This window comes from Lissotriton helveticus, chromosome 8 (assembly GCF_964261635.1).
Source record: "Lissotriton helveticus chromosome 8, aLisHel1.1, whole genome shotgun sequence".
NCBI classification, from domain to species: domain Eukaryota; kingdom Metazoa; phylum Chordata; class Amphibia; order Caudata; family Salamandridae; genus Lissotriton; species Lissotriton helveticus.
In genome coordinates this window covers 1,136,219,649-1,137,249,093 of record NC_136069.1, presented here as the reverse complement: position 1 = coordinate 1,137,249,093, position 1,029,445 = coordinate 1,136,219,649, and the positions used below count along the sequence as shown (strand labels likewise).

At 44.1% G+C, this 1,029,445-nt stretch overlaps 2 protein-coding genes across 3 annotated transcripts; both read left to right on the top strand.

The window, feature by feature from the left end:
- Positions 1–369,888: 369,888 nt before the first annotated feature.
- On the top strand, positions 369,889–882,916 carry LOC144773862 (sodium/hydrogen exchanger 4-like). Its single transcript, XM_078658947.1, has 14 exons — positions 369,889–370,258; positions 430,729–431,192; positions 506,974–507,233; positions 576,776–576,993; positions 583,856–584,058; positions 616,029–616,115; positions 642,637–642,707; positions 690,074–690,232; positions 718,571–718,581; positions 725,796–725,814; positions 815,030–815,099; positions 855,083–855,214; positions 877,601–877,688; positions 882,612–882,916. The coding sequence occupies exons 1-14, from the start codon at positions 370,045–370,047 to the stop codon at positions 882,914–882,916; spliced, it is 2,301 nt and encodes a 766-aa protein (XP_078515073.1). The 5' UTR covers positions 369,889–370,044.
- LOC144771900 (large ribosomal subunit protein P1-like) lies at positions 640,005–640,476 on the top strand. Of its 2 annotated transcripts, XM_078656137.1 has the most exons (2): positions 640,005–640,208; positions 640,284–640,476. In XM_078656137.1, the coding sequence occupies exons 1-2, from the start codon at positions 640,138–640,140 to the stop codon at positions 640,474–640,476; spliced, it is 264 nt and encodes an 87-aa protein (XP_078512263.1). In that variant the 5' UTR covers positions 640,005–640,137. The 2 variants fall into 2 exon arrangements, with proteins under 2 accessions (XP_078512263.1, XP_078512262.1); XM_078656136.1 differs by having other exon boundaries at positions 640,005–640,476.
- Positions 882,917–1,029,445: the final 146,529 nt, after the last annotated feature.

Below are 1,029,445 nucleotides of genomic sequence, written 5' to 3'. Positions count from 1 at the left end.
GTGAAGAATTAGCACGAGATCTTTGCTGGAGTCAAAAGGAATAGATAGGTTTACCATGCAATGAAGAGGTATTACCTCATTTGCTGTTTCATTAACACCACTTTTCTCTAAGTGGAGAAATCATGTAAACACAAAGGGGCATATTATCAAGGGATTTATCTCCTCTCTTTTGGCTTTAAAAGCCAAGAAAGCGGAGATAAAATTATCTCCCTATTACCTAGCTGTCGTTAACACCAGTTAGCGACAGCTAGTAGGAGATAGCGACCATCTTGGGCCCCGCTTTGCATGTCAGAGATATTTATCACTAGTGACATGTAAAGTGGGCGTGCCAAGATGTTAGCGACTGGAAACAGTCGCTAACAACGCTATCTCCTATTACCAACATTTGGAGATATTCGCGCTGAGCGCGAATATCTCCAAAAACTAACACCTGCCCTGAGCAGTTCTTAGCCATGTTATCCAATGGGAGGTGGATAACATGGCTAAGAGCATTAGCTCGGTAATGCATGAATATCGCTGACTTTACAGCGATATTCATGCATTTCGGCCGATTTTTATCGCTTAGGAGATAAACCTTGATAATAGCAAGGCTCCTAAGCGATAAAAATCGCCGCAACACGGCGATAAAATTATTGCCGCTAAGCCAACATAGCGATAATTATCGCTAGTTGTTGGTAATATGCCCCAAAGTTCCCGATAAAAAAGGATTGCAGTGGCGGCCCGCATGACTCACGGGTGGCGGGGTAGGTGCAGAGGAGGTGGAGGGTTGGCATGGGGGGCCGCGGGGTTGCAAAATATAAAGAAAAATGTTTTAAGAATGATACACTTAACTTAGGAGTGGGCAAACAACTCCTCCCCTGCCCCGCTTGCCTGCAAAGGAAACATAAAATGATGATAACTCAAAGTATCACCATTTTATTACCCCTTTACTTTACCCCTTTACTTTGTTTGCATTGAAAGATTGTTTAACATTAAAAAGTTTATGATTATTTTTAAACAAATGTAGATTTATTTCTCTGGCATTTTAAATGAATGGTATTATTGAATTGTTGCAGTGGCAGAACTATAATTCAAATGCATTAACTATCAACTTCAGTGTCCAAAAACTCTAAAATGCAAATAGAAAATATAGGTCGAATAGTGCCTTATAATGTATTCTACTAATAGTTACATTTAATTATTTAATGTACTCTGACAATTTACCTCTGTCTTGCAACTGCTGATTTGGGGGTTGGGGTGCTCTTGGTATTCTACCAACCCAAAACCTAACGCATCCTTCTTCCTTCATTAATAAAGTGTTCTTGTCACAACTGTATTTGGTTACAGTTTATTTCACATTTTTGTACTTGAAAATGTGTTGCTGCATTGTTTGGCCTTCAATTCAAGTTTATCATGTTTAGATATCAACTACACCTAGAAATATCTATACATGTTGTTGTTTGTTAATTTACCTATTATCCATGAGCAGATTTATTCATGGGTAGATTTGCTCTTATGCTAATTTATTAACATGAAAAGTTGCTCACATGTAAGCTTGGTAAACATGTTTTGTTCACAGGACGATAGAAGATGATGCAAGTTTTCAGTCTCTTAATAGTCATACATGAAGCATGTGAGCATCGAAAACTCTGCTCACAATTATTCTATAGAATATTTTATTCCATGTTATTAATGGGGCCAATACTCTCTACCTCCTTTCGAAAGGTTAGGCAGGAATATTTTCGATATACCTTTAACTTATTTCATGCATTTGTAATATTATTTCATGCACATATGATGTTATGAAGAGTAAAACAGGCCCTCGATGAAAGTGTTCTCTTAGCAGAGTTTGTAAGATATCCTTTAGTATCCCTCCTGACTTTTCCTAAAGCCTACAATTGAGAGCTAACATTAAATATTTCAATACAAAAGAAGCATTTTAATCCAAAAGAATTTCAATAGGGAAGTGTCAACAGCACCGATGGGACCATGTGGCATATGAGGCCTGGAACAACTCATACCTTTCAATGCTCAATTTAAACCACAAATGATATCTGAAGAATATATATACCTGTAGTTCTATTGTGGAAAAGTAAATTTTGTCATGTTCTGTGTCACTACGTGTCATCCATCATATGTTATGTGTGCATGACCAATATGCATATGTTATTCCCCATGTCCGATTAATGACGCAATTACAGTTGTGTCCTCCTCTAGTATGCCAGTTTCCAGTCCTCGTGAATACTACGAATATCAGGCCTATGTAAAGCTACGTTGCCACGTTTCTCAGTGTGCACGTTATTCCATTATAAAGTCCCCGTTTCTAGGCCTCAAAAAGGCCCGGACATTAGATTCAGCTCCTGTCTCCTGAAGCCTCGCTGAGGAGCGATGCAACCCCCACCTGTATCCTCGACCTTTCACTTACTTCCTGCCTCGCAGTGCCCGGTGCAGCTTGGCTCTGCCTCTGAGTCTGCCAAGACTATGTTATGATTTCAGTTATCAGTTCAGTCCTCCTTCTCTGCATTCCTAAGCTACTGAACTGCATCAATAGTTTCCGTCATTGTCTAGCCTATTCGGCTCCATGTTAAGAGAAATACTGTATTTAATGGTCATTTAATATTCTTCATCACGTACTACATGTAGAATAAATGCATGGTCCAGTCTTAGAATCAAGTTAGCTTTTCCCCTCATGACTTCTAGTTTATATCAACATGATCCCTAAACATCAGATACTAGATAGGGTTTAGGTACATGTCGCTCCGACCCTCCAGACTTTAGTCTCTGCTCCTAGCACAGAGTTCATAGCCCCCAGCTTCTCCTCGTAACACGTCATTGCCAGTTTGCGCGCACCATCAGGTTAGAGGTCCCGGCTCCTTAGGTAGCCCCCTCCATGGTTTCCGCCCCATTCATGACATATTCTGTTACGTCTGCACCACATGTCTATGTATACGCCCTGTTACACCCCCTTTGTACCGTTATCTTTCGCGACCGCTACGCGTCACGCCTCTTGCTCCACCCACTGCTACGCCTACTGCAATGTAATGCTATGTGTTTGCGTTTTGTATATAAACTCATGTTTTGTTATTAAAAGTTAGCGCGCTCATCCCAGACCCAGCCCCAGCAGCTGCTGGGCCCCTGTCGCCCTGCTGGGCCCCTGTTCCTATGCAGGTTGTCCTGTTCCTGTCCTTATGCTGTAATAAACCTGCAAAAACTCCTACTACCTCGAATCTTGACTCTTATTTATTGAGCTATCTGTTATGATATATGTCTAGTCAAAAATAGGGTATTATTTATTTATTTACCACATAATGGCGCCCGAATAGGGACTTGCCCTTTCCCCACGCGTCGGTGAAGCCACGCCGACCCCCTGACCCTCTGCAGTCGTGACGGAACTCTTCTGCGCAGTGGCAGATATTTCTGCTCAAGTATCCCTCAGGCCCACGGAGGAGACGGAGGAGGCGGTCCAGCATCCAGACGAGACGGTGGAGGAACGCGGCGAGTCCCGACCAGAGCCCAAGCCAAGAGTCCAAGGTCCGAGGTATCCGGAGGTCCACCCGTAACTGAAGTCCGAAGTCCGAAGTTTGTCGTCGTAGCAGTCCAGTCCAGTCCGAGGCCTTCCGTTCTTGCTGCCCGGTGAGTACCGTTACTGGGGTGGTATCTAGACAGGGTCAATTTAATTGACTCTGGTCTGTGGGTTGGTGGTACACAGTCCCACAAACGAAGTGTCCACTTCGGTGGATGCGGGTCCTGACGTGTCTCTTTATGAGACCGGTAAGTTTCGTACTGTTTCAGCAGTGCATCTAGTTTCTGTTCTAGTCAGTTTCTGTTCTCGAGAAAATTTATGTGTTCTGTTCTCAGTATTTCCAGGTAGTATTCTGTCCGAACTGTTATTTTAAATGTTTTTCATGTATTCTAATGTCGTGGTATGAATGGGAAATAAGTATCGTGTTTATTGTGTATTGTATTGTGTCTAGATTACAGTTCAGTCATGCCCATATTTTCCAAGTTACGTCAGTTAAAAACTAGAAAGGGTCTGCTGGAAGCAGCAGTTCCCGTCCCGCCTAGGGACAGTCCAGGTCATTTTATGTATCAGAAACATGGCATAAGCGCCATATTGTATCTAGATTTATGGGTAGAGTATACCAAACAGTTAGAAGAAAAGTATAGATGGCCCGTATCGGGCACATGGGATGCCGAATGCATCATGCGAGTAGCTCATAAAAGAACTGAAAAAGAAATCAGAAAGTCAGAACTAAGTAGAGAATCCCAAGAACGAGCCCAAGAAAGAGAATTAATCGAGATAGGTGAACGAGTTAGAACTGAACAATCAGACAGACAGAGGCATGCCCTTATTAAGGGTATGTATCCTCTTCTTGCCGAAGGCTTGCCAAAGGCGACCCCGGAGGCATCCAGTAACTTTCCGCCACCACTAGTTCCGACCAAACTACGTCACAAACCGACCGCAGCTGATATTTTTATTTCGTCCTATCTGGACGACACAGTCCCCGAATATGCAAATCCTGTTCGCGCTCCGCCCGTCCCTGTAAATCAGGTAATTCCGGCTCCTCCAGACACCGGGGTGCCCTTAACAGCTCCCCCGGGTCAGCCCGCCATACAAGTCCAGCCCACGTTACAATTACCGACCCTGCCAGGACGAAAAGCATCAGTTGATGATTCTAGTTTAGGGGCCGCAGGAGGAGGTCTTCCTCAAACCCCGCCGCCATACAAGCGTTTATCAGCACTCGAATTACATGCTCAAGCATCACAGCGTACTCCCAAGAGTAATAAGTCTGTTGCAGAAATCAGGCAAACCCTTGGCGAATGTGTCTATGACCCAGTTCCAGGCGAGTTTAATATGGTTTTATATTCCGTACGCGTAAGGAGAGTGACCGAGTATCTAGTCACCCTGACGAATATGAAAGAAGATCTAGACAGGATATATCGTTTCATCCGTACAGGGGATGACCCACAAAGTATTAGTGATGCCATGTCTCAAAGGAAAGCCGAGATTCAACGCATGATATTAAAGTTTTTAATTAATTGTCTAATAAGAGAACAAGATTACCCGTCTAAAGATCCAGCCGAAATGAAAATCCTGACAAAGTGGAGTGATAATATAGCCGAAGGAAAGCACAATACCATTGGTGCCATGGAAAGTATGTACAAGAAAATCCGTAGAGAAATAATAAAGATACACGAACTGCGTAAAGCAGCACAAGTAAGCGAGAAAGAAAGTACCTCTGATCCTGAAGAGGAAGACGACGAGAATACTGCCAGAATAGCATATGTAGGGAAACCTAGATTTCCAGATCGCCATTTACGTCTAGAACCCAAGTCTACTTTCCATCATTCAGCACCAGAACAAGGTTCCCTAGAACAAGTATTCCAAGCTACCGATCACATTCTGAAATCACGAATCGGTTATAGTGAATTAAGTACTATGCATGAACAGGAACTAGCCCGATCAGCAGTCAGATGGATTACTGATTCTACCACTTTTCCAGACGAAATAGTGGCACAAATGTTTCTGAAAATGCCCCCAGCCGAGCAGCGACTGGTGGGTATGTATATGATCCAGCACCTCATTACTCTGTATGAGGGTCAACATTCTGATCCAGGCCCGTTACATGATATCCTGAACGAGTTACTCCAGTATAAATGGAGAGGTCTAGGTACCGATTTAATTAGTGTCATTCTAGAACAGCGCCACAAATATAGAACATTTTTGAACCCGCATTTTGTCCACGTCTCACCCCCAGAAAGTAAATCATTTTACATAGATAGACAGAATCCATTACGAGAAGTCCACCCAGTCAGCGGAGCGGGTGGCGAAATGCAACGAGTGTTTGTATACACTCCGATCACAAAGATGGAACTCCTCGAAATGAAGAAATTAATTCCCTGTCATGACAAAGATCCAGCAGGGTTCCATAGAGAATTAAAAGACATGCTCCGTATGGGAGAATACACTTACCCAGATATCATTAAAATGTTAAAGGTCCTGTTGCCCGCAGGGGTGTATGAAAAGCTAAAGGAAAAAGAATGGGAGGTGGGAGAGAAAAAGATCGATTGGGCAGTTCTAGAAGCTGAAGACAAGGCACGAGTACCAGGTACCGGTCTTGGAGATAAATGTAAAGAATTACCAGAATTATTGATTCAAGTTTTACCCAGATTATTGACAACTAGAAAAGAAGACTGGGATGCAATCTCAGCCTGTAAACAGAAGCAAGATGAAGATATTAGTGATTTTTATTCTAGGTTTGAAAAATGCTTTAGTATCAACAGTGGCCTCAAGACAAGTAGTGAGTCATACCCTCACCTTTTTGTTACCAAATTAGTCGAGAATTCAAGCCCACAAGTTAAAAATCGAGTTTTGAAAGTCGAAAGCACCTGGCAAGCTAATACTCCGTCCCAGATGCTCCAGATGCTCCAGTACCACCAGAATAGAATCAGAGAAGAACAAGAACACGAGAGAAAACGTATGAAAGACACGAAAATGAAAGTGCTATTTGCACAATCTGTTCCTCAAGACAGTCAGAAGAGGGGTCCGAATCAAGCCAGTCATCCTGCAGCTCCCGTAAAAGGGAACTGCAATTATTGTAAACAGCCAGGTCATTTTATAAATGAGTGTGCAGTTCTGAAACACAACATAGCTACTGGTAAGACTAAAGAAAGACCACGTCCGCCCAGACAAGAACAAGTTTCACAGACTCCTCAGTCACAGAATGCACCACAGACAGTTACAGTACCGCAGCCTATTGCTGCAACACAGTATGTTACATCGCAGATGTACCAGTATGCACAGTCTGAGTATCCAGAGTACCAGCCATATTCATGAAACAGCCTAGAGAGGGAGGTAGGCTTGCCTCTCATCGAGATACCTGTAGATCAAGAAGGTCCCTATGTTCACAGTCAAGTATTAGGGAAAGACAGAAAGTTTTTGATTGATACAGGGGCAAGTAGGACCACAATTAGTCATGCCGAAGTTCCAGGGGCTCCGCTCTCAGGCTCAAGAAATGTTTCCCTTGGATTTTCAGGAAAGCCTATCGTTAATGAGATTTCAAAGCCAGTCACTCTAGAAGTAGGTCCATTGTCCCGCACTACTGATCTGTTACTTACTAAGTCATGTCCAGAAAATCTATTAGGCATTAAAACACTGAAAGAGTTAGGTGCAGTTATATGTTGTTCCCCAGAGGGAATACGATTGTTCCTACGTGACTTTAAGGGTCACTATGTATTACGAGATTTTGATTCCAGACTGTCTAAAGTTCCGCAGCATTTATGGGCGCAAGGTCCAACTGATGTAGGTTACATGCAAATCACACCCCATCGTGTGACTCTCAAACCAGGTGTAGTGTTACCACGAATCAGGCAGTATAGATTGCCACCTGAGGCTGTAGCAGCCTTATCCAAAATTATAGACGAGCTCATGGCTCAAGGAGTAGTTGTAGAAACTGACTCCAATGTATGTAACTCTCCGATCATTCCAGTCATGAAACGTACTGATCCAAATGCACCCCCAGTATATCGATTAGTGATTGATTTACGAGAACTTAATAAATGTATTATTCCTCAGTACCCAGTTGTCCCAGATATCTCTTCCCTATTGACAGCCATTGATTCCGAAGCCACGTTCTTTACAGTAATCGATCTTAAGAACGCATTTTTTAGTGTTCCTATTCATCCAGACAGCCAGTTTCTTTTCGGATTCTGTTTAAATGGAAGGAGCTATATGTTTACACGCGCTCCTCAAGGTTTCACAGAAAGTCCTAGTATTTACAGTCAAGCACTTAAGAGACAACTAGATAATATTCACATGCCAACTGACACTGCCCTGCTCCAGTATGTCGATGATCTCCTGATCACAGCCCGTTCTGAACGTGATTGCGAGCGAGCGTCACTTACAGTTCTGTATTTCCTAGCCGAGATGGGGCACAAGGTGTCTCCTTCAAAGCTTCAATTCTGTGTCCAGCAAGTGGTATACTTAGGACACTTACTGTCCAAGTGGGGTAGGCAGTTGACACCAGACCGTATCCAGTTGATAGCGAGTCTTCCCCAGCCCAGAACCCAGAAGGAGGTACGTGCCTTTATTGGCCTTACTTCTTATTGTAGACAATGGATTCCACAGTATGCATTTCTAGCCAAGCCACTGATACAGTTAACGACACAGGAGGCAGCCGTATCGACTGTTCTCCCTTGGACATCTGAACATACACTTAGTTTCAACGAGTTAAAGAAAGCTTTATGCCAAGCTCCAGTTCTAGCTACACCGAACTACAGTAAGCCTTTTACACTTTTCGTTACTGAACGTGAAGGTACAGCATTATCTGTTCTTACACAAGATCAAGCAGGACAATACAAGCCCTGTGCTTATTTTTCGAGCACACTAGATTCTGTAGCCCAGGCTTTGCCTGCGTGCCTCAAGTCAGTTGCAGCCACAGCACTAGCTATCAGACAAAGTGATTCCATAGTCTTAGGACATACCTTTACAGTACAAGTCCCACACTCCGTGGAAGTTCTTTTAAACCGAACACAAACTCAGCACTTGACAATTGCACGTTTAACAGGTTATGAATTGACACTGTTTCAGCCACACATAGATATTAGACGCTGCAACATCCTGAATCCTGCTACACTGTTACCATCAGTTAGTTCAAATCCTGCCGCACACGACTGTGTGGAAGTAGTCAACATTACGACAAAGCCAAGACAAGACCTGACAGACATTCCGTTACCAGATCCTGACCTGACACTTTATGTGGATGGTTCATGCATGAGAACTAGTACAGGAGAACTAGTTGCCGCATATGCAGTGACTACTGACACCGAAGTTATTGAAACACACCGTATTGATACCCTGTCCGCTCAAGCAGCAGAGCTAGTTGCTCTGACACAAGCCTGTATACACGCCAAGAACCTGAAAGTTAATGTTTACACAGATTCACGCTACGCATTTGGAGTCGTACACGACTTCGGAGTGCTCTGGCAGGAGAGAGGTTTCATGACTTCTCATGGAACCAAGATTCAGCATGGTCTCCTTATTCAAGCTCTGTTAGATGCCATACATCTACCGACATCCATTGCTATCATGAAATGCAAAGCACATACGAAAGTTACTGACATTGTTTCTCAAGGAAACGATCTAGCAGATCGCACAGCCAAGCTTACAGCACAGACTCCAGACATTCCAGTTAACCTGACACATACTCCAGATCCGGCTACATGTATGACAGTTAAGGACCCTACACAAGATGTCATAGATATCCAGTTACATGCTACTCCTGAGGAAATCAAGAAATGGTCCGAACAAGGAGGGGTCCAGACAGATCAAGGATGGTTAACGAAGGGTAGAGCCACATGGTTTCTCCCCGACTCTATGGTTCAAGTCATCATTAATACCGCACATAGTCCAGCACATTTAGGAGAAAAAGCTATGTTAGACAGTATCCAGAACATTTGGTTCAACAAACATTTACGAGCTGCAGCCAAGCAGAAAGTCCGTACCTGTATGATATGTTGTCAGTTTAATCCAGGTAAAAGTGTCCCGGTGGAACAAGGTGGTTTCCAGCCTCCTGACCACCCTTTTGAAGTCCTCCAGATGGATTATATTCAGATGGAGCGATGCCGAGGTTTCAAGTATGTCCTTGTAGTTGTATGCGCTTTGTCCAGATGGACAGAAGCATATCCAGTCCCAGATTACACAGCCGCGACCACTGCCAAGCAGTTGGTTCGTGAATTCTTCCCTCGTTATGGACTCCCTAGAGTCGTATATTCTGATAACGGTCAGCCATTCTCATCTGAGTTGATGAAGCACGTTTCCCTGTTGTTAGGGTACCAGTGGAAGTTTCATTGTGTACGCCATCCTGAAGCAGCCGGTCTAGTCGAGAGACATAATCAGACTCTGAAAATTCGAATTGCAAAAATATGTAAAGATAAGGGTGTGGACTGGCTAGTAGCTCTGCCAGTCGCTTTGTTTGATACGCGCATGGTCGCACATTCCAGATCAGGTCTGTCCCCGTATGAGGTCGTATTCGGCCGCCCCCTAACATGTGGGGTACTCCTAGACCCCGAAGTATTACTGATGTTTCATGTAATATGCTGACAGATTACCTAGCTTCCTTGATGTCTGCCCTCAACTCATGTCGTTCACAGGTTGCCGCCGCGTTTCCAGACAATACCGAGGTGGCACCGCATGAAATCGTTCCAGGTTCCATGGTGATGGTTCGTAACTTTGACAGATCAAGTCCGCTGGAGCCTCGATGGAAAGAGCCCCGTCAGGTCCTCCTCACCACCCGTACAGCCGTGAAGTTAGAAGGCCGAAAAGGATGGATACACCTTTCTCACGTTAAACTTTTTAAAGGACTGAAACCTGTCCTTAAAAACATTTCCCAGGATATCAAGACTTGCCAGAACATTGTTCCTAAGGACTGTCCCGCAAATGACATTGATACAACCCCTCCCTTGGTAGAGAAAACTCCGCAGCAGGAGTATAAGCATAAACTACGGTCTAGTAAAATAAGTCAGTCAGTTTGATTGTATAAGTCCTCCCCTAGGTGAAACGGTTAGACTGTTTCTGACATGTATAAAATAGACCCCCATAGTGAGAGAGTTAGTCAAAACTCAATCAGATGTATCGTTTTTCTAAGTTTCATATTATTTCTCAGCCTTTTGATTTCCTGCACCAGTTACGCATTTTTCCTGTGTTTTCCAGTTCCACATGTAAATAAGTCTGCTAATGTTACAGTAGAGCACACGTTTAGTGATCTGCCTCCTCACGAATATTCATACCGCCTCGCTATGCGTAATAACTCATTTATCCGCATGTTACATTATTCACACCAGACCAGCAATACCACTAATTGTTGGGTGTGTGGTCGACTCCCCCCTTTCCAGACACCGAAGGGAGTTCTGCCACTTTTTCCTTATCCTTTTTCACATAATGGTTCGTGTGGAGCATGGTCCACGTTAACGTCATCCTTAGCAGATATGTCTTTTCTTAACAGCACATGTTTCCCAGACAAGCAAGGTTTCCCCCACAGAACAGGTTTAGATCTAGAAAATGAAGTATATAATTTAGGTAATTATTCGTCGAATTTTATGGTCCTGAATGTTCAGTCTGATACTACTCCAGACTTACCTGCTATTTCAGTACTGCCAGTCAAAGGCGAATTATGTGTCCGAAATAAGGGTTCCGTACACGTAGGACATAGTGATTGTACTACTGTTGTCAAGTATAGTGACAGTGGGAAATCTATTTTCAAAGCTTCACGTCATTCATATTTTGTTTGTGGTCAGACCGCATATGTTCGTCTGCCCCTCGATTGGGAGGGAACCTGTTACATTGCCTTCCTACTGCCACCTGTTTTTCTAGCCCCACCTGACTACCATAGGAATTCCTTCCTAGTACATACTAGACACAAGAGAAATCTCCCGATTGTCGATTATACTGAAACTGCTGCAGAGCAATTCATTGATATTGATAAAGGTGTGTTCCCTTATTTAGGCACAATTGTAAACAGTAAGCTAATTCGTAGATTAACAAGAACCCTTGAAGCTGTAGTAGATGAGACTGCCTCTGCTCTAGGTAACTTAACCGAAGAGCAATCCTTTATGAGAATTGTCGTTTTACAGAATCGTCTCGTCCTTGACGTCATACTGGCCGATAGGGGCGGGGCCTGTAGAGTCATCGGATCTAGTTGTTGCATTTTCATTCCAAATAACGCGCCGTCTGTTTATTCAGCTATAACCAGACTTCATAAAATTGCCCATCTGTTACACCAAGATCCAGGCACCTGGACATGGTCCGGTTGGTTCTGGAACATAATTTCCGCCTGGGGATGGAAAGTCCTGTCCTTTCTAGGTATCGCAGTAGCGATCATATTCAGCTGCTGCCTCTGTATACAATGTGGCCCTGCGATTTGCGGCATGTGTGCTACCTCTTGTATTCCTAGTCCCAAGCCCCGTTCTAAATCTCGTTCCAGGATAATTCGAGATGAACAAATGATACTATATGAAATGATAGATGGTATCATGAATATTGATGTTTCCTGATGGAAACGTAGTGACAAGGAGGGAATGTGGAAAAGTAAATTTTGTCATGTTCTGTGTCACTACGTGTCATCCATCATATGTTATGTGTGCATGACCAATATGCATATGTTATTCCCCATGTCCGATTAATGACGCAATTACAGTTGTGTCCTCCTCTAGTATGCCAGTTTCCAGTCCTCGTGAATACTACGAATATCAGGCCTATGTAAAGCTACGTTGCCACGTTTCTCAGTGTGCACGTTATTCCATTATAAAGTCCCCGTTTCTAGGCCTCAAAAAGGCCCGGACATTAGATTCAGCTCCTGTCTCCTGAAGCCTCGCTGAGGAGCGATGCAACCCCCACCTGTATCCTCGACCTTTCACTTACTTCCTGCCTCGCAGTGCCCGGTGCAGCTTGGCTCTGCCTCTGAGTCTGCCAAGACTATGTTATGATTTCAGTTATCAGTTCAGTCCTCCTTCTCTGCATTCCTAAGCTACTGAACTGCATCAATAGTTTCCGTCATTGTCTAGCCTATTCGGCTCCATGTTAAGAGAAATACTGTATTTAATGGTCATTTAATATTCTTCATCACGTACTACATGTAGAATAAATGCATGGTCCAGTCTTAGAATCAAGTTAGCTTTTCCCCTCATGACTTCTAGTTTATATCAACATGATCCCTAAACATCAGATACTAGATAGGGTTTAGGTACATGTCGCTCCGACCCTCCAGACTTTAGTCTCTGCTCCTAGCACAGAGTTCATAGCCCCCAGCTTCTCCTCGTAACACGTCATTGCCAGTTTGCGCGCACCATCAGGTTAGAGGTCCCGGCTCCTTAGGTAGCCCCCTCCATGGTTTCCGCCCCATTCATGACATATTCTGTTACGTCTGCAGCACATGTCTATGTATACGCCCTGTTACACCCCCTTTGTACCGTTATCTTTCGCGACCGCTACGCGTCACGCCTCTTGCTCCACCCACTGCTACGCCTACTGCAATGTAATGCTATGTGTTTGCGTTTTGTATATAAACTCATGTTTTGTTATTAAAAGTTAGCGCGCTCATCCCAGACCCAGCCCCAGCAGCTGCTGGGCCCCTGTCGCCCTGCTGGGCCCCTGTTCCTATGCAGGTTGTCCTGTTCCTGTCCTTATGCTGTAATAAACCTGCAAAAACTCCTACTACCTCGAATCTTGACTCTTATTTATTGAGCTATCTGTTATGATATATGTCTAGTCAAAAATAGGGTATTATTTATTTATTTACCACACTATTACCAATTTATATTTCAACTCAAAACAGAAGTTTCTAAGTGGTCTCTTGAAGGAAAGGAGCTGATCAATATTTCTGAAATCCTCTTATAAACCATTCCAGCTGGTACAAAAAATCTAGCTGCCTGCTTTTTTCTCATACTGCAAGGCTAACAAATTCTTTTTTTTATCAATCAAAGATTAGATCTTAAAAGTATGGGAAAAATACAGCTAATATTTTATATATTAGCAAATACTACTATAAATGTTCTTATGCACATTATACAAATTTCAAACTGTATCTGTCTCTGAGAGAAAAAAAAAGTTTTTTAAAAAGGAAAGTTTACAAAAGCAGAAAATATTAAAGTTTAGGCAAGTACCATTACAGGCCCAGTTCAGTTCAAAGACTTTATCCGGTTTACAAAGTAGAAAACAATAAAAGATGACAGATCTCGTAAAAGAACAGGGCATATACATATCCTAAGCATATTACACGACAATCCCATTATAAACATAGTAAAAATATATAAACACCATATATAAAGATTATTAAAAAACACTATAATTACAGAGTGGCTGAGCCATCCAGTTGATAAAAGGAAATACCAACGTTACAATTGAGTAAATTAACCGGTTAAATAGGCCATATGGCCTCAACACTATGTTACAGAAAAAACAGCCATCAGTTAAAAATTCAATTTCCATACATTTTCTGTACTTCAGTGAACATTTCAAAAATCCAACCACAAATGGGATACATTCTGGCCTTAACATTTGTAAAAAGTAAAGGGCTGGGCGCACCTTAGAAAAATTAACAATTTTTAAAAGTGATTTTAAAAAGAACCTCCGGGGAGCATCATAGAAGCTACAGAAGAACATGAAGTGCAGCAGGTACTGTGGAGACACTCCGTCACAGCCACAGGGTGGTAGCACTTGTCCTCTATGGCACCCCAGAGGAACAGCAAGTAAAAAATGGAAATAATCCATTCGAAACCTGGTCAGTAAAAACCGCTCATTGTTCGACAGGGGCCATAACAGATAGGGCTCTGTATCTGGGGTAGTTTTGAGCATCACGAATTTCCAGACGCTAGTTTTTGATAGTTCTACCCCATCTGTGTTTAGTTTTTTAAGCGAGATAAAAGATTTATTTACAAACACCACGTCTTCTGCAGTTATAAAATCAGGTCTTAAAAACAGGTCCGGGCGCCCCAAGTCTCCAAAGCAACCCTTTATATATTTTAGCCATGGAATATCAAGCATGTGGTCCAGACTCATTACTTATTTCAATAGCTCATGAGTAAGGCTTAGGTCTTTATTTAGCCAACAATTGAGCCAGAAGAGCAATGGGCGTATAGCCAGTTAGTCACAAATAAATGCAGTCCCTGTCTCTTCATGTACTATTGGATTAGAGGTACCTTTGGGTACCCCCAGCAGTTGTTTTAAGAAATTTTTCGCAGCAACCTGAATTTCCTCCGAAGCTACATAACCCCATAGTTCACTTCCGTAACTGGCAATTGCTACGCTTTTTGCCTGAAACATTTTCAGCAATGCCGCAATCGGGCGCAGTTATTTATTGGGCAACAACGAAATTAAGTGTGGGATAGTTACTTAAGATAGTAAACTAAGGCATTGCAACAAATCTAATTTGGATGATAACATTGACATTTGTACCGTAGAAAATTAAAACAGCGAATACAGGACCACAAGAATCAATATGTACATAATAACACTTGGGAAGCCACGACTTGTGCTGTAGCCTCCCTGAATCCCAAAGAAGTCTGTAGATTGACCTCATTGATCTATTGCAAAGCTCTTCATTAGAACAGTACATTTGTTCCTTGCTAAGCTCTTCGAAAATCCTTGTTTTTTGGTGGTTAATTGCATATATTTGTTCCTCTTCTTGGGGCATTGCTCCTGCCACATGTATGGCTACTGGCCTTATCACATGTGGGCTTTCACTTTGTATGTTCGTTTCAGTGCACAATTTCTTTTCCCGCATGCTGCGGCTCGTTGGGCTTTGAGAACAAAATGCATTCAGCTCATGGATGTAAATCATATTCTTATATTGTTTCTTGTCCTGTCTCATAGGTTTATCTTTCTGCCTCCACATTGATGCTCCATGAGTCACTACTTGCCTTGGTGACAACTCTGAAGAAATAATGGCAGCTAGATGGACTTAGTCACTGCACCACCCAATATAATCACAGACTATATCCTACTACACCAATATTGCCCACTTCAAATAGCCAGCTGCCAAATGGTCCTACATCATACAGAGTAGAACTCAGGAGATTGGAATCAACATATAATCAAAACAGATCTGTTCAACATTAAGTCAACTTACAGTATAGTTGGAAAATGTATCCATAGACTCCAGTTTTGCTTGAAGCTTTAGATCGGTAGTTGACATCCAATTCTGGATCACCCTGAGGCACACAAACAATCATAGGCAATTTGGTGATTCTATGTGTGCACAAGGCTGCACACATGGAAACAGCAAAAACAAGGAGAAATAAAGCATTTCTCCTTGTTTTGTCTGTTTAAGACCAGATTTTCCCTGGTCTTAATTTTGAAACTGCCTCCTATTTATGCAGCCCTTGTAAATTGGGGGCAGCGTCAACATCAATGGGTGTTAAAGTAGAATGCTCAACGCAACACCCATTACCCTCCCTATTCACGCTAAATACAGCATAAAAGAGGGCCTTGTAAATAAGGCAAAGACCCTATCCCCACCACAACATCACTGGATGTGATGTTTGGGTGGTGATAGGGGCTTATAAATATGACTAATTGCAGCGTCCCTGAAAGCAGCCCAGAATCGTATGGACGATATCATTCACGTCTTCGGATTTGAAGACTTCAAACCATTTCAATCCAGTCCAGGTGACTCATCTGCACTTGAACTCCAGGACTGTCGTGCTTGATACACCTGTCTTGAGAAAGACCCGCTGCGACCTTATTCATCCTGGCACGCGAAGGGTCGAAACTTCGACATCATTACAATTGGCCCCAATACTCCAGAAATCCAATAGAATTGACAAGCAGCACATGGGATTCTGTAAATTTGTATTAATGAATGGCCTCTTTTGAAAATCAACCTTGTGTATACCTGTATAAATTGTCTATATTGGAAATCACTAGTGTACATATTGTATATGTCACATGAGCACTATTGCACTTTTTTACTATGACAGTCATTTATGAATCACTTTGAACGCATTTTGAAAATATAAAGATATACATAGTTCTATACAGCCCTTTCTTTTCATTTATTGTAAGAACCTGTTGTGAATTCCTGTCAGTGGGAGGAGGGATTATCACATGCAAAAAGAATTGACAAATCAGTTGTTTCACTACCCGACAGATCCTATTTTTCTTTAATCACAATTCACCCAGGTTCTGAGGGACACAGGGCCAACCCCAGTTTTTTTCTTGGGTGGTGATAGGGGCTTAAAAATATGCCCCTGAGTTTCCCAAACTCTTTCTGCCATCCTTCACAGGCCACACTCATATTCACCCATTCACCTTTAAACTCCTCTGCCAAGTTTCAGTTCCTATGCCCTCAGAGCTACCCTAAGGCTATTGTGCCTGCATCAGACCGTCTCTTCTACACTCAGATATCAGTGTGTGACAATTGTCTTTTTCTTTTTTACTTTGGATGCTCTAATTTTTCAGCAAATACTTACTAGTTCTATACTTGGGCTAAAGAGGTGGGGGGTTCTAGGGGTGCCATAGGAAAAGTATTTTTTGATTTGCTAATAACTTTGGCGTTGTTTGATAAATCTTTGCAAAATTCTCCCCAAAAAAGTCTAACTAGGTTCTAACTATAACTACCTATTGGCGACCACCAGTAGGTAATATATATTACCTACTGGCAGTCGCCAGTAGGTAGTTATAGTTAGAACCTAGTTTCCATATGAAAAGCATTTTTTGATTTGCTAATAACTTTGGCATCGTTTGATGAATCTTTGCGAAATTCACTCCCAAAAATTCTAGCCAGGTCAGCTCCTATCCTGAAAGTTTGGGGGTGATTCATCAGGCGGTGGCCGAGAAAAAAGGCGGGGTCCAAAAGATTTTCCATAGAAAACTTTAGCCAAGGCTATAGCCCGAACTGCTGAACGGAGGTACACCAAATTTTGCAAAAAGGAAGCGATTGGTTCAGAAAGCGACCATTTTTTAAATGGTGTAAATTCGTTCAGTAGTTGCTGAGAATTAAAACAAATAAAAATATCGATATCTATGGCCGCGGTGGGTTCGCGACCCCTCCCAATCACGAGCTTCATTCTAATTTGCTGTCAACACTCCAAACAAGGAAGTGTTGGCAGCCATCATGTGACTCAGTAGAACTGAGTCACAGGAAAACAGTGAAACAAATGTGAAGAAGAAGAAAAGGGGGCAGGGTAGAAACACCCTGACCCCTAGGCCTACTTAGGGGGTCCCACAAGGCCCCCCAGGGCCCAAAAAAGCATTTTAAATCGAATCAAAGCCCGGGCTCCCACACTTCATTTAATTGAGGTCCCCAGGTGGGCCAGGTCCCGGGGGCATTGCCCAATTTATAGTTTTTAATTTTGGGGGCCTATCGGGGCCCCTACATCCCAGGGGACCGCCATCCCCTGGGGCTTTTTTTTATGTGTGGTGGGCCTCCAAGGCCCCTCCAAGCCCCGGGGACCGTCACCCCTGGGGCTTTTCTAAAATATTTATCCGGGCACACGGCCCCCCTGCAGCCCCAGGGAATCCCCCGGGGCTTGTTTTTTAAAATGTAATAAACCTGTATGGGGGGCTCGAGCCCCCCACACATCCCGGAGACCACCACCAGCTGGGGCTTTTCAAAAATATTTGCGGGGGCACATGGCCCCCACACAGCCCCAGGGACCGCCACCCCGGGGGCTTGTTTAAAAAAAAAAAAAAAAACTGTGTGGGGGACTCAAGCCCCCCAAATGCTCCGGGGAACACCACCTCCCCGAGGCACTAAAATGGACCCCCGCACCCTGGGGACCACCAACTCCCTGGGGCTTTCTAATTGAAGGGAGGGGGGGCTGCGCGGCCCACCTCCTGGAGCCCTTGATGGCCCTGGGGACCACCACTCCCCAGGGTCGGCTCCTCCAGTATCCCGGGGTACCCACCCCCAAGGCACTGCTGTTCCCCGTCAATCCTGAGGGTCCCTGGAGGCCAACTATGCCACCAGGTACCTCCAATAAGAGCCACAGTGCTGCGTTGCAGAGAGGTGGTCTGAGGCCACGTGACGTTTTACACCTCTCTGCAAGGCAGCTCTGTGGCACTTACTGGATGCACCTGGTGGGCTAGTTGGACCCCAGGTACCCTCAGGATTCAAGGGGACTTAATCCCCCAACTTAAAATGAGAAGGGGCGCATTTGGTCACATCAGGTCCCGCTCCCTCCCTTCACCGCTGTCCAAACAGGCCCACTGGTGCATTGTAAGTTAGGGGATTAACTTCCCCTAAATCCTGAGGGTCCCTGGGGCCCAACTAGCCCACCAGGTACCTCCAGTAAGCGCCACAGAGCTGCGTTGCAGAGAGGTGTAAAAAGGAGCTTGGCTTTGGACCACCTCCCTGCAAAGCAGCTCTCTGGCACCTACTGGAGTTACCTGGTGAGCTAGTTGGCCACAGGGACCCTCAGGATTCAAGGGGACTTAATCCCCCAACTTACAACATGCTAGGGGGTGCGTTTGCACAGTGGTGCAGGGAGGGGTGGGGCCTGATATAAGAAGTTAGCCATCCTGCTGTGTGGGACTTACTGGTGGTAATAAAAGGGGTAGTTGGTCCCTAAGGTTGATGTTGGGGGCTAACTACTCCTTCTATTACCTCCAGTAAATCCCACAAAGTTGGATTGCTAAGAGGTGTTTGAAGGCCATGCTCACCTTTCTCCAGTACTCAGCAAACACAACTACTATATTATAGTTAGAAATTAACATTTAAAAAACCTTTGAAATTCACTGAAAAAAACATAGGCTTCAGGGACGTTATCGTTAGAAATTAGCATTTAAAAAACCATTGAAATTTACTGAAAAAAACATAGGTTTCAGGTACGTTATAGTTAGAAATTAGCATTACAAAAGCTTAGCAATTCACTGAAAAAACATAGGTTTCAGGCACATTATAGTTACTTGGACATTTCACTCGTACAAAACCATAGAAATTCTGGCGTTATAGTTTGTTCAGCTAACTATAACTCGCGCCCCTGCAATGCACTGCTGATGACGTCACATATTACATCATTCATGACATGGTCAGTGACATCACTGATGACTTCACAAATGACATCTCAAATGACATTGAAATGCACACTGTTCATGGCTTCTTTTATATTCAGTCACATACAGCACTGCCTCTTAAAGGAGCACGTTAGGTTGACTTCCACCCACCCCCGTTGCAAACTTTCTTTGTAACTCATCTGTCTTGGATCACACTGTGCACCGAGTGGCGCCTTGATGTACTTGTTTAGGTAGCAAACGGAGGTCTTGCTCCGGTAATCATCCCAAATGAACTGCTCCCTCGGAATGCTGAGTTCTGTCTGTGGGGACAGATACACAGTTTGGGGATCTCTAGTGTGCTTTTGATATTTTGTTTATTATTTCACTGGAAACATAATCGGATCGGGCTGGATCCCTTGTTGCCTCCTTAAGCATTTGTGTCAAATAATTTCAATGAGGCAGCTGTTGCATTGCTGCATTCCCCAAGCATCGAGAATGCAGCTATCAAAATAATATCCTTTTCGCAATTTGTATAATTCTCCTAAAGTGTCTGTGCCCTGCGGTCGTGAGTTGCAAGCTTATGACATAACCATATTTTGCTTGTTGTTTTAACAAAGAGTGAAGTATGTCAAAACTATGGCTAGACATACACGAGGTAACACAGAACAAGAGATGTGGAAGCAACGTGACAGTACTCCCAAATTCTTGAATAATGTTTTGTCTAGTTTGAAAGTAGGAGACAGTGTGGAGCCTGTGTAGGTAATAACAGTACACTGCGTTAGAATTAATTTGCTGGTAGCACAGATCTTTGTCAACAAAGAAATATGGCAGAGCCAACACAGGGAACCTGAGACTCTTTTTTAGCATCTCTAGGCGCTCACTAGACAAGTTTAGACAGGTCTTGAAGTCCTTTTTCAATTTGAACTTTTGGATCTTTGCAAAGTTCACTGGATTATAAAAACAATCCGCCAGCCCCATTGACTCCAACTGTTTTTTATGTAGCTAAACCAGGGTATCTTCAACAAGTAATCAAGTTTAAAACAGTCTAAGATAATTGTGTGAGTAAGGGATAGCTCTTCCTTTACCCAAATTGAATGTCAAAATAAAATTGGTGCAGTTTGTATGAGAAAGGACAAAGGGGTCATACCAAGGGCACTATGACATATGGTAGTGGGGAGACTACTGGGGACTGTCAACAAGCGTCTCATGAAGTTGTTCTCAGCTGCTTGGAGATGAGCCGACTTACAGAAGTCCCATACTCCAGCCCCCTACATGGTGACAGAACACGAACGGGCCTCATAAATATTAGTTATTGAATTTATCGGTCTTGAGTTTAGTTCTCCGTGAACCTGAATACCGCCTCCAGGTTTTGATTAAAACTACTGACCCTTGTTTCCACTAGATGGTACCAAGTGCTTGTCTGATCAAACAGGATTCCCAAGTACGAAAAAGTCTGGACATAGGACAGCCTTTCATTGTCAATAAAATATGATATTTAAAAGGGGGGAGATTTATCTGCCACCAAAGTGTAGGACTTTGCTGTGTTAGTCCTTGGACCCAATTCGGTCATAACATTGTTTAAACTAGTCACAAGCTTCTGTAGGCCCACACCGGTTCTGGACTTTAGAACACATTCATCGGCATAAAGTAGTGCAGGAAGATTTCTGTTGCCTATCTTAGGAACATCCCCATTCCCTTGATTGATGTAACTTTCTAGGTCAATAATATAGAGACAAAATAAAAGGGGGCAAGGACACACCCTTGATGAACCCCACAGTTCATTATAATTCGAGCTGTAAATTCCTCACACACTCAGTATCTGACCCTTCCAGTCACATCCTGATGTATCTGGGCAAAAAAATGGACTAAAGATGGATCAATGCCCAAATCCAGCATTATTTCCCATAATCTCACTCTCTGCACCCAATAAAAAGCTGATGTAAGATCCACGAACCCGAGAAAAAGGGATCCGTCTTGGCTATTGTGTATTTGCTTATGACCAGGTGCAGATTAAGACACTGTTCAACAGTTGCCAGGCCCTTCCTAAAGCCATATTGTATGTCTGAAAACTTCCCACTGTCAGCTACCCAGGTCTCCAGCCGTTCTAGTATTACCCTGCCCATCAGTATACAAATACAATCAATTAATGAGATTGGATGGTAGCATTTTGGGTCCAACCTGTACCCTTTTTTAAAAATGGGGACTATAATCACGGTGCCCCATGATTTGGGTGGGCCCTGGGAAGCTCTATGACTGTTTCTAATAAGGTTACCTAAAATTTCACTCTAAAATGGACTATTTGAATTTTTTTTTTAAATGTTCTTGCAGGGAAAATCTTTCCACCCACAGGATGACCAGATGCCTCCTTGTAACGAGGACAACAGTTTTCCATTCCTGGACTGTGCTTTTATTTATCTTTGTTATCAGACATATACCTCTAATTGGCACAATTACAAGGGAACAAGACTACAACTCCAAGCATGCATTGATATGTAAAAACAAAGTAGCTTCCAGATAACATGGAACCATCTGGTCTTCCTACCTGCACATCTTTTTTTTCAAGCTTGTTTGCTGGAGCATTCAACTAAGTTCCCAAATTTTTACCCCACTATTAGCAAAATCCAGGAGCCGCCACAGGTGCTCCACATTACTGATGAGACCTAAGTAGGTCATAACTGCTCTTTCCTTGCTTGCTGTCCCATCTGCAGGGGACCTGGTAATTTGGGATGGATAGTTTCTTATTGAAGCAGGAGCAAAACTGATTTGTTTGAGGTGGGTCTCTGTCTAGAGTGTCACATTGGGCTAAAAACGAAGGATTGGAATGCAGTCCTGAGTGATTGCCACTGGCTGAGATTAATTCAAGTATTCCTTTAATCGTCTTTTTGTTTTTGCAGTAGTTGCACTTTGTGATCACTACTAGTTACAATTGCATATGTGGCACAATTCTTTTCTCAAATGACAAGTTAAGAATTACATATCAAATTGAATGGGCCTATTTTATTTCTGAAGCCTCACTTAGTAGAAGCTTCAGCCTACATTTAGCCGATTTGTGGGTTTGCAGTAAAAGGATCTTACAGTTAAAGCTTTGTTCACTGTTTAAGATGGCATCATGAGCGCTGAAAGTAAAAAAATGTTTGTATTGGATTTTAGATATGCTACACTTTCCGAGTGCTTTTTTTGAGTATGAAAAGAAACCCTAATGCAATGGTGTGCAATGGTGAAGGTGTCTGCTTTAAAGTGCTGCTTTTTTATATGAAATAAAGTCCATACTTCCCAAAAGGATGTTGTTTTCTAATCATTTGTTTACCTGAAACACATCTGGCTGGAAGTGATAAAAAGATGCTGATATTACTCCCTTACTTCCTACCAGTTCCAAATGATATAGGCTTCATTTTTAGTTTGGATGATGCAGGGCATCAGCGAAAAAAGTGATGGAGTCCAATCCGCCAAATGCACAATTCCCTTGCTTTAATTGTAGTCGGGAGAAACACCATATCTCCAACGGTTAAGCCTATGCTGGCTTCACCGGCTAAAACCTTAGACAGAAAACCTATCTCTTATTTAGCCATCTGCTAATGTACCTCTTTGAAAATGCCCCTCACAGAAGGGTCACCCCAAACATTTTACCTTCCTCCTCCCCTTTTTTCTGACTTTCTTTTGTTGGCTTTAGGACTGTGAGCACTTTACCAATGCTAGCCTAAAGTGCATGTGCACTCTTCTCTAAACATGGTATAATTGGTGTTTAGTAGTAGTAAAGTTGACAAAAATCCTAATTTTAAGACTTTCGGTACACACAGAAGGCATTTAGGAGTCCGAAAGTTAGGAGTCCTAACTTTACTACTACTAAAAATCCTAATTTTAAGACTTTCGGTATTCACAGAAGGCATTTCGGAGTCCGAAAGTTAGTAGTCCTAACTTTACTACTACTAAATTGAGAAAAATCCTAATTTTAAGACTTTCGATATTCACAGAAGGCATTTAGGAGTCCTAAAGTTAGGAGTCCTAACTTCTCTACTACTAAATTGAGAAAAATCCTAATTTTAAGACTTTCGATATTCACAGAAGGCATTTAGGAGTCCTAAAGTTAGGAGTCCTAACTTTACTACTATTAAACAGAGAAAAATCCTAATTTTAAGACTTTTGGTATTCACAGAAGGCATTTAGAAGTCCTAAAGTTAGGAGTCCTAACTTCTGTAAATACCGAAATGAGTAAGTGCCTTCTGTGAATACCAAAATGGTAGTAAGTTTAGTATTTTGTCTTGAGTTAGTTCTGTGAATAAGGCCCTAGAACTTGTCGTTTTACGTTTCACATGTACTGGTGGTGACAGACACCCAAATTCGTTTTTTAGCACTGTGAGGTCTACTCCTGTCATAGGCTCGCATTGGGTGTTCCTTAATACACTTTAAACTGTAATTCCTGATTACAAAGCAATCGCTGCGTCACCTTACATTTCTTTGAAACAGTAATGATAAGTACTCTTCACTGGTAAATTTGAAGGTAACATCACTATTACTTAGGAAGTGAATGCACACAAATGATGGACTTTTAGAAAGTGGACATTTCTCTGCTCTTACTGCTCTGTGGCCAAGATGTATGAAGCCATTTAGCATTTCTTAATAGGCTGAATCACTATTTCAGCCCATTAAGAAATGCTAAATGGATTTTTCAGGGCCAAAACCAATTGCAATTTGCAATTTCTATCTGGTAGAAATAGCAAATTGCGACCGCAATTTCGGAATCTCAAATAGGGATTACCTATTTGAGATTCTTAGAGCACATGTACGTAGAGTCTCCTAAATGCAAATATGGCTTTTAGGCAATGATATTACCATCGACTTGAAGTCGATGGTAACAATGTGCAAAATGTAAAAATGCATTTTTTAATGTGACATGATGCACACCTATGTGCACTTACATATGCACTAGGAACTTAGGGGTGCTTGCGGGGGATGCTTAGGCCCGGAGGCTTGCATTTCTTAAATTGTGATTTCCTATTAGGAAATCACAATTAAGGAAAGGCAAACCATTTCCTATTTGGTCCATAGACCAGGATGCGATGGCATTTTCTATTAGCGATTCCCTAATAGCGAATCATACTTTGTAGGAATTGCTATTAGGGAATCACAAATTTAGTACATATCCTTTTGCATTTCTTAAATAGCGATTCGTACAGAGTCGCCATTTAAAAAATGCAAATGGGAAGATTTGTACATCTGGGCCGGTGTGCCATGCAGCCTGTCTCTAATACATGTCTGGGGTGGGTGATAATTACACATAATGCATTCCCTCTTGACAGCCACGAACACAGGAAGGATGAGCGTGACAGAGAGCTCATCTGCCTTGATTTGCATGCATTATGATAGTTCTTCCTGGGCAAGATGAGAGGGGGAGCAGACACACCTGAATAGGCAGCATCCTGTTTCCCACACAAAGGGCTTATTACTCCCTACTGATAATCTGGAGCCACAGCTGGAAACAAAGAGATACCCATGCCCTTAAAGGGCCTGCTTTGAAGTCACCTCCACTTTAAAGGCAGCACTGGGTATAAGTACTGGCCTCTGCCACTACCAAGACAGGACACTACTGACCTGTGAAGAACTCTGCCAGAAGTAAAGACTGCTGTGCTGAAGGAATGTTTCTCTGCTTGACTGTTGGTCTGGAAGAACTGTTTTTCTGCTTTGCTGTGCTACCCAGCAGAGCTGATCTCTGCCCTGCTGAGGACAAGGACTGGACCTATCTCACTTGAACCCAGAGTTACACCAAGGGCTTACTGGCTTGCTCCCTGTTCTGAAGTCTCAGGAACATCAAAGATGACCTTTAACCCTGCAACAGCACCTGCACTATGCCACCTGTGAGTCCTGCCCTGCCAAGTGGTGCCAATCCATTCTTGGGTTGTTGAGAGGTGACATTTGTTGTATAGAACCATCAAAATGGACTCAATAATGACTTTGCGCTGACCAGAACCAACATATTGCCCTTCTATGCCACCTTCGATCCAGCCGAAGAAGCTGATTGATGACATCACTACGACGAATTGTACGGCTCGATGATGACAGACTGCTCGGCTTGACGACGACGCATTGACTGCATCGTAGAAGGGTTTGTCAATGAAGCTTTCATCAACTGCACAGATTGGAACTGACACATTGAGTCTTTGACGTTGATGCTTGCTTCATCCAAGGTACTTTTTCAGTGGGACCTGTGAGAGTCCTGTAGCGGGCCTGCCCTTCATCGCGGTCAACCTGCACTTTGAATTTTTCCCGGGCCAGTACTACTTCATGTAATCCTGAAGCGCTATTTGCTTCTAAGCACTACTTTTTGATTAATTCTTAAAAAATGCAACACTTCGGTTCTTCTATTGGATTTCTTTCGATTTAGTCTTGTTTTACTCATACAAATGTAAACTATTTTTCTAACCCTGTGTGGAGTCTTATTGTGGTGTTTTTATTAGTTGCGCTTCGCGTAGCTAAGCGAAGTGCACTTCGCACTACGTGAGATACACGTAGCGCTACGCGAACTGCGTAGTGCGCTGTTCGCGATGATTGCACAGTGCCGGATGCTTGTTGTACTGTGCAATCATTGAAAACGGCATCCCGCACAGTGCGAGTTGTCGTTTTCTGCCGCTCAAGTAGATTTTTACTCGAGCAGCTGCTTTCTCAACGCGGACTGGTAGTTTCTCATCACGAGCGGTCGCGAGCATACGCGACCACTTGCAATGAGAAACCTGACCTCCCTGCATTGAAAATCTCTCAGGGAGGTTTATTTTTCTCGTTTGCGATTGCCAACTTGATGTTGCTTATCACGAACAAGGAAAGAGTCTCGCCGGGATGTCATTTTGCTCGCTCGCGGTCGCCAACTTGACATTGAGGACCGCGAGCGAGCAAAAAATGCCAACTACGCTACGCGATTTTGCACTGTGCTAAGTGCAATTCACATAGCGTGAAGTAGCACAAACTACGCAAACTTCGCAAGCGTAGCGTAGTTGGCCGCCCAGGGTTAATGAATACCCAACTCAAAAACACCTTCCACCAACAAATAAGCACCAAATTATTCCAACTTATCATTGTTTTCCTTTTCCCTTTTTAAATACAGATCAACATTCCTAGTTTGATTTCTATAGTGAGTACATCGACAACAAATACAAACATAGTTTGGATTTTCACAACAAATTACCTTAAACTTTGTATTTTCTTCAACAAACTTCTCAGTAGTACTATCTTCTACCTCCTCTTCAACACCTACAATTATGAAACTTTCACTTTGTGTACACTCTTCTCCAGTACTAAAGAAACAAAACTCTATATCATCACAAACTTTTTTTACATCCAATACTGACTCATGCAAAAGAGCAGTGTTTAGTTCACTTAAAAATAAAGAAGGACTTTTTACATAGTACAACCTTCTTACTAACTTCCACATTGCAGAGTGATGTACTGTTAACATTCTCAAATGATGAAAAACACTTTGACACACTTTTCTAGAAAGACAAGCTAGAGAATGTCCTTGCAGGCCAGTATTTTTTCTCACTTTACAAGGATCTAGTCCTTACAACATCTTAATCTTTTGTTCAAAACTTTTTTAGTATACCCTCATAAGTAATTTCATAAAATATCAATAGACTCTTGTTGTATACTACAAATAATACTACAATCCTATGTATAAACTGGAGCTTGTGTACGTTTCCCTTGAACTTCTTCAGCTATCACTTTTACCACATTGATTGGAACCATCTTTTCTTTTTCAATTGCACAACCATTCTTATCTTCATAAGCACAACCACTGGAACCAACTGCGTGAACTAATGTATTTTTTTGAAAATAGCTCACTTCATTAAAAAAAGTTTATTAACTAGAACTGTGCTTCCATTCACCCAAAAGATATTTTAAAAAGTCAATTTGGTTTATTAATCTTTTTGTTTTACTTATGTCCTTTATAGAATGCATTGGTTTATCCAAAGTTCGCATTCTTTCAGAACTAATATAAAAAATCTTCTTTTCAATTCAAAAGCATTTTTGACTATACATTCGATCTCTTGTTTCTTTTTATGAAATGCAGATTTTTTTTATATTTCTTGCAATCTTTCAATAAATTTTGTACTACTCTACTTTTATACATATGTTTTCTAATATTGTGATATTCTGTCATCCTCTTCCAACATAGACTGTTTTCTCATTTCCGGAATTTCCATTACTGTGTCAGTTTTTCATTTCATTCTTCTTTGCTCTAAAAGTATTCTTTCTATTTTCAGCGTTTTCAAAATCCTTTCCAGTCCTTAAAAGTCTTTTAATAAATTATTTTGTTCTCTTACCACAAGACGTTTTCTTTTTTGCCACATGTTGTAGTTCATCGAATGCCTGCTTTTGTCTCTTCTTTAAATAGTACTGTTTTTTTCTTGCTTTTACTTTCCTTTTTTTGTCACGGTAAATCTTTCTTAATAATAATGGAGAATATCTGAAAAAAACAAAATGTAAAAAATAATTCAATATTATTAAAATAATTATTTACAAATATTTATATCAACTACTACAGAAACACATTCTATTTAAAAGCTACAAACAAATGCATTTATGGTTTTCGGACTATGGTCACAATTACACATGAGCTACAAAATAAGTGAAGAGGGGTGCAGAAAACAGAAATGCTGCAGTAATGTCTGAATGATTACAGCACTAAATATCTAGTGCCTGCATCATTGTAAGACTGCATGGCGACTACTTTGGTGTTTCTATATTTGCATGAGAGGGGTGCAGAAATTTGCAAGAGAGGTGCAGAAAGAAGCAAGAGCAGTACGAAACAAGCAACAGAGGTGCAAAAGAAGCAAATGAGGTACAGAAGGAGGCAATAGAACTGCAGAAAGAGGCAAGCGAGTTGCAGAAACAGGTAATAGAGGTACAGAAAGAGGGAGCAGGTGGGCAGAGTGAGGCAAGAGAGGTGCAGAAAGAGGGAAGAAGGGAGCAGAACAAGGGATGAGGGATAGAGAAATTTAGAACAAAGGTGCAGGAAGAAGACAGAACTGTGCAGAAAGAACCAAAATAGTTGTACCACGAGGCAAGAAGGTACAGATAACTGCTCTGTGAGACATTAAGGAGTACCTTAAGGGTGACATTCAAGTATTAAAAAGGAAGGTTTAGGCCTGGAAAAAGGTTTATTCTGCCAGGTCAAAATGCTAGTTTAAAACTGCACTACCAGCTGCAGTGGCAGGCCTGATAAATGTTGTCCAAGATACATTAGTGTGTGGTAGAATGAATTATGCAGCCCACTAACAGAATTTAATTTACAGGCCCTGGGTACATGTAGTACCATTTACTAGAGATGTATAATTAAATTAAATGCCAATTTCAACATATGTAACAGAGACAGCACACACACGTTATTGCTGATTTGCAGGGGTTAAAAGCACAGAGTCCTAAAGCCAACAAAAACAAAAGTAGGGGAGTGAAAGCAAAAGGCAAACAATTTTAGGGAATCACACTCCAAAAATCTCAGGTCTAACAGTTTGCTATTGATCTTTCCAGTGAAAGATCTTTTTTTAACCACATTAAGTCTGATGAGAGTTTTGCTTAGTCCTTATGGGGAGATAGTTCATGTGAAAAATTTCGGCCTGCCTAAATTGTGGTTTGTTTCTCTCTAGGGACAGAAATTATAAGTATGCACAAGGCAATAGCCCTTTTCTTTTACTTTTTTTTCTAGTGTTAGCAAAGACCCTATGTTTTTTCAAACAAAATCTTTATAAAATACATATACATATACTCATAGAAGGTCTTTTAGCCAGCTCTTTTCATCCATCAGTCTCCTGAAGCCGTATTCACAATTTTCTTCTGCCTTCTACAGTCTACAGCTTGGAACAATGTGCCAGCCCATTTCAGCCTGTGTAAGTGACAGCATATTCCCATGTTACTGGCTCCTTTCTCATAGGGAAGGGACTGTCACTGAGAGACAAGGAAATCAAGTCCATCTATAGTCCCCACCACACTGCACTGCACAGCAGCATTTCCTGGTGCTATGAGTACGTGGTTAAGGGAGTGGCTCTATAAAGAGTTGTTCGGTGCCAGAGAGTGACAAATTAAAAAGGGGCTTCTGGTGCACTCTGGGAAGACAAAATGTTAATTGTCTATATCTCCACAGCAGTCTAAGAGCCTGCAGCCTCCAGCAGAATATTGAAAACAATATCAGTGATCCAAAAATAAATGAAAGTAGACTTTCACTGTTAAAAGGTTTGACAAATATTGCAAAGGCTATGGTAAGTTATGTTGTCAGTGTTTTTCATTGCACACTAATAACAAGCATGGATATTCAGATGCTCTGTAGCCAGTGTGTGAGGACAGCAACGGAGGGCTTACTTGAAAATCCAGGTTATCAGCTTCTTGAAAAAATCAAGAAGCAAGGAGAATGCTCTCATGGGTTGTTGAAGTTTATTCTAGGCTTTAAGCATCAAGTATGGGAAGGCGTGGGCCCCTGTTCTGCTTTTGTGCATGTGTGGGTGTGTGCTAGTTAGAGACTGGCAGAGTGGAGGTGTCTGGAAAGTTGGTGGAAATGAAACTGGTCTGGTAGGCAGGGCCTGTGTTTTAGAGTGCTTTGTAGGTGGGGGTGATGAATTTTAAGTGTGCACACTCGGGAGCCAGTGGAGTTTACTAAAGAGTGGTGTGATGTGGGCTTGGTAAGGGAGGTCGAGGAATAGTGTGGCTGCTGCGTTTTTTTATGGTATACAGTCTTCTTGTGATCTGATTTGTTATCCCTATGTATAGGGCATTCTGATAGTGTAGTCTGCTGGTGATGAGGGTTTGGATGATAATTTTCCTGGTATTGTCTAATAGACACTTAAAGATTTTCTTCAGCATCCTTAGGGTGTTAAAGCAGTTGACTTGTGCAGTTATGTCCAGTTTGTTGTCAATGTTGATTCCAAGGTTTCTTGCTTTTGCGCAAGGAATGGAGGTGGGTCCAAAGTCTGTGGACCACCAGATGGAGCCTCATGGTAAGGCATCTTTCTCAAATACCACCACTTCAGTCTTTTTGAGTTCAGTTTGAGGCAATTGGATTTCATCCAGGTGGCCACTTTGATCATGCACGTGGCAAATGTTCCCTGTGTTAGGTGTTTTATCCGAGAGAAACTGTATCAGTTGTGGGTTATCAACTTATGTGAATATGTTTATGTTGTGAGCCCGTATGACATCGGCCAGAGGTGTCATTTAGATGCTGAAGAGTGTCGGGTAGAACGAGGAGTCTTGCAGGACTCCTCAGATGAATAGGGGGCATATTGATGGATTGGGTTCTTCCAGTGAGGAAGGAGCAGATCCATTTGAGGGCATGTCTCTGGATGCCTGCTTCATGGAGTCTTTTGATTAGAATGGGATAGGAGATGATGTTAAAAGCTGCTGATATGTCTTAGAAGGATGAGATTTGTGGTTCCCCCATACAAGATCATTTGGATTGCTGTAATGAGGGTGGTTTCCATGCTGTGGTTGTGTCTAAATCCTGATTGTCGTATGTCATGAAGCTGGTGTTTGGTGAGGTGGTCAGAGAGGCGCTTGTTGATGACTTTTTCCAAGACTGTGTACTGGATAGGGAAGAAGGGATATTGTTCGGTCCTTGGTGAGTCTGTCCGGGTTGGCTGAAGTTTTTTTAGGATGGTGTTGACAGATGCATGTTTCCATGGTTCTGGAAAGGTCGCTGTACTGATGAAGGTGCTGAGGATGAAAGTGAGGGCCTCTCTCAAAGATATCGCTGTTTTGTCAAAGACGTGATGTGGTAAGGGTTCAGTCGGAGCCCACAAGTGTATGGTATATGGTCTATATGATTGTTGGGGTTTTCTCATTGCTTATTGTGTCCATAGTGATGATTTTTTTAGTATGCAGACAACTATATATGCAGACAAATAAATCATATCACATTCATATTCAATTGAATATTTATAAATACATTTTATACATAAGTGCAAATAAAAAAGTTAGGTTAAGAAACCTGCTGTGACTTTAGTCGTGGCTGCATATTTCTTTTCCATGAGCTAAAACAACACTCATGATATTCAAGCCCTGCACTAAATATGTCTGTAAATCCAAGTCCTCTTTAGTTTCCATGCTGCTTGGGTTTGGTTTACACAATTACCAGTGGTGGCTGTTGACATTTGAAAGTGGTGAGGCGTAAAGTTTCTGTTGGAGTGCACCGCGGCGAGCGAGCGCAGCGAGCGACCCCGAACATCTTAAGGGGGAACATTTTGTAAAAAGACTGGGTAAATGGTGCATTTTCAAGCAAATTTTAGAAGCAAGAAGGTTAATAAAGCAATTGTGAAAGTGCAGTTATTACACTAATAAAGGGATGTCATATAACAACAACATGTAGATAGAAATGTTTCTGAAGCTAGGCCCTGCCAGTTCCATGCACCTCTGAGCAATATACACTAATAGTGGGTGTGCTTGTGAAATGCACTCACTAAGCCCTCACATACACTCTCTGATCCATACACTGTCAGCCAGGGGACACACCACAAAGACATGGTGTGAGCTTCCACAGTGAGCTCAGGACACGGTCTACTAACCTTCACTAACATAATTTTGTCCTTGAAGATCATATGGCAGCTTTGTTGAGGAAAGTTTTCAGGTCACATATCCACAGAAAAGGCAAGTCTCACCCCCCACTCTGAGAAAAGATTTGGCCTTGAATGTCAAAACACCTACCAAACTCACCTATCACACCTACAGCATGGACAAGATGACAGTCCAGCAAAGCCAACTAATGCACCTCTTCACACCGCCAATTGTGCTTTGCTGTGTGTTTTTGCAAGGTCACTGATAGACTGAGTACATATACGGTAAACGTCTTTTTATAGAAAACATGACTTTTCGCTAGAAAGCGCAGATATTAAAATGAAAAAGAGCCAGCGCTACTCACTTCTAGAGAGAGAGCTGTGCAGTGCGCCAGCCTCTTGGGTACCACTGGGAGGAGAGCAGTATGAGGTTTTTTCAATGTCAACCACAGCTTAAGACACCCTTTCATTCCCCTAGGGTAGCACCTGAGATTGACTACAAACACCGCCATTTGAGTGGGCAAGTGGTACCCGCTTAAAATAAACAAACACTGCCAATATTTGACCCTTTTATATTATATGCTCTGAGATTGAATGTTCTCATTTTCATCCCAAATCACCCAAATGATAGCTGATTAACGTTTTAGTAATGTGCTAACGATCACAGCACAGTGTAAGCGGCAATTCATAAAAATACGAGATGCATACTGGCGATTGCAATTGAATTCTGCTTGAGCCTTCAACTGAAGCACACATCAAGGTTAAAAATCCAAGTTAATAAAAATTGTGTTTTACCTTGCTCTTCTAAAATCCCATTTGACATCTTTTTGTCACAGAAGTAACAACAGCCTTCCGTTGTTTTCGGAACCTAAACGAAAGCCAGGAACGTGACACAGTGAGCTCTCACGTGTACCCCATGGAAGAGCCGTTCACGGTCTCTCCCACTCCATGAGACAGGCTCTCACTCCAATGCTGCGGAGTACCTTGCACTATCACTCACTCCCGTGGAACAGCCTTTCCCTCCAGCTCTATGGGACAGGCTTTCACACTCTCCTCCACCCCGTAGATGAGCCTTTCGCTGGACAGCCTTTTACTCTCACTCGGTGCTACTGAGCTGCCGTGTACTCTCCCTTGCATGTATTTCTTTTAATTTGGAAGAATGTTATGCTATTTTTACATGATGTTTGTGGCACAATTTACATGCAAAATATGTTTATGGGTTTGTTTAGCTCTTTCAGCCAATCCTGACCATTGTCTTGGCTCTGCCCATTAATTTGTTTTTATGCCCATCTCTGTTGGCAGTGATTGCCAAATCCAATAAAAATGGAGTGGCTGAAGCTTGATGCAGAGGGCATCATAAAAATTGTCTTTTTCAATGCACCCTGCTGTTCAGATATCTGATATCCCTGTAAAAACATGAGCAGTGGGCACGTGTACAGCTCTTTAGAGCAATGTATCGTCAACAAACATGTTCATGCACCAAAGGCGGCATAAGAAACAGGAGTGAGACAATAATAATAACTGATCTGGACCTAAGACAGTGGAACTAAACCTTCAAAGCTAGAACTTACAGGATTCCGTTGGCGGCTAGGATCTTCATTAAGGTGACATGCTTAGACCCCAGGCTTAAATTGCCTATCATCTGAAATGCCACTGATCTCCATCCCTTCCTCTTTCTGTACAGGGCCTAGGACCCTCTCTCTTCTAGGAGCTAGACTACAATCTACCTTGCATCAACCTGGGGACCCAACTGTGGTCATTAATGACCCAAACACCAAGAAAGAGAGTGCACTCCTAAGAGGGAACTGCTTCCTTGTATATATTTACTGCATCAGCAATAGCTGGTCCATGCTGCTGTGTATAGATTCTCCCTGGCAGCGGGGTGCACTCTGCTCGCTCATCCAAAAGCAGGTGGCGACGAGAGCACTGTTACTCCTGCTAGACACTCCATCCATAGGCTCTTGCACTTCAAGCGATCCCCAGTATGGCGGCGTGGTAGAGGCGCCCCATATTGCCTGAGCATCCCAGAACCTGGAAGCCTCCGTTACCCAGACGTAGTTGCACCTCAGGGTCACCTCCTAAAAGCCATCAGGGCTGGGGCAGACTCAGTAGGAGTCAGGCTGGCTTCTGGAAGAGTTGCTCGAAATGAGCGGAGTCGGTTGCATGTCAGAGTCGCCTCTCAAAGTCAGTCAGGGCTGGGAAAAGGGCAGTACGATTTCAATGGCATTTCTGAAAAGCCATTGGGGCTCAGGAACAGAAACTGTGCAAGGATTTTCAGGGCTATAAGTAAAATACTATTTTGTCTTCGAAGCTCTCCCTACACGCAACACACTCCTATTTCTGTCCTGTTGCTGTAATTTGGTGCCACCGCAACGAGGCATGGAACAGCCTTTCTTTCTACCACTCAATGAGGAGGCCTTTTACACTCACGCTGATGCTAAATTGTCACTCCACTGAAAAGCTGTCACTTTTTTGCATTGACCCCAATACTATGAAAAAGCCTTTTTCACTCTTACGCCGCCGACGCGTTCTTTTTAAACTAATACACATCTCTATTAATTTTTAATATAAAAAGATAACGCGTTCATTTATTACTATGGTACACTTCACCAATGCTTTTGACACTCTCTCCAGTTACAAGACACAATTTAACTCTCACTTCGATACCTTTGACTCCAGTCGCAGCTCGCGGGGGGGGGGGGGGGGGGTCGCGCGGGGGTGGGTGACAGGGAATTGAATATAAAAAGAAAAACTTACCTCACAGCCGGTCCGCGCCACCTCTGCTCCCCTTGGCGCCTTCATGAATGGCACTGGAATAGACTGGCAGCCCCTCTCAGCCAGGATTGGCTTAGGGCACGGTTAATCTACGCCCGCCGCCTGCCCATTAGGCGACCTAAGGGCTCCTAATGGGCATGCGCAAACCAGTGCAAACACAAGTGCGCATGACTGGGCACGGACAAAAAAATCACCCTCCGTCCCCTCTCATGGGCACTTGTGTTGTGCTGCTGCCTGTTGGCCCTGGTCTGACAATCATGTCAGTCAACAAGACGCCGGACCGCCCACCCCCTTCAGACTCCGAAGGGGTGGGCGGTCCGACGTCATGCTCACTGACATGATTGTCAGTTCTCCCTCGGCGTCTTTGAACTTAAGTAAACTGATTCAGTTTACTTAAGTTCAGAGACGCCAAGGGAGCTGCGGGCAGGGCGGCTACACCCCAATGCCCCAATGGACCCAGCGCGCCTGACTGTTACACAGAACTCCCTGCCTTCCGGATCTCGAGATTAGTTAAACAAAGTGGGGTTAGGCTCATACGTGACTACTAAGCACACAGAGCTTTCTGCAATACACCCCCTGCCCCTTTCTCATTTGACAAGTGATTGTTTTGTCTATTTATTCTGATGCTCCTTCTAATTGCCATAGTTTTGCTGCTTTCATGAAGACTGAGCTTTCATGTGAGATGGAGTGCATGTTCACTGCAGAAAGTCTTGTGCTAAAGAGGCTGATGGTCATTATGCTGAATGTTGATGCCCCCTTCTTTCCTTGTTTTACTTGTAAACCTACTCTTTCACTTATGTTTTAAATATTGCCATCTACCTCTGCTCCAGAGCGCTCTCTTGGCCAGTTTCCATTCTCTCTATACGTATATTTAATTCTTTCTTGTTTTTTATGTTATACGTGGCTTTGATGGGTTTCTTTTTGGCTGTTGTCTCATTTTAACCCTGGGCTGCCCAATTGTCCAAGTTGACCCCCCACTCAAACCCTTGCACCAAATGTATTATATATATATGTTTAATATTATTTAGTCAGGCACGATTCATTTAATGAAACACAGGCCTACATATAGGATACTGAGAAGCACCATGCACGTTAGTATGACTTACTTTGAAGGAATATTATTAACTGTATTATTTAGATATTTAATACTTGTGTCATAAAGTGATAAAAGCATTCATGCTGAAATAAGTCATCATTTTTGCAGTATTTTGCACATTCTATTCCAATTAGCACAAATGTGATAATTTGTATATTTTATTATATTTATGCAGTCTTATTGTGATTTGAAAAAACTAAATGATAATATATATTTATCTATTTATTTAAATCACAGATATGTGCTCAACATAATGAAAAGAATACATTTGAGTTAAATCGATCAGCCTAAAATTGCTGACGCAAAATATACTGTACTGACGGCTAGCTTAACACAATGTTATGAACAAGTATTTTCTTTCATGGTATTTCACTGTCATTGATATGCTACAGTGTTTCTTCACTTTCCCACGATCACGTGGTGTGCAATGTGAAAAAAATGTAAAAAAGAGAAAAAAAGAGTAATTGTATAAATAGCGATGACGTGCTGTTTACCCGTTATGTGATCAAGGGCACTTGATGCCCGAAACGCGTCGTGGAAACAAGGAACGAATAAAATAAAAGTCTGCCATTGAAAACGTCCTGGTGGTCCGTTTATCCTCAGTTCACCGTTCGGGAGGTGCTGGAGGGTTCTTTGCCGTCATAAATATATATATATATAAATATATATATATATATATATATATATATATATATATATATATATATATATATATATATATATATATATTACCTACTGGCGGTCGCCAGTAGGTATATATAGTTAGGATTTTTTCTCTATGGGATTTTTGAAAATTCTATGTCTAATAACTTTGGCGTTTGTGGACGGAATTGGCTGAAATTTTCAGGAAAATGGAACATTTTGTTTCTGAGTAGCCCCTGAAAATTTGGGGGGGTTTCGTCAAGGGGGGGCCGAGAAAAAAGGGGGGTCCCAAAACGTGTTTTTAACATTGAGTTTTCCATAGGGCGGTTGGCCTCACTTTTAGCCCGAACGGCTGAATGGATTTGCACAAAACTTGGCAAAATTGTAGGGACTGGTAGCCCGATGTGCCTTTGCTAGGTCTCAATATATGTGCTCCAGTGGATTTTGAGAAATTAACGTTCAAAAAAAGATATATATCTGTAACAGCGGACCGGGCAGCGCTCCAGTTCGCGTACTTTTCGCGTTATGGAGCTTTGTGAAGCGAAGCTGATTGGTTCTCCGGCGTCTGTAAACATTCCAAACAGTCCGTAGCGGCCGCCATCTTGTCTCTCGGTAGGATCGAGAGACAAGAGGAGGCCAAAGCGAAGGGGAAAATGACCATAAGGGGGCATAGTAGATCCTCCCTGACCCCCTAGGTTTGATGTGGAGGTTTTAAAAGGGCCCCGCGGGGCAAAAAAAAAAAATAATAATAATAATCGAACGGCTGAATGGATTTGCACGAAACTTGGCAAAATTGTAGGGACTGGTAGCCCGATGTGCCTTTGCTAGGTCTCAATATATGTGCTCCAGTGGATTTTGAGAAATTAACGTTCAAAAAAAGATATATATCTGTAACAGCGGAACGGGCAGCGCTCCAGTTCACGTACTTTTCGCGTTACGGAGCTTTGTGAAGCGAAGCTGATTGGTTCTCCGGCGTCTGTAAACATTCCAAACAGTCCGTAGCGGCCGCCATCTTGTCTCTCGGTAGGATCGAGAGACAAGAGGAGGCCAAAGCGAAGGGGCAAATGACCATAAGGGGGCATAGTAGATCCTCCCTGACCCCATAGGTTTGATGTGGAGGCTTTAAAAGGGCTCCGCGGGGCAAAAAAAAATCGTTTTTTTGGTGGGGTGCGCCCGGTTAGCGTAACGGGAAGCGGACTGGGGAGCCTACTACAAGGAATGAAGAATGATTGACTTTTAACTTATTGTATGTTTATAGACTTTTTTTAAACTTTTTTTTCTGCTGAGTGACGTCTCGGCCTATCTTCATGGGATGCAGTCCCTACCATCTCGGCGTTTAAGCCCAGGGGGACCGGTAGTGTGGGAGAGATAACGGGGCATATTATCAAGGGGGTTTATCTCCGCTTTTTTGGCTTTAAAAGCCAAGAAAGCGGAGATAAAATTATCTCCGTATTACCTAGCTGTCGCTAACACCAGTTAGCGACCGCTAGTAGGAGATAGCGACCATCTTGGGCCCCACTTTGCATGTCAGTGATATTTATCACTAATGACATGCAAAGTGGGCATGCCAAGATGTTAGCGACTGGAAACAGTCGCTAACATCGCTATCTCCTATTACCAACTTTTGGAGATATTCGCGCTAAGCGCGAATATCTCCAAAAAGTAACACCTGCCCTGAGCAGTTCTTAGCCATGTTATCCAATGGGAGGTGGATAACATGGCTAAGAGCATTAGCTCGGTAATGCATGAATATCGCTGACTTTTCAGCGATATTAATGCATTGCGGCCGTTTTTTATCGCATTTGCGATAAACCTTGATAATAGCGAGGTTTATCTGCGATAATTTCTGACGATGCTTAGCGGTAAAAAAATTGTTGCTAAGCATCGTTAGGGATAAATATCGCTTAACTTTGGTAATATGCCCCAACGTCTGTTAACGTTCGATTCGAAGGAAATCAGGAAGTGTTGAAAAACATTGTCTGCGCCATCTTGCCTTTTTTCAAATGCCACACTTTTGTCGTGCACGGCAGCCATTTTAGATGACTTGACCAGACCCACTCTCTGCACGCTGTCGATCCTTAGCATGGCTCCCCACCCTCGCAAGCATCTCCCCCAGGCACTGGTCACCCCCGCTCTCTGTCTTATGCATGGGCAATAAACCTCCCCCCATCTGCGCTGCTCTTCCCTGAGAATCACACCCTGTGCCCGCCCGACACCTCCCTTTCGCCCTATTCACTACCGCACCCTCTGACACTCCTCTTCCTCTGTGTCCGATTGTCCAGGCCGGTCCCAGGCTATCAGCTAGCCCTGCAGATGTAGTTTATGGCCCCAGCTGTAAAGAATTACCCCTCTTCAAAGGAGTTATAGTAGATCAAGGCCCACACCCGATGAGATCCGTCACACCACACGCGTTCCTACTATCTGAAAACCATCCTGTATTGTGATTGGGGAGGGGACCGAGCCTGAAGCGGAAGATTCCAGGGATGACTCTTTGTACATCAAAGTTTTTACAATTATGTGTCACATTAAAAATATATAGCACTCCAACAAAGTAGTAGGATTATAAAACTTTAATAACTTATAAATATATACAACAAAACAAAAACAGTAAAAACATTTAAACATTTTTAGGGAAAAAGAAGGAAGTAGCGGTCGGTTGTGCGAATAGTCCCAAGGCAGCACAACGTCCAGATTTCTGGACGGCACCCAGGTGATGTTGCCTGGGTGCCGCACTGATTTCGGTATCCGGCGTGGGGCGTCGCGGGGGGTGGGTCATCAGTAGCGGTCTGTTGTGCAAATAGTTCCAAGGCAGCAGAACGATGGCACCAAGGTGATGTCCAGTAAGTTGCCGCCCTCCGAATAACGGCGTGGGGCGCCCCGGGGGGGGGGGAGGCGGCGTGAATGGGCCTCCCCAGGTTTAGCCTCGTCTGCTGTAGTGGGGCGCCCCTTTACCGTTTCAGTTGCCATTCCGTCCGCTTTTGGTCCACTGTGTCAAAATCCGCAATTCAGCTGAGTTGCCGCACTCCGAATAACGGCGTGGGGCGCCCCGGGGGTAGGGGGGAGGCGGCGTGAACGGGCCTCCCCAGGTGGAGCCTCGTCTGCTGTAGTGGGGCGCCCCTTTACCGTTTCAGTTGCCATTCCGTCCGCTTTTGGTCCACTGTGCCAAAATCCGCAATTCAGCTGAGTTGCGCCCACTCTTGCGGTGCAGCGATAGGCGGCTGTCTCAGGACTCTCAAAATGGCGGCAGGCTCTTTCCTTTTTGGGCCTGGTCCACTGAAATGGCCCTGGGACACCTTGGAAATCGGACGCTTGTCTGCTAGGTCTTGGACCCCATTCTCGAAAGCGTCCCCTCCGCCTTGAGGATTCTACAAAAGTCTTGGGGGCCCCCGACTCCTGTAGGCTTCCGGTGGGGAGCGGCTGCCTTGATTGCTCGCGGAATGACCACGACGGAGCCACGAGATGGTGGTGCTTTCATGCTGACGCCAGCTTCAGTCTGAAACATCCAGAAACAAGGTGGGGCTTTCATCGTTTGGGAAAAAAAAATAGTTTTCATCCAATGAAAAGTGTTATTTTTAGGTCATATGATCAAGCCTTCCATCATTAGGAAACCAAAAGTAAAATGAACCAATGAAAAGTTTTATAAACAAGTCACATGACCTGTTATGCGGCATAGGGTATAAAAAGCGTAGAAAATCCGTTGGCACGTGAGGTGGCGTCAGTAGCGGACCGATGTGCGAATAGGCCGAAGGCAGCACAACACGCCAAGATCCGGATGGCACCGAGGTGGTGTCCAGCAAGTTGTCGCACTGGTGTGGCCATCCTACAATGCTGAAAGTCGGCGTGGGGCGCCCCGTTGGCCTGTGAGATGGCGGCAGTAGCGGACCGATGTGCGAATGGGGCCAAAGGCAGCGCAACAATATTTTCTGAATAGAAGACACCACAAGGCGCTGAGATGCCAAGATCCGGATGGCACCGAGGTGGTGTCCAGCAAGTTGTCGCACTGGTGTGGCCATCCTACAATGCTGAAAGTCGGCGTGGGGCGCCCCGTTGTCCTGTGAGATGGCGGCAGTAGCGGACCGATGTGCGAATGGGGCCAAAGGCAGCGCAACAATATTTTCTGAATAGAAGACACCACAAGGCGCTGAGATGCCAAGATCCGGATGGCACCGAGGTGGTGTCTAGTAAGTTGCCGCACTGGTGTGGCCATCCTACAATGCTGTAAGTCGGCGTGGGGCGCTCCGTTGGCCTGTGAGATGGCGTCAGTAGCGGACCGATGTGCGAATGGGGCCAAAGGCAGCGCAACAATATTTTCGGAATAGAAGACACCACAAGGCGCTGAGATTCGGTTAGCACCGAGGTGGTGTCTAGCAAGCTATGCAGCTGAGTTGCGTGCGCACTTGCGGCGAATAGGTCGAAGGCAGCACAACAATGTTTTCTGAATAGAAGACACCACAAGGCGCTGAGATTCGGTAGGCACCGAGGTGGTGTCTAGCAAGTTGCCGTACTGGTGTGGCCATCCTACAATCCTGCTCCGAATAACGGCGTGGGGTGCCCGAAGGGGGGGGGGAGGCGGCGTGAACGGGCCTTCCTAGGTGGAGGCTCGTCTGCTGTAGTGGGGCGCCCCTTTACCGTTTCAGTTGCCATTCAGCTGAGTTTCGGCCGCTCTTGATGCTACAGCGACAGGCGGCTGCAAGAGGACTCTCAAAATGGCGGCCTGTTCTTTGGATTTGGGCCTGGTCCACTAAAATGGCCCTGGGACACCTTAGAACTCGGACGCTCGAATTTTTTTTCCTTTCCTCTACATGCAAAAAAAGGTAAATGCCCGGTACGTTACACGCTTCATCTGCCACGATGTACTCTCCAGAGGAACCGAAAAAAAATATAGTTATGGTAACTATACCATGCATCGTCATATGGAGAGGTGACACCGATTAATTATAGTGCTGCATAAAAGAGAGATTTGGAGGAGAACGCCCGACCTGCCAGTACATTCATCAAAGAAGTGGCACTGACAGCATCAGAGGCAAGGGAAACGGTCCCAAATATTTAGAAGAACTTTGGAAAGATTAAAATGACATGTTTAGATTGTGGCAAATTAATTTCATGTGGACAGATGAGTGTTACTCTAATAAATACAGCATATGAACATCATCATAGTCGATGGTTGGTAGAGACATTTTGACTATATCCTGGACCTGCCCGTCTTCGCCCAAAATGGCACCGGAATAAATGGGACTCGTAACTCCTTGTTGTGTACTGGTTGCACAACCTTGATATCACGAGATACGTATGCAGTTTTGAAGCACATGGCGGGCGGGGACGAGAATAGATTGAATATTTCGATATCCCTATTGATATTAAGTTCTGATGTGTTATTGATTACTGTACTATTGAAAGTTCGAATTAACGTCACCCATGGTACTTGCCCGCAAATGTATATCTAGATAATTTTATTGTAAGTGGCCCTGTAGTATTTTAATTATAAAATGTACGTCCACCGATTCCGCAACTGTTAGACACTTTAGTTCTTGCAACCTAATGGCCCGCCCGTTACGTTCCTCTACAGTGTAAATGTCTACTCATCATATACGATTACGGTTTGCTCTGTGGCCGGCCCACGTGGTTATAGGCCCGTATTTGTATAATGACATTTTCACAATAAAGGTTTTTAAAAGAAAACATGGTAGTAGTATATACATTGGTAAAGTTTTTAATAATAGTCACTGTTTTAGAATCAGTAAAAGGCAAGTGAAATAAAGCAGACCAATTACATGAAGGGTAAAAGGTATAATACGCAGGAACGCAGTAAAGATAAATGGTCAAGGGCTGTTGTGTTTTCTACTCCTGCAACATAAAGTGATCGATAAGAATCTCATATTCAGGCGTATCGGCGACTAAGACAGCAGGCCGACCCTCTTTTGCTCAACGGCTCCGTCATGGGACGAAGAAACGCCCTTTTTCTCGAAAAAGGAATATATTTTACTTGCAGGACAGTTGTAAATTTTCCGGGAAAGTACATTAGCCTGGAACATTATAACATATATTTAAGAAAAAATAATGTTCGAAAGCATCATTAAAATAAGAAAAGTAAAATGAACCAATGAAAAGTTTTATTAACAAGTCACATGACCTGTTATGCTTACGTTACGCGCTGCGCGTCGCGCCCCGGATCACTTGCGGATGCGCTAACGCGGCGCGTCATATGACGCATTACGCGACAACGCAGGTCTAGAATATAGTCAAAATGTCTCCACCAACCAGCGGTCGGAACACAACCCCTTTCAGCAGGCTAAATAGTTCTGTTAAATGACAACAGAAGGGACAGGCAACAAGAACCATCAGTGAAAGAGGGGAGGGCTAGTTCTTCTCTACCGGGTCACGTTGGGGCGCTACCGGAACTGATCGAATTGGTAGTCTACAGTGTTTCTGGATGTTTCAGACTGAAGCTGGCGTTAGCATGAGAGCACCACCATTTCGTAGCTCCGTCGTGGCCATTCGACGAGCAATAATGCTAGCCGCTCTCCACCAGAAGCCTGCGGGAGTCGGGGGCCCCCAAGACTTTTGTAGAATCTTCAAGGCTGAGGGGACGCTTTCGAGAATGGAGCCCAATCTCTAGCAGACAAGCGTCCGAGTTCCAAGGTGTCGCAGGGCAATTTTAGTGGACCACGCCCAAATCTGAAGAGCCGGCCGCCATTTTGAGAGTACTGTGGCAGCCGGCTATCGCTGCACCGCAAGAGCGGGAGCAACTCAACTACATGGTGAGCGAGACGCTGTAGTCGAAAGAGCGGGCGGTAAACAGCTGAATAGCGGAAGAGGCACAGTGTAGCAAAAGCGGGCCGAATGGCAACTGAAATGGTAAAGGGGCGCCCCACTACAGCGTGTCTTTAGGTGAAACGGATTGTGGGACAAGGTCAAGAATGGAAGAGTTACCAAAAGGCAAAAAGTTCCGCTTGATCCCGGGAGCCGGCCACCTATGTCGGGGCGATCTCAGGCTACACCAGGAGAACACGACTTGGGGAGGGAGCCGGAGCCAAGCGCCCCCTCTGAGTCCGCGCCATCACACCGTCCCTCGGGGGCCTCCATCAAGCGGTTCAGGGTGGCACCGCATTACATTGTTCACAAATGCAGTCACGTCCTCAAACAGTCCCCACTTTACTTTGACAATAGTGAAGCTGAAGCAAGTGCAAATAGGCTTCAGACAGTGTTACAAGCACTCCTCAAAACTTTGAACCATCAGAGTGCATGAGTTTCATGCTCAATCGATTGAGCTAGCCGGATCGGGCAACAAAAAGTATAAAATAGTTATGTAAATAGTTGTTTAATAAAATGTTTTACCCTGTTACTTTGCTGGTGTGTTGTATATATTTGTAATATTTGCATAGAGTTTATCGTTATTTTGGGCGGGGTGGGTGGCGGAGCCGAGCTGTATTGCAGCCATCATGGTGTGGAGTTCAGTTCATCTCAATAGTTTCGTGTTTGTCATGAGGGGTTGTTCCTAATGTTTCTATTTTAGCGAGGTCAAAAAGAGATCCCATTAGTGGCCTACTGATTTTGCTCGATTCCTTTTGTTTTTTTACACGATTTTTCGCTATCTGCAAAGACTAAACAGAGTATTGCGACTCTGTGCTTGTTTGTAAATAGAGAATGAACCAAAGAGAACCAATTCTAAAACAGTAAATGCTTGGATAACAATCAATCAAATGGAGAGAGAAGCAGGCACAACGGATTACAACGGGGGCAAAGGCCTGCGTTAACTACCCTTCACTATCTGCAAAGAGAGAGTACTCCTAATAGAAATGAGGGGGGGGGGGCAGCATTCAAAGCAGATCAGTGTGCATAAACACGAAAATGTTTTTACTTACCACGTACTTGACATTCGACAGCTTATGATATTTGCTATTAAAAAACCATTGAAATTCACTGAAAAAACCATAGGTTAGAGACCATATATAGTTAGGAATTAGCATTTAAAAAAACCTTGAAAATTCACTGAAAAAACCATAGGTTATAGACCATATATAGTTAGGGCTTAGCATTTAAAAAACCTTATTTTACTCACACAAAACCATTGAAATTCCATATATAGTTAGTTGCACTAACTATATATCGCGCACCCGCAATCCACTGCTGATGATGTCACATATTACATCATTCATGACATGGTCAGTGACATCACTGATGACATCACTGATGACATCTCAAATGACATCACTGATGACATCACTGATGACATCTCAAATGACATCACTGATGACATCATCTAGTGTCTGTGTGTTTTTGTAAAGTTTAAATATGTTTTACATATTGAAGAATGAGTGGATGTATGGAAGACTGAGTGTGTGTGTGGCTGGCTGGGAGGTGTGTGACTCTGTGCATATCAATGTGTACTTGTATCAGTGATTGTATAAGAGAGTAAGTATGTGTTAGTATATGTGTGAAAAGTATGGTGTTCTGTGTTTAACTGTATAGATGAGGAAATCGAAGTGTGATTGATTCTTCACAGGACTGACTAGGTGTATGAGTGCATATGATAGTGTTGTAATAATGAGTGACTGTATGTATGAGTGATTGTATGGGTGAATGAGTGAATGTGTGTGTAGACGTAGGAATCAGTGAGTGCGTATGTAGTAACTGGTATTGGTGTGTCATGATGTCATCAGTGATGTCATTTGAGATATCATCAGTGATGTCATTTGAGATGTCATCAGTGATGTCATCAGTGATGTCACTGAAGTATGGTGTTCTGTGTTTAACTGTATAGATGAGGAAATGGAAGTGTGATTGATTCTTTACAGGACTGACTAGGTGTGTGAGTAACTCCATGGATGAGTGGCAGTGTGTGAGTGTCTGCATAGGTGTATGAGTGCATATGATAGTGTTGTAATAATGAGTGACTGTATGTATGAGTGATTGTATGGGTGAATGAGTGAATGTGTGTGTAGACGTAGGAATCAGTGAGTGCGTATGTAGTAACTGGTATTGGTGTGTCATGATGTCATCAGTGATGTCATTTGAGATGTCATCAGTGATGTCATCAGTGATGTCATTTGAGATGTCATCAGTGATGTCATCAGTGATGTCACTGACCATGTCATGAATGATGTAATATGTGACATCATCAGCAGTGGATTGCGGGTGCGCGATATATAGTTAGTGCAACTAACTACATATGGAATTTCAATGGTTTTGTGTGAGTAAAATAAGGTTTTTTAAATGCTAAGCCCTAACTATATATGGTCTATAACCTATGGTTTTTTCAGTGAATATATATATATATATATATATATTTATTTATTTATTTTTTCACTTAAAAAAACATAGGTTTCAGGTCTTATATAGTTAGGAATTAGCATTTAAAAAACCATTGGAATTGCTCCTATATAGTTAGTTGTACTAACTATATTTCGCGCACCCGCAATCCACTGCTGATGATGTCACATATTACATCATTCATGACATGGTCAGTGACATCACTGATGACATCTCAAATGACATCACTGATGACATCACTGATGACATCTCATTTGACATCACTGATGACATCACTGATGACATCATCCAGTGACTGTCTGTTTCTGTAAAGTTTAAATATGTTTTACATATTGAAGAATGAGTGGATGTATAAGTGTCTGGATGAAGGATTTAGTAGGTGCGTGACTGACTGTATGAGTGAGTGATTAAATGTGTCTTACTAAATGCATGGGTTAGTGACTAAACTGTTTGAATGTGTGCATCAGTATGTCTGTTGTTGTGTAAGCTGCTGCATGTGTTGATCAGTAGCTATATGAGTGGCTATATGGGTTATTGATTGGTTGCCCAAGTATTTGAATGGGAGACTGAGTGTGTGTGTGGGTGGCTGGGAGGTGTGTGACTCTGTGCATAGATGTGTGAGCAGTTGATTCACTAGGTGTATGAGTTCAAGAGTGCATGTGGAAACAGCTATATGGGCGGTTGACTGTGTGCATGGGTGTGTTGTGAGTGAATGGATATCTCAGTGCTACATGTCCAAGTAAGTACATATGTAAAACAAAGTGCATGTGAGAGTTGGCATATATAAATGACTATACATGGGAGCCAGTGAATGTGGGAGTGGCTGTATGGATCATTGTATACTTGTATCAGTGATTGTATAAGAGAGTAAGTATGTGTTAGTATATGTTTTAATAAGTAAGGTGTTGTGTGTATAACTGTATAGTTGAGGAAAGGAAGTGTGATTGATTCTTTGCATGACTGACTAGGTGTGTGAGTAACTCATGGATGAGTGGCAGTGTGTGAGTGTCTGTATAGGTGTATGAGTGCATATGATAGTGTTGTATTGATGAGTGACTGTATGTATGAGTGATTCTATGGGTGAATGAGTGAAGGTGTGTGTAGACCTAGGAATCAGTGAGTGCGTATGTAGTAACTGGTATTGGTGTGTCAATGGTTTCAAGACTGGTAGTCTGTATTTAACACTGGGTGTATCAAAGTTTATATTAGAGTATGAGGAGGTGCATCGTATTATCACATGAATGATATCATCAGTGATGTGATCAGTGATGTCAAATGAGATGTCATCAGTGATGTCATCAGTGATGTCATTTGAGATGTCATCAGTGATGTCATCAGTGATGTCACTGACCATGTCATGAATGATGTAATATGTGACATCATCAGCAGTGGATTGCGGGTGCGCGAAATATAGTTAGTACAACTAACTATATAGGAGCAATTTCAATGGTTTTTTAAATGCTAATTCCTAACTATATAAGGCCTGAAACCTATGGTTTTTTTAAGTGAATTTGCAAGGTTTTTAAAATGCTAATTCCCAACTATATAAGGCCTGAAACCTATGTTTTTTTTAAGTGAATTTGCAAGGTTTTTAAAATGCTAATTCCTAACTATATAAGGCTTGAAACCTATGGTTTTTTCAGTGAATTTGCAAGGTTTTTTAAATGCTAATTCCTAACTATATCAGGCGTGAAACCTATATTTTTTTTCAATAAATTTCAAAGGTTTTGTAAATGCTAATTCTTTTAGCGGATAACGTTTATATATGTTATTATCCTTCTGGGACCTCCTGAGCTGCCATCTTGTTTCTCAGGAGAAGTGAGGCCCAAGGGAGCACAAAACAAGAGTGGAAAACGCAAAAAGGTTGCAGGGTTGAGACCCCCTGACCCCCTAGCCCTTCTCAGGGGGTCCCAGAAGGACCACCAAGTGCAAAAAAATTTTGTTTTTTTAAAATCGTGGGGTACGCGTACGGTATGCGTACCGTACGCGTACGGTGTGCGTAACCCGCTTTTTTTTTTTTTTTTTGCCCTTGGGGGTCCTTTTGGGACCCCCTGAGAAGGGCTAGAGGGTTGGGGGGTCTCTACCCTGCCCCCTTTTCCTGTTTTCCACTCTTGTTTTGGGCTCTCTTGTGCCTCAGTTCTCCTGAAAAACAAGATGGTGGCCAACACTTCCTGGTTTGGACAGTTTGGAATGTTGACAATCGACTGCCAGCCAATCAGAAACTTGCTCGCGCACTTAAGGGCACGCGCACGTATGCGTACGGTACGCGTACCGTACGCGTACGGTGCACGTACGGTGAGCGCCTATAGATATATAATTTGCTCAAATTCAATTTTCTCAACAACTACTGGAGGGATTTTCACCAAATATAGAAAAGGCACTACTGCATACCTGTCACTACCATTTACCATTTTGCCAAGTTTGGTGTAATTCCATTCAGCCGTTCGGGCTGTAGCCGTGTCTAAAGGTCCCTATGGAAATTAACATGGGGAAAACACGTTTTGGGACCCCCCTTTCAGCCCTCGATAGACGAATCCCCCTGAAACTTTCAGGGAAGGAGCGGAGCGGAGCTGTCCAAAATTCTGGTAAATTACACACAGATTCCTCAATCGGCGCCAAAGTTATTCCCAAAAGAATGTTGAGAGCATATAGATATATAATTTGCTCAAATTCAAATTCTCAACAACTACTGGAGGGATTTTCACCAAATATAGAAAAGGCACTACTGCATACCTGTCCCTACCATTTTGCCAAGTTTGGCGTAATTCCGTTCAGCTGTTCGGGCTGTAGCCGTGTCTAAAGGTCCCATAGAAAATGCCATTTGAAAAATTTCAAATTCAATTTTCTCAAGAACTACTGGAGGTATTTACACCAAACATACAAAAGGCACTGCTGCATACCAGTCCCTACCATTTAGCCAAATCTGGTGTAATTCCGTTCAACCGTTCGAGCTGTAGCCTTGTCAGAATGTCCCTATGGAAATTAACATGGGGAAAACACGTTTGAGGAGCCCCCTTTTTTCTCGGCCCCCGCTTGACGAATCCCCCTGAAACTTTCAGGGAAGGAGCGGAGCGGAGCGTAGCAAATTTGAGGAAAATTACAGGCAGATCCCTCAATCGGCGCCAAAGTTATTCCCAATAGAATGTCCGGAATTTCCTATGGTATCTAGGTCCTAACTATATATACCTTCTGGCGACCGCCAGTAGGTTTTATATATATATATATATATATATATATATATATATATATATATATATATATATATATATATATATTACCTACTGGCGGTCGCCAGTAGGTATATATAGTTAGGATTTTTTCTCTATGGGATTTTTGAAAATTCTATGTCTAATAACTTTGGCGTTTGTGGACGGAATTGGCTGAAATTTTCAGGAAAATGGCACATTTTGTTTCTGAGCAGCCCTTGAAAATTTGGGGGGGGTTCGTCAAGGGGGGGCCGAGAAAAAAGGAGGGTCCCAAAACGTGTTTTTAACATTGAGTTTTCCATAGGGCGGTTGGCCTCACTTTTAGCCCGAACGGCTGAATGGATTTGCACGAAACTTGGCAAAATTGTAGGGACTGGTAGCCCGATGTGCCTTTTGTAGGTCTCAATATATGTGCTACAGTGGATTTTGAGAAATTAACGTTTAAAAAAAGATATATATCTGTAACAGCGGACCGGGCAGCGCTCCAGGACGCGTACTTTTCGCGCAACGGAGCTTTGTGAAGCGAAGCTGATTGGTTCTCCGGCGTCTGTCAACATTCCAAACAGTCCGTAGCGGCCGCCATCTTGTCTCTCGGTAGGATCGAGAGACAAGAGGAGGCGAAAGCGAAGGGGCAAATGACCATAAGGGGGAATAGTAGATCCTCGCTGACCCCCTAGGTTTGATGTGGAGGTTTTAAAAGGGCCCCGCGGGGCAACAAAAAAAAATAATAATAATAATCGAACGGCTGAATGGATTTGCACGAAACTTGGTAAAATATTAGGGACTGGTAGCCCGATGTGCCTTTGCTAGGTCTCAATATATGTGCTCCAGTGGATTTTGAGAAATTAACGTTCAAAAAAAGATATATATCTGTAACAGCGCTCCGCTTCGCGTAACGGAGGTTTGCGAAGCTGATTGGTCATTCTGTCACTGGGCTATAGTTGGGCTACATCTGGCTGATATTTGGGCTACATTTGTTTTTTTCGTCTCTGGCGGCCATCTTTGGGCTACATTGGGCTACATTGGGCTTCATTGGGCTACATTGGGCTACATTTGGGCTCCAACATATATATAGGCCAATGTAGCCCAATATATATTTTTCAAAGTTAATTTTCGTAAAAACCACTGGAGCATATATCTTGAGACATAGCAAAGGCACATAGGGCTACCAGTCCCTACAATTTTGCCAAGTTTCGTGGAAATCCATTCAGCCGTTCGAGCTAAAAGTGAGTCCAACCGCCCTATGGAAATGAAGGAAATGAATGGGTAATTTGTAATTAGCAAATAGCTCATCGCAAACTAGGAATGGTAAAGAATCGCTATTTATTCCTTAAAGTTCGCTATTTAGGAAATGCAAAAAACTTTGATGATACATATGGCGGTTCATCTCTAACAAGATAAGAAGCATAGGGATAGATTTATGATGACTGGCGCATCACCAGAGATGTGTTAGTCATTCTGTGCCGCTGTTCCGTCACCTATGGTGTGCTGCATTTACAATGCGGCGCATCATGGGGCAAAAACAGCACAGATGCGTGATGTATCTGTGCCGTAAAGGTGGCGCATTGCTGGAGTTGTATCGCAAGTGTGATGAAGCTCCAGCAAGGGTCGGGGGTGCCCCTGTCGCAGGGTTTCTGTTCTCACACAGAACTGTGGACAGAGGATTGGAACCTCGGCGAATTAGGGTGTCCCAAAACTCACCTTAGTAATCAAAAACCCCTTAGCAAGCTAGGTACAGTGTCACATTGGATATAACAAACTCTCAATGTTTAGACAATCCAGAATATGAACTTATAGTACCTCAGGATACGTGGAACTCATGAACAGTCGGTCGTTATATATTTCTTAGAAACCAGAACATGGAGTTAAGAAGAACACATGTGTATTTGAAATGTTTATTTACTAATGCCGTCTTCTCAGGCGTAGTATCTTAGATAATACAAGTACACATATTATCAGTAGCAAAATTACCAGCATAGTTACTAGTACATAAAAAGCGAATGGTTACAGTATGTTAACATGCTGTAAATGAATAAGAGTTAGCAACACTTATAAGCAGCCGCGGGCCGTGGAGGGAGTTACGGTGGGGCAGGGAGGCTTCTCCCTCTCCCCGCCTCCCTGCCTCACCGTAACTCCCTCCACGGCCCGCGGCTGCTTATATCTCACCCTCCCTAATACACATATTATATTATTTGCTAAGAAGGTCTCTTTGTGTTGGTTTAGGGCGTGCCAATACTTTAGTGTCTTAGATTTGAAGGAATCACATCAGCATACACCAGCTCTCTCTTCATGTGAACCGCATCAAGTGTTGTGTATGTGTGTTCGGCAAAGCAATATAAAACCCGCCTCATGCCCAGAATTGGCAGAAGTTGCACTTATGTTATGAGTATGAAGTCGTGGAGATCAGACCTCATAACAATTCTGTATCGTGTTGTTCTTGAAACTTTAGCACTCGCTGTACAGATATAGTTTAACAAGCAAAGCAGATAGTAGAGCAATAACATATTATTCTCATGTAAACCACGATGAACTACTAGGTTGAAAGCTAAAGCAACAACTAAGTGTCGTGTGCAGAAGTTGCAAAAAAGGAAAAATGGCGTTTAAACCGGTAATGAGCCCATGCTAACTTAACACGGTGTAAAGATATCCAGGACCTAGATGACACCTCCCCATGATCCGGAAACGAACTGAATAAGATAATAGAAGTGCCATCTCATGAGAGCAGATTGCAAGTTTATATGTGGACGGTCCGCAAGGTAAAGCATTAAAAACTAGGAAAATTTAATGCTAAAGAAAAATAAAACAGCCAAGTACTTTATCGAGTCTTAAGCCAATAGGCAAGGTAAATAATAAAAACTTGACAAATAAGTCAATGAATTGTCAATGAAATGCTAGTACTCAGCATATCAAACATGAAAAAGGTCTATGACATAACTGTGTATGCAAAATAAGCTGCAACAGCCTCCAATAGGAAGTCACCGTCTTCATCCGAAAACAGTTCAGCCATCCAATTTAAAAGCGGAAAAGAACATACGTGCTCTCCCAGCACCGGATCCTCTATCACCATCAGAGGACAGCTCGGTGGGTTTTCAAGAAAGCTCTGTTCCAAGAAAGACTGTGTTGCCGCCAGTAAATTCCAGGGACCAATTAGTCCATGCATCAATGCCACAGCCATAATCCTTTCGCCAGGACAAACCAACTCGTGAGTAATGATAGGAGTCATCAGCTGATTAAAGTCGACGTCAGGAGAAACCGGTCCGCAGAGACACAAATCAATGGCCCAATCGAAATCACAGGTCAGGCAGTGAAATACAGGCTGGACACAGGTGAAGTAGGAGAATCGAAAAGATAATCCATATGCCGTGCTTAATATCGCCAACGGCATTGTGCCATAATATTCTAGCATGCGATTGTGGAACAGCGTCAGCAGCTGCAGGGCGGGAGCTTGCACAGGAGGGACATCCATATTTAAAAATGTAAAAAAGCACAAGAGCGTCCGCTGGTAATGCAAGTAAAAATGGCAATCCACGAAGCAGAGTGGAAAAAATAGAATGAAAGAAAGCAGGGATGACTCCAAAGATTTTCTCAAATGAAGTCACGAGACCACTGGTAACAACTTTAAAAAAGTGCGCCAGGGCCTTTGTGGAGGATGCGTTAAAGATAGTCCGAACCATCTTGCTGAAATGGAAAGGCAAATCTGAATTGAAAAGGGTCTGCACCTCTGTACGGGTGTTCGCTATGTGAAGCACGAAAGTTTCACGGGCCGAACTCAAGGCCACCTCTCTCTGAGACAAAAGAGCTCTTATTCTTGCCATGCTGTTGAAATCTGCTCCCAAGGTTGGTATTTGTGGCGAGATTGAAAACTCCCTATGTTCATGTGTGGGAGGAAATAGAACATTTCTGCAGCAAATAACCCGTTCACTTACTGTTACGATAAAAGGAATACTTTTAATTAACCCAGAACAATCTTCATTATTGAGCATCAAATAACTACCATTTTCCAACAACTTGAACGTGGGGATGATAGCAGGAACTGGCGTGCCTTGCAACACGCAAGCCATATTTGGTCGGTGTTTGTTGCATGAACCGTGTAACTGTATGTGCCTACACATTAGTGAATGATCTGGCGTCTCAGTGCATTCCTCTCCATTCAGATAAACTTCTTGATCATCTTTGAAACATCTGTATGTGTATGGAAGTGACCAGACCTCATGAAGAAAAGCACTACCTAAAGGTTCATAACGACCTATTGGTATATATTTCATACAATTTGAAAACTTATATAAAGCAAAAGGCAGCGTTATTAAACCGTGGATAAGGCACGTTGCCAAAAAACCCGCAATCCTCTGCTGATGATGTCACTGAGCATGTCATGAATGATGTAATATGTGACATCATCAGCAGTGGATTACGGGTAATAGTATCTCTAGTTTACTCCCCTATAGCTGTCTTTCTTTTAACATAAGTGTCTGTTTCCTTCCCTTATACTTACTGTTTTTGGTTCGCTTCCGGTTCGCGTACCGGCGAGCGAACTGGGAAGCGAACTAAGAGAAATAGAGGTTGGCACAGTTCCAAATATTGTACCAATTTTTTAATAACGGGGAGGTAGTTCTGAAAAGAACTTTTTTTTTTATTGTTTTTGTTGTTTTATATTTTTTTTATTATTTTTCGGAACATTTTTTTACTTTTTTTGAATTTTTCTGAACAGTTTTATATTTTTTTGGGGTTTTCTTGGAGGGGGCAATGAAAACAATTCATTGTAAAGGGCTCAACAGGAGCAACAAAACAAAAAAAAAGTATTTATTATTTTGGGCGTTTCGTACAAACTTGCATATGATAGTCAATAGCTCTGTTGATCAGAGTGATGCTTCTTTCTCCGTAGCAAATGAATCCATCGCAAAATACGCAGATGTGTTTTACTTCACCAAATCTCATTTGTATATTTGGCACCATCTCCCTGCCCTCTGGTCCCGTTACTTCCGGTACAACAGATCTTCTGGCCATAATAGGGAGATTATCTAGGTCGTTCCGAAACTGTGCAGCACTGTAGTTGTTAGGATGCCACCTAGTCATATGGCGATGCATTGTGTAGTTTCCGAAACTGTATTTTTTCTCGGTTCCTCTGGACAGTCTATCTTGACATATAAGGCAAGTTACGTATCTTGCATTTACTTTTTTCTGACCTTTGGGAATTTAAAAAAATTGCCAAATGAAGTTTTCTTTCCGGTGAGACGTCCTGGGCTCCTCAGGCAAAAACTGCCTCTCTTCGTGCTCGTCGTCCTGTTCCTCTTCTTCCTCTTCTTGTTGAATTATAACTTGAGCAGGTGGTCCACTCTTCCTTGGATGTGGTGGAGGTGGTGGGGAAGCACCAGCTGAAGCTACTAAAGAAGCCATTGCTCAGTGATCACAAAGGGTCTTTCTCTCACAATGATGAAAGTCAGAGTGAGGAAAGAAGGAGGGATTTTCATCATTTGGGAAAAACAAGAGTTCTCAACCAATGAAAAGTGTTCATTTTAGATTATATGACCTAGTCTTACATCATTAGGAAACCAAAAGTGAAATGAACCAATGAAAAGTGTTATTACCAAGTCACATGACCTGCTGTGTTTACGTTAAGCGCTTTGCAGGGCCTCCCGGTTTGCTTCTAGAAACCTGCGCTTTGCGACTCGCTTCGCGTACCAGTTCGCTAACGTAGCACGTCATATGACGTATCACGCGACAACGTGAAACGTCATGCGGACGGGAGGCGTCACGATGTTGTTTTCTAACGCGGCAGTTGCGGTAAAGAAACGTTTACCGGCTCGCGGTCTATTTCGCGGCATCAAGGTCAGCTAACGGGAAGCTTCCCGATTCGCGAAGCGGGAACGAAGAAAAAAAAATATTTAAAAAAAAAATTATTCATAAACATATAAAATATATTTTTGGATTTAAAGAAGAATACATTTTACAGCTACAGATATTAGCTGTTAAAAAACCAATGAAATTCACTGAAAAAACCATAGGTTATAGACCATATATAGTTAGGAATTAGCATTTACAAAACCTTGAACATTCACTGAAAAAACCATAGGTTATAGACCATATATAGTTAGGAATTAGCATTTACAAAACCTTATTTTACTCACACAAAACCATTGAAATTCCATATATAGTTAGTTGCACTAACTATATATCTCGCACCCGCAATCCACTGCTGATGATGTCACATATTACATCATTCATGACATGGTCAGTGACATCACTGATGACATCACTGATGACATCTCAAATGACATCACTGATGACATCACTGATGACATCTCAAATGACATCACTGATGACATCATGACACACCAATACCAGTTACTACATACGCACTCACTGATTCCTACGTCTACACACACATTCACTCATTCACCCATACAATCACTCATACATACAGTCACTCATTATTACAACACTATCATATGCACTCATACACCTATGCAGACACTCACACACTGCCACTCATCCATGGAGTTACTCACACACCTAGTCAGTCCTGTAAAGAATCAATCACACTTCCATTTCCTCATCTATACAGTTAAACACAGAACACCATACTTCAGTGACATCACTGATGACATCACTGATGACACCTCAAATGACATCACTGATGACATCTCAAATGACATCACTGATGACATCATGACACACCAATACCAGTTACTACATACGCACTCACTGATTCCTACGTCTACACACACATTCACTCATTCACCCATACAATCACTCATACATACAGTCACTCATTATTACAACACTATCATATGCACTCATACACCTAGTCAGTCCTGTGAAGAATCAATCACACTTCGATTTCCTCATCTATACAGTTAAACACAGAACACCATACTTTTTCACACATATACTAACACATACTTACTCTCTTATACAATCACTGATACAAGTACACATTGATATGCACAGAGTCACACACCTCCCAGCCAGCCACACACACACTCAGTCTTCCATACATCCACTCATTCTTCAATATGTAAAACATATTTAAACTTTACAAAAACACACAGACACTAGATGATGTCATTTGAGATGTCATCAGTGATGTCATCAGTGATGTCATTTGAGATGCCATCAGTGATGTCATCAGTGATGTCACTGACCATGTCATGAATGATGTAATATGTGACATCATCAGCAGTGGATTGCGGGTGCGAGATATATAGTTAGTGCAACTAACTATATATGGAATTTCAATGGTTTTGTGTGAGTAAAATAAGGTTTTGTAAATGCTAATTCCTAACTATATATGGTCTATAACCTATGTTTTTTTCAGTGAATTTTCAAGGTTTTGTAAATGCTAATTCCTAACTATATATGGTCTATAACCTATGGTTTTTTCAGTGAATATATATATATATATATATATATATATATATATATATATATATATATATATATATATATATATATATATATATATATATATATATATATGCCTGTCACTGTAAATGAATGCTTACCAACTTCTGAGGTTCAGAGCCAACTTGTAGCAGAGGGCATGTATTTGAGTGTGTCCTGGTTAGCATGGGTAATATAGCTTTAATACGAAAATAGTAAGTGCTTAACAAAACACTTGCGTCAGTTTTGCCACACCTAGAAAGATTTGTACAAGTCAAACCACGGATTTGGTGCAATTGTAGGGCACGTTTTGTACCGTCTGACATAGAATTGTCCTGTGTATTGAACATAAGTGCTACTGATCAGTGACATAACGAGATCAGTCAAGTTACAAACAGTATGCCATAGGTCCTTTAAAGGCCAGAGCAGCAATACGTTTACCATTTTAGATGCTTATCAATTAATCTATCAGGGGTTTTAAAGCACACTATTCACCCGTGAGGGTCTCAAGGCACGAGGGGGGCTACGAGCAGCTCAGTAGGTCCTTCGAAGAGCCAGGTCTTGAGGTGCTTTCTAAATTGGTGCAGTGTCTGACATCGTCGGATGCGGAGGGGGAGTTCGTTCCAGGTCTTGGCCACCAAGTAGGAGACTTAGGGCCTCATCTACAGGGAATTAACGCAGCACAGTGCCACAAGCCATTTTGCCGCGCTGCGTTAATTCCGAAGCACAGGGTTCTGTCATATCTAGCAAGATATGATTGATCCCTTTGCTTTCCCCTGAGCTGTCGCATAATTTGTTGCCTTGTGCCAACATAGGCATCCAGCAAAAATAGTGTGAGGGTGCCTGAGTTGAAGGGAAGGATTGTTTATGTACAGGAAGGTGTACCTTCCTGCCCATAAACAATTTGAAACCCCACAGCAACACCCGTCACATGCCCCTTTCACGTGTAATGGGGCCATATTTACAAGGACACAAAAAGCCATGCAGGCTGGCTTTATGTGTCCTTGTGAATATGATGCATCAGAATGCACCGCCGGTGCGTCACTAAAACGGTGCAAGAGACTTGTAAAAAAGCCCCTTAATATTTATATATAGGTTGTGTGCATTTTAATATTATTTGAATATACTTTGTAATTAAAAGTTTTGAATAGAACCCATGGGAAGGCTAATTCAGCTCACTGAATATAATAAATACATTTAAAAACACTTACTTTCTGCTGCGCTTCCAGCCGCCATCTCGGTATTATTCTCCTCGGGGTCTCTGTACTTCACAGGCTCCTATATGCCAATCAAGACTGCTCTCATGACAGCAGCGCCGTGATTCGCCTGAGCTGGCTTGTTAAATGCTCGCTCAGGACCTAGGAGCCTGTTCCTCTACTCCACCCAGTGTACAACACAGCTAGGGTTGAGAGAGATCAAAGTGCGCATGAGGGTTTGGACAGCATTAAACAGCCGGCCAAACCCTCATGCTCACTTTACAGTGTGCACGACTCCTGAAATCCTCATGGCCCCGTCCAGACTTGGCTGCCTGCAGCAGAAAGAAAAATCAAATGATAATAACATGGTTTTATTATCATTTTATTTTTCCATTTCTGTCTGCTGCCTGGCACTCAAGCAAGGGGGACGACCCTCCCCACCATAGCGGAGGAGATGCGGCTGGTGTGCACTGGATAACTTTTTCTTTTCGAAGATACTGGCACAAACTGGGAATTTGTTAATTCAGTGTTATAGGAGTGGCATTCTGAGTTTGTTGAACACAGCTCCTCCCTGAACGAACCTTGGCTGCTCTGTCTCATTATTCTGGGTGGCATAAAGGGGTTCTTGGATTCAAGTTTTAGGACCCATAGTCATACATGCCAACATTTTAGAAGAGGAAAGTCAGAGATTTTAAAAAAAGAACCCAGAGACTGTGGGCTTTGTTTATAAAAACTGTTGCATAGCTGTGTGAAAGCAGCAATGCAACAGTTTTCACTGTGCCCTCCTTGCGACATGATGGATGCATCATATTATTTACTGTATGACACATGATGTCCAAAGGAATGACAGATATGTCAGTATTACAGCCGTATCTGTTGGCGGAAAACTGACGCATTGCTAGAGTTGTGTCGGAAGCATGACGCAACTCCAGCAATGCAGGGGGAGGGCTTAGATTATAGCACTCCGTCATCCTTATGCCTGCTATGAGACAGGCGTAAGGATTTGAGGCAGTGGCTGTTAGAAATGGGATTTCTGGTCGACTAAGGCTTGCGCCAAAGCCTGGCAGAAACCACCACTCTAGTCAGGGCAAGGGAGTTACACGCCAAGATAACCCCTGGTCACCCCTTTGGTAGCGTGACACGAGCAGTAAGGCTTATCCCGGAGGCAATGTGTAAAGCGTTTGCGCAACACGCACACAGCAGTAACACACTAGGCATACCACAAAAGGGAACTCCACACAAGGTTATATATAAATAAACAGCCTTTGTATGACCATAAACACATTAGATCATAATCACACAGATACACTGTGTCAACTGGCACTGGGCAGTATTTACAGGGGATTATTTACACAGGACAGGGCCACGTGGGCCACTGTCAGAATCAGCACTTAGTAGAAATAGCACTTAGTAGAACATAGAACACTTGTAGCATGAAATAACAATTGTAGGACACAGACAGTAACCACTGGTAAAAGGTAGGTACACACTGCGCAATACTAATCACCATAGGCATAGATCACGCAGGAAAACAAACTCACTAGTATAAAATCTACTAGCCAAAACAACCTCCTAATCATGTAAGCACATTTAGAGGTATCACAGGCATAAAGGCATGGCACATTAAGCACAAATCACATTAGTAAGAACTATGTAATTACCAACATAACCACATTAGGCAATTATCACCTTGCTCCAAAATCACATAGGATCCTGACCCCAGGCCAACTGGCCTTCCACTGGGGCTCAAATGCCCTTAGTCCAGAATGTCAGGGCTGGCTGCGCACGCAGCGAAAGCAACAAGGGAAAAGAGCAGCCTAAACATGGCAGCTGCCCACTAAGTGCTGGGCAGCTGGGGAAACTGAGCCTGGCACCAGCGTGACTTCTGAGGCCCTCTCTGGGACACTAGTAGAAAATCAAGGGTCCCCCAATGTTGCAGCTGCCTGCGCCCCTGCAGGGCAGCTGAGGAAATCAAATAACCAAGATCGGGCACCACTGTGCCTCCGGGCCTTGCTGGGGCTTTTAGGTGTCCCCACTGGGAATTTTTAGGCAGACATGGTCCCCCAAGTCCTCCTTGGGACTTCTATCAGCCATGTGCCCCCTGATACAGTATGGGCCCCTCTGGCCCTCTTAACAGCTAGGGCCCATTAAAGTAAATATGCCCATGATGGAGCCATCTGGGCGCTATAAATAATGGCCAAAGCGTTGGAGCGGCCCGCTGCAAGACGGGGCCGCTCGGAGGTGAGAATAGCACTGTGCCTCGATCCGGCACCCTTAGCGGACTACACAGTGCTCCCCCCAGCCCTGCTTCACTCACCGGGTTGGTTCAGGGGTGCTCCTCTTCCTCAAGCGCGGCGGGAGAAGGCACCGACAATGTGGCGCGAGCCCCCTTCGCTTGCAGTCTTCCTAGGTTGCGGGGCTCTCCCTTCACTTAGGTGAGCCTCGCTGATGCCAAACACTCCCTCTCTGGCAAATATGCGGGGTAGGCACCCGCTCGACAAGGACAACAGCCGGGTGGGCACCGACTCGTGAGTAAACACCTACGGCGCCAAGCACTGCGGAGTGGGCACCCGCACCGCCAAAGCAGTTAACCAAGCGGGGTGGCACCCGTTAAAGGAGCACAGCACAGGGGTATCAAGCATGGAGGGAATCCCTCAGGATGAAAGGCAGCTCAGCGCTGCAAACGTCTCACACGCTCCGCTTCTTCTCGGAGCAAAGCGCTCCTTAAGAACTGGGAAACAAAAACGCTCCTCAGAAGATAAAAAATAAAACGCTCCCCAGGCGCTAGAGGAAACAAAGTCCAGTAAAAAGCTGTTTAGGAATGCAGGGGGGCAAAGGCTTGGCCCAGGGGCCAGCTCACAGGACCCTCCAGCAGGGAGGCAGTCCCCAGTGGCGGTCCTCCTGGCGCCCAGCAGCAGCAGCAGGCCCCCCTCAAGTTAGGTCACAGAGAGAACATTTTACATGGGGTCACTGCCCCTTTTATACATATATTTCCTTTGTCTGGAGGGTGCAGGGTAGGGGGAAAACCAGACGCAGCTGGTCCTGGAGCACTTTGTTGTGCTCAGACCCTTTCCTTGTTCACAGGATAGGCTAGGGACATCAGTCGCACCACAGGGGGGAGCCAGCATTGTGTAGGTAAGGCCCAGCCCTATTCAGGTCCCAGGTGCACTCCTCCCTCCCATCAACATGCAGATCCCTCCATTCACCAACGGGGCAGACCCATCTTGACTCCTGGAGCCAGGCACACCAGCCAGCTCCAGCCAATCAAAAGCCAGACAGTCAATTCGCATTTACTACACAGACATGCCAACTTCTAGAAGTGGCACTTCTTCACTAGACACATTAAATTTGCGCACACCGTCGCGCAGCATTTAATCTCACGAGTTTGCACATACCAAACTCGCCCCTGCACTCCCCACACATCAGGAACTACCATGGACACACATATCCCCCATGCATTCCTATGGGAGGGCAGGCCAATCTCACCACACGCACTCAGACTGAGCGCGCACTTTACACTGGGACACAGTGTTAAAGTGTGCAGAAGCCAAAAACAATTAACACCAGGTCACATATAAAAGCAAAACGTTTAGGGCTGAACCTGCCAAAAGGGCCAAGTCCAACAGTCGCGTCCTAGAAGTGGTGCAGTGAAATCTGATAGATTTCACTGCGCCACTTCTACAAGGCTTTCTTGCAGGGGAACGCCCACCCTGCATACATTATACCTGATGTAGGTATATTGTGGCGCCGGGTTGCGTCACCTTGTACATATGGCGCAACATGACGCATTGTTTTTTGTTTAAATCTTTTTATTAGAGTTTCACATTTTAGATTCCCATGTGGGATATAAGACTGATCACAGTTCAATCATCACATATGCAATTGTTACACATCAGCGATAGTTAGAGAACATCATTTTCATTCAAGTTCTATTCCTCCAAGTATGGTTACACATTATCTCTCATAGATCTATTACTGGGTTTTCTCGCTATATGCTGATGTATCCTGTTGTGTCTCGTCCCTTGGGCTCTATGGTGGTGAGGACAGGTGTAGGTTTCTCTCCTCTGACTGTTTATGCTACCCCTTGCAATGTGTCCAATTATTAGCGCTCTATGAATAAGTCGACTTCTGAACCGCCGATGGGAACTTAACTGGAAACCGTGGGAAGAAACGCTTCCTAGAGAGGGAGAGGAGGGAGAGTGCGAGGGGCGGGCATGGATGAGTGGCTGCGGCGGGTGGTGCGTGAGCCGGTTACTGGTCTGAGGGGCGGGTCCAGTGTAACCCGGGGGGAGGAAAGATCGCCATGGGGGCAGACGACAGTCTCGGTGGTACTAACTGTCCAACCTATTCTATCCTTTCATTGGGGGCATCACTCGGCCGGTATTGAGGCTTGTGACCTGGGAATTGGGAAGGGTCATAGGGCGGGGGTTGTGTCATCTCCGGTGTCTCTCCTGCTGTCGTCTCTTGTTTGAATTGTATTAATATTTGCGCCCACTCCATAGAGATTGGGTGTTTGCTTGTGCCTTTCACTTCTTCCTCTTTTAAAGTCTCCTACTCCGCTGCTCCCCATTTGTTTACTGCTCCTACCCAAGCTGCCTCTGGGGGTCCTGTAAGGGCCCTCCAGTGCATGGCTATGTTTCTTTTCGCCAGGAGGATGGCTAGGGACGCGTATCGCCATTGCAGTTTTTCAGACTTCTTTTTCCGGTAAACCCCTAAGGCGCATGCCTCCCATGTGGTAATGTGTAGCAGGTTTATTGTTGTTTGAAGTGTGTGATGTACCATATCGTTGTATGGATGGGCAATCCCAAACATGTGTCTAAAGTTTGCCTCTAGTGTCAGGCATCGGGGCATGTGAATTGTGTATCCGGACAATAACGGTGCAGTTTATCTGGTGTGAGGTATGCACGGTGCAGGATATTGAACTGTATGTTTTTAAACCGTGCATTTCTGGAGACCTTTTTCAGGTATTCCAAGGCCTGGGTCCACTTTTTGTCATGGAAGGGACACTGGTTTTCTCCCAAATACGCACATTGTCTGCTGAATTATTTGAATAATGTTAAAGGAACATTACTGCAAACTTTCCATAGCACCTCCACTTACATGCCTTGTATTTAGCCCTGTCAGGTTTATTGTCCTGCCTCAATATCAAAATGCAAAGTAGGCTGTCCAATTATTTGCCTGTTGTACTGTATTGTTCTTGCATTCCAGCTCTCTGCCAAACTGATCCATCTTAACTATCACACTGTCAGCTGCACGTGGATTTTAGCCAGCATCACTTGCCAATACAGGAATGGCAGTTTTCTTATATCCACAAATGGCACTGACCTAAAACATCAGCAAGTGAAGTACGACAGGTCAGACAGCCAGGATCTGTATAAGGTATCACATACAACTTGGAGCCTCCTGGCTGCAATGCTCGTGGGTCCAGCTACCTGTTGAATTCCCTTGTTGTCCTAGCATTCCTGTTTGCTGCCCTACTGACAGGCGTGAGGCTGAGCCTCGTTCTTCAAACTGGTGGGAGAAGTAAGATTTTAGAACACATTACTCCTGTCCTCGAGCATCACTAACTGTCTGCCCCTCCCTCATTAGCAGGGTTTGCGTGGTCCCCTTTATGCTGCTGTTCTGGGCTGCCCTCTACTCCCAGCATTGCAAAAAACACAGTTGATGGATAGAATGTAGAACAATGTCATACATTCACCCCAGTACAAGGATCTGGGCCTAAATCCATAGTTTTTTTGCACTCCACACCACCCTGGGTTAGACACTGGCTATATTCAAATCAGCTCTGACCCTGTGCCTCATGGGAACAGTCCAGTCCGAACTACCAAGCCATGTCTTTCCCAGACCGGAATCAAGCATCCAAGGACCGGTTTCTGGCTATCAGCCTTCATCAGCCTGGATAGCTTGACTCCAGTGGTGTGGAGAGCCTGGGACTCACGTCTGAGCATACCCAGCCCACTCAGGGTGAAAATTGCAAATAACACAGTTGATGGACAGAATGTAGAACAATGTCATACATTCACCCCAGTACAAGGATCTGGGCCTAAATCCATCGTTTTTTTGCACTCCACACCACCCTGGGTTAGACACTGGCTATATGCAAATCAGCTCTGACCCTGTGCCTCATGGGAACAGTCCAGTCCGAACTACCAAGCCATGTCTTTCCCAGACCGGAATCAAGCATCCAAGGACCGGTTTCTGGCTATCAGCCTTCATCAGCCTGGATAGCTTGACTCCAGTGGTGTGGAGAGCCTGGGACTCACGTCTGAGCATACCCAGCCCACTCGGGGTGAAAATTGCAGAAAACACAGTTGATGGACAGTATGTAGAACAATGTCATCCATTCACCCCAGTACAAGGATCTGGGCCTAAATCCATCGTTTTTTTGCACTCCACACCACCGTGGGTTAGACACTGGCTATATGCAAATCAGCTCTGACCCTGTGCCTCATGGGAACAGTCCAGTCCGAACTACCAAGCCATGTCTTTCCCAGACCGGAATCAAGCATCCAAGGAACGGTTTCTGGCTATCAGCCTTCATCAGCCTGGATAGCTTGACTCCAGTGGTGTGGAGAGCCTGGGACTCACGTCTGAGCATACCCAGCCCACTCGGGGTGAAAATTGCAAAAAACACAGTTGATGGACAGAATGTAGAACAATGTCATACATTCACCCCAGTACAAGGATCTGGGCCTAAATCCATCGTTTTTTTGCATTCCACACCACCCTGGGTTAGACACTGGCTATATGCAAATCAGCTCTGACCCTGTGCCTCATGGGAACAGTCCAGTCCGAACTACCAAGCCATGTCTTTCCCAGACCGGAATCAAGCATCCAAGGACCGGTGACTGGCTATCAGCCTTCAGCAGCCTGGATAGCTTGACTCCAGTGGTGTGCAGAGCCTGGGACTCACGTCTGAGCATACCCAGCCCACTCGAGTGAAAATTGCAAAAAACACAGTTGATGGACAGAATGTAGAACAATGTCATACATTCACCCCAGTACAAGGATCTGGGCCTAAATCCATCGTTTTTTTGCACTCCACACCACCCTGGGTTAGACACTGGCTATATGCAAATCAGCTTCAGATGCTCCGTCCATCACCACCCCCTTTTGTACTGCTTTGGGCCGCCATAAGTGTGGCAGGGTATGCTCAGACGTGAGTTACTTGCTCACTTTGCCACTGGATTCAAGCAAGCCGGGCTGAAGACGGCTGTAATGCCAGAAACCAGTCCTCGGAAGCTTGTTTCCGGTCCAGGGAAGGCATGGCTTGGCAGTTCGGGCTGGATTGTTCCCATGAGGCACAGGGTCAGACTGATTTGCATATAGCCATGTCTGAACTGGGGTGGCAGAGTGGGCTAAAGAACGGTGATGGATTAAACCCAGATCTTTTGACTGGGTGTGAGTATTTGATTGGTTCAGATGCTCCGTCCATCACCACCCCCTTTTGTACCGCTCTACTCCCAGCATGTCAGGAGCTGAGCTCCTCTTTCCCAAGGAGAGGCAAGCCCTGTAAGATGGGGTGGAGTGGTACTGGCACATCAAACTCCTACCAGAGGAACACAGATTAGCACAGAGAGTCTTAAAACAGAGACTGCAATGGACATCGCAGACAAAATGCCCATGGCAGCTGGACTCAAAGCAGCCATTATAAAAAGGCAATTTTGTTCAGAGACACCCAAAGCATTTTTACACATTAAGCAGGAGTATGCGATTTAATTCTCAAAAGGCCTGTTAAAGCTTAATATTAATAACAAATACACATGCTGAATTTTAAATAGTATTAAATATGCAAACTGATGAAGCTATCAATATATCGCATGCTCTCCTGCCAGTAACCCTCATTGCTTCACGTCAGCGTTTCTTCTTACCCCAGCAGCAAACTCCAAATGTACGGCCAGGGGTAGTGTCTCTCGACTACCATTAACAGGAGAGACAGAAGCCTTCGGATCCCGCAGGAGTTGCAAAACAGTGTGTGGATACATAAAGAAAATTACAAGAGTCTCCCAGGCACCTTCTGTTTAGCTGCAGGTCTCAAAGTAGCTATCAAAGAAGGGGCTCATTTTGTTGGGAGATTGACATGAATGCGATTAAAGCGCCAATCTTGGATTAGGGTTAACTCATTTTTATCGTGTTCAAGTTGCTGCTTTTTATTCATTTCACTACTGCAGTCCCCCTCTGCACAAGTGAGACAGATAGTCCTTCCTGATACATGTTTTAAACAGATTCGTCTTTGATCAGCTGTGTCTTTTGCTCAGCTAGTTTATGAAAAATGGATGCTACCACTTACAGCATTTAGAGACTGCATGATTAGTGTAACACAACACAGACAAATGCCCATTTTAGAAACCACCTATATTAGGGTGGTGACATGACCTTTGAAAGTTGTGGGATGTAATACTTACCCTCTAGTGAACCAAACCACTGCCCGGTGGATTCGAGCTGGATTCTCCCACTGAGAATTCTTTTTACAGATGGGAGCAAATAGTGTATTAAAAAGTTTTTCACATAAATCTGCTAAGAACTCAAAGATTCTGAAAGGGCACTCATTCACATGCAAGTCCTTTGCGCCAAGCCAATGAAACCTGCCGCTCTTGAAGGGTTCACCCTTTTGTTTTCAGAATGTGCTATGAATGCTCCGGTAGGTCAAAAATCAACAATCGATTGTGCCAGAGCCCTTAGTTTGACAGGGTAGCCGCTCATATGCAATTTGTGCCTACTTATGTCAAATAATACCAAAAACATCCCACTGTCAGATTTTTGCAATCAATGTCATAATATACCTTACGTGACCCTTATGTCAAATTACCTATTGTACATCAGGGCAGGACTTTGTCACGGTTGAGCCCCCCAAATATGCCATGGTTTTCCTCTGTTATACCAAGACGTATCTCCAATGAGATAGTGCCAGCATTTTGCCATGGGTGCCCCTTATACAAACAATTTCATGAAGTGTTCCAGTATATTTTCATGAGGGCCCATTATCCCAAAACCTACAATGGAAGTACCAGTATTTTTCACAAGTGCTTACTAACAATTGCCTCCACTGTGAACGCGGCAGAATTTTTCCATGGGTGCCTCTATAAGCCATGAATTACCCTCAGTATGTTGGGGTCAATGGCAGACCAGCACACATAACATCACATTCTCACTCACACTCACTTGCATGCACTCACTCACACTCGTTCTCATTCACATATCATCATTCAGTCTCACTAACATTAATTTCTTCTCACTCACTATCTGGCACTCACTTTAACTCACTCTCATTCTTACTCCTACTCAATCATGCTTACTCATACTCACTTGCACTAACTCTGTCATTTTCATACACCCTCACTCATTCTCTCTCCTACATTCACACCCACTCACATTCACTCCAACTCTCCTTCCCTCATGCTTTCTCACTCATCTGCCCTCACTCTTATTGTCACTCATTCTGACTAACTCAAGTGCACTGACACTGCATATCACTTATTCTCACTCATTATGTGTCGCTGACTCTCATTCACTACCTGTTACTGACGTTCACTCACTTTCACTCATACACATTCATGCCCGCACACTACATACATTTAAAAATATTTTCATGATTTATAACATCTGCCACTGTAAGTCTCTGTGATCCCTGGTCACCCCCTTAATGACGTCCATTGTAGAGCCCCAAACTACTGTGTTTCAAAATCTTTTTCTCTTAGTATTTAAAACAACTTGCGTAATTTAACTTTCTCCATTAGACTTACCGCACACCATCAATCCTGCTTAAGATTTACCCCTTCCCTGCAGACACTTCCCCAGGTTGTTGATATGCACATCACAGAAACAGATGTTAGAGGGTGAGGTGGACCATTTCAAAGCTGTCTCATGACCGCACGTCATGGGTTGTAACTTAAGTTAATCTTGACTGCAGGTGTTGCTCTGTGTACGAAGTATGCACATTGATGGCCATACTGCATTTATTATTAATGTGCAGAAAAATTCTCTGAAATGCTGTCTTTTATCTGTTGCATGTTTCTGATGTAAGCTTAGGCTGCTACTTGGGAAATGGAAACAAACATTCGCTGCTGCCCTCAATTTTCTAACAGGACGTTAGTGTGTTCACTAGGACTGTTTTAATAACCAATATTTTTACTAGCTCAGGGAAACTGAAAACCAAACCAGTTGATGAAAATAATGAATAAGTCTGGTTCATACAGGAACAGAAACCATTCCTAACATAGTCCTCACACATGCACCTTCAATTGCATATGAGGTCTTGTAGACTGTATTAGACATAGGATTAGCTGAGAAAATCTTGCCGGCTGTTTTGAGCAGGAGGAATGACAAATCTACTGACAAAAAAAACCAAAAAGCTTCTGTTGGCAAGGCAAACAAAGAATAGAGAGGAAAACTACGTAAAAGAGCAAGGCAAGTGAGTTTCACACAAAAGCCATCTAATTTTGAACAAGGATTGGCAATGAGGACCCAATGCTGTCTGCAACAGACACCTGGAGCTATCTGTATTGAGACCACAGAAATGTGAATCAGAGTGAGAAAAATTATCAGTCAGAGGAATCCTATGCCGGTCTCATGACGCATCGAGATGGTGGCTCCGTCTTGAGCTCCGCTTGGACGCGGAGCCTTTAACCAGATATCAGCCGTCCTTCAGCTCGTCACTATGAACGGATGGAGGACCTGGATCCGTGAGGGGTCAGAGCGGCTTTTGGAGCCGTTTTGGCAACATTTTGCTCTTCCTGCGGGCCAGCAGCAGTGAAATAAATCTCTCCTCATCTCCTAATGCGAGCGGCCGCCATTTTGTTTCAGCCGCCACTCGCTTGATTTTCTTCAGGTAAACCGGCGTTTTTACATATTTAACGCGTGGCAACGTTATTTTTGCCTTTCACCTCAATTCTTGCTGCTTGCCTCCTCAATTATGAGTCTTGCCACAACAACATTATAACCTTTTGGCAAATTTCAATATGTAAGGCTCTCCTTAGCATATTGCAACATGTACGCAGATGCTTATTTTACTGCGTTTATGTATTTTCTGAGCAACAGTTCTGGTTTCCCCATCATTTGAATGGAGCCTTTTCATGATGTGGCTATTACCTTCATGTGTGACTTGTTGACCTCTTTTTTTTTCCTGCACAAATGATATAATTGTTTTTCTTTCATATGTGATACACCTTCCAACTTGCAATTTTACACAGGCATTTGATTTACTAAATGCATACCAGGATTTTACCTTCTTTCGCATATGCTGGAGTGCAGACGTGAGGAGAAATAATTATTTTTTCTGCTATTTCTGGACCCTCATTGCTTGTGCTGTATTTTTGTGGTGCATATGGGCAGACTGAAATCCTCACTAAAAATTCAGTCTCACTCTCCACGATATTCCAAGATGGCCAGTGAATCTCCCATTTCAGTTAACGCCTCATCTTCTGTTACTAAGCCCAAGAGAGTTAAAAATGATCCTCCTTCTCCCATCTTATCATCTCAAAACCCCGTTCTTGATATCATTTTGGATGAAGTGTGGGGGTTAAAAGCTTTTATGTCCACGACAAATGAGAAACTTGAGCAAATAGAGGATAGATGGATTACTATGGAAGCTAAGGTTCTTGATATGGAACAACCTGTGAGTGACTTACATGATGTCTCTACAAAGATTCCAGTTTTGGAGCAAGAAATCCATTGTCTCAAGCTACATACCGAAGACCTTGAAAATCGCAATAGACGCAATAATCTTCGCCTTTTGGCCTACCAGAAAATCTTGAGGGACCAGATATGCGTCTTTTCCTAAAGAAATTTCTATCAGAACTTTTAGGACTTCCTCCGGAACCTTCATTAAATATTCAAGGTGCTCATAGACTTGGACGTCTTCAAGCCCAATGCTTCACGACCTCGAGGAATCATTATGTTATTTTTGGAACTTACAGATCTCATGCGTGTCCTCTCAGCAGGTAAAGCAAAACACTGTCTCATATGGTCTGGTCACACCTTATATTTGTCACAGGATCTATCCAACGTTACTAATGCATGGAAAAAATGAATGTTTGGCTCTTCGTCCACAGATGAGACAGTTAAACATTTGTTATGGTATTATTCATCCTTGCATTTGTAAAATTACGCATGCGGGCTCCACGCAGTCCTTTGATGATCCTTTTAAATTGAAGTTGTTTCTACAAAATCTTTCTGTTGCTGGTTCCTCACATCATGGCTAAATTTCTTGTATCTGTTCCATATTTTTCTATGATGGCTGTTCATTATTCTATTCTTTTTATCTCCCTCTCAGTCGTTTTATCTCCCGTTTGTGCAGTTGCGCCCATGCGTCAATTTTTGCTGTTTTCTCTTAGATCTGGATTTTTTTCCTTGATCTATCTCCTCTTTCTACTAAGCTTCCTTCTTTTTCATCTTTTTTCATTCTTTTTGTGGTTGTTCCCCCTTTTTGCTATATCTCATATGTTGCATGTGTTCATTAGTGCTGTTTATTGTCTTATGATGTATTTTTATTCCTACCTTATATATGGTGTTTTTCTCCTTTCAGCTGTTTCCTTCCAATGTGTCATCTCCTTCCATGTACCACCCTCCCAGTCCTCCATTATATGTACTTTTGTTACGTGGAATGTTCGTGGTCTTGGATACCCTGTCAAAAGGCAAAAGGTACTCTCTCATTTATACAAATTAAATGCTCAGGTCTCCTTTATTCAGGAAACGCATTGTAATGACACTGAATCACTCAAGTTAAAGCGACAATGGGTGGGTCAAGTTGTATTTTCTCCTTCAGTTGATAATAAGGGAGGTGTTGCTATTTTGTTTCATAAAGCATTACATGTGCAAATTTTGTTTACCCACAACGATACTGATGGACGATGGGTAATGGCTAAAGTTGTTATACAAACTAAATAATTAGTTCCATTGAACATTTATGGCCCAGTCAAACCTGATCCTGAATTTTGGAATTCTATCAAGATTTTACTTGCTTCTATTGAGTGTCCAAATATTGTAGTTGCTGGGGATTTTAATCAGTGGTTAGACCCCTATTCTGACAGACAATTCAAATGTAAATGTAATCCGGATAAACCCCACAAAGCCTTTCAATCTGCCATTACCTCTCGTTCATTATATGATGCTTGGAAAACTTGTAACACTGATACCCTTGAATTGACCTTTTTTTCGAATGTTCACCAAACTCGTCCTAGGATTGATTATATTTTGATTAGTAAATCCCTTCGCCCATCGCTTTTGTCATCGGAGATTGTTTCTCTTTTCATTTCTGACCATGCACCTGTGCTCTCTGTTTTGGATCTTTCCTTAAGTTTCCCCAAATTTAGTATATGGAAGTTAAACATTTTTTTACTGTCTGATACTCCTTTCATTACAGAAGCTACTAAATTTAATAATGAATTTTTCACATTTAATAACCCTTCTGACACCTCTACATCTAACAATTGGGATGTTTTTAAGGCCTCCTTTCGAGCTTTCACTATTTCATATGTTGCGAGAAAAAAGAAAACTACTCGTAATAAATATGCAACATTATTAAAACAACTGAAACTTTTGGAACATACATTCCAATTCAGAAGTACTTTATTCGTTTTTTTTTGTACAAAAACCATAAAAGTTCACATGACAATAAAACTAGCAATCCAAACTTTGAGATAAAAATACTCAAGACAAGTTACAATTTATAAAAACCGGCTATTCGTAACATAAATGTTCAGCTGTTGGATGATCAAAAGGGGGGCAGAAGACACAGGGTTTTAATCTTAACAGTTTTACATATCCAAACATTTCCTATACTTCATAGTACATTTTAAAAAAACAGCCACATGAGGTATACTTTCTGGGTTCAACATTTGTAGGTAAAATAACGCAGGACGGGCTTGTGCATAATTCATCCTTTTTAAAATAGGTTTAAGATAAAAAGCCCTGGGGAATTCATAATATTTACAATAGAACATGAAGTGAAGCAAATCCTGTGGAGACAGATTGTCGCAGCCACAGCATGCTAACACAATCCCCTTATGACACCCCCTAGGGACTGCCAGTAAAAGGTGAAACAAGTTAAACCTGAACCTAATTAAAAGAAAGTGCTCATATGCTGGTAATGGCCAGAGTAAGTACTGCTCCTCAACAGGCGAGGGTATTAACATCAGATGAAGGCGCACGCTGGGCTTCAACAAGTCCCTTTCCTCTCTGTCCAATTTCTTGCGGGCAATAAATGACTGTTTTATAAGTGCAAGAGCTTTCCTCGATATTCCTGACGGGTTTACAAATAGGTTTGGTCGCCCCTCTTTGCCGAAACTATCTCTAAGATATCGCAGCCAGGGTATTTTGGACATATGTTCGAGGCTCAAGGTTTCTTTTAGCAAGCTATGTGTTAGCCCAAGATGTTTGTTGAGCCAACATTGCATCCAGAACATAAGGGGACGCAGTGACAAAGTGTCACTGATGAAGGGCATGCCAGTTTCTTCGTGCACTGATGTATTCGGGGTTCCCTGAGGGACGGACAGAAGTTGTTTTAAAAATTTATTTTCAGCGACTTGGAGACCCTCGTGGTTACTGTATTCCCATAGTTCGCTCCCATAAGTGGCTATCGCAGTGCTCTTGGAGCGATAGACCTTTAGCATTGCCGCCACCGGTCTATATCCCATTCTGGCTGCGAAGTCAAAAAGTGCAGCGTTAGCCCTAGCTACTTCTCCCCTTTTCCTGTTCAGAAGTGCAACCCAGTTCAACTGTTGGTCTAAAAGTACCCCCAGGTAAGAAAAGGTGGTGCATTAGGGCACCCTAGTTCCATTTACCCTGAATGGATGCTGTTTTCTAGCTGCCTTTCCCACCTGCAACACATAGGATTTAGTGTTGTTTATATGTAAATCTCGTGATAACATAAATCCATAAAAGGCATCCAATAGTGTTTGTAGTCCTTTGGGGGTGCGGGCTAAGAGGACGGCATCGTCGGCATACAGTAGGCAGACCCTGTCGTCCCACGTATGGGTAGTCCGCCCCCGTCTTAACCAGTTTGTCTTCTAGGTCGTTAATATATAAGTTAAAAAGAAAGGGGGCCAGGATGCACCCTTGCCTGACCTCCTGACTAGTTCTAAAACTTCGAGTGACCTTGAGATCCCGGGTATATCGGACGTTAGCCTTTGTGTCACTGTGTAAGTCCATTAGGAAATTCACCAGGTGTTGCTCTACCCCCATGGCCTCCATGGACTGCCACGACTTTCACCGGTTGACACAGTCAAAGGCCGAGGAAAGGTCCATGAAGGCCATGTAAACAGTTCCTGGTCGTGCGATGGTGTATTTACCCAGGATTAGGTAAAGATTGAGGCACTGGGCCATGGTGGAATGTCCTGCACGGAACCCATACTGTATGTCAGAGATGATCTCCTTCTCCTCTGCCCAAGTGGACAGCATCTTCAGGTACTTTTACAATGGAGTCTAACAGGGAGATAGGCCTGTAATTTAAAATGCAGTTACGGTCTCCCTTTTTAAATACGGGGACTATTGTTGAAAGACCCCATGAGGCTGGGCAAGCCTTTTCTGCTGCAGCATTTCCCACAGCGGTGAGAATTGGGGCCCAAAAAGTAGGGTCTGATTTGTTGAGGTCAGGAGGGATGCCGTCTGGGCCTGGGGCCTTTTTGTTGGAGAGATTACTTATTCCCTCCATCAGTTCACCTACTGAGAATACCACAATGTCCTGCTTAGGCCTCTCATGTGAGGGTGCTCGTTGTACGTTTTTATCCTCAAAAATGGTAGAAAAGTGGTTCACCCACTCACCCTCTGTGATGTTTGACCCCACTTCAGTAGTCCCTGATGGTGCTAGTGGTGATTGGTTAATTGTACACAAAAATCTAGAGCTATTGGATAGGGTCAAGTGGTTTAAAAGTTCCTCCCATGCCACGTTTTCAGCTCGGTCTTCCATTTTTGTCAGCACCTTTTTATAAGTTAGTCGAAGCAAGCTGATCAAAGCTTTATCTCGGGGAAGTATTTTAAGGGCCTCTTTCAAATCTCTAGCTGCTTTTGAACAGTTGAGGCAGAACCATTTAGGTTTATCTGATATGGTTTTACCCCCCCGTACCTCCAGCATCTTTCCTACGTTTCGGGCAATGTTCTCAAAGGCTGTAAGGACTCCTTCCCTCTCGGAGTTAGAACTGAGACAGGTTAGAAAGTCCTTATCACAGTCCTTTATCAGTTTTTCGTGGAATTCGGTCGGTATCACCTTGTTCCATTTTATGCGTCGCCCACCATTAATGGGTTGCAGCACATTATCTCTTGCAGTGTTGACCTTTTTTTGTTTTTTTCATGAGGGTCCCTCCTGACAGAACACAAACTGGGTTGTGGTCACTGTAAGCACAGGGGGCTATTCGAAAACTAGATAGGAGTGTCATAAGGTTCCGTGACTTTCTCCTTTAAAGGTGGGTTCTTTTTGTACTGTCATCTGGGGGGTGATGTTCATGGAAAACAGGAGGTCTTGCTCATCTAGTAGGTGGTTCATGGCACTACCCTGGGTTGTATGTTCAAAATGGAGTCCCGAAAACAAGGGACAACCCATATCTGCTACAGTATGTAACATGGGTCACCACATAAGTGGGCGTTAAAATCCCCAGCAAGTAGCAGGTTCCGTCTGAGCGCTCCCCGACATTGGGTAATAAAGTTGTGCAATTCAGAGATCCTACAGCCCTCACCCTGGCTGTTTGCATTATAAAAATTGATCACGCACATGCTGTTCTCTTCTTTCTCCAACATAATAGCCTGGAAGTTTTTGTCGGCTGAGGGGAGGGCCCTGACACTACATCTTAGTGCCAGGGAAAAAAAGATGACCAAGGCGCCCGAAGCCCGCCCACTTCTGGAGCTTGTTGCCAGTACACAAAATGACTTATAGCCCTTGAGTGCGATGTTACTGTCGGTTGCCCATGTCTCCTGGAGACAGATAATAGAGTAGTGTTTTACAGACTGCACCCATAAAGGGTCTGAGATCTTACTTGCAATCCCCGCTATGTTCCCCGACAGGATGTTATATTCTGGGTTGCCATCTAAGTCCACCCCAGTGCTTACGCCAGGTGAGCCAAGCCGCGTTAATCCAGTTATATGATCCTCACAGTCCCCAAGTTTTACTGTTCGGCCCGATGAACCAATATTATCCATTCTGATGGCAGCGGTTAATACCGTGCTACCCCTTGGTGATGCCGGACAGTCTGGCTGAAAACCTGGGCCAAAGGAGGAAGACGGGTTGGCAACGGGATCCCTCAGTCAATCACATTCGTTAAGACCTGAGAGGATGTTAAATCTATTTGTAACCGCCATATGTGAGATAGATTCTATACCACCCCTCGGTTGTCCCCTGAATGACCAAACAGGTATTGTGTACCACCCATCTATTCCTTTTCTGTGCATGTTATGGTGCGTCCTGTTTCTGTTGTGACGAACATGATCTTGCACTGGCCCATAGAAAAATCCCAGAGGTAAGATTTCTATGCCTTGTCCCCTCTGACCAGTGTATGTCTCTGCCTCCTTCAAAATCTTTTCAACAGGTACCGTGCTGTTAAAATTTACTACTATGCAGTCCCCTTCTCTACATTTCCTGGTGCGCCCCAGCCAGGCTACTCGATGTGCCATAATTATGTTGCACCCTATGTTTGGCCACTTACGGTGTTGTTTGCTAACCAGTGGGTGACTTTGTTTTTAATCTGAGAAAAGTCCTCTCTCCCCCCCAAGGGCAAAGGTGGAACATTCCCCAATATTATTACTAGTGGGGTACTCTGGGGGGGCAAGTGCAGAATGGAATGATTACCCAGACCTTGGGCTCTGCTGCTAGGCTGTATGGGCCCGTTGGGCTGTCGAGCCGGTTGTGGGCCCTCTTCTAAGGGAGGTTTAAGAGCCTCCGATAAGCTACAGCGGCCACCAGGGTTTTTGGGGCTACCCTTCTTGTCCACTCTTCTTATGTCCCTCGTATCCAAGTTTCCGCTAAGTGACGCCGTGGGGGGTTGACAGGTGGTGGATATGGATGAATTTTTGGTACCGTTCCCTGTGCTTGGGTGTTGCTCAAAGCCTGAAGACCTTTTGCTACCCACTATCTCTTGAAGCAAGTGGTTATTGTCTATAGTGATTTGCTGTAACTTCTCTAAATTTGCACTAACCACTCTAAGTCTCTCTATGAGGGGGAGAGTTAACGACTTTACTAGCTGTTCTATTTGTACAATCAAGCTACCTCCTCCCTGAGCAGTTAGTGGTAATCTTTTGGGCAGGGGATGGTGCTTAAGGTTAAGCGGGGCTTGGGTGCTATTAGGCTGGACGGTAGCTTGTGTTTGGCTGTGTGCACCTGGGGGGTTAATCTTTTTGGCCGTAAGCTTAGAGATCTTTGCCTTTCTTCCCGCCCTACACCGTTTTCTTTTCCCCGTTTGTTTGCATCTGGTGGAAATTATTTCTATAGTGGGGCAAACTTTGGTCTTTGTAGGGGGTGTGTTACCCTGTGTTCTGTCATCGTTACGGGTAGTGCTATCCTGTATACTGTTCCCCTGCGCAGTGATGCTTTGGTCTTCCGAAATAGTGCTAGTTTCTGGTAACCCTAGGTCTATGAGGCGTTGGCTGACTCTCCTCTCGGGGGTTACGCTCCTCATGATGTTGCCCAAAGAAGATCTTTTGGCGCTAAGGAATTCAGATGATAACCTTTCCTCAGTTATTGCTATTTCTCGTTCCAGGGCAGCCACTGCCCTGGTGAAGAAGCCATCTAATGGACCAGTAATGCTTCCCCCACAGGGTTTAGGCGGTAATGATCCCCCAATATCCTTACAACGGGGCATGGTTTACCCTTGGGGAATTATAAGCTTTGGCAAAACGATAGTAACAATGTCCAACGATTGGGGATTATTTACACCGTTTGATACAAACAGAATCAATGTCACCTGATCAATGTTCCATGCGGGGTCCAAGGATCTAGGCGGGTGGCCCAGCCCGGCCTCCACTGGCCTCTGACGGCCACAGACGGCCCACCCTTTGCCCGGGCTTCGCCTGGCTCGTCCCGAGCGCGCCCACGCGGCGGTAGCCTGGTTCAAATATAAAGGACGTATGACGTCCTGGGGGTGGGGCAGACAGGGGGCGCGGACCAGGTGGTAGCGGTCAAGCAGGGACTCCTGGGAGAGTGAGTCCCTGCAGCGCGGTGTTCCTGCCCTGTCTCAGAGATGTTGCAGCCTTGCACGCCCACAGAGCCTCCAGCTCGCAAAGTCAGCAGTTCCTCCTGTTGCTGGACGAAGCGGCACCCGCAGAGCGGGTGCGGTGAGGAATTTCAGCAAAGGCAGGTGTCCCAAAGGTACCTCCACTCCACATCAGCGGCAGTAACCCAGCTGAAACTTTTGGAACATACATATTTTATCTCTAAATCCTCCTCAACACTTCATGAATTAATTAAGACCAAATCTAAGCTTAACAGACTAGCTACCATTGATGCTTGTAATGTTCCTCTTTAAATTAAATCTAAATATCATGGGGGTTAAAATAAAGCTGGTAAGATGTTGGCCAACTACTTAAAAATTTAATCTGAACGTAAAAATATTGGAACCATTCTAAATTACACCACTAATACCCTTGCATCATCGGATGAGGACATTGCTTTTGTATTTCATGATTACTACTAGTCACTATATTCTGATGATGCAAATCCCTCCCCCCAAAACTTAGATACCTTATTTTCTGGCCTCCCCACTCCCCCTTCCTTACCTGATGAATTCGACTTATTGGAAAAATATGCTACTTTACAGGAGATATCCGATGCTATTAAATCTTTGAAGAAGTCAAAAGCACCTGGACCCGACGGCCTTTCTGTTGAATTTGTTTCCGCCTTTTCCTCCATTTTCATTTCCAAACTTTTGGTACCTTTATTGCTGAATCTAAAGCCTCTGGTTCCTTTATGGAAGCCATGATTGTTGTTATCCCCAAGCCTGATAAAGACCCTTCCCTCTGTAAAAATTATCGCCCTATATCATTAGTCAATTATGATTGTAAGATATTCGCAAAAATTCTTGCCTCCCGTCTTGAGAATATTATGGCTTTACTGGTTAAAACTTATCAAGCAGGTTTTATTAAAGGTAGATTGGCTGCGGATAATGCCCGAATGTTCGCCAATGTCATTTCCTTTGCTCTCCTCCCAACATCATCGCTGGAGCTGTCTGTTGCTCACTGGGGAGTACACCGTCAAGGGACTGCTGTGGACACCGGCGGTGGGGGCTATTGGTGCACGCTCCATGGACTCCAGTTCCCAGGAGTCAGTGCCTGAAGACACCTGTGCTGAGGCACGCCCACCCACCCACCGGGCACACTTAACGCCTCGCTGAACCCGCTGCCGCGGGTCCCGCTTTGCTCTCCTCCCAACATCATCGCTGGAGCTGTCTGTTGCTCACTCGGGAGCACACCGTCAAGGGACTGCTGTGGACACCGGTGGTGGGGGCTATTGGTGCACGCTGCACGGACTCCAGTTCCCAGGAGTCCGTTCCTGAAGACACCTGTGCTGAGGCCCGCCCACCCGCCCACCGGCCCACTTAACGCCTCTCGGAACCCGCTGGCGCGGGTCCCGCTTCGCTTTCCTCCCAACATCATCGCTGGAGCTGTCTGTTGCTCACAGGGGAGCACACCGTCAAGGGACTGCTGTGGACACCGGCGGTGGGGGCTATTGGTGCACGCTGCACGGACTCCAGTTCCCAGGAGTCCGTGCCTGAAGACACCTGTGCTGAGGTCCGCCCACCAGCCCACCGGCTCTATATATATCACCCTTTGTTTCCCGCTGTGCGGGACGAGCCAGGCGAAGCCCGGGCAAAGGGCGGGCCGTCTGTGGCCGTCCGGGGCAGGCCGTGGCTGGGATGGGCCACACCCCTAACGAGTCGTCCTCACAAGGTACTGTACTGTCTGCTTTTCCCTTGACCACTTGAGTACATCCCGAGTGCTGGATTGGCCTGGCCGTCATTTGTATTCATTTAAGTCCATCATCTATACGGACCCTGGGACTTCTGGGACATCTGATTGACAAACTATAGAGATCTCAAATGGGTAAAAGGAAAACCACGGAAGGGGGGGGCAGCTGGTAAACGAGAAAGGGAAAAGGGTAAAAAAAGCATACATGCCGCAAGCAACTGTGTGTTAGACAGAATTGAGATTTTAGTCTCAGAGTGCGAGGAGATCGTAGGGGCCAAAAATGCAGGCCCAGTAGATAGTACTATAACCTACCACAACCAAAAAACACAGTTGTAAATAACCAACAACATGTAATCCCTTTAATGTTTCAGAAAAAGGCCCAAGTAACAACTCACCCCCACTGTGCACAGCGTACCTCTGCTTAATATTGACACAGTAATCATCCACAAGGCCCCTTTGCCCACTTCACTGCCATTAGCCAATACTGTTAACCAAGAAATTGCTAAAGGTTTCCCCACTCCCTGTGCCAATAGATTTGCAATTCTTGAGCACATGATGGAGGGATCTACAATTTTGGAGGGGCAAAGTTGCACTGAATTAGGTGTTGATCCCGCTGCAAATAGATGTCGCTGTAGGGAGTCTAATCAAGGGCTATGGAAGATAGTAGAATCTCTCCAAAAAGAGGTAGAAGGTTTAAAGAAGTTGGTAGCGACTCTAAATCACAGGGTGGATCCCATGACAGCCGTACCTAGCAGGCCAGCCCATTCCCCTTGCCGGGTGCCCCCCTCTTATAAAGATGTTCTAGCTAACAAACACCTAATCAACAAGAGTCGAGGGTCTGGCGATTCCATATCACAGAGGTTAAGAGACATTAGCCCCCTTGTCACTACACCCAAAAACTCTGCGGTAATTGGGGGGCGTTACATCCCTTATAACCAGAGGCCCATCAGCCAAGCAACCAAGGAGCCACTTATGGGTTTTACTAAAGATGGTAGGGCAACAGTACATATGGTGAAGGTTCCTAAAACAGTTTTGAAAAGAAATTATAGCAAACAATTAATAAGAAAATGCCAAAACCTCTCATTCACATACTCATATGTATAGCTACGACATTCATACAACCTTATGAATTTATGATCACAAAGAGATGTATATTGAGTTTTTAAAAAAAAAATCTTTTATTTTTATTTTATAGCAAAATTTGTCTGATTATTTTGAGTGTCCTATATAGGCTCTTTAAATAGATGATTATAATACACAATTCAATATTTCATATTTCGGTCAATGGTCTATTGTAGCGGGCAAAAGCGGTAGTGCCAACACTCACCGCTTTTGCCCGCTACAATAGACCATTGACCGAAATTGTCTTTGTTAGTTTGTGTGATATGTGTTCATATTTTTCAAAACATTTTTTTGTCTTTATATGTGTACATCTTCATTAAATGAAATATTGAATTGTGTATTATAATCATCTATTTAAAGAGCCTATATAGGACACTCAAAATAATCAGACAAATTTTGCTATAAAATAAAAATAAAAGATTTTTTTTTTAAAACCTCAATATACATCTCTTTGTGATCATAAATTCATAAGGTTGTATGAATGTCGTAGCTATACATATGAGTATGTGAATGAGAGGTTTTGGCATTTTCTTATTAATTGTTTGCTATAATTTCTTTTCAAAACTGTTTTTGCCCTACCTATAGCAAATTTAATTCACGTAGGGGTCCCCTGTTTTCCAAACTATGAAGGTTCCTAAAACCTCAGGTAGCCAGAGCTACGAATCGAGCGATTACCTACGCAATAAGGTAATACATTGGCTCAGACATGTACGAGGTTGCAGGTCTATTATCCGCGAGGATATCGAGGGCGTAAGGCGAATCAAACTGCGTAATTCAGTTAGAGATTGTATTGAGATAAAGCTCAAAGATACTGTCCTAGCTGATAATCTCATGTCACTGGAGTTTCGCACTTCTACCCCTGATCATTCATCTATCCAAATCAGGCACATGCCCCTCTGGGTGGAAGCTAGTAGCATGGGAAGAAAGGCCCCAGGGACCAAGGAAGGTGGGTCAGTTCTGAATTTGGTTGATTGACTAGTGCCCCAGGACAGGGTGACCAGCCCCAAATTGGTAACATCACTAAATCCAAGAGCTGGAAGTGCATCAACATCACCAGCCAGCTCAGGCATTGTAGTGGGCCATTCCCCTGCTGTAGAATGCACCCAGGCAGGACAGGGTCCCCCCAGCCAAAAGGGCGACTCAAGCACCAACAGTACTAATATAGCAGGTTTGAACATTCTGTCATGGAACGTAGCAGGGCTAGAGAGGAAACTGAAACTCCCAGAATGGCATAACTTCGTGGATAAATTCGAAGTATGCATATTCCAGGAGACATGGAGTTTAGCACCACTCCATAAATCAGGTTACATATCCTACTGTATCCCTGCCATTAGCTCAGGCAAAGGGCGTCCGTCGGGAGGGCTACCAATTTGGATAAGAACTGCCCTCAGCTGGATGGTAAACCCACATACTGGTGATTCTCCTGATTTATTACATCTGACCATCAAAGGACAAGGCAAGGGCCCGGCACTTGAGTTATTCAATGTCTATGCCAGAGGATCACCTGGTGCCCAAACTTCTCCTGTTATTTCCACCCTCGAGAGAAGCTTGGAAACCATATTGCACCCAACAAATACAATCGTAGCTGGGGACTTTAATGTAACCTTTGAACCCTTGAGTTCGGGCAATCAAGCAGGAATCATTGAAGAGGATGGTAAACGCGGTATCCCGCCCCTTAACTTAGACCCGATTAAGAAATGGTCACAGCGAGCTATACAAATTAACGCCCTCAGTCTGGAACATGACTTGAGAGCTGTTAATGTTAGATAGCGCTCTGACCAAAATGGAGCATTTACCTTTAATAGATTGGGGTCCCCCTCTAGGATAGATTACATCTTCTTGGATGTTCGGTTATGGCGGGATCTGATTGACATGGAAGTGGTGCCCACGGAACATCTGATAGGTTTGACCTTCTGGAAGTGGAGCAAGCAATTTATAGCATCTCTCCAGGGAAGGCAGCTGGCCCAGATGGATTGCCTGGCGACCTGCTCCTACATGATCCCATGCCCTGGGCCCAACTCATTCTCCATATCATGAATCTGATAGTTAGAGGGTTTGCCATCCCGGACTCCTGGAAAGGAGCTGAGGTGGTTCCAATATTTAAAAAGGGGAACAGAGAGGGCCCTGCCAACTATCGGCCAATCAGCCTTATAGATGTGATCCAGAATGTTGTTGGCAGGGTCCTTCTGCTGAGGATAAGAACCTGGCTGGAGGATGGCAACATCCTATCACACTTTCAAGCAGGGTTCCGGCAAAAGGTGGGAACAATGGACCAGGTCCTCACATTCTTCATGATCTATTGGAAGTCAGTCCTTCTGGGTAAAGGGAGTTTGTACCTGGCTTTCATAGATCTGAAGACTGCTTTCGACCTGGTCCCCCGGGGGAAGCTCTGTCAGGTTTTCGGACACCTGGGCATGCCACCATATATCTTAGATTTTATACAAAGGATGCACACTGGCAATTATGCCAGAATCAGGTGTGGGGCCCAAGGGGAATTGACAGAGAGGATCGCGGTAGGTAGGGGTGTACGCCAAGGCTGTGTGCTGGCCCCCACCCTATTCTCAATATTCATCAATGGGGTGGTGGCCCACCTTAACAAGGAGCCATTTGACACTCCAGTGTTGGCAGGGGAAAAGACACCTACCCTCCTCTTTGCCGACGATACTCTCCTAATCTCCAAGTCCCCAGGTGGCTTAAAGAAATTGTTGAAGAGCTTTGACTCATTTTGCAAAGAGCAGGGGCGAATCATCAACACTAGCAAAACTAAGCTGGCGGCCATTAACCCCTCCAAACGATTTAGGAACAACATCACCCTAAACCAAGTTGCACTAGATATGGTTGAGTCTTTCGACTACCAGGGGATCAGAGTTTAAAAAAACATGAAGTGTTCCTTACACCTAGATAAAATGCTTTTACATCACAAGCGGGTGTCTGGTGCAATTGTTAGAGAAAAGCATCTTTCGGTTAGTAGACCGGTTGCTCCAGCACTCGCAATTTATGACGGGAAAGCTTTACCCTCGGCCCTTTACGGGGCAGAGCTTTGGGGCATGGAGAACATCACCGAACTATCTAGGTCAGAAAACAGATTCTTAAGAAACCTTGTATTACTTCCCACCTCCACTCCTTTGAAGCCCTTGTTTTACGACACCGGTAGGAGACACATTCAGGACATCGCCAGGCTTCGTCCTTTGCTCTTTTGGGCCCGGCTCAAGAGAACGGCGGAGCTTTCTAAGTGTGCCGCGGGGTTTGATGAACTAGTAGCAGCAGATAAGGGATGCAGGATAAAATGGTTGGCAGATTTGAAGCACCTTATGGGCCTGATCGGCCTAAGTGAGGCATGGGTGACCCAGACTCCCCCTTCAAAGCCCGACTTAAAGCGGGCATATTGGGACTGGGTGTCAAAACGTGAGTTATCGTGCCATCAGGCAGGGAAACTCACGGAGGGATTCCTTGAATTCAAAAGCATTTGTAGCTGAGAGCCCTATCTCGACTTTATTCAGGTCCCCAGGGATAGGACCTTGTATATGAAGCTGAGATTCGGCACCCTGCAGGTTAATTCAGTGATATCCTCATGGAAGGGGTCGAATCCGGTCGCTGCACCTTGCCCTAGCTGTGGCCATCCATATGAGTCCATCGCCCATTTTTTCCTGCCATGTCCTGCTTATATAAAGGCCAGAGAAAAGTGGCTTAAGCCAGTCGGCAAAGCGCTAGGTTTCATGAGCCACGCGGCTGCCCTACGCATTATGAAAACAGATTCCTCCTCCCTGACACTGGTCTGTGGAGCAGCCAAATACCTCGGGTGTGCCTGGCTACTAAGACAAAAGGCGACAGGCAAAAACTTGGCAGGTCCCCAATTGGAGGATCTGGGATGAATAACTGACCCGATTAAACAGTGAATCCAGTGGGCAATAAGTGGTTGCTGTCCCCTGTATATACGAAATGGTGATTAAGTCTCATGAATGTAATTGTTTTAAATTGTACATTTTATTCCGATTTTACTGGTTTTTTAATGGATAAATTTTTTGATATGTGTATCGTGCTCCTTTTTAATTCTGGTTATATATTTGTATTCTTGTAATGCTTCTATGATAAATTTTTTATCGAATAAAGCTCATCAACGTCATTTCCTTAAGTAAGAACATTAAGTTCCCTTTAGCAGCGCTGTCCCTAGATGCCGAGAAGGCTTTTGACCAAATTAATTGGCAATTCATGTTTAGAACACTTCAATGGTTTGGATTTGGCCCAACTTTTATTTCATATATTAAACTGGTCTACTGTCACCCGCGTGCTAGTATTTTTGTAAATAGCTGTTTCTCTATTTTTTTCTCCCTATCTAGAGGTACACGTCAAGGTTGTTCTCTTTCTCCCCTGTTATTTTTCCTATGTCTTGAACCCTTCCTTGAATGTATTCGTGCTAACTCACATATTTCTGGCCTCATATATAATTCCCTAGAAACCAAAATGTCAGCTCACACTGATGATATATTGGTTTATATGTCTAATCCTCTCACTTCCCTACCTCCCTTTTTAGAAGTTAAATTATATTCCAGTGTCTTTGGATATAAGTTGAACTTCTCAAAAACTGAAGTACTACCGCTGAATTCTCTCTGTTGCCAATATATGTTTAAAGATACTAATTTCACTTGGTGTCCTACTAAAATAAAATACCTTTTTATTTGGTTTTCTGCTGCTTTATCTGTTACAATTAAGCATATGTTTAATATATTAATCAATAAGATTCAATCTCTTTTATTTTCCTGGTCACCTCTTCATTTATCTTGGTGGGGTAGACTTGACACCATTAAATTGATGATTGTCCCTCATATTATATATACATTATCTATGTTAACTTTTTGAATCCCTCTGTCTTATTTTTTACAAATCAACTCCATTTGTACAAAATTCCTTTGGAATAAAAAGCACCCACACATTTACCTCACAAAGCTTAAAAGCCCCAAATTTGAAGGAGGTGTGCGCTTTCCTGATTTCAAAGCTTATCATGATGCATTTTTAATCAGGCAATTTTTTGCCCTTTCTCATGAATTTGGTGACACTCCTATCCCTAGATGGATTTCTTTTGAATGATCCTTACTAAAAGATTTTCTTTTCGCAATATAATTTACTTGTTTAATTGTTCTTTTATTTCTAAGTATCCTATTTTAAAGTACTCCCAAAAACTACTACATAATATATTTGTCGATGGCCTTGACCCGTTACAATGTTTTTTATCCTCTACTATCTGGTACAACAAGTACATTAAATATAAAAGTAAATCGTTCTATTATAAACTTTGGAAGGAGAAGGGAATTATCTTTGTCTATAAACTTATACACCAGAATTCTGTTATTCCCTTTTCTATATCACAACAGCAATATCATTTACCAGATACATTTATTGAGGAATATAGTTTAATTTCAACAGCTCTGCTTTCACACTTAACCCCTTTGATCTCTCCAATGTCTCCGCTTCACTAACTCCACCTACACCTCTATATAATATTTCTCAAGAACATAAACCTAAAGCAGCCACTATATATAAACAATCATCATTAAATGTTACTGAAAGACCTAACACCCTTATTGAATTAGCCTGGGAATCTGACTTATCTTGTACAATACCTGTCTCTGATTGGGATAAATTATGGTCTAAGTTATTCGAAATTTCGAGTGCTGCACGTATTACTCAATCACTCTATGTTATTTATAATAGAACAGTGATAACTCCTGTTTGTATATCCAAGTTTTCCCCTACCTCGTCTCCTTTATGTTGGTCTTGTTTTAATTCCACTGGAACTTTAAAGCACCAAATTTATGATTGTGCTAATGTTTTGAGCTCTTGGCGTTCTATTTGGTCTACGTGTATGAACATTTTCAATTGTAATCTAACGTTATCATTGCAAAATGTTTTTCTTGGTTCATCTTTAGTTTTTAAAGTTATTATGTCATGTTGGAAAGATAATTCCAAATTATCCTCTTTGATTTGGTGGAATTTCATTTGTGATGAACATAGAAGTGCTACTATCTCTTCTTCCACTTTATCCCCAAAAATTAGATCTGATCTTCTTTGGTTACCTTCTTTCACATCTTATCTTGCTTCACATGCCCCTATGTCTTAAATACATCCTATCTTTTCTTTTTTGTTGCTATTATCACCATATTTTATCCTATACATTTCTACCCTCCTCCTATTTCTTTTGTATGTTCTTTCTCCCTTCTTTTCTTTTATTCCCCCCTTTTATTCTGCTAGCATTTAATAATATTGTATTTTTACAGTTTTTGCCCATATATTATTTGTACTCTGTTCTATTGTTCTGATAAGGAAGTTTTCTTTCTTTTTTGGTTTGTTTTCTGTTTTCTCTTGTTGTTCTGAAAAAACTCAATACAAATTCTTAAACAAAAAAAAAGAGGAATCCTATGCCTAGAACAACAAAAGGGAACAACAAAAGATGGGCATTAGTGTTGAAAATCATTCTACAGGCAATTTTAATTGTGCCTATTGATTGCTTCCTGCTTTTTGCTGCACAATCTCTTTAATGGGGATTCAGAGACAGCACTCTTTACTTTGGTGTTTTAAACAGGCTCTGATTGATTGGTTGTTGGGTTTAATGTGGGGGTGAAGTTGGCATGTTGCCCAGGCCCCATGCATGTGAGGGAACCTATGCCTCAAAAATCAGGCAAGATTAGGCTTGAATATCAGAATCAGTGTTGCATCGTATTCTGTTGTAAATTGGCCTTGTATCGGCAGTAGCTGTTTGTTGTATTTCATTTCCATGGATACATATCCACCAGACCCACTACTTAGCAAAGAGCTACAGGTCCAGGACCACACAGAGTGTAACGTTTTTGCAAATTACAGTGTAGTGTGGTACATGTGCATAGGTGAAAAGGTAACTCCCAGGATGTTCATTGGGTTAAGAATATGACTTGCAGTTATGCCATTATGTGGTAAGAAAGGGCCTGGACTGTCACACAGTCAGATGAGAAAGTGAAGAAGGCTAGTGTTGGGCAAGGGAAAAGGCAGTCAGATGCACCAGTTTCTAGACACTTTTTTTTAAACACATTATATTGATTTTCTTATTAATACAACTTTCACAATCACTAGTAAATATCATAACAAGACGGTGCCACCTAATCCAACCACTAGGCACCACAAAACAAATACAGAAATGAACAATGAGACAAACAGCTGTGGGTTACCAGTGGCTTAGTCCCTCAAGAGTAGCATACACATTTCCAGTGTGTTACAGTATCCGCTGAGCCTTCGTCACTCTTGCCCATCTTGTTCATGACCGTGATAACCAAATACTAAACAACCCCCTCTCCCTCCCATACCGAAGCTCAAAATAACAATGTCCCTCCCCCTACCCCACAGACTCAGTTTCCATTTGCAGACTCGTGTGCAGACAGCATAACAATATATAGCAATTGTAATTGTTAAAAAAAGTCAATAAACAGTTATTTTGGTATAATATACTATTACTGTTACAACATCCGGATCCCTCTTTCTATATCAGTGGTTGTCAACTATTGCAGAAAGCACACTAGTATGTCTGAATCTCAAGTGCTATAAATTCCAGAAGGAACACATTCTTCTCCATGGATATAGGTTTCTTTCCCAGTCCCCTATGTTCCTCTCGTTGTAATTCCGCACTCTCTGCTTTACCCCACCGAACCTCTTCATTTTACCAGTCATACACTGCCGGTGCTTTCGAAGCCTTCGCTCTCATGGTTAACATTCACTTCACTAGTATCAATGCCAAGTTTGCAAATCTATGTGCGGGCGTCCCTTCTTTCCCCTGGAGTTTAATCCCAATATGCAGTACTCTAACAGTCCTTCTCCATCCCCCGGACCTTTATCTCCCACAATTGTTTGTACTGTCGTCCAGTAGTGTGGCAATCGTGGACAAGCCCACAACATGTGTAGCAAATTTGCATTTGAGGCAGGACATCTAGGGCATACATCCATTATATCGGAAACATCTGGCTCAGTCTCTGGGGGGTCAAGTAGGCACAATGTGCTATCATGAGTTGTATGAATTTAAATTGTGGGTTTTGCGATACTTCCTCGGGTATTCTAAAATAGTTCCCCATTCTTTATCAGTCAGTACCCGACCTATGTCAGCGTTCCATTAATCATGAAGTGGCTGTAATGATACTGTGACATGTGTGCGGATTCCCTGATATAACTATTTGGTCAAGTGACTGCCATTACCCATTAGATATTGCATGTGAATTAACTCATGTGCCGGGGGTTCCATCCCTTCTGGGGTCCACATGGTCCGAACATACCTGAGAATATTCGCATGTAAAAGAAGTAATGCATTTGGGACTCCCTGTTCCCTTATAAAGGTATTATGATTCATTAATGTGTAGTCCATAAATAACATGCTTACCATGCTTACTCCTGCTTCCACCCAGGGGGAAATACGCTGGAGTGTTACTGTCCCCAGAGGCAGCGGGATTCCCAATAATTTAATATTGAGGGCAAATGGACTCAGCACCTTTGCATAATGTAGTGCCTTTTTTCCAGTAAAACAATGCAACTTTTAGCAGTGGAGTCATATTCAATGAGTGCTTATGTTTGTCAAGAACAGCGTGTGAAGTGCCCCTCTTTCCCACTCGCGTTGAGTCATTGCAATCTCCTGAAAATTGCATTTTGCAAGCCAAAACATGAGCCATTGCAACTGACTTGCATAACAATATGCTTTTAAGTCTGGGACCCCAAGCCCCCATGCTTTGTGTCTAATTGGAGTTTCGTTAAACCTAGTCTTCTATGACTCACCCCCAGATCGATTCCAGTAGCAGGGTATCTAATGATTTGAACACCTGAGTTGGGATCATGATATGTAGATTGGTGAAGTAATAGAGTAGCCTGGGGAGCAGTACCATTTTGGCTATAGCCACCTTTCCCGACACCGACAGCAGCAATGATGTCCAAAATGTTATTTGCGCTTTAAGGGCGGTAATAGCCCTGATCAAATTTCCATCTAACATGTCTCCCGCCTCTCTGTACACAATAATGCCAAGGTATTTAAATGCAACTGCCGCTGTTTGAAACGTCCAGTGCCCGAATCGCACTGGCTCTCCCTGTGCAGTATCTGTGAAAAAGTATGCATACGATTTCGTCTCTTACAGCATTTGAAATGTAAGAAAAATTGTGGGGATAGTTGCAAGATCAGCCTTAAGATCATTGAAATACAAGATTAAGTCATCCGCATATGCCGAGATAATATGCGTGTTCTTTCCAACCATATTCCTATGTGCTGTGCCACGGTTCTAAGTTTAAAAGCGAGGGGCTCCACTGCTAGCATAAAAAGCAGGGGTGAAAGCGGGCACCCTCCCTTGCAGATTACCTCGTGCTACTGGGTATTGTTGCGAAATATGTGCACCTGTACGGGCCCGTGCCATGGGGTATGTGTATAATAGTGCACCCCATTTCACATATTCATCCGGGATACCAAATTTCGGAAGTGTGCAGAGCATGTAATTCCAGTGCAACTAATCGAATGTCTGATGTAAGTCTAGAGAGATACTTTCCTGAGTTTTTGGAGCCATAGGTGCTTGTGTCATGACCTGATGCAATCTTCTGATATTAAGGACCGTACATCTACCAGGCACAAACCAACACTGATCTGTGTGTATAAGCTTTGGTTTGAATTTGAGAATTCCATTGGCTAACAACTTACTTAAAATCTTGTAATCCGTGGTCAATAGCAACAGGGGGCGATATCCTGCCATATCCTTGCTGTCCCTGCCCGGTTTCGGGAGTGAAACCACAATGCTTGCAGTGTAGTAGGGGGGGGAAGGAACCCATTTCTATAGAGCTTTGATACAAGTTTCGTAGGTGGGGAGCCAGTAATGGTGAGTACGTGGCATAAAACTCTATTGATAAGCCATCAATACCTGGGGGCTTTGTTGCGGGGTAGGGCCTTAATCGCTGCTCTTATTTCTGATTCAGTGATAGGCTTCCCTAATTCTTTTTTGTGGTCCGCTAACAATTATGGGAATTGCAGTCCCTCAAAAAAACACTCATAATCAGTTTCACTAGGGTCTTGCGGTGCCACATACAATGTCTCATAATAATATTTAAAGGCTGCATAGATCTCTAGTTGGGTGTGGACAGTGATGCACTACTGCAACATAATTTCAAGTATGGCAGTCATTACACCAGCTTCTACACACTTCACTCTCATGAGCTTTAAACTTCATATGCCTTGCTTCACCTAGACCTCCCCATGCTCATCCCCCCATCTCCTTTCTTCTGTCTCCTCATATCAGGGCTGTGCCACGTGCAATGCCTACCTGACTGAGGGGAGCGAAAGCGCTATGTTTAAGATTGCCATTACGCCTAACTTTGCTCTCTCGGACCTTGTGATTTATCGCCCACCAGGGAGTGAAGTGGCTTTTAGGTCGGCTCTCCCAGATGCCATCAGCACGTTGGCTGCAGGTTGCTCCAACTTTTCTATCCTTGGCGACCTGAACCTACATTTTGACAACTTGTCTAGCCCAGCTGTGTCCAGCTTTGTTGCAGATCTTGAGGCTCTCCAGCTGGTTCAGCGGGTGTCGCAGCCTACCCATGTAGGTGGCCACACCCTAGACCCTTTTTTCACCAACATAGCGGAAGCCAGCACCTCTACTCCAATACCAATGGCCTGGACCAATCATTATTTGGTATGTATCCAGTGCCCTCTGCCTGTTCCGCACCCCAAACCATTGGCGCGCTCTATCCCTAGACGGTGTTGGAACAAATTGAAACTCGACGACTTTTTCCATCTTTTGTCTTCCGACCCGCTAGGTGTAATTGAGTCGGCGGATCAGGGCTATGACCGCTTTTGTGAGTGGGTTACTAGGGCGCTCGACACCCTTATTCCAATTGTCTTGTGTAAATCTGGAGCAAGGAATGCCAGCCCGTGGTACGATAATTCGTTGCGGGCACTTAAAAATACCTGTAGGCGCGCAGAGCGGAATGGCGCAAAACTTACAACATCGACAAAAAAGTTTTGTACTTGGCCACTGTGAAATTTTACCATTGGGCAGTGTGCAGGACCCGCGCGGCCTTCTATGCCCTGCAATTTCGTACCAGCGCTAACCCCTCCAAAACTATTTTTAAGGTGTTGAAAGATCTTACCGCTAAAAAGGTGACTGCGACCCACCAGAGCTCAACTGCACATTGTGAAACCCTGGCGGATTTCTTTTTAGAAAAGGTTTGTGCCATCTGTAGAGCCTTTCCATCGGCTACATCTTCCGCCGAAGGACCGCTTAAGCTTTTGGTATCGGATGGGCTACATTCCATCCCGAGCCTAACATCAGAAAGCCTTAGTAAATTGGCCCAACGGGTGAAGTCAGGGTCTCCGGCTGATCCGTTGTGCCCGGCTCTGTTTAAAGATCTAGCTTCGCACGATATCTCGCCGGTTTGCTCTCTGATTAACACGTCTTTCACATCTGGCGTAGTTCCACTGAAGTGGAAACAGGCAGTAGTTAAGCCTATCCTTAAGAAGCCATCCCTGGATGGCAGCAAGCCCGAGAACTACCGCCCAATATCACTTCTTCCTGCTAAAGTAGCTGAGGCGCATGTCAACTCTGTCCTCTCGGACCATCTTCTTCAGGCCGACATCCTAGACATGACGCAGAATGGCTTTCGTGCTGGGCATAGCACGGAGACGGCTCTACTGTATATGGTGGAGCATTTACGCTCCGTGCTAGACACGGGTCAAACGGCGGCGCTGGTGCTATTAGATCTGAGCGCCGCCTTTGACACCGTGACCCACCCCATCCTTCTGCGTCGCCTAGAGGAAGTTGGTGTTGCTGGCCTTGCTCTCCAGTGGTTCCATTCCTTCCTTGCCAATCGTTCCTTTAGTGTGGCCGTCCCGCCTTACCAGTCCAAACTCCATCCTTTGGATCTGGGGGTTCCCCAAGGCTCCTCCCTGAGTCCCACGTTATTCAATCTATACGTGAGACCGCTGGCTGAGGTAGTCAGGCAGTGGGGTATGACCATGGTGTCATACGCCGATGACACCCAGCTAGCGGTCACGATCAGCGAGGATGCGGATGTGGATGCCCCCAGATTCCAACAAGGACTTCGGGCGGTCGCCTGATGGATGACGTCCAACTGTCTCCAGCTGAACGCTAGTAAGACCGAGGTGATGATTTTTGGCAAACAAACGGAACGCTGGGGAGACAGGTGGTGGCCAACTGACCTAGGCCCTACACCTACCCTGGTCTCTGAGATCAAAAACCTTGGGGTTTGGTTGGATCCTACCCTTGCCTTTGTCTGCCATACCAAACGCACGGCGGCCTGTTGTTTTGGTATCTTGCGTGGACTTCGTCCCGTGCTCAAGTTCTTTGATGCCACTACTAGGCAACTCGTGATCCAAGCCACAGTGATCTCTAGGCTGGATTACGCTAGCTCCCTTTTAGTGGGCCTGAATCAAGCCGAAATTAGACGCCTCCAGCGTATTCAGAATGCGGCAGCAAGAGCGGTGGTGGGATTACCCAGACTCTGTTCCACTGCTAATACCCTGCGCTCGCTGCATTGGCTCCCGATGGCAGAGAGGATCCGGTTCAAAGTCCTCTGTGTTGCCTATAAAATCCTTAAGGGATCCCCTGCTGCGATCTTGTCCAAGCTCATGTCGCGCTATGTTCCTGTTCGGTCTTTAAGATCTTCCGACCTGGAACTAGCGGTCGTCCCCCGTTTTAAACTTTGCAGGGCTGGCGGTCGCTCTTTTCAAGTCCGCGCTGCATTGCTTTGGAACACCCTTCCCCCGGCGATTCGCGCCCTTGGAGACCTGCTTTCTTTCCGCCGTGCGGTTAAAACTTTTCTGTTTCCTTAGTGTTCTCTTTTTATTCTGTGCTGTTAGTTGTGTTATGCTGCTACCTTGTCGGGCGCCAGGACGCTCCTTCGCTGGAGCATCTGTGTGCTTAATAAATTTGCATAACATAACATAACATAACAACACAGGGGAAAATATTGTATCTTTATCTGCCTCTTCCAATGACTCAAAGCAGCAGGTGGCCCAAAACAAAATGAATTCTACCACCTCCAGATCCCACACTTTCTCTTCAATGCAGCCCATGCCTGTTACCTCCACCTTCAGTTGGATCAAAGGCATTTACTACATTTTGTGGATTTTCTTTCATGGCACTGCATCACTCAACACTGAGAGCAGCAGCAGTGAAATCTCGGCAGGCAGCTTCAATTAATGGGAGAGGAACAAGCCAGTTTATGAACTTCACACAACTTTGATTATGTATGAAGATTCTGATACAAAATGGCTGTATTTACAATAGATTTGTACTAGAATTTTAATCTGAAATACCTAAACCTACGGGTTAAAAGTGGGGTTGGGGTGGGGGTGCTGGGGATTCCTGCGTTAGTTTGCCATCCTGCAACAGGTGAGAGCTTCCCCCAGAACTCATGCCACCCAGGGAGAACCGCCCCGCTCCCTTGCTACGCCACTGCCTAACCCCTAACCTCTACGGATTTCTTTTTTTCACACGTTTATCTTTTAAAAATTTTGAAGAGCATTCCTGCAACATAATTTTTCCATGATGAATACAGTCAACAGATCTTTACAGCATACAAGCCACTCTGCTAATCAAGCTCAAATGATTTTGAAGCCCCCAAACAATTGTCATACTTAAAGCCTAGCAACTTTTCAACTGAGGAGAAATGACATAATGAAGGTAGGTATGTACGTCTACTTTACTGTACCAAGCGACATTTCCTGCCATACACGTTTGAGTTGAATACCACTGTAAAATGCTTATCTAGCTGAAATATTTTTTATGTCAAAGATTTCAATAGAAAAGCAACTTGTTCAATGATTGCTATCATGTTTCTGAGTTGCTCGGCAACAGCCCATCTTGTGAGAACTTGTGTACACAGAAATAAAAAGTATTTTTCATCTAGGAAACTTAGGTCCAAATTTAAAAGTGGGTAGACAGCGCACTCCATCCCAAGGTTGACAGAGTATCCTGTTTGTCAAACCCTCAGTCTACTTGCCTCATTTAGAGCTTTTCCTGAAAGTAGGGGTCATCAGCAGAAGGACATCACACTGCCCACCCTATTTATTGGAGGCATTTTAATGTATATGTTTCCATGTCCATCACTAGGAAAAACCTATTTATGAGTGACAAAAACAAAATAAATATGACCTCCACACCCAGAGTGTGGGGTTCATTCATTTCTGAAACAAACTCCTGCACAACAAAAAAAAGTTTTGGTGAAGTGCCTTCAAAACAGATGATGGGTATCCACCAAATGTTGTGACCACAGAAAAGAACAACATTGATGGTGGCTCCTTTCATTGTACTGAGATAACTACTGGGCCAGTGGTCATGTCTAAATTTGACAGATGGTAGTGTTAACGCGGGATTTCTGGTCTCTAGTTACCTTACCAGATCCCAAATCAAGTCGACTGAATCGTTGGTACCTGTCATTGAGTAAAAGGCAATCTACTATCAAGTTAGTTAATTAATAACTTAAACCACTCGAGAGAACCACTTACCACTGGGAAAGGTTAAAAAGTTTTAATTCAAAGTCAAAAGTATCTGAAGATACAAACATCTCAGAATAAGATTCAAAAGGTATACAGGTATTAATACAAAAAGATACTCTCTGAATATCCTTAAACGACAAAAGGAAATTATCAAAACTACTTCAAAGAGCATAAGCGTTGCAAGAATCGCTGTGAGTTGCAACTTGAGAGTCATTTACAGAAAGAAAAATTCAGGTTAGTCTGTCCCTACTCTAGACTAAGTGACATCCCTACTTAACAAGATCTTTACCCAAAAGGTGTCAGCCGTGGTGACTTCCTAAGAAGATCACACACTTCTCTTAGTCTCTTCTGTAAATCGGTCTCTGGTGAACAGCCTATCTGCCTACCCAACCGCTTCCTTAGGCTCCCAAAATCATCTGCCTTGCTCTCTTCCCGGGTCACTTTCCCTAATACAAAATCACATTTCCACTAGGAACGCCCCTTGGGACGCCCCTCACGTGGTGCAGTTTTGAGCGGCAAACTCCATGATGGTACTCTTCAAGACCCTCGTTAACGTTGACCTTGGTTCCCAGGCTTCTTCTCCAGCGCGCCGGTACCCCCTGAAATTCCTGAAAACTCCTACAGGCCTGCGCCAAGCGCCACTGACAAAGCCCCATTCATTTCGACTGATTAGGACCCCTCGCACCTGCATACAGACCGTCCTACAGTGGGCCTCAAATTCCAGACTCCACCATATCTATAGGTCATAAAACATATGTAAAACTCTGTACTTGGCGCCTCTCGACTTCTTCTCTAATGAGCACATTGCAGATCAAAGAAACGACATTATCTGTTGATTTACATGAAGCGAGTTCCTGCACTCAGAAAACATTTAACTGGATTTAAACAATATTCTTAACTAACACACATTTCTATAATGCAACACATCTATAAAACATATGTTTCAGTACTAAGTTCAATAATACATTTAGAAGAACAATGTCAACCCCACCTCACATTATTTTAGCAGCATGTTTAGATTTACTGTGAATTGCCATGAGGCCTACACATTTTAACTGGTTTGCAAGACTCTAATTTTCTCTTACATGATCACTTAACATGAGAACGTGAGGTTTCCATACTCATTCTAACATTTCTACATTAGTCTTCACATTGCTATGGTTATCATTACTCTACTAATACACTCAGTATATTCACTTCTAGCTATAAAACACTCTTGTGCAAAATATATTTAAACTAACTACGTGCTTGTAAATATGGTACACTTATACATTTTTTCCCAGATTTGTGCTCTCTCAGTCCCCCCTTTGATGACTTTCAGGAGTCATCACCCTCAAAACACCATCGCTAAAATGTAGAATCCTTCAAAGTGAACTCATGGCAGTACCACTTCTTTTCATTGTCTCCAATGCCTTCAGACTCTTATATTGGGTATCTTGCATTGCAGTCAGTCTTCTCTCTTGTTCTCTCATAGATCTCTGCATCCTGTTTGCTCTATACCATTGATACAGACGCACCAAACCCCACAAAGTGATTACACAAATCACAATTATGATGATGGGTTTCAGTATGTACCAAACGATACCCTTTCCTAGATTGGCAAACCAACCTCCAACTTTACCCATTCCATGACCTACTTTTTCCCACACATTTACTTTTGTCAAATCCTCAATTTCGTGGTGAATCTCAGTGATGTTTCGTATGTATTTCTCTAGAGGTTTTGAATTGTCCGGAATGTAAGTGCAGCATTCCTGGACCTTCAAAGCCTTACAAACTCCTCCCTCTTTGGCTAACAGAACGTCTAGAGCAAGTCGGTTCTGAAGAACCATTGCCCTTATCGATTGCATCTCGCCCTCCACCAGCATTAATGATCTGGCAGTGCTGGCAGATAACCTATCTACGACTGTAGCCAATCTCCTAAGCTTGATGTCATTCAATATCAATCCCAAAAAGGGGAACACCACACCAAATATATCCCCAACCACTTCTTCGGTGCCTAGATCTCTCCTCCCTCTGACTTGTTTTCCTCTCTTTGTTGTCTCTAAATTCTCGGCATGGTATATTTTGGGAAAGACAATCGCTAAATAGCATGATCCGTACCAATTATCTGGTAACTTCACATAGGCATTTCTTCCACATACAAAATATACATTTGGTATTGCTTGCATTTCTTTCAAGAAATCCTTGGAGTAATACTCCAATTGGAAAGCATGTTCACAACTGACTTCCCCTACAAACAAATTCTCATAATAGGAGTAACTTCTGTGTATACATAGTTTCCCCCTTTTCTCTTTATCTAAGGCAATTGGACCCTTGCTACCCTTCCTTTGGTGTTCCCTTTCCTCCTTGGTCCAATCCGTTTCCCATTGTCCTGAAGCTTTCTGAATCTTTTGCCTTCTGTATCGAGTATCCACCTGCCCTATAAACTTCTTTTCAATTTCGGATACTTGACAAGTCAAATTATTTCTTCGGGCATGTGATGTATCTAACGTTCTCCATGGAAGGAACCATTTCTGTAACCTGTCTTCACACTTGTAATAGTCCCACTTATTTAAATGCTTATAATTTGGGACCTCTGGCAATGTTGAGTCGAAATTCGAGAAATAATACTCGAATCCTTCTCGTCCATAGAATATGCTCAACAACAAACTGCATGTGATTCCATATGTCAATGGAAGATGATGGTATCTGATACCCTCATCCACAGAAGCTGGTAATTGCATACAAACATAGCAATTCTTCGCCTCCATGACATCAATGTACTCATAAAGTAATTTGGCATAAGCATTTGACCTAAAATTCCCCTGTGACTCATCTGTGTGTAACCTTTTGATTTCTGCATCCAACAAAACTTTGTCTTTATCATTGATGTTTCCCTTATAATTAACGGTAGTTGTTCTCTGTGTTGACACTCCCTTGACTTCTTTGACTACAGTTGCATCCCTCTCGTGTCCCACTATGTATGAGACAGTAACCACTAAAACTATAAGTGAAATCACTACCCCTAAAAGTGTGCCAACTATACATTTTGCCCTGCGGTTCGGGTTGCCGGCCTCCATGTTCTCAAACAGTGTAGCTTTGGATGTTCTTCTAGCATCAACTTCTCCTTCTCTCCGAACAAAGTCTCTCTTTCAAACAATGTCTTTCTTTTGAACACCTGGAAGCTGACAATCTACTCCGCAAACAGTTTTAAAGTCCTGTAGAAAATAGACAACCCTAGCCCTGCTCCGTCCTCTAAAAGGAAGTCCCTACCATTTTTTCTTCTTCCACTCGGCGCTAGGTTATCTTGTAGCAATATTTACAAAGTTCTTTTCCAAAGTCTTTTATCAATCTGAAACTATGAGTGTACCAAGGAGGGACACCACATCCTCATAAATGTCCATACGAAGAAGTATTCCCTCAAATTCTGGGCAATTCGTGCAGCAACATGGAAATTCGACTGTCTCTAGGATTATTCTTCTTATTTCGCTCTGGACAAGTGGACGAACAAAATTGAGTGTTAATGTTTTTTCAATCGCCACTCCTGGTACTATCAACTCTACATCCACAGTTACGAAGAGTTCCGTTCTGACCAAGATCACTTTCTTCACCTTCCCAGTTCTGCGCCCCTTCGAAGACATCAGCAACTAAGTATTAATCCAAGACAATGAGCATTCCAAGAACTTCCACTACTCGCTCAAGCATTACCAAGCGAAGAAGAGTTCCCTCCAGTAGTGGATATTGTGAACAACAAACCGGAAATTCAACTGTCTCTAAAATCAATTTTCTGATTCCGCTCAGGAGAGGAGGATAGACGATGTTGAGTGTCAGCAATCTTTCGGTCTCCACTCCTGGTAGCAGGAACCTTATTTGCACTGTGATAATTGGTTCAATTCTGATCAGGCTCACTTCCCTGACCCTCCCGGTTCTGTGTCCCACGGACATCTGCAACAAGGTAGGTCCAATCAGGAGTAGAGTATCTTCTGCTAGGCACTCGCACCCTCCTTGATCTTCTCGGACCTTCCTGGGCTTGATCCTGGGTATCTTCTTCCGGGTCCGAGTCTTCTGATATAGGAGCAAGCGTTTCTTCCTGTGCCGACCTCAAACTTAGCCTTCTCCTTCTTTCCGGCTTCACGCCTTGTTCTCCTATTTCTCGTCCTCACACTCGGTTCTTGATCGCTCTGGTACTGATCTGTGTCTGAGTCATATTCACTGCAGCTCTCTCCTTCAGTTGCGTCTTCGGTTTCACTGCCGTCCTGCCTTCCTTCTTCTTCTGGATCCGATGCGTTCCCAACTTCTTCCGACACCCCCACAGCTGATCCGATCCCCTCTTGTGACTCTTCTTCCACCACTGAACTTTCGTCTGGGATAGGAGCTGTTTCTTCTAGAGGTGCTGGAACTCTTCGAGTATGGGATGCATGGATCCAATTTGGCAGCCCTCCGCACTGCACCGCGGTATTCGTGATCAGGATTACCTGAAAGGGCCCACGCCAACCTACATCTAGGCAATTCTTCCGGACGTGCTTCTTGACCAGCACCCAGTCTCCCGGGCACAAATCATGACACAGGTTCCTTGATGATGGAACTTCCGCAGCCTGCACCTGAAGGGACACAGAATGGATGGCGTCAGACAGTCCCTTACAATAATCCAAGATCAGATCATCGGTTATGTTTAATAGGGCAGCAGTTGGAACAGTAGGAAGTCTCATGGCCCTCATCATCAGCACCTCGTGCGGAGAGAGACCTGTCCTCCTGTCGGGTGTGCTATGCATGCTCATGAGCACTAAAGGAAGAGCATCTGGCCAACTCAAAGAAGTGGATGAACAGACTTTAGCTAGTCGACTCTTCAAGGTGCCATTCACTTGCTCCACAATCCCTGAGGCCTCTGGTCGATAACTACAATGCAGTTTTTGATCGATCTTTAATGCAGAGCACAGCATCTTCACAATTTCGCTATTAAAATGTGTTCCTCTGTCCGATTCCAGAGAGGCAGGTACCCCGAAGCGTGGTATCAACTCCCTGAGCAACAATTTGGCTACTGTGAGTGTATCGCACCTGCGTGTAGGGTATGCTTCAACCCATCTGGACAATATGCATACAACCACCAAAACATCCCTAAGGCGGTTGATTTTTGGCATTTCAATAAAATCTAATTGCATTCTGTTGAAAGGCCCCCCAGACCTCCCAATGTGACTCAGTGTGACTGGTGTTCTTTTCCCTACGTTTAATTGTTGGCAGGTAACACATCGCTTGCATACTGATTCCGCTGCTATTCTAAACTTAGGGCAATACCAAGTCTGCCTGAACACTCTCAGCATGGCATCCCTTCCCAGGTGCACTGGACCATGTATTTGTCTGGCCATGGGATTCGCTAGTTCCTCAGGTAACACAGCCCTCCCATCTGCTGAAATCCAAAAATCCATTTCACTTCGCACACAACCTGCTATCTCCCATGCCTTTTTCTCAGTTTCAGGTGCGTTCTCCTGCATCACTCTTAAATCTTCCCAGGTATCTACTGTCTCCAACATCATGCTTAATTCTGTCTTTTCTTCAGCACCATCGATTTCCACTTTTGAGAAAGAATAATCTTGTGTCGCACAATAGCGTGCGACCTCATCAGCGTACCGATTACCTTGTGACACAAAATCTGTATTCTTAGTGTGAGCTACACATTTTATTATCGCAATGGCAGCTGGGCCTTGTAATGCTTCCAACAACAGTCGCACAAATTCTCCATTTCAAATGGGCGAACCAGAGGAGATCATGTAACCTCTCTGAGACCACAATTGCCCGAAATCATGAACCACACCGAAACCATATGGACTGTCAGTGTATATGGTGATTCTTTTTCCATTACCTGCGATACAGGCACGAGTTAATGCAATGATTTCTGCTACCTGTGCGGAATGTACTCCTTCCAGGCAAGCAGCTTCCACAACTCCAGCAATGGTGCAAACAGCATAAGCTGCTCTCAACCGACCAGTATCGTCTCTTAAACATGAGCCATCGACAAAGTAAATCTCATCAGAGTCAGACAACGGCTCATCCACAATATCTGGTCTGGGTTTCGTGCATAGTTCAGTCACATCAAGGCAATCGTGGTCTTCACATCCTTCGCCTTCTATTACAGTAGGTAGTGGCATCAATGTAGCAGGATTCAAGACAGAACATCTCTTGAGGGTCACGTTCTCCGCAGCAAGGATAACTTGCTCGTAGCGCGTGAGCCTGCTATTGGTCAGATGCTGCGTCTTTGTCCTGGTCATTAACAATTCTACAGAATGCGGTACATACACCACTAACTGGTGTCCCTTGACAATACTCTTGCACCTTTCAATGCTGACACCCGTTGCAGCAACGGATTTGAGACATCCGGGCAACGCTGCGGCTACCGGATCTAATGTAGCCGAAAAATAGGCAACTGGTCTACGGGCATTTCCATGGGTCTGTGCCAGGACTGACAAAGCACATCCCTCCCTCTCACAGCAATAGAGTGAAAATGACTTCTCGTAGTCGGGCATCCCCAGAGCCGGAGCACGACACAAGTCGTCTCTCAGCTGCAGGAACGCCACTAGGCATTCGTCGTCCCATGGTACCGGATCACCCACCTCCTTGTGCGTCAGTTTCTGTAAGGGTTTCGCTTTCAGGGAAAAGTTAACTATCCACTGTCGACAATAACCAACCATCCCTAGGAACATCCTAACTTCTCTCTGTGTCGTAGGCGCATTCATCTTCATTATCGCCTCAATCCTCTCTGGGGACACCTTGCGTTTTCCTTTTTCTAACCGGTGTCCCAAATACTGCACTTCGGTCAGACAGTATTGTAACTTGCTCGGAGATACCTTATGTCCATTTTCAGCTAAATGGTTCAATAAGGCAATGGAATCTACTTTACAAGCTTCCTCGGTCTCTGACGCAACAAGTAGGTCATCTATGTACTGGACCAGAACCGAATTCTGCGGCAGTACTAGATTTTCGAGATTCTTCTTCAACAACTGGTTGAAGATGGATGGGCTGTCTGTGAATCCTTGTGGGATTCGACACCATGTTAAAACGCGATTTTCCATTTTAAAAGCGAAAAGATACCTGCTTTCTTCATCCAATGGGATTGAAAAGAAGGCCTGGCAAAGATCTATCACTGTGAACCATTCTGCTTGGCATGGTATCTGAAACAGTATCACTGATGGATTCGGTACCACTGGACAGCATGAAACAACTATATTGTTAATTTTTCGAAGGTCCTGTACTATCCTGAATTTCCCACTAGGTTTCTGCAATCCCATAATCGGGGAGTTACAAGGACTTCCCACGATTCCTTTTAGTATTCCCTGCTGAATCATTGACTCGATCACAGGTTTTATCCCTGCAATCGTTTCCTGGGACAATTTGTATTGAGGCGTTCTTGGAAACTCGGCATTTGGTTTTACCATTATTTTTACTGGTTCTACCCCTTTGATCAGTCCTATTTCCTCGCCTGTGAAATCCCATACCTCTGACGCCACTGCATCTCGTAAGTCCTGGGTAAGATCTTCTACTGTCAGAGTAGGATATAATTCTATACAAGATTTTGAATTGGCTACTTTAAAAGTAGCATCATCATCCGTAGTCTCTACCTCCACACCTTGCGGTGTGCAGTATATGGTACAATTCAACTTGCACAGCAAATCCCTTCCTAACAGACATACCGGACTTGAATCACATACTACAAACTGATGTTCATTCATATGATTTCCTATTTTCACGGACACTGGTTCAGTCAAAGGACTAGTCAACCTTTTGTTTGCAACCCCTACCACCTGAATTGTTTCCCCTGACATCGGCAAGTCTGGAACTACTGCCGATCTCAGAGTTGATCGAGTAGCCCCCGTATCCACCAAAAACGTTGTAGGACACCCTGCCACTTCTGCCTCAACAAACGGCCCTCTTTGATCCACCTCTAGGACTGCCCCGAGGGTACAGTCCTCTTCTCTACTCACAAGTTGTCCTGTCAATGGATCAATATAATAACACTTTTCTTCCTCAATAAAAAGAGGCATCTGTTTAAATACCTTTCCCCCTGTCGCGATTTTCGGTGGCTGTGGAAACTGAGCTCTTGGAGCCGAAGTCTCCCCTTTGGCCACCTTGCTTCCTGGGACTGTCGCCTTTTGAGCTGGAACCTCTTGAACTTGCTCTTCCAATTCTAGCTCTCCATTTTCAGGGTTAAAGGGACACTCGCGTCTCCAATGTCCCACCTGGTGACACTGGTGGCACTTTGTCGTCTTCTTTAGAGTGGCAAAATCTATTCTAGGTCTTTGGCCTTCTTCATTATCTTTGTTCTGACCATTTGACTTTCTTCCCATCCCCTGTTTCTGTTGTCCACCCTTTCCTGCCGACTGCATCTGCACCACCATCAGCTTCTCCTTTAGATTCTTGGCTTTAGAATCTATTTCGTCACTGCAGTATCTCGCATATCGCAGGATCTCATCTAATGGTTTGTTTTGCCAACAAATTAAATGTTGCTGAATCATCAAACAAATATCAGGTCTCAACCCCAAAACAAACTTTGACACAAACTGTCCTATATCTTTGGGATCCATTACATCGAGTCCACTGTATTGTTTGAATGTTTTCAACAACCTTTCATAGAACTCATGAACTGTCTCCTTTGGTTCTTGTCTTGTTCGGTCTATTTTTACCCAATCTATGTCCTGGGGTGGTACCTTATCTTTCAGCCAAGCTATTACCCTTTCATACTTTTGCATGACAATTTCGGACGGTCCATTTGTCAGAGCATCCCTCACTGGTTCAGTATTTGGCCATTCAACACTAGTCTTGCATGATGTCCACAAATCAGATGGGACCACGATGTCAAACAACGTGTTCAAATCATTCCACAATACTTTCGAGATCTTTACAAACCTTTCTACCTGCTTATACCACTCTACTGGATTGTCCCTTAACTTCGGAAATGAGTTGGTAAACGCAGCTAAATCTCCTCTATTCCAGGGCACATGTACATAATTTCCGTTCGATATTTCTCGCAAAGGGAACGCCTCCATCTGCATTACCCTTCCCTCTGGAGACATCACACTAGTACTCCGCCTAACAGTGCCCTTTTTCGACCACCTTTCTTCCCATTTGTCCAGTTCTCTCCACACTCTTATTCCTGATACCAATTCTCTTATGTGTGTTTTTAATCCGGTAGTTCTCTTCTCATCTAGGTCTTGGTCTGAGTACTGCAATCTGTGGTTACTCTGCAATGCCCTTGTCCTAGATAAATCTACGGCGTACCTGTCTGCCAAATTAGTCAGTTTCTCATGAATCGCTCTAGCCTTCCTAGTGACATCCTTTGCCATGAACAGCAGCTCATCTTGTTCATACAATTCTATCCTTTCTAAAGGCAGCGTACCATCTATTATCTCATCGACATCAGATTTTAAACTGGTGACATCAAGTCTCTTTGCCTTTATTGCAGCTTTCAACACACTAGATTTAGGTACTCCATCCACATCTCTCCCATCCGAACTCCGAGTTCTACGTTTAGGCTCCGGTGAGTTATGCGGAGTTTTCCCATGCTACCACCTCTCCAGATCCCATGCTTTTCCATCCTCTCGGGGTGGATGGTGAAACACTCCATTGCGTCTCATATTCCCACCTTCCCAGTCCTGCCTGCTTTCTCTGGATGTATAGTAAGGCATTCCATTACTCCCCCTTTCCTCACTATTCCCCTGTGATTCTTGATTACTCGAGGCATGGCGGGACCTATCACTGTTCTCCTTTCTCCAATGTTGAACGTCTTCTCCGAGTGTATGATGAAGGCACCTAAACCTATTCTGGAATGCTTGTACCATTTGGTCTCCACCTTTCTCCCAGAGATGGGACATCTCCTCACACTCCACACTCCTACTATTTTGCTCCAGCTGTTCCCTCTCGTCTATAGGACGTGTAACTCCTCTATTCTCCTGACTTTGGCCTTCTCGCCCCTGACTGCTTTCGCTGGCCCCACAATGAGATATAGTCCCGTTACCTCGGCTTTCCCACTCGGGTTCTGCCCTTGACCTGTTACTCGGGGTTACTGCGGACCCATCCCATTCCCTCAAATCAGCTCTTAATTCTGTATAGGACTTCGGCAGCGGCCCCCTCAGGTCCATCTGTCCTCTCCGACCTCCCTGTCCTATGTTGGGACCCACAGTTGTATCTAATGGGGTGTTCCACGTTACCGATCCTGGCAATTGCTTCCATGCATTTGTCAGGTTATTCCTCCTTTCCATCTCGATCCTTTCTCTATCCAATCGCCTCTGTTCTTCCTCTCTATCTCTCTCAGGGTTATAGATCGATACTATAGGTCCTATGGTAACAGGCACTTGAAGAGCGTCTGGCAATCCAAAAGACTCAACCTTTTCGGTGGTTGGCGTCTTCTGTACCACAAACCTTCCCACTACACTCTGTACAGTGTTGTTTTGAGGTGTCTCCTCGCCTTTGATAGGTGTCCATTCCGATATAGGAAGTGGTGTAAACCCCTCTATGGCAGTCCCCCCTTCCCTTGCGAGTCCCCTATCTTCAATCTCCCCAACTCTCGGAGGTGGTCTATCTAACAGCAATCTGTTTATCAGGTTGTCTTCCGACTCGCTTTCCTCGTCCTCTTCCATGAGGTTTCCTCCTCCTCCCACCTCCCTCATTGGATACAATTTCTCTACTTCAATAGCCTGTACCCTCCATCTCTTTGCCTCCTCGTCCCATTTGGAATCTCGCACTGCTCTTACCGATCGCGTCAGTCTCTGTTGACGCCTGTTCAAATTCCTGTCATGCGCCGCCCTAATCCATGCATTAAGAGCTTCAAATTGTGTTGGCCTAGGCGGGGGTTTCAATGAGGACATGGTTGCTTTTAGTCGATGCAACACCTCTAACTTAAACGTCCCATACTTCGGGAACTGCATTTCCTCATTTCCTTCCGTAAGCTTATTCCAAGCCCCAATCCATAATATTGTATGCAGCCCCACATTCGCTGCCATATAATGAGCTGGTGTACCCTCCGGCGGTGCCTCTTCCCCGTAATAATGTTCACTTCTTTTTCTTTTAAAAATCCCTTTCAAACACTTAAAGCACTTCATGATTTCTCTTTTCTCCGCGTTTGTTTACTTCCTGATGACAATCTACCAATCACCGCGCTGTTCTCGCTAACTGGCCTATCCGAACACGGCTTTCCTCCAACGTCACTCTAGCCGCCCAACCAGAGCGCGGCTCTAGCTAACGTCACACCAACCGCTCAATCACAGCGCGGCTCTAACCGACGTCACCCGTCCCCCTTCGCAGCAGTTCCCCTCCTTTTTCAGCTCGTCTCCTCGGTCATGCGTGCATCCCATTCATACTCTGAAAAATGATTACTTCCGTCCAAGCGATCACTTTTCTTGACTGTACGCCCACAGTCTTTCTGTAGTTGTCACCTTAACTTGAGGAAATGTCTTTCCGTTTACGTCCAGACAATCGCCTTCTCTGATAGGTTGCTTACACACAGTAACTTTCGACCAGCGTCCGTTACTTCACACACTCACTCTTACACTCCCCCTATCTCGGTCCCACGGCGGTCAATGGTACCTCGTGACCTCCGTACCTTGGTCGACAACTACTCTGGATGTTCGATACACCCAAAACCACTTAAGCTCTGGCCTGAACTTAAGATTTTCCACCAGTTTACCCGTTTACCAGGTAACTAGTCCACCAGGTTGCGCGCGCTCACAACCTTCTCTCACTCACACTACAGGCATTCAACTCCGCAAGACATTACAATACAAATACAACACAAAACACCGCAATCTGTTCACGCATGACCCTTGTTATACTCACTCTCCTCCGATACTGCTGCTTTTCTCGCACCGTCTGCACCTTCGGCTCACGATTCTTCCGCTGCTCTTCTCTCGATGTCTAGGGGCCTTGGGGTAAACTAACCTACCTAGATTACCTTCGTCAAGAAGATAACCATCCTAATCTGCTTCCAACTGTTAACGCGGGATTTCTGGTCTCTAGTTACCTTACCAGATCCCAAATCAAGTCGACTGAATCGTTGGTACCTGTCATTGAGTAAAAGGCAATCTACTATCAAGTTAGTTAATTAATAACTTAAACCACTCGAGAGAACCACTTACCACTGGGAAAGGTTAAAAAGTTTTAATTCAAAGTCAAAAGTATCTGAAGATACAAACATCTCAGAATAAGATTCAAAAGGTATACAGGTATTAATACAAAAAGATACTCTCTGAATATCCTTAAACGACAAAAGGAAATTATCAAAACTACTTCAAAGAGCATAAGCGTTGCAAGAATCGCTGTGAGTTGCAACTTGAGAGTCATTTACAGAAAGAAAAATTCAGGTTAGTCTGTCCCTACTCTAGACTAAGTGAGATCCCTACTTAACAAGATCTTTACCCAAAAGGTGTCAGCCGTGGTGACTTCCTAAGAAGATCACACACTTCTCTTAGTCTCTTCTGTAAATCGGTCTCTGGTGAACAGCCTATCTGCCTACCCAACCGCTTCCTTAGGCTCCCAAAATCATCTGCCTTGCTCTCTTCCCGGGTCACTTTCCCTAATACAAAATCACATTTCCACTAGGAACGCCCCTTGGGACGCCCCTCACGTGGTGCAGTTTTGAGCGGCAAACTCCATGATGGTACTCTTCAAGACCCTCGTTAACGTTGACCTTGGTTCCCAGGCTTCTCTCTCCAGCGCGCTGGTACCCCCTGAAATTCCTGAAAACTCCTACAGGCCTGCGCCAAGCGCCACTGACAAAGCCCCATTCATTTCGACTGATTAGGACCCCTCGCACCTGCATACAGACCGTCCTACAGTGGGCCTCAAATTCCAGACTCCACCATATCTATAGGTCATAAAACATATGTAAAACTCTGTACTTGGCGCCTCTCGACTTCTTCTCTAACGAGCACATTGCAGATCAAAGAAACGACATTATCTGTTCAGGCCTACTTGATTTACATGAAGCGAGTTCCTGCACTCAGAAAACATTTAACTGGATTTAAACAATATTCTTAACTAACACACATTTCTATAATGCAACACATCTATAAAACATATGTTTCAGTACTAAGTTCAATAATACATTTAGAAGAACAATGTCAACCCCACCTCACATTATTTTAGCAGCATGTTTAGATTTACTGTGAATTGCCATGAGGCCTACACATTTTAACTGGTTTGCAAGACTCTAATTTTCTCTTACATGATCACTTACCATGAGAACGTGAGGTTTCCATACTCATTCTAACATTTCTACATTAGTCTTCACATTGCTATGGTTATCATTACTCTACTAATACACTCAGTATATTCACTTCTAGATATAAAACACTCTTGTGCAAAATATATTTAAACTAACTACGTGCTTGTAAATATGGTACACTTATACATTTTTTCCCAGATTTGTGCTCTCTCAGTAGACCATCAGGATGGTGGACGTAATGTCCTCTACCCTAAAGTACTGTCCGTTAAGGACTAACTCAGGCCCTTAAAGTCTTAAAGTCACTAGCTTCACATTCCTCTTTCTCATACACCACTCCACACTGAATATTAATGTGACAGTTTGCAATGCAACATTTTTATTTAACAAACTTTATTGAGCCTTCATGTAGAGTACAATACAGTATTACAACATAGTTATGGCATTTTCATTTTTGTTGATCATTATCACCCCTTCAACTACAATTAGCTCTACGAGTTTCAAATCTGTATTTCCAGCGTTACATGACACAAAAATATATAGCTTAGACAAAAAAAGAACATGGGGATTTATCCCAAAGGATTGCTAGTACCTCAAAGGAAATGTATCACGTGTCTGATCCTTGAAGCCCTGAACTAAGTTAACTGCCCCCTCCCCTTTCTGGTCCTCCTACTTTCTGCCCTCTATTCTGTCACATGCTCGTAGGTTACCATTCATCGTCAACCTATTCTACTGGTGCACAATGAACTATTCTGTGTAGGACGCTCTAACCAGTGTTCACTATACATCATGTGCTCAAGGTGATCCCAGGTGAGGGTTAGCGAATGCATGCTGGATTTATAATTGTGTGAGTTCCTCCAACATAGCGTTCCATTCCATGGAGATGGGATGTTTCCTCAGTCTTGTGCCTCCTCCCGTCTGAGTGCCCCACCCTCAGCACTGTCCCATCTAATTACATCTTCTCGCCATGCCAATACTGGGGGACCCCTTGGGGACTTCCATTGCATTGTGATTGCTCTAATAGCTAGTATAACCGCTAGGTCCAAGAAGCGTAGGTTAACCTTCTGGGCCCTAGTACGTTTTCGCAAACCCAGCAGGCACTCCAGTATGTTGTCTGTTATTATGAAGTCCGTGATTTCCCCCAGTATAGTCCGGATTTGTCCCCAGTAGTCTCGAAGATGCGGGCAGTCCCACAGCATATGAACAAAGCCCGCCTCTTCCCCTTTGCATCTCGGGCAGCATTTTGGGCCTCTGGGAACATGCTCTGTATCCTTTTCGTGATTAAATATGACCTGTGAAGAACCATTGTTTCTATAAATTTTAATTTGGCATTGCGGGAAACCCTTTTGGGATGCTCAAAAATGTTATCCCAGGCTTTGTCTGTAATCATTGTGTCTGTAGATTCTGTCCATTTTGTGCAAAGATCTGTGAGGGTAGTGAAAGCTTGTGCTTGAATGCCTGTATTAAGCCATATAACTAAGTGACCACCCCTCCCCATATAATAGAGCAGGTGCACTAAGTTGTGTTGTAGGGTTCACTACGCTGAGGTGCCCATGCCAGATATAATGCGCTATCGTGGCATGTAACAAGAAAAGCCGGTCAGGGGCACTTGTGTTACTCACAAATGTGGCGTGGTTTAAGAGGATACCCTCTCCAAAGAAAGAACCCACCTCTGCTACTCCTGCATCTATCCATCCTCGCAGTCTATTCATCGTGAGTTTATCACCCGTGATTGGCATTCCAAGTAATGGAATATTGCTTGCGTAAGAGGTCGTGGCTGAGGTGTACTGTAGGGCCTTTTTCCAGCACCTCAGTGCCGTTGTTAACAGCGGGGGTCCGCCCAAGGGTATTTTTATTTTTGGAAACAGCATATTATATAAGATACCTCATTCCAGGTCCAGAGTATCATAGCCTATTTCTTGTGGGTTCCTGCCTGCCATCCAGTAAGACATCCATTGAAGTTGGGATGCGTAGTAATATGCCTGGAAATCAGGGACACCCAGCCCACCCTTGTTCAGTGCTAGTTGTAGCTTCTTAAGGCTGACCGGACGTCTACCCCCTCCCGTGAGAAGTTCCGACAGTAGCGTGTCTAGAGTTCGAAAGGTGGACGGTGGCACCATCAGGGGTAAATTAACGAAAAAATATAGAAGACGAGGAAGCATCACCATTTTAGAGATGGCTATCCTACCCATCACTGAAAATGGCAATGATGTCCAAAAGAAGATGCTGGAACGAAGTGAAGCAATGGCTTTCATTAAATTGCCCTCTAGTTGGTCTGACTGATCCCTGTACACATGGATACCCAGATATTTAAATGTATCCTGCGCAACAGGTAGCTGATAAGTACCGAACTGGATCGTGTCTGGGCGCAGTCCCTCTTGGAAATAGAAAGTGTGGGATTTTCCTGCATTTATAGCTAATCCTGATATGGCCTCAAAGGTGGAGAAGATATCAGGAAGGGGTCCCGCCTCGCCCTCTAGGTCTCGCAGATATATTATGATGTCACCTGCATATATTGAAATAAGGTGTGTGGAGTCCTGTACTGGTATTCCCAGAGTGGCAGACGACCACCTCAAGACTATCGCCAGCGGCTTCAGTGCAAGAACAAACAAGAGGGGCGAGAGCGGACATCACTGTCTAGTACCTCCATGGATATTGTATTCTTGAGAGATGTATCCACCAGTGCGTGCCCTTGCAGTGGGTTCAACATAAAGTAGGCCCACCCATTTCAGGAAGTCCGGGGGGAGGCCAAAATGCTGAAGGGCAGCAAACATGTATCACCATGTTATAGAATCAAAGGCCTGCCGTAAGTCTAACGCCAGACATCCCGCCCTATTATATTCCATGGGGGCGGCTCTCATTATGTGATGCAGTCTCCTAGTATTGAGTGAGGTGCTACGTGCTGGAAAGGAACCTGCATTGATCACAATGGATAAGGGCGGGGAGGGCAGGAACCAGACGATTGGCAAGAGCCTTACTTAGAATTTTATATTCGGTAGCCAGTAAAGTCAGCGGCCTGTAGTTGGACATCTTAGTGCTGTCCCGTCCTGGTTTGGGGAGTGACTCTACTAGAGCTTGCAGAGTGTATTGCGGCAATTTACCAGTGTCCCATGCCGTCTTGTACAATTCTTCAAGCTTAGGGACTAAGATGTCCGAGTATGTAACGTAAAATTCAAACAGCAGACCATCTAGGCCTGGGGCTTTATTACGGTTAAGACTTTTAATTGCAGTTCGTATTTCGTGTTGGGCGATGGGTCCCGAGAGGTCTTTGCGTGTAGCCTCTATAATCGTAGGGAACTGTAGATCCTCCAGAAAGACATCCATCATGTGGACATCCACATAAGTTGGTGCCGCATATAGGGTGCTAAGATAGGTGCAGAATGCTTCATTGATTTCTATTTGTGAATGAACCAGACCCTTCGGTGGCAAGTGTATGCAGGTGATAGGTGTCACTTCTGGACCATCCCTCAGTAACTGTGCTAGCAGCGTACCTAATTTATCAGCGTCTGTGTGTTGCAGGTGTGTGTACGCCCGATAGTCTATAAGCCTAATGGTTTCCAGAGTCTCTGCGTGCTTAATTTGAGCCTCTTGCAGAGATGCTTGTTTGTCTACGTCAATTACTGCAGCTGGTTCTAGCTCCGTCATTAGTGCCTCTGTATCCATGAGTCTCTGATGTGCTTCTTGCCTCGCCCCTACAGTGGCACCAATGGCGGATCCCCACACCACCGCTTTGAATGCGTCCCAGTCCACTAGGTTGGAGTAGGCTGTGCTCCAGTTGTGAGTGAAATATTTACTAATGGTGGTCGACAATGTAGTCCGAAAAGGTGCGTCTTCTAGGAGTTGGGGCCACAACTTCCAGGTCGGCACAGGAGTTGGGACCCTGCCCCATGTCAGCGTAAATTCCAAAGGATTATGATTAGAGAAAGTGTTGGCTAAATATGTTGAGATGCGGATGTGTGTGGTTGTTGTGTGTGAACAAAGGAATCTATCGAGCCTCGTATGAAGCTGATGAACTGGGGAGTAAAAGGAGTATTCCCTGTGTGCAGGATGTAGCATGCGCCATGCGTCTTTGAGTCTCCAACCCTGTATCCAAGTGTTCAGTAATTCAATCTGCCTATGTGTCCCAGCCCCATGCAATGGAGGGTGTGATCTATCCAACTCTATGTCAAGGATGGCATTGCAGTCCCCCCCCAGTATCCAGGGAATGGTATCCCAACCCGTCAAGGCTCTGCCCAGGTCACAGAACAATTTGTCCTGATCGAAATTTGGCGCATATATACTACCAAGGACTATGGGTAGGCCGTCCAAGGTGCCCTTTATGAGTATATATCTCCCTTGCTCATTCGTGCGCTGGTCCACTTCTACAAACGGGACTACATGGCGGATCCAAATGGCCGCCCCTCTAGTAAAGTCAGAAAAATTAGTGGTGAGTACTCAGGCCCTCCATTTTTTCCGAGTTTTCATTGCCTCTGCCTCCATCAGTTGAGACTCTTGAAGAAAGACTATCTGTGCCTTCCTCCTAAGGAGGTAGGCGTGCACTCTGTGACACTTTTGCACCGCCCCCAGTCCCCGTACATTCCAGGTCAGCAGGTTGTAGGAACCTAAGGTGGCTTGAGTACGAGACATGTATGTGCTATGTGTACCATGCACCTCACAGTGTGGAGCTTGTGAGCAAAGGTGGACCAGGAATTCCCCATCCCTTGTGAACTAAACATAAACGGCGCAGCTAAGAAACAACGCTGAGCCAAACTTAGAACTGAAACATACAAAGTCCATAGAACGGTGCGTGTTCTAAGTGGGGGGACAGCACCGCCAACCATACTATTGCTTATATGGGTGTAGAGCTCTGGTGGCTCCACGGGGTCCTGGGGGGGAATCGTCGCATGATATATTTATCTGTGCCCTTTCCCAACACAGGAGTCTCCGCATGTGGGGCTGGGGTGGTACACATAGGTAACCTAGCCAGGAGTGTCCAATAGCGTGAAAGATCATGCTCAGGTCCTAGTAAATACAATTACGGACATTTTTAAAGGTGAAGGAAAACGTAGCAGCTCATAATACATTGAATACTTTAGAAACACTTTGCATGCACAATCAATATGTCTGAAGAAAAAAGGATACTGATCAGCGTGATACATCGTTCCAGTGTTGCAGTCGGTGCAAACCTATGGAAGCCTAATGTGCAAAGAAGTAATCATTATCCTTTGGTTGTCCAGCAGTCCATCCCCCGTTTGGGGCATTGCCGAGGGAAAGAGTATAATGCTGTGGTCAGAGTCCGATTGTATACTACTGTCCTCTGAGTCTGTCGCGATCGTCGTGTTGTCCTCGCGGAAGGATCCTGCGACTGCCAGTGCTTCAGCCCTGTCCGCTATCTTCTGGGCCGTCGTCCAGAGTTCTTTGGGCCTCTACCACGTCCTCGGGGCTGTTGTTTTATTGACGGCATGGGGCAATGCCTCACCGAACCCGACGCCCTCTCCTGGCTGTGTGCAATATCCATCACTTCCAACCATTCTTCCACATCGGTGAGGCTGTTAAAGAAATAGGATTCCTTGTCATGTATTACTTTGAGTCTAGCCGGGAACTGTACGGCATATTTCAGCTGAGCCGCCCGAAGCTTCTTCTTAACCGCTTGGAAAGAGGTTCGCTGGCATTGAACCATGATAGTGTAGTCCGGGTACAGGGAGATCCGCTGATTTTCGAATTGAATGTCTGCTTTCTCCCTCGCCTTTTGCACTAGCACGTCTCTGTAGTTCAGGACTTTTACTAGCAGAGGCTGTGGGGGTGCGCCAACCCTCGGAGCACCAGTTGGAATCCAGTGAGGGGATAGGCCACAGGGGCGACATACTCACGGAACCATGCTTCCATAAAGTCCACAGGGTGAGTACCTTCGCTTCGTTCCAGAAGCCCAATGACTCGAATATTGTTGCGATGATTGCAGCCTTCCGCATCCTCTACCCAGTCCTGTAGGCCATTAACCTTCAGCTGTAGTTGTTTAATTTGCGTAGCCTGCTCAGTAAGTTGTGGATCGATACTGGTCAAAGCCTTCTCAAAGTCTCGCACCGTGTCGGCGAGTTTCCCATGGTCCGCCCTCAGGAGGGTAAATCCGGTCGTGAGGGCCCCAATCTGCTGCTCCATTATTTTCTTAGAGTCTTGCATTTCCACAGCTGACTCAGTGGCAGAAGTGCCCGGCACAGTTTCAGTATTGTTGGTGTCAGGTGGTCCCCCCGCTGTCAGGCCAGTGTCCAGCATTTTGCCTTTTAACCTGCCCATTTCTCAAAGTGGTCGATCACAACCACAGGCATGAATGATTTAGTTCCTGCCGTCGCCCCGGAAAGATCTAGTCCTGGAGCCTGACTCCTCAGTGGAGGTAAAATTGCAGTGTCTCTGGTGCCCCTATCTCCGCCAGTCACCCCGACCACTCCACCGCCACTATAGTATGGCGCAGTTTCTATTGCCTTGTGGATAGGCCAGTCGCAAAGTGGGCCGTTGCTCGCGCTGCTATGCCAAGTGTCACCGCAGCAGCCTTCAATCCAGGAACCCCAGCCGTAATTCCGTCAGTGTCAGACCTGTCCAATCGGGGACAAGCGAGTGGTGCTCGGAACACCCTGATGGGGGGGAGCACCATCCAGCCGGGTCATGTCTCAGTTGATTTGCCAGCACATCTCGCCTCCAGTCCAGGCACTCCCCCGCCCTCACGCAGTTTTCTGTGCAGGACCACAGAAACAGTAGGGAAATTAAAATATAGGGGGTGGGGAGGGCCCTCCTCTCCTGGCCTCGCTTTCCGTAGCTTGCGCCCTCGCCGCCTTGTATTGTTGCATAGCTCCGTGGTCCGATCCGGCTACTCGGTGATCTGCTCCGGCCTCCGTCCAATCCTAGTCACGGAGAAACGACCATTGCCTCCGGCTCCAAAACATCAGGGCACAGGCACTCTTAGGCGGCGAGGGCCTCAGCATGTTGATCCGCTCCCGTGGCACACCATAATAAGGTCGCACACCTCGCGCCTGCAGGCATTCTCTATCCGCCGTCCCCCTGTCCCCAGTTCTTTGGAATAAAGCCGAAATTGCCTTATGGACAGCAGTGGGCTAACATCGGGACTCTCCGGGCAGCAGTTACACCCTGTGGCACAGTGTAGTCTCAGGATAATCCCCCCAGGGTCTGGAGCCTCACCAGGTCACGTCCGCCATCTTGGGCGGTTAGCCATGCCCCCTGCAATGCAACATTTATGTTGCAACATTGTTCACGAGGACATCTCTGTGATTGCATGAAAAAACATAGTTGTTCCTTCTCTGACTTTGTTGCTTAGCATCTCATTCTGCCCCACACAAGCTGTTCTTTTGTACATTTGATGTATCTGTTAAAATGTTCTCCTGCTTTTTATTGGATTTTTGCTATTTCACAGGGTTGCCCAGTAAGATGTGCTCTTCACCAGCATGAGTTGCACTATCATGTTGATGGTCTTTCTGCTAACCATATTTTGCAAATTCATTCTAATGCACATTTCTAGAAGTCTGCTGTAAGCAACTACTGGGCAGATTCAGTCTCCCATGACTAAATTGAGAAGTGTTTATTATTTTACAGTGCACATACCTTTTTGCAATTCCTACTATGAAATGCTAACTATTTAATGTCTGCCATTTATTTTCGAGGGTCAGAAAGCTACGTACTAAGGATTTTTATGTGTTTCTGAGATTGAAATGAATCCTTTGTATTTTTCATTTGAATGTTTTTTTCATAGTATTATTGCGTTATAGTCAGAAGGCCACTTATGCTTATCAGTGTCCATAGAGCAAGTCGATTGGAGAGGACGGTGTTTTGACTATCATATACCAGTTTTCGCTATGAAAACCACCAATCCCAAAATCCATATCTGAATTATTCAACTCTTTGTCCAATAACACTATTGTAAATCTATCTGTGGGTGCCGGCAGTTCCATTATTTAGTCTGGAGAATTAGAAACCTACCAGAGTTTTTAATATTCAAAAAACATCCCTTTTGTAAAATCAGAGTACTCTTAAGATTCTTACACAATCATGCCATAGGACCAAAATGGGGCACAATTCTAGAACAGTAAAAGGAATGCCACAAAATAAGCTTTTCCACAAGGATGATTACTACAGAGATTTAGAAACTGAGAATGGATAAACTGTTTTCTGCTCTGACGACGATATAGCAAAAGATGTCTGCTCTTTTGACCTGGGACACTATATGCATAGCACTCTGTTTGGGTGTAATAGCAACCATGATTTTAGAACTCTAAAAGAATGTACTTTTCTCTGGAGTGATTCTCAAGAAAATCACAAATATCCTGGTAACCACGGTTTCATGAATTCCACCCTCTCAGACATGCTCTAAAGTGCTTTACCCAGTGCTTCCAAAATCATCAAGAGATGTTTAAAAAACACTTCCCCCTTTTTTCTGCTCAAAGTTTATACCGATTTGAAAGCAAGGGCATTGTCAAAATGTATTTTTGGGGGATCATTAAAACTCTATCAAAGAGACATAGAAGACTTATTTAGAGATCTATAATACAAGAGTCTTGCTTCCAACCTCAGTTGTTCTTCCCATCTCAGGTATGCATTTGCTGCTAATTTGTAAGGCAGAAAGACATGATGTTCCTTAGCTTACAGAATCTCAGTCCGAGATGAGATTCAAGGTCACTCTTAGAAATGGAAGTAACCCAAATTCCTCAGAAAGTACACATGGTGTTCTGATTTAGGTCAATCCTAAACTGACTAACCTTATTATGAAAAGAACTGGGTGCCTCTGTGCCTGTAATTAGTTTCAAAACCTAGGATCCAAATGTAAAGTTAAAAGCTCTTATCTACTACAGCGAGACAGTAACAAGCAACATTTCCTCCTATACAGATTTTTGTCCAATGCCATTGCTAGAAAATGTTTATTTGACAGATATTTGTTTTCCTCATGCAAGAGCTATTTGCCCATTGATTTCCATCACATCTCGGTATCACTCAAGAACAAATGCTGTTACAATTTACACAGAATTTCCTTTTGAACCTCGGATAGTGCGGACTCCAGGATTTGCTGCTCGGACCCACTAGCATTGCCCAGTTTCCAGCAACTGTTCGCCGGACCCGCTCCGCAGGTCCCGCAGCATAAGGACTCCACTGGGGGGGGGTGTGGCAGCGCTACAGGGTTGCGAGCATGACGCCAGGGACTCCAACAACCAGGAGTCCCTGCGAGGCCAACACCTGACACCTGGCCCGCTCTCCCTGTCAGCCACGCCCCCAGCGTACCTGCCTGGTGAACAGCAGTTTCCTTCACCGGACCTGGTGGGATTTTCTTTCCTTTTGAACCTCGGATAGTGCGGACTCCAGGATTTGCTGCTCGGACCCACTAGCATTGCCCAGTTTCCAGCAACTGTTCGCCGGACCCGCAGCATAAGGACTCCACTGGGGTGTGTGTGGCAGCGCTACAGGGCTGCAAGCGTGACGCCAGGGACTCCAACAACCAGGAGTCCCTGCGAGGCCAACACCTGACACCTGGCCCGCTCTCCCTGTCAGCCACGCCCCCAGCGAACCTGCCTGGTGAAAAGCAGTTTCCTTCACCGGACCTGGTGGGATTTTCTTTCCTTTTGAACCTCGGATAGTGCGGATTCCAGGATTTTCTGCTCGGACCCACTAGCATTGCCCAGTTTCCAGCAACTGTTCGCCGGACCCGCTCCGCGGGTCCCGCAGCATAAGGACTCCACTCGGGTGTGTGTGGCAGCGCTACAGGGCTGCAAGCGTGACGCCAGGGACTCCAACAACCAGGAGTCCCTGCGAGGCCAACACCTGACACCTGGCCCACTCTCCCTGTCAGCCACGCCCCCAGCATACACGTATATAGACAGACTAAGACCCGCGCACGCGGGACGCGCGCGGAACGAAGCGCGGAGCAAAGCCCGGGCAAAGGGCGGGCCGTTTGAGGCCGTTCGAGGACCGGAGAGACCGGGAACGGGCCACCCCCCTGGTCGGGACCACTACACCATCCCACTTGTCACACCCCTTGACCACACAGACCCAGAGATGAGTACCAGGGAAACAAGGAGCAAATCCGCACAGGCTGCGGTTGGAAGTGCCAAAGGTACCATCGATAATTATTTCGTCAAAGCAGGATCACTTCTGATAGACAAGATTGCTGTACTCGAAAGACGTATCTCCCAAGAAATCGATTGGGTAAGGAGATCATCAATGGGTCCACTGGCTCTGGCTAAAACACCTGAAGGAAGGTCAGAACTTCATACTTCCATCCATGAGGGTTCAGGGCTAAATCAGTCAGTAATTAACCCAGACCTTACCATGGAGGCCTTAAATGATCTTGAGGATATGAGCCTAATGACTCTACCAACGGGCCAAATACCACCTAACCCACCTAACCCACTCCCGATCCTTAGCCAGGACTCGGCCATAGTCATCATCAGCGAGAACACCTCCGATCGCTCAAGGGGAGTAAAGGAAGGGGCAATTTCAAAAAGGAAGAAAGGGGGGCAAACTAAAGGAGGATGTAAGCCAAAAACATCTAAGCCCAACCGCCAAAATGACGCTGCTAGTACTGGTGCCAATATCTCCGGCCAATCATCCAAGATTAGTGCAGATGCCCCACCTATTGTTATTGTACCGACGGATACATCACCTCATTCCACTAACATCTCTATGGAATCCTCTAGCGAGGACATTACACTCGCAGATATAGGTACATTGTTTAGGTCACTCTTAAGCCCCCTCGAAGCCCGGCTGATAAAGATCGAAGCCAGGTTGGTCAACATTGAAAAATCTACAGTCCAATTGGCAGACAGTCTCAAAATAGAAACTAAGGGAGCCAAAGGGGGGTTAGTCCAAAAGCTTAAAAAGAGCGTTGACTCCACAAATATAATGAAGAAAACTGGCCCAGCCATTCCTCACCATACACAACACAAACCCAACCTAAATAAGACTCCACAACCCATGGCCACTGCAAACGAAACCGTTTTACCAACACAAACTCAGGCAGTGGTACTTCCATTCTCAAATATATCTGTAAACCCCAAAGATAACGCTAATCGCACTGACAAAACACAAAGCGATCCTAAACCCGTAGATAATATGCAAAATAATCTCCGCAAAATCAAACCTACAAATTTACCACCTGAGGCGTCTCCCTATACAGTGATCCTGGTGGGTGTCCCCGAACTATTACCCACTGCCACAGAGACGACTGCCTCACTCAAGAACAAAATTATTAACTGGTTGTCTATATATAGACCTCTTCCGCAAGGCACAACCAGCGATGTTCTTATGGTGAGACGTGTCGCCTGGGTGGGTAATCCGAGAAAAACAATTAGAGGTGACTGTGTTGTGGTCAGTTTTAGAGAACCAAGGACAGCCTCCTACATCTGCAGCTGGGGTCTTGATGACCAAGGGAGCAACATCCAGTCTCTCCCTCTCTCATTCTTTTACCCATCAAGCATGTATACAATAGAAGATCCAAGATGGGGGTATCACCAAGAATTATTGGGAGATTGGGAGAGTAATAGTGTTGGAAGGAGGGAGCCTCATTATCATAGGAGCTTTGTGCCCGAATACTTACCTATACATTGTGATGAAGAGGGCTGGGAGAATAGCACTAGGAGGAGGGGTGGATGGGGTGGCAGAACGAGAGGAGTCCTAGGACCACACAGAATGCACCACCCAGCTTACTTCCCCACTTCTAACAGGTAAGGCAGCCTGGAAACAGTTGACTGACTGCTAGAGACTAAAGTCAGGGGTTGGCACCAATTTGACCTAATAGATGCCTGTGAGGACAGATTTACCTACCGTGAACGAGCCCAGCCCTTAGAAGAATTAACAACTGCTCCCAATGAACTCAGTCACTGCCAAGACCCTGGTAACCCCATAACAGATACATTGGGAAACAGTAGTAACTTAGGGGCTGGACAGGGGGTTTCATTACAACACCCAACGGTAAATCCTGCCGCAAAAGAAAACAGCCACTCTAATACTGAGACACTACCCCCAAGACTTCCAACATTCAACATGATTTCATGGAATGTAGCTGGGCTTGGTAATAAAATGGATCGCCCGGAGTGGCTGTCTTTCATTAGCTCAAAAAGCATCTGCCTCTTCCAGGAAACCTGGGCAAGAGAGGAGTACACATGCCCAGGGTTCGCAGGGTTCTCCAAATACGCCAAATGGGGGGGAAGGGGACGACCGTCAGGTGGGTTGGCAACCTTGGTTGCCTCCCATCTAGGCTGTCAGGCCAGGTGCTTAACTGTCGACTCTGAAGATATTTTACCTGTCCTGTTAGAATGGCCAAATTTCGCAAAACTGATGATAATAAATGTCTATTCGAGACCCGCTGTTATATCATGCGAATCAAATACCATCGAAGAACTCTCGTTTTTTTTTAGCGAAATTCCAAGGGACTGCCCCTACGTGATTGCAGGGGACCTGAACTCGCACTATGAGCCACTTCCTGGCCTTCTTGATGGACCCTCCCTAGAGGAGGATTCAAGATGGCTGATACCTGCCATGGTGGCACCCCCACCAAGAGCTTGGACCCCCCCTTGCACTCCAGATAACCGCACTCGCTCTTAACCATGGTCTAAGGGCTTGTAACGGCCGCACCAAATCAGACAACCCAAGCAAATGCACTTTCAATAAAATAGGAAGTGAATCCAGATTAGACTATGTCCTGGTCCAACTGTCACGTTGGTCACAAATTATCGACTTCAGGGTTCTGGATAGAGAGGACAGTGACCACAACACCCTTGAACTCGAATACGCCATGCCAGGCATCGAGAACATGGGACTGGATAAAGAAAATGCAGTGACAGGGTTACTTCTGGAGAATAATAGGAGGAGAGTTAGGTGGGGAAAATTGGCCATAAGTGGCGACAAACTACCTAGGGTCTATGCCAGAATTACCCCAGCGCTGGAAAAGGCATTTGCCCTTGCAAAGGAACTAGATAATGGGGAAAACAGAGAGCAGCTATGGCGAATCCACGAAGATCTGATAAATACCCTGGAGTTAGATCTATTTGTTAACGGAGCAGGTAGAACTAGCAGGACATATAAAAAGTCCTGGTACAATGCTACATGCCGGGACTCAAAACGAGAACTTCTACTCGCAATAAAGGCGCGTAGATCCCGGGAGGTGATAAAAGCCAGAAGACAGGCTTATAACACATTGTTGGCAAATGCTAAGGCCGAATGGGACCAAAAACACTGGGAGGAACTCTCTGGCGCACTAGCCACGAAAGACTCTCATAAATTTTGTCGGCTAGTTAATAATGGGTCAGAAGATCTCCCCTCGGCAATCGAACCCAACATTGCCCCGAGTATATGGCAAGAGCACTATCAATCTTTATATGCAATGGTGGATTCGTCGGAAGGTACCCCCCATTGTACTATTCCGAGCAACCAAGAGGGTGAACCCTTCACGGAAAAAGAAGTTTGTGCTGCAATTGCAGGGTTGGCAGGAGGGAAAGCCCCAGGGCTTGATGGGGTGCCATGAGATCTTTACAAGCAGGAGACAGGGATATGGGCTCCCTATCTCCTGCTGATATTTAACGCGGTTCTCAAGGGAATGGAGGTTCCCAACACTTGGCTGGGCGCAGAGGTGGTCCCAATATTTAAAAAGGGATCCCCTCTGCTCCCAGCCAACTACCGTCCAATAAGCCTTATCGATGTTTCGCAGAAGCTTTTCGGTAGGCTAATATTGGACCGGTTGCAGAACTGGCTGGAGGAAACAGACACTCAGGGGGGTCTCCACAATTGACCAAATATTCAGATTAAATCTTATGTACTGGATGACTGCGCTGATCGAGGGCGGCACCTTGTACATGGTCTTTGTGGACCTACGTGCCGCCTTCGATCTAGTGCCAAGATCCAAACTATGGGAGGTAATGGGAGAGCTAGGCGTTCCGAAAGACATCCTTGCAATCCTGATGAAATTACATTTAAACAACTTCGCACGAGTCAGGTGCGGGAGAAGTGGTAATCTAACTGAAAGATTCCCCGTTCACAGAGGGGTGAGACAGGGTTGTGTGCTTGCACCAACCTTGTTCTGCCTCTTTGTGAACGGGGTAATCAAGCACCTGACTGGGATTGCCAACACCGATGCCCCAAAATTGACCGGTAGCAGGGTGCCCACAATTATGTTTGCGGATGACACCCTGCTCCTGTCCAAATCCCAGATGGGCATACAGAGGGTGTTAGACGCCTTTCTGGAATTTTGCACAGAAAGGGGACTCGAAATTAACCCCCAGAAAACGAAATTTATGATCTTAAACCCCATGTCCTTCAAGCGGCCAAATCCTATGCTTGGCACAGTGCGCTTGGAAAGGGTCCACACAATAGAGTATTTGGGGATAACCCTAAACCAAAACCTCACGTGGGGGGCTCACCAGATTAAAGCGAATATGAAGCTGGCCCAGAGGGCGGGTGGTATCATGAGGATTGCGACTAAGTCAACATACCGCCCTCTTAGCCCCGCCATTCAAATATATAAAGCCCAGGCGCGGGGGGGAGTTACCTATGGGGGAGAGATATGGGGTCACAATTTATCATCTAATTTTCTGACCACAGAAAATAAATTCCTAAGGCAGCTGACCGCTCTCCCGCCAAGTACCCCACTCCTGCCCCTGAGACTGGATTTGGGTCTGAGGCCGATCACGGAGGAATTAGGCCTCAAACCATTAACATTCTGGCATCGTATCTGGAGCAGCCAAGATCCTACCTCCTACAGATCTGAGTTACAGGAATTTCTATCTCTCCCCAACGCCACCAAGATCCCTTGGATAAATTATATCAGGAGAACTTGTGAGACCCTGGGATTACCAGAACTATGGTCACATCCAGAAAGCACAAGTACCATGATCCCAAGGAAAGTGCTCTCTAGAGCATATTATGACAAAATGCTTCTCCGAGCCCTGGACAGCGCACGAGAGGGATCTTTGACACATCGTTTTATCATAATTAAAGACTCATACAACCTCGAAAGTGTCTTGGATGGCATGACTCCTGTCTTAACAAGAAAACTATTTCTGCAATGGAGGTACGGGACCCTTCCTCTGATGTCCTTTAGCAAAGCATGGTCCTCCCGGTCCCCTACAGAGACGTGCCCTGCCTGTGCTCACACTAAGGAGAATGAAGCACATGTGATTTTTTTCTGTCGAGCCTATCAAAAATGCAGGAAATTTTGGCGTGTCCCCCTCCTTAAAAACCTGGGATTTAGAACATTTCTACCTGCATTCAGAGTTCTAAAGACAGATTTATCCCCGCCAACTGTGTTTGCCTTAGCTAAATTCCTAACTGCAATGTGGCATGCCCGAATCCGATATATTAAGATGGCAAGAGACCCTTGAAACTCCGTGCCCTTGTCTTACTATTACCCCTGTTTTACTACTTCCTTTTAAACTTATGTACTAATACCAATGATACATTGATACTTTGGAATTTTAATGATGTGATATTTTGTATATCTTTTATGATCACCAGATCGAAATAAAGATTTGAAATTGTAATTGTTGAATCTTCAGGTCTCTGCTTTCACAGTCCTCTTTCTCACACAGCTCTGTGCTGTTGAAAGGAAATGTGACTTTGGGTAATGCAACATTTGTCTTCATTCTTTGGCATTCATAGTGTTATTGCTGTGATGCCAGGGAAGATTCTCACTGGCCCTTTGTCTGATTTCTTTGTTGGTAAACATTTCTTCATCTGACCCACAAATCGTGCCCATCTGTGCATTTGTTTGAGATTCAAACTATATTCTGTGTCTACATTGAATGTCTGACAAAATATCGACATTCACAATATCGACGTACAAAAATATCGGAGCAAAAATATCGAAATCAAATATATCGGCTTCCTATACTTAACTAGATATATACACAAATATCGATTTTTTAATATCGATATACAAAAACATCGTTTACTTTTATATCGACTACATTAACATCGGAAAACAAAAATATCGCTATCTACAAAAAATAATGACATTAACTATAATATCGACATCAAAAATATCGTGCACTTCAATATCGGATTATCAGCTATATCGACTTTTTATATGCATCTGTTTGCATAATTAATTAACGTTTTATATGTTTTCACATCTAAATAAACACACAATACTTAAATTAATACTATAGACACACTATTAATTTGTCAAAAATATCCTATTGGTATAATTATATCACCTACACATATAAAAATATTCTATACTACTTTGTATAATTTTATAATTTTTTTTGGTTTTTCACTTCTATTACAAAGTAATCACAACTGAAATTCAAATATACTAACTAACCAATCACAAACCTAACTTTTTAAATGAACCAATAGCAAAGTAATTACTACTGACACTCCCCTATATAAACAATTAAAATCTAAGCACAAACTACTTGCCAAAAGTCACTGAAGGAGATTTATCTCTATCCGAATTGCTGCACAACAACTAGAAGAACCAGACTATCAACCTACTATCACATCTTCTAAGTAAGTAAATAAAATAGAAACTGCATTATTTGCTACTACTACTTACTTACCTGCTAAATACCCAGTGCCCCTTTGCTATTCATACAACTTAACATGCTAAATAATTATATGAAACTATTTTTTTTAGATACAACGACTACTGAATAGTCTACTCAAAATAACTGTGAACAAAGCATAGGAATACAGATTCTAATAACTATGTAAGTAATTTCACATTGTTTCATTATGTGCACATAAATCTAAACACACAGAAATAATGACTTTTGCCCCACATATTTCTTTTTTTGTGTAGATTCTACTACTGAAAACTGCACTACTAATGAACTAAGGACATCAGTACTATTTCTCCAATACATTTTACTAAGTAAGTATTATGCAACTGAAATAAATGTGGAAAAACAATACAAACATTTAGAACTGTTCTAATTATTTTCTATTATATATTGTTTATTTACAGAGCAAACACAACGAATAGATATACAGACATAATACAGAACTCCACATTCTGAATAATAAAGATACTAATCACAAAGTAAGTATATTAAAGAACATAATTACCAGATAATCTATTAAAAAACATACCAACATGGTGTTTATTCTAACACATATGTTCCTTTTTTATTTAAGATAACACTACAAACTACTCTCCAGAAGCTGAAGAAACAACTATACTGGCAAAGACCAACCTAAAAAAATATGTAAGTATCTTCACAATGTGAATCATGAAGATACACTTTTGTAGTAGAAATGAGCTCTAACATTGCAAATGTACCGAAACATTAATTAATAATATACTACTTTCATGTTTTTCATAACAGCTACAACAACATCACAAACAATTATCCCCAACAAAAGAAGCAAACAACTCCTAATTTTGCTGTAAATTCTAAAACACGTAAGTATAAACATTCCTACTTATCACTAACATAGATTATTTATCACATTTAATTTGACATTAACTATTATATATATATATTTTATAGATATACAAAGTACAAAATGACCGAAGTTGCCGAATTTGTGACCAGCCAGAAAGGAAAACTATCACTATGCTACATGGGTTACACTTATACACAAGAAAAGCAATATGGCATGAAAGTTAATTGGAAATGTTGTAAATATTATTCTAACAAGTGCTATGGCAGAGCAACAACTAGAGAAGCTACAGTACTGTATACTAGGGAACACAATCATCCACCTAATGTTACTGAAATAGAAGTTAGAACACCTTTGGAAAATATAAAAGAAGCTAGTACAGGTTCCCAAAAGCAAACAAATTTAATTTTAAAAGAAGCCATTCCTAAAATCCCAAAAACTGCCACAACTCAAATGCCAAATATCCTCTCCTTAAAAAGAACTATAGCACGAACTAAAAAAGCTACTACTGCTACAACACCATCTCCCAGAACATATCAGGATATAAATTTAACTGCTAACCAAATAATAACTTTAAATAAACAACCATTTATAGTTTACGACAACGAAAACAATGACAAAAGGCTTATCATTTTTGGTACCAATATGAATTTAGTTAAACTGCAGCAAAGCCAACATTGGATGATGGATGGAACATTTAACATCTGTCCCAAACCATTTTTCCAATTATACACAATACATGGCCTCTACCACAACTGCAACATACCTTTGCTATATGCACTATTACCAAACAAAAATAATTCCACATATATGGAATTAATAAATATAATTAAACAAAAAACTAATGATTTTTCTCCTGAAAAAATCATTCTTGATTTTGAGCAAGCAATGCTCTCAACTATCCTAAAAATCCACCCCCATACCTGCATTCAAGGCTGCTATTATCATTTAAACCAGTGTTTATGGAGACACCTTCAAAAAACTACCCTAAGTGTCGAATATGCTACAAACTCATCTTTTGCTTTCCAAATTAAAAAACTCATTGCACTTGCTTATGTCCCTGAAACAGACGTAGCTGAACACTACAACATTCTTATAGACAGCCCCTTCTACAAACAAAATGAAGCTAAATTAAGTCCATTTCTCGACTACTTTGAAGACACCTGGGTAGGCAGACTCCACAGATCTGGCCACAGACGAAATCCCAAATTCCTCATACCCTGGTGGAACGTTTACAGAAGTACCCTTAACGGAGAATCAAAAACTAACAATGCAGTGGAAGGTTGGCACAATGCATTTGTACAATCAACTGGCAGAACCAAACAAACTCTAGAACATTTCATTAAATGCCTACAGAAAGAACAGAGCTACCAGGAATTTAGAATGGACCAATCTGTAACTGAACTTGTCCCTAAAACATCAAAGCAAAATAAACAAATGCACAAGTACCTGGAAGAACAAGTTAAACTTTACCCTAGTACAAAAGGCATAGAATACCTAAACATCATTGCCAAAACACTACTCTAATTAATTCCCAAAATGTTATAAAACACTAAAAGTATCACCTAAGTATGCAAAAATATGTAACGTGAGCTTCTAAAGTATTTAATGTATGCAATATATAGAGATATTATTATAATATATGCACACATTAAAACTAAATAACAAGTAAAAAACAATTCCATAATAAAAATAACATTACCCACCCACACAAAATAAGAAAGCAAGGACTTACCAATCATGTTGTCAATCCAATAACGTCCTTCTCCACCAAAGTAATCCAGGTAGTGCAAAATTAACCCCCAAAAAAATGTAAAAATACAACTGTTCCAAAATTAAGACATCCACGTTGTCCAGAGCCATCGAATAACCATAAAAAACCCGAAAAATTGGAAAAATAGAAAGAATCGCTCCAGCAAAACCGAAAAATGTAAAGAAGTGTTTGTAAAGCAGTGTTGAATTAAACAAACAAACACTTCCTTAAAAAAAAAGCGGAACTTCCGATGTAGCGTACACCTATGACAAAAACATAGAAAACAGACATTCCCACCCACATTAATTAGCTAGTAATTAGGTACAAACATATTAAAATTGATGATTTCACTTGTAGATATACCGTAAAAGACTAAAATTCACTCTATATATAATGATTTAACTAACTAACACTACGTGTATATACCATAAGTAATTATCTGTTTTCGAAATCTAAAACATAACTCCCTCACATTCAACAACACAAAATATAAGGTCACTAATCTCAAAACATCATTAAAATACACATAAAACATATAAAATAAACCTTACCTGAAGCGACGTGAAGTGTCTCCCAACCGCGATCAGCCCTTCTTCCAAATAACCCAAAACGACCTAACCCGGTTACAAAATAAAGCACCCAAATGCAATAAAATAGTCCCAAGTATAAAATATAATATCTATACTTAACTAAATAGGCAAAAATAAACATTAAGGGGTCCATTATGATGTCGGGTGGATTTTCTCCGCCAGGCTGGCGGTGGCTACCGCCAGCCTGGTGGAGGAAATCCGCCCGACATCATCAGCACAATTCCCCTCCGCCATATTAGGATGGCGGAGGGGACCGTGGCGGTGCGAAACACCGCCCGCCTGTTTTCCGACCCGGTCGCCTAGCGGCCGGGGCGGAAAACCTGTAACATGGTGGCGGTGTCTGTTAGACACCGCCCGCCATATTACAATGGGCTTTCACAAATGCATTTCCATGGCGGCAATGCCGCTACGGAAAGGCATGCAGAGACTCCCTGCGGGGCCCGTTGCGGGCCCCCTGGGAGTCCGTGGCTTGGGGGGTTGCACATGGGGGGTACATATGGTACCCCCCCGCATTTCAAAGTGCAACATGGCAGGCACTGCGTGGTGCCTGTCATGTTGCACTTTGAAAAGCAAAAGGTGCACTTTACACATGGCAGCGGGCGGAGATTTCTGCTCCGCCCGCCGCAATTGCACCCATACAGGATGCGCCCGCCTGTGTGGCGGGCGCATCCTAACGCCCTGATCGGGATCCCCGCCCTTAAGGCGGGCGGTCCCGGGTCCCGATGTGATGGCGGGCGGACTAAGTCCGCCCGTCATCATAATGGACCCCTAAGTTTCTATTATTGTAAATAAATATTTACTTTAATCCTACAATGATTTGATTAACAAATATATAAATGAATGTAATAAATACATATTAAAAAAAGAATAATATTTATGTTAACAATGTCTAGAAATATAAGTACATTGTCACAAATTATAATAATTGAAAAATGTGTAAAAAATGTGTGAATTATATAATAAATATTTGATCTATTGAAATGAAGTGGAAAAAATACTTTTGTTATTTCTACATTTCTTTCTGAAATTACAATATGTAAAAGAGATAATAAATAATTTTCTTTTTTGTACAAAAAGGATGAAAATAATAATGCTTCTGTATAGTTGCTTATCATTGTGTTTATAAAATATGTTTATAAAACCAAATGTAATAAAAAGATTTTTGTTATGAAATAACATTTTATTTGTGAAACATAAATAAAAATAATGTTTCTACAATCATGTTGAACAATTTGTATCATTATCTTACTATAATGTAACAATCTTATTAGAAATTTTGCACTGTATATTAAATGTGAGTATATGATGGACTCTAATAATTTAATTATTACTATACCAAATCCAGCGTACATTAAATTAAAACTGACCCTGAACCCAAACAATACCCCTTTACCCAAAAACTGAAAACTGACCCTAAACCCTAAAAATACCCCTTTACCCAAAAACCCTAAACTGACCCTGAACCCTAAAAATACCCCTTTACCCAAAAACTGAAAACTAACCCTGAACCCAAAAAATACCCCTTTACCCAAAAACTGAAAACTGACCCTGAACCCTAAAAATTCCCCTTTACCCAAAAGCCCAAAACTGACCCTGAACCCTAAAAATACCCCTTTACCCAAAAACTGAAAACTGACCCTGAACCCAAAAAATACCCCTTTACCCAAAAACTGAAAACTGACCCTGAACCCTAAAAATACCCCTTTACCCAAAAACCCAAAACTGACCCTGAACCCTAAAAATACCCCTTTACCCCAAAACTGAAAACTGACCCTGAACCCAAAAAATACCCCTTTACCCAAAAACCCAAAACTGACCCTGAACCCTAAAAATACCCCTTTACCCAAAAACTGAAAACTGACCCTGAACCCAAAAAAGACCCCTTTACCCAAAAACTGAAAACTGACCCTGAACCCTAAAAATACCCCTTTACCCATAAACCCAAAACTGACCCTGAACCCTAAAAATACCCCTTTACCCAAAAACTGAAAACTGACCCTGAACCCAAAAAATACCCCTTTACCCAAAAACTGAAAACTGACCCTGAACCCTAAAAATACCCCTTTACCCATAAACCCAAAACTGACCCTGAACCCTAAAAATACCCCTTTACCCATAAACCCAAAACTGACCCTGAACCCTAAAAATACCCCTTTACCCAAAAACTGAAAACTGACCCAGAACCCAAAAAATACCCCTTTACCCAAAAACTGAAAACTGACCCTGAACCCTAAAAATACCCCTTTACCCAAAAACCCAAAACTGACCCTGAACCCTAAAAATACCCCTTTACCCAAAAACTGAAAACTGACCCTGAACCCAAAAAATACCCCTTTACCCAAAAACTGAAAACTGACCCTGAACCCTAAAAATACCCCTTTACCCAAAAACTGAAAACTGACCCTGAACCCAAAAAATACCCCTTTACCCAAAAACTGAAAACTGACCCTGAACCCTAAAAATACCACTTTACCCAAAAACCCAAAACTGACCCTGAACCCTAAAAATACCCCTTTACCCAAAAACTGAAAACTGACCCTGAACCCAAGAAATACCCCTTTACCCAAAAACTGAAAACTGACCCTGAACCCTAAAAATACCCCTTTACCCAAAAACTGAAAACTGACCCTGAACCCAAAAAATACCCCTTTACCCAAAAACTGAAAACTGACCCTGAACCCAAAAAATACCCCTTTACCCAAAAACTGAAAACTGACCCTGAACTCTAACAATACTCCTTTACCCAAAAATAATTATTATTATGTAATTACAAATTAATTATTAATTAACAATAACAATAAAGTTAATATATTAGCACATTAGCTGTAAATAAAGAAATTTAATTATTAATATTATTTTTTCCAAATTAATTTACAATAAGTAAAAAATATATATTTAACTAAATGAAGCTAATTAATATAATTAACTAATTAATATTAATTAATTACCAATTAATTATTATTTAAAATTATGTAAAAATGTATATTAATTAACTAATTATTAATAAATAATTACCAAATAATTATTATTTAAAATTATGTACAAATTTATATTAATTAATTAACTAATTAATATTAATTAATTACCAATTAATTATTATTATTTAATTACCATTTATTTATTATTTAAAATTATGTCCAAAATTATAATTAGTAATTCAATAATTAATATTCATTAATTACCAATTAATTATTATATAAAATAATGTACACAATTATATTAATTAATTAACTAATTAATATTAATTATTTACCAATTAATTATTGATAAAAATTTTTTACAAACATATATTAATTTATTAATTATTTTTAAATTACTTCCCACCCTTATCCCCTATAAACCCAATAACCCGCTCCTAAAACTTGATATCTATTATTATTTATTAATATTATTAATTTAAAAATAATTTAAACATTTATCTTTTTTTTATATTTTTTATAATTTTATGTATTTTTACATACATTTTAATACACTCCCCACCCTTATCCCCTATAAACCCAATTACCCGGTCCTAAAACTAGATATGTTTTTTTAAAATATTTTTTTATTAAATATATTTTAATTTTTTAATATAGACCTTTTTATCAATTTTTTATGTACAATTATTATATTTTTTCCTATACTATTTATTTTTTTCCATTACTACACACTATTTTGTATTGTCGATATTTTGTCATACGATATTATTATTATCGATATTTATACTTACTTACCTATTACGATATTTTTGTATCCGATATTTTTGCTTCCCAATATTTTTTACCTTCGATATTTTAACTTCGATATTTTGTCTTTACGATATTTTATTTTCGATATTTTGTCTGAGTACCGTCTACGTTTGGGATTTCAGTAATTTCCCTAAGTTTTGGAGAAATTCATGCTATACTTTAGTTTTCATATATGTCTGAAGGTCAAGCCTTCCATTGTCATTAGAATGTCCTTTTTTATAAACCCAAGTGCCCCCTGTTACATGTATGCATTTGAGGCTGGCAAATGTGTGCTTTAAAATGGAAATCCTATTGCTCTCATTTCCTTAAGTGTGTGAGGAAATTGCAGGAGTTTTGCTCTGGGGAATTCCGCAGAGTTCCAAAAAAACTCTCAGACGTTCCACAGAACTCCATGAACAGGTGGAAGAAAGTTTGGCCACCCGTTCACATGCTTTTTTGAGGCATCAGCGCTGTCCATGATAAAAAATCAGTGCTAATGGCACCACATGGTTTGCATGGCTGTTGCCATTTTGTTTTACTTGATTTCTTTTCTCTGCATGGTGCTGAGCCAGAGTTTTTGTATCCAACTAATATCTTATTGCTCCTTCCCGATTCCACTCATTCACCCCTCATTTACCTTTTTTATCAGTGTCTGTCTTTGTGTTTCAGTATTTTACATTTTTGTCTTTTATTTCTTTTTTATGCCTCTCTGTTTCTCTGTCTCCTCTTACTTCATTCCTACTTTTCCTATTACTATTCTACCCCGCGCTGTGTCGGAGAAGCAGTGCCAGGAAGGAAGCGGTGGCTCCCAGCTGCACACCTTGCGGTTGCCAGTGCCACCAAGGGGTGCAGTCCCACCCCATATTTCCTGAGGCTGAGGTGACAGTACCCAGGGCTGGCTTTAGCGCTCGTTTCAAAAGTGGGTGGTGATGGACAGAGTATCTGAATTAAGCAGAACACTCCTACCCAGTCAAAAGATCAGGGCTTGATCCATCACCGTTTTTTAGCTCACTGCACCATCCCAGTTCAGAACCTGGCTACATGCAGATCAGTCTGACCCTGGCCCAGTGCATCATGGGAACAAGGCAGACCAAACTACCAAGCCAATTCTTTACTGGAAAGGAAACAAGCTTCCGGGGACCGGTTTCTGGCATTACAGCCGTCTTCGGCCCGGCTTGCTTGAATACTGATGGTGCAGTGAGCAAGGGACTCACATCTGAGCATACCCTTCCACACTTGTGGTGGCCAAAACGATTCAAAAGGGGGTGGTGATGGACAGAGTATCTGAATTAAGCAGAACACTCCTACCCAGTCAAAAGATCAGGGCTTGATCCATCACCGTTTTTTAGCTCACTGCACCATCCCAGTTCAGAACCTGGCTACATGCAAATCAGTCTGACCCTGGCCCAGTGCATCATGGGAACAGGGCAGACCAAACTACCAAGCCAATTCTTTACTGGAAAGGAAACAAGCTTCCGGGGACCGGTTTCTGGCATTACAGCCGTCTTCGGCCCGGCTTGCTTGAATCCTGATGGTGCAGTGAGCAAGGGACTCGCATCTGAGCATACCCTTCCACACTTGTGGTGGCCAAAACGATTCAAAAGGGGGTGGTGATGGACAGAGTATCTGAATTAAGCAGAACACTCCTACCCAGTCAAAAGATCAGGGCTTGATCCATCACCGTTTTTTAGCTCACTGCACCATCCCAGTTCAGAACCTGGCTACATGCAAATCAGTCTGACCCTGGCCCAGTGCATCATGGGAACAGGGCAGACCAAATTACCAAGCCAATTCTTTACTGGAAAGGAAACAAGCTTCCGGGGACCGGTTTCTGGCATTACAGCCGTCTTCGGCCCGGCTTGCTTGAATCCTGATGGTGCAGTGAGCAAGGGACTCACATCTGAGCATACCCTTCCACACTTGTGGTGGCCAAAACGATTCAAAAGGGGGTGGTGATGGACAGAGTATCTGAATTAAGCAGAACACTCCTACCCAGTCAAAAGATCAGGGCTTGATCCATCACCGTTTTTTAGCTCACTGCACCATCCCAGTTCAGAACCTGGCTACATGCAAATCAGTCTGACCCTGGCCCAGTGCATCATGGGAACAGGGCAGACCAAACTACCAAGCCAATTCTTTACTGGAAAGGAAACAAGCTTCCGGGGACCGGTTTCTGGCATTACAGCCGTCTTCGGCCCAGCTTGCTTGAATCCTGATGGTGCAGTGAGCAAGGGACTTACATCTGAGCATACCCTTCCACACTTGTGGTGGCCAAAACGATTCAAAAGGGGGTGGTGATGGACAGAGTATCTGAATTAAGCAGAACACTCCTACCCAGTCAAAAGATCAGGGCTTGATCTATCACCGTTTTTTAGCTCACTGCACCATCCCAGTTCAGAACCTGGCTACATGCAAATCAGTCTGACCCTGGCCCAGTGCATCATGGGAACAGGGCAGACCAAACTACCAAGCCAATTCTTTACTGGAAAGGAAACAAGCTTCCGGGGATCGGTTTCTGGCATTACAGCCGTCTTCGGCCCGGCTTGCTTGAATCCTGATGGTGCAGTGAGCAAGGGACTCACATCTGAGCATACCCTTCCACACTTGTGGTGGCCAAAACGATTCAAAAGGGGGTGGTGATGGACAGAGTATCTGAATTAAGCAGAACACTCCTACCCAGTCAAAAGATCAGGGCTTGATCCATCACCGTTTTTTAGCTCACTGCACCATCCCAGTTCAGAACCTGGCTACATGCAAATCAGTCTGACCCTGGCCCAGTGCATCATGGGAACAGGGCAGACCAAACTACCAAGCCAATTCTTTACTGGAAAGGAAACAAGCTTCCAGGGACCGGTTTCTGGCATTACAGCCGTCTTCGGCCCGGCTTGCTTGAATCCTGATGGTGCAGTGAGCAAGGGACTCACATCTGAGCATACCCTTCCACACTTGTGGTGGCCAAAACGGATCAAAAGGGGGTGGTGATGGACAGAGTATCTGAATTAAGCAGAACACTCCTACCCAGTCAAAAGATCAGGGCTTGATCCATCACCGTTTTTTAGCTCACTGCACCATCCCAGTTCAGAACCTGGCTACATGCAAATCAGTCTGACCCTGGCCCAGTGCATCATGGGAACAGGGCAGACTAAACTACCAAGCCAATTCTTTACTGGAAAGGAAACAAGCTTCCGGGGACCGGTTTCTGGCATTACAGCCGTCTTCGGCCCGGCTTGCTTGAATCCTGATGGTGCAGTGAGCAAGGGACTCACATCTGAGCATACCCTTCCACACTTGTGGTGGCCAAAACGATTCAAAAGGGGGTGGTGATGGACAGAGTATCTGAATTAAGCAGTACACTCCTACCCAGTCAAAAGATCAGGGCTTGATCCATCACCGTTTTTTAGCTCACTGCACCATCCCAGTTCAGAACCTGGCTACATGCAAATCAGTCTGACCCTGGCCCAGTGCATCAGGGCAACAGGGCAGACCAAACTACCAAGCCAATTCTTTACTGGAAAGGAAACAAGCTTCTGGGGATCGGTTTCTGGCATTACAGCCGTCTTCGGCCCGGCATGCTTGAATCCTGATGGTGCAGTGAGCAAGGGACTCACATCTGAGCATACCCTTCCACACTTGTGGTGGCCAAAACGATTCAAAGGGGGGTGGTGATGGACAGAGTATCTGAATTAAGCAGAACACTCCTACCCAGTCAAAAGATCAGGGCTTGATCCATCACCGTTTTTTAGCTCACTGCACCATCCCAGTTCAGAACCTGGCTACATGCAAATCAGTCTGACCCTGGCCCAGTGCATCATGGGAACAGGGCATGCTCAGACATGAGTCCCTTGCTCATTGCACCATCAGGATTCAAGCAAGCCGGGCCGAAGACGGCTGTAATGCCAGAAACCGGTCCCCGGAAGCTTGTTTCCTTTCCAGTAAAGAATTGGCACTGATGCACTGGGCCAGGGACGGACTAATTTGCATATAGCCAGGTTCTGAACTGGGATGGTGCAGTGAGCTAAAAAACGGTGATGGATCAAGCCCTGATCTGTTGACTGGGTAGGAGTGTTCTGATTAACTCAGATACTCTGTCCATCACCACCCCCTTTTTGTAATTATTTTGGCCACCATGAGTGTGGAAGGGTATGCTCAGACATGAGTCCCTTGCTCATTGCACCATCAGGATTCAAGCAAGCCGGGCCGAAGACGGCTGTAATGCCAGAAACCGGTCCCCGGAAGCTTGTTTCCTTTCCAGTGAAGAATTGGCTTGGTAGTTTGGTCTGCCCTGTTCCCATGATGCACTGTGCCAGGGACGGACTAATTTGCATATAGCCAGGTTCTGAACTGGGATGGTGCAGTGAGCTAAAAACGGTGATGGATCAAGCCCTGATCTGTTGACTGGGTAGGAGTGTTCTGATTAACTCAGATACTCTGTCCATCACCACCCCCTTTTTGTAATTATTTTGGCCACCCTGAGTGTGGAAGGGTATGCTCAGACATGAGTCCCTTGCTCATTGCACCATCAGGATTCAAGCAAGCCGGGCCGAAGACGGCTGTAATGCCAGAAACCGGTCCCCGGAAGCTTGTTTCCTTTCCAGTGAAGAATTGGCTTGGTAGTTTGGTCTGCCCTGTTCCCATGATGCACTGGGCCAGGGACGGACTAATTTGCATATAGCCAGGTTCTGAACTGGGATGGTGCAGTGAGCTAAAAAAACGGTGATGGATCAAGCCCTGATCTGTTGACTGGGTAGGAGTGTTCTGATTAACTCAGATACTCTGTCCATCACCACCCCCTTTTTGTAATTATTTTGGCCACCATGAGTGTGGAAGGGTATGCTCAGACATGAGTCCCTTGCTCATTGCACCATCAGGATTCCAGCAAGCCGGGCCGAAGACGGCTGTAATGCCAGAAACCGGTCCCCGGAAGCTTGTTTCCTTTCCAGTGAAGAATTGGCTTGGTAGTTTGGTCTGCCCTGTTCCCATGATGCACTGGGCCAGGGACGGACTAATTTGCATATAGCCAGGTTCTGAATTGGGATGGTGCAGTGAGCTAAAAAACAGTGATGGATCAAGCCCTGATCTGTTGACTGGGTAGGAGTGTTCTGATTAACTCAGATACTCTGTCCATCACCACCCCCTTTTTGTAATTATTTTGGCCACCCTGAGTGTGGAAGGGTATGCTCAGACATGAGTCCCTTGCTCATTGCACCATCAGGATTCAAGCAAGCCGGGCCGAAGACGGCTGTAATGCCAGAAACCGGTCCCCGGAAGCTTGTTTCCTTTCAAGTGAAGAATTGGCTTGGTAGTTTGGTCTGCCCTGTTCCCATGATGCACTGGGCCAGGGACGGACTAATTTGCATATAGCCAGGTTCTGAACTGGGATGGTGCAGTGAACTAAAAAACGGTGATGGATCAAGCCCTGATCTGTTGACTGGGTAGGAGTGTTCTGATTAACTCAGATACTCTGTCCATCACCACCCCCTTTTTGTAATTATTTTGGCCACCATGAGTGTGGAAGGGTATGCTCAGACATGAGTCCCTTGCTCATTGCACCATCAGGATTCAAGCAAGCCGGGCCGAAGACGGCTGTAATGCCAGAAACCGGTCCCCGGAAGCTTGTTTCCTTTCCAGTGAAGAATTGGCTTGGTAGTTTGGTCTGCCCTGTTCCCATGATGCACTGGGCCAGGGACGGACTAATTTGCATATAGCCAGGTTCTGAACTGGGATGGTGCAGTGAGCTAAAAAATGGTGATGGATCAAGCCCTGATCTGTTGACTGGGTAGGAGTGTTCTGATTAACTCAGATACTCTGTCCATCACCACCCCCTTTTTGTAATTATTTTGGCCACCATGAGTGTGGAAGGGTATGCTCAGACATGAGTCCCTTGCTCATTGCACCATCAGGATTCAAGCAAGCCGGGCCGAAGACGGCTGTAATGCCAGAAACCGGCCCCCGGAAGCTTGTTTCCTTTCCAGTGAAGAATTGGCTTGGTTGTTTGGTCTGCCCTGTTCCCATAATGCACTGGGCCAGGGACGGACTAATTTGCATATAGCCAGGTTCTGAACTGGGATGGTGCAGTGAGCTAACAAACGGTGATGGATCAAGCCCTGATCTGTTGACTGGGTAGGAGTGTTCTGATTAACTCAGATACTCTGTCCATCACCACCCCCTTTTTGTAATTATTTTGGCCACCATGAGTGTGGAAAGGTATGCTCAGACATGAGTCCCTTGCTCATTGCACCATCAGGATTCAAGCAAGCCGGGCCGAAGACGGCTGTAATGCCAGAAACCCGTCCCCGGAAGCTTGTTTCCTTTCCAGTGAAGAATTGGCTTGGTAGTTTGGTCTGCCCTGTTCCCATGATGCACTGGGCCAGGGACGGACTAATTTGCATATAGCCAGGTTCTGAACTGGGATGGTGCAGTGAGCTAAAAAATGGTGATGGATCAAGCCCTGATCTGTTGACTGGGTAGGAGTGTTCTGATTAACTCAGATACTCTGTCCATCACCACCCCCTTTTTGTAATTATTTTGGCCACCATGAGTGTGGAAGGGTATGCTCAGACATGAGTCCCTTGCTCATTGCACCATCAGGATTCAAGCAAGCCGGGCCGAAGACGGCTGTAATGCCAGAAACCGGTCCCCGGAAGCTTGTTTCCTTTCCAGTGAAGAATTGGCTTGGTAGTTTGGTCTGCCCTGTTCCCATGATGCACTGGGCCAGGGACGGACTAATTTGCATATAGCCAGGTTCTGAACTGGGATGGTGCAGTGAGCTAAAAAACGGTGATGGATCAAGCCCTGATCTGTTGACTGGGTAGGAGTGTTCTGATTAACTCAGATACTCTGTCCATCACCACCCCCTTTTTGTAATTATTTTGGCCACCATGAGTGTGGAAGGGTATGCTCAGACATGAGTCCCTTGCTCATTGCACCATCAGGATTCAAGCAAGCCGGGCCGAAGACGGCTGTAATGCCAGAAACCGGTCCCCGGAAGCTTGTTTCCTTTCCAGTGAAGAATTGGCTGGGTAGTTTGGTCTGCCCTGTTCCCATGATGCACTGGGCCAGGGACGGACTAATTTGCATATAGCCAGGTTCTGAACTGGGATGGTGCAGTGAGCTAAAAAAACGGTGATGGATCAAGCCCTGATCTGTTGACTGGGTAGGAGTGTTCTGATTAACTCAGATACTCTGTCCATCACCACCCCCTTTTTGTAATTATTTTGGCCACCCTGCGTGTGGAAGGGTATGCTCAGACATGAGTCCCTTGCTCATTGCACCATCAGGATTCAAGCAAGCCGGGCCGAAGACGGCTGTAATGCCAGAAACCTTTCCCCGGAAGCTTGTTTCCTTTCCAGAGAAGAATTGGCTTGGTAGTTTGGTCTGCCCTGTTCCCATGATGCACTGGGCCAGGGACGGACTAATTTGCATATAGCCAGGTTCTGAACTGGGATGGTGCAGTGAGCTAAAAAACGGTGATGGATCAAGCCCTGATCTGTTGACTGGGTAGGAGTGTTCTGATTAACTCAGATACTCTGTCCATCACCACCCCCTTTTTGTAATGGCTTTAGCGCTCGTGGCACCCAGTGCGACAATCATTTTTGTCGCCCTACAACCCATGACCACCTTCTCGAATTCTCTCCCTACCACCTGCAAATGTGCCCCTCATCTCTCCTATCATAAGATGTTGCCCCCCTGAGGTAAAAATGCCCCCCTCCACAGATCAGCGCCCAGGGCAGCTGCACCAGTCGCAGTGCCCTAAAGCTGGCTCTGACCGTACTTATTTTTCATGTGCAGTGCAACCTCTACTCCATACTGCCAGCAGGCAGCAAGACTGGGAGGGGGTATTGCCTGTGAGAGAGTCGGCTGCTGTGATCAAGAGTGAGCCAGTGCAATGGGGTCCAGCGCACTAGACAGCAGCTGGCGCACCGCTGGGCCAACATACTCGATTGGGAACAGGACAAGCTCAACCTGCTGGGTGTCAAGGTTGCGGGTCTCGGTGAGTAATTATTTATTTTTGGTGTTCTACAATGCTAATATTTTTTTCAAATAGCATGCTTCTCACACTCAGAGGTAAGGTAAGTTTAAGTTACGAATATTATGTGAACCAGTTTGAGCTAGCGAGGCAATCCGCGCTACCTAATTATACTCATCAGCCCTCGCTTGGGCTAAATATTTAAGAATTCATGCAGACTCCTCTGTCCTGTCACTAAGCTAGTGGCATTAGTAATATCATTGAGTTAGCATTCTTTTTGCCTTTTTATATGTAGCCCATACAGTCCCGCTCTCCCAGTGATGTGTAGCCTGCATCAATGCATTGAAAAGGGAGACTGAGTTGTCCCATCAAACAGCATTGAGAACAATGCATTAGCAGTTCCAAATGTAGTTTAGGTTTCGGAAATTAAGAATAGGGCTTAGGTTTAGGAAGTTATAAATAGGTCAGCTCAGTACTAGTACTATCAGCAATCTGGTTTAGAAAAGTTCAATGTTACTGTGTGTGCATGTCAAAATATTTTGGGGAGATTCATTATACCACTTATCTAATATTTTTTTTTTTGTTACTTACATCAGCATTCAAGGGCAAGAAGAGGGCATTATCAAAGGCAGCTCAGGGTGAAGGGGCTGCTGCCACCAGTGTCACAACGGGTGGAAGTACCACCACCACCACCACCAGCGACGCAGCCAATGGTTCTGCTAGCCCCAGTAAGTCCTGTTATTGTTATTTTTTCCCTAACTTTTACCTCTCCCGACTTTTAGATTAATTTTGCCTTTTTTTAGTTTTTTAATATTGTTTCCTTTTTTCAACTCCTCTTCTATTTATGTTTATTACATTTTGCTATCCCTGCATTATGTTTTTTTAAATATATATATCATGTTTCTGTAGCTAACTTCCTCCTGTCTGTATTACTCTGTAGCTTTCTTATACTTTGCTAGTAAGCTTTCCCTCTACCCTTATATATCTTGTGGACTGGTACTGTGAGATCAAGAGAAAAGATTTTACATACTCTGCTGGCCCAAGTAAGCTATTTTTCTCCATGCATGTTCGTTGAAAAGGGTTTCTTTTTCTTGCTCATGCTCAAAGAGTAAAACGAGGGATCTCCATGCTCCTAGTGGACCCCCCCAATGTTGTGTTGTGATATCATGCATTTATACAGTATACCAGCAGTTTTCATGATAGTGCAGCAAGACAGGAAAGTAGTATGAGGATAAACTGTTCCCTGCTCTGATGAGGATATAGCGAAAGATGTCTGCTCTTTTGACCTGGAACACTATATGCATAGCACTCTGTATGGGTGTAAGAGCACCCATGATTTTAGAACTCTAATAGAATGTACTTCTCTCTGGAGTGATTCTCAAGAAAACCACACATATTCTGGTAACCACGGTTTCATGAATTGCACCCCCTCAGACATGCTCCAAAGTGCTTCACACAGTGCTTGCAAAATCATAAAGAGATATTTATAAAACACTTCCCCCTTTTCTCTGCTCAAAGGTTATACTGATTTGAAAGCAAGTGCCTTGTCAAAATGTATTTTTTGGGGATCATTAACACTCTACCAAAGAGATGTAGAAACCTTATTTAGAGAACTATAAAACAAGAGTCTTGCTTTCAGTCTCACTTTTTCTTCCCATCTCAGGTATGCATTAGCTGCTAATTTGTGAGGCAGAAAGACAAGGAGTCGCTTAGCTTACAGAGTCTCAGTACAAGATGAAAATCAAAGTCAATCTTAGAAATGGAAATAACCAAAATTCCTCAGAAAGTACACACTGTGTTCTGATTTAGGTCAATATTAAACTGACTAACCTTATTATAAAAAGAGCTGGGCACCTCTGTGCCTGTAATTAGGCTCAAAACCTAGCAACCAAATCAATGGTAAAGTTAAAAGCTCTTATCTACTACAGCGAGACAGTAACAAGCAACATTTCCTTCTATACAGGTTTTTGTCCAATGCCATTGCTAGAAATTGTTTCTTTGGCAGATGTTTGTTTTCCTCATGCAGGAGCTATTTGGCCATTGATTGCCATCACATCTCAGTATTACTCAACAGCAAACGCTGTTACAATTTATGTACATAGAAAGGAATGTGTGTATCTCCTGTTTGAATCTTCAGGTCTCTGCTTTCACAGTCCTCTTTCTCACACAGCTCTGTGCTGTTAAAAGGAAATGTGACTTTCGGTTATGGAACATTTCTCTTCATTCTTTGGCATTCATAGTGTTATTGCTGTGATGCCAGGGAAGATTGTCACTGGCCCCTTGTCTGATATCTTTGTTAGTAAACATTTCATCATCTGACCCACAAATCTTGCCCATCTGTAGATTTGTTTGAGATTCAAACTATATTCTGTGTCCCTCCAACTTTACCTTGCTGGGCGACCTTAACATCAATTTCGACAATAGCTCAGACAACACAGCAAATGACCTAACTGCGAGCCTGGCTGCAGTACAACTGGAGCAACTAGTCCGAGCCCCCACGCATAACAAAGGGCATCTGCTAGACCCTGTATTCAGTAACTGCAACAACCTTAGGGAAGGCCCCATCACCCCTCTTCCATGGTCCAATCACTTTCTAATCCCTCTTACTTGGTCTACATACAAATCTGTATCCTGCACTCCCTGCCCACGAAAAATGAGAAATTGGTCTAGGCTCCCACTAGAACAGTGGACTAGGTCCCTAGCAAACTCAAGACCCTCCTTCTCCCAGAATCCCTCGTCAGACAGCAGGGAATTCGACAATTGGATCCGGAAGTTCATTGACTCCATACTCTCCACTCGCAAAATCACCTTAAAGAGACCTCGGGAAACAGCTCCTTGGTACTCAGATGAACTTAGAGCAAAAAAAAAGGATCTGCTGGAAACTTGAGAGGAAGTGGCGTCTGGGGTATGCCACCGCAGACAAAACCACGGAAAAGCCATTATAGCATACAAAACTGAAATAAAAACGGCACAATCCTCCTATTTTAGTGGAAAAATTATGAAGGCTAGATCTAAACCGAGAGAGATTTATCAAATAGTAAAAACCCTCACCAAGCTGCCCCCTCCCGTAGCCCCAAATGATAACCCCATCGCGCGCTGTAATGACCTAGCGGAATTTTTCTATCAGAAAATAAACAAAATCTATGTAACATTTGCAGCCCCAACCTTGGAAGCCTCCATGGTTGAACTTCAGCTCCCTACCAAGGCGGAGTACCACCCTCGAATAGCTCTGGACCACTTCCCCCTAGTAAACCTAGAGTCACTGGAAACCCTGACATTACAGGTAAAGTCAGGCTCCCCAAATGACCCTGCTCCACCCAGCACTATGACCGCCGCCAGCAAAGTTATTCTTCCTACTCTCATGGAGCTGCTTAACAACTCCCTGATAAAAGGAAGTGTGCCTCCAACATGGAAGCAGGCTATGGAGAGGGCACTCCTGAAAAAAACCAACCTGGACCCCAAAAACCATAACAACTACCGCCCCATCTCCCTTCTGTCTTGGGTGAGCAAGATCCTGGAGAGACACATTAATCTCCATCTCACAAGGTTTCTCGAGTCTAACCATCTACTCGATGCCTCACAGACAGGGTTCCGCCCCAAACATGGGACGGAAACAGCTTTGCTGGCCGTGACAGAAGAAACCAGGCGGATCCTGGATCGAGGGGGATCAGTGGCAGTCATCCTCCTCGATCTGAGCGCCGCGTTCGACACGGTATGCCATAAAACCTTGCTGTGTCGACTTCTCGATCTAGGAGTGTCAGGAGATGCTCTGGCCTGGCTACAATCCTTCCTGAACGAAAGGACTTTTCAAGTCTTTGACAGAGATGCTATCTCCGAAAGTAAACCGTTGGACTGTGGGGTACCGCAAGGCTCCTCACTAAGCCCCACGCTGTTCAACGTGTACTTGAGACCGCTGGCTGAGATCATCCGTCCATATAGCAATAACATCATATATGCGGATGATACTCAGTTAGTGGTCTCCCTCGCACAGAAGAACAGTGAGCCGGCACAGGTCAACCTAACGACCTGTATGGAAGAGGTCAGGAGATGGATGATGGCATCTTCTCTTAAACTTAACGGCGATAAAACCGAGCTCATGTTGCTTGGCCCTCCAGCTCTGTCCACCATCGACCACCTATGGCCCATCAGCTTGGGCACTCCCCCAATTCCGAAAGATAATATCAAAAGTTTAGGGGTCTGGCTGGACAAATCCCTAACCCCTCAACACCCAAGCCACAAAAACATCTGCAACCTGTTTCGGGATCATCAGGATGCTGAAAAAAATCCTCCCCCTCCTGCCCTTCGAAGGCAAGCAAATTGTCATACAAGGCCTAATCCAATCCAGACTTGATTTCAACAACGCCCTTTACTTAGGGGCACAGGAATACCTGCTGCAAAAACTTCAGCGGACCCAGAACTGCGCTGCACGCACGCTGCTGCAGATTCCACGCAGAGTATCAGCGGTATCCGGGCTGAGGACCCTACACTGGCTTCCTGTCAGGGAGAGAATAAAATTTAAAGCCATGTGCATATCCCACCAAGCCTTCTGGAGAACCAGCCCCAAAATCAACCACTCCCTGCTCTCCGCCTACTGCCCCGGCAAACAACTTCGATCCACTCACGCATTCCTAGCGGAAGCCCCCCGGATCAAGAGGTCAAGAGCAGGAGGAAGGTCCTTCACGCTCAACGCCGCCAAGCTGTGGAACTCCCTCCCCCTACACCTTAGATCGAACCCCAATCTGTTATCCTTTTGCAAGGAGCTTAAAACACTCCTTTTCAGCAACTAACTAACCCCCAGCTACTCTTCTCAATGCACTTTCCTTTCTATTAGCGCTTGGATGCCTAAGGGCAGCAGTCACGCTCAACAAAACCCCTTTCATTTCATTTCATTTCATTCATTTCATTTCTATAATTGGGATTTCAGCCATTTCCCTACGTTTTGGAGAAATTCATGTTATATTATAATTGTCTTATATGCCTGAAGGTCATGCCTTCCATTTTCATTAGAATGCCCTTTTTATCTAAACCCAAGTGCCCCCTGTTGCACATATGCATTTGAGGCTGGCAAATGTGTGCTTTAAAATCGAAATCCGATTTCTCTAATTTCCTTAAGCGTGTGAGGAAGTTGCAGGAGTTTTGCTCTGGGGAATTCCGAGGAGTTCCAAAAATACTCTGCGAGGTTCTACAGAACCCCATGAACAGGTGGAAGAATGTTTGGCTGCCCGTTTGCATTCTTTTTGAGGCATCAGCGCTTTCCATGCTAAAAAATCAGTGCTATTGGCACAACATGGTTTGCATGGCTGTGGATATTTAGTTTAATCTGATTTCTGTTCTCTGCATGGTACTGGGCCTGAGTTTTTGTATCCCTCTAATATCTAATTACTCCTTCCCCATTCCACTCATCCACCCTTCATTTACTTTTTTTTATCAGTGTCTGTCTTTGTGTTTGAGATTTTTACTTTTTTGCCTTTTTTCTTTTCCGTGACTTTTTGTACTTTGTATTGTTTTTCCCTTATTACTTCCTTAGTTCGTCCTTATTGCCTCTCTCTCTCTCTGCCCCCTCTTACTTCATTCCTACTTTTCCTATTCCTTTTTACCCCGCACTGTGTCGGAGAGGAAGTGCCAGGCAGGAAGCAGTGGCGCCCAGCCGCTCACCTTGCAGTTGCCAGTGCCACCAAGGGGTGCAGTCCAACCCCATTCTTTCGGAGGCTGAGGTGACCTCACTTACTTTTTATGTGCAGTGCAACCTCTCCTCCATGCTGCCAATAGGCAGCAAGCCTGGGAGGGTGTATCGCCTGTGAGAGAGTCAGCTGCTGTGGGGGAGAGTGAGCTGGTGCAATGGAGTCCAGAGCACCATACAACAGCTAGTGCACCACTGGGCCAACATATTCGATTGGGAACAGGAAGTGTTCGACCTGCTGAGCGTCAAGATTGCGGGGCTCGGTGAGTGATTATTTATTTTTTGTGTTCTACAATGCTAATTTCTTTTCAAATAGCATACTTCTCACACTCAGAGGTAAGGTAAGTTTATGTTATGAATATTATGTGAACCAGTTTTAGCTAGCGAGGTAATCCACGTTACCTAATTGTACTCACCAACCCTCGCTTGGCTAATAATTTAAGAATTCATGCAGACTACTCTGTCCTGTCACTGAGCCAGTGGCAATAGTAATATCATTGAGTGAGCATTCTCTTTGCCTTTCTTTATGTAGCTCATACAGTCCCAATCTCTCAGTGATTTCTTATCCTTTGTTAGTAAGCTTTCCCTCTCCCCTTATATAACATGTGGACTGGTACTGTAAGATCAAGAGAAAAGATTTTATGTGCTCTACTGTGAATATTGCAGGCCCAAGTAAGCTATTTTCCTCTATGCATGTTTGTTAAAAAGGGTTTATTTTTCTTGCTCATGATCAAAGAGTAAAATGAGAGAGCGGCCATGCTCCTGGAGGGCCTCCCTAATGTTGTGTTGTGTTATCGTGTACTTATACAGTATAACAACAGTCTTCATGATAGTGCAGCATGACAGGAAAGTAGTATGAGGTCCCATTGCATTTGCCAACCAAGACCATATGTTCTTCGTTGACCAATTTATTCAACCCCTTCATTGCACTTCAAAGACTCTGATTCGTCATAGCCCTCCCTCTTCATTAAAAAAACATTTTGGTTGGCTTGTGTACATGGCTCTTCTAATACTGTCAACCAACAAAATGCCCAAAGTGATATTTGCGATAGAAGATGCTGCTAACTGCACTGTAGTGAGGAATTGTGGTTGTATTTCTTTAAAAAAATAAAATAATGGGATGCGCTTCTGGATCTTATATGTGCAAAGTACTTGCTAGCCGCACAGACCGCCAGTGTTGGTGCCAGTGGCAGCAGCCGTGCACCAGATGAAGCAGAGGAGTCACATTGCTTGCTTATTGACAAATTTGTGTACTCACTGTATTTTCTATAAACGAGGCAGATAAGTATCCCACCCATCATCAAAAAGAACAAATAATGGACGGAATGCCAAACAAATCAAACATTCACCCCCAGTCACAATTGTGTATTAATTTATTGCTTCTTCCTCACTACGCCACCCTAGTTTTGACCCATGGGGAGCAGGGTCAAGACTGATTCGCATTTGGCTGGGTCCAAATTCGACTTGGCAAGGTGAGCACAAAACGATGGATTTAGGCCCAGATCTCTGAACTGGGGGTGAATGTTTCACATTGTTCAGCATTCCATCCATCAATTGTTCTTTTTAAACCCCCCCCCCCCCCATCATGATTCATCACCTCCCTGCCCATGGCATTTTGCCACCCATGGCCTTACTGCAGCATGGTTCAATTGAGCACTTCAGTGTTGGCTCTGAAATGTGCATGTGCTTCAGTTAATGTGGCATTTACAAAGTTGTCAATGCATTGCAATCCAAAAACAAGGTGTGCTTCCCAGTGCCCACTCAGTTTCCTCCTAGTACTTCACTACTTAATTATTTTCTAAGTTCCCTCCCAGCCTACCAATAAAATTGGAATAGCCATTTGTAGCATGTTCTACATTTCTCTGGCCAAGAGATTATGCACATGTATTTTATGGCTTCCATAATGAATTTATGTCTGCTCAAATGTTTCCCTATTGACACTGGTCAACTACAGTGACTGACTAAACCAAAGCTTAGCACATGATGATCAGTGACACCCCACTATTCTATAGGAAAACCGCCACCAACCCAGCCTAATCAATCTAATTTAGCCTGTAGAAGAGTAAGTTAAGTTTCCTGTCCTTACTGCCAAGCAAACATATTGGTTGAAAATATTTTGTGGTAGAGGGCGAGGCCAAGGAGTAAAGTGGGACTAGTGCCTGGCCTGATTTCTAGTTTAGCAATGGGATACTCTGTGACAAACGTGCAAAATAAAATCTATATCCTGTTCCTTTCCCTGTACTGCAGTGCATTGTTATCCCACCGTCTACTTACAGCAAACAGGATATCCGCATTTTATATGTGACGTGTGTGATGTAATATTATTTTTATTCATTTACCTCTTGGGAGTAAGGGTAAAATTGAAAGGCAGAGTGTAATAAAGTACCCAACATGCTACCATGCGTCCATTAATTTAGCACAACAGGAATACTTGTACTGCGTAGTGCATTATGCCTTACTCAATAGTGAGAGGTGATTTATTTTTGTCTGTTTCCTTTTTTTTACTAGGACATCCTTTAAAAGAAAAAATATCACTTTGTTTTTTTATAATCTGGTGATTTTCTGGCTTAATTCCTTGCAGCCAGTACGTGTTTTTTATGTGAGGCATGTGTAAGTAAAAATTGGCTCTGTGACTCCTACCAATCACATAAAAAAATTCCAGAAGCCCTAGGGGACCAGCAGTGTACTGCTACTGTACCACTATATAATTTTAAACAAGTGTTTGCACAGAGCATTGTATATAATTTCTCTTTTTTTCTTTCTTTCTTGAGATAGGTACTCCCTCTAGTCCACCACTACTACGTTCTTGGCAGGAGATAGCAGCCCCGCAGTGGTGGCAGAGGATGAAGGCCATCCAGACTGCATACTGTTGGCTTTGGCTCTGGAACAGGAGGAGGCATCTGCTACTGCCCTGGGTCTCAGTTCCTCCAGCCAACCGCAAGAGCCTCCAATCCGGCCACAACGTCAACAGCGCTTCTGGCAGTTGGACTCTGCCAGAGCAACCACTGCTGCCCCACACCTAGACTGCTTCCGGTACCAAGTGCTGCATAAGCTGGTGCTGCCACACCAAGAGGTGGCAAACCTACAGCAGGAGTTGGAAAGACTTTGAACCGCATTGATGATTCCTTTTTCTGAATCCCTTTTTCTATTTTTTTGTTTTGGTGGGAGTGACTTTTGCTGTGGGTGGAGAGGGTGGGAATTGAGAAAGGAACATAACTTTGGAATTTTCTTTGGACATTTGGGATACTGGTTGTCGACGGGGTGATATGTTTGGGTAGAGGAGTTGGCCTGTTGTGGGTGGCAAAGGTGGGTTCCTTTTAATTATATTGTTCATAAGAAAATGTAAAGGCACAAATTATTCTGACACCTTATGCCAGAAATAGTTATTTGTGTTTTACTTTTACTTTTCACTGCTGCCTTTCAACGTGTGTATATTAGTTAGTTATAGTTAGTTATACTCTTGTCATACTATCCTCGGTAACGATATGTAACATTGGAGGGCAAGCTGCAATTGTCTATTTGCATACAATAACCTTTCTAAACAACATCCTATCAACAATAGAAGTTAGCTACAAACTAAACTTGTTTATTTCATTTCATACTTCATGTACCTGAATCGATGAAGCAATGACTTCTACCTCTCTCAATCTTCCAAGTTCTTACTACAGGGTCCCCAAAGTGCCTTCCTAATGGTGGTTGATAGTAGGAGCAGGCTAGCGGCGAACTAGGGAGGCATCACAGGCATGGTCCCAACCCAGTCCCACCTAGGTGAATTCCAACTGTGGGATTAATCAAAAGGATTATCCATTATAACCAACAAGATGGAATGAAAACACAGATTTAATAGGTTACATTTATATTATAACTTTACAAAGACTGAGACCAGATTACCATCATGACACAAAGACCTGCTAATATAATAAACATTAGCAATAGTAACTTCTTCTGAGCAGTGGGGAACTAAACTAAATTTAAGATATCTTCGAGTAAGGAGAAGTGGGTTCAGAGTTAGGAGTGAACAAAGTTGAGTGTTTACTCAACAAAAGGCCTGAATGATGATGTTGAAGGATGATGTTATAACAAAATGATGTGTCCCTTTTATGTGTGGGTGGTTATGTGGGACTGGTGTGGACTATTGCTCAGGTATAGAAGGTCCTATGGTGAGTTGATGTTGCTTTTACCACTTCCACCTCGCCAAGTGTGTGATCCATTTATGGTATAACTTAAGTCACACATCAATACATCACACAGCCTTGGAGAAGAGGGTTAGGGTTTGATGAATGTATGGGAAAGGAGATTCGGGGAAGGTGTGACAAAGACAAATACTACACAACAACAGTATTATTTCAGGACCATGAGCAGCACATCATAATCATCAAATCTGTTGTGGAAGGAAATTAAAGAATGACAGTTCAATTAAATGCACTGCAAACAGTTCTTCTGCCCCACAGACCCAAGTTATTATACATTTAAGTGTACTGTCATGTAGGTTTGAAAACTGCAGGAGGCATAAATGTACATACTTCTAAAAATGAATGATTGTTAAAAGACAAATGATCCTGTAAATGCCAAATCCAGTGGTTTATCTGCATTCTTCTTGCAATGTCTGTCTTGGGTGCCTGGCTGACCCATTACAGTAAGGTAAGCAGGAGTGTTATTGACCTATTACCTTGTGTGCAGGAGTAGTGAAGGCCTGCAGATTGCGAAATGATATTGTAGAGACAAGGAGAAGGACAGAAGGTAAGCTTCAAGAGGAATTTACCAAGCCACAGAGGCAGAGCAAGGACATAGGCTGCATAAATCATTCATTTTATGACTCATGTGCAATTAACTGAGAAGTGAGAGCAATTTACAACCAATCATGGACAAGTAGCTGCATAAACAGGGCTAATCAATTTCACAACTGTCATCATAACATTTGGCCGAGTGCTTGCATCATGTGATGATGGTAATGTCTCATCACATGTCTGTATTCATTTACAACAAGCCACCTCGACTATAACCACATTATAAAGGGGTTTCACATTTTAGTCAACACACGCTCTCATCATTACCCAAATCGGTGCATCTCTCTCTAGTCCACAAACCTTAGTAGGCCTCTTAAAGTCACCATTAAGTTGGTTTCCCTTTGAAGTTGATAGATTACTTCTTCTGACTGTTAAGGTAGTCCCACCCTGAGCCCTTCCATCCTCCCCCTGATTATGAGTAACAAATCAGCCCAACTCCGTCCTGACCCAAATGAGAGAGATAGACCGGTAGTGCCCAGCTGTTGATGAACAAGAAAAGAAACTGAATTTTTTATAGGCTTGTGTCTGTTAACTAAACATACTGGTCTGGTTTGTGAAGAACCATAAAGAAGGAGTGGACCCAGCAAGTAAAGTTCACAAAGTATGAAAGCTTCAATCACCTTCAGGAAAAATGATCACCCATGAGGCCCCAAATGTTGCAAACCATAGAATCTAAGTTTACAGATTATTTGAACACCTTCACTGTCTGCCACCGTATAGATCATCAATCATCAGGAACAATCACTCAGTAATATATAGTGCAATGGTTACCTGTTACAATTTAAGCACAGTGCTACTCAATTATATCTCCTCTTTGATGTAAGAACACTTTGGCAGACTTGTAAATTAAATGATCTTTATTGGGACAGCCTTGCTAGGAGATGAGAAAGTAAGGATAGGAATGGGACAGAGGCAGGGATTGTTTCCAATGTACTTCACCTCTACACTTGACTTAAGCCCTGCCACTTGAAACCAAGCCAATGCAGAGGTTAGGCCTGATTCTTCTGTTCCTGTAGTTGTTGCTGGGGATTCCACCATGAGACAATATGACTGCCCTCTCCGTAAGTTGAAGGCAACACCCAATACCTTCTGCCCAGGACTCTATTTCCCAGCCATTCTTTATCAAGTTTGCTCACTTGATCAGTAATTCACATTTTGTATAGTTAAACATCCATTATAAAAAAGAATGATAGTGGGCAGTATTTTTTTGTACCTTGGATCAAGTATTGTGGCACAGATGTACTCTTTGGATGACAAGATATCTCTTTGCAGCCTTGCATTAACAGCAAGGTAAAGATTAAGGGGTATATTATCAAGGGGTTTATCTCCGCTTTTTTGGCTTTAAAAGCCAAGAAAGCGGAGATAAAATTATCTCCCTATTACCAAGCTGTCGCTAACACCAGTTAGTGACAGCTAATAGGAGATAGCGACCATCTTGGGCCCCGCTTTGCATGTCAGTGATATTTATCACTAATGACATGCAAAGTGGGCGTGCCAAGATGTTAGCGACTGGAAACAGTCGCTAACATCGCTATCTCCTATTACCAACTTTTGGAGATATTCGCGCTAAGCGCGAATATCTCCAAAAGCTAACACCTGCCCTGAGCAGTTCTTCACCATGTTATCCAATGGGAGGTGGATAACATGGCTAAGAGCATTTGCTCGATAATGCATGAATATCGCTGACTTTTCAGCGATATTCATGCATTGCGGCCGTTTTTTATCGCATTTGCGATAAACCTTGCTAATAGCAAGGTTTATCTGCGATAAAAATCGCCGATGTGCGGCGATAATTTTTGTCTCTAAACAAGTTAGAGACAAAAATTATCGCTAGTTGTTGGTAATATACCCCTAAGTTCTGAATCAAGCCATGAACTTCTCCGGCTCTCAACCAAGCCATTCACTTCTCCATTGCCAACCACATGCAAACTTTGCAACAGCTTTTGTAACGGGTCCTGTAACATATGCAGCAATGGGATAGCTTGGCTCATCATACTGTCCTCCTTGCCGGCTCCCCGGGTGAAAACCTCAAAAGGAAGTAACATCTGTGTCAGGCATTTGATGAGGCTCCATTTGTCAGTCTCCATGGTCACGCTTTCACTGTTGCATCCCCTCCTCTTTGAATGACATAGTCATTTATCTGTTTGTAATGCTTAAACAGACATTACAACATGTGAGAGGTCGAGTTCCAACGTGTTCTCACATCATGTTTGAAAGATTTAATTAATACTCTCTCAGCACGCTGGAATGATCCTCAACTGCTTCCGGACATTAACTGAATGGCTGAAGCGAGTGCAGATTCTTCTGCAGTTGGTCAGTATGTTGCTGACTATCTCCTTTTTTGTGAAAGTTCTGAACAACCAGGTTGATTCAAAGCACCAAGCACAGGACCCTGAATTAGCCACCACATGCCATGGCCTTAACTATATTACTGGTATTGTCCTTGGCAACAAATCCAATTCTGAGACCTCCTGGTCACAGCCATACAAACACCTTGCTGTTCAAGTCTTACAAGAGATTTGCAGCTAGGTGGTATTTCTCCCTAACGTCCATGGCTACTGTTGCATGCCACCGAAATTCCTTAAAGGTTTCTTCAGCACTGAGACCTGTAGATAGCTGTTGCTTAACCCCCACAAAGGAGATCAAGTATACAGTGATACACATGTAATCAGTGGCTTGACAACTGGTCCATATGTCTGTCGTCAAGTGGTCAATGTGGACAGCACTCTACTGCAAAGCTTGTCCAACCAATTGCAGCACATCTTGATGGAGAGCTGGAATGCAACTTTGGCAAATGCGGTCCGGCTGCACACCTTACATTTCAGGCAGATGGCTGCCACACATTGTAAACATCCCACTCCTTCCACAAAAGAAAAAGAGAGGCTGTACAACGCAAAAATTTTAGCCAGCTTCCCGTTGTACAAATGTGCCGTTGGGTGGTTGAGCTTGTAGTGCCCCTCCTGCCTAAGCATGCCCAAAATAGTAGCTTGGATTTTTTTTATGGTGCGACTGAGACAGGTGACTTCCAGTGAGAACCAGGAGGTGGTACACTCAATGTGCATCTTGGGGCAGCCAATGTATGTGATGGTGTCTCTATCTGACTCTTGTGCCATTTTGAGGTTGCTGAGGTGGGTGATACTGGTGCATTGCTGTGGACAGGGCGGCTTTGCATAAAGATGTTACCCTCTTCTTCCTCTTCACCTTCACCTCCCACTATGATTGGAGCAGATTTCCCTCTCTCATCACGACCACTACCTGCAGTAATTTTTTTAAGGTGCACTTCCCCTCTGATTGGGTGATGTTTTTTCATATGGGTTGCTTGGCTTCCAGGGCTATAGTGTGAACGAGGCTTACCTAAACAAACACTTTCTTGGCAAATGGAGCATATTGCAATGTTATCCTCCTGCTTGCTAATCGCAAAAAGGTCACAAACTGGGGAGAAAAATGTTCTTAGTGTGCCACAGCCAGTCCCTGAAAAGGAACTGAAGGTAAGTGGGTATGTCGTTGATTGCCTCTCTGCACTGTATACTTCAACTGAGGTTGTAGTGAATGCAAGTCTCAGTGGGGACCTTACAAATATGGAAGCTGGTGGTGGTGATGGTGGTGGTGGTACCAGTAACACATCCTTTGGAGCACGTTGAATAGGAGGGGTAATGTCGGTGTCCTCTGAGCCAGCTTCAATTACAATGTCTGGCTCGTAATCCTAATCCCCTTACATAATTGTAAGGTTTTCAGGAACTTTCCTTTTCCTTACCTCTCTTGGAGCTTCTCTGACTCAGCCGGGGTCCTATCCATGTCCAGATCATCAGAAGGTGGGCTTGGAGAAAATGGTGGTGTACCCTTCCTTGCCTGAGATCTGGAAGCCAATGGTTCAACAACAGGTGGATCTTGCTCAGCAGGAATTTAAACCTCATGTTCAGCTCCTACTTCAGGAAAATCTCCAATTGCTGGCTGCAGCCACCATTGTCCACTTTGCTCAGTTTTGTGTGACGATTGGGTACTAGTTTGGAGGCTGAGACAAATCCAATTCAGACTCACTGCTTGTCGCTGAGGGACATGGTCTTGGGCTTATGTTGGGGAAGTGCTGTGCCCAGCTTCCTCCCCGAAGGATGGTGCGGCAGGCACGTGTCTCCTTAAAAAGGTTTGGTGTGGCACGACAGTGGTGGCAACCTGCCTTTTCTTCTTCTCCTCCTCACTGGCCACTTTCTTGGCAGCATCTTTCTTTGGGGCCATTTGAAGCTGTCAGTAGGCAGTGGCACTTAGATGCACAAGCGGAAGGGACTGGAGGACTCATGTCATGTGTTGTGATCACATCACTTTGTACAGGCCTTTTTTTCTGGCAGTACTGTGGGTGATGTTTTTTGTACACCTAAAAGCCAACATGCACGAAAAACATTTAGTGAAATGAGGATTTTTTGCAGTTTGAATTATTCATAGTACAAAATATAATTTAGTGTGGTCGCTTATTATCCTAAATAACACCAATAGTGTATCCTTCCTTAGTCAAACTACACCACTATAACATTTAATTTTCAATCAGAATAACAATGTACAGCTGTAAATGTTTGCTTTATGTGCATTTAAGGGAGACACCAGTGGCAGTCAGCGTGGTGCAGAGGAAAATGGAATGATTCTTAAAAAATGAATGACCATGTGCGCACATGTGGCAGGCAGGGGATCGATGGGGAAGTTGAATAACGCTTCAAAATTATTGCTGGGTGTGTGTACATCTCTTACAGACAGGGGTTCTGGGAAAAATGGAATAATCTTTAAAAAATAAACCCTTGTGTGCGGCTGTGCGCATATGGCAGGCAGGGGGTCCATCTGTCCAGGGGAAAATGAGTAATGACAATAGTTAAAACATGAATGTTGGTGTGGGGTAGGCGCCTATGGCAGGCAGGGGGTGGATGGAGAGAACACATGCAGGCCTACGGCAAAAGCACACTGGCTGGCTGCACAAAATGGTTATGGCCACATGGTCAAACAACAGCAAACAAGGAGGCATTACCCCAACAAAGAGCACATACATGCCTATGGCAAAAGTAAACTGGCTGGCGACACAAAATGGCCACTGGCCACATAGTCAAACAGCAACAGCAAGCAAGTAAGTTTGGCCCCAACAAAGAACACATGCATGCCTAGGGCAAAAGCACATTGACTGGCTACACAAAATGGCCATCGGACACATGGTCAAACAACACCAGCGAGCAAAGAGGCATGGGCCCAACAAAGAACACAAGCAGGCCTATTGCAAAAGCACACAGGCTGGATACACGGTCAAACAGCAGCAATCAAGAAGGTATGGCCCCAAAAAGAACACATGCAGGCCTATGGCAAAAGCACACCATCTGGGTATACAAAATGGTCAGAGGTCATATGGTCAAACACCAACAGCAAGTAAGGATGCATGGCCCCCAAAAAAAGCACATGCAGACCTATGGCAAAAGCACACTTGCTGGCTACACAAAATGGTCACTGGCTACATGGTCAAAAAACAGCATCAAGCAAGGAGGCATGGCCCCCAACAAAGAACAAATGCATGCCAATTGCCTGTGACAAAAGCACACTGGCTGGGTACACAAAATGGTTGCTGGCCACGTGTAAAATAACAAGCAAAGATGCACTGACAACAACGAACACATGCAGGCTATGGACACTAACTACAGAAAATGGCCCCAGGTCAAATGGCATGCAGAACAAAGGCATATTGTGGCCTATGTTAAACACACACACACACACACACTGGCCAGACAAAGGAGGCATGGTAAAACTGAAGAAAACAATACCATTTATTCAGCAATGTCAAAAACTAAAATTAAGTAAGCTATAAAATCTTTTAAAGCAACCCATCCTCCCAAGGCCTCAAGTATTACCCTCAAAAATTCACTTTTTGCAGAAAACATACAAGAAATGCAACAAGATAGCTACATTTGTAATTTAATCCAATGCTATCCCTGCCCCAAATGATGTTTTAAAACAGCATATATTATCAACACAGTTATCTTGGGTACCCATGACTAGTGCTGGGCTCACTGGCTGGATGGCCCTTAGGCAGGCTAGGCCAAAGAGCAAAATATATGAATTGTGCCAATTTAACAAATACTGAACGGTGCAACCTTTTTACCTTACAAAAGATAAAAAAATATAATGCAAAACAAAAAATAGGTCCCTCCCTGAAACTACAGGCAACCCTCCACAATAAAATTCTGAAAATGAATAAAAGTACAGAAAAATTGTTGTCCATGCCCTCTATCGGACAAACCACACCCTTATACAAAAGTTTTTGAGCTTATTTGTGATATCACAAAAACAAAGTCCTTAAATCCAATAGCCTATATCCAGCAGACAATGAGAGTGATCTATCCACCTCAAAATCCTAATGAAAGTAACCAGGAGATGGACATAGCACTAGGAGGAGCCTGCTAGTCAAGACCAGGAAGTTGGAGTCTCCTGAGTACCTCCTTCTTGTTGAAAAACAAAATGTAAAATAAAAAACAATGTCCCTCACACTAAAAAACAACCTTTACAGTCTGTTGGAGCTGAATATTACCTCAAAAACATATTTTTGAGTAGATTTAGCTGCTTCTCCAGGAGAGAATCTGCTCGAAATTCAGCCGCTGCCATTTGCGCTTGCCAGTGTCACAAAAATTGTGCCAGAAGGCAGAAATTTCTTTGCACTTGCCAGTGCACGCCACAACAAGGCTCGCACATGCTAATGCAAAATACATTAAATCCGCCAAGCGCCGGATGGTGGGATTTAGTGGGAACTCCACATTGCATGCGTAGCGCAGAGTACCCGAATTCCGCCGACTCCGAAAGCAGAATTATATTTTCATCCAGGCCTAATAGAAATCAGCATTAAAATTGTGCTTTTAGTATTTAAAATAAATGCCTGATGTTCAGACATATTGCATCGCAACGGGACAAGGCTTAGCGTAGACTGTGGAAGGTTAACAGGAAACCCAAATATGTTAAGTCTGACGACAATCACATTTTCTGAGGCTAAAGACACTTCTGTAAAGAAGAGTGTGAAAGAGTTGTCAATTTTGTAAACCACAAGGCAGTTGGAGAGTTTGCCCTGCATGGAATCAGAGCTTAGAGGCTTCCACATACTTAGATTTCCTAGAGATGAAAAGGCCATCCATGAACCATCAAATACATCAGTCAGTCTTTGAATATTGGTTGCTGAAGGCCATGGAGCTGTCTAATTATCTGTCTGAGACTGTTGGTGCCTTAGAATCCAGCGCATTATCAATCACTTGCAGCAGTGCTGTTTCAGTGCTGCAATTTTGAATGAAGCCAGACTGGAACACGTCAAGGAGATTATTGTCCATAATATGTAGGGAAAGTTGTTTTGCACCACATTTTTCTGTGATATTAGAAAGAAACGGGAGGCTGGTGATGGGGCGGAAGTTGTTGAGGTCGTTCGCATCTGCGGAGGTTTTTTTTTAGAAGAGTGGTAACCTGTCCTGTTTAGAGGGTAGCAGGGGGAGAGCCTTGACTGAGGAAGAGATTAACTAGCCTGGTCCAGTGAGAGAGAGTATCGGTGTAGAAATCAGTGGTGATGACACTAGGGATAGGGTCAGAAGAATGGTTGGAGGGTTTGGTTTCAAGGATGTATTTGAGGAGGTCATCTTCCGAGATAGCGACAAAGTTCTTCCAAGTGACTAAGGATTTTCGCTCCTCAATGGGGGTGGGTGACCTGATCCACTAGTGATTAGGTAATAAGTCCCATAGCGCATTCTTTGAGTTACATTCGCTTCAGTTCTGCATAATTTTCGAGCATTCTGAAGCAATTCTACATGCAAGTTAAAAGGTACAGTGTCTTACATATTAAACATGCGGAACTACTGTTATGGATTGGATGTCACAACAGTTGCTCTCCAACTAGAAGCTGCACCATCAACTCACCCTATCCAGAACTGGCTCACCAACTACCAGCAAAAGCAGTCATGTCAATCCCCAATGCTAAAGCAACACTTCTGGTGTTAGTACATGATGCTAAACAAACAAAGAATACATACTATTAAGAAAACCAGTATCAATTAGATTTTTTTGTAAGATAAAATGTAAGCAAATAGTGTTTCAGGTACATACTCTCTTTAAATTATTTTAAAATGCAATTTGGAAACCCCTTAACCAAAGAGCAGGATAACACAAAACAATATGTGAAATAGTTATCTGCAACTGTTGGACTCTATAGCTATACTGTATATGGTTTGCTGCATATAGCCGCCCCACACTTCACTCCTCATCTCATGGAGTGAAGGTCCTGATTTACTGGCACTTAAACAAAAGTGACACAAACCCAATGCAGAATTTTGTGTTAGGGTTTCTTTCCACAGAATATCCTGATGAGTGTTGCACTGTACAGCACACATATAGAGTAGCAAAAGTATTAAAGCATAGATTTTGTACTAGATGTAACCTTCCTGATAAATAGATAAGGGACTGTTTTTCTCTCTTCCTTTGACTGGAAAACGGCCTTTACAACAAAGGCTGAATCATGCAAGTCTTTACAATGAAGGCTTTACCAAGAATGTGTTGTTATGATGCCAGCCTTTACCATGTAGGATTTAACAACCAATATGCTTTTACCATGCATGCCATTACAATGAAAATTACGTTCTAAAGGCATAAGTGGCAAAGGCATTTGCGTTTTTGTCATCTACTTCATATTACTGTATTTCTCAATAAAAAAGTTACTATTGCCATACTTTGTTCTACTTGCTTTGTGTTACTGTATACAATGCACACTGACTATGCCTCTCTGACAGCATTAGTCACTTTGCTGCTGGATTTGCGTTTGCTATAGTGTTGTTGCCTCTCAGGAGCTCATGCATTTTATTGGGATTTGTTCCCATTCATGGGCCTTACTGTATATTACAGTTTATTTATTTTGTTCAGGTAGTCTTTCCCTCGAGCTGTGGTCGGCGTGTGGTGCTCCAACTCAGAGTCGCGGAGCAGTCGTCCCTTTCAGGGACACGGCCGTCCTTTCCTCCCACCTCTACTCCAATATTTCAGTCAGGATTTCCCAGTGAGTTCTCTCCCATAGGGAGGGGATACTGTTCCTTGCCTCCTCTTTCATTTTAGCCCCTTTTTTTAAAGTAAGCAAGAAAACCGTTACTGTAAGTGACTCTCCTCTTTTGTCTACAGCTTAAGAAGATGCTGTAATGTGTGTAATGGCAAAACACACAAACTGATGGACGGAATGTTGCACAATGGCAAAACATTCACCCCCAGTCCCAGATCTGGGTTTAATCCATCGTTATTTTGGTCACCAAGCCACTCCAGTTCAGACATGGCCGTAATGTGTGTAATGCCATCTTTGCATTCTTCTTGTTCTCTTTGCCAAGTGCGGAGTCACTGGACAGAACCACACATACAGTCACTGTAACTACACTTGCTATTAAACTTTTACCACACATATGTCTTTGCCAAGCATGCCATTACAACATATATTTTGTTGTAAAGGAATGCTTGGTAAAGGCAAATGAATCAGCACAATGTGTCTGTCATTGGTTATGTGCTACCGCCCAACAAAATGATACAGATTGACAACCCACCACTCCAGGAATTACTATATGGTCTGAGCTGAGGGGGGTACAATCGGTAGTCACACATTCATCAAGAGGTGTTTTGAATTGAAATTCTAAAAGTCCCTCCGTCAGCTACTAGAGCCCTTAGATGTTGCAATTTGACACACCTCATGACAACTGTGTGACTACAGAGGGTCTTTAGGTGTAGAATTGTGTAAGTTAAATCACCCTAAATAGGTGGCCCTATTAATAAAAGTAAACAAAGATGCTTAGGATAGTGGCTCCTAGTGCCAGAATTTACCAAGGCCAGTATTTCACTGAGACCCAAAGATCTTACCTAAAGTACTGGTGTATAAGCTGGGCAAAGTAATTTGAATCCTCATGCATCAGTCACAAGTAGTATATTGTTAGACTTGTCAGCCTTAGAGTGGTCTTCCCTCAATCTTTTTGTTTTTTTGCATCCATGTTTTGCTGAATTGTTTTGTTGGCCTTAGGACTCTGAGCACTTTACCATTGATAATCAGTGCAAAAGTGAACGTGTTCCTTCCCTAAACATGTGTGTAATGGGAGTATACCTGATTGACCGATTTCATGTACTTGTAAATCCTGTGTAAGGTGGTTTATCATATATGCAGGGCATGTAAGTTAAATGCTGTTAGTGGGCTGTATCACTGATTGTGCCACCCACAGATTTAGCCTTTCAAACCTGTCTCAGGCCTGCCACTATAGTGCTGTGTGTGCAGTTACTGCCACTTCAACTTGGCATTTCAAACTACCTGCCAAAACATAACCTCCCCTTTGGTTACAGAAAAGTCACCACTAAGGTAGTGGCTAGGTAGCCCTAAGGGCAGGGTACTATGTAAACAAGGTAGAACATATACTCTTATGTATGTCCTGATTGTGACAAGCAACCTAATTTGTTTTTCACTAATGTGAGGCCTACTCCTCTCATTGCTTAGCACTGGAAATTCGTTAATACATTTTTAAGCTGTAATTTCTGATCAGAGAGGAGTAGCTTATTCATGTTCCAGGGGAAGTTGGATTTAACATTACTATTTTAGAAATGCCACTTTTAGAAAGTGTCCCAGCCATCACATGCAAATGCTGCTAAACCAATTTTACAGACTAAAGGCCATCAACTCAATTGATATAGGCTTGAAGCATTTATTTGCTACATCATTCTATGCTCTTTACGACACATATAATCATAGGTCAGGTAAGTGTGTATACATTTTAGCCCTAGTAGCTGCTCCTTTTGTGAATTAAGACTGGTGATATAATGTTAAGCTAATTGTTGTTATGTATCACTCTTAATGTATTGTTTGTTACATCACATTACTTCATTACAAAATCTGTATGTTTTTGTTTTATTTGTTACCTTAACATGTATAAGTTGTTCTTGACTAAAAAGTATCCACACTTACCTGACCTATGATTATATGTTGTGGAGTAAAGTGCATAGAAAGAAGTAGCAAATTAAATATTTTTTCATGTGATGATGGTAATGTCTCATCACATGTCTGTATTCATTTACAACAAGCCACCTCGACTATAACCACATTATAAAGGGGTTTCACATTTTAGTCAACACACGCTCTCATCATTACCCAAATCGGTGCATCTCTCTCTAGTCCACAAACCTTAGTAGGCCTCTTAAAGTCACCATTAAGTTGGTTTCCCTTTGAAGTTGATAGATTACTTCTTCTGACTGTTAAGGTAGTCCCACCCTGAGCCCTTCCATCCTCCCCCTGATTATGAGTAACAAATCAGCCCAACTCCGTCCTGACCCAAATGAGAGAGATAGACCGGTAGTGCCCAGCTGTTGATGAACAAGAAAAGAAACTGAATTTTTTATAGGCTTGTGTCTGTTAACTAAACATACTGGTCTGGTTTGTGAAGAACCATAAAGAAGGAGTGGACCCAGCAAGTAAAGTTCACAAAGTATGAAAGCTTCAATCACCTTCAGGAAAAATGATCACCCATGAGGCCCCAAATGTTGCAAACCATAGAATCTAAGTTTACAGATTATTTGAACACCTTCACTGTCTGCCACCGTATAGATCATCAATCATCAGGAACAATCACTCAGTAATATATAGTGCAATGGTTACCTGTTACAATTTAAGCACAGTGCTACTCAATTATATCTCCTCTTTGATGTAAGAACACTTTGGCAGACTTGTAAATTAAATGATCTTTATTGGGACAGCCTTGGTAGGAGATGAGAAAGTAAGGATAGGAATGGGACAGAGGCAGGGATTGTTTCCAATGTACTTGAAGGGAATGGGGAGGCATCTTCACTGCACACTGGTCCAACTCCAACCTGGCCATACATGTGCCTCAAAATTGTAGGGCTGCATAATTCAGACACAATCGAAATATATCATGTTCCCCTAGCTACATCCATCTTTTTTTTTGGGGGGGGGGGGGTAAAGCACTCAGCATTTCAATAATAAATAATTGAAAAAGTTCTATGCTGGCCTACACAGTCAGGTAAGTAGATATCATCCTTAAACTCAGGTGGTTTACCCAGAAGTTGATCAGCTAACACATTTGTGTCTAACCAATTGCCCTCCTCTTCCACCTCTTCCTGTGGTATTTCAGGAACTTTTACTGTGTAGAATGAAGTGTTGATTAATTTTGATCATGGTCAATCTATCATTTTTTTTAGGCAAAAGACTGGTCCTTTTCACTGCAACAACTGCACCAGCTGCACAGAACACATGCTCAGCAGACACACTGGCTACCAGACACGCCAGATACTTTTTTGCCAGCCTGCTGAGTTCTGGCCATTGGCGCATTTTCCCATACCAATAGACCAATGGGTTTTGATCCAGGTAGACATCTTTGGGTCATCCAGATACTCTTGGAACATCCTTTGAATGATAATTATTGCTGCCACTTCCTCTGCCTCTTTTGCCTTCACCTCTACACTTGACTTAAGCCCTGCCACTTGAAACCAAGCCAATGCAGAGGTTAGGCCTGATTCTTCTGTTCCTGTAGTTGTTGCTGGGGATTCCACCATGAGACAATATGACTGCCCTCTCTGTAAGTTGAAGGCAACACCCAATACCTTCTGCCCAGGACTCTATTTCCCAGCCATTCTTTATCAAGTTTGCTCACTTGATCAGTAATTCACATCTTGTATAGTTAAACATCCATTATAAAAAAGAATGAAAGTGGGCAGTATTTTTTTGTACCTTGGATCAAGTATTGTGGCACAGATGTACTCTTTGGATGACAAGATATCTCTTTGCAGCCTTGCATTAACAGCAAGGTAAAGATTAAGTTCTGAATCAAGCCATGAACTTCTCCGGCTCTCAACCAAGCCATTCACATCTCCATTGCCAACCACATGCAAACTTTGCAACAGCTTTTTTAACGGGTCCTGTAACATATGCAGCAATGGGATAGCTTGGCTCATCATACTGTCCTCCTTGCCGGCTCCCCGGGTGAAAACCTCAAAAGGAAGTAACATCTGTGTCAGGCATTTGATGAGGCTCCATTTGTCAGTCTCCATGGTCACGCTTTCACTGTTGCATCCCCTCCTCTTTGAATGACATAGTCATTTATCTGTTTGTAATGCTTAAACAGACATTACAACATGTGAGAGGTCGAGTTCCAACGTGTTCTCACATCATGTTTGAAAGATTTAATTAATACTCTCTCAGCACGCTGGAATGATCCTCAACTGCTTCCGGACATTAACTGAATGGCTGAAGCGAGTGCAGATTCTTCTGCAGTTGGTCAGTATGTTGCTGACTATCTCCTTTTTTGTGAAAGTTCTGAACAACCAGGTTGATTCAAAGCACCAAGCACAGGACCCTGAATTAGCCACCACATGCCATGGCCTTAACTATATTACTGGTATTGTCCTTGGCAACAAATCCAATTCTGAGACCTCCTGGTCACAGCCATACAAACACCTTGCTGTTCAAGTCTTACAAGAGATTTGCAGCTAGGTGGTATTTCTCCCTAACGTCCATGGCTACTGTTGCATGCCACCGAAATTCCTTAAAGGTTTCTTCAGCACTGAGACCTGTAGATAGCTGTTGCTTAACCCCCACAAAGGAGATCAAGTATACAGTGATACACATGTAATCAGTGGCTTGACAACTGGTCCATATGTCTGTCGTCAAGTGGTCAATGTGGACAGCACTCTACTGCAAAGCTTGTCCAACCAATTGCAGCACATCTTGATGGAGAGCTGGAATGCAACTTTGGCAAATGCGGTCTGGCTGCACACCTTACATTTCAGGCAGATGGCTGCCACACATTGTAAACATCCCACTCCTTCCACAAAAGAAAAAGAGAGGCTGTACAACGCAAAAATTTTAGCCAGCTTCCCGTTGTACAAATGTGCCGTTGGGTGGTTGAGCTTGTAGTGCCCCTCCTGCCTAAGCATGCCCAAAATAGTAGCTTGGATTTTTTTTATGGTGCGACTGAGACAGGTGACTTCCAGTGAGAACCAGGAGGTGGTACACTCAATGTGCATCTTGGGGCAGCCAATGTATGTTCTGGTGTCTCTATCTGACTCTTGTGCCATTTTGAGGTTGCTGAGGTGGGTGATACTGGTGCATTGCTGTGGACAGGGTGGCTTTGCATAAAGATGTTACCCTCTTCTTCCTCTTCACCTTCACCTCCCACTATGATTGGAGCAGATTTCCCTCTCTCATCACGACCACTACCTGCAGTAATTTTTTTAAGGTGCACTTCCCCTCTGATTGGGTGATGTTTTTTCATATGGGTTGCTTGGCTTCCAGGGCTATAGTGTGAACGAGGCTTACCTAAACAAACACTTTCTTGGCAAATGGAGCATATTGCAATGTTATCCTCCTGCTTGCTAATCGCAAAAAGGTCACAAACTGGGGAGAAAAATGTTCTTAGTGTGCCACAGCCAGTCCCTGAAAAGGAACTGAAGGTAAGTGGGTATGTCGTTGATTGCCTCTCTGCACTGTATACTTCAACTGAGGTTGTAGTGAATGCAAGTCTCAGTGGGGACCTTACAAATATGGAAGCTGGTGGTGGTGATGGTGGTGGTGGTACCAGTAACACATCCTTTGGAGCACGTTGAATAGGAGGGGTAATGTCGGTGTCCTCTGAGCCAGCTTCAATTACAATGTCTGGCTCGTAATCCTAATCCCCTTACATAATTGTAAGGTTTTCAGGAACTTTCCTTTTCCTTACCTCTCTTGGAGCTTCTCTGACTCAGCCGGGGTCCTATCCATGTCCAGATCATCAGAAGGTGGGCTTGGAGAAAATGGTGGTGTACCCTTCCTTGCCTGAGATCTGGAAGCCAATGGTTCAACAACAGGTGGATCTTGCTCAGCAGGAATTTAAACCTCATGTTCAGCTCCTACTTCAGGAAAATCTCCAATTGCTGGCTGCAGCCACCATTGTCCACTTTGCTCAGTTTTGTGTGACGATTGGGTACTAGTTTGGAGGCTGAGACAAATCCAATTCAGACTCACTGCTTGTCGCTGAGGGACATGGTCTTGGGCTTATGTTGGGGAAGTGCTGTGCCCAGCTTCCTCCCCGAAGGATGGTGCGGCAGGCACGTGTCTCCTTAAAAAGGTTTGGTGTGGCACGACAGTGGTGGCAACCTGCCTTTTCTTCTTCTCCTCCTCACTGGCCACTTTCTTGGCAGCATCTTTCTTTGGGGCCATTTGAAGCTGTCAGTAGGCAGTGGCACTTAGATGCACAAGCGGAAGGGACTGGAGGACTCATGTCATGTGTTGTGATCACATCACTTTGTACAGGCCTTTTTTTCTGGCAGTACTGTGGGTGATGTTTTTTGTACACCTAAAAGCCAACATGCACGAAAAACATTTAGTGAAATGAGGATTTTTTGCAGTTTGAATTATTCATAGTACAAAATATAATTTAGTGTGGTCGCTTATTATCCTAAATAACACCAATAGTGTATCCTTCCTTAGTCAAACTACACCACTATAACATTTAATTTTCAATCAGAATAACAATGTACAGCTGTAAATGTTTGCTTTATGTGCATTTAAGGGAGACACCAGTGGCAGTCAGCGTGGTGCAGAGGAAAATGGAATGATTCTTAAAAAATGAATGACCATGTGCTCACATGTGGCAGGCAGGGGATCGATGGGGAAGTTGAATAACGCTTCAAAATTATTGCTGGGTGTGTGTACATCTCTTACAGACAGGGGTTCTGGGAAAAATGGAATAATCTTTAAAAAATAAACCCTTGTGTGCGGCTGTGCGCATATGGCAGGCAGGGGGTCCATCTGTCCAGGGGAAAATGAGTAATGACAATAGTTAAAACATGAATGTTGGTGTGGGGTAGGCGCCTATGGCAGGCAGGGGGTGGATGGAGAGAACACATGCAGGCCTACGGCAAAAGCACACTGGCTGGCTGCACAAAATGGTTATGGCCACATGGTCAAACAACAGCAAACAAGGAGGCATTACCCCAACAAAGAGCACATACATGCCTATGGCAAAAGTAAACTGGCTGGCGACACAAAATGGCCACTGGCCACATAGTCAAACAGCAACAGCAAGCAAGTAAGCATGGCCCCAACAAAGAACACATGCATGCCTAGGGCAAAAGCACATTGACTGGCTACACAAAATGGCCATCGGACACATGGTCAAACAACACCAGCGAGCAAAGAGGCATGGGCCCAACAAAGAACACAAGCAGGCCTATTGCAAAAGCACACAGGCTGGATACACGGTCAAACAGCAGCAATCAAGAAGGTATGGCCCCAAAAAGAACACATGCAGGCCTATGGCAAAAGCACACCAGCTGGGTATACAAAATGGTCAGAGGTCATATGGTCAAACACCAACAGCAAGTAAGGATGCATGGCCCCCAAAAAAAGCACATGCAGACCTATGGCAAAAGCACACTTTCTGGCTACACAAAATGGTCACTGGCTACATGGTCAAAAAACAGCATCAAGCAAGGAGGCATGGCCCCCAACAAAGAACAAATGCATGCCAATTGCCTGTGACAAAAGCACACTGGCTGGGTACACAAAATGGTTGCTGGCCACGTGTAAAATAACAAGCAAAGATGCACTGACAACAACGAACACATGCAGGCTATGGACACTAACTACAGAAAATGGCCCCAGGTCAAATGGCATGCAGAACAAAGGCATATTGTGCCCTATGTTAAACACACACACACACACACACTGGCCAGACAAAGGAGGCATGGTAAAACTGAAGAAAACAATACCATTTATTCAGCAATGTCAAAAACTCAAATTAAGTAAGCTATAAAATCTTTTAAAGCAACCCATCCTCCCAAGGCCTCAAGTATTACCCTCAAAAATTCACTTTTTGCAGAAAACATACAAGAAATGCAACAAGATAGCTACATTTGTAATTTAATCCAATGCTATCCCTGCCCCAAATGATGTTTTAAAACAGCATATATTATCAACACAGTTATCTTGGGTACCCATGACTAGTGCTGGGCTCACTGGCTGGATGGCCCTTAGGCAGGCTAGGCCAAAGAGCAAAATATATGAATTGTGCCAATTTAACAAATACTGAACCGTGCAACCTTTTTACCTTACAAAAGATAAAAAAATATAATGCAAAACAAAAAATAGGTCCCTCCCTGAAACTACAGCCAACCCTCCACAATAAAATTCTGAAAATGAATAAAAGTACAGAAAAATTGTTGTCCATGCCCTCTATCGGACAAACCACACCCTTATACAAAAGTTTTTGAACTTATTTGTGATATCACATAAACAAAGTCCTTAAATCCAATAGCCTATATCCAGCAGACAATGAGAGTGATCTATCCACCTCAAAATCCTAATGAAAGTAACCAGGAGATGGACATAGCACTAGGAGGAGCCTGCTAGTCAAGACCAGGAAGTTGGAGTCTCCTGAGTACCTCCTTCTTGTTGAAAAACAAAACGTAAAATAAAAAACAATGTCCCTCACACTAAAAAACAACCTTTACAGTCTGTTGGAGCTGAATATTACCTCAAAAACATATTTTTGAGTAGATTTAGCTGCTTCTCCAGGAGAGAATCTGCTCGAAATTCAGCCGCTGCCATTTGCGCTTGCCAGTGTCACAAAAATTGTGCCAGAAGGCAGAAATTTCTTTGCACTTGCCAGTGCACGCCACAACAAGGCTCGCACATGCTAATGCAAAATACATTAAATCCGCCAAGCGCCGGATGGTGGGATTTAGTGGGAACTCCACATTGCATGCGTAGCGCGGAGTACCCGAATTCCGCCGACTCCGAAAGCAGAATTATATTTTCATCCAGGCCTAATAGAAATCAGCATTAAAATTGTGCTTTTAGTATTTAAAATAAATGCCTGATGTTCAGACATATTGCATCGCAACGGGACAAGGCTTAGCGTAGACTGTGGAAGGTTAACAGGAAACCCAAATATGTTAAGTCTGACGACAATCAAATTTTCTGAGGCTAAAGACACTTCTGTAAAGAAGAGTGTGAAAGAGTTGTCAATTTTGTAAACCACAAGGCAGTTGGAGAGTTTGCCCTGCATGGAATCAGAGCTTAGAGGCTTCCACATACTTAGATTTCCTAGAGATGAAAAGGCCATCCATGAACCATCAAATACATCAGTCAGTCTTTGAATATTGGTTGCTGAAGGCCATGGAGCTGTCTAATTATCTGTCTGAGACTGTTGGTGCCTTAGAATCCAGCGCATTATCAATCACTTGCAGCAGTGCTGTTTCAGTGCTGCAATTTTGAATGAAGCCAGACTGGAACACGTCAAGGAGATTATTGTCCATAATATGTAGGGAAAGTTGTTTTGCACCACATTTTTCTGTGATATTAGAAAGAAACGGGAGGCTGGTGATGGGGCGGAAGTTGTTGAGGTCGTTCGCATCTGCGGAGGTTTTTTTTAGAAGAGTGGTAACCTGTCCTGTTTAGAGGGTAGCAGGGGGAGAGCCTTGACTGAGGAAGAGATTAACTAGCCTGGTCCAGTGAGAGAGAGTATCGGTGTAGAAATCAGTGGTGATGACACTAGGGATAGGGTCAGAAGAATGGTTGGAGGGTTTGGTTTCAAGGATGTATTTGAGGAGGTCATCTTCCGAGATAGCGACAAAGTTCTTCCAAGTGACTAAGGATTTTCGCTCCTCAATGGGGGTGGGTGACCTGATCCACTAGTGATTAGGTAATAAGTCCCATAGCGCATTCTTTGAGTTACATTCGCTTCAGTTCTGCATAATTTTCGAGCATGCTGAAGCAATTCTACATGCAAGTTAAAAGGTACAGTGTCTTACATATTAAACATGCGGAACTACTGTTATGGATTGGATGTCACAACAGTTGCTCTCCAACTAGAAGCTGCACCATCAACTCACCCTATCCAGAACTGGCTCACCAACTACCAGCAAAAGCAGTCATGTCAATCCCCAATGCTAAAGCAACACTTCTGGTGTTAGTACATGATGCTAAACAAACAAAGAATACATACTATTAAGAAAACCAGTATCAATTAGATTTTTTTGTAAGATAAAATGTAAGCAAATAGTGTTTCAGGTACATACTCTCTTTAAATTATTTTAAAATGCAATTTGGAAACCCCTTAACCAAAGAGCAGGATAACACAAAACAATATGTGAAATAGTTATCTGCAACTGTTGGACTCTATAGCTATACTGTATATGGTTTGCTGCATATAGCCGCCCCACACTTCACTCCTCATCTCATGGAGTGAAGGTCCTGATTTACTGGCACTTAAACAAAAGTGACACAAACCCAATGCAGAATTTTGTGTTGGGGTTTCTTTCCACAGAATATCCTGATGAGTGTTGCACTGTACAGCACACATATAGAGTAGCAAAAGTATTAAAGCATAGATTTTGTACTAGATGTAACCTTCCTGATAAATAGATAAGGGACTGTTTTTCTCTCTTCCTTTGACTGGAAAACGGCCTTTACAACGAAGGCTGAATCATGCAAGTCTTTACAATGAAGGCTTTACCAAGAATGTGTTTTTATGATGCCAGCCTTTACCATGTAGGATTTAACAACCAATATGCTTTTACCATGCATGCCATTACAATGAAAATTACGTTCTAAAGGCATAAGTGGCAAAGGCATTTGCGTTTTTGTCATCTACTTCATATTACTGTATTTCTCAATAAAAAAGTTACTATTGCCATACTTTGTTCTACTTGCTTTGTGTTACTGTATACAATGCACACTGACTATGCCTCTCTGACAGCATTAGTCACTTTGCTGCTGGATTTGCGTTTGCTATAGTGTTGTTGCCTCTCAGGAGCTCATGCATTTTATTGGGATTTGTTCCCATTCATGGGCCTTACTGTATATTACAGTTTATTTATTTCATTCAGGTAGTCTTTCCCTCGAGCTGTGGTCGGCGTGTGGTGCTCCAACTCAGAGTCGCGGAGCAGTCGTCCCTTTCAGGGACACGGCCGTCCTTTCCTCCCACCTCTACTCCAATATTTCAGTCAGGATTTCCCAGTGAGTTCTCTCCCATAGGGAGGGGATACTGTTCCTTGCCTCCTCTTTCATTTTAGCCCCTTTTTTTAAAGTAAGCAAGAAAACCGTTACTGTAAGTGACTCTCCTCTTTTGTCTACAGCTTAAGAAGATGCTGTAATGTGTGTAATGGCAAAACACACAAACTGATGGACGGAATGTTGCACAATGGCAAAACATTCACCCCCAGTCCCAGATCTGGGTTTAATCCATCGTTATTTTGGTCACCAAGCCACTCCAGTTCAGACATGGCCGTAATGTGTGTAATGCCATCTTTGCATTCTTCTTGTTCTCTTTGCCAAGTGCGGAGTCACTGGACAGAACCACACATACAGTCACTGTAACTACACTTGCTATTAAACTTTTACCACACATATGTCTTTGACAAGCATGCCATTACAACATATATTTTGTTGTAAAGGAATGCTTGGTAAAGGCAAATGAATCAGCACAATGTGTCTGTCATTGGTTATGTGCTACCGCCCAACAAAATGATACAGATTGACAACCCACCACTCCAGGAATTACTATATGGTCTGAGCTGAGGGGGGTACATTCGGTAGTCACACATTCATCAAGAGGTGTTTTGAATTGGAATACTAAAAGTCCCTCCGTCAGCTACTAGAGCCCTTAGATGTTGCAATTTGACACACCTCATGACAACTGTGTGACTACAGAGGGTCTTTAGGTGTAGAATTGTGTAAGTTAAATCACCCTAAATAGGTGGCCCTATTAATAAAAGTAAACAAAGATGCTTAGGATAGTGGCTCCTAGTGCCAGAATTTACCAAGGCCAGTATTTCACTGAGACCCAAAGATCTTACCTAAGGTACTGGTGTATAAGCTGGGCAAAGTAATTTGAATCCGCATGCATCAGTCACAAGTAGTATATTGTTAGACTTGTCAGCCTTAGAGTGGTCTTCCCTCAATCTTTTTGTTTTTTTTGCATCCATGTTTTGCTGAATTGTTTTGTTGGCCTTAGGACTCTGAGCACTTTACCATTGATAATCAGTGCAAAAGTGAACGTGTTCCTTCCCTAAACATGTGTGTAATGGGAGTATACCTGATTGACCGATTTCATGTACTTGTAAATCCTGTGTAAGGTGGTTTATCATATATGCAGGGCATGTAAGTTAAATGCTGTTAGTGGGCTGTATCACTGATTGTGCCACCCACAGATTTAGCCTTTCAAACCTGTCTCAGGCCTGCCACTATAGTGCTGTGTGTGCAGTTACTGCCACTTCAACTTGGCATTTAAAACTACCTGCCAAAACATAACCTCCCCTTTGGTTACAGAAAAGTCACCACTAAGGTAGTAGCTAGGTAGCCCTAAGGGCAGGGTACTATGTAAACAAGGTAGAACATATACTCTTATGTATGTCCTGATTGTGACAAGCAACCTAATTTGTTTTTCACTAATGTGAGGCCTACTCCTCTCATTGGTTAGCATTGGAAATTCGTTAATACATTTTTAAGCTGTAATTTCTGATCAGAGAGGAGTAGTTTATTCATGTTCCAGGGGAAGTTGGATTTAACATTACTATTTTAGAAATGCCACTTTTAGAAAGTGTCCCAGCCATCACATGCAAATGCTGCTAAACCAATTTTACAGACTAAAGCCCATCAACTCAATTGATATAGGCTTGAAGCATTTATTTGCTACATCAGTCTATGCTCTTTACGACACATATAATCATAGGTCAGGTAAGTGTGTATACATTTTAGCCCTAGTAGCTGCTCCTTTTGTGAATTAAGACTGGTGATATAATGTTAAGCTAATTGTTGTTATGTATCACTCTTAATGTATTGTTTGTTACATCACATTACTTCATTACAAAATCTGTATGTTTTTGTTTTATTTGTTACCTTAACATGTATAAGTTGTTCTTGACTAAAAAGTATCCACACTTACCTGACCTATGATTATATGTTGTGGAGTAAAGTGCATAGAAAGAAGTAGCAAATTAAATATTTTAAGCCTATATCAATTGAATTGATGGCTGTTAAATTGGTTTAGCAGCATTTGAATGTGATGGCGAGGACGCCTAGGGCCAAACCCCTTGTTGCTATTACACTTTTAGAAAGTGGAAATTTCTCTCTACATAGTGTTCTGTGTACCTGACAGCCTGTCTCCAATACACTTCTTAGAGAGGGGGACAGCTACACTTTGTGCATGTCCTCTAGATAGCCAAAACACAGGAAGGATCGGTGTGTCTGGGTTCCCATCTTCATACATCTGCTTTCTGATGGCCTTGCCTGGGCAAGATGGAAGGGAAGGGCGAACATTTCACTTGAATGGGTACTGTCCTGTCCCCACACAAAGGGCTGATATATCCCCCATAAATATCCTGGCAGACAGGACTGGGCTGAAACTGGGCCCTGTGCATGACAGAGAGCTGCTTTTAAGGCACCCTTGACATCAAAAGCACTTTTCGAGATAAGTACTGGGTCTGTGACCCATTAAGATCGGACACTACTGGATCTTGAACTAAACCTCTGTCAGAAGGACTGCTGTGGAGCTTAAAGGCTCATCTTTGGACAGGATAATATAAAGGCCTCTTTTTCTCTTGTGTTGCTCTGCTGCCTGCTGCTTTCTGACTCAGCTGAAGTAGAGCTGGACTCTGCCTTCTCTCCAAGTGATCTCCAAGGGCTTGTTGGCTTGCCTCCAGTTGCTTACGACTAAGGAAAGTCAAAGTCTTTATCCCTGCTTCTGTTCGTGGCTCACTGAAAGTGGCCCAGATACATGCAACATGGATTTCGAGTCATCTCTTGCCTGTGTGTGACGTTACCAGTGCATCGACCCAGTTGCAGGAATAAAATCAGCGCATCGCATTGGAACTAGCACTTTGCCTCCAGAGATCGAAGCATCAGATACAAATTTGCTGCCAATGCAGCGGAGTGCATGAACAAATCCCCTCAAATTAGGTGATCTAAACCTCCACTTTGACCAAATACAGGACCACGCTATCTGTAATCTGATAGCTGACCTAGCAGCTTTCCAAATGGATTTACTGGTACGGGATGCCACTCATGTCGCAGGACATATATTGGATCCTATTTTTTCCAACATTCCAGATTTTCAGGTTGATCAACACTTCCTATGGCTTGGACTGATCATTATTTGATCAAAGTTAGTTGGAAGATAATACAACCCTCAAAGTTTAATAGGACAGCTTTGACGTTTAAAAGGCCTTGGCATAAACTCAACTTAAATGATTTTCACACCTACTTGAGAGAGACCTTTGTCGAAGATTTGGCTGACCCTGAGATCGCATACACTGCTTTTTGCGACTGGATTGGCGGGGGGCTTGACGCTCTGATTCCAGCTAAATGGGTCAGGGGGCGGAATACGATCACCAACCCTTGGTTCTCTGACTCTCTTAGAATACTCAGGAAGGAGTGTAAAAGAGCCGAGCGTTTGTGGAGAAGGGACTATGACAAAGATCTTAAATCTGTGTACTTGGCTAAATTAAAACACTACCATAAAATGATATGCTCCACACGCGCCAATTTTTACGCGGAAAAAATCAGGGATAGCTCGAATCCCAAAAAATACATTTTCAAGATTGTTCAGGAGCTAAAAAACACCAAAACCTCAGTCTCACATGTAAATTCAGTGCAGCAATGCGAGGACCTTGCTAACTTCTTTTTGAACAAAGTGCAGAAAATCTATGCCACCTTTCCTCAGCTTTTTTCTGCTCTAGGTCCCGTCATGGTCAGAGAGGGGACATCCACTTTGACCATGATACCTGAGCTCTCGTGTGACGAACTTGTGAGACTCTGTAGAAAGGTCAAATTGGGGTCTCCATCTGATCCAATGAGGCCGGCACAGTTTTTGGATTCTATGGACCTTGTTCTGAAACCCCTAATGCAGATACTTAACTTGTCTTTTACCACAGCGAAAGTACCTTTAGCCTGGAAACAGGCTTTGGTCTCTCCTATTATTAAAAAGCCCACACTTGATCCCTCTTTGCCTGAGAACTTTAGGCCGATCTCTCTGCTCCCATGGGTTGCTAAAATAGCTGAGGCTCATGTGAACGAGATGCTGGCTCGACATATGACCCTTAACAACATTCTGGACCCGTCTCAAAACGGCTTCAGATCGGGTCATAGTACTGAGTCGGCCTTGCTGGCCTCCACGGAGTACTTAAGATCTACTCTCGACGCCGGTCAGAGTGCAGCACTTATATTATTAGATCTTAGCGCTGCCTTTGATACGGTGTCTCATGACATCTTGTTGTACCGTCTGGAGGCAATTGGGATCATGGATCAGGCCCTGGAATGGTTCCGTGCATTCTTGATGGATAGATCCTTCCGGGTCTCTACCTTTTCGGTCTCAAGCCCATCCCATCTGCCAAGGGGTTCCGCAGGGCTCTGCGTTGAGCCCGACGTTGTTCAACCTGTATGTTCAGCCACTTGCGGCTGTGGCTAGAGAGTGGGGCCTAACGTTAGTTTCGTGTGCTGAGGATACTCAGCTGATTGTCACCTTGGCTGAAGGTCCCTCTGCTGCTGCCTCCAGGTTTAGAGACGGGTTGACAGCAGTTGCCCAATGGATGGCTGAAAATTGCCTTCAATTGAATGCCACTAAAACCGAGGTGATGCTGGTAGGGGAAAAAAACTCCCTCTGGAATGAACACTGGTGGCCAGCTTCCTTAGGCATTTTGCCTGCAGCCAAGCCAGTGGTCAAGAACTTGGGAGTGTGGCTGGATGCAGATCTCAACTTTCAGTGCCCACGAAGAAGGTGGCAGCGACATGTGTGGGCTTGTTGAGGGGCCTTCGCCCTATTCTGAAGTTCTTTAGTGCGCCTGTTCGGCAGCTTATTATCCAGGCTACAATTCTATCACGCTTGGATTACGCTAGCGCGCTTCTTTTGGGCGCAAACAAAGCTGAGATTCTGCGTTTACAGCGAGTTCAGAACTCGGCAGCACGAGCTCTTGTCGGACTGCCTCACAGATGCTCTGCTAGAGCCACTATTAGAGCCTTACACTGGCTACCGATTCAAGCTAGAATCCAGTTTAAGACACTTTGTTTAGCATTTAAAGTCTTGAAGGGTACCAGCCCTGAGCTACTCCAGCCACTGTTAACTGCGTATACTCCTCAGTGTAACTTGCGCTCCTTAGGTCAACATCTGGTAAACATACCCAAGTTCAGACTCTGCCATGTTGGATGTCGTTCCTTCCGTTTGTTGGCGGCCAAACTGTGGAACTCCCTGCCTGTATCTATTCGCAGCATCGATGAGCTTTTCCCTTTTCGGAAAGCCATTAAGACCTATCTCTTCTCTTTAAATTAGGTTTTCCTTTTCAGTTTCCATTTCCGGTACACTGATACGGTTAGCGCCGGGACGCCCCTTAGCTGGGGTAGCTGTGCGCTCAAACAAAACCATAACATAACATAACTGTGTGGCAGTATCTGGACCATTGCTCTACACCCCTCTACTCCGCCACCCATCATTGCAACTGACACATTGTTTTCACTGCATGGGGAAGTTCGAGGTATCTTGTTTCTTGTGACATGTGACATGGAAAGGTACTTTGTTTACCGGGGGCTGTGTGGGTCATGTAGCCAGCTGGCATTCATTTACTGTCTGCTGAACTTTGACTTTGCAGCAGTCCAGCCCAATCTAAACTAACCTTTTTAGTGTTACTTTCTTCTAAGTGCTTTCCTGCATTATTTTTTTTAATACAATATCTCAACTTCTATACATTGGCTTTTTGTTGTTTAGGTCTTGTTTTATTTATACTGTAATAACCTATGTTTCTATAGCTGGATGGAATCTTTTTGTGGTGTCTTCAATGTGTTACTGTGTGTATGTGTGTTGCACAAATACATTACACAATGCCTCTTTAGATAAGCCTGACTGCTCTCTGCCATACCACCAGAGGATGAGCACAGGTAATCTTTTAGAGTGTATCTAGATCACCCTGACAATGATTGTGGCTTCTGCTTGTGCAGGGTGCAAACCTTTGCCAACCAGAAACCCAATTTCTAACAGAAATGTGCGATGTTCTACCTAGAATGGGCTTCCTATTTAAAGTAATATTAAGAAGGGGAATGGGCCCTGAAAAATAAATCACTTGTGTCTCATACACAACCCGAATTAGCTGTGGGGGATTCTTATCAGATTTCCCTCAAATCTAGATGGGCACAAGCCAAGCATGTCTATTGTTCCCTCTTCTGTCCATAGCCTCTTGTTAAACACTTGCAACAACCATAAGAAGCTCTTGTGCAATTTAAGACAGACAAAACCAGTATGGAAGCAGAAGGTTATGCATTGCACAGCCAATATCATATCCACTCTGGTCAATCCATGAGCGTCCCAATCCAGCACTTCTCTCCATGATTTGGGCATGCTTGAAGTTCTCAGGATCCAAACTCAACTGGGACAAATGCAAAGTTTTATAAAACACACTTTCAAAACAACAAATGGGCGCACACTCCTCATACATTATATAAAAGCCTTCAAGCAATACAAAATCCATTGGTGCTTCCAGAGGGTAGGGGTGGCTGCTGGTCACTCCTGGGCAGAATGACTCCACATTAGTTAAAAACTGGTCCTTTGAGCACTCTTCTTCAGTCTTCCAAAGAGACATCATATTCTTTGTAAAGTTATAGGTTTCTTTATTTTTCTATCATTCCATTCAGCATGTGTTTTGTCAAAATCGACTTCATAAGGTCTAGAAACCACATAGCATACAATGCTGAGCCACTTATATAAGGGAGTTGCCGCTCGAGGCTGAGGATCACCGGCTTGTTTCCCCACTTCAGGAGCAAGTTTGCAGAGGGGCTCCAACGAGGGAAAAAGAGGGCAGAGACACCACCAGCAGCGGCGCAGCGGGACTGCGAGTCCCAGGTTTCCTAGCGGCTGCTGAGACGCCGCACCTGGAGACTCTGCCCGGCTGGCCACGCCTCCTAGCCCTAACCAACTATATCTCCACTCCCACAGACGGCATCGCGGGACGCGCGCGGGCGGCCGCAGGGCAAAGGGCGGGCCGTTTGAGGCTGTTAGAGAACGGCAGAAACCGGACCGGGCCATCCCCCTTACGCCCTCATCCCGAGGCCATTTTAAGCAGACTCATCACTATGGCGAGCAGAGAAACCAGAAGTAAGTCTGCCACTGTGGTTTCTGGAACTATGGACAAAGTTTTACGCAAGGCCAACCTTGTGACCACAAAGGGTATCACTTTGGTAGACAAAACTAATGAGGAGAATGTGGAAAACTCGTGTTTAACATCGCCTGGCCCTTCAATGTCTACCAGCACACCGCTCTCGCTTGATGCTACCCACCTTTCCCTATTGGACAGCATAGACCAAACAATAGAGTCTGTACTCCAACAGTTGAGGACACCGTCATCTCTGCCAAGAGAAAGAGACACATCACGCATTATTAGCGATGTGGACCCCTCCCCTGCTGCAGAGTCAATATCTTCAGGGGAACAGGGCGTGGTTGACATCTCGCCGGAGAACACGGCCCTAATAGAGGATCGTGTAATGAAAAGGAAAAGACCGAGATATCCCAAAGGTGCTAAAAGGGCCAAGACTGATTCTGTTCCACTGACTATTGGCGAACAATTGGGCCCACAAGACACTCTAGGTTTGGGGAAGGAGAGGGCATTGCTATGTGTTCCCTCCTCTGTATCCACTCCCGTATTTTCTCAGCCATTTATTTTTGGTGGGGCTAGCCCTAATGCTACAGATCCCATTATTGCTTCACTCACTGCTGCTTTTAGTGCTCTGTTGAGTCCTATTTTTATCAAGTTGGACTCAATAGACTCGAGATGAGCTGCAATTGAGAGTTTCAGTGTGGGTAGTCTAGGCCGGTCTGGGACAGGAGCAAGTACAGAAGGGCTATCCGCAGGGGGAGCCGGGAATCTACACCCCCCCCCGGTCACCACGATTCAGGTCCCCCAATCTTCTACAACTTCTCATGGGGAAATCAGCACTCACAGTACAACTTTGGTGCCGCAAACTGCACCAGTACCATTGCCCAGGCTATTGCCTCCGGTTCCCCCACCTAGGAGGTCGAAACAACCACTTCTTGCTAATCCATCCACACAGGGGATTCCATCAAACACGCCAACTAGTAGCTCTACCCACCGGCCTAGTCCCAAAATACGGCGTAGGGCAGTGAATTTGCCCCCTGAGGCAGCGGGTTACACCGTTATACTGATGGGGGTACCTGAACTGGCTAGTGGGGTAGCAGAGTCTTTTGAATCCCTACGAAATAAGGTAATCAGCTGGCTTAATATACAAAGGCCCCGTCCATCTAGCCTAAAAGGAGAAGTCCTTATGGTCAGAAGGGTTACGTGGGTTGGCTATACCATCAAGAAAAGTGTGGGGGACTGTGTAATTGTTAGTTTCAAGAATCCCCAGGTTGTTTCTTACATCTGTAACTGGTTTGGTAACACCGCCAATACATCAATCGAACTCGTCCCTCTCTCATATTTTTATCCTAACACCAGTAAGTCATCTATGAGAAGGGACGAAGGATGGACAAAGGTGGGCTTTGCAGTGGATGGGTCAAGATACAGGCCTAGGTATAACACCCATTTTGCCAACACAAACTATGTACATCCCAACAGGTTTAATTGCCTTGATGAAGTAGATTGACTTCGAGGGGGTTCTCCCTCACAATCTTACCAAGTCAATGACAATGAACCTGTGGGGCAGGAGACGGGAACTGAAGGGCCGGACTTTTCGAATAGATATTTGGAACTACACCAGGGCGGTGGTTTGAAATCCCCCAGCCTTAGGGTCACTGCAGATAGTGTATTCCTGAATCCATTTGAAGCACTTTGCGCCCCTAATGTAACACCTCTTGCTAAATCCACCCCGGGAATGCAAGACCGGCCCCCCGCATTTCCACCAACGGGCACTACTCCTGAAATAACTGAAGGGTGTGCTCCCAAATTGACCACCAAAATTCTAAAAGTTCTCTCCTGGAATGTGGCAGGTATCGCAAACAAAATACTTACAATCAATCAATCAATCAATCAATCAATCAATCAATCAATCAATCAATCAAAGCATTTATATAGCGCACTACTCACCCAGGGGGTCTCAAGGCGCTGGGGGGAGGGGGTCCGCTACCGCTTGAACAGCCAGGTCTTGAGCTGCTTCCTGAAGGCGAGGTGATCTTGGGTCAGGCGGAGGTGGGCCGGGAGGGAGTTCCAAGTCTTGGTGGCCAGGTAGGAGAAGGACCTTCCTCCTGTGGTGGCTCTTCGGATGCGGGGGACGGCGGCGAGGGCGTGGCTGGTCGATCGAAGCTGGCGTTTGGGAGCGTAGAAGTTGAGGCGGCTGTTTAGGTATCCTGGGCCTTGGTTGTGTAGGGCTTTGTGTGCGTGGGTGAGGAGCCGGAAGGTGATTCTTTTGTTGACCGGGAGCCAGTGCAGATCTCTCAGGTGTCCGGATATGTGGCTGTGGCGGGGGATGTCCAGGATGAGTCGTGCTGAGGTGTTCTGGATCCGCTGGAGTCTCTTCTGGAGTTTGGCGGTGGTACCGGCGTAGAGGGAGTTGCCGTAGTCCAGTCGGCTGGTGACGAGGGCCTGGGTGACCGTCTTCCTGGTCTCGGTGGGGATCCACCGGAAGATCTTACGTAGCATGCGCAGGATGTTGAAGCACGACGAGGAGACGGCGTTGACTTGTCTGGTCATGGAGAGGGAGGAGTCCATGATGAAGCCCAGGTTGCGTGCGTGGTCTGTTGGTTTGGGTGCGCTGCCCAGGGCGGGGGGCCACCAGGAGTCGTCCCAGGCGGAGGGTGAGGATCCCAGGATGAGGACTTCCGTCTTGTCCGAGTTCAGTTTCAGGCGGCTGTTCGACATCCATTTGGCAACGTCTGTCATCCCTTCGTGCAGGTTGGCTCTGGCGGTGGCGGCGTCGTTGGTGAGGGCGACCTTACAGCAGACTGGGATCTTTTAATTAGTACCAGTGATATCTGTCTCTTCCAGGAGACATGGGCCAGGGAACCAGTGAGTAGTGTGGGCTTTGCTGTTTTTGAGACTCAGGCTAAATGGAGTGGAAAGGGGAGACCCTCGGGGGGCTTGGCGATTTGGGTAGCGAGTCACACTGGTTGTACTGCGGAGAGCGTTCCCACGTTCTCTGAAGACATCCAGTGTGTACTTCTTGGGTGGCCTAATGCAGCAAAACTGGCAATTATAAATGTATATTCCCGTCCAGTTAGCGCAACCAAGGAATCGCCTACCTTAGAAGATCTTGCGTCCTTTCTGGACTCACTGCCCAACGACTATAAAATCGTGTTGGGCGGAGATTTCAATTGCCACTTCGAACCCCTGGAAGGCTTAAGGGAGGGTGCCCTTACCACCGAAGATGATTTCTGGGGTGTTCCACCATGTTCATCACCTCATCCCAAATCCTGGTCCCCACTTGTTGTGCAAATTATGTCCTTAACCCTAAACTATGCATTGAGGGCTTGCAACGGCCGACCTCCGTCAGACTGTCCCTCATCGTGTACCTTCAATAGGCAGGGTCAGGAATCCAGGTTGGATTATATTTTTGTCGACATTGGCTCATGGTCCAGGGTCCAGGATTTTAGGGTATCCCCTAGAACTGATAGCGATCATAACGCTCTTTTATTAGACCTGAAACACCCAGCACCTTTTGCTGACTCGCTATCTACCAACCATAGGGATGACCCGGGAAATCTGGCCCTTAGTTCCAATAGGCGCAGGGTAAAATGGGGGAAAATAGTCAGTACTGAAGAAAACATAAGGAAAATCTTTGATATTGCACTCCCGAAGTTTGTGGAATTAGATGAATTAATTAATCAGCCTGGGTCCACAGACTTTAACTCCAAACTGGGACAGATACATGCAAATCTAGTGGGTTCCCTAGCAGAGGTTTTCCATCCTGTGGCAGCCCAACGGCGTAAAAAGACACGCACCTCAGTTTGGTACAACTCATCTTGTCGAAAAGCCAAGGAAGAATTAATTGTCAATATCAAGGCAGGGTCAGATAAGGGTACGATCGCCAAACTCAGACGGGATCATAGGGATGCCATTGCATTGGCTAAAAGGGAGTGGGATTGGAATCACTGGCAGGATCTCTCCTCTGCATTAGCAACCAGAGACTCAAAAAGATTCTGGTCTTTGGTGAATAATGGCACCGGAGAGGTCAAAGCTGCCGTGGAGCCGAATATTGCAACATCTGTTTGGGAGGCCCACTTCGGCAAACTTTACCGGGACACCATATTGCCTGCCTGTGAAGTGGCTCCCGATGATACAATCACTCCTGTACCTGGGTTGGAATTCACCCTTGGTGAGGTAGTGGGATGCAGTAGAGAGATTGGCAATGGGGAAGGCCCCGGGTTTGGATAGGTTGCCCGGTGATCTTTTCAGACAATATCCTGAAATTTGGGGCCCCTACCTCCTCATTCTATTTAATGCCATCTTGGGGGGTATGGAAATCCCCTGTACTTGGCTGGGAGCAGGCAGAGATAGTGCCAATTTATAAAAAGAGCTCTCCTCTGCTCCCAGCCAACTACAGGCCGATTAGCCTCATAGACGTTCCCCAAAAACTCTTCTCTCGTCTCCTCCTGGACCAGCTCCTTGATTGGATGGAGGCCAATGAAATTCTTAGTGCTCTCTAGGCTGGCTTCAGAAAAAACACGTCCACCATGGACCAGATCTTCCGCCTCATCCTCCTATACTGGAAAACCGTGAGGATTGAGGGCGGGAGACTGTACATGGTGTTCGTGGATCTGCGGTCAGCCTTTGACTTGGTCCCACGGAAAAAACTATGGGAGGTCCTAAAGGAGCTGGGCGTACCAACTGAGCTGCTGCATGCCATAATCAGGCTGCACGATGGCAATTATGCGCAGGTTAGGTGTGGGAGGGATGGAGCGCTCTCCTCAAGGTTTCCTGTTCTCAGGGGGGTAAGGCAGGGTTGCGTCCTGGCGCCGACCCTGTTCTGCCTCTTCGTGAACAGTGTTATATCTCACCTTGATGAAGTAAAAGATAATGACGCCCCTTCTCTGGCAGGCAGGAGGGTGCCAGCTATCATGTTTGCTGATGACACCCTCCTGCTTTCCAAAAGCCCAATGGGGATCCAGAGGATTCTGGATGGATTTGGTCTTTTCTGTAGACAACATGGTCTAGAGATCAATACAGAGAAGACCAAATTCATGATTTTTAACCCCTCACCAAAGAGAAGACCAAATCCCACTCTGGGTACAGCTAGCTTAGAAAGGGTCACAACATTTTCAATATCTGGGGGTGACTCTGCACGAGAATTTATCTTGGGATCCCCAGATAGTGAAATCTCGGCTAAAGCTGACCCAACTATCTGGTGCAATCCTGAAGGTTGCAAATACTTCGACCTACAAACCTATAAGTCCGGCACTGGAGCTGTACAAAACGCAAGCCAAGGCGGCTGCAATATACGGCAGCGAGCTCTGGGGGTACAGAGCAGGCCTGGATCTCGCCAGAGTAGAAAACATCTTTCTCAGACGCCTATTGGCTCTCCCCCGTGGCACACCCCTGATTCCCCTGAGATTGGACGTGGGTTTACCCTCTATCGCTGCTGAGCTGGAGTCTAAGCCAGTACGATTCTGGCACAGGCTTTGGTCCACCAGCGAGCTTGAACATTACAGGAGTGATCTCACCCACGTATTGGCCCTGAATCAACGAGATAGAATTCCCTGGCTGGCCTTTGTTAAGAAGGAACTGTACCGTTTAAATCTGTCCGAACTCTGGGAAGCCCCAGCAGTAGGCTGTCCAAGGCTTTCCCGGAAACGACTTGTTCAAATTTATAAGGAAAAAAGCCGCGATCTACTTTTGACCTCGACCAACAACGGCACCCTAACTGAACGTTTCCTGCAATCCAAAAATTCTTATGAGTTTGAGGATTTTATGGATATTATTTATCCAATCCTTGCCAGGAAGCTGTTTATACAGTGGAGGCTTGGCATTTTACCGATCAAAACTTTTACCTCCAAATGGCTTCAGAGGGATGATAAATCCTGTCCAGGTTGTAACTCCCACGATGAGGAAGAAACCCATCTTTTTTTCTTTTGTCTTGCATATTACAGACCAAGGAAATACTGGTTGGTCCCTTCTTTCAGGAATTTGGGTTCCAGGGGCTATATAGATGCCTACAGAGTTTTAAGAACCAGTACTCTGCCTCATGTAATTTTTGCTGTGGCGAAATTCATTATGGCTATGTGGCTCATCAGGAAAAAATTGTTAAATGGACACAACCCTAAACTATGAACTTGTCGTTTTATTCATGGACTGTGCTTTTATCAATTTATGTCTATTTTATTCCTGAATAAGAAATGTTCACTTTTTCCCTCATCGCCCCTGGAATGATGCGTTACTCATTTAATGTACATGTGTTTTTATATTTGTAATTCTTTTTTTAAATTTTGCTAGATGTATATATCATGTATCTTTTATGGTCTTTTAGACCGAAATAAAGAATTTTTGGATTGGATTGGATTCTTATCAGATTTCCCTCAAATCTAGATGGGCACAAGCCAAGCATGTCTATTGTTCCCTCTTCTGTCCATAGCCTCTTGTTAAACACTTGCAACAACCATAAGAAGTTCTTGTGCAATTTAAGACAGACAAAACCAGTATGGAAGCAGAAGGTTATGCATTGCACAGCCAATATCATATCCACTCTGGTCAATCCATGAGCGTCCCAATCCAGCACTTCTCTCCATGATTTGGGCATGCTTGAAGTTCTCAGGATCCAAACTCAACTGGGACAAATGCAAAGTTTTATAAAACACACTTTCAAAACAACAAATGGGCGCACACTCCTCATACATTATATAAAAGCCTTCAAGCAATACAAAATCCATTGGTGCTTCCAGAGGGTAGGGGTGGCTGCTGGTCACTCCTGGGCAGAATGACTCCACATTAGTTAAAAACTGGTCCTTTGAGCACTCTTCTTCAGTCTTCCAAAGAGACATCATATTCTTTGTAAAGTTATAGGTATCTTTATTTTTCTATCATTCCATTCAGCATGTGTTTTGTCAAAATCGACTTCATACGGTCTAGAAACCACATAGCATACAATGCTGAGCCACTTATATAAGGGAGTTGTGACACTCTAGCACTTCAATAAGGCTATGGCTGGCACTGGATGTTTGGCTTGGCTATTTTCTTATGACTGTCACATTAGTGATCTTTAAGCACAAATTTGTGTTACACTACCTGGAGCAATAACATTCTGATATTTTTTTCAGGTCTTCTGCAAGATCATGTACATTTTGTTGATAGTATTGTTCACTTCTTATTTTTTATTTGCATGATTAGTTATTTAAAGAATATTAAGCAAAATTACTTAATTGTAATTGCATGTTATGCTATGTCGTTTCTAACCCTGATGAAGTCAATTATGATGAAAAACATGTTGGCTTGTATGGCAGAAAAATAGAAAAACCCCCATGGATCTACAAAGATTATGATGCCCCTTGGATGACTGAAGAGGAGTGCTAAAGGGACCAACGTTGAATTAATGCAGAGTTATCTCACACTGGAGCGACCTGCTGCCACCTCTACCTTCTAGAAGAAAAAATGGACTTTGTGCTTAAAGTCTTATATATAACTTGTTAGGAGCGTTCACACTTCTATTCCACCTGGGTGCTGGAAGTGTACTGTACTTATCTATAGGAGCGGGCAGCACCTTTATCTCTTTTTTGATACATTTTGATAATTTTATAAAAATGTTGACGTCAATAGCAGAAAGAGAAAAAATTGCAGGAGACCTTTCAGAAAACTCAATAAAGGAGTGACAATTGGAAAAATAACCTCTTCTGTTACAAATCAGAAAGAAGGTTCGAGGGATTCATTTATCAAGATATTAAGACTTAAAAGGTAAAAAGGCTGAACTCTCTAAGTGGTAGAATGGAGCTACACGTAGGCAGTTTATTAAGAATCAACGTATACTCAGGGGATTACAACCTCAAATCTTTTGAATATATGATGACTTGGATGAGGATCTTATGAATAAATTGGAATAGGAACAAAAAAGCCCTCTATTAATTCAATGGGAATTTGTATTATTAATTCGGAGAGGGAAGTCACCAAATTGCAGAAGGAAATTAAGGATTTGGAAATAGAAATAAGTGACTTGAACTTGCCCGAGCCAATTATGAAAAGTTATGAGATTTTACAGAAACTATTGGAGCGGCATCAAAATGAGATCAAACAGCTTGAAGCAAGAAAGATCAGGCATGATGAACAGGTTCATAGAGGTGGGTGAGTGCACATATGTGAAAAGATTTGACCATTTTGTCAAGACACAATGTTCTAACACTGGCATTAGTAGTAGTCTTAGCAAGAGTGAAGATACAGCTTCCAGTGTGTACTCTAGTAGTGAGGGAGAAAAACAAAATGATTCTAGGGAAGGGAGCTCTAAGTGATTAGAACACCTGTGCATTTTTCCAAGGAAGTGAAAAAGAAATGTATAAGGGAACAGAAGTATGAACAGATTAAAAAAAGCAAGACAGGGAACAAAAGGAAATAGGACTATTAAAACAAGAAAAGGTGTCCAAACAAGATAATGGTTAAGAACAAATAGTGGGAACATCAAAAAAGTGTCCTTTACTATGGAGAAATGATGGAACATATGACATTTCAGTAATTAATTTAACAGATAATATATTGGCTTATACTATGGTATCTGTTTTACCTAAGGGCATGGGGTTCTGCCCAATGGAGGACTGGGATGTGTATCAGTTCAAAATGTACCTATTTACATATGGTCATAAACTTATGTTGAAAATATTTTTTAGTAATCATGACCCACTGAGAGATAAAAAGAGAATTGAACATATGCAATGTTCAAGTGAATATTCTATTCAAAATGTTTATGACACAGCAGTTTTGTTATTTATGAATGAATCCAACAATGTGCCAGATGTTATTGAAACAATGTTGTCTGAATTAGATATACACAAGTGTTTGAATGAGAGCAGTGTTCTCTGATAAATATCTAGGTTCACATCACAGATGCCCGGTGACAACACCCTTGACTTATTTCTCAAAGTGGTTAACCTTGATTTAGACAATTTGTTTGACGAGAAGGGAGAGAAAATTGTTGGAGGCTATGCTAATTTGACAAGGAAAAATGAGTAGCACTTATGGATTTGAAACAATACAAGAATATTATTATGAGGGAAGCAGAAAAAAGCTCTAATATTGTTTTATTAAATAGGAATGAACATGAGAATGAGATTTTCACACACCTTTCTGATAGTTCATATTACATAAGATTGGATAATAATCATATTCCTAATATCACAAAAAATATTAAAGGCAGACTAAAGGTTTGGAAGGACAAACATCTGTTTGACTATGATTCATTTTTGTATTTGAAGGTAAATAATTCCAGATATCCATGCTGTTACAAGCTACCCTATATACATAAGAAACAACCTTTTCCACCGGGAAGGCCAATCGTGTGGGCTCACATTCTGAGAAGCACTCCGAGTGTGTGGATAATTCCTTAAGATAGTATGTAATGAACCTGCATCCAGGATACCAAACATGTTTTGAACTTGATGAATGATGTAGTGTTGAGTGAGGATATGTGGCAAGCAACACTTGATGTAGTTTCTCTTTAAACTAATATCACAAATGAATGGGGATTACACACTGATATGCTCATTGAAATGACAAGAATTACTTTGGAGAACAATATGTTTCTACATAATGATGTATGGTACCACCAGGTTCAAGGGACTACAATGTGTTCCAGATTCACACCTTTGTATGCAAAGCTCGTTATATGGTTTTTCAAGTGTGAATGTGTCTGGCGACCTAGCGGTTGTAAATGGTCAGGTTATATCCATTGCTGGGGAAGATTTATAGATAATGTTTTACTAATTTGGATAATATTAATGTTTTGCTTATTTGAAGTAGAGCCCTTATAGCATGATCTTTACTCTAAACTTCAAAAAGGGAAAGATACATTTATGAAAGTTATTTGTCAGAAATTGAAAACTTGAAAGTAGGTTGTTTCATAAAATAACTTCTTGCAATGCTGTCTCAAATGCTTCTACATCCCATCCACATTTACAGGTTAAGGTTGCTTCCTTACGAAGAAATATGAGGGCTAGGAGGACCTGCAGTGTGGATGAGGAGTTCATTGAAAACATGACATTGCCCACAGATTTGGTGTGAGACAATCTGATCTTAGTTGGATTGAGGCCGCTAAGAATAAATCTTTGAAACACAAACGAGAGGATCATATTGAGAAGAGAGACTGTCACACATAAGAACATGAAGAAACAGGTGAGAATGATTACAAATTACCGGACTATTGGTAGATCGAGCTGAACAGGTAACAGGCACTGGCATATACTTACACATGATAGTGTGATTTAGGATTGGGTTTCCCCAAAACCCAGTATCTCTTTTCATAAGAGAAAGACAATCATGAATATTCTAAGCCGTAACTACCCTAGAAATTGCAGCAAAAATCCAAACTGGTGGAAAGGGTGAGCCCTGCTATACAATTCCGAGTCTCTGATCCACTTTCTCATGGACAGGATTCTGTTTGCTCTTCCTTCATGTCCTTGTCACTTATCTAAGGGTATTGTGCTAGCCTAGCACATGAATAAGGTTATGACTGGCACTAGGTGTTTGACTCAGATATTTTCTTATGAACTGTCACATCAATGGTACTGAAGCACCCTTTTGTGTTACACTCACTGGGACATATTTATTTTGAATATCTTTTTCTGGTATTCTGCATGATCATTTACATTTTGTCGACAGTATTGTTTACCTTTTTTTGTATTTGCACAATTAAAACTACTTAAAAAATATTGGGCTAGATGTACGAAGAAATAGTGAGACTGAAATCGGTCACAAAATGGATTGTGACTGAAAAAGTGTAATTTTCCAATGTACGAAAGCCTTTTGCAATGTATTTTTAGCGATGCAACAGTTTTGCGATTCAGTAATTTTTGCAAACTAAATTGGCAATTCCAATTAGAGTCCTTTATTGCGACACACAAATGGTATGTTGGAGGCTGTCGCAATTAGCGACTAGTCATAAAAGGCCCATTTACACATGCAAATTCCCAGATATTCAAAGCAGATGGTAACTGTGTGCAAACAACTAAAGCCTGCCCAGAATGCATGGAGGATGTGAATACTGGCTGCTCAGCAGAGGAGGAGGAGGGGGATACAAGAGAGGATTTTCAGAGTCAGGCTGACCGTTTTTCAAGCAACAGAGGAAGAAATATTTGACGAATACAGACTAAGTAGCAATATCATACTGGAGATTTTCTCCCTTTTAAAGCCACATCTAGAAATCAGTACTGTGCGTAGCAATTCAATCCCCACTCATATTCAGGTGTTGTGCATGTTACTCCTAAAGTCCTCTGGCAGTTACCAGGGTGTACATTTTGCTGTTTCAGGAGGAGAATCTTAAAGTGCACTTTCACATTTCCTCCATGCATTGCTAGGTGCCTGTGCTTCTCTATATTCACTGCTATATAGAACTACCTAGGAATACTCAGGAAATGCAAGGTACTAAATTAAAATTTTAGAGGTATGTCAAATTTCTCCATGTCCCAGGATGTATTGATGGGACACATGTGCCTATTTGTACTCCTTGTAATCTTGAGTATCTTTTTGGGAACAGGAAAAATACACAGTCCCTCAATTTTTAAGTGGTCTGCTACGCCCACCATATAATATCTGATACTGTGTCACAATATCCAGGAAGCATCCATACCTCTTTCATATTTAAGCACAGCGTAATATACAGACGGCTGGAAAGAGGAGAGTTTTATAATGGATATTTATTGGGTAATGTAATGAAATGTAAATACAGATATGTTTTTGGTAATCTATGGCAACATTTATGCAGGTCCACACTAATGTATATGTTTCAGGTGATGGTGCGTATGCCCTAAATCTCTGGATTCTGGCACCATACCTTTCCCCCACCTCCGAAAAGAAATGGCGATACAACAATGCACATTGTTGGACCAGGACTGAGATTGGGTGAACATTTGTCCTACTGAAAGCTCAGTTCTGGTGCCTACATAAGAGTGGGGGTGCCTTAAAATATGTATCTGAACAAGTAAGTAACATAGCAGCAACTTGTGCCATCCTACATAATATTGCCACCAGAAGAGGCCTACTCATTGCTGTTTCTGAGTTGGAATCAGAAGATGAAGATCTCCTTGGGCCACCTGTTTAGCAGCCTACAGATGAGAGTAGAGTAGTGGAGGGAAGAAGGCGCAGGGACCACATCGCTTCTCAAGGTAAGTCATATCTGAATGAAAAAGATTTAAAAATTGTACAACACTTATTTGATGTTTCGAAGCAAGGATATCTTTATGTTTAGCTGTTTTGCAACTGTTGAGAAACACTCTGTAACCATCAAATGCAAATGCGATATAATGTCAATATGAAAATCGATTACAGCACCAAAATGATAAAAGAGCAGCAAAGTAGGTACTCCATGTTCTGTGCCCTTCAAAGCGACTTGTGACTGCTTCCAGAATGAGATGTGCCACCATGTTGAGGTGCAGGAATACAGCTGCCACTGCGTCACAGCACACGGGCATCTGTTGCAGAGATGCTGCTGATCCTGTACATATCCTTATTGTCAGGAGGTCTGCACCTATCCCACTAGCAATTTGTGTGGTTTGTATGGCTTCCAAAGCAGTGGAAATCTGCCTTAAGCCCCTTGATACATCTCTACAGAAGTAGCCCATTTCTACCTGTAGTGTTACAGTCTGCCTTGATAAGGTCCCCAACTACTTAGTTATGAAGCTTAACTATTATCATCCAGTCAGAAACTAGAGATCTAAGGACGAAGCCTTAATTACCATCCCCCATATACGCTTGGCCAGATACGAAGGCAGGTCTTTCTCTTACCTTGTCCCTTCCTACTCAAATAAGTTACCATACCACACCTGCTCCAACGCAGATCATGCCAAATTCAGGAAACTTATCAAGACAGCACTATTTTAAGTACCAACTCACTGATGCACCTGTTTAAGCGAAACGCCAAGATACACCTTCAGGTGTGATTTTTGCGCCATAGCAAATTAAGTTAACACAACAAGGTGGCATGTGCTAACGTTCCAATAGTATTTCTCTTTAGTTATTATCATTTCTTGAATACATGTCAGACACAAAGTACATTCAGTAAAGTCTTGACTACATGTCCAATAATGCACTATAAAGGGTGCTTTTGCTAAGGAAAAATCCTGTGCTAATATGTCTGTATTAGGCTAAATTACAGATGACTTTTGAAGACAGTTTGAAGGTAATAAATGTTAACATTACAAAGTACAGTTACTTTGCAATGTTAAAAATTCTGTGGGGTTAATATTGCCAAGACCAACATCCACCTCTGGCTCCAAGGTTGTCTACACCACTGCCTCCAGTGTAGTGGTTGGGTGTACAGTGAACAGGGGCACCTCCTGTTGTCTGGGAGTCGCTCAGTTATGTTGCTACCTTCTCTTTAGTGTGGGACTTGAGGTCATACCACCTCTTCTGTTTCTCTTCGATTGAGCGATATTCCACATCTAAAGCCTGTATTTTCTGCTACATCCCCTGCCAGATCTTAAGCTTCTGTGCCTCTGGCACAGTCATTGATGTCCAAACAGGAGGTCATGATTACTGCAGCAGTTCTCCTTGAGTATGTCCAATTCTTTTTCAGAAAGCTTCAGTTGTATCTTTCTTCCCTGTGCCTCCTTCTCTGGGTCTTGGATGACCATTCCTACTGTTGGTAATTGTTTCTTGGAAGTCCCAGTCACAATTTCCAAAGAGAACAGTTTGCCACCTCCACCCCAGATGCCTTCCAGGCTTGAAATGGACCCGACTTCCTGGATGTGGGATCATCATCCTGAACCAGGAAGTAATTTTCCACGTTTGTAAACATGTAGCTATTCGGGGCTGCTTTCTCATTTGTGGAAATCACTAAATGCGTTTTCCAATATAAAGAAGCAACTTGTTTGTGAGCCGCTATATTTTCCAGTACAATATATTTACATTCTGATTAGCAATTGCCTAGTTGCGATTAGCAAAAAATTGCAATTGGGTAATCGCTAATCGGAACCTTTGTACATATTGCCCCAAAATGGAATTACATATTAGTATTTGCATTGTATACTACGTGGTTTCTAGCCCTGCTGAAGTCAATTATGACAAAACATGTATTGCTTGGATAATAAAGGAACACCAATGACTCTACAAAGATTATGAGCAAAAAAAGATTATGTCTCTTTGGATGACTGAAGAGGAGTGCTCAAGGGACCAATGTTGAACAAAGGCAAACTTATGCCCAAGTCAACAGGTGTCAACCTCTCCTACAGTAGAAACACACCATTCAAATGGGTCTCCAAAAACCACAGATATCCTGGAATAATGATTAGCAACAAACTGCGAAATATGATAATTGGCAACATTCACCTTCTACTAGTCTCCTTCAAGCGCAAACATTTTTTGCTTGTCTGTACAAAATCTTCCCGTGGAGTAGAGTACAAGCTGTGAAGATGGTAAACACCCCACAAATCAGACTTGTCTTTACCCTCCTTTCTCTGCATATCTTGAATCACCTACGGAGGAAAAATAGATAATATAATAAAAATGTTAATAATAAAAAGCAGGCTCAAAACCCAGAGTCTGAGCAAATAAATAACATGCTACCATGAGACAGAACACAGAATGGTGTGCTCAACAATTAAAAAGTCCACAGTTCTTTCTAGTATTAGTTATCTCCTTTATTGAAATGTGTATGTCTTTTCATAAAAACAGGCAAGGTTACAGCCAACGCGTTTCGTTACATAAAATTGAACTTCACCAGGACTTATCTCTATTTGTAAAATAAATGTCTCCCTCTATCAATGATTTCACAAGAAGTCCCATCCAGATCATTGCCACCTCATTTATCTTGTGGCAGGGGACTCATCCATTTTGAGGTGGGGTTAAAATATCCCACAACCACAACACCTGAATATGTGTTTCTCTCTGATCAGTCAAGTAGTCCTTTTCGTGACAACTAGCGTTTGACTGATCAGGGAGTTGATGGTGAATCCTTGAGAGATTTCACTTTTTTTCACAATGTAATTTTATTGTTGACACCCAACACAAGGTTGATGCCTCAAGGGGCACCAGCAATTTGCATACAAGGTTACATAAAATGATATCAACTTTTTCAATGAAATTATAGTATCATTCATACAGGAAAAAGTTGCTAAATAACGCTTTAGAAAAACAAACAGTGCCACACTATATCTGCATGAACAGTAGAGCATTCTTATAAATGGGAGGAGTCCAAGCCCCTCAAAACCATAGTTAATACTCATGAAGTTTAAGTTCCAGTCTATTATAATCATGTCAGTTGTTCTTCGACAGTAGAAGTGGGATGAGGAGGTTCCAGATTCAACCCTCGATAATCTGCCCATCTTTTCCAAATTTTAAAATGCTTCTGAGGGCATCCTCTTGCCTCAAAAACTGGGATTTCTAGGCCCATATTAAAGTCCAAGCCCTTCTCCAGACTCCCACTAGTGGCGGGGATTCATCCTTCCAGGCCCTGGCAATATCCCTCTTTGCCATAGTGAGGCCAGGAAACAGGAAGTGGCGCTTGTACCTGTTGCCATCCAGACCTTCCGTAATATGTAACATGGCCAGTCATGGAGAAAATGGAACCACCCACTCCAGACCCTCAGACAGGCATGTGATTACTCCTCTCCAAAATCTCAAAAGTGCTGGGCATGCCCACACCGTATATAGAAAGGTACCCTCCATAGTCCCACACCGCAGGCAATGCGGGGATGCAATCAGGCCAGTGCACCACAATCTGTGCCTTGTATATTAGGCCCTATGCAGATATTTAAACTGGATAAAGTGCAAACGGGTCGCTATCACTGTACTGTGTGGGGATTCCAGAGCATCCACCCAATCGTCTTCATCTAGCGAGCCCAGGTCATGTTGGCACGCATCTCTGGTTTTATGTAGTGTTGTAGGCGTATTGTTGAGAATTGTATGATATAATTTAGTTATTCCATGGTCTACCAGTTCACCCATAAACACCTTCGCCTCAACGGGGATGAATTCGGGTACATCTGTTTGTTGTGCTAGACATTGGGTGAAGGCATGCCTAAAGTGAAGATATCGAAAGAATTGTGAGCAGGGCATTGTATATTCCGTTTGGATTTCTTGGAAGGACTTTAAATTTCGACCAAGCATAACCGCACCTATCCCAATAGCAGCCCAGCCTCGGAAGCCAGGCAATCGTGCCAGCTGCGGCAGCTGTCCATTTCTCCACAAAGGAGTTTCTCTCGTAAATTTCCCCCACCAGCCCATCATACGAAGCGCAGATTTCCAGATCTTAAAGACCGTAGTGGTTGTGGGTGGCAGCTCCCTGAGCAGTACTGCAGAGTAGAGTATTGTGTGCAGGGCATTATCCCCCAACAGCCAACGCTCCACAGCATAGGCTGGATCCCTCCGATTGCCATACCACCATTCATTGAGGATGAGAAGGTGTGCGGCCATGTAGTGTGTCTGGACATCAGGGGTGGCACCCCACCCGAATACGTTGATTTAAAGCAACTTCTCAGGGCTACTAGTGTCACACCCCCCCCCCCCCCAAATAAACCAGGCCAAAATGGCATTTAACTGGTGAAACCACGTTGGCTGTATTGGGTGCAGGTGATTTTGGAGTTGGTATAGAAGCCAGGACAGGGAGATAATTTTAAAGATGGCGGATCTGTCAAATAAAGACAACGGCATATGGGACCAGAGGTGCGTCTAATCGTCCACCTGCATCCACAAGGGGGCTAAATTCTTGTTCCACTCTGTAGTCTGGGACGTCGAGAGGAAGATTCCTAAATATTTGAACCCGTATGGTACCACCACCACCTCCCGCGACCATTCGCCCATTCGATCTCCATCCCGTAGCGGCCACAGAAAGGACTTATCCCGATTCATATATAGGCCGGATGCTTCACCAAAAATCTGCATGATTCTGAGAAGGCACGGGCCGGTCCGATCAGGATTCGTGAGAAAAAATAATACATTGTCCGCCTATAATGCTATACAGTTGGAGAACCCCAGCGCCCACTCAAAGCCACGTACCTGTGCATCTATTCTTATCCATGCCGAAAGTGTCTCCATGGCCAACACAAAGAGATATGAGGAGAGGGGACATCCCTGACGCGTTCCTTACCCGATGGCGAAACATCTTGAAGCTGAATCCGCCACTCAGACCGATGACGTTATGTCCGTATATAGCAGGCATATAAGGTTCAGTAAGCAGGGCGAAAAGGTAAGTCCAACTAATATTATGAGCGTCTGATATTATGCCGTGTAGCCCGGCCAGCTATAAAGCCTGCCTGATCTAGATGAAACATATCCGTAATATGAGGGACCAGGCGGTTGACGATCACCTTGACCAAGAGTTTGGCCTCTACGTTGAGTAAAGATATTGGGCGGTATGACGGGTTCTGTTCTGGGGGTCGACCCAGCGTCAGGAAAACGATAATCTCTACACGCCTCCAATCCGGCGGAAGGCCCTACCCTCTGCGGCTGCTTCAAGAGCCGCCAGATAAGGATTCAACAATTGGGGATGGTATTTCTGAAAAATCTCATAAGGGAAGCCATTCGGACCAGGTGTTTTTCCGACCGCATATCTAGCAGTGCGGTTAGCAGTTACTCTACTGATAATGGGGCATTTAATGCCTCACGCACATCATCAGATAAAGCTCAGGGGGGAGGTCATCAATACATTTCAGGACAAGTTCTTCAGGGATGGTCTCGTGAGAAGCATATAAGTCTGCAAGTATGAGGCAAAACAATCAGCAATGAGTGCCGGGACTGTAGGAATTGTCCTGTCTGGACCCTGTATACTCAGGAGTGTCTGGGGGCACAGCGTCTGCTGACACAGGCAGTGGACATATCTCACCACTGGTAAATCTGGCTTCAAGTTGTGAGCCAGAAAATCCAAGCCTCATCCAAGAGCTCTCTAGCATACAGGTACTGCGTGCTCTGCAGTTGCCTGCGTGCGTGTGTCCTCCCTCCTCTCTGCCTGCGCGCTCCAAGGTGAGTAACTGGGCTTCAATCTACAGAGATTTCTTGCGGCGCTGTCTACGTCTCGCGGCGCAAAAAGCAATGTCCACCCTCCCTAAGCATGGGCTTAGTCACCTTCCACAGATTAACAGGAGAATCCACCGTATTAGTGTTATGTAGAAAATATTCTACCAGGGACCAATGATATAATCACCACCGGAACTGGGAGCGCCTGGGATCTTGTCAGGAACTGAAGAGGGCTGTTACCGCGCCTACCGGAAGCATGATGGACTACGAGATCCAGAAGTCTGTGGGAAGGGGGCGGAGACAATAAAACTACTGCTTACCCTGAAATCGGGTTGTATTGGATTTTGTGTACTGGTACCGGAGCGGAGCGGCTGCCCGCTGGTGTGTCTCGTTGCCCTGTGGTGCTTCGCTTGGTTCTTTAGCGAAGACACGGGCGCGGTTTGTCTGGGGAAATCTGGACCCTTTGGAGGTGTGCGTCGGCTGATGCACACAGAGCGTGCCGTGGTGCTTCGCAGAAGCGTTCGCGAAGACACGGACGCTGTGTGAGAGAAGACAGGAACTAGAGCGGAATCTCAGGGAAGCGTTCTCTGAAGACGACGGAGTGTTCTGTGGTGCTTCGCATTGTGTTTGCGAAGACACAGACACTCGACAGCAGGTGGGCGCATTACCCAGGAGGTAAGGACGGCAGTCAACCCGTATGTCTATCCGTTCAGCTCGGAGGGGAAGTGATTAGCTTTGCACCTTGGAATCCAACGGATGGCTGCCTTTAGCTCTGAGCAATGGTCACAGTGATATATCAGAAGGATTGCCAGCTGCTGTTCTCTCCCGACGCCTTCTCTAAGGATTATTTCAGAACACCAATAAGCTTCTAGGAGCCCAGTGCCTTGTTGACTCCTTTACATTGAGGTGGCGCCACTCTGATAGAGAACGTTTTGTTTGTTTTACACTTTTGGACACACTCATTTTCTTTGGGCTCTGATGCTGATAACTTAAAAAGCGGTTCTATGCTTCTGTGACATAACAGAGGCTTCTATTCTCGTACTCGGCACGTGTGTCTCTCTATTTCTTAATTGAGAGGACTGGCTATCTCTTTGGAGTCCCTAGTGGGGAACCTGGGTAGAACACCGTTAGATATACACCTGAGAGGCCATTCTGTGACCGCTCCCGCCACTCCTTACGGTGTTTTAGAGCAAGGTACGTGAGACACGCTAGAGAGTCTTGGTTGGGTAGCGAAGGGTCTGTACCTGGGTTAACAAGTTGTTCTTGTCTTTCAGGTTGCCTGAAACCCGTGCAGCGTCATCCCGGCCCCCTCCTTTTTTCCCTCACCTGATCACTTCTAAGCTCTGGGTATTAAACAGAACCGAGCTTGGGGAGATTGGGAGGTGGACCCCTCTTGAGCATCACCCGGATCCCGGAGAGCGTTGGGCAGTTCTGACAGAATCCAATACCCAAGATATATACTGCTCTTCCCGGTCTGGTTGATTCGCCAAGATGGCTACAATGGATGATGTGTTATAGGCATTAGTTTTAGTTCAGCGGGAATTAGCCGATTCTAAGGCAGAAACGGCGGCCCTCAGGGAGAAGGTGGAAAGGCAGGCTCGTAATCCTTTTGATGCCTCTTCTTCCAACCCTGAGATTCATGTGACGGTGCCCCCACCAGTCCCTCTGGCCTCGCCGGAGAGGTATTCAGGGGATCCGCATAAGATACAGACGTTCCTCACCCAGATCGCCCTACACTTCTCTTGTAGACCCGCGTCCTTCCCAAATAACCTATCAAGGGTCGCGTTTGGGATCTCATATCTTACCGGGGATGCGGCTGATTGGGCGGTTCCGTTAGTTCGGAATGATGACCCTCTGCTCTCTGACTGGGAGGAGTTTAGGAAGGAGTTCGAATGGGTGTTAGACCGTAGAGCTACCACTTTTAGCGCTGATAGGGAGCTATTAGAGCTCAAGCAGGGGAAAAGGGATCTGGTGTCCTACATGACGGCCTTCAATCGCCTGATAGCGGAAACCGCCTGGCCGGAGGAGAAGAGGATGTCCCTCTATTATCAAGGCCTGAGCGAGGAGATGAAGGACGTGCTGGCGCAGATAGACCCACAACCAACCTTCTGTATTGCCTTAATCAATCTTACTATGCGATTGGACCATCGCATGACCGAAAGACATGGGGGTAGTCGAAGAGGGGATCGTCAGGCTCTGATGAAAGAGCAAGAGCATAGGTCTCTGGCGAACCCTAAGGATGTAGGGTCAGAACCAATGGACATAGGGGCCAATAGATCACCCCTGACCAGGTCAGAAAGGGAAATCCGCCGGGTTCAGGGGCTCTGTATGTATTGCGGGGAAAAGGGCCACTATGTCCGTGAGTGCCCGGCCAAACCCAAGAAAAAGAATACCTATTTCCCTGGGAAGAAACTGGCAGTGAGTATGGTGGGGGAACCAGCAAAGGACCTGTCGTCTTCTGTAGAAAAGGGAAGAGAGGTACAGAGTCAGGTATGGCAGATACCTTCTTTGGCCACTCCAGAGCAGAAAAATTCTGAATCCCATGTGGTGTTGAACATGTTGTTGGCAGATCAACAAAAGACCTATCCCGTACTGTCCATGATAGACTCCGGCGCCACTGGGAAGTTTATAGATCAGGGACTGGTGCAGCGAATGGGGCTGATTAGAGTGCGCAGTGAGAAACCTGAGCCAGTTCTGGCAGTGGATGGCACTCCACTGAAGTCAGGCCCCATAACCGAACATACTGAAATGTTGGAGTTAACGCTTCCTGGTGATCCGCAGGATCATGTGGAAAACTTAGTCCTTAATATCATTGAGCCTCCCCAGTACGAACTTATATTGGGGATGCTGTGGCGACATTGTCCTTCTATGGATTGGAGACAGAAAACCCTCCAATTTCAGTCACCGGAATGTCTGTCACACTGTATGAGAGAATATCAGTCCATAGCCTTGTCTCTAGCCCTGGTACACCACGTTGCCACCACCGCCGAGAAGGAAACGGTGTTACCAGCAGAGTATGCGGCATTTCACGAGGTGTTTAGCGAAGTCAAGGCAGAAACATTACCACCTCATCGTGAATATGATTGCCGGATTGATTTGGTGGATGGAGCAGTCATTCCGTCCTGCAGGATTTATGCCTTGTCTGAACCAGAGAATAGTCATCTCTGTGCGTACTTAGATCATTACTGCGCCTTAGGGTTTATACGGCCTTCTCGCTCGCCCGCAGCCTCTCCTCTTTTCTTTACTGCGAAGGCTAATGGGGAATTACGGATGTGTATAGACTATCGCGTCTTGAACAAGAATACCGTGAGGAACCGGTATCCGCTGCCGCTCATCCCAGTACTATTGGACCAGGTGAGGGAAGCTAACAGCTACACCCGCCTCGATCTTAGAGGGGCTTACCACCTGGTCCGTATACGTAGTGGAGATGAGTGTGAGCAGAGGGTGTTGAAGTGTCAACTGAGGTGCTAGTGGTGGTAGTGGTGGTAGAACGGGTGCCTGACAGCAAGGCAGACGCAAATTATTTCTGACTATTCACACTGATCAACTTGGAACTATATCCAAGCAGCCACCGCCTGCAAAAGCCTCGAAATTAAGCCAGTTGGAATAATGAGGTCGGGGAGGACACGGAGGAATCCCCCAGTGACCACGAAACGGAAATCCAAAACTAAAGACCTCACAGGCCCCTCCAAAGGCATCGTAGCCAATCCTCCAACTACCCCACTGTTACCACCCATTTTCTCTATCTTCGGCCCATCGAAGCCTACTGGAAAATTCACATTTTTGAAAGATCCTGTAACAGCAATCTACAAAATGCCAATATTACCAAATGGTCTTCAAAAGCCCCTGATGCCGAGCAAAGCACCTGCACAATTAGCAGTGCCACTAATGCCCTTGTCTGGATTAAACACTACTTTATCAAAGGGAATAGAAATAGACGAACAAATTGAATGCACGTAATTAGTGCAAGGAAATAATAAATACAAGATTCAAACGCAAGCCCAAGTACATATGGAAAACAAAAGTTTTGAACAGGCTCAAGAACAAAAGAAATATTCAGGGCGTTTAAGTATCAACAATAGGACAACGGATACCCTCAGTGAAAAATCTTTGGAACAGAGTACACCAAAAAGCCAACAAACAACCATAAGGCCATTAACACTGGACATAGTAGACGATGAGGGTGGCCATAATATCAGTATCCCAGACATTGCCTATAAGGAACAGCCAGACAACCACTCGACTCCAAGAATGCAGTCATGTTTAAATCAAATCAAGCAAAAGCCTAGTAATGGGAGAGAGAGGTGGTACTCCAGGCTGGAGTCTAAAATTTTCTCCGAAGGGAGACAAGACAAACTGCCCAGCGATGAAAAACGGGACAAAAAAACAGGAGTACCTGGCCCTAAGCAAAAGACACCACTTAACAAGATGGGAAAGTTCGCAAAAGAGGCGCATAAAGGAAGTTTAAAAGCACGGCACCCAAGCAACTCAACGAACCTAATGAATCAGGAATCATTAAACAATAACTTAATTGAGATATCTAGTGGGTTGAATGGTGAAGTGGAAATTCACGGTCACATAGATTTGTCCAACAGCTCTGATGCTGATCATCGTCAGGAACCTTTAATCATAGAAATCTCAAGTGTGTCAACATTAAACGATCAAACACTCACAAAAACCGTCGGAAATATTAGTCCTCCGAACAAATACAATGTTGATCATCGAAATTTCGTGTTCCTCGATGAATATTCAAATTGCAAATCCAACACAAATATCAAAAAAGCAGACAAAAGCCAGCAAGTAGGAATGTCCGACCTTAATGAAAATCTGGAATCCATAATCACTCTGCATAGTGCATTAGGCAATATACTGGAAACCTCAATCAAAACTTTGAATATGCAATCTGACAAACTTGATATTCAAATACATTTGATGAGTACAATTTCAGAACATATTTCCAGAATAAATGAAAAATTGGGTGTCATGGCAAATAAGTATGATACCCTACAAGGGCTATGTGTACAGCCCCCAAAATGCGCATGTAGTTCTATACTAGATAAATTAAAGGATTTGCCCTTGATTCTCAAAGACATTCTTCAGGAATGCAAACATACAAATCATGGCCTCGATAGTTCACTAAATGAAAGAGACCTCATTACCTTTGCCAATCATAAGACGAGGACAAAGAAGAAATAGTTATACGTGATAAGAGTAAAGAAGTTAAAACAGAATACAATGAGCCATTGGCTGACTCAAACCAAATAAAGGGCAACAGCTACGAACCCTTGGAATATGAACAGTTAAAACAGGGCGGCGAGAAAAATTAAAACACTAAACAACCGCTCACTAAACGACAGAAAAAACGTGCGAGAAAAAATAGAAATCAGCGACTAAGCACCATCCCAGCAATTAGGCAGCCTGTGACCAACTTCCCGATTTTCAATGGTCCAAACAAGCAATTAAAACCCAAAAGAGGGGACACATCAGTCACCAATAACATCAAAACATCAAGGAAGACCTCTGATGCACAGCTTAGAAGAAGAAGGGCAACAGTTTATAGCCACTGAAGCAAGCGCCAATGAGTTAGCCCAAATTATAAGGCAAAAAACATCAATGCATACACAGGAGATCGTCCACGCAACAAGCTTAGGTACGGAGAATTCAAACAAGGACGATTCAGCGACCTCATCTATAACATCAAGTAACGCAGATTGGATTCTGGAAAGTACTGATGGTGATCCTTCACAATTGAATATAACAGAAGGGAAACAAAAGGCTGAATGGAAAAATAATGGGAACAATCCACGACAAAAACCGTGGCTCATTGAGCAAGGGATTAATACCTACATAAAGACACAGGAGTGCAGTAGGCACAAACTAAATAAGCACGATGGCCAAAGGGTAGTGACAAAAGGAATGGATAACAAACAGAAAGTAACTCTAATCCCAGATATAACCATGAATGTTGAAGTTACTCCGAATAAGTACAATAAAAACATAAGACAAGTTACAGCAGAAGCAGATAAGACCAAGCAGGATCGGTTACAAGTAAAGATATTTACAGAGCACTATGTTGAACAACGAAGCATAGGACTGAAAAAAGATGTAAGGTCTGATCTTGCTACTGCTAATGACTACACATTTAACACTGAATTACGCGGTCAAAAAAGAGTAGGATTGAAAGTAAAAATTAATGCTGGGCAGACTGTGAACTTTGATGATCGAAACCAGCAGAACAGAAATACAAAAGATACTGCAAAGGCTAATGGAAGCAATAAATCAACGAGAATTGGGTCGGTTGACAACTCACAGCTCATTCTGGAGCAGCCAAACATTACAAACTCTACAGTAATGGGAAAGTTACTCTTTATACCCAATTACGAAACACAAGGTGGTCAAGACTATCTAAACCGAGGAAACATCTTACATCTGATATCGGTAATTCGGAGTCTCACCCACATAACATCTACTGACCTAATAGCAATTGAAATTATTAACCTTGGCGATAACACAAACAAGGAAGGTACCCTTACAACTTGGAGGAATCCGGAAAACGTCAAGGAAATACTCAATGAAATTACAAAATTTGAAGAGTGGGGGATTTCGCTCAAGGAAAAGGAAACCTCAGGTTATCCTTCTCCCCTGTTAAGAAAACGGACAAAAAGAGATGATTATATTAGGACAAGTCGTACAACATACTTGGTACTGCAAGGTGCCAGGGGTGCGGAAACCGCAAAAATTGAACAGCTGAACAGACAAAAACACAGTCTAAACGACCACTGAATCCATAGTCGTGCGGGCAAAATAGAACGAAATATCGTAAAAGTTCTTTCCTGGAACATTGCTGGTGCTAGAGAAATACTAAATGACAATAGTAAAATGGAAATCTGGGGGTCCTACGACATCATAGCCCTACAAGAAACATGGCTAACAGAACCTATTGATGTTCCAGGCAGAATAAGTTTTTATGTCAATGCTACCCGCACACAGCGCTATGGTCGAGCTAAGGGGGTCTGGCTGTTCATATAACAACTGCATTAAACATCAAGGCCTCTCAGCTGGCTGCCACCACAGAAGAGATGCAAATTATTAAATTCGAGAGAACAACGCACACCAGCATCAGTACCATTATTTTAATAAATGTTTACGCTCACCCAAAAATGAAAGCAAAAAAAGACTTATTCCAACATATCAACAACATTATATCTGGGATTCGTCTTGATCAGCCCGCATGGGAGATAATCCTTACAGGTGACTTCAACACAAACCTAATACAGTTACCAGAAGATGAGGAGAATATTATTAAGGCCAACGAACTCTGGGGAGTTGAAGAACAGGAGATTCCCCCAGCTAAGAAGATCAATAAAGCCGGTAGGCAGCTGATGTGGGACCTCGAGAATCAAGGGTTAAGAGTTTTAAATGGAAGAATCAAACAAGATAAACCCCCTTCAAGTACCTACATAGGCCCTAGCACAAGTACAATCTTGGATTACACCATAGTGTCGCTCCCCCTGTTGGGATTGATAAAAAGCTTTAAAATCATAGGTACTGCAGATAGCGACCACTCAATGCAGCATATTGAGATCAATTTGCTACTGCGTCAACATTTAGAGGCCCCATTAAATGTGGGGGAAATATCAACAATTAATCTCAAACGTTTAAGGTGGACGAGTACCACACTTCCACAAATAGCACAGGAGGCAAAGCATCTATTGCAAACCATGAGTGAGGAAAACGAATTGTCTATAGAAACATGGTCCGCCTTTGTAAAAAAATTACCTAAGACTAGTACCAACCTGAGTGAGAAGGCTAATCAAAAGAAATACGGTCATTTCAACAAGACCACACTTGTAATAAGAAGACGATTGAGGAAATCAATGAGAGCAGTGCGAGGCCATAGTTCAAATTCTCATGTCTGGCAAACAGTCCGACTAATAAGGAAACAATACAAGAAACAAATTTGGTCAGAAAAAAAAGATCGAACTAATGATTTCTGGACCAAAATGCTATACAACATAAAAAAATCTGACTCCAGAGCATTTTGGGCACAGGTAAATTCATCAAGCAGGCCAGTGCAAGTAATAAACATGACCTGTGTTACGGCAAAGGCTTGGGTCCAACACATAACTGATTCTTTTTCGACAAATAGAGTGATGCCGCCACTCGTAACAGAAAACAAAGTACACTGCACACCTAATGTAGAGAATCAGGAGAGTTTTGTTCCAGAACACCCAAATAACTCAAGTAAAGAACAGCAAGGCACTGATCATACATCTGGCTCACATGTGGAACAAGAAATATTAAGAATAATAAAGAAAAGTAAGCAAGACAGTGCTCCAGGACCGAATGGAGTCCCTCAGGCTATCTATAAGGAGGATCCTCAGTTTTGGGCCTGAAAATTCAACAGCTTGTTCAAAACAATAAACAACACAAGTCGGCTCCCGGAAAGCTGGAGAGGGGCGATTATAAACCCGATCTATAAAGGGGGAGACCGTAAAAGTCCAGCCAACTACCGCCTGATAGCACTTATAGACGCTGAAGCAAAATATTATGCGTCATTGGTGCTAATTGACCTCATAAAATGGTCCAAAGTCAAAAATAAAATTCCAGCCAATCAGACAGGATTTCGTGGTGGTACAAGCACCATGGCCAATGCAATGGCGATAAGTATGATCGCCGAAAAAAGCATGCACAGCCATCAAGCACTCTATTCTTGGTTTGTCGACTTTAAGGCGGCCTTTGACCGTGTTAGCAGACAGCTACTCTGGTCAAAGCTAAAGCAGCAGGGTCTGCCAGACACAATACTGAATCCTATAATGGCCCTGTATACGGATACTTGGATGCAGGTCAAGATCGATAATGGGCGCCGGTTAACCAGGAAGATCACCACTTATGATGGCCCGCATCTTTTCAATCTATTTATGGCTGACCTGACCACAAGGCTGGATGGGATTAATGCCCACCCACCCCGGCTAGGAATCTTACGGTTAACACATCTTTCCTACGCCGATGATGTTGTCCTTCTCAGCCAGACTAAAGTAGGCCTGCAACGCCTTCTGCACGAACTAGCGGTATACACAAAACAGAACCTTCTTGAAATAAATACCAAGAAAACAAAGATCATGGTAATAACTCGCCGCCGTAAAGCATTGCCACTCTTTATAATAGATAATAAAAAACTGGAAGTGGTTGATAGCTATAAATATTTGGGAATACAACTGGACAGGCGCCTTAATTTCTCTACGCATTTTAAGGACATCGAAAAGAAGGGAATAGCATTGTTGTATGCTTTAGACAGTTTATCGAAGCAATTAAAAGGTCCGCTACTCAGTCCCCTATTGACAGTTATCAAGGCCAAGCTGCTTCCAAAAATATCTTATGGCAGTGTGTTACATCACGGCAGAAGCTCCAAGCTTCTAGACAAAATTCAAACTAGTGTCTACAAGCGAATCTTTAATCTACCCTGTAATGCCTCACCGGCACAGGTTTGGCTCGAGTTCGGTCTGCAAAATATGAGACTGTCAAGTTTTGGAATGACATCTGGATGCACAGGGAAAAAGAAATTAACTCTGCAATGTGGGAAGCAATGCAAAACAGCCCCGATTCTCTATACACTAAGTTTTTAAAAATCTCCCTAGAAACCACCGAACTAACATCCCTTTGGCACACCAAGCTACCTGTATCGTCTTTCAAGTTGGTAGCTAAAAAGGCGGCAAACAGTCACTCTATGATTAATGATAATCCTTAGCCACCGCTCACGTGCCTGGATGATACTTCAATCATACAACAAGCCGAAACCAGTGGCCTATCTAGGGCTTGCCTTTCCATTATACATCAAATTAAAATATCTTAGTATAAGGATGGGCAGCTTTCCAACCAACGCTGAACGACCGGACTGGAGGACCCCAGGCACCAAGGAGTGTGACCTATGTGGTGCCAGAAAACAAGACTTTATGCACCTGATTTGCATCTGTCCGGCTTTGGATCAGGAACGTCGGAGCTGGTTAAAGGCCAAGTTCAATGAGCACGGAATACGTACTTGCCGCTCTGCTATAATATATGTCCTGTGTACAGCGGACCCACAATTGATCTGTAGAACAGTCAAATTTATTAAGAAGTTTGAGCATAAAAGAACATTTAATGTACAGAGCCAAGAAATAACCTCGAACTATACATGAACTTGATACTGATTTTAATTTTCAATCAAGCACGTAAACTGATCAATTTTAAATGATGTATTTTAACTTTGTAATGGTTTTTATTAACTACACAATAAATTAATTTACCCCCCTTAGTGGAGATGAGTGGAAGACGGCGTTCAAGACGCGATATGGACTCTATGAATATCTGGTAATGCCGTTCGGGCTCTGTAATGCCCCGGCGGCGTTCCAGTATTTCTTGAACGACGTCCTGAAGGAATATCTGGACCGCATAGCGGTCGTGTATATAGATGACATCCTTATTTATTCAGTTTCCCCTGCACAACACACCAAACACATGTGCATGATCTTGCAACGATTGCACGAGAACAACTTATATTGTAAACTGAATAAATGTGAGTTTGGGGTACAACAGGTGGAATTCCTGGGGGTGATACTGAGTCCCCAGGGGTTCAGCATGGCAGAAAGGAAGGTGGCAGCAGTGCAGGATTGACCTGTTCCCAAGAATGTGCGCAAGGCTCAGTGTTTCCTTGGGTTCGCCAAATACTACAGGCGGTTTATAACACACTTCTCACAGTTGGCAACCCCTATAACCAGGTTATTGAGAAAAGGCGTACCCTATGTGTGGACCCCTGAGTCTACTAAAGCCTTTGAACAGCTCAAGGAGGCTTTCTGCTCTGCACCGATTCTACACCATCCTCAGGTCGATATCCCTTTCATCGTGGAAGCAGACGCATCGGATACGACCATAGGTGCCGTCCTGTCTCAAAGGGAATGGGAGACAGGACAGCTACATCCGGTGGCGTTCCTGTCTAAAAAACTGAACCAGGCCGAGATCAACTACACCGTAGCGGAGAAGGAACTTGTGGCAATAAAAAAAGCCTTCCAGGAGTGGAGACATTACCTGTGGGGAGCTCAACATCCCGTTACGGTGTATACAGACCACCGCAATCTGCAGTATATGAAAACAGCGAGACACTTAACGCAGAGACAGATGCGATGGACATTGTTCTTCGCGGAGTATAATTTCGTGATAACTTTCCGCCCCGGCTCCGACAACAGGAAGGCGGATTCGCTGTCACGGCAGAGCAATGAAGGGATCTCGCACTTAGCCACTCCCGAAGCCATTGTCTCTCCTGCGAAGGTCTTGTGTGTTATCACCGTGGACCGGTTCCTAGACCAGGTAAAAGATCATTGTTGTCTGGTTCAGTGGCAGGAATGGGCCATGAAGGAGAAACAACGCACTCTTCAGCATGGCATTCCTTTCCAGAATAATCGCTTGTACCTGCCCCAACATGAGTTACGTCAGAAGGCGTTCAACTGATGTCACAACGCGGTGTTAGCGGGACACCCTGGTTATCGGAAACCGCTGTTGGCCTTGCAAAGGTCCTTTTGGTGGGAAAACGTGGTGAAGAACGTGAAAACATGGGTTTCCCAATGCGACACTTGTGCCCGGGCTAAGGGAGAGAGTTGTAGAGCCAAGGGTGTTTTGATGCCGCTACCAACTCCATCCGGCCCCTGGCAGACCATCAGCCTTGATTTCGTAGTGAGATTACCTATGGATCAAGTGTGCAATGCAATTCTAGTGGTGGTGGATAGTTTGACCAAAGCAGGACACTTTCTCCCCTGTAAGAATTTGCCCACGGCGGCCCAGACGGCCCAAATGTTGCTTCAAAAAGTGGTCCGGTTGCATGGCCTTCCCAGGGTAATAATATCAGACCGGGGACCCCAGTTCGTTGCTAGATTTTAGAAGGCGTGGTGTAGGGCATTACAGGTGGAAGTGGCTTTGTCTACGAGTTTCCATCCTCAAACCGATGGCCAGACGGAACGATTAAATCAGACTCTTAAAAAATTCCTAAGATGCTTTGCAAAGGAGACCTCGGAATCCTGGGTTTCGCTGCTGTGGTTGGCAGAGCTGACTTATAATAACTCTTGGCACAGTTCCATCAAAGAAACACCGTTCCGTGCTTATACCGGGTATCATGCTAACACCTTGCCCCTGATCGTGCCCAGTGAGGTGAGGAATCATCCGTCAGTGCAAGCCCAGGTTACTGACCTATTGGAGGTACACAAGCGGATACGGTCGGAGTTAGTTCGGGCCAAGTTGACCTACAAGAAGTGGGCGGATGTTCATAGGCAAGCTGGGCCACAGTACGCCGTGGGGGACCGAGTGTGGTTGTCCACCAAGAACATCAGGTTTCGGTACCGCAGTATTTTCCACCCTCGTTTCATTGGTCCGTATCCTGTGGTCCGTCAGGTGAATCCGGTGGCGTATAAGTTGAAACTGCCCGCTTCTCTTCGAATACATCCGGTCTTCCACTGTAGCCTCTTGAAACCGGCGGTGGGGCGACGGCGTTTTGCAACTCCTCCGGTGATGAGGGATGGTCAGTTGGAATATGAGGTAAGCAGGATTCTGGATTCTCGGTATCGGCAAGGCCATCTTTGGTATTTGGTGTCCTGGAAAGGATACACCTCGGAGGAGGTTTCTTGGGAGCCCTGCACGGGGATGCGCGCCCCGAGAGCTGTGCGTCAGTTCCATGTTCGCTGTCTCGGGATAAGCCTGGTCCTAGGAGGCGCTTGGGAGGGGGACGCACTGTCAGGAGCTGAAGAGGGTTGTTAACGCGCCTACCGGAAGTATGACGGACTACGAGATCTAGAAGTCTGTGGGAAGGGGGTGGAGACAATAAAACTACTGCTTACCCGAATATCGGGTTGTATTGGATTTTGTGTACTGGTACCGCAGCGGAGCGGCTGCCCACTGGTGTGTCTCGTTGCCCTGTGGTGCTTCGATTGGTTCTTTAGCAAAGACACGGGCGCGGTTTGTCTGGGGAAATCAGGACCCTTTGGAGGTGTGCGTCGGCTGATGCACACAGAGCGTGCCGTGATGCTTCGCAGAAGCGTTCGCGAAGACACGGACGCTGGGTGAGAGAAGACAGGAACTAGAGCGGAATCTCAGGGAAGCATTCTCTGAAGACGACGGAGTGTTCTGTGGTGCTTCGCATTGTGTTTGTGAAGACACAGACACTCGACAGCAGGTGGGCGCATTACCGAGGAGGTAAGGACGGCAGTCAACCCGTATGTCTATCCGTTCAGCTCGGTGGGGAAGTGATTAGCTTTGCACCTTGGAATCCAATGGATGGCTGCCTTTAGCTCTGAGCAATGGTCACAGTGATATATCAGTAGGATTGCCAGCTGCTATTCTCTCCCGACGCCTTCTCTAAGGATTATTTCAGAACGCCAATAAGCTTCTAGGAGCCCAGTGCCTTGTTGACTCCTTTACATTGAGGTGGCCCCACTCTGATAGAGAACGTTTTGTTTGTTTTACACTTTTGGACACACTCATTTTCTTTGGGCTCTGATGCTGATAACTTAAGAAGCGGTTCTATGCTTCTGTGACATAACAGAGGCTTCCATTCTCGTGCTCGGCACGTGTGTCTCTCTATTTCTTAATTGAGAGGACTGGCGATTTCTTTGGAGTCCCTAGTGGGGAACCTGGGTAGAACACCGTTAGATCTACACCTGAGAGGCCATTCTGTGACCGCTCCGCCACTCTTTACGGTGTTTTAGAGCAAAGTACGTGAGACACGCTAGAGACTCTTGGTTGGGTAGTGAAGGGTCTGTACCTGGGTTGGCAGCATCACCCGCCCCCCTCCTTTTTTCCTTCACCTGATCACTTCTAAGCTCTGGGTATTAAACAGAACCGAGCGTGGAGAGATTGGGAGGTGGACCCCTCTTGAGCATCACCTGGATCCCGGAGAGCGTTGGGCAGTTCTGACAGATCTAGAGACAATTGCAAGTTAACTGGGGTCTGGTCGGACAGGCCCGAGGCAGGATCGCTGCCTTAATAAACCTGTGAACATGGGCCGTATAGAGGAAGATGTAATCGAGGCGAGAGAAGGACTCATGAACTCCATAAAAGTAAGTGTATTCATTGGCGATGGGGTGTAATCCCCTCCAAGAGTCAACCCACCCTAGTCTCTGGATCAGGGGCAGTAGCCTGGAGTCTCAGGTCATTGTAGCTCACTCTGTGGTGAGTCATCTGTCCTTTGGCAGGCATAAAACATAATTCCAGTCTCCCCCGACCCACGTCAGTCCGGATGAGATCTTGGTCCAGAGCGTTGTCAACCGCTCTAAAAGTGTCCACGTAAGGGGGGGTATAGACACTGCCCAGAACAATGGGTTCCCCAAACAACATTCCATATATCACAATGAACCTACCCTAGGGTTTGACCATGTCTTACAGTGTATAAATGGGACACTATAATGTACGAGGATGGCAACCCCACGGGATCCTCCAGTGAATCCAGCATGATAAATTTGTGCAGAGCCATACTTCTCCAGACAAGGTGCCTTGCTGCCTATTAGGTGGGTCTCTTGGATGAGTAAAATATCAGCATTATAGTGCTTGGCCTGCCGCAATCCGGCTCCCCATTTGATCTTATCGACTAGGCTATTGGTATTCCAGCTGAGAACTCGAAGCTCCCTGCCCCTATCCCCAGTCGGATCCTGCATCATGACTGACATTGAGATATGCGGACGGCTGCAAACCTTCGAGTGGCTAAGGCAATCTCCAGATTACACAGAAAAATAGATACAGTGGCACTGATAAAAAATTAAAATTCCCATACAATTTCCCCAACAATCCCCCCACCCCAATACCTCACAAACATAAAAGTATATGTTATGGCATGATGCAGCCCCAGCCCCCATCGGGGGGCAGTAGCGACAGTCAGCCAATGGATTCCCAGTATGAGTCCCCTGCACACAGTAAACACTAGGGATCAGGGACTCTTTGTACAGTGAAACCTGTTTATACATGTTGTTTAAGTTTCACATAGTTGAGATAGTTACAGTTCTCATGATGCATCAATTATGAAGCTGTAGGTTCCTCCTGGTCGTCTGACAGTCGCTTACAGGATTTACTGTCTTGGATCGCTTCTTAGAGCACAAGCCCGCTGCTGCATGCCATCCGCCACAAGGGGAACACATCCAGGTCCACTAGATGAGGAGTCCAAGTCAAACTGGGGTGTATTATGAGGTTTAATCTTCTCGGTTTCTTTAAGTCAATGGAATACCTCCTCTGGGGACTTGAAGAAGTGTGTGCACGATGGGTATGCCACCCACAGGTGAGCCGGTTACAGCAAGGAGTACTGAAGCTTGAGACCCCGAAGGCGAGCCTTGGCCTCGAGAAGTGACTCTAGCAATTTAGTTTAGTATGGAAATATCAAAATGCGCTGGAAGTCATAAGTAAGAGAGTCTTTCATTCTTGGTTGTTGTAAAATTATGTCTCTATCCCTATAGTTGAGGAGAAGTGAAGTTATTGGGTGAGGACGGGCACCAGGCAGTGGTCTCAGCCGCAGCGCCCGATGAGCGCAATCCAGCACGAAGCACAGGAAAGTGCATCTGGCGTGAGCCACAAACTGAGCCACTTGGCGAGAAAGTCTTCCACCCTATTTCTTTCACACCCCTCCAGAAAACAAATAAAGCAGAGAATATTTCTGCTGGTGCGTCCCTCCGCATCCTCCAATTGTGCCGCCAAGTCCTGCGTGAGCGTTTCCAGAGTATTCACTTTTTTCTTTAATGTGCCCACCGTGTCCTCCACAGTTGAGATCCAAGACTCTGTTTCCACAATGTGCTGCACAGCGTTTCGAAGATCTTGTGGAAGAAGCATGACATCTGTGCCCACAACGCCTATCTTGGTCTCCAGCATTCCCTTGACTGCATGATTGCTGCCAATAATGCTGCATTATCCGGCGTCTCTTGGGCACACAGCAAATGTCCTGGGGCTACTGCCCCGGTATATTTGTTTCTTGTGTTTTTCTTGGAGGACACGCCAGGCAGCTTCTCCTTTGTCATTATAAAGCGCGGCGTGGCAAGGGAAGTCGATCCAGAAACAAAGACTCAGCTATTACTTGTTGCGCGTAGAAGGAGGTGGTAGGTGGCAGGAATCAATTATGATGTTGTCAATGGGGGCCTCAGTTAGGTGGGGCCACTTTACTCACAAGCCGTGCCAAACCACAGTCCCCAACTCCCAGTGCATCAATTGAGCAAGCAGTAATCCAGGACTCCCCCGCAGCCAGTATCGGGCGCAACGCCCAGGGCCCAATGAGATCTATATTGCACTGCCAAGTAGGGTCAGAGAGAGAAGGGTACAGCCATGTTGCCTCACATCATGAACCAAGTGGATTGCTGAGAGCCCAAGCCCGGGGGGGGGCTGTGTTGTAAGACTGCTTAGTAGATGCCAGTGTATTGGTCCCACAACAGGCACGAGTGTTGCAGTAAGGCTTAATGTAGGTCTCTCAGCTTCGGGCTGCCAGGGTACAGTATCTGCCACTCTGAATCGGGTGCAGCACTAGGCCCCTGAAACCAGAAGGCGCCACATGAGAGTCTCCATATGCCAGCCCAGGCCGGCCGGGCCCAGGAGACCACAGCACCCACCGCTGTCTCTCACCCCAGGTCCGACCGCCGTGGCACCAGCCACATTCAGGTGGACCCCAGGTATACTACAGGTCCCAGGTCCACACGGGCCCTTTCCCTGTGGCCCAATAGAGTGCCGAGCATGAATGGACATGGCCAGGTGCAGGTCCTCGCCCTCAGTCCCCCTGCCACACTGCGACCGCCGCATAGCCCAGAGAAATGGCTCTCCACTACTTCTCCCGTCCACCACTCACCGGAGTGACCAGAGATGTCCAGACAGGATCCACCCAACGCGCCCGAGCCCAGAAGTAGTACTCATTGCGCCCCCTCACAGAGCGGTCTGACGCGACCGCCGAATCTCCAGCTACACATGACAGCTGCAGGCCTTATGCAAGTGGCAGTGAAGGGGATGCTCCCAGCTGGGGGATTAGCTCATCCCCGGGCCCGAGATTCTGTGGGAGACAGACTGGGCCTCACACCGCAGCCCCACTCAGCTGCTGAGGATTCAACCACACTGCGACTGGGCCTCACACCATGACCCGAACTGGTTGCGACGATTCGACCACCTCAGTACTACATCTTCAATCACACTTCACTGGGAGTACATTTTGGCGGTCGAGCAGGCATCAGAAAGGCAGTCAGCTTGCTCCGCAGAAGTCAGCCAGCCGCACTACTGGGTCCCTGCCACCAGATCTCGGCAGTATGACCCTGGGAATCCACCAATCACTGCAGTGTAATGGGGCCCGGCATCAGCATGTCCAGAGAATGGAGGATGGAAACATAAACATTAGGATAAGTGGCGGATTAATGTCAGGCATCGGGAGCCTCTCTAAAACATGTTGGACGGCCAAACCACTCCCGCCAAGATTCTCACTTTTGATGGAAAAGGGTCGTAGGAGAAGCAGGGGCAGACAGAATGAGATATCATTCAATTAAGAAACATACCATTTCAGCGGTGGATGGTGCTTTTGAATCCCTATTGTTTGAGTCTCCAGAACAAAGCAGGATGATGAATCATGTCAAAAGTGCCAGAAAAATCCCAAAATAGGAGTACTGCTAAAATATTAAAGTCCATTGAAGAATTCATGTCATCACAAACTGCAATTAGTGCAGACTCATTGTTCCTATGAGGGTGACATTCTGCCTTTGTCTCATAGAGAAGATCATTCTCTGCTATGTGGGTTGGTAGTTGAGCAAAGGCAGCTCTTAAAAGAAGCTTGCCAGGAAAGGTAATTCCAAATTAAATGATAGTCAGATGGAAGCTTTGTTCAAAGCTTTTTGTGATGTCACTCTGTAAAAAGTGTCATTGTCAACATGGCCACTCCTACTTTTCGTAATTGAGCCACTCCCTAGCATGTTTCTGATGCAAATGCCCTTTTGCCCTCACAGTGCCTGCCCTGCACGGCTTTGCCTAATTCCGTTATGGAAGACTATTTGAACACAGCGCCAGTCGCCAGCTTTCCTTAAAGCTTCCCAGCTGACGGTAGGCTGAAACTTTTTTCGTTCATCCACTGTTTGACCACAAACATTTGGAGCCAGCACTTTAATGGCTCTTTCGTTTTTTAGGTGGCCCCCGTTCTCACTGCGACTACAAAATTACAAGTCTATTTTTGCACTTCCAGACTCCACGTGCTCTTTTCTGAATTCGTTTCAACTCCCACACTGGTAGGTTTATTATAAATAACGAAGTGTCACAATAACAGGGTTTAGTGTCTTTCATTCCAAAAATTAAATCTGGCTACCCTTCTTTCACCTTACAGACAGATTCATTGCGCCCTGATGAGATTCCAGGAAACAACTCCCTGGAATCGAAACGCGTCGGCCATTTAGTAAAGAACTATTGCGATCTGTTCCTTCATACCAGCTTTTGTTGGGTGTAAAAAGAGTTACAAATTGTATTCGCTTCATTGCTAATTCCTTTTCCCTTTTTCTTTACTTCTCTGGGTACTAAACCCATTGTCCAATTTTTGCAAATTCACTGTTTTATACTGCACATGTTTAAACTGTTCTGTTTGTTTTCGAAATTATATTGTCATGCAAGCTTGAATGTTTTTCTTCTCAGACTATAATTCATTTGTATGATGATCAGTCTATTTATTTTGGTGTAAATATGTACATTGTCTTTGTGTGTCTTCTTATTCATGTTTTTTTCGACAAATTTTGATTAATCGATAAAAAGTATTGGTATAAATAAAAATACCCAGTTGATTATGACAAATTGCGTGGTTAACTTTCCCCAAGTTTGGATTCTAATGTAGGTGGTGCGGCACTTTTTTGGTGTGTTTGTTTAAAGAAGGCCCTGCCTCCTCACCTGTCCAATAGGGCCTGGCTCCCTCCTTGTTTCCTAATAAAGTGCGGGTTTTTATTCGCGAGAGCCTAAGGACACCTCTGTCGTGTTCTTTCATTCAACGGAGCAATTCCTCTGGATACTTCTTGTTTTCCCTACACAATGGCGGACAAAGACACGCTATCCTTTAGCGAAAACCATATCCAGAATCTCATAGACACTTCCCCCTTTTCTAATGTGACACTCAGTACCACTGCTAAACAGCAAAACGAATCCGATAGGCTAATAAGATTACAGAAAAAGCATGTTTGAACAGAACTACATGGGCATTTTCTCCTTAGGCACCTCAAGGGTGGGACCATTCCTTGGGGCCTACAGGTCAAAAATGTCCCTGTAATATTCATTGAGGACACTGAGTATAAAAAAGGCTTCAGCTTTATAAATACAAAGTGCAGCCGGGACCTCATGGTTCATACCATAGAAACCGCTCAAAGATTATGTATACAAGAGGAAAAAGAAATTGAGGAATTAATTGAGGCAATTAAGAGCAGTCCGATTGTGGCGGACGCCAAGGCACTATTGGAAAAAATCGATAAAGAAATCAGAACTTTCAAAGACAATACCATTAACGATAAAACTTTTAAATATGAGAGGGACGTTAAGTCATTCAAAATTGAGCAGGTGTATCCTTTTCTGAAAGAGGATTATTATACCCAACAAGAGTCCCGTAGGGCATTATCTACATATCAAGGGCGATCGAGAAACCGCTTTACAACGTTCTCGGAAACATCTTCATCTGATTCATCTGGATCAGATAACCGTAACCCCACGAAAAAGCAGGTGTCTTTTTTAGAGCAGGGCCAACAGCCAAAATCCCGTTACAAACCACCATGGGAGATGCGGACCAGGAATCGCTTGTACAAGTTATAGACAGCACGAGCACTGTAGTCAATCTATCTGCGAGAACGTTAACAACAGATGAGCTTTCTGTTTTAAATCTAGGACTGAAATTTGTCCCATGCAAAAAAACTGACTACACACGATTAAAGCTAGAGGCGATTGAATTTTGTCGCAAAATTCGTCTAAAAACCTTTTTTTGGAACCATCCGCTACTACCCAATACAGAAGTAACGGGTTTAAGAAACAAGTCCAATTTTTTTCCTCATCAAAATATTCCCAAAGAGGTTCTTTCTTTTGAGCAAGTCCTATTGTCATCTATTGACAAGCTTGAAAAAAGCAAACATTATGTGCAACAAAATATGGGCCAAAGACAACGCGCAGCTATAAAAGCATTGAAGGAAGACACCTCTGTGGTTATCAAACAGGCCGACAAGGGCGGGGCAGTGGTGGTCTGGGCACGTGAGAAATATTTGGCAGAAGGGAGTAAACAAGTCAATAACCAAGTCTGGTATAGACGCTTACAAGATGACCCCTTGAATGAAATTCAACGACTCATCTCTGAGACATTACAAAAAAGGCTAGAAGAAGGCTTTTTGGGCAAAAAGGAACATGAATATCTCCTCAAAAAATGCCCCAGAACCCCAGTTCTCTATCTCTTGCCAAAAATTCACAAGAGCTTCCACGACCCCCCAGGACGTCCGATAGTTTCCGGATGTGACTCCTGCCTTGAACCACTTTCTCAATATGTAGATTTCTTTTTAAAACCTTTCTTGACTAGGGTTCAATCCTACGTAATAGACACTACAGACTTTCTCCTGAAAGTAGAGGGTACCCAACTCGATCCAGACATCCAACTGATGGTGACAATGGATGTCACCTCACTCTACACGCAGATCCCACAGGAAGAAGCGTTAGAGGTGATGGAGATATACCTTGAGATGAGAGAAAGGCCACACCGTGTGCCTACTGCCTTCATTCTTAAGCTTGCAGAAATCGCACTCAAGAAGAACTATTTCTCATTCAATGGTGAATTTTTCATGCAGGTCAAGGGCACCGCTATGGGGTGCCCTTATGCCCCAGAAATGGCCGTATTGTACATGGCACAATACGAGCAAAAATTCATCTTCAATAACAACCCTTTCGAAGAACATGTCACGCAGTGGTTCAGTTACATAGATGATGTCTGGCTCCTGTGGCAGGGGAGCCAGACCCATCTGGTGGCTTTCCACGAATGGCTGAATAATAGGCATGGGGATATTAAATTCTCCATTGCACACAGCAACGAAAGGATGACATTCCTTGATGTCGAAATAACATGCATCAATGGTGAGCTCAAATCATCCCTCTACAGAAAGGACACGGACAGAAATACTATTTTGCACCACAAGAGTGCTCATCCTCGAAATCTAAAATCAAATCTCCCATATGGGCAGTTATTGCGCATCAGTAGAAACTTCTCGTACTTGGAAGACTTCTCGTCCCACGCTGAGAGATTTTGCCAAGAAATGAAAGAAAGAGGGTATCCAAAGAAACTATTGAAGCACTCTCTTAAACGAGCGCGCTTCACCCCTCGAGAAACCCTCTTACAAGTACGTCCGAAACCAGCACTTGACAGGTTAGTCTGCGTTACCACTTTTGGACCAGACACCCACAAATTGAGGAAAACTGTTTTGAATAATTGGCACCTGTTGGACAACCTGGAATGTCCATTCCCTCGCCCGCTGTTCGCGTACAAGAAAAATCAAAACCTGGGACAACAAATCATGAGGGCAGATGTTTCTTTACCTAAAAAGAAAAATGACTTGTTGACCCAATGGAATCTCAAACCAGTCACAGGACACCACAAGTGCGGTACTTGCGTAGCTTGCCCCAAAACTATCTAGGGTGATGAGTTCCAATATGGGGACACCAGATGGAAACACACCGAATTTTCCAACTGCAAGACCAAGAATGTTGTCTATCTGGTCTTATGTCCCTGTGAAAAAATCTATATAGGGAAAACAAGACAACAAGTTAACACTTGCATCTGCCAGCACAGGTCCCGGATTAAAAACTAAATCCTGAATGCTCCGATGGTGGAACACTTCTTGGAAGCCAAACATGACGAAAATGACCTCAAATGGACGGTGTTATATACATTCCGATCCTTACACCGTAACGCAGACGTGGATAGAATGCTCCTCAAAAAGGAGGCATATCTTATCCTCAAGTTCAATAGTGTACAAAAAGGCCTCAACAGCCTGTCAGAATTTGCAAGACTTTAATTCCATAGTGCCATGGCAGTCTGCAGCAGCCTCTGCTGTCCGCCTTGCCTCGTTCCTCCCCAATAAATTAATTCCACAATCCTTGTAAACACGGGGCGCCACCCCCTTCATTCATGTAAATTTTTCTTTTACATTTTTCTCGTTTGCCCAGTGCCGAGGTACACAGAACTACGTCTCCCACAAGGCCTAGCTCCCTACCTGTAGGCTTTCATCAGGTAAACACACCCACTTTCATTCTGCAACCAGCCCAGAACGCCGTTTACCAGGTCCAAGGCAGACACAGGTACGCCATGCTCTTGATTCCCCCATCGTGCCTCTTTAACTTATAGCTTGGTTTAGCTTTTCACCAACCTATTCCGCTAACTTTTGCAGCGGTTGCCGTGGAAAACCTGGAATTCACGAAGAAAAGAATAAAAAGAAAAACACGAGGCCACTCGGTACCGGGACTGATTGTCTCAGGTACGTTCCCCACAGTGAGTTGCTGATCGTAATTGAGCCACTCCCTAGCATGTTTCTGATGCAAATGCCCTTTTGCCCTCACAGTGCCTGCCCTGCACGGCTTTTCCTAATTCCATTATGGAAGACTATTTGAACACAGCGCCAGTCGCCAGCTTTCCTTAAAGCTTCCCAGCTGATGGTAGGCTGAAACTTTTTTCTTTCATCCACTGTTTGACCACAAACATTTGGAGCCAGCACTTTAATGGCTCTTTCGTTTTTTAGGTGGCCCCCGTTCTCACTGCGACTACAAAATTACAAGTCTATTTTTGCACTTCCAGACTCCACGTGCTCTTTTCTGAATTAGTTTCAACTCCCACACTGGTAGGTTTATTATAAAAACCGAAGTGTCACAATAACAGGGTTTAGTGTCTTTCATTCCAAAAATTAAATCTGGCTACCCTTCTTTCACCTTACAGACAGATTCATTGCGCCCTGATGAGATTCCAGGAAACAACTCCCTGGAATCGAAACACGTCGGCCAATTAGTAAAGAACTATTGCGATCTGTTCCTTCATACCAGCTTTTGTTGGGTGTAAAAAGAGTTACAAATTGTATTCGCTTCATTGCTAATTCCTTTTCCTTTTTTCTTTACTTCTCTGGGTACTAAACCCATTGTCCAATTTTTGCAAATTCACTGTTTTATACTGCACATGTTTAAACTGTTCTGTTTGTTTTCGAAATTATATTGTCATGCAAGCTTGAATGTTTTCTTCTCAGACTATAATTCATTTGTATGATGATCAGTCTATTTATTTTGGTGTAAATATGTACATTGTCTTTGTGTGTCTTCTTATTCATGATTTTTTCGACAAATTTTGATTAATCGATAATTAGTGTTGGTATAAATAAAAATACCCAGTTGATTACGACAAATTGCGTGGTTAACTTTCCCCAAGTTTGGATTCTAATGTAGGTGGTGAGGCACTTTTTTGGTGTGTTTGTTTAAAGAAGGCCCTGCCTCCTCACCTGTCCAATAGGGCCTGGCTCCCTCCTTGTTTCCCACTCCTACTTTGTGTCAGGTATTTGATGTGATTTCAACTGAAAGTGCAGTGAGTTCCTGCTATCCAGGCCTCCAGTGCAAGAACTCTTTCTGAAAACTGTACAAGTGTTTCCCCCAATTAGCAATACCTTCGGTACCCTTTGAAAGGCGCTAGTAAATGGTACCTCTGGTACTTAGGGGCTGAGCTACTAAAGATGGCCCTTAAGGGCAGCAGCACAAATTGTGCCACCCTAAGGGCCACCCCATTAAGCTCATGTAAACTACCACTGCAGGCTGCATGTATTGGTGCAGACGAAAGTGAAAACATGACATGCCGCACAGCCTGTGTGCCATGTATGCTGACACTGCAGGCAGTATAGGTAAGTCACCCCTACAGCAGGCCTTACAGCCCTAAGGCAGGGTGCACTATACTATATCTTAGGGCATCACCACATGAACAAGTATACTCCTGTGCTGGTCAGTTCCATTGCTGCCAGAACAAGTGAACATGGAAGACATTTTACAAGCATGTGCTGGACACTGGTAGAAACTAACTCTCCAGCTACATGATGGTGTCACTAAAAAAGGGATGTTTGGTATCAAACATCTAGTATTATTAAACCCATGCTGATGCCAGTGTTGGATTGAGTAATACATGCACACAGAGGGCACCATAGAGGTGAGCCCTGAAAAAGTAATAGACACGGGTGTGCTGACTGACTGGTTTTAACCAACCTGCAACCAGAGAGGAGTTTCTGACCCCAAGGGTGAGGGCCTTTGCACTATGAGAACCTTAAACCAAGCCTGCCCGAGCAGAGGGTGCCTAGCACCCCTACCCACAGGATGACCTGCAGATTAGAATTCTAAGACCGGGGAGCTTCAAAGAGGCCCACCACCTTTGGTATGCAAATCTGGCTTCTCTCACAAGAGAGGAAAACAACCCCCTTTGTCCACCTGGACAGAGGGAAAATTAGCTAGGCAAGACAGGCGTATCCACCTATAGGTTTGCACCACCCCTGAACTGGGCTTCCTGATGTGGATGCAACTTTTCAGAAGTTACAATCTTGGTTATGGCAAATTGAGGATCTCTTGGACAGGGTTATGCCCACTTCCCCGGGAGGGGGAAATAAAGGGGGTGTAATGACCACAGGGGTAAGTAGCCCATTGGCTACAACCCTACACTCCCTTAACACCCCTAAATTCAGTATTTAGGGGAGCCCTTCACCAGGAAACCAGAGTCTGCTGACCAAAAGAAGAAGGGCCAATGTGCTGCGAAAGCAAGAACTGTAAAACAAACAACTGACTGTGCCCCAGCCCTGGCAGCCTGTTCGCCTACTCTCAACAATTGCACCAAAGTCATCTTACCCTGCAAGCTTCTGACCCTCCAGAGCCTGGAAGGACTGCCAGCACATCTCCAAAGATTCAGGAACTCCTGCGGACCACCAAATATGCTTCCCTGTGTCCTGCAGGTACCCCAAAGAAGACCGCGAGGACTCCGGACCGCAAACTCCTGACACCGCAATACACCACTGCACCCATGCTTTCTAGCCTGAGCTGAAGTGGTCCAACAGTGCCAGAGTGGTCCCCTGGCCCTCCAGAGACAAAACCAAACTTCAACTTTCTGAAGCCGCTTGCAGCCTCTCTTTGCAGGCCCCCTCTACCGCGAGTGCTCCCGGTGATGAAAATCGGATGCCTAAACACACCTCTGTACCTGTCACTCTTAGAGAAGAGGACCAAAGGTGTCCTCAAGTATCACAAGAGTTGAGCCTCCCTGTTGGTTGAGCCGGACTGATCCCCAGTCCGAGCCTGCAGCCTCTTTAAAATTCTAGGCCCCTGGCAGAGGAAGAAGCCTGTCTTGGAGATGGGGCAGAGGATGCTGAGGTGGATGATGTTGATGATAACTTCAACAGCAATCCTACCAAAAGCAACTGGGAGTACTTGCGGTACCTTAGGAGAAATAGACAGTGAAGATGCAGATCTTCAAGAAACAGCAACGAGGATAGCCTTAGAGGCTAAACTCCTAGCTATAGAAAAAGAAAGAGATGAAATGAGATGTGCCTAGGACCCATCTCTGATGGCAGCAAAACAATAAATACGGAGAAAGATGAAGCTTTTGACCCTAAAATACCAAAAGGGATGTCCCTTAATACACGGAGGGTGATGATATCACTAAACGGTTTACGACCTTCGAAAGCGCTTCTAAAATGAGGCAACTGTTCCAAAAATATTGGGGCTCTCTTCTCTGGAAGCTGTACTCAGTAAAGTGTAGGGACAAGCTCCTGACACTGAATGACACAGATGCTGAGTCTTATGACCTAATGAAGGATACCCTGACTGAGGGCTATGAACTCACCACTGAGGAGTACAGGATCAAGTACTGGGAGACTCAAAAAACCCAGAGCCAGAACTGGGAGGATTTTGTAGACTTTTTAGGGAAAACACTAGGTGTCTGGTTGAAAGGTAAAAATGTGAGAGACTATGATGTGCTTTACAATTTTATTATGAAAGAGCAACTGTTGAGTAATTGTGTACCTGAGAAATTATATCAGTACCTGGTAGACCTTGGTACACCTTTTCCTCAAGAGTTGGGGAAGAAGGCAGACCACTGGGTCAAGAAAAGAGTAACCCAGACAACCCATAGTCGAGGTGACCGAAAGAAAGGGGTTGCTAAGCCCTCCCAAGAGCAATATGGTGACCAATACAAAGACAAACACATAGAGTCTTCTCAAGGGCCCCATAAACTTGTTCAGGAGGCTAGGCATGACCCAATACCCAGTCTAGGGGTGGGTACCAGGGCGATAACTGGGATCCCAAAAAGGATTGATGCTTTAATTGCAAGGCCAGTGGGCATCACACAAAAGACCTATTCTCCTGTCCCAATACAGAGTACCCCTAATTCACCTGCAGTTAATGCATTGGTAGGTCTCCAGATGGAATCACAAGTGAGCCCTGACCTTATCAGTGAACTCACTGAAGCAACTTTAGTCTCTGAGGGTGGAGAGGGTGGAGTGGATGTAGCTGCCCTGGCTGTCTGGCCCATTGACATAGAAAACTACAGACAACAGCCTCACATAAACGGGATCAGAGTTGAATCACAGAAGGATACAGGTGCAAGTGCCACTTTAGTGACTGGCAGACTGATAGCCCCAGGACAATACTTGACTGGTGAGATATTCACAGCCCTCAATGCTGATAATCAGCCTAAGGTCCACCCCATGGCAATGGTGTCCTTACAATTTGAAGGCGTTTCCGGCCTTAAGAAGGTGGTGGTCTGCTCTGCAATTCCTGTAGAATGTCTGCTAAACAATGATCTGGAGTCCTCAGCATTGGCTGAGGTTCAAAGACAAACCCACACAGCTATGCTGGATATACATGAATGGGTGTGTTTGAAAACCCAAGCACAGTGCAACGCCTAGGATGAGACAAAGGAATTGGAGTCTGGAATAATGGCCCATCCCTTCAAGAGAAAAGGTAAGAAGTCTGAGAAACTAGCTTCTGAAAAGACCCAATCTCAGGTTCCCTTTCCTCAGTTAGAAGACTTGTCAGCCCCAGAGGGAAATGAGCCCCAGGAACTTGGGCCTTCTACGGCAGAGTTCCCTGGCCAAGGGGGACCCTCTAGAGAAGATCTGTGCTAGGGACAGATGACCTGTCCCACTCTTGTAAGCCTGAGACATCAAGCGGCTGATCAGAAGATATGAGCGGCTCCAACTGAACCTATTGGGGGGCTTCTCTACACCAAAGCCAGAGACCCCAAACCTGGTGCCACTAGGAGAGTGGTAGTGCCTCTGGTAAATAGAGAGTTCTTACTCGCTTTGACTCATGACATCCCCTTAGCTGTACAAAAGGGGATGATGGACGGAGCGTTTGAACAAATCAAACACTCACCCCCAGTCAACTGATCTGGGTTTAATCCACCACCATTCTTTAGTTCACTCAGCCACCCCAGTTCAGACATGGCTATATGCAAATCAGTCTGACCCTGTGCCTTATGGGAACAGTCCAGCCCGAACTGCCAAGCCATGTCTTCCCTGGACCGGAAACAAGCATCCTGGGACCGGTTTCGGATTCATAATCCTCATCAGCCAGGCTATCTTGAATCCAGTAGCCAAGTGAACAAGGGACTCACGTCTGAGCATACCCTGCCACACTTAGGGCGAACAAAGTGATACAAAAGGGGATGATGGACGGAGCGTTTGAACAAATCAAACACTCACCCCCAGTCAACTGATCTGGGTTTAATCCACCACCATTCTTTAGTTCACTCAGCCACCCCAGTTCCCCTTAGCTGGGCATCTTGGCCAAGGCAAAACTTGGAGTAGGTTAGTTACCCACTTCTACTGAACAGGTATGTCCCAGAAGATAAAGGAGTTTTGAAACTCATGTGCCACCTACCAAGCCAGTGGCAAAGCAGGTAGCCGCCCAAAGACTCCCTTAATCCCACTTCCAATGGTTGGGGTTCCCTTTGTAAGGGAAGGGGTTGACGTTTTTGGCCCCCTCCAACAGCTTCGGGGAACAGATTTATATTGATAGTGGTGGATCACGCCACCAGAAACCCTGAACCAATAACTCTTAGGACTATGACTACTCCTGCAGTGGCTCAGGCCCTCATTGGTACCTTTACCAGGGTAGGTTTTCCTATTGAAGTGGTGTCTGAAGAGGTATGAACTTCTGATCTAGCTTCCTGAAACACATGTGGGCTGAATGTGGAGTGACTTAAAAGTTCACCACCCTATATTACCCACATACAAATGGTTTAATTCAGATTCAACAAAATCAGAAGGTGATGGGATGTGTTACTGCCATGCCTGGGTTTTGCCTACAGAGAAGTGCCACAGAAGGAAGTAGGGTTTTCCCCCCTTTGACGTTCTGTTTGGTCACCCTGTAAGGGGACCATTGTGTCTAGTAAAGGAAGGTTGGGAGACACCTCTCAAAGAGCCTAAGCAAGACATAGTGGACTATTTGCTTGGCCTTCAGAGTGGCACATAGAAAAGCATCCAAAACCTCAATGACCACTCAAGAGCTTCAGAAGCTTTAGTATGACCAAAAGGATGTACTGGTGGAGTACCGAAAAGGGCAGAAGGTGTGGGTTTTTGAAGCCAGTGGCTCTTAAGGCCCTCCAGGACAAGTGGAGTGGGCCCTACACTATCCTAGAAAGAAAAGGGGGGGTCATCTAAACTGGTGGACCTTGATACTTGCAGGAACCCTAAAGGGTCATCCATGTAAACTGCCTTAAACCTTATCACGACAAGGCCAGTATTGCCATGCTGATGATCACTGAGGAGGACAATTTTTAAAATGGGTTAGGCGCCAGCATTTAAATCGTGCCTGCGCACACTGAGTGGTCTGACAAGCTAATCGTTGTAGCTAGCGAGCTCTTAGATGGAGAATCAGCTCACACAACACAGAATCCCTCCAGCAAACGTCAGGCGCTGCCACCGACCTGAGCGTTCACAGTGAGCCCTGCGCTGCTTGTCTTTTTATGCCCTGCCTCCCCATCAGCGCTAGACCGCTAACTCGGGCCAGGCTTCAGGGACAACACAGCCCAAGATGGCGCCTCGCCCTCCACTCAAACAGCACTGTCAGCTGCGGTGGAACGGGGCGAGGGAGGCCGCAGGAGGAGCAAAATGTGCAAAGAAGCAGTAAGAAAATGCGAGTATTAAAAATCAGTGCTCAAACATGAAAAGCGACAATTTTTAAAATGGGTTAGGCGCCAGCATTTAAATCGTGCCTGCGCACACTGAGTGGTCTGACAAGCTAATCGTTGTAGCTAGCGAGCTCTTAGATGGAGAATCAGCTCACACAAAACAGAATCCCTCCAGCAAACGTTAGGCGCTGCCATTGACCTGAGCGTTCACCTGGAGTGGCCTGGACTAGTCGAAAATTGCACATATGTAGTAGTATGATGGTTAATATTTAGCGTTGGTTAAGGCATTTTACAGTGCTGGCTTAGAAAATGAGTAAAGAAACTGCGATGGCCTCTTGAGAATTATATTGTCACGTGCTTCAGCCTGAAGAATACCTGGGTGATATAGATACTGAGACATGTATGTATATTACCTACTGGCGGTCGCCAGTAGGTATATATAGTTAGGATTTTTTTCCTATGGGATTTTTGAGAATTCTATGTCGAATAACTTTGGCGTTTGAGGACGGAATTGGCTGAAATTTTCTGGAAAATGGAACATTTTGTTTCTGAGCAGCCCCTGGAAATTTGGGGGGGGTTCGTCAAGGGGGGGCCGAGAAAAAAGGGGGGTCCCAAAACGTGTTTTTAACATTGAGTTTTCCATAGAGCGGTTGGCCTCACTTTTAGCCCGAACGGCTGAATGGATTTCCACGAAACTTGGCAAAATTGTAGGGACTGGTAGCCCGATGTGCCTTTGCTAGGTCTCAATATATGTGCTTCAGTGGATTTTGAGAAATTAATGTTCAAAAAAAGATATATATCTGTAACAGCGGACCGGGCAGCGCTCCGGTTCGCGGACTTTACGCGTACCGGAACTTCACGTAGTGAAGCTGATTGGCTCTCCGGTGTCTGTCAACATTCTAAACAGTCCGGAGCGGCCGCCATCTTGTCTCTCGGTAGGATTGAGAGACAAGAGGAGGCCAAAACAAAGGGAGAAATGACCATAAGGGGGCATAGTATATCCTCCCTGACCCCCTAGGTTTAATGTGGAGACTTTAAAAGGGCCCCGCGGGGCAAAAAAAATTAAAAAAAAATTGTTGTTTTTTTGCGTGGGTAGCGCCCGGTTCGCGAACCGGGAAGCGTTCTGGGCAGCGTACTATAATGAAAAATGAATGATAGACTTTTCAAATACTGTATGTTAATTGATTGTTGGTTTTGTTGATTATGTTTTAATTTTTTTATTTTTTAAGCAATTATTTATTATTGTGATTGTGTTTCAAAATTTAATAACATTTCTAACATTTAACTAGTTTATGAATTACATATAAAAATGATTAAAGACTCAAACAATTTTTTTATTTTACATACAATTTTATTTTTCAGATTGTTTTTCAAAATTTAATAGAACGTCTAGCATTTGACTGTCCGATATGTCCTCTTGTTGAGTGAACATAAGTTCCCACATTTGACCGTCATCATAATGGAGTAAATGATCGACAGATTCTACACATTGAAGTAATTCATAGTCCCGTGACTCATCCATGAATTCTAAGTCATCAATGGGTTCCATAACTTGTTCATTGTTGCTGTCCAGAACAATTTCGAAGGAAACATTCTGCTCACCTTCCATTTTATTGCTGTAATTTGCATAAAAAATAAATATATCAGTAGTGATAGGACACTGTTGGGTTTAAGTTCAGACAGGTACTTGTGAGTTTATAACAGAGAAGTAATCTATGGGCACTGTATGATTTCAGGCGTGAAGTAGTACTATTAAAAAGTGCCTGTGAAGAAGCCTAAGTAAATTCATAATTATACCACAGAAACCTAAATCAATCCATAATTATAATAAAGAAGCCTTTCTCAATGTCTAACTCTTACAGAGGGATAGTATATAACTATCTGAAAATGTTTTCAAATTTATAAAATAATATCTCACCTTCTAAAAACAAGTTTAAGTTGTGAGTGAAAATGATCTTGCAATGTAATTCAGGAAGTAGTAGTCAAAATGGCTGTGTTTCTCTCTCTTTCTTTATATATATTCAGGTACATAACCAATCAAATGTCAGGTAAAAAAAGTAGAAAATGAAAGTAACATTTTCATTGGTTGTCAATTCCAACACTTCAGATGTGTTTTGAGAAGTAATTTACCTCAGGGTATTTAGAGAGGTCTACAGGCTAAATGGTTAAATGGAATTCCAATCAAATTTGTGAAAATGGTAGGGATTGGTATGTAGTATGAGCTAATCTATATTTGGTGAAATTGTCTCCAGTGGCTTTTCTGTAAACTACTTTCCCACCTTTTTTGATGGTGCGCTTCCCAGGGAGCGACCCGGTACGCGAACTGTTGAGCGCCCCGGTTCGCGAACCTTAAGCGTTACGGGAGTCCACCATTTTGTGTTTTGGTCGAATTAAGATACAATAATGTTCAGAATGGGTAGAAGGGGGCACGGTAGACTTATCTTGACCCCCTAGGTTTTCTGAGGGTGGCTGAGGAGGCCCATATGTGCGAAAAAAAAACATTTTAAAAAAAATTTTGCGAGGTTAGCTCCCGGTTCGCGTACCGGGTAGCGCCCCAGGGAGCGTACTTTTTTGAAAATTAGTGAAAAATGTTAGAGTAAAATAATAATTGTGAGTGATCAGATGTAGGGTAGCTCTGAGAAGAGCTTTTGGGTTTATGGTACATTTAGGTACTTATAAGTAGGTACCAATGCACAGTCTTAAATTCAGAATGAAAATTCTGTTGCCCTCATCTGAGAAGTGAACTCCATCTCCTCTGTAGATATCTTGCATGTAGTAACGCAAGTTATTGTTGTACATGGAACCCATTCCATGGTCTCTCATGTAAGCTGAAACAGATTTGTTTACATGCTTCCTCGACTTCTCAATTTGTGGACAAAATTGGTTTGACCACCTCCATTTCTGTCTTTGGCATATATTTGAATATACCAAGGCAGTTTGAGGAAAAAGTGCCATCAATTGCTCAAAGGTGTCCTTTAAAAGCATTTCCAGACCTACCCCAGTCAAAGTGCCCAAATCATTACCTCCACAGTGCACAATTAACAGGTCAGGTTTTGGCAAATGCATAAAGGTTTTCACCAATGGTATCAATTGGTGACATTTTAATCCTCTGTGGCCAAACCACTTAATTTCCACATCTTGTAAATTGAGGTTAGGTAAATTTCTGTTCTTAGCATACCGGTGAGCCCAGTGGATATAACTATGTCCAACAATCCAGACAGAAAACATGGTGAGAGAAGGTTCTGCTGCAGTCAGATGAAGTGTGGCAATGAAATGGCAGTTGAAAAAATGAGAGTTTAAAATGAAAAAAACTGTGGAGTTTCTGTGTTAATGAAGCAGTAACAGTGATTGGTGGATTTTGATTGCTGAAAACAGAAAGTTAGGGTGCATGGATGAGTTCTTTGAAAGATGTATTTTGAATGGTCAATAAAAAATCATTAAATGAAAGATTGCAGTGGATACGCAGGTGCACTGAGAGTTCAGAGTTCAATTGCAACATTGTTGTGTGAACTTGCAAACACCAGAGGTCTTCCAAGAGGTGGTTGCCATGCAGAAAAGGCATGAAATGGCAGAGGGGGGAAGGGTTTTCATTTGAAAAAAAGTGAGGGAAGAGTTTTGATTGGGTGACATGAGAGATATGTGTGAAGAATTACAGCATTTCTATGCTTTTGATAGCTGCAGACTCTGGAGTGCATACCTTTTGCTCTGCTGAAGACAAATTGGTGTGTTTCTGAGACTGTTTTCAAACTCAAAGTATTTGCTAAGGTGAGAAAATATTTCTTTAATTTAGATAGAGAATAGTGTGCTTTAAGGAGAAAATTATGAAGAAAGTTGTGTTTTTCAAATGTTGCTTTGTCTCAAGTGTTTTACAAATAGATTTTGTTTCTTTGAGAAAATGTAATTGGAGAAAATGTGAAGTATTAGTACTGACAGGGTGTTTTTCTGCATAGGAGCTGTGGAGTCTTTTCAAATTATGACTAGAAAATCGTTTTTGAGGAAAATTAATGGTTATAATATTTCTGACAAGGACATAATGGTGTATGCTTCTTTATAATCCAATTCACTGTCTCTGATGTTATTTTTCCCATTTTAATGTAAGACCTTTCTCTGTGGCGCAAATTGCTTGTAAATATGCTCCCACCTGTGCATGGCAAATTTAGATTTTGAATGTTTGTGTTACATAGCCATGTTAAAAGTGATACAAACATGCTGCAAAGGCAATCAAAAAACGCTTTTATGTGTCTTAAGGACATTTTAAGTAATTTTCCCATGTGCAGTGTTTTGAAATTATGATTTGAAAAATCGTTTTTGGGGAAAAGGAATTGTTTTAAAATTTATGACAAGGACATAATGGTGTATGCCTCTTTATAAGGCAATTGACTGTCTCTGATGTTATTTTTCCCATTTCAATGTAAGACCTTTCTCTGTGGCGCAAATTGCTTGTAAATATGCTCCCACCTGTGCATGGCAAATTTAGATTTTGAATGTTTGTGTTACATAGCCATGTTAAAAGTGATACAAACATGCTGCAAAGGCAATCAAAAAACGCTTTTATGTGTCTTAAGGACATTTGATGTCATTTTTCCCATATTACATTAAAAGACCTTTCTCCGTGGGGCACATTCCTTGTAAATATGGTTACACTTGTGCATGGTAAATTTAGATTTTGACTGTTTGAGTTACATAACCATGTTAAAAGTGACCCAAAAAAATTGCAAAGGCTTTCAAAAAACACTTTCATGTGTCTTGAGGACATTTTAAGTCATTTCCCTGTGGGTAAATTCACCATGCACAGGTGGGAGCATATTTACAAGGAATGTGCTCCATGGGGAAAGGTCTTATAATGTAATATGGGAAAAATGACATCAGAGACGGTGAAATGCCTTATAAAGAAGCATACACCATTATGTCCTTGTCATAAATTTACAAACCATTCCTTTTCCCTAAAAACGATTTTCAAATCAAAATTTGAAAACACTGCACATGTGGAAATGACTTAAAATGTCCTTAATTCAAAATTTGCTATTCCTTATTTTGCGATTGCACTGAAGGATTTGCAAATTTTGCGATTCCTTAAATGCAATGTATCAAACAAAAAATATGTAAAAAATGACATTAAGGATTTGGAAACGACCCCAACTTCTAGTTTGTGGTAATTTGCGAATTCTTTTCAAAAAGCTTTTTTTCCAAAAAACAAAAGGTGCCATATGACGCCAATGTATGTGCGCCATATGCCCCCAAATTTCTTTTTCAGGGGTGCAGCAGGGTGTTCTTGAGACACCCCTGCACCCTTGAAAAAATTCCTAATTTGCGATGAGCTAATTGCTAATCACAAATTGCACCTTCATTCCTATGAGTCTCCTAGCCCATGGAAATGAATGGGTAATTTGCAATTAGCAATTTGCTCATTGCAAATTAGGAATGGTAAAGAATTGCTATTTATTCCTTAAAATTCGCTATTTAGGAAATGCAAAATAGTTTGATGATACATATGGCGGTTCATCTATAACAAGATAAGAAGCTTAGGGATACATTTATGATGACTGGCGCAATAAAGTGGACATTACTTACTTCATTGGTAGGCCTTTACATGTATTATCTCCTCTGTATTCTTCATCAAGCGTAACTTTAATCTGCAATCCTGAGTAGGCCTCACCTTAAACAAACCTCTGGATAGGCCACACCTTATCGTCATCCTGGATTAATCATTTAAAATGCTAGGGACAGATTTATGATAGGTGTATGCCTCTTTTGCGCCACTGTGCGTCACTTTTATGATGCAGCGGCGGTGCAAAAGATTTGCTATGAGGCGACAAAATTACAAATTGATGCATTTAGGCAGATGTGTCATGGTGTAAAAAAAACGTGCCACATGAAACCGATGCAGCAGTGATGCAAAAGATGCACCATGTTGCAAGACAGGCCTCACTTGGGACATATGTATCAAGCTAATTAGCATTCGCAAAGATCAAAATTCTGCAAATTTCGGCCTTTGCGAATGCTAATTAGACAAATGGTATGTATCAAACAAGTTTGATGCAAAATAAGGAATAGCAATATTTGCTATTCCTTATTTTGCGATTGCACTGAAGCATTTGCAAATTTTGTGATTCCTTAAATGCAATGTATCAAACAAAAAATATGTAAAAAATGACATTAAGGATTTGGAAACTACCACCAACTTCTAGTTTGTGGTAATTTGCGAATTCTTTTCAAAAAGCTTTTTTTCCAAAAAAACAAAAGGTGCCATATGACGCCAATACATGCCCTTAGGGCATGTATGTGCGCCATATGCCCCCAAATTTCTTTTTCAGGGGTGCAGCAGGGTGTTCTTGAGACACCCCTGCACCCTTGAAAAAATTCCTAATTTGCGATGAGCTAATTGCTAATCACAAATTGCACCTTCATTCCTATGAGCCTCCTAGCCCATGGAAATGAATGGGTAATTTGCAATTAGCAATTTGCTCAGTGCAAATTAGGAATGGTAAAGAATTGCTATTTATTCCTTAAAATTCGCTATTTAGGAAATGCAAAATAGTTTGATGATACATATGGCGGTTCATCTGTAACAAGATAAGAAGCTTAGGGATAGATTTATGATGACTGGCGCATCACCAGGGATGTGCCAGTCATCCTGCGCCGCTGTTCCGCCACCCATGGTGTGCTGCATTTACAATGCGGCGCAGCATGGGGCAAAAATGGCACAGATGCGTGACGTATCTGTGCTGTAAAGGTGGCGCATTGCTGGAGTTGTATTGCAAGTGTGATGCAGCTCCAGCAAGGCTCAGAGGTGCCCCATCTCCACAATGTTGCGTCAAGACCTATGCCTGCTTAAAGCAGGCGTAGGGTTTTGACGCAGCTTTCTCCTATCTGATTATAAATGCGGCACACCATGGGTGGCAGAGCAGCGGTGCACGTTAACTGGTGCATGCCTGGGGATGTGCCATTTAACATAAATCTGCCCCTTTACATTTAAGTATGTGCAGGGGACACAGAGTCGGTGAGGCTTATCCAAGGTTAAGAAGAGATGAGTCCTGTTCACTGAAAAATTAGACATAGGCTTCACCTGCTCAGCATCGCTGGACATGGCTAAATAATAGCTGCAAAATGTTACTCTTGTTAAACAATTTTACTATTATAATCTCTGAGATTTGTCTCTTACTCTGCAACATCTCATTGTTGTTATCTTTCTTTAAAGATAAAGACAACATCAACATGAGCGATAATCTGCAATCAGTTGATTTTGACCTCATCATTGAACTTGTAATTGAAACATCAGTGGATGTTGATCCCTTGGATGATTTAAATCCTGAGGATGAAGAAGAACGTGATGAGGATGCAGATTTGTCCGAATTATATGACATAGGGTGGGAAGCTGACCTGCTTGAGCCTATGGAACTATAAACATTTATTTTAAAAATTTATAATAAAAAAAAGTAAAAATGTAAACCGTTTAATTTAAAAATAAAGACACCTTCAAAAACAGGTTATGTGTAGTGTCTTCAATAAAATATTAAAATATGCTCATAAAATTAGATCAGATTCACATATAAGATAGCACAGGTAACATGATTATAAATTCCATTTCTTTTCTGCTATTTCTGTATTCTAAAATTGCCATGCACTAAAAAATCTTATATGTAAAAATGTAAAGTAGTGTTTTAAGTTTTTGATTACTGTTATTGATGTACTGTTGGGTAATAGTGGTTAATAACATTTTTTAATATATTTTACCACAGATTCAACTGCAGATCATTTCAACATTTCACCATGCCAACAAAAGAAAGACTGAGAAAGGCTGCAAAACGTCAAAGACAGCAGGTGATTGAAAAAAAGCAGCAGTCCTCTAACAAAAAGATTTGTCAAGTCAACAAGAAAGCACCGGGTAAGAGTACAAAAACATTCATAAGAAATATTTGCAGTAAAAAAAATATTACTACAGAAAATGTTTCAGTCCAGAAAAAGAAAAGCAATTCAAATGGAAAGGAAAGGCCAATCAAAAATGTTACTGCTAGAGCAAGAGATAACTCTGTGCATGATAGTAGAAGGAAACAACAGTTTAGGGACATTCGTAAACTAATGTTCCGCAACAGGATAATTGGCAATTTGTTAAAAAATATTAAGAAAGGTCAACAGAAAGTGGTTTTTTATAAGAGAAAAAAAAAAGTTGAGAAAGTTATTGATCAGGCATTTGAAATTAAACGTAAGTTATTTATTTTGATAATCAATAGAATTAGGAAGCTAAACAAGGCAATTTATGATTTCAAAAGAAATAGTAGATGGAAGAGAATAGTTAATCGTAGTAATTTTTGTGAAGTTTTTTCTGGAGAATGGATGCATAGTTCAAGCTGTGAGGCATTTTTTAATGAGGAGAGTTATTTCCAGGATAATGATTTGGTGCATGCAGTTGACACCAGTGGTCGTGCTTATGAAGTGAAAGATGGTTGTCCAGTTGAAAAAGAAAAACTTGTGACAACAGAGGCAGAAGAGGTGTTAGGTAATGAGGTTTTAGGAAGACGTGCTAAGGGTACTGTGTACACCTGGAAGTGTAGTAGTATTTGCAGTGTGCGACAGGATTCCATCAATTTGCTTTGTGATTTTGTACGGTCATTTAATAATAAAAGTTTGAAGCAAAGTATCCATCCCTTTCAGGCTATTGTAAGAATGGAGCCAAAGAGAGGGAAATTGCCTCCATCAGATTTACAGAGAGGATTAAAGGGAAGAGTTGTTTATTTGCCTCTAGATTTGAAGAAAAACATTAACACAATTGGAGTAGAAAAAGTGGACGAGGAACCTCTGGTTATCTTAGTTAATGGGGTTCCGACAAAGAATAAGAAAATATGGCAAGATTTAGTAGATGTTAGGAAAGTAAAAAAGGCAACATTGTATTTGAAAAAAAATAATAAATACTATAAGAATGTATATGTTGCAGAAGAGGAAGTAAGTGAGGAAGAGGATAGCGATTTGTGTGCTGGTCAAATTGAGAAAGTAGAAACTTCTACTAGTGAAGAAATATATGAACATTATAGTGTTCATCCTTTGCATTCCAAGGAAGTCATGGGGAATGCTATTGAGTTGTTTCAAATGAAACAAGCCAAAGGGAGTCCCATTAGTGTTTGGGAGGAAAGTTTGGAAGCTCGGTGTTTCCCACAGCTTTTTCCAACAGGTCAGGGAGGAAGATATGATGAGCGACCTCATCAAATTCCTGCTTCTGAATACCGGACTTTGCGATTGTATGCAGGAGATGCTAGGTTTCGACAATGCATTCCTTATTTGTTTCATCTCCTGTTTGAAAGCGATCTGTCTGGACTGTCATATGCAGTGAACCACATCTTGAAAAGTGGTATACACATGCAAAACATCTCGGCAAGTGACTTTATGGATAAAGTCAATGTCCAAGACAGTATTTTGGATTCTCACCTGATTAATCTCATGGCGTGTCAGCGTGGTACTAATGAGTACTGGTACCGTCGTCATGGTGATTTAAAATGTATGCTGAGGAACTTAGGTACTCCCACATGGTTCCTCACTCTGAGCTGTGCCGAGTATGGCTGGGAAGACTTACTTGAATTTCTACGAGAGGCAAATGCTAACGTAGAAAACATCGAATTCAAGACACCCGGAGAACTGTGCTCTTTGGATCCAGTCAATGTATGTAGGTACTTCAATCATAGATTTGAAGCTATGATGTCTTTCATCATGAATAAGAAGAATCCACCTCTTGGAGAGGTGTTGGATTTCTTCTGGAGAAAGGAGTACCAAGCAAGAGGTGCTCCTCATATACATATGTTGCTGTGGATCAAGGATGCACCTAAATTTGGAACGGATCCAGAAGACTCAGTGATGAGTTTTATACAACAGTATTCTACGTGTGCTGTTCCAAACGCAAAGGAGAAGAAAAGCCTAAGAGAAAAAGTTCTGCGTTTCCAAAGCCATCGATGTGGAAAGTACTGTCGTCGTAAATTCCGAAACAAGGACAAGTTCTACACCAAATGTCGTTTCGGCTTTCCACGACCGGTGATTTCTAAAGGAAAAATAAACAGTTTGATGTCTTCGCTGCGACATAATGTGATGAAGAAATCACCTAAAAACACATACAATTTGAAGAGGAACAAAGAGTCCAAGTACATCAACGACTACAACCCGGTGATTTTGTCCATGTGGAATGCTAACATGGATATACAGTTTGTGGCTGATAACTGTATGGCTGTGGCTCGGTATGTGACGTCTTACATCACCAAAAAAGAGAAGACAGAATTGAAGGATATGTGGGAGGACATTTCCCATGAAAAGAGCCTCAGCAAGAAGTTGTACAGTTTCAGTCTGAAGATGTTGTCGCATCGAGAAATCGGAGCGTACGAATGTTCTGACCGGTTGTCTTCAGCAAGTCTCTATGCCAAGTCCAGGAGTATCATTTGGGCGAGTCTTGGTCTTGCTGCAACGCGTAATCGAGTTCTCAAACCTGTGCGGGAAATTGAGTATTTGGCGGAAAAGGAGCCAAACAGTACCGACATTTTGAAGACCAACATGTTGGATACATATTATCCAAATCGAAGCAGTCACCTCGAGAATGTTTGTCTGTATGAGGTTCTGCAAAATTACATATTCAAGAGGAACATCAAAGAAGATACTGAGAAAGGAGTGTATGATGTAATAGGAAGTGAGGGATGTCTGGTCAAGCAAAGAAAATGCCACTTGGTAAACCATCGAAAATTGAGTGGCGAATATCCTGAAAAAAAGGAGTTTTTCTATTTAGCACTTTTGCAACTTTTCAAGCCTTGGCGTGCAGAAGAGGAACTGCTTGGAGATTTTATCTGTTACGAAGACTCTTTCAATGCCGCCAAGGAGACCATAGAATGTCCTGCTTTTTCCAAACATGTAGAAATGAGGAATGCGGAAATTGAGCAGGAAGCAATGATTGCAGCCGAGATTGCCAGAGACAGTTCTCAGGACAGTCAGAGTTCTGCTTCATTGAGTCAGGATCCACTAGGAGGACCTGTTATCGAAAATGAAGCTGCCACTGCTATGAATGAAGTGGAAAGAGCCATGGCACATGCTCAGGAGGATGCGGTTAACTTAGAAGAGTTGGAAAGACAACTCAACGTTGAGCAGAGGAAAATATATGACGAAGTTACCATGCAAATTGATCATGGATTAAGTCATGACAAGAAAGAGTGCTCATGTACGTCGTTGAAGCCTGTCCGACTGTACGTGAGTGGAGAAGCGGGAACTGGAAAAAGTTTCCTCATTAAAGCAATTTCATGCTATTTGCAGGAAAGGACAGAGTCATCGCTGTCTTGTGTTGTCACCGCTCCAACTGGACTGGCAGCACATAACATTAAAGGGATTACTTTACATCGTTTACTGATGCTGCCAGTGGAGCATGACAACAAATTACAATATCACAAGCTATCTGGAGATGCTTGTTTTGAAGTTTCAAGAATCTTGAGGAAAATGAAACTTCTTATCATTGACGAAGTAAGCATGGTTTCCAATGTCATGCTTGCCTTTGTGCATTTGAGAATGCAAGAAGTTCTCAAAACAGAGTATGATGTGTTATTTGGTGGCAAACACATCATTGTTTTCGGAGATCTTCTGCAGCTGACACCAGTGAAAGGGCAACCTGTGTTCAAAATGCTCACGCATGAAGATACCAGGAAGTGCCTAGGCAGCATTGGCAACGTCAATATATGGTTAAACTTCAATTATGCTGAACTGCATGAAAATATGCGTCAGGCGAAGGATGATGTTTACAAGACTATTCTACAAGATGTTAGAATTGGAAAAGTGACCGAGCATGGGAAAGAAGCTTTACATGCACGATTACTGTCAAATTTATATCCAGAACAAGATGTTGTGCCTGAGAATATTTTTCAGAAAATTACTGAGAAGAAATCTGGAATATGTTTCATGCCAACTCTTGCAGAATGTGCCAAATTCAACAACAAAATGTTGCATTTAGAAAAGCAAGAGATTGTGAAACTGGAAGCTATTGACAGAGTAGAGCATATGGGATCAACAATTATTTTGTCTGAGAATCTGAAAACAAAATTGGATTCATTAGAGAAGAGTATATCTAAAACTGCAGGTTTTGAAAAGACTCTGAATGTGTGCTTGAACTGCCGTATAATTTTAAGAAGGAATTTACATGTTGAAAGAGGTCTGGTAAATGGATCAATGGGTAATGTTGTTGATTTTGTAAAATACAGAAATAGAGATGGAATTGAATTTTTAAAAATTAAATTTGATGGCATTGAGGAAGTACAGCTAATTGGTCGTTGCTCTGCTAGATTTTTGCTTGTAAAAGACTTATATGTTCGCCGTAAGCAGTTTCCTGTTTGCTTGGCATATGCTGTGACAATCCATAAATCGCAAGGTTTAAGTGTAGACAGTGCATTGGTGAATATTGGCAGTTCTGTGTTCAAGGAGGGTATGGCATATGTGGCATTGTCACGAGTTAGAACTTTATCGGGATTGTACTTGATTGAGTGTCATGTCACAAGCATTTGTGCGGATCTAGATTGTGTTAAGGAATACAATAGGTTAAGAAGAGAGTATGCGCCACATTTGCCTCAATATCCTTTGTTTGAGAAACGTGTGGTAGGCCGGAAACTAAGAAATGTAACCAATACTGGGGAGGTTGTAGCAAAAAGACGAAAAGTCGATGAACCTGAAATTATAAGCAGAAACAAAAAGAATTCTGTTGAAGATGTTGTTGGTTTTCAATTTGAAAACAGTTCTGGTGTCAACTGCTATGCTAATGTAGTGGTTAATGTTTTGTTTTCTCTAGAAAATGTAAAAGAAGAGATTGTGGTCAATTCTGATCAAAGATTTTGCAGTTTGTTAAATTCTGTGTTAGAGAAATGTAGCACTGATAGAACAAACATAGAAAGTGTGTCTGAAATTCGAAATCTGTTAGACAGATGTTCAGGCCAAACACAATTCTCTCAAAATATTCAGCAAGATTGTCAGGAGTTTTTAATGTATATGCTTGATGTATTGCATGCTGAAGGTGTAGATGTAGATCAGCTGTTTGGGCTTTCTTATCAATGGCAGCATGACTGCGAGAACTGTATGGTATCAAGTACTACTAGTGTAGACTCAGAAATCAGTCTCCTTTAATAAGCTAGTAAAAGCAGCTGATCACAACATGGAGTGTAGCCAATGTAAATCTGAAATGATGTCCACATTATTTATACGAACATATGGCCAGTATGTCATTTTAATGTTCCAACGATGTAGGCCTGATGGAACAAAATTGACAACTTTAATTAAAAATGTTGTGGCTTCGCAGTTGCCAATATCAGGAAGGACTTTTGTAACTGCAGCAATTATATATCATGACGGTCCTTCAATAACATCAGGACATTACACAGCTTATTTAAAGTCTAGAAATGGCTGGTCATTTTGCAATGATTCTGTTTTAATTTTCAAAAAAAAATTGCCGTATGACCTTAAAAACTCTTACCTGGTGTTTTTAAAACCAAAATTTTAGGGAAAGAATCTCGGGATGTGCTCTGTGGAATTTCAAGAAGTTCTAATGGCTCCTACACGATTTGGCCTTGAGGATAAGTGTAGTTCAGAGACATAACTGGACGTCATGGAGAAATAAGTGCACTTTGAATGAGTTCAGAAAAACTATTTCTTTTTATAAGCTAATTGAAGCAGCCAATCAAAACATAGAGTAGAGGGAATGTAAGTCTGCAATGCTGTCTACTGTTTTACATTGCTTTGTGATTAAACGAGATGTAGAGAATTAAATAATTGTAGTAGTCATAGAGGTAGTGTAAGTCTGCTTCATAGTAAGCAGTATCAGTGTCATAGGAAATGTAGAACATGACTGAGCAAGAAGGGGAAGATATTACTATTCCAGGATTGTGAAAATGATCTTCAACATTTTAATTCTGAAAGTTGCAGAAATGCCAAATGACGGGATTGGCTTACAAGAAATCTAAGAGTTATAAATGGCTCTGACAAGATTTGGCTTTGTGGAAACTTGTGGTAGAGAGCAAGAAGTCATTTATTGTATGTAACATGTTTTTAAAAACGATGGAGGTTTTCTTTCAGAAAGTGGCGGGCTGAAAGTAATAACAGCACAACAGAGTGTAAGCTGTTCATAGGACATCCTTTGACGTCATGGAAAGTAAGTTAACTTTAAGGAGTTCTGAATTCTGATTACTTATGTTGTATGGGTTTTTTAAACACAATCATTTTGATTGTGTTTTTTTTTCCCCGCTGTTATATGATGAATACCTTCAAGTCACTGTTTTTAGTGAATTTTGATACATTCTGAGAACAGCAAAAATAAACCATTTAACATGTATAATTAATTCTGTACTGTTTGCATTTATGATGTATATGTAGAACTGTGTAGGAGGCATGGAGAAGGTGAGGCTTCTGTAAGTGTCAAAGTCGTTGCATGCAGTGCTGCACTTCTGCGTACTCATTCATATGCTGGACTACATCTGCACAATGAGATACCTAAGCAAAGGAAACACAAGTGATGTGATTGTGAAATGAGCAAAAGAAATTGCACGTATTTCAATTACATCACCTGTGTTTCCTATCATTACGAATCACATTGTGCAGATCAAGTTTAGGTCTGTCCAGGGAAACATAGGAGGTTTGGACTTTGTTCAAGAGTGCAGTGGACATGACTCACTTCATTGGTAGACCTTCACATGTATTATGTCCTCTATTCTCTTCAACAACTCGAAATTTCATCTGCAACCCTGAGTAGGCCTCACCTCAAACAAACCTCTGGATAGGACACATCTTATTGGCATCCTGAAGCAATCATTTAAAATTTTAGTGTCTTGCGACACTTTTCTGAGACAACAGCAATGCAAAAGATGCACCATGTTTTAAGATAGGCCTCACTTCATCTGCATCAAGATACTGTTAGTTTAAAATGTATATCTTTAGGACTTTGTAGGGGGCCTGGAGAAGCAGAAGCTTCTGTAAGTGTCAAAGTTGTTGAAAAACTGTTTGTCCTTCAATCTTTTCCCTTGTCTTTTGTAATTTTTAAATACATGTTTTAATATTTTTCAAATGTTTGTTCTCTCTTTCACAGATTGAAAGTATAAAAACAAAAAGTGAGTAATTTAACGACAATTATAAGGTAAATGTTTTGTACTCTTTTCGTTACATTTCTATCACATTTAACTTCTATTAGTTCCACTGCTTCATTTCTTTAACCCTGAGTTTCCTGCCTTTGCTACTTCCCTCATTCCTTTCTCTATTACCTACTTACTCAACTCCTTCCACTCTTTTTCTCAGTCCCTCTCTTCTCATAGTTCCTCACTCTTGTTCACTCACTCCGTCTCTATTACTCTTAGTGTCTTTGACTGATCACTCTATCACTATTTGTTCATAATGCTTTCTCTGTGTAGTTGAAGCACACTAAGGGGCATATTATGAACACAGCCAATAAAATTATTGCTGTTTTTATTGGCAGAAAACTGGTGCAAAAGTGGTTTTAGTGGCAGTTTTCTGCCGCAAAAGCGGCTTTAGCGACACATTTCTGCCAATAAAAGCTGCAAAACTTTTATTGCCTATGTTGATGATATGGCTCTATGTTACTTACATTTCTTTGCTGTTTCAATTAATCTTTTTCTGTTATTTTTTGTTTTCTGTTTTCTATTTTTTCTCTGTTATTCCCCATGTTTTAATCTTATTTTGAACATTCACTCACATTCTCCAAGAAACTCTTCTTTGTTAATGTTATACTTTCTTTTTTTTTCTTTCACTTCCTTATCTATTTTGTTTTTCACAATTATACCCTCTTCCGTCTTTTCTTCGGTAAATAGATCTATTAAACAGTATCTCTTCTTTACTCCCTATAGCTTTCTTTCTTTTAACATCACTCTCTGTTTACTTTCCTTATACTTACTCTTTTACATTTTTTGGTTAGCTCCCGGTCCGCGTACCGGGAAGCTAACCCGGAAGCGAACCAAAAGAAATAGAGCTTGCCAGAGTGCTAAACATTCTAGCAATTTTTTTTGAAAGGGGAGGTAGTTCTGAAAAGAACTTTTTTTTTATATATTTTTGTTGTTTTATATTTTTTTTAATTTTTTTTTATTTTTTGTTTTTTTTGTATTTTTTGAACGATTTTATATCGTATTATCACATGAATGATGTCATCAGTGATGTGATCAGTAATGTCAAATGAGATGTCATCAGTGATGTCATCAGTGATGTCATTTGAGATGTCATCAGTGATGTCATCAGTGATGTCATTTGAGATGTCATCAGTGATGTCATCAGTGATGTCACTGACCATGTCATGAATGATGTAATATGTGACATGATCAGCAGTGGATTGCGGGTGCGCAATATATAGTTAGTACAACTAACTATATATGGAATTTCAATGGTTTTGTGTGAGTAAAATAAGGTTTTTTTAAATGCTAATTCCTAACTATATATGGTGTATAACCTATGGTTTTTTCAGTGAATATATATATATATATTCACTGAAAAAACCATAGGTTTTACACACGTTATAGTTAGGAATTAGCATTTAAAAAACCTAGCAAATTCATTGAAAAAACCATAGGTTTTTTTTATCAGTTATAGTTATCTGGACAATTTACTCATACAAAACCATTGAAATTCCCACGTTATAGTTAGTTGTACTCACTATAACTGGCGCGCCCGCAAAGCACTGCTAATGACATCACATATTACATCACTCGTGACAGTCAGTGACATCACTCATGACATCACTGATGACATCTGAAATGACATCACTGATGGCATCATCCAGTGAATGTGTATCTTTCTGATAAAAAAATAAATATATATTTTATATATGTGTACCTAAACATCGATGGAAGAACAAACGATTAAATTAGAGTTTAAATGGATGGGGTTTTTTAATTGATTGTATTAGGTTGGTGAGTAGCTACATGATTGTCTATATCGGTTATTAGTTAGTTTTTGAGTATTAGTATGAGTGTCTGTTAAGTTTGGTGGGAGGTATTACTTTGTGCATATATGATTGAATGAGTCCCTTATTGTTTGCATATGTTTTGAAGACAGCATGTGTGCACAACTGTATGGATGGATGAGTGTGTGTATAGGTGTGTTAGTGAGTGAATGACTGTCAGAATCATTTCTTTATAAGTAACTACATATGCTTTAAAATAACTATAAGTAAGAATTGATGCATATAGGTAAGTATGTGTGAGAGTGAGAAATTGTAAGAGTTTCTGTATAAATACTTTTTTGTTCTTATAAGAGATAGTTTTAGTAAAAAAGTATGTGTATGTTTCTGTAGAAGTAATAGTATTGGTGTATGTATAGCTGTATAAGCAAGTGTATGGTTGTTTCATAATTTATTTGCTTGTGTGAGTATGTGTGTGAGTAACTCTAAGGAGGAGTGTCGTTTTGTAACAAAATGTATAGATGAATGAGTATTTATGATGATTGAGTATGTGTATGAGTAACTATATAGATATGTTGGTGAGTGTGCGAATGTGTATGTAGATTTTTCAATTTCTGAATAGATTGTTGTAAGTGGAATTAGTTTCTCCATTGTTTTGCGTCAGTTATAGTGAGTACAACTAACTATAACGTGGGAATTTCAATGGTTTTGTATGAGTAAATTGTCCAGCTAACTATAACTGATAAAAAACCTATGTTTTTTTCAATGAATTTGCTAGGTTTTTTTAAATGCTAATTCCTAACTATAACGTGTGTAAAACCTATGGTTTTGTCAGTGAATTTGCAAGGTTTTTTAAATGCTAATTCCTAACTATAACGTGTGTAAAACCTATGGTTTTTTTTGTGAATTTACAAGGTTTTTTAAATGCTAACCCCTAAATAAAATATGTGTAAAATTCTTTTTTTTATTATGAATTTAAATACAACATCAAAACACTGAAAGTAGTTTTTTTCTCATTTCTTTATTGTCCTTCCTTTAGTTGTTCAGTCCCCTTAACTCACTCCCCTACCCTTAGTTCCCTTCTTTCAGTTACTCTTCAACTCCTCTTTTGTCACTCACCATACTCCCCTTTTCTCACTCTTTCCCTCAGTCCCTTCCTTCCCTCAGTCATTTCAACGTGGCAGTAACCTATGGTTTTTTCAGTGAATTTCAATGGTTTTGTAAATGAAAATTTTTTAATGTAATAATTGTTATATTTTTATACTGATTTACTATATTATTATAATTTTTTTATTTTTATATATATTAGTTTTTAAATTACAGTACATATTTTTAATAGAAATTGATAAAAAAATGTTTGTACACCTCTCTGCAAGGCAGCCCCCTGACGCGTTTGCAGAGGGGGAACTAATTCCCCTTGCATACTGGGGGTCCCTGGGGGCCAACTAGCCCACCAGGAACCCCCAGTATTCCCCAGGGGGCTGCATTGCAGAGAGGTGTAATGAGTCCACACCCTTTTTTACACCTCTCTGCAGCGCAGCACACAGGAGCGTTTGCAGAGGGGGAACTAATTCCCCTTGCATACTGGGCGTCCCTGGGAGGCAACTAGCCCACCAGGAGCCTCCAGTATGCGCCAGAGGGCTGCGTTGCTTTGCCTCGGAGGGTGGCGGTCCCCGGGGCAGTGTTGGGGGGGGATTGGGCACCCCCCACACTTCTTTATTCACTATGCCCCCACAATTTGGTCCCCCTGGGGGGTAATTTTTAAATAAACATACCGGGTTTTAAAAAAAAAAACATTTTTGGCCTTGGGGGTCCTTGTGGGACCCCATGAGCATGCCTAGGGGGTCAGGGTGCTTCTACCCTGCCCCCTTTTTGTGTTCTACACGTTTTGTTTTCTGCTTTCTTGTGCCTCGGTCTACCGAGCACAAGATGGCTGCCAACACTTCCTAGTTTGAAGTGTTGAAAGCCAATGAGCATGCAGTTTGTGCTCGAAGTTTTAGAACTCAAAAAGGGGGCAGGGTAGAAGCACCCTGACCCCCTAGGCCTGCTCAGGGGTTCCCACAAGGACCCCCAAGGCAAAAAAAAATATTATTTTTTTTGGGAAAATCATGGGGTGCGGGCACCCCGCGATTTTTCTTTTTTTTTTTTTTTGCCTTGGGGGTCCCTGTGGGACTCCCTGAGCAGGCCTAGGGGGTCAGGGTGCTTTTACCCTGCCCCATTTTTAAGTTCTACACTTTTTTATGCTTTCTTGTGCCTCAGTCTACTGAGGCACAAGATGACTGCCATCCATTTCTGTTTTGGAGTGTTGACAGACAGTGGCAGTCAATCAGCATGAAGCTCGTGCACGGCAAGGTTCGCTCACGGTGCGCGCTTATAGATATATATTGATTTCAACTTTAATTTTCTCAGGCACTACTGGAGGGATTTACACAACTTAACCAAAAGCGTGATCTGCGTACCAGACTCTACCATTTTGCCAAGTTTGGTGTAATTCCATTCAGCGGTTGGTGCTGTAGCCGTGTCTAAAGGTCCTATGGAAATGAACATGGGGAAAACACGTTTTGGGACCCCCTTTTTTCTCGGCCCCCGCTTGACGAATCTACCCGAGACTTTCAGGGAAGGAGCGGAGCGGAGCTGGCCAAAATTTTGGAAAATTACACACAAATTCCTCAACCGGCGCCAGAGTTATTCCCAATAGAATGTTGCGGATTTCCTATGGAAACTAGGTCCTAACTATAACTACCTACTGGCGACCGCCAGTAGGTAATATATATATTACCTACTGGCGGTCGCCAGTAGGTAGTTATAGTTAGGACCTAGCTACCATAGGAAATCTGCAACATTCTATTGGGAATACCTCTGGCGCCTGTTGAGGAATTTGCGTGTAATTTTCCAACATTTTGGCCAGCTCCGCTCTGCTCCTTCCCTGAAAGTTTCGGGGGGATTCGTGAAGTGGGGGCTGAGAAAAAAGGGGGGTCCCAAAACGTGTTTTCTGCATGTTAATTTCCATAGGACGTTCTGACAAGTCTACAGCCCGAACCGCTGAACGGAATTACACAAAACTTTGCAAAATTGTAGGGACTGGTACGCAGATGTGCCTTTGCTATATTTGGTGAAAATTGCTCCAGTGTTTTTTTTAAAATTTAACTTCAAAAACACATGTATGTCTATAGGCGCGCTCCGAGCGCTCACCGGTACGCGTACAGGGGAGCGCACCCGGCGCGCTACGGGAGTGCGCAAGCGGAAAGCTGATTGGCTGTCGGATGTCTGTCAACATTCTAAACAGTCCGGAGAGTCCGCCATCTTCTGTCTAGGTAGAATCGAGACACAAGAGGTGAAAAAAAAGGGGGGAAATAATTAAAAGGGGGCAGGGTAGACACCCCCTGACCCCCTGGGTTTTTTGAGGGGGGCCTAGAAGGACCCTGAAGGGCAAAAAAACGATTTTTATTTTTTATTTTCGCAGGGTAAGCGATGGGTGCGTTCCCAGGTGCGCTCTCCGTTACGCGCACAACGGGGGGAAATAGTGCAAGAAAATAGAGTAAAGCAATTAATTTGAGCGCTTAGAAGTAGGGTAGCTCTGAAAAGAGCTGTTGTGTTATGTGGGTGTTTTTTGTACCTACAAGTAGGTACCAATGCAGAGTCTCAAATTCGAGTGGAAATCTCTATTCCCCTCATCTGTAAAATGTACACCATCACTCCTATAGATGCCTTGCATGTTGTAATGCAAGTTGTTGTGGTAAATGGAACCCATACCATAGTCTCTGAGGAAAGCAGAAACAGATGTATTTACATGTTTCCTTGCTTTCTCAATCTGTGGACAAAATTGGTTGGACTAGTTCCATTTTTGCCTTTGGCATATATTAGAAAATACCAAGGCAGTTTTTGGAAAAAGTGACATCAATTGCCCAAAGATGTCCTTTAAAAGCATTTCCAGGCCTACCCCAGTCAAAGTGCCTAGGTCATTTCCACCACAGTGCACAATTATAAGGTCAGGGTGTGGAAGATGCATAAAGGATTTTATCAATGGTATAAATTGGTGACTTCTTAATCCTCTCTGTCCAATCCACACAATGTCCACATTTGGTAAATCAAGGTTGTAAATACTTCTGTTGCTTGCACATTTTTCACTCCAGAAGACATAGCTATGACTCACAAACCAGACTTTTGGCATCTTGAAGGTAGATGTGCTTGTATTCAGATGAGTTGTGGAAAAGAAATGGCAGTTTGATTATGATAAAAAGTGGTTGAGATTCAGTGCACTTGAAAAACCAGAAATGATTGGTGCTTTCTTAAAAATCTCCACTGAAAATTAGGGTGCATGCTTTTTTTTTGGAAAGAAGTCATTTCAATGGTTGAGAATAAAGTCATTTAAAGAAACATTGCACTTGATTAGCTAGTACACTGAGAGGTCAAACACCCTTGCTGGATTCTTTTGCAACATAGTATGATGAACGTCTGAACTGTGTGCTGGGTTAGGAGGGAGTTACCATGGTAACAGGGTGAATGAGCACTGAGGGGATGGGTGAATGTTATGTGAGTTTCAAAGTGTTCAAATGTACAACCAATTAAAATCTGCAGTTTGGTTTTGAATTTGTGTGGGAAGAATTTTGATTGGTTATGTACAAGAATATGTGTCTGAAAGGAGAAAGAATCTGTGCCATTATTCTGAGGCTCCAGTGAAAGATGCATTATTTAGAGATTCTGCTTAAGAAAATCTGTTGAGTGTGACTGACACTGTTGTACATCTACCAAAGCATTTTCTAAAGGTGAGTAATGATTCTTTTAAAAAAGATAGAGTGCTGTATGCACTATGGGGAAGATTAAGAAGCATATTGTGCTTCATTATTCTTGAATTTTGTGTCATGTTTTTTAAAAATAGAATGGTGCATATTGGAAATGTATTTTGAAAATGAGTTAGGTTTCTGCTTTGTTTCTGTAGTGGTCATTTAAATGAGCTGTGCTTTATGTCAAAAACGATTTAGTATGGAAAATATTTTCTGGAAAAAAAGTCTGCTTTTTAAATTTTGGTGAAGCATCACACTGACTTTCTGTTTGAAATAGGAGAAAACATTTTCACATTTTTCAATAATGTCACCTGTGCCTTGTAACAGTTTGCCTCAATTAGCTTAAAGAGTATTCTTTGCTTGTGTCTCACTTTACTCTGTGCCTGTGTGTTATCTGATATATGATGAATTTAATGAAGATACACCTCTGTATAGGAAAGATTAAGAAGCATATTGTGTTTATTTATTCTTGCATTGTGTGTTATGTTTTTTTGTAATGCTGTTTAAAAATTGTATAGTGCATATTGGAAATTTATTTTTGAAATGAGTTAGGTTTCTGCTTTGCTTTGTAGTGGTCATTTAAAAGGGCTGCGCTTTGTGTGAAAAACAATTTAATATAGAAAATGTTGTCTGGTAAAAAGGTATGCTTAGTTGGTGTCTTTCAAAATATGGAAGTACATATTTTTTTAAAGACATGGTATATTACATGTAACATCCTTGTCATGTGCCTAAGATCACACTGATGGGTGAATCAAGCTTCATTCACAGTGTGATCTTAGGCACATGATCAGAATGTTACATATAATCTACCATGTCTGTCTCTGCAAACAGTATATGTGTCTCTACCTAAAATCACACTGATGGGTGAATCAAGCTTCACTCACAGTGAGATCTAAGGCACATGATCAGAAAGATACATATAATCTACCATGTCTGTCTCTGAAAACCATATGTGTGTATCTGCCTAAGATCACACTGATGGGTGAATCAAGCTTCACTCACAGTGTGATCTTAGGCACATGATCAGAATGTTACATATAATCTACCATGTCTGTCTCTGCAAACAGTATGTGTGTCTCTGCCTAAGATCACACTGATGGGTGAATCAAGCTTCACTCACAGTGTGATCTTAGGCACGTGATCAGAATGTTACATATAATCTACCATGTCTGTCTCTGCAAACAGTATGTGTGTCTTCGCCTAAGATCACACTGATGGGTGAATCAAGCTTCACTCACAGTGTGATCTTAGGCACGTGATCAGAATGTTGCATACAATCTACCATATCTGTCTCTGCAAACAGTATGTGTGTCTCTGCCTAAGATCACACTGATGGGTGAATCAAGCTTCGCTCACAGTGTTATCTTAGGCACATGATCAGAATGTTACATATAATCTACCATGTCTGTCTCTGCAAACAGTATGTGTGTCTCTGCCTAAGATCACACTGGTGGGTGAATCAAGCTTCACTCACAGTGTGATCTTAGGCACATGATCTGAATGTTACATATAATCTACCATGTCTGTCTCTGCAAACAGTATGTGTGTCCCTGCTTAAGATCACACTGGTGGGAGAATCAAGCTTCACTCACAGTGTGATCTTAGGCACGTGATCAGAATGTTACATATAATCTACCATGTCTGTCCCTGCAAACAGTATGTGTGTCTCTGCTAAGATCACACTGATGGGTGAATCAAGCTTCACTCACAGTGTGATCTTAGGCACGTGATCAGAATGTTACATATAATCTACCATGTCTGTCTCTGCAAACAGTATGTGTGTCTCTGCCTAAGATCACACTGATGGGTGAATCAAGCTTCACTCACAGTGTGATCTTAGGCACGGGACCAGAATGTTACATATTATCTACCATGTCTGTCTCTGCAAACAGTATGTGTGTCTCTGCCTAAGATCACACTGATGGGTGAATCAAGCTTCACTCACAGTGTGATCTTAGGCACGTGACCAGAATGTTACATATATTCTACCATGTCTGTCTCTGCAAACAGTATGTGTGTCTCTGCCTAAGATCACACTGATGGGTGAATCAAGCTCCACTCACAGTGTGATCTTAGGCACGTGATCAGAATGTTACATATAATCTACCATGTCTGTCTCTGCAAACAGTATGTGTGTCTCTGCCTAAGATCACACTGATGGGTGAATCAAGCTTCGCTCACAGTGTGATCTTAGGCACGTGATCAGAATGTTACATATAATCTACCATGCCTGTCTCTGCAAACAGTATGTGTGTCTCTGCCTGAGATCACACTGATGGGTGAATCAAGCTTCACTTACAGTGTGATCTTAGGCACATGATCAGAATGTTACATATAATCTACCATGCCTGTCTCTGCAAACAGTATATGTGTCTCTGCCTAAGATCACACTGGTGGGTGAATCAAGCTTCGCTCACAGTGTGATCTTAGGCACATGATCAGAATGTTACATATAATCTACCATGCCTGTCTCTGCAAACAGTATGTGTGTCTCTGCCTAAGATCACACTGGTGGGTGAATCAAGCTTCACTCACAGTGTGATCTTAGGCACATGATCAGAATGTCACATATAATCTACCATGTCTGTCTCTGCAAACAGTATGTGTGTCTCTGCCTAAGATCACACTGGTGGGTGAATCAAGCTTCACTCACAGTGTGATCTTAGGCACGTGATCAGAATGTTACATATAATCTACCATGTCTGTCTCTGCAAACAGTATGTGTGTCTCTGCCTAAGATCACACTGGTGGGTGAATCAAGCTTCACTCACAGTGTGATCTTAGGCACGTGATCAGAATGTTACATATAATCTACCATGTCTGTCTCTGCAAACAATATGTGAGTCGCTGCCTAAGATCACACTGATGGGTGAATCAAGCTTCACTCACAGTGTGATCTTAGGCACGTGATCAGAACGTTACATATAATCTACCATGTCTGTCTCTGCAAACAGTATGTGTGTCTCTGCCTAAGATCACACTGATGGGTGAATCAAGCTTCACTCACAGAGTGATCCTAGGCACATGATCTGAATGTTACATATAATCTACCATGCCTGTCTCTGCAAACAGTATGTGTGTCTCTGCCTGAGATCACACTGATGGGTGAATCAAGCTTCACTCACAGTGTGATCTTAGGCACATGATCAGAATGTTACATATAATCTACCATGCCTGTCTCTGCAAACAGTATGTGTGTCTCTGCCTAAGATCACACTGGTCGGTGAATCAAGCTTCACTCACAGTGTGATCTTAGGCACATGATCAGAATGTTACATATAATCTACCATGCCTGTCTCTGCAAACAGTATGTGTGTCTCTGCCTAAGATCACACTGGTGGGTGAATCAAGCTTCACTCACAGTGTGATCATAGGCACATGATCAGAATGTTACATATCATCTACCATGTCTGTCTCTGCAAACAGTATGTGTGTCTCTGCCTAAGATCACACTGGTGGGTGAATCAAGCTTCACTCACAGTGTGATCTTAGGCACATGATCAGAATGTTACATATCATCTACCATGTCTGTCTCTGCAAACAGTATGTGAGTCCCTGCCTAAGATCACACTGATGGGTGAATCAAGCTTCACTCACAGTGTGATCTTAGGCACGTGATCAGAATGTTACATATAATCTACCATGTCTGTCTCTGCAAACAGTATATGTGTCCCTGCCTAAGATCACACTGATGGGTGAATCAAGCTTCACTCACAGTGTGATCTTAGGCACGTGATCAGAATGTTACATATAATCTACCATATCTGTCTCTGCAAACAGTATGTGTGTCTCTGCCTAAGATCACACTGATGGGTGAATCAAGCTTCACTCACAGTGTGATCTTAGGCACGTGATCAGAATGTTGCATATAATCTACCATGTCTGTCTCTGCAAACAGTATGTGTGTCTCTGCCTAAGATCACACTGATGGGTGAATCAAGCTTCACTCACAGTGTGATCTTAGGCACATGATCAGAATGTTGCATATAATCTACCATGTCTGTCTCTGCAAACAGTATGTGTGTCTCTGCCTAAGATCACACTGATGGGTGAATCAAGCTTCACTCACAGTGTGATCTTAGGCACATGATCAGAATGTTACATATAATCTACCATGACTGTCTCTGCAAACAGTATGTGTGTCTCTGCCTAAGATCACACTGATGGGTGAATCAAGCTTCACTCACAGGGTGATCTTAGGCACATGATCAGAATGTTACATATAATCTACCATGTCTGTCTCTGCAAACAGTATGTGTGTCTCTGCCTAAGATCACACTGAAGGGCGAATCAAGCTTCACTCACAGTGTGATCTTAGGCACATGATCAGAATGTTACATATAATCTACCATGTCTGTCTCTGCAAACAGTATGTGTGTCTCTGCCTAAGATCACACTGAAGGGCGAATCAAGCTTCACTCACAGTGTGATCTTAGGCACATGATCAGAATGTTACATATAATCTACCATGTCTGTCTCTGCAAACAGTATGTGTGTCTCTGCCTGAGATCACACTTTTGGGTGAATCAAGCTTCACCCACAGAGTGATCTTAGGCACATGATCAGAATGTTACATATAATCTACCATGCCTGTCTCTGCAAACAGTATGTGTGTCTCTGCCTAAGATCACACTGATGGGTGAATGAAGCTTCACTCACAGTGTGATCTTAGGCACATGATCAGAATGTTACATATAATCTTCCATGTCTGTCTCTGCAAACAATATGTGTGTCTCTGCCTAAGATCACACTGATGGGTGAATCAAGCTTCACTCACAGTGTGATCTTAGGCACATGATCAGAATGTTACATATAATCTACCATGTCTGTCTCTGCAAACAGTATGTGTGTCTCTGCCCAAGATTACACTGATGGGTGAATCAAGCTTCACTCACAGTGTGATCTTAGGCACATGATCAGAATGTTACATATAATCTACCATGTCTGTCTCTGCAAACAGTATGTGTGCCTCTGCCTAAGATCACACTGATGGGTAAATCAAGCTTCACTCACAGTGTGATCTTAGGCACATGATCAGAATGTTACATATAATCTACCATGTCTGTCTCTGCAAACAGTATGTGTGCCTCTGCCTAAGATCACACTGATGGGTGAATCAAGCTTCACTCACAGTGTGATCTAGACACATGATCAGAATGTTACATATAATCTACCATGTCTGTCTCTGCAAACAGTATGTGTGCCTCTGCCTAAGATCACACTGATGGGTGAATCAAGCTTCACTCACAGTGTGATCTTAGGCACATGATCAGAATGTTACATATAATCTACCATGCCTGTCTCTGCAAACAGTATGTGTGTCTCTGCCTAAGATCACACTGATGGGTGAATCAAGCTTCACTCACTGTGTGATCTTAGGCACATGATCAGAATGTTACATTTAATCTACCATGTCTGTCTCTGCAAACAGTATGTGTGCCTCTGCCTAAGATCACACTGATGGGTGAATGAAGTTTCACTCACAGTGTGATCTAGGCACATGATCAGAATGTTACATATAATCTACCATGTCTGTCTCTGCAAACAGTATGTGTGCCTCTGCCTAAGATCACACTGATGGGTGAATCAAGCTTCACTCACAGTGTGATCTTAGGCACATGATCAGAATGTTACATATAATCTACCATGTCTGTCTCTGCAAACAGTATGTGTGCCTCTGCCTAAGATCACACTGATGGGTGAATCAAGCTTCACTCACAGTGTGATCTTAGGCACATGATCAGAATGTTACATATAATCTACCATGTCTGTCTCTGCAAACAGTATGTGTGCCTCTGCCTAAGATCACACTGATAGGTGAATGAAGCTTCACTCACAGTGTGATCTAGGCACATGATCAGAATGTTACATATAATCTACCATGTCTGTCTCTGCAAACAGTATGTGTGCCTCTGCCTAAGATCACACTGATGGGTGAATGAAGCTTCACTCACAGTGTGATCTTAGGCACATGATCAGAATGTTACATATAATCTACCATGTCTGTCTCTGCAAACAGTATGTGTGCCTCTGCCTAGGAACACACTGATGGGTGAATCAAGCTTCACTCACAGTGTGATCTTTCGCACATGATCAGAATGTTACATATAATCTACCATGTCTATCTCTGCAAACAATATGTGTGTCTCTGCCTAAGATCACACTGATGGGTGAATCAAGCTTCACTCACAGTGTGATCTTCGGCACATGATCAGAATGTTACATATAATCTACCATATCTGTCTCTGCAAACAGTATGTGTGTCTCTGCCTAAGATCACACTGATGGGTGAATCAAGCTTCACTCACAGTGTGATCTTCGGCACATGATCAGAATGTTACATATAATCTACCATATCTGTCTCTGCAAACAGTATGTGTGTCTCTGCCTAAGATCACACTGATGGGTGAATCAAGTTTCACTCACAGTGTGATCTTAGGCTCATGACACACATGTAATGACAGACATACAAAGAGAGAAATGACTCACATTAAAAGAGAGATTATGCACATGCATAGTGACATGAGATACAGACACAGAGTACCTTTTAAGCTAAAAGAGACAAACTGTTCGAAGGCACAGGTGACATTATTGAAAAATGTGAAAATGTAATTCCTTATTTCACACAGAAACTCAGTGTGATCTTTGACAACATCTTTTTTTAAGCCAGACATTTCACCAGAAAACTTTTTACATAGTAAATCAGTTTTGACACAAAGCAAAGCACATGTAATGTAAATCAGCCTTTTGTTGTATACTAGTGTTTATATTGTTTACTTATTGTAATTGCTATGTAATATGTTTGTAGTGGTCTATAGTATGTTATTTTTTCTTTATCACAGATTATAATCATCTCTACAAAGGAAAAACAATATGCCGTCTAAACAAAGACGTGAAAAACAATATAAAAAGGGTTTAAGGTCTAAGGAAAGAAAAATACAACTCATCTAAAACAAAATCTTCAGTGAAAAAAAATAATGCTCCTGGTAAGCAAACTAAAAATGTTCTCAGGAACTTATTGAAATGTCAAAAAATAAAACATTGTATTGTATTGTATTGCGACTTATATAGCGCACGTATCACCCGAAGGTATCAAGGCGCTTGCTTAGGGAACCCGTCCTGGTATTCCCCTGTGAGATACCCCGGCAGGGTATCCACAAGGTGAAAGCCAGGCATCACGCCGCGAGGGGCCGTAGTGGAGATTAAGCAAGCTATTGCCCAGAGTCGCAGAGTGTGACCCCGTGAGTCGAGTAGGCACCGGAGCGAGAATTGTCGAGTCTGTGGAATTTTTGAGCCCAAGACCCGCCGAGGCGGGGAATCGAACCCTGGTCCACGGCCGATCTCAGCTTCCGGGTCTGCCGCCTCTAACCACTGAGCCACGCTTCTCCACATGTGACTTCAAACAAAAGTAAGACACCTTTAATTACAAAAAAGAAAGTTTGTCCCTCCAAAAATGTTAGATCTCTAGAAGGAGATGATATTGTCTATGGCAATAAACGAAGAAATCAATTTATTGAAATTCGTAGACGAATGTTTTATAACAGAATTATATCCAATTTATAAAAAAAAGTGAAAAGGTATCAAAAAAGACCGCTTTTTACAAGAAAAAAAAACATAGTTAAGATTGTGGATGTAGCATTTAAAGTGAAAAATAAATTGTTTAGTTTAATAATGAATAGAATTCGTACACTAGATAAAGTAATCAATGTGTTCAAATCAAAATGTAAGTGGAAGAGATTAATTAATCAGACTATTTTTTGTGATGTTTTTTCTGGAGAATAGAAGCATAGTTCAAGTTGTGAGCCATTTTTTAATGAAGAAAGTTACTTTCAGGATAATGGTTTGGTGCATGCAGTTTACACCAGTGGTCGAGCATATGAGGTGAAGGACGGTTGTCCGGTTAAAAAAGAAAAGATTGTGCCTAGGAATACAGAAGAGGTGTTAGCTGATGAAGTTTTAGGGAGATGTCCTAAGGCTCCAGTGTATATTTGGAATTGTAGTAGTATTTGTAGTGTGCGACAGGATTCAATTGATTTGTTTCGCAGTTTCTTACGGATATATACTAAGAAAAGTGTAAAACAAAAAATTTAAATTTTACAAGAGTTAGATCCTTGTAGAGTGAGAGAAAAAACAGGTTTGCAAGGGCATTCACTGGCTTGTCTTTCAAGAAAAGTATGTCAGAGTGTTTTTCACCATTTTAGGATGTTAGCAGTGCATCATAATAAAGTGAGGAAATTAGTGAGAAGGTTGTATAATGCAAAAAGTCCAGCACTTAAACTAAAACAGTTAAACAGTGCTCTTTTGCATGGAACTGAATTAGATGTGGAAAACATTTGTGAAGAAATTGAGTTTTGTTACTTTGGTGAAAAAGAGGACAGTGCAGAAATTGATACAGCAATAGAAAGTTATATAGAAGAGAATGTAGAGATTTCAAGTACACAAAAATTTGAACATGAAATTACAAAGTTTAAGGTCAATTCAAGTGAAAGGCCTAATTTTACTTGTGTGTGTTGTCGACGAACTCATTATAAGCATCAAACTAGATTAGTTGATTTATATGTAAAAAGTGAATAGATAAATAATGAGTGGAAGGATTTTGCAACTTATTTGTTGGTAGAAAATTGTTTTGGTTTGGGTTCTGATCAACGTTTTTGTAAATATTGTTATAATAAATTAAATGAAAACAGAATGCCTGCTAGAGCTGTTCATAATAATCTGGAGTTGGTAGACATTCCTTCTGAATTGATGGATTTAAATACGTAGGAGTCTATTCTGTTTCAATGTGCGCATCCTTTTCAGGCTATTGTATGCATGGAGCCTAAGACAGGAAAAATGCCTCCTTCAGATTTACAGAATGGATTAAAGGGAAGAGTTGTTTATTTGCCTCTAGATTTTAAGAAAATTATTGATACAATTGGTGTCGAAAAAGTGGAAGAGGAACCTCTGGTTATTCTAGTTAATGGTGTTCCAACAAAGAGTAAGAAAATCAGGCAAGAATTAGTGGATGTTAGGAAAGTCAAGAAGGCAACGTTGTATCTGATAAAAAATAATCAGTAGTATAAAAATGTGTATGTGGAAGAAGAGGAAACAACTGTAGAAGACGACACTGATTTCTCAGCTGGGCAAATTGAAAAAGTTGATGTCTCTAGAAGTGAAGATATTTATGAACATTATAGTGTTCATCCATTGCATTCCAAAGAAGTAATAGGGAATGCTATTGATTTGTTTCAAATGAAAGAAGCTAAAGGAAGTCCCATTAGTGTAATGGAAGAAAGTTTGGAAGCTCGTTGTTTTCCACAGTTATTCCCAACAGGTGAAGGTGGACAATATGACGACCGACCTGTTCAAATTCCTGCATCTGAATATCGGACTTCAAGATTATATGTAGAAGATCCAAGGTTTCGTCAATGCATTCCATATTTGTTCCATCTACTGTTTGAGAGTGACTTGTCTGGGCTTTCTTATGCAGTAAACCATATACTGAAAAGTGGAGCACATCTACAAAATGTTTCGGCAAGGGACTTTATGGATAAAGTGAAAAAGAAAGACAGTGTTTTGGAATCTCAGCTAATTAATCTCATGGCATGTCAGTGTGGTACTAACGAGTATTGGTACCGTTGTCATGGGGAATTGAAATGTATGCTAAGAAACTTGGGAACTCCTACATGGTTCCTCACTCTTAGCTGTGCTGAGTATGCTTGGGAAGACTTACTTGAATTTCTACGAGAGGCAAATAAAAACATTGAAAATATTGAATACAAGACACCTGGAGAACTGTGCTCTTTGGATCCAGTTAATGTATGTAGATATTTCAATCATAGGTTTGAAGCTTTGATGTCTTTCATTACAAACAAAAAAAATCCTCCGCTTGGAGAGGTGTTGGATTTCTTTTATAGAAAGGAGTATCAAGCAAGAGGTGCTCCTCACATTCATATGCTGCTATGGATTAAAGATGCTCCAAAATTTGGAACAGATTCAGATGAGAAAGTGATGAATTTCATTGAGCAGTATTCTACATGTGCTGTTCCGAAAAGTACAGAAGAAAACAATTTAAGACATCAAGTTTTACGCTTTCAGGCAGGCAAGATGGCGGCCGTGGAGAGAGCTGCATGAGCAGCTCATTCCGCACTCCCGAAGGTGGACAGAGAAAAGATAGCGTTTTGGCTCCAGAAATCAGAAACACGCAAGGAAAAGAAAAACGGAGTAATTAACATTTGAAGGTTCTCGCAGCGCGGCGCCTAAAGAACGCAGCACTTGACCGAACGCCCACACTGACCTCCGTACATTGTGGCCATCTCGGTTGGAGCACGGCGGGGCACGGCTGGATGACGCTGGGATTGTTCATCTGTCGGGGACTGTCGGTCTGGCGGCTTCCATTTCTTTTCCCGTGCCGTTTGTTCGGTGTGGTACGTGGTTGCGGAGGCTCCCGTGTGAGGAAGAAGAAGATGTCGCCAAAAGCTGCTACACGCAGCGGGAAGGGGAAAGAGCTACTAGCCGCTGAGAGCGCTTCAAACGCGGTAAGCGTTAGTATCGACGAGCAGCCTGGAAACTTTGTTGCAGGGACATCTGCTGATGCGAGAGGCGAGGCGAGAGGCGGGGGCGGAGGTGAGTGTAGCAAACAACAACCCGCTACACTCACTTCACATAAGGCAAGAAAAGCGGATGATATGGCGGATAAGCCTATTCCCCGAGCTGCTAAGCAGGGTCAGAATACGTTACCCGCGTTGTTTGAGCGGCAGAAGGGGAAAGGGGCTACACGACAGACTTCTGATAGCCCTCTGACTGCGGTAATAGAGGTTTCTAACACAGAGAAAACATTAGTTGCAACAAATGAAGAAGGGGGGGAAGAATGTATAGGACATTCAGAACTTTATTCTCCTGTGGCAGTGGGAGTTTTAGAGGCTCAGAAATGCACTATGGGAGATGGAGTTCTTGTCTCTACAGATGCAGCTACAGCTACAGATGCAGCTGCCGGTAGCTTGGATAATTTGGTTTCAGTAATCGATTCTCTGGTATTGAATGATGGTACTTCTTCAGAGGATCCTAAAGGGGCAGAGGAACTGTATGATAATTTTTTTTCTCTCTCTGACCCCTCCTCAGACGAGAACACTAATATTAGTAAGGACTGGCTGGATGACGAACATGAGGGCAGTAGCTCTGAGGTTGAAATAACATCTGATTTAGCCTCCCCCAACATGAGCACTATTACAGTAAAGAGAGTTAAGAAGAGAGTGACCCAGCGGAAAAGAGTTCACGTAGAGGCAATAAATATAGGGGATAATATGATGTCGTCAGAAGCTGCATCACTAGAAAATCCACCCCCACAGCATGGAGTGACCTTGAACAAAGAGAACTCAACTCAGGGGGTTAATCAAGAAATTACTCTTGCCACAATCTTTGAAACAATGATGCAGCATAGAGCTGAAATAAAGGCTGAAAATGCAAGAACCCAAGCAACGTGTAGCAAAGTCAAGAATGCTGTGCCCCGGGTGATTAAAATTTGTTCTGATACTACGACAAGAGTGACTGAGGCTGAGACCAGGATCTCGGTATTGGAGGATGAGGTATCAACCCAGAAAGTTGAATTGGGAGCCATCAAAGCACATCGTGATGACACAGGTCACAAACTATCCGAACTGGAGAATTATACACGTCGGAACAATCTTCGCTTTCTTGGCATCCCGGAGAAATTGGAGGGGGTCAACGTGCGGAAATTTATTGCCGATCTTCTATCTGAAGCTTTTCCAGAACTGACCTCTTGGGACTGGTCAAGAGAAATTCAAAGAGCCCATAGGTTTCCTTTCTTTGTAAGAAAGCCTCGGCAGGGGGAAGAGGAACGTCCGAGAGCAATCCTAGTCTGCTTTAAAAATTTCTTAGCAAGGGAGGATATATTTTCACTTGCTAGACCTGATAAGAAGGGTGTTACCAAAGGCTGTAGCTTCTTTGTCAGGCCTGACTTTTGCCAGGCTACAGTATCTAAACGATGGCATCTCCGTCAGCTTATTTCTGGTTTTCAGAATAAAGGGGCTACAGCCTTTTTACAGTATCCGGCCAAGCTTAAAGTTACTGTGCAGGGCAAAAGCAGATTTTTTTTTCTGAGACTCTCTGTAATTTGTAGTATGCTCTATTGACAAATGGAATTACTGGAGAAGATAATAATTGTTGACGCTGTGGCAGTTAGCCTTTTTTTTTTGGGAGTCTCACAAGATAGAGATGTATATTTGTTTGTTTTCTCTCTGGTTCACCCCGGGATGGGGGGGCGGCAAGGCATTCCATATAATACAGGGACTGACAGCCCCTGGGCCTCATGTGGTGGGAAGGGGGAGGGTGGGTGGGGGGTGGGCAAGGGGTAGGTTAATGGGTGGGTGTAAGGTGGTGGGGGTAGGGTGTAGGGTCACTGGGTGGAAAAAATCAGCAACAGGCGGGGCAATGGTTAGATGGTTCCGAAATAGACAGGTGACTGTAGGAAAAAGTGGAACAAGTTCAATGTTTAGTGATGTTACCTTTGCAAATATATTTTCCCTTATTTTGGCTCATGGTTATGTTTTAATGTTTGTTTATTGCATCCAGAAAAATGGATAAGAAATTAAGGATTTGTACCTTGAACATATGTGGACTCAATGATCCCAAGAAAAGGCGGGTATTGGCTAGGATCATACAAATGCTAAATGTCGATTTATTATGTTTGCAGGAAATGCATATTTCATGGGCTAATAGGGGGTACTTGAGTAATTTGGGACTGGAATTATTAGTATGCTCAAAACAGACAGGGGTAAAAAGGGGTGTAGCTACTTTCCTAAAGCGTGGTCTTGGGGTTTGCATAAAATCCACATCAGATAAATGGGGACGCTGGGCAATTAGCGAGATTAGCATCAATCAAAGCAGATTTACTATCTTCAACATATATGGTCCAAATTTAGATGATGCCGAATTATTTACTTATTTGAACAAAGAGCGTGCTCAATGGACTCAACCAACAGTTGTATGTGGTGATTTTAGTATTCATATTGAGGCTCAGATGGATATAAGGATCAGCAATATTTATAAAGGTAGAAAGAGGCAAGTATTCAAATCTCTGAAGGGCCTGATACAAGAACACGGTCTTTATGATGCCTGGAATAGATTACACCCTGGTGATCCTGGATTTACTTTTTTTTCTGCCCCTCATAAAAAATTTGTTCGGTTGGATTATTTTTTTGTATCACCTATTTTATTAGAGAATGCAAGTATTGAGATACATCCTAAACTGGTTTCGGATCACAACCCGATTAGTTTGCAGATTTCTTTAGGATCTGTTTTGAAAGAAGGGAACCAAACCTGGTCTTTCGAAAGAAAGCTATTGATGGACGATGAGTATCTTCAATTTATGACCAAAGTCATTAGGGAATTTTTTGAATTTAATAGAGGAACAGCTGAGGTGAAAATTGTATGGGACGCTTTAAAATCTGTTGTTAGAGGGGAGACGGTGAGTTTTTCTAATTTTAAATGGAAAAAGGTACGGGATAGACATAAAAATGATTTTGATTTAGTCATGAAGGCCGAAAGGGAACTGTCTGCTGTGATTGGGTCAGGGCAAGATGCAACTGGGGCACAATGCAATCTTACTATCAAAAGGGCAGCGGCATATGCTAATGTAGCAGATCATATAGCTGAAATGTATGCACAATATAAAGAAGAGGCTTATGAGCTCAGTGAGAAATCTGGTAGAACTCTAGCGAAAAGACTAAGGGAAAAGGCGGCCTATAACGAAATTACAAAGATTATTGATTTGGATGGTAATATGCAGGATACAAAGGAGGGGGTTCTTGGTGCATTTCAAGGGTTTTATCAGTCTTTATATAGTGAAACTGGATTAGAAGTACAATTAAATGGAGAAGAAGAATATTTGAATGATTTGGTATCTGGGGTACTGACAGATATACAGAAAATGATCCTGGTTGCTCCCCTAACATGGGAGGAAGTTGAACTGGCCCTGCTAGGGCTAGCAAAGGGGAAGGCAATGGGCCCGGACGAAATTCCATCAGAGTTTTATCAAATTTTTAGGAATGCATTAAAGGAAGAACTACTTGAGGTATGCCAGCAGGCTTTCCTGGGTGTTGTACCGGACTCTTGGTCTAAAGCAACGATTGTCGTTTTTAGAAAAAAAGGGAAGAAGGACACTGATTTGGGATCCTATAGGCCAATTTCTCTGCTCAACGCAGATAGCAAAATATATTCAAAAATAATTGCTAACAGATTGAATGAGGTGATGCCAGGATTGGTCTCCCTCAGACAACACGGTTTTATTCAACGTAGGGATACTACGGACCATGTTAAAAGAATTATCTCTATACTGGATTGGTCCCAAAGCACTAATTCCCCAGTTGGAGTGGCCCTGTTGGATGCCGAGAAGGCATTCGACAGGGTCACATGGAGGTTTTTATGGTCTGTCTTATCCTGGAAGGGCTTTCCGGCCAGTATGATCATAGCTATACAGGCACTGTACCTTAACCCGTCTGCTGTAGTCCGGATTTCGGGCTCTCAATCAGGGGAAATTGCGATAGGGCGGGGGACAAGACAGGGTTGTCCGTGTTCCCCCCTCCTATTCCCTTTATATATTGAGCCTTTTATTCTCACTATGGAGAGCAACGAAGTTATAAAACCGATGGTTATTAATAATAAAGCATACAAAATATTTGCGTATGCAGACGATATTGCTGTCGTAACATCAGATATTAAAAACTCCTTGCCCGAGATCATTAGAATGGCTGACACATTTGGACAGATATCTGGATATAAATTAAACATCACTAAAACGCAGCTGATCCACTCAAAAGCTGGTCGCCCAATAGAAATTAATTTTGAACCGGTAGTAACTTACTTAGGGATTAAAATATCCCCAGTGGTTGAAGATATAATCCCGTTAAATTTAGATCCAATTATCGCCGCTTCTAATAGGATGTTGGAACGTATTAATAATTTGCATCTATCTTTATTTGGGCGCTGTAATCTTTTGAAAATGCTTATTCTCCCAACATTTTTATATATATTTCGTACTGGTCCCTTACTTATCTCATCTACATTTTTTTCCCGTATTGACAGAATGTGTGCACGTTTTTTATGGAGTTATCGTCGTTCTAGAAGAGCCTTGAAATGGTGCATATTGCCTAGAGCAAAAGGAGGTTGGGGAGTGCCTAATTTTCGATTATATCATTGGGTTGCTATATTACAACATTTAGGGGTGTTAATATTACAGGAAGACCCCACAGAAGACTTCGCTGCCCCGTCTATTTATGAGATGTTACTAGGGGGTGAGGCAAAGCAATGCTTAAATCGAATAATAGAGCCCAGCTATTACAAAAAGACCAAATTTAAGGTAGTCATTTCTGCATTTGAGATATGGAAGAAAGTGAAGAAGCAGCTGGGGATTGGGACAAACCTGAACTTTTATACTCCACTTTATAACTGTCGAATCCAACCGGAAATATTTAGAGACCGGGTTATGGACAGATGGTACAATCTGGGGATCTGTATGATTGGTGATTTTTTTCAGGGCAATCAGCATGTTTCATTCGAATTTTTGCAGAGGAAATATAATTTACCCCAAAATGACTTCTTTAAATTTCTCCAAATACGTAGTTTTTTTTAACAGGAAATTAAACAAAATCGAATTAGTCGAGAAAAGATAGTGATCTTAGATGCAATTAGAATGCGAAAGAGAATGGGACATTTGTATCAGATCTTCATGGAAAAAGAGGATAACGATCTTGGGAGCTGGAAAATAAAATGGCAAAATAAATTTGGAGTGGAGCACATCAATGTCGAGAAAGTAATTGACTTAGCTACGAATGTTTTGTTAAATGGACCCTTGAAAAGCCAACACTATATGTCAATTTTTGATTTATATTACACACCAAAGAAAATTGCTAAATGGAAATCAGGTAGGGGGGATAGCTGTAGCCGGTGTGGTCTACACGCAGCAGATGCATTACATATGTTTTTTTATTGTCCTAAATTGATTAAGTTTATTAAAGATGTAGAGCAATTTTTTCAGGTGGTAGGTATCACACAATCGCTATCCGCAGAGTTAGTGATTTTAGGTCGGTTAGAAGAGCCAGCTAATTTTAGACCTGCTATGGAGGAAGGATTTATATTTTTGTGCATGTCCATTTTTCGTTTATGTATTACCTCGCAATGGCTTGATTCTGATCCACCTATGTTTATTAGCTGGCAAACTAAATTGCTGTCTATTTATTATTTGGAAATTGCGGCTTATAAGACCAAAGGCATGAGGAAAAAAACACAGGGGTTACAGTTATGGTCTCCTATTACTAAATGGTTAGGAAGTTAAGAATTGATGGTATATTGTTATAATGTGCAAACTTCATTTCGATAATTTTTGTATCTTTGCTCCTAGCTGTGTGTTTTTTATTTTTTTTTATTTTTTTATTGTTTTTTGTTTATTATTTCAGTTTTCTGAGACTTGCTGTTTGCTGATGAGAAAATTTAATAATTACAGTTTGAAGATGTTGTCGCATCGAGAAATTGGAGCATACGAATGTTCTAATCGGTTATCATCAGCAAGTCTATATGCCAAATCTAGAACCATAATTTGGGTGAGTCTAGGTCTTGCTGCAACATGAAACCGAATTTTGAAATCTGTACAAGAAAGTGAGTATTTGGCGGAGAAAGAACCAGACAGTACAGATATTTTGAAGACAAACATGTTGGATACATACTATCCAAATAGAAGTAGTCATCTTGAGAACGTTTGTCTCTATGAAGTTCTGCAAACCTATACTTTTAAGAGGAACATCACAGAAGACATCAATAAAGGTGTATATGCTGTAATTGGATGTGAAGGCTGTCTAGTGAAACAATAAAAGGACACTTGATTAATCATCGAAAATTGAGTTGTGAATCTCCTGACAAAAGGGAATTTTATTACTTCGGTCTTTTGCAACTCTTTAAGCCTTGGCGTAGAGAAGAGGAACTACTGGGAGATTTTCTTACTTATGACGAGTCATTCAATGCAACCAAGGATACCATAGAATGTCCTGTTTTTTCAAATTATCTGCAAATGTTAAATGAAGAAATACAGCAAGAAGCTACAATTGCAGCAGAGATTGCTAGAGACAGTTCTCAAGACAGTCAGAGTGCTGCTTCATTGAGTCAGGATCCACTAGGAGGACCAATTATACAAAATGAAGCTGCCACTGCCATGGATGAAGTGGAAGGAGCCATGGAACTAGTTCAGGAGGATGTAGTTAACTTAGAAGATTTGGAAAAAGAACTAAACGTTGACCAGAGGCAAATAAATGAGGAAGTCACAGAATACATTGAGCATGGTTTATCTCATGAAAAAAACAAGTGCTTATGTACATCATTTATACCTGTTCGACTGCACGTGAGTGGAGAAGCAGGAACTGGAAAAAGTTTTCTGATTAAAACAATTGCAACGTATCTGCAGAAAAGAACGGAGTCATCGCTGTCTTGTGTTGTTACCGCTCCAACTGGGTTGGCAGCACACATTAAAGGGATTACTTTACATCGCTTATTGATGCTGCCAGTAGAGCATGGTGATAAATTACAATACCACAAGCTATCTGGAGAAGCTTGTTGGGAAGTTTCAAGAGTCCTAAAGAAAATGAAACTTCTTATCATTGATGAAGTAAGCATGGTATCAAATGTAATGCTTGCTTTTGTGCATTTAAGAATGCAAGAAATTCTTAAAACAGAGTATGATGTGTTATTTGTAGGCAAACACATCATCGTTTTTGGAGATCTACTGCAATTAACTCCAGTGAAAGGACAGCCAGTGTTTAAAATGCTTACACATGAAGATACCAGGAAGTGCCTAGGAAGCATTGGAAATGTTAACATATGGTTAAATTTCAAATATGCAGAACTGCTTCAAAATATGCGACAGGCAAAGGATGAAGATTATAAAAATATTCTACAAGATGTAAGAATTGGAAAACTAACTGAGCATGGCAAAGAAGCTTTACATGGATGATTAATTTCAAATTTGTTTCCAAAAGAAAACATTCTCCCAGAGAATATTTGTATGAAAATTCCTGAAAACAAATCTGTTATATGCTTGATGCCAACTCTAAAAGAATGTTCAATCTTCAGCAACAAAATGTTAAAGTTGGAAAATCAAGAGATTGTGAAACTGGAAGCTATTGATAAAATAGAACATGAAGGAGCAACTATTGTTTTGGCTGAAAAGTTGAAATCAAAATTGGATTCTTTAGAGAAGACAATATCTAAAACTGCTGGTTTGGAAAAGACTCTGTATGCATCTTTAAATTGTCGTATAATTTTACGATATAATTTACATGTGGAAAGAGGTTTAGTAAATGGAGCAATGGGTCATGTTGTTGATTTTGTGAATTACCGATATAGAGATGGAATTGAATTTATAAAAATTAAATTTGATGGTATTGAAGAAGTACAACAAATCAGTCGTTGTTCTGCCCTATTTTTGCTTGTGAAAGATTTATATGTCCGCCGAAAACAGTTTCCTGTTTCTTTGGCATATGCAGTGACTATTCATAAATCTCAAGGTTTAAGTGTGGATACTGCTTTGGTGAATATTGGAAGTTCTGTGTTCAAGGAGGGTATGGAATATGTTGCTTTATCTCGAGTCAGAACTTTATCTGGATTGTACTTGATTGATTTTGATGAGACAAAGATAAATGCAGATCTAAATTGTGTAAAAGAATATAATAGGTTTACCTCAATATCCTCTATTTGAAAGCATGTGGTAGGCCGAAAAAGAAGAAATGAGAAAAATTGTAGTGAAGTTGTAGCAAAAAGAAAAAAAGTAGATGAACCAGTAATTGTAAGCAGAAAGGAAAAGGATTCAGGTAAAGGTGTTGTTTGATTTCAGTTTGAAAACAGTTCTGGTGTCAACTGCTATGCTAATGTAGTGGTTAACGTTGTTTTTTTTCTCCAAACTGTACAAGAACAGATTGCTGAAAATCGTGATCAAACATTTTGTTGTTTATTAAATTCTGTGTTTGACCAATGTAGCAGTGATAGAACAAAAATACAAAGTGTTTCTGAAATTCGAAATGTTTTAGACATATGTTCTGGTCAAAAACAATTTTCACAGAATATTTAGCAAGATTGTCAGGAATTTCTAATATATATGCTAGTTGTTTAACAAGATGAAGGTGTAGATGTAGAAAATCTTTTTGTCCTTTCTTATAAATGGCAGCATGACTGTGACAATTGCTCCTTTTCAAGTAGTACTACAATAGACACTGAAAGATTTATATATTTGACTTTACCAGACTGCAAATCAGTGTAATTTAATAATCTAGTTCGACAAGCAAATCAAAGCATGGTCTGTACTCAATGTAAATCTGCAATGCTATCAACATTATTTATACAAAGATATGGACAGTATGTAATTTTAATGTTCCAACAATGTAGACCTGATGGAACTAAATTGACAACTTTAATAAAAAAATGTGTGGCTTCTCAATTATCAATTTCAGGAAGAACCTTTACAACTGCAGCAATTATTTACCATGATGGTCCTTCCACAACATCAGGACGTTACACAGCTTATTTAAAGTGTCATAAAGGATGGAATCACTGTAATGATACTCAATTGACTTTCAAACAACGTTTGCCTTCTGACTTACAAAATTCTTACCTAGTGTTCTTACAACCGAAATTTTAGGGAAGGTAATTGGCCTATGAAGATTGCAGCAGTTATTAAAATGTAGTTTGCTGTTCAAAATTACTTTCCAAGTGACAGTGATGAAGATAATCAAAAAGATGTAGTTCTGATAGAGGTAGTATATGTATTTCACATAGTGTGTGCTGTGAGTATTATAGAAAATATTAGTAAAAAGTAAGCTAGAGGTGGAAAAAAAACTATTGTTTCATAATGTAAAAGATGTTGGAGCTTTTCTTTCAAAAACTCGGGTAAATGAGAGATTAAGAATACTCTTGACTAATTTCCAAAGAAAAGGACTTTCCATATACTATTTGGCCTCGTGGAAAAGTACATGGTTCAAAAGTGAGTTAAGATATGTTTTTTCAAAAGTTTATAATATTTATTGAAACGTTGTATGGGTTTTTTAAACACAATCATTTTGATTGCGTTTTTTTTTTACCGCTGTCATTTGATGAGTAGTATTGAAGTCACTGTTTAAAGTGAAATTCAATATATTCTGAGAACAGCAAAAATAAACCATATAACATGATGTCCAAATTATTTTGTATTTTGTATTATCTAATATATATTATTTTCCCCTTCTCTTATGCTCACTCACCTATTTCTACACTCTATCACTCCTTTTAACTCACCCTCACTGGCCTTTTCTCACTCTCCTTCACCTCCCTTCTCTTATTTCACTTTACTCACTTATCCTCATTCTCCACTCCTTCACAACCCTTTCCCTCTCTCCCATCCACCACTTTCCAGCTGTCAGTCACTCTAATTCACTTACCTTACCCTTCTTTCTTTTCTTTGTTCCCTTAATAATTCCCCTTTTCTCATACACCTTACTCCACTTCACTCACTCCTTTTCTCACTTCCTCTGTCTTCTCACTTCCTCATTCTCCGTTCCTCACTTCGTCTCTCTTAGCCTCACTCTGTCGATCCTCTCACTCTCTCACTACTCTTCCATCGTGCTTACTCCCTAAAACTCATCCACTCTCCCTTACTTACCTTTCTTTGCTCTCTCACTCAGTTCCTTTCTGCCACTCATTCCTTCACTACCTCTATGTTCTCACTCCTTCACTTCCTTTGTCTCATGCTCACTTGCTTTTATCCTCTCTCTATCTTTGCTTTTTTCTCAATCTCACTGCCCTTCACTCACCCTCCCTCACCCTTGTTCCCTTACTCCAGTTCCTTCAGTTATTCTCATTCATCTTCCTTAACTCCCCTTCCCCTTTCTCTCCTCACGCACTCACCTTTTCCCAGTCCCTTTGCTTCACTTTTCTTCCCTTTCTTCGCTTCCTTTGCTGTCTCAGTCATTCTCCTTCCCTTAATCACTTTACTGCCCTTTACTCACTGTTTCTCTTACTCCCTCTGTTCTCTCATATTCTCACGTGTCTTCCCTCACTCCCTCTCTGTTACCTTCACTCCCTTTGTCGCCTCACTGTCTTACGACCCTACATTCACCCTCACTCACCTTTCATGCCTCATTGTCATTAATCCACCTTTATTCACTCCTGCTTCTCTGTCACTCACTCCCCTTTATTTACTCCCCTTTCTTTCTTTAGTTTTCCTAATGCACATTTCTTTAGTTTCTTACTCACCTTCACTTCATTTCTCTCTCCTGCTCTTGTTCACTGTCACTGGATGTATCCATGTCATTATTCTTTTAGTAATTTGCTTTCTTTCCATTTCTTTTTAACTCTCTCTGACCTTCACCATTCCTTTGTTTTTCTTTCTGAGTCCTTCACTTCTACTTTATCTCTTACTAACCTTTTATGACTTTTAATCTCCTACTTTGTCTTTTGTATTGTAAAATATATATTATAAATATTCTAATTTTTCTTTTTTTTCTCTTTCACAGATATTAAATTTACTGAAATATGTAATTAAGTTTACATTACTTGTAAGGTAAGTCTGATGTACAAAATTAACTTTCTCTATACTCTTTTCCTTAACCTCACTACTCTTCTCCCATGCTGCCACACCCCTGTTCCCTTATTGCGCTTGCCTCACTTATTCTGAATCCCCATGTTTACTCCCCTTTTCTTCACTCTTCTCTCACACTCACCTTCTTTCAGACCTTCTCCTTTACTTTCCTGCCTCTCTCTTCCCTTCCTTCGCTCCTTCACTCTATTCCCTTCCCTCACTCTCCTTACTCTACTTCACTAACTCCTTCTTATAGTCCCTCTGTCCTCTTAGTTCTACACTCCCCATCCCTCATTCTCTCTCTGTTAGCCTCATTCTCTCCATCCCCTTAGTTTCTCACTCCTCTTCTGTCATACTCACTCCCTATAACTTAGCCATACTCCCACACTCACCTTCTTTCAGACCTTCTCCTTTACTTTCCTTCCTCTCTCTTCCCTTCTTTCGCTCCTTCACTCTTTTCCCTTCCCTTACTTTCCTTACTCCACTTCACTAACTCCTTCTCTTACTCCCTCTGTCCTCTTAGTTCTATACTCCCCTTCCTTCATTCTCTCTCTGTTAGCCTCATTATTTCCGTCCCCTGAGTCTCTCACTCCTCTTCTGTTAAACTCTCTCCATATAACTCAGCCATACTCCCACACTCACCTTCTTTCAGATTTTTTCCTTTACTTTTCTTCCTCTCTCTTCCCTTCTTTCACTCCTTCACTCTTTTCCCTTCTCTTACTCTCCTTACTCCACTACACTAACTCTTTCTCTTACTCCCTCTGTCCTCTTAGTTCTACACTCCCTTTCCCTCATTCTCTCTCTGTTAGTCTCATTTTCTCCATCCCCTTAGTCTCTCACTCCTCTTCTGTTACGCTCACTCCCTGTAACTCAGCCATACTCCCACAGTCACCTTCTTTCAGACCTTCTCCTTTACTTTCCTTCCTCTCTCTTCCCTCCTTTCACTCCTTCACTCTTTTCCATTCCATTACTCTCCTTACTCCACTTTACTAACTCCTTCTATTACTCCCTCTATCCTCTTAGTTCTACACTCCCCTTCCCTCATTCTCTCTCTGTTAGCCTTATTCTCTCCGTCCCCTTAGTCTCTCACTCCTCTTCTGTCACACTCACTCTGTATAACTCAGCCATACTCCCACACTCACCTTCTTTCAGACTTTCTCCTTTACTTTTCCTTCTCTCTTCCCTTGTTTTGCTCCTACACTCTTTTCCCTTCCCTTGCTCTCCTTACTCCACTTCACTAACTCCTTCTCTTACTGCCTCTGTCCTCTTAGTTCTACACTCCCCTTCCCTCATTCTCTCTCTGTTAGTCTCATTCTTTCCATCCCCTTAGTCTCTCACTCCTCTTCTGTCACGCTCACTCCCAATAACTCAGCCATACTCCCACACTCACCCTCTTTCAGACCTTCTCCATTACTTTCCTTCCAGTCCCTTTCCTTCTTTCGCTCCTTCACTCTTTTCCCTTCCCTTACTTTCCTTACTCCACTCCACTAACTCCTTCTCTTACTCCCTCTGTCCTCTTAGTTCTACACTCCCCTTCCATCATTCTCTCTCTGTTAGCCTCATTCTTTCCGTCCCCTTAGTCTCTCACTCCTCTTCTGTTACACTCACTCCCTATAACTCAGCCATACTCCCACACTCACCTTCTTTCAGACCTTCTCCTTTAATTTCCTTCCTCTCTCTTCCCTTCTTTCACTCCTTCACTCTTTTCCCTTCTCTAACTCTCCTTACTCCACTACACTAACTCTTTCTCTTACTCCCTCTGTATTCTTAGTTCTACACTCCCTGTCCCTCATTGTCTCTCTGTTAGTCTCATTCTCTCCATCCCCTTAGTCTCTCACTCCTCTACTGTTACGCTCACTCCCTATAACTCAGCCACACTCCCACAGTCACCTTCTTTCAGACCTTCTCCTTTAATTTCCTTCCTCTCTCTTCCCTTCTTTCACTCCTTCACTCTTTTCCCTTCTCTAACTCTCCTTACTCCACTACACTAACTCCTTCTCTTACACCCTCTGTCCTCTTAGTTCTACACTCCCCTTCCCTCATTCTCTCTCTGTTAGTCTCATTCTCTCCGTCCTCTTAGTCTCTCACTCCTCTTCTATCACGCTCACTGCCTATAACTCAACCATACTCCCACACTCACCTTCTTTCAGACTTTCTCCTTTACTTTTCTTCCTCTCTCTTCCCTTCTTTCACTCCTTCACTCTTTCCCCTTCCCTTACACTCCTTACTCCACTTTACTAACACCTTGTCTTACTCCCTCTGTCCTCTTAGTTCTACACTCCCCTTCCCTCATTCTCTCTCTATTAGCCTCTTTCTCTCCGTCCCCTTAGTCTCTCACTCCTCTTCTGTCACGCTCACTCCCTATAACTCAGCCATACTCCCACACTCACCTTCTTTCAGACTTTCTCCTTTACTTTTCTTCCTCTCTCTTCCCTTCTTTCACTCCTTCACTCTTTTCCCTTCTCTTACTATTACTCTTCCCTTCTCTTACTCTCCTTACTCCACTACACTAACTCATTCTCTTACCTCTCTGTCCTCTTAGTTCTACACTCCCTTTCCCTCATTCTCTCTCTGTTAGTCTCATTTTCTCCATCCCCTTAGTCTCTCACTCCTCTTCTGTCACGCTCACTCCCTGTAACTCAGCCATACTCCCACAGTCACCTTCTTTCAGACCTTCTCCTTTACTTTACTTCCTCTCTCTTCCCTTCTTTCACTCCTTCACTCTATTTCATTCCCTTACTCTCCTTACTCCACTTTACTAACTCCTTCTCTTACTCCCTCTATCCTCTTAGTTCTACACTCCCCTTCCCTCGATCTCTCTCTGTTAGTCTCATTGTCTCTGTCCTCTTAGTCTCTCACTCCTCTTCTATCAATCTCACTGCCTATAACTCAGCCATACTCCCACACTCACCTTTTTTCAGACTTTCTCCTTTACTTTTCTTCCTCTCTCTTCCCTTCTTTCACTCCTTCACTCTTTTCCCTTCCCTTGCTCTTCTTACTCCACTTTCCTAACTCCTTCTCTTACTCCCTCTGTCCTCTTAGTTCCACACTCCCCTTCCCTCATTCTCTCTCTATTAGCCTCATTCTCTTCATCCCCTTAGTCTCTCACTCCTCTTCTGTCACGCTCACACCCTATAATTCAGCCATACACCCACACTCACCTTCTTTCAGACCTTCTCCTTTACTTTCCTTCCACTCTCTTCCCTTCTTTTGCTCCTTCACTCTTTTCCCTTCCTTTATTCTCCTTACCCCACTTTACTAACTCCTTCTCCTACTCCCTGTGTCCTCTTAGTTCTACACTCCCCTTCCCTCATTCTTTCTCTGTTAGCGTTATTCTCTCCGCCCCCTTAGTCTCTCACTCTTCTTCTGTCACACTCACTCCGTATAACTCAGCCATACTCCCACACTCACCTTCTTTCAGACTTTCTCCTTTACTTTTCCTTCTCTCTCTTCCCTTGTTTTGCTTCTTCACTCTTTTCCCTTCCCTTACTCTCCTTAGTCCACTTCACTAACTCCTTCTCTTACTCCCTCTGTCCTCTTAGTTCTACACTCCCCTTCCCTCATTCTCTCTCTGTTAGTCTCATTCTCTTCATCCCCTTAGTATCTCACTCCTCTTCTGTCACGCTCACTCCCTATAACTCAGCCATACTCCCACACTCACCTTCTTTCAGACCTTCTCCTTTACTTCCCTTCCTGTCCCTTCCCTTCTTTCGCTCCTTCACTCTTTTCCCTTCCCTTACTTTCCTTACTCCACTTCACTAACTCCTTCTCTTACTCCCTCTGTCCTCTTAGTTCTACACTCCCCTTCCTTCATTCTCTCTCTGTTAGCCTCATTCTTTCCGTCCCCTTAGTCTCTCACTCCTCTTCTGTTACACTCACTCCCTATAACTCAGCCATACTCACACACTCACCTTCTTTCAGACCTTCTCCTTTAATTTCCTTCCTCTCTCTTCCCTTCTTTCACTCCTTCACTCTTTTCCCTTCTCTTACTCTCCTTACTCCACTACACTAACTCTTTCTCCTACTCCCTCTGTATTCTTAGTTCTACACTCCCTTTCCCTCATTGTCTCGCTGTTAGTCTCATTCTCTCCATCCCCTTAGTCTCTCACTCCTCTACTGTTATGCTCACTCCCTGCAACTCAGCCATACTCCCACAGTCACCTTCTCCTTTACTTTCCTTCCTCTCTCTTCCCTTCCTTCACTCTTTTTCATTCCCTTACTCTCCTTACTCCACTTTACTAACTCCTTCTCTTACTCCCTCTGTCCTCTTAGTTCTACACTCCCCTTCCCTCATTCTCTCTGTTAGTCTCATTCTCTCCGTCCTCTTAGTCTCTCACTCCTCTTCTATCATGCTCACTGCCTATAACTCAGCTATACTCCCACACTCACCTTCTTTCAGACTTTCTCCATTATTTGTCTTCCTCTCTCTTCCCTTCTTTCACTCCTTCACTCTTTTCCCTTCCCTTACTCTCCTTACTCCACTTTACTAACTCCTCGTCTTACTCCCTCTGTCCTCTTAGTTCTACACTCCCCTGCCCTCATTCTCTCTCTATTAGCCTCATTCTCTCCATCCCCTTAGTCTCTCACTTCTCTTCTGTCACGCTCACACCCTATAACTCAGCCACACTCCCACAGTCACCTTCTTTCAATCCCCCTACTTCACTTCCCTTCCCCTCTCGTCCCTTTTTTTGCTCCCTCACTCATTTTCCTTTCCTCTCTCACTGCACTTGACTTCACTCACTCCTTTTGAATTTAAGAATACAGCTCTTTTTGAAGAATTGGAGGTAGTTCTAAAAATAACTGTTTTTTTCTTCTTTTTTAGGTTTTCTTTGGAAAACAAAAACAAAAACAGGGAATGTCAAGCTGCTCAACAGGAGCATATAAAAGAGTAAAAATTAGGGCTGGGGATGGCAGCTGTGGTTTTCCCTTGCACGTACAATGTTCATGATACTTTGTTCTCCGTAACAAAGGAGTTCATCACAGTCCTTACATTTTATATTGATGCCATCAAAAACAGGCTGAATGTTAGAAATCAGCTGCTCAGGTCTCCCTCTCACGGATGATGTAGTTGGTCTTCCAGTAGATGTTGAAGCACCATCCCTTGGGGGATTTCGTGCCAGGGCCCTGACACTCTCCCGGGCATAGTTCTGGGGGTGCCTCCTCTGAACATGCCGAATCATCGTCGAGTTGCCAAAACTAAACTTCCTTGTAGGGTCACCCCGTGAAAGCACAGTTTGGCAAATTCTACACTCCACCTTTGGAGCATTTACCTTTTTTTTACCTGCTGGTATGGTAAACAACTTCCAAATGAAGTGCTCCTTTACCTTAGGCTTTGGAGCCTCTTCCTGAATGAACTCATCCGAGTCCTCACTGCTACTGGGGGGGTCTAGCAGCCATTCTTTTCACAAAAAGGTAGAACTGAAAAGAACAGGTCTTGCTGTCTCCAAAGTGAAAGAAGAAGTGAAGGAAATGGGTGGGGCTTTCATTATTTGTAAAAGAAAACCTGTTAACAACCAATGAAAAGAGTTATTTTAAGGTCACGTGACTTGACGCGCTTACGCTGCGCGCACCGGAGCGCTTACGCGGCGCGCCTAAATGACGTTTTGCTAGCTTTACGGATATGCAAAATCATTTTAATTCGGAAAATCAAAAATACTACTTTTATGAGTATGGTACTGAATGTCTATCATTATTATTTAGTTTAAATACATATTTCTTTTACGCACGCGGAAATAGCGCTCTCGCTGCGCTCTCAGGTGAGCTTACCGGTGCGCGCACCCTGAGCGCTCCAGGACAAAATGATGAAAAATAAAAAAACATAAAAAATATGTTGAAAAAATAATTTTTGAAAAAAATAATCATAATTAATAGTTATAAAAAACAGCTAATAAAAAAAACACTTTAAAAATCGTAGGTTACAAACTCGATATACAAAGGAATTAGCTTTTAAAAAACCTTTGAAATTCACTGAAAAAACCATAGGTTTCACATTCGTTATAGTTAGGAATTAGAATTTAAAAAACCTTTGAAATTCACTGAAAAAACCATAGGTTTCACAATCGTTATAGTTAGGAATTAGCATTTAAAAAACCTTTGAAATTCACTGAAAAAACCATAGGTTTCACATTTGTTATAGTTAGGAATTAGCATTTAAAAAACATTTGAAATTCACAGAAAAAACCATAGGTTTCACACTAGTTATAGTTAGCTAAACATTTTGCTCATACAAACCATTGATATTCCCTTGTTATAGTTAGTTGGACTCACTATAACTCACGCGCCCGCAATCCACTGCTGATGATGTCACATATTACATCATTCATGACATGGTCAGTGACATCACTGATGACATCACTGATGACATCTCAAATGACATCACTGATGACATCACTGATGACATCTCAAATGACATCACTGATGACATCACTGATGCCATCATCCATGTGATAATACAATACACCTCCTCACACTCTAATCTAACCTTTGATACACCCAGTGTTAAATACAAACTACCATTCCTGAAACCATTGACACAGCAATACCAGTTACCACATACGCACTCACTGATTTCTAGGTCTAAACACACATCCACTCATTCACCCATACAATCACTCATACATACAGTCACTCATCAATACAACACTATCATATGCACTCAAACTTAGAGACTCACACACTGCCACTCATCCATGGAGTTACTCACACACCTATTCAGTCATGTAAAGAATCAATCACACTCCCGTTTCCTTATCTATACAGTTATACAAACACAACCTTACTTATTTAAACATAGACTAACACATACTTACTCTCTTTTACAATCACTGATACAAGTACACAGTGATAGACACATTCACTTATGCAATTACAGGTTGTCATATGTAGTCATTTATATATGCCAACTCTCACATGCACTGTGTTTTACATATGTACTAACTTGGACATGTAGCACTGAGATATCCATTCACTCACCAACACACCCATGCACACAGTAAACGGCCTATACAGCTGTTTCCACATACACTCTTGAACCCATACACCAAGTGAATCAACTGCTCACACATCTATGCACAGAGTCACACACCTCCCAGTCACCTCCACAAACACTCACCCTCATATACAAATACTTGGGTTACCAATTAATAACCCATATAGCCAGTCATATAGCTACTAATCAATACATGCAGCAGCTTACAAAATAACAGACATAATGATGCACACATTCTAACAGTATAGTGCGTCCAACTAACTATAACGTGGGAATTTCAATGGTTTTGTATGAGTAAAATGTTTAGCTAACTATAACTGGTGTGAAACTTATGGTTTTTTCTGTGAAAAAAAAAAATATATATATATATGACCTCTTCATCGTGTGGCAAGGGACGGTGGAGACGGCTCATCTGTATATCGAGGTTCTCAATAACAACACTTGCGGCTTACATTTCTCGGGGACAGTTAGTCCGGTGGCAGCTGACTATCTGGACCTGAGGGTGTTTGTCGAGCAGGGTAAACTACACACCTCTCTATACCGTAAACCCACGGCAGGGAACTCCATACTAAGGGCAGACAGCAACCATCCCGTCAGACTGATACAAAGTATCCCCTACGGGGAACTACTCAGATTGAAGAGAAACAGTAGCAGGGATGAGGACTTTGAAGTAGCAGCAAAACAATGTGTTGAAAGATTCATCGTAAGAGGGTATGAGACTCATTCCCTTAACAAAACATTAAACAAGGTGAGGAAGATACCTAGGGCTAGTCTACTACAACCCAAAATGCATAACAAAGATCCAGACACAGGGGGAACATTTCGGATGATCACATCCTATTCCACACAAGCCTGGAACCTTAGAAGAATTTTTGCCAAGAATTGGCACATTCTTTTAACCGATCCGGTGATTAAGGAAGATATCCCTCTGCAACCCCAAATGTCTTTTCGAAAGGCAAGATCCCTTAGAAACACCCTGGTGAGAAGTCACTACGAAAAAAAGAAACCTAAAAAAGACACACTAGCTGAAATGAAGGGCTTCTTCCCCTGCGGAAAGTGCAAGGCCTGCGCAGGGAGTAAGAGAACGTTAACATACCGGGTACCGGGGGTTGAGATGATTAAGTCCATCAAGAAATTTCTGACTTGCAGCACACCATTTGCTGTATATTGCCTTGTATGCCCATGTGGTCTCAGATACGTGGGTAGCACGATTCACCCGCTAAAAATCAGAGTACTTGAACACCAAAGAGCTATCGAGAAAGTAGACCCCTCTTACCCTGTCGCAAGACACTTTGCCGACACACACAACAGAGACAGGAATAAACTGCAATATTTTGGACTGGACTATATTCCTGCAAACGTGAGAGGGGGCGATAGGTTAAAGCAACTTAGACACCTGGAGTCCAGGTACATTATCGATCTGATGACTAAGTCACCACTAGGGTTGAATAGCGGAGAAGAACTCGCTGTACATTTGGGGAAATGAACTATAATCTTTGAAATGTATTATCAGTATCACGCTTAATGAACACTGGAAACTGTGTTACTATCTCTTGTTATATATAGACAACTACATGCAGAATTACTAGGACCTGACACCCTGTAACATCCTATAACTCTAAAATTGTACTAAGAAATAGAATAGGTAGTTAGTAGAGGTATACCGTATATGATCTGTCTCTTAATGTATTTCTCTTGTTTATGGTTTTCCAGGTCTTGTTAAGGGGTTTGGCCAGTTAACATATGTTAATAATATGTGATGAAATGCACCTAATTTAGACAACTAGCTTCCTATGGTTTTTACGCTTAATGGTGTTGCATTTGTGATATGGCTATAATAGTTTAGAGGGACGATTGTGGAAGCCTGATTACACTTTAGACATTACATCCCGGTTATGTTGGCTGATACATCATATCTATAAACCCCCATCAAAGGTGGGAAGAGGGTTACTTGCCGATCCACGGCGAGATTCTGAGATTCTGAGACCTATATATAGGTTTATAATATGTAGCATTATCAACTCATACTTATGGTTAGAATTGTAAGCATGTGATATGATTCCAATACCCAGGATGACAAGCCGATACACTGCAGTATTGCTTAACATCAGCTCTAACAAGTAAATGTTATATGCATTCGTGATACACAAACAGACTCGATTTGCACATTCTAAAATGGCGCGATTTTTTGCATGTAGAATGTAGTCTCCTTTCTATGCTATGCATTTTGCCATGTGACATTAATTTAAATACATTGCTGATCCATGCGCGAGCATCAACACTGACGAAGGCTTGCAGCCGAAACGCGTTTGTTGACTCTGAATTGTTGACTCTGAATATTAAACCGGGAGTTTGATCACCAACTTGCCTACGAGTGCTGTTTTCCTAACGTATCCGGGAGGAATTTGAGCTACATATATATATATATATATTGTTTATTAGACAATTAAAACCATAAACACATTACAATAAACTACAGAGCAATCAAAATACTGAAAATTGTCTAAAAATGTCATATATCTTCTTCAGCCATAAAACATCATACTAATGGACCTTTACATTTTCTTTGCCAAATACAGGTAATAAAAATCTCGAGATGACTTGATCAAGCAACGACAATATCCCTAGTTAGATTAAGGTAAAAATGTGCGGAACTGCCAATCATTGTTCTCCTAAATACACCACTATAGGTGTTAAAGTGCTTGTGTGCACATTCAAGGAGCGGGAAATGGGTACTATGCTCAGTGAACAATGGTTTTGAGGCAAATATAGTTCCTATATATGAGACTGTGCCTTATTAAAGTGCCAATGTGCAAAATGAATGTGCCAGGTTGAGTAAATTACAAGACGGGATAGGGAACATCCACTAGCACCCCGACCTTGCAGTTTACTTGCTCATGTAAATTTTCCCAAAACAATGCAGGGATTGTCAAGGCCTAAGATCAGGTTCCAGGTCCCCCAAGTTCTCTTAGTACTCAATATTATTCAGTTAAGCGATTTTCAAAAATAGCCAAAAACTGCACTAGTCTAATGTTCAACTATGTATTAATTGGGTCCATTGACTCCAAAAGTGCAGACCTACAGGATCTGGTTCTCCGGTCAAGAAATTCTTGCCTTAATAGGCTTCTACGTTGGTCAATCAGCATTGGGCTTATGCATATAATGTGGAGCAAAGTCTCCGTTTCCTTATGATACAAACGACAAGTCCGGACTTCGGATAAACCACGCAGGCTCTATTTTTGGCATGAGGTCTAGTGTTGGTATCTCTTCGATTCTGAGGGCCAGAAATGAGGTCGTAAGGTGATGCCAGCAGGAGCAAGTCTTGGGATTGAATAATATTTCGGCACCAGCCACCTGTGACAACATTTGGACAGTATTTCCTTAACTGCGGTCCAGCTTTGCAATCTGTTCAACTTATTTACAACATTCTTAAAGGTTTGACTGGTGAGCTTAGAGTTCCAAAGGTCACCCAAATCCAATGACCTGATACTGTTATCAAGATGTTTTTTATGGGATCCGTTCCCCCGTAAATTAATCTCGGACCAGACTAAATTTGCCAAGGTGTTATCTGCAGCTGCGTGCAATTTATAACAAAGCTTTACAAATGCCGCTGGTCTGGCAAGTGACTGTTTTGTAAGTAAATATTCATACCGGATTTGAGCGGGCGAGGCCGGCCTAGGTAACCTGAAGGTTTGTTTATAGGCTCTTATTAACAATTCGTCAAGCAAAGGAGCCTCATCACCTAACATTATCTCTGATCTATATACAAGAGTTGGCAACAATTTGGCTTTCATAACTGCTCCCATAGATTTCAGATCATAGCGTTGGGGGGGCGCTGGATAGTGAATAGTTTAATTTACTATTCCAACTCCAGTCCCCGTGGATAGTAGGGAAGGTGTTGGAAACTATTCCCTATCCTAGAGCGCCCCCCAGCGCAAGACGTTGTAAAAGTTGCATTTTAATGGTTGCGTCGTAAAGGTACTTTGTTGTAAAAGTTGCGTTGTAAAGGATGTTCCCCGTTGAAAATCCATAATTGATGGCCTGGTCTTCTGCCCTAATCACCTTCTTTTGAGATGCAAAGGTGCCATTTGCATCTATTTTGATGCCTAAATATACATATGTGGCAACTTCATCAATTTTATTTCCTTTAAGATACCAGTTTTGACTTTTGTTAGGGCCCCAATTACACGCCATCACACTAGTTCCGGACTCTACTCAGTCGATTGGACTACTGCAATGCTCTACTGATATCTGCTAATGAGTCCTCGCTAAGCAGATTGCAGATGGTCCAAAACACGGCGGCACGTCTTATTATGAATGCTGTGCCAAGAACTCCTTCTCTCCCCTTGCTCCACCGCCTACACTGGTTGACCATCCGCAAGCAGTCAAAATTTAAAGTTTGCTGCATTGTTTATAGGGCCTTCCATAATAAGGTTCCTTCTTACATTGCCAGGAATCTTAAGCCTTATGACCCTATCAGGTCACTCAGGTCAGGAGACAAGGCTCCCCTTGTGGTCCCTCGGGTGTGGAAAACTAGGTTAGGTGGGAAGTCTTTCTCCTACCTCGCTCCCTTCTATTGGAACCAGCTTCCAATCGACCTGAGACAGTGCCCTGACTTTCTGTGTTTTAGACAACTTCTTAAAACTGCCCTATTTCCTTAAAGTCTGTCTACCTGGCTAGTGCAAATCCTTAGCACAGAGATACCCCTTCGGGGGTGATTCAGGCGCGGTAAAAAACCTATAAATAAATAAAGTAAATAAATAGTTTTGTTGTAGTTTAGTTCCAGACAGTTATTTTCTGTATAAGTACCCAGAGAATTAGGCAGCCTTTGGAGGCCTATTCGAGTATTGCTAAACAGCAGTAGATCATCAGCAAATGCAATGTGCAACATTAGTCGTCCTTCAAAGCTAGGAGCGTGAGCTGTCTGCCCTCCCAGTTCTGCTGAAAGATCCGCCAAATACAAATTAAAAAGAAGGGGGACAAGCACGCAGACCTGTTTCACCCAAGCTGTTGTTTGCACTTTCCTTGATACATGTGTGTTATCACCAAATTTATCTTGACCTATGTATCCCAATAAACCAGCCTGATAGCACGAAGGACGTTCGGTGAAATGGCCCATAGCTTGTTCAGGGCTACAGAGGGAAAAGCTGCCTTGAAATCTAAAAAACACATGTAGAGAGATATTCCTGTAGCCTTTGCTCTATTTGTGATTAGGCTCGGGCTTTGCCCCCTAAAGAAACCAGTTTGATTTAATTAATCAATCAATCATAGGATTTGTAAAGCGCATTACTTACCCGCAAGGGTCTCTAGGCGCTATGGGGAGGGGGGTGCTGCTACTGCTCGAAGAGCCAGTTCTTTAGGAGTCTTCTGAAGGTGAGTAGGTCTTGAGTCTGTCGCAGGTGGGTGGGGAGGGTGTTCCAGGTTTTGGCGGCGAGGTAGGAGAAGGATCTGCCGCCGGAGGTGGTTCGTTGGATGCGGGGGACAGTGGGGAGAGCGAGGCTGGCGGAGCGGAGCTGGCGGGTGGGGGTGTAGAAGCTGAGTCTGCTGTTTAGGTGGGCTGGTCCGGCGTTGTGGAGTGCTTTCTGTGCGTGGGTGAGGAGCTTGAAGGTGATCCTCTTGTCGACGGGGAGCCAATGTAGGTCTCTCTCAAATGGGGGGTGATGTGGCTGCGGTGGGGGGGCGTTGACGATCAGTCGGGCGGAGGCGTTTTGGATGCGTTGTAGTCGTCTAAGGTGTTTGGCTGGGATTCCTGTGTAGAGTGTGTTGCCGCAGTCCAGTCTGCTGCTGACCAGGGCCTGTGTCACTGTTTTTCTGGTTTCGGTCGGGATCCACTTGTAGATCCTGCGGAGAGTGCGGAGGGTGTTGTAGCAGGAGGAGGAGACGGCATTGACTTGCTTGGACATGGAGAGGGTAGAGTCGAGGATGAATCCAAGGTTGCATGCATGGTCGGTGGGGGTTAGTGCTGTTCCCAGTGTGGTAGTTCACCAGGAGTCGTCCCAGGCTGAGGGGGAGGGTCCGAGGATGAGAACCTCCGTCTTTTCAGAGTTCAGTTTTAGACAACTGCTCCTCATCCAGTCTGCAACGGCCTTCATTCCCTCGTGGAGGTTGGTTTTGGCGGTGTAGGGGTCCTTGGTGAGGGAGAGGATGAGCTGGGTGTCGTCGGCGTAGGAGATGATGTTGAGGTCGTGGTAGCGGGCCGCTTGTGCGAGGGGGGCCATGTAGACATTGAACAGCGTCGGGCTGAGGGAAGAGCCCTGGGGAACGCCGCAGATGATGTTTGTGGCTTCTGAGCGGAAGGGTGGTAGGCGGACGCTCTGGGTTCTGCCGGAGAGGAAGGATGTGGTCCATTCTAGGGCTTTTTCCTGAATTCCGGCTTCTTGGAGGCATGTCTTCAGGGTGTGATGGCATACCGTGTCAAAGGCTGCTGAGAGGTCCAGGAGGATGAGGGCAGAAGTTTCGCCATTGTCTAGTTGGCGCCTGATGTCGTCTGTGGCGGCGATGAGGGCGGTCTTGGTGCTGTGGTTCCGTCTGAATCCAGATTGGGACGGGTCCAGGACGTTGTTGTCTTCAAGGTGGCGGGGTAGTTGTATGTTGACGATTTTCTCGCCGACCTTTGCCGGGAACGGGAGTAGGGAGTTTGGTCGGAAGTTTTTTAGGTCCTTGGGGTCTGCCTTGGGCTTCTTGAGGAGGGCGTTGTTTTCGGCGTGCTTCCAGCTTTCCAGGAATGTCGCTGTTTCGAAGGAGACGTTGATGATCTTATGTAGTTGGGGGGCGATGACTGTGTCTGCCTCGTTGAATATGTGGTGGGGGCAGGGGTCTGTCGGGGATCCTGAGTGGATGGAGTTCATGACCTTGCGCGTCTCGTCGTCGCTGACATTGGACCAGGAGGTAAGGTGGTTGATGTTGCTTGTGTTCGGGGGGGCGGTGAGGACTGGCGTGTTCATGGTGTTGAAGCTGTCGTGGATGTCAGCGATCTTGCGGTGGAAGAAGATTGCCAGTGAGTTGCATAGTTCCTGTGACGGGCGAGTTGTCGTTGATGTTGGCGCTGGGGTTGGCTAACTCTGTCACGATGCGAAGCTCTTTGCTGTCATGTGCGTTGTTATCCAGGCGGTCTTTGAAGGAGGGCCTCTTGGCTGATCTGATGAGGTGGTGGTGTCTGCAGGTGGCGTCCTTGAGGGCTGCGTGGTTGTCTGGTCTGCGTTCGTGGAGCCATTCCTTTTCCAGCTTCTGGCATGCGCGTTTGGAGGCCAGGAGCTCGTCGGTGAACCAGGTGGCTTTCTTGCTGGTGTGGTTTCTAGGGGGGTTTCTTCAGTGGGGCGAGGGTGTTGGCGCAGTCGTTGATCCACTGTCTGAGGTTGCGGGCTGAGGAGTCAGGGTTGGTGGGTTCGGGGATATTTCCATTTTCAAAATTCCAAATGGTGTGTAGAGAAATATTTCAATTGGATTGATGTATAGGTTCATAAGAAGGACCAATTCTTTAGGTTTATTAGCCCAACCCTCCGTTTTTAATACCAGCATGTTAGGGTCATCCACATACACTTCTGCAGTTTTGCTTGCTAGTTTAGTGTTAATGTAGGTTGCCAGGTCGCTCTTCCATTGATGCTCCTTTTTTCTTCTGGTTTTGTATATTTGTATCCGATGAGGGGATTCTAATTTGAACCCAAGCCTCTTAAAACATTAGGATGTCAAATGAACCCAGAAATCCTGTAAACACCGGATCCATGGCATTTGTCTGTAGCTGCTGATGTTCCAAGAGCAAACTGAAAGGTCTACCTGATCTAGTACTGATAGCTACCCCTCCACTCAATCCTGATTGCTCCCAGTTCGAGTTAGGGCTCTTGGTAGCCAACACCCAGGGTTTAGATGCTCATTATTTGTAACCAGTCTTCACTGCAGGACTGAATCTACTTATTTGGTTACTTTGTAAAATACAAGTTGCTTTTATGCTGAGCCAAGAGGGAGGGCCCACCACTCGCACCTCTTAACACTGACGAGTTGGCCGCTGGTTGCTCGGCTTGTTATGGCCCTAGTAGGAACATATGAGGGAAGCGATCCCCCTAGAAATTGATTGCTTCAATAGCTCAGACTTTTAGACAAGTGAGAGAGACATTGTAGCAGCCACTGTGTTGAGAAGAGTCTTCAGAGGCCAACGAAGAGAGGAGGGCGAGCATATGCGGCAGAAGAGCAGAGGCCAACCCGTATAGAATCGACTACCAAACCCCCCACCTCTCCACCTCCATGCTCAGTTCCGTATTACTAAATAGGGAAAGTAGGCACAGGTCTATGGGCCCCACTCCTTTTAGGGTCCCCGCGGCAATGGATCAAAATATTGATTTGATCTTGAAAGAAAATTATAATGAAGCTTTCTTAAATTGTTTTCAAAAGATAGAAAAAAATGACCATTAATGACTGTATAGAGAAAATACTGTATTTATGTAATGTACCCATGAACAACTTAACGTACATAAACAGAGACACCTGATTCACAGAACAGTTTGTCTCCTAAAAACTCATCCTCTGGCAGCTGACAGTTTGTAATCAAAATCTGGTGCATTGAATATTACGAGAGAATTTGGGAGGGGGCGAAATTTCGAATGCCTAGGGGCCTACAGAGGGTATAATATAGCACTGTCCATGCTCACCAGACCCCATGCCCTCCAAGACTTCCTAACTCTCACCAAGGACGGATGCAACAACAGGCAAACCACTACAACACTGTGGCAGTTTCACAGTAAGTACAATAAAAAAACACTTGCCTAATATAAATAGGCTTTTGACCTGTTCTACATTCAGCAAAAATCCAATTCAGATAGAAGTCAATGATTTTAACAGAAATAGTGTCCAGTGGGCTGCCATAGATGATTCTGTTGAAGAAAATGACTTAACACATTAATTTATAATACAAGTGAAAAACAGTATACCTTGCCAAAAAATACAAATAGAACAAATTACATCCATAAGTACATAACGTCACGTTCATGGCATTGCATTCATTAAACTCACACTTACGAATTTAATAGTTTAAGAACCCTAAAAAGGATATAAAATAAAGGTTGCAGACAGTGTGCCAAAAAGCACGTTCAACACAAGTGACAAATACACGATCACAAGGCAAGAAGACTAAAACACACTACAAATACAATGTAAAAGTACAAAGCATATGCACAAAGAAATACAACAACGAAAAATAGACAATGTATAGCAAAATAAACACTGCTGCTAAGATACTTCAACAACCACACAGTTATTTACAAATTACTAAAAAAGTGTAAAAACAAGGCATATCTATGCAGTGTTACAGGAACGACATGAAACAGCACTACCACTGAAATAGAGGCGAGCAAGCCATCTAGTTAACTTAAAGAACCGAGCCAGAGCCCTTGAAAGGAGGTTAGTGCCCCCCACTTCCAGGTCAGCACCCAGTGCAGCTGCACCTGTTACACCGCCCTAAAGCCTGCCCTGGCTATGTAAATCATACCACAAACATCACGTTATATATATGATAAAGTCTCTTCAAGTTTTTTTTTTAAATTGCATTCTTAAACATGTGGAAGCTTTGACATTAGAAGTACTTATTAAAAGTGATAGTTTTTAAACATGAACCATTAGTGAACTAAGAGGCAAGCAATTGAAAAGTTAACCCTGTATGTGGCCTAGATCCTTACAAAGCGACATTATAGTCCATTAAATCAAACACAATAGCTTTTTGTACAACTGGTATTCTTAACTCACATATTTGGAAGTGTTTCATGTGCAATAATGAAGAAAAAGAGGTTTTGGTAAAGTAAAATATTTGCCCAAGGCCACACAATTTAGCCAGGAAAGCTGCGATTTATCCAGGCATTCACTTTGTACAAATCAGTCAGTAAAAATGGTATCTAATTGTCTTTCTTTATGGTAAGGCTTTTGTTTTTTACCTCCTTGCACATTGTTCATATTGGCGAACTCAACCGGAAACTATTGGAGGTGCTTTACATGAGCGCTAGACAACAAATGATTGGCAACCAGGCATAAGAACAGATAAAGGGCGCTCAGCAGACAGTGCCTGGGAGATAATTAAGCTAAAGTAATGTTGGTGCTACCAGGTGAGAAAGGTTTGGCATCCATTTCCACCCCAATAATCCCTTTCAAAGAAGAGAACACTAGATCAATACAAATCCTCTCCGAGCACACATAAAGTAATCAATTGTGAATGATAGTTAAAAGTCTCAAATGTTCCAGTCCACATTTAATCCATGGACATCAGTTCAGGGACATCCATGGACATCAGTTCAGAGACGTCCATTGACATCAGTTCAGGGACGTAATTCAATCCAAATTTATTTTTCTTCAATAATGTAAATTGATACAGTTTCATCAATACTACAACTTTATTCATCAAAAGTGCAGCTTGATATAGTCGATTCATTATTAATGTAGCTTCATACAGCCAACACTTGTTTCGTCGTGTGATATCTCACACATTTACTTCTTCAGGGCTGTGACAAAAACGTTAGCGTCTTTATCCAATAAACTCCTCCTATGGCATCCAACAACTCCAAATACAAAGGAAATACGGGGCGAGGTTAGTCACATACTAAAACCGCTCCAAATCATTAATCGTGGAGATAGTGTATAATGAAGAACAGCAGCGTGGTGAGCCCGGCGAGTATTCCATGGCTCTACAAGAGCACCAGCTACATTACATTCATTGTTTATAGGCATGGGGAAATTAAGGGTCTTATTTAGATCTCGACGGATGGGTTACTCCATCACAAAGGGGATGGATAGCCCACCCACCAGAATATAAATCCCATTATCTCCTATGGAATTTATATTTCAGCAGATGGTATATTCGTCTCCATTGTGACGGAATAACACATCAGCCGAGATCTAAATCAGGACCTAAGGTATATGTCCCAGAATCATAGGATGTTGAGCTCATACTGAGACTAGAACCTGGTTATCCAGTTCCAGAACACGCATGCATCGCCCATGGTACACATTCCCAGTGAAAAGAAATGCAACACAGCAATTTGTGCTGTGTTGCATTGCTCCTGATTTATGAAGCCACTCGAGACACACAATGTGGCCTTGCGTGGCTTCATAAATCATACTTTGGACTTGCATCACTCTTGCACCACATTGTGTGGTGCAAGAGTGACGCAACTCTTCTCAAAAATATTCCCCTAGTTGTCCCATTTCAGGATAGCTAAAAATACAGTTTACACACTTGGCCTCAAGAACTATGATGACAGCAAGACAAGAGGGGAAATTAACACTGTAACACTGTGCACCCTGCGTTGTGGCTACCAAGAAAAGAGGGTTGATAGGGCATACAGAATCTCATGCAAATCTCAGCCCCAACAGAGTTGTTAATTGAGAAGAGTTGTAAAGACAAGAGTGTTTGTACATCAAGAGCATAGATGATTTTTACACAGGGGCCCTGGCTTTTGGACAGGCAGCAGAATGTGCAAGATTCACCGGCCTAAAGCTGCCCGCTTCTGCACCTATCAGGGGTTACCATGGCACCAGCCTTAACTGTGCTCACCGCCTGCTGCCTGGGCTCTTGGTCACATTCACAGCTCTGGCTGCTTCAGGCGGCGCCACCTTCTTCTTGGCCCAAGCTCCACGCCGGCTCACAAACAGCTCTCTTATGGCTCAGCCCATGTCAGCCAGATGACATCTGTTTCTAAAGGTATCTTCCTCAGCAGAGGGGCCGGAAAATGGACCCGCACCTCGGCCTCACTGACACACAGTCCAAGCCACGCTGGCGGTGGTAGTTGTTGCCTGGCCACAAGCCACAGACGTCTTCCACTGGGGGGGCCTTTGTGGGGGGCTGGCACCAGCTGAAGCAAAAGCGATATGATCTGCACTGGAGCCACACTGCACAGGCTGCAGATGTCTTCTTCTGAAGGAGGGCACATTATGGGGCCGGTGCAAGCTGGAGCGAAAGCGTGATGACCCACACTGGAATGCATCGTGGCTCACCAATCAGTCACGTCACTTCCTGCTTCGTTGAACACTAGGCAGTGTCAGTACCAGGCTTGGTATATCTGGGAATGCGTCAGCATGAATGGAAGGATGTGATCTAGCATTTTGTGGGCCCACACTTTCTCTATTTCTTGTCTCATTTCACCTTAACTCAAGGCTATATCATTTACACCTGGTCCTCCGATGGACCCTTTTAATTGCACTGAGGGGTGGGGGATTTTATGGTATCACTCTTCATTAATGCACATAAATCAATCAATCAATCAATCAAAGCATTTGTATAGTGCGCTACTCACCCGGAGGGTCTCAAGGCGCTTGGGGGAGGGGGGTCCGCTCCTGCTCGAACAGCCAGGTCTTGAGTTGCCTTCTGAAGGCGAGGTGGTCTTGGGTCCGGCGGAGGTGGATGGGGAGGGAGTTCCACGTTTTGGCAGCCAGGTAGGAGAAGGATCTTCCTCCCGTTGTGGCTCTTCGGATGCGGGGGACGGCGGCGAGGGCGTGGCTGGTCGATCAGAGCTGGCGGGTGGGAGTGTAGAAGGTCAGGCGGTCGTTGAGGTATCTTGGGCCTTGGTTGTGGAGAGCTTTGTGTGCGTGGGTGAGGAGTCGGAACGTGATTCTCTTGTTGACGGGGAGCCAGTGCAGGTTTCTCAGGTGTACGGAGATGTGGCTGTGTCGGGGGATGTCCAGTATGAGGCGTGCTGAGGCGTTCTGAATGCGCTGGAGTCTTTTCTGGAGTTTTGCTGTGGTTCCGGAGTAGAGGGAGTTGCCTTAGTCCAGTCGGCTGGTGACGAGGGCCTGGGTGACCGTCTTCCTGGTTTCAGTGGGGATCCACCGGAAGATCTTACGTAGCATGCGTAGGATGTTGAAGCATGACGAGGAGACGGCGTTGATTTGTCTGGTCATGGAGAGGGAGGAGTCCAGGATGAATCCCAGGTTGCGTGCATGGTCTGTTGGTTTGGGTGCGCTGCCCAGGGCAGGGGGCCACCAGGAGTCGTCCAAGGTGGAGGGCGAGGATCCCAGGATGAGGACTTCCATCTTATCTGAGTTCAGTTTCAGGCGGCTGTTCATCATCCACTCGGCTACGTCTTTCATCCCTTCGTGTGGGTTGCTTCTGGCGGTGGCGGGATCGTTGGTGAGGGAGAGGATCAGCTGGGTGTCCTCGGCGTAGGAGATGATGTTGAGGTTGTGTTGGCGTGCGATGGCCGCAAGGGGGCTCATGTAGATGTTGAACAGCGTGGGGCTGAGTGATGATCCTTGTGGTACGCCGCAGATGACTTCGGTGGCCTCTGATCTGAACGGGGGGAGGCGGACTCTCTGTGTTCTTCCGGCGAGGAAGGAGATGATCCATTCCAGTGCCTTCTCCTGGATTCCGATGTTGTTGAGGCGCTGCACTAGGGTGCGGTGGCAGACCGTGTCGAACGCCGCGGAGAGGTCCAGGAGGATGAGGGCCGCTGTTTCCCCGTTGTCGAGCGGGGTTCGGATGTCGTCGGTGGCTGCGATGAGGGCGGTCTCGGTGCTGTGGTTGGCCCGGAAGCCGGACTGCGAGTGGTCAAGGGATCCATTCGTCTCGAGGTAGGCGGCCAGCTGTTTATTGACTGTCTTCTCGATGACTTTGGTAGGAAAAGGAAGAAGCGAGATGGGGCGGTAGTTTTTGAGGTCGGTGGGGTCTGCTGATGGTTTCTTCAGTAGGACGCTGAGTTTGGCGTGCTTCCAGCTCTCTGGGAAGGTGGCGGTGTCGAAGGAGGCGTTGATGATGTCCCGTAGATTGGGTGCGATGAGGGAGTTAGCCTTGTTGAAGACGTGGTGAGGGCAGGGGTCTGTTGGAGATCCGGAGTGGATGGAGTTCATCGTGCGGATGGTGTCTTCGGTGTGGACCGGGGTCCAGGCGCGGAGGGTGGTGGTGGGGGGCGTTGGTACGGTCGTAGGGTGCGTTGGCTGTGTGCAGAAACTGTTGTGTATGTCTGCGATCTTGCTGTGGAAGAACGAGGCGAGCGCGTTGCAGAGGTCTTGCGAGGGAGTGATGTTGCTGTTTCCGGCGCTAGGGTTCAAGAGCTCTTTGACGATGTTGAAGAGTTCCTTGCTGTTGTGGGCGTTGTTGTCCAGTCGTTCCTTGAATGCGGTTTTCTTGGTGGCGTGGATCAGTTGGTGATGTTTTCTAGTGGCGAGCTTGAGGGTGGTCATGTTGTCTGTAGTTGGGTCCCTGCGCCAGGCTTTCTCTAGGGCCCGGCAGTTCTTCTTGGAGCTCTTGAGTTCGTCGGTGAACCAGGATGCTCTCTTGGTGCCGGGTCTGGCGGGGGGGGTCTTCAGTGGGGCGAGGTCATCTGCGCAGTTGCTGATCCACCTCGTGAGGTTGTTGGCGGCTTGGTTGGGGTTTGCTGAGCTGGCGGGAGGGTTCTGGCTCAGGGATGCGGCGAGCTGGTCGGCTGTGATCTTGTTCCAGCTTCTGCGGGGGACCTGTTGAGGATGGTGGTGGAGCGTGGTTCTTCTGAAGCTGAAGTGGATGCAGCTGTGGTCTGTCCAGTGGAGTCCGGTGGCGTGGCTGCAGGAGATGCCCTTGCTGGAGGAGAAGATGGGGTCAAGCGTGTGGCCGGCGTAGTGGGTGGGGGTGGTCACCAGTTGCTTGAGTCCGAGGTTAGCGAGGTTGTCCAGCAGGGTGGTGGTGTTGCGGTCGTTGTTGTTCTCCAGGTGGAAGTTGAGGTCTCCGAGGAGGATGTAGTCAGCGGAGAAGAGGGCGTGCGGGCTGATGAAGTCGGCGATGTCTTCGCTGAATTGTGTGCGTGGTCCAAGGAGTCTGTAGATGAAGGTGCCTCTGAGGGTGGACTTGGGGTTGGTGTGGATCTGGAAGTGCAGGTGTTCGGCGGCTGTGAGGGTGTCGTCGGAGTAGGTCGTGATGCGGATGGTGTTCTTGTGGACGATGGCCATGCCTCCTCCAGTCTGGTTGATGCGGTCCCTCCGGGTGATCTTGTATCCGTCCGGGATGGCGATGGCGATGTCGCGTGCTGAGGAGGCGTTCGTCTAGGTTTCCGTGAGGAAGGCGACGTCTGGAGATGTGGTGTCGAGGAGGTGCCAGAGTTCCACGGCGTGTCTGTGGACGGAGCGAGTGTTGAGCAGGATGCACTTGAGGTGGTTGCTGCTGGTGTTTGTCTTGGCGGGTGCATTGCAGGTCCAGATGCATGAGAACTTGCAGGATTGGCAGGTGAAGGGTCCGTGGGTGCGTCTTGGGGTGGCTCGGTAGCAACCGGGGTGCTCGGCCGGTGTTGAGTGCGTTGAGGGAGGCGGCGTCGTAGGTCCGGCGGGTGGGCTGGCATCTGCGGGGGCCAGGGGGTCTGGCGCTGGGCGCGGGCCAGGCGCGGAAGGGCGCAGACGGGCGCAGATGGGCGCAGACGGGCTTGCTTTTGGCGCGACTTCGGCGCACAATCGGCGCGCACGCTGCGCGTGGACACTGCGCGCATGTGCGGACTCTGCCATAAATGGAGAGTGGAGGGGGCGGAGCGAGGGAGGAGCAGCTGGGAGGCGGGAGCGGGGAGGCAACTAGGAGGGGAGAGGGAACAGATGAGAAAAGGGGGGCGGGGCCGCAGGGGAGCAGCGGCAGGGAGCGGGGAGAAAGCGGTAGACTAGGCGGCAGAGCAAGCGCAAGGAATACAAGTACAGGGGCGAGCGAAGTACGTTACAGAGCCCAAGAACGTTACGGAGAACAACACAGAAATGGGCACAGCCGGCAGAACGAGCGTGGAGTTGGGAGTACAGGCACAGAGCGGGATACAGGCGAAATAGGCACAAGGCGGCACAAGCAGAAGTGAGAACAGCAATCTACAACCTACAACCAAGGCACCTGAGTCCAGGGGCAGCGGCGATCAGGCGGCACAAGGAGGGGGACCGGCGCACTCAGGAGGAGTCACGCGGCGGGAGGAGCGACCGGCCCTGACGAGGTCAGGTCAGGTCACAGCTCCCCGTCGCGTGCACCCCCTCTAAGTAGTCAGTGGGAGGGAGGAGCAGCTGGGAGGCGGGAGCGGGGGGGCGACTAGGAGGGGAGAGGGAACAGATGAGAAAAGGGGGGCGGGACCGCGGGGGAGCAGCGGCAGGGAGCGGGGAGAAGAAAGCGGTAGACTAAGCGGCAGAGCAAGCACAAGGAATACAAGTACAGGGGCACAGGGGCGAGTGAAGTACGTTACAGAGCACAAGAACGTTACAGAGAACAACACAGAAATGGTCACAGGCGGCAGAACGAGCGTGGAGTAGGGAGTACAGGCACAGAGCGGGATACAGGCGAAATAGGCACAAGGCGGCACAAGCAGAAGTGAGAACAGCAATCTACAACCTACAACCAAGGCACCTGAGTCCAGGGGCAGCGGCGATCAGGCGGCACAAGCAGGGGGACCGGCGCACTCAGAAGGAGTCACGCGGCGGGAGGAGCGACCGGCCCTGACGAGGTCAGGTCAGGTCACAGCTCCCCGTCGCGTGCACCCCCTCTAAGTAGTCAGTGGAAGGGAGGAGCAGCTGGGAGGCGGGAGCGGGGAGGTGACTAGGAGGGGAGAGGGAACAGATGAGAAAAGGGGGGCGGGCCGCGGGGGAGCCGCTGCAGGGAGCGGGGAGAGAGCGGTAGACTAGGCAGCGGAGCAAGCGCAAGGAATACAAGTACAGGGGCACAGGGGCGAGCGAAGTACGTTACAGAGCACAAGAACGTTACAGAGAACAACACAGAAATGGGCACAGGCGGCAGAACGAGCGTGGAGTTGGGAGTACAGGCACAGAGCAGGATACAGGCGAAATATGCACAAGGCGGCACAAGCAGAAGTGAGAACAGCAATCTACAACCTACAACCAAGGCACCTGAGTCCAGGGGCAGCGGCGATCAGGCGGCACGAGCAGGGGGACCGGCGCACTCAGGAGGAGTCACGCGGCGGGAGGAGCGACCGGCCCTGACGAGGTCAGGTCAGGTGCAAACAATGTGGCTACACAATGAGGACCAGGAATCGGTTGCCAAGTTCAAGGGTGTTTATTACAAATTAGTAATCAAGTTCAAATAGCTCAACATACTGTAGAGGTATAAGATTACAACAGGGGGAAATTTAGGCAAACCACAATTAGACATACGAGTAACTCAGTGAGTGCTATACAAGTTAACATCATCAATATTTGATTTTCAGAAAACAATATCATGTCATCTTTTCTATGAATTAGCAATCTAATTAACCCAAGCACAGCCCTTTAGGATAAAATGGTTTCGTTAGTTTAGAGAGTCTCAGAAATCAAAGAATTACATTTCAGAACTAAGGTCAAGGCAAAGTGGACTAAGTAAAGTACGGATGAGCATATCAGTAGCTCCGTCAGGAGTCTTAAATAGGTCAGGAATACGTGCTAGCCTGAGCTACAGTAGGGGCAAAGTCCAAAGGATCATTGACCTTATAATGTCCAATCAAGGGCTAGAGGGGAATCATGAAAAGGGTTCAGGTAGGAGTTCAAGGGAAATTCTGCATAAGTTCTGCAGAAGGGGTTCAGCAAAGAAGTCCACAAAGGGTCAGCAATGAAATGTTTAGCAGTGTTCCCAGGGAGCTCTCCCAAGGGGACTCGGGCAGATCTACAAAAAGTTATGGCTGTCGATAGGTTATAGTCCACAAGTCAGTAGGTGACACCTACTTTGTCACTGTGTCATCAAAATGTCCATTGTTCCTGTTACAATTCCATGTTGCTGACTGTAACAGTAGAGAAAAATCCCACACTTGACATGGGAATGAGAGAGAGAGATAAACAATGTTTATTTAGATCATAGTCTTTAACCCCTTCGACGCTGATGACGAGCTGGGCTCGTCATGAGGTAGCCTCCTGCTACGCTGATGACGAGCCCAGCTCGTCACGTAAAGTGCGCTTTCGCAAATCTCAGCGTACGGGCGGAATTCCGCCCGCACGCATGCGGTTAAAACCGTACACAACTTTTGGATCCTCATAGTGATAACATAATATGGGAGCGGCACATCTCTTGCACACTCATGTCAACATTGAATAGTCCCTTGGTGATAATTCAGTTCTCGTGTGCTCATCATCAAAATTCCTTTCTCATGCAATGTATCTATTGTTATTACATCAAATATATCTATTATAAAATACTTATGCATGAGAACACCAGCAAGAAAATTAAGTCAGCAGAAATAACAGACAATGGTCTCATGTAAAGGCAGCAAGTAGAAATGCAGGCCTTTAAAGAAAATGCTAACTTAAGACATTAAATCAATGATGCACATTTAATATGAGTATGCACATTTAAATATATACAAAATTAATATTTCTTTAGTACTTTTAGTTAATGTCATATTGGCATGCAGCAAATAATCAAATAGCACAAGAATGAGTATGACTGAGAACTACGTTTAAAAGTAAATACATGTAACAGTAATGGATACATTTTCTGTCTTGTTTGACAGGTACTAATATACTACATATATAAGGATGTATAGGAGCTAATATCAAAATCTCTATGAATTGCACATTTAGGAATCATGAATAAGGTTTCAGCAGTAAGAAAAGAGGATGATTTGAAACAACTACACATTACTAATATTATCCTTGCAATGTAACACACATAACTGAAAATCTTTTTACTTGCAATGAAGCATATATGTTTTCTTATTACATGTCATCACTTTATTAATCAACATCAAATGATTATATAACTTCTATTAAACGCATTTCTTTTTAGTGAAGACGGTTCCTAGGACAAACATTTCAAAAGTCTTTCTGACATTAGAAAACATTCTATTTGAGAAACTATAAATTCTACAGTGAAGATTCTTCTACAATATTGTTGTCAGATGTAGGTGTGCATAAATAATAGTGTCACATAAGAATCATGTGCAAAGCGCCCGCTCATTTTATACATCAGTTATGATTCTCATTAGTTTCTGTGACTTGTAAACAGTGGGCAACTTTGCGCTGCACCAGATGCATGGTTACACCCACACTCCACCCATTTAACTCCTACACGGCGCAGTGTAACACTAGACGGTGACTTGCTCTGCCTTTAACATGCATACGCAGAAAATACATATATCCAAAGGAGCCCATTAGAAGTCCAAAGTTAGAACAAATGCCATAAGCCATTAACACCAGCCACAGGGAGGCAATCATTCAATTAGATGCACTGTGAAACAAACCGACATTCACTTCTACAGTGTTACCACTAATGAACAGGCTTCTGCACACTTCCTGCCCCAGGACTAATAACCCCCAGGGCTACCAAATGTGTGGCAGCAAGAACACTGACAAAGTCATCACAAGATGAGAAACCATTAGGATACTCTGACTGAAATTACAATATGTCGACCTTAATGCAGAACATATTGCTCTGATGGAGCTCACCCGTTATGTTCTCAATCTTGTAGGAGAAGACACCACATCCAACAACCAAAACAGGAGAGACCAAAGCTGAATTTACTTTTGATTCCTGCACTGTGCTACTGGGTTATTTATGCTATTGGATTATTTATTATGTCACATTACCACTCAGAATCTCTCCTCCATGGTCCTGAAGCATTCTAACTCTGGTGATGGATGCTCTATTGCTACAGATTGTCGTGTATTTCTATAGGTTCTGAATCAGTCCCCCTATTCCTGACCCTATTCTGGTTAAACTAACTATCAAGTTAACTAACAGTCAGCCCATGAGGCAAGAAAACCCCCATGATGCAGATACCGTTATCTGACGCAGTCACACTACGGCACAGGAACGTGTTATCTGATTAGGTCATAACGCTTGAGATCTAATTAGACAAGCGACATTCCTCCAGCCCCTGATAAGGCATACGACGTTCTCATAACAAATCAAACCTATGACAACCTGGAAAATCCGTGCGGCCATTGTTTTGATTTCACAGAGAACTTTAGTAAAGAATGTGCTAACGAGCAAGTCGTATGACATCTTTATTGACGTATCTATGTCCATCCTTACGTCAATCTCGGCACCTTTAAGGTATAAATATTGCCGACCTTGCCCTATGCAAACACACGCGTGGTGACAAGACGGAGCAGCCATACTTGCCGAAGCCGAGAGCAGAAGCAGACCCCGCTGGCGCAGCCCCGCCTTCCTGACGCGCTGAGAGACGCGCTGCTATCTCAAGCCGAGAGACCCAGCACCGGCGCTTTCGGGCAGCCCTCGCAGGCAGCCTGGAATATCGAGAGCAGAGAAAGAGATACCATTCCTCATTCATCCTAAATTCCAGGTACAGAACTGAATAACCCCTCACAGAGAATTCTTTAGTTATTCACTTGGCAAAAACAAACTTAACTTAAACTGTAACTTTCTATTCCCGCCCACGCATTAGACTTAGGTCAGGTACACGGGGTAGGCGTATTTAGAAACACCAGTTGAGTACGTTTAGTCAAATGTATATGTGTATGTAAATATATTTTAATCATTTTAAACATCATATGGCTCAGAAACCATATCAATGTTTTTACAGTATTATTTTATACTATTGCTTTTAATGTATGCACTTTACTTAACTATAAGTATTGCAATAATATCGATCCATTTCTCATGTATGAGAAAAGAGACTGATCAATAAATAACACCTTTTTATTGAACACGCCCGTCTCTTCCTTTTCTCTACATTCTGATGAGACTAAGAATGCACGTACTGACTGAGTAAAATAATTGCCTTGTGCTCACACGACTCTCGAGATTGACTCTTGATTAGGGGAGAGCAAAGTTGTCATGTTCTATGGTTGTCAGAAACTAAATCCCTTCTTGTCTAATCAGGGAAGTTAATCCTTCCTTGAACATTCGAGAAAGTTTCTAGCGAACTCTGAGCTTAGCTGGCAAACCCAAAAATTAAGTCTAGTATCGACAGTAGTAGACCTAGTTAACGTCTGGCCTAGGCCTTTACTGCTGTAGGTACTATTCCAATGCGCAGAGCCTATTGGGAAGATAGGAACTACACTACATGGCGCCCAACGCGTTTGGAAAGGGCGATAAAACTAACGTAAGACATTTAGAGTAACTCAGTCGTGCTTTCTCACTCAGACCCCTTTTCCCAAATACTCCAAAGACGTCTGGAGTGGGTGAAAGGTTATATCCTCCAAAACCTCGCAGGAGGGAACTCCTATGTATGGTTCTTGGTCAAGTCAACGTTGAAGGATAAACAGTTCCAAAATATTGTACCTCTAATCTTTGTTCCATAAAGAAACCTGATCTGCAAACAAACATAATACCATCCTGTCTGTAAAATGGCAGAGAGTGATGATGAAAGAGAGGCAGTTAGATTAGCAACTGAACTCGCAGATGCTGATGCTACCATGCAAGCAGCAGACGCGGATATAATACTCATTCCGGTCATTAAAAGGAGATCTATAACCTTAAAACTTATAGAAAATGGACTGACACCTAGAGGTGGCACAGTCATATTCGTAATTGAGGCACACGAATATCGGCAGACAGAGGTATACTATTCATGGATACATTTTCCAGCAGCAAATGCTGTAACAAAGTACTTCCACTATTACAAAGTAGAGGAACCTCCTGAAACGTACACTCCTTTCGAGGAAGTGGAAGTACCACTCAAATTCCAAGAGCATTTGCTCTTATTTGATGGCGCCCTAAAACATAACAATCACATTACAAGGCTCGGTCCTTTAGGAAGACCAGGAGCAACGTGGCCGGTCTTAGCCGGATACACACCACATCCAGACATCGAAAGAATGCCTGCAGCAGAGCTGTTAATACAGCTAAAACAACTACTAAAAATTCATAGACAATTAGTTCAGTATGTAATGCGGACTTCAACAATTCAGCCAGCGATTAAACTTCCACAGCTGACCCCTCACCAGGGGAACACAAATAAAATCACACCACAGAACATCCAATCCTGCCTAGGTAAAGTTCCAGCTAAACGGGAACAAATACCATTCTGGTTGGCACAGAAAATCACCCAAATAGAGGCGGTGTTTCCTGACACCACCCCGCTGGAAAAACACAGGATTCTGACTATATGTCTCCCAATGGGAATCGCATCACACATTGAGGACTGTGACACTTGGGGTACAGTCTTTGCTTCCATCTACACAAAAACGCACGGTGTTCCATCCATTTCGGTAATACCAGATGTGCTAAAACAAATTCAAGATGAATACGGTCCAGAACCTGCTTTAACTCTTGGTATGAAATTACTAAAAGACTTCAAGCAGGTCTCGGCTATATTACTAGCCAACATAAAAGGTGAAGCAGCAAACGTGGCGATCCGCCAGAGGTTAAAAGAGACAGATATAGCAGACCAACCAGCTGAAATTGCCAGAATCATAGAAAAATCCTATGAAGAACTAGGCAGAGATAGTCTAGGTGGAATACCAGTAAAACCGCAACTGACTACAAGTCCAGAAAAAATATTTTTTAATAATAATAATTCACCAAAAAAGAACTGGGATGGAAACAAACAATCCAATCCTAAAGAAAAGAAATTCCAGTCCAGAGGAAGGTCTCCGAGGCGAAGAGAGAAATCTCCAAACCAAAGACAGAGGTCACCGCAGAGTGACCCCTCTGGGAATAGATATAACCTTAGAAATAGGGATAATATTAAAAAACCTGATAGATATCAAGACATTGATACACGTCCCTCTCAATCTTTTCAGAATTCCTCGCAGAAATCGGAAAGAAGAGGACGATCAGAAGAGCACGCCAAGTCCAAAGACAAGGAATCTGCTCAGCTAAAAAAGAAATTACAATTTCCAAAAAAGAAGGTAGCCAGTATCAAGGTAGTTAACAATGCCGAAAATACTGAGGACACAACTGAAAAACGGAGAGTGGGCTCAGACAATGCTAGACAGCGCAGCAGAGGTGAGCATAGCTCGCAAAGTCCTTATGAATCATCTGGAGACAGTGGACACGAATGAATACCTTCAAGTGGAAACTGCAGACACCAGAGTTAGCAAGCCCCACAAAATATACGAGATAACATTACGTATAGAGGGAGATAAGACTAGGAAAATAAGGGGACTATTTTGGGATAACCTCTCCAAAGGCTATGACATCCTTCTAGCTGAAAAAGACTGGCCACCAGAGTTTGTCAGGGAGTGCCCTCATGGCGAAGAAGTAATTATGCCTGCCTTCTCGAATCAAATACCGATTCATAAAAAATACACACTTGCTAGAAAGTGGGCAGTGGCCTTAGCACCTGCTTTATATAAAAATCATGTAGGATGGGATGAGGATTCTCCTCCTCACAAAATCCAGTTAAAATCACAACCTACTGCACAAAGGCAGTACCCAATTAAGCAAGAAGCTAAAAAACAGGTAAATGAAATACTAGATCAGCTAGAATACCAGGGGGTGATTGAAACTTGCACCTCACAAATGAACAATCCTTTGTTTCCGGTCTCCAAACCAGACAATTCGTACCGTCTAGTTTTGGATTACCGACACCTTAACACATGTTGCAAAACCTTTGCAGTGCAAAACTCACACAGTGCTGCACTAATGAATAACATAGTGCGCAAAAAATACAAAACAACCTTGGACATCTCCAATGGATTCTTTTGTCAAAACATAGCACCAGAGAGCAGATCTTTAACTGCATTCTCAGTAAATGGCACTCAAAAACAATTCTGGCGGTTAGCCCAGGGGTACAAGAACAGCCCGGGGGTATTCTCAGCGAGAGTAACAGAATTACTACAACTATATGATGATGAAGCGTTATCTTATGTCGATGACATTTACTTAACAGATGATGACTTGGAGACTCACTTGAAAAGGGTGAACACCATAATACTTGGGTTCGCTGCAGAGGGTTACAAATTCAACTTCAAAAAATCCAGAATTGCCCATCTGACAGTCTTGTACGTAGGATATGAATTATCAAGCATAGCATGGTTGACAACTTTAAAAAAAAAAAAAAAATCTAAAATATGAAAAGACGTATCCTCTGCCAATCGACATTCTGCCTCTACGACATTACGCCTGTGTAATCTATACAGACGGACATGCTCAACCCCCCGTTTGGGGAGAACAAGCATACAACCCCACATGTGAGATTACAAAAGAAGTGTGGCGCGGAGGTAAACTAAGACCTCTATTAACAAAATCACACTCAGTAGAAACTAATTCAGAACAACAAACTGAAATAATAGCTTTGAAAATGGCGCTAGATAATGCGGATCGCGAATTCCCGACACTTATAGTGTCAGATTCATATTACTGCGTCAAATCATACAACAAGGATTTGCAGACATGGATTCAAAACGGTTACAAAGATGACACAGATGCACCGATAAAGCAGAAACTGCTCTGGGAACAAATAGCTCTTTTACAAAAAGAACTACCAAAGACTCACGTGACACACTCACTGAGTCACCAGCGTGATGGCGTTCACGTTGTAGGGAATTCATTGGCTGAAACAGCCGCAGCGGCAGCCACTAAATCGGCTCCCGTAGTTCGGAAAAAGCGTACATTAAAATACATTGACGGTGAAACATTGCTGGCGGTGAAAACGTCATCAAACGGCGACTGCTCAGCACTACCGATCAACTATCCACTCAATTATACATACATAATCGATGCAAACTCCGTCCCTTTTGCTCGAATCCCTGGAGTGGGGGATAGAGTGATTCCAAACATGGACAGGAGACACTTGTTAGTCGCAGACGCACATATGGGTGAGGGTCTTGGACACCTCAAACTAAAAGATTCTCTGGAAGATTTACAATCACGGTACTGGTGGCCAGGCATGAGCCTACATCATACCATGTTTGTAAAAAACTGCCCAAACTGCAACAGAAACCGCAGTGGGGAGAGAAAAAATAAAATACGGTGGAATCTGACTACAGATAACATCACCAGTAAAAAGAATGGCTAGCGATTAACATATACAGGCTAGTTTCCACTTATAATGTAGATCCACAGCACTCGGCTGACGTCCGGACTGTTATACAAAGATTTGCGAGTCTAAATGGCATATACGCTAAGAGCATGCTACGTTCGACCATTGTTTTCACTCAGGCAATCCAGCCTGGGGGGGAAACATGGCCAAATGAGCACAGCCCAGCGGGAATCTTCTCACTTCCTTCCTGAGGGTACGGGATGGTGTAAAGAAAAAACCAAGGCAGAAAGCAATCTATAATGGAAAGGATATTAGGTTCGGGAGCTGGGTGGGTCAAACATCTAATAAGTGTCCAACGTAGTCTAAATAACTTGCCAAGAAATTCTCTGAAGGGATTCAGTCCGTACGAATTATTATTCGGAACTAGGATGTTGATCTCTGACCTTGATAGTCAGACTTCAGTGGTAATAGAAAAAACCTTTGATGTCAAAGACCGTTTGGCTATTTTGCAGGACTTAAACAAAACAAGAAAAGACCTGAGCAACATACAGTTGAAACAACAGCCAACGACCACTGAAGAATCACCACCTGTCCCAGCAAGACCTGTCTGGATTCCAAAAGTCGGGGATCTAGTCAGGGAGAAGATCGCGGTAAAGAAGGAATTTGGGCCTTCTTACAGAAAAGCAGTTCCTGTCTTGTCTGTCAACGGGACAAGATCAGTTGTACTACCGCCACTTGCTGGAAAAAAGGAGAACCGAGTTGTATCCATCGACCTGGTAAAACCACAACATGTGGCCGATAACAAACAGTAGGCCAAGTGGACTCCCAATAAGTAGCAGAACACCAAGGTTTGCTACCAGTACAGAGGTCCTAACAAAGAGGCTCATCACATTCGAAACGCCTACAGAAGAACAACAAGGACTATGCAACAATGCAATAGAACTCAGACCTCTGAAAACCCAAATAAAGACATTTAGCAGAGACACACCAATCTATACTGAAGTACCAAGTGAAAATGCAAAAAACAAAAATCCTGAACCAATTGGAACAATTGACAGAACTGCATCTGGTTACTTCATCAACTTCGATGATTCCTCTGACGGCTTCAGTGAATCAAAGACACAGCCATCATCAAAATCCTTTAAAGACAAAGAGAAGGAACTTTTGAAACAACTGAAAGAAACATATCTGATTTCTCCATGGATTGAATTTTGGGTGGGTTTTGGTGCATTTATCCTCATACTTTGGCTCATCATGGTATTTACTTTGGGACGCTTCATTGAGGGAAAATATGCTAAAATGGACACAGCAAGTCAGAACATCAACTTGGTCCTCGAACCACACACATCTTCACACGTCGAGAAAAGAGAACTTTCTCCAGAACTTTCTTCAGCCAACTTCACAGCCAATCCGATACCTGGTGGGGTAGCCTGGGACAACACTGACTATGAAATTTATGGTCCGGTCGAAATCCTGAAATATCCACACCAAATCAAGATCTCTTTGAGTGATTTTGCAAAACCAAACTCATTTGCTGATGATTGGGACTTCGAAAGCATTAACAATATGATGTCTGATTTAGTAATGTCTGCTAAATTTACAAAACATGATTATTTGCAAGGTTCTACAAATTATGATAGTATGTATTGCTATAACCATTATGGTAACCATTTTTTGCATAAATCGGCACAACCTAGAAATGTTTTAAATTATAATCAATGGGAACATTGTGCTACACCTCCAAAAGGGAGCTCTAGAACTGTTTATGACAAATATTCATATTTTTCAGGTTTTAACACAAGTAATGCTGAAACATTTTATTTTAAATTGTCAAACAAGACAGGGATGAAAACCATGATAACCAACACAAAATTGATATATTCAGATTCGTTCTTTGAAAAAATGAATACTTTTGGATTTGATTATTGGGACAAAAATGTTGATTTGAAAAGTGTTTGGGGTACAAAAGAATGGCAAGTACAGGGTTTAGAAGCTTTGTTTAGAGCCTGCATGATCCCAGAACAAATGATATTTTTAAATGACACTGTTCAACAAACCACCTGTCTTGGCTTAGCCAAAATCAAAGATTTAATTAAACTGTCTATTCCAAAGCCAACAATGTTTAGCAATAGCTCTGATACAGATGAAGAGATAGACGTAAACCATATACTTAACCAAAACAGAACACATCCTGATTGGAAACAATGGTTGATCTGGCCCACAGATACAAATAACTGTCAAGATAGATTCCTGAATAAAACACAGGGTTTCAAAATGACCAGGCCAGACCCTAGATATCCCCAAAGACATCACCCAGGGATAATAACAACCTACAGTGTGGGCAAATTATGCCTTCAATGGCTACAGACTTCCACACTGCCTGAAATTAAGCAACACCTAACTTTACTTACTGATGGTGCTGACTTGCGTGATTTCATATTGGGACCACGCAAACAGCGTCATAAGCGTTTCATAGCAGCCTCTGTATATGCAGCATACAATGAGGCCTGGAAGGTTACTCAAATTGAAACAGCAGAAAGAATACGGGAAATTGACCGTATCAATTTGGAAAAATCACTTTCTGTAGTGGACAATGGGTTAATGACTCTGTCCTCCAGAATTTTTTCATTGGACAGCATTGTGTCTTCAGCAATCGATATATTATCGCAAGACTTACTGTTATTACAACATGGTCAGTCACAATTGCGTTCTATTGTACAGCTTGGCTGGACGTTACAAAATCTGCGTTCAGGCTATGTGCCTTGGCGTTTAATCAACACAACGTCACTATTCCAAATCTTTAACCTTACTGATAGACAAATCGGTATGGCGCAAAAGGGTGCTGATTATACAATCTTGAGCATTAAAAAACTAGAAAGATTACCAATGACAATGTCAGAACGACCTGTCAGTGAATGGATAATCCACGGAATCATAAATATTTCAATCTCAACCTTCAGGTTTCAATACTGCCAAAAATATATACAGGCTGGCATGTACGAGAAATTGGGAAAGGGGTACCTTAAAACAACATGGAACCTGCCCTATTCACATGCATGTGTCAGTAATAAAGGACAGAAAGTGTTTCTTAGTGGCAACAATTGTGCTATGTCACTAAGCGGCACGCTTCTGTGTAACGGAATTAGTTTGCATGGAGCCTGTGAAGGGAATTCATACAACCTTTCATGTCACCAGCAAGGCGCACCTGCAACTGAAATAGAACCATTCTTTCAAAGACTCTATAATGGGAGTTACATTCTTATTGTAGACCGCAGATGTTGCAGTCTTATGCCCGGGACTCCTTATCTAGTAACTACAACGGCGAAGGTCAAGTGCTGTGGACGTTCTTTATTCCCCAGCTCCTTTCCAGACAGGGAGGCAAGGGCATGGCCCAGTTTGAAAATTACTTCTATTCGAATAGACACTTTAAGCAGAATGAAAACAGTGCTTCTTCAGACGCCTACAAGGCTCACGTCATCAAAAGAAACATATGATCTACAAGTCGCAAGGACGACTGCAGAGATACATACATTATTATCAACTAATTCCCCCGTACATTTCGCGGAAATCCTGAGCGAAATCTTAAATATTTCTGATACCACTGGGGTCTCAAAGGTATTTAAGACAGTATTTTCGATGGCATTAACACCATTCAAAGCCATACTGGGTATTTTTCCAGATTTCGTCCATTCGATTTTTGGCGGACTTCCCCTGATCCTGGGACTAATTGCAGGAATCCTATTCCTAGTCCTTATTTTTCGTTATGGCAACCCATGTCACAGATCAAACTCTCGCGACAATGGAAGATACGATCCTAGCCATTGGATACCGGGACCGGATATCAAAACTCCTGGGACTCTCCCGGCTTAGAGACCTGAACATGACTTGGTTTCTATCATTTCGACCAATGTGGCAAAGGTGTGTTTTACCTGTACTAAGGTGTCTGCTATGCGGAGAAGAATGCGTGTTAGACACCTGTCTGACGCTACAATCGGATGCGCCAGTGGATGCAGATACACTGTTGGTTCCTACCAAGGTTCACGCTTTGTGCTGCCCTCAAAGGCTGCCAATCCTGATGACGGCATTCCTGGAATCTTCACCACTACGATTGAAGAGTAGTGAAGTTCAAGATGAAAGCAGCATCGAACAGGTACGACCTTCTGTCAGCAATGCAAATCAGAATGTCAATGGAGACAATCATGCGCACGAATGCATGGTTACCCCTATTTCCGACTTAGTGGAACTTTCCCATGAAGCTGTTGACAGTTTTTTCGAAAGCCTGAATGATATGATGTTCTCTCCAGAACAGAAATAGAGACTTTTGAGTAAACTCGCACACGGCGTTCCCTGAATTCGGCCTTCAACTTTAAAAATAAAGTCACATGAACAATTACAATCCAGTTCACGGACAGCAATTTTTTCAGCATGCCCCTTAAAATATTTTTCTACATATTTTTTCCCGGGACACTGATCTTCTGCTTAAAGTAAGAAACTATTCCTAGAGAACTAAGATTTCTATTTTTAGATACTTTATATAGACTTTAGCTGCCCGCTGGTATGTTCACAAATATTTTATTATGTGATGAAATGGTCTCGGACTTCCTTTCTGTATAGCCATATTAAGAGCCATTTCATGTGTATTTCTCATATACCAATAAGCAATAATGCATAAAAATGCGTGTTTACTTTTGCATTTAATTCATAGCTTAAGTGCATACAATATATATGACTGCAATTTTTCAGTATATTTGAAAATTTCGAAATGCATTTATGTATTTTGGGGTGGTAAGGTATACACTATACTCTATAGTATGTTGTACTATGTTATACTATGCATAGATTAGTAGATATGACCATAGTTAGCGTGGAGTGGGTGTCGTGTATTTCTATAGGTTCTGAATCAGTCCCCCTATTCCTGACCCTATTCTGGTTAAACTAACTATCAAGTTAACTAACAGTCAGCCCATGAGGCAAGAAAACCCCCATGATGCAGATACCGTTATCTGACGCAGTCACACTACGGCACAGGAACGTGTTATCTGATTAGGTCATAACGCTTGAGATCTAATTAGACAAGCGACATTCCTCCAGCCCCTGATAAGGCATACGACGTTCTCATAACAAATCAAACCTATGACAACCTGGAAAATCCGTGCGGCCATTGTTTTGATTTCACAGAGAACTTTAGTAAAGAATGTGCTAACGAGCAAGTCGTATGACATCTTTATTGACGTATCTATGTCCATCCTTACGTCAATCTCGGCACCTTTAAGGTATAAATATTGCCGACCTTGCCCTATGCAAACACACGCGTGGTGACAAGACGGAGCAGCCATACTTGCCGAAGCCGAGAGCAGAAGCAGACCCCGCTGGCGCAGCCCCGCCTTCCTGACGCGCTGAGAGACGCGCTGCTATCTCAAGCCGAGAGACCCAGCACCGGCGCTTTCGGGCAGCCCTCGCAGGCAGCCTGGAATATCGAGAGCAGAGAAAGAGATACCATTCCTCATTCATCCTAAATTCCAGGTACAGAACTGAATAACCCCTCACAGAGAATTCTTTAGTTATTCACTTGGCAAAAACAAACTTAACTTAAACTGTAACTTTCTATTCCCGCCCACGCATTAGACTTAGGTCAGGTACACGGGGTAGGCGTATTTAGAAACACCAGTTGAGTACGTTTAGTCAAATGTATATGTGTATGTAAATATATTTTAATCATTTTAAACATCATATGGCTCAGAAACCATATCAATGTTTTTACAGTATTATTTTATACTATTGCTTTTAATGTATGCACTTTACTTAACTATAAGTATTGCAATAATATCGATCCATTTCTCATGTATGAGAAAAGAGACTGATCAATAAATAACACCTTTTTATTGAACACGCCCGTCTCTTCCTTTTCTCTACATTCTGATGAGACTAAGAATGCACGTACTGACTGAGTAAAATAATTGCCTTGTGCTCACACGACTCTCGAGATTGACTCTTGATTAGGGGAGAGCAAAGTTGTCATGTTCTATGGTTGTCAGAAACTAAATCCCTTCTTGTCTAATCAGGGAAGTTAATCCTTCCTTGAACATTCGAGAAAGTTTCTAGCGAACTCTGAGCTTAGCTGGCAAACCCAAAAATTAAGTCTAGTATCGACAGTAGTAGACCTAGTTAACGTCTGGCCTAGGCCTTTACTGCTGTAGGTACTATTCCAATGCGCAGAGCCTATTGGGAAGATAGGAACTACACTACAAGATATTCATCCATATCTACTTCCCTATGCTCAGTCAGCCCATACATACACATACACCATACTTCTAAGATATAGCACAATTCTGCAGTGCCATTGGTATAATTAACTACATGTGTGTCAGAGTAGTACCACCCAAGATATGCGAGCCTGCCTTCCAGAAAGTATGTATGACCCTACATCGCGCACAAACACATCGCGGGATGTAACCCCGCGCACAGGGCAACACTTCGCCCGCTGTTATATCGCCTTTACAACGCCGATGCCTCCATTCCTATTGGCAAGGCTGTATTGTCGTAGGCGCCTACATCGCCCCTTACTCCCCACGACGCTAAATCTTTCATTTGTATTCCCCCACATTTTTCGTTTTTTTTTTTTTACACTAAATACTGCACTGCACCTGTAATGTCCACATTATTTAAATACACTTGTAAGTGTGGTGCCTTGATAGGAAGCGGGAACCTTGGTTGGCAGCACGAAAGTCGGCAGAGCTAGCCGTCAGACCACATCCTCTCCCTGTCATGGAAGCGGTAATTATAACATATAAAAAAACATGTAGTGGCGTGGTGTAGAAACCAGTACCATTGCAAGAATGTTTGACCCTGCCTGATGCTCCGTGTGCTCTTGTGCGGAAAGGAAGCCACTTCCAAATGTGTTTGATTATCAAAGACAAGGTAAATACAGTTAATGTCTATACACTACCCTACCCTGCTCTGTACCTCAAGGCAACACACTATTCTGCTTTTACAATTAACTGACATGAAAATTCTAAGGTGTGATACATTATGCGGATGACAGGAGGAGATTGAGTCATCAAGATGTCACTCAACGGGCCTTCTTCAGCGGACTCCGAGTTTGGCGGCCTGGGTCAGACTGATCATATTTCCTCAATCACGATGGAACTGACTTCTCTCGGTGAATTACAGCCTTTCATTCCGCCCAACTGAGTGTCTCGAAGGCGTCAGCGCTTCGATATGCAGCCATCCTCTACAAGCAGAGGGTGGGGTACATGCCAGCGCCCAGGTGCTGTGAAGGGACACTTTCTAGCCATTTCTAACCAGCATGTGAAGTCCATGTTTTTTTATTTCTGAATGTTTAAACAGTGCTGTGTTAATCGCCCTGATTTGAAAATATCTATAATGGGGCAAGCTGAAATAGTTTGATCACTGAATTTCCTAGATTTCTAAGCATGCATCCATCCATCATTCGTTCATGCATGCATCCATCCATCATTCATTCATGCATCCATCCACCCAACCATCCATCCATCCTGCATCCACCCATCATTCATTCATGCATCCATCCATGCACCCACCCATCCACCAACCCACCCATCCATCCATCATGCATCCACCCAGCATTCATTCATGCATCCATACATACATCCATACATCCACCCATTCATCCACCCATCCATCCATCCCCCATCCATCCACCCATCCATCCACCTCTCATGCATCCACCCAGCATTCATTCACGCATCCATCCATCCATCCATCCCACATCCATCCACCCACCCATCCATCCATCCACCCATCATGCATCCACCCAGCATTCATTCACGCATCCATCCATCCATCCACCCATCCACAATGCAAGTGCAGATGATATGTGATGCAGATGTGTTTTTGCACGATTGTCCATGTTACAGGGTGCCACATCTACATTTCCTATATGAGGAGGACACAAAGTCCATGGATGACATGGATCTTGAGGAATTGACCACATTCAACCACTGTGAGATATGTGTATGAAATACCTATAAGTGACTACAATGCAAGAAATGATATGCCCCTTGTCAAGTCATTTCCTGTATAGGCCACTCACATCAAAAAGACATAAGCATGGTGATGCACTGATATATGAACATTGTCTCCTTATTACGGCGACTACCCACTCATCCAACCACCAACCAAACACGAGAATCACTACTATGAGGCACACATCCAAAAGAGAAATATTGCAAAGACCATAGAATGTTGTTAATATATCAGATGTCAGGCCTTGGAGAATATAACTGATAAGGTCTGCAATATTGTAGTGCTGTTGCGATATAGCTCAACTTTTTCATTACGCAATATATACCCTTCCAGATGTTGAAGGTGATGCCCCTGATGTCCACAAGAAGAAAGATCTCTGAGATCCATACACCACCAGGACAAGATTGTCATGCCATGGCCTTCAAACTGTGTTTGATTAGGTCACATTACTGGGTTTAATTTGGTGTTCGTTTTTCATATGGTGAATCTGACCAGTGGTGTTCTGAGTTGCCTGAAGCAGGTGCACTAGTCTGACTTATCCAATGTCACATACGTGCACATCATTCATGGAATAATTTGGTCATAGAACTGGATATAACTAAGGTGCAGACTTCCTAAACTTTCACGCAATGCAATGAAGCAAGGTAACATGCTGTACTCTGTTGTGTGAAAGGAGGAGAGCATAAATCTGTCATACTTAATGAGATAAGTGCACTTCTGCTCTCTTCTTTTGCTGGTGCACTTGTGGCAGCCTCGCACCAATGCAGGCACCATTGTGCCATGACACAAGGGAACCTGCACTGTGGTCAGAATCGTTTTTGTGGAGGAGGAGGTACATTCCTGCACAGGGCCGGACTGGGAACTAAAACCGGCCCTGGCAAACTGCCCGGCCGGCCCCCCCCCTGCCCCCCGGGCGGGAGGGGGGCGTGCGCTTTGCCAGGGCCGCTATTCAGCCGATTTTGTTACAGGGCCGATTTTGCAGCTATGCCCCCAGGGCCCAAAACCGGCCCCCACCCTTGCGGCCGACCGGGGGATTGCCCGGTGCCCACAACAGCCAGTCCGGGCCTGAATCCTGCACAATACTATTCTTAGAGGCTTATACCTATAAACAGGATGTAACGAGGAGAAATACATATTTTTCTCCTTGCTACGCTACCTTGATAAGGCACATCATTCTGAATCAAACCCAGATTTACGGACTTTAGTAAATCTGGGTTTGTGTCAAAATACATGGGTGGATACGCCCTTCAATCATGTAATGCCCCTCCAATGCAAAGTAACGCAAGGTAGTGCTATGTGCTATGTGCTATGTTGCATTCCCTTTTAAAACATATTTTTACAAAGCTACAAAAAGTCATGCAGATTGAGCTTTGCATGGATTTGTAAATACTAAAATACATTTTGGGTCACAGCACACTCATGATGCAAAATATTAGCAAACTGGAGCCTATGGTCTGCGTTTCAGACAGTGATACTTGCTGGTGAGGCTGTGAGTTACCTATGGTTGATGCACTGTTGCCTCTCACCTAATGTCAGGTGAGTGCACATTATTCTTGGAATTATAAGCTTCATATTATCCACACGTCCTCTATATTGACGATGTTTAGCATGCCGCCTGTATGCAAGTGTTACATTATCTAGATATGAAGTATGGCATGATATATTGGTCCTGTATCATCACTCTACTAATTGCTAGTGCCTGCATTTTTGCGAAGACATGTTCCTCTGAACAGCAAGAATTAATCCTGAAGCTGAGTTGGCCTCTGGACAATTACATAGTTTTCCCTTGGTGTCCCCTATAATGTTGAAGCAGTAAGGTGCATCCCCGGTGCAGTATTATCTCATTTGATATGCCTTAATATTACATTATAAATGTGAGAATAGCATATCAGGCACAGAAACACTTGCCCAATCACAGCAAATGAAATTTTACTTTTAACTGCACACATGTACTAAAGGTCGTTAGGATACTATTTCCGTTAGTGATTAACGTATTTGCCTGTAATGAAAATCACTAGTAAAAGAGCACATTCTGCCTCTCAGCAATATTACCCCCTGGTTTTGCAGGAACATGCATGACAGGCTTTCATAACTGATCTACTATTCTAGATGTTTTTCAGTGATCCACTCACTGTTTTTAGGCCCTGCTCCTATTCTCTGCAACCATCTACCTACACCACATAGTGTGACTTACACTTTTTGGCCAATTTCTTTCAAGGACTAAAGGTGCTGGTCCACCATAAGAGGCAAGGGATTGTGATGATGCCAACTTATTAGGCTCTTAACTCTCCTAACGAGGTCATCCATTCTCTTAAACAGATTCTTCACAGAAGGTGTGATCACTGTTACCTAATTTTGTCTGTCAATGATTGCCTGCTGGGTGGTGGAAAACAGATGCCAATATAGCCTTTTAAGGTTCCTGTGCGGAGGTTCATTCAACCTTGGCTTTGCTCTATCGTCTGTCTGTAGAACTCAGTCAAGCCTGTTGAGCTGGCAGATTCCTTAGGTAAGACAGTGCCTTCTTTGCCTGGAGCCACTGGCCTGGAGGCTGTGGTGGTAACATTGCGGCTCCAGAGAATATGGCCTGGTACGGCCTAAGTCCCCTTTTCTTTAAAACCCAAGACCACCCTTGGCTGAGGACTCCCTCCCTCCCCCAAGGCAAGTATTTCAGACCACACTATTTTGGATTAGGGAGAGCAACCCCCCGGACGTATTTATTACATAACTAAAACATTGATATTATTTACATTATGTACAATTACACAGAAAGTCTGGATACTTTGATCGATACACAAGGTTACTTGTCCAACCATCACATGTTACTAATACATAAAATTCCTATCATAATCTAAACATGTACATACATTACTTTCTGTGTATCCCCGCTAGAGCCTACGGCAAGGTCAATGACTGGCGGCCCCAGATCCCGTTAAAAGGACAGAGACTCCACGGGAGTAGGCCTGCATAGGGGTACAGCTTATCGGATGGATATTTTTCCCCGGGCTCCCCCTACGCCCTGAGCCTTAACTCCCTAGCGGGGGCTGCAATACTGCATACTTGTGCCCTGATGCACATGCACTTGCTAGGGTGGCCACAGGCCTACTGGGAAGAATGACTCCCCTGGCCCCTGCACCCCGACAGCCTACCGACCGGCTGTCACCGTCCCTGGAGTTGTAAACATTGAGTAGGGGGTCCAGCTTACCAGACAGATGTCTCCCCAGGGCCCTCCCTAAGCCCTGAGCATTAACTCCATAAAGGGGCGCTGCAAATCTGCATCCTTGCACCCTTGTACGCATGCACGCTCGGCAGCCTACTGGAAGAATTAATCCTTGGCACCCACACCCTTTCAGCCTATTGACCGGCTGTAACTGCCCCTGGAATTCCTTATGAGCCCCTCTGTCTCCCCCTCGAGCGTCCCCATTTGATAACCGGTGATGCCCGCTACGAACTGAAACTATGCTCACCAATCATGACCTTACTGCCACAGGCCAGCGTAGTTGACTGACTATCTGGCCTCCCCCATTGCCCACTAGAAAGATCATGTCTAGGCCCTTTGCTGATGTTAACCATGCCAGCGTAATTACCTTACTAAATTTAGAGCACTGCTTTAAACTTTACCACCATAGGGTAATTTGACAGCGTTGGCAGGATTCAAAACCCCTGTCCTGGGAGAGCCTTTGCCACCAGCATGATTCCGGAGAACAGACGGACTCACCCTTCTCTATACATCGATATTGGGGTTGTGTCTGCCCATCTGATACGTGACTTGGGGCTTTGTATCCCCCCATCCGTGCCCCTGCAAACCTTGACTACTGGGAACCCATCCTCCTGTGGGAATGACTCTCGCAGGAAGACCCCGAATGACCATCTAAAATGGCTGCATTTATAAAATGCTGCTTTTGTGGGCACGCTAGCAAGACCTATTCCCTGGTTAGTCGAGGACTGCTGGATGGGGCTTGCATGCATAAGTGCAGTAAACTACTGCCTCCCGTGTGGGGGTGGCTGCCCAGCCCACTGGATGAGCCACTCCCTGGCCCCTGCACCCTTTCAGCCTACCGACCCACTGACCCCATATTCAGCAGGGTCGGACCTGAAGGGGTTGACTCAATGGACTTCTAGTCCCATGCCTTGAACCCTTCGGCCACAACTATTTCCTTTTCAACCAGCTGCCACGGTGCTGCCTCTGAAAGTGGCCACCTGAGTTTAGGTATGCTGGCCAAACCTATCTCCTGGATTGGGGAGGACTGCTAATCGCCCCTGCGTGCCCACATGCAGTAAAATATTGCCCCCAGGCAGATACCTGTTCAAACTGGTTGCCGAGATGCTGCAGATGTACGCAGCTCTCCCCCAGGTTGGTAATGAAGGCAAAACATTTACCCTGATTTTGCGGACGACTGTTAAATACCTTCTGCTAATGACACATTTTAGTTAAAACAGCGTTTGAACAATTGCCCCCACATCTTGTTTAAAAGCAATATGTGAACCTTTGCCACCTCAGGACAGCCTGACAGCATAGCAGGAGTAAAAGCAGTGTTTAACATTTGCCACTAACTCTATTAAATGGCGTATGTACATTTTTGTCACCTTAGGACAGCATTAAACAAAAAACAACGGTTCATCAGGACTGGATTATGGTTGGACAGCCTATAAATGTAAATAACATAAGGTGAGGGCCTAATGTGTGTCAGTTTTAAAAGACGAAGAAGGGAGACACCCTTGCTAAGCTCACCTGATTAGTAGGTGTGTGATTCGTCTGGTCTTCTATTGTAGATGGCGCCTGTCGACCGACAGGCACATGTAGCACTGTGTTGCTGTTCTGGTTCCATAATCAATGTATGATAGAAACCTTAGTGAATATAGAATAAACCATGGTTTATTGTTATTGAGCCTATATTTTTTGGGTCTCATCAAACCTTTTAATCCATGTTGATTCCTCTACACCAGCCGGTGGAAGGATTTTAGGGTCTGGGACGCCTTGGCGATTGCCTGCGAAAATGATGGTTCAGAACTCAGTTCTAAATATGAGTATCGTGTTACACTCAGTTATTTTTAGGAGACTGGTTGTGCATCAGGTGATATTAAAAGCATGCATTCTTCAGGCACTTCCTGTGTCCTGCTCTGTTTAGATCGTTGAACATTGGACATTGTGAAGCTGTGGAGTATCATGCAATGCAATATTGTGGTTGTTTATTTAGCAAAAGTCCGTATTCGAAAAATCTGCATTAATTCCTAATTGAAGTGTTGAGGATTGATGAGTATGTGGACTCTAAAACCCCCCCGGACATTCATTAAATCGTGAATAATGTGCAATCTTATCGCCGTTTTAGGAAGGCCTCAGAAGGGATGTGCTATCTGGTGCTGTTTTAGCCAAACGAAGGCCAATGCAATATGAGTAATCTAAATTAGCAGGAAAATATCGTTGTGTCTATATGGTGTGCTAGTGTGATCCTACACAACACCATTTTTTATTGCTAAACCGCCTGATCCGGCTATCTTTCTTTACATGCCGGTCATCGCTCTATGTCAGGGTTTATAATTAAGGAGCTGTCAAAGTGGTGCTGATCGTACCAGAGGATTATTTAAAAAGGGTGAAAGAGGATTGTAACGCTTTGGTGGTTAATTCAAGGCGGCTAAGTCAAGATGCAAAGGAGGGGGGCGTGCGGTATTTGGACTTACTCAGGCGTGCTGGAAGCGAATGTCTGTCTCAGTCGGATCGTTTGTGATGAATGCCCACCCGGGCTCTCAAGCATGTCCTATTTGACATGCGCTGAGAATGGCGTGCGTGTGTAACGTGAGTTTTAGGACAGGTGTATTTCTCTGGATTCTATTGTGCGATCTGTCTGGGAACGGTGACTATGTTGCTACAAATGGAGGCATTGAGGAATACGTTACATAAACTATTATTTGACCGTAATGAAATGAAAGAGGACCTAAATGTACGGGCAATTACTAATCGACATGTTAAGGGTCACCAGGGATGGTTTGGGCTCATTCAGCCGTATGTATTGTGTTTCTAAAACGGTCATTAAAAATCATTTACCTATATGTGGAATATGGTTATCAACCCAATAACCAATCGTGTATAGATCTTTTGTGGGGACACATGATATGCGTCATTCATATATATATTGACAAATATAAATAAGATCACATTCATGTGAACAGTCGTATACATATATATCTACAGAGGACTTATACTGTTGGGTGTTACATACATCGGTAGTGGTAATACAGTTATTTAGATGGTCATGTTTATCGATATTGTTGATATGTTTGACAATAAGCGCATAGTCATACAGCAAGTACACACTATAGGGTTGGGTCATTAAACTTGTATCTGATCTGATTCGTGTATAAGCTGAAAGGCTAAGCTAGGATGACCTCTTGGTGCATATATGTGGTGCTCGTATTCATGTCTGGTTGCTGAGTAGTGTAATTAAGCAGGGACAGGTGGTGGTGAAAGCTACCGTCTTCTCATTTGGATATAGGTTTCCTCCTGTTCATTCAGGCCGTAGGTTGTGGCTTCAGTGGTATGTATCCAACGGCATTCCTTAAAGTTGAGTTAGTTTGCGATACTCCCACCTCTTTGGTGAAGAGTCACTTTTTCCAGCACTGTCCATTCCATCTGTTCCGATGTGTGACCCAGTGTAGAGTAGTGGTCCACCAATGGTGCTCCCTGTACTTTGCATTTGATTCTGCTTTGGTGCTCTAGGATTCTGTTTTTAATCTTCTGAGTGGTCTGGCCAATGTAGATGAATTGGCATGGGCATCATATAGCATATATAACATTTTGGCTGTTGCAATTTGTGAAATGGTTAAGTGAATATGTCGTCCCCTGATGGATGATCTTGTTGCCTGTTATTGCGTATTTGCATGCTTTACAGCTGCCACATCATTGGTGTCCGGTGATGGGCGGAAGGCCTAGTTGTGACCTTATGTCAGGTGTCACCTTAGGACAGCATGACAGCATAGCCGGAGCCGAACTCTTGACCTGCGAGATCCTTTGCCCTCAGAACAAGCCTGTTCCGGATCCTCCGGTCCATTTCTTGCAAGCAACCTGCCGTTCTCCTGAAGTAGCTCTGCCCCGTTATCATTCGGAATCCGTGCCATAAATAAATAAACACAAACACAGATAAGCAGTTCTTTTAGCATTTGGTAAACTGATATAATCCGAATGTCAAATCAATTGTTTCCATCATGAGACTGTCCTCACCCTTATAGCCCATACTCATACCCACTCAGGCCCTATTCTTACACAAGAGGGGGGTCCATCACAGGAAAACAGGTCTCCCTGCGGTTTGATCTTGTATGAGATGTTAAGGTTGAAGCCAAGAAAAGAACTGACTACACACATCCAAAAGTAATATAACCCAAAATGACAATTTATCATATAGCACAACATACGATGTGCCACAACATTCTTTTAAAGACATTTGCCATCCTAGCACACCATGACAGTATAACAGGAGTCGAAACACTTGTCTTGCGAGATCCTTTGCCACTAGAAGTACCAGACTCACCATAGGGCTGTAGTTCCTGGTGTAGCCTTATCTATCACAGCCCCCCCCCGGCAGTGAATCCATACCATGGAATAAATAACACAGAACGTCGGCCCCCAAGCGCCAGGCTCTAAAATGCAAGAAGCTAAGGGACGTGCCCAATAGAGAATTAAAAACATGTCATTTTGGGGAAAACTCCAGAATGGTTCAGATATTACTGTTGACATATGCGACCTCAATTCCGCAGTGCATCAAGACAATATTGCAAGTGAATTAGCAACACAAGGTAACTCTTTGTAACCGAAAATTAAATGCACAATGCCCTTAAATTCTCTATTGTCTCTTAAATAATACATTAAGCCATGCGAATTCCCAGTGCAATGTAAACTGACCACCATTATAACGAGCAGTATAGCCTTGCCTTCTGTCAAGATCCTTCATATTCTGTGATGTCATCAGACTTCAGAGTGCTTGTGATGTCACTTACACTTTGCCGCATAAATGAGTGAATCCATGTCTATGCAGTAATCCTGACTTCAGATTGATGACTCGGGGCTTAAGGGCTACACTCACTGTTTTTAGGCCCTGCTCTTACTCTCTGCAACGATCTACCTACACCACATAGAAGTGTGACTTACACTTTTTGGCCAATTTCTTTCAAGGGCTAAAGGTGCTGGTCCGCCATAAGAGGCAATGGATTGTGATGATGGTCCATTATTAGGCTCTTAACTTTCCTAACAAGGCCATCCATTCTCTTAAACAGATTCTTCACAGATTGTGTGATCACTGTTACCTAATTTTGTCGGTCAAAGATTGCCTGCTGCCTGGTGGAAATCAGATGCCAATACAACCTTTTTACGGTTCCTGCGGGGAGGTTCAGCCAACCTTGACGCTGCTCTATCGTCCGGTTGTGGAACACAGTGAAACCTGTTGAGCTGGCAGAGGCCTTGGGCAAGACAGTGCCTTTCTTGCCTGGAACCACTGGCCTGGAGGGGGTGGTGGTAGCATTGCGGCTCCAGAGAAGCTTCTGATTTATTGGCTTCTCTGCAGATTGGGAAGGAGCGTTATGCGATCGTTCTGCTTTGTGGCTCTCATAAGGTTTTGATGCTGAAGAAAAGCGTGTAAATATCTTGAACAAGTGTGATGCAAAGATTACTCCCTGGTTAGCAAGGGCATTTACAAAGCGGCACTGAATAATTATCCTAGGGCAATTAAAGCAGTGCAAGCTCCTTATTTAGATCCAATTAATACCCAGCTCCTAATGGTCCGCAAGAAATATCGTACTACATTTCTTGTCACCTAAACATGTATCAGGGGAGTCCACCTGACTCAGGGTCTCTGGGCAACTTCCTGTATTTTAAAAATAGTGTTTAATGTGCGATTGACCCGGTAGGCTCCCAAGAGAAGGTATTATCTGTTACTGCTCCCTCAGAACAGTATGCGCTTTCACACCTCATTGCTATCTCTCTTGACGAGCGGGAATCAGCCATTCTGAATTGTTAATCTGGCGCTACCATGGATCACTGTCCTCCATCGATTCTATGGTCAGTAGCAAAAGCAGTTAAACCTGTTCTAAATGTGGTTTTTAATTCCTCTTCATCCTCAGGTACAGTGTCACACAGCTGCAAGAAGGCAATGATCATGACTTGGCCAAAAAAATCCTTTGTGGACCTGGGGCAGTCGCCTCATTTCAGACCAGTATCACTAATATCACTTATTCCACCTATAAGCAAGATGCTTGAGAAATTGGTCAATGTTCAGCTGTCCAATTTCTTGGAACATCACCACAGTAAATCAGGCTTCCGCCCTCGTCATTGCACTGAAACAGCCTTTCTCAAAGCATCTGACTACATCAAACTTACGTTAGATTAAGATCAGAATGCTGCCTTAATATTAGTTGATCTTTCAGCAGCATTCTGTACTGCCTCGCGTGTTATTCTACTCCAGCGTCTAGTTGACATTGGCGTTGGCTGCCAGGTCCTTAATTGGATTATGTCTTTTTTGGAAGACAGAGGCAGGCGGTTTGGTTAGCTCCTTTGACATTCACCTGCACGTCTTTCAATTGAAAGGTGCCCAGGAGTCCTCATTAAGTCCTAGCTTGTTTTATGGTTGTATGTCCCCTCTGGCTTCTTCATTGGTTAAATCGTTTAGTTTCAAAGTGGTTTTCCAAGCTGGTGATGTTCAGTTTCTCCTTGCTTTTGAACGTGTGTGATCCTCTAAACAGCAACCCTTCACAGCCTGTCACTTGAAGTGCAATTCTGAGTAAATGGAAATCCTGTTATTTAGTAAGGCCCATTCAAAATAGTGGGCGAACTGTTGTCTCTCTTCTCTACCAGCCCCTTCTGAGTCTACCACTGTGGTTAAGAATGTAGGTGTCTTGTTTGACTCTCTGCTTATATTTGCGCCCTCAGGTTTCTTCAGTAGTAGGGTATTTTATGCACTACTTCACTCTATAGAAATCTATATATCACCCCCTTTTCTCCACTCCACTCCACTGGTACATGCAGTCCTCACTTCCAGATTGAACTATGCCAATGCCTTTTACTGAGGCCTTCCAGAGCAAGTTATCAGATGGTTGCAATTGGTTCAGAATGCTGCCACGAGGAGATTCATCCCCCCCCCATCTCAAAGCTCTTCATTGGCTGCCAGTTGGTATGAGGATTCTCTTTAACCATTGCTTTTGACTCATAGGGCCTTACATTCCTCTGGGCCGCACTATTTTGGAGATAGGATTCAGTTCTATCATCCTTCTAGAGCACTCTGCCTCTCTCATACTACCTTAGACATGATCCCAAAATCTGACGGTCTCGTAGAGGGTGGTTGGTGCCTCTTTTTAGTTTGTTGGCTTCTAGGGCATAGAATTGTGTTCCAGCTGAACTCCACATGTTGAAGACAGACTTACTTTTCGGAAAAAAATCAAAAACCTGGTATTTAGCCAAATCTAATTCATAGCCTATCGGGTACTGTTTTTCCTTGGGCCTGGGGCTCTCCTTGACAAAGCTATCTACTCCTTAACATGCCTCATTCACTCATTCATTAATTCCTAACAATGCTCAGAGCTAGCATCTCCGGCTCCTCCTTGCTGAATTCATCAGTCTGGCATTTTTAGAATTCATATGTGTACTGCTTAGTGGGGTAAATAAATCCTATATAGATATACCTGGGCAGAATCTGATCTAGGAGTGTTGAAGCTGCTGCACTCAATTGATCTGGACTGTATGCTTTTTCAGGAATTCATGCAGCCCCAATAAATGTCAAGTGGGATACTGTATATGTGTAGGAAGCTCCCCATCATGCAGGTATTAGCGTATCGAGTAAATTCCAGTCTTGTATGTGATAATTTAAATATATAGAGTGGTAATAGCCTTCATCCTTAGTGACCTATAATGAGCACGCTATACCGGACAGAAATTGCACTCCTTATACGTAGAGATAGCACTTGGTTTTTACCATGTGCACAATTTGCTCTGCAATCACATTTAGGCATCTTAGAATGGGGGACAGTGTGCAAATAGTGCATGTTATTCCCCAATATAAGGAGCACAGCCACTGAAATTGTGCTTTCTGCCTGTGAAATTCGCACGAGGTGTAACCTGGAGAAAATTGGACATTCAAAAACCACCAATATGCAGAACTTTCATTTGCTCTATAAAACTGATGCGAACAGAAATTCGTGCATGGATCAGTATTCAGAAGTTTTATTGACAACTCAGGTGGAAATCCTAATACTGCTGACCTGTGCTTGAGTGGTGCAACTTGGTCGATAACTTTTATTAGTAATCAAATGACATTTTCAAGGACATTTTTGTATTTGTTTCTAGGTTTGTAAATCATAGTTTCATTACTGGGTCCCCTTTAATTCTGATGAGACTGTAAACAGCCATTAACTGAGTTCCCAGGAGTTACCTGCACCCCTTATGTCTGTAACTCTGGGGCAGGGGGGACTTAACAGGGATAAACCCCGGGTTAATTCCACTGTAAGGAGATAATTTCAGGCAAAACTTACTTGACCCCAACTGCAAAGACACACTTCGGCGTGAAGGTTGGCCAAACTAATACAAAGATCTCACCACCGTGAAGCTCAATATATCAGACGAGTTAAATGTCCCAAATACAATCTTTATATCTGGAGAGGAAGTCGCATTTTGTACCATACCGATGTAAAGTAACCTTTGTGGAAAAGAAGGCTGGATTTAAAACAGTCTGATTACGTGAAGGGCACTAAAAGTGGTGTAAAATTAGATCACAGCAGCCAGGGCTCATTTAGAAAATTAGAAACAACAATTACAGTCTTTAATAGCCCTGCTAATGGGTGCTGAAATCATTCCTTTGGGATTTGAGAGTCCTAATGTTGTTTTGTTGCAGCATCCAGATATCTAATGTCGAGATGGAAATTGAGAAACTGTGACAGAAAATCCCCACTGTGGCCCTGAACAAGCTAAATGCAATATGCTGAAAGCCAAGAGTGGCTTAACTACTCTTCATGTATTAGAAAATAAAGGAGATGCAAGATGGCTGTAACTCTAGTACCAAAACAGGAAACTGCGATCATTTTCTCAAATAAATACCACAATATATTCTAGATTTTTCTGCTACTGACGCCAAATATATTAACAAGTAACAGTAGCCCTGAACTCATTACCAGGCAAGCACCTTGTTGTCCAGAATTACAATGCTAAGAAGAAGGTTGAAGAAAATACCGTGATTACGTAGTGGCACACACTACAATTGATGCTCCTTAAATGGGGAAGAGTCAGTAGGTTTTGGGAGGGCGGCCTTAGCCATCTTGCCTGACGAGAGAGTCAGGGAGCTTTAGAAAGGTAGTAGAGTGCCCAACTATGCAGACGTGTGTGGCTTAGCAAAACACATCTTGAAGTTAAAGGTTTGTATGGTTGAAATCCCAATGTAAGAATTTCATGATTTGATTGAAATAGCCTGACCACATTAAGCCAAGACGAAAAAGGCAGTACAATGTTGGCCCTTCTGCAGCAGGTTGATCCGGATTATAGCAAGATTGATACCATTACAATATTTGACTCAGTACATAAACACTGCGAATACTAGTGCATGTCAATAAGCATCTTTATTATTGAGATACTCCAATGCAGAAGTTACAGACAAAAAATACGACTTTTTTCTTCATTCAATTGTGCCACAAAGGGCAGGCTAGCATCTTTGATAACTCTCAGAATGTGGATTTAATAGCCATGGGCATCCCTGGTTATGGTGTTGGGTAAACTGGTACAAGGAGCGACACCGTCTTCTAGGAGGTGTTCAGTCAGAGAAGATTTTCATTAAGTGAGTTCTTTATATGCACTTGCTAACAGCAGCACTTTGACGGGCATCAACATTCTCTTCAACATCAAGTCAGCGCACATCCGGTAGGTACATTTAAACGTGCTGAGAATGAGCTCAAATTGGTCTGTACCGCTCTGAACAGGATCAGAAATACAAGAGAGTTCTTTGGATGTCCCGGGCATGAATGGCTTTAGTTTAAACTCTTTAGTGAAACTGGTGAGTAAGGAAGGAAACGACCAATTGAAGAGCTGTGTTGACGGTCAAATTCATTTAACCAACAATAGCCACGTATTCAAAGGCAACTGAAAAAAACGCGAATAGAAGAAAGATTGAATGAATACCTTCATTTTAATTGAAAAGCCCCCAAAAAGTCAGTAACCCAGCTTCTTTGTGCCGGGCACGCAACACAACAAATTATCTCAAAAATGTAAAAATTTCATTCCATAAAACCAAATGTACGTCAGCAAAAAAATGAAGGGTAGTTCAGATGAGCTTCCAGTCTTTAATGAGCTTAGCAGCTGTTTACATCCAAGTTAGAATGCGGGCAGGTCTTTATATGTTTGATGTGTAGCGATAAGTAATTCCATAGCTTAGTATCTGCCACTTTCAGCATTTTACGCCCAAATAAGAGCACTGTTTTTGGTCATTAACACATTTTCCTTCTGTTTTTTGAGCGTAGAAGTCCAACTGGCAGACGGGAAGGGAAATGGTCAAAAAGATATGTTGGAACTTTACCTTTAATCGCTTTCAAAATCAGGGAGGGACATCTGTGCTGAATTGTCAGCCAGGAAAGGTCAAATCGTCTCTGAGCTAGTTGGACGTTCTTTTGAGGCACCAGTCAGCTACATTGCTTTATTTTGAACTCTTTGTAGTCTTAGCACTTTCCTTCTGGAGCACCAGGGGCCATATTATAGAGTGTGCCCTGGGGACACAATGGGCATGTGCGCCTGCTTTGCGTGCCTCTGTGGTGCCTTGGTATTACAGGAAGGGCTGCAGATGCTTGTGTTACCCTTTCTTTAATACAGACAGTGCTGGTGCACATATAGCACCAGTGTTATCACAGGAGGATGTTCCCTCATTTACATGGGGGCGTGGCCCAATGCAAATGAGAGAAACTTTTAGCCTCTGCGCCTGTGCAGTATTAGGTGGTGACCTCTGATTCTATCAATCCTCCTAATAATACCTGTGATGGCTGAAGTTGTAATACTCGTGGTCAATGAAATCTTCTGAAGCCACCAGGATTAGTTGGCGCACTTGATTTAATAAAGCCTGATTCACAAAACCTAGTAAAAGCAATTGCTCTAAGGTTCTCAATTTTTATAAAAGAAGTTATCAACTCAGAAAGAATCTAATATGATATCATCCGCTCTGTTCTCTTGTCATCCTTCATTAAGCAGTGTTCATTCACCAATTGGCCCATGGTTACAAACAAGTACTCAACATCCAACAACTAATTTAAGTATCACAGCCTTAGTGAGGCTCTTAGTTGATACACCCTGAACTTTACTCTTGACTATGTGTCCCAAGGGCCTCATGATATCTTAAATCAACAAAATATATTGAAAATACTATCTTATTTCCTGGAGCTCTAAACACAACAACACATTAAACTTAGTTAGCGCAAGGTTCCTTTGTGAACACTTGAGGAAAGCGGAGTTGACCAGGACTTTCTTGACATTGGAACTAATAACACAGACAATTCTGTCCAAGAAAGATGAACTAGCTGACAGGTGGATACGTATATCGGTGCTAATTAAACTGAAATATCTGCACACATTGCAATGTACTAACAGGGAAAAGGATCAAAGTCCCAATTTAACTCAAGTAATTCTGGCTCAAGTGACTTCTTATGGTATAGGAGTTTGAATATGTATATATTTAAAGACATGGCCATGGGATGCCACAAGATTATGACCAAATCCTCAGCGGGTGAAATAAACCTAGCCACAAAAACCATGCCGCAAACCTAGCTGATTAGTAGATGCACAGTGTTAGAACTGGGGGTCTCTAGTTGGCAATGGTATATGCCCTGTGTGTGGAACAAAATTAACGTTTAATTGGCTGAGGTGTTCCAACAACGAGCTTAATGTTCATTGGCCATTCCCTTCCCCTCCGCAGAGTAGCAAGGATATCTGATTGGCTCACATGTTCCAAGGAGGACCTTCCAGAGCTTAATGTTGATTAGCTGTAAATCATTGAAAGTAGAAGTGTTGCCAGCCATTCCCTACCCCTCCGCGGAGTATCAGGGACATCTCATTGGGTAACGTGTTCCAAGGAGGACCTTGCCAAGCTTAATGTTCATTAGCTGTAAAGCATTAAAAGTAGAAGTAATGGCAGCCATTCCCTCCCCTTCTGCAGAACACCATGGATATTTTATTAACTAAAGTGTTCCGAGTAGAAGTTTGCTCCTTATTGGGTGGGAACGGTTCAGTGTTGTCAGACATTTTGTGACGCACTTCAAAGGAATACGGGGAAACAAAGTAGTAGAAGGGAGGGTAGGAACACTATTAACTCTGTACAGTGGTCACCAAATGGTGGACAGGGACTGTGAAGGTAAAAATAGTTTTTTAATATATTTTAAGGGCCATTTATATAATTTGCGTGGGGTCTACATTCATGTCGGGAAAATAACAGTGTGTTGGGGTCTTCTTTTTATTAAGTCAAGGGGTGTGATACTTCACAGGAGCAGTATTTACTTATAATGTGGTGATTATATTCTGACGGGGAGTGCTACTTTTTTGGAGCAAATAATATAATATGGAGGAGAGGGTTGAAAAAGAAACCGCACTGTTGCGGTCTTTATTTAAATAAGGTTCTGAGTAACCTACTTCTCGGGAGCAATGTTTACTTATAATGTATAGTTATAGTGCGGTGCTTACTTCTGTCGTGGGTAGTGCTATTTCCTTGCAACAAAATAGTAGGTGTGGTTACGTTGCAAAAAATTAAGTCTAGGTTTGAAACAGTTTTAGTAAGCAATCACAAATATACTTTCTTAGGAAAGTGTAGCTGTATATATCAGAGGGGTAACAAATAAAACGCAATTCATAAAATATCCCTTGAGCGTGGCCACACCCTCCTTCTCTTTGTCGCCTATAGTTTGTAAAAGTGCTGCCCCATATTCTTGTTAATATAAGAGGGCATCAGTTACTTTTAGATAAAGTAGTAAAGAAGTGCTACAAGAAACCCTCCTTCACTACATCATCTCAGGTCACAACAACAATAACATGTAAAAAACTGTTAAACATAAATGACGTCATATTATCTAGAAAAGTTCACAATATTAAAATATACATAGTGACTTTATAGTATTCCACAGGAGAAGAAGAATTGGAAGCACAGCAAAAAAAAACAAATTTTTAAAAAGTCTAATCTGTAGAAGTCGGGAACGTTTTATCGTAGTGCTTAGAGGTCGTTCACTGCTCTGCTAACAGATCACGTACTCCATTAGGAATATATAGAAAAGTAGTAATATATACAATATTATTCATATATACTATATAGGGAGAATGAAAATAGGAATCACAACAAAGAAAAAGAGAAATATGAAAATATCAATTAAGAAATGTAGGGTTAATCAAAGGCATTCAGTACAAAAGTATCTATGTAAATAATCTTTTTAAAAACTGCAATTTTGAAAAATATTCTCACTGTAAATGTATCTGATCAAGTAAATTATACAGGTCAGTAAGCTGGATTTGAGATGGTATACTCCTGGCGGCGACATATCTCCAATTCCACTTGTGTGAAAATATGACACTCTACTACAATATAGAGAGTTTCACTGATGCCACACAAAAAAGGAAAAGGAAAATAAAGTCAAAAATACAAAACAAGATCAATAACAAAAATGTTTTCAACTGTGAATATGTTCAAAGCTTTTATTCCCAGAACTTCTAAATCTTTCATCTTCACGCCAACGGCTCATAAACTCATCTCAAGTCATAATGACTGTGAATCTTATAATATATATATTCACAGTATATGATCAAAGGGGGAAACAGAGAAAGAAGGAGAAGCTGTTCACATTACATATGAATTTTTAGTCTTCGCATTTACGGGTCACCAACACCTCTGAAGTTCACTATACTCTGATTATTACAATGTACATAGTCACAGTATATAACTTCAAAGGAGCCAGAAAAGGAACACTGTTTTCGATATTCTGGGTGTTTCTCAATACAAGCTGCTGATGTTACATATAAATGGCAAAAATAACCAATAACACTTTTTTCGTAATACAAATCTTTAAATATTCACCAATAGCTACGTATTATAAATATCTACTATGCCATAATCAAACGACTTACAACTCCGTAATATGTATTGTTGTCGCAAAACAAGAATCCAACGCTAGAAAAGGGAACCTGCATCACAGAATGGACACGTGAAAATAACTTGCAAAAATGAAACTAATCGAACAACAGGTGTGGTTTATATACCTTTTGGTTATTGAGTAGTCTATGAAAGGAAAATGCGAATCGGCCCGTTGACATGTCATGTTTTACAGTTGACACGTGCTCCCATTTTCACAGTTTCACTTGTGCACATGTTGGGAAAAGTTACAAAATGTGAAGCAGTAAAGGTTTCACTTTCGATCCTCATAAGTATAAGTTCCTTAATATGTACATACGTTGGATAGCTTAAAACCTGTTACCTGGCAAACCATGTAATTTCCTTTCTCATGACTAACAACATCTATTAATTGCCGTAATTCAAAATAGAAAATATAAAAAAAATCATTCAGAATAGTAAAAAAAAAAAGAGTATGTGCTAATATTTCTCATCACTATGGTTTTAAATGAAAAAAATACCAGGATTTGTAAAGCGTACATGTACCCCTGGAAAGGTGTGAGAGCGCTCGGGGGCGTTGGGAAGATTAAGCAAGGTGTTGCCCACAGTGACATAGTGGTGGGCTAATGTGCCGCTGGAGCCGGGAACGAAACTGTGAACACTGTTGTTCGAAGTTAGGTATCATAGCTGCTGCGTCACACTTTTTCCACACTTATATGTTAATGACTGCTATTTAAGTTTTAAACATAGTTAAATTATAACTTATTCACTGAAAAAAACATAGGTTTCAGGCACGTTATAGTTAAGAATTAGCATTTAAAAAACCTTAGAAATTCACTGAAAAAACCATAGATTTCAGGGGCGTTATAGTTAGCTGGACATTTCACTCTTACAAAACCATTGAAATTCCCCCGTTATAGTTAGTTCAGCTAACTATAACTCGAGCGCCCGCAATGCACTGCTGATGACGTCACATATTACATCACTCATGACATAGTCCGTGACATCACTCATGACATCACTGATGACATCTCAAATGACATCACTGATGACATCATCCAGTAAATGTGTGTTTTCTGAAAATTAAATATGTTTTATATATGTATATCTCAAGTGTATGGAAGAATAAATGGGTATATAAGTCTCTAAATGGATGATTTTTGTGTAAAATTGATTGTATAACTGACTGATTAAGTGTATCTTAGTGAATACATGGGTTAGTGAATAATGTTTAAATATGTAAATATATGTATCAGTCTAAGTGGCTGCATGGGTTGGTGAGTAGCTACATGAGTGTCTATATGGGTTATTACTTGGTTTTTCGAGTATCAGTATGAGTGTCTGAGTGTCTGTATGGTTCAGTGGGGGGTATTACTTATTATATACATGCATGAACGAGTGAGTCACTATTTGTATGTGTTGAAGACAGTATGTGTGTAGGGCTGAATGGGTGGATGAGTGTTTGTATGGGTGTGTTAGCGAGTGAATGACTGTCTCAATAGTGTCTTTATAAGTAACTACATATGTTTTAAACTAGTATATGTGAGTATTGGTGTATATAAGTGAGTATATGTGAGAGTGAGAGATTGGAAGAGTTTCTGTATGAATAAGTATGTGTTTTTATAAGTGATTGTTCAAAAGAGTAAGTATGTGAAAGTTTCTGTAGAAGTAAGTGTGGTGGTGTGCGTATAACTGTATATGCAAGTAAACGGATGTTTGATTCTTTATTAGCATGCGTGACTATGTGTGTGAGTAACTCTATGGATGAGTGGCGGTGTGTAACAGGATGTATAGGTGTATGAGTAAATGTGATGAGTGAGTACATGTATGAGTGACTGTATAGGACTGTTGGTGAATGAGTGGATGTGTATGTAGATCTTAGAATTACTGAATAGGTTGTTGAAACTGGTATTGGTATGGCCATTGTTTTGAAAATTTGAGTTTCTATTTTTGTATGTGTGTATCAAACGTTATATTAGGGTGAGAGGAGGTCAGCCACTCTATCACAAGGATGATGTCATAAGTGATGTCATTTGAGATGTCATCAGTGATGTCATGAGTGATGTCACTGACCATGTCATGAGTGATGTAATATGTGATGTCATCAGCAGTGCATTGCGGGCACGCAAGTTATAGTTAGCTGAACTAAGTATAACGTGAGAATTTTAATGGTTTTGTACGAGTGAAATGTCCAGCTAACTATAACACCCCTGAAACCTATGTTTTTTTCAGCGAATTTCAAAGGTTTTTTTAAATGGTAATTTCTAACTATGCCTACAGAGATAGGACATGTGAAGAAAGAAGAAATAATGCACAGAAAGAAAAAAAAGAAATGCAGAAAAAAGCAACAGAAGTCCTCAAAGACAAAGAAAAGTGCAGGAAGAAGGAAAACGTGCAGGAAGAACAAACAGAAGAGCAGAAAGAAGCCTTGTTGCAAAATCATCCTGTAGCCTCAACTTTTTCAGATGGATACTGGTGGTAACTGAGTCTGACTAACCAGTCCTAGAACCAGTGCTATGTTAAAAGACACTTAGAATACAGTGAAAACGCCTACATACACTAGGGAACACTATGCGTTGGGGTCCCCTTGTGATTAGCATGACCATCTCTGTAAGCCCCCAGTATATAATAGGGCAGGGGGATTAAAACTACCTCTTAAAACGCGCCACAAGGCGTGTTTTCACACGTCCCCTCAGGCTCCGTCTCCTCACTTCACCACTGTGCAAACACGCTCTTTGGCCGTTTTAAGTTGGGAGATTAAGTCCCTTTGAATCCAGAGGGTCCCTAGGCTCCAACTAGCCCACTAGGTACCTCCAGTAAGCGCCACATAGCTGCATTGCAGAGAGGTGTAAAAAGGGGCATGTCCTACACCACCTCTCTGCAAGGCAGCTCAGTGGTGCTTACTGGAAGCACTGGGTGGGCTAGTTGGCCCTCCGAAGCCCTCAGGATTGAACAGGAATTATTTCCCGAACTTAAAACACGCCACAGGGCGTGTTTGCACACGTCACCTCAGGCCCCGTCCCCTCCCTACACCAACATGAAAACATGTCCTGTTGCCGTTTTAAGTTGGTAGATTAAGTTCATTTGAATCCTGAGGGTCCATGGGTCCAACTAGCCCACTAGGTTCCTCCAGAAAGCGACAAATATCTGTTTTGCAGAGAGGTGTGAAAAGGGGCACGTCCTACACCACCTCTCTGCAACGCAGCTTAGTGGTGCTTACTGGAAGCACCTGGTGGGCTAGTTGGCGCCCAGGGGCCCTCGGGATTGACGGGGAATTATTTCCCTAACTTAAAATGAGCCATAGGGCGTGTTTGCACACGTCACCTCAGGCCCCATCCCCTCCCTTCCCCACTGTGTAAACACGCCCTGTGGCCATTTTAAGAGATTAAGTCCCTTTGAACCCTGAGGGTCCCTCGGGGCAAATTAGCCCACTAGGTATGTCCAGTAAGTGCCATTGCAGACAGGTGTAAAAAGGGGCATGGCCTGCATCACCTCTCTGCAACGCAGTGCAGTGGTGCTTACTGGAAGCACCTGGTGGGCTATTTGACCCCCAGTGTCCCTCAGGATTGAAGAGGAATTTTTCCCCAACTTAAAACGTGCCGCAGGGCATGTTAGCACACGTCACCTCAGGCCCTGTCCCCTCTCGTCACCACAGTGTAAACGCTCACTTTGACTGTTCTAAGTTGAGAGATTAAGTCACCTTGAACCCTAAGGGTCCCTAGGGTCAAACTTGCCCACTAGTTACCTCCAGTAAAGGCCACAGAGCTGCGTTGCAGAGAGGTGTCAAAAGGGGTGTGGCCTCTGAACACCTGTCTGTAATGCAGCTCCCTGGCACATACTGGAGATACCTGTTGGGCTAGTTGGCCCTCAGGGCCCTCAGTATTGAAAGATAATTAATTCCCCAACTTACAACTCACCACGGGGCACAGCCCTGGGGGGTGCGGTCCCCATGGCCATCATTGCCTCCAGGGGGGCCACGTGGCCCCCCTTCCACTTAATTCAAAGCCCCAGGGGGTGGTGGTCCCCAGGGCTTGGGGGTCAATAATGGACCCTTATTTTAAATATTTAGTGCCCCAGGGAGGTGGTGATCCCCAGGGCGTGTGGTGGGGCTCGAGCCCCACCACACAGGTAGTTTATTTATTATTAAAACAAGCCCAGGGGTGGCGGTCCCCGGGGCTGCGGGGAGGCCATGGACCCCCTCAAATTTGTAAATAAAGCCCCAGGGGTGTCAGTCCCTGAGGCTTGGGGGGACTGATTGTATAAGTGACTGATTAAACGTGTCTTACTGAATGCATGGGTTAGTGACAAAACTTTGTGAATGTCTGTATCAGTCTGTGTGTTATTGTGTAAGGTGGTACATGGGTTGGTCAGTAGCTATATGGGTGTCTATATGGGTTATTGATTGTTTGCCTGAGTATTTGTATGAGTGCCTGCGTGTGTGTGTGGGTGGGTGACTGTGCATATATGTGTGAGTATTTGATTTGCTAGGTGTATGGGTTCAAGAGTGCAGGTGGAAACAGCTCTTTAAGTGGGGGAGTGTGTGTATGTGTGTGTTGGTGAGTGAATGGATGTCTCAGTGGTACATGTGAGTAACTACATATGTGAAAGGCAGTATATGTGAGTGATGGTGTTTATAAATAACTATATGTAAGAGTGAGTGATTGTGAGAGTGGCTGTATAGATGAGTGTGTACTTGTATCAGTGAATATATAAGCGAGTGAGTGTGCTTTATGGGAGTGTGATTTCTTCTTTACATGACTGACGAGGTTTGTGAGTAACTCCATGGATGAGTAGTGGTGTGTGAGTGTCTGAATAGGTGTATGAGTGCATATGATAGTGTTGTATTGATGAGTGACTGCATGTAAAAGTGATTGTATGGGTGAATGAGTGGATGTGTATGTAGACCTAGGAATCAGTGAGTGCATATGTAGTAACTGTATTGGTGTCTTGATGGTTTCGAAAATGGTAGTCTGTATTTTACAGTGGGTTTATCAAATGTTATATTAGACTGTGAGGGGGTGCATCAGATTTTCATGTGGATGATGTCATCAGTGATGTCATTTGAGATGTCATCAGTGATGTCATCAGTGATGTCACTGACCATATCATGAGTGATGTAATATGTGACATCATCAGCAGTGCATTGCGGGCGCGCGAGTTATAGTTAGCTCAACTAACTATAACAGGCAACTTTCTCTGATTCAACTAACTATAACTTCCCTGAAACCTTTGTTTTTTAGTGAATTTCAAAGGTTTTTTAAATGATAATTCCTAACTATAACATCTGTAAAACCTATGTTTTTTTTCAGTGAATTTCAAAGGTTTTTTAAATGTTAATATTTTAATGTTATTAAAACCTATATTTTTTTCTATATTTTTAAATATTTTAGAACTCTATCATACTTTAAAAATTATGTTTTATATCTTCCCAAACAAATATGTATATTTTTTTGGGGTGGCAAGAAATCTACACTCCCATACCGGTAGCGTGCCAAGCTCCATCACCATATGAATCCCATCCGCCATATTGCTAAACTTGTAAATGATGCGCATTTCGTATCCGACGGTTTCGTGGCACCACATCCCGCGTAACATCATATACGCAGGAAGTCAGCCCAGGTGCTACTTTGATATGCGACGGGTACGTAGTATCAAGCCACGTGTTACGTCATGTACGTATGGGGTCGCACCCGCTTCACTTTGCATATTTGATGAGTACACGCTGCCAGTTCCTGTGTTACATCACAGACATATAGTATTGCGCCGGGTATGCCATTTCCTGTTTTTTTGTCCCAAAGTATATCTAAATAACTTTAAACAGTATATGAGAGCACATGAAAATAAATTATTTTAAACATTTATACATTTCTAACTGTAATATAAACTTATATTATGATAAATATATTTTGTCAAAATAGCGTCGCGTGCGGCCTCCTTGCGCGCTCGGTGCGCGATTGCCATGTGACCTTAAAAAAAGCATTTGATTGGTTCATAACATTGTAACAGTTGGACTACCCCACCCATTTTACTCGCTCTGGGGCCCACATCATTGGCCACCGGAGATGGGCCCGCCTCCCATTCCAACTTCGTCTGCCCGTAACCTCGGGGTCCTCCTGGACAATCAATTGTCTTTCAGGCAGCATGTCGTGAAAGTCTCTGCCACCTGTACTACCATCATCAGGTGGCTTAGGAAAATCTCATGGATGCTGCCGGCTGACACCTTGAAATCGGTAGTCCAGGCTCTTGTCATCTCACGCCTGGACTACGGCAACATCTTACTTCTAGGTGCCTGTAAGGAGGTCACTAAGAAGTACCAGGTAGTACAAAATATGGCGGTCCGCCTGATTTGCAATCTACCCGCCAGATCCTCAGCCTCTTCCCACCTGCGTAACCTACATTGGCTACGGATTGAGAGCAGGGTTAAATTCAAGGCGTTATGTTTTATACATAAAATCCTGACAGGAAAAGCCCCGCCCTATCTATCTGCTTTGGTGCAGCAATATCTTCCACCTCGTACACTTAGGTCCTCCACCCAGAATAAGCTCAGGATCCCACGCATCAAGAGAGCAAAAATGGGTGGTCGCTCTTTTGCTCTGCTAGCGCCCTCTCTTTGGAACTCTCTACCCCCCTCTTTACGTTCTGAAATGTGCCTCCTTACCTTCCGTAAGGGAATCAAAACCTGGCTTTTTAATTTGTAAGTTCGCTGATCTCCTTCCCTTCTCATCTTTAATATTGTTTCACACCTATAGCGCCGGGAAACCTACGGGTAGCTGTGCGCTCAAGAAATTCAATAATAATAATAATAATAATAATAATAATTCTCTCTACAGCAGTGATAATGTTATTGCCCTTCCTTGATAATATGGCCCATAATCTCTGGCCTCATGTATTTAATTTTAAGGACTTGCTGAACCACACTCTTTCTCGCGGACCCCAGCGTCCTAGACAAACAGGTGACGGAGGGTAAACACTAAGGGCTGGGTGCAATAGGCAGATGCTCTATCTCCTCCTCCTGCTCTTCTTTTCACTCTCCCTCCCCTTCTCCCTTCCACCCACTCCCCCTCCCTTCCATTCTCACTACGGTCCTTTCATTCAGACTACCTTTATTTACCTCTTCCACATAGAACACATACTTATGTTTCATTTTTGTCTTGCAGGTTTCCTACGCTGCTTCCACTGGAAACCAACCCACGTTTTTTTTATTATACTGTTCTATTAAAGTTACATTTCTATTTATTTCTGTTTTAATAAAGGTTACTTTTTTTTCAAATATATAACTGATTGTATATGTCTTCTTTTTCTGACAACACATGTCTAATATTTATTGTGAAAATCATCTGTTTATAGGAGATTTTAAGGACAACATTATTTAATATTAGAGTGCACCTAACAAACATTATCTAACTGACTATTAGACAAATGAAGCCTGGGTAATTGTACAACTGCAAGAGTTCTATATATAACAGCATAAGTACTGCCCGTGTGATTACAGCACAAATAATGCACTGACTGCCTAGGACAACTGAGGCTTCAGGGACTGCCGAGGCCCACCCTGTATATTTAAATAAAGACCCGGAGTGTGGCGATCACCGGACCTCAGTTGGCCTTGAATCCCCCCGAACAATTAGTAAATAATACCCAGAAAGGTGGCACTCCCCTAGCCTGCAAAACATCTCTGTGCCCTTCCACGCCTAATTTACATGTGATATTAAGATCCCCAGTCCTACAGAGACCCCGCAATAAAATATTTGGATTGGCCACGGAACATTACCCACCAAGGGCCTCATTTAAAAGAACGGGTGAGACTGGGCTTTTTATTTTTTGTTGTTCTTTTCGCTCCATTTTTACCATCCGGATCCCCTCTATTACAGCGATACAAGGATTTCCTCCTCTCGATTCAAGTAGGCGAACAAGTATTTGCTATCACAGGGTAAAAGCCTTGCATCACCCTCTAATAGCAAACATAAATGTCCAGTGAATGCACACCCCCGGACATTGTATGAGCTGCACCTGAGAGCTCGCCCTCCCTAGGACCATGATGCATTTGTTAGTATAAATGCATACTAACACTACTTACACAAGTGTAGTACAGCGACCAGAATGTAGTGAAGAAGCAGAGGAAGCGCAAAATCTAAAAATGTAAATCCTACCAGAAGTCGGATGACATAGTGCAATGAGTCGACGACCCTGGCATGACTAGAAACAGCTACATGAAGAAAATGGGTCTTCAGCACAACGCAAGCAATTTTGAAATATTGGTGAGTGGTGCCTTCTTTTTGCCTTCTCCCCCTCGTTGCCAAATTTATGTAGAGACGAGGCAGACAGCAGTGGATCCAATAATTAGATTTATTACAAGAAAACAAGACACCTGAAACAACCACCGACAGGAGCAGACAGCAAAGCAACCGTCTAATCCAGCACCGTGTACAAACTCCAACAGGGTTTGAATGACGTTATTCAGGGGCACAAGGTAGTTGCCCACAAGTAGTCATAAGAATTGCCATTTGTGATGACCCTGTTCGTGGCGCCTGTGGTCTGGTGGTGCCAATCTAGTATGTAACTAAAACCCACAATGTGGATGTGGGGGTAGCAGTAATTATTTATCAATGTCACACACTCCCCCAGTCAGAAGATCTGGGCCCAAATCCATCGTTTTTTTGCACTCCACACCACCCTGGGTTAGACAATGGCGATATGCAAATCAGCTCTGACCCTGTTGCCCCATGGGAACAGTCCAGTCCGAACTACAAAAGACATGTCCTTCCCAGAACGGAATCAAGCATCCGAGGACCGGACCGGTTTCGAGGTAACACCTCTCTTCAGCCCGGCTAGCTTGACTCCAAGTGGTGTGGAGTGCCTGGGACCCACGTCTGGGCATCCCCAGCGCACTTAGGGCGGCAATTGCAAAAACAACAAGTGATGGACTGAATGTGGATCAATGTCACACACTCCCCCAGTCAAAAGATCTGGGCCCAAATCCATCGTTTTTTTGCACTCCACACCACCCTGGGTTAGACAATGGCGATATGCAAATCAGCTCTGACCCTGTTGCCCCATGGGAACAGTCCAGTCCGAACTACAAAAGCCATGTCCTTCCCAGAACGGAATCAAGCATCCGAGGACCGGACCAGTTTCGAGGTAACACCTCTCTTCAGCCCGGCTAGCTTGACTCCAAGTGGTGTGGAGTGCCTGGGACCCACGTCTGGGCATCCCCAGCGCACTTAGGGCGGCAATTGCAAAAACAACAAGTGATGGACTGAATGTGGATCAATGTCACACACTCCCCCAGTCCCGAAGACGGCTGTAATGCCAGAAACCGGTCACCGGAAGCTTGTTTCCTTTCCAGTGAAGAATTGGCTTGGTAGTTTGGTCTGCCCTGTTCCCATGATGCACTGGGCCAGGGACAGACTAATTTGCATATAGCCAGGTTCTGAACTGGGATGGTGCAGTGAGCTAAAAAACAGTGATGGATCAAGCCCTGATCTGTTGACTGGGTAGGAGTGTTCTGATTAACTCAGATACTCTGTCCATCACCACCCCTTTTTTGAAGTAATTATTTACCACCCTTAAGCATGGAGGGGGAGACGTCGTAATTACATAGGGGCAACTAAGCTTGTGTGGTCCTGAATGTATCAAACCAATGTTAAGAAATGACTGATCCCTTGAGCTTAACTGATTCCTCCCTGCAGTACAAAATCAGTATTAAGATGGGGACTGGTATAGAGTTTTAAAGAATTGCCCTTCACAAATTCAAAATAAAATGTTTTAAATTTGAAATCATTTTTTTTTCAGAAATCCGGCCCCCATATGTAGATAGCCTTTAATTTAACAGAGTGGTGCTTCTGAGCATTGAAACACTATTAGGCATGGACAAAGGTCAGTGGGGCCAGTATTTCTGAATGAGTGGAGTTAGATACACTAGACCACTTTAAGATGGCTTCCGCGTACTGGAGGGGTGTTCCCAGCAGGCTCCCGGCAGAGTTTCGAAACGCCGCGGAGGAGATGGCAAATTAGCGGGGAGCTGGTACACCGAAAGCTAATTGAGAGGTACGGTAAGTGGGAGAGTGTTTGGCCGACCGGCTGGGTGCACACGGGGGGTTATGCCAGCAGGAGGTAATCTCTTACTCCGCCGTGTTGCATTTGAGCGAGCATCATTTGAATTAAGATCGGCGTGTGACAGTTGGGCAAAATCCCTTATGCAGAGGGAAGTAATGAGCCGAATCAGGTTTAGTTAATTGTGCATACATTTGATGTGGCCGATGCTCGTATTTTTAATCAGGAGAGAGATACGAGTGCAGTGAAGTGTGCTTACATTTGATGTAGCAGGTGCTTGCATTATTAATCATGAAAGCAATACAATTTGTTTTTAAGGGGTGTATAAATGTGCATTTTGCTTTTAGGTTGACACTGCACAACTGATACCCAAATATTGGGAGACGTGGATGCGCACACGTTTCCTGAACTGGTGAATGTAGGTATGCTAGAAGGGGGCAACCACCAGGTAATTAAAATGCCCAATGAGTAATTAGAAAAGGAGTACACTGTAGTTCACAGAGCAGGTACTGATGGGTGTCACTCTGTGTTCGTTTGTGTTGTTTTTGTCTGTTTCGTGTTCCACAGGTATTAAGCTGTGAAGTCACAGTGTGGTGTAGACTGGCCCCTAGCCCTGAAGAAGTTGCCAATAGGTATTGTTAGGCAATGAAACATGTTGGCTTCATATAAGTTAAAACGAAGTACGACAGTAGCACTTTGTTTTTAATGTGACCAGACACCCAGCAGTGAATCAAATTGGTTATAGTGCTAGGAGTTGTCTAGCTCATTTTAGTGGGTTAGAACCATACAATTGATGTAGGGAGCTCTAACTCAGGGGCCAGGTTTTTCAGATTTTTCACCAAATGAGTTTGACACATTATCTGCACATTTATTTTCCAGTGGAAAGGTTACCGATGATGATAAGTGGAACACACTGATGAGTACCTATCAGTAGTTCCCTGGTGGTTGTTTCTGTGAGGTACCTTCCAACTTTCCACACCATTTTTCACACACTTTTTCATGTTGACTGGGTGTTAAGAACCGGTGGTGGAGTCATAGAGACAGACAAGAGTGTTTTTATAGGAAGAGGATAGGAACACCCTGGAAGTGCAGCAGAAGTGCCGAGATACTCCTCGCCAAATGTCTAATTTCTTGTATAATAGTGTTGTGTTATACGGGCATAAGAATATAGTCTATTCTGGAGAATGTGTGATGGGACCCCGAAAAGAAGGTATACTGTTGGAGGTGTAGATGATGCATTTTCCAGAGGTCAGTGAGTCCAAATGCCTCAGTGAGGGTGGGAAGCCATGTGTGGCCGGGGTTGATATCTTGGGGCGGATGGCGATCTAGAACTCCCGATATAACTGCATTAAAGTCCCCACCCAGAATAAGCTGTCCTTCAGGGAGGGAGAGCAAGAGCGCCCCTAAGTCTTTACATGATTGGGTCTGAAGACTGGTGGGATATACATCACTAGTAGTGTGAGGGTTTGCCCTTCCCATTGCCCTGAGACCCCAGCGAATCTCCCAAGTGGATCGGCCCATGTGCGTGTGATTCTGAATGGAAACGCACATTTAAAAAGGATACCTACTCCACAGGAGCCGGAGGTGAATCCAGCATGTGCTACCACTGTGTAGCCCCACCTGTTTAAAGCCTTACAGGATTTACCAATTAAGTGAGTTTCTTGGAGCAAGGCAACGTCCGGGGACTGACGCTTTATATATTGAAGCACTATGCTTCTTTTGACCTTATCCCCAAGCCCATTGACGTTCCAATTGATGAGTTTCAAACTTCTATCCCACTTCATAATCGCTGTTAAAAATCATCCGGGCATTGCCATGCCCGTGAGTGATGTGTAGCAACGAAAGCGTCTAATTCCAGTTCCTGCATGATCAAAAAATCCACCCTCAGAACTTCCCCGTCCCACTGTTACAATAGGAATGCTTAAGTTGACTAACAATAACATTCATCACCCCAAGCCGCTCCCCCCTCCCTGCTACCCTGCCACGTAGGTTTGAAACTGCCCACTTCCCCAACTAGCAGAGTGCCTATCTACCCAAGAACAAATCGAACAATTGATGGGAGAAAAGGTGCTAGCACAGACTCTGGTCACCCAGGGAAAGCCCCCACCCCTATGCCAGCTCATCGAGGGGAACAGTAAAACAATTGTCAAATAGGGGCAACCACACATTATACAATACAATACAACCCCTATCCGCCCCCCCATCCTGGGAGCATATACATTACAGTTCGCTGGAGCGGTGCCGCTGGAGAAGGAGGACAGAGCCCAGCACGATCAGTCTCTTTGAACCATATGCTCCCGGGGCTACTAGATCTTGACCTCCAGGAGCACTGGCTCTGTTTGTCGACGTCCGATCTGCCGTCCGCCGATCCCGGCAATCGGACGAGGGTGTCTCTCCAGTCACCACTCGCAGCTGTCTGCGATTTCCTAGTAGCCACCCTATCCAACCAGTCTTGTAGTTCCGAGGGGGCAGTAAAGAAAAGGGATTTGCCGTCTGCTATGACTTTGAGTTTTGCTGGGAAGAGCATCATGTATTTAATCCCGCGTTCTCGGAGCTCCCGCTTGACCCCGTCAAAGGAGTGCCACACCTGCTGGACCTTGAGCGTGAAGTCGAGAAAAAATCGTACTGTCGCATTTTCATAGAGTAGATCTCCTTACGCACAGGCTGCCTGTAGGATCGCGTCACGGTCCCTGAGAATTTTTGCGAACATGGTCCTGGGTGCTGCTCCCGGTTTGGGCTTGGGGATTGGTGCCTGGTGAGCTTGTTCGATTGTGAAAAGGGAGGAGAGCCGCTTCGGTTTGAGGTGGTTTAGGATTAGATCCTCTAGGAAGAGGTCCATACTGGGCCCCTCCGAGCCCTCCGGGACCCCAACTACCCTGATGTTGCTACGCTGGGCCCTTCCCTCCTGATCCTCGAGCCGGAGTGCCATCTGATGGTGTTGATGTACCAATTGTTGTACCCGGTCCTCAAGCTTTTTTTGTGGAGACTTGGAGTTCCCAAACATTTTTCGGTGACCTTGAGTCTATCCGTGGTTTTGTTCATGTCCGCTCGCAACAAGTTCATCTCAATGGAGACTTTATCAATTTTAGTCTCGAGTGTGGCACCCAGCACCTGGATGGCCACCATGATGAGGTGAGGGTCGGTTCATTCTCTGCAGTATTTCCACCTGGAGCTCCCTCGTCTGCAGTGTTATGTTTGGGGACTGCATATTTATCGAGTTTGTTCGTCTATACCTCTGCGCTGCCCTTGTGTTTCATTGTGAGAGTGATGGTGCCCAGTAGGTCCAGCGGGTGCGCTATGTCCTCGCCGTCACAGAGATCAAGTTTTAACAATGATGCAAGCTTGTGCCACCAGTGTCACACTGCGTACCATGAGAAAGAACAGACATGACAGACACAATTCCAGGGGGCCTAACAATAGGAATTAGTATATCCAGTCCATATGCTGTGTGGGTGGTGTACGCAAACTAGGGCTAGCGGGAAGTTATCCAGTATATAAACCTGGGTGGCCACCTACGCTATGCTCACGAAGTTTGTGTAGTTTTTTTAGTCTCGAGTGTGGCACCCAGCACCTTGATGGCCACCATGATGAGGTGAGGGTCGGTTCATTCTCTGCAGTATTTCCACCTGGTGCTCACTCGTCTGCTGTGTTATGTTTGGGGACTGCATATTTATCGAGTTTGTTCGTCTATACCTCTGCGCTGCCCTTGGGTTTCATTGTGAGAGTGATGGTGCCCAGTAGGTCCAGCGGGTGCGCTATGTCCTCGCCGTCACAGAGATCAAGTTTTAACAATGGTGCAAGCTTGTGCCACCAGTGTCACACTGCATACCATGAGAAAGAACAGACATGACAGACACAATTCCAGGGGGCCTAACAATAGGAATTACTATATCCAGTCCATCTGCTGTGTGGGTGGTGTACGCAAACTAGGGCTAGCGGGAAGTTATCCAGTATATAAACCTAGGTGGCCAACTACACTATGCTCACGAAGTTTGTGTAGTTTGTGCTACTTCACGCTAAGCGAATTGCACTTAGCACAGTGCAAAATCGCATAGTGTAGCGTAGTTGGCATTTTTTGCTCGCTTGCGGTCCTCAACGTCAAGTTGGCAACCGCGAGCGGGCAAAATTACTTCCCGGCAAGACTTTTTCCTCGTTCACAATCAGCAACATCAAGTTAGCGATCGTGAACAAGGAAAATAAAGCTCCCGGCAAGATTCTCAACGTGGGGAGGTCAGGTTTCCCATTGCGAGTGGTCACGTATGCTGGCTACCGCTCGCGATGAGAAACTACCAGTCCGCGTTGAGAAAGCTGCCGCTTGAGTAAAAATCAACTTGAGCACAAAAAAATAACAGCTCACACCGTGCGAGATGCTGGTTTCAATGATTGCACAGTGCGGACAAGCATCCGGCACTGTGCAATCATCGAGAACAGCGCACTAAGCAGTTCGCATAGCGCTACAGGTATCTCGTGTAGTGCCAAGTGCACTTCGCATAGCTATGCATAGCGCAACTACGCAAACTACGCCCAGGGTTACACGGCCGTCCACGGCCTGGTTGCCCCTGGGTCACAGAAAGAGCTGTTCCTTGGCTTTAGACGCCACTAGGCTTGCACTCTTGCATGGCGGTGTTTTTTACATACAGGGACCGGATCCGTGACACACCCTCCCCCTCGGTTCCTGGATCCGTGACACACCCTCCCCCTCGGTTCCTGGGGAACACCGGTGTGACCCCTCTCCACAAAGCACAGGGCAGGAACGTACCTGGTGCCCCGCCGGGGTATTTCTGCTCCAATTCACCCAAGCTGGATGAGCCCTTAGAATGCACTCCCCTCCAAGCATGATAATTAAGGCCAGTCACAGTCTTTGTCCCCGGGCCCTACCAGGCACCTGCCACCAAAAGATGGCGCTGTGTGAGTCAGGCCCCCCGAGGCAGCTCCTGCACAGCAGTCAGTCACTGGGCCGGTATCCCCTTCACCCGAGGCACCCACAGGCGTCGCCCGCATCGAATGATTCAGTTGATCTCACATCCCCACCCCAGGGCCCTTGCTACTGCTTCGTAGATCTTTCATTCCTCTACAGTTGGTACACCCTGCACACCAGCGCCCACTGTCCGCTGATCTGCTGACCGAGCTTGCTACAATAAGCCACTGCACGCCATGACTTATACATTCCGCTCCATACAAGGTGTTCGCGAGGTTGGCCAGGTTATATCCATTCAGTGGAATGTGTGGGACGGCTCCTTAAATCATTGGCTTCACCTCAGCAGCAACAGGTGCAGGCATCCTCTTTGGATTCCCAAACGTGTAGGAGGGCCCACCGCTTTCAATCTGGATGTCTCCGGCAACCGAGAGGCCGCGGGGCATTCAGGTCTTTAGGCCCACGCAGCAAGGGATGCGGCGCTCGGCAGCGCACGTTCCCGGGCACCCGCTTAGTGCCAAAACCTACTGAGGCCGCCAACACTGTGGGCTGGAGGTCAACAGGCCACAGAAGGACACTCAGCATTGAGGAATGTGAGGTTGGTGCCGACGCGACAACCCAAGCGGGCTCCTGGCAGGTAGGGGATCCGGAGGCGGCCGTACACTATCCCTGGCCCGCAAGCGGCCTTGTCGGCAGTCACGGCTTTTCTCCTAAGTGCGGTGCCACCCCCTGGGCTTCTACCCACGGTCCGATTTTGTGACAAAAGTGCTCCAAAGTGTTGAAGGGTGTGATGCAGGGTACAATAATGTCCTCTCCTCCGGATTTAGGACAGATTTTGGGTGATTAGGGCTTTTCTCTAGCGGAGCTCAACATTCAGGCGGCCAACTTCGCCGGCGCCAAACCACACCCCCCTGGCATATACTTTTAAGTTTTACATTTCCTGGTAGGGAAAAACTCCTAAAGTAGGGCCTAATTTATATCTTGGTGGATCAGATCCTGCTGTCGCATTTCCAAAGGTCCTCCCACTGTATTTAGATGTTGGTTGATCATAGACAAAAGACTGTCAGAATCAAATGGCAGTATAGGCAGAAGCAACTGTCATCGAGACTCCAGCCAGATTCCTGCCATCCCGATTATGATGTGCCTTCTACTATGGCAAATGTGGCAGGAATCCCTCCTACTATGAGTTGACAAAATCGAAGAAAATGCAGTAAATATTTTCCTTTTTTCCTGCTTCAAGCTTCCATTTCCTTCTTGCACTCCATCGTCCAGGTCCCTCCTTTGATGCACCAACTTCACCACAATGCCAAATTAATCCATTGTCGCAAAGATCTACAGTAAGCTACTTGTACAACTGTCCTATGTATTGTGTATTAACAATTGCTGTTGCCTTGTGTATTTCTGTATTGCTCTTGCATGCAACATTTTTCTTAGGTGTAATGCAGTAGTGTTCATTTTCCAACTCATCAGGGTAAAATTAATACACCTATATTGACACTTAAAAAAATTATGCTGTTGCTTGTGAGTGTTGTGCTTGTGGTACCAGTGGATGTGCATTCAATAGTGCATGTATGTTGTTTATGTGGCATAGAATATGTACCAAAAAGTGGCATAATACATTGCCTACATATACATTGTAACATATTCACAACATATGTGTGTAGTAAGAAAATGATGAGTAGCACTTACCTGTCTCCACACCACCATGGCCTCACTCCACCAGGACACTGCCGCCAGGATGGTGCCAGCACAATGGGAACATCCAAAGCTGCTTGTTACCATGACGATCTTCTGTCTATTGCCACAACATCTAAATATGGCAGGCAGACCGCCTTACTCTTCATGAAGTACTTGGGACCGCTGTCATGGTGTGATGGCAGTAGTCCCACCATGATCTAAATCAGGCCCTTTGTTTTTCACTACTGCGAGACCTACTCTTCCATAGAATAACATTGGGTTCCTTTATTACATTTAATATGTGATGAATTTCAATTGCGAGCATATAGGAATGTTGAGTTTGGTATCTAAAGAATTGTAATTTAAAACCCTGCCTTAGGTGGCTTAGCAATGCTTTAACACAGAGAGAACACCTTGTGGAAATAGAAAGTCAAAAGTCATATGCATGCACCGTTCATTTATATTCACTGAGGCACTACCCATGTACTCCTTCATTCACCCAGGCACTATCTTTCTACTCATCCATTTACCCAGACCTACTCTTGCACTCATGCATTCACTGAGGCACTATGCTTGAGGTCATCCATTTACTCAGGAACTACCCATGCACTCATCCATTCACTGAGGCACTACCCATATACTCACCATATCATGCAAGTATTATGCCTTCATTCACCCAATCACCCAGGCACTATCTATGCACTCACCCAATTACCCAGCCACTACCCTTTCACTAATACAATTACTGAAGCACTATCTTGCACTCATCCAATCACTCCGACGTTACCCTTCCACTCATTCATTTACTCAGGTACTACTGTTGCACTGATCCATTCACTTGTGTACTACCCATGCACTCATCTATTCACCCAGGTACTAACCATGCACATATTGAAACACCCAGGCACTACTCTTCTACTCATCTATTCACCAAGGCATGACTCATGCCCTCATTTATTCACCCATCCACTGTCGATGCACTCATCCATTCACTCAGGCAGTACTGATGCACTCATCCAATCAACCAGGCACTACTAATACATTCTTCCCGTTACCCAGGCACCCATGCACTGATACATTGACCTAGCCATTATCCATACACTCATCCATTCACTCAGGCACCGTCCTTGCAATTATCCTTTCACTGAGGCCCTACCCATGCACTCATCAAATCACCCAGGCACTATTCATGTACTCAACCAGTCATGTATGCAGTATGCATTAATTCATCTAATGACCTAGGCACTAGCTATGCACTCATCCAATCACCCATGGACTACCCCTGTTGTAATGTAAATACAGAGGTACAACCTTGCACTCTTTAAATCACTCAGGCGGTATCCTTCCACTCATTCATTTACTCAGGTACTACTGTTGCACTGATTCATTCAGAGGCGCACCACCTATAAACTCATCTATGCACCCAGATACTTACCATGCACATATTGAATCACCCAGGCACTACCCTTCTAATCATCCATTCACCCAGGTACCACAAGTTCACACATCCAATCACCCAGGCACTACCCATAAACTCATTCATTCACCGAGATATTATCCATGCGATCATCTATTCACTCAGGCAGTACCCTTACACTCCTCAATTCACTCAGCCGCTGCCAATGCCCTCTTCCATTCACTCAGGTACTTGCCCTACAGTCATTCATTCACCCAGGCATTATCCTTGCTCTCATTCATGTATCCATGCAGCACCCATGCACTCACCTCATCACACAGGCACTAACCTTGCACTCATGTAATTACCTAGGCACTACTTTGCATTCATCCAATCACTCAGGTGCTACCTTTCCACTCATTCATCTACGCAGGCAGTATCCTGGCACTGATCTATTCACTTATGCACTACCCTTGCACTCATCTTTTCACCCATGTACTAACCATACACATATTCAATCACCCAGGTACTACCTTTAAATTCACCCATTCACTCAGACACTACCCATGCACATATCCAATCACTCAGGCACCCATGCACTCATCTCTTCAAGGAGGCATTACGCATGTGCTAATCCATCACTGAGGCATTACCCATGCACTCATCCAATCTTGTAAACAATTCACATGCACTCATCCATTCTCTCAGGCACAATCTATGCAGTCTCCCAATCACCTAGACAGTGGTTTGTGTGTGAGTAACTACATATGTGAAAGGCAGTATATGTGAATATTGCAGTATATAACTAACTATATGTGAGAGTGAGTGATTGGAAGAGTGGATGTATGCATGACTGTGTGCTTGTGTCATTGATTGTATAAGAGAGTAAGTATGTGTTAGTATCTGTATGAATAAGCAATATTTTGTATAACTGTATAGGTGAGTAAATGGGAGTGTAATTGATTCTTTGCATGACTGACTAGGTGTGTGAGTAACTCTATGGGTGAGTGGCGGTGTGTCAGTGTCTGTATGGGTGTATGACTGCATATGATAGTAGCTGTATTGATGAGTGACTGCAAGTATGGGGGACTGTATGGGTGAGTGAGTAGAAATATGTGTAGATCTAGAAATTAGTGAGTGTGTATGTCCTAACTGGTATTGGTATGTCTATGGTTTTGAGAATAGCATTCTGTATTTTAGAGTGGGTGTATCAAAGGTTATATTAGCGTGTGAGAAGGTGCATCAGATGATCACACGGATGATGTTTTAAGTGATGTCATCATTGATGTCATTTGAGATGTCATCCGTGATGTCATCAGTGATGTCATTTGAGATGTCATCAGTGATGTAATATGTGACATCATCAGCAGTGAATTGCGGGGTGCGAGTTATAGTTACCTCAACTAACTGTAACAGCCTAATTTCTCTGGTTTTGTACGAGTGAAATGTCCAACTAACTGTAACGTCCCTGAAACCTGAGGTTTTTTTCACTGAATTTCCATGATTTTTTGAATGATAATCTCTAACTATAACGTCACTGAAACCTATGGTATTTTCAGTGAATTTCTAAGGTTTTTAAAATGATAATTTCTAACTATAATGTCCCTGAAACCTATGTTTTTTCATAGAATTTCTATGATTTTTTAAATGATAATTTCTAAATATAACATCCCCGAAAACCTATGGTTTTTTTCAGTGAATTTCTATGGTTTTTGAAATGCTAATTTCTAACTACAACTTTCCTCAAACCTATCGCTTTTTAAGTGAATTTCTAAAGGTCTTTTAAATGCTAATTTCTGACTATAACGTCAGTGAAACCTATGGTTTTTTCAGTGAATTTCAAAGGTTTATTAAAGGCTAATTTCTAACTATAATGTCCCTGAAACTTAAGGTTTTTTAAATGCTAATTTATAACTATGCCTACCGAGGTAGGACATGTGCAGAAAGAGGAAAAAAGGTACAGAAAGAAGCAAGAGAAATGAAGAAAGAGGCAACAGAGCTGCAGAAAGAAGCCTTGTTGCAAAGTCATCCTGTGCCCTGGGCACCCCCAACTTTTTGCTGACTGGCACTGGTGGTGATTGACTGACTGACTCTGACAGACCCTGGGCTCTGTTTAACCAGGCCTAGAGCCAGTGCTATACAGGGTACACTATGGGTTAGGGTACCCCTGTCATTGGCATGAACTCCCCTGTAAGGCCCTAGTACATAATAGGGCAGGTGGATTAAAACCATCTCCAAGTCCCTAGCATATAATAGGGCATGGCAATTTAGAGGCCAGCAGCCTTTTTCTGCACTTGCATGTGTGCACTGCTGAGCCTGAGGTTGGTTTAAAGGTAGCCTATGTGTGCAGAAAGAGGCAAGAGAGAAGAAGGATACAGAAAGAGGCAAGAGATGTGCAGAAAGAAGCAAGAGACGTATAGAAAGAAGCAACAGCAGTGCAGAAAGAGGGCAGAGATGTGCAGAAAGAAGCAAGAGCAGTGCAGTGAGAAACAACAGAGGTGCAGAAGGAGGCAAGAGGGGTACAGAAAGTGGCAAAAGAAGAACAGAAACAAGCAAAAGAGATGCAGAAAGAGGCTAGAAGGGTACAGAAATAATCAAGAGAGGTACACAAAGAGGGAAGAAGGGTACAAAAAGAGGCAAGTAGGTACAGAAAGAAGCAAGAGAGGCGTAGAAAGAAGCAAGAGAAGTACAGAAAGAAGCAACAGAGGTGCCGAAAGAGGCAAGAGAAGTTCAGAAAGAGTCAGCAGAGGTGCAGAAACAGGGAGAAGAGTTGCAGATAGAGGGAACAGGGGTGCTGAAAGAGAGAAGAAGGTGCTGAAAGAGGCACAAAGGGTGCTGAAATGGGCAGAAAAAGTGCAGTAAGAAACAACAGAGGTGCAGAATGAGGCAAGAGGGGTACGGAAAAAGGAAAAAGAAGAGCAAAAAGAAGCAAAAGAGATGTGGAAAAAGGCTAGAGCGGTGCAGAAAGAGTCCATAGACATGCAGAAAGAGGCAAGGGAGGTAAACAAAGAGGGAACAAGGGTGCAGAAAAAGGCAAGTGGGGTGCAGAAAGAAGCAAGAGAGGCGTAGAAAGAAGCTAGAGAGTTGCAAAAAGAAACAACAGAGGTGCAGAAAGAAGCAAGAGGATGGCTGAAAAAAACAACAGAGGAACAGATAGAGGCAAGAGAGGTGCAGAAAGAAGCAAGAGAAGTACAGGAAGATGCAAAAGAGGTGTAGAAAGAGGCAAGAGGGGTGCAGAAAAGCCAAGAGCAGTGCATAAAGAACTAAGAGACGTGCAGGAAAAGGGAAGAAGGGTGCAGAAAGAGGCACAAGGGATGCAAAAAGAAGCAAAAGAGGTGTAGAAAGAAGCAAGAGAAGTGTAGAAAGAAGCAGCAGAGGTACATAAAGTGGAAAGAGGGGTGCAGAAAGAGGCAAGAGAAGTGCAGAAGGAAGCAACAGAAGTGCAGAAAGAGGCTAGAAAAGTACAGAAAGAGGCAAGAGAGTTGTAGGAACAGGCAAAAGAGGTGAACAAAGAAGGAACAGGGGTACACACAGAGGCATGAGAGGTACATAAAGAACCAACAGAGGTACAGAAAGAGGTAAGAGGGGTGCAGAAATGTGCAAGAGAGTAGCATATAGAAGCAAGGGCAGTGCAGAAAGAACCAAAAGAGGTGCAGAAAGAAGCAATAGGGGTGCACAAAGTGGCAATAGAACTGTAGACAAAGCAAAAGAGGTACAGAAGGAGGCAAGAGGGGTGCAGAAAGAGTCAAGCGAGGAGCAGCAAAGAGGCAAGAGAGGTGCACACAGAGGCACGAGGGGTACACAAATTTGCAAGTGAGGTGCTGAAAGAAGCAGGAGTAGTGCAGAAAGAAGCAACAGGTATGCAGAAAGAGGCAAGAGGGATGCAGAAAAAAGCAAGAGAAGTACAGAAAGAAGAGACCGAGGTGCACAAAGAGGCAAGACGGGTACAGACAGATGCAAGAGAGGTACATAAAGAGGGAAGAGGGGTGCAGAAAGAGGCAAGAGTGTTGCTGAAATATGAAAGACATGTGCAGAAAGAAACAAGAACATTACACAAGCAACCAAGATAGGTGCAGAAAGAGGCAAGAGAGTTGCAGAAACAGGCACAAGATGTGCAGAAAGAGGGAACAGGGGTGCAGAAATAGGCAAGAGTGGGGAAGAAATAGGTAAGCAATGCGTAGAAAGAGGGAAGAAGGGTGTGGAAATAGGCAAGGGGGTGTAGAAAGAAGCAACAAAAGGGCAGAAAGAAGCAAGAGAAGTGCAGAAAGGAGTAACAGAGGTGCAGAAAAAGGCAAGAGGGGTGGAGAAAGAGGAGGAGAAGTGCAAAAAAGAAGCAAGAAAGGTGCAGGAGGAGGCAAGAGAAGTGCAGCAAGAGGCAATAGAGTTGCCGAAAAGGCCAAGGAGGTACAGAAAAAAGCAGGAGCAGTGCAGAAAGAACCAACAGAGTTACAGAAGGAGGCCAGAGGGGTACAGAAAGAGGCTAGAGTGGTGCAGAAATGTACAAGAGAGGTGCTGAAAGAAGCAATAGCAGTGCAGTAAGAAACAGCAGAGGTTCAAAAGGAGGCAAAAGGGGTGTAGACAGAGGCAAGAGCAGTACAGAAAGTACCAAGGGACGTGCAGGAAAAGGGAAGAAGGGTACATAAAGAGGCATGAGGGGTGCAGAAAGAAGGAAGAGAAGTGCAGAAAGAAGCAACAGAGGTGCTGAATGAGACAAGAGAGGTGCAGAAAGAGGCAAGTGAGTGGCAGAAAGAGGCAGGAGACGTGAAGGAAGAGGGAAGACAAATGCAGAAAGAGACAACAGATGTGCAGAAAGAAGCAAGACAGGTGCAGAAAGAAGCATGGGAGGTACAGAATGAAACAAAACGAGTGCAGAAAGAGGCAAGAGAAGTGCAGAAAGAAGCAACAGAGGTTTAGAAGGAGGCAAGAGAGCTGCAGAAAGTGGCAAGAGAGTTGCAGAAACAGGAAATAGCGGTACAGTAAGAGGGAACAGGTGTACAGACAAAGACAAGAGAGGTCCAGAAATAGGTATGAGGGGTACAGAAAGAAGCAAGAAGGGTGCAGAAATGTGCAAGAGAGGTGCAGAAAGAAGCAAGAGCAGTGCAAAAGAACCAACAAAGGTACATAAAGAGGTAAGTGAGGTGCAGAAGGAGGCAAGAGAACTGCCGAAAGAGACAAGAGAGGTACAGAAACAGTCAAAAGGGGTGCAGAAAGTGGGACAGGTAGGCAGGCTGAGGCAAGAGAGGTGCAAAAAGAGGGAATATGGGTGCAGAATAAGGCAAGAGGAATGCAGAAATTTGGAACAGAGGTGCAGAAAGAAGCAGGCGCAGTGCAGAAAGACCCTACAGAGGTGCAGAAAGAGGTAAGAGGGGTACAGAAAGAGGCAAGTGAAGTGCAGAACGAAGCAAATTAGGTGTAGAAATAACCAACAGTGGTGCAAAAAGAGTCAAGAGGGGTGCAGAAAGGGTTAGGAGAGGTGCACAAAGAAGCAAGAGGGATACAGAAAGAGGCAGGAGTGGTGCAGAAAGAAGGAAGCAAACTGCAGGAATAAGCAACAGAGGTGCTGAAAGTGACATGAAGGGTACAGAAAGAGACAAGAGAGGTGGTTAAAGAAGCAACAGAAACAGGCAAAAGGGGTGCAGAAAGAGGGAACAGGTGGGCAAACTGAGGCAAGAGAGGTACAGAAAGAAGGAAGAGGGTTGCAGAAATTTGCAAAAGGGGTGCAGAAAGGAGCAACAGAGGTGCAGAAAGAAGCAAGAAAAGTGCAGAAAGAAGCAAGACAAGTGCAGAAAGAAACAACAGAGGTGCAGAAAGAGGCAAGAGAATTGTAGAAAGAGGCAACAGAGGTGCCGAAAAAAGAATGTTGCAGGAAGAAGGAACAGAAATGCAGAAAGTGGAAGAGAGGCGCAGAAACAAGCAAGAGTGGCTTGCACACCATTAGTACCAATATAACACACACATTTAGCAGTAAGTAACATGTGACCATTCTAGGTTTGCAAAGGGCCTTCCACCACTCTGTAACACTTGTTGCTGCATTTTTGGTAATGTTTGAGCTGTTTGAGCTAAAAAGAAGGCTTTTTGTGTTCAAATCTGCAGATTAGGCAGCAGATGATGGATTATGCGGCTAATGCTGAAAATGTATAATTGTGCGAAAGTCTGTGCAGCGCATAATTCCAGTGGCTCTGCTCATACCTCTGACTTGGTCCTGAAGTGTCCCTCAGTGATTCCTTCTTTTTTTTGTCTCATTGAGTTCATACTTTAGCTTCTATGGAAATGAGGAAGACTAAACCTGGGGTTGCCACTCCACAACACAGACTACCATACCACATAATTACTCTACATAACACATAATCCCACTCTACATAATTCCCATACACTAACTACCACATAATTTCACTGCACAGCATACCACATAATTCCACTATGCAACAAGTACATTCACTCCACTCCAAAAAACATTAGTAAAACACTTTTAGATTTAAAAGTCCAATAGCTGCAAATGTGAGAACTGTTACATTACAAATGCTTCTTTAGCTGGGAGTCGCGTTTGCAGAGTGGAGGAGAAAGGGGGCTGGGCCTCCAACCAGTGCTCAGGAATTCCGCTGTGTTATGTTATGTTAAAAATTGCTTATAGAGCGCACGTACACCCAGAGGTTTTATGGCGCTAAGTCTAGAGAATGCCGAGGCCAGTATAGTTTAAACAAGGGTCTGAGTGAAAAGCCATGTTTTGAGCAATCTTCTGAAGCTTAGGAGATTGTTGCAGGACCGGATTTCCAATGGAAGGGAATTCCAAAGTCTGGGGGCCAGATTTGCGAACCTGCGTCCTCCCTGGCGTTGAAGCTTGAAGGAGGGAATGGCTAGGAGATGGAGGTTGGCGGAGCGAAGATTGCGAGAGGGAATGTACCTAGGCAGAAGATGGCTAATAAATTGAGGGCTGCGACCATGGAGGGATTTGAAGATCATACAGGCCGTCTTGAAAGCAATACGTTGGGAGATTGGAAGCCAGTGGAGTTTTTTTAGCAAAGGTCTGGCAGATTGCCAGCGCGGTTGCTGATGGATTAGTCTGGCCGCCTGGTTTTGGACCAGTTGAAGACGTTTGCAAAGGAAGAGTGGAAGGCCTAAGTAGATGGAATTGGCATAGTCCAAGTGTGATAATGCCAGGGCGATCACAACCTGGATCGGGGCCGATTGGGTAAGCATCCGGCTGATCTTCCGGATTTACGAAGCTGGAAGAAGCAGGAAGACACAACCGTGCCTATTTGGGTTTTTAGGGAGAGATCCTTATCAATGGTCACCCCTAGGCTTTTTACCGAGGGGGATGAAATGGGCGGGGGACTAAGTTCTAGGGGCCAATAATGTGGACCCCAGAGGGTTTGACTGTTACCATTCAAGACTAACTCGGTTTTCCCAGGGTTTAGCTTCAGATGGTTAAGATCCATCCATTGGCGAATGTGAAGCATAGTACACTGGAACTCCTGGATAGAATCAGGGGAGTTATCAATTGTAAAAAACAGTTGAAGATTGTCGGCATAGTTGAACGTGGTAGCCTTGAAGTCCTTCAAGGAGAGATTATGGGGTAACATATAGAAGTTAAACAATAAAGGGGAAAGTGAAGACCCCTGAGGGACCCCACAGGGGGTGGGAAGTGTAGGAGCAGTGAAAGGGCCTAGGCGGACCACTTGAGTGTGATCACTGAGGAAGGACCTGATCCAGCTGTAAGCCGAGTCAAGGATGCAGGCCTGTTTGACACGGTCCAATAGGATGGTGTGATCGACTGTGTCAAACGTGGCTGAGAGGTCCAAGAGGACCAAGGCCTGTGGCATTCCTTTGTTGGCGTTTCCTAGAAGGGCATCCATGACTACAGTGATGACCGTCTCATTGGAGTGAGCAGGGCTGTGTAGGGCTTACAGGAGGGCTTCTTGGCCCCCAATGTCCCTCAGGAGTAAAGTGGACTTCATCTCCCAACCAGCACTGTGCCAGGAGGAGCGTTTGCAGAGTGGTAGAGAAAGGGGGGCATGGGCTCTGATGATCTCTTAGCAATCCCACTATGTGGGACTTAGTGGAGGTAACAGGAAAGGTAATTGGCCCAAAATGACAACCTTGGGGGCCAACTACCCCTCCTAATACCTCCAGTAAGTCCCACACAGCAGCATTGCTAGGATCTCATAGCAGGCCAAGCCCTCTTTCCCCACCACTCTGCAAAAACGCTACATGGTGTTCTCTTGCATGGGGAATAATGTCCACTTCACTGCTGGGGGTACTTAGGGGCCAACTAGCCTACCTGTTACATCTAGTAAGCACTAAACAGTGGGATTGCTGAGAGGTGGACACAGGCCATGCCCCCTCTGTCCACCACTCTGCAAACACGCATCCTGGCACACTCTTGGTTGGAGGCTGAAGTTCCCTTGCCTCCTGAGGGTCCCTGGAGGCCAACTGGCCCTCCTGTTACGTCTAGTAATCTCAGCACCGCTGGATTGCTGAGAGTGGTCCAAGGCCATGCCCCCTTTTCACACCACTCTGAAAACACTCTACCTGGCGCACCGCTGCTCGGGGATGAAGTCCACTTCAATCCTGAGATCCTCAGGACACAAGAGGACCTCATCACCCCACCAGAAGTGCGCCAAGAAGAGCGTTTGCAGAGTGGTGTAAAAAGGGGTGTTGCCTTGTACCACCTCTCAGCAATCCCACTGTGTGGGGCTTACTAGAGGTGCCTGCTGCCCTAGTTGGCCCCCAGAGACCCTCACTACCAATGAATCTTCGAGAAATTTTCAAAACCAATGGAGTGCTCAGGTCAGCTCCTATCTGGGGGTGCCAAAACGTGTTTTCTCGATGTTAATTTCCATAGGAAACTTTAGACATATCACCAAATTTGGCAAAAAGGTAGTTCCTGGTTTAGAAAGCCTTCTTTTTTTGAACTGGTGTAAATCTGTTCATTAGTTTCTGAAATATTCATATTTTAAAAAATTATATATCTGGTGACCGCAGTGGATTCACAAACCCTCCAGAGCATGAGCTTGATTCTGATTGGCTGCCAAAACTAAAAAAAAGTGTTGGCAGCCATCTTGTGACTTGGTGGAACCAAGTCACAAGACAAAAGGTTAAAAATGAAATAAAGAAGCAGGGTAGAAACCCCATGACCCCTAGGCTTGCTCAGTGAAAAGAAGCATTGGCTTGCCATGCTTTGTTTCTTTCAAGCCCCTGGGTGGGCCAGGTCCTGGGGCAATCAATAATTGTGTAGTGGGGGTCCCTGGGGGCCTGGCAGTCCCAGGGACTAACACCTCTCCAGGGCTTTGTTGTTAATGTGCAGGGGGCACACACCGCCCACAGTCCCTAGGGACCGCCACCTGCGTGGGGCAAGCCTTTATTATGGGAGGGAGGGTCCTCATGGCCCCTCTAAGCCTCTGGATCGCCATCTCCCTGGGGCTTTAATTTAATTAAAGAAGTGTGGGGAAGCTCCTGCCCCTCCCCACACTGCCCCGGGGACCAACACCTCTCCGGGGCACTAATTATGTTAATTTGGGTCTTCGTTGCGGCCCCCGGGACTACCACCTCCCCAGGGCTATAAACACTAATGGGCAGATTTACGTTTCCTGGCGCATCCCTGCAAATCAGCAGCGATGCGCCAGGAAAGATGCGTCGCGCAAGTTTAGCCATGCGCCACCACAGATGCGCCGCACTTCCAATGTGGCGCATCATGGCCCAAGGGTAAACAGATGCGTGTTGCATCTGCCGACGTAAGGTTGGGGCAGAGCTGTAGTTGCGTTGTGACACAACTCCAGCACTGTTCCAACCCTGCCTATGTCCAACATGGTGTGTCAAGCCTTACGCCTGCTCCAAACAGGCGCAAGGTTTTGACTCAGTGGCGTCGGAAAAGTGACTGAGTAAAATCTTTTAGATTTCACTCAGGCACTTTTCTGAGGTGTTCCTGCATTGGAACACCCCCTACACCACCCCCTACAGCGTGAAGCATTTCCCTAGATGCGTCAAGTTGTAAATAGGGCACAACGTGGCGCATGGTTTACGCCGCCACTGCGTCACAGGAGTGATGCAACGGCGGCACAAGTGAGGCGCAAGGGTCTTGTAAATCTGCCCCTAAGGGAGGGGAACTGCGCAGCCAACCTCCTGGAGCCCTCCATGGCCCTGGCCCAACCACCCCCCAGGCCCGGCTTCAGCAACGTCCCGGGGTGCCCATTGAAGTTTTCTTTGGCAGCCATAGCAAACACTGCTTTGCTTCATGAAAGCGAGAGCAGGAAAACAGCTCTCGCTTCCATTAAGCAAAGTAGAATTGCTTTTGGGCAAAGGTAGCTGCATGTTTGCATCTCCCTTTATCCGAAAGCAATGCCGGCTCCCGCAGGAGGCAGGGAGTCAGCTGGGACTGTGGGAGCATTGGGGCTCCCCCCACAGTCCACAATGTGATGCCAGGCCCCGGGGATGGGGTCAACAGGGCCAAATGTGGGCCAGGAGGGAGGCTTCTCAACCCCATCCATTTTTAATTTTATGTTATTTAAAAAAAAGAAAAAACGTAAGGCCTGCCCCAGGGGATTGGGTCCCCTGGGCCATAATTATCCTTAAAAAAAAATAATGATTTTTTTTTAAATAGGCCAGGCCCGGGGGATGGGGTCCGAGGAGCCGATATCAGCCTCGGGAGGGGACCTTGCACACCCCTCCCTTTCCAGTTTTGGCTCAGGCCCCAGAGGATGGGGTCCCCAGGGCCCAAATGGCTCATGGGTTCCTAAAATAAGAAAAAAGAAACCGGCAACTCGGTGGAGGACCAGGCCCCTCCCTGCATGACTGTGCAAACACGCCTCCTGGTGCGCTCTGCATTGGGAGATTAAGTCCCCATCGCCACTGAGGTACCCTGAGGGCCACCTAGATCACCAGGGACCTCCAGTAAGCCCCACACTGGAGGATTGCTCAGAGGTGGCCCGAGGCCACACCCCTTTTGCACCACTCTGCAAACACGACCTCTTAGCACACTGCTGGTGGGATGATGAGGTCCTCTTGTGTCCTAAGGACCTTAGGACTAAATTGGACTTCATGCCCTGAGAAGGAGTGTGCCAAGAGGCACGTTTGCATAGTGGTGTAAAAAGGGGCATGGCCTCGGATAACCTCCCAGCAGTCCCACTGTGTGGGGCCTACTAAAGGTAACATGAGAGCTAGTTGCCCCCCAGGGACCGTCAGGATGCAAGTGGACTTCATCCCCCAACCAAGAGCGTGCAGGAGGCATGTTTGCAGAGTGGTGTCCACCTCTAAGCAATCCCACTGTGTGGGGCTTTCTGGAGGTAACAGGTAGGCTAGTTGCCCCCTAAGGATCCCCAGCAGCGAAGGGGACTTCAATCCCCACACAAGAGGGCACCCAGGAGTGTGTTTGCAGGAGTGGTGGGCAAAGGAGGCATGGCCAGCTATGAGAACTTAGCAATGCTGCTCTGTGGGACTTACTGGAGGTAATAGGAGGGGCCCAAAGGTTGTCCTTGGGGGCCAACTACCCCTCCTGTTACCTTTAGTACGTCCCATACAGTTGGATTGCTAAGAAGTCTTCGGCGGCCATGCCCCCCTTTCTCCATCACTCTGCAAACGCACCACCTGGCACACTACTGGTTGGGGGATGAAATCCACTTTACCCCTGAAGAACTTTGGGGGCCAAGAAGCCTTCCTGTAAGTCCTATGCAGTGGAATTCCTGAGCGCTGGTCAGAGGCCCAGCTCCATTTCTCCACTACTCTGCAAACGTTACAACTAGTTAAAGAAGAATTTGCAATGTAATAGGTCTTGCATTTGTGAAACTTACGGATATTGACGCTGTAAATGTAAAACGTTTTACTAATGTTTTTTGGAGTGGAGTGGATGTACGTTGAGTGCAGTGGAATTATGTAGTATGTTGTACAGTGAAATTATGTGGATAGTTAGTACATGACATTTAGTGTATAGGAGTGAGATTATATGCTGTTGGGGTTAATTATGTGGTGTGGTAGTCTGTGTTATAGAGTGGTAACCTTAGGTTTAGTTGTCCTCGTTTCATTGAAAGCTAAACTATAAACTCAATGAGACAAAAAAAAAGAAGGAACCACTGAGGGGCACTCTGGACCTTGTCGGAGGTATGAGCAGGGCCACAGAAATCATGAGACTGTTTGGCAGCACTAATTTTTGCATAATTAGACATTTTCCGCATTTGCCACATAATCCATCATCTGCTGCATAATCTGCAGATTTGAACAAAAAAAACTTGTTTCTAGTTCGAACGGCTCAAACGTTACCAAAAATGCAGTAAGAAGTGTTACAGCATGATGAAAGGCACTTTGCAAAACTGGAATGATCACCTGTTAATTATTGCTAAATGTGGGTGTTAAATTGATACCAATGGTGCCCAAACCACTCTTGCTTCTTTCTGCGCCTCTCTTGCCCCTTTCTGCATTTCTATTCCTTCTTTGTGTACCTTTCTTCTTTTGTCTGCACATCTCTTCGACTTTCTGTACCTCCCTTCATTCTGCATCTCTCTTGCTTCTTTCTGCACCTCTCTTCCTCTGTCTTCTGCAGCCTCTTCCCTCTTCGTGCACCTCTCTGGACACTTTCTGCACCTCTCCTGCCTGTATCTGCATCTCTCTTGCCTCATTCTGTATTGCTCTTGTCTCTTTCTGGACCTCTGTTGCTTCTTTCAGCACCCCTATTGCCTCTTTCTGTATCCCTGTTCCCTCTTTCTGCATGTCTCATCCTTCCCTCGTTCTGCACTTCACTTCCCTCTTTCTGTACCCCTCTTGTCTCTTTCTGCACCTCACTTGCCTCCTTCTGCACCTCTCCTGCCTCTTTCTGCACTTCTCTTGCCTCTTTCTGCATTTCGTGTGCTTCTTTCTGCACCTCTATTGCATCTTTCAGCACTTCACTTGCCTCTTTCTGCATTTCTTTTGCCTGTTTCTGCAACTCTCTTGTTTCTTTCATCCCTTCTCTTGCTTCTTTCTACACCTCTGTTGCTTCTTTCTGTACCCTTCTTGCCTATTTATGTACACCTCTTCCCACTTTCTTCACCTCACTTGCTTCTTTTGGACCCCAGTTCCCTCTCTCTGTACCTCTCTTGCCTGTTTCTGTATCTCTATTGCCTCTGTCTGCACCCCTTTTGGTTCTTTCTGCACTTCTCTAGCCTCTTACTGCACTTCTCCAGCCTCTTTCTGCACATTTCATTCTCTTTCTGCACCTCTCTAGTTTTTTCTGCAATTCTCTTGCTTCTTTCTGTACTTTTCTCTCCTGTTTCCATATTGAAATAGGAAGTGCATGCTGTCACGTTTAATGGTCTGCCTGCTCTTGTGGCTGAGGTCTATGTCTACTTGTACATGTATTCTCACATGTGTTATGGATCTGGAGATGGTAGCTTAAAAAGCGGGTTGCATCTCCTCTAGGTGGTCATATCTTAGTTCTGCTCTGTCATTCGGTTGCTCAGGCAGACATGTCTTATGTATATAGGTGTTATAGCCCCTTCAAATGTACTATTGAATATGCATGTGCCCTGTATTAGGAGCAGAAAGAAATACATATACCTTCTTGTACACAAATTTACAGAGTGTGCTGTTTGAAAATCAGATATTCAAGTATTTGTATGTTTATTTTTATGTAACATGTCTCCAGGTAAACGCAGCTACACATGCATGCATACCTTCACAAACTTGGTCAGAGCTGAGCTCTCTGTTCCTTAGGAAACTAAAATATAATTTACCAGGATCAGACACACAGAGAAAGATTAATACATTTCTTACGTGTAATACCACATTCTGTGTGTACGTTTTGCTATGTCAATGCAATTTAATGTGCATAGGAAGTACAATTAATCCAACTTAAAAAAGAATTTTTGAACATGCCAGGGCTATTGAAAAGAAAGATCCAACATACCCAATTGCCAGGCACTTTGCTGAACTGCACTCAAGCAACAGATATTTGTTAAAATTCTTTTGTATTGATCATGTTGTGAAGCATGAAAGAAGAGGCAACAGAGAGCTCAGCCTGTCGAGACTGGAGTCAAGATACATAATCGATCTCCAGACCAAGACCCCAGGGGGTTTAAATGCTGAGGAAGAGCTAGCCATTCATCTGGGTTGAAGAACCTTGGTAATGCCGAGTTATATGCCCACTATCAAACAAAAGGATTATGTGTATATGTGTATTAAACCATGTCTCTTTTTGTTATTTCCACTTTAATGTAATTAATATTATAAACCGTGAAATGGCAATGAGCATCTAGGGCTTAATCACGAACAAGAAACTCAAATGAAAAGTCGTAACAGTAATATGATGAATTATTAATAATTTATTGTGATCTAAACGGTGATAATTATAAGTTGAGGTAATTGCCCATCCCAGGCTTAATTATTCGTGAATTTATATTACGTATACTTGATGATCACAATCTCTGTTTGAGAACTGTATTTTGTCTGTTTATTGAGTCATGGTTGACCATTCTAATGGCTATAAAAAATAAGGGAGAAGGAGGATGCAGCTAAGTTCAGCCTCCTAAACTTTAAAGTACAACACAAAAACCCATATATGATGGATCGTGGGAACCTAGCCAAGGAGAAATTGTGGGTTTTCCCAATTTGGGTGCACCTTATCAGAAAATAAAAAATATTTTCTTGAGTCCCCTCACTCACCAAAGGGTGCCCTTAGGTGACATGCTTCATCATTGGGGCCATCCCAAGCATCTACTGCTTGGGGCGTGCTGCGACTTGCGAAGGATACGTAGGAGCACTGGTTTTGTGAAACTATGTGTAGTGCAGAGTGTGGTGGAGTGGTGATTAGTGCTAATTAAAAATACCTAGCTAGTAAGCTAAATTGTTATTCCTGCTCCTAGTTGGTATATTAAAAAGGGGTAGATAAAGGAAATATAAGTATTATGTGGTCATAGTCCCTAATATCCTGTCGACATGTTTCAAGGTGTCCCCTACACCTCTTCTTCGGGACAACATGAGGGCCAGCCCCATGCATGCCACTCCTGTGAATAAAGGTAGAAAAAGTAGAAAGCACACCTAGGTGTCGATTCCGATCCGGTAAAATGCGCTCCGAATGGTCGTACGGAGAGTTTTTTCCCCGTACGAATCGTATCCGTAGACGTCCCGTACGTACGATGAAGTACGATCCGTACTAGGTGCCGAACTCCGTACGAGTCGTACAGGACTCCGTACGACTCAAATCTCCGTACGAATCTCACTCGGAACCCGCTGTACGCGACATCGCGGCACGTTTTTACGACCCAGCAAGTACGATTCGTGTCGGGTACGCGCCATACGACCCTTTTCCTACGGGAGCCAAAAACAGTCGTAAACGCAGAGTTCGCGCCGAAACAGGTACGGAACGCCCCCCCGGGTACGGCACGTACCCCCCATGATCGCAGGGGTACGCGGCGTACCCCTGTGGTCATGCGGGGTACGTGCCGTACACCCAGCGTACATGGGGTCCGCACCGAACCCCATGTACGGTGGGTGTACGGCACGTACCCCATGTACGCTGGGTGTACGGCACGTACCCCGCATGACCACAGGGGTACGCCGCGTACCCCTGCGATCATGGGGGGTACGCGCCGTACGGTGTGTAGGTGATCGTGTGCTTTTCCGTACGAATCGACGTGTACCGTACGATTCGCGTCCGGGTCGGCCGATCGGGATCGGAATCGTCCGGTCGTACGGCGTCTGTACGAGTCGTACGGAAACGGCTCCGGATACGATTCGTACGGACGGGGATTTTACCGGATCGGAATCGACCCCCTAATGTGTGTGTCTATCAAATATAAATATGGTTGACGCTGATCACTGAAACAATATCGATGACACAAATATAGAACTACCTAAATATCGAGTAGAAAATATAGAATACAAAAATTTCTTTGTTTAATTTTTATTTTTTTATTTCAAGTGAATTTTTTTTGAGAAGTAGTTTTATATACACAGTACAGTATACAGCAGTAGAGTATAGGTCGCCTGAGGGGAAAAAGAATAGCTTGACAACATTATATGCCGGTTAGGTTACATACGGCCTTTTGCGAGAGCATGCGTGCTACATTCGTATACTCGGTGTGTGGCGTTATCTGCGGCATGTGTCAGTACCCCCTGGTGACGGTGAAAGGAAAGTGGGAACAGAGAGAAAGTGAGAAAGTGGGAGGAACACATTGTTCGAGTGTTGATGGAGTTGGGCAGGCTTCCCGCCTGCTATGCTTGTGGGTGTGTTATCCCCTTGGGTGACAGCCTGGGGGGGCTTGTGTGAGGACCGGTAGTTGTCAAGGGAGAGCCACATTTCGCCTCTTGTGTATGTTTTTGTTGTGTGGTTTGAAGTAATGGTGTCCGCCCCCCGCAGGAAGGTGATCCAGTTGAACCAGACCTTAAAGGATGCTTTCCCTGTGTCCTCCCAGTTATTTAGGACCGTCTTAACTGCTGCTGTGAGTAGGAGGTCAATCAGCTCTCTGTCCTCTTTGGATTGGATTGTTGATGTCATGAAGACCGTGGCCACCTCGTGGAAGTCTAGCTGTATTGAGAGGCCTAAAGGGTTGTTTATAAAGTCGCTTATTCTGTTCCAGAATCGTTTGACCTTAGGGCAGTGGAAAATTAGGTGTGCAAGGTCCCCTTTTTCCTTGTTACAATTCCAACACTCGTCACTGTCTCGTATCCCCATTGTAGCTAGGCGGGAGAGGGTCCAGTATATATTGTGCAGTAGCCAGAATTTAGTTTGTGCTAGAGTGGTGGTGACTTTGTTGTGTGATGCTGACATCCAGAGGTTAGACTTTTCCCTTTCGGTGAGACGCCTGTGGAGGAGTGACTCCCAGTATTCTAAAGTTTTGTTGTTGAGTTTGGATGTTCCTGGGCTTAGGAGCTTGTAGAGGTGAGACGTCTGGTGTCCTACCTTGTTTAGGTTTGCTGCGTATTGTAGGATGGGGGGGTCGCTTTGTTAAATTCTGCTCTCGTGATTGCCACCTTTATTTTGAGGAAATTATAGAGCTCAGTGTCGTTTAGTTTGTGTGTATGTTTTATGGTGTCGAATGTGATGTGTGTGTCTTGGTTGCTTAGTTGGTTGTGGATGGAGATGCCATGTTTGTAACAGGAGACCATGTTGAGTGTTTTCTCGCGGTATTTTATTTTTGGGTTAAACCATATCGATTCCCACCTAGTGTTTTTAATGCAAGCCTCCATTTTTTTGTCTACTTTGAGTAGGGCGTTCCTGGTGTTCTTCAGTATCGGGTTGTTGGCGATCTCGGGGTGTTTACTCGCTGTAAGTAGGGCTAGGGGATCGAGGCCGTTTAAGATTCTTTTCTCCAGCGAGAACCCTGCTGGCGTGTAGTCTTGTTCTGGGGTTAGCCAGTATAACCCCTGTTTGGCTATGCATGCTGTTTGAAATGTTTTAAAGTTTGTTATGTTTAGCCCACCCAGGCTTTTGCTTAGCCTTAGTTTGTGTAGACTTATTTTGTTTTTTTGTCTTTCCATAAGAATGTGTTTATCATTTTGTCTAGGCGTTTGTGGAAGTCCTCTGTGTTGATCAGTGGTAGCATGTTGAGCATGTAATTAACCATCGGTGTTAGCATCATTTTGATTGTTTCCACTCTGCCCCACCAGCTGATGAATCTAGGTGACCACGTCTCTAGTCTCCCTTTCAGTTTGTTTAGTAGTGTTGATTCGTTGTGGTCTAGCGTGGTCTTGAGATCCCCCCGAAGTGAAGGCCAAGGTATTTCAGGAATTTTTTCTGCCACGCCAGCCCTGAGTTACCCAGCACCTCCCTGGTTGTGTGGATGTTAAGTGACTTGCATTCCGATTTATCTTTGTTGAGTTTGTATCCTGAGGCCTGTGTATACTCCTCAATAGTGGACATAAGCGCGGCTATTGACGGGCCTGGATTTTCAGTGGTAATGAGGATGTCATCCGCGTAGGCCGCTAGCTTAACTGTGTCTCCCCCAATTGGCATTCCCCTTATGTCTTTGTTATTTCTGATCATGGCTAGAAGTGGCTCCAGGGCTAGCAGGAAGAGGGCTGGAGAGAGTGGGCAGCCTTGCCTTGTGTCTCTTTCTAGGGTGAGTGGTTCGGATGTACCACCGTTCACTACCACGCGGGCTTTTGGCTCGTTGTAGAGCGCTAGCACCATCCTTCTGAAGTTAGTCCCTAGACCAAATTTTTGCATGCAGCGATCTAGGAAGGGCCATGACACTCTGTCGAAGGCTTTCTCCGCGTCGAGGGCGATCATGACCGCTGCATTGTTGCTGGCGGAGGCGTGGTTTATTAGGTGGCATAAGAGTCTGGTGTTGTCGTGGGACATCCTATTTTTGAGGTAGCCTACTTGTGAGCAGTGTATAAGTTTGGGCAGGAACGCGTTTAGTCTTGTCGCTAAGATCTTCGAGTAAATCTTGCAATCTACGTTGATTAGGGAGATTGGCCGGTAGTTCTTTGGGTGTTGTGGGTCTTTACCTTCCTTCGGGATCACTACAATGTTGGCTTCCGCCATTGTAGGTGTCATTTTCCCTTTTTGGATGCAGTTTGAGAACACTTGTACCATTGTTGGTCTAATTACGGGTAGGAATTGTTGGTAGAATCTCGCTGTATAACCATCTGGGCCTGGGGCTTTGTTGTCCTTAAGGCTCTCTACTGCCTTGTCTATTTCGTCACCCGTGATGTCTAATTCTAGTGTTCCTCTCTGTGTCTCTGTGAGTGTGGGCAGGGGGATCTTATCTAGGAGCTTGGCACCGCCATCTTTGTTAAGGTTTTGGTCCTCCCTGTATAGGTCTCCATAGAATTCTTTGAAAACCCTGAGGATCTCTTTATTTGCGGTCTGTGATTTGTTTTTAGAGTCTGTGATAGCGGCCAATGCGTGTTGTCTTTGCTTGTTCTTTAGATAGGAGGCAAGTACTTTTCCAGCTCTATTAGCGGTGCACAGATTGATGGCCTTGTATTTGTTGTGCCATGTTCCTGCTCTCTCGCTCAGGATTTTGTTCAGCTTGTATTTCTTTTTTGTTAGTGTTGTGAGAGTGTTCCTGTCTTCCAAGTTTGCTATGTGGCCTGTCTCCAGATCCTTTATTTCTTTCTCTAGTTATGTGATCTTTTTGTTTCTCTCTCTATTCAGTCTTCCTTAGATGGAGAGTAGTTTCCCCCTGATGGTGACTTTCAGTGCGTCCCAGAGGATGCCCCTGTCGGTGTCTGGGTTGTCGTTATGTTCTAGGTAGTCTCTTATGGAGTCCTCTAATTCTGCTGTAAAGGTCCCATTTCTGAGGAGTTCATCATTGAGCCTCCATCTGCGTGTAATTTTACCGTTGTGCCTCCCTGATAGTGTTAGGCTAATGTGTGAGTGGTCCGAGATTGACCTTGGTGCTATTTCTGTTTGGTCTATGAGGTGAGTGTGTGATTCCGAGATTAAAATGTAGTCGATCCAGCTGTAGGAGTTTTGGGGGTGTGAGTAGAAAGTGTAGTCTCTGGCGTCCGGGTTTCGGAGTCTCCATGGGTCCCTAAGTTGGAGCTTCGCGCACAACTTTTTTTAGAGTATTCTCCCCCTGCGTGCTGTGACTAGGCCTGTGTGGGTGTCTATCTGTCGCTTGGTCTAGCACTTGGTTTAGGTCTCCTGAAACTATTAGGAGATCGTCTTGTGGGAGTTCGCTCAGTTTGTCTTCTACTTTTGTCCAAAAAGCCCTGTCCTCTGTGTTTGGCCCGTAGATGTTTGCTATGTGTATTGTCTCCTCCCCCCTGGTCAGGCTGGTTATTAGGACTCTCCCTTCTTTATCGGTGTAGGAGTCTCGCAGTGTTAGTTTGGCCTTTTTGTTTATCAGTGTGATAACTCCTCCCTTTATGTGGCATGCTGGTGAGCTTATTGCGTGGTCTATCCAGTTTGCTTTGAGCCGGCTTGCGTCGTCGGCCGATAGTTTAGTCTCCTCGAGGACACACACGTCACTTTTTAGCTTGGCTAAGTACTCTATGACCTTCCTTCTTTTGACCGGGTGGTTGAGCCCCTTAACACTGAAGGAGACTACTTTGATATTGGCTAACAGCTGACCTTGTTTTGTATGTGTCACCCTAAGTGCTGCGTGTCGCGCTTAGTTTGTGTTACTCTGTATGTGTTGGATTGTCTTAGTGTAGGGTTGCATGACCTTTCTGTTCTTACTGTGCCTCCCCCTTTGTGGCGGTGTGGCCTGTCCATGCTGTTTGTTGGTTGTTCGTGTTCATCCCCAAGTGTTGGGTAGGTAGTGAAGAGAAGGAAAGTGAAAGATAGATTAGTAGATGTGGGAGGTCCATAGCTGTACCCGGTGTCCCCCCTCTCCCCCCCGGCCCCCTCCCACGCCTCCCCCCGCTGCTTGCTGAGTGGTTGTTCGACAGCAAAGTTCCCTGCCCCATTTCCCCCAAGGCACAGTGTTGAGTTCTTCCCATGTTCTGTCCTTCCGTGCCCTGTGAACAAATCGGCATTGCATAAAGGATATCTGTGGGACTTCCTCAGTTCTCCTTTGTGTGAATCTTCAATTTCTCGCATCTAGAGGTAGGTACGTTGTGAGGTAGATCTGTTGTGAGGTAACTTGGTTGGGTCTGTATGAACCTAGCTCAGGTGCGACTAGAGGTAGAAAGAATGAGGTAGATCGTTAGAGAGGTAGCATTGTTCGTTATGGTCTTAAGTCTGGTGGACGCTTTCTTTGGCCTTCACATCGGCTTTTCCACATTGTCTGGTGATGCGCTTCTTTTTGCCGCTCCTAGGTTCTGGGACTCCATGTCTTCTGTTGGCGGTCCTCGGATGTACTTCCTTAGGTCGTTTGGGTCGTCGAAAATCAGTGTTCTAAATTTGTCGGAGATTTTGAATCTCACTGGTCCCACGAAGCTGAAGGTGATGTTGTTTCTGCGTAGCGTGTCTCTCATTGATAGGAAACCCTTCCTGGTTTCCACTGTTTGTCTGGAGAAATCCTGCGTGAGGATTATTTTGTTGCTTTCCCATCTCAGGTTCGGATTTTTCCGAGCAAAAGCGGAGATCGCCTCTGTATGGTTCGATTTCAGCGGACTGCATATTATAGGCCGCGGTCCTTTGCCCTGCGGTGGTTTCATGGCTGGCACTCTGTAGGCTTTGTCTATTTCGAATTGTCTACCGAATTTGAGGCCAGTTAGTTGCGGTATTATTTCCTCAAGCAGGGTTGTGCAGGCCCTGGCTTTGTCCTCTGCGCCTTCAGGGATGCCAAGGATGCAGATGTTCCCTCTCCTTGCTCAATCGTCCTGCTCTGCCAGTTGTTTTTGGAGGGCGTTTGAGATCTTGGTGTTCTCTGCTAGCGTTTTGTTGCTTTGTAGCGCTACGTCCTCAATATCGATGATCCGTTTTTCCGCTGCCTCTATTCTGCTGTTCGTGTTGTGAAGGTCAGCTCTTATTGCTGCTAGTTCAAGCTGCATGTTGTCAATGGATGCTTTAGTTGACTCGTTGCCTTCATTCACCCTTTTTAGGATCATGTCCAGGGTTATTTCGTTCTTTTGTTTCAGGGGTGAATCTCCTGTGTTTTTTGATGTCGTTCATTTCCCAACACTCGGAGCAGGAGAGTGGCCCAACAGACAACCAGCACAGGAGCGATCGGAACTTAACAGTCAACCTTAGTTCACAAAATTTGACACCTGATGGTCAGGATGTGCTTGATAAAGGACTAGGTTTCGTCCCTACCAACAGAGGTGACCCTTTCGGCACAAGGTGTGAGCTTGAAAAAAGTTTCAGGAAAGTACGCCTTCATTTCTTTTTTAAGAACAAAGGAGAAATGTGAGCACACAAGATGAGCGCTTGACTAACACAGGACTTCGTCCATAATCAACATTCACTCCTCTCGCACATCAGGTTCCCTCGCAGGTCATAACGTTTGAACAGGCTGTGACACATGACGCCATGGCTTTGTATGACACCAATCAACGTAATTTCCAGAACCTAACAACCAAAGAAAGAAACGCACTAACTAGTTTGTCCAAAGATCAATCTATAATTATAAAACCAGCGGACAAAGGGGTTGCCACAGTAATCATGGACATGGTTACCTATCGAGACGAATGCCTTAGACAATTGAACAACACCACAGCCTATCGGCTGCTGTCCAGTGACCCCACTCCTCGCCTGCTTACAGAGATTAAGACTCTGGTAGATGAGGAAAGTGCTGAAGGGTGGATTACACCCCAAGAAGCAAGATATTTGATAACACCCAACCCGGTCATGCCTGGTTTCTATTGTCTACCAAAAATACATAAGGATACCAGATCCCCACCAGGACGTCCGATCATTTCAGGGATCGGTTCCCTTCTGGTACCTTTATCCACCTTCGTGGATTTTTTCCTGAGGCCCCTCGTTAAAGAGATGCCTACCTATCTGCAGGATACGGCTGATATTCTCAGACTTCTTCCAGAGGTAGCTTTCAACACTGCGACTGACCTGCTGGTCAGCTTCGACGTCGAGTCGCTCTATACTTGCATACCTCAAGAGGAGACGCTTGAAGCAATTAGACTACTCTTAACTTCACGCGACCTGGGTAGCATCACTCCAGTTAATTTTATCATGGAGTGTGCCAGACTGGCAATGACGGAGAATTTTTTCAAATTTGAAGACCAGATTTTCCTCCAAACCTCAGGAACATCCATGGGGAGTATTTTTGCCCCCAGCCTCTCAAATGTATATGTCCACTTGTTTGAACAAGATTGCGTTCTCAACCATGGCAACCCCTTCTTCCATCAGGTGGTGCTATGGAAGAGATATATAGACGATATCTTCCTGATATGGCGTGGTACTCCTTCTGAGATCAAACTATTCCACAAATGGCTTAATGAACAGAACCAATTCCTTATGTTCACTGTTGACTACAGCCGAGATCGTGTTCCTTTCTTGGATATCCTCATTTTTCCGGAAGCAGGCAAACTTGAGTGTGAACTCTACACTAAACCCATGGCAAAGAACTCTTTATTGGTTTTCAATAGCCATCATCCACGGGCCCTACGAGAAAACCTCCCTGTTGGCCAATTCTTGCGGGTCCGTAAGAACTGCTTCTCCAAACAATTGTTTGAGAAACATGCGAAAGTGCTCTCTACGCAACTACAAGAGCGAAAATACCCGAAACATCTAGTCAAAAGGGCATGGAAGCGGGCATCCAATAACAACCGGGAGGCTCTTCTTGGCGAGAAGCCCGAGAAAGCTCCTCTTGACAGGATAACTTTTGTCAGTACATTTAGTGTTCTCTCAAATACAATCCCAAAAACAGTACGGAAACATTGGAGCAGTCTGAATGTAACAGATGTGAGTGTGCCACTTCCCCTGTTTTCTTTTATGAGAGCATCCAATTTACGCGACAATCTGGTCCACACTAGACCTAGAGGACAAATAATGGACAGCATCAACATGCTCTGGAATCTTCCGCCAGTCCAGGGTCACTACCCCTCTGGCTCCTGTAGTGCCTGTCCCCAGACTTATAAAACAGACAAAGTGGACTTTGGCACGGGTAAACCTTGGCTACTCAAGAAGCATACAATTGCAACTCAGAGAGGGTTATCTTCATGATAACATGCCCCTGCTCACTCAGATACATTGGTCACACTACCCGGAAAATAAAGCTGAGGATCAGTGAGCATAAGAGTACTATCCGGTGTCACAAACAGTCGACTCGCCTGACTAATCACTCCCTATCTTTGAAACACACAGCTGAAGATATGAGGTGGGTGATCTTAGAACACCCCTTCATTCCATCACACATAAGTGATGTTTCGAAATTTCTGTTTGTAAAAGAACAGAAATGGATTTTTAAATTGAGGAGTGACAGTAGTGGCCTGAATGATGATATTCCGTGGGCATCACTGTAGTAGTGCACTTTCATATGCTTCTGATATATAACGAACTCCAGTACCCATTGAAGGATTTAGTCCTCCATGGTGTCATCCTTGAAATACCATACACATTAATGGGTCTCTTATCAACTAATTATTTTGATTGACACATTGTATGAGCTCTCAATTACACCTTATTTACCAACTACACTCTGTTGTCAAGCATACTGCCACTACACTATGCTCCTTCCACCTTACCAGCCCTGGTACTGCATCGAGAACTCACCCTTCTGCAATCGATGGCGTTTGTTTTTCAGAAGAGTTATTTTTCATTAGAGTCTTCACAAGAGCCACATTATTGTATTGTTTCAGAACAACGTATGCGCCACACATCAGATATCTTTTACTACACACTAGATATCTTTAACTTGCATAGTGTCAAAATAAGCCAGACACACGCATTCTGCATTTTACTCTTTGGTATAGAATTTGCTACCGGTGCATTTGTAATCCAGCGCCTGTACGATACACTAGTGGCCTCTTTAGGCTTTTAGCCAATTTACACGCCGTGTTCACCGTGACGCGCATGCGCTGTCTACACACTCTTTACAGCGCATGCGCGATAGATTATCTAGCGTACTACCACGCGCTCGCAAAGACAGACAGGGCGCGACTGATTGAATGCGGAGACTGTTCAGTTATGTAGAGGGGGTGTGAGAGCGTGGCCCATATCATGCGCATGCGCTATTTGAGCGTTGTTCGTGGCGCATGCGTTGCAGATAAGTTAGCTATTCATGACGCACTCGCACATAAGGGCAGCACGCGAGTGTTGATACAACCAATTAGGCACTAATTGCAATTCTAATTGCCAATTGAGTCACGTATAAATAGCGTGACGACGTACCTACCGTCACCTCCACTTCCTCTCGGATGCCAGAGAGGGGTACCGACAGACAGGTAGGTCCCGGGCATTTCACTGCAGAACTCCAATCCGAGCAGCACCGAGTCCTTGTCTCCACAAGAAGGGCATCTCCACTTGGTCCATTGCTAGCCTGTATGTTTTGGGTATCTGCAGTACAGTCTACTATGGCTTTCTTAATAAAAGAATCTAATTCTTCTTTTGGACAGTCTATTTTATGTGTCTGTCTTGTAATGCTGTTAGCATCATACCAATAGGTGCCCATGTTTTACAACCAGCACCCTTCTCATGTATGGAACAGGTCTATACTATTAGCTGATTCTTGCATTCCCTCAGCCAATGGGTCAGTTGAGTAGTGTCCATATGAAATGACTAGTGTTTAGTTTATGTAATGACTTTCTAGCCACTTGGCTGGGGCATGACAACACTATGTATTGATCATGTCTATTCTCCATTTTTACATAACAGAGCGGAGCCTCATATTCCCGAGCGGTTGCCGGGTGAGGTGAGGCTATTCCCCACAAAAAGCTGGGTGAGTATTTCAAAAGAATTAAAAAAATTACAAATTAAATCAAAATGATTTTTAACAAAAGTTATATTTACTTTTGTTTAGCGGAGTAGATTACTTCTCCATTGGTGTATTTTCTGTACAGCTGTTTGATGATCACTGAGTAATATACAAGCAACTATGTGTATTATGTATGTGTGCAATTTTCCTTTTTTTCTTTCCTCACAGGAAAGGATAATATATCTCTTCTCCTCCAGTATACATTGGGGCTCCAAGTTCCTGGTAGGATGATCTGAATTATATTAACACGCACTTACATTATTATTTTTCACGGTTTTTCACCCTATGTAGTAGCTTTACATCCTTTTGGTCCTGAAGGAAGCCGGACAGTGTTTTCCGTTTGGCTGAAACATGTTGACCTTCCTGCACAGCGCCACGGTATAGTTATATTTTCAGACTATTTGGCGTAATTTTAACCTTGACACTTGGACAAATCTTGATTAAAAATATTTTTCCTGTCCTAGTATTCATTTTTAATTATCACCTTAGCACTGCATTCTATCAGCACCATTAGAGAAACACTTAGGTAGAGTTACATCTTCGGTATCCATCTCCGCACCATCATCTGATGGAGTGGGCGTTGTTTGGATCCTTAATTCAATCCCACATGATGATGCTCCGCCTAGAGGGTGGGCTGATGGGAGTTTCTCTGCCTGGTGTTATCTTTCTGGTTGCTGTATAGTCTCTAGTTTTCTTGAGTTCCTAGTACAGGATCCACACCTGCATTCTCCATGACTGGACATCTCTTCTTTTGTAGTTGTTATTATTAAAGAGGGGTTCTGAGATGTTCGGGTCGGTAAATACTTTCCCCTAGACCCCCATTGCACTCTCTCTTATTCAGTTCGAGGCTTTTCCCTCCTGCCCCGCCATAGTGTCAAAAATATCGACGTCCTATCTCCAAACAGGTAAGTACAAAAATATCGTTGTAAAGAATACAGATAGACAAAATATCATTTTTTTTAAATGCTTTAAAGTAATTGGAAATTAATGAAATAATAAATATAATTAACTTAAACATACTTAAAATACTTAAATAACCTTAAAATTAATAATTAATTAATGTAAGTTAAAAAAACATAAAATTGATTTATTCATACATATTTATATATATGAACGTAATATTAATAAAAAATATAAAATATTTTTACCGTAGGATAGCGGAAAGGGTAAAATGTACTATTACCACTCCAGTGAGTGCAACAGTAGAGAAAGCGTTGGATAGCGTAGGGGGTTAACATTACTATTCCCACTCCAGAGAGTGCAACAGTAGGGAAAGCGTTGGATAGCATAGGGGTCAAAATTACTATTCCCACTCCAGAGAGTGCAACAGTAGGGAAAGCGTTGGATAGCGGGAGGGTAAGAATTACTATTCCCACTCCAAAAAGTGCAACAGTCGGGAAAGCGTTGGATAGCGTATGGGAAAAAATTACTATTCCCACTCCAGAGAGTGCAACAGTAGGGAAAGGGTTGGATAGTGGGAGGGTAAAAAGTTACTATTTCCACTCCAGTGAGTGCAACAGTAGGGAAAGCGTTGGATAGCGTAGGGGTAAAAATTACTATTTCCACTCCAGAGAGTGCAACAGTAGGGAAAGCGTTGGATAGCGTAGGGGTAAAAATTACTATTCCCACTCCAGAGAGTGCAACAGTAGGGAAAGCATTGGATAGCGGGAGGGTAAAAATTACTATTCCCACTCCAGAGAGTGCAACCGTAGGGAAAGCGCTGGATAGCGTAGGGGTAAAAATTACTATTCCCACTCCAGAGAGTGCAACAGTAGGGAAAGCGTTGGATAGTGTGAGGGGAAAAATTACTCTTCCCACTCCAGTGAGTGCAACAGTAGGGAAAGCGTTGGATAGTGTAGACGTAAAAATTACTATTCCCACTCCAGAGAGTGCAACAGTAGGGAAAGCGTTGCTGACTGACATAAGTTTGACTGGGAGCTCATCGCAAGAAAAGCCGGCAAACCCTCACTGGATCCGGAATGACTGGGATCTTCGAGGGCCCCTGGGAAGAAAAGCTCCAGCATAGTTTCTAAGTCTAAAGGTATAAACTTTGACTGAGAGCTACTGCGAGGGGTCTAGCGTGACCAGATGTCCCAGTGGGCGCTATAGATTTCTACGTGCTATATAGTACTAAATCTTTAAAAAATCATATCTCTGGTTCCCTACATTGGATTTTTCTTGTTTTCAGGTCATTTTAAATATAAACAACGTTTCTATTTTTATAAATTGGTTTTGGATTTGCATTGTGTGTTGTGTATTAATTATTTACTAAATTTGTGTTTTTAAATGGTTTGCATACCTGTCTTTGAAGGTAAGTCTGTGTGCTCACAGCCAAGCTACCAAGATTTGAGCATGGGAATAGTTTTCTAAGACCGATTCAGAGCCCTACACTGTTTTAGTGGTCTTATTGCATATCGCAGATATACATTTGCCCCACTAATAATCCACTTTCCAACAATGAGATTCTGCAATCCCTGTATAAAAACATCAGAACTCAAATATAATATATTATTACAGTTGATTTTTATCACAAGGGCTGCTTCCAGCACCAGCAACCTAGGGGAAAGGCCTGCCAGGTTATGGAGCATAATTAAAGCAGCCGTTCAACGAACAAAGCAAAACTTGCTTCCCTTTCCTTTTCTCTGCTTTTCTAGCTGTATCGCGATAGGCGGAAGAGATATTTACGGCAACAAGCTTACTTTTTGCATTTTATCGGTAGTTATAGAAAAGTTCGAATCTTCTGCATGTTTCTCATGTTTGTAGGTTCTGGGTCGTGTGTAGGAACTGCTGGTTTTGGTGTTTGTTATACTGGTAGTCAGCTTTCAGAAGTGACATTCTCCTAATGTCATGAACTCTGGCCACTAGGTGTCCTCGTTGCCACCTAAGCGCTGCTAGCACTTGAGGTAAACTCAAGGACAATTCTCTCGCATCTTTTCTTTCTTTACCTGTTCATTGCAGTCCATGTTTTCGGCCCCTCTAAACACACCTCAGTTGCCACGTTACATGGGGAAGCCGATAGAGGGAGGTAGCGTCATAGTAACAATATTTATCTTCTGATAATAAGTGAGACTTTTTTTTTAAAGCAACCTGAGTCATATCTTAAGCAAACTCTTGTGCGAAAGAAGGCTCGCTGTCAATGGTTTTGTTTGACATTGGCTGTTGAAGGCTGGGTCTGGGCGTGTGCTTTGATTTTGATTTTCTGATTTTTAGTTTCTGACGCAGGCCAAAAAGCCGGTCGTAATGGCTGCACTGTCGGTCAAATGCGAGTTCTACAAGTTGTGTCTGTCCTGAAAGTGAGGAATGCAGCTGGGTGAGGTTTGACTGGACGGAGCGCGAAAGGATAAATGAGGCTGAGCCCGTGTCTGGTAAACTAACCCGACGGTCATGGAGTTAAGTGTTTTTGGTTTGCTGCCTTTGCTCGCCTTCTTGGGGTGTACAGCTGCTGTTAGCTTCGGAAATGCATCTTCATCAAGTCCCCCGGCTCCTGGTGACTCTGGGAGGGACGAAAGGTACCATGCCTTCACCGTGGACTACAATTTCGTGCAGATTCCATACGAAATCACACTTTGGATTATTCTAGCCTCCTATGCAAAGATTGGTGAGTATTGGTTAGGATTTTATTATGGTCATATTGTTGGCGTAAGTTATGTATCTGTTGTCAACATGTTAGCACTTTATCGCTATGAGTATTGAAGAAGCTCAAAGTTCATATTTAAATATGCAAAAATGTAAATGATATGTATCCATGTATGTACCTCTGAAACGAGTGTGTGAATTCAACTCCTCTCTTAATTTTGGGGACCAGATTCCCTCATTCTCTAAAGTCTGATGTCTCCTTCTGTACAATATCTTTAAAATCAGACCTCATTTTTCCTTTTCCCGCTATGAAACTTTTGTTTAACACACTTGTACTTTCGTTCTTTAGTTACTGCTACTCTTTCTAAATCGCGCTAATATATTTAAAAAACCTTCACTTCAGACTGAGTAAAATTCAACTGTTCATCTTATATTTTCACATCTGTGTGACTCACACATGTATCCGTATCTATTACAACGTATCTGCCTTTCATTGTCTTATATTTGCTTTATGGTTCATTTTTCTTTGTCATGTGTTTAAATGTGCTCCATCATTCCCTAGCCACCGACTACTGTTCTTTCAGTTCTTCAGATACCCACCCTCGGGCTCTTTGTTTTTCTTCTTTGTATCTTTCATTTGTCCCTTCTCCTCCATGTGTTTCCTCCTACTTTTCTCTTCTGTGTTGCCAAGTAAGGTGTGGCGGAAGTGGCCTTTGTATATTGCCTTTCGAACCATATCTTCATTTAAAAGATTATTTGAAACCTTTTTTATGTTTCCAATGTTGTTAGTCCTTGCTAGAGACAGTTTTAGCTGTAAACCAGATCCCATGCCATACCACGAAAAGAGAAAAAATGGTTAGTAGAGTGAGGTCTGGCTCCACCCATTCATTGTTGATCAGTCTCTTTATAAATCTCTAGGCCTCATTTATGGGAAGTGTTGTATCGCTGCGACAAAGCAGCGATGCAACACTTCTCAGTGTGCTCTCCTCGCGACAACAAGGATGGGCTGTACTTGCAGTATTTACAACAAGGGGTGGTGATGGACAGAGTCTCTGAATTAAGCAGAGTACTCTCACCCAGTCAAGAGATCAGGGCTAGATCCAACACCGTTTTTTAGCTCATTGCACCATCCCAGTTTCAGAACCTGGCTGTATGCAAATTAGTCTGTCCCTGGCCCAGTGCATCATGGGAACAGGGCAGACCAGACTACAAAAGCCAATTCTTACACTGGGAAGGAAACAAGCTTCCGGGGACCGGTTTCTGGCATTTCAGCCGTCTTCGGCCCGGCTTGCTTGAATCCTGATGGTGCAATGAGCAAGGGACTCACATCTGAGTATACCCTTCCACGCTTAGGGTGGACAAAATTATTTACAACAAGGTGTGGTGATGGACAGAGTCTCTGAATTAAGCAGAGTACTCTCACCCAGTCAAGAGATCAGGGCTAGATCCAACACCGTTTTTTAGCTCATTGCACCATCCCAGTTTCAGAACCTGGCTGTATGCAAATTAGTCTGTCCCTGGCCCAGTGCATCATGGGAACAGGGCAGACCAGACTACAAAAGCCAATTCTTACACTGGGAAGGAAACAAGCTTCCGGGGACCGGTTTCTGGCATTTCAGCCGTCTTCGGCCCGGCTTGCTTGAATCCTGATGGTGCAATGAGCAAGGGACTCACATCTGAGTATACCCTTCCACGCTTAGGGTGGACAAAATTATTTACAACAAGGGGTGGTGATGGACAGAGTCTCTGAATTAAGCAGAGTACTCTCACCCAGTCAAGAGATCAGGGCTAGATCCAACACCGTTTTTTAGCTCATTGCACCATCCCAGTTTCAGAACCTGGCTGTATGCAAATTAGTCTGTCCCTGGCCCAGTGCATCATGGGAACAGGGCAGACCAGACTACAAAAGCCAATTCTTACACTGGGAAGGAAACAAGCTTCCGGGGACCGGTTTCTGGCATTTCAGCCGTCTTCGGCCCGGCTTGCTTGAATCCTGATGGTGCAATGAGCAAGGGACTCACATCTGAGTATACCCTTCCAGGCTTAGGGTGGACAAAATTATTTACAACAAGGGGTGGTGATGGACAGAGTCTCTGAATTAAGCAGAGTACTCTCACCCAGTCAAGAGATCAGGGCTAGATCCAACACCGTTTTTTAGCTCATTGCACCATCCCAGTTTCAGAACCTGGCTGTATGCAAATTAGTCTGTCCCTGGCCCAGTGCATCATGGGAACAGGGCAGACCAGACTACAAAAGCCAATTCTTACACTAGGAAGGAAACAAGCTTCTGGGGACCGGTTTCTGGCATTTCAGCCATCTTCGGCCCGGCTTGCTTGAATCCTGATGGTGCAATGAGCAAGGGACTCACATCTGAGTATACCCTTCCACGCTTAGGGTGGACAAAATTATTTACAACAAGGGGTTCTGAAACTGGGATGGTGCAATGAGCTAAAAAACGGTGTTGGATCTAGCCCTGATCTCTTGACTGGGTGAGAGTATTCTGCTTAATTCAGAGACTCTGTCCCTCACCACCCCTTGTTGTAAATAATTTTGTCCACCCTAAGCGTGGAAGGGTATACTCAGACATGAGTCCCTTGCTCATTGCACCAGTAGGATTCAAGCAAGCCGGGCCGAAGACGGCTGTAATGCCAGAAACCTTTCCCCGGAAGCTTGTTTCCTTCCCAGTGTAAGAATTGGCTTTTGTAGTTTGGTTTGCCCTGTTCCCATCATGCACTGGGACAGGAACAGACTAATTTGCATACAGCCAGGTTCTGAAACTGGGATGGTGCAATGAGCTAAAAAACGGTGTTGGATCTAGCCCTGATCTCTTGACTGGGTGAGAGTATTCTGCTTAATTCAGAGACTCTGTCCCTCACCACCCCTTGTTGTAAATAATTTTGTCCACCCTAAGCGTGGAAGGGTATACTCAGACATGAGTCCCTTGCTCATTGCACCATCAGGATTCAAGCAAGCCGGGCCGAAGACGGCTGTAATGCCAGAAACCGGTCCCCGGAAGCTTGTTTCCTTCCCAGTGTAAGAATTGGCTTTTGTAGTTTGGTTTGCCCTGTTCCCATCATGCACTGGGACAGGAACAGACTAATTTGCATACAGCCAGGTTCTGAAACTGGGATGGTGCAATGAGCTAAAAAACGGTGTTGGATCTAGCCCTGATCCCTTGACTGGGTGAGAGTATTCTGCTTAATTCAGAGACTCTGTCCCTCACCACCCCTTGTTGTAAATAATTTTGTCCACCCTAAGCGTGGAAGGGTATACTCAGACATGAGTCCCTTGCTCATTGCACCATCAGGATTCAAGCAAGCCGGGCCGAAGACGGCTGTAATGCCAGAAACCGGTCCCCGGAAGCTTGTTTCCTTCCCAGTGTAAGAATTGGCTTTTGTAGTTTGGTTTGCCCTGTTCCCATCATGCACTGGGACAGGAACAGACTAATTTGCATACAGCCAGGTTCTGAAACTGGGATGGTGCAATGAGCTAAAAAACGGTGTTGGATCTAGCCCTGATCCCTTGACTGGGTGAGAGTATTCTGCTTAATTCAGAGACTCTGTCCCTCACCACCCCTTGTTGTAAATAATTTTGTCCACCCTAAGCGTGGAAGGGTATACTCAGACATGAGTCCCTTGCTCATTGCACCATCAGGATTCAAGCAAGACGGCTGTAATGCCAGAAACCGGTCCCCGGAAGCTTGTTTCCTTCCCAGTGTAAGAATTGGCTTTTGTAGTTTGGTTTGCCCTGTTCCCATCATGCACTGGGAAAGGAACAGACTAATTTGCATACAGCCAGGTTCTGAAACTGGGATGGTGCAATGAGCTAAAAAACGGTGTTGGATCTAGCCCTGATTCCTTGACTGGGTGAGAGTATTCTGCTTAATTCAGAGACTCTGTCCCTCACCACCCCTTGTTGTAAATAATTTTGTCCACCCTAAGCGTGGAAGGGTATACTCAGACATGAGTCCCTTGCTCATTGCACCATCAGGATTCAAGCAAGCCGGGCCGAAGACGGCTGTAATGCCAGAAACCGGTCCCCGGAAGCTTGTTTCCTTCCCAGTGTAAGAATTGGCTTTTGTAGTTTGGTTTGCCCTGTTCCCATCATGCACTGGGACAGGAACAGACTAATTTGCATACAGCCAGGTTCTGAAACTGGGATGGTGCAATGAGCTAAAAAACGGTGTTGGATCTAGCCCTGATCTCTTGACTGGGTGAGAGTATTCTGCTTAATTCAGAGACTCTGTCCCTCACCACCCCTTGTTGTAAATAATTTTGTCCACCCTAAGCGTGAAAGGGTATACTCAGACATGAGTCCCTTGCTCATTGCACCATCAGGATTCAAGCAAGCCGGGCCGAAGACGGCTGTAATGCCAGAAACCGGTCCCCGGAAGCTTGTTTCCTTCCCAGTGTAAGAATTGGCTTTTGTAGTTTGGTTTGCCCTGTTCCCATCATGCACTGGGACAGGAACAGACTCATTTGCATACAGCCAGGTTCTGAAACTGGGATGGTGCAATGAGCTAAAAAACGGTGTTGGATCTAGCCCTGATCTCTTGACTGGGTGAGAGTATTCTGCTTAATTCAGAGACTCTGTCCCTCACCACCCCTTGTTGTAAATAATTTTGTCCACCCTAAGCCTGGAAGGGTATACTCAGACATGAGTCCCTTTCTCATTGCACCATCAGGATTCAAGCAAGCCGGGCCGAAGACGGCTGTAATACCAGAAACCGGTCCCCGGAAGCTTGTTTCCTTCCCAGTGTAAGAATTGGGTTTTGTAGTTTGGTTTGCCCTGTTCCCATCATGCACTGGGACAGGAACAGACTAATTTGCATACAGCCAGGTTCTGAAACTGGGATGGTGCAATGAGCTAAAAAACGGTGTTGGATCTAGCCCTGATCCCTTGACTGGGTGAGAGTATTCTGCTTAATTCAGAGACTCTGTCCCTCACCACCCCTTGTTGTAAATAATTTTGTCCACCCTAAGCGTGGAAGGGTATACTCAGACATGAGTCCCTTGCTCATTGCACCATCAGGATTCAAGCAAGCCGGGCCGAAGACGGCTGTAATGCCAGAAACCGGTCCCCGGAAGCTTGTTTCCTTCCCAGTGTAAGAATTGGCTTTTGAAGTTTGGTTTGCCCTGTTCCCATCATGCACTGGGACAGGAACAGACTAATTTGCATACAGCCAGGTTCTGAAACTGGGATGGTGCAATGAGCTAAAAAACGGTGTTGGATCTAGCCCTGATCTCTTGACTGGGTGAGAGTATTCTGCTTAATTCAGAGACTCTGTCCCTCACCACCCCTTGTTGTAAATGTACTTGCAGTATGGCGCATCATTTCGCAAGGAGTTACAGATACGTCAGTATTACTGATGTATCTGTAGGCACAAAAGTGGCCCATTGCTGGGGTGTGTCTGAAAACAGACGCAACTCCAGCAATGTGTCCTTTCACATGGGGCTTGCTTGCGTCATGGCAGGTATAAGGTTTTGACGCAATGGCTTCCTAGAAGTGGTGCACTGAAATCTTATAGATTTCAATGCGCCACTTCTACGAGGCTTTGAAGTGGGGGAACGCCCACCCTCCATACATTATACCTGAGGCAGGCATAATGTAGCCAGGGGTTTACGAAGTGACCATCGGCTTAGATGCGGCACTTCGTAAATATGGCGCAACATGATGCATTATTTACGCTTCTGCAACGTCACAAAAAGTGACACATTTGCCGCGTAAATGTGACCCAGGGGCTCATAAATAAGGCCCCCCGCATTTAGTGGCCCAGCAGTTGTATCAGTTAAGCTAAGGAGTGTTTCCATTACATAGACTGTAGGAGCACTGCACACACAGCAAAAGCCTTAACGAAACTGCCCGTCCACAGCACGGGTCTCTGTAGCTCTGCAGGGACCATGTAGATACAGGAAAGGCTGTAGGAACACAGTAGAGTGAGCTGAAACATAGCAGAGCATTTTGGGGAATACAACGGAGTGATGACACCAACCCAGACTGCTGGGGCACGCACTGCCGAAGCAGAGCACAGGCAGATGGAGCACAGCCCAGAGTGTAGGCATACAAACATTGTATAATCCAGGAACCTCCCACCATATTCGTCTTTCTGTCCAGGACTCACCCACTACCCATCATTGTGGACAATTTCCTACTGAGAGTAAGCTCCTCAAACATCCAGCCGGAGTTTGGGTATGGTTTCCAACCACACATTTTAATGACATTATGGGATTTTTCAAGAAGTATCTGGCAGAATGGTAAAACAATATTTTAAAAACTCATCAATTGCATCTGAGTTCGCCACAAGCTGCAACAACAATTGGTCTGCATTGTACTACAGAAATCGTAGTTACCTTTATATACAAGAGTTAAAAGTTCCGGATTGCTTGCGAAATTGTAAAATGCATTTTTTATACATTAGTAAAGCAACATGCCCTTTTTTCAAAGTTAATAGATATATAGTGATAAGTATTGAATTCTAACTGACTGGTAAATGTTAAGACATTTAAAACATATGGAACGTAGCCTTATTTTGTGCCATGAGAGGGGACATCATAATCCACTTTTGTAGAGATCGGTGTGTATTCTAAACGGCCATGGGATCAATATGCAACGTAACCTTTTTACGTCTGTTATTAAACTGCATGTCGTAGAATTATATGCATGCAAGGGCGACTCAGCCTTTCATTATCAAGGGTGGATATAATAAGTACCAATGTGTTGGGTAACTATGACACCTAATATTAACTTGCAGGTAATAATAACACTTGGTTAATCCTACACACAGTACCTGATAGACCTGCTTTGTTGGCATCCTTCTTTTCGCTTGGGCTATTTTAGTTCTTGTATATGTTGTCTCTTGGCCATTGACACTACTCTTTTATTTTCTGCTATTGTTTTAACATGGATGTGTATGTAAATTGTTATGTTGCTCCGATTTAGATTCGTTGTGTTGTTGTTCCTTTCCGTTTAAATTTAATTTTGTTTCCCAGACACCGCGATTCATGGTAGGACACTAGGGCTCCTTTTGCTTTTATTTTGTCTCCTTTTAATGTGGGTCACTGATCCTTCTGTCCATATGGTGTCCAGCTGGTATTTGTATTCTAACAACCTGTATCCTGCTGTTTGCACCGTTTGATGACTGCAATGCATATCACCGCTGGTTTTATCTCCAAATGCACAGCTGAAATTTATAACCATATCATCGAAACATAAGATCTTGTTTGTGGGCATCTCTGGTTTTGTTCCCATTCATCTTTCATTAATCTCTTTGATTGCACTCTAGGTTAAGCTCTACTGGTCACTGAACCCTAATCTTTGTTCACTTCTTGCACACCCCATGTCGTGTTTCCTTGTGCACGTGTTGATGGTATACTTTTATCAATAATTATCTTGTATTTGATAGATAATAAACAAGAAATTTTCTTTTCTCATATTTAGATGTCTTTCAATATATATATTGTTGCATATAGCCATTAAAACAAATCTCTATTCACCATATTTTGATACTGTTTGAATTTGCACCAACATCATTGTACATTTTTAGTGGCACTCAACAAGGTATTCTTCTCACAATTATATGTTCCTCAAAGTATTTCTGGCTCAATCACTGTTCTCCATCAGAAGCTGACCATTAGTATTTTTCTGTGACTGAAAAACAATAAAACAAGTAACTACCATTTGCTATACCAACATTATTAAGGACAAATGAAAGTAAAAAAATCATTGGTTATATTATCATGAGTTTATATCTCACGACACATGGGGCAAATTAAAAACTAAAAGTACCTCCTATTCCACCCATCCCAGGTCAACACAATGTTCTTCAAAGCAACTCTTAAGAACCATGATCACCACAGGATTCCCAAACCCAGTATCATGTTTTATATAGGCTGTCCCATTTCTGCGCTTTTGTTGCTTCCTGTCTGACCATATAAAAAAGTCTGGGATCTGAACAACTACATTACAGTTAAATTGATTGTTTCAGAACCAGCACCATTTTACTAACCTTTTTAACCCCTTTAAAGCTAGTAAACAAACCTCCCCAGTGCTGCGCTGTCCATTATCCGGTGCTGAACTGGACGTCCAACGGTCGTGCGCAGCACTGGGGAGGTAGTGCCCGTGACGACCGTTGGCCGACGGCAGCACTTAAGGGGTTAATGGACCCTGAGTGATGTTTACCTAGTGTCCAACTTTGAACCCCACAATCTTAGTCCTCTGTCCCAAAGTATAGCTTCTCTGGCTGGCCAATTCCATATGCCTTTTTTACGGAATTCATGCCCTGCACTCAAAGCACTCCTAACACTCCCTTAAAAACTGGATTTTCCCACAATATTTCCTCAAAATATACTATATATAATTGTATTTACTACAGAAGGCTGGACTTGATTGCAAGAGCTCTGAGAACTATAGACGAATCACAAAGGGACATTTCATGTTAGGACTAATTTAAATAGTGATCAGCTCACCAAATCTAAAAACCTTCTTGCACATCCCCAAGCCAGTTTTATCCGTACAGTGAGGCTAAATCATCTCTCACAGCTAAATTGATTGAGCTGACGAAAGTAAGTAAGAAACATTCATCTTCTACTGCCTTAATTGCAGGTCAGACAGTCGAATTTAGCAAGATTGTAAAAAAAAAAAACAGATGATCTACATAAAAACATAACCAACTCACTAATTAAGGTAATGGATAAAGTGGGTGCCATAGAGGAAATAAAAAAAAATAACGTTAGACTAAATCACCCTGCAAAAACCAACACTGAGACTTGTTGTACCGAGGTCTTGCCACCTCAGTCCACTATTCAGTCCACAAGAAAAGGACGGTTCCTAATCCTCTTATAAATTTAGTCCCTCAGGCTACACGTCCGACACCACATTCTTATAATAGCGCTTTTGTAACTCACCAGGTCGATCCTTATTTGAGTGTTCTTGCTGCGCATGATCACAGGGCCCATGAGCAGCTGGTTCTTGCACTTCCAAGAAAATCGAGTAAGAACACAACCACACTTGATTTACCCCCTGCAGTTTCTCACTACACAATAGTGTTGGCCAATGTCCCAGCCCTTACAACACCGATGATCGAAACATGGGAGGCCCTACAAAAGAAATCTTTATTTTGGCTCGGTATAAAACTGCCTTAACTGAAGCTCTATTTGCAAAATGTAAGATGGCTAGACAGGTTTCCTGGGTTGGTCATGACCATAAATCACTGGAGGATGACTGTGTCGTACCGACATTTTGCAATCCACTTTTAACCCAAGCAATTCTATCTAGGAAGGGGGTTTGGACCGCACTGCCTCACATCCCAGCACAGTTGGCTTCTTTGCATCCTGGTAAATGCAGTACAAAATGAGTGCTTACTTGAAACTTAGCAGTAGTTTTTCACCAAGGTTGGTGCAGACATTGCTGAAATGAAATGAAATGAAATGAAAAAGGGACTTCTAAAGCGCGCTGTGGCCAAGCGGCTTCCTGGCACTGGGGATCACCTCGATGTCTAACCAGAGTGCACGAGAAAGAGGGGTTTATTCAGGAAAAGCCTGGAGAAAGAAGAAAGTTTTAAGGGCTTTGCGAAAATGGGAGAAGATAGGAATAGAGCGGATAGAGAGAGGGAGAGAGTTCCAAATCTGAGGAGCCCGGACAGAGAAGCGTGTGCCACCTGTGCGGGATTTACGGAAACGGGGGACGTGAAGAAGAGAAAGGGATGAGGACCGAAGAGTGCGGGTGGGAGCGTGAGAAGAAATCAGAGAGTTAATGAAGTGAGGAGCAGAACGGGCATGAGCCCGAAAGGCCAAGCAGGCGAGTTTGAAGTGGGACCTGAAATGAACGGGGAGCCAGTGGAGGGTTTTAAGGGCAGGGGTGATGTGGGAGAACTTAGGAAGACGAAGGACCAGACGGGCCGCCTGGTTCTGGATGGCCTGGAGACGGCGAGTCTCGTAGGCAGGAATGCCGACATACAGGCCATTGCCATAATCCAGGCGGGAAGTGATGAGGGCAGTGATGATGAGTTTGAGGGCATCAACAGAAAAAAAACGGGAGATTTTGCGAATGAGGCGGAGGGAAAGAAAACAAGAGGATACAACAGAACTGATGTGTGCGTGCATGGAAAGATCATTGCTGATCTTGATGCCCAAGGTCCGGACAGCGGAAACAGGAGAAGGAGGGGAACCAAAGGAAAGGGGCCAGTGGACTGAAGACCAGGGATTAGAAGGACCACCCGTGAGAACAAGCTCAGTCTTGTCAGGGTTGAGCTTCAGATGGTTGAAGCTCATCCACTGAGAAATAAAGACAAGGGTAGAGCTGAGCTTAGAAAGGGAGTGAGGGGGGGAAGAAAGGTCAAAGACGAGCTGGAGGTCGTCCGCGTAATTGTACACCGAGACCCCCAGCTCAAGAAGCAAGGAAATGAGAGGGCGGATGTAAAGATTAAAAAGAAGAGGAGACAAAGAAGAACCTTGAGGTACACCACAAGTGACGGGAAGGGAGGGCGCCGAAAAGTGAGAAAGATGAACAGCCTGTGACCGTCCCTGAAGGAAGGAGGAGATCCAGGAGAGGGCAGAGCCCTGTATGCCCGCTGCGCTGACACGGTCAAGGAGGATGGCATGATCGACCGTGTCAAACGCAGCGGACAGATCCAGCAGGACTAAGGCCTGGGGAAGATTACTGTCGGCCTTGCCCTTCAATTCATCCAGGACCGCCAGGACCACGGCCTCGGTTGAGTGGCCGGGTCGAAAGCCAGCCTGGTGAGAGGCCAGGATGTTATTCTCCTCTATGTAGGAGGAGAGACAAGAAGTCACATGGCTCTCAAGTATTTTCCCTAGGTAGGGAAGGAGAGAGATCGGCCTGAAGTTCGATGGAAGGGAAGGGTCCAGGCCGGCTTTCTTCAGGATAGGAAGCACGATGGCAGACTGTATATCTCTAGACACATGTTTCTGGGTTCACCCCTTCTTCACATAATGAAATGTGACAAAAATAGCGTTATAAGCCGTGATATTGTTATTAACAATAGAAAAGTAGAATGCACTAATACATTTTCTTATTTAGGAATCCATTTTGACTATAGGAGAACCTGGAATAGTGCAGTTGCGGCCAGGAAACTGCTGTTTTCTAGAGCTAACAGTGCTTTGGTCACCTTTGCAAGTAAAGTAAGCAGAAGATCAGTCCCTGAGTTACTACAAATTTATAAAGCTCAGTGCCATACCACAGCCATGTATGGAGCAGGGATTTGGGGACATACAGATGCCCAACAACTACAACCGATTGAGAATGCTTTTACACAATATCTACTGGCTGTTCCCAATAGTACTGCCAATTTTATTTGTCATTCTTTGCTTGGAATTGCATACATCTCGGATTTGATTAAAATTGATCCACAGAGCTTCGTCCATTGCCTGACTAAAATATATTAGAAATTTCATGAGTGACATAGGACAACTGAATACTTTGACAGGCCTGATATTATTGCATTAATTTCAAGAAAGACATTAAAAGGAGATTGTCTAGCTCACTTACAGTCAATTAGCTTGTCCCAAGAAATTGTTAAACCTACAGTTTTGGACAATCAGCTGATGTTATCTTGTCACAATATTCAGCCCTATCTAGTTTGTGTACCCTGGAATTTTGACAGAATGTTGTTGACTCGATTTCGCTTGGGGTCTTTTTACAGACTTACTAGTTTCCCAGCTATAAATGACTGGTCCAAGACTCTGGATGCTTGTCCGTGTGATGATGTATCACAGCAATCTATGTTACATATCCTTTTATTTTGTAAGTTTTATTCTATCCCCCAAAAAAGATTTATATTGGCAATTCTAAAAACTCTGGGAATAAGCCAATGTTGTACAGCACTTTTGGCCTTACAATTTCTGGAAAATGAAATGTTTATGCCTCTTATTGTCACTTTTTAAAAGTTTTATCAACTCTAAGAAAACAATGTGGAATATGAGTCCTGGTTCTTAATCATGCTTGTACTTTGTTTTAAACTTGTTTGCTGTTTATGTATATTCATGCATACATGTTGCTATCTTTTAAACGTGTGCTAAACTGTGCTTTTATGATTGATATTTTAAACCGAAAAAGCTATCTTTGAATTGAATTGAATTGATTGATCTAGGTCTTCTAGCAGATGGAAACGTAGTAATCATACTTATTTTGTTGGACCTATCTGTGGCATTCAATGTGGCACACATCCAGCTCTCCTCCTACAACTCTTAGAGATAGGCATGCAAGGCAAGCCCTTGAGCTGATTCTGTATGTTCTTTCCAGTCATTTTTCTTTCACCTCCCTTTTTACTTTTTTGATTAGGGGTCTCTGGACTCAATCTAGACCCTATGCATGTTATTCTCCATCTTATCTTCCTGCGTTCCCTGATTAAATTCAATTATCAGTGGCTGAGATGGAAGACAGGGAATCCAGTAGGGAAGAAGAACGTCCATGGCTACAACAAGAAGTAGTCCAGCTTAAGGAGCAGCATCTGGATCTTCAGGCCCATAATGACGACTTGGAGAAGAGTCCAAGAGGAACAATGTACAGATTAGAGGAGTGCCATCAAAAGCCGAGGAACCCAATCTGCGTGAATATGCCATAGACCTTTTCCGCCATGTCCTGGGCCTCTCTGATGACTCTACCTTGCAAATAGATCGAGTCCACAGGGTAGGGCCTGAACTAACAGGGAAGTGACCCCCGGCAGATATACTTGTGTGTGTACATGACTTTAAAATATAGGAGGACATTCATAGGAAAGCTAGGGATGTGCGATCAGTTCAGTTTAAAGGTCACTCCCTGATGTTCTTCCAGGATCTCACCCAGATAGCTTTGCAAAAATGTAAATACTTTTGCCCTGTCACAGGACACCTAAGGAAAGCCAACATTCCTTATGCATGGGGACACCCTTTTTGCATTACCTTCAGATATGAGGGGGCACTCTGCCAAATCAGATCCCTCAAAGAGGCCTGCACCCTATTATATATCCACATGCCCGAAGGCAATGAAGGGCCACTTGCCTCCCACAACAACAACGTTCAGCATGGCAGCAGGTGAAGACCATTCACCACAGGATTAAGCCCAACCCAGCCACTATAAATAAAGAAAGACAGGCAGTGTTGCAGGCCCTCTCTTCAGAATCTGCCTTCTCAGAAGCATCCTGAGTTAGCTGCAGCCCCATCCCAGAGGTGCATGAGGGAGAGGAGTGGTCCTAGCGGTGCGGCAGCAGAGGGACACGAGGTTTGAAGACATTGGAGATCCCGTTAGTCCGCCCGCCCTTGGGTCAGCCCTACCTGGTCACAAAAGACCTTTGGTAGGCACAGACAGCCCATGTGTGGACACTTTCCACCTGATCCATTGGAGTTGACGAACTTTGGTCACCTGTTGTTCTCCTTGCAGTATCCTTTTTTGTTGTTGTGGGGTTCTTTCTGTATTCTCGTACTTCTTTCTCCTCCGCACCAGCTGTTACATTATGTAGGCAGCAAGCGCAATAGGAACTATATGTTAATGCATAATTTCCCACCTCCTTGGAAAGAAATAGGCATTCTAAGTTAGCTACAGTGGGGTCCACTGGAGATATATGATCCAATCCATTTCTATACTAAGCTTTAATATGCGAGGCCTCATTAGCCCGGTAAAGCGCAAAGCGATTTTGTCTTTCTTGGAACGCTCAGGGGGGACATCTGTTTGCTGCAGGAGACTCACTTGTTAGGCAGCGACACTCACCACATGCGATCTCCTCGGTTTCCAAGACGATACTGGTCATCAGTCAGTCAGTCAGTCAAATACTTTATTGCGATAACTTAATATCATACAAAGACAATGGCAAATATATGAGACAAAAATACAAACAACACATACATTAAAAACAGTTAAAAACAATTTAAGAATAACAAGTTAAAAAGACCAACATACACAGTGTTACATTTTAACATCAGCCTAACTGGTACAAAGTGCAAAGTGCTAAAGTGCAAAGGTGCTAAAGTGCAATAAAGACTTAAAAAGTAGTATTAAAAAAGAAAAAAAAAAATGCTAAGGGGGTCCCCAGAAAAATTATTAGGACTGGCAACTACTAACCCTGTTACAGTGCTTCTAAGAATGCTGACCCAAAAGGTCATCAGCCAACGTACTAGCTAGAGTGTTAATCTATACTACAAAGGCAAGTAGACACATTTTTAAGTCTGATATTCCTGCTTCTAGTAGCTCTCACCAGGAAACTAGCCACGTAAAACATAATCCTGGGAGTTTGTAGCATTTGTAGATAAATAAGAGCAGGTCTAACTAAAATAAATCCTGCTTCCTTGAGTATAGGTACAAGAAACAATTTCCGAGCTTCATTATAGTGGCTGCAAAACATTATAAAGTGCATAGTATTTTGCTCAGAAAAATGGTCGCAAGAACAGGGTGGTGCCTTTTCTGGGGTACTCCAGACAGGATAAAACCCCAAGCTAAAATGTATCAAATTAAATCGAAAACGAGTTAAAATAAACCTGTGGTAGGGATGGGTCACCACGTTAAGATAACTGTCAGGACCGTTGGGTATAGCCAGCAGTACACTGGCCCTGACACAGGGTTTCTTCAGCTCAATTTCTTCCCTCTCCAGGGTTAGGAGCTCCTTCATTCCAGCTTTGATGTAAACAATATCTTTTGACGTTAGAGAATCAATAGCAGTGTAAAGTTCAGGCCTCCCCAGCTTCAAGAAATTTTCCTTAATGTACATCAACCACCTAATCCTGTGTACATTATCTAGGTTCAAGCAGTCCCTCATTATGGTGTGATTAAGAGGAATTTCTGTGTTCAGCCACATCCTCAGCCAAGCAACTAAAGGTGCTATTCTAATCAGGTCTGAGATGTAGCCTTCCCCCAGTTCCATGTGGACTGTATAGGCCGGGGTTGACTGGGGGACGCCCAAGACAGATCTAAAAAATTTGTTTTCCATTGTCTGTATGGGTTCCACTCCCCTATATCCCCACAATGAGCCACCATATGATGCAACTGAAATGCATTTAGCCTTGTATATTTTACTGATAGCTGCAAATGGCCTACCCCCCAGTTTTTTAGAAAACCCATGGAGGGCAGCAGATGTCCTGGCCAGCATGGATGCTCTGCTTGTAACATGAGGACCCCAGCTACCTTTGTCATCAAAGGTGAGCCCAAGGTAGGGAAAGGAGGAGACACGTGCAAGCTTTTCCTGCCCACAAAGAAAAGTTTTATGAAAGGGTCTCCTAGAGGCCCTGCCCATGAGCATAACCTGCGATTTTTTTGCATTTATTTTCAGGTCGAGTGAGCCCATAAAAGATTCAAAGGCATCCAGGAGTCGTTGAAGCCCCACCCCAGTGCGCGCAAGAAGAACAGCGTCATCCGCATAAAGGAGAACTGGTATCCCCTGCTCTCCTGCACGTGGAATGTCGCTTGTAACGCCCCTGAGGGCTGGCTCCAGCGCGTTCACATAAAGCGTAAATAACAGTGGTGCCAGAATACATCCCTGTCTTACTCCCTTTTCAGACGCAAAAACATCTGTACACCTTCCATTCGTAGATACTCTAATTTTAGCAGTAAGGCCAGAGTGTAAGTCAGCTAGTAAATTAACTATGGATCTATCCAGACCCATGTCGAGTAACTTTAACCAGAGCTTGGATCTATTGACCATATCAAACGCAGAGGAGAGGTCCATGAACCCAAGGTACATGGACCCATCCTTGGCCCTGGTATATTTCTCGATCAAGAGGTGGAGATTAAGGCACTGATCCAGGGTACTTCTTTTAGGTCTGAACCCATATTGCACATTACTCAAGATATTGTTCTCGGTGGCCCATTCATTCAATTTAACTAATATGACTCTCCCAAAAATCTTAACTGAAGAATCAATCAGTGAAATTGGTCTGTAACATGCAGGATCCTGCCTATTTCCTTTTTTAAAAACAGGAATGATTATTGATGTTTTCCATGACTTGGGAATAATATCACGGTTTAAGGCATTAAAGACCCTGCAGAGCAATCTTGACCAGAAGTTAGGGAAGCATTTAAAGGCATCAGCGGGGACACCATCTGGTCCTGGTGCCTTTTTTTTAAAAGTACAATCTATTGCAGATAATACTTCACCGACTTCAAAGTGCAAATGGTTCCCTAATGGAATAGTATTAACTTCCTGTTCCCTGGTGTCAGCGTTATTATGAGCTGAATAGATGTCTCTAAAGTGTTTAATCCAACCCTCATCAGGGATATTAGTTTCTAGAGGGGAGTTGTCCTCCCCTGTGAGTAAGGGTTGGTTGACAATCCTCCAGAATTCTCCACTATTTTTTAAAATGGCTGGATCAGTAAGTTGTGTCCAGGCTTCATCTTTAAGCTGTTTTTTCCTTACTACAATGGCCTTTTTGTAAAGTGCTCTACTATTGCTGATGAGGTCACGATCTTTTGGAACAGTTTTCAAAGCATTGAGCAATGCAGAGTGTGCTTTTGAGCAACTGTGATCAAACCATCTTTTAAGAGGTTTCGGCTTGGGATTACTAGTCACAGAAAGCCTTCCATTTATCTTGTTACATATGCTGCTAAATGCAAAGATCACTTCCCCATCATTAGAGTCACTAGATAAACACACTCCTACCTCCTCCTCAGCCTCTGAAAGAACTTCTTGAACAAAGGGTTCTGGGATTATACTATCCCATTTCAGTTTCCTTCCCTGATCCTTAACTTTAAGCTTTCTTTCTTCATAACAAGGACCATGGTTTCGCCCTAAAAAATCAGACACTACGAAGTCCATGGAAACTGGGTTATGATCACTAAAAGTGGAAACCACAGTTCTATACATTAAAACCTTGGATAAAAAACATGCAGAAATAAAAATATAATCAATAACAGAGTCATTGTCTGAGCCCTTAAAAGTAGGGGCTCTAATCCCCCCCTCCCCACAACTGGATTCGTATAGGTTCCATCTTGCGAGGAAGTTCTCTAAACAGCCCCCCTGTCTGTTATGTTCAAGATGGACCAGTGCACAATTTGGAGGGGATTCTGAGTCATCGCAAACACACATAAGTGAACAAGGGTGTATATTAAAATCCCCCAAAAAAATGATTTCAAATGCATTAACATCTTCACTATAGACTGACAGAAAGTAATCCAATCTACCTAAACTATATGTTGTACAGTCGGCAGCGTTGGAATTATAAAAATTAATAAACAAAATATTAGGAGATTCCACACGAGACAATTCAACAATAAGACATTGCTCAGATCCTGAGTCACATTTCTTAAGGCTACCTTTGATGTCTAGTTTGAAGAGGCTTAACAGTCCTCCCCTCGCTCTTCCTGCTGTGCTAACCACAGCAGGGATACAAAAATGACTGTAGCCATCAAGAGAGAAACGAGAATTTGTGTCCCAAGTTTCCTGCAGAGTAATGATATCATACCTAGTTATAAAAGCCAACCAAGTTGCATTACCTACTTTGGACTTTATACCAGCTATATTCCAAGTAAGCATACTGAATACTGGCACGCTATTCTCTGTCTGACTAGGATGTTCTGACAAGAGTCAGTCATTGTGATCCAAAAAGGATAAGGGTGCAAATCGATTAGACAATAAGAGGGGTTGAGCAAAAGGATTCTGATGTACTAGGGGAACGGATTGATTTACAGTATTCCGATGTTGTTCCCAGCCCCTTCTATAGTTTGAATCAGAATTAATATCCCATCCAAAGGCTGGTGTTTTAGGGTAGGTGACATTCTGCTGCTCACCATAAAAGAACTTCAATGTTAATGGTACAACAGAGCCCTGCCTGCGTTGGGGTGGGAGTAAATTGATAAGGATGTTAGGCAACACGCCTGAATGTAAGAAGCTTACTGCCACGTAATCCCCCTTGAATTTTTTGGGGCGATTACCTAGCCATGAGACCCTTTTAGCAGTTTTAATCTCTTGAGCCAGCAGTTGACCCCCCCCTGGAGCTAACCTCATATTAGTAGTAAGCCACTGCAAGGCTTTGTTAGACAGAGAGGAAGGGGATTCATCAGCACCGGCTTCTAAGGGTGGGACATTTGCCAATACTAAAACGACAGGGGAAGCTTCAACTATAAATTGAAGAGGGTCAGTTAACTGAGCATGTGCAGGGGGTATCTCAACCGTTAACAGACCATCCCCTCTATTAGTATTGGGAGCAATAGGTTTTGGATCAGGAGGCTGAGATGGTGGATTATTTAATACATCATCTGTATTCTCCCCCTCCTGATCATCAACTTCTCTACTATTTTTGTCCAGGTTTGATACCAACATCGTAACATTAACAACACCCTCTGTTAGTTTATTCAACTGCCCTCCCAACTTTTTGACTTCAGATTGTAATTTATCAATTTTAGAGAGTAATGGTTTAACAATGGATTTGATTTTACTATCTATTAAGTCAGCGATTCTATCAAACAAGTCCTCATCATGGCTGACATTGATCTCAACACTTCCCCCTTCAACTTCCTTTGGGTTTGCCTTTGGGATGTTTACCCTCTTCCTCCTGGCCCCAGATCTTAGTCCCCCCCGTCTCGGCGGGTTTTTATTTTTCACAGAGGCTAATCGTGAAGTTTGTTCAGTGGTAGAAATATCTTCATCTGTGAGGTCAGCACGATTTTCCTGATCCACATCACTGTCAGATTTATTTCCATGCTCCACGATAAGGACCTCGGGACCAGACAACATATTATCATTTAGGGAGCCGGATTCCTGTATGGTAGGACAATTTGAAGAGGCATCAGAAAAAGTCTGGAGGGACACTAGGTCCTCAGGTGAGGGGGATGAAGATGGGGACAAACAGTGTAAGTCAGGTGACAGACTCAAACCCAGCGATTCTCTCCTCTGTAGATTGATTTTTTTCACTGTTTGCACCAAATAGTTTTCCATTGTGTTGGCAAGTGGTGCAGGTGGTGCGGGTCCCTTTTTAGGCATACTGATGATAGATAACAAGGAGCTAATACACCTCAAACCACAAGGTAATATGTATCACAAACAATACAGTCTTACTTGAACAGTAGAATGCCTCGCGAACCTTGCGCAGGGTTTCTGGCCCTGCCGTGCCTCCTCGTGCCGATGAGGGCCGTAGAGGGCCCGCCCTTTGCCCGGGCTTCGCCCCGGGCGTCCCGCTCGCGTCCCGCGACGCGGGGGTTCCCGAGCTTTATGGGCCCGCCTAGCGCTCTCTCGGCGCGAGCCGCCTCACTCAGACGCGCCGCCGCGAGGCCTGCCGGGATTTGTGGTCTCCCGGAGCGGCGGCGCAGAGTCCGATGCCTCTGGACTCTTGGCGGTGGCGGCGGTGTTCCCTGGAGCAATTTCCGCCCTCTGGAATGCTGTATCAGCCCTCGACTGACTCTCGGCGGTGGCGGCAAGGTAAGTGGTTTCCCCCCGCTCTGCCGGGGTTCCCGAGCTTTATGGGCCCGCCTAGCGCTCTCTGGGCGCGAGCCGCGTCACTCAGACGCGCCGCCGCGAGGCCTGCCGGGATTTGTGGTCTCCCGGAGCGGCGGCGCGGAGTCCGATGCCTCTGGACTCTTGGCGGTGGCGGCGGTGTTCCCTGGAGCAATTTCCGCCCTCTGGAATGCTGTATCAGCCCTCGACTGACTCTCGGCGGTGGCGGCAAGGTAAGTGGTTTCCCCCCGCTCTGCCGGGGTTCCCGAGCTTTATGGGCCCGCCTAGCGCTCTCTGGGCGCGAGCCGCGTCACTCAGACGCGCCGCCGCGAGGCCTGCCGGGATTTGTGGTCTCCCGGAGCGGCGGCGCGGAGTCCGATGCCTCTGGACTCTTGGCGGTGGCGGCGGTGTTCCCTGGAGCAATTTCCGCCCTCTGGAATGCTGTATCAGCCCTCGACTGACTCTCGGCGGTGGCGGCAAGGTAAGTGGTTTCCCCCCGCTCTGCCGGGGTTCCCGAGCTTTATGGGGCCGCCTAGCGCTCTCTGGGCGCGAGCCGCGTCACTCAGACGCGCCGCCGAGAGGCCTGCCGGGATTTGTGGTCTCCCGGAGCGGCGGCGCGGAGTCCGATGCCTCTGGACTCTTGGCGGTGGCGGCGGTGTTCCCTGGAGCAATTTCCGCCCTCTGGAATGCTGTATCAGCCCTCGACTGACTCTCGGCGGTGGCGGCAAGGTAAGTGGTTTCCCCCACATCATATACAACTAAAAGAAATGGGGTAGCTATACTCCTTGCTCAGAAGATCCATGGCAAGGTCACTACAACAAATGCTGAAATTATAGGCAGAGTGCTGGTAGTTAGGCTTCAATGGGGATACATGCAGTTCACTGTGGCCTCTTTATATGGACCAAGGGCCAGATGTAGGTAAATGTCATTTACCGATTCTTAAATACCGAATTTTACCGAATCTGTATTTAAAAATCGGTAAATGAGATGTAGGAAAAAATGCGGTATTTTTTACCGAATCGGTAAAATTCGGTATCTGTCTTGCGGAAATTACCGAATCGGTACCGAATCGGTATCTCCCATTCATCCCTATGGACCAAAAGGCCCATAGGAATGCATTGGAAATACCGATTCGGTAAATACCGAATCGGTAAATACCGAATCGGAAAGCAAGCAAAAGTGAAACTTAAGACAACAGCCAATCAGGTGCAACCACCCTCCCCCTTCCTACCAGGAAGTGACTACACAGGCAGCTGCAACTAATTAGAAGGTTCTGGAGAGGCAGTTGGAGCAAAGAGACTGGGAGCAGCAGCAGACAGAGTTTGTGCAGTTTTAAACCTTAAACATGGCAAGCAGCAAGGACACAGAGCAGACAGAAAGAAAAAGAAAGCTGAAATTCAGCAGCATGGAACTCCAGGTCCTTGTGGAGGAGGTGGTAAAGGTGCACCACAAACGTTTTGGAAGGCATTCCCTCACTGTGCCTGAATCAGCAAAAAGGAAGATTTGGTTCGAAATCCTTGAGAAAGTTAATGCAGTGGGAGTGACCATCAGAGTCACAGAAGATTTAAAGAAGATGTTTTATGACCTAAGGAGTCTCACAAAAAAGAAAATTGCTGACCACCACAAACAGGCCTCGCAAACAGGTGGAGGAAAGAACACAGCACCACCCCTCACTGACCTGGAGGAGATGGTGGCCACAACCTTGGAGCCAGAAAGCGTCCACGGACTGGGAGAAGTGGACAGCTCGGCGAAATCTGCAAGTAGAAAAGGTAAGATGCATGCACAGCAATCCCCCTCACACCCTCTGCCATCCCTCACCCCTTGCAGCTAAGTTACCCCAGTCCCAGTGTGACTGTGCAAAACAGTAGCAATGCATCATGGTACATGTAGTCAGTAAATGAAAGACCATGTCATACAGCACAGTAACCACCCAGTTAGGCAAATGATTGCAGACAAAATGAAGGGCAGGCAGCATGTAATAAGTGCAATTTCCTAAGTTTAATTGTAGTGGCTGTGAGACATTTGCACCTAGCTGATATGTGCTCATATGTCCACAGGTCACACATCCAGAAGGCAGTCACAGGATGCAGAAGGCACGGCACCCGAGAGGGAGGAAAGTCATGAGCCAGGTCCCAGTGCATCACAGGACACAGGTGTACCGAGTGGGCAGCCACCTTCCCAAGAACCTGACGTTACAGAAGAAATGCAGGCATCCCCAGGACCATCACAGTCCCCACTACTGTTATCTTCGCCTGAAATGCCAGCATCCCTGGATATTGAAACTCCTGCAGCACAGCCTAGCAGGAGGCATGTCGTTTCCCCACTGATGGAAATGGAGACAGCTGCTGGTGAAATGGTGGGTGAAGACTCACACAACTTGCCTGGAGCTGACATCTCTGCCACACTGCAGCCCAGCGCAGAGGCAGTACCCAGTACCAATAGATGCCGCACAGCACCAGGAAGGAGTGTAGGTGCACGTGGGGAGGGGTCCAGTGTCTTCCAAGGCCTGGAGGGATCCATGGTCAGGATTCAGAGGATGCAGGGCAAGGGCATCATGGCCTGTCAAAGACAAATGCGGAACCTCAATTTGAACATGCAGGAAATTGGTAAGGGCATCAGAGAACTGGTTGAAGTTAATAAGAACATGGCTACAGGGATACATGACATGACCCAATCCATGCAGCAACTGTGCACAAAACTGGACTCTGAAATCACATCAAGGCGCAGGGAGAGGCAGCGTGCACAGAGAACTGAGCAAACTATACACTGCCTGGCAACAGCCACATCCCTGCTATGCAGGCGTAGCATGAACAGTCAGGAAGTCCTGACTCAAAACAGCAATCAGTTGACAAGGGGCATAGCCGGAATGACAGGTGCGCTAGAGGCTCTACTACATGCTCAGACTGCACAAACTACTGCTATTGACGTGCCAGAGAGTGAAGGTAGCACCAGTAGGAGCAGCTTGGCAAGCCCCCTTGTTGTAAAGACAAGGAGGAGCAGCAGGCGACAGGGTGAGGCTACAGGGCAAACGCCCAGTGAACAGAGTGAGCCACATACATCTGGCAGTGCAAAGCGTGGCCGCAAATGAACAGTTATCAGTATGGGCTACTGCCATTGGACAGACAATTGAGTAAATTGAAAGTTTGTGTTGCACATTTGTGCCATTTAAACCTGCGTAGTGACAATGTACAACTATGGTGGGTGCTATCAACACCTGTCTGTGTGTGTTTACTCACAGTGAGCATTGCAGTGAAATGCTTTCTGGTGCACTTTTGTTATTTAACATGCCGATATATATTGCACATCAAACTAAATATGTGCTTTCAACATAGGTGTCAGTCTCATTACTTACTCAAAAATAGTTGCTTGTAATCTCCTCACGTCTGTATCTGCCATCACTTGGTGTTGACACTCCAGCAGGTTGTGTTTAGGCACAGCCATGTCGTCGTCATGATCCTCATAGTCTGACAACTCCACCTCAGTACCCTTCCTTACAGCAAGGATGTGCAACATAACACAGGCAGCTATGATCTTACAGCAGGTGATGGGGGTATACTGCCTTGCCCTTCCACTCTTGTGCAAGCACCTGAACCTGCTTTTCCAGATACCAAACGTGCGCTCCACGACATTTCTTGTGCTCTTGTGGGCCCGGTTATATCTCCTTTGGCTGGGTGTTGAGGGATTGAGGTAGGGGGTGAGTATGAAGGACCGGAGGGCATATGCACTGTCTCCTGAAATGAAATGTGAATACATTACTCACATGCATACTTGTACTTCTTACTCCAATAGGTGTTTTGGGGGGCACACTGTGTCTCACCTAGGAGGTATCCTTCACCAAATTCCCCTGCAGTCAGCCGTGCAATAGGTGTTTTGGGGGCACACTGTGTCTCACCTAGGAGGTATCCTTCACCAAATTCCCCTGCAGTCAGCCGTGCATAGATGTCACTATTTTGAAATATATAGGAGTCGTGGGTACTCCCAGGGAATTTAGCCACAAGGTCGGTGATGGCGCACTTTGCATTGCATATCACCTGCACATTGATGGTGTGTGTGGACTTCCTATTCCAGTAAATATATTCGGTGGCAGCAGGGGGACAAATGGGAATGTGCGTGCCATCTATGCAGCCAATTATATTGGGGAACCGAGCCATCTGGTAAAAGTCAGATTTTGTTTGGACCAGTTCCGCATGGGTTGCAGGAAAAGATATGTAATGGTCCATCCTCTGTAATATAGCATCAAGGAATTTGTGGAAAAACCGTGACAGGCTGCTCTGGGTCACCCCACCTACCGCAGCTACCACGCTCTGGTAGCTCCCAGACGCAAGCAGGTGTAGGCTGCACAGCACCTGCACGTGGGGTGGAATAGCGTGTGCCCTTGGGGTAGTATGCTCCAACAGTGGGTGGAGGTCCCTGATGAGGTCCGTGATGGTGTCTGGGGCCAACCTGTACCTCTGGAGTATCTCTGCCTCTGTGAGCATGAACAAGGTGACCCTCTGTCTATAGACCTGCTCCTCTCTCTGCCATTCCCTCTCTCCTTCCTCCTGTAGCCATAGCCGTCTTGCAATGACATAAAATGCCACCATTGTGCAAGAAGAATAGCATTTTGGGTCCTTTTTTATGGGCTGCACCTGGTTACCACCTGATTTCAATCCATGGTAAATACCGACTCTTAAATACCGAATTTCAAGCAAATTCGGTATTTCAGAGCTTCCCTACATCTCAATATTCATTTTTACCACTTCTTATTTACCGATTCGGTATTTTACCGAATCGGTAACTTTACCGATTCGGTAAATTTACCGAATCGCAACCCGTTGCGAATCGGTATATTTACCGATTCTGACGATTTTCGCTTCCCTACATCCTAATTGCCCAATACCGGTCGGTAACGGCTGAAAATACCGATTTTCGGCCGTTACCGACCGGTAAAGGGCTACCTACATCTGGCCCCAAATGAGCACCAACAAAGCTTCCTTATCAATGCCCTTAAGCAGTTTCTCACCACTCCTGACCACGCATTAGTGGTAGGTGGCGATTTTAATCAGGTAATGAATTTTTTTTTTAGATCGTTCTATTAGATGCACTACACAAACAGGGGCTCTAACACCCCCGGGCTTCAATGGCTTGCAAACAGCTCATTTAATGACATAAGGAGACAAACGCATCCCACCACTAAGGATTATATATTTTAATCAGCCACCCATCAATCTTATGCCCGCATAGATCTCTTTTGAATTACAGAGACCCTAAAGGGATGTGTTGGCGATGTGATGATTGAGCCTCGCTCTCTTTCTGATCACGCCCGATCACACTATTGCTGAATCTTTGCCCCTCTCAACTTGGCCCCTCCCGCAGGTGATTTCGGGACGCCATGCTTCAGTCAGTTCAGACAGTAAATGCAATTCACATGGCGATAACTAATTATCTCAATATTAATGATCACGAAGAGGCCTGCACCGTTTCTGTATGTGAGGCATTAAAATTAGTAATATGTGGCGAATTAATATCACGCTCAGCGGGTGAAAATAGGTTCCGTACAGAGCAGCATACACAGATAGAGGATGCAGTCGCAGAATTAGAATCAATACATTCATACAATCTTTATTTTGGTTTATAATACCATAAAAGATACAAACATATAACTCCTTATCATTAGTGCTCAAAATAGAATTAGTACAAAGAATGAGAAAAAAATCTGTACACCAGTTTCTAAGGAGTCACATATTTTTTCCAAGATACAGTCTTATAAACACGAAAAAGATCAACAAGGAACATAACTCACTGTTTAAAATTAGTGTTAAAAATATATAGGATAACTGTATATGTTTCTCGAGGTAACCCCCGACAATGGGGGAAGATATGGACTCAGTGGAACACTTACCGTGGCGATATATGTGCCCCTCCTCTTCCTGACCCAGATGTTGCACCTACGTCCCCGTAACCCGAGGGTTCCTCCACATACTATTGTTAATTGTTTGCAATTTGTTTCTTCTGCCCCCCCCTGTGATACTCTTTCTCGATAGAACGAACGCTCATTGGATTGTCCTTCCCGCTCCAACACCATGTACTGCGATGTTGTGTATACTGCTGTCTCTTTTTCTTCACTCCTTGCAAGTTGTTTATGTTTGTGTTATAAAATCAATAAAAAGTTTTCAAAAAATAAATAAATAAATAAATAAAATATATAGGATAAAAGCTAAAGTGCAAGTGCATTTGTTTAAATGACAATTGTCACAGTAGTTATTCTGTAAGGCCCAACAACTCTATATAGTTCATTGGGGGCCCTTTACCCCTTATACATTACAGATAAGAATACAAAAACATATTAAAAATACTTAAAACAAGATTTTGCTGAAATTATTTTAGGGAACAAAACACCCTCAGACCATGGTATTTCCCTACAAATGGATCATACCACTTGAGGGGTGGTCAGTAGCCTCCACCTAATAGCCAAGAAACTTCGCGACTGCTCACACAAATAGTGATCTTGTATCTGATTTTAAGATACGAAGGGCTTCATAATGAATGTGGGTCCCCAACTGTCTACATACAGGAGTCAACCAGTTCCTTCTTGGTCTGCATACGCAGGATATGCAAAAAATACATGGCCAATGGTTTGTTGGGTTTGGGCAAGAGGGGCAGCCCTTAGGCTGGCTGTTATTATTCTGCCAAGAATAGGTAAAAGCGGTAATAGATAGACAGCCGTATCTAAACTGACTATACAGTTTCCTGTCCCAGCCTCCTTAATAATATCAAAGTAGCTGTCAAGACATTAACAGTTTTAATATCTAAAATAGCATCAGTTAGGCTACCATGGTGAGTTTTCTAATAATTAATCTGTTCTACCCATGACCAATATTGGAGTTTTAACTTGTCTTTGTATGCAGGGCCTGGGGACCAATAAGCTCATTTGGGAGACCAATTGCTTCTCGGATGATATTCACAGATTTAAATCACCCGATTTTTTTATTTCTATCTAGGGCAGAAACTTCATTAAAAGCAGCAGCATAAAGGGCCAAATCAGGGGTAGTAACCAGTCTGTACCAAAAGAGCAATGGGCGCAGTCTTGCTTGGCCGTTAATTTACCTAACTCCCAGGTCCATTTTCAAGGGGAGAAAGGGGGTGCTCCGAGGGAGATATACCAGACTCCTAAGAAACTTGTTTTCCACAGTGGTTAGCTTGCTTGCGTCTGCTACTCCCCACAATTTTGCCCCATAAAGAACACTGCTCAGTACCATAGCACTATAGAGTTTGAGAGCTGGAGCTACAGGCTTGGTGTATGATAGGCAAATATCCCACCACAAGGCCCCCGTTAGCTGGATCGCCTTATCTAAATGATTATTCCATGTCATACTATCTGATAGCTTTGTGCCCAAATACTCAAAGGAGCTAACCCTCTCCAATGGAACATTATCCAAGACCAAATTTTGTTTGAAGGTTTTGCGGGGATTCAACATCATCAGCTTAGTTTTGGCAGTGTTGATAACCAAACCCCTCATATCGCAAAAACACCTTAAATTGATCCAAAAACTTTTGGAGGCCCATGGGAATTTTAGATACCAAAAGGGTATTGTCAGCAACAGCAATGTTGCAATTTTCTGGTTTGCCGAAGAGAGAGCATCAGCCGGAATCGAGCATAACAGGTCAGCAATTTGGGTAACATAGAGGGAAAAAAGGGTAGGAGCCAAAACACACCCTTGGCGTACCACCGCCGGATCTTAATCGGGTCAGTGAGTTGCCCCTGATTTCCCCACCTCACACGAGCAAAGTTATCATTGTGTAGCCTAACCAATAGTTCTAAGATTCCCAGCGTCATTCCCATGTTCATAAGGACCTGCCAAAGTAAATCCCTGGGGACTAGGTCGAAAGCTGTTTTGAGGTCTATGAAGGCAAGATATAAACTGCCTTTGCCCAGCACAACCACCTTCCAATACAGTATGACGAGGTGAAACGCCTGATCGATAGTGCTGGTCATCCACCGGATGCCTGGCTGTAGTAGAGAAAAGATGATATTCTCATCCATCCAGGTCTGGATTTTGGATAGGAGTCATCGGCATAAGACCTTTTGGGCGCAGTCTATCAAACTTATTGGGCGGTAGTTGGCGGGCTTGGACCTGTCTCCTTTTTTAAAAATTGGGATCACTTCATCCCCCTTCCACGAGTCAGGGATGCTCCCTCCTCTGACAATATCATTGACCAAATTCATGAAATAGTTTGTCCAGTTTTCCCTATCAGCATGAAAGAGATCACCCGGGAAGCCATCCGGGCCAGGGGCTTTTGCAGGAATAATGGCATCTAGGGAACTCATGATCTCTTCCCTAGTGAATACAATGGTACGTACTGGAGCACCAAAGTCTTGGGGCATCTTGAGTCAATCGGTGATATTACCAATAGAGTATAGCTCACTAAAGTGTTTGTGCCATTTTATTGCCGGAATATTATTGGCCAGGGAAGGCGTGCGCTCAAAATTGGTTTTTGACACAAGCGACCAACATTTTTGAGATTCAGGGTGTTTTATGTCCTCCCCTAGATCTTCCTATCTCCTTTCATCCCATTGTTTTTTAGCTTTACCCTGTACCTGTTTATAATCCCTTCTGGTATTGCGGATACTATTAGGATGCCTATTTTTGATAGCTACTGTCAATCTCGCTCTCGCTGCCCAACATTCTTTCCTAAACCATGGGTTAGTTCCCCGGGGGCTTCCCAGCGTGGACCTAATCTTATTATTAGGAATGTAAAAAAAGCAGGCCAATTGATCAAAAAATTCCCTATGGAGAATACTACAGGTATATTCTGTGAGACTGCATCCTTACTCACTATTTCTAGAACTACTAAATTATCAACTAGAACTTCTTTAATCTTTTGAGTTTAATCTTTGTCTGCCAATACCGTGGGCCATTTAAGCCGACGCATATCAGTTGTGACAAGTAACTCCCTTGTACCTAGTGGTTCATAGTGGTCCTTCCCAAGGCTCCCCATAGATGACTAATAGATAAATGCAAAGAGTTGTGATTGCTGTCTCAAGCAGGGGCTATATACATATCCCATACTAAAAGCCACAGGGTCAAGCCCACTGAAATATAATCGATCTGACATGACCCTTTTGTTCCAATAAAGGTCATACCCCCGCCCCTGTTTGAGTAAGTTCGCCCATTGGTGACCCTTAACCTATATTCTAAGGTTATTGCGTTCAGTTGGAGGGCAGCTTGTGACCATTTTTTTATTGGAGGTAATTCCAAAGGGGGTACCCTCCAGGCTTTATCCTCCTCAGTCACGTCAATGGACTCAGACCAGTCAAGTGGTTCAAATGTAATATTAAAATCGCCACCGATTATTAGTGGATGGTTAACATTCCTGTCTTCCAATAAATTATCCAAGACATTAAGAGTCATCAAGCTACCACCTCTAGTACTCCTAGCATAAACATTATAGAGGTTAACAGTTTGACCTTTTTAATTTGTAAGCCTAATCCCCAAGATATATGGGCTGTTAGTGACCAACTCTTTTGTTTCACAATTCAGTGTATGGTGTACTAAACTAAGCAACACCCCTGAAGCCCAACCCTGTTTGGCCGGTACAGCTGGCCTAAAAAAGGTCTTAAACCCAGGTATATATATGTAGACGTCTCACACCAGGTTTCCTGGAACAAGCATATTTCTTGATGGGAGACCAAATCCAGCCAATACGGGCAATTACACTTCCTACTTATACCTGCCAAGTTCCATGACAAAATATTAATCAAGTCCATATTGTCTTCTAGCAAGAGGGCCTGGAGGGGAGGTGGAGCTATCAGTATAGGCACATCTTGGCTACCGGTCCCTATAACTTGTCCACTATCGTGAGTGCTAGCCATCAATGCCAGTGAGAAATTGGGATCTTGAGATTCTACTAGAAGGCTACACATACATTCTTGCTCGGTCGAGCACACCACATGATGAAAATAAAGAGGATCAACAGGGGTCATGTGATCTTTACTAGTGATATTCTTGTCATCCCTAGAGAATTTTGGGGTGAGGCAATCGATTTGCGAGAGTGTTGAAGAGGGAGTGACCGCAAGAACTTGACTCACGCTATTATTTAGGGGGAATTGTCAGTCTCAATCTAATCTTTATTGTTGTATGGGGTAAGATTTAGCTTCCAGGGCAATTAGATCATGCGCAAGGTGATTAGAAGCTAGAATTAACTCTATTGCATGCACTGGACTATGGTCCAGGATGTACCTTTTTGCATAGACAATGTCCTCTCTGATTATTGATCTGCACACCCTAGTATGTATCAATACATAAACGCACAGGTGTCCCCGGTGTGTGGAGGGAAGTGGGAAAAAAACACGTGATTCTGCATTGCTTGGACTTAGAAAGAGCTGAATATGACCTCTTACACCTCCGCCATAAATTCTTTATTAGTGGCAATTACTCAAGCCGTATGTTAGCCCATAGACTACGCTATAGGGATGTCTCTGGAACAGTACTGGCAATCAAAAGCCAGTCGAGGATAGTTGCACACTCAGATTCGGAAATCGCAGAAGCCTTCCGGGCCTTCTATAGCAAGCTGTATGCAGGAGAAGATTCTCCTTCTGGGGACATTGATTCTTATCTACATGAAGCACAGCTAACTAGGCTCCCACCAGACATTGCTTCCCAAATTGACTGTCCTATACAAATAGATGAGGTGGTTGCGGCAGTAGCTCATTTCAAACTCTCCAAATCACCAGGTCCAGATGGCTTCAGTCTGCTATTTTATATACAATATTGCCAGATCCTAGCTCCATCACTGGCATGACTTTTCAATCCATTCCTTGATACGGGATGTTTACCTGACTCCCTCTCTGAAGTTTCTATCAATGTTATTTTAAAACCCACTAAAGACCCTTTAGAGCGGGCTTCTTACCGCCCAATTTCCTTACTCAAAGTGGATGCAAAAATATTTGAGAACATCCTTGCAGCTCGCTTTAGTCCCTACATGACAGACCTAATCACCTGGACCAAGCTGGGTTATCCCCTCGAGACAATGCGGAGATAATACTAAGCGACTCATCCACCTCACTGATCCTATCCACCGTTCTTGATAAGCACTATTACTTTCTGTCAACGTGGAAAACGCATTCGACAGGGTCCATTGGCTGTTCCAATTTGAAGCGCTCCACCGGTTTGGCTTTGGAGAGTTGTTTGTGGCTGGGACGAGATGCATTTATAATACCCACAGGGCATCTGCTCGAGTCAATGGATATTCCTTCGGGCTCTTCCTTATTTACCGAGGAACAAGACAGGGTTGCCCACTATCCCCATTGTTATTCGCCCTATACATGGAGCTGATAGCGCAAAGAATTAGGGACGAACCGCAAATCTCAGGGATGCGCCTGGAGGCAGATACGCACATTATAAGCTTATATACTGACGATGTGGTCCTCTCTTTGATGACACTACAGGCTCTGGTAGATGAATTTAGTTGCTTTGGTGGGGTACCTGGATTTAAGGTAAGCCTTTCTAAATCTCAAATACCAAATCTCTCAACTACCCCAGACGCAGTGGGGCCCTTAGCCAGACAAATCCCATTTTCCTGGGCTGGAGATCATATACCATACTTAGGCATTTCACTGGCCTGCCTCCCAGAGAAGACATTAGCGGCTAACTACTGTCCCCTTCTGGAACAAACTAGTAAAATCCCAAATACCTGGACCGGAACAGGCCTCTCAAGGGCAGGACGTATTGCTGCAGCCATGATGACAATCTTACCGCGCCCTCTGTGTATCTTACAGACTATCCCCCTGTCCCCTCCCTCAGCCTCTTTACGCAACCTACAGCGAGCCATTAACCGCTTTATATGGGGCAGGAAACAGCAACAACTCAAATTTCACCAGATAACTAAGCAGACGGAGGAATGGGAGTACCATTGATTCAGAGATATTTTCAAGCAACTCAATTACACTACATCTTAGAAAGGAACCACTCCCTAACAGAGAAACACTAGTCGTTCATGGATCAATCAATTGCAGGAGTGAATATATGGAGAGAGATCCTGAGGAGGCTGTACTCCTCCCCAGTAACGCCGACCACCTTGAAAACATGGGATGTAATAGTAGTATGAAGGGGTTTCACTATGTTCCCTTCTCTGATGACCCCACTAATTGATAACTCTGATTTCCCTCCGGGCTGTGAGTCAGAGCCATTTCAACGATTGCGTGAGCAGGGTTGCAAGAGAGTAGGCTCACTATTTGATCAGAATGGGACTATTTTCTTTGATCAGCTTCAGCAAGACTACACAATCCCAGCATCTGACCTCTTCCCATATAATCAGGCAATCCATAGGGTAACTTCCCTCCCATGAGACCTCGGGCATCCCGTCAACTGACCCAATCTGAAAAATGTCTCATCACTAAAAAGGACGACAAACGTATCATATCAGAGTTATGCGCTCTGCTTTCTACAGCTTCCTTATACACATAGGGCCAGATGTAGGTAGGCTTTTACCGGTCGGTAATGGCCGATTTCGGCCGTTACCGACCGGTAAATGGATTTTGAGATGTAGGGGGCAGAATCGGTAAATTTACCGATCGGTAAATTTACCGAATCTGCAAATTACCGAATCGGTATTTTTACCGATTCGGTAATTTTGAGATGTAGGTGGGACTCTTCTGAGTCCCACAAGCCTTTCCGAATCGGTATTTTACCATCAAATTCAATTTGATGGTAAAATACCGATTCCGGTGTGCATGCACATGTGTGCATGCACACCTGTGCCATATGACAGGCAGACCTGCCCTTAGGGCAGGTATGCCTGCCACATGGCACCAGAACCTGTTTTGGGGGTGCTAGAGGGTGTCAAAGTGACACCCCCTGCACCCTTGTGAAATTCGGTATTTACCGATTTGGTAAATACCGAATCGCTAATGCCCATTCATTCCTATGGGCTTCAAAGCCCATAGGAATGAATGGGCATTACCGGTCGGTATTTACCGAATCGGTAAATACCGATTTTTACCGATTCGGTAAAAAAACATCTGGATTTCCCTACATGTCCCCCCTTCATATTTACCGACTCTTAAATACCGAATCGGTAAAATTCTGTATTTAAGAGTCGGTAAATATTACTTACCTACATCTAGCCCATAGTCCGAAGGGCAGCTGAGATGGGAGGTGGTGCATGATATGCCTGGCACAGAGGCAGCATTTAAAATAGCATCATACTGGTACCTAACACCGGCCTGATTAAACAATTTGAACAAAGATCGCTCTGCTTTTTGCTTGCGAGGATGCGGACAAACAGGCTCCCTGATACATATACTCTGGCACTTCCCCAAACTGGTTAAATTCTGGAAAACAATCCTCAGTGACATAACTGAAGCTTTTAATACAGACATACCTCGTTTTCCAGCTTATACCCTGCTACGTCTCCCCAATCCATTAACCTTTCCCCCGTGCTCACTTAAAGGTAGGCAGATAGCCCTAGCCCTTAACTCCGCAATATTAGAATTACTAACTCATTGGGGTACTACGGTGGTACCAGACCACACAGCTTGGCTGAGAAGGTTGTGGACATTACTAGTGATGGATTGCTTGTCTATAATGATGGCTAATAGAGCTGAAACCTATGTGGAACTATGGGCACCATGTATTACAATACTAGTAAAGGAATTCAGGAAGGAGACTTGTCCCAAATTCTCACAAATCCTGCGCCTCACGTCTAATACCCAGGAAACAGACTCCTAAATAAGGAGCCTCTTAAATAGCTCCTCTGAATGAAACAAGGCAGGTACATCATAGGAACATCTCTGGTGTGGAGGAAACCTGGGAACTGAGGAGGGGTGGGTCTTGGCAGAGTGTTCTCTTTTTATGTACATTTCGTTCCTCTCTTTTTTTCCTCTACGGGTTCCTCTTGTGTGTTTTTTCTTTTTTCTTATGCTTCTTCTTTCTTTAATGGGTCATGGCATGGACATTGCAGACTGACTGCCAGTGGCACAAAATATGCGGCTCATTCTGCTGGTATTTTGAAATTCATTGCCGGCTTATGGGTTGTAGGCTTATAGCTGTGTCTCTTTCAATTACACTCAAATTCAATGCCGGCCAGTAGTTGTAGGTCCATAAGGCCTTCATTATTTATTTTGATTCTTCCAGTGGAGATGTACCATGCCTGCCTGTGTCCGTCATGTGGCCTCAGACAAAGAAAATGAATAGTGCCGTCATGCACAGGAAAAAAAAATCCCGTATGTCAGGACCAATGTTTTTTTTTTGTATTTTTTAATGAAAGCCCTGCTTTGGGCGTTTGAATCTCAAATAAAAAAACTGATGCAACTAGTTTACATTGCAAATTTCACCAAAGGTGCTCCCACTACCTAAGTAAGAGCAATTTTGTTGATAAAGATCCCCACCAATCCAACAAGGATATCTCAATCATCCTAGGCCAGCAGATGTGGGCCTGCTCCTCAGCAGCTATTGGCAGATTAGATGTTAAACTTTTAATTGACAATTTCTGGAGAAAGCACTGAATACACAGAATTATTCACATACAGTGGTGTCTTTACTGTACTATTTCTGTATTCAACCAGTGGATTGTGTGCTTGAAGTAAACTTCAGAAAATTGAAGATTTTCAATTACCACTCATATCAACAGAGTTATATCCCACTGCAGTACATTTTTAAAGGTGTTTGAACAAAATATTGAGAAAAAAATATTGTGACACCTAAAAATAAGTATATTGGGATGGCAAAAATATCATGTTAAGAATATCGTTTTACTTTTTGATGCTAATATTGTTTTAAAACATTTCTTTAAGCTAAAATATCATTGTATAGAATATATTTTGTCTGTTTTTATATGTATTTTATTGTATTTAGTTTTATTTTAGTGTGTTAATTTTTTTGATTCGTTTGAATATTAAAAAATGTATTTATGTAAATTGTGATTTTTTTTACAAGTTTTATTAATGTGCATAATTAAATTTGATGTTATTGTGTTATAGTAGTGAGATGTTTGGTTTTTAGGTGAGGGACCACTGGTGTAGGAGAGTTGGTTCCTTTCATGGAACTCAGTAGTCCGTTGCCCTTCAATCACAGTACTGGCTGCATGTACGTGTCATTTGGTCTTCATTATTTATTTTGATTGTTCCAGTGCAGATTTTCCCTGCCTGCCTGTGTCTGTCATGTTGCCCTTAGACAAGGAAAAAGAGTTGTGCCCTCCTGCATAGGGAAAACATTGTTTTGATCAGAGTGGGAATAGTAAATCAAACCCTTTTAGTGTCCAATACTTTTGTCAAAATGGTTTAGTATGCAGTAGATGTACTTCACATATTTTAAAAAGAGTCCAAGATTTAAAAAAAAAATCACAGTGGAGTTGGTTGTGCACTTGTAATATACCATGTTTATATATTTATATTTTATTGTTATAAAGGTACATAACACAGTTTGTTACTTATATGTTTGTTCTCAGATGTATTTAATATATTTACATTTGTATTAAACAAATATAATTGTACTTATATAAAACATTGTATATTGCTATATAAACAGTATTTTAATAAGATTGTAGTATTAAATAAAGCATATAAATGATACTTAAACCATGTTGTGTTTTGTAATTGTTTTTGTATTTTATCCAATTGTTTTCCATTTTTGTAGACATTGCAACAGTTCTTTTTAGTACTTTATACACATAAACTTTAGATAATTTCTTTAGAATATATTAAATAATTGTATATTTTAAAATACTATTATTTATGTATTCTTTAAATTTTATTCACGTATCTTTACAGAAATGTCTTACATGTTAAACATTTTCTCAATATTTTTACATTTTTTTAAACATGTATTTTTGTTTCCGCTACCTTCTATTTTGTAGTCTATTTGTCTGTTTTGGAGTGTTTTATGGTTTATGAAGGCTTTGGACTACATTGATAGATTCCCATTGTAGTAGTTTATTTTTGCATCAATTGTTGGGGTTGTAGGAGTTTCTTTTTCTATTTTTGGTGGATTATCCATTTTTATTACATTGATATGTAGGAGTAGTTGCAAATACAGGACAATAAGTTCTATTCAAGTAGGTTCTGGGTGGGAAATGTTATATTTAGTGAATTATGAAATATGTATGTGATTGATACCTGTTGCAATACCGTTTATGTGTTTTAATTATGTTTTTTGCGATGCATATTATGTCTTATTTGCAGTTTGTGAGTTTCGTATTTTTATTGTAAATAGTATACATGCTATTTTTATTTGTCAGTCTTATCTAAATTTATATGTTTTTTTATGTTATCCCTGATGTTAAAAATGATATTAATATTATTTACTTTAAAAAAAACTTAAGGTATGCTGGTTTGGATTATGTTAAAAAAAATTGTAGGTTATTTATTTTATGATCGGGATTTGGCTATTCATTATAGGTAGTGTACTCCTTTGTTGTTTATATGGACTTTTACTTTACATTGTACTATTTTGTACATTCTAATGATTTGTTTGCAATTTCTTGGCTTAATATGGGTTACTGGTTGTTCCATTACTATTTGTTGGTTGCGTTGTTCTTTTTATAGAACGTCTATAAATGTATAAAGTGTAGGTTGGGTTCTGCCTAGTGTGGATATGAAAGCATTGTGCCATCTATCCACTGTTTTGTTTGTTTTGGCTTCTTGAGCCATAATGTCGTCATAGACATTCCACCATGGTATTTGGAATTTGGGTTGACATTGGTGCAGTCTGCCAACTCAAGTGTCTTCAAAATAATCCATTAGAGAGTGTTAGTTTGTGTTCAGTTTGTTGATAGAAAGGACTTTCTGTATTTAAATTGTAGTGGTTAGCTACCTCTGTGACAGGGACACAAGCTAGTGCAATCATGTTTTTAATTTCAAAGACTGTAGAATATTCTACTCAGTGCTGATTTTTGGAGATCTCCATATGCTATGATTGAAAGGGTAGTAACAGCCTTGTATAGCTGTGTGTGGGTATACATTTTGAATTATGGCTTGTTCAAAATCAATTATTATTTCATGTGGCCAGAAGTTGTTTCTTTTAATGTTCATGTGGTTCAGTAGGTCGGAGTGACTGTTACTTTGTTTATTAGGTAGTAAGCCATATGTGAATGGTATGTTTGTTTTTTGATATTCACCATGCATGGTTTATATCCGAGTAAATGGTTTGGGACACGTTTTAAAGGTGTAGTTTTTTTTTGTAGAAAATATTAGGATTTTTTATCATTGTTGAGGGTATCATGTAAGAGGAAGGATTCCTTATTTTGTTTGGTTGTTAAGTGCTCAGGTATTTGGAAGTCTTGGTATCTTTTAGGGGCAGGAGTGGTATAACTGGTGGCTTTTTTAGTTCATGTAATTAAATGTTTAAAGTGGGTATATGTGGTAGTTGGCTTCTGACTTGTTTGGGTTAATTTAGGGATTATATCTTTTAGGATTTTTGTTGTGAGCTCCTGGGAGCTTGTGCTTGCCTCTCTTATATCCAGCAATACCTCCCTTACTTCTATTTCTGTTACATATAGAGAGTGATTGTGCTGCCTTACATTAATTAGAACATTATATTTTGTGGTGGCCCTCCCATAGCAAACATTAGTAATATTTAGTACATTTCCAATTGACAGTTTCCATCATTGTATTCCCTTGGTTGTAAGTATAGGCCACGTGAGATAATAACTGCTTTCCTTTCTGTGATGTATTTTGCTCTTTCCATCATTATGTCTAAGATTACTGCAATAGCTTAAATTATTACAATTTTAAAACGTATAACACATTGTTATTCACATACAAAAATATGCATCTCTTTTTCTGTTTCATACGTACATGTATGTTTTTGCAGGTTGTGGCACACTTTCTTTGCAATGGTGGTGTGCTTTACTTCATTTTAAATGTTTGTTTATTAGTAGGTACTAAATTAGTTAGGTTTTATTTTTTAACTGTTTTAGGTTTGTGTGCTTTTTAGTAATAATTTTAATTTACTTACTTTTGGTATGTATTTTTCGAGGTGTGTGACTGGTTTTGTTTTTCAGCAGATTAGCAGTTTTGTGATGCTGTAGTAAATTCTTTATGGTAATTAAATATTAAGGAAATAGTAATAGTAGAGTGTGTTGCTAGTTGTTTTTTATGTGACATTTTTAAGTTTAATTAGTTTTATTTTTATGGCTTAAATATATGTTTTATTTACTTTGTGAGGTAGTTGTATCTATATCTCCACTTCTGTTTTAAGGTTCTGGTTCGGAAATGCGTCAGTCTCCTCTTGCAACTTATGTAGTTTTATGAGTAGTACATTTCAAAATGTGTTTGTTTTTTATATTGTTGGCTTGTTTGTGTGTTTTTATTGGTTACATTTGTTTATGGTAAATTTTCAATGGTTATTTTTCTTTAGTATAGATTTTTTTAAGTTATGCATTTTTATGGTGAATGCTAATTAATGTTTATTGTATCATTTTTAGTACGTATTTAGTTAATTGGTATATATTTTTCCTTTTTTAAAATATTTTTTTAATGTTTGTAGTTATTATAGATTTGTTTTATTAATTTTGTGATGTTTTGTGTGATTTATATTTATTTTAGTAATGCTATATGTTTATTAGGTTAGAAAATATGTCCATATGTGGTTTAATGTTTATTTTCATATTTTGATTAACATAAAAAGTTAGTTTTATGTTTTGCAATTATAATATTATTATTTTGCCAATATCAATGTAGTGGATATTGTGTGGCTCCATATCTTTGACGTCTTATATGTTTATTTAAAGGTCACAGTATTTTGTTTCCTATATTTTATTTTTGTAAGCGATATTTATAAAAAACTATATTTATGACAGTGTTATCTTGGCTGTGAATATTTGTGCTTGTCTTAGTTAAGTATGGGAAGCTGATATTTTTGTGAATTTTCTTTATTTCACAATATTTTTCTGATTCAATATTGTCTCATTGATCTCCGCAAACTACATCATTATCATGAAACAGATATTGTGAGAATATTTGGAATCAATCTTGTATTGTTGTCTTTCAGGTTTAGAGACCTACATTTTCAATCCTGATGATGAAAAATGCAACTGGTGTCAAAATGTAGTCACTAAGGACCTCATTACGATGTTGGTCGGAAAGCATTCTGACTGACTCGGTCTCAGAAAGATTTCTAACTGAATCAGATTCAGGGAGTCTGACCGACTGATTATGATGTTTTCCGAACACCGTTTGGTCAGGCTCCCATTGACTTCATTGGGAGCCTGTGTTTCGTCCAACTACAGAGGCTCCCATTGAAGGAAGATGTGGTTGCAGAAAACCTTGCACCCTGAGGTGGCACACCATTGTGCCTGCCACACTGTGCATGGTTGGAAAGAGGGGACCCATAGGTACCCCCATGGTTCCCATCGGAGGTCCCTTGGTGAAGGGGAGCAGGATACAGGCCCCAAAGTGGGACTACCACAGCCGATCTGTGTCGGAGAAACCGATTCGGAGAGGCTGTCCGAATCTGACATCATAATCGCTCAGTCAGAAACACGGTCCGTAGAGCCATATAAGTCAGCTCTGACCGACTCGGTTTCGCCGAATGCCATTCGGACTTGAGTCGGAACCGAGACAGAAAGTCCGAGCAGTTTCTAAGAATTACATGCGGTCGATCAGAAATGTTTCCAAGTCGGCCAGAAACAAGGCTTCCAACACGGATTCTGACAAACCGAATGCCATTCGGAGCTTTTGCAAAAGACATCGTAATGAGGCCTTTAGTTGTGTAGGCCCCATGTACCCTGTAATTCATCACACTTTGTAACATATAGAATGTTTACATCTATTTAATTAAGCTTCAGTAGCTAGTGTTAATCAAATGTTGTTGTTTTGCATTTCATGATTGTGGATTGACCTCATGTGAGTCTATTGTTTTATCTTCACCTGCATTAACATAATGCTCTCCTTACTAATAAGGATTAATTGTGACATATTTGTGATGTCATAAGCATTATTAGTGATTTTCACAACTTATTATATATGGTCTTTGAATGCTATTTTTTTAGACATTCAGTATCTCACAATAGTACAAAATATATACTCCTTTATCCATCTGTTTTTTTCTGATTTACTTTGATATTGATAAAATAAAACTCCTTTTGGATTTAATTCATTATTTGTGATAGCACCTTGATGATCGTCAGCCTGTGTATCTGGTTTTGGCTGTAAGCAGTTACGCATTTGATGAAAATATGATCATTGAAAATAGAAGGTTTTTTGTGATTGAGCCACTGCCATAAAACTGACTGATATTAGGGGTGGGCTTAGTGTGCGTAGTGGGGCTACGTGAAGCTCCGCGAAGTGGGGGGGGCACTACGCCCACCCACACACTTCGCATAGCCCCACTACGCGCCGCCCGTCTCCCTCCCGCCCTCTTCTACAACCATATTTTTAGTATTAAATGCAGTAAAATAAAATTGTCTGAAGAAGTTGGCGCGTCAACAGGAAGAGGGAGCCCTGGGATGCCGCATCCAAGGTAAGTTCCTTTTCTTTTATTTTACTGTATTTAATACAAAAAATATAGTTGTAGAAGAGGGCGGGAGAGAGGCGGGTGGCGGGCAACTTTGCTCCGCCACCGAGTGGGCGTAGTAATGCCTACTACGCCTACTTTGTGAAGCGCGAAGTAGGCAACACTACGCCCACTCTGTGGGCGGAGCGAAGTGCTACGCCCACCGTTAACTGATGTGTCTATGTATATTGACGGAACCATTTATATTGGTGGAATAAGCCTTTATTTTCATTTTCCAATTCTTTTGTTGATTCCTTGCTGAATGTAAGCAGTATACAATAAAGAAGCACTCCCTTTAGAGGAGCAAAGATATTCTGCCACAGGGAAGGGATTCCACCATCCTTTCCCACCGAGCAAAACAGAGGGCTTACTGACTCTGATAATACGCACAGGAAGTGAGAACTTGGGTTGCTCCTTGCTGACTCTGTACATTTTTTTAATAAGCACCCAATCATGGACAGCAAAGTGAGCAGCTTTGGCGTTGGACCTACCACCATACAAACCTTCTGCGCCAGCGGTTTGGCTGCCACCCTGTGTCTGATGATTTGAGTATCCTCCCCCCTCAACTCTCCCATTAGCTATATCTAGTCCAGCAGAGAAATATGAATACCACACCCCCACTTCTACCTCCTCTGCCTTGCTTCCTCTTCCACCATGATTTTTTTTCTCAGGAGGATGATCTTTGTAAAAGATGTCACACTCCTAGCAAAAAACATTGGATATATTTTTCTACTGATTTAACTATATTCTCCTTCTTACATGCTATTACTTGGGTATTCAGATACCTCCAGCATATACTGGAGATGGTCCTGAGTTATTTGGACATTATGAGAAAACCACAGATGCCGTTCTTCCTATCCACCCTAGCATGCAGTGCAGTTTTCTTTAGGGAATTACATGATTATGTGGTACTAAATATTCCAAAGAGTGTCTTGTATATGTGTAGGATGAAAGTTAATTCACAAACAATTTCAGAGCAAATTTAAGTCTCTCAAAATATGCTGTTATAACTATACGTGGACTGCCTCTTGAGACTAGGAGTATAGAAGGAGGGAGGTTCTTTAAACAAAACAAGGGCAAGTACAAATCTAGCCATGTACTTGAATGTCTGCACACTGTATGGAGGATATTCCCTTGAAAGGGGCTTTGGCATATCATTAGAGGCCATCCAGAATGGTTATTTGTGTTGGAATCAATGGTCCTAAAAGAATATCATTGGGGTATGGTTTAACTGCTACTGCTTCTGTTTAAGCAATCAGCTCTGGTGCTTTGTCGTTAGATGCAACAGTAGCAACAAGGAACCAGAAATTGGATTGGATTTATTATGTTGGGTGTAGGACTACTCTTTAAAGCCAGAAAAAGAATCTTGAAGTTAGCTAGTATCACAAACCCTATAACTGGAACCTGTTGCATCTGGAGACACCATTTGTACTTCATAATTATCATTTAAATGTCAGGTATCATCAAACTAGAATACTAAGCTGTTGAACTTGGCCATCTCTGCAGGTTCCCCCCAAATGCTTTGCCTTCACCCCTCCTGTTTTCTGAACCAGATTTTGTTACCTCTGTGCACATTACCACTGCTAACAAGTGCTAAAGTATTTGTGCTCACACCTTTAAACGTGGTAAAATTGGCAATTTAATTTGCATAAAAGTCCCTAGGAAAGTGGTACTAAATGTACCCAGGGCCTGTAAATTAAATGCTACTGCTCGGCTTGCAGTAAGTATTGTGCTACTCACTTAAGTATCTCTTCAAATTATATATCAGGACTGCCTTTACAGCCTGCCTGCTGTTTTAAACTGCCAGTTCGACTTGGCAAAAATAAATCTTTTGCCAGGCCTAAACCTTCCTTTTAATATATACAAGTCGCACCAGGGATGGTCCTAAACAGCCGAAAAGGCATTGTGAATTGTATTAAAAAAGTTGGACACATACTTTTACGTTTCACATGTCATGGTAGTGAAAAACTCTTAAACACATTTGTTGCTACTGCAATACTGCAAGGCCTACATCTCCCATTATATAAAATTGGGTTACCTTATTACATTTAATAAGTGATGACATTTGCTTGGGAATCCATCGAAATCCATTGTTGTACACACTAGTGAATTGTAATTTAAAGTCCTCTTTAATGTCAAAGTCAAGTTAAAGTCACAATTCTGAAATTTCCACTTTTAGAACTTCCGCATTTTCTTGTCCTAACCATTTGGTGCCTGCAGCCTTTATCCTGGGTCACATGACTAGATGTAGTTGGCAGTTAGCCTTTGTGTGTTCCTCACAGACAGTGATACAAAAGGAGACTATGTGTTGTCAAGAGGGGCTGAGCTGACACCTACCACAGTTGCGCTTCAAAGGGGCTGCCTCAGCACACTCACTAAGGACTTCACACTAGATTATTATTAGTCCAGACCCCTCAATACTAGGCATGGGAAGGAAGGAAATTCTGTAACCAGATGTGGGAGAAAGTCTTGACCTTTCTTCCACTTCAAAGCTGTCACCAGGTATACAATATTGGACCCTGAGATCAACTCTTGAGTTGAAGTCTGGCCCTGTGGAAGACTCAGAAGAAAGACTGCTCTGCGGCCCTGCTGCTTAAAGGACTGCCTGACCGCCCTGTGGCAAGAGTCACAGCCTTGCTGCCTAAGGAAGGAACACTGGACCTGCTCCTTGAACACAGACTCACCAGAGTGACTCCAAGGGCTAGCTGACTGCCCTACTGTTCTGAGCTACAGGGATATAACAAGGTCTAGAGACCACACTGGCATCTGGTCAGCTCACCAAACCCTCAGTGAACCTGCTTGTGCCATGCTGCTGGCCTCTGCTGGCCTCTGCTGGAGTGAGGCCCAAGAAGTGCCCCCCAGATCATTGCCCTTTACTGGCATCAGACTGTACTCCTTCTAATCCAACTGTGGGCTCACTTGGAACTGATGCAGTGTGATGCAACTCGAAGCATCTCGTTGCAGGATCTTGCATTACAGCACCTCGTTCTCCTTCGCAGTTGACTTGAACCTGTGGCTTTGTCCCAGTCTGGCCCAACCAGATAACAGCATTTGGCCCTTAGTGCTTTTAGGCGGTATTCTTAGCAAAGTCTTTTCAATTGCATATCTCCGGATTTAAAGATTGGATTTTTGTTGTTTTGGTGTCAAATAATTTATTAAATGTTACTATAGTGTTCTAAATTGGTGTGGGATTTTTCGTGTGTTGTGTTTTTACTTTATTACTGTTTTGTGAGCTGCATAAATACCTTACACAATGCCTCTGATTCAATCCTGACTGCTTTAGTCCCAAGCTACCGGAGAGTTATGCACAGGTTAATTTAGTGACTTTTTACAGTTTACTATGACAAGGATTGTGATTGTTCTTTGAGTAGAGTTTCGCCCCCCAACCAATAAATGATCCAATTTCTCACATGAATCAAATATCAGTCCATTAACTCTGAGGCCTGCTTTTGCCCTGCCCCACATTGCCCCAGGCCTGCTTGTCAAATGAAGGCCAGGAGAGAGACAACACAGATAAACCTGACTGTTCTAAATTGTACTGGACTGCAATGGTTTCCATTTCTGTATCTGACTGCAGTTGTGCTGTTGTGAGACATTCTCATAGTCATATAGATATATTTCTCTAATATTATTACTGTATTTCATCTAATGACGTTTTTAAATTGGAAGCTTAACAGGCAGGAATGCAACATCAAGGTTTGTGCCCGGGGATTAATATCCAGCATAGGGCAGATTATGCACTTTTTCACAATGGCTACTCCTCTCCGTAGATCAGTGTCTCAAGCTTGACAGTTGCCTTTGGTACTATGGTACCATCAGTCCCAAATCCTTGAGCAACTGTATAAATTCCTCAGACATTTCTGTCTGTCAATGTTTGTTTTTCAGTGGCCACCATTTCCACACATAGGTTAGAAGAGCGTGGATAATTACTGACAATATAATTGTAACTAAGTACAGTTTACCTCCTTGGGGCATGTCCTAAGTCCTCATAGTGTGTTCATTATATATTTATGTGAAATATCACATAAATAAATAATGACCACACTGTTAGGACTCAGGACATGTCTCACGGAGATAAACAGTAGTTAGTTACTGAAGCACTCTCTTTCCAAATCACAATAGGAAGCTTTACAGCAAACATTAGAACATTTATTGTACATTATGAGGAACTAGGAGGTAAGGAGAATCATTTATATCTTTTCATCACTAGGGGCATGGGACAAGGCAGATTTGCAGGACAGAATGGTGAAATAGAGTTTTTATGATTAACTGGAGGAGCAATAGATATGCTTCCCATATTTTCCTGGAGGACAGGAAGTTTCACAAAGTGTTTGGTGAATCACGCAGAGAATACAACCAATTGGAGGCACCCCATTGAAAGATTGGTTTAATGCCATTACATTTTCAATTGTTGGGCATTCCAACAGTATGTTGTCTCTGCACCTCAGACCACATTGTCCCCTCAACATTACAAGTTTTAAAAAGTACAGGGAATGTCTATTAACACATGGTAGATTGCTGGATGGAGATTGACCTTCATTGGGATTAAGATGCATGTGGAACATCTGCCTGAGAGTCATTAGTTGCATCTGGTGATTAAATGATCAGGGCATGAGCAGTAATATTCAAATGATCAAATTTGAGGAGGTGCCTAATTTTCTCCACTGAATAAAGGAACAAGTTCGCAACTTTGTTCATACATAGTGCTAGCCATCATGGGTGTATATGAATTCCAAGGTTTTATGGATAAAGGAAAGAAGGTAATCAAGGGGAAGAAGGTTTCAAGATCATGTTTAATCAGAAGAGAAGATTCAGAGTGGTTGTTGGATTTTGTACTGATCAGGATAAACTCATTGTTTGTGGGTTTATCCTGAGAGAGTTATTAGACATCCAATATTGCAGTTGAAGGTAACAGGTTCTGAGTGTGTAGATGTCTTAGTTCACTGTATTTCTGCCAAAAAAAGTTAGTGCATTTTTTTAGTAACTCCTTTCTCAAAAATGTAAGAATGAAGAGTAATTATATGATGCAGCTTCATCTTGAAAATCTGACTTTCTTTTTGTTAATTTTGGCCCAAGCCACAATTACATGAGATATTCTGCTACTACTTCTACTGAAACCTATGTGCAAAGATATATATACTCTTCCTCGTAGGTAAGCTTACAGAGGATATCATTTGTGGACAATTGCCTTGCTTGCACTTGAGTCTCTGCACTACATTTGTCAACTACTATATGATATCCTGGGGAACCTTTCTTGGATTTTTATCAGGGTTGGGTTTTGAATGCTGTCTCGTGTTGGCATTCTGTCATTTGAAATGTTTTATCTGTGCATTTAATTATCTTGAGGTATCTTAGAAATTAAAGTCACCCAAGGTCTCTCCTGTCTATGATACTGCTGGCTAAATATTTAAAATTAAGTAATTACTGTGTGAGGGAAAGGGATAGGATGGTAATTGCTAAATGAAATACCAATAATATTCAACACAACAGCTTTGTTACCTCATTATAGTTCTTGCGTCTGTTACCCCATCATGAACCAATTGTGTCAATTGTATTTAAGTGGTTACTGTTATGTTAACACTCAGGATTTAAGATGTTCCCTGGTTGTAAGGCTCTTAGAAGGAACCCTATTCATAAAACAAAGATATAATATTCATTTGTTCAGGGAACCAGCTAAATATCCATTAGCCATAAATGTGTATAACCTCTTCCAATATCGATGTAGACTGTTCTGTGCTGTGTCCACCATTAAAAAATCAATTTGGTAGAAAGAGATGCCGGGGCATATTACCAAGGAATAGCGATATTTATCGCAAAATGCGCTTTTTTATTGCTGTCTATCGCTGGATATGTTAGCGGAGAAAACATGCTATTAGCAACGTTTTTCTCCATTGTGCTAAAATATCCAGCGATAGCGGCGAAATGCGTGAATATCGCTTAGAATACAGTGATATTCACGCATTAGCGACAAAATGCTCTCAGCTATGTTAGCCACCTCCCATTGGATAACATGGCTAAGAACTGGTCTAGGCAGGTGTTAGTAATTGGAGATATTCGCGCTTAGCGCAAATATTTCCATCGCTACGCCTGCCTTGCTAATAGGCGATAGCGACGTTAGCGACTGCTTTCAGTCACTAACTGGTTGGGTACGCCCACTTTGCATGTCATTAACGATAAACATCGCTGACATGCAAAGCGGGCCCCAAACCGCTCGCTATCCCCTAAAAACTGTTGCTAACATCAGTTAGCGACAGCTTGCCAATAGGGCGATAGAATTATTGCCAAAAACGTCCGCTAAATCGGTGATAATTGCCTATCGCCCCCCTTGGTAATATGCCACGCCATTCTATAATCCAACAATCCACATCAAAGCAGGCTTAATTTGTGCCTGCAAACACAACAATGATGGACAGAATGTGGATCAATGTCACACATTCACCCCAGTCAAAAGATCTGGGCCCAAATCCATCGTTTTTCCACTTCACACCACCCTGGGTTAGACAATGGCGATATGCAAATCAGCGCTGACCCTGTGCCCCATGGGAACAGTCCAGTCCGAACTACAAAAGCCATGTCCTTCCCAGAACGGAAACAAGCATCCGAGGACCGGTCCGGTTTCGAGGTAACACCTCTCATCAGCCCGGCTAGCTGGCTTCCAGTGGTGTGGAGTGCCTGGGACTCACGTCTGAGCATCCCCAGTACACTTAGAGCGGTTACTGCAAACACAACAATGATGGACAGAATGTGGATCAATGTCACACATTCACCCCAGTCAAAAGATCTGGGCCCAAATCAATCGTTTTTCCACTCCACACCACCCTGGGTTAGACAATGGCGATATGCAAATCAGCGCTGACCCTGTGCCCCATGGGAACAGTCCAGTCCGAACTACAAAAGCCATGTCCTTCCCAGAACGGAAACAAGCATCCGAGGACCGGCCCGGTTTCGAGGTAACACCTCTCATCAGCCCGGCTAGCTGGCTTCCAGTGGTGTGGAGTGCCTGGGACTCACGTCTGAGCATCCCCAGTACACTTAGAGCGGTTACTGCAAACACAACAATGATGGACAGAATGTGGATCAATGTCACACATTCACCCCAGTCAAAAGATCTGGGCCCAAATCCATCATTTTTCCACTCCACACCACCCTGGGTTAGACAATGGCGATATGCAAATCAGCGCTGACCCTGTGCCCCATGGGAACAGTCCAGTCCGAACTACAAAAGCCATGTCCTTTCCAGAACGGAAACAAGCATCCGAGGACCGGCCCGGTTTCGAGGTAACACCTCTCATCAGCCCGGCTAGCTTGCTTCCAGTGGTGTGGAGTGCCTGGGACTCACGTCTGAGCATCCCCAGTACACTTAGAGCGGTTACTGCAAACACAACAATGATGGACAGAATGTGGATCAATGTCACACATTCACCCCAGTCAAAAGATCTGGGCCCAAATCCATCGTTTTTCCACTCCACACCACCCTGGGTTAGACAATGGCGATATGCAAATCAGCGCTGACCCTGTGCCCCATGGGAACAGTCCAGTCCGAACTACAAAAGCCATGTCCTTCCCAGAACGGAAACAAGCATCCGAGGACCGGCCCGGTTTCGAGGTAACACCTCCCATCAGCCCGGCTAGCTTGCTTCCAGTGGTGTGGAGTGCCTGGGACTCACGTCTGAGCATCCCCAGTACACTTAGAGCGGTTACTGCAAACACAACAATGATGGACAGAATGTGGATCAATGTTACACATTCACCCCAGTCAAAAGATCTGGGCCCAAATCCATCGTTTTTCCACTCCACACCACCCTGGGTTAGACAATGGCGATATGCAAATCAGCGCTGACCCTGTGCCCCATGGGAACAGTCCAGTCCGAACTACAAAAGCCATGTCCTTCCCAGAACGGAAACAAGCATCCGAGGACCGGCCCGGTTTCGAGGTAACACCTCTCATCAGCCCGGCTAGCTTGCTTCCAGTGGTGTGGAGTGCCTGGGACTCACCTCTGAGCATCCCCAGTACACTTAGAGCGGTTACTGCAAACACAACAATGATGGACAGAATGTGGATCAATGTCACACATTCACCCCAGTCAAAAGATCTGGGCCCAAATCCATCGTTTTTCCACTCCACACCACCCTGGGTTAGACAATGGCGATATGCAAATCAGCGCTGACCCTGTGCCCCATGGGAACAGTCCAGTCCGAACTACAAAAGCCATGTCCTTCCCAGAACGGAAACAAGCATCCAAGGACCGGCCCGGTTTCGAGGTAACACCTCTCATCAGCCCGGCTAGCTTGCTTCCAGTGGTGTGGAGTGCCTGGGACTCACGTCTGAGCATCCCCAGTACACTTAGAGCGGTTACTGCAAACACAACAATGATGGACAGAATGTGGATCAATGTCACACATTCACCCCAGTCAAAAGATCTGGGCCCAAATCCATCGTTTTTCCACTCCACACCACCCTGGGTTAGACAATGGCGATATGCAAATCAGCGCTGACCCTGTGCCCCATGGGAACAGTCCAGTCCGAACTACAAAAGCCATGTCCTTCCCAGAACGGAAACAAGCATCCGAGGACTGGCCCGGTTTCGCGGTAACACCTCTCATCAGCCCGGCTAGCTTGCTTCCAGTGGTGTGGAGTGCCTGGGACTCACGTCTGAGCATCCCCAGTACACTTAGAGCGGTTACTGCAAACACAACAATGATGGACAGAATGTGGATCAATGTCACACATTCACCCCAGTCAAAAGATCTGGGCCCAAATCCATCGTTTTTCCACTCCACACCACCCTGGGTTAGACAATGGCGATATGCAAATCAGCGCTGACCCTGTGCCCCATGGGAACAGTCCAGTCCGAACTACAAAAGCCATGTCCTTCCCAGAACGGAAACAAGCATCCGAGGACCGGCCCGGTTTCGAGGTAACACCTCTCATCAGCCCGGCTAGCTTGCTTCCAGTGGTGTGGAGTGCCTGGGACTCACGTATGAGCATCCCCAGTACACTTAGAGCGGTTACTGCAAACACAACAATGATGGACAGAATGTGGATCAATGTCACACATTCACCCCAGTCAAAAGATCTGGGCCCAAATCCATCGTTTTTCCACTCCACACCACCCTGGGTTAGACAATGGCGATATGCAAATCAGCGCTGACCCTGTGCCCCATGGGAACAGTCCAGTCCGAACTACAAAAGCCATGTCCTTCCCAGAACGGAAACAAGCATCCGAGGACCGGCCCGGTTTCGAGGTAACACCTCTCATCAGCCTGGCTAGCTTGCTTCCAGTGGTGTGGAGTGCCTGGGACTCACGTCTGAGCATCCCCAGTACACTTAGAGTGATGAGAGGTGTTACCTCGAAACCGGGCCGGTCCTCGGATGCTTGTTTCCGTTCTGGGAAGGACATGGCTTTTGTAGTTCGGACTGGACTGTTCCCATGGGGCACAGGGTCAGCGCTGATTTGCATATCGCCATTGTCTAACCCAGGGTGGTGTGGAGTGGAAAAACGATGGATTTGGGCCCAGATCTTTGGACTGGGGTGAATGTGTGACATTGATCCACATTCTGTCCATCATTGTTGTGTTTGCAGTTACCGCCCTAAGTGTACTGGGGATGCTCAGACGTGAGTCCCAGGCACTCCACACCACTGGAATCAAGCTAGCCGGCTGATGAGAGGTGTTACCTCGAAACCGGGCCGGTCCTCGGATGCTTGTTTCCGTTCTGGGAAGGACATGGCTTTTGTAGTTCGGACTGGACTGTTCCCATGGGGCACAGGGTCAGCGCTGATTTGCATATCGCCATTGTCTAACCCAGGGTGGTGTGGAGTGGAAAAACGATGGATTTGGGCCCAGATCTTTGGACTGGGGTGAATGTGTGACATTGATCCACATTCTGTCCATCATTGTTGTGTTTGCAGTTACCGCTCTAAGTGTACTGGGGATGCTCAGACGTGAGTCCCAGGCACTCCACACCACTGGAATCAAGCTAGCCGGGCTGATGAGAGGTGTTACCTCGAAACCGGGCCGGTCCTCGGATGCTTGTTTCCGTTCTGGGAAGGACATGGCTTTTGTAGTTCGGACTGGACTGTTCCCATGGGCCACAGGGTCAGCGCTGATTTGCATATCGCCATTGTCTAACCCAGGGTGGTGTGGAGTGGAAAAACGATGGATTTGGGCCCAGATCTTTGGACTGGGGTGAATGTGTGACATTGATCCACATTCTGTCCATCAGTGTTGTGTTTGCAGTTACCGCTCTAAGTGTACTGGGGATGCTCAGACGTGAGTCCCAGGCACTCCATACCACTGGAATCAAGCTAGCCGGGCTGATGAGAGGTGTTACCTCGAAACCGGGCCGGTCCTCGGATGCTTGTTTCCGTTCTGGGAAGGACATGGCTTTTGTAGTTCGGACTGGACTGTTCCCATGGGGCACAGGGTCAGCGCTGATTTGCATATCGCCATTGTCTAACCCAGGGTGGTGTGGAGTGGAAAAACGATGGATTTGGGCCCAGATCTTTGGACTGGGGTGAATGTGTGACATTGATCCACATTCTGTCCATCATTGTTGTGTTTGCAGTTACCGCTCTAAGTGTACTGGGGATGCTCAGACGTGAGTCCCAGGCACTCCACACCACTGGAATCAAGCTAGCCGGGCTGATGAGAGGTGTTACCTCGAAACCGGGCCGGTCCTCGGATGCTTGTTTCCGTTCTGGGAAGGACATGGCTTTTGTAGTTCGGACTGGACTGTTCCCATTGGGCACAGGGTCAGCACTGATTTGCATATCGCCATTGTCTAACCCAGGGTGGTGTGGAGTGGAAAAACGATGGATTTGGGCCCAGATCTTTGGACTGGGGTGAATGTGTGACATTGATAATAATAATAATAATAATAAAGGGGTTTGTAAAGCGCCTGGTGACGCCATCCCGGCGTGTCCCCGCGCTGTGGAGAGAGTAGCAGAAAACAGGAGCAGCCGACCTAAAGGGTAAACAAATGTGTTTTTAAGAGTTTCCTAAAGATTGTTTCAGACCTGGCTAACCTAATTTCAATTGGGAGGGTGTTCCATTGGTTGGCTGACAACACACGAAAGGAGCGACCTCCCATTCTGGCCTTTTTTATACGAGGAACTTTAAGAAGCCCCATACCCATAGAGCGAAGTGCTCTGTGGGGCTGATAAGGGATGGCTAGATCCTTCAAGTATTCAGGGGCTTTCATAGATGTTATCCTATAGCAAATTAAAAGTGCCTTAAATAGGATCCTTTTTTTTATAGGAAGCCAGTGGAGGGCAGCCAAAGTGGGCTTGGATGCCGTTCTTTTGGGGAGTCTAAGAACTAACCGTGCTGCCGTGTTTTGAAGCACCTGGAGCCTTCTTATGTTCTTCTCAGTTGACCCTAGTAACAACACGTTAGCGTAGTCAATGCGGGATGTAACTAACGCTTGGGTCATGATGCGTCTAGCCTCTAGAGGCAGAAGGTCCAGAGTGCGGTTTAGGGTCTTCATTACCCCAAAGCATTTCCCTACTAGTTTGTCAACGTGACTCTCAAAAGAGAGTTTGGGATCAACCCAGACCCCCAGGTTCTTAGCCTCCTTGCAAGGGATAGGCAGAGGGCCTAAACAAGGGGGCCACCATTCCCTAGTCCAGCTCGCACCATTACCCCCTATCACTAGAACCTCAGTTTTAGAGCCATTGAGCTTCAGGCAATGTTGGTTCATCCAGCCTGCAAGCTCCTGCATGCAGGTTTTAAAGTTGGCCGCTGCTAACGTGGGTGTCTGTGACAGGGAGATGAGCAGCTGCGTGTCATCAGCATAAGATACTAATTCTATGCCGTAAGACTGGACCACCTCTGCCAACGGAGCCATATAAAGGTTGAACAGGGTGGGACTCAGGGCAGAGCCCTGAGGCACCCCCTGTTCTAAGGCTATGCTGTTTGAGAGAAACATGCCTCTCTGAACCTGAAAACTACGGTCAGAGAGGAAGGCTTTGAGCCATCCCAGTGCCGCCTTAGTGACCTCAGCACTGCTCAGACACTGTAGCAAGATGGAATGTGCCACAGTGTCAAACGCAGCGCTGAGGTCCAGCATAATAAGTGCCATTGTGTTACCTTCATCTGCTCCAATCCGCAGAGTTTCAGTCGCTCTCAGAAGGGCAGTCTCAGTCGAATAGTTCTTTCGAAAACCAGACTGAGAGCTATGAAATACATTATTAGACTCTAAATGATCCATAAGTTGTGTGTTTGCAAGTTTTTCGATTACTTTCGCAAGGTAAGGTAAGAGGGAAATTGGTCGGAGATTCTCCAGTATGTCCTGGCTTACATTAGGTTTCTTTTTTATAGGAAAGACTATTGCTTTTTTCCAATCTCCCGGAAGGGAGGCCGAAGAGAAGGAAAGTTGGATAATGTGTCTAAAATAGGGCTCCAGTACTTCTAAGCTGGCATTAAGTACTTTTGGAGGGGCCGGATCACGGGGGGAGCCTGATTTGACACTTTTACAAACATTGACCAATATTTCAGAAGAAGGAACCAGAAAGCTGGGCAGATCTGATTCCAACGAACAGGCCTCTCTGCTTTTACCAAGATCAGGGTTAGCAGTCAGATTGTCAGAGAAGTTGGCATAGATGTCCGTGATTTTCCCGGAAAAGTACTTAGCAATGTTGTTGCAAGTTTCCACCGAGTCATTAGAGGACATATTATCATTAGAGAGTACAGAGATCTCCTTAAAGATTTTTAAAAGTTCCTTAGAGGAGTTCTCTGCCTCAGCAATACGATTTTTGTAATGTCCGGCTTTGGAGATACGTATTGCTTTATAATACTCCCTTTGCATTTTTTTATATTGTGCTTTAATCACAGGGCAGAAGTTGACACGCCATTCACGTTCCAACTTTTTGCAAGCAGATTTAGATAATTGAAGTTCAGGAGTATACCACAAAGTGGTTTTTCTCGCATTTTTGGCGTTTCTCTCAGCGCGAATAGGGGCCGTTTTATCAAGTGCTCCTAGAATACGGTTTTGTAAATGACTGTAGGCAGTTTCACAGTCATTGCCTCCTAACGGTCCTCCTATTGTAAGTAGTTCGTTAAAAGTAGACTGCGAAAAAAGTTTCCATTTCCGCCGCTGATACCGCTGCTCAGAGTCTTTTTTTGACTCAGCCTCTGATGTCTGAATTAGAAACGGAATAATGGAATGATCGGACCAGGGAACCGGAATCGGAGTGGAGGATTGCACTCCGGAGTGGTTTCCAAAGATGGGGTCTAAGAGGTGCCCTAGTCTATGAGTGAGGTCCTGATTGATGAGATCTAATTGTAGGGAACGGAGATTGGACCTGATGTCCCTTGCTTCCATATCCAAAGGATCATCGAAATGAGCATTCATATCACCAAGCAAAAAAAATTGCTTTTTCCTAATCGCTTGGTGGGCAGTGACCTCCGTCAAGCTGGAAATAAAATCGTACATCCTGCCAGGGGGTCTGTACACAAGAATGCCTGAGAGGGATGTTTGAGGTCCTATGCTGATAGTGAAGGCACCGGCTTCACAGTGATCAATAGTCAAGGGCACTAGAGAGCACTGCATAGGCGTTCTAGTGGCGATAGCAATCCCCCCTCCCCTGCCCTCCTTCCTGTCCAATCTAACAAGGGAATAGCCAGGGGGCATGGTCTCTATGATGTCGGGATCAGAGGAATCACCTAGCCACGTCTCGGTAAAGAACATAATGTCAAAATCCTCGTCCTCAAGTAAGTGGTAAATTTGAGTACTATGTTTACTGAGCGAGCGGCAGTTTACCAATCCTGCCTTAGTCTGCCTATTAGCAGGAGCCTTCCTAAATGGATTCAAGGGCTTAAATGAGCACAGAAGACAATCATGTAAGGATAGCGCCTCCATAGAGTGTTTGCAGTTTAGGGAAACCTCAGGGCGGAGAGCTAGCAGTTCCCTACTATCATACCGTAGCATGGGAGGTAATATGAGACCAGAGTCCATAGCCCCGCGCCCCGTCCTGTCGCGGACGGGCGCAGACGGGCTGGACTTTGGCTCGACTTCGGCTCGCTTCCGGCGCGCCCGCTGCACGCGTCCGCTGCGCGGTCGCGGTCCTCTACACATTTATGGGAGGGGTAGGGGCGACTAGAGCGCAGATCTTGCAGCCCTGAGCCCGGAAGTGTTGGGCTCCTCCTCCACCCTCCGCAACAAACGCCCAAGATGGACGCGGCGGACCGGGGCGGGAGTTACACAGTCACAGTACCCAAAACAACTAATGTCAGCCAACAGGTGAGGCACAGTTTTTAAAATTACACAACAATACACTGAAACAATTAAAATTAGCTTTAGTCGCAAAGTTTTAAAAGACGCTATTAATTCAGCGCTCACAGTGCGTGCTATGTACACAAAGCGTCAGCGGATAGAGTCAGCCACTGCCACCGGCTGAGCTCCTCTCCACAGCGCGAGTGCACTAAGAGGGGTTATTTTATACAAGTAAAGTACAGCGCGACTAGAGCGCAGATCTTGCAGCCCTGAGCCCGGAAGTGTTGGGCTCCTCCTCCACCCTCCGCAACAAACGCCCAAGATGGCCCAAGATGGCCCAAGATGTCCATCATTGTTGTGTTTGTAATTTGTGCCAGCAAATGTTACCTCATCAAGTGTTTATACATTATCATTGCTAACATATTAGGCTTCCGGCCTGCTGTAGTTGGGTGGTTTATTTCCAGCTAATAGATTTCCTTTAAATGGAAATCTCCCACCCTTTAAAAGGCACACGTTTAAGAAGGTATCTTAACTAGATAAACGGACATATGAATTAATCTAAAATGGGCAGATGATTCATCATAATCTTTGGCAGAGTTTCCCTCACAAAGTTTAGGGGACAGCTGGAGAAATGTTCTCCTTTGGAATATACTCATTCTGCCCAACTCAGAATCCAGCGGCTATGCTAGCAAAAGTGCGGACAGTAAATTTGCTGTCACCTTTAGTGTGCCCCACGAAATTCACCAAATCAGGTTGTATTCAGTAGCAACTAAAACTTTGTACACTTCTCATTACCCTCATTAATATAAATAAATAAATACTTTTATTTGATTTCATACAAAAATCATAAAAGAGTGGAAAACCACCATACATGAAATGTACATTTTGAAATAAAAACAGATAAGTATAAAACATACAGACAATACCATAAGTGAGTTTCTTGACGGGTAATGCTAAAACTTGTTTGGTTAGTTTTTCTTTTTTTCCCAGTTCAGTTGCCACAGTTTTCAGGAATTTTGTTGCTCTACAGGACATTTGGAGTGATAGTCCTTCAAAACTTTGGATGACGGCTGCTCTACATGACCTTATTTGTTCCTTCCTAAAGGCTTCCCGGAGGACCGTTCTTTGGGTCTCTGCCAGGGAGGGGCAGATGCATAGTAAGTGTAAAAAAGACTCGTTCCCTCCTCCACATAAGTGGCATTCCTTGGATTGCCATGGGTATTTCCATTTTGGTGTCAGGTCTTTTGATGGAAATGACCCCAGCCGCAGTAACGTGAGGTAGTGCTTTTTCTCCTGGGAAAAGTGGTCTAGCAAGTAAGGTTGGGGTTTCAGCCGCTGATAGCCTTTAATCATGGCCCAGGCGTGTTTTTTTTTTGGAGAAGGCTTTTGTGTCTATTGATAAGGAAGTCCGCTTGATTGCCTTGTTAACTACACTTTTTAAACTAGAATAGGCGGGGAGGGTGAGCCAGGCCTCCTCGAGCTGCAATGCCGCAAGGGAGTCCTTCAGAACACTGAACGTTGATTTACTTAGCCTGGCTTGGGTTTTGATTTCCTCCCTTCAGTGGTGCGCAAGGGTATTATCAGCTGTATCCCGCATTCTCCAGTAGTATTTGGCTAATGCCCCTTGTCTATCGGGAGTCTGGTTTCTTAGTCCATACTCAAGTCGTATTTGGGATTATGAGATGTGTAGGGGGATCAAAAAGAGGTCCTTAAAAAAGGTTGATTGTGCTAAGTTTAAGGGGGTGGCGTCTTTAAGGTTTAACATTTCTGAGCCATATGAGATTGAGGGTAGGAATTTTGATGAAATGGCTTTAAGTAAGTGACCTGTAGAACATCCTGTAAGTTATTTCTTTAGGACTCTAAATGCAAACTGAAGTTGTTTGGCTCTCGTACGGCCTTGTCCCAATTGTGATTTAAAATTGAGGTTGCGATCTATCTGGAAACCAAGATATTTATATAAATCTATCTGGGACAAGGGTTGTTCATCCAAGTGCCAGATGAATTTGCGGTTTGCCTTTGTTTTGACTCATCTGGCAAAGCACATCACTTTTGTTTTTTGGTGATTGATGGTTAGTTGAGCCGTGATGGTAGAAGCACCTAGTTTGGTGATGAATCGCTGCAAGCCTACAGGTGTTTGTGCGAGGAGCACAATATGATCCGCGTATTGTAAACTGAATGTAGGGACATTGCCCAGTTTTGGGGGGTCAGATTGGATTGACCATAGTTGTTTGTCAAGGTCGGCGGTGTAGACGTTGAAGAGGCAGGGTGCCAGCACACAACCTTGTTTTAACCCATTAAGAGTTTGGAACTTTTTGGTTATGCTGTGCCCATCTCCTTTCCTGACCTGAACCCACGTCTGGGAGTACAAGTTGATGATGGTGTCCAAGAGTTTAGTTGGAGCACCCCAGTTATGCATTTTTGCCCATAGTTTGGCTCTCTGGACTTTGTCAGAGGCTGCTTTGAGGTCTATAAAGCATGCGTAAGGAGGGCTGGATTTTGCAAGGGCTTGGTTGGCTAGCAGGGTGACCGCGAAGATATTCGTAAGTGTGCCCATCCCTGCCCTAAATCCTGTTTGGGTGTAGGGAATGAGGTTACATCTTCTGACCCAATCCTCCAAATCAGCCAACAAGTTTGAAGCATACATTTTTGCCTCCACGTCGATTAAGGCTATCAGACGGTAGTTGAAGGGGTCAGAACGAGAGTCCGACTTGTGTATTGGGTTCAAAATGCTGCCCCTCCAAGAGTCCGGAATGATGCATGATGCTAAGATAGAAGAGAAAAGTGGCATGAGGAGGTCAGACCAGAATGAAGGATTATACTGGAACAAGGCATTTGGCAGCCCGTTGGGTCCTGGAGCTCCCTTGGGTTTGAGTTTTTTCATAATTTTTAGAACTGTCTCTTTCCGGATTTGCAAGAAGTGTTCAGGTGTTTCTGGGTTGGAATTGATTTTGACGCAACCTGCTACAATTGCCCTCACGCCTGGTTCTGAACCACAAGTTGCCGGACAGACAGTTGCCGTTTCATTATATAAATGATCGATGTGGGCTCTCCGGGTGTCCTCCATTATGTTGTAGTGCCGGTTCTTTCCGTTTGTTAACTGATTGATTATTTCCCAAAAGAGCCTAGAATCCCTTTGTTTGGTGGAATGGTGTAGTTTGGCCCAGAGTTGTTCTTGGAACTCTTTTTTTGCTGCCTTAGTGTCTCTTTTTAGGTCTTTTTTGGCTTTAGTGAATAATTGCAAGAGATCCTGGGAGGGGGCGGAGCACTGGGTGCGTAGTCTTCTAAGGTTTTTTTCAGTTGTTGTTTTTGAGTCCTGAGTTTTTTTTGTGAACCAATCGGCCCCTTGATGTCTTCTCACTTTTTTCCCTGCCGCCTGGTTGCAGAATTTTTGCTTTAATTCTTGGATAAAGCGCTCCCATGCCTTTGTGTTTATGGGTTCGATTTTAAATATTTCCAGGAGGTGGATGCATGTCCCCATGATGTCGTTGATCGAATCCGTTTTCGATGCAAGGCGTTTTAAATTGTAGCTTTGCGTTTGTTGGGATAATACTCTGGCTGTCACTGGGTTATCTATGTTACTTAGCAATGTGAACATTTGTGGTTGGTGGTCGCTTTCAATTCTGTCCATTATTTGGAAGTTCATGATCAATGGGAAAAGGTTGTGATTGTAAAAGTGTAGTCTATTGTTGAAGCTGATTTTTGGGTGATCCTGATGTATGCTGCTGAGCTGTCTGTTGGGCTGCTCCAGTTTGACATTCTCATTGAGAGCTCCGCCAAACTGACCGCACATCTCTTGCCAAGCGCGTCTCATTGTTTATGTACCTGTATTCGCTCTTTAGTGGCTTGCAATAAGTTCATATTGAAATCCCCTGACAGAATGATGTTTGCGTCCTGATGGGCGAGTTTTAAAATTCTTATCTTTTTTCGCTTGAACACTGGATGGATATAGGTGTTAAGAATAAGCAGGCAAGTGAAGGGTGGGGCTTCGAGTTTGACACATTGCAGCCAGGAGAACTCTAGGTCTATTGCTGAAGCTTGCCATGGAGTTTCAGTTGAAATGGAAATTAAAAGACCTCCTTTGTCTCTCCCTAGGTTGGCGACTTTTATGGCCGGCCTCTGAAATTCCTTGTATCCAGTTATAGGTGTGGGATTTGTCATCAAGGTTTCCTGGAAGAGAAGAATTTTGTACTTTTAAATGAATTTCGTGAAGCCTGGATCTTCTGGTTCAGAGCTAAGGCCGAACACATTCCAGGAGCAGATGTTACAGCCTTGGAGTGAGTTGGTAACTACGTGGGTGTTGGTTCATGCCATATCTGGGGGTGATCCGACTGTGATTAGATCCTGAAATCCAGGGGGCTTATGGCAGCTCGATTAGCAAAGGTGATGGTGATTTTTTTAGTTGTGCACTCTTTCCTCTTTTGAGTGGTATGATGATCTGGGCCTTTGGCTCCCTTTAACAGTCCCACTAAGTGGCTAAATGGTTGGAGCAGGTTGGGGTAGCAGGGGGGGTCGATCTTTTTTAGCTTAATGCAATGCAAATTGGTCCCTTTGCTACCAGATTTGTTCAATAAAAGAAATGGCTGAAAATGAAGCTGTAATTGTTTCTTGGCCCATGAAATGCGTGTTCTGTTTAAACGCTATACTAACAATGTCGTTGGAGGTTATGTGGCTCAGAGGGGCCAGTGCTTTAAAATGTTTGAGCAGGACGCTTCTATTTAAAATGTCATTGGTTCCCTTTGATACGTAGTGGGGGATAAAATCCAATTTGTTGATGTTTAAAGAGGAGTCCAGGTGCAACGCTAGGCGTGCTGCCCTTCCCGGTAAATTAGAGGACATTGGTGTCTCAATAATTGTCGAAGGAGTGGTCACGGTTTCATCTATGTTGTTTTGTTGCTTCCCGGGTTAGGGTTACAGGCAATGTCTGGATGGCAGTTTTCTTTCCACTCATTGTCAGTAACTGAATGTTCTACACGTAGGCTAGTGATACTTGTTTCTTTCTTAAATTTCTTTGATGTAATTGGGGGATTCTCAGATTGTGTTACCTGGGTGGATGGAGGGTGTTTCTTTTTCCTTGGAGGCTTAAATATGCTGTATACATTCCCAGTCTGCGATGATTCCCTTTTGGTGTTATTTGAGCAGCTGGGGAAAGTGGATTGGATGGATAAGGGGCACGGTTGGTCCTTGTTTGTAATTGTGTCCGGAGGAGTGAGGGCCGTGTCGTGGTCATTCTGTTTCAATCCCTGGACAGTGTTGACGGGAAAGTTGATTGCCTGCCTGGAGTGCCTTCTATTTCTTGATTTTCTTAAACGTTTTCTTACCCGCTTGGTTAATGTCTTGGTTGCTGTAAATGGCTGATCTAATGGTTGTTCACCTTTGTCAGTTGATTGGAGGGCTGAAATGTTTGGATTGGCAATGGTTAATGCTGGACTGGGTACTTTAAGGTCAGTCTGTGATTGTTCTAAATTGGAAAAAGCACCACTTATCATTACCCTCATTACTATTTCAATGTATTTTTACTGAATGCAGCCATTAGATGTATATTGATACATTCCTAACCAGAAATTTCTTGTCATTAATTAAAAATCTCTACAATTTACATTTCAACCTATGTACTTAGATGAGGTGATCAGAATTGCTGAGATAATGAAACCTTATTTTATATCAATAAAATAGCATGATGTATTTTGGATGATTTGGAGGGCTTTAGATTACAGAAACCATTTAAGCATCTTCCTAAAGGTGAATTTGCCACTGCATGTATCATATTTACTTCAACAGTTTTCTTCATATGTTTGAATTATTGGTGATTTGCAAAGCATCTCAGAAGTACTCATGTACATTTATGATTGTTGTATATTTACGAGAGTATTCCACCAGGGCAAATGTAATGATTATTTCAACAGATGGGAAACCTTTATAGGAACATTGATATTTGTTCATGTGACTTCATTATTTATTTCTCAAGAATACAATATTTTTCCAGCTAGAGAAATCCTTTCCCGGTACCCATAAACTTAGGAGTCCCTAAGTTGGGGCTTACTGATTTTTCCATGGTCTCGTTCCCCGTAAAACCTCTTTTTGGATTCATATTCCCGCAGTTGACAGAAAAATTATCATGGCGGATTAATTTTATTAATTTAAAAATATTTTCTGTGCTATGAAAATTTTATTCCTAAATCTACAAATAAGGATGTAGAATTGTGTATCACAAATTGATTGTTTTGGAAGCCTGAGCAAAACCTATGCTTGTAAACAAAAAAATGGAATCATGTCTTTAGTCACTGTGGGCACAGAGATATTGGATGAGGTAGTGCACCGAATCAATATTATTCACTCAATTTACATCTTCAGATTTCCCAGACTTGTTATGGGCAAAACACTATACTGTCCATTGTGATATCCAGTGTGTTGATTAACATTTATATTTGTTTAACAAACAATTTTTGTTTTGTTTCAAGGTTTTCACCTGTATCACAAACTGCCATCCATCATGCCAGAGAGCTGCATTCTCATTGCAATAGGAGCATTACTTGGCGGAATTATTTTTGGAACTGACCACAAAGCACCACCAGCAATGAGGACAGACATATACTTTTTATATCTGCTTCCTCCAATTATCATTGAAGGAGGATATTTTTTACCTACTCGTCCATTCTTTGAAAACATTGGGACTATTACTTGGTGGGCCGTGGCTGGAACTCTGATGAATGCATTTGGCATTGGTCTCTCACTCTTTGGTATATGTCAGATAGAAGTATTTGGACTCAGTGACATTGGTTTACTGCAGAACTTGCTTTTTGGCAGCCTGATTGCTGCAGTGGACCCTGTGGCAGTATTGGCTGTTTTTGAAGAAGCCAGTGTCAATGAACAACTTTACATGATGATATTTGGAGAATCACTTTTGAATGATGGAATTACTGTGGTAAGGTATCCATTGCAATTTCCTTTTCTGCCTTTTTCAAAGTTTGCAAATCATGCTGCATGAATAAAAATGGAACCTGAAGGACAATTTGCTTTACTTGCTGTTAATCCAAATGTGAAATATATGTATTGAAAGCTATTTTCAATGTGCCTCAGCAAAAGTCTTTGAGGGCAATCCACATAAGCATTTTTTTCTGTAAATGTATAAATATGTCCCTAAATGTCTTTATTTATTCCTGCTAGGAATTCATGAAAGGAATCTTTCAAATCTAGTTGTAAATGGGTTTCTTTGTGCATATTTTCCCACCACCAGTGCAGATAAATGTGAAATAGTCGCTCTTGTGCAGTGTGTGGGTAGTGAGTGAGACAAGGCATGATTAGTCATATAACTTTGTGAATAGCTGCAAACGTGCACGCATGTGGGCAGTCACAAACTCCATTCTTACTCTTTCAGACACTTGAAATTATTGGAGCTTTACCTTTTAGGATCCAAAGGAGAATAACACACTTCCAAACTTGGAGGAGATGGATGGGAAGAGGTTTCTCAACAGAGAAAAATGTTTTTGCCATAGAAAATAAAAAAATGAAAACATTGCATTGTCTCATCGGGTACAATATCCCCAGAGTTGAAGCCTAGGTATTGCTTAATTAGGCCATTTGGGAAAGTGATCATGGGGAATGTGTCACATTAAACCACTCAGTAGTAAACTTGGAAACTCACGCCTTGAGGAGCTGTCTAAGCATACTGTTGAAGATGCTTGGAAATTTAAAATAGAAGTAATTCAGCATTTACTCATAGGAGTAATTTAATGGGTACAGATTCCCTAATTTTGTGAATTGCCATATTCTTAATTGGGTTGCATTTTTGTTCTCTGTATGCTTGTATGCGTTTATAAGGTAACAGATTGCTTTTGAAAGTTGAATAATAATAATAATAATCCACATTTGTAAAGCGCGAAACAATCACTCTTAAGGGTCTCCAGGTGCTGGGGGCCATCAGGAAGATTAAGCAAGCTATTGCCCAGAGTCACATGGTGCTGGGCTAAAATGCCACCAGCGCCGGGGATCGAACCGTGATCCCCAGATTCCAGCGTCATTTGCCCTGGCCACGGCACCATACCGGTGAATGAAGCAAACACAATACAATCACGACAAAGGTGATCTTTTCTATCATCTTGTTTAAAAGTATTAGTTCATCCATCAGCGATTGTTCACTAAAACAGTATTGCAAATTTCCACTTTTGGGAAAGTGGTAGAAACATGTACATCTGTTTAGTAGTTGGAGCCTATATAGAAATTTGCTGTTGTCAATTTTGCATGTGGCTGTTCATTTTGGTCAAGAGAGAACATAGCAATAACTCATCCATTTTCTCTTTTTGACTATCACTGTATTGCAGATTGTTTGGAGAAAGTGACGGAAACCTGAATTCGTAATCTCAATTTTCAGTTACACAACCTATTTTTCAGTTGAATAGGACCTGTGTTTCCAGTGCAGGGAGTTAGTTACACAGAGATCTTGCTAAGATATATCAGTTCACTGTTACAATTAGTGTCAGACAGCTGTAGTCTCTTATTAAAGGTCTCTCTTATTGCCTTTACAAAATCACTATGCATTGCATACTTTAGTGCCCAGCAGAATTGACAACTGGCTAGCATATTCCTATGCAAGTAGATATTGGTGGAGACTGTGAGAGACAGAAAACTGCATCACTCCCGTTGGCTCTTGACTAAAGATTTGGTGCTCTCTGGCAACCCGGCACCAATATTGTTTTGGTAATATGCCTTAGGGCCTTATTATGAGTTTGGCAGTACGGGAGCAGGAGCGTGTCGCTCTCTCACCGCCAAACCTGTGTTTGACCTGCTGGCCTGATTAGGAGTTTTCTCCTGTATGCCGGGAAGTTCTTTGGCGTTTCCACAGCGGTGCCTATGAAATAGGCACCGCAAAGGGAACGTCAAAATCAGAACCTGCATGGCTTGGACTGCTATAGTTCATGGCGTGCAGCTAAAGGTGTTCATGCACACAGAGGGGGACAACTGATGTAGGGCCCCTTTGTTTCTTCACCGCCACACTTTTCATGGAGGTCGTACCACCATGAAAAGTGTGGCAGTGAGGAATCTTGTAATATGCTTTCCGGGGCCACAGGTGCCCGCCAAGCATATTACTGCCTAAAATCCACTGTTCCACAGCCAGGGATCGCTGTTGGTTGCAGAAGACCTCTGTGCCCCAGCGAGTCTGTAGATCTGTGGCCTGCCAGACCTGTAATACGCCCCTTAGACAGGACTCTACCCAGAAAGCCTTGTTTAGAATTTAGTAGGCAAACAAAGAAGCAGCTGGTTCACTGACAAAATATCAATGTAAAAAATATAGAAGTAAAAAATGTCGATGAAAAAATATAGCATGCAAAAATATTGACTCCCCATACGTAAACAGGGAAGTACAAAAATACCCGAAAAAAATATTGATGTTAAAAATATAAAATAAAATAATAAATACTAAATATATTACGAAAATATTTTTTTTTTAAATGAAGTGTATTTACTAAACATTTTAACAAATATAACAAAAAAACTTAATTTAAAAAAAATAAACACACATACATACTAATCTATATATATATATATATATATATATATTCCAAACCTCTTCTTCCTCAGCCTGAAGAAATTGGAGTCGCACTTCACTTGGCTGAGGTAAATTCTTTATTAATTAATGCAGGGTTGGCAGTCCTGACGCGTTTCGTCGAACACTCGACTTCATCAAAGGTGTGCCGTTCTGTTATCAGCGAGTTTCTGCAGTGATAGCCTTTTAACTGGTGATTCATTTTATGAGTCGTCCCTCTAGTGGGCATGCTGGTCACTGTAGTTCTCGCATGAATTTTCAAATCTCTCTGGTGGGTTTCTCATTGGCCATAGTGCCCCGCTTCTGCCTCTCTTCGGGTGAAACAGGAGTCATGCTGGAGCCGGTCTCCAGTGGCAGCCACTTTCCCTTATGTCCGCTTTTACGAAGAAATCAATTTGGTCCTTGTCAGGGAAATTGTTGGCGCTCTGACTGACTGTGCGGTGCTCCCACGGCTGAACCACGCTGTAATAAATTCCAAACCTCTTCTTCCTCTGCCTGAAGAAATTGGAGTCGCACTTCACTTGGCTGAGGTAAATTCTTTATTAATTAATGCAGGGTTGGCAGTCCTGACGCGTTTCGTCGAAGACTCGACTTTATCAAAGGTGTGCCGTTCTGTTATCAGCGAGTTTCTGCAGTGATAGCCTTTTAACTGGTAATTCATTTTATGGGTCGTCCCTCTAGTGGGCATGCTGGTCACTGTAGTTCTCGCATGAATTTTCAAATCCCTCTGGTGGGTTTATCATTGGCCATAGTGCCCCGCTTCTGCCTCTCTTCGGGTGAAACAGGAGTCATGTATATATACATATTTACTTTAAAACAATTAATAAACTATTAATGTTACTTTATTTTATCATTTTAAAATAATCAAAACATATACACATATATGTATATATATAAATATATATACTTCATATGTATATTATGTATATATAGATATATATTAATATATATATATATTCCAAAGTTTTATCAAAGTAACAATGCACACTCGGATGTTATTTACATAAACACCAAGGTTTATTCTGTAAACCGCTACGCGTTTCGACACGAAATGTGTCTTTATCACACAAATATTACAGAGTATCCCGGACATGCATAAATAAACAATCAATGAACATAGAAGAGGCCTCCAACTTCTTATGTCATAAGCGGCCGCCATATTAAAACGGTACATTTTACTAACACATTGTTGAATCTTAGTTGTAAATATGTATACAATATCTCTGAAATGATATATATAACCAATTGTACCTGAAATAAGGGCTGTGTCATTACACTCTCCGACACATTGATAACATTTTGATACCATGAACATAGTGTTTCACTTTACAATATCCATATGTCATAGCGTCCTGCATTTGATATCCCCTGTGTCTTAACATTTGCGCACAGTACATGTTAAAATGATACCAAATCGGAGCTTAGATTTGTACAACTTAACACTCATATTACCCGCATTGCAAGTCTATTTAGAAGCAGCAACCAGTCAGTCTGCATTTTCTTACCACACATGGAGACTATGTATAGGGATCTGCACACCATACTCCGCAGGTTAGTGGAAGCATGTATACATGTATAAGATTGTTATCAATTGTGAGTTAGACAAAATTATCAGCAAGCCTCTGCATCAATGAATGTTCAGCAGAAATCGAATTTCCTGTCAGGTGGCAGCACATTAACTGATCACTGAATCTGCTATTCAATCAGACTTGTGCCTATTTGTGCTTGTTAAATAAGGACCAGAAAAAAAGACAAAAAAAGAAGAAAAAAGTAGGAGGAATTTCCAGCCAAATGGCTGTAAGGTAGGCCTCTTCCTCCGTATATAATACCACAAAAGTGTATCACCAACCACAAAACATTCTAATAGTTATAGATAAAAAATGCACATATGTTGCTGAATCATGTCTTATCTTAAAGGAAGTGCAGACACCCTCTTGGTGAAGAAAAGGGTAGGGAACCCGTGATGTGTCCATAAAAGTGATGGTGAATGGTCCCTTCCTTTCCTCCTGTGAAAACAATCGAGCTACAACACATAATTAAAAATAAGTTACATAAAACCAATATCACAATATATTAGAACAACATATTCATCACAGTTGAAAATAAATCAATGGCAGAGACCATTAGTCATCATGTAAATGAGTGGCTAACTCTTCATCCAAATTATGCCCTCCCGGGAACCTAATCTCAAATTCAATAATCCATTTGGATTCTTTCTTCCTAAGAGCTAGTTCCCTGTTGCCTCTTCTTTTGCTCAGATTTACCTGCTCAATTGCAAAAAATCTAAACAGTGAGTTATTAGTTTGATGTTTTTCCTGAAAATGACAGGCGATAGGGTAATATGGGTCTAGATTAGTGATAGCCCGCAGATGTTCCTGGACATGTTTTTTTACCATACACGTGGTACTCCCCACATACCGTAGTTGCACAGGCATTCCAGAATGTATATGGCATAGCTGGTGCTACAGTTCAAAAATTGCCCTAAGATTATGTTATGTTTTGACCCTGGTACTTCAAATTCCTTGATCATTTGGCTTGATTTGCAAGCCCTACAATGTCCACATGGATAGAAACCTTTGAGATTATGTACATTGCTGTTTCCGGTTTCTGACATATCCCCTTTAATCAGAAAATCCCTGAGGCTCTTCCATCTACGGTACGTTATGAGCGGTCTATTGCTCAAATTCGGACCTATGATGTAATTTTCCAGTTGTCAGCTAACACCTTTTGCACCTTTCTTGATTCGTGGTTGAATGTATTAATTAGTCTGGACCCATTTCCTCATTCTGCACTGGCTGTTTGTTTTCAAGGGTATTGGGTACTACTCCTAGTTGTTTCTTTGACCTTGTTAGTAGCTTTTATCTGGACCCATTCTGGATACCCACGTTCTCTGAATCTACTAAGCATCCTATCTTGTTCGAGGTTATATAGCTCCTCTGTGCTGCAGTTCCTTTTTGCCCTCAGTAACTCTCCATATAAAAATGCTCCATTTCAGTACTTCAGGATGAACACTGAGGGCATGAAGGAGACTGTTCCCCACAGTTTCTTTTCTGTGGAGGCTGGTAACCAATCTGTCTCCCTGAACAGTAACCAAAGTGTCAAGAAATGTAATACTTGTGTTACTCATGGTAGATGTTAGTCTTATATTGTATGGGTTATTATTCAACTTCAGGGTGAAATTCTTGGCTTCTATTTCAGACCCACTCTATACAATAAAAAGATCGTCAATATATCTGATCCAGACTTTGACAAGATCGAACTCTGATTTTAGGTTTTTGTCTTTTCTTATTTCCTCGTCCCACTTGCCCAGAAACAGGTTTGCAAAGCTTGGTGCAAAGCTTGAATCCATCGCAGTTCCACGCACCTGCTTGTAGAGATCACCATCGAACATAAAGATATTGTTGGTAAGACATAACCCTATCATCTTTACAAGCATGTGCGTGTGTTCCAGGTAGCCTATGTCTCTCTCTTTAATGAAATGGACACAAGCTTCCACACCCTGATTGTGATCAATAATGGTGTACAATGAGCTCACGTCGAGGGTAATCAAGGTGAACCAATTAGTCCATTCTACTCCCTCTATTTTATTCGGGAAGTCTTTGGTGTCTCTGGTATAGGAAGGTAGACGTGCTACATATTCTCTCAAAAAATTGATCTATATATTTCGAGATGTTTTCGTTTACACTTCCCAGCGATGAAACAATTGGTCTCCTCGGAGGTTTAGTGGGTTTCTTATGTATCTTGGGCAGTAGGTATAGTATGGGTAGTTTGGGATAATCCTTTTTTAAGAAAACAGTACTCAGGCCAGGTGATCAGACCCTCCCCCTGCCAATAGGTTAACTTGTCCCACGTGCTAGTTATGCTAAGATTGTATTCTGTGGTATTACTCTTACAATACAAGCTGGCATCACTTAACTGATTTTGCACTTCTTCAATAAACATTGACCTCCCCCACAAAACAATATTGCCCCCTTTGTCTGAAGGTCTTATGCCAATATCCTTATCATCTGCCAGAGAGATAATGAAGTCCCTTTGTTTTTTGGATAGGTTAAACCTCACATTGTTGTTCTTCGCTGTTTTTTGTTTCGGTTTGATAAGTTATTTTGTGACTACCTTATGAAAAGTATCTATAGAATCATGAGGAAGGACTGGACAGAAGATCGATTTCAGTTTAAAGGGGGTACATGCTGCTCTATCAGTACTGATTCCATCCTGATCTACAAGACGGTTATCTCCCTCATCTTCCGGTACCACATCATCTAACACATAAATTGTTTGTAATGCGGCGGCATCCCCCACAGTTAATACAGGTAAGGTTTCGTCCCCCCCTACCAAAGATGTCATTTTAGGAGGTCTGTTATTGTACAAAGTATGCCATTTTTTCAGCTTTAACTTCCGTGTAAATTTAAAAATGTCAATGCTTGTATTGGTGTAGTTAAACAATTCCGTAGGACAAAAAGTCAAACCTAAACACAATGTGTATTTTTCCGTTACAGTCAGTGATCTCGATGACAGGTTAATAATAGTTCTGTTTACCATTGAACTATCCATGGGTATTTGGCGCATCTGTAGCCCCCGCGTTTGGTTCCCATTGGCCTTCTGTTTGTTTCTCCTTTGTTTAAGTTTGAGACGTCTTCGTCTGGAGCGCCCCTGCCTCTTGCTCTTTCTCGGCCCGGTGTCGTCCTCGAGCCCTGTTCAGTGTTGCTTGTGCTGATTGGGCTTGCTCCTTTTGTTGCCGCGATCTCAGCACCTGGAACTCATCTAAAAAAGTCCCGGGTTTAGCTGATATTTCCACATCTGAGGAAGTGCTGGCAGTTTGGACTGAGGCATCTTATTGTTATATTATCCTGTTGATCTTCCGAAAATGCCTGATCCTCATCATTCCTGACCTGGATATTCACGTGTCTGTACAAATGATCATACTTATGATTGTAGGATAAAATCCGGCCACTTTCGTAATCCCCACAGTCTCTATGTAATTTTCTTTGTTTCCAATACTTAATGTCATCTTCGTATTTTTTTAGCCTGCCTTTCAAGTCCTCTTTAAATTTCTTGATGTTGTCTTGCTCTGTGCTCTTTTTGAAATCCTCCTTGATTTCTTTAAGTTCCTTAATAATTCCCTCTCGATCATCCCAAGCATACTTAATAAGTATGCAAAGCATGTTTTTAGAGCTAGAAGCTGAATTGGTTGCCCATTCATCAAGCATGCGCGGATCTGGGGATTCATAGCATGGTGTAATGTAAATCCGTAGCCCCCGTGGCACCATGTCCTTGTCCACATAATCTTGGAGAGAGATCGCCTCCCACCATTTGGAACATTCTTGTTTTTTTAATTTTTCAACAATAAATGACTTCCCACCCTTTACCCAAATAAACCCCACAACCTGCACATAAAAAAAATAGACAATTACCATTATTAATTATCAACTAATGACATATTATTAATTAACAGCCAATTAATAAATAATTACTAATGAATTACTTCCCACAATTAGCACTATAAAATCTAAATTAAATAGATAACAAATAATAATTAATTTTTTATAATTCACTTACTTCCCACCCTATTTCCCTATAAACCTACAACCCGCTACGGAACTAAAAAACACAAAATGTAATTAAAATAAAATGTATAACTACTAAAGATTTAACACATATATTAAAAAGCATAAAGAATGCTTATACAAAATAACAGACATCACATACATTTAAAATACAAACTAAAATACATAACACTAATTTAAAAATCAATATTGGGCCAGATGTAGGTAAATATCATTTACCGATTCTAAAATACCGAATTTTACCAATTCGGTATTTTAGAATCTGTAAATGGCATGAGCTAATGATTCGGTAAATTTTACAGAAACTGTAACATTAGGTAAATACCGATTCGGTATTTCCCGATTCGGTATTCCCCATTCATTCCTATGGGCCTGGAGGCCCATAGGAATGAATGAGAAGTAACGATTCGGTAAATACCGAATCGGTAATAGGGGGTAGACTTACAAGGGTGGCAGGGTGTCACATTGACACCCTGTTGCACCCCTGAATAGTGCATGGGTGCACATGTGGCACACATACATGCCCTAAGGGCATGTATGTCTGCCACATGGCACTGTTAAAAAAGCACAAAATAGCTTTTTTAGCGGTTTTCGTTGTTTACCACCAACTTGTAGTTGGTGGTGCATAACAAATCCTTAAATGTGAAAAGCACTCACTTGAGTGCTTCCTACATTAAGGATTCAGTAATTTACCGAATCGGTATGTTAAGAATTCGGTAATTTACCGATTCCTTAAGTTACTGATTAGGTAAAATACCGAATCCTACAATCATGCCACCTACATTCCAAATGCCAAATACCGGTTGGTAACGGCCGAAATTCGGTAATTTCGGCCGTTACCAACCGGTATTGGGCGACCTACATCTGGCCCTATATTTCTGCAAACAATATTAATGGCTTCTATATTTTTTGAAACAATATTTCTTACTTTAAATTCAATATTCTTGACCGCGATATTCTTGCTGTCCATATTTCTGGATCACAATATTTCCATCTCGATATTTGTGTATGTCAACATTTCCTACTAAATATTCTGTCTGAACACCCCCAGAGCCGGCTCAGAAGAGCTAGACTTGGCTGGGTCAGTGTCTTTTCTTTGCCAGTACTACTCCAGCTGATAAGATTGGAGCAGCTTTTGCGAGTCATTTTTTTTTACATAAACAAATCATAATAGCTTGTATTTATTTGGGAAAACACAGAATAATCCTATGTGATTGTCGTAATTCTCCAGTTTTAGAAAAGTTCACAATAAATGCGTGTTTTCGAGTCATAAATGGTAAGCCATTTCTTAAGGCATTACATGGATGGAGTCATTCATAAGTTGAATGATACTGGTGAATATTTACTGTTCAAATCTTTTGATATTCATTCCCATGAGATACTCGTTAAGATACTAAAAGGTTACTTGGATTTTCGAGACATGATCCTAGGCTCATTCTTCTACTTCATGTCTGCGTGCTCTGATAAATCAAAAAGGAACATTCTGCATCACACCCTGCTTCCTTAGTATCTGCTCAGTGGTTTGCAACAAGCCACAGATTTATGATACCCCTACACTGGACAATAACAAATTGTTAGCTGCTCGGGCCAAGATGCATATCTTTAGTTCTCTGCTGCAGGCAGTTGGTGGTAATATAGCGTGTTTTGTTTAATGGGTTCCCCTACTCTAATCCACCTAGAGCCCCAGTTGTAATAGATTGACTCCAGTGCTCTTGTGTCATTATATTTTTTAATAGGGTCCGATGACTCCCTCTGTAGCCCATCAATTGTATTGCTTTAACTTTCATTGTTATCTGTAGAAGCTTTCACTGAACCTGTGACACGATTGAGGCTATAATTAAGACATTAAATAGCCTCTATCAAATCCTACAAATGAAAATTTAAATGAATGGGGTAGACTACCAGAATATTGCATCGGAAGTGTCAGTGCTCCAAAACAGAATAGCCTAAATATTGAGTAACAAAAAGTCTTGAAGTACGGTTAAATGGTTTACTCCACTTATATGTACCTTGGCGGTATATAAACCATCACAGCACTTATAAGTGGATTTAAGCATAGTGAACTATATAATTATAGATGTATATGCCATCAAGATACATTTACGATTTAAGTGTAGTGAACTATATATATTTACCTTCAAAGTATCTCACTCCTCAGTATTTGGGCTACGAAATTTTGGAACATCGATCCTTCCCACACAACTCAAACCTATGTTTGTAAGATTCATTAAGGGATCCTTTTGCCAACTTCGGTTACAGGTTGTTTGCTCACCAAGAGTCTAGGCCTGATTTGTATGTAAGCTATAATGATAATTCCCCTGATTCCAGAGGAAATGCTAAATTCAGAGGAGCTCGATTACCGCTGACATAGGCATAGTATGGTGGAGGAAACTCTACCAACGGATTTTGCTCCACTTTGAGGATTTACCATCACCACCCACTCATCCCTTTGGTAACACTTTGGTCATGAAATGCCATATATGCTATGCCTATATTTACCACTGCACTTGCGTGGACCTGAACCCTGAACTTTGTGGGACCATGGATTCCTCAAATTAAAGGGACAGCTCTACACATAATGAGACACTTGTGTAATTTGCCAGCATAGGGCGTTGTTTTGTCATAAGGACTTTTCTACAAAGCATGAAGAAATAGTGTTTTTCTTTACATAAAGACATCCCACCTTTAAATCAATAGGAAATCGATGCATGGTGTGATCTGAAGTTACATAAAATTACTAAGACAACAAATTGTAAATGAGTAGCATGAACTACCAGAATGTAAGATGGAAAGCAATTACTCATAGAATCCATATAATGGAGGGAATTACTCCTGGAACCCATAAATCATAGAAAAGGGGCAGTCGCAAGTCACAAAGTGCAGAGTCAAAGTGTGCCTTAAGGGGAATATTTATAAGAGGTGTGTTTCATATTTACACCACCCAATGGGGTGCATGCACAATGCAAACCTCTAAGACAGATTTATGGAACCAAACAAAGCTGTTTTGCTTGGCTATGAGTGGCTTCATCAATCTGGAGTAGAGCAACACACCGCAAGAGTATGTGTTGCCCTACTCTGCCCTTGGTAAGTGTTCCATGGACTTTGCGGTTGGTGTTCCCACGAAACTTCCCTGGATTTTAACACATTCTCAGATTTACAAGTAAAACTGGGAATGTACCAAAACCATGGGCCAGATGCATCAAGCAAAGAAATAGCGAGTCCTTAATTGCGATGTTTAAGGAATCGCAATTAAGGACTCGCTGTTGGCTATGCATGAAGAGAAATGCGAAAAAATAAGGAATCGGTAAAAATCGCTAAATACAATAGCGATCCCATGTTAAGGAATCGCTATCTTAAAAAAACGCCCAGCTCGCATTTTATTTATCCCGCTTTTTGCGATAGCTAATAGCGCGCGCAATTAGCTATCGCAATTAGCTATCGCAATTAGCTATCGCAAATAGCGATCGCGCGAAAGCTACAGAGTCGCTTTGGAAGCAGGCTGATGACATCACAACCAGGAAGTCAATCAGCACATGCAGCCACCTGTGCACAGAGGAACACAGAGGCAGAAGCTGAGTGCAGGGAGACAGAGCTGAAGAAAACAAACTGCAGTCAGCTCACAGGTGAAGACAGCCATGTCCCAAACAGCTACAGAGGAGGGTGCAGTGGGCAGGAAGCGAAAAATCAAGTTCAGTGAGGGTGAACTTGACCTCCTCATTGAGGAGGTTGCAAACAATCATGAAAAGCTATTTGGGAAGCTCTCCCTTAAAGTGCCAGAGGCAGACAAGAGAAGGATCTGGAACAGGATCAGGGACAAGGTGAATGCTGTGGGGGTCACACACCGCAGCATAGATGACCTGAAGAAACGCTGGTACGACCTGCGCTGTCGTGCCAAGGAGCGGGTAGCGGAAAGGCTGAAGGAGGCGAAGGGGACTGGTGGAGGAGGCCCAACAGTCCCAGACAACACACCCCAGGAGGACATGGTAGAGGGCACAATTGAGCATGAAGCTGTGGTTGGAGTAACGAATCTGGACACATCTGGGCCAGCCTGTAGCACACAAGGTAAGATGCATGAGTATGAACTGAACAATGTACACACTGATAGTGACCAAATGTGAATCGACCTGCAAAATAACTGTAAAAATAGTCCAGCACACATTTCACATAGGGAGACCAATGCATCATGGGACTTGTAGTCAGTAGTACCCAATAGCCTGTTTGAATCCAACACAGTAAGGCCAAATGCAGACAAAAAGCAGTACAGTGATAGATGAGAGACAGTTAGAACATCAAAGTAAATTTTAATTAAGGTAGCATTTTAATATAACCAAATACAATAACATTGCACTATTTCACATCACAGATGCAGCTGATGTACACAGTGAAGACAGTGATATTGGAGACAGCACACAGCCCTACCAAGAGTCTGCGGTGTCAAAACCTGTGACACCACCACCCAAAGCCAAGGCACCAGCAAAATGCAGGGCCACAGTTACACCACTGCAGCCAATGGAGAAAGAACAGGAAACATCTACTGCACCTAGTACAAGCCGTGGAAGTGCCAGCAACACACCTACAACGCAGGCACATGTCCGGCCAGCGACAAGTCGCAGGCCATAGACCCATACTTGGGCACAGGAAGCAGGAAGTCCCAATCAGTGGGGTGGCGTGGAGTCACAGATGGTGCGGGTGCAGCGTGTGCAAGCAAGGCACATGGGAGCAATCAACCTGCAGATGACAAAAATGAACACTAACATTACTGCTGACAGTGTGAGGGAGCTCACAACTGCACTAGTGGAGGCTCACAGGGAATCGAACAACGCCCTGCTGGAGGTTGCGCGTGTGATGCAGGAGGGACACACCACAAAGAGGAGGAGGCATCACCAGTTTCTCACATGTATGGCCGCCTACACCAGGTCAAACAACAAGATCAGCACAGGCGTGGCCCAGCTGTCACGTCGGTCTGTAGAAATGCAGATAGATATGGGCCATTGTTGTGGGGATGTGTCCAAGGCACTGGGGCATATTACAACTGCCGTTGAACTGATGCAGGCTAGCACTGGTGTTCAGGGCGATGTTACAGCGGAAGAGGGTAGTGAGGGTTCAAGCCGCAGCAGCATCACTGTGCCACTCACCGCTGTCAGGAGGAGCAGTAGCCGTAGACAGCCAGCTCCAGCTGCATCCGGAAATGCAGATGCAGAAGCAGGAGAAAGACATTTGGGTGTGAGAGGGAGGAGACGGTAAACACAATTGGAGGGGTGTTAGACTTCATGGTGACGTAACCATGTACAAGACTATCTTTGTGACTGCATTACAAGTCCTCAGTGTGCCTCCTCTGTCCTTCAGTGCATGGAGTTAATGTGCTCATGGACACCATTTTTGTTATATTTACACACCCCTACCGCCTGCCGTGGTAATAAATAGTTCACCTTCAAATGCTAATGAGTGTTGTGTGTCATTGTTACATACCTTAGAAATAATGCTGGGTGATGTCAGCACGTTTTCTCTGTCCCTCCGCTGAACTACCAAGATGTGCACGGCGTGGTTGTGCTGGGGGCTGGTTGCCCTCTGTGTCGGATTCCTCAATGGGGATGCCTCTCCTTGTTGCTATGTTGTGCAACATTGCACATGCCGCAATTATCCTGCAGCAGGTTTCTGGTTGGTACAGCATTGCTCCTCCAGTTTTATGCAGGATGCGAAAGCGACTCTTGAGCAATCCAAATGTCCGTTCAATTAGATTACGTGTCCTGATGTGGGCTGCATTGTACCTCTGTTGTTGTGGGCTGGCTGGGTTAAGGTATGGAGTCAAGATGTAATGCCTCACCGCATATGCACTGTCACCTACAGAGTAACAGACAAGATGTTAGTGTCAGGTATGCATTGCCATGACTAAGTCAGTGATGTGTATAGTGTTGAACTTACCTAGCAGGTGTCCATTGCCAAAATCTCCCCTGAGCAGACGTGTGTGCAAGCCACAATGGCGGAAGATGTATGAATCGTGAGTGCTTCCAGGGTATTGTGCTACCAGGTCGGTGATGATGTTGTCTGCATTGCACACTGCTTGGACATTGATTGAGTGATATGCTTTACGGTTGCGGAATATATACTCATTTATGGCAGGGGGACATATGGCTACGTGGGTGCAATCAATGCATCCAATCACGTGTGGGAACCTTGCTACTTGGTAGAAATCCTGTTTTGTTTGGCTCAATTCCTGTGGGGTGGTGGGGAAGGTGATGTGGTTGTTGATCACAGTCATCATGGCGGCCAGGAAGGATTTGAAGAACCGCGAGAGGGAGCTCTGTGATACCCCTCCTGCTTCTGCCACTATGTCCTGGAAACTACCTGACGCAAGGAGGTGCAGGCTACATAGCACCTGGACATGAGTAGGTATGGCCTGTGTCCTATGTGTTTGCCGCTGCAATAGTGGGTCCAATTCAGCTATCAGGTCTAGTATCATAGCTGCATTCATCCTGTACTTATCATAAATTTGCTCACGAGTCTGTCCTAACAATGTGATGCGCAGACGGAAGACTCTCTCCTGGATTCTCCTTCTGGCCTGGCCTGCTGCAAGTATCCTCCTCCTCCTCGCGAAAATGTATAGTCCTGCCATTGTGGGAGGCCACTGTGGCCTCATGGGTCTGTTTAAATACACCTCTGATGTGAGGCAGGTGAGTGGGGAATTTTTTTTTTTTTACCACCTGATTGTGATTCCCTGTAAACTGCTCATGCAAAATAGCGATTTTTGACTGAATCGCAATTAGCGATTGTACATGCATGTGAATTGCGATTTCGCTATTTGGATTTAGCGCTTTCGCTATGTGACTCGCAGATTCTTTGGTTTCTCGCTAGTTGCGACTCGCTAATGGGGTTCTGCCTTGTCATTGCGATTTTATTGCGCTTTCGCAATTTTGCGTTTGCGAGTTCGCTTTTTTTCCCGTTTTCGCTTCATGCATGCCGTTTCTTTAATTTGCGATCGCAATTGGTGATTCGCACCAGTTGCGATCGCTTTTTTGCTTGATGCATCTGGCCCCATATGCCTTCCCAGGGGAGGCGTTAACAAGGAGAAATTACTTTATTTCTCCGTTACATTCTCTTTCTATGTGTGCATTCAGCAGCACACCAGAAAGAGGAATATGCCTCCTGGGATTGTTTTTGCGCAGGAAGGTATCCTTTGCAAAAAACTGTGCCACTGACCTCGGCCAAAGAAACCTATTATCTACAAGTCGCAAGGACTTCTGTTGAGATACATGCCCTTTTGAATACAAACTTCTCAATACATTTCTCAGAAATGTTAAGTCGTATCTTAAACATGTCTGATATGAGCGGTATTGTACATCTATTTAATAACATGTTTTCAGGACTGTTAGCACCTTTTCAAGCAGTCCTCGGAATATATCCAAAGTTCGTGCACTCTGTGTTTGGCGGACTGCCCCTCCTTTTAGGACTCGTTGCAGGGATATTATTTTTGCTCCTTCTGCTACGATATGGCAAGCCAAATCACCAGCGCCACTCCAAGCACCATAGAGAGAGCTCTATTGGAGATGAAGTGTCGTGAGCGCACCGTCCAAATTATGGGGTTACCTCATCTACGAGAATTAAATACCACATGGTTTCTGTCATTCAGACCAATCTGGCAAGCTTGCATCTTACCTGTTCTACGCTAATGGCTATGCGGAGAAGAAAGTGTGCTAGACATCTGTCTAACACTCCCTTCAGTCATGAAACGGATGTTGATACTTTGCTTGAACCGGTAACGGCCCATGCTCTGTGTTGTCACCAGCGGCTACCAATTCTGATGACAGCATTCATTGAGATCTCACAGACGCAAATTGCAACTGCTGTGGTACGAGAGGAAACAACTGGCACGCAGGTACCATCCAATTCGATTATTGCTGATGGGACCAATGCTGAAGGCGATGCTTCACATCTATGTGCGACTAATCTTCTAAATGAGGTAATCCAACTTTTGCCTACTATGATAGACGCCTTTTTGTCTAGAGACATAGAAGATTTCATGTTTTCTCCTAGCCCTAACACTGACTTTTTATTTTGGCACACAGTGTTCTGAAAGACTTTAAATTTGACCTTCATTTTTACAAAACAAAGTACTTTTTCCTATGATTAATTTTTTTTTCTTCCAAATTTGTATTTTTCATTTTTTGGCACAAAGTAATCTGTTTATAGTAGAACTATTTATAGAGAACAAGAATTCTTTGAATACTTCTCGAGACAATATATGACCTTGTCCAGTAACAAACAGTTTTATGTAATCTGACATGAAATGGTTTCAGCCTTTTTCTTCTGTATTTACGAGCCATTTTATAAATGTATATTTTTAAGATTCATTCATGTTTGCATTTCAAATGTCGAAAATATGCTATGATTGAATACTTGCTTTAATGTGTACAGCAGCAATGCAATTTTATGCTTACAACTAGTTTGACACATTATTTACAATGTGTTTGAAACATGCTTTTAGCACTTCGTGTATAGATATATTTTAGATATGTTATCATGTTTAGAATTTAGTAATGTCGTTCATACGAAAATGGAATGGGTGTTGTGTTTCGATTTAGATTCCGTATGTGTTGGACCTGGGATCTCCAAGTCACATAGGGTAGCTTGGCACTAAATGGGAAGGCATTATTCAAAGGCACATGTGTTAAGTTTACGTCACACCCTGTAGTAACTCAACGTCCCATCCACTCAAAAACAACAATACACTACATTTTAGGAAAATACGGATTGCTTTATAAAATACTCTTTAGTAGTTTCTTTCAACGTCTAGCACAGTCTTCCTTTAGTATAATACATGTTTCTGTTGTCAATGTATGGTTAAGCAAAGTTACATTAAGCAGCATTAATTCTTTTCTCCTTTCTTCAATTCAATAACACTGGGATATTACTTGCAACTTGAGCATTAAATTTAGCTTCTACTGCTTCAATTAGGATACACAGAATAAGTTCACTCCCCCGTGTGACAAGTCTAAAGACAGGCAGTAAAAGTTACATTTATCTTATACCCAGTTTCGTTGTTCTCAAGTCCCAAGAGAATACTTATCCCTCACAGAATCAGTCTCAGGCTCTAGAATCTTGTTTAAGAGGAGTCGCCCTTTTCATCTGCTCCCCTCTTAACTACCATACAGCCCTTTGACCTCAACTCTTATGAACAGTGCATCCTTTCTGACAATGAACCCTCCATTTTCGCTATACTGCCTTCTACCCTTCCCACAGTGCAATGCTCTCCTCCAGGAAGACTCCCCTAGAGGGAACAACAGGTTTTCCAAGATGTCACACACTCGTGGCGTCCGGGTGGTCTATTTGCCAGCACAATATGAAGGGAAGATGTCTCAAACCTGCTGCTGATCGCCTGGCCCTTTTCTTGTTTATTAACAGTCTGCCCAGCAGTCTCCACAGACGGGTTCAGTGGCTCTCCCCTCCCTTCGTTCAAGACCAAAACCCTCGCAGGTTAAGGGGCTCCGCTTCCCCCCCCCTTTACGGTCTTACCGCGTGGTTGAAGGTCTCGTTCGTCTACCACTCACTCCAGCTGGAGCCTCGATAGCCCCAAGATCTCGGCACTTGTATAATTCCGACCCCCGCGCTGCACGATGCAAAGCAGCCTGCGGGGTCGGAGCTCCGCCGCGTCTTCCCCGGCGTCCCTCTCAGCTCCAAGTCCCGCCCTCCTCTCGCTCGTCAGAGGGGGAGGAACTGCGCAGGCCGGCCTCCTTCAGGCTCTGGTTTCCCGTCTTCCGGGAGCTGACTCGCCTGCATCCGCTTCTCTCCACAACGCTGGACACTCGCTCCCTGCCCCGCTGATCCCAGTCAAGCCGCCCAGCTAACTTCTCAATACAGGGGCCCAGGGAATCAGTGGCTGTAGTTTGATGACGGCGTGATCTCCCGCCAAGCACTACCGGGTAGGTTTTAACTACCTACGGCCAATTCTCCTCTCAGGGAAGGCAAGGAAGGGATTAACCCCTCAACGTTTGAGTCAACAATACAGGCAGGGGCACCCCAGGGGAAGAGAGCGCGAGGACGGGACAATCCTCTGGTTATTCAGGTCTTGTCCCAACCGACTTTCCTAGCCAATTAACGACGTTCTCCTCAAGGAAGGTTGATGGCTTCAGAAGTCTTTAAATTAAGTGGAGCTGTCAGGGCTCAGTCAGTAGGCAGGGGGCTACTTCAACAAGGTAGGGCTGCTGAACAAAAGGTCAGACCATCTCCTAACAGTGCGCTTGCCTCCCCCACTCTAACGCTTCACTCCTCACTAGGCTCTCCCTGGCTCTCTGGTCACACACTAAAATGGCCGCTCACCCACTGGCCCTTATATAGGCAGGCCATTGGCCACTAGAATTGACCAGAAGGTTCTAGATCATTCCCATTTTATCCTATGGGCCCTGTGCTTGGAATTACAGTTATGACAGTTAATGGCGACCATTTTGTGGGTCTCATATTTTCTAGTCAGAAAAAGGCATCTAGGCATCAGGTAAAGGACTATGAGGCAAAAAGAGCATCTAACCCCTAGGTCAATACCTTTATAAACAAAATCCAGTGGACATGAAAAGGTAAAAAGAAAAGGTTTGAGGGGCTAAAAGGGGACAAAATAAATAATTAATAGGAGGGGCTACCCAAAGGGCAGACAGGTCTAACAGTATGCATTTCCCGATTCATGCCCTTATGTAGGTATAATTCATATTGCCCTTATATAGGCATAGAAATCCAGTCCTTATATAGGCATAGCCCATGCTACCCAAATACAGGCATAGCTACTTACACTCGTTCATCTACGTCACAACAACTTCTTGGAAAACCAGACTCTTAAGCCGTTAGGGACTACCCCTTGCCTGGATATTGATTTCTCCAAGAACTCATTTATTATGCATGAATATCTATTCCTTAGGGGTTCATTCATGACGTTCATATGGCCAGCTTTTACGTCAATACTGGCTTTCGTAAACACCTTCAAGGTATAAATATACCTTCATTTGCTATGGCAAAACACAGTGTGGTTCGGTGCAGTTCGACTACCTATTTGCACGACGCAGCTTGCTACAGCAAGTTCCAAAGGAAGCCAACACCCAGCTGACGCACTGACTAGAAGCTGTCATCCTCCTGCCAAGAATCCAGTTCCAGTGTTTCTGACTCCCCTTGTGGGGTGTTGGGAAATCGAGTCCAGAGACAGAGATACCAACCTCTCTCATTCTAATGTATGGAGCTGATTAGAACCTAGAGAAACTTTTGGCAATTCTTGGCAGAAGTAAAACTTCTGCTAAGCCACACCTACTTCTTTCCTGGTACTAGACCTAGGTTAGGTACATTGGGGTAGGCGTATTTTAGAAGCACCGTATTTTAGAAGCACCAGTTGAGTATTTTAGCCTGTGTTATTTATGTATGTATTTTTACATGTCATAGCAACAGACAATGTATTACAGTATTATCCAAGAAACCGACGAAGATGCTATAAGCATTCCTCTAAATTTAAGGAAAGCCATCACTATAAAATGTATAAAACATGGCCTATCATCGAGAGGTAGTAGGGCAGTTTTTGTGATAGATGCACATGAATATAACCAGGCAGAGGTATTCTATTCTTGGATAGTCTTCCTAGAAGCAAATACAGTAACACATGTGTTTCACTTCTACAAAGAAGATGAACCACCAGAGGAATGCATTCCTTTTGAGGATATTGAAATTCCACTCACATACCAGGAGCATGAGCTCTGGTTTAAAGGCACCCTAAAACATTTAAATCACATTACCAGGCTCGGTCCACTAGGTAGACCAGGAGCAACCTGGTTGGCCTTAGCCGGTTACACACATGACCCTGACATTGAAGCAATGTCGGATGATGAATTACTTAGTAATATACAAAGATTAGTATACTTATACAGTTAAACCACAACTGTCTGAAAGTTCTGATAAGGTATTTAATAAAAACACTCCTACTCCTTCTAAAAAGAAGTGTGAAAATAGCAAACAAATTTCTAAAGAGAAGCGTTCTCAGTCCAGAGGTAGGTCTCCTCAAAAAGATCCCTCTGAAAGGAGGTATAACCTCAGGAACAGGAATAATTTGAGAAAACCTGATAGATATCAAGATACTGATACACGTTCCTCTCGTACCTTTCAGACTTCGTCACAGAAATCCGAAAGAAGAGGATGGTCAGAAACCAAGGAAGAACGTGTGAAGTCGAAAGACGATGAACACGTTCAGAAAAACAAAAAAACTCCATTCACCAAAAAGAGGGTAGCAGGTCTAATAATCAGACATGCCGAGGATCTTGAGGACACGACTTAAGAACGGAGAATGGCTCAGACAATGTTGAACAGCCAGCAGAAGTCACCATAGCTCGCAAAAAATTGAAGAATCATCTGGAGACAGTGGGCTTGAATGAGTTCATTCAAGTTGAAACTGCAGATACCAGGGTTAGTTCTCCACATAGGTTATATGATATAACACTCCGGATGGAGGGAGACATACCAAGAAAAGTGAGAGCACTCTTTTGGGAGCGACTTTCAAAGGGTTATGACATTCGTCTAGCTGAAAAAGACTGGCCACCACAATTTGTCAGGGAGTGCCCACATGGCAAAGACATCATTATGACAGCCTTTTCTACTCATATTCCAATTCATTCATTTCATTCTTTATTTCGATTGAGTAGATCATAAAAGAGTACATCCAAAGTTTAAAAGAAGGTGCACTTGGTTAATACAAGTTCGTTCTACAATGGTTAAAAGAAAAAAGGCATTACAGCTTTCATCCAGTTGTTCAAAATCAGACGGTTACAATGGTTTGCCTATCATGAATCACAGATCCGATTTAAAATATCATAGATTGAATGCACTGTATTTCAGTTAGATATCGGCAAGCATGAAATTGTTTTAGAGATTATACCGAATCTATGTCAAGGTGCATGCAACAAGTACGTATATGCCACATCGCAGTTAGAAATTTGGCTACCGCAAACACAATTGGAGGTGAAACGTCCGTCTTTAGTATTCTATAAGCGGGCAAATAATGCCTGAACCCCAGGTTTTTAAGAAGGGAAACGAGCCAGTACTTTCTAGGTTTCTGATAAGCATTACAAAAAAATAAAACATGCAAATCATTTTCCTGGTGGTACGTACATGCTGGACAAAGCTCTGAGGTAGGGGGGTGGGACCAGGTGCTGCTGAGTGCTCTAAGAGGGAGTGTGCCGTACCTCCACTGCAAAAATAGTTTTCTTGTCAGGGCAGGGCTGATTGTATCGAGGACGAGTTCCTGATGATAAGAGTCTTTGGATTTAATGAATAATTGGGTTAAAGACCCCATGCGAGGATTCTGTAATAAAGATGTTATTTTGAAATCATAGTAGTCCTGTGACAAAGATTTGCGCGAAACCTTGCTACAAGCATTTACTGGGTCCAACCACAATTCTGGCCTACCTAGGCTCTCACATGTCTTTTTTATATATTTTAGCCAGGGAATGTTCATTATGTTTGGAAGAGATAAGATCTCTTGTAACTCTATCCGGTAGCTCAAGAGCTCTGGGGTACTCCAAATTCGTCGCCAGAAAGTAAGTGGTTTTAATCCCAGCTCTTTCTCAATTGATCTTAGGCCCAGATCTAGTCTGAGCGGGAAGAGTGGGGTGCTTGGAGGTAGGGTCACCATCTGCCTGATGAATTTGTTCTCAGTGGTTGTCAGGTTTTGCGCAGGTATATGCCCCCACAGCTCCCCCCGTGTGTAACTGCCCCCCGGGCCTGCATTTTGTAAATTTGGAGCACTGGGCCGAGAGGTTTATGAGATGATCTGTTTGCCATCCTGGAGATACCACCCGTTAACTGAGCTAATTTAATGTTAGCCTTTGTCCGATGTGTATCCCAGGTCAAATTTTGGTTAATGGTCACCCCCAGATACTCAAATGTGTGAACCCTCTCTAATCTCAGTGTGCCTATGGTGGGATTGGGGCGTGTTGAAGGTGGGGGACTGAGAATCATGTATTTATTTTTCAGGGCATTGATCTGCAGTCCCCGCTCAGCACAAAAGGTTTCAAAACCATCCAGGACCCGTTGTAATCCCATCTGGGATTTTGACAACAGCAGGGTGTCGTCCGCAAACAAAATAGCGGACACCCTGCTGACGTTGAGCTTTGGAGCATCAATGTCTGCTATCCCAGTCAGGAGGTCGATTACCCCGTTGACAAAGAGGCAGAACAGGGTCGGTGCAGCCACACAACCCTGCCTCACCCGCCTGTCAACGGGAAATCTTCCTGAAAGCATCCAGTTTCCGCCACACCTGACCCGTGCGAAGTTGTGATGGTGCAGTCTCATCAGGATGTTCAGGATATCAGGAGGGATACCCATCTCCGCCAACACGGTCCACAGTCTAGATCTTGGGACCAAATCGAAGGCGGCGCGCAGGTCTACAAAGACCGTGTAAAGGATGCCTCCCTCGATTATTGCAGTTTTCCAGAACGGAAAATCTGGTCCGTTGTTGAAATCTTCTTGCGGAAACCTGCCTGGTAGGGGCTAAGGATGGAGAACTCCTCAATCCAATTTTGCAGGCGATCAAGTATCAGCCTACTGAATTGTTTTTGGGAAACATTGATGAGGCTGATGGGCCTGTAGTTGGCTGGAAGCAGAGGCGATCCCTTCTTAAATATAGGGGCAATCTCTGCTCCCAGCCAAGTACAGGGCACCTCCATGTCCCTCAAAACAGCATTAAAAATTGTCAAGAAGTAGGGAGCCCAGATATCCGGTTCTTGTTTGAAGATGTCACCCGGGAGGCCATCTAGGCCAGGCGCCTTTCCTGAAGCCAGCCCTGAAATGGCCACCCGTACCTCTGCCTCTGTGAAATAGTCCCCCTCAAGCAGTGTGCCAGTAGGCGGCAATACATCGGTTGAGTCCCTATCTCCAACCGTATACAAGGTCTGGAAGTGATCTTGCCAGACCTCGGCTGAGATGTTAGGCTCAATTGCGGGAGATAGTTCCTCAGACCCTGCATTCACTATTCGCCAAAACTTCCGGGAGTCCCTAACGACCAGTGCAATGGTAAGGCTCTCCCATTTGTCATAGTCCCATTCTGCTTTGGCCTGGGTCATCAGCCGCTTATAATCCTTTCTCCTTTCCTGTATAAGAGATCTGTTTTTGCCTCCCTTGAGGGTAGTCAGTAGGTCGGATTTAGCTTTTCGGCAAGCCGCATTGTACCAAGTAGGACATTGTGGCCTTACTCCCCCTGACTTTCCCATAGAGAAAATAACTTCTGCCATGGACTTAATAAGGTCCTCATTCATTTAAAGTATACATAAGCCAGAAAATGGGCAGTCGCCCAAGCTCCTGCCTTATACAAAAATCATGTTGGATGGGATGAGGACTCTCCTCACCATAAAATCCAACTAAAGAATCAACCAACTGCATAAAGGCAGTACCCAGTTAAGCAAGAAGCTAAAAAACAGGTTAGCGAGATATTAGATCAACTTGAATACCAAGTGGTGATTAAAACATGCACCTCGTCAATGAACAATCCTTTGTTTCCCGTATCCAAACCAGACAATACATATCGTCTATTATTGGATAACAGACATCTAAACTCTTGTTGCAAAACATTTGCAGTGCAAAATGCACACGGTACAGCATTAATGATATTATTATTATGATATTAGTTATCAAGGGAAGAAAAAAGCTTGGCAGCTAACTTTCTAGAGAAATGGGTGCTGCTCCAACCTCCAAAAATGCTGAAAAACCTACAGTTGATTCTATAATTCTTAAACTTCAGAAGAACTTACATTCCGAACTACGCAGAAAGGGTTAAAACGCGCTACGAATTAATCAAACCTGATTTTAAAACAGTAAATTGGACACAAAAACATACAGAAATGTTACGTTCCTTGCAAACAGACATGTTGGCAACTAAACATTTACAAACACGCGTAAACGTACGCAATTTAGTGATCCGAATCATTCTGGGTCAATACGGATTCACCTACTTAACTTTTAACAAAGGTGAAAAAGTAACAATAGCTTACAAATCACACTTGTACCCACAAGCTGAAATGAAATTCACTTCAACAGAACAAATTCTGACAGCTGTTTAAACCGCTGTAGCAAAAGAAAGAGCCCTCGCACAGGGGAAACACATTATGGTCGTAAGTCCTGTACCTGCCTTAGAAGCAGTGACAAAAGCAAGCATACCAAATGCTAAAGCTTTACATTTGAGATGGATACAATGGGTTAAATATCTTGCTGCAACAGATGTTGACTACGTTTTTGATCCTTATTTGAAAACACAAGCATTTCTACAATACGAACATGAATGTCCTCTGCCTACTGAAATTCTGCCTCTTGACCAGTATGAATGTATAATTTATACTGACAGATCGTCTCAACCTGCTACGGAGGGTCAACAAGCCGATAGTGCGGCGTGCACAATCGTTAAAGGTCGTTAGAATGATGGCAAATTCCGACCAATGGTCACAAAAACTCAATCTCTAAGAGATTGTACAGCTCAGCGAGCTGAACTACAAGCATTCAAGATGGCACTTGAAAATGCAGATCGCCAATTCCCCTCACTCATAGTGTGTGATTCTTATTATTGTGTTCAATCTTACAATCAATACTTGCAAAACTGGATTCAAAACGGTTTTAAAGATCAAAAGGTGGCACAATCAAGCATAAACTGCTTTGGGAACAAGTACTTTAGTTACGACAAGGACTACAAAACACTCACGTGATACATAAATAACTGATGCGAACAATGTTCTGTTTGCTCAAATCCCTGGAGTGGGGGAATAGGGTAATTCCAAACATGGAACATAGATTAGGACTAATCTTAGCAGCACATGAAGGGCTCGCCTCTGCTCATGCAGGTGTTTCCGCTACAGTGCCATTATTAAAACAGAGCTACCGGTGGCCACGCATGAGGAAACAAACCAGAAACTGTTAATTTCAGATAAACCATTGGCTTGCATTTACCTGGATAAATGGGGTCCCTTGCAGAGGGATGGTAAATATAAATATATCATGGTCGCAGTGGATTCGTGTTCAAGGTTCATTTGGATGTGGCCTCAGCGCTCGGCTGACGCTCGAACTGTAATATAAGGTTTGCAAGTCTTTATCGGCACATACACAGTCGGCACGCTACATTCTGACCAGGGTCCTGCGTTTAGCTCTCGAGCTTACAAGGAGGCCGTGGCCAAATTGGGCGTTGCATTGCGGTACTCTAGTCCATTCCATCCTAAGGGAAATTCGGTTGTGGACAGAAAAAACTGGGACATAAAGCAATCTATAACAGCTAGGGTATTAGGCTCGGGTGACGAGTGGGTCAAACATCTAATATGTGTCCAACATAGTCTTAACAATCTGCCAAGAAGTTCTCTAGGGGGTATCACTCCATATGAAGTCCTTTTTGGAACAAGAATGTTAGTAGCGGACCTAGATTGCTCGACTTCAGTGGTAGACCAAAAACCATTTGATATCAAAGACCGTTTGCCTCTTTTACAGGACTTAAATGAAATAAGAACGAAACAAAGCAATGTGTTACTGAAGCCAACCACCACGGAAGAAAGACCGACCATCCCAGCAAGGCATGTCTGGATCCCAAAGCTTGGGGATCTACTCAGAGAAAAGATTGTGGACAAGAAGGAATTTGTGCCTTCTTTCAGACAACCAGTACCTGTCCTAGCAATCCACTGATCAAGAACAGTATTACTGCCGCCCCTTGCTGGTAAAATGGAGAACAGGTTTGTGTCCATCGACCTGGTCAAACCACACCATGTGGCCAATACTAAGCAGTAAACAAAGTGGACTCCGACCAAGTAGCAGACACCCTAATCTGTCTGCTAGCCAAGAGGTTCAAACTGAGAGACTCATCACCTTTGAGGAATCTGCAGTGTGAAATGAAGGACTAAGCAATAAAGTTATGGAACTTGTACCTCTTGAAACCCAAATAACAGTTCGTCAAGCAACACCTGTCTACAACGAAGTGACAAGTGATCAAGTGGTTCCAGCAATTTCAACGAATTCTGATGCAATCCCAACAATTACCAGAACTGCCTCTGGCTACTTCATTAACTTTTATACGTTTTCTGAGGATCCCAGAGAACCTGAAGGTTCATCAGACTATGAACAAATATATTGTTATATTATGGTCCCCATTTTTTGCACAAATCAACAATGCCTAGAAATGTATTAATGTTTAACCAATGGTAACATTGTCCTACGCCACCAAAGAGTAGCTCAAAAACTGTTGCCAATAAGTTATCGTACTTTTCAGGGTTCAATGTATACAATCCTGAATCATTTTACTTTAAAAATAATGTAAACAAAACAGGAATGAAAATTATGTTGACCACTACAAAACAGATCTATTCTGCAGTCTTTTATGCCCAACTGTCTAAACTAGGTTTCGACTTTTGGAAAGACAACATTGAGACAAAAACTGTCTGGGGTACAAAAGATTGGCAAGTACGGGGGATAGAAGCCTTATTTTGAGCCTGCACCATCCCTGAGCAAATTATGTTTTTGAATGACACTGTCTATCAGACGTCTTGTCTTGGGTTAGCCAAGATAAAAAACCTGAACAATCCTTCCATACCTAAAACTACACCTGAGAGCAATAACACTTAAGAGGGGGAGGTCGACGTACATACTATTTTGCTTCCCAACAGAACAAATCCAGATTGGAAAAAATGGTTGATCTGGCCCACAAACACACCCTGTCAAAAAAGATTCCTGAACAAAACACAGGATTTCACATTCACTAGCCAGACCCAAGATATTTTCAAAGACAGCATCCTGGAATAGTAACAACATACAGTGTAGGGAAGCTTTTCCTTGATTGGCCTCAGAGATCTACACTTAAGGATGTAAAGCAACACTTATCTTTACTTAAAGATGGCGCAGATCTTAGAGAATTCTTGCTAGGACCAAGAAAACCGCTTCAGAAACGTTTTATATATGCTGGTATCTATGCTGCTTATAATGAAGCATTGAAGATTACGCAAGCAGAGACTGCAGAACGAATACGAGAGCAGCTGTGATCCTTCAACATGAGATAACTTCCATTTGAAAGTTGTCCGAAAATTGGATCGATCACCGCAGCTGGTGAACCTTGAAGGTGACAGGATAAATTGTTAGAAGAACCATCGCAGGCCCTGTGTAAGTTTATACCCTGACAAAGGAAAGAACCACTTAGTGTGTTTTCACAGTTATTACCACTAAGAAACACTTCCCTTCCCCCACTCCAACATCTGTGTGTGTATGGTAATTCCCAGGATCCCTTGATGTATTCTTTACCCAACTGTTCATATGTGCCTGCTGGTATGTGTTTTAGGCAATACTGAAAATGAAAAATTATAACAGGCAGAGTGATTGTTCCATGTATTATCGATTCAGTAGCTGTTTTTTCTGCTACCGTAAATGGCAATCTTTCCAGTTTTTCAATGCTCACCACCATATAGTCTGCTCCCCTTTGTGCCAATTTAATCTGTTTTTCAGTGAGATTGAATTCTGAAAACAGTGAAGTAGTATTGATTAAACACCAAGGCACATAACCTAAACAAAGCTTTTGTAACCTCTAGCCTAATAGCATGATAAAACGTAGTTGCGACTAACCATGTTGCAGCATGACCAAATCCTTTTCCATGTGTCTATGGCAGAAGATACTATGCTATCCAATGAATATATCCTGGACGACAGAGTCGTTAACCCATTGTCAACTACAGAGAGAGATTTCTCTAAATTAATACAATCAATTACTCGTATTCGTTCAGCAGTCTCTGCTTGTGTAATCTTCAGTATTTCGTTATACGCAGCATATATACCGGCATATATGAAACGTTTTTGATGCGGTTTTCTTGGTCCTTGTAGCCAATCAAGGCAGAGCTTCCCTACACTGTATGTTGTTACTATTCCAGTATGTTGTCTTTGAACATATCTGGCCTATTGATTTTGAACCCTTGTGTTTTATTCAGGAATCTATCTTGACAGTTGTTTGTGTCTGTGGGCCAGATTAACCATTTTTTCCAATCTGGATCTGTTCTGTTGTGAAGCAAAATAGTATGTAGGTTGATATACCCTTCTCAAGTGTTCTCACTCTCAGGTGTAGGCATAGGTATGGACTGATCGTTCATGTCTTTGATCTTGGCTAACCCAAGGCAAGACGTATGTTGGACAGTGTCATTCAAAAACATAATTTGCTCAGGGATGATACAGGCTCTAAACATAGCATATAACCCCTGCACTTGCCAATCTTTTATACCCCGACAGTTTTTGTCTCAATGTTGTCTTTCCAAAAGTCGAAACCTAGTCTAGACAGTTGGGCATAAAAGGCAGCAGAATAAATCTGTTTGGTATTGGTCAACATACTTTTCCTTCCTGTTTTGTTCCTATTTCTAAAGTAAAATGCTTCTGGATTGGATACATTGAACCCTGAAAAGTATGGAAATTTCATAGCAAATGTTTTTGAGCTACCCTTTTGTGGTGTAGGACAATGTTCCCATTGGTTATACATATATAAATTTCTCTGACTTGCAGATTTGTGCAAAAAATTATCACAACACATGTGTTCATAGTCTGAAGAACCTTCTAAATATTCATGATTTGTGACAACTGCAGACATTTCTAAGTCTGACATCATATTACTAACAATCTCGAAGTCCCAGTCATCAGAAAAGGTACTAGATGTAACAAAGTCACTTAATGAAATCTTAAATTGGTGTGGAATCTTCAACAGCTCCGACGGGCCAAAAATATAATATTCTGTTTTGGCCCAAGCTATACCATCAGGTATAGGAACGGCTGTGATGTTCACTGCTGACAAGTCTCTTTGTTCACTGTGGGATGATTTGTGTGGCTTGAGGAGTAAGTTGACGTTCTTACTTGCTGTGTACATTTTGACATATCTTCCATTTATCAACCATTACCAGAGCTAACCAAAGTAGAAGAAAAAATATTCCCAACACAATCCAAAGTTCAGTCCATGGTGAAACCAGATAAGTCTTTTCCAGGTGATGAAAAAAGTCAGTTGCTTGTTCTTTGAAAGTTCTATTTACTGGCGTCGGTTCAGGTTTGCTGTGATCCTCAGAAAACGTATCAAAGTTAATGAAATAGCCAGAGGCAGTTCTATCAATTGTAGGAATTGCATCAGGATTAGTTGAAATCACTGGAACCACGTGATCACTTGTTACTTCATTGTAGACAGGTGTTTCTTGACAAACTGTTATTTGAGTCTCAAGAGGGCCGAGTTCCATGGCTTTGTTGCATAGTCCTTCTTTTCTCACTACAGATTCTTCAACGGTGATGAGTCTCTCAGTTTGAACCTCTTGGAGAGTAGCTAGAGGAGTGCGTCTGCCACTTGGTTGGAGCCCACTTGGCCTACTGCTTAATATCGGCCACATAGTGTGGTGTGATCAGGTCAATAGACACGAACCTGTTCTCCTTTTTACCAGCAAGGGGCGGCAGCAAAACTGTTCTTGATCCGTGGATTGCTAGGACAGGTACTGGTTGTCTGTAAGAATAACCAAATTCCTTCTTGTCCGCGATCTTCTCTGACTAGATCCCCAAGCTTTGGGATCTGGACAGGCCTTGCTGGGACGGTTGGTTATTCCCCAGTGGTGGCTGGCTTCAGCAACACAATGCTTTGTTTCATTCTTAGTTCATTTAAGTCCTGTAAAACAGCCAAACGATCTTTGATATCAAAATTCTTTAGTTCCACCACTGATTTGTGACAATCAAGGTCGGAGACCAACATCCTTGTCCCAAAAAGGACCTCTTACGGAATGATACCCCCTAGAGAACTTCTTGGCAATTTGTTAAGACTATGTTGGACACTTATTAAATGTTTGACCCACCCGTCACCCGAACCTAATACCCTAGCTGTTATAGATTGCTTTATGTCCCGTTTTTTTCTCTCCACAACCGAATTTCCCTCAGGATGGAATGGACTAGAATACCACAATGCAATGCCCAAACTGGCCATGGCTTATTTGTAAGCTTGAGAGCTAAATGTAGGACCCTGGTCAGAATGTAGTGTGCCAATTGCTATGTGCCGATAAAGACTCGCAAATCTTTTATAACAGTTCAAGAGTCAGCCGGGCACTGAGGCCACATCCAAATGAACCTTGAACATGAATCCATTGCGACCATTATATATTTATAGTTACGATCCCTTTGTAAGAGACCGCAGTGGTTGAGATAAACACACGCTAATGGTTTATCTTAGATTAACAGGGACGTCTGCGCAGGGAGTTTCTCACTATAGACTTTCATCTTTTGACATATTTCACAATCCAACACATAGTTCCGGGTTTGTTTCCTAATGCTTGGTCACCAATAGCTCTGTTTTAATAATGATACTGTGGCGGAAACACCTGCATGAGCAGAGGCGAGCCCTTCATGTGCTGCTACGTTAAGTCCTAATCTATGTTCCATGTTTGGAATTACCCTATCCCCTACTCCAGGGATTCGAGCAAACAGATCATTGTTTGTATCAGTTATATATGAGTATTTGAGTGGAAACCCTTTAGGTAACACTTCACCACTGCCTTTACATGTAGCATTGACAGCCAGCATTATTTCACTGTCTATTTTTGTTTTTGAATGAGTGGTTGCAGATACGGAAGCCGATTGCACAGCCTCCTTCGCGGCTTCATCAGTCAATGAATTCATTTCAGCGTGATCACGTTGATGACTTGTGTATCACATGAGTGTTTTGTAGTCCTTCTTGTAACTAAACTACTTGTTCCCAAAGCGTTTTATGCTTGATTGTGCCACCTTTTGCATCTTTGAAACTGTTTTGATTCCAATTCTGTAAATATTCATTATATGACTGAACACAATAGAATGAATCGCACACTATGAGTTTGGGGAAGTCGCCATCCGTATTCTCAAGTGCCATTTTGAATGCTTGTAGTTCAGCTCGCTGAGCTGTACAATCTCCTAGAGATTGCGTTTTTGTGACCATAGGTCTAAATTTGCCATCGCACATATGACCTTTAATGATTGCGCATGCAGCACTATAGGCTTATTTACCCTCCATAGCGGGTTGTGTAGACAGAGGACATTCTTGTTTGTATTGTAGAAATGCTTGTGTTTTCAAATAAGGATCAGAAACATATTCAACATCTGTTGCAGTAAAAGAATTAACCCATTGTATCTATCTCGGATGTGAAGCTTTAGCATTTGGAATGCTCACTGTTGTCACTGCCTCTAAAGCAGGTACAGGAGTTACGACTATAATGCATTTCTCTTGTGCTAGAGCTCTTTCTCTTGCTACAGCGGTTTGAACAGCTGTCAGAATTTTTTCTGTAGAAGTGAATTTCATTTCTGCTTGTGTGTACAAATGTGATTTGTATGCTATTGGTTTTTTTCACCTTCATTAAAAGTTAAGTAGGTGAATCCGCATTGATCCAGAATGATTCCGATCACTAAGTTGCGTACGTTTACGCGTGTTGGTAAATGTTTTGTTGTTAACATGTCTGTTTGGAGTGAACGCAAAATTTCTGTGAGTTTTTGTGTCCAATTTACTGTTTTAAAATCAGGTTTTATTAATTTGTAGAAAGGTTTTAGCCTTTCTGTGTAGTTTAAAATGTCAGTTCTTCCAAAATTTAGGAAGCCTAGAATTGACTCTAAGTTTTTCAGCATTTTTGGAGTTGGAGCAGCGCACACTTTTCTAAAAATTTGGCTGCCAGGCTTTTGCCTTCACTTGATAGTTTGTATGCTAGAACTAAGACGGTGAGATGGGCATTTCTTGATTTCTTAGAATTTAATTTATACCCCTCAGAGGCAAAGCCAAGTATAATTGTGTTCAGCCTATTCAAGTGCCTATCCAGGTCATCTGTAATGTAGATATCATCGACATATGACAATGCCTTGTCATCATAAGTTTGTTGTAACTCTGTTACCCTTGCTAAAAATAACCCTGGACTATTCTTGAATCCCTGAGGGAGACAACAGAATTGACGCTGTGTTCCCATTATTGAGAAAGCGGTCAAATACCTACTTCCTGTTGAAATATTTTGACAAAAGAAACCACTAGAAATATCTAATGTGGTTTTATAGTTTTTACACACAATGTTAATCATTAATGCTGAATTGTGTGCATTTTGCACTGCAAATGTTTTGCAACAAGAGTTTAGATGTCTGTAATCCAATTCTAGACGATATGTATTGTCTGGTTTGGATACAGGAAACAAAGGATTGTTCATTGATGAGGTTCATGTTTCAATCACCCCTTGATATTCAAGTTAATCTGAGATCTCCCTGACCTGCTTTTTAGCTTCTTGCTTAACTGGGTACTGCCTTTGCCCTGTTGGTTGACTTTTCAACTGGATTTTATGGTGAGGAGAATCCTCATCCCATCCTACATGATTTTTTTTATAATGCTGGGGCTTGGGAAACTGCCCATTTCCTGGCATACGTATACTTTAAATGAATTGGAATATGATTAGAGAAGGCTGGGTTAATAATGTTTACCCCATGTGGGCACTCCTTGACAAATTCCGTAGGCCAGTCTTTTTCTGCTAGAAGTATGTCATAACCCTTAGAAAGTCGCAACCAAAAGAGTGCTTTCACTTTTCTTGGTATGTCTCCCTCCATCTGGAGTGTTATTTCATATTACCTATGTGGAGAACTAACCCTTGTATTTGCAGTTCCAACTTCAAGGTCTTCATTCAAGTCCACTGTCTCCAGAAGTCCCTTCAGGTTCTGGTGAGCTATTGTTACTTCTGCTGCGCTGTCCAACATTGCCTGAGCCCAATCTCCATTCTTGAGTTGTGTCCTCAAGATCCTCGGCATGTCTGATTTTCGGACCTGCTACCTTTTTTTTGGTGAAAGGAGGTTTTTTCTTTTTTAGAACGTGTTGATCGTCTTTGGACTTCACACGTTCTTCCTTGTTTTCTGACCGTCCTCTTCTTTCAGATTTCTGTGATGAAGTCTGAAAGGTACGAGAGGACTGGGTATCAGGATCTTGATATCTATCAGGTTTTCTCAACTTATCCCTATTCCTGAGGTTGTACCTCTTTTCAGAGGGCTCCTTTTGAGGAGACCTACCTCGGGAATGAGAACGCTTTTCTTTTGAAGTTTCAATCAATCAATCAATCAATCAATCAATCAATCAAGTCATTTGTATAGCGCACTACTCACCCGGGGGGTCTCAAGGCGCTGGGGGGGGGGGTCTGCTACTGCTCGAACAGCCAGGTCTTGAGCTGCTTCCTGAAGGCCAGGTGGTCTTGGGTCAGGCGGAGGTGGGTCGGGAGGGAGTTCCAAGTCTTGGCGGCCAGGTAGGAGAAGGACCTTCCTCCCGTGGTGGCTCTTCGGATGCGGGGGACGGCGGCGAGGTCGTGGCTGGTCGATCGAAGCTGGCGTTTGGGAGCGTAGAAGTTGAGGCGACTGTTGAGGTATCCTGGGCCTTGGTTGTGAAGGGCTTTGTGTGCGTGGGTGAGGAGCCGGAAGGTGATTCTCTTGTTGACCGGGAGCCAGTGCAGGTCTCTCAGGTGTCCGGAGATGTGGCTGCGGCGGGGGATGTCCAGGATGAGTCGTGAAGAGGTGTTCTGGATCCGCTGGAGTCTCTTCTGGAGTTTGGCGGTGGTTCCGGCGTAGAGGGAGTTTCCGTAGTCCAGACGGCTGGTGACGAGGCTTGGGTGACCGTCTTCCTGGTCTCGTTGGGGATCCATCGGAAGATCTTACGTAGCATGCGCAGGATGTTGAAGCACGACGAGGAGACGGCGTTGACTTGTCTGGTCATGGAGAGGGAGGAGTCCAGGATGAAGCCCAGGTTGCGTGCGTGGTCTGTGGGTTTGGGTGCGCTGCCCAGGGCGGGGGGCCACCAGGAGTCGTCCCAGGCGGAGGTTGATGATCCCAGGATGAGGACTTCCGTCTTGTCCGAGTTCAGTTTCAGGCGGCTGCTCGACATCCAATTGGCTACGTCAGTCATCCCTTCGTGCAGGTTGGCTCTGGCGGTGGCGGGGTCGTTGGTGAGGGAGAGGATCAGCTGGGTGTCGTCGGCGTAGGAGATGATGTTGAGGTTGTGCTGGCGTGCGATGGCTGCGAGGGGGCTCATGTAGACGTTGAAGAGTGTTGGGCTGAGCAAGGAGCCTTGAGGGACGCCGCAGATAACTTCGGTGGCCTCCGATCTGAACGGGGGGAGGTGGACTCTCTGTGTCCTTCCGGCGAGGAAGGAGATGATCCACTCCAGTGCCTTCTCCTGGATTCCGACGTTGCTGAGGCGCTGTACTAGGGTACGGTGGCAGACAGTGTCGAAGGCCGCGGATAGGTCCAGGAGGATGAGGGCCGCTGTTTCTCCGTTGTCGAGCAGGGCTCGGATGTCATCGGTAGCTGCGATCAGGGCGGTCTCGGTGCTGTGGTTGGCCCGGAAGCCAGACTGCGAGAGGTCGAGGTAGCCGTTCGTCTCGAGGAAGGCGGCCAGTTGCTTGTTGACGGTCTTCTCGATGACTTTTGCAGGAAAAGGGAGCAGCGAGATGGGGCAGTAGTTCTTGAGGTCGGTGGGGTCGGCTGATGGCTTCTTAAGTAGGGCGCTGAGTTCGGCGTGCTTCCAGCTCTCCGGGAAGGTCGCGGTGTCGAAGGAGGTGTTGATGATGTTCCGCAGGTGGGGTGCGATGACAGAGTCGGCCTTGTTGAAGACGTGGTGAGGGCAGGGGTCTGTCGGAGAACCGGGGTGGATGGAGTTCATCGTGTGGATGGTGTCTTCGGTGCTGATCGGGGTCCAGGCGCGGAGGGTGGTTGTGGGGGGCGGTGGTTTGGTCGTGGCGTGCATCGGTTGAGTGCTGAAGCTGTTGTGTATGTCCGCGATCTTGTTGTGGAAGTAGGAGGCGAGGGAGTTGCAGAGGTCTTGCAAAGGGGTGATGTCGTTGTTTCCGGCGTTGGGGTTGGAGAGCTCTTTCACGATGTTGAAGAGTTCCTTGCTGTTGTGTGCGTTGTTCTCCAGTCTATCCTTGAATGCTGTTTTCTTGGTGGCGTGGATCAGTTGGTGGTGTTTTCGGGTGGCGAGCTTGAGGGCAGTCATGTTGTCCGGTGTTGGGTCTCTGCACCAGGTTTTCTCGAGTGCTCTGCAGTTCTTCTTGGAGCTCTTGAGTTCGTCGTTAAACCATGGGGCTTTCTTGCTGCCGGGTCTGCTCGGCGGGGTCTTCAAAGGGGCGAGGTCGTCTGCGCAGACGCTGATCCATTTCGTGAGGTTGATGGCCGCTTGGCTGGGGTTCGTTGTGCTGGTGGGAGGGTTCTTGCTCAGGGAAACGGCGAGCTGGTCTGCAGTGATCTTGTTCCAGCTTCTGCGGGGAACCTGTTGCTGGTGATGGTGGAACGTGGTCCTTCTGAAGCTGAAGTGGACGCAGCTGTGGTCCATCCAGTGGAGTCCCGTGGCGTGGCTGAAGGCGATGTCCTTGCTGGAAGAGAAGACCGGGTCGAGCGTGTGTCCAGCGTAGTGGGTGGGGGTGGTCACCAGTTGCTTGAGTCCGAGGTTGGAGAGGTTGTCCAGCAGGGTGGTGGTGTTGCGGTCGTTGTTGTTCTCCAGGTGGAAGTTGAGGTCCCCGAGGAGGATGTAGTCGGCGGAGGGGAGGGCGTGTGGGCTGATGAAGTCGGCGATGTCTTCGCTGAATTGTGTGCGTGGTCCCGGGGGTCTGTAGATGAGGGTGCCTCTGAGGGTGGTCTTGGGGTTGACGTGGATCTGGAAGTGCAGGTGTTCGGCGGGTGCGAGGGTATCTTCGGTGTCGGTCGTGATGCGGATGGTGTTCCTGTGGATGATGGCGATGCCTCCTCCTGTCTGGTTGATGCGGTCCCTCCGGATGATCTTGTAGCCGTCCGGGATGGCGATGGCGATGTCGGGCGCTGAGGAGGCGTTCATCCAGGTTTCCGTGAGGAAGGCGACGTCAGGGGCTGTGGTGTCGAGTAGGTTCCAGAGCTCGACGGCGTGTCTGTGGACGAAGCGGGTGTTGAGCAGGATGCACTTCAGGTGGGTGCTGCTGGAGTTCGGCTTGGTGGGTGCTGGTGTGGCGTGGGTCCGGTTGCAGGTGAACTTGCAGGAGTGGCAGCTGAAGGGTCCGTGGGTGCGTCTCGGTGTGGCTCGGTAGCAGCCCGAGGTTCGGCCGGTGTTGAGTGCATTGAGTTCGGCGGCGTCGTAGGTCCGTCGGGTCGGCTTCCGTCGGTGGGGGCCAGGGGTCTTGGCACTGGGCGCGGTCCAGGCGCGGACGGGCGCAGACGGGCTTACCTTTGGCGCACCTTCGGCGCTCAATCGGTGCTCCCGCTGCGTGCGTCCGCTGCGCGGTCGCTCTGGGGGCGTCATAAGTAAGGAGCCGGGTGGGCGGGTCAGCTGGGTGGCGGGAGCGGGCCGTCCAATGGGCTGGTGGTGGGCGGGGCCGCAGGGGGGCAGCGGCGGGAACCTCTGGGCGGCAGGCGGTGTCCCTGGGTCAAGCGTGGGAGGCGGGGGAGATCCGGGCGGCCCAGCGGCGGCTGGGTCGCTCTACAGCAGTCAGGAGGCAGGCAGGAGGCAGGTGTCAGCAGCGGCAGGCGTGGGAGCAGGGGGGTGACCCGGCCTCGTGAGAGGCGCAGTGGTCACTCCCTGGCTGACCCCGCGGACCCCTTAAGTAAGGAGCCGGGTGGGCGGGTCAGCTGGGTGGCGGGAGCGGGCCTTCCAATGGGCTGGTGGTGGGCGGAGCCGCAGGGGGGCAGCGGCGGGAACCTCTGGGCGGCAGGCGGTGTCCCTGGGTCAAGCGTGGGAGGCGGGGGAGATCCGGGCGGCCCAGCGGTGGCTGGGTCGCTCTACAGCAGTCAGGAGGCAGGCAGGAGGCAGGTGTCAGCAGCGGCAGGCGTGGGAGCAGGGTGGTGACCCGGCCTCGTGAGAGGCGCAGTTTGTTTGCTATTCTCCCACTTCTTTTTAGAAGAGGTAGGAGTGTTTTTAGTAAAGACCTTTTCAGACAGTTGTGGTTTCACTGGTTTCCCACCCAAACTGTCTCTGCCTAATTCTTCATAGGATTTTTCAATTATTCTGGCTAGTTCTTGTGGTTGTTCAGTTACGTCAAATTCCCTTAATTTTTGGCGGATCGCCACTGATGCTGCTTCTCCTTTAATATTTGATAATATTATTGATGTGACCTGGTTAACATTTTTCAGTAATTTCATACCTAAATTTAGAGCAGGTTCTGCCCCGAATTCATTTTGAAATTTGTTTCAGGACATCCGGTATTACCGCCATGGACACAACACCATGTTTTTTAGTGTAGATTGCAGCGAAGACTGTACCCCAAGTGATGCAGTCCTCCAGATGTGGTGTGATCTCCATCGGTAAACAGATTGTTAGAATTCTATGTTTTTCATGAGGGCTAGTATTAGGAAATATCGCTTCGATCTGAGTAATTATTTTAGCTATTCAGAATGGAATTTATTCACGTTTTGTAGGTAATTTATACATGACTGCATGTAAAGTCTGCAGTGTAATTTTTTGTGTATTCCCCTGGTGAGAGGTTTATTGTGGAATAACTATTGTAGGTTGGACTGTAAGAGTCCTCATGACATCTTGTACCAATTGTCTGTAGATTGTGATTAACTCTTTGAGTTGAGTTAGTAACTCTACATCAGACATGTCGTTAATGTCAGGGTGTGGTGTATAGCCGGCGAAAACCGGCCATGTTGCTCCTTGTCTATCTAGTGGACCGAGCCTGGTAATGTGATTTAAATGTTTTAGGGCACCGTTAAACCAGAGCTCATGCTCTTGGTATGCAAGTGAAATTTCAATATCCTCGAAAGGAATATATTTATTTGGTGGATCATCTTCTTTGTAGAAGTGGAACATTTTAGTTACTGGATTTGCTTCAGGGAAGACTATACATGAATAGAATACCCTGTCTGGTGATATTCATGTGCCTCTATCACAAAAATTTCCCTACCATCTCTTGATGTTAGGCCATGTTTGATAAGTTTTATAGTGATGGCTTTCCTTTAATTTGGATGAATGATTATAGCATTCTCATCTATTTTTTGGAGACCTGTAAAGTTAAAAACTGGTACGGCATTTCTGCCTACAGCTGTAGGCGAGGCGTTATCCTCGTCAGCCATTTCACTGAAAGTTTGCAGAGCAAGATTCAAGGAAACTAAGATAAGGTGCACAATACTTTGGAACACTGTATCCTTCAACAAAAACGAATACATAGGATTTTTCGTCCTACTCAGCTATGGCGGATATTATCCCTTACCCACTCCATATGTCTATTGTAGTATTATGAGTAGGGGGTCTCTGAGAAAAGCACGACTGAGTTACTTCAGTATCTAGTGTTAAATTAGTGCCTTACCAAACCATTGGGCGCCATGTAGTGTAGTTCCTATATCCCTAATAGGCTCTGTGCATTGGAATAATATACACTATAGATTTGACATAGGACTGAGGTCAGTATGTCTCTATCGAGTACATTAAACTTAATTGTGTGTGCCAGCTAACTCAGAGGTCACTAGAAACGTTCTCGAATAAACAAGAAGGGATTAGTCTCTGACAACGTCATAAACATGACAACTTAGTTTCCCTTAGAGTCAGAATAATATCTTCAGAGTCGTGGAAACAATAGATAACTATTTCACTTAGTCAATCTTGCATGCTTTGTTCCTACAGAGCTGCACAGAAATAGAGAGACAGTCGTGTCAATAAAAAGGGTTTATTGAACAGTCTTCTTTCTCTTTTTTTCTTTTTTTTAATTGAAAATACAAAAAGTCATAATACAGAGAAGGCAAAGCCATTTTAAATAAGACCCACCCAACCTCCCACCCCCGTGACAAAAAAAACCCCATCAGTGTATGTTCATGGTGGCGAGTAGTCTAATACAGCTATACAATGTCTAATATCTCAAAGGTTATTAAAACAAAAAATAGCATTATTCCAGCATTTGTGCTTATAATTCTGAAACTTAAGTACCATCTGTATTTCTAGATTCATCATAATTATATATTCTACCTAGAGTACAGATGTGGGTTATTATTTTTGTTTCAGAAACACTCTATTGTATCAATCTAGCTGAGCCAAGCAAATAGAGGTTGCCAGATAACAAGAGCCTTCTTTTTTCCTTGGTTTCCCTTTTTGGAGATAATGGCCTTTTCCATGTGCCAAGTAGAAGTCAGTCACGCTAACCAATGAGAAAATAATGGAGGGTTAGGGTCCTTCCAAGAAGAAGCTATGCAAAAGCCTAGTATTGTCATAGCAACAAAAATAAGTGCCCCTCCATTTTTCTTACTAATCTTATCTTGTATACCTAATAGATTAATCATGGGAGTTAACTAGAGTTCCTGAGACAAAACTCTATTAAAGAAGTCTGGTATCTGACCCAGTAGGGGCGTAACTTGGGGACAAGTAGCAAACATATGTATCGAGTCTGCGCTAAACTCCAAGCATCTGGGACATAGCGTTCCAGCTCCCGTTCCCCACTTGGCAACTCTACTAGGTGTGATGTATAAAAAAATGCAGTTTTATAAAATTGTGCCTGTAATTTAGCGGAAAGTAAATCGCTCTTAGCTGATTGCACAGCCTGATTAAAAGTGTTAAAAGAAATATTCAATTTCTTTTGCCAAATGTTAGCAGTGGTGAGCATATCATCAGGCATTAAGCTGACTAGTATATCATATAAGTATCCAATCCTGGGTAAGGTTGGACTTCTTAGTTTGTCGATAAGAGCAGCTTTGGAAAACCCAGCAGCCCCCACAGTTTTACGGGTCAAGAAGTCTTTTATGGCCATACATAAAAATGGCTCCAGTTCGCTCAGATGAAAATCAATTTTAAGTGCTTAGTATGATTTTATGCCTTCAGCAGTGATTAGGTCACCCATTATTAATATTACTGCTTGATGCCATTTACGCAGGTAAGAGGCCCGGATAATTGCTGGTAGGTTAGGGTTATTATTGAGAGGGGAATAGTAATTCAGATTACCAAGCCCAAGAGTTTTATGAATGTTGAAGAAAACCTTATAGGCGCTCATTAAGGTCCTAAACCTAACCGTTTGTAGTAGCCAAAAACGAGCTGCCTCCGGAGGCATCCGGAGGTATCTACTCCTAAAAGCAAATAATAAAGTGACGGTACACCTTATGTGGGAATATATGAATGATCTTGAATCAGCTCTGCACTATATTGCAAACAGAGGCCCAGTAGTAAAGTTTAAAAGTTGGTAGCGACCACCTGCCTCTTTGTCGAGGAAGGCAAAGTAGTTTAAAGGAGCGGCTTGGTCGAGAGTATGCACAAATAAATTCAGAGAAAATTTGATCGAATTTCTGTAGTATTATTTTAGCCATTTCTAAAAGGATGGCCCTAAAGAAAAATAGGACTTTGGGAGAATAGGACATTTTAATAACATTACATCTCCCTAACCATAGTAAGACGTAGGTTATTAATAATTTTAAGCTCCCGTTCGGTCTTTATGGCTAGTGGGGTCAGATTTCCCTCTACTATCAGGTCGGTAGGCAGTTGAAATGACCCAAGATATTTTGCAGTCTGAACCACCAGGCAATCTGACCAGTCAATATGATTGTTAATAATGATCTGGGTTTTGCCTTGATTGAGAGCAAAGCCTGAGACTTTCCCAAACTTCCTGGCCTCTTGTTCCAGGGCTTTTATGGTGCTTCAGGGGTCAGGAGTTACTACCGCCAGGTCATCGGCATAGGGCATAATCTTAGTATCTAGTCCAAAACTGCTCATAGCTCGAATAGATGGATTTTTCTCAATCGCTTTAATAAAAGGATCCATATAAAGAGCGAAGAGCAGGGGTGAGCATGGACAACCTTGGCGGGTTCCCAGTGAAATTTAAATCTGTTCCGTCAGGGTCCCATTAATTGTTACATTAGCTGTCGGATTACTGTAAAGAGCTTGTATAGCTGATATTGCCTTAGGCCCAAAGCGCATTTTCCTCATGACTGCCCAGAGGAATGACCAGGAGACCCGATCAAACGCTTCTCCAAGTAAAATTAATAAGACCTGGTCTCCTGCTACCTGAGCTGCATCCAAGAGGGTAATGGCCCTACGGATATGTTCTGACGTACTTTTTTTAGGGATAAACCCGTGTTGCCACTGAGAAACCAAGGACTCTATTCTCAAAGATAATTTCAATGCGAATATTTTGGCATATATCTTAGAGTCACAGTTAATTAACGTTATTGGCCGGTATGAACCCATCTCAAGAGGAGATTTATACTTCTTATGGAATATCACTATTTTGGCATTGGACCAAGAATCTGGTGGAGGAGCGCCATTGAAAATAGAAGCTACCAGTAAAGTGAAGAGGGTATTTATTTGGGAAGAGAATATTTTATAAAACTCAATCGGTATATGATCGGGACAGCAGCTTTCCCGTCTGGAAGGCTTGCAAGAGTTTTAGATATCTCGTCCCATCCGGGATGTTTCCTGAAGGTGATCATAATCCTTAGAGCTAAGCGCCGCTAGAGTGATTTGGTCCAAATATTCTATTCTTTCATTTTCTCTTGATTCTAGAGGCCCCACCTTATCATCAGAATACAAATTTTGGTAAAACTCACAGAATGCCTTGCGGATCTTATTTGCATCTTTTGTAATCTCACCAGAGCTAAGTTGAATTGATGGAATTTCACTGGCGGACATCTGTTGTCTAATACTGAGGGCAAGTTGGTGGCCAATGTTATCCCCACATTCATATAGTTTTTTCCCCAGCAGAAGCCCATTTCATGGAGGTTTTCTCTGCAAAGATGGATCCTATTTCTGCCTTACTGGCTATTACTTCTAGTTGAGCAGTCTCAATTTCACCCCCCATCTGGACTGCTAAAATTAGTTTTTCCTCTGCCCTTTTCATCTTGTCTTGTGCCCTTACTAGTAGTCCTTTAGTTTTTTGGTTCTTCCTCACTGAGTGCCGCAGGGTCTCCCCTCGGATACCTGCCTTCATGGCGTCCCATACAGGTTTGACTGCTGCAGACCCTATATCAATCTCCAGAAACTCTTTGATCCACCCCTGCATCTGGAGTCGATATTCTTCATCATACAGTAAGGCTTTTTCAAAGTTCCAGCTTGGGATTTCTTTCCTATGACCCAGCCCCCTACTGTTAAGGATGAGAGGATTGTGGTCCGACATAAAATGTGGGGCGATTTCGATGGAACAGTTTTGGAGTAGTGGTGAGGAGACAAAAAAATAATCTAGTCGAGCAAGGGAAAGGTGCGGAGCTGAAAAATATGTATACCCCGGATGAGTCAGTTTTAACGCGGCCCAGACATTGCTGAGCCCATGAATTTGTATTAAATTAAGTAGGGCCTGGTAGACATTAGGCTTTCAACCTGTATAGGACCATTGATCAGTTGCTTCCCAGTTACTAGGTAGATTGATGTTTAGATCCCCAGAAATTACAAGTGGTTGCGGCCAATAAGCAAGTTCTCCCAAGATCCAATTGATAACCCCTGAGTCGTCAAAGTTGCTCCCATATATAGAGCAGAGTGTCAATCTTGAGTTAGGGGGAAGATGACATTCTGCAATAACCCACCTACCAAGAGGATCGGTTTTCACCCTACTAAAGGTCAGTGGGTGTTTGTCTTTGCACTCTGTGAGGTACCACCAATCACCCTATACCCCAGGTAGTTCAGTCATTGTTTCTTGGATCCCTCTATATGCGTTTCCTGAAGGGTAATTACTTCAGCACCCAGTGAGTGTAGACCCTAAGCTTCCTTCTGTCATTTCAGGGCATCCTTTAACCCACAAACATTAACAGATACAATTTTTAAAGAGCCTTGATTATTCATGTTATTTAATATATTTGCACTTATCTTGAGAATACATCTTATATTTTAAACATCCATAGCATCCTGGGAAAAACTCTTTTGATTTTTTTGTATGCATTTTTTCTTTTTACTATTTCTATACTTTGTTTTTTTCCCTTCTTTAGTTACACCAAGCATTACCACATGTTCCAGTAATGTGCCCTGCCCCACCACCATATTGTGACCTCCTCTATTGCCACCCTTGACACACTCCCCCAAAGATTGAGCAATCAGGTGCACCCTGAATGATGGTTGTCAGTTGGGATCCCATGCCGCAAAGCTGCGCCTTAAAATAATGTGTAATACTTATCGTCTTTGGACTTTTGTATAATATAAATTTATCCCTCAGGGGAACGGTCGCCCAGAACCTAGTAGCCCCAAGGATCATAGTCTGCAGGGACCGTCCCCATAGTACAAATATGAGTAGGGGCAACTATGTTATTAACAAGAGTGGCTTCTCTAATATATCATACTGCCCATATCTTGGTAAAGATCCTGCAGGACCTTATTTGCCCCCCTTTTTTGCCGTAACTTCCCCCAAATATTCCCCTACTTTAACCTTGGACATAAAGACCCACGTGGATCTGTTCAGAATAACTTTTAGTCTGGCAGGGTTCATTAAAAACACTTGGGCACCTAATTGTTGAAATGGGGTGATTAATTGGCGCAGATGCCACCTACGCTCTACCATTGTATGGCAAACATCGGGTTTGGCAAAGAACATCACACCATTGCCCCCCTTTGGTGAATTCGGACAGGCCTGATCGTACACAAATTGCCTAAGGAGGAAGTTTCCAAAAAATGCTAAAAAAGTTCTAGGCTTTTCCCTGGAAGAGCTGCCGACATTTCGGTTCTGCTTAAGGTTGAAGGGAAGTGATGCTTACGCTGGACTTCACAGTCCCAATTCCAATTTGCTTGTGCCGGGAAGGTTTTGCGTTCACAATGTAGCATCTTGGGTCCTCTCCCTCGACCCATTCCGGAATACCTAGCAGATGGAGATTGTTTCTGCGCTGTTGATTTTCCTGCTCCTCCATCTTTATCCTGACCTCTGCCAGGCATGCCTTGTGAGCAGACCCCTGATTCTTCAGAGTGGTTACCTCAGTTTCTAAACTCTCTGTACATCCTTCAACCATGCTGACCCGGTCACTTATGTCAGTGCATAGTTTGTTTCATTTTCGCAGGCCCCCCTGTAGTTTTTTAGAGGCACGGCTTTTCCCCGAAAGAGCTGCCAACATTTCGGTTCTGCTTAAGGTTGAAGGGGAAGTGATGCACACGCTGGGCTTCACAGTTCCAGTTCCAATTTGCTTGTGCCGGGAAGGTTTCGCGTAACAAGTTCACAATGTAGCGTCTTGGGTCCTCTCCCTCAACCCCTTCCGGAATACGTAGCAGACGGAGATTGGTCCTGTGCTGTCGATTTTCCTGCTCCTCCATCTTTATCCTGACCTCTACCAGGTATGTCTCGTGAGCAGGCCCCTGATTCTTCAGAGTGGTTACCTCCGTTTCTAGACTTCTTCAACCATCCTGACCAGGTCACATATGTCAGTGCATAGTTTGTTTAATTTTCGCAGGCCCCCATGTAGTTTTTTAGCTGCCTCCTTAGCCGCACGGTTGTCGGAGCGGACCTCTTCCTGAAAGTCCTTAATAGATGTTAGAATTGAGGATAAGGAGGGTTCTACCATAGGTGCTGTTGCTGTTGCAGATTTGGCATTTTCCCAGATGGATGACTGTTCAGCTTCTTCGCATGCAGGATAAGACATTTGCTAGTCTGAATAGTCCCACTTAAGTTAGCTATGTCTCCTCGGGGGGTTCCTTATTTTCATCTGATGTTATACCGACCCTGTGTTTTTAGAGAGGTCACCATTAATATCTTTGCTAGAGCTGATTTAATCTCCATCAGTAGTTGATAAGGAGCCATATGAGACCGAATAGAAGTGTACACCACCAACCTCTGGAGTCCATGGGGCTCTGAGACCAAGATTGGGTTCTGCTCTGAGGATATAGTCCGTAATACCTTTTGCTAGGTGGTTTAGTCCAGTAGCACTTTCAGCCATTGTCTTGGTAGGAACTAGTTGTAGGGAGCTAGCAGCGACTTCAGAAGGTAGTGCCATAGTAAGCGAGTCAGCGGGTGAGTCCATCACAGCCACTAGGCCCTCTGTGCTATATTGATCTATAGCTTGTTCGCCAGGAGATGCCTCCTTTTGTAGTAGCATGCCGCTTTCTTGAACCCCGGCCAGGTTTATTTCAGAGATCAAACACTCCTGAATGTCTGCTAGCTGGCAGTCTGGTTCAGGCGTTGCAGTGGGTGTGGTAGCTGGGGCCCAACTCAAAGCAATATCAGAGTTAGTAGGTAATGCCTTGGGTCCAGTGAGCATTTCTACAATTGTTGGCTGAGAGCCCTGTGAGCCCTCCTTAGCTCCCCTGGCATCCCCACCACCCCCAGTCTTCCCCATAGCCCGTTTTAAAGAGTAAACTTTCCTTTTACCTCTTAGAGAGTTGTCCGACACAGCAGCCTCCCCAGAGGTAATGTTGTTTGATGTGGGCTGAGGGGCCATTAATTTGTTACTTCTCCCGGTTTTAAAGCACCTGGACGACATCTGTAGCCACTGTTGCTGTTTTTTTTTGTAAGAGGGAAAAATCCTGAGGTGAGCTCCAAAGGAGTCAAGTGGCGCAGAGGCAGGAGATGGGGGACGTAGTAGAGCGCTCCTCCTAGTGCAATACATCTCCCATATCGGTAGGAGATTCCATTGCCTTTCCTCACGTGCCCCCAAGCTTAAGAACAGAGCCGCTGCGTTCATGTCCTGATCTTTCTCTGAGCCGGTAACCAAAGGCTCGGAAGGAGCGTTATTGCTAGAGAAACAGTGTAGCAGAGGATTAGCCAATAGATGTAAAATTGTATCGCTCCTCCAAGCGTGACGATTCTCCCGTAGTCGGAGAAGCTTTCCAGGCTCCTCTGGGCTGACAGGAGGAACTGCTGTGCTTGTGTCCTGCTTCTTTTCAAGTCCGACATCTTTGCTCAGACCTCAGACTGCATTGCAGATTGTCAAGATTCACAGCATGCAAGGCTGGACGACGTGGGATCACACTGACACCATCTTGCTTCTCACACTGACACCCGAACAGTCTTCTTTCTCATGCGAGAGATATGAACTGCTACAATCGTTAGACAGAATGCAGAGTGTAATGCGTACAGTGCAAAGTGTAATAAAAAATAATACTGTAATAGTATTGTCTGTTGCTATGACATATATAAAAATACATACATAAATAGCACAGGCTAAAATACTCAACTCGTGCTTCTAAAATAGACCTACCCCAGTGTACCTAACCTAGGTCTAGTCTGAGGGAAGAAGTAGGTGCTGGTTTAGCATAGGTTTAGTTTTGCCAAGAATTGCCAAAGGTTTTTCTCGGTTCTAATCAGCTCCATACCTTAGAATGAGAGAGGTTGGTATCTCTTTCAAGGGACTCGATTTCCCAACACCCCGCAAGGGGAGTCAGAAACACTGGAGCTAGATTCTCGGCAGGAGGATGACAGCTTCTAGTCAGTGCATCAGCTGGGGAGTTGGCTTCCTTTGGTACCCTCAGTAGCGAGCTGCGTCATGCAAGTAGGTAGTCGAACTGCACCGAACCACACCGTGTTTTGCCATAGCAAGTGAAGGAATATTTGTACCTTGAAGGTGTTTAGGAATGCCGGTATTGACATAAAAGTCGGGCATATGAACGTCATGAATGAACCCCTAAGGAATAGATGTTCATGCATAATAAATGAGTTCTTGGAGAAATCAATATCCAGGCAAGGGGAAGTCCCTAACAGCTTAAGAGTCTGGTTTTCCAAGAGGCCGTATTGACGTAGATGAACAGATGTAAGTAGCCATGCCTGTATTTGGCTAGCATGTGCTATGCCTAAATAAGGACTGGATTTCTATGCCTATATGAGGGCAATGTAAATTATACCTATGTAAGGGCATGAATTGGGAAATTCCTATGGAATCTAAATCGATACACAACAGTATCCCCCAGTCGGCAGGTTCATCAAGGGACAGAATTGTCTGTTATTCGTTCTGATGTCTGGGAAGTCTTGTTTAACTCTGTTTTCCTCATCTGTTTCGAAATTAACCTTGCGCTAATTAAAATTAATGTGTCAATGTGTCTAGACTTCCAGGAAATAAGTTATAATTTCAATATATTTTGTAAATTTAAGATATCATGAGGCACTTGTGACACATAGTCAGGAGCAAAATCCAGAGTGTATCAACTAAGATCCTCATTAAGGTTGTGTTATTATTATTAGTTGTTGGATGTTGAGTAATTGTTTTTAACCATGGGTCAATTGGTGAATAAACACTGCTTAATGAAGGAAGAAAGACAGTTTGTTGTGTATCGTGTGATGGATTTTGAATAACCTGATGAAGAGTGCACAGAGCGGATGATATCACATTAGATTCATTTGAGTTAAATAATTTTTTTTTATCAAAACTGAGAACCCTTCAGCAACTGCTTTTAACCAAGGTTTTGTGAATTAGGGTTTATTAAATCAAGTGAGCACACTAATTATGGAGGCTTCAGAAGATTTTATTGACCACCAGTATTACAACTTAAACGATCACAGGTATTGCTAGGGGGATTGATAGAATGAGAGGTCACAGCATTTTGTGTTCCAATAGGTTATGAGTATCCATAGAGGCAGATGCTTGATTGGAGGCCCTTACTGTGCTACCTTTCCTTGAGATTAGTGAAGAACATTTAGAAGTGAGTTTTAACAGTGTAGCGAATGGGCCAAGGGTGTTTACGGAAGTGCCCTTTGTTATAGCAGATTGGAATTTGTGGGGTTTATCGGTGCTGATGTAAGTGTCTTCATTAAGTATAGGAAAAAGGTTGAAAAAGGTCTTGGTTGAGATAGTTAATTTATTATTGGACTTGGAGTCTTTCCTTATATTTTTCATGTTTAGTTTTCTTAGGTTTTTTGTACATCACTTACTGACATAAGGCTGACATGTTATGTTATGTTATGTTATGTTATGTTATGTTATGTTATGTTAATAAGAATTTATCAAGCGCACGGTCACCAGAGGTTTCATTGCATCTTTGGTAGTAGTAGATTGCACTTCCATTGGACGATAGTGGCCAAATACAAATATCCTATCAGGATTATCTTGTGCTGCCAATGCAAAACTGAGTTGGATCACATCTTTTGAAGTGGTACCTCGGTGGATAATTCCCTGGCAACTATCTGTTGGTTGGTAACAGGATTACCGACTTCATAGGTGACATTCGCTGAAGAGGGTCTTAGCGATGGTAAAGTATCCAGTGAATTGTGCAGTCTCATTGTCAAGAATTTCATAGGTAAAAGACATAGAAGATCAAAAATATCAACAAGCCTTGCCAAATGACTTAAGTGAAAGTCCATTGCTTGTAGCATTCCGTTAACTTTTTGCATTTCTGACCGACCGGATCTAAATACGATGAATTATTCCTTGATTTCTCTCAATAGAGGAGATTGCTCTGCCAGAGCAGTTGCCTGAGTTCACATGGTATCAGCCATTTTGCAGAGTGTTGCAGTAATTGCTCACATTGTACTGCAAGGCTGGATATACTGGTAAAGGTGTCATCTGGGGCTGTGCTGTATGGCTCATCACAAAGGCGTGGATTGAGGTGAAATTCAGAAGTGAAAGGACCATTTAAGTTATGAAGTTCCTCAAGTGGGGCTGCATTGTTCAAGGAACTTGCAAGTGAATGATCGGCATTCTGCAGATTTATTTATTTTATTTAAAAGGTTTTATATAGCGCTTGCTGGACCCAGGAGTTTAAGAGCGCTTTACAAGTTATATCCAAGACTCAGATTGAAATATATCATTGGTACTTATGAGACTATAAGATAAACAATTTGCACATGTGGTGCATAATTTAAATGGAGTAAAACATGGAAGATCAAGGATTAAACAACAGATCAAAGAAAATAGAGTGGGAGTGATAGGATGGGATAGAACTGCATAAGGCAGAGTGGGAGTTGAACGCCAGTGACCAGGTAATTAAGAGCTCCAGTATTTGTTAAGAAGGAGCAGCTTGAGCTCTTATTTGAAGCAGGAGTAGGAGGGATCACAACGTAGCTCTTTGGGGAGAGCATTCCAGACAGAGGGTGCATTCCCAGAAAAAGATTGAGATTGTGTAGTTTTCTTTTTTAGTAGAGGAGGGACAAGGGTAAGAGCGCTGGTGCTTCTCAGTGCTCTGATGCTGCCCGCTTTGTGGAGTTTTTCTGTGAGGTAAGATGGGGTATTTTGATGGAGGGCTTTGGGGTGATGTAGGCAGTTTTATAGGCGGATCTGCCTTCAATCGGGAGCCATTTGAGGTCCTTGAGAAAGGGGGAGATGTGGTCAAATCGTTTGCAGCCAGTGATCAGCATGGCAGCACGGTTAAGAACGGATTTGATAGGGGCAAGGTGGACTTTAGTAGTACCTGTGAGGGTGGCATTACCGGAGTCAATTCTTGATAGGGCCAACGATTGCACAACCGATTTAAAGTCATCGGTTGGAATGAAGGGTTTTATTTTTTTGAGGTGCTGGAGTACGAAGAGAGCACCTTTGGCTGAGTTTTTTTATGTGGGGGGTGAGGCTGTGGTTCTGATCGATGCTGATGCAGAGGGATTTCACAGAGTTAGAGATGGATAGAGAGCATTTGAGGGCTTTGATGTCAGAGATCCAGAGATGAATGGGGAAAGGGTTGTTTTTGGGATAGAATAGAATGATTTCTGTCTTTTTTAGGGATAAGTTTGAGGTGGTTTTGATGGAAACATAGTTGGATCTTAGTCAAGGCATCGTTGAGATGTAGGATGTCAGCATTGGATTTTATCCTATAGTAAAGTTGGGTGTCGTCGGCATAGAGGTGGTAACCTATTTTAGCTTGTTTGAGGATGAGGGTGAGGGGTTCCATAAAGAAGTTGAATAGCGTGGGAGAGAGAATGGAGCCCCGAGGGACGCTCATGGTGACAAGTAGATGTTTTGAAAGATAATTGCTGATTTTAATGTGTTATGTTCTGTGTAGGAAAAAGGAAGTGAACCACTTAAGAACAGTTCCATCAAAGCCAAAACGTTTTTTGAGTATGTTGAGTAGGGCAGCATGATTAACAGTATCAAAGGCAGCGTAGAGGTCAAGAAGAATGGGAGGGGAAGGTTCACCTTTGTCTAGGGAGCGATGGACATCGTCAGTGATGTTGAGCATGGCTGTTTCACTGCTACAGCCCTTTCGAAAACCTGATTGGGAGGCGTCTAAGAGGTTGAATGAGTTGATGTGATTGTCCAGCTGGCACAGGGCGCATTTTTCTGGGGCCTTGGATAAGAACGGAAGGTTTGAGATAGGGCGTAGGTTATTTAAGTCAGTTGGGTCGGATGTAGCATTTTTGATGATGGGGTAATTTGGCCTAGTTAGAGGGATGCAGGAACCATGCCAGTGGAGAGGAAGGAGTTGATGATGGATGTCCAATATGGAGCGATGATGTGTTTTGGATCTTGAACTAGATTGGCCAGGATGGGATTTCTGGTATGTGAGGATGGTTTTAACTTGGAGATGATGCTAAGGATATCTCTTTCCGAGACAGGACTAAAGTTAACCCAGGAAGCATTGTTCTCTCGCTGGGGGACAGTGTGGTGGGGTCCCGCGTGGGTGACAGTGTTAGAGAGTTGAGCAGAGTCCGAGGGGGGAAAGGAATGGCAGGAGATACGCGGAGAAAGTTAGGGAGGGGAGGTAGGTTATGTGGGGGGGTGGAAGGGCGAAGGATTGGTCAATTTTTGTGATTTTGTCTAAGAAGAAGCTAGCGATTTCTTCACATCTTTCAACCGAAGCTGGAACATAAGGGGGGGGGGGGCTGAAGTAGTTTGGTTTTTAATATTGTTAAATAGTTCTCTCTGTCGATTTTTTTGATTCAAGTTGTGGCATTTTGCCCGGTCAATTGGCATAAATGAGAGGAGAAGGGGACATGAGGGGGAGCTGGGGGCTGTAAGCTGGGTAATGGGTGGGATGGGTGGTGGGAGACAGGATTGGAGTTATTAATGGAGCTGTTGGGGAGTCAAGAGTGTGAGTTATATGCCGATGGGGGTGTACTAAAGTGACAGTGGGAGAAGTAGTAAGGCTGCTAGGAGACAAGGTGAAAGGCGTAATTTGTGTAGCTGTTGGGGTGCCGGGGGACAAGGGAGCCGGACGAGAGAGGGTTTGGGAGGCCAAGGGGGTTGTAAGAAGAACAGGAGGGGGGAGGTTGTTGATGCAGTCGTGGGAAGATATGTCTGTGATTCTGGAGTTTTAATGTCAATTAGTGAGTCCGGGACCAGCTGGGTTGGGGTCAGGGAGCGAGGGGGCAAGGGGGTCACTTGTGTTTGGGGGGGGAGAAAGGTTGCTGGACGAAGTAGGTGGTAGGTTATGGTATAATGAACTGAAGTGGTGTTCAAAAATGGCGCGGTGGTTTTCGGAAGCTTGAATGAGGATATTTCCTGACTTGAAAATAGAGATGTCGATTTCACCAGGGAATGTGGGGGAAGGAGTGGTGGAAAGTTTCAAACCGTAAGGGATTTCACGGGAATTCGTGATAGGAAGGTGGTGGAGAAAGATACTTTCCCATTTAGAGGGGCGTTTAGTGAAGAAGATGTAGTTAGTATTAATGATGGAGGTAAGGCTAAGATAGTTTTCCGCAAATAACATATCTTGATGGCAAATAAGAAGTTTGTGTTTGAAGTTTTTCTTGCCATTTTTGGTAAGGTTAGAGGGGTAAAGGATAGACCAAGAGTTGGGTCCATGTTTAGTGACGTGTGAGTCCTGTAACATGTGGGTAATGTTGAGGGATGGCATGATGGGTCAGTTTTAGTGGCCAGGAGGAGAGGGGAGGACTGAGGGGGGGGGGGGGGTAGGGTTAGAGCACAATGTGGGTAGGGAATATGAGAGATGGGGGAATTTGGGGGGAACAACGGTGTAGAGGTAGTATTATCAGGGGTGTGTTGTGAACCGTGGATGGTAAAGGGTCGAGTGGGAGGTGATGTGGGGGTGAGAGGAGAGAGGAGGGGGCGATTCTAGGGAGATGCTGAGCTCGAATCTTGCTCCATATTGCTCCCCCCTCAAACATGGCGTCTACACCGTAGATGGAGTCTGTTTCTCACTGATTGGTAAATCAACCAATATTAGACTGCAGGTCCATGTTTATCACCACTGTTGTTATTTTTATAATGGGAATACAAGTGTTTTGTGGGGGAGTGCTTAGGAGCTTTTGACTTCAAATGATTATGTCTAGTTTGGAGGTAGACTCTTCTACATTTTCACCTTGGACACCTCTAGGTACTGTGTTAAAGCTTACTGGATCTACTGACTGGGGGTTAATAACTGAAAAACAGTCCTTAATGCGCAATTGCTTTGACCTTGTTAACATTCTTATGTCTGCTATGCTTGTTGGTTTAAGACAATAATTTATTGATATTGTTGTAGGCTAGATCCCAAATTCAATATGATTGGCACTAAAGCTGGAGGCTGAAGCTTTGGCACTACCCTCCTTTGTACATCACCCTCCATCTATAATGCCAGTATTCTAATTTTTTTTATAGGCAATAGACATTCTTGAAAACTTCAACATTTATTTAGATTCCACCAGCATCATTGCCCCCCAAAAAAATCATACAGCTTTTATATAATATTGCTTTACTCTAACTAGCAAATGGAGCCACAAACGAGGCTGGACATCTGTTTGATTTGGTCCTTGGTTGTAACCTCACTATTTTCAATCCCTCTGACCAGGCAGTGATTTAATGTTTTATTAACTCACTTACTTACAAACACCAAATACAACAATTGGCACATCTTACCACAATAAAGTGTAGAATATCTAGTCCGGCGTTTGACTCAACATACTTATCGTCACCCACCATCATTATTATTAGCGAGGAAATTGAATGTATGAACAGTTAGCTTGCCAAAAGTCCTCCATTGCGCTTAATGAGCTAGGCCTACTGAAAAGTAGAGAGAAATCTTTTAGAAATAAACTCACCAAAGATTGTGCTATGTGCAATTAGCTATATTGATGTAAAAAGAGAGCCAGTTAGAGGACAAGTCACAAGTCCACATGGATAAAATCAAGTGTAAAAAATATCATAGGCCCTACAAATGTGAAATTCAAAAAGGTGAGGCTGATCACTACAATAAGAGAATCTCCTCACCTGCTAACTCCTCCAGTCAACGAACAGTAATCAGTAATAAAGATGTTAAAGGACAGGTCTCTGCAGCTCACTGGCAGTGTATTTTTCTTTCAAAACAAAGGACATCAATACTTAAAATAGACTCCTAAGAAATGTCCCGGCCTTCTCTTCTCATAAAATGGCAGCTTTTAAATTTGTATTTACAGATGGTACAGTTAGACATGTAGTTCACCTTACACCATCAAGCTCTCTGATTGATGTCTTTTATGACAGACTGGTTAAGAATTGCAACAAAGCTTTAGCTGAAGCTATTGCTTGCGTTATCAATTTTTCCTTTCAGAGAGGTATCTACTAGGCCTGGGCGTAAATTCCGTTCCACTCGCGGAATTTGAGGAATTAGTGTAATTTGCGTTCCGCGGAAAACGTGGAATCGCCAAACATTCCACGCTTTGTGGCTTTGTGAAATTTTTTGCTTGTCCGCGTTCTTAAAATGCGTGTTTGCGAGGTATTTCCTCCCGAGCTTGCAAACAGCGTTCGCGAACAGGAAAAAAGCATTTAGAACGGGCGGAACAAGCAGTTCCCTGTGTTCGCTGAACTTTTGCGTGCTCGCGGACATTTTTTATCATTTCACTGAGCTTTCGCCCACCCCTAGTAGCATCCCTAAAGATGTAGAAAGAGCAAAAGTTCTGCCTCTAGTGAAAAAAATCTAAGCTGGTCAATACCAACCCAGACCACTTTCAGCATATTTCTACTCTGCTATTGTTGTCTAAAATATTTGAGGCTGAATTACACAAGCTTATATAGAAACACATACATTTCTGGATGAGCTCAATCTGCCTTCCACTCCCTGCAAGGAACAGAATAAGCCATTGTAGATATTTTTAAAAAAAGCATTAGAGCTTAGAGATCAGTGCTACTCAACATCAGCTGTTTTATAAAATCTGTTTGTAGCTCCTGATACTCATTAACACGTGATTCTTCCTGTAAGACTGATAGAGTTTCTTAAAATTTCAGGATTAGTCCGGACATGGCTATAATTATTCCTGAATGATCACAAACAATATGTTAGATAACCACTGTTGACAACCTTCATTCTTAGAGTGTGGAGTACCCAAGGGTTTGACTCTGTTGCCTTTTTTGTGTAAATCAATATACTCCCATTAAAGAAAGAAGAATCCATGGAGAGCGATAGGCAGATGACATCCAACTACTGATTGATCTTGCCATCGAGCTGCGTAATTCTATCAAGATAACTGCCTGCCTCATGGCCATACAATTTTGGATGCACACAAATGGGCCTCTGTTTAAATAGTCCTAAAGGAAAAACCATAAGAAATGTTAATACTGACTGACAACGTTAGCTCAGTTTTTGAGTTAGTTTGGTCCTCAAAATGTAGACCTGTTGTGCTCTCCCAAATGCAGTACTGCATCAGAGTTTTCCTGGGGCTGTATTATGCATTTTCCTTGTTAGCCCCGGGCGCACCTTTTAAAAGGTGCACTCAGTGCTAACAAGGAGAGTGCAGTGTATTACAGTGAATGTGCTGTCCCCAGGGCATCCCCAAACTCATCCTGACCTCGGGGAAGCGCATTCAAGTGAAACATGGAGCAGCTGCTTCAAAGCTACTCCGGGTTTCGCTTTGTAGGCGATAACCAGCCTGCACTTTTAGGAGGGATTAGAGATCCCCTTGCAGGTGGGTGCAAGAAAATGTTTGGGGGGTCCATAGGACACCATTTTCCCCTTCTAGATGGCTGCTGTCAGAGAGGCACACTGAGAGCGATGCCTCTGCACCCGCATTTAAAATACTGCACAGGTGCAGAGGCAAAGAGTTTTCCTCATTTGCATGTGGCCACGCCTCCATGCAAATGATATGTTAATGATACTTTTAATTTCGATAATATAGCATTAAAGATGTGCACAGTACCAGAATACAATAATTATCATAGTTTAAAATAATCAGCATGTTTAAGGATGGACATCAGCCTCATTTATAATACAAAAAAATACACAATCTGTAATCAGGATATAACCCTTTCCTAATCCATAGATAAGATAAAACTAAGGGGCCCATTAGGATGGCGGGCGGATTCCCCACGCTAGGCTGGCGGTAGCCACCGCCAGCCTGACGGGGGCAATCCGCCCGCCATCTGCACCTAAATTCCCCCCCACATTATTAGGATGGTGGGGGGACCACGGCGGAGGGAAAGACCGTCCACCGCTTTTCCGCCCCGGTCGCAAGGGCGGAAAACGTTTAATATGGTAGCGGTGTCCATTAGACACCGCCAGCCATATTATGATGGGCACAAACAGATGCCTTTCCGTGGCGGCAATGCGCCACGGATATGCATGCGGTCTTCACTTCGGGGGCCCCCTGCGGGCCCCCATGGTGAAGGGGGGTGGGGGTGCACTGGGCGGTACCTGCCGCTTTGTGTATGCAAATGCATACATGCATTTTTAGCATTGTGGCGGGCGGTGCTGAGAGCACCACCCGCCACTGTGGCGGGCGCATCCTAATGTGCAGTGCAGGACCGCCGCTCAGCTCGCGGGCGTTCCCGTTTTCCGCAAGGGTGGCGGGCGGGCAAAGTACGCCCGCCATCCTAATGGAGGCCTAAGAGTGAAAATTAGTGTAAGATAAGGAGTAACAACATATTTGAAAAGAAGTAGCTTCAGTTAAGTTTCATCTACCTGTCTATTCCTTATCAGCCATACAGGAGGATCCTGTGGGCTTCCTCATTCCTAGTTGTATCAAGCTTTCTACAAACAGGAATCAACCATTTTACTCGAACCCCTCTATTCGCTGGACCAAAATAATTAACAAATGGGGTACATCCTCTTTCTTGTAATCACACATTAGGCACCCCTGTAAACTGTTAATAAGAATTCATGACCATTTCGACATAAAACCATTTAGGGGTAAATTTCCATATCTAAACTGAACACAACATTTTTTTGCTAGATTGGGTTTTTTACATCACAAAGGTTTCGAACTGGTATTTGTCCTTTGCTACTAAAATAGAGATAGATAAAGTGTTGTGTGCGTGCATTAAGAAATTCTTATATTTGTAGTCTTCAAATTTATTTTTCAGCTCCTTTGATTAAAGTGCAACAGCCTGCAGGATCATGACAAAGGTTAGCTAGGCCCATCCCCATCAGGGAATCTTTGACAAATGTAATCCAAGGAAGTTTTATCGCAGACGGGTGTCTACGGATTTCCTTCAGTCCACTACGATAGAGCGAAGGTTTGGCAGTAGCCCCAAGGCATCTCCAGAAGGTTAATCTACAGTGGTTCAGCACCCTAAACCATTCAAATCATATCACTTATATTGAATAAGAGTTCAGCAAGAATGCTAGTGTGCAAGTTTGTGCTTGTCAGAAATCGACCTAAGGCCCAGATCTTACCTCAAAGGTACTAAAAGGGTGCGAGTGGGGAAACACAAGAGCTACTTCATAAACCTATTTTCTACCATTGCCAACGTTTTTAGGTTTTTATGTCCCCAAATTTCCACACCATAAAGGGCACTGCAAGAGCCTGATGTGTATATACTTGGAGAACTGGTGATACAAATCTGCAGTGGGACTTCTTGTGTAGCTGCAGCCACCCCCTACTTTGCTGCTCCAGTTTTAAACTTATTTTTATCGCATGATGAGTCCTATCCAGCTTTTCATCTTGGGCAATCCCTAGGTAGTCATAAAGGTGTACTTGTTCTAAAAGAACACCATCTAAGGTGAGGTTTTAACATGTGGTATGGCAACTTAAAGCCCATGTATTTAGTTTTGTTTATATTGATTTCTAAACCCCTCAATTGACAAAACCTTCTAAAATGATCAGGCAGTTTCTGGAGCTCTATTGGTGACTTTGCCAATAAAAGAGTGTTGTCAGCAAACGTGAGTTCAGCTGTGTCATTATCATAGCTGTTTAAAAAAATCAACTGGGTAATTTAAAAACAAAGTTAAAAGGGTGGGGGCCATTACACAGCCCTGTTTTACAACTCGCTGTACTGGAAAGGGTTCAGTTACTTCACCCAGATTGCCGCATCTAACTTGTGTGTAGTTATTCTAGTGGAGTCTTACGATTATACTGCACAGGAAGTGTGGGATACCCATTTCCGCAAGAAATTCCCACAGGAGGGTTCTGGGACCAGGTCAAACGCTGCTCTAAGATAAAAAAAAACAGCATGATCTTCCCTTCTCTATTCTGATGATCTTTCAGTATGTCGTCTGCATTCTAAAAAGCTGCTCAACAGTGGAGGTATTGCATCAAAAGCTTGTTTGGAGGGGGCAAAGTATTTAATTCTCTACAAGCCAATACTGAAACCTACTAGCTATAACCCTGCTAAAAGATTTTCTGCTTTATTTATTAAACTGATAAGCCTGTAGTTGGCAGGGTCCATGGGACAACCCTTCTTATAAATTGGAAGGCCCAGGTTTTAGGGATACTTGCTCCGTTTAAAATCGCATTGAATACTACTGTATGATAAGGTGTCCAAATATTTAGTTCTGATAAAAAAAAGATCTCCAAGGATCTTGTCAATAGCAGGGGCTTTACTTGGTGCTATCTTCTAAATGGTGTCTTCGGCTCTGTGCACGATATCGGAGACGTCCTTTTAAATCCCTCACTGTTTCAACATGCAAGGCAATATCAGGTACCTTAAGGGGTATAACCTCACCTGGCTTTAGGACTGTAAAATTCCTCCTGTGCTAGTCCCCCATAGCATATATAGATCTTAATGACTTCTGTGACCTAGTCACAGCATGCCAAGTGAATCCTACGTCTGTTGTAGGTGAGCTTACACCTGTTATCCAACGGCTAGGGTAGAGCTATCTATGTTTCGGCAGTAAGAAATTCTAGGTCCATTTTGAGGGCGTTGTGGTCAGTGTGGTGCATAGACACCACAATCATATCCAATAAGAATGGCCAGATTTTGATATCTAAAAAGAAATATCAATTACGCTAATACTTCCTAAACTGTAAAAAGTGTACTTCCCTTCTCTATCAGATTTTGTTCTTCCATTGCAGGCTCAAATACTGCTGTTCAGGGATAGAGCAGTTAGTTGCACCACCAGGGGTAACCACTTCTTGATTGGGGGGAGAAAGAGCAGGGATTAACCAAATCCTGTCTTCCTTCAACAGGGGATGGTGTTTAGACAGGTCTAGTGATTCAAACTGAAATTAAATTTACCCCCAGTATTTGTATGGTATGTGGATGGAGTCCTGGTTTATGTGCAGCTAACACATTAATGGTTGAATATTCCTGACCTGTGCCGGATGGTCTTAAATAAATGCTAGCCAGACAGTGATTGGGTAGCTTAATGGTTACACACAAGATGTCTTCAGTTACTGTTTCTTTCCCTATCACAACACACCCTTTGTGTGTCCCAATCCAGATCATTAAATCCCCAGATGGTCTTTCCTTTCCCTGGGACTTAGCATTAACCCAAATGTGGCAAAGTCCATAATGACATATTTCCTGGTTTATCCATGTTTCTTGGAAAAGACAAATAACAAAGATATTGATATAACATGCCCCGTTTAGATTCCCAAGCTTGGATCCCAAGCCAGCTATGTTCCATGAAACTAGCCTTAATTTTCTACAATTCCCTGCAGTGGCCACATACCTACTGGTCTCCGCAGCCCCAGGTTTTACTATGTGGCTCCCTCCTACTTGAGCTAATGTCTTATCAGCTGTTAGGGGACTGACTTTGTTAAAAACCACAGAGATAGCACTAAAGGATGTTCTGGCCCCCAGGGATAAGTCAATACACACCCGTTTCTCAGTATTTATGGCTGTAGGGACCCTGATTTCTTACTGGAATCTCTTCGTACCGTGAAGACACTAATGTTCCGGGGCTTATAACCTCTACAAAGTTAAAACCATTTAAACAGCCAAGCACCTCCTTCTGGTGAACTACACCATTAACTTCCCGGATAGGCATCTCATTGTTAGGTATACTCTCTAGATCAAGTCAATCAACATTTTCCAGAGGACTAAAACGGTTGGGACATTATACAGGTCACCTGACTGAGACTGTGTAGACCTGGAGGTTAGCTAAATTCTTGGTGATTTGAGGGTTCCTCTGTCGAAAGCCTAGCATGGCTTATAAAAGTATCCCAGGGGTAATAGACTCACCCCAGAACCCCCCATGTATTCAAGATCGCCGTAAGATAGTAGTTTATGAACTACTGCAGGTTCTCTAAAATTGATAAACACCCAGTCTCCGACATGGTCCTTTGCCCCCTTCCCAAGCCACCCCACACGACATGTAAGCAGAACATTATTAGCCATTGTGGATCTAAAGTTCCTACATTTTCCCAGTTGATGCACTTGTATCTCAGTTCAGTGTGTGATTCCCTCTGCCCGTCTCTTAGACCCAGAACCCCAGTCATCAAGGTCACATATGGGCAAGCCTCTGTGAGCAGCTTGATTATTACAAGATTTTGTGTTTCCTGGGGGAGTGTGTTGACAATATTATTTCTTGCTGTGGGTCCTTGAGGGTCTTGTTGTTTTATTTTTTGATTGGTCTTGGTACACTTCATACCCACACCGCTTGTAGATCACGCCCCCAGGAACTTGCCTAGGTATCTTCTGGCGGTAAAGGGTTTCGAGGATACATGCTTACCATCTCCTATTGATGACTCCAGAAGGATGGTTTTAGCTTGGGGCTAGAAACACTCTAGGTGTGGGCTAACTTTATAGAGTTCACCCATGATTAAAGTTCGATTAATTTCTCAATCAGTGGAGCAATTTCTGAGCATATCAACCCTTTAAATTGATTCATCCTGGCACCCACAAAATCTTCTAGCCTGTCAGGTTTAGATACAACCAGTCTTTCCACTTCTTTTGACTTAGTAGTACTGTGGGCTTTAGCATTGGGTTTAACAGATAGTGTGGGTGTTGATTGATCACATCCAGTGGCATGTTTGCTAAGGGCAACCCACTTGGCTTTAGGTGGTGTTTGTTGTTGCTCCTTGGAATTTGTACCCCCCCTGAGGCAGTAACTATGTGTACCCTCTGACTCCCTGTCCTGAGCGTAGCGTCTTTTCAGCCCGCTAGGGTCAATGATTGTGCTGATCTCATAGAATGACAGCAGCACAGATATTGGACAGAAGTCTGTCCCAGGGCTGCTAGGACCAGGAAGAGGACAAGAGGTGCAACGCAACACGGGTGGCTGCCGGTGGCTTGAGGTAAATTCTTCTTTTCATGTATATTATTACTAACCCCCACGCGCTCCACCACCCGCTTTCCATCCACCCGCCCCACCACCCTTTGTTTGTGTTGGCCACCACTGCAGAGGAGTCTCCCATTCATTAAGATTCTTATTTAGATCGTTAGCACTCACAACGAATATGTCCTGACTCAAATAATGTAATGATATCAGTATTGCTGTTATTCTGATCACCTTGCTGTAAAAGGCCTAAGATTGTAGTGTCTTTTTCGTCTTGGCTTAATGTGGTCAGACTATTTCAATCAAGTCATGAAATTCTTACATTGGGATTTCAACCATACAAACCATTAACTTTAAGATGTGTTTGTCTAAGTCACACACTTCTGCATAGCATATCACGCTGCTACCTTTCTAAAGCTCCCTGACTCTCTCATCAGACAAGATGGCTAAGGCTGCCTTCCAAAAACCTACTGACTCTTCCCCAATTAAGGAGCATCAATTTTAATGTGTGCCACTACGTAATCACGGTATTTTATTTTTCAACTTCCTTCGTAGCATTGTGATATTGGAAATTTGTCCAGCTCCATATATTGAAAATTATACTTGACAAAATTCTGTACTTTCCAGTAGTTACCTGTCTGTTCTGTCTCCCAACGTCCACCTGTCTCAACAAGGTGCTTGCTTGGTAATGAGTTCAAGGCTATTGTTACTTGTTAATACATGTGGTATCAGCAGCAGAAAAAAATCTAGATATACATTGCGGTATTATTTTAGAGAAAATGGTCGCAGTATCCATCTTTGGTACTAGATTTCCAGCCAGGAACAGTATCGTGCATCTCCTTTACTATCTGATACATGAAAAGTAATTAAGTCACTCTTGGCTTTCAGCATATTGCAATTAGGTCTTTCAGGATCACAGTGGGGATTTACTGTCACAGTTTCTAAATTTCCATCTTGACATTAGATAGCTGGATGCTGGAACAAAACAACATTTGGACTCTCAAATCCCAAAGGAATGATTTCAGCACCCATTAGCAGGGCTATTAAATACTGTAATCGCTGTTTATAATTTTCCAAATGAGCCCTGGCTTCTGTGATGCAATTTTTTAATACTTTTAGTAGACTTCACATCGTCACACTGTTTTAAACCTAACCTTCTTTTCCGCAAAGGTTACTTTACATCAATTTGGTAGAAAATGAGAGCTCCTGTCCGTACCTAAAAATTATGTTTGGGACATTTAACTCGATGTAAAGATTATATTTGGGACATTTAACTCATCTAATCTATTGATCTTTAATGTGATGAGACATTTTGGGGCATATTTATAAGCCTCAGTCGCCACCACATCGTCACTTTTCAGGACGTTATCTCGGCGATAGGGGCTTCGCCTTACCTACAAGGAAGTGTTAAACCACTTAACGTGGCTTAACGCTGTCTTGTAAATAAGGCACCCTTTCACACTATGCTTAGCATGAAAGGGGAGGGCAATGGGTGTTGCTCTGGGCATTACGCAACAACAACCACTGATTTTGATGCCACCCAATATTTACAGGGGTGGTGTAAATATGGGGCAGCTCCAAAATTAAGACCAGAGAAAACCTAGTCTTAACCTGGTGCAACGAGGAGGAATGTTTGATTTTTCCTCATTTTTGCTGTTTCCATGTGTGCTGCGTTGTGCAGCACACATGGAAACATCAAAATACCAATGATTATTTATGTGCAGGAAGGTGTCCCTTGCTCCACATAAAAAATCATTTAAAAAAATGACATTTTGCAACATCTATGTGTGCTGCATTAAGCAGCACAGATTGACGATACAAAACACCATTTAAAGATTGTTTATGTGCAGGAAGGGACACCTTCCTGCACATAAACATAGTGCAAGGGTGCCTGCGTTGGCCCTAGGCAGGTAAATTTAGCACAAGCGTACGGGGAAATGCAGGGCTGCACTATATTATTGTAAATATGGTGTAGCCCTGCATTTCTAAAGTGATAGAGGGTGTTGTTCGTATTTTTGGCTTAACAACACGCTTTGGCACTTTCCCTGTAAATATGCCGCTTTGTATTAGTTTGGCTAACCTTCACGCCGAAGCCTGTCTCTTTGCGGGTGGGATCAAGTAAGTGCTGCAGTAGTGAGACTATGATTAGCAAACCTAGACATGAATACAAAAATTTCCTTGAAAATGTCATGTGATTACCAATCAAAGTTATCAACCAAGTTGGACCTCTCAAGCACAGGTCATCAGTATTAGCATTTCCACCGGAGTTGTCAATAAAACCTCTGAATCCTGATCCATGCACACATTTCCGTTTGCTTCATTGGTGGTTTTTGAATGTCCGAATTTCTCGGGGTTAAATCTTGTGCCAATTTCACAGGTAAATAGCACACTTTCAAGAGCTGTGCTCCTCAGAATGGGGAATAACATGCAATATTTGCAACTGTCCCCCATTCTAAGGTGCCTGAATGGGTTTGCGGGGCAAATTGCGCACATGGTAAATACCAAGTGCTATCTCTACCTACGTCTATCTCTACCACTACGTAGAAGGTGCACAATTTCCATCTAGGATAGAGTGCTCATTAATGGCCATTGAGGCTACTACCACTTTATGCCAGTAAATTATCACACAATCGACTGGAATGTACTGGATACATTAATGCATGCATGATGGGGAGCTTCCTTCACATTTGCAGTGTCTCCCTGGACATTTATTGGGGTGGCAGGAATTCTTGCTGTTGAAGTGGACGGCTACCTAAATAAAAAAGCATAGAGACCAGCTCAATTGAGTGCAGCCGCTTCAACACTCCTAGTTCCGATGCTGCTCAAGTACATCTATATAGCATGTACATTCCCTGCCAAGCATACTGTTGGACCCGGGCCTTTATGGCTGGTTCACCCCTGAACTTTTTGCTTTTGATGGCGTTCATGATTTCTGGCTTGGCGCACTTTTTCCCTGGGTCCCAGAGTGAAAGTGCGTGCGTGTAGTATGGCTGGCCTGCCCTCCCATAGGAATGCATGGGGAATGTGTGTGTCCCTGGTAGTTCCTGATGCGTGGGGAGTGCAGGCTCAAGTTTAGTATGTCTGAACTCGTGAGAGTGAATGCTGCGAGATGGTGTATGCGGCATGTATGTGTCTAGAAGGGAAGTGCTACTTCTGGACATTGAGATATGTGTGCAGTGAGGGTGCTGGAGCGTGATTGGCTGGAGCTGGCTGGCATGCCAGGCTCCAGGAAGTCTGGATGGGTCTGCCCGGTGGTGAGTGTGAGATTAGCATGAGTGATGTGTGGGAGGAGTGTACCTGTGTCCTGGATGGGCTGGGTTTTCCCCACACAATGCTGGCTCCGCCCCCCTGTGGTGTGTCTAACGACCCTAGCCTCCCCAGTGAAAGGAATGGGTGGTTGGGACATCAAGAGTGCTCCAAAGCCAGCTGCAACTGGTTTTCCCCCACCCTGCACCCTGAAACAAAGGATTTGTTAGTATAAGAAGGGGCTGTGTCCCCTTAGAAAATGTTCTGCTTTGGGATCCTGCCAGAGGGGGCTGTTGCTGCTGCTGGGGCCAGGAGGACCGCCACTTGGACTGTCTCCCTGCCTGGAGACCCAGTGTGCTGGCTCTGGCCCAGCCTTGCCCCCCCCTGCCTGCCTCCAGCCCTTGCTGGAGCCTTGTCCTGTCCTCCAGTGCTGGGGAGCACTGAGGACTCCTTGCCTGCAGCCCTGAGAGCGCTGCTCTCTGCCCTTCAGCGCTGGGGAGCGCTGAAATCTCCTACCTAGCGCTTGGAAGCGCTTTATTTTGGCCATAGCGCTGTGAGCGCTGTGTTTTGTCCTGTAGGCGCTTGGGAGCGCCTGCCCTTCGTTGCTAGCGCTGCTAGCGCTTGGTGTGCGCAGCCGGTGCCCACCCGGCATCTGATCGCCCCGGGTGGTGATTTGGCGGCGCGGGTGCCACCCCGCTCATTGCCGCCTTGTAAATTGCCCAGGTCCGTGATTTATTTGAATCACGAGGGAGCCCACTCCTCGGATGATGGGATCCCACCTGCCTGCCTAAAGCGAGCCGCCGCGCTGCCCGTGGTTGTGTGCCCGACCAATCACAGCGCGGCCCGGGAGAGGCCGACCGGAAGTCCCGCCTTGCTGCCGGTGTCCCGCCCCCGGGTCTCCCGAGGACGAGGGAGAGCCCCGGAGCCCAGCGAGGAGCAGGAGAAGTGTGGAGAGAGCCCCCGAGGAGCGGGAGCTCTCGTGCAGACCCGCGCTGCCCAGCCGAGGAGAAGCCGGCCGTGTTTCCCGCCTCCCGCAGCTCCAGTGAAGTCCGGTGAGTGCGGGGGCGGGTTCTGTGTTGTCCTGCGAGCGGCCCCGTTGCGGGAGGGCCGCTCCACCGAGAGGAGCCCGTTCTTGGTTCTTTGAGCCCGAGAGGCTCTGGGGGGAATTTTCTTGTGTCCTGAGTCCCCCGTGAGGGACTCCCAGACCCCGCAGTTGCTGTTGAGCCCCGAGAGGCTCGTGGCCCCCCCCCCTTTTTTGCTCTGGGTTCCCCCGTGAGGGACCCCCACAGCCCAGCGAGGCTGCACCTTTGTTGTTGGAGCCCAGAGAGGGTTCCAAGGCGGCATTTGTTTGTTGGAGCCACGAGGCTCCAGGCTCTATTTGTTTGCAGAGCCCAGAGAGGCTCAAGGGGGCACGTTGATTTCGTGAGAGCCCTGAGAGAGGCTCCAGCCCTTTTGCTTTGCAAGCCCTGAGAGAGGCTCGTGTGCCCCGCCTTGTCTGAGAGCCTGAGAGAGGCTCAGGAGGGCCAGTTCATTTCTTGTGCAGAGCCCAGAGAGGCTCTTGCGCCCACAGTGGTGGTTCTTGAGCCAGAGAGGCTCCAACGTTGCCCAAACTTTCCCTGCACCAGTTGCCCAGCACTTTGTGGGCAACTGCCACGTTTAGGCCCTGACATTGGGACACAGGGACTGTCACAGGTGGTGACTTATCTAAGTTTGGCGCAATTGTGTGCTTTTACACCTCTGAATGTATTGTGATGCATCATGTGTTTTCCCTTCTTACACCTCTGAATGAATGTTATGCATTGCATCATGTGTTATGTTCTTACACCCCTACAGGTATTGTGATATGTAGGTGGCTGTTTTCTCCCTAGTACAGGTGGTGCTAGTGAGGTCCTGTTACCAGTGATTACTGGTTGTGTGCTCTATTTTTATATTGTGTGCTACACTGATTTTACTTTCTACAAGTGCTAAGTTCTAAAAGTGCTGATACCCCTGACAGTGGTCCAAGTGGCCCTGTCCTGTACAAATATCCCTTGTAAATTCTGCCCGTGCCTGTTGGCACAGTGTAACAAGATGTGTGTTTTATCTGATGTATATTTATTATAATACAAAGGCTATTTTTATATAACCTTGTGTGGAGTTTTCCTTTGTGGTGGGCCTTTGGTTGTTGTTGCTGGGGTGCATGCGCAAATACTTAACTTACATCGCCTCCAAGTTTAGCCTTGCTGCTCGCGCCACGTTACCTAGAGGGTGAGTAGGGGTTATCTTGGCGTGTAACTCCCTTGCCCTGACTTGGGAGTGGTGGTCTCTGACTGACGTTGGCGCAAGCCTTGGCCAGCCAGAGATCCCATTTCCAACACATACCACATATGATTTCCAAAAATGCTAGACTCACAAGGTCAGCAAGGACAAGCTGGAGATGCTAGCTGAGAGTATTGTTAAGAATGAATACATGAGTGAATGAGGCATGTTATAGAGCACATGGCTGCACGAAGGAGAGTCCAGGCACTAAGGAAGAACATTCCCCGATAGGCTATGAATAAGATTTGTCCAAATAACCAGGTTTTTTATATTTTTCAGAACAATGAATCTGTCTCCAACATGCGGAATTCAGCTGAAACACAGTTTTATGCCCTATGAGTCCAAAAGCTAAAAAGAGTGACTCCCCTCTCGGAGACCAATGAATTATGGGAATCATGGCTAAGGTAGCATGAGAGAGGCAGAGTGCTCTAGACGGATGGTAGAACTCAATCCTATCCTCCAAATAGTGCGGTCCGGGGGAATGGAAGGCCCTATGAGTCAAAAGCAACGCTTAAAGTGAATCTTCTTACCAACTGGCAGCCAATGAAGAACTTTGAGATGGGGGGATAAGTCTAATTGAGGCAGCATTCTGAACCAATTGCAGGCCTCTGATAACTTCCTCTGGAAGGCTTAAGTAAAAGGCATTGGCATAGTTCAATCTAGAAGTGATGAGTGCATGTACCACAATTTCCATGAGTGGAGGGGGAGGATATATATACATTTCTTTAGAGCCTACAATAGTAGAAAAACTGATCCTCCTACTGAAGAAACCAGAGGGTAAATAAAAGCTGACAGACCAACCTTGACACCTAAATTCTTAACCAGAAACGTAGACTGGGAAGGGGCCGGTAGAGAAGAGGGCCAGCAGTTTGCTTGCCATTTTGAATGGGTCTTAATAACCAACAAGATTTCTGTTTTGTCAGAAGTACTCTTCGTTTGTTTGCCGCCAAGCGCCCTGCTGGACTTGCGCTCACCTCTTGTTTTTGCCCTGCAGCTTGCGGGTGCCGCATCGTCGAGGGTCAGCGTGTTGGTGCTGACTCTGCCTGCTTCCAGAGGGGGTAAATCTGTGGCACTGAGGGACTTCAGGGCTGCGAGCGTGCAGGGACTACCTGATCCAGGTGTCCCTGCGAGACCGTGGTCAGCTTCCGGTCCGCTCTCCCTGGAGCTCCGCCCCCCGCCCATCGGAGGGCCGTTATAAACACCTGGGCTTGCCATTGACCGCTGGGACACTTTGTTTGTTTGCCGCCAAGCGCCCTGCTGGACTTGCGCTCACCTCTTGTTTTTGCCCTGCAGCTTGCCGCACCCGCTCCGCGGGTGCCGCATCGTCGAGGGTCAGCGTGTTGGTGCTGACTCTGCCTGCTTCCAGAGGGGGTAAATCTGTGGCACTGAGGGACTTCAGGGCTGCGAGCGTGCAGGGACTACCTGATCCAGGTGTCCCTGCGAGACCGTGGTCAGCTTCCGGTCCGCTCTCCCTGGAGCTCCGCCCCCCGCCCATCGGAGGGCCGTTATAAACACCTGGGCTTGCCATTGACCGCTGGGACACTTCGTTTGTTTGCCGCCAAGCGCCCTGCTGGACTTGCGCTCACCTCTTGTTTTTGCCCTGCAGCTTGCCGCACCCGCTCCGCGGGTGCCGCATCGTCGAGGGTCAGCGTGTTGGTGCTGACTCTGCCTGCTTCCAGAGGGGGTAAATCTGTGGCACTGAGGGACTTCAGGGCTGCGAGCGTGCAGGGACTACCTGATCCAGGTGTCCCTGCGAGACCGTGGTCAGCTTCCGGTCCGCTCTCCCTGGAGCTCCGCCCCCGCCCATCGGAGGGCCGTTATAAACACCTGGGCTTGCCATTGACCGCTGGGACACTTCATTTGTTTGCCGCCAAGCTCCCTGCTGGACTTGCGCTCACCTCTTGTTTTTGCCCTGCAGCTTGCGCATCGTCGAGGGTCAGCGTGTTGGTGCTGACTCTGCCTGCTTCCAGAGGGGGTAAATCTGTGGCACTGAGGGACTTCAGGGCTGCGAGCGTGCAGGGACTATCTGATTCAGGTGTCCCTGTGAGACCGTGGTCAGCTTCCGGTCCGCTCTCCCTGGAGCTCCGCCTCCCGCCCCTTCTAACCACTATAAACTCTGTCTGCTCTCCCGCAGCGCCGGACGCAGCTCGGGGCGAAGACCGGGCTAGGAGCGGGCCGTTTGAGGCCGTTCGAGGTCTAAGAGGTCTGGGCTGGGCCATTCCCCTTGGGTTTTTATTTGCTTTGCTTTTACATGCGTTAATTTCTTTGTTCCCTTGTTCCCTGTTGTTTTTATGATGTGTTCACGGGGCACTCGTAGTAAAACTGCCATGGGTCCTAAAAAACCTAGTGGGACTCTGGATGACTTCCTAACTAAGACCAATTTGGCCATTGATGCGGAAATAAATAAAATGCAGCACAGGGTTTCCCTAGAACTAGATGCTGCGCGTAAATTGTCTATAGACATCGCTTCTTCCAAGAAATCATCCCTAGGAAAGCTGGCCTTAGCGCTAACCCCCGAGCGTACATCTGGTCCTCGCCCCTTGCTTATAGCGGCTGATATACACCACCCGCCACCTATATCTCCTCTCAAGCAAGCTAAGAACTCGATCACAACCCCTGTGGAGGAGCCCGCACCACTTACTTATGTGGTTGGGAAAAGATCGCCAGTAAAAATTGTCATGCCCAATATCGCTGTTAATGCTAGAAAGGTTGCCTTACAGCGGAAAAAAAATCTGGCAAGGTCTATCTTTGCCCGTAAAAAGGCAAAGATTGCTCGATCCCAGTTTTTTAATAGTCGATGACCATTGGGTACATCTGGGTTCGGGGAAACAAAAGATAAAACCACCACAGCTTTACCTGGCAGTGACATCAGCCCTGTTCCAAGTGGGGTCGAGTTTGATCCCTCAGTGGTAACTTTCCATGATAAGAATAAAGAAGGGTCAAATGTGGGTAGATTGAGTGTGGTAGAAGGGGATGGGAGGGGGGACGAGGAATTCTTACAAACTGTTTGGGACACACTTAAAAAGTTACTCGCCCCCCTGGAACTTAGACTTTCCCGTATGGAAAACCATTTGCTAGAAATGGATAGGACTATAGTTACACTGGCTAGCTTTAGTCTTAAGCAAATGGAAGCTAGGCTTTCACAGGATGAGGGTTTAATTTCCCAACCATTAGAGTCAGATCCCCCGGCCCCCCCACCCCCAAGATCTAAACCTGTACCAAAACCTCACACATTAGTTGGGGATAGCGCTATTATTACTTCCAATCCTAGTGTTTGTCTCCTGCCCCAGAATTCAATACCACCCAAACCCAGACAACAAGCTTGCCCAGCCAAAAATATAACACCATCCAATGCTAGGGCTCAAACTAGTTCTCAACGGAACGTAGCACGTTTTAAACCCAGGCCACAATCTGTTGTACAACAGCCTAACCAATTGATTAATAAGAACCTGCCATCCTTAGAATCTAGTCGACCGAATTTTCTTGGTGGTTATATCGATCTTCCACCAGAGGCCAGTTCATATGTCATCGTATTAGCTGGTGTACCCACTCTTGACCCACAAACAAAAGAGAACCTTTGGTCTCTTAAAAATAAGGTCATTCATTGGCTAAACAAGAATAGACAGCTACCTAGCCACCTAAGAAGTCAGGTCTTAATGGTGCGAAGAGTACCATGGGTTGGACCCACTCACAAATCCATTACTGGTGACTGTATAGTGGTGTCATTTGCTGACCCCCATACAGCACAGCATCTTTGTTCATAGGCCCCTTGTGAAGACGACCATTCAGTCGTTGTTAGACCTCTCATTTTTTTCTATCCTCCTCAACGGCAGTTTGATATGGGAGGGTCTTGGACGACAATCCAAAAGCCCAGGCATAGAGGATTTGGAAATGGTGGGCCCATCCAGAGTACCAGGTGGCAAGGTGTTTCCACATCAAATATGTTTGGCTGCTTGGATGAGGTCGATTGACATGGGGGGGTGGATGCCTTAAAACATCCAGTAGATCTCACTCCGACCTCCCAGGCACTACCTAGTACGGCATGTTCCTTGTCGCCTTCAGGCCCACGATCAACACAGGACATTGTTTGTGATTCAACCTCGGCCGAGTTAGGAGTTCTGGGACAACCTGAGACTCCTAGCCTTAGTAATCCAGCTAATGAAATTAAAATGGCCTCTTGGAACATAGCAGGTTTAAGGGGTCGCCTGGATAACGATGATTGGGTTGATTACATCATTACTCACGATATCATCGCTTTCCAGGAAACCTGGACAGTTGTTCCCCTGTATAGAGTAGGTTTCCTAAATTTTTATAAACCTGCATCGCAGGGCCCCAGAGGTAGGGCTTCGGGTGGTTTAACCATATGGATAAAAAACTCACTTGTTTCAGCGTGAGGGAAATCCTGGTGAAGAACCCCGATCTCCTTAGTTTATCTCTAAGCAAGGAGAATTGTAAGGATATTGTTCTAATTAATATCTACGCCCGAGGTTGCCAGGGTGGTAAAAAGCAACCCATCCTCAAGGACTTGGAAGACCTCCTAAATGAGCACAAAAGTGACCAGCTCGTTTTAGTGGCCGGTGACCTGAACTGCTCATTCGAACCCATCCTGAATCTTGCTGAGGATGTAGGGATGGAAGATGATATTGTCTGGAATATTCCCCCACTAGCAATAACTAAGGGAGTCAGGGGTACGGAGGCTGCACTCCACTGGCTTGGACTCTGCCTGGAATGGGGGTTCCGGGCGGTGAACGGGCGTAGCCAATCTGACAAGGTGGGTAAACCAACTTTTAACAATGGGTCTAGTACGAGTCGCATTGACTACATATTGGTCAATATTGACTCCTGGGATACTGTAGTGGATATGTCAATTGAAATAAGGCCAGAGAGTGACCACAACCCACTTTCACTTGTATTTAAGGTCCCGGGTCTAGGGCTCCCCCTGGCAGAAACAGCCTGCATCACATCAGACCTAGTTTTGAGCGACAACAGAAGACGGGTTAAATGGTCGAGGGTCATAGCCGATCAGGAGCTTGTCTGCCAAATAGAAGAACTGGTCCTCGAAACCAGAGACAAGATGAGTGTATTATCACCTAACGACAGGGCAAAGCCCATTACTGTTGATCTTCATGAGGCATGTTTTGTGGCCATTAGAGAATTGCTCACTAGGCCATTTAGAAAACAGAAAGTGAAGCCACACAAAGGTTGGTATAACAAAAATTGTAGAGAAGCCCACAGCATTTTAATTGCTGCTGTTAAATCTAGAAACACTCCAGACATTAGGATAGCGAGACAGGCCTACAAACAAATCATTTGGGAAGCCAAAAGGGAATGGGATGACTCATACTGGCTTGAACTCCTCAAAGCCTGTGAGTCGTCCAACCAAATTAAGTTTTGGGAGTTAGTCAGGTGGGGTAAGGGCTCTGACTCACTTACACCGGAAAATTATGTTTCTTCCGTGGAATGGGTGGAATTTTTTTCCTCTCAATTTAAAGACCCTAATATTGTTCAACTGGCAGATGCGCCCGTAGCGGGGACCATTCCAGTAATTTATGGGGATAGGCTTAACTTTTGTACCTCGGACACTGAACATGCCTTAGGCTTAATCCAGTCTGGGAAAGCCCCAGGTATAGATCCTGTACCAGCAGATCTTTTTAAATTGAATTTAGAACTATGGGTCCCTTATATAACAACCCTAGCAAATTCTATTGCAGCAGGGGCAAGGGTACCACAATCCTGGAAAGGGGCTGAAATACTTCCTGTCTATAAGAAAGGGGATCGATCTTCACCGAAAAACTATCGCCCCATTAGCTTGATTGATACCATTCAGAAAGTGGTATCAAGAATGGCCCTAGCTAGAATACAGGGGTGGATTGAGCAGAACAATATACTCTCCCCCATGCAAGCAGGGTTCAGATCAGGCACCAGCACCCTAGATCAGGTGTTTCGCCTAACCATGCTGTATTGGAAGGTGGTTCTTTTGGGCGGAGGTGTCATCTACGCCGCCTTTGTCGATCTAATGTCGGCATTCGACTTGGTTCCCAGGGCTAAGCTTTGGGATGCCCTTAGACTCATGGGCCTTCCACCTGAACTATTAGAGCTGGTTAGGCGCTTACACGAGGATAATTTTGCCCGTGTAAGATGGGGGAAACAGGGTCAGGTGACCGCTAACTTCCCTGTCGAACGTGGGGTCCGGCAGGGTTGCGTGCTGGCCCCCACCCTGTTTCTCCTGTTTATTAATCGAGTGGTTGCTTTCTTTAGTGAAACACAAACAGACGCTCCCACCCTGGGGGGATCAAAGTACCCCATGTTAATATTCGCCGATGATACCCTGCTCCTTTCTAAGACCCGGAGTGGCCTGCAAGCAGCTTTAAATAGATTTGCAGAATTTTGTACAGAAAATGACCTTCAGATCAATACTGAAAAAACTAAATTTATGGTTTTTAATAAAAATAAACAAATTAAGAGTTCATTTTTATTAGGAGGTGTCCCAATCGAACAGGTCAAAGTCATGACCTATTTGGGCGTGACTCTTGACCATCAACTTACTTGGACCCCCCAGTTGGAGGTTTTAATTTTGAAATTCGTTCGCCTCACAGGATGCTTGCTAAAGGAACAAAAAAAAACCTTGACCAAACGCATTACACCAGCGTTAAAAATCTATGAGGCCAAGGTTAATGCAGCTACCCTATATGGTGCGGACATATGGGTCTACAAAGGCTTGTCAGCACTAACCATAGCACAGAACAGGTTCTTTCGGAACTTAGTTGGGCTTCCTCAATCGACACCCATTAAACCATTGCTTTTGGACTTAGGCTGCAGACCCCTGGATGAGATGGCACAGTATCGTCTTGTTGCTCTTTGGCGACGCCTTTGGACGACCCAAGAGCTTAGTCTTTTTTCTCATGAATTGGGTGAGATTAGATCATTGTGGGGTGCCCAGAAAATCCCTTGGTTGCGGGAGGTCAAACAAAATATTGTACTCTATGGGCCTCCCCGAATTATGGCTACATCCCGAATGTTCTAGGTTCCCTTCCAAAGTGGAATTTAAAGAGTTATTTTGGGCTGCAAAGAAATCTGCACTGGTGTCCCTTTCATCAGAAAATAGCTTAACGGGATTGTTTTTAACACACAAGATAACACCATCCCTTGAGCCCTATTGGGATTTGATATGCAAAACTCTCGACCGTAAGCTGTACCATCAGTTTCGGGTGGGCACTTTGCCGATCAATTCCTTTACTGCAAAATGGGCTAAGACCTCAACCATCAAATGCCCATATTGCCCGGACCAGGTCGAAAGTATTGGCCATCTGTTTTTTGCTTGCCCAGCATATCGATTGCCCCGACTAAAATGGTTGAAACCAATTTGTAAAACCTTAAATTGTGAGGGGAATAGTACAGCCCTGCAGAAATTACGTGACATGCATACTGAAAAATCTGTGATCTGTGTTGCTAAATTTTTTGGGGTGGATGTGGCTGATTCGCGCAAAGAACTTGTAACCCTGTTTTGATTAACTTGTTTTTAATGTTTGTATGTTGCCTGAGGGCAAATTCTTTTTATATCTGGGGTTCCACTGTAAAATGTAAAAATGTTGATACTTTGCAAATGTTTTTATTTTGTGGTATTTTATGAATTTTATTCGAAATAAAGACTAAATGAACTGACGAAGTAATCTTCAAGTGACAGGCTGTGTAGGGTTGCTGGATAGAGGATGAGTCACGTTCAGAAGCAAGGAGAACTGAGTATCATCAGAAAAGGAAATAACTTTAATATCAAAAGATTCAGCCAAAAGAGGGGACACATACACATTAAACAGGCTAGGGCTTAGGGAGAACCCCTGGGGCATCTCTCAAAGTAAAGGCTTGGTGGTCAATGTTAAAGGAACTAACCAAACAGCCTGCCTTCTGTCTTCCAAAAAAAGACTTAATCCAATTAAGGGCCTGGAAGCCAACGCCAATGTCAACCAGACTCTGGACTAGAATAACATGCGACGCAGTATTGAATGCTGCTGAAAGTTCAAATAATATTAAGGCAGCATTATCGCCTTGATCCAAGGTGGGTTTGATGTAGTCAGATACTTTGAGCAAGGCTGTTTCAGTACTATGATGAGGACGGAAGCCTGATTTACTGCGGTGTAATTTCCCATGATTTTCCAAGAAATCGGACAGCTAAACATTGCCCAATTTCTCGAGCATTATGCGTATAGGGGGAATAAGTGATATTGGTCTGAAATGAGACAACTGCCTCTGGTCTGCAAAGGAGAGAGTCAGAACATAGCAGATGAGCTGCATCAGAGCAATATGTTCTGCAGTCAGGTAGACATATTGTAATTTTAGTCTCAGTATCCGTATAGTTTCTGTGATGACTTTGTTAATATTCTTGCTGCCACACATTCGGTAGCCATGGGAGTCTTAGTCCTGGGCCAGGAAGTGTGCACAAGCCTATTCATTAGTGGTAACAGTGTAGAAATTAATGTTGGTTTCTTTTAGAGTGCATCTAATTTAATTATTACCTCCCGGTGGCTGGTGTTGATTGCTTTTAGTATTTGTTCTGACCTTGGACTTCCAATGGTCTCCTTGGGACATATGCTATTTTCTGTGTATGAATATTAAAGGCAGCAGTATGTAGTTTCAGCATTAAATTCAAATATATCCTCAAATGGCTGCGTTAATCTTAATTTGCAAAGCAATTCTAAACTGCAGTATTTGCCACTCTGCACAGTTGATAGATTTAAGCCATGTTTAACAGGAGGGTGAAAGTCTTTGAAATACCACAGTTTTAGACGATGGGGCTGTATAGTCTGATCATTTTTGGAAAACTGTGCAAGTGTGGTACACCAAACACGCCCCACCCCCGAATTATCTTCTCCAAACACGGTGTAGTAGATTAAGAAATAAAAGCAATGGAAGTACCCCTTGAAATCTTCCAAATTGGTAGATTTAGAGGTGTATTTCTCTTCTTCTTTACTTGGTCAAATTAAATGTCTTTATGCAGGCAATCCTTCTGAGTATGGCAAAAATATATGTTGACACATGTAACTGTTTGTTTTCTTCTCCTTATTGAAAATAGTTTTTCCTATTGTAAAGTACTCTTGCCATCGGTCTCATGAAATTTGAGGTGGGCCTAACTATTTCTGCACTGGAAACTTATCTCATGAAATTTGAGGTGGGCCTAACCATTTCTGCACTGGAAACTTAGGGCCTGATTACTATTTTGGTGATGGTCTGCTGGCTTTGCACCGGCACAGCACCACCAAAGGCGTGCTTGGTCCAACTTGTGTCTGGTGGGCTTTTCTTTTGATGTTCCCTAGTAGTGCCCTGAAAACAGGCACGGCAAAGGGAACGCAAAAGACGTTCCAGAACAGCATGGACTGTGAAGTCCATGCCATGCTGTAACCTGGGGTGCATGCTAACGGGGCACATGTTGTGGCCCCTGAATTCATCCCCATGGCAGCAGAGGCATGGGGTTATGAAAAGGCTGGCGTTGGAGAAACTCATAATATGCTTGGCAGAACTGGCAGTCCTGCCTTGCATATTGGATACTCCTTTCCGCTGCCCCACAGCCAGGGAACGGTGGTTCCCTTGTGCAGCCGGGGCAGCGGTGGTGGTCCAAACGGCCACCTCGGAATAAGGCGGCAAAAGGACCACCACCGCTGCGCCACCATGAATCTAACAGCTAAGGACCGCCAGACTTGTAATCGGCCCCACAGTTATTCCATCTTCCTTTGCCAGTATATTTGCAAACAACTCTTCCATGTTGGAATCCCTATGCAATTATAACTATTTTCATCGTCTTTTTTTTGTTGTCACCCGTGCAATCCCAAAACCATTATTATCTGAAAAAATGTTAGAAGAATTTGTTGTTTCAGTGTAAGTGGCAATGCCATGCAGCTTGCTTTATTATTGGTAGCTGACAAGTACCATTTTTAGCTACCAGAATTGAAATTAATTTGTGATGCCTTGAGTTATAGAAAAAACACACTCCTAACTAGAGTATTTTTCCCTTCAGGTTTTATATAACATCTTCATCTCTTTAAAACACATGCACACCTTTGAACCGATTAAACCTGTTGACATCGTTGCTGGGATGGCTCGTTTCATGATGGTCGGGATCGGTGGCGTGTTCTTCGGAATTGTTTTTGGATTCTGCTCTGCATTCGTCACTCGACATACCCGAAACATTACTTCAATTGAACCTCTGCTTGTCTTCATGTTCAGCTATCTGTCTTACCTTTCTGCTGAGATGCTCTACCTCTCCGGCATCCTTTCGTGAGTATTCAATTAATAACACTTCGGAACACTGCAGAGGAAAATTGCTGCCTCAGGTGGGGCATTCTGTTATCTATTGATTTGATTTGTAATTAATGGACCCAATTCACAAATACTGTTATTACAAGCAGCCAGGTTAACTGCGATATGTGCAGTGACTGCTGATACCCACATATAACAATTATGAGACTTGAGATTTATCAGACACTCAAAACTTGCCAATGTTTATCGAAGGAAAAAAAATTGGTATTTGCCAATATAATCTGATTTTGGTGTGATAAGCACTACAATCCCCATGCTACTCCCCCAGAACAAATAATTGGGTGGCGCTTATTACACCTGATAAATTCTGACCGAATGGAGTTAGCGTTTATGAGTTATGCTAATTATCACAGTAATTACTGGGACACTGGTAATAAGGACCATTGACTTTGTGCACACAAGTTGCATTCACAAAACATGAATTCACACGTGTTAAGCACTATGGAGACATATGATATTACATTATATTGGAGTAATATCACCTGCTAGCATTTCAGATCAAAAGAAACGGGGAATGGGTGTTCGAGGGCAAAAAAGCTTTGGAGCATACATGATCATCCACCTGGCGCAGCTGGCACAGGTTAGAGCAGTGGGGAGGGGGGGCGGTGAGGGGGAGTCGACAGATGACAGGATGTCGTCTGTCAACTCCCCCCTAACGCCCCGCCCCACCCCAGTCCCGCCGCCCCAATGCTCTTGCCAGTGCCGGCCGCGCCTGTCATCCCCAGATTTACATGTTGGAGAGTAATAATCATTTTGATTTAAACCGGTCAAGGGCAGGACAACATCTGTATTTAAGGTGGAATTGTATGGAAAAACACAAAATGTGTAGGGGAGTGGAGGTGTAGTAGTGGTGTTTTTTTGTGCACATTAAAAAGTTTGAAAGTGCAATTAGAATATTCTATTACTTATACATATGCATAAATGCGAATCCAAATAAGTAACATGGAATTGAGAAAGACTCCACATCATCTGTGAATCTTCTATGATAGTTATGAATCCATAGCAGTCAGAAATTTACCACAAGACTTTGAGGAAACCTACAGAACTAAGGGCCACATGTACGACCATTTGATTTTGCGACTCACAAATTGAGATTTCTATTTTTAGTGAGTCACTATTAGCAAGTGGCAAAATTAAATGTACTAATGTGTCTCAGACACATTTAGCAATTTCCAATGGGGCAGCAAATTACCTACCTCATTAATATTCATGAGGTAGATCGCAATTTGCTACCCATTAACAATGGCCTGTTATCACATGGATGGTGACCTGCTGTGGACAGCAGACCACCATGTCCGTCATTGATTTTTAAATAACAACAATTATTTTAAAAAATGCAGCCCATTTTCCTTAAAGGAAAAACAGAATGCATTTAATAAGAAAAATGCAAAGTTTCTTTGTCAGTCTTTAAGAGTAGGTAGTGGTCCCACAGACCACTGCCTGTTCTCAAAACCACTTCCCGTTTGTGAATGGTTTACCACCCCTTCACGGAGGCGGTAACGTATGAACGTTATGCAACTTCATTCTGTTCGCAAAACATTCATACATGCCCCTGCAATTCACTATTAGGAAGGGACACCCTTGACACGCCCATTCATAATAGTGATTCACGAACCTTATTTTGCGAATCGGTAAAAGGTTGACGACTCGCAAAATAGGGTTAGTACATGCCAAAAGCAGTTTTAGCAGTCGCAAACGGCCCGAATCTCTATTTGTGAGCTCTAAAATCAGTCGTACATGTGGCCCCCAGTTTCTGACTATATTTTGCAAGTCATGCACAATGCCCTTAATTTAATATGTAAAGCGTCAATACACTTGGGGTCGATTTCTAAGCACTATAGTTATTAATACCAGGGTGGATTATGGAAAGGGAGAATTAGGGAATGAGTGCATTGAGAGAATGGGAAGGGTTGTGGATAGAAAGTATTACTAATGGGATATTCCGATGATAAAACTTAAAATTCATATTTGCCCCTAATGGTGTCAGGCTTTAGAGTCTTCTTGAAGAGGATGAAATGTCATGTCAGTCTCAGGACAGGGACGTCCACAGTTGAAAACCAGTACAGCTAAATGTGCAATCAACTACCAAAATTTGCTTTTGAAATGTTAAAATCTCTGGCTAAGGCCTTGTATTCTATTTGATTGTTCATCACGAAGAATATACATAAAACAATCTCAGAAGCACAGCAAAGCTTCAGTGCTTTCAGTGGAGACAGCTTGGTTGGTTGGTCTACTGAAGACAGAGATCTCCACCTGGGTAGCGGATCCCTCTAAATATGTATACTGTACTATGTCGGAGCAGTGGAGTACATCCTTGAGATGACTTTGTGAAGGGGAGTGCAGTCCACCAACGCTCAAATAATCCCCTTTGTCTTGAATACAGTCTTTGCAAAGAGCAGTCCATGGGAAAGGTATTTGCTCAACTAGTGCCCTTTCTAAGTAATTTGCCTCAAAAGCAAATGAAAGATTGGATTTTATTAAGAAAACAGGTCTGTTTCTGGGTATTCTGAAATACTGAGTTACCATGTATCCATTTAAACACACGGAATCAATCTGGTACAAATGAAACTGAGTAAAAATTGTGCTTTAATTTGTGGAGTTGAGATGGGACCCAACAAACGCAGTACGTTTTTAGATCAGAAATATTTTTCTGGCAAATGTGCTATCATAATGTCAGGATACAAAACACTTCTAAATTATGTTTCACTCATGTCTAATTATTGAATTTACCACATACAATCTCACAGACATTGAGAAATGGGCATAACAAATTGCCATGAAAGGTTCTTCCTGTTATTTATCTCAAAATAATGTATCAGTCCGTTAGGAATAGATGGGTATGGACACAATGCAGATTATTGTGACATTCCACATGTTAACAATAAAATATAGCACGTTGGGAAGCCTAAAGTCAAACTAGTGTTTAATGCAAAATACCAGACAGTAATGCAGACAATCAAAGAAAATTGTCATTTCAACTTCAGAGTTGAAATTCACATAAAGTCATCCCAGTACATATAGACAAGGTCTCTCAATGCAAATGAATGCAGGATGACGTGCCAGGAATGTCTTTCAGGAAGAACGTATCTAATGGGCAGGTGTCAGGATCTTCCCCTCAAGGGTGTGAAGAACATCCTGGAGGGGAAGAAATCATACATTCATGCAATTGTAGCTCCATTATTCCACAAAATCCTGATTTCCTTGCCAGGTTTGAAAACAAGGTTAAGCTCTTGGAAAAGTGAAAATTACAACACTAAGCAATATTGCCTCTCTCATCAATTTGCATGAAGCTTCTAATACCATTCCATTGTTTTCAAAATGTTTTTACGGCACTCTGCCTGCTACCCTCTGCCCCTGCCTAGGACTCTTGCTTGAAACCGGAGTGATCTCCAAGGGCATGCTGGCCTGCCTCCTATTTTGAGACTTAGGGATATCAAAGTCTCACCTCCTGCTCCTGTGCCTGGTCCATTGGAATTGAATCCAGGTGCTTACTCCAGTGGATCCAAAATACACTCAGCTGCAGGAAGCAGAATCGATGCGTAGACGCTGTTGTGGAAACAGACCCAGGGCATGGCAGTCGGAACTAGTTCATGACCTCAAAAACGGATGCATTGAAACCGCCACTTTGCCGCCGCTACAGTGTGAGAAGATTGACACATTCCGTGGAATGTGTGAAGAAACTGGTGCATTGGAATTGGAAACAGTGAACCTTGGCTTTGGCAGTTCATCTTCAAAACTGACTCATTGCCATTGTTAAATGGAGAACATCGATGCATCATCTCGACTGCAGGGTTCAACACCAATGCATCACTCGGCTGTGCTCGCCTCTCGCTTTCATGACCAGGATCAAGGTACTTTGTTTAGTAGGCCTTGCATGGTTCCTGTATCCAATTCGCGCTCCATCATGATCAGTCCGAACCCTTGACAATGCCACGGTCCTACACAACCAGATAACCCCCAGAGGAGATTGTTGCTTCGATGCACTATTTATACTTTTAATCTTTGAAAATTACTATCTTGAGGCGTGGCCAAGATGGTGGATGAGTAGGACGTGCCTGCTAATGCTCTGGTCCTTTGCCAAATTCCCGGCCCCAAAAGCCTTGCATAACAGCCCAACACAGTTTAGGACCCCACCGGGACATCACCTCTGTCCGGTGCTGGTGGCGTATTCTGTTTCCCTGAAGGTAGGCCTGGGCCTGGAGCGGAGTGTGCAGCCTTGGACCCGGGTCCTTTATGGCAGTGAGCCAGGCAAGATCGCTGCTTCTTAGAAGGTGTGGGTGGAACACGTGGATGGGTGGCTGGACCCCCTTCTATGGCCACTCTGATTTTGGCGCTGTTGCCACCCAAATGCAGCACACCGCAACGCCCGATTTGGCCCTAACGGGGTTGGACTGCGGTAGGGGTCATCAGAGACAGTTCCTCGGCTATAGGTACCAGGCCTTCCTGGAGGAGTAGTGGTGTCACAGGTAGCGGCCTGTACCTCTGAAGCAGGAGCACAGCGGGGGGCCAGGGTCTGTTGGTAATAGCTCTGGGATTGGCGCCTACCTCGCTCCGGAATGTCCCTGACATATTGTACTGTTGCAGTGACTGCGGAGGGGCACAAGCAGAATAAGAGGGATATATGCCGGGGCCAGCACATACTATACTGGATTAGCTTTTGGGCGCCATCTTTTCTCCTCGGGCCTCCCTCTGTCACACACCTCCTCCCCGTGCATTGAACGTTTGCACCACAGGGACACAGAAGGCCCCCTTGCAATAATTCATGGCCACTACCAAGCCTAAGGAAGAACATTCGGTGAAGGACCTCCTCCACAAAGTTGGCACTGGTGGGGCCGACCTGGCACAGCCATCCGGGGGACCCTCAGCAAAACAAGACTCCACCAACGCGGAGGGCCCAGTCACCCATAGTGTACTTGAGTCTCTATTTGCGTCTCTGACTCTGGGAATTCCATGCCATGAAGAAAGAGATCTTCTCGGAGCTCCGGGAGATCTGTAGGGATGTGGACCCCATTGGCAAGAGCGTGGATGCCTTGGAGACTCATGAGTCTTCACGAGAGGAGGAGATCCATCAACTCCAGCAGGAGGTCCTCTGCCTTCAGAATCAGCAGCAGGACCTCCAGGCCCAGGTGAAGGACCTCAAGAACCACTCCTGGAGAAACAAAATCAGAATCTGGGCGGTCCCTCAGGACCTCTTCCGCCATATCTTTGAGGCCCCTGCTGAGCAGAAGATCAAGCTGGCCTGGACACACCTGGTGGGGTCTAGGAGATCAGTGACACCCCCCCTGGCCATCTTAACCTGCATCCATGTCTTCCAGCTCAAGGAACGGATCCTCCGGGAGGTGCGAGCAAAACATCCACTTGACTTTCGTTCAACCCGGCCTCTCCTATTTCAACATATGGCTGCCTCCATATTGAAGAAATGACGGGACTTCAGGGGGATCACAGCATTCCTGCACTCAAAGGACATCTCCTACTCATGGGGTCACCCGTTTAGACTCATCTTCAAGTGGGAAGGCAAGCTCCGCCAGATACGTTCGTTGTGGGAGGTAACATTGCTTCTCAATCAACCGGTGAAGCAGGGGGGTTCCCTGGAGAGGCGTGGCTCTGAGGGCTGGCAGTCCCGATCAGCAAGCTGGAGCTGGGTTGGGGGGTCTCCGTTCCACCTGCACCCGGACCCAGCGACAATGGCGAAGGAGCGCAAAGCTTTTCTTGATACTCTGGTTGTGGTCAATACAGAAAAGAATTGATGGCCTGTGGATCCAGTCAAACGGGACAGTTTGCTAAGGGGCACGCTTATACCTTACTGTACTGGGTGCTAGGCGGTGGCGGCGGAAGAGTTCCTCTGAACATCTCACGTCTCACCATGGGGTTGATGTCCCGGGACACTGATGTACGTTATGTTTGGTTGTTATTGTTAGTTGATTTTTTGTTACGGGTAAAGGGGTCCTCTCCTCCTTCTGGGGTATTTAGCTCCTTGGAATTTGCACGTAGTATAGATTTGTTGTTCCTGCAGACAGCTGCGCGCTTTGGGGACGTTGGTTGGGTAAGCTTCTGGGGTCAGCCTCCTGCTGTTTGGTACCCTCCTTTTGACCCACGAGATGTATGATCTCAAGGTTTGATCCCTCAATGTTAAGGGCCTTAATAATCCAATTAAAAAGTGTGCAGTGTTGTCCATTTTAGAAAACTCTGGCAGTCAGATTTGCCTCATTCAGGAAATGCACCTCCTGGCGCAGGACACCCACAGATTACGGTCCAGAGCATTCCCCTATCAGATGTTTCCTCTCAGGCTTCTAAAAAGGCAGGGGTGGCCATATTGGTTTCTGCAGAGTTTAAGGGACAGATTGGCACTAAGCAGGCCGAGATTTGGGGTAGACTCTTAGATTACTCCTTGACACTGGGGCACCACACATTCACAGTGGCCACGGCCTGTATCTCCAATAAAGGGCAGGAGGGGTTCCTCTGAAAAGTGATAAAAGACTATGCCAGGATTGATTATATTTTGACAACAGACTCTCTCACACAGCAGCTTCAAGAGGCAGTGACAGTCGTATACCCCATATCAGACCACTCAGCGGTAAGGGCCTCCCTGTCCTTGTGCTGTCAACGGCCTTCACGCCGATTTTTGCGACTGTGGGAGACCATGTTACAGCACCCGTCGGTGATAACGCAAATTACTAAAACCATTACTGACTATCTTGCCGTAAATGACTCAGCGGATATGTCAGCAGCCATTCTATGGGATACTCTCAAAGCAGTTGTTAGGGGGGAGTTCTTAGGGATTGCTGTACCAGACAATAGGCTCAGGAAAGAGAAGAGGGACCAACTGACAGGAGAGGTAGTTGAATTAGAACACATCCTGTGGTGTATTTACTATGGGTACTGTATCGATCCCCCTATTTCTGACCCTTGTCTGGTTAATAATTAACTAGCAGCCATTCAACTGCACAGAAACCCGTTATCTGATTAGCCACACAACGGCACAGAAGCCCGTTATCTGATTAGGTCATAGCGCATGCCATCTCATTAGGCAAGCACTATTCCTCCAGCCCCCTAATAGGCATACGGTGTTCTCAAAACAAATCAAACCTACCACGACCTGGGAAATCCCCACAGCCATTGTTTTGATTTAGCCGAGAACTTCAGTAAAGAATGTGCGAACGATCAGTTCGTATGACATCCTTATTGACGTATTTATGTCCATCCTTACGTCAATCCCGGCACCTTTCAGGTATAAATAATACCGACATTGCCTTAAGGAAACACACGAGGTGGTGACAAGATTGGAGCAGCGAGACTTGCCGAGGAGCCCAGCTGACAGCGAAGCCCACAGACGCTGCCCCTCCTTTCTGACGCGCTGAGAGAGAGAGACGCTGCCTTTTCTCCTGCCGAGAAATCCAGCTCCGGCGCTTCCAAGCAGCCCTCGCAGGCAGCTGGAATATCAAGACCTGAGATAGAGATACCAGCCCTCCAGCCTTCTAAACTCCCAGGTACTGAACTGAATCATCCTTTGTAGAGAATTCTTGAAGCAGACCCTTGGCAAAGCAAACTTAACTTAAACTGCTACTTATCTACTCCCGCCACGTATTAGGCTTAGGTCAGGTACATTGGGGTAGGCGTAGTTAGAAGCACCAGTTGAGTACGATTAGTCAATGTATATATGTATGTATCTATTTTATCCATTTTAAGTATCATATGGCTAAGAAACCATATCAATGCTTTTACAGTATTATTTTATAATTCTGTTATTACTGTATGCACTTTACTTAACTCTAAGTATTACAATAATAGCGATTCATTTCTCTTGTATGAGAAAAGAGACTGATCAATAAATAACATCTTTTTATTGAACACGCCCGTCTCTTCCTTTTCTCTACAATCTGGTGAAACTAAGAATGCACTGAACTGACTGAGTAAAATAAGTTGTCTTTTGTTTTCACACGACTCTAGAGATACACTCTTGATTAGGGGAGAGCAAAGTTGTCATGTTCTATGGTTGTCAGAAACTAAATCCCTTCTTGGCTATCCAGGGAAGTTAAACTCCTCCTTGTCTATTCAAGAAAGTTTCTAGTGAACTCTGAGCTAGCTGGCACAAACATTAAACTTTAAGTCTAATATCGTCAGTAGAAGACCTAGTTAACCTCTGTCCTACGTCTATACTATTGAAGATATTATTCCAATGCGCAGAGCCTATTGGGATGATAGGAACTACACTACATGGCGCCCAACGTGTTTGGATGGGCGATAAATCTAACGTAAGACATTAGAGTAACTCAGTCGTGCTTTTTCACACAGACCCCTTTTTCCCGTAATACTCCAAAGACGTCTGGAGTGGGTGAAAGGTTAAATCCGCCAAACTTAGTAGGAGGAGAATCCTGTGTATGGTTCTTGGTTTATTCAACGTTGAAGGATACACTGTTCCAAAATATTGTGCATCTAATCTTTGTTTCCATTGAAACCTGATCTGCAAATAAATAAAATAATTTTCTTGACATTAGAATGTCAGAAACTGAAGAAGAAAGGGAGACAGTTAGAATAGCAGCTGAACTCCTAGCAGCTGACAATACTCTGCTGCAAACTGACCCGGAGGCAATACTCATCCTGGTCAACATAAGGAAATCTATAACTTTAAAACTTATAGAAAATGGGCTGACACCGAGAGGTCGTACAGTCATATTCGTAATCGAGGCACACGAATATCGGCAGACAGAGGTATTCTATTCATGGATAAACTTTCCAGCAGCAAACGCTGTAACAAAGGACTTCCACTATTACAAAATAGAGGAACCTCCAAATGAGTACACTCCTTTCGAGGAGGTGGAAATACCACTCAAATACCAAGAGCACCTGCTCTGGTTTAATGGCGCCCTAAAACATAATAATCACATCACCAGGCTCGGTCCACTAGGTAGACCAGGAGCAACGTGGCCGGTCCTATCCGGATACACACCACATCCAGACATTGAAGAAATGTCTGCACCAGATCTTTTAGCACAGCTAAAACAACTAATTAAAATACACAGACAATTAGTCCAATATGTAATGCGGACTTCAACACTCCTACCAGCTATTAAAATTCCACAGCTGATCCCTCACCAGGGGAACACAAATAAAATTACACCACAGAACATACAGTCCTGTCTAGGTAAAGTACCCGCAAAACGGGAACAAATTCCATTCTGGTTAGCACAAATGATCACTCAAATAGAGGCGGTATTTCCAGATACCACCCCGGTTGAGAAACACAGGATTCTGACTATCTGTCTTCCAATGGGAATCGCACCACATGTGGAGGACTGTGACACTTGGGGTACAGTCTTTGCTTCCATTTACACCAAAACACATGGTGTTCCATCCATGTCAGTAATACCAGATGTGCTAAAACAAATTCAAGATGAATACGGTCCAGAACCTGCTTTAACTCTTGGTATGAAATTACTAAAAGACTTCAAGCAGGTCTCGGCAATATTACTAGCCAATATAAAGGGAGAAGCAGCAAATGTGGCGATCCGCCAGAGGTTAAAAGAGACAGATATAGCAGACCAACCATTCGAGATTGCCAGAATCATAGAAAAATCCTATGAAGAACTAGGAAGAGATAGTTTGGGTGGAAAACCGGTGAAACCCCAACTAATTGAAAAACCTGAAAAAATATTTATAAAAAATAATAGAACCACTCCCAAAAGGCTTTCCAGTAAAGTACTCATACATTACTGATGCAAATAATGTTCCGTTTGCTCGAATCTCTGGAGTGGGGGATAGGGCAATTCCAAACATGGAACATAGGTTAGGACTCATTATAGCGGCACACGAAGGGCTTGCTTCTGTACATGCTGGCGTTTCAGCCACAGTATCATTATTAAAACAGAGATACTGGTGGCCACAAATGCGACGACAAACAAGGAACTATGTTCTAGAATGTGAAATATGTCAAAGAATGAAAGTTTCAACAGTGAAACGACCAGCACAGACGCACCTTCTAATCTCAGATAAACCAATAGCCTGTGTTTACCTGGACCACTGTGGTCCCTTACAAAGGGATGGTAACTACAAATATATCTTGGTCGCAGTGGATTCATGCACGAGATTCATATGGATGTGGCCCCAGCGATCGGCTGACGCCAGAACTGTTATAAAAGATTTGCGAGTCTTTATCGGCACATACGCAATTGGCATGCTACATTCTGATCAGGGTCCTGCTTTTAGCTCTCGAGCTTATAAGGAGGCCATGACCAGCATGGGCATTGCATTGCGGTATTCTTGTCCATTTCATCCTGAGGGAAACGGAATCGTAGAAAGAAAAAACCGTGACATAAAGCAATCTATAACAGCAAAGGTATTAGGTTCGGGAGCTGGGTGGGTCAAACATTTAATAAGTGTCCAACGTAGTCTAAATAACCTGCCAAGAAATTCTCTGAAAGGACTCAGTCCGTACGAACTATTGTTTGGGACTAGAATGTTAATCCAGGACTTAGATAGTCAGACTTCAGTGGTTAAAGAAAAATGCCTTGATATCAAAGATCGCTTGGCTATTTTACAGGACTTAAATGAAACAAGAAAAGACCTGAGCAACATAAAGTTGAAACAGCAGCCAGCAACCACTGAAGAAAAACCACCTGTCCCAGCAAGGCCTGTCTGGATTCCAAAAGTCGGGGATCTAGTCAGAGAAAAGATCGCGGTACAGAAGGAATTTGGGCCTTCTTACAGAAAAGCAGTTCCTGTCTTGTCTATCAACGGGACAAGATCAGTAGTACTACCGCCCCTTGCTGGTAAAAAGGAGAACCGAGTCATATCCATCGACCTGGTTAAACCACAATCATGTGGCCGATAACAAATAGTAGGCCAAGTGGACTCCCAAGAAGTAGCAGAACACCAAAGTTTGCTACATCCACAGAGGTTCAATCTGAAAGACTGATCACATTTGGAAAATCTACAGTGAAACAACAAGGACTATGCAACAAAGCAATGGAACTTGAACCTCTTAAAACCCAAATCAAAGCTTTTCATCAAGAAACAACAAGCTACGATGATGTAACTACAGATTCTTCTAATGAAACAAAGCAAAAGCCAAAAACAAGAAGTAATCCAGAAGCAATTGGAACAATTGACAGAACGGCATCCGGCTACTTCATCAACTTCGATGATTCTTCAGAAGAACAAAGCGAACCAGAAGTACAGCCATCAACAAAAACTTTTAAAGACAAAGCAAAGGAACTTTTTCAGCAACTAAAGAGAACCTATCTGACTTCTCCATGGATTGAAATTTGGGTGACATTAGGTGCATTTGTCCTCATACTTTGGCTCATCATGGTACTATGCTTGGGGCATTTCATTGAGGGAAAATATGCTAAAATGGACACAGCAAGCCAGAAAATCAACTTGGTCCTTAAAACACACACATCTTCACATGTCAAGAAAAGAGAACTTTCTTCAGTGAACTTTACAGCCAATCCTATACCAGGCGGTGTAGCATGGGACAATACTGATTATGAAATCTATGGCCCGGTTGAAATCCTGAAGTATCCACACCAATTTAAGATCTCGTTAAGTGACTTTGTAAAACCAAGCACATTTGCTGATGATTGGGACTTTGAAAGTATTAATGATATGATGTCTGACCTAGTAATGTCTGCTACGTTTACAGAACATGATTATTTACAGGGTTCATCTAATTATGATCAAATGTTCTGCTATAACCACTATGGTAACCATTATCTCCATAAATCTGCACAACCTAGAAATGTTTTAAATTATAACCAATGGGAACATTGTGCTACTCCACCAAAGGGTAGTTCCAAAACATTTTTTGATAAATATTCATACTTTTCAGGGTTTAATACAAGTAATGCAGAAACATTTTATTTCAAATTGTCAAATAAGACAGGTATGAAGACCATGCTTACAAACACAAAATTGATATATTCAGATTCATTTTTTGAGCAAATGAATACATTTGGTTTTGATTTCTGGAACAGTAACATTGAAACAAAAACTGTTTGGGGTACAAAAGATTGGCAAGTACAAGGTATAGAATCATTGTTCAGAGCCTGCATGATCCCAGAACAAATTATATTTTTCAATGACACTATTCAACAAACTACCTGTCTTGGCATAGCCAAAATCAAAGACTTAAACAAACCGTCTATTCCAAAGCCAACAACGAATAGTAATAACTCTATAGAGGTTGAGATAGACGTAAACCATATTTTAAAGCAAAACAGAACACATCCTGATTGGAAACAATGGTTGATCTGGCCCACAGACACAAATAACTGTCAAGACAGATTCCTGAACAAAATACAGGGGTTCAAATTGACCAGGCCAGACCCTAGATATTCCCAAAGACAACATCCAGGGATAGTAACTACTTACAGTGTGGGCAAGCTCTGCCTTCAATGGCTACAAACATCCACACTGGCAGAAATTAAGCAACACCTAACTTTACTTCAAGAAGGTGCTGACTTGCGTGATTTCATTATGGGACCACGCAAACAGCGTCAAAAACGTTTCATAGCGGCCTCTATATATGCAGCTTACAATGAAGTTTGGAAAGTAACTCAAATTGAGACAGCACAAAAAATACGGGAAATTGACCGTATTAATTTGGAAAAATCACTTTCTGTTGTGGACAATGGGTTAATGACTCTGTCCTCCAGAATATATTCACTGGACAGTATTGTATCTTCAGCAATCAATATAATATCGCAAGACTTACTGATGTTACAACACGGTCAGTCCCAATTGCGTTCTATTGTACAACTTGGCTGGACGTTACAAAATCTGCGTTCAGGCTATGTGCCTTGGCGTTTAATCAACACAACGTCACTATTTAATATCTTTAACCTTACTGATAAACAAATCAGTTTGGCACAGAAGGGCGCTGACTATACAATTCTGAGCATTGAAAAACTTGAGAGATTACCATTGACAATGTCAGAACGACCTGTCATTGAATGGATAATACACGGGATAATAAATATTCCGATAACAACTTTCCAGTTTCAATACTGCCAAAAATATATACAGGCAGGCCAGTATGAAAGGTTGGGTAAAGGATACAATAAGTCAACATGGAACTTGCCCTATACACACGCATGTGTTAGTAATAAAGGACAAAGTGTGTTCCTTAGTGGCAATAATTGTGAAAGGTCACTAAGCGGTACACTTCTGTGTCAGGGTATTAGTTTGCATGGAGCTTGTGAAGGGAACTCAAATAACCTTTCATGTCACCAGCTAGGCACACCTGCAACACAAATAGAACCATTCTTTAAGAGACTCTCGAACGGGAGTTACATTCTAATTGTAGATCGCAGATGTTGCAGTCTGCTGCCCGGAAAACCTTATCTCATAACCGTGACTACGAAGGTCATGTGCTGTGAACGAGTATTGTACCCGAACGATGCCCGAGACAGGGAGGCAAGGTTGTGGCCCAGTTTGAAGATTTCTTCTATTCGAACTGATACTTTAAGCAGAATGAAGACAGTGCTCCTACAGACGCCAACCATGTTATCGTCATCAAAAGAAACATATGATCTCCAAGTTGCAAGGACAACGGCTGAGATTCATTCACTGTTATCAACCAATTCCCCCATACATTTCGCAGAAATACTGAGCGAAATCTTAAATATTTCTGATACAAGCGGAATCGTGAGCGTATTTAAGACAGTGTTTTCGGGAGCTTTAACCCCATTCAAAGCCATCCTGGGTATTTTTCCTGATTTTGTCCATTCCATCTTTGGCGGACTTCCTCTCCTTTTGGGACTAGTGGCAGGCATCCTATTTTTGATCCTGTTACTTCGCTATGGCAAACCACGTCACAGACAAGACACCAGCGATAATGGAAGAAACAATCCGAGCTATTGGCTACCGGGACCGCATAACTAAAGTCCTTGGACTAGCAAGGCTACGAGATTTAAATATGACTTGGTTTCTTTCATTCAGACCGATGTGGCAAAGTTGTGTTATGCCTGTATTAAGGTGCTTGCTATGCGGCGAAGAATGCGTGTTGGACACCTGTCTGACACTACAATCGGATGTGCCAATGGACGCAGAGACTTTGTTGGGTCCGGTAACGGCTCATGCATTGTGCTGTCCCCGGCGGCTACCAATCCTGATGACGGCATTCATGGAGACTTCACCACTACGATTGAAGAGTTGTGAAGTACAAGATGAAAGCAGCATCGATCAGGTACAACCTTCTGTCAGCTATGCTGAACAAAACATCTATGAAGGCACTCATGCTCATGAATGCATGTTACAAAATTTATCCGAGCTAGTGGAACTTTCACAAGAAGCAGTTGACAGTTTTTTCGAAAGTCTCAACAATATGATGTTTTCACCACAGCAGAAAGAATGACTTTGAACAAACTAGCACACGGCGTTCCCTACACCCTGTATTTGGCCTTCAACTTTGAAAATACAGCAAAAGAAATTTTCTCACCAGTTTTTACAGAGAGCGAGACATTTTTTCCCCTTCCATTCCAAAATATTTACGAATTTTTTGGGACACTTATCTTCTGCTTAAAGTAAAACTATTCTTAGAGAACAAAATTTCTATCTTTAGCTACTCAAGACACATTAGCTACCCTCTAGCATGTTCACGAGTATTATGATTTTTGTGATGAGATGGTCTCGACTTTTTTCTTCTGTATTAAGAGCCATTTCATGTGTAATTTCCGCATTTCATTCATGCTGATTTCAAAAATATGCGTTTAGATTTAGCTTTATTATGCTGCTTGAAGTGCATATAGTGACTATACTCATCTTTTCGTGTATTTCCCATTTTGCAATTTCAAAATGCATTTGATTGTATTTTGGGGTGGTTCGGTATACACATGCACTACTAGTATGTTTACTATGCCTAGACTTGTAAATATGGACATAGATTACGTGGAGTGGGTGTGGTGTATTTACTATGGGTACTGTATCGATCCCCCTATTTCTGACCCTTGTCTGGTTAATAATTAACTAGCAGCCATTCAACTACACAGAAACCCGTTATCTGATTAGCCACACAACGGCACAGAAGCCCGTTATCTGATTAGGTCATAGCGCATGCCATCTCATTAGGCAAGCACTATTCCTCCAGCCCCCTAATAGGCATACGGTGTTCTCAAAACAAATCAAACCTACCACGACCTGGGAAATTCCCACAGCCATTGTTTTGATTTAGCCGAGAACTTCAGTAAAGAATGTGCGAACGATCAGTTCGTATGACATCCTTATTGACGTATTTATGTCCATCCTTACGTCAATCCCGGCACCTTTCAGGTATAAATAATACCGACATTGCCTTAAGCAAACACACGAGGTGGTGACAAGATTGGAGCAGCGAGACTTGCCGAGGAGCCCAGCTGACAGCGAAGCCCACAGACGCTGCCCCTCCTTTCTGACGCGCTGAGAGAGAGAGACGCTGCCTTTTCTCCTGCCGAGAAATCCAGCTCCGGCGCTTCCAAGCAGCCCTCGCAGGCAGCTGGAATATCAAGACCTGAGATAGAGATACCAGCCCTCCAGCCTTCTAAACTCCCAGGTACTGAACTGAATCATCCTTTGTAGAGAATTCTTGAAGCAGACCCTTGGCAAAGCAAACTTAACTTAAACTGCTACTTATCTACTCCCGCCACGTATTAGGCTTAGGTCAGGTACATTGGGGTAGGCGTAGTTAGAAGCACCAGTTGAGTACGATTAGTCAATGTATATATGTATGTATCTATTTTATCCATTTTAAGTATCATATGGCTAAGAAACCATATCAATGCTTTTACAGTATTATTTTATAATTCTGTTATTACTGTATGCACTTTACTTAACTCTAAGTATTACAATAATAGCGATTCATTTCTCTTGTATGAGAAAAGAGACTGATCAATAAATAACATCTTTTTATTGAACACGCCCGTCTCTTCCTTTTCTCTACAATCTGGTGAAACTAAGAATGCACTGAACTGACTGAGTAAAATAAGTTGTCTTTTGTTTTCACACGACTCTAGAGATACACTCTTGATTAGGGGAGAGCAAAGTTGTCATGTTCTATGGTTGTCAGAAACTAAATCCCTTCTTGTCTATCCAGGGAAGTTAAACTCCTCCTTGTCTATTCGAGAAAGTTTCTAGTGAACTCTGAGCTAGCTGGCACAAACATTAAACTTTAAGTCTAATATCGTCAGTAGAAGACCTAGTTAACCTCTGTCCTACGTCTATACTATTGAAGATATTATTCCAATGCGCAGACCCTATTGGGATGATAGGAACTACACTACAATCCATCAGAGGACCAGCACCCCTACAGTATGGAAACAGCTGAAAGCAACAAGAGCGCACCTCGCGACAATGGATATCGATAGGACTAAGTATGCTGCCCTTCGGCTTAAGCATGCTTTTTATATTGGTGGAGATAGATGCCGGAAGCTCATGGCCAACCGCCCATAGGCGCAAAGGCAAGCATCTCACATTCTCCTAGTGGTAGATTGACATGGCACGGAGTGCGCTACAGATCAATGACGTGTTTCGGCAATTCTATTCAGATATTTATGAAGCCCAGATGTTACCGGAGGGTAGTCTGGACTAGTACATACAGGGCGTATCCAAGGCCAAGCTGCTCCCTCACCATGCTGAGGAACTGGCTGCTCCCTAAAGAATGGAGGAGGTTATCTCGGCCATTTCCAAATTAAAGCCTCACAAATCTCCTGGGGTGGATTGGATTCTCCTCAGTTTTCTATAAAACTGTAAAACTCTGCCCCCCCTGCTGGTATGGGTTTACAGCTCCATTGGGCCATCTGCTCCTCTCCCGCCCATGACGCTAGAAGCACTGATCATGGTTATCCCAAAACCGGGCAAAGACACTCGCATGTGTGCATCATTTCGTCCAATTTCCCCATTGAATGTGGACTTTAAGATTTTTATGGGAATACTGGCGCGAAAACTCTCATCTCACCTTCCTGGGTTGATTGACCCAGATCAATCTGGGTTAGTCCCTGGCCATCGGTGGTCCGATAATACGAAGTGATTCCTTCATCTTGTGGACAGGTCCAACTGACTATCCTCTGAGAGGATGATATTCTCTGTTGTTGCTGAGAAAGCATTTGACATGGTTCATTGGTCGTACCTCAGGGCGACACGTTCCCATTTTGGCATACCCTCTCGTTTCACAGCTTGGATATTTAGTGGTTATGCCAGCACCACCACATCAGTGCACGTCAATGGGATTGTTTCGCAGCCTTTTTCCATACAATGAGGCACACGGCAGGGGTATCCCCTGTCCCTGCTTTTATTTGCCCTTTATATGTAGCCTATGGGCCAAAGGGTTCGGATGACCCCTGCATAATAGGTGTGCGCTTTGGAGGATCGGCACATAAGCTTTGCCTCTATGCAGATGATGTGGTGGCTACGCTGGAGAGGCCTATAGAGTCTCTTCCATCTCTGCTGGTGGAGTAGGATAGGTTTGCCTTAGCTGAGGGTTTAAGATTAATGTGCATAAATACCAAGCTCTCAATCTCTTTCTTGATCCGCAAAATTGGATCTCTTGCAGTGCCCTAACACATTCACTGGACTCTGGTCTCTGTCAATTACTTGGGGCTGCAACTCTCTGACGATCTACAGATCACTAACTCAATAAATTACGCCACACTATTGCAGCTAGTTCAGGATTGCCTGCGGCACTGGTGGCCGTATTAATTGTCGTGGCATGGACTCATCGCCGCCATAAAGATGGAGATTCTCCCTAAAATGATATATATATTTCAATCGCTCCCTCTGATACCACCGATGGGAGTCATACTCTCCCTACAAAGGTATATTGAGCGTAAGCATGGGCGGATTTTGCGGATTGGCAATCCGCGAACTTGCGTATTTACGGATTCGCAATCCGCGAAGATCCGCGAACTCTAGCGGACTTGCGGATTTTTCCGTTTTTTGTGTTGGCGCGTGTTCGCGCCGATTTTGGGACAAGTTCGCAATTGCGAACTTACTTTTCGGCTTGCAACGGCCGCGACTATGTTGTTTCTACGTCTGGTTTATCATCACAGGTTCACAGCACCCTCTGTTTCACCACTGCCACCCTCTGGGACACCCATGCCACCCTCTAGTACATCCTCACAGGCACCTATTAGGTTTATTTATTACTGTAGATTATGGTGGTTGAAAAAAGCTAGCACACCTGCCCTTCTTCAACTGCCATCAATTAATTTGTGTTTCATTAATGTGTCAGTAATTTTGAAAGTTCCAGTCTGGCTGGCACCTGCTTCCTTCCTTATCTGTAATTTGCTATTTGTTGCAGTGATTTTTTTTTTTTACAGGACCTTTATGGTGCTATTCTATGAGCCTGCTGTTTGGGTCATAGCAGGGTCATAGAATTGTTGCAAACTCTGGAGGGGCCCATCAGGAAGCACTACCTTGAATGTTACTAATGTTAAGTTTGAACTTTTGCACCTGCTCATTGCTTTCATTTTAGCTAAAATCGTTTTTTTTTGCAATTTCGCGCGTTATTTGGGGCGCGAATCCGTGCGAGATCGATTTCGGAAGCCGCGAATACGTGCGAATACAAAATTGTTTTTGTTGCGACGTGTATGTTCGCGTGATCTTGCGCGTGTTCGCGAGGCGCTTCTAGCTATTCGTTTGCCAAGTTACCCTATCGGTCGTACACGGGCGCGGCCATCTTGTTGGCGTGACGTAATTCCGTTTCCGCCCGCTATGTGTAATCTCGCAAAGTGTGCTGCTCGCGAGTACAAGTTCGCGCGTACTCGCAAGGAAAATCTCGCGCGAACTTACCCACGCGGTCGTGAACGGGCGCGGCCATCTTGTTTCTCATTCATTGCTATGGTTCTGGGCATGCTTTCTCTATCCTCTCTCAATCTCTGCCATCCTTTGCTTGTTTGAAGTTTTTTTGATCTAATTTTACTTATTATCTAACCCTCTATTTTTCTAGCTCTATATTTTTGTGTTTTCTGCAGCTTTTAGTTACTTTTAAACTACTTTTTTAAACTCTTTTATTTTCTTCTTCACTATTCTATTTCTTCTTTATCATTTAAGTTTATTTCTGCCCAGACCATGGTAAAGGGAGCCGGGAAGCACCCTGAGAAGGGGAAGGGTCCCGCACCCCGTGCCCGGCTCCCGTGCGGGCGTTTAAGGGGGGAGCAAGTGGTCCCGAGGGAGATCTTTAGCGCGGAGGAAGTGGCGGCACTGATCTTCCATGTCCAGCGCCGCCTCCCCAAGACGATCCTGGGAGGCGGCAAGATCGCGACCGGCTATGGCATCCGGGAGCGCCGCCAGCGGTGGGAGAAGGTGTGCCGGGCCATGTACAAGATCTCTGGGGTCCGGCGCACGTATAACCAGGCCACCCACCGCTGGACCGATGTCATGGACCGGGAGCGGGACTTGCTGGACGCGCTCGGCGTAGAGGTCCCCGGGCTTGGTGAGTAGTAGTAGTAGTACATTTACTACTCTGTTTTATCCGGCTCTGTTATTTGCAAATCTTTGTTCTTTACCAAGAGCAATAATGCTGCCGATTACATTGAGGTAAATTATATTTCAAAATCTTCTATGCATTTCATTTTCAGGTGCACTGCTCTCCTTCTCAGTAGCCTTGCTTGCTACTATGCTTCTTTGTTTTGTATGTTGTGTTCAGAAGCATTTCATTGGCCTGAGAAATTATGTATCAGTGTACTGTAAAGAAAAGAACTGCGTAATGCTAGACAGTAAGGGTCATATTTTCAATTACCGGCGCATCCCTGCAAAGTAGCAGGGATGCGGCAGTAATTGTGTGCCATGCCACCACCACCCATTGGCCCAAAACGTCACAGAAGCCTTACGCATCTGTGCCGTAAAGGCAGCGCATTGCTGGAGTTGCGTGCCAACGATGGCGCAGCTCCAGCAATGCTCTGGGGTACCCTATCTCCCCAATGCTGCATCAAGCCGTACGTCGGCTTCAAGCGCGCAGGGTTTGAGTCATGCATCATTGTCATAAAAATGACTGATTGACATCTTGTAGATTTCCCTCAGCCACTTTTAGGATTCGTTCCTGCGCAGGTACGCCCTCCCTTGCGCCGGAACGCCCCCTGATGGCGCAGGGCTTTACAACGTGATGCATCGCCCATATGCCCATATGTGTTTTTTTTTTAATATATACGCCGCACCAACACCATGGCGAGTCTTTTGTTCTGCCGCTGCGTCAGAAAAGGCACGCAACAATGGAGGAAAATCAGCCGCAACTTCCGCAAGGGACTTATAAATCAGCCCCAACAGACTGAAGTCCAGTGTCCTTCCTTTAGACAGTCACATGGCTATCAGAAGAAATAGTGGCGGTGGTGGCGGGTGGATTGATAGTTTGAGTATTCACTGATCTGCAAGCAGGATGGACTTTGTCTGTCACGTGTTGTGCACTACTGCCTGCAGTGCCAGGCCTAGGCAAACCTCTTTAGTAGTCTGTTTATTGAGTTACATAGGAACTTTCTAAGTCAACGTTCCGCAAATCAGGCAATACGAATAACGTAGTATACCACATGAGATAGATCCCGTGGAATAGTTGTCTATCTATTTGCTATTTTTCCAAAATATGTTGTTATTGTTCTTTTGAAATGTTTGATTTGGTTGAAAAATCTCATCCATGTTTTATGGTTTTTCTTTCTTTCATGTTGTACATCAGCTCCCCCCAAGGGCAAGAGGACACAGGAGGAGGGTGCTGAGGATGCAGGCCAGGATCGGGCAGGCGAGGGCTCCTTTGCTGGCCCCAGTAAGTTTACATTTTACTAAACAGTACCTATTTTTTCCTAGCGTTCCTCATTCGATTTTTTCTAAATCGTCTTTGATCTTCTTGTAGACTGAATATAAATTCTTATCCTGCCTCGAATATGATGACTCCCTGTGGTATTACTAGACTATTTTTATTAGTCTGTCTGTGTAGCTAACTAAGATTGGACATTTGGCAATTCCATTGGACTCCCATTATATTCAGCAATACCTCTATGCACTGTCTCCTTACTGACTAGATAGTGTGGCAGAGTCATTCAGCTCCCGAAGTCACCGATTATAGATCCCCAATGATCTCTAGATTATCGTACGCAGGACAAGAGAGTAGTACGGAGTCACAGCACAGTCAAGAAGTGTCAGAGGCACTCATGCTTGCAAAAATTCCAAAACCTTTAGCTCATCCACTCTAGTCTAGAGGAACAAAAACCACAGAGTCTATTTAAGTGTAAAAGCTTTATTAAAAGTAAACACATTTATTGAAATCTACTTTGTCATAAAACTATTTAACTGTAAACGGAAAAGTGGTTAGTGCTGACGATTAATTGGACACATTTCTTGTGGTCGAGCCGAACTCTCACCTACTTTGAACTTGATCCTGGTCGTGTTCTTAGGACTCAGGAGTCAAGCTTCTGTCTGTTAGGAGAAAAAGTGGTGCGTGTTAAAAATCAAAAGCAAGCATTCATCAGTTGTGCATAAAAGTGCAGCAAGACAACAGCCTTCCCTGGAAAATGGGACATTTTTACTATGGAGTAGACAGTCACAAATTATTACATTGTATTCTGTTTTTTTAACATTTCTCCTAGACCAAATATTATATAGTAGTGAGTGGTGTATTCTAACTTTCTTAAATGTACTTTGTAGGTGTAACATCTGGTGACGGGGCCAGCGCGGAGGTGGCTGATGTGTTGGACTTGGACTCGGAGGCCTCTGGGGAGGATGCGGCGGTAGAAGAGCTGGTGGCCGTTCCTGTGGGGGATCAAACGGTGGTGGCGGAAACAGGTAAGCTATATATTCCTTACTTATTGAGATTGAAGACTGCATAGTGTGCTTTCTGCACGGGTGTATTACAATTACAAATCAACCAGGTAGTAGCCTCCTCGAAATGTACTTCGACTTAGCTGTGAAGTTTTTGGTGAGAAGAATCCCAATAAGTTCTTAGACGAACGTGATGGATGGGATGAACGAAAAGCGAAAGAAGGGTGTAAGTAAGTGGGACGCAAACTTGTATGATGGCTGGCAAAGAAGAACGATATGTGTTTGCTTGGACCCAGAGGTGGCTGGGAAGGAAAGAATATGGTATGGTGCATGGCTGGGTCAATGATGAAGCAAGGATGGGTGGAAGGACAGCAGCCTGGGTGGGTGAAACAGAAACTGTATGTGTGCGTATACTTTGAATGAATGGATGCCTGGAGCATGGTATTCTCTGACTCTTACATAGCAAATGTGTATCTAGAGAGAGTAGATGGTCGCCAGGTGAAGTAAGTGTTACCTTGAAGAGCATGTACCACCGCACCCGCACGTCCGTCCCAGTGCAGGGAAGGCAAGGAAAAGAAATTGTAAATGTGTCCAATACTTCCATGAATAGTAGCAGTACTTTGTATTGCGTTTGCATTCACAGCATATATCTGGTTATTACGGTGGACACTCCGTACCTCTCTTAATAACTTTAGTTTACTTGTAGTACGTCATTCATGTGTGGGTGTATCACTGTGTTCACTCAATATTAAGCAAAGCACCTAAAGTCATCTCATCTGTCATTAAATACGTCCCATGTGAAGTGATAGATAATCAAATTAGTTAGCTTCTTCAGTTTCCTTTTCTAGTACTCATTTGCACTGTAGGGTGAAAGGTAAATTAATTAAGCAGTAGCCCTTGTAACAGAGTATTCTCAGTGCCACCCGTAATAGAAAAGTAATAGCTTCACCACCTGCATGTACTGGACCGGTACAGTAACGCAAGTCTGTCTCCATCATCATGGTGTGCAACTTTTTTTCTCGGGTGCAACTTCACTGTGCTGTGTCCATGTCATTCTGCCGGCTTGCATAAGATAACGTACCCATTTCCCTAAACAAGAGAGAAGAAGAAGAATAAGACTGGTGTACTGTCATAGTCGACTGTAATGGAAGTCCATAGTGGTCGTAGAATTAGTTCATTAAACTACCACTACTGTTAGAGCAAGGATGCAGAAGTGGGAGGGTTACATAGATACTGTCCTCAATAGTTATGTACTGTGCTTTCAATTTGCTACTTGTACTCTGTGACCCAACTTTCGGCTCAATCACTTTGTGTTATTAATAAGGAGCATTGGTTACAGACTATGTCTTTCTTTCTTCATATAGTTGCTCCTTCTTCCAAATCAACAACAAGGAGGGAGCAGGCTAGATTGGCCCGGCAACGGAGGCTGGAGGCCACAGTCGCCGAGTATCGGCGGCTGGTGGCCCTGGAGGAGGAGGAGGACACGCAGTCGAGCGGGGCAACATCTTCGACTGCATCCTCCTCCGTGACTAAACCAGCGGGACCGAGCCGGGCTAAGAAAGCCGACCGCCACCGCCAAGCACCGGAAACACCAGCTGCCCCCCACAGGAGCTGCAAGGAACGCCAACACCGCCTCCGAGTCCGCATGTCCAACCTGGAGCAGGAGGTCCTGAGGTATAAGACCTTGGTTAAGGGCCTCCGCTCCGAGCTTGCCACCCTCCGCAAGGAGTATGATGCCCATGCCGCATCATGCACCAGCACCAGCACCCTCCAGTAGTGGAGTGTCCCTTGCCCTTTTTTTATAGACTTTTGGGGGGTGGGATTTGGGAGTTGGGATCGTTTTGGGACGTTTCAGAGACAATCGTTGGGGTTAGGGTGGGTGAGGGAGATTATTTTGTTAGGGATAAATAAATATATTTTTCAACTACTTTATCTGACCATACCTGTTTTTTACTGCTTTTCAGTCTGGTGGGTGGGGGGCGGGGGTATAACAGTAACTTTGTTTTCCTGAACAGTCGTAGGACTTTAGTAGTACAACCGTCAAACTCTTGTCTACTCCGAAATAATACTCCATTATACTACCTCCCACCAAACGCTTATCTTACCTGTAATTTGTGTTAGAAATTAGGGCTAGGCCCAGGGCTGGCTCCAGGTGAAATGGGGATTAACGTTGTCATTCCTGGGCGGGTGACATTTCCTCATTGCGGTGTTACTAGTGGTGTGACACAGTGGCAGTTGCATGCCTATGGAAAAAAAGAAAACGAAACCTTGTTTGTACTCCTTACTGTAGCATTACAACGGTTACGGTACGATCGAGAAAATAGCAGGTGACAGTACACTAGAACAGTGCCATAATGTAGCCTAACAAATGGTAAAGTATTGCAAGTATAACTAGTACTTGCGTTGAATTTATTTGACATTGGCTACTACTACTAGAAGATATAGTACTGAAGCTGAGTAAGTCTAGAAGATATCCTCGTATTCCTTCACCAGCCTGTTGCTGCTATCACCTTATCCTCCCCAGCAAGTGTGTGGAATTATTGATGTCATTTTAGTCAGACATCAAGCAAAACAACACAGCCCGGGGGAAGAGGGTTAGGGTTTGTAAAATGGATGGGAATGGGGGTTTCTTTTTGGGTAGGTTTTGTTGAGAGAAGAAAAAAAAAGCAGAGCATGGACAAACAATAATTGAAGATACAGAGTTTACAGACAATCTTTGGTTACAAAGTAAAGGTAAGCACATGCAGTCACACTCATAGAATAAAAGACAACAATGGATACTGTATCTGTATTGCGTATGTTGTTGGAGTTGTCCTGTTGAAATTGGTAAGTAAGTTGCATGCAGCAAACAATTCCTCTTATTGGCGGCACTCCTCCATTCCAGCTGACGCTTCGTCCATCAATGTGGTGGTGACCACTGACAGAAGAGACACCCTGTCCACTGCCTGCCTGGCGGATGTTGACTGAAACCCGGCCTGTAATTATTGAACGGAAAACAGGAAGTGCTATTACAATACCACTGATAAATAAATAAAAGGTATGTACGCTGTGTGGTTCAAAAAGTCACACTTTGATGATGCCTAGCAGAAAAATGGTTACAAAACGTACTTTGAAAGTAACAGTAGACCCAAATACAGACCGTGGATTGTATTCAAACCACTTGCCTGCAAGCAAAAGTATCCATAGCCAGCATCGCTCCAACAGTGCTCTACAACAACAGAACCGTGTTGCAATAGAACCCCCCTAAACACATGCAATCCTGCTGCTAGGGCTAACCCTAACGAACCCTAACTTACAAAGTGCCAAAACTGGTGTTTCCTTATGGATTTTGTCCAACTAACTTCTAGCCGGTATTAGACCTTCCCAGGAATGCCCCAGGCAAGACCCGCCAACCCACCCGCAAAAAAACACCCGACACAACACCACCAAACAGCGAAAAAGCTAAATCTCATACTTACAATGTCTCTCGGCCTTCGGTCCAAACGCGGCGCTGTGCAGCTAGGTCGTCATCATCATCAATCATCATAACTCCTGTTTTCCACCACGGATTTCCTGAAAAGCAAATGCAATCAAGATTAGACTGTCGCAGCAGTGCTTCGACAGAGACCCCGGCCGCAACCCACCCACGAACAGCAGGAAGCCCCCCAAAATGCTACATTGAGCAAGATGTCTGAAGAAATGGCAAAAAAAAGGCTGTTCCTTATGGATTTTGTCCAAAACACTTGTATCCGGTATTAGACCTTCCCAGGAAAGCCCCAGGCAAGACCCGCCGGCGCCAACCCACCCGCAAAAAAACACGCGACACAACACCACCAAACAGCGAAAAAGCTAAATCTCATACTTACAATGTCTCTCGGCCTTCGGTCCAAACGCGGCGCTGTGCAGCTAGGTCGTCATCATCATCAATCATCATAACTCCTGTTTTCCACCACGGATTTCCTGAAAAGCAAATGCAATCAAGATTAGACTGTCGCAGCAGTGCTTCGACAGAGACCCCGGCCGCAACCCACCCACGAACAGCAGGAAGCCCCCCAAAATGCTACATTGAGCAAGATGTCTGAAGAAATGGCAAAAAAAAGGCTGTTCCTTATGGATTTTGTCCAAAACACTTGTATCCGGTATTAGACCTTCCCAGGAATGCCCCAGGCAAGACCCGCCGGCGCCAACCCACCCGCAAAAAAACACCCGACAACACCCCCAAACAGCGAAAAAGCTAAATCTCATACTTACAATATCTCTCGGCCTTCGGTCCAAAGTAACGCGCTGTGCAGCTAGGTCATCATCAATCATCATAACTCCTGTTTTCCACCACGGATTTCCTGAAAAGCAAATGCAATCAAGATTAGACTGTCGCAGCAGTGCTTCGACAGACACCAAAAATTACACACAAACCCCCGGAACCCCGCCAAAGAGCACCTCAAAGGCAAGCAAGTCAGCAAAAACGGCAAGAAATTTTCACCTCATATTTGGTCCAAAACACTTTTGTCCATTATTAGAGCTTCACAGCAATGGGCCCAAAACCGTCAACTCACCCGCAAAGAAGTACAACACCCCCACAAGTGCTGAGTCTTTCTTCATTGTGCGTAATCCAGCACTCTGCTTGGAGGGAAATCGCAGTCTGGAGGAGGAGGATAGAGGAGCATGTTCTTCAGAACTTGTGAACCTGAGGAATGTAGACTGCGGCACCTTCAAATCAATAAGCAAACAAGTGAAGACAGTACTGATGATGGTCTTCTTTTTGGGATTAGGTGATTAAAGTTTGAATTAAATTAACTGTGCAAAACAAAGAAAGAGAGACACAAAGCACACAGGAATAAAAGTGAATAAGGACGAAAAAGAAAGTTCTTGATTGATTGTCTCATTTTCAGGGCTCGGTGTCAGGGAATAAGAACAAGATTTCGTCATCATACTCTGCGAATTCAGGCTGGATGAGGTCAGTGGCACCGAACAGAGAAAAAATCCCCTCATCTACGTTGCTGTCCTCATCGTCTTCATGTGGCGTGCTTTCTCGCACTTTGTAATCTGGTGGTATGAGGTGCTGATTCATCTTGATCATTGTCAGCCGCTCCACATTTTTGGGCGATAGGCGGCTCCGTTTGGCAGTTACAATGCCACCAGCAGCACTGAAAACACGTTCAGAAGACACACTTGCGAGTGGGCAAGACAAATAGTTTATAGCCAGGTTGTAGAGCTGTGGCCACAATTGTTTTTTGCCATGCCAATACTGCAATGGCTCCTCATTAAGAAAGACCACTGTTGAGTCATTCAGATAGTCCTGCACCATCGACTCAAGGTCATCAACTGTTCCTCCACTTTGCTTACTTTTTGCTGTGCCTGTGACATTTTTTAGAGAACCATACCCCATCAAACTTAGCCAATCCTCCTCCCCAGCCACTGTTAGTGTTGTCATTGTGTGTGGTGCAGATGATCCAGTTGCCGGTGTCTTTAACGGCTGAGAGGTCACTTGTGCCCCAGCCACAGGTGCAGAAGTGGATTCTTGTGACTGCGGATGGCCTGCTGATGCTGATGCTGATGTACTGGCTTCTCCTTCAATAACCTGCCGTTCTTTTTCAAACCTCTTGGCTGACCAGGCTAACCAATGTTTGTACTTTTGAACATCTGCATCAGCGAAAGGAAAGAATGCGTTGTCTGCCAGCGCCTTTTTGTAGCGTGGATCCAGAATAGTAGCACAAATGTAATGCTGATCTGAGTTGATGTTTTTAAGACGTTCATCACCACGTAGGCGATGTAATAATTTCTCAGACAAAATGAAATGGTTTTTTTTTTTTTCATCTTTTTCAAACTCAGAAGAAACCGCCATCAGTTGGTGCTCCAGTATGCACAACAATGGGATAGCTTTTCCCAAATTACAGTCCTCCTGGCTGACTGCACGCGTGAAGAACTCAAAAGGACGAAGCATGTCTGTCAGGCTTTTAACTATGGCCCATTGCGCCTTACTCATCCGCAGGTCCTCCTTCTGAGATGTAGCCTCTGTCAAGAAATAGTGATCGAGTACCGTATACTGCTCATGCAGACGCTCAAGCATGTAGAAGGTTGAGTTCCAACGTGTTGCCACCTCCTGGATGAGTGCTTTCACTGGCATTCCACGTTGAAGTAGCAGTCTCCGCAGATGCTTCCGGGCCTTAAAAGAATGGCTGAAATGGTTGCACATTTTGCGGCAGGTGGCCATTACCTCGAACGCTGGACTCTCTTTATCACTCAAGAATTTTTGAACTACCAGGTTGATACAGTGCGCCAAACACGGCACTCTAACATGGTGACCCTGTGACATGGCCTTAACTACATTGGCGCCATTATCCGTGGAAACATAACCAATCTTGCGTTTTAGGGGGGATAGCATTGACAACACCTTTTTGTCAAACTCTTCCAAAAGGTTTTCTGCTGTGTGACTTTTCTCCAAGGCAAACATGGCTAGTGTTGCATGTTTCCGAGCAGCTTTGAAAACTTGGTCCGGGTCAACACCTGCGTTTAGCTTTGCTATAACACCTGAAAAAGAGACCCAGTGTGCAGTGATGCACATGTAATCATCGCCTGGGCCACTGGTCCACATGTCTGTTGTCAGATGTATTGTGTGAACAGCACTCTTCTGCAAAGCTGCCCCAATCGCCTGCAGCACATCTTCATGTAGTGCTGGAACCGCAACTCTGGCAAAATAGAACCGGCTCGGAACCTTCCATTTAGGGCAGAGCGTTGCAACTAATTCAAGAAAACCTACCGCTTCTACAAAAGAAAAAGGTAGAAGGTCCACAGCTAGCATTTTAGCCAGCTTAGTGTTATACAGACGCGTCAGTGGGTGGTTGCGTTCATATGGCACGTCTGAAGTAAGCATTGTTCTAATGTTGCCCTGGACCAAGCATTTACGGGCTGATAATGACTTCGTTGACCCAATTTTGCTCGCTGGTGAACTTTTGTGCGTTGGTGTCTCACTCGCTCCAACACTCTTAGTGTGCCTCACATTGGGTGTGCTGCTGACAGGGGTACTGGGTGTAAGGGAAGTGTTTGACACGTCTTCTTCCTGCTCGTCATCATCAGATGAAACATCAACGTTTCCTTGAATTTGGCCTTTCTTGATCGCATCTAGGTGCGCAAACCATTTGACAGTGTGCTGTCTCCTAAGATGACCTCTCTGGCCTCCGGTACCATAGTTGGTACCTGGCTTACCACGACTAACTGCTTGCTTACAAATGGTACAAATGGCAAACTTTGGATTTTTTGGACAAACAGTAAAGAAGTCCCAAACGGGGGACTTGAAGTGTCTGTGGGACATGGAGGAGGCGGCGATACTGGTGGTGGTGGTCATGAAGCTAATGCCAGATGAAGTGGAGGATCTGGATTGCCCAACTTTTGTACGTTTTGCACTTTCACCGCCACTAATTAAGGTCGAGGTTGACGGAGGTCTCTTCTTGCCAGAAAGAAATATGGAAGCGGGACGAGTTGGTGTACTACTTAACTCCAATGATTGTGGTGTTTCCACTGCCTCCTCATCGACAACATCATCATCATCATCACGCTCAGCAGCTCTTCGGGCTAGGGTCAAAATGTCTGTTTGCTGCATGCCCGCTGGGGCTGCAGTGACCTTTATGATGACTGGGTCGTCGTTGGCAGAGTCTTCATCAGCAGCAGTATCCGCCACTTCTTGTTGAGCCTCATCACACTCCATAAGTCTGAGACTTTGGACGAGCTTCCTTTTACGCTTAAGTACCTTTGTTGGATCATGGTGTGCCTCACTCTCAGACGGCTGTGGTGCTGGTTCCCAAGTTTGATCCGTATCATCAGAAGGAGGTGTGCTTGAAGAGGATGTAGACACCACCCTTGATCTCTTCCTTGCTAGGGTTGTGGAAGACAATGAAGGATCATCAGGAGGAGTGGCTTCCTCAAATGATACCTCGCCTTGATTGTCGATTTCCTGATGTGCCCCTACTTCGGGAGGAACAACTATTGTGGGCACTTGTTGTGACCCTCCATGCACCTCTGCATGCGCATCTCCTTGCGCTGCCTCTCCTTCCACATGTACTTGGGCTTGTACTTGCACATGTGATTGTTGTTGCCGCTGTGGTTGTTCAACACTCGTCAGATGAGCTACAACAACCTGTGTTGATTGAGGGACATTGCTGCTGCTTTCTTGCGATGAGCCAACATCACTGGTCGATGGTGATTGAAGAAGTATACTGGCTGCCTCTGCAGCACTCAAGGGCTTGGACTTAAGTTGGCGTGGTGGTGGTGGTGGCACTGAGCCCAATGGAGCGGGGGTGCTGCTGCCAGCTTGGTCCCCAGCAGATCCCGCTGCAGCTGCTGCAGGCATACTTTTTTTTTTACTCACAAAAAAAGGGGCGGGCGGCACACCAGTGTCCTTGGTAACTTGCTTCTTCTGCTCCTTACTGGCACCTTTCTTGCTAGAGGAGCTACGGGTTACTTTTTTTGGGGCCATCTTCTTCAGAGCAGGTCAGCAGGCAGCAGTTGCACGAGTTGCAGAGGGTTCTGTGTCCAGACGTGACGTCGCGTGACGTTATGCTGCACACACCGCTGCAGGACTTCTTCCTGGCACTGGTGGTTCTATTGAGTCTTCTTGTGCACCTAAAAGCAATGGAAGACAGAGGAACATCAGTTCAGTTATACACCCCAAAAAATCGACAAAACACAGAAAAATGAGCACAATCCCATGCCATCCATGATGTTTACATTGAAGACACCCCACAGAAAGACTAGGGACATGCAAGTATGCAACACTCACTACCCCTGGGCATAAGGGATGAAAAGTAGGCAAAATAAGTGCAGGCCTCAGACACTGCCTCTCCTCAAAATGGCCCCCTTACACCCCAAGCACATGTTGCTGCCTGTACCAGCCAGCACTCAAGATGGCCACCACCACCACCCACATGGCCAGTCCACATCAACAGTACACCCCCAAAAAACAGAAAAACAGCCAGAAATCACCACAATCCAATGCCATCCATGATGTTTACATCAAAAAGAGTGAGACAACACCACAGGCACACTCAGTCCATGCACCACCACCACCCCTGGGCAAGCAAAAGGCCACACCAGCAGCCCCCCAAAAACGACAAAAAACAATAAAATAAGCCCAATCCCAGCCCATCCATGGCCTCAATTATGTTTAAATTCAAGAAGACACCCCACAGAAAGACTAGGCCCATGCAACACTCACCACCCCTGGGCAAAGGGCCACACCAGCAGGCCCAAAAAAACGACAAAAAACAATAAAATCTGCACAATCCCAGCCCATCCATGGCCTCAATTATGTTTAAATTCAAGAAGACACCCCACAGAAAGACTAGGCCCATGCAACACTCACCACCCCTGGGCAAAGGGCCACACCAGCAGGCCCAAAAAAACGACAAAAAACAATAAAATCTGCACAATCCCAGCCCATCCATGGCCTCAATGGTGTTTAAATTCAAGAAGACACCCCTCAGAAACACTAGGCCCATGCAACACTCACTACCCCTGGGCATAAGGGATGAAAAGTAGGCAAAATAAGTGCAGGCCTCAGACACTGCCTCTCCTCAAAATGGCCCCCTTACACCCCAAGCACATGTTGCTGCCTGTACCAGCCAGCACTCAAGATGGCCACCACCACCACCCACATGGCCAGTCCACATCAACAGTACACCCCCAAAAAACAGAAAAACAGCCAGAAATCACCACAATCCAATGCCATCCATGATGTTTACATCAAAAAGAGTGAGACAACACCACAGGCACACTCAGTCCATGCACCACCACCACCCCTGGGCAAGCAAAAGGCCACACCAGCAGCCCCCCAAAAACGACAAAAAACAATAAAATAAGCACAATCCCAGCCCATCCATGGCCTCAATTATGTTTAAATTCAAGAAGACACCCCACAGAAAGACTAGGCCCATGCAACACTCACCACCCCTGGGCAAAGGGCCACACCAGCAGGCCCAAAAAAACGACAAAAAACAATAAAATCTGCACAATCCCAGCCCATCCATGGCCTCAATGGTGTTTAAATTCAAGAAGACACCCCACAGAAAGACTAGGCCCATGCAACACTCACCACCCCTGGGCAAAGGGCCACACCAGCAGGCCCAAAAAAACGACAAAAAACAATAAAATCTGCACAATCCCAGCCCATCCATGGCCTCAATGGTGTTTAAATTCAAGAAGACACCCCTCAGAAACACTAGGCACATGCAACACTCACTACCCCTGGGCATAAGGGATGAAAAGTAGGCAAAATAAGTGCAGGCCTCAGACACTGCCTCTCCTCAAAATGGCCCCCTTACACCCCAAGCACATGTTGCTGCCTGTACCAGCCAGCACTCAAGATGGCCACCACCACCACCCACATGGCCAGTCCACATCAACAGTACACCCCCAAAAAACAGAAAAACAGCCAGAAATCACCACAATCCAATGCCATCCATGATGTTTACATCAAAGAGAGTGAGACAACACCACAGGCACACTCAGTCCATGCACCACCACCACCCCTGGGCAAGCAAAAGGCCACACCAGCAGCCCCCCAAAAACGACAAAAAACAATAAAATAAGCACAATCCCAGCCCATCCATGGCCTCAATTATGTTTAAATTCAAGAAGACACCCCACAGAAACACTAGGCCCATGCAACACTCACTACCCCTGGGCATAAGGGATGAAAAGTAGGCAAAATAAGTGCAGGCCTCAGACACTGCCTCTCCTCAAAATGGCCCCCTTACACCCCAAGCACATGTTGCCTGTACCAGCCAGCACTCAAGATGGCCACCACCACCACCCACATGGCCAGTCCACATCAACAGTACACCCCCAAAAAACAGAAAAACAGCCAGAAATCACCACAATCCAATGCCATCCATGATGTGTACATCAAAGAGAGTGAGACAACACCACAGGCACACTCAGTCCATGCACCACCACCACCCCTGGGCAAGCAAAAGGCCACACCAGCAGCCCCCCAAAAACGACAAAAAACAATAAAATAAGCACAATCCCAGCCCATCCATGGCCTCAATTATGTTTAAATTCAAGAAGACACCCCACAGAAACACTAGGCCCATGCAACACTCACTACCCCTGGGCATAAGGGATGAAAAGTAGGCAAAATAAGTGCAGGCCTCAGACACTGCCTCTCCTCAAAATGGCCCCCTTACACCCCAAGCACATGTTGCCTGTACCAGCCAGCACTCAAGATGGCCACCACCACCACCCACATGGCCAGACCACATCAACAGTACACCCCCAAAAAACAGAAAAACAGCCAGAAATCACCACAATCCAATGCCATCCATGATGTTTACATCAAAGAGAGTGAGACAACACCACAGGCACACTCAGTCCATGCACCACCACCACCCCTGGGCAAGCAAAAGGCCACACCAGCAGCCCCCCAAAAACGACAAAAAACAATAAAATAAGCACAATCCCAGCCCATCCATGGCCTCAATTATGTTTAAATTCAAGAAGACACCCCACAGAAAGACTAGGCCCATGCAACACTCACCACCCCTGGGCAAAGGGCCACACCAGCAGGCCCAAAAAAACGACAAAAAACAATAAAATCTGCACAATCCCAGCCCATCCATGGCCTCAATGGTGTTTAAATTCAACAAAACAGTTGTATCATGCACCCATAACCAACCCTGGTCCTACTGGATACTGTGGCTACCCACAATATAATTTATTTAATTTTCTGAAAAAGTTCCAAAATTGTACTTGCAGCAACTGTAATGCCCCAAACAAACTTACTTGTGAAAGTTGATTTCTAATCCAAAAGTGATCCAAAGACAGTCAAAAAGGCCTCAAATCCAAATATCCAGCAGCACCCACAAAAAGTAATCCTTCCAGCTCCAGATCCAAATGAAAGTGACCAGGAGATGGACAAAGCACTGGGAGGAGCCTGCTGGACAGGAACAGGAAGTTGGAGACTGTGGGGCACTTCCTTCCTCCCCCCCCCCCCAAAATGGACTCCTTGCAAAAAAAAAGGCCATGCAAATGTCAACCTGAGGAGTGATTCTGATAAAAATCATAATTTTCTGAAGGTTTATCCTGTTTGCTGGTGATTTTCTTGTGCGAAATTGCAAAATCTCTATTTCGCAAGTGCGAGATTGTTCCTTTCCGCCGCAACTACATGTTCGCAATTGCGAACTCTCGCGAGGTGTGCTGTGCAAGGTGGCAAGCCGCGAGTACGTATTCGCGGGCGACAAACTCCCGCGGGAACACGCAGCAAGATCTAAAATGGCGCGTCACTCGCAAAGAAAAACAACTCGGCAAACGCTAAAATGACGGAAAGTGAACGCCGTGCACCACGCCGCGCGCCGCAACCAAGCAAAAAATCCGCCGCGAGCGGATTCACGGATTTTCGACAAATTCGCGAGCGTTCGCGGATTGCGGATTTGCCGAAAATCCGAAAAATCCGCGAGCGGAGCGGATTTTACGCCCATGCTTAATTGAGCGCTTCATCTGGCAAAATGAACAGGCTCGATTGCATAGAGACTTGGCTTACAAGAGCCCGGTCAAGGGTGGCCTGGGGGTCCTGAATTTACAGGCCTATTGGTGGGCAACTCAACTGCGAGCATTGGTTGGATGGTGCCGCCCGGAGTCCGAGAAGCATTGGCTTTTTATGGATTGGTCTCTGGCCGGACAACCGCTGTGCGGTGTTACCTTCCCATCTCAGCATGCCCGATCCCAGAATTTATATTTGTCCAAGGTCACCCACCCTATTCTATTAGCATGGATAAGGTTGCTTCCTCCAGGAAGCTTACAACATTCCGTCACCGATCACACCTATAGTTAACAATGCAGTTAACAATGCAGACTTTGCCCCGGGATTGGAACAATTGGGCTTTAGACATTGGACCAGGGAGGGGCATCGCCCTATAGGGTACTTCTTTGATCTTACAGAACCCTGTGCCTTTATGGACTCCCGGGAAGACCGCAACCTCCCGGAGACCAAACTGTACCATTACCTACAGATTTGCCATTGGGTGCTGAACACAGAGGTTCAGGAGGGTGCTGGGAGACTTCTTACGACAATTGAAAAGTGGCTACTTACGCGGCACATGGACTCACACTTGACCTACGATCAATACAAAATCCTCACTCCCTCTCAAGACACTGGGAAAACTCTGGGTCAAATATGGTAGGAAAGGGAATAAGGTCAAACACAGAAAGAATGGTCCAACATTTTCTTCCGGGCCTCCCAAATCCTATAATGTTCCTCCTTCAATCCCAGAGGGGTAAACAGATGGCCTTAGTCTTAGGGGCGGCCATACAGAATATACTCTCCTATTGGTGTACCCCAACAATCCCTACCAGGTTGGTATGGCTCCACAGACTCAGGGGTATTTTGAGGATATAGAAGATTTTGCTCTTACTTACACACCCTGGCACTGCCTTTCCTGACATGTGGGAAACCTTGCTTGCTCTGCTGTCACAGAACTTAAATGCCCCTGATATTTGTGACTTTTGAGACTTGCGGACCCACCTGTCCAGCCTGTGTCGTCCGCCCAACCTACCACATAGCTCTCACTATCCTTGACCGCCTGTTGGTGGGACAGAAGTCTAGTGTAAACTTCCCTTTGAAAGTTTTTCATTTTTGTGGGGGGAGGGGGAGAGGGGGTAGGGGGGATTTTATTTTATAATGTTGTGATGTTGTGAATTTTGCCACAGCCATAATCCGTGCTTCGGATGGTACCCTGCTAAATATAATGGTTGATGGCACTGTATGTTGTTTTATCTGTGTTACTGTTTGAAGTGTTTGCACAAATATATTACATATTGCCTCCTATGTTAAGATTACCTGCTCTGTGCCAAACTACCAAAGGGAAAGCACAGATTGAATTATGATGTGTATCTGACTTACCCTGACTAAGGATTTGGTTTCTTCTTGCGCAAGGTACATACCTTTGCCAACCAGAAACCCAGTTTCTAACTTTGGTGAGCAACTGTGAGGATGGGACATGTGTTTGTCAGTGCCATACAGTGATTTGGTGCACACTATTACTCCATATCTAGACCAATTAAATTACATTCTCCCTATTTTGAAATTTTGAATTTTTCCAACATTTCTCCTATTCCCTGCTGCGTCTGTGACCTCACCTGACAGGATGGAGTTTGAGCTGGCTAACCTAGATAGCTACACTTTGGCCCTGCTCAAAGGATTCTGACAAGAGTGTTTTCCAAAGGGAGCTCTAAGAAAGCAGATCTCCAGAAAGCTTTTAGAGCATGGGCAGAAGCCCACCAGAACAACACAGATAATGAGGAAGGGTCAGAATCAGAGGACGAATCGGACCAGACAGTGAGGGTCTGGTCATGCGACCTGTTGGGGAGGGAGACAATATCCTACCAGGACTGGGAGTCAATCTCAGGTTAAGGGGAAAGTAAAGGATTCCCATGTCCTTTCTGAGAAGAGGGAGGGAGGTCCTGGTGGGCAGTGGCGATGGCACCCCATTTCCAACCACGCTGCTTAGATTCTTCCCAGTTTGGACACAGACAGGGGGAGTCTGTCCAAAGAAACCACACAGGAGTGGCCCATGTGACCTTAGGAGTAAGTTATCCCCAAGGGTAGGTCATGTACCATACCCTGATGTCGCCCAGCTGGGAGATAGACTCAGAGGGTGAGCTAGTAATCCCTGAGAGTGGGTGTTGTAACTTACACCAGGTGAAAGTGAATGAGGTCCCAGTCACTGCTCTGACGGATACTCGGGCTAGCCAGACCATGGTTGGGGAAAGGTTAGTCTCCCCAGAGCAGTACACCGGTATGGGGTGCAGGGTGACTCAGGTCCAGCACAAGACTTTATCCGCCTTACTGCCCTGGTGTTTCTAGAATGGTGCCGAGAGGTGAACCAGAGAATGTTTTAGCTAGTCCCCAGATGCCCATTGACTATTCTGGGGAATGAGCTGCCCCCTGTGTCAGGAGAATTGGGTGGAGCAGCCGTCCAATGCACCCTTACTGTTCAGTTTATTGGGGGTACCACTCCCCAACAGAGGCTACAGTATGCTAGATGTAGGGGCAGAGAGAGAGAAGGACTCACCCCTGACTCCTTTTCAGCCTGAGGGACAACTCTGGGTTGAAGGATCAACTTCAGGTTACCCCCCATCACTGGTGGGAGTAGGAGTGAGAAGAGGGTGCAAGAAACCTGGAGCTACTGTCCCAACTCTGAGAAGCCACAGTGGACGGAGGCCCCTGGATGGCTAGGAGCATGGCTCCTGATACTGAAAGCTGTCAGTGGCCTCTTTTGGTTGTTGTACTAATGGACAGAGTTTTCCTTTGGATGGTGTCAGAAGTAAGTCCCAAGGATTGTAATGCTCCATAGCACTTTGTTAGCCATGGTGATACTGTCTACTTACTGGGATGCAACGGTGAGCAAGTTATGGGTAGGTGATGCACAGATGGGATCCACAGATAAAGAGAAGTCTTCCCCATGGGTTGACTCAGTTGTCCCTTGCAGTATAGACAGAGGGATCCATCAGGGTTCAGACAGGCATAGAACTGGCACGTGCCCCTGCAGTATTGGGCCATTGTCCATGTTCTATCGCCCTAAGCAGAAATGTCCATCAAGGTATTGATTATTCTACCCTGGCTTTAGCCTGAATGTGGTAGGTTTGGGAAATGGCCCTCTCTGAAGGGTCACCCCAAACTCTTTGCCTTCCACCTCTCTTTTTCTGACCTTGTTTGTGTTGGCTTTAGGACTCTGAACACTTCTAATCAATGCTAAAGAGCATAGGCTCTCTCCTTAAAACTTGATTTGATCGATGTATCCACAATTTTCACACTTCATGAACCTGTAAGTCCTTAGTAAAGTGCAGTACATGCCCCCAGGGCCTGTAAATTAAATATGACTAGTGGGCCTGCTGCACTGATTGTGCCACATGCACAAGAAGTACTTTAAACATGTGTCAGGCCTGCCATTTTTGCGCCTGTGTGTGCAGTTTAATCTACTATGTTGACTTGGCATTTAAAACCCCTTGCCAAGCCTTAACTCCCCTTTTATTACAAATAAGTCACCCCTAAGGTAGGCCCTTAGTAGCCCATAGGGCATGGTGCTGTGTAACTAAAAGATAGGCCAGGTACTTTTAGTTTTTGCATGCCCTGGGAGTGAAAAACACCTAAATGCTTTTTCACTACAGGCAGGCCTACCCCTCTCATAGCTTAACATTGGAAATTCCTTATTGCACTTTTAAGCTGTAATTCCTGATTGAGAAGGAGTAACTCTGTCATGTTTAATATCATGGGAATAGTAATGACAAATCCTTTTCATTGAACTTAATATTACTATTTTAGAAATGCCATTTTTAGAAAGAAGTAAAAGAAACAATTGATGGACAGAATGCTGAACAACGCAGCAATTCTCCCCCAGTCACAAAGATCTGGTTTTTCTCCATCGTTCTTTTGCTCACACGCCACCCCAGTTTGAACCCAGCCATATGAAAATCAGTCTTGACTCTGTTCTATGTGGTAACAGTCCTCCCCAAACTGCCAAGCCAGGTCCTCCCTGGACCGGAAACAAGTATCCTGGGACCGGTTTCAGGACATCACCCCTCATCAGCCAGGCTAGCTTGAATCTAGTGGCACAGTGAGCACGGGACCCACGTCTGGGCATACCCTTCCCACTTAGGGTAAAAAATGCAAAAGAAACAGTTGATAGACAGAATGCTGAACAATGCAAACATTCATCTCCAGTCACAAGGATCTGGGTTTAATGCATAATTCTTTTGTTCACCACGCCACCCCAGTTTGGACCAAGCCATATGCAAACCAATGTTGACCCTGTTCCTTATGGGAACAGTCCAGCCCGAACTACCAAGCCAGGTCATCCCTGGACCAGAAACAAGAATCCTGGGACCAGTTTCAAGGCATCACCACTCATCAGCCAGGCTAGCTTGAATCCAGCTGTACATTGAGCACAAGAACCACATCTGGGCACACCGTTCTCACTTGGGTGACACCTGCAAAAGAAACAATTGATGGACAGAATGCTAAACAATGCAAACATTCACCACCAGTCACAAGGATCTGGGTTTAATCCATCATTCTTTTACTCACCACGCCACCCCAGTTTGGACCCAGCCATATGAGAATCAGTCTTGACCCTGTTCCATAGGGGAACAGTCCAGCCCGAACTGCCAAGCCAAGACCTCCCTGGACCGGAAACAAGCATCCGGGGACCGATTTCGGGGCATCACCCCTCATCAGCCAGGCTAGCTTGTATCCAGTGGGGCAGTGAGCATGGGAACCATGTTTGGGCATACCCTTCCCAACTTAGGGTGACAAATACAAAAGAAACAATTGATAGATGGAATGCTGAACAATGCAAACATTCACCCTGTCACAAGGATCTGGGTTTAATCCGTCATTCTTTTGTTCACCACGCCACCCCAGTTTGGACCCAACCATATTCAAATCAGTGTTGATCCTGTTCTTTATGGGAACAGCCCAGCCTGAACTGCCAAGTCAGGTTTTCCCTAGACCGGAAATAAGCATCCTGGGACCGGTTTCTGGGCATCATCCCTCAGCAGCCAGGCTAGCTTGAATCTAGTGGCACAGTGAGCATGGGACCCACGTCTGGGCACCCTGATCCCACTTAGGGTGACACATGCAAAAGAAACAATTGATGGACGGAATGCTGAACAATGCAAACATTTACCCCAAGTCACAAGGATTTGGGTTTAATTTGTCATTCTTTTGCTCACCACACCACCCCAGTATGGACCCAGCCATATGCAAATCAGTCTTGACCCTGTTCCATATGTGAACAGTCCAGCCTAAACTGCCAAGCCAAGTCCTCCCTGGACCGGAAACAAGCATCAGGGGACCGGTTTGAGGGCTTCACCACTCATAAACTTAGGCTAGCTTGAATCCAGTGGTGCAGTGAGCACAGGACCCACGTCTGGGCATAGCCTTCCTACTTAGGGCGACAAATGCAAAATAAACAATTAATGGGCGGAATGCTGAACAATGCAAGCATTCACCCCCAGTCACAAGGATCTGGGTTTAATTAATCATTCTTTGCTCACCATGCCACCCCAGTTTGGACCCAGCCATATGCAAATCAGTCTTGATCCTGTTCCTTATGGGAACAGTACAGCCCAAACTGCCTTGCCAGGTCCTACCTGGACCGGAAACAGGCATCCTGGAACCGGTTTCGGGGAATCGCCCTCATCAGCCTGGCTAGCTTGAATCCAGTGGCAAAGTGAGCACGGAAACCACGTCTGGGCATACCCTTCCCACATAGGGTGACAAATGCAAAAGAAACCATTGATGGATAGAATGCTGAACAATGCAAAAATGGCATTGCGGCAACTCTTATCAGCCACGCTAGCTTGAATCCAGTGGCGCAGTGAGACATGGGTCCTGTGCTCTCCATGCTACTAGAGTCAAGCTAGCCTGGCTGATGAGGGGTGAAACCCAGAAACTGGTCCTAGAATGCTTGTTTCCAGTCAAGGGAGAACCTGGCCTGCCGTTCGGCTGGGCTTTTTCCATGGGGAACAGGGTCAAGACTGATTTGCATATGGCTGGGTTTAAACTGGAATGGCATGGGGAGCAAAAACACGATGGATTTAGTCCCAGCTCTCTTTACTGGGGTGAAATTGATCAGCATTCTGTCCACCAATCGCTCTTTTTGCATTTTTAGAAAGCTGGCATTTCTCTGCTCTGACAGTTCAGTGTGCCAGCAGCCTGTTTCCAATTCATGTATGGGGTGGGTGACAGAAGGACTTTGGATAGCCACACACAAAGGTATGGTAGGTGTGACTGAGTGTTCATCTGCATCCTAATGGCTCATCCTGAGAAGGATGGAGGGAGGAGCTGGCACATCTGAATGGGCAGTGTTTTGTCCCCACACAAAGGGTTGATTGCCCCCTGTAGTGAGTCTGCAGCCAGGACTGGGACGGAGGGACCTCTGTGCACTTCAAAGCTCCTCTTTGAATTCACCTCCACTTTGAAGGCACAACTGGGTATAAGTGCTGTGTCTCTGACCCCACCAATCCAGACACTTCTTGACCTGTAAAGAAACTCTGCCAGGAAGAAGGACTGCTGTGCTGCTACAAGGACTACCACTTTACTGCACAGCTATTCTGGAAGAACTGCTTTCCTGCTGTGCTGTGCTGCCATCCAGCTTGCTACCCCTGCCCCGCCTGAGGACGAACTGAACTCTTGGTTGTACCCAGAGTGATCCCTGAGGGCATGCTGGCGTGCATCCTGTTTTGAGACTCAGGGGCTACAAAGTCTCACCTCTTGCTCCTCTGTCTAGTCCATTGGAAATTAATCCAGGTGCTTGCTCCAATGGAATCGACACATCCTCTGCCGTGGGAAGCAGAATCGATGCATCAACATTGTTGCCAGAACAGGCTCAGTGCATCACATTGGAACCAGCGAATCTGCCCAAGAACAGATGCATTGGACCTTCCATATTGCCACTGCTGCAGTGTGAGAAGATCAATGCATCCATTTATCTGTGTGGAGAAACCTGGCGCATCAGCTTCAAAACCAATGCACCTCTGCTTTGGTACTTTGTCTTCGGAAGCAGTGCATCACCAAAATCAAGATATCCTCTCGACTGTAGGGATCGACACTGACGCATCCCTTGGAGCGCCCACATCTCGCTGTTGTGACCAGGATCAAGGTACTTTGTTCAGCAGGTCTTGCTTGGCTCCTGTATCTGCTCACACTCCATTACAGTTAGCCTGAAGCCTTGACTTTGCCAGGCCAGAATTACCAGATAAACTCTTTACGTGCTCATTGCTTCTAATCACTATTTTTACTTTTAATCTTTAAAAATTCATATCTCGACTCCTACTTATGGGATGTTTGTCGTTTTTGTCATGTTATATTTATAAAACCATAATCTATTTTGCTTATCTGGTGTGCAGTCTTTTATGTTTTTTTTATTGTGTTACTGTTTGAAATGTTGCACAAATGTGTTACACATTACCTCTTAAATTAAGCCTGCCTTCTCTCTGCCAAGCTAACAGAGGTGGAGCACAGGTTAATTTACGGTGTATATCTGACTTACCGTGACTTGGGTTGTTGTTCCTGTTTGGACATGGTGCATACCTCAGCCAACTAGAAACCAAATTTCTAATAACTTTTCAAGTTTTATTCAACCAGTTGATCCATTCTAACAAGCATCATCTTATTTATGTTCCTCCACTCTGCTATATAGTCACTTGCTGTGGAATTGCAAAAGTCATTCCCAGGGTCATTCAGCACACATTGCTGTATCATAAGTAACACGTTGTTTCTATAGGATGCCTTTACATTCTAGAACTTTTATAACCTATTGAAGTTTCAAGAGCTTAACTTCTGACAGACGGTTTGCATTCATAATTATTTTTCAAACTTTCACTCCAGAAAAAAATCCTTTCCTACGAAGTTTAATGTGATCAGACCAGTCTGGGAAGGCAAACCAGCTCTGGCAGTTAAGTTGGACCGCCTGCAGGAGAAAGGTTGTTTGCTGGTGGGGAACCCTGTAACAAAAACGGCTCCACCATTCCAAAATCTGCCCCATCCTTCCTGTCCTCCGTGAAAACGCCCGGTGCCCACTACGGCTAGTTCAGCCGTGAATGTGATAGGGAATACACAGAAATGTTCCCTCTGAGAGCCATTTGAGTTCTTTAATGATTAAATCACAACCATGCAACTAACTTGACAGAAAACTATATAACCCACTCACTCAGTCTCAGTGAGGGTACTCAAAATTTACTTTCTATCCCACTTGAACCCATGTTATATTACATCTTGTGTCAAACATTCTGTCGCTCACTTCATGGCATCTAAAACTCTCATATCTGGTATTTAAAGTTGTGGACCTCTGTTTAGTCTCTAGCTCTTCAACCATGTATTTTTCTGGGTAATAGTTTTCTGTTAAACACTAATGGATTCCTTTCTCTAGCGGGTCTTTATCTAAGCTGCACCTTGCTAAACTGTGAGCATTACCCTCTGGGCCTCTGGCACAGTGATACTCTTCTGCCTAACATGGTGCACTCAACTTTCATTCACTCAGGATTCCATCCATCATCCCTGATTCCTGTCAGCCAAGAGAGTTACTTGCGACAGGGTTGCATGTAGACTTCTGGAGTTTACCTCTCGCCAAAGCAATTCACAATCCTAACGCATAGTTCTACCAGTCTAGTCCTGAAGCAGGGGCCTGTATCCCATCCTAAGCTAACCACGATGGGGGCCTGGGTAGCACAATAAAGCAAATCCTACCCTGGACTGAATGTTTCCTCAGAAAAATCATGTAACAGGATATCAAGTCGGGCTACCCTTTGTTTTGTTTTTTCCTATTCCCCTTTTTCTTTGATGGTGCACAAAATGTTGTAAGGCCGAAAGTGTGAACTAAAACATAAATTTACAATGTAGCACATACATACACAGTCTTACAGCCTTACTACTCCAAACAAAACATATATTTCAGGGGACATACCTGCTATTCCTTTATCAAATCAATTCATAATTAAATTAATGTAGGGTTTGATTACTTTCACTACTACTATGACTTTAGTGCAATGAGACCCGCACCTATATCCATGCTAACCCTTATTGAGTACATCTATGATATATTCCACTTGAGGAACCCCAAAATCTTTAAAAAAGCAGATGTTAGATGGTCTTGTCAGTAGATGGCTGTTTCCCTTTCTTACTCATTGAGACAAGACCTGATAAACGTAATCCAATTGTTTTTATCCATTTTGAAGCTTAAACTTAACAAAATAAGGAACATATATACAAGCCCCTATCGCCACGGGAAAGTCACTGTTTGTGACGATCCAGTGGCAACAGGGGCCTTTACTTATGTACAAGGCAGCGTTGAGCCACTTAACGTGGCTTAACGTTTACTTTTACATAAGGCACCCTTTCACGCTATGTTTAGCGTGAAAGGGGCATGCCATGGATGTTGTGTTGGACCTTCCACCGCATCGCCCATTGTTTTTGACGCTGCCCCCTATATACAAGGGTTGCATACATAGGAGGCAGCGCCAAAATTAAGAACAGGAAAACCCTGGTCTTAAATTGGTGAAGTGAGGAGAAATGCATTATTTCTCCTCCTTTTTCTTTTTCCATGTGTAGGCACCACACATGGAAAAAGCAAAACACCATGGTTTGTTTATGTACAGGAAGGTGTCCCTTCCACTGCAGGAATATCAATGGAGAAATATCAAGAGACATAAATATCCCCGCAAAAATATCATGGGTAAGAAATATCGAAAGCAAAAATATTGTTGACAAAATATCGAATTATTAATAATGTTATGTATTTTGGTGTTTTTATTGAGTATTGTTTGTCATTTTATTATATGTTTTCATATTTTACTAGTTATTAATGTATTTTAAGTTTCATTTTGTCTTTTTAGTAGCATAGTGGGTTGTGGGTTTATAGGGGAATAGGGTGGGAAGTAATTTATTTATATAGATTTAAATAGTTATTTATAGTAGTTATTATTTGATTTTTTTAAATTGAATTTAGTGGTTTTAGTTCCGTAGCGGGTTGTGGGTTTATAGAGGAATAGGGTGGCAAGTAATTTAATGATATGACATTTATTGAATAATTAATGTGTTAATTGATTTATTAATAAATGTTTGATAATTTGTTGGTAATTATTTTCAATTATTGAATTCATAATTAATTATGTTAATAGTTTAATTAATTTTAGGTGTGTTCTGTGGTGTTTATATGTGTAAATGGTGGGAAGGGTAGTAAGTAATTAATTTTTTATTGATTACTTATTAAATATTTGTAAATTAATTTCCATTAATTAATTAGTGAATATTAATTGTAATTGTGTAATTAATTTTAGGTGTGTGTTGTGGTCTTAATGTGTGTATATGGTATGAAGGGTGGTAAGTAATTAATTTTTTATTTATTAATTAATACATATTTTAAAATTAATTCCCATTATTTAATTAGTAAATATTAATTGTAATTGTGTAATTAATGTTAGGTGTGTGTTGTCAATTATGTAGTGCCAATTAATGTGTAATTAATGATTTTGTATTATCTTTGTTAATAATAATATATTTAAATTAATATATTTATGTAAATATCGGAAATTACATGTAATAAAAATGTTGATGCTTAAGTTTTTTATTGTTGAAGGATCCAGCACGTTCCGTACTGTTGAGCTCACTTTAGTGGGGCTAGTAATTTTTACCCCTCCGCTATCCAGTGCTTTCCCTACTGTTGCACTCACTGGAATGGGAATAGTCATTTTTACCCCTCCGCTATCCAGTGCTTTCCCTACTGTTGCACTCACTGGAGTGGAATAGTAAGTTTTACCCCTCCGCTATCCAGCGCTTTCCCTACTGTGGCACTCACTGGAGTGGGAATAGTAATATTTACCCCTCTGCTTTCCAGCGCTTTCCCTACTGCTACACTCACTGAAGTGGGAATAGGTATTTTTTTCCCCTCCACTGTCCAGCACTTTCCCTACTGTTGCACTTACTAGAGTGGGAATAGTAATTTTTACCAGCTCGCTATCCATTCCTTTCTCTACTATTGTCTTTATTTTGTTATTAAATGTATGTTTTATTCTTTTTTTAATAGTTTAATGTGTTAATTAAATATAGAATATTTTATTTAATTTGAAATTATTTAGATATGTGTGTATTTTGTTTTTATATACTTTAAAAAAGTTTATATATTAAATAAAGATAATAGTTAATACAATATATTTATAGTAAGAATATTTGTTTATATTTATTAAATTAAGTTTATATGTTATAAATTAATTAATTTTGTTAATAAAATGATATTATTTAATTCATTTTATTTAAATTATGTAATTGTTTTAAGTCGATATTTTTTACATCGATATTTTTGTGTGGATATTATTGTACACACCTGTTTGTGTATAGGGATTTGATATTTTGGTTATTGATATTTTCACATCGATTTTTTTTCCTCAATATTCTTAGCATCGATATTTTATTATAGATCCGTCCCTTCCTGTACATAAACAAACCTTTAAAAAAAATGCATTTTAGGATTGTTTATGTGCAGGAAGGGACACCTTCCTACACATAAACAATCCTCCCCTGCACCCAGACACCCTTGCACTCTGGTGCAAGGGTGCCTGCGTTGGCGCTAAGTTGGTAAAATTAGTGTCATTGCAGGGGGAAATGCAAGGCTGCACCACATTCTTGTAAATATGGTGCAGCCTTGCGTTTCCGAAGTGGCGAATCATGTCGTTAAGCCAAGGAGGCTAACAACACGCTCTGCCACTTCATTGTACATATCCCCATAAGTGTTTAATATTTATTGAATGATACTTCAGCATTGCTTTCTCCGAGGTGCTTTACAATACATTAAATCAATTGGTAACATGGGTATATGCAATGATAACCTATAAATAAATAAAAACAGTCATAGAGTATAAATATCTAGAAGAACACTATGACAGAATGACAATAATTACATTCTTATAATGGTAACAGTTCGAGAGTCAAGAATGAAAGCCATAAAATAAAAAGTCATTGTCTCTGGTCCCCTAAATCTACCTGACAGTTAACAGGTGTGACAAAAGACTATTGTGGAAGAAAATACCCGCCAAAAGTTGGAGCTTCGAGGGATGAAGTCCACTGATCACTAGTGGCAGTGTTGCTGGTTCGCAGGCTTTCAAAAGGCAATCCCCATAGTCAAGATATAACGAAAGTTTACAAAACCCCCTAAGGAATTAAAAACCTCACGGGACCACTGAAAGCCAGAGGCGGGAGAGTTCATCCCTACCGTCGTCGAAATTATTCCGAAATAAATATCGTTTTTCAAACCACTGCGCACAATATACCCAGGGATATTCAACATTACTGTAACCACCACCCCTCACATAACCCACCTTTTAAGGTGCTGTGGGTGTAAATGAGGTGAATGATTTCTAATCAATTATTAAATATACTTGTGTTTCATAAAAGGCAATTTCCTCTTTCCGAAAAAAGCGTTTCAAAATGTGTGATGAACTTTCTATTTATAAACTGAGCAGGCTTTTCAAATAAAACTTCTATGACGTTCTTCAACACAAAAACACATTACAGGATAACAGTTTTTTAACACAGCAAGAATAGTGGTGATTAAATAATTACTAGAGAGGCACCGTAGCCTTATATTTAAAAAAAACTATATTTGCTACATGATAGCTTGGATGGAAAACGATGGTATGGCGAGAGACCATTACCTCATGTCTCTTAAAAAGGCTATGACCCTGCCTGCACCCGTATCATATAGCCTTCGTTATAAGCATGAACATACAAGCTCACTTTGCCACCATTGGCCTATTTTCCATGTGCTGGAAATATATCTTTCTACCTAGGATATTTAATCAGTGTCTTCTTTCAGGATTTACACTTCGATTGATGGAAACGCTTTGTCTAGAAGTACACCGGGGATCAGCGTCATTGTGCCATTCTGGTAGAGGGAGGACAGCCCATGTCCCTAAAGTCTTATTATGATGATTATTATTATTGCTATTGCTACTAGCATTATTATTATCATTAGGATTAATATTAATAACAATATTAATAATAATAATACACATAATAATAATAATGATTACAACAAAACAATTGACGTTTACAAAAAAAATGACGGATGCTATGCTTGAATTAATCTCAGCCACTGGTAATTCCTCAGGGCCACATCCCAGTCCATCTTTATTTTGTATACCATGTCACTTCAGTTGGGACTTAGTTAAATGCAAATCAGTCTTGACCATGCTCCAATAGGAACAGTCGAGTCTGAACTGCCAGGCAAGAAACTGCTACCCAACTTCTCGCATCGGACACACACTTTTCATGCCTTCTCCTCGCTAAGATTTCTACCTCCGGACTTAGTCTTATTGATGCAGCCTCACAATCCTCAAGCGGATCAAGTCTAAAGTTGCATCCAATTAATTTGCTTTGAAATTGAACACCTTTGCTGCAATGTCCCTGGAGGTCCCGCTGACATTCTGGAGGGCTTGAAATACCAAAGATTTTTTAAGTCCCAACTTTTCAGAGTTACTGGATCAGACCTTCTTGGTCACTTTGTATGCGCTCAGGACCTCAGGGACATCATTTACAGGACATGACTTACTCCAGTAGAGGCCATCCACAGAGGCCAGTCCTGTTTCAGTGGCTAAATATCAGCTTGGCATTTCAGGAAAAGGTCCTCTTGCAGCTTGTTGTGGTCCTGAAGCCACACAGGAGGTTAGGTAAGTTAGCCTTGGAGTTCACTTCTTGGTCCTGGGTATGCAGGTAGGATCAGGTCCAGCCCTTCAGATCTCAAAACAGGTCTGTAACAGAAGGTCCAGTACTCATCTATTCTTCAGGTGGTCCAGCTAGTGTTCTGATTAACTCTGTGTTAGGTTCCTGCTTTGTAGGTTTCACTAGCAAGTGGGTGTGGGTGGCTCATGGAAACTGCCCAACCAATGAGAAAAAAGTTCTCTGAGGCAACTCTTTCCACTTTTGCCGAACATCCTGTTTTCCTTACTGCAAACCTTCCAACAGTGCACTATTCTGGGGTAAATCCAACAAGGCTGAATCGTTGTGCCCTTGAAAGGCGCTTGTGGGCCATCCAGGGGTGCACTTAGAGAAATGAGCAATACACACCAAACTGGTTTTGGGACCGGCTCTACCTCCCTCCCAATGGGCTAGTGCCAAAAGGCTTCTGTTCGCAGGTCTTCATTTCCACTTAACTATGGGTGGGCAAGCTTCACCCTGTTCCCTTTCAAGTTAAGGAAGTTCCTGGACACCCCATAGCTGACATATCTCTCACTCTCACATACGGCACATCAGTTCTTACTGTGAAAGGCATGAGTCATTGTTCCTACTTTGGGAAAGGTTTTAACACCTCATTATGGGGAAGTCCTGATAGGAAAATAAGCCTACTGGAAGCTAAGTCAGATAAAGTCTAACTTTTTAAAAGTCACTTTTCCTAATTTTCTATTCCAAATCTAACTTTACCATTGAATAAGATTTTTAATAACCATTACAAACAGTGTTTACTTTATTCCAGCTGGGTATCTCAAATCAGAGATAGCAGGGAATTCAAATGTTTCTCCTGATACAACTACAGTCCTTTACTGTGAAATTAGCTTTTGTTGGTTCATAACTGTAGGTACGTGCCAGTGTGAGAAACCAGGGCTTTATGCAGTGTCCCCCCACCTTTTGCCCCTATTTTGACTTCTAGATACTGGTTTTATGAATCTGATTGTGCCCTGGGGTCTGCTAACCTGACCCAGGGCCTGTGTTCTGATTAAACGTACATGGTAATTAGGTATCATTACAAATGGCACTGGCAACCTACCTGTAAGTCCCTAATCTATGGTAGGGCATGTAGGTTTAGATGCCCAGTAGATGTAATTCACTTAAGTGCGCATTACTGCGGTTCCTGGTGTCATTTTAAAAGCCGGCCCTGCCTTGTAGGCTGTTTTTAAAATAAAGTTATGTGTAAATTTGACTTTCGAATTAAAGGTACTTACAAAGTCTGAAACTACCTTATTTGTACAGATATATCACCCCTAAGGTCTTCACTATGTGCCACAGGGGCAGGGTGCCTTGTAATTATAAGCAGGGACATTATAAAATATATTTTATATGCCCTGATGAGGGAAATGCTGCCAATTAAATTTTTCGCCATCGTCCCACAATGGCTCTGTAGACTCACATGGGAATACTTTATTAAAGTATAACTATTAAAATATAGGAGCTAAATATTTACTTCAAAGTATCAAAATGACAGCATAAAGTCAATAACTTGCCACTGTTAGATTTATTATAACTATCACAGAAAAGACGTTATAGAACTTGCTTTACTGATAAAAAACAATCCAGCCTTCCATTAGCACTTCTCTGATTGGCAAGCCTCTGCCAGGCTGAGCTAATCTGTCTTAATTCAGTGTGAAGTGGATTCATTAGAGACAAAGGACATCCTGTGGGAGGATAACTGTAGCTGCAGAGCAAAGGGCAGGATGGGGGTGGAGTAGCCAAACTGATCTTAAAAGAGGGTACAGCAGTTTAGGGCAGCCCAGGTTCACCCCCACATCTCATACCCCCTCTCTAGCCAGGCAGGAGAGCCTGGAATTATATAAGCAGAGAGTCTGGTAGCGGAGTTTTAGGGAAAATTAGCCAAATCCATGGGGTGGCGTAGCCAGACCTTAATCTCCAGGAGAGAGTTTCACCATTTTGGATTTTGGAAGAGTAGTGCTTTCTGGGTGAAGAATATGCCACATTTTGGAAGACGTGGTCATACCTGAGGGTGGCACCCTGCATCCCATTGGTCAGTGGTGCCCCCCTGCTTGTCAGCCAGGGACTGAGAATAAATATGGGAGCATTGCCCAGCAACACAGATCCCTGCCTGAATCGACAAGGAGAAGAAGGACTGCCCCACTGGAACACTGATGTGCACCCAAAAATCCTGCACACTGAAAGACTACGCCTGCTGCACACTGTAGAACTACAGCCCTAAAGGTGTTGTCTTGCTTCAAGAAGTGAAGAAGTCGGCTCCCTGAACGAAACATGTTAAAAGAGGAGCTGCATCTGCTCCACCAAGAAGAACCCAGCGAATAGGATTTGTCAGGTGCACTCAGGGATACGTTGTCCCAACATTCCAAGGACCGTCTCAGAGCTCATAGACCCTTGGATTGGTGTTTTGGACACTTTGAGCCCACAAAAGTAACTCAAGGGAGAAGTTCCAGAAGTTTGGAGTACTTTGGAACACAATTTGTAAAAATCTCCATAAGGTGACCAATGCAAAAACAACAGTTGATGGACAGAATGCAGAACAATGTCATACATTCACCCCAGTACAGAGATCTGGACCTAAATCCATCGTTTTTTGCTCACCACACCACCCCAATTCAGACATGGCCATATGCAAATCAGCCTTGACCCTGTGCCTCATGGGAACAGTCCAGCCCGAACTGCCAAGCCATGTCTTCCTTGGACCGGAATCAAGCATCCTAGGACTGGTTTCTGGCTATCAGCCGTCTTCAGCCAGGATAGCTTGACTCCAGTGGTGTGGAGAGGACGGGACTCACGTCTGAGCATACCCGAACCACTCGGGGTGACAAATGCAAAAACAACAGTTGATGGACAGAATGCAGAACAATGTCATACATTCACCCCAGTACAGATATCTGGGCCTAAATCCATCGCTTTTTTGCTCAACACACCACACTGGATTAAACCCAGATCTGTGACTGGGGGCGAATGTTTTGCCATTGTGCAACATTCCGTCCATCATCTTGTGTGTTTTGCTGTTCACCCTATGTGGGATGGGTATGCCCAGACATGGGTCCTGTGCTCACTAAGCCACTGGAGTCAAGCTATCCTGGCTGAAGACGGCTGATAGCCAGAAACCGGTCTTAGGATGCTTGATTCTGGTCCAGGAAAGACATGGCTTGGCAGTTCGGGCTGGACTGTTCCCATGAGGCACAGGGTCAAGACTGATTTGCATATGGCCATGTCTGAACTGGGGTGGCTTGGTGAGCAAAATAACGATGGATTAAACCCAGATCTGTGACTGGGGGCGAATGTTGTGCCATTGTGCAACATTCCGTCCATCATCTTGTGTGTTTTGCTGTTCACCCTATGTTGAAAGGGTATGCCCCAGACGTGGGTCCCGTGCTCACTAAGCCACTGGAGTCAAGCTATCCTGGCTGAAGACGGCTGATAGCCAGAAACCGGTCCTAGGATGCTTGATTCCGGTCCAGGGAAGACATGGCTTGGCAGTTCGGGCTGGACTGTTCCCATGAGGCACAGGATCAAGACTGATTTGCATATGGCCATGTCTGAACTGGGGTGGCTTGGTGAGCAAAATAATGATGGATTATACCCAGATCTGTGACTGGGGGCGAATGTTTTGCCATTGTGCAACATTCCGTCCATCATCTTGTGTGTTTTGCTGTTCACCCTACGCGGGAAGGGTATGCCCAGACGTGGGTCCCGTGCTCACTAAGCCACTGGAGTCAAGCTATCCTGGCTGAAGACGGCTGATAGCCAGAAACCGGTCCTAGGGCGCTTGATTCCGGTCCAGGGAAGACATGGCTTGGCAGTTCCGGCTGGACTGTTCCCATGAGGCACAGGGTCAAGACTGATTTGCATATGGCCATGTCTGAACTGGGGTGATTTGGTGAGCAAACTAACGATGGATTACACCCAGATCTGTGACTGGGGGCGAATGTTTTGCCATTGTGCAACATTCCGTCCATCATCTTGTGTGGTTTGCCATAAGGTGATCAACCCATCCACAAAAGTCAAACTGCCGCTGTCGAACCGCGACCTGGCCTGCACTTCAGGTTCGTTCCACTGAAAGCTCCAGAGCTGCAGTCTTCAAGGATTTTTCTGAGGCCTCGCACTGTACTAAGCCACCATTGTCAAACTGAACCCCAACCTGATGAGGAGCCTCACTCAACATTGAGAGAAAAAGCTCTAGAAAAACAATGAAGTGTAAAGGTAAAAAGTTGACCTGGACCTCCCTCTTAGTGTATCCCACCAGTGGTCCATCGCATTTGGCTTTAAACTTTATCTTTGTCCTGGTCAAGTGTGTGTTGTTTAGGTGTCATTTTAAAGAAAAAAATATTTCCTATTTTTATAAACTTGTGTTAGATTTTTATTTTGTGTTGTGTCTTACTTATTTAAAGTAATGGTGTTTGTAAAATGCTTTACACATCTGTCTCCTAAGTTAAGCTTGCCTGCTCAATGCCAGCTACCACGGTTTTAGCAATCAAATAATTTACTGAGACCTTGACTGTACCCTGAATTGTGATTGTGGCCTTATTACTAGTGGTGGGTCCCACACTACACCTGCTAATAAACTATGCTTCCAACATTTGGTATTCAACAGTCAGGATATAACTGTGTTTAAACTACACCATACAGTAATTAAGTGAAGATCTTAAAAAATTCAGTAAATTGATTTAAAACAAAAAGTGATTTTTTAAATTGTACAAATTTGTTAGTTACATAAATATTTTGATTTTTCTAATTTGTTCTTGTGATCAATTGGTGCCTGCGTTTTTTAAGTGACATAAAACAAGGGATAGTATGGAGCTTGATCTGTATAAACTCACAGTAGCTGACCTTAGGGTACAGTGTAGGTCTGGGGGCTACTTGCTGCCAATAGAATTAGGAAAGCAGAAATTATTAGGCCCCTTAAGTCTTGGGCAGCGACAGCTCTAGGGAATGAAGGGGAGGGAATGATGGCCCCTCCAACGACCTCCAGGAGGAGGAGAATGACAACCTGTCCATTACTTCTAGTACTAGGTTCATACTGTCTGCTAGTGGAGGGAGGGTAGCTATAGTGAAGGGGAAGCTGGAACTAACTTAAGAAGTAGTGGGTAAGGAAAATGGTGGCAGCAAAAATGAAAAAGATGTTGAGATATCATGGGGTGGTTGATTTGCTTCCAGGCTTCCCAAGGGAAGAGTTCCATTGTATGTAGAGTGGGATGGCATTGTTGAATGGCTGACTGCATTTGAAAGGGTCCTTAGGATGAGACGATTCCACTCTAAATATTAGGATTCACTCCTGTGGGAGTTGATCCTAGTAGCTGGAAGGGATATGCACCTGACCGTAGAGGGGGATGAGGCAGATTCCTACCGATACATGATGAAATGACTAGTCAGGAAATTTGGCCTCAACCCAGAGCTGTTCAGGGTGAAGTTTATGGACACCAAGAAAGTAAACACACAGAACTGGGCAGATTTTTTAGACATCTCATTGAAGGCACTAGAGGACTGGATTAAAGGTAACCAGGTGATTACTTATGAGGGGCTGTACAACTTAATTCTTAAGTGGCACATTCTGACTCATTGTGTACAAGAGAAGTTACGCCAGTTTCTAGTGGACTCTAAGCTGTGTGGTCCCAGGGAACTTGGGTAGATAGCTGATGGGAGGATGAGACCCCTGGTTTTCGATCTGTCAATAAGCACCAGGATGGAGACTCCCAGAAAGGGGGGTTAGGCCCGCAAAAGCCAGAGGAGGGGGTGGTAAGCCCACCACAGAGACTGCCTCAGAGCCACAGAAATCAAAAAAGGAGATGAGCAGATCTCTCCCTAAGAAGAGGCAGGGGAACCCAGCGCTGAAAAGATACTTGGACAACAGGGTGTGCTTTGATTGTCAGCGGTCAAGTCACCTCAGCGATGACCAAGAAGATGGTTAGCACTGGGCTGTCCAGTGTAGCCGCAGAGGTGGACTCACCAGATGAGGAGGTGTTGAGAATATTTTTAGGAGGCAAGTCCAGAAGGTAAGCTGTTGATCTGTGAGGGTGTGAGTAGCCACTTCCACTCCTTCAGGTGAATGGGATCCTAGCCATTGGCCTGCAAGACAGATATGCCAGTCAAACTATAGTGAGTGACAAATTGGTGTCCACAAACATGCATATGCCAGGAGAGACAGGAAGAGCAAGGGTAGCCCCAGGTGAGGTCACAACAAAACTGGTAGCCTTAGTGCCCATAGAGTGGGAGGGTACCCTTAGCTAGTATAAGGTGAAGTCAGTGCAGACCCCCCCTCTTAATTTTTCTTGTAGGTAATGACCTCCCGGAAGGTTGATCTTACACAAAGTAGGGCAGTCACCCAGACCAACTCCCAATTTAAAGTTTCTGGGGAGCCAGTCTCCACAGTTAAGACTCTGGGGTCCAAAAGAAAGGGAAAAAGAAGAGGAAAGGCAGGCCACTCTTAAGGGGAGTTCTAGTGAGCCAAGGGTATTCAGTCCCTATAAAGGAGAAACCCAAGGTTTCGCCCTGGAGATAGGCTGTGCCTGCCCACCAGGAATGTCTGAGCAGTCAGGAAGCTCTCATAACAGGAGGGTGGTGCCCCTAAACTGACAGGAGGGAGAGTGGAAGAAGGATTTCTGCTTCAGGAAGTGGTAGCCTCCCACTCTGTGAAGCCCAAGAGGTTCCAGGAACCCACAGTTGCCCAAAGCAGCTCAGCCACCTATAAGTGGAGAGCTTAGGGTGTGGCTCTGAAGTCTGACAGCTATGAGTAGTCTCTTCTGGGTGTTTGGCCTCCAAGGCTGCACTGTACTTGGCATGGGAGGCAGACCACATGGCCAAATATAAGTAAGGCCCCCCGACCCTGTTGGGTTTGGTGGGGTTGGTCAAGTGTTGGGTAACAATGGCGGGTACGCTAGGTGTTGCCCTAACAAATGTAGGGAGAGAGGAGTTAGGCACCTCACACCCAAGACTAAAAAGGGAGGAACACAATTAAACATCTGTGATGAGGTTTCAGTTTAAAATGGGTCCTATTACCATAGAGATGGGGCCGCTTCCCAGAGCAAGTGACCTTAGCAGGAGGATGTAAGGCAGAGTAGACCCTGCAATTGTACAGCCTGATTTCTTTACTTTCTTCCTCTCCTGAGAGACCAGGGAACTCTCCCATGGTTGGGCTGAGTCTGCTGGGCTGTTGCGCCGGGGGTGGGGATTTTGTGAGACACCAGGTCTTTTTGCAGTGTCCACCCACTTTTTGGCCCCATTTTGACTTTTAGGTGCTGGTTTCCTGACTCTGATTGTGCACTGGGCTCTGCTGCTGACCAGACCGAAGGCTGTGCTCTAATTAAAAGTGTGTGGTAGTTAGGTATAATTACAATTGGTACTGGCAAACTACCAGTAAGTCCCTAGTGTATCGTAGGGCAAGTAGGTTTGAAGGCCCACGTGTGCACTACTGTGGTGCTTGCTTCTTTTAAAATAATATGATATGCAAATTCCACTTTAGATTTAAAGGTACTTCCAAAGTCTCAAACTAGCTTACTTGCACATGTTAGCCACCCTAAGTTCTCCCCTAGGGACCCCAGGAGTAGGGTGCCTTGTAACCATAAGCAGGGACATTATAAAATATGTTTTATATGCCATGGTGAGGGAAAAACTGCCAATTTAGTTTTTCCCCGTTGTAGTACAATTGCTCCATAGGGTAACGATGGAATATTTCTATAAAGTTTAACAATTACGGGAAATGAGATAACATATACTTCAAAGCAACACATGAATAGTGGAATGAATCCAACAACTTACCAACATAGAAATTCATGCATTTACGACCTGTAAATACTGGATACCCTACCTTGTGGTAATAGAGGCAAGACATTCCCACAGTGGAGGCTGAGTTATGCAGGGATGAGGGTGGTTCTGATTAAACGAGATAAGAAGGTGATTGTAGGAGATTATGAGCATGTTAGTAGTAAATATTTCTACTCTGTTGCTAAAATGTCCATGGTGCACTTTATAGTCTTGTGTTTTGTTTTTATTAAAGCTAAGCAGGTCATGTATATTTCGCAAAGCAGCAGACATCAGGTAGGCGTTTGGACAAAGCTGGATAAAGAATTATTGTTCTATTTCTGATTTAGAATTTACTATCTGGTTTGATGCGCTTGGGGAGCTCCAGTGTGTTGTCTTCTAGCCACACTTCCACTTCATTAAGTTGAAAAAACAGCCGTTTTAAACTGAAGGTTGTGCTGTGTGAATTTAAAAGTGTATCCTACCAGACAATCAGAGTGCATACTTTCACCTGCGCAAACCCAGAATATTTTTGTCAGGTTCTACTTTTTGATGATGGGTCTTGAAGTGCTCAAGATATAGATGTTTGTTACACATTCAGGTAAGTTAGTCGATGAAACTAGCAACAACTGTGCAATACATTTATCGATGTAATGCTTTGGAAAGTCATTATTTTACTGACAAGCCTACAACAGGCGCTGAGCTGGTATTTTAACTTCTTTGGCATGCGCTTATCTATAACAAAACCGGCAACTGGCATTGATATAATCTGTGCTTCAGATTGTATTTACGTACTAGTATGCTCTAAATTTGCATCCGCCCACAAACGCATTCCTTTCATGGTCTGTTAATTGTAGTTACTTAGTGACAATATTTCAAGAGTAATTGAACTGCTTTGGGTTGTGTTTACATACCTCCAAAATTAGATGTATTAATAAGAGTTTGTGTACTTTGAAACCGTTGGGGTGCAATCATCCACAAAGAATGTTGGGTATCGGAGAAAGATTATTAAAATGGTGCCAGACAGTGGATTTTTCACTAAAATATTTACAGAATTTAAGCCTTTATTCTGCTAGGGATCAGTGTTTAATTTGAGTTAATGGTAGAGGCGACAGTCACATATTTTTGGTGGCCAGCACTTATTTTTCCTCCTCAGTCATTTACAAGAGCAAGAGAGGGAAGCACAAAAAAGTATAGGAGAAAGAGAAAGGTGGAAAACCAGTCACAAAGGAAGAAAGCAGGAACCCACAACAGTGAAATAAAAGAACAGGCAGCGTGTGGCAGTTGACTAAAAAGGCTTGAGGAGGGTTCAAGACTGCGCAGTGTGGGCTTCTGAACAGAGTTTCAGGCACCTACACTTACTCTTTCACAAATTAAGGACTGGCAGGGATATAAAAAATATGTTGTGAAGATTGACTGTAATAGATTTAGGATGGCTCGCCATTCTGATTCGGATAGCCATGTTGCACAGAATGATTGTAGTATGTCAAAAAAGTGGCAATAATTTTCCAGGGATAGCCAGAGTGTGGCCATGAATCCAAGCAATTAATCTTGAATGGTACTAGTATCATAGTGGTAGCCAGAAAGTTGCCAACATTTCCACAGTTTGGTATGAGTAGCCCACTGTCATGCCAGAGGCAGCCAGAATGTTATTATATAAATCAAGAATGTATCACTGTTCTGTAAAAACCCTAGCCAGAATATTGCCAAGAAAGCTCACAATGTGCTATGAATGAGTCACTTTAATTCCAAGGATCGGTAGAATGTAACCAAAAATGGCCACATTATGTAAGGTATAGCTACCATTTTCTCAAGAAATTCGACAATATGCCAAGAATGTGTGTGTTTGCTGTCATTGATGGGGTGCTGGTGAGTGTCCTGTAAGCATTAGCCACCACTGGATCGTATCATATTTTATGAAACATTTTAACTAGTGAGGGGGTGGTTATAAGTGTGAATGACAGGGAGTAGTTTGCGAGTTAGGGATGTATGATAGTACTTTAATTTGCGGACTTTACAACGCAAGTCGTTACAACGACTTGCGTTAGAGGGCGCGGATTGAGGATTATTATAATTTTCTATTGCAACTCCAGCCCACGTTACAGTAGGGAAGGTGTTGGAATAGAAAATCACAATATTCCTTAACCAAGAGCGCCATTCAGCGCAAGTCGTAGTAATAACTTGCGTTGTAATGGCAGCGTGGTAAAGGTCGTGCGGTGTAAACACCGCGTTGTAAACGACGTTTACCGCGAGTTCGAGTGAGTGGAGTATGAATGAGAGGGAAAGTGTGTGTGTGTGAGTGAGAAGATTATGAGTTAGAGTACAAAGAGTGTGATTGAATGGAGAACGAGTCTGTATCCACGCGCATGACAGATGTAGGAGAGTGACTGAGAGGAGTATGGGTGTGAGTGAGAGGAGTACGAGTGAAAGTGTGAGTGAGAGTGACTCAGAAAGTTTGTGTGCATTCAAGTGGGAATCTGCTAAAGTCATTTCTGATAGCCTAACCATGTGTGAGGTGCCAGCTGCCGCTGTCTCCCTGCTGGAGGCACATATATGCAAACGATAGTTCATTTGAGCCCTTGTGACCCCCCCTCTGCTTACTTTCTGATGTGTGTGCACAGGCCCATCAGTGCATAGCCGACAGAAATGAACACATATGTCTGTTGTCCTAGTACTCCCTGTGCAAAACCCACCATTGAATTGTATCTAATTTCCCGCATATTTTGAGTAACTACGGTGTATATTTTCAAGACATGCAATAAAATTATTGCCGCTTTAGCGGCAGAAAACTGCTGCTAAAACGCGATAATGAGCTTTATAATATGCTCTATGGAATTCCAATTGAAGCCCAGGTTAGATGTCCTTCACATTTAACATGGGCTTCAATTGGAATTCCATAGAGCATATTATCAAGCCCATTATTGCCGTTTGAGCGGCAGTTTTCTGCTGCTAAAGCTGTCTTGATAATATGCCCCTACATGCTTATACGTTTATTGATTTGTGTTACTACCTTCCAAACTCCCTTGTTTAACGACTTGTATGTGCCATAGCGCATTTTCCAGTGCCGTTTTCTTAACAATTATGACCAGGGTCTGAACTTTGTGCTACTGAAATGTATTGATTTATATTTCCCCATGTTTCTTTTGACGAAAATGTGTTCATTTACTTAGATTTTCTACCCCATGTCTAATACTAAAGATGTCACCAAAAAGGAGTGTTAATTTACATCATCATTTAATCAGCTGAGTGAAATCATACACATAGAGCCTCATTTACAAGGCCTTTGCGCCGCATGTGCGTGACGATTTTTGATGCACCGGCGGAGCAGTGTGCCTGCCCATATGTACAAGGCCAGGTAAGGTCACCCTGCATGACTTTTCATGGCCTTGTAAATATGGGACCCTTTCATGCATTACTCTGCGTGAAAGGGGCATTCCACAGGTGTTACTGTGGGTGTTCCCAGGCAACATTCATGGAACCCAACACATTCCCTGATTCACAAACTTTTGTAAAGCAGGGAATGCGTCAGAATCCTACGCATCCCCAGGGGAGGCATGGAGTGGCACAACGAGGAGAAATACTTGTATTTCGCCTATTTTTTGCTTTTTCCAAGTGTGCTGCATTCTGCAGCACACAGGGAAAGAAGGAAATGCCATCCATGATTGTTGTTGTGCAGGAAGGTGTCCCTTCCTCCACAAAAACAATCATTCTTGCAACGCTGGCACCCTTGCCCCATGGGAACAGTCCAGTCCGAACTACAAAAGCCATGTCCTTCCCAGAACGGAAACAAGCATCCGAGTGCATCCCCAGTACACTTAGAGCGGTAATTGCAAACACAACAATGATGGGCAGAATGTGGATCAATGTCACACATTCACCCCAGTCCAAAGATCTGGGCCCAAATCCATCGTTTTTCCACTCCACACCACCCTGGGTTAGACAATGGAGATATGCAAATCAGCACTGACCCTGTGCCCCATGGGAACAGTCCAGTCCGAACTACAAAAGCCATGTCCTTCCCAGAACGGAAACAAGCATCCGAGACACAACAATGATGGACAGAATGTGGATCAATGTCACACATTCACCCCAGTCCAAAGATCTACCCCCAAATCCATATAGCCAGTGTCTAACCCAGGGTGGTGTGGAGTGCAAAAAAACGATGGATTTAGGCCCAGATCCTTGTACTGGGGTGAATGTATGACATTGTTCTACATTCTGTCCATCAACTGTGTTTTTTGCAATTTTCACCCCGAGTGGGCTGGGTATGCTCAGACGTGAGTCCCAGGCTCTCCACACCACTGGAGTCAAGCTATCCAGGCTGATGAAGGCTGATAGCCAGAAACCGGTCCTTGGATGCTTGATTCCGGTCTGGGAAAGACATGGCTTGGTAGTTCGGACTGGACTGTTCCCATGAGGCACAGGGTCAGAGCTGATTTGCATATAGCCAGTGTCTAACCCAGGGTGGTGTGGAGTGCAAAAAAACGATGGATTTAGGCCCAGATCCTTGTACTGGGGTGAATGTATGACATTGTTCTACATTCTGTCCATCAACTGTGTTTTTTGCAATTTTCACCCCGAGTGGGCTGGGTATGCTCAGACGTGAGTCCCAGGCTCTCCACACCACTGGAGTCAAGCTATCCAGGCTGATGAAGGCTGATAGCCAGAAACCGGTCCTTGGATGCTTGATTCCGGTCTGGGAAAGACATGGCTTGGTAGTTCGGACTGGACTATTCCCATGAGGCACAGGGTCAGAGCTGATTTGCATATAGCCAGTGTCTAACCCAGGGTGATGTGGAGTGCAAAAAAACGATGGATTTAGGCCCAGATCCTTGTACTGGGGTGAATGTATGACATTGTTCTACATTCTGTCCATCAACTGTGTTTTTTGCAATTTTCACCCCGAGTGGGCTGGGTATGCTCAGACGTGAGTCCCAGGCTCTCCACACCACTGGAGTCAAGCTATCCAGGCTGATGAAGGCTGATAGCCAGAAACCGGTCCTTGGATGCTTGATTCCGGTCTGGGAAAGACATGGCTTGGTAGTTCGGACTGGACTGTTCCCATGAGGCACAGGGTCAGAGCTGATTTGCATATAGCCAGTGTCTAACCCAGGGTGGTGTGGAGTGCAAAAAAACGATGGATTTAGGCCCAGATCCTTGTACTGGGGTGAATGTATGACATTGTTCTACATTCTGTCCATCAACTGTGTTTTTTGCAATTTTCACCCTGAGTGGGCTGGGTATGCTCAGACGTGAGTCCCAGGCTCTCCACACCACTGGAGTCAAGCTATCCAGGCTGATGAAGGCTGATAGCCAGAAACCGGTCCTTGGATGCTTGATTCCGGTCTGGGAAAGACATGGCTTGGTAGTTCGGACTGGACTGTTCCCATGAGGCACAGGGTCAGAGCTGATTTGCATATAGCCAGTGTCTAACCCAGGGTGGTGTGGAGTGCAAAAAAACGATGGATTTAGGCCCAGATCCTTGTATTGGGGTGAATGTATGACATTGTTCTACATTCTGTCCATCAACTGTGTTTTTTGCAATTTTCACCCCGAGTGGGCTGGGTATGCTCAGACGTGAGTCCCAGGCTCTCCACACCACTGGAGTCAAGCTATCCAGGCTGATGAAGGCTGATAGCCAGAAACCGGTCCTTGGATGCTTGATTCCGGTCTGGGAAAGACATGGCTTGGTAGTTCGGACTGGACTGTTCCCATGAGGCACAGGGTCAGAGCTGATTTGCATATAGCCAGTGTCTAACCCAGGGTGGTGTGGAGTGCAAAAAAACGATGGATTTAGGCCCAGATCCTTGTACTGGGGTGAATGTATGACATTGTTCTACATTCTGTCCATCAACTGTGTTTTTTGCAATTTTCACCCCGAGTGGGCTGGGTATGCTCAGACGTGAGTCCCAGGCTCTCCACACCACTGGAGTCAAGCTATCCAGGCTGATGAAGGCTGATAGCCAGAAACCGGTCCTTGGATGCTTGATTCCGGTCTGGGAAAGACATGGCTTGGTAGTTCGGACTGGACTGTTCCCATGAGGCACAGGGTCAGAGCTGATTTGCATATAGCCAGTGTCTAACCCAGGGTGGTGTGGAGTGCAAAAAAACGATGGATTTAGGCCCAGATCCTTGTACTGGGGTGAATGTATGACATTGTTCTACATTCTGTCCATCAACTGTGTTTTTTGCAATTTTCACCCCGAGTGGGCTGGGTATGCTCAGACGTGAGTCCCAGGCTCTCCACACCACTGGAGTCAAGCTATCCAGGCTGATGAAGGCTGATAGCCAGAAACCGGTCCTTGGATGCTTGATTCCGGTCTGGGAAAGACATGGCTTGGTAGTTCGGACTGGACTGTTCCCATGAGGCACAGGGTCAGAGCTGATTTGCATATAGCCAGTGTCTAACCCAGGGTGGTGTGGAGTGCAAAAAAAACGATGGATTTAGGCCCAGATCCTTGTACTGGGGTGAATGTATGACATTGTTCTACATTCTGTCCATCAACTGTGTTTTTTGCAATTTTCACCCCGAGTGGGCTGGGTATGCTCAGACGTGAGTCCCAGGCTCTCCACACCACTGGAGTCAAGCTATCCAGGCTGATGAAGGCTGATAGCCAGAAACCGGTCCTTGGATGCTTGATTCCGGTCTGGGAAAGACATGGCTTGGTAGTTCGGACTGGACTGTTCCCATGAGGCACAGGGTCAGAGCTGATTTGCATATAGCCAGTGTCTAACCCAGGGTGGTGTGGAGTGCAAAAAAACGATGGATTTAGGCCCAGATCCTTGTACTGGGGTGTATGTATGACATTGTTCTACATTCTGTCCATCAACTGTGTTTTTTGCAATTTTCACCCCGAGTGGGCTGGGTATGCTCAGACGTGAGTCCCAGGCTCTCCACACCACTGGAGTCAAGCTATCCAGGCTGATGAAGGCTGATAGCCAGAAACCGGTCCTTGGATGCTTGATTCCGGTCTGGGAAAGACATGGCTTGGTAGTTCGGACTGGACTGTTCCCATGAGGCACAGGGTCAGAGCTGATTTGCATATAGCCAGTGTCTAACCCAGGGTGGTGTGGAGTGCAAAAAAACGATGGATTTAGGCCCAGATCCTTGTACTGGGGTGTATGTATGACATTGTTCTACATTCTGTCCATCAACTGTGTTTTTTGCAATTTTCACCCCGAGTGGGCTGGGTATGCTCAGACGTGAGTCCCAGGCTCTCCACACCACTGGAGTCAAGCTATCCAGGCTGATGAAGGCTGATAGCCAGACACCGGTCCTTGGATGCTTGATTCCGGTCTGGGAAAGACATGGCTTGGTAGTTCGGACTGGACTGTTCCCATGAGGCACAGGGTCAGAGCTGATTTGCATATAGCCAGTGTCTAACCCAGGGTGGTGTGGAGTGCAAAAAAACGATGGATTTAGGCCCAGATCCTTGTACTGGGGTGAATGTATGACATTGTTCTACATTCTGTCCATCAACTGTGTTTTTTGCAATTTTCACCCCGAGTGGGCTGGGTATGCTCAGACGTGAGTCCCAGGCTCTCCACACCACTGGAGTCAAGCTATCCAGGCTGATGAAGGCTGATAGCCAGAAACCGGTCCTTGGATGCTTGATTCCGGTCTGGGAAAGACATGGCTTGGTAGTTCGGACTGGACTGTTCCCATGAGGCACAGGGTCAGAGCTGATTTGCATATAGCCAGTGTCTAACCCAGGGTGGTGTGGAGTGCAAAAAAAACGATGGATTTAGGCCCAGATCCTTGTACTGGGGTGAATGTATGACATTGTTCTACATTCTGTCCATCAACTGTGTTTTTTGCAATTTTCACCCCGAGTGGGCTGGGTATGCTCAGACGTGAGTCCCAGGCTCTCCACACCACTGGAGTCAAGCTATCCAGGCTGATGAAGGCTGATAGCCAGAAACCGGTCCTTGGATGCTTGATTCCGGTCTGGGAAAGACATGGCTTGGTAGTTCGGACTGGACTGTTCCCATGAGGCACAGGGTCAGAGCTGATTTGCATATAGCCAGTGTCTAACCCAGGGTGGTGTGGAGTGCAAAAAAACGATGGATTTAGGCCCAGATCCTTGTACTGGGGTGTATGTATGACATTGTTCTACATTCTGTCCATCAACTGTGTTTTTTGCAATTTTCACCCCGAGTGGGCTGGGTATGCTCAGACGTGAGTCCCAGGCTCTCCACACCACTGGAGTCAAGCTATCCAGGCTGATGAAGGCTGATAGCCAGAAACCGGTCCTTGGATGCTTGATTCCGGTCTGGGAAAGACATGGCTTGGTAGTTCGGACTGGACTGTTCCCATGAGGCACAGGGTCAGAGCTGATTTGCATATAGCCAGTGTCTAACCCAGGGTGGTGTGGAGTGCAAAAAAACGATGGATTTAGGCCCAGATCCTTGTACTGGGGTGTATGTATGACATTGTTCTACATTCTGTCCATCAACTGTGTTTTTTGCAATTTTCACCCCGAGTGGGCTGGGTATGCTCAGACGTGAGTCCCAGGCTCTCCACACCACTGGAGTCAAGCTATCCAGGCTGATGAAGGCTGATAGCCAGACACCGGTCCTTGGATGCTTGATTCCGGTCTGGGAAAGACATGGCTTGGTAGTTCGGACTGGACTGTTCCCATGAGGCACAGGGTCAGAGCTGATTTGCATATAGCCAGTGTCTAACCCAGGGTGGTGTGGAGTGCAAAAAAACGATGGATTTAGGCCCAGATCCTTGTACTGGGGTGAATGTATGACATTGTTCTACATTCTGTCCATCAACTGTGTTTTTTGCAATTTTCACCCCGAGTGGGCTGGGTATGCTCAGACGTGAGTCCCAGGCTCTCCACACCACTGGAGTCAAGCTATCCAGGCTGATGAAGGCTGATAGCCAGAAACCGGTCCTTGGATGCTTGATTCCGGTCCGTGAAAGACATGGCTTGGTAGTTCGGACTGGACTGTTCCCATGAGGCACAGGGTCAGAGCTGATTTGCATATAGCCAGTGTCTAACCCAGGGTGGTGTGGAGTGCAAAAAAACGATGGATTTAGGCCCAGATCCTTGTACTGGGGTGAATGTATGACATTGTTCTACATTCTGTCCATCAACTGTGTTTTTTGCAATTTTCACCCCGAGTGGGCTGGGTATGCTCAGACGTGAGTCCCAGGCTCTCCACACCACTGGAGTCAAGCTATCCAGGCTGATGAAGGCTGATAGCCAGAAACCGGTCCTTGGATGCTTGATTCCGGTCTGGGAAAGACATGGCTTGGTAGTTCGGACTGGACTGTTCCCATGAGGCACAGGGTCAGAGCTGATTTGCATATAGCCAGTGTCTAACCCAGGGTGGTGTGGAGTGCAAAAAAAAGATGGATGTAGGCCCAGATCCTTGTACTGGGGTGAATGTATGACATTGTTCTACATTCTGTCCATCAACTGTGTTTTTTGCAACATTGCAAGGTTAAACTTAGTAATTTAGAGTTGTTTCAAATACTCCTCTTTACTTCACTGCTGAAACCGTATTCATGATTCCTAAATGTGTGCTATATTGTTTGTGTAATTATTTTTGTTTGCAATCTTTCCTCCCAAATTGTCCCCTTCCCTACCCACCACCCATCCCTGCGCACCCCTTCGCAGGGAGTATCCCCTTTAACAACTCTGAAACATCTCATGTAAACACCTCAATAAAACAAAAAATAACAAGGTAAGATACATTACAGTTTTTGAAACAAACCATATGTGTAATACACTTGGGGTCTGGCAAAGCCACGTCAGAAACCCAAAATTGAAATAAATAACAAGACGACTCTTGCGTCTCAATATAATGATGCTCGTAAAACCTCATCCTAGCGCTCAACATAAACAGCACACAATCACTTAGTGGAGAAGAGTTCCACACTGGCCACAGAGCCGCTGTGTGTTGACTTATCATTATTCCTGTGTCCGTCGTTCCTCCTGTAGTCTCTGCAGAATTCGTACACAGCCAATCAGGTATAAAAAATGCGAGATCTTCTGGGCCGGACTGGCTACCGGTGTTTTTGCTGGGGTGGCAGGGTGGGCTCCAGGTTCACTACAGAGGGGCTGATTTTGTTGCTGGGGAGCTGCCAGCGCTTCTAAATAAACAATGCAAAACAAATAGCTTTAAAGCATACTTTTTAGAATTTTTTTTTTTGATTTGTTTAGTAAGGAAAGCCCGGTAGCCATTCCAGCCCTGTAAATCATGCCATATCTGGGGCCCAGATTACGCAAAGTTGCCTTAAAACTGGTGTACTTATGCCTCGCCTCTTGCACCATACCAGTGAAGTCAGGTAAAATTGTCAATGTAGAGCCCTGCCAAGATATGGAACCTTGTTCTCTAGCCAATCTCAGTGCAGTGTCTCTGCCTCGATAATTTAGAAGGCGGGCTATGATGGGCCTTGGTGGGCAACCCAGATTGGGCCGTGGGCCAAGTGAACAATGTGCACGTTCTACAAGAATATTTGAAGTGTAGGCCTCTTTACCAAAAATGTCAGAGAAACAGAGTTTCTAAAAATAGATCCATGCGTCCTGTATTTGTTGACTCTGAGACCCCTAGAATGCGCACGTTATTTCACCTGCTACGGGCTTCCAAATCTTCATTAGTTATGGCCACGTCTTTCAGGATCTTCTCAATCCAGTCAAGCCGCTTAGTAGACTGGGCCGCTCCATCTTCCAGATCCGGAATCCTGCCCTCCACGTTATCTAGGCGTTTGTCGTGGACTTCGAGCTTGGCTCCCATGCTGTCTAATGTCTTTTACAAGGTATCGAAACGGCCATCTAGCGCCCTAAATTCAGCCCTCATTTCTTGCAATAGAGTGCCAAATCCAGCTGGTGCGTTGCTGGAGTCAGACACCTCCGATCCACCTTTCGCCATGTTGTTTACAGGATTTACTGGCTGCTCAAACTGTAGCAATCTTTGTTTCGGGTCTTTACGTCCATCACTTTTCCTGCCAGACTTGTGGGAAGTCAAAGCTTATCCAGTCCGAGAACCTACTAGAGGGAGCCAACAAAAACAGACCCCCACGTGGCCACATGACATAAACGGCTGCACTGCCATCCAGGTTCAGCCATGCCCTATTCAAAATGCCAGTGCCAAACTTATGAGCTGCTACACTGCGGCTGTCTCCCTTTGTACATCTCTGGCAAAGCAAAAATGGTTCCCAATAGCAGGGGGTGATTAAACAGCACTCAGTTCAGAACACCTCCATTTTATGAGCATGGTATCCCCGTTTATCCTGAGTTGCTGTGCTTCCATTGTTGCCGTGTCAGTGCTTCTAGTCTTGTACTCGGCTGTGCAAGAGCAGATCATTGGCGGCCCCCCAACACCCGCCTGTCCAGCCAACTGGTTAGCCTCCAGGCTCTCCCGATGCCCCTGTCGCCGCGGGCCGGTAAGTTGACAATTAAATCAATAAAACAAATTTTGTTGTAGGCGCTGCATCACATTTGGCAATGGAGCGCACGCAAGGGAATTTGTTTTATTGATTTAATTGTCAACTTACCTGCATTCATCCATATTCCGGTGTTTACTACCCCCATCTTGCCCCTTCCCCACCCCACTTAATTGCCCGGTAACACTCCCACCAGAAGCCGCTACTGGTTGACATGAGTCTGGGGGAGATGTACCGTTCCCATGGCTAGTGTGGGATTTTTCTCTACTGCTGCAGTCAGCAACATCGAATCATAAGAGGAACAATGGACATTCTGACGACGAGGTGACAAAATGGGTGCCACCTACTGACTTGTGAAATATAACCTATCTACAGCCACAACATTTTGCAGATTTGCCCGAGAGCCCTTGGGAGAGCTCTCTTGGAATACTGCTTAACTTTCCTTTCCTGACCCTTTGTGGACTTCTTTGCTGAACCGTTTCTGTTGAACCTAAGCGGAATCTCCCTTGGACTCTTACCTGAACCCTTTTCATGATTCCCTTCTATCCCTTGAGCGGACTTTTTGAGATATATTCCTCAATGATCCTTTGGACTTTGCCCCAAGTGTAACTTAGACTAGCACTTATTCCTGGCCTATTGAAGATTTGACCGAGCTACTGATATGCTCATCCTTACTTTACTTAGTCCACTTTGCCTTGACCCCTGTTCTGACATAGATCTCTTTTGTTTCCGATACTCTCTGAACAATCTGAACCATCTTATCCTAAAGGAGTGTGCTTTTGTGATTTAGATTGCGTAATGCATAGAAAAAATACCTTGAGATTGTTTTCTGAACATCAAATATTGATGTTCTTAACTTGTTTTGCACTCACTGAGTTAGTTGTATGTGTAATTCTGGTTTGCGTATATTTATTTCAGAGACTTGGCCTTTCTGTTGTAATCGTATACCTCTACAGTATGGCCTTAAGGGTGATTTATTTGATCTTGGTTACTAATTTGTAATAAACGTCCATGAACTTGGCTACCAATTCCTGGTAACCCTTCCTGCACAAAAACAATCCTGCCTGTAATACAGGCACCCATGCACCAAGTTGCAACAGTCCCTGCATTGGCACTAGGCGGCACTGTAAGCACCAGTGATAGGAGAGGACAGGAATGCACCATATCATGTTTTCTTGCTGCGTTGCGTGACACTGATAAATCTGGGACCACATTTCTCAATATTTCATGCAACACTGCATGACGACTTTCTGCGCTGCACAGCGTGAAAGAGATAGGGCAGGAGTGCACCATATTTACCAATATATGGCACATTCCACTCTCTGCCTTATCTTGCATGCAATCCTCTGCCTGGTGCCAGTGCGGCAGTCTTGCACCATGGTACAAGGCTACCTGTGTTGCAGTCAGGATTATTTCGTGCAGAATGGGACCCCTTCCTGCACAAAAACATTCCTTGAAGTCTTTTCTCTCAATCTAAGTGTCCTGCAGAATGCAGCACATTTAGAAAGACAAAACTACCAGGAGAAATACAGATATTTCTCCTTGTTTAGCCTCTCCTGGAAGGGTGTAGCTTTATGACAACTTCCCAGGTTTACCAGTCTTGGTAAATCTGGGAATACACCGAAATCCATGGGTGTCTGTGTGGGAACACACATGCTCCACCAATAGAATGCTTTCCCAGGGCAGAGTAATGCAAGGCAGAGGCTTGTGCTCCCTTGTATTACTCTAGGTTTACCAAGCAATGCAGGACCGCTTCGGCCTTGCGTTGTTTGGTAAATCTGACTAAAGTATTACGCTGCCCTTGCACCATTGTGTGAAAGAGATAGGGCAAGAATGCACCATATTTACCAATATATGAAACATTCCCCTCTCTGCCTTCTCTTGCATGCAATCTTCTGCCTAGTGCCAATGCAGAAAGACTTGCACCATGGTACAAGGCTACCTATGTTGCCATCAGGATTATTTTTGTGCAGATTGGGACCCCCTCCTGCACAAAGAGAATCCTTAAAGGCTTTTATCTCAATCTAAATGTCCTGCAGAATGCAGGACCTTTAGAAAGACAAAACTACTAGGAGAAATACAGATATTTCTCCTTTTTTAGCCTCTCCTGGGATGCTGTAGAATTATGACACATTCCCAGGTTTACCAATCTTGGTAAATCTGGGAATACACCAAACCCCATGGGGGGGCTGCGTATTATGCTACCCTTGCTCCACTGCGTGGCAATGCAATCCTTTGATAAACCTGTCCCATAATGTTTAGAACTCTCTGATAAGCTCCATTTAAAATGCATCAAGCAAAAAAAAATCACATCAATATTTTTTAAATTACACATTTTATATAAAGCTTCCTGTTTCCCATTTCCAGCCTGATTACATTCTAATATCATGATGCCTAACCCCTCTCTTTTTCATTTTACAGAATTACAGCCTGTGCTATGACCATGAAAAAGTATGTCCAAGAGAATGTCAGCCAGAAATCAAACACCACCATAAAATATTTTATGAAGATGCTGAGCAGTGTCAGTGAGACTCTGATATTCATTTTCATGGGCGTGTCCACTGTAGGAAGAAACCATGAGTGGAACTGGGCTTTTGTCTGCTTCTCCTTGCTTTTCTGCTTGATTTGGCGTGCAATAAGTAAGACATCCTTTTTCCAAACACAGAAAATGTGTATTTGCTAGAGTAAATAAACTGAACACTATGCAGACTGAGGCTATGATAGTACTGTTTCCTAAATCAGATATGGAGCTTATTGACACACCCCAACATTTTAGATCAGAAAGTGGAAGTTTTTGACAATTATAAAAACAAATCGAGAGAATGCATTTTCCCTATTGACTTCTATTGAAGCAGTGTCAATTTCAGTTGGGAGACAGGCAAAATAAAGCCATTTTTGGCTTCAAAAATCGAGAGTCTCCTGTCTGAATCGGGTCTGTTGTTATGTATACTTATCCGCTAAAGGCCATTTAGACTCTTGTGGAATGATTAATACAGATATAAAGTTTCTAAGCAAGTTTACTGTGAACACTGATGGGGTGGTCAAATTGCTTATTCATAGAGATCACTCAGGTTTTGTACAACTCAGGAGTTCTATTGTGAGCCTTCCCTTATTGCTTTCTTAGAATAAGATGGGGCGGACTATCCGTGGGTTACTCGATATTGAGAAAACCTTCAAGAGAGTAGGATGGTACATTTCGTTTAGAATTGTGGAGGGCTTTGAAGTTGACCCCGCTTTGAGAAGCTGATCAAGCTATTGTATTTACATATGGGAACAAGAATGGGGGCAGGGAGAATAATCAATGACCATTGAGAGGTGGGGCACGAGACGATACACAGTTGCCTCGTGTTGCCGCTTTTGTTTGCTTACATTAGGAAGCCTTTAGCTGGGGTTATCAGAGTTGACTTGTTAGAATGGAACATTAAAGTTGGAGACACAACCCATACTATATCCTGTACTCATGATACACTGGGTTATTTAAGAGATCTAGAGAGAGCAGCTCCAGATACACTTAGATTTTTAGATGAGAATGGAAACTTTACAGGGTTTAAAACTGACAAGTCCTAATTGTTCCCATTGGGGAATGTGTTGGGGGGAGTGTGCTGATCAGTGTCTTTTTGAAAGGTGTTGACCCGTCACCTGTGAAGAGGGTTGCATTCTTAAAGATGGTGGTTCCCCCAGATGCTTGCATGTGTATCAGTGAGTGATGTGCATTCTTCAAAGATCAGTACTCTGAGAAGTTGACCCAATCCTGAACTTACTGATCTAGAGTGTTCCCAACCCTGAATACTCTTAAATGTTCTTATGAACAGAGGAGTCTGGCACGTTTCAGGCTTTTAATATTATTATCCAGCATTGCAAATGCAATGCCTAGTTAAATGTTTGGAAGAATCTCCTAATGTAAAACTGATGTTGTGAGCTGGTTGTCAGGGTAGAAGAACCCTAAAAACTACATTCTTGTCCCCAGTGGATCAGATTTCTGATAACCATACTTGGGCTTGCTGATGTCCCAGACTTGGCCTCCATTGTAAAGTCAATGGTAAAATGTGTGCTGCTTGCTGCAGAGTCGGAACTGTGGGGCCAATCATTTTTATAAAATTTGTGCCAAAAGACGAGTGATGTACATGGAAAGAGAGAGTGGTTGTCAGTTCATAGGTGACCTCTATAATGGAGACACCTTCAAAGCCAGGGAATATCTTGGTGTTCAACCTGCCAATTCCCAGTATATGCTAGGCTGACACAGGCTGTCTGTGAGACATGGGGGGTTTCCCCAAGACATCCTAATGAACCTGCATGTATTGGTGAAGAGGGGTAAAACAGTATTTGCATTGCACTTTGTGCTGAATAGAGTCGACCTAGAGTATCCTCATTGTAAGGAATGCCTCTTTTTGCATGATCATCCTCAAAGGTTTAGACTGATGCAGCTGATATTTTGACTCTGAAGGTGAACGAGTCCTGAAAAACAGGTGTCAGGTCCAGTGATCTGACCCTTAAAACATGTATGTCTGATGGGTTTGTCCGCAATTGGCATAAGGAAACTGACTTATGAGTCACCTGTATATGGTACCAGCTATGCCCAGTGCCTACATGTTAAAGTGTCCCTCATGGACTGCAGCACTTATTGAGCCACCACTAGTATGACAAAGCAAAACGTGACTCCTAGCCTGCCATTGCTGACTAGCAGAGCATCTTTTGAACTGCTAACTTGACTTTGCCATTTAATATTAATGACAAAATCCAGATCTTCCTTTTTAATATATATCACCCCTAAGGCAGGGCTATCGAGTCCTAAGACAGGGTGCTGTACATTAAAAAGTGGATTATGTGTTTTTACATGTTACAACAGCAAGAACCCAAAATAGTTGTTTTTTTTTCTGTAGAAAGGCTAGTAGCCCCATCGGCGAGTAGAGGGTTAAACGTTGGCTAACTTCTGAATGGGACTACTAAAGGTGTTACTTCAAGGTATCAAAAGAAGCATTGCATTAAACACTATCTTATATTCATGTCAAATTTAATGTAACTTTTAAGTAAATGGAAATAGCAGAAACATATTCAGCAGCCGTTTATGATTGCCAGCCCCAAGACATCCTTGTGCCCTCCTGGGGGAGGGTGTGAACAAGTCTCAGAAATTAAAACAATGGGCCTCCTGTTGGAAGAGGTGTTAACTTTCCCGGGCATAAAGGCCAAAGAGGTTGAGACAAGAAAGTGAGCTGCAAGGAGGAAGCCGCCTTTGAATGGCAAATGATGAATACACATGAAAGGGGCTGCTCTGTTTTGTGGTCAAGGTTGTATCACATTACAATGTATGCCTTTACCATGTATCTGTTACTACGCAATGCCTTTACCAGGAATATGCCTTTACCATGCACCCCTTTACAACGAAATGTAAGTAAATACATATATATGATATTTTCTTTTTGAGGGGCCTATCCATACCAACCTATTCCCTTACACACGCCTAATCCCTAAAAATACCCTTACCATCATATACCCTAACACATTTCGAAACCCTAAAAACACCCTTGCATACTACCCTTACCCACGCCTAAACCCTAAAATCACCCTTACCACCCCATACCCCTACACACCCCTAAATGCTAAAAACACTCTTAGCCCAATACCCTTACCTACCTCCAAACCCTGAAAATACCCTTATCACCCTAAACCCCTACACACCCTATAACCGTAAAAATACCCTTACCACCCTATACTTCTACCCATTCCTAAACTTTACAGTCACCCTTACCCTATTCCCTTACCCACCCCTAAACCCCAGAAATCCCCTTACTGCCCTATGCTATTACCCATCCTAAACACAAAAAAACCTTGCAACTCTATACCCTTACCCTTACCCTTATCCGCCCCTAAACCCTATAAACACCCCTACCACCCAATACCCTTATCCACCCATAAGTCCTAAAAATACTCTTACCTATCAATACTCTTATGAACCCCTACACCCTATAATCACCCTAATCACCTCATGCCCGTACCCACCCGTAACCCCTGAAAAATACCCTTACTACCCTATACCTGTACCCCCTCCTGAACCCTAAAAACACCCTTACCACCCAATATCCTTGCCCACTTTAAACTCAAAATAGAAACCTTACCACCCAATACCCTTACCCACTCTTAAACCCTAAAAATACTCTTACCACCCTAAACCCTTACCCATCTCTAAGCCATAAAAATACCCTTATCACCCAATACCCCTACACCCCCTCTCTAAACCTAAACTAAATTATATGATTATATATTACACAGTGGCGGTCGCCACTGGGTAGTTATAGTTATACTTAAGATTGCTTTTCTATAGACAAGGGTTTTTTTGCTTTGCTAATAATGTTGGCGTCGTTTGATGAATCTGCACAAAACTTTCCCAAAAAAGAAGCAAATTCACCTTAGCTCCTTCCTGGAAAATTTCAGGATGATCCATCAAGAACGCCTGAGAATAAAGGGGGACAAAAAAGCAAATTTCCCTATGTACTTTACACTGACATTTTTAAGAAGCTCTACCACAAAAACTACTGAACAGAATCACACCAAATTTGGCAGGAGTTTAGATGTTGGTCTGCACATTGTGGATTTTCTGATTTGGTGTAAATATGTTCACTAGTTTTTGTGAAAGTAAGTGTTAAACATATTTGTGTATCTGGATGGTTGGGTCCACAAGAGGCTCTCAAGAGTTAATATGAAAATAGAGCATTCTGATTGGGCATTTGCAATTTTTTCCTTTGGGCCATCTCATGCCTGTGGGAGTCAGACTCCTGCGATAGCAAGCACTCTGAGGGGCTGCCAGCAACATGAGAAAAATTTTGCTGGCAGCCATTTAGGACTCAGGGACATACTCACCTGTCCTGAAGTTTATAAAAAATCATTATACAAGGGAATCGGCTAGGGCCACTAAGCCCCATGGAAAGGGACCCAGAGGGACCCCAGGGTAAAAATAAAAAACAAAGTCATCAAAATGTGCCACATTCCCGTGGGATTGTGGCCCAAATAGAAAGGGTGGCTTTATATATATATATGGGGAGGAGGCGTCAGTGGGTCCTTCCTCTCTAGCCCATTTAGGCCCCAGGGATCTCAACCCCAGAGCTGGATATATCTGAGGGGATGGGGTGGGTGTGGGTGCCCTCCCTCCCTGAGCCATTTAAACCCGTGCCCAATGTATTTATTAAAGGGAAGAGGTCACCCTTCCACAAGTTGTTTTCAGCCCTAGGAACACCATCCCCCAGGGCCCAATATATTTATTGGGGGGGGCATGCGGCCCTCCTCTCCAAACCTTAAAAAGGCAATTGGTACTCCATATCCCAGTGTAGTAAGTTAAATTAGGGGGGCACAAGGCCTAATAATGCTCAGGAATGGGACCACCCTGCCCCATCTCCTTTTAACAAATGGGTGGAACTTGGAGATGAGGTCCCTGGGCCTGAGAAGCTTGCAGCCAGACCTGTAGCCAAATGCCAGGGGAAGGCCACCCCAAGCTATGTACAGATGTTTGTCACATGCAGTGCTGGGTTGGCCACAGAGCCTGGCTTGCAGCCAGGCTCTGCATCCAACTCCCAGTGGGTAGTAACCCAGAGGCAGCCAACCCCATGCCATGCACAACCTTTGGTCATACGTGGCATGGGGTTAGCCAAAGGGCCTTTGTTGCAGCCAGGCCATGCTTCCAACTCACCACAGGCAGCAAACCACACACTGTGCACAGAATTTGGCCATGTGCAGTGGGAGGGTGGTCACAGGGCTTGGCCTGCAGTCAGACTATGTGGCCAAACTCCCAGCAGGATGCCAACCCCACACCGTACATAGCTTTTACATGAGCATGTGGTCCCCTCCCTGAGCCATTTACAGCCCTGGACCCTATCTTCTGGGGCCTATTCTATTTAATAAGGGAAGGAGGGTGTGAAGCCCCCTCCCAAGGTGAGTTTGGTCCTGGGGACCCCTTCCATTGGGACCCGATCAGTTTAATAAGGAGAGGGAGGCACTGCACCCCCCTTCCATGAGCGTTAAACGGCACTGGGGATCCCATTCTCCAGGGCTGTGTTTTTTTTAAAGGGTAGGGCAGCCTCATACCCCCCATCCTCACGCTTATTTTGGCTCCGGGGACACCATCACCACGGATCTGTCCTTATAATACATCAGTGCCCCGGTCCCCACCCAAGGCGCCTGCCATATACACGTTGGGGGATGCGGGGGAAGCCTCAGAGCCTGACGGCCTCAAGTGGCTCCCTGCATGGTGTGGAAGCCAGCATTGCTCCCGCCTGAGGGAGCAGCTGTTTTTGCTCCTCCCTCTGGGTGGGAGCATGATGCAGGCAGGGAAACAGAGCTCAAGACCACAAGACCTGATGTTGTCACGGTCAACCCATGCATTCATCTTCTCGAGTAGGGTAAGTTTAGTAACAATAAATTAAGTGATACAAACTTTTGATATTTCCAGTGCTTAGAAATATCCGATGTGAGGTTTGAATACCTATACAAAGCAAGTTATTATCACATGTCTAAATGTGGGAGTGCACCAAGATGGCTCAAGGAGAAAGTTTTCCCTCACAAGGGAAATTAAGGAACCTCTTGCATACTAGTGAATGTTCATATCAATAGTGAAGATATCAAAAGAAATTTGATCTTGTGCACACTTAAGGTATGCTTGCTATAGGGATGCCCCTCAAACCTTGTATATATTCTATGTGTTCTGTTACTGGAGGTAGATATGATTAAGCACTTTTGTTAGAACTAAGCGGATGTATACTAAATGCATATAGAGAAGGCTCACACTGACATGGTGTCAGTAGTCATTATAATTTATGCCTGTTTTTCCAGTTCCTATGAAGTGGTGAGGTAGTATCATAATCAATGATTTTGAAGTGAGAATCATCAATTCTATTTCATCACTGAGGCAATTTCAGAAAGCACCCAGGTCAGAAATCCAAAAGAGCTTTCTTCTAAGGACCAGTGCTTCATGACTACATGCCACCACAATGATCTATAATTGTGGAGGGCAATCATGAAAAACAGATGAGAGAAGGGCAATGCAAGGTTTTTGGATAGTTGTTTTGGACCATTAATTTGGAAAGGTATTATCATCTGGTATTTAATCATTTTTCTCCCATTTTTGCTCACGGTCTTTGCAGCAATATCCCTAATTAGGGAGGCTTCCAAGGGCACCCAGTGATGTCTATTAGATATCTGGTGCTACTGTTTGTAAAAAAATTTAACAATACCTCAAACAAATCCTCCAAATCCATCAATTTGTTCAGCATATGTGAACAAATGTAATAAGGGCATTATGATTTGTTTGGGAGAATACTCACTTAATATATAGTTTTGCTGATTTAGGGTGTCGCACGTATGTGAGAATATTCAATCTCATTTTGCTAAAAGTGGCAATAGATAGTTTTTGAAATTCAGAATTATGGAAAAAATAAAATATTGCAATTGAAGAATTGATTATACCTGATCACACAACATTTTCCATTAGTAATTCTGCTTTTTCTTTTCTCCCAGGTGTCTTTCTACTATTTTCCATCATTAATTATTTTCGAACATTCCCCTTCACACTAAAGGACCAATTTATAATTGCGTATAGTGGTTTAAGAGGTGCCAGCAGTTTTTCTCTTGTATTTTTACTTCCTGCATCTCTTTTTCCCAGAAAGAACATGTTCATCACTTCCACTATTGTAATCATATATTTTACAGTGTTCATTCAGGTAAGTCAATTCTATTGTCTGTAGTATTCATATGAATGTTGATCAACTCACCTACTATTAGTTACTTAATGTCTAAAGGAATATTCTTGCTAGATATTATATTCATATAAACAAGCTCTGTTTGAAGACTGATACCAGCAGCTCTGCAATATGCCTATATAGCAAATAACTTTTCATTATGCTTATGTAGATGGATGTAATCTAGATTTCATGCCTTCATAAAGGTGGTCAACGTTTTCTAACTTTCCCTAATTCACTTTGGGCATAGTAGAAACTTTCCCATGTGTTTTTTCTACCTCAAGATATCCACCTAGTGGTGCAACCTCACTCAGTAGATCATTTCAGCCGGCAGCCCTACCCTATACTTCAAGTCATAGGTTCTAGGGATGGGACAAAGCCAGGGCATGCAAAGGTGCAAGTGGGCTGAGATTCCAGATGGGGTTGGATTAGCCATTAGGACACCTTCCGCAATGCCCCGTCGAAGTATGTTGTGGATAGGTGTGGGGTGGAAGGGTTAAGTTTTATTGCCAAGGGGAGAACATAGACCTCAAGTTGTCATAATTCTTAGGTTGGAGTACTATTTAGCACATGTGATGCTGTTGCAAGAAGTAAGTCACTCAACGTTTGGTATTAATGACAACAATCAATGAATGAAATTTTGAATTGAACCACAATAAATGTATGTGGTACAGATGCACTGAAAGGCTAATAAGGGTAGCAACCCAGATTAAATTGTAACATTATATTATTCCCAGGTAGTGAAGGAAACTGTCCATACAAACTTACAAACTAATCCAATCATGTAAAGTGGCTGCAGGGAGTTGTGCCCTCTCATGAGCAGGAATACTGTGACCCAGCTTTCCTAATAACTTAAAATAAGTGAGACAAGGTATTTCAGAGAGCTCAAGTGAGCAGAGACTTTTGATGGGGATTAGTGCTCCTGAATGCCAGATTAGAATGCTGGCCTCGACCTGCAGTGCCTTGTAAAGGTGGGAGACAAAAGGAGAAGCAGGCACTTGAAGGCTCAGTTCATGGAATAGCCTAGTGTATCATGACCGGAGCTTCTGGGCATGCTGAATGTGGTCAGTCACCCAGCTGTGACATCTCAGGAGCTGCTTTGGTGTTATGTTATGTTATGTTATGTTATGTTACAATTATTTCTATCGCGCACGGTCACCAGTCGGTTTCATGGCGCTCATAGACAAAAGCAGAGAGGGTAGACAGCGAGGATTATTCGTAAGCTAGCTGGAAAAGATGCGTTTTGAGTCGTTTACGGAAACTAGTGTAACTGGAACAGAGTCGGATAGTAGTGGGAAGGGAGTTCCAAGTTGTGGGAGTAAGAAAGGAGAAGCAAGAGCCTCCGTGCTTTTTCGTTTGAACGTGGGGACGGCTAGGAGGTTATGAGTGGAAGACCGGAGATTCTTTGAGGGAATGTAGCGCTTAAGACTGAGTGAGGTGAAAGCTGGCGCAAGGGCAAGGAGTGACTTGAAAACAGTGCAACCCAGTTTGAAAATGCATCGGGAGGCTACTGGGAGCCAATGCAATCTCCTCAACAGGGGCGTGACATGTTGGTGCTTAGGCTGTTGAAAGACCAATCTGGCCGCCTGGTTTTGCACCAGCTGAAGCCGATGAAGGTGGTAAGATGGGATCCCCACGTACAGGGAGTTGGCATAGTCAATACGGGAGGTGACAAGGGCCATGATGACAAGTATGAGAGCCTCGGTGGTAAGAAACCTGCGAATTTTGCAGATCCTGCGCAGATGGTAAAAGCAGGAAGAAGTGATGGCGTTGATTTGAGGCCTTATAGATAAATCACTAGAAATGATAACGCCGAGGCTCTTCACCGTATTAACAGGACAGGGTGGGGGGCCGAGAGAAGGAGGCCAGAAGCTGGAGCTCCAGGGGTTGGAAGACCCTCCTGTCAGTACCAACTCTGTCTTGCTGGGATTGAGCTTCAGCTGGCTGAAGTGCATCCACTCCGAGATGGCAAGCATTGTGGATTGGAAGTTGGTACGGGAGGAAGGGGAGGAGTCGATGGGGAAAATTAACTGTAAATCATCCGCATAGTTGAAGATGGTGACAGGGGTGTGACGAAGAAAAGCTATACGGGGTTGCATATAGAGATTAAATTAGAGGGGCGAAAGAGCAGAGCCTTGAGGGACACCACAGGAAAGTGAGGAATAAGGGGCAGAGAAAGTGGATAAATGAACCGATTGAGAACGCTGGTGCAGAAAGGAACTGATCCATGTTAAAGCCAAGCCCTGAATGCCTGCGTTTCTGACACGGTCGATCAAGATGACGTGATCGACCGTGTCAAAAGCGGCCGACAGATCTAATAGGACAAGGGCTTGGGCCTGGTTCTTATCGGCACCTTGTCTCAGCACATCCATTACGGCCACGATGATGGCATGCTGCTCTGCTCTCTCTTCACAATGGCAAATACAATGACTGGAAATAAGTAAACCTGCAAAAACAAGATTTGCTAAAGTAACCCCAAGAACCTTTCTTTACTGTATTTCAATCTGTGCCTAGGTATGAACAGCAAGAGGAAGCAGCTGACCTCTGGATGATCTGACTTTGAAAAATATATGACAGGGGACGGACATCCTAGAGCATATTGGCAAGGATCACGTTTTTGAAAAAAAACACTATAAGGGGTCTGAGGGAATTTTAAGACTCAACATGGATTAACTACCCCTATTCCATTAATCACAAAAACAATATGAATAATCCGTGGTCGATCAAACCAGCTGTTGGTCTATATATATTTCTAGAACAAAGTGCACAAGAGATGCTATCAAACTGAGTTTAACAAAAGAGGATCAAGACAAAATAATTAAAAGAAAGGACCCACTCAAGATTGTTGGAGTCCATTCATTCACCAAAGTGACCAGTGTCATCAGGAACACATTTAACCTGTTGTAGGGAGTCTGCTCAGTCACAGAACTGTGCACAGAGACTCAGGACTTCATTGAATTACGGTGTGCCAAAACTCACCTTAGTACCCAAAATCCCCTACCAGACTAGCATCAGTGTCACATTAGCTCTTCATCCTATAGCAAAGTCACCAATGATTAGACAACCCAGAACATGCAACTTAGGATACCTCATGTAAGGTGGGAAACATGAGCACTCTTTCGTTATACTCTCATACCAGTCCAGAACAGGGAGTAAAGGGAGACACGAGCAAGCTTAAAATATTTAATTCAGCGCCGTGATCTCAGGTGCTTTGTTATGAACAGAGGGGTCCCCCACTTATATGGAGTAAGTACGAAAAAAGGGGAAATCAACATATAAATCAAAAAAGGTTCAGAAAGAAAGGTTAATCAAAAAGCGTTCTGGAAATGCATTGTTTTATTCACTATGCATTCATATCGTCACAGTCACGTAATTCATTTGTAAATATCAGAGTACACACTCATTTTATCATACGTTTTTGTGCCCATAGGGAGAAGGAGAAGGGAAAGGAAGGTAGTAAAGATAGCATAGAATTTGTGACTCACTATACATTTAATAGAAACAACATTACATTGAAATTCATGTAAAGGTTCAAAAATGATCCCTATCCACAACAGGGTCATATACAATGTCCGCACTGTCAGGTGCTTATTCAAAAAGTTCAAGCTCCTATAAAGCCGTATATATCATGCTGGTACTAGGAGTTGAAGAAAGGTAGAGGAACAGTCTACGTTTCGACCCAAGATTCGATGTAGGATAGTTGGTCCTTACAGATAGGGTCTTCTTCAGGACATACGGGGTGGGGGGATGGGCAAGCCTCCTAGGGTAAAAGGAGAGCAGAGTCAGACTTTACTTAATGTAGGGCAACAGTGTCCCTAAGATAACCGTAGCGGGGAAATGACAAGCCGCCCGGGAACAGCGTTAAAAACATACTGAGGACTATAGAGGTTGTCTGTGAGGACTGTTACCTGCTGTGTCTTGCAAGTAAGCGTGTGACCAGCACGGTCATAGACAAATCGTAGGGTTTACGGATTGCGGAAATCTAAATTTCAATCGGTTTGATCCAAATCTAAAGAACAACATAAAAATATACTTAAAAAATAATAATATTGATCACCACTCAGAGCCAAACACGCTGCTATTCACTCTGAGATCCGGTCATACCTTAGTTGGAAATATCAAGTAGTGCGGAGAGGAACTATCATTGTGTGTCAGAAAAGGCTCAACTGATTTCTGAGTCCATATCTAGAGTAAAGAGAACAAGTGGAGACTGTTTTGGTAAATGAGCTGCCCCACTGTGAATACTGGCAAATGTCTACAAAGAGGGGGGGTTAGGCCTTACCCTCAGGTGCAGCATCTTAGCTAATACAAGCAGACATATGATAAGAAATAAGATTGTCAGCATAGTTACTATTCCATAAAATACAAAGGGAGAAAGCATGTTATAATGCTAAATGGAAACAGGTTAAATATATACCTATATTTCACCCTCCCTTGCTAGTAGGTTATTTTATAACAACAGAAGGTCTCTTAGGCTTGCATAGTTGACCCCATACCTCAGAGTTTAGCAGGGGTGAATCACATCGAGTTCAGCACAAGCTCTCATCATACGAATGTTCTTCAAGAGTGTTCAATCATGCCTACACAGTGTATTATTGAGGGCGCCAGTATCTGAGCTGTCCGCAGCTGCATATGTGTTATGTCTAGAACGTGCGCTGATCAGTTCGAGCAAAAGCAACAGTGTTGATAACCTTGAAGGCCTCACTGTTCAGACTATGCTTATGAGGCAAGTCTAGCAATGTGGAAAAACAAGTTATTCTCATGTGAAGCAAAACTCTTAGCCTAACGTGTGTGCCGTGTGCAAAAGAAAGCAAAGAGCAAAATGGCGTTTAAACTTCTAATAAGCTTATGCTAACTTAACACTGTATAAATGCAAGGCTCAGCCCCACTTCAAACCAGAACCACGTTCGAACTGGCCAAGAATCCAAGGGGCATATGTGCAAAGAAGTAGCGGAGAGAGGTGATAGCCATCATGGCTTAATGCATCACTCCGCCACTTCAGAAATGCAAGGGTATACCATATTTACAAGGATTTGGTGCAGCAATGCCTTTCCCCCTGTCTGGTGCTACACTTAGCAGTGTAGTGCCAATGCAGGCACCCTTGCACCATAGTGCAAGGGTGTCTGCATAGGAAGGTCTCCCTTCCTTCACATAATCAGTCCTGAAATGCCATTTTGTCACTTCTATGTGTGCTGCTTAATGCAGAACACAGGGAAGTTAAAGAATATCATTGTTTTAAAGGATTGTTTATGTGCAGGAAAGGTCACCTCCCTACACATAAACAATCCAAGCGATTTTGCTTTTTTTATGTATGCTGCACAAGGCAACACACATGTAAAAAGAAAGTATTTCTCCTTGTTTCGCCAATTTAAGACCAGGTTTTCCCTGGTCTTAATTTTAGTGCTGCCTCCTAGTTACACTGCCCTTGTAAATAGGGTGCAGGGTCAAAATCAATAGGTGTTGAGGTGGAACTCCCACCGCAGCACTCACTGCCCACCCCTTTTACGCTAAGCATAGCATGAAAGGGCCACGTTAAGTGGCTTGCACTGCCTTGTAAATAAGGCGAAGCCCTTATCACCATGGAAATTTCACAAAAAGCGATGTTCCCATGGAAATAGGGGCTTGTACATATGCCCCTAAGTTTATTAATACAGCAGGCACGCAATAAATAAAGTGAGTGCCTGGCTATCAATCTAGCAAAAACTAAAACAATGTCAATTAATAACGGAATAAGAATTTCTCCAAGCCGGCACTTGGGCAGGGAGCAGCTCAATTCAGTAGATGAATACAAATAACTTGGAATCTTTATTGACAAAGATCAGACATTTGTCCTCCAGAAAGAGGCTACGCGAAGAAAATGCAACATATTGGCAATAACCATTGAAAGTTTAATAAAGAAACTGTCTGGCCCAACTCTTGCACCACTCCTCTGAATAGTTCAAGCAAAGCTGCTGCCCACCATAGCTTATTAGAGTGAATATTTGAGAGTGAGAGACCTGACTAACCTGGATAACATCATGGCCAGAACTTAAAAAATGATTTTTAATCTCCCCAAATCCACATCGCCACGGCCACGCTCCTTGGCTCAGCTATAAAATTGTGCCACAACTGCATCAACAAACACCCAGCTCGTCCTCTCACTCTCCGAATTCCCCTCCACTATCAAGGCAAACCTCTACATGACCGGCGTCACCAACTGGATGCAAGACAACTTTCTCAAACTCAACACAGACAAGACAGAAGTTCTAACCTTTGGGAGCACCACCTCACCATGGGACTACTTCTGGTGGCCCGATGATCAGGCACCCCTCCCCTGACCAAGCCTGGAACCTCACACTCATCCTGGAGAGAAAACTGTCTTTGACAAGCCAGATCAATGCAGTCTACTCTGCCTGCTTCCTCACCCCCTGCATGCTTTGTAAGATCTTCAAATGGCTCCCTCTATTCACCAGACATACCTTCAACAAACCCTCATAACCAGCCACCTGGACTATGACAATGCTCTCTGCACCAAAATCACTTCACACCTTCAGTCGATCCATAACTCAGCAAACAGACTCATTCTGTTACCCACATCACCCTGCACCTGAAGAAACTCCGCTGGCTCCAGGTACACACAAGATGTAAATTTGAGATCCTGAAGCACACCTGCAAAGTCCTGGGCAGGCAAGGACCAGCATACATCAACCCCTATCTGAACTTCCAACGACCCTCCAGAAAGACCACCGCATCCGCCCTTGCAGCAGTGGAGGTTGTTCCTTCTCCTACCTCACTGTAAAATCCTGGAACAGCCTCCCCATCCACCTGAGGATATCTCCCTCCCACCAGGAATTCAGAAGGGGACTCAAGACCTGGCTCTTTGACTGAGACCCCTGAGCAGCCTGGACCCAGTGCCTGGATACCCACTGGGTGATTAGTGCGCTATACAAATCTGGATGATTGATTGACCTCTCCAGGAGATGAACTCTGGGGGCGCTGAGTTTTTAAATATATTTTGGATTTAAAAGCACCTGCTGCAGAGTTCCTCACCTTCAGCAATCTTCAGGCAATCATACATATGTCAAGATAACTCTGGAGATTAATGTTCCTGCTGGAGAGAGTTCAAAGTTCTGTGTACTGAACGTTTTGCTTCATCATAAAGTAGAGCAGAGAGTTAATATACATGCTGCAAAACTTGTGTACCATGCAGGTCACAAAAGTGTATATGTATATTGTAGATAGTTCATTAGGTTACTTCATGTGTGGAAAGATGCTTTTGTTACTTGCAGTTTATAAGTTACAATCCTAATATAGCACAGTGAGCTATTAACAGTCAAAGATCTGCACGCACACTGCAAGGTATAGGCAGGGCCACTGGAATTATGCAGCAGAGGAGTGCCTAATTATGTTGCAGAGTTGAGTAAATGATGTGGCAAGCAATGGCAAATTATGCGGCCTAATGCTGCACATATTGTGCTAGTATTGCTTCATTATTTTGACACTTATTAACACTGTATGGGCCTTGGTTACACCTTCCTAGTACCAGATTGGCACCCAGGTATAGCATCATGCAATAGAAAGGTGAGCACTCAGGGGCATATTACCAAGCAATAGCGATAATTATCGCTATTGCTTGGTTAGAGACAAAAATGTATCGCCGACCTGCGGCGATTTTTATCGCAGATAAACCTTGGTATTACCAAGGTTTATCGCAACTGCAATAAAAATCGGCCGCAATGCATGAATATCGCTGAAAAGTCAGCGATATTCATGCATTACCGAGCTAATGCTCTTAGCCATGTTATCCACCTCCCATTGGATAACATGGCTAAGAACTGCTCAGGGCAGGTGTTAGCTTTTGGAGATATTCACGCTGAGCTCGAATATCTCCAAAAGTTGGTAATAGGAGATAGCGATGTTAGCGACTGTTTCCAGTCGCTAACATCTTGGCACGCCCACTTTGCATGTCATTAGTGATAAATTTCTCTGACATGCACAGTGGGGCCCAAGATGGTCGCTATCTCCTACTAGCTGTCGCTAACTGGTGTTAGCGACAGCTAGGTAATAGGGAGATAATTTTATCTCCGCTTTCTTGGCTTTTAAAGCCAAAAAAGCGGAGATAAACCCCCTTGATAATATGCCCCTCAATGTTTTCAAAGGGCCTTCCACTTCACAGCAATATGCGGTGCTGTATTTTTAGTACATTTTTAACTGTTTGAGCTAGAAACCATCTATTTTTGTTCAAATCTGCAGATTATGCAGTAGATGTTGAATTATGTGCCAAATGAAGCAAATCTATATTTACATAAAGAACGCTGCAGTGGCACAATCACATAATTTCAGTGGTAATGGAAACTTGAGGGATAATGTTGTAGGGTAGTAGTGAGGGAATTTGTGGAGCAGGAGGTCATTGGGGGGCACCAACAAACACTGTTGCACTGGCCGCCAAAAGCCGGCCCTGCCTGAAGGCATACGAGTCCTTCACAGAAGAAGAGATAATGATATATTAGAAACTAAAGCGATGAAAAGCAGAAACAATAGTGATACATTAGTAACTAATGCCCTCATAAGCAAAATCTTTGGGAAAATGCATATGTATGCGACAGTGCATCACAAAGGGAAGCAAGAGGGGTTAGAATATTCTAAACCAGGAACAGAATCCAGGATATTACTTAGAGCATCTTGACAGTCAGGATTACCATAGGAACATAGACAGGCACAGTGAATGAGAGGAGAGAGCTGTGAACTTAAGAGGAAAGAAAACAAAGCATAGCGAGCCTTGTTTTGTTGTTGTTAGGAGTCAAGAGTGCTCACTCTCCCTTCTGCTGCCCCCACCGTTCTGGTGAAGTGATGGCCATGCCAACAAAAGTCAAAATGTTAAGCATCAAAAACAAAAGAGGCTAAGCAAACTCTTTTAATGCACTGCTGCCAAAATATTAACCTCCTTCTTCACTGACTGGATGATTTCAAGTGTTCTCTCATTCGGGAAAAAAAAATTCTTGCATCTTCGCGTCATCTTTGCAACATGAAGACTTTTCCTTCAGGCTTAAAAATTTGTACCCTCTCCTCTACACACCTTTTGTTATTTGTCACCTAAAGTTCTCACCTTTGTATGTTTCTGTACTGGCCTTGCGTTATTTTTTATAATGCAAAGGACTACATTAATTTTAGGGCTAGGTTTTGTGCTGTATAAATCTATAGTATAATAGTCTATTCCTTAAATAAATATGTAGTTCAAAATTCAATTCAAATGATCTTTATTCGGAGTTTTGATACATCCATAAAAGTACATACAGAATGAAACATATTAAAAACGCATAAAAACCTGTAAAATTAAAAACAGAATTTCCAATTGGGTGTTAGAGCAGCATAGATATCATAAAGTGCGCAGTACATGTGAGGAGTAACATAGTTCCATTAATATGATTTTTACCATGAATTTCAATTGATCTAGCCCAGAAATAATCAAAAATGGTAAAGTGCCAAGTGCGTTCACCTGAGAATAATCGTAAGATCCAAAATATGCAGGTAAGTGTTTCTAAGTGCAAATTATATCAAGAAGATAAAGTGCAATGTGCATTCAAGTACACTACCATTATTCAATCATGCTTATTCCATACTTGCCCTTGATCTTACACAGACTTTTATAAAACAACTTACAGAGTAGATAGTCTCGTCTGTTGACAACATTTGTAGGAACCTCAATGCCAGATTAAAGTCCCTTAAGTTACGTTTGCGGAGAATCGGCATTAAGTAGTGACGGGTATATAATTTGTAATGGCAACAGAAAAAGAAAAAATGCAACAGACTTTGCTTCCCACCTACGGCGCAGGGACAGTCCAGCTCTTCTAAGCTTTTGTTATAGCCAAGGGGGAAGCTTAGCAAGTTAACGATGCTTCCATCTCGGAACCTAAACAAAAGGCTCCGGTTCCATCTTCCCTTTGGGATTGTCAGATACCTGCAAAGCCTATTTAAATTCTCATAGCCTGGTTCTGTGAGTGGCAAGTATTTAATGACAGCGGGTTTTACAAATTCCGTTCTCATTCGTTCCTCCTGATATAAATCATATAATGCCCGTTTTACACTGTTCTTATGAGTGGGGACAATGGTATTAGGGGAACAAAACAGGGAGCCATAACTCACACTTAAGAGGCTGTTCTTAACGGCATTTAGCCATGGTATTTGGTGGGATCTCTCATGTAATAAACAGTCAGATATTATGCTGCGTGTTAAAGATGCTGCAGGGTTTGACCATATTTTAATCCAAAAAAGGGCAGGCCTTGATCTGATGAAATCAACTATGTATGGAAGCCTCAATTCGCTATGACAGATGAATATGGGGGCACAGGGAGCTCCCCCCAGCACTTTTCTACAGAATCTATTTTCTGCCGATTGGAGGGACGTGATATTACAATATCCCCACACTTCTGCTCCATATGTCCCAGTAGGTAGACATTGAGTACGATAAATATTGAGCAGGGGGGTGATAACGTCAGCCAATTTGGGTTGTCGGAGGGATAAAATTGAATTTATTGATTTATCAATTTTATTCCTCGCATAGGCAGCATGCGGCTGCCATGAACCTGTGTTAGAAAATAGTAACCCTAAATAAGGGAAATTGCTAGTGCATTGTAATGTATTGTCGCCTGACTTAATTGAAGTAATGTTGTATTTTTTTGGACCACAATTCATAATAAAAGATTTTTTTAAATTGCTATTTAAACCCAAATCAGACATAAAATCAACAAACCCGGTGATTAAAATGCGTAAAGCATTTGGGGTGCGCCCCATTAGTACCGCGTCATCAGCATACAGTAAGGTAGTAATGGGGGAACCATTTATAATTGGTACATCCTTAGTAATCTTGCTTAAGGTGCTGCTCAACCCGTTAATATATAAAATAAAAAGCAGTGGGGCGAGTACGCAGCCCTGTCTAACTCCTCTGCTAATTAAAATGTCATCAGATAATTCGCCATCGTTATTAATACGTACTCTGGCCTTTAAGTCTCTGTGTAAATACGAAAGAAAATATACCAAAGATTCATCCAAACCATAATCAAGCAAAAGTGACCACAACCTAGAACGATTAACAAAATCAAAAGCGGAACTCAAATCCATGAAACCTAAGTAAAGCGGGGACTTTTTAACAATTACATATTTGGCCATGATCAAATTCAAATTTAGACATTGTTCAACAGTGCCCACATGGCTTCTAAATCCCAATTGACTATCATGTAAAACATTATTATCTTCAGCCCAGTCCCTTATCCTTTTAAAAATTACTCTTCCAAGGACCTTTAGTGTGTTATCGATCAGTGAGATCGGGCGGTAACAGGCAGGATCCGCCCTGTCACCTTTTTTCAAAATCGGTACGATGACACTGTTCGACCAAGTTTCGGGAATGGAGCTGTCAGTCAAATTATTAAATAGGTTACATAATAAAGGGGCCCAGAAGTTGATTTCAGATTTAATCTGATCAATAGAGAGGCCATCCGGGCCGGGGGCTTTATTGCTAGCGCTCTCGAATATGGCATCCTCGACCTCAGGTAATAGAAAGCTCAGACGTTCAACTGAACTAGGTAGGGAGACAATATCTATAGAAGTGGCTGATATAGCATAGATTTTAGAAAAATGCTCTACCCACATCTCGCCAGTTATGTTGCAATTAATTGGTTGGATGTTAGAGCCAAAAGATCTGAGGGACTTGACTTCTCTCCAGAAACCTGTCATGTCTTTTAATGAAGCAGTACGTGTGAGGGTTTCCCAATGGTTAATCACTAGGGCCTCAGATCTAGTGCGTAGCACGGATTTATATTTTGATCTTAACTCTTTCACAAGTTGGGCGTCCCTGGGATGAGTTTTTAGGGCTACCCTCAGGTCCCTATTAGCCTTGGAGCAAGAGGAGTCAAACCAGCGTGGGCCACGGTCTATATTAGGCCTAGCTGGTTTAGATGACTCTCTTTTGATGGCCCCGCAAAGATTATCAAATGAAACAACCACATCGTCGCCTGAACTGGTGTGCGACAGACAGGTCTCTACTGTCTTAGGGTGTTTTTTGATGACTCTAGCTAGAATATCTTTATTATCCACCCCTTTCCATATTAGTCTTAGTCTGTCAGTGGATAATGACAGATTTTGTACCCCAGTCTCTACTCTCCCTACGGCCTTCAGGTTCTGTGGATTGTCAATGTATATTCTAAGCGGATAGTGGTCGCTATATGCGGAACAAATAACTTCTGCTTTAGAAATTATGTCGCTCAATGTTGGACAAATAAAGATATAATCTATCGTGGAGGAGCACCCCTGGCCTATATAGGTAGGTGTTAGTATGTTGTTTAGGCTGGAACCAGCAATTTCCATTGCGTTTACTAGGTCACGGGAGGCTAGATGGTTTTTCAACTCTTCACCGTTTCTACATACGGGGCTATCACGATACATGTGAGCATTAAAATCCCCTCCAATGCAAATGCCATCAAAGGGTCCATACTTCCGCCCCTCCAAAATTTCATCAATAAAATTAAACAATAGAATAAAGTTATCATTGGGACGAGAAACAAAATCATTATTATAAAAATTAATTATACATAGTTTCATCCTCTTAGTGTACTTCATAGCCATAAAACATTTACCCGGTGTAGGGATCAGTTTTGTTTGTATCCCGGATTGTATTTTAGTCCAAATAGATAAGCCCCCACTTGGACGACCCATAGGTGAGGGGGAAGCCTGTAGATTATAGCAACAGAAACCCTCCATTACGGGTGTAGTGGTGCACCAAGTCTCTTGTAACATCAAAGTGTCGCAGTTGTTACTAACCCAATCTGACCATTCTTTAATTTTCAATTTAGAGTTGAGTCCCGCTATGTTCCAGGTCACGAGAGATATATGGGAATCCTGCATTAGTCTCTGGTTCGAGGGTTTTACTCTAGTTACAGTCCGTTGTATGGGTTGTGAGACTTCCAAGATTTCAGTGATGGGTGCCACTGATGGTTCAACTGAGTTAAGCGTTGTGGGTCAGTCTAGCATATCCAAGTCTGACAGAGGGGCAAATCTATTAGACAAGTTGAGTGGGAATAGAGCTGGTTGAAATTGCATAGGGGATGGCTGGAAGTGCATTGGTGGTGGGTGGAACTGCATTACAGGTGGCCGAGATTGCATTAACGGTTGCCTATAAAAATAGCTCAAAGGCAACATAGTTGCAACAGTAGAGATAGCAGAACAGTTGCCAGTTCTGCTGAGAAGGTGTCTAACAGTTCCAGGGTTCTTAAAATTGAGAACTATACAGTCACCTTCCTTATCTTTGTGTAAGGGCCCAACCCAAAACACCCTGCGAGCCGATATGATCTCTCCTGAGATATCATATCCGACACCTTTGTGTTTAGTTAGCCAGTCTATGCATTTATTTCGCAATGGCACCCATGACTCCCCCTGTTCCTCCCTCAAAGGCGGTACTCCTGCAAGGACCAGAACAAACGGACAGGCGCCCGGTGGCAGATGTAAAGTAGGCCCTTGATGTTTAAAAGGCCTGTTTGTCCCTGCCTTCCCATTACCTTTGTTGCTAGCAGCAGTTGATCTTATTGCTGTAGTAGAATGGATCAAGTCGTTGTTATTTGTGACAGTTTTGTTAGGGATAACAGGAAGGGCAGTTTTCCTAGGCGCAGGTATTGGAACGGGTTTTAGGGGTAAGTTAGATTTTACCAAGTTCTTCCCTTCATTGTTAGGTCGGGGTAGAGTCGTGGGTGTTGATGACAATGTGTTGCTTACGGATTCAAGTTCTTTTAAGAGACGGTCAGCTCTAATTTGATCCAGGATAACAGACCCCTTTCTTTTTGCTTCTTCGTTTTTGACCAGGTTATCTAGTCTATCGAGTCTTTTAAAAACATTATTAAACTGGTTGATCATTTGTTTCTGTAGTCTATTAAAAATGGTGTCAACTATGGTATCAATTAGATTCCCATTCTGTTTCGTAAGATAATAGTTGTCTCCCATTAGTGTTGTTTGGGTCCATATCGTGTTAGAGGTCCCATTTAAATTGGCAGTGGTTGCTGTAGGGGTATCATCTTCATCCGCTAGATCTTTATCCACAATAACAGTTTGTGCCCCAGTGGGTTTTTGTTTATTCCACAGACTCTGGGGCGTGGGCTGATTTTTACTAATTAGTGGTTGCTTCCTTTTATTGGCGCTTGGCTTAGCAATGCCTCTTTTTTCCCCTCCCTGTTTATTTCCAGTTTCCACTAATCCCGGGATGGTGGCTTCATCCTGGGAAGCAATTGTAATAGTGGGAACAGTTTCAGGCGGTGAAGGTAGGGGAGAGGTTAATACCAATGCCGGTTTTGTAATGACAACAGCTGGAGATAGTGGAATACCAGGGCTATTTGGCAGTGATATTGGCTGTGTAACATTATTGGTAAAACTCATAGACATTCTCCGTTCGGTGTCAGCTATTTCATTGGAAACCAAGGTCAGTGCATTTTCGAGTAAGGACTCGAATGTTGCGGGAGGGAAAGGAAAGTCATCCTGTGTAGCAGCAATGTTGGCAGACGCCATGCTAGGAGAAGAAAGTGGGAAAGACTCACCACGGGCGGGTTGACGAGGTTAGAGGGGTGGCCCGCCCGACCACAGTCGTCCACGGACGGCCACAGACGGCCCGCCCTCTGCCCGGGCTCCGCCCGCGCGCGTCCCGCGACGCGGAGGGAGCGTCCGGTTTTTGTGGCGCCTCCGGGCGCGCAGGCAGCGTCAGGCAGCAGGAAGTGGTTGCAAAGCTCCCTGGGAGCTGTAGTCTCTAGCCGCGGGCCGCTAGTTGGAGATTGCAGCGCGGCGAGACCACAGCATGCAGGACCCAGGAGTGAGCGAGCGACCGTCACCAGGTTAGTTCTCCAAGACCCTTGGCGTGATGTGAGCCCCCGCTCCACCGAGGGAGCGTCCGGTTTTTGTGGCGCCTCCGGGCGCGCAGGCAGCGTCAGGCAGCAGGAAGTGGTTGCAAAGCTCCCTGGGAGCTGTAGTCTCTAGCCGCGGGCCGCTAGTTGGAGATTGCGGCGCGGCGAGACCACAGCATGCAGGACCCAGGAGTGAGCGAGCGACCGTCACCAGGTTAGTTCTCCAAGACCCTTGGCGTGATGTGAGCCCCCGCTCCACCGAGGGAGCGTCCGGTTTTTGTGGCGCCTCCGGGCGCGCAGGCAGCGCCAGGCAGCAGGAAGTGGTTGCAAAGCTCCCTGGGAGCTGTAGTCTCTAGCCGCGGGCCGCTAGTTGGAGATTGCGGCGCGGCGAGACCACAGCATGCAGGACCCAGGAGTGAGCGAGCGACCGTCACCAGGTTAGTTCTCCAAGACCCTTGGCGTGATGTGAGCCCCCGCTCCACCGAGGGAGCGTCCGGTTTTTGTGGCGCCTCCGGGCGCGCAGGCAGCGTCAGGCAGCAGGAAGTGGTTGCAAAGCTCCCTGGGAGCTGTAGTCTCTAGCCGCGGGCCGCTAGTTGGAGATTGCGGCACGGCGAGACCACAGCATGCAGGACCCAGGAGTGAGCGAGCGACCGTCACCAGGTTAGTTCTCCAAGACCCTTGGCGTGATGTGAGCCCCCGCTCCACCGAGGGAGCGTCCGGTTTTTGTGGCGCCTCCAGGCGCGCAGGCAGCGTCAGGCAGCAGGAAGTGGTTGCAAAGCTCCCTGGGAGCTGTAGTCTCTAGCCGCGGGCCGCTAGTTGGAGATTGCGGCGCGGCGAGACCACAGCATGCAGGACCCAGGAGTGAGCGAGCGACCGTCACCAGGTTAGTTCTCCAAGACCCTTGGCGTGATGTGAGATATGTAGTTGAACCCCCTCAAATGAAACATAGCAAAATAAATGAATGTGACATTGCCCGGGGAAGTTCATACAACGGTAGAGGGACTGTAAAAGCAAAATTCGAAAAAGCCCCCACTACATAGACGCACTCAAGGTAGTGCATGTGTAATAGGTGGTGTGGGTCAGTCTGCTCAGCATGGATACGTTTATGAAGACAGTAGGCATCTGACTGTTAAATAATGTGTGGAATAGGAAAGATGTACATAGAGCGTAAGGAAAATTTTAGATTACGTTGTTTGACACTTGACTTTGGGGTTTCATTAATTTTCCTAGGCACTAAATGTTTTCCTTTCGTAGGTCTGGATAGAGGCTGCTTTACAGGGGCAGCTCCTCCAAAAGGGCAAAGGAGCGTCACCTCACTGCTTTCTCGCAGTGGGAGAAGCAGAAACATAAAATGGTAATAAATGTCAGTTATTACTATTTTATGTTTGGTTGCGCGTGGGCGGGGCTGCTCTTCGAGCAGGGCAGGGGAAGAGTGCGCAAAGACTTTTTGGTCGGCACCCTGGGGCCTCTAAAACCACTCATGGACACTCGGCCCTTCTTCATGCAGGCTGCATTGCAGCCTGCATGGAGAACATGGCCTCCCCATAAGCCACTGACTGGGCGGCATCCCGACTAATCACTAAGGGCTAGATGTAGGTAAATAGGATTAACCGATTCTAAAATACCGAATTTTACCGATTTGGTATTTTAGAATCGGTAAATGCTTTGTAGGTAATAATTCGGTAAAAATTACCGAATCGTTAAGATTCGGTATTTACCAAATCGGTATTTACCGATTTGGTAATTGGCATTCATTCCTATGGGCCTGGAGGCCCAAAGGAATAAATGTCAATTACAGAATCGGTAATTACCAATTCGGTAAAATAGGGAAAGAGTCAAGTGTGGCAGGGTGTCACTTTGACACCCTGTTGCACCCCTGAATAGTGCTTGTGTGCACCTGTGGCACACATACATGCCCTAAGGGCATGTATGTCTGTCACATGGCACAGGTGTAAATGCACAGATTTGCATTTACAGAGGTATTTGTTATTTACCACCAACTAACAGTTGGTGGTAAATAACGAATCCTTAAAGCACAGAAGCACTCTTCAAAGTGCTTCCTACATGTCATTTACCGATTCGGTAAATACCGAATCGGTACATCCCAAATGCCCAATACCGGTCAGTAACGGCCGAAATTCGGTAATTTCGGCCGTTACCGACCGGTATTGGGCCACCTACATCTGGCCCCCAGCTGCTTGCAGTGTTGTGATTGACTTAGGGGAGCCTGGCTGCCTGCTTCTGCATTCCTGTTCCTGTGAGTGGGAGAGTAGGAGCAGAGAAGAAGTGGGACCCGACCAGCGGATAGGTACATTTAACTATTTTATTTTTTATTATTAAATTAAAACACCCACGTTCGACCTCCCGCATGTCCCTCCGCCCTCCTCCTGTGAGCCATGCCAGCCGTGACTGCTGCTTTAGCTATCTGAGAAACCACAATTCATCAATCTTTAAAAGAGATCTACAACAAGTAGAACAGGGAGAGCTTAAGCTTTGGGTCTGCATCCTTAAGCCTTTCTCTTTTATGTGTTATTAATGATTTGCCATTGTTTTGATGGGCAGCCCATCAAGGGCGTTGCATTTTGTGAATGGTGATATTGTCTCAGTTGTGATCCAGTTACATTTCGGTGTTCTTTGATGTAGTTACTTTGCTAATATAATAGCTTTCACAGTTCTGATTTATCACCTTTTATTTAGGATACGTGTGCTGTTTCGATGCCTTAACCTGTCATGAAGACATTAAATAAATATCCTTCTTTGTTCATTTGTTTTACTTTTCTGTCTTGATAGCATGTTTCTTTATTGATAGCTAGTATTGTTCACTAAATAAAGCTGCACACACACATAAGCTTTCTTAATGATGCCAGAAAAGTACTGGGCCTTTGCCAAAAGTATCCACAATATTTTGCTGTGTGCCTTTTATGTCCACTGCTTACAATGCTGACTTCATCTTCTGACCCTTTTATAGCATTATTCTTTGACGGTACAGATTATGTTTCCTACTATTGTCTGTTCAGCACAGGGGTTGTGCCCCCATTTTCCATATTGTTTTAGTCCAATATGATGCTTCCTTACTGGAATTTCTTTCCAGGATAGCTAGGGACAACAAAATACAAAGTGTACAAACGATTAACAAGCACGTACCCTAACAAAAGCCCAGGCCTCTTAGCTTTTCCAATGTGGGTTGATAAAGAACACGCCAAATGCCACTCAGTTTGTGGCTGGCACTGACTGTTTAAAATATTAATGAGTTTGAGTTTCAGCAACAGATAACATCAGTACACATCAGTGTGCACAGCTGGCAACATCCCAGGTTCAATAGTGCTGTATCTACTTTGCATATGACGGAAATAAGATTATATTTGATCTTAGTATCAACGTTACTAAACCAGTAGTGATTGTTAAATTAATGTTTTCTCTAGCAGTTATGATTCTTCATTAGACGTAAGTAAGCAAAATCTGAAACCAGGGTACTTCAACTCACATGAATATCATCCAAGGGAGTGATCATGGCTCAACAGTTAGGCTAGATAGTGGGTAGCAGCTTTCCCTAAATGTGGAATTTCTGTAACTCTGCCATTGTTGTTGGGTTTAGACAGAAGGGGCCTCATTTATGAAGCCTTGCAGCAGTTTTGCGCTTCCGATGTGTCACTTTTTGTGACACATCGGCGGCGTAAAACATGCGTCGTGTTGCGCACTATTTACAAAGTGACGCATCTAAGCAGATGCGTCACTTTGTAAACCCCTGCGCTACATTTTACCTGCGTCAGGTATAATGTATGCAAAAGGGGCGTTCACACGCAAAAAGCCTCGTAATAGTGACGCAGTGAAATCTATGAGATTTCACTGCGTCACTTTTAGGACGCTGTTGCGTCAAAATCTTCAGCCTGCCTCACAGCAGGCGTAAGACTGACGCAAGCCCTTTCACATGGGGCTTTCCCCATGTGAAAGGACGCATTGCTGGAGTTGCGTCACTTTTGTGACACACCCCAGCAATGCGTGACTTTTGCGCCTACAGATACGTCAGAAATACTGACGTATCTGTAACTCCTTGCGACATGATGCGTCATATTATAAATATGACGCATCAATCATGTCGCAGGGAAAGCGCAGTGAAAAGTGACGCATCATTGTTTTCACGCAGCGATGCGTCACTTTTCATAAATAAGGCCCCAGGAACATTTGGACATTTGATGATCGCTAGCAAAACTTAGGGTTTCCAATTTTAAAATAATGAAGAGTTGTAAAACATTTTCTTTTGGTATTTTGAGTCTAAGGACTTCTTTACTTGCTATTTTGCTATTTGTATTTTCAAAACATTCCATGCGTGAATCTGGCCCTCCTATTTACGATTACTTTTCCTTTACTTTATCTTTCTTTAGCTGGGCTGGACTGTTCCCATGAGGCACAGGGTCAGACTGATTTGCATATGGCCATGTCTGAACTGGGGTGGTGGAGTGAGCTAAAGAATGATGATGGATTAAACCCAGATCAGTTGACTGGGGGTGAGTGTTTGATTTGCTCAAACGCTCCGTCCATCAACCCCTTTGGTATCGCTTTGTTCACCTTAAGTTGGCAGAGTATGCCCAGACGTGGGTCCCTTCCTCACTTTGGCACATGATTCAAGATAGCCTGGATGATGAGGGTTATGAACCCGAAACCAGTCCCAGTATGCTTGTTTCTGGTCCAGGTAAGACATGGCTTGGCAGATCAGGCTGTAGCCATGAGGCACAGGGTCAGACTGATTTGCATAAGGCCATGTCTGAACTGGGGTGGTGGAGTGAGCTAAAGAATGATGATGGATTAAACCCAGATCAGTTGACTGGGGGTGAGTGTTTGATTTGCTCAAACACTCCGTCCATCATCTCCTTTGGTATCGCTTCGATAAATATTGAAACATCTACTTGTGCACTTTCTACTTATCTGTTTGGGTATGCACAAGTGACTAAGTGAAAGGGTTAAGATTCCTTGGGGAGTCACGGTTGTCATGTTCTGTGGTTGCATAGTACATTTGTTACCTTCTTAAATTCAGGGTTCCTTATGGTTGAAACTATGAGCTAGCTGGACTATAGACCAACATATCTTGAGGGGATGCATAGAACCAGTCTGGCACCATCCCAATGTTTATGTTGTCCAACAAACACACAGTTCCTCCTGAGAAAATAGAAGCTGTCCAACAGAGGAGTTTAGGAATTCCCACAAACATACATGGTATGGGTGTTATCAGACTCCCAAGATAAACCATGCCTTGAAAGACCCACTGCCCAGCAAGTACTCTCCTCACACTTGTGGTAGAGAAATCCACACTCTTAAACCATTTATGCCCAACTATATTTCCTTTGTGGATTCTTGGCAGGTGTAAACAAAATAAACTCTGTCTTACACTTCCATTTGAGGGAGCGTGGTATTCTGTATCTCAATCTTTGGGTATAATCATTTAATAATCCTCACCACTGGTCATATGGACCTTTGTTCGTCGACAAGGAGAAATAAGGAGCAATCATCTATACAGCATTACATCATTGAATACTTTCAGTTTAGACAATTAAGAGAATTAGTGTTAGATAAAGGGTTTTATTATCAAATCTTTTAGTCTTTCATCGCTTAGGTTAATTAGTAAAAGATCATAATTCTCAACATTTAAAATTAATATAATCCATTAATCGATGTTTGATTATAAAATAGAACAATATATTCCTTAGAATGACTGGTAAAATAGTATTAATAAAACAAGCATGTTCCTTAAAGGAACTTGCCTATTCTTAAATCAGCCAAAATAATGGGAGAAAATGTGTCAGTTCGGGTACCCTGAGAAAGTACTGATAAGCGAATCAATGCGCAAGCATAAAGCTTTTTACATTATAAGCTGGAAAGTGTTCTCAGCTCAAAGATAGAGGCAGACAGTTCAGTAAAATCTAATTAAGACAGCCTCTCATGAAAGGATTGCATCATAAACTCAAAGCCGAGTATCAAGTCAGGGAGTCTTTTTTTTTTTTTTTGGTGTCCTCATACATGCCACCAGCAGATATAACCTCTAAGTGGGATCACTCCGTGCCACTTGCACACTTAGTTTACTTGGATTCCGCCCTCGATGGAATGTGCAAAGCATACAGAGATCGCCCAGAGGCAGGATATTTCTCAGTCCAACTCCCCTTTCGACACGTTACCTGGGAGGACCAGGCCGATAACCACTAGCATAATCATTGGACTTTGGTTAACTTTCGGCCCACGTTCTTAAAGCTGACCCCACTTTGCTAGCGCTTTCGTCACCACACAGCATGTCCGACTGACTCATCATCATGACATTCCTCAGGCAATCTGCGAATTTTGAAGGTGCCACCAACTTCCACTCTCTACAAATTTCTCTCCTTGCAATTACAATTACATATAAGATAAATTGAGTGGCTGGGTTGTTTAGCACGTACCCCGAGGGGAGCCCAAAAAAGATTAATCTAGGGCAACATGTAATTGATGTTAACAAAACCTCTTCCAAAAAACCACACACCTGTCTCCAATAACTGGTGATTTGTGGACACTCAAAAAACATATGAAGATCATCAGCTGCTCCCAGCTTACACTTTGGGCAACAGTATCTCTCTGCTGATAACCTGGAGAGCTTGGCCGGAGTCCAATACACCCTGTAGGTTGTAAATAGGTGATTCCTTCTGAGGTTAGCTGGTTTGATTGTTTTTTGTGATATAACAAATGCATCAGTCCAGATTTTCCTTATCTCCTCCAGGTTACCTACTATGTCTCCACTCCAAAGGTTGGATATCTCGGACGTTAACGTGTCTTTTGCCCCAATCAGAATATTGTACCAGAAGGCAACCGCACGTCTCCAGACCCTACCTCTGTCAATAAGATCTAAGAATTGGGGCTCCTCCTGCATCCCCCAATCTTGTCTCCCCCACCATGAGGACAACTGATAAAACTTGAATCTTGTTAAGGACCCCCCAGTTAAATTAACTAATGAGTCCCAGTCCAGCAGTTGGGAGTTGGTACTAAGGTCTGCCCACTTTACTACACCTGCCTCTCTCAATGGGGTTGCCAATCTGTCTAAGAGACAATCCGGGGTACCGGGTAAGTCCCAGATTGGAGCGTGCATGTTATAGTAGAGGATTTGCGAGACTTTCTGGAGATACAACCAGGTTCTTAATGCAGCCTGCAGAATTTTCAGGCGGGCCTTTTTGTAAAATTTTTGATGTCCAAATGTGTAAAGAAAATAGTCTGGGCTGAGTGACTGGTCAGATAACATTGCCTGGAATAGGCGACCATGCGAGGAGGAGTCAAGCCTATTCGCCAAGATTCTAAAATTCTTAAGCTGGAAGGCGTAGCAGTACATCAAAAGATCTGGTAGTGCAAGGCCGCACAGCTTCAGCCCCCTTCTCAACTTCCTCCAAGCGATTCTGGGAGATTTTGTGGCCCAGATGAATGAACCGATTTTACCTTGTAGCTTGGCAATGTATTTGTGGTCAAAAGATAATGGTATGTTGTTAAAGAGGAAGGTTATTTTAGGGAGAATGGTCATTTTTATGAGATTCACTCTTCCATAGATGTTCAAAGGGAGAGTCACCCACCTTGATAGTAGCTTACTAACTTCCTTTACTACCATCTGCCAGCTGGTTTTGGCGGTATCTGCTAGTTTCTGAGTAAGTTGTATCCCTAAATACCTCATTTTTTGTTTAGCGCCCTACTGGGGGGGAACTGTTCCAACTCATTATTTCGGTCTTCTCCTTGTTTATTTTGTAACCCGACACCCTCCCAAATTCTTCAGATAGTTTAAATAATAAGGGGATCGATTCTGTAGGGTTGGTGGTATAAAGGAGAAGATCATCTGCATATAATGCGGTTTTAAGTTCAACCTCCCCCATTTTAAAGGGCAGGATGTTAGGATCTGATCTCAGGGAGCATACAAAGGGCTCGATGTAGACATCGAACAGTAGGGGAGACAGGGGACATCCCTGCCTTGTGCCTCTGGAGATGTTGAACCAGTCCGTCATGCCCCCATTGATCAAGACTCTGGCGCGAGGTTCCTTATATAGGGATTTAATTCCTTCAATAAACATGGATGGGAACCCTAGCTTAGCCATAGCCTCCCAGAGAAAAACCACAGTTTACCTGGTCGAACGCCTTAGCGGCATCTATCGCTATTATTGTTAGAGGGAGGCGCCTTTCTTCTGCGAGATCTATTGCCCCAATACCTGAAAGGTAAGTTCGTTCAGCTGTCGACCTGGTATGAAGCCTCTCTGATCATGGTGAATTATTGACTATATGACTTTTGCTAGCCTGGAGGCTAGTAACCCGGAGTAGATTTTCAAATCAGAGTTCAAAAGAGAAATCGGCCTATAGGATTCTATCTTCTGGGGGTCCTTATTTGGTTTTGCTATTAATACGATAGTAGCTTCAAGCCAGGAGGTAGGTGTATTTTCCCCTTGAAGAAGAATTCTGTTAAAAAGTGATACGAGGATGGGCAGGATTACTTCTAGGCTGTCTTCGTAAACTTCTGATGGTAGGCCATCTGGGCCTGCCGCTTTCCCCTGACTCATCTTCTTCAGTTGCGCCCTCACTTCCCCTTCTGTGATCTCACTGGTTAGTAAACTCTTAGCCTCCTCGGGTAGTTGGGGCAGGTCTATCCGGCCCAGCCATGAATCCACTGCCTCTAATTCAATGCCACTGACCTCTTGGTAAAGGTCCTTAAAGAATCCTCTCGCTTCCTTCCCGATCAGATCATCTCCTGTTAACTTAATCCCAGATACTCGATGGATTAGCAAGTCTATGTTGTTCCTACTCTTCTCTGCCCTCACTTTCCAGGCAAGAAGGGCTCCACATTTCTCCCCATACTCAAAGTTCTTCATTTTGCTGACCTCCCATCTGTCCTTGATAGCTTTATCGCTTCTTGCCTGGAATTGGGATTGGAGATCCAGAAGTTCTTTTTCTAGCCTTGGGATACATTCCCTATCCATCTGGACTGCTAACTGCAGCTCCAGTTCCTTCTTTTTGATTCCTTCGAGGTCTTGAGTTTCTCTTATCTTGAATGTTCTTCTTTTAAAAGACATCATGGAGCTCAAAATACCCCTTAAGTACGCCTTGAAGGAATACCAGACGAGTTGTTCTGTACCGGAACCTATATTGAAAAGGAAGAACTCAGATATACTTTCTTTGATCGTGGACAAAGTCTGATTTTCCAGCATGAGGGTTCTGTCCAGGGTCCATCTGACCACAGTGGGCTTAATTCTGAAGTTCAATATAAGCTCTATCACTGAATGATCAGAGATATCTAGCGGTGAATGGGTTACTGACACTAAGTCGGGGATTAAAGAACGGTCTAACAGGAAATATTCAATTCTTGAGTAGTGTTTATATTTCTTGCTGTAGAAGGTATACTCTTTAACAGCACCATACTTAACTCTCCATGCGTCTAAGATATTAAAGTCTTTCATAATATTTCTTAAAACTCGGAGGGAGTTTTATGGGGGAGAATATTTTGCTCTGGAAGTACGATCCAACATGCTATCAAAAACAAAATTAAAGTCCCCTCGTAATATTACTGGCTCATTATACTGTAGTAGACTTCCCTCCAGCTTCAGAAGGAAGTTGGAGTTATCCTCGTTGAGACCATAATAAACCGCACAGGTATATGAGGCATTATCTATTAACAAACCCGCCACTAACCATCTTCCGGACTGATCCGTGTCCCATTCCTGGACTTTTATCCCCTTTGTTGGCTCTTGTAATTATAGCTACCCCCCTTGTTACCCCCGTCTGCCCTGAACAGAGTACCTCTTCTACCCAACCTAGCTTACTAAAAACTTGTTTACAGAGCTTTGCCTCTAAATGGGTTTCTTGTAGTAAACAGACTGATGCCTCTGAATTTTGTAAAAATTCACACACCCTTGCTTGTTTTATCACGCTCCCAACTCCATTGAGGTTCCAAGAATTTTTTTTTTTACTACTCAGCCAACTAACAGCCATGATAGTCTATACAAAAAAGTGACATTCCCACCTTCCAATGTGCTGACTGACTAGCTGGTTTTTACATTATATGAGGACTTTTTATTTTTACCCTTCCCCCCTAAACCCATCCCTAACCCTCCCACAGGGAACCCTCCCATCAAAGTAGGCGCTGGTCTCGCCTATGGGGAACCCCCAGCTCCTGCGGTACTGCACACTCTTATATAACTGATGCAGGATTATCATGTGTATAAAACATTTTTTTTTTTCCCTATACCAAGTTTTTTTTAAAATACGATTATTTTATACCCGTGCTCTCTTTTTTTTCCAGATAAATTGCTAACTTGAAAGAGAAGATTCTTTACTTTACATTTATCATTAGAACAAACACTAAGGAAAGACCTTTCTTTTTTTTAATTATTCCCCTCCCCTTTACATATCTTCCATCTGATTTATATAGTTCTCTGTATTTACTGATTTCTTGTAGACTTTTGACTTTATTGTTGACGGACCACAACTTCTCAATTTAGTTCACCGCTATAACAGCTCTGCCAATCAACTGATTAATACCTTATGCCAGGCTATTTTCTCATTTTTGATAAGAGAACGTCTGCCTCCTCTGGGTGGTTACAGTTATACATTTTATTGTTCCACATAACCTTTAACAGTGCAGGAAACTTCATCTGAACCTGTGCTCCTAATGACCTGAGTTCTGGCATCCTGGAGCCTAATTCCCACTGTCTCTGGGCGGTACGACCTCCTATGTCAGAGCGGATTAAGTAAGGATTAGCTCGATGATGTAAGGAAGATCTAGAGAGGGACCTATTTAAAATCAATTCCTTTGTGCTGTAAGTTTGGAAGTTAACCAATATTTTCCTTGGGGCCTTCCGATCGGGATGTAACCTGAAGGGATCCCTGTGCACTCTCTGGATTTTTGATTCCAAATCCTGTCATAGAATGGTTGTTTTTTAACATTTTTATTGTGTTATTATGTACTTTTATGGCTTTCAAAATAATGGAAACCGAATAAAGATGATTTGATATGATTTGATTCCAAATCGATGTCTGGCCGATCCTTCAAAACGCCTTTTCGTAGGAGCTTGCACACAAAGCCCTTAATGTCCTCTACTTCCTCTCCTTCAGGAATTTTCAAAATTCGGAGGTTGTTTCTGCGTGTGTGCATCTCAAGTTTCTCTATATCCATCATTAAAGACCGATTTTGTACCTTCAAGCAACTTATATCTTTGGCGTTACCCAGTGTGGAATCAGATAGTAGAGAAACCTTAGATTCTAACACATTTGTAGGAACAGAAATGTCCTCTAATTTTGCCTCGAGGTGATCGAATCTATCATGAAGGCTCCTCTGATTACTTTCCGAGACCTCACATTTCCTCAGGAGATCCTCCCTGAGGGATTTGAATAAGGAACCGATCAATTCTCCTTCAGACTGAGTCACTGTTGAACCCTGTTGTGGTTGGGGGGCCATGGTGTCTTGAGTGGTACCCACTGAAGCCTGTGTCAATGACGGTAGTGAGAGACTAGACAGCCCGGTTGATTGCGAGGATGATTGGGAAAACGCTGGGAGACCCTGTATGGAATTTACTTCAGGCTCCGGAGACCCCGCTCTACCAGTTGTTGCTATAGTCTCTGGCTCCGCTTCCTCTTGTGCATTTTCGAGAGGTGTGTACCGATTTTCCAGCATTATTACTGCTGACTCAGGTTCGGGTTCGAGTTCAAGCTGGGGCTGTGGCTGGGACTGAGGCTGGGACTGAGACTGACACTGAGACAGAGTAACCTCATTCGCTTTTTCCTTAGGACCCGCCATGCGCTCCATAATTTTAAAGTAAGCTTCAAGCGATGGAGAGTTTCTCTGAGACTGGAGCTGACCAGTCACCTTTGATGCCCCAGCTTTCTTTACTCCTAACTGTCTCTTCCTTTTAAAAGGGGTTACAGGATATGGACCACCTCTCTCCAAGTCGTCAGCAGAGTTCAATACCCCCTTTAACTTCAAGTCTTGCTTGGACCTAAGTTGATATCTGTTTCGATTGAATACAGGTTGTTTCCCCGAGGTCTCACTTAGACCCTCAGCTGATTGAATGGGGACTACTTTAGAACAAGGCTCCACAACCCCACTATGGAAAATGATGTCCCACTCTTTGTACCAGGTAAAGGCTGGGCTGATTTAACAGATGACACCAGTTGCACATCCATACAGCCCCCCCTTTTTAAAACCGCCTAACCGGTGTTTAAGATGTTGACTCCGCTTGCTGTTTGCTCAGATATTTTTACCTGGAACCGGTAGACAGGTCCACGAAACTGAATAGAGAAGAGTGCGGCTTGTGCACGACACCACAACCTCACCCGCCGCTCGCCGACGGAGAACGCCGGCTTCGCTGATCCCGCTGAATCCGCTCCTGACGCTGGCCAAGGGGAGGATCGACTACTGCTGGGCTCGGCTCTTCCCACGACTCCACATGCCATGCGTCTTCAGGGTCCTAGCACCTCCGAGCGCTGTAGTCGGCTCTCCTGTCGTAACGACACAAGAGCAATACGTGTCTGAAAACAGCCCAAAGGGGGAAAAAAACCAAAACCTGATTATCTCACCGTATAGGGAGATCAAAAACCGCGTCCTGCTTTCGCTTTCATTCTCTGCAGTACCGCTGAGCTACGGAGCTCCGCGACGAGCGTTAGCCTGCCGCCGCCATGTTCCCCCCGGTCTCCACCAAGTCAGGGAGTCTTGTGAAGGAATTTGCTAGCTACTCTAGGGAAATGCTCTAATATAAACACACAGGGGCAGATCTACAAGGAAGTGCCGCAGCGTGGCACCGCAAGCCCATTGGCTGCGCCACACTGCGGCACTTCCGAAGCACAGGGATTATACTTATTTACGAGAATATGTCGCATCTCTGTACTTCCCCCTGTGCTGGCGCACAAGTTGCAGCCATGCGCTGGTGCAGGAACCCTTGCACCATGGTGCAAGGATGCCTGAATCGTGGGGAGATTGTTTTTGTGCAGGAAGGGGTACCTTCCGGCACAAAAACAATCACAACAGGCATTTTCCTCTTTCAATGCGTGCTGTAGAATGCAGCACGCATTGAAAGAGGAAAAAACAAGGAGAAATGTTTTTTGCGCCTCACTACGCCACCTCTAGGGTGGCGTAGCATTCAGATGCATCTCCAGATTTACGATTTCTCGTAAATCTGGAGATGTGTCTTGTTCTATGGGTGTTGCATGGGAATACCCACAGCAACACCCATGGAACGCCCCTTCAATGCAAAGTGCTGCGTGTGAAGGGGCCGTATTTACAAGGAGAGTAAAAGTCATGCAGGGTGGCTTTTCCTCTCCTTGTAAATATGGAGGAGCCCCATGCGCCACCAGTACGTCACAAAAAGTGATGTACTGGTGCCGCAGGGGGCTTGTAAATCTGCCCCACCATGTTCTATATTGTAAGATTATTTTTGTTTGTCTTCGGAGTCCTCCTGGAGAATTTCAGTAAGCTCCTGGTAATAGGCAAACTCCCTATGATATAGCAATAAAAACGTTTTGAATTAAAACTATTTTTAACCTGTGCAAAATCATGTAAGGTGGAGATGGTTTCAATGTCAAATGAAGGTTGGAATAAATTTACATTTCTGCATGATTTACATGATTTAACCCTTATCACGCCAACAATGCAATGTGAGCAATGGCAAGGATGCCTGGAGGTGGTAAAATGTCCTTATTAGGAATAAATGTCTGGCTCAACCTCAGCCTCAGTGTGATGGCTTCTTACAGACTGCTCTGGATGATCCGTGGTCTGAAGGATTGACAGCTCCTTTCAAGCAATAGACTGGTGTTTCAAATGTTAGACACAGAAATCTGCTTTATGATTATGGTAAAATGTGAGAAAAATCTCTGCAACGTGGCCATTTCCCACTGTGTGCAAAATTACGACTGGCCAACTGCATTGAACAATAGGACAATGGTTAGAGCATTTTGTCATATTGTTCCAGGTTGCCCTTATTATTTGCCCTCTAAAGATGCCCTAACATGATCCCCTTAGTTGTCAGGAACATGAAGCCTGAGGTTGTTCAGTGATCCCAGATCTCACAACAGGGTTCTGTTATTAAACTGCGATCATGGAAGGACAAAAACATTGTAGCTTGATGCTTTTAATAATCATGCAGGTGTTTTAATTAACTGGATCACTTTTCTTCTTCACAGTGATGAACGCCTGAGTCTCAGAGCCACAGGTTTGAACATATGAACTGTAGATTGCACACATGTATCCTCGGATAGCACATGTGGACATATCTTTTTTAAACTTTACAAATCTTTATGCATTGTTTTAGTGCTGTTAAATATCTTTTTTTTAATTAACGTATGCTTACACATTCTAAAATGTAACCCACCTGTTTCAAACTCCTGGAAATCTTCTTCGATTCAGCAATCATAAATAATTGAGCTAAACTCCAGTTTCTTAAACATGCTTAAATGGCTGGCATGTTGGCCAGTTTATAACAATACCAACTGCAATTCCTTAGGTCTGTTTTCCTGTCTGGTTAGAAAGAGTTATATGAAATGCATAGGATCTATACAGAGAGAGGGTGAAAAGCAAAAGATCAGTCAACCTCAGCCATTGGCTGGTGTAAATGCCAGTTAACAGTCATTGGTTGATTGCTCTGCTTCAAGGTGTGTATAGTTTCACAAATGCACTAGCATATGGTTGTTTCAGTGTTTTGCAGAAACACAGCTTGAAGGACATACTCTTGTTTAGGTCTTGAATAAATGGCTAACTGCGGTGTTGTACAGTATTGCAATGTGTGTCACTATTGCTACCTTTGTACACTATGTACTTCTTACCACTGAGTAATCTAGTGGAATTTGGAATTTATGATGTAATGGAATGTTATGAGGGAGATCTGGGACAGTTGGAGGGAAAAGCATCCAGGAGTAGCTGTGTCCTTGTGCTCTCCGGGGTATGGTGCCAGGATTTTGTTGAGAATAAATAATAATGACTCTCGTTGCATGGATTCAACTCTATTAATCTGGCAACCAGCTGTCCTGCCGCCTGAACCCATCGTGGGTCAAGAGAATCTTGTATTTCAATAGAAAGAGAATACATGCTTGAGCATAGAAAAGAAAAGAAAGAAAATAAGGTATTAGCGAATACATTTATTTAAATACGTTGGAGTAATTTACAGAAATAATCCTCATATGATATGGGTTTCTTTTTTTTTAATGGCCATGTTCCAGTAGGTTCGGTTAATCTTTTATATCCAGCATCTGCCAGGGAAAACAACCTCGTCACAATTTGAGGATTTTTTACAATGTGACGCATTGTCATAGCCTAACATTTATGAATTTTCACTACCACTCATCGTATCTCTTCCCTCTTCTCTTCCACAAATACTCATATCACCATCCATACCTGCATTATTTTCAAGCAATCATTCTTGATTTGACCATGGGACATTAATTACCTTACCATGGTTACAAATAGAGATGCATCCCATAGGCCAAACCCTTCCATCATTCAGAAGTACAGAATTACATTTTATTTTTACATGTAAAGAGTGTGAATACTTGCCATTACCTTTCCTCGAAAAAACACGTAATTAACTTTAACAATATCTTCAGCAGGAAAATGGACTTCCTTACAACCATGCGCTTATTATAATACGATTTTTACATTTTTTGAGCATGTACTATTTTCTCTTTTATGACAGATGGTGATAAATCAATTTTGGATTCTGGCATCCACCCCAAGGTATCCTTGGATAAAGGGGTTACCCCCATTTCAGTTCCAATGGACTATCTAGTAGAGACTCATAGAGTAATCCTATATGCCCACACAATACGCAACAGTTCCATTCTGCAGTTCATATTCCCATTATTGGCAACCTGAATAGTACCTTACACTACTTTGTTGAAATGCTTATCTGCACCATTACCAGCTGGATGATATATTTTTACATAGTTCTGTGTTTAATGCCATTCCAATTTAGGAATTATTTAAAGATATCCATTGTAAATGTAAACCATTGTCACTTACCAAGATTTTAGAAAGACTTTCTCTTAAAAATATAATGTCTAAAAACTGAACAACTGCTTTGGAATCAGCCCTTGCTACCGCTTCAATCTCTGACAATTTGGAAACATTCATAACAACCAAGGATATATTTTGACTCAACCTTCTCCATGACAGGACTCATTATTTCTGCACCAACTCTTACCCAGGGTATGCTGTGACTGTCAGTAGGGCAACAGGGTGGATTACAAATGATTCTAGATTTATCTGACACTGATCTTCCTCTCAATCTTTACATCCAACCCCGGCCACTAGTATACATTTTTATCCTTCTCTTAGTTTTTCGAATGCCAAGATGGCCCTCATGACAAATGTTTAGAAGTGTATCTCACAGACCCATACTTCCAGATAGTAATTAATATTGTCTAAGATAATTATTGTAAACAGCGGTCTACTTAGAATAATTATAGACTTTTTGCATCCAACCTGTTTACCGCGGTGAACATTCCGCCGCGGTGCTCGCCTTCTGAAGGGTGAGCGGGGCTGCGTCTGCCAATGGTCGTTCGCAGCACCAGGGAGTGAGTGCTCCCGTCGGCCAAAGCACGGAACGGGTTAAAGGAATTGTGTGCCTAATACTATATTGCTGAAAATTAAACTACAATTTATGATATTGATCCTGATTACGAGCCTGATTTAGATCTTGGTGGACTTGTTACTCCATCCTGTTACTCCGTCACAGCAGTGACCGATATTCTATCCACTGAAATATAAAACAAATAGGATATAATGGGATTTATATTTCGTCGGATGGGATAGCCGTCACCGTTGTGACAGAGTATCCTGTCCTCCAAGATCTAAATCTGGCCCTCAGTCTCGATGAGTACAGGTTTATAGGAATAGTTAACATCTTTCACTCCAGGTCAATCGGCAAATCGATTGTTCTAGGCAGTGATGTGTGTACTTTCAATTCAATAAACAATGCATCCAGTTATCAATGTCACTTTTGGGAAGTGTGTACACTAAGAGTTTTTTTCAATCTGGTCGATTTCACTGATAAAATATCATTTAAAAGCCATCTTTCACACTTTATTGGATGAACTTTCTGTATTTAAACATTGTATCCCACTTCTGTAATGCAGGGCATCACAATTGGACCACTTGTTAAATATCTCGACGTTAAAAAGACTAGCAAAAAACAGTCGGTTAATGAAGAAATTCACATTCGGGTACGTGACTTCTGTGAATTTGTCAAACGTTTTTGCTCATGTTATGTAGTGTCAATGTTTATAGTCAAAGTTTTATCACCACAATGAACTGAAATGATATGCTTATGTGAAATATGCCACCAGTCAAAATGTGTCAGAATAAAATTGACAATCTAAGAAATGTCTCAGTAGCAAAAGTATAAAATGTCTATGCGCACATTGTTTGTGACTTATTTCCACATGTACTACCTTAATTGAAAGAAAGTGAATCCATCTCGATTGAACATTTAAATCTATGAAAATGAATTACAAAATAAATAAAAAATATGTTTAAATATTTTCAGCTCAAGTTGTAAGTGTAAAAACAACCCGCATTAGGCCAATGACAATATGCAGCTGCAGCAAAAGAATTAAAATGGGTCAGATTCACAAAAAAGTGACATACTTGCACAGACACACTTTTTAAAGCTATACCTGGAAAGTCAAGTGCCTTGTTTGTGAAGAACCATTTCCCCAAAGCAGAATGTTGCACTGTGAGAAATCCGGCTGTGTAGGTTGCCAGGCAATCGGTGGGCGTCCCACACGGGAAACAACCTTTACAACGCAACTTTTACAACGCACTACCATTACAACAAAACTTTTACAACGCAAGATCCATTACAACGCATGTCATTACAACACAGTCATTACAACGCATACCATTACAATGCATACCATTACAATGCATAGTACCCTTACACTATCCAACACTTACCCTACTGTTGCACCACCCGGAGTTAGAATAGTAATTTTTGCCCCTACACTATCCAACACTTACCCTACTGTTGCACCCCCTGGAGTTAGAATAGTAATGTTTACCCCTACACTATCCAACACTTACCCTACTGTTGCACCCCCTTGAGTTAGAATAGTAATTTTTACCCCTATACTATCAAATACTTACGAAACATGCGTTGTAATGGTGTGTGTTGCAATGGTATGCGTTGTAATGGTATGCATCGTAAAGGTAGTATGCGTTGTAATGGAATGTGTTGTAATGTTAGTTTTTTGGAAATTCGTTGTAATGGCATGCGTTGTAATGGAATGCGTTGTATAGGATGTTGCGTTGTAAAAAATTTGTTGTAAAGGCATGCGTTGTAATGTTATACAACCGTCTCAAACACTTTCAGTACCCTCACAAAATCTCAGGGAATATATTTCTCCCAGTGATGGGAGCTCTGTTGAGGTTGTGTCGCTACTTCAAACAGCTCCCAGGTCAACTTTTAGTGTTGTTTGGGTGCCCTTTTCTGTCTGGAGATCCGTGCGAAAACATACACATTTTAGCACTGGAGTCATATGGGATACGTAGGTGGCCCTCTATTTCTGCCATGTATCAAGTTTTTAATCCTCTGATGGGAACTCTCACTCTCCTCTGGTAGAACACAGCACACTTCACTGCTGGGATAGTACAGCAGTGCTAGAGACACGTACTTTCACAACTTCGTCTGTCTCTTGGTACTCTGGGGCATATATACAAGCCTTCACCAGCTCTGGAGCATCACTTTTTTTTTAAGCTCAGCCCTATTTTCAGTATTTACAAGGTGGTGCTAGAGACATGTACTCTTACAACTTCTCTTTTCTATTGGCACTCTAGGGCATATTTGCAAGCCTTCACCACTACTAGAGCATCACTTTTTGATGCTCTGGTGGAGCAGTGCCCTTTGCCGTATTTACAAGGTGGTGCAAGCCACTTTGTGTGGCTTAACACCACCTTGTAAATATGCCCCTTTCTGATGCAGTCTTCTGCTGCAAAGAGGCATGCAATGGATGTTGCACCGCAACACCCATTTATTTTTGACAATGCCCCAGATTTACAAGGCTTAGGCAGCGCCAAAAAATGAATGCAATGGAATACCAGGCGTTAGAATGGCGATACGAGGAGAAATGATCATTATTTCCTCGTTTTTTGCTCTTTTCATGTGAAGGTGCAAATTGGCATTATTGCTTGCTTATTGATTGCTTGTGTGCAGGAAGGTGTCTCCTCCTGCACATGAACAATCATCCCTGCAGCACAGGCCCCCTTGTAATATAGTTGCCGAGTGCCTGCTGTGGCGATAGGCAGCTTTTTTACGCCAGCGCGAGGGGAAACAAAGGGGTGTGCTGCATTGTTGTGAAAATAGCTCATACCTACTTTTAGAAAGTTTTCGAGCACAGCGCTGCCAAATTTGCCACTGCTCCTTGCTCCTACATTTTATTGCATAAATGCCCCACTATTTTCAGATGGATGAGGGTAGACCACAGTCTCCAGCACTTCCCGTGCAGCTGTTCCTAGGTGTGGGGAGCAAAAGAAGAGCATAGTCTGCACTACTTGTGCGCAGGTGTCAAGCTGAGTCTGACAATAGTCCTTCACACTCAGCCTGCCCTTGCATGTTCACATGTACTAACATGCAATTTGCACAAAGCTCATTTTCCTACATATAACCCTAAGTACACTTTTGTATCATAGCATACCAGTGCTGCTGTGTAATGAAACACCAGCTTCTTTCCGGAGGAACACCTTCCGCTATGCCCCATGCAGGGCCAGACTGGGAACCCAGAGCAGGCTTGGCCCCTTGAGGCTGGAAACGCTTGTTTGTTGCGTTTTGTTACTGGGGCTGATATTCCAGCACCACTGCAAAACTGCCCCCAGCATCAAAATCAGCACCCATCACTGTAAATCCGGCCCCCACCCTTCCAGCCTCCCGGGGAAATGCCTGATGCATGTTACGGCTAATCTGGCCATGGCCCCATTAAGTTTGGATATTTTATTTCCATCCCTTGCCTGTGAAATTCTTCATCCTTTTCTGGGTATGAAAAGATTACAATAGAGATTGTGATTACTCACAAACTTTCATGTTTATTAGTAGTATTCGCAAACTTTCAATGCAAATCAAGCCACCATTACTTCCATCTCTTAGCAGGAGATTTACTCCTGCAGTAAGGTTGCACAAGGGTAAATGGATGTATGTTTGTGCTTCACTTTTGCGAATTGCTTGCAGGCACTGATCTAGCCATTTGTGCCCAATGGCATTTTATGTATACAACTGACTTTTTGAACCGGTCCACCAATCACTGCTTTACACTGAAAAAGATTTTAGAATCCAGTGGATTTTTTACTTCTCAGTGCAGCAATTCACTATGAGCAGTGCTTATTGTGTGTCCACCGGCACTTATTTCTCAGGGTCGGGTCTATATGTGATATCAGCTCACTAACATCACACTGTCTCCCGGTGAAGAGCTGATGTTGCATGTAAATCCATTCCTGCCTGGGTTCAGTGTTGCCTGATTGCGATTGGTGCATAAGATATTTACATTTGGACGCTGCCCGTCTTAGAAAACCTACAGACAGCTTGTTCCTGGGAGAGAGTGAGCAACACGGACCTTCTGTGGCTTGATTACTTCATTCAGAAAACGGGCCAACTTTAACTGCCGGCCTGAACTGAGGCCAGTGACCGGCCGCTTCCCTCCCTGTGGTCTGCATAGCCAGACCTACACGCGCAAAATAATGTGAGCCGCCCTGATACCTGCAAGCTTCTGAAGCCTGACACCACGCCTTAAGTCCTGCTCTGCGCCTATTGCAGGTGTGAACACGACATACCTACGCCACGGCAACCTTTGTGCCCGCGTGCAGAATCTGTTTCCCAGTCCCTGTCCTGAAGAGAACCTTGAATACTTAGGTTCGAAACGCGTCGACAATACCACCCTGTGGCTACAACAAAGGGTGCCGCTAGGATGTAAATCATACCACCACTCTGTATCCTAGCCTTGCAACCCTATTTAACATTACACCACAGGCTTTCGTTGACAGGCAGGCTTGTTTTTGATCTCAACCCCGCCTGTCACTTGGTTTTTTCAATCTCTAGGACTGGTTCCCGTTTGTTCGCTTATGGATTAATCTCTGCACTGTATATAATTGCAATTTATTTGAATTATTATACATTTGTGATTGTCTTTTGGTGTGTCTAACCAATCTTTTGTTTGATTCTTTGTTGTAAATTTGTAAATGTGTGCATTTGTAGATACTGTATATATGAACCTTTTGAATTGACAGTGGTTTTGTTTGTGCTTGTGTTTCAAAAAATTGCTGATAAATGTAAAAAAGAAAAATAAACTTGTTTGGAAAATTAAATCCAGTGGTCACACGGTACAGATTGACTGTGTGTCTGGGGAATTGTTTCACGAATAATCCTGTCCAGCCACCCTGTTCTGTTTTTCCTATTGTTGAGATCCGGGTTGGTCAGATGTAGGATCCAATACCTTTACTGTTTCACACGTCTTAGAAAACGGCACACGGATGGCACACATCCCCTGCCAGCCTCAGCATAACAGCAATCTTAGTAGCGCTAGTGCGCTACCAATGACTGCTTGAAAATGGATTTCAAGCCCACCCTGTTCCTCCTTGATGGCGTTGAATCGTCAAGTGTTGCCTCCCGAGTCGGACCGATGCAGAGCTGTGTCCCCACTTTTCACTACCTCAGCATATTGCGCAGCTTCAGCGTTTAGTCGACTGAACAGGCAAGCAGCGTGTCACGTAGCAGCAGGCCGCTGTTTTAAACCAAATTTCAGTAAGTAAGTAATGTTTTCATTTTCGTAACAGGCACTAACTGTAGCACTCATTTTTCAGTATTCTGAAAATAAAAGCATTTTCGGAAAGAGAGCAGGGCAGGCTGGGGGTGGAGATGGCCCTCTTTACTTCTCTGGGATTAGGAATGCCCACAATCTGTCTCCCACTTAAAGAGCCACAAAGTATTCAGTGAAGCCCACACTGTGAAGCGTTACACAAAACGTGAAACAGCAGTGTCTGACTGGGATCGATAAAGAATTGCCCACTGATGAGCACAGAGCAGGCAAACTGTACATGGGGTTTTCAAACTCCAGTGCCTGCTTGCTGCTCGTCCCCTTTCTTGAGGTTAATTTGAAGAGTTGTGTACCCCTTTTTCTCCTAATGTACATTGCGCTCCGTCCTCTCTGTCTGCTTTTCCTTCTGTCATCCAGAGGCCCCAGGGGAAAATATGACGGCTTCCCTACAGCCAGCTCCTCTGAAAAGCTAGAAGAGCTGGGAAAGAGTCCACCAGGGCATTACACCTCCTGTCATACAACTCAGTACAGAAAAAGGCATGAAGTGCAATCAAGAATATGCAGAATTTATGGTCGGACTGGGAGAGAAAATATGCGCAGGCACCAAAGTAAAAGTTCCCCTCATTAGTAAATTAGTCAGCTAGAAAAGAAACCAATGTTTGCAAATTGAGGCACGTTTGAACTTGTAAAGAAGTACTTTCAAGATATGGAAGTTCTTGTGAATTTGAGCGTGCTATAGATAATGTTTGGTTCAATACCAGGGAAATCAACAGTAAATTCCAGCCCAGTATATCATAAAACACGCCCAAAAACAGCCCCAAAAAATGGCCCATACTCTGACGTTGCAGAGCAGCCCAGCACTACCTGATTGCCCAATAGGCCTGTCCGAGCCGGGCAGCCTTGGCATTCTGATTCTGCATGCTCACATTCAGTAGCACCGACCATTCTCTTCTTAGTAAAACTTTGAGCCCATGCACTTATACTTTTACAAGTTAAGCACTGACTATGAGGCTGGATTATTATTATTCATTACTACGTTTTCAGGGATTGGGGAGATTGATATTTTATACAAAGTACTTGTTCAGAATAAGTTATGGATTTGTAGGTGCAGCTCTATCTTATCCCGAATTTGAATGTTGTTAGTCTGTTTTAAATTGTGGCACAAAAATCTGTGTTGTAAGCCTGCTTTCATTGCCCTATGCTATCTCTGTAAAAGGTCATTACAAATTTCAAATAATCAACCTTCTAATATTTAAAAAAAAAAAAAAAAATTAATACATATACAGGTATGATGTGATTTACATTTTCTGTAATTCATATATGTTTTGGTAATCTATATATAAAATAAGTAAGTATCAATTTTCTAGAGCGCGCAAAATCCGGAATGTCTTAGGGCTAACCAAACCTCTGAAACCGCTGTAGAAAAGCAACTAACGTACTTGACAGTGAGAGTGAAGAGCCAAGTTTCCTAAAAAGGATGAGGCTCTGTTGGGATCTTAAATATAAATGCAGAGGTTTCCACAATTTGCTGCAGAGATAGGAGGAGCTCCTGCCCCCCTTTCCCCTCCCCCCCAACTGGATATTTTTATTTTGGGAGTCGTCACCAGATAAGAAAGAGAGGACCCTTTTACTCGCCGTGGAGAGTACCAGGTAAAATGTTTCTGAAGATAAAGCGTTCCGGTGCCATGCACGGCTTTGTGTATCATGCAAAGCGCCTTAACTTGACCCTTTCGGTCATTGGCAACCAATGCATTCCCTGAATTTTCTTAGAAACAGAGCAGAATTTGGGCAACTTTACAAGAAAACATGTCGCTGCATTTTGCAAACTTTGCAGCTTGGATTGATAACATTTATTTATCCCTAAATCGAGGGCATTACAGTAGTAGTACAAGTACAAGCATACGGTCAAACACATCCATCTTTTGCAGGCCAGTGGAAGTAAAAGAATAAAACCATTTTAAGCAGCTTGATTGTATAAAAGCAGGAAGATGTTATTCGGTTTATCTGCTCTGAAAAATTCAGCTGTTGAAAATGATACCTAGGTTTTTTACCTTTACGACAGGGAGAGGTAGTGGGCCAAAGTTCTCAGGTTGTTTCAAGCTGCTATATTTTTCCCTCCAGACTAATAACTTATTTCTTATCAATATCCCGACTACCATTCCACATTTTTCAATGTCTCTTTTATTCTACGAAGATGAGACATATCTCATTATTCAAAATTATTTTAGGTTAAGAAAACATAAACTTCATAGAAATCACAAGTAAACAACACGAATGTATGCAGATGTATCAAGACAAGAAACTGATTGTGAAAATATATAAGAAATACAAATAATCAGGCTGACAAACCTGCATCCACTATTGAGGGTTGTCGATTTAGGGTACTTTATAATAATTTATATCTCACCTTTTTATTTTATTTTATTTTTTCTTGTAATGTGGAGTATTAAACCGAGTGGAAGCATAATACCATAAACTACTCGTACTTATAAAGACTCTCTGAATAATATTACTTTGAATGGCTATTGTTTTAAACGATCATTTTCGTCACAAAATTCAACAGACACCCTGCAGAATTTACAAAACAATATGCTAGCAATGTTTCCCATTGGTGCATAATTGTTAAACAGAGAAGTTGTTAAATCACACAAGTTGTCTTGAATCATCTGGTTTTAAAACGCTTTCTTCAGGTATCTATAACACTCTTTCTGTTACACGTAATACATTCTTACCCTGAATTTGAAGGTTTTAACGTCCCCTATTTCATCTATGCCTTTCACGTTCCATTTACGGTTAAAAGGAATGGCGAGTACCTATTTGCAATTTTAATACAGAAAAATTGTGTATGTGTATTTGTTTTTGGGATGAGAGCTGGCCTCTGTGTATACGCGCATAGTTCAGCTATGTTTCTGGCTCCTGAAAACACATTTACTGTATGTACTTCTGATTCAGCTTGTATCATAAGACTATCAAATATTTTGTATAATATCGAGGAATCTTCAGAGTTGTGTCTGGGCTCCGCAATGACAGCACTTCTTGAGAAGAGCTATTCATTTTATTCCTTCTATTTACAATTCATTGACTCATTTTACTGACAAGGTTAACATAATTGCTGGGTTTTTCCCAGATTTCCCATCAAAGTGTTTTTTATTACTAAATCAAGTATTTTAAGGAGAAAGGATGCATCCACTCTTACCGCATGCGTGCGGGCGGAATTCCGCTCGTACGCTGAGATTTTGTAAAGCGCATGTTACGTGACGAGCTGGGCTCGTCATGAGCGTGCGAGGAGGCTTCCTCATGACGAGCCCAGCTCGTCATCAGCGTCGAAGGGGTTAAGAGGAAGAGAGAATTATATTAGACTGCCAAACAGCCGCCTAAATTGTATTTATCAACACAAATTCATGTCAACCCACTTACGTGGTCTTAACACTTTTAAAATATGGTATCGCCTTGGATACTTAAAATCAGGCATCTTGTAGGAAACTGGGTTACTTGTTAAGGGGGGTGAAACCCTCCTCAAACAAAAATCACGATTCTTGTCAGTGGGGAAACACAAGCAAACCCCAAATAAATCTGTGCTCAACCCTCTGGTAGCTTGGCACAAAAGTAGTCAGGCTAAGATGTAATGTGTAGTGTATTGATGCAGCTCTTCAAACTTCAAACAGTAATAAAGTGCAGGTACAACACAAGAAAAATCCCACACCAATTTTGAAAAATGGAGAAAAATCTAATAAATTAATTTACACTGAAATGACAAAAATCAAACCAGTAGAACCAGAGATAACAGTTCTAAATATTTAGGTATAACTAGTGCCTAGAAGCACGAAGTGCCACCTGTGGTTACCTGGTTACGCCAGACCAGTACAGGTTCAGGCCTACCAAGGTGGAGTGTGGGCTGCCTTAATTATGGTTGCAGAGAATTGCAAAACCCTCTGTCGAGGATGCATCGCAAATCCTCTGTTCTGATGATCAACAGCCTGTGAGCACGGTCCTGTTTCAAGAATGTGTCATGCAGCAGTGGTTCTAAGGGGCTACAGGCTGTGATGAAAGACCCTGCACCAAGGATTCATCACACTCCTGTGGTTCCGATGCAGAGCTGTGAGGAGATGCATCACGCTGCACCGCTTCTGCAAAAGACCACAGTTGGGCTGCCAGAGCACCTTTAGGCCCTCTTCCAAGGGTCTCGGACTAGGGTAGCACCACTTAGAGGTGCAGGACTCACAGCAGGCAGAGTTCAGGTGCAGGGTTCAAGGTGGTTGGAGCCTTTCCTTTGCCTGAGGCTCTGATCAGAAGGCCAGCCATCTATCATACTCTGGTGGCCCTGGGTTCAAGATGCAGGTCGAGTCCCACTCACTTAGGCATTATCAAAAAAAGGGGTGACCCAATAGGTACTGGACCTGGGTATGAGTCGTTATGAAAAACAGTGGTCCTAGACCTAATATTTAAGCTAGAACAAAGCAAGTCTATAGTCATAAGTTTCTTGTTTCGAGCATTCACATCAATTGCTCACAGTATTGTATCCAACAATAGACTGAAAATGCAACAACCCAAACTCACTTGTTGGAGAATAAAAGATTTTTATTCCACCAAATTCTAACATTAACTTTGTGGTTCATTTAATTTTAAGGAGGATGCTCCTAAGAACGTGCAAAAAAAAGGTGCTCAAGAATTGAAAAGGGTGAGTGAAAAGAGCAAAAAGTTAGTGATTATTTAAAAAAAAAAGGCAGAGTATTATAGATACAGACTGGTTCACTGATTCCAGTCACTTTTTTCTTGGCCACATTTAGCATTCAAACATAGTTTCTTATCACTAATGTAACGAAATACAATTCCATGTGTCGCACGTTTTCACAATTTAGGGATATGTGTGGTCCAAGAGGGGTTATGAGGGCGTCAATGTTTCGACCCGGCTTAATGCTTGGGGTGATTGGGGGCCTCAGTCTGCGATATGCCATTGTAACTGCAACTCTAAATGCTTAACATTGCCATTCTAACTGCAATTTCAAATGCTTTACAGTGCCTGAAGTGTACCCCTCATTGCTGGATTTTGTCCGTTATGCATCACGATGACTGATGTCCCTTGAGACGTCCTAAACCCGATTCAATTTACAGAGTTGCACCCGAATCGACTAGGTTAAATGCTGAATATTGCCTGCTAGGTAGTATTATTAACCAATGTCTGTTGACACTGTCCATGACTTCTAGCTTTTACACACTAACGGAGACTCCGGTGAAGTCTTTCTTCACTTGTCGTTCACCGGACTGATACCGGCGTGCACGCACGTCAGCGAGATGTATATTAACGTCCTTGCTACTACACGGGTATCTTGATTGATCTTGAACGCGGAGTGAAGATGCGCGTTGCCCAAGGTGAGAGACCTCCCTCTCCAGACCCTCTGCCCTTGACAAATGCCTAACGCAGGCCCCCATCCTTAATTAGATTCCTCTAACAAAGACATTTCTTTCAGCAGTGATCCCTCCGGCACGCTTGAAGAAGAGGAATTCACACTCCCTGTCGGGGTAAGTGCACAACCCTTACACCTCTCCAATTAGGCCTGTTTAGCACTATTATCTTGATTTTAATGGCAGCTCCTCTCACCCCAGATGAGGCCGCCACCATCCCGAGAGAATCCACTCATAAATAGCCAGTGATAATACTGCACCCTGGCAGTGACTACAAAAAGCACTCGTAATAGAAGAGAACCTTCCCTTCTGTATGGGGTAAGTTGCAGACGCCCCTTATTGACTTGTGAAACAGATACCCTTGATCCCGCTGGCTACTAGATTTTAATAACACCCCCTCCCCACACAGCTTAGGACGCTGCCACTGAGGGATTTGGTGAGCTTCATGATTAACCCTTGGAGATACCTGACGATGCCCTGCATCAAGTATTGACTACACTGATTGCCCTGATCTACAACGGGGTGAGTCTCTGACAGTGCTTTGTCAGCACAGTCTTTTTCATTAAATGTTTTAATTACTTGCACAACCCTGACACATCACTATTTATATTTAGGAGCTTGACACCTTACTGGTACTGAGGTTGTCCTCCCGTCCTGAAGAAGACCCGCAGGCTGAGGCCCCCAATCACCCCAAGCATAAACCCGGGTTGAAATGTCGACGCCCTCACAACACCTCTTGGACCACACATATCCTTAAATTGTGAAAACGTGCGACACATGGAATTGTATTTCGTTACATTAGTGATAAGGAACTATGTTTGAATACTAATTGTGGCCAAGAAAAAAGTTAAGTGAACCAGTCTGTATCTATAATTCTCTGCCTTTTTTTTTTAAATAGTCACCAACTTTTTGCTCTTTTCACTCACCCTCTTCAATTCTTGAGCACCTCTCTTTTGCACGTTCTTAGGAGCATCCTCCTTATGTACCATAAAGTGTCAAAAATTAAATGAACCTCGAAGTTAATGTTGGAAATTGGTGGAATAAAAATCTTTTATTCTCTAACAAGTGAGTTTGGGTTGTTTCATTTTCAGGCTATTGATTGTATACAATACTGTGAGCAATTGATGTGAATGCTCGAAACAAGAATTTTATGACTATAGACTTGCTTTGTTCTAACTTAAATATTAGGTCTAGGACCACTGTTTTTCATAACGAACTTTACCCAGGCCCAGTACCTTTTGGGTCACCCCATTTTTTGATAATGGTTACCTTGTGCAGGGATTCCTGCGAGGGTGTTTGTGTTAAATGTTTATGTTTGTTTTAGTACTGTCAAAAACCAACGGAGTGCTTTTATGCTGTGTACACTGAGGGAAGTCAAGTAGTAACTGCTTATTGTGAACATGTCCATCAAGGAAACACTCTCCTATAGTGAGGAATACATAGATCAATTACTTCGATTGTGATGTATTCCTATAGGTTCTGAATCGATCCCCCTATTCCTGACCCTATTCTGGTTAACAAACCAACAAGTTAACTAGCAGTCAGCCCATGAGGCAGCAAACCCCCATGATGCAGATACCGTTATCTGACGAAGCCACACTACGGCACAGGAACGTGTTATCTGATTAGGTCATAACGCTTGCGATCTAATTAGACAAGCGATATTCCTCCAGCCCCTGATAAGGCATACGGAGTTCTCTAAACAAATCAAACCTATGACAACCTGGAAAAACCCTGCGGCCATTGTTTTGATTTCACCGAGAACTTCAGCAAAAGAATGTGCTAACGACCAAGTCGTATGACATCCTTATTGACGTATCTATGTCCATCCTTACGTCAATCTCGGCACCTTAAAGGTATAAATATTACCGATATTGCGCTATGCAAACACACGCGGTAGTGACGAGACGGAGCAGCCATACTTGCCGAAGCCTAGAGCAGAGCAGACCCCGCTGGCGCAGCCCCGCCTTCCTGACGCGCTGAGAACGAGACGCATTGCTTTCTCCTGCCGAGAGATCCAGCACCGGCGCTTCCGGGTAGCCCTCGCAGGCAGCCTGGAATATCGAGACCAGAGAGAGAGATACCATCCCTCATTCATCCTAACTTCCAGGTACAGAACTGAATAACCCCTCACAGAGAATTCTTTAGTCAGTCACTTGGCAAAAACAAACTTAACTTAAACTGTAACTTTCTATTCCCGCCCACGCATTAGACTTAGGTCAGGTACACGGGGTAGGCGTATTTAGAAACACCAGTTGAGTACGTTTAGTCAAATGTATATATGTATGTATCTATTTTATCCATTTTAAACCTTCATATGGCTTAGAAACCATATCAATGTTTTTACAGTATTATTTTATACTTCTGCTTTTAATGTATGCACTTTACTTAACTATAAGTATTGCAATAATATCGATCCATTTCTCTTGTATGAGAAAAGAGACTGATCAATAAATAACATCTTTTATTGAACACGCCCGTCTCCTCCTTTTCTCTACAATCTGATGAGACTAAGAATGCACGTACTGACTGAGTAAAATAAATTGCCTTTTGTTCACACGACTCTCGAGATATACTCTTCATTAGGGGAGAGCAAAGTTGTCATGTTCTATGGTTGTCAGAAACTAAATCCCTTCTTGTCTAATCAGGGGAGTTAATTCTTTCCTGAACATTCGAGAAAGTTTCTAGTGAACTCTGAGCTAAGCTGGCAAACCCAAAACTTTAAGTCTAATATTGACAGTAGTAGACCTAGTTAACGTCTGGTCTAGGCCTATACTATTGAAGGTATTATTCCAATGCGCAGAGCCTATTGGGATGATAGGAACTACACTACATGGCGCCCAACGCGTTTGGAAAGGGCGATAAAACTAACGTAAGACATTTAGAGTAACTCAGTCGTGCTTTCTCACTCAGACCCCTTTTTCCCATAATACTCCAAAGACGTCTGGAGTGGGTGAAAGGTAATATCCTCCAAAACCTCGCAGGAGGGAACTCCTATGTATGGTTCTTGGTTTAGTCAACGTTGAAGGATACACTGTTCCAAAATATTGTGCATCTAATCTTTGTTTCCATAAGAAACCTGATCTGCAAACAAAAGAAATAACCATCCTGTCGGTAAAATGGACAGTGATGAAGAAAGAGAGGCAGTTAGAATAGCAACTGAACTCGCAGCAGCTGATGCTACTATGCAAGAAGCAGACCAGGATATAATACTCATCCCGGTCATCAAAAGGAAATCTATAACCTTAAAACTTATAGAAAATGGACTGACACCTAGAGGTGGCACAGTCATATTCGTAATTGAGGCACACGAATATCGGCAGACAGAGGTATACTATTCATGGATACATTTTCCAGCAGCAAATGCTGTAACAAAGTACTTCCACTATTATAAGATAGAGGAACCTCCTGACATTTACACTCCTTTCGAGGAGGTGGAAGTACCACTCAAATTTCAAGAGCATTTGCTCTTATTTGATGGCGCCCTAAAACATAATAATCACATCACCAGGCTCGGTCCTTTAGGTAGACCAGGAGCAACGTGGCCGGTCCTAGCCGGATACACACCACATCCAGACATCGAAAGAATGCCTGCACCAGAGCTTTTAACACAGCTAAAACAACTAATAAAAGTACACAGACAATTAGTCCAGTATGTGATGCGGACTTCAACAATTCAACCAGCAATTAAAATTCCACAGCTGACCCCTCACCAGGGGAACACAAATAAAATTACACCACAGAACATACAGTCCTGCCTAGGTAAAGTACCGGCTAAACGGGAACAAATACCATTCTGGCTAGCGCAAAAAATAACCCAAATAGAGGCGGTGTTTCCAGACACCACCCTGCTAGAAAAACACAGGATTCTGACTATCTGTCTTCCAATGGGAATCGCACCACACATTGAGGACTGTGACACTTGGGGTACAGTCTTTGCTTCCATTTACACAAAAACGCACGGTGTTCCATCCATTTCGGTAATACCAGATGTGCTAAAACAAATTCAAGACGAATATGGTCCAGAACCCGCTTTAACTCTTGGTATGAAATTACTGAAAGACTTCAAGCAGGTCTCGGCTATATTATTAGCCAACATAAAGGGAGAAGCAGCAAACGTGGCGATCCGCCAGAGGTTAAAAGAGACAGATATAGCAGACCAACCAGCTGAAATTGCCAGAATCATAGAAAAATCCTATGAAGAACTAGGTAGAGATAGTCTAGGTGGAATACCAGTAAAACCACAACTGATTGAAAGTCCGGAAAAAATATTTTTTAATAATAATTCAACATCACCAAAAAAGAACTGGGATGGAAACAAACAATCCAATCCTAAAGAAAAGAAATTCCAGTCCAGAGGAAGGTCTCCTAGGAGAAGGGAGAAATCTCCGAACCAAAGACACAGGTCACCTCAGAGTGACCCCTCTGGGAAAAGATATAACCTTAGAAATAGGGATAATATAAAAAAGCCTGATAGATATCAAGACATTGATACACGTCCCTCTCAATCTTTTCAGACTTCCTCGCAGAAATCGGAAAGAAGAGGACGATCAGAACAAAGAGAAGAGCACGCCAAGTCCAAAGACAAGGAACCTGCTCATCTAAAAAAGAAATTACAATTTCCAAAAAAGAAGGTAGCCAGTATCAAGGTAGTTAACAATGCCGAGAATACTGAGGACACAACTGAAAAACGGAGAATGGGCTCAGACAATGCTAGACAGCGCAGCAGAAGTGAGCATAGCTCGCAAAGTCCTTATGAATCATCTGGAGACAGTGGACACGAATGAATATCTTCAAGTGGAAACTGCAGACACCAGAGTTAGCAAACCTCACAAAATATACGAAATAACATTACGTATAGAGGGGGATAAGACTAGAAAAATAAGGGGACTATTTTGGGATAATCTCTCCAAGGGCTATGACATCCTTCTAGCCGAAAAAGACTGGCCACCAGAGTTTGTTAGGGAGTGCCCTCATGGCGAAGAAATAATTATGCCTGCCTTCTCAAATCATATCCCAATTCATAAAAAATACACACTTGCTAGAAAGTGGGCAGTAGCTCAAGCTCCTGCTTTATATAAAAATCACGTAGGATGGGATGAGGACTCTCCTCCTCACAAAATCCAGTTAAAATCACAACCTACTGCACAAAGACAGTACCCAATTAAGCAAGAAGCTAAAAAACAGGTAAAAGAAATACTAGATCAGCTAGAATACCAGGGGGTGATTGAAACTTGCACCTCACAAATGAACAACCCTTTGTTTCCGGTCTCCAAACCAGACAATTCATACCGTCTAGTTTTGGATTACCGACACCTTAACTCATGTTGCAAAACTTTTGCAGTGCAAAACTCGCATAGTGCTGCACTAATGAATAACATAGTGCGCAAAAAATACAAAACAACATTAGACATCTCTAATGGATTCTTTTGTCAAAACATAGCACCAGAGAGCAGATATTTGTCTGCGTTCTCAATAAATGGCACTCAAAAACAATTCTGTCGGTTAGCCCAGGGTTACAAGAACAGCCCGGGAGTATTCTCAGCGAGAGTAACAGAATTACTGCAAATATATGATAACAAAGCATTATCTTATGTTGACGACATTTACTTAACAGATGATGACTTGAAGACTCACTTGAAGAGAGTGAACACCATAATACTTGGGTTCGCAGCAGAGGGTTACAAATTCAACTTTAAAAAATCCAGAATTGCCCATCTGACAGTCCTGTTCTTAGGATATGAATTATCAAGTGAAGGCAAAAGCCTGGCTGACAATTTCCTAGAAAAATGTGCCGTACTCCAAGCACCAAGAACACTAAAAAACCTACAGTCAATTCTAGGCTTCCTAAATTTCGGAAGAACATACATTGCAAATTACGCAGAAAGGGTCAAACCCCTTTATGATCTAATTAAACCAGATTTTAAAAGAACCAATTGGACTAAAATACACACAGAAATTCTGAGATCCTTACAAACAGACATGTTAATTAAAACAAAATTAGAAACACGTGATAACACACGCAATCTTGTGATTCGAGTCATCCCAGGAAGATGCGGATTCACATACCTGACATCTAATGAGGGAGAAAAGGTACCAATTGCATTCAAATCACACTTGTACACAGAGGCTGAAAAGAAGTTCAGCAGTACAGAAAAAATTGTTCATGCAGTTCAAACCGCAATAGCTAGAGAAAAAGATAAAGCTGACGGTAGACATATCATAGTCAGAACAGCAGAACCAGCCTTTGAGGCATTAACAACACCATGTAATTTGCCAACAACAGCATTGAATCCAAAGTGGATACAATGGGTGAATTCAATCACAACGGACAAAGTATACTACTACCTTGATCCAGAACTAGAAGAGTTAAAAAATCTAGAATATATAAGAACATTCCCTCTGCCAATCGACATTCTGCCCTTACGACAGTACGCCTGTGTAATCTATACAGACGGACATGCTCAACCCCCCGTTTGGGGAGAACAAGCATACAACCCCACATGTGGGATTACAAAAGAAGTGTGGCGCGGAGGTAAACTAAGACCTCTATTAACAAAAACACACTCAGTAGAATCTAATTCAGAACAACAGACCGAAATAATAGCATTGGAAATGGCGCTAGATAATGCGGATCACGAATTCCCGACACTTATAGTGTCTGATTCATATTACTGCGTCAAATCATATAACAAGGATTTGCAGACATGGATTCAAAACGGTTACAAAGATGACAATGATGCACCAATAAAGCAGAAATTGCTCTGGGAACAAATAGCTCTTTTACAAAAAGAACTACCAAAGACTCACGTGACACACTCACTGAGTCATCAACATGATGGCGTTCACGTTGAAGGGAATTCATTGGCTGAAACAGCCACAGCGGCAGCCACTAAATCGGCTCCCGTAGTTCGAAAAAAGCGTACATTAAAATACATTGACGGTGAAACAGTGCTGGCGGTGAAAACGTCATCAAAAGGCGACTGCTCAGCGCTACCGATCAACTATCCACTCAATTATACATACATAATCGATGCAAACTCCGTCCCTTTTGCTCGAATCCCTGGAGTGGGGGATAGAGTGATTCCAAACATGGACAGGAGAAACTTGTTAATCGCAGATGCACATATGGGCGAGGGTCTCAGACACCTCAAACTAAAAGATTCTCTGGAAGAATTACAATCAAGGTACTGGTGGCCAGGCATGAGCCTGCACCACACCAGGTTTGTAAAAAACTGCCCAAACTGCAACAGAAACCGCAGTGGGGAGAGAAACAGTGTAATACCTCGTTGTTTCACTCCAGGAAAAATCAGGAGTAAAAAGCAAGGCTTGCGATTAACATATACGGGCTAGTTTCCACTTATAATGTAGATCACCAGCACTCGGCTGACGTCTGGACTGTTATACAAAGATTTGCGAGTCTAAATGGCATATACGCTAAGAGCATGCTACGTTTAACCATTGTTTTCACTCTAGCCCTCCAGCCTGAGGGGAAACATGGCCAAATGAGCATAGCACAGCGGGAATCTTCTCACTTCCTTCCTGAGGGATACGGGATGGTGTAAAGAAAAAACCAAGGCATAAAGCAATCTATAACGGAAAGGATATTAGGTTCGGGAGCTGGGTGGGTCAAACATCTAATAAGTGTCCAACGTAGTCTAAATAACCTGCCAAGAAATTCTCTGAAGGGATTCAGTCCGTACGAATTATTATTTGGAACTAGGATGTTGATCTCTGACCTTGATAGTCAGACTTCAGTGGTGAAAGAAAAAAGCTTTGATATCAAAGACCGTTTGGCTATTTTGCAGGACTTAAACAAAACAAGAAAAGACCTGAGCAACATAAAGTTGAAACAGCAGCCAACAACCACTGAAGAACCACCACCTGTCCCAGCAAAACCTGTCTGGATTCCAAAAGTCAGGGATCTAGTCAGGGAAAAGATCGCGGTAAAGAAGGAATTTGGGCCTTCTTACAGAAAAGCAGTTCCTGTCTTGTCTGTCAACGGGACAAGATCAGTTGTACTACCGCCGCTTGCTGGTAAAAAGGAGAACCGAGTTGTATCCATCGACCTGGTAAAACCACAATCATGTGGCCGATAACAAACAGTAGGCCAAGTGGACTCCCAATAAGTAGCAGAACACCAAGGTTTGCTACCAGTACAGAGGTCCTAACTAAGAGGTTCATCACATTTGAAACGCCTACAGAAGAACAACAAGGACTATGCAACAATGCAATGGAACTTAGACCTCTGAAAACCCAAATAAAAACTTTTAGCAGAGACACACCAATCTACAATGAAGTACCAAGCGAAAATGCAAGAAACAGTAATCCTGAAACAATTGGAACAATTGACAGAACTGCATCCGGCTACTTCATAAACTTCGATGATTCCTCTGAAGGCTTCAGTGAATCAAAGACACAGCCATCATCAAAAACCTTTAAAGATAAAGCTAAAGAACTTTTGAAACAACTGAAAGAAACATATCTGATTTCTCCATGGCTTGAATTTTGGGTGGGTTTTGGTGCATTTATCCTCATACTTTGGCTCATCATGATACTAACTTTTCTCTACAATCTGATGAGACTAAGAATGCACGTACTGACTGAGTAAAATAAATTGCCTTTTGTTCACACGACTCTCGAGATATACTCTTGATTAGGGGAGAGCAAAGTTGTCATGTTCTATGGTTGTCAGAAACTAAATCCCTTCTTGTCTAATCAGGGGAGTTAATTCTTTCCTGAACATTCGAGAAAGTTTCTAGTGAACTCTGAGCTAAGCTGGCAAACCCAAAACTTTAAGTCTAATATTGACAGTAGTAGACCTAGTTAACGTCTGGTCTAGGCCTATACTATTGAAGGTATTATTCCAATGCGCAGAGCCTATTGGGATGATAGGAACTACACTACACAATCTCAGGGTGGGACTAGTTTTCTAGGAGAAGCCACGGCTAGTATTGACATCACACTGAATGAGAACATTTCCAAATTTAGAAAGGCTTGAGAAAAAGTTGATTAGTACACGACTACACGGACACACCCTAGCCAAATACTTGCAATCTAACGTTATTCCTGTTGGGCTCAGAGTAAGGAATGAGCCTGCAATATTTGTAGACAACCCCAAATTTAAGGAAGGGTTTAGCTTAATGTCAAATAATTGTTCCAGGCACCGGATGGTGCTTGGAATCGAAACAGCAGTAGAGGAGGTTCAGCGCCTGCAAAAGAAATAGGCGAACTTAGAAAGGAAATTATTGAGGACAAAGCACTGATTAATGCGAAAGAGGCACTAGAGAGACTTGAGAGAACTATACGCGAGTTGATATTTACACCCAAACAACCAAACTCGACAAGGCGACACGGGACATAAACTCCTATGACAAAAACGTGACCTACCCCTATTTGCAAGAAGGATATTACCAAAGGGAGCAACCAGGCACATACTACAGTTGGGGCCACAGGGGGATATAGGAGATATACTACCTTCTCAGGTTCTTCATTAGACAGCAACTCAGGGAGTGACCTGGCACGCCCTAGCACTAGCACCAACACAGCAACCTCGGACACGGAGTATTCTTAGACTGACCAGCAACCTTTTTTAGAGGACCAATGGTGGGACCGGAGAGGAAGGGGGCGTCCCTGGGGCAGACCCAGGGGGACAAGAACACAAACATGGACATGGGGCAGGAGATGTGCCAGGTGACAAACAAAGTTCCAACAGGAGGCACACGGGGACATCCGCACCAGACGACAACACTACAGATGGTAGAACACACACATGAAAACCCTGTGATTAATTTTCTGATCATACCCTGACCCCAGATGAACAAAGTATTTTAGGCAAAGGCTTGTCATTCGTCCCGACCTCAATGCCGAACAACTTTAACCTAAAAGTTGAATTGCACCAATTTATTCAGAAGATAAGATTGAAACACTACTTTCTAAAAATCCCCTTTAACCCGACAATCACAGGGAGTGGCCTAAGACCACCCTCCAAATTTAACCCACCCACACACCTTATGCCAGCCAGAATTCTGGCCTATGAGCAAGTTGTGAAGCGTGACATGGAGAAAACCCTCTCAGAAAGACACTATGTGAAATACAACACTTCGAAAGCAGAACGTCAGACCCTGGTCACCCTCAAGAATAACACCTCCATAGTGATAAGGCCGACGGACAAGGGGGGTGTGATCGTGGTCCAAAATCGCGAAGACTATAAAAATGAGATACTTTCCCAACTTGGCATTATTGGTAATTATGAAAAACTGAGGACCGACCCTACGAAGGAACTCAGCAAAATGATCAACATTGTGACTCGCAAGGGGCTGGAGATTGGTTTTCTTAGCAAAAACAAATTAGAATACCTTAACAACAAACACCCAAGAATGCCTACTATATATACCCTCCCCAAAGTACACAAGAGAATGCAGGACCCGACTGGGAGACCAATAATCTCAGGTTGTGGTTCCTTGTTGGAACCACTCTGTAAATATATAGATGTGTTCCTTAGGCCCTTGGCAGAAAATACTACCACATACATCAGGGACACGATGCAAACAATACAACTGGTGGACCAGCGTCCATATGACCACAATACTCACCTACTGGCCACTATGGACATCATAGCACTTTATACCAACATCCCGCAGGATGATGCCCTGAGATGTATGGAAATGGATCTGGACCTACGTCCGGCTCCCCATAATGTACCAACAGAGTTCATTATTGAACTACTCACGATCGCCATGACCAAGAACTACTTTTGTTTTCAAGGCCAACAATATGTCCAAACCAAGGGCATAGCGATGGGGGCTAGCTTTGCCCCCAACCTAGCGATCCTTTTTATGGACGCATTTGAACGGGCACACGTGTTGAATGACTCTAATCCATATGCTGAATGCGTGGAGCTATGGCGGCGTTATATCAACGACGTGCTCATCATATGGAAAGGAGATGAGGAAGCGCTAAATAACTTTCATAACTGGCTGAATTCTTGCTCACCAGACATTCAGTTTACACTTGAGTATAACAGATCTAAAATAATTTTCTTAGATATAACAATAAACGCTGAGGATGACACATCAGATACAGGTCTATACAGAAAGAGCAGCGAGCGTAATACGCTCCTACGCTACTCTAGCCACCATCCATGCAACCTCAGGGATAATCTCCCTTTCGGGCAATTCCTGAGGTTGCGTAGAAGCTGCTTCAAAAAAGAGGACTTCTTCACCGAATCAGTGGGCCTCTTGGCACGCTTGATCGAAAGGGGATACCCTATTCGACTACTGAAACAGGCACAGAAGCGGGCGTGGCAAAATCATAGGGAACATCTCCTAGACCCCAGAGACAGAAGGAAGGACAGCGAGGACAGGTTGGTGTGTGTCACCACCTTCTCTACTAAGAGCAACACAGTCAAAAAAATTATCAATGAGCACTGGCACTTGGTGTCAGATGAACTTGGTAATAAACCACCACCATTGCATGTTTTCAAAAAAGCACAAAACGTGAGAGACCATGTAGTGAAGTCACTATTACCATTCACTCCTACCATTAGCCAGATGGTTTTATGGGGAATTCCACCAATCAAAGGACACACGAAATGTGGGCAGTGCAAGGCATGTCCGATGGTAAAAGAAGCCACACGATTCACACATAATGACCTGATATATGAATTACAGGAGCATAGTAACTTTAACACCGCAGGGGTCTTATATGCAATCATTTGTCCATGTAACTTCATGTATATAGGGCAAACTATCCAGAAAGCTAAGTGCTGCATTTTGCAGCATTGCAGCCGCATCAGATATCAGACCCCGGGGGTACCTTTGGTGGCCCATTTCACCAGATTTGGACACAAACCTGACAGCATCAGATGGTGGGTGATAGAAAAGGTCAAACCCAACCCCAGAGGTGGAGACTTTAATAACATTCTGAGCATCCGTGAATTCCTTTGCATACACATGTTTGACACCATTAGACATGGACTCAATGAATATGAGGAATTAAGCAAACAAGTTTCTATCTTGAATAACGGCTAGGCCAATCACCGGCCACCGTATCGAGCCTGGGGTAGTGAGAGCGTCCACATGTCTGCAAACAGTACTGAATTATCTGCACCCAAGACTCCTACACTGTTTGCACCACATGTGGTGGTACTCATGGAGACTGCCCACCGATCCATTCACACTCTCTACAGGCACCAAGTGGGTCTGAAGTTAACCGGACACCGATTGTGCCCAGACCGCGCAACCTTGGCTTGGTCTGAGGATTAATTATGGGTTACCCTAGCCCATGGGAATTACTGATGCAATACATACCAGGGCCTCAATATACGTGGGTACGCCTTAAGTACATCGCAATAGAATGCTTTTACACGCACATTATGACCTCTGTAGATGTTTGTACAATTGAGTAAAATCAGCCTGTAATTTAATCGGTTTACCTCTTGTGCGTACATGGCCAAACATGCATCAATACAAATGCCTTAACACAATATTACTGTCACTGTAGATGTTTCAATAATTTTGCAACGCCACTTCCTAACGGCATGTATGTAATTTGTCTTATATGCATTATAACTCATTATATCCGATATGCCATTGTAACTGCAACTTTAAATGCTTAACATTGCCATTCTAACTGCAATTTTAAATGCACAACAGTGCCTGAAATGTACCACTCATTGCTGGATTTTGTCCGTAAATCACCACGATGACTGATGTCCCTTGAGACGTCCTAAACCCAATTCAATTTAAAGAGTTGCACCTGAATCGACTTGGTTAAATGCTGAATATTGCCTGCTAGGTAGTATTATTAACCGATGTCTGTTGACACTGTCCATGACTTCTAGCTTTTACACACTAACGGAGACTCCGGTGAAGTCTTTCTTTACTTGTCGTTCACCGGACTGATACCGGCGGGCACACACGTCAGCAAGACGTATATCAATGTCCTTGCTACTACACGGGGATCTTGATTGATCCTGAACGCGGAGTGAAGACGTGCATTGCCCAAGGTAAGAGACCTCCCTCTACAGACCCTCTGCCCTTGACAAATGCCTAACGCAGGCCCCCATCCTTAATTAGATTCCTCTAACAAAGACATTTCTTTCAGCAGTGACCCCTCGGGCACGCTTGAAGAAGAGGAATTCACACTCCCTGTCGGGGTAAGTGCACCCCCCTTACACCTCTCCTATTAGGCCCGTTTAGCATATTGTCTTGATTTTAACGGCAGCTCCTCTCACCCCAGATGAGGCCGCCGCCATCCCGAGAGAATCCACTGATAAATAGCCAGTGATAATACTGCACCCTGGCAGTGACTACAGAAAGCACTCGTAATAGAAGAGAACCTTCCCTTCTCTTTGGGGTAAGTTGTAGATGCCCCTTATTGACTTGTGAAACAGAAAGCCTTGATCGCGCTGGTTACTAGATTTTAATGACACCCCACCCCCACACAGATTAGGATGCTACCACTGAGGGATTCGGTGAGCTTCATGATTAACCCTTGGAGTTACCTGACGATGCCCTGCATCAAGTATTGACTACACTGACTGCCCTGATCTACAACGGGGTGAGTCTATGACAGTGCTTTGTCAGCACAGTCTTTTTCATTAAATGTTTTATTTACTTGCACAACCCTGACACATCACTATTTATATTTAGGAGCTTGACATCTTACTGGTACTGAGGTTGTCCTCCTGTCCTGAAGAAGACCCGCAGGCTGAGGCCCCCAATCACCCCAAGCATTAAGCCGGGTCGAAACATTGACGCCCTCATAACCCCTCTTGGACCACACATATCCCTAAATTGTGAAAACGTGCGACACATGGAATTGTATTTCGTTACATTAGTGATAAGAAACTATGTTTGAATACTAAATGTGGCCAAGAAAAAAGTGACTGGAATCAGTGAACCAGGCTCTTTCCTGTAGGATTACAAGGTGCTCGGTTCTTCTTCATAAGCTAAGGCCGTTTTGGAGCGTACTTCAATCCGGCGACTAGCACCCTCTAATCCACCCATCCGCCCCCCAGAGCGACCCAGACTTTGACGCCATGGCCTCTGTATCCGAGCTGTCTTGTATCTATGCTGCTCTTATACTCCACAACGACGATGTGCCTGTCACGGAGGACAACATCAATGCCCTGATTAAGGCGGCAGGAGTGTCGGTGGAACCTTTCTGGCCTGGTCTCTTTGCAAAGGCTCTTGCTAACATTGACATTGGAAGCCTGATCTGCAATGTAGGAGCTGGTGGTGGAGATGCCCCTGCAGCTGGGGCTGCAGTTGCTGCAACAACTGCAGCTGCTCCTGCCGAGGACAAGAAGAAAGAGGAGGAAAAGAAGGTAGAGTCTGAAGAATCTGATGATGACATGAGCTTTGGGCTTTGTGACTAAATGGACATTAATCAGACATTTAATAAAGTAAAAAAAAACAAAGTGAACCAGTCTGTATCTATAATTCTCTGCCTTTTTTTAAAATAATCACCAATATTTTTCTCTTTTCACTCACCCTTTTCAATTCTTGAGCACCTCTCTTTTGCACGTTCTTAAGAGCATCCTCCTTATGTACCATTAAGTGTCAAAAATTAAATGAACCTCGAAGTTAATGTTGGAATTTGGTGGAATAAAAATCTTTTATTCTCCAACAAGTGAGTTTTGGGTTGTTGCATTTCCAGCCTATTGATTGTATACAATACTCTGAGCAATTGATGTCAATGCTCGAAACAATAAACTTATGACTATAGACTTGCTTTCCTCTCACTTAGGCAGCAGAGTAGGAGGGTAGCAGAATAGCAGTCCTTCTTGCAGCAGAGCAGCACAGCAGTTCTTCTGAGTCTTGCACTGGTCCAGATTAGTACGTATACTTGGGTCTGAGTGTCCAATATTTATACCTGGTGCCAGCTTTGAAGTAGGAGAAGTTTCCACACCACAGGTGTTTGGAATTTTCTTCCTCCCTGCCCTGGCCCCAGTTGTCTGGGGACACAGAAAGACTTGTATGAAACCCTTTGTGAGTGTGCTGAGTCATTGTAATGTCCATGTGGGGTGGGTGACAGCTCCATTCCTCCCATCAAGTCAGAGACGAATGTCCCATCCTACCAACACCTATTTGTCTCACTGTCTGGGAGCAATAGAAAAAGACCAACTGCAAGCTACATCTAGTCATGTGGCCCAGGATACAAGCTGCAGGCACCAACTGCGTGGGACCAGAAAATGGAATCTTTCTAAAAGAGACAATTTCAGAATTATGACTTAAAATCCAACTTTACCCTTAAAGAGGGTTTTAAATTACAATTCTTCAGAGACCAAACATGAGATTCCACCCTGAACCCAATTGGAAATGATCACTAATTAAATGTAATATGGTACCCAAAGCTATCCTATGGGAGAGATAGGCCTTAAAGTAGCATAAACAAATATAGGAATTTTTCACCACCAGGACATGTAAACGTTCATGTTCAACTTTTTAAATAAACTGCACCCTTCCCTATGGGCTGTTTAGTGCTTACCCAAGGGGTTACTTATCTATATATTAAAAAAATAAGGTTTAGATCTGGCAAAATATTTGTTTTGCCAGGTCTAAAAGGCAGTTGAAAACAGCACACAGGCTGCAATGGTAGGCCTGGTACATGTTTAAAGTCCTACTTAAGTGGGTTTCACAATGAGTGCTGCACAGCTACTAGTAGCATTTAATGTACAGGCCCTGGGTACAAGTAGTATCCTTTTACTAGGGACTTACAAGTAAATTCAATGTGACAATTGAGTGTAAGCCAATTTCACCATGTTCTAAGGAGAGAGCACAAGCTCTTTGCCACTAGTTAGCAGTGGTAAAGTGTACAGAGCCCTATAGCCAACAAAACCTAATTCAGCAAATACAGGAATAGTATGGCAAAAGGTATGTGAGAAGACCACCCTAAGGCTGATAGGTCTAACACATCTGTTACACAGAACACACACCCTCATTCATAAATGGTGTCAAGCTACATCCTCTGATTCTCCATATAGCACATTGAGTGTCTTTCCAGCATTTAGTCGCAAAGATAGTTATGTCATGCTCCCCCATCTAAATTATGTTACATAGTGTCAGTGAAATAAAAAAAATATATAAAAAATAAGAGAGGTTTGACTCAACAACTTTTTAATGATGTTCCTCTGCACACATGATAAAAAACGTGCAAAGGTTTACATTGGAGGCTCCAGATTTCATAAACTCAACATGTTTCTGTTTCTTATTGATTGCTACATTCACTAACTCCATAAATAAAGCTGATCGCCTGTTATGACACTCGCTGTAGTCCTCGGTAGTAAGTCTATCCACCACATTAATTTATTCAATAGTGTTGTGCACCCTTCTGAAAAATGTAAGCAAATGGTGTTCAATAGCTGATTACCACTGATCGACATTCTCCCATTTGGTAAACATTAATAGGATCTCAAGACTTATTAAATAAACATTGCATTTGTGATCACAATCAGTCATATGGGTTGTCAACTCTCCATAGATTTCCAGTTAAAACTCTTAATGACCTGAACATTATCTTGCATTTGTTTTGACAGTTAATGGATCACCTGAAAGCTGGAATTGAAGATGTGTGTGGACACTGGGGCCACAATCAATTAAAAGAAAAGTAAGTAGTACCTGCATTTTGTAAAGAAGAAAAGAATGTTTCTACAGCATGGCAGAACGTTACTGTTACTTGACCCCCGATTTACAATTTTGAGAAGAAAGCTAGGCCTAAACCCAAGCAAACCTGTTTCAATAGTTTGCACTCTTTTAATCCTTCCCTGCACAAAATTCCAAACCAAGCTCTTCTTCGCTCATCAATTTTAATTGAGGTATTTTTCTGAAAATGTTTGGGCAGAGTTGTCTCAAAAAGATAACATAATATAACTTCAAGTAAAGAGAAAATAAAGTTGGGTAAGGCACAAAAAGCGATAGCAAACATCTTTGCGAGTGTGAAGAAATGAGTGAATGAAAAAATAAAGGGTGTGAGTGAAATACAAATAACCAAAGAGACAGAAAGAAATAGAAAGACAAAGGAGTGACTCAAGATATGGTAGGGGGTGCTACAGGATCAGACAGCACTTCCACTAAGCAACGTCAAAACAGCTGAAATAAAAGTGTTGTATCTTTATTATTTGATGTCCTAGGCATGTTTAATTTGGCACTTCCTATGTATTCTCTTGCAGCAATTAAGTCATTTTATTGTATTTGTTGAGAGCATGTGTCGGAGCTTGCCTGAAGGGTTTGATGAATTATAGACAAACTAGAAATAAGCACAATGAAAATGGCACTGCTGCAACTGTATTTCTTTTTAGAATCGTTGTACAAAGAAGCAAATACAATCTGGCATTATTAATATAATATGATTTGAATAGTCAGCAGAACTATGGTTTGTTCCTTCTTCCATTGTATGATTTGACATCCTGGACATATAGTATTTAAAAAATGATTGAAGTTAATTTATTTACACATTCAAGCACTGCCCTTTCTACAAATCGAACTCTTGTTTTACCTGACAGTTTTTCATGTGCAGCTCATTGTCACTTTTTCTTGAAACTACCTGCCTTGTGTGCATTTTGCATGCCTGTTTGCATGGGTGTTATCATTCACAAGCAAACATTGCGCTCAGAAAGTGCAGTTTCCAGTGAATGTAAATTAACTGGGAATTGATTGCAATGGAAAGCTTACCTTGTAAGCATTTCTTATCAATTTTGGATCTCGCCCCAACACTTCTGAGAACCGTTGGCCCACAGACCTTTGTTGTAGCCTGAGAGGAAGAGGGATTGACAACAATCTATATTTTAAAGTACAGTGTGATCATTAGAATCACACAAGGAAAGATCGAGTCAGTAACTTGTTGTTAAAAGGTTTATTACAAACTGAAAGCCAGACTAATATAACTCAATCTCAAAAGCATAGTATAAAAGTATAGAATAACCAAAGGGAAACCAAAGGGTCTTACAATATTGGTCCTCAGCAGTAAAGAGCATATAAGTATCTCAGTAGTGGCAATACATAAAATAAGAAAAATAATTTAGTGACTCTTCGGATGGTTTTGATCCTTCTCCAAAACATGGAAAAGATTTTCAGCATCTATTAAACCCTACAAAAACCTAAGGATAGGGGAAACCCTATGCAGCAAGGCAGCAAGAAAGGTATCCGCATCAGAACCTCTGTACAAGTTCTATAAGTAAGGAACCATATACAGCATGAAGCCACACAATCAGAAATGTCAAGAGAGGTCTGTACCTCTCCAATTCTCAAGGGCATCTGACTAAACACAAGGCGGGTTCCCTAATTAAAGTGCACAAAGCACATTCGAAAAACATGAACTCATACACACCGTAATATGTTTTCCAGTTCCCATAAGAGAACTTGGCGCTTTCAACACTACTACCATATTCCATTAGCCACTTCCAAAGCATCCTTGGTTTCTCCCTTCCTCTGATAGTACAAACTGGTGACACTCCCTTTGTTCTTCATTAAAATCATTTGACCTTGTCAGCTCTTCCTCACCTCTCTTTATCTCTGAAATACAATGTGCTTTCCACTAACTAACAAATGCTTTTGGTCTGCACCTGCAAGAGGTGAAAAAGATGCAGAAAAGCAACTTTCATGTTAGTATTAAGTGTCTCGACTGGAAGCTTAAGGCCCACAATCATACTAATTTAACAAATATTTTAAAAACATTTTCATACTAAAGCCTACATATAATCCAATTAATGAAATCTTTAATAATGAATCAAGTTATATCATACAGTACTCTTAAATGTGGCACAATCACCATTACATGTCATTTTAAACAAAAAATTACAACAGCTCACAATTTTGAAAAGGAAGCAGTAATACACATATGATTCGTTCTCAACAATCCCTGGAGAATGCACTGCATTAAATGAATTTTAGCACACCACCTTACAATCTAACCAATAGAAGATTAATATTCACATCCAGATGTTTCTGAAAAGGAAAATTTTAATATGCACACACATATATATCAAAACACACAATAGATGCACTTCTATACCTTCAGTCGACCATGCCTCTTTAAGAATTATTGTGTCACACAAGTACATAAGGCCAAGTGTAAGTACATATATATGTGGCCTAGCCAATCGTAGGATGATGGAGCCAAAATTATGCTACTCATATCCTCCCTCTGTTGGTGATCAAGCCATCACAGATTGCAATTGCATCATTATCAGATTAGACCAAACGAAACCCAGTGGTATTGAACATCTTTCTTCTAGTCTCCTCCAGATGATTCATGTCATCATAATGAGAGCTCTGTGTCAAAAGATATCGGGGGCATTACCTGGTCGCAGGAACTGGCGCTTTGTCTGTCCCGCTGTTGGTCTTTCTACCACTGCTGCACTTGGCCATCAGCGCAGCGCGGTCAATCAGGGGGACTACAATCCCATGAGCCCTTGCGGCGGAAGCCGCCACCGCCTACACCGCACCCGGAGGCGCTCAAAAACACGCGCGGGTCACACCGGGTTAAGCCCGGCACAAGGGCGGGGCCGTCTGCGGCCATCAGAGGCCAGAAGAGGCTGGGCTGGGGCACCCCTCTAACCCATAAACTTGGACATAAAGTAAGCTGAATTTTTCTCATATGACATTGAACTAAAGACCCTGTTGACCGCGTTATTCTCAAGTGGTGAGGGGGGATACCCTCGGAGCGCTTAGTGGACATATTACAGGATGCATTGTTGACGTGAGTGTCCGTGTCAGCTATAGCCTTATCTGTAAGATTAAACCATTTGAAAACGCATAGTGAATCATAAAGTTTCTAAAGGAGCGTGTTCTTCATTTAGGGCTATGACGTCCAAACAAAGCAGAGTAGGGCAGAAGGCAGGGGTGGGAGGAAGTGTGGTAGGCATCTTGGACGCCTTCTTAGTTAGAGCTGGTTCGGAGCTCCAGCATGAAATAATGCTAACAGAAAAAAGGCTGTCGCTAGGAGTCTACGCAGCTCAAAAAAGATCTTCAATGGGTAGTATTCAATTAGCTAAATCACCAGTGATAGCGGTTCAACCCATAAGCCTCTTAAGTACTGGCCCCGTTGATCAGTTACAGGGGGACGGGGGGAAGTAGTGCTAAGTCCAATTATGGACTCAAGAATTGGGCGCAACTCTCGGTCATATATAGATAAAAGGGAAGCTTGTGGCACCAGGTCAACGAGGCCGAAAAGGCCCGCCCGGGAATGTATTAGTGCTAGTGGAGGCATGGGGGAGCCTTTAACCAAGCGGACAAGGGGTGGCCTAGCAACTCGGTCTCAGAAAAAGACCAAAGGGAAAAGTAAAATTCAGAAGGAGAAAACATCAGGTACTGCTGATGTTGGGGAGGACCAGTACCAGGTTGCAAATTTTGATGCTAATAATTCATGTAACTCAGGGGGTAACCAGGCCTTCTTGGAGTGCATGGAGTCACTGATATCATCTATTATCACCCCCTTTTGGACCAAGCTTGAGGCCATTGAGGATAAAGTCACGAGCTTGGTAAGGGAAATCGAAGTAAGAAATAGCAATGACCAACAGGATGTAGGGGGAGGAAATGTACCCACTATCCAGCCAGGGAACATAGCGACAGGTGAGATTCGGGGCAAGCAAAAAACCATCATAGCTACTAGCCATCCGATTGCAAGAAAATGTGCTCCCAATCACTTAGCGGCGGATGGGAGTTTGCATTCTGGTGGCCAGGCTTTGCTACCCGGTAACTCACAGCAAGATATAGTACAGCAAATTCATCAACATCCTCTGGGTGTACAACCCCTGCAACCCCCAAGTAACCAGCCCGGGACGGTGAATGTCCCCACAGCAGGGCAAGGTTGTAGGCAGGTCAGACAACCCCATAAGATCAGTTATTGATTTACCGCCAGCCGAGGGCCCCCTGGTTGTAGTCTTGGCAGGCGTTCCTCCATTGAGATCAGACCAAGCTGAAACGTGGTCCCAGCTAAAAGATAAATCTGTGGATTGGCTCACTAAACATAAAGGCTTTAGTCCATTCCTATCGAATGACATCTTGATGGTGCGCAGAGTGGCATGGATTGGCAATTCACAGAAAATGATAAGGGTGGATTGTGTTATTGTTAATTTTAGAAGACCAGAATTTGCCCAAACAACCCTTGAAGCACGAGATGATTCCTCAATTACTACTTGTATTGCAGCTTTACCATTGGGCTACTTTTATAGGCCCACTGCAAGACTACAAGGGGGGATTACTCCGTCTATTCCAGTTTTAAACAGTTTTGAGGCTCTGTCCAATTTAGATGAACAGGGTTGACTGCAGGATAGGGACGTCATTGTGGTACGGCAGCCAGCAGCGGGGCATTTGGCAGAGGGGAAGCCCCTGGCCATGGTGCCTGACATTGAAGAAGAGGTCGTCCGCCAGCTGGCACCACCAAACCCAGTTAACATAGTAGCCTTGGAAACAAAACACACAGGGCATACTGTATTTGAGAATAAGATAGAGATCCTATCATGGAATATTGCCGGACTGCGGTCGAAAAGAGGGGATATAAACTGGGAGGCCATTCTGTCAACGCACCATATTATTGCTTTGCAGGAAACCTGGGACGCTAGAGAGCCTTACCATTTTGATGGTTATCTTTCTTTAGCAAAAATGCTGAACCATCTGTAATGGGGAGATCGAGGGGGGGTCTCTTGTTATTATTCAGCCTCAAATTATTGTACAGACCAGAGCTGGTAGCGACAAGTTCCCCAAATATTTTAGCTGTTAAACTTGTTGGTGAAAATCTACCTGCAATGTTAATGGTAAATTTTTATAATTCCTTTACTAGGAGAGATGAATTGGACCACTTAAGAGCATTAGCTGTTTTTTTGGATGATTATGATGTAAATAATGATATGTCTTACCATCTTTTAATTCTTGGCCATTTTAATATTCCTGTCTGTCATCTTAATTGTTTACAAGGTATTAAGCACAAATACGGCCCGCAGGGGGTTACCCATTTTGAGCACACGAAGAGCGGGACGTGTCTGGAGAGTCTTTTATCTGCCCATTATTTGTTCTGCCCATCACAAGTAGAAACCCTGTGCCCTGTCCCAACCTATATAGGCCAAGGTCACTAAAGTATCATTGATTATATCTTAGTATCATGCCCTTAGATGGATTTAATAGGCTCTTTTTGTGTTACACAGAACGGTCTGAGTGACCATAATCCCCTAATGATGGATATTAAAATTAAGGCCCTTAAAAGTGAGCCACCATTGGCCCTTATTTCAAATTCTAATATAGCCACCATATGTCAGGGTCGTAGGTTGAGATGGGAGGCAATTACCCCAGCTGACGTCTTAGATATCTTGTATAATGGTAATTCTGAGGATTTGAGCTTATGTCTAAATGCGGACTCTGAGCCAATGGTAATCCTTGGTGCTTTTGACCGCATTACAAAACAGGTAGTGGTAAATTTGACTCGGCGAGGTAAACCAAGGCCCAAAAAATTTAAAAACTGGTTTGACCAAGCTTGTATTACTGCACCTACGGCACTTTTGGAGGTGTTGAGAGAGTCTGGTAGGGGCACAAGTAAGATTGTAGAGGCCAGAAGGGATTATAAAAAAGCAATCAAAGTTAAAAAAAAACAGCTAAAAGAAATGGCATGGGATGAACTGATCAAAGCGAGTGTTCTGACAAGTAGCACCCATTTCTGGAAAGTGATTAATAGTCCATTATTTGATGAGACAGATAATACAATTAAAGATTGTCTCATTCTCCCAGAAAGGTGGGTGAAACACTTTAGTGGCCTATACTCTGAGATCAGTCAGTCACCCTTCATTCCTCACGGGGAATCTATACAGGCCCCAAAAATTACTGTTACAGAGGAAGAAGTAATGGAGGCGATTGTGTGTACATCAAAGGGGAAAGCACCGGGCCCGGATGGGGTACCGGCTGATTTATATAGGGCCGACCCCAGTTTATGGGCAAAGATTATTATTATTTATTTTTTAATTTTTTTTTTGTTTCCAAAAACCTTTATTGCTTATATCTGCAGATAAACACAGCTCGTGCCCTACAACCCGGAGGCCGGCAGCAATGGAGTCAATTGCCAGAGGACCGCAACCAGTAATTTACACAGCCTTGTAGCCGACAACCCTGGGGTCCGGCGGCGTATCGCATTTATTACTTGTGCCCCTAAGTGTAGTTGTCCACATCTTGGAATGTTTTATTGTTCCCACCCAATGGCAATAACTCCCACTTGGTATCAGCCCCTGCCCTTTCACAGTCGGACAAATATCTGCATAGTATATATCAGTGTATGTTCAAGAACATTGGAAAAAAGAACCCCAAAAAATAACCCCAATTCACCCTCCCCCCGCAAAAACCTTTTTATGCACTCCTAGCCAGGTCAGCCCTAAACTTAACCACGGTAAGTGTATGTCATGTATCTTAAACCCTCCTGACACCAGGTGGCTAGATGTGTGCCTAATGCAGTCCGTTTCCTCCCTCTCCAATAAGAACTCACTCACTGTGTGTAGAGGTCCCCCCGATATGACTCATTGTGTTACTGCTTGATCTACTCTCAGCATTTCCATTACCCTACCTACCTAATCTAATCGCCACCTCCTCCCGCGTCCCTGTGCATGAGTACTCACTATACTGCGCTGCTATCGCACCTCTGCTAGCTGTGTAGCGTCTGAAAGCTCATTCTCTAACTCCGTGCCCTCATCCTCCGTGAGTCGCGAGTCTCCAACCCTCAAGTGCGTGGAGTATAAGCTCCAGAAGCTCTTCAGTCGGCTCGTAGGGGGCAGCAATTCGCTGTAATGTTCAGATTGAGTGCAGCAATACAGCATATCGTGCGCCCATCTCTTGGCCGTAGGCAAAGGTCCTCTCATCCAACAGAGGGCAACAACAATTCTAGCCATTAACAGTCCCAGGTCCACAAGTCGCCTTACCGCCACTGGCAGTTTTCTGGAATAACCAAGCAGGGCCAGTGCCGGGTCCGGGGCCAGCTCCAATCCCAGAATCTTGTTTAGTTCAGAGAATATACTATCCCAGAACTTCTGGACCCCCGGGCACCACCATGCCAGGTGCATGAAGACCGCTGAGAGCGCGTGACATCTCTCACACTCCGCCGTCTGTCTCAGGCCATATCTGTGAAGCCTCTCTGGCATGTAGTATATCCTTTGGATGAACTTGACGTGTATCGACCTGTGTCTTCCGTTTAGTTACAATTTTTTTGTATTCGCACAGCAGTATTTCCACATACCCTCATCTATTGTGACCTGGAGGTCATGTTGCTAGGCCATTCTAGCTTTTACGGGCTGCTCCTCCCCGTACGACAGAGAGATCTGGTATGAGTTTGTGATCAACTTGCGTGGAGTATCTGTTCGAATAACATACGTGAGCTCCGGTATTTCAGGTGGCTCCACTAGGTCCGGGCCGACAAGGCCCAGCAATGCGCTGCGCACTCTGTGATATTGGAAACGGTGCAATAAAGTGGCGCCCACATTGCTCGTCATAGCTTGATCCCCTGTCTTCACTTTCCCTTCTGAGAACAGATCTCCTGCCTTGTGGATTCCCATTTCATGCAACGCCTGTACCACTCCTTTTTCAAGTGCAGGCGCTAACCAGAGAGCCCACTCTACAGGCATGCATGGGGTGTAAAAGAGTGTACAGTGCCGGGCCTGCAGGAGGAAATGCCAGGCGTGATTCGTGGCCGTTATGGAGTCCAATATGCCTGTTCTGCGATCCAACGGTCGGAAGATCGTGGCTGGCAATGGGTCAGGGGCCGCAAAGACGCGCTCAATACGAACATTGGGGATGAGCGTGTCTCCATGTATCCACGTGTGTAGGTGTGCTGCCTGCACGACTCTGTAGTACAACTCCAGATCCGGGGCGCCTAGTCCACCCCTGTCGTACGGAAGCATTAGGAGGGCCCACTTCGCTCTAGGCTGTTTGCCAACCCATGCCAGTTTTATCATGAGTTGTGTCATGGACCTAAAGAAGACCCTCGATAGAACCATAGGTATAGCGCTGAACAGAAATAGAAATCTTGGCAAGACCACCATTTTCATGATCGCTATACGTCCCATTAGGGTCAGTGGCAGTCTGCACCACTTTTCCACATCGTCCTCCAGCTTGCTGTATGCTACTCCATAGTTCTCATGTATAAGCGTTTCCGAATCCGTGTGCAGGTTAACACCCAAGTATCTAACCGGATCTTGGGTCCAACGAAGCGGGAATTCCATGTCGAACTCCCTAGTCGCTGGGGTCAGAGGGTATGCAATTGACATTGACCAATTCACTCGTAGGCCAGAGAGCACCCCGAAGCGCACCACCTCCCTCAGCATGGATGATAGCTTGTTCTCCGGATCTCTGACGTAGAGGAGCGTGTCATCAGCGTACATTGAGACTACAATCTCATACGATGGAAAACTGACTCCTTCATTATAGTGGTACTCGCGAAGCACGCAGGCGAGAGGCTCCGCCACCAGCGCATAAAGGAGCGGAGATAATGGGCAGCCCTGTCGAGTTCCCCTGCTTACCGGGAAAGCATCCGTAACTAGGTCACCAATGTGGAGTCTAGCCGTCGGGTGATAATATAGTGCACCGATCATTTGTAGGAACGGTTCTCCCAAACCAAAACGCCGTAATACTTGAGTCATGAACGGCCACTTAACAGAATCGAACGCCTTCTCCATGTCCAGGAATACTGCAATGGCTTTCACATCTTGCCTAACGTGCTGCATGGTGCCCAGAATCATGCGAATATTGTAGGTGAGATTCCGGCTAGGGATAAAGCCTGCATGCTCCGGTGCAACCAATTTGGGGGCAAGGAGCGCCAGCCGCGTCGCAAGTATCTTCGCATAAATTTTGGCGTCTACATTAAGTATGGACAGGGGCCTATATGAGCTGCACTCGTCATGGAGTTTACCAGGTTTGGGTATCGCATTTAACAGGGCTTCTCGCATGGAGTGCGGCATACTGCCGTTCACGCAGATGTCGTCATAGAGGGTGGATAGATGCGGCACTAATTTCTCCTGGAATGCTTTTTAGAAGCCCACCGTGAGCCCGTCAGCGCCGGGTGCACTGTCAGCTCGCATACTCGCCAGCGCCTCAAGTATCTCATCGCTGCTTATTGGCTGCATGAGGAACTCACGATGCGCGTTGGAGAGCACGGGCAAGGCTATATACTACAAGTAGTCCGCAGTCTCAACCGCAAGATCGCAGCCTTTGGAGGTGTACAGATCAGAGTAGTAGCTACGAAACTCGCGTGCAATCTCCGAATCATCTGTGATCACGCCTCCGACCACGGTGCGCAATTCAGTGATTCGCATTTTACCTCTAGTACCTTTCAGAATTTTGGCCAGCAGTGAACGTGGGCGCTCCCCTTCACCATACGTCCTGGCCGTAGCGTACTTCCCCATATGCTGCACTTCCCTGTCTGCCTCTTCATTATACTCAGTAATCAGTGTATTGATTTCCTCAACTACCGCTGGATCGGCGCCGCTCTGCTGCCGTCTCTCCAGAGATCTTAACCACCGTTCCAGCAGCGATAGTCGTTGTCTGATAGATTTGAGCACACTCAAGTGTTTTGACATCACCACTCCTCTTATGAACACCTTGAAGGCCTCCCATACGGTTTGAAAATTGTCAACGGAGCCTATGTTCTTTTCAAAGAATACATCTATCTCCTCTGCAAGTTCGCCCCGAAATGTGTCGTCTAACAGTGAGTATGGTGGGAAGCGCCATGTGAACGGTGGGATCACTTTCCGAGGAGTGGCCAGCACCAAGAGGAGCGGCGAATGATCTGAGAGAGTGCGAGCCAGTACCTCGCATGCCCTAACCCGCTCTGTCACAGCTGCGGACGCCAGCCAGTAGTCAATTCTAGTGTGAATATTGTGGTAAGCAGAGTAGTGTGTACAACCTCCCTGTGATGCATGTCTGTCCCTCCAAACATCTGTGAGGTCACGGGTAAATAGTTCTGTAGCCAGTGTTTGAGCACCAGCGCGGTCGTCCCGCCGACCTGTCTAGTTCCGGGTTTAACACTAAGTTGAAGTCTCCCCCCCAAATCATATGAGCGGGAGTGTGTGTGCGGGCAGCGTGCGCCAATTTCCTATAGAAATCCGGGGAGTCATAGTTAGGGCCATAGACATTCACAACTAAAAAATCAGACCCCATCCCTTTGCATCGAGCTATTGCAAACCGACCTTCTGGGTCTGTCTGGAGTAGCGTCAAGGACAATTTCGATTTAGGGTTGAGCCATATCAAAACACCCCTGGAATGAGTAGTGTAGCCATCTGCAACTGCATTACCCGCCAGTCCCGTACCAAGTAGCATTCTACTGGTCAGAGGCAGATGCGTCTACTGTAGGAGAGCTAAATCGATCCTCTGTCTCTGCAGGTTTTACACACATTACTTTCCTCAGTTTGCGGTAGTCATTAAGCCCCCTCACATTCCATGTGAGGGCTCTAAGATCTGCTGTTTTATCATTCAATGTCACATCAGTTGGGTTCGTCATCTATACCTATTGTGTAAATCTGACATATTGTGGCATTGTGTGTGACCAGGTCTGGCAGTGTGTGCATGCAAAATATAAACAGCCTCCCTCCCGCCCCCCCTCTGAACTGTAAACCTCAATACATTGCCTTCCCCATCCCACAGCAGACCTCGCCCAACCTGGTCATGCCGGTCCCACGTCCACCCCGCCCTCCCCATTTTCCCTACTCTCAGATTCGACAAAGAGATCCCCGCAGTGCGTTGCGCGCAGGGGCCAAGGTCACCGTGCAGCCTATTTACTCCTTCCTTGGTCTCTGCACTCGCTATGCCCTGCTCCGCTGCTGCCACGCCTAGCAGTATATAACATTAGAACACAACACAAACATTGTTCTTTACTAAGTGACTTCCACATCTCCGACCCCTCCCCCCCCGACCGTTCGCCTCCCCGTGGATTTTCATGAGGCGCTGAGTGGGCCGGAAACAGGGCCAAAGGCGAGGTCCACATATTTTACGGGCTCCCGCCCCACCCGCTAGTGTCTTCAGAGTCTTTGGTCATTCTGCAGTCTATAGCGTCTTGCGCGACCCGTTGCTTGTATTTGCTTACGTCTCCACTACTCGGGAGGAATATGCATATTCACTATTTTCCCCCCCTCGCCATTGGCGAGTCCTACCGTACATTCCGCCGGATCAGGTCACTCTTGGTCGCTAAGCCGGCTGCTTCCGACCCCTTCCTCCTGCGATCCAGCAGGGCGGCTTTTCTGCTCCTTAATCCAGCCTTTCAACGTCTGTTGGAGCGCCCGTGGATCTGTGAAGATGTGGGAGTGACCCTGCCAGTTGACGCGAAGTTTTGCTGGATATAACATCGCATAATCCAAGCCAAGATCTCTGAGTTGCTTCTTGTGAGGAATGAAGAGCTTACGCGCCTCCTGGACTTTTGCTGTGAAGTCCGGGGTAGAGGGAGATCTCAGAGCCCTCATATTGTAGTGGCGATTTAGCTCTAGCTAACCTCAGGGCGGTGTCTCTGTCCCGGTAATTAAGGAGTTTAGCAATTATGGGGCGAGGTGGAGTCCCTGGGCGCGGGCGAGGGCCCAGGGAGCGATGCGCCCGTTCTACCACAAACATAGTAGAGAACACCCCGTCACCGAGGAGTTTGGTGAGGAGTATTTCCACAAATGTTTCCATAGTGCCCGTCTGCGTGGATTCTGGCAGGCCCGTGATGCGTAGATTGCAGCGTCTCAAGCGGGCCTCCAAGTCTTCTGTCTTATCCTGCAGCGCCTGCATGACCTTCTTGAGTTTCTTGTGACCTGTGTCAAGTTCCATCTGAGCTTCCTCCACCTCCCCTATCCTCCTCTCCGACATGTCAATCCGCTCAGCATGCTTATATAGGCGTTCCGCCATACGATCCATGCGATAAGTCAATGCATCGATCTTCGTTCCCAATGCTGACATACTGGTCTGCAGGCCCTTTTCCATCGCCACTAGCATGGTCTTTATATCTGACCCCATAGCCTGCTCTTCCTCAGCTTGCGTGTGTGCACTGTCCACAGTAGAGGTCCCCTGCAGTTGCGAGTTCCTCTGTGAGAATGGCAGTTTACTCTGAGTTTTATCCCCTTTCACCAATTTTCCGAGGAGTCCTCCGCACCGTGGGGAGACCACGCAACCACTAGTCGAGATCCGCCATCTGTCACCCACGAGGCGCAATGTCTATCAGCTTCCCTGCGTGTAGTGTGGGCGCTGTCCTCGTTTCACTCAGTGCGGTGCCAGTCAGTGCGACTTGCCGTCGCCGTGAAGAGATTGCATCACCAGCCCTCCACCACCAAGGTCGCCACGTTCCTCAGGCCGCGGTCCTTCAGGTCCCTCGGCCTCCAAGTCGGTGTCAGCAAACTCCTCTCGGTCGTGACAGTCCCTCAGTCTCCCCGCTGTTTCTGTGGTTCGAGGCGCAGTGTGGGAGCCCGAGTTCCGTCAGTAGTCTGTGACCCCCTGTCCACCAACACACTGCACGTTGTCTGCCTGAGTAGCGTGCAATGAGGGGGGGGCTCTGCCAAGCACAGGAGCACTTCAAGTATTTAGTGTGAGGGGGGCAGGGGGGGGCTTTTGCCGTATTATTAGGGCCCTTCTCTTCTGCCAGCAAACTTCTGTGGGCCCTGGGGCATCCAGGGGGCTTCTGTTTGTGATGAGGGAATTGGTGATTTGTCTCCGAGTTCGGCCGCACACGTGAAGGCCTTCCCTCACCTCCCAGGCAGCCAAGCACCGCACCGCTGCAACTTCGTTTAGTGCCACTGGATGGCGGGGAGGGGGCGGGGGGGCAGCATCGCTACCGGAGGTGTCTCGCAAGAGACTCACACCTCCCCAGCGGCATCTATCGGAGCAGACGTCCCGCCTCCCCTCCCATCGACGGTGGGTCCAGCGGTGTCCGCACGTCGCGTGACGCACCCTGGCCTCCGCTCAGACTTTAGGCCGTGGCTTCTGGGCCCTCCCGGGCGCGATCGACAGCCGCCGCATTCCCGATATGCGGGTCTCCGAAGTCCGGGGGAGGCGGCTCCGCTGTATTCTCCGGTGGTCCTCGGTGCGCGGGTGGCCACAGGGTCTGTTTTTGGTGTGCTCTAGTGCAGGATAGTGCAGGATTTGCTTGTTGGCGTGGCGGAGCTGAAGGTTCAGGCGGCCATCACGGTTGCCGGCAAGCTCCGCCCCCGGGCAAAGATTTTAACGTCTGTTTTTAATGAAGCCTCTAAAGCTGGTCTCCCAACGTCTTGGGGTAAAGCAGTTATAGTCCCAATATTTACAAAGGGCTCAAGAGAAGTACCGGCTTGTTATAGGCCTATCTCTCTCTTGGATTCAGCTGCAAAGATTATGGGAAAAGCCGTACTAGCCCGCTTGACAGATTGGCTGGATAAAACCTCCGTTGTCTCGGACCTACAGTATGGATTCAGACAGGGAAGGGGTACAACGGGCCAATGCCTTAATTTACATCTGGTCATAGGGAAGTACATGGTCGCAAAGCAGGGGGACATACATCTAGCTTTTATGGATTTGTCCACTGCTTTCGACCTTGTGAACAGGGAAAAGCTCTGGGATTCCCTATATGGCATGGGGCTGGACCCTGTATTGATATCTTTTCTGGCTGATATCCATGAGAATACTACGGCAGTGGTCCGTTAGAATGAGAATGGGAGTCTGACAGATGCTTGGCCAGTTAAGCGAGGGGTAAGGCAAGGATGCATCCTTGCACCCTTAATGTTTACGCTTTACATTAACAACTTGGGAGACACATTAATTTCATCTTGCAAGGACATCCCAAGAGCTGGCTCAAAAATGATCCCCGCATTGTTATATGCAGACGATGCAGTTTTAGTGGCAAGAACGGCAAGAAGGTTACAATCGCTTTTAGATTGTTTTATTAATTTTATGGATTTTCTAGACTTGATAACCAATTTTAAAAAGTCACACTCTATGTCAATAGGTGGGGGACGGGAAAAAAAGGCTACATTTTTCTGCAAAGGGCAGGAGCTCATTAAAGTCCCAGCCTTCTCATACTTAGGGATTCTTTTAGACGATTAAAGGTCATGGGTCACGCAGTGCGCCCATAGAAAGTATACCCTTGCCAGGGCGTCGGGGGCTTTGTTAGGGTTTGCAAAGCGATTAGGTTGTAAACCACTCCTGGCACTCATGAAAATGTATAATGCAAAGTGTGTCCCAATGGTGCTATATGGGAGCAAGGTATGGGGTTACACAGATGCCAGCGAAATCCAAACAGCAGAAAATGTCTTTTTACGAAAGTTGTTGTCGCTCCCTTCATCTGCTGCTACTCTTAATATTCATGAGGATCTTGGGGCTGGCTATATTTCAGATCAGATCGCGGTTGCCCCTTTAACAGGTTGGGTGAGAATTTGGGCCCAGCAGCCACCAAACCTAAACCAATTGATTATTCAAGACTGTATGTCTCTAAACAGAGCCCTTGCTATCCAGTGGATCCGTTATATTAAAACTCAAATGGATTCACTAGGCAACCCTGATCTGTTCACGAACCCCAGTCCACTAGGCATGACGGCAATTAAGGCCGTAAAGTCTCAGTTCCTGAACAGGGCAATGTTAATGAGGGAGGAAGGGGAATTGGTAAAACCCTCAGTCAGGAGTTTCGTAATGCTGAGTATAGGGAGAGAAATCCAGCCATACTTGACCTATATAAACAAGCCTTACCATCTGTTTGTTTTATTGAGGTTCAAGTATAATATGCTCCCATGGTTATTATCATTCCCGAAAGGTTTTTCCAAAGAAGGGGCTTTGGGGCTTTGTCCCTGTGATAACTTTCCTGAGCAGAATACCTTACATATGTTTTTTACTGCGACTTTTATGTTTCATTACGTAAGAAATTTATTTTGCCATTGTTAAGGGGGTGTAACTTTGAGCAAGTCAGACCAGTGATGGCCTACTTGCAAATGCTTGGGTTCTCAGTGGTGTGTTTTGGGGTAGCTAGTTATATCACAGGGGCTATCAGGCGAAGAAACAAAGTACAGCCACTTTAGTTACCGTCCTCAACCTTTTTATCTGTAGTGATTTTTTAAATAGACAATTTATGGTTTGCTGATTTAGCTGAAATTATTGGATTTTAAATGGAGAACTCAAAGTGGGACAAACTTTTTAACCTGCATATTTGTACGCCAAATGCTCCTTTTTGATGGTGCTATGTAATATATTTGGCTTATGCTTTATTGACAGTATTTGTTTATTTGTAATATGTTATTAATATTTTCTGTTGTTTGTAATGTGATTATTTACATCATGAAATATTGTCTTGTGCTTTGATGGTTTTAAATTTTAACCGAATAAAGCAAATCTTTGACTTTGACTTTGATTCATGTCATCATAATATCTGCTGTGACCTTCTAACTCTTACATCTGCTCTCTTTCTCTTCACTCCCAGTCTCAGTTGTGCATGCTGATATCCCTTAAAGATCAAATATAAGAATATTGCACAAAGGATGATTATCAAAAGGGGTTTCAAAATGGCACCAAACATTCTACTTCCCAAGTTTCCAAACCATCTCCCTATTGAAACAAACCCATTTCCAAAAGCTTTGCAAGCACCTGTCTTTTCCAACTCTATCAAATCCTTTGTCAACTCCGATATATTCTTATTATATCCCTCCAGGTCTTTACTTTCATCTGTAATATAAGTAAAGCATTGCTGAAGTCTCAACAGCTGGCAGACTTTGCCCTCTTTTTACAAGCAAAAGGTCTAACGCAAGTCAGTTCTGCAAGACCATGAACCTGATCGCAATCATCTCAGTATTTATAATTAACAAGAAATTTTAAATACTAGTAGCCAATTTGTACACTTTTGTAGGCAGCTTCTAAATTTCAGGTCATTCAAAATCACACTTACGGACATGATTATGGCCACCAAAAATATCTCTTACGACTTCTGCTGCACTCATTTATTTATTTATTTAGTGTTTTATAGAGAGCGAACATAACCTGTTCGGGTATCAGAGCGCTTTACTGGGATAACACATTATATACAAGTATGAAATAGTCAAAGAAAAAAACATGAGTAGGGGTAGAAGGAAGTGAAACATTTGGGGAATAACAGGGTGTATACAATGTTGAGACTCTTCTCCTTTGTATGCTATTCCAACGGCAACATTTTTAGGATGGATGTGGATAATTAGAACTACACATCTAGCAGCAAAACGGATCATGTAGGCCTTTGACATCTTAGCCGCAACATGTAAAGTGTCTGATACTCTTCTTCATCAACTTCTACCAATATTATATGAACAACTTTTAATGTTTTTTAACTTGTTTTAAAATAGTTTCTTTAATTGAATTAATCCATTTTGAAGACATTTGTGACTTAGGGTTTTATTGTGATATGCTTTTATGATATTTTACTGTCGAATAAAGCTTGATTTGACTGAGTGACAATATTCAGATCATTAATTCTGGGAAATCCAGTAATTGCATTTGTGGAATGGATAGCAGCCAGTCAGTCCAAACGCTAGCAGCAACAAAAATAAGCAAAGCACTGAGCGGTGTGTGCAATGCATGATTTTCGGGAAAAACTTGCCTATTAGAAAGGTTTAGGCTTCCTTTTTAAATATTGACAGAGAGATCATTCTTCTGATGAAAGATGGCAGCGAGTTCCAGATTCTTGGTGTAGCCCCACAGAAAACACGATTGTACGTTTTTTCCTTTAAGAAGCGGGGTGGCTGGAGCACAAAGTCTGTAGCAGACCAGCAGTTTCTAGCTCCTCCAGAAACCATGATTTTCTGGGTGAGGTATGCAGGGGATTTTTGTGTGTAGCGGTTTGTGGATGATACATCGCCGGCTTGAGTTGGATTCTGGCTTCAAGAGGAAGCCAGTTCAGCACCTTCAGATGCGATGAGAAGTGATAGAATTAGGTTGAGCCTGACACCTCATTTGGTTGAAGATTTCTCATCCCATATTGGATCATTAAAATGTTTCAAATGATAAATCATCAGGAAAACTATGCCACGATAACAGGTACCTTGCAATCCATGTGACACTTTAAAATATGCATTTTGTCCACAACTAAAATAAACTCCAGAAATCACAAGTTCCTGTCCTTCCAGAAAATGGGAACATTTCCCTCTTGCTTGAAACTTATGTTCACACTTGCTTTCACCTAGAAACAATGGATCTATGTAACTCTGATCAACATGAATACACAATTTTCTTTTGTGTTTCCAATCTAAAACTAAAGCAGTTATATTTCTTTTTATCTGATCTTCAATTTCTTCACTACCACACTTGTGATTTTTGAGATCCTTATCAGTTTAAGATTTTATGTCTTTCCATCTATCGTCCACTAAATCTAAAAATCTATTTTCACATCTGATATCAACCAAATCACTTTACATATGTGTGCCTACTCAGTGTCTAGGGACTTAAGAGACACACAATATTACTCTGCAATCTTTGCACCTTTAAAATAAGGATTCTTAACCCTTTCGCTGCTAGGTCTTCCCCCATGCGAATCATTTTTTGGGGCTATTTGGGGTAGTTCACACTTAGGCCCTGTAACTTTTCGGCCACATAAGTTATCCACAACAATTTGCACCCTTTTCTTCCAACATCATAGGGATTTTAAAGGTACCCAGGGTTTGTGGATTCTTGAAAAATGGGGAAAAGTGCTGCAGAATAAAGTATTTGGCTTTTCCCCTGCAAATGGTATCAACAATAGGTTTGTGGTGCCTAAATCACCATCTTTCCAGCTTTCAGGGACAAGCAGACTTTTGTCAGAAAACTAACAATTTTCACCCAGTTTTGGCATTTTACTGGGACATAGCCAATTTTTGCAATTTTTTGTGCTTTTAACCTCTTTCTAGTTAGTTGTAGAAATTGGTGTGAAAGCAATAATGGATCCCGGAAAGCTATACATTTAAATTTCTGAAAAGTAGAGAAAATTCTGAATTCAGCAAGGGGTCATTTGATTAGATGCTTCGAGTTTTTCTTTCAAGAAACTAACAGTTGAAAATAAGAAAAATCGAAAATGTGTCGAAAAAAACTGCCATTTTTGAAAACTAAACTCCCAGAGGAATCCAGGATGGGGTGACTTTAAGTGGCTCTCACAATGTACTGTTACCCAGAATCCCTTGTAAAAAAAAACAATTTTCCTCACATTTCTGTGATGGAAAGTTCTGGAATCTGCATGGATCCACAAAATTCTATCCTCCATGCATTTCCCAAGGTCTTCTTATAAAAATGGTACCTCAATTGTGTGGATAGGCATACTGCCCGCAGCAGGAAATGGCCCAAATCGAACATAGACACACCACATTTTTTCAGTGAAAACTGACCCTTATTTCGCAAAGTGCCAAGCTGTGGATTTTGAACTCAAGCTCTGCCGGCACCTGGGGAAACATAGCAAACCTATACATTTTTTAAACTAGACATCCAGAGGAATTCAGGAAGGTGTGACTTGTGTGGCTCTCACCAGGTTCTGCTACCCAGAATCCCTTGCATACCTCAAACTTTATAATAAGAATCACATTTTCCTCACATTTCTTTGATGGAAAATTCTAGAATCTGTCTGGATCCACAAAATTCCACCCGCCCCGCATTCCACAAAGTCTTCCAATAAAAATGGTACCTCAATTGTGTGGATAGGCCTAGTGCCCATGACAGGAAACAGCCCAAAACCCAACGTAGACACATCAAATTTTTACAGTGAAAACGGACCCTTTTTTTGCAAAGTGCCTAGTTGTGGATTTTGAAACCTAGCTCTACCGCAACTAGGGAAACATAGCAAACCTATACATTTTTTAAAACTAGACACCAAGTGGAATCTAGGAGAGGGTAACTTGTGTGGCTCTCACCAAGTTCTGTTACCCAGAATCCCCTGCCAACCTCAAACTTTGTAAAAAAAACAAACACATTTTCCTCACATTTTTGTGATGGAAAGCTCTGGAATCTGCGTGGATCCACCAACTTCCAACCTCCCCGCATTCCCCAAGGCCTTCCATTAATAATGGTACCTCACTTGTGTGGGTAGGCCTACTGACCACGACAGGAAACGGCCCAAATCACAACATAGACACACCACATTTCTACAGTGAAAACTGACCCTTATTTCGTAAAGTGCCTAGCTGTGGATTTTGAACCCTAGCTCTGCCAGCACCTGGGTAAACATAGCAAACCTATACATTTTTTTAAACTAGACACCCTGAGGAATCTAGGAAGGGGTGACTTGTGTTGCTCTTACCAGGTGCTGCTACCAAGAATCCCTTGCAAACCTCAAACTTTGTAAAAAGAACCACATTTATGTGATGAAAAGTACTGGAATCCGCATGGGTCCCAGAATTCCACCCACCTCGCATTCCCCAAAGTTTTCAGATAAAAATGATACCTGACTTATGTGGGTAGGCCTTGTGCACATGACAGAAAACTGCCAAAAACGCAACATGGCCACACCACATTTTTACAGCGGAGGAATGAATGAAATACTTTATTGTTGATTAATAAAAATCATTACAAACAAGAAGTATATAGAAAAAACAATAAACTGTATATAGACACAACAAAACTTTACAAAGTATAAAATAATATCAAGGATGGATATGTTTCAATTCAGAAATCACACCATAATTAAGCAGAATTTTGAGAATTTTTTTCTCTAGATCCTAATTTAAAGTGCCATTGCAAAGTGCCTTTATATATAAACGTTACAAGGATGCCAACCTTCTCCGGTTGACAGTCTATTTCTAATATTATAAATCAGAAATTTCACACGATTCACAAAAGACAACGCTACATTATTAAAACTAATAGTTACAATTTCTACGGAATTATATAGAAGATTACCTACACTGTCCCGTATTTTAAAATTCGAAGGCAAAAAAGTCATGATAGAAAATAAAAACATAGGTAAAGTGCCACTGTATCGTTCCTTTTAAATGGAGACTTTCTCAAAGTATTCTAAGAATTACTTAAAGTGCCACTGTGGAAACCCTTTCAGAGTTGTTTATGAAGGTATAATTGACAATAACATCTTAGAACAGCATTGTTTAGCAGACCTATTATTGGTTATCACAAGCCCCTAACATCAGGTGGCACTATCTAAGGTTAACTTTTTTCTGCAATGAGAATAAACTTTACAAATTGTGTGGTCAACTGAGCCGATTACCCGGAGAGGCAAGTAGTAATTGTTTGACGAAATTTCCTCACACCGTTTTCTTTAAGGATAGATTTTAATAGAGCTTTCCTCTCTTCTAGTAGTTGAGGACAAATGGATACAATATGCAATAGTGATTCATTAAGAGAGCTGCATAACCTATAATTATTCGAGTGCCAAGTTTGTACCGCTGGGGGGGTTTCCATCCTTTGTGGGATATCTCCCAAATCGTAGCAGCAAAAATTTGACTCATATAAGTAATTTTAGAAGTGAAATGAGATCAAATTCTGGCTCCAATTAAGTGAATGAATTAATAACCGACCATGCGTGGCTTTTTTTTGCAAGCTCAACCTTGTCCAATAGAACCGTCAGGAAATTAGCTGACTGGTAAAGTGTCTGGCTGAACACAGCTTTCTTTCTAGCTCCATCTTCAAAAGGCTGGGACTTAAAGTTATTTAGGCTCTTTGTTAAATAAGATCTCCAACCCTCATATTCAATAATTTCCTGCCAGCAAAAATGTGCAAGTGTGCGGGGGTCTGAACAAAAGAAGGAGTATAAAGCTTTAAAAAATGTAGATTGTCATATTAAAGATTGTCTGTGGAGGTTGCAGGCTTGTCAATCTGAAATTGGCGTGCCCTATGTTCTTTGGAACCCTGAAAACCGATTTGAAGACTTTTACCTGAAGTTTGTTAAGAATTTTTGAGTCTTTTCCTTGGAAAATAACTGACCCATAGGCAAGGGATGGAATCAACTTTGCTTTCCTTACTTCAGTAAGTGTTCATGGTTCGGACATACCAGTGTGTCTCGCAGCTTTCTAAAAGCCAAAGACAGCTCCGTAGCTTTCGCTTTTAGGTTAAGAAAGTGCTGTTTAAAAGACAATATGTTATCAAATGTATTTCTTAAAAAGGTATACAATTTTACGGTTTCAATCTTTAAACCATTAATATTCCAAAGTTTCTGTCTGATTTAGTCAAACCAATCCTCATAATTTTTTTTTTTTTTGGTGTTCATCAATAAACCATTGGCTAATATATAGTTGTTGAAATAATCTATTAATCTTCGTAAACCTATGGGAGTATGACTTAACAGTATGGTGGAATCAGCGTACTATAGATATTTTATATTTTGTCCTGCAAGGTTAGGCAAATGAGCATTAACATTTTTGAAATGTGACTGTAAGTCAGCCATAAAAAGATTAAAAAGACAAAAGGCTAAGACACAAACTTGTTTGAGACCACTATATGTTTTGAATCGGCTAGTTGTACAGCTGCCTTCCCCCACCTTAACCTGGACCCACGTATTAGAATATAACAATATAATCATATCTAACAGTTGGTTTGGAATGCCCCGTCCAAACCATTTCGCCCAAAGTAAATTGCTGCAAACAGAATTAAAAGTAACCCCTAAGATCAACAAAACAAACATATAACTTTTGGTTTTTATGTTTTACTCTTTCAGATAATAATGTCAATAAGGTCAAATTCGTATTCGTTGATTTGCCCCTTTAAAAACCAGTTTGGAATATTGGAATCATTTCTTCTTTAGCGGCCCATTCTTCCACTTGGTTGAGCAGACAACCTGAGAAAACTTTTGCCTCCACATTTGTTGGGGCAATTAGCCTGTAATTAGCTGATCATCTAGTGAACCACTTTTATAAATTGGCTGGATTATGCTTCCCTGCCATGATTCGGGGACCATTTTAAATTTTACAACATCATTGAACAGAGGTGTCAGGATTTCCGACCAAAAAGCTGTCTTAGCCTTAACCCCTTCGCTGCTCATGACGAGCTCAGCTCGTCATGAGGCACAATTAATCAATCAATCAATCAAGCATTTGTAAAGCGCGCTACATACCCGTGAGGGTCTCAAGGCGCTGGGGGGCTGTCACTGATTGAAGAGCCAGGTCTTGAGAAGTCTTCTGAAGGCCAGCAGGTTCTGGGTCTGTCGTAGCCTGGTAGGGAGAGCGTTCCAGGTCTTGGCGGCGAGGTAGGAAAAGGATCTGCCGCCGGCGGTGGTTTTCTGTATACGAGGAACTGTGGCGAGGGTGAGGGTGGCAGAGCGGAAGTTACGGATGGGGGTGTGGAAGCTGAGTCGGTTGTTGAGGTATGTTGGTCTGGTGTTGTGTGGCGCTTTGTGTGCGTGGATGAGGAGTTTGAAGGTGATCCTCTTGTTGACTGGGAGCCAGTGCAGGTCTCTCAGGTGGGGTGTGATGTGACTGCATCGGGGGACGTTGAGGATCAGTCATGCCGAGGCGTTCTGGATTCGTTGTAGTCGTCTCAGGAGCTTGGTTGTTGTTCCTGAGTAGAGGGTGTTTCCGTAGTCGAATCTGTTGGTGATGAGGGCCTGGGTGATGGTTTTTCTTGTGTCGAGGGGGATTCATTTGAAGATCCTGCGGAGCATTCGGAGGGTGTTGAAGCAGGACGCGGAGACGGCGTTGACTTGCTTGGTCATGGAGAGGGTGGAGTCGAGGATGAACCCCAGGGGCTGTGCCTTGCGATGTGGGCCTTCAGGAGTCATCCCAGGCTGATGGGGTGGGTCCGAGTTTGAGGACCTCCGTTTTGTCTGAATTCAGCTTCAGTCTGCTGTCCTTCATCCAGTCGGCGATGGCCTTCATTCCTCTGTGGAGGTTGGCTTTGGCGGTGTGGGGGTCTTCGGTGAGGGATATGATCAGCTGGGTGTCGTCGGCGTAGGAGATGATGTTGAGGTTGTGCTGTCGTGCGACGTAGGGGAGAGGTGCCATGTAGTTGTTGAACAGCGTCGGGCTAAGGGAGGATCCCTGTGGGACGCTGCAGATGATCTTGGTGGTTTTTGAGCTGAAGGGTGGGAGGCGTACGCTCTGGGTACTGCCGGAGAGGAAGGATGTAGTCCAGGCCAAGACCTTCTCTTGAATTCCGGCGTCATGGAGGTGCGCTGATAGGGTGCAGTGGCAAACCTTGTCGAAGGCAGCTGACAGGTCCAGGAGGATGAGGGTGGCTGTTTCTCCTTTGTACATCAGGATCCTGATGTCATCAGTGGCGGCGATGAGGGCGGTCTCAGTGCTGTGGTTGCTGCGGAAGCCGGATTGGGAAGGGTACAGGATGTGTTGTCTTCAAGGTATCGGGTTAGCTGTTTGTTGACAATCTTCTCTGTCACTTTTGCCGGGAACGGGAGCAGGGAGATGGGCAGTGCTCGTGTGCTCATGACGAGCTGAGCTTGTCATGACCTCACCCATTTCTATTATGGTTCAGCACAGTAGGGGAATATCTCAAGCAGCCAAAGTGTTAAAGACCAATTTTGGAATCCCACTGGGGCCTGGCATGCCATTTGATCTTATCCTACTTATTGCCGTTTTGACTTGATGTACTTTCCATGTTTCCATAGCTAACAATTTGGCTTTGTTGTGGTGTTGATCATTTCTGATTGATCTGCTGTATCCATTGGTTGGTGTACTTAAAATAGAATTATTGATGTTATTACTGGGGGGCTATGTCTGAAGAGGCCCCATATAAATTGCGGATAAAGGCTGCCCGGCATGGAACAAGAATGTTAGTGCTGTTCGCTCTTCTGCTACGGTATTCAAGGTTATTTATTAGTCCCCAGAATGCGTTCAAATTCTTCGTTTTACTGGCAAGGTGCAACTTGGTCCATATTCCCTCAGAGTGTGTATGTTTGGCTCCCCATATTTTGTTTTTTTATTTTCTTCTCAGAGTTTTAAACTGCTCAATTAAGAAGAATTCAGGCCGCAATTCGGTTGCCTGAGAATTTCCCATGTAGCTTTATTCACACACCTTGACCACTGCCCAGACAATCTCTTGCACTGCCTCCAGGAAATCCATCTCTGGATGTGCGAGTCCTCACTCAAACTCAACGGGTCTAAAACTGAAGTTATGCTGATGGGCAAGAAATGGTCAGCAATTCCATCATCTGTTTGGCCCGATGCTATGGGTGAGGTGCCCGCCCCGAAGGAGGAAATCAAGAGTTTGGGGGTCTGGCTCGAACCGGACTTGTCTATGAAAACCCAGGCAACTAAAACAGCGGGAACCTGCTTCGGACTTATGCAATCAGTCCGCAAGATCCTTCCGCTGCTTCCTCCCCCATCAAGGAAACTCCTGGTTCAAGGACTGATCCTTGCACGATTGGACTACAGCAATGCCATCTATTTGGGAGCCCCCGAAGCTACTCTGGGCAAGCTACAACGAACCCAAAATGCGGCTGCCCGGATGCTAATGAGTCTTCCCTCTATAGCCTCTGCCAGACCAGCGCTTAAGGCTCTCCACTGGTTGCCAGTGCGAGAGAGGATCGAGTTTAAGGCAATGTGCATCACCCACAAACTCCTCAATGGACAAGGCCCTTCCATTCTGAGAGATATGGTTACCCCGTACAAAGCCTCGAGATCCCTGCGCTCGGACAATGAGCGACTGGCTAATGTCCCTAAGTTCAGGAGGGTACGCACTGGAGGTCGGCGCTTTTCAGTAAAAGCATCCTCACGATGGAACTCGCTCCCCCGCTGTCTGCGGTTGGAACCCTGCTACTTACGCTTCCGCAAACAGCTAAAAACCCTTCTTTTTCCCAAATAAGCCCTTTCCCTCCTTTGGCCAATTCAAGCTCTTACAGCGCGGGGATGCCTCCGGGTCACCAGGCGCTTTACAAACCGTTAAATAAATAAATAATTAAGTTCCCTGTTTTTGCTGGTGTAGACTAGTTGTATACCACTCTGATCTTTTTGGCCTTGTAGGGCATCCTCTTGATGTTTTCGTCAAGGGCAAATGATCTAACAGGGAAGCACAGACACATGGCCAGATTTCAACCATTGACTTCCCTTGATTTCTCTCGGTTAACGCTGTAGTGATTGCAGGTTCTATAAATGCCAATATTTCCATCTGATTTGATCAATCCCACACTAACCTTTTCAGATTGTATGCCATTGTTCTGGTTACCATAGACCTTGAATCAGGTAGATAATGAACCGCTAAGACCAGTGACATTATTTGTAGGTTGTGGTCACTTCCTACTCTTGGGATCACCTGGTAGTCATGAATAGACAATACAAGATCCTTTGAGATGATGGTATAGTCGATAATGGAGTGTTGTAGTGAATTTTTAATGTTGGAAAGCTCTCAGTAGTATTTTGTACGTCTTCCTGTATTAACATGCAATTATATTTGTTAAGCTGGGAACGTCAGATCTGCAATAAACTCTGCTTGGTTTGTTGGCTCGGTATTTGAAGAGCAAATGCATGTTGAAGTTTCCCGAAATGATTAACATAATTGCTGGATATTGATATTTGAAAATTTTGACTACTTCCAAGAGCACAGTAAATTGGGATAGTCTAAGAGAACTTTTTGTGCTTAAATAAATATTTGAAAATATTATTGTACAGTGAAAATGGACCCTATTTTTTACAAAGTGCTCACATTGCTGTGGTGCAATGTTATAAAATCTGCGTGGATCCACAAAATTCCGCCTACCAGAGTTTCCCATAGCCTTTCGATAAAAATTGTACCATACTTGTGTGGGTAGGCTGAATGCCCGCAACAGGAAATGGCCCAAAATTCAACATGGACACACCCTATTTTTCCAATGAAAAGTGCCTAGCTGTAGATTTTGAACCCTAGCTCTGCCGGCACTTAGGGACACCTAGAAAACCTATAAAAAATGTTAAACTAGACACACAGGGGAATTCAGGAGGGGGTGACTTGTGTTGCTGTCACCAGGTCCTGTTACCCAGAATCCCCTGCAAACCTCAAACTTTGTAAAAAAAAAGTTCCACATTTTCCTGTGATGGAAAGTTCTAGAATCTATGTGGAACCACAACATTCCAACCACCCCACGTTCCCCAAAGTCTTCCAATAGAAATGGTACCCCACTTGTGTGGTAGGCCTAGTGCCTGTGACAGGCGAGGGCCCGGACCCCCATCGAGAAGAGGGTCACCTTCAAACTCCTCTCCCACGCCTAAAAGTCCCTCAACCCCCAGCCCATCAGTTACTGATGGGCTGAGTTATGTATTGGTTGTTGTGTGGATTTTTTCCATGATGGGTTAAGCCATATCTCACAAGGAGGAATAATAGTCTCACAGTAGCAAAATTGGATGATGACCCTGATTTGTGGGATTAAGATGACTTTCTAGCTTTTAATGCCCAAACATTTGCAATAGTGCTATGGCGTAGACTTCTTCAATGTTGCTACATAAATTCCAGTACTCTGATCAATAGATACAGCCTGACCTCTACTTTGTGACTGAAATCCACCTCCCACTGCATCTCCAGAGCTCCCCATTGATACACTACCTGCATTGGAGGGGCATTCCCTACCAACAGTGGATTTTGAATTCCTCTCTGAGCAGTCTAATACTTGTATCATCATTAATTTTCCCTTTAACTTTGTGTGTCTCATTTCAATCTCATCATTACAGTATTAGGCATATCTCAAAATCGCATAAACCAACGTATTCTGCAAACAAATCAGATGATGTTGAATCTTCATACAAATCTCAGGCCTCAATCCTTTCACAAACCAGTACACAAAATGTCCCATAGCTATAGGCTTCAGTGTTTCCACTCCACTATACTGTTTAAATGCCCGTAACAGTCTCTCATAGTATGCATAAATTGTCTCCTTTCGTTCTTGGGTCGTTTGATCAATCTTGACCCAGTCAAAATCTTAGGGTGGTACCTTAGACTTAAACCACATCATCACCTGATCATGCTTCCTCATCACTATAGCCGAAGGACCATTAGTCACAGGGTCTTTTGTTGGCTCTCTCTCTAACCACTCTTCAGCTATTTGTCATGCCATCCACAAATCACTTGGGACCACAATGTTAAACAAGGTATTCATCTCAGTCCACAAGACCTTCAACATTTTCGCAAACCACTCAACTTGCTTGTACCACTGCACAGGCTTCTCTCTTATTTCTAGAGAATTCAATTGTAAATGACGGCAGACCACTCCTATTCCAAGGTACATATATATAACCTCCGATAGGTACTTCCAGTAAAGGAAAGTTTGTAGCTCCTGTTGAGCCCCCCCAGGAGAAGGCGGCTTTCCTGTAGTTTTCTTGGGAGTCATTCGTTTTAACCATATAACTTCACACTACTCTAAGTCACTCCGAATTCTGATACTATGGATTACTTCTCAAATTTGAATCTTAATCCCTGGTACTCTCAAATGCTCTGTATCCTGATCACTAATTCCGAGTGGGTGGCTCTTCTTTAACACCTTTGTCCACTCTAAATCTATCTCATGTTTCTGAGAAAATTCAGAATATTGGTCATGTGTTTGCTTTGCTCTCCTAGTAACATCTGTACTCATGAACACTACCTATACATTCATATTTGATCCAATTCAAGACAACCACTCATCATGTCATTCAATTCCTGCTTCAATTTCCCCACATCCACCAAGTTTACTTTCAAAGTAGACTGAAGTGTTCCCTGACACACTTCTGTACTCCCACTCTCATTTCATGTAGCAATAATGGCTTTCAAAAAGTCTTCCAATTCCTGGATATTAAGACCAGGATGTACCTTAGAAGGTTTATATACTGTCTTTACTTAAGGTGTACTGCTATGCATATTTAAAGGTGGTTCCCAAGTATGTGAACCCAGATCTGGTAACCCCAGAAATGATCTTAAAGGTCCAAATCCACTTTGCTGCACAGATGGGTCAGCACTTGCACAGCAAGCAGAACTTGCACAAATCAGACTGAAAGGAACACATTACACCCTTCTCTGACTGGGTGCAATTTCTGATGCTTGTCGTTGAGCAGGAATAGCTGAGTTTTGAATCGCATTTCCCTGGGAACCAGGTTTATATAAAGAAACCACTGGTTTGATGGTAACAGGAACTGTAAGTGCATCTGGAACTGTAAAACCTGTGGAGGTTGCAGGCATGCAATTCCCTGAATTCCCTCCTATCATGTTTTGATTCACTGTAATAGTTCCTATCACGCTCTGGTCCTTCTGCACAGGAGAAATCCATAACATACCAGGACTTGTACTTACTGGTGCAGTAGGCAATCCTGTATTCCCACCTGCAGTCTTGCTCCCACCTCCCTCCATTTGAATCTCATTATATAGAAGGGTCACTTAGACATTAACACCTCTAAAAAGACTATCACTAGTATCACTATAACTGTTTTCTACTTTCCCTCCAGATTATCTTGTTTTACCCTTCTTTCTCTTTTTGGTCCCTCTTTCCACTTCTCTGTTTTGCAATATTGGGATCATTTTGCTCCCTCTATCATGTCAATTCTCCACTTTTTCTGCTCTGCGTCCCACCTCGTATCTGCATAAGTAAGCACTGCCTTTTTGTCTCATCCCTGATACCTATCTTTTTCTCTTGCATGAGCTGCACGCTGCCAAGCATAAAGCACTCCAAATTGTAGAGGTCTGGGTTGTGGTTTCATCTGATATAAAATTCTCCTAAAATTTTCAATAATTCTCAAACAAATGTACCATAACGTAGAAACACCGGTGCACCTTGTTTCTCAGCGATCTCGTGCCATTGTTCTAACCAAATACATGTGTGTAGCCCTCCATTTATCACCATATTATGACCTGCAGTGTCTTCGGGCGGGGCTCCCCCCAGAGGTGTCTGAATATCTCCTCTAAACAAATCTCGTGCAACTTTAAAACATTTCATTTTCAATTAAAATGTGTTTGTTTTGACACAAAAATTAATATTTTGCTTGAAATCTCAACCTAAATCATCAACCATTAACAGCAGGGCACCTCATGATGTAGACAGCCATTAACAGCATGGATTCACACCAACCAACCTCTACCAGCATGGCACACTGTGATGACAATCTCACTTCTCTTAGCAGCTCACCCTCCTTTACAATTTTTACAGATGCACTCTTTTTAGCAACACGCTTGCAAATAAATACAATGCAATGACTGCAAATAACAATTGTCTGATTTACTGAAGGATCAACAGAAATCAATCATATAAAGTAACAAAACTCGATAAGACTTGATAAAGGCTAATGCCGAAATGAGTCGTCTTGGTGCACAATAAGGATTGTGCAGTCTACTGATGTGCCGCTTCTGTTGTTTTTTTCCGGTAAATCCTTGAGGAAACAAATTGGACTCACTTTAAATATTACGGCTGCTGTCGCCATAAGCAGGCACCAACACCGTGGGATGGTGAACTGCCAATAACTGCAAAGACTTTGGATGAAAGTAAAAAAAACAGGCATTCAATTGAAACCTCGTTCTTTAGGGAATCACTCTGATCAGCACAGCTGTCCTCTGCACAAAAGGTACGCCACACTAATCATGCTTCAATTTCACACAAATGTTCAATGCCCCTATCTCGATTGGGCTGTTGACATCTCACTACGAACACCACAAAACTTCAGCAGACAATTACAATATAGTGTCTTCTACACTTTTTTATATCATCCGGGTCACCCCCTTCACTCGCCTGCTGCCCTGCTAGCCAGCCTCCTTGCCCTGCCTGCCTGCCTGCCGCCACCGCCGCCCCCCCAGCACCCCCGAGCGGCCCAGCCACAGCGGAGCCGGCCGCTCGCCACTTTTCCCGCCGCTGGCCCCTGAGGCCCCGCCCACCACCGGCCCATTGGCCCGGACGCTCGCCCAGCCCAGCAGACCCACCCTCCCGTCCCCCTTCTTAAGGGGAGCGCCTGGGTGACCGCGGGAGTGACCACTGTGCCTCTCGAGGCCGGGTCACCCCCTTCACTCGCCTGCTGCCCTGCTAGCCAGCCTCCTTGCCCTGCCTGCCTGCCTGCCGCCTGCCTGCCGCCACCGCCGCCCCCCCAGCACCCCCGAGCGGCCCAGCCACAGCGGAGCCGGCCGCTCGCCACTTTTCCCGCCGCTGGCCCCTGAGGCCCCGCCCACCACCGGCCCATTGGCCCGGACGCTCACCCAGCCCAGCAGACCCGCCCTCCCGTCCCCCTTCTTATGACGCCCCCTGAGCGACCACGCAGCGGACGCGCGCAGCGGGAGCACCGATTGAGCGCCGAAGGTGCGCCAAAGGTAAGCCCGTCTGCGCCCGTTCGCGCCTGGACCGCGCCCAGCGCCAGGAACCCTGGCCCTCGCAGACCCCAGCCCACCCTCCGGACGTACGACGCCGCCACCCTCAACGCACTCAACGCCGGCCGAACCCCGGGATGCTACCGAGCCACCCCGAGACGCACCCACGGACCCTTCATCTGCCAGTCCTGCAAGTTCTCCTGCATCCGGACCTGCACTGCACCAGCGTCCACCAAGCAGAGCACCAGCAGCAACCACCTGGAGTGCATCCTGCTCAACACCCGCTCCGTCCACAGACACGCCATCGAGCTCTGGAACCTGCTCGACACCACAGCCCCAGACGTCGCCTTCCTCACGGAAACCTGGATGAACACCTCCTCAGCGCCCGACATCGCCATCGCCATCCCGGACGGCTACAAAATCATCCGGAGGGACCGCCTCAACCAGACAGGAGGAGGCATCGCCATCATCCACAGGAACACCATCCGCATCACGACCAACACCGATGACACCATCGCACCCGCCGAACACCTGCACTTCCAGATCCACACCAACCCCAAGACCACCCTCAGAGGCACCCTCATCTACAGACCCCCGGGACCACGCACACAATTCAGCGAGGACATCGCCAACTTCATCAGCCCGCTCGCCCTCCCCTCAGCCGACTACATCCTCCTCGGGGACCTCAACTTCCACCTGGAGAACAACAACGACCGCAACACCACCACCCTGCTGGACAACCTCGCAAACCTGGGACTCAAGCAGCTGGTGACCACCCCCACCCACTACGCCGGACACACACTCGACCCGATCTTCTCTTCCAGCAAGGACATCGCCTTCAGCCACGCCACGGGACTCCCATGGACGGACCACAGCTGCGTCCACTTCAGCTTCAGAAGGACCACGCTCCACCATCACCAGCAACAGGCTCCCCGCAGAAGCTGGAACAAGATCACTGCTGACCAGCTCACCACGTCCTTGAGCAAGAACCCTCCCACCAGCACAACGAAACCCAGTCAAGCAGCCACCAACCTCACGAAATGGATCAGCGGCTGCGCAGACGAACTCGCCCCGCTGAAGACCCCGCCGAGCCGACCCGGCAGCAAGAAAGCCCCATGGTTTAACGACGAACTCAAGAGCTCCAAGAAGAACTGCAGAGCACTCGAGAAAACCTGGCGCACAGACCCAACACCGGACAACATGACTGCCCTCAAGCTCGCCACCCGAAAACACCACCAGCTGATCCGCGCCACCAAGAAAACTGCATTCAAGGAACGACTGGACAACAACGCACACAACAGCAAGGAACTCTTCAACATCGTGAAAGAGCTCTCCAACCCCAACGCCGGAAACAACGACATCACCCCTTTGCAAGACCTCTGCAACTCCCTCGCCTCCTACTTCCACAACAAGATCGCGGACATACACAACAGCTTCAGCACTCAACCGACGCACGCCACGACCGAACCACCGCCCCCCACCACCACCCTCCGCGCCTGGACCCTGATCAGCATCGAAGACACCATCCGCACGATGAACTCCATCCACTCCGGATCTCCGACAGACCCCTGCCCTCACCACGTCTTCAACAAGGCCGACACTGTCATCGCACCCCACCTGCGGGACATCATCAACACCTCCTTCGACATCGCCACCTTCCCGGAGAGCTGGAAGCACGCCGAACTCAGCGCTCTACTCAAGAAACCATCAGCAGACCCTACCGACCTCAAGAATTACCGCCCCATCTCGCTGCTCCTGTTTCCGGCCAAAGTCATCGAGAAGACCGTCAACAAGCAACTGGCCGCCTTCCTCGAGACGAACGGCTCCCTCGACCTCTCGCAGTCTGGCTTCCGGGCCAACCACAGCACCGAGACCGCCCTGATCGCAGCCACAGACGACATCCGAGCCCTGCTCGACAACGGAGAAACAGCGGCCCTCATCCTCCTGGACCTCTCCTCGGCCTTTGACACTGTCTGCCACCGCACCCTAGTACAGCGCCTCAGCAACGTCGGAATCCAGGAGAAGGCACTGGAGTGGATCACCTCCTTCCTCACCGGAAGGACACAGAGAGTCCGCCTCCCCCCGTTCAGATCGGAGGCCACCGAAGTCATCTGCGGCGTCCCTCAAGGCTCCTCGCTCAGCCCAACTCTCTTCAACGTCTACATGAGCCCCCTCGCAGCCATCGCACGCCAGCACAACCTGAACATCATCTCCTACGCCGACGACACCCAGCTGATCCTCTCCCTCACCAACGACCCCGCCACCGCCAGAGCCAACCTGCACGAAGGGATGACAGAAGTAGCCAAATGGATGTCGAACAGCCGCCTGAAACTGAACTCAGACAAGACGGAAGTCCTCATCCTGGGATCCTCACCCTCTGCCTGGGACGACTCCTGGTGGCCCCCCGCCCTGGGCAGCGCACCCAAACCAACTGACCACGCACGCAACCTGGGCTTCATCCTGGACTCCTCCCTCTCCATGACCAGACAAGTCAACGCCGTCTCCTCGTCGTGCTTCCACATCCTGTGAATGCTACGCAAGATCTTCCGATGGATCCCCACCGAGACCAGGAAGACGGTCACCCAGGCCCTCGTCACCAGCCGTCTGGACTACGGCAACTCCCTCTACGCCGGAACCACCGCCAAACTCCAGAAGAGACTCCAGCGGATCCAGATCACCTCAGCACGACTCATCCTGGACATCCCCCGCCGCAGCCACATCTCCGGACACCTGAGAGACCTGCACTGGCTCCCGATCAACAAGAGAATCACCTTCCGGCTCCTCACCCACGCACACAAAGCCTTACACAACCAAGGACCAGGATACCTCAACAGCCGCCTCAACTTCTACGCTCCCACGCGCCAGCTTCGATCAACCAGCCACGCCCTCGCCGCCGTCCCCCGCATCCGAAGAGCCACCACAGGAGGAAGGTCCTTCTCCTACCTGGCCGCCAAGACTTGGAACTCCCTTCCGACCCACCTCCGCCTGACCCAGGACCACCTCGCCTTCAGGAAGCAGCTCAAGACCTGGCTATTCGAGCAGTAGCGGACCCCCCCCCCCAGCCCCTTGAGACCCTCCGGGTGAGTAGTGCGCTATACAAATGCTCTGATTGATTGATTGATTGATTGATTGATCCCAGGATCGTAGGTAATATCGGACCCAAAAACATCTTCTCCACACTAACAATCATCTAAAACATTACCACATCATATCATGCAAAGTCTGCTAGAAAACACACAATCACCACAAACAGTGCAAACTAAGCATAAGACATTTGCACACAACCCTATTGATATTCACTCCTCAGCTGTTACAACTCACTCTTGAACCACTGGAACATCACCAATACCGATTCTCCTAGTTGAAACATGGGCACTAGGGACTGAGATTGGATCAAAACTAATCTAAAGTAACAGTTTTCGTAACCCTTCTACTTCAGGCACTAACCATTCTCAACCATCTGAGGACGCTCTGGGCGGATTCTTCCAATTTAACTCAGCTCAATATAGCTTTGTAGTAGCGTGAGAGGAAGAGGGGCTACGAACAATTTAATTCTTAAAGTACCATGTTATCATTAGGACCCCACAATGAAAGTCTCAGTCAGCAACTTGTCTTTAACAGAATTATTACAAAATCAAAGCCAGACTAATATAAATCAATCTCAAAACTGCCAGTTTATTTACCACACAGGGCAGTCATTAATTCCCAAGCTCCATAATAAGGGTGTATTATGTACTACACACCGTGCAGGAGTTAAGCGATATTTTCTCATGTGGCCCGAGATTCTCCATCAAAATCTACCTAGTCAATGGTTAATATGGGGATCTTGTAATGAAGTTGTTATGCTGGTGTAATTTCGTGTATTTCTGTATTGTTTTGGAATTCAGTTTGTTTTGTTAGAATTTTGTATTGTATCAATTGTAACTATATGTTCAAATGATATTTGTACCCTCAAAAAAGTTTCGGGGATGAACTGTGTTGCTTTTCAGGCATGAAATGAATGTCCAATCTAAAAAAATGCATTATGAAAAAGATGTAAATTATATACCAGAAATATATGAACCTAATGGTCGTTATTTTTTCTCCGCATAAATAAATAGCTGTGAAACATATAAACCAGGTACCGTCCTTTATGATACTGGTTTAACTTAGAGGTAGTGCGCAAAGTATTTATGCATCTCCAAACAGCAACAAAATGGAAATACAACATGAGAAAAATCACTAACCAATTTAGAACAGTAGTGTACATACAAATAAAAATAAATGACACCAAAACGACAAGAATCCAATCAGTAGAACAGGAGATATGAAAGTTTAAGATGAAAACAGTGCCAAAAAGCACACAGCAACACTTGCAGTCATCTGGTGCACTAAATCGGGGAAAAGTCACAAATTTCCATTTGACTGTACTGAAGTGCAGGTCAGGCACAGTGACAAAGTTTATTGAGCGAACGAGTTACCTTTTAAGTATGCGCAAAACGTTTTGTTCATGTTGGTGGGGGTTACAAGGAGGTTGCTTTCAGTGTGAGGATGGCGCATTGCGGACGCCCACAGTTGTTGCATGAAGAGCTGGTTGTTGCTGGAGCTTTGCTTTGGTGGTCATTACAGGCTGTCACTGTTGGCGCATAGTGCTGGTCTCTCTTTGGAGATCACTGTGAACATTTGATTCTTTGTGCAAAGGCAAGGAGCCAAAAACATCTGTAGCTACATTGTTTCTTCAGAAAGAGTACATTCTGATACCTTCCATTGGTCCAGGGTCTTGGTGAATTGGGATTCACTCCAGCATAGGCCAGCAACAGGACTCAGGCAGGTACAGTTGATGTTTGTCAGCTGTGCAGTTGCAGGGAGGCATCTGGAAGCTTGTTCTGTCCCAGTAGCTCAAACAAGAGGTCAGCCAGTTGACCCTTTGAGTCCCTTCTGCGGAGCACACGTATAAGGCCTGCAGGCCCAATCTTCCTTCTTCAGACTGCAGGCCAGCCCTTCTTAATCTTGCACGATCCAGTAGTGTTCTAGTAAAAGATTCTGTAAGTGCCATTTTTTAACCTGGGGATAGCCTTTCTGTTGGGAATTCCCTAACGCTCTCCCCAAATTGGTTCTGGTCAATTCTTTGTCCCCTACTCCTGGCTACAAACTGTCTAGGGTGGCAAAGACAAGGGCAAGCCCTGTGCCAGGTCCCTTTGTACATACTTCAGACAAGTCCCTTTGAAGTGTAATCCACGTAGGAAATAACTCCTCTCTAGCGAACCTGTCAGGTATGGCCTCTCCTTCCACATCCAGGCCTCTTTTGTCTCTATGTCAGTCTGCACACAAAACACCACAGAAGAGCTATTCACAGCCATGTTACCCTGGACACAGACAGTAAGGCACATTTGATTTGGGGCAGAAATATGTAAACTTTCTAAAAGTGGCATTTTCAAAATAGTAACCTAAAATCAAACTTTACTATTAATGAGGGTTTTAAATTACAATTCATTTGATCATATTCAGTATTTCTGTATCCGTTTCTATTCTGAAGTAATCACTTATTATATACACAAAAGATAAGCCAGTTTTATTGTATGGTGGAGATGGCTTCACAGCAGTGAAAAACAATATTCAGAGTTTTTCACTGCCAAGACAGGTAAAACTTAAGCCCACATGTGCTACTTTTTAATTGCTGTCCACCCCACCCTATGAGCCATTAGGGCCTTCCATAGAGGTGACTTATAAATATTAGAAAGAAAGGGCTAAGCCTTGGAAAATGTTTATTTTGTCCAATCGAAATGGCAGTGTAAAAATGCACCATAGGCTGCATTGGCTAGCCTAAGACATTGTTTAAAAGTGCTACTTTAGTGCGTGGCACAATACGTGTTGCTATTCAAGTATCATTTAATATACAAGTCCTGGGTGCATATAGTATCATATACTAGGGATGTACAAGTAAATTGAATGTACCAATCAAGTGTGGACCAATTTTACTATGCTTTCAGGGGAAAGCACAGGCATTTTATCACTAATTAGCAAGGTAATAGTGCACAGAGTCTTAAAAGGCAACACAAATGGGTTTCAGTCATAAAAGGCAAATATCTGAGTTGACCCTGCAGAAAGCACCCATTCCAATATATTTAACAGCTATATGTTGTGCAGTTCTTAGGAGTCCCCCAGGACCTGCGTGTTGTGGATGACCTAAACGGAGGGCTTGGTCCCAACTGCTTCCAGACACCCCCACAGGATATGTGAGCCGTTACACCTGCTAGCTCTACAGTGCCACTACCACCCTTATTTGTCTTACAGTGGTGTAGTTAGTTTTTGGCCACCTCTGAATATGACAACCCTGATTCCTCAGGGATCGTGGAAAACTGTACAGTAAGTTTCGGTCAGACACTCGTGTTTGCTTTGTCTCAGAAAATACACAAGTTGGCGATTAGGACGTTTCAATAATTTTTTGGGGGTCCAGCCACAATCTGGTGTAAAACATGTGCTGCAACAATTAGGAGACAGAAGCATATGAAAGAAATTGCTAGTGCCAATGGTAACTAGTCTAAATATCGAGGTTTTTTTATCGACTAGACATAATATCGAGTCAAAAATATAGAATAGACATAATATCGACTAGACATAATATAGACTACCAAAATATTGACTAGAAAATTTTAATATCGAATAGAATGGACATAATATCGAATCAAAAATATAGAATGGACATAATATTGAGTCAAAAATATAGAATAGACATAATATCGACTAGACATAATATAGACAACAAAAATATCGAATTTTAGGTAAGTTAATATTTTTTTTTTTTTTGTGTAATATAATTCTGTAGCGGGTTGTGGGTTTATAGGGGAATAGGGTGGGAAGTAATTTAATTATAATTAATTAAATATGTTAATTTATTTATTGGTATTTATTTAGAAGTAAATGTTAATTAATTATTAATTGGTAATTAATTAAAATGTAATTGGTAATTAATTTTAATTGATTAATTAATAAATATTTTAATTTTAGTAATTTATTTTCTGTAGAGGGTTGTGGGTTTATAGGGGAATACGGTGGGAAGTAATTTAATTATAATTAATTAAATATGTTAATTAATTAATTGGTAATTATTTTGAATTAATTGGTAATTAAATTTTAATTGATAATTAATTATTTGTTAATTGATAATTAATTTAAATTAATTGTTTAATTGACAATTATGTGAATAATATTTTTTTTTCTGTAGCGGGTTGTGGGTTTATAGGGGAATGGGGTGGGAAGTAATTTAATTATAATTAATTAAATATGTTAATTAATTAATTGATTGGTATTTATTTAGAATAAATGGTCAATTAATTTTTAATTGATAATTAATTAATTTTTAATTGATAATTAATTAATTTTTAATTGATAATTAATTTTTATTATTTGATTAATTGATTATTATGTGAATAATATTATTTTATTTTTAGTAGTGGATTGTTGGTTTATAGGGCAATAGGGTGGGAAGTAATTTAATAGAATTAATTAAACATGATAATTAATTAATTGGTATTTATTTTAAATAAATTGTTAATTAATTTTTTATTGGTAATTAATTAATTCTTTGGTAATTGAAATGTTTTAATTGATTAATTTATAAATATGTGGTTTATATTAATTCATTTTCACTACAGTGGGGATATTAAAATTTACCCCTATGCTATCCAACGTTTTCCCTACTGTTCCAGTCTCTGTAGTGGGAATAGTAATTTTTACCCCTACGCAATCAAACGCTTTCCCTACTGTTGCACTCTTTGGAGTGGAAATAGTAATTTTTACCCCTACGCTATCCAATGGTTTCCCTACTGTTGCATTCACTGGAGTGTGAATAGTGATTTGTATCCTTACGCTATTCAAAGCTTTCCCTACTGTTGCATTAGCTGGAGTGGGAATAGTAATTTTTACCCCCACGCGATCCAACGCTTTCCCTACTGTTGCACAAATTGGAGTGGGAATAGTAATTTTTACCCCTACGCTATCCAACACTTTCCCTACTGTTGCACTCTCTGGAGTTGGAATAGTAATTTTTACCCCTACGCCATCCAACGCGTTCCCTACTGTTGCACTCTCTGGAATGGGAATAGTAATTTTTACCCCTACGCTATCCAACGCTTTCCCTACTGTTGCACCCTTTGGAGTGGGAATAGTAATTTCTACCCCTACGCTATCCAATGCTTTCCCTACTGTTGCACTCACTGGAGTGGGAATAGTAATTTTTACCCCTACGCTATCCAACGCTTTCCCTACTGTTGCACTCTTTGGAGTGGGAATAGTAATTTTTACCTCTACGCAATCCAAGGCTTTCCCTACTGTTGCACTCTTTGGAGTGGGAATAGTAATTTTTACCCCTACGCTATCCAACGCGTTCCCTACTGTTGCACTCTTTGGAGTGGGAATAGTAATTTTTACCCCTACGCTATCCAACACTTTCCCTACTGTTGCACTCTCTGGAGTAGGAATAGGAATTTTTACCCCTACGCTATCCAACGCTTTCCCTACTGTTGCACTCATTGGAGTGGGAATAGTAATTTTTACCCCTACGCTATCCAACGCTTTCCCTACTGTTGCACTCTTTAGAGTGGGAATAGTAATTTTTACCCCTACGCTATCCAATGCTTTCCCTACTGTTGCACTCTTTGGAGTGGGAATAGTAATTTTAACCCCTACGCTATACAATGCTTTCCCTACTGGTGCACTCTTTGGAGTGGGACTAGTCATTTTTACCCCTACGCTATCCAACGTTTTCCCTACGGTTGCACTCGCTGGAGTTGGAATAGTAATTTTTAACCCTATGCTATCCAATGCTTTTTCTACTGTTGCACTCGCTGGAGTGGGAATAGTAATTTTTACCCCTAGGGTATCCAACGCTTTCCCTACTGTTGCACTTGTTGGAGTGGGAATAGTAATATTTACCCATACGCAATCCAACTCTTTCCCTACTGTTGCACTCGCTGGAGTGGGAATAGTAATTTTTACCCCTACGGTATCCAACGCTTTCTCTACTGTTGCACTCTTTGGAGTGGGAATAGTAATTTTTACCCCTACGCTATCCAACGCTTTCCCTACTTTTGCACTTGCTGGAGTTGGAATAGTAATTTTTACCCCTAGGGTATCCAACGCTTTCCCTACTGTTGCACTTGCTGCAGTGGGAATAGTAATTTTACCACTACGCTATCCAACGCTTTCCCTACTGTTGCACTCTTTGGAGTGGGAATAGTAATTTTTACCCATACGCTATCCAACGCTTTCACTACTGTTTCACTCCCTGGAGTGGAATAGTAATTTTTACCCCTAAGCTATCCAACGCTTTCCCTACTGTTGCACTCACTCGAGTTGGAATAGTAATTTTTACCCCTAAGCTTTCCAACGCTTTCCCTACTGTTGTACTCTTTGGAGTGGGAATAGTAATTTCTACCCCTACGCTATCCAACGCTTTCCCTACTGTTGCACTTTTTGGAGTGGGAATAATAATTTTTACCCCTACGCTATCCAACGCTTTCCCTACTTTTGCACTTTCTGGAGTGGGAACAGTAATTTTTACCCCTACGCTATCCAACGCTTTCCCTACTGTTGCACTCTGTGGAGTGGGAATAGTAGTTTTTACCCCTATGTTATCCAAAGCTTTCCCTACTGTTGCACTCTCTGGAATAGGAATAGTTATTTTTAACCCCTACGCTATCCAACGCTTTCCCTACTGTTGCTCTCACTGGAGTGGGAATAGTAAATTTAAACCTCTCGCTATCCTACGGAAAAAATATTGTATATGTTTTGTTAATAATATGTATATAGAGATATATATATATATTTAAAAATATATTTTGTTTAAAAGTTACAATAATTATTTATTAATTTTAAGTTTATTTAATTATTTTAAGTATGTTTGAATTAATTATATTTATTATTATAGTACTTTAAAATGACTTTTAAGATATTTAAAAAAATCAATATTTTTCTGTCTATATTTTTTCCTATCGATATTTTGGAGTCGATATTTTTGTACTTACCTGTTTGTAGATAGGAAGTCGATATTTTGGCATTCTTTATTTTTTCCTCTATATTTTGGTAAGTCGATATTTTGACTGTCGATATTATTTCAGTGATCCAGTGCCAATATAGTAAATAGTCGATACATTTCCACCATAGTGCTAATAAGATGAACATAAGCAGTTTATATAAAAACAGTAGCACTTGTATATTCCTAAAATGCACGCCCTAAGTAATTTGCATTAATGTGCCTAGCCTAACCTGGATGTGTAGGTGTATAGTCGAATAGCTATGTGTCTCTGTAGCCAAGTAACACTTAGGTAAGACCAGCCCCTTTTGATATAGGAATAAAATTGTAGATACTATGATAACAAATTGGGGTTGTGGGAGACAATGAGGGGATCCCCAGGTCACCCCTCCTCTTTTCACACATTAGTTTGGGATAGGGCGACAGTTGGGGGAGCGGGTAGTTTCAAACACGGATTGCAGGGAGGAAGATTTTAAGTTGGTATTGTTTATACCTTAGAATAGATCACAAAAAGGGTAGAGGTGTCAACATGAATGGAAAACGCGCCTTGTCTTGTGATGTTCATAGTGATGGACTAGCTAAGGTCCTATTTTTGATTCACAGTGGGCAGTTAGGTGACTTAGGTCTGGGTGCTGGGGCACAGTATGTTGGTCTTACCCCCACCACTGAATTGTGGGATTGGGATTGGAACACTAAGCAAACACAAAGACAATTTACGATAGGCCTAGTATTAGATATGGGACTGAGACTCCTCTCCTGGAATGTGAGGGGACTAGGAGATAAACTCAAGTGTGGAATAGTTCTCCAATACATACAAAAAGACTCCCTCTACGTCATCCTATTGCAGGAGACACACTTAAATGGCAACACATGTAAAGCCCTAATTCATTGGGGATACAAGTTATTTGCACACTCTGGCTTCTCCACCAGATCTAGTGGGTTGAGGACACTTATGCGAGACGCTTTTCCCCTGGCTATAGACCATATCTTTGTGGACACACAAGGTAGACTTGCTGCAGTTCCGGGAATTTGGAAGGGTCATCCAATCACTATAGTGACAATGTATGTCCTGTCAGCACTCCACAACACAGCTTTTCAACATTTGGGAGATTTACTTCTAAAATTCAGGAGGGGAAGCTTCTCATACAGGGGAAATCGCTGCCACCGATTGGATGCCTTCGAGCACCCGTGACCGGAGGATTCTTAACGAGCCTTCGGAAGCCCGTTAGCCAAATTGTTTCATCTTTGGGACCCATTCTTACTGCATTTTTCACTCTGGGATCCATCATTGCCCGACATACATCTGGCCTTTGTGACCAGCTGCTCTCCCATAGAGGTTACTGTTTTTTCGTTACCGTCTTGAGAACACCTTGTATACTCTTTTGGCTTGACTGCCTAGCACTCACTGGTCACTTTAGAAATTCTCCCTGCCTGCAGCCTACTGCACCCATTTTTTCCGATATATTGTGCTGTCAGGTTATCGTGTTTGGCTCATTTCGTCTGACCCTAACCAGTATCTGTTATTTCAGATACCCCCCACTTTGTTCTCTACGGAGACAGGTGCCCTGAGGAAGGTGAGACCTGTAATAGGTCAGACACCGAAACGTACGTCGGCACCACTACAGAAAGAACCTGGCAAAGCCAACCACATATTGTTATTTTTTATAACTGATTGTCTTTGTCTATTTATTCTTTCAAGTCTTTATCTGACAATTGTGATTGTATTAACTTTATTGAATAACCTTTATTATATTCTTTAAACATTGAATTTGTGAAAACCTTTAGACAAAACAATTTGTTTCTCAGTAAGGCTATCTTGTCTCCTTGGCCTACCATTGATTATTGTGGTTCTTCGCCTTATGTAGGAAAAAGTTATTTAATTGAGTTTGAATGACTGGATCCCTTAGGATCAGGACGAATGAGATTGTGTAAATGTGGAATATGTGTTGTTTTGAGTGTTTGAATTAACGTACTGTGGGGATGTGTATTTATGCTTTAAAGTTATCTTTTTGTGATAAATCAACCAAATTGTACATATATTAATATTGATTAAAGTTTATTTATGGAAATGCTCCAAAGAAATGTTGTTCATTGATTGTCTCTTACTGGGAGGGAGACTGTATCCCTGGTGACTTTATTAGCACCCCTTTGATTCATAATGGGTGGAGACATTCCCGTGTACTCTATAACGCAGTAAATAAGAGCCTGTGATGGGCGCATAAGATCACACAGACCAGCCATCTATGGGATGCTGAAAAACTGGGAACCTTTAAGAAAGTCAAGGGATTTGACAGATGGGATTTTAAAATTACTTATTTTCTTGATAATGCAAGAAAAGAAGTAATTTTAAAACTAGAGGTAGAATTGGAATTAGTCTTGAGAGAACTAAGGGGTGATAATATATAAATTTGAGCAGGATATTTTAATTGTAAATTATGTGTAGACATTACAGGCCACCAATGTGGTTATGAAGACGTATTTGGTGATCAAATATCTCATTTTCCAGATAATTTATATGGAGAGGCCATTAATAATGCTAAGATTAAATATAATCTGGAAGCCATGGAGCCAGGACCGCATGAAGGAGATTGTGTTAAACATACCACTTTTTAATATCTAGAAACTATAGGAACTTGGTTGAAGACTGTTTTATACAACCCAGTTTGCTAAGTGATCATCATCCTGTTTTAGTGTTGCTAAACTCTAAATTATTTTAATAAATGAAGACATCCCCCCTTGTAAGTAACATCAAAACATCAGACCAAAATGGAATTTCGATAAAGTGGTCAAGTGTATATCCTACAATCTTTGCAGAAAAATATTGAAAAAAAATGAGAACCTACTTAAAAAATGCCTGGATACAACATCTAGTAACATAGATATTGTTTCAGCCTTTCGAATTATTTCTGATTCAATTTCAAACAAATTGAAAGTTAAGATCAAGAAAAGCAGGGAGGACTGTATTTTGTTGATCCCTGGCGTTGACATGTAATCCATACCTGTTTATACCTGCTAATACTTGTAGTCATACAGTGCTTATTTTTGTAAAGAATTGTGCTCTGATAAAAATCTGTGATATGAACTTGTATATTTTTTAGGTGAGATTTTATTGTAGAATGCTTTTATGGATATATATCTATATACTGAATAAAATTTGTTTTGATTTGATTTGACAGATGGGATCTAGTAGGTCTTGCATGAGTGGGAGATCTGTGGTCACAAGGAGAGCCGCCACAGAGTAGTTTGGTACATGCACATTATACATGCTCATCAAGTGCTCATTCCCAGGGGAGAGGAGCTCCCCAAATCCTCTCCACTGGAAGATAGATTCTTCACTGACTATATGATCCAAAAAGCGATATCTTTGACCGATCAAAAATTGATTAACAACACTCCTGAACCCCCCTCCTCCACCTCTATGAGTATTGGGCACAAGACATAGAGGAGCAAGACGACGAGGAATGGAAAGAAGCATTGGCCTCCCCTCGGGTGGTGGCAATTTCCTCGCTATTCAAATTAATACAACTTAGGATATTGCATAGAATGTACTTCTCATGCCAAACTCTTGTCAGGGTCAGTTTCAGGACAGATCCTTATTGTCGGAGACAAAGTAGTCAGGAGGGCCCCTTTTTATCATATCATTTGAGACGTGGTTCTTCACGACCGGGTAACTCTGATTTTTGCAGTTGCCGGCGGTAGCAGGGAAACACTTTGTGCTCCTAGTTCTGGAGAGTCCACACGCCTAACCCATCAAGGAGAAATTATAAGAATTAGCTTATTCATGTTAATAGATCCAAATGAGAGATCACATCTGCAGTTCAAGGTTTTAATCAATAAGAAGGGATCATACGCGAATTCCCTCTATCCCGAGAAATTGACATAGCAGGCTGGACAACAAAGTGTGTGTTTTAGTCCTGATGAAGACCCAGTGTGATGTTACCTAACAACACTCGTCCCCGGGGGAGACAGGAGGCCCCTTTTTATCTTCTAATTTGGGACAGTATACATATTAAAATAAATTGGGGGGGCAGTTGTATGCTCCTTGGGGGAGGTGTTGGGGACAAGACTGGAGCCAGGCGCTAACTGGTGCCTGCTAAACATATGGGATGGTACAGACCTAAATAGTAAAGAAAGGACCTGAGTGATGCTGGGAATGATAATATCCAAGTGCAATAGAGCGAAAGTGCGGGGTGCACTCGAATCGCAAACAATTGAAGCCTGGATGGAGGATATGGACTGGTGCATGTTATCAGAAAAGACAGTAAATGGTGGCCGGGGCTGTCAGTGAAAGTGGGATTCATACAGGGGAGTGTATGCACAACACCAGTACTCAACACTCATCCAATAGTCGGGAACTAGTAGGGCATTGCTGTGTAGGAGATACAAGAAGTAGTACAATAGTACAGTGCACTGTAAATTTGATGTTTATTGATTCTACGAAAGTTTTCAGTTCATTGCCAAGGTAATACTATATTACAGATGTACCATGTATTTCTGTCATCAATAAAAAGAGTTTAATTCTTAGTTTTTTTAAACTGAGTGGTTCCCCAGTAAATGCATTGTGGTTTATTTATAACTGGCCATTAATAGGGATTGCTCCATGCCACTCATCGGGCATTTATTTGAGCTGGTCGTATAATTTTTGGTCCTCTGCCACTTCTGAGTGGTCCCCTCAGAGTATATACTACATTGGGTTGTATGGTGCCAATTTCTGTTGATTTCTCCTCAGCTGCTCTTGGTTGGACTTCTCTGGCATACACTATGACAGAGTATGAAATGGTTGCTTCCTTCCCACTTCTGACAGAACCCCTCAGAGCATAATTGGCACTGTGGTGAGTTGCACAATGACCATTCCTATGGCTCACTCTTCGGCTGCTGCAGATGGAAACCCTTAGTGCACAATCTACAGCTTAGAAGGCTGTTTGATTCTGATTTTTAGGTGTCACTCCTCTGCTGTTCCTGTGTGTCCCCATGGCCATTTTATATTTTAGTATTGCTAGGGTTTGGGCTTTGCTGCTCCTGGGTGGACTACTGACAACCAATGCAATGACTGGTTGTGTCATTTAATATTCCTACGGGTTGTTCTTGGTCATTCCTGGGTGGACACCACAGAGCATATGCCATAGCTGATTTATAATCACCCATTCCCAGAAGATGCTCCCAGTCTGTCCTTCCGGGGCTCCTCCTTAGTGAACTACTCAAACTAAGTACTATGGCTGGCTGTATCATTCCCATTCATATGGGTTGCTTCTTACTGCTCCTCAGGCATATATCATGGCTGGTAAAATAAATGTTGCATCTGTCACCGAAGTGGAGCCCATATGAGATTATGCAATAGCTGGTTGCTTAATGCCACTCCAATGGGTTATTCATCTGCTGCTCCTGGGTGTACTCTTCGAGTAGTGGTTTAACAATGCACATTCCTAATGGTTGCTCCCTTAGAATTAGGGCTAGACGCCAAACCTCACAAACCATGGCTTATTACATAATACCCATTCCCCCTGAAGCACTGCTACAATTTCTGTGTGGACTACTGCGCAAAGAGTATAGTTCAGGGAAGATTACATCTATCAAAGTTAGTACCCTCATCTTTGGGCATGTTTCCATGCTCACTATTCAAACTTGCTTAAACTGGATAAGTCAGATCACTCTAAAGTTGGTAAGCATTCACATGCTGTATCCATGCATAAGCAGTTCTCCATACCTACAGCAACATGGGGGCATATTATCAAGGGGGTTTATCTCCGCTTTTTTGGCTTTAAAAGCCAAGAAAGCGGAGATAAAATTATCTCCCTATTACCTAGCTGTCGCTAACACCAGTTAGCGACAGCTAGTAGGAGATAGCGACCATCTTGGGCCCCACTTTGCATGTCAGTGATATTTATCACTAATGACATGCAAAGGGGGCGTGCCAAGATGTTAGCGACTGAAAACAGTTGCTAACATCGCTATCTCCTATTACCAACTTTTGGAGATATTCGCGCTAAGCGCGAATATCTCCAAAAACTAACACCTGCCCTGAGCAGTTCTTAGCCATGTTATCCAATGGGAGGTGGATAACATGGCTAAGAGCATTAGCTCGGTAATGCATGAATATCGCTGACTTTTCAGCGATATTCATGCATTGCGGCCGTTTTTTATCGCATTTGCGATAAACCTTGATAATAGCAAGGTTTATCTGCGATAATTTCTGACGATGCTTAGCGTTAAAAAATTCGTTGCTAAGCATCGTTAGCGATAAATATTGCTTAACGTTGGTAATATGCCCCATGGTTTGAGCAGTCTCTGACACATTTGCTCAACACTAAAACATTTCAGCATTTTCCCACTGCACTCACACAATTTTATATATATCCATACAGTAGCATATAATGCTGCAGTGGGTAAGGCTCATATTCCTCACTCACTCCTTTTCGGTTCAATGCATGCCAAGATTCCACAACAAAAACATGATAAGACATATACTTGTTATTTCTGTCACTGTTGAGAGAATATTTTCCCACGATGCATCTTGTCTTATTGTTATTCTCTCGCATTTCCCTGTACTTTTGTATGCATGCTTCTACATTGCCATGAATAAAATAAAAATGAATGTTGGTACTGACACATGACATCCCAAAAATGTCCATGCAGCCCACATGACAGGCACACACCACTCCCTTTCATCCATAGCACTATTCGGAAGTAGAATACAAATAGTCCATAAATGCTCCATGACACTTTCACATGAGTGTAAAAAAAAATACCAATGGACTTATAAGTCAACCAATAAGTCAAATGTGTGTGGTTCACATTATATTAATTTTCATCACTAGACTGTAAATGTTAGTATCCTTCAGAAAAATATTGCACATTATGTTACCTATCTATATGCAAAACCCATTTTAATTGGTTTGCTTTTGATTTATTAACAGGTATAAGCAATTTGACAATAAATTCTTGCGGAAGATTCTGATTCGGGAGAACCAGCCCAAATCAAGCATTGTGACTCTCTACAAAAAGTTAGAATTAAAGCAAGCCATTGAGATGACTGAAATTGGAGTAAGCAGAGATCCATCAATTTCCTCTCTACAGTAAGTGTGTCTTTTTTAAGAGAAGTGATGAACGTTCGTCTCTGCTGCTAGAGGAGAAGATGTCGGAAAATAATAGAAATGTAGTTAATAATTATGGGATTAAATGCCTCCTTCTGTACATCATAAGGGTATTGCAAGTCACTGAGGAGTTCCATGACCATATAGGCCATGTCCCTTTATTGGTTATAGAATTCCAAGGTGACTTTCAATATCCTTATAACGTAAAGTAAGGGGGCATTTTATCCCATTAAATAATTGAGTCACTTGCACTCACCTTCGCTGATATATGGCACAATGGCATGTCATTTATGACACCGTCCACCATTCCATTCCTTCCTTTCCAGTACTTTGAATACTGGGATGACTTTCAATGCTGAATTCAAACCGAAATGTACCAGAATTCAACATGCCGCAGGCTTAAAGTGCAAGATCTCCTGAACCTTTCATACATGTCATGAGTCATCTTTGCAGCTATGCATAGGCAGTGTGCAGTGCCTGCACAATCAGAAAAAACACATACGTTGTTATGTGGGTGGAAGTTAGAGCAGAAAACAACCAAGTTCCATTATTCCTTGCCTGTGAAAGAAATGCTTTGTGTTGTCTAGACAGACAGGCATTTGAAAATGGTGGTGGAGTTGTAGATCACCGAGTCCATCTCAGATGTAACACTGTTGGATCCCCCATAAACTATGCACAATGGCACCTAAACGCAACCCTATCCACAACCTCCCAATGCCATGAAGTATCTGCGCATGAAGCATCCGAAAGGTCACATGAAGCATAAAGGTCTGCGAATCTGGTGGGGCCTGGTATCTGGGAGCTCGAGCAGTTCTGCAAGCATCGCTGCCCTGGCCTGTAGGTCATCAGCCAGCCTGTTGTCTTTCTGACATGTACGCATCCAAGTTTCTTCATCCATTAGTGATTCAGCCATATCTTTAGCCCAGTTTCTGTACCTCCAGAGCGGAAGGTACAGCTAACAAATAGCCACTCTACATTTAGCAAGGACTATGACCAATAATAGAAACTGCCTACCCAGCCACTACTTATTGCGTGTCGGTATCTGTCCAAACAGGTATTGTCTGGGATCCCCCTACTCCATATCTGCATTCAACCTATAAACTATGGTCTACCAATAGCTATCCAGCTTGGGGCACTGCCATATCATATGGAGAAAGTCTGCTCCATCAACTAAATACTGGGAGCAGAAAGGAGCCCTTCCTGGGTAAATGGTATGTAGTGTGCCAGAAGTAAGCTAAACATGATGGATAACAATATAGTGAATCAATTTAAACCCTGAGTTTGCAGAGGCTTTCTGCACCTCTGCATGTATGATTTCCCAATCCTTATTCGTAATCTGTTCCCCCAGAGCCTCCTGCCACCTGTCCTGCACCAACAGTGTTCACAGTGGGATATCTTCCCTAATTCCCTGTAAATAAAGGAGATCAATTTGCGGGCCACATAAATTGTAAATAAAGTTACCAATGTTTGGGACACCTCAGGAACATCCGGAATGAAGGCCATGTGCTATGGCCAGTGGCAGCTTTCTTTGTGAACTATGGAATTGTCTGTGGATTAAATTAAAGGCCCCTCCGTGTCCAGCAGCATAATATATCTATCATTTGGAGTCATCCTCCCGCCCTCCATTGATCAGTCGCCATAGTTTGGGCTATTTGTGCAGAGCAAAGGGGGCATGACGGAACACCTGCCTGGCCGACCCCTCCCATGCCCTACACAGCTGTCTCAACACAAATGCGACTGTAGTGCCATTGTGCAATATTCCGTCCATCATCTTGTGTGTTTTGCATCTCACCATAAGTGCCATGCAACAATAGCTTTTCCCAATTCTGCCTGTTGTCTAGCCAGTGACCTACCAGATGTTGGAGTTGCACGGCAAGATATTAAAGCTCTGAGCTGGGTAACGCCAGCCCACCACACCACCAGGTTTGCTTCAGAGTAGCCAGGCTTTCAACTGGATGCCCAGAGCAGGCAAACAATGGTTTTATCCAATTCAGTAATGTATTTTCTGGGGATATCAAATAAGGCTCCCTGAAAAAACGTAAAGACAGCGAAGCAAAACAATCATTTTCACGAGCACCACCTTACCCATTAAGGATAAATGGAGAATGTTCCAAAATTTCACCAAATGTCAAAGTCCCTCCAGAACCCTACCGATGTTCAGAGGCTCAAGTGTCCCCACCTCCCCCACTATTCCTAACCCAATATATCTCATGCTGGCTGCCACCGATGAGAGCTCAACATCAGGAGATTCTGTGATGGACTCATCCCCAAAGTGCCCAATGGGAAAGATTTGAACTTGAGACAATATACATGAAGCCCAGAGACCTCTCTAAATTCTGCCAGGGTTGCTAAAATGATGGGGATCGAGTACACCAACTGTCTTAAGTATACCAAGGCATCATCCTCATACAGAGAGACCACATGTGTTGTCTCCCCAAGGATTAAGCCCCACCCGAGCAAAACTGAATGCAGTTTACATGCCAGCTGCACCATTGCTACTGCAAATAGCAATGGTGATAACGGGCAAACTTGCCTGGTACACCTGTGAAGAGAAAAACGACACAACATGGTCCTGCCAATAGGGACCCTCACAATAGGACCTTGTAGAGCAACTGCACCCATTTAGTTCAATGAAGTGTAAGCAGGACTCTCGCATCCAACACAGTGGAAAAAGGGCTCAGTGCACCTCCCATAAGAAAACGTCAGTAGATATGTATATCCACAAAAGAGGGGGCTGTGCCATCAGCAAGGTGGGATCCGCTTACCCCTCCTCATGCAGAATCAGTATTGTGGGGGCTTCAGGCGCCCTCACCTGCCACAACATTTAAGACCAGGAGCCCCCATGGGTCATCAGTCCACCTCTCTCATGCTATTGATGTTACATGTAAATGTACAGGAATTTATATAGCGCAAATCACCAAGCGGTTTCTAAGCTCTTGCTTAGGGAACCCGTCCTGGTATTCCCCTGTGAGATAACCCCGGCAGGGTATCCGCAAGGTGAAAGCCAGGAATCCCGCCGCGAGGGGCCGTTGTGGAGATTAAGCAAGCTATTGCCCAGAGTCGCAGAGTGTGAACCCGTGAATCGAGTAGGCACCGGAGCGAGAATTGTCGAGTCCATGGACATTTTAGGACTCAAGACCCCGCCGAGCCGGGAATTGAACCCTGGTCCCGGGCTGACCTCTGCTTCCAGGTCTGCCTCCTCTAACCAGTGAGCCACACTTCTCCACTACATATTATGAGTACCTTGGAAAGTTTGGAAGCACACTAACCTTAATATAGCAGTTTAGGCAGGAGATGGAGACGCACTAGCCTGTCGCGCCTTGGAGGCCACCAAAATCCTACTTGCAGGCCTTACTGCTCGCCTAATGGACCTAAACACCTCTGCTCTGATAACTCAAGCACCAGAACAACACACAGTTGCCGCTGCACCACTCTTACAGATACAGCATGGTCACCTGTCATTATTGTTGCATCTCCAAATCAGGGGGAATGTCCCTGGAGGCCTGGTCACTCCAACCCTGGTTCGTGCTCCTCTTGAGCACTCTGCCGTGGCCACAACCGCAGGCCCACAGACCCAACTTTGCCCCCAGGTGCCGATGTACTGTCTGACTCGAGCCGTCCAAGGCACGTAGGTACTCCTCTTCACGTCCTCACCTTGGGAGGAAAGCCTCTCAGGAGCAGGGGTGCTTCCCTCACCGGAATCCGCTTTGCCTCCACCATCCGCCATGGCCCCACCTCAGGGTCCTAGCTCTGCACACTCCGAATGGATCCTGACAGCAAGAGTGCCTTTGCTCCGGAGTCACCCCCTCCACAGTTCGGGTGTGTGCCAAGGGGAGTCCCACAAAATTGGGGACATGCAGTACAGCAAAGGCAACCCTAGGATTAGGTAGAATGCAAAAGAGCATCTAAGCATCATCTTGCTTGGTCACGCCACCCCTTGACATGATAATGCTTGCAATTGTTACTAAGCTGCTCCACTATTAAAGGCTCGGTGGCAACCACATTGGTTTCCATTAAAAAATTCAAAAAAACAGTATTTGAAATTGGATTTGTTTAGAGATGGTAGATATTTTGTTTGCAAATGGAGTTCCTAAATAGCTAACGTGTAATGTATTCCATTTCAATTTGCATAGTGTTGTATGATATTTCAATCTTAATTTTATTATGGAAAGTACTTCTGTTTTGGTTTCATTAAGTATATCCTCAGATTTATTGCCATTTGCATAATTGTGTTTAGCAGATGTGGAATGTGTTTTATTTGGCTAATGAAGGGAAGTAAGGATATTGAATTCATTTTTGTTATTTTCTTTTATTTTTTAAAATATATTTATTGGTTATTTATGTATACACACAGCACAATACAATTACCATAACAAAAAGAAAAAGTACAATGATCCAGTAACAGCACAAAATCAAGTTAATCATATTATACAAAATCATATTAGTAGCATCAACCATTAACCATGCCCTCTTTTCAAACCAATATTGGACCCCATATTTTCTCTCCTAGATTCCTCCCTCTCCTTCCCTTCCTAGCATATATTCCTTTTTCTAAGTTATAAACCCCAAGGAGTGTGGACAGCCACTGTTGCATTACTGGAGCTGTTTTATCTAGCCATGCTCTCGCTATCACAAGCCTATATACTGCCATCGAGACAAACAGGAATTCATCATACAAGCTGTCCGTCTCCGCACTAACACCAAGTAGTATCAAAGGGGGGGAAAGAGTAATATCGAGTCCAAGTGACCCAGCGAAAAAATCCTCAATGCCCTTGATAAGTGTATGGAGCAGGGGGCAAGTGTCGAAAATATGTATACTGTCAGCCTCAGAAATATCACAGCGTGGGCATGTTGTCCCGGTGGTCCCTCCCCACTGTGCTATGCGCGCCGGTGTAAAGTATAGGGAAAATAATGTTTTATAGTGCTGAGATTGAAGCGAAGCAGAGCATAGAACTGACCGCCCCATGTCCAAGGAATTAAGAAATAAGGCTGCATCAATCTTCAACTTATGTGCCCATTTATCCCCATGTTTTCCCAAGTCGTCCGCCTTAGTCACTACCAAGGCTGCATAAAAACTACGGATTGAGCACTCCCCACCTCTTTCAATAGCTTCCAGGATATTATTTGTACCAAAACCAACAGCCCCACCTTTCCTTTTACTCAAAAAGCTGCGCACCTGGAGATATTTAAAAAAACGACTTCTATTTATATGAAATCTAGCTTCCAGGCTTGTAAATTGCTGCAGTGTCCCATCTGGGCCTAACAGGTCCCCGATTTTCACGATCCGTTTAGCAGCCCCATTCTGCCATAGTCACATCCGAAAAGATCAGTAGGGGTAAAGTTCTATTTTTATACAGCCTAGTATACCTGTTAAACCATCCCAAGCCAAATTTCTTTGCAAAGGCGAACCAAATATTGTAAGCAGCTTTTACCGTCCTAAATCTTGTTCTCTTAAAATATGAGTAATCAGTACAATTAAGAAAACAGATCTCCGTGTCAGGCCCAAGAATGGTTTTGTACACTGCGGTAGAGGTTAATTTTATTCTCGGGTCTGTCCCCCCCCCCCACCAACCAATCCTTGCATAAACTTTAACGCTGCAGCCCAATAGTAGAATCTAAAATCCGGGGCCCTATTTGAGTCTTATTACTGTTAAGCCCTTATCCTGAGATTCCCCCAAATGTTCTTGCCTCCGCTTCTATCTCATTAATGGCTGTTGCGGGGTTAGGAGTAACTATTGCCACATCATCCGCATATGCGAATGTTTTAAACTGCCTGCTGTTAAAGCTTACTGCTGGAATATTTGGATTCCTTTCTAGTTTGCGCAAAAAAGGGTCCATATACAATGCGAACAACAGCGGTGATGATGGACACCCCTGCCTCGTTCCCCTCCTAATAAATACCGGGGTGGTAAGACCTCTGTTGATCCTAATCCAGGCTGTCAGTTCCCTATATAATGCCTGAATTGCTTGAATGTAGCCATCCCCTAGCCCATACCACCTCATCACTTCCCATAAATAGTCCCAGGAGACCCTATCAAACGCCTTCTCTGCGTCTAGAAACAAGGCAGCAATAGGGTCCCCTGGGACCTCCGCGGCGTCAAACAATGTTAAAACTTGTCTAATGTGTTGGGTGGTACCCTTACCTGGAATTAACACGTGCTGAATATTACTAACCATGCCCTCTATTACCTTAGCCAATCTTTTTGCCAACATTTTTTAATACACCTTGGAATCAGCATTCATTAATGTAATAGGCCTGTAGGACCCAGGAGCTGTAGCAGGCTTCCCCTTTTTTAAAACAACTATGACTCCCCCCCCCATGAATTTGGAATTGAGTGTCCCTTCTGTGCTTGCACAACCTTGTTTAATAGATCCAACAACAGCTCCTTATGAAAAACCTTATAAAATTCCACAGGTATCTGGTCTGGACCTGTTGCTTTGGCTGAAGGGAGCTCAGTTAAGCTACAATCAGTTCCTCCGCATTAATAGGAGATTCTAACGTTGCTTTATCCTCCTCTAACAATTCCGGCGCTAAATTATACTTAAGATATTCCTTAATCTCAGAGACCCCCCAACCCTCGACTATACCATAAAGCTCAGCATAAAATTTTCTAAACACCTCCCGGACGCCCTGTGGATCAGATATCAACCTCCCCTGACCATCCAGGATACCCTTAATTTCCCCCGCCGAAGCTAGCTGCCTAGTGCGGACTGCCAATATATGACCAACCCTTTCACTTAGTTTGAAGGCCTGTTCTTTCTTAGCTAAATATTTGGCTGCGGTCTTACTGGCAATATCCTCTATTGCGTCAGTTTTTAATGCAATCATTTTTAATAAATGCTGCTCTATTGGCATACCCTGCTGGATTAGTAGGATGAGGTCTTCCTCTTCCTTAGATAGCTGACTCACTATTTCCTCCACCCTACGTCTCTCAGAGCTCTGCTTATGCATTGAATAACTGAGCATCTCCCCCCTAACTCCAGCCTTAAATGCATCCCAGGCATTACCCGAGGCTGTACTCCCCCTATTATTTATCCAAAAATCCTTAATCCATTTACTCATATGGTTAATATACCTGTCATCTTTTAGGAGGGCTCTCTCAAATGTCCAGATATTTTGTTTGATTAATAGAGAAAATCAGGGGGTTATGGTCTGAAATAATTTGGGGCTTTTTTTCTATTCCAGTTCTAGATAACAAGGCGTTTGAAACCAGAAAATAATCTAATCTTGCAAAAATTCTATGAGGGGCTGAAAAAAAAGTGTTACCGTCCAACTGTGGATTAAGATTGGCCCATACATCCATCAATGCATTGTGTTCTGCCAAAGCTGTCAATGCCCGCACTGTTTTCCTTTTCCTGCCAACGTATCCCCTCCCTGATTGAATCTCAGAGTCTGAGGGACTATTAACATTAAAATTGCCGCAGAACACAATAGGTTCAGACCAATTAGCTAGTTCACCGTCTAAAAACTCCCAAATATCAGGGTCATCCTCCGTAGAGCCATAGATTGAGGGCAGTGTAAATTTCGCCCCCCCTATAAAGTACCTCAACTACAACCCACCTACCCCACAAATCTTCTGCTTTCTTTACCACTGAAAAATCCCTCCCATTACCAAGTATAGCTACACCTCTTGTTTTGGAGCCTTGCTTAGTATTAGCTACTAAAGTAAACCCCAGTTGTTCAAGTAAAAATCCCCCCCCCCCCAACATGCGTTTCTTGTAAACAAACAAAATCCAACTTCCTCGTTTTCAACATTGCGGACACTCGAAGTCTTTTCTGTGCTTCATTTAGACCACAAACATTAATTGTAGCGATCCGACAAGCCATTTAAAACACGGCAAATGGTTGTTCGACTGCTCTAACCAACTCTTCATTTAGAAAAAAAAGCCTGCTGTGCTGCAACTGATTCCTGGGCAAATAGGTCAACCATGACCTATGTGTAGTCGCTTTAGAAAAGTAGCCACCTCCTCCCCTCCACTCAACTAACCACCATTATAACATGAAAGTGAGCCCATTCTACGACATACTTACTCCTTACTAACCAATAGCTGCCCCTATTAAACTTACTACAGAAGCCTGGGCCAGAAGGTTTAAACCTACTTCGCCTCATTTCCCTTTCTTATACCCCAGCACTTCCACCATGTACTCCTCAGCCTTTATCTCCGAAAAGAACATTTTCACCTGTCCTTTGGTAATCACCTTCAATTTGGCTGGGTACAGCAAATAGGCCTCTGAACCTAGAGCCTGCAATGGGGCGATTAACTGCCTCAGTCGCCATCGGCGCTCCACAGTTACATGGCAGAATTCTGGCCTAGCGAAAAACGTGATATTATTAAAGGAACGCTTGGCCTCCGGTTTTGCTTTATCTAAAATTAGTTGTCTCAACAAAAAGTTGCCTACAATATTAAGGATGGCTCTAGGTCTCCCCTCCTGAGCTCCAGCCTGACCTCTCTTAATTGAGAATGGGAACCAATGAGCCCTCTCGATTTCTACCTCCCAATGCCATGAAGATAGCTCTGGGAAGGCCCCTTTTAACAAATTCACCACGAATAATCTGGCATCCTGCCCTTCCAGTCCCTCCGCCACCCCCAAAAGTCTAACGTTGTTCCGGCGTTGACGGTTTTCGTAGTCTTCTAACTCCCATTGTAGGTCTTCGAGGAGCGTCACTTCCTGCAGGCAAATACACTTCCGCCCTGCACCTACTCATTGCAGGTGAGCGGTCTAGTGCTGCCGAGCCTGGGGATACTTAACTCTTGCTTCCAGCTCCCGCCCATTGATAAATGTGGCGATCTAGGCTGCGCATGTGTGTGTAAGGGTGCTGCTGATTCTTAAAAACAAATTGCTGATCCAAGAGCACTTTGTAAATCGTTTTAAAATGGGATGTTGTTGTAATTTTAAAACCAAAATTGTTGATTTAAGAGCACTTTTGAAATTGTTATTATTAAAAACTTCACTTGCTGTGTTACGCTGCAACTATAGCAAGCGCATTCCTACCTGCACTTTTCTCGCTCGTGGCCCCGTTCCGCCCCGGCTTGTGCCGTTTGTGCGGAGGGTCAGTTCGAGGAGCGTCACTTCCTGCAGGCAAATACACTTCCGCCCTGCACCTACTCATTGCAGGTGAGCGGTCTAGTGCTCCCTCACCACTAGTATATAATGGCGGCATGGCGGAAGCGCAGCGGACGAGCGCAGCGGGAGCGCCGACTTCGCGCCAAAGTCGCGCACAAGTCAAGCCCGTCTGCGCCCGTCCACGGCCGACCAGGCCCAGGGCCCCGTCGTAATGCCCATCTCTTATCCTATTCTTCCGCTGATCTTAGGAAATGTAATTTCCCACGACCTATTTCTGCTCGCACTGCGAGGGCAGCTCATGATTGTGGCATATTGATCCCGTCCATCACCCATGTTTTTGATACCCTTCCCATCTACGACTCCTTCCCAGTCCCTTCCCCCCTCCTTCTCAGAAATCCTCTTCACTATCAGTGCACTACCTGAATACTCGCTCCCTAGTACGCCACCAGTTGGAGATCTTCCAACTATTACATCAGAGTGTCATTGATATTCTCCTCCTTACCGAAACGTGGATTACTGAGGACTCTGCCCCCGACATCCTCGCTGCAATTCCCGCTGGATATTACATCATGCAGGCCAACCGCCCTGCCGGGAAGACAGGAGGTGGAGTGGCGGCCATTATCCGTTCCGATTTTAAATTCACAGAGCTGTCTGCGACTCGTATCCCTAAAACGGACTGCCTCTCTCTCAAATTCTCCTCAGCTAAATTAGCTTTTGTGTGTGTTCTCGTTTACAGGCCTCCTGAACACATGCCTCTTTTCCCTAAACTATTTGGTGATTTTATTTCACAACTCGCCATCAATCATGCTCACACCATGATTATTGGCGATTTTAACTACTGGCCATCTGATGCCCGTGAAAGCCTGCTCTCTACGGAGTTTACTGAGCTTCTAACCAGCATGAACTTCTCCCAGCACGTTCATACTCCTACTCACCACAAGGGTCACATCTTGGACCAAATTTGGACATCTAATCTTGACCTTTCCCTTCCCTCCGTCCTTCCCTGTTCTTGGTCCGACCATTATTCTATTTCCTTTCATCTTCATCTTCATACTGTTTGCCTTCCCCCCCCTGTCAAGAATTTTGTTGCTCGCAACTGGAAAAGCGCTAATCTGGCTGACTTTCACGCTACACTGGCCTCTTCCCTTCCTACCTCCTCGACCTCGATAGCCGATCAGGCAAATCATCTCGAAGAATGGCTACTCTGTGCTTGTGATAAAGTTGCCCCCCTTAAAACAATTAAAGCTAAGCGCCCCCACGACGCCCAGCGATGGTTCTCTGACCAACTTAAAGCGGATAAACTTGCTCTCCGCCAAGCTGAGCGTCGCTGGAGACGCAATTACGACCCCCAGCTTAGAATCATTTTCGAAGATTCTCTTAATTCTTACAAAAATTCGATTCTGGCAGCCAAAACTGCCTATTTTTCTAATAAATTAATGGCTTCTAAGAATAAAACTAAAGACATCTTTGCCATTGTCAATGAGCTCTCCCTCCCTGACAGGGTCACACCCCAACTCCAACCAACCCAACTTTTATGTGACTCCCTCAACGTTTACTTTTCTGAAAAAATTGCTATTTCAAAAAGAATATTCCTCCTCCTTCATCTCCTTTACCCCTTCCTCTTCCCCCTATGAACACCAGCAAGCTGACAGAGTTTCCGCCGATCACGTTACAAGAATTCTCCTCCTTGCTCCAGAAAGTCAGTTCAGGGTCTCCCAATGACGTATGTCCACCTCAGATTCTGAGAGAGGCCTTTTTGGCCTGCCCAGGCCCCCCATTAGCCCTGCTCAATAATTCCTTAGCCATCGGAGTAGTACCCCGCTCCTTTAAACAGGCAGCGGTTCTGCCTATCTTGAAAAAGACTAATGCAGATCCTTCTATTTTAAGCAATTACAGACCCATTTCCCTTCTTCCCTATCTAGGAAAGATCTTGGAGACGTATGTCACCCGTTGCCTTAGTACATTCATCGAGAGCTCTTCCTTCCTGGATGCCCAACAAGCGGGTTTTAGACCCCTCCACTCCACCGAGGCGGTCATAGTGGCCGTCATGGATTCCCTCAGGAAGGGTGCCGACAAAAACATCTCTCAGGCCCTTGTCCTGTTGGACCTGTCGGCTGCTTTTGACACGGTCGATCATGCGATTCTGATCGACCGTGTCAATAACGCTGGCATCCAGGGGGTAGCTCTTGATTGGCTCAGATCTTTCCTAGACAACCGCTCTCAGGCAGTTCATCTATCCACCTTTGCTGCACCTCTTCTATCTTTAACCTGCGGGGTCCCTCAGGGCTCTGCGCTGTCACCGTTATTATTTAATTTATATCTGCAACCCCTATTAGCCTCACTTCGAAATACCCCGGTCACTATTTTTAATTATGCAGATGATCTTCAGTTAATTTTCCCCATCGACTCCCTTCCCTCCTCCTGTCTTAATTTTCAGTCTACCATGTTGGCCATTGCGGAATGGATGTACCATAGTCAACTGAAATTGAACCCTGCAAAAACAGAGCTAGTACTGGTGGGTGGCTCCGCCAATCTGTGGAATCCTTCCTATTGGCCTCCATCTCTAGGGACAGCACCCACTCCTGTGAGCACAGTGAGGAGTCTGGGGGTGATCATCTCTGAAGATCTGTCAATGAGACCACAAATTAACTCTGTCACCTCATCCTGTTTTTTTCACCTTAGGCGGATCCGCAAGATCAGTAGGTTTCTCTCCAGAGAGGCCCTGATCCTTGTTATCATTGCTCTCATCACCTCCAGACTCGACTATGCTAACATCTTGTACGCGGGGATTCCGGCCTACCACCTCCACCGGTTACAATTGGTGCAGAATCAGGCCGCTCGCCTGATTTTTCGTCAGCCCAAATACCAGCACGTTACTCCCCTTCTCCGCAATCTTCACTGGCTCCCTGTCTCTAAACGCTGCATTTTTAATCTTGGATGCACCGTCTTCAAGGCCCTCACCGACTCAGCCCCGGCCTTCATCTTATCTTGCTTGTCACGATACATCCCCCACAGAGCTCTCCGTTCTACCTCTCTCAATTACCTTGAGGTTCCTAAATACAGAAGGAAAAAGCATGGAGGACTGAGCTTCTCTTACTTGGCCTCCTCTACTTGGAATACTCTCCCATTGACTCTCCGTCTCTGCCCCAGCTATGCTTGTTTCCGTACATTACTAAAAACTCACCTATTCCAGTCAGCATCTGAGTAACCCTTCCTCCCTGGTAACCGTTTTTTTGTCAAAGAGCGCCATGAAACCGTTGGTGAACGTGCGCGGTATAAATATTTTAACGTAACGTAACGTCTTCAGCCACCTTCTGCTGATCCTGCTTGAAAGTCTGTAGGCTGTTGAAATCATCCTCGAGTTTCCCCGTCCTTTCTTCTACGTGCATCACCCTCTCCGTGATCTCATCATAGCATTTACTCATTTTCCTCAGAGTACTCTGTATCTTTCTTGTCCCTTGCCTTTCCCTCCGGCTCTCAGCCCTGGCCTCGCTTTGCATGGATTTGGCGAGTATTAAAAAGCATATCCATTGATACAGATTGGGGTGGCACTTTGGGGGGGACCTGGTTCCCATCCAGGCCGAGGGTAGCATCTAGTTCACAATAGGTCTGAGAAGTGGCCCAATAATCCCATAACAGTTTTTTAGAAGGGTCCGCAGGGCTGTCTAGGGGGTTCATCTTCCTACTAGATATCCGTTTCTTTTTTTGCGTACTTTTAATAGCTGCAGAGGTACTTCCAGAGCAGGAGCTTCCCCCTGAGCTCTCTTCCTCCGAGCCCACTGAGTCTGAATCCTTACTGACCGAATAAAACCGGTCTGGTGAGGCTGCACCACCGCCAATATCACCACCAGCCCCTGAATCACCAAGACTGACATTGTCTACTTCTGAACATGAGGCTTCCAGCACCCCCCCTGTTAGTTTGTCAGGTTTATCCAATGCTCCATCGTCTCTTGGCTCTGTCTCTTCCCCTACGGCCCCTGCTGACCCAGTTACATCGCCTATTCTGCGTTCCATCTCTCTAGCGGCTCCCTTGCCTCCGCTTCCTTCCACAACTTGCTCATGAAGCTTGACAGAGACCCCTTCGTCTATTTGCCCACATAGCTTAGCTCTGGCACTCCTGCTACTCATGGCAACTCGTACAACAGGATCCGCAGCCAGCTCCTCTGAGCCGCTCTCCACCCACTGTGACACTGCCTGAGCTGCGACTGCAGCTCCCGTCTGCTCCGACTGCTCCGACGCCTTGGTATCCATGGAAACCATAGAAACGGCGTCCACGAGGACGTATTGCAGTTCTGCATCATTTCTATTGAATTCATATGTTGCCACTTTGCACTCATTCTGATATATTTGATCCTTGTTGGTTATTATTTCTAGTAGAGGTTCTGTGTCCAAAATGTTGCCAGCCTCTTTGTAGTCAGAAGAGTGGTGACATTATTTGTTTAAAAAATGTATGAGCTTTTGGCTGTATGTGCAGTAGACTTACTGTTTTAATATAATTTTGAGGCATACCATGCCATTTCAGAGACTAAAAAATGTATTTCCATTCAACTTGGTTGAATGCCTTGTCACACTCAAGAGTAAAATCGCCCCATGTCTGTCATGCTAATCCTCAGCTGAGGTGATATTATTGATTAGCAGTGTTATGATGTGATGGGTTTTAGGCAGAATTTTAATATTATTTCAAATGTTTTGCATCTATTGTTTAAGGTTATCAACTTTTAAATCTTAGTTTGCTATAGATAGTTCTCTTCATTTGGGATAACAGTAATTGTTGTCTCATTGAAGGATGCCTCATCTACCTTATTATTTGTGAAGTGGTTGTACCTAGATCTAAGCCTTGGCGTTAGTTCTTCTGTGATGTGCTAGTTAAAGTATTGGTAACTTCTTCTGGTCTGGGGCTTTTATTATTGTGAGACCTTGAATGTCCTTACTAGTATCTTTTAGCCTGTATTCATTGACTTGATAATAATTGTGGAGACACCTTGCCTAGGTATTTTATTAAGACATTGTGAAATTAAGACATTATTTTATTAAGACATTGTGAAATAGAAAAACTGAAATATAGGTATTTGTGAATGTCTTGGAATATGTTAATAATGTTCTAGGCTTAGTTCTGACTTGATCACCTTTGTTAACAGTGGAAGTCATTATGCCTTTCTCATATACCAATATGCTTGCTGGTAGTACGGCATTTGGAATTTTCTCTATGCTAGAATATTTATAATTGTTTTGATTCAGAGTGGTTCAGTGTTCTTTATGTTGGATATATGCATTGTTCAAACTTGTTGATTATCCTTTTGAGCGCACCTATTTTCTGTATGAGACCTTTTTATTAGCCCAAATTAGATGAATGATGTCACAGTGTAGGAAGACTGTATAGGTTTCCAATACTTTTGTGGGGGAGAACTCAGGGGAGTCATTATGTTCAAACAACTCCTCTCTGAATTCTTTGTTTTGGAGTTCCTGGTCAGAGAGCATAATAGATCCAACCACTGCATTGATAGCAGAACTGAGCCTTTCTTTTTTAATTACAGGAATATAATTACCAACGTTTCTGCAATCAGTTCACTGTCCATCTTGATTTAGTCTTTCTGTCTGATATTGAGTAGATTAAAATGTTACTGTGACCACCATAAATTCTGCAAGATGTTTTTGATGAGATCTTGTATTAGTTTCCTAAATCTGCGACCTCTGTAGATTGATCATCATTTAAGTTATAATTCATACCCTTGATTTAGAATATAACTTCCACTCATTAGCCTTGATTTTATTTCTTTTGGCTTTTGAGAATGTGAGATGTACCACCTACACTTGTCTGAGTTTGACGAATTATTTGTAATCCAGGTGCGTCTCTAACACTTGAGAAATGTGTGCTTTCGGTCTGCGGCAGTGGAAGAGGACTTTTTGCCTCTTCATTTTGTAATTAATTACCTTTATGTTCCATGTAATGCAATTCATCATATTTCTTTCCAATTTTTTCATGCTTGAGTTAGGTGGTTTGGTGCCATAACTGACATATTCCATTTCAATTCTTTCAGGTGTTTTGACCTTCATGGCTTTTGTAGTGTTTTTCCCATCTCCATTGGGCAATGACGGAGTTCTCTAATTTTCCCAATTGGTGGCTTAGCTTCACACAATAGCATTGTGGATCCCTGGCTTTCCTGTCACCATGAATATAGGGCACAATTCACAAAGGTATACTGAGACAAAAGTCTGACTTTTTGACTTTCGTTATTCACAAAGAGCATTTACAAGTAGTAAAGCTAGACGTTTGCCCTGGTTAAACTTAAGTCCTTAGACTTCCTGCTTAAATTGAGACGTCTTGGGCAAATAGTTTACTTTACCCAAAATTTGTTGTCTTCATTATCTCACATGAAAACTTTCAAATATGTGAGTTCATAATACCAGTTGTACAAAAAACTATTGTGTTTGATTTAATGGACTATAATCTTGCTCTATAAGGATCTGGCCCACATACAGGGTTTACATTACAATTGTCTTGACTCTTAGTTCACTAATGCGTCATATTTAGAAACTATCACTTTTAATAAGTACTTCTCAGTACAGTGCTATAATCTTAATTTCAAAGCTTCCACATGTATAAGAAATGCACTTTTAAAAATATTTGTTGTAGGATTTACATAGCAAACATTTTCAGGGCTCAGCTTATTCACAGGCTCTAAGGGCCAAGCCAAACCTTTGACTCTGCTCTAGCTCGGCTCTCCCTGTTAACTAGATGGCTGGTCTACCTCCATTTCAGTAACAGCACTGTTTCAAGTGGTTCCTGTAACACTGTATTGATTTGTTTTGTTTTGTCACTTTTTAGTCATTTGATTATTACTTTGTTGTTGTTGTTAAAGTACATTAGCCACCATGTTTATTTTCCTTAAGGTTTGTCGATTTGTCATTATTATATTTGCTTGTGCATGTGCTTTTTAAGCTTACATTGTAATTGTAGTGTGTCTTGGGCTTCTTGTCTTGTGATAGTGTATTTTGTCACTTGTGTTGATCATTCATGTTGACACACTGTCTGCGACCTTTAATTGATATACTTTTTAGAGTTTATACACTAATAAATTAGTAAGTTTGAGTTGAATGAATTCAATGCCTGGAATGTGACTTTGGGTACTTATGTAAGTAATGTTTTTTATTTGTATTTATGGCAAGGTTATACTGATACTCGTGTTACAAATTAATCTGTTTAATCATTTTATCCAACATAATCATCCTTCGCAGCCAACTGGACACAGTTTCTGTTAAAATCATTGACTTCTACCTGAATTCGATTTTTACTGAATGTAGAACGAATGTATGATGTTACAAAGCATACATTTACAATGCCTGCCTTTACAATGCAGTTTTTACATTGCAACATCCTTTACAACGTATTCTTTTACATAGCATGCCATTATATCACATTTTCAGAAACTACCTTTACAACGCATTTCATTACAAAGCATTATACCTTTACAACACATACCATTACAATGCATACCAATACATTGCATTTAAGGTAAGTGTTGTATATTATAGGGGATAATAATTACTATTGTAACTCCAATGAGTGCAACAGTAGGGTAAGTGTTGGATAGTGTAGGGGTAAAAATTACTATTCTAACTCCAGTGAGTGCATCTGTAGGGTAAGTGTTGGATCGTGTAAGAGTACTATGCGTTGTAATGGTATGCGTAGTAATGACTTGCGCTGTAATGCCTGCGTTATAGTGACATGCATTGTAATGACATGCCTTGTAGTGACATGCAATGTAATGGCTGCGTTGTAATGACATGTGATGTAAAGGATGTTGCGATGTAATGACTGTTATGTAAAAGTAGTGCGATTTATTAACTGCATTGTAAAGGTTGTTTCCCATGTAGAACAGGTCAAAAGCCTATTTATGTTAGGTAAGTGCTTTGTTTATTGTACTTGCTGTGAAGCTGCCATAGTGTTGTAGTGGCTCGCCTGTTGTTGCAGCAGTCCTTGGTGAGAGTTAAAAAGTCTCGGAGGGCATGGGGTCTGATGAACATGGGGGAGGTGGATGGGGGTGTTGGTATGGGGGTCGGTTGTATGCCCGTTGGCCTCTGCTCTTCTGCGTTCTGCTGCATACACTCACCCTTTGCTCTTTGTTGGCCTCTGGTGTCACACGTCTGAGTATGAGTAAGTAGCCGTCTCACCGAAGTTTTCTTCAGGCTGAGGCGCATGACAATGGAGTCTTGCACTCAATGACGGGATCAAGAGCTGAGAGCGTATTCTTCAGAACTATATTTTACAATCAGACACCAGCACAATTTGGTATGGTATCAGTACCTCTATCTTTATGTGTTTATTATCCACTAATGGATTTTGTCAATTAGTCCATAAAGTAAAGAAAATGTGCCTGTATGTTGCAAAGCTCGAGAACCCAGCGCCATCCTCGGGATACATATTGTCTCTGCTTAATTTATCCACATGCAACACCTGTCACCACACAGGCAAACATGATGTTTCCATCAGTGTCCCTCCTCTCAAGTTTATATTTGACTCTAAACATGTCACAAGCGATTACCTGAATACAAGCATACTAATATTAGCATTCATGAATGATTTTTCTGTTGTGCAATGTTGAAAGGTGAATAGTAAGCACAAAGTTCACAAGCCACTTATGCAACAGAGAAATATGAAGTTGTTGAGTAGTTTTGTTGCATGACAGGTCGATAATCTTTTTTTAAAGTTTGATTGACTCTTGTCAGTTATCAGTGTTGCCTAAGCTGCCAGTGGGTCATACTCCACAATGAGCCAAGTCCTGAGAGGGCAAATGTCTATATATTGTTTGAAACACAACTCTTTTGTGAGATCGCTATGAGTATCTCTAGAACTTTGCACAGCAATGGCAAAACGGTGATCAACACCAAACACTAGATGGACATTGAGGATACCCTGTAGTTTGTGTATACTTACTCGACTGAATGTGCACACAGCCTTCTGTCAATTTCACATTTAGGAAAACTTTCCCTTTATGTCACTCACTGAGAGTGCATGGGAATGTGATGTGGTGGTACACCATATCCTGGAGGGAATTCTCTTTGAAAATTTGATCTTACCATAATGACACTTGCACCTGTATTTCCTCAGTGCTACATTTCTGATCCCATCTATAGGAGGCTGGTGTCTCTATTTTTCCATGCTGATGGCCCAGACAGCCAGGGCAGCTACATCAACCCCACCCTCAGAGACTAATGGTGCTTTGGTGAGCTATATGGCACGGTCAGGGTTCACTTGGGATCCTATTTAAAGACTTAGCACTGCATTCACTGCAGGTGCACAAGGGGGACTCCTTGTATTGGGACAGCTAGAGTCTTATGTTTGGTGCCTGTTGGCCTTGCAGTTAAAGCACCAAGCCATATGGGTTCCCACTTCTTACCCTGCACCAACCCCTAGACTGTATTTTGGCTCGGGTCCACCCTCCTGAACAGCTTTTGGGGGCCTTGAGAAGACTCTGTTTCTGTCTTTGTATTGGTCACCATCTTTCCTTTGGTGAGGCTTAGTGACTCCCTTCTTTTGGTCACGCCACCATGGGTTGTCTTGGTTACCCTTGTCTTGACCCAGTGGCCTGCCTTCTTCCCTAACTCTTGAGGAGAAAATGTCCCTAGGTCTGCCAGGTATTGATGTAATTTCTCAACAACACTGTTACTCAACAGGCACTCTTTCATAATAAGATTATAAAGCCCATCATATTCAGGCACATTATTACCTTTCAACCTGTCACCTAGTGTTTTCACTGAAAAGTCTACAAAATCCACCCAGGTTTTTCGAGTCTCCCAGAACTTGATCTTGTACTCCTCACTGGTGTTTCCAGAACCCTCAATCAGGGTATGCTTTATGAGATCATAAGACTCAGCATCCGCCTCATCCAGTGTCAGGAGCCTATCCCTGCACTGTCCTGAGAACAGCTCCCAGAGGAGAGAGCCCCAATAATTTTGGTTGAGGTGCCTTATTTTGCAAGCCCTCTCATAGACCATAAACCATTCGGTGATATCATCACCCTCTGTGAATTTGGGGACAATCCTTGTGGGGATTGTAGGCTCCAAAGCTTTTCCTTTCTCCCAATTAATTGCTTTGCTGCCACCAGAGATAGGTCCTAGGCCCATCTCAGCTCTTTCTTTCTCTGTAGCTAGGGGTATAGCCTCTAAGGCAATCCTCTTGGCCACCTTTTGAAGATCTGCATCTTCACTGTCTATTTCTCCTGAGGTACTGTCAGAAATCCCAGTGTTGCTTTCGGTAGGATTGCTGTTCGAGTAGTTGTCAACGTCATCCACCTCAGCAGCGGCTCCTCCGCAATGGGGAGGAGTGTTGCCCCACTGCCTGACTCAGAGCCAGCAAATGACAAATAAAACTATGTTCTAGCATTGTTTCATTTAAATTTGCTGGCTCTGAGCCCGCTTGTACAGGGAGGGCAGGGCATGGGAAGAGGAGTGCAATGTGCACTCCCTAGGTGTGCCTATGTGTTTGGCCGGCCTTCTCAGGCTGTCCAAGCACACAAGTGCACTTAGGTTTCTGCAGCCTGGGGCATTGAACAGCTGGGATGGAGAAACCCCAACAGACTCCTTGTCCTGAGCAGAGCTTCTTTTCAGCCCACTCAGGCCAATCACCGTGCTGCCCTAGCAGCACGGGGATTGGATGGGAGTATATCCCAGATGCTGCTGGGAATAGCAACAGGACGGGAGGCACAATGCAGGAGGCGGACAGCTGCTTCAGTTAAGTTATGTTTTAAAGGTATTTTATTACCAGCACCCCACGCCTTACCCTCCCATGTTCACTCCTCCTACCCAGCCACCCCTTGTTTGTGGTGGCTGCCACTGCTCAGAATCCTCTGCCCTTTTTCCAAGAGAGGTTTCTTCCTCAGCCAGGGATCCAGCATTTTAAAGAGGTAGCAGGCTCGGACTGGGGGACCAGTTGGGCCGAACCAACATAGGGGCTCAGCTCTTGCAATGCTCAGGGACGTGGGTACACCTTTGGTCCTCTTCTCCAGGTGCCAATGGTAACGGGTGCAGAGGTGTCTTAAGGTATTGGATTTTCATCACCGGGAGCACTCGTGGTAGAGGGGGCCTGCAAACAGAGGCTGCAGGCGGTGACAGAAAGTCCACAGTGGGTAAGTCCAAGGTGGGTTTTGTCTTTGGAAGGCCAGGGGACCACATGAGCAACATTGGCCTATTTCAGCTTGGGCTAGGAAGCACGGGTGCAGTGGTGTTTTGCAGTGTCAGGTTTTTGCGGTCCAGAGCCCTCACAGGTTTCTTTGGGGTACCTGTAGGATCCAGGCAAGCATCTCTGCTGCTCCACAGTAGTTACTGAGCCTTTGGAGGTGTGCTGACAGTCACCCCAGGCTTTGGATGATTAACCTCTTCGAGGCTCATGAGCCACGGCGCTCCGGTGCTCATGACAAGCTCAGCTCGTCATGAGCCGTGGAACGCTCAGGTGCGGGGAGAATTCCCCTCCTGTGCTGAGCGTTCCACGGGAGGTAATGCACCTGTGACGAGCTGAGCTCATCATGAGCACAGGAGCACCGTGCCTCATGACGAGCTCAGCTCGTCATGAGCATGCGGGCGCTGTGCGAGCCCCTGTCCCCCCAGCATAGCGGGGGAATAACCCCCGCAGCGAAGGGGTTAACAGCTCGCAGGGTGAGATGACTTTGGTGAAATTGTCAGGAATAGGCAAACAGGCCGGCAGGCTGGTGCCCAGTCAGTCACTTCTTCTGCAGTTCTTGTTTTCATCGCTCTTCTGTCCTTTTTGGCAGGCTCTGATTTCCTGGTGCCAGGGCTTCCCTAAATACTGAATTTAGGGAGTTAGGGGAGTGCAGGGTAGAAGCCAATGGGCTACGTACTCCTGGGGGGTCACTATGCTCTTATATGAACACATTATGGGGGAAGTGGGCACAACCATGTCCCAGAGATCCTCAATTTGCCATCACCCAATGGTCACATCTGAAAAGTCGCATCCACTTCAAGCAGCCCAGTTCAGGGGTGGTGCTTGCCTAAGGGAGAATACACCTGTCTTGACTACCTAACTTTCAGCCTGTCTAGGTGCAAAAGTGCTCTGTACAAAGGGGGTTGGTTTCCTGTCCCGTGAGAGAAGCCAAATTCACATACCAAAGGTGGTGACCCCCTTCGAGTCTCCCCTGCCTTTTAATGCCAATCCCCCGGTTATTCGGTGGACGAGGGTGCAAGGCAACCACTGCACGAGCATGATTGGTTTATTGGCCCCAGAGAGCAAAAGACCTCACCCTTGGGGGTCAGAAACTCGTCTCTGGTGGCAAGCTGGTCAAAACCAGTCAGTCATCACACCAGTGGCTTGTAAGTTTTCAGGGGGCACCTCTCAGGTGCCCTCCGTGTGCATGTATTACTCAATCCAACACTGGCATCAGCAGAGGTTTATGAATCTGAGATGTTTGCTACCAAACATCCCTTTTTTCAGGGAATCCATCATTTAGCTGGGATACTCGATTCTACCAGTGTCCAGCACATGCTTGTAAAATATCTTCATTGTTCACTTGTACTGCAAGCAATGGAACTTACCAGCACAGGGAAATACCTGCTTGTGCGGTTATGCCCTCACATGTAGTATAGTGCACTCAGCCTTAGCGCTGTAGGGCCTGCTGTAGGGGTGACTTACCTATACTGCATGCAGTGTCGGAATGCATGGCACACAGGCTGCATGCCATGTCATGTTTTCACTTTTGTCTGAACAAAGACACGCAGCCTACAATGGAAAGGAATGAGCTCTGTGCGAGGGCCCATATGGTGGCACGATTCAGGATGCCACCCTTAGGGACCCCCTTTAGTACCTTAGGCCATAGGTACCAGGCATACCATTTACTTGAGACTTTTAGAGTACTAAAAGCATTGCCAACTGCGGGAAACAATTGTTCAGTTTTGGGAAAGAGATCTGGCAGCGGGGCCAGATTAGCAGTACCCAGTGCATTTCTAGTCAAAAACACATAAAAAACAAGGCAAAAAGTGGGGGTGACTATGTTGAAAAGGGCACTTTCCTACAGTGAGAAATCACAAAAAGCTGTGAAAAAGCTCTTATCTCACTATCACTCAATCTGGAATGACCTCACCTGGCAGGTTTCTTTTAAGAGCTGCCCGTGCGCAACTACAGCTTACATAGTAGAGAAGGATCTTCTCTATGACACAAATACTGAATTTCACTCTCTTAGGAGCATTAAGTCTGCAATAATTGCAGTTAGGGATGATCTTCAGTGGCATCTAATACATTAGCGACACCCCTATTTTTGGATGTATCTGCCACCTTTGACATGGTTCATCATCCTGCTTTTTTCTGGAGACTCAAATCAATATGAATTCAAGGCACCATCCGCTGCTCAAATGGTATCTTTCTGAATTGAATGATCTCTCATTCTGTCTATCCCTGCTGTTTTCTCTGACATCAAATGTGAGAATCTCCAAAGGATTTACCATCGTACTCTTCTCTCTAATTGGTAGTAGAGCTAAAACTCCCTTTTGTACTAATTTTATTGGATTTATCAAATACTACACAAACACTGAGCATGCTACTTGTGTGAAATGTAGTAAAGAACAATAATGCAATCTAATGACACCATGGTAATAGTGTCCATGTGTCAGAGAAAAGCTTTGTGTGCAATGAGTATCTATACGATTCCACAATGCTATGTTAATAGCTTAGTTCTGCTGCAGTATGATTACAGGGAACAACTAAGAAAAAGGTGTGGGAAATATTGAGACAGTGTTAGTGGGGTGGATGGCACATGTGACATATTTCTACTATAACAATGTAGTTTTCAAACACTAACATACAAGTTGCTCTATAGAGAGTTTGTAAAGCTGGGAGGGAAAAGGGAAGGGAGGGTGAAGGAGAGGGAAGGAAGGGTGAAGGGTGGGTGAGAAGAAAACAAAAAAAAATGGAAAATGGAAGGAAGGGTGCAGAATAGGTAAAGGTCAACGGAGGCAAGCAAGGGAAATGAACTTTGAAAAGATTCTTGATACAGGTTGTAACACTCGTAGCGATGACACACATTAATTAATGTACAATGAATGTGGGGGGATTAAACGATTGGAGAAAAAGCAGAAATTAGCATATCTAGTTAAACATAATAGAATAGATCTTCTCTGCTTACAAGAGACCCACCTCCCTTGGTCTAAGAGAAATTTGCTTTGTATAAATGGATTTGAACTATTAGCCTGTACAACTCAAACATCAACCATCAGAGGGGTTGCCATTCTAGGAAGAAAAAGTTTAGGGCAAGCTAAAAAGGTGAAAGTAGATAGTAATGGCCGATGGGTGATTATAGAGATGGAGTTGGGGCTAACTATTTGTACGGTGTATGGTTCCAATGAGGACGATCCCGAAATTTACGATTTCCTTGAAATAGAGCTTGCAAATTGGCACTCCCCTCTAGTGTTTACGGGAGATTTAAATATCTCATCTGAATGGGGGATGGGTGTATTGTATCAGGGAAGGAAACCTAGAGTCTTTAAAGCGGTTCAATCTATGTTAGCTTCTCATGGGCTACAGGACCTATGGAGAGCTAAAGAACCTTCAAATCTAGGTTATACTTACTTTTCAAATCCAGCTCAGAGATATTCAAGATTGGATTATTTTTTTGTCTCTGCTTTGGAATCTGAAAAAGTTAAGATAAGTAGACTCCCAAGGGTTATTTCAGATCACAACCCTTTGCTGCTGAACTACAATATGGGAGGGCTAGAACGGTCTAAAACAAACTGGACCTTTGAAAGAAGGCTGTTAGCAGATAGCAGATTCGTGGATAAAAAAAAAAAAAGAGAGTTTGTAAAGCTGTATTAGGCAAATAGATACTTTCTCAGTGTTGAGTGCGCTCTCTTGCATAGCAGAGGATGTGGCCAGACTGGGTTATTGTTTAAAAAAGATAATCCATCCTGTCAATGTTGCAGCAGATTTAAACATGATAACTATGTGGTATTAAAGAGTTCTAGGTATTCTGTATCTCTGTACTCCCAACACATTTCATAAATGTCTCCCACATCTTGCAGACAGTGGCCCCACTTTAAGTCAGAGACTGGGAGTTGTTCATTCAGCCTGTGTATATCAGTCTTTCATGTGAGGCCAGAGACAATATTTCTCTGAACCAGTTATTTAAGGTTGAGTACAGTTTTAGTCTTCCATATTCATATATAACAAAGCTTGGCTAGTCCTAACGACATGGCCCACCATCTTCGCTGGTCTGTGTTTTATGATGTGCCGTGCAGCTCATCTATCATGTCATGGAGAAATGCCATAGATGCAGAGATAGTAATTTTAAAGCAGCATGGCACCAATATATAATCTTCTTCTTGTGACAAGACCACGACAGATGATCATAGGCCCACAGGTGGTGTAGAATGTCACGAATGTATGACAATACAACGCATGTTTTTACCACGCATGCCTTTACAACGCAGTTTTTACAACGCATGCCTTTACAACGCATCGCGCTTAGGGGTGCTGGATAGTGAATAGTTTAATTTACTATTCCAACTCCAGTCCCCGTGGTTAGTAGGGAAGGTGTTGGATAGTAAATTAAATCTATTCCCTATCCTAGAGTGCCCCCAGCGCTATGCGTTGTAATGACATGCGTTGTAATAGTTGCATCGTAAAGGCACTGCGTGGTAAAAGTTGCGTTGTAAAGGATGTTTCCCGAATGTCACAGATATCGGCTGGACATTTCCAGCATCTAAAGTCTGGCCTTACATTACATTATACTTGTATAGTTTCTCCAGGAACCAGTGACAGTTATGGAGTACTTTTAAAAAAACTCGAAACTTCACCATTTATTATTGTAGGTTTTTAGAATGATGAAGTCACAAATTGGATGATCTTTCCTCTATGGTGACGTTGTTAAGTCTATCTTTTCAGTTCCTGATCAGGAATTCTCCTATGGGTATGTCGAAGACAACCTGCAACATTCAGCCAAATGTAGCTGGCACAACTCCTCTGAATTGCACCAGGGTCTGATATGAATTAGACTTTGGGTCTCCTATAGAGGCATATTCTTAAACCCAAGGTGCATGCTAGACAGCATTTGGAAGAAGACAGGGAGAATTCTGGGGCATAGTACCAAGCAATAGCGATAATTATCGCTAAGCTTGGTTAGCGGGTAAAATAATATCGCCGCGCTCCGACGATTTTTACCGCTGAGATACCTTGATATTATCAAGGTTTATCTCAAAAGCGGTAAAAATCGTGGGAAATGCATGAATATCGCTGAGAAATCAGTGATATTCCTGCATTATCGAGCAAATGCTCTTAGCCATGTTATCCACCTCCCATTTGATAACATGGCTAAGAACTGCTCTGGGCAGTCGTTAGCTTTTGGAGATAATCGCGCTTAGCGCGATTATTTCCAAAAGTTGGTAATAGGAGTTAGCGATGTTAGCGACTGTTTCCAGTCGCTAACATCTTGGCACGCCCACTTTGCATGTCATTAGCTATATATATTGCTGATATGCAAAGTGGGCCCCCAGAAGCTCGCTATCTCCTATTAGCTGTCTCTAACTGGTGTTAGCGACAGCTAGGTAATAGGGCGATTAAATTATCGCCACTTTAGCGGGAAAAATTCCCGCTAAAGCGGCGATAAGGCCCTTGGTAATATGCCCCTCTGTTCCTTGTTAGTCTTCCTTCCTGTAGCGGTAATCTCACTTGTAAACTGTATCCCCCTATTAGGCCAGTCTTACCAGTAGCATGGTTTGTGACCCACTGGTAATCTGGCATTTTGTGAGAGGATAGCATTCAGATGCAGCACCCTCTTCCTATTTGTGCGTATTATATGCCAATTAAAGAATAACATAAGTCACGTGGAACTCTGTGTTTGGGAGTGGAGTCTTCATTAAGTCATTGTAGCATGTTATTTATTTGCTCAGACTTTGGGCTTTGAGCCTTTCTATATTTACATTTTTAGCATTGTTTCTGTTTCCCTCAAAAGGTGATTCGGGATATGCAGAGAAAGCAGGGTAAAGATCATCTGAATTGCGGGGTGGTTGCCATCTTCGCAGCTTTTTCTCTACTCCATAGGAAGATGTTCAGTACAGACAAATGAAAAAGGTTTGCGCTTGTAGGAGACTAGTAGAGGGTGAATGTTGTCAATTATTATATTTCACAGTTTGTTGTTAATCAGTACTCCAGGATGATTGTGGTTCTTTGGGACCAATTTGAAAGGTGTGTTTCTAGTTTAGAAGCGGTTGGCACCTGTTGACTCTGGGAAAAGTTTGTATTTGTTCAACCTTGGTCCCTTGAGCACTCCTCTTCAGTCATCAAAGAGAAAACATAATCTTTTTTTTGTTCATAATCTTTGTTAAGTCATAGGTATTTCTTTATTTTTCAATCATTCCAGCCAACACGTGTTTCGTCATAAATGACTTAATCGGGGCTAGAAACCACAAAGCATACATTGAAATTACTTTTATGTAACTCCACTTTAGTGGCTATATGTACAAAGGCTCTGATTAAGGATTACCTAATTGCGATTTTTGCATATCTTAATTAGGCAATTGCTTATCAGAATGTACATATGTTGCACTGAAAAGAATAGCGTCTCACAAATGAATTGCTTCCTTATTTTGGGAAATGCATTTAGTGATTCTAAAATTGCAAACGCAGTCGCAGGTTGCAAACACGGTCACAAATGTGGAAAATTACTTCCTGGTTCAGGATGATGACCCCACATCCAGGAAGTGGTGTTAATGTCAAGCCTGGAAAGCAGCCACGGTGCTCTGTTTGGAAATTGTGACGACCTCCAAGGAACAACTACCAACAATACCCATGGTCAGCCAAGACCCAGTAAAGAAGGCAGAGGAAAGAAAGATAAAACCGAAGTTTTCTGAAAAAGAATTGAAAATACTCACGGAGGACTGCTGTAGTAATCATGACCTCCTGTATGAGTAATCATCTATGCATACAATCTGGCAGGGGATGCAGCAGAATGAAATGCTACAGATGTGAACAAAACAAGACCAAAGCGTCAAAACTCTAATATATAGAGGTTGAGAATTTTACTTTGAAAAGAATAAATCTCCTAAAGCCCTTAGAAGCAAGTAGTGCTTAAAAGGTTACTTTAGGACCTGCTGGACCGGGGCAAAGTCAAAGTTCGGGCCGACTGTGATAGTATGCTTGACAGCTACAGTACCATATATCCCCTAGTAAACACAGAACCTTTCCTGAGCGCCGACAACAAGACGCATCGATCTTCTCACAGTGAAGGAGATGCGTCAGTTGCCAAGATGGGTGCCAGAGTCAAGAGGCGTCAAACGATGCGCCAGATTCTGCAATGCAGCCGAGGGGATTCATCGATCTAACCCAAATTTAGTTGCAGTGATACGCTGACCGATGCATCGATCTCTGGAGGCAAAATGCAGGTTCCTATGAAATGTGCTGATTTTACTCCAGCAACTGGTCAATGCATTGGTTCTGTTGCACACAGGTAAGAGATGATTTGAAACCTTTGTTGCAAGTTTATGGGCCACTTCCAGTGAGCCAGGCACAGGAGCAGGTGTAGATATCCTAAGCGTCTGAAGCAACAGGAGGCAAGCAAACAAGCCCTCGGAGATCACTTGGCAGGCAGCAGGGTAATTCAAGAGAAAATCAGGCCTTCAAAATCTGCAGTCCAAAGATGAGTCTTTAAGCAGTGCAGCAATCCTTCTGACAGAGGTTAATTTCAAGGCCCAGAAGTGTCTGATCTTAGGGGGCCAGAGACCCACTAATTATATCAAAAAGCGCCTTTGATGTAGAGGGTGACTTCAAAGTAGCTCTCTAAATTTCAGAGCCCCCCTTTCAGCCATGTCCTGTCAGCCAGGCTATCTATAGGGGTAAATGTGCCATTTGTGTAGGGATAGGACATTATCTGTTCAAGTGAAGTGTTAGCCTCTCCCTTCCATCCTGCCCCTGAAAGGCCACCATAGTGCTAATGTATGTAGGTGGGTACTCAGTCATACCTATCCTTCCTGTGTGGTGACTATCTAGAAAGAATGCACAAAGTGTAACTGTCACCCTCCCCAGATGTGTATTGGAGACAGGCTGCCATGCGCCCAGAACTGTAGGTGGAGAGAAATGTCCACTTTCTCAAAAAAGGCATTTCTAAAATAGTAATGTTAAATCTAACTTCACCAGTAAGTAGGATTTATTAATACCATTCCAAACATATGGAACATAAAAAAGTGACTCCTCCGTGATCAGAAATTACAGCTTAAAAGTGTATTAGGTAATTCCCAATACTAACCTGTGAGAGGAGTAGGCCTCACAGTAGTGAAAAATGAAATAGGCTGTTTGTCACTCCCAGGACATGCAAAACACAAGAAGAATAGTCCTACCTTTTATGTACATAGCACACTGCCCTTAGGGCTCTCTTACCGGTGACTTATATGTAAGAAAAGTGGAGTTAACGGATTAGCCTGTTGTTTTAAATGCCAAGTTGAATTGGCAGTAACTGCACACACAGGCATTGCAGTGGCAGGGCTGAGACAGGTTTGAAAGACTACTTCTGTGGGTGGCACAATCAGCCTATTTAACTTACAGCCCCTGGGTATATAGTATACCACCTTACAAGGGACGTAGAAGTAAATTAAATAGATAGGTCAATCAGGTACACACCAATTACACACATGTTTAGGAAAAAAGCACATGCACTTTAGCAGTGATTAGCAGTGGTAAAGTGCTCAGAGTCCGAAAGCCAACTAAAAAGATTAAGCAAAATGTGAAGACAAAAAAGCAAATAGATTATGGGAAGACCACCCTAAGGCTGCCGGGTCTAACAAACAATATCCTACTGTGACCGTGGTGTGACAATTCGGATTACCCAGCACAACCTATACACCAGGGGCTTATTTACAAGCCCCTTGCGCCGCCAGTGCGTCACTTTTTGTGGCGCACTGGCGGCACAAATTACTGCCTCATATTTACAAGGAAACATAAAGCCACCCTGTGTGGCTTTTCATGTCCCTGTAAATATGACCCCTTTACAGTTAACACTTTGTGTGAAAGGAGCATGCCATGAGTGATGGTGGGGTGTTCACACGCAACACCCATGGCTTGCCACCAGGGGCTTATTTACAAGTCCCTTGCGCCGCCAGTGCGTCACTTTTTGTGGCGCACTGGCGGCACAAACTACTGCCTCATATTTACAAGGAAACATAAAGCCACCCTGTGCGGCTTTTCATGTCCCTGTAAATATGACCCCTTTACAGTTAACACTTTGTGTGAAAGGAGCATGCCTGAGTGATGGTGGGGTGTTCACACGCAAAACCCATGGCTTCTGCCGCATTTTCAGATTTACGAGAAATCGTGAACCTGGAACTGCGTCAGAATGCTATGTCTCCCCAGGGGAGGCAAAGGGAGATCCCAACGAGTAGAAATGATTTTATTTCTCCTCATGTTTTCCCTCTTTCTATGCGTGTTCCATTCTGCAGCACTCATAGGAAGAGGAAATCACCTCTTGTGATTGTTTTTGTGCAGGAAGGGTGCCTGCATTGGAGCAAAGCAACTAATTGTGTGCCAGTGCAGGGGAATGCAAAGGGATCTGTCATGTTGTTGTAGATATGACACATTCCTTTGCTTCCGAATTAATGCAGCGCAGCACAATTTATGGCTTGCGGCACCGTGCTGCATTAATTCCATGAAAACAAGGCCCCAGTACTTCAGGCAAGATCTCGGTGTTAACATTGCTCAATAAGATTTATCTGTAGCTGGAACACAAAAGTGAGTTATCCCCTTCTTTGGGTATCAGCAGAATTCTGGCCTTGTTAAAATCCTCAGCATCTTTGTTTACTGTGCTTAATAGGGCTACCAGTTTAACGTGATTTTACTTACACAATACTACACCTAAAGGCCCTCTGTAGTTACACAGTTGTCATGAGATGTGTCAAAGTGGAACACCTAAGGTCCCCAGCAGTTGACGGAGGGTTTTTAGGTTTTTCCAATTCAGAATACTTCTTCAGAATGTGTGACTATCGATGGTGCCCCCCTCAGCTCAGACCATATAGTAATTTCAGGAATGGTGGCACTCTGTATCCTTTTGTTGGGCAGTAGCATATAACCAATGACAGACAAGATGTGCTGTTTCATCCACATATTGTATCCCCTTGAGTCTTGCTCTCATCCTAGCCTGAACAATGATCTTGACCTTCAAATGGGAATGGTCAGACGGGTGGATAGATCGCTAGTAGATCTTGGTAGAGGAAGTGACACGCAGGGTGACTTTACAGGGAGTGGCGGACCCGTTTCCAGGCTTAAAAATACACAGACACTTACTGCAGAGACAATCAAAACTTGCCATCCGATAAGAACACCCACACAACAACTTTCTAGTATACCCCACAGTTCGATAAGAACACCCACACAACAACTTTCTAGTATACCCCACAGTTCGGACGTCGGAATAACAAGACCACATCTCATAAATGGGGATGTTATAAATTTCAGCACGCAAACCTGCAAGACTTACAAAGCTATGCTATCTGCTATTAAAGATATGAGAAATCTGCTGTGCCTATCAGAAAAATGGATTGCCAGAATGGAGGTCCTTCAGGTTACCTCGAGGGAAACACAAGTTAAACACAGATCCACCCCCATGGCGGTATCAAACAGAATTCACCGTCCACGATCTCAACTCAACTATTTGTCAAATAGTGAACTTGTATCCATTTTATCGTCCTATGAACCTTCTCCCACTGTTCATAATAGGACAGGAGAAAACCATATCCAATCAATCAAAACAATCACAACGAATGGGGACAGAACCTATCAGTCCAAAGTAAGAGGGCTTAATGCCAACAACCTTAAAAATGTGCCGTTAGCACCGGAAGTGTCTGTCTCGGCTAGGACCAATGATCAGAAACACATGCGGTGTATACTACAAAATTGTCGCTCAGCAAATAAACATGCGGCTGACATAGCCGACATCATTCTTAGCCATGAAGCAGACGTTACCATCTTGACTGAAACTTGGTTATCAGACACATCTTCGCCCTGTTTAGACATGTTAGTCCCACCGAACTACCAAATCATGAGACAGGACAGAAAGGAAGGTAGGGGTGGAGGTATCGCTTGTATTTACAGATCAGACATCTCCATCATACAAATTCATGCTGACCCATTAGAATCTTGTGAATATATGGGCATGTCCCTTAGAACAGCTGATAACCAAAACTATAAACTCCATGTACTCTACCACCCTCCAGGTACAAAGACCAAATTCTTAGACCAGCTAATAGAAATCATGACCACCAACTCTAATCTGCAGTCTAACGATATCTTCTTAGGAGACTTTAATATGCATTGGGAAGATCAGACAGATAGTCAAATCTCAATCCTTAAAACCTTCCTGGTAGAGCAATCGTTAGTCCAAGGATGCCTTCTTCCCACCCATTCTAAAGGATCCATTTTAGACTGAATTATAGCTAAAGAGAAAGCGATAGAGAACATTGTAATCACACCATGTGATTGGTCAGATCACCATATAATCACTTTCGAAATTCCCTTCAAAAAAATCAAATCATCTGCACAAATGGTTAAACCAAAAAAATGGATCAGGGACACTCGAGGAATTAATATGGAAAATATAACCGCACGCTGTACATTAGATTTGCAAGCTCCCAAATGCATGGTTGATGTCAATGATCTCACTCTGCACTATAACAAATCTATGTCAACTATTCTTGAGGACATAGCCCCATTAAAACTGAAAAGGATCACTGACAAGGTCAAAAACCCGTGGTTCAATGATGCCCTTAATGAAGAAAGAAGATCAATGAGACTATCAGAACGCAAATGGAGACAGCACCCGTCCTCGCCCCACTTATCCCTTCTGAGACAATCAAGAAAAGCTTACAATAAAAGCATTATTAAATCAAAAAAAGAATTTTTCAGGAAAGAACTGGATAATGCTGTAAACAGACCCAGGAAACTTTTTGATCTACTCAAAGAACAATCTAACAAATCAGCTAAAGTAGCACCATCTATTACTACAAAAAGTCTAAATAGTGAAGATTTCTCAGTCTTCTTTACAAATAAAGCTAACGATTTGGAGAGGGAACTAAAAAAAGCAGCCGAAGACATGGAAAGTAGGAAGGATATGGATGACGAAGAACTGGTTCAACAAGAATTAACGAAACCTAAAAACAATGCAAGATGGTCAGGTTTTAAAGCGGTCAGTGAATTAGACATTGCAAAGATCATGTCGACCACTAAACCTAACAACCATTATAACGATCCCCTACCTGCAAAATGTTGGTCCACCTTTAACCACCTGTTAATCCCAGTTTGGACGAAGATCATAAATGCCTCACTATCACAAGGACAAATCCCGGCCTGCCTTAAAACAGGACAAGTCACTCCTCTGTTAAAAAACCAACAGAGAACCCCTCTGTGCCAAACAATTTCAGACCTGTAACTAACATTCCCATGTTAGCCAAAGTATTGGAAAAATGTGTCCAACAACAATTGAGTCTACACATTTCCGAATTCAACCTGCTAAATGTTTGCCAATCGGGCTTCCGTCCAAACCACAGCACAGAAACTGCAATTTTGCACATAGTAGATGACGCATTGCTGGCTCTTGACCACAATGAAACCTGCCTCTTAATCTTACTGGACCTGTCGTCGGCGTTCAACACGGTGAACCATGCCAAAATCCTAGATAGATTGGAAAACCGAATGGGCCTAGAGGGTACAGTACTCAACTGGTTCAGCTCCTTTCTTGAGAACAGATCCCAAAAATTCATTGTCAACCAAACCCTTTCTGGCCCGACCAATAATACAATCGGAGTTCCACAGGGATCAACACTTTCGCCAGCGCTCCTTAATCTATACGTTGAACCACTCACGGAAATATTACAAAAAGCAAATATTGCTTTCCACATGTATGCAGATGATACTCAGTTGTACATCAAGGTTGTATCAACAGAAGAGATAAAGACAATGAACCATGCACTATCAAGAACCCTCCAATGGTTAACCAAGAATCATCTGAAACTAAACCCTCAGAAAACTGAATTCCTACTTATTTCACCGCAGAAAAGCAAATTAAAAACAACAGAATGGATCAACCTTATCACTGCTCTAAATTGTACTCCAAAGATTGTCGACTCTACCAAATCACTGGGAATTACTCTAGATAAAAACCTGAACATGTCAACACATATCAATACAATGGCAAAAAACGCCGGGTTCCATTTAAGTTACTTGCGAAAACTTAAACCCTTCCTGAACAAAACAGACCTTAAAACTGCAGTTCAAGCACTGGTCATTTCAAGGATTGAATATGGATGCACTACCCTGGCAGGGCTCCCCAAAATCACAACAGCCCCATTGAAAGCCTGTCTTAATGCAGCCACAAGGCTGATTGCGGGTTCCAAAAAATTCTACCATATCTCCCCTCACTTGAAAATGCTAAACTGGTTGCCTTTCGAAGCAAGAATTCATTTCAAGTTGGCATGCATCACCCATAATGCAATCCATCACAATACTCCATGTTACCTGGCTCAAAAACTTACTCTTTCCGGAGTTAACCGACCCTCTAGGAGCAAAACAGACTTACTTCTGAAACCGGCTCGCTTCCGCAAGAAAAAGACTTATGACCGAGCATTCTCAGGAGCAGCACCAAGAATTTGGAATGCACTCCCACCAAACATTAGAAGAATCACATCCATCGCAACCTTCAAAAAGGAAGCAAAATCATTCTATATGAGCAAATTTCTCCCATAGGACTGATTGGACGACAGCTTGTCTATAAGTTGATCACTTATATATAAATTGCTCACTTGCATTCAGTGCTCCGCTATCCAATGTTGGTACAAAGATGATCCTGTTAGTTAGATGTGCCTTGGTCACTCAAATATTGACTGTATATATGTTGATATGCTATACTGAAGTGTGATTCTGTAATGACTGGTTTTGTCCTCTTATGTTCTGGTTTTTCCACTAATGTACTCTTTTTGATGATACGCTACTGTAAAGCGCTCTGATACCCTACACTGGGTCATGTTCGCGCTATAGAAAACATTAAATAAATAAATAAATAAATAAAATATTGAGATGATACTTTGTCAGTATCTGTCACTCTCTCATATATAATGGATGGAGCTTTGATCTGACAGTCATGGGCCATCGCCTTCATCTACAGATTTGTACTGCCCTGTGACCCTCTGCATGCAGCCTCTTAATCCCCCACCAGCAAGGTATGTGGTATGGAAATGAAAATCTGGCAAAGTGCCGGAAAATACTCCATGGTATCCACCAGGTTATTAATGGTTAGGCAAGTTTGTGGTGACACTTGTGTGCAGGTTGTTTGTATTGTGTTTGTGAGGTATTGATTTTTCTCATTTTGCCCCACTGTTATAGGTTAATGTTTTACTTCAATGTTTTTCTTTTATTTTGTTTCGTTTCATGCTTACGCTTGTTTATATTTCTTTAGATGAACATACTGTGCATTGTCCAGGTTGTTTATTTTTGGCGACGTCATGCATTATTTAAATATTTACCACATGCATTTTGTAGGATGATACTTCTTGGGGTCATTTCACGTGCTATGCTGTCGGGCATGAAGGTTGAAATTGTTTAGGTTTTGTGACAGAAAATTTTCGCTTGTGGTAAAACAGCATGCACTATTTGCAGGTCACATGTAAACTGATCAGGCTCATTTACACAAAGGTATTCCATTTAATGCACAGTAATGGAAATGCCCCTATAATCAGAATGAGGATTTTAGTGAGGTGGGGGAGCTTTACTAACATTTTTGTGCAATGCATCACAGCAGCCAAAGTTGCTGCACTGCATGGAGTGAAAGGGAGAGAACAAGACAGTGTCATATCTGTCTATTGGAAAAGCTATCTATCCAGTACAAAAGCCATGCTGTAATTTGCTTTGAAAAGTACACCCAACACAGCATTCTGCTCAGGTTTGCATCACTTTTGTTTAAGTGGTAAATCAGGACCTTCCCTCCATGAGATGAGGAGTGAAGTGTGGGAAGACTGTTTTGCTGCTGCCGCTGTTGGGGGACTCTAACCCCCAGAATCCATTGCACTCCCAGGAGGGAGGAGTCTTCCTTGCACTTAAAAAGCGTTAACGATTACGGCAGAGAGGGACGCTATTGTGCTGTTGCCGTTGTTGGGGGACTCTAAGCCCCAGAATCCATTGCATTCCCAGGAGGAAGGAGTCTTCCTTGTGCTTAAAAAGTACCAACGATTACGGCAGCGTGCGACTCTGTGGTGCTGCTGCCGCCGTTGGGAGACTCTAAGCCCCAGAATCCATTGCACTTTATTCTTGATCCTGTCACCTGGGGACTGGACGTGGGCTTGCTGCTAATTCCTGATTTTAATCCCAAAGCAAGTGCATTTATTGTATTTTTAAGGTCCACGTGTACGCAATATTATATCATATTGGTACCATTAAAAGCTGTTGGGGAAAAGCTACTGACACTTGTGTGCCGCTCTACTTGGACATTCCCCGCAGAGCTTGAGATATAGATGTATATATATATAACGCGTCATGCCTTTGCTGTTGTAATTAAATGCTTCACCTGAATTCCCCGTCTGGTTCCTCCTTTCTTCTTGCAGTTGAAGAATTCTCGTCATATACAGCGTGCAGTGTCCGGAGCACGCCAGGAGGGTACCCGCCCCACCAAGTGGTTTGAGCTACAAGGACAAGCTTCGGCAATTTCGTACATCCAAGGTATTGGATTGCTCAAGACCCACCGTATCCCCTTCCAGAGACAGCGCCGCTGCAGACAGCAGTCCATGACTACATGGAGGAATTCCGGAACACTGATTTCGCAATTTCAGGCCTGGCTGAATGAGGACTGTACGGTTGAGGCGTCTAGGGGGCTCAGGTGTTGTGTTTGTTTCAGCCACTGTGCTTTGCCTGAGCACTCGTACCACGTTCTTACTTACAGCCAGGACCCAGGAAGGGATACATGGTGCCGTGAAAAGAGATCCCGACCCAGTTTTCCCGTGAGAGGGGCATTCTGGGAACTGTGGTCTTCCGATGACAACCACAGCCATGATGGTGACTCTGAGCCGGCCCACCTGACTACGTCATTAAAGACAGAACGGATGGAGTATTTACGAGTGTCAGGCGTGTAAGCAGGGTGTTAGCGGGCATCTGAGGAAGACATTTACGTCGAAACGCGTCATGCCTTTGCTGTTGTAATTAAATGCTTCACCTGAATTCCCCGTCTGGTTCCTCCTTTCTTCTTGCAGTTGAAGAATTCTCGTCATATATATATATATATATTGCCGGGAGTGTTGTTGAAACGGACCTGAGAGAGGAGCCTACCTGTTGACCCTGCTCCTGAGTCTTCGTCCTACGGGTGCTGGACCTTCCCTCAAACGTAGCGCCTCGTCCTCGTGGAGCAGAGACAGTCTGCAAGGACACCGGGTGGTGTTTGGTGATTGCCAGCTGTTCGCAGGAGAGGAGCGCTGCAGGGACTCGCTGGTCCAGGAGTCCCTGCGCGGCCTGTGAGACCCGGCCTGCGCCCCCTGCTAGACCCGCCCTCTGGCCGGTAAATTAATCAACTAAAGGACCCACAACTGTGGTGTTTGCCGGGAGTGTTGTTGAAACGGACTTGAGAGAGGAGCCTACCTGTTGACCCTGCTCCTGAGTCTTCGTCCTACGGGTGCTGGAGCTTCCCTCAAACGTAGCGCCTCGTCCTCGTGGCGCAGAGACAGTCTGCAAGGACACCGGGTGGTGTTTGGTGATTGCCAGCTGTTCGCAGGGGAGGAGCGCTGCAGGGACTCGATGGTCCAGGAGTCCCTGCGCGGCCTGTAAGACCCGGCCTGCGCCCCCTGCTAGACCCGCCCCCTGGCCGTCAATCATCTCTAAGTGTAAGCTCTATCTCCCGCGGCGCGGGACGCGCGCGGGAGCGCCCGGGGCTAAGCCAGGGCAAAGGGCGGGCCGTCTGTGGCCATCCTGGGCTGCTCGTGGCTGGGCTGGGCTACCCCCCCTGAAATCTGTTCTTTGGCTGAGAGGGATTCTTGAACTCCTGTTATTCTCCAACTGTTCCAGGACAAAGAGTCTTATTAAAGGTACTGTGTCCGTACCCTGCCATTCCTGCCATGTCAATGGCAACTCGATTGGGCAAAAACTTGAGAAAGGGGGGTATGGGTGAGGATGGGGGTTTGGTTGGCAGTTGGCACCATGGACAAGTTTATCACCCGTGTGGCTACTGTCATAGAAAAGGAGATCGCTATGACAGAGCGGCGCATTTCTCGTGCACCCCTTGCTGATAAACGGTGTTCGCTGGGCCCGATAGCTCTGGTGCCATCGCCAGTGCGTCCTCTTGACCCATTGGTCCCTGCATCTCCTCTCCTGGACCACCCCCGGGTGGCCGCTCTAAGAGCAAGTATAGATAGGCTGGAGAGTCTGACGGCTGAAACTTATCTAGCTGAAAGCAATGCTGCCCCAGACCCCCCGGATAGTGAGTCAACTGCCCCTATGACGTCCTTGGTTATAACTCCTACCCATGTGGACACACCTCTTCAACCTGTACTCGTAGTACAGGCACAAATACATCCTGTTCCAATCAAACGAAAAAGAATGGCTAGCCCTCAGAAAGGTAGATTGGCTAAACCTTTCAAGAGATTCCGGGGGTTAGGCATCAGGTCAGGTGGTGCCCAAAAGGTAGTGGGATGGGGCACCAACACTTTGACGGGAACAAAGGGGAGGACAGTGCCCAATGTCTGCACAAATCAGATTAGTGATCTTGCAGGGACTTCACCCCCACCTCCACCCCCAGACTCTGTTTCCATCGCTAATATAGAGAAAATGATGAAAGCAATACTTCTTCCTATATTAGAGAGAATGCAAGGTCTGACTGAGCGGATGGATAAATTAGAGCAGACAACCCTAGACAATTTCTTCTCCCTAAAACCGTGTATCAAGTTGCAGTTAAGAATTAGGGAGGAGGGGTCTGGGAGAGGACCGGACAGTAGGGAGACTCCGATCGCCCTACAAGGCCCACAAGGTCCTACTCCTATACCTAATATTATAGCCGGTCCCGCGCCTGTGCCGGTACCGATTGTTCCTGCTTCTAACCCCGCGGCTCGCCCAGGGGTAGCCAAGAAGCCCGGGCCGCTGGCACCTAATGCCGCAGTCAATTCAAAGCCTTCCAAGGCTAATACTATTCCAGCTAAAAAGGCGACATGTCCCAGGGCTAATGGCACTCCTGGACGAGTAAGCATTAACACTCCAGCCTCCAGTAATGCCCCCGAGAGTACCACCCCTAAATAGTTAAACCAGTACCAGCCCATGTCTTGCAGTCAGGCAGGGGCCCTAAGGGGGGGACAGTTCCAAATGGCAATCTACCTCCCGACTGCCAGCCTTTTGTGGCAGTACTATCTGGGGTGCCCGAAATTAGCCCAGGCAAACAAGAATCTTATGTGGAATTGTTGAACAAAACCTTATTCTGGCTTAAAGAAAATAGACCCTTGCCTGATACCTGGGATGGGCGGGTAATTCATGTAAGGAGAATTGGCTGGATCGGCTCTAGACCAAAAAACATAAGCAGGGATTGTATTATAGTAAACTTTGAGGACCCAAGGGTTGCTAGTTATGTTTGTTCTTTTCCCATAAGGGAGCATAGCTCAACAGGTAGTGGTGGAGCAATAGGCACACGTGATCTCAGCTTCTTTAATCCCCCAAATCTATCACCTAGGCCAGTCGGAACACCTATGTGGGAGGAACGGGGTGGCAGGCAGGCTCGTGGTAATTTCTCCCAATTTAGTCTATTTTGTAACAGCCCGTTCCAGCCGCAGAGTTGGATGCGGCATAACTACTGACGCGCTAGTTGCCCTTTACGGGAGAAGTACGCAGAGGCATTTGGGGAGAAATTAAGCGACAGTCCAACCTCTAGTGGGGATAAGGTGAGGCCTCTTACTTGCACTCCTTTTGCTCCCGCTATGTCTATGGATCATCTGTTTGTGGATGGTGCTGTAGACCTTGAGCTTGCACGTCCTCCCTTAGAGGTGCCTGGGGGAGAAGTTTTATCCTTGGTCTCGGAGGAGGCCCCTAGCATTGTGCATGACTCCCTTGTGAGTGATTTAGCGCTAGGGCGGGGCGGAGTTGGCGATGTAGCCCTAAAAGTGGTTAACTGGAATATAGCGGGTCTTGCACGAAACACAGGCATACCCGAATGGAATTCATTTGTTGAATCTTTCGGGATTTGCTTGTTTCAGGAAACTCTGTGCCTGGAACCATGCCACAAGGTGGGTTATACTATCTACTTTGTTTCTGCAATACAATCGCCTGGTGGGAAGGGCCGCCCCTCCGGCGGTCTATTAATCTGGGCAAGTATTTCCCTGGCATTCTCTATTAGATGTATAGCCACTAAGTCGCCAGATTTGCAGAGAATATCAGTGAGAGGGCATCGTGGGGGGAGGGGGCTCGAAGTCTTTAATATCTATGTCAGAGGCTCAAGGGGAGGCACATCCCCACTGTCCTCCACGGGCATTGATGAGGAACTTAGATCTAGTGGTGCTGACTCCCTTGTTATACTGGCTGGGGACTTCAATTGTACATTTGAACCCCTTGCTATGGAGGATATATTGGGCACTCGGGAGGACGATGCAAGGAGAGGTATTCCGCCCCTCACGTTACCCCCAATTAGAAGCTGGACACAAAGTGCCATTGATCTCAATGCCCTTTGTCTGGAACATGGTCTGAGGGCAACCAATGGCAGATCAAACCAGATCCTAATGGGGCTCATACGTTTAATAGAGTAGGTCATTCCTCACAAATTGATTTTATTCTCTTGAATTATAGACTTTGGGCCCACTTGCTAGATATGGTGGTCTTGCCGTCTACTGACAGCGATCACAATACTCTATCTCTGTCCTTGTCCCCCCTATGGGCGGGAGTGACCACTGTTCCACTCCCACATGTTTGGAGAACAACACACGAAGTATGCCCCTCCAACTGTGGTAGGCGCCTGAAATGGAACACCTTTGCTGCCAATGAGGGGAAGATCCTGGAAATAAAATCCATAATGTCTAACATCATGCCCCGCTTAGACTCCCCCGCTCTCAATGCGCATGAGGTTCCCGCTTTGTTTGCTCAAACCACCAACGCCTTAAGCGAACTATTCTTAGTTCACCCTGTAGGCATAAGGGCCAACGTAAGCGGTGGACCCAAGGGTATTGCGGGCTGGTTCTCCCCTGCCTGTCGCGCTGCCAAAAGTGATCTAATTAAGGCGGTGAAAGCCAAGGATGTAGGTCTGATTAGTATTGCAAGGAGTAATTACAGAAGGGCAATATCTAAGGCCAAGGCTGAGCACGAGAACCAGTTTTGGTATGTCTTAAGGCGGCAAGTTCAAAGAAGGATTCAAAGGGATTTTGGGACTTAATAAGAGCTAGGGACAAACGCGTGAACTCGCTTATAACATGCAACATAACAGAAGGTGCATGGTTTGATCATTTCTCCCAGCTCTACACTATGGCTTTGGGCACTGAAGCAACCCCGACTGAATGGTCCTCCTTAGATTGCATCGAGCTTAATGAGGAACTCATGTTCACACCTAAGGAAGTGGTGGAGGCGATTAAACTTCTTGTCCCTAACAAAGCAACGGGCCCTGACGGTCTACCGGGGGACCTGCTCCGCATCCATCCAGATGAGTGGGGGAGACTTATTGCTTCCTCACTTTACGCTGGCTTGGCTGGCGTAGCCCTCCCGGATTCATGGAAGGGCGCAGTGGTCGTCCCAATTTTCAAGAAAGGGAGCCGGGAGGAGCCAGCTAATTATCGTCCCATAAGCCTCCTGGACTCCACACAGAAGGTAGCAGGTAAAGTGGTTTTAGGAAGGGTCTTGCAGTGGGTAGAGGAGAAGCATATCCTTTCTGACCACCAGGCTGGCTTCAGACCAGGAATGGGGACAATAGAGCAATCATTCCGGCTTATGATGCTTTATTGAAAAGTGGTTCTACTGGGCAAAGGCAGTCTGTACCTAGCATTTATAGATTTGCGGACTGCCTTTGACCTGGTCCTACGTAGCCAACTCTGGAGTGTGCTCAACGAATTGGGAATTCCCCCATATTTATTGAGCATGCTGATAAAGCTGTATGCTGACAACTTTGCACAGATCAGGTGGGGTAACCAGGGACAAAAAACAGCACGTATTCCTGTAAATAGAGGGGTCCGCCAGAGATGTGTGCTAGCCCCCACTCTTTTTTCTTTGTATGTCAACGGAGTGGTGGAGCACCTGCTACAATATCCTGCAGATGCACCATCCCTGGCGGGTAGGAGAATACCTACCCTCCTATTTGCAGATGATACCCTCCTGATCTCCAAAACCCCAGCAGGCCTACAGAATCTTCTAACTAGCTTTAAGTCCTTCTGTGATTCTAGGGGACTAGTTATCAATACAGGGAAGACCAAGTACCTAGTCCTAAACGCCCAGAAGAAGACCGTCAAACCACCTACCCTTGACTCAGTTCCACTCGAGAGGGTCAAGGAGTTCGATTATCTCGGTATTTGTCTCTGCGACTCCATGAGTTGGAAATGTCATCACCAAAAGATGCTGCTGACCCACAAGAGGGTGGTGGGGGCCCTCCTCAATGAACAGCGCGCCTCAACCCTCAAACCCATTGCACCGGTACTTGACATCTATAGGGCAAGAGGTGTCAGTGCAGCTCTTTATGGAGTGGAACTCTGGGGTGTGGAGAATGTGGACCAGTTGTCCCGATCAGAAAACAAATTCCACAAGGACCTAATGGGTCTCCCCTACAGTACGCCAACTTTACCACTCCTCCTAGATATGGGTACTCGGCCTATTAGTGACCAGGCGAGGTTGCGCCCTCTTCTTTTGTGGGCGCGTATTTGGAGAGTCCCTGAAATGTCCAGTTATGCAGAAGGTCTAAAAGAAGTTCTTTCTACGCCTGGCTGGTCTAAGATCCGCTGGTTAAGGGAAGTCAAGCACCTTCTTGTAGACCTGGGCCTTGAAGACGCTTGGACTACCAGAACTGCCCCGCCCAAGTCAGCTTTGAAGAAGTTATATTGGAGTTGGGTGTTTGATGGCAGAAATAGTAACGCTAACTTGTGTAGGTCCACTATGGATTTCCTCTTGGTCAAGGAGGTGCACTTCTGCGAGCCATATTTGGATATTATTTTAAAACCCTGGGACAGGGCTTTATATTTTAAATTTAGGGTAGGCCTACTCCCAGTTGGGAATCTGACCTCCAGGTGGAAGGTCCCGGCACAGACAATTCCCTTCTGCCCCTTCTGTGAGACCAGGATAGAGTCAGTCCCCCACCTGTTGTTTAAATGCCCGGCCTATGCAGCTCCTCGCCGCAGATGGTTGAAGCCACTCTGTAGAGAGCTTGGGACTAGATCCCACAAGGAGGCCCTACGAATCTTGAAAACGGACCCGCGGCCCCTCTTTGCATGTGGAGTGGCGAAATTTTTAGGTTGGGCATGGCGTATTAGATCTATTAGGCTTTTGCACCTTGTTTAATATGTACTTTTAGACTGTTCTTATGTAATTTATTTTGTGCTACTTGTAATATGAATTGTATGCCTTCCATGTATGCATTGGCTTTTTAATTGTTTTTATCTATTTGTAATGCTTTTTAAGATATGTACCATATCGAAATAAAGCCTAATTGACTGACTGACATATTGGTCCTTCAATAAACTAGGGACATGGTAGAAATGAAACACCCGGAAAGGGGGTGGCTAAATTCCCGCATAATACCAGTCCCTCTCCCTCCATTCTGAATTATATTACAGGCACAATGTGGGTGTTGGAAAAACAGATTATGAGTGTGGAGGAGAGTCTAACTAATTGCACCATTAACATCTGTGGCTCAATTCCAACTGAATAAGGTGCAACCCCCACTCCCACTCCTGATAGTTTACTAGAACATGGGCAGTGGAAAGACAAGGAGTCAGAGAAGTGTATCCCAAAGTCCCCCCTTATAACCCTACTAGACATTCAACCCCGGAGAAAATACTTTTAAACCCCATTTACTGCTGCAAATCAGATCCCCTCTGTGTCTGGGGGAGCTGGTGGAGGAGGGAAATGTACTAGGAAAACATCCATCTCAAAATCTACCCTTGAATAAAATGCCTACTGATACACTGGCCAACCATCCACCCATAGATTATGCATCCCTGACTGTTCTGGTACAGTCTCTCTCTTATTCAATTAGGGTCCCATTTAGTTCACTCACAGAGCAATTAAAAGAGATCAAGAGGAATGCTTTATCCTGATTGGACCTTTTAGGAAAGAACCAGACACCACCAGGATGTCCCCCTCATGCTAGGGATTATAAAGCTTTAAAACAATTTCCCTCACTGCCCGGCCCTCCACAAATCACACCAGGCATTCATCAACCTTTACCCTTAGCTCCAGTAGGGACAGGGGATGTTTTTACCTCTGCTCTGAGCATCAACGCATCAGGACACAGTGCAAATGTCCCTTCTCAGTCATTACTATCACAACCCATTTCTAGTAACCCCCTTTCCACACCAAATAACATTCACCTAAATCAAACATTCTCTAATCATGCAACCATTGATTCACCACGCGTCTTTCCCACTTAAAAACATGGACCATCTGGATCTTCAGCCAGCAGACACACCCTATGATGTAATCCTATCTAATGTCCCCTCCATTTCTAGCTCTGCACATGAATCATCGGAGTCACTTAGGAACAATACCCTAAACTTGTTGAATGCGAGGGTAGGGCTTGGAGGGGTACTTTTTGCAGACCTGAAAATAATTAGGCAAATTAAATGGGTGGGTACGGGATGCAATACCGTGGAGGGAAACTGCGTGGTGCTCTCATTCACATCCCCTAATTTAGTGAAACTAATTATTGAGAGAGATAGATTACCATCTTTTACCACAAAGCAGATCGCTGTTTTACCCTTTGGCTTCTTTTATCAGCCTCCTGTCCCTTTCCTAACTACTCCTCTAGCAGTTCGTACTCATTAGGCACAATTGTCAGCTTCACAGCCCCCAATCGACTCTTACAACTGGTTTATTGCCTCTCCACACTAAGCAGTGTGGATTGACTGAGGGCTCCTAACAATCTGGATGTATGACGTTATAACGCATACTTTTACTCCGCAGACCATTACAACGCGACTTTTACTCCGCATACCGTTACAACGCATAGCGCCTTGGGGCGCTGGATAGTGGTAAGTATAATTTACTATTCTAACTCCAGTCCCCGTGGACCCTAGGGAAGGTGTTGGATAGTAAATTATACTTATCCCCTATCCTAGAGCGCCCCCCAGCGCAATGCGTTGTAATGGTATGCGGAGTAATGGTCGCGTTGTAATGGGTCTGCGGAGTAAAAGATCCGTTGTAACGGGTGTATACCAACAATCTAATTGAGGGTAACCAGTGTTGATCTTTCACTCCCCTAGAACGCGGGTGGGTCTCCCGTTTAGACATTGGTGAGGTCCGTGAGTCCCCTGAGCCTTGTATTGCAGTTGACTCCATAGTCCCGCGGTTATACCCCGCTGCGGTTAGGACCTCTGTGGCAGGGAATACAGTCCTCTTTTGGAATGTTGCTGGCCTACACTACAAATGCACCATTACTGAAAGGATTGACTTCACTCCCAAGTTTCACACTCTTTGCTTACAGGAAACTTGGTCAGTGGACCCAATCCATCTTAACGGTTTCAAAACAAATCACTGCCAAAGGATATAGTCCAACTGTGGACGGCCTAAAGGGGGCTTGTGTATTTATGTGTCAAACATGTTGGCTCTCTTGAATACCACAGTCATTGCTACCAGAGTGTTTTATCAAATTATTATTAACCCTGGGCGCAATACTATGCTCCGCCCACAGAGTGTACCTAGTGTTGCCTACTTCGCACTTTGCAAAGTAGGCGTAGTAGGCAACACTATGCACGCTCCGTGGACGGAGCGAAGTTGTCCGCCACCCGCCTCCCTCCCGCCCTCTTCTACATGGTTCTATTACTTTAAAATACATGCGCATTTGGCTAGAAGAACTCACCGCGTCATCTGAAGATGGAGCCCCAGGATGCTGCAGCATAGACGGTAAGTGCTTTTATATACTTGAAATTTTTTTTAAAGTAATAGAACCATGTAGAAGAGGGTGGGAGGGAGGCGGGCAGCGCGTAGTAGGGCTACGCGAAGTGTGTGGGTGGGCGTAGCGCCCTCACCACTTCACGAAGCTTCGCGTAGCCCCACTATGCTCACTACGTCCACCGTTAATTATTACTCTTCAAATTTCTGCACCTTCCACCTTGGCCATTGTCGACTTCTACAATAATGCTTGCTCATGGGAAATGATTACAGACCTCCACCAATTAGATCATGACTTGGAGACAACTTTCACCACTGGTTGCAGGGACCAGATTATCTTATGGGGCGGAGATTTCAATATACGCCTCTGCCTGCAGCCATCTAATAAGGTATGCGGTATGAAGTCTCCTGATAATAGTGATATCACTTACTTTTCTCATTCAGAGTACAAGGATACCTTAAATAATCTACTGTTTAAACACAACTTGTGTTATTGTAATGAACTCACCTGTATTCCAGTCACAGGTAGGAGCACCTATAATGGCAGGTGTGAGAATAGCGTGATAGATTTTTTAATATTTCCCCAGCGTTACTCTGAGCTTTTTTATGAGAATTTTACAATCATGACATAGCGATCAGTGATCATTTTCCCCAAAGTGTTGCTCTGAATTTCAACCTTTTTACACACAGGGGGGATGCACATAGAGTTACCACATTAGAGTACATTGACATTTCCCGCTGTAACAGGTACGTTTTGAGATGGTCTCTGGTGGATCCACCCAACCTTTTAGAAAAATGATTCCACAAAGAGAGGGAGGCTTTTGAAGCGTGCCTAGATGAGACTACAGAGGCGCCTGATTTCATCCTAGAGTCGGATCTAATACAAAAGGGCAACCGAGCGGGGCTCCACGTAAACCGGAACAAAGTGAGGGCAGGCCACCGTGGCTGGTTGTATTCTGTATGCATAATAACCCATAGAAGCCTAATATTAGCTATAGCCAAACAACTGAGATCCACTCTGGAGGTCCGCGAATGCAGACTCGCACACAAGCTAGCTATTAAACAATGGAAAAAAAGTTTATAGGAGGAATCCTGGAATCTATTACTTGAGGCCAGTCTGTCTAATGATAACACCACTTTTTGGTGTATCATTAATTCTCCATATTAAAATAACCGTGACTGCCCTCGAGCTCAGATAGCAATTACTGGGGCCGCATGTCTATCTAATTTTTCAAACTTGTACTCTTCTCAGGAATATATTGTGACTCCCACTCCCACTGCATCCTCCCCTACCACTGAATAACTGGAACTATCCTGAATTTTCCTTCGATGGGGCAGTTCAGGCACTGAAGGCAAGCAAGGAAGGTAAAGCCCTGGGTCGTGACACGATCCCTATCGATCTGTTTAAATCCAACACTGACCTTTGGGGGTCCCATCCTCACCTTGCTCTTCAGAGCCTGTCAGAACCAAGGATTCCTGCCTACTTGGCCTGAGTCTCTTATTGTCCCTGCATTTAAGAAGGATGACCTCAATAGTCCAGCCCAATACAGCCCAATTTCTCTTTTAGTTTCTCTAGTTAAGGTGTCTGGTTGCATTCTTCTAGGTCGACTGCAGGACTGGGCAGAGTCCAATAATATCCCTTTATTTTATTTATTTATTTTATATGCTTATTAAGCGCCAGACTAGACTCCCGAAGGGGTATCTCCGCGCTATAACTGCAGATATGAGTGAGAATAAAAGTGTAACCAGAGATGATAGAATCATTGGTTGGCGGGAAACAGGTACGTTTTTAGATTTCTTCTAAAGTTCATATGATTGGTAATGGACCTTAGTTCCAACGGCAGTGTGTTCCAGAGTGTGGGTCCGGTATAAGCCAATGCACGGCCACCCTGCCTGACTTTCTTAACTCTGGGCACCTTCAGCAATTGCTGATTGCTGGAGCGTAAGGAGCGTCCTGGGATGTAGGGCTGAAAGATGTCAATAAAATATTTAGGGCCCATCCCTATTAGGCTCTTATGTATAGTACATAAGGTCTTGAACTGAACTCGCTTCTTCACAGGAAGCCAGTGTAAACGAGTCAATAGGGGGCAGGAAGGTGTCCTTGGTGGAGCATTCATGACAATCCTTGCTGCAGTGTTTTGAATAACCTGCAGTTTCTTGACTTGCTCCTCGTTAACTCCAAGGAGCAAACCATTGCAGTAGTCTACCCTACTGATAACAAGAGCATGGACCAATATTTTCCTGTAGTGGTCTGGTAGGTAGGGGAAAACCCGCCTTAGCATCCCGATAGCCCGAAAGCAGGTGCCAGCTACTTGATTAGTGTGATCCTTGAAAGTAAGTTGTTGGTCGAATAGTACTCCTAGGTTTTTGACCTTGCTATTAGGAGTAGGGACAGGACCTAGTTCTTGAGGCCACCAATCCGCTGACCAGAGTGCCGTCGCTTGACCGAACAACATTACTTCGGTTTTCCCGACATTGCACTGCAGACAGTTTGATGACATCCAGTCTGCAATGGCACTCATGCCCTCTGCAAAAGATTTTTTAATTGCAGGTGTAAGATTTTTAAAGGGAAAAAGGAGTTGGGTGTCGTCAGCATACGACACGGGGGTGAACCCGAAAGATCTTGCTAGGTTGGCTAGGGGGGCCACATAAATATTAAAGAGTGTGGGGCTCAGACAAGAGCCCTGTGGCACTCCCTTATTGAGCTCCCTATGGATGGATTTATGGGAGCCCAACCTAACCTCTTGGGAACGCCCGGACAGAAAACTCTCCAACCACGCCAAGGCCTCTCCTTCTATTCCCACCTCCCTTAGGCGATGGAGAAGCACCTTGTGAGACACCGTATCAAAAGCGGCGGAAAGGTCCAACAGCACCAGAATCATAGAGCAACCATCATCCAGTGCCATTTTGATGTTATTGGTCACTGTTTGAAGTGCTGATTCTGTGCTGTGGTTCGGCCTGAACCCAGATTGAGAATAGTCCAGGCCGTCCGTCGCTTCCAGATGTTGAGAGAGATAGGTGTTCACGTGCTTCTCCGTGATCTTGCCCAGGTAGGGTAGTAGAGAGATAGGACGTAGGTTGGAAAGGTCTGTCCAGGGAGATGATGCCTTTTTCCTTATCGGGTTCACCACTGCCTTTTTCCAATCTGTCGGGACCTGGCCAGTCCTGAGAGAGATATTGACCACTTCAAGTATGTGAGGACCTAATAAAGGGATCAGAGGACCCAGCATTTTAGCTGGAATCAAGTCATTAGGGGAACCTGTTTTTATATGGTTACAAAGAGTGAGGAGCTCTGTGTGATCCATAGAAGGGAACGACGTCAGAAAAGGTTCATTATATATGGAAGGAGTTGTAATAGAACAAGTTTTGAAGTTATTTTTCCTGACGTTGTTAGCTACTACTATTTTCTCATGGATGATGTTAATTTTATCTTCAAAAAATAGAGAGATTTTGTCACACAGATCCTGTGAGAAATCGTCGGAGCTTTCACATGCCGTGGGTTTTATGAAGTTTTGCAGAATATGAAAAAGTTCCTTGGGGCTGTTGCCTGCTTCTGCTATTTGTTGGGTTAATTGTTGTTTCCTAGCCAACTTTATGTTTTTGTAGTACTCTGCTTGAGCATTTAGAACAATTTTCCGACTATCATCGGTTTTTGTTTTCCGCCAGGCTTTTTCAGCTCGTCGGCATTTTTGTTTCTCTGCTCTCAATTCCTTCGTATACCATTTCTCTTGTTTTGACATTGGATGTTGTTTATGTCTTTTTAGAGGAGCTATAGTGTCGATGGCTTTTTTGATAGACTCATTCAGCTTGGCCAGCACTGTATCTGCTGTGTCAGATTCCAAGAAATTGGGGTCTGTCCATGCTTCTAGAGCTGTATCAAAATTAACTTTATGCCATTGACGTCTCCAGGAAGGGGGAAGGGGAGCATTCCTTGTGGGCCTTTCGGGGGTTATTAGCGTAAATTCCAACAAAGAGTGATCTGTCCAAGATATACTTTTTGCCGGTGAGCAGAATATTTTAGAGGAATTTAAGAAAATTAAGTCAAGCATATGTCCTCCTACATGAGTAGGCCCATGATTTTTCAATTCTAAGCCCAGGTTCGAAAGATCTGTGATTAGAGTCATAGATTCAGTCAGCGTAGGCTTGTCTGCATGTATATTAAAATCACCTAGAAGTAAAAAGTCTTCTTTGGATTTTATGTGTGGGGCAAGAATTTCTTGTAGATTAAGTGCAAAATTAGGGTCTACTCCTGGAGGGCGATAGATCAAGGCACCCTTCCAGGTGAGACGATTGGTAAGGTGAATTTTAAAAAGCAGTATTTCTAGCTGCGGGTTTGAGTGTTGTTGGACCTGCAGTACGGCTGTAGGTCTGGGTTGGGGACAACAGAAAAGGCTATCAATCTGGATGTATTTATTGGTAAATACGTGCACATTAAGGAAGGTAATTTGTTTTTAGTTTGTGTAGATTTATCTTCTGCTTTTGATTTTGTGGTCAATTATGGCTAACATGGGCGTAGACTGCACTATTCTGAACTTTCCTAGAGGTCTGTACACCTTAGGATGGGGTAGAGTTCATTACGTTCTCAACGGCAATTGTACCCAGCCATTTAAAATAGGAAGAGGGGTACGACAAGGCTGCTTACTTTCCCCTTTCTATTTAACCTCTACCGTACTAGTGTAGGAGACACATTGGCAAGTAAGTGTGCAGATTTTCCTCAAGTGGGTCTCCGTCCAATCCTGGCACTTTTCTATTCCGATGATGCCCTATTAATTGCCCACACCCAACTCGGCGTTCAGCATCTAGTCGACGAATGTTTCCCAGTTTATGCAGAACCGTGGTCTAAAACCTAACATCAGCAAAACTTTTTCAATGAAAATCGGGAATAAGCCACCCACTGCCTGACATCTTTATTGAGGGCTCTTAAATTCAGTTCACAGCCCCTTTTTTCACATTTAGCGATTGTGTTTGATCAAGCTGGGAATTGGCCATGGGCAATTTAATCAAGGGAGCTCCACTTTTTTAAAACAACAACAGCCTTTTACCAGAAAACTAGGCATTAAATATTTGAGGGAACTAATGACCATCTACAAGGCCAAATGTAGTCCCACTGCTATGAACGGGTCTGAGCTTTGGAGATATGGGAAGATTGGCACTCTCCAACTGGCAGAAAAAGCGTTTTTAAGGAATCTCCTTAACCTTCTGAATAGCAGTTCAATTTATGTCTGTCATTCCAAATTAGGAGCCCCTTACATAGCAAATTTGATTAGGATCCAGCCTGTTTTACTCTGGCATAAAATTTGGTCATCCAACCACACTATGTTCAACCGATCCATTATTGTTGACTGTCTCAGATCAAAGTTTGCTCTCAAAATTACCAGGCTCAAATTTGTGCACAATTTCTTGCCAGACATGGGCCATCCCAAGTATTTTGACCATCCAGAGAGCCTGATTACTGTCCATAGAACAGCCCTTAAATTGAAGTGTATATCATTACTAGAGGAAACTAGACTACCTTCTGAGATTACAAAACCCTCTGTTCTGAAGAACTAGGTGATTTTGACTAGTTACCACATGCAATTCTATCTAGCAAATGGCTACAACCCGTGTCACAGGTTTGTGTTGACCAGGTTTCGGATGGATATTTTCCATCATGTAATTAGTTTTCCCATCATAAATAACTGGTCACCTGACCTGGTGAAATGCCCATGCAATGATATTTCCACGCAGAGTACCATGCACACTGTTTTTCTGGGCTGAGGAAAACATTTATTAAAACTTTGTTATTGCAGCTGGATTTTGTACAATGTCCACCAGCTTTTATGTACCTGCAAAGGCTTCTGAATCTATATATATGTGCTGTAAGGTCCCGGTTTTTGCTGGCCGTTATTAATTATAGGAAGCAGTGATAAAATGCTATTGATAGTGCAGTTGACAACTGTGTTTATGTGTGGCAGGGTTTAGCTTCTCGATTTTAACTTTTATATTGATTTTTAAAACTTTGTTATGGATGTACATTGCAGCTTTTATAATTCACTTCTTGATTTCGAATAAAGCTTACTTTGACTTGACTTCATGCAGCTAACCATTTCCAGCATAGATATAGATTCTAAAAGTTGCAGACACCTATTTAACACATTGTTTTGTGTGAGCCTGCTCTTTGGGTGAGGGTTTCCAAATTGCATATTAAAGTAATCTAAAGAACGTATGTGCCTGAAACACTATTTGCTTACATTTTATCTTACATAAAAGATCAAATAGAAACTGTTTTCCTTCATAGTATGAATTCTTGATGTGGAACACAATGTGTTGTTAACGTTTAATTTATACCCTGAGATAGAACCAAACGTAGCTGCTTCGTCCTCAATTACCTTTAACGCTCTAGCTGGTTCCGTTGTAAAAACCATGATATTGTCTGCATAGGCAATAGCCTTGAGTGGAGTAACACCTGATACTAGTGGCGTGATTTGACTAGACTGTAAAGCATAAATAAATGGTTCAATATATAAAGCAAATAGCAAAGGTGAGAGGGGTCATCCCTACCTAGTACCGCAGAGGATTAAAAAGGTTAATGACTGTAAGCCTGAATATACTAATTTAGCTTGGGGTTTATTATATAAAGCTTGAATCCATTGTTTATATTGTCCCTTAACACCAAACATTGTGAATATTGCCCACATGAAGTCCCAACCCACCCTATCAAAAGCCTTTTCAGCATCTAAAAGTACCATACCAAGGGGAGTTGACATCTTCCCAGCCAAATCAAAAGCCCTAACCACCATATTATTGTGGGCTGTAGTATCCCTACCTTGGATGAAACCATGTTGATGAGGAGATACTAGCCTCTGCATAACTGGGGCAAGACGATTCGCAAGTAATTTTGCGAATATTTTAGCATCAGCATTAATAAGTGAGATTGGCTGGTATGAACTGCACTCATCAGGGGGTTTATCCTTTTTCAGGAAAAAGACTATCTGGGTCATGTTCCATGACTCTGGTAGCTTACCATTTGTACCAATACACTGTATGACCAATCTGAACAGCAAAGTCAGGAGATCTTTAAAAAGCTTATAGAATTCAATAGGTATAGAATCTTCCCCAGCCGCCTTACCCGATGGCAGGGTGGATATTGCCAAGTCTATCTCTTCCTTTGAGATATCCTTTTCTAAGAAGGCTGATGTCTCTTTGTTCACAGTTGGTAAATGTCTACCCTGAAGATACCAATGTATGTCTTCTTCTCTCGGCCCTGTAGTTGGGGTGTATAACTCTAGATAGTAGCTAGAAAATTGTTCTAAAATCTCCTGTGGTTGTGAATAAGAGATGCCATGTGCCCCCTTTACAGCTCTAATATGAGTTTTAGCTTGTTTCTCTGCGACCTTATGAGCCACAATCCGGCCAATTTGCTCACCATATTCGTATTGCATAAACCAATATTTACTAAATCTTGCCTCTATTCTCTCCCTGAATGTCTTCTTTGTAGATAATCTAAGATCTATTGAGGAAAGAAGCAGTTGTTCTTGATTGTTAGTTCCCAACCAAACTGCCTCTGCATGTTGTTCCTCCACTCTACGGGTAGCTCGAATAGCCTCCTTACTTGTAATTTTACATGCTTTATTCTGCTGCCATGCATATTGTTGGGTTATGTTTCTAATAACTGCTTTCCAAGTATCCCAAACCATAAACGGAGAGGTTGACCCAATATTTTCTTTACAAAATAGTTCAAGCTGTTTCCTGATATTAACTAAATACGTACTATCTTAGAGTAAGTATCTAGGAAAAGAAAAAGGTCTGTATCTTACATCCCACTATGGTGCTGAATAACAATAATATAGGATTATGATCTCACGTAACACGTGTTCATACTTCCAGATCTGACGTCAGCATTATTTGATTCAACACCCAAACACTCCAATTCTACAATTGCTGCCTGCGTCTTCCGCATTCTATGGGTAGCCCCACGACTGGTTGTATCTATACTATAATCCATAACACAATTAAAATCACCCATTTCCACCAGCTCCACCCTCCCAGTTCAATTATTCAATAACTGAAGAATCATCAATATTACGGCCATACAGTGAGCAAAAAACATATTTCTTCCCCCTTATTTCCAGCTGTGCCATTGCCGATCTACCCCCCTGGTCAATCAGTGTCTTATGTGTCATACATAAAAAACGTTTATGCTTTAGTATTGCAGCCCGCCTCCTTGAGGAACCTTGTGACGTACATACTATAGTTTCATACCCCAGATGTTTAAAGAAAGCTCCGATCCGTAAATGAGAGATGCTTCTCTGTTAACAAAGACTAACTGGGGATTGTACATTTTTAGCTCTTCACAGACTAGTTGCCGCTTAAGTTTGCTGTTAAGGCCTGCAACATTCCAAGCTAAACACTTAATCCAATCCATTACCCAGATTATTCCCTTCCAACTTATTACTACCCAACTCTATATACATCCTTATTCCTGTAATCATTCCCTTTTTATTTTCTCTTTTTACAAACTTACATCTGAGTATTGTATGTGCCCTCATGTTGACCTTTTCTTGCCCCCCTAAAGTCCACCCTCCCAACCCCTCACTCTTGATGGCCCCGCCGACCTTGTATCATGAAGAAGGAACCTTTTAAGAGCTGCTGCTGATTTGGCAGCTCCTTGGAGACAGTGCTCCCACGGTGGCTCCTGAGCCGAGCCCACACCCATTCTTCAAAAACCATTTAAATGTTAACAATAACAAAGAACCAAGAAAAGCAAAAAGATAAGAACAATCCAAAAAATCCCCCCCAAAAAACATCCCGAAAAACCCCCCCTCAAGCTTTATCTGACCCCTCTGCCGTCTGCCGATAGCTTCTTTTCCATCTTTTTCAGTCTCTCAGAAATAAGTTTGACCCCCTTGGAGAGCTTTTAGACGTGCTGGCTCTTGTAAAAGTACTTGTGCACCAGTAGCTTTTAGCCGCTCTATCAGTTGACGTAATTGTCAGCGTCTGTCCATTGACAATTTACATAGATCTGACCGCACAAAAAAAGAAAGAGCCAACCGTCAACGGGGAGCTATGACGAGCCATCAGAAGTTTCCCAAAAAGATAAAAAATGGCCTCGGGTAGCGAGACCCCTGTTAATGCCGTATGAGTGGTGGTCTATGTGCCCTTTGCAGTGGGCCGTCCCAATTCCAATCCCCCAAATCCGGGAAAGCCTTCTGTAGGAGATGAACTATAAATGCTCTGGGATCAGACCCTCTTTCCCGTCTGGAACTCTGAACAATCTTAGGTTACACCACTGCTGGCGGTTCTCCAAGTCCTCAATATTGAGCTGCAACGCTGTAATATGGGCATCGTGAGTCTGAAGCGAACAAGCAGTTTGTGAGGTAGTCTCCTCGGTGTTTGATACCCTCTGCTGTAATTCCAAAACATTGTTCGCGAATGTCCCAACCATTAGTGTAACCTCAATGACTGCTGAATGTTATAATTGTCGGCTCTAGCCTGAGCATAATATTCCTGTGCTTCTATTCTCTGATCCTTTAAGGCCTGAAGGATCAAGGAAAGTGTTGGCCCGGTATGATCCTGAGACTTTCCTGGTTCTTGTTCCATAGCCCACTGTTGCAGCGCTTGCTGAGCACCAGTACCAATGGCAAGCCAGCCGAATTGAGAGTGGGTGATTAGCCAGTAAAACACAAATACTTCCTAATTTTAAGCCCGGAGAATGAATTTATGGGTTTGTTCAGTAGCTACTTATTTAGGGGTTAAGCTCTCTGCTTAGATAGACAGGATATTTTCTTTGAATTATGAATTTCTACTGAAAGATGCAGCTAGATCTTGAAAGAATTGGCATAAATTGCCTATAGGTATCATTGGGCGCTGCAATATTATTAAAATGAAGATATTCCCCAAATGTCTATATCTATTCCGATCCATTCCTTTTTGGGTTCCTTTTTCTAAGAGATAAGAGAGTGTTTTATATAGCTTTATTTGGGGCTATAGAAAAGTCTGGCAGGCAATTAATTTGCTAAAGCTTCCAGATAAGCAGGGAGGACTTGATTTTCCTGATCTTAAAATATATTTTTGGCCCCCTTTTGCTGGTTGTTTACGCAGACTCCTAAACGCTTCATATACAATTTTTTGCCATCAATTCATGCTGGAGGAGGATAGTCGTATGTATTTGTATAGAATCAACGACCCAAATTATTTTAAAAGAGTCAAGTTTAAGACTATACAAGACAGTATACATATATTGCGAGCCATCTCTTCTAGATGTAATTTATCATTTTATAATGATAAATCTTCCACTAAGTGGCAATCCGCTATTCCCGGAGGTCTTCCAAGATGTTGTTAGTAAATGCTGGGCTAGCTATGGGATTATTTGTCTTGGGGATCTTTAGGATCATAATGGTCTTGCAACCTTTGAGATTTTGCAGGTGTAGTTCAAGTTACCTAATCATATGTTTTTCAAATATTTCCAAATTAGGGATTACTTTTTGAGACATCTCACTCTGACAAAAACATTGTTTGCATAAGGAGAAGACAAAATCTTTGATCAGTCATATGTATAAATGCCTCATTAATTACAGACAAAGCCACTGTGAAAGATTGGCAGAATGTTGGAGCAAGACTCTGGGGACAGGGGTTACATCACTTGCCATAGAACAAGCATTACGTATCACCGATGACTCAGTTCATTCTATCAATTTGTGGCTACAGCAATTTCAAACTATATGCCTGTTGCATTACACACCAGAAAAAATTGCTAACTGGGCTTCGCCCGGTTCAGTCAGTGATCGGACAAAGTGTCCTAGTTGTGATTTGTACACAGCTAGTATTACGCATATGTTCACAACATGTCCAGAATTGGAGATATTCTGGCAGCAGGTGGGTCATGTATTCTCTCAGAGTTTGGCAATAGATTCACCTGTTACGGCCATGGAAATTATGATTGGTTTTGAGAATACGAATCATAGACTTACCTGATTATCTTTAATAGTACTGGTAGTCACTAGGATGGCAATTGCCGGGAATGGATTGATCCAAAACCTACCTCGATAAGCGATTGGTGGATGTTGGTTAGGGAAACGTACCTAATAAAATACACACTGGCAAAAGTTAGGGGTACTTGCTCTATGATAAAATTAAATGCAATATGGGGGCTTTTATTACAGTAACAGACCTATGTGATTGAAATTGGGTTTGATTTCGAAATGTGTTATGTTTGGGCAATTCTTTGCTGCTAAATGATGCATTGCAGCCTGTTTTCAATTCTTGTGCTATACTTTTTTTGGTTGTTTTCTCTATGCAATTATGTGCTGAGTTTGCTGCACTCCTGTTGACATATAAAACATTTTGTTTTTTAAAAAGGAACATAATGTGTTGTTTAGCATCATGTACGAACACCAAAATTGTTGCTTTAGCATTGCGGACATGACAGTTTTTCCTGGTTGTTGGTGAGGCATTTCTGGATAGGTTGAGTGCACTGTGCAGCTTCTAGTTGGAGAACGAATGTTGTAACATCCAGTCCATAACAGTAGTTCTACATGCTGTTTGATATGTAAGGCGCTGTACTTTTTTTACTTGCTTGTAGAATTGCTTCAGAATGTTTCAAAAGTATACCGAACTCAAGAGTATGTTACTCAAACAGTGCACTATTGGACTTATTGTCGGACAATTTATTTTGGTGTTGATGTTTAAATTTTTATTGCCATTTCCACAATCATGATACCAAAAAGAACATACCTTGAAAAAACACAAAATATCAACAGATTGTCATTGTTCGCAACCCCGACCTCCCTGGCTCAAGCATAGTCTCTTGAAGATTCCCCATGGCAGAGCAGAAAGCAACAGTTCAAGGATAGTATTTGCAAGGCATAAGATAGGAATCGTCTTACAATCCCTATTGTGATCATGCCATCCTCTCATCCCCAGCCAATCACATTCCTAAGGGGGCCACTCATCTGGCGGAGACAACAGTTTGGTGAACTTCACCGCCCAAGCCTGCAGGTCTTCTGCCAGTTTATTGTCCTTGCGTGTCTTGCTCATATGATACCCCATAGCATTCACCCACTCGGTCAAGTCTCTTAGACAATCAGTGAGTTTGGGCGCGATCGGTGACAACCATCCTACAGCAGTTCTACACTTTGCCAGCACCATTCCACGATAAGAAATGTCCTACTTAATTTCTTCTTTTTCTTAAAGGGGATACGCCCCAACAGACAATGACCTGGGATCATCCAGTCCCAGGCTGCATCCAAGAATATGAGAACTGCCTCACAGTATTCATCTAAGTTTGGACACCTCTGAACAAATGCAGAAAATCCGCTACCTGTCCTCTGCTGCTGCAGCACCCCAGAGCACCGGGTATATTGCATGGAGCCTACTAGGGGCAAGAAAGTGGCAGGGCTTAAGTCAAGTGCAGAGGCGAAGGCAAAAAAGGTTGAGCAAGTGGCAGCACCCATGAGCAGTAAGATGATGTTCCAGGACTATCTGGATGACGGAAAAGAGGTCTACGTGGATCAAAACCCATTGGTCTATTGGTATGGGAAGATGCTCCAACAGCCAGAGCTCAGCAGGCAGGTAATAAAGTATCTGGCTTGTCTGGTAGCCAATGTGTCTGCTAAACATATGTTCTCTGCAGCTGGTGCAGTTGTCACAATGAGAAGGACTAGTCTTTTGCCTCACAATGATGAGAGTTTGACCATGATCAAAATGAACCCACACTTTATACCACACAATTATACTGTTGTTGAAATACCACAAGAGGATGAGAGTAATTGTTCAGTCTCAAGTGTGTTAGCTAATTAACTTCTGAGAGATCCACCCTAGATTGAAGACAAACTCTACTTCCCTGATTGAGTAGGTCACCATAAAACTTTTTAAGTATTTATCGTCGAACTGCTTAGTAGTTTTCCCAAAAAATAGTTGGATAAAGCTAGGGGCACATTATATATTTTGTTTTTGTCTGACTTATGTAGCCCCATCATTTTTAGGCGCATGCATGACCAGATTGGAGTTGGACCAGTGTGCAGTGAAGAAGCGTCCCCATGCCCTTCAAGGACTTTGGAGACATTTCCTACCTCTTCCCGATGCACATTATTATTTTTTTCATCTCCTAGCAGGGATGCCTCAATAAAGATCATTTGATTGCCACTGGCTGATGAGGGGTGATACCCCAAAACCGGTTGCAGGATGATTTTTTCCAGCCCAGGGATGACCTGGCCTGGCAGTTCGAGCTGACCTGTTCTTATGGGGAGCAGGGTCAAGACTGATTTGCATATGGTGGGTCCAAACTGGGATGGCGTGGTGAGCAAAAAACGATGGATTATACCCAAATAAGTCACTGGGGGTGAATGTTTGATTTGTCCAGCATTCTGTCTATCTATTGCTTCTTTTTGCCTTTGTTGCACGAAGTGAGAAAGGTATGGCCAGACATGGGTTCTGTGCTCACTATGCCACTGGATTCAAGCTAGCCTGGCTGATGAGAGGTGATACCCTGAAACTAAGAGGCAATACCCTCCACTAAGTCTCTGGGCCTATTGCCTTATCTGGTGTCCCCCACTCACAACAAGGGGCATATGCTGGACCAAATCTTTTCTACCTCTCATATTGTGGTTGCTCCCCCTCAACCAGTACTGTGGTCCGACCATTTGTTGGTGACCTTTGATATTCAGTACAAAATCGGTCCTTCCATCAGAGACAATGGGTGTCAGCCCCAGGTACCCCGCACTTTCCACAGAATGCCACCACTTATGATTGAACAGTATTTGTCGACACACCCTTGTCCATCGACAGGCGATATTGAGGAGGATCTGGATTGCTTCCATACGTGGCTCACGCGTTGCCTGAAGGAGTTAGCACTGCCTGAACGGCCTTGTAAGAACTCTTCGCGTGCCTCGGCACCGTGGTTTACACCAGCACTCAATATCAGTCGTAGACTCTGTAAGAAGGCTGAAAGAGCATGGCGATCAAACTATCTGGACTCATTGAAGGAGGACTATAGGTGCTGCATTAAGGCCTATCATAAGGAAATCTTTTTGGAAAAGAAAACCTACTTTGCCAGGAGGATTGAGGAGGCCACGAACACCAGTAAAGAAATCTTCTTGGTTGTGAAGGAATTCACATCGCCGGCCTCCATCACACCTAATCCATCCTTTTTGGAACCCTGGATTACCCAACTGGCAAGCTTTTTTGCGAATAAGATCAAAAGCATTCAGGTGACTTTTCCATCTGCAGGGTCAGGGGGAGTGTTTAATCCAGGACCCTCTCTTCTGTGTCTGGCGCAGGCCTGGCCAGTCTGGCGAATTTTCCACCCATTGAGCCTCAAACCTCACTGGATCTCTTATCTAAAATGAGATCTGGCTCGCCGCTCGATCCCTGTCCCACCAAGTTTCTAGCTAAAATGGCAGATGTCATCAACCCCATTATCAACTCGATTTTAAATCATTCAGTGCAGACAGGGGTAGTGCCACAAGCATGGAAACAGGCGCTGGTCCTTCCGCTTTTAAAAAAGCCGTCTCTGGACCCTAGTATCCACGCCAATTATCAGCCTATTTCGTTGCCCCCGGTCCTGGCTAAAGTGGCCGAAAAGCATGTGCAGTCCGTTCTGTCGGACTTCGCAGAATCACACGGGGTTCTGCATCACACCCAGTCCGGCTTTCGGGCAAACATGAGTACGGAATCAGCACTTTTGGAGGTGTCAGAGGCTATCATGGAAGTCCAGGACAATGGTGGGAAAGCACTGTTGGTGTTGTTAGATCTTTCGGCGGTGTTTGACACCGTTCCCCATGACCGCCTCCTGGCAAGACTCTCGGAGATTGGCGTCCGGGGAACGGTGTTCAGATGGGTTGAGTCGTTTCTTTCCAACCAACAACAGACAGTCTGGGCCCCTCCGTACTCGGCCGCGGTGCCGCCTTTGGAGGTAGGGGTCCTGCAAGGATCGATTTTAAGCCCCACTCTTTTTAACATCTATATGTCTGCTCTGGCGGCACTGGCAGAGTCATTGGCGCCCACATTGTCTCATACGCCGATGACACCCAGCTCCTCTTCACCTGCGGCGGGAACTCGGTTTTTGATGGGGAGAGCATTAAGAGCTGTCTGGGTGCGGTTTTTGCCTGGTTCCAACTGAACCAGCTGAAATGCAACTCAGACAAATTCAAGGTCCTCTTCTTTGGCTGCCCGCCGGACCCCGGTTTGAAGTCCTGGTGGCCAGTGGGGATGTATCCACCTTCTGCTGATACCACGGCGGATAAGAACCTTGGAGTCAAGATGGACAACTGTCTCTCCCTTAAACAACAGATTCTGGGTCTGGTCGGACAGTGTTTTGGGATTCTCAAAATGCTTAGGAAATTCCTGCCCCTCCTATCTATTGCCCATAGGAGAACCACGGTGCAAGATATGGTTGGATCAAGGTTGGACTATGCCAACGTGCTCTACCTTGGCCTGCCAGAGTACCTTTTGTCACGCTTGTAGGTAGTGGAGAACGCGGCTGCACGGGCAATCTTTGGCCTTGGCCGTGGCTCCCATGCCGCTGTACTTTTGAAGTCTCTTCATTGGCTGCCAATTCGGAAGCGCATCATGTTCAAGGCTCTCACCACCGCGTTTAAGGCACTCCATGGTACCGGAGCACTCTATCTTAGGAAAATAATTTGTTTTCACCACCCGGCCAGAGCCTTACGTTCGGCATCATTGTCTCTGGCCACGGTCCCGAAAATTAGGCGCGCCCGGATCAGGGGTCACTCTTTTAAATATCTTGCGCCTCGGGCATGGAATGCCCTGCCGCTGCTCTTAAGAAAGAGTGATAATTTAGTGTCTTTTAGGAAAGAGCTCAAAACATGGTTGTTCTGTCAATAATCCTCCCTCACAGCCAGGGTTGTGTTGTTTAGGTCTGATAGCGCCGGTACAATCTGCCTGAGTAGCTGAGCGCTCAATACAACTACAGATAACATAACATAACATAACATAACATAACAAACTAGTCCCAGGATGCCTATTTCTGGTCCAGGGAGGACCTAGCCAATAGATTAAACCCGGATCTGTGACTTGGGCATGAATGTTGAATTTGTATAGCATTCCATCCAATATTTGTTCTTTTTGATAATAGGTAGGATGCATATATGCCTCGCTTAACAAATACAGTGAGTATACTAATTTGTCAATAAGCAAGCAATGGGACTTACCACCGCCAGTCCATGCCACCGCTGGAACTTGCCCTCCAACTGCCTCCTCTGCTATGTTTTGCGCACTGGCGCTGGCTCGGGCACTGGTTGTCTGTGTGGCTAGAAAAGACATTACACATTTTAGATCCTAGATACGCCTTCCCTTAATATACAAATTAAAACTGCAATACCTCACTACAGTTTGGTTAGCAGTATCTTCTATCAAAAATATCACTTCAGGCATTTTGTTGGTTAACATTGTTAGGAATGGCAGGATGTAAAGCCAACTAAAACATTTTCGTAATGGAGGGGCAGAGATATAACAACTCTGAGTCATTAAAGCGCAATGAAGGGGTTGAATGAATTGGTCAATGAAGGACATACGGTCTTGGTTGGCAAATGCAAGGGGACCTCATACTACTTTCTTGCCATGCTGCACTCTCATGAAAACTGGTGTTACACTTTATAAAGTTATGACAATACAGATCAAAACTGGAGCGGCCCACTATGAGCATGGTTGCTCTCTCATTATACTGTGTGAGCATGTGCAAGAAAAAGAAATCCTTCTAAAAAAACATGCATACAGAAAAATAGCTTACTTGAGCCTGCAATATTCATAGTATAGAACCCAAAATTTGTTCTCTTAGTCTTACAGTACCAGTCCACAAGTTATGTAAGAGGAGAGGGGAAGCTGACTAACAAAGCTGAAGAAAGCAAAAGACTAATTCAGACAAGAGGAAGTCAGCTGCAGAGGCATGAAATATAGAAAAAAAAGATAATGCAGAGATAACAAGAATTTAACAAACATTAGATAGAAGAGGAGTTGAAAAAAAGAGACTGTATAAAGAAATTAAAAAGGCAAAATTATTCTAAAAGCAGGGGCGGCAAAAGTTGGGGAAATAATAACAGGGCTTACTGCGGTCAACAGAACCATTGGGTGCAGAGCTGGTGGTGGTGAAGGAAATTCCACCCGCCACAGTACTGGTGGTGACAGTCCCTTCACCCTGACCTGCCTTTGATGATGGCCTCTTCTTGCCCTTGGGTGCTGATGTAAGAAATAAAGAAGATAACAAAAGATTTAAAAACTAGATTAGTGGTACAAATAATCTCCCAAAAGATATTTTGACAGGCAAATGCAGTATCATTGTACTTTTCTAAATCAGATCACCTATAGTAAAAGTATTGAGTTGACCTATTTCTAACTTCCTAAACCTAAGCCCTATTCCTAATTTCCTAAACCTAAACTACATTTGGAACTACTAATGCATTGCAACAAATTATCTTTGCTTCTCATCCCCCTTTGATGGGCCAACTCTGTCTTTCTTTTCAATGCAGAGATGGATACTAAACATCATGGTGGGATCTGGACTGTATGAGCTACATAAAGAAAGGCACAGAGAATGCTAACTCACTGATATTACTGCTACCACTATCATGCTGACAGGACAGCTGAGTCTGCATGACTTCCTAAATAATCAGCCCAAGCGAGCACCAACGAGTAAGATTAGGTAGCACTGAGTATTTGGATAGTTCAAACTGGATCAAATATTATTTGTAATGTAAACTTAACTTCCCGCTGAGTGTGAGCAGCATGCTGTTTGATAAAAATTATTAGCATCGTAGAACATAAGAATAAATAATTAATCACTAAGCCACACAATCTTGACATCCAGCAGGTTGAGCAGGTCCTGTTCCTGATAGAGTATGTTGGCCCAACGGTGCAACATCTGCTGCAAGGTGCGCTGGACCCCAGTTCTCCACCACACACACCGGCACACTCTCCACCACAGCAGCCGATGTTCCCACAGGGCATACCCCCTCCCAGGCCTGATGCCTGCTACTAGCAGGGAGGGGAGGTGGAGCAGCACACAAAAAGAAAGGGCAGCCACCTCTGCCTCAGAAAATATGGGGTGAGGCTGCACCCCTTGGTGGCGCCGGCGACTGCAAGATGTATGACTAGCAGCCACACAGGCGCTGCTGCTTACTGCCTGGTGCTCCTCCAACACACCGCTGGGTAGGAAAGAAATAGAAAAAGTAGGAAGGAAGTGAAAAGAGAGAGAAGTATGAAGAAAGAACTGAGGAAATGGAAACAAAACAAAGTACAAAAAGTAATTAAAAAAGACAAAAGATTAAAATACACAAAGACACACACTGATAAAAAAAAAGTACATGAAGGGTGGATGAGTGGGATGGGGAGGATTAATAAAAAATGATGCCCAGCACCATGCAGAGAACAGAAATTAGGTAAAACAAAATGGCCGTGCCCATGCAGACAGAATTTTGTTGTTCACACTGACTTTTCAGCACGGAATAAAATACTGGCTCAAAAAAGCAAGTGAACGGGCGACCAAGCATTCTTCAACCAGTTCACAGAGATCTTGCAGAATCTTGCAGAGTTTTTTTGGAACTCCCAAGAGCAAAACTCCACGAGTTCTGCCCAAGCCAAATTTCTATGAGGAAATGAAGGCAATAGGATTTCCATTTTAAAGCACCCACCTGCCAGCCTCAAACACTTAGGTGCAACAGGGGGCACTTGCGTTTATAAAAAAGGGGCATTATAATTAAAATAAAACAGGAAGTCCCAATTAAAGAGAGAGAATATAGTTTAAATCACAAACAAATGCATAGATGGGCAAGATGTGTGGGTCAGACGATGAAATGTTAACCAACAATGAAACTGGGCAAAGGGGTAGCGGCGATCTTCTCTGGAATCACAGCAATAACACTATGAATGCCAAAGAAAGAAGACAAGCGTTCCATAATCCGAAGTCAAATTTTCTTTCAACTGCACAGAGCTGTGTTAGAAAGAGGAATGTGAAATCAGAGACCTGAAGTTTCAAACGGGAGATAAGCACTTTTCTTTATGTGTACATAAATCATAACAACGTTTGTCCTTAAGTGACCCTGAGACATGATGGCAATCAATGGGCAAATAGCTCTTGCATGAGGAAAACAAATATCTGCCAAATAAACAATTTCTAGCAATGGCATTGGACATAAACCTGTATAGCAGGAAATTCTGCTTGTTACTCTCTCACTGTAGTAGATGGGTGCTTTCAACTTCCCCATTGACTTGGTTGCTAGGTGGTTTTGAGACTAATTATACACACAGAGGCGACCAGCTCTTTTCATAATAGGGTTAGTTTAGGATTCACCTAAATCAGAACACCTTGTGTACTTTCTGAGGAAATTGGGTTATTTCCATTTCTAAGAATGACCTTGAATCTCATCTTGTACTGATACTCTGTAGGCTAAAGAACACCTTTTCTTTCTGCCTTACAAGTTAACAGAAAATGCACATCTAGGAGGGGAAGAACACGTGGGACTAGAAGCAAGACTCTTCTTTTATAGTTTTCTAAATCAAGCTTGTATATCTCTTTGGGTGAGTGTTAATGATCCCCAAAAAAGCATTTTGACAAAGCACTTGCTTAGAAATTGGTATAACCGTTGAGCAGAAAAAACTGGGAAGTGTATTCTAAACATCTCTTTAGGATTTTTGGAAGCTCTGGGTGAAACACTTTGGAGCATGTCTGAGCGGGTCCAATTAATGAAACCATGGTTACCAAGATCTTTGTGGTTTTATTGAGAATTGTTCAAGAGAAAAGTACATTCTATATCCTGGAATCTTGGGTGCTCTTAACACCCAGACAAAGTGCTATGCTTATAGTGTCCCAGGTCTGAAGAACTGGCAGCACTTTTTACTATTCCCTCGTCAGAGCAGAGAACAGATTTTCCATTCTCAGTTTTCTAAATCTCTGTAGTAATCATCCTTGTGGGAATGCTTAATGTGTGGCATTCCTTTTACTGTTCTAGAATTGTGCCCCATTTTGATCCTACAGTATAGTGTTTGTGAGAGGTACTCGGATTTTAGAAAAGGGATAGTATTTGAATATTGAAGACTCCGGAAGGTTTCTAATTCCCCAGACTAAATAATGGAATTGCTAGCCCCCAGAGATAAATTTGAAATAGTGTTTGTGGACAAAGAGTTGAATAATTCAGATATGGATTTTGGGACGGGTGGTTTTATAGCAAAAACTAGCATAGGTCAGTTAGGAACTATCCTCTCTAATCCATGTGCTCTATGGACACAGACTTAGCTTAAGTGTCCATCTAACTACTACCCAATAATACTAAGAAAGAATGATCCAAGTGAATAATACAAAGCATTCATTCCATAGAAATACATAAAAATCCATAGCAAGTAGCTTTCCCACCCTCTCAATTAAATGGAAAACATTGAATAGATCACATTTAGGTGTAGGAATTGCAAATAAATTATTCCTGGGAGGTGGAAACTGCCCAGCAGTTGCTTTATTCCCGGCAAAGAGAGCAGACTTCTAGAAAATGTGCATAAGAAAGAATTAGCAAAAAGGGTTAGCAGAAAGACCTACAACATGATAGTGTAAAATCCAATAAAAAGCAAGAGAACATTTTAAAAGATACATCAAATGTACAAAAGAACAGCTTGTGTGGGGCATGAGGTGATGCTAAGCAACAAAGTCAGAGAAGGAACAACAATGGTTTTTCCTGCAATCACAAAGATGTCCTTGTGAACAATGTTGCATTGCAAATTGACACATTAATATTCAGGGTGAAGTGGTATCTGAGAAAGAGGAATGGGAAGCTAGTGACTTTAAGGGCCTGAGTTAGTGTTTAATGGACAGTACTTTAGAGTAGCGGAGGACATTCCCTCCACCATCTTGACGGTCTACCATCTGTCAAATTTAGACATGACCACCGTCCCAGTAGTCTTCTCAGCACAAACAAAGAAACCGCCATCACCGTTGTTCTTTTCAGTGTAACTAACGTTTGATGGATGGCCACCATCAGTCTTAATGGCATTTCACCCACACTATTTTTTGTTGTGCAGGAGTTGTTTCACACTCTGGGTGTGAGTGTCATATTTCATTTGTTTCTATCCTTCATCAACAGGTTTTGTCTGGTGATGGACACGGAAAAGAATACATTAAAGCTCCACCCCTAAATAGGGTGGACGGTGTAATGTCCTTACTCTGATGACCCCTACTCCGCTGGTGGAAATTTTCCAGAAAACCTATCACTAACTGAGGAAAGTAAACTGAAAGTTTAGCAAACAGGATACTCTGTCATCTTTGGAATGGAGTGCATTGTCCACCAACCTCCAAATCTGACTCTCAGTTTCCAAAATGAGATAAACTTTTGGTTTCTGTGTACACAAGTTCTAACGAGATGGGTTGTTCCTGAGCGGCTCAGAAACATGATCGCAATCAATGAACAAGTTGCTTTTCTATTGAGATCTTCGACAAGAAACATATTTCAGCTATATAAACATTTTCTAACAGTAGTATTCAACTCAAACTTGTATGGCAGGAAATGTTGCTTGGTACAGTGAAGTAGACATACATACCAACCTTCATCATGTCATTTCTTCTCGCATTACAGTTGACTAAGTTGCTAGGCTTTATGTATGATAATTGTTTGTGGGCTTCAAAAACATTACAGCTTCATTAGCAGAGTGGCTTGTATGTTGTAAAGATCTGTTGACTGTATTCAGCAGGGAAAACTTATGTTGCAGGAATGCTTTTCAAAATTTTGGAGAAAAAAAAATGTGAAAATAGGATCTTCATACATAACCAAAGTTGTGTGAAATTCACAAACTGGCTTGTGCCTCTCCCATTAATTGAAGCTGCATGTCCAAGTTTCTATGCTGCTCCTCTTAGTGGTGAGTGATGCAATAACATTAAAGGAATCCCACAGGGGAAGCAAAATGTAGTAAATGTCTTTTACCCATATGAAGGTGGAGCTAGTAGCCATGGGCTGCATTGAAGAGGAAGTGTGGGATCTGAAGGTGGTGGAGTTCATTTTGTTTTGGCCAACTGCTGCTCTGAGTCATCGGAACAGGCATATAAAGATACAGAGGCCAATTCACAGAACTAATCTGAGACAAAATCCTAAACTTACTATTTCTGGTATTCACGGAAGGCACTTACAATTTTTGGTATTCACAGAAATCACTTACGACTCCTAACTTTACGTCCTCACGCGGACCGTACTCTTCGGCTAGGGCCGTACTCTCTGGCTCGAGCCGTATTCTCCGGCTCGGGCGGGAAAAAATGTAATCAATGGTCTGGAATTCAATTTTTACAAAAAGGAACATTAGGAATGTGTGATAAATTGTAGAGGAGGTCCTGAGAAATAGTCTGGGCAGGGAAAAGGGTATGGCGAGACACTGCATCATAACCCAGAAAAGCTTGCACACATTGAAATGAAAAACAAATAACAGCTACTGCTGATAATAATGAGAATTTACAACAGAATACAATTCAACACTGATTTTGACATTCAAGACGAATCTTGCCTGCTTTTTGAGGTGTAGGTTCCCTCACATGCATGGGGATGGGAGACATGCAAACTTCACCCCCACATTAAACCCAACAACCAATCAATTAGAGCCTGTTTAAGAAAACAAAAGTAAGGCCTGCTGTCTCTGAATCCTCCATAAATGTAGTCCCTCCTCAAAGAGTGCTTGCAACAAATGGCAGGAAACAATCATGAGACCCGTGCCATACCCCATCAAATGCCATTAGAATAGTTTTCTACCCTAATTTCCATACTTTGTTGTTCCCTAACCTGATATAGGCATAGGTTTCCTCTGACTGATGTTTTTCTCACTCTGCTTCACATTTCTGTGGTCTCACTGCAGATAGCTCCAGTTCTCTTTTGCAGACAGGATTGGGTCCACATAGCCAATCCTTGGTCAAAATTAGATGGCTTTTGTGTCAAACTCGTTTTCCTCTCTATTCTTTGTCTTACTTGCCAACAGAAGCATTTTAGTTTCGTTGTCATTAGATTTGTCATTCATCCTGCTCCGAACAGCTGACAAGATTTTCTGAGCTAATTGTACGTCTAATATAGTCTACATGACCTCATATCCAGTGAATGGCACATGTGTGTGGACCACGTTGGAAATGGTTTTTGCTTCTGTATGAACCAGAAGTATTCATTATTTTCATTGACTGGTTTGGTTAGCAGTTTCCCTGAGCTAGTAAAAATGTTGGTTATCAAAACAGTCCTAGTGAACACTCTAACGCCCTATTGGAAAATTGAGGGCAGCAGTGAATGTTTTTTTCCATCTCCCAAGTAGCAGTTCAGAAACACGCAACAGGTAAAGACAGCATTTTAGGGAATGTTTTCTTCACATAAATAACAAATGCAGTATGGCCATCAATGAGCATTCTTCGTACACAGAGCAACACCTACAGTCAAGAGTAACTTAAGTTATGACCCATGACGTGCGGTCATGAAACAGCTTTGAAATGGTCCACCTCACCGTCTAACCAGCCACAGCGCATCTGTTTCTGTGATGTGCATATCAACAACCTGGGCACCTATCTGCAAGGGAGGGGTACATACTAAATAGTATTGATGGTGTGAGGTAAGTCTAATGGAGAACGTTAAATCAAGCAAGTTGTTTTAAATACTGAATGAAAAAGCTTTTGAAACACAGTAGTTTGGGGCTCTACAATGGACGTCAGTTAGGGGTCACCAGGGATCGCAGTGACCTTCAGTGGAAGATTTTGTAAGTAATAAAAATGTTTTTAAATATGTGTAGTGTGCGGGAATGAGCGTGTATGAGGGAAAGTGAGTGACAGTCAGTGACAGGTAGTGAATGAGAGTCAGTGACACAGTGAGTGAGAATAAGTGATGGGAGTGTCAGTGCATATGAGTGAGTCAGAATGAGTGACAATAGGAGTGAGGGCACATGAGTAACAAAGTATGAGTGAGTAAGAGTCAGAGTGAATGTGAGTGGGTGCGAATGAAGGCAATAGAATGAGTGAAGGTCTACGAGAATGATGGAGTTAGTGCAAGTGAGTATGATTAAGTATATTTGAGTAGGAGTAAGAATGAGTCAGAGTGAGTTAGTGCAAGATAGCGAGTGAGAAGAAATGACTGTTAGTGAGAATGAATGATGGAGTGTGAGTGAGAACGAGTGTAAGTGAGTGCATGCCAATGAGTGTGAGTTAGAATTTGATGTTATGCTTGATAGTCTGCCATTGACCCTGATATACTGAAGGTAATTCTTGGCTTATAGAGGCACCCATTCTGCCACTGGCACACTGGAGACAATTGTGAGAAGGTCCCCTGTGACAAAAACTGGTACTTGCATGCTGGAGGATAGGTTTTGGGATAATGGGCACTCATGGAATTATACTGGTACACTTGGCATAAGGCAAAATGCCGGCACTGGCTCATTGGAGATGCATCTTGGTATAACTGAGGGAAACCATGGCATATGAGGGGGGGAGGGGGCAACCATGACATAATCTTGGCCCTGATGTACTAAAGGTAATTTGACATAAGGGTAACCTAAGGTATATTATGAAACTAATCACAAAATTCAGACACTGGTATATTGTAGGTAATATTTCACATTGTCACGTGGCCCCTGGGAACATTGCCGTCTCCACTAAGTTAACACGAGTTCTGCAGATATTACGCAGCTTTGCACACGTTACTACATAGCTTTATTTTTTGCAATGACTTCGGTCGCATCTTTCACATGAGAACAGTCTGCTGTGTACCTTCTCAGCCTGTTCCTGGTATTTCGTCTGAACATTGTGAGCAAGGTCGATAAACAATGCCCCTTGTTATTCTGTTCTGGTCAAGCCTTGGCACCTAGACAAAACATACCACTGCAGCGACTGTTTGGAACAACATACTTTTGGTCTTAAGGGTATACACAAATAGGTAACACTCACTTGGAGAGGGACCTTACCAGGGAGAAGAGCGAGACAGCACCTATGCTGTAGATCTCCCATCTATAGGCTAAGGTATGGGGTATGCTGACAAAGCATAGGGATCTTCGAATATATATATTAATACTTATTCTTAGCATGGGGAGGGAGGTTAGGCTCTATTGCCTGTTCTCCATTGTCTTTTCATGATGACATCTCCCTTCATGATATATGGACTAGCTGCTATGCTGACTGTATTCGTACTATGCATTTTCCTGCTTGTTGTGACACGTGAACTGCATGTTAGGGCACGTTAGTTAAAATAAATATTTTAAACTATTCTGTACCTCTGTCAGAACTTATTGTGGACAAGTACAAGAGTGTGAGCGAAAGGGTGTGTCTTGTTACAGTGATTCCTGAGAGAACTGGGAGTGTTGTGTTCTGGGGTTTCTAATCACTTGTTTCTCTGTGAGTGAGTAGGAGAGCAAGTGAGACACTATAGCTAGTCCGTCCTGGGCTGCTGGGTAGTAAGGTGATAAGAAGACTCAGTCCCTATACACCAAGGTCCTATAATCCTGCACATGGTTCTGTTCTTGGCAGAATCCCTGCATCAACATAAAGGGGCACAAATTGCATATGAGAGGCTCCCCTGTCAAAATGCTGCCCCTGGCACAGTAGAGGTGATTTTTGACCTAAGGGGCATCCATAGCACATTTTGAAAACAAAAGGGTGAACTCCCCGAGAGCGGCAGGATTCACTGGCTTGGCACACCTTGAAAGCAATTGCATGTAAATGAGTGCCCTTTCAGAACCTTTGACTTTTTAGCAAACTCTTTAACCGCATGCGTGCGGGCGGAATTCCGCTCGTACGCTGACTTTTTTAAAAGCGCACTTTACGTGACGAGCTGGGCTCGTCATGAGCGTGCGAGGAGGCTACCTCATGACGAGCCCAGCTCGTCATCAGCGTCGAAGGGGTTAATACACTATTTGCTCCTATTTGTTAAAAATATTTTTCAGTGGGAGAATCCCCCTAGAGCCCACCGGGCAGTGGTCTGGCTTACTACAATTCAGGGTATTACATCCTACCACTTTCAAAGATCATGTCATCACCCTAATATAGGTGGTGTTCTAAAATGGCTGTTTGTATCTGTTGTATTATACTCATCATGCAGTTATTACAGAACTTCAGTGATGCTGACATTGCAATGTCTTCAGGGTTAAGGCCATGTGACACAATTTCCATGGGGAATTTTGAGGTCAAAGGTCATATGATGCCACTTCCTGTGATATCATTAAGATCAAATGGTGTGTGATGTCACGTCTGCTACTCCTGACATTTTGGTGAGTCGATGTCTATGGGCTCTACCCCGGTTTCATTGTCATATAAACGATTCATGGACTTGCATTACTTTTTGGACTTGTGGATGTCTGCCACTTGCTGTCAATTTTCTTTGTGATTTGACACCACAAGGTGCTAGCACTCAGTCTGTTGCTCAAGTCACCTATGTCCTATGACAAAAAGCTGCTATAACATGATGAACTACAGAGCCCCTAAATTTCTCAAAACCTCCACTGATTGAGTCTCTTCACTCATTGACTGCTCTATTTGATTTCCTGCTGCTTCATAAATATCTGATTCTGCGCCGCACCAAGTTTCCTATGTTCTGGGTAGGGGATTCGTTAACTTAAGAGCTGTCTTTAATATTTTCACCAGATTTACACAGAAGCTACCTGTCACAAGCCAGAATGTCACAAATATGAACCCAGGCAAAATATAAAGAGTGCATCTGCAGAGTGAACAGGGTGGAATGTACTCCTGGTTGGTGAACTGCTTATTCCCCTTCAAGAAGGCAGAAGAATTACTATTGCTTTGGAATAGTAATAACACTTACAGTGCTTCAAAGCTATACCTTCTGTATATGACCCATGACATTATTTTCATCTGATGCCCTATTGTGGTTGTCAAGTTTTGGATATCATATTGCAACATCTCTCTCTCTAGTTTATCCATCCTTTCCCTTATACCCACAACACCACCCACCCTCCTTGATCCATTGATTTCCCTGCATCTTCTCCAGTATTTTGTTTGCTTTTTATTTTTCTCCAAGCAGGTCAGTGGACACATTGCAGTCTACCAGTTAGTCTCTAAATGCTGTAAATGGTATCATCCATATTTCCTAAACTAGGGTAGCAAAAGATACAGCAGAGCAACAGAGATTCTGTCTAAAACAAGTATCAGAAGGACTATCTGTCACACTTGTGCAGAGATGACTTCAGTAGTAAAAGGTGTAAAAAGCAGCAAGTTGAACACAACAAAAAATGAGATAACCCCAATCCAAGATTGCTGCTTTAATCACATTCATCTCGTTCCCCAACTTCCCATGGAAAACAGTTACATTTTTAAAAACTAACTATCCTAAAAAAATTTAGTCAATTTGAAACAATCAGTACCTCATTGACAGTCCTATCCATTTACTTATTTATAACTTTTTAATTGTCAATATATCTATTTCTTACTAATCTTAAACTCTAACAGGAACATCAAGAACTAAAAAGCTCAATGTTCCAGTTAAAGTGTAGCAAACATCTATGTTCTGCTCATGGACTAGTGTTTTCATGAAGCAAATTAGCCCCTTCTTTGATGGCTGCCTTGAGCCCTGCAGTTAAACGGATGGTGCCTGGACAGACCTTTGTATTTATTTTTATGTATCCACACACTGAGATTTTGCAAACCCTGCACAATCCTATTGCTTCTGCTGCTCCTGTTAATGATAGAATAGGGACACTACTGGCAGTACACTTGCAGCTTGCTTTTGGGGTAAGAAGTGCTGAGATGAGGCAGTGAAGCTTACAGGCAGGAGAATAGCTGATATATTGATAGTTCCCTCGCAGGAGATTTCCATGTATAATCATAAGCTTTGAATAGTCCCACCCTCTTGCGGAGACCCCAGAGCACTTCTTCAATATATCTTCTCAAGTGCTGAAGTTTGCCTTTCTTCAGGAAGGCCTTGAATAGTCAATAGTTCATTTGCAGCCTATAGCATTAGGCTACAGTGAACACAATTCTTCATCTTGTTGGAATATAAGGTGAATATCCGATGAAACATGCAACTAATGCATAAAAAACTTTGTAAGGTAACAGAAAAAATCCTTCACAATCCCTTTTGTTATGTGAGAGGAAGATGAAGAAATGCAAGGAATTATCAGGGGAGGAAAAAGAGGCTGTGCATTTAAGAACTGTGTGATCATCAATATCCCATCATACTCCGCCTCAGACTCAGTTCTTTTTTTGGGCTCCTGTTGACAGGACCCTTAGAGTATTGAACTCAACCTTTTTAGTTTTTTTTTTAATCTAGCTTTAAAAATCAGTGACTACTGATTCACTCAAAGTCTTTGGTCTTTCAGTAGTATTTTTTGTCTTTTTCTGACAGGAAAAAGGAACTTTTTTGCATTAAAATGCCTTCTTTATTTGACAAATGTCCTCCCTGTGGCAGGAAAAAGGCGAAAACAGATCCTCATGAGGTCAGTATCATCTGTCTGCCATCCTCACATCTACCTACCATCTGTAACATCTGCAGGACTATCTCCAGCTGAATCCTGTGTGACAGAAAGAAAATGTGCTTTCATGGTAAAGTAGAAAGAAGATGCCAACAAGCCACTGTGACCTTAGAGTGAGGGGAAGGTAAATCTTCCACCAGAGCTCTTCCCTCAGCCTCCAGTGGTCGTGGAAGGTCTGAGTGGCATTTTTCAGGAAGAAAACGCTTTCAGTCCTGGTCCACATAGAGATGGTCGAGGTTGAGAGGTGGTACGGCACCAACATGCTGGCACTTCGTAAAAACATTGTCGCTTGATGTCAAGACACTAACCTGTGACATCGAGACCATCCACAAACTTATCTGATTTCAAGAAGTGCATTGAGGGACTCTACCTCGCTTATCCCCAGAAGGAGACACTTGATGTTGAGAGCCAAACATTGATGGGAGTGGTCAATGTTGAGAAGCTGATGAATGCAAGAGAGAGACAACGGCAGAGGTTGATTTCAAAAAGTCCCTCAACGTTGACAAGATCTTGAAACCCCTCTAAAAGAAGAAAAATCTACTCATCATCTAACTCACAACATTCTAGATCTCCTTCTCTGATAGAGGTGTCATCTTCTCCTGTTCCTATCTCTCCAACTGCATCACCACCTTTACGGCCTATGGCACGAGCAGTCAAGCTTATCTTAAAGGCAGTGTGCAAAGCATTTGCACATAACCAACACTAATACAGTGTAAGCACTACAAAAGGACACCACACTAGTTTAGAAAAGTATCCAATATTTTTAAATATTTAAGACAAGACACAAAATGATAAAAATCCACAATACAGTACTTAAAAATCTTCAATTATCAACATATGCTTGAAAAATAGTTCCTTGATGTCAATGGCTCAGTTTGTGGCTGTCACGTCATTGTAAACAAACAAATCCAAACAGTTCTGGCTGACCGCGATGTCGCGGGCCAGCTGCGGTGTTGGGAAGACCCTCAAAGAGTACCTTTTAGAAATGCTGGGCATCGGCGACCTCTCGTTGAGCTTCCAAAAGCACGGCATCTGCAGGCGTTGGTTCTGAAGGTTGGTGCAGGAGTCGTCGGGGCCCTTGAAACCACATGTCTTGCAGGTCGAACTCCCCTCTGTTAAAGTCAGGAGCACTGGCGTCGACAGGCATCAGATGCTGCCGTGCAAAGTGCAGTGGTGCGGTGTGCGGTGCCCTCAGGTCGCAGTGTGAGCAGCGGCTCGGTGGTGGCGTCAGATTGCCTTGTCGGTGAGACCAACGTCACGGTACGAGGTGAAGGTGGTGCTCGCTGTGCTGCTGTCAGGTCACGGTCAAAGAAGCGTCATTGTTGTGGTTGAAGCGCAGTTGTCGGCTGACAAACTGGTGTTGATGGTGTCGGCATCAGAAGGCCATGGCTGTGGTGCGGGATGAGGGCGTGCGTCGTGCAACTTTACGAGCAATGCTCTTGCACCACTGTGCAAGCAGCTGTGTAGATTTTGACGTGGAGCAGCATCGTCGGGGATACTAAGGCGTCTTCGTTAAGCGCGGCGTTGCGGAGTGCGGTGCCCACAGGTCGCGGTGCGAGCAGCGGCACGGTGTCGGCGTCAGCAGGCATCGTTGGTATGGCCAGGGTCACGGTGCAGCATTGCGGCGGTGCCCTCTGCGGTGCCTTCAGGACATGGAGTCAGCAGCAGCGTTGTAGATGGCATTGGGTTGCTTTATCCTCTTTTGCAGTACAAAACACACAGCCTCCAGTGCTGAGGGCAGAAGAGCTTGAAGTTTTTGCTGTTACGCACTTCTTGAACGGGGGCCAAGCTCTACCTCAAGCCCTTGGAGAAACTCACAAAAGTAGATTGCATTAAGTTCAGTCCAGTCCTTTCACCGCCCAAGACAGAAGCAGCCACTGCAGGCCAACACAGAAAAGCACGCAGCAAAGTGGTAGTTCCTCATCACAACTAATCCAGCTCTTCTTCTTGGCAGTCTTCTTGATCCAAAAGAGTTTTGGAGTTCAGGGGTCTGGGCCCCAATATTTATATCCCCAAATACTTTGATCTCTTAGGCAGCGAGTGTCTGTGTCCGGCCAGAACCAGTTCTGCCTTCTCTGGTGTGACTTCCTGGCAGGAGGTGGGAACAGCATGGTCAGAGGCAGACCAGGCCCTTTGAGGTACAAGGAAATCCCCTCCCCCTTCCCCAATTGCAGCCCAGGCCTATTCCGCCCTTTCCTGACCCACCTAGGCTATCTGGAGCAACTCCTGCTCCCCAGCCTTCCGGCATCCAAAACCCAGACAGGCAATCCACATTCCAGCAGAGGCACATGGGATGACTGAGCAAGAAAATACCTACTTTCTAAAAGTGGTATTTTCATACACAGAATGTAAAAATCACCTTCATGAAAAGATGCATCTTTAGATTATGAGTTCAGGCATACTAAACTTTATTTTCCTACCCAATACCCCGGGCCAGTTATGTTCATAAGATGTTATAAACAAACTCCCCATTCTGTCCTATGGGGAACAGGTAACCTTGCAATGGCGAAAAACAAAATTTGCCGTAATTCGCTATCAGGACATGCCACACACACCAGGGCATGGCCTACCTTTCACATACACTGCACCCGGCCGCCCACAGGGGTACCTTGGGCCTACCTTAGATGTGGCTGACATGTAAATAAAGAAAAGGAGAGGGACTGGCAAGTGGGTGCACTGGCGAAGTCGACATGGCAGTTACAAACTGCGTGCAGACTCCGCAATGGCGGGTCTGAGTTACCTTTTCAGGGCTACTCACGTGGGTGGCACAATCAGTGCTGCAGGCCCACCAGTAGCATTTGATTCACAGGCCCTGGCACACTTAGTGCACTTTACTAGGGACTAACAAATAAATCAAATATCGAATCATGGAAACACCAATTCATAACACAATTACCACAGGAGCACTTGCACTTTACTACTGATCAGCAGTGAGAAAAGTGCGCAGACACACTACGCCAGCAAAAACAGGAGGTCAGAAAGCAAAAACTCTGGGGAAACACGCCAAAAGATGCCAAGTCTAACAGATTCCATTCTATATTTTGCGAAACACAGATCGCAGCATCTGTACCAAAGGTCCTACCAAACTCAGTGCAAACAGCAGAGGTGGCGTGCAGCCCAACAACCTAACTAGGTGGGCCGACAACCAACATCAAAACCCTGAATCCTCTCATCCCCCTTTTCCGTTACCCAATCCGGTAGGGGAACGCTTCTCATATTACTTGGCAGAGTGGCAGTGCATAACGACAGACCCCTGGGTCTTGAATATTGTCAAAAATGGGTATTGCCTCAGATTTATGCCCCCACCACTGTCCATTCCACAGAGAGTCATCCACCTCTCACCTCAACCTTCTACAAAACGCGGTCAAAACTGTGTCACACGAAAACAGTGGAACCTTTCCCCCTCAGTCAATGGGGAAAGGGCATTTACTCCAGGTACTTCCTTGACCAAAAAAGGTCAAACAAGGATACAGGCCCATTCCCAACCTCAGGATCACCAACAAATAGATTCAAAAGTAGAAGTTCAGGATGCTGGCTTTACACCAAATATACCCTCAGCTTCACCAGGGAGACTGGTTTTGCTCCATCGACCTGCACCATGCCTATTTTCACATTCCAATTGCAAAGAAGCATCAGAAATTCCGGAGATTTGTCGTGGGGCAGGGCCACTACCAATATGCCCTCTTACCATTTGGTTTCAAGTCAGCTCCCAGGACGTTCTCCAAGTGCTTGGTTGTGGTAGCAGCACATCTTCAAAAACACTGAATTTACCTTTAACTGGACAACTGGTTAATCAAGGTATCCACCTTTGCAGAAGCCCAACTCCATTTCAAATGGAGTTGCTATCCCCTCTATTTGTTGGGTCTTCAGGTCAACTTACTCAAGTCCACATCAAAACCTGTCCAGAAGTTGCACTACTTAGTCTACCATTGACACACGTTGTGCAATGGTGTGTCTTTTGGAGGAACAACGCTTACCCATTCTCTAGAAATGTCACAACTTCCAGTGATCAAAAATGTTGTACAAGATATCTTCTGCTTGGGGGGTACATCTTCTACAGACCTTTTCACCTCAACAGAAAACAAAAAATGCAACTTTGCCGCCAGGTTTTACCTTCCAAAATCATCGGGGAATGCCCTATGGATCGACTGGTCCAACAATATATGGTTTTCCACCAATTCCCATGATCCCGGCAGTCCTGCTCAAGCTTGCATTCATGACAACCAAAATGATCCTCATTGCACCAGAGGGGTTCTTGGACCTTCTTCACTGGTTGCTCAATCCACATCTCAGGCTACCATGCCGGCCAGACCTCTTAACAAAATGCGGAAGACTAGTGTTACACTCCAACCTCTCCTCCTTGAATTTGGCAGCATGGCCCCTGAGATATTAAAATATGGAGATCTGAACCTAACTCAGGACTCCATGGAAATTCTGAGGGAGGCAAAGCGGCCATCCACATGGTCTGGATATGCCTACAAGTGGAGGAGAGTTTGAATCTGGTGTTCATCCAGACAGATAGACACTACATCTTGCCAGGAGGATGTAATCCTCCCACAGCTTTTGCACCTTCCTAAATCTGGCCTGCAATTTTCTTCCATCAAAGTGCACCTGGCTGACCTAACGGCATACAGGAAAGGTCCTTCAGAAACCTATTTTTTCATATAGCTGTCATCAAAGATTTCTTGGAAGAATTAAAGTAGGTCTTCACCCCTCTTCTCAGTTGGAACTCAACGCGGGTCTTTCACGTCTGATGCTGCCTCCTTTTGAGCCTACGCATAAAGCATCTCTCCAACATCTCACTTGGAAAAGTGCTTTCCTTATGGCAATAACATCTGCAGGTAGATTTAGTGAAATACAGAACCCTTTGTTCTAATGAGCCATACACAGTCATCCACTCTTCCAAAGTAGCGATGAGGACCCATCCTAAATTCCTCCCTAAATTTATTTCAGATTTTCACGTAAACCAGACTATACCTTTTAAACTTTTTTTCAAAATCCATCTACTCCAGCAGGGATCCCTTCATCCGCTGGATGTCAAGAGAGTTTTAAAGTTGTATCTAGACAACAACCAAATCTATTCGCTAATCACAACAATTCTTCCTCAATTATGGCACAGTTCGCACATGTCTCGCTACTTCCAAACAGTTAGTTTCCAAGTGGATTGTCTCTTGCATCCTCTTCTTCTGTCAGCTGGCTAATAATACTCTTCCTGGCAAACCCAGAGCACACTCCACTAGCGGCATGGCAGCCACTACTGCCTTGATGAGAAATATTCCCTTAGCAGATATTTGCAAAGCTGATACATGGTGATCAGTCCACACATTCACTAGGCACTACTGACTTGACTCTGATGCAAGAACGGCTGCTCAGGTGGGACATGCGTTCCTCAGAAACCTCTTTGCTTAACTATCTATTGTTTTTTTCAACACCATCATTTCAGGGGGGAAGGGATGCTACCCTATTTAACTCTTATGACAACACATGGAAATCCGCTGTGAGAGAAGTTATAGTTTCATACCTGTAACTCCTGTTCTCTTGAGGGGTATTTCCATGATAAACAACCCTCCCTTCTCCCCGGTGGACTAGACAGACATTTTCATGCTCCGCTAATCATCAGCTGATACAGCCTATAAAAAGAACTGAGGTAACTGCCTCTGGCTGAGCATGATGGGATATTGAAGGTCGCACAGTTCTTAAAGGCACAGTCTCCTTTTTCTTCCCTGATAATGGCAGCCTATCAGCTACACTGCCTTGCACTTCTTCATCTTTCTCTCACATAACAAAAGGGTATGTGAAGGGTTTTTCTGTTAATTTACAAAGTTTTTCATGCATTAGTTGCATTTTTCATTGTGTCTTCACCTTTTGTTGCAACAAAAATATGAATTGTATCCACTGTAGCCTCATTCTATTAGCTGCATAATAACTTTCTTTAGTGACTATTCAAGACCTTCCCGAAGAAAGGTGAACTTCAGAACATATATTGAAAAAGTACTACGGGGTCCCCGCAGGGGGGCAGGACTATTTAACGCTTACGACTATCACGGAAATACCCCTGCGAGAGAAAAAGAGCTACAGGTAAGAAACTATACCTTTTATCAGTTTGCATATTTAATACTATTTAAAATTCAACATTTTTATGTATTATTAAAATTAAACTTTAGCATACATTTTGGAATTAAAAAACATACTCCAGATAAATGCGTAGAAAGGCTATGAGTGTCTCTGAACAAAATGGCGATTTTTATCATGGCTGCTTTGAGTCCTCCTGCTATGGGAGTTTTGTCTGGGATGTCCGTGGCAGTCTCTGTTTTAAGACTCTCTGTGCTAATCTGTGTTGCTCTGGTAGAAGTTTGCTGTGCCAGTACCACTCCACCCCATCTTACAGGGCTTGCCTCTCCTTAGGAAAGAGGAGCTCAGCTCCTGACATGCTGGCAGTAGAGGGTGGACCAAAACAGCAACATGAAGCTGATAACGCAAACCCTGCTAATGAGGGGGGGTGAGGCAGTCGGTGATGCTCGAGGGCAGGAGTAATGCTCTCTAAAATCTTACTTCTCCCACCAGTATAAGGAACGTGGTTCAGCCTCACGCCTGTCAGTAGGGCAGCAAGCAGGAATGCTAGGACCACAAAGCAATTCAACAGGTAGTTGGACCCATGAGCGTTGCGGCCAGGTTGGTCCATGTTGTATGTGATACTGTGATATCTTCCAACTATAGGGATTGTTGTCCTCAGACTGCACCCCTCCCCTATTGTTTAGAGTGGTTCTTTCCTTTTGCACAACCTTGTAGAACGCTGCCCCACTGAAGGCTCCAAGTCGAACTCCCTACGAGACATGTTTTGAAGCATCTGAATAAAATCTTTCTTTCTTGCGCACACAACGGCTTCCTGTGATGCTTTGAAGAGTGGACTCCCCTACTAGATTTTACACTGGCGACAGTGGACGGGCACAGAAGCATTGATGTGGAGTAAGAATTTGACCTCAACACGCGAGGAGGCAACATCGCAGGACTGTGAGAACAACTGTGTCGTGAGTAATTACATAGAAACACTTGCAGGTTTTAGCAAGGCTGAAATGGATGTCTAGTGGAAAGCTGACAGGAGCCATGCGGTAACTGCTATCACTGGGGACTGCTTTTGACTCACATAGACCTCTCTGACATTTGCCTTGGGTGGGCAACACGAAAAAAAAAGGAAAATTAATTTTGCTGTGGAGATTGTTAGTGAACATAATGGGCCATCACTACAGCGCTGTTGTCCTGCTGTTTCTGTGATGTCACTCATGAGATTCTGTGGTCGAGAGAGATTTGGGGAGGTGTAACGCAATACATTGCCATGTTGCAGTCATCGCAGCAGTAACGTTTGTACCTGGTTGTGTGGGAGGAAGCAGTCACTGTGGAACTTTCGCAACCGTAGACTATGCCTGCCCGGTGTAAGGTGTCAGTGGAAGAGAGAGACTGCATCTCTTGAAGGGTATTGAAGTATACAAGTCTTCCAACGTCGGTGTGAGTTTTTCAGGTTTACAGACAACTCATTAAGGAGAACTTGTGGGGAGTAGGGACTGCTGGTCACGCTGACTGGCACAGCTTGTGTATCATCGGTTGTTGTGAGGTGGCCCTGGCCTGGAGCTGGTGAGGTGAACACTCGTCTGCCGGTCATGCTGACTGGCACAACAACTCACAGCCAACTGTTAGAAGGGACACTGAAAGGAGCTGCCGTGTCTAGTCACACTGTCTGGTCCAACATATCCAAGATGTTGTTGGGTGAGGAGGTCCTCTCTCCTCATCGTATAGACTGGAAGAGTTGGTCGTGTTTATTGACACAACTTTACATCCGTTTTGCCCCTGTTTACTGATCAGGCACCAGGAAAGTTAGGCAGGTCTGGCTGACACTGCGCTCAAGCTGTTTACAAAGACATATGCTAAGTGAACGTTTTGAACTCCCATTGTGTCATAACTGTAGGATATGCCTGTGTTTTATACAAATTGTAAAGAGCACAGCGCCATCTAGTGGACTTGTTTTTAAATTATACCTCACTGCTTTGAATCTGTCCTGTGGTCATCACAGATTTAGAAGTTGGACTTTGTTGTATTTCTCTTCTGTGGGTGAGGCCACTGGTGACGGGGGTGGGGGATGGTGAGACGTGTTCAATAGTTGGTGTTTGGGAACTGTACTACTTTCATGCAAAGCATGCAGAATGTTAATCCACCCCCATTGTTTTGGGCACACCAGGGGAGCCTCCTCTTAAATGGAACAAATGGACAAAAGTGTTCCAGACTTATGCTGTAGTTTGTGGGTCTAATCTAGGTTTGGAAAGGAAGGTGGCGTTACTACTACACTACTTAGGAGCTGAAGGTCAAGAGGTGTTAAAACACCTACCTGATCTGAATGCAAATGATGCCAGAGGTCTGAATGAATTAGAAATAAGTTTGAAAAAATTAGACATACATTTCTTGCCTAAGATTAGCACCATCATGGAACGATACCATTTTGGGAGAAGGGGACAGAAAGAAGGAGAGACAGTGAAAGAATTTGTGTCAGAGTGAAGAAAATTGGCTGCAAGTTGTAAGTTTGGGGGTCTTGCAAGGAAAGGATAAGAGATCAGTTCCTTTTGACGTGCAAGATAGAATAAAATAGGGAGGAGCTCTGGCTGAAAGACGATCTGCCTTTTGGGTAGGTATTAAAAATTGCCAAACAGGTAGAACACATGATGAAGTGTGTCAGTGAGATTAAGCAAGATTGTGAAGAAAAGTCTAAGGTTAACGAAGTCAAGAGTGAGAATGAAAGTGTGCTAGTGGTTAAAGGTGCAAAAGGTGATCAGAAGGAAAACAAAGGAGTTTGAAGTCCAAAAGGAAATTGCTACAGATGTGGAAGCACAGGCCATTGGGCTAACAGTAGGGAATGACCGGCGCTCAAGGTAATCTGCAACAAGTGCGGAAGGAGAGGTCATTTTAGAACCTACTGCAAGAGCAATACTAACTACAGAAGAAACAGTGGAGAGGACTCTACATGAAACTGTGTAGAAATTGTACTGCATGTTGAGAGTGGGGCTGTGTGTAACCCGAAATACTACATAACAATTGAAGAGACAGAGGTTGAAGCCATGTGTGACTCATGCTCAAAACTGACCATTGTTTCGGCAGAGGCTTTTGAGAAGGTGTCTAAAGGCAAGATGAAACTGCAAAAAATGGATGCGTATGGATGTCAACCCATACGCATGAGAGGTTTCTTTTGGGGCAAAGTTGGCTTCAAGGACAGAATTGTAGTAACTAAGGTCTATGTATCAAATAAAGGGGACAACATACTGGGGTAGCAGGCACAAAAAGACATGGGCATCTATCTTAATCCAAACAAGGACCCGCACATTTTGGTACAAGAAGTGGACAATATAGGTGTCAGGATTGAAGATGAGTTCAAAGGAGTGTTCTCAGAAAAATTAGGCTGTCTTAAGAAATATGACACAGGATCAGACTAAAAGAGAATGCTAAACCAATAATAGCCAAGGTCAGAAACCTGTCAATTTCCATGCAAGAACCTGTGAGAGAGGAATTGGAGACACTCTGTTGTTTGGAAGTGATTGAGCCAGTAGAGGCCACAGAGTGGTTAGCACCCATTGTAGTAGCGAGGAAAGGGGATGGGGCTGTACGCCTATGCATAGACCTAAGGGCCCGTAACAAGGAAGTAATAATGGACAGGTTTCCTCTCCCAAACATATCCCAAATGATGAGCAGACATGCTGGTGTCAAGGTTTTTTCTAACCTGGACCTCACATCAGCTTATTATCAGGTCAGGTTGCACCCAGAGTCACAAGATATCACGGCTTTTGTTACACCCATGGGGGCCTACAGGTTTAAGCGAAGGCCTTTTGGACTTGTCTCGGCTGCAGCTGTTATCCAAAGGATCATGAACAACCTTCTTAAAGGAATTTCCGGAGTTGTATGCTAACAGGATGATGTTCTGTTCTTTGGAGAAGATAACACTCAACATGAACGCAGGCGCAGACAAGTCCTAGGGAGATTTTTAGAGCAAGGTCTAACGGTGAAGAAAGAAACATGTAAAATTGGATGCTAAGAGATAGAGTTTCTGGGACATAAGGTAACTGGGGAAGGGATACTTCCCAAAACAAAGTTTCAGAACACCATCCTCAACCTAACCCCTCCCAGAAGCAAAGAGGAAATCAAATAATTCATGGGTATGATTGAGTTTTATAGCAAGTTTGTCCAGAACTTTGCCAGACATACCTACCAGATTTGCAATCTCCTCAGGAAGGGGAGATTTGACTGGAGTGAGGCATGCCAAAAATATATTGATGACACCAAGAAAGCACTGGCCCAGGCACCCAATCTCAGAGCTTTTGTTCCTGGTAGAAGGACTTTCCTGACTGCGGACGCAAGCACTAAAGGGTTGGGTACAGTCCTGATATAGGAAGGTGAAAAGGGGGATAGACAATAGCGTTCGCATCTAGATCCCTACATCAGGCAGAATACAACTACTCGATTATCGAGAAAGAGGCACTTGCAGTACATTGGGCCACCAACAAATTTAGAGACTTTGTATGGGGAACAAAGGTTGACATAAGGACTGACAATTAGCCTCTTGTAGAAGTCTTTACCAAGAAAGGTTTAGACGCCATCTCGAGCATGATAAGACGGTGGGTAGTGAGCTTACAAGAATACACCTTTGGGGTAGAGTACATACCCGGGGTGAGGAATTTAGCCGCTGACTGTCTCTCGCTGCTGGTGGGGGAAACCCCAGGAGGGATCAAGGAGGAGAACAGGCCAGGTGAAGAGGACTATGAGATGGCGAATGAGAATGTGTGTGCTATCACTCAAGGGGTGGTGGATGAAGAACTCTGCAAGGTGAAGTTGGAGGGTGATGTGCTTCTTCAAGAAGTATGTGCCAAGACTAAGGGGGATGGTTTGACTCCGACAAGAGGGAAGAGTCTCTCAGACCATTGTGGATGGTCAGAGATGAGCTATCTGATGCAGACAATTGTCTTTTCTGTGGTACCAAGTTAGTTCTGCCATGGAATTTGAGAGAAGTACTGGTTAACTTGGCTCATGAGGTTCACCTGGGCATCAGTAAAACTAAGCAGAGGTTACGCCTAGACTATTGGTGCCCAATATAGATATGGAAAAAGAGAGGAGGATAATGGAGTGGGTACCTTGCTCGGCCAGTAACAAGGTACTCAAACAACACACACCCCCATGGACTGCAGGACTCTGACGGAAGGCCCGTGGCTGACGTAGACATTGTGGGACCATTATCAGGAGAGAACCGTACCCCGTAAATCCTGGTAATTATGGACTCATACTCCAAGTGGCCTGAGCTGAAGTTTGTGTCTGAAATAACTACCAAGTCGGTCATTGAGTTTCAACTGGAGGTGTTCCTCCACGAAGGGTTGCCTAGTAGTATCCTGACGGATAATGGAGAGAAGCTCTGCTCTAGAGAAATGAAGGAATTCCTAGAGTGTAATGGGATCAAACACAGGTTGGCCATTCTCTACCATCCGGAGAACAACGGGATGGTTGAGAGATTCAACAAGACCATGAAAGAGTGCATTCAGCAAGCTAAAACAAGTGTGTTGTGTTGGAGAGACGAGGTGGTCAAAGGTCTAGAAGCTTACAGGTTAACTCCCCATCAAACCACGGACATGACACCATTTGAGCTGTTGAGAGCTAGAAAACCTAATTCCAGGTTGGTACCGGATTGGATGAAATGGGACAAGGGGTGGACAACTCCTATCCGAGAGACAAAACATGGAGGGATAGAGAGTGAAGGCAATGATGGACAGGAAGAGAAGGTTTGATAGTGCTCATGCAGTGAAAGCGATCCATTACAAGGTAGGGGACCTTGTAAAAATCAGAGCTCCCACAGGGAGGCGAGCTGGTCGGAGTTTACAGAGCCCGCAAAAGTTATCAAACTATTCAGAAATGCTATCAAAACTCAGGACGGGCGTATCTGGAACCTGAGCAGAGTGGCAAGGTGTGCTAATCCTACTTAACAGGGGGACATGCTCGGAAGTGGGGAATCGAGCAAGCCAGATTCGGCCAGGTCTGGTGAGTCATCAGTTGATGGGAGGATCGACACACCGCAGGCTGAGCGGTAGGGTTTTCTTTCGTCCCAAATATTTGGATCAGTATGTTGATAAGTAGTCCTGAGTTCTTCTTGCTATGTTGTTGTTCTCCACCCTTTGCTCTCCAAACCCACCAACATCATCTGGGGGGTCCCTCAGGGATCCTCTCTGAGCCTGACCCTATTCAACATCTACATGGTCCCCATCGCCATCATCGTCAGACAGCACGGACTCAGCATCATATCCTACGTTAACGAAACTCAGCTCATCCTCTCCCTCACCAGCAACCCAAAAGACACCAGAATGAGCTTCCAGGAGGGAATGAGTGGAGTAGCCACCTGGATGAAGGACAGTTGCCTCAAACTCAATTCCGAAAAGACCCAGGTTCTCATCTTCGGACCCAGCCCCTTAGCCTGGGATGACTCCTGGTGGCCTCCTGCCCTCTACCCCCCTCCGACCCCAACAGACCACGCTGGGAGCCTCTGCATAATCCTCGACTCCTCACTCTCCATGAACCGCCAAATCAACGCTATTGCCGCCGCCCGTTTCAACTGCCTCCGAACCCTACGAAAGACTTTCAAATGGATCCCCTCAGACTGCCGAAAGACCGTCACACACGCACTCATCACCAGCAGGTTCGACTATGGCATCTCCCTCTACACCGGAATCAACAAATCACTACTTCACAAACTTCAAACCATCCAAAACGCCGCCGCCAGGCTCGTCCTAGGACTACCACGCCGGGAACACATGACGCCGCACCTACGAGAGCTCCACTGGCTCCCCATTGAGAAGAGGGTCAGCTACAAACTACTCACGCATGCATACAAATCCCTGAACAACATCGGACCCAAATACCTCAACGACCGAATGAGTTTCCACTAACCCAAAGGAACCTTCACTCTTCCGACCTCGCCCTGGCAGAGGTCCCCCGCATCCACTGAAGCAGAGCCGGAGGGAGAGCTTTCTCCTACACCGCCGCCACAACAATGAACACTTTCCCAGTTGAAATAAGATGCTCGACTACCCTACTCACCTTCAGACGGGCACTCAAGACCTAGCTTTTCAACTGATCGGAGCTGCTAGACCTACCCCTCCCCCAGCACCTTGAGACCCTCGCGGGTGAGTAGCACGCTTCACCAACCCCTGATTGAATGATTAATTGATTGATTCTTACCTGCTAAATGTAAGGAGGGGGATGTGTGGTATCTTCCAACTATAGGGATTCTTGTCCTCAGACTGGACCCCTCCCCTAATGTTTAGAGTGGTTCTTTCCCTTTGCGTGACCTTGTAGAACGGTGCCACACTGAAGGTTCTAAGTCGAGCTCCCTGCGAAGAGACGGCGGGCACCGGCAGTGTGAGCTGTGGCTGAGGACATGTTTAGAAGCATGTGAATAAAATATTTCTTTCTTGAGCACACAGCGGCTTCCTGTGATGCTTTGAAGAGTGGACTCCCGTACTAGATTTTACAGATACCTTAAACAGATCCTGGCTGTCTGACCTGTTGTACTTTGCTTGCTGAGATTTTTAAGCCTGTAGCATTTGTGGATATAAGAAAAGTGCCATTCCTATATTGCCAAGTGCTGCTGGCTAACATCCAGGTGCAGCTGAAAGTGTGACATTTGAGATGGATCAGTTTAGTATAGAGCAGGATTGCATGAACAATACAGTACAGCTGGCAAATAATAGGGCAGCCTACTTTGCATTTTGATATTGAGGCAGGACAACAAGCCTGATAATTACAAGAGCACGTAAAGCCTCCATGCATGGCTTTTCGCGTCCTTGTAAAAATGGCCCCTTCGCACGTCAAAAGGGCATGCCATGGGTGTTGCTGTGGGGTTTCAGGAAGGGGGACCTTCCTGCACATAAACAATCATTACCCTTAGCGCAGGCACCCTTGCACTACGGTGGAAGGGTGCCTGCATTGGCGCATGGCAGCAAATTTTGCGCCATCGCAGGGGAGAGCAAAGGGATCCATCATATCGTTGTAGATATGAAGCATCCCTATACTTAGGAATTAACACAGTGCTGCACTGTAAGAAGGCTTGCGGCACTGCACCGCGTTAATTCCTTGTATATGAGGCCCGTAGTATCTAAAATGGTAAATGGATTGCTGCTCTGGTCTTTAAAGGTCCTATGGCATGCTTTTTGTAACTTTCAGTGAACACGACTAATCTCGTTATGTGACTGAGCAGTAGCACTTATGTTCAATGCAAGGGTTCCAGTGGGGGGTCAACGCTCTATAAATACCGGTACATTTACATAACTGGGACAATTGGGCAGCCTAGGGGTAATATGGGACAATGGCCAAAAAGGAGCCCCTCAAAGCCACGTGTGACATAATAAAAATCAAGAAAGAATTAAATATAAGTAAAGAAGAAAGGAAACTGGCCAAGAGAGAGGGATGTATGACATTACAACGCATGCTTTTACATCGCATGCTTTTACAACGCGGTTTTTACAACGCATACCATTACAACGCATAGTGCTTTTAGGCGCTGGATAGTGAATTGTTTAATTTACTATTCCAACTCCAGTCCCTGTGGATAGTAGTAAAGGTGTTGGATAGTACAGTAAACCTATTCCCTATCCTAGAGCGCCCCCCAGCGAAATGCGTTGTAATGGTTTGCATGTAAAAGTTGCGTTGTAAAGGCACTGCGTGATATCTTCCAACTATGGGGATTGTTGTCCTCAGACTGCACCCCTCCCCTATTGTTTAGAGTGGTTCTTTCCTTTTGCACAACCTTGTAGAACGCTGCCACACTGAAGGCTCCAAGTCGAACTCCCTACGAGACATGTTTTGAAGCATCTGAATAAAATCTTTCTTTCTTGCGCACACAACGGCTTCCTGTGATGCTTTGAAGAGTGGACTCCCCTACTAGATTTTACACTGGCGACAGTGGACGGGCACAGAAGCATTGATGTGGAGTAAGAATTTGACCTCAACACGCGAGGAGGCAACATCGCAGGACTGTGAGAACAACTGTGTTGTGAGTAATTACATAGAAACACTTGCAGGTTTTAGCAAGGCTGAAATGGATGTCTAGTGGAAAGCTGACAGGAGCCATGCGGTAACTGCTATCACTGGGGACTGCTTTTGACTCACATAGACCTCTCTGACATTTGCCTTGGGTGGGCAACACGAAAAAAAAGGAAAATTAATTTTGCTGTGGAGATTGTTAGTGAACATAATGGGCCATCACTACAGCGCTGTTGCCCTGCTGTTTCTGTGATGTCACTCATGAGATTCTGTGGTCGAGAGAGATTTGGGGAGGTGTAACGCAATACATTGCCATGTTGCAGTCATCGCAGCAGTAACGTTTGTACCTGGTTGTGTGGGAGGAAGCAGTCACTGTGGAACTTTCGCAACCGTAGACTATGCCTGCCCGGTGTAAGGTGTCAGTGGAAGAGAGAGACTGCATCTCTTGAAGGGTATTGAAGTATACAAGTCTTCCAACGTCGGTGTGAGTTTTTCAGGTTTACAGACAACTCATTAAGGAGCACTTGTGGGGAGTAGGGACTGCTGGTCACGCTGACTGGCACAGCTTGTGTATCATCGGTTGTTGTGAGGTGGCCCTGGCCTGGAGCTGGTGAGGTGAACACTCGTCTGCCGGTCATGCTGACTGGCACAACAACTCACAGCCAACTGTTAGAAGGGACACTGAAAGGAGCTGCCGTGTCTAGTCACACTGTCTGGTCCAACATATCCAAGATGTTGTTGGGTGAGGAGGTCCTCTCTCCTCATCGTATAGACTGGAAGAGTTGGTCGTGTTTATTGACACAACTTTACATCCGTTTTGCCCCTGTTTACTGATCAGGCACCAGGAAAGTTAGGCAGGTCTGGCTGACACTGCGCTCAAGCTGTTTACAAAGACATATGCTAAGTGAACGTTTTGAACTCCCATTGTGTCATAACTGTAGGATATGCCTGTGTTTTATACAAATTGTAAAGAGCACAGCGCCATCTAGTGGACTTGTTTTTAAATTATACCTCACTGCTTTGAATCTGTCCTGTGGTCATCACAGATTTAGAAGTTGGACTTTGTTGTATTTCTCTTCTGTGGGTGAGGCCACTGGTGACGGGGGTGGGGGATGGTGAGACGTGTTCAATAGTTGGTGTTTGGGAACTGTACTACTTTCATGCAAAGCATGCAGAATGTTAATCCACCCCCATTGTTTTGGGCACACCAGGGGAGCCTCCTCTTAAATGGAACAAATGGACAAAAGTGTTCCAGACTTATGCTGTAGTTTGTGGGTCTAATCTAGGTTTGGAAAGGAAGGTGGCGTTACTACTACACTACTTAGGAGCTGAAGGTCAAGAGGTGTTAAAACACCTACCTGATCTGAATGCAAATGATGCCAGAGGTCTGAATGAATTAGAAATAAGTTTGAAAAAATTAGACATACATTTCTTGCCTAAGATTAGCACCATCATGGAACGATACCATTTTGGGAGAAGGGGACAGAAAGAAGGAGAGACAGTGAAAGAATTTGTGTCAGAGTGAAGAAAATTGGCTGCAAGTTGTAAGTTTGGGGGTCTTGCAAGGAAAGGATAAGAGATCAGTTCCTTTTGACGTGCAAGATAGAATAAAATAGGGAGGAGCTCTGGCTGAAAGACGATCTGCCTTTTGGGTAGGTATTAAAAATTGCCAAACAGGTAGAACACATGATGAAGTGTGTCAGTGAGATTAAGCAAGATTGTGAAGAAAAGTCTAAGGTTAACGAAGTCAAGAGTGAGAATGAAAGTGTGCTAGTGGTTAAAGGTGCAAAAGGTGATCAGAAGGAAAACAAAGGAGTTTGAAGTCCAAAAGGAAATTGCTACAGATGTGGAAGCACAGGCCATTGGGCTAACAGTAGGGAATGACCGGCGCTCAAGGTAATCTGCAACAAGTGCGGAAGGAGAGGTCATTTTAGAACCTACTGCAAGAGCAATACTAACTACAGAAGAAACAGTGGAGAGGACTCTACATGAAACTGTGTAGAAATTGTACTGCATGTTGAGAGTGGGGCTGTGTGTAACCCGAAATACTACATAACAATTGAAGAGACAGAGGTTGAAGCCATGTGTGACTCATGCTCAAAACTGACCATTGTTTCGGCAGAGGCTTTTGAGAAGGTGTCTAAAGGCAAGATGAAACTGCAAAAAATGGATGCGTATGGATGTCAACCCATACGCATGAGAGGTTTCTTTTGGGGCAAAGTTGGCTTCAAGGACAGAATTGTAGTAACTAAGGTCTATGTATCAAATAAAGGGGACAACATACTGGGGTAGCAGGCACAAAAAGACATGGGCATCTATCTTAATCCAAACAAGGACCCGCACATTTTGGTACAAGAAGTGGACAATATAGGTGTCAGGATTGAAGATGAGTTCAAAGGAGTGTTCTCAGAAAAATTAGGCTGTCTTAAGAAATATGACACAGGATCAGACTAAAAGAGAATGCTAAACCAATAATAGCCAAGGTCAGAAACCTGTCAATTTCCATGCAAGAACCTGTGAGAGAGGAATTGGAGACACTCTGTTGTTTGGAAGTGATTGAGCCAGTAGAGGCCACAGAGTGGTTAGCACCCATTGTAGTAGCGAGGAAAGGGGATGGGGCTGTACGCCTATGCATAGACCTAAGGGCCCGTAACAAGGAAGTAATAATGGACAGGTTTCCTCTCCCAAACATATCCCAAATGATGAGCAGACATGCTGGTGTCAAGGTTTTTTCTAACCTGGACCTCACATCAGCTTATTATCAGGTCAGGTTGCACCCAGAGTCACAAGATATCACGGCTTTTGTTACACCCATGGGGGCCTACAGGTTTAAGCGAAGGCCTTTTGGACTTGTCTCGGCTGCAGCTGTTATCCAAAGGATCATGAACAACCTTCTTAAAGGAATTTCCGGAGTTGTATGCTAACAGGATGATGTTCTGTTCTTTGGAGAAGATAACACTCAACATGAACGCAGGCGCAGACAAGTCCTAGGGAGATTTTTAGAGCAAGGTCTAACGGTGAAGAAAGAAACATGTAAAATTGGATGCTAAGAGATAGAGTTTCTGGGACATAAGGTAACTGGGGAAGGGATACTTCCCAAAACAAAGTTTCAGAACACCATCCTCAACCTAACCCCTCCCAGAAGCAAAGAGGAAATCAAATAATTCATGGGTATGATTGAGTTTTATAGCAAGTTTGTCCAGAACTTTGCCAGACATACCTACCAGATTTGCAATCTCCTCAGGAAGGGGAGATTTGACTGGAGTGAGGCATGCCAAAAATATATTGATGACACCAAGAAAGCACTGGCCCAGGCACCCAATCTCAGAGCTTTTGTTCCTGGTAGAAGGACTTTCCTGACTGCGGACGCAAGCACTAAAGGGTTGGGTACAGTCCTGATATAGGAAGGTGAAAAGGGGGATAGACAATAGCGTTCGCATCTAGATCCCTACATCAGGCAGAATACAACTACTCGATTATCGAGAAAGAGGCACTTGCAGTACATTGGGCCACCAACAAATTTAGAGACTTTGTATGGGGAACAAAGGTTGACATAAGGACTGACAATTAGCCTCTTGTAGAAGTCTTTACCAAGAAAGGTTTAGACGCCATCTCGAGCATGATAAGACGGTGGGTAGTGAGCTTACAAGAATACACCTTTGGGGTAGAGTACATACCCGGGGTGAGGAATTTAGCCGCTGACTGTCTCTCGCTGCTGGTGGGGGAAACCCCAGGAGGGATCAAGGAGGAGAACAGGCCAGGTGAAGAGGACTATGAGATGGCGAATGAGAATGTGTGTGCTATCACTCAAGGGGTGGTGGATGAAGAACTCTGCAAGGTGAAGTTGGAGGGTGATGTGCTTCTTCAAGAAGTATGTGCCAAGACTAAGGGGGATGGTTTGACTCCGACAAGAGGGAAGAGTCTCTCAGACCATTGTGGATGGTCAGAGATGAGCTATCTGATGCAGACAATTGTCTTTTCTGTGGTACCAAGTTAGTTCTGCCATGGAATTTGAGAGAAGTACTGGTTAACTTGGCTCATGAGGTTCACCTGGGCATCAGTAAAACTAAGCAGAGGTTACGCCTAGACTATTGGTGCCCAATATAGATATGGAAAAAGAGAGGAGGATAATGGAGTGGGTACCTTGCTCGGCCAGTAACAAGGTACTCAAACAACACACACCCCCATGGACTGCAGGACTCTGACGGAAGGCCCGTGGCTGACGTAGACATTGTGGGACCATTATCAGGAGAGAACCGTACCCCGTAAATCCTGGTAATTATGGACTCATACTCCAAGTGGCCTGAGCTGAAGTTTGTGTCTGAAATAACTACCAAGTCGGTCATTGAGTTTCAACTGGAGGTGTTCCTCCACGAAGGGTTGCCTAGTAGTATCCTGACGGATAATGGAGAGAAGCTCTGCTCTAGAGAAATGAAGGAATTCCTAGAGTGTAATGGGATCAAACACAGGTTGGCCATTCTCTACCATCCGGAGAACAACGGGATGGTTGAGAGATTCAACAAGACCATGAAAGAGTGCATTCAGCAAGCTAAAACAAGTGTGTTGTGTTGGAGAGACGAGGTGGTCAAAGGTCTAGAAGCTTACAGGTTAACTCCCCATCAAACCACGGACATGACACCATTTGAGCTGTTGAGAGCTAGAAAACCTAATTCCAGGTTGGTACCGGATTGGATGAAATGGGACAAGGGGTGGACAACTCCTATCCGAGAGACAAAACATGGAGGGATAGAGAGTGAAGGCAATGATGGACAGGAAGAGAAGGTTTGATAGTGCTCATGCAGTGAAAGCGATCCATTACAAGGTAGGGGACCTTGTAAAAATCAGAGCTCCCACAGGGAGGCGAGCTGGTCGGAGTTTACAGAGCCCGCAAAAGTTATCAAACTATTCAGAAATGCTATCAAAACTCAGGACGGGCGTATCTGGAACCTGAGCAGAGTGGCAAGGTGTGCTAATCCTACTTAACAGGGGGACATGCTCGGAAGTGGGGAATCGAGCAAGCCAGATTCGGCCAGGTCTGGTGAGTCATCAGTTGATGGGAGGATCGACACACCGCAGGCTGAGCGGTAGGGTTTTCTTTCGTCCCAAATATTTGGATCAGTATGTTGATAAGTAGTCCTGAGTTCTTCTTGCTATGTTGTTGTTCTCCACCCTTTGCTCTCCAAACCCACCAACATCATCTGGGGGGTCCCTCAGGGATCCTCTCTGAGCCTGACCCTATTCAACATCTACATGGTCCCCATCGCCATCATCGTCAGACAGCACGGACTCAGCATCATATCCTACGTTAACGAAACTCAGCTCATCCTCTCCCTCACCAGCAACCCAAAAGACACCAGAATGAGCTTCCAGGAGGGAATGAGTGGAGTAGCCACCTGGATGAAGGACAGTTGCCTCAAACTCAATTCCGAAAAGACCCAGGTTCTCATCTTCGGACCCAGCCCCTTAGCCTGGGATGACTCCTGGTGGCCTCCTGCCCTCTACCCCCCTCCGACCCCAACAGACCACGCTGGGAGCCTCTGCATAATCCTCGACTCCTCACTCTCCATGAACCGCCAAATCAACGCTATTGCCGCCGCCCGTTTCAACTGCCTCCGAACCCTACGAAAGACTTTCAAATGGATCCCCTCAGACTGCCGAAAGACCGTCACACACGCACTCATCACCAGCAGGTTCGACTATGGCATCTCCCTCTACACCGGAATCAACAAATCACTACTTCACAAACTTCAAACCATCCAAAACGCCGCCGCCAGGCTCGTCCTAGGACTACCACGCCGGGAACACATGACGCCGCACCTACGAGAGCTCCACTGGCTCCCCATTGAGAAGAGGGTCAGCTACAAACTACTCACGCATGCATACAAATCCCTGAACAACATCGGACCCAAATACCTCAACGACCGAATGAGTTTCCACTAACCCAAAGGAACCTTCACTCTTCCGACCTCGCCCTGGCAGAGGTCCCCCGCATCCACTGAAGCAGAGCCGGAGGGAGAGCTTTCTCCTACACCGCCGCCACAACAATGAACACTTTCCCAGTTGAAATAAGATGCTCGACTACCCTACTCACCTTCAGACGGGCACTCAAGACCTAGCTTTTCAACTGATCGGAGCTGCTAGACCTACCCCTCCCCCAGCACCTTGAGACCCTCGCGGGTGAGTAGCACGCTTCACCAACCCCTGATTGAATGATTAATTGATTGATTCTTACCTGCTAAATGTAAGGAGGGGGATGTGTGGTATCTTCCAACTATAGGGATTCTTGTCCTCAGACTGGACCCCTCCCCTAATGTTTAGAGTGGTTCTTTCCCTTTGCGTGACCTTGTAGAACGGTGCCACACTGAAGGTTCTAAGTCGAGCTCCCTGCGAAGAGACGGCGGGCACCGGCAGTGTGAGCTGTGGCTGAGGACATGTTTAGAAGCATGTGAATAAAATATTTCTTTCTTGAGCACACAGCGGCTTCCTGTGATGCTTTGAAGAGTGGACTCCCGTACTAGATTTTACAGATACCTTAAACAGATCCTGGCTGTCTGACCTGTTGTACTTTGCTTGCTGAGATTTTTAAGCCTGTAGCATTTGTGGATATAAGAAAAGTGCCATTCCTATATTGCCAAGTGCTGCTGGCTAACATCCAGGTGCAGCTGAAAGTGTGACATTTGAGATGGATCAGTTTAGTATAGAGCAGGATTGCATGAACAATACAGTACAGCTGGCAAATAATAGGGCAGCCTACTTTGCATTTTGATATTGAGGCAGGACAACAAGCCTGATAATTACAAGAGCACGTAAAGCCTCCATGCATGGCTTTTCGCGTCCTTGTAAAAATGGCCCCTTCGCACGTCAAAAGGGCATGCCATGGGTGTTGCTGTGGGGTTTCAGGAAGGGGGACCTTCCTGCACATAAACAATCATTACCCTTAGCGCAGGCACCCTTGCACTACGGTGGAAGGGTGCCTGCATTGGCGCATGGCAGCAAATTTTGCGCCATCGCAGGGGAGAGCAAAGGGATCCATCATATCGTTGTAGATATGAAGCATCCCTATACTTAGGAATTAACACAGTGCTGCACTGTAAGAAGGCTTGCGGCACTGCACCGCGTTAATTCCTTGTATATGAGGCCCGTAGTATCTAAAATGGTAAATGGATTGCTGCTCTGGTCTTTAAAGGTCCTATGGCATGCTTTTTGTAACTTTCAGTGAACACGACTAATCTCGTTATGTGACTGAGCAGTAGCACTTATGTTCAATGCAAGGGTTCCAGTGGGGGGTCAACGCTCTATAAATACCGGTACATTTACATAACTGGGACAATTGGGCAGCCTAGGGGTAATATGGGACAATGGCCAAAAAGGAGCCCCTCAAAGCCACGTGTGACATAATAAAAATCAAGAAAGAATTAAATATAAGTAAAGAAGAAAGGAAACTGGCCAAGAGAGAGGGATGTATGACATTACAACGCATGCTTTTACATCGCATGCTTTTACAACGCGGTTTTTACAACGCATACCATTACAACGCATAGTGCTTTTAGGCGCTGGATAGTGAATTGTTTAATTTACTATTCCAACTCCAGTCCCTGTGGATAGTAGTAAAGGTGTTGGATAGTACAGTAAACCTATTCCCTATCCTAGAGCGCCCCCCAGCGAAATGCGTTGTAATGGTTTGCATGTAAAAGTTGCGTTGTAAAGGCACTGCGTGATATCTTCCAACTATGGGGATTGTTGTCCTCAGACTGCACCCCTCCCCTATTGTTTAGAGTGGTTCTTTCCTTTTGCACAACCTTGTAGAACGCTGCCACACTGAAGGCTCCAAGTCGAACTCCCTACGAGACATGTTTTGAAGCATCTGAATAAAATCTTTCTTTCTTGCGCACACAACGGCTTCCTGTGATGCTTTGAAGAGTGGACTCCCCTACTAGATTTTACACTGGCGACAGTGGACGGGCACAGAAGCATTGATGTGGAGTAAGAATTTGACCTCAACACGCGAGGAGGCAACATCGCAGGACTGTGAGAACAACTGTGTTGTGAGTAATTACATAGAAACACTTGCAGGTTTTAGCAAGGCTGAAATGGATGTCTAGTGGAAAGCTGACAGGAGCCATGCGGTAACTGCTATCACTGGGGACTGCTTTTGACTCACATAGACCTCTCTGACATTTGCCTTGGGTGGGCAACACGAAAAAAAAGGAAAATTAATTTTGCTGTGGAGATTGTTAGTGAACATAATGGGCCATCACTACAGCGCTGTTGTCCTGCTGTTTCTGTGATGTCACTCATGAGATTCTGTGGTCGAGAGAGATTTGGGGAGGTGTAACGCAATACATTGCCATGTTGCAGTCATCGCAGCAGTAACGTTTGTACCTGGTTGTGTGGGAGGAAGCAGTCACTGTGGAACTTTCGCAACCGTAGACTATGCCTGCCCGGTGTAAGGTGTCAGTGGAAGAGAGAGACTGCATCTCTTGAAGGGTATTGAAGTATACAAGTCTTCCAACGTCGGTGTGAGTTTTTCAGGTTTACAGACAACTCATTAAGGAGCACTTGTGGGGAGTAGGGACTGCTGGTCACGCTGACTGGCACAGCTTGTGTATCATCGGTTGTTGTGAGGTGGCCCTGGCCTGGAGCTGGTGAGGTGAACACTCGTCTGCCGGTCATGCTGACTGGCACAACAACTCACAGCCAACTGTTAGAAGGGACACTGAAAGGAGCTGCCGTGTCTAGTCACACTGTCTGGTCCAACATATCCAAGATGTTGTTGGGTGAGGAGGTCCTCTCTCCTCATCGTATAGACTGGAAGAGTTGGTCGTGTTTATTGACACAACTTTACATCCGTTTTGCCCCTGTTTACTGATCAGGCACCAGGAAAGTTAGGCAGGTCTGGCTGACACTGCGCTCAAGCTGTTTACAAAGACATATGCTAAGTGAACGTTTTGAACTCCCATTGTGTCATAACTGTAGGATATGCCTGTGTTTTATACAAATTGTAAAGAGCACAGCGCCATCTAGTGGACTTGTTTTTAAATTATACCTCACTGCTTTGAATCTGTCCTGTGGTCATCACAGATTTAGAAGTTGGACTTTGTTGTATTTCTCTTCTGTGGGTGAGGCCACTGGTGACGGGGGTGGGGGATGGTGAGACGTGTTCAATAGTTGGTGTTTGGGAACTGTACTACTTTCATGCAAAGCATGCAGAATGTTAATCCACCCCCATTGTTTTGGGCACACCAGGGGAGCCTCCTCTTAAATGGAACAAATGGACAAAAGTGTTCCAGACTTATGCTGTAGTTTGTGGGTCTAATCTAGGTTTGGAAAGGAAGGTGGCGTTACTACTACACTACTTAGGAGCTGAAGGTCAAGAGGTGTTAAAACACCTACCTGATCTGAATGCAAATGATGCCAGAGGTCTGAATGAATTAGAAATAAGTTTGAAAAAATTAGACATACATTTCTTGCCTAAGATTAGCACCATCATGGAACGATACCATTTTGGGAGAAGGGGACAGAAAGAAGGAGAGACAGTGGAAGAATTTGTGTCAGAGTGAAGAAAATTGGCTGCAAGTTGTAAGTTTGGGGGTCTTGCAAGGAAAGGATAAGAGATCAGTTCCTTTTGACGTGCAAGATAGAATAAAATAGGGAGGAGCTCTGGCTGAAAGACGATCTGCCTTTTGGGTAGGTATTAAAAATTGCCAAACAGGTAGAACACATGATGAAGTGTGTCAGTGAGATTAAGCAAGATTGTGAAGAAAAGTCTAAGGTTAACGAAGTCAAGAGTGAGAATGAAAGTGTGCTAGTGGTTAAAGGTGCAAAAGGTGATCAGAAGGAAAACAAAGGAGTTTGAAGTCCAAAAGGAAATTGCTACAGATGTGGAAGCACAGGCCATTGGGCTAACAGTAGGGAATGACCGGCGCTCAAGGTAATCTGCAACAAGTGCGGAAGGAGAGGTCATTTTAGAACCTACTGCAAGAGCAATACTAACTACAGAAGAAACAGTGGAGAGGACTCTACATGAAACTGTGTAGAAATTGTACTGCATGTTGAGAGTGGGGCTGTGTGTAACCCGAAATACTATATAACAATTGAAGAGACAGAGGTTGAAGCCATGTGTGACTCATGCTCAAAACTGACCATTGTTTCGGCAGAGGCTTTTGAGAAGGTGTCTAAAGGCAAGATGAAACTGCAAAAAATGGATGCGTATGGATGTCAACCCATACGCATGAGAGGTTTCTTTTGGGGCAAAGTTGGCTTCAAGGACAGAATTGTAGTAACTAAGGTCTATGTATCAAATAAAGGGGACAACATACTGGGGTAGCAGGCACAAAAAGACATGGGCATCTATCTTAATCCAAACAAGGACCCGCACATTTTGGTACAAGAAGTGGACAATATAGGTGTCAGGATTGAAGATGAGTTCAAAGGAGTGTTCTCAGAAAAATTAGGCTGTCTTAAGAAATATGACACAGGATCAGACTAAAAGAGAATGCTAAACCAATAATAGCCAAGGTCAGAAACCTGTCAATTTCCATGCAAGAACCTGTGAGAGAGGAATTGGAGACACTCTGTTGTTTGGAAGTGATTGAGCCAGTAGAGGCCACAGAGTGGTTAGCACCCATTGTAGTAGCGAGGAAAGGGGATGGGGCTGTACGCCTATGCATAGACCTAAGGGCCCGTAACAAGGAAGTAATAATGGACAGGTTTCCTCTCCCAAACATATCCCAAATGATGAGCAGACATGCTGGTGTCAAGGTTTTTTCCAACCTGGACCTCACATCAGCTTATTATCAGGTCAGGTTGCACCCAGAGTCACAAGATATCACGGCTTTTGTTACACCCATGGGGGCCTACAGGTTTAAGCGAAGGCCTTTTGGACTTGTCTCGGCTGCAGCTGTTATCCAAAGGATCATGAACAACCTTCTTAAAGGAATTTCCGGAGTTGTATGCTAACAGGATGATGTTCTGTTCTTTGGAGAAGATAACACTCAACATGAACGCAGGCGCAGACAAGTCCTAGGGAGATTTTTAGAGCAAGGTCTAACGGTGAAGAAAGAAACATGTAAAATTGGATGCTAAGAGATAGAGTTTCTGGGACATAAGGTAACTGGGGAAGGGATACTTCCCAAAACAAAGTTTCAGAACACCAACCTCAACCTAACCCCTCCCAGAAGCAAAGAGGAAATCAAATAATTCATGGGTATGATTGAGTTTTATAGCAAGTTTGTCCAGAACTTTGCCAGACATACCTACCAGATTTGCAATCTCCTCAGGAAGGGGAGATTTGACTGGAGTGAGGCATGCCAAAAATATATTGATGACACCAAGAAAGCACTGGCCCAGGCACCCAATCTCAGAGCTTTTGTTCCTGGTAGAAGGACTTTCCTGACTGCGGACGCAAGCACTAAAGGGTTGGGTACAGTCCTGATATAGGAAGGTGAAAAGGGGGATAGACAATAGCGTTCGCATCTAGATCCCTACATCAGGCAGAATACAACTACTCGATTATCGAGAAAGAGGCACTTGCAGTACATTGGGCCACCAACAAATTTAGAGACTTTGTATGGGGAACAAAGGTTGACATAAGGACTGACAATTAGCCTCTTGTAGAAGTCTTTACCAAGAAAGGTTTAGACGCCATCTCGAGCATGATAAGACGGTGGGTAGTGAGCTTACAAGAATACACCTTTGGGGTAGAGTACATACCCGGGGTGAGGAATTTAGCCGCTGACTGTCTCTCGCTGCTGGTGGGGGAAACCCCCGGAGGGATCAAGGAGGAGAACAGGCCAGGTGAAGAGGACTATGAGATGGCGAATGAGAATGTGTGTGCTATCACTCAAGGGGTGGTGGAGGAAGAACTCTGCAAGGTGAAGTTGGAGGGTGATGTGCTTCTTCAAGAAGTATGTGCCAAGACTAAGGGGGATGGTTTGACTCCGACAAGAGGGAAGAGTCTCTCAGACCATTGTGGATGGTCAGAGATGAGCTATCTGATGCAGACAATTGTCTTTTCTGTGGTACCAAGTTAGTTCTGCCATGGAATTTGAGAGAAGTACTGGTTAACTTGGCTCATGAGGTTCACCTGGGCATCAGTAAAACTAAGCAGAGGTTACGCCTAGACTATTGGTGCCCAATATAGATATGGAAAAAGAGAGGAGGATAATGGAGTGGGTACCTTGCTCGGCCAGTAACAAGGTACTCAAACAACACACACCCCCATGGACTGCAGGACTCTGACGGAAGGCCCGTGGCTGACGTAGACATTGTGGGACCATTATCAGGAGAGAACCGTACCCCGTAAATCCTGGTAATTATGGACTCATACTCCAAGTGGCCTGAGCTGAAGTTTGTGTCTGAAATAACTACCAAGTCGGTCATTGAGTTTCAACTGGAGGTGTTCCTCCACGAAGGGTTGCCTAGTAGTATCCTGACGGATAATGGAGAGAAGCTCTGCTCTAGAGAAATGAAGGAATTCCTAGAGTGTAATGGGATCAAACACAGGTTGGCCATTCTCTACCATCCGGAGAACAACGGGATGGTTGAGAGATTCAACAAGACCATGAAAGAGTGCATTCAGCAAGCTAAAACAAGTGTGTTGTGTTGGAGAGACGAGGTGGTCAAAGGTCTAGAAGCTTACAGGTTAACTCCCCATCAAACCACGGACATGACACCATTTGAGCTGTTGAGAGCTAGAAAACCTAATTCCAGGTTGGTACCGGATTGGATGAAATGGGACAAGGGGTGGACAACTCCTATCCGAGAGACAAAACATGGAGGGATAGAGAGTGAAGGCAATGATGGACAGGAAGAGAAGGTTTGATAGTGCTCATGCAGTGAAAGCGATCCATTACAAGGTAGGGGACCTTGTAAAAATCAGAGCTCCCACAGGGAGGCGAGCTGGTCGGAGTTTACAGAGCCCGCAAAAGTTATCAAACTATTCAGAAATGCTATCAAAACTCAGGACGGGCGTATCTGGAACCTGAGCAGAGTGGCAAGGTGTGCTAATCCTACTTAACAGGGGGACATGCTCGGAAGTGGGGAATCGAGCAAGCCAGATTCGGCCAGGTCTGGTGAGTCATCAGTTGATGGGAGGATCGACACACCGCAGGCTGAGCGGTAGGGTTTTCTTTCGTCCCAAATATTTGGATCAGTATGTTGATAAGTAGTCCTGAGTTCTTCTTGCTATGTTGTTGTTCTCCACCCTTTGCTCTCCAAACCCACCAACATCATCTGGGGGGTCCCTCAGGGATCCTCTCTGAGCCTGACCCTATTCAACATCTACATGGTCCCCATCGCCATCATCGTCAGACAGCACGGACTCAGCATCATATCCTACGTTAACGAAACTCAGCTCATCCTCTCCCTCACCAGCAACCCAAAAGACACCAGAATGAGCTTCCAGGAGGGAATGAGTGGAGTAGCCACCTGGATGAAGGACAGTTGCCTCAAACTCAATTCCGAAAAGACCCAGGTTCTCATCTTCGGACCCAGCCCCTTAGCCTGGGATGACTCCTGGTGGCCTCCTGCCCTCTACCCCCCTCCGACCCCAACAGACCACGCTGGGAGCCTCTGCATAATCCTCGACTCCTCACTCTCCATGAACCGCCAAATCAACGCTATTGCCGCCGCCCGTTTCAACTGCCTCCGAACCCTACGAAAGACTTTCAAATGGATCCCCTCAGACTGCCGAAAGACCGTCACACACGCACTCATCACCAGCAGGTTCGACTATGGCATCTCCCTCTACACCGGAATCAACAAATCACTACTTCACAAACTTCAAACCATCCAAAACGCCGCCGCCAGGCTCGTCCTAGGACTACCACGCCGGGAACACATGACGCCGCACCTACGAGAGCTCCACTGGCTCCCCATTGAGAAGAGGGTCAGCTACAAACTACTCACGCATGCATACAAATCCCTGAACAACATCGGACCCAAATACCTCAACGACCGAATGAGTTTCCACTAACCCAAAGGAACCTTCACTCTTCCGACCTCGCCCTGGCAGAGGTCCCCCGCATCCACCGAAGCAGAGCCGGAGGGAGAGCTTTCTCCTACACCGCCGCCACAACAATGAACACTTTCCCAGTTGAAATAAGATGCTCGACTACCCTACTCACCTTCAGACGGGCACTCAAGACCTAGCTTTTCAACTGATCGGAGCTGCTAGACCTACCCCTCCCCCAGCACCTTGAGACCCTCGCGGGTGAGTAGCACGCTTCACCAACCCCTGATTGAATGATTAATTGATTGATTCTTACCTGCTAAATGTAAGGAGGGGGATGTGTGGTATCTTCCAACTATAGGGATTCTTGTCCTCAGACTGGACCCCTCCCCTAATGTTTAGAGTGGTTCTTTCCCTTTGCGTGACCTTGTAGAACGGTGCCACACTGAAGGTTCTAAGTCGAGCTCCCTGCGAAGAGACGGCGGGCACCGGCAGTGTGAGCTGTGGCTGAAGACATGTTTAGAAGCATCTGAATAAAATATTTCTTTCTTGAGCACACAGCGGCTTCCTGTGATGCTTTGAAGAGTGGACTCCCGTACTAGATTTTACAGATACCTTAAACAGATCCTGGCTGTCTGACCTGTTGTACTTTGCTTGCTGAGATTTTTAAGCCTGTAGCATTTGTGGATATAAGAAAAGTGCCATTCCTATATTGCCAAGTGCTGCTGGCTAACATCCAGGTGCAGCTGAAAGTGTGACATTTGAGATGGATCAGTTTAGTAGAGAGCAGGATTGCATGAACAATACAGTACAGCTGGCAAATAATAGGGCAGCCTACTTTGCATTTTGATATTGAGGCAGGACAACAAGCCTGACAGCGCTAAATACAAGGCATGAAAGTGGAGATGCTGTGGAAAGTTGATAGTAACGTTCCTTTAAAATTCTGAAAATAATTCAGCAGACAATGTGCGTATTTGGGAGAAAGCCCATTGTGGGTCCCATGCTTATCATAGTTACTGGGTTCCAGGTGCATTAGCCGGGGTCATTTCCTGCTGGGGTCCTGGGGCCTCCCGACTTTGAGCCATACAAGAATCCAAGAACCCCATTTTGCCTCCTAGGATAATGAGGCAGAGCAGGTAAGGTTTGTTCAGAGAGCAGCTATGGGCTACAAACTCAGAACGCACACAAATAACACACAATGAATAAATGCCCAGCACGTGCCTGAATTTTAGAAGAGAAAATGTACTCCAATGCACACAACTAAATGCTACTCACTGAATACAAATATACCTAAAGATACAGGTTGTAGAATAACATACAAACAATCCTTAGTTGTCTCACAAGAACATCAAACCTATGTATGCTATACTAATTTTGACGATGTCATGCAACAAACAAGCACTGGCAAAGCCAATTAGTCTGGGCATACTGTGCTGCCTGCACACAGAGATGCATACATGCTGTTTGCATGTATTAGCACTTTTAAGTCAGACCTATTGGCTTTGCTAATGCCTATTTATAAACTGTTTTAACACATTTCGTACGTTTCGGAGACTAGTAAAAAAAATGAAATGACATTGTGTAACAATGGTAAAGCAACTCCTGATGTTTTCATTATTACTCAAGAGCACGTTTAAAAATAGCATTTATTGAAGATGTAAACAATTGCTTTAGGTCTGTCGTTATTTAGTGTAGATATATTAGTCAAGTACAAAGAACGGTGGGTACTCATGGCAGACGAGCTGCGTTGGGGTGTGAAAAATGGGTAACTGTAAAGTCATCAATGTCCTCTTGGGAACGAGATGTTTCCTTTGGTGATATGCTGAGAGCTGAATTAGCCTTCCCCTGGGTTTGTTTCAAAACCTTTAATTACAAAGTATTTTCAAATCACATTAAAATGCACAACAACTATATATAAATATTAAGGGGTTTATTTAAAAGCCACTAGTGCCGCCGGTGTGTCACTTTTTGTAACGCATCGGAGGTGCAACCTGCTGCCCCATAATTACAAGGGCACGTAAAGCCTCCATGCATGGCTTTTCGCGTCCTTGTAAAAATGGCCCCTTCACACGCCAAATGGGCGTGCCATGGGTGTTGCTATGGGGTTTCAGGAAGGGGGACCTTCCTGCACATAAACAATCATTACCCTTAGCGCAGGCACCGTTGCACTATGGTGGAAGGGTGCCTGCATTGGTGCATGGCAGCAAATTTTGCGCCAGCGCAGGGGAGAGCAAAGGGATCCATCATATCGTTGTAGATATGAAGCATCCCTATTCTTCGGAATTAACACAGTGCTGCACTGTCAAAAGGCTTGCGGCAATGCACTGCGTTAATTCCTTGTAAATGAGGAATGAAGTAACTAAAATGGTAAATGGATTGCTGCTCTGGTCGTTAATGGTCCTATGGCATGCTTTTTGTAACTTTAAGTGAACACGACTAATCTCGTTATGTGACTGAGCAGTACCACTTATGTTCAATGTAAGGGTTCGAGTGGGGGGTCAACTGGGACAATTGGGCAGCCTAGGGGTAAGCTGGGACAACGACCAAAAAGGAGCCCCCTCAAAGCCACTTGTGACATAATAAAATTCAATAAAGAATTAAATATAAGTAAAGAAGAAAGGAAACTGGCCAAGAGAGAGCTCTGGAGCAGAAGTAGATGGCAAGCTTTGAAACATAAGTGAAAAACTAGGTTTGCGAGTAAAACAAGGAGAGAAGGGTGTGTCAACATTCAGTATAATGGCCATCAGCCACTTTCCCACAAGCCATTCTGCAGGGAACATGCACTCCATTTAAATGAATGCTCAGTCATCATTAACGCAGCAAAATGATGACAATTAGTAGGAGCATGAGAATTAAAAGGAGAAATAATCACTTGCAAACGAGTAATGGTGCTGGAGTATTTATTGTAGAAAGGTCTGTGTGCTTATAGCCTCGTTTGAGCCTACCCCCACTTTTCTTTACTAATCAATAGGTCCGCAAGGCAGGGAGTTCTGTGTAACAGTTTAAACCAAGCCTAAGCAGCATGGAAAGTAAACGAGTACTGGTAGTTACAGACAGATTCAGTGCAGGGCTTGAATATCATGAATGTTGTTTTTGCTCATTGAAAAGAAATGTGCAGCCAAAGCCTAAAATCACATCAGAATGTTTTACTTAACACTTTTATTTACACTTATTTTTAAAATGTATTTAGAAATATTTTTTCAATTTACCATGAATGTGACATGATTTATTTGTCTGCATACATATTTGACTGCATACACAACACTATCACCGCTGTGAATATAATTAGCATAGAGGAAACCACGACAATCATATAGACCATACAGTCTGGGGCATTGGTTGACCCTTGACCCCATCACTTCATTGACAAAACAGCAATACCTATCAGAGACACCCTTACTCACTACCATCCTGAACACCTCCATCAGAACAGTGACCTTTCCAGAACCATGGAAACACGCAGCTGTCAAGACCCTCCTAAAGAAACCCTCAGCCAACCCGACCAAACTCACCAGCTACGGACGATATCCTTCTTTCCATAACCGGCTACAGCCTTGGAAAAAGCCATCAACAATCACCTCTGACCACCTCACCAAACACCAGCTTTGCAACAGCACAGAATCAGAATTTAGATGCAACCACATCACATAACCACCCTCATAGCTGCAACAAATTACATCCAAATGATCCTGTACAAGGGGAAAACACTGCCCTCATCCTTCTGGACCTATCAGCAGCTTTCAATACCATCTTTATCCCATTCTAATCTGAAGACTCCATGAAGCAGTCATCCAGGGACATTCCCTCAAATGGATCTGCTCCTTTCTCTCTGGAGGAAACCAAGCCATCTATATGCCCCCCCTACTCCTCTGAAGCATGATTACTAATCTGAGGAGTCCCACATGAATCCTCGTTCTGCCCGACGCTCTTCAACATCTACATGACTACTCTGGCCAATGTTATATGGGCTCACAACATAAACATCCTCACATACACTGACGACAAAACGCCTAACACAAGGAACATTTGCCGCATGCATGACTGGAGTGACCACATGGATGAATTCCAATTGCGGCAAACTGAACTCACAAAGACAGAAGTGGTGGTCTTTGGGAAAGACTCCTCACCTTGGGACCCCATGTGGTGGCTCACAGACTTTGGTCCTACTCCCATGCTGTGCTCCCAAGCAAGAAATCCCAGAATCAACATAGACAACAAATTGGACATGACCGTACAAGTCAACACAGTGGCCTCCTCCTCCTTTTACACCCTAACGATGCTGAAGAAAATCTTCAAGGGGCTAATAGGCAATACCAGGAAAATGGTCATCCAAACCCTCATCACCAACTGACTACACTATCAGAGTGCCCTATACACAGGGATAACCAACCAGCCACTAGAAGACTGCATACCATCCAAAACACAGCAGCCAGACTATTCCTCAACCTCCCACACCAAGCCCATATCACACCACACTTTAGGAAACTACAATGGCTCCAGATACACAAGGGTGCACACTTCAAACTCTTCACTCACACCTAAAACACAGGCCCTGCCTACCAGAACAGCTGCATTAATTTCCACCAAGCTTTCAGACACATCCGCTCTGCAGGCCTTTCACTAGAGCACACCCAAAAATGCCCAAAAGCAGAGCCACGCCTTCCCATACTTGGTGCCTAAAGCCTGAAAATCCCTCCAAGTACCCATCAGAGCAGCCTCCTCCGTTCTTTATTTTCACAAGAAGCTGATGACCTGGCTTTTCAAGTAAGCCCTCAAACAGCTACAGAACATATGAATATCCTTACTTGTGATTAGTGCACTGTAAAAAGCACTGATATCATAACCTACCATAACCTGTGCAGCAGTTTTGGAAAACATTTAACATTGAAAGTATACTTTCGTGTATTTTTGGATCACTGAAATGTTTTCAATATTCTGCTGGGGGCTGCATTACCTAGAATGCTAGTAAGGTATAGAAATTCAAATATGGCTTGCTAGAGCGCACAAGCAGTCCTTTTTTTAATATATATCACTCTCTGGAACAGAAAAGCTCTTTTTAACGCACTCCCTCCTTAACCACATGCAAGAGCTCCTAGCTCCCAGAAGTGCTGCTGTGCACTGCAGTGTGGTGGTGACCACAAATGGACTTTGGTTACTTTTTTCTAAGTGGCTGTCCCATCCCTATGAGGAAGGAACCAGTCATCAGGAAAAATCTGTTGCTTACACAGAATGAAGCCAATGCTGAAGTGGGCTGGCACATTGTCCCTGACTGCAGTAGGTGAAAGTAAATTGTGAATGAGGCTACAGCCTTCTATGTGTATATGTGATGTATTTAATAAAGATTTTGTTTAAAAAACATAAGGTCTTTGCTAACTCCAGACCTACAAAAGTGCCTACAGTGTGTAACTTAATCATAACAAGAAAAAGTAAAAAAGGCCCATTGTCTTTTGCATAATATGAGGTCTGTCAGTAAAGAGAGACTGTTGGACTTGGCCTTTTTTGCAGGGTCATCCCTGAACTTTTTGCCTTCCTCCTGTATTTTTTCTGACCTGCTGTTGGCTGTTTTATGACTCTGGGCACTTTACCACTGCTGATCAGTGCTAAAGTGCAAATGCTCTCTATGGTAAATTGATGTATGAATTAGTGACTCCACTATTGTACCAGTGTTTAAAAAAGGTGATCGCAATAGTACACTACACTATAGGCCGATTTCCCTTATTAACACCGTAGTCAAGGTTGTGGGAGGGGCTCTATTGAATAGACTGGCTACCTGGGCGAAAGATAATAAGATCATCTCTGACATTCAATATGGGTTCCGACCAGGACACTCTACTATAGCCCAATGTCTCAACCTTTACCTGATCCTCAGGATATACACGGTTTCCCGATAAGGGACGATCTACATGGCCTTCAGGGATCTCTCCTCTGCTGTTGACTGTGTCAATCGGGGAGAATGGGGCAATCCATGAGGGCCATGGGGGTGGAGGACAATCTGGTGGACTTCCTGAGGGATCTGCATAGTGATACAAGGGCAAGTATTAGGTTTGCTCAGGACCTTGGGGTTTCCAGGGATGTCAGCATTGAAAGGGGTGTAAGGCAGAGGTGCATCCTTGCCCCGTTTCTTTTTAACCTTTATATCAACGACTTGGATAGGATTTTAACAGAAACAGGGGCTGATTTTCAATATGTGGGGCGAAGGGGTCTGCCCGTTCTGCTCTATGCAGACGACGCGGTTCTCCTAGCCCGTACCCCTAGAAGCCTGCAAACCTTGTTGGATACCTTTTGCAGGTTCATGGCAGACCGCGATTTGGCCTTGAATAACTCAGAATCATTTGTAATGCAATTTGGGACATGCCCTAAGAAGCAGTATTCCTTTAGGGTGAATGCAGAGAAGGTGCCCTTAACTCCCACCTTCTCTTACTTGGGCGTCCTAATGGATGATCTTTTGGACTGGAGTGCCCTGGTTAGGAGAAGGAGGGGGGAAGTGACAAGAGTAAATGCATCTATTCTCAATTTTGCCACAAAGATGGGCAAGCGCCCAATTGCGGCATTACTGAAAAAATATCAAGCAAAAAGCGTAGCAACTGCCATCTATGGAAGCGAACTAAGGGGATACGTAGCCTCGGAGGGAATTCAGGTGGCTGAGAATAATTTCCTAAAACAACTGCTGGGGGTTCCCAAAGGTACTGCTAATTTAATAGTACATGAAGAGACTGGGACTGCATGTATCTCTGATATTTTGGCTCTACGTCCATTGAGCGTTTGGCTCAACTGTTGGCTGAACAAAGACTTAAGGCTTAATCATGAGATATTGAAGGAAGTAATGAGTCTGGACCATATGCTTGATATCCCATGGCTTAAATACATAAAGGGTTGTTTTGGTGACCTGGGGCACCCGGACTTGTTTTTAAGACCTGGTTTTATAACTGCAAAAGAGGTGGAGTTTGTAAAGGAATCTTTTATTATGCTCAAAAAATCAAACAGAGATGGGGTAGGATTTTTTTAAAACCAGCTTGCTGAAATTCGTGATGCTAAAAACTATTCTGGGCTCTGAGCCTTATCTCTTAATGCCGCTGTCGAACTATGAGCGGTTCTTATTGACCAGGTTTAGAATGGATTTTTTCCATTTCTTACTTGCTGTTCCTCTGGGGCGCCACAGAGGACAAGTGCTAGCACCCTGTGACTGCGATGGGGAGTCTCCACAGGACTTGCTGCACTTTATGTTCTTCTGTAGCTTTTCTGATGCTCCCCGGAGGTTCTTTTTAAAACCACTTTTAAAAAACTAAATTTTTCCAAAACGCGCCCTGCCCCTAATTTTCTACAAATATTAAAACCTGAATGCATCCCTTTTGTGGTTGCTTTTCTGAAATACTCATTGAAGTACAGAAAATGTATGGAAAATTAGCTTTTAAATGCCGCCTGTTTATTCTTTCTGTGTAATACCGTGCTGTGGCCGTACGGTCTTTTTAACGGGTTAATTTATTCATCTGTAATGCTGGTATCTTCTTCTATTAATTGGATGGTCCATTCACATTGTAATAATAATACTGTGTCTTTTAATAATTTTTATATAAGGCAGTTAAATATTTTAATATGTATACAATGGGATTGTCGTCTAGAATGTCTAGGATTTAGATACGCCCGTGTCTTTTTATGATTTGTAATCTTTTATGGTTTTCTATCTTTTAAACCGAATAAAGTTTTTTTGATTGATTGACTCCATAATTGGCTTGGTTTACTTGTCAGACCCTAGTACAGTGCACTACGTGTGCCCAGGGCTTGTAAATCAAATGCTTTTGGTGGGCCTGCAGCACTGATTGTGCCACCCACCGGAGCAGCTTGTAAAGTGTGTCTCAGGTCTGCCACTCGACCCAAATGTATCAGTAGGCCTGTAGCCAGGATTATTTGTTTTGGGGGCATGGCTCCCCGTGATGATAAAAATGGAAGAAAGATTAAAGCCACTGTGGTGTGGGTGGGAGGGGTCTCTAGCATCCTACAATTTATTTTAACAGAGATAATTGATAAATTTAGTTGAGAAAAAAGAATGCGCTTTCAACAGACCTATGCTGGGGGGTTATATTTTTCTCTTTGATTCACACACCTTCCTACAGTCCCATGAAGCTCATTTCCATTTGCCTAATTCTCACAAATTAAATAACTTGCATTTTACATGTTGCTTGTTCATATTTAGCTTTGCCTTGTTCATAACTACACAGTAATGTCGGCTAACCTAAATCGTACCAATGTCATTGACTCCAGAAGCTTGAAAGTCTGAGATAGCTATAAATGGATTAAAAAATGTGGGTTGCAAGTTACACACAAATATCATCGAGGCCCACCACCCAAACGAGCTACGTTGTTGATTTATCATTAATAGTTTAAAGCAAAAAAACTATTTTGGATCAATCATAGAACAAATTAGACATTTTCTCAATGTTTACAGTAAGAAATTGGATTATTATTTGGGGTGGGTAACTAGCCACTTCAAGGAATAGTCACAGTCATTGTCTGGGTGAACCATCAATGTCACTAAATTAGCACAAGCTCAGCCTCCTGGTATCTGTGGGACAGAACACGCAGGCTTAATTTAGGGCAATGTGTAAGTTATTTAGGCAGTACCAAAACAGTAATAAAGTTGAAATGCAAAACAATATAAATCCCAAACCGAATTATAAAACAGAGAAATTTTAATAAACAAAATGACAACAAAATGAAAACAATCCAACAAGGGGAGCCCTAGACTTGAATTATTGAAATTGCAATTAGGCATCCCACTAAGAAGTACAAATTATGAATGGTAGTCAATGGTTGCAGTAGACCGGGACTGAGGTGCAATTTGCTCGTTACCGCAATGGAAAGCAGGTCAAGTACATCAACCAGGTTTGTGCTGGTCAAAAATGTTACCTTCTGACTTCAGTCCTTTAAGTCCCAATCCATAACTGTACTACGCTTCTAAAGCCCCCCAGGATCTTAGGGAAGGCACTTAGAGACTCACAGATGAAGCCAACAGCTGGGTCCAGTTCAAGCCCAAGTGGCATTGGTCAGATTTGTGCTTCCAGGAAAAGGTAGATGCTATATCCCTGTAGCTTGAACAAGAGGCCAGCCTTATGACCATTGGTGTCCACTGTCTTTGTCCTGGGAGCAGGTCCAGTCCTTCAGGGCTCCTCCCAGGTCACAGACAACAGTCCAGTCCTCTTTTGTTCTTCTTCAGGTCCAGAAAGTGTTTATAAGTGGGTGCCTGGAAGTGCTACATTTATTGCTGGCATGAGCTAGTAGGTGGGAATGGCTCCTGGGCATTTCCTAACCAATGGAGTAAAAGTTTCCACTTTGGACATTTTCAAGATAGCAAAAGTCTTCCGCCACACTAAACATGTGCTCTGATGGTTGGGTGTGTGTTAGGACCATATCTAACACCAACATCCAGCTTGCAGCAGCCACTGTACTCCCAATAAACCCAGAGAGAGAAGTCTGTTGGAACCAAAGCAGGATTTTACAGCAACCAGATAGTGTATACATATGAATTGCTTTGACAACATGTTTCACTTCTTCTCAAGTTCACCCCCAGTGTTCTATGTAACCCCAGCAGACCTGTCAAGCAGGAGTCAACATATAAACAGGATTTGACACTGTAATACCAAAAGGGATGCTCACAGCCCCGGGCCTTTTGCAGAGCTCAAAGGAGTCATCCCTACCCATTCAGATTGAGTTGTCAATCACAGCAACCTATCATGTAGCTTCTGGGAGGCATTTTATAACTTTTAAAATGCTAATCCCATACTAGGAGAAGTTGGACAGCAAATACAAATTAGCCTCCAAGGACTGCAGGCAAGGAAAACGCAACTTCCTTGAAGTCACTTTTCCTTAATAGGTATTAAAAATCCAACCTCATCATTTAATCGGATTGTACTAACTATTCAAAATAGTTGTTTATTTTTCCAGCTCCAATACCTGAGATACAGTACTAGAATTATAATGTGTACCCTAGTTTTCTCCATGGGACAGCTAGGCCATCCATAGTGAAAAAGAGCTTTTAGGTGCCAGTTACTGTAAGGACATGTTAACATTACATTTCTACATGTCCTACATTTAAATACCAGGAACCCTTCTGTGTGGGCCCAACGGCCTACATTGAGGTGGCTTATTGATATTTAAAAGGGATGTTTGGTCTGTATTTATTATGCAAGTCGGATTGCACTTTTTACACAGTTACAGTCAAGCTACACAGTGCAGGCCTGAAGGCAAATTTGCGCTATCACTGTAATGGATGGCACAATAGGTGCTGCAGTCCACTAGTTAAATTTAACATTCAGTATCTGGATACACCTTATATTATATACTAGAAACTACTAGGTAAGTTAAACATACCAATTAGAAGAATGTCAATTCAACCATGCTTAAATAAGATACAACATTTACAAAGGGGGTGGTGATGGACAGAGTATTCTGAATTAAGCAGAACACTCCTACCCAGTCCACAGATCAGGGCTTGATCCATCACCGTTTTTTAGCTCACTGCACCATCCCAGTTCAGAACCTGGCTATATGCAAATTAGTCTGTTCCTGACCCAGTGCATCATGGGAACAGGGCAGACCAAACTACCAAGCCAATTCTTCACAAGAAAGGAAACAAGCTTCCGGGGACCGGTTTCTGGCATTACAGCCGTCTTCGGACCGGCTTGCTTGAATCCTGATGGTGCAGTGAGCAAGGGACTCGCATCCGAGCATACCCTTCCACGCTTGTGGTGGCCAAAAATATTTACAAAGGGGGTGGTGATGGACAGAGTATTCTGAATTAAGCAGAACACTCCAACCCAGTCCACAGATCAGGGCTTGATCCATCACCGTTTTTTAGCTCACTGCACCATCCCAGTTCAGAACCTGGTTATATGCAAATTAGTCTGTTCCTGACCCAGTGCATCATGGGAACAGGGCAGACCAAACTACCAAGCCAATTCTTCACTAGAAAGGAAACAAGCTTCCGGGGACCGGTTTCTGGCATTACAGCCGTCTTCGGCCCGGCTTGCTTGAATCCTGATGGTGCAGTGAGCAAGGGACTCGCATCCGAGCATACCCTTCCACGCTTGTGGTGGCCAAAAATATTTACAAAGGGGGTGGTGATGGACAGAGTATTCTGAATTAAGCAGAACACTCCTACCCAGTCCACAGATCAGGGCTTGATCCATCACCGTTTTTTAGCTCACTGCACCATCCCAGTTCAGAACCTGGCTATATGCAAATTAGTCTGTTCCTGACCCAGTGCATCATGGGAACAGGGCAGACCAAACTACCAAGCCAATTCTTCACTAGAAAGGAAACAAGCTTCCGGGGACCGGTTTCTGGCATTACAGCCGTCTTCGGCCCGGCTTGCTTGAATCCTGATGGTGCAGTGAGCAAGGGACTCGCATCCGAGCATACCCTTCCACGCTTGTGGTGGCCAAAAATATTTACAAAGGGGGTGGTGATGGACAGAGTATTCTGAATTAAGCAGAACACTACTACCCAGTCCACAGATCAGGGCTTGATCCATCACCGTTTTTTAGCTCACTGCACCATCCCAGTTCAGAACCTGGCTATATGCAAATTAGTCTGTTCCTGACCCAGTGCATCATGGGAACAGGGCAGACCAAACTACCAAGCCAATTCTTCACTAGAAAGGAAACAAGCTTCCGGGGACCGGTTTCTGGCATTACAGCCGTCTTCGGCCCGGCTTGCTTGAATCCTGATGGTGCAGTGAGCAAGGGACTCGCATCCGAGCATACCCTTCCACGCTTGTGGTGGCCAAAAATATTTACAAAGGGGGTGGTGATGGACAGAGTATTCTGAATTAAGCAGAACACTCCTACCCAGTCCACAGATCAGGGCTTTATCCATCACTGTTTTTTAGCTCACTGCACCATCCCAGTTCAGAACCTGGCTATATGCAAATTAGTCTGTTCCTGACCCAGTGCATCATGGGAACAGGGCAGACCAAACTACCAAGCCAATTCTTCACTAGAAAGGAAACAAGCTTCCGGGGACCGGTTTCTGGCATTACAGCCGTCTTCGGCCCGGCTTGCTTGAATCCTGATGGTGCAGTGAGCAAGGGACTCGCATCCGAGCATACCCTTCCACGCTTGTGGTGGCCAAAAATATTTACAAAGGGGGTGGTGATGGACAGAGTATTCTGAATTAAGCAGAACACTCCTACCCAGTCCACAGATCAGGGCTTGATCCATCACCGTTTTTTAGCTCACTGCACCATCCCAGTTCACCACCTGACTATATGCAAATTAGTCTGTTCCTGACCCAGTGCATCATGGGAACAGGGCAGACCAAACTACCAAGCCAATTCTTCACTAGAAAGGAAACAAGCTTCCGGGGACCGGTTTCTGGCATTACAGCCGTCTTCGGCCCGGCTTGCTTGAATCCTGATGGTGCAGTGAGCAAGGGACTCGCATCCGAGCATACCCTTCCACGCTTGTGGTGGCCAAAAATATTTACAAAGGGGGTGGTGATGGACAGAGTATTCTGAATTAAGCAGAACACTCCTACCCAGTCCACAGATCAGGGCTTGATCCATCACCGTTTTTTAGCTCACTGCACCATCCCAGTTCAGAACCTGGCTATATGCAAATTAGTCTGTTCCTGACCCAGTGCATCATGGGAACAGGGCAGACCAAACGACCAAGCCAATTCTTCACTAGAAAGGAAACAAGCTTCCGGGGACCGGTTTCTGGCATTACAGCCGTCTTCGGCCCGGCTTGCTTGAATCCTGATGGTGCAGTGAGCAAGGGACTCGCATCCGAGCATACCCTTCCACGCTTGTGGTGGCCAAAAATATTTACAAAGGGGGTGGTGATGGACAGAGTATTCTGAATTAAGCAGAACACTCCTACCCAGTCCACAGATCAGGGCTTGATCCATCACCGTTTTTTAGCTCACTGCACCATCCCAGTTCAGAACCTGGCTATATGCAAATTAGTCTGTTCCTGACCCAGTGCATCATGGGAACCGGGCAGACCAAACTACCAAGCCAATTCTTCACTAGAAAGGAAACAAGCTTCCGGGGACTGGTTTCTGGCATTACAGCCGTCTTCGGACCGGCTTGCTTGAATCCTGATGGTGCAGTGAGCAAGGGACTCGCATCCGAGCATACCCTTCCACGCTTGTGGTGGCCAAAAATATTTACAAAGGGGGTGGTGATGGACAGAGTATTCTGAATTAAGCAGAACACTCCTACCCAGTCCACAGATCAGGGCTTGATCCATCACCGTTTTTTAGCTCACTGCACCATCCCAGTTCAGAACCTGGCTATATGCAAATTATTCTGTTCCTGACCCAGTGCATCATGGGAACAGGGCAGACCAAACTACCAAGCCAATTCTTCACTAGAAAGGAAACAAGCTTCCGGGGACCGGTTTCTGGCATTACAGCCGTCTTCGGCCCGGCTTGCTTGAATCCTGATGGTGCAGTGAGCAAGGGACTCGCATCCGAGCATACCCTTCCACGCTTGTGGTGGCCAAAAATATTTACAAAGGGGGTGGTGATGGACAGAGTATTCTGAATTAAGCAGAACACTCCTACCCAGTCCACAGATCAGGGCTTGATCCATCACCGTTTTTTAGCTCACTGCACCATCCCAGTTCAGAACCTGGCTATATGCAAATTATTCTGTTCCTGACCCAGTGCATCATGGGAACAGGGCAGACCAAACTACCAAGCCAATTCTTCACTAGAAAGGAAACAAGCTTCCGGGGACCGGTTTCTGGCATTACAGCCGTCTTCGGCCCGGCTTGCTTGAATCCTGATGGTGCAGTGAGCAAGGGACTCGCATCCGAGCATACCCTTCCACGCTTGTGGTGGCCAAAAATATTTACAAAGGGGGTGGTGATGGACAGAGTATTCTGAATTAAGCAGAACACTCCTACCCAGTCCACAGATCAGGGCTTGATCCATCACCGTTTTTTAGCTCACTGCACCATCCCAGTTCAGCACCTGGCTATATGCAAATTAGTCTGTTCCTGACCCAGTGCATCATGGGAACAGGGCAGACCAAACTACCAAGCCAATTCTTCACTAGAAAGGAAACAAGCTTCCGGGGACCGGTTTCTGGCATTACAGCCGTCTTCGGCCCGGCTTGCTTGAATCCTGATGGTGCAGTGAGCAAGGGACTCGCATCCGAGCATACCCTTCCACGCTTGTGGTGGCCAAAAATATTTACAAAGGGGGTGGTGATGGACAGAGTATTCTGAATTAAGCAGAACACTCCTACCCAGTCCACAGATCAGGGCTTGATCCATCACCGTTTTTTAGCTCACTGCACCATCCCAGTTCAGAACCTGGCTATATGCAAATTAGTCTGTTCCTGACCCAGTGCATCATGGGAACAGGGCAGACCAAACTACCAAGCCAATTCTTCACTAGAAAGGAAACAAGCTTCCGGGGACCGGTTTCTGGCATTACAGCCGTCTTCGGCCCGGCTTGCTTGAATCCTGATGGTGCAGTGAGCAAGGGACTCGCATCCGAGTATACCCTTCCACGCTTGTGGTGGCCAAAAATATTTACAAAGGGGGTGGTGATGGACAGAGTATTCTGAATTAAGCAGAACACTCCTACCCAGTCCACAGATCAGGGCTTGATCCATCACCGTTTTTTAGCTCACTGCACCATCCCAGTTCAGAACCTGGCTATATGCAAATTAGTCTGTTCCTGACCCAGTGCATCATCGGAACAGGGCAGACCAAACTACCAAGCCAATTCTGCACTAGAAAGGCAACAAGCTTCCGGGGACCGGTTTCTGGCATTACAGCCGTCTTCGGCCCGGCTTGCTTGAATCCTGATGGTGCAGTGAGCAAGGGACTCGCATCCGAGCATACCCTTCCACGCTTGTGGTGGCCAAAAATATTTACAAAGGGGGTGGTAATGGATAGAGTATTCTGAATTAAGCAGAACACTCCTACCCAGTCCACAGATCAGAGCTTGATCCATCACCGTTTTTTAGCTCACTGCACCATCCCATTTCAGAACCTGGCCACTATAGGTGTGGCAGGGTATACTCAGACATGAGTCCCTTGCTCACTGCTCCATCAGGATTCAAGCAAGCCGGGCCGACTAGGCTGAAATGCCAGAAACCGGTCCCCGGAAGCTTGTATCCTTTCTGGTGAAGAATTGGCTTGGTAGTTTGGTCTGCCCTGTTCCCATGATGCACTGGGCCAGGGACAGACTAATTTGCATATAGCCAGGTTCTGAGCTGGGATGGGGCAGTGAGCTACATAACGGTGATGGATCAAGCCCTGATCTTTGGACTGGGTAAGAGTGGTCTGCTTAATTCAGACACTCTGTTCATCACCACCCCCTTTTCTGAATCGTTTTTGGCCACTATAGGTGTGGCAGGGTATACTCAGACATGAGTCCCTTGCTCACTGCTCCATCAGGATTCAAGCAAGCCGGGCTGACGAGGCTGAAATGCCAGAAACCGGTCCCCGGAAGCTTGTATCCTTTCTGGTGAAGAATTGGCTTGGTAGTTTGGTCTGCCCTGTTCCCATGATGAACTGGGCCAGGGACAGACTAATTTGCATATAGCCAGGTTCTGAGCTGGGATGGGGCAGTGAGCTAAATAACGGTGATGGATCAAGCCCTGATCTTTGGACTGGGTAAGAGTGGTCTGCTTAATTCAGACACTCTGTTCATCACCACCCCCTTTTCTGAATCGTAAATGAGATACAACAGCACTCAACTGGTGGTTGGCAGGGTTTAAGTGTCAGAGTGCAAAACCCAGTAATTGCATAAGGTTGAGCAAAAGATGAAATTCTGTGGTGACAACACAGAAAACGCGGATTTCCTACATTTATACAACATTGTCTTTTCATATTTGGAAAGCAATCCTAAAATGGCCTTATATTTAGTGTTTCCAGAATGGCAACACCTGGTGGTGCCCACACACAGTACTTTAAGACCTCCCTACCTTTCGCAAGGAGGCATCCTCTATAATTACCATTGCAGGCTCTCTTTTGCTTGAAGGAGCCACACACCCTCGTATTAGGATACATGCATGGAAGAGGAAGAGAGAATGCAGAACATCTCTAAAAACCTGTTCAGAATCCTTACACTCTCACACGAGCACTCACACCTCTCTCAGTGAGACTAAAGAAGGGTGAGAAAGAGAAAGGAAGTCCTAATGTCTAATAACATACAGTCATGCGGGTATATTAGCAGAACACAGGCCTACTAAAAAATAGGTAACCGTGGACACAGGAACACAGTCATATGCACAGACCCAAGGATATACCTTTAATCCCAGTCTGTGCCCCACAAAACCCCCATTCACCTGTAGCACTGCCTGGTGAAAGAGAACAGGTCAAAGAAGAAGATTATTTTGGGATGTAAGTTGTACTGGAGGCTCGGAATGCTCTGTAGTTAAAGATTGAAAGTGAACCATAAAAATATTCACTGATGTTTTGACATTAGCAGGGCCACAGATCAGGTTGCTACTAGGCAAATCTGAACCTGGAGGCACCAGATCTTGGCGCTATGGTTGCGCAGTGCAGATTTAATAGTAAAATGCCACAATCGTCCGGCACATGGGGAAAGATTAATTCAGCCTCACTCTGACTGATTGCAGCAATGTCTAGCACCAGGACAGTGATTCCCATGAAAGGCAACAGCAAATTAAACTTGCATGAAGTGTTGATGTGTATTCTTACACAACCCACAGTATGTTTGAAATGGTTCAAGAAGTACCTTGCTAAACAAAGGGGAAAAGACATGAGACTGGTGGATATGCTGAAATATGGTATGCATAATTTCAAAGTTCTGGGGCAAAATGTCTTCTGTTTAGTTTGTTCTCATCTGTGGCTTGTAACCTGTGTATTTAAGACAGCAATATGCCTAAAGCTAAAGTGAGATAAGGATAAAGCAGATTAATTCTGCCTTGGTGAATACTTTGATTGAGGTACCCATCATCATGAAGTTTAAGTTTCACAGGAAGCACGTACATCAGTGCTCATAACCACCCCTATGGCTCACTACCCTCTGATTAGCAATTCTGAGGGTTGGAATTCAGCTAATTCTTCGGAGCCTTAGAATCTTGCCCTTAGCATCTCTGGAAGGTCTAGTGCCTGATCAGAGCTCAGACTTTACACATCAAACCTCATGGTGACCTGAGGAAGACAGAACCACCAGAAGTTGACTTAACATGGACATCTCACGATGCCTCCTTTTTCTTTATCCTTAGACACACTCTGTCATAAGACTAGAGTAATGAATCCGTTTGTAGATGATCCTAGACTGCAAACGTGACCCACTGTGAATCCCTCTTGTTGGACATGTTGAAAGACCTATGTGCTATCACAGCTACTCTTGGTTGCTATAGACAACCGAGATGCTGGCTGTAAAACCCGGAACCAGTCCCAAGAACTCGATCAGAGGCTAGACTGGAGGCCAACATAAAAAAGCAAGATGAAGAAATTCAGCAGCCTGGAACCTTTGGGATTGCTTCAATACTGCACCAAAGGAGAATGGTGAGAAATGGTGGAAAGTTTTGAAAACACAGGTAGAGTCCCCTGAATAGGAATGCTTGGTATTCCTCATGCAGGCCTATCAGAAGCTTTTGTGGGCCTTGGGCCAATAGTTTAATGTGGGGACTCATTCTAATTCTGTCACAAGAAATGTTTGTCAGCTTGTTGAAAGTATACATGTGTTGTAACTGGAAATTTGAGTGGCAGCTTCTCACTGAAGGCTACACTATCTGTGCCAGTAGCAAACAGCGAAGACAAGTTTTTTTAGCAAACCCCACTCTAATCAATCAGGCCCGTCTTCCAAAGACTCCCAATTGTAGGGCCAAAACATACGCGGACAAGACTATATAAATATTATTTTAAAGAATTGTATGATGTGACTATTAACAAATTTATCAACTTTGGAAAGATGGAAGACCGAGTCTGCCCAGCCGTAATACGAATTTGTAAGCTGCAGATGACTGTGAATGACAAAAGGAAGCATGACTCTCTGATCATTCTCTATGGCATTATGTTATTATCACTATACACAATCTCTCAGTTTTCCCATTTCTCCTATCAGCACATAAAAGCCCCGGTATTTGACGAAAATTTCTTCTCAGGTGCAATACTAAAACCAATGACAACATATAATGTAATTACCACAAGCTATCAGTGCATAAAAGCCCATTTAGCCAAAGCAGAAACATGAACTCACACTTGCACACTTGCAAACACAGACATACGCATTTGCAAACACAGACTTACACACTCCCCCGACCAGGTACAGAGACATACAATCTCACACTTGCTGTGCCCCCCACAGTCTGTCTTACACACCAGTAGAGAGGGTGGTGTTGGAGAACCTTAGGCTGAAACTGGCTTAGGCTCTACTGGCTTTGAAGCTGAGAGTGTGCATAGGGCATCGACACAAACAGTGCACATGCTGGATGCAGCAATGCTAGCATACCCCACTCGAGAGAGAAACAGGGGCTTGAATGAGAGTATGTCAAGTTATCAGCTCTCTGGTGGTAGGAGCCAGCCTACAGGTTTATGATTGAAAGCCAATAGAAAATGTAGATGTCTGCGATCTAGATTTTCAGTTTTCGTTTTAGCGTCCCTATATGAACAAATAGGACTGGATGCTCTTTTCAGACCTGACACAAAAGAAGTAGATATCCTACTATTTGGATACATAGGTTTTAAAATAGATCCCGATGTGTGTCTGCTTAGAACAAACTTTTTATTGTTGCACATAAATAAGTGTCACAACCTCAAAGAATAAAATAAACATCAATCTGTAATAGGGCTACTGCAGCAGTCCCAACATGACATCCGTTTTTGTATGAAAAGTGTGAGCAGATAATATATTCACTCTTGAACTGAATGTTGATACTTATAAAGTTTCAATTTATTTAACACAAAACTACATACCCTTGAATAATCAAAATGTCACACACCAGGCATAGAAATGTACATCGGGGGTTTAATAAAAAGGTCACAAAACTACATTCAGAAAATGTGACAGTTGGACCCATTGTCGCCAGACTCACCTGCAGTTCACCAGCTGTACGGTGGCCATTCAAAGTACAAGCATCCGCCGTGCTGTAGGAAAGAGCCAGGCATACCACTCAATGGAGCATTCTCTGCTTGGTCGTGATTCATATATTTCAGCTTTCATAGTTGTGCTGCCTACACACTGAAAATGCATGTGTGTCTGTCAGTGTTCCCTTTTTCATCCAGCCGACTGCAATTGCTGGACTGAAAAACAAATTCTCAAGTTTAGCAGTGATGCGACTCCATGGCGCTTGTCTGGCCTCACTCTGCACCTACTGCTAACTTTCCGAGACAATATTATTTCCGAGAGAGACAGCAAGGAGGACCCTGCCCTGGGTGTGACCCAGCCCGGGCAGTGGTCGACAGATAGTCCCCACACTGCTCACTCACTACCACATTCAAATACGAGCAGTGCTGCGGCCTCTCAGACCACTGACCCAGGTGTTGGGCTAATGCTCACAGAAAAAAGTTACCATGATTAAAGAGAAAACAAAGCTCAACAAACCTGAGACAAATATTTTAGGGGGGCCAGACATAAATATAGGCTGTCCGGGTCCCGTTCAGCCCACCTGTGGCTACGGTCCTGGGTATCAGAGGGTTTTACATGAGCACGTCTTGCTTTACAGACACATTCATTTTGTTAGCCACGGAGAGAGGCTAAGAATCACAGGATGCTGAGTGCCCAGATTTGAGTTCGACGCTCTAGCCATTTGGCCACATTGTCCATGGCGGCGGTTCCAATCAATATTAAGAGTTATCAGCAGGGTTGGAAGATAACTCTAGATTTGCCAAACGGAGGCCCCTTGAAATTGCGAGGCTAATATCCTCCACTTTCTCGAAAGGACTACTCTCTGTTGTTGGGGCCCAAATTTAGAGTTTGGCGGATAGAATACTCCATCACAAATGTGGCAGGATGGCGGAGTACCTTGTCCACTAAAATGATTATTTAGCAGTGGACAGACCAATATCGTTACAACTGCAGTGCTCCCACTGGCTGTGCTGTTGGAAAGCTTACTCAGTTGGCCTGATGGAGAAGAGTGCATTGGAATACAAGGACATTTCACCACCTGCACTACATATAACAGATGGTCTGATGATTTTTTTAGTCCATAACTGCCAAGAAAATCCTGGTTGTGCCAGAAAGAAAAAGAGAAAATTGGAACCCACACTCTGGAAGAAAAATCTTAGGGTGTGGGGGTTATTAGTTTTTTTGTTTTGAGACTTTGTTGTAAAAAACAACAAATGTTTGGTTGACGATACCTAAAAGATATAAACCATGCCCCAAACTTGCAGTGCCTACAGAGGTTCAACAGTGATAGCACTTCCTCAGAAGGCACAGTGATCACTTCTAGCTTGGCGATGATCTCTAAATATGACAGGTGGAGTCCGGCTAGGCTAGGGGACATAATGTTCACTGCCAATCTGATGGATAGTGGGCTGCCAGGAAAAGTCAAAATCAGGCCCGAATTCCTAATCTAGAAATCTTGACTAGGTGAAGGCATTAAAAGTATATGGCTTGTGAGTATTCTTTGCTGGGCATAAAATTAGTATTTTCCTAATATGAACTTTTCCTGCAAAAACAAATTGCTTTAGTGTGACCTCTGTCAATGGGCATCTGATTTTGAGTGGACATCAATGGATGCAGCCTGCAGGCCTTGCCCCACTGGAGGATTTCAACCTTCAAAGAGAATACTAAGTCAGAATATTAAAACGTTGACCAGGATTTCCTGCTTGGTGTATCCGACCTCCGCTTATTCACAGCTTACTGTGGTTCCGCTCAACTGTGAATGGTGACATCTGATTGGCACTTTAGATTTTCTTGGTGCTTTTCCCCCTGAAACTTGGAAAAACTCCTATCTCTGGTTCGATTTTAATGCCTTTGTGTCAATATCCATATTCAAGTTTTTAGGATAATTAGAAATAGGTGTGGGGTTTTTATTGTGTTGGTGCTTTGACTGTTTAACCCTTAATACTTTTCAACACTGATTATTCTTTACACACTTTTTCTAAATCGAGCCTGTCTTCTCTGTGTTAGAGCTACCAAGGATTGAGCCCAGGTTAAAATAATTGAAACTGTTGTTGTCACAAAAACTCATCTATGTTATCTAATTTCATTGTAAGAGCTGGCTTGGCCTTTTTTTAATCCAACCAGTGGCAGACTAAATTGCATAAGTATATTTCTAATCATGATATTTTGATTTTGATTTTGGTGTCATATCCTTTATGCTTCAATACGGAGGTAATTCATTTGCTGCCAACATTTAGAAGACGAAACAGTGTTTCAAACAGACTTAATTCTTTACCAAGCTTTGTGACTGGTTATTGTCACACAGAAATACACTCTGAGAAATCAGCCCTTTATCAGGAATCTTACACATTTCTAGCAGTAGTAAATCGTAGTAGTAGCATTGATATAATTGTGTTTAGTATTTTTATGTTTTTTCCTTTTATAGTTTAACACTTTCGATAGTTCTTTTTTTTCTCTTTCTTATTACTCCTGGTAGTTGTTATCGAAGTAGTCGAAGAATTGGTAATGTCAGTAGTTAATAATAATTAAGGCTCCAGGTTTTATGGTATTTATTTGTGTAACATTTCCATCTATATTTATTCATATTTATTTTTGGGACATTTTATTGGTATTTATCCATATTTATTTTATGTTGTGAGAATAAAAGGAGTCGTAGAATGGCATATTTCCACATTTATTTAACTGATAAAAATGCACTCATACTTTGGTGCCTGTCTCGTTTTAGTAAATTAAACTTCCAAATATAATAAACAACTATAACGACAGGTAAAAATTAGCATTTATATACAAATATCTGCTAACATATGTCTGTATTTAAGGAAATCTTATCCTGTTTTCTAAATCCCCATGGTACCTCTCTGCTTAGCAGTTAGTCTGGAATTCATGAAGAAAAACAACGATAGTCACTTACAACAAGTACCATTTTCTGTATTTTTCCGCACTTAAAAATAAATACAGACAGGCAATAGACTGTTTTCTGTCTATATTTTATCTGTAAAAATCTGTGAAAACGGAAAACTGGAAGCCTTAATAATAATGCTTATATTAGTATTATTTTTAAGTAGTGGTAGTAGTCCTTTTTTAGCAGTAGTAGGTGTCGTTTCTCTTTCCACTGACACTTCTCACTCGGCTTTGGCTCTTTTTTTCGACATCAATAAAAGTCAATTTTCAATTCAGTCCAGAGACAGTGTGCTAATATTTGCTTTTCTGCTGCATTTGCAGGAGTTATAGACATCAGAAAGTTAAAAGGCTCTCACCAGAAGAAGAAGAATCAATGAGAGACCTACTCACCCACAACCTCTATCAAATCCGGCAAAGGGTATGTTAAGTAATAATGACTGCTGTGTGTATTGCTTGTGGGTGTGTTTGTCTTTCATGCTGCACGCTGCTCGTCTCCATATCTGTGTTGGATATGGAAACCGCGCTGTATTTGCTTGTCCTTCTCAACACCGTAGCAACAGGAAATGTTTGCAAGTGACTGACATTGATTTGTTCTAGATCGCCGTAGTCGTCTATGTATTTGTTAAACCATTCTGATTAACAGGGTCATCCTTCATGCCTTTATTTCTTTTGTAACTCAAATTGAAATCCTTCGAAATCCTTTGTTTAACAGAATGTTTTTTTCTGAAATAATTTTCTAAGAATCTTTTTACCTGCTGCTGGGAAAGGAAAAAGCAGTGCCTCACGAAAGTACATTTGCATTTATCTTCAAGCCAGACAAATTCGATCTAAAAATTTCCTTAGGTTCTTTAAAAATGTTATTGCATAAATGTATGTAATGTGGATCAGATCTTAAGGTCTCGGATCTCTTTACACATCTTAGTTATAGTTACATTGAAGAAAAATCAAGAGATTTGATCGACTTTAACAAACGGACGGCAAAGGAATAATACTAAACATTATCAAGTACTGAGAAAAGGCCATGGATTCATACTGCATTGAACTGAGACAGTAAATCGTTTTTTGAAAAATGTACAGATTTTTAAGAACAAAGTAGATCACAATCCATTGTCCAGTTTATGAAGTAATGCCCATAATTCTATACATCTTACAGGGTGCTATTGTGTCAGGCGTGGTTAAGATACTTATTTTTACCACATACAGACTTCTTTCATTGACATGTTTATGTGTACTTCTCTATATTTGTTCAGAGTTCTTGCCATAGGGACAGACCTATTTTATGTTGGAGAACACTCTGATTCGTATTTTGTAACAGCAAATTAGGCTTTTGCTATATAACAATCACATTATAGGAGTCAGTAAACATTTACCTCTCCTAAAATGGGACTGCAACCCCTCAAAGATTCGCTATTTGAAAAGGGTGTGTTGTAAGCATTCCCTCCAAATACCAAATCGATATGATACATATCTATATTTTTTCCAACTGAAATCCTGCTGCCAAACATTGAAAAATGACAGACTCCTGAGTTGGGAAGGTAAGCCATTCATAAAAGGGAAGGGGGCCACGTGTGACCCCTGCCTCTTTGTGAAGGAATACAAATAAATGCTTTGGAGAGTAGGAAACTCTGAAACAAACGTTTAAAGAAAGAAAACATTTTAAAATGAAGCCCTATTTCCTTTATTGGGAAGGGGCAGCATTTAAAATAAAAAGAATATTAAAAGATGATCACAGACATGGGTGGAGTCTAACCTTGGTAGGCCACCATCCTGTGATGACCACCAATCAGAGTAAGTCACAATTTGTGACCTACCTCATTACTATTCATGAGGTAAGACAGATTAAGACCCACTCCAAATCAGAATGTTACAAACTAAGCTATTAGTACAAAGTTTGGTTTCCAAAAATACTTTAATGGTTTGACAATTTCAGACCATAAACTGGGGACATTGGAACTTTCCCCACGAAGGGCTGTAGAGAATTTCAGAGTTTAACCCCTTCGATGCTCATCACGAGCTCAGCTCGTCATGAATAATGGGAATAAATCAGAAGCAGCACAGAGGGGGAATTGCTGCAGCACTGATTGTGTTAAGGTTGGCTGTGGTGAAAGCTTGTTTAAGGGTCTATTGTTTCAGGGCTTTTAGACTGAAAGACTACTTTGTCTGATGTCTGTCTCAATCGAAGACCAATTAGGAGTTTGTTTCTGTAATAAACTGTATTGAGGATCAAATCCTTAACATGTTAAGGACCTTCTTTGTGATGAATTGTTTCAGTTTTCTTAACATCCATATTTGATGTTGGCCTCTTTCCCAATATTCTTGATATGGTCATCCAGATGTAGTACTCATTTAGAGTATGTAGGTGTAGGGCATTCTCCAAAAAGTGGTGAATGTCTTGTTTGATGCATTTAGTGTGCCATTGATATCAATGCACTTCTTAACATGACAGACTGGAAATATGCCACTTTTGCCAGATGCCCTTTATCCACCCAAACTCTAAAGAAGGTGTGAGAGTCCTAGAGGAGTTAGGTATGTTAGATAGGGCTGAGTCATTGTGTTGTTCTCATAGTGTGATATCAGCAAAAAGTCTGCCTTGTCATAGTTGGGACTGAGTTTGTCTTTAGAAATTCAGTATTTGATTGAATTCTGAAAATGTTAAAAAATATACAATTTCACAAAATTTAATTTTAAGGTAGAGCTGAGTATCTCCAGCATATGGGTAGCAGTCAGTACTAAGGTTTGTTCCATGCATAAGTAGAGCAGCAACGGAATGAGTATGAACACTTGTAGTATGCCATCATTATGGTTAATGGTGAGATCTATGTTCTCAGAGAGATCCAATATGTCAAAGAGACAGATCTTTGCAGTCTAAGAAACAGAAAGCATTATCAACTATCTGCAAGGATGCTGTTTCTGTGCTATGGATTGGCCTGACACCACAATGGAGGTGACCTTTCATGGCACTGTATGCTAGTTTGTTTTTCTTTTTTGTTAGCTTCACCGTTTTTCTGTAATTTGCCTACGTATGGTCAGACTGGTGGTAGTTCTTTAATTGGGTATGCAGGGGAACTACCAGTTATTTTTTTCAAAAGTGGCTTATCTTGTCTGGTGTTTATGGAGATATGAACAGTACCCTTCGCAAGAATTGCAACAACAATGAAAAGCCAGGATGTGTTCAGCTTTAGACCATTTTTTGTGTGGTAAAGAAACGTTTTTGTATTTGTGCTCAAGATTTTGGGTTGGTGATTGCCTTATAGAGAGACCTTATAGGGTGATGAGTTCACATTTTGGTCATCTAGTTTTATATTTATGCTGAATTTTTACCGTTAGAGATGGTCATTTAATTTATTTGTCGTGACAGCCTGTTTGCTGTATTTGTTTCAGAGTGAATTTTGGACATTTCAGAGCAGCTGTTAGAATTTGATGTTTTTTCTTTAGGTTGTTCCATATCTTATATGAGCAGATTGGAGAGTTATTTTTCGTCTAGTTTTGTCCTGGTTAGTGTTGGAACCAAAAAAATCGGTCTTTGCTTTGTAAATGTTTATGTGCACCCTTCCTTCACAGTCTGCGTGAAAAGACAATGTTTGGAGTGTTTATGCCTTTTCTATTCACTGCATACGCCTTTTATTCTCTGGCTAATTGACTTCTTAGAAAATCATTTTGCTTAATAAGTTTTCTTTATTATTAGGAGGGGTAAAGGAAGTACCAGCTGAGGATAATGTCTTATGCTACTTGGTTACCAAAGTCAATGCATCAACTGATGTACTTGATGGGATACTGTTTGAAAAGATCTCGGAGCCCAGTTATCTCCTTTGTCTAAATTTATTGGGGTGTGGGCAACAAATGCATTGGCAGTCAGGCTTAGAGTGCTGCAGGAGATTGTATTCCGTTAACTGAAGCAATGGGTTGGGGAAGTTGGGCAATTGGCCATGGTGGACCCCCTTCCTCGCTTCCTTTAGTGGAATGAAGAGAGACTATGGTGCTGTGTGTGACCAGGTATGAGAGCCCGCAGCTCTCAGCAAAATGGCAGCAGAGGCCTGAGAGTGCACAAGCATGTGTAGACGGAGGGCCATGATTGGGGCTCTGACCCCCTGGCAGTCTGAGCCACTCCCTGCTTTACCTATCACCTGCAGAGGGCATGGAGAGTAGAGACTGCCACCTGGCAATGGACAGATCTTGATGGAAGAGACTGTGGTCTTGTGCGACCTAGTGGTGGCACCCTGGCTAAGTATGGATGTGTTGGCTGCATTACCGCTGAATGCTTTGTGGTCCTGGGTTGTATGATTCCCTCCTCCCATTCATGCAATCAATATAAGAAGCTATGTTTAAGAGTCTGATATATATAATATAGGAGAACTGCATGTATCAGTTGGAAGATGTACCCATTCCCATTTACCACATGCAGGAGAACTGTAGTAATGGCTCTCTTGGAGGCCCACTATTTCCCGAGCTTGGTGATTGAGACCAAGACTAAAAATATAGTTCACAGCTTAGATCATGGCTAAAGACAAAAAGGGCCTCCTGCCTCAACAAGGGAAACTCAACAGAATTGCCAAACACAAAACAACAACCAGAGTGATGTTAGCAGGCACATTTGTACTGGATGGCTCAGGAGATAGGCAGGTAGGTTCCTCCTCCTTCATGGATATTATCATTCACATGATCCAGTCATCTTGTTTACAACAAGTAATAAAGGCTGTTGAGGTGGATCTGATGTGGCTTTCTTGCACCAATATCTTAGAAAGGTAGTAGCAATAGTCACAAAAGTCAAAAGCTGCATTTCTGAACTGGAGGACACAGAAAAAAATTGCTAATGGGGGATGTGGCCTACCCGCGAATGGATTAGGACTCAGGATCCCCAGGTCTGTCCACACCAACCTTCCTGCTATATGTAACACCCCAAATCGGGCACTGCTCACCTTTTGGGGCAGCTCAGACATCCGGGGGCCCACCCGACCTTGCGGGTACATTATCCCACCACAAGAGTGGGGATCTTGGTGAATCCCGTGTACAGCAGCCACGGCCGAGAGGGCAGAGATGCCCCGGTTGCCATTTTGCTACTTTGCTCCGCGGAGCCTGCCCAACCTGCAACAGGCCGCTTAGAGGTTTGAAGCCGGGCAAAGCAGCACCTCACAGCACTCTAAGCTCTTTGGTGTGACCGGAACTGAGGAGTAACATCAAGACCCCAGGGACCCTGCCTGTGGATTGGCGCCTGGCTAGCCAGACCACCTTTGAAGACCACCTTTGATGGCGAGACACACTTGACCTGACCAAGGCCCTGCTCACCAACAGAATTAGTGGGAGGGGCCCTTGGTAGCCCAACACTACACACATTCCAGCTTAGCACTATGCAAGATGGAACCCTCATACCACTACTCACCCGTGCCATTGGCCCGTGGTGTCATCAGCATGGGGCATGGAAGCAAGTGCTTGCACCCCCCAGGAGAAAAACACAATGCATCAAGGGGTAAAGCTTTAACTCATGTGTAGTGTGTCCATGTCAGTGGGGACTAGCACTACACATATACCCCACTACCCTCACCTCCTCATGAGCCCGTAAGTACACCAGAGTCTGTGTGGTCCGATGATTAACGCTGGAAGGATCCAACTAAGCCTCTGTTGAAATCCCCCTGGGACAACGTAGGTGCTTTGAAAGGGCCCTGAGACCCATCACTGCTCATAACACACAACAACACCCTTCATACTGTCAAGCCTATCCTCTCAGCCGCTGATTGCTGGTCAAAAGGGCATACACACATCATTCTGGCATGGCTACTATGCCCACGGGTTTGTCTTTGGTTTGAGGGGCATGATGAATCTCCTTTCTCTAGATAGACTTTTTGCTTGAACTCAAGCCCTCCAGTTCCCTGCAATGTCTGCTGTGTGATGCCTCGGCTCTGCTGAAGCCCTGACCTGCACTGTAAGAGGACCAATGTCAAGAAATGAGCCCCTCATGGTGAACCCTGACACCCTCGCCCCTGAATCACTAGACCTTTTGCACTGATACTGGCAGCAATATGGTCAAGGGAAAAAGCAGAAGGACAGCTTTGTAGCTGACATTTGGGGACGCAACTCATCAAGGGTGTTATACCTGTCAGTCTTAGGGTGGTCTTCCCCCCAACATTTTGACATCGTCCTCCATTTTTCTGACCTTGTTTTTGCTGGACTTAGGACTCTGAGCCCTGTACCAATGCTAACCAGAGCCAAAAGGCATTTGCTCTCTCATCTAAGCATGGCCGCGTTGGCCTAATTGGCATATTTAATTTATTTATATTATATGTTCTTAGTAAAGTGATACTGTATGTATCCAGGGCCTGATGCTACCAGTGGGGCTGCGTTATGCTGAATCCCGACAGTGAGACGCGCATGCGCGAGTAATCAGCGCCCCAAGGAACGCCGCCTTCGAACTCGACTGCTGCTTGCCTAAGGTATTAAAGTAATCAAGGACCGCTGTGAGACCTGGAATCTCTAAGAAGCAGACGCGATAGACCTCACAGCCTGTTTTTACACGCCTACTCTGGTGTTACATTCAAAAATTTAAGAACAAGAGATGGCAGACGCTACTTAAACGATTATAACCGGCACCACGTATAGCGGCAAGTTAACACCCAAGAAACACAGCCCAATCCACCCGACAGCCAAGAGGCACGTCAACAGAACTCTTTAAGGCCAGGACACTCAAAGGTCCACTCCCTCTTTCATTGTAAAGCGACCGCTCCCACCTTGAACCCGATTCTTTTCACTGGCCCTGATGAGAATCCCTCTTGCGACTTCAGAAGGGATTCGAAACGCGTAGGCCCAGCCACCTCAGTCTACTTGGATATCCAGGTGTTTCAAAAAATCCAACCTGGGATCCAGTCTCATGTACATTACCGGACAATACAAGTGTTAATGAATGAGAAAGCAAATACTTTGACACATAGGAATGTACAGTTTTTTATTGATTTTGTACTTTGTTTGAAAAATTTTTGTAGGCTTCGGCTTTTCTGTTCTTTTCTTCTTTCTTTTGTTACTATTTATTAATTTTCCTTTTCTGTGGTTTAAATGAATGAATTGTTACTGGTCGTCTGTGATATGTGTGGTTTCTTGAATGATTGTTTGAATGTATGCGTAGTAATTCTATTATTTATTTGTATTTAAAAATGAGTGCTATTGTACTATGTATTGATTTTGCTAAATGCACAAAAGTAACTTTAAAATAAAAAGCTATTGAAGAGTCAATTTCCCTTGCTTGAATCTGGTTTCAGGTTAAGGAAGCACACTGAAAGATAGTGATTAATTTTTTGCTTCAGTATTGGCATCTTTGTTGTGTTTATTATATTGAGGGCTCAGCCTTACTGAATAGAGCCAACCCCTTGTTGTTTGCTAATATACCAGTGGGGCTGCAGCACTGATTGTGCCGCTCACTTAAGCAGCCCTTTAAACATGTCTACAGCATGCCACTGCAGAGCCTGTGTGTGCAGTTTAAACTGCCATTTCAACCTGGGAAAAAAAACTTTTGCCAGGCCCAAACCTTCCTCTTCAATACATATACACCATCCATAGGGTAGGCCCTGGACAGCACAGAGGGTATGGTGCAATATATGTAAAAGGTAAGACATATACTTTTAAGTTTACTTGTCCTAGTAGTGAAAGCTCATAAATATGTTTATCACTGCTGCAAGGCCTATCTCTCACATAGTATAACATTGGAGTTGCTCTTTTACATTTTATATGTGTAATTTCCGAATGGGAAGAGATAACTGGTCATGCTTGGTGTCTCTGGAATCCTAATTTAAAATCCTAACTCAAGTCAGATTTTTAATTACAAGCCTGAAAAGGCCCCTTTTAGGAAGTTGGGATTTTCCTGCCTTAGACATTTGGTGCCTGAAGCCTGTCTCTGATCACATGACTGGGTGTAGTTAGGAGCTGGGTTTTGTGTATTCCTCCTAGAAGGTCACACACAATGGGAGCTGAGTTGTGACCAGTGGGGCTAACACTGGCAGGATGGGAGGGAGGATCTATGCCAAGCCTCACACTTGAATAGGTTGTGTTCTGTCTTCACACAAATGGCCTAAAGTCTCTGCATTGTCACTTCAGCCAGCTTGGAGTCAGAGGAGGGGAGGTACGGAAACCCATGCACTACAAAGGCACTGTATAGAAATGTTTCCCTCCTTCCAGAATCAGGGCAACAGGGTATAAAAAGCAGACCTCAGGAACTAACTCTCCAGTTCACTTCTGAACCTGTGGATACTCTGCCATGAAGAATGACTACTGTCCTGCTGAAGGGAATGCTACTTTGTTGGACTGCTGCTCTCAAGGAGCTGCTGCCATGCCATGCTCACCTGCTGCCTGCTGCCTTCTTGCCTAGGTGAGAAGGACTGAACCTACATCTCTTGAACCAAGAGCCCAGAGTGCCTCCAAAGGCTAATTGGCTGCCCTCCTGATCTGTAGTTCTCAGGGACAACTGTGCATCTGCACCTGGACTCTGCCACCTGTGAGTCTACCCTGCCAAGTGGTGCCACTCCAGTCCTGCACCCTTGGAAGAGGGCCTAAGGTGCTTGCCAGTAGAACCGATGCAAATTCCTTTCTGAGTAGCACATCCCTGAGCAGTACATGTACAGCTTCCTTAGGGAAATACACTCCAAGATCACCTCTCTCAAAACAGAATTTGGATCCTGAATCCACAAAGTTCACAAATAAGTCACTGAATTGGGCAACAGAGTGGATGACATTGCTCATTCTCTGGACACTCTGCTGAGAGAACAAGAGATGCTCTGACAATGGATACGAACTCTGAAAGACCAACAAATCAACCTACATGTGAAACAAGAAGATCTTGAAAATAGGAGCCAGTGTAATAACATTCACATTTGGGGAATACAACACGGAGCAGAGGGGGCTAACATTACAAGCTTTATTCAGGAACTGCTCCAGACGATTAGAGGTCAGCCAGACACACCCCTCTATGGATTAGTCGGGCACACAGAACAATGTTAAGCACATCCTACATCAAGAACACCCTGAATATACTTACCTGGTTACACTTCTTCAACGATAAAGAATGAATTATGCATACTGCTCCTTTAGGTGAACTCCAACAATAATGCTTCAAGCACTCCGCGAACATGCTCGGTGTAATTTCTCAACTACAAAAACATGAAGTCAGAACCTTAAACATTGTAATCAATCCCCACAGCCAGAATAATCCCAACTTACTCTTAAGCAGCTTGGTTTTGCTGCACTGTAGCATTTCTGATTTGGGCTATGTATAAGATCGTGAAGTGGAGCAGTGGCTGTGGGACAATATTGTACTCTTTATGCTCTGTGATCTCATTCTCTATCTTCTTGTTTCTTCACAACTTCCTGAGGACCACTTTCCCCCCACACAACATACTCACCTTATGAGCGCCACCCCTCCGGATGGTTGGTATGGGTTCAACCCCCACATGAGTCAATTGGGGATGTTGAACTTAGCCTTGTTGGGCATTTGTTTACCCCTTTCCTGTTATTGTCATGGTTCGCTTTGCTCAGTGGGAGGTTCAAAGGCAGGAAGGTCCAGGGTGTACAGGTGAGGAACTCCTTGTGGCCGCACATGTCCGATTTTAGTCTTGAAGATGGGAGACCCACACTCTTTTAAACTACTCCTTTCCATAAACGCATGAGGGTTCAACTCCCATAATAAACACCCACATGGAGATACCTTTCCTGACATGAGCCCATAATCTTCTTGCAGGAAACGCATCTTCTCATGAAGGATGACTTACGCATGCAACACCCAAGAAACCCTCACCAATACTGAAACTCTACCATGAGAAAAAGATGAGTAGCCATTTTGTGCAAATCCCACATAGGTCAGAAAAAGTGTTTCATTAAGCTGCATCTCCAAAGGGTGGGTACTCTCTTAACACTACTAAGCATATATGTACCCAACTCCGCTAAGATACCTTTTTATACTTCTATGCAAAGAACAACTGAAAGATGCCAGGGGGGACATCATAAAAGGTGGCTACTTCAACCTAGTATAGGATCCGACTCAGGTGAGGAACCACAACTCTTATCAGGTAACAGTGGTGATGTCAGCCCTCCTCAAAAAGGAAATAGCAGTAATATGACCTATAGCCCCTGCCCTGCCAGTTTATGAGGGGAAAGCTCTAGCATCGGCAGTATATGGCTCTGAACTTTGGGGTGCGGAGAACACTAAAGCATTGGTAGTGGCTGAAAACAAGTTTATAAGAGACATAGTCTCGCTGCCTTCTTCGACCCCTTTGAAACCATTATTCTTTGACATGGGCCATAGATCGATCTCTGATGTAGTTCAAATTCGCCCTTTGTTATTTTGGGTGCGCCTTAGAAGGACCCCCGAACTAGTTAATTATGCTTTAGTGTTGGATGAGCTAATTAGTCTGAATGTAGCCAACAAAATCAAATGGCTTAACAATTTAAAGAAGTTGGTGGTATCTATAGGTCTGGGTGAATCTTGGTCCTCTCAAACCCCCCCTTCAAAACAAACCGTTAAAAAACTTTATTGGGATTGGGTTGAGGCAAAGGAACTAAAGAACCCAAAATGGGGTCCCCTGACGAATAACTTCCTTGAACATAAGCCCTTCAGGAAGTTAGAGCAATTTTGGGACTTTATTCAGACTCCCCGTGATAGAACCTTGTTTCTGAAATTAAGATACGGCACCCTCCCCCTCAACACATTCAAGGAAGGGTGGAAGGACAGGAGGGAGTCTGACTTAAAATGCCCAGGTTGTTCATGTCCGAAAGAATCTCTTGGCCATTTTTTGTTTGCATGTATTGCATACAAACAGGCTAGAGCAAAATGGTTGAAACCTGTTTGTAGGGAACTAGGAGTTAGGGACCACAGATCAGCCCTACGTATTATTTTAACCAACACTTCTTCTTTGTATATTGTTTGTGGGGTCGCCAAATACTTGGTAAATGCTTGGTATACCAGGTCCAAACTGCTTCCCAATGTTTGATCACTACTATTAAGAAATGATCCTTTTTATTAATGTTCCCCCTTTATTTTTTATTAGTTTTTAGCAAATGATATCATAAATGTAATGGAATTGTAATACTCGTAATATTGTCTTAGGTATCTTTGTATATTTGAATGTTTGTACTTTTATGAAATATTATTTCGAATAAAGTATTACAACAACAGTAATATGATTGGTTGATGTATGGTGCCACCTGCAGGTCTAAGGGACTACTCCTTTTACTTGCATGTCCACTCCTCTTATTCTACAATCTGCTATTTATTAATAACTCACTTTATCCTTGGGCTGGTGCATCCAGAAGAGTTTGGATATCTCCATCTCAGACTGCTCCCACAGAGAATTTACCTGTTTAGGTGGCCATGGCCCTCTGCCTGCATCTTCACATTAGCACCTCATATCTAACATCCTGCGGAACTAGGTAAATAGGGATATCCTAGCCACTGCTATCAGGGACTATTTCCTTACCAATCTCAACCTCGATCTCTCACCCCACAACCTCAGGGATGTATTAAAGGCAATGATAGGGGCTTTCTCATCACGCTATAGATCAATAGATAAATAGATAGATAGAATAGATAGATAGATAGATAGATGATAGACAGACAGACAGACAGACAGACAGACAGACAGACAGACAGACAGACAGACAGATAGATAGATAGATAGATAGATAGATAGATAGATAGATAGATAGATAGATAGATAGATAGATAGATAGATAGATAGATAGATAGATAGATAGATAGATAGATAGATAGATAGATAGATAGATAGATAGATAGATAGATAGATAGATAGATAGAGCACAAGAGACTTGCCTTCTAGAAAACACCCTTGCCTCTGAAATAAAGGCACTGGAGTGAAAAGATAAACAAACCCCTTCCAAGGTTGCCCTCAGGCACCTTACGCTATTACAAAGCCAACTCAAATCCAATAGAATAAGCCTTGCTGAGCGCTGACTGTAATATTTGAAGCAGAGCTTTCGCAACAAGGGAGATAGGGTTGGGACACTTTTGGCACGTAAATTACACCTTTAATGGTTCGGGACCTATATCACACCAGAGAAACAATAGGTGTTTCAAAAGCTCTATCAATCCCTTCACAAACAGGGTAATGAACACATTTCTGATGAACACACTCCTGGAATACAAGCTTAATTGCACTTATATGACTTCTCCCCTCTGAAAGCTCCTTGAGGCCGTGATTAAACAAGATGAAGTCCGAAAGGCACTCCAGGCAATGCTGACGGGGAAATTACAAGGGCCTGCCTGCCTCCTTGTTTCATTTTATAAAACTTTCCAGCAGCTGTTCTTGGACCAGCTCACTCTAATATTTTAAACATTTAGCCAAGCTACAAGCCTCACCCCTACCATGTGCTAAGCTGAAATTGTGCTAATTCCTACATAAGGGATGAATCCCACCAGCCGCTCTTCTGATTGCCCTATTGAATTTTTACATAGGAACTCCAAACTCTGTATTAAAGTTCTTACGCATCGACTTGAAGTTCTGCTCCAGAGCCTAACTTATCAAGCTGGTTTCATCCTCAACTGCCAAGGGGCTGACAACATGAAACGCCTAGTCCACATGGTGAAAATGAAACATAAGCATAGCATACCTTCTCTGCTTCTTTCGTTGGATCCAGGAAAGGCCTTTCATTCACGAGTTGGGCCTTCCTAAAGGAGGTACTGTGTAAGAGTGCACTGGGGCGGAAGATTATCTCCAGGAAACTGGCAGCTTACAAGTCTCCGCCACCCTTTTTGCATTTCTATGGCCAAAGCACCTCCCTATTAAGACTGACAGGTGTACAAGGATGGATGCCCCCTCCCCCCCCTATTTATTCTCATTGTGGAGCCACTGGCTAAAAAGATTAGAGCGTAACCTAGGACTTCTGAAATTGCCTTTGTCAACTGCATTTATAAAGTGAATCCTTTCCCATATGACCTCTTTCTCTCCTTGACGAACCCCTCAGAATCCCTACCGGAGGTGGTTCAGCTGCTAGATGCTTTTGAAAGAGCTTCAGGCTTCAACGTTAATAAAGATAACTTTCAGGCCCTCATCTCATTGTACTAGAAGACCTTATTGCTCACCACCAGTCTTTGCCCCCCTCCGCTGGACCCCCCGGTTTATTCGCTATCTTGGTTTTAACATAACTCCCAAACTGGATGGTTGGATCAAGGTCAACTGGCCAGCTCTTCATCACAACATTCTATAGGACCTACGTAGATGGAGACCCCAGTACATCTCCTGGTTGGGCCTTATCAATGTGGCCAAAATGAACGTGCTGCCTACAGAACTTTACCTGTTCCAATCTCTGACTATTCCCATCCCTGAAAATGATATCACAAACCTGGAAAGCGTTTTTTATTTGGGCCGTGTGAAATCCTGCATTTCCAAAAAACATCTGATGCTGCATATATTGCGGAGAGGCCTGACTTGCCCCAACTTGGTGGAGTATTATTGGATGGCCCATCTTTGATATGTGTCGTAGTGGGTGGTCCGGAAAAGCACAATATTATGGTTACACATGGACCAAGCAATGGCATGTAGGTAGTTTTGGGACCTATTTTGGCTCCCAAAACATGGTCGCCATAACAACTCATACTTACCAACACCCACGAAAACCATGCTAGATACATGGGACCACCTTGCCATTAGGAAGGTCTTCACAACTTTCCCTTCACCCAACAGTCCTTTGGTAAACAACTCAGGTTGTTCCCTGGCCCTCGACCCTAAAGTGTTTATTGATAAGACCTGAGGAGACTGTAGGTCTCTGAATGACCTCTTCCAGGGCACCCCAATCATATACTTGGAGCAATTTAAATGAGACTTCTGAGTCTGGGAAGCCTCCCCATCTCTAGTACTGCCAGCTATCCCACTGGGCACTGCATCCATCAAATGCGCTCATATCCCCACCCTCCAGTACTCCATTCTATTTCATTTGAGGGCACCAAGGGGCTGATTTGATGAACTTACACCACTATTCAGGACTCTAAGGCTCATATTAGGCACCTGTATCAGGTACAATGGGAGAGTGACCAGGAATAACTAATCCCAGATAAACGATTTGACAGTCTCTGGAGGGACACCCCTAAAATGCACAAGAGTAATCCCCACAGGGAATTGGCCTTGAAGGTCATGTTACATTGGTACTTGGCACCCATTAGGCTTGCCTGCATGTTCCACAAAATGCCCAAGACATGCTGGCATTGTCATACAGCTGCAGGGATGTTCCTTCACATCTGGTAGTCCTGCTTGTGATCTAAATGTATTGTAAGGAAATCCAAGGGCATATTAAAGGTACACAGGGTTCCCCCCCTTCCAGCTGAACCTGCAATCTGATCCTTGGGATTAAACCCACCAACCTAGACAGCATGACTCAGGTGGACTGGACACTGATCTGCCATTTGACTGGGGCAACAAACAACTCATTGCACTTTTTTGGAAGAAGACCGAGTCTCCTCTACTTACATCTTAGATTCATAGGCTTTGACAGATTCTTGTATGGAGCACATGCCCCACAATGTTTTCCACTCTGAAAAGAGATTCACCCATCTTTGGCAACCACTAATTAATGATGTATCTGAATTGCAATGTCTATGTTTCAATCTCCCTAGGCTTAGAGTGTTGCATTTCTTTGATTGATGTGTAGATGCCATCCTCTACAGGGGGTGTAGGAACCACAGAAGCACTCCTAAGGCCCAGATGAGGGGGGTTTAGATCTCTTGTAGTTTGCGTTTGGTGGAAGGCGAGCTTTGGCCTTCTTGCTCATCCATCTTAGGATCCCATATGCCTAAACTCTCATCTCTTCTGGTGCTGGGGGTAGGGTTCACCCCTCCGTGCACCGGTGGCAGATGGGAGACAATGTGGACTTTCTCTGACACTCTTGGTGTATTGTGTTTTGTTGTATGTTGTATACTGCCATAAACTGAATGTCTCGTCAGGTGAATCAAGAGGGATGTCCAAGTTTGTAATGGCTTGTTGCACCCTTTTTGAGACATTGATATGTGTGGTTGCATCTGCTTGTCAATTTACAGGGCTAAGAGCCTACCTGTTGATTTGCATTAATAAAAACCATCAATAAAGAGGTATATATATATATATATATATATATATATATATATATATATATATATATATATATATATTTTAGACAAAAACGATCCTTTCAAGCATGAGCGCGCTCGACAGTGTGTGCTCGACCCAAGGGCTGGATCAAAGCCCCAGTATTAATTTTACAGTTCAAGAAGGGCGGCACAACCGGATACTTTTTAAAGGTTATTTATTTCACCAACACCAACACTCCACCGACGCGTTTCAGCCTCACGGCTTTTCTCACGGTCAGCAAGTCCCTTTTTGCTTTCTCCTTTTATACTAGCCCACATGAGCCTCAAAGTGGCATTGTGGGATATGTAGTTTTAAAGCAAACTTAATTAAAAACAAAATAATGATAGGAAAAGGACTAGTGCGTTCTGTTTACAAAAGTATAGTACTTAACGTCCACAATATAATTCCACTTGAGGGTAACTTAAGATTCATTATTATCATATAAGTATGACTTATGTTTTTCAAAAGTTCACAGTCTTGTTTGAGGTGTCGGGTATAGTACCCTCGCGCCAATTTGGGTTACACTACAGTTCATTTTCACTCTAGATGTATGTGGAGATCTTCCCCAAAGTTCATTCCTCGCGGCTGTTTCGTGCGGAATTGAATGATCAAGCGAGATTCCATTTGTCGAAGGAGGCGCACTGTGTCTCCTCCTCTTTCAGATTTGTTCAACATTTTCAGTCCGTAGAAAGACATGGCTCGCCAATCCCCATTTTGGCATGCACTCACATGTTTAGCGGTGGCATACAGCATGTTTGAGTTTTTGACTGCTCGGATGTGTTCCAAAATTCTCTTTTTTAGCATGCATATGGTAGATCCTATATATTTCATGCCACATTTGCATTCGACCACATACACCACGTTTTTTGATGTGCAAGTGATGTATTGATTTATCGACATGTATTTGCCATCAGGTTCCATCACTCTCTTCATTTTTTTGCCTATTTTGCATGCTTTGCATGTTGCACAGGGTTTGAAGCCTATGTTTTGATCGGTCCACCATTTAGGCTGTTCTTTGCTCTGGAAATGACTCTTGACCAATAGGTTTTGAAGGGATGTGTTTTTCTTGTACGTGATAGATGGGAACTTGCCCACTAGTGGCCCAACATCTGGATCGCTGTTTATCAAATGCCAATATTTTTTCATTTTCTTGGCAATTAGCTCGCTTTCTTTGCTGTATGTAGTGATGAATCTAGGTGGATCTTTTTCTTGTTGTGGTTTTGGTTTTTCCACTAGCGTTTCTACTCTGCTGATTTTATCCACTTTGTTTTTGCAGTCTTTCAGGACATAATCCTTATATCCTCTCGCCTGGAATCTCATTTTGCTTTCAAGAATTTTCTTTTCGGCATCTTCTGGTTTGGAACAGTTTCTTTTGAGTCGTACAAACTCCCCATATGGAATGCTTTTCAGCAGTGGCTTAGGATGAAAGCTACTGCCATGGAGAATACTGTTTGTTGCTGTTTTCTTCCTAAACAGTGTGGTTTCCAGTTTATCATTTGAGATGTAGACTTTGGTATCCAGAAAGTCTATCTCCTTTTTGTTGGTTGAGCATGTAAATTGAAGACCTATTTCGTTCTGGTTCAGTTTGGTAAAGAATTTTCTGAATTGTTCATCACTTCCATTCCAGATCAGAAACAGGTCGTCGATATACCTGACCCATAGCACTATACGATCTATTTCTTCTGGGTCAGTGTTGTTCCATGCTATCATTTTCTCCCAGTATCCCATGGTGATGTTTGCATAATTGGGAGAAAATGAAATGCCCATGGCTGTGCCACACTCTTGCTTGTACAGATTGTTGTTGAAAAGAAACACGTTATTCGTGAGGCATAATTGTATCATTTGTAATAGCATCGTCGTATGTTCCAGTTCTTTTATGCTTCGCTGTTGCAAAAAATATTTGCAAGCTTTTAGACCTACATCATGCCGTATGGATGTGTACAGTGACACAACATCAATAGTCACTAGAAGATACCCTGGGTTCCATGAGGTGTCCATTATAATTCTTAGGAAGTCTCCAGTGTCTTTTAAATATGATGGCATGCTCTGTGCGATAGGAGCGAGGAAAGCATCAACGTACCTTGAGACCTTCTCATACAGTGAGTCACAGGAAGAGACGATCGGTCTCCCTGGCGGATTGATGAGTGTTTTGTGAATTTTAGGTAAGAAATAGACACACGGAGTGATGGGAAATTCCGTGGTCATATATTTCAACTCCTCCTCATTTATCAATCCATTGATATGCCAAGTTTTTAGTTGTGCGTGTAAGTCAGACGTCATTTTCAATATTGGATTATTTCTCAATTTGCTGTAGTGTTGAGATATATTCAACTGTCGTTCCGCCTCCAGAATATAATCACTTGTGTCCTGTATAACAATATTCCCCCCCTTTATCGGCGGGTTTTATTGTTATGGTAGCATTACTCATCAGGTTTTGTATGGCTTTTCTTTCTTTGAGTGACATATTTTGTCGTTTGTTATCCTTTACTTTGATCAATTTATCGATTTCTTCTGACATAGCGTCTGCAAATAAATCAATTTTGTTTCCAGGTGATAGAACTGGGCAGAAACGAGATTTCTTTTTCAATCCAGTATTTTTACTTTCAAACATTCAAACGAATCTAAGTAAAAATACTGGATTGAAAAAGAAATCTCGTTTCTGCCCAGTTCTATCACCTGGAAACAAAATTGATTTATTTGCAGACGCTATGTCAGAAGAAATCGATAAATTGATCAAAGTAAAGGATAACAAACGACAAAATATGTCACTCAAAGAAAGAAAAGCCATACAAAACCTGATGAGTAATGCTACCATAACAATAAAACCCGCCGATAAGGGGGGGAATATTGTTATACAGGACACAAGTGATTATATTCTGGAGGCGGAACGACAGTTGAATATATCTCAACACTACAGCAAATTGAGAAATAATCCAATATTGAAAATGACGTCTGACTTACACGCACAACTAAAAACTTGGCATATCAATGGATTGATAAATGAGGAGGAGTTGAAATATATGACCACGGAATTTCCCATCACTCCGTGTGTCTATTTCTTACCTAAAATTCACAAAACACTCATCAATCCGCCAGGGAGACCGATCGTCTCTTCCTGTGACTCACTGTATGAGAAGGTCTCAAGGTACGTTGATGCTTTCCTCGCTCCTATCGCACAGAGCATGCCATCATATTTAAAAGACACTGGAGACTTCCTAAGAATTATAATGGACACCTCATGGAACCCAGGGTATCTTCTAGTGACTATTGATGTTGTGTCACTGTACACATCCATACGGCATGATGTAGGTCTAAAAGCTTGCAAATATTTTTTGCAACAGCGAAGCATAAAAGAACTGGAACATACGACGATGCTATTACAAATGATACAATTATGCCTCACGAATAACGTGTTTCTTTTCAACAACAATCTGTACAAGCAAGAGTGTGGCACAGCCATGGGCATTTCATTTTCTCCCAATTATGCAAACATCACCATGGGATACTGGGAGAAAATGATAGCATGGAACAACACTGACCCAGAAGAAATAGATCGTATAGTGCTATGGGTCAGGTATATCGACGACCTGTTTCTGATCTGGAATGGAAGTGATGAACAATTCAGAAAATTCTTTACCAAACTGAACCAGAACGAAATAGGTCTTCAATTTACATGCTCAACCAACAAAAAGGAGATAGACTTTCTGGATACCAAAGTCTACATCTCAAATGATAAACTGGAAACCACACTGTTTAGGAAGAAAACAGCAACAAACAGTATTCTCCATGGCAGTAGCTTTCATCCTAAGCCACTGCTGAAAAGCATTCCATATGGGGAGTTTGTACGACTCAAAAGAAACTGTTCCAAACCAGAAGATGCCGAAAAGAAAATTCTTGAAAGCAAAATGAGATTCCAGGCGAGAGGATATAAGGATTATGTCCTGAAAGACTGCAAAAACAAAGTGGATAAAATCAGCAGAGTAGAAACGCTAGTGGAAAAACCAAAACCACAACAAGAAAAAGATCCACCTAGATTCATCACTACATACAGCAAAGAAAGCGAGCTAATTGCCAAGAAAATGAAAAAATATTGGCATTTGATAAACAGCGATCCAGATGTTGGGCCACTAGTGGGCAAGTTCCCATCTATCACGTACAAGAAAAACACATCCCTTCAAAACCTATTGGTCAAGAGTCATTTCCAGAGCAAAGAACAGCCTAAATGGTGGACCGATCAAAACATAGGCTTCAAACCCTGTGCAACATGCAAAGCATGCAAAATAGGCAAAAAAATGAAGAGAGTGATGGAACCTGATGGCAAATACATGTCGATAAATCAATACATCACTTGCACATCAAAAAACGTGGTGTATGTGGTCGAATGCAAATGTGGCATGAAATATATAGGATCTACCATATGCATGCTAAAAAAGAGAATTTTGGAACACATCCGAGCAGTCAAAAACTCAAACATGCTGTATGCCACCGCTAAACATGTGAGTGCATGCCAAAATGGGGATTGGCGAGCCATGTCTTTCTACGGACTGAAAATGTTGAACAAATCTGAAAGAGGAGGAGACACAGTGCGCCTCCTTCGACAAATGGAATCTCGCTTGATCATTCAATTCCGCACGAAACAGCCGCGAGGAATGAACTTTGGGGAAGATCTCCACATACATCTAGAGTGAAAATGAACTGTAGTGTAACCCAAATTGGCGCGAGGGTACTATACCCGACACCTCAAACAAGACTGTGAACTTTTGAAAAACATAAGTCATACTTATATGATAATAATGAATCTTAAGTTACCCTCAAGTGGAATTATATTGTGGACGTTAAGTACTATACTTTTGTAAACAGAACGCACTAGTCCTTTTCCTATCATTATTTTGTTTTTAATTAAGTTTGCTTTAAAACTACATATCCCACAATGCCACTTTGAGGCTCATGTGGGCTAGTATAAAAGGAGAAAGCAAAAAGGGACTTGCTGACCGTGAGAAAAGCCGTGAGGCTGAAACGCGTCGGTGGAGTGTTGGTGTTGGTGAAATAAATAACCTTTAAAAAGTATCCGGTTGTGCCGCCCTTCTTGAACTGTAAAAATATATATATATATATATATATATATATATATATATATATATATATATATATATATATATATATATATATATATATATTTTTTTTTTTTTTTTTAAGAAATTGCTAACTACCCTTCACTGACTGACAGCAAACTCCAAGACACTGGAGCACCCCATGAAAGGTGGATGGAAGGGCATAGTGCATTTATTTCTGATTTGTGGATTTACCAGAAGGAGTGGAAGGGGGTTGTCCTGAGAGATTTCTGCAACAATGTGTGCAAGACATTATCTCAGCAAAGTTTTTTCCATGTTTTGCATTGGAGTTGGCACACTGTGCCCTTTTTCAGAAAGCTGCGTTGAACAACCCACTGAGACTGATGATTGCCACTATTATTGTGGTGCAGCACTGGAGTCTGTCCCTCATTATTTTGACCACATTAGGGTCACCACCTATTACTAAGTTAACTTTTGGACGCAGACTGAAAACAAATTGTGTGGACTGTTTTATGGAAAGAAATCTGGCTAAAACACACATCTGCACAAAGCAACCAATAGAATTAATTGTATAAACTATGAAGACACTAACAATTGTGGTAGAAGTCACTTTTATATTCTTTCTTTATTTCTTCTTCTTGTATGAAACCGCAGAGATGTTTTTGAGAATATGAATTTATGAACACTTCTCACCACTTGCCTTCAGTTTACTTCGCAGATTAGATATTATTCACCTACTCATGGCAATGGAAATGCCTTGAACCTGGTGTGTCCATAGCAGCACATGCACATTTTAAACAGCAACTGTGTTCTAACCACTCCAGGATGGATAGGTAGAGAGCAGGTGTTTTCTCTTTCCCCACCTACATGAAAACTTTCTAAAGTGTGGACAAATTGTGCATTTTTAAGGGCAAACATACCCACCAAGGCATCCTTGTTTTTTGCAGGCAGTTCTGAAGGTTAAATTTGAATGGTCGAAGAGAAAGAGCATGTATATATATCACATCAGTAAAAAAAATGGTGCTCACTGACAACCTCAGCTTGCCATAGGCTGGATAAATGTCAACCTGTGTCTATCTAGGAAAACAGAATAAACAAGTATAGCAACGCCATGTGTCAACACATAGAACAGTTATTATATGGCCAGCAGACTAAGAGCAGAAAATTAGCAGGTGTGTTGGAGCGAAAGGAGGCCCTTATTTCAGTCATGCCATTCAACCTATCATACTCTGTTCTGCTCATACATTGATTTCCATTGCTGGTCAGAAGCAAGCATATCAGCAGTAGATGTAGTGAGCATTTCCATGGTCCCCTATGGACTGGAATGCAGCCTCAAGTAATTACCAGTGTCTGAGATTAATGTAAGCACTCCAGTCATCACATCTTTGTATACTTCAAGTTAGCATTTTTAGGCACCATAACCAATCACCATAGGCCCATATAAGAACTCCTCTGATCTCTGGTCCACATATGCTAACAATTATTCATGGCTGCCTAAGCGAGGGGGCGCAGGAAACTTTGACAGCCATTAACCCACCTATTTAGATGAGGCCTCCCGCTGCTCTAAGGAGAAAAGAAAATGATTTTTCCCCTGCTAGAACTGGAACCAGAAAGTCCAGGAATGCAGTGGTGACGAACGGAAGCATATCCGCTCAGGCACAATTGGCATCTCATTGTCAACTAAGAAGTTTGACGATTGTCCTTTGTTCCGACAAACTATTCCTGCCCCCTTCCAGGTGGCTAATCTCTCTTAAATGACCTGTTGTTAAAAGCATCCCTCCACACACTTGATTTGTTTTAGCAGCAATGATGTCTGCAGGATGTAATCAGGAGAACCGCACGTGTCCGCTATTTGACAAAAGGAGACGGACTCGCGCGGTTCTCCTGTTCCAACACGTAGCGGCTGTACATGTCTGTGATTACATCCTGCAGTCATCATTGCTGCTAAAATGAATCATGTTTAGATGTAAATGCATTGTTGTGCTGACCTGTGCTTAATTATCTGGGACACAGATCGTGGTTTTTATGGAAATGAACGCTGGTCACTGAACACAGCTTATACCAAGACTCTCCTTCCCCTCACTGGGCTCCCAGTTGGGTCCCACGTGAGTACCCTTACTATATCTTCCCTTCCTGGGGTTGCACTACTGTCACTTGGACAGCACCTTCCGCTTCCAGACAGGAATAAATCTCCGAACATTTCCACTGTAGGAAGAGGACAGAGGGGAGTTTAGAAATGCCTGCAATTGTATGTTACTAAATTTCCAAGGAAAACCACGCCTTGAAACAGCACTTTCCCACCATTTGAGTTGGATTTATGATTGCAGATTTCTCCACACTAATGGTGAAGAAATCACACTTTTAAAATCCAATATGTGTGCCAGGAATCTCTTTGTGAATTTCTGGGAGAGGTAACACAGTTAAATTTGGCCATGAACCTATGCTTACAACATCATTTACCTTTCTGAATAGTGAGTGATCTTTGTCTCCAGCTTGCAAGTTTTCTTCCCTCTTTGATAATATCAAACTTTCATTCTACTGGCATTTGTATCTTCAGGATCAGTTAAAAGCTAATAAACTAGATTTAGTTGTATAAGTTTCTGCTCATAAATCGAATGTCATTAAATATACTCTCAAACTGGACCAGTTCCAAAACATAACTGGTAAGAAAATATCACTTAGAAGCATTGTGTAAACTTGTATAATTTCTGATCAGATAGGTAATTATACATGAAACCAGGCACATAATAAAGTGTTTCTATGTGCTTTAATTAAGGTCGTCGTCATATATGATGGTTCCTGTACTACTCTGAGGTAGGCTTATAATTAGATTTCTCGCCCTATCTGTCCTGGTTCTCCAGGCAAGAAGTGAGCCATATTTTTCGCCATAGGAGAAGTTTTTAAGGTTACTGGCGTCCCACTTTTCTTTTAAAATCTTATCCAAGCTTGCTTGAAATTCTGCCCGCAGCCCATCCAACTCAGATTGTAAACGTGGTACTATATCCCGGTTACATGCCAACACCATCTGAAGCTCTTGCTTTTTTTGCTTAATCATAAAGAGGTGCTCTTCCTCCAGCTTCCTCCTAGATTTATTTCTATTAAACGTCATTTTACTCAAAGGTCCTCTTAAAACTGCCTTAAAGGCCTCCCAGACCACCTGATCTATTGTGGTGCCCCAATTATATCTGAAATATTCCTCTACATGTTCCACCAGGTCCACCTTTACCATCAGTAATGGGGTTCTATCAAGGGTCCGCCTTCTCTGACATTCTTTTTGCTGTAAGTTAACAACCTGCTCCACGACAGAATGATCAGAAAGTAGGGCTGGAATGTATGAAATGTAGTCGACTGCTGGAAAAAGGGATCGATCAAGTAAAAAAAAATCAATTCTGGAGTGGTGTCCATACTTCCGGCTGTAGAAGGAAAAGTCCCTTTCACATCCGTTTTTTGCTCTCCAGATATCCATCAAATTAAACTCTTAGATGATATTTCTCAGCTCCAAACGTGATTTGTAAGGGGGAGTATATTTAACCCTTGAAGTGCGATCTAGAAATTCATCTAAGATCAAGTTAACATCTGCCCCTAAGATAATGGGTGCTGCCATATCAGATAGACTGGTTTTTAGTTTCAGGAGAGCCCCTGGGACATCTTGATTAGGCCCATAATAAACTGCACACACAAATGGGGAACACCCCATTGATAGTGAAGCCACCATCCACCTCCCAGATTGATCAGTCTCAACCTTCTCTACTTTAATCCCTGCATTTCTTCTAATTACCATTGCGACTCCCCTAGTATTACCGTTTTGTTCAGAGCAGAGTAGATCCTGGACCCATCTAAGCCTTCCAAACCCCAACTTACACTCCTGTGCTTCTAAGTGGGTTTCTTAAAGAAGGCAAATATGGGCCCTGGAATTATTCAAAAACTCGCACACTCTAGACATCTTTCTACGATCTCTTAACCCGTTAACATTCCAGCTAATTATCTTGATTTTGTTATTAATGCTATTCATCTTGGGGAGCAAAATCCTGTTCTAGCCCGGCCATTATAGTTCTCTGTTCTCCACAGCTCTATACAGCTCTCCACAGTTGTATGAGGATTCATTTTTTTACCTTTTTTTTACCCCCCACCCGTGCCACCCTACCACCCACCCTGAGGAACCCTCCCTTCTCTTCTTTGGCGATCTTGTCGCCTATCAGGACCCCCCTTGGACCCTCCTTGACCTGACACCAGGACCTACCCCCTTACAGACAACATATTGCCTAACGTGCTGTGACGATCTTTTTGCTTAGTGCATATTTTATATATATATATATTATTATTTTTTTCCACTCCCTATTTTATTCTCACCCTAATAACCATATAACATAAAGGGGGGTATGAAGATCCTATTTATCACTTGTCCCAAATTTCAAGTGCGGACCTAACCCGCCCTATTTAACAAGAGATCTACTGAAAATTCTCTTTCATCAGAATCAAAAATGTGTCCACTTCTTGAGGGGAAATAAAATTATAAGACTTATTCCTCCACATCACTTTCAATGAAGCGGGAAACTTCATCTGGACATGTGCACCCAGGCTCCTTAACTCAGGCATTCTAGATCCCAGCTCCCATTGTCTTTGTGCTGAAACTCTGCCCACGGTGTACAGTCATAATATCGAGTCTTTTATTTCGACTGGACAGAATATCGAGTAAAAAATATAGAATGGACATAATATCGACTAGACATAATATAGACAACAAAAATATCGACTAGAGAAAATTAATATCGAATAGAATGGACATAATATCGAATCAAAAATATAGAATGGACATAATATCGACTAGACATAATATAGACAACAAAAATATCGAATTTAAGGTAAGTTAATAATAATTTTTATTTTTTGTGTAATATAAGTCTGTAGCGGGTTGTGGGTTTATAGGGGAATAGGGTGGGAAGTAATTTAATTCTAATTAATTAAATATGTTAATTTATTTATTAATATCTATTTAGAATTAATTGTTAATTAATTATTAATTGGTAATTAATTAAAATATAATTGGTAATTAATTATAATTGATTAATTGATAAATATTTTAATTTTAGTAATTTATTTTCTGTAGCGGGTTGTGGGTTTATAGGGGAATAGGGTGGGAAGTAATTTAATTATAATTAATTAAATATGTTAATTTATGTATTGATATTTATTTAGAATTAATTGTTAATTAATTATTAATTGGTAATTAATTAAAATATAATTGGTAATGAATTATAATTGATTAATTGATATATATTTTAATTTTAGTAATTTATTTTCTGTAGCGGGTTGTGGGTTTATAGGGGAATAGGGTGGGAAGTAATTTAATTATAATTTATTAAATATGTTAATTTATTTATTGATATTTATTTAGAATTAATTGTTAATTAATTATTAATTGGTAATTAATTAAAATATAATTGGTAATTGAAAATAATTTATTAATTTTTAAATTGTAAATTAATTTATTGTTAATAGGTAATTAATTAGTATGAGTAGGCAATGTTTATAATTAAATAATTTTATTTTGTATTTATAAATAAATATTTAATATTTGTATACACTTTTTTAATATTTTAATTATTTGTAATTGGTATTAATATTTATGTTATTTATATATATTTGTGAAGTATTTACTTTCCCTACTATTGCACTCTCTAAAGTTGGAATAGTAATTTTAACCCCTACGCTATCCAACACTTTCCCTACTGTTGCACCCACTGGAGTGGGTATGCAACGTTTACAACGCTACTTTTACTATGCACTACCATTACAACAAAACTTTTAAATTGCAAAAACTTTTACAACGCATACATTTACAAAGCATGTTTTTAAAACGCAGATACCGTTACAACGCATACTATTACAATGTAAGTATTAGTAAGTATATAATTATTTTTAAAAGGTTATATGTTTGGGATTTTGGGTAAAGGGGTATTTTTAGGGTTCAGGGTCAGTTTTCAGTTTTTGGGTAAAGGGGTATTTTTAGGGTTCAGGGTCAGTTTTCAGTTTTTGGGGTAAAGGGGTATTTTTAGGGTTCAGGGTCAGTTTTCAGTTTTTGGGGTAAAGGGGTATTTTTAGGGATCAGGGTCAGTTTTCTGTTTTTAGGTAAAGGGGTATTTTTAGGGTTCAGGGTCAGTTTTCAGTTTTTGGGTAAAGGGGTATTTTTAGGGTTCAGGGTCAGTTTTCAGTTTTTGGGTAAAGGGGTATTTTTAGGGTTCAGGGTCAGTTTTCAGTTTTTGGGGTAAAGGGGTATTTTTAGGGTTCAGGGTCAGTTTTCAGTTTTTGGGGTAAAGGGGTATTTTTAGGGTTCAGGGTCAGTTTTCAGTTTTTGGGGTAAAGGGGTATTTTTAGGGTTCAGGGTCAGTTTTCAGTTTTTGGGGTAAAGGGGTATTTTTAGGGTTCAGGGTCAGTTTTCAGTTTTTGGGGTAAAGGGGTATTTTTAGGGTTCAGGGTCAGTTTTCAGTTTTTGGGTAAAGGGGTATTTTTAGCGTTCAGGGTCAGTTTTCAGTTTTTGGGTAAAGGGGTATTTTTAGCGTTCAGGGTCAGTTTTCAGTTTTTGGGGTAAAGGGGTATTTTTAGGGTTCAGGGTCAGTTTTCGGGTAAAGGGGTATTTTTAGTGTTCAGGGTCAGTTTTCAGTTTATGGGTAAAGGGGTATTTTTAGGGTTCAGGGTCAGTTTTGGGTTTTCGGGGTACAGGGGTACTTTGTAAAAATAAAGTAAAATTACATTTAAATTAAATTTATTTAATAAAATTAAATTATATTAAATTATATTATAATATTTTTTATTAATTTATATTCAAAAAATTATTATATACTTACCAATACTTACGTTGTAATGGTATGCGTTGTAAAGGTATATGCGTTGTAAAATCTTGCGTTGTAAATGTATGCGTTGTAAAAGTTTTGCGTTGTAAAAGTTTTGTTGTAATGGTAGGCGTTGTAAAAGTATGCGTTGTAACGTCATACATCCCTGGAGTGGGAATAGTAATTTTAACCTCTACGCTATCCAGCGCTTTCCCTACTGTTGCACCCACTGGAGTGGGAGTAGTAAATTTGACCTCTACGCTATCCAACACTTTTGCTAATGTTGAACTCACTATAGTTGTAACAATACATTTTAAACATTTTCTAAAATGTTATATATGTTTATTTAATAATATGTTTTTATATATATATATATATATATATATATATATATATATATATGTGTGTGTGTAATTTTTGGTGATATAATTTTTTAAATTATATAAATTATTTATTAAAATGACATTTTTTTATTAATTATTTCTAAGTTTATATTAAATATATTTATTACTATATTAGTTTTAACTTAATTTTAAGACATTTAAAAAAATCGATATTTTGACAGTCTATATTTTTGTAAGTCGATATTTTGGAGTCGATATTTTGGTACTTACCTGTTTGAAGATAGGGAGTCGATATTTTGTCAATCGATATTTTTGACTCGATATTTGTGTATCTCGATATTTGTGTCGTCGATATTATGTCAGTGATCCCTGCCCACATCAGAACGGATAAGAAATTTTACAGAGTCAATTTGGAGAGATGTATCCGTGAGTGCTCTTCCCAGTATCAGCTCTTTAAATGCAAAAGTATGAAAATTAACCAAAATGTTTCTAGGAGCTTTCCTTTCTGGATGTTGCCTGAAAGGATCTCTATGCGCCCTTTGAATTTCTTTTCAAGGTCAATATCTGATCTATCTTTTAATAACCCCTCTCTTAAAAGTTTACAGACAAATGTTTTAACATCCCCGCTCTCAGCTCCCTCTGGGATCTTCAAAAATGTTAAGTTATTTCTTCTGACATGAATCTCCAACCTCTCAATGTCCATTTGCAGTGACTTATTCTGGGCTTTCAACCCGCTATATCCTTTGCATGCACCTGAGCTACTTCTGAGAGCGTAGCAACTTCAACTTCCAGAGCCCCATTCCGCTTACAGATGTCATCCAGTTTAGTTTCCAGATTTTCACACTTCTGATGTATTCCCTTCTGGTTTGCCTCAGAGATTTCAAATTTGGAAAGCAGGTCCCCTCTAAGGGACAGTAGAAGCATCTCTAACTGTGAATGCCCACTACTCGACCCCAAAGCTTCTTGATTGATTCTTTCCCCTGCTCCCACGTCGGTAGAGGATATTAAACATAGGTCGGATAGGGGGCAAACTACTGTGCAAATCTCAGTATTAGCGCTAGAAATACATCTTTATCTGGATGTTGGATTAGAATCGGGCGGGGGGTGCAGGTAAGACTGGAAGATTAACTGCCTCAGACCCCGGGGAAGCCATCTCTTTAGTATCTAGATCAGAGGTTAAGGGAGAATACCAATTTTCCAAGATAATGTGAGGAGTATTCTGTGTGGGGGAAGAAAGGGACAAAGCCTTCCCCCCCTTAGAAATAGCGACTTGCTCCATTATTTTAAAATAGGTTTTTAGCGATGGAGTAGGTTTTAGGGAGGGGGCAAGATTTTTTAAAGCTTTGCGTTTTTTAGACTCCCCTACTCTTGCATTTTTCTCCTTACTTTCTTTTTTATTTTTTTTCAAATGAGTCAGTGGAACCACCGTATCAGCCCCTTCTACACCCCCTATGCCTCTCCCCTGTGGGACCAATATATCCTTTTTCTGCAGCTCCAACTGGGAGCGTAGTTGGTACCTATTCTTCGGAGGTAGTACTCTCTCTCCACTCCCGTCTTCTGTAACTAGGGTCTTTCCCTTGAAATTCCTAGAACTTATTAACCCACAACAAATAAGGTTCAGGGCATAACTCTTCTACTTCCATGTTTTCTATTCAGAAAGATCTTGTGTATAGTGATAATCTCCTTAAATTAGAAAAACGTAGAACAAGTGATTTATCATATTCATACTTTCCCACTCTGCAGTTTAGATTATACAGTTGAGTTTATCAGAGGTGTAGCTACCAGTGGTGCACCAAGTGCAGTGGCAGCTGAGCCCAGTGACCTGAGAGGCCCACTGAAACTGATTATTGATTTATTTTACTATCCAACCAGCGGTCAGATTGCTAATTTTCCTTGCTTACATTGAGATTAATGGAACCCTTGCTATGCAACTCTTCTTCATGATCCCATGACTTCATTATATTCAGTTGATCAGACTACTATAAGGGTTTTAATATACAACATATCTTGCAGATATTCCATGTGCCAGGAAAATAATTTGCTTATACTCCCTGCATGTATTGAATAAGACATCACCCTCAAGGAATTTGCATCAAGGAATGTATATCAAAAACTACCACTACATTTTATTTTATATGTCCATTGGAGAACGTGAAGTTTATTGATGAAGCCAAAACCAAAAATATTCAACTTCTGAATACTACTTTTCTTTATAGGGCCCTAATCTTTTCTGCATCTAAATCCTCTTGGAGCCTGGGGAGTATGCTTAAGCTGTGGAAACTTGCCTTTCTAAGAGAGTCTGAAGCCCCTTCTGAATTCACTTCGAAACTTTTGTTTACTCTGTACAAACTTATTTTTAAATACATTTGGACTTTGTAGGAATCCTTGCATAAGGTCCACATAGGTCATCAAAGTTAAAGGCACAATCCCTGTGTTGTTCAAAGAGGTAAAAACTAAAAGGTGTAAGTCACATGTCATTGATGTGGTAGAACAATAAAGTTTGAGTTTAAAGAGCTTTATTGAAACAAGTAAAGAGCAAGGTGCAGAATAATAATAATAATAATCATAAAGAAGTACGGAGGGTAACAAGAAATATACAGGAAAAACAAAGAGCCAAAACCAATGTTATGTACAAAGTTTAACAAATGTGTACCAAAATTGATTAGCTTTTTTTACATTTTAGAAGGGATGAAAGAAAAAAGAAAGAAGAAGAGAAAGAGAGAAAAAGAAAGAAAAATTCAAAAGAAAGCTAAAAAGAATCAACAACCTTATCTAATAACTTAATGCAACTTTACATTAATAAATAATATAAAATCTCAGAGAACAGTATACTATCAGTGAAATATGAACAATGTGGAAAGGATTGAACCCAATACATACAGCGGCTGAAATACAGAATTACCATCTCTGGTACATAATGCAGAGGATGATAGGTAATTAGTAAGTGGAGGTCAAAAGGCTTCTTTTAGAAGATGTTGCTGAGATGCAGTTGCAGAGGCTCTATTGAGCCTGTGTGGTAACACAAAAGATTCCACCAAGCAGAAAAGGAAACATTGGAGGCATCCTTCCAATTGGATGTAATCACTTGAAAAGCAATAGAAAGTATCAAATCCACAAAAGAGCCCATTTTACGAGCGCCCAGCCAATGTATGGAATTACTACCCAGAAAAATGAACGGAATAGCTATCAAAAGGGAAGTTGGAGGAGCAAATGGAGGCAATTGGTTTACAAATTTTTGTCCAAAAGAGGGAAATGCGGGGGCAAAGGAAGAAGGAGTGTAGATATGTGCCAGGAGTATTCCTACAGGACTAAAAGTTGGGGGATAGGCCAGAACTAAATATAGAGACAGATAATGGGGTTACAAATAATCTCTGGTAAAACTAATAAAGAGTTTGAGTGATGCTAGCATTACAAGAGGTGTGAAGTAAGCAAGCCCAAATGGAATTCCATGTGTGTGTAGAGAGAGGACATTGTAAGTCCGTTTCCCATAAAAGTTCAATTTTGCTTTTGGGATGGGAGGAAAGAGAGAAATGGAGATATTTATAAATATCGGAGGCTCGGACAGAAAGGGAAGTAGGTAATGGTTCTAACAGAGGGTCAGAGGAAGATGGGGGAGTGTCTGATATAAGAGAAAACAGTTGAAATAAAATCAGTCTTAGATATTCAAACTTAAGGAGGGAAGTAACAGGTAAGTCAAACTTAGATTGAAATTCCTTGAAAGACATAAAATGCGTATTCTGCATTAGGTGTTTAACCTGGATAATCCCTTTAACAACGCGATCCTTCCAAAACATGGTACAATAAAAAATGTTAATGGACTTATTATGCCATTTAGAAGAGTCTAGGAATATCTGTAGAGGTGAAAAAGATTTTATGAGAACCGAAGAAAAGATCGCTAAAAGTTGTGAAATAGTGGGGGACTTAAACAAACGAGGGGAGTGAGTGAAATTAGCTAATGAAGAGAAGGAAAGTAGGTGAATAACGGATTTCTCCAATTTGTACCATACCGATACAGGTGGCTCATCCGAGGGGAAAAAGTAAGGCAAAACCTGAGGAAGTAAGAAGGAGAAATGGTATTGACGAAAGTTGGGAAAATTAACCCCACCCTTATATTTGGAGGCAGATAAAGCAGACAAAGATATACAAGCTTTCCCGTTATTCCAGAGGAATTAACTCAAAATGCCATTATGAGTTTATAGAATTTTAAAGGAAGTCGTACTGGAAGCATGGACAAATAAAAATTAATAACTGGAAGCATCAACATTTTGGCGGTGTCCAGCCTACCCCACCAAGACAGGAATAAAGGAGACCATTTCTCATGCCAGATACCTTCGATAGAACATCATCCAGGTTAAGTTGAACCATTCTAGCAATTGAGGAGGAATATTTTATTCCCAGATATGTAATGCAATTGGTGTTCCATTTGAAGTCTGTCCCTTTCAACATACTTCTTAGATAGTACTTATTTAATGGAAGGACTTCAGAATTAGAAAAATTTAATTTATTTCCAGACAGAAGATAAGAGATCTGTGAAAGTGGGTAAAGAAGTAGAAGGATCAGAGAGACATAACAGAATATCATCTGCATACACAGTGAACTTAATTTCAATCGATTTATGTGTAAAGCCCCGATCAGCAGAAGAATGTCCAACTGAATGAAGAAAAGGTTCAAGAGATAGAATAAAAAGCAAAGGTGAAAGAGGACAGCCTTGGCGAGTGCCTCGCTGAAGAGAAAAGTAGGGGGATTGAAATCCATTAACAAAAACCGAAGTGGAGGGGGAAGATTATAACAAACAGATAAAGGATAAAATAACAGGACCAAAACCATGCCACTTGAATGTGTGCATCATAAAAAGCCAATGAATGCGGTCAAAAGCTTTCTGCGTGTCCAGGGTGATAGCTGCAACAGGGGAGGAGCTTTTAGAAGCAAGATGTATAATATTTAAGAAAATTCTAGAATTATCCGCAAGCGTTCTACCTTTAACAAACCCTGTCTGTTCATATCCAATCAAGTCAGGAATAACATTATTAATAAGAAGAGCGAGTACCTTAGCAAAGATCTTACAGTCTAAATTAATTAGAGAAATAGGGCTGTAATTAGCACAAGAAGAAGGATCTTTGTCCCTCTTTGTAAATAAACAGATCATGGCTTCAAGAAAGGGTCCACGAGCCTTCTTATGCGAATTAAAGTATTGGAATAGAGATAAAAGATGAGGGAGAAGAGGCCGGGAGAAGAAAGAATAAAACACAGCAGTAAAACGGTCTGGGCTGGGGAATTTATCCTTAGGTAATTGAGTGAGGGCTGACCTAAGTGCAGAAAGGGATAGGTCATTTTCTAATAAAGAGCAGTCAGGAGAAGAAGAAGAACAAGGAGGTAACGCCTCAAAAAAGAGTCTAGTGCCGTGTCAGAAGGAGAAGTTTCAGGAGTGTAGAGTTTCTTATAGAAATCCGTAAAACAGTTTAATATTTCTTCGTCCTTGAAATGATTAACACCATTATCATCTATGATGTTAATTAATTTAGATCTTTGGGATTTATCCTTCAAGTAATTTGCGAGCAGTTTACCAGCTATGTTGCAACGACCATCAAATTTAGAATGAACTATAAGTAATGCAACAGAGGCTTCCGCCATCGATTTTCTATTGAAACACAATTTTGCGTGGACTAGTTTCTTAAGAGTATCTTCATTATTGGACTAAAAGTAGGCATGTTCAAGAAGCTTAATGGAGGCTAATAAGGAAGCTGCGATCATTGTTTCTTTTTAGCCTCAACATAATCAATATTGAATCCTCTGGCTGTCGCCTTGAAGGCATCACAGATAGTGTGGAAAGGTATATCAGGATTAACATTCCTAAGAAAGAAATCTGACAAAAACTCTCTGAAACATTCCAAAAAAGTATGATCTTTAATTAAATAGTTATTAAAACACAATCTGCGAGGTTTAGAAGGTTTGAAAGGAAGATCTAAATTAATCAGAACAAACGGGGCCATGGTTAGAGATAAGGATGGACCAATTTTGAGCATTGATTAAATTATGGAAGAGATGAGAATTCTAAACAAAATATTCTGTTCTAGAAGAAGAATTGTGGGTAGGGGAATAAAAAGTGAATTCTAAGGTGTCCGGGTGAAATATCCTCCGGGCATCCACCAACCTCTCGAACGAATTGTATTTGTAAAGGTTTTTTGCATTTTATTAGGAATATATCTAGCAGTGGACCTGTGATCCGTGAAGGGATCCATGACCTGAGTGCAATCCCCACCCACAAATAGATTAGTGTCAGGAGATGAATGAAGGGTATGTGACATGGTCTGACAAAAGTGTGAATAAACTTCAGTGGGGCCGTATATGGTAAGAAGAGAAATAGGGGATCCATTAATATTGAGTTGTAAAAGGAGCCATCTACCATCAACATCCTTCTTCTCCTTCTCTGGAACAAGAGGGCGAAACTTATGAAATAGGATCACCACTCCAGTTTTCCTGATCTTAGCCGTGGAGCAATAAACATGGCCTACCCATTGTTTTTTGTGAGAATTAATGTCATTTTCAGTAAGATGAGTCTCTTGAACCATTGCAATTTTACAGTGCAGCCTAGATAAATGGGTAGGTACCCTCTGTTTCTTAACAGGGTTACGTAGTCCTTTCACGTTCCAGGAAACTATGCAAACTTTATCAGTCATGCTAAAAAGAAGAAAACATCAAGCAACACCATATGCATTTTAAAACTGATAAAACTGAGATGTAAACATGTGGAAACTTGTAAAACAATATGCATGAAAATGAACAGTAGAAACCAGTCAGAAAAATGGATAGTAAAATAGGAATGAACAAAAAGAAGAAAAAGATGGAGGTAATCAGAGACAGTATGCTGATGAAATTTAAAGAATATGGAGTAAAAACGCAAAGAAGATAAGAAAGAAAGTGGGAAATAGATAAGGAAAAGAGAAGGAAAGAAGAAAGGGAGGGAGAAGATATGGTATATGCAGAGAGGTTGACATGGAGCCAGAAAGCTACAGTAAAAAATGACGGAATACAGATCCAGAGGAAAAAAAGGGCAAAATGCGGAGTCGGGCAGCTGCAAAGAAAAGACAGATGACAGATCCAGCGAATACACTAGGAAACGACAGGAACCAATACACAGGAAAACACAAAAGAATAAGTAGCCGAGTGTGAGAAAACCCAAGAGGAGGGACTAACAACATAGGATATAGAAACATAGAATGTATAAATGAAACAATCCAACACCTAAAAAAAGGGTAACTGGTGCAAAGTCTAACTCCTACTAAACAATGGAAACAACTATAAACAGCAGGAATGAAATAGGAAGGTAGGAGGGGAAGACACAGGAGGAGGAATGGACTACATAGAATATAAAAACAGAATGTGATATAAAAGGAGCAATCCAACAACCGTAACAGGGAGATCAATAGAGGGTATGACACTTACCAAACAGTGGAAACAACTGTAAACTTTAAGAGCGACTTGGGATGGTAAAGCGGAAAAAAATGTCAGAGGAAGGAGTCCGTACGGGAAGGAGAACATCTGTGGAGAAAGACAAAGGAGAAAAACAAAGGGAGTGGTGAGAAATGGCCTCCCAGAGACGGACAAACTACGAGAATCTACAATGGAACAACAAGTCTGAACTAACAGCAACAATAGAAGACAATGTCTTCCGAACAATAGAATAAAAAAAAGGATAACTCAAAAAACTTAAGACAAAACAGGAAGAGACATCTCTCAGAACCCTCTAAGGTCCGTCTCATCACTCGTACGACAAAAAAAATAATAATAATAAACGATTGCAGATCCTCAGGGCAATAAAAGGAGTAGGAGCGATCTTTGTAGGTAACCTTATGAGAGAAGTTAAAACATAAAAACATAAAAGGAGACAATTCTTAAGACCCTGCAGAGTCCATTTCTTCTCCTTTATGGTGGGATACAAATTGTCTTAGATCTTCAGGACGATCAAAGTTGTAGGACCGTTCTCTGTAAGTGACTTTAAAAAAACAGGGATGTACCTGACCATATCTAGTGTTCATAGATCGAAGAGCTGGGCGAAAGGAGAGGAATCCCTTGCGACTCACAGCAGTGGAACGGGCCACATCCTGAGAGAAGAAAACTTTTTGACCAGACATAACATCTGCTTTCTCTGCTTTGCCGCTCAGAGAACCATTAACAACTCTGTGTACTTCAGAAACAGAATGATTATCCCTCTAGGACGATTTATGAATGAAGCAGAAGGTGAACCTCCAGGTTTAGAGCCAATGCGGTGGGCATGTTGCAAATTGACAGTGGTGCCATCCTTGAGACCAACAATCTTAGTGATGTGCATTTTTAAAAAGGCAAGCATATCAGATCCCTCCTCTCCTTCAGGTTTTCGAAGTCCTCAGTTTGCATCTTGAGGAGGGCAATCACCTTTGAAATAGCAACAGCCTGAGGAATCACATCCTGAGTGTCACTGATCCTCTGTTCCATCGCAGACACTCTCGAATCTAGGTTAGACCACTTCTCTTCCAGCCTCTGAAGAGTGGCATTGATGTCAGTCACAAAAGGCTTCATAAGCTTATCTCCTCCATAGGATCCTCCAGCGTTATAGGTAATAGAGATTTAGTAGGAGAATTAGGTACTTTCCTTTGGCGTTTGGAGGAGGCAGGGGTAGTGGAGTCCTTACCAAGAGAAGACATATTTGCAGAGGTACTTTCTGACCAAGGGAGGAGGAGGTCTCCATAGAAATAAATGTATTAGTCTACTGAAGATTCAAAATAATGGCACGGCAGAAGATTGGAGTATATAAACTATAGAGACTGAGCCTTATCTTATGAGTTCGCTTTGGCAATGAGTAGAGCAACGAGTAGAGCAACCAGAGATGGGTCCAGTGACTCAATTAAAGCTGAAGAATCCAAAACCAGCGAGGATAATTCATAGAACCTTTAATGGCTGGCTGTTGAAATGGATACAACACTTCAAAGGCAGGAAGTAAAGACGCTCCTCAAATCGCATCATATCTCTACGAAAAACAGGACGTTTAATGTTGCCAACATTGAATACTCAAATGAAGAGCACATACAGTGACTATCCAGTAGAACCAATCTCAACCGTGGCACAAGAAAGGTAGCCCTGGTTACAGCACAAACTCTTAGTGGGAAATAGTCAACCAGCAAGAGCTCAAGGCAATTCAAACGCACAGCAAGTCTTCAAGCAGCCGGTAGGTTCAGGGAACATTAAATCCTCATAACTCAGCTTCCTTTCAGGAAATAATGTAAGATGAAAAATAGCTTCAGTATCTAATGCCCATCCAAAACAACACAACTTCAGCTGGAAACATCGATGCTGCCGCGAAAATGGACCTCAGGCAGCAGGGAAAGAGTCACAAGTCAAAGTAACAGCGCACAGTGTTCACCACAAAAGAAATACAATATCTGAATAATATGTTTTGTCCATCATGATCCTGAAAATAAAATTGCTAATTAAATTGGACCTAGCCCTGACTAAGAAGAATAGATAATGAGTTCCAGCTCTGTCCGGATTACTTTCTCCCCTCTTTATTCATTCCATCCTTCCATCCTTAGGTCTAGCACCCAAAATAACAATAGAGGTAGAACTATTGGTTATTTTCATTCCCAAATACAGGAAAGGAAATACAAATAACATTGCCGGGGTGGGGAGAAGGGTTTGGGCACCCAGATGATCGAAGGAAACTTTCCTCCCTCGAACATTGTTGTCTAACTCAACTATGGACATGTAGAAGACACACACGATGTGAAAGAGGTGTGTGATCTGTACAGTAGAGTACAGTCCTGCTCTCCTTTCTGTCGTACTTTTGAACTGAAGATGTATACATGATGCTGCTGAGTGCCCTACAAAGACAAATTCCCAGATTGGGTTTGCTATTTGGCTCAATGCTATCTTCTGCTTAGCACCTTCTGTTCATAGGTGCGCCAAAAATTGTTTTTTTAGATGTGTATCTGTTTTTATTAAAGTGTTTTTAAAAGGGAACTCATTCACCAAAATGTCTCCGAGTGCTTTGTGAGAGTTAGAAATTGTATACAACACATTTTTTTGTAATTGTCCAAAAAAAGCTGCCTTCATTAAAACAAAGGAATGAAATAATTGTTATAGGCACTATGCAACTTTTCCCCTTTGTTTAGGGTAAATTTACTAACTTTTGGCAGAACAGCACAGAAACCAAAGGGAGGGAGAAAAAAAGTGCCATATCTACTTAGATATGGTGGTGCTTTTCTTTCCCCCAGCAGCTGGCACACTTTAGACTGCCATGCATAAATGCCAGTGCAGCACACATGAATAATTGGAAGAGTGTGGAGACATTCAGAATGAGCTCCACTATTACGCCTGCCTCGAGGAGGCATCATGTTTTTGGCGCTACTCCTTGTCTACAAATGATAGCAGATAGGGGTTTCTGCCAAACCCAATGGGCAGGGGGGTAGCTTGGGCAGTGTGATTGGTGGTGGTGGTGGGGAGGGGGGGCGGTTGAGCTTCAGATTTCCTTTCAATTTCGCTGGGACATCTTTTTAAAACACATTATATCATAAAAGGACATGGGGGACTTAAGGGACAGTGATAAGAGAGGAGTACGGACTGTTAGGGGTACATAAATGCAAAATCTTTCCAACTAATCAGCATTTTTTTAAGGGCTTCAAAACATAGAAAAGTGTGTGTGTGTGTGTGTGTGTTTTTTTTGTCAGTGTGGGCACATAAAAATCCCAGGTGAAATTCAACAGACACTTCACATTACCTGACTGAAAGCATTTGTACCCAACTAATTAGTGAAGAGACAGGGGCAGATTTAAAATAAACTAATGCAACGCGGTGCAGCAAATCATTTTGCTGCGCCTCGATGCGTCAGTTGGAAGTACAGGGATGCAACATATTTACAACAATATGTCGCATTTCTGTGCTTACCCCCGCTATGGCGTACAAACTGCTGCCATGCGCTGACGCTGACACCAAGGATGCCTGCATCAAGGGGATGATTGTTTATGTGCAGGAAGGGTTCCCTTCCTGCACATAAACAATCAGAAATAGTGTTTTCCATCTTCCATGTGTGCTGCATTAGTACACATAGAATTTGTAAAAGTCATTTATTTAAAGGATTGTTTATGGGCAGGAAGGGACACCTTCCTGTACATAAACAATCATTAGAGGCTAGTTCCTCGTTCTACGTGTGCTGCAGAATGCTGCATGCATAGAAAGAGGAAAACAACTAATACATTTCTCCTTGTTCTTCCTCCCTAAGCCTCCCCTGGGGAGGCGTAGCATTCAGATACATTTCCAGATTTACGATTTCTTGTTAATCTGGAAATGTGTTTAACAAAGGGGAGAGTTAGGGAAATTACACAGACTATGTGAGGTGGGAACTCCTGGTCCCCGGGATTAATGATAGCAACAATGGAGGAGTAACCCCTATAGGAGAGAAAAATAGCAATTAGCCACTTCCTAGTGTTGATGTCAAGGTTAGCACAGTGTGCCCCAACCCGTTACCGGACAATGCTTGTCCTTTGAGAAGACCCCTCACTCACCAACCTAGTTGGTGACATGCTTCATCATCGGGGTCCCACCCCATAGGCCGAATGCCCATAGGGTGTGCTGCGACACCTGACTACAGTGGAGCGGGTTATTGTTTGTTTTTTATATGTGCTTAAAAATTACAGTGAAAGATGTATTAAAAAGGGCCAGTACTACTCACTTCAAGACTTTATTCTTGAGCGTCTGAACCCCAATAAAACCAGTGTGGCACCTGTGCCTAATTAGGAAGGCTTTGGTGTCTCAAGAAGTGTAATGTATTAAAAATAGCGAAGTGTGCTATGTGCAAAATTACAGAGTAAGATGATAAAAAGGTCTACATGTTTCAACCATCACAAAAAATTCTATGGTTTTCGTCAGGACCCTGAGAATTACACGGGGTGGTACGCACACGCTAAGGTGCGCCCTGCCCACGTGCAATTTAAAGACCACAAAATTGTGATCTAACGTAAAAGGGTGTGTTTTAATCCTAGTTTAGGAAAAAACCTGTAAGACAGAAAAGGGGAAACGGGGTTGGGATTGCGTACTAGGAAAGACACAACAAGGGTATACATATAACATATATAGTGTTAGTGAAGTCACCCCCATCAGGTGACTGGCTATATTATTTAGTCATATAGGTTGTGCAAGTTCCAAGTGGGCTGGACACTAGAGCCCACTTGGAACTTGCACAACCTATATGTGCTAACCTTGACATCAACACTAGGAAGTGGCTAATTGCTATTTTCCTCTCCTATAGGGGGTACTCCTCCATTGTTGCTAATCTGGAAATATGTCTGATTCCATGAGTGTTGCGTGGGAATACCCACAGCAACACCCATGGAATGCCCCTTTCATGCAAAGTGCTGCGTGTAAAGGGGCCGTATTTACAAGGAAATGAAAAGCCAAGCAGGTTGGGTTTTCCTGTCCTCGTAAATATGGGGCAGAAAAGTGACGTACTGGCAGCACAAGGTAACTCCCTAAACATCCCCCCTGGAGGTATGCCATTGCCAATCGCTGGCTGCATGCGAACGCCAATCTAACACAAGGCACTACTTTGGGTCACTTTAGGTGACTTTTCAATACAAATCATAATTTCTGTTGAAAAGTAAATCCCAACACAACACTTTGCACTGTTCCTGTTTGTGATGCAAACTTAGTGGAGGTTTAATACATTTCCACTATAATTATATTTTTCAGAACGTTCTCAAGTTAAAAGGGAGACACACTATTTCGCGGGAGAAAAGAAAAGGTAGCCTACGCCTACGGTGAAATAAATATAGATTTTGTTGTTAGCAACATTGACATAATACACAGAGCATTGACATAATACACAGTGCAAACAAATAATGTAAGTCAATAAAGCTACAGCTGCGAAAATATATGGAAATGTTAACATAATAGATTCACGGTGAAAGGAACTTATGTAGAGAAAACGAGGATGATAAAATGTCAACGTCGCTTTATCTTTTGTCTTCCGCTTTGAGATTTATTGGTCAATTCCTTCCTTCTCAAAAAATGTAAAATTTCAAGTTATGTTTTTACATTTCAGAATATTTCGTACAGCAAATACAACCTGCCTAATGAAGAAAGTGAAAGGCAAAGTAAGGAGATACTCGTTCGTCGCTTCAACAGCATGAGAGAGAGCAAGCGAAAAGCCCAGAGCCTTCCAAGGGAGAGACTGGTAACTTGTTATAAGTAATATTCATTGTTGATGGTCTGTCTGCCTACAAACACTCTCCTAGGAAATTATCAATAACCAAACTGACCAATAACACATGAATGTGTATGGGCACAGCTGTAAATCCAAGACAAATTCCACTCTGTACATGACTGCAAAAGACCTTGAAAAGCACCTGAGAATCGCATGCACCCACATGCGAACACAGCACTGCACCACACAGTCCTAAAATTATCATAAAAATAAAGTTGTGGCCAATCAGAACAATCTACACAGCTGTAAAATTCACACAATATTCATGAAATGACAGCATTCAAAGTAATAACACGTGCATGTGCTACGTGCAACTGTGTGTGGTTTAGGTGAAATACAGAACCCACATCAAGCTAGGAGAAATGATAAACACAATTACACATTGTACTATATAAATCGTTCTGCACAAAAAAATAAATTACAAATCCATTGCAGGTGTCCGTGTTTACAGGGGCGCAACCCTTAAAGAGTTACAAACACTTTGCAGAGCATACCACACTCCATGGATCAGCCATGGTATCAGAACACACGTACCAACCTTGGCAGATCTAATGGAGAAAGTCTGCTAATTGACTATCTGCCATTGAAGGTACTATAAATACTGGTTGTATGTTTTTTCAACGAACTCCGTTGTAACGCATGCCTTTACCACGCATGCGTTACTACGGAATACTATTTACACGCCTTTCTTTCTCCACGTATTTTTGCGTGGTGACGTCATACGTAGGAGAAAAAAAACGGCCGTTTCCTTCCTCTGCGATGCCGATTGCCTGCACATCTCGTCTAAAGGTGAGTGTTTTTTGGGGGGGGGGGGAAGCCCCCCCCACCCCCCTTTTTTATATGTACCCTTTACCACACATGCCTTTACTACGTACCTCGTAGTAAAAGTATGCGTGGTAAAGGCTGTCGTTGTAACCACGCATGCGTTGTAATGCATGCGTGGTTAAGGTTTTCGTTGAAACGGCCTCGTTGTAGACGCTCAGAGTCTCCATTACTACCATCCTCAAAATCGTGTTGTATATTCCTCCAGCATAAGGTCTAGATTTGGGGGCAGATTTACTAAGGGTTGACACAATGTAGTGTGGCATCCAAAGCTGCTCTTCAGCGTTGCGTCAAAGTGACGGCAAAAATGCACCATATCTACTGAACAATGGCACTGTTTCTCTCTCCCCATGCGGTGGTGCACTTTTGGCTGCCTTCTGCCAATCACACACCCTTACACCATAAGGTAAGGGTGTGATGTCAACCAAAGGTTTTACACTGGAAGGGTACCATATAAACACTATACTTAGACATACTTCAATTCTTTTAAACAACAGTGGCCCCTGGAGAAGGAAAGTATTAGAGCAATGAATATAGACTCAGTCGTTACTATATTGAATCGACATGTCTAGCCGGACGTGTGGATTCAATATAGTAACGACTGAGTCTATATTCATTGCTCTAATACTCTCCCTTCTCCAGGGGCCACTGTTGTTTAAAAGAATTGAAGTATGTCTAAGTATAGTGTACAGGGGCCACTGTTGTTTAAAAGAATTAACTCCCAAGGTCCCTGGTCGACTTGTTTGGGTTCCCTTGTTGCCTTAAAATATATATAATATAGACATACTTCAAAGCTTTTCCAAGTTCATGTATATGCTGTACAGTGCAGCTTCAATGCAAAGTTGAAAACATTTGAAAAATATTTTTTTTCAAACATTATGCTTGCCTTGAGGTTTTCTGGGGTAAAGGCATGTCTACCTTTTAGCAGGTAAGGTTTTGCATCAACATCCCCAGGGAGTTGCTATCCAACAGGCCTGTAACATTTTGCCCCCACATATAATGTGTGTTTTCTTTCCTGAAAGATAATTTTTTGAAAGGTATACTGCCCACCACAGAGGCATACTGAATGCGGAGTTTATGTTGAAAACTCTACAGGAAAGAAGGCTCACTCTACTCTCTTTGAAGTTTCTTTACAATATCAGTCAAGCAGATCTGAAGGTTTCATTTGTGATACATATTCATGCGTTTCAAAATCAATTAATTGTCCAGTGGAGGGGCATCTCTGCTCTGCCCTCTGTCTCTCTGCTGTCTTCCTTTCTGAACTCCTTTTCCTTCCTTTCATCCTTTTTTGCCTTTTTTACTTTTGCTGTCCCTTTACTTTCATTCTTGTCTCTTTTCACTTTTTGTGGCATTTTCCACTGTGTCCCTGGCACTGCTTGCCCTCGCAGCCCTGCCTCCCTCCAGTGCGGCTTTCCCTCCTCCCAGCTGTCCAGCCCACCCCCTCACACTTCTTAAGGGTGGCTGCTGTGCATGCATACAGCGGGCACTCTGCAGGTGCACCTAAGGCAAGCCTGTCTGAACCCATCCACGCCTGGACAGCACCTAGCACTAAGGACCCTGGTTCCCAGACCATCCACCACAACAACGGCAGCACCCTCCATGCGCTCAACACTAGACACCACATACTGATCACCTCCCGAGCCCACTCAGCAGGACCCACGCTTGACCCCATCTTCTCCTGGACAGAGACAACATCACTTTCAGCCACACCTCTGAGATCCTGTGGACCGCCCACAGCTGTGTTCACTTCTGCTTCTCCAAACCCGCTGTACACTGCAATGCCCACCGCTACCCTTGCAGAAGCTGGGACAAGGTAACCAAAGAACAGCTCACCACCTCCCTCAACAAAACTCCTCCACGGACATCCATCAATTCTAATACCTCAGCACGCAATCTCTACTGATGGATCTACAACTGCACAGACACACTGACTCCCCTTAAGAATGCCCCAGGCAAGCAACACTCAAAGAAAGTCTGCTTGTTCTCTCCCACCCTGTAGAGTCCAGACGCACCTGTAGATGGCTCAAGAAGAGATGGAGAAGAAACAAGACCCTGGAAGACCACTAAGCCTTCAAAGCCACTTTCCCCGCACACCAAGACCTCATAAGAACAATAAAGAAAGCAGCCCCACAAGATAGGATCATCGCCCATGCACTCAACAGCAAATAACTTTTTGCTGTGGTCAAAGAGTTTGCCAAACCCAGCACAGAGACAGCAAACATCCCACATTACCCAAGACCTCTACAACAACCTTGGCACCTTCTTCCACTGCAAGATTACAGAGATATACAACAGCTTTGACAACCTCAATACCCAAGACCCTCTCACCCAACCTGCAACCACAGTACCCAATGACACCGTACTCCAAAAGATCTTACTCGGCCTGACTCCCCTCACCACTGATGACACCCTCAATATCATGAAGAGCATCCACTTTGGAGCACCCTCAGACCCTTGCCCGCACCACTACTTCAACAGAGCCAGCACTTCCATGGCCCCCGAACTCTGCTGCACCATCAACTGCTACATCAACTCTGCCACCTTCCTGGAAGACTGGAAACATGCAGAGATCAGCCCCTTGCTGAAGAAACCATCAGCCGCCTCAACAGTCCTCAAGAACTTCAGACCCATCTCTCTGCATCTCTGCATCCCTTCCCAACCAAGATCATTGAGAAGACCATTAACGCCCAACTTTCCGAGTTCATCAAAGGAAACCACATCCTCAATCTCTCACAAGCTGGCTTCTGAGCAACCACAGCAGAAAGACCGCCCCCCTCGTCACCACAGACAACGTCCACACCAGCCTTTACTGAGGCGAAACTGCAGCCCTCATCCTTCTGGACCTCTTGGCGGTGTTCGATACAGAATAGAATTCAACCATGATCCGCATCAGTTCTGGTGCGGAGGAATGATGTTGACCATCTAGGTCAATCAGATCAGAGCTGTACGAAGCGGCATGCAGGTTTTGGAGCACGCAGGCTAAAGTTTTGCAAGGCAGTCTACCTCCCCAAACCTATGCACCTAGGTCTCTTGCCTAAAAACAGGATTTCCTGCATTGCCTCCTCTTGGTATACTGACACCTTTTCACGTATGCTGGGCAGGGTATCAGGATTGCCAGAGTTGTGAACCCGGGCTTTGATTGTGGAGATGTCAGTTTCAAGCGCTGTGATCGTACTACAGACAGATTTTAGAATGCCAAGCTGTTTGGCTAAGCACTCACCTCGCATTACTGCCTTAAAGGCATCCCATAGTGTGGTGGGGGAACTAACTGACCCAGTATTGTGCTCAAAATAATCTTGAATTGCTACAGGTATTTCCTTCCTGGAGACAGACTCCCTGAGGGCCCCAGGGGGCAATCGCCATGTGAATGCATTCGGAGGCGCTTTTGGGCGATGGAGAGTCAATTGCACTGGGGCATGATCCGAGAGGGCACGAGGCAAGTGAGTGACCATGGGTTGCCAGAGGAGCACGTCTCTGGTTGCCAGCCAGTAATCTATTCTGCTCCTTGGTGTAGGGAAACAAATGAGCCAGCACATGTATTAGTGTGTGTGTGTCTCGCCAAATGTCCATAAGGTGATCGTCAGCTATGATCGTGGTCAAAGTCAGGGCGTCTTGTGGATGTGGTCGTCTGGATCTGCCCTCCCTGACCAGAGCATCTATCAGTGGAATATTAAAGTCGTCACACCAAATCATTGTCCGTGATTCAGTGCCTGCAATCAAATGCCAGAACATGGTAAAAAAACATCCAGTTGAGGCAGTAGACTGTGGCAAGGGTTACGGAGTGATTATAGAGTGTGCCTGTCAGAATGAGATACCGCTCGTCGCTATCACAAATGCAGTGTTTCGTAGTCTAGGCCAGGCCCTTATGGATAAGAATGCAGACACCCCTTGCATAATTAGAATATATGGCTGAGTAGAGGTGCCCCAAACCCTAGTGAGTAGTGGAGGGAGAGCCCAACCCAACAAGGTGGGTCTCCTGAAGTAGGCAGATGTCTATCTTATGTCTATTCAGGTAGGCAAGTACCAGGCAGACTTTTCTACCAACATTTAGACCCCTGACGTTCCATGTTATGAGCTTCATTGTGGCTAATCCAAACATCTCTGTCCTTTGCGACAATGGCAAGCCATGGCGTGGGATACCGCCATGTGCAAGTGGTATAAGCTGTGTTCCTGCCAGTGTGTTTGTTAATAAAAAAGATGCATGTGCAAGTCAGAAAGCCAACATTTTGGAAATATCTTCAACAAACTTCAAGGAACTGTACAATCCAACCCCCCTCCCGCCATGTCATCCCCCCACTCCAACCCCCACAATTAGGTTGAGACTTCCGCTTCCATATTTGGAACATCTGGTAATTATCCATAGGGGCAGTGCAGTAGCCACAGGAGCTAACCCACCAGATAAGGCTGGGTGGCCGAGCATAAAGCTTTTGAGAACAGAGTCCTTGGTCACAAAGAGTCTCGCAGTGAGGTTCTGCGTCCCCACAGCAACCCTCCAAACATAGTTCGACTTACAACGAAGTAGGGTGCAGTTCGAGAAGGCCTGAAGAAAGGCATCAGAAGATTCTCCGTGTCTCTAAGGGCCCAGGCCTTCCAGTAGCAGGTCAGCACCATTTGCTTTCGAGTCCAGGCCCAAGCAGTGTCAGGTTGTATTTAATCATTTTTGCTCAGCTGCACTTCAGTGGGGACCTGAGATGGGGCTCCCTGTGATCTCTTGGGTTTTACTGGGGGTGGGCAGTAAATTCCGTTCCGCTGGCAACAATTGCAAAATGTTGACATTTTTGTGTTCCGTGGGGAACGTGAAAATGTCGAAACTTCCCCGATCCGTGGCGGAACGGAATTCGATGGGCATGAGGTATTTTAAACCTCACCCGGAAGCACTTGCATTAGCCTAAGTGTCCACTTCTCTGCCTCCCTCCCTCCTTCCCTCTCTCCATCCCTCCCTCCCTCCCTCCCTCTCTCTTTCTTTCAGTCCGTCTCTACCTCGATCTCGATCCTGCTGACTTGCTGGTAAACTTCCTCCATTTGTTCCCCAGTGAAATGGATCCAAAATCAAATGAAACTCTGTTGCTGGAAAAGCAGTCTGCTTCTTTCATTTTTCTCTTTCAAAGTGCAGCATCTGCATCGAGACACTTGCAGGAGACAGAGCCCGAGTGTCACTGTACACTTCTCTGCCTCCCTCCCACCCTCCCTGTCTCCCTCTCTCTCTTTCTTTCCGTCCGTCTCTACCTCGATCTCGAATCGAGATCGAGGTAGAGAAGGACAGAAAGAAAGAGAGAGAAGGAGGGAGGGAGGCAGAGAAGTGGACAGTCACACTCGGGCTCCTGCAAGTGTCTCCATCCAGACGCTGCACTTTGAAAGAGAAAAATGAAAGAAACAGACTGCTTTTCCAGCAAGTCAGTAGGATCGAGATTCTCGATCCTACTGACTTGCTGGAAAAGCAGTCTGGTTCTTCCATTTTCTCTTTCAAAGTGCAGGGCCTGGATGGAGAAGGGCGTAAAAAAAAAGTTTAAGAAAACGTGAAAAATAAATAAATAAATAAAGCACGACACGTTGGCCTCAAAGCGGCAAATAAATCAAATAAATAAATAAAGACACGGTAACCAGGTTGGTTTTATGTTTTATTCTCACACAAACACAGTAGCACCACTTTACAGGCGATACTTTTGACAGGCGCAGCAAAATCTCTGCGAGCACGTGAAATTTTGCGTGCTCATGGAGATTTCTTGCCGTTTCGCGGAATTTTGTGAAAGGCAACTTCGCATATTCCGCCCACCCCTAGGTTTTACCTGTTGTTTAGCAAATTTGAGGGCTTGCTTGGGATTCATGAAGTTGTGCGTTTTTCCATCCTGTGTTATTCTTAGATTGTCGGGGTAGAGCATGGCATCTTTATATTGGCTTGTTGCAGGAGTCTCTTGGCCGGCTGTAAGTCTCGATGGGCTGCGTGCACCACCAAAGTAAAGTCTGGGAAAAATGATAGATTGTCACCTCTGTACTGGATTTGGCCTCTCTTTCTCTTGCTAGGTGGAGGACTGTGTCTCAGTCTTTATAGTTCAGCAAATGGGGCTCTATCGGATGGGGTGGAGGCCCCCGGTTGTCCGCAGGTCCAGGGTTCTACGGGCCCTCTTGACAATGTAGACTTGAGATAGTTAGGTCCAAAGAGGTATCGCAGCATCTCCTCCATGAAGTCTTCCATTCTTGAGATAGCTGTCTATTTCGGCACCCCTGCAACCCGGAGATTATTAAGCCTCGATCGGACCTCTTGGTCATTGTTCTTTTGTTTAATCAGGTCCAAGACTTTATCCATGTGTAGGAGGTGCTCAGATGTGGCAGTGTGGTTATCCTCTGTTTCGTCCACGCGTGTTTCTATGTGGTCTAGCTCGGAATCATGGGTAACAGCTTTGTTTTTCACACTGTCCAGGCGTGCAGTGAGCAGGTCCAGCTTAGGATCAATGTTCTTCAAACTGAACTTGACCTCCAGCATGATTTCTTTCAGGTCTAGGTCGTGCTCTTTGACGTCCCCCGGGGGATGTACAGTGGTGCCATTTTCTGCCTCGGGTCCGTCTGCCGGGCACTGCATTTTTTCTCAATGGAGAGCTTGGAATACCTGCCCTCCAGTTTACCCATGTTCATAAGCATGTGTATATCAGCAGATACGCGGGGGCAGCCGGTCCCGAGCCAAGGGCCCCCGTGCCCAGGAAGCACAAGTTTATGCCGGAAGTGGCAGCGGCTCACCAGTCAGCACAGCACATCTGGCACTTGTGCATGGCATTGTTAGAATCTTCGGCCTCTCAGGCCAGGGACAGATTGAATGTTCTCTATGTGGGTGGTGCAGTGTGAGCAGTCTTTGAGGGTCAGGGGGCGTGATCTAGCCCATCGCGTCATGGTCACCAGTGAGATGGCCCCCCACGGCCCGCCCGCCGATTCTTACCGTAAGGCATGGATGCAGTGGTCTGCCGGGTTGCGGCATGTGTTTCTGTTAGTTGACTTTTGGCGTCCTCTGGCCTGTCTTGTCAGCTCTGCCCCAGGCAGCCTGTCTCGTCGGGTCTGCCCGATTCACGATAACTGCGAGGCCCCCGAGGCCACAGGTGTCTCCACGCAGGGCGGGCAAGCAGCTCCACAGCTTGTCCACAGGTAGAATTGCAACGCAAATCCACCACTGGCTCCGCTGTTGTACCGGCTCCGCTGTTAAGCAGGTGTCCCCGGGCTGCGTCGCAGGTGCACACCGGCACGGCAAATGGTTTTGCAGGCACCCGGCTCTTGACCGTCGCCCGGCTCTGCTGTGCCGGTATCAGCAAGGCTTCTCCAGTGAGCCATGCTTCGTGCTCAGATGTGTCTCTTCCTTCACGGATGCCCGCTGTGGGTGGTCATTGCTTGGGAGGCGGCGTTTGCGCAGTCCCCTTGTGTCCGCACAGGCTGCCTCCCCAGTGCCAAGGCCAAATAGATCTCGGCTGAAGATGGCCGCCAGGTCTTCGGGTGAATCCCCCAGAGTATTGTCTCCTGCACTCACTGCAGATGCACAGGCTGACCAGTTCAGCCTTTCTCTGCTGATTCTGAGGTCTCCAGGTGCGTCTCTTGGGGTAGCCCCCTTGCGGGACGGCCACTGTGTTGTGCCGACTCAAGCAATCCCGATCCAGAAGGCCCCAATAGGCCACAGTACCTCTCTCTTCCCCAGCTCAGTGTTCGCTCACCAGACGGCTTTAGTGTGGGGGCCCACACCATTCCTCATGCCCACTGGTGTGTCCTATGCTTTCCTCCCTCAATGTCATGGTAAGATGGGTTCCATGGTCGCTGGGCTTGAAAGGATTGTGAGCTCGGCCAGCAGAGCTTGCACACTTTGCGGCCATCTTGCAATGCGGTGAAGCCACGCCCCCCCTCAATGATGTTCTGGGCTGTATTATGCCCTCATTACACTTCAGAGTGCTCTGCCTGCCGTACACAGAAATGAACCTTGCACCAGGTATGCTTTTGCCTTAGTCATCTTAGACAGTTTGGAGCCAAACCCAGAGAAACACACACAAGGCTGTCACTAGGTATAAATGTTGGACCTTTAGAACCTCTCATCAGAATTCTCCTGGATCAATCAATCAATCAGGGAATTTTTAGAGTGCGCTACCCACACATGAGAGTCTCAAGACGCTGTGGGGGAGGGGGTGCAGCTTCGAGTCAGCTGAAAGCCAGATCTTGAGGCTCTTCCTGAAGATGTTCAGATCTGTGGAAGATTCAGAAGAAGAACTGCTGCCAGATTGGCTTTCTTGCAGCATAATGACTGATTTGCTGTCTGAATAGAGAGTAATTGTGGACCAGCTTTCCTTGATCCCAGGCTATCCAGATTAACTCCAAGTATTAGTTGCTTAACCTCCTGTTTGAGCTACATGCACAAAACAAGGTTCTTGGGCGTGCCCTGCAATTGGCCAGGTAACAAGCACCAACTGGACCTGCCTCGACCTGCATGAGCTCTGCTGCTTTGCCTCTGCTGGAGTGATCCTTGAAATATGTGTTCACATGGAACTCATTCAAAAATAAACTTATAATTGACACAGATATTTCTGTGCAGACTTAAATGAAACCACGTCAAAACAAGGTTAAAGATATTTAAAAGGAGTAATGATAACTCAGCCAGTATGTAAAACGGTTCCGCTGAAATTAGTTTTATTCCACAACAAACACAAATTGGGCAATAATCACAAAAGTGAATTTTGAGAGAGAATAGTGACAACAGACCCCAGGGGTGCAGTAGAAGCAGCACCAAAGAAATAATAAGACAAGTGAAAATGTAAATCAGCAAAATAAGGTGATTAGTTGATGCAAAGCGAGGCAGCAGATTCAGTTACAAGCACTCATAGATACATAAATTCAATAATTATATCTGTAGCAGGCGAGAAACTTTGACGTGGTTTCATCAGATCTGGGGAAAAGCGACACAGGGACCTGCAAAGCTGAGCATTTCAAAACTGAAGACCCCACTGATACCTATGGTGGGAGACACAACTCCTCGCAATGCCACACTGCGCAGATACCATCTGAAAGCTGCACCAGTTCTAAAGCAGGGTGATGCAAAACCTCAAAAAGCCATGACCCACAGCTGACAGCTTCATTGGAACAGACAGTGAGCAACGCGAAAGTCACAGAATCTCGCTACACTGCTGAGCTCCATCAGATCCGATCCCCAGCAACGCAAAGCCTCACCAAACAAAGTGCATTGACCTTGCAGCAAGAACAGAAGGTACTACTCCCAGTGGCCGTAATAAGTCCTGTACCCAGCTTGCACTTCATCGTGGTCAGCCTGAATGTGTGACTTTGTCATGGTCCAGCGCGACCAGATACTCACAATTGTGGCTCTATTTTTACCCAAAATTTAAAATCTCATATCTCTAGTTCTACTGATTGGAACGCGATTGTTTTGGTGTAATTTTATTCTTTCAAATTGACTCTATGTTTTGAAATTTCGCTTTTTCTTGTGTTTTATTCTCACTTTTTTAATGATTGAGTGCTTCATAAATACTTTGCACATTGCCTCTAAGTTAAGCCTGGCTGCTTTGTCCCAAGCTACCAGAGGGCTGTAACTGGTTAATTTAGTGACTTTTGTGACTCACCCTGTCAAGGATTGTGTTTATCTTTTTTAGTGGGGTTCTATCCCTCTCAACTAATAATAACATTTCTGCCAGTAGGTGATACTTAAAGGGGGTGAGAGAGTTTAAAAAAGGAGTATTCAAAAAGTGAATTATCTAGGGGGTTTAATTGAGAGGAGCCTATTTCCTACACTGAGGAACATAAGCTTTCACTGTTAGTGCTCAAGTGGTACCTATTCTGTGAGCAAGTAAATCTTTAACTGTTCCTATCTGTTTTATTCTTCTTCCGTGTCAGTAAAGAACCTTGTGTTTCTCCTCCTGTTGGTGCCAACTATTCTGCAGCTATGTCACATACAACAAATGATGGCAGTGGTAGAAGATTAGTCAGCACCTAAGTTCTGTTTGCCAATATTGATTCACTTAGTGTAAGGGTGTGCTCAATGTCAACACTGTGCCACCAACAGTGTTACTCAGAAATTTTCCAAATCCTTACTCATTAAAACTTTAACCACAGAACACAACACCAAGGTACAATTTCAACTGACAATGTTGTCAGTAAAATGTAATTAACAAAATTGCGATTAGAAGACAATCAGTGTAATACGTCCATAAAAATATCACATAAATTGATCAATTCTTGATTTTTGACAGGTAAGTGTTATGCACTGTTATATATTGTTTTTGAAGGTTGTGTCACTGATGCTCTTACTGTTCATGTATTGTCAAGTCTAATGACGGTGTCATAAGCTAAACTATAGGTCCCAGAATACAAGAGGCTGAAACTGAAAAATCCAGAAACAGTTATAGTGTTACATGTCCCTAAACTACTTGAGGCCTTGTTAAAAGGCAAAATAAACATGAATTTGTATTTTGTTTACTTTTTTTCCTTGTTGGCAATCATAGGTTATCCAATATATACTACGACATGCTGCATTTTTGTCTGTCCCTCAGCTCTACTACACTTTTGGCTGCTATGCCCCTATGCACAAACCCATGCATCATGGTGAAAGAATGCATGCATTCCTTAAAGCATATGTTTGGTGCTAAAAGGGGACACTTCCAATGCTTAAACTATCCTTCAACACTTAACCATCATTGTATGTGTGCTGTACAATGCAGCACACATTCACATATGAAAATATGAGGAGACATGAAAACATTTCTACTTGTTGCACCTGCATCGAGGAGGCATTAGCTTTTAGAGTGAATCCCTGTCTATGAATGTTAGTAGATAGTGATTTGCTTCAAAACCATGTGTGGTTGCTTGGAACACCCATGTACCACCCCTTTGATGCAAGGCAATGCACAGTAGTAAATAACATGACTTTTGGGTTATTTTGGGATACTTTCCAACGCAGATCCATCTTTGTGTGGATTGTAAATCCCACCCCAACACTTTGTGCACAGTTTGGATCACAAAAGTGATGGAAACCCAGTGCAGAGCATGAATAAATCTGGTCCTGAGAGTCAAACTGGGACTGGTACTTGGACATAGTATCACTCTCAGTCAACATCCCTCATGAGATTAGGTTAAAGTGGCAGCTACTTAACATGCCTGAATAGACACAATAAAGGGACCAACAATGTGACACCATCTTCGCATACCCAATAACAACCTAGAGATTTACCTGCTTCTTAAACTGTATCTGCAACAACTCTGTAAAGCATCTTAACAGGGGTAACATACATTGCATGTGCAGCACCAGGAGGGCTGCCAGTGTGGTGGCAGCCAATGTGGTGGTCAAAATATAACTACCTGAAATGGTCATTGAAGATGTCAGCCAGTGCCTCCACACCAGCATGTAAAACTGGGGGAGCTCAAAGCAGTCATTAGTGGTGGGATTGTATTGTAACTCTGTCTGTCTGATTGCTGGAATGACCATTTATTAGCCTGCAGGGTAAAGAGAAGAACTGTTAGGTGTTTGAATACCTTTGTGACCAGGACTGTAGCTATGCAGATAGAAAATTAACATGATAGAGAGCGCAAAACTAGGCATTTTGGCGTACATGTATAACTGAGCTAGTAAGCAGTAATTATTTCTGACAAGCGAGAGATTTGTGGTATCAGTGGGTTAGATAAAAACATGCATGAAGCCACTGCACTTCGCGGGGGATGGAATTACCTAAACTAGGCAGCAGTATAATTTAGGGCAAAATAATTTTGCATCCATATACGCCTATCCTGATAGGCATTTGATTAAATATATTTTTGCCATAATGCAGCAGATATCACTTGAATTCGTATCAAATGCAGTGCTATGTTTCACATTTAAAATTGGAGAAAAAATATTTTGCCCCATTTCTCATTATGTAGACATAGCAAAATAGAAATTCATCTGTTTATTCCTTTTTTTTCCTTGGGCAAAATTTGAATTTGGATTTAATCCTGCATGCTCCTTTCCCTTTTATCCAAACAGCTAAGATAGTTCAAAATAGATTGTATCTATTTTTGCATTATTGCAAAGCTATGCTTAGTGAGACTTAGGTCCCTGGAAGTTGTAGAGAATCTGCTCCTATGGTTCCCCCATTGAGGCCTCCCATATCTTGTCTCCAGTAACCTCATTGACACAAAGCAGAAGTTCTGATCACCAAAGCAGTAAACGTATTACTATGTTTCCTCTAAGCATGGGGGAGATAGTGTTCTTCCTGGATTCAAGAAACAGGTTTCTGATTCACACAAGTGAAGAATGTTGGTAATATTGTGACTCTCCCAAATGGCTTGACTCGCAGACATGGTAGTTACTTTGGATAGGGCCACTCACTTTCTTCCTGATGAGATGTCTGATTTTTATCATCTCAGGCTGCATGCGCTATCCTAAAGGTGAGGGGTAAGGGACTTCTTATCAAGGATGTTTTTGCCCTCAAATGAATGTGTGTGTTGAAGCCTATGCTTTTCTGGTTGGAAAAGCGTAAACTGAGCCTGTGGTGTCTTGTCAAACAGTCAGCTTTTTTATACTGTTGGGATCCATGAAGCTTTGTGCCATGCTGGGAGATAGGTTCCTTTTGAGCCTCCTGGGTGCTTTTCATCATCGTGTCATCACCTGAGTCTTACATAGATTCACATGACTCCTTTATCGCTGACCACACAGGTAGGGTAGTGTACAATAAGGCCCCACACTCTTCAACATCTACATGGCCCCCCTCTCAACCATCGTCAGAAAACACAGACTCAGCATAGTAGAATACGCCGACGACACCGAGCTCATCCTCTCTCTAACCAAGGGCCCAAACATCACCAGGCACAGTTTCCCGGAAGGATTGGAGGACATCGCATCCTGGATGAGCAGCAGCTGCTTGAAGCTCTACTCGTATCCAACCCAGCCGCGTGGGATGACCTGGTGGCCCCTGCCGTCGGAACCTCCCCACCTCCACAGACCACGCCTGCAACCTCAGCATCATACGCGACTTCTAACTCACCATGAACAGACAGATTAACGCTGTGTCCGCCACATGCTTCAACACCCTCTGCATACTTACGCAAGACCTTCAAATGGATCCTTGACTCCAGGAGACCGTCGCCCTCGCACTCATCACAAGCAGGCTGGACAACGGAAATGCTCTCTATGCCGGAACCAACAAATCTCTCCTTTGCAAACTCCAGACCATCCAGAACGCCACAGCCAGACTTGTCTTTGGCATCCCACAACACAGCCACATCTCGCAGCACCTCTGCAATCTCCACTGTCTCCCCATCAAAAATAGAGTTACCTTCAAGCTGCTCACACATGCCAAAAAATCCCTCCGCACCACCGACCCCAATCCCTCAACAAAAGAATCTCCTTACATGCCCTCAAGAGAAACCTCCGCTCCGCTGACCTAGCCCTCTCTGAAATCCCCTGCTTCCACAGAGCCAGAAGAGGGGACAGATCGTTCTCCTACATCGCGGCCAAGACTTGGAACAAACTGCCCCTCAGCATCAGGTGAAGCCCTACACTGCAAGCCTTCAGAAAAAGACCTCAAGCTTTTCGGATGACCTTGGAGCTGCCCGAATAGCCCTCCAGCGCCTTTAGACCCTCACGGGTGAGTACCTCGCTCTATAAATCCCTGATTGATTGATTGAATAAGGGGTTTGCTATGGTGCTGGGCTTGAAGTGTGAGAACCAGGCTGTGCCAGCAGACACAGTGGAGTCTTCCATTCCATGTTCTGCACTGTTCACTAAGTTTGGGCAAATGTCACTGAAACATTACCTTGCGGCCCTTGCAGGTGTAGTGTAGAATGTGCATGAGACATTTACCCAACGAGGTAGCACTTACCACATAAAAGTACTCTATTTGGGTAGGCATTTTCAGCTAAACTAGGGACTCTTCTAGGAAAAATGTGGTAGGAATTGGGCCCTGGTGCTGATTTCACAGAAATTAAACTCAATGTGAAGCACTTACAAATATAAACATAGCAGGTGCCCCAGTTGAAGCTCCACTTCAGTACAGCACAAACAATGCTAACTTCTTGGGCTTGGCGAAGGCACAGCAAGTGTATTTCCTCTTGTATTCCACATTGAAAAATTATCTGAAATACTTAACAGAGATTAATTCATTGTTGATCTATTGGAGCACACTCTGATGTGTAGTTACTAAGATGAGTGGTTTATTTCTTGTTGGATCCTGGTGAGACCAGAGTCCATGGTTCTACCTTTTACATACCCTAAGTTTGCAAATGCCCATAATACTATGCACCACTCACAAACCCACACAAGTACTCATAGAACCACTCACAGACCCACACACCCACTCTCTAAGGTGACAATTTACAGCTAGGATTAAAAAGTTAAACAAATGTAAAAATTCACTAAAAAACAAAGGTTACAGGGACATTATAGTTAGGAAATCGAATTTTCAGGTTGTCAGCACAATGTATCATAATTATGTTCTTTTTTGGTGTACATATTGTAAAGTAATCCCTCTTGTCACAGGCTGTGCTGATTACATTTTCATATCTTGTTCTGATGTGATTTGATGTGGTTTGTAAGTGCTGCGGATACTGTGGTAGAATGAGATATTTTAAAGGGAAATATAGCTTATTTCCGAGTTGCTTTACTGTACACGTGTACATACAAATTGACTCTATTTTACTCAGCCGCCATATGTACCATATCCCACTGTTTCACATGATGGAATTGATGAGCAGCACATATTCCTGTCCCATTTTATATACATGTTTCTCTGAGTATGCAGAGCACATCCCTCCACTGTGTATGTGCCCATTGTCATGTATACACCACTCTGTGTAATTGTCAGGTGTTTAATTTGCTGCCACCTCTCGCTCCGAATACACAAAATGTTTAAATGACTCCCTGTGAATTGGCGCTTTGCCTGAATATACACAGCGTATGCTCTTCTGTGTGTGTGCCTCATTCTCTGGAAATACACAACGCATGTCCTTTGTGTGTGTCCCAACCTCCCTTGATGAAAACAACAGTTGCAATTGTCCACATGGAGATATGCAGCCTATATACTTACCCTCTTTAAGAATGTGTAGAACCAGGCAATAATGCCCCTGCAGCTTGCTAAGGATGAACCAGGCCCTTTCTGGAAACGTTGTCCATCTTCACGTACCTCTTTGTGCCCTTGCATCACTCACAAGTCCCTTGTGTACACACATCTCTCTCTGTATATGTAGAAAGTGCCAACTCCTCTCTTTACCAGTGGCGGCTAGTGCCATTTGAAAGTGGTGTGTCATAAAATGTGCGGTGTAGCATACCGCGGCAAGCGAGCGAGCCAGAACGACATAAAGAGGGCCAGGGGGTTCTCCCCCTGAGAAAAGTTTGAAAAAAGAGTTGGCAAATGGTGCTTTTTCAAGCAAATTTTCGGAAAAAAGTTAAAAAAATCAATTGAGAAAGTACAGTTATGATATTAATCAAGAGATGTCAATGTCATATAAGAACATAGGTAACTGCTTATTCAGTATAACCATAGAGCTTGGAATTTCCTTTCACCTAGTTTACACTAGCACACTTTGAAGTGCAGAGTGAGTCTGCACTTCAAAGAGTGTTAGTGTTTATCGAGCAGGAATTCAGACTGGTGCTGACAGAAATGTTTCTGCAGCTAGGCACTGCCACGCAACTCTGAGCAGAATACATGCTGCCTGCCGGCAGGGCCTAGCATCAGAAACATTTCTATTGTTATGTCCCTGAAGTTAGACCCTGCTTACATGGAGCGTGTATACTGCTCTGAGCCGGTGCATGGCAGGGCCTAGCTTCAGAAACTTTTCTGTCTGCACCATTCTGCGTTCCCGCTCTATAAACACTAACACTCTTTGAAGTGCAGAGTCACTCTGCACTTCAAAAAGTGTTAGGGGCATATTATCAAGAAACAGCGTTAAAATTATTGCCGCTTTAGCGGCAGGAAACTGCCGCTAAAGCGGCGATAATGGGCTTGATAATTTGCCCTTATGAATTCCCATAGAAGCCCATGTTCTGGTGTGAACATGGGCTTCTATTGGAATTCTCAAGGGCATATTAACAAGCCCATTATGGCCGCTTTAGCGCCCTCTAAAGCGGCGATAATTTTCACTCCGTCCTTGATAATATGCCCCGTTAGTGTTTATAGAGCGGGAAAACGACCCAAGGGCAATTAAGAGCACGGCTGCGGCTGGCATCACATAAGCGTGCTAGTTAGTACAGAGGATACAGCAGTGTCCTCATCCACAGTCCTGCTCACAAAGACAAAAGTGGACTAGCAAAGTCCATAATTTAAATTGCTTTTTTTTGTTAGGCACAGGGACTGGTTATTATTTATTAAGTGATTTGCCCCGAATCACAGGATGTTGAGCTGATGACACCGTTACCCCTACCTGGTTCCCTCCAGGTTAACCAGGTTCGAGTTTCAGCACTGTTGAGATAGTATATTAGGGTAGTAGTAGAACAGTGCCCTTAGTGCCCACACTCCCAGCGCTTACTCCCCTCTGCGCCCCATAAACTCACATACCAAGGAAACCATGAGACAAATTAGTGGGAAAGCAGTGGTGCAGGTGTATTTTGCACAACAAGTGGAAATAAGGTGGGTCATCTTACGGGCGATCCAATGCGGCAGCCCCTCGCTGTCCCGCATGCCTAATGAGCCATTCTTGCACGGCGAGTCGATGCTCTGACGGTGCAGTCCCTTATCACTTTCTTTCGTTCACTCCCGCCCCCCCTGTCAGGGCGGAGCGATGAGGCACACCCCCGGTCGGTTCAGGCCCCCCGACCGCCCGAAGGACTAACAGGGCGCCGACGCTGTTCGCTGGAACCCCCTCGGCTCCAGGTTCTTGGCTCAGGCACCCCTACTGTGCCAGGCAGAGGTATTGACTGTGTCCTTCTGCCGCAGAGGTACCCTTACTGTCCATCTGCCTCCAGATCGCCCTGTACTCCGCCACAGCTCTGGAGGAGGCCCCCGTCGATGACAGAGCCCCCCCACCACCTTTACTTTTCTTACTGTTTCCCACTTGTATCTTACTGTGCCTTGCTGCATTGGTACCTGTCAGCCAGGTCACTGGCACCCTGCTGTTGTTAGGCACTCTTCCAGGTCCAAGAGGAAGACATCCATGCCCAGCCCAGACAAGTGCACCCCGTCCTTTTCGTAATAACCCACAGTCCTTTCCTGAATCAAAGCATGCCTGATGAACCCCAGGCCCCTCCTCTCCATGAATTTCTGCATGGCCCTGTTTACCCTCTTCCTGCCCTGCTCCAGGGCAACAGCAGACTGCGCTCCCTTCCAAGCCCTCCGAGGAACGATCTCCGACCATATTAGTTCCGTGGCAACCAATTTGTTCGTTATCGCAATTGTGTCCCTCTGCATTGCCTCTAACAAAGCTCTCCTCCCCATTGTTACCAGATCGCTCCCGCCCAAGTGGATGATGAGGATGTTGGGAGGCCCCCCCTGCGCTGCCAAACATTGATCGATCCTGCGCCTCAGCTGTCCCCATCTCATACCCGGGCAACCCAGCCATAAAATTCGTGTCCTTGCTAAGGTCGCATCCCATTTCCTGTATGACGCCCACTGTTCAAGCCTGGTAACATACGAATGGCCCATCACCCATACGCAACAGTCGGCTGCAAGAAAGGACACAGTTGGCATTAACCTTTTATTTATAACTGAACACTGCACACAAGCAAACTTTACTTGACTGTACCATTGTCGGCATTAATCCGTTCTTTATAACTGAACACTGCACAAAACAAACTTAATTGTAACTGAACATTTAACTGTACACACTGAATCTTTTCTTCGCAGGGCCTTGTTGACCCCCGCCCTGAGTTCTCTAGCATCCCGCACTTCAAGGGCGCACATACCGCTGATAACAAGAGGAGGACCACCTCCCCACCCTTTTGACCCCTTCTTCGCCCAACCCAGCCCTAAATGCGGCCGTGGCTGCCCCTATTCTGAATGAATGGCTTGAAATTTTTTTATCACCCTCAGTCTGCGACAAGCCTGCTTTGACCAACACCTTTGCCATCACTCGCTGGAATTGGAACTGTGTTAATGGCGTACCGTCAGCATGGATTAAGAAGGCGCCCGCTAGCAAGGGCCTTATTTTCAAGTACTCCCTAACCAAGCTGACTGGGCAGTATCTGGGGTCCTCGAATGCATGCAGTGTTATGGCCACACCTTTGCCAGCCTGATCCGTTTTGGACTTGCGCAGCCACAGAACTAGTGAGTCCCTGGCACAAACGTCTATCATATCTAGCGCCCTCCCAGACTTGTCCAACTTTGATTTCGCCACCAGCTCGCTGGCCCGGAAGGCACCAAAAAACGCCAAACAGAAGGCTGTTGCAAAAAGTTGCGTCTCAAAAGCTGAATGTGTTACAGACGGCAGCGCGTCAACCATGCGCTGTAGTGCGGGGAACTCTATCCCTGCTCTCTTGTCAGGGGACCTGACCTCGTCCCGGGCCCACCCCTTGAGTGCGGCCCTTATCCTGAACTCCCCAGTTGTGTCCTGCTCGCCATTTAAACGTGTCTCGTGCTTGAGCGCTGCCAGGTGGCTGGACACCCAAGAGTGGGACTTGCCCGTCTCCCTAGCCCAAACTACAAAACCCTCCACTTGTTCCCTTGAACTCAAAGTTGTTGCTCCCAAGGCCTGTATTACTGCTCGGACGGTTGTTAGTTGGGCCTCATATCTTCTCCTGGTTGACAGGGCCAGTGAACGTTGGCCCATCTTCTTCAGCCGCTCCCCCACCGAAGTAGTCGCCATAATGCTGCCGGGAACGGTGTCATTTCCTCCACAGCCTGCGGCCACGCCTCCCGGAATCGTGACAGCTGAAAGCGAGAGAGAGCGTCAGCTGCCACATTCTTGACACCCTCTACATGTCTAGCCCTGAACTCAATGTTGTTGCGCAGCCCAGCCCTGACCAGTTCTCTCAGCAGGCTTAAAACTAGCGGGCAGTTAGCAGTCGAACCGTTAATTGCCTGGACCACAGCTAGGTTGTCAGACCAGAACACTACCTTCCTGTTGCCCAAGCCATCTGGCCATAGGTGGAGTGCCACCACAATGGGAAACAGCTCCAGGACCGTGATATTTGCCGTCACACCCTTCTTGCGCCAAGCATTCGGCCACTTCATTGCACACCACTTCTCTCTGAAGATCACCCCGAAGCCTACCCTACCAGAAGCATCCGAAAACAGACATAGGCCCTGGCTGCTTTCCCAGGGGGCCCTCCATATTACTGTACCGTTGAGCCGATGACACCGTTACCCCTACCTGGTTCCCTCCAGGTTAACCAGGTTCGAGTTTCAGCACTGTTGAGATAGTATATTAGGGTAGTAGTAGAACAGTGCCCTTTTTGCTACATGATCGAAAATCATCCTGCCCTTCCAGCCATCGCAAGCCCCGTTTATGCAGGAGGTTTGCGACCTGGCTCAGTTTCTGAGTCATTTTTACACTCCGACACCGGGTATATTATTGTGGTTATTAATCCAAAAATCCAGACCGCAGTTGACTCAGTGTCGATGGCTCAACATTTATCATGCTATGTAGTGTGCAGTGCAGTCATGGCTGTAATGGCCAGAGCAGAGCTGCCTGCTTTGGAGACACCAAAGTCGGCAGCTCAGCTCAGGCCATTACGGTCATGACTGCACTGAATAAAGTGAGTGATGTCAGGTAACGCCCGCAGCTGAGACAGCTGACTGCCGCCGTGGCACGGGCTTACATTTATTAAAGTGCTGTCAACAACACTTTCTTTTTTGTTTACTCCATGATGGGCTCTGGGGCAAAATAATCAGTGGGGCGATGCCCCAACGCCCACACAAAGGAACCACTCTTGCTATTTACCCTCATTTTTCACTCTCTGAATAATCCAAATCATATTCCCTGCCAACGTTCATCTTTGCCCATGTCTCTCTGCGTACTCAGAGTAAATATAATTTCCCATCAACGCACCTGTCTCACTTTTTGTGTATTCGTAGTAAAAGTCACTGTATGCATACAAATCTGTTAACTTTATATCGCCTTTTTGTTTAAAACATGTGGCATTCAAAAGCAACACTTGCATTCGATTTCCAAGCAACTTCAGGAAGCGAATGGATTGAAGCTTTAAAAAATAAAGGATCACAGGAAATTATTTGTCCTCATTGATAATGTATAAAGAACAGCAGCAGTGAGTATCATCATAGGTGTTTTCAGTCTACCCAACAAGAACATGCTAATAGAGCCCATTTGTTTGTCAGATTATATTTTACTTTATCCCAACATCATTCAGGTTTAGTGTGTTTATTTAAATGAACCAGAGCACCAAACGTCTGATAAGTTACTTTAACTATTCCAAAGTAAATTATATCTTTCAAACAGAAGTTTATGCAGTGGTAACATTTCTTATCAATTAAACTTTATTTTTAATTAAATACCTGAAAGGAAGACTGGTATTTTGGACAAGAGTTCTGTTACCAGAATATCATTAGCATCAACTGAAAGTTTAAACTGATCGTAAACTTAAATCTATGTATATGCTTATTCTATTGTAGGTGTAAAGGATTGCAAAACAAAAATAAATTAGGTGGTAATAAGGGACACTCATACCTCATCTCAATTTAAGAGAAGAGTATGGATAAAGTAAATCTGAAATAACTCTAGGAAATTATGTTTCCATTATATTTGGCATCAAGTAAATGTTCTGCCTTGTGGAAAATTCATTTTAGTGCAGATTGTGGAAATATGCATTTGTCTATTTTTGTAGCTGTCATTTTATAATCATCACTTTAGGCTATGAAGAATATCGATCAAAGGCACACCCATGAAATATGGGGATGGTGTCCATTTTCCCATCCCTGCTAAGGTACTTGCTCATACCGTTGGCACGATTAGTATTATGTGTATTTCCAGGATGGCAGAATACCTGTAAATTGTTTATGAATCCTTCAAACCTATGATTTTGTAAGGGGTTAATTGTAGTTTGAATGGCTACTCACCCCAAAAAAGCCATGTCTTTGTCCCTAATCTCACATTTACAAATGCAGAAAATTCAACATGGTGGTGGATTTTCCGCATACATTCTAGTGTACTTTGAACTTCTAAAATGTATCTTGATTTTGTGAGTCACAAATTACTTGTTTGCCCGCTTGAATACCATGTAAGCATAAAAATCAAAACTCAAATTTATAATACATGCCCTCAGTGGTATCCTGGCCTCATTTCTTCTTGGAATCTTTGTATTTCATCAATCAAGCCATACTGCCAAATGGTTTTCATCTATGTAAATATCTAACTTTTCTATAAAGTAGATTTTTAAAATATACTTCCTCCACATTTTTCCAGCTTACCTTACCAAATAATTTCTCACCTCCGTATATTTCTTTTTCTTTGACGATTGATGATCATCGTCTTTAGTCTGAAACCACTTTATTTTTTAAAGGTGTATTTCTTGGGACTCACACAAAGGAAGCTTCACATGTTCAATTACATTCAAGGGGATTTAACTTTGAACCCCACAGCCTGATGTACATAAGCCTTAATGATATAGTAATAAATGTAATGCTTGTGTTTTTCATATTTTTACAGGTGACTACCAAAAATGAGCGATACCTCTCCTTCCCTAATAACAGGTCATTTTCTCATAGAGAAGAGGCAATGAGATTTGCATTCACAGGTAATATGTTCGTTTATGACACTTAAAAGTTGAGCTCTATGTTTACCTATACCAGGCACATACTATTGGTGTAATGAAGGTGTGTCACCTTGGGCATTAGAGACAATATCTCTCCAGGACAGGGCAGTATAGCTTAAACACACAATGTTCAAATAAACTTAATCTTAATCACAAAATTCCCAGGACTGATCACTTTTAAAAACTAACAATTCGAATTCATCTAATTTTAATGAAAATAATATTTTAAATCCTCTATCCAGTCTGTACCACAGCCTGCAGGTATGCCTGATGAGCCAAGGTACCACAGGGCCTTTAATTGTAGTCCTTCATTTGTAACATATGAAGTTTAAGTCATTTTCTTCTAGTTTTATTGCACAATACCAAGAAACGTAGGTGAACAAGCGCTTTAAATGTGCCAAACAACATTACATAACATTATGAAGGCATTGTCTAATTATACATGGATCATTACAACATCAAAAAGACATAACTCTTAGAAAGAAAGAAAACACTGCAAAGTAAACTCAGGTGCTGTTATTTTTAGGTGGATGTGAACATTTGATCAGGCAAAATTCCAACACTGACAGTGCTTGATAGCCAATGACTCAACTGGGCTGACCTATTGCTAAAAATTTTAGGCTGAAGTGGACGGAAGAAAGATGTAAATAACATCTCAAGTGACTATAGGTGACAAATGAGCAGTGAAGTAGTGCATATTTGGGATATATTGTAAAGCATGTAAACAATTACCAAAAACTCTAAACCCTTTAACAATTAACACAAAACCAGTATGCTCTAAACAAAGGCAGGGGTGTCGACTAGTACTACTTGTGCCTCAGTTTATATGCCAATTATTATTCCAGATAATGACACTTTGGTCATGTTATACCTAGGATGCTGACATTACAACTTTACAGCTCTGCTATAAGCCCACCTAGCACCATAATGGTGCTGATGGAAGGAGCAACCTCGATGATGAAGTATGCCACCTAGAGTGTGTGAAGGGGGGCATCCTTTTTTGTGTAACATCTTCACTATTCTCAACATCCTGTAGACTCCTTGGTAAATGTCCAAGTGGAGCTTGGAGCGTTTATGCTTTCACCTCTGCACGCTTTCATCAGTGTACACAACAATTATACTAGGCGATTTAAATCTTCATTGTGATGATTTGTCTGATACCAACCAGCTGTACTTTAGGAAAATATTGGTTTGTTTAACTTTAATATTTGTCTCCTATCCATAGATTAGGCCATATCCTGGATTGGTGTGAAGTAACAATGCCATGTGTAAAACAGAACCGCCCTTCGCAGTACCAAGGACCAGCCATTTTATTACTCCATTTAGTTGTTCCATGGAATTGTTGTACGTCAGTAGGCAGGCCAGAGTTATCGATGAACTTAGCTGTAATTGGCGTAAATTCGGATATATTTGAGCTAGCCATAAACTATAGTGAGTGCAATTGCTTTGTTGAAGCAGTAAATAATCTGGATTTGCTATTTAAACAGTATAATGAAAATCTAAGGGCACAGTTGATTATGGTGCCTGCTAGGAACACCGTAGGCGGCTCAAACACAGACAGCATAAATGGTTTAATTAAAAACTAGCCAGGATAAGATGTAACTGCTGCCAGTCAGAATGGTTGTGGAAGCATGACTGCTCACTAAATGCTATACAAAAAGGCTATAAAAATGGATAAAGCAACTGATCACACAGATAGCATTCTACATGTATTAAACCCTATGAAAGCGAAGTTTCAAGTTATCAAGGAGCTAAAAAAAACGTCATGGAACCCTGAAGCAGACTATCCTATGATAGACTGTAGTCAATTTGTGGATTTCTTTGAACAGACATTAATGGCTGTTAATGCTCATATATCAAGCAGAGTTTTCTATGAGTTTCTTCATGGTAAAAAAAATCTCTAGGTGCAAAAGCTACTTATAACGAAACTTCCCAAACTTTTTACAACCACAACCCACTTTTTATTACGACCCACCGAGCTTTAACGGATAAGAGGAGGGCGACTTTTAATGTAACTAAATCATCATGTGGAAGCGCATTGTTTTTTGTAGTCAGAATATTTTCCATAGAGATGCTCACAAAATTCCCACAGGCATACAGTTTTATAGATAAAACTATATTCCACACAAATGACAATGTGTGGAAAGCGGGTTTTATTCATCACCAAGTAAAGTTTCTTGATTTGTTCTGATCCTACTAAAATCTTTGAGCCTCATTTACTAGCTGCGGACTCATCGGCATTGATGCATCAGTTTCTCTGCGCCCTCCTTGTGACATGATGGATGCGTTATATTTAATGTACGGCACTCTATGACACAAGGAAAGACAGCTGCGTCAGAAATTCTGACGTATCTGTTGGAACAAAACCCACGCATTGCTGGAGTAGCGTTGTTAGAATGATGCAACTCCAGCAATGCATTGGATAGGCCTGTGCCTATAGCACTACATCACCCTTACTCTTGCCATGATGCAGGCATAAGGTTTTGACACATTGGTGTTCTAGAAGTGGCGCAGTGAAATCTCATAGATTTCATTGTGCCACTTCTACAAGGCTTACTTGCGGGGTAACGCCCACCCTGCATATGTTATACCTGACGCAGGTATAATGTGGCGCAGGGCGCTACAAAGTGAGACATTTGCCTAGATGCATCACTTTGTAAATAGTGCGCCACATGGTGCATATTTTACACCGCCGCTGCGTCACAAAAAGTGACGCAACGGCGGCACAAAAAGTGAGACAGGGGCTCATAAATAAGCCCCTTTGTTGCCATCACACCGATGTACAAAAATGTTTTATTTTACTTTGCTTTCTAACTACTGAATAGCTACAGTTCATATACAGGTATTCACGTTTCGATGTGTGTTCGGAAAAAATAACATTATTTAGCTTTTCTTCCAAACTCTATGTACCCTAGAAGGATTGTCACATAATTTACTTTACTTTTCTTTCTCTGACTGCAAAGTGGGGGAGTTCGTAAACACCATTTTCCCTGTGAAAAAATAAGCAGCAGAAAACATAGCCTAACATTTGACCTCTTTTTTTGAAGCACAGCAAATGTGACAAATAAATACAGAATATAAAAAGGCATCTTTATTTATTGCCAGGACTTTGGCGACCCATTAAAAAATTGACATGCGACCCACTGGGAAACACTGACTTAAAAGGGTGAGAACTTCCTGGCACTCATCAAGGGCAGCATGGCTTTCTGCTCAGGAGCTGATTTGCTGCCCACTGGGCCCCATAGAGTCTTTCTGCTGCTCTGGCCAATTTAAACTTTTCTTTGACTACAGATCTGGTGCCTACTGAATTACAAAAGACTAGAATCTTACCGCTAATACAAAAAACGTACTCTAGAAAGTGACCTCTTGGAAAATTACAGGACCTTGTCTAACACCTTTTTTGCTCAGGCACAAGAGTTTGCAGTATTTAATCTGCTATATTTTTTTGTGTGAGTTGCTGGACTTGTCCATTCAGGCCAGGTTGGCTTTCGAGCGGACGATAGCACGGAAAGTGTAATAACAACAGTGTTAGACGATCCGATATCTCAATGGCCCTCAGTGGTAGAGCACTTACGGGCTTCCAGACTTTTCTGTCCAATCGATTCATCCAATAGAAGTGGACACCTACGTGCCCAAACTAAAAGTCCTATTGTACACAGGACCACAAGAGCCAGAGTTTTGACTGCGATATTTAATCTGTTACCGGCAAATTTGATCCAATATTTTGCGGACAACGTGCAAATCCTATTCATGGTGGAGAGTTACCCTACTATGAGACCACAAAACTGCAAAAGTATCATGTGTAAAAGGCTGTATGTTACATTATCACTTGAAGTTAAATTGGGAAAAGACTCAATTGTCCATTTTGCTGGTTGTCAATCCAGAATTATGCATTCTGGCCTCCGTCACTGGGTCGAAAATCTTCCCCAGCTCACATCATAAAGGGCCTTGGGTTCAGATTGTAGTCAAGCCTGATTATAGAAGACCAAATTAAAGTCTCAGAAATAAACCTGCCTCTTGGGAGTTTGAAAAAAACGATTTGTCTCTTCAACTTTCAGCAGAAACTTCAAATCATCAATGTGTTTGTGTCCGCCAGGCTGCCCTACTATAAATCCACATTCTTGGGTCTGATTGCTGACTATCCTTATCCAAAATGTAGCAGCAATACAGATTCTGAATATCCTATGAAACTACCACCCCTGCGTTAATTAGGCTAAACTGGCTTCCAGTTCGAGAAAGGATAATGTTTAGATCCTTATGTCTGGTGCACTGCATGATAAGAGTCCAAGTCAGTTGTCAAAAGAATTCCCACTTTATGTGCCCAGATGCTGCCTGAGATCAGAGAATGCATATTTGGTTAATATGGCCAATTTTCGATGCAAAACTCTGCGTGGCAAAGTGTTTTCTATGGCACAGCAAACAGAGCCTGTGCTTTTTGAAATTCAGGAAGTATTGAAAATTTGGCAATTCCCTGTTTGCCCTGCAATAGTGCCTGTTTTGATATTGTCTTATTTGTCACTGAGTCATTAATAAATGATTAGCGCTGAGATACCTACAGGTGTATGCATGCGCTTTATATGTTAAAAAAATAAAATGAATGTCTAGCTGTATATCTTACTATCACCTCTTATGCATTGTTCATGCTATGCCATAGGGCACTAGGGATTATGTATATCTTTTAGCATTGGAAAGCACATCTAACTCATTTGGTGGTGTAACAGTAATTCATGAAAGTGTTTTTAAAATGTTTTTAAATTGAAAGGAACCTTTTAAATGAAAAAAACCCACTTCTAATGATAATCTCCTTGGTCTACTTCTTTATCTCAAATTAGATTTTTCTTTTTTCAAAATATGTGGATGTGTGTATAATTTGACTATAATCAAATGTCAATTTTCCATTTCTAGGTGACAATGACAGTGACGTAGGCTCACTATATGATTCTGTAAGAAGAAATAAAACTGCACATTTAAAGCCATTTCGTGGAAAATACCAGAGGCAACAGCAATCAGAGCTGGAGTTGAAACAAGAAAGAACTCCTTTATATAACTCTGACCGCCAAAGGAGAAATTTGGATCATCAAAATCAGGGCCCCAGATCAGGGCATCAAGCCTTAAGGCCTAAAAAATGGATTGACACTCTGGAGGAGGAAGACATACAGCCATTTGAGTCTGATGAAGGTGATGATGAAGAAACAGCAAGAGGAAATTGATTTGTAGGGATTGAAGAGGACGTCGTTTGAAATATGGATCATGCTAGTTGCAGTTCTCTTTGCCAGGGAAAAAGGGGCTTTCCTAGATGACAGAATTCCATTATGGAACATCTGAGACCCTCGTACTTTTCCAAACCAAATGTTTTTTTAAATACTATGAGAAGAGTCACCTTAAAGAAATATATTTTATAAAAAGTTTTGATAGCTGTCATTTTGAATTTTTCCTAAAAGCTATTTCGTGATATTTTTCTTGTTGACAGGTGATTTAACATAAATATCTACCTATTTTAATATTATATTCTTAAGAATGAAATAGCCACCAGTAATTTATTTTTGAGAGGAGTTTCTTGAAACACTGAGTTGCAAACATTGAGAGAACTGTTTACAGATTGTTAACTTGAGGGACCATTCCTTTCAGAGCCTTGCACAGTATTGCAATAAAGTACCTAATTCAACTCTTATTCTGCAGTTTTTTGCGAACATTCTACAATGAGGAAATGAAGTAAAAGTGGTAAACAACCCTAATAGCAACTTTGAACTTATCAATGGGTATATGTCTCGATACAGTTCTAAAACTCAAACAGAGCCGGATTTCGTAATATTTGAAGTTAAGAAGCAGGAGGCAAGCAGAGTACAATTGTATTGATGTTGCTCTGCATTTGAAGTCTGCCTGACGTCACGATTTATCATTGACGTACTGGATCATTACTGGATCATTAATATGTATTAGCTTGCTAGTACAGTTTGAAATCATGGGTTGACTCTTAAAAGAGAGTTACAGGTACCAAAAGCCTCTAGGAATGGCTTGTTAATATCAGCACACTCATGTTGCAGTGCTCTCCCACTTTTAATGAGTACAGATCACTTAATACTGAAATAAGAATTTAGTTAAGTCACATTTGCCATTTTATAATGTTTTATTGAGGAATGAAACTGGGCCCACAAATCCCACTTGCTCCCAGGACGCAATAACCCCTAAAAAGTATTGTGATGCCATCTGCTCACGCAAGTTAAAAACAATCATGCATAGCTAAATATACTAGGAATAGTGTCACCTCCTCCAACTGCTAGAAGGACACAGACACTGGGTCTGAGGAGGTAGGCTAACAGTATTGATTGTTCTGTCTGTGGGAAAGGAACAAAGCTGGGTGGGTTAGTACTAGCTTTAGTTGTCCCTACGGTGGCCCAGAACACAGCCTGGAAAGTTCAGGGCAATAATGTGATGTGATGTGGTATTTGTATAGCTTGAAAGTAGCTAAAAGGCAGCAAAGTGTGGTGCAGGGTCCAATGTACAGTCATGAAGTGATTAGAGAGGTAACTGGTTTCTTAAAGTGTAATGCAGGCTGTTAATTCATCATGTTGTAGTGTTAATCATTTTCCTGGGAGTCATTCTCCCAAAATCCCCCCACTCAGTTTTGAGCCCTTTTTGGATGCTTGTGACAGTTTGCACTTCATACGCCTTATTATCCTTTTCTCACAGTTTGTGCATTTTTTTAAGTAGTACTGCATTTTTCCTATTTTTTCCAGTGTCAACCTGCTTGCAATTTATGGTGGAAACAGGTGTGAAATCTATAAGTGAGACTGAAAAGTTTCCTGAAAGCTAGAAAAAAATTGTAAATTCAGAAAGGGCTGATTTGTAAAGATTGCTAATAGTTTTCCAATGCTAACTAATCTTTGAAATAACAAATAATGAAAAGAGGAGGTAAAAAAATACAATTAGAGACAAAGTTTTAATTTGTAATTTCTTGCCCTCATGGCTAATTTACAAAAGTAACACCATTATGAAACACTTCTGGTTGCAAGGATATATAGTGTCTGTTGGATGGCCAAAACATGTGATACCTAGAGAAACAACTGATCTGTAGCTTGTTATGATTTTTCATTGTGTAGCGACCATGCAGCAATTCATATGGTAAAATCTAATGAATGTTTTTTTTTTATAAATGGACCCTTGGTATTTTTAAATATTTATGAATAGTGAGTATTTGCGTACTTCTGAATTTGGGCTTACCCATGCTATCATGTGATTTTGAGCTAATTTTATTCTGAAAACTGGCTTAGATTTGGAAGCCACTAATAGAGAGAAATTCAGTTCATAATAACAAATGTTATACTATTCTGTGTTCCCACACTTCTCACTTCCCATACTGGTTTCCCCTTGGTGTCTAATTTTCAGAATTGTCTGAGTTTGGTAAGCTCCCCTGGGTGATGGCCGAGAATGGCCTAATATCCTCAGCTACCCACATCGAGAAAAAAGATTGACTTTGATTGAAAAAATGTTAACTAACGTGTTTAGAGGGACTTTCCTGTTGAGAGCACCAGACCCACCCACACAAGCGTGCTGACATAGATCTTTTCAACAGAAGTTTGGAAACACTGGCTGGTAGAAATTTTATGGATGCTCACAAACTCTCAAAAATATGAGGTAAATATGTGATTTTAACAGCCAAAGATAGATATTGCCAGGGCATTCTGGGTAAGAAAATGTAGTAGGACCCACACATGTCACACCACCATAGTTTAGTTTTCAAAAACATCGAGTGGTGTTATTGTTCTCTTGGTAATGACTGACTCAGAGCCAAGATCCCATAGCCATCCCAGAGCGCACTTTGGAACAGAATTTTACAAACATTCTAGGAGATGCTGAACTTTCATAAACATAGAATCATCTTAAGGCCAGCTGTTGAGAAAACATCTGCAGCCCAGTGTCCCTAGGTGAGACTGGCATCAATGTAGGAATGGAATTTAGGAGTAGCAACTCTAATTACTATTGCAAACAAACACAGTACACGAGTACAGAGTCAGACCTGTTGGATCTAGCATAGTGAAACGGTCAGTGAAGAAATTCCATTAACAAATGATCTAATGTAAATGAAAATGAAGAAATTACTGTTAATTAAATAATTTGAGTATCCGAAAGAAGAACCCTTGACTTACAGTTTGTGAACTGTAAAGCCATGTCACCAGCCAGTTTACAGTTCATTCACACATATTTCTTGAAAGACACGTTTGAGCCATTCATACTTTGAATGTCTTGCAAATAAAAAAATACTGGAACTCTTTTGGTTCTCATTGTACACTGTAGGCCTGTGTAGATAGGCGTTAGAGTGAAGAGTTGAAGTCAGGCTTAGTTTGCTGAGTTCTGACTTATACGTGGAGAAATAAAGATATGTAAAACTACTATTCATGTGTTTCAAGGTAATTGGCAAGTACCTGGGCTAGTAGGATGCTACTACTGGAGATGAGATAAGGGATGCAAAGCCTGTACCTTTAAAGTACTCTTGCAGAAAGTTTGCTGTGGTCCAGCAAACTGCTCATACGTGGAAAGTTTGCTGCTGTCAAAGTGCAGATCAATACTGACACCAGTGGAGTCTCAGTACAATGTATGTGTAAAATGCTTGAAGATAAGGAAAGCAAGATTGAAAGGTTATATGTCGTGGCCAGGAACTGAATGAAATGGCTGCAAATGAAAGGTGCTGCATCAATTAATGCCATACGGTATATGTAGTAAGAATGATAAAACTGTTGCAACAAGGTTAAGAAAGCAGCATACAGCAATCAGTACAACTCAAATAAAATTCATGTGAAGCAGAAATTCATGTGAAGCAGAGATATCCAGGTGTTTGTAAAGAAACATTTAAGCACAAAGCTAACCAAATATAATAATGTTATCTGCATTCATGGACTAGTGGTGTACAATAGTAGCCTACTTACTGAAGCAACTAAAGAGAGGAGTCATGACATAGCATGCTGCAGAGCGGCCCCAAAAAGAGGGTAGGGGTTGTGCTAGAGGAGTTGTCCCTGAATGAAGCGGACCACCATCAAAGCTACTTGTACATGGGCTCAGAACAACTCCCTATATTGCCATCAAGAAAAGAGCTCCAAGGGAGATACGGGGCAAAATCCAAATGCCAAAAGTCATTAAAGCTGACCCCGAAGCCAGCACATTACAGGGCGCTTGAGAATCTCTGCCTGATCAAGTTCCACACAAAATGCCTGAGATACCATTACTGTCCACAAATGAATATACAAAACAACAATTGATGGACAGAATGCAGAACAATGTCATACATTCACCCCAGTACAGAGATCTGGGCCTAAATCCATCGTTTTTTTGCACTCCACACCACCCCAGTTCAGACATGGCCATATGCAAATCAGCATTGACCCTGTGCCTCATGGGAATAGTCCAGCCCGAACTGCCAAGCCATGTCTTTCCTGGACCGGAATCAAGCATCCTAGGACCGGTTTCTGGCTAACAGCCGTCTTCAGCCAGGATAGCTTGACTGTAGTGGTGTGGAGAGCATGAGACTCACGTCTGAGCATACCCATCCCACTCGGGTGACAAATGCAAAACAACAGTTGATGGACAGAATGCAGAACAATGTCATACATTCACCCCAGTACAGAGATCTGGGCCTAAATCCATCGTTTGTTTGCACTCCACACCACCCCAGTTCAGACATGGCCATATGCAAATCAGCGTTGATCCTGTGCCTTATGGGAACAGTCCAGTCCGAACTGCCAAGCCATGTCTTTCCTGGACCGGAATCAAGCATCCTAGGACCGGTTTCTGGCTATCAGCCGTCTTCAGCCAGGATAGCTTGACTCCAGTGGTGTGGAGAGCATGGGACTCACATCTGAGCATACCCATCCCACTCGGGGTGACAAATGCAAAACAACAGTTGATGGACAGAATGTGCAAAACAACAGTTGATGGACAGAATGTGCAAAACAACAGTTGATGGACAGAATGTGCAAAACAACAGTTGATGGACAGAATGATGCAAAACAACAGTTGATGGACAGAATGTTGCAAAACAACAGTTGATGGACAGAATGTTGCAAAACAACAGTTGATGGACAGAATGCTGCAAAACAACAGTTGATGGACAGAATGTTGCAAAACAACAGTTGATGGACATTTGTCACCCGGAGTGGAACGGGTATGCTCAGACGTGAGTCCCATGCTCTCCACACCACTGAAGTCAAGCTATCCTGGCTGAAGACGGCTGAAAGCCAGAAACCGGTCCTAGAATGCTTGATTCCGGTCCAGGGAAGACATGGATTGGCAGTTCGGGCTAGACTGTTCCCATGAGGCACAGGGTCAAGGCTGATTTGCATATGTCTGAACTGGGGTGGTGTGGAGTGCAAAAAAAGGATGGATTTAGGCCCAGATCTCTGTACTGGGGTGAATGTATGACATTGTTCTGCATTCTGTCCATCAATTGTTGTTTTTGCATTTGTCACCCCGCGTGGGACGGGTATGCTCAGACGTGAGACCCGTGCTCTCCACACCACTGAAGTCAAGCTATCCTGGCTGAAGACGGCTGAAAGCCAGAAACCGGTCCTAGAATGCTTGATTCCGGTCCAGGGAAGACATGGCTTGGCAGTTCAGGCTAGACTGTTCCCATGAGGCACAGGGTCAAGGCTGATTTGCATATGGCCATGTCTGAACTGGGGTGGTATGGAGTGCAAAAAACCCATGGATTTAGGCCCAGACCTCTGTACTGGGGTGAATGTATGACATTGTTCTGCATTCTGTCCATCAATTGTTGTTTTTGCATTTGTCACCCCGCGTGGGACGGGTATGCTCAGACGTGAGACCCGTGCTCTCCACACCACTGAAGTCAAGCTATCCTGGCTGAAGACGGCTGAAAGCCAGAAACCGGTCCTAGAATGCTTGATTCCGGTCCAGGGAAGACATGGTTAGGCAGTTTGGGCTGGACTGTTCCCATGAGGCACAGGGTCAAGGCTGATTTGCATATGTCTGAACTGGGGTGGTGTGGAGTGCAAAAAAACGATGGATTTAGGCCCAGACCTCTGTACTGGGGTGAATGTATGACATTGTTCTGCATTCTGTCCATCAATTGTTGTTTTTGCATTTGTCACCCCGCGTGGGACGGGTATGCTCAGACGTGAGTCCCGTGCTCTCCACACCACTGAAGTCAAGCTATCCTGGCTGAAGACGGCTGAAAGCCAGAAACCGGTCCTAGAATGCTTGATTCCGGTCCAGGGAAGACATGGCTTGGCAGTTCGGGCTGGACTGTTCCCATGAGGCACAGGGTCAAGGCTGATTTGCATGTGGGCATGTCTGAACTGGGGTGGTGTGGAGTGCAAAAAAATGATGGATTTAGGCCCAGATCTCTGTACTGGGGTGAATGTATGACATTGTTCTGCATTCTCTCCATCAATTGTTGTTTTTGCATTTGTCACCCCGAGTGGGACGGGTATGCTCAGACTTGAGTCCCGTGCGCTCCACACCACTGAAGTCAAGCTATCCTGGCTGAAGACGGCTGAAAGCCAGAAACCGGTCCTAGAATGCTTCATTCCGGCCCAGGGAAGACATGGCTTGGCAGTTCGGGCTGGACTGTTTCCATGAGGCACAAGGTCAAGGCTGATTTGCATATGGCCATGTCTGAACTGGGGTGGTGTGGAGTGCAAAAAAACGATGGATTAAGGCCCAGATCTCTGTACTGGGGTGAATGTATGACATTGTTCTGCATTCTGTACATCAATGGTTGTTTTTGCATTTGTCACCCCGAGTGGGACGGGTATGCTCAGACTTGAGTCCCGTGCTCTCCACACCACTGAAGTCAAGCTATCCTGGCTGAAGACGGCTGAAAGCCAGAAACCGGTCCTAGAATGCTTCCTTCCGGTCCAGGGAAGACATGGCTTGGCAGTTCGGGCTGGACTGTTCCCATGAGGCACAGGGTCAAGGATGATTTGCATATGGCCATGTCTGAACTGGGGTGGTGTGGAGTGCAAAAAAATGATGAATTTAGGCCCAGATCTCTGTACTGGGGTGAATGTATGACATTGTTCTGCATTCTGTCCATCAATTGTTGTTTTTGCATTTGTCACCCCGAGTGGGACGGGTATGCTCAGACTTGAGTCCCGTGCTCTCCACACCACTAAAGTCAAGCTATCCTGGCTGAGGACGGCTGAAAGCCAGAAACCGGTCCTAGAATGCTTCATTCCGGTCCAGGGAAGACATGGCTTGGCAGTTCGGGCTGGACTGTTCCCATGAAGCACAGGGTCAAGGCTGATTTGCATATGGCCATGTCTGAACAGGGGTGGTGTGGAGTGCAAAAAAAACGATGAATTTAGGCCCAGATCTCTGTACTGGGGTGAATGTATGACATTGTTCTGCATTCTGTCCATCCATTGTTGTTTTTGCTCAAATGTAGATACAGCTGCTGAATTTTTAAAACTGCCACCTGCATTTGATATTGTTAAAAACACCAATTTGGCAATATAATTGGACTGCATGGATAGAGGTGTTGGAGATTTTTATAGATGCAACTAATAATAAAAGGATTATAAAGTATCTGAGGAACATGGATAGTGAAGGAGTGAAAGAAGCTATTAAAAACAAACCACAAGAAAGTGAAGTGCTGTACGATCCAAACAGCCTTGAAAGTCAAGTTTAATCCAATGCCAAATATGGATTATGAAAGATACATATTTAGTCAAGTACGCCAGAGACCAGGTGAAACCATTGATGAGATTGTTGAGAGCTTAGATGCTCTGGTGAAGCACTGTAAATTGCTTGAATTTAAGAAGAGGAAGCTACCCTACTCAGAGTAATTGATGGATGTCTGTCAGATTAATTTTGACGACTAATGCTGAAGGAAACTCTGAGCTTAAAACATGTCCTCAAGGCTGCCCACACTGAAGAGTGTGCTGATCGCCAAGCGACTCAGACTGACATGGAGGCCGGAGGCGCCCAAACTGCGTCAACCATGAGTATGAAAAGCAAGCAAAAATACAAGGCAGTGGGACACAAAGCGATGTCTCCACTGAACAGAAAATGTCTTACAAAAGTGGACTTCCGTTTCCACGCAAAGATAAATGACCTCCATAGGACAGATATGCATCAGCTCTGCTAATGTCAACCATTTCTTGCCGACTTGTAAGGTGAAGACAAAAAATACAAAATAGCCAACCAAATGCTAACTCAGTAATGTTCGATGCGCTCCCACCATGCCAAGCGGTCACATCACCTGAGGCAAAATGACACCAAACAAAGTTGCCTGTCATCTAAATCATCAACAAACAGTTCCTCAGTATCAGTTTCCACTGAAAGTGGCAATGACAATTGTGCAGTGTCGATGTTTACTTCAGTTAGGCATGCACATGGGGGGCTAGTTGAATGTGAGGACAAACTCAAAGTGGGGAAAAATCAACAAGAAAAGGCTTAAAAAACATTCAAACTTTGTCCGTAGATCACTCTAAAGATAAATGAGTGTCTGATACCATTCATAATTGACAGTAGCGTGTCAGTAAATATCATGCCTGAGGAGAAGTATCGAGAGTAATCTCCATTACCACAACTTATGAAGTAAAAAACTGATGTATACACATGGGCTGCCTCATTGCCCTAAAAAAGTCAAGGTTCATTTGTAGCCATGATAAACCGTAAGAAAACTGTGGTACAAGTGCCCTTTCATGTACTTCAAGTTGAGTTTCAGTACTGCTGCTAATGTGAGACTGATATCAGTGAAAGACAATATGAATGCTCATCTTGAAACGAAGTAAATTCCCTTTATTATTTCATGGGTTAGAAAAACTCAAAACAATGAAAGTAAAGTTACATATAAATGAGGAAGTTCATCCTGTTGCTCAAAGACACAGACTAATTGTGTTTCACTTGCAAGAAGCTTTTGAAAAGGAACTTAATTTGTTGCTTGAACATGACATCATTGAATGCTCTACTGGTCCAACACCATGGGTTTATCCCATTGTAGTAGTGTTTAAAAGAGACAGTGAGCCTATGGCGATCAGAAATACCTACTGCATAAGGGGCAAGGAATTGCTGTGTGACGGAGGGTGGGATGAGGCTTGGGTCAGGATGAAGGCATTGGTCGGGTGTGAAGATATTCTTTGGCACAATTGACTTCCAGTTGAGACCGGAATGGGGGACTGTCCACTACTATACGAAGTGCTGAGGGGTTTCTATTGTTTATACCTGTGTAACATGTGACTGCCATTGCACTTCTGCTGATGCTTTGCTGTGAGTCTTAATGGAGCTGTTTTGTTCTAATAAAAAGAATTTTAAAAAAAAGAGACAGTGAAGGAGCTGTATGCATATGCATTGACATGCATCGGGCCAACAAGGCAACTGAGTGAGAGAGACATACAGGTCCGCCTATTGCTGATATGATAACTCATTTGAATGGTGTGAAGTTCTTCTCTCGACTCAACTTAAATAAAGGATATCACCAATTGGAACTTGAACAGAAATCCAGGTAAATTACAACCGTTTCCAAACATATTGATCTGTTTTGCTATAAGTGATTGAGTTTTGGTGTATCCTTTGCTGCAAAACGTTATTCCACGTGTCAATTAGTAGTAAATGCATTTAACTATAGTGAAGACATATTGGATTTTGGAACCACACAGAAAGACCATGACAAAGCTCTCATTCAAGTATATCATTTACTGAATAATGCAGGCTTAACTCTAAATGCTGACAATTTGAATTCCACAAGAAAAGCTTGACATTTTTTGGCCATGTCTTTTCTAATTGAGGTACGGAACGTGATCCAGCTAAAGTGCAAGCACTGTCTCCTGCAAATCCCCCAAAAGACATTTGTATGTGAAGATAATTTCTTGGAATAGGAGTTACTGGTCTAAATACATGGAAGACTTTGCTATGGTCAGCGCACTGTTACAGGAACTGCCGAAAAAGAATGTGTCTTTTTATTAGTTCAATTCAATTCAATTCATAAAGCTCTATTCTGTACATATAAAAAATGACAATAAAAGTACAAGAGAAACACATGGGATAACAGGTATTGCAGAATTTAACAGAATATACATACATGCGAATTAAAACATCATACTTTTCCTGGCATTAATTGATTAATATAAAAATGTAGCAGTAAAAAAGCATACATCTAAAGATTGCATGTTAAAATTTAATTTGATTTCATCATTAATAGAACAGGAACCATATTTAATAAACAAGGGTTTTAAATAAGCAATACGAAAACGTATATAAAGTTTACATATCATAAGAAAGTGCAAAGTGCTCTGCTTCGATAGACCATCGCATGGACAAGGTCCGGTCGGATGCTTTTTGAGGTGGGGAAATGCCACCAGAAGGTGTACCAGCCCGAACCTAAGTCTAGTAAGTATAAATCTATGGGATGGTCTGTTCACCTGGGTTAAATATAGGGGATAACCTTCATTAACTATATGGCTGTTATAAAACAGGGTGGAAGACAATAACCCATTCTTTATTAACCGCCTTCTCATTCTATACAATAGAAATGTTGACTTCAGCTCACTTTTGGGTATTGCGGCAGCAGCACACGGATCGGCCGTTAAGTTTATGGCAAAAATTTCCCAAAAAAAATCGACAATATATTTTAACCAGGGAATTTTTAAATAATTATCTAAAGCGAGACAGTCCTCTATAACAGATGTATTAAAAGCTGTCTCCTCCTTTAGCCAGATCGATCGCCAGATCATAATGGGCCCTAGGGATAACAAATCTATCAAATAGTTAATCCCCAGTTCTCTATGGATCAGCTCAGTTAGGGCAGAGGTAGGCAAACATAAAAGCTTTTTGAGGAAGGAATTTTCCTACGTCTGCAAACTATTATCACAATGGTAGCCCCATACTCTGGCCCCCATATAGAGCAATTGACACACATCTCGCTTGGTAGATCTGGAGAATATCCCTGATACGTTTATCTCCGATCTTAGCCGCAAATCTAAAAACCGCGTGAACACTTTTAGCCATCTTATTGCAAACATTAGTGAATTCATTAGACCATGTTCTATCTTTAGTAAAGGTTATTCCCAAATAGCAGAATTTATCTACATGTAGCACTTTATGGCCGTCTATAAAAAATGCATTAGACAACTTTCTTTTAACCCCGCAGGTCATGGTATGAGTTTTCCCTTTATTGATAACCAATTTCCTGTCCTTGATAAAAACAGAAAATCTGTCAATCAAACGTTTTAGACGAATAGGGGTTCTTGATAATAGCACGGCATCGTCTGCATATAACAACACCGGCACTTCAACCCCGTTAACCTGGAGGGCATCAGCGTTAATAGTTTTTAAAATTACATCAATTTCGTTAAGAAACAAAGTAAAAAGCAAGGGGGCAAGTACACAGCCTTGTCTGCTGCCTCTTTTTACACTAAATTTAGGGGTACACTCTCCTTTGACGCCGTAGCGCACGCTTGTTTGTAGTTTTTCGTAAAGCCTGGCCAAAAAGAAAATTATGCCCTCCGGTGCCCCAAGCTGCAACAGGGTTGGCCAAAGGATGGAATGGTCCACCAAATCAAAAGCACTGCTTAGATCTGCAAAGATGAGATAAAGTGAACCTTGTTTGGCCTGGGTATACTTCCCGATCAATAGATCTAAATTTATACATTGATCGATTGTGCCCAGCCTTTCCGGAAGCCATGCTGGGTGTTGGCCAAAATCCCATTGGTCTCCACCCATTCTTCCAGCCTGACCAACAATACTCTACTCATGATCTTGACTGAGGAGTCTAGAAGAGAGATAGGGCGGGATTTTTAGCATCTGACCTATCACCCTTCTTATGTATCGGGATTATAATAGACTCCCCCAAGTCATGGGGGCCTCATTACATACAGCTACATTGAAAACAATTGTTAAAATGGGGCTCCACATCGCCGGAGCGGCTTTATAGACGTCAATAGGGACAACATCTGGCCCCTGGGCCTTCCCCCCTTTGCTGGCACAAATGCCTCATTCAACCTCGGATACAGTAATATCCAAAGGCAGAATGGGCCAGTGACTACGGTTGCTTTCATAACAATAGTCAGGTTTAAAAATCATAGAAAAATGAGATACCCACCCCTCCCTAGAGACATTAGAGGTAGGCTCAGGGATAGAATCCTCCTTAAGGAAGGGACAGTTGACCGTAGCCCAAAAGAGGGCACAATTAGACAGTTCCGCGGCTTGAGTTAAAGTTGGTTTTATAATCTAATCTCAACTTAATAATCGATTTTGTATCCCTGGGCCTTAACGTCAGTGCATGTTTTAATTCAGTCAGGAGTGTGGTACAGGTATGATCAAACCAACCCAGTCTATGATTAGATTGCACTTTATCAGGCATAGTGAACATAGCATCTATGCGTTTGTTAATTGCATTAAAAATGTCTAAAACCCGATCTGGGTCATTATTATTATTTAAAATGAGGTTAATTTCTGCTGAACACCCTTTGACAATGGAGCTTAGCAGTTCCTCACATTTTTCCCCTTTCCATCTCAATCTTACACCATTGGGCCTATGTGGTTCAATATTCATTACTATTCTCCCCGGATGGACAATCCTGCCTCCCCAGATTGTAGTTTCTAGGATAATACAGTTATGATCACTCAGAGAGGAAACTTCTATCCTTGGGGCCAGACAGTAGGGGACAATATTAGAAGACACAATTACATGGTCGATAATAGAACTGGTGTTCCGACTCTTGAATGTTGGAACAGTCTGACCATTTTCATTTTTTGAGTAATTTAAAATTTCCAGATCATGATCACCCATGAATTTGTTAAGTATTTCTCCATAGCAATTATGGCGAAAATGCAGATCATCCAGACCAGCATTATTTTTGACCCAACAGACCTTTTGGGTAGACATTTCGCAGATCGGGATGTTAAAATCACCCACCCAAATAAAATCAAAAGAAACGTTTGATTCTGCAATCAAATTATCAATAGCAACGGCCAAATCCTTTACAACTTGCTTCCGGGTATTATCAAAAATATTATTATAAAAATTTAGAAGGAGTACATTGCGGACGTGTTTCTCATGCAGCCTGAGGATCTGTACATGAGCTCCCACACTCAAATACCTCTCTACAATTTGAGACTGATTAATAGAGACTAAAATCAAAAGGCCACCTTTGGCTCATCCTGACACAGAACCCTGTGCTAACAGATTATATGAAACATAGCCCTCATAGTTGACAAAATCCGTACACCATGTTTCTTGGAAACAAACTATGTCATGTGAATTGATTAAATTCGTCCAGCCCAAAATATCGTCCTTAGAGTTCAACCCGGCGATATTCCAGCTAACGATAGATATTCCATTTTTGCCACAGATCCCAGTCCTGTCTGGGATGGGGACTTCTTGTTGTACAACCCCTGCATTTTGATCACTATCTTGCCTATCCCTTACGTGTACTTCCGTTTGCTAGGGGTAGGAAGACCTCTTTTGTCTATATCAATGGGTTCATTAATAATGTGGCTATAAAAGAAACCAAATGGGCGTAAACTAATACCTTTATCAGAATATGGTAGCGAGGCTGCTCTTAACAAGGTAGTTGCAGCATGTTGAGGATATTTAAAATTAACGATGATGCAGTCGCCTTCGTTAATCTTTCGGGAATTGCCAATCCAATTAACCCTTCTGGTGGTGAGAATCTGATTAGAATAATTCATAAGGAACCCACATTGTTTATGGAGCCAGAACACTGTTTTGTTTTTAAGAGAATCGTACGATTCCTGTTGGTTCTGGTTCATATACTGTTCAAGAGGTGGCACGTTTGTTAGGACAACCACTTATGGGGCACAATCAGGGGGTAGATTGATAGTGTGGCTTTGCTTAACTTCAATAGATGTCTGGCCCCTCTCAAGTTCTGCTACTACCAGGTTCTTCTTACCTCCAGTCGGTTGGGGATTAGGCTTGCCTATTACTATCTTGCCTATCTCCCCGCTACGTTCGGCCGCTGCATTAGATATACCTGGGACAACGTTACTCACCCTATGTCCTTCCACTACTTCCCTTGGTCCTTTTACCAATTCAATATGGGCAGATAATTGGTCACCTAACCTACAAACCTCTCTAGAGAGGAAATCTAGCTTTTCGGTCAAGGTTTTAACTAAGCTATCTGATTTGGCACCCATGATGTTAAGTAACTGGTCAAACTGACCAGTATTTAATTTTACTGTACTGGGGTTATCCATTGACTCTTCTCCACCTAATATGTCTTTTGGCGGTGTTTTAGCTCCCTTTTTATTATTATTTCCGCCTCGTTTAATTTGAGCTTTTCTACAACCCCGTCTTGTTTTAGGGGCCGTAGACCTCTGGGTAGAAGTATTAGATATATCAACTGGTATAGTAGGTGCTATTGGTATTTGGGCTAAAACCTCTGGGGGTGTACTAACTAAATTGCTTGATTCCCTACTTACTACTGAGGGAGCTGCCAAAGGTGTTAAGGGCATAGTTGGTAAGCTGCCTAGGCCCAATGAAAGTCGCCGTTCTGTTTTATCAATTTCATTATTTATTTTATTTACTGCTTTCACCAGGTAATTATCAAGCGTAGCACTAGCCAGCTCAAGAGGCGTCTTGTTACCTTTTCGCTTCGACATAATTGCATTAGATAACTAAATATAGGTTATTTCAATTATACAAAAAGCTATTATGAATGAAAAACTGAATACCGAAAATGCCTCGGTAGAATGAAAATTAAAAGATAATGATAAAAACACTACAAAAAGTTCATCGTCCCATTACTCAGCCTTTCATGGCGCTTGTGAGTCTTACTTCCTTGCTGTATGGAATCCTAGTATAGTGAACCTAAGGAGTCAGGCCCAGCCCAGCCACGTCCAGCCTCGGACGGCCACAGATGGCCCGCCCACTGCCCGGGCTTAGCCCGGGTTCGCCGGCGCGCGTCCCGCGACGCGGGAACTCAGACCTCCTTTAAATGCGCCGCCTGACGCAAAATCCTTGCGTGGGCTGCGTCAGCCGCGGGGAGCACTGGGGGTTGTGGTCTCCCCCCTCGGCGGCCGCGCACGGATGGCAGAGTGCAGCAGCGTCGGGGGAGACCGGCAGGGAACTGATGTGCATGTGCTCGCGCCCCTCGCAACCTTGCAGCAACCACGGGAGCACTGGCGGAGTAGTAGCGGTGGCAAAGGGTCCCAGGTAAGGCGGAGTCAGTCAGTAGCAAGGAGCACCTTTTCATTAGTTACGTGAATGTGAGAAGAGCTTCCAAAAAAAAACAAGCTGTGGAGAGTGCCTCTAAAAAGGCCTACTTTGATCCCAACCTTCATGCGGAGGTTGTGGTTGACCCTAGCCCTCTCGGGCTAGGAGCAATCCTTGCACAGCACAATGGACAACCAAACGCCTAGAGACATATCGTGCCACACGCCAGTAAAAGCCTGTCACAAATAGAACGTGCGTACTCGCAACCTGAGAAGAAGGTTTGGCAGTGGTGTGGGCTTGCTAATATTTCCATGGGTTCTTGCACGGAAAGCCTTTAAAAATGGTGACTGATCATCAAGCACTGGTGATGATATTTGCCAATCCCAAAGTTAAACTTCCTCCTCAAATTGAATGTTGGGGTTTGAGGTTACAAGAATACAATCATACAATTCTTCCTCATCCAGGGAAAGATCAAAATCCTACTGATTATTTTTCAAGAGTGCCATTGCAATGCCCCGGTACCCCATCTAAGACAGTGGAAGCCCATCTCAATTTTATTTTGAAATTGAGTACAACAGCTGCCTTGTCTTTAGAACCAATTGTTACTGCCATGACCCTAGATAGTCATATGTTAAAGTTAAATGTAAGCCTGGGCGGACTTCGCAGAGTTCCCCATAACGGAGCTCTATGAAGTGCAAAAAACCTCTGCTACGCTACATGGAGCTCCGCAAGCAGCCATGCACAGCGCAAGCTTTCTCAACATGAATGGATGTCGAGAAATCTCGCTGGGAGGTTGATTTTCCAGGCTCACGTTCACGCCCGGCAACTTGATGTTGACAATCGCAAATGAGGAAAAATCTTGCCTGGAGTTGGATTTTCCTCCCTCGCACTTGCCAACTTGACGTTGACGAACATGCGTGAGGGAAAGAACTCCGCTCTGCGAAGCGGAGTTTTTCTGAACTCCGAGAGCTCTGCATAATGCAGAGTGCGCAAAACTCTGCAAACTCCGCGAGCGGAGTGGAGTTCACCGCCCAGATTTAGTTAAAAGACATTATTATTCATCAGTCGTGGAACCAGCACTCTAGACCTCTCACTAGTGACAGTGAGTATGAATTTAAAAAATTTAAGCAATTGACTTTCTGTGACTCAAGAAGGTCTCATGCTGTGAGGTACACAAATTGTCATTCCCGAGAGTATACAACAACAAGTGATCGACATCGCCCATGAGGAAGACTGAGTAATAGTTGCCACCAAGAGAGCTCTCTGTGACCGAGCCTGGTTTCTTTATCGCAACAAAAGGGTCAAAAAAGAATTACAGACTTGTCATATATGCAACTTTCTTTCATCTCAAGTTTTGCAGCACCTTTTGAGCATGTTTAGAATTGCCAAATCATGCATGGGAGGGAATTGCTGTTGACTTCTTTGGCCCTCTTGAGAATAGACATCATTGTCTAGTCTTTGTTGATGAATACTCCCATTTTTCATTGGTAGATGACCTTTCATCCACTACATGTGAAAAGGTTATTCAAAGATGAGATGGCATCTTTGCAACATGGGGTGTACCTGCAATCTTAAAATCTGACAATGGCTCACCTTTTAATAGTCAAGAATTCAAAGATTTTCTAAATTACCTTAATGTAAAGCATCAAAAAAGCACTCCTCTTTGGTCCCAGTCCAATGCCCTGGTCGAACAGTTCATGAGGACTCTAAAGAAAGCTGTTCAGCATGCTGCAATATAGAAGCTCGACCTCAAAGTTGCTTTAAACACTATCCTTCGAGCTTTTCATTTGACCCCTGAGACTCACATGTTTGAAAGAGCCATTGCCAAGCTACCCAACGGACCAACCTCAGATATAAGAATGAGGACTTTACTAACAAACAGAAAATGGAAATATATGCTGACAGACGATTCCATGTGAAAGATGTCATCTTTAGAAGAGGAGATGGTGTGCTTGTCAGACAACCCGGAAAAAGAAAGACTGATGCTACTATCGAGGCTGATGCATTTACCATCACTAACACCAAAGGCCACATGGTGACTGGCCAGCACCCTGGGAAGTCACGTACAAGAGATTCCTCTTATTTTGACATGTGGTCCATCACTCAACAAACATCGATGCCAGTGTTAAGACTGGGTCCCAACAGACTGTTGATGACTCCGTGTCTGCTGATGACTCCACCTCATCTGTGCAGATCACTGCCACTTCTACTGCCAGCTCCCAGTTTCCAGTGACCTGATTAGGATGTGTGAATCAGGCACCATGATGATTATTGAAAACATTTAAATGCCTGTATATTTATGATCATCTGTGTGATTTTTCATGCATTTATTAGTGTATCTATTTCCTTCTCTGTTTTTGAAAAGTTTTAACTTTTTATTTAACAAAGTAGGAGATTTAGGGCCAGATGTAGGTAATTCTAATTTACCGATTCATAAATACCGAATTTTACCGATTCGGTATTTATGAATCGGTAAATTTGAAGGTGGGAGATGTAGGTAATTTCTAAATGTGAATTACCGATTCGGAAACATTCAGTATTTACTGATTCGGTAAATACCGAATCGGTCTTTCCCTTTGATTCCTATGGGCTGTGAAGCCCATAGGAATCAATGGGGAATACCGATTCGGTATTTACCGAATCGGTAAATACGAATCCTGCAAGGGTGCAGGGGGTGTCACTTTGACACCCTCTAGCACCCAGACTACAGGCATCTGTGGCATGTGGCACACATACATGCCCTAAGGGCATGTCTGTGTGTCACATAGCACAGGTGTGCATGCACAGATGTGCATGCACACCTGAATTCGGTATTTTACCACCCAATAGGATTGGGTGGTAAAATACCGACTCTTAAGGGCCTGTGGCACTCTTTGAAGTGCCACCTACATCTCATTTACAGAATTGGTAAATTTACTGAATCAGTATTTTACTGATTCTGTATATTTACCGAATCGGTAAATTTACCGATTCTGTAAATGACATGCCCCCTACATGCCGAATCATGAATACCGGTCGGTAACGGCCGAAATCGGCCGTTACCGACCGGTATTTTGGCTCCTACATCTGGCCCTTAGTGTTTTGCAAATAAAAGAATGCTGGAACTCTTTTGGTTCCCACTGCACACCGTAAACCTGTGATGTAAGAGTTGGAATAATAAGTTGAAGGCAGACTTAGAAAGTCGGGTTCTGACTTACATTCAGTGGAATAAAGATGTGTAAACATTCTCTCTGTGTGAGGTATGATTACTTGTGAGTACCTGGGCTGGAAGAACACTACCATCCCACAATTCAAGGGCCAAACACAGCAAACAACACAACACCTATCAACAAACTGCTGCCATTCAAGTGTTCAACACATTCTTGCACTCACATGAGTGAAATATTAATCACAGTGACACCCACCAAGTCATCAACCCACTTGCAGAAAACCACTACACACATGCCAATAGCCATTTATACCGCCAGCTAACATTCACACATACCATCAGCTACCAGCACTTCTCCCACCAGCCAACATCCACACATATTGCAGCCAACAGCCACACTTTCTTCCAATGCACACGTATTACCAGACAATTTCAGCATATATTGGTGTCAATATTTGTGTGTTACTCCTACCTGACCATCTGCTTTCTACCTACAAGAGATCCCTATGAAAATGAGCCTAAGCTAAGCTTTGACTATCTGTTCAAGGTGAAACATAACTAATGCCTCCCAGTGGCAGCCTGATTAGGCTGAGGAACACATGTCTTTCTTGCACCTTAAGTGCACTCAATGTGCAAAATCCAACTTGTTCCACTGTGTAAACTACGTTTGGGGAGTCTGAGGATGCGCCTGTGATGCATTCCTCAGATAGTGTGAGCAAATGGTATTTTGAAAACTGGACGATGTGAGAAGTTAGCTTGGCATATGATGTCCACTATTCTAGTGGGCACCTTGCACCAGTCTAATCGACCCTTATTGGTGGTGGTTGTAAAGTCAACCTTATAGACGAGCTATCCTAGTGGTAGCATGGACCAGCAGTCTTAGGCTAAGACTTCAGAAAGCATGTGAAGCAAGCTGTTTTACCAATTGTAATCCCTTGAATACCAAATGAAAGGACACCACACAAGGTATTTATCAAATATATATGTATTTATTCTAAACACAACCCCTCTGCACTCTTTATGAGGTCAGAGGTAAAAGTACATCACAAGTTACTCAATTAGCATATGATAAGTTGCACAAATACAGTTATGCCCTAGGGGCCTCACAAACCATATACTAAAGAAGTGGTATAAGAACCACGTGCGAGTTAGACAGCAGGTCTAGGGTCTGTAGAATCGCTGGGACTACACTAAACAACCAAAGGTTAGGAAGTAGGAGGCCCACGGGAGACGCGTGCAGTGTCTAAACACAGTTGCGAGTTACCATTGACTTATAATGGGAAATGAAGAAGTTACAAAGTTACTGTTTTAGGACACTTCCGGATGGACTACGGTAAAACCCCTTTAGACTAGGACACTTCGAGAGCCAAGACCCACGGGAGCACTAGAATACTCGTGCTACCTCAACCAGGGAAGCCGGGTGCATAGGTGCCTTTTGGTGTCAGGTTTCGTCATCGTTTTCTATGGAGATCTGCAAAGAAGTGCTGCAGGCGACCAGAAGAAAAGTGTCCGAGTGGATCCAAGGGTGGATCAACGATGTGAAGAACCTGGCATATGATGTCCACTATTCTAGTGGGCACCTTGCACCAGTCTAATCGAGAGCAGGCCTAGGGTCTGTAGAATCGCTGGGACTACACTAAACAACCAAAGGTTAGGAAGTAGGAGGCCCACGGGAGACGCGTGCTGTGTCTAAACACAGTCGCGAGTTACCATTGACTTATAATGGGAAACGAAGTAGTTAAAAAGTTACTGTTTTAGGACACGTCCTTTAGACTAGGACATTTCGAGAGTCAAGCCCCACGGGAGCACCGGAGTACTCGTGTTATCTCACCCAGGGAAGCCGGGTGCATAGGTGCCTTTTGGTGTCTGGGTTTGTCGTCGTTTTCTATGGAGATCTGTAAAGAAATGCTGCAGGCGACCAGAGGAAAAGTGTCTGGGTGGATCCAAGGGTGGATCGATGATGTGAAGAACCTGAAAGCAGAGGGGACAGAGTCTGGGTCACTAGCTAGTGACCAGGAAGGAACCAGGAAGGAACCAGGCGATGTTGCGTGCTTGAAGGTGAAGAAGGTGAGCATGTCTCTCTGACCAGGTGCTGGATTCAAGCTACACCAGGATGGATCTAGTTGACTGCGGTATCAGTATCTGGATTGGACCCAACAAGCCTTAGCAACCTCAACCCATGCAGGATGTCAAGATTAGCTCTGTTGCAGACCAGCAAGGTCTGTGGCGCTTCACCTTTGAAGGGAAGCTGGAGCAAGTCTGGAGCAACAAGGAAAGCAGTTTATTTTAAAAGAAAAGTCTTCAGGGGCCTCACTAGCCAACAGGCAATGAACTGGGAAGACGCGTTGAGCTGAAATGCAAGAGTGGGCCCCACGTGGCACTCGTGGAGTGTGGATGGCTGAGCTTCACTGCAAAGGGCGCTCTGGTTTGGGGCTTCTTGTACCCCAATGCACAACTGCAAGGGTACCTCAGTAGTTAAGCTGTTAGCAAAATGCAGGATGTCCAGGGTGCCCGGTCCCACCTCTCTCGTGTCCGCCACGGGTCTCAGCTTTACTGTGGATGTGGGTCGGAGTTAGCGAAGTCTGAGAGTCTAGTTCCTGTGTCACTGAGTCTTCCGGTTCCGGCGGGAGCGTCGACAAAGCAGACTGGCAAGTTACTGGTGGTGCCTGTTTGCACAGGTTGGTCACTCCTTGACCACAAGGGAGATGTATTCCGTCTTCGAGTCAGAATAGAATGTCGAAGGTCTAAGAGTTCTGTATCAAAGTTTCTTTCCAGGATAATCTAAAGGTCTGGGGACACAGCTCCTATACTTATACTCAGCTAAGGGGCTGGATTACCTGCCTAGATCCCTCCTATGGGTGGACCTGAGAAGAGGGTGGTTACACCCCTTTCCCTTTGTCCAGTTTCGTGCCAGAGCTGGGGCTGGAGTGCCCCAGCAACTGGTTTGAACCGGGCTATGCATGGCGCACCTTGTGTGCCCCAGGCAGTGTCTCAAAAAGCATCTGCTGATGCAGCCCTCCCTGTCCCAATACACATCTGCCTGTCTGGGGAGGTGCTGGCACCTCCCTGGACAGGAAACCTATTGTCCGGCCTCCACTGCCGGAGTTTCGTCCAGCAGCAGGAGGCCAGACTTGTGTCTGTGGCAGCAGCATCCATTTTGTGATGCTGGGGCTCTGTTTAACTTTAACCGGGTAAAGCAGTAACATATATGTCTTTTCCCTCTAGAAGGGTGGAATGCTAGTATTCCAAAGTGTTTGACACCTTACACGACATGTTTTGATAAAGCCAAACCAAAGTTAGCTTTAACCGCGAGGATTATAATGCACTTAAGAGTATATGGTATGGCTATATCATAGAACAGCTATAAGGAGATGGTTCCGAAAGTGCAGAGGGGCTCAGCTCATGCTAGGGCACCCTCTCACATAAAACCAAGCACTCTGCCTCCAGGATTGTCGAGGCCTACCATAGGAGTGACTTATAGATGCATATGTGTCTATATATAAGGTAGATATAGGTATACTATATCTAAGTAAGGGGTGATTACACCACCTTACCCAAGCTGAGTGATCAGCCTGTGGTGTCAGTTTGGAGGGCCAGCCAGGGGTGGCATAATACATGCTGCAGCCCCTGGTAGGCCTTGGATGCACTTATGCCCTGGGTACCTATGGTACACTATACAGGGGCTCACAAAGGTGACACAATACCCAATCTGGTATGTACCGAAAGTACATGGTATCAATTTAGAGAGAGAACATCTGGGCTATGGGTCTGATTAGCAGGCCCACAGCCACACTAAAGTAGAAAAACCAGAAAATCACAGCAAAAAGTGGGGGTGACCATAGGAAGCAGACCCTACTCTCCTACACAACCCCACCCCCCCAAAAAAAAACGCAGGGAAATTAAACTAACCTTCACCAGTTGAGTCTTCATGTTCTAAGTGGAAATATCTGGAGAGTCCATCTGCATTGGCATGGTCAGTCCCAGGGGTCTATGTTCCACTGTAAAGTCCATCCCCTGTAGGGAAATGACCCACCTAAGCAGTTTGGGATTTTCACCCTTCATCTGATTTAGCCACAAGAGGGTCTTATGGTCTGTCTGAGTCCTGAAGTGAGTACCAAACAAGTATGGCCTCAGCTTCTTTAGTGCCCAAACCACAGCAAAGGCCTTCCTCTCAATAGCTGACCAACGTTTATTTCTAGGGGTCAGCCTTCTGCTAATAAAAGCTACTGGCTGGTTTTGACCATCTTTATTCAGTTGTGAAAGAACAGCACCTCCACCCAACTCAGAAGCATCTGTTTGAACAATGAATTGTTTGGAGTAGTCTGGACTTTGCAGAATAGGAGTAGTGCACCTGGCCTGCTTCAGGTCATCAAACGCCTTTTGACAGCTTACAGTCCACTGAACTTTCTTTGGCATTTTCTTGGAAGTTGAGTCATTAAGGGGTGTCACTATGGAACCATACCCCTTGACAAATTTCCTGTAGTAACCAGTCAGGCCCAAGAAAGCTCTGACTTGTGTCTGGGTGGTAGGAGCAGTCCAGTCCTTTATGGTCTGGATCTTGCTCTCCAATGGTTGAACCTGACCTCCACCTACAAGGTGGCCCAGGTATACAACCTTGCTTTGCCCTATCTGGCACTTGGTAGCCTTGATATTTAGGCCTTATGCAGGGCCTCCAAAACATTCTTCAGGTGGATCAGGGGATCTTTCCAAGTGGAGCTAAAGACAGCAACATCATCTAGATAAGCTGCACAGTAGTCATCCAGACCTGAGAGGACTTGGTTCACCAACCTTTGGAATGTGGCAGGTGCATTTTTCAGAGCAAAGGGCATTACCACAAACTGATAATGTCCTCCTGGGGTTGAAAATGCTGTTTTGGCTTTTGCCTCATCAGCTAGTCTGATCTGCCAGTAGCCAGCTGTCAAGTCAAATGTACTCAAAAACTTGGCAGATGCCAATCTGTCAATGAGTTCATCTGCCCTTGGTATTGGGTGGGCATCTGTCCTAGTGACAGCATTGAGGCCTCTGTAAACCACGCAAAACCTCATCTCTCTCTTGCCATATTGGGTGTGAGGTTTAGGCACCAGGACTACAGGAATGGCCCAAGGGCTCTCTGAGGGCTCAATGACTCCCAACTCCAACATCTTTTGGACCTCTGTCCTGATACAGTCCCTGACATGATCAGGTTGCCTGTACATCTTACTTTTAACAGGCAGACTGTCCCCAGTGTCCACTTCATGAGTGCACCAGGTAGTCTGACTTGGAGTGAGAGAAAACATATGTCTGTAGGACTACAGAACTTGTCTGCAGTCCTGTTACTGTTGGTCAGTGAGGCTGCCTGCCAAGGCTACACCATCAACTGAACCTTCATCAGGGTTCTGAGAAAGCAGGTATGGGAGAGGGTCACTCTCCTCCTCATGTCCCTCATCTGTAGCCATGAGCAAGCCCATGTCTGCCCTGTCAACATATGGTTTCAATCTGTTGACATGAAGCACCCTGTGGGGGCTCCTGGGAGTTCCAAGATCAACCAAATAGGTTACCTCTCACTTTTGCTCAACAATAGTGTGGGGTCCAGACCATTTGTCTTGGAGAGCTGCTGGGACGTCCAACACCCACACTTTCTGTCCTGGCTGGTAAACAGTCAGCACAGCCTTTTGGTCATGCCAGGCTTTCTGTAATTTCTGGCTAGCCTCAAGGTTTTTGGATGCCTCTTTCACAAACTCAGCCATCCTGGAGCGGAGACCAAGTACATAATCCACAATGTCTTGTTTGGGAGGTTTGAGAGGTAACTCCCATCCCTCCTTCACCAGACAAAGGGGTCCTCTTACAGGATGCCCAAACAGAAGTTCTAAAGGGCTGTAGCCAACCCCCTTCTGTGGGACCTCTCGGTAAGCAAACAAAAGGCAGGACAGCAGCATGTCCCATCTTCGCCTAAGCTTTTCAGGTAAACCCTTGATCTTGCCCTTTAAGGTCTTGTTGAATCTCTCCATCGGGCCATTGCACTGTGGATGATAGGGTGTGGTAAACTTGTAGTTCACTCCACACTCCTTCCACATAGCAGTCACATATCCAGACATAAAGTTTGCACCTCTGTCTGAGACAACCTCCTTTGGAAAACCCTCTCTTGAGAAAACTCCCAGGAGAGCTCTTGCCACAACAGATGCTGTTGTGGTCCTTAGGGGAATAGCTTCTGGGTATCTGGTGGCATGATCCACTCCACCAGAATAAACCTGTGCCAAGAGACTGTCAATCCCTAATCTTTCAAAGGGAACCCCCATCACAGGTAGTAGTTTTAGGGGGGCCTTTGTGGTGCCACCGGATTTGCCACTGGCTTGGCAGGTGACACAGGAGCGACAAAACTCCTTGGTGTCTTCTGACATGTGGGGTGAGTAAAAGTGAGGGACAAGCCTGAACCAAGTCTTGGTCTGGCCAAGATGTTCTGCAAGGGGAATATCATGAGCTAGTGTGAGAAGGAAGCCCCTGAATGCCAAAGGTATGACCAACCTCCTGGAAGCACCAGGCTTGGAGTCTCTAGCCTCTGAATACAGGAGCCCATCATCCCAATAGACTTTGTGGGTCCCACTTGCATTCCCAGCAGCCTCAGCAGCAGCTTGCTGTCTGAGGGGTTCAAGAGAAGGGGAGTCCAACTGCGCCTGCCTCAGATCTGCCCTGGAGGGTCCCCCTGTCCCAAGAAACTCAACCTGATCAGGCTCAAGCTCTTCTAGGACAGTTTCCTCCTGGGTCTCACAATCAGCCTCCTGAGAAGGCTGATCCTCTTCCTGAGGCAACGGGGAAGGCACTGCCTTAACCCTCCTGCTTCTCCTCCTGGTAGGCAACTGGTCCAATATTTCAGGATCCACTCCCTGTTCAGTGTTGCAATTTTTGACCTGTGACCTGGTCACAGCAAGGACATTTGCTGATATACCTAACATCTCTGCATGAGTCCTATACTCCACTTCAGACCAGACTGAAGATTCTAGGTCATTGCCAAGCAAACATTCTACAGGGAGGTCTGAACTAACAACAACTCTTTTGAGGCCAGTTACCCCTCCCCAGGAGAAAATAACAATTGCCATACTATAGGTGGTAGTGACATTGCTTGCATTGGTCACTAGGTAATTGTTACCTAGTATTATCTGTCCAGGGTCCACAAAGCTGGGTGTCACCATTGTGACACTAGCACCACATGTGTCCCTGTAGGCCTAAGCCACTTTGTTATTAATTAAAGGAATCTGTCTGTTCTTGCCCAAGTTACTGCCCAAGTTACTGGGGCTAACAGTAGAGGACATAGCCATGTCCACATCACAGACAAGAACAGCTTGAGTTGGTATTCTGACTAGGCCAGAATCCACCTCAGTTCCCAGGGTTAATCCTACTACACCCTTCTGTTGAGAACCACCGCTATTAGCTGAACTAGGGGGAACAGTTGCCTTAGGGGCAATGGTGGCTGGAGCTGCCTCCTTCTTGGTGCTTTCACTGGTCCAGTGAGTATTTACCTTACATACTTTGCACCATGGTTTCTTAGGACCTTCTTTCTTTTTTGCAGGTTGGGAACCCCCACCATTAGAAGCTTTTTGGGGACCTTGAGAAGTGTTCTGGTCTTTTGCTTTCTCCTCACCCTTTTGGTCTTGCTTCTTCTGATCACCACCTTGGATCTGTACCTTCTGCTTCACCCTGGTTCTGACCCATTTATCTGCCTTCTTACCCAATTCTTGGGGAGAGGTCAGATCAGAGTCAATCAGGTGCTGATGCAATAACTGGTTCTGACGGTTGTTAAGAATGTGTTCTCTCATGATCAAATTATACAATCCTGTATAGTCATTAACCTTACTGCCCAGTAACCAGCCTTCCAGAGCCTTAGTAGCACAATCTACAAAGTCAGTCGAGTCCTGAGTCTGTGTCTTCTGGGTATCTCTGAACAGCAACCTGTACTGTTCAGTGGTTAAGCCAAACCCATCTATCAAAGCACTCTTCAGGACATAGTAGTTGTCAGCATCCTGTTCATTAACTGCCAGGAGCTTGTCTCTGCCTTTATCTGAAAAGGAGAGCCACAAGATTGCTGCGCACTGACTTGGGGTACCTGCTATACTTTGCAAGCCCTCTCCAAAGCAGTTATCCATTTGTGGATGTCATCCCCAACCTGGTAGGGAGGGACAGTCTTATTCAGGTTTCTATGGTCCTGAGACCTTTCCCTATCTCTAGGTACTGTGCTGCCACCAGTGGGCTGTAACCCACCCAATTTTCCCTCACTCTCAAGAGCCAGGGTCGCTTTTGCAAGGGCAACTTCTTGCCTCCTGATTCTAACCTTGGATTCCCTCATCCTAGCCTTATGCTCTCTTCTCTAAGGGGAATGGGACCCTACTGAGCCATCGGAGTGGTTGGACCCACTAGAGAGTGACCTTCCTCTTCAGTGGTCAGGGTTAGGCCTACTTGGGGATCTGGATTGGATTCTTCCTCCTCCAGTCCCAAATGGTCCTAGGTTAACCTGGTTCAGTTCCCTGACTTCTACCTGGTTAGCATCCACATCATCATCAGACTCCCCTTGGTTCTCACCAGTGGGATCTTCTGTTGAGGGATGCCCCCCCTCTGTACTACCTGTTTGATCTGGGCGAGATGCCTTTTCTACATTATACTCCACTAAAATATCTACCAGGTGGTTAAAGGTTGGATTCTGTCCTTGTCTCAGCCTTCTGGCTGTACACAGGCTTCTCAATTCGTGAAAAGTGAATGTGTCATATTTAGAAGGTGCCCTGGGAGGGTCAGCTTATGGCAGAGGCCCACTAAGCCCTACATCCGAGGACATTTTCTAGTGAGGTGTGATGTGTGCACCTACCTACACTAAATGTTTTCCTACTAGAACCTCTCTAGGAGTTGTAGTCAGGGTGTGCTAGGCCCTTACCACCTACAACTGCTAAGTTCAGTAGAACTTATGTATTAGAAGAACTTGATTTATATGTACCTACAGGTACCTTAATGTGATCTTTCAAATGATATCTTAAGATTATATGGTAAAACAACAGCAAGCTCTTATCCCACCCACTGCACACCAATGTGAGAAGTTAGCTTGGCATATGATGTCCACTATTCTAGTGGGCACCTTGCACCAGTCTAATCGACCCTTATTGATGGTGGTTGTAAAGTCAACCTTATAGACAAGCTATCCAAGTGGTAGCATGGACCAGCAGTCTTAGGCTAAGGCTTCAGAGAGCATGTGAAGCAAGCTGTTTTACCAATTATAATCCCTTGAATACCAAATGAAAGGACACCACACAAGGTATATATCAAATATATATGTATTTATTCTAAACACAACCCCTCTGCACTCTTTATGAGGTCACAGGTAAAAGTACATCACAAGTTACTCAATTAGCATACGATAAGTTGCACAAATACAGTTATGCCCTAGGGGCCACAGAAACCATATACTAAAGAAGTGGTATAAGAGCCATGTGAGAGTTAGACAGCAGGCCTAGGGTCTGTAGAATCGCTGGGACTACACTAAACAACCAAAGGTTAGGAAGTAGGAGGCCCACGGGAGACGCGTGCAGTGTCTAAACACAGTCGCGAGTTACCATTGACTTATAATGGGAAACAAAGTAGTTACAAAGTACTCGTGTTACCTCACCCAGGGAAGCCGGGTACATAGGTGCCTTTTGGTGTCTGGTTTTGTCGTTGTTTTCTATGGAGATCTGTAAGAAATGCTGCAGGCGACCAGAAGAAAAGTGTCCGGGTGGATCCAAGGGTGGATCGATGATGTGAAGAACCTTAAAGCAGAGGGGACAGAGTCTGGGTCACTAACCAGTGACCAGGATGGAACCAGGAAGGAACCAGGCGATGTTGCATGCTTGAAGGTGAAGAAGGTGAGCTTGTCTCTTCAGCCGCAAGGTCCAGGAGGCATTGACGATGACCAGGCACTGGATTCGAGCTGTCCCACAACGGATCTAGTTGACTGCGGTGTCAATATCCACATTAAACCCAACAAGCCTTGGCAACCGCAACTGACACAGGATGCCAAGATTGACTCTGTTGCAGACCAGCAAGGTCTGTGGTGCTTCTCCTTTGAAGGAAAGCTGGAGCAAGCCTGGAGCACCTAGGAAAGCAGTTTAGTTCAAAAGAAAAGTCTTCAGGGGCCTCACTAGCCGAACAGGCAAGGAACTGGGAAGACGTGTTGAGCTGAAATGCAAAAGTAGGCCCCACGCGGCACTCGCGGAGTGTGGAGGGCTGAGCTTCAGTGCAAATGGCGCTCGGGTCTGGGGCTTCTTTTACCTTAATGCACAACTGCAAGGGTATCTTGGTAGTTGAGCTGTTAGCAAAATACAGGATGTCCAGGGTGTCCAGTCCCACGTCTCTCGTGTCCACCATGGGTTTCAGCTTTGCTGTGGATATGGGTCAGAGTTAGTTAAGTCTGACAGTCCAGTTCCTGTGTCGCTGAGTCTTCCGGTTCCAGCGGGAGCATCGACAAAGCAGACCAGCAAGTTACTGATAGTGCCTATTTGCACAGGGTGGTCACTCCTTGACCACAAGGGAGATGTCTTCCATCTTCTAGTCAGAATAGAATGTCAAAGGTCCAAGAGTTCTGTATCGAAGTTTCTTTACAGGATAATCTAAAGCCTTGGGGACACAGCTCCTATACTTATACTAAGCTAAGGGGCTGAATTACCTGCCTAGGTCACTCCTATGGGTGGACCTGAGAAGGGGGTGGTTACACCCCTTTCCCTTTGTCCAGTTTCACACCAGAGCTGGGGCTGGAGTGCCCCAGCAACTGGTTGGAACCGGGCTATGCATGGCGCACCTTGTGTGCCCCAGGCAGTGTCTCAAAAAGCATCTTCTGATGTAGCCCTCCCTGTCCCAATACACATCTGCCTGTCAGGGGAGGTGCTGGCACCTCTCTGGACAGGAAACCTATTGTCCAGGCCTCCCCTGCCGGAGTTTCGTCCAGCAGCAGGAAGCCAGACTTGTGTCTGTGGCAGCAGCATCCATTTTGTGATGCTGGGGCTCTGTTTAACTTTAACCAGGTAAAGCAGTAACATACATGTCTTTTCCCTCTAGAAGGGTGGAATGCTACCCCGCCACCAGAATTGGTGGGGGGAGGGTAGTATTCCAAAGTGTTTGACACCTAACACGACATGTTTTGATAAATCCAAACTAAAGTTAGCATTAACCGCGAGGATTATAATGCACTTAAGAGTATATGGTATGGCTATATCATAGAACAGCTATAAGGAGATGGTTCCGAAAGGGCAGAGGGGCTCAGCTCATGCTAGGGCACCCTCTCACATAAAACCAAGCACCCTGCCTCCAGGATTGTCGAGGCCTACCATAGGAGTTCACTTATATTTGCATATGTGTCTATATATAAGGTAGATATAGGTATACTATATCTAAGTAAGGGGTGATTACACCACCTACCCAAGCTGAGTGATCAGCCTGTGGTGCCAGTTTGGAGGGCCAGCCAGAGGTAGCATAATACATGCTGCAGCCCCTGGTAGGCCTTGGATGCACCTATGCCCTGGGTACCTATAGTACACTATACAGGGGCTCACAAAGGTGACCCAATACCCAATCTGGTATGTACCTAAAGCACATGGTATCAATGTAGAGAGAGAACAGCTGGGCTGTGGGTCTGATTAGCAGGCCCACAGCCACACTAAAGTAAAAAAAACAGAAAGTCACAGCAAAAAGTGGGGGTGACCATAGGAAGCAGACCCTACTCTCCTACAGATGAAATATGCTGGGGCACACTCACCTAATTTCACCAAAGAGAACTTCCTGAAAGACTAAGGGCCTGATTTAGACTTGGGCAGTAATACCATAGGCCCTATGGTATTACTGTACAGAGCACTCCGCCAAAATGAGCCAGACAACTTCCCCACTGTATTGTGCAATGCATTGACCCTCACGCACTTGAAATATTGTGGACTTTACATATACATCACATTTTGTCAGCGGGTGAAAAATGGAAGCAGGTTACAAGCAAGATACATTTATACCTGTTTACTAATCAAGTAACCGTAGATGGAGCTATTCGCAAAGGTAAATTACACGTATGTGTAGCCAAATGAGTAAATTTACTACTGCCACAAATGAAACAGTAATTAGTCCAGCGGCACACATGGCCAACTAATGGTAGTTCACTATCATCCGATAAAAAATGTTAGATATAGAGACTTAAATAAAACCCCTAATAAAATAATGTTCATTTACATTCAATCATTTAAAATAGTTGAACATATAAATAAATACAATTTAATAGTGAAAGATATATGGAATAAAACATTTTTATTTATTTCCAAAATGTTTTAACAGCCTTTTTCAATGTAATTACTACGGTCTCATACCTTTTCTAATCTAATATAATATGCTACCATGAGGCACTCTCTCTTCACACACCACACTTTTCCACGAGTTAGTTTAGACCTGTGATGATAGTTTTTAGTACTAAAGCAGCACCTTGATGAAACGTAGTAGTGGAAATTAACACACTAGGAGGAGAATAAGATAACGTTATTATTATCCCCGGTATTTCAAGTCATGATAAGTGCAACGTAGGTGGGGCCTTCTGGTTTCACAGCCACGCCTACTTTGCATCTCATTAGCGATGCGAAGTTAGGCGTGCTGGAAACGGGGGCTAAGTCAGCAAAACACGTGCTAGCGTGTCCTTGTTAATTAAGCGATAAAGTTATTGTCGCTTTATGCCAGAAAACAGACGCTAAAGCAGCTATAAGTTTATCGCCTGGACTTGATAATATGCCCCATCATTCTTCGTAGTAAAACAAAACTGGCTGCCTTTTCTACAGAAGACCTGGAGTTTGTTCCCATACTTTACCTAGTGTTGAATAAAACATTGGAAATTAAACTAAAGTGCTCTTCGTGAACAAGATTTATTTCACAAATGTTCCTAAAGTCCAGTTTGACAATTCAGAGTTGCAACTCTATTACAGCCTCTTGAAGATTACAGCCTCCTGTAGGCTTTGCTGCCACTGCTGAACTTTCAGAATCATTTCATCGCTGTATTAGTAAATGCATAGTTATCCTTGTCTGAGATCCCGCCCTCGCCCACACATATGTAAAAGACATTGCCAGTTCTAATGCCAATAGCTCTAACGCAAACAAATGCAAAACATGTTGCATTTCCATTGCTTGTATCTCTTACAATGTAGTCAAAATGTTTTTTTCTCAGCCCCTGCATGGGAAAGAATTACTCATTTTCCTTGGCAATGTTGTTAAAAATTGACAATAAACCAATTTAGGAAATATCACCATATTATGTACCATAAATTGTACATGGCGAAGTGCTATAATTGTAAACCTAAAAAAGTGTCAAATTGCTATAATTGTAAACCTAAAAAAGTGTCAAACAGCTCTTTGGTTTGACACTATTGGCATTTTAGACATGAATATAATACTTATTGAAACAAGCATTTTGATATCAGAGATAAATACTTCATGAAAATTTACTGCATAAATCTACACAATTTACACATTGACGGCGATTCACAAAACGCTACAAAATCATGCACACAAATATATGAAAAGCGTACATTTCCAGGCACACTCCTAGGCTTTGTCAGAAAATCGACGGGAGTATGGTAGGTGGGCGTGTTCCTTTGAATTTATTTTACCGCAACAGTTTCCGTCCTTAGGGAACATCACACTCCTGCTATCATTGGAGTAGTGTTACATGTTTTTTCAATGAGGAAGTGTCTACAAAATTTTATGAATACCCAAAAACTTGTCGACTTGAGAATAGATCAGGTCGACTGCAGACAAAAGAACTGGAGATTTTCGTTACCAAACTGTGTTTTAGCAGGAATAGTACTATAGAGCGGAAGTCCTGATCAACTTTTATTATCGACTAGCAGCCCGTCCTGACGTTGTCCGGGTATGAAATAGAATGTGTGTAATGTGTGTATTTGGCAAGGGCAATTTATTTTAAAATATCGCGGTAGACAACATTTTTTGTTTCATTAGAATAGGGACGGAGCAGGGCCAACTGCAGCCCTGGTTGATGTTAGCAGGCACGTGTAATTGGTGTAGTGATCCGCCGCCTGAGCCCGGCTACAGCCCTGGTTGATGTTAACAGGTGCGTGTAATGTCGTTGAATGGGAGAGTTATCAGCCGCGGGTAAATCTGTTTAATGAGAGAGTTCAGTGACAGCGAGTAGGAGAGGCTGCAGTAATTGTCCCCACAGACACGCTCATTTGCGTGTTCCCACGCTTGAGGCCCAGATGCAGGCCTCCTTGATGTTAGCAGGCGCGTGTTCCCCCGCTTGAGGCCCAGCTGCAGCCCTGGTTGATCTTATCAGGCACGTGTAATTAGTGTACTGATCCACCGCCTGAGCCCGGCTAGAGCCCTGGTTGATGGTAGCAGGCGCGTCTAATTTCGTTGAATGAGAGAGTTCAGTAACAGCGCGCAGGAGAGGCTGCAGTAATGTTACTTACCAGGCCTCCAGCTGAACGCGTTTGTCATGCCCCCAGCACACGGCCACAGCAGACGATCTTCTGATTAATGTACGACCCACATGGCATGAAGGGCGGAACGTAGCCCCCAGCGTTTCTCACGCCCCCAGCGTGCCCCTTGATGCGGCGTAATTGCGTTCACATGGCATGAAGGCTGGACACACGCCCCCAGCATTTCTCACGCCCCCAGCGTGTCACGCCCCCAGCGTGTCACGCCTCCAGCGTGCCCCTTGATGCTGAGCAGCAACGTAATTGGTGCTTGTATGTATGACTCACATGGTATGAAGGGCGGACGCACGCCCCCAGCGTTTGTCACGCCTACAGCGTTTGTCACGCCCCCAGCACACGCCCACAGCCCACGATGTGATGGCCGTACCACATGCCCCCAGTGTTAGTCACGCCCCCAGCCCACGCCCACAGCACAACGCAGACACGCCCACAAGGGACTACTTTGCTGGCACGGTTCTTTTATCTTTTAAATGTATATGTGTCCTACGGTACAATTGTATGTCTTGCACTGTATGATTGTGATGAACACCACTGTTTCTTGAAAAGTTAATAAAAACAATTTAAAAAAAAAAAAATGTATATGGTGGCCGTCTGCATAGCCTATGTCCTTCTGCTGCAACTGCCCTTTCCAACGCTGTATTGGGTGTTGTGATTGGTGCTGTGGTTACTGAGATTACCCGTCTCAAAGGTTTGGGCTCTCTCTTTATAATATTAGTATGGATGGATATACAGACATTTGAAACAAAGTCACATAGAAGTACATTGTAAAGATTAGCATAGTATGGAATTATGTACTTTGGGGGGAATACAAATTGTATTTTTTTGCAAACAGGTAAGAAGTTATGAGTTGTTTTTGCAATATGTTAAGGCCTGTTATATTTTAAGGTAGGGACACAACGAAAATCATTTACACACTGACAAACTTGCTTCCGTGCCCCCTGAAGAGTAAAAGCGAGAGAGGGAATTCTTGAATTAATCTCCATTTTATTGGAAAGGAATTGTGGCGTAGGAGACAACCTTTTCCCAGTGGCCCAGCATGACAGAATCATATCTGGCATGCTTGTGACCTCATGCAGTGGGGAAATTGTCTGGAAGTTAGGGGCTGGACTTTCCATTTCATGTGAATCCTTAAGGTAATTTTGCCAAAGACCACGACCTACATCTCATCGACTGGCCCAGTGTTTATCTGAAAAGTAGATCTGGTTTAGGAGCTCAGAACAGGCTTCCCCGCTGAATGGCTGGTGTTTGTCTGTAATGGCACAGGTAGCAAAATAAGGTAAACATACAAGGCTGCCTAAATGTTTATAAATGCTGGGATGAATTCAAGAATACCATCCATGATTTTGTTGCTTTTCTCAGTACTCGAATCGCGCTAGATCAGTTGAAGTACAATTCTTTTTCCAGTGTTTATATAAGCCTGCCTGAGAACGTGTTTGCCTTCCCTTCAGAAGGGTTCACAATTAAAAGGAGGACAAATAAAGCTCTGTACAATATTACACTATTCATAATTTGGCACATTGACAACCTCAGTTTATCGTTTTTCCCATTTATTCTTTATTCCTGGTTCTTTGTATTTAGATTTATTACATTGTTAAGCTTTGTTATAATGTTCTGGATTTATTATCTTTGATAAAGCTTTCAAACTTTAAATAAGTGAGATTTGATACTTGCATTTCATCAGCTGTTTCTGACTCCCAATTATCAGTTTCAGTGTTCAATGGCATTTACATTGCAATGATCATTTGACACTCCTGTCTTCTGTGAGTACAAATTGTGCTAAAGCTCAAGTTACAGTAGACCCCATATTGAGAGCAATGCATCTCCTTCTTTCAACCACAACAAACAGAACAATGAACCTGCTCTGGGTCTCAAGGATATCATTTTGCCTAATTCCATCACCTTTGTAACACACATCCTTTTGGATGTTTACTGCTTTTAATTTATGAAAGGGGTACAAAATGAAATCATGGACCTAATTACTGCAGCCTGTATTCATATGTAACTATACAGTTTAAACACCTAAAGTAAACGGGTTAAAATACGTTACTGAATAAAATTAATCTCAAAGTGGAGTGCTGTGTGTGAACTTTTCTTGTCCCACTGATCTGTGAGGCTTGCTTTCTACAAATATATATATATTCACTGAAAAAAACAGGTTTCAGGTACGTTATAGTTAGTTGGACATTTTACTCGTACGAAACCAGGGAAATTCGGCCCTTATAGTTAGTTGAGCTAACTATATCTAGCGCCCCGCAGTGCACTGTTGATGACGTCGCATATTACATCATTCATGACATGGTCAGTGACATCACTGATGACATCTCAAGTGACATCACTGATAACATCCTCCAGTGACTGCGTCTTTCTGTATTGCTTAAATATGTTTTATATATATATATATATGCCAAGGTGTATTGAAGAATGAGTGGGTGTGTAAGTGTCTGAATGGATGATTAAGTAGGTGCATGACTGACTATAAGTGAGTGATTAAACGTGTCTTACTGAATGAATGGGTTAGTGACTAAATTGTGTGAATGTCTGTATCAGTCTTTCAGTTGGTGTGTAAGCTGCTACATGGGTTGGTGAGTAGCTGGGTGCAAGCCTGCAAGGACAAGCACTGTGATGCTGCAGGTTTCTAAACATCTGAGAAACATGACTGGCTAACATAAAGTACCTCTAGTGCAAGTGCCTGGCACAACACCACACATACCCTCCAAAAAGCAATCATCGAAACAGGTAAAGGAAAAAAAATCCCAAAAATAAATTCACTCTCAGGTTATTAGAGTATATGTTTTCGTGGTTAAATCCAGACATGCTTTACTGAATGATCAAAAAAGTATCATGATTATTTCATACTGTTGAGAGCTTTCCCTTCTGGGAGCCGAAATGCTCGCTTCAGAAAACAGATGCCTCTTTTGAGTGCAATAATCACTAACCGCAACCTGCAAGTTACAAAAAGGCTTAATGACCCCGAACCACTTAGAAAAGGGAGGATATATTTGCTTCCTTTTTTATTCCTAAATTATCTGGATTTGGACACACATAGCTATTCAATTTTTTTTCTCAAGCAGTCAAATAATACCGTTTTTTCTACACCATGCCAATCATAAAGCATTTCCTGTGGTGACATTCTCAATAGTTTCACACGTCTGTATTTCTGTGTATGGCACATCTACGCTGTTCATTTCAAGTGTAGGCAACCACCCTCCCATGGGGTGAAATACATGTTGACTGCCTTGGTGTTAATGGGGTTTTAATGACTTGCAAAATATGATACATGTGACTGGACCGATTAGTGAATTATGGTAAAAGCGTAAGGGGATGGGATGTGAGATATTTTGTTTTGTAATCATCATCCTCCGTGTAAAAATGAACGGTGGGTTTGTACTGGGCACATAGGATGGCTGTAAAACGTCTTGGGACCGGTGCTCCGGGATTCTGAGCAGACTTCTCTCCATGCAGTGGGTATTCACAGCAGACATCATAAATAATGAAGAAAGTGAGAGCTTCCATCTCTGATCTCTGTCTGATACGGTCTCCCATCAGAAGGAAGCCCCGTGGAAGCCAGAGCGGACAGCGGTCCAGGGAAGATTACCTGTCCATTCGGCGGAGTGTACTGATGGACAGTGGGCTCCGGTTTGGAGGGCACAGGCATCAGCAGCAAGAAGGGGTCGCAGGGCACCTGCCAGCTGGGTATCCCTTGCAGGAAAGAAGATGGAGAGGAGACCAGAAAGGGCGGGGGCACAGCACATATTCGAAAGAGACCCGCAGGGACCATCCAAATCCAGGGAGGTGCCTCTGCGTTCATCTGCCAGTGCACCAGCTGCCGTTTGAGTCTTGGTACAGGGAGCATCCCACATCTTCTGTGCTAGCAGCTCGCATTGACTGCACAGCAGGGAGTGGCACAGGTCCGGCTCGAGGTGCTGCCCAGCACTCCCGGTTCTGCCCCCACTGCAAACCCTGGCGGACGTGGCAGCCTCTACAAGGAGAGATGCCCGTCCCTGCTGTAGTGCAGCACGCCGTTCTTCAGCGGAGATGGTATAGAACCAGAGGGGAATCTTGAGCAGTACTCAGTGGCTGCCCTGCTGGATGTCCCTGCCCTCTGCCCCTCCCACAGTCCCCACCTGTTGGCTGGGGGTCTTCGGGTATTCATGCTCCTACACTGTCCAATCTTTGTGTGCGTCCTGCAGGTTCCTGTGGGGCCAGCGTTCTCTCTCTTTTCCATGTATCAACTGACTCCTCCACTTATTGGGTATTTCCACGGCCGTAGGGTCAGGTATCCCACACTACGCGAACTTCCATGATCTATACTAGCTTGTCATCTCCCTGTCTATGAACTGCCTGTAACGGGACTGTTTCCCCGCTCCCTCCTCCCATTCAATCTCTACGCGACCTGCCTGTGGATGCGCTGCTTACAGGCGTCTCCATATTTTGCCAAACGTTGACGCTGTGCTGCCCAGATGAAGTACCGCCCTATGACCCACCATAAACACAAAAGTGTAGCGGCCACTGCTACATGTACAACTACCATTATCTCGCCAGGCTGCCGCTGACTGCAAAGCACTGCGTCCCGGCAGGCTGAGTTTGAATTTCGAACTTCCGGGATGATAGACTCATAAACTCTACCAGTGTTTGAAATCCACCAGTTGCAGTGGTGGATTTCAAACGCTATTCATACACCATTATTTACTATTGTCCCCGGGTCCTGGCCCACCCGGGGGCTTTAAAAAAAAGAAGTGTGGGAGACCACACTTCCAAAAAGACAAAAACTTCTGGATTCACGCACCCAGAGCGACTCCGTATAAAATGTTTTTAAAAAAAGCCTTTTTGGTCCTCGGGGTCCCTGTGGGACCCCCTGAGCAGGCCTAGGGATCGGGGTTTTTCTACCCTGCCCCCTTTTCTTCAGTTTGTACTTTTTTTCCCCTTTTCTTCTGACTCGGTTACCGAGTCACAAGATGGCTGCCAGCACATTACGGTTTTGAGTGTTCACAGCCAATCAGAAGGAAGCTCGTGCTAGGGAGGGTTTGCGAACCTTCCTCGGTGCTCAGATATATACTTTTTTATTTTTTGAATTTCTCAGGAACTACTGAACGGATTTACACAATTTAAAAAAGGTCACTTTCTGTTCCAAGAGTTTCTTTTTGCCAAATATGGTGTAATTCCGTTCAGCAGTTGGGGCTGTAGCCTGTTCCAAAACTTCCAATGGAAATTTACATGGGGAAATCGCGTTTGGGGACCCCCCTTTTATCTTGCCCCAGAAAGAGCAAGAGATGTGCAGAAAGAAGCAATAGAGGTACAGAAAGAGGCAAGAGGGAGGTACAGAAACAGGCAGAAAAGGTACATAAAGAGGGGTGCAGAAAGAGGCAAGATAGCTGCAGAAAGAGAAAAGATGGGTGCAAAAAGAGGTAAGAGAGGTGCAGAAAGAAGCAAGTGAGGTGCAGAAAGAGGCAAGAGTGGTGCATAGAGAAGCAAGAGAGGTGCAGAAACAAGCAAGAGAAGTGCAGAAAGAGGCAAATGAATTGCTGAAAGAAGCAACAGAGGTGTGGAAGGAAGCAAGAGAAGTGCAGAAAGAGGCAAGTGAGGTGCAGAAAGAGGCAAAAGAGGTACAGAAAATGGCAAGAGAACAACAGAAAGAGGCAAGAGAGATACGAAAAAGGAAAGAAGGGTACAGAATAAAGCAACAGAGGTGCAGATAGAAGCAAGAGAAGTGCAGAAAAAGGTAAGAGAGGTGTAGAATGAGGGATAATGAGTGCAGAAAGAGACAAGAGAGGTGCAGAAACAGGCAAGAGAACTGAAGAAAGAGACAAGAGAGGTGCAGAAACAGGCAAAAGGGGTGCAGAAAGAGGGAACAGGTGTGCAGACAGAGGCAAGAAAAAGAAGCAAGGGGGATATAGAAATATGCAAAAGAGGTGGGAGAAAGAAGCAAGAGCAGTGCAGAAAGAACCAACAGACATGCAGAAAGAGGCAAGAGGGGTACAGAAAGAGGTAGGAGAGGTACACAACTGTAGGAGGGGTATAGAAAGTGACACAAGGGGTACAGAAAGAAGCAACAGAGTTGCAGGAAGAGGCAATAGAGGTGCAGAAAGAGGCTGGAGAGATGTAGAAAAAAGCAAGTGAGGTGTAGAAAGAAGCAAGAGAAGTGCAGAAAGAAGAGTGAGTTTCAGAAAGAGGCAAAGAAAGAGAGGAAAGTGGCAACTGAGGTACAGAAAGAGACAAGAGAGGTATGGAAAGAGGCAAGATAAGTGTAGAAAGAGGCAAAAGAAGTGCAGAAAGGTGCACTTGATGTGCAGAAAGAGGCAGGAGAGGTAGAGAAAGAGGCCCAAGAAGTACAGAAAAAAACAAGAAAAGTACAGAAATAGAGAAATAGGCAAGAGAGGGGCAGAAAGAAGAGAGTGAGGTGCAGAAAGAGGCAAGTGAGAAGCAGAAAGATACAAGAGAGGTGCAGAAACAGGGAAGGGAAGGGCAGCAACAGACAAGAGAACTGTACAAAGAGGCAAGAGAGGAGCAGAGAGAGGCAAGAGAGGTATAGAAAGAAGCAAGAGAAGTGCAGAAAGAGGCATGTGAGGTGCAGAAAGAGGCAAGAGAGGTGCAGAAAGAAGCAGGAGAGATACAGGAAGTGGCACTAGGTCGGCAGAAAAAAGCAAGAGAGATGCTGAAAGAGGCAAGTGAGGTGCAGAAAGGGGCAAGATAAGTGCAGAAAGAGGCCAGTGAAGTGCAGAAAGAAGACAGTGAGGTGCAAAAAGAAGAAGAAAGGTGCAGAACGATGCAAGAGAAATGCAGAAAGAGGTTTGTGCACCATTAATACCAATTTAATACCCACATTTAGCCATAAGTAACAGATGACCATTCTAACTTTGCAAAAGGGCCTTCCACCACGCTGTAACACGTGAAGCTGCATTTTTGGGAACATTTGAGCCATTTGAGCTAGAAACAAGGCTTTCTTTATTGAAATCTGCAGATTAGACAGCAGATGATGGATTATTTGGTAAATTCGGAAAATGTGTACTTATGTGACAATTGGTGCATCCCAACAGTCACATAATTCCAGTGGCCCTGCTCATACCTCTGACTAGGTCCAGAAGTGCTCCTCAGTGGTTCTTTCTTTTTGTGTGTCTCTTTGAGTTTATAGTTAGCTTCTATGTAAACAAGGAAAACTAAACCTGCGGTTACCACTCCACAATACAGACTACAATACCACATAATTACTCTCCACAGCACATAATCCCAATCCACATAAATCCTATACAGTAAATACCACATACTTTCTATTCACATAACTTCACTGCACAACATACCACATAATTCCTCTATACACAACGTACATCCACTCTACACCAAAAAACCTTAGTAGTGCAACAGGCAATGCTAACATGCAGCTCCCCTTGTCCAAAAGCAATCTGCTTCACTTCATGAAAGCGAGAGCAGGTTTCCTGCTCTTGCTTCCATGAAGGGAGGCAGTGTTTGCAATGGCAGGGTGGGAGCTGTGCTCCCATCCTGCCATAGAAAATGGCAATGTCCCTGGGTGGGCACCCTGGAACATTGCAGGAGTCGGCCCTGGGGGGTTGTGGTCCCCAGGGTCCACAACAGTCCCCCTTATTTGAATAATTAGTGGTGGTGGTCCCCATGGGCAGTGTGGGGGGCAGGAGCCCCGCACACTCCTCTAAGTAGATTGGAGACCCGAGGAGGTAGCAGTCCCCGGGGCTTTGGGGGCCCACAAGGCCCCCCACCCCTATTAATTCAAAGCCACAGGGAGGTGGCAGTCCCTGGGGCAGTGTGGGGGGCAGGAGCACTTCCCATGCATTTTGTTTGTAAAAAGCCCCAGGGAGGTGCCCGTCCCTGGGGCTTTGGGGACACCCACTAGCCCTAACACCATAATTATAAATTGCCCCGGGACCTGGCCCACCCAGGGGCTTATAGAAAACAAAGCGCGGGAGCCTGTGCTTCATTTTTTTTCAATGTTTCAGCAGAATTTCGCGTACCCAGCGTGAATTCTGCCAATTTTTTTTAACGCTTTTTTGGGCCTAGGGGTCCTTGTGGGACCCCCTGAGCAGGCCTAGGGGGTTTAAGGGTGTTTCTACCCTGCCCCCTTTTCTTGTTTTTCATCTTTCTTCTGCTGTTTTTTTTTCACTCGGTTACAGAGTCACACAATGGCTGCTAACACTTCCTTGTTTGGAGTGTTGGCAGTCAATAAGAATGAAGCTCATGCTCGGGAGAAGTCACGAATCCTCCTCGGTGCTCAGATATCGATATTTTTATTTTTCTAATTTCTCGACAACTACTGAACAAATTTACGCCATTTTCCAAAAGGGTGCTTTCTGAACCAAGAGCTACCTTTATGGTAAATTTGAAGTAATTCCGTTCAGCAGTTCAGGCTGCAGTCTTTTCCAAAAATTCCCATGGACATTACCATGGAGAAAATGCGTTTTGGGGCCCCCTTTTTTCTTGGCCCCCGCTTGATGAATCATCCTGAAACTTTCAAGACAGGAGCTGACCTGAGTGCCCCATTAGTTTAAAAAAATTGTGAAGATTCGTCAAACGGTGCCAAAGATATTTGCAAAAGAAAAAATGCTTTTTGAATAGAAACAAGGTCCACGAGTAGCTGATATAAATATATGTATATATATTGATTCACCATGTCTCCACCTTAGAAACCATGCTGCGCACTCTAGCTTTATCATTAAAAATCCTTTAATCCATTTTCCGAGAAAAAACGCTAACACACGGGTTCCGGCACCCTGGCCTTTGTCAGGACCCCATCCCCCAGGGCCTGACCCCTATTTGTACAACAACATTTTTTTTTTTTAAAGGAAGGGGGCCCCGTGGCCCCCCTTCCGAGGCCATTTTTGGCCCTGGGGATCCCATCCCCCAGGGCATGGCCAACATTCTTATTTTTTAATTTATACTTGAAGGGGGCGCTTGGCCCCACCTCCTCAGGCCAATTTTGGCCCCTGGTACCCCATCCCCCGGGGCCAGCCTTCTCATTTAATTTTTATTTTTATTTTAGGGAAGGTGGGGGCAGGGCCCTCCTTCCCTGGGCCACTATTGGCTCAGGGACCCCATCCCCCCGACCTGGCCTACCTTTTATTTATTTTGTTTTGTTTTAAAGGGTGGAGGCCATGTGGCCCCCTTCTGTGCCACTTCTGGCCCCGGGGACCCAATCCCCCAGGGCCTCTCCTTTGGGGACCATGGGGGGAGCACCAATTCCTCCAGGGTCCCGCCTGCTCACTGCCTCCTTTACTTTTCTACATCGGGTGCTGCTGACATGCAGCTCCCCTTGTGGAAAAGCAATCTGCTTTGGATTTTGCAGGAAACCTGCTCTCGCCTCCAAAATTCAAAACAGAATTTGCTATGGCAGGGTGGGAGCCACACGGCTCCCGCCCTGCCATAGCAAACAGCAGTGTCCTGGGGGTGGGCAACCCGGGACACTGCAGGAGCCGGCCCTGGTGGGTGGCGGTCCCCAGGGCCATAGAGGGCTCCAGGAGGGGGGCTGCATGGCCCCCTCCCTTTATTTACATAGCGGAGGTGGTGGTCCCCAGGACTCGGGGTCCATATTGGAACCCCAATGTACATTTGTAGTGCCCCAGGAAGGTGGCGGTCCCCGGGACATGTGGGGGGCTTGAGCTCCACCACACAGGTTTAATTATTTAATAAAATTCAAGCACCAAGGGCCCCGGCGAGTATTTAAGAAAAGCCCCGGGGTGGCCATATCAAACAATTTCGGGCATAGAGTGGTGCATAAATTATGCAAAAAAAGAAGCAGAGAACTCTGGGTAGTTCTCAAGTTTAGGTGGACAGCAGCTTCAGTATAGAGCACTCTCAACACCAGTGACACTCTAAATTTGCTCACCTCAAATGTCTGCTTTTCTATCAAAGTCTTTAAGCGTAGGATTAGGACAGTGCCATCCACGCCAAGATAGAAAGGGACAAAGTCTTCTACCGTTCCTACAGTAAGGTCTTTAAGCATAGGATTAGCGATTAGCACAGTGCTATCCTTGCCGAGCTCTAAAATGGCCAAAGCCTTTTACCACTCCAGGCACGGTATTACAGCTTTGGATTAGTAGATACCACCCAAGCCAACCTGAAATGAATAAAAGCAAACAAACAGCTGGTGCTGCTGCTACATGCAGGGAGCTGTCATCCGACTAATCTAATCCGCAGTATTCCTCTGGGTGAACTAATAGGAGCTAAACGCAATTGTAGTTCACAGTTGGGCTACAAGAAAGAACAAGCATTGGAAATGCAATAGGTCTCGCATTAGAAAAGTTGGAGCTATTGGTTTTGTAAATGACTTTGTGTTGGTCTTGAAAATAGAAAAATAGCTGTGTCATTTACAATGCCAATACTTTTAACTTTTTCAAATGTGACACCTATAGCATTTGTAATGCACCATGTTTTGTATGTACGTGACTTAGATGTATTCATATAACAAATACAAATGGCTTAATTTTTTTAAAATAAAAGCTTGCACTGCTGCTGCCTGCGGTACTAATCTCTTCGTTCCCAGCATCAATGAGATGCAAATAAGTGAACAACTGACGCGAAAGGTCTTGGTTTCATTAGTTAAAAAAAAAAAGCGTATGCAACAGTGAAAATAAAAATATACAATAACGTTAAAATCAGTATAACACAAGCAAAAGTTCCACAGAGAATGCTTTGTTTTAAGCAAATGCAAACAACAGCCTAAAAGGATAAAAAGGTTGTATGTTTCTCAAGCAAAGTGAAGAAGTGTAGGAAGAGATCGGGGTGGGGGAGACGGAAACCAGGCAGAGGGGGAGAGTGACACACGGGGTGTCAGTCGTCAAGGCCGAGCGAGGGGAGACGGAAACAAGGAAGAGAGTGACACACAGGGGTGAGGCATTGAGGGAGGGGAGACGGAACCTAGAGGAGAGCGAGGTACACACACATAGAAGTGGAGTGGAATAGAGGGTGAGATGGAAACCAGGGCAGCGGAGGGAGATATACACAAGGGGTCAGAAGTGGAACGAGATAGAGAAGGGGAGAAGGAAACCAGGGTAGAGGGAAAGAGACACCGCTGGAAGTCAGAAGGGGGTCGAGAGAGAGGGGGAAATGGATACCAGGGCAGAGCGACACACACACAAGGATTAGAAGGGGAGCGAGCGAGAGAGAGAAGGAAACTAGGGCAGAGAGAGAAACTCATGGAGGTCAGAAGGGGAGAGAGAGACAGGGAAGGGGGAAACAAGGGCAGAGAGAGACACAGGGCAGTGGAGCGAGATAGTGAGTGAGAGGGGAACAAGCATGGAGGTCATAAGGGGAGAGAGAGACAGGGCAGAGAGATATACACAGGTGTTCAGAAGTGTCCTCTTACAGACAGGTCAATTCTCATGTGAATCATCTGTGGCAGTGTAAGGAGACTGAAGGAATACAATCCCTCGCTAAACCAAAATGTACGCTTCGATTCCGTGCTTTAACCTCGCAAATAGAGTCCGAAGCTAAACCAGGACTGTTAAGGATGCGAGCTCCTCCCAGGTCTTAGGACAGTATAAACTTCTAAGAAAGAAGAAACATATGACCTAAATGGGAAGAAAATCAAACCACTGCTATAAGCATATGTAGTTGCTGGTGTCTAATCCTAGAAAGTAAGCCAATCTAAAAGGAAAGCTGCCCGTCAACGGTCACGTGACGCACTCATGGGAAGCGCCGGATGGCACAACAGCTTGTTCACGGTCCACGACCCTTCAGTGCACTTCACTGCACTCAGTGCAGTCTACTCGAGGTTGTGAACTATGCCACCAGAAGGCGTTGTTTAAATAAATACATAACGTGCACTGTCCATTTAGGAGCAGGTCACAGAGGTAAAACAACAACAAGCCCGGGGTTGTGTTTAAAGTAAAAAAAACACACAAAAAACGAGACAACCTGCGGCCGTGAAAGTCTGTGAAACTGCAGGGAGAGAGGGGAGGTGCTGGCGGCTGGGGAGGGGGGAGGAGAAATGTGAGCCTGGTGGCCGTGAAACTGCAGGGAGAGAGAGGGGAGGTGCTGGCGGCTGGGGAGGGGGAGAGAGAGAGCCAACAAAAAGAGAGAAGAAGGTGAACAAAAGACAGAGCAAGGCAGAAGGGACAAAATACGCAGCAATATGGAGAGGGACCGGAATGTGATAAAGAGATCCGGAGAGACGGCGAGAAACCTGCAAAGCGTATAGCGGGAAGGAGAGGGGCTGCAGAGACATCGAATATTTATTTATAGGCAGCACTTTTACCCAGAGGTCTCGAGGGATGTGAACCTGGAGAATAATTACAGCTGCATCCACACAGTAAGAGACACAGCAGGAGCAGAGGCTAACCAAGGTGCGGAAAATACCGCAATCATTAACTGCGAAAGGAAGCCACGGAAGGGATAGAGAGGGCAGGGAGGGTCGGGTGAGGGAGGGTTGACGGATGGAGAGAGACGGGGACGGAGGGGGTAAACAGAAGAAGAAAGCGAGCTAGAGGTGGGGCGAGAGGTTGACAGATAAAAAGCAGGTGGCACGAGTAGACAGGAATTTGGTTTGAGGGCTAAATGTACGGAAAACGAATGAAGAGGTAGGGAGAAAGATTGGCAGATGACAACATATGAACAAATGGGAAGAGAGCGGGAGAGACATGGATAGATGTAACGAGGTACACATTGAGAGAGATGCGTGAGACAAGGAAAGCGAGAGAAAGACTAGGGAAAGGGGTAGAAAGAAAACAAGCTCGGCATTGCGTGGCGGGAGGGGGCGGGGGGAACGTCGGAGGGGGGGAGGAGAAGTCTGGGCAGGCAGGATGACTCAGGGGAGGGGGCGGAGCGGGGCAGAGCGGCATGTGGGTGTGAAGAAGCCGGGCCTTTGAAGTGAAGCTAAGCTTCACTTCAAAAGGTGTCGGAGGAATGCGGGCGGCTGTGCACGCGCTTTTAAGCTCAATGCACATGCGCATTGAGCTTAAAAGTCACGGGCACTGCAAGGAATCGCCACGATTCCTTGCAAGTTGGATAAAGTCTGGATGAGCCCCTATAGTCTCGCTTGCTCGATGCGCATGCGCATCGACAGGCGAGACCTAAAAAAGAATAATGACCCAAAGATTCCTTGAAAGAGGATACAGCAAAAGTGTAATTAAACAAGCGGAAGTAGATCAGATGGTGAGAAATGACTTACTTATCCCCAAACAGCGGGAACATAAAGAACAAATAAGATTCATCACTGACTACAACTGTCAATCATGGGAAGTCAGGAGGAGTTTGAAAAAAATCTGGAATATTTTAAAATTGGATAAAGATTTGACTGAGGCTATGAGTGAAAATCTTTCTTTAACTTTTAGAAAAGCCAAATCACTCAAAGACACACTAAGTACAGCTCTGATCAAAGAAGTGGTCAAAACTAATCAGATACAGGGATTTTTTGTTTGCAAAAAATGTAAAGCGGGCAAGAATAGCAAGAACTGCAAAAATCGGAAAATCTCTGTAGATCAGGCACCTCATAAAATAATGAAGCATGTGAGTTGTAACACAGAGTACGCGATATATGCGTTACAATGCCCGTGTAATAAGTTTTACATAGGGAGCACTATCAAAAAAGCCAAACTCAGAGTATTGGAGCACTTGAGAGCCATTAAAAATGTCAACCAACAATATCCGATTGCACGCCATTTTGCAGCTGAACATAATCAAAATCCAAATTTACTAAAATTCTATGTACTTGATTGTATTGCATACCGGGAAAGGGGAGGCAACAGAATGTTGGAATTGAGAAAACATCGAATCGAGATTCATTATAAAGTATAACACTACATACCCGGCAGGTCATAATTTAGACGAGGAACTGGCAGTTCACTTGCATAACTAAGAGTTAGATGTAATCTGTAGTAGGCTGTCTCTTTAAGGAATGTCATTCTTTGAATTTTAATGGTTTTTAACAATGAGTAGTGATGAATCTGGATATAGACAGTAAATTTGGCCTTTTGTTCTTTTAATTTCAGATAACAAGAGAGGAAGTCTTGTGCAGATTTGAAGATTTATGCCCACTTGGGCGGTATCTCGTAGAAATTATGCAGTAGTGTGTAGCTCGTTTGAGCACTATATACATTTTGAATACGTCGTGTTGTAACAAATGCCCACGTTTAACCATTGGTTTGTTTATAACTTGAAGTGTGCCACTTGCCGACTTGGGCTTTATCAACGAACGTCTAAAAAATGCTTTATGAATTTTTTATTTAATTTAATCAAGCAATGATTAACGGAATGCTACATGTGAGATCAACATGACAAACTTTAAGCTTTACTGTGATTGTATCTGCATTTTGACATCCTTTCAAACTTTATTGTTTTAATACGAACAAAAAGTGGCAACAATGTAGCTTTTCTGTGTCTATGTATCACGTGCACGTAACAATAACACTGTACCTTTAAAAAGAATGGCCGGGGGGCGTGGCCAAGATGGCGAACTAAGAGGACGCATCCCTCGTGAGCTCCCGAAGCCCCGGAGCCCACGCACCGCCAATTACCGCTGATCTCCCCCAGATCAGGCGGAAAACGGTGCCCAGCGCAAACAGGAGAGCAGCGACGCGACTTGGAGAATCCCGGTGCCCTCCAGGGCGCAGCGGAGCCGAGCCGAGCGATCCCCGGCAGAGAGGCCTGTCGCCGAGCCGGGAGCCCCGGCGGGCCGCCCTGCGGAGCCGGCCGGCGGTGCACCCGGGAGCCCTAGCGAAGCCACTGGGACAACCGGAGGGGAAGCGCTCCCCAGGGCGAGCCGCTCGGGAGGCGGCGGAGGAGCACACCACGGCGGGCCGGCGAATCACCGGCCGAGACACACCGCGCCGGACCCGGGGAGCTCCAACTACGCGACCCCGGGGATTTGTGGGACAGTGAGGCCTACCCCGGAGCCTGGGCTTCTGGAGCCCTCCAATGCGCCTCAATCTGTCTGGAGGGTCGGCGCAACGAGCAGAGAGCGCGCCACGACTCCCTGAGCTGCCCGGGCGGGCTGTGGGGACCACATCACCATCCCATTCTCCGGTGGACCTCGGTGGGCCTACGGAGCTACGGCGACGCTCAGCCCAGGAGCCTTGATTGCGACGGGGCCCTCCCTCCTTCATCACGCCTCGCACCAGAGCCGGGCCGTGGCCCTCCCTGGCGTGGACACTCAAGGTGACGGGCTATAGGCCTGGGGGAAACATTGTGCGGCTCAAGAACTGCGGTAAGGGGCACCGGCCGCGAGAGGCATAGACCTGTGCCACTTCTGTCGCGGAGCGGAGGGAGGCCATCCAGGCCCTTCCAAGCGGACTCCACTCCTACAGCTATTACAGGGGTGGAAAGACAGCGTGGCCTACCTGCCTTTGTCCCTAGACGCTCTCTTCCTCATGGTGGGCCGGAGGTGATATCTCGCGCTCGGAGCGGACGACAGCACCCACCTTGGGGTGGCAACGCGGAAGAAGACCCACAGCTGTGCTCAGTCCACGGAGTGCCGCAGCGAGGAGTGCTGACGCGTGCATCTCGACCCACGCTGCCCAGGACCTTATTGGTGCCCTCTGTGTCGCGGTCCACGCCTGTTGCTGCGATGTCGGGCAACCGAGGGGGTAAGAAAGGTGAACGCACCTTGCCTGATATGTTGAACAGAGTCGCCCCCAGACAGGATAGGAACCAGCCCGCCCCGAGCCCTCCATCCAGCTCTCGAGGGGCCGAGGGAGGGGAACCTCCGGTGACCCGATCATTTCTAGAGTCGTTGTTCAGCACCCTTAGGGAGGTCTTCCAGGCGCTGAAGCAGGAGGTGGCGGGGGAAGTCCGTGAGGTGCGGCGAGAGGTCGATTCCCTTGGGGAGCGAGTGACCGTTATGAAGGAATCTGGCCAAACCTGTGATGATGAGATAACGCACCTGCAGCAGGAAGTTCTACGGCTCAGAGACCAGCAAATTGACCTCCAGGCCCACGCAGAAGATCTCGAGAACAGGTCCAGGCGCAACAACATTAGAATTCGGGGCGTTCCTTCTGGAGAAGAAGGGGAGGACGTGGCTGCGTACCTGGGCGGTATGTTTCGCGACATTTTGGGGGAGCCGGGAGACTTCCCGGTGAGAATAGACAGAGCACACAGAGTGGGGCCACAGCGACGAGCCTCTGCACCGGCCCCAGATATCTTGGCCTTCCTGCCGGATTTCCCCTTGAAGGAACGAATCCTACGCGAGGCTCGACGTCGGCAACCGCTAAGTTTCCGGAATCATCCAGTGGCGCTGTTTCAGGACTTGTCCACGATCACCCTTCAAAAGCGCAAGTCCTTCAAGATAGCCACAGACTTCTTGAGAGAACACGGCACACAGTACTCCTGGGGCCATCCCTTTCGGCTCATCTTTCGCTGGAACGGCACCCTGCATCAACTCCGGTCCCTTCAGGACACTTGCGAGGTGCTGGGGATCACAGCAAAGGACGCCAACACTCCTGCACCCTCCCAACGATGCGTCACCAGAGATGGGTGGCAGACTGTCCGGCGGCGCCGGCCCACTGCTTTACCTGCGCGACCGGACTCACCCACGGTCAGAGCTGAAAGGGACGACGCAATAATGGTGGTTTCCAGAGACACGTCGTCTGGTGATATGGCCCTAATGGCCTGAGCACACTCCGGGGGGAGATCTTGAAGGCCTCATCTTCATAGCAGGTGCGGGGGTTCCGGGAGGGAGGGGGCGGCGGGGGGGTGCAGGAGGTGGCTGGACGTCCACTCGAATAACTTACCACAGACTTGTCCGATAGGGACCGGACTGGGACAATGATCTTCGTTCAAGGGGAGTTGGGGAGGTGGGGACGTTGGGGTACCGGGTGGGGTGAGGGAGGGAGATGGTTGGGATTGGAGGGAGGGGTTCGGGGGAGCCACGGGTCCAGAAGTTTGGGGTGGAGTGGCTGGGTGTTGGCTTGGTTGGGGGTTGCTTGGAGGGGACTTTGGGATTTGTGCTGGGCTGTCATGTTTAACTGCTATTCCTCCTATAGCCTCGCACCGCACGCATTGGGTTACGGATCCGGTGCTATTGGGCTACTGCATTTGCTCGGCTTTCTGCCGTTGATCCTCGCGACGATCATTGCCGACACAGCCTCATTGATCGCTGTTCTTGTGACGACTATTCATGGCCCTTAAGATAGTCACCCTCAATGTGAAGGGACTGAACAACCCGGTTAAGCGTAGAGCGATATTATCCCTCCTTGAGAACGCCCAGGCGGACGTCTGTCTTTTACAGGAGACTCACCTCTTGGCCCGGGACTGCCTTAGAATGAGGTCACCGAAGTTCCCGGTACAGTTTTTCGCCTCAGGGCCCACTAAGACGGCAGGGGTTGCTATCCTAGTCTCTAGAAAGTTTAGGGGAGAGGTCCTGCACAAAGTTGCGGAGCAGAAGGGGAGGCTCCTAGCTTATAGGGTCAAGCTGGGGTTTTTTTTGTTCACTGTGGGTTCCGTCTATAGCCCGAATGACCGCCAGGACCTATTCCTACACTCAGCCCTCGAACACATAGCGACTACACCGGACAGACACATACTCATCGGGGGGGACTTGAATATGGTCTTTGATTCGCTCCTGGACAGATCTGCGCAACGACGCCCACACACCGGGGAGTTCTCGCAACTGAGTCACTCCCGCCTAGGTGATCTCGATATGCATGACTTATGGAGACGCCTGCACCCCACTACCCGGGCCTATTCTTATTACTCCCATGCGCATAGGACATACGCGAGACTGGATCACATCCTAGTTACGGGCCGATGGCTGCGCTGGTGACGGCTTCCGACATAGGGGTTCTCTCGCTGTCGGATCACGCCCCGGTGTCGGGTTCCTTTCAACTGCCGCCGGTATCGCCCTCTCGGGGAGTTTGGCGCCTCAGAGACACCCTGTTGCATAAGCCAGCGGTGGTGAAGCAGATACGCGACGCGATTTCTGAATACCGGTCCCATAATGATAATGGGGACACATCCCGGGCGACACAGTGGGCTGCCTTGAAGGCGGTGCTCCGCGGGGAATTCATCGCCATCTCGTCTGCGGAGAATAGAGACCGACAGCAGAAACGGGATGAGCTTACGACCCAGGTGAGGGAGTTGGAACAGATGCATCAGAGAACAGGGGCCCCCAGAGTTTGGAGGCAGCTTAAGGCGACCCGGAAATTGCTCTCCGTGCTAGATATGGACAGAGCGGAATATGCGGCGCTACGCCTGAAGCATGCATATTACACTGGCGGCGATAGGTGCGGCCGCCTCCTAGCAAACAAACTCCGTATGAAACATCAGCGTATGCGGGTTGCAGAGCTATCGACTCCGAGCGGGGCGAAGGCTACGGAGGACCCTCAGATCGCGGAGGGATTCCGCCGATACTATGCCGACTTATACACAGGTGAGCCCCCCTCGGTGTTAGCTGAGGCAGATTACCTAGAATCGGTCGAGCTCCCTGCTCTCACCCCGGAGCAGGCGGAGTACCTGGAGCGGGACATTCGCCCGGAGGAGGTGATTGCGGCTATCTCCCGGCTTAAGCATGGGAAAGCCCCGGGCCCTGACGGTTACTCCCCGCTTTTCTACAAGATGTTCTGTCAAGACCTGGTCCCTCTGTTGACGCGACTCTTTAACTCCTTCGCGGAACCGGGAGCCATTCCTCCGGATTTGCTCTGGGCGACAGTATCGGTTATTCCCAAACCAGGGAAAGATAAGACCGAGTGCGGCTCCTACCGGCCAATCTCGTTGTTGAACGTGGATCTCAAGCTCTACACGGGGATCCTGGCGACTCGCCTGGTGCAATATCTGCCGGGACTTGTGGACCCGGATCAGGCAGGGTTTGTCCCCGGTCGGCAAACAGTGGACAACACTAAGAGAGTGGTGCACGTCCTGGAGAAGGCCTCCCGCATCCCTGGGGAACGCATGCTATTGTCAGTCGACGCGGAAAAGGCGTTCGACCGAGTGTGTTGGTCTTACCTTGAGAGAGTGCTTTGCAAAGTGGGTTTAGGGGAGAAATTCCGCACACTCGTATTTAACTGTTACAAACACCCGACCGCGGTGGTGCGGGTAAATGGGTGCAGCTCCGACCGCTTTGCGATTGAACGGGGGACCAGGCAGGGATGCCCACTGTCCCCGCTTCTTTTTGCTCTTTACATGGAGCCGTTTGCCCAGAGGATCAGACAGAACCCGAGGGTGACTGGCGTCCGGATGGGGGGCCACATTCACTCCATTAGCCTGTACGCGGATGACGTGATCCTCATGCTTGAAGACCCGGGGGAGGCACTCCCGGCCTGCATCACCGAGATGGACGCCTTCGCCGCGGTAGCGGGCTTCAAAATGAATATGAGGAAATCGTCTGCCCTAGACCTCTCGCTGTCCGTTGCAACGAGACTCGAATTAAAGAGGCGCTTCCCCATGAGTTGGTCTAAAGATCTGATCCCGTACTTGGGTGTCTTGTTGGCGCCCTCCCTGCCCACTATGGTGACGGCGAACTACACGGCATTAGGCAGTAAGATGAGGGAGGAACTGTCCCGCTGGAACAAGGGCACGTTGTCGTTGCTGGGACGGATTGCCGCAGTGAAGATGACTCTCCTGCCGCAGGTCCTGTACTTGTTTCGGGCGCTACCGCTTCAGCCACCAAAAGGTTGGATCCGTCAGGCACAGGCGGACATCGCCCGCTTTGTCTGGCAGGGTCGCAAACCCAGGCTTAAGAGAGCCTTGTCTACTCTAGCTCCGGAATCCGGCGGCCTTGGCATTCCAGATCTCCAAAAGTACTTTCACGCGGCGCAACTACGGTTCTTCGTGGAGTGGAGCAAATGGGAATCTGACAGACACTGGCTGTTTCAGGACCAGGCGGTGGCGGGCAGGACTTTACAGGAGATACCCTTCATTCGCAGGGCTCACCGGCCTCCCAACCTTTACGCGTCTCTGGTCACCCAGGTCCCGCTCAGAGTGTGGGATGCAGTGAACGCTACGCGGGAACTTACCACCTTCCCGTCGCCGCTTACGCCGTTGATCGGGAACCCTGACTTCCAGCCTGGGATGGAGCCTGGCGCGTTCGCACTCTGGCGGGCTGCCAGGTGCTGCGCTTTGTTTCACATGTATGGTTCGGAAGGGATTGTGTCGTTCCAGGACCTCAGACGGGATTACCACCTGCCTGAGACTGAACGTATGCGATATTTACAGGTTCGCCACTGGGCGCTGCAGCCGCAGGTGAGGGAGCTGGCAGACCGGAAACTTACACCCTACGAGATGTGGCTAGCGACTCGCTCCTCAGATGCCAAGCTCGTCTCAGACCTGTACAAGCTTTTGCAGCCCCCCACCTTCCACATCCATAACCCTGGGAGGGAGCGCTGGGAGCGGGAACTGGGGAGGGAATTGAGCCACAAAGAGTGGGACGACATATCTTACCGCGCACGTCACTCGGCTTACCACACTGGGCTCACTGAGACTTTCACTAAAATAACTACATACTGGTACTACACGCCTCAACGATTGCATGACATGAACCATGGCCTCCCAGATACCTGTTGGCGCGAGTGTGGACAGACTGGCACGCTCACACACATCTTATGGGACTGTCCGTTGCTGGATCCCTACTGGAAAGAGGTCTTAGATGAAGTTGACCAATGTTTTGACATTGAACTGCCTCGCTTACCAGCCTATGTCCTATTAGGGTTACCCAACGGGTTGATGTATCCTCTGAGGTCCAGGAAGGGTAGGCAGATAGCAATTGCATTAGGCTCAGCGATACAGAACATACTCATATATTGGCGCACCACCACCATTCCCAACACTACAGGCTGGTTACACAGGTTATGGCACGTTCTAGGTATGGAGAAACTATCCCTCACAGTGGCGGGAGAGGTTGATAAGTTTGAGGAATTGTGGCACCCCTTTCTCACCTTATTGCAGTCGGAATTCAAGGAAATTACCTGTCCCCGGTACCTCAGGCTCATGCGATTGACATCCCTAACCACTCCGCAGGCTTAGTCGCCCTGGATGATATCTGTGAAGAAAGGGGGTGGTTCCACTGAAATGTTGACAAGGGCACATGACATTTGCTCGGCGCAACCCCGAAGGGGGGGGGAGGAAGGAGTACGGGGGGTTCGGGGGGAGGGCAGGGGAGGCAGTTACGTTGAGGGGGGGTTGGTTTTGGGGTCAGTCGTCATCGCTCCTACGCCTAGCATGTGGCTCTACAACATGTTCTGAGTGTAAAGTCTGCAATTCTGATGGCGCTCATGGTGTAGAGACTCTGAATAGCATCTTTTTGACGACAAGTTTATGTTGTATGTATTGTTTTCCTCCTTTATAACTCTGCAATAAAATGCTTTAAACCTAAAAAGAATGGCCGCGAAACAAAACTCACCCCTGAGAAAGAAGTGAAGGAACTTCGAAACTCGTTGGGTGTTTTTCCTTGTGTGCCAATAAAATCGCACTGAGCACTATTTGGCCTCGGCTCTGGTTCTTTGTTCCGAGTGAAGGATCATCTGTACCAGGAGCGGTTTTGAATATATATATATTCACTGAAAAAAAAACATAGGTTTCAGCCACGATATAGTTAGGAATTAGCATTTAAAAAACCTTGCAAATTCACTGAAAAAACCATAGGTTTCACACACGTTATAGTTAGAAATTAGCATTTTAAAAACCTTTGAAATTCACTGAAAAAAACATAGGTTTCACACCAGTTATAGTTAGCTGGTCATTTTACTCATACAAAACCTTTGAAATTCCCCCGTTATAGTTAGTTGTACTCACTATAACCTGCGCGCCCGCAATCCACTGCTGATGATGTCACATATTACATCACTCATGACATCACTGATGACATCTCAAATGACATCACTGATGACATCACTGATGACATCATCCTGTGAATGTGTGTCTTTCGTAAAAATAAATATTTTTTATATGTGTATATCTAAAGGTTGATGGAAGAATACATGGGTAAATAAGTGTCTAAATGGATATTTTTGTAAAAATTATTGGTTAACTGATTTATTAAGTGTATCTTAGTGAATACATGTATTAGCGAGTAATGTTTAAATTTTTAAATATATGTATCTGTGTCTCACTTTGTGTATAATTGGCTGCATGGGTTGGTGAGTAGCTACATGAGTGTGTATATGGGTTATAAGTTGTTTTTTTGAGTATCAGTATAAGTGTCTGTATGGTTCGGTGGGCGATATTACTTAGCACACAGATGCATGAATGAGTGCCTCACTGTTTGTATGTGTTTTGAAGACAGCATGTGTGCAAGACTGTATGGGTGGATGATTGTATGTATGGGTGGGTTAGTGAGTGAATGATTGTCTCAATAGTATATTCATGTGTAACTACATATGTTTTAAACTAGTATATGTTAGTATTGATGTATATAATTCAGTATATGTGAGAGGGAGAATTTGGAAGAGTACCTGTATAAATAAGTATATGTTTTTATAATTGATTGTTTAAGAGAGTAAATATGTGTACGTTTCTGTAGAAGTAAGTGTAGTGGTGTGTATACAGCATTATAATCAAGTAAATGGATTTTTGATAGTTTATTTGCATGTTTGAATATGTGTGTGAGTTACTATAAGGATGAGTATTAGTGTGTAACAGGATGTATAGGTGTATGAGTACATATGATGAGTGAGTACATGTATGAGTGACTATATAGAACTGTTAGTAGATGAGTGGATGTGTATGTAGATGTTGGTATTAGTGAATAGGTTGTTGTAATTGGTATTGGTATCTCCATTTATTTGTAAATTGTAGTTTCCATTTTTAAATGTGTGTATCAAAGATAATATTAGGGTGAGAGGAGGTCTTCTACTCTTTCAGAAGGATGATGTCATCAGTGATGTCATTTGAGATGTCATCAGTGATGTCATGAGTGATGTCACTGACCATGTCATGAGTGATGTAAAATGTGACATCATCAGCAGTGGATTGCGGGCGCGCGAGTTATAGTGAGTACAACTAACTTTAACGGGGGAATTTCAAAGGTTTTGTATGAGTAAAATGACCAGCTAACTATAACTGGTGTGAAACCTATGGTTTTTTCAGTGAATTTCAAAGGTTTTTAAAATGCTAATTTCTAACTATAATGGGTGTGAAACCTATGTTTTTTTCAGTGAATTTGCAAGGTTTTTTAAATGCTAATTCCTAACTATAACGTGGCTGAAACCTATGTTTTTTTCGGTGAATTTTAAATGTTTTTTAAATGGTAATTCCTAACTATAACGTGGCTGAAACCTATGTTTTTTTTAGTGATTTTCAATGGTTTTGTAAATGATAATTTTTAAATGTATTAATTGTTATATTTTTTATACTGATTTACTACATTATTGTAAATTATTTATTTTTAGATATTTTATTTTGTAAATTACATTACATATTTTTAATATAATTTTTTTATTTAAATGTTTTCACACCTCTCTGCAACGCAGCCCCCTGGCGCGTTTGTAGAGGGGGAACTAATTCCCCTTGCATACTGGGGTCCCTGGAGGCCAACTAGCCCACCTGGAACCTCCAGTATGCGCCAGGGGGCTGCATTGCAGAGAGGTGTAATGAGGCTACACCCTTTTTTACACCTCTCCGCAACGCAGCCTCCGGGCGTCTTTGCAGAGGGGGAACTAATTCCCCTTGCATACTGGGAGTCCCTGGGGGCCAACTAGCCCACCTGGAACCTCCAGTATGCGCCAGGGGGCTGCATTGCAGAGAGGTGTAATGAGGCTATGCCCCTTGTTACACCTCTCTGCAACGCAGCCCCCTGGCGCGTTTGAAGAGGGGGAACTAATTCCCCTTGCATACTGGGGTCCCTGGGGGCCAACTAGCCCACCAGGAGCCTCCAGTATGCGCCAGGGGGCTGCGATGCTTTGCCCCGGGTGGGCGGCGGTCCCCGGGGCAGCGTGGGGGGGTTTGGGGACCCCCACACTTCTTTATCACTATGCCCCCGCGGTTTAGTTCCCCGGGGGGTAATTTGAAAAACAGACCGGGTTTTAAAAAAAAAAAATTGGGCCTTGTGGGTCCTTGTGGGACCACCTGGGCAGGCCTAGGGGGTCAGGGTGTGTCTACCCTGCCCACTTTTTGTGTTCTACATGATTGTTTTTCTGCTTTCTTGTGCCTCGGTCTACCGAGCACAAGATGGATGCCAACACTTCCTGGTTTGAAGTGTTGACAGCCAATGAGCATGCAGCTTTCTCGGGATTGGCTGCCACTGTCTGTCAACACCCCAAAACAGAAATTGTTGGCAGCCATCTTGTGCCTCGGTAGACTGAGGCACAGGAAAGCAGAAAAACAAACGTGTAGAACTCAAAAAGGGGGCAGGGTAGAACACCCTGATCCTCTAGGCCTGCTCAGGGGGTCCCACAAGGACCCCCAAGGCCCAAAAATAAAAAAAGTCTGAAAAATCGCGGGGTGCTCACACGGTGCGCGCACGGGTGCTCGCGCGGTGCGCGCCTATAGATAAATAATTTTTTTCATATTTGATTTTCTCAACAACTACTGGAGGGATTTACACCATTTAAACAAAAGGCCGATCTGCGAAACAGACTCTACCATTTTGCCAAATTTCTTGTAATTCCGTTCAGCCATTCGGGCTGTAGCTGAGTCTAATCGTCCTATGGAAAATAACATAGGGAAGACACGTTTTGGGACCCTCCTTTTTTCTCAGCCCCCACTACACGAATCCCCCCTAAACTTTCACGGAATGAGCAGAGCAGAGCGGGCCATCTTCTTTGAGAAATTCACAGAGATTCATCAACCAGCGCTAAAGTTATTCCCAATAGAATGTTGCGGATTTCCTATGGAAACTAGGTCCTAACTATAACTACCTACTGGTGACCGCCAGTAGGTAATATATATATATATTATTATTCCGAGCAAACTGTTGCATGCTGGGACATGTAGTGCGTCTCAGGCTTGGGATGCTGCGCATGCTGCCAATTGGCTATTAAGGAGGGCGGAGCGTTTCTGCGAACATTGCAACAGCTGAACATTCAGGTCAATCAGTGGAATCTTGACCTTTCATCACTTACCACGCTGGGCGCTGAGGAGGCTACACGCAGCCGAAATGCATACGCCCGTTACACTGCAGATTCAGAAATAAAGATGCTTTCTTTTTTGATCCCCGTGATGGCCTCTGTCCTTTCCTTTGGAGGGTGTCTGGTGATATTATTCATGCCTGCCAGCGGCATGTTACAGAGGCTCCTGCACGAAAGTTTTGGACTGATCCTATACTGGCAATTGCTTGTTGCCTCGGCGACAAGCCTCTTCTTCCTTCAAGTAATTGAAACTGATCAGACCCACCTTCGGCAAGCAAGACAAACAGAGCGGTGTCGGAGTTATTAACTCCGCCTTGGGAGAGACGCATTGCGAACTCACCCCCGTGGAGATGCGTCCTCTTTGTCAAGGTTGTGCAGATGGGGACTGGAGAAAACTATTGCTTCTGGACAAGCAGCAAGATGGGGTCAATAGCTACGTTCACAGAACACGAATCCATTTGGCCGCCCATTCCCGGCAAACTGTTACATGCTGGGACATGTAGTGCGTCTCAGGTTCGGGATGCTGCGCATGCTGCCAATTGGCTATTAACGCGAAAGTGGCTCAAGGGGCTTGTAAATCTGCTACACAGTGTTCTGTCTTACTTTGCTTTCCTTTCTGTCATGTAGGGGATCCTGGGTAAATATAGCGGTTTCTGTACAGCCAGTACCTTTCAACCCTATCCCAAAACTGCTTACTGCCTGTTACCATAGTAACAGTTCATGGAAACCTTGAGTGAGCACAGGGGTTGGAAGATCACCACACTATGTTGCTAATCGAAACAGTTACTGTGCTGGAGTTTTAAAAGTTTTTCATAGGAACTGTTAGTCGTAGAAGAAGTCAGTGGAAAATATAATAAAATAATAGGGGGGTTTGCTGGGGTCCCACAGTCCTGGGGCTTCTCTCAAGTTGGGACGGTGGTGCAGTAGGCTGTGTAAATTATATCGGGAAAACAACAATGCGGCTTACTGCGGCTTTTCTTCACTATAATGTGGAATAGTGTTTATTTATTAGGCAGTAATCACTTTTGTTACGGATAGAGTCACTTTGTTACAGGAAATGTATTAATATGTATGACGGCGTGTTCTGTATGTGTGCGTGGAACATATTTAACGTTTAATTGGCTAAGGTGTTCCAACAACAAGCTTTATGTTCATTGGGTGCAAACTATTGACAGTAGAAGTGTTTTCTGCAATTCACTTCTGCTCCGGAGAGTAGCAAGGACATCTTTTTGGCTTACATGTTGTAAGGAGGACTTTCCTGAGCTTTATGTTGGTTGGTTGCGAACTATTGAAAGTAGAAGTGTTGCCAGCCATTCACTTCCGCTCTGCGGTCTAGGAGGGACATCTGATTTGCTGAAGTGCTCCAAGGAGGACTTTCCCAAGTTTAATGTTGATTGGCTGTAAACTGTTGAAAGTGGAAGTGTTGTCAGCGATTACTTCCCTCTTTGCGGAGTATTAGGGACATTTCATTGGGTAACGTGTACCAAGCGGGACCTTATGAAGCTTAATGTTCATTGGCTATGAAGCATTAAACGTTTTGGCAGTCATTCCTCCCTCCTCTGCGGAACAACATGGACATTTTATTGGCTAAAGTGTTTCGAGCACAAGTTTGCTCCTTATTGGGTGGGAACGGTTCACTATTGTCAGTTATTTTGTGACGCACTCCAAAGAAGTATGGAAAAAATTAAGTAGTAGAGGGGAGGTTAGGGACACTATTAACTCTGTGCAGTGGTCACAAGGTGGTGGACAGAGATTATGAAGCTAAAAATTGTTTTTATATGTTTTAAGGGCCATTTATATAATTGCCGTGTGGTGTACAAATCACTGCAGAAAAATGACAGTGTCTTGCGGTGTTTTTTTAATCAAGTTTGCGGGTGAGATACTTCCAAGGAGCACTATTTACTTACAATGTGGTGTTTACTTTTCTGATGAGGAGGTGTGGTTGCGCAGCAAAAATTGCAGACTAGGTTTGAAACTGTTTTTATTTAGCAAACACAAACAAACTTTCTTCAGAAACTGACGCTGTATATATGAAAGGGGTGACAATTAAAAATGCAACTTAATAAAATATCAGTTAAGCATGTCCATACCTTCCTTTTTTCTGCTATAGTTTGTAAAAGTGTTGCCCCATATTTTTAATAATGTAAGAGGGCATCAGTTACTTTTAGATAAAGTAGAATAGAAGTGCTACAACAAACACTCCCGCACTACATTATCTGAGGTCAGGAGAACAAGTAAAAAACATTTAAATACAAGTGACTTCATATTACATAGAAATGTATGCATGATTATTTTTCAAATTTGTATTCTGTAGAATTCAGGAACGTTCTGTTGTTTTGCTTAGAGGTCGCACACTGTTCGGCTAACAAATCGGCTAACAAATCACATACTCACTTAAGAATATATAGGATGGTACTATTATAATATACAGAACTGGTCCTATATATTCTTTAGGGAGAAGGTGAATAGGAACCGCAAATGAGAAGAATAGAAATTAGAAAATAACATTCAGAAATGTAGGGTTTATCAAATATTTAAAGTAACAAAGTATGTATGAAAGCTATTTTTTTTTATTCTGCAATTTCGTAAAATATGCTCCTTGAAATAAATATCTGATCAAGTGTGTTTCCTAAGCTGTATTACAGATGGCGCTGAAAAATCTCCTATTCCTCTTCTGTAACAATAGGACAATCTATTACAATATGATGATTGATACCATTGTTACAGTAAAAAGAAAAGGAAAATAAAGTTATCTGTTTAACAGAACATCCATAACGAAATACTTTCGAGCGGTAATTATTTTATGAGCTTCTTTTCTCAGGGAGGTCAAAAAGTTTGATCTGCGTGGTGATGGGTCATAAACTCCTCTGAGTTCATCACTGTGAAAATTATAATATATATATATATATATTCACAGTATATGATCAAAAAGGGGAACACACTAAAAACCAGAAGCTGGTGAACTTGCTTATATATCTTTAATCTTTATGACGACGGGTCATGAACTCCACTGAGATTAGCATAACTGTTAATATTATAAGATACATATCAACAGTATATAATCCCTAGGAAAAAACACACTAACAACTGGAAGGTGGTGACTTGATTGTAAGTGTTTAGGGTTTGCGCTGACGGGTTACCAACACTTCTGAAGCAAACTACAGTGTCATTATTATGATATAGAAGTCACAATATATAAGCTGAAAGGAGCCAGAAAAGGAGCAATGTTGGTTGTAATCTATATGTTTCTGAAACCAAGCTGCTGACGTTACAGAGAAAAAGGAAAAAACATGCAATAACACTTTTTTCTAGATAAAAATGTTTAACCTGTTCCATGCTCATGACAAGGTCAGCTCGTCATGCAGTGCACTGATCCTGTGCTAATGGCGAGCTGACCTTGTCCTGAACAATGGGGTTTTCAATAAATCAGGACAGGAGGGGAAAAGCCTTAGCAGCCAAGGTGTTAAATATTGACAAATAGCCACAAATTATAACTATCCACTATGCCATAATGAAACAACTTACAACTCCGGAGTATGTTTATTGACGCAAAACAAGAATCTGATGCAAGAAAAGGGAACCTGCATCACAGATTGGCGACGCAGAAATAACTCGCGAAAACGAAACTAATCGCACAATAGGTGTGGTTTATATAGTTTTTGGTTGTTTAGTAGTCTATGGAAGGAAGATTCGGCTCCGCCCATGTACTTGTCACCTTTTACAGTTTATACGTGCTCACATTTTAACTGTTTTACTTGTGCATGTGTTGGGAAAAGTTACAAACTGTGAAGCTTTAAAGGTTTCGATTTCAATAGTTACACGAATATGGTCCTTATTATCTACATACGTTGGAGAGTTTAAAAAGTGTTACCTGGTAAACTGTGTCCTTTGCATTCTTATGATTAACAACATCCAAATCGAAGATATAAAAAAAAAATATTGTTTACAATAGAAGAAAAAAAACGTATTAATATTTGGTATAACTATGCTTTTTAAGTTAAAAAATGGCAGCATTTGTAAAACGTAAAGCTACCCCTGGAAAGGTGTGCCAGCGCTTGGGGCATTGGGAAGATTAAGCAAGGTGATACCTTTAGTGAGATAGTGGTGGGCTAAGATGCTGTTGGACTTTGGAATCGAACTGTGAACGCTGTTCTTAAAAGTCAGGTATTATAGGTGCTGCGTCATACTTTTACCACACTTATATGGTAATTACTGCTAATTAAGTTGGAAATATACTTACAATATAAGTAGGGCTCCTTGAATTATGTTTTTACTGATTTTTACAGATAAATACAGACAGAAAAGTATTTATTTTTCTTTGTATTTATTTTAAAGTGTGGATAAATACAGAAATTGGGTTATTTTTTGAGCGTTTGTAAATGCTGTCAATAATGAGTAGTAGGCCAATAGGTCTGTCGTTCTAAAAGTAAAAGGGTAAAAACAATTAAAGACATTTAGTAAAGAGCCTTAAAGAGCAATATACATCCTCGTATAAGAAAACTTGCACATTTTAATATGAAGGTTGTGTATAGTTTATCTTCTAAGAATGTTTACATGAGTGAAAATGGTCAGTCTATCAGCCATGAGTGCATATTTATCAGTAAAATAAACGTGGAAATATACTAATTTCAGAGGCATTTTTTTACAAAACCTGAAATATATATGGGTAAATACACATACAATAATTTTTTTTTAAATATGGATAAATACAGATGGAAATGTCCAAAAAATAAATACCATAAAACCAGCAGGTATATTTATAAGTTATAAAACACTACTGTTTTTAACTATAAAAAGTATACACATGTTTTTAAATTTTACTTAACAAACACTATAGGTTATAGGGATACTGTAGTTAGAAATTAGCATTTAAAAAACCTTTGAAATTCACTGAAAAAACCATAGGTTTCAGGTAGGTTATAGTTAGGAATTATCATTTAAAAAACCTTAGAAATTTACTGAAAAAACCATAGGTTTCAGGCAGGTTATAGTTAGGAATTATCAATTAAAAAACCTTAGAAATTCACTGAAAAAACAATGGGTGTTTTAGTTAGCTGGACATTTCACTCGTACAAAACCATTGAAATTCCTCCATTATAATTAGGTAATATAAGGCCAAGGTTTTACTAGCGAAACCCTTTTGCTGTCAATCAAGCTCAGAAGAACCTGCTACTTCTTCAGTGTGACCCTTTCTAGGTGATATCGCTCCAAAGTTTTGCCAGCGAACTCTTTGCTATCAATTATTCACACATTTATTCAGAAAGTCCCTAAACAGTGCTTCCGGTTGTACCTAACGATGCACTTACTTCCTTAGACAAGTGACCTCAACTACGGAGTGGCTTCCATTTGCCACCTGTTATTCTGCCCCCGGGGATACCAGACAAAACATAAAACATGTACGAACAGTTTTGGTTAATACATAAAATTAATACAATCAATAATCAATGTAATTTCAAATACGCAAAAATATTTTTCAATAAACCAACTAACTACAACTAACAATCTACCTTAACTAAACACTAACCTTACCTCTGCTACCAAAAGAAACTGATAGAGCACAAGTTCACCTGCCCATCTTACCATACTCACCTGGGCCCGTAAAAAACTATATACGCAATTGAACAGGTAAACCTACACTCATATCAAAATGTTTGTTTTACCATTCAGGACCTATACCATTTGACTTACCAATCCTAGTCACTGGTACCTAGAGTCCTAAGGGATCAAGGGAGTTAGCAAGGAAATAGGTAGTAAAATAACATTTGCACTCATATAATAACCACAGACTCGGAAAAGGTTTAGATTCTTTATCTAATGTAAATTATTAAATGTCAGTGTCCATACTAAATTAATTGAAACCTAATTAATCAACAAGAATATGATTAAGGTAAGATAAAATGAGAAATTTTCATTAAGCATTGAAACACAGGGAGGGTAGAAAAAGGAAAACAGTACAATGACGAACCCACATTAATTATATTTATCTAGAATGGTGTGAAGACCAACCCTGGCCACTGGCTGGATCAAAGGACAGAACCCCAAAAGTGCAGGTGCCAGCAGGAAAGAATAGGTGCAAACCAGAATCAGGACAGGTACGGACCAAATTGGATCAGGACAGGACCACCTCAGGCTAAGACCGGCACCCACAGCTAACGTGCTATGCCTGCATTGCACCTTCTCTGCAGCCAACGGCCAAACCCCGATTGGGTCTTCGAATCTCCCTTCCCAGTAACCCCGATTGGGTTATCAATTCTTCAGACAGAGTGCTTAGCCTACACCTCTGTTCTCAATTGCCTACTGAGGGCGTTGGGTCAGTGACAGGTCAGCTGTTCGGACAAGTCGGAAAAATTAACTAACTAAACCTACTCTAGTCATACTATTTTCCAGGGCAGTGTACCACCCCACAATGTTGCAAATGTAAGGATCCCCAATTTTGATTGGACAAAAGGATGAGGAGAGATCATCACACCATAACAAAATTAAACTTTTCTTCTGAATATTTAAATGAGCATTCCCGCCCATCAATTTATTTTCCCATGCGTTTTTATTCCACCCAACAATTGAATGTTCTTATAGAAAACAAGCTTACCCGTCGCGCGTTGCTGCGATCTCAGAAGAAAGGAAATTTAAGGAAACTTGTCATGATAACATTCAATTTGCATTGTGTCATTTTTATTGAAACTTATTCATTTTAATATGGAAATCATTTTAAAGTGTTGTTTTAATTCTGTTTATTTATTCGAGTGCTTGTGGAAACACGGTATTTTTAGTTTTTCCATCTGGTGCGTACACGAATAAATCAGAAGGTTTTCTGACGCGTGAGCTGGCCACATACAGTTGTCCATGTGAGAAGCACGGATTCTCCAAATCTAGTCCACACACTTGCAGTGATTGTCCTTGTGCTTTGTTGATGGTCATTGCAAAAGCGAGTCGCACCGGAAACTGTAAACGTTTAGTATTGGAAAGATTATGAGGGCCCTGGGTGACCGGGGGCCGATATTTAACAAATTTCTTTTTTTTTTGCCAAAAACCTTCGCGAGAGTGTACTCAACAACTTTTAACACATTTTTTTTTTTTTGCCAGAAACCTTCGCGGGAGTGTACTCAACAACTTCCCAACGTTTCATGCCGATCGGATGAATGGTGTACTTATGCATAAAGGACAAACGGACATACTTTGGTTTTTATATATATAGATACAATGTTGATATGATATGATAAATAGGACTTGTAAAGCGCACATACACCTACGGTTTCTTGGCGCTGGGGTGGGAAGGCTATCCAGTACAGATCAGGTAAGCTAATTATAGGCTAACGAGAAGAGCCAAGTTTTCAGAGATTTGAAGTGGGCGTAGGATGAGAGGAGGCGAAGTGCTGGAGGTAGAGAGTTCCAGAAAAGAGGGGCCTGAGTGGAGAATTGTAGACCACCGTGTTTTTTTGCCTGAAGGGGCAGAGGGTGAGAAGATTGTGGTTGGAGGAGCGGAGGTCACGCTAGGGAACATATCGTTGCAAGAGAGAGGAAATAAAAGAGGGTCCCTGGGAGGAGAGAGCTTTGTGGGTCAGGCAGCCGAGCTTGAAAAGGCTGCGTTGAGCAACAGGGAGCCAATGAAGGTTCTTTAAGAGGGGCTTGGTGTGGGAGGATCTTGGTAGACCATAGACCAACCTGGCTGCCTGATTCCGGATAAGTTGGAGACGTTTGGATTGTTATGCTGGCATGCCCACATATAAGGAGTTCGCATAATCAATGCGAGAGATGACGAGCCACAGGGTGACTTGTACAAGAGCTTCCTGAGAAAGAAGTCTACTAATTTTACGGATACGGCGTAGATGATAGAAGCAAGTGGATAAAACAGAATTCATTTGTGGCCTCATAGAGAGGTCTGTGGAGATGGTGATGCCTAAGCTCTTAACAGAGTCAACGGGGGAAGGAGAGGGGCCGAGTGAAGGTGGCCAAAAGGAAGAATTCCAAGGATTGCTGTGGGGGCCAGTGAGAACCAACTCAGTTTTATCAGGGTTAAGTTTGAGTTGATTGAGGTTCATCCAAGAGCTGATGAAATTCATGACAGAGTGGACATTTTGTATGGAGGACAGGAAGGGGTCAATGCAGAAAATTAACCGAAGGTCGTCCGCGTAGTTGAAAATGGTGACAGATTTTTGTTGGAGGGCCGTGATGAGGGGACGGATGTAGAGGTTGAAGAGAAGTGGTGAAAGCGCTGAGCCCTGCGGAACCCCGCAGGCAAGGGGCTTTCCGGCTGAGGAAAAAGGTGGGAGGGACACTGCCTGGGTGCAATCCTGAAGAACGGAAGCAATCCATTTTAGTGGTAGCCCCCGGATACCTGCGTGCTCGACACGTTCGAGTAAGATGGTATGGTCAACAGTGTCGAATGCTGTCGACAGATCCAGGAGCACTAAAGCCTGGGAGAGGTTCTGGTCCGCCCCCCTTCTTAACTCCTCATGGACGGCCAGAGCAATAGACTCGGTGGAGTGGCAAGGCCTAAAGCCAACCTGATGAGGGTCAAGGAAGTGGGTGGATTCGATAAAAGTGCTCAGACAATTGACCACATAAGCCTCCAAGACTTTGGTTAAAAAGGGGAGAAGGGAAATTGGGCGGATATTGGAGAGGATGGGGGTATCAACTCCAAGTTTTTTGGGAATAGTTGAGACCACCGCAGTTTTGAAGGGGAGGGGAACCACCCCAGAGGCGAGGGAGTTGTTCAAGAGGGAAAGAGGGGGCGAGGGAATATTGCGATAAATTTTGCGGCTGACGTTAGGGGGCAGATGTCCAGGGGGGAGCCAGATTTGATTTTCCCGAGGAGAGAAAGGAAAGTGTCTTCCTTAAGTGTAGGAAACATAAGGTAGTGAACAGTTAACAGTTTGTGTTCCGCTTGAGGTCATCAGGTTAGGTTCCCAGGCGCATCTCAGTCAGGACTGTCCTTGGCATTCATTCAATGCCATGACTCGAGTGTTTCTGGATTCTGGTGCGCATGTGCGGATGTGGGTTTCAAAATGGAGTTACAGATACATCTCAGGCCCGAACACGAGCTAGTAGCAAAGTAGAAAAGAAACAGTTTTAGAACAAAGAATAAATGAATGTTCTGTATACCACTTATCTCTATTCTATTCCCAAATATTTTATTTTAACTATTGCGTTTAGTGTTTAGGCACAACAGACAGCTTAGCAAAAGCAGCGGTACAAGCTTCATGCATGCTGTAACACAAAGCAGCCATCTTAGTTCTAGGGTGCAGAAGCAAAAGTTTCCCTCCAAGCAAGTTAGTACGTCATGTCACGTGAGTATGACAGACGCATGCGCAGTAGGAAATCCCGCGTAGCAGCGGCCATTTCAATGCAGGCGAATTATAGTTAGTAAAAGCACATTTGAAAGCTTCCCCAAGATGCTAGATATGTCATGTAATGCAATATTAATCAGACAAAACATGTTAATTAGTATGTTATGAGTTATTTGAGAGGGTTGAGCACAAGCAAGTCGCTCTACGTGCGAATTTCTTGCTCCATCAGCTGCAGGAGTGACACACCCACCGTGCAGCATACGCACATAAACTGGAATGCACCCCGGCATTGTCAACATCCTGGTACATACAGCACCACCACCACATTTGAACACAGGACACAACCGGTTCAGCAAATGTGCACAACCTGCCAAATCACATCTACAATCGCAGGGAAAAGTAACATGAAAATGTACAAGTACAAGCTGAAACCTGCAAATATGTTTTATTGACACATGCTGTGCATTTGGACATTTTCTTTTGTCGCTTGATTGCCATGGATGGTCACAATGTGACGTGCTCATGAGAAGTAAGTGTCAATGATGGTATTCCTACGGGCTATTCCTGCTGCTGCTGCTGCTGCAGTGGAATGTGGGCCACCTGCCCCATCACAACCATCACCGGCCTGTACCTCTGGAACTGGGATCCATGGGGGCCTGATGCGAACACGCATGTTGTGCAACACACAACATGCAACGATCAGCTTGCGCATGATGTCCGGGCTGTACAGGAGCTTCCCATCTGTGCCTTCCAGGCACCTGAAATGTGACTTCAACACGCCAAATGCGTGTTCAACGATGCCCCTGGTGCATATTTAGGCCACATTGTATTGTCTCTGGGCGGGTGTGGCCGGTTCTCAGAGTGGTGTCAACATCCAAGGGCAAAGTGCATATCCTTGATCACCTGTGACAGTGCAAGGAGAAAAGAGTCAATACTTGGTTCGGCAGAATGTGATGGCAGGTCCACCAATCCAGTGACACCTGTACTGGCTGTGTCTGGGGTGAGTGTTAGCCAGCCTGAAGGGAATAGCTGATGCTGGCAACTACACCACCAGTCATCAGGCACTCAGACAAGCAATGTCAGAACTACAAGGGGGGATAACACGATCTGCACAGGGCTAGTGGCCCCAGATGCACAGCGGGCCACATGGGCCCACCACCATGGTACGCTGACCTGCGGGAGACTGGGGTAGGGTCATGTGGGTGGAGGAGTGATTCAAATGTGTTATGGCTGCATTCCCCATCTCCACACATTCAACTATTGTGTGGCTGTGGTGCCATGAAATGTCTCTATTGGGTGCAGGGCTAGGTCAGGATGACCATGGAGTGGAGTGGTCATGTCTAGTAGGTGGTCATGTAGTTTGACATGTTGATTGGGGTTTGGTCACGGGTGCATCCCCACAGTTGCGCATTGTGCTTTGGAGGCATTGTGATGTGTGGTGTGTTGACTTGGTACTTACCAATAAGCAGTTCCGTCCCATATGTGCCATCCTGGAAGCACTGGTTGATGATGGACAGTCAGAACATGAAGGAATCATGCACACTGCCTGGGTAGTTGGCCACAACATTGGTGAAGAGTCCCCTGTGGTCCACTACTGCCTGCACATTGATGGAATATGTGTGCTTTCTGTTGCGGTAGTGGTGTGCAGTATCCGCAGGGGGCACAAGTGGGACATGTGTTCAGTCGATTGCCCCCAACACGGCCGGCGTAGAAGCCTTGCTTTGTCTCCAGCTGATACTGTGCAGTGTTGGGTAAGTGAAGGTACTGGGGTATGAAGCTGAGGATGGCATCCAGGACAGGTGTGATGAACTTTGATAGGGCTGGCTGTAAGACCACTCTGACTCTGGCAGTTGTTGGTTGGAAGGTACCAGAGGCCAACAGGTGCAGCACAGCCAGCTGCTTTGTCTGCGGAGGGATGTCGGTTCTCCACTGTGTTGGGACCGGCAGCCTGTGGGCTATGTGAAAATGATGCGGTGAATGGTTGTACTTTTGAGCATGTAGTGGGCAATGACTTCCTCGGGCATTAGGTCTGTGAGAGTGGTGCGTTTTTGGTAGGTCTGCTGTCTTACTCTGCGCTGCCTCTGAGGTGGTCCGGGGGGCGGGGGCACCTCCGGGTCCTGGGGGTGATGGCAGTCCTGGGGGTGGTGGGTGTTGTGGCCCTGTTGGGCCTCCGAGCTGCATGATGACTAGCTCCATGGCGTTGTTCATTCTTCGGGTGTGGCTGTGTGCGGGGTTCCGTTGCCTACTGCAGGTAGTCGTCCATCTTTACACCTGCTTGAGGCAGGTGTTAAATAGCTGCGGCTACCGCACCTTATCGCATGTTTTCGGTTCACTTCGCGGATCTGTCAGTTCCTTGTGAAAGTGGTGTTTTTGTTTTTTCGTGTGTTTCTGCACGGGAACTCCTACTCTGCATCTCATTAGCGTTAGTTGGTGGTGTCCGCCGTGGTGTTGGATTTTGGGGCTGTTATCGCGGGAATTCTGACGATGTCTGCTGTTCGCACCAGCTTGGAAATGGGCTGTGAAATCTATCTCCACTTTTGCTGCGTTATGGTGGAGATAAATCGAAGTTAACTCCTTGTGAATATGCCCCTAAGTGTATAAGGTGAACAGATTACATGAAGGGGAAAGCATAATGAGAATGGTTATGCTTTTGTTTATGTCTATTGTACTGTGCCTTTCAAAAAGAAATAATCCAACAATATAGTTACTCTGACAAAGGCTGTCTACAGCCGAAACACATAGGGACGGACAACGTGCCATGACTGAAAAATAAAGAAATATGCTACTTAGCGGGAGTGCCGGCATTTGCTCTTCTTGAAGGGTCTGTTGCTTAATGGTGTCAATCCGTTCAGTAGTTCCTGAGAGATTTGAAAAAGAAAAAGTTTTGATGTCTAGGGACATGGTGGAGTCGCGACCCCTTCCAAGCACAAAATTCACTGTGATTGGCTGCCATCACTCCAAACCAGGAAGTGTTGCCAGCCATCTTGCGACTTGGTAGAACCGAGTTACTAGAAAACATTAAAACAAAGGTGAAAAAAAGAAAATGTAGTGTAGCTCCTATTTTCCCAATAGGCTCTGCGCATTGGAATAGTACCTACAGCAGTAAAGGCCTAGGCCAGACGTTAACTAGGTCTACTACTGTCGATACTAGATTTAATTTTTGGGTTTGCCAGCTAAGCTCAGAGTTCGCTAGAAACTTTCTCGAATGTTCAAGGAAGGATTAACTCCCCTGATTAGACAAGAAGGGATTTAGTTTCTGACAACCATAGAACATGACAACTTTGCTCTCCCCTAATCAAGAGTCAATCTCAAGAGTCGTGTGAGCACAAGGCAATTATTTTACTCAGTCAGTACGTGCATTCTTAGTCTCATCAGAATGTAGAGAAAAGGAAGAGACGGGCGTGTTCAATAAAAGGTGTTATTTATTGATCAGTCTCTTTTCTCGTACAAGAGAAATGGATCGATATTATTGCAATACTTATAGTTAAGTAAAGTGCATACATTAGAAGCAATAGTATAAAATAATACTGTAAAAACATTGATATGGTTTCTGAGCCATATGATGTTTAAAATGATTAAAATATATTTACATACACATATACATTTGACTAAACGTACTCAACTGGTGTTTCTAAATACGCCTACCCCGTGTACCTGACCTAAGTCTAATGCGTGGGCGGGAATAGAAAGTTACAGTTTAAGTTAAGTTTGTTTTTGCCAAGTGAATAACTAAAGAATTCTCTAGGAGGGGTTATTCAGTTCTGTACCTGGAATTTAGGATGAATGAGGAATGGTATCTCTTTCTCTGCTCTCGATATTCCAGGCTGCCTGCGAGGGCTACCCGGAAGCGCCGGTGCTGGGTCTCTCGGCTTGAGATAGCAGCGCGTCTCTCAGTGCGTCAGGAAGGCGGGGCTGTTGCCTGCGGGGTCTGCTTCTGCTCTCGGCTTCGGCAAGTATGGCTGCTCCGTCTTGTCACCACGCGTGTGTTTGCATAGGGCAAGGTCGGCAATATTTATACCTTAAAGGTGCCGGGATTGACGTAAGGATGGACATAGGTACGTCAATAAAGATGTCATACGACTTGCTCGTTAGCACATTCTTTACTAAAGTTCTCTGTGAAATCAAAACAATGGCCGCACGGATTATCCAGGTTGTCATAGGTTTGATTTGTTATGAGAACGTCGTATGCCTTATCAGGGGCTGGAGGAATGTCGCTTGTCTAATTAGATCTCAAGCGTTATGACCTAATCAGATAACACGTTCCTGTGCCGTAGTGTGACTGCGTCAGATAACGGTATCTGCATCATGGGGGTTTTCTTGCCTCATAGGCTGACTGTTAGTTAACTAGCTAGGTAGTTCAACCAGAATAGGGTCAGGAATAGGGGGATCGATTCAGAACCTATAGAAATACACGACATCCACTCCACGCTAACTATGGTCATATCTACTAATCTATGCATAGTATAACATAGTACAACATACTATAGAGTATAGTGTATACCTTACCACCCCAAAATACATAAATGCATTTTGAAATTTTCAAATATACTGAAAAATTGCAGTCATATATTGTATGCACTTAAGCTATGAATTAAATGCAAAAGTAAGCACGCATTTTATGCATTATTGCTTGTTGGTATATGAGAAATACACATGAAATGGCTCTTAATATGGCTATACAGAAAGAAAAGTCGAAACCATTTCATCACATAATATATTTTGTGAACATACCAGCGGGCAGCTAAAGTCTATATAAAGTATCTAAAAATAGAAATCTTAGTTCTCTAGGAATAGTTTCTTACTTTAAGCAGAAGATCAGTGTCCCGGGGAAAAAATATATAGAAAAATATTTTAAGGGCTTGCTGAAAAAGGTTGCTGTCCGTGAACTGGATTGTAATTGTTCATGTGACTTTATTTTTAAAGTTGAAGGCCGAATTCAGGGAACGCCGTGTGCGAGTTTACTCAAAAGTCTCTATTTCTGTTCCGGAGAGAACATCATATCATTCAGGCTTTCGAAAAAACTGTCAACAGCTTCATGGGAAAGTTCCTCTAAGTCGGAAATAGGTGTAACCATGCATTCGTGCGCATGATTGTCTCCATTGACATTCTGATTTGCATTGCTGACAGAAGGTCGTACCTGTTCGATGCTGCTTTCATCTTGAACTTCACTACTCTTCAATCGCAGTGGTGAAGATTCCAGGAATGCCGTCATCAGAATTGGCAGCCTTTGAGGGCAGCACAGTGCGTGAACCTTGGTAGGAACCAACAGTGTATCTGCATCCACCGGCGCATCCGATTGTAGCGTCAGACAGGTGTCTAACACGCATTCTTCTCCGCATAGCAGACACCTTAGTACAGGTAAAACACACCTTTGCCACATTGGTCGAAATGATAGAAACCAAGTCATGTTTAGGTCTCTAAGCCGGGAGAGTCCCAGGATTTTTGATATCCGGTCCCGGTATCCAATGGCTAGGATCGTATCTTCCATTGTCGCGAGAGTTTGATCTGTGACATGGGTTGCCATAACGAAAAATAAGGACTAGGAATAGGATTCCTGCAATTAGTCCTAGGATCAGGGGAAGTCCACCAAAAATCGAATGGACGAAATCTGGAAAAATACCCAGTATGGCTTTGAATGGTGTTAATGCCATCGAAAATACTGTCTTAAATACCTTTGAGACCCCAGTGGTATCAGAAATATTTAAGATTTCGCTCAGGATTTCCGCGAAATGTACGGGGGAATTGGTTGATAATAATGTATGTATCTCTGCAGTCGTCCTTGCGACTTGTAGATCATACGTTTCTTTAGATGACGTGAGCCTTGTAGGCGTCTGAAGAAGCACTGTTTTCATTCTGCTTAAAGTATCTATTCGAATAGAAGTAATTTTCAAACCGGGCCATGCCCTTGCCTCCCTGTCTGGAAAGGAGCTGGGGAACAAAGAACGTCCACAGCACTTGACCTTCGCCGTCGTTGTGATGAGATAAGGAGTCCCGGGCATAAGACTACAACATCTGCGGTCCACAATAAGAATGTAACTCCCATTATAGAGTCTTTGAAAGAATGGTTCTATTTCAGTTGCAGGTGCGCCTTGCTGGTGACATGAAAGGTTGTATGAATTCCCTTCACAGGCTCCGTGCAAACTAATACCGTTACACAGAAGTGTGCCGCTTAGTGACATAGCACAATTGTTGCCACTAAGAAACACTTTCTGTCCTTTGTTACTGACACATGCATGTGAATAGGGCAGGTTCCAAGTTGTTTTAAGGTACCCCTTTCCCAATTTCTCGTACATGCCAGCCTGTATATATTTTTGGCAGTATTGAAACCTGAAGGTTGAGATTGGAATATTTATGATTCCGTGGATTATCCATTCACTGACAGGTCGTTCTGACATTGTCATTGGTAATCTTTCTAGTTTTTCAATGCTCAAGATTGTATAATCAGCACCCTTCTGCGCCATACCGATTTGTCTATCAGTAAGGTTAAAGATTTGGAATAGTGACGTTGTGTTGATTAAACGCCAAGGCACGTAGCCTGAACGCAGATTTTGTAACGTCCAGCCAAGCTGTACAATAGAACGCAATTGTGACTGTCCATGTTGTAATAACAGTAAGTCTTGCGATAATATATCGATTGCTGAAGACACAATGCTGTCCAATGAAAAAATTCTGGAGGACAGAGTCATTAACCCATTGTCCACTACAGAAAGTGATTTTTCCAAATTAATACGATCAATTTCACGTATTCTCTCTGCTGTCTCAATTTGAGTAACCTTCCAGGCCTCATTGTATGCTGCATATACAGAGGCTGCTATGAAACGCTTTTGACGCTGTTTGCGTGGTCCCAGTATGAAATCACGCAAGTCAGCACCATCAGTAAGTAAAGTTAGGTGTTGCTTAATTTCAGGCAGTGTGGAAGTTTGTAGCCATTGAAGGCATAATTTGCCCACACTGTAGGTTGTTATTATCCCTGGGTGATGTCTTTGAGGATATCTAGGGTCTGGCCTGGTCATTTTGAAACCCTGTGTTTTATTCAGGAATCTATCTTGACAGTTATTTGTATCTGTGGGCCAGATCAACCATTGTTTCCAATCAGGATGTGTTCTGTTTTGGTTGAGTATATGGTTTACGTCTATTTCTTCATCTGTTTCAGAGCTATTGCTAAACATTGTTGGCTTTGGAATAGACAGGTTATTTAAATCTTTGATTTTGGCTAAGCCAAGACAGATTTTGTAGCGTCCAGCCAAGCTGTACAATAGAACGCAATTGTGACTGTCCATGTTGTAATAACAGTAAGTCTTGCGATAATATATCGATTGCTGAAGACACAATGCTGTCCAATGAAAAAATTCTGGAGGACAGAGTCATTAACCCATTGTCCACTACAGAAAGTGATTTTTCCAAATTAATACGATCAATTTCACGTATTCTCTCTGCTGTCTCAATTTGAGTAACCTTCCAGGCCTCATTGTATGCTGCATATACAGAGGCTGCTATGAAACGCTTTTGACGCTGTTTGCGTGGTCCCAGTATGAAATCACGCAAGTCAGCACCATCAGTAAGTAAAGTTAGGTGTTGCTTAATTTCAGGCAGTGTGGAAGTTTGTAGCCATTGAAGGCATAATTTGCCCACACTGTAGGTTGTTATTATCCCTGGGTGATGTCTTTGAGGATATCTAGGGTCTGGCCTGGTCATTTTGAAACCCTGTGTTTTATTCAGGAATCTATCTTGACAGTTATTTGTATCTGTGGGCCAGATCAACCATTGTTTCCAATCAGGATGTGTTCTGTTTTGGTTGAGTATATGGTTTACGTCTATTTCTTCATCTGTTTCAGAGCTATTGCTAAACATTGTTGGCTTTGGAATAGACAGGTTATTTAAATCTTTGATTTTGGCTAAGCCAAGACAGGTGGTTTGTTGAACAGTGTCATTTAAAAATATCATTTGTTCTGGGATCATGCAGGCTCTAAACAAAGCTTCTAAACCCTGTACTTGCCATTCTTTTGTACCCCAAACACTTTTCAAATCAACATTTTTGTCCCAATAATCAAATCCAAAGGTATTCATTTTTTCAAAGAACGAATCAGAATAAATCAATTTTGTGTTGGTTATCATGGTTTTCATCCCTGTCTTGTTTGACAATTTGTAATAAAATGTTTCAGCATTAGTTATGTTAAAACCTGAAAAATATGAATATTTGTCATAAACGGTTCTAGAGCTCCCTTTTGGAGGTGTAGCACAATGTTCCCATTGATTATAATTTAAAACATTTCTAGGTTGTGCAGATTTATGCAAGAAATGGTTACCATAATGGTTATAGCAATACATACTATCATAATTTGTAGAACCTTGCAAATAATCATGTTTTGTAAATTTAGCAGACATTACTAAGTCAGACATCATATTGTTGATACTTTCAAAGTCCCAATCATCAGCAAATGAGTTTGGTTTTGCAAAATCACTCAAGGAGATCTTGATTTGGTGTGGATATTTCAGGATCTCGACCGGACCATAAATTTCATAGTCAGTGTTGTCCCAGGCTACCCCACCAGGTATCGGAATTGCTGTGAAGTTGGCTGAAGAAAGTTCTGAAGAAAGTTCTCTTTTCTCGATGTGTGAAGATGTCTGTGGTTTGAGGACCAAGTTGATGTTCTGACTTGCTGTGTCCATTTTAGCATATTTTCCCTCAATGAAGCGTCCCAAAGTAAATACCATGATGAGCCAAAGTATGAGGATAAATGCACCAAAACCCACCCAAAATTCAATCCATGGAGAAATCAGATATGTTTCTTTTAGTTGTTTCAAAAGTTCCTTTGCTTTGTCTTTAAAGGATTTTGATGATGGCTGTGTCTTTTGTTCACTGAAGCCGTCAGAGGAATCATCGAAGTTGATGAAGTAACCAGATGCAGTTCTATCAATTGTTCCAATTGGTTCAGGATTTTTGTTTTTTGCATTTTCACTTGGTACTTCAGTATAGATTGGTGTCTCTCTGCTAAATGTCTTTATTTGGGTTTTCAGAGGTCTTAGTTCTATTGCATTGTTGCATAGTCCTTGTTGTTCTTCTGTAGGCGTTTCGAATGTGATGAGCCTCTTTGATAGGACCTCTGTACTGGTAGCAAACCTTGGTGTTCTGCTACTTATTGGGAGTCCACTTGGCCTACTGTTTGTTATCGGCCACATGTTGTGGTTTTACCAGGTCGATGGATACAACTCGGTTCTCCTTTTTTCCAGCAAGTGGCGGTAGTACAACTGATCTTGTCCCGTTGACAGACAAGACAGGAACTGCTTTTCTGTAAGAAGGCCCAAATTCCTTCTTTACCGCGATTTTCTCCCTGACTAGATCCCCGACTTTTGGAATCCAGACAGGTCTTGCTGGGACAGGTGGTGAATCTTCAGTGGTCGTTGGCTGTTGTTTCAACTGTATGTTGCTCAGGTCTTTTCTTGTTTTGTTTAAGTCCTGCAAAATAGCCAAACGGTCTTTGACATCAAAGGTTTTTTCTATTACCACTGAAGTCTGACTATCAAGGTCAGAGATCAACATCCTAGTTCCGAATAATAATTCGTACGGACTGAATCCCTTCAGAGAATTTCTTGGCAAGTTATTTAGACTACGTTGAACACTTATTAGATGTTTGACCCACCCAGCTCCCGAACCTAATACCTTTGCCGTTATAGATTGCTTTATGTCACGGTTTTTTCTTTCAACAATTCCGTTCCCCTCAGGGTGAAATGGACAAGAGTACCGCAATTGCACGCCCATGCTGACCATGGCCTCCTTATAAGCCCGAGAGCTAAAAGCAGGACCATTGTCCGAATGCAGAATGCCAATTGCGTATGTGCCGATAAAGACCCGCAAATCTTTTATAACAGTTCTGGCGTCAGCCGTTCGCTGGGGCCACATCCATATGAATCTCGTGCATGAGTCCACTGCGACCAAGATATATTTATAGTTACCATCCCTTTGTAAGGGACCGCAGTGGTCTAGATAAACACATGCTAATGGTTTATCCGAGATTAGAAGGGGCGTCTGTGCTGGACGTCTCACAGTTGATACTTTCATTTTTTGACATATTTCACATGCTAGAACATAGTTCCTTGTTTGTCTTCTCATTTGTGGCCACCAGTATCTCTGTTTTAATAATGATACTGTGGCTGAGACGCCAGCATGGATAGAAGCAAGCCCTTCGTGTGCCGCTATTATTAGTCCTAATCTGTGTTCCATGTTTGGAATTGCCCTATCCCCCACTCCAGGGATTCGAGCAAAAGGAACATTGTTTTCATCAGTTATGTATGAGTATTTTACTGGAAAGCCTTTAGGGAGTGGTTCTATCGAATCCTTTTCTGAAGCGCTGACAGCTTGTAATATTTCGCTGTCTATTTTTGTTTTTGACCGGGTGACGGCTGCTACGGAAGCCGTTTGCACAGCTGCTTTCGCGGCCTCATCAGCCAATGAATTCCCTGCAACGTGAACGCCATCACGTTGATGACTCAGTGTATGTATCACGTGAGTCTTTGGTAGTTCTTTTTGTAAAAGAGCTACTTGTTCCCAGAGCATTTTATGCTTGATTGTGCCACCTTTCGCATCCTTGAAACCGTTCTGAAGCCAGATCTGCAAGTATTCATTATAAGACTGAACGCAATAATACGAATCGCACACTATAAGTGTGGGGAATTCTCGATCGGTATTTTCAAGCGCCATCTTGAATGCTAGTAGTTCGGCTCGCTGAGCTGTGCAATCTCCTAGAGATTGTGTTTTAGTGAGGGTTGGTTTAAATTTCCCTTCGTGCCAACGACCTTTAACAATCGTGCACGCAGCACTGTAAGCTTGTTTACCCCCTACTGCGGGTTGTGCTGATCCGTCTGTATATATTATACAGCCGTAGTGCTCTAGAGGCAGAATTTCGGTTGGCGGAGGACATTCAAATTCATATTGGAGAAATTCTTGTGTTTTTAAGTAAGGATCAAATTCGTACACCACGTCTGTTGCAGCAAGAGAGTTAGCCCATTGTATCCATCTTGGATGGAGTGCTTTAGCATTTGGAATGCTTGCCTTTGTTACCGCCTCTAAGGCTGGTATTGGTGTCACGATTACTATTCGTTTACCTTGTGCCAGGGCTCGTTCTTTTGCTATAGCTGTCTGTGTTGCTGTAAGAATTTTTTCCGTTGGGCTAAATTTCATTTCAGCCTTAGTGTACAAGTGTGATTTGAATGCAATTGGTACCTTATCTCCCTCATTAGAGGTTAGGTATGTGAATCCGCATCTCCCTGGGATGACTCGGATCACAAGGTTGCGTGTATTATCACGGGTTTCTAATTTTGTTTTAATTAGCATGTCTGTTTGTAAGGATCTCAAAATTTCTGTGTGTGCTTGAGTCCAACTGGATCTTTTAAAGTCTGGTTTAATTAGATCATAAAGGGGTTTGACCCTTTCTGCGTAATTTGCAATATATGTTCTTCCGAAATTTAGGAAGCCTAGAATTGACTGTAGGTTTTTTAGTGTTTTAGGAGCTTGGATTACGGCACATTTCTCTAGGAAATTGTCTGCCAGGCTTTTACCTTCACTTGATAACTCATATCCTAAGAATAGGACCGTCAGATGGGCAATTCTGGACTTTTTGAAGTTGAATTTTTAACCCTCTGCAGCGAAACCAAGTATTATGGTGTTCACTCTTTTCAAGTGAGTCTCCAAGTCATCATCTGTTAAGTAAATGTCATCGACATAAGATAATGCTTCATCATCATATAGTTGTAGTAATTCTGTTACTCTCGCTGAGAATACCCCCGGGCTGTTCTTGTACTCCTGGGCTAACCGACAGAATTGTTTTTGAGTGCCATTTACTGAGAAAGCTGTTAAATATCTGCTCTCTGGTGCTATGTTTTGACAAAAAGAATCCATTGGAGATGTCCAAGGTTGTTTTGTATTTTTTGCGCACTATGTTATTCATTAGTGCAGCACTGTGTGAGTTTTGCACTGCAAAGGTTTTGCAACATGTGTTAAGGTGTCGGTAATCCAAAACTAGACGATATGAGTTGTCTGGTTTGGCGACCGGAAACAAAGGATTGTTCATTTGTGAGGTGCAAGTTTCAATCACCCCCTGGTATTCTAGCTGATCTAGTATTTCATTTACTTGTTTTTTAGCTTCTTGCTTAATTGGGTACTGCCTTTGTGCAGTTGGTTGTGATTTTAACTGGACTTTGTGAGGAGGAGAATCCTCATCCCATCCTGCATGATTTTTATATAAAGCAGGTGCTAAGGCCACTGCCCACTTTCTAGCAAGTGTATATTTTTTATGAATAGGTATTTGATTCGAGAAGGCAGGCATAATTACTTCTTCGCCATGAGGGCACTCCCTGACAAACTCTGGTGGCCAGTCTTTTTCAGCTAGAAGGATGTCATAGCCTTTGGAGAGGTTATCCCAAAATAGTCCCCTAATTTTCCTAGTCTTATCTCCCTCTATACGTAATGTTATCTCGTATATTTTGTGGGGCTTGCTAACTCTGGTATCTGCAGTTTCCACTTGAAGATATTCATTCGTGTCCACTGTCTCCAGATGATTCATAAGGACTTTGCGAGCTATGCTCACCTCTGCTGCGCTGTCTAGCATTGTCTGAGCCCACTCTCCGTTTTTCAGTTGTGTCCTCAGTATTCTCGGCATTTTTAACTACCTTGATACTGGCTACCTTCTTTTTTTGGAAATTGTGATTTCTTTTTCAGTTGAGCAGGTTCCTTGTCTTTGGACTTGGCGTGCTCTTCTGATCGTCCTCTTCTTTCCGATTTCTGCGAGGAATTCTGAAAAGATTGAGAGGGACGTGTATCAATGTCTTGATATCTATCAGGTTTTTTAATATTATCCCTATTTCTAAGGTTATATCTATTCCCAGAGGGGTCACTCTGGGGTGACCTTTGTCTCGGGTTCGGAGATTTCTCTCTTCGCCTAGGAGACCTTCCTCTGGACTGGAATTTCTTTTCTTTAGGATTGGATTGTTTGTTTCCATCCCAGTTCTTTTTTGGTGAATTATTATTATTAAAAAATATTTTTTCTGGACTAGTAGTAAGTTGCGGTTTTACTGGTATTCCACCTAGACTATCTCTGCCTAGTTCTTCATAGGATTTTTCTATGATTCTGGCAATTTCAGCTGGTTGGTCTGCTATATCTGTCTCTTTTAACCTCTGGCGGATCGCCACGTTTGCTGCTTCACCTTTTATGTTGGCTAATAATATAGCCGAGACCTGCTTGAAGTCTTTCAGTAATTTCATACCAAGAGTTAAAGCAGGTTCTGGACCGTATTCATCTTGAATTTGTTTTAGCACATCTGGTATTACCGAAATGGATGGAACACCGTGCGTTTTTGTATAGATGGAAGCAAAGACTGTACCCCAAGTGTCACAGTCCTCAATGTGTGGTGCGATTCCCATTGGGAGACATATAGTCAGAATCCTGTGTTTTTCCAGCGGGGTGGTGTCAGGAAACACCGCCTCTATTTGGGTAATTTTCTGTGCCAACCAGAATGGTATCTGTTCCCGTTTAGCTGGAACTTTACCTAGGCAGGATTGGATGTTCTGTGGTGTAATTTTATTTGTGTTCCCCTGGTGAGGGGTCAGCTGTGGTAGTTTAATCGCTGGCTGAATTGTTGAAGTCCGCATTACATACTGAACTAATTGTCTATGAATTTTTAGTAGTTGTTTTAGCTGTATTAACAGCTCTGCTGCAGGCATTCTATCGATGTCTGGATGTGGTGTGTATCCGGCTAGGACCGGCCACGTTGCTCCTGGTCTTCCTAAAGGACCGAGCCTTGTAATGTGATTGTTATGTTTTAGGGCGCCATCAAATAAGAGCAAATGCTCTTGAAATTTGAGTGGTACTTCCACCTCCTCGAAAGGAGTGTACTCATTAGGAGGTTCCGCTATTTTGTAATAGTGGAAGTACTTTGTTACAGCATTTGCTGCTGGAAAATGTATCCATGTATAGTATACCTCTGTCTGCCGATATTCGTGTGCCTCAATTACGAATATGACTGTGCCACCTCTAGGTGTCAGTCCATTTTCTATAAGTTTTAAGGTTATAGATCTCCTTTTAATGACCGGAATGAGTATTATATCCGGGTCTGCTGTTTGCATGGTAGCATCAGCATCCGCTATTTCAGCTGCTAATCTAGTAGCCTCTCTTTCTTCATCGCTGTCCATTTTACTGACAGAATGGTATTATGTTTATTTGCAGATCAGGTTTCTTTATGGAACAAAGATTAGATGCACAATATTCTGGAACTGTTTTATCCTTCAACGTTGACTAGACCAAGAACCATACATAGGAGTTCCCTCCTGCGAGGTTTTGGAGGATATAATAACCTTTCACCCACTCCAGACGTCTTTGGAGTATTTGGGAAAAGGGGTCTGAGTGAGAAAGCACGACTGAGTTACTCTAAATGTCTTACGTTAGTTTTATCGCCCTTTCCAAACGCGTTGGGCGCCATGTAGTGTAGCTCCTATTTTCCCAATAGGCTCTGCGCATTGGAATAGTACCTACAGCAGTAAAGGCCTAGGCCAGACGTTAACTAGGTCTACTACTGTCGATACTAGACTTAATTTTTGGGTTTGCCAGCTAAGCTCAGAGTTCGCTAGAAACTTTCTCGAATGTTCAAGGAAGGATTAACTCCCCTGATTAGACAAGAAGGGATTTAGTTTCTGACAACCATAGAACATGACAACTTTGCTCTCCCCTAATCAAGAGTCAATCTCAAGAGTCGTGTGAGCACAAGGCAATTATTTTACTCAGTCAGTACGTGCATTCTTAGTCTCATCAGAATGTAGAGAAAAGGAAGAGACGGGCGTGTTCAATAAAAGGTGTTATTTATTGATCAGTCTCTTTTCTCGTACAAGAGAAATGGATCGATATTATTGCAATACTTATAGTTAAGTAAAGTGCATACATTAGAAGCAATAGTATAAAATAATACTGTAAAAACATTGATATGGTTTCTGAGCCATATGATGTTTAAAATGATTAAAATATATTTACATACACATATACATTTGACTAAACGTACTCAACTGGTGTTTCTAAATACGCCTACCCCGTGTACCTGACCTAAGTCTAATGCGTGGGCGGGAATAGAAAGTTACAGTTTAAGTTAAGTTTGTTTTTGCCAAGTGAATAACTAAAGAATTCTCTAGGAGGGGTTATTCAGTTCTGTACCTGGAATTTAGGATGAATGAGGAATGGTATCTCTTTCTCTGCTCTCGATATTCCAGGCTGCCTGCGAGGGCTACCCGGAAGCGCCGGTGCTGGGTCTCTCGGCTTGAGATAGCAGCGCGTCTCTCAGCGCGTCAGGAAGGCGGGGCTGTTGCTTGCGGGGTCTGCTTCTGCTCTCGGCTTCGGCAAGTATGGCTGCTCCGTCTTGTCACCACGCGTGTGTTTGCATAGGGCAAGGTCGGCAATATTTATACCTTAAAGGTGCCGGGATTGACGTAAGGATGGACATAGGTACGTCAATAAAGATGTCATACGACTTGCTCGTTAGCACATTCTTTACTAAAGTTCTCTGTGAAATCAAAACAATGGCCGCACGGATTATCCAGGTTGTCATAGGTTTGATTTGTTATGAGAACGTCGTATGCCTTATCAGGGGCTGGAGGAATGTCGCTTGTCTAATTAGATCTCAAGCCTTATGACCTAATCAGATAACACGTTCCTGTGCCGTAGTGTGACTGCGTCAGATAACGGTATCTGCATCATGGGGGTTTTCTTGCCTCATGGGCTGACTGTTAGTTAACTAGCTAGGTAGTTTAACCAGAATAGGGTCAGGAATAGGGGGATCGATTCAGAACCTATAGAAATACACGACAAAAAGGGTGCAGGGTAGAAACACCCTGACCCCCTAGGCCTGCTCAGGGCCCAAAAAAGCATAATGTTTTATTTACATTTCTGAGAAATTCAAGCTGGGGTCGCGAATTCCACCAAATAAAAAAAAAATGAAGCACAGGTTCCCGCGCTTCATTTTAATGAGGCGTCCGGGTGGGCCAGGTCCCGGGGGCATTGCCAAAAAATATTAGGACGGCCACGCCCTTCAACGAATGCTACAGAGATTCATCCATGAAAGGGCTGCATGAACATGCAATCATGGAAACAGGCGCCTAGAAGGGACACTGAAGAATGACATAAAGGCGGATGCCAAAAACATAGCCTTTCGACATCAGGTGTGCTTTTTATTGAAAGTACACTTATGTAGCGCCCTGACGAGGCGTCCTGTGCATTTATCCCTGGTGCCTACAACTACCTACACCTGTCAGCTACGCCTGTAAACAAGTGCATTCCTCCTGGATGTTTAAACAGACCAGTAAGCTTGGGATGTGACAGGAATCAGATGCAGTAAACCTTTCAAGAACAATCTGCAACTACTAGTGCCCCCCTCCCTCCAGACAGACGAGTGCATGGGACAGTACCGCGATAATCACTGGCACCCACAGGTGCAGGTCCTACGGGAAACTGTGTGCACCCCCACAGGTGCCTATGGCTGTTTGCGGATATCTACAACCAAAGTGCCCCCCCAAACAAAAACAGGAAGAGTCCACGGAAGGCTTCTGATTGTCAATTGTTCACTGACTTTCTCATGACACATGTGACACCCGCCAGTCCACGCGGCGCCCGTTCTATACCTGCCCACAGACAGCGGGTGCTTCCACGTCACCCACAGACACCAGGGGTATGTTGAAATACCAGGGCTACCTGGTGTTGTTTGCTGATGCATGGGGTGTACAGCGTCATGTGCCTATGCAGTCTTGTGCAGAAGGTGTGAAAGCATCAGAGGGGCGCAGAGAAAAGGTGTAGTTGATCCGACGAAGAACTCGAGGGGAGAGGGAGGCTGTCAAAATGGCTTGCAAATATCACAGTTCTGTATATATCAGGGATGAGCTGAGTGCAATCATGCCGAGTCACAGGGTGGCCAGTACCACTTTCAGATGCAAGAGGTGTGTGCAGAGCCATGCAGGTGTCAGGGTTGCAAGGAAGAATGCAGATACCGGGGATGCGTAAAACTACGAGCAGCTATCAGGGGTGTATGGAGTAGTTATCTGCCGAAATTACTGAAGTGCTAGTATGTGAAGATACAAGGTGTCTGAAACATCCTGTGCAGGTACCGCAAGTGTGCAGAATCGTGTGCAGATTATTGGGGTGCAAAGAATAAAGTGCAGGATTCAGGGGTGAAAAGCCTCATGTGCAGGGTCCGGGGTTGCACAGGATCGTGCCCAAGCTCTTGTGGACTGTAGAATAATGTGTAGATGTCTGTCCTCTACAGAATCACGTGCAGGTCCTAGAGGTGTATAGAATCAGATTCCAGGCGTGTGCATAATCACGTGCAGGTTCCAGAGGTGTATAGAATCGTGTGCAGATTCCAGGCGTGTGCAGAATCACGTGCAGGTTCCAGGGGTGTATAGGATCATGTGCAGATTCCAGGTGTCTGTAGAATCACGTGCAAAGCTTTTTACAAACTCGGCGCAGCGCCCACTTTATGGACATTGTGCTATTACTTTTAAATATGCTTCGCACCAGTGCATTTTCATTTCAAATGCAATAGCTCAAAAACTCACAAATGCAAGACATATTGCACTGCAAATGCTTGTTTATTTAAAGTGAGCAGTGTGCACTGGTGTGAATTGAATTGTAAAACTATAAACTGGTATATAGCTTCGTTTTAGGAAATGATTCCTGTATTTATAGTTTATTGTGTACAGATGTCCCTTTAGAAAATAGAAGATCGTGTCTGTGTCTTGCTAAAAGACACCCATTCGTCTAATGGTTCACAAATAATTTGTTTGCAGCTGGTTGGGTCTGAGGGTGAGGGAAGGGGGCAGTCAGACGGGAAAATGTCCTACACTAGCTGGGGCCATGAGTCTCCGTTCTCCAGGCAACTGGATTATAGCAGTTCAGTCATGTCTACAAACGAATAGGCCAGAGAGTGGACCGCTAGAGCCAGTGACGTAGCAGAAGCCCCACAGCCCTTGCGGTGCATGGGGGTGGGCACTCTTTTGGGGGGGGGGGGGGCTTCAGTGTAGGACCAGTGAATATCTGGCAGATATGGAGTTCCGGGGGCCTGTGAACACATTCTTCCGGAGCTCCATCATTTCGCGTTTCGTCACTGGGACTGAGTAGAAGTAGGACCCGTTTGTGCACCATAAAACCAGTGTCTTCTAATCAGGATTATAAGAATATATTGAAGCGGCAAATCGCCTCAGTTGGCGGCTAGTGACGTGTTAGTAGCTAATGAACAAGGTGATTAGTTTGAGCATGTGTTTTTTGGTGCTCGGCACCTGTGCTTAATTGTGAACACAGGCGCTTGGAACAGTCTCCCACAAGGGGGCGATGTGTGGCTAATTTTGAGATGACCATAAAAAATGTAATTATTAATTCAATATACATAATAAATGACAATTGACCGCCTCCCGGGCCATTCGTTGGGCTTTGGAGGTATGAAATAGTTTGGATTGTCACACTTGTAGCAGTGTGATGGTTAGTAGTTGTGTTGTTACTGTCATTGGCAGATCTGGCAGGGAATATGTGTGGTCAAGCTGCATTGGCCTCCTGAGGACAGTCATTGCACATTTTTTTTTTTTTTTTTTTTTTTTTTTACAAATTAAGCAATTCACATGGCACTGGCGGCAATTTAATGTTCATGTCAGCTGGACACCACAGACGGAGATGTGAACCTTTCAGCTTAGTGTGACCCAGAGTCAAAGGAATCTTTCTGTTCATTACATGGGAGCCTTTTAACCAGGAGGTGTCGCCATCATGATGTTTAGGATATACTGAGCGGTCACACGCAGAGTGAGGGGCGAGGTGTCTGCCTGGGATCTAGAGAGCTGAGGGCTGAGGTGAAACCACCCGGAAACAGTGCAGGGTCATTACACAGAGCATCATTAACAAGAGGGGGTCACTGCCTGCTCCTCCCAACACATCCAGAACAAACACGGGGGAGTGTGGGTCACTGCACTTTCAACCTCGTAAACTACAGAGGTGTCATTGCCTTTTAAAAATATAAATGACAAACGAGAGATATGTAACTGTCTGCCTGTCTAACACGTAAATAACAAACAAGAGAGACATAACTGCCTGTTGTGTTCAACACATGAATAACATACGAGAGATGGAACTGTCTGCCTGTCTAACACATACATAGCAAACAAGAGATATATGACTGCATGTCAAACATGTAAATAACAAACAAGAGAAATGTAACTGTCTGCCTCTTTGACACACAAAATAACAAACAAGAGAGATATAACTGTATGTCTAACACATAAATAACAAACAAGAGATGCAACTGTCTGCCTCTCTAATACATAAATAACAAACAAGAGATGTAACTGTCTGCCTGTCTAACACATAAATAAAAAGCAGGAGATGTAACTGTCTGCCTGTCTAACAAATAAATAACAAACAAGAGCTGTAACTGTCTACCTGTTCAACACATAAATAAAATACAAGAGATGTAACTGTCTGCCTGTTCAACACATAAATTAAAAACGAAAGAGATTTAAATGTCTGCCTGTCCAACACATACATAAACAACAGCGATGTAATTGTCTGCCTAACACACCAATAACACACAAAATAAATTTAAATTTCTCCATGTTACAAATAAATAACAAAGAAACAGGAAGTCAATGTCTCCTCCTCCAAACACAAACATATCAAACAAAAAATCTCACTGCCTTCACGTTCAAATACATAAATGGCAAATACCAGAGATGCCAGTGTCTGAGCCTGCAAACACAAATACCAAACAAGAGACATCTATCAGTACACTTTAACAACCAAATACGTTCTCAGTGTGTGTCAATCGAAAGCAAACAAATAACAAATAAAGATGTAACAACTGTTTTCGCCTCCAAACATGGCAATAACAAATGTCAGTGACAAAGCAGGCAGCACCCTGAACCACATAAGTTAAAAATCCAAACGATGTGTAAGCTTCTACACCTCCAAATCAACAAACACCAAACACAAAAGATGTCACTGTCTACATAGTCAAACACATACATGTCAAACAAGAGAGATGTTGTAGGAATGTAAGATCTACTTTTTATGGTTATCCCCACTTTTTGCTGATGTTTCATTGTTTTTCGACTTTAGTCTGGCTGGGATCCTGCTTTCAGGACCCCAGCCTAGCTGCTTCCTCTCTAAATGTATTCCATGTACTTTGTGTAAACTCCAGTTTGGTTACTGGGGTTCCTTTGTGAGTCCCTATTATATGGTACACCAGGTACTAAGGGCATAGGTACCCCAGAGGCCCACCAGGGGCTGCAGCATGTATTGTGTCACCCCTGGGAAGCATTCCAAAATGACACCACAGGACTGCCACTGCAGCCTCCGTAAGATGGTGCATGCACCCCTTACGTAGGTATAGGTTACCTATATCTACCTTAAATCACTACACATATAAACCTATCAGTCACTCCTATGGCAGGCCTTATGAATCCTGAAGGCAGGGTGCTGGGTTTTGTGTGAGAGGGTGCCCGTGCATGAGCAGGGCCCCTCTGCAGCCTTCAGAACCTATTCTCTGGGGTTCTTCTGTGATGCAACCAGACCATATACTCTTACGTGCATTATAACCTCAAGGTAAATGCTAGCTTTGGAATGGCTGCACGGAAACATGTCATGTTTGGTGTCAAACACTTTGGAATCATACCCCCTGCCAGTCCTGGCGGTGGGGGTATGATCCCACCCTTCTAGAGGGAGAGACATGTACACACCGGTATACCCGGTACTAGTGTTAAAGAGCCCTGGAATCACAAAATGGATGCTGCAGCCACAGACACGAGCCTGGCCTCCTGCTGCTGTATTAAACTCCAGCAGGGGAGGCCTGGACAATAGGTTTCCTGTCACAGGGAGGTGTAACCACCTCCCATACAGGCCTTAGTGTATTGGGGCTGGGTGGGAGCACTCCAAGTGTGCTTTGAAGTCTGCACTGGGGGCACATTTGGTGTCCTTGTGCATAGCCCAGTTCAAACCGGTTGCAGGGGTTACCAGGCCCTGCTATGGTGCGGAACTGGACAAAGGAAATGGGTGCAGCCATCCCTCTTTCCAATCCCTCCCATAGGTGGGTCCCCAGAGTTAGTCCAACCCCTTCCTTGGGTATAAGAAAGGAATCCCTGACTACAGGTCTTTAGATTACACCTGGATGGAACTCTGCTACAGAAATCCTGGAACTTCGATGATCTACACGACTAGATGACTGAAGAATCTCCCTTGTAGTAAAGTGGAACCAGAACCCCTGGACACTCTGCACATTTGTAAGTGCATTAGCTTCTCGACGTCCCTTGAGGCTGTGCGTTGGGTTACTCATAGCCCAGACCCGAGCACCTTTTCCACCAAAGATTGCTGGTCTACACTCCACGAGTGTTTTGTAAGCCGGCCCTTTGTGTTTTCACTTGAGATACCTTTGCGATCCCTGGTCTGTTGACTGGTGGCTCCTTGAGAAGGCAACTTTGACTTTCCTTGGGTTTCCCTGGTTGCCCTGACTCTCCACCACTTTGTGAGTGCCCCGTACCCTGCTGGTCCGCACCGAAGCCTATTTTCTCTTTCTGCATGGGTTGCTGTTGCCAAGGCTTGTTGGGGCCAATCCGGGCACTGACACTGCAGCACTCGATATGCTTTGTGGGACAACTCAAATCCAGCTCCTGGTTGTCGTCGACGCCTTCCTGTCTTCGTGGCTGCAGAGTCAAGCTTCACCTCTTCAACCTGAAATCACCCGACATCAGTGGTTATTCACCTATCGTGCCCCTGGTCACTGGCTAGTTTCCCAGACTCTGTCCCCTCTGCTTTCAGGTACTTCAAATCTTCGATCCAGGCTTGGATCATCCCGGACACTTTCCACTTCGACGGCGGCAGCACTTTGCAGCAGATCGCTATTGAAATCAATGACAATTCCCGACACCAAAAGACACCTATGCACCCGGCTTCCCTGGGAGAGGTAACTCGAGTACTTCGATGCTCCCATGCGTGTTGGCCCTAGAACCCCTTAAGTCTAAAGGGGTTTGCTCAAAGTCCTCTCCTAAGTGTCCTTAATCTTTAAATTTCCAACTGCAACTTTCCGCATAGAAGGTAACAGCGATTCGCGGCTGTGTTCTCACACTGCATGTGCCCCCCTCGGACCACCTCTCTCTACAACGCAGCTCGGTGGTGCTTACTGTAGGTACCTGGTGGGCTAGTTGGGCCACAGGGACACCCAGGTTTCAAGGGGACTTAATCCCAAACTTAAAACACACCACGGGGCGTATTTGCACACTTGTCACATCAGGCCCCACCCCCTCCCTTCACCACTGTGCAAACTGAACAGAACCTCTGGTGCATTGTAAGTTGGGGATTAAGTCCCCTTGAATCCTGAGGATCCCTTGGGTCCAACTAGCCCACCAGGTACCGCCAGTAAGTGCCACAGAGCTGCGTTGCATGGAGGTGTAAAAAGGAGCGTGGCCTTGGACCACCTCTCTGCAACGTAGCTCTGTGGCACTTACTGGAGGTACCTTGTGGGCTAGTTGGCCTCCTAGGACCCTCAGGATTCAAGGGGAATTAATCCCCTAACTTAAAACCTGCCAGGTGGCACGTTTGCACAGCGGTGAAGGGAGGGGGTGGGACTGATGTGACATGTGTGTACTTATCCTATCACTCCACCAAAACCCAAGCACTTATAAATTCCCCATGCACTCCCCTTGCAGTACTCTCATCATCCAGTCAGTACCCCTGCACTCATGCAATGACCCAGGCACTAACACATGCACTGCTACAATACCCTGAGCACTACCCATGCAGTCCAGCCATCGCCCTGTCAGTACCCATGCACTCATTCAATCACCCAGCCAGCACCATGTACTTATCCAATCACTCCACCAAAACCCAAACACTTATAAATTCACCATGCACTCTCCTTGCAGTACTCTAATAATCCAGTCAGTACCCATGCACTAACACGTGCACTGCTACAATCGCCTAAGCATTTTCCATGCAGACCTTTACCCAGCTACACACCACTGATTCACTCCTCCAATTACCCAGTTAGTACCCATGCACTCCAGAAATCCCTCTGTCACTCCCTGTGCACTCTACCAGTCACTCAACCACTACTAATCATCCAGTCAGTACCCATGCACTCATGCAATGCCCCAGGCACTAACAGATGCACTGTTACAATACCCTGAGCACTACCCATGCAGTCCAGCAATCGCCATGTCAGTACCCATGCACTCCTTCAATCACCCAACCAGCACTATGTAATTATCCAATCACTCCGCCAAAACCCAAACAGTTATAAAATCACCATGCACTGTCCTTGCAGCACTGTAATCATCCAGTCACTACCCATGTACTCATGCAATGACCCAGTCACTAACAAATGCACTGCTGCACTTCATTGAGGACTACCTATGCAGTCCAGTAATCTCCCTGGTACTACCTATGCAGTCCTCCAATCACCCAGCCAGTCCTATATTCTTATACGATCACTGTGCCAAAACTCAAGCACTTATAAAATCACCATGCACTCTCCTCGCAGTACTCTAATCATCCAGTCACTACCCATGTAGTCATGCAACGATACAGGTACTAACACATGTAGTGCTACAATCCCTGTGTACTACCCATGCAGTCCTCTAACTACCTACACACTTCTCATTCGCTCATTCAATTCCCCTGGTAGTACCCATGCAGTCCAGCAATCACCCTGTCACTCCCTGTGCACTCCTCCAGTCACTCAGCCACTACTATCCAAACACTATGCCAATACCCAAGCACTTATAAATGCACTCAGGCACTCTCCTTGCAGTATTTTAATCTTTCAGTCAGTAGCTGTACTCATGCAATAATCCAGGCACTAACTGATCACTGTTACAATCCCATATGCCCTACCCACATAGTCCTGTACCCACTTACCCACTTCTCATGTTCTCCTTCAATTCCCCAGGTAGTACCCATGCAGTCTTGCAATCACACTGTCACTCCCTCTGCTATCCTCCAATCACCCAGCCACTACCATGTACAAATCCAAACACTCCTCTAATACCCAAGCACTTATAAATTCACCACACACTGTCCTTGCAGTACTCCAATTATCCACTCAGTACCCATGTACTCATACAATGACCCAGTCACTAACACATGCACTGCTGCAATACCTTGAGGACTACCTATGCAGTCCAATAATCTCCCTGGTACTACCTATGCAGTCCTCTAATCACCCAGCCAATCCGATGTGCTTATCCAATCACTGCACCAAAACCCAAGCACTTATAAAATCACCATGCACTCTCCTTATAGCACTCTAATCAACCAGTCACTACTCAAATTCAAAATAGTCTTTATTCGATATTTTTCAATCATAAAAAGACACTTACAAATTTACAAATTTACCCCACCACCCAACAGTCAGTAAGATCCCCTATTAATTATTTCAACATTTATCTAAAAAACGAGCATACTAGCTCATCCATATTTTCAAAGTTTTAAATATATTATATTAAAAAACATTAAAACAGTATAGAAAGGAAGTACATTCAATACTAAGTACATCAGTTACTCAATACAATTTGCAAGATTGAATAGCAGCGTATTACAACTGGCCCTAAAGTTATTACAAACTTATTTTACGGGCTCAAATTATCCACATCCAATGAAGAAATTTAGACATAGCTATAACAACTGGCTGGGAAGTATCAGTTCTTAAGATCCTAATGGCCTCGCTAGCAGTTTTGAGGCCTAGCTGGACACAAATCGGTTTTACCCACGATCTTCTAGGTGCATTATACTCTGGGCATGCAAACAATACATGCCCAATGTCTTCCCTTTGATCAAGGCAAAAGGGGCACCATGAACTTTGGTTCCCTCGCCATTTCACAGTTAAAGCATTTAATGGTAGTGTCCCCACCCTTACTTGATGATACTTCTTCCGGTCCCCTGGGATGGTAATCCAATCCCAATAAGGTTCTAGGGCCGGTACATGCTTGAGTTCTAAAAAGTCGGTGGTGAGAGAAGCTTGAATACAACATCCAAAACTCCTAACCTCAACCATGTTCCAATACAGATCACAAAGTATTTTCTTGGATGGGAAAACATTCCTCACAGGGTCTTCCCATAATACAGATAGACCCATAGCCATATAAATTGCCTTCAATTCCCTCAACCATGAAATTTTGTGGGCTTTGTCCAAGACTCTAACCTCGAGGAAGCCCTGGGCATACTGGGAGAGTTCCGGGGTAACCCATAATCTCCTCCAGTAGGCAACCAATCTATATTTGGCCATGTCCTCGAAGCTATGGAATCCCAGGTCATAGTGGAGAGGTATCGAGGGGGTGGATACTGGTAACCCAGTAATGTTGCGAAAAAAATTGTTTTAGGCAACTGTCAACTTTGTGAAATTACTGTGCCCCCAGAGCTCAGCCCCATATAGGACCGCTGCTCCAACCTTTGCATTGTAAATCTTTAAAACCGGAGTGATGGGCCTAGTGCGAGATGATTAAAATTCTTTGGTGAGTGCACCTGTCAATTGTGCATGCCTCGTAACCAGTTGGTTGGTGTGCTGTTTCCAATCTGACTTATATGACAGGGTTTTGCCCAAGTAATTAAAAACTTGGGTCTGTTCCAATTGGACCCCGTCCATAACCACCTTCCCCCTAACATATTTCCTTTTGTGCAGGACCATGAATTTTGTTTTAGCTGTATTAATAACAAGACCATGGTCTGCACAGAACACTTAAAAAATTCCAATGGCCTTCTGAAGACCCTGTTGGGTTTTTGATATCAATAAAGTGTCATCCGCAAACATCAGCAGGGGGATCAGTTTACCGGCCAACTTGGGTGCGTCGGTCGGTTGTTGCTCAAAATACCTGATCACCCTGTTGAGGTATAACGAAAAGAGGGTTGGGGCTAGTACACATCCTTGGCGTACTCCCCTTGCAATGGGGAATTTGTCAGTTACGTTACCCTGCTGGTTCCATCGAACTTGAGCAAAATTGTTCTCGTGCAATCTAATTAAAAAAGACAAAATTTCATTTGGGATGCACTGATCTCGTAGGGCATTCCACAGCTTAGCACGAGGGACCAAGTCGAATGCTGATTTAAGATCAACAAAAGCTGCAAAAAGCATGCCCCCCCCAATTAGCACTACGCGCCAGTATAATAAAACAAATCTAAAAACTTGATCAATGGTACTGGTATGGCTGCGAAACCCAGCCTGTAAAGGTGATACAATATCATATTCATCTATCCAGCCATGGATACGCTGCAGTACAAGCCTCAACACTACTTTTTGTATGAATGCGATAAGGCTAATAGGCCTATAATTGCCTGGATCCGAGCATTCCCCTTTTTTAAAGATTGGGATAATCTCGGCTCCCTTCCAGGTCTCTGGGATAGGCGAGCCCTTCGCAATGCTATTGGTTAGCAACTGAATATAAGAAGCCCAAAGGTCCTTGTCGTGCATGAATAAATCTGCAGCAACAGAATCCAAACCTGGGGCCCTCGCTTTTGGGATGGTGTTCAAAGTTTTTAGGACATCAGCTTTAGTAAAAGATAGGTAACTAGCACTCATAGTTGTATTCAGAAATGCCTCGCTCCCATCTTCATCTGCGTCCTCTGAGGCAAACTGGGACGCATAATGGGAAACCCAAGCGTCTGGTGACACATGATTCATAGGTTCTCCTCTTTTGACCCCCCTTCCCCATTTAACCATATCCCTGAAGGAGGACATAGATCTTTCTTTGCTGACTCTCAGGAGATCCCTCCAGTAACCCTCATCCCATTCGCTTTTTGCCCTAATTTATGTTTTTTTATAGACAATTCGGGCGTCCTTTATCTTAACTATATCTTTGATCTTTACTGCATCAGACAATACCCTGTAAGCAACCCTGCAGGATTTATCATACCATTGATCCTCCTTCCTTACTGGCCTACACTGTTTTTGGTAACCTTTTTAACAAAGAAAGATTTTAATTTATTAAAAAACACATCGTGGATCACACTGACATTAGATAACGGGGCCTCCATAGTGGAGTTACTCCTTAGATCTATGATTGCTTGGGTGGTTAAATCCCTCATAGCTGCGACGCTCTCTTCATTTGTTACACAACTAGACCATCTAATACGTCTATGGTCATTCGAGAGGGCGATTTGCACAGTATCCCTAGGTCCTTCACTTTTCGGTAGATCGAACAACCTGAATAGCAAGATTAGTGGGTCATGATCACTTTCAGCCCGTGGCTCTATCCACATATCATCGACACTTGACCAATTCTCCTTATTGGTAAGAATATGGTCAATACGACTATGTGATGTACCATTATTAAAAGTAAGGGCACCCTGTTTATCAGAACCCGTTCTTCCATTAGTGGCTCGAAGCCCGTACTCTATACATAAGACCTTTAATTGCAATGCGGCCTCTGACCACTTTTTAATAGGTAGTAGGGACAGCTGAGGGATTTCCCAAATGTAGTCCTCTTCCACCGTAAGATCTATATCATAGTTATCTAAGGGTTCAAAGCAACAATTAAAATCGCCGGCAACGATAACATTGCCGTTTGAGCAGTATAGCTTAAAAAGGGTATCTAGTTGGTCGACTACCTCAGTGGGTTTGCCGCCTGGAAGCCCCCTTGAGTAGATGCTAAAAATGTAGAGATCCTTACAGTGAAGTCGCTGGAATTTAAGTAACAAAATATAAGGGCTATTTGTAGCCAACTGGAGAACAGAGTACCCACTATTCTGTTTTACCCATGTCGCCAAGCCCCCCTTTGACCTTCCCCGTAAACTCGGTGTAGCCGGGATACTGAAGTGTAGGTATCCCTGCATGGGTTCTGGGGCTACCTGCCAGGTTTCCTGGAGAAGGATTATATCCTTAGTATACAGGAGAGCTAGCCAGTCCAGGGATGTCATTTTGCTTTTTAGCCCTGCAATATTCCATGACAACAGAGTAAATTGTACAGAAATGTTAGCACTACATTGTTCCATACTGGTAGGTTGACCAATCCTATGATCGTTAGATGGAATGCTTACACTTGTGCTATTCTCAATTACCACCGAGTTTAGGAATGGTTGTACATTTACATTGTTTTTTATATTACAAACAGGTGGATTATTGAGGTCATTATTTCCATTTAAAACCACTGAGGTATCTTGTTTGCTCATTATTCTTATCTGAGGCATAAGAGTAACGCTTATCGAGGAATTTATCTGAACTATAGGGTCTCCCACTTGGTAATCACCAGGTGGGATGAGACATACATTATCACATCCCCTCTCCAGTCAGTCACAATCATTTAGCCCCGATAAGTCCTCGTACCTATTCCCCAAAGTCATTCCCCAATCATTAGCTAATGGCTTTATTCCTCTTTTATTTCTCACAGTATCCCACACTGGCCCCGGGGTCTTGGGGAATGTTACATTTTGTTGTTCGCCATAAAAAAAAATTTAAGTAAGAGGTACAACAGTCCCGCTTCTTCTTTGTGGTGGAAGGATATTATTTAGAACACGGGGCAAAACAGCCGGGTGGGAAAAGGTCACTGCAACACAATCACCTGCAAACCTTTTCGGTCGGTTTCCAATCCAGGCAACCCTTTTTACTGTCCTGATTTCGCCCGCTAATTGCTGATTCCCTCCTGGCACCATCTGCATATTTCCTGTTAGCCAATACAGTGCCTTACTAGACAATGATGCTGAGGATTCCGATTGGCCGTTCGCCACAGGTGGACCATTGGCCAACACCAGTACCAATGGAGAGGCTTCTTCTATGAATTGAAGGGGATCTGGTTTTTGGCATGATACAGGTGGAATATTTGATGTTGCTAGACCACCTTCTGTAGCCACAGGTTGATTGTTGGTACTTGTTTGGACCTGGGCCGGGCGTAAACATGGCGTAGAATTGGTCCCCTCCTCTGTTATGTTCCCAACATTTTTATCTGTTACTTGAGTCACTTTTGCCACTAGTATTGCCAGTTTATCCACCTCACCCAGAACCTTGCTCTGGATCCCACCCATTTTTTTTATCTCAGCATTTAGTTTATCAATTTTGGCGACCAGAGGCTTGATGATAGATTTTATTTTAGAATCAATCATTTCAGACATCCTGTGAAATAGCTCATCATCCAAAATGGATTTAACACTATCATCCCCGTGCTCCATACTTCTGGCCTTAATATTCCTGGAGGGGGACGCCCTTTTCTTCCTTAGTCCTGATCTTAGGCCCGTTTGTTTTGGCTGAGTTTTTCTGCATGTTCTAGCAGGACGTATTTCGTGTTCGGAAGAGGAAGAAGAGTCTTCATCTATAGTATGGGCACGTGTCTCAGGGTCAGAGTCGGCATTGTTTTTTAGGTCAGTTACAACATGAGTTTCTAAGTCGATTGCCGAGGCCCTGTTATGTTCGTAATTATCTCCTGAGTGTATATTGATATCAGTCAGGTCAGTAGGAACATCCAACAAAGGGGTTTCCTCCGGTGAAAATGTTTGAGTTGGGCTTAGGAGTAGGAGATTAGGAGACTGGCTTAGTCCCAGTGACTGTCTCCTCTCACTATTTATTTTCGTGACCACCTGGACCATGTAATTGTCTATGGTTTTGGAAGCGAATGGGGCCAGTTTTTTTGGCATACTGGACATTAAATAGATAGGTACTTTTAGAAAAGGTGTATTCGGTCACACGTGCTGGCAGAGCATAGGGTGGAATAGTAGAATGCACAGCTTAACTTCCAATGAGCAATGACATACAAAAATAGTAGATAAATTCCTTACTTCAGAACCAAAGGGTAAGGCCCAGTCCAGTCGCGGACAGTCTCGGACTGTCTAAGACTGTCCGCCCTTTGTCCGGGCTTCGTCCCGTGCCTCGTCCCGCACGCGTCCCGCTTCGCGGAGAGCCCAGACTGCTCTTGTAGCCCTCAGCAATCAAGGGGGCGTGGCCGCTGCGGGAAGAGGCTACAGCTGGTTCCAAAGCCTCGCAGTCCCGCAGCGGTGAGGCAGCAATCAGCGGCACTCTGGGAGAGCGTGTGCGGTGCTTGTGGCGTCCTTACAAAGCCCCAGCAACAGCAAGCCAACAGGACTCCTGGTCTCCTCAAGTCCCAGCAACAAGGTCCGAAGCAAAGTAGTTAGTGAGTGGCACCCGCGAAGCAGGTGCCGCGAAAGGTTATGGGCTCGGCAAATGAGGGGGCGTGGCCACTGCGGGAAGAGGCTACAGCTGGTTCCAAAGCCTCGCAGTCCCGCAGCGGTGAGGCAGCAATCAGCGGCACTCTAGGAGAGCGAGTGCGGCGCTTGTGGCGTCCTTACAAAGCCCCAGCAACAGCAAGCCAACAGGACTCCTGGTCTCCTCAAGTCCCAGCAACAAGGTCCGAAGCAAAGTAGTTAGTGAGTCACTACTCATTTACTCATGCAATGACCCAGGCATTAACTCATGGCAAATACAGAGGAGGTAATGCTAATCACATGGGTACCCCAACGCATAGTGTTCCCTAGTGTATGTAGGTGTTTTCACTGGGGTTCCTATTCTATGTGTCTCTTAGCATAGCACTGGCTCTAGGCCTGGACAGTCAGAGTCAGTTACCACCAGTACCCATCAGCAAAGAGTGGCGGGCACAGGAGGACTTTCTGCTCCTCTGTTGGTTCTTCCTACACATCTCTTCTTTTTCCTGCACTTTTCTTCGTCTTTCTGGACTTCTGTTGTCTTTTTCAGCATTTTTCTTGCTTCTTTCTCTGCTTTTCCTCTTCTTTCTTCAACATGTCCTACCTTTGTAGGCATAGTTAGAAATTAGCATTTAAAAAACTTTAAACATTCACTGAAAAAACCATAGGTTTCAGGAACGTTATAGTTAGAAATTAACATTTAAAAAACATAGGTTTCATGGACGTTATAGTTAGTTGGAGATTTCACTCGTACAAAACCATAGAAATTCGGCCGTTATAGTTAGTAGACCTAACTATAACTTGCGGCCCCGCAATGCACTGCTGATGACGTCACATATTACATCACTCATGACATGCTCAGTGACATCACTGATGACATCACTGATGACATCTCAAATGAGCATTTTGAGGATGCACTCGACAACAACTGTTTCACCAAATGGTTTATTTTAAAACGGCACACCCAGCTTCCTCATTCCAGCATTTAAAATGTCCCACATCTGGTGGGCTAGTTGGCTCACAGGGGACCTCAGGATCGAAGAGGAATTGATTCCCCAACCTAAAACGCGCCTCAGGGTGTGTTTGCACACATGTCACCTCAGGCCCTACCACTTCCTTCACTATTGAGCAAAATATTCCTCTAAAATCAGCCGAACTACGAATTCCGATTTCCTCACCTGTTATCACGAGAGACGCCAGTGCTGCATCTTTGAGCCCAGTACGGACCCTTAAAAGTAAATCTAAGCGTACTTACCAGTAACTTGTATTTCCTTCCATAGGAATCTGTTGTGTGGTTTTCACCAGAAAAGTTTTTTAGTGTCTATTTTTGAAACGTCCAAATATTCTTCTAAAATTAGCCGGACTACAAATTCCGATTTACTCACCTGTTATCAGGAGAGACCTCAGTGCTGCATCTTTCAGCCCACTACTGATCCTGAAAAGCAATTCTAACCATACTTACAGTAACTTGAATTTCCTTCCATAGGCTAACATGGACTGGTTTTACTTGGAAATTCTTCTAAGTGTGGAGTTTTGAAACTTTAAAAAATTCCTCTAAAATCAGTCGAACTACGAATTCCGATTTACTCACCTGTTATCAGGAGAGACCTCAGTGCTGCATCTTTCAGCTCACAACTGTTCCTGAAAAGTAATTTTAACCGTACTTATCAGTAACTTGAATTTCCTTCCATAGGATATCATTGCCTGCTATATAAAATATATATAAATTAAAAAAATATAAAATAAAAAATAAATATTACAATTTCAATATTTGTAAAAACATTTTTTTCAGTTTATTTTAAAAATATGTAATATAATTTAAAGAATACAATATCTAAAAATAAATACTTTAAAACAATGTAGTAAATCAGTATAAAAATAACAATTAATACATTTAAAAATGATCATTTACAAAGCATTTGAAATTCACTGAAAAAACTATAGGTTTCAGCCACGTTATAGTTAGGAATTAGCATTTAAAAAACCTTAGGAGTTCACTGAAAAAATATAGGTTTCAGCCACGTTATAGTTAGGAATTAGCATTTAAAAAACCTTAGAAATTCACTGAAAGAACCATAGGTTTCACACATGTTATAGTTAGCCGGACATTTCACTCATACAAAACCATTGAAATTCCCCTGTTATAGTTAGTTCAGCTAACTATAACTTGTGCGCCCGCAATGCACAGCTGATGATGTCACATATTACATCACTCATGACATGGTCAGTGACATCACTCATGATATCACTGATGACATCTCAAATGACATCACTGATGCGCTTGATCTAATAAAGCCTGCGGTTGGGCCAGGTCCCAGGGGCAATAAACAGTAATGATGGGGGGCCGTTGCTCGGGTCCACCGCAGCCCCAGGGACCACCACCTCCTCTGGGCTATATTACAAGATAATGTGTGGGGGCTCCAGCCCCTCCATGCAGCCACAGGGATTGCCACCTCCCTGGGCCAATTTACTGAAATATGGGGAGCCACATGCTCCACCACAGCCCGGTGACCGCCACCTCTCTGGAGCTATATTTAAAATAATGTGAGGGGGGCTTTACCCCCCATGCAGCCCCAAGAACTGCCACTTCCCCAGGCACAATTGAAGTAAAGCCGGGTGTCTATAGTGGACCCCCCAGCCTCGGGGACCACCACTGCCTCTGGGCTATAGAGAAGATTGCGGGGATGTGCCCTTCCTCCAGGAGCCCTACATGGCCCTGAGGACCGCCACCCCCCAGGGCCCACTCCAGCAATGTCCCAGGGTGCCCAGCCACAGGACATTGGAGTTTTCTTTGGCTTGGTGGGAGCACTGATCCTGCCAAGCCATAGCAAACTCTACTTTGGTTCTGCTTCAGTTATTGGAAAGGAAAAATGCTCTCACTTCCATGAAGTGAAGCAAAATAGTTTTGGGGCAGAGGGAGCTGCATGTCAACAGCTCCCTCTGACCAAAAGCAATGCTGGCTCCGGCCGGAGGCGGGAAACCTAGCAGGGCCCATGGGGGCCTTGAGGCTTCGCCTGCTGTCCCGAGCAAGAGACCATGCCCCAGGGCAATATCAATTTGGAGAGGGGTCCGTGCTGGCGAAGGCCTGACCCTAGGGGATGGGGTCTCCGGGGCCAAAATGAACCTGGGGAGGGTTGGTCACACTGGCCCTCTTCCTTATTAGAAAATGGTGGATGCCTGGCCCAGGGGATGAGATCCCCGAGGCCAAAATGTGCCCTTGGAACAGGGGCCACATGGTCCACATTGTTTTAAAAAAAAAATTAAAAACAAATATGTGAGGAAATGGCAGGCTCCAGGGTATGGGATACTCAGAGCCAAAATTGGCCGGAGAAGGGGGGCATTAAGCAACATGTATTTTTTTCTCATGTGGTATGAGTCGCAACCCTATCATGGTGCTCAGCGCAGCCCCCCAGTGTAATGTCACGGTGGACTTGTGGATCTACCTTAAATCAATAAATAAATATTATATATTTCCAGAGCTACTCTTACAGTTGTGAAGTTTGTTATAGACAGTGAAGTACATAATAGCATTCAAATTGAAAGTATTAGAAAGCATTTTAAAATATATAAAAAAAATATATACTTAAAAAAGTGAAATGTGTTGCTGTTCATTGAATTTGTGCTTTTTTCTGGCCAATTCACAATAGATCTGAGAATCCAGCAAACATTTATAAACAGTATATTTATATACCTTTTACTATTGGGTTATAGGATGGCTCTAAGAAGAGCCTTTGTGGTCATTCTAAGTTTGTTGCAGCTACATGTAAGTGTGGATGCACAGTTTGAGGGTGTTGAGAAACACCCTATTCCCTTCATCTGTGAAGTGAACTCTATCACTTCTGTAGATGTTATCCATGACAAAACACAGGTTGTTGTTGTAGATACAGCCCACCTTATGATCTCTGAGGTATGCAGAAACTGCTTTATTAACATGCTTCCGGGCTTTGTCAATCTGTGGACAGAACTGATTTGACCACTTCCATTTCTGTCTTTGGCATATATTAGAGTACACAAAGACAGTGTGAGGGAAAAGTGACATTAGCTGTGGAAAGGTATCCTTTATTAGGATGTTCAATCCTACCCCAGTCAGTGTCCCTAGGTCATTAGCACCAAAGTGCACAATCATGAGGTCAGGTGGTTGGAAATTCAAAAAGGTTTTAACTGAAAGCAGCAACAGGAACCACTTTAATCCTCTATGTACAAACCATTTAATATCCACATTTTTCAAACCCAGGTCTTTGTCAACACCGCTGTGTTCAGCACAACTATGCCCCAGAAAATATAGCTATGCCCTATAATCCATACTGTAATCATTCTGAAGGGATGTGTACCAGGTATCAAAAGATGTCTGTAGCTGAGTAAGTCAGTTGGTTTAATGAAAGGTATCTAAAATGTTGGACAAAATGTTGTTTGGGAAAAAGCAGATAATTAATTGGCTGTTCATAAACATTGTGTACTTAAAAATAGGTTCCATGATACTTTGAAAAACTAGTCTCTTTCTGATTGGTTATGGAGAAAAGTTTGAAAGGTACAGTAGACTGGATAAGTTAATATTTTGCAAAAGTCAACCACACCTGTTATTTGGATTTGGAAGCTAGTGTGCTGAATTTAAAAGAATGGCGAACTTCTGACCTACTGGTACATTTGCATGTTGCAGAAACTGTTACTATGGAAACTAAGATGAAACACTAGGGGGGAAGGGTTCAAAGTAAACTGTGGTTTTAAAATGCAAAATGGAATGTTATATATGTTATATGCTTGTAAATTAAGTTTTCCCAAATCAGAAGTTGTATGTACTTAAAAGATTATATCAGCAGTATTGGAAATGGATTTTTGTAATCCCGTAAGGGCTCTCAAATCCATCACAATGTTACACTGCGGCACTGCGGAGGAGCCGTGACTCCACTAAGTTGCAGAACCAGATTGAGCTCTTTTAGAAGAGAGTAATAAAGGGTTAATATGAGTATCCAATAGAAATTGTTTTAGATTTTGAAAAAAATAAGGAAATATTTTTATTGGTTAGTTACATTCACTTCTGTGGAAAATGAGCGGGAACATTTGCCATTACTGGATTTTCCATATTGAGAGTGTTGTATCACATTTATTGTGTGGGAAAGAAAATTATTTAAGAGTTTCTGACATTTTCATACACTACAACAGGATTTCACTGGTAAGTTAGAAATGTATTATGTGTGTTATGTATGGTGTAGGAGTTCTTTATTGATACTACTTATATTTTTACCTTTGAGATTCAGTATTTATAAACGTTGAGAAGCATTAGAGAAATGTGAATTTTAAAACATGTTTACGAAATGTAGGAACTTGTATTATACTATATTTAATAGTACTGAAATGTAGACTGCAAATAGGTTGTACATACTGATACCTGTGCTTGAAACTAGAAGGGTATTCTGTGAAATTTGAATGCTTAACTGATACCATGTCTCAGGCTTGTTTATAGTTTCCTGTGTTATTTGACACATGTGCTGCAGGTATTGATCATAAGTTCAAAAATATTCAGTCTATCATACCCCTAGACAATTGTTGTGAGAGCTACCTTAGGATTGCATTTCACAAGCAAAGATCAGTTAGGTAGACAAGGTTTATGAAACCAATTTAACACACAGTTTAATCTCTGACTGATCTGTATAGAAAGCAAAAAGAGATCCATGCAGTTTCTAGTATACACATATTTGGACAGGGTAAGATGTGAAATAGAGGTAGTGTTGTATGTATACTATAGCTTTATAGCCCCCAGGACTTTATTAGCCAGTATAGCCCTGCAACAAAGGGCTATAAGGCTATTAGAACATTCTGCCACTAGAGGGAAGAAGGTTCTAACAAATAAAACAAAGGCGTCTCAAAGCTCGAGTGGATTTAAATCCCCTCAAACTCCGAGAGGCCTTTGTAAGCCATTGGAATGTTGCTCTGCGGGCCTTTACCGGCCAGTAGAAGCAGGGAGCACTCCATTGTCTACAATGCGGCTCCCAAAATTCCAATGTTCTAATATTGAAGAGAATGAGAACATTGGATAAAACAATTGTAATTATGAAGGAGAAAAGCAAAATAAAAAGACTGGTTAATATAACTAACTTTTGTAAAACTTTTACTGGTGAATGGGAGCACACTTACAGTACTGAGTCTTTCTTCAATGAAGAAAGCTATTTTCAAGAGAACACATTAATATATGCAGTTGATACTAGTGGTCAATGTTGTAAGGGGAAAGATGGGTCACCCATTCCAAAGTAAGAAATGGTTCCTAGGAATGTAGAAGAGGTAATAGCTGATGAAGTTCAAGGGAGGTGAACACAAGCTCCGGTATTTAAGTCGGATTGTATCAGTATTTGCAGTATTTGACAGTCTATTGACATATTATGAATTGTTTTATGCAATTATGTAAATAAACGTGTTAAACAGATGATTAAGATGTTGCAAGAACTAGATCCATGTAAAATAAGAAAATATACTAAGTTGCAGGGTCATTCTATGGATTGTCCTTCAAGAAAAGTGTGCCAAAGCACTTTTCATCATGTAAGAATGTCAGCTGTACAATGCTCTGAAATGCAGAAGTTAGTAAGGAGAATTTACTATGTAAAAACTCCTGCATTGTGTTTAAGTGAAATTAATACATGTCTTTTGCATGGTTCTGTAGCAGATGTACAGAAAGTTTGTGATGGTGTGCAGTTTCATTTTTCTGGTTCTGAAGAGCAGTGTAGTGAAACTGGGGATTTGATAACTTTAGGTATAGGCGAACAAGACAAATAGCTTAGTATTGATGATTTTGCAGAACAAATTACAAAGTTTAACACTGACACCACACTATTATTGTATTTGTTGTCGACGTACTCACTATAGAAGTCAAACTAGGAATGTTGATATTTCAAAACTGAAAAAGAAAACAATAATAAGTGGCAGCAATTTGCTCTTTGTTTGTTAAAGGACAATTTGACTTGTCCAATGATCAAGTTATATATAAGTACAGTTTCAACAAATTAGAAGAAAACAAAACACCAGCTAGAGCAGTACATATCAACTTAGAGTTGGTACCTATTCTTCAGGAATTGACAGATTTAACTGTATCTGAGTCTATTCTTATCCAATATGTACACCCATTCCAGGCCATAGTTTGTAAGGAGCCTAAACAGGTAAGCTGTCACCAACAGATTTACAGAAAGGTCTCAAAGGAAGAGTTGTGTACTTACCTTTAGATTTTAAGAAATATATTAAAACTGTTGGTGTAGACAGAGAGGAAAATGTGACAGTAGTTGTTTTAGTAATGGTGTGCTAAATAAAAGAAAATATTTATTTTTAAGAATGTAAATGTGGATGAAGAAGTAAGTTGCTTACAAGATGACATATTAATCTCAACTGGCCAAATTGAAAAAGTGTTTAAATCCAGGAATGAAGAGATTTATGAACATTATACCATACATCCTCTACATTTGAAAGAAAGCATAGGAAACACTATTGAATTGTTTCAAATGAAATAGGCAAAAGAATCTCCCATGAGTATATGGGAAAAAAGTTTAGAAGCTCACTGTTTTCCACAGCTATTCCCCATTGGAGAAGGTGGGTGATTTGTTGACTGAGCTGTATGGATTCCAGCAACAGAATACCGATCAACAAGATTGTACTCTGAATATACAAGATTTCGTCAGTGCATTCCATATATATTTGATTGTCTGTTTAAGAGTGATTTGTCTGCACTTTCATATGCGGTGAATCAAATGTTAAAAACAAGAGTTCATCTTCAACATTTTTCTGCAGAAACTGTGGAATCTTAGTTAACCAATTTGATGGCATGCCAACGTGGCACCAATGAATATTGGTATTGCATTCACATTGGGAGGCAACTGAACCTTCACGTTATTTTCCCTGACAGTATTAGCACACTAAAGTACCGACCCAGCCATCATAGTTTCTGGACCCTGCTGCCTTTGATCTTGAGTCAAGCTATCCAGGCTGATGAAGGCTGATAGCCAGAAACCGGTCCTTGGATGCTTGATTCCGGTCTGGGAAAGACATGGCTTGGTAGTTCGGACTGGACTGTTCCCATGAGGCACAGGGTCAGAGCTGATTTGCATATAGCCAGTGTCTAACCCAGAGTGGTGTGGAGTGCAAAAAAAAGGATGGATTTAGGCCCAGATCCTTGTACTTGGGTGAATGTATGACATTGTTCTACATTCTGTCTATCAACTGTGTTTTTTGCAATTTTCACCCCGAGTGGGCTGGGTATGCTCAGACGTGAGTCCCAGGCTCTCCACACCACTGGAGTCAAGCTATCCAGGCTGATGAAGGCTGATAGCCAGAAACCGGTCCTTGGATGCTTGATTCAGTTCTGGGAAAGACATGGCTTGGTAGTTCGGACTGGACTGTTCCCATGAAGCACGGGGTCAGAGCTGATTTGCATATAGCCAGTGTCTAACCCAGGGTGTTGTGGAGTGCAAAAAAAGGATGGATTTAGGCGCAGATCCTTGTACTTGGGTGAATGTATGACATTGTTCTACATTCTGTCCATCAACTGTGTTTTTTGCAATTTTCACCGCGAGTGGGCTGGCTATGCTCAGACGTGAGTCCCAGGCTCTCCACACCACTGGAGTCAAGCTATCCAGGCTGATGAAGGCTGATAGCCAGAAACCGGTCCTTGGATGCTTGATTCCGGTCTGGGAAAGACATGGCTTGGTAGTTCGGACTGGACTGTTCCCATGAGGCACAGGGTCAGAGCTGATTTGCATATAGCCAGTGTCTAACCCAGGGTGGTGTGGAGTGCAAAAAAAGGATGGATTTAGGCCCAGATCCTTGTACTGGGGTGAATGTATGACATTGTTCTACATTCTGTCCATCAACTGTGTTTTTTGCATATTTCACCCCGAGTGGGCTGGGTATGCTCAGACGTGAGTCCCAGGCTCTCCACACCCCTGGAGTCAAGCTATCCAGGCTTATGAAGGCTGATAGCCAGAAACCGGTCCTTGGATGCTTGATTCCGGTCTGGGAAAGACATGGCTTGGTAGTTCGGACTGGACTGTTCCCATGAGGCACAGGGTCAGAGCTGATTTGCATATAGCCAGTGTCTAACCCAGGGTGGTGTGGAGTGCAAACATTTTTTTTTTTAAAAAGGATGTATTCAGGCCCAGATCCTTGTACTTGGGTGAATGTATGACATTGTTCTACATTCTGTCCATCAACTGTGTTTTTTGCAATTTTCACCCCGAGTGGGCTGGGTATGCTCAGACGTGAGTCCCAGGCTCTCCACACCACTAGAGTCAAGCTATCCAGGCTGATGAAGGCTGATAGCCAGAAACCGGTCCTTGGATGCTTGATTCCGGTCTGGAAAAGACATGGCTTGGTTGTTCGGACTGGACTGTTCCCATGAGGCACAGGGTCAGAGCTAATTTGCATATAGCCAGTGTCTATTCCAGGGTGGTGTGGAGTGCAAAAAAAGGATGGATTTAGGCCCAGATCCTTGTACTGGGGTGAATGTATGACATTGTTCAACATTCTGTCCATCAACTGTGTTTTTTGCAATTTTCACCCCGAGTGGACTGGGTATGCTCAGACGTGAGCTCCCAGGCTCTCCACACCACTGGAGTCAAGCTATCCAGGCTGATGAAGGCTGATAGCCAGAAACCGGTCCTTGGATGCTTGATTCCGGTCTGGGAAAGACATGGTTTGTTAGTTCGGACTGGACTGTTCCCATGAGGCACAGGGTCAGAGCTGATTTGCATATAGCCAGTGTCTAACCCAGGGTGGTGTGGAGTGCAAAAAAAAAAAAAGGATGGATTTAGGCCCATATCCTTGTACTGGGGTGAATGTATGACATTGTTCTACATTCTGTCCATCAACTGTGTTTTTTGCAATTTTCACCCCGAGTGGGCTGGGTATTCTCAGAAGTGAGTCCCAGGCTCTCCACACCACTGGAGTCAACCTATCCAGGCTGATGAAGGCTGATCCGGACATGCACTCCCCACCTCCGCCATCAGAGCTTTTATGTTTCCTGGGAGCCGCAGCGTGTGAAAACTCGGCGGAGCTGACCGCAAGGGAAGCAGCGGACCCTCCGACCCACCCTTGCGCTGACTGGGGGTCGTTGGGGGCAAGCGGGGAGAGCACCGTGACCCTGGGCTTGTTGTAGTCCTGCCGGAACACCAAGGCGGACTCCAAGTCCCAGGATCCTTCACCTGCCACCACCTGGCCCGGGAGCAAGCCGCGCCCACACCTCCCAACAGCCTTAACAGACCTCGCCGCTCCCGCTTCGCAGGAGCCGCAGCGTGTGAAACCTCGGCGGAGCTGACCGCGAGGGAGACAGTGGACCCTCGGACCCACCCTTGCGCTGACGGGGGGTCATTGGAGGTAAGCGGGGAGAGCACCGTGACCCTGGGCTTGTTGTAGTCCTGCCGGAACACCAAGGCAGACTCCAAGTCCCAGGATCCTTCACCTGCCACCACCTGGCTCGGGAGCAAGGCGCGCCAACATCTTCCACTATATATAACAGTCCTATCTTCCCCGCGACGCGGGAGCGCGCGGGAGCATGCCGGGAGAAACCCGGGACAAGGGCGGGACCGTCTCTGTGGCCGTCCGGGGCTGACCGAGGCCGGGCTGGGCCACATCCTTAACAACTAACTAACCAGACTATACCCGTCATCAATACTGTAAGTGGAACTTTGCGGGGATTTGCTGATACACTAGCGAAAGTACTTATAGGCTTATGGGGAAACGCAAAGCAATGGAGGGGGGAACGGTTCTGGTAATCTCTCGAAGCTCCGTAAGAGGAAGAAATCATTAAAAAAGACAAACCAATCAGCCGGAAATAATGTAATGGACCGCATTGATGCTCTTGTGGATGAGTGCAGGGATATTCTTGCGACTGATCAAGGAGGTACTAGTGAGATTGCCTCGCGGCCAAAGGGAGGGGTTCCCTCAAAGCAAGTAAATGACCCCGCAGCACTCCCAACAACAATCCCAGACATGTTTAAGGCCAAAAGAAAACGGAAGGATAGTATGATTAACCTAACTGGGGATTGTTTAACTCCATCTGTCGAGACTCTCAATAATGATGATCCGCCTATCCACCTTGACCCCGGGAGCGTAAACCAGCCTCCGCCACCTGTTTCGCAAGTAATTCTTGGCAACAGGTTTGCTGTTCTGGCCGAAATCCACAATGAGTCCCCTGTCCCCTTAATCATTGATAATAGCAGGGACAAGGTATTACCCGTGGAAGTCGGTGCTCTGACTAACCTTGTTACACTTTTACGGGATGAAATAGAGTCCCTGAGGGCTTTGGTCATTAGCTTAACTTCTATTGTCAATGACAAATACGAGGGGGTAACAAGATCAACACCTAACGCTATACCTGCTGCGCAAAATTTCTTCCCCATTGTTAGAAGCGGCTGTCTCTAGTTGGCAGAGGTATACACTTCTGACAAATAGGGACACACCTTTTCTAGTCAGGGCAAGGGGATCACACACTTAGATAACCCCTGCTCACCCCCTTGGTAGCTTGGCAAAGCAGACAGGCTTATCTCAGAGGCAGTGCGTTAAGCATTTATGACCACATACAGTAATAAAGTGAATACACTACAAATGGACATGACACAGTAGTATTATAAAAATAAGGATTTTTATATAAGGCTTAGCACAAGACCAAATAACGACAAAAATATACCACAGTCTTAATAAATACTCTTGGAAGGAAAAATAATAATTCAAGCACGGTTTCTTCTTAGCACAAAGTCTTTAGTATCAAAAGCAACTCTTCTTCTTTAAAACACAGTTCTTGGCAACAATGTAACCCACACGGGAGTCACACGACGTCGAGGCAAAGTTAATCCAAAGGTTCGGCGTCGACCGCGAGGAGCGCTACGTCGAGCCCGGAGTCGCACAGACCCCCACAACACAGTACCTTGGAAAAGTGAAGCACTCGATGATCAGCGGCGTCGAGATGTCCGGCGTCGCGTCTTTGGCGTCGATCGGGCCTCGGAGTCGGGGCGATCTGCAGCGGCGTCAACCGAAGTCAGGCAGGAGCAGCGCTCACGAGATAAAGCAAGATACGGCGTCGTCGATGTCGATGTTGCAAGAGTGAGCAGCGCTCACGGCGTCGAGAGGGCTCGATGTTGATGCGATCAGCAGCGGCGTCGACACAGGGTCACTTGGAGCTGGAGCCGAACTCGCTACTCACTGGCGTCGCTACTGGCGTCGATCGGGCCCGGCGGCCGGCGTCGAAGGTGCGGGACACTGGAGCCGTTACTCACGATGTCGAGCTGGATTCGGCGGCGTCCGTCGGCGTCGAGATTGCTGGATTCTTCAGAGGTGCTGGATTTACAAGTTCCAGCAAACAGCACTTTAAGCAGATGAAGTCCTTTAGCCCTGTGACTTCAACAGGAGACTGGCACTCTTCCAGCCCTTGGAGATTTTCTTAGCAAAGATTGAGAGTACACACACAGTTCCTCTCTCCTGGTTCCTTGGCAAAAATAAAGAAGCAATGCAGGATTCCCCCAACAAACAGCACTCTGGCAGAAGGGGTAGGCAGTCCTTAGATCAGCAGGCTTCTTGTCATTGGTTCAGGTTTCCTTGTCAGAAGTGATCTAAATTCTTGGTTCAGGGGTCCTTCTCTTATACCCCTTTTTGGCTTTGATCCCTTTGTCCATGCAGGGGAATTTCCCCCCATCTTGGGTTTGTTGTGGGTGTTGCCAGGCCGAAGCACCTGGCCTATTCACTGTGCAGGGCAGAGTCTTCAGCCGCCCAGCAGGAGCGGAGCCAGCATTGTCACTGGCAGGGGCAGGGCCATCAGTTGCCCGGCATGAGGTGGGCCAGGAAAGTCCCAGGCAGGCACAGAGTCATCAGTCGCCTGGCAGGGGGGCGGAGCCAGCATTGTATCAGGCAGGGCAGGCTATCAGGAGCTACTCTTCCCCTACTCTCAATGCAAATGTCCCACTCACCCCACACTGACTCATTCAGACCTCTGGAGCCACCCAGCTCCTGTCACACGCACACCAGAACCAGCAGAGACCAGTAGACAGTTAGACAAGAAAATAGCTACTTTCTAAAAGTGCTATTTTCAAACACGGAGTCCAAAAACCATCCACACAAACGGATGCGTTATTAAACCCTGAGTTCAGGGATACCAAACTCGACATTGCACCATGCTCCCCGAGCCCGCTAGGATTATAGCATTAATAATCCTGGCAGCCCATTCTAACTGATGGAGAGCAGGTTACCTTACACTAGTGAAAAACGAATATGGCTGTAATTCACTATTAGGACATGCCAACCTTGTCAGGCTTGTCCTACCTTATGCTTACAATGCACCCTGCCCGTGGGCCTACCATAGGGGTGACTAACATGAAGTTAAGGGAAGGTTTAGGGACTGGCAAGTAGGTGTACTTGCGCAGTCTGCGTGACAGTACCAGACTGCACGTGGTCTAGCAATGGTAGACCTTCAGACATACTTTTACTAGGCCGCTCTTGTGGGTGGCACAACACGTGCTGCAAGTCCACTAGCAGCATTTGTATTTACAAGCCCTGGCACTCCTGGTGCACTCTACTAGGGACTGACAGTAAACCAAATAAGCCAAACATGGAATTCAATCAATACAGCAATTTCACATAGGGAGCACTTGCACTGTGGCACTGATCAGCAGTGGCACAGTGCCCAAAGCATTTACCAGCAAAACATCGTAAACAGAGGAGGCAAACAGAAAAAATGGAGGAGAGACTCATACCAATGATGCCAGGTCTAACACCCATAAAAACTCACGAAGCAAGTAAAGTACCCTTAGCTAAAAGCTTGAATAAGCGTAGTGAACAGAATACGGGGAAAGTCACTGGTTTGAGTACTAGCCCGCCATTCCCGAAAGACAGGAAGGAAGGGTTTTCTACCCAAGCCCGGGGAAGAGAGGGAAGTAGACAAGAGGCAAGGGAAAAAACGCTTGGTCTAGCTAGTTTGCAAGCAAAACCATCAGGGGTGGTTGTGGGCCCGACAAATGTAGAGGGCAATAACCCCCGGAACAAGGGGAATTCGTTCTTTAACAAAGCTTATTACAAAAGGAACACAATATATATGACCAATGTTCCCAAACTAAGGCCTTCGAAGTTAGGTACCAGCGAGCTCCCAGATTCCCTAACTAACAAGGCTATCCACTGGCTACGCTATGTAAGAGGATGCCGCTCGGTAATCAGGGAGGACATCTTAGAGGCAAAAAGGTTAAGTTCCCCGAATTTCTCATGTGACTCTATAGAGCTAACTTTGAAATCTGCATTCCTTGCTGACAACCTCTTTACATTGGAGTTTAGATCCAGTGCCCCATCTCAATCACAGATCCAATTAAGGAAAACTTGTCCCCATATTTTGCCGTCCATTCCAAACACCGCAGGAAAAGTAAATGTAAGGAATTGTTCTGGGTTAGACAACAATGATTGACAAACAGCGGTACTACTGATGTCAGACAGCTGAAATTTGTTGGTACCGAATGGTGGGGAACGTAGGGAAGTCCCAGTAATCGCAGAGGCAGCAGGGATCGAATTGCGGGATGTTGCCCCTCCACTGAGCTTTATTCCAGAAAGTGATACCAGGAGTAGGGCTGGTTTTAAAACCAATTCACATCTAGAGATGCCAAGTGTATTAGATCAAGGCCAGTCCACACTTACCCCTGTAACTATTACATCTAAATCGACTGGTTGCAACAAGGATGGTCTGAGGAGGTTGGTCTCATGGAACATTGCAGGGTTGCGTTCCAAACAAGACTCTCAGGATTGGGTAAGCTTTGTTAATAGTTTTGATATGTGCATGTTCCAGGAGACATGGCTATGTGAACCATCTTTTGCCCAGGGATACCTAAATTACTCTGTGCCTGCATCCAAGGGTGCAAAGGGGAGACCTATGGGTGGCTTAACCATTTGGGTCCGCCAGAGTCTTCTGTTAACTGTCAAGGTCATAGATACTAGAAATAGAGACGTACAACTCATCAGAGTAGACTCAGGTATTTTGGGTCATCTTGACATCTACAATGTTTATGTCAGGGGTAGCAGGGGTGGGAGGTCAGAGGTTTTAGCGGCCTTGGGTTCCCTCCTTGACACCCATTCCCAAGATAACAATATTGTGATTGCTGGTGACCTGAACCGAACCTTTGAACCCTTGTTAATCGACGATGACTTCCTTGGGGATGAGGAGGATAGGCAATGGGGAGTCCCTAAATTCGAGTTGAAATCAGTTTCCCGTTGGTCCGAGGATGTCATCTGTCTGAATGCCATATGTTATGAAAAGGGTCTGAGAGCATTAAATGGGAGGACTCTGAGTGATAAGGTTGGGTCCTGTACATTTGACAATGGGCGGCACAGAAGCAGAATTGACTATGTTTTATGTAGTTTAAAGATATGGTCCCTGGTTTGTGACATGGAGGTTAAATGGCGGATTGAGAGCGACCACAACCCATTATGTGTAGAGCACAAATGGTGGGTTTCTACCAATGTGGTCTCCAACACTGAGGGCGCTCTTCAGTCTCCGATCGTCCCTTCAAACGACATGCGCAGGCTAAGATGGGCACATGTTGTGACTAACCATCAGGCCATTGCTAGCATTAACACTGAAGCTGACAAAGCAATATTGGCCATTGAACAAATTAATTTGTCCAATCCAGGTTCAAGCAGTGTAACTGCAATTCATGATACTCTCTTTTGTGCCATCAAGAACCATTTTGTAAAACCGGTGAGAAGCAAGGGAGAAGGACCCCGTAAGCAGTCAAAATGGTATAATACCCAATGCAGGAAGGCCCGCTTAGCTCTAGGAACCGCTATTAAAGGGAGGCAACCTATGGTTATCCGATCTGCTAGAAAGGTATACAAGGATAGTGTAATATAGGCAAAGAAAGCATGGGATCAGCTCCACTGGTTAGAACTAAAAGAGCAAGCAATAGGAAAGATTCCAGGTATTTTTGGAACATCGTAAAATGGGGCAGAGAGGGACTACCCGAACCTCCCAATAATAATGTGCCAGAAGAGGAGTGGGTCAAATATTTTAAGCCCCAATATGCTGAGACCCACTATGCCACTGTGGTGGACGACTTAAGTCCCGTTTACTATAAAGATGACTCTTTTAGTACTAAAGAAATAATGACGTCCCTCAACACAGTGTCCAGTGGCAGAGCCCCAGGATTAGATGGTATTCGAGCTGGCATCTTTATTAATGATAAAGAGCGATGGTGCAAGTACATTTATCTCCTCACCAACGCAATTGCTCGGGGCACAACCGTACCAACATCCTGGCAGGGTGCAGTAATAATACCTGTGTTTAAGAAAGGTGACAGATCCCAGCCGGGCAATTACAGGCCCATAAGTCTTATTAATACCATTCAAAAGGTAGTTGGTCGTTTAGTTGTAAACAGGCTCCTTGACTGGGCCGAGGAGAACAACGCCCTGTCCCCATTCCAAGCGGGATTTCGAAGGTCTACTAGTACGGTGGACCAGGTGTTCCGCTTCACCTTACTTCAGTGGAGGACTGTGTTGCTGGGCGGGGGCAGCCTGTACGTGGCTTTTGTCGATTTGCGGGCTGCCTTCGACCTAGTACCTAGGTCCAAGCTGTGGCTGGCGTTGAGGAATCGGGGAGTACCATAAGAGCTGTTAACAATGATAATGAGGCTTCACAAAGCTAACTTCGCTAAGATCCAGTGGGGGGGCCAGGGAATGGTGACTGCAGATTTCCCAGTTGAGCGTGGCGTCCGGCAAGGGTGTTCGATGGCGCCCACACTTTTTACACTATATATCAATGGGGTTGTTGCTCGTATGTTGTCTTCGAATGTGGATGCTCCCTCATTAGCTGGCACAAAAATTCCTATTTTAATGTTTGCAGATGACACGTTGATTTTATCCAAGACGCTGAGTGGTCTGCAGCGTGCTCTGTCTATTTTCGACCAATTTTGTGGGGAGCATGGTCTAGAAGTTAACGTGACCGAAACAAAACTCATGATTTTTAACCCCCACCGTAGCTTTAAATCCAAGTTAACTATGAATGGTCATTCTTTAGAGGTAGTGGATGCTTTTACATATCTGGGAATCCATGTATCTAACGATCTCAGATGGTCCCAGCATATAGATATTGCTTCATTAAGGCATAGGCAATTGGCTGGCGCTCTTGGTGTAGAACATAGAAAATCTTTGACTAAACCAATAAAGCCAGCATTGCAGGTATATGAAGCCAAGGCTCTCGGCTCTGCACTCTATGGTGCTGAGCTGTGGGGATTTGAGAAGGTAGCAGCACTCCAAACTTCGGAAAACAAGTTTTTCCGGGCTATTACTGGTGTCCCCAAGAGTACCCCACTGGTGCCTCTCAGGTGCGATCTGGGCAGAAAAGCGGTTGCAGATTAGGTTAGACTTCGTCCGATCTTGTACTGGCGAAGGCTCTGGACTACGCCTGAGCTTTCTCCTTATGCCGAGGGTTTCCTAGATATCATCAAAAGGGATGTGTTCCACAAAATCGGATGGCTTAAAACTCCTAGTCTAACCCTGAGCGAACTTGGTCTTCAGGCACTGTGGGAAGATCCAGCGGGTACCCCCTTCCCAACAAAAAGAATCATAAAAGAAATCTACTGGGAGAAGGTAGCTGTTCAGACCTGGAGTAGTTCTAGTGCAGCGTCCATAGCCGGAGGATTTCTAGAAGCCAAGCTATATCCTTGCCTTGAACCGTACTGGGACGCTATAACAAGACCAGGCGACAGAAAGCTCCTCTTTCAACTAAGAGCAGGAGCGCTCCCACTTAGATCACTGTCGGGAAGGTGGGGTGGTGGATTACACGATAGCTATCCTGCTTGTGGTGCCACCAAAGAAACAGTCGGTCATTTTTTATTTTCCTGTACAACTTACTCTGACCCAAGACGGATTTGGCTAGCACCAACATGTAAAAATCTGGGTACCACCAGCAGTACCGTTGCCTTACGTATCATTCGCACAAGCACTTTAATGCCTTTAGCGATAGCTACAGCCAAGTACCTTGGATGGGCGTGGTCTATTAGACAGAGATTGATATCCACTTGATTGTGTTTCTTCTAGTCAGTCGGTCTGCATTTTATACTGTCATTTTATCTAAAACTTTTTATTCTCAAAAACTATTATACTGTACCTTTTAAAGATTTTAATCATACAACTTTACATTGTAAATGCACCTAAATTGTATTTTACTATTAAGTCTTAATTTTAAATGAAAGTCTTATTTTTTTAATAGTAATGATTGTTAATTATTTTAAATTTTTGTTCTATGTACTTGCTTTAATGAGTGAACCTCGAATAAAGCATTGCTTGACTTGACTTGACTTGACTTGACTTGATTCCGGTCTGGGAAAGACATGGCTTGGTAGTTCGGACTGGACTGTTCCCATGAGGCACAGGGTCAGAGCTGATTTGCATATAGCCAGTGTCTAACCCAGGGTGGCGTGGAGTGCAAAAAAAGGATGGATTTAGGCCCAGATCCTTGTACTGGGGTGAATGTATGACATTATTCTACATTCTGTCCATCAACTGTGTTTTTTGCAATTTTCACCCCGAGTGGGCTGGGTATGCTCAGACGTGAGTCCCAGGCTCTCCACACCACTGGAGTCAAGCTATCTGGGCTGATGAAGGCTGATAGCCAGAAACCGGTCCTTGGATGCTTGATTCCGGTCTGGGGAAGACATGACTTGGTAGTTCGGACTGGACTGTTCCCATGAGGCACAGGGTCAGAGCTGATTTGAATATAGCCAGTGTCTAACCCAGGGTGGTGTGGAGTGCAAAAAAAGGATGGATTTAGGCCCAGATCCTTGTACTGGGGTGAATGTATGACATTGTTCTACATTCTGTCCATCAACTGTGTTTTTTGCAATTTTCACCCCGAGTGGGCTGGGTATGCTCAGACGTGAGTCCCAGGCTCTCCACACCACTGGAGTCAAGCTATCCAGGGTGATGAAGGCTGATAGCCAGAAACCGGTCCTTGGATGCTTGATTCCGGTCTGGGAAAGACATGGCTTGGTAGTTCGGACTGGACTGTTCCCATGAGGCACAGGGTCTGAGCTGATTTGCATATAGCGAGTGTCTAACCCAGGGTGGTGTGGAGTGCAAAAAAAGGATGGATTTAGGCCCAGATCCTTGTACTGGGGTGAATGTATGACATTGTTCTACATTCTGTCCATCAACTGTGTTTTTTGCAATTTTCACCCCGAGTGGGCTGGGTATGCTCAGACGTGAGTCCCAGGCTCTCCACACCACTGGAGTCAAGCTATCCAGGCTGATGAAGGCTGAAAGCTAGAAACCGGTACTTGGATGCTTGATTCCGGTCTGGGAAAGACATGGCTTGGTAGTTCGGACTGGGCTGTTCCCATGAGGCACAGGGTCAGAGCTGATTTGCATATAGCCATTGTCTAACCCAGGGTGGTGTGAAATGCAAAAAAAGGATGGATTTAGGCCCAGATCCTTGTACTGGGGTGAATGTATGACATTGTTCTACATTCTGTCCATCAACTGTGTTTTTTGCAATTTTCACCCCGAGTGGGCTGGGTATGCTCAGACGTGAGTCCCAGGCTCTCCACACCACTGGAGTCAAGCTATCCATGCTGATGAAGGCTGATAGCCAGAAACCGGTCCTTGGATGCTTGATTCCAGTCTGGGAAAGACATGGCTTGGTAGTTCGGACTGGACTGTTCCCATGTGGCACAGGGTCAGAGCTGATTTGCATATAGCCAGTGTCTAACCCAGGGTGGTGTGGAGTGCAAAAAAAGGATGGATTTAGGCCCAGATCATTGTACTGGGGTGAATGTATGACATTGTTCTACATTCTGTCCATCAACTGTGTTTTTTGCAATTTTCACCCCGAGTGGGCTGGGTATGCTCAGACGTGAGTCCCAGGCTCTCCACACCACTGGAGTCAAACTATCCAGGCTGATGAAGGCTGATTGCCAGAAACCTGTCCTTGGATGCTTGATTCCGGTCTGGGAAAGACATGGCTTGGTAGTTCGGACTGGACTGTTCGAATGAGGCATAGGGTCAGAGGTGATTTGCATATAGCCAGTGTCTAACCCAGGGTTGTGTGGAGTGCAAAAAAAGGATGGATTTAGGCCCAGATCCTTGTACTGGGGTGAATGTATGACATTGTTCTACATTCTGTCCATCAATTGTGTTTTTTGCAATTTTCACCGCGAGTAGGCTGGGTATGCTCAGACGTGAGTCCCAGGCTCTCCACACCACTGGAGTTAAGCTATCCAGGCTGATGAAGGCTGATAGACAGAAACCGGTCCTTGGATGCTTGATTCCGATCTGGGAAAGACATGGCTTGGTAGTTCGGACTGGACTGTTCCCATGAGGCACAGGGACAGAGCTGATTTGCATATAGCCCGTGTCTAACCCAGGCTGGTGTGCAAAAAAGGATGGATTTAGGCCCAGATCCTTGTACTGGGGTGAATGTATGACATTGTTCTACATTCTGTCCATCAACTGTCTTTTTTGCAATTTTCACCCCGAGTGCGCTGGGTATGCTCAGAGGTGAGTCCCAGGCTCTCCACACCACTGGAGTCAAGCTATCCAGGCTGATGAAGGCTGATAGCCAGAAACCGGTCCTTGGATGCTTGATTCTGGTCTGGGAAAGACATGGCTTGGTAGTTCGGACTGGACTCTTCCCATGAGGCACAGGGTCAGAGCTGATTTGCATATAGCCAGTGTCTAACCCAGGGTGGTGTGGAGTACAAAAAAATGATGGATTTAGGCCCAGATCCTTGTACTGGGGTGAATGTATGACATTGTTCTACATTCTGTCCATCAACTGTGTTTTTTGCAATTTTCACCCCGAGTGGGCTGGGTATGCTCAGACGTGAGTCCCAGGCTCTCCACACCACTGGAGTCAAGCTATCCAGGCTGATGAAGGCTGTTAGCCAGAAACCGGTCCTTGGATGCTTGATTCCGGTCTGGGAAAGACATGGCTTGGTAGTTCGGACTGGACTGTTCGAATGAGGCATAGGGTCAGAGCTGATTTGCATATAGCCAGTGTCTAACCCAGGGTTGTGTGGAGTGCAAAAAAAGGATGGATTTAGGCCCAGATCTTTGTACTGGGGTGAATGTATGACATTGTTCTACATTCTGTCCATCAACTGTGTTTTTTGCAATTTTCACCGCGAGTGGGCTGGGTATGCTCAGACGTGAGTCCCAGGCTCTCCACACCACTGGAGTCAAGCTATCCAGGCTGATGAAGGCTGATAGCCAGAAACCGGTCCTTGGATGCTTGATTCCGGTCTGGGAAAGACATGGCTTGGTAGTTTGGACTGGACTGTTCCCATGAGGCACAGGGTCAGAGCTGATTTGCATATAGCCAGTGTCTAACCCAGGGTGGTGTGCAAATAAAGGATGGATTTAGGCCCAGATCCTTGTACTGGGGTGAATGTATGACATTGTTCTACATTCTGTCCATCAACTGTCTTTTTTGCAATTTTCACCCCGAGTGCGCGGGGTATGCTCAGAGGTTAGTCCCAGGCTCTCCACACCACTGGAGTCAAGCTATCCAAGCTGATGAAGGCTGACAGCCAGAAACCGGTCCTTGGATGCTTGATTCCGGTCTGGGAAAGACATGGCTTGGTAATTCGGACTGGACTGTTCCCATGAGGCACAGGGTCAGAGCTGATTTGCATATAGCCAGTGTCTAACCCAGGGTGGTGTGGAGTGCAAAAAAAGGATGGATTTAGGCCCAGATCCTTGTACTGGGGTGAATGTATGACATTGTTCTACATTCTGTCCATCAACTGTGTTTTTTGCAATTTTCACCACGAGTGGGCTGGGTATGCTCAGACGTGAGTCCCAGGCTCTCCACACCACTGGAGTCAAGCTATCCAGGCTGATGAAGGCTTATAGCCAGAAACCGGACCTTGGATGCTTTGATTCCGGTCTGGGAAAGACATGGCTTGGTAGTTCGGACTGGACTGTTCCCATGAGGCACAGGGTCAGAGCTGATTTGCATATAGCCAGTGTCTAACCCTGGGTGGTGTGAAGTGCAAAAAAAAGGATGGATTTAGTCCCAGATCCTTGTACTGGGGTGAATGTATGACATTGTTCTACATTCTGTCCATCAACTGTGTTTTTTGCAATTTTCACCCCGAGTGGGCTGGGTATGCTCAGACATGAGTCCCAGGCTCTCCACATCACTGGAGTCAAGCTATCCTGGCTGATGAAGGCTGATAGCCAGAAACCGGTCCTTGGATGCTTGATTCCGGTCTGGGAAAGACATGGCTTGGTAGTTCGGACTGGACTGTTCCCATGAGGCACAGGGTCAGAGCTGATTTGCATATAGCCAGTGTCTAACCCAGGGTGGTGTGGAGTGCAAAAAAACAAAAAGTATGGATTTAGGCCCAGATCCTTGTACTGGGGTGAATGTATGATATTGTTCTACATTCTGTCCATCAACTGTGTTTTTTGCAATTTTCACCCCGAGTGGGCTGGGTATGCTCAGACGTGAGTCCCAGGCTCTCCACACCACTGGAGTCAAGCTATCCAGGCTGATGAAGGCTGATAGCCAGAAACCGGTCCTTGGATGCTTGATTCCGGTCTGGGAAAGACATGGCTTGGTAGTTCGGATTGGACTCTTCCCATGAGGCACAGGGTCAGAGCTGATTTGCATATAGCCAGTGTCTAACCCTGGGTGGTGTGAAGTGCAAAAAAAAGGATGGATTTAGGCCCGGATCCTTGTACTGGGGTGAATGTATGACATTGTTCTACATTCTGTCCATCAACTGTGTTTTTTGCAATTTTCACCCCGAGTGGGCTGGGTATGCTCAGACATGAGTCCCAGGCTCTCCACATCACTGGAGTCAAGCTATCCTGGCTGATGAAGGCTGATAGCCAGAAACCGGTCCTTAGATGCTTGATTCCGGTCTGGGAAAGACATGGCTTGGTAGTTCAGACTGGACTGTTCCCATGAGGCACAGGGTCAGAGCTGATTTGCATATAGCCAGTGTCTAACCCAGGGTGGTGTGCAAAAAAAGGATGGATTTAGGCCCAGATCCTTGTACTGGGGTGAATGTATGACATTGTTCTACATTCTGTCCATCAGCTGTCTTTTTTGCAATTTTCACCCCGAGTGGGCTGGGTATGCTCAGACGTGAGTCCCAGGCTCTCCACACCACTGGAGTCAAGCTATTCAGGCTGATGAAGGCTGATAGCCAGAAACCGAACCTTGGATGCTTTGATTCCGGTCTGGGAAAGACATGGCTTGGTAGTTCGGACTGGACTATTCCCATGAGGCACAGGGTCAGAGCTGATTTGCATATAGCCAGTGTCTAACCCTGGGTGGTGTGAAGTGCAAAAAAAAGGATGGATTTAGGCCCAGATCCTTGTACTGGGGTGAATGTATGACATTGTTCTACATTCTGTCCATCAACTGTGTTTTTTGCAATTTTCACCCCGAGTGGGCTGGGTATGCTCAGACATGAGTCCCAGGCTCTCCACATCACTGGAGTCAAGCTATCCTGGCTGATGAAGGCTGATAGCCAGAAACCGGTCCTTGGATGCTTGATTCCGGTCTGGGAAAGACATGGCTTGGTAGTTCGGACTGGACTATTCCCATGAGGCACAGGGTCAGAGCTGATTTGCATATAGCCAGTGTCTAACCCAGGGTGGTGTGGAGTGCAAAAGAAAAAAAGGATGGATTTAGGCCCAGATCCTTGTACTGGGGTGAATGTATGATATTGTTCTACATTCTGTCCATCAACTGTGTTTTTTGCAATTTTCACCCCGAGTGGGCTGGGTATGCTCAGACGTGAGTCCCAGGCTCTCCACACCACTGGAGTCAAGCTATCCAGGCTGATGAAGGCTGATAGCCAGAAACCGGTCCTTGGATGCTTGATTCCGGTCTGGGAAAGACATGGCTTGGTAGTTTGGACTGGACTGTTCCCATGAGGCACAGGGTCAGAGCTGATTTGCATATAGCCCGTGTCTAACCCAGGCTGGTGTGCAAAAAAGGATGGATTTAGGCCCAGATCCTTGTACTGGGGTGAATGTATGACATTGTTCTACATTCTGTCCATCAACTGTCTTTTTTGCAATTTTCACCCCGAGTGCGCTGGGTATGCTCAGAGGTGAGTCCCAGGCTCTCCACACCACTGGAGTCAAGCTATCCAGGCTGATGAAGGCTGATAGCCAGAAACCGGTCCTTGGATGCTTGATTCTGGTCTGGGAAAGACATGGCTTGGTAGTTCGGACTGGACTCTTCCCATGAGGCACAGGGTCAGAGCTGATTTGCATATAGCCAGTGTCTAACCCAGGGTGGTGTGGAGTGCAAAAAAATGATGGATTTAGGCCCAGATCCTTGTACTGGGGTGAATGTATGACATTGTTCTACATTCTGTCCATCAACTGTGTTTTTTGCAATTTTCACCCCGAGTGGGCTGGGTATGCTCAGACGTGAGTCCCAGGCTCTCCACACCACTGGAGTCAAGCTATCCAGGCTGATGAAGGCTGTTAGCCAGAAACCGGTCCTTGGATGCTTGATTCCGGTCTGGGAAAGACATGGCTTGGTAGTTCGGACTGGACTGTTCGAATGAGGCATAGGGTCAGAGCTGATTTGCATATAGCCAGTGTCTAACCCAGGGTTGTGTGGAGTGCAAAAAAAGGATGGATTTAGGCCCAGATCTTTGTACTGGGGTGAATGTATGACATTGTTCTACATTCTGTCCATCAACTGTGTTTTTTGCAATTTTCACCGCGAGTGGGCTGGGTATGCTCAGACGTGAGTCCCAGGCTCTCCACACCACTGGAGTCAAGCTATCCAGGCTGATGAAGGCTGATAGCCAGAAACCGGTCCTTGGATGCTTGATTCCGGTCTGGGAAAGACATGGCTTGGTAGTTTGGACTGGACTGTTCCCATGAGGCACAGGGTCAGAGCTGATTTGCATATAGCCAGTGTCTAACCCAGGGTGGTGTGCAAATAAAGGATGGATTTAGGCCCAGATCCTTGTACTGGGGTGAATGTATGACATTGTTCTACATTCTGTCCATCAACTGTCTTTTTTGCAATTTTCACCCCGAGTGCGCGGGGTATGCTCAGAGGTTAGTCCCAGGCTCTCCACACCACTGGAGTCAAGCTATCCAAGCTGATGAAGGCTGACAGCCAGAAACCGGTCCTTGGATGCTTGATTCCGGTCTGGGAAAGACATGGCTTGGTAATTCGGACTGGACTGTTCCCATGAGGCACAGGGTCAGAGCTGATTTGCATATAGCCAGTGTCTAACCCAGGGTGGTGTGGAGTGCAAAAAAAGGATGGATTTAGGCCCAGATCCTTGTACTGGGGTGAATGTATGACATTGTTCTACATTCTGTCCATCAACTGTGTTTTTTGCAATTTTCACCACGAGTGGGCTGGGTATGCTCAGACGTGAGTCCCAGGCTCTCCACACCACTGGAGTCAAGCTATCCAGGCTGATGAAGGCTTATAGCCAGAAACCGGACCTTGGATGCTTTGATTCCGGTCTGGGAAAGACATGGCTTGGTAGTTCGGACTGGACTGTTCCCATGAGGCACAGGGTCAGAGCTGATTTGCATATAGCCAGTGTCTAACCCTGGGTGGTGTGAAGTGCAAAAAAAAGGATGGATTTAGTCCCAGATCCTTGTACTGGGGTGAATGTATGACATTGTTCTACATTCTGTCCATCAACTGTGTTTTTTGCAATTTTCACCCCGAGTGGGCTGGGTATGCTCAGACATGAGTCCCAGGCTCTCCACATCACTGGAGTCAAGCTATCCTGGCTGATGAAGGCTGATAGCCAGAAACCGGTCCTTGGATGCTTGATTCCGGTCTGGGAAAGACATGGCTTGGTAGTTCGGACTGGACTGTTCCCATGAGGCACAGGGTCAGAGCTGATTTGCATATAGCCAGTGTCTAACCCAGGGTGGTGTGGAGTGCAAAAAAACAAAAAGTATGGATTTAGGCCCAGATCCTTGTACTGGGGTGAATGTATGATATTGTTCTACATTCTGTCCATCAACTGTGTTTTTTGCAATTTTCACCCCGAGTGGGCTGGGTATGCTCAGACGTGAGTCCCAGGCTCTCCACACCACTGGAGTCAAGCTATCCAGGCTGATGAAGGCTGATAGCCAGAAACCGGTCCTTGGATGCTTGATTCCGGTCTGGGAAAGACATGGCTTGGTAGTTCGGATTGGACTCTTCCCATGAGGCACAGGGTCAGAGCTGATTTGCATATAGCCAGTGTCTAACCCTGGGTGGTGTGAAGTGCAAAAAAAAGGATGGATTTAGGCCCGGATCCTTGTACTGGGGTGAATGTATGACATTGTTCTACATTCTGTCCATCAACTGTGTTTTTTGCAATTTTCACCCCGAGTGGGCTGGGTATGCTCAGACGTGAGTCCCAGGCTCTCCACACCACTGGAGTCAAGCTATTCAGGCTGATGAAGGCTGATAGCCAGAAACCGAACCTTGGATGCTTTGATTCCGGTCTGGGAAAGACATGGCTTGGTAGTTCGGACTGGACTGTTCCCATGAGGCACAGGGTCAGAGCTGATTTGCATATAGCCAGTGTCTAACCCTGGGTGGTGTGAAGTGCAAAAAAAAGGATGGATTTAGGCCCAGATCCTTGTACTGGGGTGAATGTATGACATTGTTCTACATTCTGTCCATCAACTGTGTTTTTTGCAATTTTCACCCCGAGTGGGCTGGGTATGCTCAGACATGAGTCCCAGGCTCTCCACATCACTGGAGTCAAGCTATCCTGGCTGATGAAGGCTGATAGCCAGAAACCGGTCCTTGGATGCTTGATTCCGGTCTGGGAAAGACATGGCTTGGTAGTTCGGACTGGACTATTCCCATGAGGCACAGGGTCAGAGCTGATTTGCATATAGCCAGTGTCTAACCCAGGGTGGTGTGGAGTGCAAAAGAAAAAAAGGATGGATTTAGGCCCAGATCCTTGTACTGGGGTGAATGTATGATATTGTTCTACATTCTGTCCATCAACTGTGTTTTTTGCAATTTTCACCCCGAGTGGGCTGGGTATGCTCAGACGTGAGTCCCAGGCTCTCCACACCACTGGAGTCAAGCTATCCAGGCTGATGAAGGCTGATAGCCAGAAACCGGTCCTTGGATGCCTGATTCCGGTCTGGGAAAGACATGGCTTGGTAGTTCGGACTGGACTGTTCCCATGAGGCACAGGGTCAGAGCTGATTTGCATATAGCCAGTGTCTAACCCTGGGTGGTGTGAAGTGCAAAAAAAAGGATGGATTTAGGCCCAGATCCTTGTACTGGGGTGAATGTATGACATTGTTCTACATTCTGTCCATCAACTGTGTTTTTTGCAATTTTTACCCCGAGTGGGCTGGGTATGCTCAGACATGAGTCCCAGGCTCTCCACATCACTGGAGTCAAGCTATCCTGGCTGATGAAGGCTGATAGCCAGAAAACGGTCCTTGGATGCTTGATTCCGGTCTGGGAAAGACATGGCTTGGTAGTTCGGACTGGACTGTTCCCATGAGGCACAGGGTCAGAGCTGATTTGCATATAGCCAGTGTCTAACCCAGGGTGGTGTGGAGTGCAAAAAAAAAAAGGATGGATTTAGGCCCAGATCCTTGTACTGGGGTGAATGTATGATATTGTTCTACATTCTGTCCATCAACTGTGTTTTTTGCAATTTTCACTCCGAGTGGGCTGGGTATGCTCAGACGTGAGACCCAGGCTCTCCACACCACTGGAGTCAAGCTATCCAGGCGGATGAAGGCTGATAGCCAGAAACCGGTCCTTGGATGCTTGATTCCGGTCTGGGAAAGACATGGCTTGGTAGTTCGGACTGGACTGTTCCCATGAGGCACAGGGTCAGAGCTGATTTGCATATAGCCAGTGTCTAACCCAGGGTGGTGTGGAGTGCAAAAAAAGGATGGATTTAAGCCCAGATCCTTGTACTGGGGTGAATGTATGGCATTGTTCTATATTCTGTCCATCAACTGTGTTTTTTGCAATTTTCACCCCGAGTGGGCTGGGTATGCTCAGACGTGAGTCCCAGGCTCTCCACACCACTGGAGTCAAGCTATCCAGGCTGATGAAGGCTGATAGCCAGAAACCGGACCTTGGATGCTTTGATTCCGGTCTGGGAAAGACATGGCTTGGTAGTTCGGACTGGACTGTTCCCATGAGGCACAGGGTCAGAGCTGATTTGCATATAGTCAGTGTCTAACCCTGGGTGGTGTGAAGTGCAAAAAAAAGGATGGATTTAGGCCCAGATCCTTGTACTGGGGTGAATGTATGACATTGTTCTACATTCTGTCCATCAACTGTGTTTTTAGCAATTTTTACCCCGAGTGGGCTGGGTATGCTCAGACATGAGTCCCAGGCTCTCCACATCACTGGAGTGAAGCTATCCTGGCTGATGAAGGCTGATAGCCAGAAACCGGTCCTTGGATGCTTGATTCCGGTCTGGGAAAGACATGGCTTGGTAGTTCGGACTGGACTGTTCCCATGAGGCACAGGGTCAGAGCTGATTTGCATATAGCCAGTGTCTAACCCAGGGTGGTGTGCAAAAAAAGGATGGATTTAGGCCCAGATCCTTGTACTGGGGTGAATGTATGACATTGTTCTACATTCTGTCCATCAACTGTCTTTTTTGCAATTTTCACCCCGAGTGGGTTGGGTATGCTCAGACGTGAGTCCCCGGCTCTCCACACCACTGGAGTCAAGCTATCCAGGCTGATGAAGGCTGATAGCCAGAAACCGGACCTTGGATGCTTTGATTCCGTTCTGGGAAAGACATGGCTTGGTAGTTCGGACTGGACTGTTCCCATGAGGCACAGGGTCAGAGCTGATTTGCATATAGCCAGTGTCTAACCCTGGGTGGTGTGAAGTGCAAAAAAAAGGATGGATTTAGGCCCAGATCCTTGTACTGGGGTGAATGTATGACATTGTTCTACATTCTGTCCATCAACTGTGTTTTTTGCAATTTTCACCCCGAGTGGGCTGGGTATGCTCAGACATGAGTCCCAGGCTCTCCACATCACTGGAGTCAAGCTATCCTGGCTGATGAAGGCTGATAGCCAGAAACCGGTCCTTGGATGCTTGATTCCGGTCTGGGAAAGACATGGCTTGGTAGTTCGGACTGGACTGTTCCCATGAGGCACAGGGTCAGAGCTGATTTGCATATAGCCAGTGTCTAACCCAGGGTGGTGTGGAGTGCAAAAAAAAAAAGGATGGATTTAGGCCCAGATCCTTGTACTGGGGTGAATGTATGATATTGTTCTACATTCTGTCCATCAACTGTGTTTTTTGCAATTTTCACCCCGAGTGGGCTGGGTATGCTCAGACGTGAGTCCCAGGCTCTCCACACCACTGGAGTCAAGCTATCCAGGCTGATGAAGGCTGATAGCCAGAAACCGGTCCTTGGATGCCTGATTCCGGTCTGGGAAAGACATGGCTTGGTAGTTCGGACTGGACTGTTCCCATGAGGCACAGGGTCAGAGCTGATTTGCATATAGCCAGTGTCTAACCCTGGGTGGTGTGAAGTGCAAAAAAAAGGATGGATTTAGGCCCAGATCCTTGTACTGGGGTGAATGTATGACATTGTTCTACATTCTGTCCATCAACTGTGTTTTTTGCAATTTTCACCCCGAGTGGGCTGGGTATGCTCAGACATGAGTCCCAGGCTCTCCACATCACTGGAGTCAAGCTATCCTGGCTGATGAAGGCTGATAGCCAGAAACCGGTCCTTGGATGCTTGATTCCGGTCTGGGAAAGACATGGCTTGGTAGTTCGGACTGGACTGTTCCCATGAGGCACAGGGTCAGAGCTGATTTGCATATAGCCAGTGTCTAACCCAGGGTGGTGTGGAGTGCAAAAAAAAAAAGGATGGATTTAGGCCCAGATCCTTGTACTGGGGTGAATGTATGATATTGTTCTACATTCTGTCCATCAACTGTGTTTTTTGCAATTTTCACTCCGAGTGGGCTGGGTATGCTCAGACGTGAGTCCCAGGCTCTCCACACCACTGGAGTCAAGCTATCCAGGCAGATGAAGGCTGATAGCCAGAAACCGGTCCTTGGATGCTTGATTCCGGTCTGGGAAAGACATGGCTTGGTAGTTCGGACTGGACTGTTCCCATGAGGCACAGGGTCAGAGCTGATTTGCATATAGCCAGTGTCTAACCCTGGGTGGTGTGAAGTGCAAAAAAAAGGATGGATTTAGGCCCAGATCCTTGTACTGGGGTGAATGTATGACATTGTTCTACATTCTGTCCATCAACTGTGTTTTTTGCAATTTTCACCCCGAGTGGGCTGGGTATGCTCAGACATGAGTCCCAGGCTCTCCACATCACTGGAGTCAAGCTATCCTGGCTGATGAAGGCTGATAGCCAGAAACCGGTCCTTGGATGCTTGATTCCGGTCTGGGAAAGACATGGCTTGGTAGTTCGGACTGGACTGTTCCCATGAGGCACAGGGTCAGAGCTGATTTGCATATAGCCAGTGTCTAACCCAGGGTGGTGTGCAAAAAAAGGATGGATTTAGGCCCAGATCCTTGTACTGGGGTGAATGTATGACATTGTTCTACATTCTGTCCATCAACTGTCTTTTTTGCAATTTTCACCCCGAGTGCGCTGGGTATGCTCAGAGGTGAGTCCCAGGCTCTCCACACCACTGGAGTCAAGCTATCCAGGCTGATGAAGGCTGATAGCCAGAAACCGGACCTTGGATGCTTTGATTCCGGTCTGGGAAAGACATGGCTTGGTAGTTCGGACTGGACTGTTCCCATGAGGCACAGGGTCAGAGCTGATTTGCATATAGCCAGTGTCTAATCCTGGGTGGTGTGAAGTGCAAAAAAAAGGATGGATTTAGGCCCAGATCCTTGTACTGGGGTGAATGTATGACATTGTTCTACATTCTGTCCATCAACTGTGTTTTTTGCAATTTTCACCCCGAGTGGGCTGGGTATGCTCAGACATGAGTCCCAGGCTCTCCACATCACTGGAGTCAAGCTATCCTGGCTGATGATGGCTGATAGCCAGAAACCGGTCCTTGGTTGCTTGATTCCAGTCTGGGAAAGACATGGCTTGGTAGTTCGGACTGGACTGTTCCCATGAGGCACAGGGTCAGAGCTGATTTGCATATAGCCAGTGTCTAACCCAGGGTGGTGTGGAGTGCAAAAAAAAAAGGATGGATTTAGGCCCAGATCCTTGTACTGGGGTGAATGTATGATATTGTTCTACATTCTGTCCATCAACTGTGTTTTTTGCAATTTTCACCTCGAGTGGGCTGGGTATGCTCAGACGTGAGTCCCAGGCTCTCCACACCACTGGAGTCAAGCTATCCAGGCTGATGAAGGCTGATAGCCAGAAACCGGTCCTTGGATGCTTGATTCCGGTCTGGGAAAGACATGGCTTGGTAGTTCGGACTGGACTGTTCCCATGAGGCACAGGGTCAGAGATGATTTGCATATAGCCAGTGTCTAACCCTGGGTGGTGTGAAGTGCAAAAAAAAGGATGGATTTAGGCCCAGATCCTTGTACTGGGGTGAATGTATGAGATTGTTCTACATTCTGTCCATCAACTGTGTTTTTTGCAATTTTCACACCGAGTGGGCTGGGTATGCTCAGACATGAGTCCCAGGCTCTCCACATCACTGGAGTCAAGCTATCCTTGCTGATGAAGGCTGATAGCCAGAAACCGGTCCTTGGATGCTTGATTCCGGTCTGGGAAAGACATGGCTTGGTAGTTCGGACTGGACTGTTCCCATGAGGCACAGGGTCTGAGCTGATTTGCATATAGCGAGTGTCTAACCCAGGGTGGTGTGGAGTGCAAAAAAAGGATGGATTTAGGCCCAGATCCTTGTACTGGGGTGAATGTATGACATTGTTCTACATTCTGTCCATCAACTGTGTTTTTTGCAATTTTCACCGCGAGTGGGCTGGGTATGCTCAGACGTGAGTCCCAGGCTCTCCACACCACTGGAGTCAAGCTATCCAGGCTGATGAAGGCTGATAGCCAGAAACCGGTCCTTGGATGCTTGATTCCGGTCTGGGAAAGACATGGCTTGGTAGGTTGGACTGGACTGTTCCCATGAGGCACAGGGTCAGAGCTGATTTGCATATAGCCAATGTCTAACCCAGGGTGGTGTGCAAAAAAAGGATGGATTTAGGCCCAGATCCTTGTACTGGGGTGAATGTATGACATTGTTCTACATTCTGTCCATCAACTGTGTTTTTTGCAATTTTCACCCCGAGTGGGCTGGGTATGTTCAGACATGAGTCCCAGGCTCTCCACATCACTGGAGTCAAGCTATCCTGGCTGATGAAGGCTGATAGCCAGAAACCGGTCCTTGGATGCTTGATTCCGGTCTGGGAAAGACATGGCTTGGTAGTTCGGACTGGACTGTTCCCATGAGGCACAGGGTCAGAGCTGATTTGCATATAGCCAGTGTCTAACCCAGGGTGGTGTGGAGTGCAAAAAAAAAAGGATGGATTTAGGCCCAGATCCTTGTACTGGGGTGAATGTATGATATTGTTCTACATTCTGTCCATCAACTGTGTTTTTTGCAATTTTCACCTCGAGTGGGCTGGGTATGCTCAGACGTGAGTCCCAGGCTCTCCACACCACTGGAGTCAAGCTATCCAGGCTGATGAAGGCTGATAGCCAGAAACCGGTCCTTGGATGCTTGATTCCGGTCTGGGAAAGACATGGCTTGGTAGTTCGGACTGGACTGTTCCCATGAGGCACAGGGTCAGAGCTGATTTGCATATAGCCAGTGTCTAACCCAGGGTGGTGTGCAAAAAAAGGATGGATATAGGCCCAGATCCTTGTACTGGGGTGAATGTATGACATTGTTCTACATTCTGTCCATCAACTGTCTTTTTTGCAATTTTCACCCCGAGTGCGCTGGGTATGCTCAGAGGTGAGTCCCAGGCTCTCCACACCACTGGAGTCAAGCTATCCAGGCTGATGAAGGCTGATAGCCAGAAACCGGTCCTTGGATGCTTGATTCTGGTCTGGGAAAGACATGGCTTGGTAGTTCGGACTGGACTCTTCCCATGAGGCACAGGGTCAGAGCTGATTTGCATATAGCCAGTGTCTAACCCAGGGTGGTGTGGAGTGCAAAAAAATGATGGATTTAGGCCCAGATCCTTGTACTGGGGTGAATGTATGACATTGTTCTACATTCTGTCCATCAACTGTGTTTTTTTCAATTTTCACCCCGAGTGGGCTGGGTATGCACAGACGTGAGTCCCAGGCTCTCCACACCACTGGAGTCAAGCTATCCAGGCTGATGAAGGCTGATAGCCAGAAACCGGTCCTTGGATGCTTGATTCCGGTCTGGGAAAGACATGGCTTGGTAATTCGGACTGGACTGTTCCCATGAGGCACAGGGTCAGAGCTGATTTGCATATAGCCAGTGTCTAACCCAGGGTGGTGTGGAGTGCAAAAAAAGGATGGATTTAGGCCCAGATCCTTGTACTGGGGTGAATGTATGACATTGTTCTACATTCTGTCCATCAACTGTGTTTTTTGCAATTTTCACCCCGAGTGGTATGGGTATGCTCAGACGTGAGTCCCAGGCTCTCCACACCACTGGAGTCAAGCTATCCAGGCTGATGAAGGCTGATAGCCAGAAACCGGACCTTGGATGCTTTGATTCCGGTCTGGGAAAGACATGGCTTGGTAGTTCGGACTGGACTGTTCCCATGAGGCACAGGGTCAGAGCTGATTTGCATATAGCCAGTGTCTAATCCTGGGTGGTGTGAAGTGCAAAAAAAAGGATGGATTTAGGCCCAGATCCTTGTACTGGGGTGAATGTATGACATTGTTCTACATTCTGTCCATCAACTGTGTTTTTTGCAATTTTCACCCCGAGTGGGCTGGGTATGCTCAGACATGAGTCCCAGGCTCTCCACATCACTGGAGTCAAGCTATCCTGGCTGATGATGGCTGATAGCCAGAAACCGGTCCTTGGTTGCTTGATTCCAGTCTGGGAAAGACATGGCTTGGTAGTTCGGACTGGACTGTTCCCATGAGGCACAGGGTCAGAGCTGATTTGCATATAGCCAGTGTCTAACCCAGGGTGGTGTGGAGTGCAAAAAAAAAAGGATGGATTTAGGCCCAGATCCTTGTACTGGGGTGAATGTATGATATTGTTCTACATTCTGTCCATCAACTGTGTTTTTTGCAATTTTCACCTCGAGTGGGCTGGGTATGCTCAGACGTGAGTCCCAGGCTCTCCACACCACTGGAGTCAAGCTATCCAGGCTGATGAAGGCTGATAGCCAGAAACCGGTCCTTGGATGCTTGATTCCGGTCTGGGAAAGACATGGCTTGGTAGTTCGGACTGGACTGTTCCCATGAGGCACAGGGTCAGAGATGATTTGCATATAGCCAGTGTCTAACCCTGGGTGGTGTGAAGTGCAAAAAAAAGGATGGATTTAGGCCCAGATCCTTGTACTGGGGTGAATGTATGAGATTGTTCTACATTCTGTCCATCAACTGTGTTTTTTGCAATTTTCACACCGAGTGGGCTGGGTATGCTCAGACATGAGTCCCAGGCTCTCCACATCACTGGAGTCAAGCTATCCTTGCTGATGAAGGCTGATAGCCAGAAACCGGTCCTTGGATGCTTGATTCCGGTCTGGGAAAGACATGGCTTGGTAGTTCGGACTGGACTGTTCCCATGAGGCACAGGGTCTGAGCTGATTTGCATATAGCGAGTGTCTAACCCAGGGTGGTGTGGAGTGCAAAAAAAGGATGGATTTAGGCCCAGATCCTTGTACTGGGGTGAATGTATGACATTGTTCTACATTCTGTCCATCAACTGTGTTTTTTGCAATTTTCACCCCGAGTGGGCTGGGTATGCTCAGACGTGAGTCCCAGGCTCTCCACACCACTGGAGTCAAGCTATCCAGGCTGATGAAGGCTGAAAGCTAGAAACCGGTACTTGGATGCTTGATTCCGGTCTGGGAAAGACATGGCTTGGTAGTTCGGACTGGGCTGTTCCCATGAGGCACAGGGTCAGAGCTGATTTGCATATAGCCATTGTCTAACCCAGGGTGGTGTGAAATGCAAAAAAAGGATGGATTTAGGCCCAGATCCTTGTACTGGGGTGAATGTATGACATTGTTCTACATTCTGTCCATCAACTGTGTTTTTTGCAATTTTCACCCCGAGTGGGCTGGGTATGCTCAGACGTGAGTCCCAGGCTCTCCACACCACTGGAGTCAAGCTATCCATGCTGATGAAGGCTGATAGCCAGAAACCGGTCCTTGGATGCTTGATTCCAGTCTGGGAAAGACATGGCTTGGTAGTTCGGACTGGACTGTTCCCATGAGGCACAGGGTCTGAGCTGATTTGCATATAGCCAGTGTCTAACCCAGGGTGGTGTGGAGTGCAAAAAAAGGATGGATTTAGGCCCAGATCCTTGTACTGGGGTGAATGTATGACATTGTTCTACATTCTGTCCATCAACTGTGTTTTTTGCAATTTTCACCCCGAGTGGGCTGGGTATGCTCAGACATGAGTCCCAGGCTCTCCACATCACTGGAGTCAAGCTATCCTGGCTGATGATGGCTGATAGCCAGAAACCGGTCCTTGGTTGCTTGATTCCAGTCTGGGAAAGACATGGCTTGGTAGTTCGGACTGGACTGTTCCCATGAGGCACAGGGTCAGAGCTGATTTGCATATAGCCAGTGTCTAACCCAGGGTGGTGTGGAGTGCAAAAAAAAAAGGATGGATTTAGGCCCAGATCCTTGTACTGGGGTGAATGTATGATATTGTTCTACATTCTGTCCATCAACTGTGTTTTTTGCAATTTTCACCTCGAGTGGGCTGGGTATGCTCAGACGTGAGTCCCAGGCTCTCCACACCACTGGAGTCAAGCTATCCAGGCTGATGAAGGCTGATAGCCAGAAACCGGTCCTTGGATGCTTGATTCCGGTCTGGGAAAGACATGGCTTGGTAGTTCGGACTGGACTGTTCCCATGAGGCACAGGGTCAGAGATGATTTGCATATAGCCAGTGTCTAACCCTGGGTGGTGTGAAGTGCAAAAAAAAGGATGGATTTAGGCCCAGATCCTTGTACTGGGGTGAATGTATGAGATTGTTCTACATTCTGTCCATCAACTGTGTTTTTTGCAATTTTCACACCGAGTGGGCTGGGTATGCTCAGACATGAGTCCCAGGCTCTCCACATCACTGGAGTCAAGCTATCCTTGCTGATGAAGGCTGATAGCCAGAAACCGGTCCTTGGATGCTTGATTCCGGTCTGGGAAAGACATGGCTTGGTAGTTCGGACTGGACTGTTCCCATGAGGCACAGGGTCTGAGCTGATTTGCATATAGCGAGTGTCTAACCCAGGGTGGTGTGGAGTGCAAAAAAAGGATGGATTTAGGCCCAGATCCTTGTACTGGGGTGAATGTATGACATTGTTCTACATTCTGTCCATCAACTGTGTTTTTTGCAATTTTCACCCCGAGTGGGCTGGGTATGCTCAGACGTGAGTCCCAGGCTCTCCACACCACTGGAGTCAAGCTATCCAGGCTGATGAAGGCTGAAAGCTAGAAACCGGTACTTGGATGCTTGATTCCGGTCTGGGAAAGACATGGCTTGGTAGTTCGGACTGGGCTGTTCCCATGAGGCACAGGGTCAGAGCTGATTTGCATATAGCCATTGTCTAACCCAGGGTGGTGTGAAATGCAAAAAAAGGATGGATTTAGGCCCAGATCCTTGTACTGGGGTGAATGTATGACATTGTTCTACATTCTGTCCATCAACTGTGTTTTTTGCAATTTTCACCCCGAGTGGGCTGGGTATGCTCAGACGTGAGTCCCAGGCTCTCCACACCACTGGAGTCAAGCTATCCATGCTGATGAAGGCTGATAGCCAGAAACCGGTCCTTGGATGCTTGATTCCAGTCTGGGAAAGACATGGCTTGGTAGTTCGGACTGGACTGTTCCCATGTGGCACAGGGTCAGAGCTGATTTGCATATAGCCAGTGTCTAACCCAGGGTGGTGTGGAGTGCAAAAAAAGGATGGATTTAGGCCCAGATCATTGTACTGGGGTGAATGTATGACATTGTTCTACATTCTGTCCATCAACTGTGTTTTTTGCAATTTTCACCCCGAGTGGGCTGGGTATGCTCAGACGTGAGTCCCAGGCTCTCCACACCACTGGAGTCAAACTATCCAGGCTGATGAAGGCTGATTGCCAGAAACCTGTCCTTGGATGCTTGATTCCGGTCTGGGAAAGACATGGCTTGGTAGTTCGGACTGGACTGTTCGAATGAGGCATAGGGTCAGAGGTGATTTGCATATAGCCAGTGTCTAACCCAGGGTTGTGTGGAGTGCAAAAAAAGGATGGATTTAGGCCCAGATCCTTGTACTGGGGTGAATGTATGACATTGTTCTACATTCTGTCCATCAATTGTGTTTTTTGCAATTTTCACCGCGAGTAGGCTGGGTATGCTCAGACGTGAGTCCCAGGCTCTCCACACCACTGGAGTTAAGCTATCCAGGCTGATGAAGGCTGATAGACAGAAACCGGTCCTTGGATGCTTGATTCCGATCTGGGAAAGACATGGCTTGGTAGTTCGGACTGGACTGTTCCCATGAGGCACAGGGACAGAGCTGATTTGCATATAGCCCGTGTCTAACCCAGGCTGGTGTGCAAAAAAGGATGGATTTAGGCCCAGATCCTTGTACTGGGGTGAATGTATGACATTGTTCTACATTCTGTCCATCAACTGTCTTTTTTGCAATTTTCACCCCGAGTGCGCTGGGTATGCTCAGAGGTGAGTCCCAGGCTCTCCACACCACTGGAGTCAAGCTATCCAGGCTGATGAAGGCTGATAGCCAGAAACCGGTCCTTGGATGCTTGATTCTGGTCTGGGAAAGACATGGCTTGGTAGTTCGGACTGGACTCTTCCCATGAGGCACAGGGTCAGAGCTGATTTGCATATAGCCAGTGTCTAACCCAGGGTGGTGTGGAGTGCAAAAAAATGATGGATTTAGGCCCAGATCCTTGTACTGGGGTGAATGTATGACATTGTTCTACATTCTGTCCATCAACTGTGTTTTTTGCAATTTTCACCCCGAGTGGGCTGGGTATGCTCAGACGTGAGTCCCAGGCTCTCCACACCACTGGAGTCAAGCTATCCAGGCTGATGAAGGCTGTTAGCCAGAAACCGGTCCTTGGATGCTTGATTCCGGTCTGGGAAAGACATGGCTTGGTAGTTCGGACTGGACTGTTCGAATGAGGCATAGGGTCAGAGCTGATTTGCATATAGCCAGTGTCTAACCCAGGGTTGTGTGGAGTGCAAAAAAAGGATGGATTTAGGCCCAGATCTTTGTACTGGGGTGAATGTATGACATTGTTCTACATTCTGTCCATCAACTGTGTTTTTTGCAATTTTCACCGCGAGTGGGCTGGGTATGCTCAGACGTGAGTCCCAGGCTCTCCACACCACTGGAGTCAAGCTATCCAGGCTGATGAAGGCTGATAGCCAGAAACCGGTCCTTGGATGCTTGATTCCGGTCTGGGAAAGACATGGCTTGGTAGTTTGGACTGGACTGTTCCCATGAGGCACAGGGTCAGAGCTGATTTGCATATAGCCAGTGTCTAACCCAGGGTGGTGTGCAAATAAAGGATGGATTTAGGCCCAGATCCTTGTACTGGGGTGAATGTATGACATTGTTCTACATTCTGTCCATCAACTGTCTTTTTTGCAATTTTCACCCCGAGTGCGCGGGGTATGCTCAGAGGTTAGTCCCAGGCTCTCCACACCACTGGAGTCAAGCTATCCAAGCTGATGAAGGCTGACAGCCAGAAACCGGTCCTTGGATGCTTGATTCCGGTCTGGGAAAGACATGGCTTGGTAATTCGGACTGGACTGTTCCCATGAGGCACAGGGTCAGAGCTGATTTGCATATAGCCAGTGTCTAACCCAGGGTGGTGTGGAGTGCAAAAAAAGGATGGATTTAGGCCCAGATCCTTGTACTGGGGTGAATGTATGACATTGTTCTACATTCTGTCCATCAACTGTGTTTTTTGCAATTTTCACCACGAGTGGGCTGGGTATGCTCAGACGTGAGTCCCAGGCTCTCCACACCACTGGAGTCAAGCTATCCAGGCTGATGAAGGCTTATAGCCAGAAACCGGACCTTGGATGCTTTGATTCCGGTCTGGGAAAGACATGGCTTGGTAGTTCGGACTGGACTGTTCCCATGAGGCACAGGGTCAGAGCTGATTTGCATATAGCCAGTGTCTAACCCTGGGTGGTGTGAAGTGCAAAAAAAAGGATGGATTTAGTCCCAGATCCTTGTACTGGGGTGAATGTATGACATTGTTCTACATTCTGTCCATCAACTGTGTTTTTTGCAATTTTCACCCCGAGTGGGCTGGGTATGCTCAGACATGAGTCCCAGGCTCTCCACATCACTGGAGTCAAGCTATCCTGGCTGATGAAGGCTGATAGCCAGAAACCGGTCCTTGGATGCTTGATTCCGGTCTGGGAAAGACATGGCTTGGTAGTTCGGACTGGACTGTTCCCATGAGGCACAGGGTCAGAGCTGATTTGCATATAGCCAGTGTCTAACCCAGGGTGGTGTGGAGTGCAAAAAAACAAAAAGTATGGATTTAGGCCCAGATCCTTGTACTGGGGTGAATGTATGATATTGTTCTACATTCTGTCCATCAACTGTTTTTTTTGCAATTTTCACCCCGAGTGGGCTGGGTATGCTCAGACGTGAGTCCCAGGCTCTCCACACCACTGGAGTCAAGCTATCCAGGCTGATGAAGGCTGATAGCCAGAAACCGGTCCTTGGATGCTTGATTCCGGTCTGGGAAAGACATGGCTTGGTAGTTCGGATTGGACTCTTCCCATGAGGCACAGGGTCAGAGCTGATTTGCATATAGCCAGTGTCTAACCCTGGGTGGTGTGAAGTGCAAAAAAAAGGATGGATTTAGGCCCGGATCCTTGTACTGGGGTGAATGTATGACATTGTTCTACATTCTGTCCATCAACTGTGTTTTTTGCAATTTTCACCCCGAGTGGGCTGGGTATGCTCAGACATGAGTCCCAGGCTCTCCACATCACTGGAGTCAAGCTATCCTGGCTGATGAAGGCTGATAGCCAGAAACCGGTCCTTGGATGCTTGATTCCGGTCTGGGAAAGACATGGCTTGGTAGTTCAGACTGGACTGTTCCCATGAGGCACAGGGTCAGAGCTGATTTGCATATAGCCAGTGTCTAACCCAGGGTGGTGTGCAAAAAAAGGATGGATTTAGGCCCAGATCCTTGTACTGGGGTGAATGTATGACATTGTTCTACATTCTGTCCATTAGCTGTCTTTTTTGCAATTTTCACCCCGAGTGGGCTGGGTATGCTCAGACGTGAGTCCCAGGCTCTCCACACCACTGGAGTCAAGCTATTCAGGCTGATGAAGGCTGATAGCCAGAAACCGAACCTTGGATGCTTTGATTCCGGTCTGGGAAAGACATGGCTTGGTAGTTCGGACTGGACTGTTCCCATGAGGCACAGGGTCAGAGCTGATTTGCATATAGCCAGTGTCTAACCCTGGGTGGTGTGAAGTGCAAAAAAAAGGATGGATTTAGGCCCAGATCCTTGTACTGGGGTGAATGTATGACATTGTTCTACATTCTGTCCATCAACTGTGTTTTTTGCAATTTTCACCCCGAGTGGGCTGGGTATGCTCAGACATGAGTCCCAGGCTCTCCACATCACTGGAGTCAAGCTATCCTGGCTGATGAAGGCTGATAGCCAGAAACCGGTCCTTGGATGCTTGATTCCGGTCTGGGAAAGACATGGCTTGGTAGTTCGGACTGGACTATTCCCATGAGGCACAGGGTCAGAGCTGATTTGCATATAGCCAGTGTCTAACCCAGGGTGGTGTGGAGTGCAAAAAAAAAAAGGATGGATTTAGGCCCAGATCCTTGTACTGGGGTGAATGTATGATATTGTTCTACATTCTGTCCATCAACTGTGTTTTTTGCAATTTTCACCCCGAGTGGGCTGGGTATGCTCAGACGTGAGTCCCAGGCTCTCCACACCACTGGAGTCAAGCTATCCAGGCTGATGAAGGCTGATAGCCAGAAACCGGTCCTTGGATGCCTGATTCCGGTCTGGGAAAGACATGGCTTGGTAGTTCGGACTGGACTGTTCCCATGAGGCACAGGGTCAGAGCTGATTTGCATATAGCCAGTGTCTAACCCTGGGTGGTGTGAAGTGCAAAAAAAAGGATGGATTTAGGCCCAGATCCTTGTACTGGGGTGAATGTATGACATTGTTCTACATTCTGTCCATCAACTGTGTTTTTTGCAATTTTTACCCCGAGTGGGCTGGGTATGCTCAGACATGAGTCCCAGGCTCTCCACATCACTGGAGTCAAGCTATCCTGGCTGATGAAGGCTGATAGCCAGAAAACGGTCCTTGGATGCTTGATTCCGGTCTGGGAAAGACATGGCTTGGTAGTTCGGACTGGACTGTTCCCATGAGGCACAGGGTCAGAGCTGATTTGCATATAGCCAGTGTCTAACCCAGGGTGGTGTGGAGTGCAAAAAAAAAAAGGATGGATTTAGGCCCAGATCCTTGTACTGGGGTGAATGTATGATATTGTTCTACATTCTGTCCATCAACTGTGTTTTTTGCAATTTTCACTCCGAGTGGGCTGGGTATGCTCAGACGTGAGACCCAGGCTCTCCACACCACTGGAGTCAAGCTATCCAGGCGGATGAAGGCTGATAGCCAGAAACCGGTCCTTGGATGCTTGATTCCGGTCTGGGAAAGACATGGCTTGGTAGTTCGGACTGGACTGTTCCCATGAGGCACAGGGTCAGAGCTGATTTGCATATAGCCAGTGTCTAACCCAGGGTGGTGTGGAGTGCAAAAAAAGGATGGATTTAAGCCCAGATCCTTGTACTGGGGTGAATGTATGGCATTGTTCTATATTCTGTCCATCAACTGTGTTTTTTGCAATTTTCACCCCGAGTGGGCTGGGTATGCTCAGACGTGAGTCCCAGGCTCTCCACACCACTGGAGTCAAGCTATCCAGGCTGATGAAGGCTGATAGCCAGAAACCGGACCTTGGATGCTTTGATTCCGGTCTGGGAAAGACATGGCTTGGTAGTTCGGACTGGACTGTTCCCATGAGGCACAGGGTCAGAGCTGATTTGCATATAGTCAGTGTCTAACCCTGGGTGGTGTGAAGTGCAAAAAAAAGGATGGATTTAGGCCCAGATCCTTGTACTGGGGTGAATGTATGACATTGTTCTACATTCTGTCCATCAACTGTGTTTTTAGCAATTTTTACCCCGAGTGGGCTGGGTATGCTCAGACATGAGTCCCAGGCTCTCCACATCACTGGAGTGAAGCTATCCTGGCTGATGAAGGCTGATAGCCAGAAACCGGTCCTTGGATGCTTGATTCCGGTCTGGGAAAGACATGGCTTGGTAGTTCGGACTGGACTGTTCCCATGAGGCACAGGGTCAGAGCTGATTTGCATATAGCCAGTGTCTAACCCAGGGTGGTGTGCAAAAAAAGGATGGATTTAGGCCCAGATCCTTGTACTGGGGTGAATGTATGACATTGTTCTACATTCTGTCCATCAACTGTCTTTTTTGCAATTTTCACCCCGAGTGGGTTGGGTATGCTCAGACGTGAGTCCCCGGCTCTCCACACCACTGGAGTCAAGCTATCCAGGCTGATGAAGGCTGATAGCCAGAAACCGGACCTTGGATGCTTTGATTCCGTTCTGGGAAAGACATGGCTTGGTAGTTCGGACTGGACTGTTCCCATGAGGCACAGGGTCAGAGCTGATTTGCATATAGCCAGTGTCTAACCCTGGGTGGTGTGAAGTGCAAAAAAAAGGATGGATTTAGGCCCAGATCCTTGTACTGGGGTGAATGTATGACATTGTTCTACATTCTGTCCATCAACTGTGTTTTTTGCAATTTTCACCCCGAGTGGGCTGGGTATGCTCAGACATGAGTCCCAGGCTCTCCACATCACTGGAGTCAAGCTATCCTGGCTGATGAAGGCTGATAGCCAGAAACCGGTCCTTGGATGCTTGATTCCGGTCTGGGAAAGACATGGCTTGGTAGTTCGGACTGGACTGTTCCCATGAGGCACAGGGTCAGAGCTGATTTGCATATAGCCAGTGTCTAACCCAGGGTGGTGTGGAGTGCAAAAAAAAAAAGGATGGATTTAGGCCCAGATCCTTGTACTGGGGTGAATGTATGATATTGTTCTACATTCTGTCCATCAACTGTGTTTTTTGCAATTTTCACCCCGAGTGGGCTGGGTATGCTCAGACGTGAGTCCCAGGCTCTCCACACCACTGGAGTCAAGCTATCCAGGCTGATGAAGGCTGATAGCCAGAAACCGGTCCTTGGATGCCTGATTCCGGTCTGGGAAAGACATGGCTTGGTAGTTCGGACTGGACTGTTCCCATGAGGCACAGGGTCAGAGCTGATTTGCATATAGCCAGTGTCTAACCCTGGGTGGTGTGAAGTGCAAAAAAAAGGATGGATTTAGGCCCAGATCCTTGTACTGGGGTGAATGTATGACATTGTTCTACATTCTGTCCATCAACTGTGTTTTTTGCAATTTTCACCCCGAGTGGGCTGGGTATGCTCAGACATGAGTCCCAGGCTCTCCACATCACTGGAGTCAAGCTATCCTGGCTGATGAAGGCTGATAGCCAGAAACCGGTCCTTGGATGCTTGATTCCGGTCTGGGAAAGACATGGCTTGGTAGTTCGGACTGGACTGTTCCCATGAGGCACAGGGTCAGAGCTGATTTGCATATAGCCAGTGTCTAACCCAGGGTGGTGTGGAGTGCAAAAAAAAAAGGATGGATTTAGGCCCAGATCCTTGTACTGGGGTGAATGTATGATATTGTTCTACATTCTGTCCATCAACTGTGTTTTTTGCAATTTTCACTCCGAGTGGGCTGGGTATGCTCAGACGTGAGTCCCAGGCTCTCCACACCACTGGAGTCAAGCTATCCAGGCAGATGAAGGCTGATAGCCAGAAACCGGTCCTTGGATGCTTGATTCCGGTCTGGGAAAGACATGGCTTGGTAGTTCGGACTGGACTGTTCCCATGAGGCACAGGGTCAGAGCTGATTTGCATATAGCCAGTGTCTAACCCTGGGTGGTGTGAAGTGCAAAAAAAAGGATGGATTTAGGCCCAGATCCTTGTACTGGGGTGAATGTATGACATTGTTCTACATTCTGTCCATCAACTGTGTTTTTTGCAATTTTCACCCCGAGTGGGCTGGGTATGCTCAGACATGAGTCCCAGGCTCTCCACATCACTGGAGTCAAGCTATCCTGGCTGATGAAGGCTGATAGCCAGAAACCGGTCCTTGGATGCTTGATTCCGGTCTGGGAAAGACATGGCTTGGTAGTTCGGACTGGACTGTTCCCATGAGGCACAGGGTCAGAGCTGATTTGCATATAGCCAGTGTCTAACCCAGGGTGGTGTGCAAAAAAAGGATGGATTTAGGCCCAGATCCTTGTACTGGGGTGAATGTATGACATTGTTCTACATTCTGTCCATCAACTGTCTTTTTTGCAATTTTCACCCCGAGTGCGCTGGGTATGCTCAGAGGTGAGTCCCAGGCTCTCCACACCACTGGAGTCAAGCTATCCAGGCTGATGAAGGCTGATAGCCAGAAACCGGTCCTTGGATGCTTGATTCCGGTCTGGGAAAGACATGGCTTGGTAGTTCGGACTGGACTCTTCCCATGAGGCACAGGGTCAGAGCTGATTTGCATATAGCCAGTGTCTAACCCAGGGTGGTGTGGAGTGCAAGAAAATGATGGATTTAGGCCCAGATCCTTGTACTGGGGTGAATGTATGACATTGTTCTACATTCTGTCCATCAACTGTGTTTTTTGCAATTTTCACCCCGAGTGGGCTGGGTATGCTCAGACGTGAGTCCCAGGCTCTCCACACCACTGGAGTCAAGCTATCCAGGCTGAAGAAGGCTGATAGCCTGAAACCGGTCCTTGGATGCTTGATTCCGGTCTGGGAAAGACATGGCTTGGTAGTTCGGACTGGACTGTTCGAATGAGGCATAGGGTCAGAGCTGATTTGCATATGGCCAGTGTCTAACCCAGGGTTGTGTGGAGTGCAAAAAAAGGATGGATTTAGGCCCAGATCCTTGTACTGGGGTGAATGTATGACATTGTTCTACATTCTGTCCATCAACTGTGTTTTTTGCAATTTTCACCGCGAGTGGGCTGGGTATGCTCAGACGTGAGTCCCAGGCTCTCCACACCACTGGAGTCAAGCTATCCAGGCTGATGAAGGCTGATAGCCAGAAACCGGTCCTTGGATGCTTGATTCCGGTCTGGGAAAGACATGGCTTGGTAGTTTGGACTGGACTGTTCCCATGAGGCACAGGGTCAGAGCTGATTTGCATATAGCCAATGTCTAACCCAGGGTGGTGTGCAAAAAAAGGATGGATTTAGGCCCAGATCCTTGTACTGGGGTGAATGTATGACATTGTTCTACATTCTGTCCATCAACTGTGTTTTTTGCAATTTTCACCCCGAGTGGGCTGGGTATGTTCAGACATGAGTCCCAGGCTCTCCACATCACTGGAGTCAAGCTATCCTGGCTGATGAAGGCTGATAGCCAGAAACCGGTCCTTGGATGCTTGATTCCGGTCTGGGAAAGACATGGCTTGGTAGTTCGGACTGGACTGTTCCCATGAGGCACAGGGTCAGAGCTGATTTGCATATAGCCAGTGTCTAACCCAGGGTGGTGTGGAGTGCAAAAAAAAAAGGATGGATTTAGGCCCAGATCCTTGTACTGGGGTGAATGTATGATATTGTTCTACATTCTGTCCATCAACTGTGTTTTTTGCAATTTTCACCTCGAGTGGGCTGGGTATGCTCAGACGTGAGTCCCAGGCTCTCCACACCACTGGAGTCAAGCTATCCAGGCTGATGAAGGCTGATAGCCAGAAACCGGTCCTTGGATGCTTGATTCCGGTCTGGGAAAGACATGGCTTGGTAGTTCGGACTGGACTGTTCCCATGAGGCACAGGGTCAGAGCTGATTTGCATATAGCCAGTGTCTAACCCAGGGTGGTGTGCAAAAAAAGGATGGATATAGGCCCAGATCCTTGTACTGGGGTGAATGTATGACATTGTTCTACATTCTGTCCATCAACTGTCTTTTTTGCAATTTTCACCCCGAGTGCGCTGGGTATGCTCAGAGGTGAGTCCCAGGCTCTCCACACCACTGGAGTCAAGCTATCCAGGCTGATGAAGGCTGATAGCCAGAAACCGGTCCTTGGATGCTTGATTCTGGTCTGGGAAAGACATGGCTTGGTAGTTCGGACTGGACTCTTCCCATGAGGCACAGGGTCAGAGCTGATTTGCATATAGCCAGTGTCTAACCCAGGGTGGTGTGGAGTGCAAAAAAATGATGGATTTAGGCCCAGATCCTTGTACTGGGGTGAATGTATGACATTGTTCTACATTCTGTCCATCAACTGTGTTTTTTTCAATTTTCACCCCGAGTGGGCTGGGTATGCACAGACGTGAGTCCCAGGCTCTCCACACCACTGGAGTCAAGCTATCCAGGCTGATGAAGGCTGATAGCCAGAAACCGGTCCTTGGATGCTTGATTCCGGTCTGGGAAAGACATGGCTTGGTAATTCGGACTGGACTGTTCCCATGAGGCACAGGGTCAGAGCTGATTTGCATATAGCCAGTGTCTAACCCAGGGTGGTGTGGAGTGCAAAAAAAGGATGGATTTAGGCCCAGATCCTTGTACTGGGGTGAATGTATGACATTGTTCTACATTCTGTCCATCAACTGTGTTTTTTGCAATTTTCACCCCGAGTGGTATGGGTATGCTCAGACGTGAGTCCCAGGCTCTCCACACCACTGGAGTCAAGCTATCCAGGCTGATGAAGGCTGATAGCCAGAAACCGGACCTTGGATGCTTTGATTCCGGTCTGGGAAAGACATGGCTTGGTAGTTCGGACTGGACTGTTCCCATGAGGCACAGGGTCAGAGCTGATTTGCATATAGCCAGTGTCTAATCCTGGGTGGTGTGAAGTGCAAAAAAAAGGATGGATTTAGGCCCAGATCCTTGTACTGGGGTGAATGTATGACATTGTTCTACATTCTGTCCATCAACTGTGTTTTTTGCAATTTTCACCCCGAGTGGGCTGGGTATGCTCAGACATGAGTCCCAGGCTCTCCACATCACTGGAGTCAAGCTATCCTGGCTGATGATGGCTGATAGCCAGAAACCGGTCCTTGGTTGCTTGATTCCAGTCTGGGAAAGACATGGCTTGGTAGTTCGGACTGGACTGTTCCCATGAGGCACAGGGTCAGAGCTGATTTGCATATAGCCAGTGTCTAACCCAGGGTGGTGTGGAGTGCAAAAAAAAAAGGATGGATTTAGGCCCAGATCCTTGTACTGGGGTGAATGTATGATATTGTTCTACATTCTGTCCATCAACTGTGTTTTTTGCAATTTTCACCTCGAGTGGGCTGGGTATGCTCAGACGTGAGTCCCAGGCTCTCCACACCACTGGAGTCAAGCTATCCAGGCTGATGAAGGCTGATAGCCAGAAACCGGTCCTTGGATGCTTGATTCCGGTCTGGGAAAGACATGGCTTGGTAGTTCGGACTGGACTGTTCCCATGAGGCACAGGGTCAGAGATGATTTGCATATAGCCAGTGTCTAACCCTGGGTGGTGTGAAGTGCAAAAAAAAGGATGGATTTAGGCCCAGATCCTTGTACTGGGGTGAATGTATGAGATTGTTCTACATTCTGTCCATCAACTGTGTTTTTTGAAATTTTCACACCGAGTGGGCTGGGTATGCTCAGACATGAGTCCCAGGCTCTCCACATCACTGGAGTCAAGCTATCCTTGCTGATGAAGGCTGATAGCCAGAAACCGGTCCTTGGATGCTTGATTCCGGTCTGGGAAAGACATGGCTTGGTAGTTCGGACTGGACTGTTCCCATGAGGCACAGGGTCAGAGCTGATTTGCATATAGCCAGTGTCTAACCCAGGGTGGTGTGCAAAAAAAGGATGGATTTAGGCCCAGATCCTTGTACTGGGGTGAATGTATGACATTGTTCTACATTCTGTCCATCAACTGTCTTTTTTGCAATTTTCACCCCGAGTGCGCTGGGTATGCTCAGAGGTGAGTCCCAGGCTCTCCACACCACTGGAGTCAAGCTATCCAGGCTGATGAAGGCTGATAGCCAGAAACCGGTCCTTAGATGCTTGATTCTGGTCTGGGAAAGACATGGCTTGGTAGTTCGGACTGGACTCTTCCCATGAGGCACAGGGTCAGAGCTGATTTGCATATAGCCAGTGTCTAACCCAGGGTGGTGTGGAGTGCAAAAAAATGATGGATTTAGGCCCAGATCCTTGTACTGGGGTGAATGTATGACATTGTTCTACATTCTGTCCATCAACTGTGTTTTTTTCAATTTTCACCCCGAGTGGGCTGGGTATGCACAGACGTGAGTCCCAGGCTCTCCACACCACTGGAGTCAAGCTATCCAGGCTGATGAAGGCTGATAGCCAGAAACCGGTCCTTGGATGCTTGATTCCGGTCTGGGAAAGACATGGCTTGGTAGTTCGGACTGGACTGTTCGAATGAGGCATAGGGTCAGAGCTGATTTGCATATAGCCAGTGTCTAACCCAGGGTTGTGTGGAGTGCAAAAAAAGGATGGATTTAGGCCCAGATCCTTGTACTGGGGTGAATGTATGACATTGTTCTACATTCTGTCCATCAACTGTCTTTTTTGCAATTTTCACCCCGAGTGCGCTGGGTATGCTCAGAGGTTAGTCCCAGGCTCTCCACACCACTGGAGTCAAGCTATCCAGGCTGATGAAGGCTGATAGCCCGAAACCGGTCCTTGGATGCTTGATTCCGGTCTGGGAAAGACATGGCTTGGTAATTCGGACTGGACTGTTCCCATGAGGCACAGGATCAGAGCTGATTTGCATATAGCCAGTGTCTAACCCAGGGTGGTGTGGAGTGCAAAAAAAGGATGGATTTAGGCCCAGATCCTTGTACTGGGGTGAATGTATGACATTGTTCTACATTCTGTCCATCAACTGTATTTTTTGCAATTTTCACCCCGAGTGGGCTGGGTATGCTCAGACGTGAGTCCCAGGCTCTCCAAACCACTGGAGTCAAGCTATCCAGGCTGATGAAGGCTGATAGCCAGAAACCGGACCTTGGATGCTTTGATTCCGGTCTGGGAAAGACATGGCTTGGTAGTTCGGACTGGACTGTTCCTATGAGGCACAGGGTCAGAGCTGATTTGCATATAGCCAGTGTCTAACCCTGGGTGGTGTGAAGTGCAAAAAAAAGGATGGATTTAGGCCCAGATCCTTGTACTGGGGTGAATGTATGACATTGTTCTACATTCTGTCCATCAACTGTGTTTTTTGCAATTTTCACCCCGAGTGGGCTGGGTATGCTCAGACATGAGTCCCAGGCTCTCCACATCACTGGAGTCAAGCTATCCTGGCTGATGAAGGCTGATAGCCAGAAACCGGTCCTTGGATGCTTGATTCCGGTCTGGGAAAGACATGGCTTGGTAGTTCGGACTGGACTGTTCCCATGAGGCACAGGGTCAGAGCTGATTTGCATATAGCCAG

Coding starts and splice junctions, on each gene's coding strand:
- LOC144773862 (XM_078658947.1), top strand. CDS start 370,045: ATGGAGTTAAGTGTTTTTGGTTTGCTGCCTTTGCTCGCCTTCTTGGGG. Junction 855,215..877,600: donor GCCTTCCAAGGGAGAGACTG/GTAACTTGTTAT, acceptor ATATTTTTACAG/GTGACTACCAAAAATGAGCG. Junction 877,689..882,611: donor AATGAGATTTGCATTCACAG/GTAATATGTTCG, acceptor TTCCATTTCTAG/GTGACAATGACAGTGACGTA.
- LOC144771900 (XM_078656136.1), top strand. CDS start 640,138: ATGGCCTCTGTATCCGAGCTGTCTTGTATCTATGCTGCTCTTATACTC.